Source organism: Anomalospiza imberbis, chromosome 7, assembly GCF_031753505.1.
Source record: "Anomalospiza imberbis isolate Cuckoo-Finch-1a 21T00152 chromosome 7, ASM3175350v1, whole genome shotgun sequence".
Lineage (NCBI taxonomy): Eukaryota > Metazoa > Chordata > Aves > Passeriformes > Viduidae > Anomalospiza > Anomalospiza imberbis.
Window position 1 is genome coordinate 25,002,726 of NC_089687.1, and position 1,008,657 is coordinate 26,011,382.

The following is a 1,008,657-nucleotide window of genomic DNA, read 5'->3' on the forward strand; positions in this document are numbered from 1 at the left end:
CTATGGTGATGGCTTACAACGTAACAGATCCAGTCTTTGACCCTTTCTTGAAAGTGAAATAAAGTTTACATTCAAGGTATTAGTCTGAGTTAGCATGGCATTTGGATTAATTCAGCACAGATGGAAAAAGTAAATAGGCAACAGATCGTTTTGTACTGGAGGAAATTTCACCTCCTGATTCAGCACACGAGAGAGGAATGGTGCTGGTCTATAAATGAACAGCCTCTGCATGGCTGGAGTTAAAGATTTTGCAGCCACACTGTACTACAACTCTCAACTTTTGTCATCCTTCCCAGACACCTGAGACTGAAGTCACTGAGCATTCCTAGAATTCCATGGTGTTCCTGGGAGATGCATATGCTTCCAAATGCATCCTGTATCATGGTCAGTCCATACTGGGCATCCACTCATGAGCTCTGTTGCAGTGCCAGCAGCCCCAGATTTGATAAGCTGGGCTCTAACAGGTGGTAGGAGACAGATATAGTCCTTCCCCTCTCTGCCTTTACAGAAGCAGGGAGTAGCAGTTCCTCAACAGCAAGCCTCATGGGCAGGGTGGTACCATCCAAGCTGAAAGTAACCACCACATTCAGACTGTGGTCTGCCTGGTGGTCTCTGCATTTATACCCTTACGTGGCTCAATGATTCCTTTCTTTGCTAGATCTGTTCTATTGTGAAGCTTTTTCTCTTAGCACTTACAGTTTGTTTGGAAACATTGAAACCCCAAGTATAAATGTGGAGCAGCATCTGTATCACATGTAATGAAAATTCTTTATGGGATAGGAAAATTCTTTATGGGATATATTTTCTTTACAGCAAATTGAAATTTATGCTTCTTCTCAAGACAAGGGGCAATATCCAAATGAGTGAGATGAGAACATGTCAGAATCATGAAGACCTCTGTTTGGAAGATCCCATACAGATAAAAAGTCCATATCTTCCATCAATTTATGTAACAGCAGTTAGGCAGAGAGAGGAACAGTCTGCAGCCTTTCAATATGAATGTTTCTGAATCTGATAAGTAAGACTCTACTACTGATTGCAGTGCTATATTTAAATTAGTTTTTATTCCTCCCCCAATTAAGGGCAACCTAAAAGAGGAGCTGCTTCACAGTGGACAGTGACTTCCATCAATGCTAAAAAGTTCTGAGTGTTGTATCAGCTCATACTAAGTCCAAGATTCAACACAGGAGGCAGCTTATATGGGGAAGAGATTTATGAGTACATTAGTTCTCTACATAAATCCGTCTCCCTCCTGTAAAATAGCTGTGAGATCCACAGACTCAGGATAACTGTAAGGCACAGAGGGTGGAAGATTTATTATTTCTTTGAAAACTTTAGCAATGATACTATTCATCTGCCAAATGACAGATCTCTTGGTGGCAAGGATTTAATGTTCAACCAGACCGTTATTTGAAGTAGCCTGAAAAGTTTGCAGTCTGCTATGCAAATAAGAGAAGGAGAGAAAAGTTTGCTCAGTAGCAGCTGTAACCCATGAAAAGCAGAACAAATTCCACTCTGGCAAGGGGCTGCCCCTCTAAGTCCAGCTACTACAGTCCGCACAGCAGAGTAGGGACCTCTGTTTTCCCCTCCAGAAGTCTTCTGTTTTACTCATGCTGGTACAAAGGAGGAGAAGAAGGCATTAACTGAGAAGCAAGTGAGGTCAAAGGTAGGCGTTTTCAATCAGTTGAATGATCAAACTGTGCTGCAAGCTAAATTCAGGCTGGTGTAATAGATCCCTCAATCTACCTCATTTTTCCTGTTGCTGCTCAGGCAACCAATGCCTAAGGCCTCTGTTGCTGAGGAACAGACAATGCAGGATTGCTTATACCTCTGCTGTACTAATTATTTTTCCCCAGCTGCTGCAGAAGACATCTGCCCTGTGATGATAGTCCAGGTTGTTGCATCATCAGACAAGGTATCAGGAAAAGGCAGCTCTCTTCCCATCTCTAAACATCTCAGAGAGATTTAGAGATGTTTGGCCAGGAGAAGAGCTCCTATGGTGAGTGTTACAATGTTGGCTTATGGATTTTCCACCATTGCTTGGAGGAGGAGGAAAAGCTTGTCCTTGCTTCAGAGGAACAAGCCAGCCACGGTGCAGGCAAAGACTTCTTCAAGGCTGGCTTCACTAACATTTTAAGCCAAATGTGGGTGATGGTGCCTGGGGACTGTATTAAAAATGCTTTTTTTTCTTCTAATCTATCAGAAGACTTTGCCAAGGAATCTTCAAGTGTAGCAGAAATGCCTGTTATTCTTGGGCTTTCCTGGTGTCCTTAGCTCCTATAAATTACAGGAAGGGTGACCAACACAGAATGTGTATTATCTTCTAAAGGAGGCTTTTTATTATTACAGTGCCAAGCAAGGAGAGAGCATGAAAAGAGCAAAGCAGGCAGTGACTATTATTTGAGTTGTTGTGCTCTTCAAGGCTTGAAAAGGGTTGCTCTGAGCTGTTGACAAATAACCATTGCTTTTGGTGTGGCTGGGTGGCTACTCCCCAGTACAGGGTTGCTGGGCTGAATCCAGCCCTAAGGCTTTGAGAACAGGGCTGCTGTAAAGAGTGACACAGCTTTTTTCTACATGGGAATATCAAGACAGGAGAAGCGTTAAAAAAAAAAAAAAAAAACAGGTCAGAGTATTTCTATTTAAAATACTTGTCAAGACATAAAAAGGCGCAGCTTGGTTTTTCTGGTTTGCATTTCAACATTTGTGAGGACAGGATTTGAGAGCTGAACTGGCAGCCTCAAGTCCAGGTCACTCTTGATGGGGTGAGGCTGCCCAAGGCCACCCTGTGATACCACCTGCAGGCCAGCCATTTGCAGGCTCCTGTGCCTGGAGCTCCTGCTTCCTGGGGAGTAACAGGCCACACAGGAAAATGTTTGCAATAGGTAAAAAAATGCTCTCACAGTCTTGGCTTTGTTGGGGCTAAATATCTGCAAGGCTGTTCTGGAATAAAATAAAGCACAGTATCAGATCAAATTAACTAATAGCAAAATCCTATTAACTGTGCATTTTCTCACATACAAAGGCTAGTCATGGGGTCTTCTGTAACAGTGGTCTCATTCTGCAGAGCAGATCTTATTTACATTCTTGGGGCCAGACACTCAGTTGATGTAAGTAACTATATCTGCAAGCTGTAACCACTCTGAATTACGCCAGCTACAATGTTGACCCGCTGTTAATTGCACACATTACAATTCTCTGGAATTTCTCTTGCCACACACTGCAGTAAAAAAGCATTTTCTGGTGGTGAAAGGTCAGTAAACATATCTGAGATGAAACAATTTCTTTGTGATTATGGTTATGCTTTAAGAATGACTTTGTTCTTCCACAATCATACATGATCTGTCTAGAAGTTTTGAGCAAAAATGCTTGTGTACAAGGACTACAAATAAAACAACAAATAATTTCCACTTATAAACACAATTGCTATTCCTGAGTTTAAACCTATCTGCATATTATTCATCCTCCTAGGATTTGCTGATGACTGCTTGCCTGTTTCCTTTACTTATGGGTTGTAAGGCCATCCCCAGGGTGATGCCTGTTAATTTCTAATTTAGCCTGGTTTAACTAGCCCTGATATTCAGCAACCCTTAGACAGACAGAACTAGATTTCTGAGCTTGCTTTTCCTCAAGTCAGCTGCAATCAGGCTGAAGGTGAAGAATCTGTAATCACTGAAGTGTGATATCAATCTAAAGGTCTGTGCCTGTGTCCTCCCTGGAGCTGGATGGTTTGGCATGGAAGACAAGTCCCTGGTGGCAGGAGGGGCTAGCTGCCACTCCAGCTTGTATGGAAGAGCTCATCTCCCTAGCCTGAACTGCTCCGGTTTTTCATAAAGTAATTGTTCCAACCTCATCTGCTGTTCTAGGGAGAAATGCTGAACCAGCAGTCTACAGAGCATAGACTTGTGTCTCCCCACAAGGGGCAGGAGCAGGACAAGCACCCTTGGCCTGCCTGGCCTGGCTGATTTGTCCTGCAGCCAGACAGTGTGGGTCACCCTCCAGACTGTTTTCTGTGAAGAGCTACACAGCAGCCTGTGGCAGTGGCAGGCAGTCCAGGGGGAGACTGGCAGTACACTTGAGCTGTTCTGAGCCGTTAGGATACTCTGTGCCTTTGGTGTCTCCTTTTTGCCTGCCAGGAAGGTCCCTTCCATTTATGTCCTGTTGTCCCAGAGACACGTGGGAGAGGCTCAGACACAGACCCTGTGTATGATAGACACCATCCCATCTAAACCTTCATCTGCCCAGCCAAGTAAACATTATGAAGCTATTAATATCCTGTGTTCCTTCCACCCTTTATGCCCACCCTGTTAAAGCACCAGTGCCTTTTTACACAGCTCAGAGCCTGCTCCAGACGTATGGAAGCCATGCATGAAAGTACCCGTCAGGCAGAGTGCTGTGCAATGATCTCAGGCTTTTGAGCAGGGGCTATCATTTTACTTGACATGAGGCTGTTTCCCTTACTCTGACCTTACCAGTGAGCACATTCAGTAATCACCAAAAATCTCCTGCATCACTTCCAAGTGGGTGGCAGCAGAAGCGTAAGGTACGTGCGCGTGTACACACACACACACACACACACACACACACTCATATACACAAACACGCACACATTCACTAGTCTTCATATAGAAAAGAGAGCTAAAATCAGCAGTAGACTTTACTGCTTAATATTTTCGCCCTGGATTTCTAACTTAATGGTATATAATGAACAGTGACTTTGTAAGAGAGAAGGAAAATAATTAGATCCCTTCAGTTTTTGCATCTAAATTGATGCAGACAGTATAAACAACTGTTAGTCTAAGAGCTCCATAGGCATCTTCAATTTCAGAGACACTTTATATTCTTCAAATGACAGAATCTAGTCTAGATTTTCATCAGAAGTATTAGCATTGATATCTTACTAACCCTCAATCTAGTTGCATAACAGAATAAATTTAATATTCTCTTTCCCTGTATTGAATTTTAGCCCTTCCATCATGCTGCAAGGAGGTTTGATTTATTTGTCCATAATTAAAGTACACATTGATTATACAATGTCTGACATAGCTACAGACTTTGTGCACTGCAAGTGGGTTTTGAATCTAGTGAATGTGACACAGCTGAGACTGCATATGGTTTGGTGTTACATGGGAGGAATTTATGGGAGTTACTTGGAAGCAGAAATCAGATTAAAGGAAAGAATTATCATTTTTTACTCTTCCAAAAATGAACACAAATAAGGTTGTACACAGATTTTCCGCATTAGTCAAGGAAAAGGATTATGAACACTTCCTCTAAGTGATGGCATTATTAAATGCTCATTTGACATGTGAGAAGCTTTATTCTGTGATTTAAAAAACAATGACATAGTTATTAGGCCAAACAGACCTGAAATACTTGACATGTTAGAGTACATGTGAATTTAGATCATTCATTGACAGATGAATAGCTCTGAATTCCTTTTTTGAATAAAATTTCAAAAAATACCAAAGAACGTAATCAATTTAATACCAGGAATAACCCATCAATAAAGCAGACATAGTGTTCATCCAGGCACTGTAAACATTTTGAATATGGAAATGTATTTCAGCTTCAAACTTCCATGAATTCCTTACATAAGATAGGGAGAAAACGGCAGTAAAATGTCAGCTATCTTGATGGTCTTTTTATTAGGCAATGAAATAACTTGAATCTGGTTTTCATTGGATCTGGATTTACCTGTGTCACAAGAAATTATGGAAAGCCTTTGCTCTGAGTTATTAAAAAATGTAGAGGCTGAATTTAGTCCTTTCCCTGTCCAATACTTGTTGAGCCTTTGTTAGCCAGCATTGTTCACATCTGCTTACAGGGAGCACACCGAGGAGCATGTGATCCAGCTGTTGCTATGGTATCTGGAGGGATTTTAAGAAAATAGCAGAAGAAAATGTGTCAAGAAAAGAACCACACCAACTGACACCTGAGTTAAAGGGACATTGCCAAAAATTATGAGCTGAACATACTTAACCTTTATCTGTTATGTTTTTTTTTTCTTTTTTTTTTTTTTTTTTCCTGAAGAAGTTGAGTATTTAGTACTCCAGTGAGAATTAAAAGCACCTGGAGTCTCTGTGGGCTCAGAATATCAATACCAATAATAGTCATATGATTTATTTTTAAATGTCTCATTAATTCAGCAGAACATCTGCTTTGAATTGAGCTCTTAAAACATTGAGTAAGCACAGCTTATCAGCAGTGCAAGAGCACAGATACCAGTTTCTTACAGAAATCAATGTGTAGATGAGGATACAATAGCCAGCACCTTGAACCAACCTTTCCCTGCCTCCTGCTCATTCCTCACAGACTACAGGCAATATAAAGACATCATAATATTGTTCCCCAGATACTTTCCAAAGCAATATCTCTTGCACTGATATCCTGCTGCTGCATTACACTTACAGCCCATCAGAAAAACTGACATACAGAATGAGGTAGTGGTTTTCCATCTTCTTCTTCAGACAGAGGTTTTCCAAGAGCTGTCCAATAAGCAGTGAAATTCCAAGGGGTGTTTGGCTGAGTTGAATACTCAACCTTTTGTGAGACAGCCAACAATTTGGAGCCTACAAAGCCTAAGAGTGTGGGCTTTCCCCTCATTTCTGCTGGTACTTCCCTGAAGTGGGTTGGTCAGAAATACTGGGATTACTGTTCTGGCTTTCTTGTGTGACTGTGGCCAACCAGGCTCAGCCTGTGATAATCAGTTTTGTGAAAACAAGGTACTACAGATGGAGTATCCTTTGCTTCAGGCCCTTGAAGACATCCATGGATAAGAGAATACCTATTTGAGATGACATTAGATTTGGTCATAAAGTGGTTGTGAAGCAGCTGTCCTTGCTCCTGGGGAAGTTTACTCTTTCTGACATCCCATCCTTGAAGACTCAAGAACTATTTAATTAAGTTAATGCCTGGGCATTAACTTACTGTCACCCAACATGCTCCAAGGTGGAGGGACTCTGAGGCAAAAGCCCAAGAGAGATCAGAGCAATGAGCACTGAGGAAACTCAGTCTGCCATGGTGCTCTACCCACCTACTTGAGGAGCCTCTAAACCTCCTCACTGAGTGTCTGTCTTTTCACTCTGAAATGATGTGGCTGTGGGTGGCCATAGTTATCTCCAGAAGAGCCTCTGCGTGATGCCCTGACCAGTTCTTGTGAGCCACTATACAGAGGGGTGCCAGCACCCTCCCATCTGGGAAGAGCCAAAGTTGGGGGTTCCATCTAGTTGTGCATGAAGGTTCAAGTGAGGCTGATTTTTTCCCTGATGCTTCCTCCATTTCTAGCATTAGCCTAATGATGATAACCTCTGAGAACCATCACCATGGCTTCTGTGTAGCTGCAGAACTACTACTACTGTGCGTTCCTTGCAAAGACAGCGGACCAGATATGGTGCTAATGATAGAACAATGCACACTGTCTTGAATGAAAATTATCAAATAATTTGCTTTCCTGACTTGAACACAGATAGTTTGCTCTGCCAAATCTAGGAGAGGGCTTAAAATCTAATTTCTGCTCCCTAGTTCCTTTTGATTATAGACTTCATGAATTAATCAGGAGAATACTTGGTCTAGTGGGTGGAGATATGAGAGGTTGTTTATGTTCAGCAGGAACACAAAATGCTTTGTAGAACTAATCTATAAAACAAAGACTTGGAAGAATTGTATGCAGTTTAATACCTCACTTATAAAACCTGATGATAAAATATGCATAATCCAATATTATATGGCTTTTTTCCCCTGACAGGATATGAATAATTGAAGATTTTTTTTCAACCACAAACCTCTTGTCATAACCCAGTCAAATGTTATCATCTTAGAATGTTTTACCCTGCGAACTAAAGTCGGAGACATTGCACTCTGCATGAGTGATCCTGCTATGCATACATGACAGAGCATCAGGGCTGGGATAAGAAGTGACTCTCAGGTGCTTCCAAGATATTCCCTATAATGGGCTTTGAAAGTGCCTATGCTAATTCCACAGCAAAGGAAGGCTGTAACTTTTCTTAACACAGAAAGAGGTAGTTCATGGAAACATTCCTCAGTTCAGGAGTACCAACAAGCTGCCTTATCAATATGCTGATAAAGAAGCAACAGCAACGAAGTTTGGGAACTTCTGCTATGGGGTTGTTCAGTGCAGTGTTGAGCAGAGGGAGCAGCAGGCAGGACGCTGCAGTCTGGGACACTGCCGCCTACATCATGTCTGCCCCTCGCTCTTTCCCAAACCACTCAACCTCTCTCCCACTGAGCCTGGCACTAAACACTTGTTTGCAAGCTTCTTCCTGTGGATTCCAAATCAGTAATACTGATGCCTGTAATTTTCCTTGTTTTGATTAATTTTTGTCATTTAGGGCAAAATCACGGCCTTTCTTCAGACAAGGAGAACTTTGAGAGGGACACCACTGGATGTGTGAATTTGTGCCTGATATCCACGTATCTTTCTTTTTTATAAGGAAGCTACTCAGTCCCACTGTCTACTGGCATCACAAATTACTATTTCCAGTCCATTTTTTCCCTTTTTCTATGTATTTTTGCATCTTTGTCTTGGCGTTCTTAACTTTCAACCAACAGAAGTGCTTTTCAATAAAAAAGCTATTTAAGCCAAAAGAATATTCCCTACCTTCTACTTCTGTACATCCTATGGACTTATCTTCCCACATCCTCTGCACCTTTGATTTGCCTTTCTGTGCTTCTATAGTGCTCAGCCTGTGTACTGGTGTGATCTCACCTCTGCTACAGTTAGTCATTTCCTCCTGCCTCTTCAAATCCCATTTCCCTTCATTCCCTAGCTGCCAGCTCTCTATTTCCCTGCATATGCAGTAGACTCCTATTGCTATTTCCACATAAACAGTGGGAGTTCTCAAATACATATATATTGATTCAATCAGCTCTTGAGTAGCTGCTCAGCTGCAGAGATCTCAGTACTTCTATATTCCAGTGGGCATGTGGAATAGAAACCCATTGACATGGGAGTATTTGAAGGTGCAGTCTTGCATGAGTGAACTAGTTACAGGTGACATCATGCATGACCTGTATATCCCCAAATATATTCATGTCTATATTAAATTCCAACTCATTTGGAGACCAAGCATATTACTCTCAAGAAACAATTTGCTTGGAAAATATAATTTGTATTCTTGGTGGTTTAGTGAATAGTGCTCAGTTATCTTATTTCCTTTGTTACATTTTTATTAAGATGCGCAGTGTCTTAAATATGATGTAGGCTCCCAGGATTTAAAGATTAACACCACCACCGTTTCTCTGGAGATTTCAGAATATAAAAGGGCAAATTGCTGGTGTACAGAAGGCAAACTCCTGTTGTGGCAATGTGTTCACAGCTGTTATGAAGGGAGGCAAAGCCTTGCAAAGTGAGGTCAATAAACCAGACAGTAAATCAAGTTTACTTACAAGTCATGACCAGTGGGACTACATTAAAATGTTATCTGTAAAATGTATGTCAGCCATAGATGAAATAACTTTTGGCTCTGGAAGGCAGGTGGGAGCAGATCAATTCAATCTGTTGAGAATCAAGGAAGAAACACTGAATATTGATACTTTGGGAACTGTCTATGAACTAAGTGACAGTGAGAATGTGAGGTACAACAAAGTGTAGTGACAACATATAGAAGGTTGTGTTTAAAATTCAAATGCAACAAACAGAAATGAAGTTTTGCAAATAGAAGTTCCTCTGGAGAATCCCAATCTCTTTTGCTTCCCCCATGTTTTACACTTTGTGGAGCTCATTTTGTATTTAGTTTGCCAAATGTTGCTCAATGAAAAAGCAATATTTTTTTTGTCAATACAGAGGGCAGGTAATACTAAGAGATCCTGAGTATGATGGCAGGGAAGTTAACTCTATTGGATCTTTGCATGAATTTTACATATGGTTTTCAGAATTAGCTCTACTGGACATGTACTTTTGTTAAGAACTTAAATTTCTACTAGTACAATTTACAGCAATTTTTAAATAGACAAATTGTAAAGTTAGTAAGTTCAATTATTTTCTTTATAAATACTCTAAACAGGCCTGAAATCTGGTAACTGACTGCAGTGATTTACTTGAAAAGTAAGTGGGCAGCTGGCCGGTGTATAAGAAGCAAATGTGCCTTCCCAGTAATTGCCAACCTCCCTGGAAAGCTGTAACTGTTGCTATTTCACAGGGAAATACTCTGGATACAAAGAAGAAAGTGTTAAATGACTTTGTTCCAAGCACACCTGGTGGTGGCTTTATTATGACCTAACTATACTTTTTGTGAGACTGTTTTTAAGGAGCAGTAATAACATTTATTGGACGAATATAATTGGAAAAATCAGGCAAGTTTTCTTGAAGTCTAGAATAAAAGGTGCTGCCCTCAACTCTAAACACAGGTTGAGAACAATTGCTGTGATTTTAATTTCTAAGTCCCTGAAAGATTCTTTCTTTGAAGTTCCCTTAAGATTCACAGCTCCCAAAGAGAGAACTAATTTAAGCTTCAAATTTGGGTGTCTGCCTGATTTTTCTGCATGCAACAGTTTTACTTCCTGGCAGCTGTTTTAATCTGCAGGCATTAATAGTACACATGATATGCTGTTTTATAAAGAACACTTATTGTACAGTGCTTAAGGTATAAACTCAACCGACAAAGCAGTGCTGTGGTTTCAACCCCAAAGAACTCAGGCACCTTTAAAACTTACAGCCTATGGCTATGAGTAAGCTGTTTGCTGGGCCTGAGTTCAGGCTTGTTCCCCACACTGCATGCTGTGGGAAACTACAGGCATCCACAGAAACAAGACCAAACTGGAAGAAGCACAAATTAGCAAAGGAGGGATGTGCCAGTGAGCTCTCTAACCTGTTTCTTCCCCAGAGGGGGCTTGAAATGCACTACCATGGAGAGTTCACTACTCTGTAAGTACTGAAATTTCAAAGGTGTGCTGCCCTTGGTTACTGGAAACTCCTTCCAAAGCAAAGAAGTCATCCATCCTAAAAGCATTAACACTGGCAGATCCATGTTCTTTGATTAAATAGTGACAGCCCAAAATATTTCTCTGAGTGGCACCAGTTCTATCCTGTCCTTCAAGGGAATAGCAAAATACCATTATTAGAATTACACATTTAGTCCTCAGGCTGCACTAAGTCCTTAGAAAAGGCACTCAAATTTCATATCCCTTGAAGTAGTGGATGATAAAAAGAGAAACATGAAGGAAAGGGAAAAGAGCTCTACCAAATGAGAAAAGACATATTAGACCGCTTCTCCTGAGAATGCTCTCTGCCAGGTTGGTATAAGTGCTGGTGTTCAAACACAGATTTGCTCATTTAGAGTTCGGGGTGTAAGAGAGCACTTAGCTAACAGATGTTTCTGAATGTAAAAGGACGCTATTGTCTGTAGGACTTGCATGCTTCGATGGTATGTAGCCATTAAAATCAAATTATAGAATCAGAGAGAACCAAACCTCATGTAGTAGCATCTGTTGGATCCAGAAGTGAGGCAAGAGCCATTTATAACCACCCTGCTTGTCCTAAGTGCTATATCATATTACACCAAGATTCTCTGTAGATGCTTCAAGCACAAGGAAACAATGAAAACAAAAGAGAAATGCATTCAGAAACGTCTGCTCTTTTAGAGTCAGTATTATATACACAGGCTCACTTGTCTTCCTTGTCTCTGTGGAGTCAAAGACGAAAGCAAATTCAGCCAGAAGGTGGCCTAATTAGATTGCTTTTATATTTAAGGTGGCACCACCTGGAGTCATTAAAACTCAAAATTATAGTGGTTCTCTCATGACAGAGCACTACAGTGCTCGGTAAATAGGAGGAGACAGAGAGACAGACATGAGTGGCTTTAGAAATCAAGAGAGAAGAAAACAGGAGAGCATGGGAGAGTTCTGGGGCTCCATTGTAGTGGGTTTTTTGAAACACCATTAAGTATTAAGAATTAGAGGGTGGTTTAGACAACAGAAAACATCTGCATGAACAGTGTTTCTGATTTATGTACTCATGAAGTTTTAGGCTCTAAATGTGCCATAATAGAGGGGGAAAAGAAGGCAAAGACTTATCAGGTAGGTAGTATTTTTAATACAAACAACACTGCTATTATGGATATCTTATCAAAATACCTGGGCCACATGTAATTTCTGGCTCCTCATTTTTCTGAGAAAGTTCCAGTATGATATATGAGCAGGTCAGCAACAGTCTTTGCCCATTATTGCTGCTCTTCAGAGGCATGAGAGTGCTAGGACATTACACAGACAGTCCCTTAGCAGGGACTGGGGATACAGCATAGCCAACTTGAAGCACTTTTTTGTGGTTTAATTTATAAAGACCCTGGCATTTAACATCATGTGAAAATCAGGCCTTATGCAGTGGATGCATCTCCAGGTGCACCCACAAGTCAAGCCACTATTCAAATACATCCCTGTTAAGAGCTTTATTCACAAAGAGCTCATGCCACCTGCAACTGTCAAAAATCTGACATCTGGCAGGTGTGCAGGTTAGCTTGCATATATGAACCAGACATAAACTACAAAACTGAGGCAGATACAGAACGGCATCAGGAAGAAAAAGGAAGGTACAAATGTAGGAATGTGTCTGAGAATGGAGTGGAAAAAATCCTAGCCAAATTAGTTTAAGTGGTATTTTATTATTAGAATCCCAACAGAGCAATAGACCACAGAACTGAAATTCCATACACAGGATATTATTTGCATATCTGAATTTCCAAATAATGGAAGTATGGGATCTTTTTTGAGATTCACAAGAAATGTGTGACCCTGCCACACCTTCCATGATGTGGCAAATCCATCATCTCAGGCAGGAACAGACCTCTGTTTTTTTGCAGTGTGGGAGCATTTGAGTTGGATGCCTATGAAAAAATATTATATAATGCTTGGGAAGCACTTTCAACAGGAAGTTAACTTTCTTTCACAGAACAGTAATGGTCATAGAGATGACACTGAAGGCCAGATTCTGCAGCCTGTCTGTATCAGGCCACAATGGAGAGAAAAGAACAGGCACAGAAGTGGGTTTTGAGAAAGAATTAGGCATTTTTAACATGACCAAGCTTTCCATACAGTAAATGATGTGGTCATTTTGAAAATTACTTTCAAAGGGAATTGTGTGAATTAGCCCTTTGGGTTTTTATTCCATTTCTCTTTGTGTCTTCACTGCTAAGCATTATATAGTTTGAAATAAATAATAGTCAGTTCCACTGTGTTTGCCAAAGGTATTACAAAGCATAAAGGGGTTGTCATGGAGACAGAAATTCAAAAGTGAAGCAATTGAATCACTAAAATATTTAAGCAACACTTACTCTGCAGTACAAACATGAAGCAGAATATTTGTGACAAGAAGCTAGTTTGGAATTTCTCATGTTGGAATTGAAAAATGAAATAAACCTAAACCCATCTTGAAAAATAAAACCAAGTGGCTGCTAGATATGTTTAAATGAGAAAAAAATGTATACAGCCACTTACATGTCTATACAGGGACAAGTAACTCATCACAGAAAAAGAAATAAGCATAGCTACATCTCTGACTTTCACTTGCTTCCTGGCTGAAGTCCTGCAATGTGTCTCTTCTGATGAGGAAAACAAGTTTCTCTAGTGGTTCAAATAATCAAGAAGAATTAACTGTATTTTCATTTTGCCTGCCATTTCTTTTCCAGTGGCTGTTTAACCTGCTGAGTTTATGCAGTGAGTTGGTGATGTACAAAAGCATAGGCACCCTCTGAGAGGACACTAAAAAGGTAGCTCAGACTTACAGAAATCCAGTTCTTCCCTAGTGTTGCTTTAAGACCAAACCTTCCCAGACCTCAAATAATGCAAGGGGCAGCTGCCTGTTCAACAGATTGCCTTTTTCATCACACTTAATTAAGCTAGTTTTGACCTGGTAATTACATCTACAAACCAAGAGGATGTGTTTAATGGGACCAGAATTGGATAGCCAAACTCAAAGTGTATACACCAAACCATCTGTGTCTAGCATTGCTGAGAGGTATTAGGAAATTAATTTTTCCCAGGTTCTAGTCTTTCCCATTACTCTGAGCCCTTTCCGTTCCTTTCTGACAGGTTTCTTTGTCTCTTCACTTGGTATCACCTAGTCATTTCTTCTCCTCACTTTGCACTAAGCAACAAGGAGTCAAAGGAAAAGAGCAAAATATTGGCTGAAAAGAAGAAAGAAGAAAGAGAAATCTGAACAGATGTCTCAAGCAAAACTCCCATGGCCTTTCACTGGGATATCTGCCCAAGTAAGGGAGCATGGGGAGGGCAGGAAACAGCCTAGAGAGATCTTTAAAATATTGCAGAGCTAGTAGTTAATTCAGATCAAGTGTTCCTAAGGACAGTTTGTGGTAATGAGAAGAATGCACTGAAGGTGTAGGAGGGGCACATAGTTTTTGCAATATCACTGCTTTCCCAGGCTCTTTCAAGTCTGTCACTTTGAAAGCTGTATGTTTTAATCCTCAGGAGAAAACTGAGTGGAAAATGAAAACATTTGTTGTGAGAAAATTTATGGCAGGCCAAATGCCATAAATATATCCATTTAGTCTTTTAATAATTTTCCCACTGATCAATTCAACTTCCTAAAGTTACTGATAAAGGAGCCCTGTGTTCCCTGACAACACTGAATGGTTTGAGTGCTGCAGCTCTGACAGCTTATATCCACAGCAGGCATAAAGCAACTCCCTCAACATCTCCTCTTCCTAATTGACAGAGAAAAGGAGAAATGGGCAGAAAGTGAAGGTTCTTCATCTGATAACCAGCCTACCTACACATAAACAAATTATAGCTCGTGATACTTGGCACTTAGTGCATGGGAATATGGGACCTTGAATTTGACACATCCTGACACCCTCACAGTAAATGTGCCCTCTCTCAGTCCTGGCTTCCTTCTTGCTCTGACTCCTGCTTCCTCTCCCTTTTGCAGCAAGCTCCAAATTCCTCTCCTTGTTTTCATGGCTGTCAGTGTTTCAAATCTTGCTCCTCTGTTTTTATTTTCTTATTTCTGATGAGGCTTTCTTCAGGTCTTTCAAAGATCAAGTATTTTTTAGCACCAGCACTTACACCTACTGGTAGCAACTTGCTCTTCCTTTCTTCTTTACATGCCAAATTTGATGCCACACTGTTTTTTATGCTTATTCTGCTTGACAATCTCTCTCTGACAAAGCATTTACAACAATGATGCTCCCCCAAAATACACTGAGTGTCTCAGTAGTCATTCTGTTATATGCAGAAGGATCCTACAAATTTGAAAATAAGTGGTTATCTCACACCGCTCAGTGAGGTGACCTCTGTATATGTGCAGATTAAATGCAAGTATCCCCTTCCTGAGCAGTGCACAATGGGGCTTTCAGGAGAGCAAGTGAGCAACTATATAGTGACTTCACCAGTGCAGCACTGCTGTGTGTCCTCTGGGCTACTCAATTAGTCCAGAGCAATCAGGGATGGAGCCTTTGTGCAGGGCCACACTTGGCCCAGCCAGCACAAAGATTACACTAATTAAACAGTTGTACCAATAACAAGCTGCTGATTAGTTTATCAGGCCTAGACAACATATCCAGCTCCCACCAAGCACTCTCCTCTCCTCTCCTCTCCTCTCCTCTCCTCTCCTCTCCTCTCCTCTCCTCTCCTCTCCTCTCCTCTCCTCTCCTCTCCTCTCCTCTCCTCTCCTCTCCTCTCCTCTCCTCTCCTCTCCTCTCCTCTCCTCTCCTCTCCTCTCCTCTCCTCTCCTCTCCTCTCCTCTCCTCTCCTCTCCTCTCCTCTCCTCTCCTCTCCTCTCCTCTCCTCTCCTCTCCTCTCCTCTCCTCTCCTCTCCTCTCCTCTCCTCTCCTCCACACACAAACACTGTAGAGCATTATAGCACCTCATCTCTGCATGTTCAGAAACTCTCAAGAGATGATTAAAAAGCCCCAAGTCCACAGAAATTTCTGGGAATCCCTTTTTTTTTAAATTAAACTAAAGACCAATCATTTCCCTGAAATGCCCAGCTTGTTCCAAATGTGTTTAAATCAAATACAGATATGTTCTATTCTTTCTGCAGAGCTATTTGCTGTTTGCTCAGAGACAGGGAAAAGAGAGTTGCAATATAAGTGAATGTACATCTCCATGTAAAACAAACCCCACACCCAAGTTGGTGATCAGCTGAGTACCCCAGAGGATGAGGAGGTATCTTAACTATGCTGCAACTTGTTGGAAGAGAATGAAGGGAAGTGGAAAAGGCATGGAGGTGCAGAAAAAGGAGAACAGATTTTTCATTTTAAGGATGACATTCACAAATACCATACCTTTGGGTAAGGTTACATTCAAGAGACAGATCAAGGAATAATTAATCTGAGATGAGGTTCTATTTCCATTTCTATTTCTATTTCTATTTCTATTTCTATTTCTATTTCTATTTCTATTTCTATTTCTATTTCTATTTCTATTTCTATTTCTATTTGCTTCTGAAGAACCTGAAACACTTTCAGAGGAACATGAATTAAGTCTCACAGTAGCAGCATGTATGGAGCAATGATTATTCCCCATTTAGTAGATGGGAATAAAAATGGATATAAAAATGCAAACGGGCCATGTAAGTAGTTGAAAGGCATACAGGAAACCTTGGAACAGAAATGGAATACAGACCTCTTGACTCCTACACTTGTGTTTAACCACCAAGTCATTCTTTCCTTAAATATTCAAGAAGTTGAAATCTACATAGCAACAAGTCAAAGATCTGAGCAATGCTTGCCTTAGGTTTTGTTAGTATATATGTAAAATAGTATATGCATAGACAGGAAGAGATAATTATCTCAGGTATCACATAGTAAGTACACATAAATGGCAAATTTGCTTTTTTCCTTGGTATGCTGAAGGAGCAGTACTCTCTAAGTTCATTCTTGTTCCCAGCTGGGAAAGGACTTCAGGAAATGGAGTTGGGAGCAGATAGTTAGTGCATGTTTGTTGACCTGGACTTTTCTAAGGACAATCAATCAGATATTTACAAATAAATACACATAAGTGTTTTGCTTTGATAAAGACTATGCTACAAGGAGGAGGAAGGATCAAAGATGAACTTGTTTATCTCTATTAAAAGCTTCTACAGGGTTTTAAAAATATATTACATTACAAAAAAAAAAAAAAAAAGAAATAACGAATAAGCCTGTAAAGATTGCTGCCTATTATCATGTTTGAATGGAGGTATGGCAGCAAAGGTCATCTACTTCTGAATTATAGGTGGATTATTAACAATTTTATTAACAGTATTAAACAGGAAAGACTACTCTCAAAAAAGATTTCTAGAATGAAGATTTGTTTGTGTTTTCACTAGTTAATGTTTAAAATCTCTCTTCTGGGTTCAATTCACTGACGTCAAGTATCATACAAAGAAGGCAATTTTAACAAGTCTAACCTTTTATGACTAAGGAAGACATCCAGTTATGTTTTCCAGTGTTTGATCACTATGCAGGTCTGTGTGACACTGGCTATTTAACTTTGGTCTGAAACAAGCCCTTCACAGAGGGTGGTATGTGCTCTTTACTGAGATGTCTTTGAATTCCAAGGCAGCTGTATATCCAGTACTGTTAACTTGGTTTGAAGGCATCAGTCTCAAAAGCAAGGAGAGGTAGAAAACATTTACCTTCCCTAAGTGGTTAGTCTAGAGTGAGCCCATGTAACCATAAATAAAGATGAAGAGGAGAAGGAGAGACCACTTGCTTTTCTTTTCAGTTTTGTTTTGCTTCCTAGCTCTGGCATTAAAGGTCTATTAGCCTGAACGCATGTGTGTTCTGTGTCCTGATTTTTAGCCTCACTATTTTTCAGTGCTGTTTTGAAAACACATAACAGATTCATTTCAATTGCTCAGCTCACTTAGTGAGCAGCCTATTGCACTCAGTAATTGAAACACCAAATTAAATAAGACACCAATGCTTCAAAAGCAATGTTCCAGCTCAGAGATATGCAGAAAAAAGCTAATTTCTTCATACAGATATAAAGACACACCTGCTTTTTTGCTTTGTTCCAAAGGAAAGGAGACCTTAGGCCAGGCTGGCATGGGAGTTCCAGACCAAGCATAACATCTGGATGCTGGCCTTCCTCCCCACACTGAAGCAGCTCCTGACTTTGTCTATACAACAAGATAGGGATGAACAAACATCAAGGGAAGAGAACTGGCACCAGATCAAGCTACCAGAACAGCCACATCCATTACATATCTCCCCAGAGCAGAATTGCCACCCTCCATTAAGCTGTGGTCCTTATTTGTTATTATCACTGAGTTTATATTGCTTCATTGGGGTTTTCAGTTGTACAGGAATGGAGTTTCTGGGGATTTGCTGCAGGACAGTTTAGATTCATGCTGACTGACTGCTGAGGATAATTTATATTAAAGAGAAAATGCACACTCAGAGAAATTTGGTTAGTGGCAAAAAAAATTGTTTAGCACTGGCTTCTGAAAATTTGACATTGCAGGCTAGAAAATAGTGCCTTTTTTCTGCTAAAAATCATTCATACATTCAAGCTTGATGCTCATCACAGCAGGTGAAGCAGGTGAACCTCTAAGCTAGGATCCCTTGCAGTATAATGGCAACATGAATTACTGGATTTACTAATGAGATGTTCCAGGAAATTGATAGCAGTAATTTTCCCAGAGAAGTAATCTGCCCAGATAAAACAAACATGAAGTTGAACCTTTATATAAAACTCATTGCAAACCTGAAACAAGCTTTGTCATATGTTTTTTGTTTTTAATTAGGAAAAGAACAGTACAGGGCAGATTTTCTAAACAGCTGTATTTGTCTCTGTCTCATAGATAAAATTCAGCGTCTTCAAAATGCACTGCAATGAAACAAACCTGAAGTGACAGTAAGGAAGAGACTAAAGGCATACTAAGAATGGTCTGTGTTCACAGCATTAGAGGGAATGTTTTTTTATGTTGTGGTGCTGTGACTCAAACCACTAAGGTGTTAAGAAACCAAAGGGACTCTTTTGATTCATGGGTCTGCACTTGCAGAGACAAGAGAATAATTATATTGTAGCAGAACACATCAGTATAATAATCTCAGAGGTAACATCGAGTAGTGAGAAAAGGTCAAGCTGTATCTGATTCAAAACTGGTAGAAAATAGTACCTTGAAGATCTCCGCTGTACTCTGACAAGCATTCATTCCTCTGGTAAAGTTACTGCTGTTGTTTGGTGCAGCACCAAAAAGACATGAAGAACAGAGATAATTGCCTGGGGGATTTTAGTTTTTCACCTTAGTAGCACAATCCCATTCTTTTAAAAGACATTTGATTAATTAACTTTGTAGATAAAAGCCAGCAAACAGTATTTTATTTTTACCTTGGAGATTAGACAATCATTTCTATCTCATTGGTCACCCAGAAAAATCTTCCTCAACTTTCTCATTGGGCAACATTTTTTCCATGTAGCTTCCAGAAGCTGTAGAATTGCTATGATACATCTGCTACCTACGATTATCTTGACATGTCTTATTACCTGTATTGCAATCATGCCTAGTTGACCTGAACAGATTGTGTTTGTCTGGGCCGGCCAGTTCTTGACACAGAAACATCCTTACCCAAAGGGTTATGAGAAATGGACAAAAAGAAGTGAAGAAGACCACTGAGACTCTCAGATCCAGCTCCTCAGACTGTTCCTTACCATGAAATGACACAGCAGTGTTTTCTACTGTTACCATGGCATTTTGCAAACAACTCCAGCACACTGGCTAGAAATTAAATGGGCAAACCTCAAGGATTTTGGCAGCTTGAATAAACATCTGCAAAGATCTGGCTGGACTTGGGGACAGGCTGTCCTCTGCAAAAGAAACCACAGAAACTGGCAGAGATGCACCCATTTTCTAAGGGCCTCTACAAAGTCTAGAGGAAAGGGTATGAGGCAAAAAAGATAAACATCCACAAAAGGAGTGAGGCAGGGCAGTGGCTGGAAAAAAAGTGTCCTATGGTGTGCAATCCTGTACAGTAATGAAAGGCAGAAGGGAATAAGAAAACAAAGAGGTGAATGAAGGAGACTGGAGAGAGAAGTGCTCCCTATGCATGAAGAAGGACAGTATGCATATTATACTGCAGATGAGAATTGCACTGCCTTGTGTGTCATGTGATCACAATCACAGGCATATTCCCAGAGAACCTCTCAAAGTTTCCAGGCCCATGGTTTTAGAGAAGGGCAGGTCCTCCTGAGAGATAGTACCAGCTGCAAGAGAAGCAGAGCTATTTGCAGAGCTGTTTACAGAGCTGTAAACTGAAGATTCTAATTCTGTTGAGTGGGCAAAATTTAGGAATTAATTTAGGAAACAACTGGGGGCAGAAAGAAGCAGAGTGAACCCTGCTAGGTCACTAGGTCACTAAATCATAAATAGCTGGAGTTGTCTGCCTCTTTATTCTTTTCTCAAAGCTTCCTATCACAAGTTATGTGAGAGTTTAAGACTGTCTCTTGGGTTGGGATGGGTATTTTCTGTTCTGAATAAACACTACTTATAGTAAGACTTCTATTGCTTCAAGTAGTGCCTCCCTTTCCAGGAAAAAAGTTCAGTACATAAGGAACTTCCTGTGATGACACAGGGACAGTGAGGCCACTGGCCAGCCTCTTCTCCAGGGTGACTTGGCTGAATGTGACAGTGTCAGATGCCTTGCATCTGTGTGCTCCCATTCTTGTGCTATTATGTACGCATCCCAGTCTCAGCTGAGGCTGTAAGCAGGAACAACAGAAAAATACCACAACAACAGCTGTTTTGTTGGATTTTATGGAACGGAAGCCCAGGAGCACTGGAAATCTTCAAATAAATCTTTTTCCCATAAAAGAAACTTCTAAATGCATGAGCCATGAGTACTTGTGAACAAGCAATGTTTAGCTAGTGAGCTTGCCCTTTTGATGTCTACAACTTGCCATTAGATCTATAATCAATATGTAATAACTTGCCACCATCTACCTGACTGCATATTTTAGCAGGGTTTCTTCCCTGGAAAGATTGTTCTTGAATTAAAAATTCCAAAACTGAGAGCAGTTCCTACTAAAAATGTAATGAGTTCAAGAAGCTAGTGAACAATGGCTATCACTACACGTGATACGTATTGTTTTAATTTTAAGAGTCAATCAAGGAGCCTATTTTTACATGAAGTATTTCAAAGAAAAACAGGTCATTTGTTCCATGTGTGGCAGGATGCTGTGTGCAAATACTCTCCCTACGTTTGTGATCTTGCAGTAAAATGAACAGACTTAACCTACAAAAGATCATAAAGCTTTACAAATGCTATACCTGCTCACTGTGGTGTGTTACACACTTTTCAATGTGTACAGAAAAAAGGGGCATGAGGGGACTGTGATCCAAAACAGGATTTGTCCAACATCTAAACCACTCTAAAGGGGTGACTAACCCATTAAAAGACTACAGCACTAGAGATGGAAACCTGTGGTGGGGTACTCTTGCCCTTTAGAGAGCTTTTCCTAATGCTGAAATCTGGTTTGCTGCAGTGCAATCCCATCAGTTCTTGCCTTGCCTATGACAGACATGGAGGACACTTGATTTCCTTCCTCTTTGCAGCAGCCTTTTGTGCATTCAATGACTGCTGTTCTCTCCTCAGACCCCTCTTCCGTGAGTGAACACACACTCCTCAATCCTTTCCAGACTTCTGACTGATCTTACTGTACTACTCTCATCTCCTTCCAGCTGGGCACAGCTTTCTGTCTGCACATTGCCCCAGCCACCATTTGCTGCTCTAGCTAAAGGCATGGCTGATTCAGATCCTCACAGAGCATTTTTTCCCACCACAGAGCTGTTACCTCACCTGTTGTTCCTCACTGTGTACTTGTGCTGCAGACTGCTCCTGCATGGCTGGTGGATGTTGCACTTTACCGGTTTGGTGTAAGACCTGTTCTACAGTTTGTTCAGTTTTTACCATTTGAATCCTACCCCCCAATATGCTTGCAGTTCCCTCCCACCCAGTGCTATGTGTACAGATTTGAAAAGCAGATTCTGTTCATCATCTAAGCTATTAATGAAAGTAATGAACAGTGCCAGGCCAGACCAGATTCCTGAGGAACTAAGAACCAAGGAGCTCAGTTTATCCCTCAATTTTGACAGCAAATTGCCAGTAACTACTGAGCCTTGTTTCCAATCAGTTTGATACTTTCATCTGACCACGTTCCTCTTTCTTGCTTACAAAAAGCTCTGCCTATGAAAATAAAGATATACGGCATTTATTGCTTCTCCCTGTCAGCATGGTAAGGATTACCTCATCCAATGATGAAATCAGATGTTTTGATGCAGTTTATTCTTCAGAGAGCCACGATTTTTCCTTTCAGTACTTATGAATAATGGCTTGACTAATTTTTCCAGTATTTTTTCAGGAACTGAAATAAGCTGAGGTCTCTCTAATGCTCTGACTTTAAAAAGAGAGAAAAACAAGTATTATGATTTCCCTCTTTCCTTCTTGATACCTCAGCCTTCTTGAGAGAACCATAAATGGTTTTGAAATTACATAAGGTAATTCTCAAAGTATTCTGAGCTATAATTCATCAAGACCAGTTCATTTGAATATAGTTGGGTTCTTTATGCCCTTTCCAACCACTTCTCTCCTTATTCTAGGTGCAGACCATACTGCTTTGCTGTGGTGTCTGTTGTGCTGGTTATCTTCCTACAGCTGGGTCCTGAAGCCCCTGAGTCAAAAACAGCACATGGTTTTCTGAGTAACATTTCTCCTTTCTGTTCAGTAATGAGCCATTTCCCTGGGATTTGTTTCACTGAATATTTCTTTTGTGTACCTGTAGAAGTGTTTCTTCTTAGTCTTTACATAATTTACTCATGTTACTTCATTTGGTGCTCTTGCAGTTATCTTTCAATCCCATATGCTAGTGCCACACTTATATACTCATGTCCAGCAATCCTCTAGTTTCTTAATACCTGTCTTTTCTTCCTTAGCAGACTTTCCCTTACATCTGTCCAGAGCAGGAGCTTCCCAACCAAATCTCTGAACATTGAGCAGGAGCTTCCCAACCAAATCTCTGAACATTTTAAAATATGCATTCTGGAGGTCTACACGATTTATTTTGTTGTCTTCCTTCTCTTTCAATTTCCAAAAGAAGGTCATGGAAGCTGGAAGTACTTACCTCCTCCAAAAATAAGATGTTGATTGTGTTTTTATTATTCTAATCACAAGGACAACATTTTAACTGAACAGCAAGAAGAGCTCTTGGCCTGCTGTTCCTCCAGCATGTAGAGATATTTTCTGCCAGACAGCACTAAAGTGTGGATGCCTCTCATGCATTATCTATGCATGGTATCTATGCAAGGTGAAGAGAGTGCTTCGTAAAAGTTTTAAAAAAATGGCAGCATCTCCAGCTGCAAAAGTGTCTTGTGCTACTAGTCCCCATCACAGAAAACAGCCTCATATCATCAGAGTTTTCACAAGTGCTACAGAGACAGCTGACTGTGTCACTCAGACACATTTGGTCTTGCTGAGAGACATACAAGTGTCTCCATGGATTTTTAGCTATAGCCATTAAAGTGCATTTGCCCAAGTATATAAATCATCAGTGTCAACTTCCCACAAGGTAGCACTGTATCTTCCTGAAATTGTATTTCATTTAAATACATCTGCTACCTGATAGCAACAATGGTGCTACACCTGATGGCTTTGAAAATTTAGATGACAAACTAGACAAGACTTGTGCATTTGCTCTGTGGTGAGAGGGCACATTTAGAAGGCATTAGACCTTATAGTTTCAAGAGCTGAACTCTGCATATTTTTCAAGTTCTGATCTGTTTGGATTAGAAACTGATCTCAAGCCTTTCAGCTGGTGCCTATATCTATGACATGTAAGATATGTCTGAAGTCATCAAAATTCATCCCATATATGTCTTACTCGAACAATGAAATGCTGATGGAACAACCAAAACCGAATAACAAATCAACAAGCTAATCTACATCCTTCCAGCATACTTCCTAAAGCGTGATGTAACCACACAATAATACCACAGCCTACATGTCTCACACAAAACCTGAGTACTTGCAAACATTAAGGAGGGCAGACTTAAAGTAAAAATTTGCATCTTTACATTAACTGAAGAACAGCTACATCTCATCTTGCTTTCACGTCCTGTCCTATAACTGAACTAAAATCAGGACTAGCTAGCTATTACAAAGTGGGGGAGAGGGTGGGAAAGCATAAAAGCTTTAGAACATTTCTGACTATGATGGAATATTCCAGAAAACAGATTATAAATATGTGGGAAGACAGTCTTCTCACAGGGTCTGCAGTCTAGGCTTACCAGTTTAACAGAATTCAATAGGCCAAATAATGAGTGGGTATGAAATCTTGACCCAATTAAATCCATGGCAAAAATCCCATTGATTTTTCTGGGACCAGGATTTCAGTCTGGTCACATTGTGTCCAAATGCTGACTTTTTAAAAAGCAGCAAATATCATACAGTGTTTTAGACATTTATACATTCATATCCAAACAAATTGAAATGTTTTTGGGTAAGGAAATATACATAGGTGACTTTGCTGTCCGGTTAAAATGGGCTGCTGTTCCAGTATACACACCGTAGATGAAAGCATGGACAAAGAAACACACTGCAGTGCAGGCAGATGGTGGCCAAGGAGGGTCCTCTTCAGAGCTATGGTTTTTGTTATGAAAGCCTATAACTCCCTAGATCCATGTGAGTTATATTATTCTCCGCAAGATGCAATGAACTCAAATGCTATTCAGGAACAGAAGAGGGCTCCCTGTTGAGCAGATTAAAAGAAGCCAATGCTGCTTGCAAGAGCTGAGTGGGGTTCTGGAACTCCAACACACTGGCACCCAGGCCCCATTTAGATGGCTCTCTCCCAGCTGCTCCAAGATCCTTAGTCCAAGGATCCTTAGTCCAAGATCACTGCCCTTCCTCAACAGACAGGACCATAACAAACAGGCATTCCTAGTGAGGGGGCAACCTGGGTCATGACTGTGCATTTGCTCCTTCTGCTTTGAAATCTACACTGTGGTCTCAAAAGAATGCTTCCCCACCTCAGCTGACTACAGCTGAGCAGTGCACTCCATCTGCCCGCAGGCTGCCTGTGCATGCCTGACGTGTATGTCGTGTGCTCTTTGCACTTCCTGCCACTGTTTACAGCCAGGCTGCAGACAGAATTGAAGAGCTCCTGTGCTGGCTCCAGCTCCCCACACCTTTGTAGGCTTCTGCCTGTCCAGAACTGATGTTGGCTCTAGTGCTGTGATATTAGCTTAAACTCCAGGCATTACTTTAGGCTAATGAAAACTAGCATAACCTACTCCCAGGGATGAAAGGAAGAGTCAAGAGCCAAGAAATATTGAAGTGATGATGTCAGTTCAACCTCTTTACAAAACAGTTAAGTGGAAAGACTGAAAAGGAAGGCTGCTCTTTTACTCCAGTAAAGGTCAAATAAAGAGCTAAACACTCCTTCTCCTTCCCATTATTACAGTAGTACTAGAGACCGGGCTTTTTCAAATAGTTTCCCTGCTACAATCAAAGATATTTACTTTCTTTATACAGGTATGTCCTCACACAGTTAATCCCCTCCAGGCATTCAGAAAAAGAGAAATCTATTTCTACTAGCTGTATTAGTTCCCAGACCCAGAGCTGGATGAATTGTTTATGGTAATAAGTGATTCATTTAATTTAGTACATTTTTCCTACTTGTGACTTGACCATCACATTATCCTGACTCCTGTGTTTGTAGGACTAATAATAAATATTCACCAAACAGATTATATAAATACATTTCAAATAATGAGTTGTTTGTAGACCACTGTCTCTGAAAATACCCAAATTACTTTTTAAGACCCCAAGGGTATGTGGCTGTTTGCATAATTCACATGCCATCATTTCTGACAGAGGATGTGAAACTTTTAAAATAGGAGAATAATGATAGAAGCATATCAGTTCCTGAACAGATAATAATTATTAATACTAATCTGTATTACAAATTGTTTACAAAATGTTTAGGACTCTCAAATACATTGTTAAACTAACAGTTTAAATAAACATGACCTCTGGAAACCAAGAGTGAGATGGGATTATGAGAAGAGTTATGAATTACTTTCTTCTATTTCCAAAAGCTCTCCTACTTCTAATTTGTCTATTATCCTACAGTGATGCTTTGCAAAAACCTCCAAGGATACTACATATAATACAAAACCCACATGCAACCAGTCATGGAAATTTAAGTAAGGCAAAATGTTATATAGAATAATTTGTCTTGTAAAAAGCATTTTCAAAATTACTTCCAATTATGAAAGGAGGACTGAATTAATTATTGTCTTTTTATGAACCACATGGACACTTTGGAGACTTGTGAGAATATTTCTTTTAAAAAAAGCATGTGCAAATAGAATGAAGAATTAGGGTTAATAGAGTCATCAACAATAATCTGCTGAAGCCATAGAAAAATGACAGCAGAAAACTTCAGGTTTCTGAGACATAAAACTAAAAGCTCAGAAATTTAATAATGAACTCTAATTTTATCATAAAACCTTAGTAGAGCTGGCTGCAAAAGTGTACTTCAGTTCTTATAAACTCTCAGACTGTCCTGAAATCAGCAAACCCAGAGATTTTACATTGCTTTTAATAACTTCCAAAGCTTAGTGAGATATTAGAATTTGATTGTATTTTAATATAATCTGAAAGATTATCCAACAGCTGCAATAAGCAATATGTAGCAGGACCTCTTCAGGGTCAAGTTTTTTCTATGGGAAGAGATGAGATTTTTCTGGTTTTATTAGAGAGGAGTACATATGCATACAGGGCAGTAGCAACGTGAAGTGGAAGCTTTCCAATCCTCCCAGCTGCCTATGGGCTCAGATTTCCCAGGATGTTCCGGCACATGGTGCTTGGTTGTTAGGAAGTTTGGGAAGATCTCTGCTGTGAGGCTTAGCTTGTAAGAGCAAGTTGTGCTGTCTGCTGGGAGCCCCTGGTAGGTGGCCATGCCAAGGATAGCAAGTGGCACTTTGCATTAGAGCGCTGTGTGTGCGCCTGCTGCACCTGTTCTGAGGGATGTGCCACTGGCATGTCTGGGTGATCAATACTTCTTGGGCTCCAGAGACATTAGGGGAGACACCTAAACATTCAGGTGGCTCCCTCCAGGACCCTATGGCTTGCACCAGTAGACAGACTGGACACCTTTGAAAGGATGGATATTTTCTCTGCTTCTTGCGACTTCTAATAAACCACCATATGATCTTTTCTCCTCCTCTTTAAACCAGCAAGTATTCCTACCCTCTGAACCCAGCAAGGCCTTTGTAAACAGCAAAGTGATTGTTTTCAATTTCCTGTTTAAAGGAATAGTTTAAGGGAATGCTGGCATGCTGAAAAAATGCAGACTTTATTTTCTAAGAAAAAAATCCATTATAAAATTAATAAGCGCTTATCAGAATTCACATGCATCTCCAAATGAGTAAGCAGATGCTTCCTACTGTGATTTGAAAATGACTTCTCTCAGCTTTCAGCACTTTTCAGTTAAGAATCAGGAATATTGGTCCTTAGTTCCTATGTGAAAATATTTAAAACTCTTTCTAATGTGTTTATGATGTTTTCCTATGCAGCCCTGCACAAACATTTCCAGTGTGCTATGACTCAGTACTTTTTTGAAGCAGCAGAAATACAATGAAAAGTCTGTTTCTCATAGTATTTTGGCAGAAAACAGCTCTGTGGGTTGGTGTTGAAAACACCACAGTCTAAGAATAGGGCATTTCTCAGGCAGAAGGTTGTTGAATTTGGACATCAGCTAGGTTTGCCTAGGCGTAAAGAAGCCACTGTCTTCAGGGAAAGGAGTAATTTGGAAATGCTTATCCAACAAGTTAGTGTGCTAGTGTCTACTGAAATAATTATTTCCTGTCAGGAATATTCAGAATGAAATAATCTCAAAGAATATATTCCATTGGATGAATGAGGTTGCTGGGCAGCCCTTTGACACTTCCTCAAAGGGGCTCTCATTGTGTGGAGTGCTCTATTCCAGTTTCAATTGTTCATAAACATGAGTAATGCTTCCTTCCAAGTTTGTGTAAATGGGAAGAACTGTAAAAGTGCAGTATTTCACCATGCATGCACTGTGCTGATAGCACTATCATTGTGAAATGCAGGGCAAGACAAAAAATAACACAACAATGAGGATGTGAAAGAGTGAAAGCTTTTAAAATGAGCTTGAACATGACAGTCTTAAAACCTAATATACTAAGCTGAGCCTGGGCTGTGCTGGTTCTGATGAACCCAGAGGAGGGGAAAGTGTTTTCTCTAGCTAAGGCTTTACCCATAAATACAGGCTATACAGATTGTTTTCTACAAATAAAGGCAATTCCTTGGAAGCCTCAGCTATAGCATTCCCTTACTATGGGTAACATTTGCCAAGTGACTCAAGTGTCTACACCACCAGTTTGATTTCATTCCTACTTTGCCCCAGGGCTCCAGATTCTCTGATTATCCATACCATTCATGTGCTGCTTTTGGCAGCAAAAGTTTTGGTCAATTATTTCCCTCCAAAAGGAAATGCTGGCACAGATGGCAGAGAAGCCAAGTCTAGTCAGATCATATTGGATGTGTAATTCCTCGGCTTGGGCTCCTGTTCCATGGGACTGCCATTCAGCACAGACCCAGAAAGCCTTCTTCCCTCAGCAGCCCTCTACAAATCTTCAGACAGGAACTCCCATGACACTCCACCTTGCCCTTAGATATGAAAACACAGTCCTAGCAGACAGAAATCTTTCTACTGGTATTTAGAGATCTATGTGACTTCTCTAGAGAAGATATACACAGTCAGGTCTGGAAGCTGTCTTTTTGCACAAAGATGAATTTTGAATTTGCCTGCTCAAGATTTCTAAGTCTTAAGTTCTTTGGAAGATGCTTCCTCTTATTTAAAATTGCTTGTAATATATCTGCAGTGCTTATTATCTCTTTTGTCTTCAGCAGGACAAAGGAGAAGGAAGTAAATTATCTCCCTTTGAAAGAATGAGACATGCCAAACTCCTTCCTATACTGGATAACATGGCTTTGTTGCCATATCTTCCATGGTAATATGTAGGGTTCTCCACCTTCTCTACCCAAGAGGAAAAAGCACCAAGGAGTGCCGTCACAAAAAATCCTTCCTCTAGCCCTAATCTCTAAATGTTTTTATCACATAAGATTTAGCATACATATGTACTCACCTGTGGGCCTTATTTCAGGTGTTCCTACCTAAACACTGGCGTCTAATGAAGCAGCAGCCATATGTCAGATTACAGGCAGGTGACAGAAGGAGTTAATCATGCAGCTTTGAGCCATTCTTCCCCTATGCATTAATCTACCTCCTTTAAGACTTGTTCTAACAGTTCAGATCAGGAATACCTACAGCCAGAAGAAATGGTTACAATTTTGAAACTTGGATGAGATTTTTAACTTGATAAGAGCCAAGAATGTACATGTGTGAGCTCCTGCCCCTTTCCCAACAGACACTAATGAAGAGCTTCATCTACTAGCATTAAAAATATTCAGTCTGTCAAGGAAATGTTTCTTTTCTCAAATAGGGAAGGCTTCTCTTAAGCTCTCTTTCACGCTTATATGTGTTTGATGGCAATGCTTAGTCCTATGATAGTGACACACTAGGACTGGTATATTGAGGGCTGGAAACAAAAATTTCACATCTTTCCAAAAGGGAAAGTTCCTTTTCCACCATGGCACATCATATTTAGTTCTGGCCCTGGAAGGTTCTTATGTACTAGACATCAGTTACAACATTCTAAGTTACAGAAAAACAAAATTCCCTCTGAAGGAGTATATTGATATTTCCTTCTAAGGGTAATGCTTGCACTTGTGATATGAAGGTACCTGGACTCACAGAAGGAAGGATAGAAAAACTCTTGGAACACAGTGAAAATTCATCAGTGTGCATGGGAAATGACAACATGGAATGAAGGCCATCAGAAAAGAGGTCAGACCTTGCAAGTTTTGCAGCTTACCAGGGCTACTTGTAGAGGTTCCTAGCTTTGCCATGAACCTAAGGCACGTCCTTGGGTATGTCTCTTTACCTTGCTGTGATTCCATTCTCCATTTGTAAAGTGAAGATAACAACATGTCACTTTATGAAGAGCTTCAGGTGACAAATGCAACATAGCTCCTTGGGCTAATTTACTGGACATAGTAGAAAGTGAATAACATACATAATTTTTTGTCTTCCTAGTTAAGAATAACATGTCAGTTTGTTACACTCTTTCTGTCACCGTACTTCTGCACCTCTACAGCAGCTAGTTAAAGCACACTTACTTATAAGCAAGATGAGAAAGAATCAACCTTCTGTTGGTACCAAGGGTGCATAGCACTGTTCAAATCAAATCATTACTTGGAGCAGCAATGGAAGAATCAAGACGCTTTAAGAATTGCAGTTGTAAGAAAGAAAGCATTTACTTTAGAAGCTAACAGCATATAAGCATGCAGAACAAGCAAAAGAACACCTACCCAGACTACTCACTCAAGGTGTCTGTCATGACTCCTTATGGTAGGGAAGCAAGAGGAAGATTGGTTCAGACAACTGTTAAATTTAATCTTGCTATGTAGTTGCGGGACAGAATAGGAATATAAAAGTTAATTGTCTGTAGTAGTTAAAATGGAATTTTAGAGACCTACTGTCTCCCATCAGACTGGACTCCTCAGAAATAAGTGAATGATAGCATATTGCTGCAATCATTCTTCTAGTGTGCATATACATTTTTATTTGCTTGAGAACAAGAGTATGTGCTGGGAACAATTATGGCACTATGCAACTTCCAGTGACTGAAGGAAGGCTTCATTTATTTTAAAATTACCTTCTAAACTATCCACTTGTTTAATCATAACAGATCTGGAATGTCTTTCTTTAACAGCTGAACTCTTGGCTGAGGATATGTGGGTCATTACCTCCTCATTCTTTAATGTAAAGGCAAACTGGCAGCCTGTTTGGGATTTCTTGGTACTCTTAAAGATATCCAGAAATATCCTTCAGAAACCTATTAGAAGGATATTTTCATTCAGAAATCATACTGGGTCCTGTTAGATTTCTCTGAAACTCAGGTCATAGCTCATGTCAGTGCCTGGTTTTTTAAGAGTAGGCATGAAAAGCTATGCTCAAATACCTAGACTGTTGTTTTATTTACATACAGTGATGAGTAAAAAGCCCAAACCCATACTCTAAATTTTTGTGTAGCCTGGAAAACTATTTACAAACCTTTAATTTATTTCTCTTGGACTGCAATTTCAGCCATTTTGTGATGAGATGGAAGCATTTTTCCCCCAAACATGGCCAAATGGCATTTTTAGCTCTTTCAGTGCTCTCACAGCTCTAGTTCTACTGAAATTACAATGTTAGTCTGGATTTCCATTGCTGTGACAGCAAGCAGATCCTGTCTGCCAGTGTACAGACAGACCTAACAGACTGAAATATGAATGGAAAATGGGGTAAGAAGTCAATACTGCCTGAATTAATGTTACTGCAGAACACCCTTGGGTAATGCTCAGGATATAGAAGCAGAGATACTTTGAGAGGTGGGAGAATAATGAAAATTTAAAAGTGAGGGCATACCGACAGAGATTTTCGCACATTCTTTTTTCCTAGATAAACTTTTATGTGGTTTGTCCTAAGTACAAGATGGTTTGCTGAAAGCTAAAATATCTTCTTCCCCTGTCCTCAGGATAATTTTGGCAAAAGAAAAAGATCACACATGAAGTGGCAAAGCCAAGTATCTAAGTGATTGGAAACGAACTGTTTAAATTAGAGGAAAATATGCAATTTTGAGAAGGAAAGGAGCCATACCCTCGGCAACACAAGGCTTTTAAAATCCTAGAAAACCAAGAAGTGCAGATGAGCCAAAAGCTATTAGGGGGAAGAAAAGCACCCTTCCTTGCTCCAGAGATAAAATAAGAAATTATTAGGCAAAACTAAAATCACAACTAAATAGAAGAATCTCTGAAAAGGGCAATACTGGTACCCCTATTCATCAACACAGAGAAATGATCCATCACAGCTTGGTCTCTAGAGCCACAGTGGATAATTGCCCAGTGGCTCCCCTTTCCTCTCCTCCATTCCACCAGTCAGTCCCTGTTTGCAATCAGTGCCCTGGTCTGTCCTCACAATGGGACAGGCACATGAAGAGCAATAAGGGATGGAAGGGAATGAATGGGACCTCACCTAGAGAGCGCACACTGTTCCCTCAGGTTTTTGTTAATGGTGTTCTTAGAGCAGGATCTCTTCCTGCACAGCTGTTTCCATATTCTGGTTTCCACCTGAATGGTGCCCCTTTGCCAATGTATGCCAGGGAAATTAATGGCAGTATCTCTCTCTCTACAATATATTCTACTAATTCTGTGATGAGGGTAATATGCACTCCTTGTGCATTTCCAGTCCATATCCCAAATACAAAAAGGATCTGACAGCCAAGATGCAGACTGTGTAAGTTGAGTTACCAGAGCCAGAAGATGTTACCAGAGCCAACAGTGGGTTTTCATCTCTGTAACAGCAATTCAGCAAAAAGGTACTGAATTTTGTAACTTTTTTGAGGGATTATCACTACAAATTAAGATGAGACTATTGCATTGGTAACTGTAGGTACACTTATATGACTCAAAAAAATGTGTCAGGACATTTATCTAGATACCACAAAAGTGGGCTAAGAAAGAGAGAATCTTATCTTTTTTCTCTTTAGTGCTTTTCAGTTATTTTGAGGAAATTCCAAAACTTTGAGTATTGAAGGCAACTGACACTGATTATGAAACAAAAGAATATTGTTTAAATTTCTAGACTGCAGATAAATATACCAGCTAAAGCTGTTCATAAATTGCATTTGTAATTTCTGATAAAACACGGTCTAAAGGCAACAGATACTAAGGGATATGAAAAATAGTACATGGTCCTTCACCCCTTTCTATAACTGCCCAATTTTCTTGAAAGTCTTCCTGCTAAATGCTTTCTTTTTCTCTCAAATAAATCAAAGATAGGGACAGGCATTGATACAGTTAAATATTTCTACTTTGGTGGACCAAAATAAACAGTTAATAACCAGAGCTCCTCACAGTTATAAATGCCATCACCTGGCTATCACAACCTGCTCTTGCAAGGGAGGAGGTGACATTGAGCTTGCAAAGCAAAGGAAGAGAGACCATTTACCTGATGAGCTGAAGAAAAAACTTCACATAAGGTGGCCTCCATGAAAGCACTGACTAAGCAATGTGCTTGCTGCATGCTGCCTTTATTCTAGATGTTAATTGGATTACAGTTGCACTCATCATAAATTGGGATATTTTTCAAAATGTGAAGGTATTGCAAATCACTATTTCCTGCTCTATTGGCTCTGCATTCAAGGCAACAAGCAGATGCAGAGAAATGACTATGAACAAACAACTGCCCAAATATGCCAGTGTTCCCAGGGGCTGGGAAAACAGGCAGAAGCAACATGGCAGGCCAAGAGAGGAAGAGTTCTGCTCCTAGGAGTGAGGAAAGGTGAAGGTTCCTGAGCACACAACTTCCTGAGGGGACAGGTCTGGCCACCAGGAACTTAGAAACTGGTGTTTGCATCTCCCATCATGATGGAACCTGTATACATGTGTATGTACTCTTGGTAAAAAAAGAGCACTGCATCCCTGGGGAAGCCCATTCCTCCCTGACAGGAGCAGCCTTGCAGAGCCCCAAACATAACCACTCTTTGCAATACAGGGCTGACAGTCCCTATCTTGAAATGAAGGCTTCCAGCACCTTTCAAGCATTACTGAGCTTTGCAGAGGCAACTTCCTAAGACTAAAATCATCAAACAATTTAACTTCCTGTTCAAGCATTGCCGTTACAGTAGTTTTACTTGGCAGTGTATCACGTGCTGCAGAGGAAAGAGGAGAGAAATTGTGTAAGCACCAGAGGGTGCAGCCTGGCCACACAGGGAAGGAAGGCTGGTGCTGTGGGGCCCTTGGAGTCACAGCAGTACCTGCAGGGGGTGGAGACAAGGCAGTGGGCCCACCATTAACACCATGCTCCTGGGGATCCTCGTGGTGCTCTTCTTCATCCCCACTGCTGATGTAACAGGTAACAAAAACCCCCCACATTTCAATCCTTCCCCCCTATTTTTTAATCACTTTGAAGTTCTAGGAAAGGGGAGAGGCAGCATGCTGCAAATGGATCAACTTGATATAACCAAGTGGCCAATTTTTCTCCTGCCACAAGTATCCCTCCAAGATGAGACCCAACAGCTTTCTTTTAATTTGCCTTCTGTCTAGATCCATATGGAAATTGCATGCATAGATAGAGGGGTGCTTGTTTCACCTACCCCTGGGCTTTACAAGTTCTGCTCACAAGCTCCTTTTCTTGGGGGCAGCAGATCTGAGCAGACCTGGTGCCAGCACCTGTCTTGGGGCAACTGTCCACATCCCCACATCTACTTGGTAAAGCTTTAGGTTCCCCCATGGCCTGGCTTGGTGTCATGGGCTCCGGAGCTGAGTGCAACAACATCCTCACAGGATTAGCAAATAAATGCTCAAAAGCAGAGTTGCTTACTGAGCTCAAAGATTGAAGGATGGGACTTACCAAGTTTCTGATTTTTGCATTGTTTAGTGGTTTACTGATACTTACTAGACATCTGGTTTCTTTCTGAAGATCTTCAGGAAAAAAAATCTTTTTCTGATTTTGAAATCCTGAGTCTTAGTGAATCTTCCTGACTTCAGATGTTGTGGCTGAGGGTATTTATCTTGGTGTTGGCTTGCTGATGCAGTGTTCCTATCTTCAGACCTAACACATCTTTCCAATGGGTACATTAAAATGCAAAGCAAGTTGAGGGGTGCTGGCTTTTGCTAGGATAATCTTGGGACAGACAATTTTTCAGACTGCTGGCTGTGAACTGCTGTTATTGTGTCTTCTCCAAATATCAGCATTTTGTATTTTCCAGGGAAGTTACAGATAGGAATAAAAATCTGCTTTCCAGTACAAAGATGAGAGATGCGATTGAACCTATTTTTTTCTTATTTCTACATTATTTTTCTGTAGTTCTTTTCCTCAGTGAAGGAATTGTAGCTTGCATGACATCTTGATATACATTTTTTTAAGAAATCATAGGTTTTTTTCTTCTTTGTCCTTTCCCATGTTTATAATTATGTGTTTGCAATATCATAATTACTTCCACAGCAGGCCCCTGGATTGTCAAAGAAGACACTAATTCTAGGAGGGGATAAGTATCAGTAGTAGGTTAACAGTTCTGAACACATATCCATGAGGTGTGAACAGCTTTTAAGCAGTGCTTTTGAATTGCAACAAAATAAATTACAGTGTGTGGTTCTCAGACACAGGCGTTATGCCCTGGCTTTATAGACACATATACACCCACTTTGCATGAAGACCTTGTATTTCTCCAACAGACTCACCAAGATTGTTCAACTTCTTAAAGATAAGCACATGATGTCATTTGCTTCTCAGGGCTCTCATCCTTTCCCCATCTATTTTCTTCACTCTTCATTTTCAAGATGATTGCTCCTTAGTACATGGAAAACATTAAGGCAGGTCAAAACCCTGCAGGACTTCCTCAAGCCATGAAGTGCACTATAAGCCTCAGGAATTTTGGTTTAGGAAAATCCACAGAATTCATCCTGTTGTTAGACTATACCAGTGGCTGCTGCAGGTTGAGTTTAAATCACATAAAGGGACTTGAAGTACTAGTTCAGTAATTTCCCCTTTGCAGAAACACTAACGTTTACAAAGTTTCTCCTCCTCCCTTTTGTTGCCTAAATAATTACCTTGCTGTGGACTGTCAGAGAGGCAGCTAGATCAAGTGTCTGGTATTTTGTGAAATAAGTAATATAAGGAGGTTCCCACTCCAGTGTACAGCAACTGACCTCATCTTTTTTCTATCCACATAACCTTCTGGCTTATGGTCTCTGGGGGTTAAAATCAACATCTAACCTACCAAGATTACCAGAATGCAAAAGATGGATGAGGCAAGGTTAGCCAAGAGTAGGATGACATCAACTAATTCTTGTTTAAAAAAAAACAAATCACAAACTGCCAAGAAAAACCTCACATTGGGTTTGACTAAAGCAAGAGTGTCACCTGGGTTTTCTGGAGCACTCCTGCAGTACTCGCAGCAAAGCAGGAAAGTTGAGCAGAAAGCAGGTCTGTAAGAGCCAGAAGGAGAGGATCCCCCCAACTGCCCATCAGACACACAGCTGGCTGGCCTCAAACCAAACTAAAAGAGAAGGACCCTTGTACCTGGGAAAGAACAAGTAAACATAATTGAACAACAAACTAGCAGCAGCAAAAACAAAATAGCTTTGTTTATAACATACCTGTGTGCCTTTCTGCCTGTGGCTTAAAAAAAATTCCTTTCAGTTTTTTCAGTTAGGTTTTTCCCTATCCCCCCAGGAAGTTAGGTGGGCCATTTCTTTCCTGTGCTTACAGAAATGTCAACTTATTTTAGATACCTTGCTCTGGAAAATAGCTTCTTGAAGTCAGCTGGCATAAAAAAGGAAGAAGAGTACTAAATATTTTAGCAGAATATTTTTTTCCAATAGCTGATGATGATTCATGAAGAGTTCTGGTGAAAAAAAAAAAACAACACCTCAAAATAGTTATTTTCCATACTTTGTCAACTCTATTTCACTTTCTTGGCAAATAGAAAAAATAAAAACCTTCAATGAAGTTTTGCTTGCATTGGGTTCGATGATCAGAGAGTCAGTATTTTACAGATATTAATAGATGGATGGCATTTTGTTTCATGATCCAAAACCCCCTCATATGTATTTACAAGAAATGTCCAACACTAGAAATAATCCATAAAAAGCTTAACAAGTATTCAGAGATCTTACACACCATTGCATATAAATCCTAAGATCCTGAGAAGGCTTGCAGCCTGTGCACACTGAGTGAAATGATTTTACATTTTAAAAGTAACTGCTTTTTGAAACTGTAAACAATGATTTTTCATAACTGATATTTTCCTGGCTGGGTAAGGCCAAGATATAGAAATTTATTACTACACAGCATAACTGAACACAGCTCTGAAGTGGCAATCATAACCCTACTTAACGGAATGGAAACACCTACTAAATGTTTCAGAGTTTCACCATTTAACAAACCCAAAGTGACACTTATTGGGAAAAAACTGTCTCTGTGAAGGCAAAAGCAGCCTCAGCCCATGTTTGCTCAGAATGGGCTAGATCCTACTAAGAATGTACTCAAATCCTATTCAGATCACCTGGGAAGTGAGGGATGTTAGGCCTTACTCTGTCATCCCCATGAAACTAACACACATTTTAGTATGACTGACTTTCTTCAATTCAAAAAACCTCCAAGTCCAGAGGAAGAGGATGACAGCAGGGCTTGTCCAACATGCCAGTGGGGTAAGTTTGCCTTGCAGCCCAACCAATTCATGTGGTGCTAATGAGTTCTTCCTATAAATGAAAACAAAAATATCTCCTTTAATTTAGATTTGAACTAACAGAGCCACTTTGTGAAAGTGGATTTGGGTGCATAGCTTCAATTGTGTAGGAGCTGTCTTCATTTAATGACCCACAAATGAGCTTTTCCCATTGCTCAGCCATTCTCCATCCCAGCATCAGCAGCACAGAGCTGGGTTATCAAGCCTAGCCTACAAGACAAGGCAAACAGATTGGATTATAAATAGAAGAGGTGAAAATAAGTTGAAGTAACTTATCATTTTAGGTGGGTGTATCAAAAGAGACTGGTTGCCAATTAGCACTGTGTCATGGCAGGGACATAAATAGTCCAGAGCTGTAGTTAAACAGTGGAGTTCAAGGAATGAAGCACAGTTCTAAACAGCAGGAATACAGGTTAGCTGATGACAGCAAAAGAGACAGGGGTAAGTCATTGGGGTCTGCAAAAGAGTCTAAATAACATCTGAAGGCATGATGAGGGATGAGATTTTCAGTATTCTCTGACTTTCCTCTGGCTGCAGAGAAAATATGATCAGGCTGAGCAATAAATATCCATTAGTTTTCTGTAAGTACTTGCAATGAAAACACACAAGCACTTTTTGAGGTGTTATGCCTCTGTCTGTTCTGGGACCCTATTTTGGTTGTCAACTCTAAGACAGAAAAGGTCTCCCCTGAAGGTGTATTCAGTCCCTGTGACAATCAGGGTTGTAGTAGTGCACAAATACTGCAAAGCAGTAGAATAACTCTGTCTCAAGTGAGATACGCAGAATTCTGCTGTACTAGAGGTGGAAAAATTTTACTGCAGACTTGCAAATTGCCATGTAGGCCAAAGATCAGTTTTCTGGCCAACAAAATTATGATCAAATACCTTGTCTAAAGCAGTGGAATCCAAACCTCACCCCTTACTAGAATGCCTTATAAGCCTATGTGAGAGCTTTTGTTGGAAAATGCTGATTCAAGGAAACTGAATTGTTTTGCTGAAATGTCTTCATTTTGATGAAAAGTCACCACAGGCACCACCTTGAGTAAAGACTTGCCTTCTCTGTTCTTACTTAGCCACTCTGTCTTAGGATTCAAAGATCCTTTTCTGTTTCTGCTGGAAAGCCTGGAAATGTTATCCTTCATCCAAAGTTTTACAGTGTTTTTGTTGCCTGGAACATGGAATTTCAGAGCTGTTATGAGCTCTCCTCCACCCCCTCACTAACAATGTTGAGCAGAGGGACACAAGGGGGATAGGCTACAATCCTGCTTTGCTAAAGATAGGCAGTAGAGCATTCCCTGTCTCACATATCCTTGTCTCATTTGAAGCAAGGGCAGGTAAATGAGACTTTCAATGAGAGAATTAACAACTTCAGCAGTTTCACAAGTTCTGCTGGTAACTGGAGAACCTGCTAGCCAAAGGTTGTTTTTATTGCTCGCACCCTACCACTAGTCCTTGCCATCTCATGCATCCTTTGTGTTTACTTTATTCCTGAGACCACATTCATCCCAAAGGAGTATCCTGCTCAAGAGGCTGGGATACTTCATCTTTTTGTGCAGGCATGAATACAGTAAGCATAATTTAGTCCTAAATAATGTTAAAAACAGTTTTAAGCACTAATTTTTGTGGGCATTCTGGTTCTAGCCTCCTTCCGCTTCATTTCTCTTACTAGCCTTTTTGAAGTCTCGCTACACGGATTAAGTAGAAAGAATCTGTGTTTGCACCACATTTTGAGGACAAGAGGTACACTTGTCATTCTAACAGCCACAGTGATTCTCAGGGATCTGCAAAAAACTATTCAGACCTCAAATAAGCTGAGCTTACATACAGACTTAAGCAGTCATATAAAAGCTTTGGCAAGTCTCTAGCTTAAGAGCCACAACTCCCTTCCTCTTACTTAGGAGTCATCATTTGAAAAGAAGGGCCTCAGTTGTACAGGATGACTTTTCTTGAAAGAAGTTGTCTTTCTGCATACTCCTCGCTATGTTTCATTGTTTGGCAGATGATAGCACAGAGGTCTACTTGTCAGAAAACATTTCCTGTTTATGTATCGGTCAGGTCAATTAAAATTCAATTATACATTCATGTGACATGCTTTTTTCAGGCTCTTCAAGTGCTAAGTGCCAATGCAGTGTCAGATTAGTCAGCTCCTGAGTCCTTTGAGAGATTAAGAATCTACTACAGCTGCTGGCTAGAGAAATTACTTATTTTACATTAAGATGATAGCAGTTCATGCTTTTATTGTTCATTGCCCAAGGTCCAAACCCTTGAAATGGTTCAGCAAATCCACCTGCAAACTCCACACCTTCAGGAGTCCTTGAATTAAAAGAAAATATATAAATAATATTATCTTATCTGACTGCAGTGTCAATTCATAGTATTTTCACTCCATAATTTTCCCTGGGAAACTGCTGGCTAAATAAAGAATAGACTTAGATGGCCTTAGGCATACACACATGAACACAAACGCAGACCAGGCTTCTGAGCTCTGATGTTAAATCTTAATCATGGGCCACTGCCTCTGCTAGTGTTCTGACTCTGAAGAAAAACACTCTTGATCTCATTGTGTCCCTTAGAGACTGTGTAATTATTTTCATACAGGTGGATTGCTGCAACAATAGCTCCCGTGAGAAACTGCTTCTGCAGTTGGGTGGTTTTGTACTCCCTCGTAGGGAGTGTCCCTCATAGGGGAGAGGAGATATGGAGAAGAGTTGCATGGGAGGATGTGGGGTTCTGAAGTCTCATACTATATTTTATAAACAAGTGCTCTTCTCACTTTCTCCCCTCCCTTCCAGAAAACAAGATTTTAGTGGCTCAGCATCCTTTGCTCATTGTAGCTAACCAAACTGCAACTCTAGTTTGCAACTATACATACAATGGGACAGGGAAGGAATTTCGAGCTTCGCTACACAAAGGAACGGACAGTTCAGTTGAAGTTTGCTTCATTTCATGGAACACAACCAAAATTAGCAGCAATTCAAATAAAGGATTCAACTGCCAGGGGGATCATGATAAAGACAAAGTCATCTTCAATCTTTGGAACATGAATGCCAACCAAACTGACATCTACTTCTGCAAAATTGAGGTCATGTATCCACCCCCATACGTCTACAATGAGAAGAGCAACGGGACTGTCATTCATGTGAAAGGTAAGCTGAGAAACCTCTGTAGGCCAATATCCTCCCCATAAACACTCCCTACATAATGGCTGGAGGCAGTTTGTTTCCTTAAAAAGAAAAGTTCGATTGTCTGGTAAAACTACATTCTTGCCCTGGACTTCCTGAAGAAGAGATCTTAAAATGATGATTAATAAAAATGACACATTGGAACAAGGAATAAATAAGCAAAGATTGATGTTTTTAATTTCATTTACCTAAAGTTTTCTTTGCTCTTTCCTTAAAGAGACACTCACCCAAATACAAGAGCCTCAGTCTGCAATTCCTTTGTGGATTCTGGCAACAGTGACTGGAATTCTTGCACTCTACAGTATGCTAATAACTGCAGTTTTTATTAACTATTGGGTAAGAAACGTGTATTTTCCTTTGCTTTGTATGCTCTAGTAGTTCATTTCTCAGGCCTATACTTGCCATGTTTACCACTAACTCACTGATAGTCTGTACCCTTCAGTACAGGATGACAGTGTTTCTTCATCCCAGCTATGTATGCACACCCATGGTGTACCCCAAAAGAGCTGAATCACCAGATGCTCTCTAGGTGGGCAGCCAGGCCTCTGCAGTAGGGTCCTACAGCAGATAGCAATGCCACAGTGTTGGCAGTGCCCTGCACACCAGCAATAGTGGTACACTTCTGACAGCTGAACCTGTCACGGAAATCTAGAACAGCAAGCATTTCTGGCAAAAGCCTATGAGACTATACTGACAGGAGCTCACCTACAATAAAACAATCTATAGAGAGTCCTCAGCCCAGGACCATCTGCACTGGTGTCTTGTGCCTATCCAGCAATTCCCTTGAGCAACCACTATTTCTGGCAGCTTGACTACAAGGGAATAGGAGCACCTGGATCTCAGTAGTCCCTTGTCTGTACATCAACAGTAAGAAAGATGAGACAGCCTTATGGTTCATAATTTTTGCTTTCTAATCTCTCTGGAGAGTTGATTGGCCCAAGTCACATCCAATTCTCCTCCTGGCATGATACTGGGGCAGCGGAAGGATATTTTCCTTGACAAGTCTTAGGACTGTGATCTCCAGAGCCAATTTACACTACTTACTCCATGTGACTCCATTACTTCTGAACATAGGGAACTCAGTTCCTTGCACTCTGACTTTCCTATTTTTGTTGTTAAATAGCAATTTTTAACCCAACAGTTACGAGGTAGCCTATATAAAGGGTCCGGAGTCCCTTCCAGGTTAAATGTTGCATGTATACAGAAAGCCACTGTCACTGCTAGCTGAAGCTTAAGATCTGCTAAGTGTTTCACAAAAGGACACTCTCTCAATCTGTGGCTATTTCTAATGGAAAACAATCAAAGGGGGCACTGCCGCAGGAAAACGAAAAGGCCAGTTAAGTGGTTCTTCTTTGTGCCCTGTTGTAGAGGCTGACTGAGGAGAGTTGAGAGGATTACTCGAGCTCCTGCTGGTGTTACAGTGCTGCGCTGCTGTGGCTGTGCCGCAGATGAGATGCTATAGCTTCAAATCCATCATTTACAATCTGAACCATTTTCTCTGTGCTATATTCATTTGCTACCTAATGGCTTCACACTTTGCCACTAACATGTCTGCCCCCAGCAAGGGTGACAAGGCTGTGTTGCCATGTGTGCTGTTTGCTGCATCATTTTTTACCTGCTATTGTTACTCCTGGTAGTATTCTTCAGAAAATATGTATTCTAACTGTGTATATATTTAGAGTGTTGTTGACTGTAAATACAGCTGCCTAGAAGACATTGTGAATTGTAAAAAAAGGTCCTAATTGTGGTACTTGACAGACATGGCAAGCCTGATCAGTTCCTGTGAGCAGCTAAAGATTTGTCTATTTTCATACAGTTCTGCCTTCCCTGAAGGAAAACTGCTTTCCATTGCAAAAGTAGCAGTTTTTCATCCTGTAACAGCCCAACAATCACTCATGCTAGCAAAATGTCTTTCTCCCTTGCAAAACTACCTCCTAGGTGAATTAGAAATCCTGTATTATGGAGATGAACACAGAGATAAAGCTTTGTATCTAATGCTTTACATGCATTGACTGCATTACATGGCTTAAGCAGTATGTAACTTACATTCAACCCTTTGCATATATATAACATTAATATCAAAAAGCTTAAAATATTTCATAGTAACTGCCCCACTCTGCACATACAACATAATTCAGCCATCAGATTTTCTAATGCAAACCTCCTCCAATTCCACAGCATCATATGCATGTATACTGCAGCATATGCAACTATTTCTGTACATGCAAAGGAAATTTCAGTATAAAGGAGATTACATAAGAGGATATGATCAGTATTAAGAAAAAAGCATGGAAGCACTTTACTTACCCCTGATCAATAAAGCCTTAAGCTATGTAAAAAACACCAAACGTTTGCACAGCCTGCAGCAGTCAGAGGCTGAAATGCTGCTGTAGCCACATATTTCCTCTGTGATTTTAGGCAAATTATTTCACCTGTCTTCTGCTACTCTTATTTCTAAAAGAGACGATCCTTCACTTGTCTCACAGGGGCATTATAAGCAGGAATCCAACAGTGGAAATAAGATTTTTGAGGCCCAGATTAGGAGACATAAAAGATTAACATCAGCTCTGTTTCTTTAATTCCTTGAAGGAAGGTTCAGAACAACATATGCATTGTGTCTCACTGTTGTAAATAGTAGGAAAGCCATCGTCTGGGCTGATTTTTCATGCTCTTATTCTGAGTTAAGCTAATTTCTCTTTACCTCCTAATAAATGAGGATATCCTTCACAGCTCAGACTCTGTTGCTTCTGCTGAATCATTCCACAGATGAGAGAGTCAAGAGGATGGTGAGAGGCATCAGTTTGTATCTTTGGTGTGTAGCATTCCTTTACCTGAAGAACTAACACTGTTAATCTCTCACAAGATAAGTTGGAGACTTACTTTCAGGTTGGGCAAATTCCATAGATTATTTGATGAGAACATGTGTTCTAATTCTTTTGTCAATATATTTAAACCTGAAGCTGCCTTACAAATATGCCTGCTTCCCTGAACAGAGACCTATAGGGCCAAAACTGTCAGCAGTTAAAATGAGAGTTTTCACAGTTGTCTTCGTCCTTCTCCCACAGCAGAAATCCAGAAAGCATATGTACCATCAGAGTGACTACATGAACATGACTCCCCGGCACCCACCATACCAGAAGAACAAGGGTTACCCATCCTATGCACCAACACGAGACTACACCGCCTATCGGTCCTGGCAGCCCTGATCCCACCAGGAGCCTCGTGTGCTTCCAGGCAGACACTTGCTCGGGGGCATGGAAGGACATCCTCTCTTTTTCTCATCGTGTTTGTTGTCACTGATTACAGACACCTACACCATAGCAAGTATTAACTAAACTTTGATCTACTAAAAGAAAATCCAGACCAACAAACCAATATAAAAAGGGGGGGTGGAAGGGGGGAAGTAAAAAAAGAATTTTTCTCCATGATGGCTGAAAATGAGGCCCAGCTTGTGTTGAGGGTTGTCAGTGGATAAGACGGAAAGATGGCATCAGACCTCAGAGCTGGTTTCTTTCTAACACTTGTGGTTTTGCTCAGCTGCTGGAAGAAGCAGAACTTCTGATCTTTTCCAATAACTACTACCTTAGATTTAACCCTTAATTTTCTTCCCTGTACATGTAAGCCTCCAATTGTTGATGTTAAACCTGTCAAAGTGTAAAAAATAATCTTTTTTTCTCTGTAAGACACAGTTTGAAGTTCAAAACACATGCTTAAAAGAAAGAGGAAAAGGTCAGTTAGAAGGCATCCAAGCTATTACACTATGGAGCAAATGATCTGCCAGGACAAATCAAGCTAATAGAAAACTAGTAAACCTTCAACATGTAAGTCCTTAGGCTGGACACTTTGTAAATATTCATAAGGCCATCTGCAGTCATGACCCAGCAACTCCACAGACAGAAAAAGCAAACAACCTGAAGACAAAATCAAGACAAGTGGGAGAAGAAGAAAGATGTTTTCATCATGAACAGCCCCATTTCTTTTTTGTTTGCCTTCTGCATCAAGGGAATGCAAAGTCATATATGAAGCATTAGAAGCAGAGAGCTCAGATTTTGAGAAGATTTTTATTTTTGAATTTGAGAATTCAGAATGTATTCTCCTGAGTCCTCCTGAAAATTCATGCATGTCTTCTGGAACCTAGGTTGTATCAGAGCTCTTTCAAAAATCTGGGTCGACTTATGAGCAACTAAAGACCACTCAAATTTTTTTCCTGTAAGTGTCTGGTTTTTGGGGTGTGAGAGGATTCTTCATTCTCAGCATTGTAAATTGGATATGCAAGTTCTCAGGCATCTGCAGGATCTGTTTTGGACACTATGAGGAACTTTGTGTTATCTGGTATCAGAACCCAGGACATCCCTCTGGCTGCCCTGGCTGTCTCGAGACCCTGGCAGGGGGCTTGGAGACATTGGCATGAAGTCAAAAATACCTGTGGCTTCAATTTTAGCCTGTGGGAAAAACTGACAACTTTGTTTGAGGGTTTGAATAGTGTGGTAGTTAAATTAACACAGGGTGAAAAAGTAGAATTTTGGGGCTTTTTAGAATGGGGTTCAAGGGGACAAGATGGAGGGATTTGGGCATGTCTTGACCTTCTTCTCCTTCTTCTTGTCCTCCATGTCTTGCTGTGATGGTGACACTTTTCTATTGGTTTAAGGTAGAGACACGCTGTCTAACATAAATGATAGATATTGGCATGTTATTGTAAACATAGTACATGTAGTTTTTAGTATAAAATATAAACACCGCCCTGGAGGGCAGACAGAACACCATGGACGACTCGCTAGACAGAGCTCAGCAGGTCAGAGAAAGAATGTTATAGATAAGAGAAAATAAACAACCTTGAGAAGCCGACCCTACACATTCAGGCTTCTTCTTTGGATGCACAGGCTGGGAAACAAGGACTTTTACACTCTCGGGGTCACCTCGACACCCAGACCCCAAGAATCTGAAAGTTACTTTTCTCTCTAAAAATACTCTTCAGGGCTGTTCCATGCCAGAGTAGGACAAAGCCTTTAGCAAAACATGATCCATTCTTTCAATCTAGTATATTTACAATAACAGGACATCCTAAATTGTAAATGGGGTTGCCTTGGCATAAAATCCCTGTTCATACTGAGGAGACAATGTTTATTTTATAAAGACTACTGAATAAACAATTAAAAGAAAAAAAACCCAACATATTCCCACCTTGAAATAAAATTTGGATTGTACAACATTTAATTTCCTTCAAACTGGGATAAGAATATTCTTTCTCTCTTTGAGGAGGCAGGACAAAAATAAAGATGTGGAAGCATAACAACAATCTGCTTTGATGTCTTAAGCCAAGAAAACAACTTTGGCACTTCCAAATTGGAAGTTTCATTTGAGTTTGTTGACTGGGCCCCAAACCTTCAACTCTGAGTCTTTTATTACCATGAACCATGTTCCTGGAGGGTGCTGTGCCACCTCTGAGCAGCAGTGAGTTGCCCCCTGCCCCAGCCAGGGACAGCAGAGCCCTGATGGCAGTGGTAAACAAGGCTCAAGAGGCAGTGCTGGCCTTGAGCATGAGAATCCAGTCATGGACCCGACAGGTCCTGAGAGCCTTGGACTGCTTCAGTTCAGCAAACTCAAAAGCTTATAACTGAACTGAAGAACTTCAAAACAAAGCCGTACTTATTTCTTCTCCTTTCCCCTCACCACATGCACAAACACTCCAAGGCTAACATTTTTCCACATACAATTTTTACTCTCTTTTCCTGAAAAAGCCTTCACTGCATCTTTGTACTGCAGCTGAGGTAGCTCTGTGCACAGAGCAGAGGGGAGGGAGCCAGGCAGGACACATGGGCATTGTGGCATGGTCCCAGCATGGCCCTCCTTGCTGGCACTGACAGTGGGATGCTAATGCCTTGCCGCCTCCCTCCTTACTTGGAGGGGAGATATGAATGATCCTGCGCTGGGTCACCCAGCCACTCCCAGCAGAGAGCAGCAGGCTGAGCACAGCTCTCTGTCAGGGTATGGCACGGTCTCACCAATTTCCAGGCTGTCACTGTGTGTGACACAATGACATGTATGATCACATGTGCTGTGGAAAACCACAACTTATAGTGCAAGCATAAGGTGAGATGGCAAATGTGTATCAAACCCATGAAACAGAATAGATGTTCTCTGTGAAAACTGCATATATACATATTTAGGTATAGGTGCATCTATTTCATTGCATCTATATTCCCTAGAGTTTTATTATACTTTTTGCAATCTCTTTTTAAAATTATTAAATAGATACAGTAAATTAAATCTTGAATGAATGTTTTAGGCCTGAGGCTAGTCAGAGGAAAGTATTGCTTTCTAAAGCAAATATTGGTATAATTTGCTTTCCTTCCCCTAGCACTTTTGTACTTTCCATATTTAAAACATACTGGTAGCTCCCAGAACATGATACTGGAAAGTAAGACCTGGAAATATGCAACAAGTATTAATTCGTTCAACTGACCAAAAAGGAAGGGGGATACAGGGAAATATCCTAAAATGAAAAAAAATGAGGACAATCAGGACATGAGAAGTCCCAGCACTGAATTAAAATGGACATTGCTGTTATATTAAAGCTCTATAGGGACATGAATTGCAGACTGTTGGAGATGGGATACCAGTAAATTCATTTTATCTACCACTGTAATGGACTAAAATAAAGTGTTTGCAGAGAAGCAAGCCAGTTATGCCTGGAGTCTGCATATGTGGATCAGCATATTCGACAAGCAGCTATCCTAATTTATTCCATCTGGTTTTAGGCAATGTATAACATGCCAGGACAGTCCTGTCCCTCCCTGGCCCTGCCTTTGGGGTCTATATGATGTTTATGGGATGATGTAAAAAGAAACCTCCCTCTGCTGCAGCCCTGAACTTGGAAACTGTCCCTCATGGAGGGCAGAGGTAAATCAGTAGGGTTTTCTGCCTTACACACAGGTTTTAACTCAAATGCAAATATAATCCTGCCAAAGACTGATTTAATTTTTCATCCTCCTTTCCCCCACTTTTGGGTCTCAGTGTCAAATGAACATCTGATCTGCAGTCATCACATCTGAACAGCAATCAACATATGTTGCAAGGGGTCAAGCAAGGGTTGGGCAGCTCCAGCCCCCTGCATGCTGATTCCTGTTCTGCACGTCTCCAGCACAGCACAACACACAGCACAACACACATCACAGCCTGGCTCTTCTTTGCTTCCAGGAACCAAAGCCCTAGAAGATGAATGCCGAAGAGGTAGCTTGTGTTATCTCTGCAATCTTGAACCTTCCCCATTGGGGTGGTCAGGATTACTAAAGCCAAAAGTCTTGGATGTTCCTTCTAGTCTGAATATTCCAAATTCCAATATCATCCTCCTGCATAACATTTTTTCCAAAATGCCTCTTATTTCTTCTGTAGCTATAAATGTGAACCCTGCATCTCTGCCAAACAATATCATATCTCCCTTCTTTGTGCATCATCTTTTCCCTTTCGTTGCTATTCCAGACTCAGCAGTTTAGGAATCCATCCTACTTGTTGATCTCTAACAGCATTGTGCAGCCTTCCACATGTACTCCTTCCTGACTGGTTACTTGCTTCACAAAGACTGTCTTGCATGCCACATTCCTCCTCAGCTTGGGGTAGGGAGTTGCCACAGGAGATTGAAGCCATGTGGTGATTGGATAGGTACATTTTACTCTTTGAAGGATTTGGGGGTCTTTCATCCCTTTGATTTTTCCCATCATCTTCAGATTTTCAGTTGTGCCAAACAGCCACGTGGGGAATCCCACACACCACATGCTTCCCATGGTGCATTTAATTTCTGTACATTTCATTTCCTGTGCATAGCAGGCTCTTGGCTATTGCCAAGTTCATTAAGCCTGCAGACATGCTCTGACAGCAGAAGCAACTTTGGCTCCTGGTGGTATGTTTGACTAATAAAAACATGGTACAAAAAGCTTGAGTTTTAAGAGCACACAGGCGAAGGCTTCAGTGCTAAAGATCAACTCTTTCCACTTTCAGCAAGGCTTTGCTGTGTGACTGGAAAATGCGTTATGCAAGATGAATCACACGCCAAGACATAATTTGTTAGTCACTCATACTAACCAGAAAACAGGTTAGGGTGATGAGAACAGGATCAGCTTTGTTAAGGTCCAGTAAAGACTGGGAAAAGCTGAAAACAGCACTAAGCAGTAATTTGTAGCCAAAATCAGTGTCTTTAAGTGGCTGTGAGAGGGAAACAAGCTGCAAATGGGCTGTTCTTCCCAATTAGGTGCTTTTGTTAGAGCATCACGTTACAATATGCTACTATCCCAGCCTCAAGGGCATGAAGATAGTACGATGTGGGCAATTTGGCTGACAAAGTATTAGGAGGCTGCCAATTTCATATTAACCCATTTGCGAAGAAACAAAAACTTGAATGATCTCAAATTCATGGTGGGTTTTTTGTTTGTTGGTTTGTTTGGTTTTTTTTTTCCTTACCAGATCTTCAGAATCAAGGCACTGGTTCTTACTTCCTGCCGCTCCTGCTGTTGTTGTTTTATTAAAAACTAAATATAACTTTAGGTCACATAAACTTACCAAGAGCTCTTCAGTTTCATTCATCTGACCATTGAAATTATGAGGAATTTTCAAATGCCACAGTTTTCATAGCCATTGTATCATTATGTGGCTACACCATTCCTTTTCCTCATTGTTTTCTTATTCCTTTAAGGGAACTATTCTGGATTGGTTGAAATGTTCTCATGAGCTGGAACAAATCTAGTTTTTCAGACAGGAAAGATTACTACCTAACCAGCAAAATCACAGATGCAAGCAAGCAATTAGTAACAGTTCTGTGGAAATTAACGTAGTAGTTTCAATCTGGTAGGAGGACCAAGTAGACAAAATCTTTATAATATCCTTTTCCTCTAAAATAAAGAAGCTTAAGAAATTATATACTAAAGTACCTTAAAAGACAAGAGATCAGGTTGCGAAATTAAGAAATCAAAGGCAGGAAATGCCAGAAGCAAGCCTCCCTTCTGCCCCCTCGTGTGACCGGAGTGGCTGTTTAAGTACGCTGCATTTCCCCCTGCTAAGCCGAGCCCGCGCTGAGCGGGGCCGGCCCCGCTCCCTCGCAGCGCTGCAGGAAAGCTCCGGGCAGGGCCAGAGCAGGCGCTCAGCGGGCGACAGGTTCCGAGAGCAGCTCCAGCCCTTCATGGAGGGCTGCAGCAGGGCACAGCTAGCAACCAGGCTATCTTAGATAATAGCTAAATTAGTGCCCGACAGCCTTCTCGGTCTCCCATTAAATTACATCACTTTGTCATTGAGTCAGAATGAACTAATTTTCCTGCTATGCTCGCTGCCTGTGACAGCCCTTGGGCTACTTTAATCTTCAAACACCAGTGGTCAAGATGAGAGCCGATTTATTTTTTTTTCCTTATGAAAATGATTAAGTAGATTGCTCACATTTCTTCCTGGGCTTCTTAATCTTCCCCAGACAAATCAAAACTGGCTGCAGAAAGGAAATTTTTTCTCCGTTTGCGTAGCTCATCAGCTCCTGATACTTAATGACGGAGGCTGAGGACCAGGGTGGAATGATGCCTTTGGGAGCATTATCCCCTCCTTGTATCTCTTTCTCTTATTAGCTGATTGTTGAAGTAATGCCAATGTTTTATCTTAACAACAAAGAAAGTATAAGGCTATGAAGATACAGAATTGGACAGCAGGGGAATAACCTCTCTCCCTCCTGTAGACACACACCGTTGACACTACTTTCAAGTCCAGTCCTGTAAGGGAGAAGTTCACCAGTAAGGATGGAAGAAGCAAAAGGGGTTAAAGGAGAAATCACTCTGAAATTTTAGTGACATTCTGGAAAAGTCCCTCAGGGAATGGAAGTGAACAAACCAGCTGCAGGATGTACTACACAGCTCAGATTTTTGCCTCTCCCTAACCATACACCAGAAATAACTCCCAAAAACTCCCTAGTCCTTCTTGCCTCAAGAAGTACTTTTTACTGTTTGGCTGCTCTGCATCACTGAGACATAAGCTGCATTGGTGGTGAAAGCCAGGTTAGGTCCTGTGTGTGGACTCGGGCACACAGTCGACTCCCAAGGAACTCTTGAGATGAAAGCACAAATTATGTTCAAAGGGCAATGGATGAGCAAACTGTCTGAAAAGGTAGGATGGATGAGTGGCTGTCTGGAGGAAAAGTGAAGTCAAGCAACTCCAGAGCTTTCCTCCAGCAACTAGAGAATTGCATTAGTTTGAACTGCAGCTGTAGTGGATTTCTTCCAGTAAAAGCATCTCTTGGAAGGATGAAGTGATTATTTCAGGACATTTAAATCAAAATAACCATATATATGAAAAAAAATTTTCATATACCCTTATTTTTGCCTTTTCTCTTTTCTGTACTATATGATTGCTTACTTACAAATCCTACATTTTACCTGTAGTATGAGGGTTTTAAAATCAGTGTTCCTTTGTTGTCCCTTTTTAAAATTAAAAAAAAAAAAAAAAATTAAGGCATTCATGTTGTAGTTATGCAATCTGTTTTCAAACCATTGAGGCAGAGGCAAAATGAGGACCAGGGTATAGGCAGAGTATATATGGACTGCAGCTCAGTCCAGTCACAGCATAGCAGTACCCACATGCTGTAAAAAGACTGCAGGTACAAAGTGGAGTTCAAAGAGTCCACAGGTTACATGAGCAACCTGGTGAAGAAATGTCAGTTAGAAATGAGCAGCAGAAACCAGCTCTATTTTCCTACTGCTGTGGCTTTGCTTGGCGACGATGACATACAAAGATTAAGCCTAACTGCACGAGCTCCAGTTGTTTATCTCCTTTTTTATCATCGCCAGTAAGTGAAGGAGATGTGTGGGTGTCACCTGCAAAAAGAAGAGGTTGCATTTCTGAGAGAAAAATATAAGCAAATCCAAAAAGGCAAATAGTCTTGCTTAATTCATGCATATCCAGTTTCCTTCCTGTCACAAATCTGCAGCACTGAATTTAGTCTCCTGGATTTCCTTAGCTTTATTATGCTGAGAGAGAGTGCAAGAGAGAGGGAGACAGAGAGACTCGAGCAATATTAAGCGCCCAGAATGACTTCAGTCACTGAGGTAATTTGTAAATCACTAAGATAGCCTGGCTCCAAGGGCATGAAGTTTGATTTTCCCTCCCCCCTCCTCCAATCTGCTGAACTATGGAGATTTGCAACAAGAAAAGCTATCTGCTGTGCAATCAGTTTACAGAATAACATTTTGTTTGGCCTGCTACTGATGGATGCTAGCAGGAACTGGAAGCCCTGGGTTCATGATACAAGTGTTAGTATCCATGTAGAAATTGTGGTTTTTCTGTCCTTGCATGTTTATGCCTATGACAGAATGAACCTCTGCACACAGTTAAACACTGCTTGCTGCATACATTGCACAGAAATCACTAGTTTAAAAAGAGATTTAAAGCAAAGGCATCTCCTACATTGGATATGGAGAGACACTATACATATGGACATGTAAACAACTGTACAAACACAGATGCAATCTTTGGTTTTTCCTCTCCATTATTATGTATATATGTAACTATAAAATAAAAAACCCCAAACCAGTAAGCATATGTCTTGGATTGCATATCAAACACAGTATGCTCACTGCATCTAAGGTATCTCTAGGTTAATAATGTTTGACTTGGCTGTGCGCTGACTTGTCTGGGTCAACCAACCAGGCACTGAGATACAGGGAGTATCAGAAAAATTATAAATTCAGATTATCTGTATTTAGAAGTAAAACTTTCTTACACCTCCAAATTTGCTGAAATTTGCTCTAGCCCTGGACTTGAGATATATTCATAAGACTTTTATCACTAAGCCCCGTGACAACACTAATAACCATCCCTTTTGACTGCAGATCAGAGAATGGGTTCCCTGTTGTTCTGCTACAGCTATTCTAATAATCCAAAATGCATGTTGCACTCTTCTTGTGCTCCAGCTACAGCCCAGGAAAACCAAGGTCTTGACTAACCCATCTTGCCCCAAGTGCAAAATATGGCATTCACCTTCCCCACTAAACAGACCTCTTTATAAAAATTAAACTCACTTGTTCTCGATAGCTGCCATAATGAATGCTTGGTCAATAAAAATTAACTCCTTATTCTTGCGAACCACAAGTTCTTGTGTCTGTTTACTGAGGGAAGGAATCCAGTTGATGTATCATTAGTTGTGTGAGGAAGTTGCACATGTGTGCACCTTGGTGTGGGAGTGTCTTCTTCCCTCATGTAAGTGCTGGGTTGCAGTCTGGGTCAACCAACTAATGTTTTGCACTCTTGACTACAGAAGAGCAGAATAAAAATATCAGAACCAAAAATCTGTGAAATTTGAGGGACTGATCAATTCAGTGCTGCCTCTGTTGAATGACATGAGCACTAGCAGCTGAGTAGCACTCTCAGATCCCTTAGGATTGAGTTCACACTGTAATCTCTCCAAGTTTAGCATCTCATATGCATATAGATTGCAAAAACACAGTAAAATTCCAAAGGATCCAAGACAGTGGGAAAATACAGAGAAACAAAGGGTTTTACTTGCTAAAGGCAAAATGATTTTGTGCTGGCAACAGGAAACCAAGAGACAGTGCAAAGGATGTTGTGGCTGTTGGAAGGGCCACAACTGTAGTTACTGTGCATACCTGGGTGACTCATCATCACTGTGATGCTGGCTTGCACTCTAATGTCCCTCCTCTCCCAGCTGAAGCTAGCTGGCTCATCCTGCCTGGCCTCTCTGTGTTTCATCTCTGCTAGGGTATCATCTGGAAACCACTTGGGCTGGCACTACGATAGACTAGATGCTGGAGTTGTGGCATATATAGAATATACAAGTGACACACACAGGAGTGGTGTGCCAGTCCTTGCTTGAAGAGATGAGAAATGGAAAAAGGAAGTGAAGGGGGAAGCAGAGGTATGGTGCTTATGCACACGGATGAAGCTCAGCAGTTGTGAGGACAGAAAGCACAACTGTGACATTCTTCACACTGCTTGTAAACTCTACCCACTGCACCCACCACGGGTACAAGTGCATCTTGTGGGAGACTCCCTGCTCCACAGGAACTAGAGGGGATAATCACTTCATCACTTGTAAAGCTTTGGGATTGGGATTTTTTTGTGATGAGTTTTCCTATGATCATACAGTTGACCATTTCTCACAGGCTTTCCATAAGTCAAATTGTCCCCTAGTGCTATGGACAGAGGATGACAACCTTTGGCTATCACACAAAAGGGTTGGGAAACACGTTTCCATGAAAAAAGGAATGTCTGCTGCTGTAAAAGGGAGTAAAGTAGAAAAGCAGCATGGCTGTACACTGTGATAATAGAGTATGGCAAATTGAAGGCAGCAGAAAGTCAAAGATCTGTGTCAGAATTTGTCTGTGCCACCTGGCTGGACCCTTGTGAAGGTCATCTGTCCCACTGCTTTTCAGGAAAGATTGGGAATACACCACATCACACATCAAGAAGGCAAGTGAAGGTGATGAGTCTGACTTGGGTGCAAGACCTTCAGACTGACTCGCATTTTTTATTCCTCAAGAAGATTGCCAGGGTATTGAGAAGCACCCTTGGCATACATTCCCTCTTCAAACTGTGGAACTTGCTTTGCATGCGAAGGATAAATTAGTCTGCAATTTATTCTTGCACAGAATGCAAGCAAATCCATGTACAGCAAGAATAATGACTGATGCCTACTCCTTCATCTATTCCTGCAGATGCCCTGTACCTCTGGGTAGCTGCTGTCCCTACAATTCAATGACTTGCTGGCCAAGATCACCTGTACTGCGAGGTTATCAGAAAGCCTCAGCAGAAGCAGTGTAATGTAGACACACAGAAGCAGATAGGTGAGCTTTGCTGTCAGCATTGCCTCTGAGCTTCCATTGGCATTTTCTATGTATCTTCCTTCTTGTGACTGCAAGCTCTTTGTACAGTGCCTGGGACTCCAAGTCTTGGTCAAGGTCCTCATATTGTAGTACAAATGACAGTGATAACTTCAGAAGATGTTTTATCAGCTCCTCATTCCCTTCTTCCGTAAATGTCAGCACTAAGAGCAACGGAGGGGAAAGTATAAAACCCAACCTGCAAAGTTGTAGGGGCTGGGACAGAAACACATAAATGTTCTCATTTTCTTCCTTCCACACATTTAACTTCCTTTCTGACATATCTCTTATTTAACCACTTGGAACACATCTGGCCATCAGAGCTGTGGTTTTTCCAATGCTTATTTTTCACTTTATTACTTATTTATATGGCTGCATGTAAACATCAAAAGGAAGCCAAGAAAACAATATCAACAGAGATCTCTCTCACTGCACAACCCAGAAACCACAGGTGATCCCCTCACACTGAATTCAAGCACAGCATTGTCTGAAATAGTTCCACTGAAAGAGAGCTTTGCTGATGCTCAACTCGCAACAAATTTGCAACATCACAGTACTGAGGGAAAAACAAGGAGGAATAACAGAGTTTAGATCAAGCACAGGTACGCAACGCAGAAGACAAATTAGTGTTTTTAAAAGGGCAGAAGGAAGCTTTAGACCCACCTCACACCCCTTCTGCTCCACACCCCCACTCCCACCATTAGAACATACTGAAAATGCTTTATCCCATTGGAAACATCTGTACATGGTTGAGAGGGGGTTAACATTTACACATACAATCAGTTTTATGGGAATATAATGTTTCTTTTAGAGTTATGCCAGAATGGTTTTCTATTTCCTCAGCATTGTTCAGTATAAGGTCTCCTTGCACAAACTGTCCATGCTGCTCAGTGACTGCTACCTGCCCTGCTCTCTGGTTGGCAAAGTGTGTCCCTTTCTAATGGAAAAAAAAAAACATGCCTAAAGAAATTTGATTTCTGAATGCATCAGTCACTCCTCTTGCAAACTAGATCATAGGAACTCTCTTGCCTCATCCTGGGGGACCCAGAACTCATGAGGCATTTTGCAACAGAACAGAAACACACAGACCTGTGCTCCATCTGGCAACGGTGTCTGGTTTCCAACAAACCTAGCTGCTCCAGTGGAAGATATTAAGCCTTTATGATGGCCTAGCTTGCCCTAAAAGCAATGCGTTTCTATCATTAGCTATCAATCATCTCAGGGCCTTTAACAGGAGCTTTAAGAAATAATATGTATGATTTTCATTTTATGCAATTGCAATCATGATCACAAATACACGTTTATATTACAGTAATAATCAAATATCTATTTTTTCCATGCTGTACAAACTGAAAAGTGATATTCCATGTCCTGAAGAGTTTAGAGGGTAAAGACAAAACAGATGAGAGCTGATTTACTGGGAAATAGAATACAAGAAAATGTAAGGAATTGTAATGTGATTGGCATGTGTAGCTGTTTGCTTTTAAATTGGGTGTATAACCAGTGAAAAAGAAATGAAAAGAGAGGAATATATATTGTTATTGCCTTTTGGGGATTGCTGGCCTTGTTTTCAGTCAAACACCAGTTTAATGCTTGAGAAGAGGAACACAATCTACATCTCTCTGCTACACAACAGTGAACAGACAGCAGTGACTGTTGACTGTTTGGGATTTGCACTAGTGCAAGAGCATGAAATTTGGAACTGGAAATATCTTTTTTTTTTTTTTTTTTTCATAAAACCACATATAAACTGCCTGCTGCAGTCAGCAATCTGCGGAGGAGTGTCTCCAATTTCTGTCTAATTGACTGAATGGTCTTTTTCTTCCTCTGAGCCTTCATTAACTTCCTCTCTGCTCCCAGCTATCATTTCTGGAGAGTTTTAGTAGGATGCTGTTAGACACATGTGAGGGAGAGATTTCTTTTTGCTGATGAGCTGATCCCATTTTCCTTTCCTGACAAACTATTGTGCTTTCTCCTGCCAATATGTGACTGGCAGAACTAGGCTCTGTATTTTATGCCTCACCCACATCTTGACTGCAGCATTGTATTCACTTCATTCATTAACTGCAACAGTTCTCTTTACTGCGAGCTATAAAAACTGAGTAATAAGCCTAATGGTATTATGTAGTGTGGACTCCAGCTCATGTTGTTACTCATTCTCTCAAAGCAAGGACTGCTCAAGAGAAGTATGGTAGCCTAATTAACCTTCTTCTGCACTGAGGAAGCCTTGGCAATTGGGTCATTTTAATTTAGATTTCAACACCAATGACTTTGATTTCAAAAGAACACTCCCTTGGATCAAAACAAATTTGTCATCTCCAGCCCATTGGCCTCCAGGTTCCAGCTGCACTCACAAACATTAATTGACAGAATAGGGAAATTGCTTGCAGTGATGCTGAATGAAACCACAAGTACTGTGTGCCCTCTTTGCAATGTCAGCATGTGCTGGTATTTCTTTAACAAATGTGGAATCTTACTGCTGACATGGAGGTAGAGATGTCTCTACATTATAGCAGGAATCCCATCCCCAGGGGAAATGGTATGGCAACATCTAAGTTGTTTTGAAGAACTAATACAAAAATACACAGAGGCTGTGTAACGGTCCTTTTGCCCTCAAAGCAGAGGTGTCTGCTACTGAAACAGAGCCCTGTTGATGTGGCTTGGCGAGTCCTGTGCACAGAGAGGACAACCATGGGAGGAAGCATTCCTTCAAAACCTCAGAAGAAATTTAGCCATCCACTAAGCAACAGCCCATATCATGAGAAGGTGAAGTCTTGCTATGAAGAGTGAGACAAAGAATAGTGGCACATCAGAACAACCTTCTGTTGTTACAAGAAAAAAAGGACAAACAGAAGCTCTTCAAGAGATCTGGTACTCTGAAGGAGCAAACCTACAAATCGATATGAGATCTCTATTCTCCAGAGTCAAATACTTGAAAGCAGCTTAAATAAATCAGGAACTCCTGAGCCACCAGATGTACAGAGACCATTGTAGGCACTACAAGGCTGAACTGTACATGCCACCTAAATAATCCATTAAGTTTTTAGGACATAGGTTCTTTTAAAAGCCTTTGACTTCTCTATACACTTGGAAGGAGTCAAAATGTCACGTCATCTTATCTTTTCCTAGATGAATAAAGCAAATAATTTTGCAAAAGCCTTTCAGATGCTCTTACTGGAAAAGTATTTCAGGAGACAGCTTGAAGCTTGAGTCTTTCATGTAAAGGAAGAGGCTGACCATCAACTTTTTATGACTTTCAGACAAGGAGAGTGGAGAGAAAGTGGAAATGACTCCATTATCTCAAAAACAAAATGGCAACCCTCACATATGTAAAATCTGTTTCCTTTTCTATTGAGATGTTTTAGGTTTTGAAGGGTTAAGTCACCAGAATGGAGCAACTCCAACGCTGCAGAAAAAAACCTCTGTGAGACCTTTTTAGTGGTGTATATGTCTCTGTAGAGTGATGTGTCTGCAAACCATACAGAATTATCTGATTAGAAAGTGAGAAAAAACAAAGGCAACCTGCAGTGAGAAAATGAGACTGTGCAGAATCCATCTGCCAGCAAAGCAATTAAAAAGATGGACTTCTTAGAACAGCATTGTCATTTGTATATGACACTCAGTGGGCTCTGATTCCCACAGATAGCATTCATGCATTGCAGCACCTGAAGACCATGTGATGATCACGATGTAGCTCACTACATTTTCAGTAGCTAGCACTAGTTTCATCCCTAACTAAGCTATTTAACAGGTGTGAGACCGAACAGTCTCTTCACACAGAGAGTGGTGCAGAAAGACTTGCTTGTTTGTTTTTTATTTCCTCGAAATATATTTCTCAGAAGGTTTGTGGATATGTATCTCCCTCCTCTGGTGCACAATAAAGTAACAACCTAGTGGAAGATTCGGAAAATTTGATGTGGGAAAAAAAGAAAATAGGGAAAGGGTCCTTGCTGAAGGAGCACTTCAAAAAATTCATGGGAGATAATGTATTTCTTTTGTTTCTCAATTTCATTATACTAATTTCATCACTTAATATAAATGTAATAGCTGTCCTCTACACCTGGGCACTTTGTATGCATTAATAGTTTGCCTTAGAAATAATTCAGCCCAGATTTGATGCCAAATCTCCATGAATGTCAAAGAAAGTGGACACTACCCCCTGGCAAACCAGTAACAATGGAGTAGGAGAAGGCTGAGGTACTCAAAAACTTTTTTTGTCTCAGTGTCCACTGGAAAAGTTCTCTTCCCACATCTCTTGAGTGGGTGCACAGCATGGCAGGCAGACTGGGGGAGCAAAGTGCCTCCCACTGTAAGAGAAGATCGCATTTGTGACCATTTAGGGCACCTGATGAGATGCATCCCAGAGTCCCCAGGGAAATGGCTGATGTAGTTGCCAAGCCATTCTCTGGAATATTTGAAAAGACATGGCAGTCAAGTGATGTCCCAGGTGACTGCAAAAAGGGAAATACTGCACCCATTTTTAAGAAGTGTAGAAAGGAGGACCACGGGAACTACTGATCTGTCAAACTCACCTCAGTGCATGGGAAGATCATGGAACAGATCATCCCAGACAACCTAGTGTCCTTCTATGATGGAGTGACTACATCAGGGGACAAGGGAAGAGCTACAGATGTCATCTAGCTGAACTTCTGAAAGGCCTTTGACATAGTCCCCCAGCACCATTCTCTCTAAATTGGAGAGAGATGGATTTGATGAGTGAACTTACCAATGGATGAGGAATTGGTTGGTCAATTGTATCCAGAGGATAGAGATGAATGGCTCAATATTCAGATGGACATTATGACAAATGATGTCCCTGGGTCTGTGCTGGGGCCTGTACTGTGGCATATCTTTGTCGATTACAATGGACAGTGGAATTGGGTGCACCCTTGGCAAATTTGCAGACACCACCAAGTTGAGTGGTCCTGTAGGCACACCTGATGGATGGGATGTCATCCAGAGGGACCTGGACAAGCTTGAGAAGTGGGCCCATAAGAATCTCATAAGGCTTAATAAGACCAAGTGCAAGGTGCTGTACTGGGTCAGGGCAACCCCTGGTTATAATCCAGGTTGGGGCATAAACAGACTGAGAGCAGCCCTGCTGAGAAGGACTTGGGGGTGCTGCTGGATGAGAGGCTGGACGTGAGCCAGCACCATGTGCTCCCAGCCCAGAAAGCCAGTCATGTCCTGGGCTGCATCCAAAGCATGAAGCCACCAGAATGAGGGAGGGGATTCTGCCCCTCTACTTTGCTCTTATGGGGCCCCACCTAGTGTACTGTGTCCTTGACACAGGAAGGGCATAGACCTGGTGGAGAACATCCAAAGGAGGACCACAAAAACAATCAGAAGGATGAACACCTCTCCTATGAGGACAGGCTGAGAGCACTGGAGTTGTTCAGCCTGGAGAAGCGCAGGCTCTGGGGCCACCTTATTGCAGCCTTGCAATACTTAAAGGGGCCCTACAAGAAAGATAGGGACAGATATTTTAGCAGGATCTGATGTAATAGGACAAGAGGCAATGGTTTCGAACTAAATGAAGGGAGATTTAGACTAGATATAAGGAATAAATTTTTAACAACGAGGGTGGTAAAACAGGCTGTCCAGAGAGAGGGGAGATGTCCCAGATCTGGAAACATCCAAGGTCAGGTTGGAAAGGGCTCTGGGCAACCTGTTCTAGTTGAAGATTTCCCTGCTCATTGCATAAGGGTTGGCCTAGAGATCTTTAAAGGTCCCTTTCAACCCAAATCTATGATTCTGTGATCTTCTCTGAACTCAATTTTTTTCATTTCTATCAGGTTGATCCTGTTTCTTGTCAGGATGATACAGAGACACATTTTCTCATTTTCCTGGTTGTTTTGTTCAATCACAAAAATGGCATTACTGAAAGTTGCCAGACCACATGTTAAAATGACCTGTATTTCACTCATTTTAGTAACTTATGTAGATCTATACTTGGCACTACAGTGAGTCCATTCATGGTCTGTGAGAGAGCCTAAGGAAACCAGGTTCATTTCAGCTAACATCTGGCATCAGTAAACAGATGATTGCTCTCAGATGATTTGAGGGGGCTCTGGAGAATTACCTGAAATACAGACATTTGCACTGGCTAGCAGCCTGCCTTAGGCAGTTCCCAGAAAAACACCTCCCCATCTCTTGCATTCCACTCTACTTTCTGTTTGGTTCATCTTCAGTTTGAGCTGGGTACTCTGTCAGAAATCCTAAGAGAATAATATCATTGCCCTAGTCCAGAACATCAGCTGGAAAGGGAAAGTGATCTGGGCAGGGAGTAGCAAGCTCTCACTGCTGACATCCATCTGCAGCAGAGCAGGTGTTCCCTCACAGCTCGGAAGAAAACTGCTTGCTGCTGCTTCTCCAAGCAAGACTCCTCAAGCGGGTGCAGAGAATTCAGATTAGAAAAGAAATCCTTCATCTGCAGACTTATTTATTCTTTGACACAGTTAAAATAATTTAGAAGAAAAACTCTGTGGGTTTGAGTGCTTGCTAAGAGAAAAGGAATTAAAAGGCTTTACAGTATGCAGAGCTTGATAGAAGCAGACAGCTGCCAAAGATCTACTTAGCTCAAGTGGCCTCACAAAATGTGTCTGTACTATGACTGCTCAGTTAACCATGTCAGTGGTACAGCAACTCTTACATGGTCATTTGGGGATGGGAGTACACTGCTCATCCAAGCCCAGCCACCCTCTAAGAACTACAACACCCAAATGGGCTGAGGTGTTGCCTGAACTAGCTATGTGTCACAGTGGGAAAGGCACAAGCAACAGTTCTTTGCTGTTTCAGTTTTTACTTGGCTGCATAGAATTTCAGCTTTTCCCCTTGAACACATGGGCAGCCTTTGAGCTAGAAGGAGATAAAAAAAAAACCCCCAGAAGGGAATAAATGAATCAGGAATTAAAAGGAGCATCTAATACTAAAAGAGGAAATGAGAAAATACAGAATATGATCCTGAAATGTAATGCACACCTATGCCTTTACTACCTTCAGAATAAAATGGCAACAATTATAGTATTAAATAGTTCACTGTGTGCCCAACACTTGGAAACTCAATTGCTTTACTAAGTGTAAGTGATACAAGTGTGCAAGGCAGAGTGATTTTAAATGACTGAAATGATACTGAAAAATTCTGTATACCATTTCTCTGCCTTTAAACTTGTAGCATTCGTACAGCTCATTGCCGCAGTTCCTGGGGGCGATGGGGGGCGGGGCAAGAAAAAAAAAAAAGAAAAAAAAATTAATATTTATTCTTGCACAGGAGCTTTTGAGTAATGGACATTAAATAAAAAAAAATGTGCATTAAGTACGCTCCTATTTGCTGTAGGTCTGCTTGTAGGTGCGCTGATGGCATAGCAGTGGACTTCAGCAGCATCCACAATTTACAGAAAGCTTCATTCACACTGTCATCTCCTGTTCCCGCGCTGCGGTGGCAGTCAGCGACAAGATGCTGAGGAAGGCGCTGCCCCAGAGCTCGCACACGCCGAGCACTCCCCCTCTGGCGGCACCCAGGAGCACTCCGCCTCGTGCCGGCGTGTGCCGGGCGCAGCGCGGGTGCCGCGGCGCCGCTCGGGGCGGGAGGGAGCCGCGGGCGGGGCCGGGCGGGGCCGCGCGGGGCCGGGCTCTGCCTCCCCGCGCCGCCGGCGCCGAACGCCGGCACCGGCCGCCTGCGCCCCGCCGCGGCCGCCGCCCGCCGCTGCGGCTGCTCCTCTCGCCCCGGCCCGGCAGCCCCGAGCCCCTGCAGGTCCCTCCTGCTCTGGCCATGCCGGAGCCTCTGCAAAAAGCCATCAGCTGCTGTTTGGCACCAAGAGTCGGCAGATCGCCGGGACGCACCGTCCCCTCTGAGCAGCCGAGGGCTCATTCTGGCTCTCTTCACATTCGCATTGATTTACAGCCCTTTTGCCACAAGCACTTGGGGACAGGAGGGCAGCTAGGAAAGGGGCAGTCCCTCCTACCTCAAGGAGCAGTGTTTCTCCACCTGCTGATACATGTGGATCAAAATTCTCCTGCCTTTACAGGCCCACTGGGAACTAGATAGCAGCACTCCACAGATTCTGGGATGTGCCTTGCCTCAGCTTTGGTCCGTGCATCCAACTGCTCTGTTGCAAGCAGAAGAAGGCTAAGTTAGGTAGCTGGAAGAAAAGCTGTGTGTCCCTTTAGGAAAACCACCTACTCTGATGGGCTGCTGCACACAAGGGGCTGCAGTCCTCTGTTCAACGTGGACACTTTGTGAGCTGAGCTGAGGAAAACTGCATGTGGGAAAAGAAGCTGGGAGGTGCCTCTTCAGCTGAGATCCCATTCAGCCTTTCCCCAGGGTCCAGAGGAATTTGATGTATTTCCAAAAGTAACAAATGTTCTTGAAAGCCATGACATCAGTGCTGAGTACCAGAGGTCTCCCAGGACTGTCTTGGACAGTTCCCACATAAGAAGATGTGCGGAGGAGAGACAGAGGTCAGGGGTCTGTTTGTTCATTCTCTATATGGAGGCCAAATGAGGTAACTGGGGGCTTCAGAGGGTTCACCACAGTTCTCACAACTCTGTTCATTCCATAGTGCTCACTTGTTTCAGTTGATAGAAAAAGCCCGATAATACAAACCCCAGGAATAAGCTTTACTCGATCTAGTCAACTATTCCAGGTTTACACTTCTGCTTCCCAGTTTAAGACTCTGTGAGACAAAGTATGACTCCATCCTAGGGCAGCAGGAAATATTCCCTACATTTCCCACGAGCTCCCAAGCTACTGATAAACTTTGGGTTTTCACCTCACATCCTTATACAGTAATACTCCTTCAGCCTCGTAAATTATGAAGACACCAGCACTGAGCAATGACGAAATGTTCCCTGGCAGGAGAATTGGGCTCTGCACAAAACTGGTCAAGGCATAAAGCAACTATTGTTTTCCTGTGTGGTGCTCCCACCAGAACACCTGCCATGCTACACTCTCCATACCTCACGTGATGCCTGGGGAATGGTGCCGTGACTGCGCAGTGAGAAATGAACTTGACATATTGGATTTGTTCAAGATTTGGGCTGGACCCCCATGACACTGATAGCACCTTTTCCCTATCTCATGCAGCACCTGACATGATATGCCTTGTGGGCTTTGTCTGGGGCCATGCAAATCTCTGTGACTGGACCCTGATGCAAATGGTCTGTGACCTGCAGAAGGGCACTGAGCTTTCAGCTCTGGTCTGCTCAGCACAACTGTGAAGCAACACTGAGTAAAAAAAAGCAGGGAACATGTTCCCTTCTGAAGGACACCTGAAAGGGGCATCCAGCCACACGACCACTCTGCACTAAAGCAGAAACCACTGGTGCTGAGGAGGATATGAAAGGAAAGACTTGTCTGGCTCACACGCATTTCATAGTTACCCTTGATACTTCATCATTCCTGCCAAGGGCATGGTATTTCTGGTTCTGAGAATGTAGCATGTCAAGTGACATTTGACTGTGGTAGACCTATTTTACAGTGACGCTTTGTACAAACCCACAGCTCTCAAACTGAAAAGGGGGAGGCTTGCGGGAAATGAATTCTTCAGGAAGGTATGGCAGAGGCTTTTCTAAGAATATACTGCATGATAAACATAACACTCTTGCCAAAGGGGAAAGGCCAAAGATATATATTGCCCCATTCATCTATCAAGGAAGCCTGATAAGGACATTATTGCACACTCAGCTCATTTTTTTTTTTACTTCTAAGTTTTTTTTTTTCATTACACATTTACACCAGAGTTTCTACCTAATTGGCTATGCCTAAATATTTTGGAGAGATGCTAAATTTAGAGAAATTAGGCTTAGATTCATTCCACATCTCTTTTTATATTCCCTTTTCTTTGGGGCTATCAAATTATAGTGGTCAGCAGCTGTTGTTTCTTGTTGCACCCCCACTTACAAGGACTAGATAAAAGATTACAAACCTGGTCCTAGCGTGAGTATGACAACACTATAAATGTGAAGGATAAACATCATAGAATCATAGAATATCCTGAGCTGGAAGGGACCCACAAGGATCATCAAAGTCCAGCTCCTGGCCCTCTACCGGACAACCCCACACATCCATGTGCCTGAGAGAGTTGTCCAAATGCTTCTTGAAGGTGTGGGTGTATTTTAGGGGAAAAACTAACAATGCTTTTAAGATTTGAGGCCCACTCTTTAACATAAAAGGTATGTTCTTCCTAGAAGGGGAGAACCTTGTGAGTTCGTTATAAAGCCTCAGGGTTCCAACCCCCAGAGTTACAGGAACATCGGCTCAGAAAGCTTGCAAGAAAAGTTCCCTTTGTACCCTTTCCTTGGGGCTAAATCTTGCTCTGTGTCTGTTAGTAAATCAAATGGGCCTCCTGTGAAAACCTCCCAGCCTCCAAAGCTGGGCGGCTGCATCCAAACTGCTTATTTGGCTGGGGCTGGTACTGGAACATCCTCACTGCACAAGTGTGGGGCCCTTTGGTGAGGGCACTTGCTGGCTGCCCTGGGATAAGGGCTGGCTGTCCCCCTGCCAGAACTGTCAGCTGGTAACTAACACTTGATCTTTGAGTTTAAATACCTTACAACACTCAGGCATGGCTGCTGGAGAATGGTGTTGGGACAGACAGGATATTCCTGGAGCCCAGATCCATTCATTCCAGAAACAAGTATCTTGTGGCAAACTCCCAAAGCAGCATCTGCTGTTTGCAGAGACAAGTAGAAGAGTTCCTCACATCTCCATCATTCCTATGGCTATGGCTGATCCAACAGGATTAAACTTATAAACACAGACAACTAGAATGAAATTCTGGGCACCCAGAATTCATTTTCCCTGACCTCCCTCTTGAGGTTCCCAACATGCCCAGATTTCCTTTACCCTTTGGAGAGAGAGAGAGCTCAGCCCTGCTTTAACCCCATCACATTCATTTGATATGTCTGTCTGTCTCTGTAGCAAACTGTGTGTTTCTGGAAGACATTCCCCTGTTCAAATTAAATACTTCTGATATTTTTCACAGCCCCTCCTTCAGCTCTTTCTATCAGAGAAAAATTACCATTTTGCTAGAAAACTTTACTACAGAAGTCATTGCTTAGAGGACCTTTGAAGTCAAAGCTGACTAGACCTCAAGTGCCATACCAGGAAATAGTGCAGAAATAAATTTCAATTTCAAAGATTCATTCCGTCCATGTATTCCCTGAGGTGACACTGCTCACAAGTGTGAACCATATCACACTTGTGTGTCAAGCCATGTCATAGACTACATGTTTAGGATTTAATTATCTTCACTGTGTATTAGATGTACTATATACAGTGTGTTGGAGAGTCAAGACTCAGAGAGATTCAAATACAAACAAAATGTATGTGGTTTAGGAGAAAGCCTTGAGGAATTCCCCAGTCCTGTCCTGACTGTCAGGAGTGTTTTGTGCTAGGCAGTATTTTACAACATGTTTTCATGATCTGCTTTACCTGACCTCAGTCAGCATTGTCAAGGAAAAGGCAGCACGATCCTTTTCCTTGGATCAGGGGAATGATCCAAGGGGAGCAGGGAATGATCCTGCCCATTTTGATAGAAGTTGCTCTTCCATGGGGTCAGGCTGTCAGTGAAAGCATACCCACATGACAGGGAGCCTTCCTCCTCTGTGTGATGAGACAATTCATGCACTGTGCATGAATTGTCTTCTCACTTGGATCACAATAATTTATACAGTAAAATCCCTTGAGTTGAATCAATCAAAAGGTGGTGTTTTGGGCTTGCCTGAGGGAATTAATGAGGTGGGAGGGTGATAGCTACTTTAGCTTAAGAGATGAGAGTTAAGATCTGGCAGTAGCACATATCCAATGGCAGGCCAAGCCCTCCCTTTGCAGGGAAGGCTTAGTGCCGCTTTGTGTAAGGTTGCCGTCACAAGAAGAATCTTTTAGCAGCTCAAAAGCAGCACCACAGTGCCTACACTGAATGTGTGCCCACAATGTAACAGCAGAGGTGGCCCTGTTGGTTGGTAAACAGCATTGCTCCCTGAGGAGAATTTCCTCTTGAAGGTTGACAATTGCAAATAGAAATTAGAGCTGCCTGCAGTTTCAAGAGTACAAGGCCAAACTTTCTGTCATATCTTCACCAGAAATCAAGTCACATGAAACATGATTTGCCACTAAGACACGTTGATTGTCTGGGCTTCACAATGTCCCTGAAATGAGCACAAGCAACTCAGAGGATAACATGCCATCGGCTAAAGTCTGCTGCTGCCTGATCTTCAAGGACTGGAGGTCTTGGTGGCATTGGAATGGAAGAATCAATCTGCCCTTGATAACAAAATACCTTATCATCTATCTTCCCTTTCCTGCTAAACGAATGATGGTTGCTGTAGGCACACACTCCTGTAGAAAACTTCCACCCATCAAGGGGAAAAAATATCCAGCAATGACATGGACAATTATGGTAGACATTTAAACAGCTAGGAGTGTACAGGCTAGATGTGGCCTTTATGATATTTGCTAATAAACTGGACAACTGAGGAGAAGCCTTAAAGAAACTGTGGGCACTTATTTGAGTGAATCCAAGCAACAGCAAATGCAGGTTAACTAAAAATGCAGTTAATCCCTCAAAGTGCAGAGCAAATGGATTACTATGTAGATGGCTGCTGTCATTTTTGTGCAAAGGGAAGGACTTGTGCTCAGCTGGGGCACCTGGGATACCCCCCCAAGGCCCCAGGGTCCTATGCATGAGTGAGAAGTACAAGAAAGAGAACATTTCTTGTGCAAATTGCAAGCAGCAATACTAAAGGAAGAAGCAGCTGTATTCCTCTTCAAGGTCAGCTGAAAAGCTTGGCAGCATGAGGGTGAATGAGGCGAGGGTCCTTGAGAGAGGCTGCTGGGGAGGAACTGACTGTGATTCACTTCAGGAGGGTGTTGATTGACAGTAAAGAGGAAGCTGGCAGCCCTTGCTTCCCACCATGCTCACTGGTGGCAGCGTTTGCAGTTGCAGGGCGCAGAGAAGAGGGAAATTAAGAGATAGGTGGGGGTGCAAAAGGAAGGGGAAATCAAAGCTTCTTCGTTTCCCTCCTCTGCCTCTGGTCCCTCAGTTTGACCTTGGGAGTCTCAATTCTGGCGTGTTTCTTGGTGTTTGTTTTCCCTAGGGGTTCACCTGCAGGGACAGACCTCTGTGAAGAGAATCCCTCCACCTTTTGCCAAAAAGAATTCCTGCCCTGCTAGAGATCCTGAGCAACATCAGCTGGCCGGCCAGACCTGCTATCCCTGCTCTCCCTGCCATCCCTGTTTTGGTGCTACCTGGGGGTGCCATGGGTAGCCAAGGGACAGGTGGCTGCTCCTCGTCCTTTCTGCTGACACCATCCGAATAGTAACAGGTTCTACAAGGAACTGTGTGAACCAAAGTTCCAATGTAACCATTTCTGTCCTCTCAGTTACATTTGCCTCACAGGATGGCAGCATTTGATATCTCAAAAGATAAAGAACAATTTTTGTAAGCAAAAGAAAACTAGAGAAGATTGATGGTGGTATGAGGGAGGATGGAAATGAGCTCAAAACCATAGAAAAGGCAAAAGTCTAAATCAGATGAGTGAGGAGGGTTATAGGTGTGCAAGTGGAGAGTCATTGAGTCATATTTCAAGCTTGTACCATAAAATTACCTATAACTATTTCCCAGAAGGTGATTAGTTTGCATAATTCAGAAGTTTTATGAAGGATGTTCATTGGAACTCCATGAATAATTATTTTTTGTGTTTTACTGGCAAATTTGGAAAGTCAAGAAGGCTCATTTTAGTCAGAACGAAAGGAAAAAAATTGATTTTTTTGTGAATAGAGAAGTAAAACAAGTAATAATTTGGAGGCTTCAAAACAGACATTTAATCCTAAAACAATTATGACCTGATTTGGATGATGACTATTTAAATATTGTTGAATATTTAAAAATAGAGGAGTTTTGGAAGAAAAGTAATGCTTTTAAAGAAAAATAAAATAATTTATTTTGAAAAATAATTTGACAATTATTTAATTTGAAATTCTGATTTTTTTTCCTTGTTATTAAAGATTATGATTGTACTGGCCAAGCTCCTGAAGTGTATTACTATCTCCTTTTGTAGATATCTAACTAGAGATATACCTAACTTTTGGCTGCAGAAGTTGATTTCAAAAACAAAAGCCCCCATTCCAAGGCTTGACAGTATATCAGGCAAATCCAAATTTCTCAAGACTCCAGAGCCTGCAGCTCCATGTGTCCCCAGCTCCTCAGTGGCCCAGGGACTTTAACAAAACACTAACCAATCACTGCCAAGTCACAGACAGAAATTATCGCTGCATCCTCTCCAGAGCCTGCATTTGCCAGCTCAGTGCATTATGACTTAGTACACAATCTACCATTAAATAGCTTGAAAATGAAACGACTCTGTTTCAGGATGCAGTATTAAAAGAGCAGCAAGAAAAGTGCTCTTACAGAGCATTTGTAGTTAAACCCCTTCAAGCAGGAATGGGCAATACTGTAGTTCAGTAGCTGAAGGAATGGTAATGAAGGGAGACTTGAGTCATGCTTAACCCCTCTAGCCCTTGGTACAGAGATGCCATGTATTTTCACTGAATCTTGACTCCTGGCAATAACCCAACACAGGCTGATACACGAAGCATGAAGTATTGCAGGAACAGCAATTACAAGGCTGTGGCAGCAAAATTTGTTGCTGTGCTTAGATTAATGAGAACCAGGCAGTCTGCTTTTTTCTACTTTTTCTAAATGGCATCAGTTAGTTGCTGACATTTGAAGATCACAAAAAGTGGGTTAATACAATGGCCATTTAAATGAGCAAACATAGAAAAAACCTTAGGAAGTGAAACTTTCTCAAGAAGGCTTTGCTTAGCTAGAGTTGCTCTTGCTGAAAAAGGTTCCCTTCACCTTTTCTTCATTTCACCCATTATTGGTTCTAGACAGAAAAAAAGAAAAAATATATTTTGCTGGTATGTAAGATACTGATGGGTCTTTTTTTGCAAAAGAGCTCATGATTTAAAAATTAATTATATTGTGGGGGACTTTAAAAAGTTTTATGAAAATGGGTACATTCATTTTCTAAAAAAAATTCCCTTTTCCTTCAACATTTCTTCAAAATTGTAAAATTCAAGGCATTTTTCCTATTTTGCTTAGAGTTTGATTTTTATTGGTCCCCATCCAACACAATTGTTTTCTTTGTATGTACCGGATATAATCACGGTGATATCGAAAAGAAGATTTCCCCATGTGGTGTGTTACCCACAAGCTCATCCTCTTTTACTGATTTTACAGCCTTTTTTCATAATTTCTTTCCCCTCTAGGAATATATTTGTAAACTTCCTTGATTCTCCCCTTTATCCCTAGTACACAGGCCAATAAAACTGATCACTATCATACCCTGTGGCCAAAACACAAAGAATTCTTTTAGAGGATGGATTTCAATTTTAAAATGTAGGATTTCCTAACTGGGTTTTCAGGTATGATAGTGGGAGAAACCAGCTAGAGCTGTGATGAAGCACTTAAGTTGAATGCTTACTGCAGTCAGAGGCCTTAGAGCAGGCATTAATCAGTGCTCAACGTAAACAACCAGGAGAGCAAGCTGGCAACACTCACCCGTTCAAGTTAATATCCTTAAGAGTTGCTACGATGTGACTGTCTAAGAATATGAGAAAGACAAAGCTTGCAGGGAGCGCTAAAACCTGTCAGCAAAGAGGGAGAGTAAGAAGGAGCTTCTTAGCAGAGAGGTAGAGGCTTGTCAGCTATTTCAAACTTCACTTTGGCTGATGAAAGACTTCAGCCTCCCCTTGCACATCTGGCCTTTCTGATATTTCAGGGGTTTGTTTTTGTACTTAGCCCTGGGAAAGGGCAATTGCTAAGTCCTAGAAATATGGTTTCAAATATTTCATAAACTAAGGAAGACAAAGGGAGTTGAGTTACCAATAATCCAAGAGTAAGGCTTTGTACATGAGATCAGATATTGTGGGGAAGAGTGGGTTGAACAACAAATCCTGCAGCTGATACATTTTAGAAGGTATAGGACCTACTTTTAGTTTGCTGATGCCAGCCATAAAGCCACTGCTTGGCTTTAGTATCCACATTTGCAGAGATGTCTGCCTTATGGAGTGACAATTTTTTTGCAAGTGCTACACTTCAAAATCAGAAAGGTTCTTGCAAAGTCGGGAATTTGTTCTAAAATCCTCTGCTAGAAAATCTGTATCTTTGCTTTCCAGAGCCCCCAGCCTATGATTTAATAACCATTCTAATGGCAACTCATAATCCTTGCATACATCACTGTAAACTTTCAGTAACATGTGGTGGCATGGACCAGAGGCAAACAGACTGAACATTAAAGTTCCTTAAATCAGGGCATCAGTCCTACAGATCTTAGACATAATTCCCAGGATTACATTCTCATACAAGCCCTGGATAAACAAATTGTGATAAAGCCACTATTCATTCTATGATTTTTTAAAAATAAAACTGCAAGGAAAGAGGCAAGGAGAAGGTGTCTGAAACAGAAAAGCGAAGCAAGGTTTTACAGCAAGGAGGGATTCTGAAATGGTCCCCATTCTTCAGTGCTGAGTTTCTGTATTGCCTAGCTCTGTCATGCAAAATTTAAAGAGTATTATTGACAGAGATGCAGTTGGTGCATTATCTAGTCTTCTCTAAAATGTTTTTTCACTTGTAAGAGATTTCTGGGCAGGTTTTGTCTCGGAATATATTTCACTCAACCCAACAGTGACATCCGAAAACACAAAAAAGCTATATGTACCCTTCACAGATCCAGCCACTCATATTTCTGCCAGAACATCCTTTCTCCCCTTGGTATTCTCATTTCCCCACCTCTGTCTCATCACAAGCTTTCTGAGATTTCCACATAGAAGCTGTTCCCCTAAAATGTCCAAAGCTTGTGGCTTGTCTTCCCAAACTCAGTGTGCCCTTGGGAAAAGATGCATAATGTGCTTTACTTCTGAGATCTAGTCCCTGGAAAGGCAAATTAGACAAAATGTGGACATGGCTGAATGTGACCAAATACCTTTAGAAACCTTAGCTTATGATTCTTGGTCACCTCAACTGCTGAAACAATCTCTTCTGGCCTTGACAAATGTTGGCTCACAGCTGTGTATTCCAAATGTTAGTGTGAATCTGTCAGTTTGAACACCTTGTCATTCTCTTTTTGCCTATCCAGTGACTTCTGCTTTCTGCTACATTACCAACTTCTCCCTTAATTTAATTTAATTCAATTTACTTTCATATTCTAGCCCATCCCATTCTATCAGCTCACATGCACTCTCCTGAAATGGCCTCCAGACTTTGGCAAAGTTGACTTTCATGACTCATTTGTCATTAATTCAAAATAGTACTTTAGAATCTGCTCCATGCCCTTCCTTGGATGAACTTACAAAAATGCCTTTCTTTGCCAGGTCTCCTATCTTTCAAACATTTGGATTCTCAATAAGTCTACTGAGCTGGAGCACTATATCCTTTATGTAAATTTCATTGAGTCCTCTGCTTTATAAACATTTTTATGTTTTTCAGGAGTCCTGCTTTGATCTTATTAGTTTGAAATACCATAATTTTGTTTTGTTTTGGTTTTTTTTTGGGTTTTTTTTTTTTTAACATCAGGGACTTAATTAGCCCTGTATAAACTGGAAGTAGGCCCTTAATTATGCTCCTCATCTGTACCCTTTTAAAATATTTCTTACCCATCTCATTTTTGATTAGAATGTAATTTCTCACATGTTTTCAACAAAACTTTATGATTTATTTTTGTGTCCCTCATTAAATTCAAACAAATTCAAACTGCTGCAATGTCAGAGCCAGAGACTCAGAAATATGTCTACCTCCTGCTGGTTTTCCTTTCTGCAATGCTTTAAGAAATAAAGGAAAGTGGAAGTAAAACATTACTTCAGTATTTCTCCAGTCATGGGGTACACTTAACAGCTTCATTTTAGACTTGGCAGGTTCCTTTGGTTCTTCTCTGCTTATTCATGAACAGACTAGCTTTCAAGCAGTGAAGATACCTGCTTTATTCTGTGCTCAATCCCAAGTGATTGGTCTAGAAAACAATATAAATATGTGGAGCTTTGCTTTGGAAAACTCCTTGCAGTAAAGGAAAGTTGTTAAATATCTGCCAAGACACTTATGATCTCTGTTAAAATTTGTCCTAAAATCTTTCCCTTGCTACAACTCCCTGCAGGAAGCTGGAGAAGAATAACGAATTTGGTGTGTGAAGACCTTTTACCGGTGTTGTTTTTCAGCCCTGTGTCTCTATTTCCTCTTACTTCTGTCTGTATCTCTTTCCATACATCTCAGATCTTACATTTTGACCATAAGCTGCACAGGGATGGGGTGGGGGAAACACATTCACACAGGTCTGGTTGCTACTAGGACATAGATGGCTTAAGACAAATAACATGCAGCAAACCCCGCCAGGTAAGGGCTAGAATTCAGGCACTCAAGGCTAATTGAGAACTGGCAGCTTTAAAAAGTTGGGAATAAATTTGACCTCTGTGTTAGATGATTATAGATGCTGTGCATATCAGGAAAACTTGGATATAAGCTTGACTTTATTGTAGGGAAAACAAAGCCCAGCTTCCAGAAAAGAAATACCAATGATTTCACAAACAAAAAGGACCCTCACATGTTCACCCCCATCTCAAATCTTTTTGGACAATCTACTCATCAGCAGAAATTCACAAGAACACCAACCCCATGTGCCCTAAGAAGTAATGGAAAGAGAATTCCTCAGCTAATGCTGTCCTCACTTCTTCTGTGGCTGGATTGAAGGCACAGGCTTAGGACTAGAGAGCAGCATTTACAAAACCAGGTTAGAAGCTGAGAAAAAGGCAACAATTCTGAGACACTTAAAAATCAGTAGTTTTGTGATGTGAATTGTGATTCCTTCAGGAACTTAGTCTGATCCACCAAACTTGGTTATAATTAGTCCTTTACTTAAACTAACCAGGTTTTAGTACTTTAATGGTAATAAAACAGTATTTTTCCAGTCACTCTGTTATTTCCTTTTCTCTTTACCTCTTGTTTTGTACAAAAATTTTTTTTCTTCAGCCATACCACTTAGAGGTCTGGATTTTTTTTCAAATGACAGAGCACTTCAAAACCCCAATAGGTTTGTGGCAAACTAGCATGGTAAAAACGTGAACTGTTTAACATAGTAAGACATGATCTCACATTTTGAGTTTCGCAAAATATCCTGAAACCAGATACTTATGCAAATTATAAGAATTTCTTCTCCCCATTACATCTCAAGCAATTTACCAAGCAAGTTCCTGTCACAGAAAAAAAACATTGGCAGCATGACACAGGCTTACAAGTATGAAAATAATTTTGTGAATAAAAACATTTTGCAATGGGAATTCTGACAGGGTATCAGCAGGAAGGTTTGCCCTAACAAGTATTCAGTGAAGAAAAGCAAATCACTAGAATGCAAGTGACTAACCCAAAATGAGAAAGAAACTTATACAAGAAACATAGTTATTTAACTTCCTAGCAATCTGTGTAATCACAGTAGTGTAGTCCAGTGTAAAACTGCATGTCCCTCCCTCAGCTAAGTTCAAAGAGGTCGTGAAGCCCAAGCCACTCCTAAGATGAAACCTTTGTTTAAGGCTCTGAAGCTTTGCACTGCAAGGCCTCCAGTCCTCTCCCCTGCTCTGACATTTTGCTGTGATTGCATATGTAAAGTTAAGGTTTCCTGTAACATGGGAATTAATAACACCCCTAAGAACAAAGAGAACTACAGTATAAATGTGTGCATTTAAGGAAAGAAGAATATCATATTAATCTTTTGGAGCACAAAGCACAAGATTTTAGAAACAGGAATAACCTCAATCTAAAGATCTGAATCTCAAAGTCAAAATTAGGGCTCTTCTTTCAGCCATTCCCTTGCCCGGCCACTTGACCATGTGTAAGGTTCCATTTATGGGAAAGGGTGAAAGATGAAGAGTTCCCAAGATAAAAGACTCAGGGCAAGAAGATTCCGGACTACAGAGGCATGAAGGTGCAGTAACTAGGTAAGATAGGTCCAGTGGCTATAGCCCAGAAAGCATGGCCTGTATTTTTTATATGATATATTCAAGGAACGTGGGGCAAGCAGAAGTTCAGAGACTCTTGACCAGCTGAAGAGTAGTTAGATAAGGGATACGGAGGAGATTTCCACAGTGATTCTTGTGGATTTTATTTTAGTGCGGAACTCATTCTGTTATCAATACCTTGTTCCATGCTGTAACTGAGCTGGGAAGAATGGGAACAGTGAAAGTGAGATCTTATTTGGAACAAGATCTTTTCTGCTGTCTCCATACACTAACTCAAGAGCCAAAGTCTGATTAGGAAGGGTAGAAGGCAAGGTAATCATCTATTGGAAAGGATAACTGAAGGCAGCCTGGGCTCACTTGGGCAGTGAAGACAGAGATGACTTCAAGAGACTCCACAGGGAGACAAGTTGTGCTTTACTTAGAAGAGTAGTTATCATAACACAAGGCTCTTAGGGAGGAACAAGGGTAAAAAAGAAAAAGTTGTGGATCTGAAAATGCACCCTGAGAACAAAACAGCCAGGAAAAAAAGATGAGTCCCACTAGAAACAAAGCTTGCTAGAGCAGTCTCAAACAGGAGAGAGAGGAGTGCCAGAGTGCTGCCTGTCACTCTAGCAGGGCAAAATCCCATGGATATGTGTGGTGTGAGCACTGAGTTTTACATGGCAATCCTTTGCCAGTGTTTAGTGGCTAATTACACCATCAGTTTACAGTCTCAATCAATTATCAGGAGATGACACCACAGTTGATGAAGCTCAAATGCATCATTTGTTTAACTGCATGCAAAACCCAAGCTCAAAAGATACAAAGGGCAGATAATTTAGTTACTACATTAGATATGAAAATGTCAGGCATATCCCGGTAATTTCTTGCCATAAATCTCACTGATATTCTGTTACATGATGTTGCAATAGCATTTATTTTACATTTAATATTAAAATTGATTTAAGCTTGTCTAACCAGTAATACAGTATGTGCCTGTCTCATTATTAGGATGCAGTTTTTCATTTTCCCATAGCAGTATTTTTATTTACCATCAGTTCTGTTTTGAATGCTGGTTAAGATTAAAATGACTGTGAATCTGTCATTACAAACAAATATTGCATAACCTAGGTATGGAAGCAGTAAGCTTATTTATACCATTATGTGTTTACGTGATTTCAAGACTAAGTATTTATCCTGGATCTTTGGATTGGGCTGGCTAGTGTTCAAGAACTAATGCTGTTAATTTTCCTAGGTCACAATGCAAAATCAGGTCTTCGCAATCTACTAGATCTACATATATAAATAATGAAGCACCTTCTAAAAGAACTTCTCAAAGTGTGGGTAAAAAACAAAAATGCCGACCTTCAGGATAGCTGAAGTGAACTCTCATTTTATGGAATTCTTTAGGCAATGATTCATGGATGTGACAGCTTATCATATAAAAAAGCAAAACAATTTTCAGAGCTTACATGACTTTTAAAAGGTCCATGAGCAAAAACCGTTTCACTGAGATTTGAAATGACGTAGGTGCTCTAAGCAGAGATAGCAATAATCAAAGCTCTTGCAGTGTTTTTCATCTGTTGATGTCAAGGTAGTTAGGCAGTAAAGTCCGTAGGTAGCAAAGTTCTGTATAGATGTGGAAGTCATTAGCTATAAACCTAGATAATTTTTTCTTGGAAATAGGAAAGCTTAAAGAAGCTGGGTTACGATTCAAGTCACATTGCTGATACAAAAAGATGAAGTAATTGCAAGTGTAATCAGTATTTTAAAGGGGTAGCAATTTTTAAACATCAAAAGCACTAATATTAAAGCAAGCAAAGAAATTGGAGGTGGAGGCAAGTCCTCCATAAAAAAGCTTGCTTGCAGGGATTCACGGTGCCACATTAGGCAGAAGTGCAGTTCTCTGCACGTTGCCCTGGTAGGAAATACCTGATGATTGCTAAAATATAAAGTGCTATGATTCTGCAAGCTGGCACCCCTAAAGGGCCTGAACTGCTCTAATGATGATTACCTTTCCTCCCACAATTCTTAAAGCAGAATGGATGGCAGTTTCAGATTGAATATATATTTTCCATCTGCTGAATAGTTGTTTTTGTTCATGCTGTTTGAGGTTAACTGTGCACGTACTAATCAAACCCACTGCTTCCTTTCTCGTAAAACCAAAACAAAGCTTCATACTACTTTCAGGTACAGCATCTGGGATCAAAGCTATATATACACACTGTCTCTGTGTGGGTTCAAACATTTCGAAGATTCAGTATCCTGAAAGGTGTCACCTCTTTTCCAGTCCTGAGAGTTCCAGTTTGTCCTTAAGCCTGAAGGCATTAGCACCTTCAGCCTCTGTCCCAGCACAGGAATGCTCTCAATATTGGTCACCATGGGCTTTCTCTGCACATCCACTGCCATTGCTGAAGGTGGGTAGATGAAGGAAGCAAGGTATCTGGGATTGTTGACTTGTTTTCAGTTTCATGTTCTTGCAGGAGACAGACTTGGTACAACAGGGAGAGGAAGATGGCATAGGACTAATGGGAGCGAGTTCTTAGTGCACTGCAAGGTGTGTGGAAAACCAGACACAGACTTTAGAGCAGTACTACCTGCAGGGACACTGGGGAACATTCAGAATAGTTCAAGAAGGAAGAAAAGATCTTGAAAAACCAGGCCCTGCAAGTGAAGTTGTGACAGCTGAAAACAAGGGTAAAGAGGTTTGAATGTATGGAAAAATTCTACTCTTCATCTGGAATTCCTGCATTGCAGAACTGAGAAGACAAACCCTGCCCCAAAATGGACAGATATAAAATGAGATTGAAAAAATAATGCTGAGTCTTCACAGCTTACTAAAGCAAAAGACAGTGCCATCCCATAATGTGCCATGATTATAGAAGTTGCAAAAAGCTGTCAGTGAGGTTGTACATGGTACAGTAATTTTCCCTTAAGATTTTTTTTACAGTCTGTTCATCAGGCTTTGTTGTATGCTGCTATATTAGCTTGGGATATATATTGTTGCTATACTGTGGCTTGGGAGTAGCTAGTTAAAAATAAGAAGAAAAAAGATCAGAAACAAAAGTATGCAAACAGATTTTCTATTCAGTTTTACTCTTACTTAAATAGTTCTGTTCTATGTTCCATACAGGATGTCAACTTTTTTGTTCCTAAATGTAAATATATTTATTTCTACTAGGCAGAAATTGTGGTTTAAAAGCCTGATTTTAAATTTCAAATTTCAACCTTACCATCTATAGTCTATTTTTTAGTTTCTTATGTATACTAAGAAGTTTGTGTTGAGGGAAACTGAAGCATGTGGGTCATTAATTGCTCGACTAAGTGGGTCAAATAACCTACTATTTAAGCAACAAGTAATTGCTGATATTTATAATATAATTTTTAGTAAACAAAGCATTTCTTGAGCTTTTTAAAGAATAGGAATGCACTGCTAATGTGAATTGTGGTCTTGGAGTCCTTTCTTTGAAAACAGCATTTCTAGGAATCACCCATGGATAACAAGAGGTGGCAGAACTCCCTTCCTGCTGTACAGGTTTGAAGTAAATGACTCCAGATCCTTTACTGACAGTTCACTTACCATCACACTCTTTACTTCCTTACAGTAATGGAAGTGACTCAGCCAGCAATTGTGCTGGCCAACAGGCAAGGAGTTGCCAGCTTGGTGTGTAAATACAAGAACATCGGGAATGCAAAGGAAATTCGAGTGACTTTGCTTAAACAGACTGGTGACCAGATCACAGAAATCTGTGCTTCATCATACACCACGGAGTTAAAAACATTCTTTGTGAAAAAGGTCATTCAGTGCCATGTTACGCCTGGCCAAAACAATGTGACCCTCACGCTGGCGGGCCTGCAAGCAAATGACACCGGGCTTTACATTTGCAAGATGGAGCGGATGTACCCCCCACCCTATTTTATGAACAAGGGAAATGGCACACATCTCTATGTCATTGGTAAGGCAAGCAGGTTTACAGTACTGTGATATTTCCAAATTAAGGGAGTTGCTATTAATTACATCTCAAATGTCTTCAGAGTTCTGTTTGTAAGAAGTGAGGTTGAATACTGGTTTCAGCACTGAAAATCTTGATTAGCTTTTATTTCTTTCAGATCCCCCTGCACACACCCAAAGCAAGCATAGTCATAGCCATGGAATGATAGCTTAAGCAACACCATGCAGTGTACGCGTATGTCTAAGCAATTAGATACAGAAGTGCAAAAGTGTCAGAGTAAGGTGTGAGCTCTTCTAGAGATAAGGTCTCTTTTCATTGGAGGTTGAGTAGGCTGTGACTCAGAGCTCAATCCTGGTGGTATCTTAGGATAGCACATGCTGGAGAAAAGCAGTGTAGAGACTGACTCACTGACTCTAGGGCCTTCCTTATGAGGCCTTATGTCCTTATGTCTTTGTGTGACATGACATGTGTGATATCATATGTTTTAGATCCCGAACCTTGTCCAGACTCTGCCATATATCTCTGGGTATTAGGAGCTACTGCCTCAGGATTTTTTCTTTACAGTATCATCATCTCAGCCATTCTTGTGGGCAAAGCGGTAAGTCCCATCAACTCAGCCCCCTTCTGCTAATAATATCCCTTTGTGTGATGAGAACAAGGAGAAAGAAATGAGAACAGGGAAGAACACTGTAAACAAAGCCAGTGGTATGCTCCATTTTACAAGTGCAATGTTATTACAATAATGCAAAATAAGAGAACTTGCTGGAGCTGCCACTTATATTTATTTATGGCTCATTTGTGTTGCCAGCATACTAGAAAGCAGTCAGCTTCCATCAACTGGACTGAGCCTTGGTTTAGGGCTGGATGCTTAAAACCAGGCAAAGTCCTGGATGCTTCTGGGATTGAAGGCAACAGTCTTCATGTGTACTCTCATTTCACAAATTATTCACACAAAATCCCAGAATTTAATTTTTTCCTTTTCTCATCATTCACCTCTGTAAAGCAAATTTAAACAGCCTTCTCCTTGGGTAGGGGAAGGGTAACTTTAAGTATTTTTAATTTCACAGCTAGAAATTTCTGCACAAAAATATGCAAAATGTAAGCCTGGGTTGCCTTTTTCCACAGGGGTCTGCAGCACTCATAGTCTGTTAGAAATGAACCTGAGCTTGAAACCAAACAATTTCTCTCTCCCATATTTTTCAATCAGTCTTTGTCCCTAGAAGTTAAATGAAGCTGTTAGATATGAACACTCCTAGCTTTGAACCAACACTGAATTCTGAAGCGGAAGCACCTTCAAAAAACTAAATTAATGGCTGGACTCTTTTTTTTTGTCTTTGTATAAATTGCCCCTGTATATCCTGATCCTCCCTCAAATGCTCTTAACAGATCTTCTATAAAGAGGCAGAGAAAGGTGTCTTGAATACATTTTACTCATTAAAGGAAGAACATCCATCGGTTTCTCTAAAATGTGCTGGTGAATGATTATGCCATGATTGCTTGTTTATTTTACTTTCTTCCCATATGTTACAGATAAAGAGAAGACAATGTCTCACTACTGGAGTCTATGTGAAAATGCCTTCTGAAAAGCTAGAGAAAAAAGTGATTCCATTCCACATCACTGTTAATTGTAACAAGGAAAGAGAGAAACCATTTCCTAGCTGGGATGGAGAGTCTAATAATTCATTTCAGTTAAAGAAATAAATTAACAGTCTTTTTACAAAAGGTGTACAGGAAGGTGAGAGAATATTCTTTGTAACTTCTACAGTTTGGAGGAGAATAAATAGTGTATGTATTCATATTTGAAGATTAACCCTTTCACATAAAAATGGCTACATTAGGCCATTGACATTTTTGAGATGTATTGTACCAATATGCAATATAGATGTGTGTAGCATTAAGAGCTATTGCTGTTGCAGTTGAGCATCTTACTGTCAAATTTCATCATGCCTACTGATCAACTGAAATCCAAACACTATTATGACAGAGACTTGTGTGTCATCACAAGGCTGATCCACAAGTCTGGAGGGCAGAGGTAGGACAGCACACTAATGTACAAAGGAATGTTGACTTTTTCCCCTGCATTGATATTTATTGGTTCCATTTCTGGCATTAGTGCTCTGCACTTCCACAGAGGCCTCCCCATAGGCTGGCACTGATGACACTGCTGCTCTTGAAGTCTGATCTTAGCTCCCTTGAGTGGCATTGTGTCCCAGAAGTGCTGTGATGGAGCTGACTGATGGTCTCTCACCAGTGCTAACAGTTTGGTTAGAGAAAAGGCACCAGCAGGAGCCCTCAGGCTGTGCTGGGAGAATGCTCCAGCTCTGCTGGGGCCTTGTGTTTTACAAATGCTAAATTAGCATCTATCCAAAAGGCAGAACTATGTTGCTGTGTTTAACAAATTCTATTTTCCATGAAAATACTGACGGTGTATTATCTTGTTTATTAGTTATGTACCATTCAATAAAAACCTTGAAGCTTTGCCCAAATTCGAGTTCATTTCTTATTCACCGCTCTCAGAATAGTGAGAAACAGGAAGTGGCTACATGTTAGAAAGCAGTGAAGACAACATGAACCTTTCCTCTCTGACCCTCTGTTTTGCCCTTCAGAGACAGCCTGTGTGCTCATGCCAACACTTCCGTTCTCAGCTCTCTTCCTCAGCCAGCCACCATTACAGTCTGTCAGTTCTTCTATTTATCTAGTTACTGCTGCTGTGATGTGCTTCAGAGACACTACCAATCAAGTTTTCACTTCCAGCAGACTTACTCACTAGCTGTAATGCCTTTGACAGCACCTTCTGTACATGTTTAAACAAAAAACTTGTCCTAGTTTCAAATCCTGTTTTCTTTGCACCACTCTGACACTCTCAACTCACTAAATGCCAGTCAACACATAAAGCTGCTGGAGCTTTAAACAATTTCAGAATTCTCAGCTACTATCTATTAATTTGACTCTTTGCTATCAAAATTTCACATTGCAACCCAAAACACTGGGAGCGTGTGCCTCTGTTTCACAACTGTGAATCCATCTTCTTGGCTGCACAAACCCCTCTGTGTAGCCAAACCCCAGAGACCTTTATTCCATGTTCTTGCAGTGGCAGCAGCTCCCAGAAAAACCAAATCTCATAGCTCTATCAGTCTGCTTTCCCTCTCTTTCTCATTCATCTGGCACCATCTCCAACTATGCAAAGACACATTCACATTCTCAATTTGCCAGTGTTTGCAGGTGCTAACTGCTTTCTTAGTGTTGACATACAAGTTCTGCATTAAGTAAAAGTAGACATATCCTTTTTTGGAAGGTATTTTAGTATTCTGACATTAGCCTGGTATTTTCCAGTAATTTTTCACTACCCAGTGTTCTGGGATAAAAAATGGTAAAAGATCACATATCTCTTGGTCACTTCAAAATGACTAAACTTCTGCCCTTTCAGGTTCTGCCTGATCAGGCAAGTGTGTTCTATGACACCATGATGAAAAATAGGTTTGACACACACATCCACTTGTAAAAGCTGTAGAAAGCCTGAATAATTATCCAGGGCAATTTTTTCCACTGCAGTAAGTAGTGAATCGTGTGCCTGACTCCTAATCAGGAATCAGTTGTTTCTTTTTTTTTTTTTTTTTTTTTCCTTTCCTTGGCAATTCCTCTATACTTACTTTTCTTAAGCAATCTAAAAGCAGTTCAAGTACATTATTTTCTAAGCTTATCTCTCCTGGGTGAAGAGATGCTTTGGATATGTATCCACAACCTCATAACATCTGGCCACAGCTGGCTGTGAATCTGTGTCACCACAGAACCTGTGCATATTCTAATTCACCTCCATTTCTGACCCCTAAGTTGACCATAACTAGGTCTTCTGCATCCACCTGGACAATTTCCTTTTGGTACGCGTGTGTTTCCTTGAGACATTCAGTGTGTAACAATCAGGAAAGAATTCTGCCATAAGTAACTAACAGGTTACTAAAATAGCTGAATAGTGAAGATTATGGGAGAGCAGAACAGAAACAATAATCTCACGTATGGTACTATGGTACTAGCAATATCTTATGTTTGTCTTCTGCACTTAAATAATTATTGATGTTTATTAATTATCTTATTAATCTCTAACATTATGATGTATATTAATTATCTTATAAGAAATTACTTTGCCCAAATTCTCTGTCTGTTCTGATCTTCTCTTCATCCTTAGTGGTTACTTTTTCCAACGTTGTCTTGTTTCTGCAGTGCTTAATTTTCTTTGGCTTTCCTTACCAGTGTGACAGCCTTTTCTGAGCTGAATGTTATATAATGCTTTATCACTTTTTGTTCTAAGCCAGGTTCCCCTTTTGAATTTTCTGGCAGGGTAGTAGGTGCACTCAAATCAGCAGATGTGGCAGTGAAGACCAAAGTGAGATTTCAAGTCAGATTTTATTGACAATGATATTCTCATCATTCACATCTGGTACTACAGAGATGAGTGGAGCCTAAGTACCTGCAGAGATGATATTTATACCTACCTCCCTGTGGTTCATATAGCAGCTTGCTCTGATGAGGGCAGAGCCCAGACCTCAGGGAATTTCCATTGTCCTGTGATGCCCCCCAGAACCTTGAGGTCTGTGCTTTTCCCTGATAGCAGGGAGATGCATCTTTCACTATCAGCACCCCAAAAAATTTTATATATACGAGTCAAATATAGTGTTCTGTGAGATCACAGTAGTACCAAAATAAAAGGTGAAAATGCTAGATCAGTGTACATTCCCGAAAGTGTGATAAAGAGGAAACCATGCCTCTTTCTGGGAAAAATGTGGAAAGCAAAGATGAAAGGATTTGGTCTCAGAACTCTGCTCATTAGAATGGGGAGTTTTAAAACACAACTGAGCTTCTTACCTGGGCAGCCAAATTATGAGACCATACTACTTGGTGAGGTTCAGGTAGAGCTTCTTTTGATGTGCTCTTCACCTCTTTGGGAGATCTGTCAGCCTGTTTGTGAAACAGAGAGTGTGAGTTTCTGGCTGGATGGGTGGGAATTCACAGGTATACTTGTGTGCATCAAAGACAATGGCATATGCATACACCACTCCCAGCCCCCAATATTCTACTTTCATTTTCATCCACTTCTTTATCTTTAAAACTATTTTTCCTTGTAATTTTCAATTATCTGAGTCCTATCTAATAGAGAAAAACCTATGACAAAGGTTTCCCACACAGCTGTGAGTAGGCAGTGAGTAATCTATCATTTTAGGTTTAGAGATTCCCCACTCTTTGAAGGAATATGTGAATCTGAACTCACTGCTCTGTCAGGCCTTGACATCTGTAGGAAAAGTTCATTAATGCAGTTTTCCAAAGATACTTAATAAATTTAAAAAAAAGTCATCAAAGACTCCTAGGCTATGCAAGAGCAGACATTTTTGACCTATTGCTATCCTTCCTAACGTCCTGACTTTTGCTCAAGACTCCCTGGGGTCTAATTTCTTGTTTTCCAATAACCAGTGCTGGCATTGGCCAGGTAACTCCTAACAGATCTGATACAATTCCTGGCTTCAGTACTGACTTTGAGCTTTACAGGTCCAAAGAGTGTGAGTATGTGTGTGAGAAGCTGAGGTGAGGTTTGGAGGCAAAGTACCTTGGAAGGTAAGATACAACAGGCTTCTTCCTTCCACTAGATAAAAGCTATTGCTGGGGAGTGAGTTCTGAAAAATCAACCAGAAAATGCATGATTTTGCGTGTGACAGAAACAGTCTGAACCATGACTAAAGAGCTCTGCCTCTAGGAGAGGTATAATTAGGAATCAGATGATGTATCCAAGAGTTGTAATATGAAATCCAAAGAAGGCTGGTGTATAGCAGATGGATTTATGCATTGCTAAAACCAATTTATTTTTGACATTTGCAAATTGCATTCTTGCTTGAACATGTAAAAGTTATTCTGAGGTCGCTTCTATTACAGCTAAGCAGTGGGACCCCTGCACATAACAGATCTTAGAAATTGTGGGAAGGGGGATGTGTAAAAATTGTGCCTGAAGGCAAGGAAGAGTTTAGGTAAGGGACAAAACTTCACTGGGAATCATTAGTAATTGCAGACGAGGTAATATGGCAGATGTTTCCATGAACTAAGAGATTGTTACCTACTCAAAATTTCACTATTCCTTCCTTTTTCAACTTTTCAAACATAATTCTATTTCTATTTCTATTTCTATAGCAAGCTGTCTTAATCACAGTCACATTTTTATACTTTACTGAACATTTTTTAGTGATTATGAAGTTCCAGTTGAATGAAAAGTTCTCAGTTTCTTCATTGATGGCTTTTCCTCTTCATTCTTTTCTGACTGCTGTTTTTAAAGAGTAGTACATGAAAATGTTCAGTTTGGTCTGCTTCAATCAGCAAGAAGCAAGACCTTGCTTTCAGAGAAAATCCTCTAACAGCACAGGTGATACAACTGGGAAAACTTGAAACACTGGGCAACATCTGGTTGGACTATGCTGTGTTGTGGGTGGGATTTACTGACATTTATGCTCTGGCCTGCGATGCAACAGCTTGTGTGAAAAGCTGGAACAAGCAGCAGAGTGCTTTATTCTTCCCAGACAGACCAGTGCCTGGAATGTAGGTTTTCTATAGGAAATGAATTTTAAAATTTGGGCCAAGATTGCCCCTGACATGAAAAATATAGGATTGCTGGTTTTATATAAATAAAAATATATACACTGAGCAAATACTCCATGTTTTCTTTTCAAACTAGAAGCTCAGTAGCTAGACCCCAAAGACTCTTTCAGTTGAGTAAACACAGGCAATAAATGAATCCTGTTCTATATTAAATGGGTTATTGTTAACTTATTACACCTTAGTCTTGTTTGTAGAGTTTGTCCTTGGGAATTTGTAACTTCCTTGAACTAGTGATGAAAGGGGCCAGCAGAAGCACTGCTTACTTTTGTGCAAACTAGGAAGTCTTCTCTCTGCAAACTGGAAAGCGTGAGGGGATTGATAGGTACTAACTTCCACGGTACTTAGTGCTGGGTACTTGCAACATCATCAGCTGTAAGAAATATTTCAATATCCTTCCTCCCTGTGAAAATTCACATTAAAAGTTGGTCTCTGTTGGCCTTCAGCTGAACTCCAGATACCTCTTTCCATGTGCTGTTGTGTGGGGAAAGCTGAGGTGTTTGAAGTTCTGTAGAAGTTTTGATAAGCCTTCTTTTCATCTTGCATGCTTTCAGAGCTGGCCTTTGCACCTGCTAGACAGAGCTGCTAGTTCTTGCTATTGTCATCTTTCTACTTCATTTGAAGGCAAACAAATAGGTGATTAAAACTAGACCTTCTCCTGCGCTACAAAGGGTCTTAGGTGGTACTATGGTCCAATTTATTTGCATCATACAGATGAAAAATGTAGATGCGATGAGCTGGATAAAAATTGTAAAATTACTTGGTGGTGGGGAAACAAGTACCAAAAATAATCCACATTTGAAACTGTCACAAAATGTGGTATGTTAAGCAGTACTTAATCAAGATCCGGAAGCAAAACAGTTCATTTCTCTGTAAGCTATCAAATCCTTCTGGTAAGTGACACTTCAGAAACATTCGACATCTTCATAACTGGCTGACTTAATGTTTTACATGCAGGAAAGATGGCTAGAACAGCACTAATCAGCAGAATAAGCTGGTTTCATAGTTGAGCTTTGGTGAGGTGTTAGATTGTGTGGGTAGCGTTTATAAAAGCTTTTTCATTTTTAATTCTGTAGCAAAGATGACTGTCTGTTTCACAAATTAATAATATTTTCCTTTCTTTCATAATGCCAAACTAATTCATTATATCATATTGTATTATATGACTATTTGGTCTTCTTTTTATAGTACTCCCTCACTAAGATGAAACATCTCTTAAGCTCTTTCCCCTCTTCATCTCCCTGCAATAACATAGAATCATTATTATTATTTTACCAATAGGTTCCAAACTCATGTTATTCCTTCTCTCTTATGTAAACCACAGAGACATATCTGGTGTAAAAAAAATCCTCACATTAATGTCATCATTTATACTGCAATTTTCAGAAAAACACCTGTTATTTTTTATCATGTTTTTACTTCATATTTTATAACTAAAAAAGACCAGGCTTCCACACACTTCAATTAAATATGGCAATTGCTTTACTGTCACTGGTCACAAGGAAGGTGTGGTTCTTTCATGGGAGTTGACAGAGAAGCTTCACTGGTGCTTCAGATGCCTCAGTCAGAAATACACCTTAAGCAGTTGCTTTATGTTTCCTGGAAGGAGAGCATTCCCTATGCTAAGTGTGTTCATCTGCTTTCTTGGTTTATTTTCCAGTGCCGGATGCCCCAGAGGACCTGATCCCTGAACTAGAAGGGGATGCAGGCTGTGTTTTACCCAGAGGGTGGATGACTTGCAGGAGAGGGAACAACCTGCACAGCACCCATGGAAGTCAGGCGGCAAAAGGAAGAGGCTGCAGGAAGTGAGAGAGAGTCAGCCTGCAACATGAATGGCACCTCCACTGAGGTGGCACCTTTTTAAAGAGAAATACATGAAAATGTTCAGTTTGGTCTTCTTCATTCAGCAAAAAGCAAGACCTTGTTTTCAGAGAAAATGGAATTTCTCACATAATTATATGATTCCTTTTGAATCATTGGCACCTTTTGAAATGGCTCTCCCTCAAAAAGTTGATTTAGATTCAATAACATAGATGCTCTTGGTTTACTTTTCAACATGCAGAACATGAAACACTCAGCACCTAATCTGCTCTAGAGACATAAAGTACTTGAATCTAATAACCTCTTCCACTCACAGTAAATATGTCAATATTTATTTTGGCAAAATTTTCTGTATAGAATGATTGTGTAAAAAAATAAATTTGTTGGTATTTTTACATCAAATACTTGGACTTCTTTGAAAGAGTGTTTAATTTTATATTTAACTATATCAAACTTATAACAAAAGAACTCTTATTGCCAAACATAAAATTATTTTTTCTCAACTTCCTAGTTTGTCAAAATTTCAGATTTTCAGTTTAGGTAGTGAATTTAAAACTAAATTTAAATCTAGTCTTTGCAGAAGAACAGAAATTATGGATGAAATTACAGATGTGAGTGTTAAACCTGTAAAAAAAAAAAGATATTGAAGCTTTAATATAAAAAAATTCAGATTAGTCAAAATGTAGCAAATACTCTTGTGTTGCTCCTTCCATATTACAATTAAACCAGAAGTGTTCTGTGTTATTTGTGACATATGAGTGGCTAATGAAGGTCCAGTTACTTTTCAATAACTAGTCAGCCTTTTTTTGTCTGATTATGCTATAGGCAATTACCATTGGATGATTCCAAGTTCAAGTCACTTTTTTGAAAAATAGAACTTTAGATGCTGGCAGTTAGACCTATCTGGGTCTTTCTAACTTCGTTTTAACTTAATCCTTTCTTTACTTGATTTAATTCCCATGGAGGCCAGTAAATAGATTAAAAGCATTGGCACATGCAGCCAACTATCAGATTCACACTAAAATCTTGTTCATGTGGCTTTAAGCTCATGAATAAGTCACAAAATCTGACTTGTCATGTAATAGTAGCAATATGGTAACGTTTAGTGAAATATTTAGGTGCAGCAGAAAGCTGTCCCTGCACCAGAACTGGAAGAACAAAAGCTGGAAATAGCCTGTTGCACATGAAGCAGGTAGTGTGGGAAAGTAGATTTAGGATTGAAATCTATTAAACATATACAATAAAATATAGTAATCTAAAGATATGCTTATGAATTATACATAACTCTATATTGAGTATACCTGGAGGCTTCCTTTGCTACCTAAACCCACACTGTATTACAAAGAAAAACTCTTCACAAAACCTGTCACTTTTTCAGCAATACATTGTCTTGACACTATTGTGAAGTAAAACCTAAAAATTATCAGAAAATCAGTTTCTGTCTAGAAAATATTTCCATGTTTTGCTAAAGTGCTACTTTCAGCTTTTTCAGCATGAAACTGATGCACTGATGATATGTGATAGCTAGAGATCCCTTGGCACTTTTGTAATAAAATGTTTAAAATTAATACCCCAGCAAAATTTCAAATTAAGAGATTTTACAAGCTCTGCAGAGTCCTCTTTAGTTCCTGCCCTGATTTCTTTTTAGGTATGTATGAGTACAAGGCTGACACTTTCTAGTGAGGGGTGAGTTGATGCAATTAGTCACCTTCACTTAACTAGAATTGTCCAGATAGCTCATACAGAGAATGTTCATCTATTGAAAAAGCCTCTGTGCACGTGTACACGTGTGTGAATGCAGCAATTAAACCATGCATGCCAAAACTTTCCTTGGGTCAAAGTAACACTTCGTGTTCAGCACCAGAGACAGGAGGGAGAAGAGCCACTCACCCAAAGGCTGTGGTACTGCTGGGAAGTTAGACACACACTTTGGTGTCTGATCTGACACCAAAGGCAGGAGCATGCCTGGAGCACTGACTATCCTCACTCTCTGCCCTTTCATTGGAAAACTTTGAAGGTTGGCAGACCTTATTGATGTTTACTAATAATAATTTGTAAAAGATGGTAATTTTGTACTGATACAGATTAGGAAATTCTTATCTTGAAGGTTTGCAAGTTTAATAGCAAATGTACTAATATTTTTGTTTGTTGCATTAAAGTCCTTTGAGATTTCTAAAGAGGATATGCCATTACCAACAGTGTCCTGTTACAGCATGGATCAGCAGCAGACTTAGTAACAAGTATCTTGCAACAGAACTAGGAATCACTGCTTTCAACAATTTTCAGACACTTGAACATCCTTTACCCAGCAGATTTTTATGACAGAAGGAACAGGTTGTTTAAGGATCAAAACCAACAAGCACCATTCTTTTGCATGCAAGAAAGATCTCTGATCTGAAAACCTTATCAATGATTTAGGTGCTGTCACCTACCAAGGATTAGTATTTTGAATGTATTTCTGGCTAGAGTTTTATCTCTGCTGGTAATAGTGCGTTTAGCTTTTCTTTTCCTTTCCCAAGTCACACACATACTGCAGTCATGCATCTTATTTGCACTGTTTGCAAGCAGTTAATCATGAAGTGTCATAGTTCATCTTTTTGAAACTGCCGAACTGCGCAGCAGCCTGTGCCCTTGGCTGCCAAGCCTGCTGCAATCACTGGTAACTCACTGGGAATACCAAAAGACTCTCAGTTCTACTGATGCCTAACAGAAGAGCACAGCAGCAGGAACTCTTTATTTCATATGTGGTAAGAATATTATTTGCAACAATCAGGAAGACTACAATGTAAATGAATACAAATAAAAGAGGACCTGTTCTACGGTGTCTGTAGGCATCATTCAAGACCAGACAGAGCAGGCAGGAAGAAAAAAGGCGGGAATGATGCTAAAAGACACCATAGCAGCTGTCCACTTCCCAGCAGTGCCCAAGAACAGATGGCAGGGAAGTGTATACAATCAATGATAGCATGCTATGAAACCTTCCTAAAATACTGTTCCAGCCCTCCACCAGCAGCTTAGGAACTTCAAAGGGTGGTGAATTTGTCCTCAACAGACTCAAGGGATTTCTCTTCCATGAATTTACTCTGTCACTTTTTGAAGCCCTGTGGACTTTTATGTTCACATAAACAAGGATGATCAGCTGTTCTGTATTATTGAAGAAATGGAAGAACTTAAAGCAACACAAACAGCCTTGAAAAACAGCGGGAAAACCTAGATAGACCAAAGGGGATCTCTAGGGTAGTTTTCAAAGTCTGGAAAAAATGAAATGTTCCTTTTCATAGTGGAAAGCCAGTTATGTTTCCATATCAACTAGAACAATTTGTACATGTCTACTATAAAGCTAATAATAAAATCACCACTTTCTTCTCTGTAACCACTAGCACTAATAACCTACTTATGAGAACCTAACTAGAAGGAAAGATGCAAATGGCCAAATACAATTTTCCCCCTTCAACTATTTTTCTTCTTCAAGCAAAAGAAGCACCAAAACAGCAGTCAGTCGTTCAAGGACTACAGAGCCTTTACTGATGTCACTAGAAAACACAGTGTAACCACAGAACCACAGCAACCCAATGAGAAGTAGAGTGGTGTGACTGGCTTACCATTTTTTTTTGGTTTTTTTTTTTTTTTTTTTTTTTGTGTTACAGCTTTTTTCTTACCTAGCAGGGAAGGGAATCTCCAATGGCTTGTGGAGGTACATGCCTAAATCAATATAACATGAATCCATGGCCTTGTAACAACAGAATCCTATATTTGTTGATTGCCTATGCAGCAAGACACCCAGCATAAAAAGTTATACATTTGTACCTTCATCATCACACCAACAAAACACCAACAAAACAGTGCTTACAGATTTCTGTGTCACAAAAAGCTCCATTCCTTGTCTGGCAGCAAAGCAGGGCAGCTTCCAGCCAGAAGGTGACTCCTGAGGAATTCTGAAGTTAGATTTGTGAACAGTACTACCATTAGCCCTAGATGCTAATGTAACAATAATGTTTAGCAGCAGTACCAATACAGTGAGAACAGAGAATCACCAACTTTCATCTTTTCTGACAGTCATCTAAATTCATGCAAGTATAAATGTAAAGGCTGTAGCAGATGAGAATAAAAAAAAAAAAATCAGAGGTCAAGTGTCTTACCTCAGATAAGTATCCATCGATGGGTGCCTAGTGAGGAATGTAACATGAGGAAAGACATATGGTAATGCTATCCTGAAAGACTCTCATAATCTACAAAAATTTTCAGGTTGTGCAATTGTCTGATTCTGATGAGGAGACAGAAAATCCAGGATTCTGTAATATCTATAGAAACAGTATGGACACTATTTCCCCAGCTTCGCTCTGCCGCAGCAGGCTCCAGCAGGCTGCTTGACTTCTACTCTGGACATGGGTGTGCTTTGCTGTGGTTCAGTCAGGATCACATGAGGCTACAGACCCAAATGAAACATTACTTGGGTGATGACAAAGAAAGCCCCCTAAGCAAACATTCACTTTTAATGACCAGCAAACAAAGAGTGGAGATCAAAGAGACCTAATGTGAAAAGCGCGTTCTTTTCAGTCAGTTGTGGGCAAGCAGGGAACTGCACATTCCTATACAATATTATACATCTGCCCAGACCAACTTAATAGTAGCTGGGAATAGCTTAGGCTGAGCAAAGCTTGCTGAGGTTTTATTCTGAGCACAAGGGTGTATTAGCTACTGGGGAGCTTGCCTGAATGTAACTAGATACTTCCTGAGTTCAGGCCGATACTGTGACCCCGTTAAAGCTGGTTTGGATAGTCCACCCTAAACAGTATTGAGAGTGCACTAGAGACACAGGACACCTAATCAAGACATGAGCCTGGCAACAGCAGAGCTCATTCCTTTTGCTCCAGTGCTGTGTCTCCCTGAAGCAGAGACAAAGGCCAAATCGCCAGAATATCCTATGGTGATCTCCAATGTGATCACTGGTTAAAGTCATGCTTTAGAGTAGTCATTTCAATTACATGTTTTCTAGAGAATATAGATATCTGATTTCTATTTTTTGCTCGTTGTCACTCTAGTTATTACTGCAAATTCCTTTTTGTGTGGTGACAGCATCAAAGCTAGCTGAAAGAAGTGTGCCTAGACCCCTCCCTTACAGTGAGGTCCTGAAGGCTTTAAAGCTCTGGTTCACTGGGTTAAAAGAACTCTGGGACAAATAGCAAACATGTCAGAAAGATTTATCCTCTCTCTTGCAGGAGAGAATTTTGTCCCAGGTTTAAAGTTAGTTAACTCAGTTATTCTGAGTGGCAGCAAACTCTGGCGAGTTCTGTAGGGCCTAGGGAGAGCTCCTCCTTCATTCTTCACTATAGCACCTCTGAGACTGCATCTGCCACACACTTGTAGTGATGCCCTGAGAAGTGACTTCTGTTCAAACTCCATTACCTCTTGGTCTTTCCTGGCCTGCTTGGAAGGATTGTTTTTACAGCTTGTTCTTATCAAATTAGCAAGAATAATGTTCAAATACCTACAAATGTTCAAATACCTACAAAAAAGACCAAACCCCCTTCTCAGCTATGACACTTCCAGAACCTCCTGAGCCCTGAGAAACCTGTTCTGTCCCTCCAAGCGCAGGCATTGGCGACCCTGACGTTGCACTGCTCTCTGATGTGTGGTTTCAGAATTTCTTTCTGATTTAAAAAGCCCTGAACCCCTTTAAACATAAAGCCACTGCACGTGCAAAGGCTGGTGTGGGATTCTAGGAAACCACAGAGAGCAAGTTGTACCTTCGTGAGGGCCGATGAGGGGCCGTGCAGGGTGACTCCAAAGGGCTGCACTGCAAGCCAGGAGTTCGGCTGCGCCGAGACCGGGCTGAGGGCGAGCCCCCCGGGTGGCACTGGCGGCACGGGACGGTCCCATCCCCACGGCCTGGCCCATCCCCACGGCCCGGCCCCACGCACACGGCGGTGCCGGGCGGCGCCGCCCCGGGCCCCGCTCGCCGCCTCAGCCGGCCGGCCCGCAGCGCCCCCGCGCGGCCGCAGAGCCGCCGAGCCGGCCGCGGCCCGGGGACACGGGCTCGCCGCGATCCGGCGGCTCCGCTGCAGGGCCGGGCTGGGCGGACACCCGGGGCTGCGGCGCTTTCGGCCGCGGGTCAGCAGTGCTGCTTCCCCCGTGTCACAGTGTCCAGGTGAGCTCAGCCTGAAAGGCAGCTCTCGGAAGCTTCTCCTGCAGAAGGGGAAAAAAATCCTTCACCGCCCCCTTGCGGCAGGAGCCCGGGACCGACACTGCAGGGGACCCAGCTTTGGTTGTCTTTGCTCTGGCACCCATCAGAGGAGTGCGGCTGGATGGAGCGAAGGATCTCACCTTTGCAGGTGGGAGTACTGCCTTCGGTAGCCTTGGCCTGCATGTACAAAGAACTTTGTTCCCAAGGCTGTAACCTGTGAGATTCTGAATGACAGACACAAAATAGAGGAGACTTAGTTACATATTTGTGATCTCATTTTTTTACTCCCCAAATCCATCAGGGCCTGAATTGTCTAAGTCTAGCTCCAGTTAGCCACTAACAGCAATAGTGAAATCTGGCTTGGAGACACTTGAGAGACAGGGTTTCCAAAAGCAGTTTAAGTCAGCTGGGAAAAGCATGTGTGTTTCTCCAGCCACTTTAGTGTTTCTGGAAGTCCAAGACAGCGTTGCGCTGCTTCACCTGTCCTTGCAATTTTCAGCATAAATTTTCATTTATCTGTTATCTGCAAGAATGCATCACGACTTTGGTGACTGTTTCTGTTGCAGAAAGTTTCTCTTTGTTACACTGTCAAGGCAGTGGTAGCACGAGTTTACCTTTAAAAAGTAATCACAACATTGCTGAGATAAAAACCACACCACAAACCCCAAGCATCACTACAGAATGTGGGTCTTTCCATCCTAACTCCTCAAAGGCAGCTGACCAGATAACAACATAATAGAGGTGCCTACCCTACTGCAAGCTTTGAAAGACTTCGGGTGTGAAAATTTTACAAAATGTATATAATTTGTCACTGTCACACCTAGAATAACTTCCACAGTCACCCAGCACATCCATATATCTGTCATGCACTGCTCCCTCTAGTGCCAGGCACTGATAGTCTTGGTCTTCTGTTTTGCACTTTGCTTGGGTTTTACATATTTGCCATCTGTTCTGAAAGACCTCCTTTCCAAACCTAGATATAAGGGGTCCTGTAAAAAAGTCCCACTCAGCTGCATGTTGGCCACAGGGAACTGTTCAGAAGACATACTCCTCCTTCTGGAACACTGCCCATGAACATAGACCATCTACAACCCTTGTATTTTCCTAAAGCCCTCCTGCACACTCTGGCATATGCCAGTGAAAAGTACCTGCTGCTCACAGTCCTCTTACTAGTACACCTCGAAGGGCAGGAGCATGGTCATTACCTTTGTTGTTGTTGAAGACAGTAAAACCCAGCCACCCTGTGAGTCTGCAGTCCACATCACCAGAACATGCACAGGAGCCTCATTGGGCCCTTTCTATCTACACCCCACATCCTGAAGAGGTGTTCAGACCCTCTTTTAGGTAACTGTGTTGCAGGAGGCACAGGGCTGGATGCGCAGAGCCCTAGCAGTTCCTAAAATCAGATGGAGACATTCTTTTCCTAGGTGGCTCTCAGTTGAGAGTCGGCCAGTCCAAAACATTAGTCCCAGGATCTGAAGAGGCATTTAGAATCAGAACAGTTTGGCTTGGAAGGGACCTTCAAACACCCTCTAGTCCAGCAATAAGCAGTGATGTCTTCAACTAGGTCAGGTTTTTTCCAGGGAGGGGGCATCTACTGCCTCTCTAGGCAACCTGTTTAGAATTGACTGAATTTGCCTCTTAGCACCTGTCAACTGAATTTATAGGTCAATGCCCTTGCATTAGAGCTGGGCTAAACTCCTTAATATACTTTTTTCCCCCTTCTTTTAGGAAACTCGATGACAAATATTCTCAAGCATCATCCAAAGGAAAAAAAAGCCAAACCCCAAAAATAAGTGATAAATGGGGTAACTGAGCTTGTATCAAGGAGCAAAACCACACACAGTCCCACCCCAAAGGGGACTGTCTCATTAGATCTGCTCTGCAGGGAGGTGTTTGACTGGCTACTGAGCTAGCTGAGCTGAGCCCCAGTTGCCTCTACTGACACACTGATGGAGAAAATATTACAGCATGCCCACAGGCCTGGGGGAGTGAGCAGACCAATATATCAGCAAAGGAGGCATCAGAACAAATGAGGGAGCACATGAGCTGCGTTTCAGCTGAAATCTCTACATCCTGAATGACTGCAGCTTGTTTACACACCTAAAGTGGAGTGGTGCAGATGGGAAGGGGAACTTAAAGCTGTCACAGAACTTTAAAAATAGCACAGTGGAAGTCATTGTTCCCCTTCTCAATTAGGAGGACAGGAAATGAAAAACCATGAGTGTAGAGGCTTTCTGCTTCAGCCCTGAGGGAATGACCCAGAGTCATGAGAATATAGGCCAGATATTGAAGCAAAGAATGAGAAACAGCAGGAGACAATGGAATATAATTTGTGTGGATAGACTGTAGCAGTCTCTACAGAAAGAATTGCAAAACATTCTGCGGAGAGAATATTGCTGTGGGCAACTGCTCATGCATGAGCAGAAGTGGAGAAATGGAATAAAGTTGGTGAAATAGAATAAAATTCTTCACTGCACCTTGGTTTCACAGTGGACCATGCAATATCATTTTGCCAACATGGACATTGTTTTGAGTGATAACAGTAATTATGTGATTAAACAGAGCAAAGAAAAATATACATCATACACACAGGGAAATTCTTTGCTGTGTCCTTGGGGAAACTGCAGAAGTGTTGGTTTCCAAGTTACTTTGAGTTAGAGGGGAGAAGCACTGAAGACTGTGTAGTAGAGAACACTGGTTTATGGACCTAGGGATGAACAAGCCCATTTCTCTTTGGAACTCAGTGTATCACTGAATGCATTTTTAAAGGCATGAAAATTCACGTAAGGATTTTCCAGTTTGCAAACAGACAGAAGCAAGATGATGGGAAGCAAAGGGGATTATCACTATAAGGTAGCATTAGGAGTAGGACATGAAGAAAGAATAGGGCATGAGGTGAAGGAAAAGCTACATTCCAGACAGGAGTTACTTCACATGGTGAAGGGAAACTACTGCTTGAAGAGTAGGGTATTCAGGGTTATGGGGGAGAGGCAGGTTGGAGGAGGAAAGCAGTCAGCTCTGAGAGGCATAGGTAGATGGGAGAGTGAAAATCAAGACACAGAGAAGAGAAATGAGTGAGGATGGAAAAAGGAAACACGTGTTTGTGAGCAAAAATAGTTACACTTGTAGGAAGCCTGTGGAAACAGACTGCTTGTTCCAGGTGTTTAACCATAACCGACTGTGGTATTTAGAAGAAACACTTCAAAATTGCAGTAACAATGTCTTTGTGAAATAGATAAGTGCTGACAGGGGAGCGAGACAAAGATGGAAAGATTGAAAGGCAGAGGAGGAGTCTCTGTTGGTGTGGGACTAGAAGGGGAGCATCCCTCACACTGAGTGCAGAGCTTGACTTTGAGTCTCTTCGCTTGTGAATATACGTTGTGAGTGCCCCTGGCTCTGCCGGCTCATCAGCAAATACACTTGGAATCACTGTTTAGATCAAGCTTCAGAGTGCTGCCAAATATACTGCAAAGTATTCTCTGGGCTCGAGCCTTTTGAAATAAAGGGGTCAGTGTGTTCTAGACATCCCAAGTGCCAAGAAGCAGAAAAGGAGAAGTTGTAATTGTAGACTTGAAGCTATAAATATAGTAAAGAGAGAGGACGTGACATATACAAACTGGACAGTGAGACTTTCTTCAATTGTTGTAGTGAGATGAATAGCAGCCAAGCTATATTCCTAGCTATTCTTCCCCCAAAAGTGAAATAGATGTGTCTTAATCATCTCTGCCTTGGTGTAACTGATATGGTCATAGGGAGGGGAGGAGTAAGTTGCTCCAAAATAAATATATTGGTTAAAAAAAAATCCTCTCTAACAAAATTACTTTCCTAACAAAATGCTTAAATTTTAAAGAAAGGCAAAAAAATTTGGAACCCTAACAATACTAATTATTTTTAAAGCTTGTTTTCATAAAAAAGTTGTCGCCCTGATTTCTTAGGATTTTCTAAAGCCTTCTGAATTTACATTCTTGTAGAGAACTTTCTCACGCAACTTTCTGTAAACAACATATTGTTTTACATTCTTCCATAGAGGCGGAGAAATTTGATGTACTGGTAGTTTGTCCAGTGTCGTCGGAGAGGTGGCACGTTCACCTTCCAATCCACTGGCACCTTTTGAGAACTATAAATGATTGGAGTCAGAGGAAATAAATTAGTCTCTTCATCGTGACCAAAGCTGTGGTGCGTCGTTTTTCCTTGTGTCCTCTGGTAACAAAAAGTAGCCAAAACTTTGCACATGGAGTACATTCCCCTACACCTTTATTGGCCTTCCCAGTCAGTGATAGGCTTTGAAGGACTCAATCTCTGCTGCGTGTTGTCACCATGCTCTCCCAAGGACATGCATAGGGGTACTTGACACATGATTCTCTTCCACCCTTAATTCTCTGCAGCAGCAGCTCTTTTTACTATAGGCCTTTCTGGAGGCCACTCTTAAGTTTATTTTGGGGGCAGTAAATGTCATGTCCCAGGAGAGGGTTGGTCTGTTCTTTCAGCACTTCTCATTAGCTTTTATAGGGGATGAAAAAGATGATCCTACCTGGAACCTCAGTACATCCCAACATAGTTTATAACTTCATAGGCGAATCTCAGGAGTCAGATGTATGTTTTGTAGGTGTATCATTGTTTGAACCTCCATATCCTTTTGGGCTTTAGAGCTAAAAGCACACTGCAGAAACTTTCTCTACTTGGAGTTACTTAATTTTGGCCCCAGAGACTTGAGCTGAAAATTTAGATCAACATCTGATTTGAGTCAGTTTTACTTCTGACTGTAATTTTCAAAAAGGCATAGATTTGCAGGGCTTTGGAAAGATTTGAAGAAAGTAAAACTCTGCCAATGTCCATGTGAATGGATCTTTAGTGGTAATAACGAAAGACATGAAATCACTTTTTGAAGAAGAGTAAACCAAAATATGAGGATTTACTTACATAGTATAAAGTAGCAGTGAATCTGTAACACAGTCCCGTTATTTTCCAATTATTTGACCATTACAAGAACTCAACCTCAGCAGTGTCTGTCAGGCACCACTAGCAGTCCTTTGTGGTTTTTATCCTCGTGCAATCAAAAATGCAAAGTTCATTCATCTAATATATTAAACATGATTTAGAAGCTGGTTTTCTTGCATATTTTCTGCACTAAAATTGGTATTATAGACATAGATAAGCAGTCAGGATTAAATGATTATAGAACATGTTACAAAGGGTCCTAAAACATTCCTAGGATCAAGATGGATAACAGGCCAGGATAGTGTGCTGCACAAAGGCAAGGAAGAGGGAATGAGAGAACCTTTTGACCTAAGGCCCTAGGGCACTGAGTCAGATCTCCTCTCACAGAGCCACATGAAGTTTCTCATGAAGCTTCAGGCAAAACAAGCCTGATCTCCAGAATCGAAGTCACGCTGCAGTGAAGCTTTCAGAAGTCACAGGGCCAAAGGGATCTTTCTGCAATTTGGCCATGTTCTTCCCATGATTTTCAGGACCAGGACACACGAGAGACTCCTACCCCACTAACTAGCGGTTTCCACATAGAGCAGGACCATTAGTTATGTAAAACCAGTTGAAACTGGTGGGGAGAAAACAGGTTGCCAGTTACAAATATGTATGTACTGTAAGTTAATACTAGTTGCTGACCATGGGCCATCTGCAGAAGTCTACTGTAGATGACTGCAGTCTCTATTGTGATAGACTTTACCAGAAACCAGTCTTTGCAAAGTGAACGTCAAAAGTAATGTCAGAAAGTCGTTCATCCTCCTGTCTGTGACAGCAAACCATTAGGTAGGAAAAAAAATAAAGCATTAAACCAAGTATGTGCAACAGGTAATGCTGACATAGCTATAATGTAGTCAGGGAACAAATGTTAAATTAAAAACTCATTCTGAATATCTTGCAGTTTTCCCCAGAGCCCACAAACCACTTCCTTTTCTACCCATGTGCTCTTCCCATCTTCACAGTAGACAGAAGGCTGATGCCTCTGGGTGAGGCAGGCATGAAGGCAGTTGCTGTAACTTTCTGTGTCCTCTGCTTTCAGTTTGAAGCGCTGTACGGTGAGTAACATTCTGGATTATTCTCTTTGCAGTAGATGTCTCTCTATAGAATATAACTTAGCCAATGATGGGAGACAGTAGATGAGGCATGATGGCAAGGGGTTGGAGGAATAAAGGTAATGGAGGGTATTGGCTGCAAAAAGACTGCTTTCAACTTCAATATCACTAGAGTTGGTGGGAAGATAATTCCTGCCAGCACTGGATGTTTGCTCTGAAATGAAAAAGTACAAGTTTTCATTGTTTATGTTCTTTAGCTCTTCTGCTCAGTGTTACCCTTTAGCTGTTGAGATTGTAGTGCTCCAGCCAGCTTCCCTTGATGGATATAAGATCTCATAGCAGCATGACAGTGAATAATAAAGAGAAACCAAGTTATCAATATTAAACCTGCTCTCTTTTCAGCAGGGAATTTTTATACAATGAAAAATGTATATGGCATGGAAGAGTAGATGAGATCCTTTTGGTGCAGGCTTGAAACACAGATTTAAAAGGAACCATGGAATTCCTATGCTGTGTTTGAGAACGTGCACAGTGACAGCACCAATCTCAGTCCAGCCTTTAACATGGATGTAGCATTTAACAAGATTCAGTGTTTTATCCCAGCTGTGCAAAGTAAAATATCACAGCTTTACCTGTAACCTCTCTGAAACACACATATTAATGGGTCAGCATGGAAATACAGATAATAACAGATTGGGAAGAGTCTTTTTTTTCCATTCATATTCTGTCCAAGGATTGGTATGATACATCATATTTAGTATGCACAATTACTAAACACCATCTAAATACACTCCTTTGATGGTTATGCCAAGGACTACTAAATATTTGTTTCTGAAATTCTAGTGAAAAGAGATAGAATTTAAGTACTCCTGAGGTTTCAGGAAGAACTTCAGCTATCCTATAAATAAAAACAAATTTTCAGCTCTTTAGGTAATGCAAATACATTTTGGAAGGCTAACTAATATATGGATAGCATGCCGAGTTTTCAGATAGAATGAAAAGATGGGGGAAATCACAAGAAAGAGTAATTGTATTGGTATCTCTAAAGGAAGTTCTCCTTGGAAAGTTGTTCCTAAATCTACTAACAAAAAATCCTTTCAGTTTGGTTACTTCTCACTTAGTCAATTTAGCATGAATACCTGACCAGCATGTTTTTACACGTGACTGAAGCTATCTAGAAAGCCCTTCCTCTTGGGAAGAAATAAACTGCAATTTTAAGGGTGCAAATAATTGTTCTGTCTGATACCAGCATTTCTCCCTTCCTTCAAATATGGAGGATAGGATTTAGGCAGGGGACTGGACAAAGGAGATGACAAGAGAAAGAGACTGCATGTAAGAAAAAATGGTATCTCTCATGTTTTTTGTCTTACAGTGTTCTCAGCATAACTTGTAACCTCTGGATGTAAATAGGTCACAGGAGGTGATATAGATGTGTGCATATGTGCATTATGATTTTATAAACCAATTGTGATAAAGAAATTGTTCATAAGAGCAGGGAGCCTCCCTGTTGCCCACAGAGAAACACAGGCAATGGGATTTTTGAGTACAGACCTGGAGGTAGGATTCCATAGCACTTGAGGCCCTTGTTATGAAACACTGCACATGAGCTTTGGCACACCAACACTTACAAAGCTTTATCACTCCTCACCTACGTATCTCCTGTTGTCAATACAGCAGGAAACCATGGTAATTTTTTAGAAGGGCTTCTGAAATATTATCAACTGGCTGTCAACATACCATATCCCTGGTATGTTTTATATGAATTTCAGTATTTCTCAACTTAAGTTATACCATAGAAATAATTCAGATTAAAGATAGCTTCCTGGGATAAACTGGGCCATTACTGCTTTGCTCACAAGCACTCCTTCCTCACTTAATCCTGGATCTTGAAAGATAGAAATGTGTTAGTTTTAGGTATATGACTAATAATGCTAAATTGACAGTGTCATCTTTCAGAGTGCCTTGGAAGTTCAAAACTATAGCAACTTAAAAACTATGTGCAGTTTCATTATGCATTTAGTATGAACAAAACAAATATGTTTGTTTTAAAGGCAGGGTCTGCGATTTCCTTGCTCATCTTCAGAGGCAAACACACACAAGTGAAATTATGCTTGTTATTTTTATCAGCTAGTTAGTTTTCTGAGATCTGGGGCAGATCATACAAACAGCAAGAAAACAAAATAACATTATTCCATTCTCCTGGCCTAAACCTCAAGCTTGAAAAGTGATTGAAAGTGGTTTTTAAGCTTCTGTTAGGACCAAAATGTGTAATGGATTGGTGGTGTTTTGAAATAGTGCTGGGTCTGCCAAAGAATAACTAGAAAGCTCAAAATTGCAATCCTATTAAAATGAAAACAACATACCTTCCATTGGCCTCAGTATCCAAGCACACTACCATAGAAATTCCCAAACTTCTGCCAAAAGGTTTTCCTGCTGCACTAAAGATGAAATTGAGGTGGAAATGTACATGACTGTAAATACACTTATACACAAATGTACATGCACGCAAGCTCTCCTTCAGAGCTTAACATAACAAGATGTAACTTTCATACACATGTTAATATCTTTGACTTATATCTAAACCACAATATTTGTTTTGGCACTCTGCTTCACATCAGGTGAACCAGGAACAACTTCTTGCAACTCCACATTGTGACACTGCTAGGAAACAAACTTTTCTCAAACCTTCTCTTCCTCTTTTCTCAAACCTCTATATGCAATCAAATAATCTTTTTATATGAAAAATAAGAAAAAGGAATCTTACAGCCAAAACTAAGCATTTTTACTGCTGAACCAGTAAAATTCTTCTGTTCAATTTCAACAATAGCATAATGTAGACTTCTATTCACGTATTTTTGAGGTAGAATTAGGGAGAATTAGTCAGGGAATCTCTCAATATTACTGGATGTTTAAACCCCAGGTTCCTATCTAACATCCTACTAAATGTACATTCATTCTGACTGGAGTTTGGCAAGAAACATCCCAAATCTGTCCAGCCATTAACAACAGAGTGCCACAGGTCCATATGATTACCTAGGAATGAATGGGTACAAATGGGGACAGAAGATCAGCAGTCAGGCACAGGGAGGGGAAACGAGCAATTTCTTAGTATTCAGCAAGTGCATTCAAATTAGGAACTGATGCAGAGTAGCTAGTGAGTTGGAAATTTATATCAGCTCTCACCCATTGTGGTCATCCATGTGTACAATTTTGTGTTTTAATCTCAGGCACTGTTAATCTAATTCAAAAATGTGCTGCCTTTATCCTATGCTAAGCACACTGTTCTCTATGGCCACTTGTTTCAGAGGAATACTAATTGTATCACATTTACCAAAATGCTCATTCAGAGAATTACTTTACTGAATGTTCCTTGAAAACAGTCATTTTAGGCTTCTGGGTTGGAGAGAATACAAAACAATCTTTCAGCTTGCCACAAGGTCACATGAACTAAATGCTTAATGACCTCTCTCTGCCCTTTTTCATTAAAAACAAGGATTAAAACCATGATCTCTGACAAACATTTTAACCCATTTAGTATGAAAGGGCAATTTCATTAGCTAACAGTGAAATTGAACTCTTCTCAGAGAAAAACAGAGAAAACAGATCTGAAGTTGTTACTTTAGTGTTCAGAGTAGGGTTGTCCCAGGCTCCTCTGGGACATTGCATCACTTGGCTCTGTAGCTACCCTGACAGAGTCAGCATCTGCCTTTACTCTCAGATGACCAATGACAAAAGTAGAGGTTTCAGCTTCAGGTAGGTGCTTCTCAGAAGTATCAGATAAGTTTAGCATTCATCATGCTCCCGAACTTCTACTGTACATTTGTTTTTTTCTTCCCTTCCCTAAATAATTTGTTGGGTGTTTGGCCTAATTTTAAAGGTATGTGTTACTGAACTACAGGATGTCAAACTACAGAGCATTTGAAATGACCTTTATCTCAAATGCTGTTCTCATAGCAACTGTTTTCTTTCTTCATGCAACATATAAGTCATCAAGAATTATTTCTTTATTTGACCTTTGCTTTCATCTTTTCAGAGTATATAAAATTATAAGAGCTTGCACTTTCTGTCTGTGCCTTCAGTGGTTTTAGAGCTCTATCTCACTGTAGCTTGGCAAGCTGTGTGTTTTCTCTGTGTCTTATCTTCACACCAGTGGTACAAGATGCTAAATACCTTGTCTGTTATCATATACTTAAATAATAGTCCTGAGAGAAGTACAGATATTAGAACTGTCACAGAATTAGATAAGGGTGCTGACTGTGCGCCGTAAACCAGGAAGAATTTGATGACTAGGGAAATGGTAAATCAGTCAAGAAGGGATAACTGTTTTTACTGCTCTCTAACTGAGCATCGCAAAGTGTCTTCCAGAAGTCCATTAGCTCCTGTGTCACACTAAAGGTATCTTAAACGAGTATCATCCATTTCAATGCCCTTGCCAGTGGCAGTAAGTGAGGAGCAAGAATTCAAAAAGGAAAAAAGCATGAACACTAAAAGACTGAAAGAGCTGAGATCATACAAAGGTACTCAAAAGAGAATGATCCTATGCTCTTGTGCATTTACAGGCTAAATGTCAAAGATAACAGGTGCCTTGGAAAAAAGACTATTTATACTATGCAATCAGTGCAATACCTGGCACAGCTGGGGGTCTGCTCTGTGTGGATCTATCTAGACTACCGTGCAACTGTAACAAGAATAGGATAGTGCATCAAAGTCTTTAAGTATTTGCCCTGTATTTCCTTAGTGTCATAAAATCCTGATGTAGATATATTTCATTCTAAGCAGCATCTGAAGAACTTACTCAGGCTACCAGAAAACAGGAACAGCAGATAGAAGTTTTTTCTGTTTATCTGTCTGAACATTTAATTTTAGGGCACTGCAAAAAGGAAAATTCCAAATGAAACACTATCAGACTCTGCTATGTTGCCAGTACTGACATACAAATTGTTCTGGAGTGTTGCCATGGTGTGTGGTGATGGAGGCAGTGGCTTAAAAAACAAAACCAGAACAATTATTAAAAATGTGTCTGTGTTCTGTAATGAAGATCACCTATGAACAATAAGAGAAAAAGTTGCTATTGGAAAAGGAACAAAACCATATGCATTGCTTGAATGTTTTCTTGATGTATGTTTAGGAACATGATCCAGATAATGATAAGATGTTTTGGTGCTGTGTCAAGCAGTGAGGGAAGCAGAACAAATATTGATGGAAATGAGTACTTTGGTCTGGGAAAAGTGTGATGCTGGATTATTGCAAAATCAGGACTCATGAGAAATCAAAAATATGGTTTTTTATTTCCGACAGATTTCCTCAGTATCTTGGTGAAAGAGTTTTACTTTCATGTCAGTTCTGTTTCTGAAGAACATGTATTACTTTGTAAAAGTGTTTTAAGAATTTGTGAATGTTATATGTATAATCAATATAAATTCTTGTCCTGAGAATTTTCTTTCTACTTTGATTTTTATATTTCATTCTTTTATCATATGATTTTAGAGTGTAGCACAGAAAGTATCAGACAGGATAGTGATACAAATTATAAAATAGCTTCAGCATCTTAACATTGCATGGTTAACCTCCTGTTCCTGCATTGCTGTTCTTGAATTTTAAACAGAAAACAACTTTGTGTTTTTCAGGAGTTGACAGCTGCTCATCATGTGCATGCAAAAATATAGGTAAGATGCATTTGCCTAATTTGGCTTACAGTTTTAAATGCCTTTCTACATCAGAAAATACTGCCCTTAAATAAAAAAAAGGTCATTTTTTACTGCAAATTTAACATAGTTTTATCTGAGGGAGTTTCCTGTGCTATTGGTTGCTGACTTTACAAAGTCAAGCTGTGAGGTAGCAGGATGTCTTCGGTGAGTTCACTTTCTTTCCTTTTCCAAGAAGTTTGTAAAAATAGAGTTACTCAGCATCTGAGAGCTTTTCATAGAGATTTTGGGAGGGTCAAATGTGATTTCTGGACTGCATGTGGGTGCACGCACACAGTAACAATCGTCCTCTATGCCTTTTATTATCTGAGCAATAATGGTACTAAAGCCATCTAAGTAATTGGGTTGATTGAATTAGGTTATGCCATGTCTAAAATCACTATTCCACATAGACAAGTCAGGTCCTGTGGTTAAGGCAGTCACATAGGAGCTTGGGATTCACATCCCATTTTAAAGTTCCAGCTACATCATCAAATTAGCAGGGTTGCTGGGCCCAGAGAGTGGTGGTGAATAGAGCTACATCCAGCTGGTGGCTGCTTACAAGTGGGGTTCCCCAGGGCTCAGTTTTGGGGCTAGTTCTGTTGAATGTCTTTATCAATCGCCTCTATGAGGGGTGCACCTTCAATAACTTTGCAGACAACACCAAGTTAGGTGGAAGTGTTAGATGGGAGTAAAGGAAGGCTCTGGACAGGCTGGACCAATGGGTCGCGATCAATTGTATGAAGTTCAACAAGGCCAAGTGCCAAGTCCTGCACTTGGGTCACAGCAACCCAGGCAGCCCTACAAGCTGGGGGAAGAGTGTCTGGAAAACTGCCTGGTAAAGGTCCTGAGGGTGCTAGTCAGCAGCCAGTTGAACATGTGCCCGCTGTGAGCACAGTGTGTGCCCAGGTAGCCAAGAAAGCCAGTGGCATCCTGGCATGTATCAAATACTTTGTGGCCAGGAAGATCAGGGCAATGACTGTCAACCTGTACTCAGCACTGGTGAGGCCACATCTCGAATCCTGTGTCCAGTTTTGGGTCCCTCACTACAAGAAAGACATTGAGGTGTTGGAGTGGGTCCAGAGGAGGCAACAGAGCTGGTGAAAGGAGTGGCTGAGGGAGCTGGGGGTGTTTAACCTTAAAAAAAGGAGGCTCAGGGGAGAACTTGCCATTTTCTACACCTACCTGAAAGGAGGTTGCAGCAAGGTAGGGTTCAGTCTCTTCTCCTAAGTAAATGTGACAAGAGGAAATGGCCTCAAGTTGCACAAGGAGAGATTTAGACTGGATATTAGGAAAAATTTCTTCACTGAAAGAGCAGTGTAGCATTGAAACAGGCTGCCTGGAGAAGTGGTAAAGTCATCACCCCTGGGGGAATTTAAAAGACACTTTGGTATGGCACTTAGGGACATGGTTTCATGGTGGACTTGGCAATGCTGGGCTAATGCTTGGACTTCATGATCTTAAGGGTCTTTTCCAATCTAAATAATTCTATACTTGCATGTTCAATAAGGTACAGATTACAAACCATAAAACAGAGATCATTATTATCATTATCATCTTTGTCCCACATGTTTTATCTATGAATAGGACAATCTGACACTGAGGCAGGGATTATATGTCTACACAGCGTTTGGTCCAGGGGGCTGTTAAACAATAGCTAGTAATTGATACTGTAAGTAATATTAGTAACTTCACCATTTGGTAGCTTTAGTAGTGAGTAATATTATCAAGGTCACTGATCTAATGCTAACAGTAATCTCTCCAGCCTTAGAGCAGATAACAGGCCAGGTGTCATTTATTTTATCAGTAATGTCTGCCACAATCAGAATAATGCAGTGGTATCTCATTGTGAGGGCTGCTTTTCACAGCCAGGCCATTCTGAATACCTACATGCCTTAAATGAAAATCACATGGTTCATTCGTTTTATTTAAATTAGTTTCTTAGCACTTTAAGGATTCTTTTCACTGCTATATGTGTGACTATACTTATTGTTTTCATGTCTTCAGATCAGGCCCATGTCTCTGATGGCCAGGTGATGGTGGAATTTGAAAATGGAAACTTCCATTTCACATTCCCCAACCCCAAAAATGTGAGTGAATTCAGCATGACCCTCTTCAAAGGGCGTGAAAAGAAGGAAATCTGTGCACTCCATCTGAGCAAAGAAAGAGTTATCTCCAAGAGTAATGTCACCTACTGTCAGACACAGAATTCAAGTAGCAGCACCACTTTCATTCTTAAAAATCTGGAACGAAAACATATTGACGTTTATACATACTACCTGGAGATATTCTTACCCCCTCCTTACATAGAGTGCTATCTGAAAGAAACCTATTTGTACGTCCAAGGTAAGTTTAGTTCTCTTCTCTCCTCACTTCAGTTTGCTGATAAGTAGCCACTGGGTATAGCTATGCTGCAGTGAAGAATGTGACTACAGTTCACACAGCTAATGCCCAGGCAGCTTAAAACTACTTAGCAGGGGGGGCTGGTAACAGTGGAGCTTTGTTGGCATACTGCTCAGCACATCCTCTCTATATTTCTTCATCTTCTTGAGCAGGTTTTGCAGGCCATGCTGAGCTTTGTGTAGTGGTGGTAGCACCCAAGTTAGTTTGACTACAGCTTCTAGAGTACTGCAGTCTCTCCTTTGCCTCCTTGCAACAGCAATTTCTCTTGTCCATTTTAAAGCTACTGAGTATAAATGTTAAGATTAGGTCTAGCCAGTGGGAAAAAATCCATTCTGAGAGCTATCTTCAAAAGCCCAGGACTAAAGAAAATCGATTGTAAAATATCCATTCTAGTAGCAGTATATGGAACTCTCGGATGACCTTGAGGTGTGAAGAAGATGGTGTTCACCTCTGTGAAGCAGACCTTCAGCTTTAGGGCCTTCTTAGAGCAGAAGAGATCCACAGCTGTTGAGAATTTTTGGCTGTTTACTGAGAAGGGCTTGGACTAACTCCAGAAAGACTAACTGCCCAGGTTTTAGTTTTGACCTGGCTTTCGTTCAGTGGCTCTTTAGTACACTAAACTGAAAGAGTTAAGGTGGTTTTGCTCACATCAGTTCTTGGTTCTGCATACAGTTCAGTTGCAGCATGGTACTGTTTGTTGTCCTTCCCTTGCTTTCTTTTCCTCTCTGCCAACACCAGGAATAAACAAAGATAGATGATGAAATGCCACAGTAATTACGTGCTTTAGTCAAGTTGTCTCTCAATCCTCTCTGTATTTAAAAAGCTTCTCAGAATTAAGCTGTGACATTTGGTTTTGTCTGCAGTGTCCATTTCCATTTGTATGGATAGCCAGATGCTCTGAGCTTTTTCTAAATGTTCACACCCTATATTTTCTCTGGGCAAGGGCAATCTTGAGTACCTCTGGGTGCCTCCCTATCCAAACACCACTGACAAAGTCTACCTTCTTTTGACCAGGCTGCCCTTAAAATCACCTGTGGTACTTACTGCATATAAGCTTAAACCTTGTTCAGATCTGAAACACTATGTTGGAGGTTGGGATTTTTCTGTTTTTTTCTTTTCTTTCTCAGCATGCTCTCAAGCCTGGCTTTGTTTCTTTTCAGTCTACACTTTCAGAACTGTGTACCAACAGTTTCCCCTTTCTTTCTGAAAAAATGCCATCTTCTGCTTCCTACTGAATACACTTTTCCAAGGTGGCAATTCACCTCAGCAAAATCCTTCTTCGGAGCTCACTTTTGCTAACCTATTAATATGAAGAGGGAAAAGAATTTAAGTCATCTGTAGAAGGCAAAAATGAAAATTAGCAGTAATGACTTTTTTTTTCCTCCCATTTTCAGATAAGGAGGACTGCTTTTCACTTGGACTCATGTTATGGATTACTATCGGTGTGATCATTTTTGCCATTTCCTGTGTCTGCTGTGTCGTGGCCTGTTGCTTAAGGAACAAGGTAAGCAAACATATGAGATAATGCAGAACCCTTCTCCCAAAGGTCATGGATGGGGAACTTGATTTAATGAGATTTAGAGAGTGGGACAGGCACATACTCAGCAGTGCTGTGTTTTTTGACAAAAAGACTGAGTTGTTAACTTACCACTGGATTTCAAGTCATTGATGACAGTAGCTCAGATTTAATTTTTCTATGACAGAATTGTTTATTGATTTAAGGGCTTGGAACCAAAGGAAAGAGGAGAAATGGTGCACAAGTCAGCAAAATTACTTTGGTAAACAGTACACCTGACTGTTTTCTTTAAGAAGGTGAAACAATCATCAGTGGAGCAATTCCAGCACTGTTCTGCTGCAAAGCCACTTAGATTTGACTCAAGAAAGAAGAAAAACCAAGGACATTAGCTATTCTTTTGGGCAATGTGTGTTTTTAGTTTTCAGTCTGTTTTATTCCAAGTTTTCTATGTGAGTCTGACATGTCCATTCTGACCTAAATGTTCCCACTGAAAACAGTAACTGTCCTACTTAATGAACAAAGGTGGGAGTGGCAAAGGTAAGTGACCACAAATTAAATTCATGGCATTTTCTCTCTGTTGGCAGAATCAGAAGTGTGAATCCAACTCCCATGAGTACAACAGTGAATACATGCCCATGGCAGCAGTGAATGCAGCTAAAAAACCAAGAATCTGAGGTTGTGTTTAGCCCAGCTGTACCTCTGCTTGTGTCTGTTGCAAGGCTTTCTCTGGGCGGGGGGAAGAACTACTTGCTGTGTCTGCCATTGATTCTTGGTGGGTGGCTGGGTGACAGGGTGGGATTCTTACAATAGCTTGTTAATGGAGTTCATGCTGCCACCTTGCAGGAAGACAAAACTAAAAGCAAAATCTCTAGAAACCTTTTGAATCATAATGGTGGACTGGATCCTAGAAATGCCACTGCTTCACGTCTGTGCAAAGCAATGATCTTACGCATGAGGAAGAGATGTGAAACTGTTCTGTTCAGATTCTTGAGATGATGCATGGTACTGAAAATCGCTGTAGGGAAGTGATTTTCTAGATTTATGAGTGTTACTGGCTAAGGACAAATATTCTGCAGAGAATGAGGAGCTTCCTAACTGCTTAAGCCCTACAGAAGCTACTACACAAGCAGTTTTCGATATAGAGCAGAAGCAGAATTTGGACTTATTCAGACATATGAGTGCTGCACATAACTGATTCTCTATTTCTATTCTAGGTATAAGTTGCCTGTGGCATGGAAATTTTGGAAGCAGTTTTTCAGCTACTTGAACTTGGACAATGGGAAATCAGCATTTCCCCACCTTTCCCAGCCTCCCTGAGCTCTCATGATGGCCCTGTGCTCAATCATGTGACACCCACTGTAGTACTGTTCTGAGCTGTGTTTTGCTCTAGCCTTGTTTGTGAACTGGCAGCCTGCCTGATCCACTGACTCACGGACATGAAATGATAACAAGTTAAAGATGTCAGCTTTTAGTTGAAGAAAATGTAAGATTCCTGTAGTGCTGCTACAGAAATAACTTTTATTTTCTAGTCTCCTTTATTATAAAAAAAAAAAGACTACCTCCAAAGACAACCCTTGTGGTACAGCCATACTGCCATGTATTGCACCTGCCCTTTTCTTAGGGTTAGTTTAGAAGGGGAACAAAACCTGAGACAGTACAGCAGAGACTTCTCTGTGACACTCTGCCTCAGTTATGCGCATTTGCATTTTTTATATTTGTGCTGTCAGTACATCTTTGTCATTCACACCTTGGGGCTCCCCTTATTTAACTAAATCCAGAATGCTTTTACTAACAGAGGAATATATTACAAGATGGATATATTGCAAGGCTGCAATTGCTCCTTGGGTCAGTTCAAACCTACAAGATCTGCCTCTAAATTAGGAGGCACAATCTCTCCTCTTCATGTCTTGCAGCACAAACACAACACAGTCCCTATGGCCAGTATATTCATGGACTCTGCATTGCAATTATCTTCTTCTTGTCATTTGGCATGAAATCTCTACAACTTCCCCAGAGGGTTCAGGGGTTACTTGACATGCCTCAAATGGCTCAGAGCCTTCAGTATGAATGAAATGATCAATCCTTCATGCTCCATGTGAAATTCATCAAAACTCTGACCATAAATGCCTAGCTGTGAATCCAGCCTGCATACCTTGCTGGACACCTTTGGGCTGCTGGAACCAGAGCAGTACATTGATTCTAAACATCTCTGTGATACATTAGAAAACCCCAAATATTGGTCAGAGGATACTTTTGAGAGAGATACACAGCCTGCTTGTCTGGCATACAGAAGGTTGGTTTCAAATTTGATAGGGCAAATGGGGATAAGGAGGAAATAAGCTGGTACATCAAGAACAGGGTTTTCCTCAACAAATACCTGGATACACAGAAGTATTGCAGAGAGAAGGTGCAAACTGCTAACTGTGACATTGAAAATGAGTAAAGCATCAAATGAAGTAAGGACTGCTAATTACACAGCCCTGCTTAGGGGGATGTGCAACTAGCTCCTAGGCAGAGATGGAGAGGGGAACCCTGGTGTATTGGGTCACATTTTATTTTCTCTCAGCATTCTTTGACAAATTACTTGACATCCCCAGCAACCTAAGCTCACCTCTGTGCATCCATAACTACATTGATTTCATGATTAAAAAAAACCCCAAAAACTGATGACATTACTGTGTTTGAAAATTATTGGTGAAAATAGCTATCCTACTACCTATGAGAAGAACTGGATGCAAGATCCTATGTAAGAGTGGAGAGTCTTATCCTCTGGAACCTTTCACCAGTCTGAGAAGGAAATTCAAGAAACAGAGTTTCTGAAAGAAGGAAAAACTTGAGGTTTGCCTTGGGATGCAGCTGGATAAGCAACAAATGATGGAAGTTTGAACAAAGAAGTTCAAAATACATACATCCTGCACTGGAGAGATAAATTATTTATATTCATTATAACAAAGCTTGTGGAAGTCTCAGGTTCCATTACTCCTTTCTTTTTGGAAAAATATATTTTTATTCTTAATAAAACATTTTTTAAAATTATGTCACATGTGTCCAGAAGAACCTTAATGCATGCATGCATGTCATGTGAAAGTATTAATCTCATTAAAATCCACAGCACAATAGGGAGAGAGTGCAGGGCAATTTATCCCTGTATAGTATTTTAGTGGATAACAGGAAAAGGACTTAGGAAAAAAAATATTTTAAAACTGAAAACCAAAAATTTGGACCTGTTTCTAGGCAGTGAGGTAATGATGCTGTTTGCATGTGTTTATTTCCTAATATTTTAATGAGAAAGCATTTTTTAATATTTTCTCATATCTTCTTTCTTTCCTTTAATCCCTTATGCAGTATGCTTATAATGTCCCAGATTATTTTGGGACACTTAAAATTTTCTTTCTGCCATTTTCTAATACCTCCAAGTCAAAAGGAGCTGGAAGAAGATAAAAGATGACAGGCTGAGAATAAAAAGAAAAAAAACTATGTAAAAATAACATGAACCAAGTCTATAGACTGTGTGACAAGAAAGGATTAAAATAAAAGAAAATAAAAAATAACAGTCAGTAAGACTAAACAAAAAGCCTGATATTATAACAGGTCATCATTTCAAAAAGTAAAATCTCACTTTGGAAACTCCCAGCTTTGGGAAAAGACTATTTCTGGAGGAAGGATAAATGATAAATAGATCATAATTTGAATACCTGTATATCTTGAGATGGTTTGAAATGCAAACCTTGATATGTATTTTGCAAGTTTATCTTCCCAAGCTGAATTATTAATCCAAGTATGAATGCTCTTGGAGTTTAATGATTAACTTTAAGACTGCAGTTTCATATCTAATATATGGGATAGGGAATGAAATGACACTAAGAGGACCATTTTCCCTTAGTACAGGTATTTCATTCACTTCAAAGTTCAAATAGTTCCAAATTCTATCATATTTCTTACAGGCTTTAAGAAGTTTATTTAAGGCTGGAGAAAAGAGGCTCCCAAACTTGAGTAAAACAAACAAATGAATCAAAATGAGGATTGGTACTGAAGATATCACACAACATTATTCATAAAGTGTTTTATAATGTGGGAAGTTCCCTATACATTTGAATCTATAAGTTGCCATGCAGAAAAATACAGCAAAAAACCCAAATAAAACAACAGGTATTTGAAAATATTAAGTTAAAAATAAATCCATGTGGTCAGTAGGGACTTCTGCCCATACAAGATTTACTGGGGAGCTGGATCTAAGTCTCTGCCTTTGTTTGACTTTAGCTGAAATGAGACATTCCATATAGCCAAGTCCCTTAAGTTGTCCAGTCCATCATGGTTATAGCAGTTTACCCACTGAGATAAAAATCTCCTATTTCCTTGAGAGATGAAAGTTTGTATTTATGATCTGTGATTAGGAGTTCAATTCAGGGAGTGGGGTTGCTTGGAGAAGAGGGAGGAATAGAAAGGATTAAACAGCGTTTCTGGCAAAATGAAGTGGACAGGTATGAACTGGAGATATGAATAAGAGGTCAGGGGGTGAACTTCATCTAAATGAGTATGCCTGAACTGTTTAATTCCTCTTGGGAGTAATAAGATCTTGTATGGCTTGAGATCAATTTTTAAAAAGAGATAAATCAGCTCTGATTATCAACAAGAAAGATTTAGCTGCTGCACACATCAAGCATAATAATTTTTAAAAACTGCAAACATTAACAACTTTGAAATATCAAACGTCCTCCACTTATTAAATCCTGCAACACTCCTCCCAGTTTTTAGTACACTGTTGGCAAATCCATCACCAATGAAATTTCATCCCTGTCTCAATGCACTGCAGCAGCAAGTTTCACTGCAGCTTGTATGTTGTATTACATGTCTCAAAATTGAGGCCAGGTTTTAACATCTGGATCATGCAAAGACTTGCAAGGGGGAATTCCCTTTCCACCTGATGAGAAGGAAGACTAGTTTGCTGCCCTAGGGTTCTTCTGGAAAAATCTCTGAAACACTGAGAAACATGGAAATTACATTAGCTCCAGCTGATGAGAGCAGGAGGGAGCATACAGCCTTCCAAGGGTGGCAGTTTGAACATAATCTATGAAGTATGAGAGCACTGCATTGGCTTTTCAGGCCCCTGAGGTCAAACACTAGAGGAAGAAGCTCAAAACTGGGATTCTGTCCTTTAGTTCTGCCACAAAGTGTAAGGTACTAGTTTTTTGTCTATTCAGTCAAATAATTCTCCCTTAAAAAACCCAACCCAAAACAACAAACCAAACCCACCTCTGTCCCTGCCCACCCCCACAAAAAAAAAAAAAAAAAAAAAAAAAAAAAAAAAAAAAAAAAAGATTTGTTCATTAAGGCTCTTTTGGACCGAGTGAAACAATGGATACTGTATTAAGCATTTGGCTGAGTGCCAGCAGAACTGCTTGTGTTGATGCTCCTTTCGACGGGGCTGGCACACAGCTGGGCAGGACCAGGACCATGAGACAAAGGGACAACAGGATCTCTCTAATCAGATCTCTCTAATCAGAGCTTAGTGCTACTGCTCTCATGAAATGGAGCTAGACCTCAGTAGCTCTTGCTACCTACATCCTCAAAAGCCAGACCAATGCTTGCATTTCTGTCCCTTCTCCTGGCTGTGTCTCTGCTGTTCAGTCACAACCACAGCTCCATGGAAATCTACCTCATTCCCCACCCTGGCTCTTTTTAATGCCAGTGCTTCAGAGCCCAAGCAGGAATTCCCCTCCTGCAGCAGGGTAGTGCTCCAGGACATCGGCTGGCAGCAGCAGGACTTTACAGTGGCTCACTTGTGTAGAAAAGGGGAACTCAGGGCAAGGGCCTGGCAGAAGGACCTGCTTGGTTATACTGTGGTCATGACAGAGAAATTAAAGACATTGTCACGGCTGTGTGGGAGGGATGATGTTAGAGGGATGTGTGGGTTTCAAGAGTGTAGGAAAGAAAATCTAAACTAAAGGATTTACTATCTGGTGAGCTGCAATATGTCATGACCATGACACAACACCGTTTGCAAAAGAAGATGGCAAATATTGCCTGTGGGGACAGGTAGCTTACAGAAAAATACCTAACATCCACTCTGTTGATTGACAAAACCTTAGCCAGACAGCAGACCTTCTGTAGGCTACAATAAGCAATCTTTAAGGCATACTTTCAGAGCAAAAAGTACTTTGCTTCTAAAAAAAGCCATGTTTTTTACTCATGGGTACTCATGTACAGCTCAAGCTGTAGGTTTTTTTTGATTAAAACATGCAGCCAGTGAATAAGGATCTCTTTCAAGCACAATATATTTATTCAGCAAAACAGTCCCTGGCCTGGGGCTTCATCTGTATGAGGGTCTGATGTACTCACTGTCCTCCCAAACACTGTTCCTAAGGTTTTCCATCTGTGAAGGAGCTGCTCAGCCCTTGACAGTGCTGTGCTGTCAGCCAGACAGGCACCCTCAGTGGTCCTCAGCAGTCGGGCCTGGCCAAGGAGCCACATCAAGGCAGTGCAAAAGATGCTGCTGAGCAACTTCTCTGCATTTCCTTCTTTCTTTTTCACACTGTCAAGGCAAAGCGGTATGAAACATTTCCTACTGCACCATCACCAGCTTCAAAAGATAAAGGAAGCTTCATCTGCATCAGGAATCCAACCCAGATGAATCAGACCCTGTTTTTTCTTCCCACTAACTCTGTTGGTAATCTTTCTGTTTCAAGATCAAAGAAAAAAGTATGCTCTTTACTGGAAAATATAGACATACTAAAGAAAACAGCCACCCATGTTGAATAGTGGCTCATGATTCATAATTTCCACTGAAAATTTGAGTAAGAGAAATATCCTTTTCAGTCAAGATGAAGAAAACATGTATTTTATTTAATGAGAAAAAAGGTCTCTGTATGTTTTAAGGAAAATCCTGCCACTAGGCACAATTGTGAAAAAAAAGTCTCCAAGTGACCCTAATGCCTTCAGCACACAGATCCCAGCTCTCCTTCTGTAATTAGAATTAGCCAAAGCATCTTGCAGAGACTTGAACAGTGTTCTGGTAATGGTGACCCATTTCCCTTTCCGTGACAAAAAGTGTTCAGTTAGTAGACACCAATAAAAACAAGAGCTGTGAAGAAAAACAGGCAGAGAGACATTGCTACAGTTATGTAGTAGAGTAAAACACATGCAGTGGATTTTTTAAATGCAGACTTTCAGTCAGAACACCTTGATGGCTCATCAAAGCATCCCATCATGAAGTGGTGGCCATCCCACCATGGCCATGGAATCCTTTCATAGCAATTTTTAAGGTACATTTTCTCTGTTTTCTGTGGTGATGGCAAATGCAGATAAAGAATCTGAGTCTAGGAGCAAGGGCAACAAAGGTAATTTTCAGACATTTAAGTACAACTGAGCAATTCACAAAGGACCTGCTTGTGTCTGTGGCACCACCAGTTGCTCAGAGATGTTGTCCTAAGAATCCAGTAGCAGAAAAGTGCTATTCTTTTGTCTACATATGGTAGGTCCCTGAAGCATACTCCAGCAGCTTAATTCACAAATGTTGTCACAGGATAAACGGCTTTAATGTCAGAAAGGGATTTTTAAAAACTGGATAGGACATATACCTAGAACATGGCTCATTCTCCAGTAAGATATTAGTGTCCTGTGTGATCTGAAACACTCAAGCTTCTCCAGCCTGATATACAGCTGCTTGGCTTGGGCAGAGGATGCCACAGCTGCCTGAAGTACTGTGGTGTCTCATCCCAAGGGCTTGGGGACAGCACTTCACTGCAGTGACTTCACTGCAGTGGCTCACAGACTTGGAGAAGGGATGGAGCATGTTCTGCAGTCTAATGGTTGCACCCTCACAGTACCATCCCAAGGACTGCTAATGAACTTTGTGTGAAGAATTCAGGGTTAAAGTACCAAAATCAGATTTTTGATAAGAACTACGGCTTTGCCTTTCCCAGGTGACTGCCAGAGGTGAGCTACAGAGGATTCTCTCTCCCTCACCTCACTGAGCCTTCAGCCTGTTTCAGGTCATTTAAATCACCCCTCATGGAGGGGTTATTTGATAACCAAGTGAATGCTCAGCAAAATGCTCTGCATTGGGTGAGCCACATGCTACTGACACAATCATAAATCACCAAATAGGCATTTCGCATCTGGATGCTGGCTACACTCTGTGCCTGCAGAGAGACGGTGGCCCACATCTGCCAAGGGCAAAGGAACACCTATGAAAGTTTAGAACTTTGGGAGGGTTTTATGCAATCATCTTATACATCATTGTCTGGTATCTTGCGCATCACCAGTGTTTCCTGTTTCTCATGTGTCAGAGGCTAATACTGCTGTAAGGAAACTACCAAGCATGTTTAGAGCTAGCCCAGTTACTGCCCCTCATAAAGGCAAATTTCAGGCTGGCAGTAAACTTTCAGTGAGTGAGGGAAGCACAAAAGAGACTCCAGAATTAGTGGGGTATAGTAAGGCTTCGGGCATGCATATGAGGAAGAAGGGGGGGTCTTGTTCTCCTCCCCTTCTCTCCCTTCTGCTACCTCACTCCTCTGGGTTACAGAATTCCCACCTGGGACCTTGTGATACCAGTGCTTAATGTTCTCTCCTGCAGGCACCTCTGCTCATAGTGCTGCAGTTCTGAAGGGAAGGAAAACAAGAAAGGGCTTTGCACGTAACTCTGCTCATACAGGAAGCAGGGTGGAAGAGATGACCCCTGCTCTACAAGCCAGATGAGGACTATCCTTTGCCTGAACTTCAGGAAAGGTTTGCTCGATGCCTGGAAACTGAACTGGGTCCCTTGAAACGAGGAAGGGAAAATTCTAGGAGGCTAAGTGGATGAGGAGGAGTCAAACTTGTTCTTGTTGATAACTCGTATTCAAAGTGGCTTTGCAAAGCCACTTTATTTTAGTGCAAACAGTACAGGCAAACTTTAATAAAACCCCAAACTATGCAAAAGTTAAATGATCTGGAATTCTTAACCAAGATTGAGATTTAGGTCAAATTTGTTGAAAATAAAACTAAACTGTGAATACTTTTTGCCACATCTGGCTACTTTTGATTTGTCATCAAAATAATGCAAATTTCACATTTGCATTTGCATTTCAGGATGTGCTTGTATTGTAGTAAAAAATTGATAAAGCTCTGTGGTTTTTATCAGATATGTTTAAACATTTAAGCCAAATTCAATCCCTTTATTTGCAGAGGTAATGTAAGTAAGATGTACTCAAATAAAATGAAGAGTCAAACTGGTTTTCTCTGGTTTCTGTGTGGCAACTGCTGACAACTGTTCAGGCCAGTTCCAGCACTATTGCAGTAAAGCTCCCACTGAAGTCTCCCTCCCCCCCATTAGAGGTCCCTGGGAATTTCTCTTCCAGGCAGCTCTCTGGGGTCCTGTATAAGGGTTGGATAATCAGGACTGGCTTTCTTCAAATTTTTTCTGAGCCTTCAAGCTTTTTCAGGACCATAAATTTTCACAGATTTCTCTGACTACCAGCAAGAGACTTCAGCACAGTAAATATCCTGGCTGAAAATGGCAGAAAACAGTCTCTTGACGCCAGCCCCTTTCTCAACACAGGCTTACATAGTTGCCTGTTCTACATCAAAAGGGTTGAGAACCAATGCAAAGAGCATGAAAAGCAGCTGGTCTGTGATTTTGCATAGTGGATCTGGACTTACAGCACAATTCCACTGACACCTGCACCTGTTGGTAATTTCAGGAGAGTCCACTGAACATATACAGGGCGATGTTTAGGGTATTCATGCAGCCCTGCAAAACATCACAGATAATGATGTTTGCAAAAACTGCAGAAGAAGATAACAGCAATGTGAGTTCACAGGTGGAAAATCAAGCCCTTGTTTGGAAGTTCAGCTGGTGAGACCAGCCAAAAAAGCATTTCTTAGTGTGCCTTTGCTCTGTGGGGCTACCAGCAACACGAAATAAGTGAAATATTTTCATAATGAAACTACACATGTACAACCCTAAAGGCACAGAGTAAGCAGATCTGTTAGCGTAGATCTTCAGCAACACTTATCTTTGGTAAAGCAACAGTCAGAATCTTTGATCAAGATTGGGTGTATTTTGAGACTACTGAGTTCAATATTACCAAGATAAAAATAACAGTATTTAAGTGAATGATTAACGACACAAATTCCAGGAACCAAACCCCCTACAAACTAAATCTCTTTTTACAAGTTGTATGTTATCTAAGCACACAGAAATGTTGAAGATCAAATAATTCAATCTATCAAATATGCATAAGTGTTACTAAGGAGCATAGAATTAATGCACACTTCCTTATAAGCCCATCACACTGCCAAACAAATATTCTCTTTCTTTTTCTAAAGAAAAATCAAGGGAGCTAAATTATATTTCTCGCAAATCATTTTGATCTCTCTACTGTTTTTTTACTGATCTTCCCCTCCTGTTGCTTCAGATTTGCCTCCTGCCTTTAATTTGGAGTTTCCTCAGTTGAGTAGTGTTATGCCATGCATGTATACTTGCTATACACACGAGTATAGCAAGATCCTGATCTCTCCTTTCAGGCCTTCTGGTACATATAATGCAAATAGAGTAAAATCACAAAAGTCTTCCCCCTCTATACACATCTTCTGAACTTCACCTGCTCCAAGCTAGCCCAGCTATAAATAAATGGGTAATGCTCACTTGGCTTGGGGGCAACAGCCGTGGAAATGTCACCTCAGCCGCTGCCTCTGTGTTTTCTGCGAAGCCACAGCAAGTGTGAGTTTATAGGACACCAACATCCAGCTTTGATCTTGACCTCTGCCTTTTCACTACAAAGAGCTGTGTGTTAAAACCTGTTTACCACAAAGCACAAACTGTGATGGGTGTATCTGGGCAACTGGAGTCCACTTAATTCAGATGCAGACAGTGTGGGTACTGTGCAGAACTTAGAAGTCACTTCTATATCACATCAGCTAAGAGTATGTGAGTTTCCCTTGGGAACTCAGAAGATCCCAAATAAGCCACAGCAAATTCCACTTTCCAGTTCACAGCTCAGTACTTTCCCCTCAGATACTGGCAACTCAGAGTACCACTGCTGCTGGGAAAGAATTCCTTAGCAAGAATTCAGGCTGCATGATTAAGGACTTTAGTGACCCCTATAGATGTCTGAAACTGGAGCAAACAGAAGACAAAGCATGGATCAAGCTCTGAATCTGGCTACTGCAGCAGAGCTGGGAGGGGAACAGGGTCTGCCTAGAAATTCTGTGCTCCATGGGCTTGACACTCCTTTCCTCTTCCAACTCATGGATATCCCTAATCGCAGTTCCAAACCTAGCTGAAAACTGAACAAGGTAACTTTATTGCCTGACTCCTGAGATATGAGTGATCATTGTAGCAGGGGTAGCACGGCTGTCATGGTAAGGTCCCCATCATAAGAAATTATGACAGACCCTTCCCCCTGCAATGACAGGTGGGTTCAGAGCACCCTAATATATTCTGGGACCCAAGATATATTTGGGTGTCCCATAATTATATTCAGGCTTGTATGTGATGGGTTTTCCTATTCTGGCTATTTCCTTACATCCTGCAGCCTGGGTTTTTCACCTGTGGGTCCCCTCCATGGACACAGACAATGAAAGCAAGGAGTCTTTCAAGGCAGAGGTGCCCTCCTGGAAGAAGGACAGGGGAGAAGTCCCCACTCAGGATCAAATATCCTTGTGGTAACAACCTGAGCAGTACAAAGTGGGGGCAAGGCATTACAGACTCTATGCTGTGTAATATTCTCACATAAAAAGAGAACGTGCCCAGTGAACTTAGGGTAACACAGTCAATAATCTATGTTTTGCAACCATGTCTATGTCTCTTATGTCAACTGGAGATCTCATGGCTCATAATTATAAATATTAGGAATAAGGGTAATCTGTTAAAAGTCCATGCACAGTAAAATCACACGATTTCTAAACCCTGTGCAGATCAATATTGAGATGGTTTTCTCCCAAAGAGATAAGGATCCTGTTTGGTTGGTTTTTAATGAGTGGCACTCTCATGTGCTCCCAGAGTGTTTTCATCAGTGGATCTCTAGATCAGATGTTACTCAGATGTGAAAGATTTCCTCAGTGAGAAATGCTGGTGGATAACACTAGATATGTAGCCATGGCCATGATTGCTGCTATACCCTTGTCTTTGCCTGAGTGAGAAGGATGCAGCCAGCCCAGAGTGGCCTTTGAGATGTCTTAGATGTAGACATTATTGGTGTTCTACAAACTGTTTAGACATATATGTGATTTTGGTTTCTGAAAACTGGGTTGACTGATGGCTGAAAACCTCAGTATAAATGTCACTCGTGTGTACTAGAGTTACAGTTGATAAGGAAAAAATTATAATCAGTATTTTATATTATATATAAACAATTAATCTTGGTATATTATGTAATATTTTGCATATATATACATACATATGCATACATTATGAATTATTATCATCAGTCTGTTCTGAATTACATATAAAAAATTATTTCTGGTTTATCCTTCAAGTGAAAGACCTGAAAAAGTCAGAAAAATTAATTATTTAAAATCCTGGGTCTATGAGACAGCAGGAAGATACTTTTTTTTTTTTTTTTTAATAATTCCGTCATGGGAAGAACATTACAAATTTGAGGATGATTGATGTCTGCCAACTTTTGGTAAAAGGTTAACAGGAACAAAGTTGGTGAGCTGTATTCTCATAGTTCCCCATTTTAACAGTTCCTGGGGTTATTTCAGTTTCATGAGGGTAAAGACAATGTAGACTTGAGCAGTCTACCCTGGGGAGGGTGATCTGGTTTGCATAAAGCTTCTGGACCTTTGGTTCATTGATCAAATTCTTTGCTATGAAAAAAGGCAACCCCTCCCTCCCTCCCTCCCCCTCCACAGGATGTGGGATTTGAAGGCTCCAAAGCCTATTGCCACAGGGCTTTTTGCGACTGTAAAAAAACTTCATTACCTTGGTCCTTTACAGAGGGAGGAATACTATGGCATTGCCAGCATGATGTTTGGGAAGAAGCAGAATTTCTAGAATGGTGTCAGAACAGGGTTAAAACTTGTGATCAGCACAACAGGGCTCTTAATTGCTACCTAGGAGATGTTTGTATTTTGAGGAGAGCCCGATTCCTCAACAGGAAGAGATCACATCAGTCATGAAGGAAACCTTACAAAGGAGAAGAAAAATTTCAGGATAAACAGGATCCAGAGCCTTACCATTACATAGCCTTGGTATGTCCCTGCATGGCTTGGTGTAGATTTACATTTTGAAAGACCTGAAACATGGCACTATAGCTTCCCCCAGGCAGCTATCACAGGTGGGCAAACAAATTCAACCCCAGAAATATAGTGGCTGTCATACATCTCAAAGAGAACACTGAGAATTCCCGTGCACTGAAGGACAGAGTTAAAGAAGGACCTCTGGTTTAGGAAGGTGATGCAGTTTCTTTCAGGGAATTTGTGGCCTTTGAATTTAACAGATTTTCCCTCACACATTTTGTCACCTGCTCCTCTGAAACAGAGTGATAGCTCCTAATGACACTGACATGGGATTTTCTTCTTACCAGAACAAGGCATATATTATTATATTATTAACTGGCTCCAGTTCTGTGCCCCTCAGTTTAGGAAGGATGTTGAGATGCTTGAATGCATGCAGAGGAGGGCAACAAGGCTAGTGAAGGGTCTGGAACACAAGCGCCATGAAGAGTGGCTGAGGGAGCTGGGGGTGTTTAGCCTGGAGAAGAGGAGGGGGGGACCTTATCACTCTCTGAGGTTGTAGCCAGGTGAGGGTTGGTCTTTCCTCCCAGGTGACCAGTGACAGAATGAGAGGACATAGTGTCAAGCTGTGCAAGGGGAAGTTTAGGTTAGATAAACAAAAATTCTTCACAGAAAGAGTGGTTTGACATTGGAATGGATTGCCGAGGGAGTGGTTGAATCACCATTCCTGGAGGCGTTTAAAAAGAGACTTGATGAGGCACTCAGTGTTTAGCTGGTAAAGTAATGATGGGTCACAGGTTGGACTCGATGATCTCAAAGATCTTTTCTAACCTAATTTATTCTGTGATTCTGTGATTCCTATGTTTCTCTGCATGTCCAAAGCACACTGCCCAGACCATTGACAGGGAGCCAGTGGCTTCTTTAAAGAAAGCTCAACTACTGTGGCCTCTGGCTTCTAGGGATATTCTTTTTTGATGAAACAATCAGTGCATGTGCTTTTACACAATTCTAGCTCAGAATTTGACTTCAAAACCACAGTGAATGAGAACCATGTTTAACATCAGTCTCTACTACCAATGGGAAGTTTCTCATCTTTTTTCTCACCAACTTCTTCCTCATAGATGGTGGGTCCCAGGTCTTCCAGGTCTTGACCTCACTTCTAAAGGGTTTAAGAGGACATGTATGTATAATGGGAAGTAAATTTTTCTTTTTTTTTTTAGCTTTTTTTTTTTTTTAATGTATCAGAACCAAACACTTCCCTGAGAGGATGGAATCCACCTTATTCAAAGTGTCCTACCATCACACAAGGCTTAGCAATCTCAGAAAGGGCACAAGGCTTAGCTCTTTCTCAGAAAGGGTACAATTTTGTGAGACAGGATGTTGGATACGTGCCCCACACATATCACCCTCATCAAGGTGAATCAGGAACCCACTGACAGACATGTTGCACAATAGTTCTGGTATATGGAAGGGTTTTCACAACTTTCACCACATGAGTAAGTATTCTTATTCAAAATCCAAAGGCTTTCTGATAACCTAGGGTTTAGCTTGACCATTACTTTACCAAGAAGTAATGTTACAATGGCCTTATTTGCCCTAATGAGGCCAGCATAACTCAAAGGAACTTAATGCAAATTAAGTAAACAGTAAACAGTACTTAATGGAAATTAAGTAAACAGTAAACCAGTACTTGTTCTTTCCATGAAGGGGTAAGCAGCACAACCCAGGTATAGAAAGTCTCACACATGCCACATGCACTACAATGTCCATGTATATGCACCACAGGGATGTTTTGTGAATCTCTGTGGTGAAGAGGAATTTATGAGCAGCCCCTCAGCAAAATTACTTTAAATAAGTATTAGTTTACCATCCCTGGAAAAAAAAATTAAGCACTGTTATACATCTTTTTTCTAACCATCTGTTCACTGCTCAACAGTACCTCAGGCAACTTAGCCTACTTGTCCTACCTTTGCTCATGTGGAATAATTCCTGAAGGGATGAATAACAGCAGAGCAGCATAAGTTATGCCCATTTATTGCCTCCCTCAGGAGATCTAAAAAGCAGTTCCTTCAGAGGTGTTGTTCCAGCTGTAGGGATAGTTTATTTCCACTAAATCCTCTTCCCAAGAATGTGAAAATTTCAAGAATGTAACTGATGGGATTGTAAAACCTGAGCTCACAATTTATGGGCAAACTCCAGCACAGGCTTTGCTGCACAGAGTATAGTAAAAGCTCATATTGCTTATATTGTCTTCTGAAAGCATCTCTGTCCAAATCTCTGAGACTTCCATCCAACTGCTAAGTTAGCATCCCACCTCAGCTAATTCTCTTGCTAATTGCTTGCAAGCTTGACTCCCTATCTACTATTGCAACAACACAACATCATTAAGGCAAAATTAACCTGTCTCAAAATGGTCTACCCCAGCTTAGATTCTCTCTTCTCTATTTCCTTTACTCCTTTTACAGCTGTAGCAGTTTCATCTATGAAAACCCTGTCCATGTTTCTAGTTGGCTTTTTTAATTCTTGAAAGCAAAAAGAGACAACAGTCTCCCCTGGTAATCTTTTACTTGGCACCTTGTTCTCAAGCATTCTAATAATTCCATCTGCTTTGAAAATGTCACTGGCCTACATCTGTTAATAATCTTTTTCAAGGTTCTTTTTATTCCAGCACATTCATATAGACTGCTTTGGTAAAGGAAGGCCCTTCCCTTCTTATTGGCTTTCCCTTTACCCCTTCCTTTTCTTTTCATTTCCTTTGGAAAGGACTTTTTAAAGGATATTTAAGACCTGGTAGCTCTAAGGCAGTGGCAGAAAATAGGACCCACAACAGTGACAGATGTCTAGTCCTGCTGATGAGTGTTACTGGCAATGATTACAGGCTGGTTTCAGGACTCCTACCTGAAGGAGTTCACCTGGGTGCTTAAGAGCAGTCTGGACCTAGAACATGCTCCTACTCAATCTGTCACAGATTTAGTTCGGCTTTATCCGTGTCTCTCCACTGCTATTTTCATTGGCAATTAGTTTCTGCTCCCACATGTGCACTTGGAGTTTAGGTCACTGAGGGAAATCAATGCTGTTTAGGACACAATAACTTCAGCTCCAATATGACCAAAGGAAGAGTGAAGCGAGTTGCTGGCCAGGCTCCCACACCAGCCAGCACCCAGCTCTCAGCAGCACCATAGCCTGACCTCACTGGAGTCTGGCCCACAGCAAACCACACACAGCTGCAGGTGTGCTCTTGCCTAGGGAGCAGGACTGTGCCTTCCCTTCAATATGACACACCAGGGAGGAAGATGATGTAAGACACAGCTCATCCCATTCCCCCAGGTTCTAGGAAGCTGTTTTGCTTATTGGCAGCAGATAGCTCCTGCCTCAAAAGGAGTGAAAGGTTTAAGGACAGGATCTAGATCTTGCTTTCAACCCAGAAAGCTGAAACAGGGGAAAAGCTGCTTGTAGTGGGTGTGCTGCCTTGGATTCATATGGATTTATTTATTTATTTAAGTCTTTATATGAAGCGAGACCTGGGGACGTCTTGGTCTAAACTCTCTTCTCAGGAAGGCTCATAATTTGATTTTATCAGGTGACAGTTTCAATCTAGTTTTAGAGTGGGGGAGGGGGAATGTACTCAGATCACTGCAAACCAAATTTGAAACAGGCTTTACTGGAACACATATTGGCAGTTTCAGATCAGGTAACTCAAGAATCACAGTAACTGAGTCACTATTTCGGTGACATCAATGCTACCTGCAGTAGTAAACTGCTGAAACTTAGCAAAATAGTTGTATGATGGAGATGTTTCTGTTTTAACACATCCTGTCCCTATCATGGTCAGCTAGTAGATGTTGGCTTTTAGCTGCAGCCAATGGTCACATTTTTTAATGGAGAGAAGCAAAAAATAGTGCAGTGACCATTGCCAGGGGCTGGGTGGCCTTTCTGTACTGGGAACAGACAAACTGACAGCAGGCAAGTGCCTCTGACTGTGACTTTGCTGCCTCTGCCAGCTGTGCCCCAGAAAGACTTCCAGCTTTTGAACCAAAGAGTTTGAGCCAGTCACTTTTGTGTTGCCCACAGCCATAAAGCACAAGTGTGCCAGCCACCAGCCCTCTTCCCATGCAAGGAGAAGAACACATTGAAAATTAACATGGAGGCTGGGAGTCTGGGTCCAAGCCACCCCTCATGGAATTACTAGAAATTTTCTCAAGTGGAAGCATAAGGATAATAAATTTACTACTCTAATTAAAACAGAAGTAACCCACATCTTTGGGAGGATACTGATGGTGTCAGAGCTGTAAGAAGACATGGTCCAGTTCCTTATATAATTCCTTTACCTCACTTTGATCCCAACACTTAAGTTTAGGATGCGGCACTTAGAACAAACTCTCAGTGTGATGTAGTAAGATGTTTAAAAACCCCTCACATTCTATTTCCTTTCTGCTGGGTTCAGATTTTAAGATGAAATCACCCTGAAAAAGATGTTTGTGCAACAGGAAAATGCGGTATCAAGATTATCAGAACAAGGTAGGCAGCAATTATTTCATGAGACTTGATTGCAAAAAATGACAAGGAAACCACAGGACATCGATGCAATGAACGAGGCCGTGAGGCATGTATTATGTGCCACAGACATGAGGGTTTGTATAGATTTGAATGAGATTCAATTTAGATCAAAAGGACCTTCAGGGCTCTTTTTCTTCTTTAAGATAGAGGCATGTCTTTTGGCATTACACAGCTTGTGGCTATTGAGGCAGATCTGAAGGTAACAGGATGTGGAGCATGCACTTCTGATTTACTAGTACAAATGGCTTACACAGGCATGGAAAGTAAACTGCTTTAAGCTCTTTAAGATCAAAGATAAGACTTATTAGCAGGACTGTCTGGGGAGTTTTTTCTTATTACTTTCTTGCCATGTTAATTTGGTATAAAGGTACTGCCCTGACAGATCTATTTGCACAATACAATATCCACATTTTGTAACATATTCCCTGCACTAACCTCCTTGCCATGATACCCATACCTCCTCTCATTCTGCTGTTACATTTTGTTTCCTTCTATTACTTTTGGGTCATAGAATCAAAGAATGGTTTGAGTTGGAAGGGACCTTGTAGATCATTTAGTTCCAACAACACTGCCATGGGCAGGGACACCTCCCACTAGACCAGGATGCTCAGAGCCCTATCCAGCTTGGCCTTGAACACATCCAAGGATGGTCATCCACAGCTTCTCTGGGCAACCTGTGCCAGTGCCTCACTGCCCCCACAATAAAACATTTCTTCCACATATCTAACTTAATTTCCTGTCTTTCAGTTTGCACCCATTATTCCTTGTCCTGTCACTACAGTTTCTGATGAAGAGTCTCTCTCTGGCTTCCTTGCAGGCCTCCTTCACATACTGGAAGGTTCCTATGATGTCTTCACACAACCTTCTCTTCTCCAAGCTGAACAGCCCCAACTTTCTCAGCCTGTCAGTACTGACTGTTGATTCCTGTTTTCTTACAGCATCTTATTCTACCTGCAGGTAGGAAAAAACAACATTACAAGCCACTTCTGAAACACCGCAGAAATAGGTAATTTTGGTTTCTGTGACCTCATGGCAGAATGGTACTTTGGCAGCAATCTGAATTGCTCCTACATAACAGCAATCTGCAAGAACTACAATACATAGCCATGAAGTACTGTGACAAGGAACTCACAAAATATTTTACAGTGTTTTTTCTGTTTATTTTTCACTATTCCAGAATTCAGTTCAGTATAACTGAGCCCCGAAGAAATTTGTGCTGAAATTCAATGGCCTCTAGGACATTCTAGTAGAGATAATTTATTCTGTAGAGATGATTTTAGCAAGGAGGCAGTACTGTCTCTCCCTCAGAAAGCATTATCCTTCATTTTTTTGTCAAATTACCAATTTCAGACTCATCACAATTTAGAAATTGCAGACGTATCTTCTTAAATATCACTATCAAAGCATCCAGAACAAGACTTGATACATAACTTAGAACATGAACAAACCAGCTCTCTCAGCCTGATGTAGTTGATGGCTCCTTCATGCACTATTTGTTAAGTATTTCGTGTTCAGCTCTATGCCCAGCTCCATAGATTGAAGCCAGGCACACGGAGCAGACCTTCCACATCCTATTGCTTCCAAACAAAGATCTACAAAGTTATGTCCACTCCTGAAAACCATCTGCTACCAAGGGGACTTTGAGACAGAGCAATTGCTCCTTGAGGAGCCCATTCCCTAAAAGCAAGTGCTACAAAAAAGAAGGGAAATCAAGCTCTTATCCTAGCACTCGCCCATTAGCTGTGTATCCCAGTCCCTAATTCCAGCTACCTAGAACCTGCTTTCATCCCAACAGCTCTCAGCAATCCTTCAAGTCTCACTCCAGAAAGAGAGAAATCTCCTACTATTTTCTAACTTTTCATCTCAGCTTCTCTCAAGCACCTTCTGGAAAGTACTGAAATAAAGATGCTTTCCTCAAAGCTTTATCATTTTCTGCTACTCATGAGGTCCTTGCATGAAGAATCTTTGCCTGGCTAACACCAATGAGAAATGCCACAAATGGGCACAAATCATCTGGGCACAGAGCCATTAATAAATAGAGCACAGGCTCTATTTTACTGTTTGAGAAGAAATTATTCAACTTGAATTTTTCAAACTTGAATTATTTCAAAAGAGAACATTTTATTATTTTCTGTTCATAAGTAAAGATCTTGACAAAACCAGCCAACTGATTATAGTCTTTCACAGAAACAACACAGGGAAAATTACTTTAAACAAAGAACTCAGGAATACACTAATACGTAATAACCGATTTCTCTCCATATCTCCTTCTGACTTTCTCAGACAGAAAAGCTATTTTACATACCAGATTCTGCTAGCCTTCAAACTGAGATCATGCTGGCCAAATTAATAGCACCATTCTTACTTGTACCAACTATGCGGCAATTCAGCGTATGTGAGTTCTCTAGTAAAACGCCCATATGATCTGAATTTTTATGTTCATGCAAGCCCAGATTCTGTATGATGTTCTCTCACTGTGCAGAAAAATCTTTTACACCTCATCTTTTCACATCAAGTTTTGAGATGATTAGTATTTGGGAGCAAGAGAAAAAGCAGATATGCCTAGTCCTCATTAAGTTGTTCCTTTTCATACAGTAAATGTTAATAGGGATTTTCAGTGCTGGGAGAAAACTGCAGGTCAGACATTAAACTATTGGAAATACTTAGTTAGAAAAAGAGGCGTACATCACTGCCACATCTATGGCTTTCCAGTGCGTAACAATTTTTACAAGAAGAAGCTCTCTTTCCCAGAAACATTTCATAATCCTAAAACACATCAATGCAAAACTGTTCCAGTTTTGATATTGAAATGTAGTCACCTTTCAGTTAGCAGGACTTTCAAGATTAAAATATCTGTTTCAGGTGCATGATTCCAAAATTTACTCATATATGTTCATCCCCCTCATAAATATGGCTGAACAGTAAAGATGCTGTAGGTAGTACTTCTAGGGTGTTTTCTTCAGTGAAATTTGGAAGATTCAACATTGAAAAAAAAAAAAAAAGAATAGGTTTATAATCTACTCAGGCATGTTGTTGAATTCAGGTTACTTGCTTTCAGAAAAACATACATTTTAATTGCTAAATTCTTTATAGTCTTAACTCTAAATGAAAGGTGTCTTTGCAAATGCACTTTGTTACATATTTAAGGAAAGTGAGGAGCACACAGACCCTGAGAAGGAGATGGCATCACTTTGCACAAATGTGGTCTCTCTTTGCTTTTATTATTAAAAGTGTGTCAGAAATAGAGACACTAAGTTGTTATTAGTCTAAAGCAAATTTTTCTTGGTCTTTTGCAGGTTCATGTATGAATGTTCCTCATATATTCTTCATTCTGAGTCTCCATTATGTTTTGTGTCTCTTGTTTAGACCTAAGTGACTTGAAAGGTTTACCACATTAACTGAATTAATTTGATTTCTTTAAATGGATGGAATGTAGAATTTCTCTAGCCTGTTTCTGCATGGTAGACAAAAAGCTGTGTTTGATTAACATAGACATCCAAAAATATAACTGCAGACGTATTTCACAATATCAATAAATAGAGAAATCCCACAGCTTCTTTTGAAAGTTTATTTTACTGGTTGATCACTTTCAGAGTTAAACTCCTGAACCTCTATTTGTGTGGGTGAATCCTTCTGGTCAATCTCATTTCTGAATGGCTGCACATGTACCCCTGCTACATGGCTCTTTTGTTGTCACACTGTTTGGAATTTAGGACCACACCTTGAACTTGCTCAAATCCGCTGTGAGTACTGATCCATTGCTTGTATTGTATTAGCAAATAGAGACATTGCTAAGATTTCACTAACAGGTGCATGGTATGAGTCTGTTTCTGTGACAAACAGGGAAAATGCAAGATGTGAGAAAAGTTCTTCCTTTTTACAGATGAAGAAATAGGAATTTACAAGGGAATAAATGAAGATCAGCATTTGGCTCTGAAATTTGCCTGAGAGGAACAGGAAGTTTGTGGGAACTGAACCCAGAAAGCAAATTCATGTCTAAAAAGCCCTGGAAAAGAGCCAAACAATTTATATTTATAACAGATTAGAGCTCCTGTCCTAATTCTGTTTTCTGATACCCAACTGCTTACTGCCTCATATCCTGCAAACTCAGTCTGCGCCTTGAAGCACTCCTACATACATGGCACCAGACTGACACCACTTGTGTTGTTTCAGTCTAAGCCAATTACAAATTGGGAAGCTTTTAGTCAGCAGCTAATGTGATAGTTTCACTGTCTTGAATGGATATGAACAATATAAGTTGTGCCTTGTTACATACATTTTCTTTCTTTGCCAGTAAAAGCATTTCTGTGGCTGGAGTACTGTGTGGCATGTTGATTCTGAGTGAGTGTTTGGTGACAAGCTGAATCAAACTCACTTCCTCTGGGGTGCTGTACAGAATTTTATTGTTTGGTTCAAATTTTCACCAAGTCCTTTACTGAGTTCCTTCAATTGTTTTTTTCATGTTTCATCCTGTAACATCTCAACTAACACAGTACAGCTGCTACTACTGTCTGCTTTGGCTCTTGGCTTGTCCATCTATTTATCCAAACCTGAAATTATAGAATATTCTCTTACTTGGCCCAAGATGGACCACAGACAGACCTAAGTAAAGGTTTGTAAAGCAGCCTTAATAGTCTTCATTTTGGCATAGCATATTTAACTTTTAATAGGTACTGTTGTTTCTATCTTATGTTAGTTTTGCTGTGGTATGCAGAGGGTACTTCCACAAATCTCATGATTTAAAAGAGGTCTTTTGCTTGCTATGTGGTAGATTTGTATATATCACTCTTGTCAACTATAATGAAAATTACACATGTAAAAACCCTGGTGGCAGATTGTGATAAGGCAGATTTGACACACATCACTCTGCAGATAAGGATGCTACAAGACATTGACATTTGTAGTGAAATGCTTTGAAGAAGGACAGTATATAATTGATAATGAGATGCAGATGGCTGGAACAAACTGGATGCCAAAAGGTGACCAGCCTTGGAAGAAAGTTTGTGGCAGAACCCATCCCATAGAAAAGAGCAGAGATAGAAAGGGTAGGCCTGATTTACTCCTCTATCCTTACTGCAGGATAAGTGCTACTGAAAGTAAAAAAGAAGGACTAGGGAGAAAACAATCCCTTCAATATCAGAAGGGATTGTTGGAAGATTTGACAGCAGCACGATAGTTTGCCTGTTTCCTTCTTGCCATCTCCTTCCATTTCACAATGGGAGTCTTTGAGTGCCTGGTGAAGGTTCCCATCTTAAACACTATGTCTTTAATGCGGGGTTAAGAAAAAAGTAGCAAGCGGTTACTGAAATGTCATACATCACTTTCCATGCCACCCGCATGAAGAATTCTCTCTATCTTTCTGTTAAAGAAATGGCATCCCCTATTTACTTGAAGGGCAGACATTACTTTCCCCTAGCTTCTACTTCAAATAGTGTCAGATATAACTCAAAGCTGATTTAGAATTACAATGCTGATTTCCTTGCCACTACTCTAGTGATTGGTCATACAGTATAGCTATTGCTTATGAATAATCACAAGTAACCTTGAGATCTAGCTAAGCCTGTAGTAGGTTTGAGGACTCTGCTTGAAAATACAGCCCACTCAGTTAACTGAGCTTGAAATGTGGACCCTGAGACCTGCCTAAAGAAGTATACTTCTCACCTGTAAATGAACTAAGCCAGGGGTTTGAAAATTTCAAGAAACCTTGAAGTTAGAAAAAAGCTTCCAGTGAAATCTTATAATCATCAAGCCTGGGAGAAGGCTTTAGATGTAAGCTTATGACTAGTTTTCTACTTAATATTGATTTAATAAGCTTCTCTCTATTCTATTAATGTCTTTAAATGCTGGATTCTGCTGTTTTGCAAACTTCTTTGCTTAAAGAAAGTAGAATCTCATAACCTGTTATCTCAGAGAAATGCAACTGTTTCTTTTCCACATATTACCACAGATAATCTCTTATATCAAGAATTGATGAGCATTCATGGGCATTTTCTTCAAAGAGCTAAAACCAGAACTATTAAATGCAGAAGGAAACCAAAGACATTTCAGATAATTTGCTAAGAGATGACTGACTGCAGGAAAAAAGAATCGGAAATACACCAAGCTGAAATGTGGAGAGAACCACACTTTGTTACATTTTAGGGACTCTGTTCTTCACAATCAGAAGGGATCTTGAAAAGCCAGAACACCAAGATGTAGGTTTAAGACATCATGAACAAAGATTACACAGTTAAAACAAAGTGATATACAGTCTCCTTCCAGAGGTAGCCCATGTGAGCTGATGAATGCAAGGCTTCTCAGTGCCACACAATGGGATCCAAAGGCATTCGTGCCAGAGGACTCTGAGCCTCTTTTGCAAAGCTGCAGCCACAGATGAGCTGAGCTGGGCCCACGCTAATGGCCAGGCCCAAGGACCCAGGTGAGTCCTCGCTCAGGCAGCCGCCCCCGCTGTGGTGGGGCCTGGCACTCTGCAGGGGACAGCACTGCCTGTGGTGGCACCGGAGCCAGCGTCCCTTGGCTGTGCTCCACTGTGCTCCACACACCTCAGCTGGGAGGCCAGCAGACCTGACACGGGCAATCTGTTCAAATCTCATTTGGCCAACGCTCCTCTGGTGCCCATCACTAAATCCTCGAAATAAGTATTTTTGCGTAGCCGAGCGAACTCTCAGTTTCCACCTCTCGCCAAAAGAATCCATTCTAATCTGCTTTAAACGTTGTCCCGCTGCTATGTGACAGTTTTATTCCGCACCTCGTCTCCGTTTTCCCCCACAAGAGGGCACTAACACTGCATCCTTTGAGGAGTTTTACTTCCCAACGAAACGTGCCTCAAAGGGAACCGGCGGAGAGAAGCCAGAGGGACCCAGCATAAGATTTCAGATCTAGAGCAACTCCCTTCCCCCCGGGGCTCCACAATTTCAATTCCAAGGTTTTGATTCAGATACATCTCTGGTAACAGCAGCATGAAGCCTCTAATAGAAGACAGTTGCATAAAGCCACTAATAGGAGATGGTAGTTCACAAGCATATATTTGATTTTATTTCTGTTCTGTCTCTTGGCCTCCGCATCAAGCAGTGAGACTATAAAAAAATATGGGCGTCTCTGGAATTAGAAATCTTCATGGGCTTTATAAGAAAGCAGTCGGAGAGCTGAGAAATACCAGACACCAAACATCTCTTGAAATAAAACATACATGAGACAGCCAAGAGACAAATCCTATTCAGGGAAATCAGAGTGAAGTATAAACACAACTAAAATTGCCATAGGATAGGGAGAATCTAGTGAATAGAGAACAAGCTAAAAAAAGCCCTTGTGCTGCACATAACCTGACACAGTGACAGCTATGGATGAGACAAGATAAATATACAGAAAAAATTAAGAAAGAAAAGCACTTACTTGCTGTGGTCTATGGGTTTATGCTTGCATATACAAAAATAATTATAAAGAAAGGAAAATTTAAGCTAAGTAGCAGACAAGGTTTCTGTACTTGGCAGAGGGTCCACATGCTCTCATGCAGGCAGTGAATGACCACATTTGAGCCACTAATTTGGTTCCCTTATTCTGGAATTTATAAATGCTGGGCTAGCCTTCAGGGACAGGACATAGCTACTGAGATGGTGTTACTTGGCTTCTGCTAGAGCTTTAGTTTACTTAATCTACTGACAAACATATTTTTACACTACTCTCTGATCAGGGAATTTTAAGAAACCCCTTTATGTTCTTTCCTCCTCTCTCCTCCTCCACTGGTTACACACAGCACTTCCCCAGGTAAAGGCAGAACAGTTTTCGCCAAGTCCTGTAACTTGAGAAACAGGTGCTTGATGAAACCAAAATAAGATTGAATTAAAATAGATAAAATAAATTGCTTCTTTAGAAAATACATATAGGATTTCTTGTATTTGCTGCTACAGGAGAATTTTGATGCTCAGGGAATACAAGGGCTATGGACTGCAAACAAAGGCCAAGCTTCCACTGACTCCTTAAATAACTGCTTTTACTGTTCTCCTGGAGAGAGAACATGGAATGACAGACCCCTGGTCTGGCTCAGGAGTGTACTTCTATATCCCCATGTTACCCCCTTCCACTCTTCTGATTTAGTCAGAGCTTTAACAACCACAACTTTTACTGTTATGATCACTCATCAGCTATCTAGAGGGTGAATAGAAAGAGGGTACCTTGAAAAGCTGATTTGAAAAAGGATTAGAGTATGTACAAGTCTCTCAAAACCACCACCCTGCAGGGGTCCTGAGGTTCTACACACAGAAAACCTGCTGGGAAATGCTGCCTGAACTGTTGTTGGAACCATTTGCTGTCAGAAGATGCAAGTCCTGAAAGCTGTATACCCTTCACCAAACTGCATCAGTTTGGCTTAAGTTTATTTTGGCAAACAAACAAAGGGGGAAGGGCGGGTGCTCTTGGTATTGTCCAAACATCCAATTCCAATGTTTTTGAAATGAAGCCTTTTAGTTTTCCTTGTTTTGACAGTATATAAAATAAAAGAAAGAAAATAAAAAATTAATGTGTAGTGGTCCATGGATTCTGAATCACTTTAACACTTATGGAACATGAAATTTCACTACCCAGTGAAGGAATTAATTTATCCAATTTTAACAGTCATAGCAGCAGTAAAAACAGAAGGCAATGTTTCATATTCTATCATATAGGAGAAGCCATCATGTCCTTACTGTTTTCATCATATAAAGGTTTCACTCGAAAAATTCACAAAGAAAGGTTTCATGGCTAATGGTGTAAGGAATACAGAGAAAATATACACAAGTCCTTCCATGGGAAGGCCTCAAAAGAAACTTTCCTGGACTTTCCAAGGCTCTAATTTTCCTAATAGCCATAAAGGAATCCCTTTCAGGACCATATATTTATTGCATGGAGACCAAATCCTATGATTGCTCTTCATAGGACTAGGCAAAGGAATTAGTTCTGTTAGAAAGAATCACATTATTTAGAAAACCGGTTCTGCAAGAGGACTTCAGCACTGGCTCAGTAAATTCTGTTTCTGGATTAACTTTTTGTATGGCCTTATGCAGGTCATGCAATTAGGTCGGGCGGGCCACACCAGTGGGCTTGCACCCAGCCACGCACATCGCCCATTCCACCAAACAACCCCATTTTCTCTTTCAGGCTTAACACCTACTTACCTGTGAGAAGGCTTATTTCCCTGCCTTAGGAGGAGGAGGGGGAATAACATCGTAGAGACAAAATCCACTAACAATTCTGTAGTATTCAAATACTGCTGTAGTGTAGGCGGTAGGAACAGAGCTAAATCGTTATCATACTCTACTTAACACCTACTCATGGACATACTGATTCACATTGTGAGCGTAGGAGAATACACTGCATTGTACTTACCCTTCATTACAAGTATGAGACTGGTGTTTGAATACAGCTCACCCTTCTGTGGCTTTTCTTGTACCTCTTCTCTATTGAGGTGCATTTCTTGTAAGGACCCTTTTGTAGCCTTTGTTCCGAAGCAACTTTGAATAAAAACTACTGGAAGTTATAGTAGTTGCTATAACAGTTGTACTATTTTCCACGTGTTTTACAATTCAGTCCTGGGTTTCACGTTAAACAGTTCCACTCCCTGTTTTTAAGGCTAAGCAGACAACTTTGTTCAAATGACTACCAACAACCCAAGCTGTCTAAAAAGATGTAAACAGAAAAGGCTTTTGTCCCAGGCTCATGCTATGGGATGTCAATGAACAGATAGCCAGTTACACTCAATATTTTGCAATTTACATAAATTACAGGAGTTTTGTTGATTTGTTGGACTTTTTCTATTTTTCCACAGTAAATTTTTCCTCTGCAGTGATTATTTGTGGTTCATAATGGGAGACTAAAATATGCAAAGTGGGGAAACAGAAGTCTGGAACAGTAATATTAAAACACTTACAATGTTCCATGCATTAGCACAGTAAATGCTGTAGAATTTAAATTGTCTGTGGACTCAGCACAGACAAGGTGCCAGAAATCTGCAAGTTCTAATCTCATCTTGGCAGCTCTAGAAATAGGCATAAGAGAATTAACTCATCATACTTTATTGCTTGAAAGCATCTATAAACTAAAATTGTATTTCAGATATTCTTCCATAATTGATTCAGTTTTACTGCAGTTATTTTCTTAATGGCCTTTCCAGGCAATAACTCTTAATACATAAGCCTGTCCAAAACATGGAAACTTGTTTCCTAATTCTTTGCTGGAAGTATCAGGACAGGGTACATGCTCCCAGTGAAAAAAACACCTTATCATTTTAGCATAAATTTTTGTTTGCCCCAGGATTTGTTAACTGTACCCACACAAGTGTTTCTTAAGCTCTTTTTGATGTCAGAATTCATTACAAGATCTCCTGCCTCGGAGACAGTTTCTATCCTTTCCCCTTCTTTCATTTTTCTTTTTTAGAAAAGTGAGATAATACTTGAGAAAGATGCCAGATCAAAAAGCCCTCAAGTCCTCATTGCCACACTCCAAATCCCATGTCAAGAAACACTCATCTCTCCTCCCAGGCATGACTCTTAACCCTTTGTCTAATAAAATAATTGAAACCTGCTCCCAGGCTCTCCTGTGCTCCTCCATCTCCCTTGAAATTCTCAAATAGGATGCCCAGTTGTTGCCCTTTGAACCCACAATAAGTCTATGAAAGTCAAAGCAATTAGTTTAATACATCTCAAGAGCACAGAAGTTCCTCTCATGTCTGGGTCTGAGCCTGCAAGGAACTGCACATCCTCAGCTGCCGTTGACTGAAAATGTCTAAACACTTTGAGAAGACCAAGACTAGCTGAAATTAAAGCTCTGGATGGAAGAAGACTGTTAATATTAAATGAATGATAAAGCAATTTTGCATTAGTAAAGATAAGAAAGGAAATGCAAAAAATGTAGATGATGGTGTAGAATAATAAAAAAAGATGAAATTAATAGCAAGGAATGTTATAGATGGGGACTGAAATAATGGGCCTGATAATAAAGACAGAGATGGAGTAATGCTAATTCCCAAGATATCAAACTTGGCAATAAACCTGTTAGTAAAATTCAGCCTCATCAAAGCAGAAGTGAAATTGTAATGGCTAACTTTAGGTAGAATTACATACTGCTATCTCATGGGAGGGACAATATAGGTATGTGTGACCACTGGTAGCATTTTGCTGAGAGAGAAGAAGAGGGGAAAGAAGAGTCTAAATCAAAACAGCCAAGGTCCTTCTCTTTCCCTCCAAGATACTAACGGTTGCATGGAGAGACAGAATTTGCAAATGTAGGTCCCAGTTTCATGGAAGGGGAATGCCTGCCAGGACCCCTTGTGCCCTATAAGCCTGAAAAGGTCTCTCTCCTCTCCCAGGAAACCTGTTAGCTACACCAGATCTCTGCCTCTCAAAATCTGAACTGCTGCCTCCTTATGTTCTTACGTCTCTGGGACCCAGAGAGAGCTGCTGAGATCTCTGAAGATTTCTCTGTTACTCCTACCATCAGAGGAAGAATGCCCTGCTTGAAGAGAGTATTCATCTTCAGAAATTAGGAAATAAACATCACAAGTTCAGGGTTTTCCCAAAATAACAACATATAAGAGGAAGGGACACAGACATTCAGAGAAGAGGGTTCTGAAGGCAATTTTTAAAAAAATGTGAACACATTTTTCAAAATGTGAACACTGTAGTGTCTTTCAAACTTCTTGTATTTTATCAAACTTTTATTGTACTTTCTCTTGTATGTTTCCTTGAGGAAGCAAAATAAGATGATACTGAAATTTTAAATAGAAATACTAAATTTTTTACATGCTCTGCCATCTTCCCAAGAAAAGAGGCTGCAATAGTAGCCTGTTTTACCAAAGAGATTATGGTTTGACTTTCAGAGACCATTTTTCAAACTCTTCACTTTCTGTTCAAATCACTGTTCAGAGAAATAGATTTTCCTCCACCGACAGACGTTCTTTTCATATCTACTGCTGGCTTTTTAATTACAGTGGCTGTAGCATTAGGTCAGGCTTCAGGTATTTGAGTTATAAGAGTTGACTGTAGCCTCTTAAAAACCTGTTGCATAAATTTGGATTCAGCAATATATTATATGCTGGATTCATTCTTCACATTAATGGAAATACAGCTTTTAATGTAGTTGGAATACAGTGATGGAAGTTTTGATTCAGCAGCAGATTATGTGCTGAATTAATTCATAATATTAATGGAAGTTTTAAGTGCTGTTGGAAGATGTCACGGGAAGATTTTTTATTTTTTGTTCCACACTGCTTTCAAAAATACATTTGAAGGCCTTTTAGATTTTGCAGCACATCCAGATGACACAGCAAAGGTTAACAAACCAAAGGCCTTATATTCAGGTACCCTGAAATGTAAGACTTCCATGGATCTAGCGAAACTCTTCTGAGCCCTGAGCAACTGTGAGGCCACATTTGGCAGAAAGGATTTCATGGGCCTGACAGCACATCTAGGTTGGCCAGTAAACGGAAGCTTCGTTTTTTCCACATTGGGCCTTCTTGGAGGGAGGAAAGATGCAGGGGCAAGTACAGAATCTACATAGCACTGAGAATGACAGAAAACACTGAAAGTGTGGTCTTGAAACTCCTATCAATAACCTATGAAAAGTGTCCTTTACTCTCCATAAGTTACTTTGCACCAGGTCTAAAACTACTATAGTCTTTTGGAAGAGGCCTCCAATGTGGAATGTTTTAGCCCTGAAGGCAGCATCCACCTAGTTAACAACATGGTAAAAAAGCCTATAACCCCACTATAGGACAAGTAAGATTTCCCCCAAATGTCCCATATTCCCAGACTCTCATTCCTTCCTGCAAAAGCACCTGAAGACTTGCAGCTGCTCAGCATCTTCCTCTGTAGCACTGCACATTCATGGCTGCTCAGAAACCCATCAGACACTCATTGAATCAGAGGGGAGAGGGATTTTCTCTCTCATACACATCATGATAGCCATTGTAGAGAGGATATTAAAATTAGGAGACACCTGCATGTGGTTTCAGAACAATCTGGCTGAGCTTGTAAGATAGGAAGAAGGCAATATGGATGTCTGCTGGGGTTCAGATATCCCCAGAGTATGAATGTATAGAAGGTAGTTATGGAGTATATTGATCCTCTTGCTGATGCTGGAATAAAGCCCAGACCCATGCAGACTGAGAACAGGATCTCGATTTTTGTGCCAGCAGAGCCACCAGGAAGGCTGACTTGGAAATTTGGAACAACTGATGGAAATGTGGACATCTTGTTAAGACAAGTACACCATTTGGATAGACTTTTTCAATGTAAAGCACACAATAGCTTCTAAGTATTGTAAAATCCTGCACACTACTATCTCAGCCTGGAGGTGAAGTTCAAATTGCATTAGAGTGTAAATCAACACACAAGAGATGACTTGGGTCTCAGTGGACACCATAGCTCTTGAGGAGCAGCATCCTGGATGAACTTAGCCTATTGCAACTGTCCCAAATTCTTCAGAGATATGGGCATTTATAACAACACATTTGTAAGAGGCTTTAAGTCACTGCTAAGAATACTGCTAAACTTGATTGTGTCACACTGTGCATTTTTGCTGACATCTCATTTCCTCTCTCGTTTTGTGGTGAAGGTACAGACAGGGTTTATTATCAAGTCATCCTTCCTGTGGTAACAGATGGAAGTAACAAAACCAAAAAAGCACACAAAAAGATTATTAACATCTATGGCAAGCTTCTCGATACTCTGGCCATTAATTTTGAGTACTGCAAGATGTAATGTATTAACACATCCAAGAGCACCCAATCTCCAAAGAAGGAAAAATAAATAATATGAAGAATGGACATATGTTCATAGAATATTGATCCAGAAAGAGACATAAAGTATTTGCCAATGGATACAACACTAAAATACTATTAGGATTAATAAAGTTTTTTCTTCAAAAGAATTACATAAAATTCACTAGTTTTATGGTGAAGCACTTGATTTTACCCCTGTTAGTTTTCAGGTGCAGAACCAAAAGATTGTTGCTGAACAATGGGCTATTACCTGAGCAGTTGCCTCCTGCAGCTGTAAGCTCAAAGCCTGCTTTCAGATAAAGAAAGAATTTGGTGATCCTAGCTCTGCTTCTTTTTTTATGTAACTCATAAAACACACTGACAAACTGGCTGTCCTATTGCAAAAAACCCACAAGATTGGATTAACAGGACTCAGGGTTGAGGTACAGTGGTTGAACTACAAGATGAATCTTGTACAGAACATGCATTGTGTCTAGTTTAAACCAGAGCAATTAGCTGTTCACTTTCATGACTATTAAATGCACTCATAATTAAAATTTAAAAGTCTGAAGTCTATACTATTTTTCCCAAGCTGCTATTATGAGTAATAAGATTTAAGTTCAAGTTTAACTTGTCTTTTAATAGAGGGTAAAGAGCCCTTATAAATCAGTCAAATAGAAATTGCCATTGAAGAGCTATTACTGAAGAATTGCTGTCGAAGTAAAACTAATTAATAATTGTCACTGCAAAGAGTTAACTACAGAAAACTTTCCTGCTTAACTACCAGCAGTATCAAACGACCAGGACTTACATAATCAAAAGAAAAAGTAGGAGAGAACACACTGCTTCTTTTGACATTAGCTTTTATCTTCTGGTCTGGCAAGATTCTGAAGACTTTTTCACAAAATCTGACCAAACAGAACCAAAGCCTGGTCTGGCTCCCCAGCTAGCTCTGGCAATGTGGTGTTGCATCACATTCTCAAACTGTTTTCCCTTAACTAAAATTTTGGATCACAAAATTACAAAAAAGAGACAAGCTTTAAGGAAACAGAAGTTAGTAAGTTTCACTGAAGTGACCCAGAGATGGCTTTGCCACCTAGGGCCCAGAAGTGGTATCCAGCTCCTGAGATCACACAAAGTGGCCTCAGGTCTCCTCCATGGTCCCTGGTGATATACATCCATTCCAATAGAAACTTGTGACCTCACACCTGCTGTGGTGTGGTTTTTGCTTTGAGTTTGTGTTTGCCCACTATTCTCCTCCCTAATCTCCTCACCCCCTGAGTTACCAATCTCCCCAAGCCTTTCCCTAACTTCCTCCCTCCCAAGTTGTCAATCCTCCCTATCCCTACCCCTTTTTCCAGAGTGTTCCTTGTATATCTTGTAGTATTTGATACCCCATTTGTTACTTTGCATTATCCCCCTCCCCTGGCTCTCCCTGATAGGTTTATAGAATGCTAGTCCTGCCCTAGATTCCTCCCCTGCCATGCCCTTATTGGTTGGTTGCCTATAGCACTCCCCCTACAAAAACCTCTACAAACCCCCCTAAGCCTTGTCTTGGAGTCTGGGAATAAATCCATCCAGTTCTACCCCAAGACCCGTGTCATCGTTATCTGTTCCTGCGCCGGACCAAGCGATAACGGAATGGCAGAGCTCATGGGGGGAAGGTCGCGCCCCTGCTGTTGCTGCCCAGCACGATACGACAGCGCACTGCGACACATATCATGTATTACTATGGCAAAAGAAATCTTGGAAGACTTAAAGTACAAAACTTGATGGCTGGTGTAATGTTGGTATTTTCTTCTTGGCTTTGGGACATTTTCTTAACAATAATTGCAGATTCTTATTAGTGGAGAACTTACTGGATGAGTTTTATGGGCTAATCCTTCAGAAAGCATTAGATTCATCTTCCCAGGGTCTGTCCCAATGCTGAAAACATGCAACAACCTTTCTGAAGAAAGCGCTGATTGCTTATTCAGAAGTCCTCATCAGAGATTATCAGAAAAGTTTGTAATGTGAAAATTAAGGCCATTAGTAAGCTAGTATAGTTTTAAAGCTGGTCCTGCTTTGGGAAGGAATTGAACCAGGTATCTCCAAAGGTCCCTTCCAATGAAGATTGTTCTCTGTTTCATGCCTTGCATTCCACTGCACATGCAGAATTACATGACAGTAAATGTATATAACTGGATCAGGCCATAATCAACCCTTTAAAAAAAAAAAAAAAAAAAGAAGAAATCCTACTTTGATTGTATTATTTTTATAGTAACTTCCCTGTGATAGATTTTCTGAAAGGATATTGTTATCAGTTGTAACAGCAAACCATGTATCCCAAATATTCTCCTGACTTGAACAAATGATAAAGTTCAGATTTCAGTTGAGCTCAACGCAGCACATCTCCATGAGATATTGTTTGTCTGTCCTGCTGTCCTTTTGGATGGTAAGTATTCCTATTTTCCATGCCCAATAGCAGGAAAGTACAAGATTTCAGGGTGGTAGTGGTCCCTCCTCCTTTGGCACCTAGGTGAGGAGTCAGTACACACTGCCATTTCTCCAGGCATTTCTCCAGGCAGGTGTTGGCAAATGGAAGGGAATTAAAAGAGCAGGAACAAATGTGATTAAGAAATCACAAAGTGACTGATTTATGGTGAGAGATTAAAAGACCTCAGGTTAAAAAGTTAGTTCAAAAGTTGACTATGGAAATGGCTATTTAACTATATTTGGTATGGCTTTCCCTTCACTTTAAGAAGGCATAAAGCTTTAAAGAGAAAAGTGTAAATCTACAAATGAATAGAGAAATAGTCCAAAATGGTCCAACAGCTTCTGATGGGAACTGACAAAAAAACAAAGACTGAGGTTTTTCAGATGTACAAACCAAGATATTGCCATTTCTTTCAACTTCTTTAAAACAGCTGACGATCCCTGCATGCCTGACTTTCATCTTTACTGTCATCTGAGCAGACCATGTTTTCTTATATTATCTCCACTGATAACCTGACTGAGAGCAGTTAGGTTAAGGAATGGCAGAGTAATTCAGTCTTTGTACCTAGCCACTCTTTTGACATCCTTGCTGAGTTACTTCTGGTAACAATTGCACTGTGATCACATTTTTCATGAAAATGGCTAGCTGTCCCCTAGAAACTAGAATAAGATGGTCTGGATGATTTTCAGGAGAAATACTTGAAAAGGGACACCTGAGAAACTGCAAGTAGCCTCAGCATAGCAGTGATGGAAGTCCCATCATTTGTATCAGACAAACTGAACTGGAAAAGGCATTGGTGGATTATTAATGGAAAAAAATATGGCCAGAGCTCCTGGAGGGGGCAGGTAAGCTGGACTATGTTTGGTTGGGGAGTTGATTTTTTTTTGGGGAGGTGAGGGGCGTGGGGGATAATATAAACCTCGTCCTAACCCATCCTTAATATCATATATCCACACCTCAGGCTGCAGTGCCAGTGCTCACCAACACAGCTTGTGGCCTGAGGGTTTGCTGCGGTTTGGACTTGCTGCTCCCTTGCCTTCAGTCTGGTTTCCTGAATCTTTTTCCAGTTCCAAATTAATTTTGGGAAATGGCTTCAGCTGGAGATCTAAGAAATGGGACATACTCAGCCTTCCTATACATAATCCCTACATTTCATATCTCACTAGCAGAAATCTCTTCAGGAGGTGGCTAACCAAGCTAAACTCCAGATCTTCTATGTCATTCTTTGTTCAAGCAGTCCAGCTAACTGGGACAGCAAATCATGCTTTGGCTTTGCAGATCTTAGCTGACCACTGGGGAGGAGATGAGCCACCTGCTGAACTTCCATGTCTCGCAGATGAATTGATATAGAAGCAACGATTATCTAATTGTTGTATGTACTGGATGAACATTCCTCAGTTCTCCCAAGAAAAAGGAATATTTTACATTGCAGTTCATAATAAAGACACTCAAAACGCTCTACTGTTAGCAGTTACTATGGTAACTGCTGGCAACTTATTTAAAAATAGGGAAAGACTCATTTTTTCACTGCTTACCTGATTTAGTTTGGTTTTCTTCTCTTGAAATCTGATATTACATGTAAAACAGCTACCAAATACTATTGTCATGGCCAGCTCAAAGACCCAGTGATCTATGAGGCCAGATCTTGACTGCTGATCTTGAACTTAGGCTGTAGTGACTTCAACAGAACTACTTGGAAAAGTAACCCAGCAGGACAAAATTTTAAAATCTCTGCCTTTTGTATCCCTATTCAATTAGCTGTATGGAGAAAACAACACAGCTAGCTCTTTGTCAGATAAAGGTCTGCATTCATTTTCAGATACAAGCTCACCAACTTAAATTTGAAATTGGGAGTGAGGGTTTGTTATTACCCAGATTAGTTATCAGATTTTCAGTAGTAAAACAACTTCATTCATTGTTGGGGTGATAGTTACCATTATGTTTAAGGTTGCAACTACCTGTATAAAACACAAAAAAGCTGGAAACCTCTGACCTTTCCATCTCTCCTCATCTGTACTTTTCTTTATATAAAAGCAAAGCTGTTTAATGCTGGAAGCATGAATGCCATTGCTTATTCTGGAAAAAAGCCCCAACAGCTTGTGCCTTTTTAATCTGTCAAAAGAAAACACCAAACTTAAGTTCTAATCCAAATTCTGCAGCTGGATCCAACTGCAAGTAACAGAGGAAAACGTAGAAGCAGAACTAACTTTAATGACAAAGCAGCCTGTATGCGTGTGAAACTATTTTACTGGTTTCACATGTTGGGAAGAAATATAATGATCATTCTGTGCTACACGAGTCTTTTACGCTATAAGCTTCACCAAGACTATAAAATACATTTCTACTGAAAAATACAGCCTTTTGTAGCACGATAACATTTGGGAAACATTAGCAGCATGAATGAAGTATTAGATACAGCCTGTGACATCAAGAACTAGGAAAGCCAAACAGTTCAAATCAAGACAAAGAAAATACCAAGAGACAATGTAAATTAATAGTTAAAAAGAACAAACTGACAAGCAACTTAAAGTGATATTATAAGGGAAAGGAAAACTGGTCCAACTTCATGGAAGTGAAGTGGTTGTTCTTGGAAATCAGCTAGGATACATGGCATGGAAACATAAAATGATAAGAATTATTTGGCATTTGGATCCTAATTATAAATAACCTCCCATTACTACTTTAATAAATCAGGCTGTTTTAGGAAGTGCTGACTTTGTACCTTTTGGCTTTATCAGCAGTACTTCAATAATGTTTAGGAAATAAACTTCACAAGAAAATCTCAGGTGTTCAATTAGTTTTAAATGTTTTAGGGTAGGAACTGAGATAATTAAATTAAAAGGATAATAGTAGCTTAATGCTTTGTGGCTCACATGAGATTTATATATTCCAATATAACCTCAAGCTGTACATATGGCATTAGAGAGGAAAAAAAATGAAGGAAAAAGAAAAAAGAAAAGGTTCCTTATTAGAGGAACAAGAGTGTAGTATGGAATCTCACTACAGTGGGCATTTTCTGGCTTCTCAGGTTTTGTTTTTCTTCTGTACCTGTGCTTAGTTTGGATGAAGTGACCAGGAAATACAGCACATTTAAATGCCATCTTTCCTGCTACTCAACCCTCTGAAAACATGAGCAATGCTAACTGAACAGAACAGCATTGGAACACACTAAGATTTTGCAAGATTCATTTCCTCCCTATGTTAATTATGCTCAGAGGGAATACAGTGCAAACCACAAGCCTGGAAAAGCTTGCAAAAATACGTCTCCGTCTCTCAAACTGCAACTGCTAAAACCAAGGGGTTTAACTTCTGCTCTGCCAACACTGGGATCTGGGGACAGGGATCTGGAGATAGCAGGGGAGCAAGGGAGAGAGTGGGCTCGTGCTAGATGGTTTGGAGCTTTGCAGCTTCAATTTAGCAGCCAAGGGTGGCTTTTTTCCCATCTCAATCTCCGCCAACAATTCAGTCATGCATTCTTTTTTGTGAAGAAGGGCCGCTACTCTGAGTGCTCCTACGATACCCCAAAAGTGTGCGTTTCAGATTTCTGGGGAAGTCTGGAAGGAACTAGTTAAACTGCACTCAAACAGTGAAATATTTTTAAGTTTTAATTTCATATAAACGTGCTTATTAAAAGATCATAGTTTTCAGAGAAGAAAACCAAAGGGAAGATTATGTCCATGAAGACCTCATGTCAGGAGAGCAAACTTTACAAATCCCTGGTGTGCTCTATGGTGAGCTGGCTTCCTTTTCCCTCTGAGGAGTGAACATGATACTAGACCAGCTGGGTGTCTCCTGGAGACTTTTGACTGCCTGTGCCACAAGTTACAAGCTTTGAGAACATACAAGGAAGCTGGCCCGATTATTTGCGGCTGCTCATCTCTTCCTCTTTCTGAGGGCAAGACTGTCTCCAAACAGATTACTGCAAGTAGCTCTGAGACACTGGAGGTAGAACATCCCTAGATCTGCAATGTTTAAACTGTTGACCCTTGGATGGAAAAGAAGAAAGGGGAAAAGGGGCCAAAAGAGAAGAATGAATTCTTGAATGAAGAAACTCCTCATAAAGCCAGCTGACAGTCCTAGAAAAAGCCATTCAAATCCCTGCTAGCAGAAAGTTCATAATATTCAATATACAAAAACCTCTGACTTGCACTCCCTCTCTCCTAGAGCTTTATGACAGCCAGGGGGAACCCTGCTGATCCATTTGAATCAAGAGAAATTGGATCTCATGCCAAATTGCTGGCACAGGTGTAGACCAAGTGTGCAGAAGAGAAGATGATCTCATCTTTGCACGTAATGTCACAGCCTTCCCTTTGACAACTCAATATCTCTAAAGCCAGAGACAATTAAAAGAAGATTGTACACATAGGTATTGTGCAATATTTTTTTGCTCTTCTTCATGGCAAATCTGACTCCTGTGTGCTCATTAGATTCTGTGAGAGAAACCCTGCCCTGAGTTCCTTCAAGGTCATGAATATAGCACATGCAAACTACAAGGATGTGGCAGGGATTCATTCATGGCAAGGGAAAATGCCCCATGGACATGGCAAGAGGGCAACTCAGGAAATTTATTTGCCACAAAAGTCCTGGGCAACTCAGTTCCTTTCCCAAGTTACAGTTCCTTCATTTTTGAAATTCTCCTACCACTGCTTGCTCTTTCCCTTGAGGCTGTTTGGTCTTTAAGGCAATGTTTGCCATGTAGTGTGCATTTGCATAATGGCTGGCAAAGCAATACTATTCAGAGCTGCTCTACCAGCAGTGAACACATTAACTCCCTGATTCACTTTGCCTCTTCTATTTGGCTATTCAGTGGCACAGATGCAATGTACTCATTTAATTTCATGTGGATGTGTATTCATGTTGACTCACTCAGAAATGTCTTTATCTGGTCATAATGGCAGCTTGTTTTGCAGGTGAATGAATACACTTCAGAGCTGCATAATTTCCTTTTTTCACTGGACCAGTGCTATTCAAAGAGGGTTATACTTTAAATCTGAGAACAGCTATATGAACCCTTTTAGCAGCCTTTTCACTTATCCATCGAGAGTACTTAAAGGAAAATATTTTTTTCTGACTGCTTCAAGTGAAGGTGTCATCAAGTCTTCCAGGAATGGCAGGAAAAGGCTTTTAGAAAGACGTAGAACAGCGGAAGAGAGCCCAAAGGAAAGAATCAAGAATAATCAGATGTCTAAAAACATGTGATTTTCAGGGAAAGGTGACATAAATTTGGATTGCTTATTCTAAAAGTGACTTGGAGAGGATGTGATAACAGTCTTCCAATACATAAAACTCTGTTTCACAATGAAAGGGTTAACTGTTTTCTCAAGGTGGATATAATAAGAAGTAATAAACTTATGAAAATTGCTGCATGGCAGACCTAGGTAAGATACTGGGAAGAGCTCTCTCTACGGGCATAAAGCACTGGAATAGATAGAGTAGGGATATTTTACAGTCTCCATTACAGGGGGTCAAGATGGCACAAGTATAGTACTTCTTTCCTTTCTTTGGGCTAAGGGACACAATATATGACCTCCCTTCCAACACTGTGATTCTTTGTGCTCCCAAATCCATCTTCGTGTATAATGCAGAAACTCTGAATTAGAGATTATACAAAAAACAGTAAAAAGGAAATCTTGCACTGAATGAAATCATCACTACTTGAAGTACAGGAAGTACTTTTGAAAGGCTTTCTTTTATTGCTTATTATTAATTTCATTTTAGGTATTCATTTTCTTGGTTGTTACACAACAGTGGTGAATACTGGATCCAGAAAGAGGAAGTGTAATGGAAATCCTTGGATATTGTTATTTTATATTAGATGAGCTGAGCTCTAAACCTGCAGCAATCTTGGCAAAACCAGGTGATTTTACACAAATAGAGCCCAAATGGACCCCGTGGACTTCTGCCATTTGAGCAGCTGCCCACACCTGCCTGGAAGTCCAGGAGCACCAGCTAATCCTTCCGCCTAGCAACGGCCTTGAAAAACAATCTTGAGCTTTCAGAAATTGGCATTGATTTTTCCTTAAGATCATAGGTTATTCACAATGACTTCTGCAGCCCCATGCTGGATGCAAAATGCTTTTTTGCTGTATTATTTTACCTTTTTTCTCTTAAATAAACTGCTGCTAAACATTGTCAATACTTAACTTACAACAGCAGGAATAATAGCGTAGTCAAGTTCAATTCACACAGGATAACACTGAACTGATAAAATGCAAAACTATGTATTATCTGATGCATAAATAATGCTGGTAAAGCTATTCAGGTTTTTTTTTAATGTTCAGCAGAGTAAAAAAAATCAATAAAATTTTGTAAAGGTTTGATAATTTCAAAACTTTATAATTTCAGAACAACATTTTTTTGAGAAAAAAGCCTGCTGGATATTTGACAGAGTACAAATAACACTGGCCCACAGGAGCCACATGTCACACTGACTTCATAATCTTTCCATGTGCCTCTGTGCCCAGGGGCATGGCTGCCTTGCTGAGAGTATCCCTAGCTGCTCCACACAACTGCTGAGGTCACCAGGCTGTAAGTAGTAGAACAAAAGTATGTCCTCTATCATGAGACAAAATCAAAGAGCTGGGAGCTTGAGCAACAGGAAAATCTGAAGTTCTGCAGACTCACCCAGTGGCTCCATCCAGCAGCCCAGGCTGAGGAACTCCCAGGAAACCCACCTGCAGAGCCTTGGCCAGCAGTGAGTCACAGCTCTCTGGTGTGAGGGAGCAAAGAGCCACATCCAAGGAGCTCGACGGCCATCAGCTGGGGGCTGCTCAGCTCTCACATGACTCCCAGCTGTAAATCACAAACAGGAATAGAAACTCAGTGTAGCTGAATGTAAAAACTTTTTTCCTAGTTGCCTGACCAAAATATAAATTCAATAAATAAGCAGGAGGAAATTTGAAGAGAAGGGCCAAATTCAGCCCTAGCTTAAGCAGTTGTAATTCTATTCCCTTTAGGGGCAGGGGTGTCACCTTCTATGCTAAGATTTGGCCAAAGGTAGATAATGACCAAAGCAAAATAATTACATTCTAATGCAAGGAAATAAAATACATGTAGCATTTATCTGTCTTCAACCCCAAATTTTAAAACTTATTTTTATCTCCTGAGAAGAGATCCATAAATATATAAGAAAGATACTCAAGAAGCCAACATTAGAAAAGACTTCAGGATACCAGGAAGGAAGTCTGTATGCCTCCTAAATTATTACATGCAATTTTCTACATTTATCAAAAAGCTTCTATCATGAGAGCCAAATACTTGAGACAAACATGGAGAAAATTAAGCTTCTAGCAGCAGTGCACGGTATGTTATTAATTAACAGGACTTAGTGAGGCTTGAGGAACAACTGCAGCTTGCAAAGTAAAGCTAATGATGGTACAAGGCCCATAAAAGGAATGCACAGCAGAGCCATGTATATGCTGTCCCCAGACTTCTGAATTCTCACATTGTTCTGGTTTTGAAAGGTGTCATATGGTGGCACAGCAGGCTAATGATATAGCATGTTCTGAGGAATTAGTTTAAGCGCTTTTTTTCCTCAATTCTGTGAAAAATAGTAGAAATAGTGAATTTTTGGAACTTAATGGGATCATACTGTTCTTTCTTCACATTGTCAACTTCACTTAATTTCCTCCTTCCTATTAATGTGTCTAATGCATATGTCAGGCGGAAGCCTGACACACTAGTGGCAAACAGACTGTTGTACGAAGGCGGCAAAGTGTTAAAACAATTGAGCAAGTGAGTACTAAAGTTTGCTGCTCTGGCCATATGGTACAGTGTTTAATTTCCCGTTGTGAAAGAACGTGGCTGTCACAGAAAAAGATGAGGAATAAATTTACTTGGGGCAACTTATTATAATGAAGAATGACTTCTCAGAGGAAGCAAACAGAGGAATTTAGAGTCTGATGAGAAGCATATGGGAAGCATTAAGATATAAGCAAGGGTAGCAAGGCTGCGTGCTTTAAAAATGAAAGATATTTAATTGATGTTTGTTGCTGGTGTCGACATATGGAAGTGAGAAATAGGTTTTGATTTGGAAGACAGGAAGAAGGTTAATAGCAGTAAAGGTGGTTGTGGAGTGATTGATACTTTGAATAACTAAGGCAGAAAGGGAGTTAACACTTCATGCAAGTCAGGCAACACACTCAGGAGAACAATGTAATCCAGAAAATAAAGGACATTAAATGACTGGGCATATCACTTGCTTGCAAGGAGAACTGACAGGCCAAACCAGCAGTGATCAAATAATAGCCCAAGGGAGACTGAGATGGGCAAGAGCATCTAGGCTGGCTGTGAAAGGGCACAGTGGAAGAGATCAGCTGTTTCTCAGGATCAGTCTGGTGCAGAACCCCTGTACAACAAATGATGGTAGGAGATTGGGTGGGAAGGAAACAGTAGGAGTGATGTATGAGGTGTACACATCAGTGTTACTGCTGTCTGTGTGTGTGAATTATCCCAACATCTATGGAAGACAAATCAAGGTGAGTGAATGAGATTACACAGCTCCTTCCTTGCAGCAGCTCTTGCTTTATGTGAGCACGATGATGGCAGATAGGCCTTGATAACAGAGGCCTCACAGAATGAAGCCCTATGCAAGCTTCTGCATGTGCAAGAGTTTACCTGTTTGCTCTGGCATGTGTCCCCCACCAATACACCTCCACTGCCTGGGGTATGCAGAACTGCAGAGGAGCTGAAAGCATATTTTTCTCCTCCCATAGATTTCTATTAAAACCAGCTTCCCAGAGGTGAAAGGTAAGCTCATGAGCTGCCATATGATTTAGCATTTAATACCAGCTTATTCTGCCTGTTTCTGTTACTTTCTCTTAGTCGTAACACTAGCACACAGAATTCATTCTTGTTAAGTGCTGACATTGCATCTAGATAATAAACAATATATAAATATGAATGCATAGCAAACCAACTGCACCAACTCTGCACCAACAAAAGTACCAACTCTAGGTACTTTTCATTTTTCAAGGAGAGCAGTGGGCTAACCTGATCCTTATGCTATGCAAGGTTAAAGAACTTATTTTATAATTAAAAACAATTGACATGAAGTTACAAGAAAATGCAACAAGAAGTTTTACTTTTCAAGGCAATGATCAGCTTTTTACTAATTTGGCTTCAACAATTCATTTACTATTATACAATATAGAAAGATATGGGTTTAAGTGTAGAAATTGGACAGCTTTAAAATTGTAAGAGAACTTATGACAGCTTCTTAAAGGGAATGAGGCAGTTGGCCCTCTGTGCAGAAGATATTTCTGGTAAGAGGTTTCTTAGGGTCAGCCCTCAACAGCTGCTATTGAAATCAATCTCATTCTGTGTCTTCTGTGTTTTGATGACCTTGGCATGAAGAGCCAGTGTATGCAGAAGTGATTAACAGATGCACAAAGTCAGAAGGCATTATCAGTAAAAAAAAAAGACTATCACTATCTTAAGTGGGAAGAACTCAAAAATCAGAAATGAAATAAGGTTATGCAATATGAAGTCATGCACTTAAGGACCAGTAACTGAACCGCTACTGCAAGCTTTGGCTCATTAGCTGGAAATTACTAAGAAGGAGAAAAGCCTGGGTATATTGTATATGATCACTACTGTATATGATCACCACCAGCAATACAATATGGCTCCTAATATGTAATATGGCAAAAAAGTAAGAAGTTCTGGGTGAAAGGTTTCCAGAGAAAATAAGGAAGCATTGATGTCAGCAGACAAGTAGTGAGACTTCATTTGGAATATTGGCCAAACTTATTCAAGGCAGAGTTTCAGACTGGAACAGGACTGGAGAAGATTATGGAGCAGATTGCTGTGTACTGACACATTGTTACAGGACTATCCTCACGAGAATAACTGTTTACATTGAAGAATAAGGTCAGCACAAGAAAAGATAGGTCTAAATCAATAAGGAATACGCTTCAAACAAAAATCAACTTTCCAGAATAAGAGGATTCCTGACTAATGTGGATTCCCTTCAAGCGGGGTCTGACTTGATTATGAATTTGTGTATAGGGTGATTAGCAAATGGTTAATTACAGTCTTTATTTCATATTCATACACTTTGGACATGAAATAATGGTGGGCATGTTGAAATGAAAAAGATATTGGCTGTGGCACTGTATTCATAGGGGCACTGAGATCTGCTTCATAATAACTTGGCATTCCTGAGACCACAAACTAAATATCTGGTGCTTGCTCCCAGCCTCCAAGCAGTGAGGAGCTCTGGCCAGTGCAGGCAGTACTGTGGTGAGTCTCTGTTTGCCTGGTGTCACAAGAAGAAGAAGATAGAAACTAATGAATCTGGAGTGGACCAGACTGACAACAGCATCAGGGAGGCAGGGAGAGTTCCAGAATAAAGGAATGAGAAAGATGATGAAGAATTACCTGAATTCACTAAGTTCTAGCCCCATAGAGCTGAGCAAAAGAAAATCTCACTCTGCCTTTTGAACTAGAGGAGAGCAGCAGAGCTGTCCATTGGGTCAACCCTCTAGTGCCTCGAGGACACTAGAAATCAGAGGAGTACACAAGTGGATATGCTACAGTCAGCCCCTTCCCCTAAATTTTTTAGGCAGAGCCAGGAGAGGGTAAGGTGAATACAAGGTTTAGTTAAGATGGACTGAATTCATTGAGTTACAATTCACTGTTTCAACTGCACTGGTGTCATAGAGTTGAGCTTTAAAGGCTTGCTCTCCTGACAAAATCCTTACTCCTTCAAAGAAAAGATTTCTGTGGATACAAGGGCAATTCAAAACCCCCTCCTCTCAACCATCAAGTCATCTCAGCCTGGAATTTAATTAAATATTTAATGAGGACAGCAGACAAAGATGAAATATTATGTTTAATTTTCTAGTCATACTTTTACTTATTAGACCTTTAAAAGACCAATTTAGTTTAAAAAGATAATATTCCTTTAATTTTCTCATAAAGGCCACAGAACTTAATTAATGAGAAAAAAATCCAATTTAAAAGAGCTGGAGACAGGTAGTTACAGAGGAAATATAAAAAAATTGCACAAAACATGTTGTCTCATGAATGTCCTGAGGTACAAGGAAACTCACTCTGAACCATGTCTGCCTGTTGGCCAGATGGGGCTAAGTCAGACAACTCCAGTAAGATGTCTGCATCATCAATGGGTATTTATTTTCCATTATTCACAAAGAAAATGCTGTGAGAAAGGAGAATGCTTTTCTTGCAGCAAGCACCATAGAACTTGAATATCCAAGAAGAACAGGGAGATGATGTAACAAGAGGTGAAAAAAGGGGCTAAATCATCCATTGTTAAGAATTGGCACAACTCTGGCAAGTAAAGCCAAACTAAACTCAGTGGAGCAATGAACTATTATGATAGTTAAGGATCTGGCTGAAAATCTTACAAAGGGGTGAAGGAAAGGGAGAGTGATGTGCTGCACAGTCAGAGGGCAACCAACATCGCTTGTAAAAAAGAATCAGGGAATAAAGTGAGAGGAGGTTAGGGAGAAAATAAACCAGCCCTGCTCCTTGAGCACTCACTCATGTCAGTGCAGCTATGTCCATCCATGCTAGCCAAGGACTCAGTCTAGGGAAAGGGCATTCATCTGGGGCAGCCAAGGTTTTGACAGATAGTCTTCTGCTCCCAGAAATGTAGCTAGAAAAGTGGGCATGTTTTTAACATAAATAAAGCATAGCTTTATTTCATATCCCTGAATAAAGCATAGCTGAAGTTCACAGAAGGTTTGCAAAACCAAACTGGTTATGCAAACCCAAAAAGTTCACAAATTCACAAGCAAAAGGAACTGCAGTTTGTTTCTACTGAGGGACCTAAGAAGATCTAGTTTAGTGTTCCTGTGTGTGAAGCAGAAGGTTCTCACTCCACCTGCTCTGAGAAGGCCCCAGCCAAGCATGTGATGCTGCTACCAGAACAACTCCTCTACCTGGAGATCAGGACACAAAAATAATAAAGGGATCAAGGAATCTGTTGTACAAGGAGAGGCTGAGAGAGCTGGGATTATTTAGCCTGAAGAAGGGAAAGCTCAGAGGGATCTTCTAAGTCTTTATAAATATCTGACAGTGGAAGTAAAGAAGACAGAAACAGGGATTTCTCAGTGGTGCCCAGTGGCTGAATAAAAAACAATGGGCACAAATTAATATAGGACATTCAATTTAAACAAAGAAATAACTTTTTCACTAGGAGTGCAATGGGGCAGTCCTGAGTAGTCTGTTTGGGAAGAGGGGGTGGACTACATGATCTCCAGAGATGCCTGCCAACCTCAGCCACTCTGCAATGCTGTGAAATACCAGTCATTGAAATCCTGCTTAGCTACTGCTAGGTTTGGAGTAGTCTACAAAGTCTTAGAGTAGCACAGAGTTCCAGTGAAATTAATTAGCAAGCACTCCTTTGAATAGATCACAGGTCATTTTTCCACCTCTTAAGTGTCCTTTTTTACCCTGTCACCACAGGCCTCCTGATAATTATTTAACAAGTACACTTGAGGATGAAGTGATTATAGACTGGGAGCTGCAATCATACTCTGAACAAATCAAATTTTCACCTATGTATGTGCTGTAGACCTGTGACCTGGTTGCAGTGCTGTCATATGCACTGAGTAAGAACAAAACCTCAGTCAGTAGCTCTTCAACTAGCCAGGCAGGCTGTTTTTTACAAAACAACAAACACACCTGCTTTAATGTCTACTCCAGGGATGTAATTATATGAATAAAAGGAGGCCATGTGTACAGGTGCATAGTTGTATACTTATTGTTCAAGCAGGAAAGCCAGAAAAGCACATTATGTATACATGAGTGGCTGCCTTGTAGGTTAATAGCACTTGGAGTCTGCAGTCTGGAGTGTCTAGATAAATATGCACAATTACTTTGTAAAACTGAAAGGGATTCCCTTTATCCACGCTGAAATTTGCCTTCAAGAATGTTGAGGCTAGAGATAACTGGTTTAATACCTGTGAGGATGAATAGTAATATGCCATAAATTCTACTCTTTATAGAATCATTCTTTCAGACTTGAAAAAGCCAAGAGTCACTTGAAAAAAATCTGATATATTTTCTAGCACAAAGAGCCAGATTTTATCCTTTGAATTTTGCAGTTTGCTGAGTGGCGAATGGTCAAGAATTCCTTGCACTTTACAGAAGGCATCAAGCATAGGTTTACTTTTTATTCAACTTCTACAACTACTGAAACTCAGTAATTTCTCATTTTTTCCCCAGACTTATTTCTTGCCTTACTGTTAGAGCTACTCTGCACTTATTCTCCACCAGTCAGATCCAATACAAGATTCAAAAGAAGGAGACTCAGATCATCTCCTGTCTAGAGAACAGTAAATACATAATTCAGTGCCAACACAGCACAGGCATCTCTGGAGTCTGGAGGCATTCAAACTCATGGGGAACAGGGCTGAATGAAAAAGACTTTTGGAACATAAACCCTTCAACATGAAGGATATATGGAAAGTGACAGCTGTACTTTTAAAAGAGGGGTGCCTACCAACACCCCAGAAAGGGTAAAGAGAAGCATGATGCCCAGCATCTTGTCCAGACTTGCATAAGGAGACAGTGGAATTATATGGTTAACAGCAGAAGACTGTGGGCCAGCTTGGAAGAGTGCATTTGGGGGAAGCCTTAAGAAAAAGGAATGTAACCTCACTGCTCTGCAAAATCATGGGAAACGTTAGTATTGCAGTATCAATTATAAGTCACAGGAAATTATTATGGCATTGGTTAAGTACATGTGAGGTCACAGTTGAGATGCTGTATGCCTTTCTGGGCACCTTATAAAAGAAGGATATTATGGAAAAGTACCAGAGGGCAACAGATATGACTCAGACACAGAAGTATTTAGAAAGGTTAGGTAAACTGAATCTGCATTCTTTAAAAAAAAAAAAAAAAAAAAAGGAGATTATAGGATTTATTAAAGAACTGCAGGCAACTTCTGAGAGAAGAAGAAAAAGCTGCTGTATCCTATTTGAGCTAGGGTGCATGAATGTCATCAACAAAGAACAGAAAAACTAAAAGAACTGATGAGGCACTTTTATGAATAAATTAGCTGGGAGAGAAATGTAGAGCTGCTACACAAAAAGTTGAAACAATATGAGGGCAAAGGAATTATTTAGAGATGGGAGAAAGTACAGTCTGACAGGATAAGATAACCTTGGGCAGTTCTTTTTATATAAGGAATAAAATATTAATCCAGCTGTGTTTCTGTAAGTGTTATACTGGAGGTAAAGCACGCTTGCCTGCATAATGCATGACTGTAGGAGTCCATGACATGAGTAGTATTAAATGTTACACGATAATCAGTTGACCAAAAGATGTATTTCTCTTTGGATCATGAAAATGGAATTATAGCATCAGCACAAAAAATGTGAGAGGGCTGGGAAGTGCCAAAGATTTCCTGTTTTCTCAGTTTTCTATAAATTAGGTAGTCTCACAGGATTGGAAGGGATAACAGTTCTCCACAATCTATGAATATTATGGCCTGCAGGAGGAAATCCCCTGGATACCAGAGCATGTCAGGAGGTCTGAAACATTGTTTTTTCGGGACTGCCCATTCTCATGCTGTGCTTCCAGGAACACCCCTGTGGTAGCAAATTTTTTTTCAGGAGTCACGTTTCTCTCATCTTCCTGTGGGTGAAGGCAGTATGGAATGAGTCCTCACAGGATGTGTTGGAAGGAAAATTCTTCCCTGCTTGATGCTTTCTCTTATTCTTTTGTTTCCTTTCCTAACCTCATCTCACTAGTACCATATGTGAAAGGCTGTGTGGGGTTACAGCCACGGATAATGTCCAAACTGAGGTTCCTCCAGCAAGATACTCTCCACACCCCCATGTGTGAAGGGCCAGCTGTGAGGTGGAGTTGAAGAAGGTTCAGTGCTGCTGTAGGGTGGGGATGGTACCTGAGTCAGGCACCTTTACGTCTGTTCAGAGTCATTCGTTCTCAATTACATCTCTAGAGGAAGGGCAGGAAAAGAGGTGGCCTCTGCCATGAGATGCAGGGAGCTCTCTGTTGGCCCCTGGAGAAATCAGTGCTGCCTGAGGGAAGTGCAGGGCCAGCAGGGACTGCTTCATTTTGAGCCTGGCCACCAGCTGAGCAGGGACCAGTATCGTGCCTCACCCTGCCTGGCAGGCAAAGAAGCTTTCTCACTGTGTCTCTCAAGTCACCACAGGTCTCTCATGGCTCTCAGCAAATCTTGAGAAGAATTGTCCGCTCTCTCTGAGACCCCTTCTTCTGATAGCAGTTGTAAGAGAGGTTCCCTTGTTTATCTAAGGTGCAGGAAGAGACACTACAGACAGGCTACAGACAGGCTTTTGTAATGCAAGACCTACACAGTGAAGGACTCTAGTAAATTCATGAGATAACAATGATTTTATGGCACTGGAAGCAAAGGGAGCAGAAATAGGCTCTCGAACAGCAGAGCTGGAGTGGGTGATAATCAATCTGGGAACTGCTGAACTTCTCCTATTGCTCCCTTATGTCTTCTATACCTGGACACGTGCAAATACTCTGTGTTTTCCCAACCTCTAATAATGATGGTATGAATACCCCGTACCTAGGAAAGGCCAAAGATGGTGAAAACATTACAAAAAGGGCAAAGTAAGGAGGAATAGTTATTTACACCATTGTGGATGAAGAGCCTCAGGGGAGCAATCTCAGTGGCTCAGTTTCTCACACTGAAACAAGCAGGAGCCAACAAGCGGCAGGAGCTGCTGAGCTGCTTGGGCAGCGTTCATTATTTATGCAGATCTTGGAAATTGTTACCTCTTTAGGAAAAACATAACTAAATAAAATGGCTGGAAGGCAAACAGATTTCAGTTTAAACAACATTAATTTAAAATACGAATAACAGTCTTGGTAGATTAATCAATCCAAATGTTGAGATTGTTTGGGGAATTTTTTTCTCCTCTGCAGCTGTATCTTGCTAAGTAACATTTCTATTTCAAGACTGTTAATGCTGTAGCAGCTGCAGCACTCTCTGGGAATTTTTAAAAATCATATTGAAATTAAAGACTGAGACATAAAAACAAATCCTTCACAGCTATCCTAGCCGATGGTATTATAACAGTAACAGGCATTTTTAATACACTGTATTCTTGGCACATGTTAATTTTAGTCAGTGCAAGTCATAACACTGCATGTATCTTAATGTATTTTTCTCTCTGCCACCTGAAGATAATTATCAAATATTAAGAAATTAAGCTTCATGGCCTCCCTTCAAGAATGTGCGTTATTTCTTCCCTCCCCTGTTTTATTTTTGTTTTTTTTTTAATAAAGACATGGAATAACTTGCTCACCCAGTTGTGAGCTACGGCTGTTTTTGTCTATTTTTAAAAAAAGTCTGCATTTCTAAAAAGTGTGGACCTAATTGCATAGAAACAAAAGATGTGATTGCAAGCACAAATTAAGTATTTGCATGTAGAAGAGGAAATAGCCAACTGTGTTGAGTAACTTGATTGTAGGAGCGAAGAGTATGACTCTGAGTTTATGATATTTCTCTCATATACAAAAAAATGAAATTCAGATGTTGTGACCTTCACATGTCATAGAATTAGAGAATCATCACAGAAAGGCTTGGGCTAAAGACACCTTAAAGATCATCTGGTGCCAACTCCCGAGCCATGGGCAGGAATGCCACCCACTAAATCAGGTTGCTCAAGGTCCCACCCAACCTGGCTTTAAACCTGCCAGGGATGGGCCAGCCACAGCTTCTTCGAGCAACTAGTTCCAGTGCCTTACTACACTCTGGGTAAAGAATTTCTTCATAACATCTAATCTAAATCTCTCCTTTCTTGGTTTAAAACTTTTCCCCCTTGTCCTATCACTATGTGCCCATGTAAAAATTCTTATGTACCCATGAAGCATGAGTAGGGCTAGGAATAGAGCACATGTCAAGCCCAGTGTCTTTTTTATCAGGGAAATAAACCATCTTTTTATAGAAGTCCTATTCAACCACAGAGCTGTAGGAGTGGTTGCTGCCAGCAGTTGTTTGAGATGAAGAGCTATGAATCCAAACTTTCATATCATATAAATGCTGTTCAGAGTATAGCCATGAAAGAATGAGCAAACCCTTCTCCACTGCAAAAGCATTGCCTCCAGACCACCTATTTTCTAGGGTATCAAAAGCCTCAACAGGCTCCAAATAATTTCTAAAACCCAAAGCTCTTCCCTCCTTAATGTCCATTTAGGGTTGAATTTGTAAACCTGCCTTCTACCTCAGTACATGCAAACCAAGCACAGATCTCTCGCCTTACTAATAAAGCTCAGACACTTTAAAATGCAGGCTTATTGCCTGCACAATAGATGACCCAAAAGTACAATAGACCACAGGAGGAGTTCAAGAGAAGTCAGAATTACTCCATCAACCTAGAAAAATTGGTCCTGTCAGGTAAAAAAGGTGCTGTGACCCCAGGAATGTCTCTATAGACTACAAAAAAGAAGGAAAATAGCAACTAGTCCATTACCCCTCTCTTCAGGAATATTGCCTTTGAGCTGGGAAAAAATGTCATTTCTCTCTCTAAATCTCACAAAGAGCACAATCAGTGGAGCAATGCACCTGGATCAAGTACCTGCAGGGGTTTCACAGTGCTCTTCCATCATCCATGGGAGGTGCTGTTTAGTCTGTGTGAGCTAGATCCTGCTGGTCCAGTCCTTCCTATATAGAGAACATCAGACCTTAACCAGGGCAAATGGTTGTGGGATTCATGGCAAACAGCAGAGTAACCCCAATGCAAGGCCTGCCCTTATCTTACTGTATGGTACCAGAATGTATACCTGGCATGACCAGGATGGATGCCTTTCCCCCTCGGTCTGTTGAGGGGAACAGAGAAGAAGAGGTTACAGAAAGGCTCATTGCTCACTACAAGAAGGCAGAAGTTGAAAGTGAGTGAATTTGGGGAAGACAAGAAGAAGATGCCTCATGTCCTCACACAGAAGTGAAGGGGAAGCGGGATTTAGGTGAATAAAAGATGCCAGTATCTCCCTTCTCATCAGGTAGAATCTGATGTATTCATCCGAGGCTCAGGGGAGAGACGCAGACAACCATCTCGAGGCCTTGTGCCTTTCTGTCAGGATTTGGGCAGGTGTTTATAGTCTTGTGCAAAGCAGACAAGCTGTTCTTTGGCCTGAATCTGGAAAGGGCTGAGTCACTTCCAGGGTTTGCTACCCCTCATCATGAGGGGATTGTCATAGACAGTTTCAAAAGTCTTTTTCATTTTTTTATTGTCTTTATGTTTCTTTTTTTCTTCCTTTGACAGAACAAATTTCAGTTATTTCCCAATGAATCATTTCCAGCTTTTTGTCTTCTAAGGCTAATGACAAAGGAGAGAGTGTGCTGACAAAAACCAGCCCTATCAAAGCACGATAAAGTTCTTGCTGTCTGCCTTTATCACAGATCTAAGCAGTGTCAAGAACCCAAGATTTAAACAAGCGGTAAACCTAAAAATAGATGGAACAAATGCACTTGTTGTTTTGACTTTTAAGAATTATTACAGATGAAGTCTGCTTTGTATTTAATATATGCAGTGGAAAGGGAGGGGGGCTTCAAGGAGACTTGGATGCATTCAGCTGTTGCCTTGCAAGTGTAACACAGCTAAGACATGAACCCTGGGCCTGTGAAGGCACATTTATCTGCAACTTGTTTCCGACCCAGAAGGGTCCCTGTTCCTGTGGCTGGATCCAAGTACAGGCTCAATTCCTGCATCTGCACAGTTTCACAGATTTCAGTGCCTGGGCAGACACTGCTGCAGGATTCAAACCTTTGTGGATGTCTAAGTCCAGTCAAAAGCATCCTCTGAGCACTGTCTTCTGTCTTTGGAGTAAGGGCTCATTCCCATGTCTGGGCATGCTCAGCGGGACAAGGAATGAGCCTGGTCTCCAAGCCACATCACACAAGTGGTGAAATCTCCCAGAGTGAGAGAAAGAACCACCAGACTGATTGGACTGGGACCTACTGATCCTCTGGTGAAGAGCTCAGGCTTGGAGGTCACAACCTACACTCTATCATCCTGTCTGTTCTGCACTAAAAGCAAGACTGCTTTCAGGAGTACCTGTGCCAAGGGCATTCAGCAGGTCATTCAAAACTGGTTTCAGCTTTCTGGTTCACACTCTTTATACCATCCAGTCCTTCAATTTCCTATCACTTTCTGTACTCTATACCTTTGGATACTATTCCTGTACTTGAGTATCCATCTCATGCATTCATTCTCAGCCAATCCCTTTCAGACACTGAGTTGGAAGCACCAATATACAGCAAAAATGAGGCCTGAAGCACTCACCAATTACTGGAGCATATGTACTATCTATAAGCTTGTAGAAGCAGGTTTGTGGGGAAGCAGACACACTCTAGTCCTCAACAGACACTGGAGAAATGACCTAAACAAACACAAGGTGCTTCCTGACTCTGACATTTCTCAAGCCGGGATGTCAACACCACTGATGGCATTGTATTGCAGCTTCTGCTTCACACTATGCCCAGTTGCACTGGGCAGTTCATTGCCATCATAATTGGTGGACGCCAAAAGTAGAGATGGTTTGAGAAATGACTGGACATTTTCATGGCAGATATACCTACGATGGTTTTTAAACACAATGATTTATATGCTTACAAGGTCCTTAATCCAGTAACTTTTGAAAAGTTATATAGCAAAGAAGGAACACTCTCAACTTTCCTGTTTTCCAAAATACTGGACAGTGTCAGGAACGTAACAAGAGGGATCTTTGATCTAACCCAGTAAGGCCATTTCAGTTCTAAAGGACTGAAAACTCCTGCTGTTTCCTTATTCACTCTTGACCCCAGTGCATATCCTTAAGTGCTCCCTGGTCTCTGCTGCCCAGATAATGACCTCATTTTTTGCTTGTTACTGAAGGGCTTCTCTTTCTTTGATTAATCATTCCCTGTATTAATATCAAACAGCTTTTGGCTTTCTCAAATGGATTACTGTTTCTGTCAAATTATTCCCTCCCATTCCTCTCAGATAAAGAAAATGGATAAATTATGACCACCAGTCCAATGAGAATGAAATAGACTCATTTTAAATACAGCTTTGGAAAAAAAAATAAAAAAGAAAAAAAGAAGAAGCCCTGTGAGTCAGTTAGTTTGATATGAACTTGAAATGACTTGTGAAATAGATCAAGAGTCTTAAAGGCTGAGACCTGTATTTTGAGTTTCTACAAAGTTAGCTGTGAAAATTATGAACATTTTTTCTGTTGTTCACTTAGAACAGCTTCAAAAATGGAGCCAAATTTTCTTGGAAAATAAGGAAGAATGTGCTAGAGATTTTTAACCTTTTTTTATTTTCAAGGTGGAGGGAAGATAACTCTTTTTTAAAAGCAATTAAAATTGTATTTTACAAAGAACTTGCCAGTGCAGGATAGCTAAAACACGAGCTCTTTGTAATGATGAAGTTCTTTTTACTCTAAAGGTCTCAAATCAGTTTAACCACCCAGAATCACTTATATGCAAAATAGCCAGATGTTGTTATCATGCATCACTATCAGATGAACTCTGGACAAATCAGTCCTTCAGTCATCTTGACCACTTGAATGGGTCAGGCAGCAGTGTTATTGGCCCTGCCCAGGTAAGAGCTGCTCATAAATAGTCCAAGGCAGTGACAGAATGGGGCAGGAGTCCCAGTTCCTCCTCTATCACTCTAACACTTCACTTTCTCCAGTAAAGCTGCAGACATTTTTTTACTACCATGGCATCTCACATGAGCTCAGGCAATGGAGTTGCTGAAGAGGTGGGTTTTTTCCCTCTGACAAGTTGTCTAGGAAGTTTAATAAACAGAATTTGAAAAGTTTTTAATATTCTTCCCTACAGCTGTGTGAATGGCACTGAGCAAGCTGTTGTCTGCTGGATTTGCAAGAATATGAGCTAATTTCTGAGCTTCTAAAATAACATCTGATTTCTTTCCCTGATCAAGAGACAACTGTCTGCAGTAAATTTCAACTGAATTCCTTGGCAGTTTTCAGCAAAAAAAAACCCAAAAAATCAGTCCCAACAAACTTGGAGGTGGGAGAGAATGGGGCTTTGGCTTTCAAAGAACAATGCCTCAACAAACCAAGTTTCCTATGGATCCAGAATTTATGTTGAGGACTGCCTAGCTAGAAAGCAGCTCAGCAGAAAAGGAACCTGGGGCTCCTGGTGGATGCCAGGCTGACCATTAGCCAGCAGTGCCCTTGCAGCAAAGACGGTTAACAGTAGCCAGAGCTGCATTAAGCAAAGTACTGCCAGCAGATCATGCAAGGTCATCCATCCCCTCTCGTGAGCATTGATGAGGCCACACCTGGAGTTGTGTGGCCAGTTCTGGGCTTCCCAGTCCAGGAGAGACATGGACATAGTGGAAGAGTCCAGCCAATGGCCACAAAGTTGATTAAAGAACTGGAGAATCAATACTGTGAGGAAAGGCTGAGAGAGCAGGGACTATACAACCTGGAGAAGAGAAGGGTGATCTTACCAATATTTTTAAGTACCTAAAGGAAAGGTGTTCAAAGAGGTTGGAGCCAGGCTCTTTCCAGTGGCACCCAGTGACAGGTCACAAACTGAAACACCGGAGGTTCCCTCGGAACATAAGACAATTTTTTACTGTGAGGGTGACTGAACACTGGCATAAGTTGCCTAGGGAGTTTATGGAGTCTCCATCCTTTGACGTACTCAGAAGCTGTCTGGACACATCCTGGTGGGCACCTGTCTCTAAATGGCCCTGTTTGAGAGGGGGTTTGGACCAGATGATCTCCAGAGGTCCCTTTCAACCTTAATCACTCAGTGATTCTCTGATTTTCTGAAAGCACCAGCTGTCAGCAGTGGCAACTGAAAGTTAGGGGTTGGGGCTGCTTTCAGTCACCCCAGGTGGCAGGTCAGGAGCAGCCTGTGAGTTTTAGGCACAGCCTTTCCTTTCTAGTTTTCTAGTTCTTCAATCAAGAACTTGCAGTGCCAGATTTGGAGATTAAAGGGGTTTTTCCATGTTATATAAGGATATGCTGACTCACACAAGGATGAGATAAAGTATCTACAAAATCAATTCCAGTAGGTCAGAAAAAAATTTTCATTATTGTCCTTCTTCAATGTACATTCTATAAATCTATGACTGTCCTGTGTAGAGGAATGTTTAAGAGACATGTCTCTGGTTTGGGCATGGAACAGAAATTCAGCAGTCCCAAGAGATCCCAACCCTATTTCTACTGGTAAACGTCCATGCAACCCAGTTCTGGACTCTGCTTTCAGGGAGATATTGCTTACCCATCCCCCTGTATGAGCATTATCTGCTGAGCCTGTCGAGGCTTGAACTTGATCTCTGGAAAATTGATGGGACATTTGCCATTGGTTTTGACAGAACTACAAACAGATCCAAGTTTATTCCTATTCTGTGTCTTTCTAGCTAATAGCTGTACTGTTTTCTGAGCCCTAACCACAGATCAAAAGATACAGGAATGTTTGTATGTGCCCAGAGTAATTTCCACAGCATAAAAAGCTTTGCCCACTAGATCTTTTAAGTAACAAAGGGTTAGATGTGACCTCCTGTAATTTAAATAACTCAGGAAACCTCTTTGATATGGTTCAGGGTCTGTAGACCTTTCACTGAGAAATCTCATACTTTTTTTTTTTTTTTACAGAGGTTCCACAACAGAAAATAATTACAGGGAAGACGTTATGGTGCCTCAGATTTGGTCTGAACAATCAAGTTGCTGTGTTTGAAAAGCAAAAGTTCACCAAAGTAGCAACAATAGAGATTGTATCTGTCTCAAGTTTTCACAAGAGTTTATTTTGATTTCTGGGATTGCTTTCTTACAACTTTGTACAGAATTAACAACTCACTGATTGAGTTTTAAGCTTTGTCCCCAGACAAACACAGCCATAGGCAGCTCCCAGGGCTTCTGCATTGTCTAGGAGTCAGTGGAAGTTGGCACAGAACAGGCAACAGAATTTTGGCATCTGGCCAATGCACAACTGTGAAAGGCTCAAACCACTGTACAAACAAAAAGGACTCAGTCCCATCCAAGAGCACCTTCAAAAGTGCATTATCATGCAAATATACCAACATGGCTTGTATGAAAAGCGAACAAACAGCACAGATAAACCCAGCTGTGAAATATGGCTGCAGCCTTGCTGAATGTCTCTCTTTCCCCCTCCAAAAGTGTAAGCTCAGATGTGGTAACATTAGGGCCAACACAAAGAGTAAAGAAGCAAGCAGAGGTAATGCTTTGTTTTACAGCATGACTAAAAATCCCATTAGGAATAGAGATTTTTGAGCAAAGCCTGTCCAATGTGTCGAAAGGCCCAGAGATCAAGTGCTCACACACTTCTGAATTCTTGTGTGCACTTCCAAGTGATGTGCACCACCAGAAGCTCCCTGAGAGTGAATTACCTGCATCCTAAGAGTTTCACCCAAACATAAGGACATGTGGTAGCCAAGGCACTATTTAGCAGAACTGCCCTCACCCACACCACACTCATTTTACATGATCAGGAGCTCACCAGGGGAGGTTTGCTTGTGTATGTCTCAGGGTGGAGAACAGGGAATAGGATACAGCAGTGAGATATTCTGAAATCTCACCTGTAATTTTTTCCTCTTCCTCCTCTAAAAGACTGCCAAGGAATGAAGCACAATCAGATCTGTGGAAACTGAGTATCTAATTCTCTTATCCTATAATAAATTACCTGAATGGCTTTTTGCAAGCAATCACAAAAATGTAAAGCCACACCCTTTTATTTGCTGCATAGATTGAAGTATGTTCTACAAGTAGACCACAGCAGTTACCATCATCTAATATAACTGAGGCAGAGATAGGCTCAGACTTCTCTAAGTAGGGGAACAGTTTCTCAGAATTAAATGTGAGCTCTGAGCTCTTATTTTAATGCAATTATAATTAGTCTAATTTTCAAATATGTAAGGCTTTTTCCAATGGCTTTGGTGAAAAAGCTTATGGTGTTCAAGAGTCTGGAAGTTTAGGCTCTTCAGGTGTTTCCTACTCTGTGACTTCCAGAGGATTTAGCCACCTAAGTCTTTTAGAGGAACCCAGATTGGGATCTTAATTTCAGGTATCAGTTTGACAATGTATTTCACAGGCAATATAGAGAGAACACTTGGCTAGCAGCTCATTTTTCTTCCAAATACTTTTCAAAATTAAAGATCAACAAAACTACAAATTTGTTTTGAATCGGCGCTTCTTGCTGCAGTCTACAAGACACATGACTAAAACTTGTAACTCACATGAAGGCCTGGCAGAGTAAATGTGGATGTGCACCCCCTGTACGTGTGTGTGCTGACTGCAAAATGGTACAGGCCAGTGCGTGGTGAGACCCTGTGGTTGTCTGCTGTCACCTGGCTTACAGGCTTACTTTGAGAGAGTAAAGCACTGACCTGCACTGCATGCAAGTACCAGAAACCCTTCAGTGTCACCCTATCACATCTACATTAGGCCACAGGAGGGGCAGAGGCTCTGGAAAGCCTGTGTAGTCCTGTGCATGGGGGACTAAAAAGATTCCCCAGAGACCTCAGTTCTTTTCTTAGAAATGTTATTCATGTGCTACATGACCTTTGGAGCACCCCTGTGCTCCCCTGCACTTCTACTTCCTCTCCCAGGGCCTGCTTTCTCTCACTGCAAATTCTTTAGAGCAGAAAGTTTCTCATTTTTTCATCCTCCAGTCTCATGCAGGGGTGATGAAATACAAAACATAATAACAACTGAGAAAAACAAAAGCTTACAAATTATTTTGTAGTTCATGGATGTTATAATTTTGTCCATGACAACAAGATGGAGCATTATATTCTTGCAGTTGTCTCTTTAAGCTATGCCAGGAAAATGCAAGTGGGGTCTTTGGTTGAATTGCTGTATATACATTATTAAGAAAAAAATTCAAACCCTCAAACAAATCTCACATTGCAGACCCACACCCCTTGCAAAGTTGGTCTGTCTTCCATGTTTTAACCTCCCACTGGGCCAAAAAAGGCGCGTCTGCTTGCCAAAGAAAACCTGGAGTTTTTGAAGAACTGACACATGGAAAACAAACCCGAGAGTTTTGATGGCAAGCTTTCCACCTCTCACGGAGAAGCCCACGAAGTGTCGCGGAGCAGCACTGCGGGCTGGCTGCGTGCTGCGCGGCTGCCTGCACCAAGCGGCCCGCATGTCCCCGCTGCCGGAGCGCTGTGGCTGTCCCTGCGGGGGGTGGCGCTCCGGCCGCTGGCCCTCGGCCGCTGCAGCGGGAACGAGCCGAGCCCGGCTCGCCCCGACTCCTCCAGGTGTCACCACTGCACCGCCGCTCCCGCCCAGCCATTGCAGCGCGCCGTGCCGAAGGGCGGGCGTCTGCTTCCCTCTCAGCTACATTTGTTTTTCTAATTTCTTTTTACTTCAAGGTTTACCAGCTGCTTTATTACCAGGCTGAGCTTTCCTTGCAGTCTCTCCCTCTCTCCTCCTCCTTCCACTTTTTTTTTGTTCCTCGAGACAATCAGTGTCTCTGGTCCCAGCTGCCACTGCTGATTTTTCATTACAGTTTAATTTAAAACTGGGATTGGAATGGAAATGTCTTTTTGCCATTTGGGGTTTGCGAGGCCTGTGGTTTTATTGCCAAAGGCAAAAATGTTAGCTACTACTGTTTTTCCAGAGTACAAGTGTAAGGGGTTTGCCAAAGGGGAGCAAAAGGGTCGTGAGGCTTGTGGGGAATGGCGAGGGGGAGGAATTAATCCACTTCACAGAGACAAAATAACCCAATTCTTTGTTTTGCATTTATGCTGGTACACGTGCTGATGTGTTAGAGGGAGGTGAGGTTGTAACATGTCTCTGGGCATGGATGAAGCAGATGTAAAAACAGACTAAAGCGCTGCTTGCTTCCTCGGGTCGGGGGGAAACCAAAACAGACTAACTACTTTTCATTTACAGCTCCCTGGATCTCTTGCTTTATATAGCAAGCTGAGTGTTATATAGCACCCTGCTCAGTAATAGCACTTCAAGGGAAAACAAAACTGTAGCAACGATGTGTGAGATGAAAAGGAGACCTGCTAGTCACTTTCTTCAGTTCTCTTTTCCTTGTCTACACCAGAGAGCAGGGCACTACAGACATTGCTACAAACTCTTCCAGGGGGTCAACAGCAAGTTCTCCTAAATCAGTGTTCCCCCACATGTCCCCAGCTGGCAGAGCCTCTGCTGCTCCTTCTGGTTTGCTTTACTCCATCTCCTCCATTCATCAGTAAGGAAATGATCAGAGAGAGAAGAAAGAAGAAGCAGTGTTTTCAGTTCAAAATTAACTTAAGCTGGATGGAAAATTTAATTCTTTCTCTTTAGAGATAAATGGAGGAGGATGTTGTGGACCATTACAATCTCCAATTCAAATATTCAGCATCAAGACAGGAAGCTACTGTTTCCAGCATGGCAGATTTCAGATGGGAGTGCCTAATCTCTGATCTGTTACACTAAAAACAATTATTGTCTCTCCTCCTAGAGAGAGCCTTATCTTTTCCCAGCTATATAATTTCAGATGTCAGACAGAATATCTACATTATCTGGATGGATCATGCTGACTCTTCACATGTCCTAAATTGCAACCTTCTCCCTTGCTGGCCTTAGGCTGGTGTCACTGGTATTTCACTGTCAGTCCACCACCATGGGGGGCATGTGCCACTCTGCAGAGAGCTGTGTAGATCCTCTCTTCTCCAGCATGTTTCATCTCTGTCTCCACCACCAAAAAGGTTCTCAGTTACACGGGAGCACTGACAATACATTCAGTGGGACAGCACAACTTGAGGCCACATGCAGTTCAGGCTGCTTTCCCCCCTGCTCTCCAGACCACTAATGAAACTATAGAATCCTATGAAATACTGATTCTTCTCCCACAGCCAGGCAAAGACAGCTATTTCCATACCTTCCTGCACTGCTCAGTGCTTGTCTAGATCTACTTTATCCTTGCACTTAACTGTAATATATATACATTTCTAAAAAGGAAGTTTTGTGCTAGAAAAGAAGATGTTGTATCTGTCAACTTGCTGAGCTGATACACCATGATGTTAGGTGGGCTGAGGCACACGTGGGCAGAGCTGAGTGCAGTTAGTAGGGGAGGTTGAAAACACTGAACTTAACAATAGAAGGAATCAATTAGGACTCTCAAAAAAGGAAGACGTCTGATCAGAAACAGCAGGGAAATATCTTAAGAAGATCAGACACAAAAGATCCACAAAGATGAACCAAGATGCCAGAGATGTTTAAAGATCTACTTTTAAAGATTTTTCAGTCAGGTTCAGAAAGAAAGAGTAGTTTCCAGAATCACTGCAAATGAAGAGGTGACAGGATGTGGCAGAACCACAAATATGGTAAAGGCTGAATAGAGAAATGCTAAAGACTGTCATCTTGCACTTACAGTGTGTAGGTTTTTCTGTCCACTGGCTCTGATCATCCAAGAAACCTTCTTTTTGTATAGTGATCTTCCTGTATCCTAGTCAGCCCGTAAATTTAATTTTTAACATCTGTTTTCCTTGCAGCCTCTGGTGTTTCCAAGTTAGACCTATGTGCCAAGGGATAGTGACAGGCTAACAATGGGGGTTATTTAGTCTTGGTGATGCTCTGTTCACTTACAGACAGCCTTGGACAAAGACCTGGCTAATGTCCATAGATAAGCTCAAACAAACCAATCCTGAAACAAACAAACAAAAACCCAATAAAACCCCAATTTCCCATAGCTTTTCTTTTCCCTCTGTACAAACAGAGTCTATTGAGGTCATTGAATAATTAAGAAATAGATCCGTTACAAGAAACTTGGATTAATTGCAATGGCTGGCCCAAGGTAAGCTGGCCAAGTGTTTTATTAGTGAAAGGAAACAAACTCTCTTCTCTGCCTGTTCTGAAAGGAATAGAAATGCCCGGACAGGTTCCATGTTCCTGAGGAGCAGCCATGTTTATGAGTAAGGGAAAGCATCTCAGGCACAATAGAAGAAATCATCTATTTCTACAAAGTGTGTTTGATGGATTACTAAAGTCTGCCTCAAACTGGGGAACCCAAAAAAGCACTAGGAGAAGCATTCCCAAGGCTCAGCTGGAGACACTAGCTCAGGGTTCAAGCTCACATTACTCTGTGGGGACTCATTGTCCCACCACTGCTGGCAGTACCAGGAACTCCTGCCTAGGCTCTCCAGTTGGCGGCTGCATCTGGTTTCTCATGCAGTATTTGCATTTTGCGGTATTTGTATTTTGCAGTGTTGTGGGATGCATCCTGTGAGACTGCACCCATCATGTCTGGCTTTGGGCCTGCTCCCTGCCTGGGTGTGCTCCTCAGTGTCATCCTCTTCCCAGAGAGCTACAGCACTGATTGCAGTATGCCGCTTCAGTGACCTGGTCCTCTGCCTGTGGCAGAGAAACCTGATCCACCTATAGTCAACCTCTCTCCTATAGTCCCAGGGCAGTTCAAAAGGCATGAACAGGCTGCTAATTCTGTAAGATTCAGCATTCCTTGGCCTCAGCTTCTGAGCTATCTTTCCCATGCCCACTGAAGTCACCACATGGCTTTGCTAGGAGGCGTGACAAAGATGTTCTTTGGTGCATCCCTTACAAGACAGCAAGATATGGGAAACCTATACCCATATCTTCCTCCTACATCACCCACTGACACAACTTCATGCCGGCCTCCCTGGCTGTTCTTGTGATTTTTTATTGAGGACTGTCTAGCAGGATTCTCCAATCTGCCTGTCATCATGGCATTTTTTACCTACAGAACTTCTCTTTCTCTCTTTCCATTTATCTCCACTCTGACAACTGTAGGCTGCTCTTAATTGTTCAGATCTTTATTACCTGTTTCTGTGAAAGTAACACAGGAACAGATAAATCTCCAAGGTCAGCTTAGACTGTAATATAGGGTGACTCAACAAAATAATATCTCTCACATAAACACCTGCAGTTTGCCCTCACACTTTGCTGCATTCTTCATCTCTGACAATTTTTCTTTAGCAGGAACACTTCACACTTTATTAGAACTTTCCACCTGAAGATCCCACAGAAGGCTACAGACAGAAATAAATTAAGCCACCCAGAATCTCAGAGTCAAGAGAAACTGAGAATGTGATAATGTGGCAAGTCATCTATTGATTATGTTTAAACTTCTAACCTCTATAGAGGCTAAAGGTCCCCCCAAAAATGTTAAAGAAAGTTTTGCAAGTGGTCTCAAAGAAACAGCAACTCTCTCTCCTGCTCTTAGGGGTGATTTCTAGCTTCTACACTGATGAGCTTCCCTGCAGGAATGTGAGGGACGTTTGAAGAGCCCTCCTAATTGTATATGAGGTTGTGCTAAAAACATGGAAATGACCAAAAGACAATCTTCTGAATGCTAGCATGGCAACTGCACGGGTACCAAGAGAAAAAGATTTTGATTCAGCCTGTAGTATTTTTGTTGCCAGTTTGCCTTGGGAGATATTCTTTGTCAGGACTTCTAGCTCAAAATTCCCCAAATGCTACTTCTGCCAGCCTAAGCCCTCAAAATCACATAGTTAAAATCCCCCAGCACATCTGCACTCCAGGCAATCATTGGAAGAAACATGTTGCTCTTTAGTTTTCAGACCTAACCTAGTGATCCTCCTCTTATGCAATGGTAAACAGAATTCCAGTAGTTTGACCTTTCTCACTGAATTCATGTTAGCACATGAAAACAGTATTACTTATCCCTGCAGCTCCAAGCACACTTAAAATGTATGGGGAAAAAAACAAATCAAACCCAGCCTCCTCAGGTTTAGTACACCCTAAGACAATATATTTCCATCCCAGTAAGGACTAAACACAGTGAGTGCTACAGCAACACTGGAACATCTGTTGAAGGCATCACCAAGTTCATCAAATTATGTGAGTTGTATGTGCACTGTACAAGAAGAAAGGCATGTGATCTAACTGCAACATATGAATACAAAAATATTTAGGATGACTAAAGCACTACATTTCCACAAGGTGTAGAGTAAGGTAAAAGGTAAATATTTTCTGAACTGTTTCAGATCTTGTCTTTTTGAAAAGCTGATTAAAGCTTTAAGTGTCTTCCTGTTCAGGAATACTAGAGGCTGTCATCTGGTTTTTTTTTTTTTTTTCTTTGAGTGAGAATCCTATCCAGGTTTGTTAGCCTGTATTTATAGACTCAACTATGGAAAAAAAGTACAGCTTTAATGTTAGCTGTCCTGTTTAACAAGGAAATTGATTTTTGTTCTTATTTGCTGCTATAGAATTTTTTTCAGAAATCTCATGGAAAATCTTATAAAGCCCAGGTTAGCTGCCACATATGGGACCCATTAACTCCTCATTTCTGCTGGTACTTAGCAAATTTTTTTCTGGTGACTACACTTGAACTTTTTGTGGTTTTGTTTTGCTTTGCACTGCAGAGCACTCTATTGACTTGATTTGGTTTTGGAAAGCACTAATGGTAGAATACAGCCCTGGTATATCTGAGAGGATCAGTTAGTTATGTTAAATTGTGCGGAGCCACATTCAGATTCTTTAACAGAGAGAAGAGCCCGATCTTCTTTCTTTTTCTGGGATTTCAGTGTTAGCCATCGTTGCGCAGAAACGTTGCCCTGTGCCAAGCGAAGGCACATCTAAGGATTGTGCATTTGGACATGAACTCCATCCTATCCCCCAGTGATGGTGAAAAGCGAATCTCCCATTTCTCATGTGGTCTCTGAAGTGTGTGTGTGAAGATGTGTGTGTGTGCACATGTACCTGTGTGTACAGGGAGCTTCGCTTAGGGAGGTGGCATCCTGTTGCACACCTCTTCTGGTGCCTTTGGCATATGTCTGTTGGAAAGGGCTGCTCATCCTCACCAGATGAGTATCTCATTCTCATCCTGATGGAGAATGGGAAGATAGTACCACAACCACACATACTTTCTCCCATCTGAAACCCAGAAGTTCTAGGGATCTAAACAGTTCCTCTGTGTTGTGGAAGAGAGCAAGGAAAAAGCCCTCTTTAACGGACAATAATATTTCCAGGTTTCAGCCATTTATTTTCAAAAGCCAGAAGGCAAACCCTGTCAAGGTCATGTGTAGAAATAAGTTTTCTAAATCATAAAGCAATGAAATGGATCATCAACAGACAGCTGCCTGTGGAACCTGTGGAACACTCTTCAGCCCCGGCATGCTTGTCATGCCCCTGGCATCCCCTGACATGTTCTGAAACAAAGGAAAGATGTTGCTCCAGCACAGCCCAGCTTTGTGACAGCAGGGCTGCTTCGAAGGGGACCGAGCTACATCATCAGGGAAAAGTGGCCAAAATGGTACAGCATTTGGCAACACCAAATTTATCCTAGCTGGTGTGATTAACACTTCTTTTTCTTAACTTCCCTTTTCCTCAAAAGTGTAAATTATCAGAGGCTGAAGGGATTTTTTGGTCTTTGCTTTTTGTTTGGATGATAAGCAGGCTTGGTGGATGTGAATGTGCTTAACAAAGATAGACACCTTGTATTCATGTTTATGACTCTGAAATGCTAAGCTCAGACCATTAGGAAAAGGGTTTGTGTATTTAACCTTTCTCTGGGGAATGGACTACAGGAAAGGCAAAACCTGCCAGATATTGAAGGTTCTTCCTTATAAACTCAGGGCTATTTTTAGTTTTCTAATGTAAAAAGTCAGTGAAATGAAGAGTGAAGTGATCCATTTCCAGCAGAAAAAATGTCTGAATCTTCATTAATAATTCTTTATAGATGGCTGTGTGCCTTTATCTGACAGACTGACAAACCATGCTAAACAACAGTTACTGCACAAATGGAAAAGATATAATCTCACTACCCAGTCTCATGGTGCCTCCATTGTCATATTACATTATGACTGGAGTCTCCACCTTCCCAGAGAGACATGGCAGAAGGGTTATTTTGTTAGGACTTGCACAAACGGGCTCATGATGGATGAAGTTTAGTGCTTTGACATGGAAATGTATTTGGAAACCAGAGCTGACACATGATAAGAAGAAGGGGAGGGAAGGGAAAAAACAAGAACTCAAATGTATAATCTTACCCTCAATCTGCCTGTCAGTGATAATTAGAAAAAACCTATATCAAAAGCTGAACTACAAACTGCCCAGAGGATGGGATTTCATAGCTCCCAATTAAATGTCCTAACTGGCTTTTACCAAGCCAGGTTAGTGGATGTAAGTGACATGAGTTCCATTCCTGGCTTTGATTTCCTTGTAAAATAGGTGACTTCTCCTTGCAGTGGTTATGAGGCAGTGAAAAGGAAGACTTCCCTTTTGCCACACCCCCACACCCAAGGACAGAATAAGTTCAGTCATTTTACTGTCCTCTGTGGTGCTGAAACCAAACTAAAACATCTCCAACCTTTGGACTTGCTCAGAACAGTCCCATCTAAGGTACCGAACACATCTCAGTTGCTGGTGGAAATGATGTGACTTCATATGCAGCACGAAGTCTGTGACAGTGACACTGCAAGGGAAAGAACAGCTTATAAAGGTGCTAGCCTGGGCTGATTTTACGATGACAAACACACTCTAAGCTACTGAACTGTTTGCTTTCCTCCCTCTTCCTGATGTTATCACTATTTCCTAAACCCTGCCTGTCAGGCATGCTTTGTTAATAACCCTCCAATTCTCTCCAGAGCAAAGGTTGCCCAACAGCTTTCTGATCTTCCTGCTGCCTGTCAGGAGAGGAAATCACAGCTTTCAGGAGAACCTGACAGAGGGAACTGGATAGCACACTGGGGTCAGGGGTAAGAATGCATGAAGAAGTGAGAAAACACAGGACCTCCAGCTGGCTGCACAGGAAAAGCTGTGCCTTTGCTTTCCCTTTGCTTTCCCTTGTTTACTGTGTTGGGATGTTTCAGGAAGAAACTCAGCAGGCTTTACATCTGAAACAGCCAGCCAAGCACAAATCACTGCCCACAAAGCAGCATGAGGGAGAAGAATGACAACTAAAAATCTTGGCTTAAGTTTTTGATGACTTAGATCTTTCTTAAGCAAAGGATTCTGAAAGTGTAGTGGACAATGCTACCAGAATTTCACACAGCTGTTACATTCTGGCTCATCTTGACTGCTGTCTGTGAGAAGTCCCAGTCAAACCAGAAATACCAAAGTGTCATCAGAATGTATCTACCAACTCCTGCAGCAAAGGAAAGACTTTTGCAAAGACTTTTCCTAAGACCTGGAATAAGAATGGCTGAAGCAAGGTTTGGAGAGGAAAGTGCTGTAAGAGATGTTCTTATGTGAAAAGCATGTTTAAAAGTGGGACCCCTGGTTGTTCATCCTGGTCGTTCATCCTGGTCTATTTAGGTCACATCTACAAAGCTGGGACAGGCAAAACATCTGCATATTCTCCCCCACCTTTCCTGGGTGTCTCCAGTCTCCATGTTTTTCCAACCCTGAGCCTAAGCAAATGGCTCCTGACCCTACGAGCTCTGCAGCAGCCATGGGCAACTGCCTTCTTCACAGGGTAAATTTTCCATGCACTGGTCAAGAAAACCAGATAGTATTGAGCTTGAAGGAGTGAGGAATGGTTGTGTTTGAAATTATCTGAGTTCAGATTTACTAAAAATTGACAAAACAAATCACTGGAGACAATTTATAATTTTCCCTCATGAAGAATTTGATAAAGGTGACAAGGTAAAGACATAGCTGTAAGAGATGTTTGTTGTGAAAGGCTATAAAATTTCTGCTGGAAAAAAGAAGATTATTATTCCACAAAAAAACCTGAATCCCACAGGGAAAAAAAAAAAAAAAAGAAAAAATAGGGAAAGCAAGCCAAACAATTTTCCAAACAACTGGTAACAGACAAACCCTCCAAACAATTTTATTGAAACACAATTTTTTGTCATGATGATTATATAAAACCATCACCATCTGTACAATAAAGCTGTGCCTTAAAAGACTCTTTTTCATGAGATTCCAGAACAGATAAAGCAGTGTCAGAAACTGCAGCAGGAATGAGAGAAACGGTTTCATCACCATCATTCAGTGGACCAGTGGCAGAAAGGAAAATGGTACCAGTTAGTCCCAAATCTTCACTGGGCCTTGGCAGAGAGATTGATCAGAGATAGCAAAAATGTAATTGGCAGATGTTGATCAGCTGGCATAAAATTTGATATTACTTAGTTGCAGGGTAACAGGGGAAAATCTTTTGTGGTACAAAAAGAAATTGAAGTGGATAAGAAGAGAAAAAAAGAAAAAAAAAAAAAAGAGTCAGCCTTGCCATGTACTTAAGGTCCAGACAGAATCATCTCAGAGACTCCAAAAGCACCGAGTGATTTTGATCTTCCTGTTAATTGTTTCATATTTGTTTTTCAGATAGTGCAAAAAAGCCAAGTCAGTTCCTAGGGGAGTAGCAGGCAGCTGTTCATAGGCTGGTCTCTGGAATATCAGTGTTGAACATGAGCGTCCAGGAAAAAGAAAAATACGCAGAAACAGGGAGAAGTCTAAGAGAAGCAAGCTACAAAGCAATCAGCCATGGCACAATGAAAGACACACTGAACATGTTTTCCCAAGAGTAGTTACAACCTTTGCCCTAACTGCTGCACTTCCCTGTGCAAGGGTGGCTCCTCTTCATATGAGGCACTTGCATTTTCTACACCCCAAGCTGAGGCTGGGTATGTACATGAGCAAGTATCCGCAGGTCCTGATGAAAAAAATGAAACCCAAAAATATTGTTGGAAAATTAAATAGAAATATCCAGAACTGATCAAGGTGGTAAGATAAGCCAAAATGCAATTGAGAGACAGACATAAACAATTAAATACGTGTGGCTCCCTTCAAAAGGAAATGAAAGCCATGAGGAAAAAAATAAGTTTTAGTAAAGGGGGCGGGAACTGCTACCCTTCCAATTTCAAAGTGCTCTTTATAATTGCCATTGTTTTGGAGAAACACTTTTCTAGAAAATTGTTGGCTTGGATTTGAAAATGTCATTAGACTTAACTGAAGATGCAAAGAAAATACAAAGGATTAAGCAGATGGGGTAGGTAATAAAATGCCTAGCCTCCCCTGTTAATTAAACAAGCCTACCAGATGGTAATGGTGCAGAATCAGGGTCCTGAAGGGGGAGCTCAGCTGCAGGCCCTGCTACACCCTCTCCTTAAGCCCCTGATTACAGATACAGGAGGGAGGTACCAGGGAAAAGGTTACTCTGTACACTTCAGTTTTCATTTCTTCTTTTTGTCTCTCAGAGTTGAGACCATAGGGCTGAATAGTTTTGACAAGTCACAGTTTTTGTGAGCAGAAGGATGAGAGATCTCAGAATTTAGACAAAGGCAGAACAGTTTATGACAGACACTGTTTTCTACTGGGAAAAAAAAAACAACATCAAAACAATCCCTTTTTATTATGGACACAGCTTTGTGTTTTCCATGGAGATAGACATTTAAAAAGATGAATGTGAAAAATTCTGTGCCGCAATGAGTAACACATTGTGGAGCCTTTTCTGGACTTAGTCCAGAGTCCTAATTTCAGACTAGCTCCTGACTCACACTGCAAGAGTTACTGGTGGACAGTTAATCCTTTACTTCAGATAAAACCAACCACTGCCAACATTCTTACATGTATTAAGTTTAAAAATCAGACATTGTGTCTTTGCATGATTTGTAGTATGCAATGGATTTTGGTAGATTTAGTTTACTTTCTAAATTAGTAAGAAATTCATATATTTTCTTTGCCCCATGTTATTCATCAGGCAGTTTTCTACAAAGCCCATTCCACCTTATAAATCTGTGGCAAGCTCAGTAATCAGCTGACAATTCACCACTTCCATGGTATCATTGATCATTGCAATCACACAGTATTGTCTTTTAATCTTTGACAAAGTGACTGCCATAGTCCAAAGCATTTTCATGTGCCCACTGTATGCTGTAGAAATGAGATTTAACCAAACCATCCTAAGACTGGGTCCTCCCTGTCTATAGGTCAGTGGTAGGAACATTCAGAGGAGCAGCAAATACCAGAGTGAAAAGGCTCTTTTCCTTCTGTGACAGCCTCTCAAATTTTACTCTTGTAATTTTGCACTAAGATCCAGAAACAGGGGCTCTTACATGCATATAAATGCATATAATCTCTGATCCAAAGCAGTGACAATTTAAGAAAACTGTACCTCTGTTCTATAAAAGCAAGCTAAGGCCCACAGAAGTGTCATGACTTGCTGACACAGGAACTGAACTCATATTTCTAGGCTTTCCACCTCCCCAACCACCAGATCTCTATTAACTCCACAGCAGTATCTCTATTCAGTGGTATTTAAGGGCCGCTCAATAGCTTTTTAAAATGCAGAACCAATTTCTACTCATCTACTGCCACTATGTATGACAATTTTTTTCCTTCCAGAAAGCCTCAGTAATAGAAACTAAGTTAGGAAAGGCGCACTAAGAGGGACTTGACTATCCAAATCAAGGCAAGACAGCTAATTAGTGTAACAAGATAGAGGAGGAAAGCCTCAAGAAAGAGGGTAATTATAAAATCAGTGGTTGGCAGAATGCAGTCATGTAAGAGTCAAGGCCTAGATTGGCTATTTCTGTAGAACAGTTTCAAGTCTACCGCCAAAAATAACATTTTCCACTAAAAAAATCTGACTTTGCAGCATGGAGCACAGCCTCTGTTCAGGCCAGGAAACCATGCAGAGAGAGACCCCTCAGAAAAGAAAAGACAGCTGCATTCCCAAAAGAGAAGGTGGAAACCAAATTGCTCTTCCTGATAACCTTGCAAGGAAGAGACTGTACTTTTGAAAGCTGAGATCTTTGCATGGGACTCTGAGGGTGAGAGCAAATCAGCCCTCAAGTAAATTGCCAGTTAGGGAGAAGGATGCTTGTTGTTACAAAGAGAAGTGAACACAAACTCCTTTGCTAAACTAGGCTCACACTAAGTAGTTTCTCACAAACACCACAGTTTTTGCAGGATAAAAAAAAACACCCTCTGAATGACCCTGAGGACATGCTGAGGACCATATTTTTCACAATACTCTGCTTGGAGAGGCCAAGCTATCTCTCATATGAAGGACATGCCAATTTAGATCCCTGCTTCCTCCTAGGCATAAAGGAGCTCTCACAGTCTCACATATTCTCCAGGACAGATGAAGGACTGAGGGAACTGCTGATGGGTGGGAAACAACACTGCCACACAAACATGCTCTGTTGGTTCAGAGCAAAAGATCCTTCTGTGTCTGAGAGATATGGCACACTCAATAAAAAGGCATGTGCCAGGATCCAAGGACAGCACCAAATCCCTTCCCAAACTTCACTCTCACTATCCACTCCTTTTCTCTTCCTCCTTTTGTGTGTTTCAGTGAGCCTCACAGGTTAACTCCAGCTGCATCCACTCACCAGACACTAATCCCTCAGCTGTCTGCTTCCAGCCTTGCAGACCTGACAGGAAAATGGAGTTTTGGACTTGGTTCAGATGCTGCAGTGATAAGGGCCATGGAAATACCTTTAGTTAAAATAAACAGCATTGCACCAGCCTTTTCCATTTTAGGACATTGAAGTCACCACATCCAAAGCTTTAGCCTCTTTCTTCTTTCCCTGTCCCCCTATAAGAAACATGGGGTCACAGCCCAGCTAGGTTAATGCCTAGGATGAGGAAGCTCCCTGACTGTCTGGAGCATCCTGACATGTGTTTTAAAGGTTTTTTGAAAATCAGAAAATGCCATATTTATAAGCATTCTGGAAAGAAATTCTGTGAGTGTGCTGCAGCTGAAGAGCAGATTGCAGTAAGGTCAGATGCACATTCAGACTGTCCCCTAGAGCACTCAGAGCTGGGGTGCTCACCTTGGAAACCCAGTCAACAGCCAGCAGCTGCCCTTGGGACTGCTCCTCCATAAGAAAACACATCCATTTCTGCAGCAACCACTGGCAGATCTTACTGTGTATATGTGCCACACAAACCAGCTGACAGCTCATGTTCTTCCCCCAGGTGGTGACTGATACCTAAGGACAGGTGAAAGAAAAGAAAAACGTCTCTAATTTCAACACCCTCTATTCTTATTCTCTACTTCATCTCAGAAAATAAGGAAGAAGTGCAGCAGTAGGGTTTTTTTGTGATACTCTCATCACTGGGAAAGAGAAAATAATTTGTCATTCCTTGGTCTGATGGAAAATGTGTTTAGGGAACAAGTCCCTGCTGACAGTGTTTTTTATTCCACACAAGCTGTCAAGAAGCTTAGTTGAGGCCATTCAGCAATCACATAGATCAAATGAGATCAGCACAGCTCAAAGCCCAGAAGTTCCTGCAGGAACTTATAGGATGCCCTTCTGCCTGCCCCTACAAGTAGGGACTTAAGATATACTTAGTTACATTTAATCACAAATATGTGTATAAATCCATGAACAGAATAATGAAAACTGATAAATATGTAGTTGCATCTGTGTGACCCAGTATTGACTCAGCAAAATGAGCACCTCCAAGGCTAATATTAATAAATGAATCCCTGAAAAGAGCAAGACCTGCCGCAGTGCAGAGTTGCATTACTTTGGCACTAGTAATATGATCAGGGCAGGCAGCCCCTATTAGGGAGTTCTGAAATATTTTTTTAATCTCCTTTCAGCTTCGTCTAAGACTTAACTATTTCTCCTCTGCTGGGAAGAGAGTCTACCTGCTGCTGTTTTGTTCCTGTGTGCAGGTAAATCAGAAGGGTAGGAACTGTCAGCAGTGTGGGATACCTGCATTCTTCTCCCTGGACAAGGCATTGACCAAATAATTTGGTCTTTTCTTGGAATGTGGACTTGCTCTTGCTTTTTCCCAAAAGGGATCATATCAATCCTCAGGCCAAAGAGAGCTTTGTCAGTGCCTTCAGCAAAAGCAGCAGAATGAGGGTCCAAATGACTGTCTTATATGCCAAACCTGCAAGCGCTGAAGTGAACAAATAGCCAGAAAAAAAAAAGTTCCAAGGGTGGAAACTCCAAGGGTGTGGGAAAGTTCCAAGGGCAGAAACCACTTCTGGTTGCAAAACTGACACCAGTTTTATCCTTGGGAGCATAAACATATTTGGAGAATCTGGATGGCTCAGAGGCTTAGCAAAATCTGAAGAATAGTAAGAAAAAGCAAGTTAGATGCTGATAATGGTTCTTTAAAACTTGTGTTGACTTAAATGCTCATTGCAAATTGTATTCTCAAAACATCACAAAGCTTCATGGCACTGCATCTCTGTTTTCTGTAGTTCTCTTATCAGCATATGTGGTTCAAGCTGTGTTTCTTTAAATTCTCTCTTCACATTTATGGAGATGTCTGATTTTGGGCAAATCATCCTACTGTCCTGCCTGTTTATCCTTTTCATCATGTCCTGCAAATTGCTGTTACATAGTTTATATGGGGTAGATGTAAGAAGCTTGAAGCACAAGGGTTCACCTTTCCAAAGCAGTATGAACCTTCTCTGCAAAGATTTTCAAAGTATTCAGACACATGTGTTTTACAGCTCCCCTCTGAGACTTATTGACATTTGGGTTTGGGCCGCTGATTCTAATCAGCCTTGTCATGTCTCAATAAGTATAAAAATAACAGAATGAAAGCCAGTAATATGAATATATGAATATATTGGTCTTTTAAAAGTGAATATTGAGTGACTTGGAACTTCAACATAATCCAAAAATCTCTGCTTCAAACACTTCTCAAATCATGCCTTTTAGATACTGGTGAAAGTCACTACATTCAGATGCAACTGCTGAGCTGCAAATGTTTTACTTGACACAGTGTCAGGAGAGGGACATTTGCAAATCACTGCTGCAAACTAGAATTTCTGATAGCTCCAAAGTAGGCCAGTGTTAGAATGCTTATTTTACTCTCTTATTTAAGTGTGACAAATCTTTTTGGGAGCTGTTGGTCCTCTACACCTTGCTTGCTGCTGTCCTCAGCACTTACCTTCCTGACAATTCCTTTGCAAAAAAAAGTCCATCGTTAAAATTCTATCTGCTTTTATCCTGGAGGTTAATAACTATTTTCTCTGCAAGGAAGGAAATTTCTTGGTGTTTTTTTTTTTTTTTTTTTTTTTTTTTTTTTGGCTGTACTCCTAAATGGGATGAAGAAAGGAGTTTTCATACATTAGATATTTGAAGGGCTTTTTGAAGATTTCACTTCACAGAACAAGTAATTTTACTTTCTGACAGATGGGTTTTATGTTGTCTGAGGAAGAAAGGGCAGAAAGGCAGCAGCAAAGGGTACCATGCTTGGAGAGATATCTAGTTGTGTTGATGAAGCATGTATAGCAAAGGGGAAAAATGCTGTCTATGAGGGTCTGGCAGATCAACATTGTGGGAAATAAGCCAAAAAGGAAAAATAAGGGATATGTGTCTGGCTGCAAAATGGAGCTAAGGAAATTTGTTTTCCTAGCATTGCTACATTGGCGTTTACCCATTAAAAGGGTATACATCAAAAGAATGTATTAGGAGTTATGACTCTAAAAAATAAAGGATTGAAATTTCAGCTCTTTGGGTTTCAGTTTTTGCACACTCAAACCCTCCAGTTCAAGAAAAAAGGAAAAAACAGAAGAAGAATAGATTGCAAGTTTGGGTTGATGGTGGGTAAAAAGTTGGCAAGTAATTAGTGGGAAAAGCAAGGACAAATAATGGTTGTGCATGTGCAGTACAGTCTATTTGTCTGTCAGTGTGGGAGACAGACATCCTCCACCACAGAACTAGGATGGCTAATGACAGCCTAAAGTGCTGCAGAGCAGTCTCTGCCTACACAGGAGAGACAGCCAAATGTGGATCTGGATTGGAAAGTAAACCCACCAAAAGTCAGGATTTTTGCCTGTTCTTTCCAAAAGGAATGTGTAAGCTATGAAATGCCTTTCTTTGCTTAGGACTCCAGAGAGATCCTAAATTCAGCAGAGCTTTGAGTTGTCACAGTATCACCAATAATAAAAACTCATGCTGAAAGTAAGGAAAACCTGCTTGCTGAATTTGTTTGGTACCTCAGTAGCTTTTTCATTAAATACAAAGTATTAATTCTTCCCTGTCCAGTCAAGCTGTGCAAGAGATGACATGCAAGCAAACATTAGTAGAGAAGCAGCAATGAATTTCCAGAACAACACTGGCACACCTGCTATTCCTGAGCTGATGTCTAATGCTCCTGCTGTTATTCCCCAAAATATCTTTTTGAAGAGGCAGTCTTTTGTAGGAACATGGTGGTCCGTCCCACCTTGGGTGCAGTTATCAGTAAGTTAGGCAGTAGCACATGGGGAAAAAAGACTTCAGAAATCTAAAAGCTATCAAAGTATTATTGTTTCAAGACGAAAATAGCCATGTTAGGATATACCTAGACTCCTTTCCTTTTGATAGCTCAGCTGTAATCAGAGAAGCAGACCCTCTATCCAAGTCCCTGATATTCAGGAGAATGATCATCCAAGGTGACAAGAAGGTAAATCTTGACCAAGTGAGGTATCGGAAGGTAAAAGGTTACAACCATTAAGATGTTCTTATCTGCACTTTCATCCTTAACCAAAGGAAACATGGTCAGACCTACTTTCCATCAGCACCTCAACCAATGTTGTGAATCTCTTCTGAAGTTTGAAAGCTTTTTTCTACAGTGAACTGACCCTTGACTAACAGCTGAAAGCTGGGTTAGAAAAATATCCAGCCTTCAAATTCCAATTGGAAAGTGAATGTGAGCTTTTTTACCTTGCATTTCACAGTCAAAGCACACAGCATTCAAAGATTGAGCCAGAGAGATGGGAGGTATGTGAAGGATGAAGAGAGATGAGCTTCTCCCTTTATAAAAATGAAGTAATTAGCTTAGTAAGTGCAGAAGGAGGAGAGATGGGAAAGGGAGATCCTTTTGTTAGGCATTTATAATACAATCCTCTGTACTGGCCAGATGTGCTTGCAAGATGTTACCAGATTGCACACTCTGATGAATGGAAGGACTAGGGCTACTCCAAATTACTTCCAAAGGCACCCATCTGGGGAATCCTCATTTCAAAAAGCAGGAGATGTTCCACCTGTGTGCAGTGCATTTTATTTTTAGGGACTGCCAGTCATAGGAGACACTAACAGTTTCCCTGTAGCAAAGAAATGTTATTCCTCTGGTTTTAAATAATGTATGGAACCTTTGGTTACAACGGGCAATTTTCCAGGCCTTTAGGGCTGTTACAATTGGAACTTTGATGGGGAAGGGACAATGGCTGAGGAACTGGCAAACATTGAAACAACCCAAAAGCCCTATAGATATAGAAGTTCCCATGAAGCAGTCCCTTGCATGTTAGATAATCTTCAGTTAAATGCATCTTCTGTAAGAAGAACTCTTCAGTGTATTTAGGTGACTGTTTGGAATAACAATTGCCTATGTTCTTTCTGTCCAGAAGCATAAACAAACACCAATTTACATTTCCCCTATTACCTTTAGCAAAAACCTTTTCTAAGATGAAGTCTCTCAGCCCCTGATTGTGGCTTGAATTTCAGTATTAAAAGACAGAGCTAGACTGTGGAAAGGGGAAGAGTTATGAGTAACGATTGTATAAGGTTCTTCCCTTTGAACCTTGCCTCACACACTGTTCACCAGTCACATAGCCTTGCCTCTGAGCCTCTCTGTCAGAAAATAATGGGGAGAAGTTGGAAGCCCAGCTCAGTTCATTGTAAGCACTGTGTAAACCGCCAGGGTAATTGAAATAATGCATATTGCAAGAGTTGTTTGAATAAAAGAATATCCAAAGAGAAGAGAAAAGAGCAGAGCCAGCATAAGTTGTTCTGAAAGCAGGGCTGAGTGTGTTGTTGGGAAACCTTGAGGCCTGAAAGAAGAAACCCACCCTACAGGGAAGTTTAGAAGCTTCTCAGGAAATTTTCTTATAGGGAGCCACATCACCCAGAGGAAGAGAGCAGAAGAGTTTGTGAGGCAAACCCAGGGCCCTGCTGGAAGGTACAGGTAACTTCTCAGAGGCACCAGATAATAATTACACTTGGTTCCAGTTTTGCTGCAAGCAAAATTAATTGTTCACAAATAGGACAAGAAAAGGGGCTTTACTGATTCATAGAATGTGTAGAGCATAAAATTGTGTTAAAGAAATGATGAAGAGAGATGGGAAGAAAGGATCCTCACTGTACCTTTTCCTTAGCTTCCACAGCTCCCTTGCTCTGCCTTTCTGTACATGTCTCCACATAGAGAAGGGTGTTATCTGTTTTACTTATCAGGCCCCTCAAGATACTTATCTTATGTGCCCTCATGCTCTCCTTCTCACAATTCCTTGCCACACAGAACATTGTAATATTACTATTTTCATTCCCACTTTTATCTTACATCTTAAACCTCTGCTGTTTTCAACTCCTTCTCTTCCTCTGCATCATTATGCTCAAGGAAATTCCCACTTGCGTTTGAGGGATGATGTCAAATCAAGTTAAAGCTATTTCAACAAAAGGACCATTTGCCAAAGAAGAGGTTTTTCAGGTGGCTCCAAACTGTGAGTTTGTATGGAACACTTTGACAACCTAGTTTCATCTGTACAAAAAATGGAAAAGAAGAGGAAAGTTTGTTTGAAACAAAACAGCATTTCAAAAATAATGCCCCCCATTATTATTTTTATTTTGTCTGAAATTGTTTGCTATTTTTAATAAGTACATGATACATACCCAAAATTACTCTACTTAGAAAGTGTCAGAATGTCTTGTCAATTTGCATTTCAAATATTGTATTTTAAGCAATATTTCAGCTGTTTTGGAATGAGACTTTTCATCTGCCTGTACTTCAAGGCTCCTTCACTTTCTCCTGTTCAGTTGCACTGAATATTACCCCCATCCTGCCCATGGTCCAAGTGATGTCTGTGATTGGGATCTTCCTCCCAGTATCCATCCCAGCCTAAACAGAGGCTTTATACATGACTTTCATTGTAGCATCTCTAAATGTTTCCTCTTTAGTCAAGGTTTCATGCAGGCTCATGATTTCTCCTTTTCATCACTGAAACATCCTTTACCTCCATCTGTACAAATGGCATCTTGTCCCATCGATAGCCACTCAGAATAGTGACAGGATCTGGGGACAGCATGCACTGTGAGGGTCTCTGATGCTTTTCCAAATAACTACCAGAAACAGAGCTTTGAAGAAATCACTGTGAAATGAGTACCAGACTGATTAAAAATCACTGACAAAGAATGCATTCTGTTAGTGGATCTCTCTCCAGCTGGAGGAATACTTTAAGCAGGACCCAGTACTGATCTTTCCAGACACATCTTTTATTTCATTAGTGACCTCGGTGAGATAACTGAGCATACAATCAAAAAATTTCTGTGAGATTGATATGACTTGTCCTTGTTTTAATTTTCCAGGTGTTTCAAAAAATCTTTGAAACACTTGAATACAGATCTGAAATACTTTAATATCTTCTTTTTTGTTCATTTGAGAATGCCTTATTCCTGATAACCTTAAGAAAAACTATTTTATTAATATGTTTATGGCTGAAAAATGGAATTTGGGAATAATGAAAGAGCCCTCCACATCTCTCTCTTACTCAGCTTATTTCTCCATCATATTCCTTCCTTCTCCCAGATATATCTGCACTGAGTTATATTTCATTTCCCAGCAATATGAAAATGTACACACTTCCCCTTAAAAATGCTGCTCCAGATCTTGTCATGGAAACCCGTGGCAATAACTGAAGGGCAGGATATCATACAAGCAAAGCATTGTCTCTAAAAGATCTGGCATGCAAAGCTATAAAGTTAAAATCTGCCTGGCTCCCTGTACTTTCTATTAAGATCCCTGTGTTTTAGCAGTAGTGAAAGACATAGGTTTTCCACAGAGCCTTTCAAAAACAGTTACTGCTTTGCAGTTCTGTTAAGTTTACATATTAAAGAAGCTTTAAACATTTTAATTTCCTTTTTAAAGCACAAAGATCTTTTTGTTTGTTTGTTTCCTCCCCTTTCTGATTGTACAGGTCAACTTAACTTAATCCAAAATATATTGCATGTCTCCAGGTCACTAGCTGGCAAATGACACAAGCTCCATAAAAAAATCTCATGAATTCTTTCTAGAGAAAGTAATTCATTCAGAAAGACTTGGAAAGTTAGAATAGAGATTTAAATTTTAAAGTACATCCAGTGTGCAGGGGAACTGCTGGTTGGCAGCCCCCAAGGCTGCAGTTGGCCATGCACACACTGGCACACTGAAAAGTAGCAGCGCAGGGATCCTGACAGCCCTGCCCGTGCCCATCATCCTGCAGAGCACAGAAGGGATTCCGTGTTAGAGACTCATACAGGGCTCTGGTGTCCATCTACTGAGGCACCTAGCAGGCTATTTTGTGCTGCTACTTGGTGGGCTACTCTGGCTCCAAGCAGGCACTTGAGGCTTTTCTAGATTGCAAGGAAGTAGTCAGTATCTACTAGTAGTCAGTATCTCCTGAGGAAGAGCTCCCTGGGAGCAAGCTAGCTATGGGCTGGGTTTGGGAGACAGGTATTCAGCAACAGACTAAGCCTACCCTAAACTTTCAAGTTGGCCTTCTCAGACCAATAATTACTTGGTTGCAAAAAAAGGTGAAAACTTGTCAATCCATTCTCAATTATCAGTTTCTTGAGCACCTCAGCTCCCCTCAGGCATCCTTTTCTCTGATATTTCTGCCCTCAGCAACTTGAATTTGCCTTCTAGGCACTCTTCATTGTTATAGTGATGGCTAGTGGGCACCCTTTCTTATTAAGTCACGAGCTTTCTTTGCCTCCACTCCCCTCCAAGCCCAGGCTTTGGAGAGCTTACTACAGAATCTCTTTCCCCAGCTTAAGCTTTCCCTCTGTCTTGATTCCACTCTCCCACCCTCCCACCACTGAATGTCAAAGCTGTTAATAATGCATTGTCAGGTGCCCTCTGAGTTTCTGGGAAGTTGAACACATTTTTAGTGCCTTATCTAGATATTTTATGTGTTAAACTACAATCTCTTTGCAAAACATTGCTTCACCAAATACTTCAGATTGCAGCTGAGTCTCTGGTGGCATTTTTAATGGTGAACTCCCTGAAGATTACTATTTATGTCACGTGCTGCTCAAAGCTATATTCTGCTGCACGCTGCCTGTTTTCCATAGCAAGTGACAAGCTATGCTGTTAACAGTGAGCATGTAATCACACACTGTACATTACAGCTTCAGTTGCAATGATTTCTTAAAGATTTTTAAATTATCTAACTGGTGAATATGTGGGCATATGGTCTGCCTTGTAATCCTGTTTGTTCTCAGTACATCACTGCTAAATTATATCTGCAGAACTAAGGATACCATTGTAATTATAGCCTCCATAAGGCTGTAAGTGTCCAACAAAGAGTATTCATTCAGGTCACAACAGTATTTTAATGCCATTATGGCTACAGGGGACTGCCTGGTAGTACTGTTCTGACTTGCTGTTTGTTAATTGGTAGTCACAGATGTGGGCATTGAAAAGGAGTGGCTGGAAGTTGGGTGAAAGACAAGCTGACATAATTAGTGGGAGTTGGTGAGGAGATGGACACAGACTTGCAGGCAAAAGAAACTCCCTGCTTGCCAGCTAAAAAAAAGCTTCTGTCTCTGGCTGCAGGAGTTGCTTTCTGAGTCTCACTTCCATCTGCTTCGAAGATGGCTCTCCAAAGGTGGCAGACCAAATCCCATGCTCAGACAAAACACATCTCCTCTGTTGCACAAAGGGGAAGCTAAGAATAGAGGGGAAAAGCAATTTCTAAATCCAATCTCAACCAAAAACAAACAGTTGAGCCAGAAGAGTCCTTGGTGTTGAGACATCCCTGAGGAGAGTTCATGAAAGCAATTTCCATTTCCTTGATTACCAGAGGAGTGCTTTCAGTGGCACCAGATGACATGTGCTCCCTGGAAGACCTCACAGTGAGGCTCCACCTCCATTCCCCCTTATTTGGGTGCCATATCTGGTCATTGCTATGCACCCAAACCAAGGCCAACTGCTTCATGTGGATGAAGTCAAGACATGGGGGCAGATTATGGTCTACACTCGTGATAAAAATATTGCAGTGGGAAGAGTAAAAGAGATACTCCTGGACATTCACACCCCTTGCTTTGTCTAGGGAGGCCAAGCATGCCATAGCACAGAGCTTTGCAGAGCACAGAGCAACCCTAAGAGTGCTGTTCTCTTACACTTCAGACATTCTTTCTTCTCCCCTGAAAATCTGGCCTACCAAACATGGGGCAATAGCTTCTGTCTATATCCAGCTATTCCTCTCTCAATCTGTGAAGAGACTTTCCCAAAGCTGACAAGGTGGTTAATTCAAAGTAATTCATATGCATGTTTAGTTAGAAAACAACCTTCTTTCTGGAGCAGTGAGTGCTCCTACAATACTTCTCAAATTAAGCCAACCTAATGGGATTCCTTCTGTTTGGCAGACACTGATTCTTAGGGAATTCTTCTCTACTTTTCCCCTTGCTCCACTTCTCTCAGTAAATAACTTCCTTGAGAGACTCTTTCAAAGCAGACCAATTCATAAAGAACTGGATCCAAATGCCCAGCCCTGATGCAAGTTTTTAATTTCAATTAATAAGAATTGTGAGTCATTATACATATTAGGTTACATGTTATGGACTCATGAGGATTTATTTATAATCACAGGAAGTGGAGCATGAAGACCTCTGAGGATGACACTGTTTATCTCCTCTTTCTAGAGCAGGAAAATACCCATTGCATACCTCAAAGACAGGAGCCTCCAGCTTTACTCTGTCTTCCACAACCCTTACAATGCAAAATATTATCCTAATCATGGCTTAAATCTCATGCCCATTGTTTTTCTTAATTTCTATTTATGGGCAAGGAAAACAGATTATTCCCTTTTATTTGAAGCAAGCGTTTTGAGCTTGTAGAGTTCTCATATCTCCCCTAAGTACCTTCTGGTAGACCGAACAACTTTAAATCCTTCAGTCTGTCTCTGCCAGCCTTTTCTGAATTTCTGTTGGTTGCTATTAGTCACCTCTGCTCCCCAACAAGGCAATCCATACTTTGAATTACAGAACCCCAAACTGGATACTTACTTCAAGTACTGAATAAGCAAGAATAAGAAAGAAAGTGTTACCCCTAATTTATTGACATTTAAAATATAATTAATTAATTAATAGATGTGTGTGTATATATATGTGTGTGTATGTGTGTGTGTGTGTGTGTGTGTATATATGGTAGCAGTTCTTTTTTTTTATAATGCTGCCATATTTTTGACTCCTGGCTCTGCAAAGATTCTGTCTATTTCTTTGTTCCCCATCTGAATTTTTTGCTACAGATTATTCCTGATAAGATACAGACATTTGTACCTTGTTCTTACAGAAATTCATTCTACTGTTTTTCAGATCACATTTCCAAACTGGAAATATCTTTTTGAATTCTCTTCCTGCTAAGCAATGTGCCCATAGACCTCTATGCCTGGTGCCACCTGCAAATTTAACTAGGAGACACAACAACTGCGTCGTCTACTGAAGAGATACAAGACTCCTTCTCTCCAGCACCTATTCACACACCACAGCCCCACCATAGTAGGTGCTGTGCAAGCATAGCACTAAAAGATGATTCTACTCCAGCAGAGCTTGCCAGCCTTGTTTAACACTTTTAAATCTCAAGCTAGACTTCACCCCATCTGCAGCACTCTGACCCTCGACCCTGAAACCACAAGTAATCCTTTGACATAGTACTGGATCCAGCTGAGATGGAGTTCATTTTCCTATAGCAGCCCCCACAGTGCTGTGCTTTGCATTGGTAGCTAGAAAGGCGTTGATAACACACCAGTGTTTTGGCTGCTGCTGTATCTACAAGTACTCCTTTGCTGTGAACCCCCAAAGCACCCGTGAGCCTACAGATATCTGACAAAACATGGCAGAGTTCTAGTTGGTGGTAACTGCCCAAAAAATGTGCTGCCAATATTAATTAGAACTTTAGCATCTCAGATCTGTAAGCGGCCTTCCTCCTTCCCAAGTCAACAAAATTTGGTCACTGCAACTGCCAATCTACACAGAAATACCTTTAACTACACACAGTCCAAGGACATAACTTCTCTAGTCACTGGAAGTGAATATTTCTCTAGATTTCAGTACAGCAAGGTCTTGAGCTTTATCTATGCCTCTGGCATCCAGGCACATTAATCATTTCCTTATAGAAAATAACAGACATGATTTATGCGTTTGGTAAAATTTTATCAATTTACATCAATCAAATCAATTAGCTAAATTAATTCCTGATAATTTATTTACATTGCCTAGAAATATGTCTTCTATGGATAGCTCCATTAACTGCAATGTTATATTTCAGAGAAACTCCAAAGTATAGTTGTTCAGATGTAGATCATGCTTAGACTGCAATCTCAAATCACATCAGCTTTGACCAATATTGAAATGCTGGAAACTGTTATCTCACAGGTGATTCCCCGTATTTCAGTCGGCTCAGGAGGTGGGTGCTCCCGTTGAAAAGTCACTCTTACAGCACACCAGGACTGACTCAATCAGGGACAAGTAAAAGTACAAGCACAGTCAAGTCTGGCAAACCAAAGTTAACCCTTTATATTCTACTGGAGCCTCAAAGTTTGGCTCCCCACTAGTATTTCTGTGAAGAAATTAATCTACTTTTTGTTGACTAACAACTTAATAACTTAGGTAAATACAAGTTAGTATGCTACTTTTTCTTCTGCAAGAAGGCCTATGGAATTTCACTTTCCACTGAAGAAAAAAGATGTTATGTCAGTGTGTTGGTCTTGACTTTATAACTCTTCTGTCGTCTTCTTCCCCTCCCTCCTTCTCCCTCACGTTCTTATTTCCTCAAGTGCTTCGTGGAGGCTTTTATAAATAACTGGACATACTCATTCTAACAAGCACTTTGGCCAGTCAGATTCATTTCTGTGTAACCCCTTGCAGTGCTATTCAATAATGCGAATAATTACCATAGCAACTGCAGCATGTGGTACATATGGTGCCTCTGAGAAACAAAGCATTTTCTTTCTTTCTTTCTTTCATTCTTTTCTTATCCTTAGAAAAGGAGCCACATACATTAGTTTTTAACACAAAATGATGTCTTGCAGTGTTTATTAGAGGGGAAAATGGGTTTACAAATGAAGAGCCATTTCTTCGTCTGCTTAGAAGCTCAGATAATCAGTTCTTCATATATCGCCATCCTTTAATCTCTCATTTCCTCACATTATGAATGCTCATCTTTTTGCAAAATGCAGACAACAGATCCTTAGACAACAAAGTACCCTGATTACATTTTCCTGTGCTTATACTGGCTGGAGCACTCCAACAGACAGACAACACAAAGTGAAAGGTGTTGACTTATGGAAGGGCTGGATTAAATTTGAAGAGTAGCAGCCCTTCAGTCCTGCATTCCATATCCCTTGGAGGCTTCCTCCCCTGTGACAGGAGCAGCTGAGCTATAGAAATGAAGCTGAACCTGAAATGCTGCAGTGTACTTCTCATGTCCTGAACACACCACTAATATCTCGTTATTAACACTGAGCTGTAAAACTGAGCATTGCAGGCGTTGTTTCACATGCAGTTCCACAGACAGCAGCACCACTCAGGAGTGGGGCCAAGGACCAATTGGAACCAGTAACTGCATCAGTCTTATGAGTCAAGGTCTTAAAATGTTTCACCAAGATGAAGGTGTGGTAGCTTTTGAGCCTGACTGTTGTCTTTAAAGGTATTAGTTTGTTGGCCATACAGCTAGAATCATACACGCATGGCATGGACAGTGGGCATAGAAGAATACTGCATTCTAGGAGATCAGATTCTGAAGCCCAAAGATTCAAAAGTCAAATTAGAATGCAGCACCATCTTCCACAAAAAAAGCTCTGAAGTAACATATTTTTTTAGCCTCTAGGAGGAAATGAAGATAAGGAAGCAAGCAAGCTGAAAAGGGACAATACTTTCATTGACTTGGCCTGCAAGTTATGTATCTCTAGCACGACTTTTCTCAGTCTTCAAGTATTGTGATCATGTTGAATTCAGAGGGGCTGAGCAAATACCATCTTTGCTAGCAACCGCAAACCAGCTCGTACCCTTCATACCATCATCCTGCAGCAGGACATTGCTCCCAAAACCATCCCTTAGTCTTACAAACCTGGCACAGCAGGCTTGTAAGGCTAACTGCCTAAAGCTAGCAGTTGCCACTGGACTCCTAAGGGACAAAGAAAAAGCTCAGAGCCTCAGAGCTTCCATACCTGCCTTTGTTTCCAATTAAACTTTTCCCTTAGTCTCTCTTTGTAGTCATCCTTCCCAAAGGACCCATATCAGAAAAAGATTTCCTGAATTTGCAGACACCTTCTAGGCTCAAGCTTAGAAGATTGAAAATATTTGACATGCATGCCTCCCTGTCTCTGCCCCACCTTCCCCTGCTGACACATCCCTGCCTGAGCACAACCTGGCTCTGCAGGGGGATGAAAGGTGCAGGGAGGGGTGGGAATGCTGAAAACAAAACCCTTTTCCTGGGTGCCCTTCCTACCTGAGAGAATGACATATGAAGGATCCCTCTTTCTTAGGTGACATTCTCCTGGAACAGTCCCAGATGATCGGATTCTTGTTTAAGATTCTTTTTGACAACAGTAGCTATAGATATTTGTAAATCTGGCATGAAAGGTTAGTTACACCTAGCTGTACACATTTGTGCATATATGTTGCACGTAGAAATGGCCACCTGAGGTATGTAAATGTGGACCTCTTTTTGTCTGTTTGAAGCTTAGTTTTAGGGATCATCAGCAGTGCACATTTGCTCTGCAGTCTTCAGCCACCAAACTCAGCTGAAGAAAGCACAGCCCTAGAAGTTTTTATCACCAAATGCAATTTGGAAATAAACACTTTTTTTTCAAAATTGAAATATTTGTTACCATGTTGTCCTTGTTGGAATAAGGCTGCAAACATGATAAACACGAGCTTATAGTTTAACTAATAATGCCTTCAATAAATACAAAACAACCCCTTAGTCTTTGTGTGAATATATTAGTTCACAAAATATAATATAATCTTGGACTAGGATAACATGACTTATCTGAATACAACTTCTTCTTACAATCAGCCTCTTCACATTTGGATGAATCTATTTTGAGCTGCTCTGACACCACCCAGCAGCAATTTTTTAGACAAAAAGCCACTAGAGTGCGCCTCCTCCTCAGCAATGGGATGAGCAGTGTAAACATGTTTGTGTGAGAGGCTAGTTTGCTGAGAAGTGGAGAATTCAGTGACTTCAGGAATTATTATGCACCATTCACCGCCTTGTAATTGAACTCTTGGTAACAAAAGCATAATGTATAGTCTGGTTTACTGGGTTGATTTACAACACTTTAAGTGAAAAGACTTCCTTCTTTTCATGCTGACATCAGCATTTTTGTCATGCTGACAAAAGCCCTAAGAGGTTGTGGCAGCTAGGGAGCAGAGAAGCAGCCCAGGAACCACAACACAGTACCTTGCACTCTCATTTGCCATAAAAAAAGCCACCAGCAACACCTCATAAAAGGAGGCTGATGGGGAAATGGGGCCGCTACGCTTTGCTGCAGCTGTGTGGTTTGCCACCTTCTCAAGAGAGGCTGATGTCTCTGATCAGGCAGTGGGAGCTTGCCTTGTCTTGTGCAAAACACTGTCCTTAGAGACCACCTTCTTTTTGAAAGCTGAAATTTCATTCTGTTGTTTGCACATGGGAGGGAGGAGATAAATCATATCCCAATTAGGCTGTTCATTTTATGGGAATGTATTAGAGCACCATGCTCCTACCAGGTAAATCCATGAATTCCCTTTGCTCCACCTCTTACATGTTATGCATGTAAGACAATTAGATAAGATAACCTCTGTGTGCTGTTACCTAGACTTAATAACACCAACTGGCACTTTTCACTTCTCACCCTAACCTGAGAGGCTAGACAGAACCTACCATTAGATGCATCTTTATACACCGCAACTTTTACTCTGGACTCCTTAATCCAAACCTCTGTAGGTACCTGATAAGTTTGGTTATGCTGGTTTAAAAACAAACAAACAACAACAACAACAACAAAACCCCAACAACAACCAGAACACACACACACAAAAAAAAATCCACAGAAAAACTCTCTTTCACAGACAGGAAAACAGCATACCATACTTTCAGCCTTGATCTGACACACTCCATTTCTGTCCACAGGTGAAAAGAGAGGCACATATGAGGTGCTAAGGGAACATAAAAGCTCTCATGTATGAAATTCCTCTACTGACTTCTATGAATCTTGTAGTTCAGAGTTGGTCAGAAAAAAATACAACAGGGACACCAATACTGGTGTTTTTCCAGAGTATTTCATAGCTAAGCAGGAGGCATCACCCTGTGATTTCTTTAGACAGGCACACACCTACAAAAACCAGCATGTTGACGCACAGAGAAGTGGCTGGGGCACAAGAGCCTGTTCTGGTCCTTTTGGGCTGACTGTAAGACTTAGCAACAAAATCTCCTTTATTTCCAGTTGAGAGAGCAGGGGAGAGCAAAGGGTGGATACAACAATTCATGCTCAAGGAGACAGCAGAGACAGACAAAATGTCATTGCATCTGACCTAAGACAGCCTTGCAGTTCTGGAGGAAGACAGCAGCAAGAGAGACTTACCAGTTTCTGAGACGTGGCATATGAGAACAACAGTCATGAGAGAGCTCTGCTTTTCTCTGTGATAGCCATGGAGCCTCCATATGCCAGGTGCCCGCCCACTCCTTTGCAATGAAGGAGGGATGGATGGATGCCATGACAATCCTGGGAAAACTCTATACAATTGCCTCACATTGCAAACTGAGGCAATGGCAATATGTTCAGAAGTCCAGATGCCAGCCTCTACATTAAACCTGGAGACTCCCTTGGCCTGTTCAGGTGCTAGCACATGTCTATTTTTACCTCAGAATTGCCACTCCTGCTCACAGACACAAGGAAAAATTCTTTAGGTGCCTTACAGCCACCACTTTGTTCTCAAGCAGGTTTCTCGATCAAGAGGATGACCTACTGTGTGGGCTTGTCTTCAACAGAGTGTGACTTGAAGGAAATATAAATATTCTGGTCAGCCAAGAAGCCAAGTAGTGAACTTACATCTTTGCGAGCAATGCATCCCACACCTACAAGAATTCAGAGGTGCAAACATCAACAGACCCTCAAACCTCTGGAGGGCAGTTCTTGCCTGAATTTTATCTCTCATGTAGTCCAGAACAGGTCTAAAAGTACCACAAGGCAAATACCAGTAAAATCAATGCACTAGCACAGCTCTACAACTGCATCACTTCATTCCTCTTCAAGATTTACTGTGATAAGCACATTGCACAGGATAGATTATCTCAACTGCATAACAGTGAGAGAGACCGATGGGAGATAGCATGGAAAGGAGCCACCTGCTCAGTGGTTTAGGTCTGACACTGCTCCCAGGTGGGTTATATGAAAGCTGTCTCTGGAATAAAGAATTTCCAGTTTGTAGGCTTGGTATTAGAAGAGCCCTCTAAGAACGAACTCCCGTGTTTCTGTCCTTTATTATACAAAATGAACAGGCTTGACAAAAAAGAAAGAAGCAAGTAGTGAAGATAATGGTATCCTCCAGTGAAGAGCTTTTTAATAGCAGTCATGTGTAAACAGTAGTAATGTAAACAGTGATGTCACCCGTGTAATGCTGACCACAGGAGACCATGTTACCTGCTACACAAGCCTGGGCTGTGTGCATGCAGAGGTTTGTGAGAAAACCTCAAGGCTCTCAAGATAGCCTGTAGTGGAGGGAGTTTGCAACAACAATATTATAGCTGAAATAACCCCTACAAGTAGATGTGTTAAGAGAACGTGTGCAGAAGTCTTCCAGTCCATTGGCTTACTTCAGGCAGTGAAGTGAATGTCTAGATGCATCTAAAAAATGATAAATGAGCTTCTTCGCTTTTATTTTATCAGTTACATTGATGATTCAGCATCAGTGAACCAGACAATGAGAAAAGGGGAGCACTTGGTTAGGCTCAGGAACTTGCCCTGCGTTGAGTCCCTGGACCTGACACTGTATTGTCACTACTTCAGCCTGTAGGCAAATCTGTAGGAACATATGTTACAACAAATGCCTGGATTTCAAGTAAGTTGTTTACCTTAACATGAATTACCAGGGCCATTACAAGACAGCTGGGATGTCTGGTTCATGTTTTGGTCAGCTCATTGGGCCCTACCCAGAGCGCCTTCCCAGCAGGCAGAACAGCCACATCCCATGGAGCCCTGTAGCTGGAAGCTCAGCTGCATACAGAGCCTCTTTGCTGGAGAGAAGTGCAAATCTGGTGTAAGCAGGTGCAAATTTCACTGAAACCAACACTGTGCTCTTGATACTCAGCATCTCTGGCAACCTCAGTTATGGTCTATTGAAGCTGTTATTCCCACGGTTTTTGTGAGATTGGCTGTCAGTCTACATCAACCATGGGAAAGATTCCAGCTCAAATACCTGCCTGATAGCTAGAGACAAAACTGGGACTGTGACAGCTCAGTTTAAAAGATTACAAACACTGGTTAGCTGCTAAGATGGTTACCATGAGCAAATAAATATAGCTTATTGCAATAAACTCTCCAGTTTATCCAGGTGACTTTCAAAACTTTAATAAATTCTCAGGTGCATTTGTTTTCACATTGATATGAGAAACAAAACCAAATCTTCTAAAACTCTCTTGGGGTCTACTTAAGAGATGTCATGAAAGTTACACACTCCCTGAGCACTGAAGGTAAAGTATGCCCTGCTTAAATAGACCAGAAAATACATTCTGAAATTCTTCTGAGTTGCAATTATGAGGAAAACTCCACAAAATAAAACCCTTTTATCACTCCCAGTGTACACAAAGTCTAATGAATTCCATGCTGAAAAATGCAGTTAAAGGCAGAGGTGGCTTGAGAATATCTTTGCTCTCCCTTAAAATATCACCATTAAAATATCAGTATGCACAGTTCTAATGCTTTCAATTAAAAAAGAAAAAGTAAAACAGAAACACCAGGGTGCACAGGAAGTCCCAGAAGTATCCTACACTGTTCTTACAAGCACATATTTGGCAGCTACAGCTATGCTTTTAGTATGTGTTAGCATTATGAAACTCTTACATCCCAGCTAAAATCCAAATCATAACTGGTTGTCCACTGTGATTGTATTTCCCAGGCTTGATCAGGTGATTTACAGAACTAACATAGACTGCGCCTAGAAAAGTTCTGTACTGCAACATTTGCATGTTATTAGATACATGATTATTTGTATAGCTCTAAGTTATGCAATTCAACTTTGCAATGTGCTTCACAGTGTGAAGGCAGAATTCATTCTAATATTTCCAACTGACACAATCTGAAACCTTAGAATTTATTCATAAACTCACTGGAAAACAATTTCAAATAATGAATCAATGTAAGAATTTCACAACTGTTTGTGAATAGGAAAAAAGGAGAACTGTTAAAAGAATTCTTTATTAAGAATTATTCCTTTCTGACTCCATAGCAGGCTTCTAAAAGCTTAGCAAGAAAAGCTGTAGAAGTGTTTGTTAATGTTACTGGGGCTCCAGGTTTATTTTTGATGAAGAGACCTGTTCAGGTTCTGGATAGGGCAGTTATGGTATGGATCTCCTCACAACCACCAGCACTACAAACTGAGCCTGGGATCAGAGAGTCATGCTGGATTCCTTTGGTTCTGTTTAGCATGCAAGCAAGCAAGAAAAGCTCTACAGTCCCAGTGATAACTTCAGTAAAGCACAGGGAGCTGCACTGCCTTCAGTTTATGAAGTAGATTTGCACGGGTGCTAAAATGACAATGAACTAGCAAGAATATTTTTCTTGTCACACAGTGAAAGGAATTGGAGGCAATCCTCTTCCCTGGATATTCCAATGCTGCAGTGGGACTCTCAAGCAATGCAAGACATTTTTGCCAGAAAAGTCAGCAAATGCAAACAATGACCAGATCATTAGAGCAAGACTTCAGTTTTGCCCAATCACGTTTCAGAGTCAGATGAATATAAAGTTTCAAATGACACCGAAAACTTTTAATGCTTTTTGTGGGTTTAGGACTTCTAAATTGTACATTTTTATTAACATTACTTTAAAGGGCAGTCTTGTCAATTCAGAAGAGTTCACACAGAAATAATTTAAACTCTGCTAGAATAAATATTTCAAGCTCTCCCTTTTCATTACATTCTAAGAATATCCTCATGTAAGTGACAATTGTAATGTCCCTGTAAGATGAAATTTTTACCATTTGAATCCATAACTGTGTTTGCAATGTTTTAAAGACAGTGTACAATTGATTTATGGTGTACAATTGATTTGTGCACTCTGTTTTTCCACCACCTGAAAAAATGGGCTGAATGGAGATGTTCCTTGTTACAGATTTTAAATTTAGTTTTTTCACCTGTGTTACATATTGACTCTTGTTAGAAAACTAGTGTAGCTGTATGGTGTAAATTGTGAAATAAATAAGTAAATAGGTAGGAGAAGACCCTGACCTGAACATAAAAGACAGAGGCATAAGGAGGAGTGCAGGATTCTCTGGCTTAGCAGTGATAGATATTATATACCTCTCCCTACAGATGGCTTTGGAAGACCTGCTCCAGGCACAATGGATGGTCACACCTTCATTTTTGATGTTTGCATATCTCAAATATTAAAAAATACATTAGATTAGCTTTGTTTCAGCCAGAGAAATACAAGAAGGGGACCCAGAGAGGAGACTTCAGGCTTCCCATAATCCCATGAGAGGGAGTGGTTGTGAACTTCCTCTCATCAGCCTCAGTTCAGCAGTCTGACTGAACTTAATTTCCTGCTTGATGTTGGTATTTCGTGTTTCAGATGTATTTTTGCCATCTTTTCTTTCCCAAACACTGAACTTAGAGAATGACATAAAGTTTCCCGATCAAATTTTTAGGGAATCTGAATAACTTCACATCTGTTTATTGTACATGCCAGGGCTGATAAACAACCACGGGAAGGGAAGGGAAGGGAAGGGAAGGGAAGGGAAGGGAAGGGAAGGGAAGGGAAGGGAAGGGAAGGGAAGGGAAGGGAAGGGAAGGGAAGGGAAGGGAAGGGAAGGGAAGGGAAGGGAAGGGAAGGGAAGGGAAGGGAAGGGAAGGGAAGGGAAGGGAAGGGAAGGGAAAGGAAGTTCTTTCTTTACAGAGGAAGGCAGTGTGCCCCAGGAGCTCTGAACTTGCCCCAGCTCACCTGCACTTTTACTCACAGAAAAGGACCCTGTGCCTTGACAATTCAAACTACACCATGCACCCACAGAGCAAAAGGTATTGCCAGCAAGTGCAAAGAGGTGAGGCATCAGAGATGCTGATTGGAGACACCCTCATTGGCACCAAAGGGTGAGGGAGAGGCAGGAATGCTTAGGACAAATCAGAGCTAGCCAAACAGCTCAGCTGCAATGTGCCTTCAGAGAAAATGTGATCCTACAGCACAATCAGAACTACACCTCAGCCCTTTCTAAGCCTCAGTTTGCCTTTTGTTGACTACTTTCTTAATTTTATTTTGTTGGCAGTAGTAGTTCTCATTTAGATAAAATGTATAATACATTGACACAAAACCACGGTAAAACAATTTGGTCTTGGTGTTTTGTTTGCAGAATGCATGACTTTACTGTCAGCAGCTTTACAATAACACTGGAGAAACACTGATGGCTCCAGCTAGCATCAAATTACATACAAGGACAAAGTGTGACTAGTGTTTGACACCATGAAAACCAAGATGTTTCTTGTAGCCCTTACCTAACTCATGCCAGATTTGAAGCAAAGCAAAAAAATTCTGAGCTTAAGCTTGCTCTTTCTGTTCCTGATTCCTGAGGAATTTTATCAGCTGATTTTTTTCCCCTAATGAATAAACAAAACAATTTGAAAACTACAGTCTCCTCCTCAGGCTATATGCTGCATTATAACTACTTCAGACTATTTATAGAACTAGGCAGTACCTTAGTTCCATACTCCAGGGATGTATTCTGTACCTGCTTAGCAGGTACTTGTGCTATTGTCCCTGAAATGTGCTACTCTTGAGTGTAGGTATCAGCAGTTCTTCCTCACCTCCCCAGAGTTGCATTCTGAGGCATCCTAGGGTTCTTTCTGGCCCCAAGACACAGGACAACCATGTAAGCATCACCTACTAGCCAGGTAGCGGAAAAGAGAATGACGCCCTCACAACTTCCACAGTCTCCTGTGGCTTTCTCTGTGCTGAGTGGGGACTCACAAATAAGATAATTTCCACAACCACATCCTAATGTCACCACAGCCAGATCCTGACTAAGGTCCAACTGTGGGTAAACAATACAGTCAGGAGGACTGTGTCAGCATATCAACAACAAGATACTATTTTCAAGGCACAGAATCATTTAGAATCATTCATCTTCCTGCAAAACTGGAATGGCAAAAACATCTTTTTTTTTCCCCTAAGTCTTTTGGACACTGATTCAGAATACATTTAGACAAATATAGGAAGTTAAACACAGAATCTCCCTGAGCACTTAGAAGGTGCTCAGGCATGTTAATGCCTTCATGAAGAAAAGGCTTAGACCTCAAGGATAAGAACCATCTCTTGCTCTGAATATAAAAAATACCTGTCAGAGTAACACTACCTAAATGACAAACAGGGGATGGAAAAATTTGGGTCCTAGCTTGTATGAATAACCTATTTTCAGTTGTTATCTGGAACTTTTCAGGATCACTTTGAAGATGGAAAAAAAAAAAAAGTCACTTAGCCAGATGAATTCTACCCAGTTCAACAGCTAAATCTGGGCTGACTCTTGATTTTGGTGAATTAATCTTCTCTTTATACCACTTGAACAGAGAAATTTTGTCCTGGGATAATGTCTAAAATTGTATACTTTTCTAATTTAAAAGAAGAAAAATTATTTGGGAGGGCAGAGAGTTTAAAGTAAACAACAAAAAAAAGGAAGAAGAGAAAAATAGACTATTTGGGGTAAGAGAAAGTGGGAAAAGGATGAAAGAACATGGAGAGTTTTGAAAGGACTTCCAATTGGATTAAAATGATGATAAATGGAGGTGCAGCACAGGGGTCAGGCTCCTCTCGATAACAGGATCTGAGTGCTCTCAAACAGTTGGTGTCTGTCAGTAATATGGGAGCCCCCTCGGTCTCTTGTGACTAGAGTTTTTCATCGTGTGTTTCTGACAGGATAAAGCAGAGCAGCTAAACAGGATAATTCCCACATTCTGCTGGGTGAGTCATTTCCCTCATGCTTTTGAAAGCCTTACAGGCAAAGGGGAGCTGTGCTGACAAAGCAGAGGAAGTGCACTTTTTCGGATTTCAGAGGGCACCTGGTTCAAACGTGTCGCCGTGACAGAGAACACCTGCAGCAGAGTTTAGCAGCAGTCTGGCAAGCACAGCCAACCACCTCAGCTGGGGTTATGCACAATACAAGGGCTAGAGGGCTTTATTCTTTATTTTTATGTTGTTTATTTAAACCTTCTGGGTAGTAGGATGAAATCTGCAGTCAGTGTACTTTTCTCTCTCATTAGATGGCGAGAGGCAATGACTGAATTAATGAAGCTGGCCAATGCAGAAACAATCTCTACAGCAAAGAGCCCCATGTGTGAAAGAGTATATGTATAGCTTATTGCTATTTGGCAAGGCTGAGCTCAACTGGAGCATCACAGCATTAACAGTGTTCCTGAATGCCAGTTTAGCATTATGGAGGTAAAAGAACTGCCACTGAGAGCAATCTGAGTGGCTGGTGAGGTTATGGAACCTGGTGATTAGCAGACTAATTACCCTCTATGGCTCACAACTTATTAATTGACTATTAAAATAGTCATTTTCAAGAACAGACTCAGATGTGTCAGAAGAAAAAAGGCTGGGGTAGTTAGTCTGTAGCCACTTTGGGCCAAGCTGAATTCAGCTACTCCAGCAGCCAGGAATGATACCTCTGAATTGTTGAGTGTTTTAGACCCTGCCCAGGACCCAGAGCTCTCCAAAATTTCTGGTGAAAACCACCTTTGGCCTGTGACTTCTCACAGCCTCCTCTTTCTTCCCTGTTCTGGTCATCCTTCTCACCAGGATGTGCATCCCATTCCCCTGCCCCAGTGCCATAACATCAGGCATTCCAGGCAGAAAATTACAGCCATGTTCTCAGTGTCAAACATCCATCTGGCCACTGGGCTAATGAACTGACTGCAGTTGCAGCTGAGCACTGAACAGATCAGAGCTCAAATGTGCCCAGTCCACACTGAACCCACTAGTGCCTTCATGCAAAGCTGTCCTTTAAGCTTAATCATATGCCAAACGAGGGAGAAAACAGAAGGCAAAATAAGGTTTCACTTAAACCATGGCTCATCTGCACTCACTCTGCCTCCCCAGAGTTGTAGCACCAGGATGGGAGGTCTTCTGAGTGGGCTCCAGGGCAGACATGCTGAGTGAAAGCACCTGCCAGTGGCACACACCACCAAAACACACCAGCAGACCCCAGCTGCTGGCAGACAGCAGATGGCAGGAGGCCTATCCCCCACACGTTTTAACAATTTTAACTCAGCCCATGACTCGTGCTTCCAGCTCTGTGCACAGTGGCCAGCCTAGCAGTCCAGGTGATCTCTTCATCACCATTTGTTCCTAATGCTCATTCCTTTGTCTAGTCTTTATCCCTGCCTCTTCCATTGCTTTGGTAAATTTGTGTAAAAAAGGCAGGCTTGCTAAAACACTGTCCTCTTCTGACTCCAGCTTTAAAATCTCTCCTGCTGAAATGCCTGCAGAACATTTGGTAACAGCCAGACCATACACAAGAGGACACTTTTATCTTTCAAGCTGATGAAGAATGTTTCACTGTTTAAGCTGCCTCTCTGCCTGGTCAGTGGCTTCTGCTTAGTCTCACGTATTCGTATGTGCAGCTAATCAGATCTTCAGTGAAAGGACTGTCTTTATTACTTGTGTCCAGCACTTAGCACGACACTGTCCTGAACACATGCTGAGGCTGCAGTACAGAGTAGTAGGATAATTCACATATTTTCAGATCAGATGGGCTTAATGAAAACCCCAGTGTATTTCAAGAATTGGCTGAAGATGTCTCTGAGCACTGAGATCCCCTAAAGGAAAGGTGAGGCTTCAGAAAACTCCAAAAGGGCAAGAAGAAAGCCTGTATCTTCATGGAAAAAAAAAAAAACAAAAAACAAAACAAAAAAAAAAAAACCTTGAGAAGCAATAATAGAGCTAAAATTCAATTCCTAGAAAAATGTTGGAAAAAATAGATAAATTACTTGTATAACTTGAAGGAAACAAAAAGATTAATAATAGCCAACATGGCTTTGTCACAAAGACACCATGTCAAACCAGTGTAACTTCTTTCTATAACAGGGGAATAGCTGTAGGAGAAAAAGAGAAAATGTCATGTATCTTGACTTCAGCAAGGTTTTTGACACTGACAAGTTTCTTTGAAAAAGCAGATGAGGAAATGTGGGCCAGACAAAAGTACTCCAAGGGTCAGGCAGTGCAGACTTGGTTGGAAAATCATTCACTGTCAAAGCAAAAAGATGGGCCTAGTGAGGTTCCACAGTGATGATTTAATGTTCTCACTGGGCCTAGATGATAGATTAGTAAACCTACCAAAGCTACAAATGAGATAGAGATCAACCAGCAACAATCTACTGTATTTGTACAGAACAAGGCTGGGCAGCAGTTCTGTAAAAAAGATCACAACCTGAACATGAGCTGACAGCATCATAGCATTCCTTATGGGAAAAAAAAAAAAAAAGAAAAGGAAAAAAAGGCAGATATCTTCTTGTACAAACAACAGCATAATATGTGTATGTTATGAAATTATGTTTTCAACCTATTATTAAGGTCTCCACTGGAGCAATAACTAGGCAAAAGACACCCAGACTGAGCTGGGAGACAAAAGGAGATTGACAAAAGAAGACAGCATAAGGACTGCATAAACTATTGTTGCTTGGTGTGGTGATGATAACAAGAAGGGGAACTGTGCTGAGTCCTGAAGTGCAGAAAGAGCAGCTTCAGAGGAAGCAATGAGTTTGCTTTTCCACCAGTGGTGGACAGGATGAGTTGTAATAGACTGGAATTACCACAAACATCAAGTTAATCATTAAAAATTCTAACAGCAGTGTACCATAAAACTATATTTTCTAGGGAGGCTATCAAATCACCAAAGGTTTCTAAAAATGTTAGACAAAATAGCTTCAAAGAACAACATAGGTTTAGGTGCAAATGCTTTAGGACAGGGAGCAGGACTACACCTTCATATTGAAAAAAATAGTGTCATTTTGGATCAACTTCACCCCAAAGTTCAAAAGCACAAATGCTCTAGTACTACTGCTTCCTAAACTGTGATGTAATCAGGAAGGATTTTATTTCTGCATGGTATACTTTTCATAGGTATTCTTCTGTCTGCAAAACACAAAATGAAGGCCAACATTACTATACTAAAGAATTTACACTCCATTTGCCCAAGAACAAATCCTTGTATTTACATAGTGTTGCATCAGACATCAAGCTCAGAGTTGTTTCTGTGTTAGAATAACAAAAGCACAGTCCAGTTACCCTTTTGATACTGCATTTTAACCCTTTTTTTCCTCCTAAAAGAGGGGCATGCATCCATCTGTGCAGCAAATTTAACTCCTTTTCCATAGTCCTGCTAACACAAAATCTTATTACATTGCTCTGGTGTAGCAGCAGTTCTAAGGTGCTGTTGAAAGGAACAGGACAGACTCTCAACCTGTGATGTATGAGTGTAGCTCTAAGTGTGGCTAACACATCAGTACACTTTTTTCATGGCTAGAGTAAAATCATTGCAAGATGTGATCTTAGATCTTAAAACTAGGACTAAGCTCAGTTAACACTTGACTAGGAGACTTTAAAAGAAAAACTAAGGACTGGGGGAAGTGTTCAACAAAGCTTTTAACCAGCTCCTCAGCATGGTGCTTGGGGTCACTCTAGAACAAAATGGGTCGTGTTTCATGCAGAAGAGTCTTGTGGTTACAAATCTGCAGAGAGAAAAGGAGGAGACGAGAGGAGACGAGAGGAGAGGAGAGGAGAGGAGAGGAGAGGAGAGGAGAGGAGAGGAGAGGAGAGGAGAGGAGAGGAGAGGAGAGGAGAGGAGAGGAGAGGAGAGGACTTGGAAAAGGAAAAAGGGGAAAGCCAAAAGGAAAAGGGAACGAAAGGCACGGGAAAAAAGAAAAGCAGATGCTACAAAATGAAAGATATTTCAAAAAGAAAAGACTGGCTATGAAACACACAGAAGTAAAAGCCCATGTTTGTAATTTCAAAAATTAAAATGCAATGTTCCAACATTTAAATTTTGTTTCTTGCATAATTTCTGTTCTCTTGAAAAAATGATAGTTAACATATTAGCATTTTGTCCTAAGAAATAATAAAAAATCTCCTGACATGCTGAAGTTTCCCACAGGACAGAAACTCCAAATGCGGCTCCAAATTTAATTTTTTTTCACCTTTTCTGCCAATTACATAGTTTTGTCATCCCACAGATAAGAGGGTCTGTGGAAACACCTTAGTCTGGGAAAGCTGTCAAGAGGTTCCCAGCTGCCCACTTTGTCATTCTCCCAGGGATTCCTGCTCTGACAGCAGGTACTCCTGTTCTGCTTGGGAACTATATCTTGGCAGTCACTTGGGTTTTACTTAACAGTTTGAGCTATAATTTACAACAATTTTTAAGATGCTTCACGAATAGGCAAACCAGAGGTGCAGGCAGGAATGCCTGAGAAAAGGCAAGGGTAAACCTGGTGCAGGCAATGAGATCACCTTGTGCTGGGTGAAGATGACAATAACAACATAATTAAGTCTGCAAAAACTAGGTATTTTCAGGAGCCAGACCAAGCTGACTGTGTGTTCATCAAGTGTAAGACTTGTTGCACCTCCTCTTGATAAACCTGAGTGCTGACAAACCTTACAGCAAGAGTGCAATGTGCATCATTACAACACAAACAGGAGCCAAAATAGCATTTGCTGTGGGTATGTGGCCATCAGCACTGGAAGACTTCCCAGAAACACAGTGTTTCTAGCAGTCCCTTCATGGATGAGAGGGAGGCTGTCCATCACACAGGGATCAGCATTTTATTATTGCTGTACTGATTAGTTGGGATTCAGCCCAAGGAAGAGATGCCTTGGAGTGGTGTTCTCTAATTGATTTAACCAGCGCAGCACAAAGCCTGGTGAGTACTCTTTTTTTGTTCATAGGGAGGCAGAATCTTGCAGGAAGTTCAAGATGAACCAATAGTCTGTCATCTTGGGATAGACATTTGAGCCAGCAGCACAAGAAAAGGAAACACACCTTCCTCTGGTGACACATTTATAATACTCCCATATTCAAAAAATTGCTGTGGTGCTAGGTCAGCACAAGAGTGTGGAGAAAAGGCACAGTAGTCCAAAAGGGAAGCTGAGAGAAGGACAAGGATTGAAGACAGACTGAACACTCCAGCTAAGAGGAAAGGGGTTTGCTTCAAAAGTGACCTGACCATGGATGAAGGTGAGACCATCAGCCTCAGCACGAGCATCAACATTCCATCTGCTCATCCCAGCTTCTCAGCTAAAGACTCAGCTGGGGGTGGGGAAAAAGACATCTTAGAAGGGAAACACCTTGTTCATAAGAGGCAAAGCAGAAGAAAATCAAGCAAAATCCATTTTGGATTATTTCATTTCCTCAGCAGAAGAGGAGAGCTGACAGACTTCTCTTGAAAAAAGATGGAAAGGTAAGCTAAGGAAAGCCATGCTGGGCTACCAGCATTTCAAAGCCTAATACTGGATCTGAGAGAAGGACTCATCTCCTTCAAAGGGGATCTCAAGTTTTCCAAGAATTAAGTTACATCACATCCCATTTTCACTTTGACAGAAGTTTTATATCAAATCAGAATAATTCATCTAAGCCTTGCAGATAATTTCTTCATCAACATGCTTTATTAAAAAAGCAATTTCAAAAAATCCTGACCTTTTATAGGTCACTTCTCTTTTCCTAACCAATCGGATCTCATTGTTCCTTGAGGTCCTAATCAATTATCAGCCCATTTATTTCACATGATATGAAGATTGTGCCCAATTAATTCAGAGATGCATTAAAGTGAAAGCTTTTACAATTGAAATGAATGTTTTTTACTTTCTGTCATGTTCTGTTCTGGGAAATTAAGTTTAAATAAATGTTAATTGTCAATAATGTATTGCAGAAAGGTCAGGGTGGTCAGACATTAATACAAGGGGTGTTTTACTTCTTTATTATTAGAATGTGTTTTCTTATTTTTTCAGGTAAAAGAGGAGATGTGTACAGCTACACACCTGTGGTACACTTGAAGCTTCATTGAAGTGAATTGTGATTTGATACCTTCGCAGCCATGGCCATTTTCTGTCTCTATTCTTCTGTCTTAATTAATGAAAACTTAAATAGGCTTTCAATTTTATCATACATCAGGTAGACTGAACTCTGTACTAGTTAAACAGCTCATTAGAAAGATTGGTCTAAGTAGAGACGAGATCTCTGATTCTACAGCAGAAGTCTTCATCCATTTGAAAATGCAGTAATTTCTCAGAGAGGTAAGACAGGCAGACAGACAGTGTTTTTAAAATGGCAAATAATGTGCCAACTGTATGTTTATTCCTGATCATAAATTTCTCTCCTTCAGTTTAGTTTAATGGAATAAGTTTTGCCTCCTGCAAGGTTTTCTGGGTATCTTCTCTATATAGATAGAGTATGTGGAAATCCTTGTCCCCTCTATCTTTGTAAGAGCCTTAGATGAGGGGACACCACATAAATCCTAGCAGGCTTATCAGTAATGGTCTTCTGCAGGCACAAGAAACTTATCTTCCCTGCAGCTCTGGCAGACTGGGAAAAATTCCCTTGGTTTTATAGAGGTGATCCTTAGAGAGGAGCTAAGGCTAGGATCTGCAGAGGGACCCTGGCATCCCTGGCAGCACTCTGCAGACCCAGCACCACTCTGCTGAACAGCCAGGTGGCTGTCTAATGAAAAACAACACACAACACAATGTGGTCTTGTTAGTGTTTAGTAAAGGACCCTTTGCATTTTAGGGAAGACCTGGAAATCCCTATGAATATGGAATACCTCCAGTACTCACGTGTCTGCAAATCTTGGGCTACACACACCCAGTTTTGTGTCAGTCAGATGAAAAAATCAGCATCTCTTTAGTATAATTCCAAGGCCTCAGCGTCATGGAAACCCTCTCTGTGGGCTACCCTGGGACTTGAGAAAGCAGGGTTGTGCCAACACACCATTTCCATTTTCTTGTTCTGCTGGAGAGGGTTATGACAGAAATGAGCAGTGAGCAGCTTCCCCAAGCACTGTATGGTTCCTTATCTTACTGTACAGGAGCACCTCTCCCAGAACAGGCATTGAGCTTTACCACACAATACAGGCTAGTCTCACACCACTCATTACACATTGACTAAATGTGTCTGGAGAGCTGGGATTGGCAGTTGCTTTGGGATTAGGCAGAAATAATTTAGAAGTGCTTTACGAAGCAGAACTGTACTTACTTCTGCTGCTGTATTCCCTGCTAGAACAAGTAAGCCAAGGTACAGTTACAAGTGTGTGAAAGGAAGGGAAAAGCTGGTGGCAGGTGGAAAACGTGCCTTCCACCTCGAATGCCAACAGTTAGAAAATTGATTGTTTTAAACCTGGGAATTTGCACATGTAAAATGGGTTTGCTGATGCAGGAAAAAGCATCTTGTTCTTCCTCTGATGGCTCAGCTGGGAATTGCTGCAGAAAACATGCCATGTGGAGGAAGAGGGCCTAAAACTAAGCTCCCCAGTGTTAACCATTTGTCTTTTACAATGTGGCTGCAATTATGGTGTTTTCATTGTTTCAACAATCTGTACAGAATGAGCCACTGTCCCCTCTGGTTTTAAAAAGCCCCTAGTCAACAATGACACTGCTTTAAAAAATCTGGGTAGGAGGCTAGGAAACACAGATTTGAATTTCATGGGAAAACTTCTGTTGTTCTCCTCAGTTTCCTGCACTTTAGTGACACCACTTGCAACAAAAAATTCATCTTTCAAATGGGATACAAGTTTCTGTGTATAAAGTGGAAGCAGCTAAAAAGCAAGAAGGTTCTTCAGTTTACAACCAGTTTGCCATGCAGCTGCCATTTTTCAAGGAAGATGTGAAGAATGCTCAGGCCTTCCTCTTGTTTTTTACTTTCAGCATTCTTCTTTTTTTCTGTAGCTTTTTAGTGTTTGTGGAAAGAGAAATACACCAACCAAACAACTGTGGAAACACCACTCAAATGCAATTAATTAGTTTTCTGCTGGAGTTTACAGAGACCCTGAAACATCAACTCTGAGATGCATGATCTGCTCTTGTCATTTCTGTGGTACCCAGCAATTCCATTGGCTCCTCCACAGTCCTTGGCATGTAAGAATGGTTAAGGAGTATAGTACTATGAAGATCTGAATTATGGTTAGGTCCTTAACCACGAGGCAGCACAGGAGATCTATGGTTGGGTTTCGTGAAGAAGAGCTAACTCTTAAAAGTTAAAATAAAAAAAAGTTAAAAATATTGCTCCAAGATGCTAAGCATCCTCAATTCCCACTGAGCTCCAACTAATTAGGTAATGGAGCTTATTTTCAATCTTTATCCCATACTCTTCTTAAAGCTTTAAGCCAAAATACATCATCACTCATTCTGAGCTGCTTCCTATCCTATGAAGCTGAACCAGCACTTACTACTAAACCTGTCTCTGGTTTCAAATTCATTGCTTGATATCACACCCCAGGAATGGGGCCAGCAGGTTTTTAGGGATTTATTTGCAAGTCCAGGTTAGTACTAATTCATTTGCCACAACCATCTGTATTTCTTTAAAAGGGGTACTTATAACTTTAACTACCTTCATTTAATTTTATTTCTTAAGCATCAAACAAAATAACTGGAATTTTGTGGAAATATGGATTCAATCAGTGATCATTGGCGCTTTTTTTTTTTTTTTGCCTCAGTTATGAAAGGAGATGAGGTGTTTAAATTACTAGATTTCACATGTGGAAGGAATAAGTCTGAAGGAAATAGCATAGGATTTCTACCAAGCTTGAATTACAAATTATCCAAGGACCCAGGAGAGGAGCAGAGGACAAAACAAGATTTGAGGAGATTCTTTGTCAAGTTAGTGTCTCAATCAGCCTTGAAAGGCACCTTGAGGACCCAATTTCTTCCTTATGTTCCATTCCTTCACTGGTGTAGAAGCTTAAGGGCTCCAGTTGGTACCTTTTTCAATAGCTGTTTATATGATGTGCTGAAGTATTTATCTTGCAATAATGCATGTTAATGTCAATTTTGCAAGAAAAATGAAGTAATAGATGCACTGCTTGCCTCAAAGAATTTACTTGTTAGTGTGAATCTTGTAGGTACATACTACTCACATATTACCAACCTACAGGCTCAAAGGGATTCTTTAAAAAACCCTTGTAAGGTTTAATATGTAGTATATTTAAACTGTTCAGATATCAGCTAAGAGGAAATTCACATCTTCCTCTAAGCCCTTTCAAATAAAGCAAGAATGGTTATCTCCATCCATTCTCTTACCATGCCAAGTTTCTTTTCCTAAACAGACAGTTCTCTCAGGCAGGGCAATAGAGTAAATGATATGAGTATTCAGATTAATAATCCAGGAACTATAATCAGCCATGTGCCAATGGGTGCTGTTCCTGCTCTGAATACCCACAAATGTAGAGGGAGATCTCTGCTTAGAGGTCATCTTTAATATGGCATCAAAATAGGGGAAGACAGCTTCCCTCTCTGGTGCAATGCATTTCCCATGTCAGTTGGTGCCAAAAGCATTCTGCAGAGAAATAGCAGTAAAAGGAAAACCAGCAGCCAAGCTCTTATATCATGTTTTAATTTTTAAATTTCTTTTTTAATAATTGACCTGTCAAGATAATTACTGCAGATCATGAGACAGTGTCTCTAGCTCATTTAGGAAAAACGAAACCATTTGGAGGAGGATATACATTTTCAAAGGGATCTCTGCCTGGAATGGAATGTAATTTCACTGTCATTGTAGTGTAGGGAAGAGGGGCAGGAGGGGCACATGAGGGTGGGGTGGCCACTGTTGTCTTCTGCAATTCTAGTTTTTGTCAGGCTTTTAAGAGTTAAAAATCCATTGTCAGATGAGCTTGCTCTGTAAAGGCTCCAATTGAAATTAATGAGATAGATTTTGCTTGGAGATGACTGCAGTGCAACAGACTTTCTCAGTGACAGGCTAAGAATAATGCTACATCTTGCATTATTCAGTGTACAGTTTGCATAGTCTGTAACTATAAAGCCTTGTCCACTTTGTTTGACTTTTATGCTTACATCCAATGGGGCTTGTTTACACTCTGCTTCCCCTTCAAACTTTTCTCCTCCAAATACTCTCCAGGGACTATGAGCTGGAGCATCTCTGCAGGCTGTTACACTGCACCATGCTGCAAAATCAACCCATTAATATGACAGCACATCTGATCCCAGCACTACTGTCCACCACCCCCTAGCTCTCCTCTGGGAACAGCTGCTTTTAAATGACAGACACCAGTGTCTTATGCTTTGATATTCAAAAGCTTACTGGACCGTGCTCTGTGCACTGGGAAGAGAAATATAAGCTGAATCTGCCTGAGAAGAATTCTGCTGCACAGTTTAGCTTCCTCAGTTATTTTAATGCAGCACTGACCAGATAATAAAATCCTTAATATTGAATATGAACTTCGGAAGTCACAAATGTCATCAGTTTGAAGTGGAAGCACACATCATCCATTCTAGTATGAAAGAAGCCTAAATCATGGCTCCTTTGAAATCAATATGAAAGCACTTCTTAGACTGAGCAGGCCAGAAAATGGTTGTAATTATCATAAAACATAAAATTTCACTTCCCGAAAGGAGCAGACGTGTTCTTTTTGCGTGTGGAGGTGTGGGGGATGGGCAATGGGACATGACACACACAAGCAGATGTCTCAGTTGCTCACCAGACACTTTCCACTTTTAAGCACACTTCTAGGTGTAACAATTGATAAGGGAACTGTGAGAAGTGGCACTAAGTACCACTGCTTAAAAGATCTGCTTGAGTCTGCATATAGCCTGAAATGCCAGCTTTGAATTGCTCCTGTCCAATCCGGTTTGGATTCCAAACAGAATTCTTTCAGTGGCGGTATTACTAACTGCTCCCTTGCTCAATAGCCTTTGGAAAGAAGAGGAAGTACCGGGGTGAAATGTAGTGCTAGGAGAGGGTGTCCAGTAATGGAGCAGAGAGACAGACTAGCACTTTCATTATGCTCAGTTTAGCTTTTAAGTACTTGGACAATACATTCCTGAGTCCTAGGTAGACCCACAGCTTAGATCTATTGTTCTGTATTTTTTAGTTGACCCTGAATTTAATAAGAGACAAATCATCCTGTTTGATTTTTGATAGGTAAGCTGCATGACAGACTTACTCTCACAGGATGCTGAAGACACCACTGTCTGAGAGACTACAGATGACCACTCCTGAATAATCTAAGGCTACATGGCTACGCAAGAGCAAGTAGTAGAGGAATAGAATGTTCCAAAAATGCAGCAGGCCACAGTTAAAAATAAAGGAGAAATATTTTGAAATAATTCTTAACCTTGACTTAATAACCCCAAGGACAAGAAAGCCCTCATGGGCATTGCTATAAGGCAAATCAGATGAAGAAGGGAGAGTTTCAGCTATTTGAAGCTCTATTATTTGCACTTTTATTTTAACATATCTACCCAAACCCCATTTACCATCCTGTGTAATGCCGTTTTCTGGTGCCTGGCTGGTTGTGGTGTTTTAATGCTGCTAGTTCATTGGGACATCTTCATGTCTGTAACAGAACCTAAATTTCACAATAGAAAGGAAAGGGAATTGGTCTGCTCTGAGTTACAATTACAAATTCAGCTTCAGAGCACTTTGAAAGCTGCCACGAGGCATTCCCAGCAGGAATTAGTGTCCAGCTGCGACCAAGCAACAGTGTCTGCCTGACTTCAGAAGCCATAAAAATATAGAAGCAACACTTAACACTGGAAGAAAATGCCTTTTTTCCCCTCCCTATATTGCCTCTGCTGCTTAAATCGCCAAATAGCATTATTCAAAAAGGGCTCCTTAAGAAGCTTCCATTCTGGTTTTTAGGAAGTACTAAATGAGAGATCAAGGCCAAATATGACCAGAAATCAACTTTGGTGAAAAATGCTGATGTTGAAACCAAGAACTTCACATCTGAAAAAGTGTTCACTGCTCAGGCAGAAGGGAAAAGAAGGGCAAGAAATATATATGTATGTTTCTGTATGACCTCAGCACTGTGTTCAGTTTACCATTCACAATTCACAATGCTTGTGCTGGAATTAAATAGAACAGAGTATGAATAAAAACCCAGTACTGCCTTGTATTCCTCCTGATTTTGGCTTGTTTCCTTCACCCAAAAGCTCAAAGGCTTTCCTGGCCAGTGTTTCTGGAAAGAGGTTGGCTGGTATGCAAGTTTCTAGCTGCTACTTTACTTAGAGTAGACCTATAGGAATTCATACTGTCCCAGCAAGGGGCTGTGGCTACCTAGGTCAGCAAAAGCCCTGCTGTACCAGGATTGAAATCAAAAGCAGAGCTTCCCAGCATCCATATGCTTTACCAAGGCAAGTCCCACCTGCTGCAAGTGTCTGAGTTATTCTACACTACCTAACCAGAGCTAGTCTCTGTCTAGGGCTCCATATTCCTTTCTTGATTAGACTGTTCCCTGACCCACTAAAAAATACATGAGGTTACATGCCAGGGTCAGCTCACTATGATCTCCACTACCTACCTGTGCTTTGGCACCTCAGCATCTCTCTTGGAACGTAACTGAGCACATCCCACTGCCTCAGCCACAGACCTGCACCGTGAGTCCTCTCATGTGAGACAGCATATGAGGGAACAGATGATTAAAGAGACCTGAAATGCTTTGCACATGGAGATTTATGCAAGATATTCAGTGCCTTTAATGGCAGATATTAACCCTCCATGAGGTCACAGGAAAGAACCAGAGTCAGAACAAAACAGATGTGTCCTTGCTTGAAGTCCCCCTGAAGTCTGGAATAAAGTCAAGAATGGGACTTCTGATCAGGTTTTCATGGTAAGACTTTCCTCTGGATATACTAAAGAGAACATATTCCTACCCCCAGAAACCTCAGAGCAGCTGCCTCCAAGTACCTAAGTGCAATAGCTTGCAAGAAAAACAAAAAACTCATTGACTCGATGCCTGGCTTTCCAAATCTGCCACTACTTTAAAAATCAACCATCACACAGGAAAACAGAGACATGCTGTCAATTCCATTATTCACAACTGCAGATAAACCTGTTGACACAGTATTTTTCCCAAGTGATATTGTGACCTAGGGCAACATAAGTGCCTCAGTCTCTCCTTTTCACCTGGATGCATCTTTCTTGGCACATCTGCTACTACACTGTACTGCTTCGTAAGAAATTAGAATTTGAAGAGCAGGGATGTATCAGTCTTCTGATTCTAAGAAACATATGAGTCAGACAATTCCTATTTAGTATGCAGGAGAGAAGCATAAATGCCATTTATGGTTAAACATACATGCTATCTTTTTTGAGGAGAGGAAAGGGGATGTCCCCATTATAATCTATGATTTATTTCTCCTAGCTCTGCCTGACTGTATTTACAGTAAGTTTCTTCTTTCAGAAGCAGGTAGGTTCATCTGTGCTTTCACAGTGGTCACAGGAGGATTTTCCTTCCCTCCTGGAAAGTATCCAGTCCTTTTTCTCTCTAAGGACAGGGCAATCCCCTCCTGCCTCAAGAAGAACAGAGAGCTGGAAGCCTGCCATGGAAGACTGTCGCATCAGTTTAATTTTAATGGTAACAATAAAGAGGGCCAGTGCCCAATTCTAGAGACAGTGACATGCATACTAAAACTGCTGATTTTTCAGCCCCTGCTCCTTGAACAAAATGATAGAGAACTGTAGTGCTAGAACTGCCTGTAGCATACTGCAGCCAGAGTTGCCAAGGAACCAAATGCAGCAGGAACTCACCTCATTGCTTGGAAAGACTCAGAATTACAGCTTCTGCTTCAAACAGGAAACAGAGTGTATGAGCCCTGACACTGTACCGTAGACATGCAGTCTGTGGGAGAATACAGCACCTCCTTTTATGCCTTCCTGTCCTACTCCAAGCTTTCTTATTTGACCTGCACAGGTGTGTGAAGGGTAAGTCCCAAACAAAAAGGTCCTCTTGAGATGGCAGCTGAGGAAGCCGTGGTTTTACCTTTCCCACCTGTGCTTCCCCACCATGCTCTCTGTGCAGCACTACTGTCTTCTCCAGCTCAGGCAAATCAACTGAGCTGCTGCATAGGCATGTCCTGCGTGGCCACAGTCTTCAGGTGAGCTGACACAGCTTAAATGTCAGGTTTCACTAACCCCCTTCATTTTGATTGAAATATAATAGGCAGCACTCATAAAAGCAGCTTCACCAGTAGATTACATAAGAAAATATCTTCCACAAAGAGCTAACGACAAGTGTGACAACATGAGTGCAGATAGAAAAAGATGTACCACAGATGTGAAAGCCCAGTTTCAGACAGTCTCAAAGCTCATTAAATCACTGAGTCTAGTGGCTAAGAACTTCTAAAGATCTAAAACAAATCAAAGGGAAAGACTGGGCACATGTCACACTTTTACCTTTCAGAGTGAAGGCCTAAAATATATATTTACCTCTTGTGTTAGGCAGAAGATGCCCGTTTCAGTAACACAGCATTTTCTCTGTGGTTTTCCTACCCCCAAAACTCTTCCAAATCTGTTTTAATGCTACTGAAGGACTTGTGCATTGTTTATCTTCCCCAGAATCCTTGTTTGCAGCCTGCAGGTATAAGCAGGCCTGCTGAGAACAAGAAAAAATTTACAGTGTGTTTTATGAAACAATATCATGTATGTAGCACTGCAGAGGTATGTGCTCCAGAAATCTGGACAATGTGAATACCACATCCTTAAACGTACTCACAGGATTGAGACAGTGATGTAGGTACATAAAGTTGTGTTCCCAGAGTAGTAACATTTGATATTATTGGCATACTAAGGAGCAGAGCACATTTAAATGCTATTTAGTTGCTCCTCCTCTCAACATTACAGATCTTTAAAAAATACCTTATCAGGCTTGAAAGAGCTTGGTCTATTGCTTCATATAAGATTATATCTTTACTACACATTAGAATACCACTGTATATTACACATGGTATATTATAATAAGAAATTAGCTTTATGTAGATCACACTTGTGAAATAAGTTCCAATGGCCAGCAAAGTTTTGGCTGAAAAGTGTTACTAGCTAAATGTAGTCAAGAATGATATCTCCAAACAGAATAACTGTGGCAAGAGCCTATTGTGTAATTGTGCTATGAGGCCCTCAGGCATTAAACTTAGCTGAAACTTCATAAGGGGGAAAAAAAAGAGTAAAAATAAGGGAGAGGCTTCATTAAATTCCTGTGTTTTATTATGAAAATTCAAACTAGCACTACTTCAAGTTCTTTGTAGCTGAGACTGTCCATAGTCTTCTAAAGATACATATGCCTTCAAAACCAGGAAAAGGCAGTCTGGTCTATAATTAAACCTGGTTTACCAGAACACTGAAGTAATTCCAAAATATTAGCTTATTCGGGTGGGATGCTGAGTTGCTAGAAAGGCTCCTTATTTCCCATGTTCCTTTACTTGTAACTTTCCAGAATATCCAGATTTCTTCCTACAGTCAAAGACCTTGTAAGACTTAAGAATGTGTTTAGGTTGGAGTAACTCTCCTTACATGATCTTAAATGAGAAAGTCAAACTACTCTATCCCTGCACTCCAGTCAGCCAACACTAACACTATGTTCAAATAAGCTAGCTTGAAATGGGAAGAAGGGATTTGAACCACACACACACTTTTGTTCTGTTACATGAGGACATTGGCAAGTTTAACAAGACAGCTGGGTTCTAAATCAGTTCTTATTACTCTAGAAAAAAAACCTTAACCCTCTCCCCCACCCAAAAAGGCAGAAAACCCCACCCCAAGCCCCTAAGTATGTTTGAGACATCCTCAGAGGAAAACATCTGGTCATTTCTTTAAAAAAAAAAAAAAAAAAAAGGAAAGGAAAGGAGCATTAATGATTAATGAGAAATAGGGCAGAAAAACAATTATATTTTTGTAACTCCACTCTATAAATTAATGGTATGCTTCAGTGGCTTCAGTGTGAACTTTATTTTTGGTCACACATCCTGGGCAGAAACTGCAGTGACAGGGAAAATCAAAGTCACAAGTGTTATCTCTGTTCTGTGTTTACCAACACACTTTCAACTGCTTTCACACATTTTGCTCCTCCGTGTCATTTTGACTCTTTAGCCAGATCCTTTGTTATGTGAAAGGCCTTTTCTTGACTGGTACTGTCTACTTCTGGGAATTCTCTTCTTACAATGAAATGCTAGCTAGTAAGTTGTTGGTATCCCTAAGGCCACTGAACTCCAAGCGATTGTAGGATTTTTTAATGACTTATATGGTCCTTCTCAAACAAACTCCCATAGGAATCTTTCATGTTAATTAGAGTCACCCATCCTATTGGAATAACTGCTTCACAACCTGTGAAGCTGCTGCTCTAAATCTCTGTGCTTTTGTCATACCCAAAATAGTTCACGTATGTTTGGTGTCAATTCACCTGCTATTACTGCTTCATTTACTGATTTCTCAAAAATCCCCCTCAGCAGCATGTATGCAGTGTCTATTTATTGAGAAAAAGCTGTTTGCACAAGCTGTTAGTCCGCCTCTAATCAGACTGTGGGAGATTTCTATCCATACAGACTACCACAAGTATTTCACTAAAATTTTACCTCATCAGTTTATCCAGAGTCATTTTTTTTTCTTTAAAGTTACAGGACTCTCCTCACACCTCTGTGACCTAAGCTGTCCTTTGGGTATACTTCATAGCCAGAAATTACAGTATCTTACTAATTTTTATCATTGCATCATATTTTAAGCTGTCTGTTAAATAATGTCTATGCTATCAAGGTCCTCTTCTCATAGTAAGCAGGAGTGTCTAGGGCTGTCAATCTTTCTGCCATTCATAAGTACTAACATCCACTAAAAATAAATTAGAACAAAAGTGATGTGACAATGAAAAGCTGTAATGTGAAGATACTGAAGAAAAAGGCTTTTGTCAAGTTTGACTCACATGGAATGTGTCATATAACACGACCGAAACTGTTTGACAAGAACAAATTATCACAAGATTCCCTATCAAAATAAGCCAATTCCATCAAAATATACAAATAAATCCCAGCTATGAGATCAGCAGCCTGTATTACAGGAAATTCTGTTTACTAGGTTACACTATTGAATTAAAAAAACAGCAAATGTTCTTATCAATAATCAATCAAGGGCTCCTACGTTTTTCATAATGGAGGCATTTTTAAAATCTTCAACCAAAATTAACTTCAAAACTAAATGGCGGAATTCCATAGGGTTACTATAGTATTGAATAAAACAGAGATGTAAAAGATGAAAAAAACCTTACACCAACAAAATGCAGATTAACTGCAGAAACAGACAAAAGGCCATAGCAGCAGATCAAAGAGACAGCAGCTTGGCAAAGTATGATGGAGCATTACCATAATGAATTTTGTGAATAAGCAGTGTCCTTTAAAATAATTCTTTTGATCTCTTAAGAAGGCATTAACTATGATCAAGAAAGGGTTTACTTAGCAAAAAAATTAAAACTGAAATTAAAAGAGGAATAGGCTTATAGAGGATTTAACTTTAGCCCATTTCCAGCACCTCCATCATGACGTTTCATCGATTTGTAACAGGCTTACCCTGATTATCTGGTCTGGCCTTCTGAATTCCAGCCAAAAGAACTTCCTGCAGCAATTCCTGACTTGTACACTCCAAGAGCAATTTCCTCTTGTTTCCTTTCAGGATTAAGAATGAAAGTGAGAGACCAGTCAGACATTTAAATTTAACTAGATTCCAGATCAGTTTCCTGGACTAGAAGGAGATGCAGCTCATCAAATGCTTGAGTTGAGATCAAGTTCAAGGCTTGCCTGTAACAAATACAAAATTGAACCCTACCAACCCAAGGACAGATAGATGGGGTGCTCTTAGGCTGCTAAGGTGGGATAGTAAAGCCTGACAGAATATACCTGAGAATCTGGGTTGGCTGTTTCCACTGTTGCTGACTGCACAGTATCTTGGGCAACAAACATTGCTGCCCATTCAGCCAAATCTGCCATCCCATGTCTCTCCATCCCACAGTAAAGAGATACCCACACACATCCACACTTTTCTCTCAGGAAAAACAGCAGCCATCAGTAGTCAGAGCTGTAGCTTTGCAGGGGTCTGCAAACAAGCAAAAGCATGGGACTACAGTTGCCATGGGCAACTGGCTGCCTGTGTCTCTTCCTGGTCTGGGCTGTGCTGGGCTTTCAGTGAGCACACAGAGCTACAGTAGTTCCACAGGAAGAGTCTAAAAGATTGGAGGGAACATGCCTTGCTCTGTTTGGGTTTTGATCCAAACTAGACTAGCAAGTCTACAGGAATCACAGAGCAGACTGTTGCCCACCTAGGCATCCAGCTGCCTGCTGGATCCGACAGGCCAGGCCAGGCCGTGCACCAGCACATCAAAAGGAGCTGTAACTGTCATTACAGCTGACATAATGAAGGTATGGTGCTAATCATTGTTTGGAGCAGGAGCCTGCTCTTCTGAGAAAATTTCCTGGATGCTGTTAAAGGGGCCCTGGTTGTTTTCAAATGAGCAAGTGAAATCTAAGGCACTCAGATCTGCTAACAATTATCTTCAGAGTCTCTCTTGCTGCTGCCTTTCTCAACTCTGTCCATCACACAGCTGCCTCAGAGCAGGAGCTGCATGGCAGGTTGAGCACTCTGTGGGGTGGGAAGCCATTACATCTTATTAACTTTGAGTGACTAAGCCTTTTGTGCAGGAGCTGAATATAATTAAGACACAATTTCATTGCTAAGCAGTTAGAATGAGGAGCTAGGCTTGGTCTTTTGTCTTCACCCTACCTGACCAATGAATTTGTGATAAATAGCAATGCTGAAGCTAAGAAAAATCTAAGATTATTTCTTGACAAAACAATAATGACACCAGCCAAAAATAGAAGGCAAAAGAACAATGACTACATATTATTTAAGCCACATAGACATCTGATGCAAAAGCCAGGTATCTCATTTCAGAAAATGCAGAGTTACTCAAAATGTGGGTACAATTATTTACCCAAGCTCCTTTCCATACTTAATATGGCTGTTGACTTTGGAAGATTCAATTTTCCAGTCTTGACTTAAGCTACAGAAACTACCAGAGCCATCTTAAATTATTTAAAAGAGGCTTCAACAAGCTGGATATCCCTTCTACCCTTGTGGGAATTCCTGCAAGGAATTGATCAGGCTGAAATATGCCAAAAAACAATGTTTGGCATAAGTGAGTAGCTGTGGCTGCTGCTGCTACAGTAATTTAAGAAAGGCAGCAGCTGGGAAAAACTGTTTCTCATGGTAACCCTTTCCATGTGTGTCCTCCACCCAGATGTAAAGTCAAAGACCCTCCTCTCAAAGGAGCAGCTTTGAAGTTCTTAAGTGATATTTAACTCTAGCAACATAAACACTTTATCGTTGGTATAAAGCAATCAGTAAAATAAAGATACCACACTCCAAAAACTCCAGGACTTCGGAGAGAATAGTTAATGCAGAGGAAGGAGACAAAACCTTGCTTTGCTCAGGAATCCTAAGAATTGTACTACATTTTAACAGCACTGTTTGAAGTCAGAGAATGCAAAGCCATTCAGAAAGATTTTTATCTCCTCAGCTCAAACAACAGTGGTAATAGAGACTCCACCATCTGAGTGCGCCTATGACCTGATTTTTGGCTGCTTCTCTGAGATACTTTTGAATTCATATGCTTTTAATTTTTGAAAGAAAAAGTGTTTGGGAAAGGAAGTGAGCATGAAAAATATATCTGCAATCTGGGAGCTACAGTTAACAGAAAGGAATCGTCTGTTTCTTATTTTTGTATATAAACACTCAAAGTGATGCTGAAGGACTCTAGATTCTCCAAGTTTTTCAGAGTATAATGAAAAAAGCAGCCCCCATAATCAGCTTGTCACATACAGATTGATGCCATTCACCCATGGAAGAGAAGCTAAGGGGTCTCAGCATACTCTCCCCACTCCCAACAAGCCGTTCCAAGAACCTTGTGGTACTGACACAAGGAGTTCCACAGACTCTTCATCTAGCCGTTATGTTTACATAAATGAAAAACATTTTGATCACACAGTTGAATGACAGAGTTGCATCTATTTAACACTGTAAGAATTATTTTACGATAAAGCAGGGCCAAGTATCTAATGCCTTTTTATTTCTTGAATGAAAACTGGAAGAGAAAGGGGAACATATTCATTTGAACAAAATAGCTTATTTTCAGTGGTAATCTCACTTCCATCCAAATTCTCTCCTATTATTCTGCAAACATCCACACTAACTGCTTTATAGCTGTAAAAAAAAAAAAAAATTCAAAATGCTCAACAATGGCTTATAACTCTATGTGCAAATGGATATATCATATTTACATGACTACTTGTGGAGGAACTGTTCAGGAAACAAGCTGAAAAAGGCCTGAGAGCTCTGGGGGAATGCTATAAAACTTGGGCCATCAAGCACACAGATAGAGTAAGACAGTCTGCTCTCAAAGTAGAGCAGCAAACAATTAATGAGAAATGTATTGGATGACAACTCTTATCAGCCACTTCTGAAATAATTGCAAGTATGTTTACAGAACTCAGAGTGTATTCAATGACAATCTACAAAGTGAGTATGAAGCTCAATTCATTAAATAGGTTAATTATTTCAAATAGTTCAACTACTTCCTGTAAACCACAATCTGAAGAATGCAGCTCTGCCTGAGAAGGGCTTCTCTTTGGCATGGCTTGTCACCATGGCCTTCCCTGTGCCTTCTGGTTTATGTAGCCTGCGATGGCTCCAATACCTCTGTCCATGCAGTTGCTAAAAGCAACAAACGCAAGCTTCTACCCATTTTTGTCAACACTGTGAACATAGAGGGTTTGTGTGGATAAGCTTTACTCCTGAGTGACCCCCCAAAAAAGATTGCTGTTTGGACCTCCCCTGAGGCTGCCACACACCACCCAGCAGTTACCTGGCGTCTTCCTGCTGTGCCATCAACAGCCTCCTCAGTGGGGCATCATTTCCTCAGCAAGGCAGGATTCATCTCCTTGGCAGGCACTGACAGCCATTTCTTCAAAGGATATTGCCATCCATCTCCTCAGAGGGTCACTGTCATCCATTTATTTGGGAAGGCAGCACCTGTCACCTTCCAGGCACCTGAGGCCATCTCCTCAGCAGGGCACTGTCAGCCATTTACTTACTGAGGCAGTGCTCATCCCCTCAGCAGGCACTGGCACCCCTCTCCTCAGAATAGCACTGGCTGCCATCTCCTCGGCAAAATGCAGGCACTCATCTCTTTAGGTGGAGCCCACTCCCTGTCTGTGTGGTGCCAGGCACTTCCCAACAGCCCCTCTGGGGATCAGCGGGGTGCTGGCCCTGCCGCTGACCCTGAGGTACTTGGCTGCCCGCTGCCAGGTGAACTGTGTGCCTGTGGTGGCGGGCAGAGCAGCCTGGGAGAAAGGCTGCTGGGATCAGGCAGCAGGGCAGTGCAGCTGGGACATCAAAAGGTGGGGACTCACAGTGTTTCCTCAAGTTTCTGCTGCCCACAGAGGCTGCAGGATGGCGGCAGGGACCCCAGTGTGTTGTCAAGTCTCTGCTGCCCACAGAGGCTGCAGGATGGCGGCAGGGACCCCAGTGTGTTGTCAAGTCTCTGCTGCCCACAGAGGCTGCAGGATGGCGGCAGGGCCACGCATGAGGGCAAGTCACAGTGGCCATTCCCCACCTGAGGGGAGCAGAGCCCTGGTTTGGAAAGCCCCAAGAAGCAGATGAGGCAGAAAGGTGTACAGATGGGCAGAGAGCAGGGCACCCAGAACCTTCTGTGTGCAAGCTGTGTCTGTGAGGGCAGATCTTGCGGTCTCAGTCTGGGCTACAGTGACACTGCTGAGGTTCCGAAAGGGAGTGAATGCTCTGACCGATTTGAGTCTATTCCCATCCCTGCTCTCTACATGACAACAATGACACACAGCAGGTGAAATCCTAGAAGCCGTGGTGACTGAGCTGTGCCAGAGTGTGAGAGACTTTTACTCTAAAGTATTTGGCACAAAGTGATGACGCCATGCTGAAGCCCTGCAGCAGCGTGAGGGCCCTGGACTTGTCTTTTGCACCCTCATGCTGTGAGCAGCCAGGTGAAATGAGACAGGTGCTGCTGCTTCCTTGCACATTTGATGGCTGGGATGCATCTTTCTGAGGAATTGCCAGAGGAATGGCAAAGGATAAAGCTGAAGGTGTCCAAAAGCCTGCAAGCCAGGTAAGTCTGCTCTTGTCTTGCTTCCTCCTCAGACATTGGCCTTGTACTAGATCCCAAGTACTAGAGAAATGGCAGACTTTGTGGGTTGTCTTAGATGCAGTAGTGGAAAAGAATTTTGAAAGAGTCCTTTGAATGCACAGACCTGAGAAAAATTTAGTTTAACAGGTGCCAAATCACAGAGACCGTGCCATTGCTTCTGCCAGTGAATGACTCTTTGGAGAAGCAGGCCCTGTGTCCCTTGTTATCTCACTAAGTTCTCAGGTACACACAGAGCAAGAGCAAACTTGAAAATTTACAGATTTTGCCAGTTCACACTCATGCCCAGGTATCTCCATGGACTGAATTTGTTAGAAAACCTTAAAACGAATGTATTTCTAAATACCTATAGATTTGTGTAAAAGCATTGGAATTAAAACTATCTGTGCTTACTAGACAAACCTGTCTAGCTAAATCAATCAATATACACCCCTACTTACTAGAAAACTCTACTGACCATATTTGTAACTTGAATTATCAGAACGAGAAGAGCATTAAAGGAATGGAAATCATGGTAAGGGAGCAAACTGGAAGCATTTCTATTCATGTTACTTAGTTTTTGAGTACTTTTTCTTACCTTTATGTTGTTGCAACATAATTTGTATCCATCTATTTTTAAAAATCTATTCTATTCCAAGCATCTTAAAACAGCTGGCTAAAAGGTAGGGCACTGTAAACATCCAGAAAGCTGCTCATTGCCAGTGCTTTTCTTCTGCACTACTGTCTTTTTTTAATTCAAGCCACAATGTTTCACCTCTTTATAGTCCATGGCATTTTCTCATTGTTTTGCACTAGCACAGGGTGTTGCAAACTGAAATGCGGTATTTTTAGGATAATTTAAATGGAAAATATAACTAAACCCACACATTAAAATCTCCTGTGCATCTTCAGATTTGAATTGCCTGACCCTGTTTGTCTTTCACATTCCTTTATTTCCCAGATCCAATCCAGGTCCCCAAATAACTTGACAGTCTGCCCTGAAATATCCAGCAAGACTTACATATAAGGTGGATATTTTTGGCATTTATTAGTTAACAGGAAACAATTTACTGCTAAATTGTTTCTGGTGATATGTATTAGATTGCCGCTATGTGGTATTTGCTGTGGGTTCATATGCCATATAATCTGTGTGCTTTACAACCTATAAAAGATTAATCGTAAAGGCAAGCTGTATCTTCATCACAATCAAGGTAAAAAAAACCTGCTTTTATGGTTGCCTGTTTTTTATTACCTACAGATTTTATAGTAACTATTAGATCTAAAATATAAAATTTATGTGTGTTCAAAAACTTTAAATGCAGCCAGGAAAAACTTTGCAGTCAGAACACCCACAGTAAATGTAAGAGGGAACATTATGAAGTAGGTATCAGTGTATCGGCAACATTACTCAACAGAAGATGAACTGAGAGTATTTCTCATGACTGACTTTTTCACACTAGAAAAATAGTGTTGGGTACTAGAAAATAAGTGTTGGGTTTGCATTCCAGGTTCACTTGCTTAATTCATTATGCAGATATTACCACTATAGTAGACTGTTTCTCAGCAAAAAACTCTACCTTGCCCAAAAACCTTTTGGATGCATTTAACCCACTGCTTTGCCAACAGGATTTAATAATTAGTAGACTTCTTCAGAAAGGAACTGCATCCAGGGATGCTGTAGGGGAAAAAAGGTAGTAAAGGAAGGCCTCCTACACATTTATTATATGTAAATATATTTAAATTGTTGTCTTATGATGTTTGCAATGTTAGACATATCAATCCTCCTTTTTTTGGTTGAGAGAAGATGGATAAGAGGTGAGTCTCAGAAATACTGTGCAGAGGACAGCTCAGCCAAATAAACAGTTGATTTATCAAGGAGCTCTTTCTGTTGTGTTATTAAGCTAATGACATCAGACAAAATGCACAATGATGTGGCTTTATGTTGCTTCTTATGATGTAGTAGAATTGTCTGAAAAAATGTTTGCTTTCTTTAAGGCTTATCCCTACCTCCAAGCACAGCTTTTTCATATGTGAAAATGACAGCTACTTTTATCCCAGGAAAATTATACATTTACCGGTTACCAAAATCATCACAGTATAAAACCCACAAGACCAGAAGTGGAATGGTCAGAAGGGATGAGGTTTCTCCTTAGCTTGTTTAAAACTCATTGCAATTTGTTTTTCCTCATAAAAACACTGAGTTGTAGTGCTACAGAGTCAGTACAGATGCAATGTTAAACATCTTGCAAGACTTTCTACAAAACTACAGTAGACAAGAGGTGCCAGTCCTGATAATCCTAATGTAAAAAGCAGGTTGAAATTAGCTAATTCTTAAAAATCTATACAGTCTTTCAGGCTTTCATTGTATAAAAGGGCAAAGCAGATTTTAACAATCATGCATATGTCCCTTGTAAACTTATATTAAATGTCCCTTCACTGGTTTTAAGATGTTAGTCATGCCTGTTTTAATGTCACCATACCACATTTTTTCCCCTATACAAAACCAAGAAAAACAAGGTAAGACCAGAATCTTCCAAACAGCTACAAAATTCTGGAAACTCGCAACCAGTCTTCCTTAAAAAAAGAAAGAACAGTATATAGAGAGAGGAAATATCTTTGAAGGTAAATACAGAAATCTCTTTAATGATGCCTCCAATGCCCCTCCTTTCTTTGTCAACCAAGTATTTCTGTATTCAGTTGATTCCACTTCCCCATGATGAGTTGGATGTTCCTATCCCTTGGTTATCACTGAGATATTTGATTCTGGGCAAGCTGACAGAAATACACCATGGCAGCAGCATCTTCAAATTATGAATGGTGCAGGATTTCTGTATAAACATCAATTTTTCCAGATTGCTACTGCCTGAAAGCTTCAGAAGCTATGCTTACAACTTGTGCCTACTCTAATAAATCTTGTGAATGTTTATGAGCAAAAATGTAGCTTGCAACAGTGCTGATTATAACAGCTCTGCTAGGGCGGCCAGAACCACGGCCTGACAACCTGAGTAATGCTGAAGTGTTGGCATCTGTTCACCTTAATGCTAATGCCTTCTTACATCCTTAGGCCAGCCCAGAGTGTTCACTCCTAGTGCTTCAAAAGCCTTCTGAGCATTGGAGAGAACTGTGCCACTGTTGGAAAATAGGTGCTAAGTAGCCTGCATTAAGACTGTCAAACTGGCAATCCAGCTCCATCTGGATTCCGAATGATTTTCCATCATCATGAAACAGTATAAGGTTCATTTGCCATCTGGCTCCTGAATCAACTGCTGTCATGCAAACAGCACCCAGCTGGTCCAGGGTCAGAATTAATTTGTTATTTGGGGTATATCCATTTTTAGGTGCCCAGCTTGAGTAATTCTCCTTGGTGACTGGTTATCAAAGGGGGTTGCAAGCAGTTGTTCTGGAATACTGGGAAACTTTGGCAAACCCTGCAGTGGTACTCACTGAGGTCAGTGTTTCAGCAGCAGAGAAGACCTGGGGCAGACATTGTAACAATAGCTGGGGTGTTTGCATGTACTGAGTTCATTGGCCTATGTGGAACTCAGGCACTTCTGTCTTTTTTCTTACTGCTTTTGGTTGGCACCTTTAGGAACAAGAAATACTAAAGTGGAAAAAAAAGAAAAAAAAAAAAAAGAGAGAACCATCTTTAATTGCATTACATTTGGGACCCAACTGTTGAAGTTCTGAAAAGTAATCACGGCTTCTAAAAACTTCTGCGTATTTGCTTTATTCCTTTGGACGTAGTCAGTCCTTTCACAGTCTCAGTTGTTTATCCTTTTCCCTGAGCTTTTCTCTGAACACAGCTGGTTCAAAGGTGTAATGAAGGGAACTCATTCAATGAAAGATTCTCTTTGCCCCAAGGAAACTGAGGTGGAGGAGTACTTTGCCATGAGCACTCCACAAGCACGCACAAGGGGTAAAAGAGCCATTGGTTATGGAGCTCTCCAGCTACTGGAACACTTCATTTATCATTTTTCATCTTTATTTCTTTTAAAGCCCTTTGTAATAATGCTACAGCCTGAAGTGGAAGAACTCAGCTGTAAAGCTTCACTGCAAGGCAGCAAATTGCACTGTAGCATAATATCAACCTGATCTAAGATTCATGGAATGAATTATACATATTATATTGCCTTAAAAATGAAACCTGGTGAAGTATTACTGTAATTTGAAAATCTAAGTAGATTTGTACAGTGAGATTTAAAATTTAAACCTGTTTAAATATTAAGCTGATTGGGAAAAAATATTTTTGAGAAATGGTATTCAATAGTAAAAGACTCTCCATTCAGAAGAAAGACAGCCCCAAACTAATTTTGTCATAAGAAAAAAAAAAATAAGAAACATATTCACTAGGCAACTTCCATCTAGGAAAGCACATAAAATCACAGTCACTTAAACATTTTAATTCCCAATAATGTAAATTCATGCTGAATTAGGAATTCAAGGGAATGCAAGGTATCATCCCTCCAGGATAACAGATTTGGGCAATATGAATTGTGCTAACTTTATTTTATTGATTTATTTTGATCAAGTGAAAAAAAAAAAAAAAAAACAATTACTGTTGGTAGGTGATGTAGGACTTTTTCTATGTATTTCTAACAGCAGAAACCATAGTGGCAACCGAATCCCAGGGTCTTGATTGCTGCTGTCTGTTCTCAGGTGGTGTTTTAGCCCTCATCCTCCAGCAACCTTTACCTCTTGTTGCAGAAGAGACACCTCTGTGAGAGCAAAGTGTCAGTTTCTATCCTTGATCTGCTGCTCAGTTGACCAGACCAAGGACCACACTGATCTTTCATCCTATTAACATTATCCTGCTGGAGTTTCATTTTACCTCTTCCTCTGTAAGTGTTGCAGGATTTTATAGGTACCATTTTCCTGCTGAATAATGATTGACCATGATCCTGTTTACATAGCAGCATTGTTTGGCTCTGATAAGGATGGTGGTAGAATGTTTTACTTAGCAGAAAGGAGAGACTTGCCCAAACACTGTCTCACAAATGTGCTAACATTAGTGAGGTCATCTTGCAACTGATCTGAAATCAGGCATTGGTTTTAATCTCAGCATTACTTGGTATGCTTCATACACCATGTGTTCTCTAAACAAATGTGCACTAAAGCAGGCTGGTGAAGTTAACCAGACAGATGGCTGAAATCCCACGTGTGAGATGGATTGGTAAATGAATAGGTAAGGACATGGATGGGTGTTTCAAAAGGCAGAGTAGGGTAGTTGATTACAAGGCTAGATAGAAAATGGAAGGTTTTATAAAAAGAAATATGGGATAATATAAACACAGCCCTTAATCCAGTTGACTGTAAATCCCTTTTTCTTAATTGGTTTAGAAACTGTGGGCTGTAATGTGAGACAGAGGGCTCTCAGCTGCTTTTCTTCTCTGCTGCCTGGAATCACATTAAGTGGGAAACAATAGCAGAGCTGACATCTTGTCTGTAGGGGCACTTGGAGCTAATCTGCTATTGAGACTAATACAATTATATGGGATTATAGGATAGCCACTGATATACAGATTAGGGAACTCCCAAAGGGAGCTGCATCTTGGGGTATTACAAAGGAAGAAAATATACAAGGGCCCCGACTGTCCAGAAGTCAAGGGGAGAAGCCACAAAGACACATTCAGATTTATTTTTTGCAGATTTGTGTGCGTACATGAGGTTCTCAACCCAGGAGTAGGCAAATAATGCTAAAGACTTTAATATATATTGTTTACTCCATACACAATGCTCAAGTGCTCTCCTAAGCAATCTGAAGTCAAATACAAAAATTCTTATTTTAATTGCTGTCTTGCAAGGAAACCATTCTAATGCAGCAACTTGAAATGAAGGCACAATATAGATCTAGATTTCATATAGCAGCTAGCTGTCCTTGCTCTCTCCCTTCTTGTGCATGCACAACATGTAAAGACATGAGCCCATAAACAGAGTGATGTAAAGTCTCTTGGGTGTCTTCTGAATGCCCATAAATACCACAGTTGTGTGAGCCTGGTTCTTACATCCTCTCACAGCTTTACTCTGTGCTTTCGGAAGAATGAGCACAGAGCAGGGCTATCACAGCTCACCATGAATGTGTGTGCTGTAGGCATTGAGCTGACACTTCTGCTACCAGCTTCTGGGTACCTTAAGCTTTTAATGAGCTACACTTAACAACACCATAAGGTATGTAAATAAGAATGTCTTAAATTTAAAGCTTCTTAACCAACTCACCACAAGTCACATAAAAACCTGCATTAGTGTAGCTATCCCAAGTCTCTAGTTACCAGGCCATGTTTCACATATAACTCCTTCAACTCATGTATTTCATACAAATTATTTTCCCCTGGCCAGTTGGCAACAAAATGTAAGCATGCTGTTCCCATCACTCCTATTCCCAACTCCAGGACAAACAGCTGCAATGCTGTTTAACAGCACTTGCTCATTTGACAATAGCAAGTAAAGAACTTCAACATAGCTTCCCACTTCCTGTTCTGAGTTTGGTCCAGGCATCTAATAACAGATTCCCGAGTTCTAGCATAAGAAATAAAACAAAGACATGAAAATGAAGTATGATGATCTCACAGCAATGAATCATGGCAAAACTAGGAATAAAATGTGATTGACAGTAAAGCTCAGTACTTTCTGGACAATACGGTTGTAACTCAGACCTGACCATTAGCAGCTCTGGTGAAGGAGAGGATTGGTTTTCTCATTCACAACTTTGAAACATTTTTCCACACATCCAGGATTAAAATTATAAGATAAAAATTGTAAGAGAACTAATGCTGCTGCTTTTCCTTTTTTAAATTTAGGCAAATGCATTTTTTTATAATACTAGAGAGTATCTCCCTAAAAAACACATTCTGTCTATCTTGACCTGGAGGACTTTTGGCCTTCAATGAGAGTTATGCGTGGGCCTAAGTATCCTTGGGAACTCATCCTTCATTTTCTTTTAGCCAAAGCATAAAACAAAGTAGCCTTCAGGTCCTGGATTTGCATCAGGCATTATCCAAGTGCTGAGACACTTTTAAGATTAAAGAAGCTGGGTGGTTGTTTGGCCTCCAGCTTCATGCATCTCCTTCTTTTTGAGCAGAAGATGAGACTTGATCTTTCTTGGTGGTGCCTGAAGGTAGGTTTCAGGAATTGTCTTTCAATTGTCTGGTGTTATCCTTTATCACTCAAAAGCCAGTTCCTCTGTCTGAACCAAACTGCACACACTGAACACTGTTATATATGGATCTGGAGTCTGAAGCACTGCTTGAGCCTGAAGCTCTGCCTGAGGGACTCACCTGGATTACTTCCCTAAAGAGATCATGCTACTTGCCAGGTCTAGCTGTCATCTGAGAAACATCCAGCTACTGCAAACCACAGAAAGAATAGTCAGGAGCCGATTCTGAGAAGCAGTTCATTGATGGAGGAGTATATAAGACAAATTTCTTTAAGGAAACTTAATTCTAATCATGGTCTCTGTGTGAATAAATCAAAGGCTCTACTTTCTACAGATCTTCTTCTATGTTGACAGCAGGTTTGCAACAAGATGAAAAGTTGGACTTTTTGTAGAGATTCCATTATTTATTAGTTGCTTACCTCACTGTTGACTTGACTCAAGGACAAGAAGGACAATAGCTTTCTCTTGCCAGACTGCTGTGCTTGGACTGCTCTATCCTCTATTTTCTTTTCTTCATCCTCCCCCTACCCCAGTCTTCTCCCTACCCTTTAAGAGGGCATTTCCCTGTAGTCTGCATTTTCGTAAAAATTTCCAGTCACTAAAATTAAGAAGTTCCTGCTAAGGCTAATATAGTATCATGAACATACTCAGTGCAGATGAAATTTCAGCTCAAATACAGATCAGGCTGCCTGCACATTCAGGAAAAAAAAAATTATGTCAAATCCTTGCCTAGTTTGTAGGACTCAGTGCAAAACAATACCTCAATACCTCTCCCTATAGATCTAAGCTTGAAAATACAGTATATTCGTCTTTTTTTCCCCTTTTTTAGCAACCAGGGAGCTGTAATTTATTTTTATGTGTGGGAAAACTCAGGTTCAGAAAGCACTCTCCCTAGGACATAGTCTACAGAATAAGCTTGGATGACCTAAGAGTCTGTACCCCAAAATCAGATAAAACAAATCATCTTCAATTACTCTTTACTTGTGTTTGGTGTACAAAATTTTAAAAACTGGACTGAGTGGGTAAAAACAGAGGTTATGAGTCTGCCAAACCCCCTGGGCATTTAATCTAACTTAAAGTGAAGACCTTTGTGGTGGAACTGTCTGACAGCAAGACCAGACTCTGCTTGCAGATTCCTGTGTGTGTGAGAGAGAGATGGATACAGCTTCCCATCTGGCTGGGCACTGGGGGCAGAGAGAGAGATGCAGGTGCAGCAGGGAATGTAAAAGGCAGTTAATGTGCAGCATGAACAAGAGTGCTACACAATGCACTTTAAAGTGGGACAAGTGACAGTGATAGGCAAGGAACATCTTGTTAAGGTCTGAAGTGGGAGAGACACTAGAGCTTACTGAGGTATTTTTGTGAGGGGAAGGACAGCTTGGAAGGAGGGAATGGGGGGAGAGCGAGCCAAAGCAGCTCTAGGAAATGAAGTAGGGGAAAACAGACTACCATGCAGAGAGCTGGTGGTGCAGACTCTCAAAGGAGGGCCATCTAGAAATGGGACCCTCTCTTACACATGTGTGATATGTCTGGATAGCTGTCACAGACCTGTTTACTTATAGCCTACAACATGTACTGGTGCAGTGCTTCAACAATTCCAAGCAAAGCTGGGAGAGCTTTGCTCCTGAAGCCTGCAGTGTTTGACCAGTGTTAGACCTTGTGCCTCTCTCTCAGGGCTGCCACAAGGAGCCATGCTGTAACCTGTGGGTCACCATCAATAAAACAGAACCCACAGCAGAACTTGTGCAAGGATGCATAGCTTTGATTTCACACATTCCCACAGGACCTGAAGTAGCAATAAGGGCTGCAGCCAGCAATGGCCTTGAAAATATGAGTAGGTGAGGTAGGTTTATCCTTAGTTAGCAATGCTGTACTTTAGAAATGGTGTGCAGGGAGCTTGAACACAGCAACCTTTACAGCACATTCATATATCACCCGCAATACGTACATTCACATGTTCACAGATTTGCCTAGGCAGACCTGTGGGATCCACCATAAAGCTGAACATAGTTACACGAACAGGAGAACGTGTGGGGTTCAGAAAATGAATGAGCTGGAAGTAGTACAGGGCAGATTAGATTCCCTAAGCAAGGGATCACCAATACTATACAGCACAGTGGGGAGGGAAGTTGAGGCAATTGCCTAAGTGATCTACTGTACAACTTCTAATTGTAATGCAAGCAACACAGAATTACTTGTAATAACATGAAAAGAATCAATAACCCCATTTTTCACATATATAACCTGAGTTTCTCAGGTGTTTAATTGCAATAGCCACCTGTCAGCAAAAATATTTGTTGCACTTTTGCTTTACATATTTATGGAGGATTGAAAGAGTATGATGAATTATTGTTCAGTCATTACTGAAGATACAGCTGCAATTCAAGAGTGGGCAAAATACTATTCTGCTGCCAGATTTATATACCTAGCTTTAATCTGTATATGAGAGGAGCTGGATGTTTATGGTTTTCTAACCAAGGGACTATAAACTTTGAGAATAGACAAAGGCAGAAAAATAATGTAATTCAAATGAGTATGGAGGGTCAATCAGAATTAAGAAAAGAGAAAGGAGAGGAGAAAAACTGATTTAATTTAAGCAGCATTAGGGGACTAGATATTAAAAATGTTATTTCCCTGGTGCTTGACTAAAAACTGCCTTGTAGACATGCAAGGCTGTTTCTCATAATCACAAAAGGTATTAACGTGTGCATGGAATGACAATGAAAATTCACTAAGGCCAAGGTTTATAAGAAGAAAATTGTAATTTTAGGGTGTTTGTACCATGGGTTGTTTGCCTTAGGACTCACAAAGTCTGTCTTTGACTGACCCTTCAAATGTGTCTGAAAAGTGAGAAGTTGAATGTTAAAAAACCAGAAACCCCAAATATCATAAACCTTGTCCTGTAATAATAGAGGAAAACACATTATTTTCTCTATATAGCTCTCACAGACTCCTGTGGGATCTTCAAGGTTGAAAATATACTAAGATATACTTTTGATCCCAAAAAGTTTCACAAAACAATGTATCTGTCAATAAGCATCAACACATAAATGCATTCTGAAATTCAGCAACCACAAAGGTGCTCAGCACCACAGCACAATAGCTGAGGATATGAAGTAAAGGACAGGAGGTATTGTAAGCAAATAAAACTGTGGGGATGAAATTTGGGTGGCAGAAAGTAATATTCCAAATTGCAGCCTGATTCGATCAGTTTCTTAGAGTTCACTGGATTTTTAATGACCAAAATTATTTCCAGAGTGATCAGGCCTTGGCTATTCTACCTAGCTTCCAGCTATTGTTCCAGAAGACTCTGGGTATAGACACTTACAACCTTCACAGCAACAGCTGAAGTTCAGAGAGAACGTTCAAGAGTGTCTGAGAAAGTACTAGATGCCTGTGTTCAGGCCTCTGAAGCATATTTGTTCACCTAACACTGTGAAGAGACAAATAAGAGCTGTCACAGGGCAGTCTGGCTCTTCAGCGAAAAAGAGCAGCGGACAGAACAGCTGACCACAGTTTATTCACAGCCATGAGCGATGGAGTAGTTCTAGCACATAACTCTTCAAGCAATCCAATGTGGAGATGTACCAGTGATGAGTTCCTGTTTACTCTGGATATTTTACTTCCTTCACGTAACTTGAGGGAAATGGAGAAGAATTTTTTCTACCACTATCTGCCCAAGAGCTGGGGCAATGAACATGTGGGGGAGTGCACAATCAATGCTGCCTGAAGACCACTTTGTGTTTTAGTGAGATATGGGAATCAATGTGTTAAAAAGAAAGCATGCTCATATTTTACACTTGCATGCTTTTAAACAACATTAACAAGATTAATTCAGATCCTTTAGAATATAGAATGAAAGAGTATTTAAAAACTTCTAAGACTACACACTGTGAGCCCAGTCTGTAACTGCTTTGTTAAAATATAAAACTTTTCAAGCTAACAAAATGGATTCATGGATAGCAAGGTCTGGAGGGATGAACTATTATGCTCATCCACTCTGACCTCCTGCACATGACACAGTCCAGAGCATTTCACCCAGCAATACCACCATCAAGCCCAGTAATTTATAGCTGAACTGTGCCATTTCTTTCAGAAGGAAGGACATCCAATCTTGATTTAAAGACTCTAGGCGATTAATTTACCACATCCCTTTACCATCTGTTCCAGTGGTAAATTATCTTCAGTTAAATGCGTGTCCTATTTGCAGTCTGATCTTTGTCAGCTTTAGACTTTTATCTGCCTCTCTGTGTGGACATGATGGCTCATAATACTTTGATATTTCCCATACATTAGGACTGAAAGGTGATGCCTAGACTGAAAATTTCAGGTTTGGAATTTTTTTATTTCTCTCGTTGAAATCTTAACACAAAGACTTTCAAGGCATTGGCACAACACACTATAATATTTCATTTTGGAGCAATTTCAATGACTCAGAGTTAATGGCATATAGTATTCCAGATTTTGAAGAGTAAAAATATTATGTGCACTTCATCTGTTTGTTTAAAGTGGTTTTTCCTAATGAAGGCTGTACTGTGCTGAAATGTGGAAGCCTGAGTTTGATCTAGTGGCAGGAATAAGGAGTGCTGAGAGTTTTAATTCTTCTATCCTGCTCCCAGTTCTGCTGCTGCAATTTGATTTGTGAGCCAGGCAAAAATCACCTCACTTGATGGTACTTAGAGGGCTGTTACAAAGTGCACAGAGATTTGCTGATTGAACCACACAAAAAAACACTGCCTGCCCCTTTTGAAAGCTTAGTAACCTCAATTAAAGTGATTTCAAAGTCCAATCCCTACCCCATACTCTTGAATTTTAAGTGTATGATACCATTATAAAGCACATTTTATGTACCAATATATAAATACATTTTTGTGACCAACCAGACACACCCCTTTGGACCAGCCATGTACAGATGTAAAACATAGTTTTGGTGCTAGCATTTTTTTATTATTTAACTTCAGTTATAATTGCCATGTTCCCTTTATAACCTTGTTCTGTACCACATGTACTTGAATGATCCTGGTGTCTATTAAACCCACAAATCCATTAATTCTCTGGTATTGGACTTTGACTGTTTTTCCATCAAATGCTTTCCTCTATCTGAATAGCCACAAGTTCCTCAAGGATGACCATTTAAAATCTACTCTTTTATTAAAAAATACTTTGCCTCTATAAAGTGCAGCTTTAAGGCCTCAGCCTGTGTTTTTGGCAATACAGAGTTCAAACTTTTTCTCTATAGGCAACTAAATAAGGTTCTTTCAGGCTACTAATTTCTTAGAAGGTATTATCATCTGAGTTTACAGAGTTCCCCAAATACCTGACGTTTTCAACACAAATATTTTTCTTCCCCATGCCACTAAACTCTTCAAGTTTATAAACAGCCGGCAACACTCTCAGTAAAGAAATCCACTAATCTTAGTTCCACAATTGCACTTGGTTTCTTTTTTCCTTCCTAGGGTGCCTTGTCACATCTACAGAGTTGTCTGGCATCCCCCTAGCCAGGCCACTCACAACTGGCACACAAGCTCCATGCAGACGCTTCCCCAGCTGCCCTCTCCTGTCTGTGGAGATGGAGCGCCATGTAGGGGTATTCCATATATAACTGGAATTTAGCAATTACAACCTACTTTGCAACTCCTCTTCTGGTGCCTGAGGGACAGCACATGCTTTTGTGTGGTGGCAGACCTCCGATTCTGCACCGATGCACTGGTGCAGATTTGCTTAATGCAATTCAAATTCCTATTGCTGGACACTGCCCAATAACGGCTATGCACAGACAAGGTCATGATGATAGAACCAGCCATGCACTGATAATAAAGATTCTGTTCTTTTCTCCAGAAGGATCTTCAGGATACACAAGGAAGGAACAGTGCCAGAGAGTGCAGTGCTATCTGTCTAGTTCATGAAGCAATTATACTGGCAGGGTACCACAGATGGCCAGAAAACCAGAACTCTGGGAGTTATTTCCTTCCTAATCCTCCTCTCTTTCAACAGTTGTGGAATGCTCCTAGATATCTTCAATTGGGAGCTTTAATAAAGAGAATCCTTTTTAAAGCCTAATTGAAACCAAAGTCCAATTGGGTAGCTTTAGAGATGTTCCCAAGATGACAGGAAGAGTCTTTTGATGGAAAAGGAGCTTCAAACAACCAAAGAATTATTACAGTAGTGTAAATGTAAATTGAGAAAATTCAAGGAAGTCCACCAAATTCCTCTTGATTTCATTATCCTCTTCTTTGAACTGGTGTGATTTCCTTGACCTCAGCTTTGCTCAAACCAGCTGGCATATTCTGGATAATAGCTGTATTAGCTAATCAAGATAAACTCCTGTACACACTGGTCACATGGAGCTACACAGATTAATTTACAGGGAGGCAGTTTTGCTAAGTCATGAAATAAGTAAGAGTTGCAACTGTTGAAAATTTTTTATCCCTTCTACCTCTGTTTTATTCTTGAAAGATTATGTATTCCCAGAACACATCAGACATTGTGATCCTCAGCAATATTTGTGCTTACATTGTTTAGACAATAATAAAAGGTGAAAAATGCTGTTTACCTCTCTACGTAAACACCACATGAAAAAACACTTCCCTTGAAAGATCTATTTATTCAGCTGACGTTGACGACAACTACTAGCTCAGACACACCTGAGAGTACTAGAAACCTATGACTAGGGAAGTACACTGTGCATCTAACAAGGAGAGATGCCACAAAGCAGGATTATCTGCAGCAGGAGCTAATGGAAAATGAAGCCCTTCTGGAGCAGAGTGGTCAGCAAGTATTCAGTTACCTGGCTGCCTGCAGCAGCAGATCTGGCCCAGGACACAGAGCAGTGGTACTCTTTTCAGAAATAGCTTAAAATGCTGCTATATTTCTGTTTTACATTGAATTGTGCAAGGCACTCAGAAGTCAGGCCAAGGTATCTGGCCATTATGCTGCACTGGGAACAAAATTTCCTTTGGTATTAAATTTATACCTTTTTATTTCATCAACAGATGACTTGCATTTAGGCCATGGGACAGAAAGAAATTAATTATCTCTTACCTGTTATCTTCTCTATTACTTTGCACTTTTCAAATGAAATAATCCTTGTTCTTTTTAACTTAATCTGGCATAGACTCTTCCATTCCTTCATGTTGTGTCTTTAATAATTTTACTGGGGTCTTGTCTGCCTTGGTCTCTGCAGTAGACATTTAGAAATTAAGCCACCAGAAGTGAATGCAGTAGTTCAGTTGGACCTATAATACCTATCAACATAATCCTGTTTAAATATGTTCTACATTATTCTTCCCTCTTTCATACAACTTGAAATTTTTACTGGGTTTTTATTTTTTCCCAGCTCTGCATGTAGAGATGATATCTTCATTGACACCTTTATTTTTCCCCATAGAGGCTGTAGCAGAGTAAAACATAATCCCTGCATGTGCATGCATGCATTCTTGTGTGTAGTTTAAGTAGTTCTTTGCAAAGTGCATTGTTTTGCACTTCTCAGTGTTAAATCCTCTGGCCTTATACCAGCAAATTACCCTGAAACTTACAGGAGGCCTCTGGTCACGTTCTCAAACTTCTGCTTTTCTTCCCTTCTACCCCATCTCTGCTCTGAAAAAAACTTGATACCAGGGATTTCTGTAACAGAGGATTCCCATTCCCATTCCCTCCCTCAGTCTCAGCTCCCAGCCAGGAAGTGCCAGCAAGAAGTCAAGAAAAATGTGGCTCAACTGGAAGTCTTCCAGAGTTGAATGATGAGAATAAGTGGAGAGACAAAATACATGGGCATAAGTGAAAAACAAGGAATCGCTGATGTTAGGAAAATCAACTGAAAGGACTCATGGAAACAGATAAAATAGTTATAAAAGGAGGGGGGAAAAAGACTAGGTAGGTGTGTCAAGCAGTAATGGTTCATCTTGAAGCAAAGGGAAATTAAGTAAGGTAGTATAATTTTCTAACTTTAGGAATGGGGGAGTAGTGAAATGGATTGAATGCAGAGGCCTAAGAGTCTCTACCATTCCTCAAAACAGGCAAGGCAGGCAGGGTAAGTTAGGCAGAGCAGACCCTGTTGTGGTTATGAAGACGCAAGAACTCTTTCCCACCATTTCCTGTGGTTCTGTGCAAGGCATCTCCTAGGCATGTGCTGAGCAGCTTTTCACCCTGTTCACAGCTGAGGCTGTGCAGCTTCCAGCCTTTACACAGGGTCTTGCAGTTGCTGATGATAAATCAGTACCAACACAGAACTAATCATGGAAGAAATAAAAATGGCTCCTTTGTGTCCTACCAAATTAGTGGGAAGAGAGCTGTGTCTCACTGTGGTAGGCTGTGGCTCCACAAGAGCAATAATTGTCCGAGGAAAGGTTGTTTCTGACTCTTGTCCACCTGCTTGGTGATACTAATTGATCTCTTCCTGCCTCTGTCCTCTGCCAAGTCCTGTTTGCATTGCAGGGTGAAGACAATCTTGCTCTGTGTGTCCCCAGCATTAATTCTAACACAGTTTCCATGTTAAATCAGTCTGATAAGCATTACCATAACATAACTAATAGGCAGGAATAGAACATTAACAGGAATTAATAGGCATTAACATCAAGAATTATTCCTGACTGCATACTTCTGTAAAAAAAAAAAAAAAAAAAAACAACAAACAAAAACCACCAGTGGAATGTTGCCTCTGCACCAGAGCAGCATCTTTAAATGTAGAAGAATCTTTACATATCTTCTGCACTGTGAAGTGGCTCATGCTTTAGAATCAATGTATGCATACATTTAAACCTATAATTTATATTAAAGATATATATTTATATGCATAGAAATATTTTAATATATATGAATATAGAATATATATCTTCTGAAAGGAAAAAATAAACTTAGTGAAGTGACTGGTAATCACTATCATTAAGATTAATAATTTTGCTTGGATGCCAGAGACCTGCACTGAAACTTAAGCCCTGGAAGCAGATAAATGCAGACAACCCTGCTTTTAACCATTGTTCAAGACCGGTTCTACCAGGACCTGAGTAATATAAGGCAGATAGTTTTGTTAGGGACACCAGGAAAGCTCTTCCAAGACTGCAGCTAAGCCTGCATTGAGACATATCAGCCACTACCATGAAACATGCAGAGCAGGATAGGATTAAACTTTGTTTCAGTGCTCATGAATTAAAGTTTAAAAATGCTTTAGAAGGAAATTGTTGCCCAGTCCCGAGGCTTCTCTAATTCCTTGTCTTCAGCCATCTACCCACTGTCTCCACCTTGAAGGGGCATATCACATCCTCACCAAAAAGCGCAGATCCTACTGCTGTTGTGGGAACTGCTAAGTTTGTCCAAGTGCCCTGTATTTGTCCTACTGTGTGTCAGCTATTCAGGAGGAACAACCTGTGTGCAAGATCGTATTGTTCCATAATTGTAGTGCCTTGAGGTCACACACTCTGCTCTGACAGCAGAGTAGATACCTCAGCTCAGCCAAAGGGGAACAAGACATACCCTAAGAACAGTCATGGTGAAGCAGCTAACCTGAGGTAATCTCATGCAAGGAAAGCACTGAGTGCAAAGAACCTGTTGTTTGATTCTGCAGATACAAAGCAAACCATGACAGAGCTAAAGGAAGAAAAGGCATTGTTAATTAAAAACATTCATAACCAAATATATATTTGAACCCTAAAGCCTCCTGAGTTCCATTAGTTATCTGAGCTGTTGGAGGCATGTATACCTTGACTACAGACTCTCATGAAGAAATTTACCCACTGCTCCTCACAGAATGGTGGAATAAGGGCTCTGATGGACAAAAGATAATGTGCTACTTATTATGCAGAGTTTCCCTTCTAATAATTGCTCTTTTAGTGAAGAATCCTATCTCAAATGCCCCTGATTCAAAGATTCTTCAAGTACTAGCTGCAAGATACCCTGATAATCAAAGCCAAACCACTTCATAGAAGTGTATTTCAGGAGTCAGGGAATTGTAACATGTGCATACTGTTTCTTACAAAACTATAAACTGGGCATAAAAATGGGAGTACAACACACTTGGTCGTCTTCTAAAAAACAGTCAAAACCCCAAGATATCACACAGGGGATAACCCATTAATGACATGGAAACAATTCCTTCAGTGCTGGATTCAATTAACAATGAACAGAGACAGTTCCTGCTGTGCAAAGCCTATCCAAAGGTATGGAGGTATCAGGCCCTTCTTGACAGACAAATCAGATTCCTTGAGTATTGCTCTTAGCCCATACACTCTCTTTTGCCATGCTATTCATTAGGAAGGCTGCCTGACAATTACTCACAGTAGTGTGCTGACATGGCTTTCAGTATATGATATTCTTGAGAGTGCAATTAATCATTTGAAATGTTTGCCTGTGGAATGTAGGTCATTCAGCTTTTTCAGTGCTTAAACTTTCATGGATTGGTCCGGAGATGCCAAAGAATTGGCTGCTGTTTACACATGTACTGACAAAAATCCCTTGAAAAGAAGTGAGCCTGTGAGTTAAGAATTGCCTTGCCAGACATAAGGCTCCCAAGAAGACAGACCGTCTCACATAATGATAAAACATCACAATGCAAATATCATATTGCATTGTCAGGACAACATGCAACAAGTGTTTTGTGATTCTCTCAAAATCTATTTGATGTGATCCATCCCTACTCTCATTCCTCCCGTCTGTGCATAAAAAATGTGGTTTGTTTCTTCTCTCTTGCTGGATGCTTGAAAAAATAAGAGATGAAGGCTTGAAAAACATGCTGCATACCAGATACATTAGCTGCCCTCAAGAGCCACAAATAACCCTATTATTCTTCCAGAATATTTATATTACAGTGATGCTTAGAGGCTCCAGCTAACTGCAGGGCTGTATGAAATCAGGCTGTGTGCCATGGTACAAATGCATGTTAACACACAGCCCATTTTCCAATGAGCTTGGGATCCTCACTGCAGCCTCTTGTATATACAACAGAATTAAAGATTTTTTTTTCCCCCCCCTCAAGTGCACCTGTGAGACAGGAAAGTTCTATGTACCTGCCATGCTCTCACTGCAGCCAAATCCCTGGACAGCTCTAATAAGAAATTAGTGCTACAAAACTCAAGGTGCAATCTTATCATAAGAAAAGCTGACTTATCTACAACAACCCTAAGTTGATTTTACATGCTCACACACAGATTTTATAGTCATATTCCTTCTCTTTCTCTAAATAGGTATATTTATATAGACATGTATTATTTCAAAGAAGCAGGCAGTTTGGATAATCAGCTCCAGGTCATATAGGAAGCAGATGTTTGCTTACAATATATACTAAAATTGTTATGTGTTTCAAGCCAAGGTGTTAGTAAGAAACCAGGGAGTTTTCCAGTGCAGGAAGGATTACGTACATAAATGGATATAACTTGTACCAGCAAATCCATCTCCTAAAGTCAGCAGTTTGAGGAATCTCTTCAGGTGACAGAGATTCAGGAATGCTAATTGCTGTGTAATTGAAGAGTTACAATAAAGGCAACTTCCTTCAGGTAATACACCATCCTTTTATGAGGAAAAACGTGTCAACTGAACAGCAGCTTACATTGCATTCCTCACAGGGTATCCTGACAGGAGTAACAACCTCCCCACACACTGCCAGGGCTAAAGGTCTCAGGATTAGAGTGGACAAGGTCAATGTTAATTAATGCTTTAACTAATCACAGGTTAAGTACTTCCAGCCACAGGCAGCCTACAACACTGGTTTAATCTGCCCTATATATGGTCGGGAGCTGATATGATTGATGTCATTTTAAGTGTGTGTGTATATAATTTTTTTGCATATAATAGTGAATCAAGTATTAAACTTTCAATAAGTCAGGCATCCTTTCAGGACTGATCTCCAGTGCTGGATACCTTAATTTAAGTTGTTTACACAGAAAAGCACCAAAGTACCCCCCCTTCCCAATGCTGACTGTAGTTTGGGTCCTGCTAAGTGCCTGGACAAGCACAGCACTACAACAGCCTGGCACCCAAAAGTAGTTGCTGCTGTTTTGCTGATGGGTACACAGCAAGCTGCATCCATAACTCACAGCCTTTCTCTTTCTGGACAGTATGTGGGCCAATGGTACAGTCACAGAGTTAGTAAGTTCTAGGATGAGACCAATAAAGTAAAACCAAAACCCCAAAACAAAGAGATAAAAAGGATGTGAACAACAAGTGAAGCCCTTTCACCTCCAAGTCATAAACATCTCTTTTGATCTCTGTGTCTCCTATTTCTGATCTGACAAGTATTACAAATGCCTAGCCCACACTCTGCTTCCCTTCAGTGATTAATGTGCTACGGTCTTTCTGAAAGCTTAAAGAGCTCTCCCTTCGGGCCACCACATTTGATAAAGAAATGAAGCCTGGCGATTAATAATTCCCCAGGCTGAGTTTTTGTTTAATAACTGTTCTGGCAGTGATAGATCTGAAGGGCGAGGGTGTGGATGTGCGTGCATGTGGAGGGAGTAATTTGATTGTGGCCAGGAGATTTGGCAGGCTGGCATTACAAAGCAGCTCCTTAGCAGTTGCTGGAAAACCAGCATGACAAATCACTCCGTTCTCTGCTTCCCTAGCCTACCCCTCTCAACAGAGCTATCTCATTAGTCTCAAGGCAGCCAATCCTAGCCTATGATTTGGGAAATATTTCCTTCTTGACATTCAAGAGAACAATTCCTTACCCAGGGAAAATTACATTTAAAAATAAATGGAAAAGCATCAATCAGCTAGGAAAATATATTCAGCTTTTTGGATCTCTGGAGAGAAAGGCTTTTTTTTTATTTTACTACATTTAAATAGGACTGAAGGCCATGGCTTGATTTAAAAAAAAAACAGAGATAACTAAAAAGATAGCAAGATAGCACTGTAACATTTGCATATTAATAGTTATGTTTTCTTTATATAAAGACTGTATTTTTCCATTAAAACTACATCTTAGATATTTACATTAGTAGAGATGCACTGGAAGATACATGTTGGTAGAGACAGATAAGCTAGATAGTACATCAAATTACAAGGTGATTGGAATGTGGTTTTTTAGACCAGCAAGCCAACTGTATTTCTAGGTGAACTTTTTAAGAATTGTCAAGCCTCCTTTCAGGACTTAAAGATGAAATGAAAATAGCTTTCCTTTAAAAATAGTTCTCTCTGCTGAACAGTATCTTGTTCATTCTTGCTTCCCTAGACCAAAAAAGTATACAAGTCAGCTGAGCCACTAAGGAGTAATTTCCTCATGCAGAGTTGCTCCAAACTTGGCCCACAGAGGACAGTCTTCTTTACAAAAATCTCAACCTATGCTCTGAGCAAAAAAGAAAACCACATAAAGCACAGCTTTTCTGGAGCATCCAGAAATCAGGGAGGGATCCTACCCCTTCCTGCACATGTAACACCCAGGAGTTGATACCTTACAGCTCTGGGCATCTGTCCTCTCCCAGCCTGAGCTACTACTAGTCAGGCCTCTCCACATCTATGCATCACCTTTCCCACTTACTTCCTGACTACCTCCCTGACAAACAGGTAAAGTGACCACAGCACATTTCACACAGATGAGCTGGATCAACTTAAGCATTTTAAATGAGTCTTTACTACATCAGCTGATGGATGACAGATGACTTGGAAGAATCACAGAAAAGAATCTCAGCAGCCAAGGATGCTCTCTCAGCATCATACAGCAGCAGAATCAGGAATATAATACAGGTTTTCTGGCTCCTAGTTCAGCCTCCCTGTGGATAAAGCTCTCTGCCTTTTCAACTCTGACAGAAAAATACATTCAGCAAACCCTTTTAATGAGATTCCCCACAAATGTATCTAAGGAGATATTTTCATATTATGAGAGTGATTATGAATTTTATCCAGGGGGTAAATAACCTAGAAAATTAGATGTGTCATTCCTAGGCCATGAAAGAAGAATTGATTACATCACCTTTTCCTAATGGGATATTATAACTGACCATGTATTATTTCTGCAGACCTGCAAGCTCTACCATGTCCCATAATTCACTGCAAAATGTTGGAATTCAGGGCTTGCTCATATCATTACATGAAGATAAAGTGCTAGTGCTGCTCTGAATTACATTTCTATTCATTTTACTCATTTTTAAGTATTTGCTTCCCATACATAAATTGTTACTATTATATAAAGATTCACTAAGGCACCTTGCTGACAATTTTTCCTCTTTACTCTGAATTAATAACAAAATGCAAATCAGTAGCAGTGGGGTTTTTTTTCTTTCCACTTAATACAATGCTTGGATAACAGAGCATTTAAAGATTTATGATACATATTAATAGCATTTAAGCACCCTTCAGAGTAAATACCCCTTTGTTTTTCATCCTCTCCTGCTATACATACCTTTTCCTATATTATGTCATCTCTCTGCACAACACACACTTGAAAACAAGGCCACCTCATCACATTCTTTCTCCTCTGCCCCTTCCTTTTCAGTTGGCAGCAAAAGCTATCTCACTACTTAAAGAAAAATGACCACTCATCCCATCTGCCACCTCCTGCACTGCAGAGAAAAATCTCAATATATCTGCTCACCTAGATAAATCCAGGAAGTATTGTCAAGACTGAATATCAGACCACAGTCACAAAGGCTGCTGGTCTATTAAATTCTTTAGCTGATAAAATACTGGTGTGATAGCTTTAATCCATGCCATAATAAGCCACAGTCAGTTGTTAGAAAAGTCAGACAAACAGCAATTTCTAGGACTGTGCCAGATGTTTACCTAATTAAAGCAATGTATTGTACATATGTATTTTCTGCTGGTGACAGCACTCAATTACTAGTTTCTATTCAATGGTGAAGTGACAAAATTTTTTTAAGAAATTGAAACCAAACATTTCAATTTTTAAAAAAATTCTCTATATTATTCCTCTAGATTTTATGTGAAATTTATAGAATGTTTTTTCCCCCTACAGCACTTTTAACTTTGTGATAGGAGGGTGATTTTGTGGACATGATGAGCTGTGTGAATATGAACCATCTTCTGCACCACCATATTTCAACTTCTCCCAGGAAAAGACCAGCCCCACAGTACTGTTAACCACTCTTGCTTTCCCCAAAAAAATATTCCTTCCTCCCCTACTTTTCTTGGGCTCAGGCATTTTTGTGGTATCTTTAGGAATTATCACCTCTTCCTAGCTCTGTTACCCGTTTTTTATACAGATGACATCTTGATAGACATTTGAACACTATTGCCAAATTCAGCATCTTTGTAGATGTATTTGTTTTGGATTTATCACCATTCCAAGTGATTGTGAAACTCTGATAATTTCTAAACTGTCCTGGGTGGGGGAGAGGAGACCAGAAATAATTACCTTCCTTTCTTGTTTAAGGGGCATTAAAACCAGACACTAGCCCATCACTTGCCCAGTGCACAACACCCAAGAGGCACCAGCTACTTGTTTAGTCCACAGTACTCAAGAAGGAATTTGAGGAAGTTGTCATGCAGTTCTCCAAGAGCAGCCCATTTTAAAATATTCCTTATTTCTGACAGGACCTGAGCATCTGTTTCAGTAATTCAGAAAGGAATATTGCAACAGAGACCAGGAAGAACATGGGTGGTTCTATGCCAAGTAACAGCTGCAGTACTGGAGCACATGAGCAGCTCTGAGTGCCAGAAGCCAGCACTGGGTGGCAGGCTAGGACAGCACTTAGGAGTGACTCCCAGCCCTGGTGCACCACTTCTCAGCTTCTCCCAAAGTCTCCCCTTGTCACCTACAAAAGGCTACAAAAGCTTTCGTTGGGTGGTAGAACAGGATAAGCCCATGCACCCAGCACTGGGGACTGCCTTGTTCTACTGGCTGTACCCAAGGAGCCAGGCAGAGCTCTCCCTGTCCGTGCAGCCAAAGGAGGCTGCAGATGCTGGCTCATCCTTTTGTCTCTTTAAACTTGAAGTAAAAATGCCTTCGAGAGGGAAAAGTGAGACTGGAATTTGTCCAGGCAGCTAATTTTGCAGGTGTAATTTTAGAATGCAGCAGTCTGGTAGTCGAAAACATTAACAAGTATATCTTGCACTGTACACCAGTATAAAAACAACTTGGGAGTCAGCAGCCTTCTTCCCCATGGAAGCAACCACCAAAACCTCACTCCATCACCACTGGTAAGGGCAGGACTAACTTGCAAAGGTGATCCACTTGACAAAGACCAGCCCTCCTCCATTCCTAGGAAAAGAAACTCATCTGTTGGGCATATGCACAAATGCCTGTCAAAGTCAGCCCATGGGGACAGAGATGTTTCAATTCTCCACAATAAAGCTACTGATGGTTCTGTGCATCTTTGCAATCTTCTTTCTGTGTTTCGGTTCTCTGTTTCAGCCCAATCACTTTGTCTCCTTCTGGGCCTACTGTGATTCACACCAAATGTCTGCAGACCATTCAAAACACCCGAGCCCTGTCTGAATGCATAAAATGCTAATCTCATTAGATTTCTCATTTTCAGTGTAATATTGTCACAGTGCTATGCACCACTGCCACAGATTAGCAAGCTTGCCAGAATGGAGACCTGCTAATGAGTTAATCCAAATAACACTCAAATCCCAAATCAGATTTAAAACCATCTAGACAGGGGACCCACCAAGGATGGGTGAGGGGAAAGAGGGAAGAGCGTGAGCCTAGTTTTGACAGAAGTAGCTGTCAATTATGTGAGAGAAGAGTATAAGGGAGAAGCAAGCATGCATTTTTTTTTCCCTTGGGTGGATAGGCTCAGTCAAACTCCAGGTTACTATGCACAGTCCAAATGCAAAACCTGAGAAATAATCTGCAAAAACACATGTATCTGTATGGATAGTCAGCTTCTAACTTGAGAGACACTTAGCTATAAAACCAGGAGCTAGTAAAGCATCTATTGCCATCATTTAATCTATAGTACTTGGAAGGTCTAAGCATCTCATAGCTCTGAGTTTGATTCATTCCATGCAGGAACCTGGAGATGAGGGGAAGGAATGGTTTTCATGTATTAGTTTCTTATTTTACAAATGACCAAATATGCTGAAGAGATGCACAGAGGCTCAAAGGAAAGGCACCGAGGGAAACACACATCTTCCACTGTTTGCATTTGAAATAGGTTCCTACAACATAGCTGCAGTCTGAAGGGTAGAGCTGGCAGGGTTCTTTTCTTTTCCACCATTATTTTAAATGAAATTTCTCCTTTAGTGGGAAAATACTGAATTACTGAAGCTGAAAAATTTCATGAGTACATACTGCTTCATTAGGCCTCCAGGAAGACATAGTTCCACCTTAGGCTTGGGAAAATGTGGCCAGAGCCCAAGGAAGCACCTCAGAATAGCCTGGTCAGTATAATAAAGACTCAGAACAGAGGAAAACAAGAACACAAGAGGGATAGGGACACCTCCAACCAGGGTCCAAATTTTGAAAGGCCTCAGCTTTACTTAATGGAGAGCAAAACCTTTTTTACAGTATTGGCCTCTATCTCTGGACAAAAATATCCTTTCCCATTCAACAATTTACCAAAGAGTGCCTAAAAACCAGTATAACTTTCTATTGCATCTATTTCCTCCTCGTGGATCCAATTGTGTATGTTTTACCAGAAATGTGATTTTTTTTTGCCAACAGTAAAGAATAAGTCTTGCATCCTTTAATGAAAATCTAAGAACTTAGCACCTTGACTACATAGTTGCAGAGAAGGGAAGAGAAATGCATTTTATGCTGACATCATCAACAAACTTGTCTGCAAAGTTTTACTTTCATTTGACTATTGCTGTAGATAGGATAGAGCTAGGAAGAAGAAAGTTTGACTCTCAGATGTGGAATTCAGCTAAGCAAAACTGCTCAGAGAATTATATTATGATTGGCAAATGCAGCCCTTTTTATGTAAACCTCTCTGTAGAAACTATTATAAAACAAGTGTTATGTTAAGAAATACTTCTTCCCAGAAGTCATACTTCTCAGCACATCCCTTACTGCTGTACTTCAACTACTGTGGCAACTATCAGAGAATGCAAACCCACTGAGCCGAGTCAGAATCTGAAGAAGTCAGCTGGAATCTCAACACCTTGATGCAGGCCTTAAACTGCATTGTGTGCAGACAGAATAGCTTTTTAATATCTCTTTCCAGCTCTCACTAAGAAAACAAATAAATAGAATGCAGTGCACTCAAAGAAAGAGAATCTGTTTGCTTTATTGTGTCCATTAAACTGTCCTGATGATAAAGCATGCCAATATGCTGCCATTTTTAAGCATGGAAGTAATTTTCCATCTTTTAAGATATTGCCTCTTTTTGTTCACTGATAAATAGATTCCAATGTAAAGGGAATGAAATAGCCAGCAGTGCCAAACTTTCCAAATGTAGCTAAGCTACCAGGAACATGCTTTGTGTGCACAGACCCTACCCCTTCCAGAGACAACTGCCCACGACAATCTTCCTGCTCCATGCTAACAAGGTACTAATAACAATAGTAATCACAGTTTGCCTGCTCAGCTCACCCCAGGAATATGGCAGCAAACTGATGATCATTTCTCATTGTGAATTATGACACAGGCACATCACCTCACCCTTGGAATAAAACAGCACCTGCCAATCCCGTTAAAACAGCAAGGGGAAAAATGAAAGCCCTGCTGTAGCCAATCTGATTCCCTGCTGACTCTAATTACCCAGACGGGAATTTTACAATTGCTTCCTCCACCAACTCCCTCTCTGCAGTCTGCAGACTTTGGCTAGTTCTTTCTTTTGTATCCCTACTGGCACTGAGTAGATTGGGTTCCTAATGAGTCTTGACACTAATGGTACAGGGAGACAGCGCAATTACATATCCCTCTCCCATTCAGAGCAAACCTGGCAGGAAATGACCTGAGACCTCACACCCTTCTACCCCAAAGAATCCAGTTATAATGCCTCAGGAGCAGGGCCAGCTGGTGCACACTCCCCCCCTCAGCACCCCTCACTGCACTTCCCCTCTCCATTGTGCAGGTGGCTGGAAACAGTTCTTTATGGCCTAATCCATGACCAGTGGGTTGAAGCTAATACAGAAGCCTTAGCACATTTGGAACTGAAGCTCACCAAGAAAGGAGAAAAAAAAAAAAAAACAAAACAAAGCATTATTTCACACATGTGCTGGACAGCTCTAACACACAGTTGTTGTCTATTAGGTGTTTAACAATGTGTGTAACTCAGACTGCTTTAAAGTGGGGAGGGGAAAGACATGTGCTTCTGCGATTTCCATGTTGATTGTAGTCCAGGTGTAAAAGAGACTGGAGCTACCTATTGAACTGTGAGCTAATTACAAGAAGAAACAGCTGTTGTCTGTTAATGAGGATGCAGACCCATAAGAAGCACGTTAGCTGGTGAGGAATAAACTTGTCTTCCACTCCTTGAACAAGCAACAGCCTACAAAAGATGTCTTATATCTATGACTCATGTTGCCACATCATCTGAACAACACACAAATTATATATTTGCCTCTCAGGAAAGCCTTGTAAGAGAGGAAAGCACTAGTCCAAATATACAAGTAGGAATATGAAGCAGAGGACCAAGGACATATACAGAGTCTAATCAAAGCATAAAATAGGCCCAAATCAGCTTATTTGAACTCCAGTGTTTTAAGTACTAATCTATTGTTTGCCTCATGCTAGTAACTCTGAAGTACTTTGTGTATCACTGAATTTCTTTCACTGCTTTACTACCATGTGATCGCATAGTCTCCTATTAAAGTCACTGCTACTTCTGTTTCCCCTCAGGGCCCTGTAAGTCTTCTGCCTCAGCTATTTATTGTGACATACAGGATGTTTCTCTTAACCTTCAAAGAGTTCATCTGACTTTCAAGGTCCTTCCTGCTCCTCTTCATCCTCAGGTACACTATGAAATCCCACAGTTCTCAGCTGCTCACCAGCTTCCATCCTATTACCCTCCACACACACACCCTGACAGATTCTCTCTACTTTGTCTCCTGGACAGCATTATCTGTGGTGGCTCTAAAGCTGCCATCAGCATGAGCTCTCGAATTTCAATGCTTATGGATTATTATGGTTTCACACCAAGGGAAAACTTAAGAGAATTTATCTCCACGGTAACTCTGCTGGCAACAGTTACAGCACAGATCGTTTCAAGGATTATTTAAACCCGTTGCACCCTCTTTTCCTCCAAAATTTAGTCTAAAACATATATAATTTTAAGAAAACAATGGCTAATTTTAATCCTACTAATTGCTCTTTTCCTTTTTGGCATAAGTGCTCTGAACCACATAATATCCTGTAAAGTTTTGAGGAATAAGAAATTGTGCAGAGAAAGCATCATAGTTATACAGGTGCTGCTATTCTATAACCCACTACACAAAGAATTCTGTACTTGTAGTGCATGAAAAAGGAGCAGTAATTTCAAGTAGCTCAGGGAACTCCTAATGGAGTTCTTGCTTTTTATTTTCCTCTCCAGTTTTAAAGTATTATTTACTGTAGTATTCAATTAAGAACAAGGGTTTACTATACATATAGTACACATACATATATACCACAGCAGTGAGAGGTACTATACATATACAGTCTCCGAAATACAAGCTTTTAAGCACCTTCTTAGCAACACTTGTTGATAAACCTGTGACAGAGGAGAATGCTATGTGGTTTATAAGGAGGGACTTGCACACTAAATAAAGTCTGCAGGAACTGTATTGCTTGAGGTCTTCCCATTTCTCCTCGACTTTACCTTCCGGGAGTTAGCACACCTGTTAGCAGAGAACAAGGCAAATAAAAGTATAAAGACACCACCCTTGGACTGGGACTACAAAGGAACTGTCCTATGGCAGCTTTTCTCTCTGCCACTACGTGGCAGCAAAAGTCGCTTATGATTCACTAAATCAGTATCTTCATAGGCATTCCAGCTGTGACCTTGCCATCATTCATTCTGGGGACCCTCTCTCATTCAGCATCTGCCAGCTGTCAGCTTGGGACTCCAGGGAAAATTACAGAAGATTTCTGGAAAATTACAAGGGGCAGCAGAAGGGAGCATTTGATTTGTTTCTATTTTCTCTGTGTAAGGCATTTCAGGTGCCTGCAGTGTGCCAGCTTCCTGACTTTCTTTTGCCTGGGTAGCTCCATTCTTCCGTAATCTTCCACTTTAACTGCTTTTGTTTTTCTCATGTCACTCACTGGCACATAGTTCCTCTTCCCATGATGTCATTTGCCTTCTCAAATCCATTCCACAAGAATGGAAGAGCAACAAAGCATACTCTCCCTTCTGATGCAGGCACTGGGTATTATTTAGATATATCAATGAGTACTGATCATTATCTTCCTTGACAAGTTTTCCTTTCTCAAGCGGCAGTGCCTTTACAAAGGCACCTTCCAGACCCAGCAAAGCTGTAAATGGGTGTACACCGGGAAAACCCATGATTAACTGTGGTTATCCACAAGCAGGTAAGAGCATTTTAAACATGCCTGTCTTTGTCTATACTAGATGCTAAGTGGTGTTTGAAGTATACTCACTTTAGATGCTATGAGCAATTCTGTTTTCATGTTCCCACCTGCTTCCCCTATTGGCTGAGAACACAACAAACATATTCACGGTTCCCATGGATTTAATATTCAGGATTCACATTCTTTCATCGATTGAGGTACCATTGAATTCAAGCTGGCAGTGTTCCACACTATAAGACAGAAATGCTGACCACTGCATCCTGATTTCTCATCTCATTTTGGCCTACATTTTTAACTGATGAGTTTTGTTGCATTTTCCACTTCCTTCCTAGAATCCAGCTGCTAGCATGGTCATGGTTAATGTGGCTACAGGGTAGCCACACTGGGACAGTTTCATGGGTATGTGTTGGAGTTGAGAATACTATATGCTCTATTACTGTTCTTTGCAGAAAGCTATCTGCAAACATGTTCAAAACTACTTTCTATTATGAACTTAAGGAAGAGTGTTGGATTTACATGAAGACCAAACACTCCTTTAGGCAGGAGCTCCTGGTTTGTACTGTTACCTAGGCAATGGCTGTAGAAAATGTCTGAGCACACATAAGTAAGGACCCTCGGCTGGAATTGGGTGCAGCTGATTACAACTGCTATTTCCAGGAGACTTAAGGGAAACACAGACACACACCCCAGACTCACAGAAAGAAACAGCTCTGAGCACTCATGCAATTACAGCTGCAGAAAAGGAACCTCTATGGAGCATCAGGCTGCTCATTAACTTCCACTGCCAAGGTTAACACCTATATTTTAGTTCCTTAACGGATGCCCTGTGAAACTCCTTTTGATAATCTGCTTCTCTCCTCCTGTTGTAGGACCCAAATCAAGATCAGTTTTCAGTCTTCTTTTAAAAGCCATGGTCAATTTTAAGTGAAATGACATTGCACAAATTGTTTTAATTAAACGAACCCTATTTTCTTCTTGACTAGAATCATATTCCAGGTAGCAACAACACTGACAAGAAAAATCAACAGGTGGCCTTTTTGCCAATTACCTGAGCACATCTGCTTTATTCAGTAGATTTTCAGTAGGAGTTGGTTATGTTCAGCGAGACTTTTATAGTCTGATTTATTAATGACCCTTTTAACCCAATAGCTAGAAATTCAATTGAATCCTTTCAAAAAGATGTTAAGAAAAACCATACTCTTTGACAAGCGAATGCCAAACAAGAAGTGCAGCCAGAGTCTCATTCATTAAAAAATCATGTAATTCAGCTCCAGCACATCCACTGGCTTGCTGGAAACCATGATTTTAGTACTGATGTTTCCCCAAGTCCCACATTGCTATATATTTTGAATATTTTGTCCCAATATGGTCTGATTATTGCTTAGTGTGAAATCACTGCCAACTAGTTTCATGCAGGCTGGACTTCATTTCAGAAATAGGTGGAGGATGAATACTACAAAAGGCCTTCTACTGCAAAATCCTTCAGTTCAAACTATGGCAAGCCACAAGCAGGCTTGGTACCCAGGCTAATCTTAATGTAACTTTTATCTCCAAGAAACCTCTCTTCAGCATAAATACAAAGCTCTGCTTCCATAGCTGAGAGCCAGCAGGAACTATGCATTCCTGTGGGCTGTGAAAGAAAATTCCCCAGGCCTAGGCCCCCAAACTCACTGAATGCACTAATTATGAGCATGAAATCCCTCTCACAATCCCCAGATTCTTGATACTCCATTTTACAGCACTCACACCACCCCAGAGTACTTGTGTGCATTACTGCAGGGCCAGCTTCACAGAAAATGTAGCTGTAAGTTGCCTTCCCTCTATATGGAAGAAAAATAAATTCTTTTCTCAGTGTTCAAAGCACTGACACAAGTTGTGGAGACTCTGGATTCAGCTCCAGTCCTTGTCTGAGAAGCATTAGGTTCTTAGCTCTCTGGAACAGATTTAACCATTGGGCTAATTCCAGGAAAATACTTTTGCTTATACTACAGGACTGCCATGAGCAGTGAGGCATGCGATCAAAGGAACAGGGAAGTTCCTTGAGACATAGCACACATGAGTCCTCATTCTTTCACCAAAGGCTTCCTATTAAGAAGTTGCTGGAAAAAAAATACAGCTGACAGACTCAAAAAGCCTGACTGGGCAGATGTCTCATCTGACAGTGCTGAATGTGGTACCTCAATTCTAGAAAGGTATACAAATTTAAATACATCTATCTCCAGCTTGCTGGCTTTTGTGAGTTACTCTCTGGGATGCTTATTTCTGAGTGAACACTGCTGAAAGAATATAGGTACCTCTGTGAGGTTTGTGATATTACAAGCTGTTAATTCTTACATTTTTGTGTCCTACATGTTGACACAATTTAGTGCTCTTACATATTTCAAGGAGCAATCTTTGAACCCACATGCTGATGGCTTGTACCTCACATGCTCAAGTTTGGAAGGCTGCTCCTGAGGAAGACATGCTACCAGCCAAACTACCAGTGCTTGACATAACTCTGCTCTCAGCCAGAAAAAAAATTCAAGCTTATAAACACAACCTAAAGCTGAGTAAGCTGAGAGGCTACAATGCATGCTCCATCACAAGCCTCTAGATTATGAGCAGAGATGAGTACAGTTACCTCTTCTCTGCCTTGCCGATATGAGTAGGCCAAAACAGCTCTGCAGGATTGCAAGCAGAAAAGAGACCTTTGCTGTGACAAGATCAGCTCTATGACCATGAGTAGTAAGAGAAATAGGAGCAACCGCCTGACACAAATTTAGTGGGACAGCCAGTGGTTATCAAGGGCTTGCAAAAAGTGATTTTTCAGCTCAGCAGCTGAACCAGAAAAAAAAGCACGTAAATATTTTATTTGGATTGAACCAAAGCTTTTGTTTTTAAATCCATCATCATTCTTTTGGGTTGTATTAGTGCCCTATCAGAGCCAAAATAGGATATTTTCTTTTCAAGGATTTGTGAGAAAAGCAAAAGAAATGGAAGATTAGATTCAGCAAGGTAATAGAAGAGACTGTCACCAGTGTAAGAGTCCCTCAGAAATTGTTGGCAAACCTACCTCAGATTTGGGCAGTCATTCCTCAAAAATTAATTAATAAGGGGGTGAAGATTAAAGCCCAGCTTCATGTTGAGTGTTTTGTACATTAGGTTAGAAAGCTGTGATCTCTCTGAACCCACAAACATACACATTCCCTTGGAGAGACTGCAAAGATATCCCACTTCTACATAACCCATTGTCTGTTAGCCAAGGCCCATTTCTATGGGAGGGGGCACTGAAGAAAGGGGGGAAATCCTCAGGCTGAAAATCAATTTGTGTGTAATCTGTCATGTACCAAAGGTTTCCACCATGTACCACTCTCTCAGCCTGTTCAGTTGCACAGTAAATTACACTGTCTTTTGCCAGTAATAAGGTAGCTATAGCAAATCCTGCCCTAGAGCAAGAGATGGCTGTCTCAGCATCCCTTCCAGCCCTCTTTTTCAGCAATCTTGTGATCCTGACTGCTGAAGAAGCGCTGGGTGAAACAAACCCACTATTTACTACTTGCTTATGCAGCCTAATAAGTTACCTAAGGGTGAAGGAAACAGGATAATGACTAGCAGGGTAAATTACATAAATGGGTTTTCCCTGGACACTCTAAATATTCTGATTCTCTTACCATTAGACAGCAAATTATCTGGGGCCATAATAGAAACAAACAACGTAACTACTGGATAAAGAGAAATGGCTAAAGGATTATAAAGTTCCTTTTTTCAAGGAAGTTGAATTTTAAATGTTAACTGGACTGTGACATAGTGTATTAAAAACTCCCTGGCTTTTTTTGTGTATCGAAATACTCTGCAAAGTGCCAATTTTCCATGTTTACCCCAGGCTTATTTCTCCAATAGCAGTTCTCTCCCAGGCATTCACTATCAGTATGGATGCTCGTTGCTGTGACTCTGATCCTTTTTCCTTCCACAATGACAGTCTGTGGCATAGCTTTTTCTCCCGTTAGACTTCCTGAGGAAAGCCAACACTAATGCCAGGTTTGGAGACAATACTGTCCTTCCATGGACAGTAATATGAGGTTGCAAAGCAAACTTTGCTTTCAAACAGCCACAACAAAATAACAAACCCACCCCTTAATTTTCTACACTCTATTTTCCTAATTAGGTGGGTGGGGGAACAAATGTCCACATGTAGAAAGTAGGTGGGCATAGACTGGATAAATCCCATGCTCCCAATTCTTGGCATGGAACAGCACAGCCATTATCCCTTCTAAATGTCAGGGAACTAGCTCCAACTCTATGAGGTGCCAGACACCTGCTCCCACTACTCCCAGCTTTGCCTTCTGCTGTTGCATCTCTCACTCACAGGCCTTGGTGTAATTCCACTCTGCACAAATTGAGCCATAAGTGCCAGGAAAGTGGGATTCTGAAAGCATTTCATAGAAAGGCACAGACCAGGGCAGCCACAGACCCACAAGGAGGGACACAGCTGCCACTTCCATGAAGAGGAGCCGCTCAGCACCGAAACTGTACATTAATAAAAAGCCAGGAGAGGGTTAAAGCAAGATGCTTTCTTGCAGGCAGATGACGTGAAATGGATTTGGGGATTTTTTTCACAACAAAAAGAAGTGGAAGAGCCACAAAAGGCTATTGAAAGAAGACAGTGAGCTTTCCTGTCTGACTCAGGTTGACACAGAAGCAATGGCAACACCACACAGCTGGCACATTGAAAATGCAGTTCTTCCAGCACAGACTGGGCTGCAGGGCAAATCCTGTGCAGTGAAGTGCTTGGATAGAAGGGAATCCGACTTAGTGTAAGGAGGCAGCAAGGTGGGCAGAGCCTGCCTCAGGAGGTCATAATTTCCTGCCTATGATCAAGGCTCCCTACATACTCCAATCTAACTGTTTAAGGTAGAAAGAGCCAGCAGATCCATGAGCAACCATGATGTATAGTAGAAGACAGAGCCACAAAGAGTTGGGCAGAGGGTAAAGAAGAAGAGGTGAGAATGCTTCTCAGTTTATTTCTCTGGCTTTGCCCAGGGACTGTTGATCTTAGGCAAGTGACACCTAATGGACCATTCAGCAGCAGCCATAACACTCTTCCCCATCCTCATTGTGTAGCAAAGCAGCCCAATGACCAAAACAGGAGGCTGCTGCAGATCATTGCAGCACTCCAACATGGTCCAGCAAATTTATCTCCATTCTTTGCAGAAAGGAAGCATTTAATGCCCCAGAAGGCTATCAGCCCAGAGCCTTGTTGGAGAGACACAGAGCTCTGCCACAGGGACAGTGTGGCTCTCCACTCCCTGATCTGCATAGAACGTGCCATGGTGCTCACACTGCTCCTGTCAACTGAGCTGGTTCAGTCTGGAACCAGTCAGAGAGTACACATGCAAATGTGCTACTCTTCTGGCACATCTGGGGGAAGGCAGTGCCAAAAGGCCCAGGCAATAGCTTTTTCACTGGAGACTTGGAAGCAGTAAGGGACATATCCTGCCACACCAGAAGCACAGCAAACATGGGTGGGAAGAAAAGGAACATGCCAGAGCCCAAGATAGTAATTCTTATAGAAAATTGCCAGCATCCCCAGCTGGGTCAGACCACTATTTACAGTATATATTTCAGCAACTGAAGGTGTATATCTAGAATCCTTGGCAAATAAGAACATGCACCATTCCTGATGTACACCTGCCTGTTACACAAATTTACTGATATGTGCAGAGTTATTTTTCTTCTGACTACTATGCAGCATATCACAGCCCTTGTAGTAGAATAACTTCACCACTCTGATTAGCTTGCACCTCTTTGGGCAAACCTGCAGGCTGCTGGCCATAGCACAGTAAATCACACAAGCCATTTAGCACCAAGCTACAGAGACAAGCAAGAAAAAGAGCCAGTACCTTGCTTTCATGTTTCACAGCATAGGTCACAGTTGAGATGGCTACAATACACAGAGCATCATCATACAACTTCAGAAAGCTTCCACCCATAGAGAGTACTACACTAGCACTTCAGAAGGCAGCATGCATCTGCTCCTCTTTGTTCCTTAGCCCAACCTTTTATCCCCTCATGTTCCTGCATTGCACATGTGTGCCCTCTGTTCCCTGTGGTGATTGGTCAGTGCACCTGGGCACTCCATGGCTCACTGCTTTCAGTGCTGCTCACCTGCTTTTCACAGCTGTAGCCCATTAGGGATGAGGCTCAGCTGCAGCCCCATTCCCAATTACCACAAACTGTGTACCTACATTCTAGCTCTTCACTGGCTTCACCATTTCCATGAAAATAGCAGAGCTGTTCAATTTTCATGACAGTAGCAATACTGTCACCATGACATTCAGGTACTTCAAATAACCTGTTTAAAAAGCCTAATGTGCTACTGAAACATATTTTAATGCATAGCTGCAGGAACTGTGGCACCACCTGAAGAAAAGACATGCCTGTACTTGAATCATGTATCACTCAAGAAAAATGGGACACTTTTGAATGTCATGACCCTTTCTGCCTCACCATGCTGTTCTGGAGGCTGTCCACTAAAGACACCAAACAACACACCAAGCAAAGTACAAATCTTCTTGTGTCTACTGGGTGCTTTCTCTGGCAAAGATAAGCGCTGCTCTCCCAATACAAACCATTTGTCAGCTTAATGCTTCCATGAATGTCAGACCAATTCTGCCCATGAGTGGACCTCAGAAAAGATATCAGTTACACCAGGTTAATTCAGAAGAGTAGTATATTGATTGGCATAGAAACAGAATAATATTTCCAGACTACGTTCCACCTCATTTCCAATCTCATGATTCCCCCATATGTCAGCTTGAGTTGCAATGTTTCACCTATTGAATTTTCTGTGAAATTAGTGAGAATCAATTTGAAAGCTCTTATGTAGGAATTCTCTCTGAAAATCATTAGCATTAATCAAGCCATAAATTGCATGATAATAATTTTAATTGGTATTACATAGCACCTAGCAATTCTCAACTAAGTTATAGAAGTTTGAGCAGTCTTCATATAAGGCAAAGATATTGTCCTTCAGGAGACAAGAGGCTAACAGATGGAAAGACAGGATAAAAAACTGAGAAATTATGTAGATTTCAGTCACATTCTGAGTCTTATTAAAGAACAAGTCACTTTATAGTCAAAGGTTTCTATTACTGTAGGGTTGGAGTTTTTTAAGGAAAGTCATTATTGGGAAATCACATATTTTTCTTACAGAATTTCTTACTCATATAGTGCTTCAAAATCTATTGCTAAGGACAAGTATGCTTCCGAAGTAAATTTTGATCTCAGATAACCAATCTGAAATAAGTCTGTTTGCATGCTCACTAACCTGATGTCAGTTGGTTAAATGAACTCAGAATCTGCCAGCCAAACACACAGTGCACTTAAAATCTTTTTACTTCTCTGATGCAAGTTTCATTGTTGGGAGCTATATAGGTTTCCACTTCTGGAGTATTAACTTATTTTCAGCCAGAAAAATCCACAGGATCTGTTGGTCTTGGAATCAGAAAGTGCCAGCTGTCTATTTTACCCAGTATGAATAAATGCAGATTTACTCTTTCAAAAAGACTTATAACAAATTGTGGTTTTCTTTTAAGTCTCTACAGGCAATCTCCAGACTTATTTTCATTTTACACTACCTGTAGACTAAAATCTGAAGACTGTGTATGAAGATCACTAAAGATCATTCTCTAGAGAGAGAAAGGGAGAAAGTCAGAGTCTAGTAGGAGCTATTGAAAAAGTTAAAAAGTTATCAGGTAAAGTTTGCATTATGTGCTGTTTTGGAGAAGTGCCCAATTTCAGCTTTTATAGGAAGCATTAGCATGGTCAATTGTGCTATAAACTGATATCAGAGATAACACATGGTCCTTCTTGGTTTGTTGCACAACATCTAACATGAGAAAGGAAAGAAGAGGGAAGTGAAGGCATGGAGAAAGAAGAAAAAGAGTCAATAAATATTAAGGAAAGGAAAAGGAATTACTTCCTTCAATTTCAGGACAGAAGTAAGATGGACATGAGAACATGCAAGTTCCGTTAATGTTGTTTATTTATCTTCTCACCTCTGCAAACCAGACCATGAAATTCAGCAGGTTGGTAGTTCTGTTTCCTTCTTACTCCTAGTGCAAGCACAAAAGCACCCGCTCTTGCTATTACAAGTGAAAAATAAAATATATGACAGGAGGGAGGTGCAAAAGAAGTATAATCTGGGTGGCTTTTTCCACACTTAAATGCAACCCAATGCTAAAAAATGTCAGCTTGCACTCATTGTCCCTGACAGAGAGGCCCAACAAAGAAACCACAAACCCTGACCTTATTCATCATGCCAGGTTAAGAACAAAAGAACATTTTTACTTAATTACTCTTGTTTGAAAGTGACCTTAAATTTAAATACAAAGCCAGAACAGCTCTGATCATTTTCTCCCCAAAATAATATAAAAGTTTCCCATGCAAGATTTTGGCACAAAGGACTCACCCAGTGCAGCTGGCACAAATACCCCAAAATACTGTGACTGGGATAAAAATCTCAAGAATATCTCAGACCACTGCAGAATTTAACGACAGATCCTTCAGGTCCCACACATGAAACACAGGATCTTCTTCTAAATCCTAATCATCACTCTTCCCACCTGTCTTTAGTGGCTGATGGAGCAGTACTCTGGTTTCCTTCCTCATCGTGGGACCCTTCAGGTCTCTTTGTTCTCCAGACTGCTGTATCCATCCTGTGCAGCTGTAATGGAGAAAAGGCAATTGATCGGCTGCATGCAAGAACATGCCCCACAGCTGCCGGTGACCCACAGCTGGTGACAATATGACCTGGGGGTAGGTACAGCGTGTCAGATCCTCCTTCACATTACAACAGTCACAAAACTGTTGTTTCACACTGAAAGAAGTCTGAGAACATACATTGGGCTGGCTTGAACCGCAAGAGTAGCTGAAAACACAGGTTCACATTTAAACCAGCTCAAATACCATGACATAACTATAAAGGTGCACCATGCAAATGTCATTGTATGAACAGTACTAGGAGAGACTCAGATTAACCTTATTATTTCACAAATCTCTCCTCTAAACCTTAAAAACACTCTACCAGTGTTTAGAAATTTTTTTTCACCTGTTTACTTTAATTTCACTGTTGCAAAGGCATTGTCTCTCTTCATTAGCAGGGTTTTCACAGAAAAAGTTTTGCTCTGTTGTATGTATTTTAATAATTAACTCAACCAGCATGTACCCACTCATTTCCTTTTCAACTAGCAGTGCAACCATGCAAGTGCAACTCAGTGGATGAAGCAGCTATGAAAAATTGTTTAACTGTGACTTTAAGTGGCCTAGTTATGGCAGAAATCCTCTGTTATTAATCAATTATAATTTGTCTGTACAGTTGACTTTGTACTCTTTATGAAGCATTTCATTGAAGAAAAGCTGGTGGATAGCTTAAGAATGTAAAAATTACATTCAGATTTCTAGAGCATCAAAAAAGCAAACAGGAGAAAATATCTTGAAAATATTCCTATGCAGCTTCCAGATGTTGCAACATGTATTTTTGGAAATATGGTATGGCATTTTCTTGTGTTATTTGAGAAAGTGTGTAATCATCCAGTTGTTTGGCTTATCATACAAGAAGTTGCCAGCAAATAACTGTTATCTCTCAACTGTGAGATTTCTGTCCCTGGCTGACATTGCTGATTAAAGAGTTCCTGTGGTGAGCGAGTATGGAAAGGCAGCGTTTTAGCTGGTGGTATATTATTCCCCATTCATATAACTTTCAAAAAAGGCTGGTGTTGATACAAAGGACAAACAGCATCATAGCTGGAAAGGTAGAAGGAAGCATGAATTTGTAGGAAAATGTTACAATTCAACACCAATGCAAGACTATTGGTGAGATGTTACATTGAGGCTGGCAGGCAGCATTTAGTTTGATAAGTAAGATATTCTTACTTATGCAGCTGCCTGCCAGAAGCTGTAGAAATCATCCTGATTAGAAAATGGCAGTTCCAGAAGCTCTTCTGTCCCAAATAATGTTTCACTTGTGAATCCTGGCAATTCCTGAAAGTGCTGGTCAGAGAGATATATATGTAGCAGAGCATGTCTCCTACCTACTCAACAGCACTCTGAGGGGAGCCAAGATGTTCAGGAACACAGGACACCTGGATTTCTGCAAGGAGGTGCTGAACGGTTAGATGAAAATCTCACTGGGGGCAAAAACTCCTTTGGAACTACTGTCTGTGCAGCACCCTGTGCTGTTGTCTTGACAGTAAATGGTTTAACAGAAAGAGACAACTCTAAATTCAACAACAAACACAGTTGGGGTTCATAATCTGAACAGCCATGTCTGACCTTTTCCTTAGCTGTCAGGGAAGAATACTTTTTTTTTATACAGGCAAATCCCAGAAATAATTGGTAGAAATTGAACAGGAGAGGCAGAGCGCACAAAGTGAAAGGGTTAGCAGGTTCTTTTCTAAAAAAGATGTTGCTTCCTCCATAACCAATACCAAAGCAGCTTTGGGCACAATGCATCCCAATGAGAAAGCATGTGGCCTAATTTGGCACTTCTTCCACCAGCAGGAGCCTCTTCTGCAGGCTATTCACAATCCAACTGAGGCTGGCATCCTTGCCTGCTTGAAGCTCACATGCTGTGCCACATTATGAGTGGGAACAGGACCATCCTAACAGATTAGCACGAAAGCAGGCTTGCCAGAATACCAGTATGTGGATAATACTTAAGTGTTAAAGGGGAGATCTCTGTCCAAAAATGATGAAATGACAGTCTGTCTTCAGCTTGCCCAGTTACAGTTAGGAAGTCTGTCACAGGGTATCACAGCTGAGCTTGGCACACTCCAAAGCCATTTCTGCAGCCCATGTCAAAGAAGAACCTCTGTTTCAGGAATCAAGTTCTCAAGAGGACATGAGAAATCCCCAGAAAGAAAGTCTCAGTAGACTCTGTAAGAGTCTCGGTAGACTGGTTGTTTTTCTTGCTGGAGTGTCTGGTTTGGAAGGGAAGCCAAATTACAAAATTTCTTCTGATTTTTCAGTGTAATTTGTGTGTCTGTGAGCTTCATAGTAAATTTTGTAGTGAGAAACATAGGTTAGGGTCAGACAATGATGAAGTCTATGCAGATACAAGAAGCCTCTCCCCACTTCTTTAGTGCCTTGTGAGATGAAAGCAGTTTTCTGTATTGGACCTGAGTCCATTAGCCCCCATTTGCTCCTTGAAGAAGTACTCTGGCAAAGTTAGCTGGCATGCTGGCTGTGTCTCAGCAAGCAATTCAGGCTAGCTACCTTCAAAATTTGCAGAATATGAACTGAATTTTTGCAAGATATTTGTTGCACATAACCAGGAGCTATGGTGTATAAGGCAGGCAAAAGTCATGCTTGCAAGATTAGCACAGCTTACTTGGCATCCTGCATTACCTTTCAAAACCAGTGGTCTTCCCATCTGTAGCTGGAAGAGTGACCCACCATTTAGGCTGGGCAGGTGATTTACACAAAAAGTATACTTCAGCACCCTTCACAAGATATTAATGTCACATGTGAATACTCTTTTCAGAAAGTCTTTGTAATAAAATAGAGAAAAAAACACCTGTATTTGCACAAACCATGGATTAAGTGTTTGACATTTTCAAAGATGTGGGCTGAAACACAGAAATATTTTTAATCCCACATAAGATCTCAAGGAAGTAGTAATTGGGCCTCAGAGAAAATGTAAATCAAAACTGCCAAAACTGTGTCAGTAGATTTCATTACAGTTTACTTATTTAAGCTGAGAAAGAAAACAAGGGTTTTTTTTTTTTGTTCAAGTTTGTACTCCCGCATCTCCTTTTAGATCTGTCTGTTTACATTTTACAGTGTTTTAGGAGTGACACAAAGGTGACAAGTTGCTGAATTCTAAATGTCCTTCAGTAGCTGGAACATTGCATTCCCATGTCTCTTGATGAGTCACATTACTTATTTGTCACATATGTTGTTTACATAAGGGAATGTATTCAATGAAGAAATTAATCCAGGTGTCAAGCCATGAACAGATGAATGGAAGTGACCAAAAGCAGGTTGGAGCAGATAGTGAGGAAGGGAGAAAGGACTGATCTATCTGTGCAGTATCCAAATCCTCCTGATATCAAACACAAAGGTTTTAGAGAGTGAAAACAGCACATAGCAATGCAGAAACCACTCTGTGTCTGCTGCTGAGCAGAAACCTGGCTTGTTGGGACTGTGGTCCTCTCTTGATGTTAGACCTCTCTCAACTGTGTTTTTGCCCTTGGCCTGGGGGCAGAGGAGGAGCAGCAGCTAGCATTTGGGTTGGCTGCTTAGCAGAGATGTGAAAAGCCTATGGATCCTTCATCAGGACTCACTGGGAATCCATTTTGGAAGGAATGAGAAAACTGAATGCATTGCCAGCACTATGCTGAGCTCTTGTTCTTTGGAATCCAAACTTCAGCCAGACTGTGAAATTAGAGGATTTGGAATTGAAACAAGGAAAAACACAAGTACAAAATATGGTTTCTACTCTATCATCTCGTTTCACCATTGTCTTCAAAGGGCATGTGGACACCAGGCAGGCCATTGCCAGACTTATTATTCTAAAACAACATGCTTTCATCAGCATTTTTTTGAATGGAAAAGTAGTATTCTGCTATGATAGCCAAAAATTAGCCCTGGTTATCTCAAATAGTACACCCAAACCCCTAATGCTTCAGAGCTAAGACACAAGGATGTTGCCATTATAAAGGATTAACACAGTAGCTGCTTCTTCCATCCCAGGTTGTTCTTAGTGATTGCCCCAGCCACTGAGATCCAGATCCTGGTCATGGTTTCAGAAACTTAAGCACCATAGGACAGTATAAACTGTCCCTATAGATAAGTAATCTAAGTAATAAGTAATCTGCCCTGGAAATAGATTCTGTGCCTTTTGCTAGAAGGGAATGGTGTTTTCCTCTCTAAGGAGGTGACTTCTGGCTGTGCAGGCTTGTTGAACTCCATCAAGTACAGCTGTTATGCACAGGGTAGAGATGCATCTTGTGACAGCCATGTGAGTGAAAGAGGGTTTGGTTCTGTTTGGGTTTTTTTTTTTCTTTAAATAAGGGAAATCTAATATTTCATTATTTGAGCCATGCTGCTTTCAAATCTGTCTTCTGAGAAACTAGATCACTGAGGCCTAGAGACAAGGGAATTACAGTTCTAGACTAATAAATTTTGGTCTGACCTAGAGCAGCTATGAATCACAAATAACCTCTCTTAATTCACTCATGTGAAGCTAACCACTGTGGTGTTTCAGACACTGAATGTTGTCCATGACCTCTTTCCCTGGAAGGACAGTTGGACAGAAAATTTGTGTGTAGTGAAGCATTCCTCCTAACCCAAATCCTTTTCATTAATTCAAAATACAATAAAAAAAGATAGGAGAAGATGACCAGTCTTAATACATTCTATTTTCTCCCCAAACCTTTCAACTTGAGAGCAAAATTTATCCTCATCTTTCTTTTGCTGGTATAGTCTCAGAAGGTCTCTTGGAAAATTGATGAAATAAAAGTGTAACTTGGGATCTCCAGCTGAACTTGAGCATGTTCATTTAAAGGCCTCTGACTTCCAATAAAATAATGACTTAGTGTCATCCAAAAGAATTCTCTTGTCCCTCGATTCCCATCAAGCAGGTTAGAATCTGCTGCTACCTGGCAAGGATTAACTGGTTTACAGCATTATCCAGTTAACCCTGACAGCAACTCCACTGAAGCCAGAAGGATGAGCCAGGCAGTAGAAACTGGATGGACAGTTTGAAGGAATTTACAACAAAGCCTGGATTTATGCAGAAGCATTGGCACATAACATGCGATTATGTTCAAGAGATTTTGAAAATCTGGTCCTAAAAGTTAAAATCAGATTTGAACAACAGGTAGAACTCATATTTGGCATGGTTTGTCCCCATTCTTGCAGGACGGACAAAACTAGAGTTCAGTTCCTAAAGCTTCCAAAGGCAATTCCTGTCTCTAAACCCACTGACCTCCTACATTCAGAAGCAGCTCAGACCGTTCCTCATTGCTAACATACACTCCTTTGTAAAGCACACAAACCACTCTGTTGCTTGCACTGTCATTAGAGCACACTTCAGATTCAAAATCAAAACTTTATCTCCAGCATTCTCACATATACCATGACTGCTTGCCCACTAGGGGACTCCTGATATTCTTGTCTACCTTCATGAAGGATTAGTTGTCACATCAAACCCTCCAGCCACCTGGAACATGGAAATTCCATTTACATAAATTCAGGGCCCAGGTTGTTTCTCTGCTCTCACTGGCTGTCATAGCAGCCTAATTCATGGGTGGTCATGTCAGCCCTTCACCCTCATACAGTGCCTTCAAGTTACAAGCAGCAAACACAATGCTGAAGAAAAGAAAACACATTCTTCAGTCTGGCACTGAACAACAGGCATATGAAACCTAAGGAATTTTTTTATAATTAGAGGGGTTTTAAAGAGACAGTAAGCTACACTGAAAATAACTTACACACAAATTAATTGTTAGTTCTTCCTCTCTAATACAGATTTTCATGGAAGTCACCTTTATCAGTAGTCAGCCTCTGGAAAACCATTGGTACATAAGGGATCTTACTAGTTGTCTTCTGCTACAGAATGGATTATTTAAACATTTCAACCTTGGATTAAACACCTTGGGAAGCTTCAAATGTTGCCTTTCCAAACCAAACAGCATCCAAATCAATTGTTGGCATAAACAACAGTCAAGCTGCCTTCTCTTCTTGCCAGAAGAATTAGGTCCAATGGGACTTAGCAATCATAATTTTTTCCACCATAGCTTCCATCTCAAAACTTCCCACCAAGCAGCCACCCATTTTTTGTGGGTTACAGCTATGGTATGATTTCCAAAAGACTCAATCTCAAGCCTAGGAAGGCAAGGGCATGGGTCCAGCTCCACTGTGGGACATGGCAGATGATCCTCAGAAATCGGAAGGAATTTGTTTTATACAAACCTGAGATGAATTTGATACTTTTTCAATTTCAATACAACTGGCAGAACTCTAATATTACAGCTGCCTTCTCCTCATTTAGTGCATAGCTCAAAAACTAATATTACCCATCTATTAGCATTTCACAGTGAGTTATTTGTTTAGTAGCAAAGAAAAGTGATTAAAATATACAAATGGTGAAAATCACCTTCGCATCCTCTGCACTGCTGTATAATTCATGCTGAAGAACAAATTAGATTACAGCACAGGGACTGTCTCCGGGATGAGTTACATTTGTCCCATTTCCCATTCCTGTTATAATCTTTGTCAAGAGAGTAGAATGATATGTCCCATTTGCTGCCCCCTTCACAATATTTGTCAGACTACTGCAATAATATAGTTGCTGGATACCCAGATACACATCATGAATTATTTGTTGATATAAGGAAAGTGTTCTTGCATTCTCTTTGAGTAATCTGTCCTTCCCTTTAAATCCAGAAGCAGGTACTGAGCAACATTATTTCTTTTTACTGCTTTTAGGATGAGATTTGCTATGCTCATCCTTTTTTTTGGAAGTGGTAAAAGAGGAGGGGGTATGCAGCAGAATGGCAGACACAGTGTATCACTTTGCTAATTGCAAGGAGGGATCCAGGTGCTGGCAGAGATCAAACCTACTAATATAATATCACCAGCCCTAAAGGGCAAATAATTGCAACAGATAAATCATTGTTCAATAAACAGACCATTAGAACAGCCTCTACCCCTGAGCAAACAGCTTTGAGAAAACTTATCTTCTTATGCAAGCATTTGTGCAGGATTAATAGTCATCAACTAACAGCATTTTTTAAACTAATGTCAAAAATGGATATGGTCCATTTGATCTGATATGGCTGCTGCTGAATAAATGCAAATAGGAAAAGAAAATGGAAAAAATGAACTTATGACAAGTGGACAGTGCTTCAAAATTAATGGGAAAAGGAAGGAACAAGCATTATGCTGTTTAGCTTGCACTACTAGGAATGCCTCATATTGCAGGATGCTTGAAAGGAGGCTTAAGTGAAAACCCTAAACAAACAATCTTGTTATTTTAGGGGTTCAGTTTAAAGACTTACCTGCCATTCGTTGGTTGGAAACTGTGTGAGAACAGGCTCACTTCTGTCATCATCAATGCATCTTGAGTCTGACTGGACTGGAAATTACATGGTTTTGAACACTGGGCCATAGTTGGGAAGTGCAGCTCCAGGTTGACTCCTGAAGGAACTCCTCCCCTCCGGGGTGATATTCATTCAGGAGTCAAGGCACCATGCAGCAGGAATTAGAGCTGCTCTAACCCTCTCCCACCCCTGGAGCCCAGGATGACTAAATGCAAACTTTGAAAACAAGGGAGTTGAGGCTAAGGGCAAGTTGAATGTGATCAGAATCTGGACATACAGACATAAGGGGGATCCCAGTCCTACAACCCCAGAGCTGCTCAGACAGCTTAGCAGCAGATGACTATAAGCAGGTACCCATCATGAGCATTCACGGCTGTCTCTGCTTGTCTGCCAGCAGTAATCGGCATTTACAGGGTGAGCTGCAGCTGTTTAGGGGACATGGTTTTGTTTCACTCTGGGTACAGTAGAAGAAGTTGTGTTCTGGCAGTGCTGCTGCTGGTGCCAACCATGCTGGAGAGGATCCAAAGGAGTGTACCAGAGAAGGGAAGAAAAGAAGGCCAGCTGAATCAGACTGACAGCATAAGAAAAGCTGAGCTTTAAGCATTTTGCCTGCGGCATGAAGACACCGCAGGAACTAGACAGTTTTTGATGTATGCTATGTCACAGGGACATAAGAAAACCTTTGTGTTCCAACTTGAAGGTCCTTCCAGTGCAGTTCACTGCCAGACTTAGATTTGGCATGGCTGGGAGAAGGGACTCCAGGAAAATGCTGGAACTATCATGGATACAGAACATGTAGCAAAGCAATCACACAGAAGGAGAATAAGAACATGCTGCCTCCTCAACAGCAGGGAAGAATGAAGTGGCCAGCCTAGCATGCCACTTAGGGAGGAGGGGTAAATGCACCAGCAGAAAGCCTGGTCAAAAGCAGCAGCAAGCTTGCTGAGAAAAGGCAATCTCTCTATGACCCCCAATTTAACAATTCTGCTTATGAAGAGGGTGAAGGAAGGGAATTTAACACTGATAAATCCTGATTAGGAAACACTTTTGTTCCTCCCAAGTGAAGACCCAAGGGGTTCACTGTACTACATATTTCTGCAGCAAGCAATTGATAACACATGACAGCTAGCAATTAACAATAGAGACTTGCCCCTCCACAGAGAGGGACAGAGACGGCCAACAGCAGGGTGGCCAGGGCAGCCACAGACACAGAATGGGTTGCGGACCTCATTTGACCCACACACTCAGCAACTCAAGGGCTTCCTCTTTGCTATAAATGATGCAGAAACCATTTTAGCTCTGTCCTAAACTGAATGTCATGAGACAGCTGTGCACTAACGGCATCTTCTCAACTCACTCTTCTTCAAGAGCTTTGAAAGCTTAAGAATCCCAAATGATAAAGAAATCAAAAGAGGGAGACTATCATTCATGCCACTCACAAAAAATTTAACTTTTCTCACCACACAAACAGAAGCAGCAATATGGCAGTCACATTTGTATTTTGAAAGAAAACAGTAGCAATAGTGCTGTTATTTTTTTAGAGATTATAAATTCTTCAAAGATACTTTTTATTGCTGTTTTAAATATGTATTTCCAAATGTGAAATATAGGCATGAACATTGTGTACCAGTTTAAGAAGAAAACAACAAAATAGATACAACTGTGACAGTGACCAGATGCCTAAAGAGAATAGCAACAGAGAAAGCATAAGGATACTAATTCATCCCCCTAATACCACCCTTCCAGCACCCACCTTTTTTTCAGCTCAAGAGATGTCCTCCCTATTCCAATATTTTCCACCCTAAATCATAATTTTTCAGTTATTTTGTTCATGTGAGAGCAAGATTATACTTAGCTGTCAATAATTTTCAGCAATGATCCACAAGGATTTTTTATTTTAGACTAAGAAGGGATACTTCATACTGATTAAATCTGTCATGAGCCAAATACCAAAAACCAAAAAATAACCAAAAAACCACAAGTTAGGCTTACCAGAGGTGAAACACTATCTTAGTTTTTGCACACATCAGTCAGACAACAAAGTAGGAGAAGAAAATCAATGAGCATAGTTTCCCCAATGAGAGCCAGTTTTGCATTTGCTGCTCTTTACAAAAGGTATGTAGGTTAATGTCACTTTCATACACTTTGAAAGCAAGTCAAATTATTCAGATCTTTATTCGTGATTAAATACCTTATTAATGTATTTCCCCTTGTTAGCTACAGCAGTTGTGTTTAGGCAAAACCAGAAGAAGGTATGAATTCCCAGGAACCATCCTGGGGTTTCACAATGTACTGCACAAAGAAAGCAGGCAGTTGCATAATTATTCCAGCATGACATGTTCATGCATAAAATTAGGCCTTCTCTCCAAGCACTCTCTGTCAATAAGCCCTGCAAATCTATAGGAGAGTTGTTCATAACACATTCAATTTTACCTATCAGTATGATGTCCAATTATTTGGGAAAGGGTGAAAGACTTTATGCCACATCTAAACATGACAGATATAACCTTTAAGTACTGGCAAATGCCAAGATGTTGCTGGCAGTAGGCATTCTGAACATGTTTGTGTTTTTCTTCGGACATGATTTCCCTCTTTTTTTAGATAAATGCAAATTGTTAAATATTTTAAAACCCTGAATTATCACAAGAAGCAAGTTTGGAAAGCAGAAGGAAGTTTTAAGCTACCTAACATTTCCTAATGCATTTAAGATAATATGGGTTTTGTTCCTTCCATAGGTACTAAAGTAGCCCTTCCCCAGTCCTTTTGTTCAGCACACAAGTATAAAGCTTTAAGTTCAACACTGGGTGCAGTCACTGAGCCCTGAACAAAACTTAAAAAAACCCAAAGAAACAAACCCCAAAAACCTAAAATAATTTTGTTGTATTATTAAATAATAATAAAGTAAAACACATCAGAAACCTCTGTTCCATCTCCAAAGGGTAAAGCTGATCTGTACCTCACAAATCTTTTGAAAGAGGCCAGCATGTCTTCCTTCTTAACACCTCCCAGCAGGGAGCACAACAGCAGGTCTAGTTTATCTTAATTATCTGTCTTTATCTCCATAGGTGAAAAGATTACTGCCAGTGTGTTGCTGGCTAGAACAGAAGAAGCCAAAGAGCATAAACCATTTCCCTTTTTCCACAACTTCTCCCACAGCTCAGGTAACTGCAATAGGAAAAACTGATGGAGGGAGTGGAGACCAGGAGAATGATATTTCTGTTGTTTTGGGTTATGCATTGCAGGTGAAAGTGGATGGTCAGTGTCACGGTGTGTGTAGAAGAAAGAAAAAAGATTCTCTTTGTAAAGGAGGATGTGTTTTATCCTTCCTTACCACATAGAAAAACAACAAAGAGAAAGCTGACTGCAGCCCCTGAGCCAAAAAAAGAGAGCTAGGGAGTATAAGGGATATATACAGTACTGAATGCCCTTAGGACAAAACATGGCTTTCAAAATGTTCATTTTATAGCGTGGTGTGTATGGTAGTTCTTTTTGCATTATGGAAGTTACCTTTTTGACAGTTACTGGCTCTATGCAACACCATACTTCTGCTTCTCTTCCAGCTGGCTTAAGGAGCAGGGGTTTATGTTCCAGGGAAGATGTTGTGGCATTTGATTTGAAGCCTATGGCTTATTGGAAATTGCAGTTTTGCTGCTTTGTGGCAATTTTGGTTCCTAATTTTTTAGTATCACAGTTGACTCCGTAACTAATGTGCCCTGTTTTTTGGTTCTTTGCCAGAATTAGGAGAGCCCAATTCCGTTTTACAGCAGAACATAATAAACTGCCTTAGGAGTCTGATATGCTGGTCAGAGAAGTTAATGGGGAGTAGAACAAGATTCCCATGTGCTTCCTAGCACCTAATTACTGAATCACAAATAAAATTGTGACATAAATCTGAGTTACCATTTTCTTATGTGCTTTGCTCATCTGAGGTGGTTTTTCCAAGACTGCCTTTCTCTTAACTCTTCATGGCCCTGAGGAACAATCTTTTTTTGCTTCATTTGCATCTTGATTGGAAGTCATAATTTGGCAGTAATTTCCAGAAATGTTAATGGAAATATTTAGCATATAAGACTCAACAGAGATACCTTGGAGAGGTAAAACAGGCAATTAGAAGTCTTCCAGTTCATCCCAAAAATTTACCTCTCACTGACCTTATATCTGCTTCACATACTAAATAAACATAAACACAAAATCACTGCTTTACTGGCCCAATCTGGATTATTATTACTCTTCCTATGTGTAATATTTTGTATGAGAAATTAAAACACAGTTCAGTCACCTTTTGCTGCCTATTTCATGTGATGGGTACTTACTGATGGTGAATTTTTTCTTGACATTAGGAGCTGGATTATGATGCACATCTCAGCCCATCAGATGAACCTTGAGGATTGTGACAATCTGCAGATCTCTGTTTTACAATGGGCTGTGGATAGAACTTCTTGCTTTTGCACTAGCTCTTACATAAAGGCACAGTCAGCAGACTGGGTCATTGCTAAAAAGAAAGCTCTGGCCCTAAGGTTCCCCAGTTTAAAGGGAAAATGAAAGTTGACCATAAAGTGAAATCAATGTTGATGAGTAACCTCTCCTTTATCAGCTGAGGGTGCAGCAAAGGGTGGATTTACAGGAGTGAAGTCAGCAGGAAATCCTTTCAAGCAGCTTTGAAAAATTTAGCCAAGAATTTTTTTCTAACAAACTTTTGGCAGCATGTGCACACCCTTCTGGTTTATAGTGAAGGATTTAAAAAGAAGATACCAGTAATAATAATATATTAATTTCAAAAGCTGGCAAGTTTCCTTCCTCCAAATCAGGAAGGACCCTTGAGCCAGCTGGACAGTCTGAATACTGGTTATCCATGCTCTCTTCCAAGACAGAAGTAATTAGATAACTTATTTCAAGCCTAAATCTTTGTCTCTTTGAAATATGATCTATATCTTCTGGCTGTCTATAAAACAAATCTGAGAAAGACCTCAGTTCTGACTGGGACCTTCAGGACAATACAGCTGATAAATTCAAGCGATGATCATGATGACTGCTTTAATAAGCTGTAAAACTTTAACTGTTGGCATGTAGCCAACAAGTGAAATTGTTGCCTGTTTCACTGTTCTGGGAATTCCACAAAAGTCTGACAAATCTCAATTTTATTCTGAGACCTATGTTTGAGGTTCCAGCCATATAGGCCTCCAGGACTAGTGGCCCAGTGTTTGGGCATGTTTATGCCAGAAAACATGGGGAAATTTCATAGCAGAGATAGTATGAGAGTTTGTGATTAGGAAAATATCCATATCCAAAATATGTACCCACCTGCAGTTTTCCAGAGATGGCCCAAATTACTGACATGCTGAGCTTTTTCTCCTGTGAAAAATGTAAAGTGAAGGTGGAAGAGTGATTCAAGCATGGCATTTTTCTTCTGTCAGTGAGCTTTGGCTATGTGGTGGTCTGTGCTTGGTGAACACTATTAAAGGAAAGACTCCATTTTGTATCATGCTTGTGCAAATCTTCATTCTGCAAGACGACAAAACATGCATCACTTGTGTACATGTTTCATGCTTAAGAGTGTTAAACAGCAGTTTGTGTTGTGCCAGATTTTTGTTGCTGTCTTTTGTTTTTGTAGATATTACAACAATGTTACTATAATCTTCACTATACTCAGAGCTGGAGAAATCCACCTAGGCGCAATCATCAAGAAGCATTTTCTTAATCTACCCCTGTGTGAATAGAAGGTATGGTAAAACCCCATAAAAACAGGGGGGAAAGCCATCCATATTGTGCAGTTTCTGCTTTCCTTTCCTATCCAAGGCCTATTTTCTTTTGTAAACAGCTCAATGACACTTCCAAACAGCTGTATGTTTTCCTTTTCTCTAGCTGGATTTTTCTAAGCAATCAGAATTCTGCTGCAGCACTAAACTTAAAAAAAATAAGAATAAATAAAATGAGCATTTCAACTACAAGCAGTCTTTGCTCTTTCACTGCAGTATGGCTCCTATCCAAAGGCAATTATGTAAAACAACAGCACCTCGGCACCATTACCACAGCCATCTAAAGAGAAGAATTGCACCTATTCAGAGCTGAAAACATTTGCAAGAAATTTAATTATTTTCTTACTTTCTCGCCTCAAGCATGCTTTTTACCTTACTTCACTCTAAAACGCCTTGGGTGTTATTCAGCCAGAACATATGGAGCACTATATAAATCCAAGTTGTTGCTAATTTTACTTAAAAGTCAGGTTTTATTTTCTGTTTTTACTTCTGCCTGTTTACACTCCTTGAAACATCTTTTGCATTGCCCCAGATGTCACTTCCACAGTGCTTCATCTTTTGTACATGTTATTCTTGCTTCTTCAGTACTTGTGATTTTTTGCTTCATACAGTGTTAGAGATAAATGCAATGTCAAAAATTAATTGTCAAAGAAAATAGCAAAATTATTTAAGTTCATGCCTTTAAATTCAGTATCAATTAATGGTCAAAACCTTTTAATCAATTTATGAAACTTAAGTCATGTGTAGATCATGACTTCCAAAGGAAGAAATGACTCTGAGACAGCTCTATATAATAGAGAGATTTCTCTCTATTTTACAGCTTTCTGTCTTAAATTTTACCTACTGTGGAAATAATTTGTTGCTTTTTGTTCTCCTATTAGGCTTTCAATGATCTCAGTCAAGAATTCCAAGAATATTGATAAGACCTCCTGGCAAAGCATGTTCCTTGTTCTGCAGTGGACTATAAGACAGAATAATCAAAGCATGATTTACTCTCAGATATGGCACTAGTGGGCTCTCTAGAATATATAACAGAGTTATATTCTGGAGGCACAGTGACTTGTTAAATATTGGCCAAAGTTGTGGTGGTCTTCTGGAATGTTTTCATTCAACAACTAGGGTGCCCAGCAGGCTCTACTCATTTCCAAAGAGAGTTCTTCAGAATGAAGTAATTTTAATTTAGAGTTTAATGTTTCACACATAAACAACACAATTCTTTGCATAACTATTGATGCTGCTTCATGTGTGCACTCATACATCCTAAATGAAAAATGGTTAAAATGAAAGGGCTGAGTGATTTCTTCACTCTCAAGCAAAGTCATAGTGTTTTGTGTCCTCCCATCTCTTGGTTTGTAGTATGAAAATTCTATGTACGGGGGTAAAAGGAAATAATAATTTTCTGGTTTATGAGTTCCCTTTCAGTTTATACACTCTAGGTGAGGACTTCACCTGCCTCCAAATTCTATCAGGTAGCTGGCACCCCAGAAACCACAAACACTGGTTGTTCCTAGTCAAAGCTATTACCTTACTGGTTTTGAGACCATGGATACAAATCATTCCTGTTAATTAATTTTTCACTCCTGTATGTACATTTCTTCACTAACATGAACTGAGAACTGTGAATGAAAGCAGTCATTTAGATAAAATCTCTTTGACTTAGGCATGTGATCCATCAAGCCCTAAGAGCCGCTGAAGGGTAGGGGAAATGGGGAGACAAGAACAGGAAGAAGAGAGTGGAGGGCACACGGGACTAGGATTAGGGCAACTATAAGCAGAGGAATAGATCTTGGCCCCACAGCACAGATTTTTCTTGGAAAGCAAATGATTAATGCAGTTTAGTGCTGACCTGAATTTTTCTTGACATCATGGAAAATAATAAATTAGTAGACAAATACAAATTTTGAAAGAAGGAAATACATACTACATTCCAAAGCATGTGTGTTTCATAAATTGAGCTTGCAGTGGTACTTAGGAAGACATTAAAAAAATCTGGAATTTTAGGTCTTATCCTCTTTGGAAGTTTCCACTCATTTAACCACCACCTATACTGACCTTGTATCTCCATAACTTGTCTTGATACTTGGGCATAGTGGAAAAGAATGGCAAGATCATCACTGTGCTCAAAAGCACTGGAATCATAAATAGTCTCTCTGGAATCATTCAGCAGGGATATCAATAGAGGTGTGTTGATGCCTGCTTACAGTAAAGTCCAAATTTTTCACCTCAGGATTATAGTGAAGACCCATGAAAAAGAGCAGAGCAACAGCCCCTGCCCTTCAGTAGCAACATCCTAGGAGGTTCAGAAGCAGTTCATTGTCAGTAAATGTATTAGGTTTGCATGGCAAGGTTTTGGTACCCGGGAACTACAGGGTAGCTTCCCTGGGAAGCTGCCAGAAGCCTCCACTATGTCCAACAGTGTCAATGCCAGACGGCTCCAAGGTGGACCCGACGCTGGCCAAACTACAGTGGTAATGCCATCAGGTTAACGTATTTAAGGAAGGGAAAGAAAGACTAGAGATGCATTTACAGTCAGATACAGGAGTGAGAACCTGTGAGAGAACCAGGAGGAAGTGTTCCAGGCACTGGAGCTGAGATTCCCCTGCAGCCCTTGTCAAAGACTGTGGTGGGGCAGCTCTCCCCCTGCAGCCCATAGAGATCTGCAGAAAAGCAAATAATCACCTGCAGCCCATGGAGGACTCCACGCCAAAGCAGGTGGGTGCTCAAAGGAGGCTGTGACCCTCTGGGAAGCCCACATTGAAGCGGGTTGGCTGGTAGGACCTGTGGCCCTGTGGAGAGAGGATCCCGTGCAGAAGCAGTCTGTTCCTGAAGGACTGCACCCTGTAGCCTCTGGGACTGAACAACTCTCCACTTCTCAGGCAGAGAAAGCAGAGAATTTGTGAGTAAAATTGAGCCTAGGAAGAAGGAAGCAGTGGTAGGAAAGATGTTTTAAGATTTTTTTTTTATTTTCTCATTATCCTACTCTAATGTGATCACTAATAAATTTAATTAATTTCCACAAATAGATGATTTTTTGTCCATGAGAGTAACTGGTGAATAATCTCTCCTTGCCCTTATCTTCCTGTCCTATACCTGTCTTTTCATTATATTTTCTCTGCTCTGTCCAAATGAGGAGGTGAATGACAAAGCAGCTTTGGTGGGCACCTGGCATCCAGGCAGGGAAGACCCATCACAGTAAAAAATAAAAATGGGGTTCTGTGTGATCCTGTTTCACATGGAACTTCTGAAATTTCATTAAGGTCCTACGTCAATATATTATTATTCTCAGCAGTGTGTGTTGCTGCAAGTAATACGTTGTTTTCTTGCTGACCTCAATTGAAGGTGTGGTGTGTGCAATGCTGTTGAGGAACCAGAGAACTCCATCAAGGAAAAGAGCAGTTCCTCAGCTTAAAAAACCCTAAGAGGCCTTAAGAAAGGGTTGTTGGTTCTGCACAAACAGAGCAGCATTAAATTATAATCTCAGCTTTTTAGCAGGCTCACTCAAGCAAATACCAGCTGGAGAGTAGAGAGGAATTTGCTTTCCAAACTGCTAGGAGAGGCATTTATTTCACTAAATTAAACAAATATCAGCCTGTTTATGGCAGTAAAAGTCAGCTGGACATCATGAGCCATGATTTTTATTGTGGGCTGTTCAAGATCTGGCATCCCTGGGGGACCTGAAGGGAGCACAACAAAGCTACAGAGAAATGCAAATGTGTGGGCTGTGGGTAAGCAGGATCAAGACATCATAACATGGAAGTGCAAGACAGGTTTCTACCATGCAGCAAAACTGATGCTAATAGTGCTACACTGTTCACTCATGGTCTCCTGAGAGACTCATCTGCCTGCAAAGAAATGCAGCATGAACTATGCTTCTACCTAGAAGCAAACCATGTCTATTCATCCTTTACAGCAGATTGTTGAAATGAGTGGGGACACCAGGAGAGAATAGTCCCTGGACCTTGGAGAACTAAGAAGAGGGAGAAAGGAGGCAGATGCATTTAAAGGAGAATGACTTTTTTCCATCCTCCCCGCAACTTGCTTTTCAAAGACCCAGAAATGGCTGCTCACAGTCTCTCTAGAAGTGGGCAGATATTATTCCTAAAACAGAATCATAGAATGGTTTATCACCTATTTCCAAACCCCCTGCCATAGGCAGGGACATCTTTCACTAGACCAGAGCTCCTTCCAATCTGGTCATGAGCACTTCCAGGGATGAGGCATCCACAACTTCTCTGGGTAACCTGATCCAATTTACCCCCCTCAGAGTAAATATTTTTTTACTAATATCTAATCTAAACCTACTCTCTTGTAGTTTGAATCCATTTCCCCTTGTTCTGTCACTGCAAACTCTTATAAAAAGTCCTCCTCCAGCTTGGTCTTCCATCAGCCACAGTGGCATGTAAATTCCCAGAAAAATAACTTTTCTTCCTTACACTATAAAGGCTTTGTCCTGGTTATTGAAGGCTGCCCAATGCCTGACCAAAGGAACAGAAACTGTCCTCATAGGGAAGAGGAACCAGGCCCAGTTCATTCCCTGTGTGTAGGAGTACAAAGAGCATTATCACCCTAAGAGCACACACACCTTGCACTCTGTCACCCTGCAATGCCATGAATATGACCAACCCCTACCACTCATCTGGCTTTTTGCTTACTTTCCAGATGCTGGCTGCAGATGGTCTGGAATCTCTCTGCTATGCAACTTCACACAGCCCCATAATGCAAGAAAAGGGAACCCCATCACACTGAATAATGGGGCTGAAATAGTTGGATTTCCAACTATTTCCATCAAATAGCTATTTTAATATGGCCTGAGTTTGGGCATTTGTTGCCATTCATACACTGAATATTCTGTCAACCTGTAGAGAGCCTGTGACTCTCTTCTCTGTCAGCAATCTAGGAGGCAATGGGGCATTCTATTCCAAAGATTGAGTGGGAAGGCTCCCTTTGATTTGTCATCTTCAACTGATTTCAGAGCGGTTAGATTTTCACTCTCTCCCCAGATCTTTTGCCCTGTATTTTTACATTCGCTGCTTTGCGGTACTAGCACTTTTTGGAATTTAAGGTATTCTTTTATTCTTTTTCTTAAGTATATGTGTCCTTTATGATAGACAGCCTTGAAAATACAAATCAGAACACACATACCACCAGGAACAAGATAAACTTTCTGATGAAAAGATTGTTGCTCTAGGCTTCTATTCTTCAGTGAATTAAGACCTTAAAGAAACCTTACCTGAGCTCTGCAGAAAATCTCTAGTGAAGCCAGCATTTTAGTACTGCTCTTGAATCTCAGCATGGTGTTTTTTTCCTGAAGACTGTCATTTTGCTGGTGACATTAATGCCTGTGTTGTTGCGAGAGAGAAACAGGAGTGAATTGGCCAATGCTAATGCCAGTACATACACATGCAGACTTCCTCCATAAAATAAAAGAAATTGAATTTACCAAACAATAATTTGGGAAAATCTGATTTCTTATTTGTTCCAGTGCTGAGAGGCATTTCCTTTTTCTCAATCTTCTTCTCAGCAGGAGTCCCACACTGATGAAGTATCATCAAATTGTCAGCTCCTACTGAGAGAGATACCCGCACTGCTCACTGACTGGAGAGATGGAAACAGGGACGGGTGTTTCTAAAAACTGTGGGGTTTCTAAATTAAAGGAATACAGTATTTTTCCCCTTGTGGTACATATTTCCAAAATAGAAGAACTCCTGAAGTAAGGCCATGAAAGAGAGACTGAAGAAGACAAGACTAATTAGTGTGGCAAGGAGTTAGGTAACAAAAGTTTAAGAAAGTCAGCCCCAGTGATGGAAAGGACTTTGTTTCAGGTCAGCTGAAGTCTTGATAATTCTGTGGCAGAGTAAGGCAAGTCTGTTGTTTGGGTTCATCTCACAATGGCTGTTGAATCAGGGGAGTTGGTGAGATTCTGAAAACAGGTTAGTTATATTTAAGAATAATGAGGGTATCTGTGCTTACATTGGTTGGGATAAAAATGCAGGACTGGCAGAATCACTTATTATTAAAACTGAGCAGCCCTCTTCATGGTGAAGCCACATTTCATTAGCTTTTTTAAGCATTTTAGAAAGAGCAATTGAATTTCTCAAAGAAATTGCTCATCAGTGATCTCCTCAGCTAAATGGGGATAATGCCAAGCCCTGCTTTTACACAAATGAAAACAAATGTGTTAATTTATGTGAGGTCCACAGCTGCTAAAGTCAGGAATGTGACAAGAATGTCCATGATAAGATGAGTAATCCTAACTTCAGCATGAAGTGAATAGTGTTCAGTAAATAACCTGGGACCACACAAACGGAAGGGGAAAGGAAAATACTGAGCAACTTCTTGCACAGTGGATTTAGTCTGTCCCTTGCATTGTGAGACACAGGCCCTCTGGGGAGAAATAATATATGCTTATGCAATTAGATAATGCATGCACACAGGAGGGTTAATTAAGGTTGCACTGTTCTGACATCTCATATCTGTGTGTTTTTAAATTTGCAGTCTTAGCTGCCTGGTGTTTTTCAAGGGATTTTTTTTAACTTTTCTGTTTGTCTGTCAGAACAAAGAAAGTACTTGCGTTCTAATGCCCACCAAACTTTCATTTCACCCCTCTTGCCTAACTGCATTAAAGTGCCCTCTGCCCAACAACACAGGATCCATCTTAGAGCTTAGGTCACGATCAACTCCCTACAGCATCAGCTTATAGGAAAATTAACAACAAAAATTTAGTATTTTCTGTTTCATTTTGCCACTCTCATGACAAAAAACAATAAAGCTGAGCAGCCACAGAAAAACACAAAATCAAGTTCTGTCCTTTATGGGGAAATAGCTTCAAAACAGGAGTGGCTGTGAGATGGCTATTGACTGGAAAGGGTTTGGTTAGTATAGACATGGACATAGATGAAAGATCCCATCTACATTGGATAGATACATGCTAACTGAACAAAAATGACTGATTCCTTCTATGCTCAAAATAATTCAATTGTCTCTCATGTAAGGACCAAATGTTTCCTTTGAATCCCTAGGGTGAGGGAGCTTTTCACAGGCTATGAAATCATCAGTCTGGCAGCTCCACAGATTGGCTGCTTGCTGCTTCTGCTGAGCTAAGGAGCAATTTTTGTAGCCAGAGACTTTGTACTCCTCCTCTCCCTATTAGGCAGGAAAAGCATTTAAACAGTGCATCTGCTGGGCCCTGCCCTGTTGTTTGGTTTTATCCCATTCATGCTCTTTGGAACACACCTGACCCCTTTATCATGAAGCTGAATAGTCACACTATGTTTAAGCCTCCCAAGACAGCTTTCAGTAGTAAATTTAGACCAGACATTTTTGTGTCTCTCTACAGTAATTTTTCCCTCATTATTCTTCTCATTTCATGTGCAAACCTTCTGAAAAGTCTTGCAGAAGTTAAGAGGGATGAAACCCATAAGAGTCTATAGAAATATAACAGTGCTCTATTCTGGAGTGGAAATAGAGACCTGTCTTCTGCAAGCTTTTTGAGCCTTCCTACCAAATTATATTATTTGACAAAGATGTTAATTATATTCTATTCTATAGGTTGTTCAAAATGTAAGGAATGGTTATCATTTTCCCTTAGATTCTACAGGGCTTTACCGCAGAAATCGACATCACAGACTAGAGAATGCAGTCACCACATGAAGTACGCCGATGTCTCTTTTGTTAGGTGTCTTTTATTTTCTGTATGAATTATTTATTACTCATTAATACTGGGAGAAGTGAATTGTGCTCCTGATCATGGCCAAGAGAATGACAGGGACAACGTGGCAACAATTACAGGAGTGTTCAAGTTCTCTGAATACCTGCAAAAATAGTTTAGTTGGTTGTAGGGGAAAAAAAGGCTGTTGAATGTCTGGTTTTGTAGGAAGCACAAGTACCCCAGTGATGAGTGCTATACAAATACCATATTACAGGATGGACACCTCATTTTGTACAAGGAAGTAATACACAAAGAGCACAGTAGTCTTTGACATTTTGAAATCTACTGTTAGATTTCCAAGAATTTGGTAGGATTAAATAATCATGACATCTCTATGTAAGGAGCTGAGCACAGAGTAGCACAGCTGCCCATCTACTCTTCAGTAAATATACTGTGAAATGAGGAGATCTCAAGGCACCAGATTCTTGCTTCAGAGCTCCAGGGTGTGCTCTCCCTGCAGAATATTTGAGCATCATCCCTTAGGTAGGACCTTGCCATTTGCTTTGCTTTTAATATTCTCAGAGAGTTTTAATCTGTCTTGGGTACTGCTAAAATACTTAGACCTAACAGATTCTAATGCATTAGGGATACAATACACTCAACACACCCATCATAATTAAATCTTGACCTTTTCTGGCAGGTAACCCCAGCAGGCTAACATCAATGGATTTAGTAGTGGACTCCTTCCTTCTAAGATAACAGTGTCTTCACTTCCCTTCTCTAAGTGGTTTAATGTTGTTTTGGGCCTATATTTGTATGGTTGTTAGTATAATTAGTTGCTAAGTCATTCGTACAAATGTAGGAGTAAAAGAACGGAGCAGAAGGCAGGTGCACTTGGAGAGCTGTCACTGAAGAGAGGATGTGGCTGATCATCTGAGTGATATGAAAGGGTTATGAGGAGTTATTTTCAACAGACAAGGAGCAAATGTCTGTGCAGTCTGAATAACTCTTGTTTCAGATTAAAGGAAGCAGAGACAGAGGGTGAGGGGGAGTTTGAACCAAGTAGGTGGAGCTATGAAACAATTATGGTTGGTTTTCTGTGGGGCTTATATAGGTATCTCCTCGTTTTACCAATGTCATGGATAGATCTAGATTGCAATGCATCAACAGATACCAGAAGAGTTACTGGTGCTACTGGCAACAATAGTGGCTGGAAAATGAAGAGATAGCTGTGTGTATAAGTGCATGTGCGTGCACAGATGATTTGCTCTGTGACAGTGACTACAATGGACTTTACTCAGAAGGAGTGCTCCCTGAAGAGTGGCTTCAGGATCACTTTAAGCTTTAATGGAACACTACGAATAAAAACCAAAAACCACAGGCATATATTTGCATATTTGGCATATATCATTAAAGGCAGGAACAGCTAGGTTCAGCAGCAGAAATGGGGAGAGGGGAAGTGAAGATTTTGTCAGAGGTGCTTAAACCTCCTAAGAATCACAGACAGAAAAAACTGTGCTATTTTCCCTTATAGTCCTGTGCTCTTGTCTGTACAGGCACTGTCTGATCTTGAAATACTTTTAAAATGTCTCATGTGCAGGTTCAGTTAAGAAATGGCTGATGTGGCCTCAACGGGAGACTGGCTCCTGCTGTATACAATACAGAGTAGGCTTGCCACTGAGGGCAGAGAAAATTAATTTCTCAACTCAACAATAACATGTGCTTCTGACTTCTTTAGCTAAAAGCAAGACCAAGCTGGACTCACATACTTCCTTCCAGGGTTTATTTAGTGATCCAGCATAATTTAGCTCTGCAAGCAGTAGTCACACCATTTTCTTTTTCTCTACATAAATAAAACATTCCTATTGACATACTTGAAATATGAAGTCAGGCTGTACTAGGATCTTGGTACATACTTAAATTTAATCATGTAAGGAACCATTTTCCTTAGCAGGGTTGGGATAAAGAAAAATCTGTCTCCCTTTTGCCTTCACCTGTGAACTAAGTTTCTTGTGTTTCTAATTCCAGCTGGAAGTACAGAAAAGACAAAGCACAGAAAATGTCACATAAAAGCCATTTTGCCATAATTCAGGTCTTTTTCTGACCAGTGGCACTCAAAAATATTTCTCTTTCTTCAAACTACAAACCATAGTGACAATTTTTTCCCCCACTTAAAACCTAATAGCAGAACTTTCCTAAAAGTCAAGAGGTCACTGTTAAAAATCCAGATGTTTAAGAGTAATGCACTCTGAAGATTCTTCTTTTTAGCTTTATAATTTTGCAGTTCTGTTGTATGACAGGTTTTCAGGCTTTCCTTTACCCCATCAAAAGGAACAAAAAGCATTTTTATAAGAGAAAGCTGAGATTCCCACAGGCCTACAGTTTGGAATTTAAAGAAAACAATCACCAAATATGGCAAGAAACTGTGAGCTGGAGATGTTGAAACACTATTATTATTATCATCTGCTCTCATCTTGTCTTTCCCAACAGGCTTCACACCAAACAGAGAACAGAGAAAATGCTCCCACCTAAGACAAGATGAATAAGCTGGTTACATTTTAAGAAGTGCCAGGCACCCGCAGCTCTGCTATCAGTGGGAAATGCAGGTGCTCTAAGAATAAAATCCGGTTGTCAGCTTTTTTCTGCTGTTGACTTGCCTTCCTGTTCACTTTTCAGGCAGAACACAGTCCCACTGCTTTTCCATGTAATAATAACGGAGACTCATGGCTGTTGTCTGCCAGCTTCATCTATGGGCTTAGACAGAGTCATCCAGACTCTTGGGAAAGACACAAACTGAGTGCTCTGTGTTTGCTGTCTGAAAGAGGGGTCTGACTTAAACACCTTTTTACTTTGCCCAGTTTATTTCCCACACAAACCAAACTATGGGAGGATATGAATGGCTATGTCTTCCTCCAGGACAAAGCCAGGATGAGCCTGACTAAAGAATTACTTTCAATTTTCTGTGATGACTTTATTGAAAACAGCAGTATATGAGGTTTGGGCTCAGTGGTGGAGTGCCAAACTACAGTTAGTAGCCTGAGCAGGTGTCTGAAGTGTACCACTCAAAAAGCTTTTTTGTCACTCAGAGCAGGACTGTGCCATGGTCTCTCTTCTCTGGATGTGGCAGAGCCAATGGCACTAGTTCTCTTACTGACTGGTCTAAAAGCTTTCTTTTACTGACAAATGCTGACTATGGATGCCTGCTAGTGTGGGAATGGAAAGAAAAGTGACTTTGAATCATCTGATAGAAGGCGATGGTACCAACCTCCACAAATGTACCTCTGGTGGAGTACAAAGAGAGGCTTGAAGAAAGCTAAAATGTAAAGAGCATAGATTAAACAATAGGAATCCCAGTGTTCAGTGACACCTGTGTGCATATTTCCATGCAAGGTAGGGGGATGGAGAGACTATACCTCATCCTCTGCCAGACCTGCCCTGCTTATATGTCCTCTGCATCCCACAACTTAAAAATACCTGTGAACTATCAACAGCTTAAAAGAAACATGTATTTCTCTCCCTGATCGTCTTGCATTGACTGCAATTAAGAGGAGGAAGAAGGTAAGGCTTATATGAGTGCATATGCCCCCCAGTCCAGATGAGCTCTTGCTATTTGATTTTTTTCCCTGTCACTTCACTCTGCTTGTTAAAGGTGCCAATTGTATAATTTCGCGCTATGATGTGAGAACACCATTCACACCCATGGTAATGATGTTCCATTCCATTGGTCTGCACAGCTTTTAATTTCTACTTAATACAGTTTCAAGGTTTTATGTCCAACATTCTAAATGCCACTGCATGTTGATGAAAAGAAATTACATTGATGAAACAGTTAGGCAGTGATTAATATGAACCATAACTCAGAGTGATGTAGCAGCCCCAGCTTTCTATCCTACACAAAATGATGTCCAATTACTTGCTATTGATCAGATATTGCATTGCACCAAATGGGATGCCAGCATCAATTCATTTCATCATATTGAATTTCAGCCAGTATCATGGGTATTTGGCACATGTTTTGCTGAAACATGTCTGCCATCACACAGCTGATGAACAGGTTGACAGGTTTTGTTTGTGAAAAGGATGGGGAGGGGATGGTGAAAAGGAAGAGAAAATAAATGTGCTAATCCTGCTTGTGAATTTGTCCTCATACCTGGCACTGATGGGACAAAATGTCTCCATGCATGAGCACATTTGTTTCACACAAGTAGCTGCATGTCCCTTTCAGACATGTCAACATTCTGTACTGCTCACTGCTTATTTTTTATTGATAATCAAGTGAATAATTAAAGCCCAAAAGCTATGTAAAACCCACATATATCATCTTCAATATGCAAGTAATGCACCTCTGCTCAGGCATGGCTCCTATTATGAATGATGGCCTAGAAATCCATGATTCATACCAGTGTGTATCGCTTCCTCACTCTGGATTTGTTTGTAGGAGATGTGGGTGCCAGCCAAACTCGGGGAAATGGAATGGAGGTACACAGAGTGGTTTTAAGATGTCTCTTCAGCCCACTTTCCCATGAAATTATCATCTTGATTTTGTGTTTCTTCTTTGCTGTTGATATACTATTTTCCCAGCCAACATGACGTTATTTCTGAGCTCCCCTTCTCTTTATTTTCATATTTTGTTCATATTGTTCCTGCCATTAATGGTTCCCTTGTAACATTCGTTCCACTCTCCTTTGAAAGAAAACCCTCCCATGGAAGCGTTATCGCTATTAACCTCTCTGGCGAAGATCACGAGTCTTGTGCCCACCACATGGAGTACTGCTAGGCCAAATGTAACAACATCTGCCACGCATTCAACAACTTCCTTTTGGATTCCTCACACTCTATTTTCACTTCCAGCACTAAGCAGGAGTGAGATGTCTCTCAGATGCCAGAGGGCTGGGAATGTGCCATCCTTCCACTGCAAACTGGGTGAGTTTTGGAGACAGACAAATTAAGCCAAGCACTAGAATTAAAGTGGAAATGAGCTGTCCGCAGCTTATTTCTGTTGACCCTTAAGGCACCTTCTGCCATTGAACTACTTTCCAGATCCTTGAAAAATACAAAATTATCAATTATGGAGCTGTAGCTCTGCAAATATTTACATATCTGCTCAATTTAATATGCTTGAATGGCTTTAGGGCTGCATGAGGGTGTAAAATTAAGCCTACATGGAAGTTTTTATAGGCTCCAGATTTCTACCTTACAGAGCAGATGGTATCTCTGTAAGCATTGTGGAACATTATATTTAGAAATAATTCCATTTTTTATTCAAATTATTTGTCTACTGGGAACAAACAGCATAGTTAGTATGCTGCAGATGTTGAGAAATGTCCCGCTTTTCCAAAAAGCTTGTGACTTCCGTCAAGAGTGACTACAGATGTCACCAGAGGACACCAGGAAAAACGACGCACCACAGCTTTGGTCACTATGAAGAGACTAATTTATTTCCTCTGACTCCAATCATTTATAGTTCTCAAAAGGTGCCAGTGGATTGGAAGGTGAACGTGCCACCTCTCCAACGACACTGGACAAACTACCAGTCTGTCAAATTTCTCCGCCTCTGTGGAAGAATGCAAAACAATAGATTGTTTACAGAAAGTTGCATGAGAAAGTTCTCTACAAGAATGTAAATTCAGAAGGCTTTTGAAAATCCTAAGAAATCAGGGCGACATATAGATACTTGAGCAGAGCAGCCTACCTCAGCTTCTTTCTAGAGAATCTGGCTGGGATTACCAGATAGTGTCATTTCTCCTCAAGATACTTCGCTCAATTCTACAGTAAACTTCTCTAGTGCCTGTAGCAAATCTAGAATGTATCCTAATACACAGGCATTCCTTATGCTTTAAGTGTCTTAGGACAGATCAGTTGAATCATGTTACTCAAACCTGAGATCAAATATAAAGAGGAAAAATGGCTGAGATCACAAAAAAACGGGTTAAATAAAGGAAAGAAAATTTTAATTTCTTTTTATTCCATAATCACTTACTTTTTTCTTAATTCTAGTGTACAGTAATAGTTTATTGCTAAGATAGGATAATAATCACAGCTGTCCACTCAGTATTGAACTTCTAAAAGCCAAAGTATTTTCCATCCGTACCCTCTTTTAGAATATTTTTTCCAAATGCAATTTCAAGTCTATGAACAAATTATATCTCAGCATGTGTCTGGAGGGAGAAATATTCTTCTGCAATAATTCAGTGCATAAAAGATTCAAGGAAAAATTCCCCAGCAGTACCTATTTTGCTGTGGCCAGTATTCACCAGCTGATCCTTGCACTTGGATTGCATCACCACAACCTGGTGAGGAGAAGGCTTCAGGGAGATCTCATTGCTGCTGTCCAGGACTTAAGGGGGACCTAAAAAATGATGGAGTGATTTTTAACATGGGCGGATAATGATAGGACAAAGAGGAACAGTTCTAAACTAGAAGAGGAGATGTGTAGATTAGGTATCAGGAAGAAATTCTTTACAGTGAGGGTGGTGAGGCACTGGAATGGATTATCCCAAGAGGTTTGGGATGCCTATTCCTGGCAGTGTTCAAGGCCAGTCTGGATTGGGCCCTGAGCAACCTTATCTAGTGAGTAGCACCCCTGTCCATGCCTGTGGGGTTGGAACTAGAAGATCTTTACGATCCCTTCCAAAACAAGCCATTCTATGATTCTGTGATTCTGAGACTGATCTCTTTGCATTGGACTATGAAGAACCTAAACATCTCAAAATGTTTTCTACCACTTTCTCTTTTTAGGAGTTTGTGATGTGATATGGTCAAAAAGAAGAGGCAAGTCTGATTTTATTTTTTTGCAGTAGTTCTATGGGGCTTATTAGTGCTTTTCAGTTTTTGTTTTATATTAGAACTAATTAATTTTATCAGATTTTCAAAAATTAAATGCAAAACCTCTAAAAGTTTATAGTGCTGATGAAAATCCTCCTGCAAATCTCTGAAACAAACTTCAAACAAATTTATGTCTAGCATTCTTAACATCGTCCTTCTTTTCCTCCTCTAGGTTCAGTTTCATGTGTGGTTGTTTAAACAGGGAAACATACAAGACACACTGGAAACTACCTAGCATTGTAAGCTCAGTGTTGGAGCGTTCAGCTTCATCCTTGCTTGCTTTAAGCGATGTCCACATCTCTCCTGAGAAGCCATTCTAGCTGATTATCTAATGCCCTGCAGTTTATGGCCAGGGCTGATCATAGAGCTTCCACCTACTTAAGAGGGAGGATTGGAGCTCAAGGAAAACATAACATTGCCAACAAAGATCCTGAAAAGGAGCAGATGAGGTCCCTCTCCCAGAAATGTGTATTTAAAGCCAGAAATTAACATTTAAAATCATAATTCTGGCATCCTGTTAGAGAATCACAGCATTGCAGGAGAGCTGAGGCATGTCTGGAGATCCCCCAGTCCCACCTCCTGCTGAAAGCTGTGTCAGCTGGAGCAGCCTGCTCCAGGACATACCCAATCAGGTTTTTGAATGTCTCTAAGGATGAAGACTCCACAGCCTCTCTTCATAGTCTGTGCCAACTCTCAGTATATTTACTTAAGTTTAAATAAAATTTCTCGTATTTAGTTTTGTGCCCACTTGTCTCCTGTTCTGCCACTGGGCACAGCTGGGAAGAGTCCACTCCACATCCTCTGGAGTTTATACACACTGATAAGATACCCCTGAGCTAAATAATCTGACATCTCTCAGCCACTCCTCATATGGTAGATGGCCTGAATTAATCTCTTTGTCCCTTTGCTGGGCTCACTCCATTATGCCTGTGTACCCCTCTGTGCTGGGGAGCCTAGAAGTAGGCACAGCTATGGAGAGGGGAAGGGTCACCTCCCTTGCTCTGATAGAGATCCTCTCCTTATGTTAATTACCCTCTCACTAAAATTCAAAAAAATTCAAAATTCAAACTGAATCCATTTGATTCTTATTTTAAAGCTTGTTTTCATAAATATGAAGAATAAATGGGGGAAAAAACAAGTAAGAAAGGAAAAAAACCCAAATACAAAAGCCCAGAGAAGAAAGAGAAAAGACAATATGAGACAAGCCCTTGGAGCCCAAGGCCAGGGCTCTAAGAAGAAATGTCACATTGACACAATACTTGTAATGAATTAAAGAGCTGTGACTTCAGACATTGCCATCCAGCCACTCTGGCTTTGACTTCACCCTTTCTTCTATGGAAAAGCACCAGGCACTTGAGGCACAGCTGGCATCAGCTATACTGGTTTCTGGCTTCTCTCTGCACTCCAAACTGCCCTTAGCCTCCAGGAAGTCCAAAGTAATTTATTTGGTTCCTCAAATATTTGTGCCTGTGGTACTTGCTCTAGGCTGGCCAGAGAGAATTTGCGATGAGTTTAGCCTTAAGCTGTATTTGAAAACCTGTAAGTTTTCAAATACAATTTCACTAAGTGTGTGTATCATGGGAAAATTGAAGGGAGGATGGATGCTCCAATCACTTAACACAAGGAACTAGGCAAATAAGGAAGTGATGTTGGATGAGCAGAGCGGGAGACAACCAAGGAAAGAAAATTATTTAGCTAGCATATGATCCATTGCAGCAAGAAACTTCACAATTTCAAGAGGCTTTCCAATATTTATAAAAATGCAATAATAGGCTTAAGCAAGGAAAGGCATGAGGCTGGGTGTCATGTGATATCTGTGATAAGAGAAATGTGTAATTCAACTGGAGTGGAGGTGAAGGCTCTTCCTTCACATACAGTGCTATTACATTCTTTTCCACTTGGATACCCTCTCCAAGCACACTAATCCATGGATCTGCAGAAGGATAATCTACTGACATCCAATTTTCTGGGATTTTTTTTCCTGAATGGGACAATTTATTGACTGAGAGGTGTGGATGTTAACTCTTTCCTACATAAGTGGACCTCAAGAATTAAAGATGGGTTTTTTTATGAGCAGTGAGCAAGCCTGTGTTTCTACCTATCTTACTGATGACATTACCAAGTAGCCCAAGCTAGGGAGGACATTAAAGACATTAGAAGGTAGATCATTACTGCAATTAGCATAAAGGTAAAGGAACAAGTGTTGGCTCTCAAAATTAATAAAATGAAGCAAAGAGAGAGGAGTAGGCTAAAACATTTTGACTGTGATTGTTGTTCAGATCTATTCCCTGGAGATCAAATATAGAATTGTGGGCAAAGCCCAATTCTGACATAGATATTCCTTGGTCTTACAGGATGAATGCATTCCTTTTTCCAACCACTAATGCCTTGAAGCTAGGATTAAAAAGGCCATTGTGCTTTGCTAGTGCTCACTACTCCTGGTGCTGACAAAACCACATTGTTCTCCCCGGGAGGAGGAGGAGGAGGAAGGGTGGGAATTGGGGTGTGACCTGCACGGCCTCACAGGGAGCTTTGAGGGTTTTTTGCATTCAGTCACTCCTTTGCAAGACACAATGAAAATTTTGTAGCTGCTATTGTAGGGGAGAGGGTTTGGATGGTAGCTGGTGTATTTGTACTACGCTCTGCATCCTTACAAGAGGTACTGGAAAACAATTTTATCATTTTAAAATGGTTTTATGTGTTTAGTAGAGAGATTTGTGCGATGGTATTGCCTGTACAAACATGGGCTTGGGTCAGTGACTTGGTTCTTTCATTCCCTCACTGGTGTTGGAGATCTTTCTTCTCAAGTAATCCCATAGTGCACATACTACTGTTCTGCTTCCAGGAAAGTACATGCAGATGGCACTCAAAAAAGCAGCCCAAGAAATATACCTGCCTCTGGTCAGGCCTGATGAAGGTCTCTCAATCTGGAAGTCTGTTGAGTGCTGTGCATTGCAACAGTGCATTATCTCCCTCAGAAATCTCAGGCTTTCTGTTGAAGCTGAGTGTATCTGGACAAGGTTTCTCCCACAGTGTAGTGCAGGAGGTGTCTCTGCAGGGTATTACTCCACATGTTTAAAGGGACAAGTCAAAGGAAAGCACAGTAATGGGATAAGGGAAGATTGGTAGAGGCTTTTGTTACAAGGACAGAGAGACCTATTGTGGCACTGTCTGGTCTGCTGAACTCCAGGCTCTGGACATCCTCAGCCACACTGATCCACAGTTTGATCCACCTCTAGGCATGATGGATGACCATCCACCCAGCATGACCACCCCCTTGAGGGAAAGGGAGCACCTATGGAGAGGATTTCTCTTTTGACCTCTAGCATTGATGGATTAATTCTGTGTAGAGGGACAGTCTCCAAGAAGAAAATTACTCATAAAAATCTCCTGTTGCGAGTTTCTCTCCAAAGGAAAATACATTTTTTATAACTCACTCTTCCCTTACAAACACATGCACACCTCCTGTTTTGTCAATGTCTGGCTGACTGTTTCCCTTGTGGGTTGACCCCAGTCAACAGATAAAAGGGAATGTCAGATGGGAATTAATGAATCCCACTTCTTTCCACTGAAGCCAGGCAGAATAATTGCCATAATGATTTGCAAACCGGTCATTATTTTCATTTGTAGAACAAGAACATTGACTTTCATTGCCAAAGGACCTATGTTGGGCTTGTACTTTTCCTTTCCATTTCAGAGTGTCCCAAATCCCAGTATGGACAGCTATAAGAGGACAAACTGCACCTCAGCTGCCTACACACCCACCTCCTGGCAACACACCCTCCTCCTGGCTTCCTGTGCAAAGATTAGGCCAGATCTTCCCTCTTCCTGGTTAGTTCATAGTCTTTCTCCCATCTCTCAGCAAATCTATCCCCCCCCCCTAAATATAGCAAGGACAAACCCATGTTTTTTCTCTTGCTCTTGGATCGTGACTTTGTGATGGATCACTCTTTAGCCCTGGAGATTGTCCCCATTTCAGTTCATACATCTTCCTGCTTCAGGTCCCTCCCTAGTCCAGAGGGTCATCTCATTCCTAAAGGTCTTCTGCTTGGGAGGCAAATCAATTTGTGCAGAGCACAGGTAAATCATGAAGCATGCAAGCATTTGGAGTTAACAGGTGTCAAAAGAAGGAGCAAATGGGGAAAGGGGCAAGTCATGTTTGTGTAATCTTTTCCCTTTCAGTGAAGAGTGACCCCAACCCTCTACTGCATGCCTGCTTTCTCCTTTCTAGTGTGTGAAAGGGCAGGCTGAGATTTCTATGCTAAGTCCATGCCAGGAGGATGCTTTGCTAATTCTTTCTGGGGGAGTGGCTTGCAATTCCTGCCTGTCTGGAGCTCCTAGTTCTGCTTATTTTAAATTAAATGCCTCATCTCCCAGCATGCTTACATGGTGGCTTTTTGTCCCACAGAGTTCATTGCTCATTCACCACCTTCAGCCCTGCGCTGGAGACATGCATACATTGCTTTTCCCAATATAAAATTCCAGCTAGAGAAATTACTGTCAGATCAGGCAGATGGACACAAGAAAGCATTTGCTGCTCTTCCTTTCCTCCTCTGTGTGCAACCCTGCCTGGCTCAGGAGGGCAGAAGTAGCCACTGCTGAAAAGAATGAGACAGATTTTCTTCATTATTCTATCAGGGCAGAAGACAGCAAAGCATTTGACATGAGAGAGTGTCCCTTGAGGTGGCTGAGGCCTGGCTGGTTTGTCACAGTTGTGCTTTCCATGAGGACAGGAGCAGAGCAGAATTAAGGTTGGTGGCTGTTGTAGCAATCAATGAAGTAAAAGGCTTAGCCTGCTGTTTCCTTTCTCATCACTTCCATACTCATTTGTTAAGGTAGATGGCAACATGTCAATTTTCCTCTAGTCACTATGGGGTTTCTTTTATTTCAAGCATGGCCATGTCCAGCAGCATCTGGAGAGGCACAATGGCAGAAGTTGCAATCTTTGCATAATGGAGTTTTCAGGAAAAAGAGCTGGGGTCAGGAACCTGACCTAATATGTCTGTTGCAAAAAAATCAGTATTGAAAGTCAAAGGAGCTATGCAAGATTTGTAGTGCTTATCTGAGATCAAAATATGGACACTCGTTATAAATGAAAAAGAAAAAAAAAAAAAAAAAAAAAAAAAAAAAAAAAAAAAAAAAGAGCTCTTTCTGCTAAACCAGACAGCTGGTCAAAATTGCACAAACACGTTGCAATCAAAACACATCTCCATAGCTGTGATTTTTTTGCCTGTGGCCATGCATGGATGTCACCTGTAAGGGGCAGTGTGTATGTGCGCATTGCGCGGCTGGGATCAGCTGGGCAGGGAGAACTGACTGCCAGCATCATTCCACAGGGGCAAGTTGTTTTTCTGGCTGAGAAACAAGGCATAATATATAAAATTGCTCTAAGGATAAGAATAACAAACATGCAGCATAAATAATGTAAAGCAAGAAGAAAGTCCGGCATTGTTTAGAATATTTTATGAGGAATTTATTGTTGTTAATTGAAGGGGAGAGATTGATCACTGAGGAATCTAGCTCATTATTTAACAAAACCTGGATAAATAATGTGTCATTTCTCTGTTCTGCTTAGCATTCTCCTTCTGAAACCTTTCTGTTTATGGAAAAAAGACATTTCAAACCAGATACAAAGTGATGCCCCAGGACCCCCCTTCCATTCCCACATAAATACATTATAAAATAAAGACAGGCAGGATATAATGCGCTCTCCTTCCTTTTCTTTTCCTGCTCCCCGACATTTTGAAATTCCTGTAGAACCTCAGCATGTAAACACAGGAGGCAGAAATAGCGGAAGGGAGGAATGCGCTGTGCTGTGCCCCATATCCCTGGTCTCAGGGCCTGCCCTGGTTGCATGCAGCAGGGAATTGGAATGCTGATCCTTCCAAGTAGCAGCTGCAACAGCACTGTCAGCTCCTTCAGCAAGGAGCCGTGCCAGCTATCGATCTGGCACTGGGAGTCACCTCGGTGCCTGGGCACCCAGGGCCTGATTCTCACCAGCAGGACACTTTTGATAACAAGGTTGCCTACGTGAGGTGGTTGAAAAGGTTTTTGCTGTTAATTTGTTAGGGAAAGAAGTAGAGGAAGGTGAAAAGCCAGCACATTATGCTAATTTTTTTCCTTTTTTTCTGCTTTCATTTTGGATGTAGTCTTCACCCTTTGATTAGATACCTGTAATGAGTTGGCTCTAAACAGAAATACTACCAGAATTAAAATAAGACAAGACTAACTTGGACATGCTGATTATATCCAGCCCATTGCAGCCACTCTCTGATGCCCATTAAATACTCATTTGTCAATTATCAGCACCAGACTAGTGAAATTAAAGGGCACTGGGTAGATATTAGAGTCTAACCTTGCTTTTTCCATGCTGAAGGTGAGAAGGTTGGTCAGCTGAGAACTGCTGGATCCAGTCTCAACAGCCATAGAAACAAGTGAGAGGGTTCCATGACCAAGCAAACCATTTCCAAGCTACTCAAAGAACACTGTGGTGGCATTGGGAAGGACCAAACTGGATGGATATAGAAGAAGCAGGGCTCTCTAGAGGCACAGTGATATGCTTAGTCTCCCATCCCCACAGCTGCAGAGATATGAGCCCTAGACTGGAGTCATGCAGGACTGCACATTTCCTTGAGTGAGAATTACATGGCCTGATTTCACAGCAGCAAGGTAATTTTCAAATAAATCTTGATTTTTCTAGCCATGTTTAAAAAAATCCCCAAAGCTCAAATTATCTCCATTTGGTATTTTACTCCTAATTAAACATTTTGATTTTCAGTTATCAGCATGACATTTTTATTTTTGAATCTCCATTTTATTTTGATTTTGTTTACACAGTGTACAGATCAGCAAAAGTGCTTGAATACAAATTTTTATTCAATCCAAAGCAAACTTTCTTTCAGTCTTCAGTGTAGCAATGTTTTTGTAGTGGATGTCAGCCTAAAAGTATTTTTCACCCCATCTTTTTACCCTGAAATTGCTAATACATCAATGTTTAACTATAGTTTCATTGGACCCTTCCTTTCTGCACCTCCCAGGCACTGAAGGACAGCTAACCCTTTGCAAGGTTCGGGTCTTATAAGATCATCAAGACAGACCTTCTTTCTGGATATCTCCTGGTACTAGGGGCTCCCAGCACTACCCAGGGCACCACATAACAAAGAGAATTGTGATTTCTTTTTAATTTGCATCAAATCATTCTACCTGAGATTTGTCAGTGCTCTGCAATACAGTTCATTAACTACTGCTTGTGTAAACATTTGAGAGATGACTGTCCATTTGCATGGATAATAATATGTGAAGCTTAGTTATGGGAAAATTTTTGTGGTTTTAGCTTTCTTGGTTTTTTGTTCTGCCTTTCTTGAATTTCTATAAGGTTTTAATGAAAATCAGGCCTAATTAAGTCTGGGGGTTTTGTTTCTGTCTGTGTCTTTATTATTGCAAAGAATACTCAAGGGCTGTAAGGGAGAACAGACGATTAAGAAGAAATCAAAGTATTTGGGTACTTTTTCTAACTTCTCATCAGTCTCATTCTGCAAAATATTCCCACAAACCCAAGGGAAATCTCTGAGTCTGAGCAGTGGCACATGAGTGTTATTGCAGCCATGCTAACCTGCAACAGAAAGAATTACTTTGACTGACCTTCTTTGGATGTGAAATAGTTTCTGAAACAGCCAGAGAAGAAGCTGTCCCTCAGAAGCCACAAAATGTCACTGCTGGATCACTTTAAGGTTTATGTTTAGGATGAGGTGGGGAGCTGGTCTCTGAGTGGAAAGGCAACTCATTTTCCTACATTGTCTTGACTTTCCCTACCTGCATAGGTGTTCCTGGCAGGATGAGTCCCTGGTAGTGGGGTGACTTCTCCTTGGGTGGGCTGTTTTGTCCCTGCTGAATGGGCCTTCATGCACCTCAGCATCCTCCAATGGCTTGTTAGTTTTCATGCCTATCCCTCTCCACTACCTGTAAAGAGAGACTCTAAAACCAGCAGCCCTAAAAGTCAGGCACACCATTAATCTATCACAGATTTTTTCAGTATAGATGCTTTATTAGGCAGGTAAGGTTGTTTTCAAACTCACTGTTAGCTGCTGAAATACAGCCCCAGATGTCTTGTGGTAGAACTGCTACACTGACATTTTATTGTGTTTTTAGAAGCAGATTTAGTCAAATGGTTACAAATAATTTGAACTTTGGAAAGCAAAATCCTTTTTTTTTTTTTTTTTTTCCCTGTGGGCTCAGTGCTGGAGAAAACAGGTGATTCATGATGCAACATTATGTACTTCATTTGAGTGCTGCAAAGATTAGATTAAGCTTCTTGTGTACAGTGCTTGTGACTCAGCCAAAACACTGCCATGGAAAATCTGGTCCCTTCTGCTGCAGCACTGAGCACACATCTCCTCACTTTGGGAGCCCTAATGGTGCCAAGGGTCAGGCCAGGCATCAGTGCTCAGCTGTGGGTCAGCACTCCTGGCTTTGTATTTGCATGTCTTCATGAGTCCCTCAGGTCCATTTATCTTAGGTCTAGCAGGATGGCCCTTCTGTGTCCTAATGCATTTGCAGACAGTGACACAAAACTGTGATATTCCCTTCCTCCACCTCGTCTAACTGCTGAAATTGAGAGGATTGTAACAGATTTCCAGCAGAGAACAGGAATCAAGAGCGAAGGACTGAACCTTCACATGTATTCATGACCATGCACACTTTTATGGACCCAATAGTACTGTCAAGCATTTCATGGGGCTTTCTATCAAGGACACTATATAACAATAAATTGTATTGTACTGCACTTTCAGTGAATATATGAGGTAATTGGTGTGCAGTTCCCTAGACTAATACTGGAAGACAGGCACCTGTAGACAGAGAAAATGAAGTTTAAAAATCTCTTTGCTGACTGCATTCCCTCAGCTGGGAGAGCAAAGCAGAGCCAGTAACAGCCGTAGGTCAGTTGTTCTTGACCCTCTTCAAGCCTGGGTCACATCCCTCCACTGCAGCCCCATCTTACTAGGATGGAGCTGAGGACTGGTTTAATTTAGCAGTGGAGGGAGGGGTGTATGCTTACACCCCACCCCTTTCAAAGCCCCAGAAGAGGCTTGCCCCCTTTCCCCAGTGCTAAGCTGAGATATAAACCCCAGGACATGAGTGTTCAGCACACAGAAGGCCAGAAGATAGAGAAGTCCCTGCCACCCTGAGTCACTGTCCAGTCTGCTATGAAGGACTGGCTGCTTGCAGGTGGGATGTCCCCCTGACTGCTCTTAAGGGTTTTGTAACACGTTGTGTCATGGCCAGTCAGGGAGCACTTGGGGAAATGAAAGAGCCAAGCCTGCAGCTCTCTTCTGGGCAGTTTTCCCCAGCCACCATGGGTAATACAGGAGATGTGGGCTGCAGGCAGAGAGCGACTCCATATTTTCTCTGTGGTTGCATTCAAACAAGATATTCAGCATAGAAGCCATAAATGATATCTTTCCCCATTCGAGGTCTGATCTGTTAATCTGTTGTCCAGCTGCAGTCAGCTGGATCACTCAGGTTAGCTCCTCTGGGTGTGGTGTAAGTCCTCCTTGAAACCAGCACTTAGCACAGTGCATGGCTGTGAATCCTCCTACTTCTGAAGTGCTGGATATGAGCTAGAGCCAGCAGGAACGATGTATATTTTCTTTCTTGTACTCTCTTACTCTGAGAGCCATCAAAGAGTCATTTCATTGAGATGTTGAGACCCAAATGTCTGGAATATGATTAGGCTGAGTCATCTTTTCATATAGGTTTCTTTATCATTATTATTTCTAACATTTACCCACTTAACTGTGAGCAATTATATTTATGGGGAGCATGTCCATCCATACATAAATATTGCTGGTAATATGCCCAGGGACAACCACTTGCTAGACAGCAGGACTTTAAAAATGTAGGCAGCTCATTAAAGCCCACCCATAGTGATTTATCCCCTGACCTAATTTTCATAGGAGGAGGTCATACTGGCAGTTCTGCCATGTTCACAGTGGCCAAAGAGCAGCTTACAGTGTTAGAAGCACTGTGCACCGTGCTAATACTGCACTCAAGGCAATCCATCACCCATTGCTGCCAGGGCTATTTATGCATTCAGGTCACCTACCTGTGTGTGGGAATGTGAACTTGCACATCACTGGAGACCCTGGAGCTTTATTTCCACCACTCTTTGTATGCAGGCCCATTGGAGAGTGTCATCCTCTGACCAAGTGACAGAGCAGGTGCAAAGAAAAGAAAAGTTACTTGAGAAAGGAGACAAGACCTGTGACTCAGAGGTTTGTCCCTCATAATAGAACAATGAAAAAGGCAGCAGTGAGATTTTAAAAGTAACATCCTGAGAAAAAATGAAACGGTTCTGTGGACATTCCCCATCAGATGTAGCACTTCATGGCAGAGCAAGAAGAGACAGTGCACTGTAAACTCTCCAAAGACAAGACCAGTGTTTGTCGTCTGTGTGTAGCAAAATAGGAAGCCAGTCTATGTATGACCTGTCTTCCTGGCTGCTACTCAAAAGCAAGGGCTCCTAAAAGGTTAGGAAAATCATAAACAGAATGTTTATGTTTATGTATAAAGAAGTATGTTTGTCAGTCTGCCTCTATAAGAAAGTCGTATACTTACCCACTAGCTATATAGCAACTGTGTTGTGATAAGAAAAAAACAGATACAATATCTGGCATCAAACTTTTTCTTTTAAGATGTCTGTAGTATTGCAATCTAAACCTCTTTCTATATCCTATTGACTATTTAGTCTTCCATGTTATTGTTTAACCATATCTGAAGACAAATGTTTTATATTAATTCTGATTTCCTTTAAATTGTCTTATTTCATGCTATTGAGAAAATTAATGCACTGAATCAAGGGTAAATCTTTTCTGTTGGGTAGCTCATCTTGCTCATTATTCATTTCTGAAGGAGTGAAAATCCTTTATGTAACTTCATGCTTCTCTTGCTTACAGTACTCCCTGTAAATACAAGGAGTTGTTTTTACGACATTTGCAATTGGGTTGGGAGCTGGCTGGAAATTGCCAGTGAAGCAAAGGAAGAGATAGATTAGTTTAACTCAAATCCAGAAGGAATTTGAAGTCCATTTTGCAGGAAGTTTGCTCTAGGATTGCTTTGGGCTTGGGGAAGCCAGCACATACGCTCCCAGTGTATGTCCAGGAGCTGCACTGTGTCTGCCTTGAACTTTGTGAACCTTTTCCCAACAGAATATAACTGCTGGGCAAAATGTTCTGAGCAGAGCTGCAATATGCAATTAGGACTGTCTGGTTCCCTGGGAATCTGGAAGCTGAACTATAGCAAAATTGAATCTTTTTTGAACTTGATATTTTGGGAAAGAATAATCTCAACACCTGCAGATTGCAAAACACTGCAAAATATTCACACAGATTAGCATTAGGTATTACAATATCTAATATAGTATGTCCTATTTTTATAGCATATATATATATATATATATATATATGCACATATATTATTTTTATATAGCATACCTTTTGAGGTCCCAGTGTAAGTCACATGCCCAATGTATCCTCTGTCTTCTCCCAGTGCCCATGTCCAAGAGGCAGACCAAGCACTGCCTCAGGCATTGTGGTTGCAGAATGGATGTGGCCCTGCAGAGGGAATGCATTATAGGCAAAGAGGCCAGAACCTTGCCTAGTCCTCATCCCATGTGCCAACTAATGCACAGCACATGCTGGCACAGGGAGGAAGGGATTTTCTGCCATTATACAATTTGAAGGGTGCTCAGAAGCTGTGGGTTGTCTGTGAATGCTGCAGTCACACACATCTATGCATGTCACTTCTGAAGATAATGGCTTCTTCTGATGTGGAGGCTCTTGGTCTGGTGGCTGATAAAATGTCCCCTCCTGAGAGGGGAGTAAGTGACAGAGGGAATTAAGCTCCATCGCTTCTCCTAGAGTTAGAAAAACTTTTGAAGAGCTAATTTCTTATCTATTTGTTTTAGCAAGACAGGGCTGCATTTTCATCCTTGTAGACTGATCTTACTCATTCAACACTGTTCATTCAACAGGAAAGTAAATGTCTCTTTGAGCTATACTTCTCTCCCCCACTTACTTGGCAGGAGACACCTGTAAAAGAAGAAGATAAATAATGTGTCAAACATGGTCTGCAGAGGATTCAGCTGAGCAGTTTCTGGCTTCCCCTGCATGTCCTCCAGCTGTTGTGCCCCTAGTAACTTCAATTGCTGTACACAGGTTTGGTCTGGCTGCAGTTTCATTCAGTTGGATCTATACTTCCAAATATTTTTTCTGCTATAACAATCTGGCTGGGCCAGGACTTCAAACCTCTTCCTGCATGGACTGGGAAAAATATATAGTAACTATTTCTGCACTCTGCTATGAACAAACATTTAATAGCTGTAAGTTGAAGATTTCATTCAGAGCACTGGGTCAGCAAACTGCTTCTGTGGGAACCAGAATCCCGTGTGTCAAGCTCATATGTACGTCATCTCATACTTCCATGGCTTGGCTTGCCCAGCAAGGAAGACCATTTTTTCTACCAGTGTTTATGAAACATCTATGTGATGACTGCCAAAACTCCACCATGAATTTTCCCTGAAAATTCCTTTACGAAAGAAAATTACACTCAAACAGAGCTGAAAGGTGACTGCTTTCAATAGAAATTTTCTGTTATTTGTCAAAAAGAAGTCCCAACTGTCTTAATAGTAAAATTGTGATGCCCCACACCAAACCTGCTGTTCTCTAGCTTGCCTTGGGCTGAGATTGTGCTTTTAACAGCAGCAGAGTCACATCCCCACAGCAGGATCAGCATGGAAAGTGGTGGCAGACACCATGAGACTTGGAATATAACCATGGTGCCAAAGGGGCAGAGTGGAAGGGAGTGGGAGATTTTTATATCTCAAATATCCAAGTGGTGTTTTAGAATGCAAATACTCAGGGGTTGATTTTTTTTGCCAAAAACCTGAAACTTCTCTGAAAAAAGATAAAGGGGAAAGTTCTTAAAAGCTTCTACAGGACAAAGATTAATTTCAGTCATCTCTAATTACTATATTAAATGATTAATATGTTCTGTTAACCTAATTACTGTTTAGAAAATTGATTGCACATTACTTTGCTATATGCACCTCAATCTAAAATATTAAAAATCATCTGCATTTTCTAAACTCATAGGGATTTTCTAGAATTAGGCACTCTGGGTGTGTGGGTGTGGAAAATACAAGACTTTAACTGGACCTCTGAGAAAGTTTAGTGATCTGGGATTTTCCAAAACTCTTTACTCATTGGTGTTAACCAGTAATATCTGGTGACTCCTTCCCTGTCATTTAACACAAGAAAATTCCTCTCCATAAATCCGGTGACTAAAGATTTCAGGTCAGTTTTTAAGAATGACACAAGAGATGTTTTTCCATGAACTCGACAACAATAAATAATGCTTGGTGTGTAAATTTGTAGGTCTCCAGTTACCATCTTCCCCTCAGCTATTCAGTGAATTTCATCAGTGAAAATATTCTACTGTTGGTATAAGAAGGTAACACCGTCTGTATTCACTGAAGACTATACATGCAGGGAAAGCAAAATAAAATATCAGAACTGACATTAGCAAGGAGTAGAGAGGTAGCCAGAAATTTAGAAATGTCCATTTCAATGAGGGAGCTAAGCAGGACAGTTACAGCAAATTGTGTCATGAGTGGCAATCAAACATGTAAAGGGAAGACAAGGCAGCTTTTTTGTTTTGTTGTTTGTGGGTTTTTTTCAATTTAAAATAAAATTTGTTTCTCTTTAGCTGACAGCTGTGAGGGAGAAAGATTTTTTTTTAAATTCATGTTATTAAATTAAAAGCTTATTTTTTAGAGAAGCATTTAATATTAAAGCACATGCACTTGGAGAATTTTTAATTTCTTAAGAACAAAACACAGTCCTTTTCACAAGTGGATTATAGATTGATTCCAAGATATCAAAATGTCAAATAGATTGATTCATAGCTGTTAGTATGCTTGTGCTTACAAACCACATACTGCATGTGCATTTGCTGTTAGTATGATTTATAATAATATGCTGATAATATTAACTGTATGCAAAAGCTTTGCAAACAGGGACCTGACCGAAAGAGTTTAGAGAATAGTCAGGGACTGATTAAAGAATGGATGCAGCACACCAGGATGTGCTGTGACTGACAGGGCAGATTTCCACGTGCTTCCCTCAAATGGTAATTTCTGAGATTTCTTTTTTAAGGGGATTCTTCAATCTTATTATTTGCTTGCACGGCTCTGGAGGCAGGCTCATTGCTTTTGGGAAATTAGTGCTTCAGAGTTGTGATTTAGAGAGCTGGAGATGTAAGAGCAGGGAAAGAAGCAAGGTTGAAAGCTTGGAGGCAAAATGCAAAAGAAGTTACAACTGAGGTGGAAGAACATGGCACTGCTGGTAAACTTTGCAGATTAAATAAACTTCTCTGGCATGATAAGTGATGTTAATAAGCACAGAGCATTCCTGAGGCAAGATCTGGACTGCTTGGTAAGCTGGATTTTTTTAGAAAGCTGGTGTATACACACAGCCTCTGGGAAGGTCACACACACACAAACCAAGAATGCAAGTTATATTTTCAGTTTCAGACTGGGAACTAAAAAGCAGAATTTCTGGAAAAATTATAGGGGCTGTTTTGGATGAGCAAATGAATGTGAATTCCCAGTGTGAGGCTGGTGTTACAGGGGCTGATGCAATCCTTGTGCAAGTAGATAAAAGGATTTAGTAAGGGTAGGGAGTGCTAGTGCTCATGCTCAGATACCCAGAAAATACATGGAAAACTGGAAAAGCACTACAAAAACAACTGAAATAAATTATATCTATCAATAAGAGACTTAAACTATTTTCTGACTTATCCACTGGAAGGTTAATTTGACTAAGATGTTCAAGCATGAATATAATGAGAGCATTTCTGATGCTGATCTTCCTTGTGGGAAAGAAACTGCAGCAGAAAGGAAGGCATACAAAGTACCAGAAAAAATAGTTTGCCTTATACTAGTTGCTCTACAGGAGCTGTTTGTCCTCTCTGTGCAAGTGTGTGTTTACACCTCTTACCCTGGGAGACAGGCTCCCCTTACATATAACCTCACCATTATTGTAGTTTGCTGTAGGTAAGAACATGAATAGGTGTGATTACCTCAGGGAAGCTGACCCACAGTAATTTTTTCCCTTGAGGTGAACTGTTCAGATGTTAAAGTCCATAGGGAGGTCCAAGGGCTGTCAGTTGAGGCTAGCCACAGTTGGATTAAAGATATGATGCATTTCTTTTTAACAGGAAGGGTTAAATATTTAGGTCAGGCTATCTAGGGATGTAGAGTGTTCTCCATTAGTTGCAGTCTTTTAATCAAGACTAGGTGCCTCTGTAAAAGACACACTAATTGTTCAAACTGAAGTTAAAGGTTCAACATGGAAATTCCTGGATGAAATTCTGTGACCTGTTAGGCTAAAAGCTCATAATGAACGTTGCCTAGACTTTCACTCTATTAATCTGGGAAAAAAATGAGCAGACCATTGACCGATAACCAGGTCCTCTGCAGTTCAGACTGAGGATAGCAAGAACGGGGCTATTAAATTTGCTGGAAAAAGTAAAAGGAATTTGCAAAATGGGCAGAAAGCTGGACTTGGCTGCAGTAACTCAGGGCTCAATGGAAGAACTTGTGGAACAATGTGGGACATTCCAAGAGAACAGGGAGGAATTACTGGTGCAAATGGGAGAGACTGTGCAATGGAGTGACAGGCAGCTCTTAAAAGAGGAAAATTAGTCCACACTGGAGGAAATGTCACTGCTGATTTAAGGGCTTAGGGTGAGAAATTAGTTCTGAGAGAGAAGGGAAGAGAGAATAATTTGGGCAGAAAGGTGAGACAGCCTTAGGGGAGAGTGTGTGGAGATAGAGAGTCTGGACACTGTGGAAGAGAAGTGAGACAGACAGTAGAGAAGGGTTTGAAGGATACTTGCTTTGGATAATACAGAACTCAGCAGAGCATGAGCCTTCATTCATATAGTATGTGCTTGACTTTAATCACAGGTTTACTTGATGGCATTACGTCCATGCTACTGAGGAAAAAAACAGGCCTCTCACATGATATAAAAGCAGTGCATTCCATTTTAACTGCTCCATGACCAAAAATAAATTGTACAGTCATCTTATTCCAGACTACCAGATGGATGGCTGAATAGTTGGAACTCAGCAAGTTAGGTAATTTTGCACTGAATATAAATGAGAGTTATAAGATAAATGACATTTAGTGACATTAATGAACTGATAAAATTAAACCTGATATTTTAATCAGAATTTGTTTATGCAAAGCTCTGAATAAAAAAGAAATGGAGTTTAACCTAGTTACTTTTAAAATTCCAGTTACCATAACAACTTCTTGTGATATCAATTAAAGGTGGTCTTTCCTTTACATTATTTTTAGAATCTGAGTTACCATAACAACAGAACGCTGCTTCATTTGCAAAGAGTTAAAACACGTTGTTGTTTTTTGAGAAGCAATCAAAATACAAGAGGAATGCCAGGAATTAATACCCCAGAATAGTTGCACAAACACCATTTTTCAAACACCTCACTTGTGGCACGAGAGCCTGATGGATCTTCTCCAGTGTGACAAGCTCAAGATGTTCCTTGGTTGCTCAGATCAGGAAGAGATTATTTATCAATTGGAGAAGAGTGGGGCTGTCAGGCACCAGAGGTATTATGAACTGTCAGATCTGCAAGGAAAAATGATGCAATAGCAAATAAATTCACCTGGCCATCAAGTGTTTCCAGAGGGCAGGCAGGAGAGCACCTCTCAGTGAGGCAGTGACCCCCTGCCTTCTCCCCAGAGATCCTTGGTGGGAAGAGAAAAATGCTGATAGATCATTTCAAGGACTGTGCCGGGCCCCCTCAGAGATCATCCTTCTATTCTACCTCTGGTCAGTCTTCTCCTGGGAGAGGTTTTCCCTTATGCAACACCTGTTGACAGAGAGCAGCCTTGGTATGAACTGCCTACAGAGAGAACTGGATGCAGTTCTTGTCTCTGCCCAATCCCACAAGAACCTCCATGAGACAAAAGCATGGGTAGGATTAAAAATCAGAGGTGTCACAGTAACCAAGTTATAGAAAGGGCACCACAAACATGCACACACATATTTGTGTGTGTTTACCATCAAATTAGCTAAGTGCTTACACTTATATCTCAAGCCTTATTTTAACATAACTACTGCTCTAACTTACCTCCAAAGGGAAGGCAACTAACAACTACATCCCTCTACAGGGTCTGTACAGATGGAGTTCTTCTTACTGAGCTGGATCTTAGAGATCCCAATTACTTGTGTGTAGAGAAAGGGGAGGCCTTTAAACACTTCAAGGTCCTCGAACCTACAGAGAACCTTTTGAAGCAAAACAGCAGCCCATGAAGCAAAGGAGTAAGGTGCTTTTCACAGCCAGGATCCCACGTGTCATGCAGATGTAGGCTAGAAAAGACGAGTAAGGTGGGCATCATCTTCTGTGCTTGCTGCCCTTCTGGGCATTGCTATTCATGAGGGGACACTGCAAAACAAATGCAGTCCCTGTTATTCAGCTGTGGTTTCCAGTGGATCTAGAGAGATACTCTAGACTATTACCAAAATGGAGAAGAAAGTGGGATGATGGAAAGCAGAAGCTACTTTCCCCCTGCTTGCACACTTCCCACGCACACTTGCACATTGACTGAAGATGAAAAGCAGACTTATACTGGATTTCTCCTGATGCCTTTTGGCAACAGGGCAAAAAAACCAGCTATAGCCATCTTGCATTGTTCTGCAGTGACATTTTTTCCAGGCAAAGAATGCAGATGGGGTTCTGAAAGTAGGAGAGGCAACCCTGCATTCCTGGTTTGATTATGGTCTCCTGACTTAATGAGTTTTTAAGAGGAAGAGGAGGAGGAGTGGGCACACAGGGGAATTTGCATGTGTTCTTGTGTCTGAGGCTTATTTAATTAAAAGACAATAAAAACGTCAGCTGCTGCAAGTTGCAGTCTGGATCCCCTTCCGCTCTGCTTATCTCCCTTCCTTCTTTCTTCTTTCAAAGCAAATAGATAAGTCATGGGGAGGACGGGGGTGTCAAAGGACAAGACTGTTGCAAAATGCCAGCTTGTGCTGATTTATGTTAGGCTAACATAAATTGTGAGAGGGCTCAAGACAGAATCTCTGTTCTCTCAACAGCAGCTCCAAAGTCACGGTGTATTTGTCTCTTACAGTATTCCACAAGATACGAGTTTGGGGCAGCTTCCTTCCCAGGTTGGATGGCTTGAAAACACAGTCTCTTCTAGTTGCAACCACTTTGGGGCAAACCCCAGCTGCTTCTCATGGGTGCTCTGACACAGTCCCCCTCCTTGGATCTGCCAGTGGGTGTCTTCTGTGAATGCTCCTTGCCCATTTAGGCTGAAGTGGTCTGGCTGCCTTGGTGAAGGCTTTGTGTCATGGTTTGACACTGGCATGATGCCAGCGCCTCCATGAAAATATACTTTTTAAAATAATTGCTGTGAGATGTGATCAGGAACAGAGCAGAGCAGGCCCAAACTTAGTAACTAAGGAAAGAACTTTATTAAACTACTACTACTATAAAAACTACAAACACTAAATCCTGGATGAAGACTTTCTAAAACACCCCTCCTCCTCCCACCTAATTCCTAAACAAACTCAACAGTGAGACACCACCCAGGATCCTGATCAAGTTGCCACCCTTCAGATATTCGAATACTCAGTCTTTCAAGGGAGACAGGAGTCTCTCCTGTGCCACAGACCCCCCCCAGGAAACACAATTGCCACCCTTGTGTTTCCATGTCACACATGGCAATCGCCCGAAGAAAATTTGCCATGGTGACACTCTCCTTTCCATGTCACAGTGCTCTCACCACCGTGCATGGACAGACTGCTCATAGGGCTCCTTTAAGGATGCTTTGCCGTGGACCAAAAGAGACAACAGTTCAGTTTCTCATTTTGGGACTACAGTCCCCCCCATTTTCCCCTGGGGCTGAGGGTCCAAGAACAGAGGTCTTCTGCTCCTCTTCTTCTTCCTTGAAGATAGAGGGCTTCTCCACACCTTCTCTCTACTCCTCTGCTGGTAATCACTGAAACAGGTCTCCTGGCACACCAACGCACCACCCTAAGTGCAGCTTCTGTTAGGAGAATTTGGTTCAGTCTATGGCTAACAAGAGAAGTCCAGCCACAAGCCACTCCATCATCTCCTTCCAACTCGAGAATTTCTTCTTCCATCATTTTGGATCCCAGACTGTCTCTCTTCTACTTCAAATCAAGGAGGAGCAATATTTTACAAAGTCTTCATTTCTCAGGAAAGGGTTAAAAGCTCAGACTCCCTGGACGGCTGATATCTCTGCCCAGCAGCCGGTTCCCAAGGCCAAGGCTGGGCGCCTTCCCCCACCCCTCCTTCTCCTCCGCGCCGGCAAAGTTACAGGTACCGTCCGGACTCTCTAGCTCTTCCCTCTGGGGGGGGGGAATGACAAAGACATCTCCGCTTCTCTCCACCCTTCCGTCCACAGGAGCTGGCTCGGTTCCAGTCCTTCTACCCCTCGGCTCACCTCGACCAGGCCTCATGGCTCCCCCTCCCCCACCCAGCCCCATGGCTGGGCAGGGGAGGTCTGCACAGCACCCTGACCGGAACCAAAGAGAGCGAGCTCTTGGGAGTTCTTGCTTTTAACCCCCTGTGTTCTCAGAGGCGTATCCCTATCTTCAGTGGTCACTTCAGGTGCCAATATCCAAACTTGACCACTGATTGGTTTGACCCAACTTCCTGAAAAAAAAATCACTTCCATGTCAAACCACGACACTTTGACATGGGTTACACTGGGAACAGCTAATTTTCCTGATGCAGACAAAGGTGTGCTCACACAGAAAGCTTATCTGGCCAAGCTTTGTATGCTTCTTACCAGCAGCAAAGAGAGAGCCATGAAGATCTGGGGTTGAGGTGGAGCCAGGTTGTTGCAGAGGGATAGGTAGCATCAACTTGCCCAGCAAGGTTGCCTCTAATCTCCTGCAGAAATATGATTTTATAGAAAGGCAGAGGAAAGCTTCATACCCACCTCCCATCCCTTGAGATCATCTTGTGTTAGACTCCTACCCATCTGGGCCACACTGAACTTGTGTCTACATGCAATTTTATTACTTGAAGAGAAATTGAAGAAAAATATCATCTCAGGTACTGTTTACCAGCTGGTTATCCTTCCCTCAGCAAGTCTGGGTTCTGAGTGGTTGGTGCTAAAGGGCAGAAGATGCTGTGAGAAAGGCTAAGGGCACGGTGTAAATGCCAGAAGTGGCTAGTTCATGTCCTGCAGACATGACTCATGCAGCACACTTGGATCCCCAAAGAGATGCCTATAATCCAGAACCCTTTTGTCTGAATAAACTGTTCCTATTTGAACAGCAGCCATCTGCCTGGGACTAGTCAAGGTTTGCATATGCTGAAGCTTGGAATTATGTGTCATGGTTCAGAACTAACTGGGTGGGGAACCCACCAGAAAGCAGGGCTACCCCCTTATGGACTGAGCATCCAGACCCTGCTGAGTCCTCCCCCAGCCTCTGTGCCGAGTCAGATGCTCAGAGATCTTGGCTTCCTGAAGCTGAAGTCAGTGTCAAATGACTGGTAAATGTGGCCAAATGTCTGTGGTATGCCAAACACAAAAATAATTCTGCTCTACAGAGAAAAGCTGAAGTACTTTTCATGGCAGTGAGAGCAATAGTGCTCCTAATGTTACTTTGTATGAATTTGGTCCATATAGGGTTTTGCAATGTGCTAGTCTTCATGGCTCCTGAGTACCTTTCCTTTGGCAGCCTCTCATCATCTCCAAGGAAAGCTGGCTGTTTGGAGAGAGGATTGTTTTACTACTGCAAAAAGGAAAAGCATAAAATGACGGAAATAAATGTATTGACAAGTGAGATGAATAAATGTTCCTCTTGCCTGCACTATCCAGAGGTGTTTGACATACCAAATTATGACCTAACTGTAGGAGTAATAGTTGCAGCTGTTGCTTTTGTAAAATGATCTGTAATGCCACATGCTAATAAGTAAGACAACACGTCTAAGTCATTTTATACTGTGCCAGAAGACTAATCCCATGCCATGCATGCACAGTGCCAAAAGTGGTCATATCAAAGCAGCAGGATCAGTCCTGGAATAATCACATCCTTAGGAAAGAATCCTCTGTGTAATACAATGAAATCCCACTTAAAGGTGGGATCTTTAAGTGAATCTATTAGATTGTGAATCTATTAGAGCAGCATCCCCAGAGTACTGCTACTGTAGCTTGTTTCTAGCACAAAGTGGAACGCTCACATAATCCACGCTCACACACATAAAAATGAAGACAGGAGCAGAATATTTACTCAGGTGAAAATAGGCCTCTTTTGGGAATTCTTATGGAGAGAGAGACAGAAAAGTTGCAGTTGCCATGTGGAGGATATCAAAACCTAAAACCCGTTGTAGACAACCAACCTGTCAGACTGGTTCCACACACCTAATCCATACAAAACTCCACTTGTCTTCTGGAAGAAACTTCTTTGAGCTAAAATGGGGGATCATCCCCCTAATCTAAAGAAGTTTAAGCCCTTGTTGCATTTTACAATTCATACATTCATCCTGAATAGGAACAGGATGCCACAGAGTCCTGAAGCAGCTTTGTAAATCTCATCATTTAGACCTACAAAATCTGGATTATTTTTTCTCCTACTAGCTCTAAATACCACCTTTGAAAAAAATGCTTTTGACAACTTGCTTCTAAGTATCAACACACATGTATAAGTCTAAAAAATGCATAAAAACTGCCTAGTTATTGGATGATGAAACCAGCTTCAGTAATTCAGCTGTGCAACACAGGCAGATGTGATTTCACTAATACCTGGGGCTTAATAATTGCAGTATGTTCAAGCATACTTAAGCTTCAAAATCACAGTAGGTTTTTGTATATCCATGCAGAATGTCATCCAAGTGTATCTATGCCTTTCTTTTATTTCACAGAATGGTATTTATTATATCCATTTGCTGTCACAAAGCATGTGGAGGAAGTTAAAAAAATAAATAATTGAACATATTGGTCAGACATCCTCAGGAGCTGCTGAGCTTTCCATTTTCAAGAAAAGCTGGGGAATTAGAATAGACTGAAGCCAGACTATTCATGGGACTCCTCTGCTTTCCTCAGCAGGGGGAAAACTTGGTCTTGAATAGTTTCCTAGGCACAAAAAAGCATGCATCCACACCAATACTTGGAAACTCACCCTCCTGCTGCCAGTCTATTGCCTCCCAGTTGGTGCTTTGCAGTTCAGCCTTGGGGCAGTAGCAGTTGAAGAGGGTACTGCCATCAAAGGAATGCTGTACTCTTCTCCTATTCCTTTTTCAGTTTCAGACTTCCCAATAAATTATGTGCTGTTGTGGGGGATACACAGTTAGGAGCTTTCAAAGTATCCTGAGATCAGCACTTCACTGATGGCCCTATCTTTTGCTTCCCTTCCCTCTGATGCCATAATGTCCACCCATATATGTCTTATGTTGATCACCATATAAACAATGCAGATCTGGAGAGGTCTTTGAGGCAGAAACCTTAGTAGGTCTAGATATTTTTATGCCTTGAGAAGTGCAACCTCTGGTCTGTCTGCATGGATTTCATGACAAATTCATCCCAACTCAGTGAGCAGTTAAAGGACAAACACAATTTCTCTTTTTTTCCCCCCAGTATATTTACTGATCTCAAGAAGCTGCCATTCTGTCCAAGGGGGGTATATAGAGTATGAAAGCAGGTGAGGCACGTTTCCAAGGAAAACAGCATGCAAAGCAAAAAGCTCTCACAGAGCTTTAGCATGTGCTGTTTCCAGACAGGTTTTGGTAGCATTATAAATTAGCAGGTGATTTGGGATAAAAGATTTAGAAAAGGTCCCCTGTGTAGGCAGAAATGATATATTTATCCAGTGAGTTGCACAAATTCTCTTTTGCCCGAGTAGCTCCTGAATCATCTATACAGCTGTGTATACAGTATGGTGGAGATTTCAGGCCTCTTGGTAGTCCTACTGGAGAGGTGACACTACTGTTTCATAAATTCCCCTAAACAGATGGCCTCTGCAGACCAGAAGTCCTACAAATACATTGGAGGGATGTAACTCAGTTTTGCATGCAGTAAATAAGAATGTATTCGGGATGGAACATTTTGAGGCTTAGTCACTGAAAACAGATTGAACTTATTTATTGGAGGAGACTTTTGTTTGGGGGCCAGGACAATGGCTGAGAAAAAATCAGATAATTTTCAAAAGTGAACAAATCTACCCATATGGATTTTCTTTCTTCTTATCCCTCTTTCCCTCATTACTCATTTTTTTCTGTCACTTTGTTGTCTTGATTTACTATAGCTTTTCCCAAAGCAAATTTTCTCAGAGAATGTCAGCTAATTAATTATTGTTTCAACATAATTTTTATCCCAGACCTTTGACCTCCTGGCAGCTCTGCAAAGCATTCTGAGGCATTTCATATTTGCTTAATATTTCTTTTAAACAATAAATTGAGAAAATCAGCTCTTTGCAGTCACAGCAATAGCAGTGCTGGAAAGAGAGGAGAATCCAGCTACAGGCCTCCTCAAGGTCTCAGGACTATATTTTAGTGTCTGAGATGAAGTGTTGGCTTTCTGTCCTTGACCCAGTTTGATGAGAGAGGAGACGCATCTCAAAAGACTCCAATGACCTGGATAAGGCACTGTATGCTAGGGAGTAGGAGGCATTAAGTCAGGACATTGATGTCTGAATGCAGCCCTGAAGGCAAAGTCCCAGGCTATTTGTGAAGCCAAATGTACTGCCTTGGATGCATTTTACACAGATTAAGGGTTTGGTACCCCTCCAGCTCTCCTCTAGCTACTTGTCCCATACCCATCCTCAAACCACCAAGGAGGTATCTGGCCTTGTTCTTTCAGCCTGTCCCAGATCGGTCTGATCATTTCTTCAGAGAGAGTTTTTAGACAGAGAAATTAATTCGACTAGATTAATCCATTTGACTTGATCTGATTTCAGAAGTTCCTCACCAGTTTGCTGAGCCTGCAACTGTCAACCTTCTCTTATTGCCATCAGTCCTGGGCTCCTGTGCCATCAAAGTGGATCCAGAACTGCTCTGGTAAGCTGTAGATATCTTTTGCCTTTATTTCTTTGCTGGAAACTGTGGGAAGGGGGGAAAGCATAAGAAGACAAAGAAAGGTTTCACAAGTTGTGGTCACAGTGGTCAGGCGGTATGCAGAGAATAGTCCCTCAGTCAAAATACAGGGCCCTGAGCCAAGCTTTCTGGATCCTTTTTGTCAATTCTCCTACACATTTCCTGGAGGATTTTGAAGGAATCATTTAAGCTAAATTGGGCATTTGCATCCAAAAGTGCAACTAAAGTGGCTTGATTTTCAGAGACACTGAAAGCTTACAGCTTCTGTTCAAAAAAAGAAAGGCTGTGAGTTTTTTACAGGGCAAGAAGTGCCTGCCCTTAGAGTCCTGGCTTCCTCGAGTGATGTTCTTTCTTTGCCTTTGCTTTCCACATCTGTAGACTAAGGAGAGCAATAGCTAAATTGAAGGGCTCAGAGAGAGTTAATTCAGTAATGTTTGTGAAGATTTCTGAGATCTCAGATGGAAGGCACTATATAAATGCAAAGTATCATTTTATGAAGATCAGTTAGTAGCACTTCATAATTTCAAATGGCATCAATTATACACAATGTACATTGATATATACACTGTCTTTTCATAAAGTGCTGCTGCATTTGATTCAAACTTACTTGCAGTCTGATAACTATACAGATATTAATAATGCCACAAAGAAGATATTTTTGCATAGTCTTTAATTTTTAAAATTTTTTTCCTAGTGTTGTTTTATGTATACTGAATGTCAGATTTACCAGTCTGTGCACTGGCATGTGCTGGTGCTTGTGTTGTGCTGGTGACACAAAGCAGCCATAAACTCTTGTATCTTCATGTCACAAAAGTAGGGGTGTAAAAGCTAAAATGTGTTTGCTAGTGAAGCTGATTGTGGACAGGTTTAGTCTCTGCATGGTAATAGGTGAGCTCTTCTAATGTCCTTTTAAATAGACTAACTCTTCCTCAAAGAAGTAACTAGAGCTTTCTGTAAAAAGCTCAATGGATACTTCAAATTAAGACAATGCATATAATCTCCTGTCCATTTTTGGAATAAAATAGCATCATTTACCCAGGTTCAATAAAAGTCTCTAGGGATGCCCTTCCTTCCCCCAGCACAAAAAATAAACACTGTTCCTGTAACTTTGCCAGTACTTTCTTTTTCAGACTATACATATGGCTTCACTAAAAAAGCTCTCGAATCATAAAGATAAACTCAGACATAGTGTGCAATTTTGCGTGTCCAACATTCATTTCTCTGACAAAACACTGGAAGGCAAACCAGGAGTTTTCTTTTATCCCCTCACCTCTGTCTCTTTGTGTTGCATCTGTATTCCCCCATTGTATTCTCAGCCTTTGTAATTGTTTTAGAAGACTTGTAATATTTTGTTCTCTTTCTTTCTGTCCCATAGTTGGCACACCGCAGAGAAAAAGCCCAGAGGCATCATAGTTGTTGAACAGCTTGAGAGCTTGAGCAAGTGTGTCCCAGTGGCTTCTGAATGGACACAGGTGGGCCTCATTGATCTGCATTTAACCATATAGAAACACCTGGTGTGGTCCCTTCTGTGCTCACAGCCTTAATACATGCAAACAGAGGTGAGCCAACCCTGCACATCACCTGCCAGAATTTTTCTGTTGTCAGGAACCACCAGACCCGACCCCTGATCTTAAAAAGCAGAGACATGATCAGAATGGGGTCCAATTAAGGGGATAAATCCCAGTACTCCTTGAAGCTCTGGACAAGTTGCCAGCCCAGCAGTAACTGCTGGCCAGCTTCTTCCTAGACCAGAGCTTCAGGTGACCCAGCACATCGTGGCCTCCCCGCTGGTGGGAGCTGCCCCAGAGCTCCCTGGAAGCAACATTTAGCTGCAGAGGCCCAGTGCAGCCCCTCTGCCAGCTGGGTGCTGACAGTGCTGTGCGCCAGGGCCCTGGGCAGCAGCTGTGCTGGGGGAGGGACCTGAGGTGCCTGCAGAGGGTTCCAGCATCCTGGGAAGACACACACAGGTTTTACAACTAGACACCATTCCCTTGCTAGTGCAGAAGACAGTGAGAAAATTATGTTCCTATGTCTCTGCTGGAAGTCTTTAACTCTGTGTTCTTAAAGACACCGACAGCAAACACAGAGGGCACTGGCACCCTGCTGACTTGAATTTGCAGTTCACTTTAGTTCAGTTTCAAAAAAGACTTTCATTTGAGTACATAACATATCAACTTCCCCAGTACCTCACATGCAACTTAAGAAAAATGTTCACAGCTCTCTAACCTCTCACAGTGATTCAAACAGTCCTAGGCTTCAGAAAATATCTAGGAATACTCAAAGAAATTATATTTTCAAATGAATGTATATTCATCAGGTTCTCTCTGCATCTGAAAGCTGCACTGTTTGTGAGTCTGATCTATTTTGAGGACAGCTGCATCATTTAAGTTATTGATGGAAGTATCTGTAAGATAAAGGTTTCAGTTTTCCCATTTTTTTCTCGGGCATATTTCACTCCCTCACTTTGAGTCCATGCCAGCGCAGTGGGTTTAAATATTTGATGGCAAGAAAATTGTTTTATTTAGCTTATAGTTGAGCATAAGACTTTTCTAGCAACAGAACCACAAAAATTGTTCTTAGCACAAGGTCTAGAGGAGAAGGGTTTTATGTGCAATCGCACAACATGATAAAAGGTTCAGATTGTGGAAGTGAAGGCTGGCTATTGACACAGTGGCAGGGAAGTGAAGTTCAAGGCATAAACCAAGAACAAATTGCAGTGTGGCAGATACAGGCTGCGCATGAGAAATGAGTGGGCTGTGTGTTGAAATGAACACCTGAAAACCTGCTGAATTTGTGATCTCACATCTAGGACTAAACCTGCCATGTTTCTAGGAATGACACAGGGTGCTTACAGCTCTTCAAAGCAGGACACCCTCACTTGCTTCAGACTGAAACTCTGGGAGTACCCTTGGCCCTCAGGTGCCTAGGGAAAATGGTGTGGTTTTTCAAAAGTCGGAATGGCCTCAGCACTATTTGCAGCATCTTTGGATTCCCCGCCATGGAAAAAAGAATACCCAGCTGAGGTGTGAAATCATTTCACTGTTCATGTGCACAGATATCTTTTTACATGTGGTTTTCTATTTTATTTTATTTTATTTTATTTTATTTTATTTTATTTTATTTTATTTTATTTTAGATGTATTGAATTTTTAAGCTGTATAATCCAACATCTTCTCAACAGAAGTGTTTCAGAATGAGGAGGGAACAGAGTGCAAAGTTCATTTTTCAGGCCTTCCCCTCTGCTGACCTAAGATATAACTCAGGGATAGATAACAAATGTATTACCTTAGTTTAAATTTTAATGGGTGCACCTTCACATGGAAATATTTGCCAAGCTGAACACTTGCTTCCCTAAGAGAGACCCAATGTATAGAACTGGGATATTATAACATGCAAAATAATTGAATAAAAATGTCTGTTACTGCGTTTGCTTACTACACACTTTGATGAACCACTCCTATTATTTTCCTTGCAATCATTTAATGAAGCTATTTTGTGCAGAGATTTAGCAGGATGTGTTTCAAAACAGAGATCTTTTGATTGGACAGAGCTCAAAAACAGAGGCCTTTCACACTGAGTTAAGGCAATATATCCCAATGGGAAGCACAAGAGTAAGAATTCATTATTTTTTTCTCTACCTGGCACTGGCTGTAAAAGGATGCAGCCGTGCAGGTCAGCTGCAAACAGCTGCGGTAGTGCAAGATCTAAGTATGTTCCAACTGCTTGTTACTGCCCTTTATCTGGAGGTGAGTAAGCAGGGAGCAGAGGACTGGAGCCTGGGCAGAAGGATGTCATCTCCCATTTCACTTCCATATTTAAGCTGTTAACAATCAGTGTGTTCAGTGATTCTAAATTCTGCCCCTGCAGCAGTAATTCTGGCAGCATAGTTATAATAATTCATGAGTGAGTATGCAAAATGAAGAAAAACACAACAGACTTGAGGTTAAGAAAACCCCGCTTTATATCTCCAAATTGAACGTGGAACTCAGAATGGGGTGTGGGCAAGCTGGGTTGCCAGGATCAGTGGTGTAGCCTTGTACTTCAAGGTTTGGTACCTCAATAGATGTGTGCAGTACTTTTAGCAGGCATGGAATTGACCTCAGCAGAAATTTTCACCTCTATTCAGGTGAAAGCTTGACCTCGCAGGCTTAACTACTAAGTGAACAAGAATCAGAGGGAAAAATTCCCATATTTGTCTAAAGGAACTATAAGACTTAGAAGTGTAATTAATCATGGCAACACCCAGATCAGAATTAGAATGTACACAGCCTATTTTTCAGGCTTTTAATACTCTTCTTCTTTAATTGAACTTAGTGTGGTATCAGCTCATATGAATAAAGCTTGAGATGTATTTGGATTTATCCTAGTTTGAATGATGCCATATGATCTTCCTGGGACTCAGTGAGGACGGTGGGATTCTCATAGGTATTTTGAGCTGAATTTTAATGGGAAAGGTTACATGGATTGTCACAGAAATGGAAATTGCCATGGCTACCAATAATGTTAATCCAATGCCATGACTGACTAATCCTGACCACATTGTGCTCAATAAAGAACTAAGCAAAGATTTCTGCAGGTTGGTTGGTTTTCCAGCAATACCAGCAGCTATCTAACCCAATACAGCTTGAGGAATTTGCATGGATAATGGGCATGGATTGAACAGCATCCCAGAAAGCTACTTTTATAAATAATGCCTTTTGAAGATCACTAACAGAGTGCAATGTAGGGCTAGCTCATCTGAGCTCTGGGATGAAATGAAGATCTTATGCTTCCCTCTTTCACAGCACAGGGACAAGATCAACATACCAATTACTGCAAGAGATATTGCATCAACTCTCAAGTTAATGAAATCAAACAAGTCCCTGGAGCCAGCTGATTTTGCTGCTTCATTAGTGGACCTTTTGCTCAGACTGTTCTCCCATAGCTCCATAAGAGCCTGAACTCAGGAGCTTGCAGCCAAGGAGCCATTTTGGCACAGGAATTTTGGAGTAGGTGCAGGTCAGGTCTGAAATGCAAGCACCTGAAAGGTGCAGATACTCTGCCAGGTAACCTGGCCAGGCTAGATCCTGTAATGTACTCAGCTTGTGCAAGAGCAGAGAAGAAAATGATGAGCAGGGTAGAGAATTCAGCAAGAAGCAATGAAACCACTGCACTGGGCCAGCCAAGCAGCTTGTCTTTAGCAGCAGGAGCAAGGCCAAAGCTGGGTCTGCATGGCTCAGAAGTTCATTTGCATTCTGCCAATACACTTCAAAGCTGTTGTGTCTTCAGGGAGAAAGTCCCTACAACTGTATTCCCTTGGACTCCAGGTTGTGAAAGAATGCCAAAACAAGCCCAACATGCTCCCAGAGTCCCTCAAGGATCTCAGGAAGGCCCTTGCAAAAACATTTGACTGGTTGCCTTAGCCCTTCACGTAGGGATTAATTTCAGAAGGACCTTGAGACTTCTTTCGTTTCAGCTCCTCGAGTTATGCCTACTGCTGAGTGTTGGCTCTGTGCAGAAATGGCGTCTGCTCTCCCTGCAGTCTCTGAATTCATGCAATTTTCATTCCCACCTTCCTCTTTAAAACAAAGTACTACTATAAAAAGACTGCAAATCATAGAGTAGAATCATAGAATCATTGCAGGAAAGTTGTAGTGTATTTGGGGGCTCCCCAAATTCTGGCAAGATTTGAAGAGAAAATGAAATCCATAGGTTTTCCTCCCAAACCTTGTTCATAGTGTAGCTTTTCACCTGCTCTTTTCCTCCTTAACCCGAAAGCTAATACCCTTGGGCAGAAAGAGTGCCCAAGTGTCTCTGTCAGACACACTTTAACTCATCTAAGGTGTGGGGATCCCAAATGCTGATGGCTGACTCCTTATCAACTTACCCTCTGAGCTACTGAAATAACACTCAAGAGATAAGTGCTGAGCACCTGTCCAGGTATGGAGTAGACACAGGCTGCCTCTCAGTTCAACACGTTTCTCAATGGCACTTTCATTCCTCTATATCCTTGTTTTCCTAGCCTGATGAGAGCCATATCTGTGTTCAATTCTTGTCAGAAAAGATGAGCTACACTGCTGATTATTTGCTGCTGGGAAAGTCATTCTAGTGAACTGTAAGAGAAATCATCTGCCCAGGAGTGCTGTTGACTGCAGAAACACACAGATCTAAAACAAAGACATACACAAAGAACTTGACCAAACCTGCTGGTTTGGGATTATAGATGATTTCAAAGGGGTGCAGGGGTGAAGATTGCAGTACCCATGGACAAATTGGAAGTGGGTGCCTAATTGCATTATCTTTAATAAAATTCTCAGCCAGCATCTGGAATTACATACTTCCTTGTAATTATGTTACCAATATTCTTCTCTTTTGATGCATAAAATACTTGAACATAACTGTCAAGACTATTCCTCTTACCTACTTCCTGTGCAGCTCACTGGAATTCAATCCAGCCCCGGGCCAGGCTGTATGAAAGATGGAGTAGACTGTTAAAGAAGACCTCTCTGTTCATGCATCTGGATTTCAGTCAGTCTAATATGTAAGCCTGTTTGATGGAAATGTGATGTTCAGTCATGCCTGTGAAATGCCACTTGTGGAGGAATAATTGGCTCATTGAAAGGGGACTTGGATGACACTTTCATCAGGTGGCAGAAGGGTTTGCCCAAAGGTATTGAATACTCCTCTCAGCTCAGAACAGGAGATGTATCCTCTGTTCTGAGCAGGAGATGCAAGAGCTCCTTTAAAGCCAGGGAGGGAAAACAGGAGATATGAAATGGGAGAGCTCCTTTAAAGCCAGGGAGGGAAAACAGGAGATATGAAATGGGATAGTAAGAAAATAGTAAACCCATGAGGCCAGAACAGATGGAGATCCATCGAGAAATATGGACAGTTTGTGGTGGCTGAGACAGCCAGCCACAGCCTGCAGGTAATACCTAGCCTTCCCAACATCACTGTGAAGCCCTAATAGGAAGTTTAGGAAGTCCCACTTGAAAGCTGATGTCCTCTCTTTTTGCAATGCTTCTCTGCAGGCATTGGAGTTCATGTGGACTTGGTTTTGATATCTGTTTGAATTTTTGGTATGCCATTCCTGAGACTATGGCTAAAACTTGGTTTCCAAAGTGAGAGCTAGATTTTTCTGTGTTCATCCCCTCTGAAAATCAGGTCCAACTTGTGTGAGCAGGTGGTTCCTTTTATTTGTCGCAAAACTAAAAAGAAGTTTTGATGGAAAACAAGTTTTATATCTTTTCTTTTATACAGACAACATGCAGAACTGCCCTTGGGGCTTTGAATATATTTACATCCTTTCACAATTAACCCTAATGGGACATATGTGGGTTTTTTTTTTTTTTCTTCTCTGAGCAGATACACTCAAAGCTGCAAAACATCCAGTGTTTAAATAGATCTCATTATATCAGCTACACCAAATCTCTCTTCTTTATATACAGAGGATTAGACTTCTTTTCACTGTCATGCAACATTAAAATAGGAAGACATACACAGGGCTGACATGGGTTTGACAAAAAATTAATGATTTGTACATCACTTTAATGCTTTAAATCTGCAATTCATATATGCTAATTAGGTCATAATGGGGCTGTTTGAGAGCCGAACTGTCATCATGCTGCTCTGGCGGCTTCTGGGAGCAGAGATACAGCCCTGCCTTCCCTTGGTTGGCTCCTGGAGTCTGTGCTGTAACCTGGCAGATCTATGACACCATTTTTTTCTTACACTATTGTTTCCTGGATGTGGTGCTTTAATCTATCAGAGTTATGATGGCATATCTCAAATAGCGAGCTCCTGGATCCTGCAATACATCCTGGTGGGAATGGCATCCAGGCACTATATCTCAGTGATTGATTCCCTGATTTTAAACTGTCACAATCTATCTCACAGGGCAGCTGTCACCTTCCCAGATGCATGAAGTTGTATTTATGTAGTGTGCTGTGAAAAAAAAAAATATATGATGATTTTGTTTACAGATAAGTAAGGCTGTAAAACTTCGAAAAACAAAAGGGGATTCAAAAACATATCTATATTTTATTTTTCATCTAAAAAGCCTGACATATCTCTCTATTGCAGGAGAACAAAACTGCTCCCTTGTTCAGTTAGATCTCTTTAGTTTTGCACCAGTGGTGCAAATACAAAAGCTGTCACAATAGAGGGAGAGAAAGCCAGAAAGTACATTTACAAATGGGACAACAGGAAGCAGCAGAACTTGCAAATGATAATGTTGCAGAGCATCATGCTGTGTGATAACATGATCCGTTGTCTTTGCTGACAGCTGCTCTTTACAGGTTCTACCAAAGCCGCTTTACAATTGGAACAAGGGTACCTTATATAGAGATTCCACAAAGCATGCAGTAAAAGAGGAGAAAGTTATGCCTTGTGAGAGTTTCTTCAGGGAGAGTGTTATAAGTGCCATGGGGCTGATTCAGGCTACCTGATCTTTCAGTCAGCTCCAGATCATAAAGGAGTATTTTCAGCAGGCATAACATATTCTTTGTCCCAGAAAACTGGAAGAATGAATGCCAAAAGATTAGGTTCTGCAAGGAATGATTTATTTTAAAAATTTGGTAAGCACAGGTCTACATGGCAACTGGATTCTTCTACCTGTCGGATCCCACTATTTGACTTCTTTGACACATTGTCTTCAGTCTCATTCTCTTTCTTGTTTTGTCTCTGTGTATACACACACACATACACACACACACATACACATACAGACCTCCATTCACTCATTTATAGTCAGAACTAAACTGGTGGTGAGTGTGCACATTCTACAGCCAGTGAAACCCATTCCAGTAGGATATCAACCAGTCAGGTCTTTCCTTGGCCTGTGCACCTCCGTTGTATCTTGTAAATATGGGGTGTTTTCATCACATTAGCAATAATAACACTGTTATTCATCCATTTGTTAAGAGTGATTTTCAAGACATAAAAGTCCATTTCCTTGCACTTCACATGGTCACTTATAGAAGCAGCAACTTTCTTATAGGATGTCTGTTTCATTGTCAAAAAGCACACATTCAAAGCATATCTCCAAGGCAAAGCAGCCCTATTCATAATCTCATTTTTCATGTACAGTCAACCATCTAAATCAAAATATAGAAGGCCTGCTAGGTGGAATATCTTTGCTGCTCTCTGGACAGAATGCCAGGTCATATCAGAAGTGCTGATGTGATAAATATTAAAGTAGTGGCCCATTTTGACCACTCTGCAATACTTTCATGCAAAGAGCTAATGTAGACAGTATGGACTACAGAACAGCTGTAGGTTTTGTACTGTACTCAGAGTCCCAACAGAGATTAAAGATCTCCTGTGGCTGGTGCTGCATACTCATCCCTCTCCCAAAGCTTACAGTCGAACAGACAAGACAGATGAAAGACGGAAAGTAGAAGAAGCACACAGAAGTGAAGTGATTTGCCTGAGGTCACACAGTGGGTCAGTGACAGAGCCAAGAATAAGAAGCCTTGCTACTTCTTGCCAGCATGATGTCCATTGCCTAAAGCTATGTACAGAATTTCTCTGAGGCTGAAATGCTCAGTCTTCTTGAAGGGCTGCTGCCAGTAGCAGAGTGCAGCTGTGCCATGGAACAACAGCTTGTACTTCCTGCAAGGGAGCACCGAGCATGGCTGTGGCAGGGCTCGAGCACAGGGCACTGTAGTGAGAGTTTGTGTGGCCACCCTGGCACTGGATCTTCACTGATCTGGCAGCCCTGAGGGGTGGGCACACCCTTATGAAGGACAGAGGCTGTGTGCACAAGAAATGTCCTTCAAGTCATCACTACTAGACAGTATTTGCCAACAATGAAAAGTGATGAGCTTTCTCCTTCCCCCTTGTCTAGGCTAGCTATGTTTTACTGATTGGCAGAATGTCTTGTGTTGTTCTTATTCATTGCATCTTATTCATGATGCAAGGGGTATCTTCCCTTTGCACAGGGAGTTCAGAGACCACATGAGAACTTGAAATATGTTTGTGTAAGGCCATCTTTTAAGAGTTTATAGTAAAGATGCCCTGCCACTCCTAATCCAGGTCTGTCTTCCATGTTGGAGTAAAATAAATAAAGACAAATACCTCTGTAGTCTCACGAGTATAATTCAGCACAGCATTAGGCAGGACAGGGGCAACCTTGCTAATGACTTCTCCAGCTTTTGCTGACTTTTCTGAATGAAGTCTTCCCCTGACAGGACAAGCAGCTGGAGCCATGTCAAAGGAAGCAACAGGGAATTCAAATAGAAAGCATTTGTCATAAGCACAGTTCAGATTTCCTTTGACTAGTATGCTGAGGTTTCCTGCATATTGTAATTAATTTAAGCCCTGGACCTTTCGTCCTTGCTCAGTTGCATGCTATGTGGTGCAGCAGACCAGTGCAGGAATATGTAATGACTGCATGGAAAGTGCAAGGTGCAAAATGAGAGCAGGTAACAACACTAAGGTCTGACACTGAGTTTGGCAATAGTCTTAATCTGGGAAAACAGGCTAAGTGCATGCAATCTTTACTGTGTGTTTTGTTTGCTTTAGTAGAAATTGACTCCTGATTCCCTGGATACAGCAATTTTGTCAGCAAGAACATTAAAGCCAGATTGATTTTTCCAGTAGTCCTTGTGCCACTCGTCATTTCACATGTAAACATACTGAGAAATAAAATTCTCACCTTTCCAGTAAAACATGGCAGTTCTTTCTAGAGGGACTTGCGGCATTTGATGACATTCACCATATAGGACAGGAAATATTACTAAAGAGGTAGGGTGTGAAAATATTGGCCCAGTTTCAGTCTACTTGTCCTGAGCATCATCACTTATATCCTCAGAATCATCAGTATCATACTCCTTGTGGCAAAAGCTGAGCTCAGCTTTTCCCCACATGACCCTGGAGCTTGGTATCCAACTGAAGACACCTTGGGTCTTAGTCCCAGGGATGTCAAATCCCCACATCCACAGCAGCTGTCCCACTGCAAACACCAACCACTGCATGTCAAGTGGCTGTCCAGCACGTGAGACGCCCATGTTGAGTAGCACTTTGTCTAAGCTCCTGAACATTCTGTGTGCCCAATTCCAGCTATTTTAGAAATGGTTTCCCTTGCTTGAAGAAGCCAAAGGACCTTCAAAATAAGTCTGACACTGCTTTCGGCATCAATTTAGTTGCCTCTCATTTTTGCACCTCTGTCAAGCAGCCTCCTCCATATGCATGTTGTCTGTCATCTTACTCTGAAAATGTAACTATAAAGCATAATTAGTATTAATGATGTGAGAGACTGAGTTTCTTATTTGTATTAATTGCCGCTTAATGCTTTAAACGTCTCTAGCACTTAGAAGTATTTTAAATTAGAAGTATTCCTTTCTGTAGTATCTTCTCGGAGGGGGGCTCTTACTGACTGGCACTGACTAACCCAGAGTGTGCCATGAGGTTGTTTATATGTTCAGGTCTGTTACCACTAAACAAGGAAAACACTAATGGAGCTTGCTTAAGGGGAAAGAATTATTTCACAGCTAGTGCTGCACTGAGCTGCGTGTTTGGATTTTAAATAAAAAATATTGCTGTGGAGCTGGAGGGGCCTTGTGTGAGCTCCCATTGCTAGTCCTACAGATGGAGGAGAAACTCAGCTTTTGTAGTATCTTTGTGGGTATGGAAGTCAGTGCCCTTTTCTCTGTAAAAGGAACTTCTGTAAAGCAATCTCTCAGGCTACTGAATAGCAACACTTGGCCTGCTTTAACAGCTGGAGGATGAGACAGCTTTCCTATATGAAGTATTGATTTAGGCATTTATGTTTGTCATGTGCGTCCATGTATCACCTTCAAAACCAGGGCCCCCCAGATTCTCTGCCCAGTCCTGTGAATAGCAATGACTGCTAAGAAGTCCAGACAGTAACTTCTTTGGGAGACAGAAACAGTCTGAGAGATCAGGAAAAGTGTCCTTGCTCTCTAAAATCTGGTCCATACTTATGAGTTAGATATGTAGAACAAGGATTCTGGCTGGGCAAGTATATGGGTGTGTTGATGCACCTGTTACACAGGAACACCTCCCTAAGGAGAAATGAGAATATGCTGCCCATAAAAGGTACCTCTGAATTATATGAATTTATGCATAGAAGAGGTTTTATTGATGTAACTATTTCACAAAGAGGAACTAATGTGAAAGCTCTTGGACTGGCTGGGCCAGCACCTGGAAGCAGCAGTCCCATATTCTGTGTGGGGATCTGATGGCATTGCTTTGCTACTGCTGCTTTGCTGTTTAATTCAGCTTCTGCATTCTGCTACCAGTGTGCAAGTCATGAGTGGAAGAAGTAAATGCTGTGACTTATGGCAGTCAGATGGGCTGGTTTAAGAGATTCTTATGTTCCAGTTCTGTCTTAATAAACCACAGCAGTTCACAATAGGATTGGCTGAAGGGAATATGTGCTGTCAGACCATCAGACTGTGACACTGCTGGACCAAGAAATTAAATGGTAAAGCAGAGGCTGGTGGTGTCTTCCACATGTTCCAGAGTTCTTGTCAGAGCCCTGCATCCTGACTGGAAAAGGGACTTCAACAGAAGTCAGGAAAAGAAGTTTAAAGATTCCATCCCTTGAGCACTGGCTCCTAGAGTGAGACTATATTTGCTGAATGTACCCCAGGAGGATGGTGGCAGCCTGCAGGAAGGGGAAATCTCTCACTTTCTGCCCTCAGCTGGGGTAGGAACCTTTCAGGGGTGTGGAGGCAGCTGCAGGCAGCCATTATCCTCATAATTTTATGTTATGCACATGAAAGGAGCTGTGTCTTGCAAGGACAGACGTTCCCTAGGTTTCTCTGTGTGTCTCTCTGCAGGTGAGTGCTTCCCTGCCAAGGGAGAGGACAATGGCACATTTTCCAACCTCCTTAACTTTTTACTTCACAGAATGTTTTAAAATGGTACATTTTTGTCATCTCAGCTCCATAGCATGCATGGTACATAACTACAGGAGAAGCATACTGTATGCAGACATTTTATGACAGAGCTAAGATCCCATAGTTCCTTATGTTGGGTTGTATCTGGCCTTTCTCATAGCCTTGGGACAGTGGCTGTCCCCTGCCTCCTTCATGAGGATCAACACTAAGCCCTGCACCAGAAATGGTGCAGTCCTGCTCCTCTGTGTGGCCAGAGTGCTTCAGCCTCCCTGGGAGGGCTCTTGCCTGCAGGTAGCAGTCTGTGGCCTTGGGGATGTGCAGCACAGCCTTCCACAGAGCCAGGCACGTTCCTGCACTCATGTTGAGTTGGTTGAAATGATGCACTGGTTGATAGGGTCTCAACAGCCTATCTGAATTAAAGTGTCCTTTAGCATGCAAAGAATTATGAAGGATTTGGGTTTTTTGGGATCCTTAGTCACATGTCTGTCCTATCACTTCACAGCTGGGGTGAAACACGTTTGTGATGAAAATGGGCATACAAAGGGACGCTTCAGTAGTGTGTCTTGAGCTATTATGTTGACTGTCATCTGAGCTCTGTTCTCCTCAGAACAACTGAGGAATGAGGTAATTTTCAGTGACAACTCAGGAATGAAATAATTTCCAGTGCACCTTTAAAAGATCCTGGGCATCATACAAACAGTCTGATATGAATTGTTTCAACTAGCAGCTACTACAATACTAGAGAGTCACTCCTTAGTGCCCCAGTCCAGGCTTTGGTTGTTCAGTGTTGCCATCAGCACTGTAAAGAAAGTAGGAAATTGCACACCTAGCTCTGGAAAATAAAGAAAGAAGTTGGACAACAATTTCAGGCCATTTAAAGACAGATTTGTGACCTATTTTTTATCTTTTTTTTTCAAACAATGGCTGGTAGATCGCGTTTGTGTTTCTTTTTTGTTACATCTAACTAGGAGCTAGTTTTTTTCATAGAACATATGTTTGTTCAGAAGTGTTTTATAGAAACAGCAAGAAAGGATTTTCATAGGCTCATTTTTTTAGTCCTTCCTTTTGCATGATAAATAGAATTCAAATTCTGGAATTCTCAAAATACAGACATGCCTATGCAATGTTGACTTCATCAGTATTCTGCATTTTCATTGGTAAGCCCAGTGCAGCCTGCCCACAAGTTTAGTGTGGCTATTGCAGAGGAAGAGGAGAGGAAATGCCAGCCAGTCCAAACACAGAATATTGAAAAGGTCAACATAATAGAGCAAGCTGCTATGATTCATAGAGACTTTAAGAGTCTAATATTTCATCTCATGACAAAGATTGTAATGAGAACTGAAAATGGCACAACATTAATTCATCTCTGTGACAAACACTATAATGAGAATGGAAGTGTACAAGCTTCAAATATTCGTGTTACTGATCTGTGGTCCTTGTTCTGTAACAGGACACAAACCTCAAATGCTCACTTAGAAATAGAAATCTAAAATCAACAAGTTCTTCAGCTATTCTGAACAGCCTGTTACATGTTCTGATGCTAATGCAAGCAGAGAGCAGCACAAGCCTGCCAAAGTCAACCAAATTTGCTGTATTCTGCCCAAGCACACATGGCCCACTAGCACAGCCTGGCTGCCATGGCATGACCCTGCTGAACTGTTTCCATGTCCATGTGTTTGCACAGTTGTGTAGCAAACAACCTGTTTGCACAGCCTTATGTTCACAATGGTAGAAACTCCCTGTAGATTCCATGAGTTGGTCTGGGGGCAAAGATGATATGCTGGCTAGTAACAAGAAGTCCCTTATTTTCTGCCTCTGACTAGTCCTTATATAAGTGGGGTGGGAAGGAACATGTGTGTAGAAAGTGCTTTCACTTACTACATTTTTAGTCGACATTTTCCATGTTATCTTCAGGGTCACAGCAATATAAGCAAAGCATGCGTTGCAAGTCTAATTTTATATTCTGTTGGTTTGCTTTTAAAAAAGAGAAAGAAAGAAAAAGAAACAGAGAGAAAAAGAAAATGGCATATGGACTCTGGCATCAGTTCTTGGAAATGCTGAGATTCATTAAATAAATAGACATGTACCGCGAGCACTGTGTTACAAGAGACTGCAATATCACACTTTGCTTTCTGAGCACTGGGCACAGCCTCTGGCTTCAGGTCCCCAGTCTGCTGTAAAATGGTGAGACTTTTGTCTTTGTAGAATGTCACTATACGACCCTTCCACCCTACCCTGAGGTTTCCAGGCAACCCATCACATTCCAGGTACATCAGTCTATAGCTAAGATCTTGATCCACTCCCCTGAAGAGGCTTAATAATTATGTGCCAAGCATCCTGGAAAGCTTTGTGTGTCTGATAAAAAGCAAAGCGAAGAACTAGCATTTCTCAGAGATCTAGCCCAAAACACAGCTTGGCTAGTGGAATCCAGCCCTGAGCAGCACACCAAATGCTGCTAGAGGAGGGTCAGTTTTCTGTCTGAGAGCAGGAATCCACTATTTCATGGATCACATTAACCTAAGGGATGACATTCTTAAGAGATTCTTGTTGATCACCCTTTCCATTCCTTTCCCCCCCATGCTTGCAATTGCAGAATTTCTTTCAGGCAATGGATGCAATTTACTTGCTTAAGTAACATTAGGAAAGCATTTAACGTATATTTAGGAGAGTCACAGTGCAATTTAGCAGCTGGAAACAAGGAGCAAATGCACACCATGTGACATACCAGCTCGCAATGGGCCATCCACAAGTGCTCCGTGGAGCCTGGTTTAAGGATCAGTGTCTTCTTCTGTGTTTGAAAGAAATCCATATTAATAAAATACTCTGTCTCTCTCAAACACACATACACAGGCACAGCGAGCTGTGTGTTTCACATTGCAGACGACACAGCCAGAAGATGTGTTAGCCACTAATGAAACGCAGCTCTGGGAAGGAAGGCAGCTGCTGAAAAGCACAAAGTCATGCTACACAGCAAGCTGGAGTGGGAAGTGAAGAGAAATATTGTATCAGGTTGTAACTACATGAGGAATTTAGATAAGCAGAAGGAATTTAGAAAAGCAGAATATGATCACCCACACTGAAATTTAATAAGCCCTCCAGAGCTTCCACCCCCTTACCAAAGGTGTCACAGGACTGCCAGCAAAGGCGAGTGGTAACTATTCTTATGCTTAGCAATGTACAAACATGCGAGATGATATAATTTATATCCTAAATACTTAACAGTTTAAAGTCCCCAATTAGAGTGCCAGGAAGGAAAGTGTAGAGACAACTGAGGAAAGGTGGGATGGGAGTAGGGAAGAGTATGTGTGGTTAACTGATAGTTTGGCCTTAGTGAGTGTATCTGTGAAGTTTAGGGTGCAAATGTGTGTCCTTTTCCAGGGTCAGGGCTTTCTTGAAAACAAGCTTGAAAAAAATGAGCTACAATAGGGAGGAAAAGGATGGTCAAAGGATGGTGGAGAGCAAGCTATTGTAAATGTCCAAATACTTATAGCTGTAAACCTGACCCTAACCTGAAATTGGTTTAAGGATCTCTTTGACTTCATTGAAGGCCAAGTTTCACCACTGGTACCTTAATGAGAAATTTTTAAATTCTGTGGCATTTTAAAGTGATTATTTTGCAGTTGGTTTCCAAGCATCTCTTTTCATGCTAGAATGTCACATTAATTCATTCTTAATTGATCCATACACTTCCAATTTTCCGAATCCAAACAAGTGTAAAACTTGAGTAGTCAAGATAGTATCTTACAGTAACTTAGTATCTTACCAAAGATAAAGTTTCTGTAGGATACTTTATGTAAAGAGAAATATATAGTTTCTGTAGTTTAAATTCTCTTGCAGATGTCAAAGGTGGCAGCTTTATATATATATATACATATATATATATATAAATACAAGCAGGTGTCTTGAAAGAAACGTGTGTTCCCTGAAGTTTACTATTTCCAAAGAAAGTTGTATTAACTGTGGTGATTTAAACTGCATTTGATCTCAGAAGATGTAAGGATGACTAGACACCATGGTTACTTGATTTCTGCAAGATGGAGCTGCTTGCCAAAATACAGTTGGAAAAACTAATATCTAGTAAAACTCTTGCTAGAGGCTGTGGTTTTCTTTTGTCCCCCCTGAACAATATGAAATATGTCCATACTGACTAAAAATATTCATACTGCATGGCATACATAAAAATTCTAATTTATATTCTCATTCAAAATTAAGTTTTGTGGAAAATGCCTATCAATCTTACTTATAGAAAAGAAAGATTTTTTCCTATAGCTTTATAATCGTAACAATATGCAAATATGCTTTGCTTCTCATTCTAGGGAAATAGGGCTTAAAATGTAGAGGGTGTTTTGAATTTTCAGAGTCTGAAAGGATAAGCTTATGGCTTATTTTGTGTCAGTAATGAACAGAAAAAATTGCTTCTCATACTTCCATTTGGCACTTATTTTGTATTTTCTGCAATTAAAGTGGGGCTATAGTCAAATCAACTCTAAAAATGACACATTTATCCTCTCGCAGTGACTCCTGTATCAAATTCCCTGTGATTATATATCAAGAGATGATTTCTCTAGCTGTCAGCACTGCAAATTCATCCTGGGATCTCAAACCGCTAGCTGCATTCTTTATGCTTATTACAACATCATTCGTAACAAAGACGGAGGAACGTGGATGTGATTGAGTCTGTGAGATGCAAAGTCCAATCCAGCTCATTCCCCCATGGCACAGCTGGGGGCACAGCAACACAGGGAAACGCTCTGACACGGCTGTGAGCCAACATGCCCACCCAGGCTATTTTCTTTTGTAGGTGTGTTCATATAGCTCCCTCACACTGACTTTCTAACCCAGAATAAACTGTTTGGGTTGGACAGCACTGAAGCTATATGAACATCCGTTTGCATGCTGCATAACCTGCAATGACTCGGGTGCAGTCCCAGCCTGCAAAATACAGATCTTCATTGAAACACAGGCTCTAGTTTCATTTCAGCTCTCTCTTGTCTTTAAGAATGAAGAGATCCCAGTTTCTGTTTAACAAGATCTCATATCACTAAGTATCTGCCAAGCTTTTAATTTTTTCTTTTTTTTTTTTTTTTTTTCATTTAGATCAAGCTCCCCTTGCTCAGCTTTGTACAGATAAACAAAGCTGCAGTTAAAGGTGCTGGAGGCACAGTTATGGATCAGGAATGGTATAGAAGCCCAGAAATGTTTGCAAATGCAAATAAAGGTGCCTTCCCTTTGCTAGCAAGATTTATGGTAGCAGAGGTGTACCTTTCTTGTTCTTAGTTAATCTTCCTCTTCCAGTATCACCAGCACCACAGGGACTCCGGCATACCTGTCTCTGGGGGGCAAGATGGTTATTCCCCAAGCAATTTGTCCCACCCAGAGGTGACTCTCTATGTGACAGGTTTAGTAGTGTGAAGTGCTCCCCAGGCTGCCACTGCTGCCTGCAGCTTCTTACCTTGAATCATTTGCAAAAAGATTTGTTGTCAGCTGGCAAACACTAAGGTGGAATTGCTGAAGACACAGTGTCTGTTCCACTCTCCCAAATCCACTACAAGGGAAGGGAGCCCCTTGTGCCAAGGACTGGGGGGTCACTGACATCCTTACAGTCTCCTTTGCTTAAAAGGCCATGGCTTAGGGAACTCTGCCCACAGAGTCCAGGCATGCAGGATGAAGGGCACCTGCACGGCTTCTCCCAGCTTCCAGTCCATAGCAAAGGGAACTCAAACTGGCATGTTAAGAGACCAGCAACTGTGTTGTGTCAAGCATATTTATCACCAGGTCCAGGTGTGGGAGTCATTTAATTTTACAGGTTATGTAGCAATTAATGTGCTGCCACCTCACCAGCCTGATGAGACATCTTCATGCTAATTATGCTCATTCATTAAGTGCATACTGCCATGAACATCTTTTTTTTTGTACTAGAGCATGGGTAGCACAAACTTAGATGGCAAGGGAAATACAAAAATTATTATTGTTGCAGTAGTGCTGGCACAGGAGAGAGATGTTAACTTGCATACAGGCTCAATAATAAATGAAATGTTTGACAAAGAAAAATGAATTGGCAGTGTTCCTCCATCTTTCTAAGAAACTGACAGTGTATCCTGCAGCCATGGGGTCCACATGCTGACAGTTACAAAGAGGTTTTGTGAGCTCACTTATACAGACTATGTCAGCCTGCCATTAAGTTTGGAGTTCCTTTTCTAGGCAGTTTGTAAAATCTAATCAATGAGGCATTTTTCAAAAAAAATCTATGAAAATTTTGAGCCTGTAATTGTGCCTTCCTAAAATAATAACAGGGAATCTGGCAAGAGAAGGCGAAAGATAGACAATGTGCCTTTCTTCCTGGCTTCTGCTGTAATGTGTCCTGCATGCAGGAGCTTTTCCCTTTATGCAATAATCTCATGCAAAATCTTCAGTGATATAGCACTACTTCAAGGAATTGGAAACTTCAGATCCACTTTCCTTTCTCTCTTCCCACAATATTTATGGTGTTAATATAAAGTTAATATCATGGTTTTCTCCTTGCTTTTCCCCTACATAGTTTTAACTATTTATTTACATATTTTCCTTTTATCTCAAATCATATGGCAGGCTCTACACATCTGAAGATGGGCTAGTTCCAGCCTCCCCATGCTTGAACTGCCTCTTGAACTTTCTCTGATTACATCATTATATATAATGATACATTATTAGTGCCATCAAGGCATGCAGTGTTGGTCACAGTGCTTACACTCTAAATCTGACAGAAGCAAAAAAGAGGGCAATAGTTTAAACAAAGGGGGAACTGGAGATGACATTGAGGAGGAAATTGATTGCAGAAAGCTTTATGAAATGAGCACTTAGATGAAAGAGGGCTCTGAAGGAAAGAAAAGAGCTTGTTGGACTAGACGTTGGGGCTGTTCCAAAATGAGGCCCCTACTCAAGACAGAGTTTCTGTTCAGAGTAGTGCTTAAGCATGAAGTCAGACATCTGATGGGCTGGGGCACATAGACCTTAGGGAGACGTATATAAAGACACAATGAGAAGGAAGAATCTACAGGAATGTAAGAGCAGAAGAGCAAGAGGCCTCGTAGTTTGTGCTCAGCAGGGTCAAAGTCAGCAAAGTAATAAAATGTGTGTGTGGGAGATTAGGGTTTTCATGCCAGAGGCTCAGGAGAAACTGGCTATCAGACTGAGAAGGCTTGCAGGGAGACGTGCTGCCTTTCACTAAATACACCACTACTGGTGGGGAGGGGGCAGATGAACTTTCAAGCGCATGAAATTTTCTTCAAGGCTCTGGTAACATTGTTTGGAGACCTGGACAAAAAGAAAAACAAATCCACACCTTTTCCACTCTCACACATTTTGAACTCTTTACTTCCTTAAATTAATTGCTTACTGTTTGTACCACTGTTGTAAAGTATGGACTTGAACATGAGGATTTTGCACTCTGGAGGAATGTCAAAATTATGTTTAGAAAGAGAAGGGTGATAGCAGCAGACATGTCTTCATCCACAAACATCACAAGGGGCTTAAAGGATCTTGCAAACCCAAACCTCTCATTTGATTTTTCTTATTTCTGTGTAAGTGAATTGGAGGTTTCCAGCTATCCTTATTGTGTTGTATGGCTACACAAACAGGACAAATAAAGCTATGGGGAAAAACACAAGGCTGACTATTAGAAGGAAGAGAACAGTGTGAGTAGGAATAAAGGAACAGAGAACAGAGATCACCTGATGGGCATACAGCTAATTTAAGATGGAGGAGACAATCTGCTCTTGGTGCCTTTACCATACGCTTATAGTTCAATAATATACAGTATATATAGTCTGAATATACAACATCTGCTGTACTAGTATCAACTGTTATATTTTTATCTCTCTGACAACTACCGTATAGTATGAGGTTTATTTGAATTTTTAAAAGATGGATTATATAGAAGTATAATGTAGGCCATGGATGGGGCACAGGACTCTCTTGGTGGTAAAGGCTTCTATATCCTTGACATGAAATAGGTGGTGCATGTTTCAAGGGGCTTGTAGAATAACTAAGAAAAATACCTCTGAGTACAGTCTTTCTTCCCCAAGAAAAAAAAAAAAAACAGCCTTAAAACTTCCAACAACCTTTCATTTAACTCAGATATATTGCACCTATGTGTGGTGTGTGTGGTTTCCATGGTATATGTGTTCTCTACTTGCTCATGATGGAGTTATTTGATGGAGCATCTTTACACTCAATATGACAAATTATTTATGTGCATATTCCTCTGAATAAATGCAAGTAAGGAAGAGTCTCATCACATAAAAATCAGCCACTCTAGTGGAGCTGGCTTTGGCACACAGTTGAGTAATGGCACCTTCTCTGTAGTTGCTGAACTGCAGGCATGGCCCTGCCCATGCTGAAGGATCCTGGCTCAGCCAAGCTGTGCAAAGCAATGCAACTTAGGGCACTCCTTTCTGTTCAAACCACCATCGTGCACACTGACAGCCAGTAGGCAGTAACCTATAACACTATGGTTTAACATCTTCATCCTTTTTATTTAAAAGCAAGCCTGTAATAAAGTTTTACTGAAAAATAAAAGTTGTGTCAGTAACAGTGGGAGGTAGAACTGAATTTAACAAGAGAAACAGTAGGCTAGTGAATAAACTGTTAGTGGAGGTGTGCGTTACTGTGTCTTTGCCTACACTATTTGAATCATTTGCTTTCTTAAAATAAGAGCTGTTTATTTCAGACTGCATCTTACAGCTACCTTAGCTGTCAGAAGTCAAACATAAAAATATTCTTTTTTCCAGAGAGAGACATTCATCAAGCACTAAATATTACTCACTCCATTGATTATACTGTGATTATATTTTCTCTTTAAATAGCTGTTAGAATTGGCTATAAAAGACTCATTTGTTTCTGCTATAGATAGTCTCTTTCTTTAAATGCTTCATTGTTTTGAATTAGTCATTGCAGTTTGCACAGCTGAAATGCCAAATGTGATGCCTTTCTGGGAGATATTTGGAAGTTATCTCACTCAGTCGTTCTCCACTTTATTTAATGGCCTTCCAAAGAAACCTCCAAATCTTGTACAAAGACTTTAGGAGTTATTACTGTCACCCTCTTGTAAGAGATGCAACTTAATTTCCTGCAGCACCAGAAATTCTCAAATAATTTTCAGAGAGAAACAAAAAGACTTCAGCTCAAGTGAAGTAATTTTTATCAGATAAATAGGGTGTTTGGAGACCTGAGTCTCAGTCATAGCTCATCCCTGCCTTGCTTTCTTCCAGCATTTCATGCACTGTCAGCTGAAGATAGTGAAACCCCACATAAAGTGCTTTAAAATTTGAAGGTGGCAGTAAAAACTCCCTTAAATCAAGCCTATTCCTCCAGGTTTGAGTGCTCTCTCTAGATAGAAACTGCCAGGCAAAGAACTCCTCATAAATATTGTGAAATCTATGAACATTATCAACACACAGACAACCCGTCATGTGGTTAATTAATTAGACTGAATTCTAATTAATTAAGGGGTATCCTTAGTGATCCTGTCCAGAGCCAGCTCAGCAGCACTTGCATGGCCTGAGGCCTGAGACTGCTGCTTGCCTTGACACACCACTGTGACATCATTTAAGGGAGCCATCAAAACAGTGGGAACAGTCCTGAGTGTGCTGTATGGGATTTTACCACCACCTGGGTATCCCTACAGAGCAGCGTGCTGGCTGAGTGTAGGTCTGGCAACCCAGCACAGAGCCTAGGGACTGCTTTGTTCATTGTCCACATCTGTTCTCTCCTGACCCTTCTCTCTTGCCTTCACTACTCCTCTGACAGTACAAAGCCCCCCCACCAGCCAGCTAAAGTTTTACGGATTCTTTTGAGGATGCTCTCAATATGTTCCCCTGCAGAGCAGCAGGGAACTTTCCAGCTGCAAGCAGCCTTAGAAACCTTTGCTGTACACCAGCCTTGACATCACTACACTTATCTGCGACACAGAGGCTTTTGATGGAACTGGAGCTTGTCTTGCAAATGGCCAGTCTGTGTGGGACAGGCCTTAAGTCTTTTCTTTAGATCCATCTCAAAGACATTTTTTAGGCTTGTTGCTGTGTGAGAAGGCAACCCTAGCAAGTCTGTCTTTGGAAATAGAAGTTTCTTAGGCCTGGAAGGGAGGTAGAAATGTTCAGCACTTCACAATGTCTAAGCACTTATCTACCATACATGTGTGAATGGACAACAGCCTTGTAGTCACATCAAAAATACAGCAAGTTACAGATTGAGCTGTAACTCCTGAGCTCATTTTAAGCAATTTTAATAGCTCTGAAATTGATCTGGGACATTTTATTAAAAGACGAACATCAACTGTCATAGATGTGCTGTGTCACAGCTGTAAGAGAAACAAAACTGAGCTTAAAGTAAAATTTTCAAAAGTACAAGTAAAACACTAAATGAGATAATCTGAGGCTCTGAAGTTATACTGAGATTCACTTATCCATTATCTTCAAATTAGGAACCACCTGTTCTTCATAACTGTCTGTTTGTATGAATGTGGAACTCTGAGTTTAATTAAGTATCGTGTGTGGGTGGAAAAGGCTTTCCAACAGCAGTGAGATTATTAATGGACATCTATATTGAAGTTCTTTGCATTTTTGAAATGCTAATTACAATGTCAATTTAGTTTTAAATTATTGCTTTACTGTGGGATTGAAGTTGTCATTTATTATTAGGCAGAGTTTTTGTCAGATTTCAGGAAATCTTTGGTTTGTCAGTATAAGCACTCTGTAGTCTCTTATTTTTTCCTTATTTGCACTATTTGCTCATAGTTCCATGTGCTGTAAAACATACTTCAGCATTCATCTTTCGTTTCATTATTTTTATAGGTTTTGGGGTTTCTTTTTTGGTTTTGCCCTGCAACACTCTGAAGTTTCAAGAAAATGAAAGCCAAGCTTTTTTAAAAAAGGACTGCAGCTGAAGGTGAACTTGTCTCAAGAAAACAGCCCTCACTGACTTCCTCATACTTTAACATTTTAAATCCTAGTTTATTACATGTAGGTGGTGATGTTTGCAACATAAACCTAAATATGAGGGATGTCAGACCATGCTCTGCAGTAGTGAACCCACAATAATTCATTTATAGTTTGTCAGTGCCCATAAGGAAAACAAGTCTCAGCTGTTGGACAGCCTGCAGCACAGCCAGCCCTTCCTTTGGACATAGCTCAAACTACAGGAAAGACAGTTTGAGCCCATGCTCTGAACCAAGTAATGCATGATTTGTGCTCTCCCTATTTTCTCACCTAAGAAGTTTGAATTTGGCCCTGGCACAGGTTGAGGTGTGAGCCTGAGAGGTGCAGGCAGTGTAGGTTAGTCAGTGAAGGTTCTCACAGACAGAAAAGGCTCTTTTGCATCAGGCATTTTGTGCCCACACGGTGTTTGCAAGCAGAGGGAAGGGAAAGGCAATGAACTAACACACCCAGGGACATGTTACTTGACCTGTTTCTGCAGTGACAGAAAGCAGTTGGCTGAACACCCACTTTAGTCTGGGATTTTCTGTGCTGCGTGTTCTTAGATGAAAGAGTGCTCTCTGGAGCGGGCTGCAGCCAGCCTGCCACTGGGCACAGGGTCACTGGGAGGCTAGTAGGAAATAGAAACCTCTGATTCCACACAGACTACATTAAAGATCTATCTGCTTTGCCATTGATGGATAACCTGAAGTTTACAGATGGGAACAACAGGAAAAGATACAATATCTGGTCACATCTGAAGGACCTGCAGAGCATAGTAACTCAATTGTATGCAATAAGGCTTTGCTGGCATGGCCACTGATAGAATTCAATTAAAAACTACCAGCATAACAAGCCATACAGGGGCTGCCAGAGTGCAAGGAAGCTATAAAGCATCTGACTGGCACTAGGAGAGGACTGATTTGACAATTTTGATATTTTCTGTCCCTGCTTCTTTTAATAGTGAATGGTGACAAAGTGCTGATCTGCCCAATGGCATTTTTTCTTTACCTTTTTCTTAAGTAAGAACTACCTCATAGAGATTTCTGAGGCCTACATCCATAATCTGTCTGCCTTAAGGCTCTCTTGAAAGAAAATAAGCACTATGTAGCTCTTGTTATGAAAGTTGCACAGTTCGTGTATTGCTCAGGGAGGGTACCCACAGCAGGAATTTTTTGATTGTGTGGGAGAACTCATTAGGTATGTGTTGAAGTCTCCTTGGCCTTATAGTGTGTGGCTGTCGACAGTTTCTTTTCAGAGCATTGAAAATAAAACAGAGCTGTGAATTAGAGTAAATTCCTACTTTCTCTAGTGGTCTCTGAAGCAAAATTCTCACGGATATTGAGGAAAGCAGCCCTTCTCTGAAATACTGGAACAGTGTACCCACAAAGGATTTGCCATGCCCTGAGCATTGCCCTCAGTTTGCCTCACCCACCCACCCACTCTGTTTCTCCATGTGTGGGGGGTTTCCTCTAAAGATGCGTGTCACAGTGAAGAGCTTCTTTCCCCTGCCCACGGGTCCACACAGAGGGGGCTGGCCTTGAGAGTGAGCAGCTGCCACAGACTACAGGGGAAAAAGGAATCTACCCTAACCCTGGATCTGCCCATATCCATTACTGGGACTGGAGGGTTTTTTTTTTTTAAATATGACCGGAAAGAAGTGATCAATAAATATCTTTAAATTTTTAGAAAAACAATAAATTGCAATTAAAAGGTAAAGAGCTTAGACAAAACGGCTTCCTAACCTAAATAACCTACCCTGGAGTACTGCATCAAGTTCTGGGGCCTCCAACAAGAGGACAGGGACCTGTTGGAGCAGGTCAAGAGGAGGGCCACAGGGATGATAAGAGAGCAGAAGCACCATTTCTATCAAGACATGCTGAAAGAGTTGGGGTTGATTAGCTCAGAGAAGAGAAGGCTCTGGGGAGAACTTATAGCAAATTCTAGAGACTGAAGGGTGTCACAGAGGGACTTTTTGCCAGGGCATGTAGTGATAGGACAAGGGCTTTAAACTGAAAGAGATTTAGATTAGCTATAAGGAGGAAATTTTTCACTGTATGGATAGAGAGGCACTGGCACAGGTTGTCCAGAGAAGCTGTGGATGCCCCACCCCTAGAGGTGTTCAAGGCCAGCTTGGCTGGGGCTCTGAGCATCCAGGTCTAGTGAAAGGTGTCCGTGTCCTTGGCAGGGGGGTAGAACTGCATGATCTTCAAGATCCCTTCCAGCCCAAGCCATTTGGGGATTCTTTGATGACATTCTATGGCCATTTCAATACAGGGGAGATGCTTTCTCCAGATCAGTTCTCAATGTGACCCTTTGCCTCTTGGGGACAGTAATACTTAGCAATACCACAGTGATATTGTGTCACTGCTGAACTTCCTTATGCATTTCTGAGATGAAAGCTTGTTTAATAATAAAAATGAGATTAATCTTTATTTTATTCCATAGTCCAGCTAAGGGCATATTTTGTGAAATGAGGAAAAATAATATAAGAATTTCATTTTAACTAGTTTTTCCGTAAAATATCTTTTGTCTGTTTTTTATATATACAGTAAGGTTTCCTTCCTATGTAGTCATTCCTTCTTGTGTTATTAAAACTGAGAGAAAATGCCTTTAGATGAAAAAAATCTTACTAGTGTGCTAGGTCTTTCTATCAGGAATAGGTCCTGATTTATACGTTACTATTTGGGAATGTTATTAAATCAAATTATCTTTGTAGAATGAGAAGATACATGTAAATTACAGAAAAATAACTGTGATTTAACAAAACAAAGCCATTTTGTTTTATCTACACCCTTTTTAAAGAAGAAATAGCAGTAATGTTATTAAATTATCCCAAACCCATAGATTAGTATAAACTATCACCTGATGGCAACATTTTGGAGAGAATTATAGAAGAATTATTTGTTGTTATTCTACAATGAGTTCATCTAGCTTCATGCATATTCAACTCATTTCAATACAATGCCATAGTTTATTTAGGAATAACTTTACAGACTTATTTTGCAGTCTTAAGTTTAATATCTTCCCACAGATAAAACAAAACGAATCAGTTATTCTCCATTTTGCCTGTGTTAAATATTTTAGGGTAGGTAGGTCGAGTGGATAGCAAGAAGTTTGGATCACATTTTCCAGTGCTTTCACATTTAAAGTTTTTATTTTATTATCTCGTGGGGTGGAGTCAAATGTGTTTCCAATTTTGCAGTGAATTGTTACAATCTCAAATGTCTTTTGTAAGCTTCTTGGCATCAATAAGTGTAAGTGGTTGTGGTTTTGAACCCGGCTCATAAGGACAGCTACAACACAATCATTCCTCCCTCTCTGCACATCACCCCCCAGGCTCTGACTGGGGAATATTCCAAGTTAGCCAAAAGATGTGCTTGGGAAAAACTCATTGTTTTTAATAAATGTACCAAGGAACATGCAATTGCAGTGTTTATTCCTGTAGGCTAATATTTACTGTTATATACTTAGTTAGATAGTTGCATTCACATATTTTAGTCCTCTAATCTGATACTATTTGCCAAAGAAGTTACAGCATTCTCAGCAACTCTGTAGCCATGACAAAGAATCAGGATGCTGATTTAGACAGTTAAATTTGCACCTGCAAATTTATTGGAACACTGTAACTGTAGAAAATGATGAGTTTAGAAAATGTCTTCATGATTAGGGCCACATGAATAATTGATTTTTTAAAAAATTATGGCATCCAATTTTCGTAATTGGTTTAGATCAGACATATTGTTCTGCTTAACAAAATTATTTCTTTTCCCTTCCCCAAAATTTTGATTAGTTCAATTAAAAAAAAAAAAAACTATCTGTAAAAAGAGAAGAGAAAGACTGAGATTCAGATAACTGCTTGAGGATGCAAAGATGTTGTTATTCTCCTCTTGTTCAGTAGCTCAGTGCCTAAGAACCCTTCCTTAAAGTCAAGAGACTGGTTGAAATCCTTCTCAGAACTACTAAATTTTGAGCAGGAACCTCTTTTAGGTGGGTTTTCTAACTAGGCTATAAGTACTTGGAACTTGAACTCAGTCCCTTCTCATGGGATTGCAGCTGTACTTTATACTTGGGACTGCTGAAGTATTTCATGTGGAGGATGATTCCACAGGCTCTTGGTTAGAGCACATGCCTGAGGCTTGCCCCAGAGAGTATTTTTTTCTGCTGAATAAAATAAAAATATCACTGGAAAAAAGACTATGCCAAAAAAAATTATCATCTCCGGTGACAGTTCCTTCCTTGGGATGTGGAACTTGTGGTGTCTTTCCTGGCAATGAACGGAATACATTCTGCATTCTGCATCATTTGCATCCCTTTGTAAAAGGAAGACCAAAACTGCATCTTTTCCTCATTCTGATTTTCCTCTCTCTTCCTCTTCTCTCATCAGGTATTTTTAGTGGCACTTTTTATGCTGACTTGGTGAAGCTACACTTTCAGCTAGTTACAACTCATTAGCAGAGTTGTAAAGACCCTCTGTTCTGATACTGTGCTGCTCCTTTTCCAACTTGACTAACAGATCACCCTTCTTGCCAAAACACACCCTGCAGCCAATTGTCACACTAGTGCATATCTGGTAGCTATCTTAATGCAACCTTGGAAAGATGAGCAATGGGTGTAGCAATATTTTGGCATGAATATTAGCTGTTTAGATTTTCACATGTACTGTTTTAGGGAATGTGTTAAGTTTCCTAGCCACACCTTGAAACAGTTAAGAAATGGCATAAGGCCAGGTAAGAAGTGTAACTGAAATATCACATGAAGGGAAAGAATTTGGAGCATGGCAGTATCACTGTGTAACAAGTCCACCATATGAAGGTGAAAAATAGTCAGAAAGAATATAAGAGGAAGATCCATTTCAAAGAGTAAACTGAATGTAAAATATCCAGATTCATCTTCACATTTATAGTAAGGCAACAGCACACAGCTATCCCTCCTCTAGTTCTTATAGTTGACACCTCAGTCTGGCACAGTCATCTAAAACTGTTGGAAAAGTGACAAAGCTGGGAACTCCGTGGCTGTGAGGAGTAAGCTGCCATGGAAGGAGGGTGCTGTGCAGCCCCTTCATCTGACAAATCACATGAGACAGGCTGAAGCCTTCAAAGTTTCATGCTTGCTCTAACAGGGATTTTTAAAAGTAAAAAAGCGCTGGTTACGTCAGATGTATGTTTTAAGTGGCAAAGAAGGAACCAAGAGAATCCCTAGATGAATTTGCACCTTGTTGACAAGGTTCGTGTGACGTGCACAGCTACTTCAAATGCAGGAGGCAATCATTACTTCTTTGGGAATAAAATTCTTTGATGTGGCCCTGATCTGAGAAAGCTGTTAAGCCCGTCTTTAAATATGTGCATAACAATCTAAGACAAAGAGGCTTTTCAAATAAATCTGGGTCATCTGTGGAGATACATCTAACAGAAATTATTAAACACAGTCTAGAAAGCAGTGTTTGCAAAAATAGCAAGCCAAGCTGCACTCCCAGGGGCCTCAGGCTTCAAAATGGCCGAGTTGCTTAGTGCTGGATGAGCCTGCTCACAGGCACACATCTATACACTTAAACCTGCTCAGTAATTCTGCATTGGTCTTTTGGGAGGGTACGGGAAGGGAGGAAAGTGGTTTTTTCTTGAAATGTTAGTTTTACCAAAGGCTTAATCTGTGTGAACATTAAGGCAGAGGAAAGTAAGGCATGGCTCGCTGTGAGAAATGCACCAGCATAGGAGGGACAAATCCAAGGCTCCTGGGCTGAATTTGGACAATGTGAGCAGCTCAGCTTCTGCCCTGGAGCCAGCCCGATGTTCCTTCTTCTCTAGACACAGTTGAACAGCAGGCAATAGGGCATAAGAACCACTCCAGCTGCTCATGGGCTGCCCCCACACTGCCTTGAAAGCCACTAGGTTTTTCCATGTGGCTCCAGCTGCATTCCAATGCATGTACATGTAGAATCACTGTCACAGGCTGGGGAGGACACCCCTTAACCTTTACTCGCCAGGGCAGAGGGTGGAAGTGCTGTAATTGGCCACAAGGTCAGTTACAGCCCTGAAAGAAAGCCAGGGCATAGCCATGCCAAGTAAAATAACCATGGCTGGAGACAGCCTTTCTGCAGGGCTGGATATTCTGTGCAAGGTCCCTTTCCTTGTGAGGGAACCAAAGCCAGGCATTCTGGGCTCAGCCCACAAGCGATTCGTTGCAGTTATGCATTTTCTCCTTGAATAAGCAGGACAAAAGGGATGTGATATGCTGAATCATTTAGGGAAAAAATCACCCTGTCAAGTGGATTATCATCAGCTAAGCAAGGCCCTGGAGGCCAAAACCTCAGTCTCTAAATTATATATGCTTTTACTGTATCGTTGAGGCAAAGCCTGCACAGTGGTTTCAGGGACATTAGACACAAAAGAAAAGTTATACCACAGCTGATACTTGTCCAGTGATTCCACCTTAATCTTGGGACTAGCAGGTGTCCTAGACATGCCAAGTCCCTAGCAGGGAGGGAGGGATTTGTAATTGTTGGCAGAGATGCCAGCAGGGTCAGTCAGTTGCTAAAACATTAAAGCATATAAAAACAGGGAAGTGTGATCCTCCTAGAAGAATGCACACTCTGCACATGAGAGGAAACAGATGCATTCTCAGGAGGTGGGTGTCACTCTTGCTTGTGCTACTCACTTCTCTGACATTTTCTCTGTCTAGTGTCTACCTTTTTCTCATGATTTCACTTTCAAAGCTACCTGTGCGCATTAGCAGATGGTTCACTTTCTGTCTATATTTTCTTTCGAGGAGGTGCTCAGAGTCAAAGTTTAAGTGAAAACACCCGCGAATTTGGCTTAACACCTGACATTGTCTGGATTACTTCAGGTTTGAATGTGACACATGCAAAATTGCACAAATAATTTTCTCATTGGAAATTGTTCCCTGCAATTGCATTTCAATCACAGGGATTATATCTCAAGCCAGCTATTCTCCAGTGAATTATGTTATTCTAACCCAAAACTTCAGATATTAAATTAACAGTTTATTACCCAGGTGTTAGAGGAGTGGGAATATGAGATTCTGGTGCGTATCTCTGAAAAAGACCTGCACCTTTTCCCTTCTCACTAGGTGCAGCTGCTCTTCTAGGATCTTCTGAGCTGACTGTACTGATCGTCCTGGGCTTTTTCTGCAATGAGTCCCTTTTCATTCTCCCACTGAAATGCTGGTTTTGTGACTGTTTCTGTGGCAATCAATGTCTGCAATGGTAACCCCCATTCACTGTGCAGTAACACAGCCTCTGAATAGAGCATTTTTTACATGTGTTTCAGAGAAAATTCATCTCATCTGAGGAAACATGGAAAATAACCTGTGAAGCACAGGGAATGGAACAGGGCCTTGATCCTGCATTTCCTTCATTGTACTGAGGTCACATAGATGCACTAGGAAGCACAAAGCCCTGTCAGCCTTGATCACCATTTTCCTGGATAGTGGGAAAAGCTACACCCAAGCATTTCCACATATTTTTGTTTGTGAGCATGGGCAACTGGCACAACTATTTCAGACAGTCTTGCATCTTATACCCAAGACAGTCAAAAAGGATGATGGTTCCTGCACTCTGCCCCTTAGGACAAGCCTGTAAGCACATAGGCTTGTGATGCTGTAATAGAGGGAGGCCAGTGTAGGGCTGAGTGTGCATGCACAAGGTTTTGATGTGCAGGAGCTTCACACCTTTTGTAACTGCCATCAGGACTTTCACAGCAGCTCTGCTCTGCTCCAGGACTCTGATAATAAGCTGCCCCCTTACTCTGAGCAGCAGTATGATTGAGTCCCCATTTAAAAATGGTATTGATTTTTATAGGAGTTTTGATAGAGTATGGCCATTGAAGGAGTGCCAGATTTGGCTGTTAATCTTCAGGATTGCTTCTTTCTGCTTGGTTGAGCATATGCCTCATGTTTGCTGTCTGCGGTGTGAAGGATTTAGGAACTGTCAATATTTATGTTGACATATGAAGCACTAAACACGGTAGGAGCAAGACGCACATTTGGGTCACTCCTGCTGAGGCCTGGCATTTTTACTGGGGTAATTTAACAAGTTCCCACCTTCTGTCCCCCTGTTGTCCAGGAACAGAAGCTGGGAAATATTTTGGTTGCCTGTTCCTCTGTTGCTGGTGCTGCCACTCCATGCTCAGAGAGAAGCTGAGCTGCAGGGTGGCTGCAGGTAATAATGACACCATTTCATCTCCTGCCTTTGCTCTGTGGGGTGATCTCTGGCACTCCAGCCATCCTCAGCTGGGCACTGTTCTTAGAGGTGCTCTGCAGACTGCTGCCTGCCTGAGCCCAAATCCGGTCAGCAGCAGGGTGGGGTCTGAATTTCAGAGGCATTGAGGACCCATTGATGCCATCACTTTTGGAGTGCTTCCTGCTCATGAAAGGTCATCTCTGTGTATTGAGGGTTCTTTGGAAACTGCTTCATGTGTCTGTCTTTGTAAATTTATCATGGGTGCCCTATTTTACTAAGAATAAAGGCATCTGCTAGATGTCTGTAAAGACTGCAAGTGTTGTGGCTGAACTAACAGGTACATCAAGCATATATGGGAAATAAGACTTGTAGAGGGAGTGATTCCTTTTTATTTATTAAGTCATGCCTGGCATTTTTACCACAACCTTAGCTGACAAAGCATTTTCTATCACATTGCCTCAAGACAGCATAGATGAATGTGTGGAATATGCTAAGCTTTGAAAAAGTGTAAAGATAAAATCAGAAAAGTAATTCAACATGTCCCTGAAGTTCATAAACACAAGTGATGACATTCTAATCTTTGGGGAAATGCAGGACAAGCACCATCAGCCTTTCAAAGCGGTGTGTGTCACAGTGAAGAGGGTGCAGAACCAAGGCTGAATTTGGAAAAGTGTCACTGTGCTTGCATGGTGATCTCCAAAAAGCAGAAAATCCATCAGTGCACCAAATAAAATTCTGCTTTTGGCTAAGCTGTGGATGTCAGCTGGGTGTGGGATGCATTTCTAACTCTTCCTCGGAAGTTTCAGTGTGACCCTGGGGCATGTGCATGCTGTTCCCACACTGTAGAAATGGCACACGAGTAATCTTTTTCACTACTTCCTTTGTGAGCTCTGCCAGAGCCTGGAAGCATGGCCCACAGACAGGAGCAGAGAGACATGCTGCATTTGTATAAATGCTAATGGTGCTGGGCTCAGGTTGAGGTGCTCTACTTTCATTTGTGTGCAAACACGCAGGAAAACAAGACGTGCAAATGCAGTTCATCTGCAAGTGGCAACGGGGCCACGGCGGGGTCGCAGCCGTCGCACAGTGGCTCTGGCTGCTGCAGTGTGCCAGAGGTCATGGACTGAGACCCCACACACAGCACGGAGGCAGTAATGCAGCGCTTCCTGAGGCACTCTGCTTCCCTTCCCTTTGAACCGCGGCGTGCCATGGAGGGGAAACGGATTTGCAATAATTACCTTCAAAGTCAAAGGGCCTCAAAAGCCAAAGCTGCTGATTTTTGTAACAGCAGAGCAGTTTCTGATGTCCTTGCTGCAGCTGTAGAGAACTTGGCTTGGGCAAAGCCTGGGGAAGATTGGTCCCAGAGCCTGTGCTGCTTCCAGCCGAGGCAGGAGAGCAAAGCAAGGCCAGGGGAGCAGAGGTGGAAGGGTCTGGGAATGTCCTGTGTAGATGCAGCGCTTCCGGGAACAGGGTTGGTGGAAAGTGGGTGACAAGTTTTACTTCATTTCTGACAAACTGAACTTTATTTACAGGGACTCTCACTGACTTTTGCTCTAGGACCAAAGCTGAAGAAGGACAAGAAGGCTTGGCACAGGTTGATTCCAAGCAGAGGAGGAGGCAGATGCAAATGCTCTGCTGCTGGTGGTGTTCTGTTATGCTGTTCCACAGCAAAGCCCTTAGCTGTCATCTAGGCATGCATAAATAGATTGGTTTATTTATACATCACCACTGACTATAGTAACTCATGATTTTATCTGACTTGCTTGAAATGATGATTCTTTTTAAACAAATGCAGAAGTTAAACAAACACACAAACAGTCAAGAAAAAACAAACAAAAAAGCAAGCCAGAAAGCCCCCAGCCAAGCAAAAGAATGCTACAACTCTAAGACTTAGCAAGATGATCCCAATTGGAAAATGTCCTAAAATTCAAATTAAAAAAAAAATTTAAAAAAGTTCTTTTGGATTCTGAATCTTTACACTGACAACATATGATTTAAGAAGTCTCTGGCCCCAGTAAATGCAGGTCTTGCTGACTTGTTTTTTTAAGAAAAAATGAAATGTTTATGTGTAAGTTGCCTCCATCTGCTGGGCTCTAAGGATGGTATAAAGTATCACAAGATTCAGTTTTGCCCATTCACACTTTTAGCTTAAGTTGAGCTTATCAGCCAACAGGGGAGAAGTTTGCATTAGCTGTGAGGTTAAGACCATAAAACTGTCTAAGTCAAGGAAAGAAAGTAACCTGACAATATCTCAAGTATGCCCATTGGATCAGGAACATTACACACCATCTATCGCAAAAGAATACTTTCTTTTTAAACCTATCCCTGTGGCTTCAGAAGCTTTTGCCTCTGCCAGAAATGCAAGAAGTAATGACAGAAGACATAGTTCTAAATGCTATAATGGATCCAAAGGGAGCACAGATGGGGCAGATGATTACAGGACTGAACTCTCTGCTATGGAAATGGACATATCTGAATAGAAATTTCCCTTCAAGGCTTAACAATGAGATTACAGCTCTTGAGACTGCATAGTCCTGACCAGTACTACTTTTCTGGCACATTTTTCTGTAGTATCTTCAATAAAAATACTGAATTGGTTGTAGCACCTTTCTTTTGGAGACACTCTGAAAGACCCATGTATGTCAGGACAACTTTGTGGTTGAGCCCTTTTTCCCAAGGATCCCTTGAGAACAGAGCGTCCTATGTGGAAAAGTGCTAAGAAGTCTGTTAAGGCTTCCAGCCATTAATCTGGAAATTCTTTATAAAAAGAGAGTAACCTGATTTAAAATCTTCAAGTAAATGTTTTTAAATTATTCAAAATATCCTATTTAAAATCCATCTGAGTAAATTCAAAATTTCAACAAAAGAATTCAAAGGACCATAAATGATCTGATTTGAGTTATAGATTACCTCAAAAATCTTAATGACTAAAAAAAATAATTCCCTATTAAACTGTCAAATAAATTAGAAAAATGTAAACCATCTCCATGGTATGTTTCACTTGTGGTAGCAGACATTAAAAACCTGAAAAAATATCACAGAGAAGTTATTGTTCACGTTTTGGAGCATTCAAAATATAAAATGTTGCTTTTTTGTTCTTTTTATGTTTGCTTCTAAATCTCTAATCACTATATTCTGATGGTTTGTGTGCTTAATCACTGCTCATTAACACCATTTTTCTACCCAGTGCTGCTAAAAATATTTGTTTGCAGTTGCCCTTGTACTCTGTGCCATTTCCCCTGCACAGCATCCTATGCAGGGAGACAGAACATTAATACCCTGTTCAGGTAATTCAGAGAACAGTGACACACTGGCATAATTAAATAATGTCATCAGACTCTGAAGTGAACTCCCTACAGTGAGGCACCGCATGAGAAATCTCCTAATACAACACCTACGGCTTTCCTACGCAAAACTGACTTTACTGTAATGTATTCCATTAGGAGAGCTGAAGTTTAATGGAGAAATCATTATTTCATTTTATTGGCATTTCATGGGTAACGTGGTATGATGTTTCTGCCCACTGGATCCTGTCATACTTTCATCCGGTTCAAATAAAGAGCTGTCTCTCCTCTCTTTGCCACAGAGATGCTGGATCACTATGGTCCTGCCTGTTCAGTGTAATGACTTTAGATGGTCTCTGACAACAATGTAGCTTTTGTACTGCTGAAGTCCTTCCAAGCTCTCCTCTAAAGCCTCTACACTTTTCAACAACCACTTTGAAGTGTGGGCATCCAAAGCATGACACACTGCTCAAGTAACGGTGTCCCCAAATACTAAATTGTCTAATGCGAAAAACTAAATCCGTCTCCGATATGTCTGTCCCACAGCTGCAGCCCCAAGCTTTTCTCCCATCACACCATTCTCACCACAGCCATCAGGCAATGTGAGATCCCAATCCTGAGGAAAACAGCTGGGAGAGAGACTCTTCAGTGTTGCTGCTGCTCCAACATCAGGTAACGGGCAATACGTACTACATGGGTTCTGACAGCAGGGCAAGGCTCCAGCTCAGATATTCATTGCCTGTGTCATATGCTCGAGATGGCTTTTCTCACAGCAAAGCTGGACACATTTGTGGCGCTGCTGTCTCAGATAATCAATGGAAAAGCAGAGAAAGCTGGGACAAAGGACCATTGCACCAGGGTGCCATAAATGGCTTGGCTTAGCAGCTTCCTCAGGCTGTCATTCCTTGACAAGGTTTTTTGCTATTTTCCAGGACTCCTTCCCTTCCTATTCCTGCTGTGTTACACACGAGCTTGTGGGTTCCTACCTCTTATCCCCCTTGCAGTCAGGTTCGCTTTTTTTTTCCCATTCCTCACACTGACTCCTTGCTTCCCTGTCTCCTGTACTGTTTTATTTATCTATTCAATGCTGTTCTCATGATTATGGTATTTGAGCACCAAGCAACTCGAATAAACTGTCTGTTTCATTGGCTCAAAGTGTTCCCATTTATGTCGGTTGCCTGGTAACAGCTGTTGTAACTGAAGTTGCAAAATTTTTAGAGAAAAAAGAATCCAGTGCTCCCAAACAGCCTGAACTTGAATAAAACTGCAAACAACAGAGCTGGAATTTTCCACGCTTTGGGGCTTTCCAAAGCTGATCTCTCGCTGTCAGCTTGAAAAAGTTCAAACAAAATCAAGTTCAGCCTCCTTAAAGTCCTGTGGGGGAGAATGCAGAAAGCCTCAGTCGTGTCTCTGCGCCTTAACTCCTGTCCTTGCTGCACTCACAGGAATGCAAATCACTACCTGAGCCCTGCAGCTGGCTGGAGGCTGCCGGAGAAGCTCGCTCTTGGCTGGAGGGTGTTCCTGACTCTCGAAATGGCAACAGAGGGTCTGCCTCTGTTTGTCTCTGCCAGTGGTTTCCACCCTGCAGGACTGAGTTTTGAAGCTAAAAGATGTTTCTAATTACAAGCCTTGCGAGGCAGGCTGGGAGCTGGGAGGCTGCGGGAATTGAGCTGAGCTGAGGAGGCAGCAGAGGCTGCATCAGCTGTGCACTGGCGCGTTCCCCACCTTCGACCCGGGCTGAAACCTCTGTGCCTGCGCGCTGCGGATCTGGACGGTGCCGGCAGCACTGCCTCAGAGCTGGCCCGCCTGGGTCCCAGAGCCCGTCTCATGCTCTGTGCCTTCATGGATTGGGAAAACAAGCTGAGGAGCAGAGTGATGAGGTGGTTTTGATGCTGAAGAAGCAGCTTTGATTCAAAGCCGGGCTGCAGAGGCACTGAGAAGCAGCGGTGCATTGCAGAGTGCATTGAGGCAGCTCTTGGCACATGGCACCCAAGTGCTCGGATGCCTTCCCTTGGAGCTACTGCAAAACAGGTCAAACCATCACCCCAAATTACTCTGGGGTTCTACAGCACCTTGTAAAAACCCTAATCCTTCTGCTGAGCGGGGAGCACACAGACCTTGCAGGAGCAGACTTTCATGTGACCATAAAATTAACTTTGGGGCCAAAATTGTAACTGCTGTAGGAAACACTGGAAACGGTTGAGGTGGAGATTGGACTGAAAAGCTAATTGCTAACGTTATAATGAAAAATCCATGACACAGAAAACAGGAAGAAGGAGCAAAAAACTTCATGGGCCAGTTAGAGTGAAAAATAAGAATTTCCACACTTTGTTGCAATCTTTGTTGCATTAATTGAAAAGAATCTAAAGCTACCAATAATGTTATTTCATAGTATTATTAATGATTATTCAGTGTTCAAAGTTATTTAATGATGAATCCAAATACAAACAAAATTTGTATGACCATAATCTATTTTTTAAAACATGAATGAGTTGTTGAAACAGCAAGGAAAAGAAATCAACATATGTTTGTCTGTTTGTTTGCTTTTTTCCTAATGTAATTAGTGGGTGTATTTCATTCCCAAAGCCTAATAGAGGGCAAAAAGAGCATTTTTCCATCCTTTTAATATGAGTTCTGGAGGGGTCAGAAGCTGTTCTTAATTCCACCATGAAAACTTTCCCTCTGTGTTTGTCAATATGTGCACAGAGGATGGTGTGTGCAGGGTTTAACTGCAGAGTTTGTCAGGGTAATATTCTCATCACAGGGGAAATCACAGAGATTTTCAAGCCTCAAGTAAACCCCAAATTTCAAGCCTCAGATAAACCCAACCTCCAGTTTGGGGAAGTGGTAGATATGCATTTGTGCTTCCCAAACCTTTGAGGTTCCTGAAAATCAGGCCTCTTCCATGTGAGATTAAAGAAAAGAAATGAAGGAGCATGATATTAATGGGTAACACTAAACGATATTTGCTTAAATTGCCATGTCCTTAATTACTGCTTAAATATAATTAATCTAAACAATGTATAAGATTTTAATTTTGATCCTTATTGATCTCTGCAATGTGTTTAAACATGTTGGGGAAAAAGAACTATAGCTGAAAAATATTATTTATCATTAAACAGTGTGTCTTACTTTAAAAATCAATGTTATGGCCTCCAGCATTAGCTTTGCAGTGAATAGTAGCACAGGAGTAGTTTTTCTGTTTTGTGGACAGATCCAGCACTTGGTATATACTTGATATTGTCTATACAGGTACAATATTCATTTATTTTCTGAAAAAAAAAAACTTTGGCTTTACATGTAGCTAACAAGAACATTACTTGCACTTTAATTCCAAATTTCAGATTCCTCTTTTTAATCCTATTAAATGACAGCAAAGGTAAAATCTTGTTTGTCCCAAATGTAACATTTAATAAAACAAACAGTAGATTTGCTTTGTGGAGGAATGTTGTTCTGGTTTCTTTTCCTTTTCTGTACCTCTCTTGACAGGGGTCTGGGTTTGGTCAGATGCCTCCTCTGTTATGGACAGCACCCAAGCTGGCTGTCTCAAGCCTTGCAGAAGCTGACTTGGGGCAGCTTTGTCCCCAGCAGACATGGGGTGAGTCAGCAGTGTGGGAATGTCTGCAAATAAGTTTTGGAACAGTCCATGACAAACATGATTTCCATTTGAAGCCAGTGAATTCAATAGGAAATTATTTTCTTCCCTAGCACGGGAAAGATGTGTTTGTTACTGGGAGATGGGAGAAAACTGTCAGCACAAGTCTTTATGTCTTTATTTATGTCTTTATTTATCTTTTGTCCATCCCCATGCTTACCTGCTTTTTTGAAGCCACCCACACTAGCTAATCAGGAAATACACAGTACTGCTGTGCAGCCACCTGTGAAGGGTTCATTTCTTCTGTCCAGCTCAAAATAACATTCTTCTTGGCATTGCCAGGAGTCTGGGTTGCAGGATATCTTCCATAAAGTATGGGAATGGCTGTTCAGGGATGAGGCTGATTGGAATGGCCTCTTCAGTCTAGTCTGTACCAGCTGCCAGCTCACCCTGAAAGGCCTGGGACGGCAGAGGTGGAGTTAGGGTGGATATAACCAAGGAGAGGCTGCATGTGGACTTTTGAGGAGAGGAGAGAGGTCGTCTTGCCTGCTGCCTCTGTGCTCACAGACTGCAGTCAGGACCAGGCTCCCAGCAGGCATCAGTGGCAGGAGAAGGTGCAGCAGTAAGTGGGAGGCAGAGGAAAACTAGGGGCACAGCTCCAGGCACACTGAGAGGAGCTGGAAGATCTCCTGTTTTCCACACAGACAAGTTTAGGTGACCTGAGTTTCTTGCTATAGCTGGTAGAAAGCTGAGAAATCCCTTAGGAAGAAGAGTGTGATAAAATGATGGAGGACTTTACACAAAGGCTGGCAAGCTGTAACCAGAAGGCATACATTAAAGAGAGAGAAGTTGAATTCTCATCTATTTCACCTGTGAATCTCAACTGAAGTCAATGTGGGAAGGCCTAAATGGCAGGGATATTTGAAAACCACTTGCAGTTTAATTATTGTCAAAAAGCTCTAAGAAGACGTTTCAGTGGCTGAGGAGTTACGCAGTCTGAATATATATCACCACAGAAAAATCCCTTTAGATGCAGATGAAATTACAAGATGTTGCTAGCCGGACTACAGAATAAAATCCTGTTCAAAGACTGACGTAATGTATTTTTCCACTGCAGGGCAGGAGTGAAACTTCGAGTTATTGTGTAAAGAGAGAAAGAAACTTTGGTCCTCAGGGCTGCAGTAGGAAAGATAATTTAAAAAAAGATCATTAGAGAAAAATCCCTCCTGAAGACTTTGATCTCTATTGATGCAAGGTGCTATTTGTTCTCCTACTGAAGACAGATCTGAAAGGCTCTACAATTACTAATAAATCACTTGCAATATTGAGCAATTACCAACAATGCAATCATAAAATAGTGCAATAACTAAATCATTATACGCTTGTTAGGAGAATATGTTATTTGGCTTCTTGGAAAGAAAGGGGAAGGAGGTGAGAATAAAAAAGGATATTGGATACTACACAAATAGCAACAAAATACACTTTGCAGCCAGAATGCTGAGTAGTTGTAAATACGCAAGTCTGAATCCTAACCCTAGAGAAAATAAGAGTAAGTTTAACTATTGATAGGATTTTTTTTTTTAATAGGAAGATTCATCTGTCATCCCAAATACTGAGTATGATGACTGGACAAGCTTTCTTCTGTCTGCTGGCCATGTTCTATCCAAACCCAGTCCTGAGAGTACCAACTGTCTCAGTAGTATTTGCTTTATTGCTCGTCCTACTGTTAATAGGCTGCTACCTCCACTGGGGTCCCAGGAGCTGAGGAGAGCACTGCACTGCGGTCCCAAAGGCATGTCCATGCTGGCTCCCAAGGCCCAGCTGGAGCCACAGGAAGCAGATTCATACATTCCAGGGGCAGCTCAAACCCCTGCTGATGTATGGAGGCCACTCTTTCCAAACCTGGTAATGGAGGGATTGGGAGTGCTTGGGTTGTAGATGTGCTGCACTGGGGTAAAAACCCCAGAGGGATGGGGGGGAAATGGTGAATGGGAAGCTCAGGTTTCATCAGCAGAAACTAATTATGGTGGGAGAGAGAGAGAACATTGTTGGTGTTTATATTTTTCCCTTAATGAATCTGTAATTATTACAAAAACAGCTGGAGAAAACATCTGCATAAATGAATTGCTTCTTGGAAGGAAAGATGTGTATCAGTTACCACAATTCAGGCTGATATGGCGTGTGCTTGGCTCATTGGTGTTCAGCTGTTGCCTTAGGTGTGAAAGCTGGAATACAATGGAAAAGAATGAAGATTTTGAAATGCTTTTGGGAAATACTGTGAAGTGCTGTAGAAGCAGAAAGCACACAATGTACTGTACACACTAAAGAAAAATACCTGTTGTTGAAGAGATCAAGAAATCATAGCTGAAGGATTTTGGATATGTTCAAGGATTAGGGACCATCTGGAAAAAGGATCATGCGAGGGACTGTCTCTGGCAAAACATTAAAGAAAAGCCAGGCTGCTGTGCATGCCTGACCCAGATAGTTTTGTATGCACAGTCTACAAAAGTAGAGCACAATTTATGGAGCAGGCTGGAGACTGATACTCCTGTAAAGCACAATGTCATTCTTGGAATATCCAGCAATCCTTTTCAAAAGTGATGGCAAAGTACAAGAGGAAGGCAAAGAGAAGTAGGCTGTGAGTAGTAGGAGAGCCCAGACTCCAGTAGCCAAGGGCTATGCTCACTTCCTCCTCCTGAACAAAGGGAAGAAGGGAGGGCTCTGCTCTAATCCTCCTTCTGGCATGCATTTTAAATAAATCCTTTGTGGTCAGGGGATGGGAACAGACACTTACACACCCTCCTCCTTCCGCAGCTGAAGGTAATGCAGCTGGCAATAGGCACAGCATCTCTTTTCACTGAGTCCTCTCTCCTCCCTGCCGTGCTGCTAGAGCAATTGATTTGTGATCCCAGAGACCAAAATTTCCTCTTTTTGAGATCCCCCAAGGCTGATCTGGCCTGGGAGCCCACAGGTGTTCCATGTTTAGAGCAAATCTTCCAGCTTTGGGGAATGAATGGGTAAAAACTTCTAGCATCTGTAGCTCATATGACTAGACAGTATAAAATAGCCTGAAAGGAAGAAAGGGAAAAGGCAAGAGAAAGTAAACAGAAAGCTGAGAATTGATGAGAATCTTTTTTAAAGCCTGCACCTTTAGCTATTATGTAAATGGCTTTCTCATGGATTTTGCGCTGAAATAGACATTTAAAAATCACATATATTAATTAAAATTGTAGATACTGGCCACATTATGACCCATAGAGATGTTACCATTAGCAGTCACAAACAATGGCTGCAAACAAGAAGAAAGCAAAGCAAAAAACAACTAATGAAACCCAAAGGAAAATAAATTAGTATTAAAAGCTAGAAGTAAACAGAATCTAGAAATTACATACTATTAAATAGAAGCCAGTGGTGGCCCCTGAAAGCTCACTTTTTTCTCTTGGATAATCAAAGGCCATATTGTGCCTTTAGGCACATCTTTGAGTAAGGAGAGATGAATAAATTGCATTGCTACAGGAGTAGCCTTAGGGTGGGAAGAACAGAGAGCCGGTGTAACACCCCCTTGCTCAGATCAGTAAGCAAACGCAGCTTCGCTGTGCAGCAGTTCCAAGCCACCCTGGGAAGTGAGCAGCACTCTCCTAAGGAAGGGTGGCAGAGTTGGTGTCAGGAGAAAAAATCATCACTATAAAGCTATCACAGGACATGAGAGCATCCCATGGACACGGGCTCGAAAACACATGTTAAACACAAGATGTTTGGTATCAGAACTAATTTGACAGACCCCAGGATCTTAAGTTAAATCTCCTTGATCAGTGCTGTAGTAAAGGGCTGAACCTTCGTTTTCTTCTCTAGCTCAAGAGAAGAATTCCTCCTGTGCAACTGTTAAAGATTTTTGTCCACAAATTCCTGTCAGGAAAAAGTTAAGCCTAAGTGATTTTCAGGGCAGCCTATGTGCTCCTGCATAATCTCAATTTACCATATACCCTGTTTGTATATTTTGCTGCCTGGAGATAAGCAAGATTGTCATGGAGAGGTGGCTCAGACCAAATCCCAGGTGATAGTACACAGCTGATATTATCACAGAGTTGATAAACCTCTACTTTGAGTTTAGGTGACTGTGGAGAATTAGAGATAGTCCAGAGCTGGGCATGCTTTCTACCATCTCACTGCCCAATAACATTCCCTATCACAAAACATGTCTTTCACATTGTGCTATGTCTTTCCATGCTGTTGCAGAGCAGGAGAGGACTTTGGTCCTTCTTGGATGTCCTGGAGAAACATCTTCTTGATCCAGGACAAGATACATCACAGAGCAAGAATGAAACTCTGATGAAGTGATAAATGGGACCTTAGTGTTTGTGGTCATGAACCACAAAATCACCCTTCATGCCAAAAGAGGTGGAGATTGGAGTGAAGCAGAATTTATTTGTCAAAATGAAAACAGTGAGTAAGATTTTTTTGACGTATGTGAACACAAATAAAAAAGAAATCTAGGATTATATCCACCTATGCTTTTAAATTAGCTTCAAAAGGCTTTTCTTTCTTTCTCTCTGTGTCCTAGAGATTGTATCACTAAGCTGTTTACATAACTTTGTGGCTGAGGACCATTTTGAAGAAGTCTTTAAACATGTAACTTTTATACATAAATCTCCCCTAGGGCTTTAATAAGATTTTCCTTCCCCTCTGGATTTCTCTGAACATACCTTTGATTTTTTAGGGACTAATTTCTACACCTTCCAAACTTTTAAGAATGTTAATATCCTTTGGACCTATTTAGACAGAGCCATCTCCTGCCCACACTGTAAACAGAGCTTGTTATCAACATCTCTTATGCTTAATTAACTGTAAACAAATCATTATCCGATGAGCAAAACATTCCTTTCCACACTGCGGGGTGGGGTTGGGCCCACAGTGTTCAGCTCTTCTGCACTCAGCCTCTTCTCTTGCAGGCGTGCACCCACTGCCAGGTATCCGTGCTGCCCGTGGGAGCTGAAGGATGCCCAGGTTCCCCCAGCAGGGGTTGGTGCAGCCCGGCTGGCTGCCCAGCTCAGGGCAGGGCTGGGCCAGCTCTCCCGTAGCGTCCTGGAGCGCCAGCAGGGAGCAGGGATCCCTTCTCATCTGAATTCTGCCTAGACTAATTGAAAGTGGATTCCTCCCATCTGGTTCCAGACGATTATTTTGATATTACAGGGGGTATAATACTGGATATTCAAACATGCTCTTCTTTCATATCCTTATAGAGCACAGATATTAAAATAAAAATGTTTTTCTTGAGCTAAATCAATATAGTTATATGAGCAGAAAGAAAATCCAAGGTGAACTAGGGGTGGCATCATGAATGGAAACTAAGAATCATCTTGCTTTGCAAGTCTCACAATTTCTTTATTTATTATTTCAACTATAAATTAGGTTCAAATTTGAACTTTAGCAAGAACCTGATTTTATATAGATTGTAAACAGATCTTTTATATTGTATTTTTAAAAATTCTACCACATTTTCCAAGAATATTTGTTAGTTTGCTTTCCCTTTATTCACCAACATTGTACCACTGAGACTTGGCAGTGAAAGTGGTTTTATTGATTTTCATTATTCAAGCTGGGAGAAATGCAAAATATAAACAGCAGAAATTATGACCCTTTTTGCCTTTAGTAATTGAAGGGTTTACTGGTAACAACATTCAGTAAGGAGCAAACAAATACACTTTACTGTGTTACCAGAAAAAAAGTTTGAAAAATCACAAACCAGATCTCCAGGGATTATGAGATTGATTTAAATGATAAAGTTTTTTTATTTTCTTTTCATCTGGTTCAACTTTATCTCCAAATCCATTCCAGTCTCTGAAACTGGAAAAAAACCATACCTGCAGTAATAATATCTTAAGGCTCTTTAAGGGCTTTTTCAAGTTCCTGAACTCAGATTGAATGTATTCCTCTCACGTGGTTTATTAATGGCAGAAAATGGGCTGAGCCAATAGCACTCTAGGAGCATCTTCCTTGGCAACCCTGGCTCTGATGTCAAATAGTTAATTGTCTAATGGGTGATGGTGTAGGAAGGAGACACTGCTCAGAGCCAAAAACTAAAGGTCGACACTTGTGTTGTCTTATTAGCAGCAAAACTAGGAAAAACTCCTTTGTGTTTTTAAGCAGGTTGCTTAACCAGTCCATGTATGTCTGCTGGCACAGTGATTGCAAATCTTCATTGACAATTGCTAATTGTTTTGAAATCTTCAGCTAAATTTTGTAATCTTTAGCTCACAGATATAAAAGCAAAGTGCTGATTATCCTTATTGGAATTTCCAGTTATAGCAGAGAAAGTGTAAGAGCCATTCAGCTTTGAAAAATATGATTTCAGAAGTTTTAAACTCTACTCCTCTGGCTTGGCACTGTGCTAATGCCACTGTGGGAAGGAATGGTCAGTAGGGAGGGCAGGGGTGTTAGGGGGGGCTGTATTGCTGGCACAGCATCTGCCCATCAGGAAACTGCCAGCAGTACCAATGTGACCCAGGTCAGGCATGGAGCTGTGACCACACTGCTGTCCTGTGAAACATCACGGGTCAGACAAGAGCCCTGTGCTTTCACGTGGAGGGCTGACCCAGCGTAAGGGATGAGGATGTTGTAAAGTGAGCTTACACCTGGTCAGCACCTTGTGTGGTGTCTCTAGAGTTTCCCATTCAGTGCTCAGGAGCTCAGGAACTGAGTGTACAGATCTGACAGCCCACAGCCTGTGTGGAGAGGAGCCAGAGGGGACAGTAGACCAGTCAGCTGTAGGACAAACTTACATGGAAAGTGCAAGAAATTAGCTGAGGCAGTCATTTGGGCAAAGAACTTACTGTGGTTGATCAAAGTGTCCACTCCCCTTCTGCTCCCAGCTGTTAGACCCTGCCCTTGCCCTCTAGCCTGCTCTGGGATGCGTCAGAACCTTCCCTGCATGGCCTTTGCTTACCAACAAAGCAGAAAATTATGTTTTCCCTTTTCCTGTGTTAGTTTTCTACCAGACTGATGCACTGAAGTGGCTCGTGGAGATATCCAAGAAGCATCAGGTGGGAAAGGATGATGGAAAGGGAGGAAGGCAAGAGTAGTAATCCTCAGTGACAATGAGCTGTTAAATCTGCTCATCCCCTCTCTCTCATGAAACTGATACCTGAATGTTATGAATATTATCTCATGGATATGTATTTGTGTCTGAAGCTCATAACCAGGCTGCCTGCAAACAACTGTAACCTGATATAAATCAAAATAAAAAGGCTGCTGTCATGCTGTGCCATGTTCTCCCTTGGGCCAGCATAGGCTTTAAACCCCATTACAGAACTGAGTTCTGATTTATCTTGATTTTCTGGTTTCTGAAGAACTGATTTGGCTGAAAGCTAATCTGGCAAAAAAAATTAATTTCCACAGCATCTCAATGCACAGACCTACAACTGTGCATGCTGGCACATGAAAGGGAATGGATGGGAACAAACAGCTGGGGCCAGGAGGGAGCAGAAGTCCTCCTCTGGGGGGCAAAGCTAGTTTATGCCGCTTACAGCATTAGCTGGATGATGCTCTACTTCAAATGAAATATTGTTTAGATTTCTGTCACAGAACCAAGCAGGCAGGTCCTCTTAAATGCACAAAAGTATAGTAAAAACAAGACCTCAGTATCAGTCAGTTTTAAAACTTGCTGTATTTTACTCTGAGTAAGTTTAAATTGGACATAAAGATATTGATGATTTGATTCTTAGAAGTTTTTTGTGCCCAACAAGAAGTGGGTTTGGAACTTTGGGATTTGGAAGCCTTCAGCTCACAGAGGTCCATGAGGTACTTTTTTCCAGGAAAGTATTTTTTGGTCATAATTCCTGATGATCTCATTCAGAAGCAAAGGGTAAGTAATAAGTTAAAATTACGGATAAATAATTTTATCATTAATTACTGATTTTTACTGATAAATAAAAATTACTCTCTTCTCTCTTTCACCGTATTGCAACTCATGCTGTAGTTTCTTAAGAAGTGTTTTCTTTGAATTCTAGTTCAACACTCCTGGTCCTCCCATATATGGCTTCTTAGCTGTACAAATATGACAGTTTTTCTTGTCACTCTGTTACCTGCATTGGAGGAACTTGCTTTTGGAAAAGTGTTCCCCATCCCTGAGGAAAAAAAAAAAATCATTATCAACTCTCTGATATAAGAAAGGGTTTATTTTCAGAAAGTTGTGCAGACTGAAGTCTCAGGGATAGTTACAGGTAAAACCTTGATATGTAGGTGTTAATTGTTACCAGATGGCTTCAAAGACTTTCCGACTGTTTCAGCATAAACAAATGTGTAATTCACCCAGAACACAATGATGTCTTATTAGCAATACCATGCATAACATTCAAACAAACACGGGCAGACAGTAAACATACTGCTGATCCCTGTGTAACCTTTTCTCACTCCCCCTTGTTGATGTGTGATAATTAAATACAATCTCAGTTTCTCTAAGATACTAAGCACACCCATTTAAAGACAACCTTTTATTTCCTTTCTTTCTGGAACAGCTATAGGTGCTTATAGTCTAATCATAGACACTTTGAAACTTGCTGCTTATGCTTCAGGTATAGTGTTGGGGGGAAAAGTGTTTTAATTTTTTTCAGACATATCAGTTGGTGTAACATGACACACTTTCTCTGTCAACAAGCTCTACCCAACTCCAGTTACAGAGCATATCACCTGCACTTTTCAGAATTTGAGGAAAAAGAAAATCATACCACAGTTTTTCCTCAGTGTGTCAGACTTGCTTATAAACAGAGAGGGAGAAAGGAAGAGAGAACTAGAGAGAGAGACAGAAACCTTTACATTCACAGTCAATTATTAACCTAACTAACCAAAACCATACAAGCACAGAGACCCAGGCTGCCCACCAGCACATCAGCAGCTGAGCTAGAGGAGTGGCCTGAACTCCTCCTGCTGCCTGCTCCTCTGATTCAGATATGAGGCTGCTGTGTGGGACTGCTCCCCCTTATCATTTTCAGGAGCAAAGAAATAAGTGAGGAGCTGTTGCTCCCTGCCCCAGGTACTCCTGTTTCTCCCTCCTTACAAACTCAGCTTACAGAACTGGCTAGGAGTTATAGCAAGGCTTCCCTTTTTCTCCTCCTTGATTATTTTTCATGTGAAACACTTTTGTAGCCTAACTCACTTGGTGGTCCTTCCAGCAGTTGGCAGGAATGCCCATTTAGCATGATGAATGCTTACAGTGGTGCTGACCCACAAGAAACCATTGAAACCTGTGCTACTGGGAGCCAGCAGTGAGCTGGCTTGGGGCTGAGTTGGCAGGAACACAGTGGTGTGTCTGAAATGGCCACATGGGCTGACTCTAGGGAGCCAGGTGTCCCCAGCACCATCCTAGCTGCTCTGGAGGTGTTTCTGGCCTAAAAGCTGTGCAACCTTATCCACGGTGTTTTTTGAAGAAACAGAAAATTCCTGTTTCTTTGTATTGCTTCTTTGCTCCTGAAGAGAAAAAGAAAGTGATTTTTCTATGGCTTAAAGCATATGGGCTGCACATTTGTTCACTTGCACATGCAAACACACGTACACACACAGGGAAGGTTCTATATATGGCTTAATAGATTGTTTCCCTGTGATTTGCTCTGAAATGCTTTTGGCTGGTGGCAGACACTTCTGGGTTTGAAGAGGCAAGGAGGAATTGTTTACCACCTGCATCAGTCCCACGCACCACTACTGCTTGTTCCTAAGGAAACAGGATGAACTTTCCACTTGCTGGAGTTTATGTGGCTCTGTCTTCATCTCATCCCAAAACCTCTCTATTCACTTCAACTTTCAGTTTATGCTGTTCTGGCCCACTTCCACTGCAACATCTCTGCTACTGTCATTTGGTTACATCACACAGCACAGGGCTTGGACTGTCTATTTGAATGCTAATGTGAACTGGTGGGGCAGTTTTACTGCAGTAATAGTCCCCTTGTGCTGTGTGATGACATCCTGTGGTTTAGAGGTATTTTTATGCTGCCTTTGCTTTGCAGTGATTTTCAGTAATACAGATCTCTGTGGGTAGATTGATCTGTTAAGATTGTGAGGGCATCGACGATGTTGTATGTGGTCTAGTAGCAGGTAGGGATGCAGGGAGCACTATTTGGTTACCATGTAGCACAGAAAAGTGTACTTCGCAGAATAGCAGGTGTTTGGGGAGCGCTGCAGAGCCTCACATCCCATTATGCAGGTTGTGTGGCTTTGCTGTACCACATCTTGAAGAGTATGGGCTGTCATTGTATCGGGGTGATGGGTTTCTCTGCGTGCTGTGTATGCTGAAGAGCAGATGTGGTGCTTGGGAGTGCCTGAAGGTCTCTGTGTGGTGTGGCCAGGTGCGCGCGAGGTCTCGTGTCAGTCTCTGAAGGTCGGGGTGGCAGCTGTGTGCAGGTGTTTCACAGCTTCGTGGGACAAGGTCTGTGCTGCGGCCTCGGTTGCTGCACCACTGAGCAGGCTGGGCACAATTTCTCTCTTAGGTGTATTTTGTGTGCCACAGGGCCTGCTCGGAGCGCGAGGGATGCTCTTGTGCCTACCCCGGTCCAGCCCAGCGCCGTGCTGGCGGGAGGGCTGCTCGGCCAGCCGGGCACACAACTCTCCGTGCCCCGCAGAGCCCCGCGCTCCAGCCTCAGCACTTCACGCCGGTGGCTGCTGGCACGGACCGCGCTGGGTGCTGCGGAGTGGGTGCACCCTGGACGCCCGCTCCGCTCCGCACAGCGCGGCGCGCAAGGGACACCATCCTCCGGCCGCACGGCAAGGACGCCGCTGCCCAGGGCGCTGACCCGCGGCCCCTTTAAGCCCGGCCCGGCGCTCCGTGCCCCGGGCGAGCGCCGCCGCCGCCGCCCGCGGCCGCCCCGCCCGGCCCGGCCCGGCCCGGCCCGGCCCGCGCCTCCCGGAGCGCCGCGCGGGGCGGGGCGGGCACGGCGGAAGGAGAGGCCGCGGCCGGGCCTCGCTGCCGGCGCTGCCCGCGCTCCGAGGCGCAGCCCCGCGGGAGCACCTGCCGCCCGCCCCCGTGGGGCCGCCGAGCCGCACCTGCCGGCGCGGCCGGGCCGGGCCGGGCGCCGTTCGTGGGCGGGCAGGCGGGCATGGCGGCGCGCTGAGATGAAAGTGACCGTGTGCTTCGGGCGGACCGGCATCGTGGTGCCCTGCAAGGACGGGCAGCTCCGCGTGCGGGACCTGACCCAGCAGGCGCTGCAGCGCTACCGCAAGGCCCAGGAGAAGGTGAGGGGGGCCGGGCCGTGCGCGGAGCCGGCCCGGGGTGAGGGGCGGCGGGGGGAAGGCCCGGGGCCGGCGCGGGGGCGGCCGGGCTGGAGGGGCGCGGAGGGGCGGGGGGCTGCCGGGCCCTGCGGCCGCGGGGGCACGGTCCCCTGCCCGAGTGCCCCTGCCCGAGTGCCCCTGCCCGAGTGCCCCTGCCCGAGTGCCCCTGCCCGAGTGCCCCTGCCCGGTACTTTGTGTGAGCAGCTGATGCCGGCGGGCGGGGAGCGTGTCCCGCTCAGCTGCCCGGCCAGCACGGCTGTTACTGCTGTGCGTGTTGACTAACAAACTTGAAACAGGCAAGAGCATAACAATAAGTCAGTTTCATTCAAGCTTGTGTTTTCTGGCATCAGCTGCTCAGTGAGGTGCTATCTGCATGGGAAGGTGATTTCCTTTACATGAAAGGAGCTCTAAGTTTTTCTTTGGTTGTACCTAATTGAGCATAAAAATATTTTTTCTTTTTTTCCTCCAAGAGGCAGGTGCTGAAGGCTAATGGGGTACTGCTCAGTATTGATTAAAGGCCTAGTGTTGCAAATACTGCTTTGTGAAAGAGATTCCAGTTACAAGCCCTGAATTAAGGGCCTGCAGTATTGTGTTCATTTTCCTAAAACATCTGCTTAAAAAGTACAGCCAACATCTTAAGGGTTCTGTTTTGTCACATGTGCTAGTTTCTTATGGGCCCAGTCAACTGTTTGATGTCCTGAATGCAAAACTGGAAGTAAATTCTTGTCCTTGCAGATTTAGTTTGAGAAAAACTTGCTACTGATACATTAAATACATCATGAACAGCTGAGACTGATCTAGTAGCAATTGCTATGGTCTCCATGTTGGTCCTTCTGAGCAAATGTCATGCTTTAACCTGCCTCAAGACACAGAGAGCTTGGCAAATATTTTGTGTTAAAAGTAGTTTTTCTGGATGATTCTGTCTGTGCGAATAGCTACAAAATATTTGTAGAATTCTTGGTGCTGTTAGAGTGAACCGTCAGTGAGATCTTTTGCACTGAAGTATGATTGAGAGTACTAAAATATGCCTGCAAGAGATGGGCTTTATCAGAAACAGAATTACTTCCAGCTGTGTTGAATTTAGAAATTTACAATTTGATTTCAGCTTTTGATTTGTGCTTGTGATGACATTGAAATTAGTCTCATGATGATGGCTTAAAGGTGGCCTGCAAAGCCTTTGTATAAGTATTTCAAATCCCTTTCTTCCTCTACTCTTTATTTACTTTTTTTTTTATTCCTTTAGAAAGAAGTAGAAGGATGTCTGCCTTTTTAGGTGAAGTTCTGACTGTTCTAGAAGGCTCAATAAGCAATTATAGGATAGAAATTCCAACAGTGTGAGAAAGCTTCAGATAAATGCCAGACACTTAAGGTGTACTACAGTTCTCATGAATTTGTAACCGATTTGCTATTAAAGTAGTAGCTAAAGAATTTTTTTAATGCCTAGTAATCATCTCCTATGTTCTCCTATGCCCTTCAGGTGTGAGGTCAAAATCATCAGCCTTCTTTATAGGACAACCAGAGGCCAGAGTCCATGTTTCTGACCTTGTGTTTCTTCCTTTGCAAATCAGCTTTGAGTGGTTTTTTTAGGGCTTATTTCCTTATAGAAATGTGGAGTTCCTTATTCTGCATCATAAGAGGACAAATGGGTACAGGCCAGTTTGTTCCAGAATTGCTGATCACTTTGAGTAATGGAGCTTCAGAGCTAGAGTTTATACAAGGATGTGTAAAGAGGCAGAGCGGGGGAGCAGCCTAAGGACTTGAAAAACAGAATAGGTTTTCATTCAAGTAACTAAGAAAAGTTTTATACCTTGTGCATCCTGTCTCCCTCCCCCCTGCTCACTGGAAATGTAAACAGTTCTGTTGTAGTGCTTTGATTAGCTGGCTTCCAGTCTACAAAGTTTGCACTGCAACTGGCCAAAAAGATAAATTTCTTCTTATCTTGACATGCATCATTCAGCATTAGATTACTTTCCTGGGGGAAAATTTGGGGTTGGTAAAATAGATCATACAGATGTCTCAAACAATTAGTTTTATTACCTTTTGGAGTACTTTTTATCTGATGTAACATGGTGGATTGGGTGTTTTGCCACTTTCCTTCTTTTTGCTCTTTCTAAAATTAACTTTCATAAAAAAAAAGTAAAATCTTGCTGGGAATGGGATTATCTCAAGATAATCAGCTAAAATGTGCTTTGAGGTGTGCACATAAACAGGTTTGTGCTAAAGATAACCGAATATTTGTTTTTCTTTAAAAAATATTTAGAATGTTTGGAATACTTTGTGACAGAATGCTGCTCTTTCTGTTGGCATGTTAAGTGTTCTTTTTGTAAGTTTTTTTCGAGAGTTAAAATGTTTTAAAATAGCTAAGTGGAAAATGTTATTGTTAAAGTGCCTGAAGTATTTGGAGAGGGAGGGAGAATTGATAGAAGGAATATCTCTCATAGTTGTAGAAGTGAAAATGCAAAAGATAGCTAGGATATAAACTTCAGGAACATTTTATTAATTATGGTACTGTCGAATAGCACAACAGTGTTTGAGAGGGTCTGCATTTTGAGAGTTATCCTGGAAGTCTAGTTTTGCTCTTATACTGCAGTCGCTTGTCTGGCAAAGGGGAAGGTACAAAATTGGAATAATTAAAGTATATTGTAAAATATTTGAGTACACATATGCAAATAAATTTTTTTGAATTGGTTTAAACTACTTTGCAGTTCTTTTTACTTGTAATGAGAGGAAAGTTGATGCAGTAAATTATTAAGTCTCTGTGTTCTGTGAGACAGCTGAGAACTTGGTGGGCAGTTGCTTATTGTAGCCTTGTGTGTTTCCTTAGCAAATTTGATTTGGTTTTTTGATGGAACTGTGTTGGCAAGGTTTGGTCATGAAGGCTCAATTGCCTCAGTTAATGAAGTTGCTTTGTTAACTGAACCAAAACACTGGACCAATTTCAGTTGAGAAATCACAGTAAGTAATTATTTCTTGATGCTACTGAGTTTAGTGGCTTTTAGAGGTACTGTAGTAGTTCCTGAATGGGCAGATGCCGTCTGATTCACTGGACGATACAATAAGTGCCTGGAATTAAGAACTTTGTTTTACAGTATCAACTAAGAGATTTCTGTGATCTAGGATTTTGTGATGTGAATAGTCATAGATGTTTAAGAAATTGTTTCTCGATCAGCTGCTTTGTGAGAATTGTAAATACTTTTTCAGGGAAGTCGCTGTCATCTCAGAAAAGTGACTTGAGCAGAATGAAGTTTGTTGGAACTCTTGTGACCCAAGATCTGCTCTTGTTGCTGTTTAGTAATGTACATTAAGGCTTCCTCCTGACAGGTAGATACAGTAGGATTAATGATTCCTTATCATCAGCCCAGCCCCTAACTTGATATTTTGGTGCCTTGGGGAGCAGTTGTGTGTCATCTGTTGCATTTAGGATTCTTTGCTTGAGTGAGAACAGATGTACTGCAAAAGAGTTGCTGTGCCTGATCCTGTGTTTGCTTCTCTGTAGCTGTAAGACATAGCCTTGGGTACAGGTCCTTGTTGATTGTTTTCCAGTCGATTGTCAGTGACTTTTTTTTCCCCTCGCCCAAGTATATGAATGTTAGGAAAAAGAGGAGTTCTGGGTCAGCATGGGAGGGTTTCATGGGCTCTTGTGATGTTGTCTGGATTTGCGTGGTCCTGTTGAAAGCAATACCTTAAAATGCACATGGGGCTAAATGCACTCAAGGTAGGTGCTCTGTTGTGCTCACAGCTCTCCCCTTGGAAATGCTGTTCTTCCACATTTGAGGCAACAGTTGAATCAACAGCTTTGCAGTGGAGTCCTTGGCTCAGCCGGAGATCCTTGCTTGCCGTCTCAGAGGCCTTGAGTGTTGTTGGTACAGAAAGTGCTGTCTGCCCAGGGAAATGAGGCTAGCAAAGTGAAATCCACTGTGACTTTTCTTTAAGCTGCAGTGAAACTTTTCTGAGGAAAATGTGTAAAACCTCTTGCTGCTCCAGATGTTCTTTATCTCTCTGGAGGAGCCAGATACAGGGAAGTGGTGATTATCATCTGTGTGCTCATTTACTAGTGTTTGCATATACAGCACTTTACCTGCATGGCTTGATTAAACTGGCTACTTTGGCTGTCTGCAGTCTTGTTCTTGGAAACCAGCTGAATGAGTGGGACATGGAAGTCATGTAGTAAAATTAGTAACCTCTGCAATTTGTGGTTTAAAATGTATCACTTTAGGCACAGTTAAATTCTTGAGTGTTTCACTCTCAACAGCCTCTGTGAGCCTCCTTTGGGAATGGGGATAGAGACAGTCAAATATTAGTTGCCTTGTCTTCCTGGAACTTGATCTCCACTTGTAACAGGAGTGTGTCTTTCCATTCATGAGAACAAACAGAGGGCATCCAGTTAATCCTAGAACGGTGATGAGAATTTTGATTTGCAGTCAGACTGAGCAGGAAGCAGTAAGATAGTGGGTTAATTCAAGAATGGTGTGGTTTTGATTAGAATGAGAAAAAAATAGATTATTTGGGTTGTTGTATTGATGATCTTTCCCAAATTAGATACATTTAGAAAACTAATGCTGCAGGTTGATTGTTTATATAATTTTGTGAGTTCTACTAATAAAATACTTTCTCAGTTTCTTTCTGTTCCTGCTTGCTGACCACATGACAATTAGTGTTCTGGAATTAGGTATTGCTGTTGTAAATCAGCCAGCAAACAGAAGGAGAACTAAATATTCTTGTAGTTTCTCTAAATATATTTGGGATAGGGAGAATGACAATTTTTTTTTTTTTTACTCTAATGATTACAAAAGATGTTTGCAAAACCAGAAGACTTTTTCAGAAGGTATATATGAAAAGTTTTAAAGGAAGTCCTTTTTTATGACTTTTTTTTTCTATTTTGGAGCAAATTTTAAGTACTTAGTCCTTTCTAAAGGCAGAGTAATAGAGTTGTATTTGTGTGGCACTTGTGTACTTCTGTCTGGGACTTGGTCTCTAGGTTTGGTATTTTTCCCTATCCTGATTTGTCTTAGTTTATTTTATTTTTTTGCTCTAATAGGGATGGGGTGAATCCATAATCTTTGTTTTACCAAAACAATTCTAAGCTCTATCTTCATGTACTTTTTTTTTTGCTAGAAATTATTTTAACTCTTAATTCCCTTATTTTTTTAGTATGCTTAATCAGTTACAGTATGTTAATGAGCTTGTACATTGTTTTAGCAACTGATATATTTCAATGAACAGCTTGATTATCATTTCTGCATTCAGCCTTTGGAGCTGTCACTATGATTCTGTACTAAAAAATGAGAATATAAGTTGATATGCTGCTTTCTCATTACTGTTGTATGAGTTTGAGTAACTGACTGATATATAGGAATACGGGCTATATGAGTAGAGGAAGTAAAGAAAATGGAGGCGACAAATGAATTCAGAAACTCCTTATTGACTTAAAAATGCTGGTGATGGTATTTCATTGGGATTGGGACCATCTTTGAGGTGGCAGAACTTTGGGTCCCTTAAAGAATTTTCTGGATCTCTTTTATAGGGACCCAGAAAATTGAGAATTAAAAAGTGTCTGACTTTTAATCACTTTTGTGTAGAACGTCTGCTGCTGTGTTGTATCATAGCCACTAGTGTTGAGGTAATGACATTTTTGGTAGATTTTCAGGCTTCTTTTCTCACAGGTGTTTATAATCTCTATGGAAGAACTGCCATTGAATTTAGATTTGTCGTAGAAAATGTTTTCTAGTCCATTATGTACTTACGTAACATGGAAAAAAGAAAGTTTGATCCCCTTTTTCCTTATAAGAAGTTCACTATTGCCAGTAATGGTCTTTTGGCTGAATACTGAGTTACCTGATGTTGATGTGTTTCAGAGGAACTCACTGAAGGTTAGAGCTGGATAAAACTGGTGGAAATTCAATAGGCAAAATGAGAGTAACCTGTCCTGGAAATACTGCAGGTCAGACTTCAGTGTATGTGGTAATACTGAGTGTCCATTTTTTTTCTCCTAGATCATATTTATCAAGTTCTGAATACAATTCAGCTGTTATTAAGTGAGATACAGCAAAGATTTGTGTAGTAACTGAATTTTAAATCAGTCATAGGAGGAAACCACTAAAGAGCAATACAGAGTTCTAAGTAGTGACTGCATTCTGTTGCTCTTTGCCAAGTTGAAGATGGTCTCTGAGTAGACTTGTAGGAATTTGTGAAGAAGGAATTCAAACCTCAAATGGTATTTCTGGCATGGGATGGAAGTGGGAGGTGCTTTTGCTTGCTGCATAAAATATAGTTTTAATGGTTTTATTTGCTTAAGTATCTGAAAATGGAGGGTTGTGATCTACTGATATTTTCTGAAAAACATAATGTTTTTAGTTTAACAAATACAGTCATTTGGGCATAATGTTTTATTTTGTGTGACTTTACTTTCCTCCTTACTCATTCAGTATGATAGGTCAGTTGAATTGCAACATACTGCGCTGTCTGGCATCCTGCTACTGAAGCAGCAGATTTCCTCCCCCGTTGAGCAAAACATTCTTTAGGCTTTCCTAATGATTCGAGCTTTCCTAGGCATGAAGACCTATTGCTTCATTATTATAAACTCCCTCTAACCCCCTATAAACATGCCTCTGTTTCATCCTTAATGAATGTGATAACACTAAAGGTCCTGAGCAATTAGTATCGTTGAAAACAGATTCTGCTTTGTATTTTTTTATTCCATTATTGAATCTTATGCATAAGGATAAACCCATTTTATGTCAGGGAGGTGACTGAACAGAAATGACAGGTTCATGTGAATGGCTTATTGATAGAAATTGTCTTGTAAATTCCACTGAAGTAGACAGTGCCCTGAATACCTTGTTAAACTGAGAAAACTGCTTCATATGAGAAATTCAGAAAATCACCATGTTACAGGAACTTTTCAGAAAAAAAACTTCTGTGGTATTTGTGTAATATTGTAATTAATAAAAGCTTTTTTTGTTCCCCTCAGGTTATATGTTGCTGTGGTAGTTCTGTAAGCCTTCTCATTAGTACTTTATTACTTCCATAGGATTACTTCAATAACTTATTTGTAGAGGAAACTTAGTGGTATAACAAATAACTGTTTGCACTGGATAGGACTTTTTTGGACTGTTTTCCTCACTTTAAAGAGAAAGTAAGTAAGACTTGATTTTGTAAATGTTTGGGATTTTTTTCTGTATATGCCTAATCATTGTGCTAGAGACATCTCCATTAAGGGAACTGTTGTAATGTTTTAATGTAATCAGAATGTCTCTTCTTTCCAGTGTAAGCCTGTAATTGTTATGTCACCACTAAATACAACCATTTAGAACTGATGACTTGGCTTTCTTGTGGCAGGTGCCACAGCACTGCTTAGGTGCTTGTCTCGCTCTTGGAAATGCTCCCGAGGTGGGAGGTTCAGACAAGTTGCTCGTTGCATTCACGAGAATGCAACATTTGTTGCCACAGAGAGACTTCTTACCTCAGTATTTTTCTTTATTGGCTGTTGTGTGTATGAAAAAGAAAACTACAGAATGCCTGAGTGAACATGCTTCTTATAGCCTGTAATAAGGATAGTGTTGGAATGAAGGGTAGGTAGGGAGGAAGATGGATGATTTTACTCTACAGAGATTGATAGTTGGAATCACAGAATGCAGTCTGATGGGTAAAAGCTAACAGCTGGCACTGGACTCACTCTTTTTCCTGGCTAGGAATTTGAGCTCAAAGATGGGGCTCCATTGAGCCAAATGTTTTGCAGTACACCTTGTCTGGTAGAATAGAATGTTTTTCAGATTACCAATAAAATACTGTCAATTGGTGAATCATAATACACAACCTCCCTGTCATTTTCCTTTACAAATATGCAGTAATTCCTCAACCAGTAGAAAAAAATGGAATGCTTAAAGGAGAATTACATGCTATCCCAAGAACAGAGAACTGCATTCCTTGAAAATTATATGGCTTTATTTTTTTACTTTGACTAATCAGTTTCTCTACTCGTATCTCTTTCCTAAAACCTTAAAAGACCTTCACGTTTTTGTAGAAGATACTATCTCATTCTCATCAATCCATCAACAGCTGAGTTGGTTTTTATTGGCAAACCTAAACGTCTAAATTATAGATTCTCTGAGAGACAAAAAAATCCTTTATATAATCATCTCCTGTTTCTTTTAAGTGACAATGTACAATTCAAGTAAGAGTAGTTCCAGCTCAAAAGAAGTTATAATTCAGCAGGTGTCTGTTTGGACCTTTGAAGGAGAGACGAGTCATAAGTCCTGGTGGGTTAATCCTGTGTATATGGTGTGTTTGCTATATACATATCCTGTGAATATGGTGTATCTATTCTGTATCCAAAACCTGGAGCACCCATTTGTAGACTATTTTACAATTAAGAGTTATTTCTTATAATTTGGACATGGCTTTATGCCTTCTCAGTACCTGTGAGAGGTACTGGTAAGATAGTTAAGTGTTTTGACATTTCCCTGAAAGCTGCCATGACAAGATTCTATCTATCCAGTAAGTACATGGGAGATCTGCCTGATCTTCAGGTGATGGTCTGCTGCAGAAGGGGCTGGTTTGTACCTGCTCTGTAGCTTGTCCTCTTGGCTGTGTGCCAGGGGAACAGGCAGACTTCAGCGTGTCTCTATAAATTTTGATGGTGTTCATAGTAAAGTAGCTCCCTTTTTATGTTTCTCCTCCAACTACAAGTTTAGAGGCCATGTAGTCTTTCCTAGCCTTTGGTTATATTTTTTTGTTAGACTTGCAATACTGGATGTCTTTAATGGGGGTAAGACCAGAATTTCATGGTGAAGATTTGGGGATAATTCCATGATTTTTCCATGTTTTAAAGAGTTTTACTACTGCTGAATGTAGGCACCATTCACTTCAGTTCCTGTAGGTCAGGCATTTTTTTGTTAAATGCAGTTCATTGTGGTGCAGTTTGCCTAAAATGATGATAATTTTCTTTTAAAATCCTCTGTGATACTCATTTGGTGGGTAATATTTTGAGTGCTAGAAACATTTCCACTAATTTCTCTGCTTGGCACTTCGTATTTCTGACCACAAGCCAGAAGTGTAACCAGACTACAAATTTAAAGCTCTAAAGACTTTCCTTTTATTGGTAGTGTTGGCTGCAGGCTGCTTGGGATACAGACTCTTTGTAAGTGATGAGTGTCATGAACAAAGAAGATAGAATGTGACCTAGAACTCTGCTTAACTAACGTCTTCCTGCAGAGCTTGTCAGAATTCCATGTGCCATCTCACCCTGCTACTCCTGCCTGCCAGTCAGTTGCAGAACATCATTCCTATGCATTCCTGGTAGAGCAGCTATTAAAATTCTCTCTTCCAGCTGCAACTTCTTCTATAAGGCTTTCTTAACTATTTCAGTAAGGATTTTGATGGAGAAATTTCATCTCAGAATTTTTTTGATCAGTCCTAGATAGTAAACACCACAAGGTCAGGGCATAAATACAATGGTGCATAAGTAGGGTAAGCAATAAAGAAAGCTACTTGTGACAGTGTGTCTGTAGCTCTTCTAGAAACATAAGTAATTCAGGAGTTCTGCAAGTCTGAGGCAATGTTGCTGTTTTGCAGTAGTTCAAGTCTAGGATGGCTCATTGTTCCCTTTCTCTTTCACAGGCAGTAAGGGCCTTGCAGCTGTGCAATGAAAAGTGTACCTCACTCTCTGCTGGGCAAAACCAAGTGACTTCCTCTAGCTTGTGTCATACTTCATCATCAGTAAATTGGATGAGGGTGCTGCATCTCACCTGTACGTTTTTTTTTAAACTGAAACAAGTTTCTGCTTTTGAAATAAATAGTCCCAAAGTCTTCCATTCCCTGCTTATTTCTCTAAAGAAGTTTGATTTTTGTTATCTTGGTTTTTATTTGAACTGTGGGTTAGTCTACATGAAAGCCTGTATGGAAACCAGAAGTCATACAGGATTTTTTTTGGTGAGTAAAGACTCCAGAGGGCTTGCTTTTAGAAAAAAAAAAAAAAAAAAAGTGCAGTATTTGTTGAGCTTGCAGGAAAAAAAAAAGAGGCAAGTACCGTATACATCAATCAAATGTTTATATATTGTGAACTCTGTGAAATGCTGTTTGCCTCCAAATCACATTCCTTCTACTGAGACCGAGTTAAAAAGTTATTTGCTGTAACAATGATTTTTGTTAAGGTATAATGATTTTTTTTTGAAAAAATAATTTGCTGCAGTAGGGGGTTGTCAGCAATTTATTAGTTTATTTTTACAAGGTAGTTTATTTACTACTGAGTAGGAGTTGATTTATGGAAATATCTGGTCTATTCTAGTGTGTAAAAATGTATCATACTTTGCTTTGACTCTGGTTTTAATTGTATTTTCTTTAGGTTACTCACTTTACTGTTATTTCTATAGAAATTGAGTATTTTTCTCAAGGTTGTCCCCCCCGGCCCTCCCCATTCTATAGAATGGGTTGCAACAGTGTACTATTATATGAAATTTGCTTAATTTGCATACTTTTCAAAAATCTGTTTCTCACAGTTGCCTTATGTAGCAGATATGTATTTTTTTAAGTAATACTGGAAATTTTAGTGTTGTCTTCTGTTACTGGCGCCTCTCAACCTGTTCTGTGTCTGCTCAAAGAATAGAACATTGGAGAGGCAATTGCTCTCTTCAGTTGAATTTTCCCATGTTTTTTGTCGGGTGGAAGGACTTGCTGAAATTTTTCAAGGACTGATGAGAGTTAACATGCTCAGCTCCTACAGAATTAGGCTCATTTGAAAAACCAAGCTGCTGCCAATTCACAGTTAATTTTCCCCTGCTGGCTGTAATAAATGTATCCTGAACAAATGTTTCAGGAGTTCCTGGCATTATAAGCTACAAAAAGAAAACTCCCTGAAGAGCTGGAAACCTGAAATAGTTGTTTTGGGTGACAGAAAGGAGAAGGTTCATTGACATTTCAATACTGTGCATAAAGACCAGCATTTGCATAGTAGTACTCATGATGCTGGCATTGTTTATATTGTAATAGGAAAAGGAAGATGCTTTTTTTTTTCCGGGGGTGGGGGGGGAAAGTACATGTGTGTGAAAAAAAAAATTAGCGTTAGAGTTTGTCAATGATAAATTGTGACTCTTCTGTGTGAGGCGAGAAAATTTGCATGTAAAAATCCAGGGAAGACTCCTGTATTAATGTTTCAGGAGCAGTTATTTGGATAGCTCTCATTCAGCTGCTGACTGATGGGAGGTACAAAATTTACATGGAAGCCAGTTCACTGACTTCATGAAGAACAAAATTAAGAATTAACTTTTGCTCTAAAAACTCATCATATCTCATAAATGCTTAGAAGAACACTCATGACATGTGCATTTTAAATATATTACTTCTAAGGGTGTCTTCTTCCTTGTGGTTACTGTTGTGTTGAATCCACTTAATTTTTCGAACTCTCAACAGAACAGAATTGCTCTAAATACTTCTCCTTTTCACATACTTCCACTTGGAGTAAGATGGACCAGAGTAGGCCAGTGTTGGCCCCTTAATCCCTAAGTCTGGGAAATGTTGGTTTAGGTAGTTTTCTGTTTAATTGGAATATTGTTCCTTGTAGGGGAGTAATTGCTGCAAGTGAGACTGTGAAAGGAGTAGGTGGTTTGTGTTTATACATTCAGGGTACTTTTCTTATTAGGCCCTTCATGTATTATTAAAAATGTAATGCTAAAGCTGGACTGCACCTTCCTCTGGTCACCCTGGATCTCTGGTAGCTGTTCTTGCAGTGTGATTTTTTTTTTTGTTTATTTTGCTGCAGCAATATTCACTGCCATTTAACTCTGAATTGTGTCTGAATACATACTTTAGTTGGTTTTATTTATGTATTAGGAATTTTGCAGTTATATCATATTCTTTCTTGTCTGGTGTAACAAAATATATATTAATTGTTCTTGTCATTTTATTAAATAAGCCAAATTCAAAGACACTAGGAAAACACTAGGTAGATTTTTTGGTAACTTCCTATGCTCCAAATATAAAGTACATCTGGCATTGTTTGTCCTGGTGTGACAAAACTGTCTTTGAATGCAGTGAAAGTGGAGGGGTCTGGCTTATTGTTCATAGTGCAGTTTGTTAATGGCTGGAGATAGGAAATGAGCATCTCACTAAATGGAAGTCTTGGTCAACCTCTGACTCTTGCCTTAAGGCTTTGAGAATAGACAATATGAAAAAAAAAACATCTTCTTTCCAGATGGCTGAATGCTTGATGTGTCTTTATGTTTAGCTGTCATTCAAATGTGAATGCTGTGGTGATTATAAGTGTCTTCCATTTTTCTGGTTTGAAATGATCCCTTTTATGCATTGTGTGTTTAGAGATTAACTGTTTACTTATCAATATGGATTTTAGAGTAAAAAAAACCCAGCTTTATTGTGTAGCAAAATCCAGGATGCTGATGTTCATAAGCAGACTTTATAGTGAGGTCTTAATTCCACATACTGTGGTGCAGACCAAAGTAGTTTTGAAATAGATTGTAGTGGACTATTAACATTCTGCAAAATGTTGTTGCTTCAGTTTTGAAACATCTTGTGTGTGATAAGTTTCATGCTAATGGTTTTTGTTACTGAAAAAATACAATTCTGCAATCTGGGAAGAAAAAGTTTGATGAAAGAGGCTTTGTGGGATGGAGTTTCTTTTAACTGGGAATAAAAATGTTAGATTTAACTTTTGAATGGTGAGTTTGAATCATGTATTTTCATGATGCTTGAGTTCATAGTGAAAAAGACAAGCTACAGTTTAATGATCAAACTGTTAAATAGTGTTTTAAGCTGAAGCACACTTAATGGATTTTCAGGCTGTTTTTCTTGGGAGTTTTCTGTGTATTTTTGTTTTTGAGCCTGAAGTCATAGTTTTTGTAAGAGATATCTTTAATAACGCAGCTTGTTGCAGGTTCTGTAGGAGTCCAAATCACTTACTTTGTGAGCATTAGACCAGTAAATTCTGATTTTATTTTTTTTCTTTATTAAGTGACATTGGCAATGTTCTTAGTTAGTAACCATTTAAAGAAGAGAACAAACTACTTCATTGCATGTGCTGGATTCCTTTTCAGGCATTGCATATGGTGATAAAATTTAGTGGAAGTAGATCGAATTACTTTGCTGAAAAGCTTTCATCATCTTTTGGCTGAACTTGTCAGCGACTGTCTCCCTACCTGGTTTTGTGTGTGGGAGTTGGGAACCAGATCCAATCATCCCTTACTGAGAAGGGAGCTGTTACTCTGCAAGTCCTGTTGACAGTGCATTGTGCTAAAACATTCCTGTAACACGCTTAGGGTTGAGCATTCTTGTGAATAATGGCTATGTTATGTCCACTTAACTGTAGGCATTTTCAGTAGATCTTTGTTTAATTTTATTCCTTATTTCTGTTGGTGCTTGAGCATGGCGTAATTATGTGGAGCTAATGTATGTGGGTACAGTTCTGGAGCCCAGAGAATGAATGAGGTAGCTGACTGAAAAGTAAATTGGACTCATTTGTGTCAGCGATGGATGGCATCAAGCTGCAAATGAAAATGAAGGTTGTAATGGCATCTCAGGACTGATGCAAAATATATGCAAATACAGCATTTAAACAAGTTTGCTTATCAGCTGTTTTCATTTTTACTTTATTGTAGGATTGTACTGGCTGGATTAAAGTTGTGTAAGGGTTTTTTTTTTTTTTTTACATGTGGCCCCCTTGCAAGCTGTGGGTTGGAGAAATTTGCTACCAAACAGTAACTGGAACATATGCCTCAGGTGCCATTTTTCACATTTGGGCTAAGTGTTGTACTTGACTTACTTAGTCCTACCCACCTGTCTGTTAGTAGTTTTGCAGTGACTTTGATGCTGCCTTCTTTTTTCCTCTGAAACCTGTGAAGGTGTTTCTTCCCAACTCTTTTGTGATTCTGTTTTCCTGGAGACACTTGGAATAGCAGAAGAAAGCAGCTCTTTGGGATAAAGGCAGGGCGAACCCTTATGCATGCTAGTAGTATTAAATTTCAATGGAAAAGTGGGTAATCTTACTTTCTTCACTGTTTATCTGACCAAAATCCACTTCATGCATTGAGCTTAGGCATATGGTGTCAAGTTTTGATGATGTAATTATTCTGGCATGTTCTGTATTTCAGCTAGGTGAAGGTGGAAGTTGTTCTCAGGAGCCTTGATTGGGTTTCATCCAGTTCCATCACTTGGCTTTGGCAATATGTTTAAAGGTAGAGGTTGTTTCAGCTGTTCACCAGGTATATTTGCTGTATCTTGGAAGTCAAATACTAAAACTTACCCACATTGTACTGTGATGATATAAATTTTATTAATATAGCACAAAATATGTCAGATTATATAATAATCCCCACAGTGTAATATTAAGCTGCTAAATATTTGTATAACTTTTTAAACTTCCTATTATTTTCTTTCAAGCAATAGTCAGAACCACTGAAGCTGGCTAGGCTTTATGGAATTAGGCAGTGCTTGATTGTTGTGCCTTCAGAATATTATTGACCCAATTGTTTTTTTCTCCTGAGAAGTAAAGAGAGGAGAGAATCTGGTTAATTTAGTGTTTAACATGAGAACAAAATAGATTACAGCATCATCTAGTACAGACCTGCAGACCTGTATGGTTACACCCTTTGTTTCCCTCCCTGCACAGCCAATTTTGAGTCTATTACTTTCCACCACCACCCTTTTAAATTTTTTTCTTTTTTTTTTCCTTTTTTGTTTTCATATGTAATGAACTTACTTCTGCCTCACAGGGAGTCTTCTTACATCTTCTAATGCTTTGATAATTTAAAACTACCCTGGCTGTCTCAGCATCTTTATGGCACTGGGCCTATGATTGTCCCTTATGGCTTGGTTTTGGAACACAGTCAGTGAATGTACTGTGAAAGGTCAGGTATTTTCTCTGAGTGAAGAAAGAGATCCCAGGTCGCTAGTTAAGTCCTCTTAAAGGAGAGCTATGGCCTGTGCCTGCTAGGAGCCGTTCAGAGACCATGGGGAGAATTGATTAAGTTGATACGGGCAGTGGCACCAGTGGGAATTGGTGGCATTTCTGAAATGCACCAGCTTTGGATGTGTGAGAAGGGAGTGGTAGTCTGACTGGTCCTACTGACACTGCAAATCTGGCAGTCTTTGGCAAAATTCCTCCCCAGTCTCTGGCTGGTGATTGACTCATGCAGGAAATAGGCTGGTACTGCAGCAGAAAAGTCTTGCTGTTCTCTGTGGAATTCCAAAAAATACCCAATGGCTTTCTCTGAGGATTTAAGGATATGCTTCTATAGTTTACTGTGATTCTTTTCTCACTTGAGCTTTGTCTAAAGCTCCATTTATGTTAAAGTTTGACAGGATTCCAGCATGTTTGGTCTGCATTGTCTTACAGGCATTTGTATTCAGTTTTGTTTAGAGTCTGGGGTTACTCAATCACATCTTTGAAGCTCTCAGCTGCTTCTGATAAGCAGTCCTGTGTCAGCTGCAAATGCATTAATCACTTTATCAAAGAAAGGCCCAACAGTTGTAAGTAAAACAACCTTAGACGGTTTCTGGATGCAGGGCTGAAGTGCTGGCTGCCCTTGGAGATGTGAATCATTTATCATTTTTTGTTGAAGATCTGGTATCCTTCAGTGCTGATTTTGTTACATGCTTGAGTTGTGTTAATTTGCAGTCAGCCTCGTTTTTATCTGTAGCTATAGTGAATGATTTGAATTTAAGGGATTGTCAGTTTTTGTTGGCAAAATAACAGTATTGTTCACTCACTTAACCTGGACTTTACTTCTGAAATGCACTACTCTTATACACATGCCTTTCTTACTTTAAGTTTTTTCCTCTCTCATTTCTATGTGAAAAAATAACAGTTTGAAGAAGTAGCTTTATAGTTCTGTCTGCCCACTTAATGTTGGATTTTAAGGAATGGTGGCTGTGGTCTTTAGCCCTCCCAGTGTTACCTTTAGGTAATTAAACAAAAAACCAGACTCAGTGCTAATTAATTACTTGCCAGGTGCCTGGAGCTGAGAAGCAGTTTGCTTATTAGCATAACAATACTACTCTGAATATTGTAGATAATATTTGGCATGGAGGACTTGTGATATGAAAGGTAAACCTTAAAATCTTGTAGGTTTATGTAGAGATGTTTTGTTCTGGAACTTTTGTGTTAATTTGCACAAGGTTGAGTCTTTTGTGTTTCTGCATTGTTGAAGCAGTCTACTCTAATGGACTTGAAAAGCTAAAGGATATTCTTAGTTTATAACTGAAGATCAGTTTGCACTTATATTCTTACATTTGTGTAGGTATACTGGATTCAGTGCCTGGCATACAGTGTGCTCCACTTTTAACTGAGGCTGTGAAGGGGAGGTTTTGGCTGGCTCTTACAAATGCAGTGTGTAGACCTCTGTCTAGATGTGTATCTCCAGCTTTCTTAGTAAAACTGAAACAGGCATACATGGTCTTCTTAAATGCTGGAGTGTAATGTAAAGGTGGGCTATGTGATCCTCTACCGACGTATTCTCTGCATCATGCTTTATTTAGGTAATATTCAGACAGTTATATTCAGAGAGTGGTTTTTCATTCACATTCGGATTCAATATAAAATCAGAATGCTCTTATTTTTGAAGGGCTCTAGTGCTGCAAGTCAAGTAAAAGTTGGAGTGTTAGTTGAAATAATCTGGGTCATTTTGGATTTATATATCTTTGCTCTGACAAACAGAGAATTCCATAATAGGGAGATTAACAGCAGTTTTTTCTGTTTTCCTCCTCAGACTGAATATGGGAGATAGGTATTTTTTCCCTCTGCATATTCAACTGTCAGGATAAAACAACTCTCTCTTCTTTCTCCTTTCTGATTACAGTGAAGTACCTTCCCTGCCTTGTGGAAAATGGAGACTTTGTTATTAGAACGTGGTCCTAGTAATTTCTCAAAACATAAAGATGGCTAAAAGACAAGAAATCTAGTCCCTCTTTGCCAAAACTATCTCTGAGAGCCAGAAGAGACTCACCATCCTGCCTTCTGCTGTGACCTACAGTATGCAAGTGTCAAGTAACTCAAGTGGAGGAGTCCTTTTCACTGTGCTCCCCTTGTTTTATAGCCTATATGAAGAACTCCCACTGTGTTCATGTTCTGTGGTTTGTCAGCTAGGATCTCAGGCCAGGATCTTTATCTTCAGATGTGACCTGGGACATTTTTAACAGCTGCAACTGTCTATATAACCTGTGTGTCGGGTTCCTCGTAGCTCCCATTTTCACCTTGAGAGCTCTCTGATGTCTAAGCCCATCTTGGCTGTAATGAGGTGGCTCTTAAGACCAGTATCTGTTTGAGTTTCTGTCTTCTCAAGGAAAACAGAATGTGTTAACTGTACATGAAAATTAATCAGAAGGAAAAAAGTGCAAGAAGGATGAGTTTCTCACCTCCAAAAGGAAGTTTGGTGGTATGAAGAGAACAGGTGAAGACAAAGAAGTGATCATCAGTCCTTGCTGTTGTGTATTGACTACTAGTCATGGTAATACTTGGTCCTGTTAATTTCTCAGAGCATAATAATTCGAAGATGGCTAAAGAATAAGACCATTTAGCATGTCAAAGATAAAGCTGGTGGTCAGCTGTACTTGTGCTGTGTTAGGCCTCATTCCAAAGACTAAAAGGAAGCTCTGCTTTTTGGTTGTTTACTGTGCCTGGCAATAGAAAGAGAAGATTTTTCTGCTTTTTTTTCGAGATTGGTAATGGATTGTTTTTGTCACAAATCTGTGGCAGTCCACAGGCTTCACGTATGAATTATTTGGTTGTCTGTTTTGTGCTCTTGCCATCCTTAAGGGGGCCAGCAAGACTGTGTGACCAGACTGTGCAAAACCTGCAAGTGCACTGAGATAAACCCAATGTTTCTGATAAAGGTGAATGTTTCTCTGCTGACCCAATCTGATTAGTTCCCCTTTTGATATCAGGTTTTTAGTGCCTTCAAAAACAGAAACTTTGAATATTTATAGTGATCTTATGTAAATTACTGTTTTTTCAGAACTCTTTTTCTACTTTCCACCGTTTGGCTATATCACATCTAATCATGATTTGAAAAAAGAAGTGCTTGAGGGAAGAATACGTTTTCCAGAACTAGTACTAATAGATAAAATGAATAAATCTGAACAAAAATTTAGTAACATGTGAAATTAAATGAGATTTATTTTTTTAAATAGCTTGTTTACAGGGAATAGTTCCTTCTACTATAGTTTGAAAAGAGATCCTTCTAAACAGAGGGAGAAATTGTGTTGTTCTGAAGAAAATAATCTTTAATTCACCTCATACTTGAATATTTAATTTATTCCTTTTAGGGGGAGTAAAATTTCTGAGTTATCTTACTGTGTGATGAAAACTTCCTAACCTGTCTAAAAAAATCAAAATATGTGCTTTGGTCAGAAGCAAAGCATCATGGGTATAACAGCTTAGGCTGGTGTTACTTCTTGTGATCATGTTTTGGCATGAGGTTTGAAAGCTTGTTAGACCTGCTATATTTATTGTGAAAAGCCAAGAGCTTTGTCTTCCATGTACTCACAAGTTTGATTGCTTGCAATGAACTTCTTTCTGTTCCCCATCACCCCGCCAGTTAAGGTAGAATTCCTCTCCAAAGATCCTTTCTTGTGTGGCTTTTTTTTTATAGTACTTTATTTCATCTGGAGGACAGATTAGGAAGCATCCCTTACCGTCACCCTTCTAAGACTATTTCTGCTGTATGGCCTTCTGTGTTTTCTGTAGCTTTATTTCTGGATGCTTAAAAGCAGTTTCTCTCAGAGCAGACTGCCTTGTCCTTTGCCCTTGCCTCAGCTTTAATTTCTGTTCTTGAGCTCACTCAGTATAGATCTTTCTTTAATATTAATAACTTGAGAGAATACGTGTCACTCCAGCTGGTAGAAGGCTATAAAGACGTTTTATCTTCTCTCTAGCATCTTGCAGCATTTTCACTTTTAATGCAAGCAGAGTCAGTTTTGGTGAAGGAGAACAATAGCACTATGGAATACATGAGGAATTTTTTTTACTATCTCACTGTGTTGTAGCATGTTTCTCTTCCTTGTATTATCTTAAAGATTTCTGGTGCTTTTGAATTTCTAACTGGAAAGGGTTAAAAATGTGTTGGTTAATATTATGTTATAAAGACAATGTAATTAATTAGAGGTAAGAATTTATTTTTTCAACAGTGAGACCTAGAAATATGAGCTTGTAACATCCTCTGCAATGTGTAATGTAAACTAAACTCTGGAAGCTTCCTGAGCAGTGAGACCTAAATACTGCTTTATGTCTATTTTTTGAAGATTGTGAAAAGAAGACCCAATTTGTACTCGGTTACAAGTGTGTGTGTGTAAATATATATATGTGTGTGTGAAGTATACTCATGTACTTCATACAGGGAGGTTTATTCAGATCAGTTCTGTGCCAGGAATTGCTGCATTCAGTAATGTCTGGAACAGACTTTATCTCTTGTGCAGATAGCTGTTCATCTTTGATTTTTACAGAAGCTTCTTGTGGCTCCTTTTATTCCATAAAAAATGTTATGTCTGTAACCTACAATATTGTATGCAATGATACAATTTGTGCATGTGAGGAGAGTAGAACTCGTAGTTTTTTGCCTGCTGTAAGGACAGGCTTGATGCTTGTTGGGGCATTTGGTTTTTTCCTTGAGGGGTTTCTCTTAGGCTGTACGAGGACATCAGTGCCTGCGTGTTGTGTTGTTGCTGAGCTCTAACTGTTCGTCTCCAGACTGTGATAGCAGGTAGTGTGCAACATTTGCTTTGTGATCAGCTCTTGATTTTGGAAACTCAGTATTCATATTGCTGTAAAAACAGAGCCCCACCTCTACTACAGCTGAAGATGATGCCCCTGTTGGTGGCAGTTGAGATGAAGTTTGAATAAAGTACCACTTCAGGCTTGTTTGGAGGTGGTTTTGGTAAGCAAACCAAAAATGCTTAAGGCTGTTCTAATTCAGTGATAAACTTTGAGGATTTAGAGATGAAGTTTGAAGCCATGACCAATCTCTGGTGTATGTTCCTCTCCAAGTTGCTTTTTGTGCTCTGTCCCCCAAACTGTGGTGTGAGAGTAACTACTAAGTGTTATTTGGCTGTGTGTAATGATACATTGTGGAGCCTTAAAATGCTTACAGAAATCATTAAATACTACTTAATATATTGAGGCAATGCATCACATTGCAATTTATAATCTAAAAATAATTAAGTGGTAGAATACCTCTTTTACTGACCTTAACCTAAAATATCCCTTCATCAGAAAGTGTTTTATGATTATAGATTTTTAGTTTTACACTAAGTGACAGAAAGCAATATGGCCAGAGGCCACTCCTTCCCCCAAATTTGACTTAGCATTTACTCTGTTGTTGTGTATGTGAAGCAGGCATATTTGATTTCCATTTTCATACTGTATTTCATTGAAGTCTGTTTGCTCTAGTGAAGCATTGATGGGGAGGTACTTCAGAAATATCAGCATGAGGAGTAAGTTTAAGTCAGTCCTATTTCTGATTTTTTTTTTTAGTGCATCCCATTATTACTATATTAAATTAAAAATGCCAGGATAGGGTTTGCTATTAATTTTATGCATTCTGCACAGTGGAACAAAATACAACATCAAACAATAATTAATTGTAAAATCATTAAGTGGTGTTTATTTTTTGATGGTCAGCTGAAATGTATTTAAAGTTGTTAGGATTCTCTTGCTCATTAACAGTCAGAAATACCCACTGTGGACTTTAACATTTATTATGTTGCTTAGCTTTCAGAAAAGGAGACTGGTACTTTTCTGTCTGAGTTGGGAACAAAAAGAATCAAGAATGCACTCCAACTTTCTGATACATTAAAAATGTGAACCTATTGATTTATTTAAAAACCTAACAAAAAATGGGAGTGCTTTAATTATAAATGGATTGGTTTTTCATTTGAGTAAGTGTGTGTTGACTGAAAATAAATGTGTAGAAGAATTCTTGAACCTGTTTTAGACTATTTGAACAGTGATGGTGTTTTAGACTATTTGAACAGGTGGCAACAGCTAAGTCAGGGTTCTGTGACAAAATGAATGTCAAGCCCATTTTTTAAAATTTATGTCACTTCTCTGCCTACATTACACTTCTGCATTCGTGTGACCTGGCTTTAATTTAACATTTGGTAAATATTTGCATAGTAATTCCTAAAGTGTTCTCCCACACATAAAGGAAATGATGATAAACAGCTTTTAAGTGGCTTGATGTTAAACACAAACATGACTTGCAGCCCTAAGGTAAAATGCACATTAGAGTAACTGTTCAATATTCATTTACCAAGTGCTGTTATGAATTATACCAGGTAACTCAGTCATACATTTTCTTTACGTAGATTTTTACAGGTTTGTACCTCAGCTGAATTTCTGCCTAAGGGTTATGTACTGTGCTGTGAGAGAGCTTCTTCCCACTTGTGATGCTAGGATTTTTTGGAACCTTAATTTGTGTCTTCTTCAAGATGAACTTTCTAACAGCATTTAGGAGCACAGATAGATTCAGGTAACCATACCTGAATGCTGCCCAGAGCTTCCAGGCTCTATTAGTGTTTTATTTTTACAAAAGGTTTTTTTGTTTTTCAAAACTTAAGTATTTCTTTTTAAGCATGTCAACTTTTAATGATGGTGATTAAGAATATATGGTGAAGAATCTTCCTAGACACTGTCATTCATTAGAATAAGACTTTAATCTCAAGCTAGAGAAACTTAAAGAAACAACAATCCATCAGCGAAAAAAAAAACCCAAACTTGTCCTAGTATTTTAGAATATAGTTGTTAGACCTTTTTTACTTTATAATTCTTAGCTTCTCAGCAAGTGCCTTCTCAGTAAGTATGCCCTTAACCAATCTCTTTCTTGATCAAAAATGGGGTGTCATCCAGCATTTGCTGCTTTCAGCAGGCGAGAAGTGTTATTTTGTTGAAACTGTCTGGTGCTGACCCTTTGCACAGCCTGTCATCTCTGTTACTGGGTTCTGACTTTCAGAACATTCAGAAGACACTGTAGAATCAGCAATCTGTTTTGCAAGACTTCCAGTCATATGCTTTATGAACTATAAAGTTACTCTGTTACTTTAGAAAGGCAATGTCCTGTCTAGGAGTTTTAAAACACACGGAAACCTGAAGTGTTCTTGATGCTCCTTTTGATTGTTCTATCATAGTAAAGCATAAGAACCTTAAAATAGGACAGTCCTTTTCCTGAGCAAGTTTCATTTTCTCTGATAATGATTCTACCTTGGATGTACCATGGTTATGTTTCGGACATGTTCAACTCCTTTTGAGCAACTCCTTTCTTCAACTCCTAATGTGCAAAATGTGAGTTTGTATGAAAAATGTGAGTTTGTGCATATGCATGTGGATACAGTGCTGTTTGGAATGTCAGATAGTCAACTTTTACATCTGCTGGTAGCTAATGGCTTGTTTTAAGTGGTGAGTTTTCTAAAATATTAATGTTTTATTTAGTGAAGCTGTCTGGACTCCTGGTGTGAGTAAAGAAACATGGAAGAAACAGATATATAGATTTTAGTTGGCTGTGGTTTTTTTTTTATTTTTTTTTTATGGACGCTTTGTATCCAATGCATGGCAGTGTTTGGAGTTCATTGAAAGAAAAGAAAATGTTCTCTGACTTTGAAATCTTTTTGAATGGCTGAGTGGGTTTGCTGGTCAGATGAACCATTGTTACTTTTGTGACTGTGCAGAGGATAATCTGGGCTATCTAGCAGTAGCTACTATTTGCTTCAACAAACAAGTTTATAAAAAGCTCCCTGTTCCCAGCATGGGTTTTTAACTTTCAGGGATCAAGTTCATATAAGCTAATAGAAACCATTCACATTTTTATTTCTGAGCCAGCAAGTGTTCAGTCTTGCTCTAGTCTGTGCTGGTTATTGTAACTGGGGAGTCCTTGAGATCAGAAGGTTGTAGTGTGTACACACTGTGCGTACCTGAGGCACAGTATGTGTCTAAACCATTAAGAAGTATTTTTCTTTAAAACAAACTGTGAATCCTGCTCTACTTCTTATACTTCAGTGTGATTTGTCTTTGTTTTCTTTTAAAGAATCTTACATTGGCTACACTTATTCCAAAAGATTGGTGAGGAATGGCATTGTCTGTTCTTTGAGATTATTTTAGAGATGTTCTCTTGATATTGCCATTAGCAAAAATAATTAAATTACTGTATTTGCTGTGGCCCAAAGTAAAAGAGGGTTAGGAATTCATTAAATTTAATGTAGTTTAGGGTGGCTGTGTGTCTTGAGCTTGTGTCCTGCCAATTTGCACCACTCTATTGGGATAATAGGGTTTTACAATTGTTTTTTCTTTGTTTCTGTTTCAATGACACATCTGTGTTGGTACAGCTACCGAATGACAAATAGAAGTGAACACTGAAAGCAAAATATTCTAATCGGCTGTTTATTTTTGACTTCAGCTTTATTCTTAACACTTCAGTGGCATAATACAGCAGGTTTTAATGTATCTTCAGCCAAATAGGTTAGCCACAGAAGTTTGTCCTGTTAAGAGGAGTGTTTTTCAATTATGTTGTTTTAATGCTGCTAACTATGAAAAGCTTTGTGGTTGCATAAGTTAAAAGGTTCAAGAGGAATATCTGTAGCTACTGATGTGTTCTGGTTTCAGAGTATCATATTTTGTAAGTTTATTGGTAGGGTCAAACTACACTCTTTTTTCAAGGTAACTGCATTAGGTAAATTGTATAATCTAACCTGCTTATTTATTGCATAAAGGTATGTTTCTTTTCTGCCTTTTCATCTTAGAATTTTATGGTTATGGTAAAAATACCTAAGCCCTGGTCTTAAAGATAGAAATTTGAGCTGCAATAGTTGTCCACTCTTCGGCACTTTGCAGAGAAAAAAGTATATTAATGGGTGGATTCATTGCAAAATTAAATAACTGTAGTAAGAAGTAAATTACAGATTAAATGGACATATTCCAAATAGACATACTTTTAGATGCTTAACTGTGTGGTTGTTATGCAGCAGTACTGTATCTCTTTACACTTAACCCTTAGTTGCGGGTCATCAGTGGTCATCTTTTTTTGTCCATTTCTGAAATGTTTCTCAAAGCTATGTGTGTGCATGCCCCTTTCCTGGCCCTCAATTTTAGCATATTCTGGCCGCTCTCCATAATTTTTGATGGAGGACTCAAATATGCTTTATAATCCTAACCAGGCATGTTTTCTTTCTTCACTGTGCTGTAGCAGATGCAATGTTCATCAGTGCTGATACCACAGAGTACTCACACACGTCACTGTGACTCACTGGGCTGCCACGTGCTCATTAAACCACAAGAACTGGTCCTAGCAGGATAAGTCTTAAGTGATGCAGTTCAGACATAAATACCACTCTGAAATTGTGTACACGGGTAGCTGGTATAGTTAGGGGGCAGTGCCTACAGACTGTGTATCTGCTCTCTCATTTTATATTTCCGGTCAGGGAGAACTTGCTGTTGAGCAGTACACTCTGAACCTTTTGGCTTCAGGGCCAGTGGAGTGATGGCTGAACTCCTGGTTATTGAAGTGAAGGAGTTAATAAGGTATGAAAAATGCATTAGTTTTGGAGAATTAATATGATCCTGTTAATACGGTACACAGTGTTGCATTGGAATTTGAGAGTATTTATTTGTGAAAGCAAACTGGAATTTACTTATTCATTTGGGGTTTTTTGCCACAATAGGATTATCTGCCTCCTCAGAAAGAAATTATGGATGTGTTTTATATATCTAAAAATATATGATAACCTCTCCACAACCTGTCAGGAGGGGTGCGTGTCCATCCACATATATATTTATTTATTTGTTTGTGCTGATAATAACCAAAATATTCTTTCTATAAAGTATTATAAAACAAAAATAATTTTTCTATTGTTTTAAATTTACTGTTCAAATTAGGTAAAGATTGATAAGGAAATAAAAATGTATGTTTTAAAGATTTTTTTTGTGTAGTGTTCTGTAGGTATTTCAGAACCTTTGTTTTTCATCTGTAGTTTTCATTTGCTCTCAGTTTCAATTTTGAGTAGTAGCTCCAATCTTCTACCTCGTGACTATAGAGGGAGGTAGGTGGAAAATAAGTGGGACACAAAACTGCTGTCTGACAGCATTGAAATCATGCAAGGGTAGGTTAAGAAGTCTTGTATCTGTCTTACAGGATCCAGCTTCCTGGGTAAATATTCACCACCTGGAGTATACAGATGGAGGAATCCTGGACCCAGATGATGTGCTGGCAGATGTTGTGGAAGACAAAGATAAGGTAGAGCTTGTATGAAAATGTGATGTGTGCTTTCAAATAACAAATGCTGCTTTCTCATTTCTTGGATATATGGCAGGTGAAATGGATGTTAAATATTCTTAAACACATCTGCCCATAACTACTGTAACTCTCCCCTTCTGGAGCAGAATGGGGAAGTGGGAAGCGTGACCAAAGCAGTTCCGAAGCAGTGAGAAGAGAAGCCTAGCAGTTCACTTAGGGCTTAACCTTTTCAAGCAGTTCTGTGTTTCTTTTTATTTCTATATTCAAATACCATGGTGAAAAATGTGGGTTTTACAAGACTTTTTTTCTTTTTTATGCCGCTTAAAAATAAATGCCACTTAAAATATCTTCTATAATCTCTTCCTTTGCATGGAATTAAGTTTTTGAGAATCATTCTAATGTCATGGTTGAGTGTGACAAAATAGACAAATCCTGTGATGACAAGAACAGCTACTTCAGCTGTTAAATTTTGGGAGGAGTTCCTATGATTTGGTACTGAAAGTCTGAGCAGGCTGCTTATTCATTTTAAAAGCTGTGAGTCTCTAAATTTCAATTAAAATAAGACAGATATCTTGTCTGGATAGTAATAACTGCAAAGAAACCTATTTGAATTTTATTTTTAATTGTCAGAAAAATTTAGTTTTGGGAAACTTATTGGTGACTTATTCAGCATAGAGAAGAAGGGGTATTATTTATAAAACTTTGTTGATTTTATCTCTCTTTTTTTCTTCATGAAATCAGAGGAAAAAATATTTAATGGCTTTAAACCAAAGATCCAAATATGGTATATGCCTGTGCTTTTAGACAAATTGCTTTGTCTGTTTAAAGTGCCATATGCTTGATGACTTCAAAAATAATTTAGTATATTGCAAACAGAATTGCTAGTTTTGTATGCTGTGTTGATTCTTGAATGACTTAATACAAAGCAGAACATTTTGCTTATGATTAATGGTATGCTGCTTCTTTGTATTTTAGAAAATTGTTTAGATGTACTTCAGTGTCATTTTAGGGTGGTTTGTGTGGGAAGTTTTAAAAACAGTGGGACTCTGTTATGTATTCTTTTTATCATATTCATGTTTCTTGCTTGTCCATATTTACTGTAAGTATGCTTAAGATACCTTAAGACTTTTTTTCCCCAGGAGTGTTTGGAGACAAAAGGACTGATTTCTGAAATTGAACAGCTGTGTATAAAGAATAAGACCATAAGCATAAGATGTCATAAAATGAGATATTACATCAAAGAGAAATGTTTTGCTGGTCTCATTAGTTAATGAAAATTAGTACATTTACCCAGGATTTTCTCTATTTAAGTAGTGATAGAGGAGCTTGTGTAGAAACATGAGCATCAATGTGCAGAATATTTGATATGCCATGTAGTTTTTAACTTGTGACCAGAGCCTTTGCTATGCCTTGTCGGTGGCTGTCACTGGTTGAGTAAGTGTAACTGAATAAGCTTCTAGGTCACAGCTGTGGGTCTAAGCTTCCTCAGTTTTGACAGTGCTAAGTGAGGCTCTGACGCTGCCTTAAGGAAAACTCACTGGGAAACTTCAGTCTTACTCTTTGAAGTGGTGTGGTGTGGTTTAGGAATACAGCAAACTCCTCAATTTCTCTTCCTCTGATATCTCAATTACATGGGATGTATCACTAGCATCTTATTTTCTTCAGAGTGGCTTGGTGAAACAGGGATAAGAGACTTGCTGAACAGGGCAGCTGTGGTGAAAAATCAGATTTTTTTATTAAAGTAAGGGAGAATGTTGTAAGGGATCTGCTGGCCTGAGAGGTTGAACAATTCTTTCATTTGAGAGTGGAATTGTGCCACAGCATGTGTAAGGAGATGTCCGTACTACCTTCTTACAAAGTTTGATATGATCTGATATCAAAGAACCAGCCTTATAAAAGGCTTACATATAGTTTTGATAGCTTTACTGTGGCCTGTTGGTCTTTCAGTTTTCACCAGTGTTATTTCATACTGAGAATCTCTGCTAGGGGATCTTTAAGCTTTGCAAAAAAAGGGGAGGGGATACTCAGATTGACCTGCTATTTTATTTGGCTTTTAAAGTCCCTGAGTAGATGAAGGAATTTTTGGTCCATTTATCTGTGCTCTGCTTGTCTTTGTGATTATCTGTATATGTAGTAAGTGAATAGGCCACAGGTTTGTTGCTTCCTTGTCCTTGTCATTCTTTGCTGTGCATCCAAGCCAGTGACATAGTTTCACATTAAATCAGTCACTCTCTATAAAAATAAGCTTGCACTTAACCTCAGTGCCTTTAACCAAAGGTGTGTTTGGCGCTGCTGACCATCAAGCTCTTCTTCAGTGGCAGAGGAAATGCTGCTGCTTTTTGAGGAGATAATCTGCTCTAGATCATACTTTGATAGTAGTAAATTAGCACAGTTTCTTCAAAGGAAAATGTCGTTGCTAATCTATTGAATTCTTTCACTGTGGCAACAAAACAGGGAGAGTGCTATCAGATATAATTTATTTGGAATTTCAAAAGCTTTTGACAGTCCTTAACAATAGACTGTTAAGGAGGCGCAACTACTCATGAGGTAAGCAGCAAGTGCTGTGGTAGGTAGTGAACAAATGAGAGGGAACTAAAAAATTGGAGTAAATGGTGAAGTTCCAGCCCTGAAGCAATGGCATTGGAATGTGTAATGCCCATCAGTGGGAGTGGCAGTAGTGTTGAGCTCTGCTTACATGAACTTCCTGACTTCCTCTTGAACTCCAGATTAATCAAAGTTCAGTTGTGCAGCTATCAACTGCACAGTTATGCTGGACAGAGTGGCATTTGTTAATTGCCTATAAAACAGATCTAAATTAGTATTACATGTGCTTGGTAACGTGTCATGTGAAAATGCTTTGGAAATTCTGCTGGCTGAGAGTCCCTCCTGCTGCTGTTGCCTCAGCAATAATCTGTGACCTAAATTGGATGCCCAAAGCTAGTTGACATAGTTTTTTAGAATAGCTTTAAAATAGCTTGTTTGCAGTGAGTTATCCAGCAATTGGTTCATGTCCTGATAGTCTGAATGATGAATTAATTAAAATCCCCACATTTTGTCAATTGAACCAGAACATGCTATTTAAATTGTCTGATTTTAATGCAGAAGTTATAAATGGAGTCCTCTTTGTATACTGTTCTTAACAGATCTCCCACTTGAAATGAACTCTTGAGCAAGAAAATGTTCTGAGAAAAATTCTTTGCTGTGTAAGAGATGGAGTACAAAATGTTTCCTTTCATTGCACTGTGCACATGGAGCCCTGTGCTTGGCACGTCTTAAATGCATAAACTTAATGCAACCATCTAGACTTCCTGCTGATTTTTATATGGAATCATGTTTTCATATACTTGCAAACACCTGGGGAGGCTAAGAGGATGTAATGAAAGCCTGTGTTAAAACTTGCTTTGCTTATAGGACAACAAGCTTCTTAGATCAAAACAGTTCTGCTTTCTGAATAAATGTAGAGGTCTACAGGGAAAATACACTTTCTATCAAACTTTATATGTATATATGTGTTCATATTTTGACAGGATTAAATACAAGCAAAACATGTTTACAGGTGTCCTTTTTCAACAGAGCTCTTCTGAAGTAGGTGGTGGTCTGCTGTCAGGGTGCTGGGTTTTTCCTTGAATTGTTTTGATTTGTTTTGTAGGGTTTTTTCATCTGTTTGTTTGCTTTTGTCTTTTCCTTGTTGCTTGGTACTTTTTGGTTTTTATGAATATCTTGGGTGTTGTTTTGTAAGATTGTGTTTGCAAGGTTTTTTTTGTAAGGTGTTTGCAGTATTGCAGTAGCTACAGCTGAGCCAACAAAGATGCTGAACATTTTTGTAAAGATACATTTTCTGATCAGTGCTGATGGCAAAAGATTAGGCATGTCATCCTAGAGATGATGTGGCTTTGAGCTCTCCTGAGATTTGTTTATTGGCAGCTCTCCTGCTAACGGTGGGGGGGCGTTTTGTGGTGTGGGGTGGTTCTTTTAGGAGTGGAAGGAATTAAGAAAGTAAGTCATTGTCACTGTGCTGACACTGAAATAGCAGGATACCAATATGATCTTAGAAGTTAGTTTTATCTTGGGTATCTTCTTTAAATATAGATGAGTAGGGGTTTTTAACAGCAGTGGAAGCTTTTGAAGGACACAAAGCAACGTTAATGAAATGCTGAAATAGTGGCACTGTATCAAGATTTGTAGTGACTGCAACTGTCATTTAAGTGTTTCTAATGATGATATCAAGTAAATGGTATGAATTAAGTGTAGCTCAGATACCTATTTTAGCTAAGCATTTAATGAAATATTAAATAGGAAAATCAATGAATTCTTTCTTCTCAGCTCACTACAGCAAAAATGCAATATTGAGAAAACATGTTTTCTAATGCTAGGGAAATCAGCTGCTGGCTGTTCAAAATGGCTGTTGGGGCCATGCATGCTCCTGACAAGAAGGTCAAGATCTGGCTGAAGCTTTTGTCACAGATGCTAAGTAACTCTTTGAAGCCCTACTTCAGACAGAAGCCTTTGCAGGTAGCTTTTGTTTTGGTGATGATTTTGCAAGTGTGTGGCTGGTTTGGAGAAGATTTTTCAACAAAGCAATAAAAATGAAGCAGATGTGAACTTCAAGACTGATGAAATTATACAAAAGAAATGTTTTTCCAGGTAGAAAAACATGGTGACAGGCATGTTTTCTGCCAGTGGATTTGGAGCTTTTCTATTGTTTGCAGGCAGGTTTAGTCACTGGGAGTGATGGCTGTCTGGGTTTAGCACTATAGAACAGTTCTTTTTTGACCTGGGTTTGACTCTGTAGACCTTCATTTTATCTGTGAAAAGTGTCATTTTGACTGTGAAAGTGATGGCATACTCTAATGTGCAATGTGTATTTAAGTTATCATGAGCTAATTCCACCTTTGATCAGTTTCTATTCAGTCATCAAATTCCTCATGAAACAGAAGTAAATCAGAGCCACATTAGCCCTAAGGTAAATATAGAAGCTCTGACTGAAGACTGTAAGGTGATAAGGAAAATTTCTACATCAAGATGAAAAATGGTAACATTAAGTGAGAATGTGAAGGGGGCTAGTAGATAGAAATGTCTCAGTGGTTTAAATAAAGGGCTGGGGTATTCTGAGGCAGTTTCTCCTCACATGGAGTTACAGCATTGCTGCTTTAAAAACTTCCCCTGGATGTCAGTGACGAAGGCCTCATTGCTATTTTAAGTTACCTCCCAGTGTGTCAGCAGAACCTGTAAATGTCATGCTTTACAGCTTTTTTGTTGTATGGCTTGCTTCTCAAATATATGATCCATGCAAATAATGCATACTTAAGTTAGAGAAATGCTGCTCAAACTCTAGACTTCTCTGTAATTGAACTTTCTAGGGTTTTGTAGCTTTCTGATGACTGGGGTCTAGAATAGAGGGGTTTTCATTCTTCAGTTTGTTGTACAATAGTATATTGTACTTTTTTGGGAAAAACAGGAAGAGATGTCATTACAGCTGAGAATTTTTACCTATTGAAGCTTATGATGCATTGGTTTTTTTATGTAGACTTCTCTACAAATTATTGCGTATTGAGCAAATTTCCCTTGGAGAAGTTTAAAAAGCCCTTTTTTATAAGAATGTGGGAGAGGTGTCTGGTAGCACAGAAAGCAGTTTGATGTTAGTTTCATGTAATATGGAGGTAACATTGGAAGTCTGCAATGGACAGGATAGTTCCAAATGGTGTGTTATAACTTGGATGCTTTGTGTCTTTGATAAAACCTGTATCAAAGAGAAAGAATCCAAGAAGAAAAAATTACAGCTTTTCTTCCTCGTAAGGTGGTTAATACTGCTGTGGACTAGGGCTTTGACACAATGTTTTATGACATTTAGTTGGTTAATACTATGGCCCATTATGCTCTAATGCACGTGCTTTTGCTGACTGTTGAGCTGGCTGCAGCAAATACATGCTTCAGATTTCTGACACTTAGTGCTTCTGGCAGTGTCTTGGCTATGCTTGTGTAAATTTGAATGCCTTTTTGGCAAAATGGGTGTTCAGAGGCAGCCAATTTTGATATTTAGTTCCTTGCTGTTAATGAGGCAAACCAAGGGATTAGTAGATCTAAAAGCCTGATGTGATCAAGATGACGAAAATGAAGTTGCAGAAATTTAGCAAAACTCGTATGTAAGGCCTGCTGTTCTTTGATTTGGTTTTAGTGCATTTTTGGTTTTTGATTTTTTCCCCCTTATTATAATTTTAAAGTTGTGGTTAGTATCTCTGCCAGAATATGTGTAGTTGTTTGTGACTCTTCCTCACTGCCTCTGGTTTTGTGTTTCTATTTTGTGATTTCAGTAATGAAATACTACAGATGCCCAGAAATCTTAAAATTTTATTAGCAAAAGGAAAACTAATTATGCATTCTTCTTTCAAATCCTAAATTGTAAAAATTAAAATAGATTCAACTTGTATTCTGCATAGCATGTTTACAACCTCCAAAAGCATAATACAATATGAACATCTTTGTTCAAAATTTAGAGTACTCTATTTCTTTATTGTGTAAATTCTTTGTAATAAATTTCAGCTGTTATTTCCAGTAATCAGAGTTATTAGGATATGAAATTGTTATTGCTGACAGTATTTGTTTATTTAAATATTCATATCTAGTTCTGAGTGATGAAGTTACAAAGACAAAACAGAATTGTGGATAAAAGCTCCATGCCATTTCTGTTCTGTCAAGGGAATCCCAATAGAGACTCTTCAGGTGTCTGATGGTTAGCAAAAGATCATACGTCCACAAGGAAGGGAAGTATTCGAAAGGGCATATTTTAAATAATACCTTTATCCTTGTTAGCACCTTGAGGAATGGAAATGTGGGACACAAGAAAATCCAAGAACAATACAGGGTATCAATACTTTTGGGCTGCATCGAAGGAAGCATTGCCAGCAAGCTGGAGGAGGTGTTTCTTCCTCTCTACTCTACTCTCACAAGACTCCATCTGGAATACTGAGTTCAGGTCAGGATTCCTCAACAAAAGAAAGATATGGACCTGTTGGAGAGGGTCCAGAGGAGGGCCAGGAAGTAGATTTGAGGGAAGGAGCACCTGTTCTGTGAACACAGGGTGAGACAGTTGGGATTGTTCAGCCTGGAGAAGAGAAGGCTCCAAGGAGACCTCATTACAGCCTTCCTGTGCCTAAAAGATGATAAAAAATGAGAGAGTTTTTACGTGGGCAGAGAGTGACAGGACAAGTGGGAAGGTTTCTAAAGTAAAAGAGGAGACAGATGAGCTATCAGGAGCAAATTCTTCAGTGTGAGGGTGGTGAGGCACTGGCACAGGTGGCCCAGGAAAGCTGTGGATGCCCCATCCCTGGAAGTGTTCAAGGCTAGGCTGGATGGGGCTCTGAGCACATCCTGGTCTGGTGGACAGAGTCCCTGCCTGTGGCAGGGGGATGGAACTGGGGTTCCCTTCCAACCAAAACCATTCTATGATTTTTCATTGATTGTAATAATGACTTGTCATCTTGACAAGGCTTTTTTGACTTGTTCAAAAGGACAGCACTGATGCTTGCTAAGAATTTCCACTGAGTTTGTCTAGAGTTTACCAACAGTTCAAAATAAAACCAAAAATGGCATTGGGGTTGGGGTCATTCTTTTAGAGAAACTGTAGACCTTGATTTGCTCGCCCTTCAATGAACTAAGATGGGAGTTTTGTTTTTGCTATTGACAAAATAATATGTAAACCAGTCAAGTTGCAGCCTATTTTTAAAAACATGTTTTCACACTTTTCAGGAGGAAAAAGTTTCATGCAATTTTGAGCCAGTGCTTGTTTAGGAAACAGATGTCTGATTTCACTCTTGTGTAGTAGGATACGCTGTGAACCACCATATACATATATATAAAAAAGGATATTTTGGTAGGAATTGGTCTGTTTATTTCTGACATAGGGTCTGAACTGTAAATACCAGGGGGAGGGGTCATCAAATCACCGTCGTTAGTACTTACTAAGCAACACTTCATTTCAGTAATGCACTGTCTTTTAGAATACAGATTATGAAGCTTTGCATTTTTATGAAATTTGTTTTAATTTATTGCTGCAGAGGTGCCATGCATTATTCAAGATTATAAAATGATTTGGATTTCAGGAGCATTTGGATTTGCTGATGAGGATTTCAAGCTGTGTAATTATGAAACTGTATGCACATGGGTTGGAAGTTCAGAACTCATTAGCGTAATCATTAAAATAACCATTTTTTAAGTGTGGTATTACATTCTGGGGTGTGCAATTACACTATCATGTGCTTCTGGTTACTGGAGACATTTTGTTATAAACTTCAGGTCTAGCAGTATGCTTCAAGATAAGTTTGTAGCTTTAAGAACAGACACCTGGTCAGATATTGTTTAAGTTGTTAAAGAAAATTCAATTGTATATACTTAGAGCTGTAACATGGTGTCTGTATGCATAAATTTGCCTCCTGATTATCCTAGAAGGACTTATAAGCTTTTATAAATTTAGTGCTGTATAATGTATTTTTTCTTAAAATTGATATCTTGTAACATCTTGCAATGGTTACTTGTTTCAGCTCTACCTACTTTAACAGTAGTGTGTGCATGAAGGTTCTTGCCAGATGGACTCCTCAGTTTTGTTTTTTTCCAGTGGAATGTTTGTGTTTGAACATTCTGAACTGCAAACTCTTTCTCTGAACATCTGTAACTACCAGTTTTTTTTCCAATTGTAATAAGTATTCCATTACTTGTTTCAGATTAAAAAAAATAGTAACTATGACAGTACATCTGTGGCACTAATAAAATTCCTGATAGTTTTGGAATAAGATTTTCTATTTAAATGCTAAATGGGAGGTTTTTGGAGTTAAAATTCTCTTAATGTAATTCTGAAACTTGTGCTTTTCTAGTTTGGTGTTTTTTGATCCCTCTATCTGATCTGTATTTTGGCTTTTCAGAATATGAAAAACACAGAGCAACGCAGAAGGTTTGAGACATAGATCTCTTAGTTTTTGGGGAGTATTAGGCTGTACAGCTGTGACACTTTCTCTTGACCTGAAAATGTGTTTTGTCATCTGGGCACTAAGTACTGTAGCTAATTGGTGATCTGACAAGCGAAGCTATCTGGTTTCTGTTCCTTGCACAAAAAAAGGGGTGGAGGGAGTGAGGGAGTTCATTCTAAGTGCATCTGGCCACAATGAACTGAATGAACATTCAAATGTACTGATGAAAAGAAGCTTAATATCTCTTTATGTAAGCATAACCTGGTGAGAGAGTTACCTCTTCTCAGTGATTTTCATTGATGTAACAAATATTTGGAATTAATGTATACAGAATCACAGAATAATGAGGTTGGAAGAGACCTCTAAGATCATCAAGTCCAAACTATGCCCTAACACCTCAACTAGACTATAGCACCAAGTGCCATGTCTAGTCTTTTTTTAAACACATCCAGAGATGGTGATTCTACCACCTCCCTGGGAAGACAATTCCAGTACTTTATTATTCTTTTGGTGAAAAAATTTTTCCTAATATCCAACCTATACCTTCCCTGACGTAGCTTCAGACTGTGTCCCCTTGTTCTGTCAGTTACTGCCTGGTGAAAGAGACCAACCCCTACCTGTCTACAACCTCCCTTCAGGAAGATGTAAAGGGCAATAAGGTCACCTCTAAGCCTCCTCTTCTCCAGGCTAAACAACCCCAGTTCCTTCAAATGTTGTTCATGATGAGAAAGAAGAAAGGTTTTACAATGATGGTGGTAAAACACTAGAACAGGGTGTTCAGAGAGATGGCAGATGTCCCCTCCTTGGAAACATTGAAGCTTAAGTGTCTTTAAGCACACACATGTTAATGCTTACCAAGGGAATAATATGCATTGTAAAATGCTGTATCCTTGTGGTGGTAAGATAATTTGGTGGATTGTCTTGCTATATAAAGTAAGCTGAGCTGTTAAATACTTCCACGTAGTGGTTTAATTATGATATGTTTTGGAAGCTGAGAGAATTGGGGTTGTTCAGCCTGGAGAAAAGGTGGCTTTGGGGAGATTCATTGCAAATGTTCAGTAGTTTAAAGGGGGCTTGTAAGAAAGGTGGGGACAAACTTTTTAGCAAGGCCTGTTACAATAGGATAAGAGGTGATGGTTTTAAACTGAAAGAAGGCCACTTTAGATGAGAAAGAAGTTTTTACAATGATGGTGGTAAAACACTAGAACAGGGTGTTCAGAGAGATGGCAGATGTCCCCTCTTTGGAAATACTGAAGGTCAAGTTGAATGGGTTTCTGGACAAACTGATGTAGCTGAAGATATCCCTGTGGCAGCAGGGTTGACCTAGATCACCTTTAAAGGTCCTTTGCAACCAAAACTATTGATGATACTACTGTAGCATGTGTTCTGTTTAGATTGAATGAGGGAATGGGTTTTTGTTCCCTTTTACAGTTGGGGCTCCAAAGATTCTTTCAGTACAAGGCATTAAATACCTACTGTGATATACTTTGTTTCCCAGTGGTGAAGGAGAAGTTTTGTATTGCTATTTCATTCCTTTTCAGAAGTGACTGTGTTCTGGCCCGATTAATTGATGTTGATCTGGGTACAGTTTTGGGAAAATGCTTCAGTATAGTAAGCTTTCCTTATTTTAGATCAGTACACAACTCCTGTATTGAGTTCTGTTCTTCTAAGTCCTGTGACTCTTCCCTCCAGAAAGTTAAAGCTTGTTTAAAGTTTTGAAACACTGGTAGAAATCTCACTTATATTTCAGCAGTTGCAAACAATTTGGGATTTATGTTTTAGCACTCTCCATTTGTAATGGGGGTGGTGTAATAGGGAGGTGGCTAATACCACTGCTATTGTGAAAGCAAATACCTCCTATAAGTATTAAAACAAAACCAGCTCAATTCTTGTATGCAGGTTTGAGTCATCAACCCTTATTTTATTTAGGGCATAATGGCCATGTTTGAGGAAAATACATTGTAATTTGCCTTTGAAAATGCACACAGAGAACCCTGCACACATGTGCCAACTTCTTGATGTATGCAATATGGAGTTTAACAGAAAGCCTACCCTAGTTTAACTTCAAAAGGCAGAGAAGGGCACTGGCTCCATACTTCAGCTCAGGAGGCAGCTTTGTGGCTGAAGCATAGCAGACATCTATTGAAAGTGCCAAGTAAGTGTGAGTTAGTTCCTTCCTTGCAGGGTGGAGAGGCTGATGTGTGTGAAAGGCTGTAGGGATATAGACATATAGACCTTTGATATACCCGTTGTACAGTAAATATCTTCTGAGAAGGTGTAGAAATAAGAGAATATGCCTTTATCTTTTTGAGAGTTGAGAAATATCTTCTGCAAAGCACCAGAACACTGACTGTGTTCATAAACTGCTTACAAGTTTTATGGAGGATGTTTAACTTGGAAGGAGGCTCTGGGGAGACCTTTTTTCTCTCTACACCTTTGTAAAAGGAGGTTGTAGTAAGCAGGGTCAGTGTCTTCTCCCACGTAACAAGCGCTAAGACAAGCAGAAATGGCCTCAAGTTGCACCACAGAAAATTGAGATTGGATATTAGAAAAAAAGTTCTTCACCAAAAGGGTGGTTGTGCATTAGAGCAGGCTGCCCAGGGAAGAGGTTGGGTCACCAACCCTGAAGGTATTTAAAAGGTATGTAGATGTGGCACTTACAGATGTGGTTTAGTGGTGGACTTGGCAGTGCTGAGTTAATGCTTGGATTCTGTTATCTTGAAGGTCTTTTCCAACCTAAATGATTTTATAATTCTGTTCAGTATTAATGCTTTCTTGTTCTCTTATTCTGTGACAATGGAGTTAATAGTAAAGTCAAGTTAGATTAATTTGAAAGCTCAAGTCTTGAGGGATTTTGGTTTTTCTCTCTTTCTTCAAAGACAGATGGAACGGTAGTTCAAGAACTTCAGTAAAAAAAAAAATATTCACAATTGTACTTAAGGGTCAGGATATAATGCTGCCACTACATAGTTAAAGTTCAGCTAATTAGCCTAAAATGTTATACAAAAAAAAATCCTTAAATAAAAATGTGCAGTCAGGAAAATATTCTAAGAAGAGATATCAAGGAGTAAGTAGTCTAGTTGAAAAAAGAGATGTAATGTTAAAATACTCGAAACTTTCTAGAATGAGAATATATTTTCTGTGCTGGCACCTTCTACAAGCCCTTTTACTGATTTTGTTCAATAATGATTTCACATGTAGCAGTTCTTTAGGGATTTCAAGCCTTTTTTCCTTCATAATCAGATGAAGCTATTAAGAGCTGTTCTCTCATTGTTGTAGTGCTGGTCCTTCCTTTCAGTCCAGTCCTTCCTTTTTCACTCCAGACACTTTTGAGACATTTATGGCATCCTTGTTTTTGAAGATTACTTCCCTGTTAAGAAAGATGCCAGGTAATCCAGAAGTCACAGGCTCGAGAAGCAGAAATAAGAAAAACATTTTGAAAACATGCTAATGTTTTTGGGCAGCGTGCGTTCTGAAGTTTATAAAGGCTATTCTAAATTCAGGTTTGTGTAGGAAAACTATCCACAAAGGATGCCAGATGATTCCTTAAGTTCACTTTTGCTGTTCAGTAGTGGATGATGCTTTTCCCTTTACATACATCTTTGATTGTTTAGTGTGTTTTCTGTTGGAATTAACTCATGCTTAAACTCTTATTTTCTAGTGGTATACCTGTCCATTTATATAACTGAAAGTGGCTATTTGAAAGAAGGAAAGTCAACAATACTTTCTTCATGTCTGAAGTGTTTCCAGCTTTCAGGATTTTACCGCATTATCTGAAAAGAAGAGGTTTTACAAATCACTCAGATTTGAGAATCAACATGTGGTGCCTGAATCTTAAAGAATCATATCTGGAATTTATCTGTTGTTTGGAACCATTTTGGACAAGTGTGAAAGAAGCGGTGTAAAGAGCATAGAAGATGTTAAAAATGTTTTTTAAAGTAGGCTTACCATTGCCTTTGCTGAGGACAGGGACTGTTGTGGAGAAGGAAGCAATGTATCTCCAGAACAGCTGGTACAGTAAGTGGTGGACTGAGTTCACACAGGAGGACAGACCTTTCTGGCTGTCAAAAGTCTGGGTTCCTGGACGAAGACCAGGCTGAGAACTGTGAGTGCAACTGTGTCAGTGCTTTCTGCTGTTACTTTACCACCTGAGGTAACAGCAGAAAGCAGTGACACAGTTTCTCCTGTGGCCAGAAAGCAGCTGCAGAAATGCAGACTTCTGAGAGACTGTCATGTACTGTTCCCTCTTTCGGGACAGAATGCTGGAACTGCAGGAAAAAATTTAGGGCATCTAAGCTACCTTTAGCTTGTTCTTCCTGGCTTCCTGTACCAGAAAAACCCTTAGGATAAAAACATTTGATAAAACACTGCCTGATAATTGTAGCTGACTAAAATATAGCCTTTACTTCTCATATATTTAAAATATATTTATGTCAGCAAAATGACATAGAATGTCAATTGCAAACAATATATAGCAAAGAGTAGTTCTAAAAATGAAGTTGATTTATTTTTACCTTGGTTGAAGGCTTTATTTGTGGATGCTTTTTCTGTTGCTTTTTGTTGAAAATTGAGCTGAAGACTAGCAATAGTCAACATGCATGAACAGCTGGCCAAATACAGATTTGCATTATATGGTTTCCTAGAACAGCATTCAAATAGGACATGTCCTTATACCATTATTTTGCAGAGTTCCATTTCTTCATGTGGTTTGTAATTTCTTACTAATTAAAACGAAATAGTTTTCAGTTCATAGGGGTTTTTTTGGTTATTCTCTCCCTGACAAAGCCATTTCATGTCTTCTTTGCTATTTCAAACAAAATAAGAGCTAACTTTTCAATGAACTCAAGTTCTACTATTATATAATTATTTAGCAGGCTATAGTAATTATAGTAATTAGGTTTTTTTTTTTTAAGTACACATTTTCCAATGCATTTTTAACTTTAAGGTGTAATTCTCAAGATGATAATAAAATGCACCACAGTATCATGCAATCAAGTTAATGTAATCATGTTGCTAATAATTTTCTTGGAAAAACTTCTATTAGAGAAGATGAAGACTTGCTCTTCTTTTGCTGAAGAAATGTCTTCATATGCTGTTGATTGAGGTCCTAAGCTTAAGCTGCTAGGTTAAGCTTGACCCAGTGGCACTTTCAAGTTATGATTGCTTGCCTTCCTGGGACTACACAAAGATTACTGACTGATAAGAAATCAAAGAACTGAATTTCAGACTACTGAGATTTTCCTCATCTTAATGTTTTACGTGTTTAAAATCTGAGGAATATTTCATATGGTGCTAATGCATTTTATATTAACACTTCTGAAAGTTTTTCTTAGAATACATGTTTCTTACATCGTTTTATGTTCAGCCTTTAAGGAAGGTTTTTCCAAAACTTTCCTTTATATCTAATACTGCCTTGCAGCAGTCAAAGCCTCAAGGAAAAAATGTGTATGATCAAGAAGTTCCTGTGGGTCAGTGTAGAATAATGATACTGAGATGGACCAACAATGCAGCAACAGGAATGAGGTGTCTTAAGATACTTTGCTGTCCCTTTGTGATATTGGAGCTAAACTGCTGAAGGTAGGTTGGAAACGTATTATGTCAGGAGCTTTGATCACCATGTGTGGTGTATTTAGTTTTCAAGTTACCGGATCTTGTATGAAGCTAAAACTACCCACTGGCTTTATTTGTAATCCTTGTATAGCACTGTAGTTCTTATTTCTGTGCCTCTTCCCTGCAAACTGGTTATAGTAACTGTTAAACAAAGGAGTGAAGAATTTCAATTTCTCCTTTTGGATAACAGCTTCTATTTTGTTATTCTGAATAGTAGCAGCATTTGCTTAATAGCTATTTAAGTAACACCTTCACTGCTAGAATACTACTGAGTCTTATGTATCAACACAACCTGGAAAAGTAAATTCATTTGGAGAGAGTAGTAGTTAATCCAAGAAATAAAATAAGAAGTGCGCTTCAGCAAGATTGGGTTTTTTTTTTTGCCTCTCTATAAGATTTTTTTTTTTGTGAAGATGAAAGCCTACAAAGATACAATATTTTTGTTTAGAATTCCTTCCTTAAAAACCTCCCCTGCTCCATCCAGCCTCCTACAAAGCTAGCCTTTGATATAGCAAAGGACTTGTAGCTATATATGGTCCCTTTACATATTGCATAAGTAATTCACATTCCCATTTCCCTATAACCATTTTAGAATGCTGTCCTGGCCTTCTCATGCAAAAGGGAAGATGGCAGCAGTTGTATACAGCTGTGCTTCTGTAGCCTGTTAAGTTTCCTTTGTCTCTGGAAAAGGGGCTTTTGCTTCGGTACCTGAAAGCTCCTCTTCCAGAAGAGGCACTCAGAGACAGTGAATGTTTCTAAGGCTTAGTTTTGCCTTAGCTGTGGTTTGGTGGCAGCCTTGAGCCAACCTAAGTGTGCATTTGCTTTTGAAGATAGGGTTTTGTCTGTCCCCACCCAGTCCTGCTGCTCTTGCCCTCTGAGCTGTACAGGAGCAGTTCCGCATTTAAACTAATTTGACACAAGCATAAAACCTAATGGTTTTTACCCACAATAGTTTTCCAAATTAATTCCTTCTGTGGGCTCTGCTTTTGCCAGAAGTGTTGAGAGGCAGTGGTTCTGGGTAGGGGAAGGTGTTGGCTGATAGCATTATGAAGTGGCCATGCTGCTGTGGTACATCGGGAGTTGATGTACCACTCTTTGCTTGCAACCACTAAGGAAGAACTCCAGTTCCAAATTGTGTTGCTAAGCAGTAATGCACTAGAATTGGATAATAAATGTCCTTGAGAAAATAGGACCATCTTTCATGCCTTTGACTGTGCTGCTTTGTTGAGATGGGCTTTCTTTGCTGTAGTAGCTCACAGGTTTCAGAAATTTTGTTGCCATTTCAGAGTCCAATTTTTGCCACTGTCCTCTGATCAAGGAAATTCCATTTGTTTCTTGGAGGGCAGGGAATATATGAATGATTTATATAATAACTTAGACTTAGAAATTGTGATTGAACATGTAGTAAGAACTGTCCTATACCACTTCATTTACCTTCCTGCTCTGTCTGTTGCTCTTGTATCCAGTTTGCTTGGAAGTTCTGTCTGTTTCCCTGGAAGAAGGTACCTGCTGGTGTAGATTCTTATCCTGCCCTGCAGGTATGGCTCTTGAAGAGGTTTTAGAATTAGGTTTTAGGACAGGTGTGTGGGCGTTTAAAAAAAAACAAAACTGTATACTGCTTCATCCAAATGTAGTTTGGCAACCAAGTATTTAATGAAGTCAAAAATATTGCAGAAGTCTTGTTTTTCACCTTCTTGGACCAAAAAAAAAGATGTGGAGAAGTATTATGCTGCAGCAGAAAGGGCTTTGTAGCTATGCTGATTAGCTGTGGTACTTCAAAGTTTAGAAAACTTGATGATTGGCCTTCGTATAGGGGAGGAAAACCTGATAATTGCAGCAGTTGGAACTTCAGCTTTGCGTCATTAAAACTAATGAGGATATGGATAACTCTACTGTTTGGAGGTCTGAAAAGCAGTACAAGACCTGGAAATAGAGACTGTGGGTAGACTTAAAAGCCTGTTCTTGTGCTGTGATACTTAATTGATCAACAACTATTTCAAAAATCCAAATTTGGACATTCCTGTCAGCAGGCACTGGGAAAGTTATGTTGAAAGGTTCAGGATGCTCTGGATCATTTTAAACGTTGGCCATCAGGTGTTGTGGGCTGCCTGCTTTTCTGCTTTAATTAACCGTATTTTGGTAGTAGAACTAAGCTTGAACGTTCATGTGCACCAATATTATAGAAGACCTACCTGGCTGGTAACCTCAGAGTAGAAAAGGAAAGTTGAGGGTGACTATGTGCAGTTTGCTAGTAGGCAAAGCATGGCACACCATTTAGACCTACATGTACACCTGTATCCCTGTATTAATACAGACAAAAACATGGTGTAACTGTTGGAAATTCAGGTGAGAAGTGATTTCTTCTGGCTTATTTATTTCTTCAAAAGTAAAATTTTGAAATGGTCCCAATTGCTTAAAGCACAAGAGTAAATACTTCCAATGATTCCTTTTGCTGTTGGCTCTCTACTTAGTAACACTAGCCACTCTGTGGAGGATAGCTGGAAATATAGACATAGTTTAAGTATCCTCAAGTAATATAGGATAGAATTGAGGAAGAATAACAAACAGCGTTTGAAGTATTTTTATCTTGAGTTAACATTTGATTGCATTATAAACAGTGTGTGTTATTGGGACTTCCAGTACTTGGCTTTTTCCCCAGTATATTCCTTACTCTTAGGAAAAAAAAACCAAACTCAGACTTCTACATTATAAACACTATCTTAATTGCCTGTTTAATTTTTCTGCAGTAGAGTTTCAAGTAGTAGAAAATAGCTTCATCCAGTTAAAGGAAGACACATTACTGACTGAATCTGTTGCAGAGAAAATGGAACTATCTGTTAAAACTGAGGAACTCCTTATTTCTAGTACATTGTTCTGTAAGTGTAGACATTTGTAAAGACATTATAATTCCTAGACTGCTTATGTCCCAAGAAAAACAAAGCATCTTTTAGTCCTCTATGATCTTTATGTGCTGTTGCTTGCTGCCTCTGATTGTTGGAACTGGATGTTACCCTTCCCATTTGACCTAACATTTTACTGTATTTTCTCTGGGAAATTAGGAACAAGATGCAGTACTTGGCCTTGTGTAGAGAGAGTAGTGAATAGAATACTGTTACTATTTAGGGATGAGAGCAGATCCTTTCTTTGTCTGTTAATTCTTGTGTTAGGCAGAGGCACCTAAGATTTTTGTCATCAGGGATAAGGCAGGATTTGAAGACTGATTGACATAAGTACCAACAGAATCAGGTCTAGGAAAGCCACAGTATAATGAAACAGGATGCTATTAGCTGCCAGTCTATTTCAAGAATTTACCAAAAAGATGTTTGAGGTAACAGATGAAAAAATCATGTATTGAAGGTGAAGGAGAGAGTAAGCCATCTCCTGACCCTCTTAAATAAGCAGACAAAAAGCCACCAAAAACCCCTCAAAAAAAGAATCCCCATAAAAACCAACCGGCCAAGAAAAAAGAAATCTGACAGCCTTTCTGGTTGTTTGTTTGTCTATACCTAGAAACCAGCATGTGGACTGATAGCATACAGTTAGCTTCCTCAATGTCCTGTCTCCCCAGAGTCCTTTCTCCAAAAAGTGAGAGAAAAAGCCAAGCCAACAGCAGAGAGCCTCGAGCAAGAGCTCCAAACCACTACTGCATTATGGAAATAGTAGCAGCAGCACTTGTTTAGCTGGACTAGGGAACAGTGGTTTGCAGATTGTGTGATTTCAGTGTTTTCCATCTCTGCATAATAATCTTACAACCCTGAGAGCTTGTTTTGCAGTTTCTGCCTGCCTGTCTACCTCCAGTATTCTGTTCAGGGTGCAATGACTAGCAATTCCTGATTTATGGTTTGGAAAGGGGTATGTTAATCTGGGCAAAGGACTGGATACAGTCACTTGTTAAAATGGGTTCTTTTACTTTCCTGTTTGGATGTGAGCTTCTTCAATGTTGATTCCTTTTTGATAAGAAAGCATTGTCTAAATATTCTGAGAAAACATGTGTTAATGTCATCATCTCTGAACTTTTGGAGAAGCTAAATGGGCTAAACTCAGATCACTCACTTCACTCTAACCTGCAGCCATTTTCCATTACTTTCTTCATTCTGTCTGATTGCATTTACATACAGGCTTACATCTACACATTTTAGTGTGACATTCAGAACTGCATGTGTTAAACTTGTATTTATCCTACTGATTGTATAAATGATACTCATGGCATCAGATACCTGCATTCAGCTCTTGTATACAGCTAAAGGCTAAAAGATTAGATGATCTTTATGGCATAAACTAGTAGCTGTAGAAGCTGTAATCTTATTGACTGATCTGTTACAATTGCTAAATCCCTTTAAATCATGTTTTTCAGAGAACTTCCAAATGTGTGAAGCATTTCCTTATTCCTGTTAACTTTTTCCCATTAATTTCCCTGTTTCCAGCTGCTGTCTTGCCAGGAAAAATAGATACAGGACAGTTGGTTGGATGAGCATATTGCAGGCAAGATCATTTCTTTAATGAAGTCTAACACAAAGTCTGAGAGGCTTTGTCAGAGTGGCAAACAACTGCTTATCCAAGCCGAGATTGCTTTATTTTGGCAATCTCCTCTAAAACTTGGCAAAGTACTGGAGCACATAAGGAACTTCTTAAAAATATGTGTGTGTGTGTATATATATATATATATTTATTATTTTCTCTTCACAAACAACAGATTTATTAAACCTTGTCACCTGTACTTTATAGAAGACCGTAGGTGTAGAGTGGAACGAATTGCACGAGCCAGAGTGTTTTTGAGAATGTTTGAAATAAAAAAATTTGAGAGCATTTGTAATAATAAAATTTACTGTGGGTGGAAAAGATCAGCCACAAATACAGTGTGCAGGGCTGTGGGTCTTCCATGCCACGGAACTGTGCTTGGGTTAGGATGAGGCCCAGCCCAGCCCTGGGACATTGCCTCTCTTTGCATTGCCACCTTGTCTGCAGAAGAATTCTGTCCTTCCCTCGCTGCCTCCCCGGGCAGGGTGTGAGCAGCACAAGGTACTGTGGATGGGTCTCCAGCCGGCTGGGCAGCATGCAGTGGGACCTGGCCTTGGTAATGGTGTGGTACTGAGTGATGAGCACTGCTAAATCATGTGGCAAGGTTCTGTCATCTTGTACATCTAAGGGCAGAGAGCAGATTTCGCTGGAGCATGTTGCTCCATAATTTTAAGTCTTTGACCTACATCAACTCTGCTGCTGATTATGTGGTCAAGTCCCCTTGTGAAAAGTGTGTGGTGAGTCTGGCATAGCTTGTGCTGTTGCTTTGTATGTTTATGGATGTCTTGGGCTGTTGTTCCTTTTTTCTCTAGCAGATTGCTGCTCCCACGTTCTCTTCCCATGCTTTTGTAACCTGGTATGTGGCATTTGAATGCTAGTGGAACTCTTGCTTCTTTCATTCATTAGCTAACAGTGTTAGTGATTATGTAGTACTTCTGGCAGAGGCATGGTTCATCATATTTTAAAATGGTTTTGTACACGTAATATATTAAAAAAGAAAATTTTGTGAAAGAAGGCTTGAAAAGTCAGTAAAGCAGTAGACTATTAATCATTATGTTGAATGCACTGACATTTTAAGCAATTAAACACTTTCAGGAGAAGGAAGAGGAACTGTCAGATTGGAATCATGTAGCATTTCTTAAAATTTCTAGTAGCTAGTATTTTATTAGCTGACTAGTACTGAGAAATCTGTAACAAATTTTATAGTGGATCTAAGAGACGGGTGTTTTAACTTGTACAAGAATTGCCTTTTCTGTTAATTAGATATTGATGTATTCTTCCCAGTTGTTAGTTGCAAAGGGCTCTTTAAACACTTTCTATTTAGTTCAGTTGTTTGTTACTGCATGCATTGGCTTTCAGCAGTGCAAAATGTAAATATACTTATCAGCTCAGCTGTCTGATCACATACTTTCTGTAATTTAGATAATGTTGTCTTTTTTTTTTTTTTACTAGATTTTATAGCAAGGCAGTATCTCTTCATGTATCTATCTAGATAAACTTCAGTGTTTGGAGAAGGATGTTCTGTCTGCAGTGACTTGCAGTGTTATTACATATTGTTTTGAGTTTGTGCTGTGTATTTCAGTTGAAAGCCTCTGCTCCGGCTAAAGCTTGTACTGAATAAGCTGAACTAAGGGAGATTTTTGGATGACACATGAATAGATTATTTGTTGGTGAAAAATTTTGAAAATTTTCAGAAACATTTGGAAGAAAAATCTAAGGTGAATTGAAATATTTTGTTTCCTAGATTTGATACCATTTGAACGTGGAATCAGTTGGCCCTTGTGTGTGATGGCTTTGGTTAATGGCTGTGGATTTTTCTGGACAGTTACTGTGTTGTGCATTGTGTCTCAGCACATGCTCCTTTCCCCATAGATTTTAAATACACTGTTTTTGAAATTTGAAAGAAGTGGTGCATAGCAGGACTTGCAAAGTGTTTAAGGACTGTATTGTAAACTTGAGGGACTTTGTGCTAGTAAAGGCCCTTGGAGGTGCTTTTGGTGGTGAAGGAACAAAAGATGAAGACAGATTTGAACAAAATATGCATTTCTATTGTCTTAATGATACATGACTGAAAAGCAGCCTTCCGAATGCTCTAGCTCCTGATTCCCAGTAATTTAAGCCTAGTTATTTAAGTGTTTATAACAGCTGTTAAGGTTCTTTCTCTTTTCTACAGTGTTGAGGCAACTTCAAAGGATTGTGTACACTTACATGTCCAAGAATATATGGCATATATATTTTAATTGTGGGAAAGTGAGTAATTAAATTGGCAAGACTTGTGGATTTCTCCAGGTATAAATTAATTTCAGCATTCGCAGGTTTGGTTCATATGTGTGGATACATAGCCTTCAAGTCTCTGGCTCAACAATCCTTATATAGAAGTATTGTATTTTTCCTTTGAGCTTGGATGTGGTCTTCTTTGTCTTTTCCTCTTTTTCTTATTCCTTTCCTGGAAAAAAACATTGCTGTTGAATGATCCTAAAGCTGTCAATTTTTGAATCTTATTGTCCTTGGCTTTCTGAATGTTCAGTGCCATGTTAGGTACTTTGGACTTTGGTTGGAGCAAAATTAAGTGACTAAAAAAAGTGCTATTTGAACACTTTTATAAATGCACAGTCTTGGTCTGTTTTGTAAAAGTCTGAATGTTTCTGTGCATCCTTCAGTCCCTCTGTTGTATTCCTGCCCCAGGGTGCTTGTGGGCTCTGGAACTGGTTACCGAGAAGGATGGGGCAAGCTGAACTAGGGCTTTACTTGCTTAATCTCAAGCGTGGTGTTTGTGTTTTGTTTCTTGGGAGAAGGGAAAGGTACAGAAGAAGATAATTCAACTGTAATACTCCTTGCAGTTTTACAGTGTCCTCATGATAAGAACAAAAGTGAAAAATTTGGGGTATGTTTTGTGATTTTCTTTAAAAATCTGATGAAAAACTAAGTAAGTGTTTAATAGCTAAATTTTCATTTGTTATCCACTTGATGTCAATGACAGGAGCAATTCAGTACAGAGCTTTTGCTTTTTCAAACAGTGTTTTGCAGCCTACTTGAAAGTGTTTTTCCTACATGTGGGAAATAGTGAAGTAATTAAACACATTTGGGTCTATGCATAAATTTTCTAAAATTAACTGTCTCTTTCACACTAATATTTCTTGTCTTTAATTGGGTTGAAATGTGTGAAAGGGAAAAAGGTTTGATAGGGAACTATTTTTTAGGGAGTAGTTTAACTACAGAGCACATAAAGAAGTTGTTAGATGTGCTTGGGCCAGGGAGGCAGGAACTTTCTGTTAAAAGGGAAAATATTTATGTGTTGGTTTCTTCTGCATTGTTTTTGAGTAAATCATCTGCTAGTTCCATGCTGTTATACCTCTCACGCCAGTGAAGTAATTCAGCTGTGCTGCAGTTAGGAACAAAATATTCTCTCACCTGAAGAATTAAAAATCCTTAATCATCAAGTTGTGGTTACGACTTACCATATCATTACAAATACACTTAATTAGTTTTCCTATTTCCCTTTTTGATTCCCTAGCAGTTTGGCAGCCTATTCACTAACAGCAGTGCTGACTAACCTCTTCAAGCTTCAAATGTGTCTCATTAGTAAACTAATGCATGACCCACATGCACATAAACTGAGAAATTATTCTGAAAGGTGCCTAACAGAAGGATGCAGGATTTCAGGCAGAAATGGAAATGTGAGGGAAACAGAGGTCACGTTTAGGTGTGTATCCTGCTGTAGCACGGGTGATGTAAAATAGTGGAATAAACAGTTGAAATACTTTGATTGTAGCTGTGACTCTCTTTTTGAGCTTAATTACAGCTGAGTTCTTATCCCCTCTGTTCTCCAAACTGTTTCCTGTTAGGAAATTCTTTTCCAGTACTGAATGGGAAGCTAACTTATTTCAGGTGTACGTATATGTATTTTAACCCTGAAGCAAATGGTTTTGCACTAGGAAACTTTTACTTTCAGCTCCATCATCTTTGTTTTCAAAGTGTTTGCTGTTATAATAAACTCATTTTTAAGTTAACTGGAATTTATGAAGCATATCTTGGGATCAGCGTTCAGTCTTTCACCTGCTATAACAAATTTGAGACACATGGTTTTGAGTTTTGTATTCAACTTTTCACTTCTGAGTAAGTGATTAATCTTTCTCCTTGTCATGTTTTATGTCACAGTAGCACTGTCATTTTCTCCCTCTGACAGCCTGACACTGTTTAAACATCAGTCTAATTTTGCACATAAGCCAGTTTTAGAGAAGGAAAAAAAATCACGTGAGGCATGTCACAACTTATTTTCAGAAGCAGCAGGCTTGCAGAAGGCACAACTTGCTCTGTTCTGTGTTGATTTCTGCTGACAGCAGGCTGTGGTGTTAAGCACTTATAATAAAAATCACTATTTCAGACAACAGAAGTATGGAGAATATATGTCTTACTGTGCAATGAAAAGGCAAAGCTTGCTGGAGGGAGGGAGAAGGTGATGAAGCCCATATATGACTGATTTGTACTGGTATCTCTATCTTTTTAGGGAAAACGTCTGCTTTATGCCATGTGTTTTAAGAACTACAGTTTTCTTAATATGCAGTATGTCCTGGTACAAGCGTTGCTCCCTAGCCTTCAGCATTTGAATCTTCACCTTGAGAATGATGCTTAAATATGCTGATTTTACCCTTCTGCAAGTTTTGCAAGTTCACAGTAAGTCAGATGGGGGTCAAGTCAAAAATAGAAGTAAGTGATGAGTTAGGAATGGCTTCTGTCTCCCTCCTGTGTATGAAATCTTGTGTGCTGTCCCTTACTCTGTCATCTGAGGCACATTTGTGTGACATTTTCTTCTGGTTTTGTCCTCCAAGAATCAGCATTTTATGACAATATGGGAAAAGCCTGCTGTTTTGTTTCTTTATAAACGAGTTGTGTGAGAATCTAGAAGCAACACCTGTAAAGGGTCGAAAGCATAGCTTTTATTGAACCTTAACAACAGTTTCCCTATGTAACTGTGTATAATATCAGTATTCTAGAGGCACGTGGACATGCCTAGAAGAATAACTAACCAGTATGTATGGTTGTAATGCTGTTCTGATGAGAGAACAGCTAAAGAAATACCATTGTATCTAGATATTTCTAGCAAAACAAGAGAAGACAGAAAAAGCTGAAAGCCTCTCAGAAAACTTTTGTCAAGGTAACATGTTAAATATAATTATTCTGTATATTTCATAGCTGCTCGCTTACCTTTAATGCAAAATCCCCTGCATTTATTAGATTATAGTGACATTGTTTAGGTTATGTGGGTCTTCTGGAACAGAGTTGATAGTCCGTGAAATGTTTTGATAGGTTTTAACTAAAGTCTGGTCTGTTCCATTTCTCTTCAAGTATCCTGAACCACCCCTGTGCCTTGGTTTTGAGAATGAACAATTCAGGAAATGCCTGTCTATAAAAACATCTTCAGCTTTTATTTATTTGTCAAACTCCTTACTTTGGCCATGGGTTTGAAATTCTAATTTTTCATTTTTATTTGCTCCCCAACTTTTGAACACTTAGAGTTGCAAAGGAAAGCTACAATCTCGGAAATCTTTGTAGAGTTTATTATAGTCAGAAACAGAGTTTTCAGTTGTATTTTCTGTGCAATCTCTGTTTGAGCACAGACAAGACAGACAAAGAAGTCGTGTTAATAAAAGAAGGAAAAGAATTAATTCCTCATGCATCCAGTTTTTCAAATGCTTTTACAGGTGTAGAAAACCTGATGTAGGTTGGAGGGTATTTGCAAAAAAAAACCCCAAAAACTACGGTGTCAAATCTGGCTACATGGAGTTCTCTACCATGTAGAGAACATGTATCTAAATAATAAAATGCTTGCTGAATCCAGGAATTGTCTTTTCCACAGGAAGGATGATATTTTGTATGCTTTCTGTAAGCAAGTTTTCTTTCTTTAATGTCAGAATACATGACTGAAAGGTACCTACCATTTAAAGGTTTTACTCTGGAAATTATATAGCAGGAAGTTTCTTTTCATGTTTAGTCAGAGTTTGGTAATGGTAAAAATGTCTATTAACTGACATTATCTTTAAGGACAGGAATGAGAAGAGAGTTGGGAGAGAAAATCTTGTGCAAAGTGGAAAAGACTTCATTTTTCATAGGAAAAGCTTTTTTGTGGTGTCTTATTGCCAGCTGTTGTGTACATTTGTCTCCGGGTCATTGCATTTTTTTTTCAGTTTTGAGGCAGTAGACTGTTGTATGTGTGTTATTTTGTCTTGGAAGTAGTTAAAGGTGGAAGCTCAATAACTTTGAAATAAAGTTTATGCTTTTTTTCCTTAAATAAATTTTGCTCTCTGTCTGTGCTGAAGAAGGCATGGTCAAATTTAGCTTCTGCCAGGGGTAGGAATTTGAAGAAACTGGTGGCTTTCTTCTGAGTCTGACATAGTATTATTTTTTGCTTTCTTGTATGACACAATGAGCACTTTGTTTTTGGAGCTGCTGTTGTATGTTGCCAAGCCTGGAAAATGGAGTAGTTTCTTGAAGGATCATCTAATCTGAGTCAACACTTAAAGAAGTGTAAAAGCAATTGCTTGTGTAGATTCAGTTCTTTCTTCTTCCTTCTGGATTTCCCTTCCTGCTATGTATATACTTTTCTTTTATCTGCAGATCAGAGGAAGAAAGTGTTGCCACTGAAGAGAGGGATATGTCAGACTCCTTTGAATCAGAAATAAGCCTTTTCTTCTTCCTCCTCGTAGACTCTCTAATATTAGTTGATCTCTCTTCTTGCCTCTCCTCTGGGTTATCACAAGCTGTTGGCAGGATCCAGTCTGTTACTCTGTCCGCTCAATACTTGTAACATAGCCCAAACTGAAAGTGTCATCAGGGGGAACTTAGGGCCCTTAATTGAAGTGTGTTACTAAAGCTGATTTGTATTATGCTGAACTTGGGTTATTTGCCTGAGAGATTTCTTAAAATCATCAAGGAAAAAGAGGGAGCTAATGAAGGTCTTTGATGTCTTCTTTACAGAAGTTAACTGATGTTTGGGTTGCCCATAATTAATTTCATCCTTCAAATTAATTTTCATGAGCTTTCCTAATTACTAGTGTTGCAGTAGTTCATAACTCTGGTCTTTCTGCTGGGTGTTGGTCTTAGCTGTAGATTGGGGAAATTTTGGTTGTGAGGGAGGGCAGCACATTGCCATTTGGTGGAAGAGTCAGCTGTTGGGAGCAGTGTTGCTTTCTGGGTCTTGTCCAGTGTTACCACTCTCTCTCCTAGCGACTACACTGAGACATTTGTGCTTTTCTCCTTGTGTCTACTCACAAAGATGCTACATAGCTTATCACAGCCTGCAGGCATTTGTGTGTCTAAAGAACACTGGCTTGAAAAAAAAAAATAAAAGGGTTTTTGTTTATACAGTCTTCACTGATTCTGTTTATAGATGAATTGGTTTAAAACACTTAGCAGAATGATGGATGACAAGAGCATTGGACTCACCTTTAAAACTGTTATTATTATATTATGAGTTGGCAATTGATTCCTGTGATGGCAAAAAAAGTAATGGCAAAAGACCCTGCAAATTCAAAATTCAATATCTGCCCCTTTTGCAAGAAAACCCAGAGATTTCAAATCTCATGAAACTATAAATTGTTATTTAAATGAACTTAGATGCAGGTGGTTATAAATCTGACTATTGAAACCTAGGATCGTATTTTAAATAACAATATGAAGTGAGTTTCAAAAGCTCTTCTATTACATTATTCTTATGCTAGCCCTGTTCCTTGTCTTGAATCAGCATCATAGGGTGAAAGTTTGGTGTAATTTTGCTGTCCCTGAGATTTTTTTCATGGTCTTTGGTCCTACCTGTCTGAAATTGCTGGACTGTGAATTGGACTTTTCTTTTAGTACACTCCATATGTGTGCTTTCTCTGTTTCGCTTGGGTTACTTACAGTTAATTAATTTTATCATAAATGAAAGCCCAATAGGAGCTTGTTTTGGACCAAGTAGACTAAGTCAGCACTTGTGTAATCAATACTTTAACATAGTTTTGTTACTGTATTTCCTTTTTCATTTAAATAGTTCCCTGAGACAAGCAGTTGTTTACTTTTGTGTTTTGCGTAGGATTTCTTTATCTTTGAAAAATCTTTTGAAAAACCTGCAAATGTTCCATGTTGTATTTATATTAAAAAATATTAATATAATGGAGAGGACTTTTACATAACCCAGAACTGTGGGTTCACTTGTGCTGAAATCACATTGGGTTTTCTCTACAACTAGAGAACAAAGTGAAAATTGTGTGTTGTGCCAAGTGAAACTATTGCCTATTGAATGAAATTGCTAGTTATTCCATAGGAAATTTTCCTTTGTGGCTAAGGCTTTGAAGTACAGTGTTAGCAGAGGAAGAATAGGAAAAGGGGAGATTTTTTTTCCCATTGTAATGCAGTAAATATCTTACCCTAGCGATGGCCCAAACAGCCATGTTGCACCTAATTTCATCTTCTCTACAGCTTCTGCTGCTGGGCTGCTTCAAAATGACAGCAGTGATGTTCCCCTTTATATTTTTCCATTTTTCATAGACTTCCATTTCTGTTGAAAATAAAAGCACTGAAAGGTTATATTGACTCCTAGAAGAAATAGTGAGAGGTAGAAAGAACTCTTGACAGTTGTCCTGAGGCAGCAGAAAAACTAATAATGAAAGAAGCAGTTGAGTGTCTGTAAAATGTCTGGTCTAAAATGAATACATCCCTCTGCCCTTCTTGGAGATATGCTGGTTAATGGGATTCCAGCAGACTGGTGAGTGTTGTGGATGATAACTGGTACCTAAGAATAGTAGATATTGCTGCAGTGGGAACAATTTAATTTTAATGTTAGCCATAAGCATCATTTGCATATGCAATAAATAATGAAGTCAGAAGCAAAAAGACACATTATGTCAAGTGATTTGCATATTTTCCTTTCCTATAGAATGTTCTGTCACAGTGGCTCAGAGCTTGGCAAGGTGCTTCAAGACATCAGGTCTTTTCTCAGAAAAACTTCAAATGGTATCTAGGCAGATGGAGTTGGACAGTGGTTTAGATATAACTGCAGCAGGACAGAGATTGTATTATTGGAATTTAGAATTGTTTCCCTATTTGTGAAAGTCTTCTGGATTTGTTCTTCTCTCCAAACTAGTAAACTAGAAATAATTTATTAGATTCTATTTCAATATCCAATAGTTGTTTTAGACAATAGTAAAGGAGAAGGCAGGCTCATCTTCAAAACAAGCACATTAATATTAGAGACACAGCTATACAGAGCTGTCTAAGAGTAGTGTCTTCTCAATATAATCGGGCAGTAAGAAAACGTGGACTTGATGTGCAATTCCACAGCCTCTATAGCATGCATTTAATAATTTATCTATATTTTTGTAACTGCTAGTCTGTAGAGACAAAAAGTAAAGACTACTGAGGCAGGTAAATTTCTGAGAGTAGATTGAGATTTTTTTTTAAGCTTCATGATGCATGAGGCTATATTGTGATGATAAAGCACAAGCAGACACTCAACAACATTCTTGGATTATTACACGCAGAATTTTAGTAGGAGCTAGATGAACCTCTGTTCAAATTTGAGGATAGGTGGTTTGCAGATAGCTGTCTGCAGCTCCAGCCTTGGATGACAGACTAATGATGCATATAATTTAGAAAGACTGGAGTTTACTGAAGTATTTATACTTCCACAGACTGTCTTGTTCCATGTGTACATGGAAACTGCAAGATTATTCTGAGAATCTGGCCAAGCTTCAGATGTGTGTTAGCTGAAACTTTTTGCTTCTACAGGAGAGTGGGACAGGGAATGGCTACCCTAGTACCCCTGAAATCAAAATGCAATAGAAGATGATGTCAAATCTTTATGAACATTCCTTGGCACTAGGTTGTCTGTATTTGGGTTTATTTAATGCTTATTGTATGTCTCTTAGATCCTTGGTCCTCCAGCTTTTTCCAGCAGTGTAATGAACGTGATTATTTCTTTAGCTCACTCTACTATGAGAAGCAGTGATACTGACTTTCCCCTTCTTGAACCATGCTAATTAAAGCAAAAATGCATCACAGTAAACAGGAACATTTTTGTATTAAAGAATCTGCTTTACAGTTTTTTAGCACTGTATTTTTTTGCACTTTACTGAAGATGTGAACTGCAATACTTTTGTGAGGATATTTATTTTGAAATAAAATAATGATCTGTGCAATAGATAAAAAATGAAGTTATGTAAACCAGATTAGTGTCAAGTAACTAACTAGAATTAGGTAGAATTTGTAGATACCCCCAAGGTATAGCAGACTTTCGTCTGCATGCGTGTGAAAATCCAGCCTCAGTTATGTGTCACTGCTATAACACCTGTTAAAATAGATACAGTATTTTATTGATTTATTTCTGTAATTTCAAATTATCTCATTTTTTCCCTACTCCCTTGTTTTGGTTCTGTTGGATTGGCTACACTTCAGGAGCTCTGGTGTGTCTTTGCCCGTTGTGCTAGGTGGTGTTGCACATGCTCTTTTTGACTTAGCCTGTGCTGCTGCTAGGAAACCAGCCCATTGTGAGAGTTGTTCTCTTGCCACTCCTAAGTGTGGCTTACTGGTTAGTTACAGTTTGTTACAGAACCATTTAATATTGCTGCTTCATTTATAAAGAAGCTGTTTCAGTGGTGCTGAGTTCTGGTTTTTCAGCACTTGCTCCACAGCTCTGGATTTGTGCTGTTACCTTAGTGCTGTTTGTGTGAGCAATGCCATTGATTGTGCAGAACTGTTCATATGGACTACTTTGCCGCAGTGTAATTTCATTTGAAAACTCTAATAATAATATTTTGCCTTCAGCAGGTTTACATGAAAACTGTATCTACTTTGTGTTCCTTGTCCCCCCTCACATATTCCTCTGTCTTTTGAGTGGAATATGTCAACATTTTGCCATTATTACCCTCCCTCACTAGTTGGATAAGCAATTTCTTTTTGCATTATAACAATGGTAAAGTAGATGTAATAATATATTTATGCTTGTGTTCTGGAAAAAAAGGTATAAATGTTTTGTATTTTATAAACATTGGAGAAAAAAACTTCAGCCTCTCAGGGATTTGGGATCACAAGCCTTGTTTTTCTGAAATTGCATGAGGTGTGGATCTGTATTTTTCTTTGCTCTGTAAATGCCAGTAGTGCTTTGCTGTTTTCTGCAGGCTTTTTATTTTTATTTTGAGGGTTAAGTAACTTTTTCTATTTTTCTTTATCCTTCACTGTAACCACAGTAACCATTTTAACTGTGTTTGATTTAGTTCCAGTAGACAACCAAAAAATTAATATTTAGAGTAATTCATAGGCAAGGCAAACTTACCTCCTTATCCCAGAGGGTTTAAGAAATTAATTAACTATTGTTGACTTCAGGTTTGGTGTATTATTGACAGGTTAAAAGTTGTTTTGATGTGTTTTCAGCTTTTTAACTAGCTATGTTATCTTTCAGCTTAAGAAGTACACAAAAACCCCCAAAAGAGCGCTTATCGAAACTAAATGAACTGCCAAACCAAACAAAGACCAGAAAACTTCCAGTAAGAAAAAGAACCCAACAAAACCCAACTAACCTGCCCCCCAGTTGATCTGCCCCACAACAAGGAGCTCAAGGGCTCATTTGACTTTGACTTGGTTGCATTGTTGATGTGAGAAGCCAGAGAGGTCATAATATGCAGCAAAAACATAGGAGTGACTTCAATCCAGTTAGCATTTGTTTTAAATCTGCAAATTCTGAATATTGGCTATCAGGCTCGTAGTTGAGCTCTTGCATTTATTTTTGTTGTTTCCAGCTCTATAATTTGGTTTCCAGATCAAAAGCAAGCTGCAACTCCTCTTAGTTATAATACATATAATGTTATATATAGTGATTAGATATAATATATGTGATAGATATGGGCATATCTATGTGACATGTTAATATATTATAGATAATATATCTTTGTATATTAAAAATACATATATCTATATCCAGGTATGTAATACAAAATGTGTTATATTGGATATGTATATCACAGATATATGAACACAGTATCATCAGAATTATATCAAATACAATAATACAGAACAAGACATATAACACATTATGTATCTTGGTGTATAGGTATCTGTGTATAAGTATCCAAATAGACATACACACAGCAAAATATGTATTATATATATTGATATAGAAAGATATATTGGTAATGCAGTAATGTATCAATCATCAGCTTGAGCCACATGCAGGCTGAATTCTGGCATGTGTGAGGGTAAGGCCCTCTAAGTGAGATGAAAGTTCTTAGCTCATGGAGAAACAAAGGTCTTAATTTCCCATAGTGGCATTTGTTAACACATAAGCAACTGCCAAAATGCCACAAATGCATTTGCAAGTTAGGGAGTTTTGGAGATGAAAGGGGTCTCTTACTCACATGAAGCAAGGCAAATATACAGGAATTGGTCACAAACATTCAAGGGAGTGTTATCTTTTGCACTACATAGCTTTAAAATGGTATTTTGTTAGATTTATAGCCTGACTGCATTTTTTTAAAAATTTTTAAACATCTACCTACTTAAATGTTTTCTACAATACTCTTCCATTTTCTTCCCAAGCCAATAGGAACATATAATACTTGGGAGTGATTAATGGAGATTAATGTGATGTATTATTCTATGTGGTTCAGCAAAATCATGAAAAACATAAGAGAAAAACAGAAAATCACAATGCCAACATGAGCGCATCAATTTAGAGAGGTACAAGTGCATTGTTTTTTTTTTTTTAATGTGTTAACTCTTTTGACAAGTATTGTCCCATACTTTGATCTGCTGATGGACTGCAGCTTTTAGCTACTCTAGCGGTTTGTTCCCAAGTGTTCTGCACGATACACACACTTATTTTGTTTGTCATCTCTTCTGGAAAGTTCTAGGGAGGCTAATGCAAGATCACACTCACCATGGAGGCATTGGCGAGGAAAGATGGGAAAATAAGGAGGTGTCTCACAGGTGGGAGCTGTGCTGTGCTGGCTGCTGATGTGGGCTGTGGCAAACTGGGCTGCTCATGGACATGGGACTTTTGCTCTTGCCAGAATGCAAAGATGCAACCTAAAGTCACAGTTTTATCTGAAAATACAAAGTTGTTTTGTTTGCTACTTCACTAGGTAATGAATATATTGGGACTCTCCGCTTTACCAGGAACTTGCTCTTTGCCTAATTAATCATTAAAGGTTGTTAGCATACTGTGGTGGAGCTTATTATTAGAGCCTGCATGTATTTCAGAGAGCTATGACCCCATCACGAGTAACTATAGAAACCTCACCAAGTGTAGTTATTAGCTTAAATTATGGAGTTCATATTTTTAACGAATATTGGCCAGAGTCAGTGGCTAATAATTTTGGTGTCTAAAATGATGAAGATTGTAAAATTCTGGTTATTTAATTTTGAGTAACAATGTGATAAAAGGACTATCAGTTCACACAAGTTCAGGAATTATAGAATTACTTGCATGAGTTACTAGACAATGCTAAAAAAGCCCTTAGATACCTTGCATATTTTCCAAAGCTTTTGTGTAGAAACATTATGCCCATGCTCTTTCTGCCAGATTCACAACTGAAGGGTAAAATTTACTGAAACAGCAAATAAAATGTCTTTAGTGTTTCTGTTTTGCTTTCAGTACATTTCTAATATATTATTTCTTAATGTTAGACTTGATTTACACTGGTAATTGAGGTACAGAAAGAAATTCTGTGTCAGTTTGCAAAGCAGTGGTAGGAGCAAGTGCTGCTGAAATGGAAAGGGAAAAGAAGAAATGTCAAATGTGAACATTGTTGTACAATGTTAGGGCCTATAGGATAGCAGGTTTGAAAACAGGAATTCTGTATTTGTACAGCTAGTGAGATGGAGTTGTTACCGGCCTGTGTTTTGGAAAAATAAAGGTGCTTTTTTTTGTGGCAAGGGAACCCAGCTCAGTCATTCATGGTTCAAATTGCTTTATAATTTGTCTGAAATGTAGAAGCAAACCTGATTTGAAGGGTAGGAGTATTCAAAGATGATATTGCTGTTTCATGATACTTATAGCACAGGCCTGTGTGGGGAGGTAGGTTACTGGAACAGAGTGGTGACAGTCATGATGGTTTCTGTATTGCTAGAGCTGGGAAATGCAGGGGAGAGTGTACCACAACATCCTAACAGGAAATGAAGATGCTGCTCAAGCATGTTAGGATGGATTTTGTCCTAGTTGAGAGAAAGAGAAACTAACTTGTTTCAGCAGTGGTGTTGTTCTTAAGGAAATAAATCCCAAACCATTGTGCTTTGGACCAGATAAATGATTTAGACAAGACTATCCTCTTTGTGAGTAATTGGGATACAGGGAGGGAGGCAGTGGGCAGAAATAAAACTTGTTTTGATGGCAGGATCAAAATGTTGAAACTAGCCAGTGGGAAGAAATGTCTGTGTTAACTTGGCATAAATGTTGTCCCACTTGTGAATCATTGAGCTGTTTGAGTAATTAATGCTGTCATTGTTTTGTTTTTCTGCTCTTCCCTCTGTGTATCTCATACTATATTGCAGGTTGTTCAGTCTGCAGGTGTTTTCCTGGCAGGATGCCACTGGCTTACTGAGACAGGGCTGGCTGCTGACAAAGCTGTCCCTTTAGCTGATGTCTCCAGGGTACCTTCACATAAATACTTTGTATGAAATGATTGCCTTCCTGAACTGATGCTGAGGGAGACAAACTTAATTCTTACGGATATATTAATCTCATAGTGATGTTTTAATAACTGGAACATCTATAAATGTGAGATGGGATGTGAAGTTGGGCGAAGTTTGCAGGTAGTATTTTTCACCACTGCCAGCATTTTAAGGGAAATCTGCCTATCAGAACTGTAGATCTCAAAAGCTGTGTTTTTGTTACAACATAACTTGGAATAGTGTAGGTGTTTAAAAGGGATGAATATAGACATAGAGTGCGGCAGAATGTGAAGAAGGCTGGTAGAGCAGTTCCCTAAACCCTACTCTGCTGCACTCAGTTCTTAGCTTTGTTTTTGGTTCAACAGCCCTTAAGGGTTTCTTGGGTAACACTAAATACTCTGGAATCCTGAGTGCCAAAGGAAAGCTTTTTGCTACCTCCAGGGTTTGTGTGTGTATGTTCTCCCTGCTTTCCTTGGGAAGGCCCAGCCTCTGGATGCCCCGTGGTGGAGACTCTGTGGGACAGGGGAGAGGGAGGCGGAGAAGTTTGTGTCAGATGCCTGCCCTCTCCTGCACTCTGCACAGCTCACCCACTGCTCAGTGAGTTTACAGGCTGCCCAAAATGGAATGCAGGAGCCAGGAGAGTCCACCTGGGAGCCTTGTATCCTACTAACCTGTCAAACCCTTGGGAAGGATAGTGATATACAGTAATTGCAAATCTTTAGTGACGTGCATGTGTGTTTTGTTTCGTGTGCACCTCTAACTTGTTAAATTAGGAGACTGATTTCTTATGTACCTTTTAACTGTTGAATCTGCCCTCCTTATGTCCACATTGTCCAAACAACAAGTCTTTGTTTTGCTGTTTTTTATGCCTTTCAGCCCTTCTGGAGTTGAAGGTTGCGGAAATTAATTAGCACTTGCATGTGTATGTTAAATATTGTATAGCATTTAGGCATTGGATCGTCTGTACAAAGATTTACGTTATAACCCTCTGTAAAACTTTACTTAAAAAGAACCCCAAAAACCAAACCCAAAACAAAACAAGAGCAATTTATCTTTTCTTTGTTAAGCATGTTCTCTGCTCTCAATTCAGCCTTTGGATCACCAGGCTAACTGACAAAATAGTGACGTTCTTACTTCTAAAAGCTTGAATCCAGTACATATTTGACATAGAACATTAATGATAGATGTATTTTTCTGTAAACATAGTTTCTCAGTAATAGAAAGGACATCGAAGATTTTGGCACTCATTCTCTGTGAGTTTCTTGGAGAACCACACTGAATAAGAACCAGGCCTTGTGCAGGGGCCTGTGCTGCAGTGGGGAAATGAGTGGTGCAGAAACTAGGACTGGCTTTCTTTAATTGAAGTGGGCTCATTGGTGTTCATACAGTTGGTTTTTTGTTTTTGTTTTTGTTTTTTTTTTTTTCCCCCACTGGTGTCAAAATATAATAACCACGTCTTAAGCATTTTTAAAGTAAAAATGTAGTTAGTGAGGTGTGTTAGATCTTCTTTGTTGAAGACTCTAATATAAATATCAAACCTCATCTGTTTTTTATATACCACTTTTTTCTAAAGAACTATTGAGGGCGTAGTTACTGTGTGAATGTAATCAATGGTCTCCAAAATAATTTCACCAGTGACTTTGTTAATCCTATTCAGAATGCAGTGATGAAGGGAGAAAAAGAAAAAAAATTCACTAAAGAATAATTAGCAGAATGAAATTGAGTTAGTAGGTGTGACATCCAATTATTTTCTTCCCTGGAGATAAATATCAAGTCAAGGTTGGATATTACAGTTGGAGGGTAGCACCTCTGCTGCTTCTGAATCAGGCAGAGTGAGAAGTAGCCGTGTCATGTCTCTGACTGCTGTGGTTAATGCATAGTTTGGTTCAGGAAGGGGCTAGCCACCTCTGATTGCTGCTTTAATGAGGACTTCCCTTTGTAAAAATCCTTGTTTTAGGAATTGCTACATGGAGTATTTGATTTTTATATTCTTCGTGCTCTATGAATGGAAGCCATATGCAGAGGTTTTTGAAAGACTTGTGTGTTCCAACACAGCATCTTTGAGGGCTAAGACTAAAGCACAGGATTGCTTCCACACACCAAAGGATTACTGCTAGGCTTTCCTTCTTAGAAGGCAGTCTTATATAGTTGCACTTCTATGGCTGTGTGATTGCTGGATTCCCTGATCCATTGAATAAGTGACATGGAGGGGAAAAGCTGGCTGTGACAGATTGATATCAGATTAGCTGTACATGTGAATTGACCTTATCCCCCGAATTGCAACCAAATAGTCTTCTGCAATGTGTTAGGCTGTTAAAGACATGGCTTCATTTGTGAAAGAAAAGAGTTTTTCTCTTCCCTTCATTAAAATAATAAGAAAAAACTTTGCATTTAATAGCTGGTGTTCTTCACTTGAATCTTGTTTGGAAATATTGTATCACTTTCTCAAGTTGACAATATGCCTATATTGTATCTATTCAGTATTTTAATTTTACTGCTACCTTGGGATATATTTCTTATGTTCAGTTTTTGCCATGGTAGTGTCCAGTTTTTTTTTCCCCTCAAGAAAGTACAGACATTATTTTTTCCTTTCCTGTTTGTTACTTAGAGTTGTTAAATTCATTCTTGGACTTCTGACAAAATAAGCTCATGGTTTATTAAGAAAAGCTTAACTGTTTAAATAGCTGTCAAAAACAATGTCATAAGTATCTGTCCATATAAATTACAGTTTATGGAAAACTGTGTTGTGTTGGAGGAAAGTTTTATTACTAAACAGATATAGAACTAGGTTAGAAACTGTAAGTAGATGGTATAATTATCTGTTGGAAATAAATGAAAAACACTGTTAATTGGGTTTTCTATCATGTGAAAATGGCTTGTGTCTCACCAGCTAGTTATTCTTTCACTCCTTATTTTTACATTTATGTTGAATTTACTGTTTTCCCCATAGACTATTTTTCTTTGAACTTTTACAGTTCATAACTTATATAGTCAGCACTTTCTTGGGTGAGAGAGGTGGTTCATTGATGTGTTTGTGTAGGTCTGAGAATTACATGATACTTACAAGATGCAGAAATATTTACATTGGTTTCTTAAGGCAGTTTTGGTATTCATTCTAATAGAGTATTCCACTATTCAGACTCTGGCTTAAATTGTGTTACATTAAATGCAGATGTGTCATGTAGGCAAGTGTTTTTTGGAATGAGATAGATGATCGTAGTATGATGGAATTGTTTAGGCTGGAAAAGGTCCATCATTGTTGGGCCCAACCATTAACCCAGCACTGTCAAGTTCACCACTGAACCGTGTCCCTAAATGTCACATCTACGTATCTTTCTGAAATACATTCAGGGATGGTAACCTCACAGTTTCCCTGAACAGCATGTGCTGATGCTTTATAACACTTTTGGGGTTTTCCAATGCTAATTTACAATCTAAACCTCCCCTGGCACAGCTTGATGCCATTCCCTTTTGTGCTGTTGATTCTCACTTGAGAGATGAGACCACCTCTCACCTGGATACAGCTTCCTTTCAGACAGTTGTAGCAGGATAAGGCCCCCCCTGAGGCTCCTTTTCTCCAGGCTAAACACCCTCACCTCCTCCTCAAAGAACTTGTGCTCCAGACCTTTCACCGGCTTCATTGCCCATCTCTGGACATGCTCCAGCACCTCAGTGGAACTTAGTTCAGTTGACAGGAGACGTTCAGAGCTGAACAATAGAGATTTGGTACCAGGCAGTAAAACTGTAGAGGGAAGAGGCACTGAGATGAGGGTGCGAAAGCTGGCATTGTTGATTTGAAGGAGGAAAGCTGCTAGATGAATGGGAAAAACTACCCTCCTCACACGAGCAGTCTTGACAATGTAGATGCTTTAATGAAATTTAAGGGATGAATTTCATATTTGATTAGTTTGTGTGCAAATCTCAGTTCTTATAGCTTTTCTTGGCTGTATATTTGGGTCACTAGTTTCACTAGTAGCTGTTTTGAACAACTGGTGGTTGTTTATTTCTTGGAAACAAACACAAGATTAAAGAAGTCTTGAATGAAGCAATGTTCCATGCTTACTGTTACCCAGGAGTTACTGTATCTAGAACTAATGTAAGCAATCTGATGTTAACAATGTCTTAGAATATTTTTTCAGGCTTCTCTGTGTAGCCAGAATAAATACATAGAATGTGGGAAGTCCAATAAGTATTCACTGTTGTGCGGGAAATGAGGTTACTAAACAGTGGGTTTGTGCAAATGACTGTTACAAAACTCTCTTCTATAGTGTTTATATTTTTATATGTAGAGCTTACATATAAAATCATATAGATCAGAACTGACTTTTTTTTCTTGTTGAGTGGGGATAAGAGACAGCTCTGACTAAGAATAATGCCTCTATTCAATGTTGTGAGTAATTATATGCCTTTGAATTTTTTCATAACAGAATGCTTGGCAAAGAGTTGTGTGCAGGTACATCTAGGGATAGTGGAACTCCATCTGGTCAAAATGGGTGTGTATATTAGCTGGAGAACATAATGAACTTGTTCAAAATATACTTAGCTGTACATGACTTCGATTTGGCAGATTACAAGTGACTCATAAACTTTGTATGGCTTACCAGATCAGATTCAGGACATTGTTTAGATATTTTTTTTTTTTTTTTTTTTTTTTTTACCTGAGAATGACCATATTTTCTTTTTTTGCAATTTGTTTCAGCAGACTTTTTGGTCATGTGCTTTTCAAGTGCTCCAGTACATCATTTCAAAGTTGATTATTAGCTGTATTTTGAAAAAGACAACAGTAAACTTTTTTAAGGCCTTTTTGTTTAAAATGCATAACATAACTCTGGCCTGTGCAAAAGACGTCCTTTATAATATCATTACTCAATGTTTTTCAAAACCTGATAATAGAAGGAAGTCCATTTTGGAGTATATCTTGAATACAGAAAAGCTTTAGTTATTCTTTTACTACCATTGTAGCTTCCTTGATTTCTCCTCTGCCCCTAATGGGAAATGGAACAAGTGGCTTTCCACCTTCGTGCTGTCTCTTGTGTTGTCAGTCTGTCCATGTATAGCCACTCACATAGCAAAGCAGGGTCTCTTAGAGCTAGTCCAAGTTCTTATCTTTGTAAGAGAATGCTCAGTTCATACCTGCCAATCTATTTATACCTGTAAGAGTAATTTTTAGCTCTCATTTTTATGCTAAACAGTTCAAGAATTTATGGTAGAGGTACTACTCTATTTTAAGCCCTCTGAGTTTGTGAAAACAAATTAAAAATGATGGCTCTTGTCTTCCAGTGAGAATGTTGAATTTCATTGTGTTTGCCCAGATACCATCCCAAGTAGATTTTAACTTTAGCTGGCCACTACATAAACTATTGGTAAGGACTGACCCGAGTGAGGATTTTTGGCATGGTCCCATAAATACCTGGAGCCTTATGAAAAAGGTTGCTATTTTTACAAAGAAGAAGATGGTGATTTGCTGGTTTGGGGAAGGTAAAATTTCACTGACACTTCCTATCAGTTTCTTACCATTCTATGTAGTTTATAGTCAAGATGGAGTGGGGGTGAGGAGGGGGGCAGTGGAGGGTAGAAGAAAGGGGAAAGGAGCAAAACATTGCTTTAAGACCACAAATCAGCCAAAAGGCCATGACACATACTTATTTCAGGCTTTCTTTGAAGAATTAAATAGACCTTTAGTTGTGAAGGATGGACATATTTTTGTACATCTTCATACTTTCCCACTAAAGTAAGCATTAACCAGCAGTTGTAGGAAAGACTGTAATTCATTAATAATAAAGCTTTTCTGTCCAGTTGTGTTTTTCCCCAAGACAAAATGAGTTCAGGATCATACTTGCTATTTAAGAAATTTATAATCTGACACTGAATCTCGCAGGCCTTTTGGGACTCTGTCTACAAAGGGGACATGATTTTTTCCAATGAAAGCAAAGTTAAATACTGTGGCACATTAGAACACATGAATCCCTAGGCAAGGAAGTTTTCTAGCTATGAAGTCATCATTCCCCAAAAGGTACTTGCCCCTTCTTTTTATTTGATTCTGACATCGTTGCTGAGAATATTATTTCTTTTAAAAGGTAACAAGATTTGTCATGGTGACCAAACAAGCCTGTAATCAGCATAAGACCAGGTTTATTCTAATAACTGAGTCTCCTTATTAGAATCAGCATTAAGTGGTACATTTTCTTTGTAGCCAATTTCACATATATCTTCAACTCATAGGAAAAGCAGCAGTACAGGAACTAAAGAATACCTGGAAACAAGCTCTGATTATCTGTTCTTACAAATGTAAATAGAACTTTCTGCTAAGACTTCATAGCTTTTCCTTTCTCTCTGTTTTCTCTAGGCAATTGATTTAGAAGAATTCAGTGAGTTTGTTGCCTTGTGGATTGAAAATCTATACTCTCTCCCCATTAATCCCTTTTATTTCACATGATACAAAGTACTTATATTTATTTTTTGCTCTTATTATTAATGTTTATAGACTATAAATGTAATACATGATACATATAAGCTCAAAACTTTCATTTTACCAATAAATTATTGGCCCATGGTATGTTCAGTATCATACTTGGTGTAGATAATGCTTTGCCCAATTTCTCAAAAGCTTCACAGAATAGGAAAATACTATTGGGTTAGGAAATGAAAGGCCATTACACCAGTTTGTCTCTTTTTTTTTTTTTAACATTTTCTTCCCACTGGTAGTTAATCATTTGGTTAGTCCTAATCATATACAGATGTTATCTTTAAAACGTTGTTGTAAGGGATGGGGAGTAAACATAACAGATAGCATGCTTTGATGGAAGGGCAAAAGTATGATGTACAAATACATTGTAATTTATTGTTTGACTCTTCACTGGTTTTTAATATTCTGAGTTTTTGTGCAGTATGCATGAGTTCTCACAAGTGAGCCACTTTAGGCTGTCAATTTGACAAATGATACATATTAGTTTTTAAAGCTTATTTGTAGCTTCATACTGTCTTTGAATATGTTCTTTTTCTGCAGTGTGTCTAAAGTACTCCTTGAACATCACTTGAAATGTTTGAATATTCACAAACATTTTTGTTTAGTTAATTTAACTGTCATGTTCTCACATCTTAAAAATCGAATGTGACCGAGCACTATAGGCTTTGTTTTCACCCCTAAGGATTAGGTTTAATACATCCTTACAGCGTTTTGAAGGAGTCTGTCCAAATTTGTACTTCCAGTACACTATTCTTTGGCTTCTCATGATGGTGGTTGTTGAAACACAAATGTCTGTTATGATAGATCATAAAGGTATCTGCTTTACTAGATAAAAGTATCCTGCTCTTCTATGGGGGTATAGTTTATAAAATCAGTTTAAAAGAAACAAGTGTCCGTCTTTGAACTGTGTTCTTTTGTGTGTTAGCAGTCACTGTGCTCTCCTTGTTCAATGGGAACAGGTTGTGGGTTCTGCAATAAAACTATCTGTAATGGAGGTGCTGATTTCCTCATACCTGCTGTTCTTGCCCAGTGGCTTCTGTGGTTCTGGGATCACAGTAGGAAAGGAAATCCATTGAGATTCTGTCACTCTCAAAGTTTAGCATGAGGAGATGTTGTAGAAATTCAAATACAGTAAATACCATAAACTGCTTCTTTTACATGGTTTATGGAATGTTCATGACAGTAGAATTTTTTGTTTTGTTTTCTTTCTGGTGCCTTTGGATCCTGTTCTGGGATTTTTTTGGTTGTAGCATTATGGAGAGAATATTCAGTTTGGTTCCTTCCTTATTAATGTTTATTATTGCCTTTGCAGTTCTTCTCTACAATTGCATTACATTTGCCTTTTCCTGGTACTGTCAGTGAATATTTGTTTATAGACGTGTATATATGGCAGCCTGTAAGAAGATGGTGTGTAGTTTTTTCCTCGTTGTTGAGGGCTCTGCAGAGTTTCTTGCTGATACTCCTCAGCATGTGTAGTGTTTCCTGTAAAGCCAGTCATCCCTTGCTGTGCCTGTGTGCTTCCTCAGCAGGACTAATTTGTGTTCTGCTGGATCAGAGCATACAGGGAATTCACAGGTTCTTGTGAACCCCTGGCTCTGGAGACTTTGAGGAGTTTGCAAATGCAGCTATCAAAAGGACACTGTTTATCTAAAAAAAATCTGTGGAGAAAGAAAGAAAGAAAAGGAGAAAAAGAGCAGGTGCCAAACTCTTTAAATGTTTAAGGCTTTTTTGTGTCTTATTTCCAGTTGCTGCACGCTGGTTTCTTAAGCTTGAGATTCTGGTAGGTTGATGTCTCATGGGATGTCTGAGTTAGCAAGAGTGTGATGGAGTTTACATCAGCAGCTCCTGTCAAAAGAGTAGGTTTCAAGTGCTCCTAATTTTGTCACTGCTGATTGTTGTTCGTTGTTTTGTTTTTGTTTTTGTTTTTTTGTATTAGTGTTTAATCATCACATATTTTTATCAAAATATGAAAGCCAATAAAGTAATACTAACAGTCTTTACATTTCCCAGTTCAGGATGCTGGTCTTGATTTTCATGTGTGTCTCTTACCTGTGACAAAAATGTCTTGAAGCAGTATTATTGAGAGTGTTCTCAAACTGGAAGACAAGATAGCGTGTTATCTACTCAGAGCAGCCGCACAATGTCTTGACTTCACAGTCTGAGCTCTTTTTTTGTCAGAGGACAATATGGACCCAGAATTGGTAGATTTTGGCACCGCTTACTATTGCAGTGCAGGACTTGTTTTGTAAAGCCCGTTACAGATGTTCTTAAAGAGTTAAAGTAACATGTCCTGCATTTCATTCTGTAGCATTAAAGTATTCTGATATTTGAATATATATTTTATGCTCTGTTATGCCATATCAAATGATATTGCCTTGAGGACGAAGGTGGAAAACCTGAGCAAGGAAAAACATTTTTTTTTTTGTTAGGTAGGAGAGCTTTGCACTGCATTGGAAAGCAGTTCTGGCATAGCTTCCTTGTGTGTGTCTGTGTTTGAAGTGTGGAGAGAATAGCAAAGAAATAGGTTTTCAGAACACAAGTGAGCTTGCTTGTGTTACAAGCTGTTTCCATTTCTTTTTCTACTGATAAGTAACATGATGCCTTACCAGTGATACTTCCCCTACTCCCCTATTCTCTCTAGATCAGAGTTAACACTTGCATTGAATTAAATGCTTCAGTGAAGAGCATGAGTTTAGGACACAGTGAGTGATAAAAATTGACACCTGAAGATGAGCAGGGCTGCACAGGAGGCAATTGCTTTGGAGTGCTGGCGGGTAAGTCCTTTAATGTTACATAAGTGAGTAAATAAAATTAAATAGTGGACATTCTGGTGAGATCCCTCCTAGGCCTTTCATGTTTCTTGCCTGCGATAGTTTCTTGTTTTTCACCTCTATGTTATATAGATAAATCAGTTTCCAAGTAAATGGGTTAAGACTTGTTACATATGTGCCAAGCTTGGTAAGGAGAAAGTAAATGTATCTGCTTCATTTTCAAAAGAAAGGTCAAAAAGCATTTTCTGTTAAATTTATCCTGAGTTTGAGAATGTGCCTTGAACATCTTACTGAAGCAATTACATGATTTTTTGGATTAACTCAATGCTTATGCTACAGAACAGACAATTATAATAAGTAGTCCACAACTGAACTTTAAAATGCTATTTGGTAATATTTAGTAAACCTTGAATGTTTGTTATCAGCTTCAGAACTTATTCTTAAAACTTCCTCAAATTCTGAACTTTTGCCTTTTTCCAGCAGACATGTTTGCACAATGTAAAGCATGAGATAAACCACGCTTGTTTCAATGAGAGAACACTTGAGCCTGAAATTCCTGTCACTCCTGAATTCATGGTCTGGTAATGAGCTCTTGCACATTAGATTACACTCTAATGCTTCTGCTTGGAAGGTTGGTACTCAACAGTAGATATTGTCAATAAGGATCATTTTACAATCTGTTGGCGTTTGAAGTTTTACTTGGGAAAATTTCAGTAAGTTTAATAGTCCTGCTGTAGCTGCAGGATGCCACCAGTAGTAGCAGTAGCCTCAGCATGCGCGTGCGATGCGTATGTGCCAGGCAGGGTGTTATGGTTGGTGTTGGTGCCATAGCTGCTCCCGTGAATCTCCCATGATGATTGTGTGAATAGTTGGAGGAGGAGTAGGGGTGATATTACTCTTTGTGATTGTTTTTTGAGGATTTCAGGGTTGGAGTGTTTGTTTTTTTTCTTTGTTTTATGAGTCTAGTGCCTTCATACAAATCCTTTTCTGAAGATACAGCTTGAATTTGAGGCCAGGCTTCCTTAGGTGAGCTCTTAACTTTCTAGCAGGAATCAGGGAACGTGTTTGGGCATGTCTCCTGCGTGCTGGAATAGACTTGCTTGGAGTTACCTGCCTGACTCCACCTGGTTTCGGACTGACTGTCCCCATCTGCCTTTCTAAGGCTCCCAGACCAGCTAAAGTAAAAGGGCCAGACTTTTTTATTTTTAAATTTTTTAAAAATTTTATTTAATTTTAATTTAATTTTATCAGCTGTAGTCCATGCAGAGAGTTAGAAAACTCTGTACAGAGAATAATATTTCCACTTAAATACTTTTGATCTTAGTGTAGCAGCATTAATAATAAAATGCAGTAATATTCTGAAGTTAGTTGTTAGGAATAATGCATAAAGCACGGCGAAGCATATAGGTAAGTGAAGTAATATAGTTTAAGATGCTGCATTTCCAGAAGTCATGTTAATTTCATAGGAAATTTAATATGTGAATAACTCACTGTGAAGAAAAAAAAAACTTAGAAATTATTACTTCAGAAGGTTCTATGGTAATTTGTGGAGGCTGCAGAAAGATTCCATGCTATGATCATAATTCAGAAATGTAAATAATAGACCATTTATTTTTCTCATTGCCTATTAAGTGTAGTCTCTGGCGTTACAAAACAGGAGTCAGAACCTCTGGGTGGCTACTTAATTTTGAAATATGTTGATAGAATTTACAGAGAAGGAAGAGGCCTGAAAGCTTGTGTGCCTTTGCTTTATGTGTTGTGGAATTAAACGTAGATCTAGTTGTTTCTTCTTTTTTTCTTTGAAAACGAACCAAAGTGATATTCTTTTAAATGGAATTGAATTCTAATGCTTAAGAGAGTTCAGTTTATTGACGTATTCTGTAGAAGTTATTTTAAATTGTAGGATGGATGGCTGATTAAGAAAAAAAAATACAGCTAACAAAATCAAGGTCTCAAAATCAGATGACAAATGCAGTGCTAGGGTCTGTACTTTTGAATTTACTAATGATTTGATTAATTTGAAAGAGAATAATTGTTCCCCAAATGAATAAATCCTTGCTGTGAAAAAAAGACTTTTTTTGTTTTGCATATGTGAAGATAACAAAACCTCATAATACTGTGATTCATCCAGGTAGCTTAGCAGTGCTGTGTACAAATGTACACTTGTTTTGATGCTGCTCTTAGTTCTAGTCTCTCCCAAAAGGAGAACAAACAAAACCCCCAGGATAAGCCTGTGGTGTTCTTGCGTGAAGAGCAACCTACCAGAGTAATGGAAATGTAAAAAAAAAAAAAAAAAAAAAAAAAAAGATAAGATGCATTAGAAGCTTGAGAGGAAGAGAACTCAAGACACGTTCCAGTAGTAGATGTTCTTGTTTAACGCGTGGGAAGGTGAGAGCAGTTTGTCATCTGCATGCAGCAGGATGTGATGTGGAGGGATTAAGCCAGAGGTCTCATAACCTCCTCACTGTTTCTGTGCTCTTGTCCCTGGCTAATTTTTGGACTGTATATGACAGAATATTGAGGATCTCCAGCAGTGGTGAAGCTCAAAGCTACTTTTTACTGATAGAAGCATTCATCGGCATCACTTTTAGGGTAATAGAGTGAAATTCCTTTTTTAGCTGAGACAAAAATTTAAAAAATGTAATAATTTATGTAAATCTAAGAGGAACAATGTTTCATATTGTAAATGCAAAGTTTTAAAAATTTATAAAAGTAATTAAAGATTAATGAAGGTTCTTAAAACACTTTTATAAGAATAATTCCTATAGTAATTCTCTAATAAGAACTGTTGCATATCTGGATCCTGAGAAGAATTTATTCTAATATTATTACTTCAATATTAGAAGCAATAATATTAGAATATTGTATTTAACTGTATACTTGGTTAAAGAGAAGCAGTATTCTCATGGGGGATTTTGCTTTCAAGGTTTGTGGCTCAGAACAGTGCTCTGTGTGTGGATACTGCTATTCCTTCAGTGTGAGTGCAGGCAGGAGGATGGCTCAGGGACAGCTCAGGGGACACCACAGGGTCCCCTGGGACAGAGTGGAGTACGTCCTAGTGCCTTGGCTCCAGAGCTGTTCATTCAGCTCACGCTGACGGCCTGAGCTGCTCAGTTGCTGTGGAGGCAAGTTTTTGAGCATCATTACAATTTTCTAATCGACCTGTAATTATGCTTTTAGCCTGATCTCATCACCCTGCTGTTTGTAAAATCTCCTGTTTGTAATTCAGATTCACTCAGGGCAAAACTGGGGAAGCACATTCCAGAGCTAACTGAATTATAAGAAGGAACTTTAAAAAGTACAATCTTATTTAAATCAATAAAATGTAATGCTGTGGTGTTAGACAAGACATGTTCAACACCTTTCAAATAACTTGCTACATTTCATTTTCCAACACCAAACTCCACTTTGCAAGTCAGAAAGACAAGTTATTGGTAGGATGAAGATCACTTTGGTGATCTTGGGTCATGAAGAGAGGGATTCCACAGAGGATTTGTTGCAAAGGGAACACTGTTACTTGTACCATTAAGCCAGAAAAGAGAGAAATTATGAAATTATTTGGGTAATTTTTAATGATGTTGCCTTGAAAAGTTGGAATAGAACCTGCAATTATAAAATGCGGCATTAAGCTTAGTTTTGAAACAGTTTTTGATTTGGGTTGACTTTTAATAGAAAGATTTATGTTTGAAATGAATTGAAAATTTCAGTTCAGTTGCTCCCATGTAAGCATTCCTGGTGCACATTCTGCCTCCCATTACATTTGACATACTTTTTGGCAGGCTGACAGGAACACAGCTTACTAGACAATGAAGCTGGACTAGATTTCTTACTTTTTCTAACCAGTGATAAATGGAATGATAATGAAAATACTAAGCTGTCAGCAGTGAAGGAAACCATAGCTCTCAGCATTGCATCTCTGTGGAAGCGCTGGACCTCTGTGCATTCTGTCAAACTGGCTACTTTAAACTCAAGGCAGGGTTTCTCCTTTCACATTAGTGCTGCTTTTAGTTGACATCACTGTCCCTACAGTTTATATAGTATTTGTATTCAATTGTGCAAAGCTTCACTAAAACTGGGTCACTAGTTTTTATGAATGTAGTTCTTAAAGAGTAAAAGCAAAAGAATTTTATTGCAGAATGTACTGCACCATGTCTGTGAGAGAGCAACTAAAGTGCCATAAAAAGTCCCTTTAAATATGAAACCATTTGAACCTGGCAAATCTTTGTAGAACTCTGACCCACACATATTGTTTTAAATAATGAAATCTTGGGAATTAATTTGTCATCAGAAGATGATATGAGCAGAAGAGAAAGGTGAAGCTAGAGCAGAACCTCTTTTCAGGAATAAGGAATTAATGAACAAAAATTGACTTAACTCTAAGTAGAGAATTTCTGGGGATCATTAAATTTCCCAGAAGGCGAAGTCAATTTGCCTTTGGCTTCTGCCTTAATGTAGCTGTGGCAAGTAGTAGTTTTGCAGACAGATTGTCCTCTAGAGGATCCTGATTCTTAATTGTATAAAAGTTCTAATTGTTCCATTTTTAAGTACTAACTTAAATAAGTTGTGCATATAACTTAATTGTGGTATGGACATCCTGGATGAATCTAAATAAAGCAAATAAATCTCACAAATGCTGCTTAAAAAGACAGAATTAAGGACATGCTAAGAAAGCAAGAGATTAACTTGCTAAAATATAGTTGTTTCTAAAAATCATACTGTAACTGCAATGTTTGCAAGTTTTCTTACTGTACTGTGCTTTTCCTCCTGAGATGGCATCAACAGTTCCTTAACAAGACTTCAGTGAACATGACACAAAATTTAACGATGCTCTTCAGTATTGAAAATCATGTCCGAGTAAGGTGTTCAGATCATCATCTGGATGTTGATAGCTAGTCAGGGCCTCTGGTACCACAAGCCCAGGTATAAAAGGCTGTAAAGTAACGTGAAAGCTGAGACCAAGGGAGATGTCATGATTTCAAGCCTGTATTCCCCTCACCACTTCTGGTCTTGTGTGAGTCTCTGTGGAAAGCTGGTTTTGGGGAGTGGCCTGTCTCTTACACGTGCCTCAAAATTTGTGTTATGGTGTAGAAGCTTTCAAAGACTCAAAGCAGAGTTGTCTGAAGTTTTTCTGACACCTGCTTATGATGATAGTAATCTTAATGAAAGAAAAAGAGCACTAGTAATTTTTGTTATTAACTGTAGAATATACATTTAGCTTAAAAGGATATTGGAGATGCTTTCTTGCAGTGTGTCCTCTGTAACTGCTTCCCAATAGAACAGGCTCACTAAGAATTCCATCAGTTTGGTTAAAACTGTTTAATCAACAGCTTAAATATGGAAGGTACCTTTAAAAAAAGTGTTGAGTGAGGAGTAATTGACAGCTACTTGGACATGCCTTAAATTGAACAGAATTTCCAAAATTACCACAAATAGAAATATTGATGAAATAATTACCACTGAAAGAAATGGCCTCCATGCTGTTTCCTTTCTTCCAGAAAGAAAACAATAACTTTGGGTAAAATATATTTTATAGTTTGGCTTGTGTTTTGGAGATGTTGATACTTCTTGACACAGTGTTAATATTACAAAATATACAGGGCCTGATGATTCTTTGGGTTTTGATTGGATTATAACTCTGCCAGACATTATCTACAAACTGAATTCTTTTGGGCAATCGTAATAAGTTTCAAACATGCATTAGTTAACACTGCATTTACTAGGCAAGAAGAAGGAGCAAAACTTAATTGGAGTATTTAGACTACTGCTTCGGCATGAAAAAATTCCCCTTTTACCGTATTTACTGATTTCTAGTTGGAAAAGATAGATTTCCAAATAGTAAACCTGGGTAAACTTGGTATACCTTTAGTATAGCTAGAGCAGATTTGTAATATGTATGGTTTATATGAATAGCCCTTGTACAAAAATGTTTTTGAAGTGGGTTTCAGTGGATTAAGTGAACACTGCTTAGGAAGTCTACACAACTAAGTAATTAAGGCCAGTGGTCTGTAGCAGTGAGTTCATTCTATTGGGACCACAATTCTAATGACACCATGGCTTCTCAAAGAATCCTGGCCAAGTGTTTAGCATGTGCCAACATTTTATTCCCAGGGAAAAAAAAAAAAGGAAAATGCTAATACGGACTGTATTGCTTTAATGACTAAGTCTAGCTGGCTTTTTATTACAAGTGCCATATCACAGGCCCCGACTCTTTAATATGATGGACCAAACCAATTAGGCAGGGAAAGTCACAAATGCAGTGTTTACTTTAAAAAACAAACACCACCACCTTCAGCATCTCCCCTGCCCCAAACTAGCAGCCACCAACCTCTCTCTTCCCCAGGATACTTCTTGAGCTATGCATGTGACTGAAAGCTGACTCCCATCCCTGGATGCAGGGAGCTGCTCAGCTGCAGTTCACATTCATCACTTAGTAGAAGTAAATGTTGCTTTATTTGTGGACACCCAATTTCCCTCCTTTGCAGTGCTCCAACAACCATTGTTTTGTTTTAAATAGTTACAGATATCCCCTCTGGATGGCAGAACAAGGCAAAACATTTACTAGTTGTGGATACACAAAATTGAACGTCTTAAAATAGCGATGTGTTGCTCACTAAGGTGTCTCCAAAGTCCAGCTGAGGTGAAAGGCTCTGTTAAGCTCTACTCAATTGTTTTATTTACAGGCTTTTGAGATTATTCTCTTGGTTGCTCCTGACTTTGCTAATAACCGTGCAGAAATAAATTATTTTGGAGCTGTTTTTCAGTAACTCTGTGAGATTTGGGCAGTGATCTGAGCAATTGAAAAGAAAGGCATTTAACAAGGAAGCAGGTACCTCAGTTTTCAGGTTCATTTAGAGTTGCATATCTATGGCAACTTTTTTGATTAAAATTCCAAATGTCATGGTTGTGATAGAGGAGAAGCATTAAAGAAATAAATGCAAAAAGTACTGCTTAAAGAGGGTGACCCCGATTTTACTTCTTTCAAACTAGGGCAATGCGTTAGTGCATTAACTCTGTGTAGACACTTATCAGGGATCCATTACAACAGATCACCACTTTTTTTTCAAAGGACTTCAGCTCTTGAGTATTTGGCATTTAGACAGATGAAACTGTTATTTCTCACAAATGAATCAGATGCTTGACAGTCAGTTAAAACTTAATTTATGTGCAGGATATAGAGAGTGAATATGGCAAGATTCCAGATTTTTCTGTTAACTTATTCTGTGACTCCCGATGAGCATCTCAGCCCTGTAAAGAGATGGGCTGCTGATGCAGACATAAGATAAACTCATCATTTTATGGGAGCTTCAATAAACTACCCTAGAGCATAATCCACAGCAAAGCAAAAAACATCACTTGCTTTAAGGAATTTTCTGGTAGCTCTAGGGAGAGTATTAATCGAACTTCTCAAGCTTAACCTTGTTTTAAGCCTGTAATGCGACCATTTGTTCTTAAAAGTCAGGAATTTTAAGAAGATTAATATGAAGACTAGCAGAGCTCAACCTGAATCAGGTTTTAGGGTGTTGTCAGTGTCTAGTTAATTCTTAGGTAAAAGTCACTTGTTTTGGTAAAATGTACATTAAAACTCAGCAGTAGTTTTAGTCAAGTATTTGTCCTTAACTTGGGTAAAAAAACCCTCGACAAAGTAAAGCTGTCTAAATTATTTTAAGATCTTTATTAAAGGTTTTTAGCAAACATGCCTTCTGTTCATTGTGGTGGTTTAGAGTGTTTTACTTTTTTGAAAATCAGAAATAACAAGTCTGCTTGATCTGGGCTATGTTTGAACAGTGTTCCCACCTCTGCAGGGTTTTTAGTTAGTTTTTAGAGTGGCAAGATGGTCTCAGGGTGAAGAGGACTGTGCAATGCAAGGACTAGCAGACAGCATTGGGAGAAGGGAAAAGTGCAGCAGGATGCTGTGGGCTTTTGGGCAAAAACTCACTGGATGTGTTGAAGAAAAGGATATATTTTACTGAGGCAATTAACTTCTGCTCTTGCAGTGGACAGGACTTGCAAAGAGTCATAAGAATAGAAACTGAAATTAAGAGAACTGTAGTAGGGAAAAATAATTTACTTTAAATCTTGAATATAAATGCAGTTTACAAATGAAAAGTGCTGATGCATTATTGAGTGATGTTGTTGCATAAATTTCATCTTTTTTTACCCCCATTTCTGATGCTGGAGAAAAGTAAGATGAACCACCAGGGTGCTTTTTGAGAGGTATGCAGTTAGCAGTTGTGAATCTCTTCTGCACAGGGAAGTTCTGCCAGGGCTTGCTCGCTGCAGCATTGTGTTGGTTGTTATAATGTAAACCCAGACAGAGTGAGAAGGCTTTAGCAAATAAAGGATTGCTTTCAGTAGCGACTCTATCCCTCAAAGAACTTTCCTTGGTGTTTAAGAAAACAATGTAATCGTGTGTGTGTCTTTTCTTGTTTACCCTATGTGTCTTCTGTTGGGTCCCATTAAGTTTTGCTGTAGAGCAGGTCCCCACTGGTATTTGTTATTACTTCAGTTGATTGTTTTGTTTTTCTCTGCTAACAGATAAGGAAAAAAACTGAAACCCAGCTACCTAAGGATATCAGATATGACATGGAGTAAACATTAACAATTTAGTCAAAGTATTTTCTTGTAACACTTCTAATGCTGAGCAGGGACATGCAGTTCAGAAAGCACATGTTCATTATTTTTCCTAGTACCTTCAGATCTGGATGGTGGGTGACAGGCAGTAGCTTAGCTAACACATGTGGAATCCTGCAAGTAAAGAAGGGTGAAAGGCTACTCTATAAGTTTCTTTCTAGAGTTCATGGGGGAAAAAAAACCCCAAAACAGATGATAAAGTATGGAAGGACTTGTTGCACACTGCATGGTGAGAGCATATGAGCATCTTGAGGTAGCTTCAGTTCTTTCCTTTTGATCTTCTATATTTAGTTTCTGAAAGTGGTATTTGTGTTTGCAATATTGATGACTGTGGAAAATTACATCTAATCTGAGTGTTTTATTTTGTGAAGATTTTTACAGGTGAATGTGTGAAACTGGACTATAAAGATGTTGTGGAAGAGTTTGCTGTCATTGCCTCACAAGTAAATGGTCAGCAATGAGAATTTTTTGAATAGTAGATTTCAGTTTCCTTCCTGTTCTGGCTTTGTTCCAAAGGGAGCTAAGTGTAGTGTGAGGTCAGGTTTCCCTGCTTCCTTGTCTTGTGACTGAGAACAGCACCATCAGCAGTATCAAATTCTAGAAGCCAGCAGTTTTGGGTATAAAAGCAGATTATGTTTTCAGTAGGTCTTTAGTACCTTTTTTTTTATTTTCTACCTGAGAATTACTAATTTTAAGTGTATTCTTCTAAACATTTGATGTGTCATTCTAGCAGAGTGGTCAGATGTTGTCACTTTAATCTGTGGTCAAAACTTTTCCACAATTGGGGTAGTACTTGGTATTGTACCATATAAGGCTGTTGCTCTGGTAGTGATGAAATATGCTGTACATGTAAGCTAGTCTATGTGAAATTCAAAATACTGCTGGAGATTTTCCTTTTTTTTTAGAAGTACTGACCTTCCTAAATAAAATTGACAGCATTTTAATGTCTCATGCTATTTCATGATTGTTCAGCAAAATACTGCACATGGACGAAGGGGAAAATATTGGGATGGAGATGGAGTGATGGAGATATAGAGATGGAGAATCCTAAAGAAACTGTAGTTGTAAGATGATATACAAACTCTTTTTTGCAATCTTAAAGAATCTCAAGAAATATCTTGGAAGATATTTAAAAAGAGTAATCTTTCTAATAGTTATATTTCTTACTTCTTGTTAAGATTTAATAGCCGTTATGAAACAGGAAACCTCATAAAGATTTGCTCAAAAATGCAGAGGCTGCTCTTCTTTAATTGAATTTTTACGTATCAATAAATGAAGAGAATTTATTTTGTTTCATTGCTGAGGCTGTTGTGTATTTTGATGTGTAGTTGCCAATACCCAGTTACCTGCCATGTGTCTTACTGAAAAATTTGCAGAGTTCTATTCCTTTTTTTATCTGAGCTAACCTTAATTAGTATTTTATCCAGATCTTGAATTTGAGTTCTGGATTTGTAATGGATATGGTTTTCCCTGTGGCAGGAAAATTTGATGCAAGTACACACTCTGATGACTTGTTGAAGAATCTAATGTGAGAACTCAAATAGTTGAATTTATGATGTTAATTAAATAGACATCAGCATAAATTGAGAAAAACCATTGACAGAGTGTATTTTATAAATACTCTTATTTACATGTTCAAGTATTGCATGTTTTCACTCCAGAGAGTCAAAATGATAGTACTTTAGATTAGGCACAAAGTTTATGAAATCATTCAGCTATAAAAGTTAATCTTTTTTCACAGAAGAAAGGGAATTATGACTTGTTTTCCTTGCTAATGTTTTGTCCCAATGCAAATGAGTATCTAGCCTGTTGTTTAACAATACTGGGGCGTTCTCCATCGAAATTGGCTGTCCTCCCCTGCGGGTGACCCCCTTGTGGCACCAACAGGAATCTCTTCCTGCTGTTGCGTGCTGCAGCTGCTTTGAGAGGTGTCTGGTGAGTTGTAGGACAGAGCCTGCGGCTGGCTACAGGTGGTTGCTGCACCTCGTTGTTTCCAAGTGGCTGGGATTTCTGGGGAACAACTGAAGTGATAGCCTGTAGCTGTAATGAATGTGAAACAGTAGCAGTGAGAGGTATTTTAGGTCAAAAAGTTGCCACTCCACAGCCATTTTGTTTCATCTGTTGACAGTGGGCTTGTTCCACTAAATGAACTACATATCTGAGAAGAAAATGGTCACAATGAAGAATAGAGACACATGCATAAAAGTGGTTAAAGCATTTACCTTTAAGAATGGTCACTACTGTACCCATGAATAACGAGTATATAACAGACAGTGCTATCCCACATCACTGTGTGTGTGGTGACTGATATTCCATGGGCTTTTTGTTGCATTTTCCTAGGTGTCCCAGTGATTTCCGCCATACAGAGCTAGATGGAGCTATAAGATCTTCTGTCACTAGGTACAGTGCTAGGGACTCTTCCAAGTTCTCAAGTTTCTATGTTAGCTTTTAGGCTGCTGTTGTCTGTTGAGGAGTTACAAAGAGTGAGCACATGTAACCCATAAATGCTCGGTAAGGGAAGAGGCACTGTTTAACCAAGGCCTGGTATGTAATTGAACTGTGGCTGTAACCAACTGTTACCTTACTTGAAAGGCACAAATTTCACTTGAAACTTGGGCCATCCTCTGGGCCATCAAGATGCTATTAAAAGTGTCAGCTGAGGTATCATGAAGACACTCTGCTTAGGTGTCAGTGATGCTGGAAAGGATCGCAAATGTGATGAACCTGGTGAATCTGCTGAAGGTCCTGTAATCATAGAAGAGTTGGCGTAGCTTACAGGATTGAGTTCTGCACAAATACATGGATGTGATAGCTAGTAGCCAATTTTTAATAGTGCCTGAGTATTTTAACTTATGTTTTCTCCATTATTTTCTCCTCTTGTCATAACTGTGCTGTTGCTTTGTTCTGCCAATGCATGGTAGATAGGAAAAGAGCATGAAGTGCTAAATTTTTGTTTATTGTTCAAGTAAGAATCCTGTGTATCGGTAAGATGGTTCAATAAAGGTCACCCTTGAAGTAGTTAATTGTAATAAATTAGTGTGTTGGATACTCTAGCGGGATTGCTCAGCTGTTAACGTATCCAGATAATCATGATCGTTAGCACCACAATTTTTAAGTTTTCAAACACCACTGTAATCAATTATGTAGTTTATTAACTGCTTAAACTCTTAAAAATATTCCCATTTTATTTATTTTAATTTTTCCTTCTATCTGGTTGTCATTTTGACTTTGCTGGGGACAGGCATGGGGACTACACAGGAATAGAAAAATACTTTCTGCATTCCAAATTTATGAGGTTTGAATATTGCAAAAGATGCTATCTTGACAGGCCCAAGGGTTGCATTTCTATCTGTAGGAAACAGGCAGCACTCCAGGGAATGGTTGTGCAGTTATATCTTTTCCAGGTGATGCTCATCACCTCTGAAGTGACCACTTTGAATGAGGTGGCTCAGTCTCCAGTCTGCAGTAGGTCTGCTGGCAGAGAACCATCAGCATTGGCATCTTTGTATATGCTCATCTGGAATATGAAATTGTCAGTTTCTTTCTGGAAGATAGGAATTACTTGTCTGGATTACCTGTTCTTGCTCCTGTATTTCTTAAAATTTGCATGGTGTTTACAAGAATACAGTTTCTAATGATATTTTTTTCCTGACACTGCTGCACTGTGGCAACATATTGCTCTTATTTTACGGGCATGAAATGCTGTTGAGGAAGTGAGGCTTGGGGTTGCATAGGACACTGTGTCACAGGACACTGAACAAAAGCCAGCACTCTGGGTTCTTTTTTATATCCTGATCCTAATCAAGCAATTCTTTCTCCCTAGTTTTGGACTAAGGTATTTGTAATAATTTTGTAAGTAGTGCTCAGTTTATGTCATAATGTACATAGTATTCATTACATGTTTTCGTTCTTTAGTGGAACCACAGTTCTTTTCATCTGTAGATATTTCATATTCCACTTTGAGGTTAGGCTGTTAGATTTTGAAAAGTATTTACAGTAATGAATGGACTATAAAATGATTCAACTTATGAAGAAATTTGACAAACTTCTGCAGCACTGTATTAAACATTAAAATATTCTAGGTTACACGTAATTGCTGTACATGGGTTGATTACTGTATGCAGATATTACAACACTGAGCATCTTTAGTGTATGTTTCTTTTGCTTCATTTGGAACAGAGCTCTGCTGCAGTTTTTTATATAGGAGAAATTTCAGCTAGTCCCCTAGTTTTCTGTTGTGTGAGTAAAAGCCATTCAAGAAGCTCTGCTGTAAATTTCAACATGGTAGTATCAACATGTAACAAGTGTAATTTGAATAACTTGATCCAAAGAACAAATAAATAAAACTTGAATTTTCTTTCACAGATGAGAATTTTAGTTGGCGTGTTGTAGCTCTGCTGGCTGATCAAGTATGTGGATAAGAACAAGGGCAGCAGGGTATTTTGTCAATATATTTATCTTGAATTGTAGAGAGAGACTGAGACATCTGAAATGGATGGACACCATCTATTGTTATTTAAAGTTTGTGTCTGCTTCAAAATGTACTTAGTGTTATCTTATGGGAGGCAGTGTTTGCATCCATGGGAGAGTGAGTATTTTTCTATTTGCCTGTGTTAGAAGCCTAGTAAATTATGTACTCTGAAAGGATTGCTGGAAGAGTTTGTTACTTCAGGCAGAGATCTTAACCTTAGCATTTAAAATCTACATACAGTAGATTATGTGGATTCCCTCATAGGCTTAAAACAAAGATAGTGAAAGCTTTTTTTTTTTTAATATTATGAGGTATATAACTTTGTGCATGCACTCATGTCTTTAACTTCCACGTGCTCAGGAAAGTGCATCTTCCTTACTAAGATTGGCCAAGCCCTTTGAACATGACTCACTCAATTTAACTGCCAGAGTCCCTATTTAAACACCTTCTCTTGAGTTGTGAGCCAAGTACAGCACAAAGCCACCTCTGGGGTGGTAGCAACTGTGTGTGAGTTAAGGAAGGCCCAGCTGCTGCTCTGTTTTCTACCAGCAGAATCTGGTCAGGGGTGTGGTTTGGCCACAAAATAAAAAAAGGGAGGCAATGAAACTGCATTTCCTTATTTCTTTAGCAATATATTTAATGGCACTTGCCAGAACTAATGTTCCTCCTTGTCTCAGTTATTTTATCCGTTTGTGCATATTCTGTCTGTGTATCCTGAAGCTTGGTTCTTTGCAAGCTCTCTTCATACTGGAGGAAAATTTATGATACAATGTCAGATAGCTTTCCAAAATACTTAGAGGAGCACAGCTGGTCATTACATTGTCTGAAAAAGTTGAAAGATTGAGATGCTGGTAGAGACTTGTGGATAGGGTGGTGTGTTAAGTGGGCAGTGGGTCTTTTAATGTCTATTGATGAAGGAAATTCATTGTATCATTTTAACAAGATACTTAAGCTTGTTTTTCTTTAAATACAGAGGCTAGAAAAGAAGGAAATTGGAATTTGTTCATCGGCTATTTGTTTCCATTGTGGAAAAGAAATAATAGAGAACAGATAAAAATGGATAATCAGCAAAGTGATTTACTGCTGCATGAGTACTCCTAGATTAATGTAGTGATAATGTGCTGTCTGGAGCTGGGAAGATGCTCAGAAGAAGAGTTAATGATTCTTTATTAATAGTTAGCTTTTATTTTGTGTACTCCTACTGTCAAGCTGCATTGTTACTGTGATTATTTGTGCTGTTTATTTCTTTTTGAGATGAAGAAATCTGCTAATGTCTTTCTAATGCATGTGTGAATGTACATGTACATCTGTGTCCTGCAAATGCTCTGTCTTAACTTCCATCCTTAGAAAATGTATTGTCACCTACGCTCAAAGTTTTCTGTTTTCAGCAATTAATCCCTCCCTTGGCTATGAGATTAATGTGCCCTCAAATGATATTATGAAAAGAAGAAAGCAGTGTCTTCATTTGCTTTGTAAATTTGCTGGTTGGTGGGATGTACCCTCATGACTGGAAGTATTTCTTCAGATTGCAAAAGTAACAAAGTTCCTTTAAGTCAAAGCTGAAACTTTCATCTCCTAAAATGTGTCCCACAGCTGCAGTTTGGAGATAAGATCAATTATGATGAGATATGCACTAATGTGTTTTGGGAACTGGCAACTCTTTGAGTAAAAGATTCTGTTCTGTCTCTTATGGTAGATTCCAGTTAGAGGGAGGAACTGGGTGTGAATTTAAAAAAGCTTCCAATATTTGGTGAAATATCCTAAAAGGGAAATAAAAACTATTCAATAACACATAAGTTTTAGAATTTCAAACATTGTCCCTTGTGATTATTAGGTTCTAATTTCTGGTATATGACTATTAGTGTTAGATCCCATTTTTAGTGACTGTGCATATTGTTCAAATGCATACCAAAAATACTTTGTGATTTCATAGCTTGCTTAAATACATTTTTTCTAAGGACGTTCAAGAGAGGTGAGTGAACAGAGATCTGTGGGAATGGATCAACCAAGTTGCTTTAGGTAAGGAACAGGTTTCTCCCTGCGGGATGCGTCTCGCACTGCAGAAGGAAGGATTACTGGCTTGTCACAAGGCTAGAAAGACCATCTGGTAGGTATCCAGGTATGCCAGTTAGTTGTAATTGATGAAATCCTGATAGGATTACAATGTGCTTTTGATGATCTATGGGTCTGTGTTGAAGATTTACTACTAATTTGTATAAGATGGAAGACGAGAAACCTGCCTAGAGGCTTCTGTGCATCGTGGGGCTCAGGAGCCTGAGCTCTGGAGCGTGGCTGTCACGGGCTTCTTGGTTGCCAGTACCAGACGAGTTGGAGAGGGATCTCTGCCAGCCGTATACAAGGGCCAGGCACAGTGCGTGTTTAATTGGACACATACTGATGTGAGCTGGGATTTCAGTTTGCAGAGGGAGTGACAAGTCTGTCTGCTTGCAACAGTCAGTTAAACTGCACAGTGTTTTCTTTGCCTTAATAGGAAAGGATGTGGTGATTGTGTAACTATTTGGATGCATTTCACTTCTTATGTGGAGTAGAAAATCCCATCTGGAAAGAAATTCTTCTCTCTGTAGAAAGGAAGGGTGTGGGCTATTACCTCCCTTTAGCAAACTGCTTCCCTTTCTCTTCTATATCATTTCCAGCTGAGAAATTTTCTGATTGCCCTTGTTCTGCTTTATTACAGGACATTCAAAATGGTGTATAAATGAAGAGTGCTGTTCTTACTGTGAGGGAGAGACTTCGGGGAGATTTTTTAAATGTTTAATGTAGTTGTAGGACATCAGTGGACTTGGAACTTCTTTGCTTGTCTTCTTTGACTAGTAGCCTGAGTGTTACATGGAGTATTTTTGGAAGACAGCAAAATGCATGTTTTACAACCAATGAGGTAAAACTCATCATTATTTTTCAGAAACTTACAGCTGTTGTGTAGCTGCACAGCAATTACTTTCCCATGGGCAAGTTGTCTTTTAAAATAAATAAATAAATTTCCATAACTCTATAGGAAATAAGATAACTGATGTAATAATTACTTAGAAGCAGAGCCAGCATCCTGCAATTACTTTAAAGCACATGTGCTGCAATGGTCTCTCTATATTGATATGCTTCTTATGACATCCTTCTTCTGACACGTTCAATTAATGTTTTATTATCATCTTCCTATTTAAAAAATACCCAGTGACTGAGCTAGAAGCAAAGTAGTCTGTTCGCTTACTTAACAAGAATGGTTAAGTGGTTTTTTTCAACCCTACTTGTAAGTATCTCTGCTGCATGAGTTGACCTCATATCACTGCAAGTTATTGATTATACTTATGCCTGTGGTTGGCTGAGAACAAACAGGTTACAGCATTTCCTTCAGTGTGGAAAGCTCATGATGAGATGAATGTGGTATTGATTAGAATTTTCAGATTTGTTGAGTATCATCATCTTCATTCTCTATGCAGCACATGTGGCAGCTACCAATCCAGATTGGAGGGTATTTCTGGTCTTCCCTTTGAACTTGTTTTGTTTAAACAAGTTTTATCTGCTTTAAAGATGCCATTTTCTTCACTTTTAAGTTGTTATATTAATTTTAGTCCCTTTGAAAGAGCTATATGTCAGAAAGGAAAAAGATGATGAAGCTGTAAAACTATGATGAAACAGTTTTCACCAGATTTAGAACTCTTGTTCTATAAAAGTTACCTTCTTTCCCAAAACACCTCTGCAGAGGGGATCATGAGCAGTCAGTGCTCTCTGTTGGGATCCTGGAAAACCGCCGTCAGCCTCTTGGTAAGTCCGCAGTGGCCTGAGGCAAGGCCCAGGTGAGGAACCGCAGCCAGATGTTTGTGTGCGTCAGCCGGTTCATGGCCACGGCCAGGAGCGAGTCCATGCGCCGGGCACATGGGCCTGTGTGAGCGTGCTCAGAAGGGGACCTGGCTGGAAGCTGCCATGCACAGCATGTTTAGCAAAGGTGTTCATATGTCTGTATAGAAGGTGCTCACCTCAGCTTGCTGCTGAAAACTTTTTTCAGCTTGTTCAACGAGTGGAGTTTACAGTGAGAGCACTATGACAGTTCTGGTTCCATGTTGTAGTTGTGGTAATTAATATTTAGCACGGTATCTAGTAATTTTCAGCTTCAATGCACTTTACAAACATTAATTAATTGTCAACTGCACCCCTGTGCAGTAGGTAAATGCTTTCTTCACTGCTGTTTTTTAGAGCAGCTGGAAGCCCTGAGACTTGCAGGCTCACTGGGTCCCACTTGGTGATCTGCACCTTAATATTTTGTAAAGGTCTTTGTTAAATTAGGGTAAGTTGTTATTAATTCTGGGTAAAAACAAAACTGTAGTTAGATTATTACTGCATTAATTTCTGCAATACTGTGTGTTCTAGATGCCACATTATATTAGAAGGCAAGAGATTAAAATGAAATTATTTCAGTTTTATTTTGCTTATTCTTTGGATGCTTTGGCATCCTCAGCTTACACTGTGGTGGTGGGAGAATTATTTGGAATAAATATGAGACTTCTCTATGGCAGTCTTGCCCTTGTCTTCTAAGAGTGCACTTACTTTGCTGTAGCTCCAGTCTTCATTAGTAACACTGGGTGAGTATGTTGAGAACTGGCTTTGGAAATGTGTTGCCCTCTGCTGTGTCCTGCAGAACGTGGAGATGTTCAGAGTGGGTGATCCGTACAGATGAAGGAACGTGTGCAGTGGACTGGGTTTGTAAGTGTTCTCCCCCCCACCCGCAGTTTATGCAGTTTAACGGGAATAAAGCCATTCATGTGTAAGTGTTGCTTCTGTGTCTGGCACGCAGGCCACTGTGGCTGTGTTTATAGCTGTTACCTTTAGTTTCCATTATGCTGGTCTCAAGTAGAACATTTGACTGAAAACTTTCAGCTGCTACTGCAAAACTTTACCCTGGTAACTATTTTTACTTAGAGCTGCTGACAATTCAGGAAAGCAATTTGAAAAACATTTTGCTTACCGGAACAATTCTGCTGACGTATTTTTTTTCCTATCCTTTTATTACTAGCAAAATTTGCATGAAAACAGGTCCCTGTGTATTAAGAGTTCACAATCCTCAGCTTGACAGTGTAATTAGAGTGGTGTTCAACTTGCACAATGGAGCTAGAAGGAATTTTCTTGGTTTTCCTGTGAACCTGAAACCTCAGGCCCTGTTTAATCATCTTAAGCCAAATTTGTGTTAATCCATGTTTTAGTGTGTAATTGAGGCAAGATTCAAAATGAAGTGTTGTGGACAGAGGAAGGCTTTGTACACGGCAAAGCAAAGCAGAAGACTCATGAGAAAGCGCTCCCTCTGTCTCCCCCTAGCTTGCCAGGCTGTGCCCCATTCTAGTCCTAATGACTGAACCTAATAATCTCCACGGCCCTAATTATGGTACTGTGGTAGGCTGAGATATTACGTGAGGAATAAGCAGCAGGAGTAGATCAGCTCTTGACCAGCAAATGTCTCATTATGCTGGAGTGATCTGTATTAAAAATAAAGGGGAGGGAAGAGTCAGAAACACTGCTGAAATAGAATTCAGAGTAGCAGAATTTTCATGGATTTATATTAATTTCTTACTAATTCTTTGTGTAAAGCATGTGGCTTAGCAGCCCAGAATTTTTATGGTTCCTTCTTCCTCTATAGGCTTTTTTGTAGCATGTTTGTCCATGTTTGGCTCTGGTGCTCACAGCAGACCTGTGTCCCTTCTCATTTTAAGAAACGTGTATTAGATGGGGTGCAGTTGGCTTTCATTAGCTCTTTACTGAAAAAAATTATGATTTCCGACATACATATTGTCTTCATCTGAATGGTTTCCCTGTATTACTGCTCTTGAGGTCTGGGAGTATTCTGGAGTGTTTTTTACTCCTCTGGCCAAAATGAATAGTGTCTGGCCAGTTTGTTGACTGCTCCAGCAAATTTGGAAGCATTTATGTAAAAAGGTTAAGAACACACTCTAGGGTTTTTTTTTTTGATTCAGTAGATATGTTTTTAAGAAATCAAGGTTAGCTTTTATAATATCTGAATAATGTTCTGGATTTTCATTGTCACATTGTATTTAGCTTAAGCAGTAGAAGAACCAAACTGATCTTTTCAGGTTTTATGGTTGCTTAGAGGGTTTTTTTTTTTTTGAAGATTATTCAGATGGAATAAGTCAAGTACTTTGAAATTAGTAATAATACTTCTGTAATAGCACTAATATATGCTTACAAAAAAAACCCCCATATTTTATTTTTTTGAATGATGTCAAGTACTCAGTACAGTAAACATGTTAGATATTTATAGCTCTTGCCTATAGATAGTATAGTAGGACTTTTTTAGTCCATGTTCTAGAATATCTTTCCTTTCTCCTTTTGCTACATTTTCATTTAAAGAGGCCACTTTAACATACACAGAACACAAGTCATTCCACGTAGAGTTCCTTCTCTGCATTCCCTGGAATTTGAATTAAATGCTGGCCGGCAGCCCCTTCTCTTTTCTGTGTGTTCATCGTAGTCCTGTCCTGAATGGCCGTCTTATGCAGTGGAGTTGGCTGTCAGGTGGTGGGTGTGCTGATCATCAGCTCAGAGAGGGCTGAAACATGAGCCAGCAGTACAGAGCAACTTGTCCGGGCATCTTGGTCAACAATTCTCTCTGCTTGAAGAGACCAGTCTGCCTGCATGGTAGCTCTGGTGGTAGCTCCATAAGAAAAACTCCCATCTATCTTTATGGAAGATAGGAAAGTTATGAAAGTTTTTTGACTTATGCATGGAATAACCTATTTCCATGTCATTATGGGCTGGTAGGCTATTAGTCTTCTGTGACTTGGACTGTTAGACTGTTCCAAGAGTGGTTAGAATTCACCCCATTCTCGTCAGGGAAACAGGATGTCAGAGTCCAGAAAACATTGTATAAAAATAAATGTTGATTTTATTACAAAGAACTCTTTTTGTTTGAAAGAAAAAAGCAAACACAAAAAAAACTTTGAAAGGAACATTTTCTTAAAAAATATTATTAATCAGTATTTCCAGACACAGAAGAAAGCAATAAAGCTAGATCAGAGAGCATTCAAAAACAATTATGTATTTACATCCCTGTTATCTTTATCAGTCCATTTTGAACCATAGAAAGAAATTTTTGTAGGCTAGTTTTTAATTCTATATGTTAAGATGGAGTATGGCTTCAGTAGACTTAGAAATGAACTGGAATGCTTTTAACAGCTCTGTAATATATAAAGTATATTTCACTGATACATACAATTTATATCCTGGTTTGCTAGCTGTAAAAGAGATTAATAATGCTCTAGAAATAATGTTGGTTGCTTCTAGAGATGAAAGGGAACTCAAAAGATAATGACTTCTGTAAATTAAATTTCTTTGTTCAAGGATACTACAGTAGACAGTGATTAACTGTGAAAGAGTCTTGCTGTAATAAAAATATGCAAAGCTATAATGTTTATAAAGACATTTTTTATTGCAAGGTTATCTCTGTATGTCTTTGAGAAAGTTCTTTAAGGATTGACCAGGCAAATGTCTGTTAATCAGTGTCCTGCTGTTACCCTAAGGCACTCTTGGGGTGTTCTCAAATAGTGTGTTCTAATTGTCTCTCAGAACTGCAGCGAGACCAGCAGTCTCATTTCTCCTTCAAGGCTGTTTTTGTCGTACTATGCTGAATTATATTCTGATTGGGTGGCCCCTAACAAAACTGTGCAGTGGATGTATGTAGTGCTTGTGATTTGCTGGCAGCTCTGTGACAGTTGTTTCCTATGGTAGTGGTGCTCATGAGCATTAAAAAAAAAAAAAAAAAAAACCAAGAAGAAAAAAGCAGTATTAAAGACCTATATATTAGCTTCATCTCCCTGCAGCTCCATTTGTTTGATTAGTATTATGATGGTGTGACAGGGCAATATATCAGATGTAATCGACCTGATTAGTGTGGAGATGATATAAACACAGATTGTATTGATGTTTAGTAATATGGGCACCCAGGGTAAACATAGATGTTGCATAGGCTGTGGGAAAGGTCTCTATAATGAAAACAGCAGATACAGCAGATTTTTGAGCTAAGTTATTTTTCTGCCAAATTTCAGAGCAAGTTATGGATAGTTTGACTTTGCAGTGTTGAAGAGGGTGGTCAGATGGGTTGGCATATATTGTTTTAATTGTTTTTTGAAATACACATTTTTCCCCAAGGCAGATCTGAATCTTGGTTTCATAGTCGGCCTTATGTTGAGTCAATTCCAATAGAGTGGTAAAGATTGCAGTATAATTAGACATGAAAACAAACATTTCTTTCAATTTTTTTTTTTTATAAAAAGGCTACCTACATGTATTGTCAAAATCTTGATCTCTGGATTATTTGACTTGATGGTCAAATTATCACTTTTCTGTAACTTAACTTGGGAAGAGATGTAATTGCAATAAAAAGTGTTTTTGTTGGATTTTTCCAGTGAATGGCTGATAGGAAATTACCATGAATGAGTGATACAGAATGCTGTATGTATCGAAGTTCCATAAGGAAGAAAGAAAGTACTTAAATCAAATTTCCCCCACTTCAGAAACAATTGATTTGCTGTATCTGTTTTAGTGCAGGCCCCTTGATTGCCTAAGGTGTGTCATGAGGAGAGCTCCAAGGCTCAGCCCTTGTAAGAGGTGGGGTGTTGGTGCTGAGCTGTGATGTCTGCCCTGCCAGGGAGGTTACTGGAGAGGAGCTGTGCCCCCTGGGCAGGGGGGTGAGCTGCTGCTGCTGCACCGCCAGGGCTTCCCGGGCAATGCGGAGGAAGGAAGCCCCAGTGCCTCTTTGGCAGCCTTTTGAAGCAGTCACTTAGTTTGGAAATGCTGCTGAAAGACAAACTCGCGCCTTTAAAGCAAAGCCCAAAGCACTTACTTGCATTCTTGGGTCAAGTCCTGAGCTTCTGGCTGTGCCTCCATCCACTGCTTTGCCTGCTCCCACCTGCACGGGCAGTGCTGGTGCCAATGATGTGCCCTTGGTGTTTGGTGTGCTGGAAGATGTGCTCCCAAAGCTGGGCCTTCACAGGAGCCACCAAGGATAATTTCTGATGTGGCTCATTGTCTACTGCATGGGGTCCATTCTGTGTTGCTCTTGGTGCCACCAGCAAACAAATAACCGAAGCAACAGATGAGGACTAAAACTTTGTTCTTAAAAGACTACAGTGAAGAGGAGGGGTGGGAGGAAGAAGCAGCAAGTTACAAGTACTGCAGAACTAGCCCTAAATATGGAAGTGGTTTTCTAAATTGATTGTTACATGGAAGATGGGGAAGAAAGAGATGGTTAAGTCCAACACTCATTTCAGACCTTTGTGAATGCAACCTAATTTCAAATTAAATAAGCTTTCTTTTTAATGACTGGTCTTTCTGTATTCAAGGTCAGCTTCTTAATTGTGAATTTCCCCCTTTTTATAGGCAAAGGCATGTTGCGTGGTGAAGCAAAAAGTAATGGCTGTTGCAGACAGTTATTTTCAGACTAAATTTGCCTGTTTAATTTGATCAGTTAAACAGAAAAGCATTCTTTCCTGTCTGATTTGTATGGTTGAGTTATACAGAAAACCAAAGTACTGTTGGGAATTTTCCATTTTTAATATGAAACGGTTTGGATCGGATTGCAACCTAATTTGTGCCAGCAGTCTGGTATCAAATTCAATTTGTGAAGAAGAGCAGTTGATTTACCCACCTGCCTTAGTATCATGGAATGTATTTCATAAAATATGGAAAAATATGCACTACCTTGCACCTGTTTACACATCCAGTAGTAACTGCTGATTGTAGGTGTTGCTGGGTATTAATAACATGACAGTATTGAATTTTCAATTTAATAGCAAATGTATGAAAGGATGTGTATATATGCAAAGAAGTTCATCATCTGTAGGAACAGAAAGTATTTTATTTCTAAAATATAGACCCTGGTAGAAGAGTCTGTTCCTTCAACAACTGTTTCCTTTCTTCCGTCTCTGCAGAAGGAAAAATTCATTTCAAGATGGTCTGATTAGTCATGTGCCCTTATGGAGTTCTTGATATTGATGAGACTCAATGCTGTATTCCTCAGATACCAAAAGCAGTTCTTACATGCTGCTTGAGAACTAGGAACCTTTGAGGTGTTTTTCCAGTGTCTTGAAATCACTTCAGTTACATTTATGACAGTTTCCTTTTTAAAATATTGTTTATAACACCTCCAAAGAAAGATTTGAACTGTAGTTTGAAAATCTAGATTCTACTTCTGTGGGGTTTTTTTTGGTAGGCTGGAATGCAGGCTCAGATTCTAAAATTGTTGTTTGCTTGTATGTAGATTCTCTAATCTCTGAACTCTTCAGTGGTAGCTACTGCAGTGGTGTCCTTGTCTTCTTTGGAAGTCAGATCAGCTCAGATGACAGGAGCATCACCTGTTGAAGTTTAAAAATCTGTTTAAAGCTGTAGTCAGTGGGGTTCTTTTCAAATTGGTCTCTAGTGACCACCTTCAAAGGCAGTGTAACGGTCTTGGGTTCTGTGATATCAAAAGCTTTGAGGAGAGTGAGATGCATTTGTAATTTGCATCCCAGTTCAGTATTTACTAGGACATTAAATGGTAGTTAAGCACTTTATGTCCCAATTCATTTATGGTGCTTTGACCTTTCCACCATTGTCTTTTCCCCAGGTTCTACCCTTGAAGAAACTTGTTAAAACCCACATATGGATTGTTCATGAAGGCAATTACACTGTGTGTGTGTATTTTAAAAATATTTTTAAAAATTATTTTGAAATGAAAGAATCAATGTCATAACATTGCAATTTGCCAAACACTTTAAATGAAGGGATGGTTACAATGCAGCAAGTAAAACTGAAACTGGAAAGGACCATTAGAAATATAAATGTTCAATTCTGTGTAGAAGAAATAATTGTGTTTAGTGGTAAATAAAGCTGGATTTTCAATTCAGCAATATCATGAACATTTCTTAAAGGGGTTCTGTACCTTTCTGCAGTGGAAGTGTCTCTTTGCTTTCCTGTAATAATTTTTCAACATCACGGCCTTGTTTCAGTGTTATAAATCAGAAGAGTAGCCTTGTAGTGACCGATGCAGAAAGCCCTGCTCAGCACGGGACTTGTCTCCAGACCAAGGGGATTTGGTTGGAGTGCTTGAAGCTGAGCATGTGTTTAGATGCCCTGGCAGTGATAAGTAACACTTGAGTCTGAGTCCAGGTTTTTTCACAGATCTCAGCACGCTGTTGTAAAACTGGGCGTGTGGTGTCTGAGTGCCTTTCCAATTTAGTCATCCTCCTAGCATTTGGCTGAGTGTTAAGACTGCATCCATCCTTCTTGCATACTTTTTTTCCTGACTAAATGCTAGACTTGTGGTGCTGGAAGTGTGTAATTGTTCAGTGCTTACTTCTTCCTCCTTTCTTTAATTTGAGGATTTGTTTTGACAGCTAAAATTCTGGTGGTTTTCTGGTTGTCTGCTGCAGTAGAACCTATGAACAGATGCCAAAGCAGAATGTTTGTGTCCTCTTTTAAATAGTGAAAATTCAATTTCTCCATTAACTCACAGTTTCCCCACCCAGATAATTTTTTTTTTATGGTTTTGTACCATCCCATGTCACAAGTTTTGATCTGGTGGTTTAATGACTTAAAGCTTAAAGCTTATTAAATATATTTTCATTTGCTGGAACAATTTTTTAATTATTTAAAATTAGATGCTTGATCTAATGCATATTCTGTGTCTGTCTGAGATTTTTCTTCAGTTGGTACAATTAATCTTTGTTTCAGAGCAGATTTTTATTCTGTGCAAAGAACTATTAAAGTACTCTGTACTTGAAATAATAAGTGTACCTTGCTTGCCATAGATTTGTCACAGATTTTGTTGTCAGGGTAGCTTCTAAACCACAATTTTCTTTGTGTGTTTGCTTTCAAATAATTATGCTTGACCCCAGGTACTAAAATAAAAATATAAGTGTGGGTTAACTTTTCTGTGGATCAGCTGCTGAGTGTGCAAACCAGGTTCTCATGCTGCCATCTCCCTTCTCACCAAAACTTACAGTGGTGTGCAAATTTATGATGTGAAACCAAGTTGGGATGTTGTAATTCCAGGAGTGAATGCTGGAGAGATGCCATATTAGGTGGGAGCTACTGTGGAGATTAGGCTTTATTGAACTACTTAGATTTTGAAGACTGAATTTACAGGAGCTGTAGGTTAAGAATGTGCTGGACTGTGGTAATTCTTTCTGGGCTGTCTTGAAGGGCCGGTTGTGGCTGTGGCTCCGGCACACCGGGCCGTGCTGGCAGGTGGCTCCACCAGATCGGGACTCACGGGCTGTGCGAGGGCTGAATCCCACAAGCTGGCTTTTCATTGTTTCATTTGGCTTGGCTTGCTAGGGTGTTTTGTTGGCTTTTTTTGTTTGGTTGGTTTTTTGGTTTGGTTTTCTTTAGTCAGAGCTCTTAATGCTTCTTGTATTTAGTATGTAAACTTGTTATTGTGAAAAGCTCTGGGATTTATATCTTAAGTTGCACTTGTTTATTTTTTTAAGTTCCACTGAAAATCAAAATGAACTATCCGGATTTCAGTTTCTGTTTAGAAAAGTGATGATTTTTAGGATCCTGTGACCTTTCTATTTTAAATAGAGTTCTCACAGTCCACTAAGCAAATAACATTCACCTTGTTATTGCAGGTTCAGTATTTGTTTCTATAGAAACAGCTGTTGACAGGGTTTTTTAAAACTCTTCCTAATTTCTCAGATTTCCAGTGAGTTCTAGAAAACAACTTCCAGAAACCCTTGAAATCAGTAATCTATGACAAAACAGAAATGTGTAGCTCTACCTAAGCAATAGAGATTGGGCAGATGTTGACAGGTTGAGTACTTAACTTGCTGAAAATATATAGGTAATACTTCCTTAGATGGTGAAATGATTAATCTGCATTACAATATGTTGAACTTGTTTTTCAACAATTTCTGATTGACAGAAGTTAGTACCAGTATGAGGTTTGATTTAGACAATTTAAATATTTCAGGTGCGTTGTGTGATTCCTCAGCTGTGTTCTTAGTCTTTGAAACTTTATCTAAACCTGAAAATAACTAATGCTTTGGCCCATTTTTTTCTGATACATTATAATAAAGCTTTTTAGATAGCGCTTATACTTCAAAGGTTTTTACAGGATTGTTTTTATTTTTTTAGATAACCGTTATGTCTGCTAGGTCAATATATGTTCTGATATAGACTTTTAGCTCATTTGCAGTCAATGTTGTAAGTGTTGAAAACCAACTTATCCAAAGTTTGCAGGTGCCCAGGTACTCTCAGGAGTGATTGATCTGCAGTTCCATTCCCAAGCCAGTGGTTGTTGGTGAATTTTTCTTGTTGGTATTTAAGTTTTATGATAGTTATATTTATATTAAGGATAACTTTTGACAGATTTGTCCATTTAAAGGATTTTTAATATCTGAATGTGTTTGGAAAATATTCCTGTATTCCAGATTTGTGAAGTGGAATTATTCTTAAGTTATTTTCTTTGCATTATATGTTGGATGATTATCATTATGAAGGTGTTTGTATCTGCTCAGTTGCTCCAAGTAGGTAAAAAGATGGTTAAAAATTTTACTTTTTATAAGACAAAGTGAGCTTATTTTATGAAAAACTAATCAAAATTTAATTATGTTTTTGGAGTATTCAAATCTACTTAAAAACAATTTGTTTGACTTTTGCTGTCTTTATCTGATGCTGCTTATTTTACTCTTCTGTGGAACACTTATTTTCAGTTGTTAACTGCTTCTCAGGAAATGGGACTTTTCCCTTCACTCCTAAGAAAACTCGGGGAAAGCTCTGTCCAGTGGTAGAGGGAGATTGGAAGGCATAAACAGAGCTAATTAACAGCAAAGTTGTGCTGCTTTTTGGATGCAAGCTGACAGAAGCAGAGAAATGAAAAGGTACTGCTGATGCTCTGCTCACAGTTGTGCTCTGTTGTAGGTTTTTGGCATGCTCACTGTAATGGAGACTGGTGCAACATTGCTTTCTGCTTGAAGTATAGATGTAACTTGAAAAGTGAAGATAGAGAGCCTTAACTTAGAATTCTTTTTTTTTTTTTATCAGCTAGTGTTTCACCTTTAAAGCTAAATATTTGGTTTGGCTGCCATTTTATCAGTCACTTTGTATACATGTGATTTCAATGAAAAATACTTTTATCACAGTAATTTCTTAGCTAATATTGTATCAGATATAATGAAATGTTTGCAAACCAGACAAGATAAACAATTTCCTTGTCATTACTTCTGTATTAGTGCATTTCTAAAAGGAACTGTCACATTGCCTTTCTTCAGTAAAATAAATTCTAAGTTCTTTGCTAAAATAAAATTTTTAAGACATTTAAATTGAGGGCAAAGTGATTAATCTGTGTGGGTCACCCTTAGTACCATAATGCTAAATATTGGATCAATTGGGGAATATGGGGAAAATTGCATGTTTAAATATTGTGGGCTCTGCAGAAAAACATGGTGCCCTGTTCATACTCCACTGAGCCCACCTTACATCCTAAACTAGAGTACCAGGAGTTTATTAGCCTACAGAGTTGCCCAAAGCTGGGATCATCTGTTTGGTTTAATCTTCCATGTATTCACTAGGGATTATGCTGAGTTACAGTTTCAGATACACCTGTAGTCACCTTGTTTTCTTTCCTATTCCTCATCAGTGGCATCTATTTATTATCATTGTGGCTTTAAGTGCTGAGGAAACATGAGGGAAGACAGAGGGTGCAGTCAGTGATGGACAAGGATGGGTAAGAAGTGGTTCTGAGGGTGAACATAGAAAAATTTATTTTGAGTTAAGGTTAAAGCTGTTTGGGGCCCTAGTGATGCCATTAGTCCTCTCTGCCCTCACTGGCCTTCAGATTGCAGCTGCAGCTCAAGCGCACGGGAGCTTGGCTGAACATTTGTGCCATAGGGATGCTCTTCATGCTCTCTGACAGCACCAGTGAGCAGCTCCAACCTGCAGCTTTACTTTGCTTCTTGGTGAGCAGCAAAGGTCTCGGACCCTCTGCAGAAAGTCACCTGCCAAGTGCTTTTACTTTTCCTCCTGTGGGCTGGCAGGTGCGAGATTGGCTGTGTATGACAATGGACTGTGCTGTGCTGCATCGTACTGGGAATTAATACAGCTCTTTTTGCTAGAGTCGTTTTGACTGCACTCTGAGAAGCTGCAATCCCCAGCCATCTTTGATGCAGACAGTTCCCCAAATGCCCCTGTGTTTGGGGGTCAGGATAAATTCCCCAAATGTAGCTGAATAGGCCAAATACTGCAGGCCATGGGGTCTAGCCTGTGCCTGCTGGACTAACATAGAAATTCGTGGGTTTTACCATTTTCAGATTTAAATATTTAAAAACACTTAAATGTTTGCTTGAGTTATTGAACTTGTAGATTAGAAATGAAAACAAGTTACTTAGACTGCAATTCAGTACTTCTTTGAAATGAACTTTAATATCCATGGCTCTCTTGGAATTCGTAGACCAAATGTTTGTTCCAGTAATGCTGTATTGTCTATAATCTGCTTCTTCTCTCAGCCCTGTGGCTTAAAATTGCTCTCTTGCAATAGTGCAGATGAAAAAAAAATAGAAAAATGTTTCCAAAATCTGTCTTGATTGAGCAGCAAATGCTCAAACAAGATATTATAGCTGGTGATGTTTTGTTTCGTGACCAACTGCGAATTCTCAGATCTGGTCTATACTTTCTTGCGGTTGCAGCTATAGATGTCTTGAGAAGTTATTTTTTTAACATACTTGTTTAGTAAGGTATTTTGTTTTCTTTACTGCTGTGCCTTAAAAGCAACAACAATCCAAAAACTCTGCTCCAGAGTTTTTAATTTAATCACATGCTAGATTTTTATGGCATGGTTCTGAGCAGTAATATAACATTTTCATAGTGGAGCAAGTAGTGTCAAAATAAAAAGGTATTTATGCTGAAAAGTATACTTCTAACATACTTTAAGGGCAGTTACATGGTGTAGGAATTGAGCCAGGCATCAAGTATTTCCTCTAACTTCTGTGTCACACAGAGGCATCAGGGGTTTTTTTTCCCCCTTTCTCCCTACTCTGGTTATGCCCTGAGTTGATGTCGGTCATGTAGATGTCTATATATGCACATTTTTCACCACTTAAGGCTTGAAATTGGCTGAAATTTTGAAATTGGATGTTAAAATTTTAGATGTAGCCGTCATTTAATAATTGTGTTTTTTTTCCTCTGGTTGTGTTGCAAGTAATACATACACTGCAGCCTTTTAAATTGTCTCTCTCAAAGCTTTGTAAAAATCAGATAATTAAAAATTCATTTGAGGTTGTGGTTGTGAATTTGACTGATGAAAGGTTGAGCGGTCAGTTAATAAATGTTCTTGGGTAGCCTGACCTATGGCTTCCTCAGGGTCACTTTGTGCCCTCTTCTGGGCCTTGAGTGTTGGGATCATAAAGTACATGAAGATTGTCTTCCTCAAAAGACTGAGTAAAATTTGGCAATGGAAAAGCAAAGCAGGCCACAAATTGGTAGAGAACTTGACGTACTGCCTGATCTAAACCCCTACTCTTTGTACTCTTGTATTTAAAAAAATAATTTCCATATGATAACGTAGTAATTATTCCACTCCAGGAATACTACAGGATTGATTTGGTTTTGTCATGGAGATGCAGTACACTGGGGAAATAAATGGTTATTTCAATAACAATTAATTTTCACTGGGCCTCTAAATGTGAACAGGTAGGAGATCAATTGTGCCTCTAGTCCTGCTTAACTGTTTTTGTCTTAGGCATTTAAGCCATGGCCATCTTTTTTTTCTTAATCTTCTTATATAACCAGGATAAAGCCTGAATTTGGAGGGCTGGTCCTTCAAACATAAGGGTTGCATACTTAAGTTTAGATGGGGGGAAAAAAAAAATCAGAATCTTGCAGAAATTCACAAGTAAACCCCAGCTGGCCCTGCAACACTTGTAATCTGTGGATTTGCAACAGAAGGTGTCAAACAGTATGTATATGTGCATTGAATTGTATATATATTGAATTGGATACAAAGTACTTTGTAGACCAAAATGAAAATACTTTCATTAAAATAATGCATATAAAAAAAATCATCATCGTGGCAAAAGTAAAAAGTCAAAACCTTGAGGGCCAATAGTTTTATGAAAATAGCTTTTTAAATTGATTCTCCTAAGTGAACTAGAAGGTATCTGTTCTCTAGTATCTCACAGATTTCAAAATAGCCCTGTACCAGTACTAATTGTTTTTAACTGTGGAGGTGAGGACACAAGCAGTAACACTAGCATTAGTCACAAGGCTGACAGAACAGTCGTGTGCCACAGACCTGGCTCTCTGTGGCCGTCTGTTGACTTAGAGGTGACACTTTTCTTCCTCATTCTTTTCTTCTACCACTCCACACATGTACTGATAAAAATACAAGTGATGTAGATTGAACTGCACTTGGTAGGGTGTTTTTGAACTAAGCCATCAGTCCTAGTCTTAAATAAGAATGGGCTAAAGTTCCAGCTCTGCCCCAGAACATGTGCTGCCACAGACTTCTGGTGTGCTTGTCAGCAAAGGCTTTGTCTGCCCTGCTCTGTCACTCCCCTGTAAGGTGGACATGTAATTAACAGTGGGAGAATGCTGGTAGTGACTAGCATGGCTTTTGATGCCAGCCTTTGCAGTGGGCATCAAAACTGATTTCTGGGGCTCAATGGCTGCCTGATTTTCTGGCATCCTTCTAGGCTGCTGCAGAGTAAATGTCTAGCAAGTGTAGGGGCAGCTCTTTTCTCTGGGTTTTGGAGCAATCTCTCCAGTATTCAGAGCTGCATATGAACAGACTGTACCCTAAACACTTAGTGGTCCAGATATGTGGCTCAGTATAGGTAAGATTTGAATAACCTGCAGCGATCAAAGTGTGAAATGCTGGGAGGTTAAAATCCAGCCTCTGCACTGGTGGTGACTATTGTCCTTGCTGCTGCTTTCATGGTGGTGATCCGTCATGTTCTGCTAAGATATTGATAGGAGTTTTTTTTCATTATGAGGAAATCTGTCATTTTCTGGTCTGAACTCACCTATTTGGCAGTCGCCAGACACTGAAAGACTCCTCCTGGTTGTGACAGTCATCTCAGTAGAAAAAATTACTGTACCCATATTGCTATGGAGGTATTAACTGCTGGGTCTATCTGGGGATCCCAGGAGAAGATCCTGGAAAGCGCTGCAGAGACAGAGCTGCAGGATGTTGCAGAGCTTGTTTTACCTGGAAAGGATTTCCAAGGCAGAGTGGTGTTAATGGCCACACCACGCAGCTGTTAGGAGGACATTGTCTCCTTCCAGTGCCTGTTTTTGTCCCAAGGACCAGTCCTTTGAGTTTACTTCCACTTTTGCCCCTCCTGGTATCCTTTTGATAGACTATTAGTCATTGCATCTCTTGCATGTGAAAAACTCATTTTGTTTTATGTGGCTACGGAGTGTTTGATCTCAAGCCTTCCTGTTGTTTTAGCACAGTGTGTCTCTAGTTAAAACAGTAATCCCTGCTGTAATGTATCCTTGCATTAGTCACTGTGATCAAAGGCTTGATCCGGTGTGATTTAATGTAAGAAATTATTCTGTTAGCCTAAATGCAAAAATCTGTTTTTCTTTCCCCCCGCCTCTTTTGTTTTTCCCCTCCCTCCATCCCACTGTGCATTGTATAGGCTTTTTATTTATTCTGCCAGATTGACAAGATTATAAATGAGAGCTGCATGTTGAAGCCTCTAATTTTTCATAAGTAAATGAATTAATTTATCATAGCTGTTGTGTTTTATTGCTGTCTCGATGCCAGACTGGCCAGCTTCTTTATTCCCCCTTTTACCTTCTAAATACTGAATCCATGTCATTGTGTTTGACAGCTTTCTGGTTCCCCTGTCTGATGCAATTTGGTGCTAATCACATTTTCTTTGCTTAGTGTCAGTGGTACAGGCCATGCATAATATTCCTGTATGTCCACTTATTTACTTGAAACACAGCTGAAATGTCTTGGGCATTAATCTGATGAAGCTACTACATTAGAATGCAAAAATGATGCTTGAGTAGTAAGATAATGTGGTGTGGCAGATGTGCAGTAGATAACATTGAGGCTAAAGCAGTGATCTTTATCAAGCTCTGATGCATTTTATTTGTTAATTTTGCATACCTTTTCCTAAAAAAAAAAATTATCATCAGTTTTGCTTCATTAGAATGGGGTCACTTATGATTTAATTCCTTCTTTGTGATCAAACGGTGAGAAACTGCTTCTATTCTTCCCTCTACTCCCCATTTTTTAAATACAAGGGTGTTTCTTGTTTTGGTTTGGGTGTTTTTTTGGGTTTTTTGGGTTTGTTTTTGTTTGGTTTTTTTTTTTTTTTTTGGTTCAAGTCATGGGACACACTTCATATATGCTGACTTTTAGTGGGAGTGTTCAAGTCTTTCAGTTACTCCTTTGGAATGTTTCAACTTCCTGTTAAAACTGTTCATACATCTCTGCAGATGCTCCTATTAAGTGAGCCCTGAATGTTTAAAATTTCAGTAAGATCCAGTAGTCTGTTATTGAAAACTAGAGCATGCTGTAGGTGTTCCTCTCCTAACTCCTACAAAGGTAGGTTTGCAATGTATTTGCCTGTATTGTATTGAAATTATACTTCATAGTACGTTTTTTTCCACGTACCTGTAATGATTTTTTTTAGTATGTTTTAAAATCCTTCTTTGCCAACAAAGAAAAGTTCATGTTTCTGGAAGACCTTGAAACTGTAGGTCCCTATAGTGCATATCAGGAATTTGGGTTTGTTACTATTTACCTACTGAATTACGCATGCTCTTTGGTTTCTGCATGTTTTTGTCTACTCCAAAATCCTATGTATTCCTCTGCTGCTGTATAGAAACAGTGATGATGGCTCGTGAAAGACCCAACTGCTTTAGAGGCTGTTCATTCAAATCTATTCTCCCTTTGAAGGACAGCATTTAAATATGAGATTTAGGGAAGGATGTAGTCTTGATTTGTCATAAAATGAATGAATTTTGGGAAATGTATAGTTTATGAAAAAATTCAGACTAATGTGTGCTTGTCAGCCTCATAGACAAGGCTTTTTTTTTTCTAGCAGTACTGCCTACAGATGTCTACAGATGAGCCTTGCAGCTCAGTCTTTATTTTAGATTACATATGGATGTTAGGAGTAAGAGTTTCTGTGAAGTGAATCAGCAGTTCTAAAATTTCTATCTCTTGGTATGGGAATTCTGTTCCCACACAAAGAAATCCAAAGCTGGAAAACAAGCTTTATGGAGAGCACATGAAATCTGCTTAACAATATTTGGATGTCTCTGCAGACAGACTTTATGTGCTCCCAATAAAGCATCTTGGCAAGTAATTAAAGTGCAAGTCATTACCTGGTGGGGGTTTCTATCAAAATTATTGCATACAACAGGCAGTTTTGTCTGTTCTTTGAGAGCTCTGGATTCTTGAAAACTGCAGCTTCACCTGAAACCCTGAATAAAGAATTCGAATTTCAAATGCCTTTCATTCAACATGGCTCATGATGTTGAAATTCTTTCCTTGTAAAAAGAGCAGGTTAAAATTCCTTTCTGCTTTTTGCAGTCAGAGTGCTGACACTGACTTGCAGGGCTGTTGTGGTCTGGTAGATAACACAGGGAGTGGGACCTTCAGTTCTGAGATGTTTCATTGGTTTTGTGGCCAGTTGTGGGTAAATGATTTGATGTAGCTCATCAGTTATTCTGTATGGAAAAGTAATATCAAGACTTTGTGAAGTACTTGAGCTATTAACAGAAAATGTTAGTAAGGAAAAAAGATAATCTCCTTTCACTTGCAAGGGACTTGAAAGAAGTAGGCTGAACCCATGCTTGTCAAGGATGTTGTGTATGATCTTTGATAAATCAGTTTCTTGGTGCATTTATGTCTGTTGCTGGAGTAGGAAGGATAATTCTGCTGTACTTCACAAGTCTTCATCAAGCATACATATACCACACACATGTATGTGTATGTATACAGACAGTGCATTTCTTTATTTGGTTATTTTTGTGACCTTCCATTGTGAGTGCTTAGAGTGTGCTGTTAGTAGTAAATTATCTTGGTGAAACCAGTGCAGTGTTCTGGACATTAGGTGCTTCAGTTGAAATTAAGGAATTGGAATGTAGCTGTTGCGATTTTTTTGTTCATGCAAATGGAAAATGTTTAATAACATAAACACGTCATCCACCGAGAATATGTGGAAGTTCTTCATATTGTCTTACACTTTTGGTAGGGCATTAATTCAACATTTTGTTTTTTTTTTTTTAATAATTGAATGCAATACAAAATAATTTCTGTTTATTAGCAGAGCTGCTGGCTTTTTGTTCATGTTTATTTTTAGAATGCTTCAACAGTATTCATATCTGCTTTAAATTTTGAAAAATGTTAGTTTACAATGGTCAAAGGCATCTAAATGTATATCATGACAGTGGAGCTAGAACTGAATATGGGATTTGTGGTACCTTAAAATCAGTTCACTCCATTTAGGTAAAATTATAGGGCAGTTAATTGTGCTGTATTATATATTAGGGCATGGATGTGAATTTTTAAATTTATTTCACTTATATTTTGTTGTTGATTTGGAAAATACTGAAAGAGTTCCAAAGTAAGATTGAAGTGAGTGTATTCAACCCTTAGCCTCTGTGCTGAGACTCCCTGTGGTGATGATTAATTGGTATGTGAACATCTGTGAGGGAATAGTGGAAGTGCTAGACTTTTCAGAGGGGCTATAGCTGGTTGGTAGGTTTCATGTTCATGTGATGTGGAAGAATATATCCACAATAGCCACTTACTGTCAGTGACTCAGAGGATTTAACTTGTGATTTTTTATAATGCCTGAGGAAATATTACTTGAGTGACTTACTCAACTAATGAATGTTGGTGAAGCCCTGTCTGGTTGGATGTGCAGTACATCTTAGTGCATTTCTACTAGTGTTTTGGGGAGATTTGTAGAGTAATCAAGTTGGTCAACACATGTTGAAGATGAGGAAGAGTAATGGTAGAGTCCTGCAGGTGTGAGTGGGGATATTACTAAAATAGAGATGTGCTGTCACTTTACATGATTTCTATTTACATAGTAGTGATCTGAGAATCTTGGACTCGTGGATTTCCAAAGAGAGAATGCGAGTTGTGATGATGATGTATCACCCGGGATCCCCTTTCATTTGCTGGTGTTTGGGCATGAAGTGGCTTGGGTGGACCAGTGCTGTTTGTATGCCTGTGGCTGAAGTGTAGCCATTTGCTGGGATCTCTCTCCTATATGAAGTGTCAGGCTGCTCTGGCTGTTCTCACTAACAGCCATGTGCCATCATATGCAGTAGAGAGAAGCATGTAAAGGGAAGAGTGCACCAGGTCTGGTGGCTGACAGTGTTCCAAGTGCCTGCTTGAGCTGGGCTATTCCATCTGCTGGCAGGCTTCTGGCTGGCAGCTGCCACCTTGGTGCAGTTGAAACTGAAACTTGCTGCTTATATGATAAAAACCTTTTTTTCTTCTTCCCCCCAGACTTGCCATATTGTGTCTTTAAAAGAGCTTAAAGGGAACCATCTAGAGACTTCTAAAAATGAGTGATAGTTTTTCAAAGCTTGCTAAAAAAAACAGTATGCAGGAAACCCTGTTAAGGTTGTTTTTCAGTAACATATACTTACATACCTGGTGTGAAACGAAAGTTGAAGCAGTGCTTGTGTGGTGCTCTTGGATATGGAAACTTTCAGAAAGGATTAGGTGCATAATCACATCAGCAGTTGTTGCCTCTTTTGTTGGCTTTTAATGCAGCTGCTAATGGATTCAGTTTTTTTGTTGGTTTTTTCTTTTAACAAAACATCAGTTAATGTGAGAATTAATATCTGATAATGGGGAGCAAGAAATCTTTGAATGTTAATGGTATTATGTATGCTCTCTCTACCCTTTTATATTTGCATTCTAATAGGATTGGAATCTTTTAATGGCATAAAAAGTCTGTAAAGAGATGGAGTGTGGGTAAACCCTCAGTGATGCACTTTTGGATGAGAAATTTGGGTTGCTGTTCTATTTCACTGTCAGTGTAACAGCTGTGTTGATTGCAGAAGGGAAAAAAGCTTTAGTAGTTAGTGGGTTATGTCCTGAGATCCTGTTTCCTAACCATAGAGTGAACTGCCTGAAGTCTTAAGTGATTGAAAAGTAAACAAAAATGTATTTAAAGTAATAGGATTTCAATTAAATATATTGCTGCATTTATTTAAAAGAACCATTGATTTTCAGTGATTGATCGCCACTAAAATGTTGATGTGCAATCAAATGTCTTTACATTGAATTTAACACTTTTTTTTTAAAGAGGAAAATGCATTATATGCATATTTATGCAATGGTACTTAGCATACATTTATTTAGTCTTAATTTTTACATTTAGCTTAGGAAATGCTGAGTGACAGTTCTTATTTAGTAGACTGTTAATTCCTTCTTCATGGCTTCTGTCAGGCTAGTTTCAGTAATTGAAATTCAATTAAAGCTGTGGAGAACTAAAATGAATTTTAGTTTAAAAAAATGGGAAGCATTCTGTATTTGTATTGGGAAGAGTTTTGAATTTGAAGCTCATGTGTTGAACAGAAGCAGTTTGCAGGTGATGCATGATAGACTATGCAGCTGATAGAGGAGATGAGACCAGGAGGAATTTCTCAGGCTCTTGGAGTAAATGGAGCTCAGCTCTTGCATTCAGTTGTTTTTCAGAGGCTGTAAAAAAGTAAGACTAGTAAGTTTCCCTGCTTTGCAGTGATCAGATGATTTTTCAAATGGAATGTGCTTTTTCTTGAGTTGAATTACCTAGATAAACTGAAATTAGAATGTACTCTTTGCCAAGAATTGTCATCTACTGCTCTCGGGAGCTCATAATTTTCTCTCTTCAGAAAGCTCTAGTTCCATGAGGCTTCTTCTGTGCTTTCCCTTCTTATGAGTTTCCTTCAAATGTTGCACAGGACCATGCTTCTTGTGGGCAGTTTTTTGGAGGGTAGGAATTGACTGTGGAATCCTCCTATTTTTTTAGTCTAATTTGTATTACAGATGATGCAGCAGCCTACTTGTCTCATGCTGCCAAGTTGTGGTTGAAGTGTAGATCAGAAATTATGAGTATACAGTTAGAATTGTGATGGAATGGGGTGGCATGTCCAAAGACTGATGCCTCAGATGAGTCAAGAGAAGCTGTAGAGTTTCCTGATAGAGTCTGAAAACATAGAATGAGAGAGGAGGCAAAATGAAGCATCGTCGTAACTACTGTGATGACTTTGGTCTGGAGCTCAGGGTACAAGATGGAGCTGCCCTCCTTGCCTCTTCCCTGTAGTAAAGCTCTGAAGGCCAAGTGGCCAAATACTAAGGGGGTCATTAGTAGGCTACTGATAAAGGGAAGGATCCAGCAGACTTGGAAGCACAACTCTGCAACTTCATTTTGATCCAAACTGTATGCTATTCCTGTGTAACCTAAGCAGCATGTATAGGAAAATGCAAAGAGCATTAAAAAAAAAAAAGTCTTAACAAAAATATGGTCAGAACTTCTGCTTAGAGTATGTATCCTTTGTCACATTTTTGATGTCTTTGTTTCACTTGTGTTAGCCAAACTTTACTTAAAATTAATTCCAAGTTAAAATGTAGGCAAAAAAATGTCTTTTATCTGTGCAACTGAACAATGTTCAGTTCTGTTTTGATATATCCCATGTCATAGATATTCAACAGATTTTACTTTGTCATGTAATGTCTTTGAAGAGTAGATGAATTTCTGTTGTTTTCTGTTTCTCAGCTTTTCTGAAATTTCTGAATCTCCATGCAAAGAATACATGGGGGATGCACTCCTCCTGAGCATTGACCTGGAGGAGGCTGTCAGAAATGCCATTCTGGTGTGATGTCAGAGTTAGACCATGGAGCTCCCACTGAGAACAGCAAAATTGAGCCTGGCCTTTGGGCACCAGGCTGCAGCATCAGCCTGATTTTAACTTCCAGATTAAAGTACAACCTGGGAGAGAAAGGAGTGCATTTTTTTTTTGTCTTAAACATCTCTCTCCAATTTGTGTTGAAGTGAATAGTGGACATCCTGGGGTTTGCCAGCCGTGACTCCCATTCATTACTAATGGAGTGTATCATATTTTGGTTTGGGCTTTTTTTTTTTTTTTTTTTTTTGTATGTTTCTACATATGGTTTTGGGTTGGTTTCTTTTTTACAGGCACATGGATCTTTAAATCAGAAGTAAAGGTACTGTGTGAAGACCAGTGTCAAGTTCTGCAGTGTGTGTGGGTGAATTACTAATAAAAAGCTATTTAACTTATATTGGATAGAAACCCCTGAGACTTGATTTCAGCTAGCTGTGAAAAAACACTTTTAGTCTCCTGGACAGAAGATAATTTGACTAGAGGATAAGGATTCAAGGCAGAGTTAATAAATTTGTTAACTTGTCTGTAACTTTTCTATGTGGATTTTTTCCCCCCTTGGGTTTTCCAAAGCCTCAGAAGCCTCAAAAAGCAGTGTGCCATTATGAAAGTGAGGATTACCTGCAGCGGACTGAATGCTCAGTGTGGCATCGCCGCAGCAGAACAGAAAGCCATTGGCATGCAAGAACTGAGTCAGAGAAGCAGCAATGTCGTTCTCATAATACAGTATTGGTTTTGTTTCCCACACTAGAAGAAAAATGTTAAAAACATCTTCCATGAAAGTTGACAAAGAATGGAATCAATATTGTTAGCTTTTTCTAACAACTTAAACATTCATGTATTTCAGACCTTTTGAATAATAACAAAGTGATGTGGCAGTGAGGAAGGCAAATGTGTTTCTCCTGTGAATCCTTTCAAGTAAGAACAGTAAATGAAATATGAAAAGTAAAGTAACAATTCATGTTTACAGTAAAGTAAACATGAATTCTTTGTTACAAGGTCTGGTGAGACCTCAGCATGGATAGTTCAGGAAATAGACATGATCACTTTTCTGGAGGTGCCTAAAATACTGAGCTGGTTGTTTGACTTAAGTTTTGTTGATTCTTTGTTATGTTCAAGATTTTGGAAGATGTAGGACAACTGAAAAGTTTCAGGAGAATTTTCTATTAGCTGAAAGTATTTTACGCTTTTTCCGTTGTGTTGTTTGTTAAATAGTTTGGCTTGCTTTTGAAAGAGGAGCCTGGTATATCATTCACTTTGAGGGTTTTTATATAAAAGTGCTTTGCTTTATGAATATAATTTAATCATTTGTAATTAGAAGTGGAAAATGGATGAACAAGCTTCTCTCTGAGAAATCACATTTGAAATTTCTGATTAATGATCTGAATGGTCTGAAATCATTTATTCCCAAGACATATCACTGTTTTGCAGAATATTCAAACTACTGTAATCAAAATTAAACTATGCCCTGAGCATGAAGATTATTTTTTCCCAAAAAATAAAGCTTTGGATCACATTAAACCGGTAATTCGGAGTGATAGGACACTGTTAATTGAATTCTACATCTTGGCTAAATGTATTCTGCACTGTTTTTTATTATCTACTAAAAGTTTTTAGTTTAATTAGGGTAGCTAAGAAACAATGCTCAGTATATTGCAGTGTATTCAGTACAACAAAAAAGTTCCCTTTTCTTTCAAGGTCTTTCTTGCAGAAATTAGTCTCCTTGAGAAATGTTAAGATAATTTTAATAATTGCTCAGAGGTTAGACTTGCAGTCCACATTTTTATAGTTAAATGTTACAAAAAACTTTTCATCAAGTGAGTGTTCAACAGTGTACTTAATAGGGTATTGAAATTCAGCCTTAGAAATCAGGTTTGTGTCAGAATCCATCTAATGAGCAATTACAATATCACTTACAGAAAATATGCTTTGGTTTTAACTTTTGGATCCTATTCTTTGTGGAAGGACAAGGACATTACTACTATTGTAATTTTTTGAGTGTTATTTTTTCCTGTTTTAATAGGATGTCTTCATGTCTGAATAACAAGGATCATTCCATGGGTAGTAGAAGATTATTTATGTGATGCTTGTAAACACATTTATGTCCAAGGTGTGCATAACACACATGTGTACATACATAGCTGCTACTAACTTTGTAGATACCATTTTGCTCATTTGAATTCAAATTTTAATGCTCAGAAAAACTTAAAAATATGTTTAGTTTTACACTGTGGATCTTGGACATGATGTCGACATTTAATTTGTTTACTAAGAAATTAAGTAACTTATCTATGCAATTATGCTGTGGGCAGCTAATGTTAGGGTAAAAAAATGACTGAAATTTATAATATGTAGATCATTCTTCTAAGGAGTGTAATGAGCAAGGCAGCAGTAGGATGTCTGTTACGAACTGATTGCTGCAATGAGTAATTCTTATTGAAGCATTTTTTGTTATTGCCAGGGATGTGACTATCTCTAGAAATGTTACTTTTAGTTTCATTGTTTTCACAGTAATGGTGCATCACATTGTCAAGTCAAAATAATTTTTTTCTAGCCCTTCTGTTCTGGTAATTAATTTGGGAATATGTGTGTTTGGAACCATTGTGCTGCTTCTTAACTTCCTAAATATTTCACAATTTTGCTTGTTACTGATCTTCTGAGACAGCACAACTTTGTAGGTTTCTTCTCCAGTTGCTGTAGTCTTCATAAACTGGTATGTCTTTAAAAAAGAAAAAGAAAACGCAATTCTTGTGTGAGTGACAATGATTGACTTTGTAGTCTTCTATTAATGAGCGTGGTGAAACAGTTCATGTGAGCTAGCCAACTACTAAATACATTCTGAGGAATTTGGTGATACTTCCATTCCATTTATTTTGAATGTCTCTCCCCTCTCCTCATGTTCCTCTGTCTCAAATTTTATGCAGAAGAGCATCATGATGTTTAGGAGCTTTATTTAGAGACATGATTGCTAGAGGTGAAGGTCAGCTGACTTCTACTACTGAAGCATACAGGGTAATGCTGCTTCTGCAAATGAGGTCACTATGTGTAAGGCAAAAAGTATTTATTTTCTAGTTTTTTCAAAGGGCTGTGCTTACTTTATTATAATGCACTAGAAAGTGTCTAGGAATACTGTGTATTGACAGAATTAATAACAAACTAGGAGAGACTGATAGCATTAGTTTATCATTAGGGACAGACCTTTCCTCATCAAGGTGACAACCAGTTTTGTAAGCTTACTTTTGCCTTTCTAGAGCCTGACATATAAACTGTCAAAGACAGGGCAAATAATGCAGTCTCACTAAGCAAGGCATCAGTAGGAATAGGACTCTTGGCAGTTGTAAATACTGAAATGTTTTTCTGCGCAGACAGAAACACAGTGTGAGAACTGCATGACGTGTGGCAACATCCCAAGATTTATCAAGCCTGTCTGTACTAATGGAAGTTGTTGTGTGTGCTATGCTGTACAGATGGTTTTACACTTTCTGATGGGTTTTACAATTCAAGCATTTTTGTACTGCTTTTCTTTTCTACTTCCCAAGTTCCATTGCCCCATCCTGTAATGTCCTCTAAAAAGATCAAAGCTGTTTAAACCAAACAGCTAATTCACATGCTGTCATTGAGTCATTGGGGCTAAAGCAAAAATGTGTTTTTGCACATGATGCATATTTTCAAGTCAGTGAGAGAGGAAATAAGAAAGTGATTTGGTAGAATTTGTTCTAAGTTTGTCTCAGGTTTGCATCTAAGAAAGCTAAATACACACTCAGAGGACAGTAGCCAAGGGAAGCAATTCCATCTGTTTGGCACTTGTGAGACCACAGCTGGACTGTTGTATTTAGTTTTGGTCTCCTTTGGTGCAAGAAAGATGCTGACATATTTGAAACCAGCTCAGCACAGGATCACCAGCAAGATCAGGGATTGAACATGAGACTTGGGAGAAAGGGTAAGTGAACTTCATAGGATGAGAGAGAGTGTAGAGGAGATGACATCCTACCTTCTTGAAAGTCCACAGCGAGAAAAGAAGAGGTAATGGACATTAAATGGCCATGAGGAAGATTCTGTTAAGATATGGGAGACTTTTTTTTTTGCACTACAAGGGTGGTCAAGCACTGAAACAGATGCCCAGAGACTTGTGAAATATTCATCCTTGCAGATGCACAAAAATTGGTTTTTAACATTGTAAATAATTGCCTAGAGTATGGAGAGCCATTCAAATTCCTAAAAATTTCAGTTATGCCCTCTGGTCTTAGTTGAAGTGGTATAATGCCTCTTCACCACAGTTTACTTTGGTTTAAATTTCTGAAGATTTTTCACATGCCTAGATAATCCAAAGGTTATTTGAAGCTGGCTCAGGACTTGAAAAGCATGTGGAAAGGTGTGAGAAGAGGCTGATGTTGGAGAAGTCTTCTGAAGGCCAGGCAAGGTGCCTACTAAAAGTAGGAGTGGTAATGCCTGTGCCACAGTAGGAGCTGGGAGCAGTTTGAGTTTTCCACTCCCTGCCTCAGTTGACTGTGTGTAGCTTGGAGTATCCAGAGTTGCTGTGGGTTCTCTCTCAACAAAGATGCTTCTGTCAGGTGGAGTTTGTGTTGCTGTGTAACTGACCAGTTAATTTAGCATTGAAGTAATATTCTAAGGTAAAATTTGTATTATAAAGTTGCTGTAATTCATATTATGAGAGTGAACATTAATTGCTGCTTACTCACAATATAGTAACTAAGATATCACTTTCATTTTTAAGTATAGACTTATTTCATGGCACAGTAAATTTTTCCTTTTCAATGACTGATTCCAATAAGTGCATTTGACAAGTATGGTTCTAGTAAATAAAGCAGTCCTTGGTATTAATTATCTAAATTTTTGTAGTGCCATTTGAAATGGACTCTCCAAAATTAGCTCATCTTCTGTAAAGTCCATATAGGTGAAAGTACTCAGTTTCAAGTTAAGCAGAAAAGAAATAATCAGTCTTGCATTCCACAGTCCTTTTTCAATTTGTTTTTTTCACTTGGATAGAGGAAGAATAAAAGCAAAGGGCATTTGTTGTCTAGCAAAATTCTGAAGCTATTTCACATGAAAGCATAATGAGTGTGACAGGCTACAAATAGCATTGAACATGAATCTTTTACAGAAGAAAGGAGAAATGTCCTTTGGTATATTTACTTCAATCAACCCTAATAAGGCTTGTTTTATGTGTTTTATGCATCCGCCATCATAATTATAAATCCTTGACATTTTAGCACTAGCATTTATATCTGCCAGGGAAGCTACCCGAAGTCAACCCTCAAGGAATGTCTGTATTGTACTATGGATCTCCATAACAGCTCTCAAGTAGTTACTAAGTGGCTTAAAAAATTACATCTCAGTCATGCTTGAAGGGCTCATCAAACTTTGCCACAAATATCAACGTTAAGTACCCAATCAGCTGCATTGTTTGAAGTACAGTCACGTGTGTCCATGAAAGAATAGGTTGGACAGGAAGAAGAATTATAGAAGGGCTTATCAATCAGGCAATGGGTTTTTTTTAAACGACCTTTCAAAAACTCCTTTCCCTTCTTCCTGAAGTGGCTGGGTCTTGAGTTGGGCCTGGCAGCTGCGAGGCATGCTGCTTCTGTTCCTATTAATATTTTTATATTCTTGGAAACTTTTCACAGCAGAGGCTGAAATGTTTATTTTTATATTCTTGGAAATTTAGCAGAGGCTACTTTTCAGAGCAGAGCAGTGTTTGTATGTGTGTAGTAGGATTCTGTGCCTGGCTGCTTTTGGACAGTACCAAAAAATCTGAATAACATGGATAGGAAAAGTGTCAGGTGGTTTTTGGGAAGACAATTTGGTGTACATTGTTTTGTCATGTAGATAAACAAGATGAGCTAATCACTGTAGCTTTCATGTAATATATCTGTAAATTGTTTTCATATGTAGGTGTGAAGGAATGCTTGCCATATGGTGTGTATATTGGTATTTTTCCCTGACAGCCTTTATTTTAAGTTTAAGGAATTCCAAGGCATACTATTATGCAAGAATACAATTTCAAGTACTCATCAGTATATACTAGAAGAATACCTTGAAAGAATATTGAAGAAAGGTTGTAGAGCTCCAGGAAAGTTTTAAATTGAAAAATTAAATAATGCTTTCATCCATTCTGAGGGACCCTAATTACCTTAGTTCTATGTTGCACTGTTACCAGGCTTTCATCTTTTAACCATTTGAACAGGATTCTTTCAAAAGTAATATATAAAATCTGATTTTACATTAATTGGTTTGTGGAGTGAAGCAACTTTCACAGTGTCTTTGTGAATACTTTTCTTTTTTTTTGGTTCAACATATGGTACACTTTGCTCTCAGTCTTCTTGCCTCGATGTAAAGTCTTCTTGTTCCCTCGTGGGCATAAGTTAAAAGTATAGCTCATTGAAGTTCTGATTTTTAAAATTATTTTTAAGTATTATTTTTAACATTGCTGTGTTCTGGTATCAGTGTGTCACATACAGAGACACTGTATCTTTGTATCTCTTCATTATGTATGCGTGGGTATAAATGCAAGATTAGTCCTACAGATCCCGAACTGAGGGGCCAGAGGACAAGGTAACGTGGTCCTATGGCAAACATCAGTTTCTGCTGTAGCTTAAGCCATCATTTCTCCTTATGCCATGAAGCTAAATTAAATAGTCACTGAGCTTTTCATTCACTCCTCCTGACAGCTCTTTCTTAAAATTCAGGGGCTTTCTCTGAAAAGTCTTTTGCTAATGAACCCGTAAAAGGGAACATTTTTAGCCACATTATTATATGAGCAACTGAGAACCATTCTCACAGGAGCACTGGCCATCAGAAGCAAAGACATGGTTTAAAAAAGTATTTTTTTCCTATATGGGTATTTGAAATCATGGACAGAGAGCACCTGAACAGGAAACAAGTATGTCTGGAATAAATCCACAATTTTACTGCCTCTGGTTGTCCCTAAGTGAGAGAAGAGTCTAGATAAAGTGAATGTGGAAAAAAGAAATTAGGAGGAAAAATTTCCCTCCAACTTGAATGAAAATTTTAATAGAAGCTGAGCATTTAATTGCTTTTTGTGTTTTTGAGTATGTAATTTCAGCTGTTGAAAATTATATCTTTTCAATTATGTACCAATGCTAGCCTATGACTGAGAACTTCTTTTAGAGATTTTATCCTGACAGTAATTGAAAGCTGATTAATTTAATTGCAAACAAGCTTGTATTTTGCCATTTCTTCCTTAGTACTTCATGTAAACGCCTGGTGTTTGGGGTCAGAAGGGAAGCAGTGGTGTCTATTGTCTAATTCAGTACAGAAAAGCTAGTAAAATATACAGGTTTTAACCTTATTAACAATAATGTAGTTGTCAAAAGTGTAGTTGAAGAGAAATAATTATGAAAACTTTTATTTAAAATGATGTATAGGGCAGAGTAAAGTCAGCTGTTTCTGACTTAACAAGTGCCTTAAATCGCTGCTGTTTGTTCAAAGGTGAGGATGTTTTTCTTTAGAGTTCTGAAACTCCATGAAGTTATGTTTAATTAAGTTTAATTAGGGAGGACTGAAACAAAAGTGTTGCAGTATTAGTTTGGGAGGACTTTTGCTGCCTCTTGTGTGTGTGGTGTCCCTCCCCATGCCCAGGGAGGCAGGGCTGCAGTGTGTGCCCTTCGCTGAATCTTAATCCAATGAGTGTGTTGGGGAATGGAGTCATGCAATTTGTACATAATCTTGTTTGACTTTTCTGCAAGCTTTGCAATTGAAATATCAGTCAAGTATTGGAAGAGCTGTGCCATAGGGCAGCATACAACATTAGAATTTGGCTGTATCACAGTGCCTTGTAATGAGATACCACAAAAATGCTAATAAAATGGAAGCATTGGTTATTGCTGCATTGTGTTGTGACTATGGCAGTATTGGTAGAGAGAATTTAGTAACCAGAAAATGATGGATAAGTACTACATTTTGGTAATTTATTGATTTTCTATGGAACTGGTAGGATATTAATAGATATTGCAATAACAACAATAATGGTTGTGGAACCATTTCACCTATACAGAAATACGTATATATCTTTCACAATAAATATTCATGTTCCTTAAATAACCTTTAAAAAAGAGATGCCTGACTACAGCAAGTGTACAAATTGCTCAATTTACAAATGTCTAGAGTAATATTTTGATGTGTTAAGAAAACCTCAATCAGCTGACCTTCTGAATTCTCAATATTTGAAATATTGAACTAGTAAGGAATAAACTAGTGTTGCCAGCAGTGGTGTTGTTTTATTGATATGTTTGTGGGGATTTCTTAATGCATCCTAAAATTCTTTTCAATCAGAAGATTTTGGCAGTCTGTTCCAATTAAAGAATTTTCCATACTGGAAATGAGAAGTCAGTTATGAGAATTATTTTTGAGTTGTTAATTTACATAGCCTTAATTGTATTAATTCCCTTTGAAAGGCTGAAGCAGATATTTATAATACTTTGATTAACAGTGTATTTGTATTAGAATTGCTACTGATAAGATGCTGCTGCAACTATGTTTTTGAGGAATTGTCTCCCAAATAAACATTTTAGAAAACAAAGTTTATTTCACTGTGGAGGAAAGGCATCACATCTTTGCCACCTCCATAGGCAGTACTGTAGCATCTCCTTTCCACACTCTGTAAAAAATGGGAGTTTAGATTGTGTTACTTAATTACTGGTGTGTTCCATACTGTAAAGAAATAGGTTTTCATTGTTTATTTGGTGGTTTTTTTGTTTTTTTTTTTTTTTAATCTGTCAAAATAGTGCCTGGGAGTAAACTAAGGAACTGTGGGTTTCTCTCAGAAGTCACTCACAGAATGTCAGCAGTAAGAGGCTTCCTGTTTTCAGGCAGGTGTTGGGCCTATGTGGTCACGCTCAGGTGGACGCCTCTTCAGCTCTTTGTCAGGCTGTATTGCAGATGTTGGCTTGCACCTGTGCCCTGTCTGCTCATGCTCAGTGTGGAAGTAGAGTGCTGGTGTGGGTACAACTGGGAGGGGGATGTAGTGCTGTCATCTCTTCTCATACCTCTGCTGCAGGAGTTGGGAGGAGAGGAGTCAGCATGTCTCCATGTGCTGAACCTTCTTGTCTGGTGACCGAGAGTGGCAGGTACATCAAGGGGCAGAGCTGACAGAAGCACTGAATCACGTGTTTGTGATCCTTCTGTATAAGGCAGAGATCTGGGAGCTGTACCCACACTTGGGCACTGTGATTTCTGCCCCTCAACCTACCTGCACCTGGCTCATTCCTGAGCTGGTGTCGAGGAAGGTGTTTGACTTGTAACCTCAGCTCTTGGGCAGTGTCACACAGTGCTAGGGCAGGAGCTTTAGGGACCCTTGGTGACATGAGGATATCAATGAGGATGTCACTGCAATCGAAACTTTAACCTGGGTTCTCCACAGGTGGGGTGGGCACCACTGATGCCCTTGGCCTTGGGCAGGGCCTTTGAATGCAGGAGTCCCTCTGCCCTCAGGGCAGCGCCCACCCACCAGAGTCCCTGCACTGAGGAGCCCTTCACAAGGAGCCTGAGGACATGGTCACCCACCCTGGAGAAGTGACAGGTGACCAGTGGTGAGGAGCGGGAGCAGCCTTGCTGGGAGTGCAGGGAAATGGCCGTGCTGTGGCCATGATGCAGTTTGCCTCTTGGGGCTGGCAGGTAGGTAGGGGTGTCTGTCATATCTCATGGTGTCAGGAGTCTGTGACCTGACTTGCCTGTTAAAATAATTTTATATTATTATTTCTGCAAAAGATTCATTTGCACTTTTGAGGACTGAAGAAAGGTGTGGTGCTTAGAAACCACAATATGCAATAGTATGTGGCTGCTGCCCTGGTCTCTGCCTGTGACCAGTGGAAAATACTTGCAGAAAGCACATAGAAGTAGAGTTATTATAGCATCAGTTTGTCCTGATTTGCCCTTCTGGTTTATACTACTATATGTTTGGGAGGTTTCTAAGACTGAGGTAGTGCTTGTACCTACCTATTTAACTGTTCTTCCTGGTGTTTTCCATGACATTGTCTAATTTTTTAAACCAATTGTTGCTTTTCACCTCTGCAATATCCTGGGGCAGTAAGCTTAGAATATTCCAAAGTAATATAGCATTTAATATGATTTCTATGGTGTGAAACCAAGGGGAAACTCAGCTTGGTCTGGTTGAGGAGTTCAGTTGTTCCCATCAAATCACAACCGAGTTTCATTTAGTCCATTCTACATTGTGGATGCTCAAATGAACTTTTTATCCTGCTATTACCTAAAGTGCTTTCAGTGCCACAGTCCTACACAATCTCCAATTTCCTCTTCATCAGTAACAGCCTCTTTTACAGAAATCAAATTTCCACAGCAAAAGTGAGACTGAGAAAGCAAACCTTTTGGTGTACAATGTTGGTGGAACTTACTGAATCAGAATGAGCTGCCAAAATAGCAGGAACATGAATAGTCATTTTAGAAACAAATGAAAGATACAATAAGATGGGGGTTTTGATTTGTTTCTTCTTGGTACTAGAGAAAATTTCTGTGATCTGTTCATATCTGGATCTCAGTCAGCCTTTTTGGCTATATGTAATTTTGGGACATAACTAATGCAGTGTGAACACTTGGGTACTTTACATGTTATGCAGGAATAAACTACAAAGAGTTGTCCTTGTGATGGGAGTGAATCTTCTATATGGTTTGGACAAGTAAAAAACAAATTGTGTGTTGTAAAAACATATTTGTATGGCCATGGAAAGGAAACAGGCTCCACATGGAAAACTAGAGCAAGTTTTCTACCTAATTATTTAAGGGGTTTTGTGTGTCTCTGAAATGTGCCTTGGTAAATATGAGCTGACACATTTCTAGCAACCAAATTATAAATGAGTGGAAGACCTGAAAATGTCAGTTTCTTCCTTTTAGAAGCACTTCAGGATTTTTCTTTCCTTTTCCTTCATACATTCGTTTCTTCCCTTGGGCAAATGAGTTTGTTTAAACGTTTGTTTCAGTATATTGTTTTTCATAGGATATAATTGTTGACCCTTCCTGGAAGTGTCAGAGGAGATTTGATGTACTAATATTTTCATAAGAGAGAGCATATGTATACCTTAAAATAACAGAGAGAGATATAAAAAGTAGCAAATCAATCCTTTAAACTTGTTTCTGTGTATATCTTGATGTTGCCTAACCAGTTGTGTGTGTTGTGGTATTTTTTTATGATTAGCCTGGAAAACAATAGATAATCTCAAGGAGTGCAGAAAAAGTAAAATAAATGAGCACCACAGGCAAAGTGTTTGCCATTTAAATGTCACAAGAACTATTTCATGTCAGGTGGTGGGGTAGGGAAAACACTTGAACTGTTACTCCTATCTCCTCTGCTTTTGAAGAGGACTCTGGAGTGCCAAGCATCCCTGAGTTGAAAACATCATATCTTCTATTTTGTTTTAATAATATTTTGGTTTGTTTACCCAGAGCTGTTACATGCTTAACTGTTTTCCTGGAACTTTAATACGATTTACACCTAGCTACATGTGTGTGAGCCTCTTCTTGATGAGGCTGCATAACCACAGTCTGATCACTTTATATTAGTAGAGACCAAAAGGATAATCTTTGTTAAAGAGCAGATTAACAAAGGCAAAAAATAAATTTTCTGGTGTTTTGTATCATTTTTGTGGCCACATTGGTGTGACCTTGGACAGCAGACTTTGGAGCCTTCCCATGTGCCTGGAGTGGTGTAAGGGCCAGTGACTGACAGCTCTCAGAAATGTGTACCTGGTCCAGACTTGCAGGGCAGGATGGGAGGAAGGGACAGATCTGTGGTGGGTAGAGAAGTGCTGGGGAGGTGGGTGTATGTGCTGTGCTGGACCATGAAACTTTCATCCTTGCAGAGACATGGGTTGGACAGCTAGGGAGGCCTCATGCTCTCTCATTGTGTTGGATGGGTCTTGTCCTTGGAATGTAGTTGTTATGTTTTTACAAATAAAATGTGCATCTGCTCGCTCAGTGCAGCTTCTGTGGTTGTGTTACCTTTGTGCAGCATGTCAGTCAGTAGCACTAAAATTTTTTAGACTTAATAACACTCTCTACCCCAAAGAATTAAATGCTGTTCTGTGTTTTCAAACGTGCTCATCTCTAAGTGTTTTGAAATAATGTAAAATGCTCACCAATGGTAGCATGCTAACTCTGAGAATGTGTGTCAGTGCAGGGCAGTGCTGAAGTTTATACTTAAGTTACGTTGAAGTCAGTGTATCTAAACACAAATGTCTGTGCTTTCTGGAATCTGTGTTTTTGTTGTTAGCTGTTCTGAAATAAGATCATTAATTTTGTACTTTAAAGTAAGTATAAGCTTTTGGTTTTTTTTTTTAAGAGTGAAGTTTGGAAACACTTTACACAAACTACATTATCTTTTGTTTTGATAGCTTATTGCCATTTATGATGAACAAGAAACTCCCCATAAGATTGACAGCACCAATGGGAATGTGACAGACAGAAATAGCCCAGACTCCTTTGAGACAGAGGTAGCAACTCAGCTGGCTGCCTTTCAGCCCATTGGTGAGATTGAAGTGACTCCTTCTGCCCTAAAACTGGGTATGTATATCTTGTATGTTTTTTTCTTTCATTTTTCTTTTTCTCTGTATGTTTGTAATCTGATTTTATATATTACAAGATATTTTTTTTTAGCATCCCATTGTTTGCCTTGCAGTTCAATGAGGGGCATTGAGGGGAAGCCATATGGGGAGGGTCTGAGGTCTGTTGGTCTCTTCAGCCTGGAAAAGGGGAGACTGAGGGGAGACCTCATTGTGGTCTAAAGCTTTCTTATGAGGGGACATGGGGGGCCAGGCACTGATCTCCCTGGTGATCAGTGACAGGACCCAAGGAAATGACATGAAGCTGAGTCAGGAGAGGTTTAAGTCAGATATTAGGAAAGGGTTCTTCACCCAGAGGGTGGTTGGGAACCTGAACACATTCCTCAGCACCAAGCCTGACTGAGTTCAAGAAGCATTTGGACACCTCTCCTTGGCACTGTTGGGGATGTCTTGTGCTGGGCCAGGAGTTGCTGACAATCCATCATAGTATTCTGAAAGAGCACAAGATGAAGCCTTTGCTAAGGATTTTCAAATATCACCGTCATTGAAAAAAAAAAACCAAAAAAACCCCAAACAAACAAACAAACAAAACCCACAAAAAAACCCCTGAGTTTTTTTGAGGAACCTGGGTTCAATGAGTGTAAAACTGCTATGTGCAAGTACTTTTACCAGTTGTCTGAGCTAGTGCCCTGTTTTGGGTGTGGGAGGTGGGAAGAGGGATATGCTGGTTCCAAACAGTTTGGCTGTTTGCCTTTAAAGAAGTTGCACAACTGGGCCCATTTGCCTTTCTGACTTTCAAGTGAGCAGACTGTGATTAGGAAAGGCTTAATTCCCTCTTACATCAGAGGGTACTGCATGAACTGCTGCAACTCTGGTGCCCTGTGTTGTTCAAGTATGCCTGGATAGCCAGGAGTTCTGACTGGTTTCCAATTATAAAAAAGTGGAGTCTTGTATATTGTACACAAAGCAGTTTGAAAAACTTTCTTGGATTGAGAGTAGGCTGGGCTGTCACATAAGGACTGGATACAGGAGCTTTCAAAACTAGACTGATGGTAAATGCTGTGACTGTCTGCCTGTAAAGCAAATGAATGATGCTCAGGAGAGGCTGCTCTGCATCCCACCAGTGCCCGTTGCCCAGCTCACCCATGTTCCTGAGTGCTGCTGGCAGTCTCCGAATGCTGTGCAATAAAACCTGAGTGTAACCAGCTGGGGAAAGGGCAGAAGTACTTTCTCTAGTTGTGCTACTCTCATGGAGTAGTCTGATTACAACTTGAGAAATGGAATGCTCACTTGCCTATTTTAATTGCATTTTTAAAGGAAAAGGCTAATTAAAAAAAGCAGTGAGCTAAAATAAAATTTCAACTAAAGTTCACTGGATGAAGTTGTGTAACTTAACTTCTAACAGAAGCCTGGGCTCATTTTTATGCCTGCTGTAGAAAATTCTAAAGTTCAAGCTGCATGAGAAGTTTTAGAGAAAAATTTGTGTTAATGGATCGTATCTGTTTTTTCCATATTCTAAAATAGAAAAATCTTTTTCCATATTTAATGACACACAGGAAAATCTCATAAATGAAAATCTTGAGACAAGACTTATTATTGACATAACTTGTAGGTATTTGTCCATGTTTTTTGGTAAGCATGAGATATGGAATAACTTGTAGCTCAAGGTTCGGTGGTTAAAAGTTTTGCCATTTCGGTTTTTGCATATTTTAAAATTGTGCTGTTACCACATTTTAGCATGTTTCAGAAAGTAGAGATTGTTCTCGAAATACCTCTGAGCGCTACTTTAAAAAAAAAGTGTTTAGTCTCGCCTACTGTTGTTATATAAGTTGAGGGTTGGAGAGAGGAGTACTTCAGCTTCACACAATTTCATGTACAGCAGTTAAGTGCTCAAGCTCTTGAGCTCATCAGTAAGCTACCACATTGTTAATTTGCTAGTGTTTATGAAATCCCACTGGAGAGCATAAAGGAGATGAAATATAATGTGGAAAGAGCAGTCAGGGTTCTATTTTTTTTTTATCAGTGCAATACTAACATATATTTGAAGTTAAAATGGTACTTGCTTCTTAAAAGAAGAGATCATTGTCTCCTCAGTTCTGTTTCAGATTGGTTTATTTAGCAGGGTAAGTGAAAGATTTTCTACCTGTTAGTCCTGTAACTTAGTTTGTGCTCTGCAATGTAATTGTTTTCTCTTCTGGATTTTACATCATGGTTTACAATTTCTTTGGACTTAAATTTTGCCTTTATCTTTTGTGTACAAGTGCCTAGTCCTTAAATTATGTGACTATTTCCATTAGAGGCAAATTGAAAAGTAAATGAAGAAATAGAAGGACAATTTGGTTGCATCAATATCATTGATGCATGAACCACAGTAGTCTGGCTTCCTGTCTAATTATTGAATTGACTCTCGCTAGCAGAAATAAATAATAATAATTTATAAAGCCGTTCTTATTTTGGAAGCAAGCATGTGATTGAATATGTAGGTAGGAAAAAAGTGTTGCTTTCCATGGTAGAGCTGTGCTTCAAGAACCATCAGGTACTCACCTTTCCGAGAATTTTTCCAGAATGCTTTTAGGAGGGAATTGCATCGTTATATGAATTGTCAAATTGTGGAATAATTTTGCCTGTTAATTTCTGTTGAATGTTTTATATTTTACAAAATCAGATCCATGGTTTTATGTAGAAACAATGTCTGGCTGATGATCTGCTTGTGTAATACTTAGTGCTTGTGCTTAATAATCACGTGCAACTAAATGCTGCTCTTGTCAGATGTGAGAGAATTGCCACTGGATAGGACACATGAGATACTGCCTTAAAATATTTCTGTCTTTTATAAACTGTATATGTGGCATAGTTAGGTTAACTGTATATTATACCAAATCTTAAAGCCCTTCCTGTTAGGATAGAGATGGCAATAATTTTACTTTTTGGTATTTTTATTGTATGGTTACTTCTTTGAGGGTGTTTTTCTGTTTGTTATTCTAAAATAATGATCAGCTTCACTGTCTGAAATCATAAATTTTCCATTATGTAGTTGGTTACCCTTTATTTTTCCCTTTATCATCTGTAACTCTGAAAGTAAGCCAAAATAAAAAAAATCTTATTTTTGACTCAAAAGCTAAAATAGCCTCATAGTTTACATTGCTTTCATATATTGCCAAAATTTTAGAGCAAAAAAGTAAGTTTAATTTACTTTATACCAAATTACTTTCTTAGTATGTATTTCATAAAACAGTTCAGGAAATTATTCAGGTGTTTTTCTTTTCCCCGAAATAAACACTTCTCTACTTTTAAAGCTAGCTCTGTTCTGAAACCAGTGCAACTGTGGATTCTTATATTTAATTTAAGAAAAATGTAGGAAGTTCATGGACATGGTATCTTCTGTGTCCATAACACAAGGTGAGGTGCAAACAGATTTAAGTGCCTCCCTCCCTGCCACACATCACTGGATTAGCAGGTGCTGTTGCTGACAGTGTCTTTTAATAGTGAAAAAGCAAAAATCCCAATTTGACAGAATCTGTGCTCAGGTAAAGAAAACATTTCATACTACAATACAAATGGTATAAAGCACCTGCTAATATATATGACAAAATTTAGAGAAACACACAACTGTTTAATGTATTCAGGCAGCTGTTTGAAACAGGGAAGAAATTGATCTACTGATTTTATTATTTCTGCAGATATGAGAGCATTGAGACAGTTGCTAGGATGGCAGCAGAGCTTGTCTTGTATTACTGTTTCTTGTAAGCAGAATTTCCCAGAGTACAATAATGATGTGGCCATGACAACAGTTTTCAAAGAATGATACAGGCAACTAAATGCTGCAATAGCTGATGTACATTTGAAAAATGTATTGGAGATAAGCTTCAACATCTCTAACCCCCAATACCATTGCAAATTCTTCACTGCCTTTTTTTTGGTACCATGTTTCCTAATTATAAAACTGTGTGTAGACAAAACCCTGCAATGAACAGTGAAATCACAGTGTGTTGAATACTTTGTAAACTGCATGACTTCAGCCCATGGTGAGTGTAAGGTGACACACATCCCAGGGAAAGAGATTATGGCTCTCATAAAATGACTTGTAATTTTCTGTGCACCTGTAAGCGTGCCAGTAGCGCTCCTGTTTCCCTTTTGGACCTCACAGTTTACTGTTGTTTTCTAGTGGTTTTCCCCACATGGTGGGTCGTGGAACAGGAAGGGGGGAGTTATTTTCATTATGTCAATTTGTTTTTTCCTTTTCAGTCCATATGGGCAGGAAGGAGAGAGCACTAATTTATTTATGGAGGATCCGTTTTATGGAAAAGTCAATCTCAGCTGGAAATGCCCTCATGACTGGCTCAGTGTTGTGTTTGCTTCACTTGGTAAATGATGGTCGAGTACACACAAAATTAATTGTTGCTTTTGTCTTACTCATCTCCTTGGTGTTAAGTAGTTAGGATTTTGTCTGGAAGAAGACACGCAGCATTGAAAGATGCCTGTTGATTTTGAATACTAAGGTATGGAAAAAGTAAGGTCTAATGTAGGCGTCTCCATGGGTTGTTTGTATTTTTTTTTGTCTGTTGCTTTTTTTATTCGTTTTCCCTTTATTTGGGAATTGGTTTGAAGAATCTGAAGCTGTTTTCTGAGTACAGTCTGGAAGCAGAGACAATTAAATTACTTTGTTGGCTATTACAATAAAATTATGCTCTTTATCAATTGATACCTTTACTAGTGTAAACTAGTTTAAAGTTGAGATTACATAAAGAAATAATTCCTTGTAACAGTTATTGATAGCAGGTTAAAAAATACTCTTGTAAACTACAGGAGTTAGCTCCTCCCTTTACAAGCTTTCAATGGTGAATAGAGCAGTGTCTTGATTATGCCATTGGAAGGTCTAACTTCGGTATTTCAAATTTTGCATGACTTTGTTTTATAGCAAATCCCTGAGATTTTCTCCTTTTGTATGTACATGTCTGCACATCTAAGCAGTGTTCTAGGCAAGTGGAAGACTTGAGTGAAAATAATGGTTGGAATGACTGATTACAGTCTCTCTCCTAAAATAAGCTTACGAGTGGTAATGGTAGTTGGAGTTAAAGCTGCGTGCAGGCACTTGTGCTTTTGAGCAGTCAGTTCTTTCGGTTCTGGACATTTTATGTAGCTTCTTCTCAGTGAACATTTTTTCCCCCTGAAAACAGAGATTTCTGGGAATGTTTCAACCCTCAGAAGGGCTAGTTAGTACAGGATTATAAGAGTAGTAGCCTAGAAGGTTTTCCTTGTCCATTTTTGATGCATTTGGTGGTGTTCTGGCCATGTCTTTTTGACATTTGGGAAAGGTTACTTGGCACTCTTATGGAATTGCCTTCAAGGTGCTTCAGACAGAGAATATACTCAATGAGCTTAGTGTATTCTTGTGTTTTTGGGGTTTTTCTAGTTTAAATTGTGTTTCATGGGATTGTTTAAGACACTTACTTTGATTTGCCCTATGTGTTTGGGTTGCTAAGTCAGTGAGCAGAGGTGCTTTCATTGGCAGTGTCTTAGTTTGAAGTCCAAGGAATTTGAAGGGAAGGTTTCTTCCATGAGTTTTTGGAAGTTTCTGCCCTGATAGGCCTGACAAGGATTAAATTGTTACCTCCAGGGAACGGATGTTGACAATTTCTGTGTAACATCAGAGCTTGGAAGGAATTTCTTTTCTTTCTCATCCTCTTTGAAGTGGAAGCATTGTAAGTAGGCTTAGGGGCATTTTAAACAACATTTATTTGATTAGTCCTCTTTCAAGTTGGAGTTGAGATACTACAGATATGCAGACCGTGTTTTTAAATACAGAGGAAACCACATTATTATGTATTTTTAAAATTTGTGAAGACTTACAATGTGAAACTATTAATCTGATAAACCAAATGTTGCTAATGCCTTATGTATAGCATACAAGAGTAAGCAGGAAAGACACTTTTTCTTGCATGAAAGCCATCCTTTTCTTCTTAATCTTGCAACGTCAGTTTATTGGCTGAACATTCTGATGTTTGTCAGTACATGGAGTGTACTGTATTCAAGTCAGAATTCTCTCCTGTAACATTCTGGAAAAACTAACATTTTGAAATTGGTACATTTCAAAAGAAATGCATTATGGAAGAACATGCTGTTTTCTGTGATTTGAGAATACTGCTGATTTCCTTAAGGAAATATGGCTGTATTCTCTTTCACTGCACTGGATGGCTCCTCTCCTAGTAATGATATAAAATATTGTTCTCTGCTGTTCGCCACAGGCGTTGTGAGGATGACACTGTACTTGATAGATTTTTCTCCTCTGTGGCATCCAGTGTAATCTGCTTTAAAAGAATTGTGATGATCAATTCAAGTCTACTTGCATTTCTAAAACAAATGGTTTCTGTTCTCAGGCAAGCTAAAGGTTTGAAGATAACTTTTCATTTCAGTCAGAGGGAAAGTCTGGTATATTTTGACCTCATGACTTAAGCTTGGTCTTATTTAGTTGTCCTTGATTAATGAAAATGAGTTTTTCTGTATCTCTGTATTACAGCAGAATAATGCATTAATGGTTTCTGTAAAGATGTATATAAAACTTCCATGTGTTTTTCTGTCTTGGAGTTGCCTGTTTACAAAACAGGCCAGTCTTTCCTTCCTTTCACTGTACCCAAGAATTTAGTGCTAGGGTAGGTAATAAATTTATGTGCATAGTTTGTTACTAAAGTATCTCTTCTCTTTTTAATAGCCCTTCTGTCTCTGATTTCCCAAAAGATTGTTCCTCATCCATTATTCTGCCTGTCTCTATTCCCTTTGGACGTGGTTTAATATGCCGTACTTTGGAGTAAGAGGGGCATTTCCATGAAAATATGTTAACTAGAGAGAAAAATATTTTCCCATCACATGTTAGACACTTTTCTGCAGTAGCTCTCTAGCTGGGATTTTGATTTCCAGCCTTTTATTACCTTGGGGAAGGTTTTGGGAAAGGTAATGAATGGGACTTAAAATAAAATATAATGGAATAAATTCCATTATAAAAGTCAACGGTGCTTTTTGACACACATTGTTTGATATTAGTGCTTTTACTCAGATTTTGTCTGTTTTATGGATTTTGTGATGTTGATGGTTTTGTTGGTATTTTTGTAATATGATGCATAGCTGGTTTCAGAGGTAGTGTCTTTAAAAAAAGACCAACCCACTTAGCTAAGTATTTGCAGCTGAAGGTTTTGAAAAGCTGTAGTATATCATACTTCAAAACTGTAGCGCAGTCTCTGTCAGTACCCCTTAGTGTTGAGTAAGACAGAGGAGAGTGTGTCTGCTTATAATTCTGTACAGTACTTGAGGTATATTAGCTCTGAGGCAATATGGCAAAATGTGTATTTCAGGTAGAAAATGAGCCTGCTATGCTTGCCTGATGGATAGCTTGAAATTGTTCAAGTTAAAACAATTGGGACTTCAGCTAAAGGTCTGAAGGTATTAGATCAATAATAAGTTATTATTCAATTTCCTCACCATGTAAAAACTTGACTATCAAACACAACTATTGTTCAACAAGTTGCAAAGCAAAAGAACCCTACACTGATTTCCTTTTGAAGCCTTCAGCTAAAGTATAAAATTTGATTTAACACACCAAAAATTGATCAGTTATAATAGCATTAGACAAATTCACAGGACATGGCTCATTAGTATCTTGAAATATGGTTGTCTAGATGCCACACAGATTTGAAAATATTTAAAAGGGTTTTTTTTGAAACCTGGTAGGATAGAACACTCTCAGGCTTTGTCCCTGAGTCTTTGCTACTACTGTTAGATTCAGGATACTGGGTGTGGTAGACCCAATATAGTTCCTCTTATGTTCTTATTCCTTGCAACCTCACAGAAAGTTTCAGGTTCAGGAGGTTTCACTCTTTTATTTTAGAAAATTGTCAGGAACAAGATTGAAATGTAAGACTAAAACGAATTTACTGTGACCAGAATAGAAAATAACAACATCTGCAAGAGTAAGACATCTCTTTTTATGGAAACGGTAAAACAGAAAAGGTTCTTAATTTAAATTACATATGTGAAACACTGGTCATATTTAATTATTAAAGAAATGTGTACTAATGCTGTAATTTGTGATCATCCTTTAAAATACAGTTAAAATACTCAAAAAAATTGCTTTGCAACTCTACTACTTGCAATAAAATGCTGCTAAAGTGATATTCAAGCTGTACAGTTTAGCTGCCAAAGTTTTAAAGAAAATTAAATCATTGAACCATGAAAAAGTGACTGCATAAGCACCTGTAACTGATGTTAGCTGAAGTGCTAAACCAGCTTTTGGCAGCAAGGCCTCTTTTGCAGGTGCACAGAATATTTTCTTTGTGTCAGTTTATTCAACTAGTACAGTTCATTAAGTATTTCATTTGAAGTTGAGATATGGGCTGGGAATTGAAATAGAAGAAATACTTATTTTCACCTTTCAATCTGTGAATAAAAATAAGGTGCGAGAGTCTAAGATCTATTAGTTTTAAAGTCTTATAGTATATATTACTCTAAAATGATTTATTTAAATTCAGTAACTACAGGTAATATTCTGCTTAAAATCCCAGTGTTTTAGTAAGATGAATACTTCTTGTTGTGTTCAGCAAGTTGAATGACTAAGACAACTTATGTTTTATGAATATCTGGAGTTCAGTTTCTTTTGACATCTGAATGCCATTGGAAGGATATTAAGCTTAAAAAAATAATCAGCCAAAGCAAAAACCCTACCAAAACCTCCAAACGTCAACCCCCTAAACAAACAATAAAACCAAAGCAAAAGGCCCCTGTGTATATGTGTGTAGGGAAATTCTAATGAAGCACAACATTTTTTCTCCTCAAAATAATAATTGAAAAACATAAGATGTTTGAAGTGGCTGTAATTTTTAATCTTGTGTTTAAAGATGGAAATTGTAGGATGTACATCAGTCAGTGGATGGAAAATACTGAGATTCATGAAGATGCTTCATTTGTACAAGAATAAGAGAAAGCCTGGCCCATACTGGAAGATGCTGCTTCTTTTTTGTAATGGCCAATGTGTTTTCACAAAACTCCTAACCAGTCTGCCCAGCAAGGGAAAGAGTTGCACATTTTGCTTGAGTTTGAGTTGGAGAGGGGGAAAAAAAAATCCCAACTGCCTGTTGTGAGCTAATTGATCCTTGCTCCAGTAATCTGCTGTAGCTCCCTGCCTTTACCCAGTCTCTTCCATGTGGTACCTGTAGCTAGGATCCTTTAGAGCAGTCATGTTGTTCCCTGGACTCCAGTAAGTCTGGGTGCTCCCTGTCTGTCTGATAAGGAGCTGAAAATAGAAGTACTGTGTTGATAGAGGTGAGAAGATCCTGAAATTATGCTGTATCTGGCTTGTGTTATGACCATAAGTTCAAGAAAAGAATACCTGATTAAGATCCAAATTCAAGTCCTGTCCTTCTGGAAGCTCTTTTGAGAAAAAAATATTTAAATGGGAAGAAAGTACCAGCATTATTTATACAGTCTCTGTAGATGAATATGTCCTGGTGCCTTGAGAAGTGATTTACTTCTTATCATATGGAAGTGAATTTTGATCCTGAAAACAGGATTTTTATGATTGAAATAATGTGTGTAGGTGATTCTTACATGTCCATCTTTGAAATTGCAAAAGCTGTAAATGTAAACATTTCATAGTTGTTTCATTAAGCCCTGTTAACTCCAAAGAAATTCCGTTCTGGTTATAAAAACTGTGAGAGAACAATTCTTGTGCTTCATAGCTGAAACCTGATTTAATACATTATAGTACATGCAACCAGAAAAAACAATTAAAAAAATAACTGGCACTGAAAAATATCACCCCAAAACAATATCTGTTTGAAGCCATTCCTGAGTTTTACTGTAGGCCATTGCTTTTGTTTTTCTTTGCAAGAAAAATTGCACCTCATTTAGAATGATAGAGAAGCACTTTGTGCTGGGTTGATGTGTAAAAGACAGTGCTTGCTGGAACTGGTGTTTCACCTGTTTGTAGATGTAAGTCAATTGTCTTAACCATTATGCCATCCTGGTTCATTAATCTTCTATCCCTGGGAATTTAAGAAGTGCACTGTGCACTTGGGGAAGCACAGCTGTAGATTTGAAATTGTATTGATAGGTGCTATTATAAGCAATTTGAGTTAGCTTTAAACATAGAAGTCACATCAGCATAGCACTGTATATTGAAAAAATAGAAAAAGCTGTGCAGTACCATCACAAGGTAGAACATACAAGCCCATGTCAGCTACATTTGAAGTACATGGCAGAACATTCCATGATGCCTCAGGTGGTGGTAATATATCTATAATTTACACACACTGATTGCTTGGTGCTTTCAAAAAGTGCTGATTGGAAGAACTGTCTGTATGCCTGTTAATGTGAAAATTGTCTGATAAAAAGGAGAAAAAGAGGCACATATCTGAATCTCTTTTGTATTTAAATATAAATTTAAAGCTTACTTCTAACTTTGTTTCCCCGGCTTGACCTGTTTCATGACAAGATGAGTTTAAAAGCAATTTTGGCTTCTTGATATAAATGGTTGTTGTTTGTTTTGTCTGTTCAGAGCTCTTCTAGCCAGGAATTGTCCCTGCTGAAGTACAATTTTACACGTGTGTGTGTGTGTGTGTGTGTGTATGTGTGTGTGTGTGTATGCATATAGTATTTAGGTGTGTTGTTTCAACTAGCTTGAAACATTGTGATTTGCTCAGAAGGAACTCTGAAAAAATATTTGGAGGCATCTGCAGGTAAGAAAATAATTTGTCTGTACAAGCAGGGGTAATTTGGAAGCAGACAGCAGAGTAATTGTCATTGGTATGGCCTTCAGTAGCTGATAGTTTGATACACACTTGATGGACAGCTCTTTTCCCATCATAGTCAGCATTTTTTAATTCAGGAACAGAATTCTAAATTATTACTTTAACTGCCTAGGTGATTTATTGTAAATCCCTTTCTACCCACTTACAGTATGCTGTCCAAGTGTATCTTTGGTTGGGCTCTAGAATAATCCTTCCCTGTCACCTAGAAAAACAAACCAACAACCATGTTAATTGTCACTGATGCTGTAGCACAATACACCTGTGCTTGTTTCCTGTGTTCCTTGGTTTGTCAGCTTACCTAAAAGTCTTCTGAGAGTGTTTGCATCCAATGCATTGCTAAAATCAATTTTTAGTACATGATTTGACTGCATTATAGATAGCTCAGCCTGCCAAAAATTCTCATGGACGATAAAGTCTGGTTGTCTTCAGCATTTTTCAGCAACCCACAGCCTAAACCTCAAAGAATAAATGGATTTCAGGCTGGAGGTGGACTGTGCTTTCCTGAGCAAAGAGACATTAGAGCAAATGAGTGAAATTAAGGAAGGATAGGAATAATATTTTTTCGTGATATCGGTCATCTTGAGTGGTACTCAACTGTCCACATGTAGGCCTGAAATCTGATGCTAGAACTCAGAGCCTGGAAACCGTGTGGAGCTTAGGGGGATCTCAGCAGGGGCAGCTGGAGCTCCAAAGTTCCCCAGACCATGTTTGTGTACGGAAATCCAGATCTTGCATTGTTTACCTGCAGTTGCACAGGATTCTTGAACACGTCACTTCTGGTTTGCCAGGGCCCTCCTAACCTCAGGTGCTGATTTTTGAACTGCCAGAGGGCTTCGGTGAGGCAGAGCACACTCCTGGTCATGTGTTAATATCTGTGTACAGCATTTTTGGTGAAATTTAAACAACTAGCAAAACAAACTAAGGCAATCGGGTTACATCTGGTATAGAGATGTTTCTTTTGCCATTGTGTTGATGAAAATTTTGACTTTCTAATTGTACACAAATGGCAGAAATCTGTCTTCTGTTTTTTTTTTCCTTCCCTAATGCAACCAGTTTAAATCTAAGTGTGGTTTCTACCATATGCTTGTTTCAACCATATTTACAGTTAAAAAAATATTTCCAAAACATAAGAGTTCAAGGAAAATACACTGTTAACCATGAGTCTATGTAGATACTAATTTTTGAGGGTCATGCTAGGAAAAAGAAAAGATTGATCCACATTGGTTGAAAATAAGTGATAGACTTTAGGCAAGGATAACTGCAGGACTTTTTCCTCATTAGCTTTGTCTAAGAGTATGTGTTGTGAAGAAGGCTGACACATGTGCTTAGAAGGTGCTGTACCATAACAAAAGGTACTCTGCAAATTTTTTAAGAATGGGAGGTTAAAGGCTGTCATTACGAGAAAAATTTTTGAACATGTGTTTCAGTTTTTGTTGTCTGTGAACTCCTGATGCAGTGCTGCAAGATGAGGATAACTATTTTTTTAGAACAGATTTCCTAAGTTTAAAATACAAAGTGCTACTCTGGCACAAAACAGTGGTGTTTATTAAAAAACGTGTTTCTGTGATAAACTTGGTATGCAGGAAGGAGCTTCTTTCTCTCTCATCATTCAGGGAAAGATGGATTTTGTGTTTGAACTTACATTGGTTGTTATAAATGTTCAGCACAAATGTAAGAGCGTGAGTAGAATAATGTGGAAACACAGCCTGACTAAGGGCAAGCTGTAAGGAAAAGGCAGCGTTCTGTTTCCTGACAGAAGAAAATGGATGACAGAATCTCTTAAGAAAATGTGTGTAATTTTCTACAGCGTGTCTGTAATAAGCATTATTGCTGATGGTTTTTCAGTACGCTTTGTTCATGGCTGAGGAAGATGGGGATGAACGAATTCAAGGTATGTATGGATAGTGGATGTGGTCCAGTTCCCGAATCAGATTGAATCTGAGCAATAGATGTGGGGAGGTTTCTCTTTGGGAATGCAAGGGAGTGTGCTTGCTTTCAAGAGACCTGAGTGTGCAGTGCAGAGGAGGTGGGGGAAGGCTGGAAAAAGAAAGGAGCCTGTGGGAGAGGCACAGGCTGGAATGCAGCAAGTGGCATGGGATGTGTTCTTATGGCAGGGAACAGCCCGAGCCTCAGAGGAGGTGAGGGGAGATGGAGCAGAGTGCATTAGCTCCGGGAGCTGCTGAGAATTGCTGTCTCATGAAAGGGAATAAGGGACTCTCCTGAAAAGGAGGGGCAGTACAGCTTCTTCTCATCTCTTTCATCCAGCCATCCTCTTTGCTGTGGATTTTGTCTCTTAACAAGCACATTTTGATGCAGTTTATCTTTGTCTAATAAAAGGTTTGTTTTGTGTTTTTGTGGTGTGCACATATAAAACAATAAGGGCCAGAGGGACTGTTTTGTATAATTTTGGCTAAAGACTACAGCTGACTTGTTTCACAGAGATGTTATGACATGTGATATTTGTGTACAAGAAATTATGTTACATGTCTGTAAATACATTTAAAAATGAAGAAAATAGTCTCTGCTTTTCTCTTCAAGTAAAAAATGATCTGTAGGACCCTAAAATTTACAACATTCTGGGAGAAGAGAGAAAACATTGTATATAGCCAAAAAGTCCAGTTGTTTTTCTGCAAGTAGGGAAGCATTCCAGATGAGCACCATAAATTTCATTATTTCATGGCAATAAGCAAAAGTATGCAGGAATAAAAGAAAGAAAATAGCTGCTAGGCCATCTTCCCAAACTGGAGAATGGTATTCTCTATAATCCTGCTGCTCCTGCAGACTTTAGTTTCAAAGTTTAGACAGTTATAAATTTTGTTTCAGTTTCTTTGGAAAACACTGACAAAAAGCAAGGGAAAGGAGATCTTCTGAACTGAGGATGGGGAACGTGGTAAGAAGAAGGATCTTGAAGTAGTCAATACAGAGAGCAGACAGAAGTGCTGAAGTGGTCTGGTACAGGAGACCTTTCACCTGCCATGTAGCTGCTGGAAGGTCGTGGAACAAGCAGGGGTCTCCCAGCAGTCACAGGGTTGGTAGTCTTCATCTTTCTCTCAGCCAGAGGAATGAGGAAGAAATGAGGACTTAGTTGTAGAAGACAGCTCAGGAAAAAAGGAGAAATCTAATTTCAGAGTGTTGGCTTTGGGAGGAGGATGAGCTTGATAACAATGATCTTTTTGTGTGGGGTCACTCATCCCACTCCCTTCCCATCTTTGACCTCTTAAGTTGACTGTGGGGAATTTTTTGTACCTTCTTTGACTTACTGTGGATTTCTCACCTTGGAAAAACGATAACAGAAATGAGGAAGGGGGCTGGGAGGATGGCTTTGAAGAGTGTAAGGAACAGTATGCTCATTGAGTTGTGCAAGTTTTACAAATAAAAGTACCAGTACAAAGGGTTTTAAATAGTTTCTCTGTATTGTTCATGTTCATGTCAAAAGGAGTTGGAGACCAAGTTGTGTTGAATCACACAAAAATGTTTCAGCATCTATTTTCAAACTGTTGTATTGAGGACAGATAAAAAATGGGATACAGGCCACCAAAAACTTTAGTCATACACAGAAAAAATTATTTTAAGGTATAAGTATTTATCTTAAAGAGAGGAAGTAACTTGTATTTAGCTTTTATACACCTTCTTATCAAATATGCCTAGAAGGGAAACAAATTTCTCCTCAGCTTTATGTGAAGAACAAGCATATTTGGGTGGACAGATTTGATTCATTTTGACCTGTTGACCCTTCTGGAAAATCAAACAAAATTTGGTGATCAATCCCTTTCTACCCAGCCTCCTTGTAAATACATGCATAGCTCTTGGTACTAAGATGATAATCACTTGGCAGAAAAAAACAATATTCACCTTCAGATATTTAAGTATTCCCTTAATACCAGGACACAAATTTAAGTCTTACTTCTGCTTTTCTTACTGGCTTCCTGCAGAAGTGAGCATACAAGGGATTACCTGCATATAAAAACTTGCTCACCATGAGGAAGGGTTAAGAGCATTAGGTTCTCTGGTTGCCCCTCATCAACATGAGGTATTTATTCCAGCTATATTGACAAAGTTGTGCTGAAAGTGAATGTGGTAGAGTCACTCAACTTTGTTAACATCTAACAAGAAAACTGTTGCATGTTCGAACTTCTTTTCTAGATCTAATAACTATGGCTGCCATCAACCCCAGCCACTGTAATTAGTATTATAACTGACAGCTATAATCTCAGTTTCACTCCCTTGATGGTACATGTGGTCACTTATACATGCAACCAGTCATTTGTTTTTTTGAGGAGGTGCCTTTTTCTCCTGTTTGTCAGCAGTTTTTATCTAATTTAGGTAGCTCATAGGTGGAGGTCTGTTACATCAGTGCATAAAAATGTTATCATTTATTTAGCTAAGTAAACCTGAAATGGTACAACCCTATCAAATCTAGTAATTTAAGACGTGGATATTACCACAGATAAGCTTATATTTAAGTGCCGCACACTTGTCTTATTTAACCACATGAAGCTTTGCCCTAAAGTTATCCCTTTAGCATCCCTGAACCTTTGAATTCTATTTTGTCTCACAGGCACACCACTTCTGGTACGGAGGAGCAGTGATCCAGCTTTGGGCGCACCTGCTGACTTCCCAAGTGCTTCTCATTCCAGTGATCATGGTCTCAAGCATGTTGTGGCAGTAGGTGTCATGTAACCCACGTTTTTAAGACCAAAACCTTTCTTACCTGTTGGTATATACTAGTTTTATAAGCTATATATGTATTTGGATCTATAACAAAATGCATTATACACATTTGCTGTAGAGAATTTCCTCTGGAAAAATAGTTTTTTAGATGATACAGTCAATTAACAGTGGTTCTATTTTTTTAATAAGAGATTTACATAAAGCTCAGTGGTGTCATAAGGCATTGGAATATGAGCTGAACTTTCAGCAGTTATTTATTTTTTCAGTATCATGTTGTCCAGTTTACCATTGCTTCTTTGGTCTTGCACTCTTTTTCACTTCTCTTGTTTTCTAATGGTATTTCTGTCATCATTGGTACCCTGCTACTATCCTGCATGGTCTCTTCTTTATCCCACTTTTCTGTTTTACCTGACTCTTCCCTTTTGAGGACAAATTTGTTTTCAGCATAGTTATTACTAAGTTCTATTGCAAAGCCACAATTAGCGAAGATGCAGTAACTCTTAATCATATGTTTTTGCAGACTGTCTTTAATCTTAAAGTGATGCTGTCTTAGTCACACTTGGGCCACATGTTCTACTTTGCAGTTTTAAGACCTGAAGCTTTGTGTGTGGGGAAAGTGTTCTTACATTACTTATAAACCAGTGAAATACTTTAGAATCTCTGAATGTCAGCTGGGACATATAAGTGTCTCAAGCAGAATAAAGCTGGTTTTTAGTGTTTGCCTAGAAAGCTCTGTTGGATCTAGTTCTGCTCTTTAGACCACATGAATGCCGCCTTAAATGATGCTGCTGTTTTCATTTGCTTGTAATATTTATGCATTTCCCCCTTTAGATTCTCCATGCAATGTTGCAGTTCACTCCCTGTTCCCAGCTGTGCAAAACACTCTATTGCTGCTTTATTTCAAAACAAAACAACACTCAGAATCTTTGTTTGGATCTTTGGTGCAGGAGGGATGTTACAGACTAGATGACAACAAGTTTAGAGCAAGGTTCCACAAATAGCTGTGTTGGCACATTAGGGAGTAGGGGGAGAGAGCTGGGGTTCTGGGGTTCAGCGACACATGCTGGAGGTGGGGACCTTTCAGCTGGAGGTGTATTTAAGACCAAACTTCCAGCTGAGTTCATGTGAATAAAGGAAGTAAATACAGTCAGTTGACTTGCATGCAAATGATGTTCTATGAGTCTCACTCTAACACTGCAATTCTGAAGGCCAACACAGGATTTTAGTTGACTGTCCATTGTTTCTCTTTGCATGGTCAAATGCATGTGCATCTAAATATTTTGTGTGCACCTTACTTTACAATGGCTTGTGTTATTTGCTAAGTGGTGCAATTTTAAAAGTCTCAGTGATTCTCCAAGTACATTATGATGTTACAGGGGCTGAACTTTGTCAAAGTTCTGCATCATTTGTCAGGCCTGTTTGAGCTGAGAGGTTCTTCTCGGTGTTTGTTGCAAGCATTTACATATTAATGAAATACTGACTTAGTCTGATAAATGAAAGTACAAAGAAGAATTCTTGGTTAGCAGTTGCGATCTTATACTCTTGGCAAAACTGAGAAACATACAAAATGAGTATGTCAGTCTGTAGTTCTCACCCCTGGTATTTTATAACCATGAAAATGGCAAAAAAGGGTGAAAATATAAGTGAAATCCATTTCATTCCAGAGTGCATTTTGAATGCTTTATAGACCATCAAGAAGGAAAAAATAGCATTTTGTTGAGTTGGGTTTTTTAATGTAATGTTAGTGGTGACAAGTGCATTTTGTGCCATTACATGAGGATTGCAGTAATACTTGGAGGTTAAAACATCTCCATGCTTCACTGACTTGCATCAGTACAAGAGTCCTCTAAGCCTAAAGGAATTCCTTGTGCTAAAATACAGAACATCCGTCTGTCAGCTGTAGGGGTGACAGTCAAATCTGCACTAGTAACAGGAGTGGAGAAGGACTTTAATAGATCATGTAAAGTGGAGGATGGGGAGGCCCAGAAAATTGAAAGTTGTGGTTTAGTGGTGTTCTGTTTTTTTTTTTGTGAAAGCAAAAATCTATTATGGCAAAATATATTACCCTAACTCTTATTTTTGCAACAGTACCATTTCTAAAACTCTTATTGTCAATCATACTGAAATATGCTTTGGCATAATGTTCTGGGAAACACAGAAAGCTTAAATAACATAGGTTAAATTAGGTACAGATTGTTTTAAAACATGCAGAAAAATCAATATCTGAAAAATGAAGAAACATGGCAGAAACAATGCTGCATTTTGGAAATAGCTATAGTCTTTCAAGTATTAAAGCACTGTTTAGAAAAAATTCATTTGTTCAATACATTGCTGCTGAAAATTTAAAACTAATACTGAATTTCCTTTGCCACAAACCAGAGTTTTTTTCACGTTGAGCTGCTTCCTTTAGTCACATGCAAGTTAGAAAACCCAGAACTGTTGCTAGATGAAACATGTGCATATAAGTGAAAATGTAAGTCTCTGTACTTATGCCACAATTATCTTAGCAATTATTTTGTAATTGAAACTGACATCCATAATTAGTTGAGCTGTTTTGGCACTTCTGGCATTTTGGTGTTTGCTACATGTGGAACTGGTAGTGGGGTTCTGTGTAGCAATACCCCTAGGCTGCCTTATACTGATATACCAGTGCTTCAGCAGATTTTTGAGAGGTGACTGCTATGGGATTCTCTGAAGACAACGCTGATTTACCTCCTGGAAAGTGCACTTCAGTTGAGTAATGCATGAAATAGGGCAGCAAACATGCAGTGATACAAGAAAAGAATTTTGCTATCCCATTCAGGTGAACTGGTTGAACCTGTTGAACCATTTGAGCTGTTCACAGTATTTATGGCAGAGCATGTGTCCTGTTTTTCAGATGTTGTCCCATTTATTCAAAGGAAATACTGATTTTTTTTTAATGATATGTAACAAAACCTTTTCTGAGTGACCAGGTAGTTTGAGGAGAATTTGAGCTATTCTTTCCTATTTTCTCTGACACATCTTAGCTGTAGTTTTAGCCCCAATTAACAAAATACTTCTAGATCAATCAAAAACCAATAGTGAAGTCCAGCATCTGTTCCCTCAGACTGGAAGTCATTTAACAGATGGTACAAAATTTGAGTTTCTTTTTTCATCCAAACCTCTCTTTCCTTATTGTGATAGCTGCCACTGGAAAATTTAGAGACAGTAATCAGGGAAAATTAGGGGTAACACACATCAGAATTTGTTCTTTGTTTGTATTGAAGAAAAAAGTATTTGTTAATGAATTTTTTACTTTATTAAAAAATTCTCTTTAGCTTTTCTGCCTAGTTAGGATCACAGAGCCCTGGCCAGGCTTTCAAGAATGAAAACTTCCTTCTCTAGATATCCAGAGAGGACTTCAGGGATACAGAATTAGTTTAATGTACTTATGCAAACCTGGGAGCTGGGTAGAGAAGTGATTGAAAGCAGCCTTGTGGAGAAGGACTCAAGGGGTGATAACTGATGAAAAGCTCAGTGTGAGCCAGCAATGTGCTCTTGCAGCCCAGAAAGTCACCTGGACCCTGGGCTGCAAAAAAAGCATGACCAGCAGGTTGAGGGAGAGGATTCCACTTCTCTACTCCATTCTGTTGAGACCCCACTTGGAATACTGCATCCATCTCTGGGATCCCCAGTACAGGAAAGATGTAGACCTTGGAGTGAGTCCAGAGGAGGGGCATGGTAAGGAGCCTGGAGCACCTCCTCTATGAAGACAGGCTGAGAAAGTTGGGGCTGTTCAGCTTGGAGAAGAGAAGGTTGTGTGGAGACATCATAGGAACCTTCCATTATCTGGAGGGGACCTGCAAGGAAGCCAGAGAGAGACTCTTCATCAGAAACTGTAGTGACAGGACAAGGAATAATGGGTGCAAACTGCGAGGGGGCATTTATGTTAGATATGAGGAAGAAATTCTTTATGGTGAGGGTGGTGAGGCACTGGCACAGGTTGCCCAGAGAAGCTGTGGATGCTCATCCCTGGATGTGTTCAAAGGCAGTCTGGATGGGGCTCTGAGCATCCTGGTCTGGTGAAAGGTGTCCCTGCCTGTATCAGGTGTGTTGGGATTAGGTGATCTTTATGGCCCCATCCTATCCAAGCGATTCTGTGATTCTACTTCTCTGAAAAGTTCTGTGCCCATAGCTTTGCTCTGGCTAAGGCCAAGGGTTAGTCCAGCTGCTTTCTGGCCACAAATGGCCTGGCTGCACAAGGTGGGTTTAGCCATGGGCATGTAGTCCTTAGCTAGGGATCTCTGGAGTGAAGCTGTGCAGCGGGATTGAGATGGTTGAAACCTTCCAGAAGAAACAAACGTTCCTGGGGCATTTAACACTTGCTCAAAACTTGTCCCCAGTTTGCTGAGCGGAGCTGCAGTTTCAAATTTTCTTCACCAACTCAGAAGTTCCTGACTGGATCCCTCTGCCCTACGTGGTAGGGATGAGATGCAGCAAGGCAGAAAGTTTGAATTGTGTGGCTCTGTTGATTTGGTGTTAGGGAACAGAATACATTTTGCTGTTTCTTCTCAGTCCAGTTTGTTCAGGTAGTAATTGCTAATGTATAGTTATAACATCTGAACTTTTTTTTCTAGAGCTGTTACTTCAGCTTGTCTCTGTTTTTGCCTAGGGACAGACTTCTGCTATCATAAGACTTGATTTGTCATGCGTTTTAGACAGAGGATTGTGATCCTATTTGAATTGATAAGAATTTTACATTAATTCTGGTGGGACTAAGGTTTCACCCCCTCTTGTTAACGTGCTGATTATTATACTGTGCTATTTTCTGCGTGACTTTCTTTTATAGTTACATGTTTCCTGGACAAATACTTAGGTTATCTTGGAGTTAATCAATAGGACTGGCGGGTTAAATTGTATTTATCCATATTTAAAGATACAATGAGATGCTGGATCAATTGAAGAGCTGCTCCAGTGGCTCAATACAGTTTCAATTTTTGCCTAGATATGACTTGAAATTGACTGTATTTTATGCATTGTGGACGTGTAATTTGCAATTTTGAATAAGGTTGATATATAATTAGAATATTTTTATGTTTCAGGCTCTTGCTAAAAAGGGTCAAAACCTCCTCTGGTTCTTGTGGCTATTAATTGTGCTTGTGGTGTATTAGCCTTCCTGATTAGGAGTCTGTGAATTAGCATAATGTCCACATGTGTAAGTATGCAGCTTCATGATTTGTTCCTTTTCTATATGATATTATATACATATGTAAGCATAAAGCTATGCTACAAATTTGGCTACGAATAGTACTTACAAAATGTGTGAGTATTTTAGTAAAAAAAACCACCCAGAAATATTAGAGAAGTTATGCTATTTAAAAGTAGGGCAGGGCAGAAAAGGTCTTTTTTGACACAGTGGTGGAATAATTCCATAGAGTTATAATTTGATTCAGCAGATTTCTGCTAAGACTTGAGCTAAGAGACTGCACTGCCATGAGGGTTGTATTCTGTGTCTGATTTTAGAAGATAGAACTTTTGTCCAGTATGTTTACTGGACTAGGTCAGATAGTTTTATTTTCTGGTTATTTGGTATGTGTTAGAATTCCAGTATGAAATTCTCCCATAGTCATGTGATAGAATCATACAACACTTTGGGTTGGAAGGGATCCTTAAAGGTCATCTGGTTTCATCCCTCCTACTGTAAGCATGAACGTTTTCCACTAGATCAGGTTGCTCAGAGCCCCATCCAACCTGACCTTGAGTGTTTCCAGGGACAGGGCACCCCCCACCTCTCCAGCAGCCTGTTTGTGTTTTGTCACCTACTTTGTAGAAACATCTTTCTTTTATCTAGTCTAACTATACCCTTTTTCAGTTTAAAACCATTACCCCTTGTCAACAAAAAGGTCTGTCCCCATCTTTCTGATAGGTCCTCTTTAAGTGTTGCAGGAAGTGGACTCTGAGAAGGAGACTAGATATTGGGAGAAACAGTATTTTTTCAGGAACTAGCAGTGCTGGTGCTCTTGTAATGCTTTAAATGCAGTCTTGTTGATGTATAATAATCAGACATTAAAGCAGATTTGGAATTAGATCTTAGATATTGCCATGTGTGTTGGAGGGTAAAGTCAAGACTGTCTCCTTGATGTGGTGTGGTCTTAGGCTGTCATTCAGAACAGCAAAGTTTTTTTTTTAATTCTGGAAGGCATATTTTTCTTCTGGTAAAAATTTTCCTATTAATAATTTAACTCTTGCTCTTGAAATATTGCAGTTTGGAACTGAACAGAAGATCTGGGGACATTTAAAAGGATTTTCTGTCATTCAGCTGGGGAGTTCCAAACAGTTGGAATTTTTTAAAAGGGAATTCTGATGTTGGTGAATCCATTTATAAAGCAACTACTGTGTGTCTGTTTATGCTGTGAAACATATCTAGAACACTTATAATCAGCACAGGAGCTTGTCAGTATATTGCTTTTGAAGTCTGATTAGATGATCATAGGGACATCTGCACTGAGTTAGTTTTGAAGTTGGTGTGAGCACTGCAGGAACCAGAGCTGTGTGGCACTCTTACACCATGAAAACTGCTGCTCTTAAAGAACATATTATAAACCCAACTATGCAATGATCTGACGGCTGTTGAAATAACAAAAGCCATTCCTTCTCAATTCTCTCTACTGACTTCCAGCCCACCACTGCTGTTTTTTCCCTCCTTGTAGTGTGTGCTGTGGTATACTGTATCAAAAAGAAATATTTTATATTGTAAAGGAAAAACTAAAAAAAGTAAATTAAGTGTTTGTCATAATACTAAATTGTTCATCTGAAAAAGGACAGAAGTGCCCTGTGGTAATTTCCTCTTTTGAGGGTGCAGAGCAGCATATATGTGTGTGTGTGTGGAGAAGTGCTCTTTTTGTTCCTTGCACAGCCTGTATGTCAGAAAAAATGTATTGTTTTACCTGTATTGTTTAAAATGAGCAGTGGGTGTAATTTACGTATTTTTATTTCAGCAGGATAAGTACATTTTTTTTGTGATTTACTGTAATAAGAGGTAATAATGAATGTTCTGTGGTGTTAACATAGTATATAAATTATCAGTAAAAATGGTGTAATTGGTTGAAGTTGTTATTCGTTGTTAACAGGTTGTTTCCAATGTTTCCAATGAGGAGTTCTGGCATTTTACTGACTATTCATTAAAGAAAGTATCTCTAATGAAAATCATCAAAGCTCTTCATTGTTCTTATATTAGAAGGAGAGTGGGTTTTGTTTCCTCTTTAAAAGGAATTTTGGGCGTTGGCTGTAATTTTGAAGATACCTTATTGCTTATTACACCTCCCTCCCTTGTCCTCTGCCTTGTGCAGTCAGGTCAGTAAGATTGTAGGTGATCCAAGATGGCTGAGAGACTGAAACTCTGTTTTCCTATGTCTCCTGTCTTACAGGGAATGTGGAAAAATTAAAGGGTAGAAATAAGAACAGTTAACAAAAAAAGGGAAAAAAGGTCATGCTGTCAATGCTGTTGACACATATTCATCTCTATAGCTACATCTTTGGGGTCGTACAAAACACTGTCATTCCATCTGGAACAGCTTTTAGCAGGCAGCGTATGCAACAGGCTCATGGTACTGAAATTGGAATGAAACATTAGCAAGTTACTACCATGTCTGACAGTCAAAAGTGGAAGATGACAGTCAACATGGCTCATGCATATAATTTACTGTCAAGCTCTAGAAACATGTAGCTAAAATAAAATAGGTTCTCAGTCAGTGTTCTACTGAAATGCCTACTACTAAGTAACTTTTCCCATAAATGTAGTAATCTAATGGACAACTAGGAATGATGGTAGAGATCTTTGATACTTATCTAGACACAAATGTTGCTGTAACATTAGGAAAAAAAAAAGATTTTGGATTTTTTAATATGTCACCTTCCAGTGCATTGGAATGCAGGTGTATGAAGTTCTGCTCTTGTTTGGTTAATATTTATGTTCCTCCAAAAGTCAGATTTGTGGCTTTGTTTCTCTTAGAGGATTGACAGTTATTCACACTCTAAGGAGATAGGATTTCTTTTTTGTGGTTTTATTTTGTTAGGTGAGGCCTCTTCACCACTAAATTACCCAACTCGTTGGAGACACTTTAATCTGGAGATTTGTTCTTCTGTGTAGCTAGTGTCTCAGCTAATCTGGATTTACAGGTTTTTGAGCTGTGATAATAATAATATAGGTGTCTCTGAAACTTGCACATTGCATTGGAATTTTTTTATGGCACCAGGTCCTGATTTTAGTCCATGCCCGTAAAACAATTTGACACTGGCAACTGAAACGAAGGGCGGAATATCTTAGTGCTTCTGTATACTGTATACCTTTTGCTGTTGCAGATGTTCTGACATGTTTGAGTCAGGAATAATAAACTAAGATCAGTGTGAATATAGACTAAAATAGTAAGGGTGAGTCAGTGAGCTTCAGGATTTTGAACAAACATCCCACTTTCAGTTTTTGTCAGTAATTGCAATGATTGCTTCTGGCCTCTAATGTGACCTTTTGTTGTAACATCAGCAGTATAATTTCTCTGAAATAACTTTAAATAAATAAAATTAAGACAAACAATGTACAAAAAATGAATATCCAAATTTTCAGCTAAAAGGAAGTGATTAGACTGTAGAATAAGTGCATTGATGCAAGAGCAAATTGTTGCCACTATTTCTCTGTACTATGAGGGGCAATAATTAGCAGTTTGTGAGGCAGCCTGCTATTCAAAGATGGACATACCTGTAGTCTCACTTGGAATGGTTGTTCTTATGACATTTTTCAGATCCCAAGAACCATATTTGCCAGTTCAGAGTGTTACACATTCCAAGCAGTATCATAAGAGGGGGAGGGGGAAATGCTCCCCAGAGAGACCTTATAGGAACCGTTGTTCCTGTAAGATTATTTGGGTTTTTTTTTTTTCTGAAGAAATTGAGTAGTGGCTTGTTCTTTCTAATTGTCTGCTTTAAAGTACTAGTAACAATAAGTTTTGCCTTTAATTCATCTTGATTTAATATAGGTTTCAATATGGATTCTCAAGCTCCTCTCTAAGATGCAAGTTAAAAGCTTCCTTTTTGTGTCAGTCCCAAGGGAGGCTATAATACCCTCTCCTCTGTATTTGAGTATTTGAACTGTACCATGTAATGTGACTGCACTGAAGCATCTCATGATATCTTTGAGAGCATATACAGTATCTTAGAGTTAGAATTATTACTCTGTGTGGTATTTGTGCTGTTGTCTATGTAGCAGCTGTCTTAGGACATGAACTTGGACCTGAAATGAAAGAGCTGCTGTTTCTCATAGCATGCTTGCTCCATTGACCTAATTGGGTGCATCCGAGATGATTACATGTTTTAACGCCTGTGGAGATAAATTGGCCGTCTCCTTTTTCTTTCCTCTGTCTTTTGGAATAACCAAGTACAATCAAGTTCATGGTACGTCTGTCAGTTTTACAGAAACAAAAGCAACCCCTTTCTTTTCACCTGGCCTCAGGTCAGTCAAAGAATGTGGTGAAGGTTTCTCAGATGTGGCGTTCACTTCCAGCCCCACCCTTCCCTTTCTTTTATGATCTGCATACATTTTTCTGTCCTTCAAGCAGCAGGTTGAGAATCAAACAGGAATACATTGTTTTGGGGTAAAGTAAGTTCTGCAAGCAGCATTACTGAGCAAGGGCTAGTTAGTCTTTGTTGTCTCATTTCTTGATGCTTTCCATAAAAGCCCAAATGAATTCTCTTTCAGAACAGGCAGAAGAAACATATTCCAAGGGGAATTTTATAAAACATTTCTATGAGAAATTTTAAGTATGATAAAAGGAGGGGAGGCCAGGGAACAAAACCAGATTTAAATGGATTTTAAGTCACACGAAAAAAAATCTCTTTATCAGCAGGTAGAATGATATCCCCTTCAATTTGATTTTAAAAGACTTAGCCAAAATATGGATAATAAATAAATACATCAGTCAAGGCTGTGAAAGATTGCAGTTCTTGCAGACAAATGTATTTGTTGCTCAAACATTTTACTGGTATTCTTTTCAGCCAAGGAGTATAGTCTTTACTGTATATTTGTTCTAAAAGAACATAGGAACATTTTCCTCAGATCTGTGTAGCATCACCATAGGTATCACATATTGCTATGTGCTTCTGCAAAGCTGTGGGGTTTTTTTAATTAATGATATTAGTGAAAATTCTGTGTCACAAAGACCAGCTATGAGATCAGCATGGCTTATGTATAATTGTATCCACATTTTCTTCATGAGAAATATGAGTCACCTTGGATGTTTTAGGATTTTTACCTGAGGGAGTGAATTCAGTAATGTATATCTGAAGGAGGAATATTCTACAAAAGGTACCTGGAAAATGTTGGTGACTGAGGTGGTCTGCTGTATAGTGGTGAGAATACCTAGAATCAAAATGTTTTGCTCCTTGTGGAAAAAATGCAGGATTCTTTATTGTGAGTCCTTATGTTCCCACCAAGGAGGTTCAGGGGAGCAGAGACAGAATGGGCTAGAGAAGTTTTTACCCAGTATTTTTATTATTTACTAATTGTACTGTAAATTTCTAAATAGCAGAATTAACTTGGGGTAAAAGTCAGTTCCACTTCAGTCTTCAGGCCATTCTGTCTCTTACTGGCTGTTGTTAAGCTTGGGAAAATGTTCCATCCTGTCATCCAGAAGAGAAGGGAAGTTGGATTGCTATTCGCAGGCAAGTCCATCCACTGATAACAGGATGGTATGAGAGGGGTGCTGTCTTATGGTCAAATTGATAGTCTAGGTAGTACATGAAAGAGAATTTTTGGGGTATGTTTTCTCTGTGAAGCACTTCAGAACAGAAGTAATACTGTTAGATTAGGGGTTACCATGTTAATGATAACAAAGTTATCCTTGAGTTTACAAAACATAGAACCTGATGATTGCTTAATACCTGGCTGTGGTTTGCTGCCTTTTTACCTTTCATTGTCTACTTTGTGTGTAGTTGCCATATTCAAAAGGCTGTTTTGAGAGGCATGTTGATAACTTTTTTGTGTTAACATCATCAGTTACACAAACCCCGATGTTTACAGGTAGAGTTAGATCATTAGAACCAGATGCATGCACTCATAAATAATTTTTTTTTTTTTTATTTTGTTGGCAGTATACCAAAAGATTATAAGACTTTTGGGAAATTAATCTGCTGCCAATTACATGTATTTTTAATTCTACACAAGTGTCTAAAACATGGAATTATTGATGTTAGTTTCTGTTAAAATTATTTTATAGTAATCAGGCTGCTATTGTCTGATATGTTAGTTCCCTGTTAAGGTCAGGAGCAACATGCAGATTCTAGGCTTATAGTGATTTAATTTTTTTCTTGAAATCATTCAATATTTAGAATTTATTTATTACGTATCATTCTATATTCATATGAACGTGATATTGACTACCACATAAATACTTCTTTATTGTTTGTTTAATAAGCAAGATTAATTCAGGTCTAGCTTTCTCTTCCATTGCTGCTAGTATTTTGTTCTGTAACAACCAAACATGCACATTCAGGGCTGGTTGTCAGCTCTCTTCAGTCTGGACAGCAAAAACTAATTGGGAAAATGCTCTTTGGTGTAATATATGCAGTTGATAACAGGTTTATTTTATTTTTAAAGTAGTTTAAATATTTAGGCTTTTGATAAACAGGTACTAAGTTAAAAGGTACACATTAAAGTTGGAAAGCAAGTTCATAGCTTTCACCAGCTTTCTAAGGGAAAAAAAAAAAGTAATTTTCAAGCACAAGACAGAAAAATGTCTTTACCTGTTGGGAGAGCCTACTGGAAGGTCCTTTTAGCATGAAGGCATGTCTTTGGGAAAGCAATATTAAGTAATGCTACCCACTAATTCTGTACATCCATATGTAGCATATATATTCATGTGATGCCCTTTTACCAAGAATGTATTTTAAGAGACCAGAATTTGCGCCTCAGGTATGTTGTTGTGAAAAGAATAGGAACTAGATCAATATATTGCAGTTCACAGGTAATGAAAGAATGTCTGTGCAAAGGAATCTGACAATACAGCTCACTAGGCAGTAAAACTTATTTTCTAGCAACACTGAAATTTGAGAAGGACCTGGCTACCTGGGTGCACCTGCCATGGATTTTGACTGGTACTGTTGGGATCAGCCCCTTGACCCTCTGTAGCCTCCCTCTTAAGTAGGACCATACTTACTGAGGTGCTTGCCTGCCATGACTTTGGGCTTTTTGAGCTGGGGATGGAGCTGGCAGGTTTGGTGTCCTCCTGTGTGCTGGGCTGTTTCCCCTGCTCTGCTGGTGCAGAGGCCCAGGGTTAGGGCAGACAGGCTGGCTCAGCCTATTCTGTTACCTTGTTATCTGTGCAGCTGCTGCCCAGGCTTGGCTCCCACCTTCCGGGCCTGTGCCCTGGCTGGGTAGCTGCCCCTGGGCTGGTGGGATCGCCCTGTGGGGCTCCTGCCACCAGGGTGGTTACCTGCTTTCCTGCCCAGCCACTGACAGGTCACAGGTGGGGGATGTCTCTTGCAGACTCAGCTTTATTCTGGGCTGTATTTTTTTTTAATTTGGTCTTTAAGTAGCTCCAAGTCAAATAAGAAATGTTAGCCGACAGAATTGTGGGGATTCATATTGATAATTTTCCCTTGCTTTTGGAGTCAGACTTGGCTGTACACTGCAACAGGGGAATAGGAGACTCCTATTGAGGAAGACAAATTGTTTCAGGAGTGTTCAGCCTCCAGTCTAATATATTTTGCCTACTGCAGATAGCACTTCTGGGTTCATTATAGCTTACTCTCACAAGTCGTCATTTCTGTCTCAGGGCTGTTGTGCTTTCCAATGTAAAGCAGATTGATGCTGGCACATTTTTTCTATTTTAATTTTACAAAGTTGTCACACTGAAACTGTGCCTCATATTGGAAGTGCTTTGAAGTGAAGCGATAAACAAAGAGCTAAAATAAAATTAAAAAGGAGTATGAACAACATTTCATCTTGGTTCATCTTTTTTAAGAATAAGCTGAATGGGTGTAGTACCCTTGTGCCACTGTAGTAAGTCTGCAAACATTAGCAGATCAATCTAAATTGAGTTAGTGTGTATGCAGTAAGCAGAAACAGGTGAAAATTAGGTTATTTGTGCCCAACTCTTTCTATTTGCTATAAACAGTGAGATATAAACTATTTTTTAGACATGATTAGGTTTTGTTTATTTTTGGAGGGGGACAGAGGCAGAACATGTGCTGCACCTACCATAGTTATTAAACCAAGAAACTATATAAAAGTCACGAGCTCAGTTGTGACATTTGCAGGTAAAGGTAGAAAGCACTCCTGTAAATAAATCAGAAGTGAATCCAGGATTAAAACCAGCAGTAGTCCTTGGTGCATTTCAGTTTTATCTCTGAAAAATAAAATCTGGAAATTTTCTGTCCCTTCACTAAAAAAACCCACTCAAAATAGTAATTGTCTTTTTCAGTGTCAGAAATGCCAACCAGTTTATAGTCTGAAGTATGGCTTATAACTTCACTTTTTTTGGTTTGTTGACTCCCAAAAACTTTCCAGTGAAGACATATCTTATGCTAGATCTTCACAGTTTCTTTTTATGATGTTCTAAAAGTAGTCAAGGAATTTAGAGGTCTGTTGACCACAAATTGAAGTCATTGTCTACTGCAATAAAATAAAAATGCCAGTAGCAAATACACTTCTACCGTTATAATTCTTGGGTGTGCAGTTACTATTAATCTTTGATTTAAAGGGGAATGACAAGTGTTTGTCCCTAGACCAGCTTTTAAATCATGTAATGTCTAACAGCTTTTGCATCCCTATGGAAGCCTCTTATCCACATCAATGCACCTCTCCTTACTGGTGAGAAGCAGGAATTGCACAAACAAGCATTATTTCTTCAAAGGGGCAGGATGAGGTCCTTTCCCAACACCACAGTCTTACATGTGCAGGAGTGGCTTGTATTCCCCTTTCCCAGCAGAAAGGTAGTTGACATTTTGTTTTTCCTGTGCCATTCATCACTAGTGCAGGATACAGGGAGACACAACTGTGAGCTTCCACTTTGAAACTACTTGCTTCTAGAACCCAGCATTTATTTTCCAAGCTGTACCTTATCTGTGTCCTGAATTGTGTTGTAAGTCTCTAAAAATCAATCCACTTGCAGAACTGGAAATCCAGTCTTGTCTTTTCCACTAGTTTGAACAGGTTCATGAGCAGTAGTCTTCACACACTCTTATCTAAAAACTTTTATGGCTGTTCAGCCTGGATGCCTAAGAATCAAAGGATCCTCTTAGTAGACACTGCTAGTGTTTTCTTTGACATAGGTTTCCTATCACTCATATTTACCAGACAAGAAAATAAAAGCTAAGTCACAAAATATTTACAATTTCAAGAATCATTCCCCAGCACTGTTTGCTGATGCCCCCTGAAATGCTTGTTGTCTTTCCTGTTGCCATACAGAAGGGGTTTGTTGCGAGAGCATTGTGCCCTTAGGTTTTCTGGCATTCAGCATCCTTGTGCCTATTTTGCCTTCAAGAGAATTGTGAGGATGAATAGAATTTATTTACTCTGAAGTGTTCAGGTTCTTTCTGTCAGACCAAACTTCAAGGTCTACTGCTGTTTCTTTGTCATCTCTCACTTCAAAGGTATCTGCCCTTTGTCTTTTAAGCTGAGCTGTTGTTGTTAGGGCCCCTTTGGGTTGCCTGAGGCTATCAGATGTCCAAATAGCTGTAACAACAGAAATAATATTTTCTTTCGTATGCTAAACCGTTCCTGTTTGATTGTTACCAGTGTGTAAGACAGTTCAGGCTTAAGAAAAAAAAATAAACAAAAATAAACTGTTCAAACTTTATTTCAGTTTGCACTCAGCTCCCTCAATTCTTTCATTTGTGTTTTCCAGACTTGATGGTACTTGCAGCTGTTGGTATTGGATACAACCAATACCACATTGCACAAAGGGGATACTTGCACAAAGGAAACAAAAATTTTTAGTCCAGATCAAGTGTAATTATACCTGAAAGTGTTCTGGTTGGGTTCCTGTTTTAAGTTCCGGTGAACATTCACTGACTGAACTTGTCTCTATTGGAATTTGTAACCATTTAAACTGGGAAGGGTTATTTGCTGGGAGACCACAGAGCAAATAGAAAGCCTTATCTCTGTCCTCTTAGAACCTGGACTCCTTCTGTGCTCACGACACTGTGCTGTAGTCAGTTCACGCTTGAGGAAACTGTTCAGACTAGTTTCTGAGCTGGAGTTCAGCTCCACAGGCTCTTGTATTTGTGATCTCCAGGCTTGATCATTTCATTACCATTGTACAGGAGTGAGTGTAAATTACAGAAGCTCTGAGTAGCTTAAAATGCAGCAGTACATCAGTTTTGCAACACAGATCAGTATTACCCTGTTATTTCAGTGTTTTGTTTCATGTATCCAGTAGTTTCTATTAAAATATTAAACCTAATTCACAGTGGTTTTTTTCTGGCTGAAATTTAAAGCCCTGCATGAGATTATGCACAGACACTTGAAAAATGCCATTCCCTCCATGATCTTCTTTTCTACTGGGGGCAACTTTTGTCTAAGATGTATTGCTCTTGCCTGCAGGATGTATCAGCTTCTGTACTATTAAGCTCATTTTCAGAAGAAAGCAGTGAATGCCTCCTTCAGTTGCTTTTGAATTTGGTAAAGTTCATCTCTGAATGAGAGGCTTTTCTTTAGGAAGTCTACCTTGTTCTTTCCTTCACAAAGTAACTCATTGAAGCTATTCCTTTCTACCTTTTCTTTCTAGAAGAAAAGGTAATGTCTTTACCTGTGAGTACCCAGAATGCATTACAGTTAATAGCATACAGGAGCCATTAAATATGCAGATCAGTAGTGCTCAAGGTAAGAAAGATGCAAGCAAACTCTTGTAGCTTACAGTGCTTTGGGTTATTATAATGCAATTATAAAATCTTCAGGAAAAAAGCTTTGCTTTTCTATGTGATAGCAGAAGAAACTCAACTGTACAAAATACTTTAAAATTTGTTTTTCTAAACAATAAATTTTGATGAATTTGGCATAGGTAGTAGGAGTGAGACAAATAAAAAAATCTATAAACCACAACGCACACCCTTACCCCCAGCATGCTGCCAGTCTCCCTGCATTTCTGATTGTGAGGTATTTTTAATTACCATCTGACCTGGGTAAGTAACGTTGAATTTCTTCATAAATAATAGTACCTGAAAGATTTCACTGGTATATAAAACTGTACTGTGCTTTGTATCTAAGCATATTGTACTGAAGTTTTAAAGTTTAAATAATTCACATGTATAAAAACTTTGTTAACTTTTCAGGCCACTCAGATTTTCTGTCAACACATTTCTTAAAATTAAGGGAACTGTAAGTTAAGGAAATACTCATGTTTAAATCAATCTGGCTTTTCTTAGCTGAGAAGCTTCATAAAGAACTGAAATGTACTGAATCTTGTCACTTGTGCATCTGTCACCTTCCTCACTTTGTCTTAACTGACCTTGGCCCTCTCAGGTAGCCAGACTTGATTTATTCTGCTATTTGGTGCCATACGTTCAGTTTCCAAGTTCTGAGGAACTGGGAACAAGGGAACTTTTTTGTCTCAGTGTAGTTTCTCTGTGTATCCGAAACCAGCTTGAGGATCTTGTGTGGAGAGGTTAGAAAATGGTAGAGCTTCACAAAGGCATGCAAGGAGACAGGTTATAGTTATTTCCTTCTCCTTTGTGGCAAACACTTATGTACATCTCTGTGACGTTCTGGTTCTAGGAAATCATTGCTACAATTGAGAATGTTTATTTTAAAATAGGAAAAAACAAAAATTGGGAATTTTACTCAAAGGCCTTCTTATTGCCAGCACTTCTGTTGGTATACCTTCCCTGTATTTTTCTCAAAAGCAAGGAAACAGACATTGAATTGAAACAGTATGTTTGTTCAGGAACACATGCAAGAAATAGGAGAGTTGGCATCTCCTGCTGCTCTCTGTCTTTTGGAGAGTTACGAATTTGTCCACGTCACCTGTTGTGCTCACCTAAGCAACAGCAATGTCTTCTCTGACCTTTGTTCTTGCAACTAGAGATGCTGCTATTAGTCAACAACTATAGTACAATTAGGTCCACCTGTAACCTTAAAAAAGCTGGTTCTGTTGATAATAACTCTGTAGTGTGAAACTGATGTTACCCATGGGATTTTGTTTGCTTATTCTATTCAAATAATTAAAAAAAAACCTGTGGTTGTGAGAGTCCCCATCATAATCTGATTAGTAGATACAACTATGCTCATTAAAATGTCCTGAGTTTAATTAATCTGTAGGGTTTTATAATTGCTGTTCTATTTTATTCCCAGCAAATATGCTGATATATCTTTGCTTAAGATACTTACTTCACCCAGCTTCCTTTCAGTTTTGTGATTAATCCTGTCTTTTTACATTGCAATTTTTAGTGCTGTCAAGTTATTTACTGACCAGTGCTGTTATTTCAATATGTAGTTAATAATTAACATGGAACCAGATCATTTTATGAAAGGATTTTTTTAATGATGACTTTTAAAAACCGTGGGAGAGGCTGAAAATACCACTATGCTTCATAAGGATTTATTTGAAATAACAATATGCTCTCAGGTGATCTGTCTCTAGTCTAAATTGCCTGCTAGGTTTAAGATAAGCCAGTGATAGTAATGTCTTGGCTCACAGGAGTCAACTCAGGTTTATTAATAATTTTCACTCATAAATTCAGGATAACACTGTGCCTGTACTTTCAGATTCTAAAACAAAGTTTTGTATACAGTTCAGCAGAATTAAAATGCTACAGAGTTGCCTTAATTTCCATTGAGAATTGGGATTGAGATCAAGGGGTTTATGTAGGACAGCATTTTTTCTCCCATTTGGATGCAAGCAACTCACTTCTTTGAAGAGATTCAGACAACATTTTAACCCTTATTTACTTGTTTGGTGCTCTGTAGGCTAAGATGTCCTCTTACAAAAATCTTCAGAATAGATGATGGCTTGTTTTTTCTCTGACAAATTATTTTTTAAAATTTGGTTTAAAGTGTGGCAACAGAGAAATTAGGAGTATGTCTAGTCTAGGGCTTGCGGGTCAAATAGAGGCCTGGCAAGACAAATTTGTGTTCTATTTTCCTTAGGCCATTCTTTATTTTCCTTGCTACAGTGTTGGGGAGTTTTTGTTGAGAATGAAGATGGGCAATTTGGTTTGTAGAATGCCCAGAGCCCAGGAGAGAATTTTTAAAGATAATCCCTTCTTGTACTGAGATATACTAGGAGATCTCCATATTATCTTTGTGACCAGATAAGATTTTTGGAAGAACTTCATCTGCAGCTTTATCATTCACATATGTACACACAGAGAGAGAGAGAGCGGTGTATTTTTATATATGTATGTATAATTATTGAAAGTTTCTTTTGAGACTTTAACATCTCTAAGTGTGAGAATTTTTAAAATCAGAGGGTTTTGGGAAAGTTACAAAAGGTAGGCTTCAGAGATAGTACAATATAAATTCTAGTAGGTTAAATATAAAGATGTCTGCAGGACAATATACTATTAGTCACTGATTCAGTAAGTTCCTTAGACTGGAGGAAACTGGTATGTTTTAAATTAACTCAATATGTGAAACTTTTGCAAAGTAAATAAAATTGCAGCTCACAGAGTTAAGGAGGAATACTTAACTCCCTGCAGGAATGAAAGTGCCTTTGATCTAAACAGGCAATGTAATTCTTAGTACCTTGTATTCAAGGGCTGCCATCCAAGCTAAGGAAGCTCTATGCTAATCACAGACTGTGGTTCCCTGGGACAATGTGGAAGCATCTTGGGAGAATACTGGATGAGTGATCTCTGAGAGCATTCAGGTTCTTGTCATGCTGTAGATTGACCCTGTCATGGGACCCAGGTATTGGACTTAGGTGAAGATTTCTGATTTCCTGGAGTATAATAGAGAACATGTTTTTCTACTTTAACTTTTTAGCAAAGTATTTCCCCTGTAACATTTTTCATTCCTTTTTAGTGTTTTTCCATTCAGGCAGAGTGCAGCAGAAGCTATATTTCAATATCTCTTCTTTGCACTGTATTGTCAAGATATTAATTGTCCCATCTCTTGATATCCACGTGAATTGCTGGTGAGTCTGTATACCACCATCAGACAGAAGAAGGGTCTGTGACTATTGCATTAGTACCTAAAGAGCACTAATTATATATTGAGAGATGTGTCTGAGAGCTTGGTGTTCATGTTCTTTAATGGCTGTTGTAAGCTTAGTGTTAAGCCATTGACAAGGACACACAATAAGGGATGTACACCTCAGACATCTGGAGAAAAAGTTTTAACTTACCCTTGTATGCTTCTGTTTATTTCATAGAGTGGACTCTGCTAGTTTTTTCATGTTTTTATGCTTAATATGGCTTGGTTCATGTTTCTGAGACACCTGGGGTTTTGACTGATTAAACTGCCACTGTATTGTGCAGACGTGCCTGTGCATTCTGGAGTACAGGAAATGCTGTAGCTGTTCTACAAAGATTTAGTCAAAGCTAAAAAAAGTTATCAAACCGTGCCATCTGTCTTGTGGCTCTCCCATCTATGCAATCTTCAGGCTCCAGGATTACTTGCACGCAGAATCACATACTGATTGTTGTCTCTCTAGCTTTGCAGTAAGGGTGCTCTAAATATTCATGATGTTATGTATATATCATTATTAGAAATCCTGGGCTTTAAGCACACTGTCATCCATTGTTCAGTAAACACAATTACATTGCCCTATCGTTCATCTCTAATGAATCCATGCTAATTGATTAATCAGTGCTGTTGCTCCACTGATAATCCCATATGAGGAATAGAGGTAACATAACTAGCAATTACTAACATGCATTGCACACTGAGGAAAACTAAACATAATACCCTGTAATAATAATACATAATGCACAGGGCAAATGCAGATCAGCAGGAGCAGAGCAGTGCCCCAGCCAGGGCACCGTTCTGCAGCACAGCTCTGTCTTTTGGGAGAAGAGGTGGCCAAGTGGACTGGATTGTAGTGGTTTTTGGGTGTGTGACCCAGGGATTACTGGTACAGGGATTATGTCAAGCTATCCCCAGTGAGTGGGGTGTTACAAAAAGGCATGTCTGAGAAGATGGGGCAGTCTTTTTCATAGTTTCCTCTCATGCTGGTTACTGAGATGACTGCCTTCTTGGCTTAAATATAGCTATGGCTGCAGCTGTTGAAGTAAGAGAAAAAGCATTCTTATACCTTTGAAGCATCTTACTGATGTCACTGTTCCAAAGCAATGTGTTAGGGAAGATGAAATAGGAAAACCTTATAAATATGATTGCCTGGCAAAAGATTTGGAAAATACAGACATTGAGATGAGAACTAGATTTGAAATAACAAACCTTGACTACTGAATAACTAGAAAACAATAGTATAGCCAGGCTGAAAGCAATCCTCCCTTCTGATTAAACAATGCCCTTTACCTGCAGATAGGTCCAAGGGTCAAATGGAATGCTCTGTCTCACCCCCAATGTATGGTTCATCCCACACCTGTGACCCTCCCCTGAAGTATCAGGTATCTGTGACCCCATTGGCCCAAGTCCTGTTCCAGTCCACCTTGAAGCCCCCTGATAAGGTGTGCCCGAGGGACCGGACGCTCTCTTGGACCTTCCCCTGGGACCCTCACCTGGAACCCTCTCTTCCTCTCCCTCTCTCCCTGGGCCTGCCACGAGTTGCGCCTGGCAACTCCAAGCAGGGCCTTTCCCCCCTTTTAATAAACCACATTTTCTAAGACCTGACTTCAGAGATCTCTCATCCATCCAAACCCTCCTGGAGACCCGCGCTCGTTACAGCAATGAGTACGAATTTCTGATCCAAGTCAAAGCTTAACATTGGCTCTGGCAGGCTGTGAGCAGTGCTTGGTAGGCTGATGGGAACCATGTGGTTGTCCTTGCTGTTACAGAGTCAGTGGGTCTGTGGATTCCTGCTGACCAACCTAGCGTGTTTAAGGCATTTCACTATATATGCCATCAATAAAGAGAATTAACAGCAAAGTATCAAATGCAACCTTTAGTGAAGACCCCATTTAACTTTGAAAATTGATTTGATTTTTAAATTTTGGAAACCCCCACTGTCATTGGTGGTGGTGAAGACACGTGTAATTTAATTTTGATGAAAAAACAGGTGAAGTCATTAAAGACTTTATTGCAAGGAATAGAGATGCAGGGTTAAAGTATCACTTGTACATTGAGCTCTTAGGTAATACACATTTTTTAGAAGCCTTTCAGATAATATTGAGGGCATATTGTTGTAACGAAAGCAGAGAGTTTTGATTCAGTAGTGCAATTACATTTGTTATATTTTCTTTATTGTGCATTAGGTTTGTGGGACTTTTTTAAGTGTTCAGAATTAGTATCTTTATGTGCTGGGAATAAAATTCAAATTTTATTTGTGGGAGAAATAGGGATGTGGCATCATACATAATACTTTCTTCAAAATAAGATTTAGATGTCCTCTAAGTACTACTTTTATAAATCAGTTATCCTGATGCATAGTGGGTTAAGATATTTTTTTCTTTACTTTAAAAAAGGAATACAAGCAACTTCTGTCTAAACGAAGAAGAAATTAGTCAAAATGCAGCTTTGTAGTTTGCAATTCTCTTATAAAATGTTTTGCCAATTAAAGACCTTGGGGGGTTTCAAGCAGTGAGTCAAGCCAGGAAAGGTCATGCTGGTGTTCTCTTGCTCTGAGAAAATTTGGTAGATTTCCTTGTAGAAACATTAATTTCCTTCCTGTTTTTTGCAATATCAATTGCCCACTGTTGGTTTCCAACCAAAATAAGGGACTAGTGTGCATTTGTGGAGCTAATGATAGTGCACTTTTAAATTATGCTTGTTGCCATGGGAATAATTGCTTACAAATAATTTATATAGTAATTCAGATGTCCAAAGTTTGTGCACCTTTTTTAAATATATATTTTTGTCTCCAAATGGATGATACAGAAAAAAAATCACAAATTTTAACTTGGAAACACCTGCTTCTTTGCTGCCTGCCTTGCACTGTTGATACCACTGCTAAATATTCTTTATAAATAAAAGGCCACTCCTGTATTTCTGGATAGTAGTTTTAGGAACAGTCCATAAAATATGAAAGTAGAATTAAAACACCACAAGGTAAATAAAGTAAAAATATTAATGTCCTAGCAGATAGTAGGTCAGCCAAAATATTTCAAGCGTTCTAAGCATGGCTTAGTTCAAATTAATAATCTTGCTGAGATGCAAATACTACAGACTCAGGCACAAAGTCCTCCTGACATTGCTCTCTAGTGTTTCTGTAGGCTTGCAGTGCAGGCAGAGACCTCATAGGCAATTAAAACCAGTGTGATAAATAGGGAGAGAGCTAATAAACATATCCTCTTTTTTAAAGGTGCCAGTGATTATACGGCTGGCCAGTTAATTGCATCCTTTAGATAATTATTCCAATATTGACAGCTCCTAAAAGTTGTGAACATATACCATATTACTGATGTTTCCAGTAGTTTTTTGGTTGATGTTGGTGTGTAAGGGTTGTTTGGTTTGGAGGTTTTTTTCACCCTTACTGGAACATTTCTGTTTATTTTAAGAATAGTTGTTGGCCAGTAGAGGTGCCAAATCCTAATATTTATCAATATATCATCAATGCTTTTAAAAGCAGTTTTCTGGTGTTTTGGAAAAGGTGTTGCTCACACCTCAGCCTAGAAATTGTTGGGTCTAAATCCAGAGTTTTATGTATACAAAAGCTACTTCTGAAGATTTTTAACTGAGGTATTTTTTACATTTTTCTTCTTCTCTCAGCCCTTCACAAATTGAGGTACTTAGGCACTCCAACTGCACCTCTTCCTTTCCTTCGCCCAGGCAAAACACCTGCCGAGGAAGATGTGAACTCTCCAGTACTGTTATAACTAGCAAAAATGTTTCCTCAGTGATACAGAAGTTTTTGATATGAGGATTCTTGGCATTCTCTTGCCAAAATTATATGTAACAATTTTGATCCCCAGGCCTAAAATAATCCTTGGTGCTCTTAATAATAAAGAACTTACTGTTTGTGTAGGACTTTAAGAAACAGCTTTTTCCAAGCAGAAAATGCTCCACAACTAGATTTTTGAATGATTAGGATGAAACAAATTGGGAGTATGTATAGCAGGAAGGATCAGGGAGAGCATTTTGAAGGTTGACGTTGGCAAAGGGTGTTTTACATGCAGAAGTTGAACGTGTCCAGAAGAGCTCAGTGGGAGTGCAGAGGAGGGAACCTGGCTGGTGTAGCTTGTGTCCCTGAAGAACTGAAGCTGCCCTGATTTTGGTTCCTGCTGACTCTGGTGCTTCCTGGGAGCTGTGTTTGATACTAATAATATCTTCCCAATGTAGAAGGTGAGGACTCCAAGGTGTCTGCTGGCTTGGGGCCAGTAGTAATTAGGAGGGTAGACGAGGTTGTCTCCCACACTTAACCCAGGAGCTGGATACCCTTCTCTGGTGTCATGGGCTCAGGGCTACTGAGAATTTGCCCTCATGTTATTCAGACTGAAATTGTTGACCACTGAGCTTAAGCATAAGCAGTAATTTTGAAAATGTGTGTCTGTGTATGCGTGATATTCCTGTCCCACCGTTCCTAAAGATACTGAGCACTTCCCTTGCACTGCACATGTGGTAGAGTTGCTCTGAATCTGCTTCAGTGCCAGCTCAGCCAGAGTACTTGGACATGCTGGGGATGGGGATTTCAGGCAGCTCAGTGTTTGCTCTGAACAGAGTGTGTGTAATCCACCAGTTTGGGTGGATAATTTTTTACTCCAGACTGATTCTCAGGAGAGTGTCCATTGATACCCTTGGTTTAAAATAACCTTTTAAATGCCAAGATCACAACTCATTGTAATATTCAAGAAATCCGTTGGTAGTTGAGGGGAAAAATATTGCTGTTGTTGTTCCTGAAACTGTCATGTAATTGCTAAAAGCCGTACTATATTATGGCTTTTCTTTGTGCTCTGCTAATTAAACATGAATCCATTTGGATGTTATTAAAAATATCTGAAGACATACAGTTCTTCTTATGTTGAAAAATATCTTTTACCAGTCCAGTTGAATACGTTTCAATTGACAAGATTGAAAGAGGCTGTGTGATTTTTATTTTCATAATAGTTGGCTGCCTAAAAATCATCTTTAGCAAGTGATTAATTGCATTTGTAGATACGGCACAATTGCATCAATTATCCATTTCAAATTAATTTCATTCCGAATAGTTGAGAGGATGATGTAGTTTAATCAGTAAGTGAAATAGAAGTATTGTAAGCTGTTTAGAAATACTTCCCACGTTCTATGGCACAGTGATTTCAATCAAGCAGACCACTGGAAAAATAAGAAATACACAGCAACAAACATTAATACTTTTCTTTCCATTTAGCAGCATTTTGCTAGCCTCCTTTGCGTTGGTTTCCATCCTTGATGTATTGATTTTAGCAGTACAGTGTGAATTATATTTTATTATGCTTATTTAGAAGAAAAAAATGGAAGTTATGTTAAATTTAAAAATTAATCTTGAATTTTTTGAGGCATTGTTATGCATGCCTTTGCACTACTAAACCATTCTTGCATATATTTTAGGAAGCGGTTTTGGGTGTTATGTAAAGCTGTGGGGACTGGAAGATTGGAAGTTAGTCTGTTATTATCTTGGTAATGAAAGATTAGGCAGGCAAATGAAATACAGATGTTGACACCAACTTCATACCTAATCCTTGAATGACTGTGAACACCCAGAAACACAAGTGATGCCTGACACAATTGCTCTCCGCCCACTGACTGATGTTTAGCCTGATCACTGAGTAGTGAGTGGCCTTTCCCAGCCAGCTCCCCCCAGTTTATGTCCTGGCCACCATGTTCTAGGCTGTGGAGTATCCCTTCAGCTGTCCCAGCTGTGCTCCCTTCTGGCTTCTGGTGCACCCTCTCTCTGGCAGAGCATGGGAAACTGAGAAGTCCTTGACTTAGGGCTAGCACTACTCAGTAACAACCAAAATATCAACCAAATACTTTATTGACATTATTCTCTTACTAAATTCCAAACATAGTACTGTGCCAGGTACTAGGAAGAAAATTAATTCTGTCCCAGTCCAAACTAAGATTCCGCAGTTATGAAAGTTTTTTTCCTGCACAGAGGTGTTACTGCTACAGTTATAGTACAGGTCTCTGCTTACTGGAAGCTTGTTATGTATTTCCCTTGCCAGATTGTTCCCTGGTCTAGGGATAATCTGACGCTGTAAAGACAAGACAAATGTTTTCTCTATGAAGGGTTTTAGTGCCACATCTTCGATTAGGCCCATTGTGAATTCGAGGCTAAATGGAGGAAGAGAGATACTGCTTTTCAGTCTGGAATATTTTGAAAGCTTGTAGTATGCTGCATTCTTCTTTTTGCAAACTGAGGCTGACAAGTATCATAATGAAGGGCAGTGGTTATTGTGGTTGACCGAAGTTTCTCAGCCATTTCAGGAACACACAACTTACATTTTGTCCCAACAGAGAGAATCCTTTTGAGCCGAAGTAGTCATGTACAGTTGGCCAGAACTTGAAAACAGCATAGAATGTTACTGCTGGACATTACGACAAGATATGTCTAACTTTGGTTCAGATAGGGTTATCATATTTTAACCTGTGCTTAGTTATATTATTACGGAACAACAAGGGCCCTTTATGTGTGTGTTCCATGAGTTATGTGGTCTTCTATATGCAATGTCAGGTACTGCATTTGTTGTTCTAGGTAAAGGTAAACAACTTTATAACACACGCTAATTGGTTTGGGAATATTTATGAAAGTGTTGATTTTTAAAGCTAAATATAGTGCTATGGCTTTTTAAACTCATTCTGGCTGTCAGAAATGCTCACATGATCCTGAAAGTGTTGCTAAAAATGTTCAATTTTTAAATGCAGTAATTAAAATTGTCTGTTGTGAGAGCAGTAGATGAGACATTTCCTGCATTTGTAAAATAAGCATCCCTTTCACCCCCAGGTTTCCTTGCATCTCACTGTTTATGTTGGTGGGATCTGAACTCTTACTGAACCTTCTTGGAAGAAGGTTTGCTGTTGGCCAAGTAGGGAGAGGGAGCTCTGCATCCTGCCACCCTGCTCCATGACCTTCTGCTCTTTGATTTGGATACTTTTGTTTTAAAGAGCTGAGGCCCTCAGGGAATACAGTACTGGAAACTGGAACTTCAGACATATATTTTCACTTTTAACTTTGTCATTAGAAGAAAGTCTCAGATAAGGTACTTTCTCTTGGGTATACCAGACTGTTGAGTCCTAATTTGAGTAGATGTGTGTATTTCTTCTATTAATAGATCTTATTTATTTCCTTCAAGTTTATTGTTAGTGTTTGATGCCCATTTTATACTTTAAGAGTATCCTGCACTCAGTATTTTCTCTAGTTCTTTATTTAGAGTCCTCTTTCTCTAACTTTACATATTTTGAGATTTTTCTCATGTTGGTTGTTGTATAATAGGCTTTTTTCAAAGAAGGTAGGATGTTTTTTGCAACACAGCTTTTTTAAAAATTATGTATTGGCAACTTTATGCTACCCAAAATCTTACTTGTCTTAAGAATGAATTGTGTTCTGACAGACTTGAGGATTTAGTGCCCTTCTATAACCACTGGTGGCCTGTGAGTATTTCTGAAGTTTTCTTGCTCAGCTAGGTGGTATAGTCTGCTCTTGCATGAATGTGCAAACTTCAGCTGCAGAAGAACTTCAACAAAAGATTTGTTTTTAGTTAAAATGGAATTCAAAACTACACTCTAGCCAGAGTTTAGGTAACAAATGGATGTAGTACAGTTTTTTTTGGAGATACCAAAATCCATATTTTTTGGGTTGCAGTGATAATGAGGAAACAGAGCAGTGGGACTGGTGGGCAGCCTGAATATCAGGGCAGCCACTGCTGTGTTGGGTGCTCAGGGCCGCATCCTTTGTAATACAAATGATTGGTTTGACCATTTCCAGTCAATTCTCTCTCTCTCTGTGTCTCTTTTTCTAGCAAAAAATGGATACTTTCATGTCTCTGTTCAAAAGTCCCACTGTTGTTTGTCCCCTCCAATATTTTGTGGGTTTTATGAAATAAGCCTTTTCAAAAATTAAAGAAAAAGACTGTAGACTTGGTCATACTCCCTAAGCTCAATAAGACCATAACTGACTGCATCATGTCTATTTCTGGGGCTAACATATGCCCATGCTGACTGTTGAATTGAGAAGAGTAGATGTTCACAAAGTAGAAAATGTCACTACTGGTACGTACTCTGTCACTCCTGCTGCCTCATGTGCATGTTTACCTAACTTGAGAGCTGTCACATAATGAATACAAGACTCTTCCTCGCATTTGGGTTGCAGTTGTTTGCAGAGGGCTATTTAATAGAATCACTCTCTTCTACTTACCCCTAATTTGAAGAACATGCTTTTAGTAGCACTAAGAAGAATTGCTCAATTCAAATTATCCCTATGTAAATAAATTTTAAATCTTCCACTGTTCTAAGATGCATATGCTTCCTTGGCTTTTGTTTTTAGTACACCATTTTGCATTTTATTCCCATGTCCTAAGTGAATACTGCAATTCTGTCACTGTAAATCTGTTACAGTGTCAGCTGAATTTGAGTCAAGGTTTGTTAGTCAGTTTCCTTAATTCTGCTACTATTGAGAAACTGACAATCAGTCTTTAAAAATTGAACAAGAGATTGAGCATTTTTGTGTGTATTGGATCATTGTCTTTTGACAGTGTCTTTAATTGTGCAGTGTTGGTTTGTTATTATTCTGCTTGTTTGTCAGGAGATGATCTGCCTAAATTTACTGTGCTTCTAATGTAATGCTCAAGTATGAAAGGAATTTGTCCATTTATAGTGATTGTTACGTGACTGGAGCTCTAATGTCATTCTCAGAGAGCTCACTTGTAATGTCAGTGTTATGATTCATGTTTCCTTGATCACTTAAGCCTTCAAATATATCTGACTTTGTGTTTATTGACTTAAGCATGTGATAATCTGTGATATGTGGGAGCTCTATACCCCTGCAAATCTAAACAGGCAGTGGTGTGCAGGATGGGGCCTCTGACAATGAACTTTTTCTGAAATCCTTCAGCACACTTCTCTCCAGTCAGGAGAGGATAACTTTTCTTTAGAAGCTTTTACCCTTAAATTTAAACAAGCAAAACCCCCACACCACAATAAACAAACACACCAACCTAAAAAACCCCATAAACAAAAAAAAAAAAAAAAAAAAAAAAAAAAAAAAAAAAAAAAAAAGCAAGCTGTGTTATGGACTCCAAACTTAATCCTGTAATTCCTCACAGAAGTTTTATCTTGTGGAAAGATTAAAATGTTATGACTGTCAGGTACCTTACAAAGTTACCCCATTATTTTCTGGCACTGAAAGGATCATGCCTTGAAACATATAAGACATGTTTATAAATCTGTTTTTAAAGACCTCTTCCAAAGGTCTGATACCTCTAGTATCTGTAACAATTCTCTTATGAAGCTTCAAGATACTTTCTACTGGTCTGGCCTTTAGCAGAAAAGAAAGCTGTTTGTTGCCATCTTTCTGTAAGGACCTCTTGCTTATCTTGGAGTGTAACTGTGTTCTTAGCAATGTTGCGCTGTGCCACACAGCAAATTGAAGTGTGAGATTATAATTGTTGATTAAAATTCTTTCTGGTCAAAAAAATCTGTGAATCAGTCAACAGAAACAAGATACAAGATGTGTTCTGAACCTCTGTATTTATCATTGCTGGGAAATCTGTTTCCCATGAAGTGGGAGACAGGGGACGAGCATGGATGTAATCTCACCACAGCAAAACCAGCACTAACCAAAAGCCCAGAAACAGAAAAGTAGCATAGCTTATGTCACTTGTGTAGGCTGCAAGGGATGCTTCAGATGGCAAAACAGTACTGAGGCATGAGTAGCATGTTCTCTGTCATGTACTGTGTTGCAGCCAGTGTCTGGGAGAAAAGGGTCTAGCTAATCACAACCCTGAATCTACTCATGGCGTGACTATATTTAACTTTCCATAAAGAAGAGCCTTTGTAGCACCAGTGTTTTCAGTGGCAGGCTAACAGAGGTTAGCTTTGTTGGGAGCATTATTGTTAAAGGGTTTGTCTGCTTCCAACATCTGCTGCTACCAAGACATTTTTAAAAGCTTTTGTCAAGATGGAGTTTTAACATAGGAAGGCTGTGTGTCTGATTTCTGTTGGTAATGCACTGCTTGAGCTCAAACTCTTGATTTATGAGATTAGTATGGAATATACTTCATATAACAAGAATTGTTGCTTGACATGTGGTTCCACTGTGAAAACTGATTGGAAGAGATGGCACATGTTCAATACACAGCTTTTAAAAGTGGTTCTTTATTAGTGACAGAAGTTCACTTTGAGTGAACTATATTGGTCTTGCAGTTGAAGCCAAGTCCATTGGCTTCTACTCTAATTAATGCACAAAGAGCATCACTACCAGTATTATGGGTTCAAAAGCGCCATGTGAACCAAAGAGGGTCCAGCTTGGTTTATATCTCAAGGGTTTGCTTGCAAAGCTGCTCATGATTTTGAAGTGAAAGGCAACCCCCACTTGCCCCCAACTCTCTTGATACTTACAAACTAAAAATAAGTTCTACAACTCTTTAAGGGACTGGAAACACCAAACCTTTAGAACCTCATCTTTTGAGAGAAGCTGAAACTTCTAATAACCAGTGTAGAACTTTTATTGAAAATTAAATTACCTATCTAGTTGGCTTTGTTCTTTGAAATTAATTTATAGCATTGCTACCTTTTGCTGTGAGACAACTTAATATGGCAAGTGTATACACTGGAAAACTGTACCACTGCAACAACAACAAAAAAATTATTAACTTTATCCTTTATCTAGTTAAGATCAGGCTCTGAATTGAATTCTCTTAGTGTGTTGACAGCTGAAGATTTATGTCTTCCAGCTCTATTCCTGTTGCAGAGTTGACAGAAGTGACCTCTCCAAAAAAGGTCTTTGTTACAGATTTTGCTCTGTTTACATTATTGCCATAGGGGTTGGGATGAAGTACAGTATGTTAAAGCTAATACATCACCTACTGACAGTGGTCTTATCTCATTGGTAACTATTTCCCTCTCCCAGTATGAAAAAAATGCAAACAATGAGTGCAAGGATCACAAAAAGAAAGTTTTAAATAGTTTTCAAGAGCTTTAGCATTGGTGTCTGGACTCTGCATGCACTGTATTTTTGTGTCTGATTGTCCAAATGGCTGCGTAATTTCTTTTTCTGGGAAGCTACTCTGAAAACATGTGTTTGCCAGATAAACACTGCCAAGGGATAGAGCACAAAAAAAAAGCTGTTTGGTTTACTCAACGTCTGTGTCATCTCTTGGGAGAGAGAAGGCGGCTCAGAGTGGGAGAGAATGGCATTCAGGTTAGATAGGCAGAGAAGAAAGTAAAGCAGTACAACTTTACAACATTAAGTAGCACAACACGAGGTTTCTCCAGTGGAAGGATGGTGGGACTGGCACAAGGAGCAGGACTTCAGATACCTTCCTGTTTCTCCACATGCTGTGTCACAGATGATCCATCCAGAATGGGTCTTTTAATCCTCACTGTCAGTGAGACGATGTTATTTTATGACTGACTTTCTCTTCCAAAAACAGACTTAGAAACACAAATACAGCATTGTTCTATATGCATAATTATGTACACAGTTTCAATATGCACTTTGAAATCTCTCAACAGGGTGCTTCCCAGGCATCCTTTCAGGATGGAGAGATGAACCTCACTGGACCCACAGAACTGCTATTGGTTCAGAGGGCTCGGCTTCCTAGCAGGTAGGAACATCTTCTGTTTGGTGCTGGCTCAAGTGTGATTTGTCAATTTATGCAATACAAGACTGACTTCTCATTCCAGCTGCACCTCTCGTTCTGCACTGTGCTTCTCATCACCATGATCTCTTCCTCCTCCCACCTTCCCCACCCTAAAATTGCATTTGATACCAGAGCACGTGTTTGAGCACGACAATATCTTACCCTCATTGATGAATATGAATGATTTTTTGTGCTGTTTATAGTATAAAGGTAAGGGAGAAATCTGGGTTTTGGTTTCTATTCAGTCCTGCAAATGTTTCATGTCTTAAGATAGAGGATTCCCCTAAATCATATACTGTCTCTCAATAAATAACTATTTAACTGAACCATATAATCCTAAAATTATCTCCTTTTTGAGTGTCACCTCCAGTATTGAGTGGTAAGGTTATTACTCTGCTATATTCTGTAGTAGATTTTGTATCTGTGTTTATATACAGTGTAAACCATTGCTAATATTTGCAATATTTCCTTGTGCATTCCTTCACTAGAGAAGCCAGGTGGAATAAATCTTTTTCTTCTCTTCAGTTATAACAAACTAGAATGGCCTCTGCTGTTGTATCTGAATGTGGTCATGCTTCCATTGACATTTTGGGAAATAACTTTATTTTAACCAGACTAAATTTTGAACAAGTCTTAGATAAATACATAATCTTCATTGGAAACCAGTGGAGTAAAACTTGAGACCTGCATTGCTGAAACAAGAGGAGAGGAAATTAGGTGTTCTCAAGAGGTTTACTAATGAGCAACAATGTTTATTGCTCCTGAAATCAAAGGGAAAATTCTAAATGGCTGAAATGAAATTGAAAAAACAATGATTTTGTAGATAGCATTTGTTACACCAAATTATCAAGCCAGGGTGCCATAGTTTCAGAGAGTAAGTTGGTCAGATCCTCAGTGGTGGTGTTGGAGTGTTTTTGTGCTGCTGTTTTTTATGTCTCATCATAAGCTTAAATTTCAGTTTTGACTGATAATTCAGGTTGTGCTGAAGTCACCTTTCTGAGTAGGTAGAGGAATTCAGTACTTTGTCCAGTATCTTGTGTTTGTTGCAGAACTCTTGAGTTATATATAGCACATAGTATAATTAAGTTAAGAAGTGTTATATGGCAAACTTCCACATGACAGCTAAAATATGAAAAATTAATCTGTTTTGATTTTAATGATGGCAGATAGTCATTTGCTATAATTCTGCAACTTATAGTTGTTTGTCAAAACAGTATAAGATAAAACTCATGAAATAGTATCTGCATGCCTTAATCTTAGAGCATTTATTCTTGCAAACATCTGAGAAAAAAAAGAAGTCTTAACATTCCCATTTTACCTACATGGGGTCTGTGAAAGAGGCATGAATATGTACCCCATGCCTGTGGGGAATTTTGCAAGAGCAGGGACTCAACATTGCTGGTGGTCTGGACCATGCCAGGATTTGTGGAGAAGGATCACCTTTTCTTTCACAGCATATCAAAAATTTGTCTGTTCCTTTTAAGGGAATTAATTTATCAGTTTTTCTTGTTCTTTGAGTCATAATTTCAGTAGTTTTATGGGCATTTTTATCATCTTGGTACAGTTGTGTTTTTCAACTCAATCTCTCTGGGTTTTTGCCTCCTCTGAAAGCCTCCTTGTCACCCAGTTCCTATGCCATTTTGTAATTCCTTCTCCTGCCTGCCAATACTGATGCATATTTTTAGAATGGTCTCATAATGAAAAGGAACTGGAGTGCTTTTCCAGCTTTCCCTGCACCTGCTGGGCCTCTAAGTTACATGTCTGCTGATTAGTGTTCATCATGCAGGTATAGAACTTAGTTCAGTCACTAATGCATATTTTCTGTTCATGGAATGTTGCTAAAGATTTCTACAGCTTGTTTCACCTGAGGTAATTACTATGCATCACCAAATATATGCACTCATTTGTCTCTTGATCCGTTAATTTGTAATGGGGATTAATCAAGCTCTGTGCACACTCTGTTCATATTTACTGTTTTCCTTTTGCCTTTACTAGGGTGTTTTAGGCTACCTAAGTCCTCTTAGGAATTTTCTGAGAGCATATTATTGTTTATAGAGTTAAAAAATTCGTCGCTTGCATTTGGGATTCTTCAGAAGAAGGTTATGGTATTTGTTTGCTTCATAATTCAGTGGCTTTTGGAAACAACAATGACAAAACACCTTGTAATACTTTTCAGAGGTATTCCGTTTTCTGAAGTGGCCAGGTGTTCTCTGTCACAAACTAGACAAGAATAAGCTTAGGTTTCTGTAGATCTCTTATAGTTTTTGCTGAATTCTGCAAACTGTCTTGACATAGGAACATGGAAGGAAAAGTGATGAAGAATATAGATTGGGACCCACTTGACTGATGCTAGAATATCAATCAAGTAAGTGTTGAACAGATAGGGAGCAGAGGGAACGCTGGCCAGAACAGGGTATTCCCAAGAATCTTTTTGCATTGGTAATAGTTTTTTTCTTTTTTTGAGATGAATTGTCTTAATCTTGATTGAGATTGCATTGTCTGAAAAATATTGGCCAAAACCAACCAAGCAAATAGAAATCAAAACAAAATGGAGAGAAAGTAGCAGTTTTTCATAGGCACAGTAGAGTAATTCTACCAAAATATGCCTTGTTTGTGGTTCCTGTGTCCTGAGGAGATCGTGAAAAACGGTTTTACCTGCAAGAATTGATATCGGTACTATGAGGAATTTTTCATCAAAATTGTGAAATATATTGGAGTATTTGTAAAATATTCCACTTTCTTTAAACAGTAAACATGAGAGAAGTTCTGAATGTAGTAGTTTGTAAAGCAAAGTTAGTTCCTAGCTTCTCGTAGTTCGTAGCAAAGTTAGTTCCTGTGAAATTCACAGGAATTTTGAAGAATTGAAATTTTATAGCAATTATTTGATTTTTGTTTAGCTTTTTTCCTGTAAGTCAAGTTTTTTAAACTGTTTTTCCAAAAGTGTTTTCATTAGGAGTAGAAGGTTTATAAAGGGAAATAATGAGTCACTAGAGACCATCTGTCTCAATTATCTTTATTTGATTGAATGTAAGGAAGGTTTTATTAATAAAATAATAAAACTACTTTTTCCACAAGCAGTAAAACAAGCATCTTAATATGTAATTGGTCTCCTTTCTGAAAGAAAGTGTTACTCAAAATTCTGATTTGTTCAGGTATTTTTCTTGTTGAATTTTAAAGTTGTTAGGGCCATGAGGGACCACCAGGTCATTAACCCTTCATTTAAATAAGCCACATCAAGAGATGTTTATAAAGGTAATATTTCAGCCTAATTGTGAGCTACTCAATGTTGTGGACAAAAGGTTATGGAAGAAAGAAAACTACTACTGGCTCTGTTGCTTTCCCTGCTTTCCTTCCTGTCACTGGGGTTTGGTAAGCTTTAAGGCCTATAATGCTTGAGCAAAACAGCAGCTCGTCACCTGAGAAAATGATCTGAGCCTTCTCATCAGAGCACCAACCTGTCTGAGGTCAGAGTCCCTTTCCTACTGCAGCCAATAATGGGTTTTTCAGAGGGAAGCAGAGAAAGAGTACTATGATTAATATTTCATGATAGAGAAACCTAGTCAGTTGAACTTTAAGATCCAGACTTGGATTGTTTTATATTCCTCACTCAAGCAGGAAAGCTGTTTGATTTAAAGAAAGTCAGTTCACTGGTTTAAGTAGGAGAAATCAGTTGCACATGGAATGAGTGTCAGTATGGAGGGGTTTTGGCTCCTCTACTTAGAAGTTAATGGGAAGTCCCTTTGCCTGGATTCTCTTAAAACATTTCACTGCAGAAGTACTGGGAAACTTTTCAGGACTGTGTCCCTTGGGAGTCTGAAAATCTTAATTTGGCGTTTTGAGAGTTGAACTTTACTACAGGAGAGACTTAAAACATTGGGTCACTGGAATGGTTTTTAATGGAATAAATAATGACAATCCTCTTGTAAATTCTGAAGGTGGCTTTTTTTTGTTGTTTATTTGCAAGTAAAGATGATGTTCAGGGTAAAGGAAGCCAAGCTAATGCCATCAGTGTATAAAATGTTGTATTTCTCTGTGCCTTTTTTCAAGTTCTATACTGAGTTTGAAAGATTTTCATAGTAAGAACAGGGTCTTGATACTCTATAGATGGTCAGGTAGATACTTGTCACAACTTTTAGCACTGAATTCCTTAGCACACTGTACATGGGAACACTGGTTTTGAAAAGCTTGCTTTTCTCAGTAAAAATGACTGTGTTAAGGAACAGTAAACACGAATCTGCTTGGAAGTGGATGTTTAGCTTAATAGCAGTGGATTAGTTGGAACGCAAAGGGTAATTTATGCATAGATAATTCATTATGTGTTTTCATTATGTTCGCTTTTGCTGTCTTCCCACTTCTTTTTAGCAGGGGTCAGGGTCAGTTCCTTGGTTTAAGCACTGTAGATACATAATTAAAGTGTAGCTGAAGCATTTTTTCCTTCTCTGTGTTTTCCTATTTTTAACCTACTGTGTCTTTCATTAGTCTAACAAAAGAGAATTGGAACCATTTGATTTAAAGAAAAAAAGACAAAGCCCCAGTGCTTGCAGGCTGATTTCTCTCTAAAACTTCAGAGTTAATCTTGTGAGAACTAACTAATTTTAGTGTGGAAAAAAAAGAGTCTGGAGTAACTAGATTAATGCATTTTAGTTAGGGGAAGCAAAATGTATTGCTTGATTTGTTTCATCTTCAAACCTCAAACTGGAAGATTGTGACATTATTTCATAGTAAATATTTGAACTTTGTGGATAGTTTGTTTAGTGTTGTGTATAACGGAGCACCTGCTCTGTTCCTGTCTCTTATAAAAGAGTGACCAGTTTCCTTAACTGTACCTGGAAAACTTACCCTTGCCTGCACACCGAGTTGCTTTTTCTCCTCCTTGTAGGGTACTTTCTAGCCCTATTTAGATATTGTTCCAATTTTCATCGCTTGGGTTTGTTCGCACTACATAACATCTTGAGTTCCAGCTCCTTTCAGCACCTAGTTGAAAACAGAGAAGGAAATATGTGGAAAAGGGGTAGGAGTTGGATGTGAAGGTTTAGTTTAGCTGACTGCTCTGGAAGCCTTTTCTTGGTGAATGGGGACAAATACTTTATTATGATCAGTAACTGCATTGGTTTAGTATGTGAAAAAAGTACATGGCAGAGTCATCAGCCTGTTCATTTGGATAAATCTGTGCATGCTTCCTCTTTAAAATGCCCTATGGGAATTTGACATGCCCTGTAGACCTTTGCTCTCTACCAAACGTCAACACCTACACCAACACCTCTACCAACACCTTTTGTTGATGAATGCTCTCTCTTCTGGAATGGCAGCATTGGAGGAAGAGGCATGGAAGTGGAGGTGCAAGTGAAGAACAAGCAAGGAGATACAGCTTAATAACTGCATCTGTGAGCTCCCTACATCTGACTGACATTTAATTTGCCTTTTACTTGGCTGTGGTCAACAAAAACACCACATAGCATGTTCAGAATATCAGCTGTGCTTTTCTTTTTGCAAGGGAAACACTGACATTCTGCACTTAAAGATTTTTTTCAGATATGGCATCTTACTAATCTGTACGTTTTCTTAAAAACACTTGAGAAAGTGTTGAATATTACTAGAATTGCAAAGGAAAATGCCACTGGAATGGTAAACACTTTGTGTTTACTCAAGCAGTAGGTTCTTGTGACATACACATGATGACAAGTTTTGCCCAGTAACCCATGCATTAAGCAGCTTTTCTGAGGTACTGTCTTCACTGTGTTGTAAAACAATTAATCTGATTTAGGCTGTGCCTACTGCATTCTCCAAGAGCAATCCTACCAAGCATTTGTAGCTGGGGAAGGTCAAAGCACCTCAGTGATCTCGGTCTTGCTGCAACAACACATAACATTCATTTCTGGAGAGGGTTCCTTTTTAAGCATCTGTGTGCTCAGTGTTGGGATGGGTTCTTCAGTGTTCTTGGGTAGTTTGCAGAGAAGCTTTCAACTAGTAGATCTTTTCCCTTTGTGTAACTCACAAACTGCTAGTTCTTGATACAGGTTTCAGGAGAGGGAGCCATAGTATTCCACAGCCAGGACACTGCAAATCTGAGGATCAGATCGATTCACAACTAGATATGACCACTAAATGTGCAGCGCTCCATTTAAATTTTGCTTTCCATGTTGCCAACGCTGTGCATGCTCACCACTTATGTGTACACCTCTATCTCTTTGCTGAACAGTACTTATCAGCATTTTTAATAATACGCTTGGCAAGCCTTGTTGACAAATGTGATAGATGGTCATGAATCTGTCAGAAATCAATAATATCAAACAAAGAAGAATTTAAATAGTAAATGATGACAGCCTCGTCAGGTTAAAAATCAATAGTATGGCATCTTGGATCAGGTCATGCTGGACAGGTGTTCTCCCCTGAGTGAGACCTGAGGTCGCTTCAGTGCAGCAAGGGGAAGGGAGGTGCCAGCATGTATTGGAAGAAGCCTGAGTGCTGTGATTCTGGGTGGGGTGAACCTTGCACTTCAGAGAAATTTCACTGACATAAAGGCTTTTTTAAAGTTCAGTCTTTTTGGCTGCTGTAAGAATGTATCTCTATGTATTCCATAGAGACTGGGTTCCAAGTTCAGTTAGGACAGGATTTCCTTAGGTAGGAGTTTTGTCTGCTCCTGAAGAACAAGCAGGAGATACTCAGCCTACTGAGGCACCCTCTGTGCATCGCTCACCCATGCTCCCAGCCTGTCATCCCCAGCTAGGAATTTTACTCCAGGTCTTTTATACTGATTTGATGGGCCAGACTTGTCTTTCCTTTTACTGCAAAAGGCATTTAAGATATGTAGGGGAGATTTCAAAGGGCAGTAGGTCACGAGTAGGTTACTAACTTCTGGAATTAATTTTTTTTTTCCTATTTAGGTGTTTGTTTGTTTTTAAAATGTGTTGAATATTGCAAAAAATCTATAAATTACATTCTCTGTTGTCACAGCTATCAACCTGTAAGACAGTAATTCTGCTTTCTCCTACTTCTTTAATTTTTTTAACCTAGCTCTGTCAAACTGAAGTCCTAGCACCTGTGTGTCCGATGTATCTTTGGAATTTGGTAATTATTATTCTTAGAGCTCATCCTATTTAGAATCTCATTCAGGATTGGCCTGTTCCTGAATGCTTTCTCCAGTACAGTATAAACTGTAAGCCAGCATGAAATAGTACAGTGCTGACTTCAGCTTGTGGACAGATTAAGCCTGCCTGAAGAGGGACAGAACAAGTGAATGATACCAAATGTGTCTGAATCTCTAATCTTTGAGGTTCTTAAACAAATAAAAAACCCCAAATTAAATCCCAGATGTTCTGATTTTAAAAATTTTAACTGTCATGCTTTCATAGGTATAATATAAAAATAACGTCCTCAGAGGTCCATGAAAGTTGGTGTGAAAGGCTATTTTCTTCTCGGATGTAACTAAGAGTCCCATGTGTTTCAGAAGGAGAAGTCTATTTAGAGTAATGGATTTTTGATTAAAATCATAATTCCAAAATTCTTAATACATTTATATAGAGTATGTTCTTATTCTGAACATTTAGTGCTCTAGAACTTCCATAAGTTTTAGGATGTACCAAAAATTTTTAAGTAATATATAAGTGCATGTGGGCTATTTGTTTTCACAAAGAAGCCTATTTTTCTTAGTGTATAGATTTTGTGTTCAGTTTAAAAATAAGTTTGTATGTTTTCTTTGGCTTTCAGCCTACTTTTAACTGTGTGTTGATTTAATATGACAGCTCACCTGTCTGTCATGATAGCCCTCAAAACAATTTCTGCTCTTTCTTACAGTTGCTTAGGAAGACAACTCCTCCCTCGAGCACATAGGGTTATTTGGGGACAGCTGTAACTTAAATTTTCCCTGTAGAAATTAAAGCCCATTCACTACTTCTGAGTATTTTCTGAATCTAAAGGGCTTGGCTGCTTAATTTACTTAAGCACTTTGAATTTGTAGAAGTTCAAAAGACAATAAAAGTAGCCCTTTAATTATATTTCTTTGTGTCTTAAGAGAATTGGAGGAAGTAGAAGATGGAACTGAAAGAGGAGTTAATTTCCTATGCATGCATTGTTGAGGTTTTTGGTAACCACACTGATTAGCTTTTCTAACCTGGTTCACCAGAAAAAAATGTATTTAAAAAATCTTACAGGAGGATTTTGTCAGGATTTCCCCATCTGATTAATGAAGCAGGTGAATACAGGAAAGAAAATTCCAGGAAAGAAATGGTGTCTGTTTTATAAATACAGTAAGATGTAAATCTGTTACATTGGGATCAGTGGTGGCTTGTTGTTCAGGGTCTTTCCATTTAATATCTAGAGAACATAAATTCATTACAGTGCCAGCATTTTTGGAAGAACTCTTTACAAAAAAAAAAAAAAAAAAAGTTCCCCAAAACTCACTCTGTCCCCTAATTAAAAAAAAATAAAGCGTATAAACTTATTTTCCAGTCTTATTCTATATTTAGCCAATCAAGCTATGAATTATTGTATTTAGGGCAAATTGCTTCTCATTAATCATTGTGCAGCTGGGTAAAGGTTCATAACAACAAAAAAATATTCCTGTGTTATTAGGAAGCAATGCCAGATTTTGTCTAAAGTCATTTGCAGTAATTGTGCTCCTTGTGAGAGGGCTTAGCTGTGCCATGTGGGTTCAGGTTGTGGCTAATGTGGTGTAACTGTGCTGCCACTTCAAGGGCAGTCACAGATTCTTGATGAGTTTCTGTGCATTTTTACTGATTCTTGCATCAAATCAAATGATCTTAAGACCATGGGTCAGCAAAATTAGTCAGCTGGTGCCCGAGGAAGTTGTAGTATTAGGAAAAATCATCTGAGGTGGGGAGGGCAGCGTGGTAGTAAAGAGTCAGCTTGGTAATCTTATCTAGCAAGCGTGTGCTCTCTAGATGTGGTGCACAGGGAACAACCAGAAGTCTCTTTCTCTCTAGCAGTCTGCACTTGATCAGTTAGACTGAGTCTTTAACACAGGGCAGTATCTGAAGTGGCCATTTGGTTCAGTTTCACATGTTCTGTGCACACTGTAGGATTGGCAGGCACACACAGCTGACAATGGGGAGGGAATGTTTTGGAGGATGGACACTATTATGGAATGAAGGAACGAGGTCTGCTGAAATACAGACATTGCTAATTTTTTAGAGATTCTAGCCAGTTCAAGTACCTTCCTTTTTGAGTCATGGTCACCCAGAATAGAGTTAAGGTCATTGTAAGGCTGACAGTGTAAAATAGTCAATAGGAAGTGAAACAACACATGCCATGAAACAGCGTTAAGTCTGTCAGAGATAATACAGAGGTTTTTAATAACAGTGTTTGAGGAAGGAAACTTCTTGATAAAATGAGCTGAGTTGCACTACTGATCACAAGTTGTTTTGTTCTTTGTTTGTCAGAGAGGTTGTATGCAACTGAGGGAAGAAATCAGTATATTTAATATGATTTGACTTGCAAGTCTCAATGTCCTTTCTGTGTGATCTTGGTGTTTATAATGTGGCCACATGGGAAAATTGAAGCAACTCGCATGGAGCTTAAATTAAGAACATGTAAAATAAGCTTCCCCTCTGCTTTTTTTTTGATGATTAAGTCTCTCCTCACTTAAAAGCTTATTCTTTAATAGTCTAATTATTTACTTGAAGGTTAACTTAGGAAAATGTCTAGTGTTTGATTTCTTTCCCTTTTAAAAAACACAAGTGCTAATCTAAAACAATTCAAGAATTTCATAGCTGTTTTGCTTTTCATTTTCATATATTAGTGAGCTCTGAGTCAAATATTTTTTCTACCCTTTCTGCTGTCTGATCAATCAGGAATTTGTTTTTAATACAGAGAATTCTCTGAATAAGCTTACAAGATTTGTTTCCATGTGATCTTTTTTAGTGAAATGACAAAAACAGTGGAGATTTCTGGGGAAGGTGGACCCTTGGGAATACATGTAGTGCCCTTTTTTTCATCCTTGAGTGGAAGGTAAGATATTTTCTGCATTGCTCAAGAAGTATACTAATGAAAGTATTTCAGCTCTGCTTATCTTAAAATGCTTACTATTTACCTAAAAGAAAACAAAGATTGGTCTATGACACTCTCCCATTACCAAAATATTTACTAGTCCAAGTTCTGTATAGGGCAACCATAGAATCATTTAGGTTGGAAAAGACCTCAAAGATACTTGAGTCCAACCTTTGACTGATCTCCATCTTGTCAACTAGACCATGGCACAAAGTGCCATGTCCAGTTGCTTTGAGTCAGTACTAACATCTTTGTTCATATATGCCCTTTTAATTGTCTCTGGTTTTATTCTCTGAATGGTAAACTGGACTCAATTGTTTTGTATGGTGTTGGGCTGGTTTTCTTGTGCTGTTGTGGGCTTGTTTGTTTTTGTTTGTTGTTTTGTTTCCTATCTCTGCAGTCTCTTCCTTAGTGACATACCAGACAAGAAAAGTCAAAGAAATGGCTTGCCTCCTCATACCGCATATTTTTCAAGCCATCTTTCAGATTTGATTGCATAGCAAAAGATGCTCTATACCATGAACCTTTCTTTGTCACAATGCAATTACTTTAATTATAAATGATTTAACAAAGTCCATCGAGATCACAAAAGCCTATTATAGCAGCATGCTCATATTGATGTGCTGTAGTTAAGACTGCGTCAGCATTTTCATTATAGCTGTTTTCCAAGCTATGTAACTAGGTTGTGTTAAAAAAAAAAATCTAGGCTGAAATTTGACATACAGAGGCTTAGCCAGAGAGTTAATTTGACACTGGCAGCCGTGAATAAGAGATGGGAAATTGCCAGAGCTATAAATGACACTGCTTTATAGTAAAATGGCTGCCTGTTACACAAAGCCAATTATTGCAAAAGTAAAAATTGTCTAATTCTTAAATGTCTTTACTTGTCATCTTTCATGTAGGACAGAGAATGTGAAGGATTGAATTACCTTGTAAAGGTCTGTTTTCTTGGCAAGATCTGAATTTGTAAGTGGATCCAAATTAATTCAGATTGTTTTATTTACCAAAAAGGAAAATAGATGTCCATCTACTGCCTGCAAAAATGGCATCACTGTCTCAAGAAGGAAGTTGGTCTTCAATGGCAGCTCTCAGAGATCCAAGTTGTGTCCTTGGCTTTGTGGGCTGCCTGTTTGTCTTGAGAAAGCCACTTGTGTTTGTCGCCTATTCTGAAATGCAGACCGGAGCTCTTTGATATAGGCATGCCATAAAGGCTGTAGTGCGTACACTGTATTTCAAGATCTTTCAGTAAAACAATTTTGATGAAATTGAAAGCTATTAAAATCAGCAATTGTTGTGGTTGAAATGCAGTTTTGTACTCAAGTATCACTGTGTTGAGAGCAGCAAACAATTGTTCCTTGGTCTACACTGTATTCATGTTAATTTGTCCTTGCTTACAAATGCTTTTGGGGATCTGCTGAAGTAGAGGGGGTCTTTGACAGAGGAGCTACTGGTTGTTTAGGTAGTTGTCTTTACATTTAAGACAGTTCTTGGCAGAACTGTACTGATACCTTAAACTGACTTGTTTAAATCAGTCACTGGACTGACTTAAATGGCTTGACCTTCTTTTTTCATCTAGCCTGAGACTAGAGTATAAATTATAACTCATCATAACATGAGAAAGTACAGAAGAGCGTCTTTTATTTCTTTTGCTGACATGATCAAATTTATGAGGACATGCTGGCCATGACTAGCTGGCTCTAGTATTTCAATTGTAAAGTTATCTTCTAATAAGGTAATGCTGGCTTCAGCGTGGTGCTGCTACCGGCCAAGGTTTTTCTACAGATCATTAAAACATCATAGTAATTTACAAAGTCTTATTTTATACAGGAACTACAAAAGTAATAGAAATAATTTCCCCCTTTTCTTTGTACTTAAATATCATTAAAACCAGGAAATTAAAATTTAATAGTGTATTAAAATGCTAAAATTTAGGCTGTGGAAGAAAGTTATGGAGGCATGAATTCAAATTGCCTCAGTCTATGTAACTCAAGGCACATGGGCAGTACAGCACACACAAGTTTCAGACAAGTGGGCAATCCTACTGCATATATGAATGCAGTATCCAAGCACAGAGGATTAGTGAGCAACCAACTTAATTTATAATTTCATTTATTTCTGTACTTTACTGGTTTGCATTTTAGTATAGTTATATTTAGTTAGTTCTTAGGGTTAAGGTTTTTGATTGCCACTAGTTGGATGTCATCAAAAGGGCTGTGGCCCCTCACCACCACTACCTGTTTTAATCATTTGGGAAGGATAACACTCATTACAAGAGAATCTTTATGCTATTAAATCACTTTTTTCTGTTAGATACTTCAAAGAACTAATATTCAGTAGGAACCATTTTTTCACTTAGTAATTGATAGGACAGAAGTACAAATATTTTAATGTTCTTAGGCAGTAAATCTAAAATCAGATGCTCAGTGAATATAGTGTCACCTGAATTAGTTAATGGTGTACTGTGAATATGTTGAATGGACTTAGATATGAGGGGCAGTCATGAATCTGAGACAAAAATTCAGGACTTCTGTCTTGTGATTGGGGTGCTGGCACGTTGAAAATTGCACATTAATATTTTATGGAGTATAACCAATAGAAAATGGTCTCTAAAGGTCATCCTTGATGATCATCTTTGATCCTGAAGCAGTATGGAAATTTAGTGGACAAAGATTGATTATGGAAGTTCTTCACAAACTCGCAGTTGTCAGGATTTTTTGGATGCTGTAGTGGTATCATTGGATGTAGCTATGTTGAATTATAGTTTGCAATACAGCAGTGTTCCGTGTAGGTCAGGATTAGCCTAGCACTCCCAGCAGAGTTATCAGCACTGGAATTTTGCACTACCCACACTGGCTCACTTGTTGCATTATTCTGTGTTTCACCTCCATTTTCACTTGCCCTTATCTTGTTAACAGACAGCTTGGGTGTTGATGTTCTGCTGCTGTCCTGCCCCATGAATGAGCAGGATTGCTGTCTTGCTGTCTTGTATCAAAGCAAGGGGCTTTGGCAACTGAAAATTTCTTAGACGTTTTCAGAAGTAGAAAAGTCAGTTGTTTTTTTTTGTTTGTTTGTTTGTTTGTGTTTTTTTCATTCTAGCTCCTGCTTATTTTATTATAGTCAATGTAGAAAATTGCTTTTAATCAGTTTGTGCTTTTCTTTGGAGCAGTGGCAGAAAAATATTACATAAGCTACACTGCCATTTTTAACTGGAGAGGGACCTAGGTGTTTTCCTCTGTTTCTCCAAGTATGACCTACAGGACTTAATGCTCCCCAAATTCTAGCAAGTAATAAAGCATTAGTGTGCAGCAATTTTTCGTGGTATTTTTTGGAATCTCCCTCTTTTTTGTTAATAAGTCAGCTGAAACCTTTCTCTAGGTTAAGCACAGATAGAGCCTAAATAGAGAGGCCATCTATTCTGTCATTTCATACACAGTACAGAGATTGATATCTATTTTTAGTTCCTCTAAATTTGTATCAGCACAATAAGGACAGTTTTCACCTATGCTTTGCCTTTTAGGATGTTGGGACTCTTCATCCGTGGTATTGAGGAAAACAGCAGATCTAGGCGTGATGGTCTTTTCCATGAAAATGAATGCATTGTGAAGATAAACCATGTGGACCTTACAGATAAAACCTTTGCACAGTAAGTGCTGGTTTACTAATACTTTTTACTAGCCAAGATTTTATACAGCGCTGCGTTTAAGTGATTTATAAAGGGGTTAATACTTATTTCAGGAAAAATGCTTATAAAATTGAAATGTGACAGAAAATTTGTAATTTTCTTTCTGAAACCTCCAAATAAGGTGAAATTTGAGTAGTTTTAGTGAACTTACTGTGCTTACTTAATAGCATTAAGTTTTGTAATTGCTCTCTTCCCTTTCTAGTTCTTCTGTTACTTTTACCATATTCTTTGTATTTTTTTTTCATAAGACCTTCAGAATGAGTCAACATCACAGCATGGTGTTTAATGTTCTTTTGCAAATTAAATAAGATTTTTTTATTGTGCTGCAGCTTTTTGAGCATTATTTAAAAAAAAATACTTCTACTGTCAAACTATGATTACTTGAGGTAAATGGAAAGTCTCAGTTATGGCTTTTATTAAAAGTCTGTTGACATTTATTATCTATCTCAAATATTTTTTAACTTAACAGGTTGTTTTGATCATCTCTGCAGTAATGTGGCATTGTTGCACAAAAGAATAGCCTCTCAAATTTCACAGATATTTGCTGTACTAATTAAATAGTAGTTTGTTTTTATTGTTAATCCATATGTTTAGACAACTGAACGATTGTTTATAATATAACAAAAACCTATTGAGATGTCAAGGGAGTGGAGGCTTAACTTCCTAAACAGTAAGCCAAGTGTTCAAGGCTTCTAGACTAAAATCCAGTACATTAATTTCACAGTTAGGAATAAATATTTGCAAAAAGTTTTTTCAGGAAACCAGTTCTGTAGCATAGGTATTCTTGTTTCTAAGACTGTGCTTTTCTCCCTCCTGATAGTTTTTCAGTTACAGCTTTCTGCGTATTTGGTGGTAAAAGCACTCTGTGTTATAGTATGTGCCATTCTTTTCCATCCATGCGAAGTATTAAATAAGATACCAATTTTAGCAGAACATAATTGTCAGTATCTTACTAAAACATTTATTTCCCCATTGTGCAGTTTTATAATGAAATTTTGCAAATAATGTTTTGTTTGAATCAAAACCTCTCTTTTCAAAATAATACGTGATCCTTTCTTTACAATGAGTTGTCTCCTCTATGTTTTCTTCTGGATGTAACTAGATCTCCAAAGGCTTTCAGCCCATGAGGTGTTTGTGGAGTGGAGGACTCTGCATGTTTTTCTGTAAGGTTACTAGATTTTGGGGCAGTTTTAAATACTTAGGAAATTTTCTAGTTCTCTGTCAGGCTTTCCTTCAAAAATGCAACATGCAGGATATTTTCTAAAAGCTTGTATAATGTTTTGGGAGTTGAAAGGACTGTTTACCATAAGAGTTAGCTTAGATCAGTCTCTAAGCTCTCTCTCTGTTATTGGAAGAGAAAAGTGACTTAAAGGCGACTCAGAGCGGAGCCTAATTTTGTTGGGCTAAGTTTCCTTATGTTACAAACGCACGTAGTGTGGTTGCAGTGGAAATTGAGGAAAAAATACACATATTGAGGGCTCAATGTCTGTTTGGGGACTGGGGAGAACATTTTAGATGATCTCTAGCCTATTCCCAAGTCTTGCATTGTTCTGCTGAATTATTTTCCAAAATACCTTTCTACATCATCCCTCTTCCATGGCTGTGGAGATTGACAAAAGAAAGACTCTTTCCAGGTTGACACTAATCTCCGTGAACACACCTTTTAAGTTTTCATCTTGCATGACATAACTGTACTAACCTGACAGAAGTCCAAGTTACAGAAATCCACTAATTGTAAAAGACAACAAAGTATTGTTCCAATGACTGTTGACCCAGAAATAACAATCAGATTCTTCTTGGAGAGGAAAATCTGTTGGTTAATTTCAAACTGACATTACTTCATAACCCTTGTAAAAGCTGTTTTAACACTTAGACTGTTACATGCTGTCTCTTTCTAATTTCAGCAGAGACTTTCTACAATTGCTTCTTCTGCAGCTGTAACAGCAGCAGCCTACTTTCTGTATTCCCATGTTTATAATAGCTATATATTGGGACTGTTGGTCTACTTTTTCATTTGCTGCTAATCTATTCAATTACATTCTGTTGTGCTGCAGAGTTTCCAGCACCTCTTTTAACTGACTCCCTTATTTCTTTAAAGTATGCACTTGGGGTCTCAAGAAATATAAATTTCTCCATTCATTATTTTTTCCCTTTGAAGTGCAGCCAGTTATTTTGCCCCTGAAGACTGCATTTGGACTTTCCCATAGGATGTCTTGAGTGATTTCCACTAATTTTTGTTTGAAGGAGATCTTATATTTTCTCTTGCATATATTTTAAATATTAATCTTTTGAAACTGAGTTATTAAATTGCCTTGTAACTTATGACCAAGTGGCTACTTACAAGGATGAAGATGGGGTGTGAAAGAAACAGAGATAACATTTTATGTCCTTTACGCTGGAAGCGTGCCATGGTTTCTGCTATCAGGGTAAGGCCTGTCCTTGGGAACTTTGACAGGCTATAGGTGAACAGATAACCTATAACCACTGCAGAGACACTGGGGCACAGTCTGTTACAGCTGTGAAACAGAGCCCTTGAGGGTGATACTAAAAGAATGCCTCCCTACAACATTCTCCCTGCTACCTTCCTTTTCCAAGTTTGAGGTTTCTCTCTGGCAGCATCGCCTGTCAGTGAATGTTGCTTTTCTGACTCTTGATGCTCGTACACTCAGTGTGGCAAGGATGGTTCTTTCCCACAGCAGTATCCACTGGGACTAACTCGTGACTTCAGTGTCTTCATGCTGCAGAAAACCCTCTTGAAACAACTTCTCCTTTCCACCACCTACAGTTGCAAGGTGGACGTACTTGTGCAGCTCTGTTCATCTGGGAAAGCAGTAGGTGTGTTTTCAAGACATTTATATTTGCAGTGGCTTCCTTCCGGTGTCAGTGTAAAAAAAAATATTTCAGAAGTACTTTCAGCATTGATTCCTGTTACATAATTGAGTTTAAATCCAAAGACTTGAGCAAAACACTGACTTACACTGACAAACACACCACAGAAGGGTAGGAGATAAGTACAATGTTCTTAGAAGGACTCCTTGATTTATTTAAAATTTAATGTAGCCATTACTTCCCCTCTTGCCTCAATTCATGTAAGCAGAAGTTTTTAGTTTTTCATTCTCAAAATGCTCTTCAGCTACTTCTTCTGTTTGTACTCAAGTGGTCTTCTGCAGTATGGAAGGAGATCAGTCCACTTCAACAGAAGGTAGGAGAGTAAAGCATAGAAAGAGGGAAGTCTCCTTTGTTCCTTTAGAATCCAAGGTTTGTAACATGGCTTGATTGACCAAATCTACAGGTTATTCAAAATCTGGGGAAGGCTTTATGAACAGTTCTTTTGGCCAACTTGTCTTAATTGCCTTACAGTTCACAGGAATCTGGGCATGGTATCATTACCGTGGTATCAGTTCACAGAATTATAGAATGGTTTGGGTTGGAAGGGACTTTAAAGATCATCTCATTCCAACCCCACAGGCATGGACAGGGATGTCACCACTAGATCAGGTTGATCACGGCCCCATCCAGCCTGGCCTTGAACATTGCCAAGGATGAGGCATCCACAGCTTTTCTGGGCAACTTGTTCAAGAACCTCACTACCCTCTGAGTAAAGAATTTCTTCTTAATGTCTGGCCTAAATCTTTCTCTTTTAGTTTAAAACCATTTTCCATTGCCCTCTCAGTATCAAGGGGAATATTCCATTAAATGCTCTAATACAGTTTCTGGTGTTGTATTTGAGCACATCTGCAAAAACACTGATTATGTGAAGACTGCATATCCACTTCGCAAAAGGTTACTGCTTGAAATATATGAGTAATATTGACCTATTTATTTTTCCATTTATGTAGAAACACAAATAATTGCACCATTTTGATCACCAGGGTTTTTTTTCTAGTGTCAATGTATCTCATACCCTCATCCTAATTTATTGCTGTGAAATCAGCCAGAAATTGCATTAGGGATTATAAAGGAATCTGAGGAGCAATTAGACTGGATTTGGAAAAAATTGAGAGTTGAGCTTGCTTGGAGTAGATGTATTCACCAGAACAATTGGTGATGAGTGCTCAGTGTACTTCTATGTGAACAAGAAAATATGTAACAGACAAGCACTTGAAAAAAGCAGCAAGCTGTAACTTCAGCAGTCTTTTGCCATCAGAAATTCCCTTTCTGATGCTCTGCATGAAGAAATGTGTTCATTGGTGTATTCTGGCTGATAGTTTTCATAGCAGCTTAGGAATTCCAACAGATATGCTGCTCCTACTTGAAATGTAAGGAAATACTGTAGTTTTGAAATCTTATTTCATGTGTACTTTTCGAAAAAAGGGACACTGTATATGTGAACATAAGGCAAACTTTCATCTTATTCTCTGTAAACAACTTCAAATTTTGCCCACATTTTCTAGTTTGTCATATGAATTTTCATACCTTTCTTTTAAAGGGCTCAGGACATCTTCCGTCAGGCAATGAAATTTCAAAGTGTCATCTTGGAAGTCCTTCCTCCATATAACCGAGAACAGTATGAGAAGTCAGCTATTGCTCCTCTTTGTATTCTGAATAACGAAGAAGGAGTTACAAAAACAAAAATCCCACCTCCTCTTCATCCAAAACCTGCTGTGAAACCAATTAATATTTCTGGAGCAATCTTGGAGTCAGGTGTACAGGGAGCTCTGCAACAAGCTAAGAGCCCCAACCTCCCACGTCTGGGTAGAAAGCCTTCTTCTCCCTCACTGTCTCCACTTATGGGCTTTGGTAACAGGAGAAATGCAAAGAAAATAAAGATAGACCTGAAAAAAGGTAAGTCTTTGGAGATGGTATGATTAATTTGGTATCATATTCTCGGTAGTGGTACTTTAACTTTTAATTTTACAAGTGACATTGAAAATACAAGCAAGCTATTTATCATTTAAAAGTTCCAAAACTTTCAAAAGGTACTGGTATGTAAACAGTAAGGTTTTCTATATGGGCTTTCTTTACATTTTGGATGTATTTTATCCAGATTTACTGATTAGGTCATCTTTGTTACTGGCTGTGGAAGCAAATCCGTTAGCAACAAGTGATTTTAAGAGATAGTTCAGTCTTTGCACAAGTATAGAATAAAAGTTTGAACTCTTTGCTGCTGACCTTTATTATTGTATTTAACCTGCTAATTGACCTCAACAGTGTTACAACATTCTTTTAAAGATACGTTTAAAAATCTGCTCTTCTCTGTTTCATGTTTTCCAAGAGCTTGACCACAGTTTTACTTGTCTTTTCATTTTTTATTTTCTGCAAACCTTTTTTTTTTTTTCTATTATATTTATTCAGCTGTCAGGAGGCCAAATTTGTGTGTATATCTTTAATTGCTGCACCATGCAGCTGTCTGTCTTTGAATGGGATAACATGTTTAGAAACGTGTTAAAAATGTGCTTAAGCAATTTCTAATTAGCATTTGTATTTTCTATTTGATTTTTGTCTCTGATTTGGCTAAGAGTAAAATTTGATCGTAGAAGTGGCCCTTTTGAAAACTATCTGTAACTTTATTCTCATAACATATTTTGAATGTAAGCAAGCTCTCATTTCTTATTTTTTGTTGTTTCTTTACTTAAATCACTCATTTTTACTTCTGACCTCTTCAGCTTTGTCTTAATAAAACCTACTTAAGAATTTCCTCGTTCTAGATCTAATGCTTTTGATTTTGAAACATTTATATTTTTAGAAGTTATAGCAATGTGATGCTGACATGATGAAATCTTTGAAAACTATCACATAGTTAGAAATACCACTCAATATAAAAAGATTTTTATGGACTCTTCTATTCCCAGTGATTTTAGTGGCTTATAAGCAATACCTACTAATATTTATTTTACTCCCTAATTACTTGTTATAGCATATCTGTTAACACTTGAGGTTGTTTATTTCTAAGCAGCTTCACTACTGGAAGCTTAGAAATACCACTTTGTCCTTTCTGAACAGCACATCACCAAGCTTTGCATTCAAATCATGTGATACTTTTCCCATTTACCAAATTTCAGTAAAACCTGCTAAATTATATTTATGCACATAAATAAACAACTCCAATTACTCTGAATCCAACAATTGACATTAAATTGAAGACTAATATTTTAATGACCTAAAGAAAAGGTAAATGCTTTAAAAAGAGAGTTCTTTCTTGTTTTTTATTATTATGTGCTTACCCAAGTGTTTCCCTTTGTAGCTGTTGTAAGAGGGTTTGTGTATGTGTTTGGACATCAGTAGACTTCTTCTCTAGACCATGTAGAAGATTGGCTTGTGTTTACAGCTTTTTGTTTGCTTTCTCTTTAAGAGTTAACATGAATGAATCTCCGGGATACCTTTCTGACATTGTTTGCTTACTTTTAATGATCATCATTTACATGTTGAAATTTATGTTGTGATTCTTTGTCTGACATTTTAGGTCCAGAAGGACTTGGTTTCACAGTGGTTACCAGAGACTCTTCAGTACATGGTCCTGGTCCAATCTTTGTGAAGAATATTTTACCAAAAGGTGCAGCAGTAAAAGATGGTCGTTTGCAGTCAGGAGACAGAATCCTGGAGGTTAGAATAAATATCCGTTGTATTTGCATTGCTTAAAATTGATCTCTAGCTTTGTCATAAATCTTCCATTTCCTCATACATATTATTGATGTATGGAACTACAATTCTTGTCCTTGGTTTAAAAAAAAGTCACTCTGAGTTTCTATGTCACTTGTTTGTCAACAAGTGCTTTACACCATGAGGTGGAAAAATGGTTCTTTCACAAGGGTCCATGGGGTGTTTGAACAAGGGGAACCTGATAAGATCTTGATTTTAAAAGCAGATAAATGTATTGCTTGAGGACCAAAACATGTCTTCCCTCTTCAGCCACATCCAAAAATCTCCAGTTAATATCAAGCTGGTAAAGTGCTCATTTTAAGGCAATTTTGCTCAAATCGGTCTGTTGAAAATTTTCAGATATCTTGTGACTTACAATCTTATTATCTAATGGGTTATTTCTACTTACTAACCTCAAAAAGCTCTTAAGGTAAACAGTTTTAATACTAAGGTCTTGTTTCTGCACTTTTCATCTTCAAAGTGCTTTACAAACTAATTAAGCTTCACAAACCCCCTGCAAGGCGGGTAAGTACTACAGAGCTGCTTTAACAGATGGTGAAAATGAGGAGGAGAAAGGTTAAGTAATTTGTGCAGGGCCAGAGGGGGAGGCAGTATGGGAGCTGTTTCTGATTCTTCTTTGCTCTCAGTCACTGAATGACACCTGTGTTAGGTGAGGGAAACCTAATAAACCTGCTAAAAGGCAGTCAGAGATAAGAAGTCCTCTGTTCTTTTGTGGCTGGTAGGTGAATGGACGGGACATCACTGGCAGGACCCAGGAAGAGCTTGTAGCTATGCTGAGAAGCACAAAGCAAGGCGAGACTGTCTGTCTGATTGTGGCTCGTCAGGAGGAGGCCTTTCTACCTCGAGAGCTGGTAAACTCGTTATTCTTTCCCAAAGAGTGATTTTGAAACAATTCCATGGTTAAATACTAGCCCAGGAAATAGAAATTATGTCAGCTGAGAAATGCCAATAAAAAGTAGTCACATAAGGCTTATTTCCAAGAAGTATTTATATTTACATTTGATTTTGAATATGTTTGATTTTTATCTACTATAGATGCAATTCCACACAATCTGGTTTTTCATCCCCAAAAATGACAGCATAAGCATAACTCACAGGGGAATACTGTAAATTAATTTTGCAAGTGTGAGGTCAAGCATAACTAAAATGGGTTATTCTCTTTCATAAAAGCAACAAGCTTTAAACCAGAAATTTAAAGTGCATGTAATGAGCCTGCAGCTTATCACTGACAAACTAGTGAGGGTGGCTGCCCCCAGGAGATGTCTCATAAGCCAGGTGTCCAACTGCAGGAGTGGTGAGGAATAGAATTCTGCTGCACTTCTCACAGATTTTGGAAGCAAGCTTTTCCTTGGCTGCTAGCCTTTGACTTAATAGGCTTTTGCTTGTCTTTTTTTCATCTCAAGTGCCTAATTTTCACTTTTGTTTTTTATTAACACTGGCATGAAACTGTGTTCTCTTTTCTCTCACATAGAGAACTGCATCAGAGTAAAAGTGCTATCTGATACATGCTCGTTTCCCCTCAGAGAAGGTCATTTCTTTGGTTGCCTCTTCCTTATCTTGATTGATGGCTATACTTGACCTTTCATTAAGTCCTAGGATAAGGAAAGGACAGCATTTCCTGCTTTTGTCTCATTTTATCTCCTTCAAAGAACACAAACCGCCCTCATGCTTTCCTTAAGATGCTGCCTTCTTGCTTTTCCTTTAGACTGTTGTCAGGATCTTCTACAGAAATACTCCATTATGCTTCCTCACAGGACATTGCTGACAGTTTTCCTCTTGTTTCCCTGTTACTAGTTGGACCTTGTTGAGGTCAGAGTTGCCCATGACAGGATAGGGAGCTGGAGGGGATTCAGGTTCTCTCATGTGAGTCTTTTCTCTTGTGCCGCTGGTGCCCACTTTTTCTCATGAGCAGTTGTGAAGTGTCCTAGCATAACTATTTTTGTATCCATTTTTCTCTTACTGTGTAATCTTTAAGGAGCATAATGGCAGTTTTCAGCCTTGTAATTGGGCATTTGTTGTCAGTGATTGCCAAAGCACCAAAGTTGGTCATTGCATTGCTCTGCTGAGTAAGCCCTGAGCTGTAGAGTCAGTATCTGTGTGGATCAGAGGGAAATTTGAGTCTTAAAGTACTAAATTATCTATTCTATGTAGAATTTCTTTTCATTCACCAGCTCTTCTAAATAAGAACTTACCTTTTGAAAATGCTAACCATTAACAGTATTTTCTGGGTTTTTTAAGTTATAAAGAACATCACTTAAAAAAATATACTTTAAAAAGTATGAATTCTTCTCTTTTCTCTCCTGTTCCCCCAACATTATACATTATTATGCATCGTCATAGTGCAAATTCTTCTGGAAATCACTGTAGAGTGTGTGTGTATAAAAGATTGGAAAAAACTAAAAGCTGTTTATAATTTCTACCTGCCACAATTGTGTGATAATAAGTTCTAGTCTCTACAGCAAGGATTAATTACCTTTCAAAAGGTGATTTACTTGTGACTGGCATGATTGAAATCCAGGAAGTAGCCACATTTATCCTGCTGGCTTGACCTTCTCTTAGATTGCTTTCTCTGTGATAGAATGATGCACGAGTGATGCCCCTCACTGTAACAGTGATGATGTGGGAGTTCTAATACTGCTCTGTGTTCCTCGTTACCTCAATCAAGTAGAACATAATAAAAATGAGAATTACTGATATACATTACATAAATTTATGGAACCAGCCCATCTAAATTAAAAAGCCCTTCAGCAACATCTGGTAGCTTACAGCAAAAGTGTGAGCTACCATCCCACTAAGCTACCAGATGTTGATGCTAAAACAATGCTTGTTAGAATTCATGAGGTGTCTGAGAGTAGTCTCAACAAAGATTTAAAAAAAAAAATTGATTTACGTTTTTTGTTTGGTTTCAGCTTTAGCCATGATATTACATTGGACTAATCCTCTGCTACCTCAAAAGTTACAGTACTGTTTTATCAAAGAGGAGAAAAATGCCAGCACTTTAAATGTTTGTTTTTGGAAAGAAAAACAGTGGATAATCCAATGTTTTTCAAGGACAGCTGTAACTGAGTGCCCTGATGGTGTAACATGCATGCAGAATTTACCTGAATACTTGGGGATTTTGTTAATGTCTGGCAATAATATGGTAATTGCTTTATATCAGACTTGTTCTTGCTTCGAGCAGGTCTCCAGGGACTGTAATCTGAGATGTTTTCTTTAGTTTCCCTGTTACCTGTTGAAAGAAAAAGGAGAAGGGCCACCTAGTAAATGTACCCACTCCCCAGAGTTTCCTGTGGCAAAGATACGTCTGGAAGCTGGACCCACTAGAAACGCATGCACAAAACCACTTTTGAGCATGTTGCTCCACTAGAACTGGGTTTTTATGTGGATTTGCTGGAAAGAATTTGATAACTGCATGAGCACAAAGCAAATAATGTAATAAAGTCACACTGGGTGGCATTTTGTTGCGTGGGTCTGTAATGATATAATTTGACTTTACCTTGTAATACAAAGCTGCGGCTTGGGGAGAGCTTGGTCTCACGGATATTTTCTCTTCAGTATGGTAGATGGGAGCAGAGTTTGGGTGTTTTGTTACTGTGATCTGGGCTTATGAATTGCTAGCAAGTAGAAAAATATATTCAGAGTAGCAAGCCTTTGTCACAGCAGCCGAGATATGATACAGATGAGGATGAATCAGTGTTGCAAAAAAGTATTATTAAATTTTGGGCAATTGGGGCTTTGGTTACACTGGTTCTTGAAACATCTGAGAATTACACAGTTAGTGTTTGTGCATAACAAGGGAAAAGACTTGAAAACCCAAATTTGTAGGGTTGTTACTCCTTTAAAAAAAGAAAGGGAGGCTCTTATGAGATTATTTTTATATAAATTTTGAAACAGATTAGTGAAGTAGAATTTGGACCAACCACAGGCTGTCCTCCTTATTATCCAGTTAGCCAAATGTTCCCAGTAATTCATGCCAGCTGTTGACAATGTAGCAGCAAAGTAAGGAGCTGATTCCAAAACTCCGGGGAAGATCTTGATTCGCTTAATTACCACAGTCTATGGAGTGGCTGGTGATTAGTGTGTTCTTTCAGGTGCATTCAGGCTTTAAACTGTGTAGCACTCTTTTCTAGAGAATGGTGAATATTACAGAAAGAAACTGGTTCAACTGAATAGGTTTAGATTTTCCAGCTCCTATCAAAGTGAATGGAATGCACATCAAACTGTGGCTATCGTTCTATTGTGTTTTGGAAATAGTGTGTTTTAATCATGTGTGTCTGTTGCATCATGTTTTGTCTCTAGGGAAAATGTATGATCTGAAAGTACCATTTCTTTTAATAATGATGCAAAAATTATTTACTTCCCCTTCTCTTTCTTTATCCCCGCATTAGTAAAAAAGGGAATACTGCTTGAATGAGAGCAGCTCATGGTGCAGCTCATGGTGCAATCCATTCTGTGCTATGATCCTTTCCAATCTTTATTCTCTATGATACACACCAGCAGAGAAATGTGACTGTTTTGCAATTTCCAGAAATAGTATAGCACCAAAAATATTTGGTGCTTTTTTCTTTAAGTTAGAGCATATACATTGTAATTTTTGCAAACCCTTTATTTTTTGTTTTAAAAATCTCTTTGACTTACAGTTGCAACTGTAATTGCTATTTCTGTGGTTTCTTGGCATATTAACTGATGCCTGAAGAGTGGGGGATGAAAGGGAGCAAACCATAATTTTTATAACAATAGCTAAATGAACAACAATGTACTAAACTTGGTATTGGTCTTGAAGTCTTTTTTTACATGTGTATTATACAGGATGGAAGGAAGCAGGATGAGTGGCAAGTTCAATTAAGCATTTTTTTTCTACTTACCATATGATTAACTTTTATGTTTTAGTCTTCCCCCAGTTAATTTCTTCCACTGCCTTGAACTTATATGCCTGAAGGAAAACCAGTTGGCCTATGTGTTTTAATATTCAAAGCTTAATTTCTATTACTTCCTTTTAATTGTTGCTTGCCTTTTTATGTGCAGGAAATAATAGGTGAAATTACAGCCTAGACTTAACCATTTTTGCACCTGTTTTTGTAGTTCAAAACCATGATCCTAGTGCTCAGTTATTCAGAAATGGACAAATAATTTCAGTCAGAATGTGATTCCAGCAAGTACTATTTCTCTATTGTGTTAACTCTGCTCTAAGGGATATGAATTGGATAGGAAAAAAAAAAAAGAAATATATATTGAATTTTATTAGCATACACAAGAAGGTGTTCTGTGTAATGAAGACAAGGATATTGTGAATGCACATGCCACCATTCTTCATTTATAAACTATGTAGGTTTTTTAATATCCTGGGGGTTTTAAAGAAAAGTTTCATTTTGGACCTATTCTCTTCATCTGGAATAAGTTGAGAAGCAAGTGTAGGTTGTATCTACACAAACATATATTTTTAAGGACAAAACATTGTGTACTGCAGCCTCTCAAAGGTTTTCAGCTTCTTTATGTATTTCAGAAGATGCTTACTATTTCATTATGTCTTAGAGTACTGGAAACTGTTCTTTGAGGTTTGTTGATTAGTTGTGCTCTTTACAAAAGTCAGTAAGAGATCAGTTTTAAGAAGGAATGTGACAATTTTTCCTATCACATTGAAAAGTATCTCTTTATCCAGGGTTTGTGTGTGACTCCCTAATTTACCAAAGGGGAATAAATTGCATGGTAATCTGTGTACCTTTAAAAAGTGGTTGTTTTTTGAGCTCTCACATGCAGTGAAGTGCCCATAAAGGTACCAGCACAGCAAATGTGATTTTTCTATGTGATAGCAGTTGTGAGCCTTATTGAGGCCACAGAGACCTTATTGCATCTGGTCTACTATTGCTTTCTCTGTCAGGCCCATCAGAGTGTTATGATCCAGCAATGATTTGCCTTTCAGAGCCCACTGTTCCTATATTCCTGCAAATATAAAGAACCTTAAAAGGATGGTCTGAAAGACCTGGTCATAACCTTCATTGCCTGCAAAAACCTCTGATGGTATTCTGCCTGCTGGTAAAGAATAAGTTAGAGAGGATACAAGTAAGGAGAGAAAATGTTACTTGTACTATGAGGTAATACATTCATAAGATGTGTTATGGGTTTACTGCCCAAAATTCCTAGATTTAGGAACCCTACCTGAGAACACTGGGAAATGAAAACTGCTTACTTGAGTAAGTCTTAGCTCTGAGGTTGCCTGAGATTATTTGGAAGCCCACTTTAATGTATGAAATCATAAGTATATATACATCAGAATAGAGGCATATAAAATCTGGTCTTAACAGAAATTGAGTCTTCCTATATTTTAGATGCATTTGCTCAGATCTACAGCATTTGCATTTAATAAAACCAGAGTACTTGGGCAATTTTTAAATCCTGCTAACAAATGTAGTGCCTTGCCATTTACAAGGGTCACCAGTTCTATTACATATACCATATGAAAATTTCTAAAATCTTTCTGTCTTAGAATGCATAAAGAATTTAGAAAAAAGTTTTCCTAGGCTGTTTAATGTAAAACATATGCATGTGGTTTTTGAAGTAGACATAAAAGAATTATACCCTGCTTATTGCTTTGTTTACCATACCTTCAAAACAGTAAGCACTAAAATGAGTAGAGTTGGATTTGTAGACCACCATGTTGTGACCTGTGCCTGGAATGAATTCTGAAATGATACAGTAGCAACACCCTTAAATTCACGCTGAACATACCACACAGCCTTCCATCTTCATGTGTGATAAGATTTTAGGCTCTAGTTGCCAAGGTGTATTAACTGCGTAAGGCTCCAGCTCAGTAGGTTGTGTAAGCACAAGGCTTACCCCATCCGTGGGCTGAAAATGGGTGTTTTCACAGTGAGGCTGACCTTGACTAGGACTGAACTAGTTACTTTTTCTCCCTCTGTCTCCTACAGTTATGTAGCTTAAAAGGTTAAGTGAGACTGTATTTTTAGTGTTGAGGAACAGTTACAATTTACAAATACAAAACTTCTGCAAGGGCCAACCATTTCCTTGGTGGGTTCTTGAATAGGTGAGTCAAGCAAACTGGGGAATCTCCATTTCTGAAATGCACTGTAACTGCCTTAGATGAAGAGCTGAGTCTAGTTTTGTCAGGTTTTGAAGCTATAATTCCAGAGAGTCTACATAATTCAAACCAGACACATTCTATCTAACATGACACAAATTTGTCGTGTACTGTGTTAATGTTAAAATTATCCAAGCATGCTATCATATATCTCCACGGATTTGCTACTGCCTTTCTTGCCTTAGCAGGGTGTGCCATTAGTGTCCATTTAGTTTTTATTGTAGTATGGAGTACAGGTAATTTTAAAGAAGCCAATATAAATGTCAGAAATGCTAAAGATGAATACATGCAGCAATGATTTCAGTTATTTACTAGATTATGACAGGATTACAACAGTGTATTACCTTTGAGTATTACTTTTAAGAGTGTTACAAAATGTCTATTGCAAAATACAGTGCAGATTTTGTAGTGACTGAATGACTGACCTGTCAGCAAAGTATTTCTTAATTGTGGCTAAGTGCTTGGAAAGAACATGGAGCATGATGCAAATAGGGAGTATCTTCTTTCAAGCTTTTCTGACAATAATAGCCACAATTTAAATATTTTTATCAAAAAGTCATTGCAAAAGCATGCAAATGTCTTATTTCCTTTATAAACCTTTGAAAATAACCCTCCTGGGTCTTTTGCCTTTTGCTGTCAGCTCTGAATGGCACCCCAGGGAGTTGACATCTCTTATCAGAAATGAGCAGCCAGGCAAGGGGCAGTCAGCATATTGAGAGGCCGTATTAGTGTGCTGGTCAAGGGCACCAGACAGGTACTGAAAGGTCTCTTGTTGTGTCAAACAAATGCTATTTCCTTCCTGCCTGAGAGCTAATTTTTTTTGTAAACTTCTCTCTTGGCAAAAAACACAATAAGGATATATAAGGCAGCCTTTCCAGTGAGAGATTAGCATTAGGTTATTATAAATCCACAGATTAAAAAATGCTGTGGTCAATGAGAACAGATATTGTAAGATTAAATAAAAGGACTAATTGAAAGTGGTGTGCCATGGTAGACAGAGGATTGACACAATATTGTGTAGATGTAACCATGGACTAAGTAGAAAGTGGAAGAATAAAACGCACAGTACTTTTCTCAAAGGTTATAGTTCTGATTGTACTGCTCTGGTGACTTAGCAGTTGTGTATAGTGGGAGTGGGAGAAGGCTAAAAGTATATTCTCTGTGGTCTTTGAAATACTGAGAATTTATTGGTGAGACCAGTAAAATTTTAGATTATTTTAAATAATCCTTTATTATAATCTTTTAATTAAAAAATCAGGTATCTGAGGTAGAGATGTGCTTCTAAAAATTAAAATCATTGGCAGAAGATTATTTAAGTGTATCCTGAGACTCTTAGATACAGGTTTTCAGCCTGCATTGCTGAATATTATTTAGTACTGTGTTATTAGGGCTCTCTGCTTTCATATCTAGCAAACTCTGTTCTCACCTTCATGTAAACTCTACTCTGAATTTGTCTGTCTGGTTTCTGGTCATTCAGTAAATGTCAGAATTGATTTTACTGAAGTTGCATGCAGGTATATTGGTAGATTAAAACATTCCTGTCCTGATTTCCCTTGAGGGATAGTACCTGTTTGGTTGTTTGCTCTGATATGTTTAACCACCAAATCTGGTCAGCAAGTGGAAAGATTCTTCTTAGACAACTTCTGTCTGTTGCCTTCTGGTTCAGGAATGAGAGAGGAGATCTTTGTCTTCCCCAAGCAATTGAGAGAGGTGAGGAGCTGCCTAGTGTGCTGGATGGTGCAACCAGGAGGGAGCTTTGAGCAGAAGCTGTGGCTGGCAGACCACTATAAATATTAGAGAACAAACATCACTAGGCTGCAGAAATGTGCTTATCAGGAGGGGACTGTTCAGAGCTTGATGCAGCTGTAGAAGCCGCTGAAAGCTGACGACTATGATTTAGCAAAGCTGAAGGAAGGACCTGCCCAGCAAGGACAAAACAAACAGTGGAGACTGACTCTTGAAGTGTTGAGTTGTTTTCCAGTTTCGTGTTGGAGTTTTTTGGTTGTGGGTGTTTGTTTTGTTTTTAACTTCAAACTGTGTCTCTGCTGAGTAAATTTTATTAATACTTTTGAGTGTTCCTGTCTCGATGTACCTTTCTTAAAGGAAAGAAATGAGCAAGAAATTGGGCAAAGGGAACAAGAGACCTGCATGGATGAATAGAGAACTCCTGTCATTACTCAAGCGTAAGCAGGAAATGCGCAGGAGATGGAAACAGGGACAGATCAATTGGAATGATTATTGAGGGATTGTCAGAGTAAGTAAAAACAAGATAAGGAAGGCCACAGCCCATCTGGAATTAAATCTGGCCAAGGATGTCAAGGACAACAAGAAGGGCTCCTTCAAATACATCCAAAACAAAAGGAAAACCAAGGATAATGTAGGGGCATGACTAAACATAACAGGGAGCCTGGTAACAGAGGATGCAGAGAAGGCAGGTTTGCCAAACACCATTTTTGCATCAGTCTTCATTGACAAGGCCAGCCCTTGGGATTCTCTGACCTGGGAGACAAGGGTAAAGGAACATGGGAAAGAATTTCCCTTGGTCAAGAAGGATTGGGTTAGAGAGCACCTAGGCAAACGTGACATCCAAAAGCCCATAGGCCCTGATGCAGTGCATCCACAAGTGCTGAGAGAGCTGTGGAAGCCATTCACAATCATCTTTGAGAGGTCGTGGCAGCCAGGAGTGGTGCCCAAGGACTGGAAGAAAATAAATATCACCCCAGTCTTCAGAAAGGGCAAGAAGGAGGATTCAGGGAACTCTGTTTACTTGGTTGACACGAAGGTAATCAGGAGTAGCCAGCATGGATTCACTAATGGTAAATCATGCATGACTAACCTGATTGCCTTTTACAATGAAACAAGTATCTGGATGGATGGGGGACATTGTCTACCTCGACTCCAGCAAGGCTGTCAGCACTGTCTCTCACCACATCCTCACAGGCCAACTCAGGAAGTGTGGACTGGGTGAGGGGACACTGAGGTGTGTTGAGAACTGGCTGAACAGTGGCACAGGGTCTCGTTGGATGCCTTGGAGTCCCCCAAGGTAAATACTGGGCCCATTATTCATCAGTGCCTTGGATGAAGGGGCAGATGCCTCCTCAGCAGGTTCGCTGCGAGGAGAGGCTGATCCCCCCGAGTTCTGTGCAGCCCTTCAGAAGGACCCTGACAGGGTGGAGAGATGGGCAGGGAGGAGCCTTCTGAAATTCACCAAAGGTGAGTGCAGGGTGCCACATCTGGGGAGGAACAGCCCCACACACCAGCACAGGATGGGGATTGCGTGCTGGAGCAGCTCTGTGGGAAAGGACCTGAGGGTCCTGCTGAACAATAAGCTGTTCCTGAGCCATCAGTGAGCCCCTGTGGCCAAGAAGGCCAATGGGATCCTGGGTGCATTAGGAAGAGCACTGCCGGCAGGTGGAGGGAGGAGATCCTGCCCCCCTGCTCAGCCCTGGTGAGGCACATCTGGAGTGCTGTGTCTGGTTCTGGGCTCCTCAGCACAAGAGAGACACGGAGCTCCTGGAGCCAGTCCAGAAGATGGCAACAAAGATGATCAAGGAACTGGAGCATTTCTATTATGAGGAAAGGCTGAGGGAGCTCAAGGTTGTGGAGTCTCCCTCACTGGAGATATTCAAGAACCACCTGGATACAGTCCTGTGCTGTGTGCTCCAGGATGACACTACTTGAGCAGGGGGATTGGGCCTGATAGCCCACTTCTCCCTTCCAGCCTTACCTAATCTGGGACTTTGTGAAAGTCCCAGAGTCTGTAGGCCAGGCCATCTCAAAGCTCTAACCATCCTGAGGGATCACCACTTAGCTATCTGGACTTCGATTTATGTGAAGATTTCTTGTTTATCCTGCTACAATTGAGTTACTTTCCTATGTCTGCTGTAGGAAATAGCTTCAGTGGTATACTGTCATTTAATTTCTGAACTGCTCTGGGGTATGATACATTTGTTATGGAAAATACATTATGTGGTTGTTGACTGGATAATTTATAACATAAAGATGTAAGTTTTTTCCAGTCTAGAAACATATTTGTATTGCAGCTTATTTCATTCATTTTGTGTTTGAGTGAGTTCAGATTCTAGGATGATCTTGAGATAAGAAGTGTTTCTAATAGAATTCAAGGTTTAATGCTTTGGAGAAGGTTTCCTTTACCAGACCATAATTCAGCTGATGGTGGTTGCTATATTGTAAAGTATTAATGTCTTGGGGTAATGTTTTAGCAAAGTCAGGGAAATAGAAGCAGTAGGAATCCAGCTCTGTGAGTCACTGTCAGCATTTAATATTCATACCTGCATATTCTAGGAACACAGGCCATCATTCATTAAATTAGCTGCCCAAATAAAGCAGTTAATTGATGAGCTGTTAACTTAAAAATGGCTGGAGTTCTTTTTGTCATCAGTGAAAAAGTATTGCTTGGGAAGAGCATTATGATCAGGACAATTATTTGAAAACATTTAGAAAGTATAGGATGAAATCAAGCTTCTAGGTTTTGTTCATCCCTTTTTTCTCCTCTGGTTTTCCTCCTTTCTGCTGCTCCTCACGTCCTCTGAGAAATAAGATTTTCAATCCTGTATTTGCACCAAATAGTCTTGATGTTGTAGACTTACTACCAGGCATTTGCTATCAGATGCTGTACAGTGAGTAGCTGAGGAAAATTTTAAGGAAGTAAAGACAGAGTTTACTTCCTTTACAGTGAATTAATCACTGACTTGTAGATATGCGTCTCCTTTCCTCTTACCCATCCCTGTGAAATCTTTGAATTGACTTTCAGCCTCTGTCATGGGTAACAAATTTTTGATAGTGCTATTAGACAAAGCTCAACATTATTTTAAAATCAGCTTTTTCTCGATCTTTGGATAAAGCTGAATATAAATAATGAAAAGGAGAAATGTTTGGGATGATTGGACTATGTTGAACAAGAAACTTGTGAAGGACTTTAAAAAATCTTACAGAGTTCTCCAGTAATAGGTAAAAGCAGCTTACATTAAATTTACTGATGCTTTGATATGATTAAGTAATCTATTTCATAGCAAATTGTAGCAAGGAAAAGGGTAGACAAATGTTACAGATTCCAATTTAAGTACTAAAGAAAACATAGGAAATGAAATACTGGCAAAAGTTTGCTCTACTTCTCTGGAGTCCTGCTGAATATATCTGGGCATGCATAGAGTGATATGGTAGGTTACTTAACAGGCATTAGTGCACAGCCTAATTATGTTAAAGGAAGCTGGGAAATGGAGAACACTAAACAACTCTGGGTGACTAAATTCAGCTTTATTTGAAGTCTTAGTTTGTACTGAGGTAGTGCTGTAAAGCACTTTGTGACTGCTCTGGCTAAGCCAGGCAGGAGCACTGGAAGCTTTATGTCCTGTGCTAACAGCCCCCTCACTGCCTTTCTTGGGATATGGGCAAAGACACGACCACAGTATTGGCATAGACAAGGGGCAAGTCTAGTGCAGATGTGACAGATTAAAGTGGAAGGAGAGCAGAAACATGCAGGAACTGCTTGTCTAGGGGAACAGGAAAGTAATAACAAGTCCTGTCCTAAGGGCAGGAGTCATCACATGTCTGAAACCCTGAGAAGAATTGCTCCTGTCCAATTCTTGACAGGATGTGCCAGTTGAGTAGAGTTCTGATCTAAGAGTTTGGAATCAATTGACAAGAATATGTGCAAGTTGAAAAAAACCCAAAAGATTTGGCAGAAAATCTTTTATCTAAAACCTTGAGAAAGTTAAATGCAAAATGGTTATGTTAGAAGGCCAGCAGTGATTTTTTTTACTTACACTGGTTCTTCTGAAGTCAGAGGAGGAGTGTTTACAAGTTAACATTCTGTATTGCTCACAGTTGTTACAAATCTATAGGTTTTGGGGGGATTATATTCAGGTTGTCCATATCCAAAGCTAAGAAATAAAAGTGGCAGATGTGTGTAGCTGAGAACTCTGTACTTCTGGTGAACAAGAACAGAGGCACAAATGTGTAACTTTGGTACTGGAGATGGATGCTGGTATCAAGACAATTGTCAGTGTTGATGCTATGTCATTTTTATATTTGGTGGTTAGGCAAACTATATTGACTTTAATGTTATGTGGTTACATTCCAGGAAAAATTTAAACTTGGTGCATATTGGGATTGAGTTTGATAGTCAGTTTTCTGGCCTAGAGAGGATGTGATTCCTCTCTACCCAGTGGTTGCTCCTCATCAGTGAAAGAACATCTGAAATAAATGCAAGTATACTTAGGTGTTACTGTTTCTTCAGAATGTTAATTTCTGCCCTTAGTTCTGGGGTCATACTTTAGTTGGTCAGACAGCGTGATAGCTGAATGCACAGGTGTGCTCCCAACTGCTGAGCAAACATCTGTACTTCTGGCACCTTTGCTGACAATTGCGTTGATGCTGTCTGTACTGCAGCTTAGGTCCTGGAAGTGATCCGTCATTGGGGAAGAGGAGGAGTGGCCCAGCTACTGCACTCCTTGCATGTGGCCTCTACTTGATAATTTAATGTAAGAATTTGACAGCCTTGGAAGCAGCAGTCAGTCATCTTTCGACTTGTAATTGTCTGTGTGCTTCCTTTTCATAGTTTTTTTCCTATTAATTTTTAATACTACTTTTTCAAAGAATAGAAAATGTCCCAATGATAAGAAACAAAAGCTTATTAATTATCTTAGAGTTACATGGAGAAGGAAAAATGGAATGAAATTGAATCTGTTGCATAACATTCTGCGCTAACGCTTTCCATGAACACTTAACACTTCATTCCATAATAGGTCTCCTTGTCCTTGTTTTATTTTTGAGGTGCCAAGATAAATATTTCAGGCAAAACTTTGATTTTATTTAATTTTATGATTCTAACCTGCTTTTAAAAAGACAACCACACTCCTTTTCCCTCTGCCCAGCAACAGACAGCCCTACAAAACTACAGATACAGTGTACAGTAAAAGAAAGTTCTTTCTGATCTTCCCTAGCTGTGCATGCTTGACTTGACAGTCTTGTAAACAGCTCTCTAATCTAGAGAAAATCTTAGGATTAACCTATACCAGAAAGAAAAAGGAGCAATCAAACCTCTATGGAATCAAAGCATGTACTAAGGGGGTTAGTGCAGAATAAGTTACTGTGCTTTCAATTTTCACCTTTGCTTTTGTTACACCAGCTTTGCTCTGCAGACAGGTTTAAGGGAAGGATAATTTTTTAAGGATGAAACTCAATTTTCAAAGGGGAATGGGATTTAACAGTATAACTGTCATTATAGTTTGTGAGCTGCATGTAAAGATGTTGAGAGTTTTATGGCTTACATTTTTAATGCAGCTGTGTATAAACATCTTTTCTACATTCTGCTGCAACATTAGTTTTATATCATGTGGAACTAAGCTATTTTACCTTCTATTTAAACATATTCCCAGGTATCATTAAAAATAACATTTTAAGCCAGATCTTGTGACAAAATGCCAGCTAAATGCACTGTTGATTATAAAGCTGTGTCTTCAAGCTATTTTCTGGAAAAGAAAATATTTCTTATTGTACGATTCTGTGGACACCACTCATGCTGACTTATCACCCCTATTTTCATGCTTGTTTTCTCCAACAGAAAGGAGAGCCAAACTGCAGTATTTTTTCTCCAGAAACCACAGAGCAGCTGACCTTTGAGATTCCTCTGAATGATTCTGGCTCTGCTGGACTTGGTGTGAGCTTGAAAGGCAACAAATCTCGGGAGACAGGAGCTGATCTTGGGATTTTCATCAAATCAGTTATTCATGGAGGTGCTGCTTTTAAGGTATGGAAGAGGCATGTCAGGAGATGAATGTGTTAGAATGCTGTCATTTCTATGCTGAGGGCTGAATCTCACTTGAGAAGCATTCTAGGTACAAATACCTTTGTCACTCATTCCTTTGGGTGAACTACAAATCTAACATTTTGTCTTGTGGTTTCTGGGGTTGTGTGTGAAGCAACAAAGTCTGCCAAAGTGAAAATGAATTGTTGCAAACCTTAGGGAACATTTGGATACTGCAGGAAATGGGGAAAGGGAAGAAGGATAAGGATAGGTATGAGTAGAGGATGCCTTCCAGGTTCCCCACAGCCTACAGGAGCAGTTTGGCTCAGTGACAGGGAAGTTGATACCTACAACTGTGTAAATAAAAAACTCTCATAATTTTCTTCTTTTTTATTAATAATATTTTATATTTATTTTTATATTTTACTGTATTAAAAATGTGTCTTGGCAGAGCTTGATATCAGTTGTGCAGGAGTTATCAGTTGTTCCTGAAGTGGATTGAATTGGTAATATTAAATTGGTAAATGACAGTATTATGAGTTGTTCTGTTCCTTCTAAGCACTGTACAAAGACTGTTGTATATTTTATTATTAAAAAGTATTTGAGTTATTGTCTAATCTTTAGGGAATCTGTTGACTGCACTTTTTTGCCCCAAATAAAGCTTGGAAAAAGTAACTTCTCTGAATTGGAAACAAATTACTTAATCTTTCAGAGCTAGTATGTTTAACACCTGTAGAACCATAATGTAATTTTTGGTTTTTATCTCAGCAAGTCTTTGCAGTTCTCTCTTCTGTGAAAATGCCTTTTAATTCAGCATTATGCAAATTGCTCTACTGACATCAGCCTGCTGAGTAAGACAATTCACAGCATTAAAACTTCAACGATCATCTATTTACAGCAGCTAGTAAATAGCAATAATCAAGGTTTTAGGTTTCATAAGAATGTTTAATAGTTCCTTGCTTCTGTTATTTACCTTTCCTAGTCTCACAGTTATTTCAAAGCCTGGATCTTCATCTGATTGGATTACACCAGAACTGAGTTCGCACACATTTGGCCAAATTAGAGCTAGATAAATTCAATTCATGTGCATGTCTTCTGCAGACTACAACTTATATTAGTGTGGAAATGTGGCTGCCCTCTTTGTTTTCCCAGCTCCGGGCCCATGCCAGTTGCGGCAGCAGTGCATTGCTGTGGATAAACTCCTTGTTTTGAATAGTCAAGCTGTGGAGCCACAATTCATGTTAGTGGGCTGACTGCCTGACGTGTCACATCACAGACTCATAAGACAACCTTTTCTCTGTATGTTTGCTGCTGTCTATTCCCCCACAGCTACTCACTCCAGAGCAGTTAACTTTGGTTTGAGATGTCTGCAGACTACTAAAGCAGGACTTCTGTGCTCACCCTTGAGTGAACAGGCACAAATAGTCACCATGACTGGGAGATTATTTTGTCTTGTTATGGCCTGTAGTCCTGTGACCTGTTCTCCATTCTACCTCATTGTAACCCTTCCAGCAGTTAGACCTGTGTTGTGGTAATGGGTCTGAATGTAGGCTCCAGAGCAAATGAGACAGTAGCTGAGGCTCTGGCTTTAACCAGAACTGTTCAGAGACTCTGTCCTCTGTGCAGGCGCTCACAGAATGCAGTCATTTTGGCAATGTTTTAAGACTCAGAGTCTACTGTTGTGTAATGCATGGAGAACAGCTGGCTTTCTTCTGTCTAATGACCTTTACATAGAACACAACCTAATCAGTGGGTATTAACAATTAATAAAAATTCTTGTATCAAGTTAAAAAGCGTGCACATATTTGTGCATAAATATTTAAAGATGTCGTCCTATTGTCCTTATTTTAAATCTCTTCTTGGAGCAAGTTTTGAAATAAAAAGCCTTTCTTTCCAGCTGGTTGTTGTCCAGAGCATTTGCCCATGCTATTCATTGGTATTCTCTGAAATGGATTATTATGGATTAAGACATGTGCATTTGCTTTTCAGTGTACAGTGCTTTCTTGGGAAACTGTCACAGGCGGAAATCTTAATCTCGCTGACATGAGAATTCTTTCACTATTTATCACTTCTGCATTTAGAATTTAAATTTTTTTCGATATTGGTGTATCATGCTAATAGAAGTATGAACTTTATCCCCTTGTCTATATAGTCACTGCTTATCTTCAGATGAAATTTAATACATAGAATGTCAACACATTTGTTTCACTGATAAAGTAATTGCTCAATACTTCTAATGCAGCATAAAGGTTTTGAGACATTAAATTTCTTTTACCCATGTGTTTCTTAGAATGAAGAGTAGACTGTGAGATGCAGACCATCTTTTTTGGTTACCATTACTTGTTATTGGCTTTATCCACGGTCTGAAGAGAGGCTAATATTTTTAATTTTTTTGATATATTAACACATTAATCTAGCTCTAATGTGTTAGTGGCATTGCAAAGTGTAGTAGGGGACATTTTAAAAATCATAATGGAAAACATAACTATTTAATTCTATCTTTTATGATTTTTCTTTTTTCCTAGCTAAAGATTTTAGAAAATGTCAATGCATGTAGCATCATACGTGCTACAATAAGACTCAGTCCTCTTTAGTGTTCTGCCTACAAAATCAAACAAAATAAAAATGCCTTAAAAGTTCCAGGTTTGTATTCTAACACTGTAATGTATCCCGCAGGAATAAAACCAGTTGCTTTTGCTGATTGAACCATTATGTCCCTTCTTAACCTTCTTTTGTAATTTTGAAGTATCTATTTTTTAACATCCCTAACATAAAGAGGTTACTTGATATTTTTACTTATGCAGAGCCTTTCATGTGAAGAAAACGAACGTTTGACTGAGTTTAAATGCATTGTCGTTCCCCCTAACTTTGGGGATTTCAGCCTTGTTCACCTTGAGACATCTTGGCTTTGCACTTACAATGCATTCCTGAGGATCAGGTACTTGCAATCCACTGCAGCTGAAATGAAACAGAGCCATTACAAGAAATAATGTAGTATTTTCTATGTGTGCATTTGTTCAAATGCAAATGGTGTAGCTCGAACGTCCTTGGTCCTTCTGAGTGCTGCAATAAACATTGCTCGTTGTGTGCAGTGGATGGGGAAATTGGATAATTCCAATAATTGCCATTAGGGCATTTCTGACAGAAATGTCATCGGTGTGATAAGGGAAATAACTTATTGTGCCTTGATTAAAAAGATAAGTCCCTGAAGATCATGGCATTATATCTTCCTGCTCTCCTGTAAATAGTGGGAGTCTTGTGAATGACTGTGAAGAATATGGCAGCCATGTGGTGGTAGATTCTGCCCCTTGCTGTGAGTCATCATAAAAAAACCAGCATTTTTTTAATAAGTGAGCGAAGAATAACATCAACTTCTATTAGAATAGCTCACTCGCAGTTCCAGAGATGGCATTTGAAAACTGTTCTGCTGAAATGCCAAATGTTGTTTTCCTGCTCAAAAGCCACAAAGAAACCTACCTCTCAGAGATGAAAGAAGAAACGTGTTAAAACAACATTTAGCTTGTTTTGAGCCAAGCAGATTTTCAAGCAGTTCAGGCTTCCAAACCAGGCCATAACACAAGGGATGTGAAAATCTGTGTTTGGAAAGTGTTTAGACATGGGGATTTTTTTTCCTGGTCTCTAAAAAGGCAAAAGGTTTTTCTGTGAAGTAACTTCTGCCTGTTGTTTGGTTGATCAACATTTATGAATGATGCAAATTTTTTTCTTCTATCACAAGTGAAGTGTCAAATTGAAGTTGAATTTTTCATTTAAATGCTGCACGTAACAGAGGGGCAAGAAGGGAGGATGCCTCAAAAGAAACCTTTTAAGAAGTAATGTAATTAAAAAACAAATAAATATAAAGTCTCAAAAAAAAATACTACAAGGAAAATTAAAAACTGGGCCAATACAGAGCCTTGTGAGGCTCAGTGATTTGTTTAAAAATGCATGCTGTGTTCAGGACAGTCGCATACGTAACTGATGTAGTCGTGACAAGATGCATTTGGCATTGTATTTTTATAGACTTTAGAGAGAAACTTTACCAGATATTTAATACATGGTGGTTTTTTTTTCCAGAAAGGAAAAACAGTAATCCAAGAAACTGTAGGACCATAGGGGGAGGACATGAGGACCTGTAAAATTTTCAAAGTTTTACAGAAATTTACAAAAAATAAGATATTTCCTCCTTAAATTCCTATTGCTCTGAATAGTTCCATTCATTTCAGCAAATTTTGATTGGACACAGAGGAATTACAACATGTGCAAATAATAAAATTTCTGGTTCAGCAATTTTAACTCTTGTCTCCCTAAACTTAAGCTTTTGGCATCATTCGGATGTAGAGAAAGGGTGGGGTTAACTTACTGACTTTGACTGTATGTACATCTGAGTTGGCATAAAGTATTCCACAGAGAGGTGGGAGAGGTTTCACTATCTCTTCCAAATGGCCTCTCTGTTTTTTATCCTCCATTCCCACTCCCTCTCAAAAAAAGTTTTATTTCTCTTCATTTTCCTTTTCTGAGTGACTCATCTCCTAATTATTTCTTTCCATCTTCTTGTCCATCCCAGTTTATTTTGGATTTTGTTATATACTGTTTTTTTTTTTAGCTTTGTGGTTATCTGTACTCCGCTGTATTAATGATGATATTCAGTTCCAACAAAAACAACACTTAATAAACCTGGGTGTGTCACAGCTACTGTAACTCACTAAAAAATTACTTAGACTTGGCAGCAATAGCAGAATAGAGAATTGAACATCTTAGTTACAGAAAAAAAAAAAGAAATCAGATACTATATATATTTTGTATTGCTCAGATCCACAAAATATGTAAACAGTTCGGATGGGTGCCTTATGAAGAGTTTGTGCTGAACCTGTGAATCAGACTCAACCAAGCACTGTATTTCTGTGCAAGATCTTCCCTGCTATTGTTTCTTCACCACCTTATATCAGATGCCTTTGGTTTCATACTCCTTCTCTTCCTTGTTTGAGGTCTGATGCCAGCCTGCTAATTGTGAACTTGACAAGCTTTGAAAGAAATTCCTCTGTCTCAATTCAATAGGCCTTATTTTCTGGTTAAAGTGAGAAATGTCCATGGCATGCTGTTTTATGAAAAGAAATAAATCACAGATCATAATGACAACAGCAATAGGACCCCTAAATCACAAAATAGTAGTGTCCACAATTTTATTACACCCACAAATGTCACTTTGGCAAATGAAGCTGAATTACTTTTTCAAAGTATAGGTTACTTGATATGGCTTAATCCTAATTTTGTTATTGGCAGCAGTTTTGGATGTTGTAAAATAGGGATAGCATTAATTAGTAAGGATGCTTAAGTTTTAGTGACCATTCTGTACTGAGGATGCTGGCCCTTGTGATGGCATGAGAATTGTGACAAGATACACGCCAATAAGATTGTAGGACAAATTTTTTTGAGCTATTTCTTACCAGATCTTAATAGCGGATAATAACGCATGAAAAATACATTGTAGTACTCCTTTGTGGTTGCAGTGTGGATACTAATAGTTATAGTGTGGGCCCTTTAAACTAACAAAAAGCTTCTATTCTCTTTTTTTGAGGACAGTGTGGGTGGGTTCTTTTTTTTTTTTGTGATTTGTATTATTTTGGTTTTGCGTGTTTGGTTTGGGTTCTTTCTTAATTATTTAGTTGTTTTAACTGATACAAATAAACTGCAAATGCAAGAAAAACAGCAGTCTGTGCATGAATGTCTATGTTTGTATTTGCAGTATGAACTCTTTACAAAAATGTAGTGAATAGAGGGAGACAATTGCCAATTACTGGAAACAAAGTTATTTCTGGCACTGTCCAGTCTTCTATTTGTTGAGTTACAGGAGCAATGTCTGATTGTCTGCATCGTGCTTTCCCATATGCAGCACCTCTGCTTAATAGTTCTTGGGTTTTTTTTAATTGTCTTTGTTTTTGGCTTGCAGGACGGTCGTTTGCGAGTAAACGATCAGCTGGTTGCGGTGAATGGGGAGTCGCTCCTGGGCAAGTCCAACCATGAGGCCATGGAAACCCTCAGGCGCTCCATGTCCATGGAGGGCAACATTCGGGGCAGGATCCAGCTGGTCGTGCTCCGCAGGCTGGAGGTGCACACAGAGGTGAGGCAGTAAATGCGTTTATTAGATTAGTGTTGTTCCCGTCCCAGTGGTTTTGCACATAAGAGATGATGACTGAAGTCTTAGTCACAGAGAGCTTCTCCTGGCAGAATTAATTCTCCCCTGGAGAGAGGACTCACAAATTGTTTCTGGTTGATATCTCCTGGTCTTGCTGTTCTTGTTGAGATTAGACTAAAAGTTGCTTCTTATTTTGATTCAACAAGTATTAGAACAAAAGAAAATATGATTCCAAAAAAAGTTAATTTAGGATTAATATAATGATACAGTTTGGACTATCTGCTACCTCCAAGGCAATTACTGGGATACAGGCAGTTTAAATTATTCTGACTTCATTTGTTGTTATAATCAGAGACTTGAATATCTTAGTGTGACTAGGATTTTGCTTTACTCTTGCTTTTCCTTTTTCATATAGTACTTAATTTTTTAAGTGTGTTTTTCTCGACTTGTATTGCTTTTTTTTTTTTTTCCTCTTGACCTTCAAGGTATTAAATATTTTACTTTTCCTGGTCAGATGAAGATTTCTTCAGGATGGATTTCTGAGTTGATTAAGATAAAATCTATTTAAGGAAGGTAATAAAATAAGGAAAGAAAGACATTTTTAACTATTATGTTTTCTAGACATCATATAAATTGATGTTTGCCAGTCACTTCTTATTTTGAAAAAGATTGGTTTCATGATCTCCCTTTTTCCCTCTTTCATTCATGCATGCACACACATATGCACACTCTTTTCTCATCTTTACATAGATAATATACATGTATACTGTCTGCCTTTTCTACACACCCCAGTTTTAATTTTAACCCTTGAGCAAATATTTTTAAAAGTTTTAAATACCTGTAGAGTTCTTTAAAATTAAAGTATGTACAAATGGATTTGGGGTGTAAAAGGTTGGAATAAATCTCATTATAGAATTCCAAGATATTTCAAGATTCTTATTTAATGAGCATTACTGGAACATTTTAAAAACAATCATGTTTCTGGCTGTAGTTGCATAAAATTCCAGAGGGAGGAAGAGGATGCAGGTGTCTTGTAATTTAATTGACTCTTAAATATTTTTCTGATAACTTTCTATGTAATTCACCACCATCATTTATTGATTGAGAAATGGATTTAGATATATATAACTTCCCAAATATTATGCTATTACTTTGTTGGGAGGACACTGGAAAAGCCTCATGATGTCAGTTGTGCCAGGAAAATATGAAAAGTATCCATTAGCAATTCTGGAAGATGCTAGAGGAAAACACATTTTTGTTTTCCTTTTATATGTGACAGCATCCTGCTGTAAGGAAGAATTATGAAGTATAAGTTATATTTATTGTGCACTTTTGGGATACAAGAAAGATCGCTCACCTTGAAAGAAAGTTCAGTCCTGTGAGTTCTCTTTTTTTAACTAAAGCTACTTCTTTTTAAAAAGCTTCCAATCAAACATCAGATTGACCTAGTAAAAGTATGAGGCTGCTTTTTATAGTTAAGTGAATAGTTTTGAATATTATCCAGATGTATGAAGGAGGTAAATAGTCTTGACTCATGCCCTATGAAGAATGCATAATGAGGTCTTGATTGAATCAAATTCATTTTAGACAGGAATTAATTTTTATAGGGTAGTCTTTGCGTTCAATTGTAATTCCATTTGAGTCTGGAGACCACAGCAGAAATGGGTTGGTGCCCATCCTTCCCTTTCCCCAAAACAGCTACCCGAGCACTGCATATCAGCTTGGCAGAAGGAGAATATGTTTAGAAATGCATTATTGTTTTTATTGGGCAGGACACTAATGGAGGTCTTCCATGACAGCTATGTTTTATAAGCTGAATACTCAAATTAGGTTGGTTACTGATCAGTTGTTGGGATATTGATTGTGTCATTTATCAAAGAGCTGGAAAAGCAGAATTGTTGTTGCTGTTAATTCAAGGCTCCTTATCCCACTGTGTCTCCAATGGATAGTTTGAAAAAGCAGTAAAAGTGGACTTTACAACCCAAGGAAGCTGATGTAAACTAACAACTCCAGTTCAAGAGGAAACACAACAGACAGTGCCTGTGTGGTGTGTGTGTGTGTGTGTTTCTGTATGGAGGTTGAAAATACCCTTTTCAAATGGCTGATTCTGCACTGAGGAAAAGAGAATGTTACACCTGCTACCTGTCCACTAAGCTTTGAAGCCATATGGTCAGTATGAGTATCCCAGCACTGTTTTTTGTTCTGAGGTGCAATTTTTCCATTTTATTATGCTTATTTGCATTGTATTTATTCTATCAATATTTTATTACTATTTTTTTTAAGTTGCATTATTTTATTTTTATTATTAAGCTTAAAAAGCAGGTTGCAAGGAGATGTAACATGCTGTCCTTCCTTATGTCTTGGTTTGCAGGCAATCACTTGCCAATACATCAAAACTCTTGCATCATTTAAAAATAAATTAAATGGGTTAGATATGTGCATTTCTTCTGTAGATGTGACTATGGAATTTTAAAATATGTATATTTAGTATAACATTTGCTGACATAATGAGCATGCAGTTTAAAAATAGAAGCCAGTTGGATCCCGCTTCAAAAAAACAGATATAAAATCACAGAACATATAAAGGTTGCTTTGAAAACTAGCCATAATATTTCCCCGTGTGGGTTTTTGGTTTTCCCTGAATAATGACTATGGAAATGTCTTTCTGGGTCTGTCCCAGTTTTAGAAACTGTGATTTTTTTTTTTTTTTCCCCAACTTTTTTCCTTTGAGCAACTGCTCAGGAGAATAAATTAGGCACCATGGCATGTATGGGGGTGGGGGGAAGGAAATGTCTCAAAAGAAAAGCTGACTAGAGGTGTGACAGGAGTTTGTTTAGCTGCTAGCCAGAAGACCTGCGTTTGGGAGTTTGGTGTAACTCCTTACTTGCAAAACTGTTCTAGTGTGTGATCATCAGAACATATGTACTCAGTCTCGGGGAGAAGGGAACCAGCTGGCTGGCAGAAAAATACCATTGGCATTGCCCATGTTCTTGTGTTGACAATGTCACAAGCTGCCCTCCCAGATGGAGAATTTGAATGAAGCCAGTTGTGGGTCAAAAAAAAAAAAAAACACTTCATTTTTGTGCATCATTCTTAATGGTTGTTATTGCTTGGATGTTGTTATTTCATGGTGAGCAAAACCAGACTGCAATTTTGAAGAGCTCTCTCAAGTTTCTCATTTGAGAGGAGGCAATATGCAGTGAACACATTATATCACACTGTCCATGCACTGTCTGCAGTGATGGATGCTCTTCTGCATTGTTGAATATGTAAATTTTGTGTTGCAATGTGTGGTTTTGTTTTTCTCTTAGGAACGCTCAGACCAGGGAGTCTTTCAAAAATCACCCTTTGACGGGAGTCATAACTTCGCAGCTGCTTCCCGACGCAATGATACCATTCTCCAGCAATTTGTAACATGCAGTGCTCAGGAAGGAATAAAAGGTAGTCTCTACCTATCCATTTCTGTGCTGAGACAGAGAGTGCTTTGTGGTTTTGTTTCCTGAAATCCACAGCCACCAAAATCAGTTAATTAGAGTAAGTGCACACTATGTTACTTTGAGGCTTGAAGATCCAGCAAGGGTGGGAGAGCTGACTCAGAAGTTGTGAATGAGATTCCTGGCACAAATTCCAGTTTAAGTAACAGTTTCTAGCTCGCTGCCCCAACACGTAAGGCTGGATAAAAAACAAATGATGAGTGCAAAATATATGTTGTCAAAATGTTTATTTTCTATATATCTTTAATGAGTGCAATGATTTTTACATTTAATGTTTAGAATATGTCCTAGGTTATTATAGGCTTAATTAATTTATACTAAAACGTGATGTTCGAAATGTGCACTTGCTTATTTTAGACTTTGAGGTAAAATGTGTTCAAAGGTTAGAAACGTTCCCTTATTTTACCAATTGGAGTTATATTAATGAACTAATTAAAAAGAATTAGGTAATTGTGTAAATTGTGCAAAGAAAACCTACATGTGGGAGCATATGGAAGCATACAAGTAAGAGCATTTAAGATGACTTCTTTTCCTGTCTTTTTTCATTTCTGATGGTATTCTGTACTATCTGTCCAATTTGCTCCTGACTCAGCAAGGTACTAGTTACTTGAAAAGTCTAAGTGTTTGTGATGGTCTTGACCCCTATCCTTTTAAGTGTTCTCTCATTCTTCAAGTCAAGCACGTAGCTAAATACTTTTCAGTAGGAAAAAAAGATTTTCTTTGATGTAGTTGAATTATGCATGATCTTTCCCACTTTCCTAGACAACTGTGGAATCAGGGTAGCCTGCAAAAAGTAGTTTCATAGGCTGCTGTGATGACTGTGTAGGATACTTTTAATCAAAACCAAAGAGCCCTTATCTGTAAAATTTAAGAGAAACTGCCATAGAATTTAGGGGTAACTTATTTGTGTTGACTTCAATATTTTCACAGTGTGACTCCAGGCAAAGAATTAGGTCTGAAGCATTGTAAATATTCAAAGATCAGATCCTTTTGCTTAGATCTACCATATGTTTCTCTTGTTTGGAATTTATGCTCATTCTGTAGCTTCAGGAGAAAAGGGTCCAATCCTTAGAGCTAACCTGCTCTGTAGAGTTGGACATTACCAAAGAAATATCAGAAAGCAGCAAATACCTTTAAATGCTTCCTTAAAAACCATAAAAACAAATGCTCTGTTGCCATAGATGCAGATGAATGGCAACTGTTAACCTGTCACTTGAATTCAAAACAAAGTATGGGGAAGAATTGTACTTTCAGATAAGAATTCTTCAAGTGCAATCCAAAAATCAGGATGGTTGGTTTTCAGCTCAGTCATAAAATTATTTTAAATAGGCTTCTTTTTAGTTAAAGAATTATGGTAAGAAGGCATCATAGCAAAAGAGGTGATGGCCTTGGAAGAGAACGTGTCAGATGTGAAAAGGAAGCTTTGGAGTGCTGCTGGCACAGGAAGGGTTTGGCATGGCTGTGTCTTCACAACCATGTCTTAGAAAGTGATTGGAATTGGAGTCAGTGGACAAGAGATGGTGAAGATGTTGTTACCACTTGCTCAGGATATCATTGTATTCTGACTTCTGTTGAAGATTTGGCATTTGATGAGTAAAATTTTCGTGATCTTAATGGAAAACTGCATAAGCACTTGCAGCAGGAGGGCTGTGGGATGGCTCTGATAAGAAATTTTTTTGGTGAAAGACAATTTGGGCTTACTCTAGTCTCACACATTGCAGAAATATTTCTCTTATTTTGAAATCATAGTATTAATTATTATTGAGCTAATGCTCATTCTGCTTTCCATATGAGCCTGTTGCCTATTTCCTTCTATATTTTTTTTGCATTGTTTCTTAAAAAGTTTTGTCCTCAGTGTTTCAAGGCATCTGTAAGGGTGAAACTCTTTGGCTGTGCACAACCCTCCTTTATCTCAGCTATGAACTTCAGGTTGTGTGTCTGTTTAAGGACACGAGCCACTGACCTAGTGAGCGTCTTGTGTCAGGCAGGAACAGATCCTTATACGTGCTCACAGTGTGCTATCCACATCTTGAATGTACCAATGTGCAGTTGGTACATTTTTGCAAAGAATAATAAAAGACAGAAAATTTGCTTAACATAATATGGGATCTGATGTAAGAATTTAATGTAGGAGCTGTATTATGTTTCATAAAATGTCACTTTCTTAATTAATGTTTTCTAATAAGTTATTTCCAGTACCATTCACTGCTCCTACCAATAAAATTCCTATAAAAGCTCAGCAAAAATACACTGAAGCTTGGCCTACTAATATTGCTGTCTGTTTTAAGAGTCTTTTTTATTATACATGAGCAAGAAAAACTAATGTCTGAGGAAAAGTGCTTATAGCCAAAACATTAAATTTTGTCTTGCCTGTGGATATTTAAATAAAGGGGAAGGGAATAGTGATCCAATATTGAAATGCCAGTGTTTGTTCTATTTTTGCATGAATAACACTTGCTGCCTTCAGGTCTTCACTTCTTTTGCGGCCAAGCTGTTTCACGGTGTTTTTTAGAACAATCTTTTTGAGAATTGAATACTTCAGTGCCAGCAGCTTTACATTTCTGGTGTTGAAAGATTACTGGAATGTGTTTCATTAGAGGTTCTGATATATTTCTTATAACCCTATATTATAAATAGTTATAGGGAAAATGCTGTCATCTCTCTGTTAAGTAGTAAAATAATCAAACTTTCTTTACTACCAGAGACTGCTGAATCCTCATGGTTGTACAAGCACCTCTGTTTTCATACATATGTGGCAACATCAGGATAGAAAATTAAGAAGTGAAATTTTTAATTATTTATATTTTCCTTGTAAATGCTGCACATGTCTTATAGACAGACTCAATTTTTACTCTGCCTGAGTTATTCTTTTTTACTCTTAGTCTATTTAATATCTGAAAATTTAATACATTTTGTTCAGTGCTTAGATTTATCTGGATCTGTTAGGGTCATTTCCTGAGGTCTTGAACATGGAGCCAGTGACTGCCCCTTAGGTTAAATTCTCTCATTCTCTGGCTGCTGCTCCCATTTTACTGGGAGCTGTAATCCCTTGTGATCATTTCCGATTCACTGAGGAAGTCTGACGTTTTTCTGTGTATATCCTTTTGTTACTGTAAAAAAAATACCAGTGGTAACCCATGATCAAACAGCCTTGGTGAAATGATGTACCAATTACTGTGAATCAAGTTAGTATAACTGCATGATATGCACAGTCTCCTGCCATAGCTATAGGAGTCTGTTCAAAAAGGCTAGCCACAGTGCAAGTGTGGTGGTGTGGTTCTATTATTTTTTTTTTAGTTTGTTGTTTTTTTGTGGATTTGGGGTTTTTTTTTAGATTTTTTCATTTTTATGTTTGTGGGGTTTTTTTCTATTTTTTGGGTGGAACGGGGGTGTTAAATTTTTTCCATCAGGCATCTCTTTCCTACTTTTCATAATCAGTGGTTTAGGGACTTCCTAAGTCAAAGGTTCTGTCTAGACCATTGGGCCATAGATACATCTCTAACTTTTGGTACATTTCTTAGTCTTTTTAAAAATATTTTTTTCCCAAAGTATCTTCATGGCAGTGAGTTCCGTGAAAAACACAATTTTGTGTTTCTCCTAGGTGTGCTACTTGTTAGTTAAACTAGTTGCCTTCTTGTTACTGTGCCTGAAATGGTGAGAGCTTGCTTTTCACCTTAAGCATGGCTTCTACAGTTTCATAGACTCCTCTTGTATCCCCTTTTATTGCTTCTTTCTCTAAACTAAAGAATCCTAATCTGTGGTCCTTGTAGGAGTGTTTATGCCTGTGTCCAGCTATCCTTACTACCTTTTCAATATGCTTCTGAATTATACTACATCATTTTTCAGGTAGGAAGAATGAAACCTTAGACACTGTTTAAAATGAGGCACACCATTAACTACTGAGTTCTAGTTGGAGTGTTTGGACTTTTTTGCACTTGTAAATGACTGCCTCCCTTTGACATCACTAAGCATATATTGAAAGAACAATCCAGTGCACATCTAGTGTGCTGTTGCAGACTGTAAGAGCCTTTGTGTGAGTTTCAGGAGTGCATCACTTTACAGTCTCTGACAGGGAATCTCACCTGCATTTCTTACTAATGTCCTGCAGCCTTTTTGCAGAACTTCGTAGTCTCCTTCCTTTTGGTAGTTACATTTGGTATCACATTGAGCAATTGAGTTCCTCTTTTGTTCTAAGTTCTTTTTCCTGTGAGAACTTGCCTTTTACTTCTCATTTGTTTCCTATTCTTAAATTCAAACCTGAAAGAATGGGCATCACAGTGCAGGAAGCCGGTGTGTGTATGTAAGGTAGTCTACCTGTATTTTACATCAGACTGGCAATCATTTTTTAAGGCCTCATTAAAACTTTCTTCCTAATCTGTTTATCCTCACTTTCTTTTGATAATGCTCACGCTTTTCTTGCGATACAGGGTTTGAGCTATTTTTTCTTATTCTTATCTTTAGAAGACTATCCAGCCATTAGGAATTTTATAGGATTCTTGACCTAATAGGTTTGTGGAGGTTGTTTTTTGTTTGGTTTTTTTGGGGAGTTTTTTGTTGGAATTTTTCCCCAATATTTTTTGTTTGCTATGTGAGTGCTCTTATCAAATAAATATAATCTATTGCTTTCTCCTTTGATCCCTCCTTGCCAACCCTTTTTCTCTCAGGTTAGGTTAATGCTTTCAGACAGGATTGTACAGAAAGACTGCCAATGTTCCATGAAACAGAATAGGTCACATTAAGGTGTGACATGTTATTATTTTTAGATTGCTTACCTGCCATTGAAACTCAAGGAAGTGCCCATGTTTCCTATTAGGTTTGGGAGAGGTGAAGATATAGTCTACATTGAAAAATGCAGGGACTTTTTCTAAGATGATACCTTTGGGTTGAGAAGTGGATTTCCAGGACAGTAATGAACTGGCCTACAGTGAGCACAGCAGTCTTACTAAGTATTGCATGTATTTAAGTGTTGTTGCTTAGCAAACCACTGAATGGTTTGAGTAGTTTATATTTATCTTTGTAAAAAGTAATTTTCTAGTGTTAGCTGGATGCTGTTTGTAAAAGTAAAGAAGGAGTTGCAGTAATGGTAGGAAAGTGAAGACTGTAATTAAGAAATGCCCCTTTGTTCTCTTGCTATAGAATAATAGAATTTTTTCTTCTTCTGATCTCTTTGCTGAGAATGTGGTTCTCTTCTGTACATGAAAGGTGGTAAATGCTCCCCATCAAAGGGACTGAAATGATGAACCGATAATAATTTTGAAAGCAGCTATGGAGAAGTTAAAAATGGAGTAAAGCACTCCACTAAAATGGAGTTAAGCAATTTGTGCCTTACACTCAACTTCACTATAAGTACAAAGTTTCCCTATATTTACCTTTAATTATATATATGCAAATCCGAAAATCAGCTCTTCAGGAAAATCCCAAGGGGTGTATTTTCTGCTTGGTGTGATTTTAATTCTAGTTTAGTTAGTTTAGGGATTTGAATAATTTGTGATTTACTTCAGCATTGCTTGAGGCCTTCCAGTCATCAGTCAGTGAACTGGTGTAATGTAGCTGTTTCTGCAGGTTATTTAACCCCTTTTAAATTTTGTTTCAGAATTTCTAGTTTCTGATCATGGCAATGGTGAAAACGAAACGCCTCCACCTCTCCCACCACATCCTAGTGAGGATCTACTGAATGAGGATTATAATCACAGGTTGGACTTTAGCTCTTCTTAATAGTTGAGCACTAATTGCTCAGTAGTGGTTGTGATAATAGTTCTAATGTATTATAAAACCTCTTTTTTTTAAATTTGTATCACTTTCTTTAGTCACCTGGAAGGTCTTTTAACATAAGCTGTGAATGTTATTTTAGCATTTAGTGTGTTGTTCATTTCAGTTGTACATAAGCTGCAGCATGCCTGCTATCCATGATAGATGATACCTGTCTTGTGTTCACTGAAACAAAAAAAAATCCCAAAGCATAATCCCAATTAAAAAAAAGTTAATTTAGAGCTGTACTGTGGGTGCAATGTGTAACTGCTGTGTGAAGTCTCATAAAGGTTTAAAAGCCAAACACAGTTTGTAAGAAACTGAATCTCCTTACATCACATGAAGATATTCTTGAGATTACAAAATTAATTTTCATAAGTCTGAACTCTGAAATGTGTAGGAGAAAAATTAATGAACACTTTACCAGTTGTAAAGGTGTTGGATAGATTTTTCAGATACTTCTGCAAAGCCTGCCATGCTTGATAGCAGCTATAAGCACCAATTTCCCTAGTAAATACAGAAGTTTGGAGGTGCAGAAAAAGCATAAACATGTGGAAGTTCACAATGGCTCATACTCTCTCTATCTCAAGTAGCACAGGATTCAAATCAAAGGCATAATTTCAGCCTCTCCTGATGATGAGGAATGCAACCAATCCTGATGATGGTGCTGAAATGCACCATTGAACATTGTTTCCTCATTTGCTGCGTGTTCAGTTTTGATGGTCATGCATCTACCGCAATGCTATTAAGAAAGTATGCATTTCAGCTAAAAATGTAGCCATGTCCTTGTGTGCTGGGGTGTGAGTAAAAACTACCCTTAAGTGATTGGTTGCATCAAAGAGTAGATATATTTTGTTATGGATACCTTGAATGCTTTATACAAGACTTTCATATCTATTTTCATTTTGCTAACATAATTACACTAGAATAATTTTGTTATTTCTGGTCTCCCAGGCAGATATGTATGACATGATAAACAAGTCTACAAAGATCAGTGCAATTCAGCATTACATTCTCTACTGCAGTTGTTAGTTAGAATGTGTTCCTAATTTTTCCAGCAAACGAAGAGAAAAACATTCTCGTAAATGCTAATGATGTATTAAAATAATAATGAATTTACAGGTCCTTTGTCTCACCCTGACTTTTACAATGTTGTTTTGTTTTTCCATTTGGAACTAAAGTTCTCTTGAAATTGAATTGCTGTGTCAAGTCATACTGATTTCACTGAAATTGCATTTCAACAAAATGCATGGGAAAATACTTAGGAAAGTATTTTGACACTGTAAAGCTAATTTAAAGTAAATTTGGAACTAAATATTTTTGGTTTTTTTGCTTAAGACTACTTAAAAGAACAATAATTTCTGTTTCTAGTCAAAAAAGAGACACGTAAGATTTCAGATTGCATTGAGGTGTTACATTTTGAACTGAAAGTTACTTGGAGTTTCACTCAGGTGCAATTTTGAAATGTTTAGAAAGTTGCCTTAAAGTAAAAGAATGAGAAAAAAAAAGACCAAAACAAAATAAAAATCAAAGCAAGCAAACACAATGCCCTGGAATTCTTCAGTCATAGCATGCTCCGTAAGACCTCCAGCCTCTGCATAAGTGGTGCAAGGCTATAAAATAATTTTATATTAGCAGATGAAGTAGAATTGATCCAGGTACATTGCCAGTATTTCTCCAACTTTCTGTAGCATGTTATTTGGAAATGCAGTGGTTAGATAGAACTAGCAAAATCAAAAGAAAGTTATTGCTGATCATTTACATTTGTATTTCCGTCTGTGATGAGAAACCAAGTGACTGAAAGTGTTAAGTCTCAGAAAAGGAAGTTGAAGATCAATATCTGATTTGAAAAAAAGCGTGCTGTAAGCAAGTGGAGAAAGAAACATATATTTGTGCATTCTTTAATTAGTTCACTTGTGGTTTGAACTGGTACCTTAATATTTTACATAACTTTTTTTTTCTCCCTACAGCCCTATCATAAATTCCGCAGTGCATTTAACAGATCAGCACATCAACTTCAGATCTTTGACACCAGCCAAGCAGTCTGAATCAATTAATCTGAAAGCCTCAAAAAGCATGGATCTGGGTAAGAAGGGCTAGGGTGACACATAGGTCAGCTTTTTAGCCTTAGCCCATCTGCACCATCTCTGTTTCTTGCTTTTGTTTCTTTAACATTAACATCAGGGAGTAAGTTCTGCAGAGGAGCTACAGTGATGGGAACAATGGTCAGCCTCCTCTAGCAGCTATTTGCAAATACCCTTTTTATTGGAGCTGAAGTAAGTTTGTTGGTTTTTTGTTTGGTTTTGTTTGGTTGAGGTTTTTTTGTTTGGTTGGTTTTTTTTTGTAAAGGCCTATTGTATTGAAATCCTAGCTGAGGAAAAGGGGAAATGATGGAAAATGAGCTGAAAGAATGCTGTACAAGTTTTGTATGTCTGAAATACAAAGCAAAACCAGCAATCACAAAAATAATTTCTTTTATAGAATATAAATGATTGTAAAACTACACAGGACAAAGGGTAACATTCCTAGCACAAGTTGTTTATTTCTTCATTGACAATGACAAGCACAGGAAAAATGTTGCAGATCTTTATAAATGCTTGAAGAGTGTAAAGTTATGGTTTTCTGCCCATCAGTGCTGTGCAGGAAATCTTACAGGGGGGTGAAGTAGAAAGTAAAAGGCTCTTTCAATACCAGGAAAACATTTACAGGTGGAAGATTGAGGGGTTATTGCTGCTGAAAAACCAAGCCATATTTTAATGAGGGTTCAAGAAAGCTTGTTAAGTCTCAAAGAAGACCAAATAAGGTTTTCTTTTTCCTTTTTATTCTTCTTGGCCACGCTCACTCTTTTTCTGTTGGTTGGTTTTGGTTCTTTTCCAATTCCAGTGTTGATGGGGAAACTTTGAGGACTACCATTGGGATATCTTTAATAATAGATTTGTGTGCATTGTTGGATCAGATTTGCTACACCTTTAATATGAAGTAATTCATTTTATATACAGTTTCAAGGTAGCTTTTTCTTACCTTGCAGGTTTTTTTCCCATGAAATGTTCCAGACTGGTCTTAGGTTTTGTATTGTTGATTTTTATTGTCATCTTAATAGGGTATTTTGATGTAACATTAAATGTGTGTACTCCTCTAAAGTCGTGTAAGTGAAGCCAGACAGTTACTAATGCATGAAATGCCTAAGAATGGATATGAATTAATTGAAGAAAGGTCTTAAGGCAGAATTATAACACTACTGCATGACCAGGCAAAATATGTCATTTGCTCTTCTCTTCCAGTGTTTTGATGAAAAGTAATGGATTAGGTATTTTTAAAGAGTGAAAATGATTGGGTTTAGAGACTTGAGTCAAAACATATATTGTATGTAGTCTACATGAAAAATGAATGTTCAACTTTACTGAGCCTTCTTTTAGAAAGGTTTGCTTCCAGCTCCCACAGAAGTCCCAGGAAAGAACGCTCACGAGCACCAGTGTAAAATTAGGTAATGGGAGCATGTGTGAGAGCATATTCAGAACTGCTGGGTAACTCATACTTCAATTTCTACACACAGTCTGCTCCTGACACACAGGAGCAATCCTTTGAGAATACACATGAGTCATTAAATCATGGTGGCTAAAAACTAAAGTAAAATTGGATGCAAAAATAAAACAAAAATTGGACACAAATTTATCTTTTAGAGCATTCAAAAATTATTGCCTGTAGAAGGTAGTTGTTGGAAAGTCCCCTTGTGTTATAAAATTTAAAAATATAAAGGGTAATAACCAGTCTGATTGAATATGTGAAGGTAAATCTACTTGAGACACTCATATAAGGAATTGGAGGGACTATGAAAGATCTGCACCATATTGTTTTCTAAATAACAGATGAAGTAGAATTCCTTGCACGTAGCTTGGCACTTAATGAAACTGAAGATGAAAGCTGGGACCTTTTACAGTCATTCTCTAGCAAGCAGTGAAGTACCATGTTTGGCCTTCTGCCTTTTGAAAGACTTTAAGCAGAAGCTGCTGTCTGAAAGAGAAAATGGAACAGAAGCATGAAAATCTCAAGTGAAGTAACTGCAACATAAAGTGCTTCAAATACAGATAAAATCCCAATAGTTTGGTAGGAAAAAATGTGCTTCCAAATCAAGCTTTCATATAATACACGTTCCAGGATGGATTTTTGGGAAAGCAAAGTTATTTCTTAGGGGTTTTTTTTGCTTGCTTCTTACTTAACTGCGATCATGACCAGTAGTGACTTCTCACCCCAGCATGCAGCTGTGTACCCATTACTGATTTCAGTGTGCTGCTGAAAAAAAAGGAAATAGGGAAGTCATCTTCCAGCAAATTTGGTAACAAAGGGGAGATGGCCTTTCTCTGAAAAGTTCTAGGTCCTGTTTTTCCAGTAGTCATGGGACACTGTCCACTTACTACATTTCTTTTGTTCTCAAGTTCTGCCAGTCGTCTCAAAAATAAATGTGACTGGATGAATAGAAAAAAAACACAGAACTGGAGTCCAGGAGGAGAGCTCTGAGACTTTAGAACATGTGATTTAGTTTCTTTCTTTTTAAACCAAGTTGTCTCTGAATCATGTGTCTCCACAGATCAGTGAAATCACTCAGAGATTGGGTCTAGAGACCAAGAATGACAATCACAAATTCAGCAGACAGCAGAATTGATCTAATACAGGGTACAAATGTGAAATCTGTACTGCTACTCACTTAGGAAACATTCTACTTCACCTTAAAATGTATGTGATGCACCCATTGCCTAATTACAAAGTAACAAAGGCCAGGATTCCTTAATGATATCGCCATCCAAAGGATCATCAAAGGTTGGTAACATTTGAAACAGAAGAAAATCCAGATATTACTATGGATTGTGAATCTTATGTGCAAATAATAAATTAATTAAATTAGGGAGCTAGTGAAATTGTATAGTAAGGGTCTTCCTGGCTTTGATGAGTCCTAATGTATATACAAGAGGCAAATCTGTAAAGATTAGTCTATAATTACACAGGTTCACAATGGAAACTCATTTAACATTTATGTTTCTCTTTTCCGTTATATACATATTGAGGCCCAGAAACCTTTGAGTGCTTAATCTGCTTTCCAGTCATAACTATTTACAAAATAATAATTGCTATAAATTAATATCCTCAGTGAATAGTATGAGATAATAAGGATGGATGATGAAAAAGTGTTCAGTACTGCTGACACTGTGCATCAATTTGCTGTTGTCACTCTCCAGAGCAAAGCCTGCAGTGAAAGGAGCTTGGCACAGCCAGCTGTAGGTTACTTGCCAGTGGGGCAGCTGGAGTTTAATTTATTGACACTTGGTGCATGTCAGGAGTATTGGCTGGTCAGCTGGACAGGAGCAGAGGGTATGAACCACTGCCACCTGCTTGTTTAGGCTGCCATGCCATGAGTCTTGTGGACTGACACAAGTCTTAACTGCCAAATTCACAGATAGCATGGACCCAAAAGTAGCATTGTCTGAAACTGGTGTATTTCAAAAACTCAATTTCTTTCTAGATGAATTAGTTTTTGCTTGAACCTACTTAAAAAAAAAAAATAATAATTGGCGTATGTTATTGAGTTTCTGTTGTAGAAATTTAAAAAAATAGAAAAAAGCATGTGTAGTAGTAATGCTTTTTTTTTTTTTGGTTTTGCAGAGATGAGCAGAACTTGCCTTATCTGTACAGATGTCCTTGTGCAGAGTGTATGGGGGCAGGGTGACTAGTTCTCTGTTTTAGCATCTATCATTTCCACAGTGATCAAATGCTTCTCAAAATTTACAGCTTCATTCAGAGTAATAGGCTACAGATTAGTTCCATGTCAGCCATAAGTCATAATGTTCTTCCCTGCTGCTGTGTTGAGATAATGACAGCACTTTCTGGATCACTGGCAGAGTTCATATCCTGTGTCTTATGGTAGATTTTTCTTTGCCTTGCCTACTTTTATTTTGAACTGGTGGTGATAAAAAGAGCACAGCCCCCCTGTTTTCTTCTGCTGATCCTGGCACTTGACACATCTTCTCAGTTGCATTTTTTTTTCTTCAGCCATAGTCATTCATATATTAGCAAAGTAAAGATCCTGCTTATAACTGTGACTTCAAGAATTTATGTTGAGCCAAACAAAGTCTGATTTGGTACTGACCATAGTTTCACTGCATGCGAAGCTTGGACTTGTGCTTAGAGCACAGTGTTAAAAATAAGCAAAACAAAATCAAAAATGGCGGAAATAAATGCTGTGTTTTCTCTTCACACTGAACTGGAACACTTTCTTTGGAACTCAACAGCAGATTGAAAATTAAAAAATCAATGGCTTCTAAATAAGTCATTGGAAGCATGATTTTTCCTTGCTTTTAACAACCTTCTAGACACGCACATTTTCCCTTGCATTACCACAGTTCTCTAAAGAATTTCTATATAATATTTTGTCAGAGCCCATTTTTAATAGTTTGTTCTTTTAACTATATTAAAAAGGTAATTTTTGTAATGTTAATGTGAAATTGTTTTTTAATGTTGCATTAGAAAGTGTAAATCAGTGTGCTTTATGAAAACGAAAGGAAAGAAGGTGTCTTATTATCTGTCTCCAACACCCTTACTTTCCATAAATCTGTATGCACAGGAGTGATTTAAGCTGTGCAAAAATGTACTGTAAAAACTGCAGCCATGGGAATTGTATGCAAACACATGAAAGTGTGGCTTGTTTTAACCTGAAGCAACATGAAATTGAATCATATGAATATATAGCGTTTTTCTTGGGTATCAATTCAGGCAGGGTACTGTGTAGATTTATATTTGAGGATGTCGGTATAATAACCCATGACCGCTATCCCAAGGTGCTGCTTAATTCCCTCTTCTTTTCCCCATCAAAGGCAAAAACCTCATAAATTCTAACTGATTAAGCTCTGTAGCCTGAAGAAATGGATATGTCCTTTACTTGATTTTAAATATGAGTGAAATATTGTTTGCTGAAACATCATTAGGCATACTTGGAGTCCCTTAACCTTGGGGCATATTTAGTAAAATATCAGGCAGCTTACTTATTTAGGAATAATTAGCAAGTAAACATGCAAGGTATAAGGTATGGAGTATTCTGCAAGGAAGCCAGTATTTAACTAAATGCTAACTTCGTTGTTAGTGAAGGGATGCGTTGAATCACAGTTCATACTTTTAAAATGCCTCAAAATAAAGGGAAACCAATGTCCCATATCCAGAAGGATGTGGAAAATGCAATCAAGATGCTATTAGCTGCTTCATGGTTTGCTCTGAAGCAGATTATTGTTACTCTGAGTGTAATTTCTGTAAACTGAAATAAATATCTCAAAACATAGGCAAATGAGGACCAGACAGAGCTAATGAAAATCGCTCTTTCAAGCAATGTTTGGATTTAGATACAATTAAAAGAATACATTTGGGAGGTCCTTAGTGAGAGTTATGGTATTAGTGGGACAAAAAGTAGTTTGGTATTTTAAAGTCATTGTTTTGTTAACCATGTTGTATGTATGGAATACATTTATTTGTTTGCTTTGACTTGAAGCCAATTTCAGAACTGCATTTAGGAGCTAGTTAGGTTTGTTAGATCATTAATGAGGAAATGGAGAAGACGGATCAGAATTCTAAGAGTCTTTTCAATGTTACTGGCTTATAACAGTAATTTTAAAATTATCTTTGGAAGAGAAAGATTTTTCAAGAACAAAAATGTTATGGGTTCAGGAAAAACTGTATTGCTTATGGCTGCGATTATCTTTGGTATCAAGGGCCAAAAGGGATTTTAACATTATTCTAACTTAAGTCATGAGTAGCTTTCTAGTATTGTCAGATTAGATGTATATTTTCTGAGGCTCTCTGCACAATCAATTTTTACAAATGAATACAATGCCATTTTCGTAGTTTAAATGACTGTCAAATTTCTGTTTGTGAGATCTGTAAGTCAGGAATGAAAGAAAAACGTTTCTTAAATGATAGGGATACTGTGAAGTGAAATGAGACTGAAATTAGGTTTTTTCTGTATGAAAAGAGAGGCTTTTTTAACAAGGCTAATTTTTTACTCAGTTTTACACCAAATCAGTGCAGTTAAGGGGACAGTGAGTTGTGGTATAAAGGCAGAAGTGGGCAAAAGAGAATATCAACTGTTTGGACTGGTTTGTAGAAATCTTCTAGGACTTAAGGAAGTTCATTGTGGAGCAGACTGAGAGCATTGTAGGAGTTGTGATGTTAACACAGCTGAGGGCATGGTAACACACATGCTTGAGGTGGTATTTTTTTAGGCTGCTTTAGTGTAAGTTTAAGTGGATCTGTTAATGCAGTTAGATTATTATGGTGTTAGCGGGAGAAAATAGCAAGTTAATCTATAGCTACTATAAGAAAGAAATTAAAGTTGATAATGAAGTAACTTTTATGACCACTCGTATAAATATGTTGTCTAAACTTTGTCTTAAATCTGTTCCCTAGCAGTGTTTTCAATCAGTGAATGACAGATTACATTAGGAACTTGCAGTTGAAACCTAGGAATTTGGAAGTGTTAATGATATGTGGAAGATGTGCAGCGGAGGAGTTTTAGCCTAGTGTGGTGTCTCTGCAACAAAGGTGAGACAGGATTAGAAAAGACAACAAAAGTGTAGAAGCAGCCATGATGGCCTCAATTAACAGTGTAACCTTCAAGAACGAGCAGTTATGGCACTACAAGAAAGTGAAGAAATTTGTATCATGCTGGCTGAGAAATTGTAAAACAATGTTTTTTTCTGCCAGGATTAAAACTTCCATTTAAAGCTAAATGTGCCCAGTGGATAGCCCCAACTGTACTTCTGGTTCTTCAACAAGCAGTAGTAATAGCAAATGCAAGCTTAAGCATTTTCATTTTCATGTGCTGACATACAAGATATATCCCTTGGGGAATCTTCTCTGAATACAATTGAATTGAAGTATTAAATCAGTTCTAACAAAATTGTTCTGAGAAACCTAATTAGAGAAAACCTTGTACAGAAGAGAAAAAGAATCCAGAATCATGGTTTGGATGTGATTTATTCTTGTCTTTAAATGTGCTGAACAGGGCATCCCAAATGTTGTGTTAAATGCCATTTTGGAAGAGGTTTACCTTTCTTTTTAATTCCTACTTCATAAGTAAATTTTTTTTTTGGCCCTTGTGCAAGCTTTTTGATAATCTCTGTACTTTTTAACACTGAAGTGAGCAGAAATCTATTAAGGACTCCTAAACCTTCAAGAATGAGTAGCTGGTGGATATCTGGGTCACCCCAGAACAAATGCTCGTATGTGGAAGAAAGGTGAGGAGAGGGAATTACTGAACAAAGATATTTAAAGCCAGTGCAAGTTTACCCTTCCTGATACACGTATTTTGTTGCTACTGTAGATTTTAACCTGTGCTCTTTGTATGTAGCACTTCAGGGCAAACCTAGAACAGGAAGCAGCATTTTCTAAGTGGTGGTTGTGAGACAGCAATTGACACCATTTCTCCAAGTGATTTATGCTGCTCCTAGAAGGGGAAACGCTTCACCCAGAATATAAAACCAGCAGGAGAATTATGTCCCTGGCACTATCACTGACTGAAACTAATTGATGATGCACTGTCTTCATTATGATGAAAGGGCTGAGTAAGGATAGAGTTCACCAGGAAAAAACAGTGACCCATTTGAAGCTTTGCTTTCTTATCATATGTTTATACTACAGAAACTGATGGATTCTGAGAAATGTGGAAGCATAATTTATATATATATAGTTTGGGAATACAGCCCTTGTGAATTGATTAGTGTACAATAAGAAATTTATATTTGGCTTCCTATTAACTAACAAAGGTATTTGTTAAGAAACTTGTTTTCTAGGAAATTCTTTTGTGTTTCAGTGTCTTATATTGTTATTCCTCATTAATTGTAATTTTAATCCTTGTTTGCTTCTTTTCTGAGTGCAGAACTGCAGCTGGTCTTCAAAGGTATGTGTCAGTTTGTCCAGCAGAAACACACGTGGCTTTCACATGTTTAGAAGATTTTTTAGTAGCTCTTAGTCAATGTGCAAAACTAATCCTTCACAAAAGAGTCACTGAAGATGAATAGCAGAGCCTTGTATCTTGTGGATGATAGTAACTCTTTGGTTTGGGGAAAAATTATACAATGGTTCAGCAATTGAACTGGGCAGAAGGAGGGAAATTGGTTATGATAATTTGCAGCAGCACTGATTTGTGCTTCTCTAAACCACAGTTTCGACCTAGATTGTTGGCCTGTGTGTAAGCCTGGATTGCTTTGACACAAGCTTTGAGAAGTACAGAAGGTTGTTGTGTACTAAACCATTGGAAGTCATGCAATTCAAATGAAATGGCTACCTTGAGCAGGGCACAGAAATGGCAGTCAAAACATTTATGTGGAAGGACACAAAGGCATGTTGGGTGCTTTTACTGTTGCCAAACAATAATACTTATTTTCTTGGAGCAAACAGCACTCCAGAGTATTACCATAGGAAATGCTAAAAAACTCATGGCGTAAAGAGATGGGGTTTCTTACTCTCTGTATTAGTTGTTGGCATAGGTAAAAAAAAAAAAAAAAGTATCAATTATTTGCTATCAACTGGGCAGATTTCTTTGGTTTAGTAATATTCCATCTTTCATAATCTGTGGTCTTGCTAGGTCCCCAAATGTCCATGTTTTTATTAAGTAGCTGCATAACTGTTTTCTGTGGTGGAAATGTGATTCCTAAATAATAGATGTAACATAAAAAAAGCTGGCGTGATTTCCATGGACAAACGTTAATAACTTCATGAACTAACAAGTCGTTGGGGTTCCAGAGACATTTCAAAATGTGAAGTATTTAATTTGCAAGAAAAGGAGAAGTATCTTCTTGTTTGTGAATCTGTTTGCTCTCTTGAATGAATGCTTCTCAGATTTTTATTTGAATTTTTTCTTTGGCGTCCCAAATTAGGTGTTTTCAATTTTTTTTGCCATGTTATGCATTTAATAATTCTAGCTCAACAATATAGAGTAATTCTAGTGTCTTCATAAAAATATTGACTTGTGCATTCCCAAGTGTGATCTTCTTGAGCTGAAATATTTCAGTTATTTGCAAAGTAATTACTTTCTGATGCTGTAATATAAAAATAATTAGAATTCTTTTTACTTGAGCTTTAAGAGTAGATGGTATTCTTTCCTTGTTTAAAGTCTTTCAGGTAATTTTCTACAAAGACAGGCCAAAACTAGTAGAATCTTAGGAAAGAAATTTCCTTACTTCCTGCCTTTTTTCAAAGGCCAAGAACTAGAGAAAGACTATTTTTGTCATAACTGAATGTTTGTATCAATTTTGAACAACATGCAAAGTGTTTTCAAATGGTATTTTGTGGAACAGCATGTCCCATGTACTTCCTAAATGGAACCTTTAGCTACAAAGTTTTCAACCTTGGCATACAAAGTATTTACCTTCTGTTAGCCTATTTGTGGTTTTGGATTTGTTTGTTTGTTTTTTTTCTTTTGTATTCTCTTTGTTTCCAGGGGAAACAAGGGAAGCAATGGGATTCTTATCTTTTCTGGGCTACTTCTGTTCAGTATAATGAAAGATGGCCAGCCTAAAAGGCCCTGCCTAAGCATAATAACCCATGAAATGAAAACTACCCTGTTGAGGTGCACACGTATTTTGCTCAAACTTTGATATAGAACTTTAATATTTGCATTTCCCTGGTTTTGTGCATGTGTGTGCTTAAACTCATAATGCTAACCTTGTATTTTGGTAAGATTATTTTTCATTTTTTAATCATTTTATTCTTCCGTTTTTCCCTCCAGTATTAAAATCTAATTTTTGTGTGTGAAGCTGGTGTGTAAAGTATGATTAAGTTAAATGGATTTATCCCTTTTAATAATGTAAAACTTAGTTTCAGGCAAACCAAGTCATCAGCATAGCTTTAAAAAATACTGTGAGCCTTGGGTTTTGTCTTTTTTTTAAAGTTCCTATGTACTGTAACATTACCTGCTTTAAGTAATTACCATATATTATACTGGTTGCCACTAGTGACTGCTATAATTAAGGCTGTGAATCAGTTTCCATTATAATCCCTTGTTTTCACACAATCATAACTTGTCAAAACACTAACCTTTAGGACCAAAGTTTTCCACAGTTGTTTTGCTTAGAGAGAAATTTAGGGAGAGGGAGCAGGAAAAGGAGTTTGAATTATCCTTATAGTAAATCCTTGTCCAGTCATTTTGCATTATAGAATCAAACTGCATAGCAAGGAGTTCGATATTTATCATTTCCAGGGACTAAAAAAAGTTGAAAGATCAAGGAGTGCAGAACATCCTTGAGCTTTCGTTGCACTTCTAATTTTGACTAGTCTCATTGCCATTTTGTTTAGCAGAATCTTTACATAATGCTGCAAGAATTAGTCTTCCTTTATTAGCACCTGCATCCCATAAAAACCATACACTATGTCAATATGCTGATAATCAGGTGGCAATTAGGTCACAGAAGTAGAGAGGAGATACAGTGGTCATTTGTGGATTCATGACTCCAGTCGTGAATCCCAGTCCTGAATTTGATGTTGATTTTTGAGGGGAAAAGCTTCCCTAAATGTGAAGTGGGGAGGCAATATAAGAAAATATTTACTGTGATTATTTTCCCAGTAGTAACTCCTAAATGTTAGTAACTACTGTAGTGCTTTCTCCTATGTAGAAAACAGCAGGTTCTGGTATTATGGCAGATAACCCTCTATGTAAACTTTTTATAGTGACTGTTGTACAGAGCTTGTGTAAGTCTGCATTTATGGAATTTTTGGTATGACTTGACAATTTATTTTATCATATAAAGAGATTATGTTTTAAGGTGAGTTATAAGGGAGTGCTTGGGCAGGCAGAGTTGAAGGATAAGCTTTCAACCCTAACATTCATTTCCTGTTCTTGTTTTATCATCCCTAACATTACATTTACTGCTGTTTCTTTGCAAAGAATTCATTTTAAGAAATAGTGATTGGTTCTTCCACTCAGCCCTCCAGGAGAGTATTTTAATTAGTTTCTTGAGATATATGACAATAAACTGAAGTTACTGAACAGAACTTCCAATTCCTGTTACATTCAGAATGTGCTCCTCCACTACTGTCTGCAAACTGTTGCTACGACAAGCATCTTTCTTTATAAGATGTTGTGAAATACTACAAAGTTACAAGTTATAGACAAAATAAAATATATGAAAAATGCATAAGCCTTTAAAAAGATCAGGGTTTGGGAGACCTTATTATCTGCAGAGATCCCATGAGTCAGTGAGATGTATTGCAGATGGGAAGGTTTCCACATCTGGATTCTTTTTACAATTGAGGTCTTTGATCTGAAAATGTTACAACTCTCCTATGCCCTGTGATTTGTCTGGCAAGATGAGTTATTTACAAGTGCAATTGCTCTTCTGACAACTCAGTTTTGAGTGTGTAAGTTCTGAGGTCCTGATCTGTAATCCACAAGGACTGCTGGTAGTTCTTTTATTGGTTTCAGAGGGCTTTGATTCAGCTATTTGGACTTTGAAGCACCCCATGTGGATTAGGTAAATAAAGGCTTTATTTTCAGATTATTATAATTTAAAGATTCAGGATACTGTGTCTGAAATAATTTGACAGTGTTTCAAAGGCTTGTAAATTTAAATAAGTTTCTGATCTTTGTGTCTTTTCTTTTATTTCTCCAGTGGCAGATGAAAGCAAAGTTGGTTTGTTGGCCGGACACAAATCAGGTAAGCTGTCCTCCTATTTTGGAGAAAAAGTCAGCAACTTGAAAGTAGTATGGGCAGAAAATGAAATCAGCTTCCAGAAGCTGTGGTGACAAAGACACTTGCAAATTGAGGCATTACTTTGTAAGCACTGACTCCAAGTTGAGCAATGATGAATTAGAGGTTGCTCTTAGCCAGGCAGCGTATGTAGGCAAGCCACTCTCAGGAAGAGCTGTAACTTAATTTTTCAGTACAGGTGTTGTAAATTGAAGAAAATGCATTTTCAAATAAGTAGAAGTGCACTCTTATGGAGTGTAGAGACTTAAACAATACACACTTTGAGAAATACAAGTATTTCTTTGCTTTTTCTTCTTGCTCAGAGTTACACTTCCATTACCAGGAATACTGAAGAAAAAGCTAAAAAAATTTACAGAGTAAAAAGAAAAGGTGTTACAGCTTTTCCTTTTGTTGTGCTTGTGCAGGAGAAATAATTTGTTTTTTATTTTCAGGCGATAATAATAAAAAACATTAATCCATAGTGCTGCAATTCCTCTACCTGCTTAGTAAATAAGTTCTACCAACCGTACCATGGCATTGTACAACTTGCAGCTGTTGTATTAAAAAAACTTCCAAGGCAATGTCATGTAAGATTGTAATTTTTCATGAGCTGTGGGTAAGCTGACATGAGAAAACTTAAACTTCCTAGAAAACTTCAGTTATTTAGCAGTGTCTTCTGATGTTAGAAAATCCTGAAGTTTGACTGCCCCTTCGTAGCACATTGTACATTGCCCTTTCACACTCCATGGATAGGTCTAAGCAGCTGAATTCATGCAGAAGAAGGTCAGCTATGAGATTCCTGATTGTTTATGGTATTCTTTTTCTGTTTAGCTGGGTGACCTTCTTTAGTTCTCTGGCGTGGATTTTCCTTATCTGAAGACATTTTCCTGAACTTAGTAGACAAATTCTTTTTAAATTTTTTGGCATCTTTCCTAAGCTTGTGAAGTTCTTGGATTCTCTTTCTGAATCAGAGAATAGTTCATATGTCTTGTAATATCATCACTCCTGGGAAGAAAAAAATTCTTTCAACTTTCTCTTTTGGGAATGTGAAAGCTTCAAAGAAATGATCTTGTCAACTTGAAGAAGCTGAGGGTGTTGCCCTTGGGCTTTTCCCTGTTCAGAAAAATTACTACAAACATTGCAACATCATGCCGTTTACCAAAGATCAATGGAATTCACTGCTATCAAAGAATATTGAGGGGTAAGATTGTAACTCTTTGGTAGTCAATTGTTTTAGATACATTAAGCTTTATAATATAATTTTTAGTAGCATTTGATCTTTCTTCTGCACACTTCTGCAGATTCTTGGAAACTGACTTTAAAAATTTTCTGTTTGAAGTCAACTACAAATTTTCTATGAAATGTGGACCTACGTTTATTGAACTTTGACTTGTTTGCTTTACTTACTCCTCACAGGTCTCTTACATATACCTAAGATCTTTTTTCATAAACTAAAATCAACAGCCAACGGATCAGCCAAGGAATAGATACAAAGAATCCTCAAGTTGTTTTTTTTTTTCCCCTGTAAGAATAAAATAATTTATCTAACTTCTGAGACAGTTGGTGTATAAATTATTTTTATTGGTCCTATCGTCTTTAAATACTGTTCAAATACCACTGAAAAACATTTCTCCAGCTCTCTATGTTCCATTTCCTAACACTTCATAAAGAGACATCAAGCTGCAATTTTGGTTTCCACATTTTTCCATTCAAATATTTAATTTAGAGGTCTGTTCAGGAACATGGTGTTCTTCTTCTCTGGTCTCTTTTTACTCTGTACTTTCTGGAATTATATGTCATATGTGCATTTGTCTGGCATTCAGTCCCACCGCAGAACTTCTGTTTTCACTTCATTCATTGTGCTGCCTTCCTGTAGGTACCTTAAGAATGTTAAAGAGAGATTTTGCAGCTTCTTGTGCTGCAAGCAAACCACAGCTGTTTTCTCATTACAGAATGAAGAGTTTCCATCCTATTCTAGACTTCAGGAAACTAAATGTATTTCTCTACAGAATTAATTATCACCTACTAACAATCAATGTAATTATCCTATCTCTCCTGCAACATGACTTGCTCTGTAAAATACACAGCTGAGTAATTCTCTCTAGGGAAATATCCTTTCTATTTCTTCTGGGGCAGTGGCTCTTCAAGCATTTAGTCTCAGCTTTTGGAACAGCTACTTTACCCCTCACATACTGTATGTTACTGAGGAGGAACAGCAAGAGTTAGAGGTGTGCATTGATTTCAAAAAGTGTTACCACAATTCTCGGTAAGACTGAGGCACTAGAAGGATCTGGAGCTCTAGCCCCATCTGTTGTTTTGTATATTGCACCCACAAGCAGTAATTCCTTTCCCCCCCACCCTACTTAAAGAGTAGATTTGGTTTTTAGAAGTATGTCTGGACATATCCTGAGCTTGTAAGCATGTTCTGTGGAAAGGTGGCTGGAGCTTTGTTCCAGATACATATGTGACCCTTAGAGAAATCTACCTGTGAGTGCTGGTTCTCATACCTGGCCTGTATTTCATCCTGCTGGATGGAAGACCCCCTGCCATGCTTACAGATGTTCTTAGTATTGAAAATACTAAGAATACTATTGAAAATGTTTTCCACAATGCCATCAGCAAACACACTGGAGTGCTGTACTGATGCAGCCTCCTGGTCCTTTTCTGGAAAAAAAAAAAAAACAACCAGATTTCAGAGTGCATGAGTGTGTGCGTCTGTGTGTGTGTAAGGCAACTTCTCTGAATCCTCTAAGAATTTGTCCTCTGTAACCTTCCTGCCTTCCTGTGTGCTTGGCAATGGTATGCCAACACCAATGATGAGAATGAGAAGCAGACAAGTGGCGCCTCTGTTATAAAGCAGAGAAGATCCTTGAAAATTCACAAAGATGAAAAATCAGCAGCTTCAGCTTAGTTTTTCATAAACTCCTAGCTTTTTGTAAAAGCAGTTCTAGGACAGTTAAGAGAATATCCTTTATAAAGAAGGCAAGACCTGCATATCAAATATAACCTGATTTATATCAAATAATGAAATTAAGTACTGATTTTTTTGCAGCTATTTTAATTTTTTTTCTAAAATTCTTTTTTGTTTTCTGATTTACTGCTTAGAACACTTTTTAGTATGTATTGACTGTCTGCTGAGGTCTCTGCTGACACAGCGCTTTCAGATGATGCAGTGCTGGAGAAAAGCTGATGAGTCTTTCTTTATGAGCTCTGACATATTAATTAGCAAAATGGTCAAAAAAGCTTTCCTATTTTTATTTTAATGTCACTAGACCATGCTTTTGGCTGGGATTGTGTTTCACGACAGTCTTGAGTAAGATCCTATTTTCTTGCTGGCTGCTATGTGAGGAACATGTGACTGGGCTATGGCTTAGTACCAGCAAGACTGAGTGATCGGGGGTAGTTCTGTTACCAGGCTGAATATGAATTAATGCTGTGTGGTTAAACCACAACATATGGCAAGAGACAGGGTTAGGACTTGAGTAGGAAAAGGCCCATTGGGATAGTTGAAAGGATGCTTCTGGTCAAGCTCTGCCCCTTACTGTTAATTTTGCTGCCAGTGCAGTTCCCACATGGCTGTTCAGCCTGTAGATAAGGTGGGTGTTCTGGGAAAGAAGGCCTGGAGAGGCAGCTATGCAGCTAAATCCTGCAAGGGCCGCCTGTCCTGGGGCCTGAGTGTCGTCACAGCTGTACTGCCTGATGTGTGGGTGACTGAGTTGTGGTTAAACTGCACTTCAGATGGAAAGTGGAGATAATTTGGAATAATTTAGGTTAAAGGTCTTGGTGTCTTTCTGCATCCTTTAATGCCAAGATGTATTCTGCATTAAGGACATTTTACTGAGGTTTTGTTAAAGCTAAGTGTGAGCTATCGGAACACCAGGAAAATCCTGTGGTTTATGGATAGTTTTGTAGCACAAGAGGCTTCCTTTTAACCAGGGAATCTGGTGGGGGATAATAGTGGATTTAGGAAAGACTACAGAAAGCTTAGTACATGCTGCTAGGCTTGTTTGAGGCTGGTGCTATTATATTAAGTTTCATTTGTAGGTAACACAATTATGTTGAAGAAGTGGATAGGGAAGTGCTGTTCTCCTCTCCTTATGCCAGACTTTATAATTTTATTAAATAAGCCTTCTTGCTGTTGTAGATGTCATTAAAGCTCAGCTTTTCAAGGGGAGCATTGGGTTTAGTACTGAGTTCATAAGGATTTATATAGTAACTTGGTCCACAGGAGAAAAGACTCATGTAAATGACTGAGCTGCCTGACATATGCAGTGAAGTGCCTGTCCAAACAAGGGCCTTGATGCTAACTGAAAGCATGTATCATATGGAACCTGACCCTTCCATTTGCATTTCTGAGAGGAGAAAATGTTGATCTAAGTTAATTTTATTTCTCTTTAAGAATAAGAATGTAATACTTGTCTGCTTCAATTATTCTTGCAAGTGTGAAGAGGACTCGTCTCCTTCACAGTCTGCAGTATACCTCAGCAATACCAGTGTAGCCTGACCTGTGTGTCTTGGCTTGGATACTGGATATAAGCAAACTGTGGTGTCACTGGAAGCTGTGCAATGTGATTTTTCCCTTCATTCAGCCCATGTGATGCTTGGTGCCATTTCAGTGTGACTGGCACAAAAACAAACACAAGTAGCTCTCTATGATGCTTCAGTTCACTCTATTACCAACAACTCATGCCTCTAAGCTTTGAATCATTAAGCTGTGGGTTATGTTTGATGTTTTATTGTGGGGAATATTTTTTGCAAGATTTTTCACTCTTTCCCTGTTACGTTCAGTTGGACATCTCTCATGAATGATTATATTCTTGTGGTAGTGTTGTTGTTTGTGCATTATCATTGTCATCATCATCAACTTTGATTATGATTCTCCAAGCCAAGTGTTGCTTTGAACTTACAGTTCCAAATAAATTCTCATCTGAGAATATGTATCAGTTCATGCAGCAGCTGAGAAGCAAAAAATCAAGTTCCTTTTTTCCTGCAGGTCACTTGTGGAGTGAATGTTTTCTCCTTTATTTATGTCTGGCAAAGTACAAAGTCAAGGGTATTACACTGAATGTATTATATTGTTGGGGTTTAAAACAATTCCCAGTCCAAAAGTTAAAACGCTCAGCTTTCGTTGAATCCCTTGCTGCTGTGGTTTTTTCTTTTCTTCAAGCACAACTTGTTTAGTGAACCTAGGAGGATACATTAACTTACTTAATGCAAATATGGCTTTGCTACCCTTTCAAAATGGACTTAATTTTTTAACATGTATAATAGTGTTATATGTTGTTGTAGCTATTGTCATTGGTTAGAGCTGGGAGGGAATGGAGAGCCTTGATTAATGTTGCCAGTTGCACAAAAATTGTATATATTTGTGCGTGAGAAGTTTACTTTGAGACTGACTCAGGAAAAGAAAGGCTGGACATTTAACAATTCTGTGATTCAAACCATTATTCTAAATGAACAGAACTTACTGTATTGTTGAATTTTAGTGAAAAGCAGTCTGTAAGTCAAAATCTCTTCTGAATGTCAGGCTGGGGATCCTTACAGTCCCCCATGCCTGCCTGGTCTATGTGGCTGATAAACAGCTCTCAGATAACATAGTTAGATGGTTCTCCTTTGTGGAAGGAAACAAGCACTCATTTTTACTCTTGCAAAGAATAATTTTATGCTCCCAGTAACTCACCAGCTGTAACTATTTCTTTGACAGGTTTTTTCCTTTTTTTTTTTCTTTTTTTTTAAAGACATTATTAGCTGTGTGATGATGATTTGCTGTGCCCCCTTTTTTGTTAGGTCTTGAGAAAGTCATCTGTAGATAAAAATGCCTCACTTGAGGATGATGTTTGATGTTATGATGTTGATCTAAAAGCTTGCTGCTGCTGAATAAAGCAGTCTTGGGCACCATGCCTCCTATCTGCAGCTGCCCAGGTTCCATTATTCCATTCTTTATTCCATTCCCACAGCTTAGCTGGTGAGATGGCTAAGAAAACTAAACCAGCCAAAAATTAAAACAAGAAGGACAAAAATGAATAGTGCTGAGATTTATCTCCTTGAACTACCCATTTGAGAGACAAGCTTACATGCCAGTAGAAGGGAAGTTCAGCAAGTGGATGGATGTGAGAACTGTGAGGCAGCTGTCCACTAAATCACTGTATCTACCATGTCAAACGATATCCTTATTAAATTCAAATGACAGACTTGCACTGATTTTTTTTTTAATTTTTTTTAACACTGTTTTACTTGCCATGAATAAAACCATTTTTTCAGTGGCAGGACCAGGGAATAAAAAGTGGCAGTAAACTGAACAAGAGCATCCCTGCTGTCTCATCCGTAGAATGTAAGAATCTTTTCTAAATTCACTTGTTCACTTTGATTTTATGAATGCTTTGTGTTCAGTGACTCTTAGTGTGCTTTGTATTAAGATATGACAGAGCAGTGCCCGTTGATCTTTCTTTGAATTACAGTTATTAAAGTGAATAGATCTGATCTGTTGAGAACAATAACAAGCTTGCAGGAGAAACCTGTTTTCCCTCCATGTTCTTGTGTGGGATTTAGGATCTAGAGCAAAATTGAATTTAGATGAACAGCAGTGCAGATGCAAATTCAAGGGTCTCTAATTGAGTTTTTACAAAATAGCATGTTGACTGAATATTTTCCTGTTATCCCACAATAGCCTTGTATTTATAAAGGCCAAGCCATGTGTTTCTGCCCCCCTTCTCTCTATACCAGCATTATTATTCCTATAATTCCATGATGAGCTGTTGTGGGAAGTTAACCTAGCAGAAAAATAATTCTACAAAAAAGAATGGTATTCTTCTGGTTTAGTGAAGGGAGCAAGAAAAAAGAAGTTCAAGAGAAGAGAAGAATTATTTTGTAACTGACATTTTTTGATCCTGGGATCAGCCTAAGCTGAAGAAGTTGACTGGGGTGGAGGGGGCAGGCAGACACATCTGAGGGAGAAAGTGCGGATGAAAGAAGATTTGCGGATCTTCAGAGATATCTTTGTGCTGAAGGAAAGAAAGTGGGGGAGCAAGTTTGAGTCTCTTTTATTGTCCTGAGGACTAAACTGAAAGTGAGTTTTTGAGAGGTTTGCTTAATGGCCAGTGAAAGTTGTTATTGTGTATTTTTGACTGTGTGATGTTACTTGCTCTTAATGTACTATGACTGTCTCTTAGTTTTGTTTGGGCTGCTGTGCTCTGGGTCTGGTCCTGTCCTAAGGAGTGAGAGAAGATTGTGCAGTCCTTGAAAGCAGCTGGGTCTGACAAGCAGGGAGAAGCTTTCGTAAGGGCCAGATGGAGTGAACAGACAGCTCGGACAGAAAGAACAGTTTTCCTTAAGAACCACAGGGACTAGGTTCCCTACCCTAGGTGGGGTTTCTTTCAGTCCAGCTGATCACAGAAAGCTGCTGAACCAGAGAACAAATGATACTGTAAAAGCCTAAGTTAAGCAGAAGCATTTATTTCACTCTGTCTCACCCAGAAAATGATAATTTTCTGTACTATGAAAGGGTAGTAAACCAACCCCTGGCTTCAACAGCAAAGCCCTTTTCATGTTCTCACTTTAGGAGCAAAAGTGCATGTACATCTACCGAGAAAGTGTTACACAACTTGGACTTCTCTGTGAAGGAAGCTTATGCCCTGAAAGGGGACCAAAGTAAGATATTTCTGTTTGACAGGCATGAAATAAAACTTAAACGTTCCTGCAGGTAGGAACTTTAGAGAGTACTCCTGTGAATGCATAGCTAGGGAACTGCCTGCTAAAGCTGTGACATGAGTTTGTTAGAGCAAGATGCCAAAGAGGGATTCTGTGTATGAGGAATGCCTTATTTTTAAATGTGGGTAAACTTCAAGTGTATAACAGAAAGGACAGCCTTTTCCCAGAGGAGCAGGCCTGATCTGGCAGATATCCAAACTACAGTGTTCTAAAATAAACAATAGTGGTGAAAGATTTGCTTCTTTTTGATCACATCTCAGTAATATGGGAATTATGTACTACTCAGTATGAATCATTGGCATCCAGGGGTTGCAAACCTACAGCCTTTTTTCCTTGGGGAATATTCTTTCCTCTAGGAGCAGAGAAAAGGATAGGAACATTATTTAGTGTGACTTCGGAAATTTCAAGCTCAGCAGTTCGCCAATGTTACAACTCTATTTTGATACAGAAGTCGGAAAAGTGATTAGGAAGAAAGATTGGACACCCAGGTATTTTTTCCAGCCATGCATTAATATTAATTCTACATTTTTACTTTTGTTTTCTCCTCTTTAATTTCCTGAAGTGATTCTGGGCATATTGTTGCATTAACTGAGGCTTGGAGGTGGGTTCTGATGTTCACATTCCATAGTTGTCACTTCTCCCCTAGGTCAGTATTGCTGAATATTGCTCTGTGCAGAATTCAGTAGAGCAGGTCGAGAGAACATTAATACCCCCAGAATGTGTAAGCAGTATAAAATGAAATAAAGTGTACACTTTTAATAGTTGTGATGAATCCATCCACTGAACATAAGGCCTGCTGGTGTTTGAAGTAAGTGGTCATGTGTCTGTGGTAAATCCATTGTGTGCCAGCCTGCAGTGGGCTGGAGAAGTAATGTGCCTGCAGAGCTCTGTCTGTTGTGCACTGAAATTCCCTCTCTAGGAAAGAGCGTGGTGCTGGCAGGAGTTACCAGCTGTGGGCTGTTTGGGGCATGCATTCTCTTCCTGAGACCTGGCAGCATTTTCCACTGTGACTGTCTGTGCTGAGCCTGCCACATTTCTTGTCTTTGCTGAAAGTTTCTGCTCCGAGTTGGAGCTTCCTGCTGCCTTGTGTTCCAGGTTGTTTCTGACTCATACGAGCGTAGGAGACCTTGTAAATATGGTGGATGTGTCTAGAGGAGGAGTGTAGAAATAAAACTATCTCTGAAAGAAAAAGCAGTGTAACTGTGTTAGTGGAGAATTTCACCCAGGGTCATAGATACTGCAGTTCTCCAGATGTGGTCATTAGGACAGGAGGACATCTTGCTATCTCAGGATCCTGGAATATCACATGCAGAAAGAATTGTTACTAAATTTTAAGTACTGGAGATGGCAAAAAACCAAGAAAACTGGCATTAGGTCTGAGCAAAGGTTAAGCAACAGTATATTTGAAATTTGAAGAATGTAAATAAATCAGTGCTTTTTATTAAAACTGTGAAGATTCAAAGGAAGGCACAGCAGCCAGCAAAGCAAGTTTAATGTTTAAAATCCTAGGGGCCTCTTGATGTATGTTGATCTTGAAAGTAGAGAGCTTCTCTGGTGATGGTGCCTGAACAGATGGCTCATGAAAGTGCCTACATGACTGATAGTAAGCTGGTTTCCATCATAGAACTCCTTCCATGGCCCTAAGAAGAAAGCTGAGAACAAGTAAATCCATCATGTCTCCTGCCTTTTTAGGGCTCTGTAAGGCTCTTCAGTCATTGGTCCTCTAGCTGTTGACAGCCAGACTGCATCCATTTCAGAAAGCAAAACAAATTCCCTCAGTCTGTGTCCTCTGTAATTGAGGAGAAAGTGATGATGTGATTCTAACACTCCTGCATAATATTTACCACCCTCTGCAGTTAGAACTGGAGTCACAGCCTTCCTTTCAGTCTTTTCTCTGACTCTTAGTTTCATGTTCCTTTAAGCAATACCTGTGCTTTTTTCAAGGTTTGTGGTGAATGATCTGCAGATATTCAGGAAAGACCTTCAGAGTATTAGGCGTTGAAAGCTGGCTGTGATCAGTGTTGGCAGCTACTGTGATTCTTTCAGTTGCTTGTTGCGACCGAAGAGACCAGCAGCCACTGCTGAATGCCTCATTTTATTAATCCTTTCCCTCCAGGAGCTGTTTTTTTGCTGGGCATGATATTCAGTGCTGGCAGTGGGTATCCTGAAGTCACTGGTGCCAAGGAGTTAATGAATTTGGAAAACTTCCCAGATAATACATCTGGCCCTCTAACTTATATTTTGGAGCATGAAGTATGAGATGTAGAAAGAAGAGCACTGAACTAAATGAGCTCCTGGCTGGAGAGGAAGGGTACACATTTCCTTTTTAAATTAGTTTACTGAAAGTTAAAAATTATGTGGTCCCAAAGAAGATTGAACTGTTGTAGGTTTGTTTGGGATTTTGGTATTGTGGTTAGTTTGCTTGTTTACGTTTTTTAAAAATTTTGTTATACTGTGTATTTGCCAGTTGCATTATCTTCTGAGGCTTGAGTATAGATAGGGGAAGCATGTTTAATTCTCCACTTTGAATGATTCTTTGCCTTCATTTTTTTATTTTGAAATCCCATCATGTTGCCATGTCAATAAAAAGGATTTTGAAGCTAATTGATATTTCTAGTCAAGCTCACTTCTGGAATAGTATCTTGTACAATGTTTGCTTCCTATAGCATTTGGAATAAGCCTTTATTATATAAAGTGGGTTGCTGCTGCTATTTATTAATACACATTTTTGTGTAATAAAAGATGTGCAGTGCAATATGGTTCAGAAATTAACTTTGAAGAAAAGAATTACATTGCTATTTGTATATCTCATAAAACAGAATTATTTTTAGTGGGTCTTTCAATACAGCAATGCTACTTAGCACTTACCTACAGAGCACTCCAAAAGGACCAATATCATCCCTAATTAAGTGTCTGATAAGCCTAAGAGCAGAGCAGGAGAGTTTTTCTGTACATAGCAGTGACAAACCAAATGGAAAGCATATTGTAGAAGAGTAGCAGGCACTTCCTTGAGATACCATTGACTATCAGCAGGTAGTTTCCCTTTGCCTCAGGCAATGGCACCATGCTGCCATTTCAAAACCTATCTCCTCTTGTGCTTACCCGTTTTTTCTGCCTGGTGTCTTAATAGATGAAATTTTTCATATGCCTTTATTTAGTCTTGCATGGGTGATGTAGTTTCTCATGGTTCTCATTTGGCCTACAGGTAATAAGCATAATAATTGGTATCTTAACTCTGTGAATGCACAGAAGATCTCTGTTGACATGAGATCAAACATATTTATGTTTGCTTGGGATTTTTTAAAGAAATTAAAATGCCTGTTCCTCCCCTCCATACCTCCCTCCCCCAGGTAGTGTGACATCTATACTGAGGCTGATCTATATCTGAATCCTGCCCTTTTTGATTATTCACCTTCAGTTGTGAAAATTCTTTCCTTAATCCTTTCCCCATCTTCGAGTTGGTTCTCTTATCTAAAAGCAGCTTTTGTGGATTGAATATCTGTCTGTGAGGAGAGCACATCTGTGACCTGCAAGGTTCACCTGCAGGTTCTGAAGGACAGGGGGAGCATGCAGGGCATAATCCCAGGAACTGCAGCTGCAGAGCATTTTTTAGTAGACCTTCTCCTTTTCTAGAGTTGCTCAGTTCACTGAAGGGGATAGGAAGGAACCATTCATCCAGTGTGACCAGTGGGCTCTGAGCAAAGTAAAGAATTCCATGGAGAGAGTCAGACTCTAGTTCTGCAGTTTGTCTAGTTTCAAAATGCTGGTTTCCTTAGAGCCATAATAGCAGCAAGACCCTGACTCTGCTCCACTAGCAGCTTAAATAGGGATTGTGGCCCTCCAGTGCTAGGGTCAGGACCTGGCAAACAGAAGAACAGAACAGAACTAGCACTTGCTGCTAGAGGTCTGCATCCATTACTGAAGGGTGATTGCACATACAAAGATGGCAAATAAAAACCTCTATTACCTTGCTATGGCAGTTTTCAAGTGTTTCAAGTGTGGAAGGACCAGACCAGAGAATCTGGCGTTGATTTGTTTGGGTCTTTTATGTAATTACAATTTTTGTTACTACCTGCAGTTGGCATAAATTCCTGTGTTCAAAAAAGGAGTTGTGTTTTTGGTTGCCGGTTGTAATGCTGCTGTTGACAAACAGAGATGTTATAAAAGAGAAATTCAATATAGTGTAGTTAATCAGATGGCTCTTTTTTTATTGCTTTATAATCTTCTCAGATGCCTAATTCTGAAAGCAAAATGACAAAATTGTTTGATCGAAGCTTCTGGAGTTTAATTCCTTTTTTAAAAATAGCACAGTAGTGTAATTTTAAAGGTACCAAAAAAATGAGCATTACATGAAGGACTAAATTTTGCCAGCAGTTGCATGGAATAACTCACTGCTTATGGCTAATATGTCCATCACAAAATGGCTGTGAAGAATAATTCTCAGTCTGAGTTTAGACTGAAAGAGCAAACACATTAAAGAAAAAACATACAGGAGAAAACAATTTATTGCAGTCATTCTTTTTCTGCCATTCTATAGGAAATATGGATAATTCATTAAGTCTCAGAAAAATCCCTTTGCTCTCCTTTACTCAGGTTTGGTTTTCTATTCTCTTTCTGTGTACAGAGTATGGGTGTAGTGTGCAGTAGTCGCTATGTTATCACCTAAGTGTCATGCGTGACACATCCCATTACAGGTTCAATGAAACTGAGCTGTTTGAAGTAAAACTTTCCATTCAAGTGTCAATTGAAGCGTGGGTTTTATTTGCTTTTTCTTTGACAGAGATTGTTCTTTTACTGTCTCCTAAAATAACTCTGATATTTGTTTTTGTTTAGGAGAGGAAAAGGCAAGAATATATAGCTAGAGGCCCTGAAGATAGGAAGCTACTAGGGGAGGTGGAGGGGAGCTAGAAAAGGGTGCTGGGCATGGGGCAAAAAGGGATTTGGGCATGTCAGTAGGTGAGAAGATACAGTGTGGGAAAGGGTGACATAACTGAGAGAGAGGGGGAGACCAGTTTGTGTTGATCTAGGACAGTGGGGAAGAAAAAGGTGGCAACCAGCTGTACAGTACAGAAAACTGCTTCTTTTTTTAAAGTACAAACAAAACCAGCCAAACAACAAAACCCCACAAAAACAAAGCAACTAAAAAAAGTGACAACCAAAAATCCCCCCACCAGCACCCCACATGTAGAAAAATGTATACAAAAACTCTGTTAATAAGAAGAATATAAGTTTGAAGGCTTGGGAACCTAAATCTTCATCTTCCTATTTCAGTCCCTTGTCACTGAGACACAGGTTGTGCATGTTTGTCTTAAAATGACATCATTAGTGTTCATTGAAAAACCCTTGCTACTAAGGCTTTGATAAAGAGGCATGAAGGCTGTTCACTGCTGATGTCAGATATCAAAGTCTGTGCAGAGGGGGGAGGGGAGTTGCTCTACATGTGGTAGAAAATACTAGACCTTTCCTGAAAGAGAGAAACTAGAGTTTTGTAAATAAAATTGTCATGATATATTTGGGACATAAAATGCAAGTCTATTAGAACGTGCAGACAGAGAGAGAGAGAAATTGGACACCTCTGCTATAGCATTTTTCAAGCCTAAGCCTTTATTTTGCAAGTTTAATAGTCTCTTTTAAGGTCGTTTCTTGTATATGATTTTAATACATAGTCTGTTGCTTTAACTACTTTCATTAAAATTTTATGAACCTTTTCAGAAAATCAGATGGGAAAATGCAAATAAATTATGCATTTTATTTAGTATGTAGTAGATACAGTATTACTGTATGTGTAAACAAATAAAAATGTTTATTAATATAACAAACACTATGCTGAAAGATCCTGCTGTAGTCTATAAACCACATGGGCTATAAAGAATCACTTTAAGTAGCTAGTGCTGGACCAAACCTCTGGATTTGGAACAATACAGACTGATAGTATAAAAAGATTAATTATCTTGGCTATTATAAATAAAGGTCATGAATTATGAGGCACAAGATTGAATCTGAAAACCTTAAAACATTAATTTTCTTAGAGCAAGTACTTAATATTTTATAAAATCCCACAGACTCTCTGCTTGCTTAGTTTTGCTTTTTCTACCCTTCTTCCCCTCCTGGCAGAGCTCACCAGTAATCTTTTAAAATTCTGACCTGAGCACTCACCAGTCAGCACAGTGCTATGTGTCAGTGATTAGTTTACCTGTCTTTTTACTGCTCCTTCACCCTATGAGATGCCAAAGCAACAGAAAAAGTATATGTAGTAGTGAGTGTTATCATTGTTGAGAGATGCGGGCATATACTTGATTTCCTCAAGCCAAGTAATGTGTTCATTTAACCTCTGTTTGATGAGAACCCCAGCATCATAGGAGAAAACTTCCTAGCACCACTTGTGCAGATCAACACAACCTTGTTTTTGTGGTGGTTTGGGGGGTATTTTAGGCAAGTTTTGGGGAAATTCTGACATTCTTCTGTGTGTGTTGTACTTCATGTCAAGTCTAGATAGAGGAATTTTTTCACCTACAGTAAAAAACGGTAAAATGATCAAAATGTAGAGTCAACTCTACATTTTGCTCTTGTTTATTTGAGCAGTTTCTCACCTTTCAGGTAGCCCTGCTTATTTCAGTGTTCTTCAGACCTCAGTGACAATATCTCTCTGCAACAATAATTCCTTTCAGACCTTATATAACTGGACATTAAAAGCTCCACCTCTTTCTTTCTATCTTTGATCTTGTTACAGCAAATGCTTTATGATTGAAATTGAAAGAAGGAAAATTAGACATTTTAAGGAAGTTTTTATAGCTAAAGAAATAGAAACAATAATTCTTCAAGTTTAATGATGAGTGATGTTTACAGCGCATGAAGAGTTTTCACTTGCACTGTAATTTGCATTAGCAGAACAGAGTGCCTGTTTTAGTAGTGATTTTTAGAAAAGGGAAGCCAGGAATAACTCCTGTAGTAAATAGCAACTATTAACAATCAGAAGGCCAACAATACTAGAATGACTAATACTGAAATATACTTTTGCAATTAGAGCTTTCATGTGTTTGTAACCTTTAGTAAGGAATTGTTCTTAAACTTCAAACAGAATTTCTTAGTACCTTCATATCAATCAATTGCCCTGTAGTTTTCAGTTAAGAAATTTAATTGCTTAATCAGACTAAGAACCTAGTGATTAAAATTTAACAGTCATGTGGTATCAGGCAATATCAATATTAGTTTTTACTCAGGGTGGCTGGTTTAGATCAAACTGAATGAAATAGAAATCATGTTTGCAATATGTTTTAGCATGCAGGAATGTTATCTAAGTCTTCTCTAGAGTTAAGAGTACAGACACTGAAGAGTGACATAGCAATAACATTTTATTAAAGACTGTATTAAAGCTGCCACAAAACACCAACTCCAAATCAGAGAGCTTTGGTGCTAGAACAGCTTTGAGGATTGTTGGATTTTTAATTATCTGTGTTGAAAAAAATTAACCCATTCTGTGAAGAGCATCTATGCAAGAAGGGACCATTCTTTCAGAACTGACTTGAAATACAGAAATAACAAAAACATTTTAAGATAACATAGTGAAATTCTGTGCAGAGATTTATAGTCTTGCCACTCAAAAGTGACCGGGTATTACAGGAATATGGGTAGTCTTGATCAGAAATTATCAGAGATACTAAATATCAATTCTCTTTCGAGTTGGTATAACACCAAGTGCAGTAGGATTTTGGCCCTTGGTTCAGTGTGTTTTCATAATGCAGGCAATGAGGAATTGATAGAAACAGGAAGGAGCAGCATCATTTGTGGTGGTGGTGAGGATGTTATTGTTCTGGACACCTTTCATCTGTAAGACATCCCAGGAAGTTAACAGTAATACTGGATCAGACAAAAAGTCGGCATGGCCTCTGTCCTCTTTCTAATAGTATCAAATGCTAATGCCCAATGAGAAATACAGAGATATGACAAGTTTGTCTTAATTTCCTCCAAGAGCTCTCCTTGCCTTCAGATATTCAAGGACTTAAAGACGGAGGGCAAGAATAGCATCTTTTTAGCTGATAATCTTCAACAGATCTTGTTTCTCCTGAGCGTTCTTACTTCCCTTTTAGCATATGTAAACTCTTAGTATCCACAACAACAGAAAAAATTATTCACATAAATGTTTATCAGGGTTGTTGTTCGAAGGGAAATGATGACTGATTACCCATTTCTTTCTTTCACTATTTCAGCAAGATCTGAACCCAAGTAGTAGCTTTCAGCTCCCTCCTGGGGGACTGCTTTTTCACAGGGGGGGCAATTAAGCATATGGTATAACAGCCATTACATTTTTTATTCTAATAACATTAGCCTCAGTGTTTCAAAATCTGATTTTAACTTTTTGCTCTGAAGTAAACTCCATGGTATGTTTCACTTTTCAGTGTGAGGGTTGATATACTGTGAAGCTGTAGAAGCAGCTCTGAAGAAGAGGCTGTAAAACTGCTCTGATTAACCATGTGCTAATATGCGTGAAGTTTTAAGAATTGTGTTAATACTTTAGTGATTGATTGTCGTAAGTGTATACTGAGCCACAGTATGGCTTGTTCTGCATTATCTTTTTGAGGATATGGAATATGAGATGCATTATTCAGATTAACCAGTTTTCCCTCTGAATGTGGAGAAAATACTTGTCCACAGTCAAAAGAATAAAGAAGGTGAATATATTTGATGAAGAATAGGATACAGGGCAGAATACAGATGCAAGTGTTCACTCTTGATGCACAAGAAAAAATTAGCATAATCATATGGATGTTCATTAATCTATGGGCCCAGATGGGATCCATCCCAGGGTGATGAGGGAGCTGGCAGATGAGCTGGCAAAGCCACTCTCCATCATTTACCAACAGTCCTGGTTCACTGGTGAGGTTCCAGATGTCTGGAAGCTGGCCAATGTAAGACCCATTCACAAAAAGGGTGGGAAGGAGGATCCTGGTAACTGTAGGGCAGTTAGCCTGACCTCAGTACCTGGTAAGGTGATGGAACAGTTTATATTGATTGTCATCATACAGCACTTACAGGATGGCCAGGCTATCAGACCCAGACAGTACAGGCTTATGAGGGGTAGGTTGTGTTTGACCAACCTGATGTCCTTTTATGACCAGGTGACCCACCTGGTGGATGTAGGAAAGGCTGTGGATGTTGTTTATTTGGACTTCAGCAAGGCCTTCAGCAAGGCTGTCTGGCACAGCACACTCCTGGAAAAGCTGGCAGCCCACAGCTTTGCTGGGTTAGGAACTGGCTGGATGGCCGGGCCCAGAGAGTGGTCGTGAATGGTGCTGCATCCCTCTGGAGCCAGTCACCAGTGGTGTCCCTCAGAGGTCTGTGCTGGGGCCAGGTCTGTTCAATATTTTTATTGACGACATGGATGAGGGGATTGAGTCTTTCATTCGTAAATTTGCAGATGACACTAAGCTGGGAGTGTGTGTCTGTCTGTTGGAAGGTAGGAGGGGTCTGCAGACAGACCTGGAACAGTTGGATGGATGGGCAAAATCTAATAGGATGAAGTTTAGTAGGTCCAAGTGCCAAGTCCTGCATTTTAGCCACAATAATCCCCTGCAACATTATAGGCTGGGGACGGTGTGGCTGGACAGCGCCCAGGCAGAAAGGGACCTGGGGATACTGGCTGACAGCCGACTGAGCATGAGCCAGCAGTGTGCCCTGGTGGCCAAGAAGGCCAAGGGCATCCTGGCCTGTATCAGGAATGGTGTGGCCAGCAGGAGCAGGGAGATCATCCTTCCCCTGTACTCGGCACTGGTGAGGCCACACCTTGAGTGCTGTGTCCAGTTCTGGGCCCCTCAGTTTAGGAAAGATGTTGAGATGCTTGAGCGTGTCCAGAGGAGCAACGAGGCTGGTGAGGGGCTTGGAACACAAGCCCTGTGGGGAATAACTGAGGGAGCTGGGGGTGTTTAGCCTGGAGAAAAGGAGACTCAGAGGTGACCTTATCACTCTCTACAGCTCCCTGAAAGGGTGTTGAAGTCAGGTGGGGGTTGGTCTCTTTCTCCAGGCAGCAACTGACAGAACCAGAGGACATAGTGACACAGTCTTAAGCTGTGCAAAGGGAAATATAGGTTGGATATTGGGAAGAAGTTTTTCACAGAAAGAGTGATAAAGTACCGGAATGGCCTGCCCGGGGAGGTGGTGGAGTCACCATCCCAAGATGTGTTTAAAAAAAGACTGGATATGGCTCGATGCTATGGTTTAGTTGAGGTGTTAGGGCTGGGTTGGACTTATGGTCTTGAAGTCGCTTCCAACCCAGTGATTCTGTGTGTGGTAGATGATAATAGCTTTTTACGTAAGGGAATCACTGAACATGAGAGCTCTTTTCTTACTCACTTGGTCAACTTGAAAAAGCTAACTGCAGCATTAGCCACTGTAAAAAAGGCAAAACAGGATGTTCTGATAATGCTAGAGAAATCTGGCAGAGCTGCTTAATATCTGTGACGTTGTTCAAAATGTTTGTTCTTAATGTTTATGAGACTGACATTTATTGTAGTTGGAGCAAAAGCTTATGATCTCAAGAATATAACTGATATTTGTTATTTAGCTTTAAAAAGCTACTGGACTAATAACACAAGCAGTGGTTTCTAGTTTTTAGATGGTCACAGAATGAGCAGAGAAGTGATGTGTTTGCAAAGAATGAAGTTTTATAGCTTTATGTTGTATGACTATGCAGCCGAATATATTTCCCTTCATTTGTAAGTAAACTGTGTCTGTAGACAATATCTGTGTTTTAGGGGCAAAGAGATATCAATGTGCTATCCTTCAAGTATTAAAAAAAGAAAATATAAAATTCAAGATGAGATTACTGTAGAAAGGAAGATATTATTGCAAATTATTCAGGGTATTAAATGGCAGTATGTCATCTGCAATATCATATTAGAATTTGAAAACCTTTTACTGGCTAAATCTCAACTTAGGCTAACAGGAAAAGGTTAATAAAAATACCAGTTCTTTCTATTTATTTGTGCCGTATACCTGACAGCATTTTCTTGAACACACATTTATGTCCTGGTTGGGTTTGATCAACAGTAACTCCTGCTTGGCACATTAATGTCATTACTTTGACTCCATGAAGGTGCTCTGCCTAGAGGTCAGGCCCTGCTAGAGTAAACTGTCAGGCTTAAGGAAAACCAAAGCTGTGATTAAGGATTTGCAGATTCCTATTTCAGAAGTTAGCATTATCTAGCATATTTCGATGGATTCCATCAATCTTGACCAAAAACCCAGTAAAACGCCAGCAAAGGAAGAAACCATTACTTAATGTAAGAAAAAGAAAAAATCAAAGCACATTGGTTGGAAAGCATGGGGTTTTTTAAATATGTTAATATTACTTAATTTTTTAATGCTGTAGACCTAGAAAAAGAACACAGTAAAAATTTTCTGTAATGTGGGTGTCTTCCAAATTATTTTAACTTTTTTTTTTTTTTTTGACTGGACTGTACTTACCAGATGGACACACAAGATATAATACTGCAACAAACTATTCTTGGGAACTACAGTTGGCAGAGATGCTCTTGCCTCAGAATGCATGCACGATGATGTGTTTAAAGGATGAAGTAATGTTTCAAAATTGCTGGTAATCTATGATGATGCATCTTTCTGCTCTTCATACTTCTAAAGCTATTAAGTTCTTTCCAGACATTTGATTCCTTGAACTAAGTGAAAACAGCGCTTTCAAAGAGTGAACAGGTTCCTCTTGAAAGGCGCATGAACCCATTTGTTTCTTCTTACTCTTTTAGCAAAACCAGGGTGTAGCTGAGGATGGCTTTCTGGATTGTTAAAATAACAAAAAGCTTTTTTTAATCTACAGTTTATTGTTTTGAATCCACTACAGGCTGAACTTACTAACATCTGACACTCATGATGTAACTTGTGTAAAATGAGTTATTGTTGCAGGCCTCTCTGTGGGCAGGGATGTAATGCCAAAATGTGGCACTTGCAGAGTACAGTGATCAAAAGACAGATACAGGCTGGTGTAAGATGGCAGACAGTGGAAAAGTGTTCATTTACTCCAGCTGAGGATTTGGTCCCCAGGCTTGAACCAGACTGAAAATTAACCTACCTGTTCTACTTCTGGAGTCCCTTGAGCATACTTAGGCCTCAGTCTTGGATTAAGGCTCTTGAAAATTGCAGTTGCTGTCAACTGTTCCACATGAAGATTAGAGTTTGGTGTTAATTTAGGATATTTCACTGTACTGATGCATTTTGCTGTCTATTTCAAAAACCTGCCTGTTTCTGTAGAAAAATTGCATTTGTAATACTAGATTTTGATATTTCGTCAAAAGATCCAATCAGCACTTAGCTGAAGTAGATGAATTTGAGCACTGAGTTTTGCATTTGATCCATGGCACTGTAGCAGTTTCCTGACAGAGTTAATTAACCATCTAATTATCCAAGGACTGGATTACTTGTAGCTAGACTCTGGTTTGTTCTTCAAGATTGTATGGGATTACTGAGCAGAATGATGTGCTTTCTGGTAATATTGAGTCCCAGCTTAGAGGAAACTTTTAGTTTTCTAAGATATGCTATCTCAGGTTTGTCAGTATTAAAATGTCATTTGTGCTTAACCAAGCTGTCCTGATTGCAGTGTCACTGTGGATGCTGCTTACCATCCTAAAGACATTTGGAATTTTTGATCATAATTTAGGATAGGAAGTTGAGTAATTTCTCCATAAATGTCTGCATTGGTTGATAAGGGACATCACCAAGAAGAGTTGGAATGACCCTTTCTTCTGTTTTGACACCACATTTCTGCAGTCTGGTGCCATGTTATGTGTGTGCATGTACTACTCTCCATTTATTGGGCTAGTGAAAAGGAACAGAGGAATGTCATTTGTACACAGGTGAGACAAATGGGTAAGAAAAGTTTGTATTGATTTGCTGTTTAAATCATATTCTCAGTTGTTCCATGCAGCAATTCTATTAGTAAAAACTAAAATTAGCTGTCTGGGGAGATTCCCTTTTGCCTGGGGGATATTAAAGGCTAGGTGTACATTTGTTAAACATCTAAGATTGTAAAAAGTTTTCAAAAAACACACATTTATGAAATTATCTTTATTTATGATATCTTCTATCCTTGTCAGTGTTCTTTTTTAAATACCTTTCCATTAAAATGACACATGCTGATGTACCTAGGAAGGGAGCTGCAAACCTCTTACAGATGCTAAAAAACATATGAAGTGTAATGCAGTAAATTGTACAGACTAGGCCTTATATTTAACCAGTATGGCTAAGGTAGTATTTTGTTGGGTTTGGGTTTTTTTAAGCAAGGCTGGGAGTGTAATAGTATAATCCAGTTGTGACTCATGTCTGTTAAAAACTAAGACAGCCAGATGTTACTGGGTGTGAGTCTGTGTCTGCATATTACAGAGCAGTTTAGCAAAATCCTTTACTGGAGCTCTTTAGAGGAAAACTGCCTTGACATTAGGTCCACGGACTGGACTTGTTATTCCTAAGGATTCAGTTTTGTGGAAGAAAGCCTTGAAAATACAAGTTTACCCAGATCCAGCTAATGTTAGAAGAACATGGAATGTAGATGTGAAAAGGGAGCTTTCCTTCCTTAAAGTTGCAGTGAAGGATCTGGTTCACAGTGTACTTGCACACAAAGCTTGAAGGGTTTCCTTTCAGTCCATTTTGAGTTATTGGTGAATAGAGGGGGGGAAAATTATTACCCAGATGGAAGAAATTTTCCCACTTTAGTTATTCTGATGTGGGAAGAGGAAACTGTATTCTTTGAGGCTTTTTGTCTTCCTAAAAACAATCTTCATCTCCGTAATGAGTGCAAGTGAAGAAGTTTCAGTACAGAGGATAGTTTGAGGGGAAAAAAAGAGAAAAAAGTTGAAGCATATAAAATGAAGCTTGGTTAAAGTCCCAGTATCACTTACAACTATGGATTCAGCTTTGAGTAAACTGTAATAAAATACTGCTATCAACTTCATAAGCATTCAAATGATCTTAAAAATCTCAGCAGGAAACCTTTGCTGAAGACTTTTCCTGAAAACCTTCATAATCTTTTCAGATTCTGCAGGGATTTTGAGTCTCAGCCACGTCAGATGTCAGATAACTCTTTCTCTTAATTAATAGTAGGTTTGACAAAATTCTGCATATTCCCATTTAAGAGTTGGATTTTTGAAATGAACTTTTCAAAACCGTTTCAAGACAAATATTATTAAACTCATAAACAAACCAATTTCAAAATTACACAGGACTTTGTGAATGGCCTTTGTGTTTGTGTTTTAATAGTGATAGATTGATTACAGGTGTATGTCTACCTTCTTTATAGGTTATCTGCTGGCAACTTCAAGCAAGACATGCATTAATTTCTTAAACTGAGAAGTAGCCTATGCACTTTCCTTTGAAATACAAATAGATCAACAGAATAAAATAGATTTCAGAAATTCTCCTAGAATTCAATCTATAAATCAAACCAAATATAGATGAGGAGTGAAAGGTGCAATTCACTACTTCATTTGGTCTGCTTTATTTTAAAGTGCTGTAAGGAACAAATTGTTTTGCATTCCTATGCTAATAGGACACACTAATCACTGGGAAAGGTGATTCTGGTTTTGTTCAGGGTTTATGAATTAAGGGTTATTACTGGAAATGGCTCGTTTACTCAGTACGGGCCTGAGACAGAAAGTCTGAGTTCTCTGAAGCTTTTGTAAATACATGTTGCAGAATCTTCCCAGACTGAGATGTTTGGCTGTTTGTAGCTGGCTAATCCAGAAGTGGTTCCCTGATAAGGTTAATGCCCAGTTAATTGCTCCTAGCCTTGACACACAGTTTAATTGCTATTTGGCTAACATATGCTTGTTGCTTGCTCTGTGTAAAATTCTAGTGGATGTAGTGATGCAAACTACAGGCTGGTGGAGGGCAAACAAAATAAATACAGTATTTTATGTTCTTTTAATTCAGGGCCAAGTGGATTTGGATGAAGTGTTTATTTAGTTTGCTGGCTGCTTCAGATGCTGTGGCATATTGATTCCTTTTATTACTAGCAGCCATTTAACCTGACCTCTCTCAGATCCAGTATTTTAAAAGCCATAAATTTTAACTTTACTTATAAGCAAGGACTGAAATGCTGTGAAAGCCTTTTTATTAGCAGCGCTTTGCCTTACTCTATGTTCATGTGTCACCCATGGCAACAATATTTAGAGCATCTTAAATTAGAGCAGCTGTTGGGCAGCTCGGTGGCGGTGGGGTTAGCAATGAAAAGAGCTCATAAATATCTCAGGCATGTAGGATTCACTGATCAAAGTGTGGGCAGGTACAAAAGCAATGCCATGATTAGCAAAAGGTATTCTTTCCTGGTCATTTTGTTAAAAGTCTTTCTTTTCTTAGTCTTAATGTTCAAAGATAAGGGAGATTTTTTTTTTCTTAATTGCAAGGTAAATTGCTGAAATTGAAATGTATTTTCCTTTGCTGCCTTGGCTTTTTTTTTTTTACAATAATCATCTTCCTTGTTTCATTAGCCTAAATTAATCACCAAACAACACTTAAAGCAATCTTTAACATGTGGCTTATGTGTGTATTTATAAAAATGTGCCCAGGCCAAAAATTGATGCATAAAAATTACATACCACTCTTTGAATTATAAATAATTGTTTCAAATTTCTTTCTGCATTCACATGTAAAGAACTCAAGCTTTAAATTAATGATGTAAACACAAAGCTTACTATGAACTTCTTGCATCCTTCTAATTTGTTACTTCTGATTTAAATCAGTAATTTTTAAAAATATTTCAGGCTTGATGACTAAGATTGAGTAATAATTCAGCAGTTGATTTCAAAGTAGGCTTAAGACTTAACAAAATAGATCATAACCATGATTTTAATGTAAGTTTTGGCTTGCTTTCTCCTGTTCTAATACTGAAGAAGTTTCCCCATCTGTCCCACAGATCAAAGGTAACACTCTAGATGTTAGCCTCATACCATCAGAAGTGACTTTGTTTAAATATTAGTGCAGGGACTCTTTACTTCATGTTAAACTTTGGCCTGGGAACAAAAATGTTGGTTTAGTTTGAGAAGCATAATTTATATCAATTAGTCTCAGAAAGTGTCGCATTTCCCAATCTTTTAAAGCTGGATTTAAATGTTTGACCTTTTCAGAGGGCAGGTGTGGAAGTAGACATAAAGCAATCACAGGGCACTGGAATTTTTTTTGCTACTACTCAGTTCCAGACTGATCAATTTACAAGGTGCCTGAAACCACTGGGGAATCCTGTTTTCTAAAAACTGGACTTTTTCCTGTCTGCATTGCTTCTCCTATTGCAGTTTTCCTCTAGCAGGTTGTAACACCTATATCTCAAGTCAGTTTATACATAAATATACTTGAGGACAAAGCTCCTGCTTTGTACAAGAGAAGTAGCTTGATTTATATTGGGACCTGTTTGGAGGGCAAGTGCTTCAGTTTGTACTACCTAGAGGGAAGGCACTAATCTGCTGGAGAAAGAGGAATTCAGCTGTCTAGGAAAATTGCCCCGGATGCAGAGCTATACTGTGAACTGGAAGGTTATGTGAGAGGGTAGACTTCTGTCACCAGATGAAGAAAAATAATTATTTCAGCAGATAAGATCACAAGAGTTTCTATGTAAAGGCAGGCTTGGCTGCATTTTGTCTGAAATTTAGCACTAACCTGAGAAGTGCACATGCCCCTTCACTGAGGCTTTTGCTTGAACCTCTACCTTTGCTTCTAATTCTTAGCTTTGATATTGTTACACTGGGAAACTTGTTAGCATTTTTTAGATGTTTAATGCCATACATTTTCGTTTTGAAACATTTAATTGCAGTGTTGTTCGTTAGTGATAAGACTGTAGAAAACAGCAACACCAACATATGTTTCTAAGATGACAATAGTGCATTTTCACTTTTTGCCTAATGGCTGCCTTATTGCAAGCATTTCCTTTTCAGCTAGCTAAGGCTCAATGTACCTTCTGGGCCCCAAATTGTGATCTGTCATTATTCATAGTTGAAATTGCAGTTTGTGCAAATGCAGGCTAAATTGCAATCATTATATGTAGTAAAATAGATTGAAATATCTGTAAATCTGAAGACTGTAGCTGTCTCTTACAATCAGAGAACATGTTAAATTCTCCTATGCTTTGATGTCTCTTTATTAGATTTTGTTTTTCTGGCAGCTTGCGGGGTTGTTCTATGTTCAGTATTTCTGCTTATTATTTGGAATGCTTAGATTGAGGTATTAAATGAGCAAAACTATATATCTTGTCTTTAATATGTAAGTGCAGGATAGTGATTCTTCTCTTGCTTTTCATCAAGCCCTTAATCTTTTCTGTGTCACCTGTATAAATTAGTGTTGAAGAAAAAGCTACCATGTGATCTAAGACTTTTCTACAGAAATGTTATATTAAAGCTCTTCATTTGAAAATCACAAGCTAAAAGATGTAATGACTTCAGATTCCTCCTTCCTAAATCATTCTTTGCATTGAATTGGTGGATGATTGAAGGAGTATCTGAATATAAAAATATAGGTGAGAGGAAAAAATCCTTTGTAGATGTGCATACTGTGAATCCTGCCAGAAATAAATTGAACTACATTAAACAAATGGTTAAGAAAGAATGGTACATGAAGTAATTTAAGTCACCATATGATGCTGCAGTCTCGTAGAGTGAGGAGTTGGTGTGTTAGGTTGGGGTAGGCCTGAGTTCAGCGAGCCCAAGCTAAATGTCACAAATGTTACTGGAGATATGTGTCCAAAGCAGAGCAGGCACTGAGCTGCACCTGCTTCCTTCGAAGCTGTTGGCATATCTCACTCCGAGTGGCGCTTCCCATTGCTACCACTGAAGAAGCCACCATCAGTGCTTCATGCTCAAAGAGTTGTTTGCCTGCTGAAAGTAGTCCCTTGTTCTCTCCAGCATCCTGGTATCCACAGGGTAGAACACTCATTGTTTTCATAACTGTTTTCTCTTCCCTAGGACCACATGAACCTCCACTATGTGCAATGAAATAGGAACCAGCACTCTGTGTGTTTAGGGCACTGGTAAAAACAGAATCAAATTATTTGTAATTTTTTACAACTTTCTGTTTATTGTATTTTCTCAGTCTCAGTGATGCTTTCCCTTCTTTTTCCTTTATAACTTTTTTTACCTCACTATGTCTTTCAAAATGTAAATAGTAAGTTAGTCTAGCTCACATAAATATGTTCTTCTAAATATTCTCCTTTAGGCATATTCCTGCATGTTTGGTTTTCAAGAAGAAACATTATCTAGAAAATAAAGCTAATGATAAATATATAAAGTGTTTACTCTTTAGGGTGTCTTGGGAGTTGTATTTCATATAGAGTGACAGTGATTCATGGCTTCTCTTCATTTTGATTCCCTCCGTACGTGCCTTTGGGGTGGCTAGCATTGCCCACAATGCTGTGTCATTTGTTTCCCTTTGATTTTCATGACTGACATCTTGCTTCTGGCATATTTCCTTCAGCTGGGCTATAAAAAAAAAGAAAGGAATGTGCAGATGTGGGAAAAAGATAATCTTGGCAAGACCTGACTAATAATAATAATAGTAATAAAAGAACAGAAAGCAGGTTTACTTTTACTGCTACATTAAGAGTTAAAAAATCTGTGTTTGCCATGTTGGCATTGAGCAGAAAGTTAAAGCATGTGTAACACCATCTTTCAGTTAAAGGATGATCAGTTGCAGATAACATCTAAGAACAGCAATTTGATTTCAGCCAGTTCTAGGCAGGTAGTGATGTCAGTTGTTGTTTTCTCTTATAAATTCAGGAGACATGTATGAAGTAATTCGCTATTTATAAAAACAATAAAGTGGATGCTTCAGTTGGCTTTTTATCACTGTGCTACAAGAAGCAGTAAAAGGAGAGCTCAAGAATTTAAAATCCCTAAAAAGAAACATTTTAACACTATGAACAATTGAATTTTTTATTGCCAAACTATGTTTCTGTATTAAAAACTCAGGTAAGGCTAGATATGGACACACACCATGTATCCCCAGATATACTTGTTAATAACTTGTAAAAGATAAGGGAGGGGTTTTGTTGTTTATTTGTTGGTTTGGGTTTTTTACCCATGAGATAAATAATCACATTTTCAGGCTTACAGCAGTTCTAAAGGTCTGCAGAAATTAAAAAAGGTACTGGCGAGGGCAGGGGAAGGAAATTTCCCTATTTGGGATGCAGTCCTTGTCCATTATGGAGTTTTGTGCATTTTTCTGGAAAGCATCCAGTTAGAGATGCTGGCTCAGAAAGCAAGGGGTCAGGTCTCCCTGCTTAGGGAAGCTTTTTAGCTCCTGTATCTTTACCTGTGCTCTAATGTGTGATTACTGCAGTTCTATAATGAAAGGGGGAAAAAAAGGAATACAATCTGAACTGTAAAAAAGACACTGTTGTTAGTGAAATTTCATACCAAAGCATTCCAGTCTTAGAATGGGTCAACTGAATGCTCAATACCAATCTGTGAGTAAGGGTTCTCAGTAAGTTTTTGAACAAATGAGGACACCTCAGTGTGCTCTCGTGTCTAAGGACTGAGTCCGGGTGTGCGTGGGGAGGCTGAGCACACGGCTTGATGTCTGTTACTTGTGTCATGTGAGTGCCTCACTCCAAACTTCAGGTGTTGATTGGATTTTCTTAGGAATGGCCTTCATACGTTGCAGTCTTCCAGTCTGAGGGACTGGCTCAGCTTTATATAAACCAGACTGTAACCAACATTTAACTTGAGACCTTTTTCTTCAGGTAATGGAGCTTAGAGCAGTGAATTGAGTGTAGCACAGCTTGCACTTCTGTACTTTTCTGGCCAGCCAGGCAGCTGTAGCAGCAGTCTGGAGTCAACACTGGCTGCCGGACCTCCCGAAGCCATGGGCCCACATGGCCCCGCTGGAGGCAGGGATGTGCCCAGCCCTTCCTTGCAGACTCTGCATCACCTTGAAGCCATTCCCAGTGGCTGCTCCTCTCGGGAGGCTCGGAGCAGTGTCCTGGGGACCCGCTGCCTGCAGGGCTCCCAGACCACAGCCCCAGGCAACCCTCGGCTTGCAGCCCAGCCTGGCTGCCTGCTGGGTTGCCCGGGGCCAGCAGCCCTGCCAGTGTGTTGCTGTGTCCTGCCAAACAGCCCACCAAGGCTGGCTGGTGACTGAAACTGGACAGCTTCCTCTCGGCTGATCAGTGCCTTTCACTTGGCCTTTTTCCCCACCGTTATTTTTCCCTTGGTTTTTCTCCTTCTCAGCCTGTGATAGGCGCCACAGTGCCTCCTACTGATGCACAAGATTTTAGTGATTTTTAGCACCTTGATGTTCTATGCAGGTCATTCCTCTAACTCTGCTTTAGCACTTGCTAATTTGTCAATAATGGTAGTCATCAGAATGGCAATTAGTGAACAGAAGAAGATTGCACTGTGTGGTGGAGCAGCCAGGGTTCCCTTAAACCTGTTTGTCTCCACACACACCCGCAATCCCCCATTTGTTTTCAGCTACATATGGGTCTGCAGGTAAAGGAAGTGTAAATTGCTTTATGTAGGCACTACTGACAGGTCTCTATTTGGTGCCAATTCTCAGCTTTTTTACTTCTAAGAATTCACTGAACATGCTGTTCAGAATTACTTACACTCTAGGATTGCTAGAATCACAGTAAATCATACTAACATATCTGTCTTTTCTGTGACCCTTGAATCCCTCCAGGCATGACAGTATGGACATGGAGGTGAAGGGCTTCTCTTATGTTCTCCTGTTGCTTTTGTTAGTACTACTTAAAAGTTGAAAGCAAAAGCACTCAAGTTCTCAAAGACAGAAGACATATTGCAAGGCACAGTCTCTTACTCAGTGTTTCTAAGACACATTTACTGTTCTGCTGTATAAAAACTAAGTAGATGCTACAAAGGCTTTTAAATTAAGCTGTGAATTTCTTCATTGATTGGAGTGCATCTATTCATTCAGTTTTGTTCTTTACCTATTCCACTATCATTTTATGAATACTAATTAACATAAATGATGCCACAAAATAAAGCCTGTCTAAGGTTCTATAGTCAGGCGTCTAGAGAGAGAGAAGGTTTGGGACACTCAGTATTTCCCTTATTTTTCTCTGGAGTGCTTTTTAAGCCTGTAATCAGGGAATGAGGCAGCAACAGCAACATCATTTATGTTAACCTGTGCTTTGCTTGTTCCTTGAAAAAGCTGCTTTGCATGTTGGTATCATAGCACTAGTTTCAGCTTGAAGAAAAAGGTTGGGTAAAACTTAGAGAGAACTAATAATGTATAACTTAGAGAGAACTAATAATGTATCTTCTCTCAGGAGAAATGTGTTTGAAAATATCAACCATTCATACAACCTATCTCCTTCTAAAAAGCAAAACACTTGTTGTGTAGCAGTGTTTGTTTTTGTGAGTCTAAAGATAATGCTCTCCTTGAGACTGTTAACATTGTCCAGTTAGACATCACAGGCAAAGGTTTAGGAAGCAGCCCCATTCTCATCACTGGTGTGGGATTTACAGTGGCACAGAACGAGCCAGCTATCACCCATCACTTTGTCAGGTCTGTAAATTATGTGCCATTCCCTCCAAGTCTGAATGGGGATATCTGCTGAACTAGGTTTAACTTGATGTTATTTTTAGAACAAATTACATCGATTGCATACTATTTCAAAGGCCCCAAGTAATAAAGTACACAATTAAATGTATCTGACTAGTTTAATTTCTCTGTGTGGTTTTTGGTATAAAAACTTAACCATTCGTTTTCCAGACTCTTCTGGCAAAGATTTTGGTCCTACTCTGGGATTAAAGAAGTCCAGTTCTCTTGAGAGTCTTCAGACTGCTGTGGCTGAAGTAAGGAAGAATGAACTCCCTTTTCACAGACCCAGGCCTCACGTGGTGCGGGGTCGGGGATGCAATGAGAGCTTCCGAGCTGCCATTGACAAGTCTTACGATGGACCTGAGGATGGAGAAGAGGGTATGTTGCTGCTGGCAGTGACTGAAGGAGCCACCTTCACTTAGCACTGCTGAGGGCCAGCTCCATAGAGCACCATGAGCCAGTGATTTAGTCCAGTTGAAGCTGATCACATTTTAAAAGCTGTTCACATCTTCCACTGAATAGAGTTGTCTTTGCAGTACCCCATCCAACCTTGACTGGGTTTAGTGTAAAGTCTTTCACTGATCTCCTTTGGGGCAGGGGTGGGTTGGAGGATTTAGAACTCAATCCTTAAATAATTATGTTTTTCAACTTCAAGAAGCAGCTGCTTTCTTCAGATTACATTAAAAATTATCTCTCTTGTTTTACAGTTCCCACTTTTCCAGCCAGGAAATTTGTTTCATGTTGTAGATAAGGCAGTGTATTGATAGCACCCTGCTGCTCATTCTGTCACTTTGGGTTTTATAGACCCCAGTCTGGAAATACATCTCCTTTAGTATGGGGCGTAAAACAGTGTTTGGATCCTGAGCCCCCCAGCAGAAAGAACATGGCTCTTTTCCAGCCAGGCAGTACATTTTATCCATTTTTTTTTTCAGCCACAAAAATAGAAAGATTCCAGGGAGTGAATTAAGTCATTTTGTTACTTAGGTTGGTTTTGCCAGTCACCAGAATCTCTTGTTGAAGTAAGCTCTCTGTTTGAAACGCAGCACGTGGTTAACAAGCTAGATTTCAAAGAGAACAAGTGCTTTACTCTATCAGGACTTTTATATCAGGAACAATAATTAGAAAACAATTCATTGAAATAATTCTGTGTTTAATTTACAATACAAATCTGTTTGAATCCACTAGATCTGCTTAGCCCGCTTTTTAAATTATTCCATTAAATTAGTAAGTGTTGTGAGTCATTTGAGCTCTTTGTAGACACTCTTGCTGTATTTCACATGTTTGCATTTCAGTGGCCCGTAGCCATCCTCACTGCTTCTTTTTCATTCTGTGCAGATGGTGGCTCTGATAAGAGCTCTCACTGTGGTCAAGAAGCTCAAAATGTGGAATCTGCCCCTCCAGGGAACCCTGAAATAGAAGATGCAGAAATCAAAGCAAAAAAAGACAAAAAAAGTAGGGAGAAAGAGAAGAAAAAGGGCAAATCTAAAATCAAAGAGAAGAAAAAGAAGGAAGAAAATGAAGATCCAGAAAAGAAAAAGAAGAAAGGTTTTGGTGTCATGCTGAGGTATGGATTTTTGCAAAGCAAAACAGCCACCCATTCTCGTTATAAGATAGGAAACAACCGATGCTCTCATAAAGTAGTGGAAAAATTATTTCACTTGGACTCAAATAATGTTTATGTTATTGAAAAAGAAAGCAGTTTATACTTTTACACCAAACTTGTAACTGCGGCAGAAGACATTTGGCAGACAAAATGTCTTTTTGTGCCTTTGAAATGCTTTCCCATATGTCAGAAAAGATTCAAGGTTTTAGGCTTAAAGCAAGCACATATCAGTGGGGAAGGATTTGTGGGGCGTATTTCTGAGTAATACAAATCCTGCTCCCACACTCAGACTTTTGCCTTCTCTTCCCTTGCTTTTCTGCTCCCTTCACAAGCTGCAGGGAGAGCAGAATTCCTTGTGCTACTGCAAAAGGTCTACTAACATTTGCAGTTGCTGAAAGCCACTATCTATGATAAAATCTTTTCTTCGTGGCTTCAGGCATTGCCTGTTGTGAACAAAAGTTCACTGTCCTTCCTGCCCATCATGCACGTTTTAGGATTTCTGCTGTGGCTGTTTGTTTTGTGGCTCTGTAAACTCTTGAGTCATCAGAGTTCTTCAGGTTGTTTCCTTGCTCTTGCTGGAACCTTTCGTGCTGCAGGCACTGGTTGCTCACACCCTTCCCTCTGGTACCTGTTGACTCTGTAGAGTATTTAAGTGTTTCAGTTGAAGTAGCTCTTTACATTCGATACAGAGTATGTGATGAAATTTTTTCGTAACATGGAGGAGATTAAACTGAAGGACCATGTGGTTACTTATGACACTGAACACTTAACATTGGCTTTAGGACACTGTTGGTGTTTCTTGTCATGCTAGACATGTAGACAGTACTCATATATATAAAAACCACAATCATTGCTTAGGCAAGGATACATTTAAATTGTAATCTAAGAAATGCAGCTGCAAGATCATTCACTGATCATGGTCTTCATTAGGACATAAAATGTATGAACTTGCCTTACAACTTTGTCACTATGTTCTGTACAGTAAAATTACTTGTGTTTTATTAACATGTACGGTTTTAGCTGACTTTCTTCCATATATCAGCAATTGTCCTATCAACTTTTGAACACTGTGGAGACACTGTCAAAAATATACAGTCATGCCTGTGTGCCAGATGTGCATGATTTCAACAGTTGTTAGGGTTCATAAGATGTACCTGGCTATACCAGTCTGTTTTCAAATGGGCTCTCCAGGAACAGAGGAGGTATGTACACACACTTGTGCATTGCGTGTGCATTTGTGTTCATACTGTTTAAAGAAATAGGACTTAACATGGAAGGGTAGTCAAAAACTGAATAATTAGGAGGGTGACTTCAAAAACTCTCTTGTGTGTCTTAAGCTTTATATCTCTTTTCATTCTTCTTCTTAGCTCTTTGGCATGAGTAGGAAAGAGAAGGGGAGTGGTGCAGAGGTCTGACAAAAGGATAAGTACTGTTTAATGTATCAAAGATACATAGCAGATTCCGAGTTTGAATTGTAAAGTCTTACAGGGGTATTATATCTGAGCCAGAAAGAACATGGGATGACATTAGAATCCAAAACAAGCTATTGTCGTTGACAGAAACTCTGATAATGGTCAGTATGCAAAGCTGGGAACAACAAGTTACCATTTGTTGTGATTCCCTCTTTCAGAATATATTCCACATTTTGGTAGTACACAAAAGGTTTATACAACTGCTCTTTCCGTGACCTTGTCTTTGGTTTAGATTGATAGTCTTCCCAGCTGACAGTGTTAATAATATTTATCTGTATGACATCACAGAATGGGATTTTCTGTCCCACACCACTGAAAATCTCTACAAAACAACAAAGATGGAAGCATCATGTTGTAATAAAGAGAGAAGGAGAAGTAGGTAAGAAGTAACAGTTCACCTGGGAAGTTTTTAGAGGTTCTGTATCCCTGTTGGTATTTCTTTCCAGAATTTATAAAACTTGAAAAGAAATTCCTTCCTGAAAAGGTGAGAGTATTAGGGAATACTAGCCATGATAGAAGTGAAAAAAGGCTGCAGACCTGTAAAGTAGAGCTTGAACAAGAGCAACCAGTGTGCGTTCACGAAATAATTGGGGACCATATGTCCTGGGCAAGATGAGCAAATCCAGGCTGGTATTTTTTCAGACAGAAACTGACACATATGACTTGAAAAACAAAACCAATTGATCTGAATGTTTTTAAAAGAAATAATAGGGAACTAATAGTGGAATTTAGCGTAGATCAAACACCAACTAAATATTAGATTCAGGAGATATTTTTTCAAACTAGAGTCTTGTACTGATGTGAAGGGTGAATGTTAGGAGGGATGGGGAGGAGGTTTGAATGATATGTATTTTAGCAATACGGATGGAAAGAAGCATCCAGATTTTTTTATGACGTTGTGGGAATGAAACTGGCATGTTTTTTTGGTAGAACATCTGTGGAAGGAAAGAGAGAAGTTTAAGATGACAAAAGTTGTGAGCTTCTGCAGCAGGCAAGGTGGCTACTAATTCTTGGTATCTTGAGAGAAAGAAGTAGGGAGATGTATTTAGATACTGAGATGAGCCCAGTTTTGGACATGATGACTTTAAATTGGAAAGGGGACCTGCCACATAGGGGCCTTAGAAATGTAAACACTGTAGTGGAGCAGAAAGCTTGGTGGAGAAGGAAATCTGTAGTGTACATTTTATAGGTACGGTGGTGGTTGTGCTGTGATCCCCCATGTGTGAGACCACCAAAAGGAGGAACAGAACCCTTGTTAGACTGACAGGAGAGATAAAGCCAAGGGAAAAAAGTTATGAGAGCAAGTTGCAGGGGTGAGAAGAGGAAATATATTCCTGGGACCAGGCAATGTCATGAATTTTTTCAGCTAGCCTGATGATTACAGCCATGTGATGAATCCTACCGGGAGCTGGAACCCCCACTCTGGTATGTTCATGCTGTTTGTAGTTCCTGGGCAGCTTTGTTCAGAGCTATTTCAGTTGTGCCTGCATGGTTCTGCTGTGCTGTGGGATGCATCCAAACAGAAAAACAGACTTGCTGAACCCATGTCAAAATTGGCTTGAGATAAGTAGGAACTGAGCATCTGTGGTGAAAGCTCCAGGACCAGAAGGACAATGAAAAAGAGAGATCTTGCCAGAAATCTCAGTGCTAATTAAGACATATGCATTTTCTGGTGAATGACATGGGGTCAAGTATAAAGGACAAAAGAAAGTAGAATTTGAGGCTAAAAGAGCTGCTGGAAATGTCCTATTTGTCTACAGTGGGATTTTTGTGCTATGCTTGCTGGGTCACACATACAGCTGTAAGAAGTTTTACCTTGATAGTGGCCATGTAAATTGGCTGGCTTCTGCTTTATAATCAATAACAAAGCATTTCAAGATATTAAAACCAAATCCAAGTATTCAGCTGTAGTACAAGAATTGTTGAGCTTTAGTCTTTTGCATCTAAGATTTTTGAACATATTGGAATTGCTACTGCATTGGTTTTTTGCCTTTTTTTTTTTTTTAATTTAACAACAGAAAATAGCAAAGCTGTTAGCAGTTGCTAACAGATTTCACTTAGTGCCTCATCTGTTGCTCAGCTGCTATTTACTTGTAGTTCCTGGTCTTTTTTTACACATACAAAAAGAAGAATGATTGCTTTCCTGCTAAGCTTTTGCTTGATTGAAGCTTTATTTAGGTGACTGTGATTCAGGGAGACCATCAAGAAATCATGCTTTTATTTTTGTAATCATTGTTGTTTGTTTTTTTTTTAAGACCTGTTTTTTCACTCAATATTAACTGAAACTCTTGTCTGCGGCACAATAATGGCTGTAGCATTTGGGCAACGTAGGTTAATGTACTGGAGGTTTGAAATGCAGATGACACTGGTTAAAGTCTCTATAATCCTAAGTATTATTTCACTGTGGTGCTGACTGCACAGTGCTTTGTTTCCTTGGCTGGTTCTGATGCATATATTGCCTGCCTTAGTTCTGAAGGTGTATATGTACTGTCCAAAGAACAACAGAAGTTGACTCTTAACTGCTTTTGTGTAACATTGGCCAAGGAGCATTTTACATATTTTACTTTTTGATGTTTTCTGGCACATCATGCTGTCATTGTTCACTAATAACCCACCACTAGACAACAGATTGAACAGTAAATTCATACTGTGTATCAAGAAAAAAAGTACATTAAATACTTTCAATAGTGGAAATATGTCTAAATCTATACCTTAGTCTCAGGGAAAGGCTAGTGTCTAGCATCTACACAAAATCCTTTTCAGAACAGAAATACTGAGTTCTGTGCAGATACATAAGAGCAGCAAGATTGCACAATGCCACATTTGATTCTTGGTTCATTCCTTTTCTCGCATTGAGCTGACTGATTCTTTCCGGGCACCGTGAGTCTTAGAAGACTGCTGGACATCAAATGAGCTTCTTTTGAAGGTGTTCTGTATTTTCAGGAGAAACACTGTAGTGAAGCAGCATATCAGTGGCTTTGAAAAAAAGGTAGTGTGTAGTGTCCTCACTTAGAACTGTCAAAAGCTCTGTGAGGAGGGCTCTGTAGGCTGTTTGGAAGAGTTAATTAACCCATTGGTGCAGGGTGCTAGAAATCCCTGATGTTGAACACTAATGCAAAATGTATTGTCACTTAGAACCAAGGATGCAAAGCTGATCCAACCAAGAGGTTAATAAAATAAATTTTAAAAATATTCCTCAGTTTGCTAGGTGATGAACTCCAGATTTTAAATTTGTGGTCTATAGTTATTGAATTGTCATGCTTTGAAAAACTATCAAAATACTGTCTTCTAACAAAAGTAGGCTTTGTGTTTCTAAATTAAGTTGGCAGAAGACTGAACCTTTAAATCACCAGGGAAATGTGACCTCTGCCATGCAGTGCAGTTCTGTATCCTAATCCCATAGGAGCTGTTACAGTGCTGGAGTATAATAAACATAAGTCTATGGCTCTCTCTACCTTTTCCAGATAGTGATTGTAAAAATTCTGGGCAGCCCTTTCAGTTTTATGGATATGAAGGTAAGATAGCTAATGGACTGCAGCCACACCAATGGCAGTTTAATAGGTATCTCCCCCAGGCAGAGACCAGGAGGCTGAAGTCATAATTTTTTGTGTGGCATAAAAATCTAAGAGCAAGTATGTAATTGGTGACTCAGAATAAAGAGTTATGCTGAACTGGAGTGCAGTGGGAGAGCACTCTCTCATTCAATCTTCACTTCTAGGCTGGACTCAGGAAGAAAAAACAACCAACCTTCTTCATATAAAGCAGTGCTTGTCAACTCGAGTGTTTCACTATAAAATATTTTAAAAATTAGTATAGGTGAGAAAATGTCTATCCCCCAGCAGTACTGCACTTCAAGCATGACTTGCATATTTGTGCACATATACGTATAACTGCAAGCCCAGGAAGCAGGAATATATATGTGTGTATTAGTTAGATTTGCTTTTTGCTCTTCAGAAAGAGTGTAATTTCCCACATAATAGTTCATCTTAAATTATTTACCTTCCATTTCACAATACGAGCCATGAATATTTTATTTTTTGTCCCTTTAATTTGCCAATTTTCCTTTGAGCTAAGTGCCTTAGTGATTTTAATTTTTCATTCTTGTTGGAAGACAGAAATGACCCTTTTTTCATTACTACTATTATAGGCCTTGTGCTCAGAATGATACTTTTTACAACCAGCACTGTTGAGCCTGTAATGGTATTGCAGAGTAGATAGCATAATATACACATATTGACTTCCATTAAGTATGGCACTATGATAACTTATGGAGAGATTTTTTTTTTCTACTCTGTTGCCCTTAGAAGTTGAGTGTTGTAGAAGAAAAGGTAGCATTAGATGAAGAAGGAGCAAATAATAAAGATGTCACTTGTTGGAGAGAGATGGTGTATATAACTTTTTAATGTATTTATATGTGTATGATGCTGGAAATCAATATAGACATTGACAGATTAAAAAAACCCCAGAACTAGTTTAAATTATGTTTTAATTAGGCTAAACTTACTTTAGATTTTTTTGTTCTCAGTTGCAGAATTATCTGAGATGGATGATGTGTATTTGAAAGACAGCATCAGTTAATGAGGCAGATGAGTTATTTAGAGGCCTTGATTTCCTTTTGCACAATAAAATTTTAATTTGGGTAAATTGGTAAATAAAACTCCACTTTCCTTTAAAGAGCATAAGAACACAAGAGAGAGGATATATCTAGTCAATTTAATCTATCTCAAATTTGTCAAGTATTTTAAACTAAAAAAACCAAACAAACGTTTCATTTTATATGTACAACTTTTTCTTTTCCTCCACCATATTAATTCCTCCTTGGCTGCATTCATAGTCAGACTAAAGCAGAGAAAATAAGGGGGTTTTGTACTAAAGATGTTCATGCAGACTGCCTACTAAAGGCTGATTTGTTTAATTAAGCATCTGTTCTCCCCTTAATATGCATGCATAAATCTCATTAACGTTAGATGTATGCAAGTGCAGTGAAGAATAGACCCCTCACTCTCATTACTGAACTTGGATAACAAGATTTATATTTACTTAACAGATCAGAGCAGAAAGTTCCCTCTGACTATTTAAAAGGACTCGAAATTGCAAACTGTTTGCAAGGAGCATGCTTTTTGTGAAAAACTTGCATGTTCACTTCAAGTTGAAATATCATTATTCAAGTCATTACTAAGCAAAAAAAAAAAAAAAAGGCAGCATGCTTTGTCTGTGAGGATTAACTTTAAATTCTGCTTTAATGGATACTCGCCTATTTAATATTGGCCTCTGTGCATGCCACAACTGCTAAAAGTAAACTCCAGGTATTTTCTGGAGGTAGCATATTTCTTCTAAGTATCTGTCTCTAATCTCCCAAGAAATGTGTTCTGCAAGAAGAGTCCTAGAAAGCAAAGTGTATTCTTGGGGAATACTGAACACTGCAGCACTGTGTTCATCCATCATGCACTAGAGTTGGTTGTTCCTTGCTTTAAAATCCTCCTAAAATCTAGCTGAGGATAAAGCTTGAATTCCATGATTTCTAAATTAATTGTGGGACATTGGGTATTTCTGTAGGTAGTACAGATGGATTATGGTTAAAGGTCCTAGAGGGTTTAAAGTCATACCCACAAAAATTTGAATTAAGGCTTCCTGTGCTTCATTTTAACCAAAAAAATACAAAGTTTTGCTCAGGAATACAGTGCAGAGTATAAGTTCTACCTTAATAGCAAAAGAAACAACAGGGTTTTGCTGATTTTTCTGAATCAGTAGTCCTTGTAACGCGACTGTGGTAAATGGAGGGGTTAGGAGGAGAGACAACAATTAACAGAGAAATTATACAGAAGGAGACTCCTGACAGATTCCTTAACTACAGAGTGCTGCTGGGTGCTGGTTTAATAGGTATTGCTGTTAACAGCCATCTGTAGAGAAAATTGAATATACTCATCTCACTGAATTATGATTTATGCCATACGACGCAGTCAAACCAAAGTAATATTTATATTATAGTGCAGAGTCATTGATTAAATGCACATGGCATCTCAAATCCAGTTGACATTTTAAGTCGAAATGATTGCAGACATGTGGTCATTTATTTAACTATTACTTTAAAAAATGTGTCTCTACTTGTTATTAATAGAAGAAAGTCAGACCTGACCAATATTTCAATAGGCTGACCTTTTGTTTTGCTGACATATAAAAGGAACAAAGCTCCTTTTGGGGTAGTCACAATTTCAGAGCATATGAAGTACGCTAGCTTTAGAAAAAACCTGACCCCTTGAACTGCTCTGTCTCTTTCTTCCCTTTTTTATATTCACATGGGATTTTTGAAAGAAAATGAAGAAGAGATGGTTTAGGAGATAGGAGAAGTTTTAGGTTTGGGGTTAGATAGGAAAAGGTTTAAGATATACTGTGAGAGAGGCTTTGTTTCAAATGCCTCCTCTGCTACTGATTTCTTGAGAATCACCGGTTAACTCCGCTGCTCTGAGCCCTAGTTTTTACGCAAAAAATATCCTCTGTTCTTGTAAAAAATGAAAATAACATTTTCCTACTTTATATTATCATTCTTCAGCTAAACCTGTTAAAAATTAAATACATTTAAAAACCAGTCTGGTTACTCTTGTAACACTGTAGCAAATAGTTTTACTCCTATAACACTATAGACAAATAGTTTTATTCTTAAGAAAATGAAAAAGTGGTAACCTTTCATATGACTTTCTCAAACTAATTTTCCTACCCATTCTTGCTACTGCATGTGATGGCGAGCTGGGGTTTCCTTCTCTCTGTACTACCTCCTAGCTACAGATGCTCTCACCTTCAGAAATGCTTTTTGGAATATAATGCCTCAGAATTTGGAATATAATGCCTCTATCTTTTTATTAAAAGATAGAAATGGCTTTCTATCTTTTACCCTAATTTTATGTTGTCTTGCTAGAAAAAAAAAAATGTTGTTTCAAATTTGCCATGGGCAAACTAGTTTTTCCTCTGCAGATTAGTCCTCTTGTTGGCCTTACTCTGTCATCATGAAGACTGGCACCATCTTCCCCCTTTCACAAAAGTCCTATATGGGATGTCATCTTTTCATGAACCTTAAATCCACTCAGTGGGGCAGTGTCTAAAATTTGCTGACTTACTACACAGCACACTGAAGACATGACCACACAGAAATCTCTTCCCTTTCTGCTTGGACTCGTGTTGCTTCCCGATTATGAGTTTCTCTTGAGGCTCACACTGCTGGGTCCTGGTTCTGAGTGCTGCCACCTACCCGTGCCAGCTCCAGCTCTGTTCCTTTTCCACTCTGGTCTGTGTCACCTGGCCAGTGTGGTCACCTGCGGTGAGCAGCCAGAAGCACTCACAGCCAGCCTGTCCCAGCGGCACTTTGCCTTCCACTGTAACATTTGCAGTGAGTCTGGGCACAGAGTGTCTTACACAGCTTTCAACTTCAGTGCTGCAAACTATCCATGTGCATAAGCACAGCTAAATGAATGATGAAGAAAGCCTTTACAGCCTTTCTTCCCAGCTCCTGCTTTCCAGCTCTGTCCAGCAGCAGTGAGAAAAGCTCTTTACAGCTTCCTGCTCTGCACCACATTCGGCTGTGTCCCATTCACCTCCACCTCTCCTCATTTGTTTGGATGAGAATTCAGAGATGAAGGATTGATCCCTACTCAGCAGTTCCAGTTCATTCAGCTGTTAACGTAGCAGATAACTGGTGTTCCTATCAGCACCAACCCTTCATCCTGGACAATGTTTGTTTGTCACCAGGTTTCTGCCTTTGTTACTTTCTCGTCCTCTCTCTACCCTGCTCTGCAGCCTGGGTTCTCTCTTGTCCTGGTTGTCACCCAGTTATGCAGAGCCTTGAGTCATAAGCCCAACAGAATTCCTTAGTTTGGGCTCTGCCTTCAGTGTGAGTTGCTTCTACTCCGCACTTTGTCATGAGCAGCAACTGCTCTGATTTCTCAGTGGTCACAATGCTGTGGCCATTTACCATACAAGTTAATTATGCTATCAAGTGCTCCCCTCACAAAAATATTTACATTCAAAGAATCTTCCCGACTTGCTTCCTTTATTCCGTGAAAATTACATCTCCAAGACCTCCTCTTGGCCCCGGTACATGTGAGAGAATTTGATCTTGCTCTCAAGAGGTCTTGGTATAATTCTTAGGAGTGAAAATGAAGAGGTCTTCTCCTTTTTCCCTTTCTGTTCTTGCAACTTCCCACTTTTGCTCTATTTTGTTGTTGTTGTGGAGAAGAAACGGTAAAGAATGAATAGAAAAGTAACCAGGGTAAAAATAAAATGTTAGCCAAATGCTGACATAAAAAAACCTGTCCTCTTCTGTGTGTTAAAAATTCTGTCTGTGTATGTATTTAGTACAAGATACACGAGCCACTAAGTATCAACTCTTCAGCATTTAACTCCAGTATTGGGTTTGAAGTAATGAACTGTGTGCCTGTGCCATTCATTGTCCCTTATTTGAAAGCAGTGAATACCTGGCCCCACATTAACCCCAGGTTATCATCAGATTGGTTGGTAGTAATGTGTAAATAGAATTGTGAAGCTATCTTCTAGTGACAGAAGGCCACTATTGTTGTTTGCTATTTTCCTTCTAGCCAAAGAAACCTAGTGAGTAATGAGTCAGGCGCTGTTCATTCTACTTCTGTCATCTTTGTGTTTAGCTTTTTATACTCTAATGTGGAAATCTGTATTACAGTAGCTCAGTATAACGGACATCCTAATGTTCTGGTTTTAATTAAAATTAGATTGAGGAAATAAACAATTCAAAGTTAGCTTTCCTTTTTTATGTCCACCCCCACCCCCTGGAAATACATTTTCTATATCCTCTTCTGTGCTTGGAAGTGTTTGTTTTCACTCACATGTTCTTGGATTGCTCAGCCTCCTGAACAGACAGCTTCCCTGACAGACAGCAAGGAAGGATGCTCAAGGAAGCTAATTTTTATTCATTTAGTCTTCTTAGCAATGCATGTTTTTAAATTATTGATTTTTTTTTCTCTGTTTGGTTTGATACAGGCTGCAGTGTAAATTTCAAGTTTTTAAATAAATCTTTGTCAAAATGAAGACTTCACAACACCAAACTGCACTGCTTCTGAGAAAAAAATTCCACAATACAGCTGCAGATTAATTTTAGTGACTATATGTGTGTATAGATACACCAGAGAGTTAGTTACTCAAAAATAAATTAGCAAATATTTCTTTCCTTTAAAACAGCAGATTATCATGATTGTAAGTGCTGCAATAGGTTAACGTACCTCTTCATCTCTGAAGACCTCTGCCTCATCTCTTTGGTAATTAATTCTTACTTAGGCTATTTTAGCTTGGTTGTCATTTGTAGCTTCCCAAACCATCAGTCATCTGCAGCAGTGGAGGGTGCTGTAGGCAGGCTCAGGCAGAGCTCTAGGAGCTCTGGGCTGAAATGGCTTGGGAAGATAGGAAGAGAAATTCCTAGGTATAGATTTGCTTTGAATCCTCTCTGCCTGTAGCAGTGGTCTACACTGCTCTCTCCCTACACGACAGATGTTTGCTAATTTCAGTAACTGCACAGTGCAGGTTGTATTTACCTACGTGTGATATGAATGCTGACACTGGTCTGTAAGGCCGCTCTGAGAACCTCTAAATCCTGTGGTGCTGCTCCTCCAAACTGCACAGTTTCTTGACTTGCCTGTGAAGTCTGTTGCACCCAGTGAGTAGGGAAAACTGATTTGGCAGTGCGAGCTTGCCAATTCTGAGCGGATAACTGGCTTTAGTCCCCAGTGCTGAAACAAAGCAAATTTTGGGTTATTGCATCTCCTGCATGGAAAATACTATTAAAAATCTGTGTCTTAGAGATGCTTGAGTATTTTACAAAGACTTAGATATTTCTGGCATGCTTGGAGGGGAGGAAGGAAGCCACACTCATACAAAATGTATGTTCTAGTGGTCTAATTGGAAACACAGCAAATTTTAGACAGTCTAAAATATGCTAACAAACTTATTCCAATAAAAGTATATTTATTTAGTTCATCCTTAACATTTATTCTGGTTTGAATACCAGCTTACTCTGTCTTGTGGGTATATTCAGATTGGCGAGAATGAGTTTAATCTTTTTTTTTTGTTTTAAGCTAGAGTTTAAAGAAATTGAAAGATGATGTTCCTGTCATAGTGGGAAGAAGGATCACTCCTGGCCCTAGATCTCCTGTGGAAAACTTACATTATACTGTAAACTGCTGTCCATGCACTTGTATGGAATTGAAAGTGGAGCACAGACAAAATGAGCTTTCACTAGAGAAGATTAAAAATAAGGGAAAAAAAATAAAAGTAACTGATTCCTCTAGAGTAGGGGGCCAAAAAGTGAGGATTCAGGTTCAGAATAAGTGAGTAGTTAAGATTTACCTGAGTGTTAAGGCCTTAATCCAGCAGAATAAAGCAACAGACTACAGGTGTATTATGTGCTTCTGCTTCTTTTTTCTAGATCTTTATTAAAACAATACATTCACAGCATAGTAAAAGACTACAGTGGAGGGCTAAAGTTAAAATACATAGGTAACTCTTTGGGAAGTGTATCTGTTGTCTGTAAAGATTGTGTGTGTGAGTATAATTCACTCATCACATGTAGAAACTCAAAATTTTCTACCTTTGCTATTTTAACCTGTTAGCTTATTCTTTTATTTTTATGGAACTCATGTGTTATGACACAAATCTTTGAAACTATTGTATATTAGTTTCCAGACTATCAAGTAAAAGGCTATGTCTCTTTTTTGACAAACTATTTCTGTCTCTATTATAAAGAACAGCAAAAGATTAGAAGAAGAGGTGATGGATTTATGTGTTTGCATACTATAAATACTCTAGGGGAGGGGAGCAAGGAGATGCTTAGGGACTACACAGGCTAAAAGGAGCTTCTTTCCAGTAGAATATTGTTGTCACATCACTACATCTGCCTCATCTTCTCAAGGTCACATAGGCACTCAAAGACATTGAACCAGCCCACGCCTGGAAAAAAGCATGTTTGACAGAGTATTGTTATTAATGGCTTCATGGGACACCAAGATCATTTGTTGATCTTGGCTGTCAGTTTATTGTCTTTCTCAGTCTTTGTTTATTTTGTGTACGTCAGCCATTCACTGTGTACCTTGGGACACAAATTGCCTATAACAGATCAAATTTGCTGGTCAAAGGTTAAGTCACTCTCCTGAGGCTGTTTGCCAGAGATAGCACTGGAGTCTGCTGGCTTTGGTACCATAGTTACTGCAGTAATATTGTAATGACTTTGCACAATCATTAAAGCTCAATAGAAAGTTCCAGCATACCAGGTAGAAAACAGCAAATTCCTTGGTCAACTTGGGCTCTCCTTACTCATGCAGATTTTTTTGTGAAGAATCTTATGTGTTGTATTTAGAAAATGCAGGTCAGACTGAAACCAGGAGAATGCTTTCTGTGAACAGAAGTCCCTTTATACAGGGGCTAACATTTTATGTTGTCCAACAATGTTTAGACCAGCTCCATCCTTAAGTGTCCACATAAGTAAATGGAAAATTATGTTGAACATCTAGGTTTCTGTTTAATATCCACCATGCAGAGAAGCTACAGACCTAAACCAAATCTACAATATAAAGGTTGATATGGAAATCTGTAATATAAATCAGAGGAAATTTCATATTTAGCATTGATCAGAGAAGGAGAAAAAATATTAGATTAAATTAGTTGCATAAAATGTTGCACTAATTTATAGGCAAAAGGGAAAAGATTGTAAATTAAGCACCGAAGTATGAGGTTTTCACTCTGTTTATAAATATTGACTGAAAATGAGATTTAAAAAGCAATTAAAAATTAAGAATTGTGGTTGGTAGCTTTCTCAAGGACCCACTTTCAAAGGCTGACCAAACAGAAGAGTGAGACCAAAATAAAACATCAGGGAGGAATTAAAAAAAGCCAGGCTGGAAAGCAACTTAAATTGATACAGTGTCTGTATACAGATAATTGAAGCCATGAGATTTAATTAAAATTACCAAGTGGATGTTGCTATCAAGAATGAGGCAGTGAGACTTAAACAGAATTTCTCTGAATGCGTATGGGGAATTTTAGAAGCAAGATAAGAAAAAGAACAATTTTACTGTTGGCTACAGAGAAAGGTATTTACTGAAAAACAGCTCAAGCTGTGGGCATTTTCCAAGACCCCTGGGTACCAAATTTCAAGGATAACCAAATGCTCTATAAAAGCATGTTGTGATCAATTGTATTGAATGGCACAGAGGAGTTGCATTGAATCAACACAGATGACAATCCATTTGGCAGAGCAAAGAAAGATCGTTACAGACCTTTAATACAGCAGTTTCAGTTTCGTATCTGTCCATTTTGGAACTTGGATTTGTAATAATTGTATTGGTCTCTTGAAAAAACAAAACTTTAATAAAGTCAATATACAGTAGCAGTTCTCAAACACAGAACAAAGACAATAAAGTACAACAGCACTCAGGTTTTATAACCTCTTACTTTAGCAGAGATACCACTTGCGCATTTAAATGACAACACAAAAAGTCCAGGTGGTCAGACTGCATTTTGCATGGCCAGCTGTGAGATTTAGGGGAAAAATATTTACTGTTTCATGGCAAAAGCAGAAGGAATAGGAATCAGCAGCAGAAGTAATCAGACCTGATTGCAGAAAGTGCAACAGAAATACTAAGTGAAGCAGAGCAGAGTGATCAGAAGGAAAGGTTGGGGAATCTAAATAAGCAACAGTCATTTCAAAATAGTGGAGGACATCCTGGAACCTGTCAGTCTTCCTGAAATAAATAACAACAGATGTTCCAAAGTGATACGGATTGGTCTTAAGCCACAGAAATACAAACATGTAGTGGCTCTGTGGCAAAATTCTCCAGTCAAAGCTTGCTGAACTTTGTGGAAGTGTTGTACTGGACGAGACCCACAGAGTGTTCCTGGGTACGAACAGGAGTAAGGTTGAAATGAGATGGCATAAAGTTGTGATTAATGCTTTTTTTCCTTTGGCTTATAAGGATGTAGGAGAATTAACTCTAGTCCCAGTTCTGTGTGGACTTTGGAATGATGAATATTTTTTCAGCCTTGCTGGGGAAATCCTAGCTTGAGACTGTGAGAACTTGTAAGGTCCATTTCTTCCCTGAATAGGGAACCTAAAACCAGGATATTGAAGTTCTCTGTTCCTTTCAATAACTCAGTATCAGAATTCTTTTCCTTCAGAAATATATTTTAACTGATAGTCCTCAAAACTGCAGTCTAAACTTAGAGACATTTCTGCTACTCATTTATTCTCACTGATATACAGAGATGTCTGAGACCAAAATCATCTTGTACCTGCATCTTTACAATCCCATTGTTTCTACTTGTGTTTCTCAAGAATAATTACAGATGGAATTTAGCCTTTGTAATTCATAAAAAAATAACAAAATGCAGGTTTTTGAATATTATCTTTGCTGGGGTTTAGGTTTCAAATGAGAAAAAAAAATGGGAGAAACTAGGTTTATTTACTTAATATATGGGAGAATTCCCAGAAGCAGCAGATCTATTTGTGCTGTGTAGCACTCAGTACTAGGTAGGAGAGGAAACAGGCTTTTTGTTCCTGGGAATTTTTAGATCTTCCTATAATATTTTGCCTGTGTTCAGACAGTTTCCAAACTCAAATATTCCTATTGGGTTAATTCTGAAAAAGGGTTAAGTCAGTTAAAAATATGCTTTTTTGTTCTCACTTCTCATTTTAGACCCTTTTAATAAGGACTGAGATGGATATTAACATGAAGAGCCACTTTGTTTAAAATCCCTTACTGTGAAAATACGTACTGTGAAAATACAAGAAAACTTGACAATTTTAAAAATCCATTTGTGACATTACTGAAGAACAAAGAGAAATTGCTTTCCAAACAAACACCCAGTAACCTCCACAGTCTGCTTGCTTAGTAAAGTATACCATCCTAGGAAAGACAAACAGTATTTTATCATAATTCAGGAAAAGGCCCATAGAGTGATTATTGTACCAAGTTTTAACATCATAAAAAGTGTGCATGATGGGACTGAAAAATGTAACTTCTTTTGTATGGTCATTGCTGCTAATAATTTTAAAAATCTGGCCTGTGGCACTTCTTAGAACATGGAACAGAGCTAAAAAGAACTTTTATGTAAAATCAACTCCTGATTCCAAAAATGTCTGTAGTAGTAATAATAAGCTTTTGATAAGGCACTGACTCATGGCTGTGAGGAACAGATGGTGATTGCCAGTCAACACCCAGCTGCAGCCCATGAGGGTCTGGTAGGATTTACTCTGGCATTCAGAGTACTCTGAGGAAAGTAAGAAACCTGCTCAAAGTAAAACCAAACATCATGGGCTAATAGACATAGTCAATGGAAAGTCACTCAGCAGATTCAGCTGAAAGGTTATAAGATGAAAATCAGTATTAAAGAATGATGGCAACTCTCCAGGCATGGAGAGGGAATGCTAAATGCAAAAATCGAGGCATATCATTGCAGTCTTTTATGCCTCTTTATTTTGTTAAAAGTGAGGCTGACACTGTGTGTCTTCTCTAAAGAGAAGAAGAACACTGATTTAAGGGCTTCCTCAGTACCACTCTTCTCTCTGGATCCCCTGAGCCCCACCCTGAGTTCACAGTGACATCAGTGCCCTGTTCTGCTGGGTAAGGGACAGTGAGAGAAGTGCATCCACTCTCCAGTAGCCTTTCCTGGTCACTGCAAAGAAAACTACCATGTGATGTGAATGGATGAATAAAGGAAATACAGTTAGGGATAAAACAATCCCTTTTCATTCCCTTCCTTTGAACCCCATAGCAGTAGTTCTCCAGGTTTCCCCTGCCTGTGCCAGCCAAGGATATATTTTCTTCAAAGACTGCCCCACAGAAGTCCCAGTGCAGGATTTTCCAATGTCATAACTGGCTGCAGTTTGTGTCCATATACAGATGCCCTTTGCAGCTTGTTTCCAAAATGAAAGTTGGCATTATGCTTCTTATTGTTCAGCTGTACATAAAGTGAAACAGACTTTTAAAAATCATTTACAGAAGATTTGCTGTGACTATTGACATTTTCTGACAACCTAATTTTTCTTCTAGACCTTCCACTCTCCTCCCTCCTCTCGCCACCTCCCAATTCCTACCATGCAAACAGCAGAAATGTATTTGGGAAAATGAAAAAGTTATGAATCAAACTTCGGAGGTATTTTTAATTGACCCTGGGTAGGCATTTAGATGGAGCTGATAGAAAGGTTGCAGATGTTCTATATTAAAAAGTCTCTTTATATTAGATGATGCTGTGTCCTGCATCAAATGATTGAGTAGTCTCCTGTGGAAACATGCATTTACCCATAGTACATTCTGAGCAGTTTCAGTTATGTACATATTTCATCTGTCACTGAATTAACCTGAAAAGCCTATAGGTAACCAGATCCCTGGGATGGAAGGGCTCGCTTGATGCTTGTTTGATATGGAACTTTTTTTTGATGCTAAAACTTAACAGGTTTGTTCTAAAATGAAGCCACTGATATTTCTCTTGGAACCATAGGCTGCGTAGCTTAAAAGCCCAGCATGTCATGTAGAGACTTTGTTCCAGTTACATATTTCATCGTTGTCCCCACGTAATATAGACTGGTTTGGGACAGGGTTTTTGTTTTTTTGTGGTGGAGTGGTTGTTGTTGGGGGGGAGGCGGGGGAGATTTGGTTATTTTTATTTTTGCTGGAGGTTTGGGGGGTTTTTGGTTTTGTGGGTTGTTTTTTTTTTAATCCTAACCAAGAATGGTATTAACCAAAAGTAGCTATGTGCATATGCAGTTACACTGAAAATGGGTAATGCTATCAGAGGAAAATAGCAAGACATTATAGAGACTACAATTTAAAAATACTGATATTTTCAGTATTTAGCATGAAACAGTATAAACTGGGCTTGAGTTTCAGGCTAGAGAAATGTAAACTTTAAATCTAATTCAATTTGAAGCCTTTGTTACAAGCTGCCTCTTACAATATAGCTGGGAATCCATAATATTGTATAGTTTCACTTGCATTATATGAAAACATAATCATTTGCCTTTAAAAAAAAAACACTTCATTTTTAATGTTGTAATCTTTTAATAATGAGTGGCTGAACCATCTCTGTAATTCATTACCCTTTCAGCTGTTAGATGAATGGGATATGTTATGGTTTGTCATTATTCTCCATGGTGGCAAGGAGAACAGACTGGGGATTTAAATCGCCTTCCTCTGCATGGGCTATAGACATGCTGATGACTTGCTGTGAGATTACATTTAGTTCCAGGATCTCTGGTGCTTCAGAGTGTAATGCATTCGTTTGCTATGATGAACAAAAGCTTCTGATGGTTTATGTAGGCATACTAGGAGTGAAATGAAAGAGAAAGAGCAAAGAATGCAGCTAAAATATTGCGTTCTTTTACAAATGACTAATTGAGTACAGAGGAAAAAGTAATAAATGTATGCGAGAAGGGAAACAAATATAGTAGTTGAAATATTATATGGACATCTATACATGTGTGTGTAGATATAGAATGTGAAATACAGTATAATCTTAACATTGTTATGTACATACTTAGGACTACACTGGCTCATTACCCATTGCATCAAGGATGCTCAAGTGTTTATTATGCTATTTACCAAATTACAGCTATTTCCTGAACAGCCGGCCTCCGCTGAATATGCTTGTATTCTGTCCATCTTTAATAATGAAGCCTGCACTTTGGGGCAGAAACATAGTCTGGCAATGATCAGCAGGAAATAAGAGAGAAATTGGTAATCTCTTTAGCTTTACTGTTTTATGTTGTTTATTTGCCTTTCCAAGTATTTGTTCAGGGAACTTGGGCAGCAGAGGTCAGGCAACTGAATTTCTTAGTGGATATTAGGAACTGGGCTGAAGAGCAAACAGATATGTAGTAAGTTTTTTATTGTGGGTTTTTTTCATTTGCATCTAAGATTTAGCTAGTCCACTCTGGATGGAATGTTGTAATAATTTTAGTGAAAAATATCTGTATGTCAATTTATAAATGCCAGTTATTTATTTCAATTTCTGCATAGGTACATAAAATGGATTATAGATTAATAAGCACTGCTGGGAGCTAGAGGAATTCAGAGGATATTTGGCAACATTTGAATATTACCATTTATAGTGGTGGGACTTTTACTTTTTTCAAATACATGAGTCAGTTACACACACTGTTCCTCATGCTTTGCAGCATTGCTCCAAAGTTTAACTTGGTAATGCCATGCTTAATCATAAATCTGATTTTATTTCATTTTAACATTCAGAAAAATATCCTCAATGAGATTTAAGGAAACTGTTTGGAATATAAATGTTGGCATATAATCCCTTCAGTTATTGAAAAAATAGTCCAATCAATCTCTAGGTTGGCTTTTTAGCTCAAAATGCCTTAATGTGACAGGAATGCATGATAATCTATGAAAGGAATGTCTTAATTTATCACAAAGCCCATTACTTTGAGTTATATTTTGTGCTCTGGGTATCTGTACTTAATTCTTCACAGATAACATAGAATGAAGTATTGCCTGTGATGTGTTTTAGAAAATTGAGTTTATTGTTTTCTTTTCCAAAGAAAATAATAGTTTCTCTTACTGTGGAGGTAAGTGCAGTGCCATATAAGTTTTTGAAATATGCTTGTAACTCTACAAAACCAATGTTCTCGAGGTCTTAACAGCCAACTATGGAAGCTGGGCACTTGTTTGTGGGATGAACATAGCTGGATCCTCTGCAGCTTTTGCATTTTCCCCCCACACACCACTAAGTTCAGTACTCATACTCATTCCTCATGTACTAGAGAAGGCTAGTCTGGATTAAATGCTTGAGTTTGAGTTAAAAGTACACTGAAGACAGACATGTGTTCAACATTATTCTGTGTGTTTGGACTTCTAAGAACCTCCAATTCTGTTTAGAATTCCGTATGACGAAGAGTTAAATTCTGTTTTAAGGTATTTGAATCTACCCAAGACTTGCTGCCAATTTTTGTTGCTAACAGAGATGTTCTCCAGCCCCTAACTTTGTGCATCTGTATTTGATAAGGGTGGCAAATGTCTTCGATTAGAGTGATTTTTTTTTGTGGAGTGGCCATTCAGAGGCAACTTTCATCTGTACTCTGATATGTGTCATAAAGAAAGGTTTTTCACATTAGTGAAGTGCTTAATTACATTGGAGCAGCTTAGTTGCTTTGGGTTTTAGACTTATTTGGACTGTGAAAGTGAAATGTAGCAAATGTTACCATCTGCTGTTGTCATCCTGCTCCCCTCGCCTTCTCTCTTGGTGCCCCAACAGAGTCTCTTCCTCTGTTTCATCCTTATTGTCTGATTCAAAATCTTGTCAGGGTACTTAAGGCGTGTGGTAGCTTCAAGGCATGAAGCAGGAGATCAGCTTTTCCCAAACAAGATTCCACATTTGTTCTGTGAATTAGGGGTTTTTACAAAGGTTAGCCAGAACTATAACAGCACCTTTTTCTTCTCCTTGAAAAGTAAACTTGACACATCTGTCACATCTGAGGACTGGAAATTTCTGGCTTCATAGAGGAAAATGTGTCACTGTGGTGTATGTTGTCTGACCTAACTGTCCTAGAGATTTTTGTTCCATTTATCTCCTACACGCTTTATATAATGAAGGAAGTCTCCCTAGGCATGATCAACCACAGAGAGTGAGTAAAACAGAATGGTTTCAATCAAGGTTTCTGCTAACCCAAGTTAGTTGTTACTCTTCAGTCAAAGGTGCTAGCTTTCACCGTGGCAACCAGTAATAATTATTTTCTTTACAGGCATTGTAGGTTTTCACTAGCCACTGGTCACAACCTTGTGCTTAAATTTGTAAGATGCTTTTTCTAGTTTAGTCCTAATGTTTGATCCCTTTCAGAAAAATAAATTCCTTGTGACCTGAATTTCTAGAGTTCTGTGATGATCTCCAATGTGAATATCTTGATAGGAAATGCTACAGATTTCTTTGTATCAGCCAGACTGTATTCCCAGCATGTGTGTGACACAATTCCAGCAAACTTGGGTTACTGTTTTTCCTGTAGAAATCTGTCCATAGCATGAAGGAACTACCAAAATAATTGAAGAGAAAGTCTTAAAACTCATATGCTGTCCAGTTTATTCTTACTGAATTATGTTCAAGACCCCTAATTTCCAGGCACAATACTGTTTTCTAGGGAGCCTGGAGTACTCGGAGGCGGTCACTTGTAGAGTTAAGGACCCTGGAAGCCCTGGTTTCTCCCAGCAGGGTGCAGCTGCCACAGGGTAGCAGCAATGCTGCTAGTGGGCAAGTGGGGGGAGACAGGCGGGTTGGGTTTCCTCCCACCTCCTTGGGCAGCACCCCAGCAGACTGCTCAGGGGCTGCTCTGGATGGCTCCTTCCAAGGGTCTGGGATGCCGGGGAGCAGAAGTGCTGGTCTGCCCTGGAGCTGCAGGCTGTAAGGTCAGACTTCGTTACAGTTTTCACTACAAGGTGTTAAATCTCTTAAAAATCTTTGGCAGATTTTTTTTTTCTTCCAGTTCTGCAGGGGTCTGTGGGGGGCTTCATAGAACCTGCCAAAGCAAACAGCAACTCCACCCTAAAAATTGAACATTTAAAGTATGTGCAAAAAAGAAAGGTGTAGCAAAGCTTTCTTTGGCACTGCATAATGGCATGGACTATCTTTTCCTGCTAAACATTCAGTGCAGGCATTTTTGATTTTTAGTGTCCTGCATTTCTGTGAACAAGGTTCATGTGGTCAACACATGATCCAGAAGGTGATTTACCTTGCGGTTTTAATTGGATTGTTACTACTGACAGAGTTAAGCAACACGTCTCATCTGAGCAGGTACAAATAGATCCTTCTTCTGCAGAGTTTTTTCTTCCTGTGCCTGCTTCCGGTAGTGGTTTTCTGACAATTATCAGGATGGTCCAGGAGCAAAATAACTGGGGTGAAGAGAACTTTTGTTTTCTCTCGGGCCTTCTCTTTTTCATGCTGTATCTACTTTCCTCAGACTGGAATATCATTATAGAGGCTTGATGCCCATGCACATTTAGCTGTATTTTCTTAGCTAAGCATAAAATTAAAGACCCATTTTACTTTACCTGTGTGGGGAGAGCAAGTGAGGGGGTATGCTCTATGTGCTACATGAATGTTAGTTACTCTTTGGTAAAGAAGTGACAATAATCACACTGCTTGTAAAGAGGATTCACGTTAAGGCAGGTCTGCAGCATTGATCTGGTCAAAGACTCTACTTTGCAAACAAAACATGTATCTGTCATAGCATTCCAAGCTACTTTTGTGTATGCATGTGGCAGTGAATGTGTAATAGGTCTTCCTTTTTATTTGAATTCTCTTATTTTCCTTTTCTCCTCCTGTTCCTATCTTGTCGCCACTTGGGTTAAATTTGCACTATGGAAAAGCTTACATGCTAGAGGCAAAAGCTACTGAGACAAAAGAGGATAAATAAGCAAAGGTAAAAATGTGCATTTTTAAACATAGAGCAGCACGGCCTAAAATGTGAGAGTTGCAAATGTAATTATGAAAATGTCAACAAATATGCGGATGTTTTATAATGGCTCTTACTGAATGAACTTGTTTCCCCGCTGACTTTTTAGAGATGAGCTGTAAATTCTTTCCTTTTTTCTCCTTCTTGGGCTGCTCCATCCCACACATGCAGGTGTCACAGTATTACTTTGAAACTCGCTGTAGAAATGACCCTGGTTCATCTCCCTGGGACTGTGTAAAGCCCACATAAACAGAATAGGGATGTGTTAGAAGCATTCATAATCATTCTGAGAGGCCTAGGACTCATTCTGGAAATTAAGAATATGAAAAAGGTATGGAAAGCTTAATTGACGGCCTTAAAAAAAACCAGCAACAAGTAACCTGATAAATGGCACAGACTGTTAATTAGATGTCTAAATTTACCAGTTGTGTCAGGAAGATTAGGACACTGGGAACAATATGTCCCTAAGCTGCTCACTAAACAACTGCTGTACTACTTATTTATATTTATCTGATGAAAAAGTATGTGCTGAAAGGATCACAGGCAGAAATCTCTCCTCTCTCACCAGCCTGAAGCTCCCAGGCCTCTCTGCTCACAAGGCCTCTGTGTCCTGATATTCCCTTGTCTAACTGATCACTGTAATACGTGGCCACAGGAAATATTAAGCTGTTAAAGAATTTTCATAGTATTTATACAGGAGAGAACCATGGGGGATTCTGAGGCCTAATGTTTGGGGAAGACTACTTATAAATTCTTGTTTGTTTCATCAGGAATTGGGCTGGGCCCCCAGTGATGAGAGAAAGAGGGAAGTTAGACTCCCACTTAGATTTCTGTGATTTCAGTAGGTACATATTTAAGTAAGTATGTACTGCAAAATGTAGTGTGTTTACATATGGGTATGATTATGTGCACAGTTAAATAAATGTATAGCTAAGTGGGCACACATTTACATCATGTCTGCACAAGGACCCCGTTGCCCTGGTCATGGAGATGCTTCCTACTGCACCTCCAGCCAGCAGGCAGCTCCCAGCCGTGAGGAACACCATGGCTCACTTCCCATAGCTCCTAACCTTGGCATTCGTGAGGATCGGGAGAAATCATCATTTCAGTCATCACTAATTGTCTCTTAATTAGAAGTAACTCCTTAAATTTCTAAGCCAGTCTACCATCCTTCCCTGTGTACCTGATACTAGACAGGACTGACTACCTAAGAGATAATAATGATGTTTTGAAAGATAGATGTTTTGCTTCTTTCTGACACTTGGGAGTGACAACTTTCTAGATATATTCTCCCCAGAGCCTGCTTTAGGCTAGTTGATTTGTTTTTAATTCAGGGGGAAGTTGAGAAAGAACACATTTGCAGCTGGCTGTGTGTGCAGAGCTGGGTGTGGAAGGTGCCTGTGTGTGCCCTGCTGCTGCTTGGAGCCGATGGTGCCAGTCACTGGCCACAGCCTGCCGTGAGCTTGGCTGCAGCCCTGCTCTCTGTCCGCTGCTGTGCCAGCCCTGATTTCTGCGGTGCTGAGCCATCGTTGGAGCTGTGCAGAATGGCTTGAGAGATGTCGGGCAGTTGGTGGTTTGAATCCTTTGAAGGGAAGGTCAAGTACTTAATGCAAGCTTCAATAAGAGGATAATAATAATAATTAGAACTCATAAGAGTTACTGGTTACAGATCCAAGATGTAAAGTGGCAGATACTGGGATTATAGGAATGGGAAAGATTTGGATGGGTTTCTTTTGCAATTCTAGCAGTGAGAAAGTACAGTGATATCTGAGGTAGCTGGGAGGAATGAGTTCATAGGACAGCCTTGGGAGAGAGGTCCCTGGCAGTGGCTGGTGCTGATCCCCTCTATCCAACTGCAGCTGATTCTCTGCAGCTCTTGAGCAATCTACACCGTCAATGAGTTGCTAACAGGAAAAAATACCAGCTAGGCTAGATTAAGGAATATAATCAAGTCTGCCTGCTCTGCACGCATTATCAAACAGAGCATTATGGTGTTCTAGATTTGTATAGGTACATTTCTGGCATTGAATAAAAGTGGAGAGATGACATTTCTGCTATGAACACATTCTGCCTAGGAGAAGGGTGTTGAAAAAGAAAATTGGATAGCAGCCTTGCAACATCTTTTTTCAATGTGTTGTTGTACAAGATATGGTCTTGAATGAGTGAGAATTTTTTTGAGAGTTCAGATGAGAAGTTCTAAGGAGCTCTTGAAGTAAAAGTAGATCAGATCAAAAATGTTCTGAATAAATTTACTATATTCACTTTTTTTTTTTCAAATTTAGTGTGCCTGATTTTCTCATTGAACAAAACAAGTTCTGCTCTACAGTTAAATGTCAGATCAAAACAATTCTGTGTATTCTGATTTCAGTTCCACTTGTTCCAGTACTGACTGGCTTCTGTCAACACTGAGGTGAGGTGAGAGGTGTGGATGATGGTGGATCAGAATGCAGACAGCGTAGCTGAACATTGGTTAATCTCAGAGTAGCTAATATATATTGTTACCTCAACCTTAGCATTACCTCAAGGCCTCCAGCCTTTGCCCAGAAGAAAAACTGTGGGAAAGACTCTTTGCATCCTGCTACTTCCTTGGCAGCCCTTTGCTGCAGCATTCCGACTGGAGTTCTAGCTTTGTTGCTGCCTGGAGCCTAAGGAATATCCTATTCTCCTGGTGATCAGGAGCTTGCTGACTGACCTTGTGCACAACAGGACTGTTTTCTTTTTTTGCATTTAATTTGTTTTAGATGAGGGTAACAGTTAGGAAAGGCAGAGGTGTGAGGATCCAGCCAGATAAAGACGTTTCATCTGTCAGTTCTTGAGTTTTGAGCTTTTTGCTGTTTTGCTGATGAGGCTTCTTCCCAAATACAAAAAGAATCTGTTGCCACAGGGTCCTATGCATTTCAGTTCAGAAGCACTCATCTGTCCTTAAGCAGTTCTGTAAGACTCTGCAGGAAAAAAAAATCATTCCAGCTTTGGTGCAAAACCACATGGAACAGTATGAGAATAAAATTGACAGGTTCTGCAGCTTTGGGGAGGCCACGCTTTGGGTCCTTGGAAATCATGCTATGTAAGCAAAATTAAGAAGGGTTGGGAGGGGCATGTTTCACGTCACTGGCAAAAACCAACTGAAAACATCAGTTTTTCTAGCTTTGCAGGCTTTAGTGATCTTTAGAAAGTCATGGAAATTGATACATTAGCCTAATTTACATGGATTAAACTGTGTTTTGTTAACAGACTGGAAAGATCACACAGTTTTTGCATTTAATTTGTTCTAGATGAGGGTAACAGGTAGAAGCAGTAGAAAAGTCAGAGCTGTGAGGATCCAGCTCCATAAAGAAGTTTCAAATGTCAGTTCATGAGTTTTGTTCTGAGCTGCTGTTCTGTGAAATGGTAAACTCTGCATCTACTGGGGAATTAAAAAGATGGACTGAAATGAAATAGACCTTTCTCTTTTGGCCTTGCTTCAGGAAAATGAACATTCCTTAGGATAGGCTGTGATTGGAATCACAATGACATGGAGAGCGTGTCTTGAGCTTGTCTCCTAGGCCATGCTCGAATTCAGGGAGCAGCTACTAGAAAAAAAAGGAATGCCCAGGTGGGGGGTTGTTCGTGTCTCTGTTCATATTTGGCTTTGACTAGTTGTAAGTCAAACTGGAATGTGGTGTCAACTAAATACATTTTTAGAAAATGCTGGTAACAAACATAAAATCAACTCACTCATGGTAAAGATATTTAGTGCACAGCTTTTTGCTTTTCAGACTCTCCATTTCACCTTCTGGATATGTCTTGAGCAAGATAAGAACCTTTGGGTACCTTCATTTCTTTACTTTTCCTTTTTCATTTGTTTCAAACACCGCTAGCCACATTAGGTAAGATGAAATTCTCACTCTCCTCTGTATAACAAGAAAGTACCCTATTTGGAACCAGTTTTCAACCAATCTGTTAAATACTAGTGATTTTTGTTAAAGATTTCCAATAGAAGCACTAGGGCATTAGCTGGATTTTACTACTCTGCTTATTTAGAGAATATGCCAGCTAATTGCTAGAGGAAGTATGTCTAAGAGTACAAAAGATGTAGTTGTTAATTCCAGCTATTGTGAGTGGACTTGAGGGAAATGGTTTTTTTCCACATGTACAGCTATTTTTTTTCCAGTTATTGAAATTCAGGATTTTGGATTTGACCACGAGTTCTGCTTTACATTCCTGTATCCTGTTGCCTTTTTTTTTTTTTTTTTTCCCTCCCAGGAATCGCTGGACTGTATTTCTAGTGATACTTGTCTTTTCAGCTGCAGCTGCAAAAGAGACAGTGGTACAAGTGAGACAGGAGGTGGCAGGAAGATGTATGACTGCGGGGAGAGGGGTAAAAGGATTTCCTTTTCTCCACATGGGAAGAAAAACTGAAGCCAGATAACTGGGCTTTTTAGTTATAAGACCACAAGAAAATAGCATCATCGTGGCACTCTAAATCGATAATGCAACTTCGTCTGAAATTCTTTACATCTTTAATGCAGTTCTCTAGATACACAACAATAAGACTACAAAGACAACTCAATTATCATGACAAAAAATGTTTTAAATGTTGTAACTAATAAATCAAAATAAATAGTGGTATAGACAGATCAGATGATGAGTGGTATACATAGTTGATAAATTAGTCTCTCTTTTCACTGTTTCCTATGTAGGAGACCAAGCATACAGCAAAGAAATGGAAATGCAGATGCTTGTTTCACAGTCAGGTTTCTAGTTTGTTTTACAGATTAAATACTTTCAGCTAAATGTAATTCATCAATTGTGATCACTCGTGTGGTGCAATTTGTGTTCATATGGTTGTGGGGGTTTTTAATGCAGTTAATTTTTGGGCCCGTTGCCAAAACATGTTTTTCAAGAAGTGCAGAGTGGCTTCTCCTCCCCTGTGTTTGTGAAGGTAGTTTTTAAACAACAATTTATCAAGTTAAGAAATAGAAACAGTACATGTGATCAGTTGCAGTTCATGATGAATAAGCAGAATGTTCATGGTACTGAATACTGATTGTGTTCAGTAATTCATGGGTAACTTGTAAGCCAGAATTTTTCCCTACAAACTGTTTCATGGACAAAGGCTAATGTCTGATACATTCAGGAGAAACTGTGATTGTATCAAGCACAGTTTGGAAACAGAAGAAACTTAAGTTCATTGGCTGACTACACAGCCTGGAGTAGTTTTTGTATCAACACCATTTAGTTTTTATTCATGCAGTGATACTGGCAGCTCCTGTGGCAGAAATTTTAGAGAGAGAGAGAGATAGAGATAGACTTCATCTGTATTGTTCAGCCTTCTATGCCACTATGGGCTTTGAATTAAACTTTCTTTTTAATCACCCTCATAATCTTTTTTAGAGTAACTTCTTGGAGCTAAGATGGTAACATGCAGAATTTTTAAGGTATCTGTTCTCATTTTGGACTCTTGGTAAAATTAGCACCAGTAGTTTGGTATTGGAGATAGTTGAATGAGTGAATATAACCTTAGGACATGGAGCTGTGAAGGTAGTGAGGAAAGAAGTGAAAGCCTTTGTTGGTGAACAAAGCATTCCTGTATCTGAACAAGAAAGCAGAGATTTTTCCCTACACTGTCACACAAAAATTACCTGTCTGGCAATATAGACAGCAATAACAACCATTTTTAAATAGTGTATGAACATTTGTGTTTGGGAGTCAATGTGTGAAAGGCAAGAAATATGCAAGAAGAAAAAAGTTTTGGGAATCTGGGCTGTTGATGGTGTTCATGCAATTTCAAGGTACATGGTTTTAATAGCCAGCAAAGTAGGGTACTTCATTGTTTTGAACACTATTCTAGCAATTTTCTCTGTCTTTGTCCAGAGAAATGTATTTCTTTATCTGATTGCACCAGAACTACTTCTAAGGTTCAAGAAACAGGAGTGATTGCCAGGTTTTCATTGAAACCTTCCAAAGAAATTTTCTGGCTCACAGTTCATGACCAATGCTATTGCAAACAGATATGACAGAGCTGTGTAATTCATATAATTGACTATTGTGTAATTCATATAATTGACTAAAACTTTTATTCACTTAGTTCCGATATTTATTTTTTATTTATAAAGTGGTACCAAGGAAAGGATTTTAGTACGTTCAGTTTAGCTCATCAGCCTGATGAGACAGTCTGTTGTTTAATGACTGGATGAAACCATCCCAATCCTGAACCATTGTCCTTCAGTTGCCAGAGCCACATTTTGTGAGTATGTTTGAGTCCTTTGTTTTTTTCCGTTATTGATTAGTCACTCTTTCTTGGCATGAAAATAGCAGTGGAATCATGGAGGGTAAGCAGTCTGGCTGCCTGGTTTTTATACATGCCATGTAGGATTGCTCTTACTGAAAATAACCAGTAACCAAAAGTCACAATGTATGAGAGCTGAAGATATTTTCTTAAAGCTTAAACTCAGCCATAACTAATCAATTTGATTCCTAATAACTATTTTCAAAATCCACCAAAAGCTGGTGGCAGAAGAGCTTGGCAAATGCAGGCTGAAGTTCACCTTCCCTGAACATTCCCATTTCCTAGGTCCTGCTCCTGACATTTTGCTTTGTGTCAGGTTTGCTGTACCGAGGAGAATAGGGAAGAGCTTCCTCTTGAGAGTTGTGGTGGAGGTTTTTGCTTAATTAACTGGCAGAGGGTATGTCTGAGAGTGACTCCTTCAGTCCCCGAGTGGTGTTAATTTCCTGAAAAATACAGGGGAACATATTCCCGTCAGTATGTCCACACAACTCTTAGTGATGCTAATGAGAGCTGGGTGGTTGTGTCAGAGGGGAAATTGCTATCTGTGTGCCAGGACTGCATCCCCAGTCACTGAACAGTAGAATTGCATTGTCTCACTGTTTCTTTGTTATGGATCATGTCTTTTAGCAGCTTCGTTGGGTTTTTCTTCTATTGCTGTATCTATTCAAAGCCAAGTTTTCCTAAGAAAACCACAGAATAATCTAGTATCAGTTTTGTCAGTATGCCACATTAAGAGCTGTATTTCTGGGAAAATAGCAGAGGGGAGTTTTGGCAGGTCAGACAGGTTCTTCTAGACTTGCTCAAAAAAATAAAAGGTGAATTTGTTTCAAGCAGATAGTTGTTTGCTTGAAAGCTTCCTTTAGTACAATATGAAAGTGATTCAGCCCCCTAATCCATCACTGGAAGTCTCTGCTACCATCCAAGACACTTAAAGGAATCACATTTACAGTTCTAATTGATAGCCACTGTTTTGACAGGCAAACAGATTTCTCCTCCCAGTGGCTTCATGCAGTTGGCCTCCAGCAGACCTTACCATTAGCACAATTCTACTGAAAAGAATATACAAGCTAATAATAAATCTGTGGGGAAGGATATTAACCACAAGCTACTATGTCTAATTAGTAATGTATAATAGCCAAGGCCAGGGAGGGAAGGTATTATTTATCAGAAGAACTGATTTTGACAGTTTAAAAATGCAAAAACATCTATTATTTGTTATGCCAAAACACATCTTTCAAAATACAGTATATACATAACTCCTCTCTTACTTCGGCATTGTTTTGAATGTTACTGCTTTGTAAAAATGCCAGCTATAGTAAAGGCACAGAGGAGGAATTTGTGTTGCTTTATCTTTAGAAGTCCATTATGAAACCTAAAAGCAAGTAGGGTTTTTTTTTGCCTTTGCAACCTCCCTTGCCTGTTCAAGAACCATCTCTCTCCTTCTTATATCTCCCTTCAAAAGCATCTCTTTACTGTGAATTCTCTTCGTTCAGAATTTATCAAGTACTCTGAGCCTGAGCTCAAGTAAGGCTAATGCATCCTGCTGAGAAAGAGTGGTAGAGATCTCTCTGGAGAAATCTCTCAGCCACTGGAGGGATCTCTGGATGTCCTCACTGCACGTTGCTGCTCAGTGTCTCGGAAGCAAGAGTGCTGGTGCCCAAGACACATTCCCTTTGTGCAGTCTCCAGCAGAAATCCCCAGAAAGAGGTGTTTCTGTAGCAGTGCAGCAGTAGAGCATATGAAAGGAGTGTGGAGCAAGGAGGACGAGAGTGAGTGTGTTGGGGCGAAGAAGGAAATCAGTGAGGAGAGAACTTAAAGGAGATGGGGGGAAATAGTTGAGGGGAAAAAGCAACATAGCAAATGGGCTAGAAAGTAAGGAAGGTGGATATGCAGTGGTAATGGAATCATTGCTCTGAGCTGATCAGTAGAGAAGAGAACAGGACCTTTTAAACTGAGCACATAATTTTTACCCTTTGTGACTCTATTTCTTCATATTGGAATGGATATGATGATACGTGCTCAACATTAACTACTCATTAAAGTCACTACATTCCACAGAAGGGAGCCTTCATGAAGACTGGCATGTTGTCTTGATTGAAACAGGGAGGGGAATTCTCTGTATTCCTGCTATTTCCCAAGGATGTTTTTCCGTGGAGATCTTTTTGGAACCTGCAATGTGCAGGTTTGCTTCATGAAAGTCAGATAAGCCCCAGCAAATCCCCACTGTGACATGTAAGGAGGGGAAGGCACATGAGAAGGTGAACCCTGCAGTGATGAGATGATTAGCAAGTCTGACACCTCAAAATATTATGTCTCTGAGTGCAAATGTAGCAGGTTTTCAGTTTTGTTTTGCAAATGTTGTGTATTTAATTTGCCTTATGCGTTTTGCATCTGCATTTCTGATAATGTCACAGTTCTATGTTGTTTTTCCATAGCCAAGAGAGCTGAGCAAAAAGTTTTGTAGTGCAACTGGAGATTCTCATGAAGTGCATGAGTAGTTAAAATGCTAAGAAAAGCAGTGACTACCGTGAGAGTTATGACATGAGAAAACTGAAATGTCCTTCTCTGACAAACATGCATGATACATACACATATACATGTAATTGATACTTTAGTGAAGTCTGGGGTCATATGGCTGGTAAGTGAAAGAGACACCCAACATAGGAGAAAACCTGAAACAAAAGAAAAAAATGCAGCAGCCTGTTTTTGTCAAGTTTGGCACCCAAAGAGCTACCCTTTAGCTCCCTTCAGTTGGTCTTTTCCCTGTCCCAACTTTAAGTGGTTCTCATCTACCTGCAGAGGGCTGCAGGTGTTGCTGGGATAGGGGTGTGCTGGCTCTCACTTAACTGCAGGATTTTGAAAACCACAAAGTCAGCAAGTGGTTCTGGAGGGGCTGCTGGCAGCATCAGCAGACTGCACAGCCACTCTGTGTCTTCTACTTTGCCTTACTGACTGCACCTTAGGTAATAGGTTCAGTCAGAAATTGCATTTATATTTTGCTGCATGGAAAAGAATAACAAATATCCAGAAAAACTGATAGCAACCCTAACTGCATGTTTCTTTTCCCTTTGCCCTTCCCTTCATAGTCCTGAGACTATGAAATGGAAATTAGGAAAGCAAAGTCAAGGGCTGGTTCTTTCCTTTTGTTTTGAATGTGGAGTTACCACGCCCAAGATATGGATGGGATTATCATGTTCCCCTGGGGTTGGCAGGTTGCCATTTACAGACCCCTTCCAGGGAAGGGACAGCAATGTCTCACCGCAGGGCTTGGAACAGAATTAGTATTTGCTTCAGAAGAAATTACATGCTTGTAAAGAGAAACCAGGAGGGGAAAATAACTGCTGCTCTATGGAAGCTGGGACAAATAAGAATATACGGGAATAATTTCTTACTTTGGTAGAGGGTAATTCCACAGTCTGGTGGACAAACGGGCAGTGCTTGTTGCATTGGACAGACCATAAATTGATTTTTTTCCTCCTTCTGATCAAGCTTTAAATCACAGCTGTCCTTGTTTACTGATTTTTCTTTTGTGATATATGTAATGTAGGATGCAGAATTTTTGTCCTCGTGACCAAAAAGACTAGCAGTGTGGTCACTGGATGATTAAAACTTAATTTAATGGAAACAGGTGCATAACTGCCATTGAACATTACATTTTTCCTGGTCAGGTAAGAGAAGTACTGACCCCTTTTCATAAATGCTACCTCCAGGACTCAGACTACCTCAACAGGTTTTCTAAAAATAAGCTCCTTGAAGTATAAAGAATGACTCTTCAAAGCTGCCTTCTGTTGTCTAGGTTTACATAATAGTTGATGAGAGTTATTCTATTCCATTGGTTCAGCAGATGGACTTTGTGGGTTTACACTTCAGCTTGAGTGGTCCAAGTCTTAAGGTGCCATCTCACTCCCTTGGGTTTTGTCTTTGGTCATTTTTTATCCTGCAGAAGTAAGATTTTGCAAATGGTACAGATGAACAAGAGTGCTCTACTGGTAAGAATTTACTAGTACCTAATTATCAGAATGAGTTACAGTAACTCACCTCTATCTTTTTAAGAGCAGGTTCTACATTTAAAAAATAAGGTTATGGGGGGCTCAAAGACTTTGGGAAGATGGGTGAAAAGATTTTGGGGGCACTATTTAAATTGCCTCCATTCTGCAATTTCTAGGCAAAAGATCAGCCTCCTGCATGTCACATGGGAAACAGCATCCAGTCTTTTTTCTGGTACTGAAACACAGATGATATTCTAGGCAGTGACACCAGAAATGAAGATTTTCCTTTATTGCTGTCCACATGGTTGATACTCTCAGAGTAAACTTTAAACTTCACTGTGTAATTTAGGGCTTCTGTTTGACATTTCATTTCTGTGTGTGACCCTCTCCACTGAAGATTATAGATTATTTACCTGTGAGGTGTTACAGCAGGAAGCTTCTTAGAGTCAGTGCTGGGAATTCTTTCAGTAGTCTTAAGTCTGTAAACAATGTGATGATCCATGCATTAATACAAATGTGATTAAGTATCTTTTCTCAGCTTTGTTTGCTTTGTTCTACTGATGCCTACACGTTACATAATGAGTAGCATGTACAGGGTCTGCATTAAAGGCAATTTCGCATTGTAGCAGAATTCATGGCAAATTTATTTTCCTTTTAGGAAAACTTCAGTGGGGAAAAAAATTGCACTGTTGATTTATTTTGAATGAACTCGCAGAAGTCTTACTAAGTGTGCCATGTGGATAGCTCCTTGAAATGCTGAGGGTTAATACTCTCTGCTCTTAATTTCAAATTCCAGATAAATATGGTTTCAGCTTTGATCTTATCTGGACTAATTCTTTGTCACTGTACTAATTAATTCAGCATGCTGCAGAAAAGATGCTAATTTGGGCATCAAAGAAATAAACGGGTGGGGGGAGGTTGTGTTTAATCAGAGTTCTTAAAAGATAAGTTTTACTCCCATTAGACTGGTACTGGAAGTTGTCATTTTAGTCTAGCTCCAGCAGTCCGATACAGTAAATAAAAAATAAATTTAAAAATACAAAAATGCCACTTGTTTGCTTAATTTTGATTTAACAGGAGCATAATAAGGTGGATCTTTTTTCTATTTGCAATTTCTGCATAACTTCTCTCTTCCTGCTGATCATAATAATTTTAACTCTGATCACAGCATTAGCATAATGTGGATATCTCCCAAAATAATCTGAAGATAGCTAAATATGAGGATACTCACATTCATGAAGTTCAGCTGCCTTTGTGAAACACAAATAATAATTGTAGAATAGCACACTTGGACAATTTGTTCCATGTCTCCACTGATGGAATAAATCAGAGTTTAGGTCATTTTTTCCCTTTTCAGGCGAGCTGGCTTTGGTTGCCTAAGCTGCCCTATTGTTTGCCATGGAAAGCTGCTGGTTTTGCTGCCCTGGGAGTGAGCCCTAGTAGTGGGAGAATAGGGAGGCAGCAGACCAGCTGCAAAATTCTTTCCTGCGAGCAAACCTCACCAAATCAAACTAAAAGTTGTTTTTTTCTTCTTTATTTCCCAGTTCTCTTTCTAATTTACCCAACAGTATTGGTGTTGTACAGAGCACTGTCCCAGAATTGGAGGCATTCCCACCCAGGAGCAGGGAGCAGCAGGGGCTGAAATAACCCTCTCCTGTGTTCATCGTCTTATTGGCACCTTCCTTTTACCCTGCCAAAGCAGGGAGATTGGGTCCAAACCTGCTCCTGGGCAAGGCTTTGTCATGAGGAGGTTTTGCTGTAATGCGTGTTGTACACTTGGAGGGGCATCTCCATGTTGCTGGGGCTAAATCCTCCACAGAGGGAATGGGATCCACTCTCTGGAAGCAAGGGGCTGGCAGAGGACCAGGAAAGGAGATGCTCAACCCCTCCTGTCCACAGCCCCCCAGAACCGTGCTGCCCTTTTTCCATGTTTTACCAAAACAGTTCTTTTCTTTTTGTAGTTTTTTTAGCTGTTGCAAAGCTCTTGATCCCAATGGTGTAATACTCAATGGCACGCTTCTGCCCAGTAAGTAAACATTTAGTAACAAACCTTTTAGGTATTTAGAGAGCCACTAAAAATGTGAAAGATGTATTTCATTAATGCTGCTATTAACATAAATGTAAAATGAGCCTGGCCTGTAATCACCATCAAGTCTGATTCACTAAGGATCTTTACAGCAATGTTTAATACTCTGTAAAAGTGTATGTATGAAAGCAATTAATCAAAGCACAGCACTGCTTCTAGAGTATTTCTTCCACCGTAAAAGCTGAGTGATAAAATAACACACCACAGTAGTTGCAGTTAATAAGCTTTTTATAGTCCCTGTGTGGACCTGAAAATCATACCTTATTAGTATCTTTATCTTTCTTTCTCACTTATTCATTCTTACTCACATTTAAATTTAATTCTAAGAGTTATTTCTAGCCTTTCATAAGGGACCTGCTTTAATAATCTCAGCATTTTTCCCCATTTTGCTGTGAAATGACTTAGAGTCAGAGCTTTTGTTATATGTACTTTACAAATCACTCTGGTTTCTTACAGATCAGTTCTGGAGATGTCAAGATTTTCTGACAGTGTTAGGCCTTGTGTCTTGCTTGATTGTGTCATGGGCTCTCTTGAATTCTTTTCCCACAGATGTTTGTACTTTCATTATGTACCTTGTTAGCTGTGGTGGAACCTTCTCATCTTGGGCAACTGAATTAGCTAAGAAATCCAAATTGCTGCATTTAGTCAGCAAGCAGCTTCAGGGTTCCACCCACCAGATGTTTCTGCTGCTTAGAAGTCTGGGACTATAGACCTGCCTGCTTTTTAATCCTTGAAGCAAATATCAACACATTTGAGATCTGGAAGCCCACGGCTCCACATGGAAATGAAGTGTTGCCATGACCACAGCTTTAGGTCTTGCATGCAAGACATTTATCCCAAGTAACAGAGCAGGTCTGTAGTAGGTTTGTTTTCATTTTTATCCCATAGAATCCTTGGAAAGAAGCATACATATGCTTTAATGCTATAGCAAATAAAATGGCAATAAATACTGCAAGACAACATATATTTTGTATTCAGAGACTTTATTTCCTTAATGTTTCTGAGGGGAACAATTTCAGTTGTTTGCAGGGCACCCTTTGAAATTAATAGAAATAGGATAATGCCTCACTCTTGCACAGCATATTTTCAACAGCTGCATATGGGCTTTTCCCAAAAGCACAAAGCACTCAAAGATTTGTTCACATAAAGAAGAACCCTTTATGTTTTTATTTACAGGAAAACTGTGCTCCGAGTAGTTGGAATATTAACTTTCCCAACTGAAAAGTATTCTAAGGTAAACAGGGCTGTAACATCTATAACAGTGCTTCCTTCCCAGGCATTTACAGTGAATAATCAAAGAACTGGGGTACTCACTCAACCTGGGAAGGCATGGATTTATTTCCTTACTGTCATTGCAATGACCAGTGGCTTCATTTGACATAAATTGATTATAGATAGCTATAGAATGAGAAGATACAGCTGATCCATTTGTTTTCAGGTCTTCTAGTTCTATTTCTCCATTTGTTATATAAGGTTTTCACAGTAATGAATCTGTCAGATATTAAGTTGAGGCAAATTTGACTGTGCACAGTATAGCAAAACAGACATTTTAAAAATTTGTGTACCATACAATTTTTCATTAATGTTTTTATTCTGCTGACAATAGTATTAATATGGAAGGCAGATTTTACCACAGTCCAATTATTCATTGCCTGGAGAATTGGCATTTTCAAATCCTAAAGCCATTCATAGAATTTTAATATGGATATGATTAATTCCATGGTATAATTTGACAATAGATTTTATCCTGTTCTTTTTGAAATCAGTGGAGGCCCTCATACTGTTATCAATGATAATATGACCAAACCTAATTTGATCATGCAGCAGGTACTCTTACTAGCCTTTTTTTTTTGTTGTTGTTCCAATAAGCAGTAGAGACTATTAAGCCTCACAAACCCATGCAAAATTACAATGGCTGGAAGTTCATTTTATCATCAGAGGCCTATGGCAATTAGAACACATCAATGAGCAGACCATAACTTTTAGGACAGGGTGTATAAATTCAGGCAGTGATGATACTGGGTTCTTTGTGCTTTAATGTGTATATTGCTTTTCTTAACAGTGTTAAATTTTGTGCTGCTTTTATTTTCTAATATTTGTGCAAGATTTTTGTTAAGGTGGAAAACATAATAATGAGAGAATGGAATGGAAAACATTAATAATAAGAAAAATGATGTTTATGATATAGCAATGTGCAGAACAGGCCAAAAAAAATAAAAAAAACCTACGTCTGAATATTTCCCTAGCCTTGAGCTATATGCTGCATACTTAGTATAACAAGTCAAAATTGTAAGCCTGTACAAATCCTATCTGAAGCAAAAAATTACAAAGAAATAGTCATAGAATCATATAATGGTTTGGGTGGAAGGGACCTTAAAGATCACCAGTTTTGCCCTGCCATAGGCAGGGACACTTTGCACTGTCCCAGGTTACTCAAAGCCCCATCCAACCTGGCCTTGAACACCTGCAGCAACTCCAGTTTCCCTGGGCAACCTGTTCCAGTTCCTCAGCATACTCAGTGAGCAATTTCTTCCTAATATCTAATCTAAACCTACCCCTTTTCACTTTGAAGCCATTTCCCCGTTGTGCTATCACTCCTTGCCCGTGGCAAAAGTCCCTGTCCATCTCTTTTGTAGCCCCCTTTAGGTACTGGAAGGTTCAATAAGGTCTCCCTAGAACCTTCTCTTCTCCAGGCTGAACAACCCCAGCTCTCTCAGCCTTTCTTGATAGGAGAGGTGTTTCAGCCCTCTGACCATCTTTGTTGCTTCCTCTGGACTGACTCCAACAGCTCCACATCCTTTTGTATGTTGGAGGCCCCCAGAGCTGGATGCAGCACTCAGGATGGGGTCCCACGAGAGTGGAGTGTAAGGGCAAAATCACCTCCCTCAACCTGCTGGCCACACTGCCTTCAGTGCAGCACAACAACAAAAGTTGTTTTCATCAAGACCAACTCATTATTCCCAGTTTATAATAACACTGAAACTTGCCAAATTTATGGCAAGAGCAGCTCTACCAGCAAACGGCACTGTTTTTATAAGGCTTGTCATGTTGGCAGTTATTGCAATCAAAATTGTCATTTTATTTTATTTAAAATGTATTTCTCCAGTAAGCAAGAAATAATATCTAGACTTGAAAGGGACGCGTGTTAAAGACTTTTTTTTTTTACATTTCTCTTGAGTATGCAACATATCCAACTTCAACTCCCTGCAGCAATACAAAATGCCCAAGAATAATGTTTTCAAAATCAATACGTGCTATAGTCGAATATGAAACTCCACAAACCTATAATTGAAACTGTGAGAGAAAAGCAGGCAGCTTGAATATAAACAAAGTACCAGAGCTGGATTATGACCAAGATGCAAGTGGTGATATGGCCTCCTGAGAAACCTGCCATGAGACCTTCCCAGCATGGGCAAGTGTCAGAAAGCAGGCGTGTTTCAGGAGCAGCCTGCTGGTGCTCATATCCAGGTGATTTCTTGTTTGGCTGCCTGGCATCTCTGTAGAGAGTAATATATGCAGAGTTTCATTTGGCTTTTCTTTTTTACCTGGGTAATTTCATACCTGTGCACCCAGCTTATTTTGTTTCTCCTCACTCTATGTACAACCTCTGTCTCTCTCATGTTTCCTGACTGCTGCCTTCACTGCCACCACCACCTTCTGATGAGGTGAGTGACTCCATTCCCTTGGAACTGCTGGAACTCAAAAAGAAGCAGTGAAATCAGTGTGCTGCTCTACACTCAGAAAAAGGAAAAGCGTAGAAAGTATATTCTGTATTTCTGGAAGCACTGAAATGAGTAGGGACCATGAAAAAAGAACTGAAGATTGTTTGTAGACAAGGTGTGTGTATATTTTAAGCAAAGGATCCCTCAAAGAATGCAAGACATCATCTATCTCTATGGTGATGCATAGGAAAAAAGAAAAAAACATGGAGTCTCTCTGCTCCCCAGCACATTCTATGACAGAGGCACTATAAAGCATCTCATGTTACTAACTGTAGTATTTGCCCTTTTTATTAGTACCACATGCTATGTGTCTGTCTCTCACATCCATCATTCCCTTTCCAACCAAATTCTTATTGTCTGGAAAACTTGCTGCAGAGTTCCTAGGAACTTCATTTGACTACAAGCTAAGAATTATTAATTAAATTCACAAAAAATTTGGATCATTATCTTATGAGCCCAACTGTTTGCAAAATTTCTGCTTTTTCTGTGGAGAAACATAAAGTCAATGATTTACAGCTTAAGTATAGTCACAGTAGTTCAGCTGTTCCACTTGAGGCAGTTTGGGCTGACATGAAAAATAAGAAGGGTGTAAGAAAGATCACGGGGCCAATGCTGCAGACTTTCACAGAAGAGTTTGCAGTTTTGAGTCAGAGTAATTAGTTTGCAATGTACTATATTTAATCAAGAAGTAATTACTTTTCTTTACATTGTTGTCGTGCATACAAGGACACATTAATTTGCAGGGGAAGACACAGGTTGATCATTTACTTGTGGAACTGAGAATTTTAAATTCCTGCAGAGGAGGGAAGGTTTTTTAACTTTTTGTTTGGTCCATAATTCATGAGTGTATTTGACCCCAGTATTCTATCTAACTCCACAAGAAATTAAATGTAACTCCCCGGTTCAGCCACCTTTTATAGGCTGGGTAAAGGAGACTTGTTATGCATATTTGTACAGTGTATAAAACAACAGTGCAAGCCCCAAACCCACTGGGGCCTCTGGAGGACTTTCACAGCATAAATATTACATGATAGTATATTACTAGGCAGAAAGAAAACCCCAGAAGTTTATAAAAGAGCTCTTATGAACTTTCTAGGTTTGTACTCTTGGAGCAAAGCAAGATTTTATTCTTTCTGATTGCATCCTCATTTAAAGACAAAGGACAGTAAAGAACAAATCCTAAAATTACAACATCATGGATGAGAGACAGTAGTTACTGGTAAGAGCAAAACAGTGGCCCAGTCTGGGGGCTGACACCACAGCCACTGCAGCTGACTTTCAGAGAGCTGTTGTGTGGCAAGAGGAGCCTTCAGCCACTTTAAAATGTGCCATTTTAATATTTCAGCTTTGCAATGCCCTGCACTTCAGCTTTGATGGGGCTTTTCAACTAAGTTTCAAGCAATAACTTTCAAAAGTACAGGGTCCAAATCAATTTGTAACCAGTCCTTCCTCTTGCATATGGCCCAGGTAATACTGATAACATATCTTGCAATGTGGGAAATTTATGAGTCACTAAGATATAAACTTAGTGTTTTGATTGCCTAAAATTTCTGTGGTTTATGATAGATAAGTACTGTTTTTTCTTCTGTAATTATTTCCACATGACTCCTTTGATATCTTAACAGATTTGGAAAGAAGAAAGAAGATAAAAGTGGGAAGGCAGATCAGAAGGGGACTCCAAAGCAAGGCGTGCTTAAAGAGGAGGAGCTGGAGAAAATGAAAGATGAGCGTGAAAGGTGAGTAAATGGCAGCAGCATCTTTGTTCATCAAGTGAAAAACTTCAGAGCAAGGGGTTTCCTGAAGGAGCAGCCAGCCAGCCTGTCCCATTGTCCAGACAATGCCCACTGCAGTCAGGTCCAGCAAAGCCAGAGCATTAGGCTAGTCCTGGCCGAGTCAGAGCTGCTGTGTGACAGGAGCTTGTTCTCCTGCAATTTCCATGAACTTCACTGTCACATTCAAATCCCAACTTCTGCTTTAACTGATGAAGATCAGTTCCTTCAAAACCTATTTCACCTCTGCCCATTCCCAAGGCCAGCTGACTTAGTAGTAACTTTCTCCTCTGCTTCTCTACAGCAAGAACCTCCTCCCTCCTCTCCTCCTCTCAAAAGTTTTTGCCATTGTTTTACAGCACTTCAGATCTCTTTGGCTTCAGCTGGCTGTGCCATCACATAGTAGTTTTTGTACTTTTCTAGACAGTGTTTGCTGGTAAGCCACATGTTGCAGAAATATGTATGCAACAAATGTTGAATATGCGGAGGAAACCTGAAAGAAAGCAGGTTTAGATGGTTAAAATCAGTCTGCAGAGGCAGGAGTCTACCAGCAGTGGGTTGGGCAAGAGGGGCAAGGCAAGAAGCTGGCTGAGTGCCTGCCTGGAATTGCTGTATTTCTGAAGTAAGACCTGGGAGTGTGTCCTGTTCATAAAATACACTTTTCTGTGCCCAGTCTTAGTGAATTCCTTATCTTTACAGATTATGAGATTTTACAGTTTTCTGCTTTTCTCCATGTCTATTCTTCAGAAACCAGAAACCTTTTGTCAGTGTCAACAATGTTCAGAAAACTCCACTTTCCCTTTCCCCAACTCATCCAGAAGTACTTTGTGTCCTGAAAAAGGTCTTTGTTTCCCTCTGATGGCTTCTATCAGAAAAGTTAAAGAGACCATAGTTGCTGACTCTCAAGAAGTGTCTGCAGATGCTGTAAAACTTTACAAGTTGTAGTAATACATTTTGTCAGGGCAAGCAGAAAACTTTTCAGAAGTCTCTTCCCTTCACTGGAGCATCCTGCTCCTGGGAGAAGGAATGGAAGCAGATGTGGATCCTTTTGTGCAGTGTTTCCACACGGGTCAACCTCTGTGGTACTGGTTAGTGCCCAGGGAGAAGACACCCTGCTTTCATTTGAGTCATGCAGTGCATGGTCAGCCCTATAAATGGTAGCTAATGGGTTTGATTGGGGAAAAAAGTCAATCCAAACCCTTGAAGTCTGCTGCTAATTTTTACTATTTTAAAAGCTAGCAAGGTATCTAGTTACGACAGCACTGCTAGTGGATATGCTTAGCCAGTGCTTAAGTATTTAGTTCATCTAAGTTAAGTAGTGTCAGGAGAAACTTTGTACCATTTGTTTTAAAATTTCTGTGCCGTGTCCTTGATTTTGCCAGATTGATGAGTGCCTTTATATTAAACTGCTGACTCCCAATTTGGATACTGGCAATTTGAGAGGTATGTGTCCTTCATTTTAAAGAAGCCAGTGTCTTTTATTAGGATCCTGGCAAGCTAAGAAGCATGTATCCCATCTGTTAAAGGGCCAGTGTCATTTACTAAAATGTTGGCAGGCTGGAAGGAATGAACCCTTCTGTCTAGAGGTCTAGCGTTCCAATTGGACACGAGATAATTGTTCTTAATATTTCTTTAGCGTTGTGTGCTTTTTTTTAATTACAGTTACTGATTGACAGTAACTTGGTACGGCTGCATTAGAAACTGGCAGCTCAATGTCTTCATCATCCTGGTTTCTCTAGTAATGATTTCAGTTTTGACCTGGAAGAGTTTGTGACTGAAATGGAGAACAGCAGGTGTGTTGAGAAGTGGATGAACCAAGGTGATATTTTTAACTCACTTATTTGATTCTTCTTCTGTAAGGCACAAGAATAGGAATATCACACTTTTGTATCAGGTAGTATATCTTAGATCTCTGGGGGATTCAAATTAATTTTTTTTTTTTAAATCACATAAAAATAGTGATGAAATTTTCCCTATGTTATCCTCAAAGGAATGCAACACATGCTGTAAAAACAAGCAATTTGCTTCAACTTTCTAAATGAAGTAAGAGTATGGCTGTGTGTTTGTCCACATAAGACAACCTACAGGCTTACTATTGAACCCTTCTTGAGCTGGTCATAAGATAGAAGAGGCTCTTTTTGTTAGAGAAAAATTATATGAAGAAGCTGCTTTTCCTATATGTGTAAAAACTGTTTGGGAAATTGATTAAAATCACTAAGGAAACATTACCTGACTTGAATGTAGATCAGTCCTTTTGCTTAGTTGTTGACTGTTCACCTAATGATGATGCTCAGTAAGACAGTAAAGACAAGGTTTATAGCTCTGTCCCAAGATTTAGTAATTCTGTAATGTAATTCAAGTCCAAGATTTTAATGCACATATTGGCAAAGAAAACCTTGTGGCACATTCACACCATAGATCATCTGCTCCTATGACTTCACTAGCTGCAATCCTGCATACTTGGCCTCGTATTTATAAAACTGAAGCTTAGTAGAACACATTCATATTTTCAGACCTGTTCTTGTTGAGTGAAATGAGCGTATGTTAAAACTACAGGGGATATAATAGTAGAAAATACTAGAGAAATACAGCAAGTTTTGTCCCCTGATACCTGTGATCAAATCCTGTATTTAACAGCTTGAACAGGCTAAAATTGCTTTTCTAACATTTAGCCTTTCTAGAATAACTAAAATGCATATCTAATTTTACTTTTCCAAGATTAGCTGTATAACTAATTCTTGTTCAGATCCTCAGTTCAATTATTACAATCCTAAAGTCTGATTTTTTGCTTAAACAGTTTTCTTAAATGCTGACTGCCTACCTGATTAAAAGATACTATGATTTTTCATCTGACTGTTTGTTTTCTTTTTTCCAAAGGCCATGTTGTCCATTTTGGACACTAGTGGAAGAGGTTAGAGTAGTTGATTTTTTGGGCTGGGTGTGACAGGATTAATGATCAAGTGCTTTTCAGCATCTTAGCAGCTGTGGAACTCGCCTGGTTTTGGGTGTTGGTTTTGCATGCAATATATGCTTGGCATCTCTCCAAAAAGCAGAATACTGTTCCAAGATCTCAGCTGAGAAATATTTTTTGGTAGGAAGTGTAATTTCAGTTTACAGGACTAGGCTGTCTCTCATCGTTTTGCAGAGTTTTTTGATTGGTATTGGATAGGCACAACAATATTTCACAAAATCCCAGGGATAGGCTTTCTGTAAAGACTGCAGCCTTCTTACAGAAATTTTGACAAGCTTTAAACATGCAAAAATGTCCGATGCGTTCAGTGCACAGTTATGGGCTGTGCAGTACAAGCTCAGTGACTCTGGTTCTGATGGGAAACATCAGCTCTTAGGTAGGTGTGCTGCATGAGTGTAAGCCCATCATGCCTGGAACAGGTTGGATTTCCTGCTTGCACAGAGAAGGAATTGAACAGTGCATGTGCAACAAGTCTGGCACATCCAGAATGTGTTAGAACTAGTGGGCGTATGCAGACAGAGTATTCAGTGCTCGCTCTATAATGCAGATGATTCCCAAAAGGACAGGATTTGCTTGCACTTTGGTCCTCAGCATAAATTTCCCTGGCAACTCTTTTTATGGGCTGCCAAATTTCAGATTTGAACCTCAGAAAATGAAAATAAATTTACTATTTTGCTAGCCTAGTAATTTCTATTTCCATTCCACATTGTCCCAGTCTCAGTTTGCAGTACTGTGCTGCAGTAGCTGCAGTTCTCTGAAGCATCTCCACATCCTGCACTGAAATGCTGATTTTTTTATTTTTTTTTTAACTGCTTGTATTCCCTAGCAATCCCCACCAAGATCAAGGTCTCATTGTGTTCATTGCTGTTAGGGAAGCTTGGGCCTGACCTCAAGCAGTTGCAGTTGAGGTGGAAGACAGAAAATCTGACAGGAAAAAAAAAGTGTCCTCTGGGTAGGAATGTGACATGCAGGCAGTGCAACTGCTTGTCCAGGTTCCTAAAAAGTCCCTGTCAAGCTAAGAATTGATTCCAGACCTCAGCCCCAGGCTTCCTTTATTTTCAAAGCCAATACTTTATTATACGACCACTACTTCTGCAAGCTTCAAGTAGTGAACAGGAACTTTGGATGTTAGGCATTCCTTCTTTAGTAATAGCCTTATCTGTGTCCAATTGAATATGAATTCAGTGCCTCCTTTAAATTATTTTCTTCTTCTCCCCTTACCTCCTTCAGTTTTCATTATGCCAAGGTGATGCAATGTCAGTGAATTTTGAGTGGGAGAAGACAGGAGCCTCAGTTCAGGAGTATTGACTTAACTGGGGGTACAGTTCTTTGAGGTGGTGGTTTGTCCTTCCTGACACAAGTCACATGCTTCATTGGACTGAGGCCTTATTTTAAATAAACTCATTGTTTTGTTCATGCTTCAAAGAGTTTGGCTGTAATCAGGCATGTGCTCTAAAGGTCGAGAATCTGCCCATAAAAGGAAGAAACAAATGCTATATCTGAGGGTTATTTTGATCAAGCTGACTCAAATCTGTATTTTTAGTATGTTCAGTGTAAATTACTCAGAATTTATCATTTTAACGATAGGATGTTTGCTACATTATTAAATACGGGAAGAGGCCTTGTCTTTTCATTCCCTCAGAAAAAGATTTCATCCCTTCCTCCATTTCTTTCCCACTCATTTAGGGTTCTTTTAATTTTCTAACATTTGAAAGTCATTGTAAAATGAACTAGATAAATACATTAGATGCATGAGCTTTACACAGCATAATTTGTTTGCCTTTTAAATGCAAATAAAGTGACTATCAATTGAAAGAAAAATATTTTTTCCTGTTTCTTTAGTATTATTTTACTGCAATTTTCCTACTGAGACCTAAATCTCTCTTCCAACAGAATTGAATGCTTACTTGATATTAGAGTAAAATTTACAAAATGAAGCGCCCTGTCAAAAATGAGAAGGTTTTTTTAAGTAGCATGAGAGTTAGTTAATGAGGAGGCACTCCATGTGAAAAATAATCCTCTGCACATTTTTGTGGGAGTAGTTTTGTTAAAACAGTCTTGGTTTTGTAGTCCTCATCGGAGTTAATTGAGGAAAATTTTTAATAGTATTGAGGTTTGAGTAGAGTGTTAGAGAAGCAGAAGGAATATCTGGCCTCTGCTTTCTCAATGTATGAACTGAATGCTTAAGTTATACTGTATCTCAAATTGGGGTAAAACTAAATGGTTTCAGTTTTTATATTAAAGACTGACTTTTCTTTACTTTTTAGAAACCTGCCAGCAACTGAAGAGTGTTTCTCTTTCCTTTTCAGCCCTGATGCTTGTTGCCTGTTGCCATTGTTAAAAAATCAATACCTATGTTTTTGATACTTGGCAAACAGAGGTTTAATTTTGCAGCTGCAAGATCCCTGCATGAAGGGATGCAACTTACAGAAATAAAAACATTTAGAGTCCACTTAGAGAGGAGAGAGTACTTGGGAGTGAAACTTCATTCCCTTTCTGTCAGCATTTGGTTTATTATATTTAATTACAAACTGTTTGTATGTTACTGGAAACCAAAATGAAAATGAGACTAGATGGCTATATGGCAGTATGGTAGAAAAGCCAAATTGCTTTGAATCAAAAGTTGAAATTCAGACTGTTCAAAAATCAAAGTATGATTTTTTTAAATGCATAGTGCATCTTAGCGCACGTTCATACATGTGCACGTTGTTGGCGACCCCATGTAGCTTTTGTTCCTGTGCATTCCACCTGCCAAGTCTAAAAGCATTATTATAGCTGTTTAAAGTTCATATTGATCTCTGATGAAATGTTCATAATTGCTATTCTCACCATTAAGCTTTGTGCTAAACCAAATGTTTTTGGGACACCTGAGCTTGTGCATCAGTATTTATTAAGGGTTAATCCAACATGGTAAATCTATTCATTGAGTATTCCTGACTTTACAGCACAGCTAGGTCCTGTGGTTTAGACAAAATAAAGTGTTGGATGTGATCCCAGTTTTAATACTCCCAATTTATTATAACCATTGAACCCTGATCAGATCACGGATTGGATTGGATCCCAGTTTTTTAAATGTCCCAATTTATTGCTGGCTTGCAACCCTGATAAGAATACATATTTGATTAAGGCTTCAGTTTTCAAAAATTCCAGTTAATTACTTTTAGATTCTTATTAGATCATAGCCATATAGTATGGTATGTTGAAGTTATGAAAAAATTACTGGATGCTGTTGCACAGGTCAAGGTCATAGTTTCATTTTGTGCTGACAGTATGAAGTTATCAGATTTCTGTTTATTACTGTGGCAGCACTTGCACTGGACAGGAGGACAGATTAATCCCAACCCATTGATTCTGAATGATTCTCATTTTAGATCTGCTGCTGCTCTGCATACCAGAACATGTAATGAAAGCCTACCATGGAACACTGGGAGATTGAGTTATGAGATGGAGATTGAGATTGAGTTTGAGTTTGGTTATGAGTAGCTGAGGTAGATGGATCTCACCTACCTTCCACAGGTTTTGTTGTAACATTTAGAGCCAGATAGCAATTTCTGAGCTGTTTCATGTGGCTTTTTTTACTGCTGGAGGACGTTTTTAAGCATTAGGTCTACAGTTGGTCCTAGATTGTCCCAGGTTAAGAACATTAAGAACTGATAACAGAGTGGCACATGGAATTGGCCTTTGTCTTTTGCTATCACAGCGCGATTCCAGGCATTGCACACTGATAGAAATAGAACTTCTAGATGTCATAGCTGTGCTCTCAAAATGTAAGCATGAAATTCTCATCCAAGCCATTTAGCATCCTTGTTTTGCTCATCGTTGAGGCACTGGTGTGATCTGGAGACACGTTTTCACAAGGTGTGCCACCTGTCCACCTAAGAGGTCAGAGCAGCTCAGGGACAATGGCTTAAATGGGCCAATGCATGGTTCACTTCTGTATATATCAGAGTTTTATTACTTCATGGTTGTTTTGGTTCTTTAAACCTGAAATGCTGCTAGAAACTTACAGGCCAAACTAATGAAGTGAAACTGGCCCAGGTACAAGCCAGCCATGCAAAAAGAGTGCTTTCTAGGAGATGGATGATCCTGGCCTAGGGATTTCTTTGATGCAGTACTGAATGTAGGTCAGCTCTTGCCCACTTCGGAATCAATAAAAGCATAAGAATTACTTGGAAGCAGCATTTCATTCCTTGTCCTTCCATTTGTGATTTATGACAATCTATCATAAATCATTGACATGCACTTTGAAGCAGTGCCACAGCACAGAATTCCTTTTCTCAGACTCCCTTAGCTACTACAGCATAAAAATGAGAATGCAACTCGTGGGGATAGACAGGCAGGAAATCTGTTTGCATGTGTAAATCTCCATAGTGATCTTAAACCAAAATACCTGAAAGTCTTAAAGCTTTGACTGCTCAGGCAAAGCTTAGTTTTGCTTTCAAATCAAGGAATGTTAATTAGAAGCAACCTGTGAATCCCAGACTAACAGATGGAGACTGTGTTCCTGTACTGAGAAATTCTGTTCAATAGGTTCTAGGTTCAGTGTCATGTGTAGAATAAAGAAATGTGCATTGAATATCATATCACATTAAGCTAGGTTTGTTCCTTCCACTACTAGGATTTCATTCAAATGAAGGCATAATGTTTATGCAGTTGCAGAGATGGTTGTTTGAACTCATGAGGTGTCACTAGGAGGTGGAGCTGCAAGTACCTATTCGGGAGATGTTCCAATACGCCCTTCCTGACAGAGGTGGCCCCGGGGACTCAGTAGGTGCCAGTTTTCCTGGGTCTATCCCGAGTTGTGTTACTGCATGTAATTGTGATTGTTGGGTTTTCATGAGGTGTCAGATCAATGTTGTGTGCCTTCCCATGGTGATTACAATGTCTCTGGTATTTTTCTTAAGACAGTGTTACCAGTCCTCAGTGGTTTTGATTGATACCTGCTACAGCAATTGCTGGAGCTGAGTAAGTCACTGGCAGCAATTCAGTTCATAGGTGGATGTCTCCGTCTCCCCATAGCTTTTCTGCAGGTGTACTGTGGTTACTTTATACTTATTCTCTGTTTATCTGATGATCTTCTCTGAAACAGTTTGATGTGTCAGGTGGAGTGGTTGGAGGGATGACTATGTGGCTTTGACTGCAATTGGTATTGTGTGCATTCCTGACATTAAGATCCCAATGTCTAAAGTCTACGCAAAATTAAGTCTTCTTTTCCAAGAGTATTGTTATTTTAATTCTCTTTTCATGACTGTTTGTTCCAGAATGAGTTAATCCTCACAAAAGGGACTCAGGTATGATATGCACAGCACCTTACATATCTTTTTAACACCAAAGTGCAAATGACAGCAACCTGAGAGTTCCTTTAAATCAGCACTGGAAGCTGGGCCTTGCAACTGCAGCTAAGGGGTGCAAAGTCTCTGCAGACTCAAGGCCATTTTGCAGGAGGGAGCTCTTAAAGGTGTCAGAACATCTCAGGTGAAAGATGTCAAAGTAATTTTGACAAATCTGGAATGTTTCCACTCCCTAATCCCCATTGTCACAAAACAAGGAACATCCCATTGACAGGAGACTGAGAAACCTGATCTGTGCAGTCAGCCTTGTTTTCAGCAAGAGATTGAGCAGGATAACCTTCATGAGGGTTCCTTACACTCTATATTTTACTGATATTGTCACTTCAGGATGATAACTCCAGGGTAGCTGTGAGTAAAGAAAATTATATAATGCTGTAAACTATGGACTGTAAAATACTCAGCTTTTCTGCTAGTTGGCTTTCTGTAATCTGCTGCATTTCATACCCAGTGTACAACTAAAGTGGACAGGCAGAAAAAACTTTCTCTGATTTAACAGCACGGGTAAAAATCACATTCTTGTTGAAGTTCATAGGACAGAAGAAAACACACTGACCTCATTAGAGCCAGGATTTTCTTTAGAGGGCAGGATCCTGTGTAAGCTGGTAATCACTCCTTGTCACCTCTGAAATAAATGGAAGAACATTAAGACCTCAGTCTTGTCTATCCAAAGCTCCCATTCCTCATTTTGTGGTATGAAAGGGCTATGTTTCATCTTCAGTTTCTCCTAATCTTACATTTTAAAGTCAGCATAGCTCTATCTCCTTAGGTTTTTCTGTCCTCCCTTTCTTTACTCACAACCCTCCAAAGGCAGCTTCTTTGGTCAGTTCAGTATTTTACAGACATGTGGTAGTTTTCTGGAACAGGCAACATTTTATGGATTGGTGGGTTTTTATCATTGGGGCATTTAATGGTGCTACAAGAGCTGTATCTTGTTACCCTGAGTTAGTCTCTAACTCCCTTGAATTTGTGGCTTGCCTTTCTTTATTTCTGAAACTGTTTCTATTCTTGTTTGCAATTACAGATACTAATTATGGGGGAGATGTTCAAATCCAGCACAATAGAATGAGCTGGAATGAAGAAAGACTTGCATAGCTTATAGGAGAGATGTTTCTGACAAATATGGCTCCAGTAGAATACCCTGAAAGATAATACTAAATTAGATATTGTTTGATTATTCGTGAGTGTGTATCAGATGTCTTCAATTTTCTAGCAAGAGGTGGGATTTTAAAAATTTATTTTATTTTTAAGCTATGGGACTTGCCTGCCTCTAGAGTTTTGTTAGGTGATGTTGTTTGAAAAAATAAAAATTAGTGTTCTCCTGATAAAAGAGGCAGGTTTGAATAGGATTGTTAATGTCATTGTAGACCATGTCTGTCTGTAAAATTATTATGAAATTTAAAAAAATTACAAGCACTGTACTGAAATTATCTCCTCTGATACTCAACTGAAATATACCCGTTCCCATCAGTGATTATGGCTTATGAATATCTAAAGGAAGGATGTATTCATTTCACTGTTATGTAAATGAATGAAAAAACAGTATTTTAGTTACCAAAATATATTTTGCTAGCAGCTAAAAAGGAATTAAAACATTAAACCCAGTGGAAATCTAAGTGACCTCCTGCAGAAATAGGCTGCTTGCCTCTAGACAACCCGTTACTCAATATATGTATGAATTAAGTAAATGAGACACAAAAGCAGATAGTAAATCAGATGTAAATTGAGTAATCATTAGAGTATGTAGATCTCAGGGAGAGTCACGAGTGGAGAAAAAAGCAATGAAGTAATTTTTATTCTGCTGTTCTCAAGGAACAACTGAGTAGAATGTTTGGCATTTCAATCATCTCAGACTTTAAGGACTAGGCCCTCTTAAATTTAGGTATACTTTAAAGTGGTGGTGTCCACACTTGATTCACTACTTCTATTCTGCTCCTCTTATTGCAAATGGAATAGAAATTATCCTAAAGACCTATGGCCCGGTTTCCGTTACATGTTTTGTTTCTGCTTTTTATTCGTTCTTTTCCCCCAGGACCACGTTTCATTGACTTTGCCAGTGTCTTGCTCATTCATGTACCTGCTCACGCTTCCACAAAGCCTGTTACTTTTACACCACCATATAAGAAATTTTCTTGAATTCATCTGAAGTGGAAACAAAGTCCCTTTGTTTATAAATTATTTTGCTTAGCAAATACTTTTTGGGTCCTGGGTTTGACTACTTAGATATGCACCTTGAGGTTCAAAACATGTCATTCTTAGTGCTCTGCTCCGTACTATGTATGTGGTCAGTGCATGGTAAATCTAAAAAAAAATTTAAAAAGTTACATCACTTTTACTCCTTCACTGGAAAGTCAGAAGAAACAGGATTTTCTCAGAGCTCATGGGGAGTGCAAGTTAAGGAGGAGTTCAAACACCTCCGAAAATGTGGTGCTTTTTGTTGCGGGCTTGTTTTGATTGGTTATCCCTACATTCAGCTGTTGTGATGTGAAATGCAGTCTTGCAGGTCTCTGAGTAAGAGAACCCATGGTCTCTCCTGAGCCAAGCTTGCCACGTGCAGGTTTTTCACTCTGCTCAGACCTAGTAGCTGTCAGTGCCACTGAGTAGCTTCTTGTGTCTCCTGTTGGGCAGCAGGCACCCTGTCTCCAGCCTGGGAGACGTGAGTCAGGAGGACATGAGTGTCCGAGTCTCGAGCTGATGCAGAGTGACCCTCATTAGCCTGTGCCTCAGTGTGCAAAGCTCATTTTGAGCTGGGGCTGCTGCTGGGCAGGTCGGGCGGCAGCTGGTGTCTGGCTGTTTATTTCCCATTGAAGGCCGTCTTTGGGCTCCACAGCTTTTAATGACCTTCTTTGGACTACTGAATTGGTAACATTAAGTCCTGTATTTTCATTTTCACAGAGTCTTAGAAGCTTCAGCATTTTCTTGTTGCCCACTCACAGCCCACCCACCCAGCTTCCAGCTGCTGGGCCAAGAGATGAGAAGTATCTCTTACAGCTTTTCCTAGCCCTCACATTGCATTTCCAAAAGCCTTTCTGGGTCTTCTCCAAAAGTCACTTCTGCTCAGCTCTTCTGGAGTTTTCTTGAGGTAGTTCACATCCCTTACTGCAGCTGCTTCACTCTGTGTATTCTGAAGTCTTTTAATGCAGCTTTTGCCTGTCAGTGTCTCTGTCACCGATGTCAGGCTAAAGCGTTTTACATTGTGTTTGTCACAGGCGGTGAATACATATGTGGTCATTGACAGTAGCTCAGCAGAAACACAATAACTTGTTAAGCCACAGTAACTCAATCGTGTGTCTGAGCTGCAGCTGGAAGGAGCTGTTTGGGCTGTTAACCCTTTCCTGGCTGCTGCGCTCTAGGTGTGTGTATCTTTTCATGTGTTACTAGATGAGAACTGACCGTGTACGATTGGTGCACATATGTCAGATGGGAAGAGTATTTGAAGCATAAATGAGCTTGATTTATAGTTTTGGGGGTGTCTACAGAACAGTACATGAGGCATACAGAAGTGTTTTCAGAAGACTGTGTCCCGCTTCTAGAAGTACAGTATGTATATGGATTTTGTCTTCATTTGACTTCTAAAAATGCAACATATTTTCAGAAAGTTGTCTGAAGTTCTGTTAAGGTTATATATGTTTTTATCAAACTGTATATTTTCTGAAATTATTTCACAGAATCACAGAATAAACTAGGTTGGAAAAGCCCTTTGAGATCGAGTCCAACCTATTTGTTGTAAGGAAAGTCTAGAGTAGGATACATGTTTGGATGCTATTGAGAAAAAGATGGGTCACAAGAAAAGAAAAAGAAAGGGCATTTCCTGATATGGCACTTCTGTTGCCTGTCCTGGCTGCTTGTGGGCCAAGGCTCTGTTTTCACAGAAACACAGCTAAGGGGAGTTGGTGCTGTTGTGTAGTGGTTTAAGTGAAGAGCACAGTGTTCAGGTGGTCAAAGAGAACAAGCAGAATTAATATGAGATACTCAAAAGGAAATATGTTAATTTCCCTTTATTCTGTATGAATTTTTCTTTTCCCTTTCCCTCACCAGGAAGTTTGTAGAAACTTCAGTGCCTCACTAAATTGTTGAGATGGTGATCTGTACCTCTCCTCAGCTTTTGTTTCACTGCCAGCATCATAGTGCTGACGGGCATTTTATCTTTCTTCACAAATTTACACCAGTTGTTTAACCAGACCCATCCAGTGCTGCAAGTTGGGGGCTGTCTTGTAGTAACTGTTCAATGAGCTGTTCACAGTTACAGTTGTGTTAATTTAAAAGTATTTTGGTTTTTTAGGTTGGTTGGTTGGTTTTAGGGGAGGGAGTTGGGATGGGGAATAAAGATTTTGCTGTTTCAGATAGGGAGAATTTCAAAGGCAGGTGTAGAAATGGTGAATGACTAGAGTGGGTTACAGAGAAGTGGTCTGCTTAGCAGAGCTGGCAGAGCATTAAAGAAGTTATGGAAGGAACGGCACTGTTTTTTGGGTTTTTTTTGACTCAGTAAAGAATTCCTGGGCACCTACTGGTATGTGCTGTGGATAAGATTGCTTCAAAACTGTGTGAAAAAATTATGCCGAAATACAGTGTAGAAATTTAAAACTTCACAAAAATGCAAGAAATTTCAAAGGTGAAAAACATGTGAGAAGGCATAAAAGGGCAGGTAAATAGAAAGAAAGAAAAAACAGCCATCTGATAGTTTGCTTCCCTATATTTGAACATTTGGATTGAAATGAAAAAGAGATCACTGAGCAAATTTTATAGATTTGTGTGGAAGAGTGAAAAAAAAACCAAGAAATATTAATGAAATTGTAATAGATGCATTGAAAGGATGAAACATTGATCATAAAGAATTTCACATAGCCAGGTATTGACTGGTCCATATAATATAGAATGGAAATAATTTTTTTTGCGAAGATTTGACTTATAATACTGGCAGCAATTGAAGATTGTGCTCAGAAGGAGAAGCTGAAGAAGCTAGGCTTATTCACAGGAACAAAAGAAAATTGTGGTGACCTAATTCCAGCTTTTGTTGTGCAGAATATACCAGTATTGATAGCAGGACAAATTACTCTTTCTATCAGACATGAAAGCAAGATTAGCGTGATGCTGCTGGCTGCACTACTCTTGCTTTCAAAGCAGTCTCAAATACCTAGGGGACCAGTGATGTACTGGTCCAAAGAACATGAAGGCTCGTCATTTTCTGAGAAATTGCTGTGACTCATCTCGGGTCTGTGCCATGCCTTCTGCACTGACATGTGATACAACCATTCCTTGAAATGTAGCTTCTGCCTGTTTACTGTGTGTGTCTGTATCCATGTGTGCCATAGGACTTGTATCTCATTCTGTATATTCCTGCACTGAATTCTGTGATTAGGGATTTTTGGTCACTAATTGACGGTGAAGCACTCTACAGTTTCCCAGGTTAAACAAACTGAGTGACCTCAGCTGCACTCCTAAGTCTCACCCTCGAGGCCTTTCATCATCTTGGTTTCCCTCCTCTGGACATAAAACAACGCTTTGATGTCCTTTTCATGTTGAGGCGCCCAAAGCTCAACCAAAGCACATGCTACCCAAGGTGGGGCACACAGGATTGAGTACCAGAGAGGAGAAAGTTCATCTGCTTCACTGAGGGAAGGCAGAATGAATAGGGGGCACCCATTCCCTTGACAATTGTATCATCTGAGAAGGCTCATCCTGCTGTAAAGTATGATTATATTTTAAGTGTTGAAAACCAGCATCACCTAGCACAGTTAATGGAAAGTATTAGTGGTACACATTGATATACTCAAGTATATGTGTAGAAAGGCTTGTTGTTCTCATTAGAATTATTTGTGAACCTTTTTATCTACAAATTATTTCCAAAGTATTAGCATTTGTTTTGATGATACAAATCTAGTGAAACAAAATAAGTAGTGTGAATCCCATTCTGCACCCAGTAGTTCTTGTCTGTCAGATGGAAGCTCCCAGTGTGCTCATTGTTTTTCTAGGGAGCCTTTTTCTCCATGCCTTTTAAAGACTTTTTCCAGAAGACCTTTGTTTTCCAATATGCAGGGTTCTGAGACCATTAAGCCGTACTTGGATATCAAAGTCTGCCAGACGCTTTTCACTTTTATCCTGTGGTGCAAATTACACTGTTCTTTCTACACTGCTGTTGTGCTTATAGTTACAGTCAAAAGCAAATGTTGACTTCTGTCGGGCATTGCATCTCTGTATCTTTCTTCTGTTCCTTGTTTCTTCTTCCATGCTCCTCTATTTTCTGTAAATCCTATTTATTGCATACCATGGTCAGCATTCTGCCAGATCCGTCTCACTGCACTTAATTACACTCTGTTGAAGAGTAGCTGAGCAGTTAACAGAAGAGCTCACAGTCCTGCTGTACATTTTTTCTCCAGCAGGAATGTTGAATCATTGAATATCATCTTAGCTTGAAATTTACCTGAATATGTTTTACTATTCCAAAGAGATTACACAATGGCCCTGATTAGCAGCAGCATTTTGTAATACCACTTAAGGCTTTATCACAGAGGAATACTGCCAGTAGCAGTCTTTAATTCACTTATATGTACCCATTCATTTCTGTCAAATTTCTATTAATTCTTTGCTGTTTTACTTTCCCTATCCCCTATATAATAAGGTGTGAATTTCACATTTATTTAGCCAAAATAAAAATTTTTAAATATTAAATCTTCAGCAGATTAATTGTGGTCCTTTGATTTGAGACAAATGTGCCATCTCTCCATTTACGTTCACATTTAATGCACTTTTCACAAGTTAATGTATTTAGGAGAATCTTGGTGGGTCAAGTAACCAGGGGTCAGTAACAATTTTACTGGCTAATTTTGATAAAAAGTTTCAGGACTGGGTTGGGTATATGCAACTGCAATGTGGAAGGTAAGTGTAGAATTAAACGGAATGTGTTCATGCATCCGCACTTGTGAAAAGCCACACTATATTCAGCATTAATTTTTTTTCATCAGAGTGGTGACCAAGCTCGGTTACAAAGGTGATTGCCAGAGATAGAGCAAGATAGCTGCATGCACCACTGTGTTTTACCTGGCAGTTTCACAGTGTACTGAAAGCTCTAGATGGTTGTGTTCAGGGTTGGTGTTTCAAGTTTGTGTGATGGTTACTGTTGAAGTAGATCCCATTGTGTATTTGTTCTTTGCTTTTTGTTGTTAGGATTGGTGCAAAGCATCAGGAATTGCGGCAAAAGCAACTGAGAGGCCTGAGTGATTATTCTGCTGGTCCTGGAGGACCTGACATTGATGATGATGAGGTGGATCCAAACTATGCCAGAGTAAACCACTTCCGAGAGGCTTATCCCCCAGGAAGCATCTACAGACCCTCATCACCAGCAGTAGGAGAAACCTTTGTTTATCTGCGGGATTCTTCCTCAGCACCATTGGAGAGGGAGCACTTGGAAGGACTGTATGCAAAAATAAACAAGCAGCACTACCCACAGACTTCTGGTGACAGGTAATATTGCCACCTGGCATTACAAAAAATGATAGCTTGGTTGGGAGGGAGCCTGGGCCTAGGCAGGGGGTCAGACATTGGACTGTTCTGGTGGCCGAAACCCCTGAATTTACTGACTAGAAAGCCATGAATTTCCTCTTACCAAAAGCAAGATTTGCTGTAGCACTAACCCCAGAGCATCTGAGCAAGACAGCAGTCAAACAGAAATCATTAAAGAAAAGTCTATATTTCACAAACAGAATGAATGAACTGACTGCAGTCCAATTCCTGCACTGCTGAAAGAGTGTTTTTCCCTCTTTCAATTGGGAAAAGTTCTTATCCTGTAGCAAAAATAATCTCAGCTTTCAGATCCCTTTCAATCCTGTAGATCATCAAGTGTCTATTAGTAACAGGTTTTGTGTGATAGCATGATATATTGTATATGTTTATGGTTTAGATTTTCCCAGCTGTGTGATATTACACACTTTCAATTAGTTTGGGGAGAGGACTGAGAATCATGGCATTTTTATGCAGACTGTGAAGTGTGGCTTCACAAGACTGATTGCCTTTCACAGCCTTTCCAATAACTAAGTGGGAAAGAAAGAACAATTTTTAATCCTTACTGTCAAGCTTCCAGCATTAAAGAAAGCTGGTCAAGTTTTTTCCTGGGTTAAAGGGGAAACAAAAATTAGTTTCAGTTGATGAAGTAACCACCATTATGACGATTTTAAAAATGGTTGCTTCTGGAATTTGGGGCTAAAAGAACATGAGACTTCATTTGTGGCATTAGTATATCAATGTTGGCTTTTTCAAACCAAAGTACGAGTGTGTGGGCAAGTCTGTGTGAAAGGAAGAGCTGGCAGAGGACAGACATGGGGGACTTTGGGAGCTGTGCATGCTTTGAGTTCATGTTACAATCCGTAGTGTCTCCCCATAGCCTCAATCTGTGCCATGTAATACTACACTCGTTAATTTTGGAGAAATATGTCAGCATAGATATAGGAGTGTTTCCAGTTTGTGGCATCATAGTACTTTAAAAACGTATACTGAGTCATTGTTATAAATACTTATAAATATAATAAAACACTTCTGACATAAATCTAAGTTCATAGCAGGGAATGGGCCAAGTATCTCTCTCTTTCTCACCTAAATACAGTATGGTAAAATTCTTTCCAATCATAATGACATGGCTTTTTTTTCTTTCATATCATTAACTCCTCCCCTACTACATAAAAAAGAGGTAGTGATCCCAGCTTTTTACCAGCTAGTGGATTTCACTTTACTAGAAAAGTCTTTAGGTAATTGTAACTGAAGTCAAACAAAAGTTGCATGCAGTAAAGGGATCAGAAAATGAGTTTGTGCTAACTCAATAAACCAACATCTGAGAATTCCCAGTGGAAGGTGTCTAAATTCAGGTGTGTGCATCCTCCAAATATGAACACACACATGTGTAACTCAGCTAGACTAAGTCATTGTTATAAAAGTTGCTTTGTAATTTCAGTTTTAACAGGATTTTATAGCTTTACCTTTTAAATATATCATCAGTTTTGAAAGGAGGCCTATAGATTGTCTTTCCATGCAGAAAAAAGAAATGTTCAAGTCTTTCATTCTGCCTTCTAGTGGGTTGATTGTATTGTGGTTTTGACTACACTGAATGAACTCTTGACTTGCTATGGGGACAAGATTGAAGTCTCAACCAAGTTTCGATTTGGTATTGGGATCCTGGATTTCAGTGTGGATTTAGCTGTAATTGCACGATAACACGATAACTCAGTTGGAAAAACTAAAACCAAAACATTGAGTGGGCAGGAAAAGTTACCTCATAGAAGGTAACTTTGAAGGCCCATGATCAGAAGTCACACTGGGAGGCTGTTCCATCTGTACTGAAAGACCAACAGTCCACAACTTTGCTTTGTTGCATTTCTCAGGCTTGTAACCAGATTAGGAAAAAAAATAGGAAATGTGAGATTCTTATTAGGCTGCCTTTGTTCTTTTTTTAAATCTTTCTTTTCTTTGTCTGAGAGACAAAATGGTGTTGTTATTCACCAGCAGAAATGTGCCAAACATGAATAATTCTATGTGAATTTATGCAGTGGGTCGTGAGGTCTCAGCCAACAGTTGTTGAATAAAGTGTCAACTTCAGGCAAGGAAATCTTTCTGTGCTAGAGGGAAAGTATTGAAAGGAGAAAGAGACATAGAAAGAAAAATCCCTGGATAATGCGTTAATTAAGAAAACAATCTGCTTCCAAGGGTCAAGTATGAAAACTACCTTGTCTGCCTCAAAATGATGGGAAAGGGTTACAATGGATACTTATAAGCCAAGCCACAGTTATTCTGTGTTTGTGGGGCTGAACATTTATCAACGGATTGGTCACGTAAACTCTTATGCTTTGCTCTTGCTAGCACATGCATGCTTTCTCTCCAAGTTTTGCTATTAATTTTACTTCAGATGGATGTTTTTTTCTCCCACATGTGACTCTCAAGTTGTAGTGTAGTGCATGGAGACTTGATCGGTGACTAAAGTAAATGGGGTTAAGAATAGAAGGAGGATTTGAACAGAGAGAGAATAGATTACTTCAGTTCGTTCTGAGAACTCCAGTTATGTATCATTATGATTCAGAATTAAAACTCATCGTTTGAAACAAGAAGTTGATTTTTATTTTATGTTATTTTTGCAGAATAATGTATTAGCATAATTAATTTCTTTTAAAAATGGGAGGCCATTTGTAAAGTATGAAACTTAGTGGACAGAAAAGAGCTGTTCACATTTTGCATGCGCTTTCCCTTTTCTCATCACCAGAATCCTTCGCATATTCCTGGTTCGTTCTTCACCATAGATTCACAGTTTAAGCTGAGAATGTCCCTCATCATGCAGGAAAGCAACAGGCTGCACATGTATGGGCTCTGTTGCTGTAATGATGAAGTATGTTTGCTGCCTCCAACATTGCTCCTCAGAGCACACACAGATCTGCTTCACATCACTGTTTGTGCACTAACGTCCCATTTACCTCCACTTGCATCTGGCATCTCAGGGGCTTTTTGCTTTGGGTTTTTGGGGGCTTTGCTTTGTGTCTTATTTACAACTGTTGTGTAATGTTCTCCTGCACTGCTTCACAATTGTTGATTTTCATTCCAACGATGACTATATTCAGTGAAATAGAAGTAATTTTTTGTGTATATTTTGCTGAAAGCTTTGGAATTCTTAACTAAGAGAGGTGCTATATAAATGTAAATTGTCCTTATTAATGGATATATTAAAAGCATTGGCATGATCAGTGTATTCTGCGAATGTTAAGTTAGAGTGGAAAAAAATTAGCTGGCAAAATCTCACATTTCTTTGTAAATCAAGCATTTTTCTGTTTATTTCTAATTAGCCACAATTTTCTGTAATGCAAATGGCATCCCTAAGGACGGTGCACCCTGCACAGCCACCACGTGCAGCTGGGGAACTTATAGGGTCTTTGCCTGAGACGCTGTGCGTTTCCGAGCCTGCGGCAGAGGCTGAGTGATCTGTGGCCCATATGTTCCTGAAATGGGTGGTAAGTCACATCTCCGAGTTTAGTCATCAAGGCTGTGCCATGACAGTGCTAAGTTGCACCGTGGCAGAGCCTAGGTGTCAGACCAAAGCCAAAAGAGCAGATGCACAACAGTATTATCACTTAAATGTCAGGCATGTCACACGGTGAAACCCTTTCTCACATTTCGAATAAACAATTTCGTCTTCTTCCTTCTCGTGAAGATGGTGCTGTCAAGTATATCCAAACACCCCAAGTACATCTCTGGAAAGGTTCTAGAGACTTTGCTCAACTTATTTTCTCAGCCCAGAACTATGAAACATTAAAGTCTGATGCCAAACTCATTGCCAAGTATAATTCTTCACTTATTTATGTGGCTTATCTTGGGGAATTTCAAAGTGCTGGTCTGACAAAAATGAATACAGTTTTCCTTTGTTTAGCAAGAATAGATACAGAGCTGTATCTTGTTACAGTTAAAAAAAAAAACAATAAAAACCAGCACTCTTTTATTATACAGAAGTAAAGTCCAAAACCCCAAAGTCAGATCCAGCTTTTTTTTTTTTTAATTTTGGAGATGCTGTTTGGGGACCCAGTGTGGAAAATCTTAATTTCTATAATGTTAATTAATTAATTGAAAAATAGATCTTCCTTGTTTCAGGGTGAATGTTCCCTTATGGCAACTTACAGTTTTCAGAATTCTCAGTCTAGCAACATGCAAAGTTGAAAATGGGAAAATGAAACCCATACCTCTGTGTCACTCACAGCTCACTCTCAGAGCTGGCCTGAGGCAAGAGGGAGAGAGATGCTGAGCAGTCTGGCTCTCCCTCTAAAGGATCAAAGGAAGAAATTGCTGTACATGTCCTGAGGAACCAAGTGCCAAATGTAAGCAATGTGTAAGCTTGAGAGGAGGGTCTAAAAGGGTCCAGAGTTTTGAAATCTAGATAAAAGAGCATTTATCACTAAAAGACTAAACGCTTGTCTTTTGGGCAGGTATGGGCCACTCCCATCCTGCTCAATCCAAAGCCATAGGAATCCTGAGCTGCATAGAAAAGGATTTGGTGAGAAAGGATGAGCTGAGGTTGCCCGGGTGTGGCACTTGGCTATGTGTGTTCATGGGCCAGAAGCTGAAGTTTTCTTGTTCTCAGTTCAGAGCACTGTGGGCATTGCTCATCATGCGTCCATTTACAACACCTTTCCCCAGTGACTAGCATAAAAACAATCCACTGCTCTAGGAATAGATGGTCCTTTACTCAGGGAAGATTATTCTTTGAGATGGATATCATGAAGGCAAGGTGGAAATTGAATGAGGCTATGTAATATCTATGTGCCCTTTGCCACTCTACCTTGCATTGCTGTGGAAAGAGAAATATGGTCATGCATTGGAATATTTTGATTTACAAAGTGTGACAAGTACAAGCAAGGTATGTAGTCTCTCTTACTATAGAGCCTTTTCTGCTTGGTATCCTAAAATCATCTGTGCTTTTCCTTTGTCCTGTACTACGCTACATCCCGAGACTCTCCTCTGATTCCTCTGGAATTTATTCTTTCTGAAACATACCACAGGGCCTTCTGAACCTTTGGCTGCCATCTGGTCACTGCTTCCCATAATGTTAAAACTGAAAACTTAGTGTTGGGCAACTTACTGTCTGTCCTGGCTGATAAATTTCTGACAGCAGTTAAATTCAGAGTGGCATTGGCAGTACAGCGGAGGTTCTGTGGTTTCTGGGGGCTCTCAGTAGAGCTGTCCTGCTCATGGGAGCAGGGTAGTCCAGAAAGCCCTTTGGCCACCAGTTCCAGTGGTAGGCTGTGCTACTGGAATTAGACTTGTATTGTGTATTTTGCTCCTGATATTATTGGCAGTTTTCTTCCTTGGAAAGGGTGCATGGATGCTGCATACTCACTGTGCCAATTAGGGGAAATGTTGGGTAACTGGACTGCCTGAGGAGATGTGTTTAAACAAGCCTTGGGTTTATTTCCCGCCTATATGGGGAAAAAAATTAAAATCTCTGGGTAGCATTCAAGCAAAATTACTTAATGTTTAGAGTTCGCTCTGCTTTTTCCCAGGAACTCCTCATCCAAGTTTTCCAACTTTGGCACCCAAGCCCTATCATTCACTTCTCATGAAAACCCAGATTTCATGGAACTCAGGTGACCCTGAGCACTTTGGAGCGTGTCTAAGGAGAAGGAAGTTGTCAAACTGCTGCTGCTGCCATGTAATGTGTGCATGCTTGTTTGAGGCCATGCATTCTTCAGCAGAAATAAATTCTGTCAGGAATAGTCACAAATCTGCCTGCGTGCATCCTGCCTGCTAGGGCTTGCATTTGGATCACCTCACTTATTGACAGATGTGTAAAATTTTATATACTGCACTCCCACAACTCCCTTGTGAGTGTCCTGCTGCAGATGCTGGGGAGCCTGAGTTTTGGCAGCTGTGTTAAGCATTCAGGTTTGGGTTGGGGTTTTTCCCTCCAGCCCTGTCTTTTCTTATGTGATATATTATTCTATGGAATTATTTTCCGTTAATTCTGCATATTTACTGGTAATGTCCCATTCTTTCAGCCATTTGGATGCAAATGCAAAAGATAGGTCCCTGAAGAGAAAGCCAGGTCTGTTACTCGGAAGATGAGACCATAGCAGAGGATATAGTCAAATGCAGATGGTGTTGTCAGCCTCTTAAATGTACAAATAAAGACAAAGTGAGATCGTCCATGCAGCTGGAATGAAATCATATGGCCTTGCATGTGTTCCTGCCATAGTGTATTTCCTAGTGTGAGCAAGAGATGCTAAATTCTGTTTTATGCAGGATGTAATTTGACCAAAACCTCATACTTGCCTCTTTAACCAGCAGCAGAATGATGTGTATATTAACTTTTCTCTGTGCAATTTTTTTTAACAAAACACCATTTGATTTTAAATGCTAATATGTGTGTGTGGTTAATTAAGAAGCCAGAATTGACTTTAAGGTTCACTATAAGGCTCCAAGAAAGAGAGAAGAAGATCATTGCACTTCTGCTTATAGATAGCTATTTCTGAACCAGCTGATAATGTGCAAAATTAAGATTTTGTAAGTGGCATTTTAAATTAATGGTTAATGACTGAAGATTAATTAAACTGAGTTGTTTAATAGAGAAGCTGTTGAAATCGTGTTTATAGGCCAGCCACTTCCACACTGAAAGTGCAAACCCTAATAGCATTTGGTATTTCCATTTAGTAGACAAGCAATGTATCTAGACATTTTCTTTGAAGAGAGAGGTCTACCTTTCTGGATGGATGGATGGATGGATGTAGCATTGTATACTATGTTTTCTTCTTCCAAGTTAACTGTTGTCTTGTAGCAGTACATAGAGAGAAATGCATTTCCTCTGAGAATTTGGTAATCTTAAATAAAATTGTTAAGTCTTACTTTAATTAAAGAGTAGGGGACATGATTAAGTCTGATGTGGTTCTGTTTTCCCTTTCTTTTTTCTACTCTCCAGTATTCTGTTGTATTTCATACATGTCAGTGTTTTCAAAATACCCAGCTTTTCATTGCTTCAGGTTGTCTTCTGTCAGAATGAGTCTCTTTGGCCCCATCATTAGCCTTGCAGAGTTGCTCTGGCTAAGGGAAAAAAAAAAAAAAAGGAAGTATGTTTCAGTCAGGTTTATTCTGTACTGCAGTTCTGGTTAAATGATGAATGTGAGCCTAGTCCCATTTCCCTGACTGAAAAGAAACAAGCAGAAGGTCATTATGCTTCTCACAGTTGTGAGGCTTGTCCTTCTAGCAAGTCCTTTGCCAAGAAACTGTTTTTCTTTTGTTTTCCCTTTCTCTCAGCCCAGTTCCCAATCTTTTTATTAACTATCTCATATTTTCTCCCCCAGCTTCTTGACATACTCATTTTGCCATACGATCTCCTAGCTTCTGGATATGCAAGTAGTTCAGAGAAAAGCCCTGGTGACTTGGCCTTGTGCAAGCTTTGCTGTGTAGCCCTCTGTAAGATGAACCCAGGTTGCTGACCTCAGGCACCTCACACTCTATCCAAAACCATGACTTTCACAAAAATCCTCTCCTACATTTTTTCCCTAGCTCCTATTAGTTAAATGGGAAAAAGGAGGATTCTTTCTTTCATTTTAGAGATAATCTTGGTTTAGTAAAACTGAAGGTGAGGATGTGGGTTTTGCTATGCTAGACTTTTAAGTCTGTGAATGCATGTGTTTGTTTTGGAGGTGGAAGAGTTTTACCATGAGGAGCCAGTTCATGTGTATTAGCACCTGTATGTTCACACTCCAGGTGATGGGCATGAGCTCACGGCAAGCTCTTTCTTGACTTTCCACTTCGTTGAGATAAATTAGTGATCAAACTATTCTTAAAAGTAACCAAAGTTCAGTGGAACACAAAGAATCATTTCCCCCAAGTCTGAAAGTATGAACAAAGGATTACATTTGGAGGAGGAAGAAAAAAGGGTTATCACTGGACTGCTTCAAAATGCTGAGTAGCTCCAGTTAAGAGAGTAGTGATACCATTCAGTGAGGGTGGAGAAATCACTCTTATATGTGATAGGGAATTTTTTTCAGTGTCTTCACTTCTGCTTGAGGTTATATAAGGTCAGTAAGACCTGTGCTGATAGGTTCTCCTGAGTTACAGTTAAAGCAATTCCCAGCCTTCCTCCTAATTATGCAGTAAGAAGCATAACAGAGCCCTGAGAGTCTTCAAGAAGCATCTCACAATTTCTCATACATTCTCAAAATAAATTTCCTAGATCCCCAGGAAAGCTGCTTACACCGGTGAGAAGGCTGCAGCACAGGGAGCCATGGGATGCTCCTCAGACCCACCAGCACTGTCAGGTTCTGCTGCCACCAGGAACAATGCAGGAGCTCTGGCAGGGTTTTCTGGCATGGCTGCTCATGTCCAGGCAGTGCTCAGCACTGTGTGGTACTCATACAGCTTAACTGTGTAGTGAAAGCCTCACAGTAGAAATCATTGCCATCTCTGTGTATCTGTAAGATGTAGGAAATTCTTACTGAACACTGATTTTTCTGCAGTCACAGTTCAGCTGGAGTTTACACCAGCAGATCTCTAAGATTTTACTGCTAATTGTAGCATAATAAGATATAAAAGGTCTAAGGGGGGCACAGATCTGGCTTCAGAATGAATCAGTGGGAATCTTCTCATGGAAGTTTCAAGCATCTAATTGCAGGATAAAACGACTGCTCCTAAAATTTATCCATGACCTTGTTCCCTGTTTGCGTCAAGATGCCAGGGGCAAATAGTTACCCAAGCACTTAGTTGGCAGCATTGTTGACAGAATGTATAGGCAAAAGCATGAACCAGATTTTTTGATTTGCAGAAAACTGTAAAAACTGATGTTGGTAGAAAAGCTGAAAATCACTCAATATTGTGCTAGCAGAAATATTGGGAAGAATGATGAGATGTGATGGAAATGGCTTAATAGGCAACAGGATGCTGAATAAAAAGACAATAATTGTGATTATTGTCTGACAGCTGTGCAGAGTGTACAGTCGATGACAAACTCTAAAACGTGCTGTTTTTCAATCCATGATCACAAATCCACTGGCACAGACAGTAATCCAAGGGGTCACAGTAAGCCAAGAAATAGTTTATTGTTTCATCAGCTCGAGTCTTCTGATGTAGTTAAGTTGGTATATACTCTGAACCCCTGTGACTGCCCTTGCATTCCCACAAGGGGACCTGGCACCATCTGGAGTCCACCTGTACTGTGGCTAAGGAGCTGTTTCTCTGGCAGGTCATGCAGCAGCAGGGCATTTGTTGACATTGATCAAGGTATCAGTATTGATCTTGGGATGGTCTAAGAGAATTGTGACTGCTTTGTGGAGAGTCATGTTAGACTCTCATAGAAAATGAAAGAAACAACTTGTCTTCAACTACATCGTGGTCTGCACCTGAGAGGTCTTTCATTAGGACAGAGAGACATGAGAAAACCATGTTGTTTCAGATAGCCACACTGGTTATCTCTTTTTATCACTAACTTGTCTTTGATGTCTGGAGGCCATTTTTAGCAAGCAGTGAAGGGTTATTGCATGAAAGATTTTATACTCTTCAGTTGCCTGCAAAACAGGTAGCTGCCATCATTTCTCCTTTCCACTAAACTGAAGTGGCAAAACACAAAGAAGCAGCCCACAATAAAAAAAAGGTGCAAGAGGACTAAGTGTGAGATACCTCTAGAAAGTGCTAAAATTGCAGTAAATATAATGTGCTTGTAGAGCAATAAATGTTCTCTTAATTTCTTTTTCTCCTTTTTTCTCTCCAGTTTCCTGCCTGTGTACCAGCAGTTCAGTGTGACAGTTTTGCAGTGTCACAGTCCTCTGCTGAACATGCAGTCTGAGAGGTTGTTAGCCCCATCCCTCCAGTGACTTCGTAGCAGTAAGAAGGAACAAGAAAGTGACAACTAATGTTTCAAAATTTCAAACATCATTCAGTCTTTGACCCATATTTATGGTTTAATGCCTCCAATCACTTATTTTTAATCTTAAATAAAAATTTTCAGCATAATAGTATCTTAGGGGCATTTCTTCTCAAACCAGTATTAGCTGGAACATGTCCTTCAGCCATGGAGTTTATCTATTATAAACACTTCTGCCCTTAGGCTTAGATGCCTGCTTAGTCCTGCATATGGTTATTACCTTGTAAATGGGACTAAACTGTAAATTATAATTATGGTATTTACATAAATGCATATAAAACAATTATTTTGAGACTGGCATGTAAGTTTAAGCGTGGAACATGTTTGTAATGCAAGTGTTGTACATGGCCTGGCAATTGAAAAGTAAGCAGCAAGGCATCTTCAGAGGAATGCAAGCACAATAAAACATGATGAGTCTTGTGGAGATACAGGGAGGGGGCAGCTATTTTCTATGCCTGAGTCACCATGGTGCTCAATAACTGTCTGAAAGGATTGCTTTAACTGAGCACTTATGTGCTGGAAGTGTGTTGCAGACCAGGGGACCTGGACTGCTTCTGCTCTGCTCTAGGGTCATGTCAGAGGAGGCCTCTTCTGGCTGCAGTCCCTGCTTTGTATGTCGGCAGAAACTTCCATAATGTGGCAAAAGGGTGTGAGGCTGTGGAGGGGGGTTGGGGAACAGCATCAGAGCAATAAACCTGTTCCTAGTTGTTATTGGTTGGTAGTACACAAATAACAAGTGGTCTGTAATCTTTCACCTGAATGAGGTGTTGTTTTCTTCCATTAACATCTTCTGCCATTCCCGATTCAAAAAAAAAAAAAAAAAAAGAAACCTAAAAACAAACCAAGTGGCAATTATGCTGTGCCTCTGTATACAATGGCAATGTTTAAGCAGCAGCTGCTTCAGAAAGGGAGAGTAAAGGGGACTGGGGGGAAGGGATTGATCTTTTCCTCCTTTTCTCTGTAAATACCACTGTCTGCATTGGTGGTGATGCTTTGACCTCCTTACTACAGAGCTTGAAAAGTCTTGTGCTCTTAGTGACATATTCTGGCCCCAAAAGTGAATAAGTAGAAGTCTCATTCTCTTTCTTTGAATGCTACGACAAATATCAATCTAAACGTGATAGGGCTTGAGAATCCCTCCCAAAATTTAGAGTCATTAGTCTGACTACTGGTGTTTTTAACATCTTTGTGGCTTCTGAAAGAAGTGTTCTTTCATACCTTTTTGCCTTTAATCTGCACTCTGCCCACTATCTCATTACTATTAGCTGTGGCAAATATACCAGATGTCTGAGAAGCTTCATTGTTCTGTTGTTTTTCTTTTCCAGACTCTAGTGCATAGATAGATGTTAATTTCTCTTTTGTGTTAAAACTCGCCTCCAAGGAATAAGATTACCAGTGTTCAGTCTTTGGCCACTAGATACTGAGGTCTCATATCTCTGAATGCTTTGTCTCAGTTAGTGTTTCTACTAGCTCAGTGCATTTAAAGTGACTGGTCTCTTCTTCTTTAATGCCCATGGAACCTTAAATTAATATCCCTTGACTTTAGATAAACAGTTTTAACATGTTTTCAGAACGTTTTCTTTATTCCCAGGGTTGAGCAATGATACACAAAGACACCTGCTCTTCCAAGTGGGTGGAAATTGAAAATCATGCCAAGAAAAATGCTGCTTTTCAGAAAAGATCAAAATATGCATTGTTTAAAGTGTGGCACAAACAAAATAGATTATGTAAGAATTGTGGGCCCTTGTTTGGGATGAGATCACTCCCTTTTGGGTCCATACCTTTTCTACTAACAGTACTTTATGCTTACATCTAAAAAGCCATGCATGAACCACTGCTTTCCCCACTAACTTTGAAATAGGTATTTAGAAAGGTACAGGCACTGTATCAGCACAGTCCCCAACATGGCCACTGGTGTGCTTGAGTAACGCAGCAGTAGGTCCAAACCTTTAAGAAAACATGTTTCTTTAAAATGGGTCAGAGAACAACTGATTGATTTACAGGTAACAAATGTGAACACCCTGGATTTGACATTTTTTTAAGTACAAATTATGTCATTTGTATGGTTACATAAGCCAGAAATTGTAAATTTATGTTGCACAATCTGAAAAGCAAATTATAGCATGTGGATTTGTGTCTACTGTTCAGAGAGAAAACTGATATGCAAGTCCTGTTTCCATCAGAGTAAATGGCAAAATCTCCACTGATTGAGATGGGAAATCAGAATTGATTCCCCTACCTGGTTCTCCCTGGAAGAATGAAGTGATATTTTCTTTTCTGTTTTATACTTATTAGTTTCACAGCCAGGTTACTGTAATTTGAGCATTTCTGCCATACGTCTGCATGACTGTTTTTGTTAACCGCTTTTATTACCTTTTGGCCTGTTCTTTACATCATGCTATTGACAAATGATTTTTACGGTTTTTTTACCCCAAAGTTTAGAGCACAGAATACGGAAAAGCCTGAAACATTAATTGGACTAGACTGCAGCATTTAAAGTAACCTATTCTATCGTCCATTTACCTCCCACATGAAATGAAAACTCTATTTTGATCTGAACTGTCACAGATAATTTCTGCACATAAAACACATCCAGAGACAGCTTTCAAATGGAGTTGTCACTTCTTATTTAGCAGGCTGGGGACCCTCTATTGTTGTCAAACCCTCTTTGCAAAAGCATCACTAACACACTGATTTGCACAGTTGTATGTAAGAGGAGGAATGGTTGTACAGCTTCCATGAAACAAAAAATTGTATGTAGCTGCTGAAATACTCTGCAGCTGAACTTACCTACTGTTTAAGAGAAAATTCCTTTTTTTTCTTTATGATTACTATTTTTGAGCAGATTTTCATACTGTGTGCTGGTGTGGGGAGGGGTTGTTTTTAGTGTGAATAGTGACAATTACCATTTAAAAGCTAGTAGCCAACATTCTGTTATTTTCCCCGACCTGTCCTGGACCAGAAGTTTGGCTTTAATCTCTTAACAAATTTCAAGAATTCTTAAGCAAGCGCACTGGGAATATCTCTGAGTTATGAGTACAGAACTGCTGCCTCAGAGTGTATTCCAGCCAAGATGCTTAGGCAAGGCTGTAGGGCACTTGTTTCCAGACTGCTATTCTGATGGTGGCCAATGTGGCCATCTGGTGAAGCCGGCTGGAAGACCCAGCTATGGCATCACAGAAAAGAAGATGGCTTAAAACTTGAGAACTACTATTCTTCAGACTTTATTTTCATAACATTCCATTTGCCTTCAAACGTGATATATTTTCATAAAATAAACTTGCCTCCTGGCCTCACTTGTTCTCTCAAAAATTTATGCTCTTGGAATAGGCAGTTAAATAGTAGTAGTGTGTGATATTTATTCCATTTTCCTCACAAAGTTGGAAAATTGACCAGGATTAGGGTGTGAAGAATTTGGTTAGTGTGATGAGATGTCCTTTATTGCTGTCTCCACAACTACTTATGCCGGATTAAACAGCAAAACACAAGCTGGCAGAATGCTCTTCTGACCTAATTCTGCACCACAACACAGATAGGAGACTATCTGCTGATCTAAATGATAAGCATGACTTTGTCAAATCCAGATGGATGTGAAAGGAACGAAACACAGATGAGGCCCAAGAGCTGGAGTCCTGCATTTTCTGCAGCTGCCTGAATCCTTTAGATAACTTCACTCTGCAGCTGGGGTTGGGAGGCAGGACTGGAGGGAGGGAAGCTGCCTGCTGCGGTGTGGAATCTACAGAAAAACAAAACTGAAAGCTAGCGCCTTAAACATTACTGGCCAAAGCAAATTGCCTGTTTTAATGACCATATCTTCTGTAATGAAGCAAGAGATACAGAATGGAAATCACATTCCGATTTCTAAGCTGTATGTCAGAAGATTTGAGACTTCTTTGTTCGATGTGTCTCAAACTCCCTCTTGGAGAGTGATGTGATGGGGAGGGTGTTTCTGTGTTCCCAGTTTTGCCTGTAAATGTACTATATTCATGAATCAAATTTAGTGGCTATCCCATGGGGAGCAGTGAATTAGATGAGGAGGAAAAAGGGTAGTTTGGTGCATTAGTGGAGGATATACTTGAATGCAGAAAAATGAGGGAAGGAAAAATCTTATGGTCAATGTGCTTAAGTTAGAGATAGGGCACATTCATGGAGTTTTAACTTTGGTCATTGCAGAAAAAATGCAGCAGATGGAAGCACTCTTTCTTTCTCCTACATGTCATTGGGCTAGCTTGCTTTCCTCTCTCTTGGTGGGACAAGTGTACAGACCTGGACTAGATTCAGCATAACCAGCTATCTGCTGCTCCAGGATGGAGGCTGTGATCCCCATTTATGATGGTTGGCAAGCTTATAAAGTTGAGGACTAGGGAGGTGAAAGGATGTTTATCCTACACCAGAAATAGTAATTTTGCAGGCTGCATTCTCACAGGCGTTCTGTGCATACTCTTTACAGTTTACCTGACACCAAAGAAGCTTGGTCCTATTGTCCAGTAGTTCTATCAGGTTGTTAGTTCTTCTTAATAAAGAAGCGTGTATTCTGTCCACAGTGACTTTGTCACAATGCTTTGTCCACAACATTGAGGCTCACAGACTCTGGATTTGTCTTCTCAGTCTGTATGGGCATGTTACGTTTGCCCCCTTCCTAAAACACTAACTATCATTGTCAGGTATCCTGTGGACCAGTGTTGTTTCCATATTATCTTGTGCTCCCCCACCTGCTTTTACTGATTCCGTTGCTCTGCTGTGCATGGGTACAGGACTGTCTATGGATTATACATCTGTTCAGAGCCTATTGCAAGGAGAGTTTCAGAGGCAGCCTCTGTGGGTTCTTCCCCTGCAGTCCAAACCAGCTGATGAGTGGCCTGCTCCAGTCCCAGGGTGTTGTGTTTTGGTTAATATTGGTGTGTCCAGAAAGCACAGTACCATCCAAAGCACCCCAAAACTTCAAAGCTTGCTTTTCTGCAGCTCTGCTTTAAAAATATGAAGCAAACATGTCCAGCAGCAGTGCCATTTACTGACTCCTGAGAATATCCTAAGTAGTGGTCACACCCTCATTTCAAAGGCAATATATGGAGCCATTATCTGAGCAAATACAGTGCCTGTCACTGAAAATCCATTGATGATGATGAATTCTAGTTACTGATGACTGCAGCCAGATCCACAATGGCAAGTAGGGGGTAAAGCATTAGCCCTTAAGCTTTGAGAGTTGTTCTCTGTAAGCAGGTCAGGGTTTCACAAGAGCTCAAGGGAAAAAAAAAATATATATAAAAAAATTTTAAAACCTCTAGAGTCTCAGGGAAGACGTGAGGAAATAAGGAGACAGGGAAAGAAGAAGGAATAATAAAAATAAACAAAACATCCTTTGGGGGGAGGGGAAAAGCAGATTAAAAGATTTTACAAGAGAAAAAAATAAGGATTTGGACAGTGACCGGATGGATGTTCTCTTACAGAATGGTAGAAATATTTATCTGTGTAGAAGAGTAAACTTGGGTTGGAAAAATTTCAAGAGTTTCAGGGAAAGTTGAATTTCTTCTTTATCTTCAAGGAGATACATGCAGGGAAACTGTGGAAATAATATACTGCTAGAAATATCCTAGATCTGTGGTGGGATGAGTGCATTTGTGTTTTAAAATGCTACCATGTCAGTATTGGTTTAGTGTCCTGAATGTCATTGTTAAATGGGGCTAACTTGTATGAATCTGAAAGAGTTCAAGATTTTCTTGTTTCTAAGTAACTTAGGCTTGTGTGATGTGACACTACTGTGTACCACCTTTCAGTAGATGTGCAATTCCAGAGGCAGGCCATCTGTAGATCAAGGCTTGATAAAGTTACCCTTCCCTGACACAAAAACCTTTTTTTTTTTTTTTTTTTTTGGAAAAAGAGGCAATTTCATGTCCTCTCATTTCCACAAATTGGTGAAAGAATATATTTTATGTATTTACAGTGGAAACTTAGCGCTAGAAGCAGAGCACATTCTGATTTGCAAAATGCAGATGGGTGATACTTCCCCTCCGTGCTTCCCGCTGGATAACAGCAGGTCAGTGATTGTCCCTGGCTTGTGCCCTGGCCGTGCGAGGTGAGCAGAGCCGAGCCCCTGCACGGCCGGCACCCCCTGCACGGCCGGCACCCCCTGCACGGCCAGCAGCCCCTGCAGCCCCTGCAGCCCTTGCACGGCCAGCGGCCCCTGCACGGCCAGCAGCCCCTGCAGCCCCTGCACGGCCGGCAGCCCCTGCACGGCCAGCGGCCCCTGCACGGCCAGCAGCCCCTGCAGCCCCTGCACGGCCGGCAGCCCCTGCACGGCCAGCAGCCCCTGCACGGCCAGCAGCCCCTGCACGGCCAGCAGCCCCTGCAGCCCCTGCAGCCCTTGCACGGCCGGCAGCCCCTGCACGGCCAGCAGCCCCTGCAGCCCCTGCACGGCCAGCAGCCCCTGCACGGCCAGCAGCCCCGGCAGCCCCTGCACGGCCAGCAGCCCCTGCACGGCCAGCAGCCCCTGCACGGCCAGCAGCCCCGCAGCAGCGGGAGCTGAGCCGGGCCCTGCCCTGCAGCGCCTCCGCCCGCTGGCCCTGCCTGTGCTGCTGACAGGAGCCTTGCCAAACATCCTCTCAACAGGGAGTTTCAACAGTGATCTGAAGCCACGGTATTCAAGTGTCCTGAGCACGGATGATGGGTTCTTTTGTTTATTTGTCTTGTTCATGTTACAAAATAGAGGTGGTGGAAGATGGTATTTGTTTTCTTAGTGTTGACTCAGAGTACCTTTGCCATTAACCACAGCCCCTGCCCAGCCTTTTCTGCAGTGCTCACTTGTCAGCTTTGACCATGTTCCCCAGAGTGAGATTTCTCCTCATTTTATAATGAGGAACAGGACATTCAGGTTTTTCCATGTGTTGCCACCAAAACCAATATTACAGCCAGACTCAGCAGCAGTGATGGCAGCACACAATAATAACCATCCCACATGCGATTTAGATTAACTGCTCTTCTGTTTAGTTCATATAATGCCTCAACAGCATGATCTGATTTGCTGTTTTCACATAATCCATCATTAATTCTTTGAGTTACAAAATGACATTTTTTAGTAGCAGATGGAGGAAAATGGGCTCCCCTACATTCAGAAGGCAACTTCACTTTCTCCAACTTCAGTTATGTCGCTTTATTTATCTGGCTTTTATTTTAAATGTGGTTTCATTTTACAAGTATGAGGATTTGGGGGAGCAGTAATGCTTCTATTAGAAGTGTTGTCTTTAGGGCTGCCTTTCAGCATAGGTGGAATTGAGTAGTAATCACCGACCACAGGCCTCCAGCTCTGAGGGCAAGGGAAGAGAGGAGTGGGTGTTTCGGCAGCATGCACAGATTGCCTCCTCCTCTATCTGAGGCAAATGCTGTTATGGCTGCCAGAGGAAGCTTTGGGCTTGTAGAGGACAGCTGTGGCACCCACATGGCTCCCGTCAGTGGTGGCAGCAACAGGAACAGGAGCCATAATCCAGTGGTCTCTTACCTCTGGCAATGCAGGAGAGCAAGTAGGAGCAGCTCTTTGGGGAGTCAGAATTGTTTCCAGAGCTTTGAAAAAGAGGAGAAAGGCAGTAGAGGCAGAGAGTTGCATGGAGATGGGGCAGGCTGTCTCCTCTCCTTCCCACCCTTTCTAGGCATGACAGGTGCAGAAGCTCTGCACCCACTCTTTCCCAATCTATCAGTCCTTGGCTAATTGTCTTCCCCTGCCTAAAATCGTTTGGTCCTTGCCTGCTCTCCCTTTTCTTCTCATAGCCTGTTGGAATCTTCCCTGCCTCCCTATGAACATTACTCTGCCGTTGCTGAATTGCATTTTGCCAGTCCACGAATGAGAACAAATTAAACTACTTTATCTCGATCATTTGTGCAGCAAAATGCAATTTACTTGTGTTGCTGCAGGTCCTTGAGCCAACTTTGTTCTGGACACTTTTATCACTTAGCAATCTAATCTGCTAAATATCTCAGATCCTCTTGCATTGAAAGAAAATGTGGGTTTAAGACAAACTTTTTTAAAATCCAGCTGTGTATTTATGCATGCACAAACCCGCAGTGATATACATGTCCTCATATATGTATGTATATGTATGTACCTCTATAATAAATAAAAAATACATATCACACTTTGAAAGTCCACACCTAACTTGCTAATGTCAGCTACAGTTGATGGACAGCCAAGTCAGACTCTTTTTATAGTCCATTTCTAAAATGAAACCATAAATTTTAAACCCAAGCTTCATCATTGCAGAGAAAAAAGCTTTTCCAGCCTATTGATGAAATATAACATTTGATAGGATTTATGAGGCCCAGATTCAGGAGGATAATTTGCAGAGCACTTAAAGCTCCTTTTTCCTGCCCTTTGCCTTCCCTCCTCTCAAATACACATACCAAAAAAAGCCATTAGTAATGAAAAATTATTAAGGAAGATTTTTCTTGATTCCATACAAATGTCAATTTGTGAGAGAGAAAGAGGAAGAAAACAGTTGCAGGAGCTCTTACAGTAAAGGGGTCGAAATAGAGCCAGGCTGATTATATTAGAGGAATACTGGCTTTTACTGATAAATACACAGTGTGATTATTTGCTGTAATACAGTGATTTGTAATGTGTCTGTGTGTGTGTGTGTGTGTGTGTGTGTATGATTTTTAATAGTACCGGATGGAATTTATTTTTTTATCACATTGAGATATTCACAAACCAGCCACATAAAGTTAAAAATAAAACCAATACCCAGCTTCTTGGTATCTTGATAAAGTTTCCTTCTGGCTTGTATTACGAGAGTGATAATTTCAGAGGAAAAACATCTTCTGTAACTTGTGATCACAGTATCTGTCAAATGGTAGGAAATGAAGAAAACTGCCAGACAGTGTCAGATTTATTAACAGCTCTAAGAAAACCAAAATTAATGCATTTTCTCTTCTTTGATGGGTTGAAATGTCCATGTGCTGTACTTATCTTAATGGACATGTGAAGGAAGTAGCACTCATCATTTAAGTCTCTCATTAAGCTGACTACAGCTTAATCTGGAGCACATGCAGGAGTACTGTGTGTGTACCAGGCTGTCCCCTCAAAGGTGTTGTGGTTGTTGTTAAGGAGTGCTCATCCCGCAGATGCCAGGAGCAGCCTGCTGGACCAGGGAGAATGCAGTCCTATGGGGCAGGGAGGGGGACAGCCATGGAAACAGGCTGTGCCACTTGTGCCTGGGGAGCTGCTGGCCTGACTTCCATTGGAAAACTGTATTTTCACGTGTTGATAGCCAATCTTCATCCATTTGGGTTAACACTGCCTATGTAGGAGGTGTGCTGAAGCTGAATTTTTATGGAATCAGATAACAGCTGAGTTTTTTGGGGGGCAGGGGATGTAGCTGGAAGGAGAAGATGACAAGGGGTTGTTTGCTGCAAAAAGTAAAAAGCAGCAGATATTCTTCCAACATGAATCTATAGTCTTTCCATATGCTGGAATGGAGTCTTTTCATTTTGGAAGGGAACACAGCCTAGTCTTATACCAGACTGTGGCTTTTGCCACCCCTTGAACGGTGACAATTTGACTAAGTTATAAGATTTAGAGTACTTCCTACACACATGATAGAAACTTGGCTGCTAACTTCACCAAAAGTACTTGTCCTGAGCTGCCAGAGCCGATACATGTTTTTCCAGTAGCAGGTTCTGGCTGCAGGGACCAGATAGACTCCTGTTGCAGGAATGAAAGATGAGGTAAACAGGATGTTCAGTGATGATCAGTGTTCCCAGGCCCTAACACCACCTTCCAGGGAGGAGAAGGGTGAGCTGCTTTCAGTGCCCTAAAAAATACCATGGGAGGTTAGGACAAGTATCGGAACAGAGAAGAGGCTGGAGCATCTAGAGGATGGGGAGAATAAAGGAGAGTGCTGGGCCAGGCCATAGTTGTGGACAATTTGTGGATGCTTCAAAGTAGAGAGAAGTGTACCAGTACTGCAGGTTTGATGCTGTTAGTGTGTCAGACATGAGCACCTCATCTGAACCAGGGCGAAGGGACGAGTTGGATGTCCCATGCCACCTGCAGCCCCATCCTCACTGGCCGCTGCTTTGGGAAGTGCTTCTGGGAGATGGGTCTCAAGGAGTGCTGGAAGGAGACACGCTGACCTCGGTGCATCAGGGGAGGTGTTTCTGTGCTACAACTGTTTGTGGGACAGAGATTTGCTTGTATGGGAAGCCAGTAATGGGTGGAGGAAATTGGCATCCATGGCTGAAAGATAAGGAAGGGAAAGACTTCCGAGCATCAGGATGAGAACAGAGAATTGAGGCAGCAAGACAAAAACAGATGGGAAAGGATTGGTAAGGTGTGTCTCTAAACATGGCAGTTGAAAGCATATGAGAATCATTCTGTAGAGGCAGAGGTGAGCCTGAACCAGAATATTTGCTCCAGCATTTCTGGGACTCCCAGCCAAACACAGAGAGATAGTTTTGATCTTCCTTTCCCCGGCAAGTTATGCCAAAAAATGGTTCTGTAGAGTTTGAAGATTCCATTATTTAATTTTTTACGTTTGAATTTAACATTTTTCAAAGCAATTACTAAAAAGGAGTAGGACTTACCTTCAGTCTTAAACACTTCTTTTCTCCAAGTGGAAAAGCAAGAGTAATTTCCTATCAGAAGTGCAGTAGAGTTGCAGCTGTAAGAAGGAGCTAGAAAAACAATGTACATATGTAAGTCCAGGAGCTTCCATTGCCTGCAAAATGCAAAGCAATGAAGTTGCACTGCTAACTTGAGGCGTCCAAGTTCAGAAACATTTCTCCAAAATGCAGTTTGGCTTATAAAGAGTTCAGTTCTATTTATGCAGAGCTTGTGATGGAAGTGGGTTGAAGGAATGTGTGCTCCCCAGTCTGTGAATGCAAACTAAACAACCATGGTCCCAGGACCCAGCTGCACTGAGGGAAGTGCCTAAGGGGGGAGACTACTGGAAGGGTAGATAGGGTGGCCTTGGAGGCAGCAGAACTTTGCAAAAATCCATCTTTCACTTCTTCATCTGTTAGGGTTTTTGTTGAGCAATAACCACAAGCTAGGTTTGTCATATATAATTCCAGAGAAGTCAGTGGTAACCGATGTTTTGATTTTTGAGTGTGTTCCTGTGAAACTGCTCAAATCTCATTTGTAGTTTGGAAATATTGCCCTATCAGAGGACCAAAATGAATTTACCTTCAGGCTTGTCCCCATGGTAAGATTATCATAAAATTTTTAGCCCTGTGCACTATTATGGTGTAGAAAATATAACTGTTTCTTTTGCACATCTGTTAAATGTTTCATGCACCATTTTAGTGTATATTCTGAATAAGTGAACTTCAGATCATGGCACTGGAGTTAGGATGTTCTGAAGAGTGTGTATGGATTATACCCCTCTGCAAGAAGCCTTATGTGTTACAAGAGTTATTCGAGCATGCTCAGCAGTGCTTCCGCTTTGCTGTGCCTTGCACTCACAGCTAGCAAAATGAGCTAGAAAAGATTTCACTTGTTGTCTTTGCTTTTCCTTAGCTTGTAGTTGGAGTGTTAAATGCTTTCTGTATAAGGCTTACATGCTTCACCTTGCATGTGCCAGTGGCTTAATAAGAGCATCTGCTGTCTTTCTGTAGCAAATCTGATGATTTTTCTATGCACGTATATTTAGTTGTGCATATAAATAGAATCCAGGCACTGTTAGATGCATATGAAAATGAACGTCAGATTGAAATGGTAACATATGAGGTTTTCTGCAGTTCCATTTATGAAGTATCAAGTTAAAAACAAAGCTGTGAAGTAGCCAAAAAACTTTTTATTTCTGCAGCCAAAGGCATATGCTTGTACAGCCTAACATAATTAGGTCCCCGATATGTTCTAGGAATGGTCAGTATTTCATGTGTTGTATCATTGTCTGTGAGCTGTTTTTTCATTATGGTTGGGCTTTCACACAGCAGAAAGTAGGAAAGCACTGCTCCAGATGTCTGGCTCCTTTCACCAACTTTGTTGCTGTCTACAGCAAAATTTGAGTTTTAACTCTACAGAGCAAATTCCCTTTGAATCTTTGGATACCCTTAAACAGTATAGTACTGGAGTGTGTGTAAATATCTACAAAGTACAGTGATTGGAGTGGCTGGTTTAAGAGGAGCTATAAAATGGTTCCAGCTGGTGTGCATTCTTGAGGTAAGCTCAAAATGCACTCCAAATTGTCAGCATGCTACTCAGAAAAAACACAAGAAACAAATCATCTTTAGTGTGCTTTGCTTCCCTTCATGCGCATAAGGATAGTGTAAATGGAAGCTGGTCAATTTTCAACAGTTTGTGTAAAATTGTCCCTAGGTTTTACTTCTGTACTTCAGCCTTTGTGAATAAATGCATCACACGGGGTTGTGAGTATACCTGTGTGTATTTCTGTGCTCATAATGCCATCTATATTTCAATAAGTATTGTGTATCTGTCCATTAATATTTATATGGAATGGAGAGCTTTGGTTCTTGCAATTTTTAATAAACATTGATGGTGTTACTAGTTTATACAGAGCATTCAATATGCTCCATCAAAATGGCAGCTCTAATTAGGTTCCTTGAATTAGCTAATGGATTTTGAGAAAGATAGCTTACAAAGCTCTTACAGCTGTCCAAGATATTCCTGCCATGGCAGAAAGACAAAAGGCTACTGGAAGCTACAGATTTGAAAGCGTTAGAAATGCGGCTGACAGTTAAAAAAGATAAATTACATTTGTATTTTTTTTTCCTGTAAAAGTCCTAACACTGGATTGATGTTACCCTCGTAGTGATCAGTTATTAAAAATACCCAAAAAAAGTCAGCTTTATAGTAAGGATGTATTTTGGCTCTGAGAGCTGTGCTCTTCCCCAATGCTTTGCACATAATGTGAATTCTTTTTAATTTTTAAAATGTAAGCTATATCTGTCACAGAATTACAGACACAGAGAACTTCTTTTTTAGTTGAGGTTGAGTTGTCTACCTCCTCTCTAGCTAAGCCAGGTATTAAAAAAGCAAACCACATAGAGGATTAGTTGCTGCCACTCTGCCAGTGGCATAGATTTGCACGTATGTAACGAAGAGCAGATGATATAGTCTCTCGTGTGAAACTTGGAGAAGTAATTTCTGAGAGAAAATAGATGGTTACTCTGGGCTTTGAAATTTTCAACAAAATATGTTTTAGAACATGGGCAGTGGCATCTACTGGGAAAGAATTCTTAGATCTTCAATTCTTCTCTCCGAAGGGAGTGCAGAAATGAAGACTGCACTGAATAGTCACCTTCTCTCCATGTTGGTTTTGCTTTGTGTGTGGTAAAGAGAATTCCTGAGGGACTCATGAATGGCTAATTCATTGGAAATTTGTAAAGTAGTTATTATTTCAGCTTTAATGATAAGTTTAATAAACAGTAGTGCAAAAAGCCATAGCCTGTAAGTGAAAAAAACCTAGCTGCCAGTTCCAGGCAGGTGTGATAGTCTTTAAGAAATAGAGTTACATTTCTACACTGGAGTTTAGCATTCAGCATTTGCTTTGTTGGATTGTTAAAGCTGCTGTAAATGGAGTTTGGAGGGCTGAAAATCTGCTCTGTGTTGATGTGACCTATCTATTGTAAATATGCCAGCTGCTTTACATCAGTAAAGTAAAATACCCCCTCCCAAGCTGTGTTGTAATACAAAGTGCCAAAAAAGGCAATTTAAGTACTTTGCTGCGTAAATCCAGATGAAATTACCTTGGAGATAAGGCCTTCAATTATGCCTCACACGTGACTTCTGCATGATGGATAAAAGGCATAATTGATATCATCTTTAGTGAAGAAACCAGAAACTGTTGCATTGTCTAGAGGCTACTGAAAATACCAGGAAAATATGTTTTTCATTATTGTCATTGTGTATTGTTTATAGAGAGTTTGGTTGTTGTCAGCAGCCGAGTCCCTAATCTCCCTGCTTTCCTAGCCCTTCAGAGACAAGTGCACATCTCAAATCAACAAGACAGCGGTAAACTGGTCCCATGCCAGAAAGAGATTGCCATTAACCAGCCTGAACTGGAAAGGTATCTTTTTTTTATTATTAGTTAAGATCTGGTGATTGCCTTCTTTGATGAGGCACAATACATTGAGCAGCGAAAAGGGAAAAAATGACCTTTCTTTGAAATAAAGATGACAATCTGGCTACAAACAAGAAAATGCCTGCCTTTTTCCTTTCTACTTGACTGCAAATAATGTGTTTCTGTTAGAGTAGCATATACCATATCTGCTTACAGTGAAGTTAAACCTCAGTGTGCCAATTTTGTTTCCATAAAACAACAAATTAGGCTATACCTCCCATTATTCCTGGCCAGCTGTAGTCAACTGTAAGTTATAAAGGAGAGTAATGGAGATGAGAAGTGGCTGGTTTGAAAAGATGATGCTCATTTGAATGTCTAGGCCGTCTGCCATGACAAACAGGAAAAGGTGTTGTATGTCATGTGAAGGAAGGGAAACATAAAAGGTTGCCTTGTGTCAAGCCACTGAGAGATATTTTATAAACAGTTTGGAAAAACTGAAAGTGATACAAATCTGTTGGTCTCAATCTTCAAATGGGTCTTTTGAGTCTTCTGTAAACATATTGTGAGTTATTTGGGGAAAGAAAAGGTTAATGACATTGCTAATTCATATCATGCAAGGTTTTCTTTCCTTCTTTCTTCCTAATGAGTCTGTAGGAACCTGAGAATATCATCTTCTCTCTTTCCACTAAGCTCCTAATGTCAAGAGGTCAGTAGTGATGTTACAGGGTCAATAGGACTCAATTTACGTCCAGACAAATGGTAGTCATGTGCTGCCCTAGGAGTCTTTGACCTTTTGGACAGCAGTGGTTGTACTGCTTTTATGTTCGCCTAAAGAATTGAAAGGTGACAGTGTATGTTTCACTGAAGCACAGTTATGAGTTTTTAAAGTATGGTAAAACAGATTAGGATTCTAGGACTTTAATATACGGGTTCAACTAAGTGTAAATGGCTTCTTCAGTGTAATTTGTTTTTCTGTAGTTTGTTTATGATTCTTTATATGTATTTATGTACTTAGAGAGAAACACATCCATCAAATGCTGTCTCACAGTCAGTCCATCTATGCAGACCTTCTCAGACAGTCCTAAATAGAACAGGGCTCAAAGTCTACCTACCAGTCACTTTGCACAAGAGTCCAAATCAAGTGTCCTCGTAAAGCCCCTCTGCATTGAGAACGACATTAGCTGTGCATGCATCAAATATGTTCCTGCCCACAGCAAGAAAGCAGGTGTTGTGGAGACCAATAAAGCCATATGCACGGTTCCAGTTCCTAGAAAGATGTCATTCCTAATTTGGGTCTTCAGTGTGAGGTGTATGTAGCCAAAACCCAGGCTGGCTTTGGCTGAACATCAGAGGTGGTTCCTGAACATGCAAGGCAACATCGATGATGTCAGCAAGGCATTTCTGACAAGTCTTTCCTTGCAACACCATTTCCTTACTCAAGTACAAATGAAAAGAGCAAATGTTCATTTCTCTCTAAAATCTCTTTCTCTTGGTGGTCACAAAGATGAAGACTGAATTACAGTAGAATTATGTTCTTACCACTGATTTTCTTTTTATCACTTTCCACTATTTCCAGGTTGCAAAAATATCTTCATACAGGGTAGAAATGCAAGGGCTGGAACTGAAAGAGAAACTTACTCAAATATTTATTTGTTATAACTTCAAAATGGAAGTTTTATCTTAAGTGAAAGATACTCTTACATGCTCTGTTGGACGCCGTTATACTGTGTATCTCTGTAGACCACTGTGTCCCTTTCAGTATGTAAAATTAGTTTTGTTTTTTAGCCGATCATGAATGGAAGATTGTCCATTCTCTAGAGTCTGTGAATCACGTTTTGTCTTGGATTTGTTTGTTAATGGAAAATTCTCTAAAAGAATATTTTTCCTTTTTCTTTTTCTTCTTTTTTGTTTGTTTGTTTTGATTTATTTTAACTTGGAAGCACCAGTTGTTTTCTTAGGGGACTGACAGTCAGCTGGGTGAAATCAGTGTTTGAAAGAAGTGGCTGGCAAAAAAGCCCTGTGCAATATTAATGTGTTTAAGGAAACCACTGGAAACAAAATGTTTATTGCCTCTTTAAATGTATGTTTATATATAGCTTTAAGTGGTTCATCTTACTTCATGCGCAACACTTGTTTTTAATTTTGTGTTATCAAGAAAGCTGCAGTAAGAAGTCACTAATTTAAAAAATGGCATTTGAACTTGAATGATGGAAACACAGATTAACAATTCAGAGGAAGAACACAGAGGATATTTTATTGTGTAAAACCTGAGCCATACGTATTAAATACTGATTATGATGTTTTGATTCTTTGAAAAAAAACCCTAGTCTGTCATATTGAATATATAATATTATTGCTATGGTGCTTGTTCATCTCTCTCTTCTGAGGTGATGGGGCAAAATTTCACTGTGATATTTTACATAATGTCAGAGAGCTCGAAGCTCAGTCTCTGCTACATTATGGTTCCCCTTTTGTCTTTGGCTGTGTGTTCCAGCTGTATTGGTTGCGAGGCTGTTTGGAAGCTGTCCCTTTGCATTCACAGTGGGCAAGGTGGGCCCTGCGTGGTGCTTCCGAGAGGAGCGGGCACAGGGAGGGGAGGGTGGGTTCTAACCATTGGTTGTGCAGTTGTGGTACAGCCCCAGCAGCTGGACTAGAATGTTCGTGTTGTTCAAATGATAGCACAGACTTGCTTTTCTCCTTCTCCCAAGCCAGAAGTCCTTATTCTCCCAATAAGGATTGTATTTAAGAAAACTACAGAATGACTACAGGAGTGTACTTTTGTCTCTTTTGAGTGTTCACGTAAGTTTGTTGGGTTTTTTTTCTATTAAAAAAAAACCAAAAAAAAAAAAAAAAAAAAAAAAAAACCAAAAAAAAAAAACCCTTGCAGTGTGTGCAGTTTATTGGAGGAACTGTTTAACTTCTCTTAAGTTTGTTTATGGCTTGGGATTTTGGACATGTTTGTTACTATTGTTTGAAATCAGCACCTGAGTCTTCACAACACTTTCTGAAGTTTCTCAGAGATAAATTCCTACACATTGACATTATTTTAGAACTTCCCAGTGTCAGCTGCTTGTGAATTAGTCTCCTTACATGTAGCACAATTTCAGGAAATCATTCTGAAAACAACTGGAAAATGCTGAGTGAACAGTTCTCTCACAGTCTTGTGACACAGGGAAGTCAGTGAGTACATTAAATTTTGGATCCTGGGAACATGTGATGGTGGGGGTAGTGGTAAAAGTGTGGTTGCATGGTTCTCTGAAGAACGTGTAGCGTGGTTCCAGAGTCATGTCAGGGAAGCAAGTGTGCACAAAACTGCACATATGATAAGGACTGTAAAATTTATATCTCCTCAAGGAGAGAGCACTGCACTAAATGTAAAGCTACTGTAAAATAAATCTCTCTGCTGTACTTACCAGGCTTGCTGAAGAGCTTCAGTAAATGTCCTTAATATAAGCTGACTTTGATTGGAGTATTGTTTCTAAATTTCTTCTGTAAGCTCAGGTTCCTTTACAGTATAAATAGTCATGCATCTGAAACATTTGAACTGGTATTCATCTGCTGTTTCCCTGTCTGAGAACCACTATCTGATCAAACCAATATTTTTTAATTATGTATTTATAGGCAGATGGGAGAATAGTTTACAGTCAATGTATGATCTTCTCTGCAAATCTTGGAATATTGTGTTGGGGTTTTTTTTAATATTGCCTTATCAGTTTCATTTTTTTATTACTGATGACTTCATTCTGTTTGAATTCAGTGCTTCAGTTTCTTTGGGGTAAACTAATAGATTATGTATGCGATATTTGCAGAGTGCTGATTGAATTCATCTGGTGAGTTTGAATGTGGTTCATATATTCACATAATTGTCAGGAGCCAAGTTGAAATTCAGAGCTGTTTCATGAGCATTGCACAGGGCATCATATTTATCTCACTTTACTCAAGAGTGGGTAAAACTTTCATGGTAAGCTAGAATGCAGCTCTTTCAAAAGCCAATGTCTTTTACATTTGTGCCTGTAAACCAGTGGAGAAAAAACAATTGTTGAGCTTTAACTGTATCCTGAAAATATGAAGTGGATGTACTGACCAGTGCTCTTCCTACCTGTTCCCTTCACTTTGGTAACAAATTATGAGCCTGTTGGCCATTTTTGACCAGACTTGACTGGTGACTTGACATTCAGGAGATACTAGAACACAAAGTTTCACTAAGAGCAAATAAGCAGCCTGCTAGAGAGGCCCAGATGAATGCTCTTGCTGGGGAGAAACACTGCAGTGTGAACTGTTATCAGACACGAGAGAACCCACAGGAGAGAAGCACAGGAAGTCAGACTTCACGGAGCTGCTTGTTTCCACAGAGATTATGCTTGTGTTTTCACACTAATCCAGATGGATAACTTTCCATGTGCTGCTATCTTTCATTTAAATGTTCCTACTCATTCTCATGGTTAGGGTTTGTAGTTTAATACTGCGTGGCAGAGGTTTGCCAAAGCAAAATCTGTCAGGCCCTGTCTTGTAATATGTGTAATCAGCTTGAACTCTGCAGCACCACTTCCATTCGCTGGCTCAAAGGGTTTGAGCAGAAAGAAGTTCACCTGCAGGAGACCTACAGTCAGTGGGGCACAGGCTCCTGGTTGCCTTAAAATGTATCAATCTTGGATTTAATTTAAAAAGGTGGGGGGGAAAACCCAATGCGTGTGGTATTTTCAGATTGTCTCTTCAGCCAAAGTACCTGGTGATAGAAAGTGGATTAGACCACTGGTGATGGGCGCTGTACAGTTTGCAGAGAGCTGCAGGAAGCAGATTGTTTGGAATCAAGCTAGACCTATTGCCTGTATTTCAGTATTTCCCTCTTAGCTAGTGCTGCTTTGGGCAATGTTGTTGGCAAAGCAACAGGGACAATACTTTGGGCCTTATCTGTATGTTAGCAGCCCTCATTAAACACTGTATCTGTATTCACAAGTAATGTCAGGGGATTTCACAGGTATTGTAGTGCTCATGAGCTATGGACCAAGCTTCACTGTTCTAAATGATAGTCTCCATTAGCTAGACCTCAGTTTCAGTGTTTTGCAAACTGGAAATGGTTCTCGACTATTTGACAAGAATTAATGCAAGGAACAGAGGCATTTATCTATGGAAGGAATAAAGGTGAAGAGGGAATATACTTTTTTTCCCCCTCAGTAGTCCTCAGAGTTTGTGCAAGCTTTCTGCACTGTCTTGGCAGATCATGAGAAAAATCTCATGTGCTCTGGAAGATTTCAGTAAGTCAGGCAGAGAAGCTTGAAACCTCTGGGACTTTATACAGAGTGGATGGATAACTTAGGCTTCGGGAAAGGAAGTAATTTGATTTTTCATGGAAACATACTGATGCTGCAAGTAACCATTTCCAATCCTAACTGTATATTCAGGCATTTGCCGCCTACGTGGCATTTCTCTTAACTGGTAGTTAATTTCCAACCAGTCCAGATTGCTGATACATACTAGAAACTAAGTATTATTGAACTGATGGGTTTATGTCCAATATTTTGTATGTGCTGTCCAAATTCTATTTGCTGTGCAAATCCTGTAAAGGGCTTCCCTGGATTCTGGCATACTCATAGTGCAGCACGATGTAGCAAGATGCTTCACTGAGTCTGTGCTCATGTGAGCAAATCTCTCTCTCTCTGTAATCCACTGATGGTGAGGCAGATTTAAGGTTGTGGATTAAGAGAATATACAGTGATGTGCTGCAATAACAATGGTTTGAGTTTAGGAGAAGCCTCAAATTAGTTGTGTAATTAATAATTCCTGTGAATGCCAGTAAATGCTACTTAGCCGTACACTCAGTACTCACCCAATGCTGAGGACAGCAGGGCTGGAAATATCTGCAGGAAACATTTAATTTATTAATTGTAAATATGAACAAAGTTTTTTGAATTCTTAGCCATTTTCAGGATTTTATTTAATAGTTCCTGATTATAGCTTGAGCTTCCACAGTTGTACAAGACCAGCTGTAAGGTTTCAGAAAGCTCACTGGGGTCAAAATCCACAGAAAGGCATGTGTTTAACTTGATAAACTAAGCAACTCCACTGGATTTACCAGAGCAGTTTGCAGAGTGTGCAGTTCTGCATACAAGTGAGTCTTTGTGGATTACTAAATGAATTACTGTTTAATTACCACTTTAAAACTATAGTGTCGAGATTTAATAGTGTGCTTTCCCATCTCTCTTGCCTACCCTGGATTTTCATGGTTGATGTTTGAGTTCTTTGTATAATTGGGAAGGAGTTTGGGGTTTTTTTTATCAGACAAAACTTTTCTGTGCTTCTCTGTGAATAATAATTTATTCTTTACCTAGAAGACACATAATTTTAGGGAAATTCCACATTTAGCATGGGAGCAAAAGAAAACATTTTTTCAGCTTATCATCATCATCATTATTATTAAAATATGATAGTCATTTATAGCTGCTCACAGGAATGTTAAAAGTTTTTTTGTGTTCCCCCATCTGTCTGCATCCATCTGTTGTCTCTTGTCTTGTACTGGAATTGCTAAGTTCTTTGGACAGGGACAGCCTTTTTTAAAAACAAGACTCAAGTTCACATTTAGCAGCTTTGTCAATATAAGAAAGCAAAAATTAGGCTGATATGGGCCACTGGGAACTATGCAAATCAGGAAAATCAAGCACAGTCCCTTTGTCTCAGTCTGGCAATTCTTTGTGTGTACCTGGTGTCAGATATGTGTGTTGACAGGAGTTTTATTTCACATTTTTTTCCCCTCAGTGGCTGCACAGGTGGTGGGAACGCTGATCGCATCCAGAGGCTGCGGAAGGAGTACCACCAGGCCAGGCGAGAGGGCTTGCCTTTCTACGAGGACGACGAGGGAAGGACGCAGCTGCCTGACTACGACCAGCGCTGGGTAGGTCCACAGTGGCATCCAACGTTCTTTGGCAACACTCAGAGGTAGCAGAAGGTGCTGATTCGTTTGTGTTTTCCAGAAATCCTGTATTAGTTCAACGGGAATTTAGAGAGTTCGTAGAAATGGAGAAATCCCTAATGCCAGCCCACCAAAGAAAATGTTAATACTGAGAACTTGGCTGAAATTAACACGTCCATTCACTGTGTTTGATTTAGGCCCAGGTTTCTTTCCTCCATTAAGCCTGAGACAGAGGCACTGCCAAACTTTGTCATGTGTGGTAGCTTCAAGGCTTTTCAGGTGGATTTATGGTACTCTGCTTGTTCATCTGGTGATTCTCTGGGCTAACAAGAGCATTAGAAGAGCAGCCTCTCACCACGCTTAGCTGCAAAGTGAGAGGGAGGAAATAGAGGCATGTCTGTCCTACCCTTCCTTCTGCACATGGGACAGGAGCAATCTGGCCGTGTTACGGCCTTTGTAACTTATATTAAGTGAAAAATGTAATAATTTGCTCCCCTGCATCGAAATTCTTAAAATATTCTATGAACACTATAGAACTGTTACAGGCATGGTGTATTCCCTGCTTTACATCTAGGCCTCACACTACACAGAGACATTTATCTACCCCACTACTGAAGAGTAACCTATAACCTGTAGAAGAGCCAGAGATTAAATCAACAGTGCCAGATTTTTGAATGTGTTAAATAAATGCAACAGCCATAGTCTATGGGTACTCAAGAGCTCTGCCTGAGCAAGTTTTGAACTTGGACTCTGTCTTTTTAGAGGTAATTATAATCAACCAGCATTCAAAAATGTAGCTTTGATAAAACGCAATTTATGCTAAATAAAAAAATTTAGTTTTAAAAAATCCAGAATTATGTAAAAATCTTAAGAATCTATATATTTCTGAAGTTTGAACTAACATTGGTTTTAATGTCTCCAGACCATTGGTATGAATGCTGAACTGAAATCTGCAATGACAGCTATAGTATAAAAAATCCTATGCAAGAGTAGACTTTATTGAAATCACAGAGAGATGCAGAGTTAAAAGGGGTGTTTTTACATAAATTATCATATATATTTGTTCATTAACTCCAAAACTGTTCTTGTTTATATTATTCTGTTTCAATTACCTAAAGTGTCATCTTCAGCAAAATAATTCTTTCCTTAAAGCAGTTAACTTTAATCCACGGCCTTAAATTTTGTGACCCAAATTTGTGAGTCAATGTACCTGCCATTCTTCTTCTGAATTGCTTTTGTAAACTAAAATAAGAATATGCATCAAATGTGTCTTCCTGTTGAAATTCTGTGTCGTGATAAGTGTCCTGACAGCCTCAGACTGGGTCAGTACTACCTCTTGAGCAGCCTGAGAATTTCTACTTCTTATCTGAAACTGATAAAACTTTATTAATGCTCACATGAGGTTGAGATTTACGATTCAGCCTAGTTTCACAAGATTCACTAAGGTTTCTTCTAGGTAATCCTCTATAAGCCTTTCCTGTTAGGTATAATGACCAGAGATTACTGATTTGCTTTTCTCGGGAGGCCTGTTGTCCTTAATCAAAGCACCTGAAAGGGTGCTTAAAATACCTTAATCATTAAATGATTCATAATAGTGGCACTAGGATTGTTGCTTTTTGTCCTTCCAGTGCAGAATATTTTGTTTTGTTGTGAGGAATGGCAATCTGCTCAAAAATCAGAGTTTACCTTGAGGCCTTTAGTACTCTGAAATTTGTTGCTGCAGCAGTTCTTCTTGTTGAAGTAGTTTATAAACTTCAAAGATTTCTGGTCTCTTCATTACAACAATATCATCCATTGATCCATCCAGCCGTGCTTTCATAGGAGCTGTCTTTTAGTCTGGAAAATACTGCAGCCACAGCTTGCTGTCTTTGGACTCATGGCTGAAAATTCTGCTTCTGCATGTAGTTTTGCCCTTAAACTAACTATGTTGCAATTTACAGAGACAGAAAAGAAGGAACAAAAATAGAATAAAAATATTAAAAAGAAAAAAAAGTCTCAAAGCATCTTGCCAGGAGAGTCCTCAAGGTAGTTTTGAAGCAATGCCATCATTCCCCCCTCGGGCAGCTGACCCTCAGCAGTACTGTGGTAACACAGATTGAACAACAGCTGATTTTTTCCACCTTTACCTATCAGGGAAGAGATATGCTGATGACTAATTGCATAATTTCAAATAAATAAAAACTTATTCCAATCTTCAGGATGTCAAGTCTTTTTTTTAAAGAGACAACAGACAGCTGAGGAGGAGGAAAACCTTCTGGTAGAAGTTTTCTTTCTTCCCACAGGAGGTTATAGCACCAGGGAAGCAGCTGGAAAAGAGATGCTGGGTCTCTGTATTTTTAAGACTTGATTAGTCCTTTCCTTACTTTTCTCAGTCAACTGTTTTACCTAAGCCAACTTTCCTATAAGATGTCTCTCTAATGTGCAGCAGCTGCTGTAATCACTTCCCACCATCTCATGAAACATGCAGATAAGTTGGGAAAAGCAGAGGATAATTTGAGAAGATGCTATCCCATCGCAAATCAGCAGCCTCAAAAATGGACCATGGGTCTTGTCCTCCAAAATAGTATCTGAGAACTCATGAGGCAAATTTCTATCTGATAAAGCTGACATTGACAAGTGGCCTTTAGCTGACACTGTAATGGGACAGAATTTCTAATAGAAGGGGTATTTCTAACAATCTATTTTTTTTTAGTAGGATAAATCAAGTTAAAGTGCAGAGCCGGCTGAAAAGCTAGTATTGTAAGGGAAAATGATCTCATGACAGGCAATTGGGATCCATAAATGTTTTAAAAATAAGGTCAAAAATTCATTTTAAATAGGCTTGCTATTCTCTCATCATCCACTCCTCCCCCCTGCATCCATTTTCCAATTCTCCTCTGTTCTTCTCATCTGTTGCTGGATGAATTTTTTGCTCTCTTGCGCCTTCATTCTGCTTTCTCTTCCCAAGTCTATTCCTTTTCTTTTTGTAAGAAACTGAATAATTCAGTTTAGAGAGTCTCCATAAACAGACAAATGTATATAGCTCTCTCTCTGCTAGAGAGCCAGACCCTTTAAAATTCTTTTCCAATTTCATTGTGCTTTGGTTTATTGTCAAGTTTTTAATCCTTTGGACTTTCTCCACCCCCCCATCCCCCCACCCCCCCGCCATTACTCACCTCTTCTTTTCAGGATTATAACTAGGATAAATGATAAACCAAATTCTGTATGGTGGATCACAAGGCTTAAAGTAAACCTCAGCTAGTTAGCCAAAGGACAGGCTGACAATAAGTATAAATATTGTCTAGGAAAATGAATGCCTTTTGTTGTCAGTGTAAAATGAGATTACTCTAAAATTTTCTGACAGCTAGGGAATATTGGGATGTATCAGCTCTAAAAAGGGTTTAGGCATGTGCACACATGCTCGTGTCTTAGTGGGACATCAGATATTCAAAGCACTCATGAAAATACCCAATAAAAACCTAATCCAGGTCTCCCGACTGAGGCAGATGTTTGTGTACTATTGTCACAGCTGCAGTATCAGTCAGACACTGAAAGAGCTGTGTAAGAATAAGCTGCAAGAACTTAGTCTCTCTAGGAGCTGGAAGGGTTTTTCACAGGCAGTCTTTTTCAGAGCTTTAGAGTCACAGCCTAATAGCAGATCATGAGAAATAGCTAAGGAGCTGTCAAGAGAAAGCCATGTAGTTAGCATCTGCACTTGTATTTAAGGGCATTTAAATAATGAGGAATTAATAATCTATTTGAGGATTTACTTGGATTGTCTTACAGACTTTGTACAAATCCAGTTACTTAAAACATCAAGTCTTTCCTTCAGGATCGCAGTAAATCATTGAAACTTTATCTTTTTAATGTACATTCAAGGACTGCATGTAACACCAGCCACATTGCAAATATTTCTTCACCTGTTAGTGACCACAGTGGATTCACCATAGAGAACCTTGGGTTAACTGTTTCTAAAAGCCATTTTCTTATTTGCAGATAGGAATTGCAAGCTTGTAAATAACCTAAAGATACAAGAAAACCTGTCTTTGGATACTGTCTGTGGCTGTGAACATTTCAATTGAAACAAACCTGTCATGTACTGAGTTTTGTCAGTTCCCAATTGAGAGTAGGAAAAAAGAATCATGCCTGTGTGTGTTAAAGGCCACGTACTTTATTGTGTGTCTGGCAGGATTCCAAGCCTAAAAATCAACGAGAACAAAGAAAGGAGCATTAATAACTGCATTATTTTTCCATAATGTGTCAAGGGTTCTGTGCTTCCTTCAGGATGAATAAGGAGCTGTTTGTACTTTTCATGATCAATTAATTCCATGTTCAGGATGTTGCATTTCAAATAGGTTAGGTTCCTAAATCACACAAACGTTTGTGTTGGACTATGGTTAGAAACCAGAATTCCAACTTCTAGAATAGTAACATTCCTGTCTTCTAGCGCAATGGGAGAAGCTGACAATTTTATGTGAAACCATATAGCAGAAGCTGATGCAAATTCCAGACTTTCCGAGTCCACATTAAATCAAAAGAAAACATTAAATAAAAAGAAAATAAAAAGAGAAAAATACAATAGCATATTTAAAGTGTAGCTGCTTTGAAAAATACATATTTGAAGTATTTGTTGTTAGAATGCTAATTAAGAGAGTACTCAAAACATTTTATTAGCATGTACGATTAACTTACTGATCAAGAACTTTTTATGGTTCCAGATTATCTCTGCTTAATGAAGCTTTCAGATTGGGATGTATTGTACAGGGCTGTTCTAACTAAGCAGAGTGATTTTGAAATTTACAGGCCAGCTTTTGGGGGTAGTTTTGGGGGGAAATTATTTGGGAGAAATCCCCACCAAACCTCATGTGAAAAATAAACTATTCCAAATGGCACATGCAAGGAGAGCCAAATTCAATTCCATTAATACTAGTAATAAAGAGTGACTTCTATAACTTTTTTTGGAATCATTCCTACTTATACAAAGGTTAGATTTGGCACAGATTATCTGAACCAGAGGAGAGTCTGAAATGCTCATGTCTTCATGCATACACTTTGTACATGTTCTCATTTACCAGGGGAAACAGTTCTGGTGCCATATGTCATCTTATCAAAGCTCATTGGTACTGTTGATACCCTGCAATATTATGTGAATTCCAGAAATTCATCTTGCCATCTATTCCAAAAGGTGCCTCAGCATACAGCTGGGTTTTGTTGTTTTTCAGTGCAGGGGGGTTATTCTGAGGAAGACAAACACTAAGCATTTCTCGTATTTCGTACAAGTTGCTGGAAGAAATCAGACAAAAACATGCCAGGCTGTGGCTGTCCTTGCAGGTTCACAGTACTGAGAGATTCCAAATGGAGGATTTGAGTGGGACATTGCAGAGATCATGACAGCTGCCATGGATCAACTTGATATGATATGAAGGGCCCTAGAGGTTTTTCCATTGTATACATTTTGCCTAATTTGCCAGTATGTTAAGGGAGGCAAGAAACAAATCTCTAACTGATAATTATATTGATGAGGGGAGTCTGTGAGGAGGTAATCCATGCAGTTTAGTATGCTGAACAGTTATGTGTTTGAGCATATAGCCCACAGCTCTGCAGCTTTTATCTGTTGGCTTTTTATTATGTGGGGCAGGGAAAATGGGCACAAATAGGCTTTCTGGAGCTAGCTATAATCTGGCTTGACTGCAGTCCTTAATAGTAGCTGAGTCAGTTTGCTTTGAGTTTGGCAAGCTCCTGCCAGTATAGGCTTCCACAAGTTTCTGTCTCCTTGTTGGTCACTCTGTAGACAGGGGACTGTGTGGCCACTTTCCCTGAGCATGTGTGCACACTCTGCCAAATCTCAGGCCAGCGTCACATGAGGAAGCTGGAAGAGGACTGAGATTTTAACACCGAGCCTTCTCACGTGGGGCTGCCAAAGCCAGTACTTTGCACCCTGAGCTTTCCCTCCCGTACTTAGCCTCAGTGATACTGCTCTGTGACAGCTTGGTCCTGACCCCCAGCAGCTCTGTGCCCCATACACCAATAGAATCAGATACAGCTGCTCCTGGGTCGGACTACAGGGGAGGGGGAAAGTAGACTTCCTTTTAAACTGACCTCCTCTTCCTCAGGCCATTAGTAAGAGGCCTGCTTCAACTTCTGGAAGGGGGCCCCAGTTACAACACTCATTTTTTAATCAAAAGACAAATCTGTTATGCCACTGAAATTCATGTCTGAAGCTAAGCATGCACTTGGGTATTTATTGGATCAGGCCTCAAACCTGATCCCCTTCAGGCACAAGCTTTGGCCTTTACTACCAGGTATCCGGTGCATTTGTCAAATAGATGCTGACATGGTTGACTTCTTTTTCAATTCTTACAACTTAATTTCCCTGGGTCATGTTCATGTTCACTGTTGCTGATTAAAAAGAAATCTCCTCCCTAAAATGTACCTATGATCCAAAGAGTTGCCTGGCTACTGTTGTCCCAGACAGCACCCCCTTTCCTGAAGATGCTGGTCACTGTCCAGCTCTGCCTGCTAGGGTTAATATCCTGCTAAACCAGAGAGTGCTTTGGAGAAAGGACTGCAAAATTTGTTCATTTAACTTCAGGGAAAGCAGAAGTGAGGCAAACAGCAATGATTGCCCAGTGTGTGCAGAACTTGAGGGTCAAGGGTTGAGCTTGAAAGAAGCTGGGTCAAGTAATACAACTATGTCATTGAGGCTGTTAGAGAGCCCAGATCTTGCATTTGTTATAGATAAGTATGGGACAGAAGCCAACTGAAATAATGGACTTTTCATTACTTTTGATTTCTGGATTGAGTTCTTCTGTTGTATAACTGTGCAGCACTTCTCATTCCTGCAGTGCAAGATCTGAGGTGGAGGCCTTGTGTCTTCTTGAGTTTTGCTGAAGTTCCTCTAAGTTCTGCTAATGCTGCAAAATGCATTAGCAGAACTGCTTGTTAAATTCCATCCTAGGTGCAGCCTTCAGCGGTCAGGGTGTCAGTGCTCTGGCTACATTGTTGTCTTGCTGTTAAAATAACACTAAAAAGTTCAAGATTTTTTCGCAGCCAAGGTGTGAAAAGTAATTAGAATGTATCACTGATGTTGGGTTTAAGCAATTATCTGTGAATATATAAAGGCCCTCTTTTTCTCAACAAACAGGCGACATTGCTATAATTATTTTAAATGAAAAAGAAAGTCAGTGATTCAGACATGGAGAGATTAGGTGGATAACTTTATTAGTTCCCAGTCTAAGGTCTGTAGTGCAGATGCTAATCTAATATCAAGACTGCATTAAAAAGTACAAAATATGGAAAAAGAGAACTGCATTTACCCCATAAGGCTGGTGCTGAACATGACTTTGACTGTTCTGCTCAAGGCCAGCTCTCTTCAATGTTCAGCTCTAAGTCTGACTCTTAAAAACACTGGGAAAGGGAGCACTAGTGTCTTCCTTCTTGCTCCGTACAGAATCTGACTGGAACACATTCCTCCTATCAAATGTGCTGAGTTTTGAGAAGTTCTGCAAAAGTTAGTAATCAATTTAATCTTTGGTTTTATTTGGTTTTTTGAAACTTAGTTTTTAAAACTTCTTTAGTGTTCTTGCTTGTTTTTTTAAAACTTCTTTAGTGTTCTTGCTTGGTTTAGTAAATTGAATTTGTAAGCAGGAATTTCCCAATGCAGAATGGCACCATGCAGCCTAATCTGAAGGGTTGATTTTGATTTTATTTTCTTGGAGTGTTTTTGAGACACAAATAAAGGGATTTTTTTATATTAAACAAGTGTTTTTGACACTAAACACTAAGAAAGCAAGCACAACACATACTCCTGCCTGTGTTTTTGCTGCTTTTGCTTCATCAGATGGCCTGACTGTTGTGTTAAATGTCATGTTGCCCAATATTAAGTAGTGTCATTCCAGCTGAACAGTGTGTCGTAAGTCCTGTATGATAGGAGCTATTGAGTCGTCTGTAATCCAGGTGATATTGGAATGTCTGCCTTGCAAGCAGAAATACGAGTTCTGACCCTGCTGCCTCCAAGGGTGTTCTGCTGCTCAGGACAGATAATATTTGAATAACCCAGAGTAGCATAGATTTCATATAGTATATCAAATCTAGCATGTAAGTTGTGAATGCATACAACTGAGCAGCAGAACTGGTATCTCCTCTACAGTGCAGTCTGGTCACCAGTTATAAGGTCTTTCTAGATTAGTCCATTCATCCACTTTCCTGCTAGGCTGGAATAATGATTGTCAACATTATGATTGCAAATAATGCCCTTCTGTGTTAGGAATGCCAGTGCTGCACGTGACAACAAACAATGGCAGTATCTCTGTAGGAACCCAGACCCTAGGGAAGCCTGGATCAGATTATGCTTTCCACCATCAGCTATCCCAAGAAAAGTCAGAGTAGCAGATACCTAGAGTGAAAGTTTGAAGTTACTGTGTGACTCAAAATGAAGGGAGGCACTTGGATTCAAGAGTTTCTTGTAATGCAGTAAGCATGGTTATATTAAATTATATTCTATAGGTCATAATTTGATGATAACTTCTTCAAGATAAGATAAAAATTTATAATTTTAAATACTTGCCTGTGCCTTCCATCCCTGGTCTGCCATCATCAAAACAAAGTCATTCTGACAATCTAAATTCACCCTTTCCTGTGCAATGATTATAGGGGAAATTAGCAAAATGCTATCTAGTGATACCCACCAGTGGATCAGTATGAACATTTACATTTGCGTTTGAAGCTAATTTTTAATGTATTTCTCTTAATTTTCTAGGAAGATACTTGTCAAGTTAGCAATTAAACTGTAATTTGGTCACTGAGGTGTTTACACAGATTAATAGATCTCTCTCTTAAGCGTATGCTCCTGGGTTTGAAATAACAGCCATACTGTGTGGTAGCATGACCCCACTTGAGTTTCACACACACATGCACAAAATCAAATTCCATCACATTTTAATGCAAATTTTACCTTTGCAAATGATGGCCTGAAAAGAATGAGTTTCCATGGTAACCTTAGGGAACACATAACCTGTTTATCATAACTTCTCCATGAAGCAAGACAGGGGGTGGGGAACATGCTTTGATGTCAGCTATATTTTTCTGCAGACAGCATTCTGCTCTAGCACATACAGAGAATTTACCAAAATACTTGCGTACTGTCCTAAATAAACTTTTTTTCTGTACTTAGAGACAAAAGCCGTTGTATGGAATAACACAGGAGGTAACTGCAATAGGCAATATTCAACTCCATTAACTGATCTTTGAGCTCCTGTCTATTGTTTGACAACTAGGTCAACGTTTTGAAAGACCAATCAGAAATTAATAGTTAACAGATCTCTTCCATCACTTTATCTTTTCTTGCTTTCCCTCCATGCTTTAAACTTAGCCCTCAGGTATCCCTGCTGCCTTTCAAAGCCACTTTTTTATTTTTTCTTGTTCTTTCACTTCACTGCTGAAAGTACTTTTTTGAAAAATGCCTTGAAATATCTCTGAATTCCTACATTTTGGAGCTACCACAGAAAAAAAAATATTGATTATACTTCACATTCAGTGCCGACTTTCAGAGTTGAGGTGGTGGCTCCTGGAGCTGCCATTAGCGAGAGTGAGTTTGATGGCTGTGAGCATCTGTAAGGTTGTATTTTTCCTGCAGATGCACAGTAACTCCTGGCTGAAGGAAAGTATGTCTGCAACATTTTTTTAAGGTCATTAGGAGTAAGGAACAGATGTTAAGGTTTTTCAGAATGCTGCTTTGAAGTGCCACTTAGGAGTCAACTGACAAGACTGACCCTATGGGCAGTGATTTTTGGGATTGGAACACAGAGGAACCATTGCCCACAGTTACCCATCTGGTATCCATCTGGTACCAGCAAACAACAGACAGTACCAAATCACAGAAAAACTGTACCAACTGCTAAATTGGTATCAGCAAGCAAAGAAGGTCACCACCCAACAGCAGTTGCAAGCAGGAGAAACAATGTCTGTAACATTTACAGGCTGGTTTCTGAAGATGCGGAGGAACCTGATGCCATAGCATATGGAAAGCAATTCCTGTCTCTAAGCCCATTTATGCTGATGTTGTTTGCTCAGTATTAATCCAGGTTTGGGGAGGAGTTTTGGGTTTTGTTTTTTTTTTGGGGGGGGGGGGTTGTGGTGTTTACTTTTTTGGTTTGGCTTTTTTTAGGGTTTTCTTTTTTGTTAACCATATTGAATTTGCAGTGTTGAGAGCTTTTGTCACAATGCCATTGAGAGAGCGCCTCTCTTTATTGGCATCTATGTTTAACAGGATTAAGGTGGATTTAATACCCTGTGCTAGAAACTAACCATTCAAATTCTAGAAGTACTGTTCCATAGTGGTGTCAAATCACAATGGAAGGAGTTGAAGTTAACTTTTAACTCCGTGACGATTTACTCTGCAGCTTTTCTTTGATGTGAAGTATTCTTGGGGAGAGCTGTGACAGGGGGTTGTTTTCCAGTTTTACTGCCATCTTCCTCTTTTTCCCTCTGGTCATTTTCCCCTTTCTTCCTCCTTTTCTTTTCTTGAAGCAGTGTGCTGGTTTGTACAGTAGCTAAGTGCATAGAATGCAATAATACAACAGTGAGAGATTTAGTGCCTCTAGGTGCTACCCCTTCTACTCTTGAGGACCTCCAGCAAGGCATGATTTTATAGACAATGAAAGGCTTGCTCTCCCCTGTGAAGCCGCCTGCCTGCAGGAAGCTTTTCACTGTCTATTTCCACTACTTGCTCTGCAATTTAGTTCCATGCCCTGCTATTTCCCCCTTCCCTCCTTTTTTCTTCCCTGACATACACATGCATATACCCCCTGTGTACACATTCATCACCAAAACCAGATGTAGGTAGACACAGCAAAATAGCATTATCTCAATGTGTGCATTAAAACACTCAAAAATACACCAAACATTTTCATTTTGCCACCCTCATCTTAAATGGAACTATTGATCTGTCCTCCGTTTGCTTTCCAGGTACTGACACTGTCATTTCATTTTCCCTAAAAAGAACACAAGCTCATAGCTGAGCTGCAAAGCATGGCCATTACACCCTGGCATTGGTGCCAAGAACTCTGCTGACTTAGCTAGAGAAAGATGCTGAAAGCCTGACTTTGAGAGAAAATTCAATTCAATTCACTTCATACAACGTCTCTCATGAAGTATTTCAAAATGCCTTATATCAGGAGATAACATAATGAGAAAATGCTTTAGAGAACTGAGTATTCAGATAGCAAGACAAAATGATACACAACAATGAACTGGAGTAAAAGAAAAGACGACTGTCATTTAAAAGCAGTAATCATCTGGATAAGTAGTCTTGTAAACTAATTACAGTGAGAAGAGAAGCAAAGAATGCAAGACTGGGAGGAGCAAGAAGCAGCTTAGTTTCAAACAGGCTAAAGCAGAGGACTGGTTTCATGGAGGGAGAGGAATTACACACAGTGTTGTAGAACTACTAAAGGAGACCTGCTTTAGAAATGTATCCACACATATGGATTAGTATGCAGGATATTGCATCACAAGTGTATCTCTGTGACAGGTTAAGTTATTCTCTTTAGTGGCTGGGAAGAGATTAATTACTTTGGCCTGGTTCAGGGGAAGAGCAATTGAAGTGCCTCCTTGTAGTAGGGAAGAATCAATGCTGATGGGTGCTGTGGGTTTTTTTGGTTTTTTGTTTTGCTGCTTTTAAGATTTTTCTCTCAACTCAAGGGAAACTTCTGTTTGCCTCTAATTTGAGAGTAGGTTTGCAAGTGAGGGTGTTGCAAATCTGGTGCTCATTAAAGACAATTAAGAGATAGAATTAACCAAAACATATTATACAAATAATGAAAAAGGAAGCCACCCACAGAGACGGGCACAGGCCAGGAAATTATCTCATTTTGCTTGGTCAAAGGAAACCATAGTTCTCCAGCACCAGGGACTGGGGGATCACAGAGCGAGGGTTCAGAAAGCAGAGTATGTTCTTTGTGGGACTGTGTAAAAACACTTTGCAGTTCTGGCTGCACCTCCATCTTTGCTGTTTTCTCTCTCTTTAGTGTTGGAAGATACAGCAAATGCTGAGAGCTTGTTTTCTACAAAACTAAGGCAATTGCCATGTTTTTAAACTGTTATGGGAACAGCCTGTTTCCCTTTTAAAGTTCCCATCTGTGTTTGTATTTCCCTCAGTCTATTGCCTTTATAGATAATTTTCTGCTCCCTCTAAATTTAAACCATTAGTTTCACCTCCTTGAACAAGAGGTAGGGCATTACTGAGGAGGAAAAGTAAATCCTGAGATAATCAGCCCTGCTTAATTCCACCATGGAACACTGCTGTTTTCAGTGTTCCTGGTGATCATTGCATGGGGAGAAGGGACAAGTGACTCTGAGTATGTACATTTGTGTGTGAGCATGTGTATGTATATGTATCTCTCTGTAGAGAGAGACAGGCAGAAGGGGAGCATTTAATTGCCTTGCAATCGGACCAACCAAGTAGTGTTCTGATTGCATACAGCTGATTTTCTAAGTGAAAATCTTCAAACCTATTCAACAGCAAAACCAAGATCATCAGTGAATCTGGAGTGTGTGTCTGTGTTTCTTATAGGGAAGAGGAAGGTTGGTTTGATTACTATCTCTTTTTTCCTTTGGACAAGGGTGTTTTTCTCATCCAAGGGAAATGCATTCTAGCAGCATGAACATAACTATTAATCAACACTTAAGTGATAATCAGTGAATGAAAAATGATGACCAGAAACTGAAAATGTACTTGCATAGCTACTTTGGTGCTTTTTCTTTGAGATCATGCCCTTGCATTTTAACATGAACAATTCTTATGAAATTAGTGCTGATATATTCCAAAAGGCAGTGATTTAAAAAGCCAACACTTACTTTTCACTTGAAAAAAAAATACTAACAGGGAATGATATATTAAGATCTGCATAAGTAATGTTATAAAGCTACCTTAGTAGTCTCTGAGATAGAGTCTCAGTTGATATGAACCAGTAATATCTTACAGATTTACTTGAGAGCTGAAGATGCCAAAATCATCATCACTAGAATGCTGTATTCAAATGTGTGAAGACATGTTCAGGATACAGAGAGATAAATGTTTTTCCTGTGTATTTTTTCTCAAAAAGGAGATAGAGGCACTGAGAGATGCAGGTGTATGTTAGCTTTGGGAATGCCTCCAAGAGGAATCAGATGCTATTGAAATTAAAACAAAACCCCCCTCAGTATTTAGCATGCTTTCCTGAATCATGGCCAGGGTATGTGGTGGCACCCAGCAGAAACCAAGGCTGTGTGACTCTCCTAGTGAGCAACACCTTGCTTTTGTTCTTCCAAGACATTTTTTGACCAACTCAGTCTCAGTTCTAATAGCATCAAGTGTTCCTTGGAATAATCTCAAAACCAGATTAGTATAAAATGCTTAAAGTAAGTGTGTGCTTAACAAAAAGAAAGCACAACATTCCCTGGGACTGAGCCCAGAAAGCGGAACTTTAGGAGATTGCGAGGTCATGACTTGGTGATTGGGCCATGAACAGGCATCTGTAGCCATCCGTTGATTCACCTTTCCAAATTATTTAACCTGTATTTTCTGTTGACACAAACATAAAAAAGTTCATTTGCCACACTACCAAAACAAACTTGAAGACATTGGACCATGATTTGAGAACCTCTGACAATTGTAGTCCCGAGATATCTGTAAAATGGAGCAGAAACAGAAAAACAAGGTGTCTCAGGATCTGCTGGGAAGATACTGCTTCCTTCCTTACTCCTGGGAATAGGTTTGTTTGTAACAAACAAATTTGTAACAGGGAAGTTGAAAGTGCTCTTTCTCTTCAGTGGTGGAGGTGGTTTTAAGAGTTCCTGTGGAACATCATCTTGGCTTGCCATTGCAGCCAAGAAGAAAAGCACAACTAAGAATATGAAAAAGAAGTATTAAAGGTGCTGTCTTATATCCAAACAATGGTAAAGCAGTACCAATGGGCTCATAGAACATTAGACTCCTCTTTGAGGACTACTTCTGCCATTAAAATCAATGCAACTTAATTAAAGCAAATTATAGATAGATACATCTATAAATAAGATATTAAAGTGCGCCGCTGAATATGATAATTGCTGCATATTTAGCAATCAGCGTGTGTGTTCTGCTTTTGCCAGGAGGGATTTCTTTCAGAGGAATCAATGGAGCTTTATTAAAAACCATCTAAATTAGAGGGAGAAATGATGAGTGTTATAATAACGCAAAATCACTGTTTCAACTTTCATTGCAAAACTAGGAAAGCAAAATATATCCCTCTTTGTGTATGTATGGAAAACATCAGAAAAAATCTTTTGAATTGTAGACAGTGGTAGAATTTTTAATCTTTACCTTTTGATGCAAAACATTTAAAAAACTGGATGGAAGATACCTTGCTTTCTGTAGAAATGCTGGAGCTCTCCGAGGGTTGGGTAATGAGGATGTCACAGCAGTAAGGAATTAAGAAGACCCGATCGATCAACTTCCTCCATTTCACGTGGACCATCCAGTTCACGGCCTTACATCACCTGCTTCTGTTTCAGCAGCTAAAGAAAGTGTTAGCAAGTCAAACTGTGCTCTTAAATTTCATTTCCAGTTCCCAGAACCAGGCAGAGTTGAAATGCAAAAAATAAGTGGGTTAATTTTGATGCTTCACCTGTGTATGAAACATTGAGACTAGGGTGGGGAATAAATCCACTTTTACCTCTCCATTTTTCTTCAGTTTTCACTTAATTGAAAACAAAAACCAACTGTGTCTCAGCAGAGGGGAGACCTGAAGGTTAAAGGGCAAATTCCGTTATACCACAGCTCTTTTTGGCATGCTGAATCTCAACCCATGTGATTAGAAACGCTCACAGACAAAAGAAGAGCTTTGAGAACAGAGGTCAAGCCAGCATCTGAATCAAGTCCTTTAGCAGATGATCACAAGACTATTGAAAAAGGCACTAAGCAATGCAGCAGTTCTATGTGTCATGTTTATACACAGACTTTCAGGCAAAAAGCAGAACTGGGTGGCATTTTCAAAGCACTTGGATTGATGGCAGAGCAGAAGCTTCACCCTGCAGCCTTCCTGGGCTGTCTCCTGTCTTATAGTGTATGTCAGTTGTATAAAATACAGTGGTTGTATCCTGCCATTCTTATGGGTAGAAAACCACCGTGCACAAGCCCAAGTGACTTTTCTGAGCATACACAGTGAATAAGTGAAAAAGTTAGGAGTCCCAGGACTCCTATCTTCATAAGCTTTTCCTGATCTCCCATAATTTTAAATCAGTCAGGTGTAGCTCAAGTGGAGTCAGCAGTGTTTTGCCCTGGATTCACAAACATGTAGCTAAAATCCCGTCAGCCTTGAGGAAGTTATATTATTGCTACTTACCTAGTGGGCAGCACACTGTCCAAATTTTCTTTCTGATCTTAATGGTAATTGAAATGTTTGGAGGATGCTTATTGTTCAGAAGTCAGGAAAAAAAGGGCTAAAAAGTAAAAGGACAGCAATGCTTGGCATATGAGTGAAGAAATAGTAATCCTGAATTTAACATCCACTGTATATGATTCTTTTTTAACAGTGGGAAACCTTTTGACTCTGAGCAGAAGAGTAGCTGATTAAGAAGTTTTGAAAGAATTTTTTTTTACCAACTGACCTCTGCAGTGATGATGAAGTTTTCTGTAAGCAAGTCTAAATTCCTGCAGGAGAGGGAACAGCAACTGCAACTTTATGAGACAGCCAACCTGAAAATGTCTCTGCATCATTTATTTTCCTTATAAGCAGTATCCATGGTCTTGGATTTTCACTGTGCTGGCTTCACTCAGGATGGACCTTGAGCAGGGAGTCAGGTGGCAATCTGTGAGAAGTAGAGCCCCAGGCAAAAACACACTGTCTTGCTGAATTCTGCTGGTAGGGGCAAGGAGTTGTTGCTGAGTTCTATTTGCAGTGTGGTAGCTCTCACCTTGAGCTGTGTGTGGAGGCACAAGAAGAAGTCAATTCTGGTTTCATGTAGCTTAAACTTCAAAAAAGATTGCTATAGTTGTTATTTTTTGTACCACAGCATCTGTCCAACCCTTAACACCTTGACCCATAAGGAAGGAGCAAGGGAGGCTTTCCTGCTAGCAGCTAGAATTGTAGCCTTTAGCAAATGCTCCAAGAGGAAGGCAGTATAAGGCAGGTGAGGGTGAATGAAATGCAGGATCTCCCAGGGAAAAAACACAGTCTCATGCACTTTTCTGTACAGTTTTCAAGATAGTCAGGAGCTTCAGGACTAAATAAATCGTTTCTCTTCCCTTAAAGAATTGTTATTCTGCAACAGCAGAATTCTCCTGTAGGCAAACTCCAGACTTACTCAAGACACCTGCTCACAGGTATACTCTATAGCTTAAAATTTATTTGCAGGTGTTTGAACACTCTAAGATATTTGTGTCTGGCTTGATCTATGCTGTCCCTCAGTTCTACACTTCTACCAGCGTGGTTCTTCTGCTGGGAACTGGCAGGGGTTTAGTTAAGGATGCAGAGGTGTCACAGGATGTTTTCTGGAGATACCTTTCTATCACAGAAATCTTGTTAGCTAGTGAAAATTATTGTTTCTAAAAAGAGAGACTTAAACAACAGAAACATTAACTAGCCATGTGTAAAAAACACCTCTCTGGCACACAGAAAATCCTGACCATGAAGGCATTGAGTTATATGGAGACAGTGTCTTGCCAGTTTTTCTGCTATCTTGTCTCTGAGTGTGGCCACTGCTGTGACTGGGATTCCCAAAGGGACAATTAGGAGAACAGCCTGCTGGTACAGAGGTTCTGCTCTCCCATTCAGCTCTCAGGTCTTGCCTTTCTTCCACCTGCCAAAGGCTTTACTGTCTCCTGTTACCTGGATGTTAGTTGGTTTGATTCATATTAGTATCTGGTTTATTAGCTTTACATTCCACAAAGGCCTTGGCCATGCCAGTACTTTGCAACACTTACAGTTCATGAATTGTTTGCTGTTGTTTTTTGATAAAGATAGTGTTTTCTTTCCTCGATTTAAATGCGCTGCTCTTTTAATTGCACTGATAGGATGATGGCTGTTTCTGTGTTTATCTCTGCCCATTATTTTTGCATATTCATGTTTTGCTTGTTAGTTGAGGCCGCTCTTAAGAGATGAACTGTTCATAATGATGCCACTTATTTTAGTTGATGTTGTTAATATAAACCCTAAAAATACAGGAGCACATTTTGGATCATTTTTTCTGTTGTGCATTACCATACATTTGTGAAATGTGTATTTCACCTGCTGTTGTGTTCTCTATTGATTAAAGTATTGGTCTCCTAAGCTCTTCCAGCTGCATCTGTAGGGACTCAACTGAGCATTGCACCTTCTGTCAGCTCCCTTGCTGGTCACCTCGTGGTCACCACCCATTTGGCTTTGACAGGACTTCCAGGTTTTAATCCTGTTTTATTAAGATTATTACTGTTTCTTCACCTAAATATGTTGTGATAATTAACTGTGTTAAAACTTCCACACCTAGTCTGAGGGCCAGCTGCATATGTCCTGTTTTAGGAAAGGAGGAGAACTTGAAATATTTTGATCTTACTAATTAGTACATTTCACACCGATTTTTAGTTTAGTTTGTTGTAGAAGGCAGCAAAGGAACCCTTTGCTTTGACTCTTTCTGAAACATAAATAACTTCTACTAAGGAGGTGTTTCTATTTTCACAATTTCTCTTTTCATCAGGGTAGTTTTTTATTCCAGGCACCATTTTGGCACTCCAGGCTGAGTGATGATACACTTTTACTGTCGCATGGACAGATGGAGAAGGAAAATCAGAAGGAATGGCTGAGCCTTTAATTAGCTGTGCAGAGCCAGAGCATGCTTTTCCAGTGCATTGGGGGTTTTATATAGGGTGTGGAGACTCAGCCGCTCGATGGATCCAAATTAGCAAAATTGTGTATCTGCCACCAGGGTGTTTCTATGGTAACTGTCTCTCAAATCATATATACAAACAGACCTGGCAGGGGCTATTGCCTTCTATTTGGTCTGCAGGAAATCATCAAAAAAGGAGTGTTTTCAGGCTGAAAAAAGGCCTTGTGATGTAAATATTTTTTTACTTTTGGTGGTTAGTATAAGTTTTGGGATTACTGCTTGATGCTGGCACAATTCTGAGTGTTTGTGTTTTTTCATGTTGCCTGGCTGCTGTTACTCCCTTTAGGTGTGAGTGTGCAGGAAACTCACACCACTACCAGACTCATGCACGTAATTAATAACCTATCTACAGCTGCACAGGTAGACAATATAAAACTACATGTTTTTATGGTGAGAGACCAGATTATACATTTGTTTATTTTCCCCTCGTTCATCTTCATAAAATGGGAGAAATCGGGAGGGTCTTCTCTTGCTAGTGTACTTGGGAACTTAAGGGAAATTATGAACCTGATGAAATTAGTAGTGTAAAAACAGCCAAAGTGACTGTGACTCTTCACCTAAGTGACTCTATAAAGTCTCTCTGCATGTTACTTTTTCTGGTGGAAAAAATGAATGAATGATCCCTTTAGCCTACTGCCCTCTTTTTGAAATGTAGGGCAATTATTGTTATTTTTTGTTCATCCAAAGTCAGGTGCTGCTAAAGCATGGGTCATTTCAAATCAGAGGTTTTTTTTTCCTTGTGGCAAACAGTTCTGTGAGGATGCCTTTCTGTTTTGAATGAGATAAAGGAAGCTTGCAAGAGGCCTGTATAAATAATTTTTTTCATTTACAAGTATCGTGGATGTTTGATGAGTGCCAAGGTACATAACAAAATTTGTCTGGAATAATTTCTAAGCCTGCCTAATAGCTCCAAATGATACTGCCTCTCTTTGCATAGGACTTGGTTTATGTAATGTACACAGAAATGCTTTGTAAAGGTGGATAACACTTAATACACCTGAACGCACAACTTTTCTCATTTCAGTGGTTTATACATCTGTTCAGTGAAAGTGTTGTTTTGTGCATAAATTACAGGACTGACAGAAATGTACTTTAACCTGTAGAATGCAAAAAACATGTTAATTTTTGTTTTCTCTTTTTTCTAATCGGGCATTTGCCAAAAGCTTGATGTGATTTATTACCTTCTTTTTAATGAATTGTTAAAAATGTTTGAAAAGGCATTAAATCTTCCTTTCTGCTATTAATCTGTGAAAGGGGAAGGGGATTTTAAATGGCCTCTTAGTATATTGCTTTAGAAAACTGCTGATTCTAGCAGCACCGGAATAGGAATACATACTAATGCAGGAAACACTGAAGGCAGTCAGAGCCTCCTCCATTTATGGAAGAAAAGACTAATAGCTCCATTTTAACAAGGCTCTTAACACTTTGGGCCATCAGCAGGCATTGAGTGAAACTGGGAGAGCTCCTGTGCGCTAAAAGCATTGAAGTTCACCGTTTGGTACCGGTTGGAGCCTTCCTGATAGAATTGTGCTCCCCAGCCAATGCCGGTTGCCATCTTGAACACAAACCAAGTAGTGCTGGCGTTTTGACTGAGTGCACTAACACTGCACTTTTGAAATGGCACCAGAGCATCATAAATGCACTTAACTCCCAGCTGGATACTTAGCTTTGCAGTGGCATTAGGGAAAGTTTCTGGATTCGTGTTAAGAATGAAAGAAAACCTGTTTGTATCGTATTTTATACTTAAACAAACAAGCTAGTGGAGGGGAAAAAAGCAGACTTGGTACTAAGATGTTAGCTTTGATTCAGGTAGTTATGCCACTGTAATCAGAAGGGGTGTACTTAGTTAGATGATGTCCTCTTGTTACTGAATTCCAGGAGAAAGGCCAGAGAGAGAATATCCCAGCTAGTAGGCAGATGAGGGAAAGGTGCTGAAGATTGTACCTGCTCTAAACACTTCTTTGATACAGAAGCCTTTCTTGTTAGCAGTGATAAGATTATGTATGGGATTTGAAGCTTCTTTGAGCCCCTGCCTTTCTTTTGTTGATTTTGGCATGTTGCAGCATCATGTGTTCTCTGCTTATCGTTTTGAGATGCATTGTTAGTAGCTGGGCTGCATAATTGATCTTCATCTCTAATTACTCTTCTCTCCACAGGTGCCTGGAAAAGGTCCAGATGGAAGCTCCTACAATCTTCACTTTGAGGGGGTGGAAAGGCAGTATGCGTCCTTACCCAGGTACAGCACCAAGCCTCCTTCCAATGGGGAGGGAAGGCAGCTCACAGCTGATGTCTGGCTCTAACATGAGAGATTATTCTGCACTTTTGTCTTGTCACCTTTTGCTGCTGATTTACTGCCATTTTATACCTGTACTATTAATTTGGACTTTTGAATTTTTAAAAAACAGGTCTCTCGTTGAACACATCATCAAGAGTCATGATCCACAGGTAGAGAGCATGACATTGAGGGAGCTGGCTCCGCAAGAGTTATAACAGGTCGTAGCAGGGCATAAATGACTGAGTTTGTAATGATATAATCCCAGCTGGCATTGACAGAACGTTGCTGTGGAAAGCTTCCACTACAGCAGCCACAGCTACCAAAGTCCCACTGTTGCTACAAGGGCTGTCTGACTGCAGTCTATTCCATGAGAACATCTCTGTGCTTTTACTGAGTGCTCTGGGAATGTGAGTGAATTCTCTGAGGGCTTTTTTTAATTTTTAATCCTTATCAACTGAATGAAGAGTAATTCTAGTCTGAAATCAGTGGGGCATAACAAAAAGGAAGCATTTCAGAGATTTCAGCCCCATTTCTATGGGAGTTCTAATAGCAGAGTGTAACACAAATCAAGCCAGAAAGGGGAGTGAGAGGATGCTAGAAGAGATAGTGGGAAGCAGGGAGAGGAAAACAAAAACAGAAAAATATTCCCCCTTTAGAATTAGAGGGCTTGGCAAGTCCTAAGAGGCATGGTCCAGTCCACTTCTTGGATCTACAGGCAGGCTGATTTGTAAAAGCAAAGCAAAAATAGGCATCTATAAACAATAACTTTTTTTTTGTTGTTGCGATGTAGTGCTGGCATTTAGGAAATTAGTGAATTGTTTCTTTTTGCTGCTTCTTGTTCTACTCAGCTATTTACATTCAAAGGTGAACACTGAAAGATTGATTGATAAATATGTAATGCTGTGTACAATTCCAGATGAAAATACAAAGAATATTTTACTTTTGCTAACCAGAATATAAAGACTGTCTCACAAGGCGCTGTTGGATGTCTGTAAGCATTTTTAATGTATGTGATTTCTAAACCAAAGGATGTGTCTGCAGTTTACTTCCTGCCTTCAAATTATATTTGTCAGCCATTTTTTCTTGGAGATTCATCCTGTGCAGTAACTGGCTTTTCTGACAGAGGCCTGCTTTCCAACAGTGTGCCTTGCATGTATTTCCTGGGTGACTGTGGATATTTAACCTTCTGGGTAAATAGCCATCTTTACAGTCCTCTAACACTCATGTTTCCCTGTCATATTTCTAGCAGTGATTTTTGCATGTTATTTAGGTGTATTTTAATTTTGCACACTCCTTTTTTGTTAATTTTGAACTTCCATTTTGTTGAGTACTTCCTTGTGGATTACAAGAAAGTAAATTCATAATTGGTGCCCACTGTAACTCTCTACAGCAATTTTTATATTTGTATATCATGTCTTCTTTTATTCATTTTCCCTTTAAGAAAATTAACCATATTTTTTCAAGTGTTGTAAACTGAAAATTTCCAAGTGAAGTAACTTCCATAAGCCAGAATTGTTTTGATTTCCCCAGTATTCCTTTCAAGGGAGAATGACCAGAAGTGAGCACTACAGTGCAGATGTAGACATGCCCTTGCTTTGTGTAGTAAGCGTTCCCTGTATCCCTTCTGTCCTGTTCCTTTCTAAACTGCTGCATCCTCAGCATGTTCCCTAGGTGTATATACTGCTCATCTCTACAACCTGTGTTTTTGTGGGGTTTGGTTGGTTGGTTTTTTTGGTGGTTTTTTTTTTTTTTTTTTTAATAGATTTATCTGAATAAGATCATAAATTTTACAGTGTTGTTCCCCAAACCTCCATTTAACTTGCTGGAGACACAACTCTCCCACTCTTAGAACAAGTTAGAGTATTTAACTGGTGAGAACTCTTCATTTAGAAGAAGTCATCCAAATATTCCCTAAGCTTTTGAAGATCACTGTGAAAGCGTCCTGTCTCTCTGTGCCTAAGGAGATTATGCTGGAGAGTGAGAAGACCTGCACTTCAGCGGGGCTGTTTGTGCTTCCCAACCCAAACACTTCCACTGCTGCACACAAGCCAAGCTGAGTCTCCAGAGGATTTCCACCCTGGCAGGAGCAGAGCTTTGGGATATCATACATCCTTGGGTGTGCCTACAATTCAGGAATCAGCTGCTGCTTTTTATACTTCAGTTTTGTAAGTTTTGCAGTTTCATGTTACTGCAGTAATTAAGCCCTGGCAGTCACAAATGACTAGATTGTACAGTGAAGTCTAAATCCAGATGAAGGGAATGCAGTCTCATTGCCAGCCACTAATGGAAATGAGTGATTTCTTTTGTTCTCATGGCTGACTGCCCAGGAGTATAGAGGAATGCAGGTAAAAACCACCCATTTGCCAACCAATTCTCAGCAGTGGAGGATCCATGAAAACTACTGAAATGGGCAGCATTATTAAAAAAAAATTAACAGAAAGAAACAGGAATTAAGAAAGAAATGAAGAGGTAGTATTTCCTCAAAAGAGTAGCTTTCTTCTCTTGAGCATTTTAGTATTAGTTCACAGTTTCCTGCCCTTGGGTTTATTCCCCTTCTTTTGTGCTGTCCTCACTGTGGTGAGGCCACTGAGCCACATTGGTACGGATGCCATATGGAGCAGTCTGCATACTTAGCCATTTAAGCCCAGTTTAATAAGAGATACTTACAGAGGCTTCAGAAGAGGGTTGTAGATGCTGGGAAACAAATTCCTGTTGCAATATTACGTTGAGTCCAGGAGGATATGACCTTTGCTTGCCGCTCTGGTGTGGCACACACAAGGAAGGAAAGGAAAGCACTTGGACTGCAGCCAGTTTCACAGGATGAGGAGGGGATCTGTGCTGTGTCAAGAGTAGCTGGCACCTACACAGTGAAGCTATTCTGCTCACCTGAAAGCCACCAGGACTCATGCCAGTGTGTGAGGGCATGGACAAATTAAGTAAGAGAGCTTTGGTCTTCCTCCCCCCTGGACAAGAAGGAGGAATGTTCACCTAGCAAAATCTTTATCAGTGTTTGATGCCCCTAAGACACTGTCCCATTCCTTTGCAAAGGTGTGCATCCTGCATGAAGTCAGATCTGAACATACCTGCTGCTGGCTTGAAAAATTCTAAGCTTTGAAGCATCATTGTGGCTTTGCCTTTTTTTTTCTGTTTTTCTCTGAAGCTGTTAATTTAAGTCTAGATATTATGGGCCAAATTCATGTGCTACAAGTCTGTATTAACAGTATTTGAGGAATTCAGCTGTCAAGTGTGCTTGCCTTTTCAGTAGGTGCAGCAGCAAATTACTGTCTCAGTCTCACTGAAGTCAGTGATGTCCTTTTTTCCTTTGAGTGGAAGATCTGCTCCTGTGTAAGGTTACATGTTTAATTAAAAGGGGAAACAGGAGGCAGTAGCCTTTGGAAAAAGGCTTTCTGTCTGACTGGTCTAAGGAGTGGTGAGCTGAGCTACATAGTTAAGTTTCTGTGTAAAATAATGCCAGCCTGTAGGCTTACTTTGGAAATGTCTACAGAAGCAAACATCTGAATTAAATGATAAGTGGCTGTGGCAGTAGAGTGGCAGGTCTTCATCTCTCACTGCATTGTGCTGTTCTGTCTGCAGAAAAGCAGCAAAGTGGGAGAGACAGAAATAGGAGGCTTTGCAAGAGAGATACAGTTCTTTGCACTTAATACTTATGTGTTGCCCTGAGGCTACTGCTAAGTAGTGCTGAGTAGTAGTGTTAAGCAATGTTAAATCCTCCTGTTTAGGAGGAGAATCGCATGATTCTTACTTCTTCTTTTGGGAAGAAGAGCAGGGCAAGGTTGTGGGAGCCAGAAAAACATTTGTATCTTTTAAACTATTTTTAATGCATACTTTCTTGGTGTAATTCAGAATATTTTCCTGATGGAGCTATGGAGCAGATATGAAGCTGAAGCTGCTCTGTTTGTTCATAGTTCTATTTTTGAGCTTGCTTTTATGGAAGTCTGTCTTAATGTAAATCACAGTCTTGCTAATGGCAGCCTTGTTTGGAAGCCTCGTGTTCAAGGACACGTTCTTTTCTGTGGTGGTGGAAAAGCTGGCTGTGGCCAAAAGCAGACTGACAGACACTGGGACGGCACGCTGCTTGACAGGATGAGTGTGGATTAGAAAGCTCAGCCATCTTTCCAATAAGAAGCGCTGATTCCAATGGAAAAGTAGTACTTCAGACTTTCTCTGGAATTCTCGTATTATTGAAGAACACATTTATGTCAAGAAAAGAGGGGGAGCCAGAAAGGCTGTGAGAGCATTAGAAAGTAACTGCTAGCATGGAAAAATGAGTTCAGGCTTTGTAGGTGGGTTCAGCTGTATTGCTGTGGCTGGGACAAGACTGCTGAGCAAACTGGTAATTTGCTCACGAGTCTGTTTTAAATGTAACATGCATCCTGAAACTGAGAATCTTGGAAATGGATTAAGAAACCATCCTTGCCATACAGAAGCAGTGGGAAGTTTGCCCATGCTGGAAGCTTCTATTCAGGTTGACCATGCAACTTACATCATGTGAGAAATGGATTTGTAAATGATTCTCAAAATCTGACTGAAAGCTCTCTGAGAGCTTGAGACTCTGACTCTCTGAGAGTCTTGTACATTTGTATGCAAACTCTGAGATAAGCTGTGCTGATTTAGAAAGGCCATGGAATAGAGATTACATTGATGAGAGAGGGATTGAACTAGAAACAAGTTTCAAATTATGGCCTTGCAGAAAGACCAGATATTTTGGAGAATTAGAACTGTTAAAGATGCATTGTAGCAAGACCACGTGGGGTAAAATAATAGGTGATTGGTGTTAGAAGTATTAGCAGCATTGTGTGGCAAAAGTTAATAGGCCAAAAACCATTTATAAGGTATGGTAACCAGGAAATAGTTTGGCTTCTGATAGAATGGCGTTGAGTTTTGCATCTCTTATGTCTCACCCTTCTACTACAAGACTGATAATGGAATAAAATCTTTTAAAGCGCCTCTCAGTTGCCTCACCTCTGTAGAGCTGGGATTTTTCAACACACTTCTTAAAGCAGTTGCTGAAAGCAGCACACTCTCCATTTCTAGGTATGATGCCAGGACACTTTTGATCACCTTGCCTGAGCCCTCCAAGACTTCCTACACTTCTGCATCAAAGTAAATTTCAATTTTGATTCATCCCATTACTTTTGTAAATGTATTTACAGAAGCATCTAACCTGGAATTAGAATGTCACGTTGAGGAGAATTCATTACATTCTTTGGAGGTTAATAATTTTACTGCTTAAGAGATTATGCCTTTCTTTTTTCCCTAAGTCTGACATTACGCAATTTCAGTTTCTAGATACTATGGTAAATATTTTTTCTGCTAGATTTTAAGAGCCAAGCCTGCAAAATTCCTTCCTTTGAGTATTTCTGTGCAGAGATCATTTATGCTATGTTTTCACCTCCCTTTCAATAAAATAAATAGATTGAGCACCTAGGTATCACACTGTAGAGCAGGAAAACAGCATTGACTCAAGGGGCCAGAATACCCATGCAGTCAATTTAGGAGGTAGCCTCTAGAGGTGAGTCAAAAATATTTTGAGCCCTTCAAATCAAAAGTATTGGTAATATCTGTGTCGTGAACAGATAAGGTTCCTCTAACAGAAGAAATGGATTACTTAGCATGTTTCATTAGCTGCTTCTTGCACTTGAGTGTTCTTGCCTTTACTGAATTTATTTCAAAATGCAAGATTTCTGTAATTTAATTGAATCCTGAAAACATCATCAGAAAGTGACTTGACACAAATCACGAGAAAAAGTTAATTGTCTATTAAATAAGACTCATCATTCACCATTGTCTAGCAGAATCTGAAATTAATATACTGACATTACTTAAATATGTATATAGTGTATTCTCTTGGTTAACAAAAAAGAAATCACAGTTTTAGTGCAGACTATAATTAGCTGTAAATCAACTTGTCAGAGCATTCCCAGCCTCTGGGAATTGACTAGCCAAGGACCACATATGAAAAAGCAAGGTTTAAAATGAATTTTTTCAATTAAAATTCCCTACATGCTAGTTTAAATCACAAGTTTCTTAGGGTTTTTTTTTACTTGGAACCACTTTGATTTATTCTGTTCCATCACTTGTTGGGAAAAAATCTGTCCTCTTTCTTATCTTGTATACTTCATTTACGTTCCTCCTTGGCCTACAGCAGTTTGTTGCAGAGCATTGACCCGGCAGTGCAGTCATGCATGTGGCCATCAGCTGAGGCACGTCCTGCTTGGTGTTGCTGTTGACAAGTGCCGTGTGGTGGCACAGCGCTTCTCAGTGACAGTTGTTGCTCTGTCCCATCACACGGCTGCTGTTCTGCCAAGTTGTCTTCCAGACACCTTCTTGGTGCTTGGACACTCCTTGGAAACAGCTTGCCTCTGTTCTTCACTGTTCTCTCATCAGTTGACTTCATTGCATGGCTCTACTGAAACTGCGATTTCCTCTGTGTTTTATTGGCCCAACATGGTGCTCCATGGCAGGCAGAGAGTGACAGTGCTGATGCAGACTGCAGGGAATAAATACCATTGCTGCCTTGCAGCAGTGTTTAACTTGGAGCATTGTTCACCGGGCTAAAAAGAGCATCTGCACATACTCTCTTAGGAGGGGAGGCCAGGGGTACCAAAACTTTAATGGCAGTAAAATAATTTATCAACCCTGTCCAGAATCACCCACATCTTGGTCTGTCAGTGAAACCATGTTATTGGACATACATTACACAGCTACAAGGTGAGACTGTTAACTTCGGGTGTGTAATATAATACCCAATATTTTTAGTCATGCCCAGGATTTTCCCTCCAAAGGGGTGGAAACCAGTGAAGAGCAGGTAGATTGGAAAATACTGTGTAGTTCCAGGTGGCTGAATAAAGTCTGTATCTTCCTCATTTTTTATACTGATTAAAATAAGAGGAGATGGTCAAGAGGAATATTTGAGAACCAATTGTAAATGGTCCTTTTTAATTTTTGACATAAATAATATTTTTTAATATTCCCTTGGCATAACTTCAAAACTAAGAGGACTTGATAATTTGGTGTCTTAAACAGGATTGGAAATAAGTAGGGTACAAAAATGAATGGCCTAACTAACTTCATCACCCTAGTTATGTGAAATATAAATAATATTCAAACAGTATATTCTCCAGTATACTTGATTATTAACTTTCTCCTCTGTTTTAATCATCTAAAGTGATATCAGTAATTCAGGGATATTTTTTAATATGATTTTTATCTTGACAGCTGTGCTTTTATTGAAAATGCAGCAAAATCTTGTCTGTCTGTATCTTCCAATATGGTGGTCTCATAATAAATGAAATATATATATGGTTTTAGTTGGATTTTAAGTGCTGGCAGGTGAATATAGAATCAGTTTTAATGGAAATACTGGTCAAGGACCTCCAAGAAACATTGCAATAAACCAGCCAAGATGAAATACAGCCAAAAAAAAAAAAAAAGATCATTCTTATATGTTAGAGCCCAAGCTTGGGAACCAAGCTTATGTGCTCATTAAAAGATTAGCTTAAATCCAATTTCAAACAGTTTTAGTATTTAGCAAACTAACTTTTCTTAACTCTGGAAGATACTAAAACTGATAGCTATAAAAACTACCCAGGCTCTAGGAGGTGTCAGGGAAATCATTGCACTTCAAGGCCAGAGCCCAAATCTATAGCAGGACAGCAGATTTGTGACACATACATGCAGCAGAGAGCTGGAAGTGCTCTGTTGCAACTTCTGTTCCACCTCAGTTTCAATCCCTCTGCTCAGGAGTGCCATGGCACCTAATATCACCTCAGTGCCATATGTGAAGTGTGAAGACTTTATTTCATATATGATGTCAAAATACATTTGTCCAAAAATGTGCAGAGTTCATAAATAACCTGTATATGCGCCTTCTACAGGGAGAATCTCAGGCATTAAAAGCAGAGCAGGTAGGAAAAATGTCAGTGTACTACAGACCTTTCAAAAAATAGTCTTGTGTCTTTAAAGACTTGACTGAAAGGAGGAAAGAAATTTGTAAACAGGATCACAATTTCAGAAATCTCTGTGGTGAATAGAAAAGGAAGGAGATTTAGTTGTAAAACATACCTCCAGCTTTCTAATAAAATAGAAATATCACTTGAAATGAACATGATGCCTCCATCCAAGCCAAATTAAGTCTAAATAATGAAAAAGTATACTTTAGAAAGTCAGAAAGGTCAAGGTTCGTGACATCAAATCATGGATTGCAGCTGGCAGGCCACCTCTATAATTTCCATGGGAATAACTAAAGAAAATTGACTAAAGAAAATGTCTGTAATAACTGGGACATAGCTTGAAAAAAAAACACTAAAAGCCAGATGTCTCAGAAGAATACTTAAGAAGTGTAGAAGGAGGCAGACAGGGATGGGGTTTGTCAATTTTCCTAATAAGTCAGTCAACTCCTCATAGCAAAAAGCCAGTTAATGCAATATGGAATAGTTTAAAAGTCAATTAATATTTTGAAACTAAGCAGCCAGCCTTTTTGCAAGGAGATACTATGCCGACTAAATAAAAATACTTTCAAGTGTCACATTTACGGAAAACATGGATGTGGTATGAATTTTAGTGTATAATCAGGCATAAGGACCTCCCACTCAAACTAAGGGCACCAAATTCAGCTTAAAAATATGAGAGATGGAGGAAAATATTGCATTTGAACAAAAGGGCGTGAATTAATATTATAAAATTTAATGAAGTCTTGGAGACATTGCCTCAGAAAAGAAAGCTGTATTAACTATGCCTCCAGTGAGTAAAAGAACAAAACAAATGTTAGGGAACAAAATATTAATGAAAGAAAAAAGTGTCAGTACAAAATGGTTAGGCTGAGATGAAGGATCTGTGGAAAAAAGATAAGTGAATGCAAATTAGAAAGAAGATTAAATTAAAAACCAAAAGCATATATCCCATAGAATGCATCGAGTGATGTGCTGAGTGAAACCTGGGGAATAAATGTGTGATCCAAAATGCAAATACATCCATTGCATTGTTAAGATGGATATTGAAATGGCTCAGGAGACCAGCAGACTGGGAAGCTCGGCTGGCTGCTTTGTAGGTACGGATATTTGGAATAAAAATGTTGCTGCTTATGCTGCGTTGTAATTCAGAACTCATCAAAAAGTGTGGGCTCTAGGCTGCAAAGGTGAGAAAGAGCATTGCAAAATGAGACAACTCTGCTGCTGCAGTTCTTGGCTTCAGCTTTCCCTTGATAAACATATCTGGAGGTGCAGCTGAAAGATGGCTGTCAGCAAACATGCTTTAAAAACACCTAACAAAGGAAAAATGTAGGAAGCCAACAGTATCAGGTGTAAATATGTATTATTTTTGAGGATGTTGGACTAGGAATTTTTGAGCAAGCTTCCTGCAGCTCTCATTTTTGTGTGTGAACCTCCTGTACATTGTGTCATGGCTCAACTGTGTTCCTGTGAGCAAATGGCAGCTTTGCAGTGGCATCCTTGGCTCAGAGGCAGACCGCAGTTAGTTCTCCATGCTAGTTCTTAATTCCTTTGTCTCCATCCAGTCTTTGCTTTGCAAAGCAGACTCGGACAAAAGAAGAAGAAAATAAAAAAGAACAACCAGGAAAAAGCCCACACCAAAATCACAGCCCTACATGATGTTGTGTTGTCACAATGGCAAGTTTCAAGCTTCTAATAGCAAGCCATTTAAAGAGATTCAGTTACAGGTATTCTTATGTACGTGTTTAGGAAAGAGGAAAGATTATGATGACGAAGTAGGAAAGTGAATTGTATTGGACAGTCTTAATTGCATGCTGCAGGGTAATGACAAGCTGTGAAATCCTAAGACCTCAAATCTAGTTCTGTGCTCTTTTACAAACATGTAGGGGACAGAGTCGTGAGCACTCCGTGTGCCACCCACTGAGAAATGAGAAGCAGGGTGGGGGAGATGTGAGGAGTGCAGAAACACAAGGGCAGCGCACTAAGCAGACCTGCCGCTGTTTGTTATCCTTGCTGAAACCCTGCCTTGTGAGGAAAGAGCTTTTATATAAACTGGTGATTAAAGGAAAGAGGTATCTAATTTGGGATTAAGAGAGTTGCTGAAGAATTTAATAGTAAAAACAGTTGCTAGAGCAGCTGTTTCAACACAGCTCAGACAATTGGCAGCCAAACTGCTTCCATTTCATGAGTAGGTGACATGTTTAATTTCTCTGCACAGAAGTCTTAAACATATCAGGAGAAAAGGCTTCAATTTTAGAAGGTTTTGTCCAAATGTCTTTGCTCATATTCACCAAAGGCTTTTTTGTTGCTCTTCAAGTATGATGCTTTAGAAAGTCATGCTTTGGATGTGTTGATCCAGCTTGAGAACAGCCAGAAATTTACTACTAGAAGCTAGTATGAGCCTGGTCCAGAACCACTGCAATCTGTGGACGTGTTCCTAATGATTGCAGTCAGTTTATACTGAAATGCACCACTGTTGGAGCATATTCTTTGATTTCTTTGCTGTCTGGGTCAATCTGGTAGTAATTTGACAAACTCTGATTAGGTTACTTGTTGTTTTCCCCCAGAATTCTGCCCACCGGTCTTAGCAGTTTCTCTCTAGATTTTGGATATCCTAGTAAAATAATTATATTTTTCCTGCTCTATATGTTCTTCTTCAGCCCATCCAATCTTATCACAGATATAAGTGAAATAAAAGTAGTCCTTAAAAATGAATGTGATTCAAGGTTGTTGAAGAATTTCAAACATTCAGATCACTAGTGGTTATGGACCAGTAACTTTGTTAAGAGCAAGCATAGAGCTAAAACTCCTATTCTACCCTGTTAGAGAAGATCAATTCCTACTTTCTTAAGAATCTTTACCCTCATTTCCAGGCTTGGAAAAGATTGCATTGTTCTAGCATGTAATAGTTATGTAAATTAGCACTGATTTTGTCATTTACCACCTGTGCAAAATTTTCTACTGGAACAGTTCTTTCAAATATGGCATAAACAAAGTATAAGATGCATAGTGATACTGTTCATTTGTGGATGCTTACTTGGAAAAATCTGCATGAGCTATTGAGCATCTTTACCACAGGTAAGGATGTCATGGATATGCCAGAAACACAGCAGCAAAGCTTTGTAGTCATGTGGTTGGTCTTAAATAGCACATAGGCCACTAGTCAGACTTTCAGCAAGCTTTGTTTTGAAAATCTATTAAATACCATAATACATATACTAAAAACCACATCTTTAGGGTAATGGTAATGTCTTTGCTGTACTCAAAGTCTTTGTCTGCCAAATATAACTTAGGCTGGATATTGAGATATTGACACAACTTCTGCTGGCTTCTGCCTGGTATTGCTGTGGCCTCCACCGCTTCTGTCCTCTGTTCCGTGTGAGCAGATGGGATCCTGCAGCTGTTTGAATAAATATTAGTTTTAAAGAATTATGCTGCTCTGATTAACCATTCAATGAGGGGGGAAATGGCAGGGGAGAGAGCACCTAAGGAATCTCTCTACTACAAGCCTCTTGCCCAAAAGCATTCAATTCAATGTTTGAGCGGCGATGAGGTGAGGAGTTATATAAACGGGAAGCCGTTCCTCAAATCACTATCCTTTCTCTGCATAGAGTGTAATTGATAGCTTATGTGCTTGCAACAGCTGAAAAAATAGAGCAGAACATGCAAACACGACTACTGTATAACATATGTGGGAAGCAAGTGGAGGAGAGTGTTAACTTTAATAGAAAGTGAATTATCTGCCATTTTTGTTCCACCCCAGATGTAATTCAGCAAGGAGATTGGATCTGTGCACTAGATAATCTGAGACAGTGCCTTGGAAATTGGCAGATAGAGTTCCATCCAGAGGGCAGGAAATGTGTGAACAAAACCCAGCCCAGGTTATCAAGCAAAACCCCAAGCCAACAGGGGTCCTTGGATATTGAGTAGCTGGCACTTTACTTCATTTAAAGAAGAAAAATAGGCTTGTTTTACAGGTGAAAGGAGATGCTTTGAGAGCAGTCTGTTGTAGATCATGGCAAAATCTGGCAAGAAAAACCAATCTCAGGATGATTTCACAGTGAAAATTCATGTGACTGGATTTTTTCTTGGATCTAGGGGCTAGTTAGTGTGCTGCTATATATATGCCCATGTGTCACCAGGTTTTGGACCCTCATTTAGCGTTTTTGCTATGAGTTTTGGTTCAATCTGAGATCCTATGCTTTAAAGAAAAGGCATGTTTGTTTACTGAGAACTGAATTGTCTTCAGTATAGAAAGAATGTATTTTTAGAATCATGGTATGGCCACAGTTTCTCCCCTTGTTTTGCTTTTTTTAAGGAGATAATAGTGATACGCTCTTGAACTGAGCTCAACCAGCCAACACAATAGCAGGACAAAGCATGTAGGAAAAAGGATGCTGACAGTCCTTCCTCCAAAGATGCTCAAACAGCAAACACACTTTACAACTGTACATTCAGCGATTAAAGATTTCCAGAATCAGTTAAAAGCTTTGAGGATCCCAGTAGCTGTGCTCAGAAAACCCATGTGACTTCACTGTGTGTAGACTTCTGGTAGTCTTCTAATTAGCTTTGTAGGGGTCTCTGAAGGCATCTGGGTTTCTCACTGACTCGGGAATTAGGCTGAATTTAGGCTGCCTGAACATACCAGTGCTGGGTTTGAGCATTTTTGAGTGTTTCTGTATGGATTTCTTTGCCCCTCTGGAATGGCAGGCAGGAGCAGCGTGGTGGGATGGGCTGTGCTGCGGTACTGACTGCACCACGCCTTGTGGCAGAAAGCACAGAGTAGATCAGTTCAAAACAAAAGGGAATTAAAAAAAAAAAAAAAGGCAAATTCAATTAGTCCTTTGAAATTGAGTTGGGGTTTACAACTTGAATTTTTAGACCCAGATCCATCAGAGCACTTAAGCACCTGCTTTACCTTGAGTATAATTTTCTTTTCAATAGCAGTTATTTGCCTCACTATCAGAGAACTCCAGGAAACCTGGGCTTAAATGGACATTGTAAAGGATGAAGGAAGGATGGCAGACAGGCAGTGGTACTTGGAGAAATTTCTCTTTTTCACTCCCTACACCTTATGTGCTTTAAATAATGCCTCCTTAATGCAATCCTTTGTGTTACGTACCCTGTAAATAATGTCAGGAAAGGTTATTTAATGATAATTTGACTTTTTCTTTGAAAAGAGATGTTACTAATCTTAACCTGAAATCTCTTTAGTATTATTGAGGGGAATAACAACCTTAATGTCATTTTGGTTTGATTTCTTTGTATGAGGGGGTGGCAACTCTCCCTTCTCTCTCATCACCAAACATCTGAAACAAGCTCTGTTATTGCTGCAGTGGTACTTGGTCTTATAGAGATTTCATCAGAAACATTTCATTTTTAATGGACAATGAAAATGTTCAGCTGTCCATTATTACACTTCTTTGTACACAGTCTAAAAATATAAATGGAAATTATAATTACATCTGTAATTCTGGGTCCCAGCTGAAATCGCTTTAATCCCAACGTGAGGGGAAAAAAATCAATACAGAACCCTTAACTCTGGTCTTTTCCTCCTTAAATATTTAATTTTCAGTTGTACTAGTTTATACCAGAAGTTTTATAAGTTTTTCAAGGGACTTGAGTACACAGAGACGATTTTGCATCCTCAAAATGGTATTGCTACTTTGTGCTTTTCTGTTTTAGAAACTGTAATGACATTCTTGAGTAATGGGTTATATTGTAGCTGCTTGATATACTATGATGTTTCTCTCTTTTACTTTTTGATCATTAAAAAGAGGGACATTTGAAATGTTGCAAAGTTTTTTAAAAGAAAATCCTATTTTACTGGCAGTAGAATTACACATCTTTTTCTTTTTAAAGAGGAACCCACGTCAGCATTAAAAATTTAACATTGAGATTTGGAAAAGACATCTTTCTCAACTCACCACAAGCTCTCTCTACTCTATTGTGCTTTTTTCCTATGGGCTTCAAATAGTAGGTCTGTCAAGGTTAAATATTATCATGTTTGAGGGTTTTTGGTATCAACATCTGCAAGTACAGAAATGTCAAGTGTTTTGTGTTTCTGAAACCTTCATCTTTCTGCAAACCCAAGCTTAGACCAACAGTTGCTTTTGTTTTAGTTAGCATCTGAGGAGGGAGAGGTTCTTTTATGCTGGAAGACCTTTGCAAACTATTAATTGTCCACGAATTGCAGTTTCCTCTGAAACATCTGGTTCTGGTAAAAGTCCCAGACATGATGCTGCAGATTAGGGCACGCTCCGCTACATTGCCCCAGTTGCCACACTGTTAATAATCATGGATCTAACATCTACAGAGCAGAGGTGTGTTCTTCATCTTGGCAGAATGTCTCTGAACTGCATATATGTACCATTTTCTAGATTATGGACACTCAAAAAGTAAAACATACATTAGCAGCATTCTGGTCGGGCTTTTCTCTGAATACCTGAAACACACAACTGAAAAGGAATGTTTCCACTTGAAGTAAAGCATTTCAACAACCTACATTTAATGCCCAAGGTACAATTTATTTGCTGTCTAAGGCTGTCAAGCCTTAACTTCCTGATTTCATTCCAGGATACAGATGTTTCATTCTCTCCCTGCCCTCTCCTCCCCTTTCAGATACCATTCTATACAAAAGCCTAATCCAAAGACCATTGAAATGCTTCCATTGACATCCAGAGGCTTTGGCTGGGGCTGGATGAGTCTGGGGCACAAAGTTCTTCATTGCATCAAAGTTATTCCCTTTTCTCAGTCTGGTATCTAGGCAAAGCACAGATGTTTTTCCATCTTTACTTCCCCCTGCAAAGTATCTTGATGGGTTTTTATGAACTTGCCACTTCAAGTCTATCACACTACACAATCGGAAAGTACTTGGAGAGATATTATAGTAGTGACCTTTATTGTTCATTAGTGAATCAGCAGCCTAGCTTACTGTGGCTTTAAATGAGCTATATAAATTGGTTGTTATTTTCAATGATGATTCCCTTGATTTGAACATACTAGAGCAAAGATAATTGATTGATTCATTATGTAAAAGATTGTTTTAAGTTAGAGGATGGTTATATTTAATTTTTTTTCTCAGCCATACTGAGACATGCTGTCTAGAATCTTGGCCAGGTTCTTACCAGGTTCATATCCGGAAGCACTATTGCTTCTCTGTTTCTCACTGAAGGCACATAGCAGCCTTCCTGGGTGGGTGGGGATGTCTCTTTGATTGTGGTGCTGTTCCTTGTAATGTCAGCTCAAGCTGCTGCCAGCATCACGTCCTGCATGTAAGACTTTGCTGCACATCTTTGATACATGATGTATGTGTCCTTTCAAAATAAATTGAAGTCTATAACAGGTAGTGCTGTCCAAAGCCTCTGTCTGTCTAAATGCTGGCTTGCCCATACCATATATTCCAAGTGCTATGCTGTCATCTCTCTCAGGTATCACTAATTCCTAGCTATTGGCATTGCTTTTCCAAGGATGCAGTGTTTTGGTGTGTCTTTAGAGCATTTTTTTTCTTTCTTCAGCTGAGTGCTCCTCTTTCAGCTTCAGGATCCTGATGTCTTCTGTTCTAGATACATGACTAAGCTGATAGAACTGTTACAGCAGCCTGCACTTGCTCTCTCTAAAAGGTTGTTTTGCTCTAAGGTCTTTGCTGTTGCAAATTTTATCTTGTCGTCTGCCGTGCAGCACTGTGTGCAGATGGCACAGAAGTTTGTTTAGAAGCTACAAATCTCATTTATTGGAAGTGTTAAGGGGTTGCATGTAGATCAGGGTGGTTGCCCCAGTTCCCAAAGAGCAAAGGATGGGGGATGCATGTAGATCAGGGACATTGGTGGTTGCCCCAGTTCCCAAAGAGCAAAGGATGCTGCATGCCCAGGGACCATGCAAGTAAATCCTGCTGTGATTGCATGGTGCTGCCCCAGGCCAGGAATGCATGAAAGAAAACCACAGAGATCTGATGATGTCTCATGTCATTTGGGACACCTGGCTGGCACTTCCAGGGCTGGTGCTGCTGGCAAAGAAAGCAAAGAAGAGAACAGTTGCCAGGCCAGGAGGGGATAGTGGTAAAAAATGTGATGGGCTCCAGGAATCCAAGCCTAGGCCTTGCTGTAGGAGACAGAGAGGACAGTGGAGGCTGTGGCATCTTGTGCTGTTGTCCTGTCCACCCATCTTGTGGTCTAACATGATGACCTCCAACTTCCAGATTTGTTTAAGGAAATAATGTCCAGCAAATTAAGTAGGGAAGAACTGAGTTGAGGTATGTATGAAAGTCAGCAGTTACGTTGTTTTCATCTGGGAATGGAACATATTTGTGTATACCTATAGGCATTAAATCTAATACCATATACATGAGTAAAAACTCCACCTGTGCCCATGAAGCAGTTGGGAGTCGTATTGTGTGTTTCCTCCATGCTCAGTGGTTCAGGTCTCAAAGCAACCTCAGAGTAATGTATTTGGTAGTGGTGCCATGTGTGCGTGTCTCTTTCAAGCACAGCTGTTCTACAGGACATCTTGAGGGGGTGTTTGCAGATTCTCATCTATGCCTCACTTCTCCAGAATCTGCTTCTGCTCCCAGGATCTGGCGTTGCCAAACCCTTCTCATCTGAGCAAGTCAACAGCCTGTCCCAGGCTGCTGCCTAGGAGAATGGCAGGGCTTTGTAAATAAAGGAAACAATCGAATGATAAGTTCACACTTCAGCAGGCTGCTTAACAACCTGATAACAGTTAATTACATACAGTATTTTTAAATGCAGCAACAGGGAGATAACTCGTGCAGAGGTGGAGCACAGGCCCTTGGGCTTCACGACCAAAGGTTAACCTCTTACTACACATGCACATAAAGAGACTGGTGGCTGCAGCTCCGAATGTCACCAGTTCTGAACTTTTACTGGCCAGCAGTGACTCAGGGCCATGCACGTGAAGTGTCCTCAGCCGCAGGTAGCCTCAGTCCCAAAACTGAGGCTAGACAGTCCCAGTCTTGCTCTGAGAGCAACCTGTGAGCTGACAGGCAGAAAACGTCGGGTGGTAAGCCCAGGGCTGTCTCCAGCAGAGGCAACAGGTAGAGCGTGTCCAGTCGGGAGTCGCCGCGCTCCTGGCGTTGGTGTAACTGAAGGAGCTCTGCAGGAAGGAGCCAGCATAAACACAGCTGGAATGGGCGCTCACAGCCGGCTGCGAGTCACAGCAGCTGCGCTCAGCGCTACCGCTCCCTGGGCACCGGGTGGGACATTTCCGTCTGTCCCAGACCGGTGGGATTGAGGGTTTGACCCTTGTTATTTAAAGCACAATTTGGGACATCTGCTGTCAGAGCACCCGCAAAGTTCGTAGCTTAATGCAAGTCTAATTAACTGATTTGCCGATCCAAATCTGGAGATTTACACACTTCTGTAGAGGCAGCTGTAAAGTTATAACTTCAGCTGTTTATCATGCCCTGAGCCTTTAAATCTCAATTATGAAAGGTGGTGTTTAATGGCTAGCTGGAAAATGGGTGGTTACCAGAGTGTTAATGGAGTGCGGCAAGCCAGGAAATGTATAATCTAATGCCTGTATAGAAATGAAAGGTTCTAACAAAAGAAAATATTGGGGGGGAAGGATGTACTTACAGGCTGTGCTGTTTAGGAGAAAATCAGTACATGAGCAGTAGGGAAACAATGGGGACTGAAATACTGCCTGAAGAAAGAAATGAGAGCTGCTTGTTTTTAAAGTCCCTCTCACCCCCCCAAAACAGCCATCCTTCTTCTCTGGGTCTTGAGCTTTGCCTTTGTTACAAAGGGGGGAAAAAAAGAATGATATGTTGCAGTGAGTTTAACAGAATGTCTGGACCAGAAAGAAACAAAATGAAGGAAAAAAATAACCAGCTACATATTCCTTTTTTACTGAAGCATGGTTTTACTACCCAGTTTATTCCATTGGAGGCAGAATTGACAGCCATGCTTCATCATGGCAGTGGGAGAAAGTGCTGCAAGGAATGCCTTAATTTAAATGAGAAATGCTCTAAGAGGGGAAAAAAAAAAACCTAAAAGCTTGGTAATAACATTAATAACCACTTCTTACAGGTTTTTACTAGCCCACTAAAGATCAGACAGCATGTTAAGGTCCCAGTGGCTGAATAGTAAAGACCTGGGCCCAGGTTATTATTACTTAGGAAGATCCTTTTAATGATTTCTGTTATTAGTTGAAAATCATTTGAATAACACAGCTGAATGGTCACCGTGCTTTAAATTCATTTCGAATGAGAAATGAGAACAGGGTAGAATTTGGGTTTATGCATTTCTGAAAGCACTTCACAAAACCGGCGTGGATAGCAGTAGTGCTGGGAATGGGCAGGCAAAGGGCAAAGGTTTCCTTGCTGGGGAGGAGCTCTTCTGGATTGTGATCAATTCCTTCTGAAAAGCAATTTTAACTATGGCAACAGAGTTTCTTTTACATCAAATTAATAGCTCCTAAACCACCACATACTCCTTAATTTCTACTCTGATAGCCTTCAAAAAAGCAGAGAACTCCAGGAGGGGTTAGGATGAGGCAGAGGGATCCAGGTGGTATTTCTGGCTTTTGTGCTGCTGCTGCACTGAAGCCTGCATTGGGGTCTTGCCTCTGCATCTCACTCCCTTCTCCTAGATTGCCTACTCTTGAGGGAAGCAGCTGGCTGTTCTCAGGGCAGGGGCAGCGGGGTCCCCCTGTCTGTTGGGAGTTGCTACACGGTAAGACAGGGCAAGTATTACCATAGCACAGTTTTCACTTCAGCATCTTGCTCTAGTAGTGGTAGTACTTTTTTGTATTAGTTTGAATTTGCATTTAAATGCAAAATTCAACTGAAAAGCCTAAACAGTTGCTTGTCTTGCTGGCTTAAGAGACGTATGCCCTTTAAAAAGTTTTCTCCCCTCCAACATAACTTGGTCAGCATCTTCTCAGAAATGTGACTCAGAAGACCAAAGGCCAAGAACTCTTTTGGTCTATAGGAAGAGCTTTTGGTCTATAGGAAGAGCTTTTGGTCCCCATTGATCCGCAAAACAAAAGACCAAAGGGACCTTGAAATCTCAGCCAGGTCTCTCCCCAACAGAGCATGGGGGTTCGTGAGCAACAAGCATGACTGCTTAGCATTGAGAGTAGGTTACCAGTGCCCAGAGGTTAATGACTCACACAGCATTATGTTGTGTTGAATAATGAGGAACATCTGAAATGACACATGTTGTAATGACTCGCTACTTAAAGTAGCAATCTACTTAAGATCCCTTTAAGCTTGAGATCTCAGAATAGCAATGTCTTGTTCAATAGGTGCTACTTTATTTTATGCCTTCTGGTAGAAGAGATGTATCATGCCTGAGAGCATATGAACAAAACAAGTGAGGAATTGAGTAGGAAGGATTATTGCACTAGTTGTTTTGAATGCTTTTTAGGCATTTATAGAGCACCAGCTAGCACATTTCAGGTTTTGTTTTTGTTGATTCCAGGGTTTTAATCCTGGTTGTCACAGTTCCTACATTTGTAGGTTAGATTTAGGGAAGGAGAGAAAGAGGAGCTTTGCCTGCAGGATGAGATTATCAGAAACTGGTCTGAGATTTGCTGTGGAAAATAAAATAATGCTGGAGCAAATCAGCAACACTGTCTTATGGTTTCATTGCTGATGGGAGGGAGTTTAATTAAATGGCACTCTAAATTCTGATGTTAACCAATCTGTGACATAGTTTGCTCCATTAGGGATTGAGAACAATCTGTTTTCTTGCAGACAAAATAAGTTGTTAATGCTGTCATAAGAAGTCTTACCTAATCTTACAATAAAGTTTTAAACCTGTCAGACACTGCTTGCCTGTCTTACAGTTGTTTCTGCAGTCTGCTCCCCTGCATGGAAAGCTGGTATGTGACTAAATTGTACACTTGGTCTTAGATGTAAAAGCAAATGTGACACCTAAATGTCTCCAATTGCTGAAAATGGCCCAGGCAGCAGCTGGGGCCCAACACCTCTGTGATGTGGCCCTCTGCAAACAATAAAGGACTTAGTTCTCCAGCTGCTTTAAGACTGGATTTCAACTAGAGAAATATATGCACATCCCTGCACTTAGCTGCTGGGATTGTGGTGCTTTAACTGTTTGTTTCTAAATATTTTAAGCTGTAATACTGGAGAGAAAGAGAAACTGTGCATGTAAACTCTTACATTCAGGCCATTTAGCACCACTTTAGACTTTGCAAAAGTGTATGCAAGAGAAGAGAATCAAGCCTGCCTGCATTGCATCTGGCATGTATTGCTTGAATTTCAAACAAACTTATATGGACTCGTCCTTCTCCAAACCAAATAGGAATTCTTTTAAAAGGGAAGAGAGATTCTTCCACTCTTACACCCACCACTCACACACACACACACACACACACACATACACATGCCCCCACCTTGAAATGCAGGTCATTAAATGATCATTATTTTTATGGGTCTGCAAAGCCTGTAGAAGTCAAAGCTGTATAATATACATTGCAGAGTGTTCTGCTAATCCAGTCCGACCGCAGTCGTGCCTGGCCCAGGGAAGAGGGTCTGGTAACTGGAAACCTGACACTGAAGGAATTCCAAACACAGTCCTCAAACTAAAAACAGCTCTCTCTGCATGGCATGTGCTACATGAGAGCCAGGAATTGTATTCGTTTATGTTATCTGATTTTTCAGCCTTGTATTGTTGATAAAAGAACAGGAGAAGGAAGCACCTCCACCAGCTCAGTCCATAAATAAAGTGTGTATGGTGTGTTTGAGGTTAGTATGACATTGCTAGACATCTGCCTACTTCTGTGGGGTACAAGCCTCTCTCACAGACAACAGCCACTGAGCACTTCATTGTGCTGAAGATTCTTCCCAGCATTAAGATACCAAATTTGATTCCCAGTGAATTTTAAATGCAAACCCTTTATTTGGCTATGGGCAGTATTGATCTGAAAGGGCAAAGAATATTTATTATAGGATTATCTCACCTATTAAGATACAGAGACTCACCTTAATGCATCTCAGTGATTTCTTTGAAATCTGCAGTGATTTGAAATTTCATTAATTTATTTGTGCTATATGCATGTTGAATATTAAGCAACAGGAGTTCTTAGAGCTGCTGACTACAAACAGCATTGCAGTATCTTTAATACTTTATCTAGAGAGATAGGCACTCCATGATCTTTTCAGTTAATTGTTTTTAGTGTTTGTTGAGAAGAGCTTTATAAAGACACAGTGTAATGTATTTGATACTTCAAGATTGTTTGTCTGCATAATTTAATTCTTACATCAGCTTCTCTTTTCTTCTTTAAAAGTAGATCCTCCTGGCTGAGAAAAAACATCACACAATCACACCGCATACAGTGGAGTACTTCACTGAGAATTTGGACACAGATAGTCTTGTTGCTTTCTCCTGTTCTTTAATCACAGCCTGGCTGTCTGATGCCATCACACAGAGTCTCTGTATGTCTTGCTTAGACATGAAAGAGACTGCAGCCAAATGTGGGCTTTCCATTTGCTACTTAGTCTGTGGCTGTCTTTGAAGTTTATTTCAAGAAGTACTCTCTAGCAAAGTAAGAAGGCAGGTTTTCATGTGAGATTATATCCCTTGCAAAATATTCCCTCAGCAGCAAGGAGGAGATAGTGGTGTAAGAAGAGAGCATTCCCTTCCTTGCTTTTTACCAGGTACTAAGAGGATGACCTCTGTGACTTTCCCTATAGAACAGAGGGAAGGAAAAACCCTTTGTCACAATGAAATCCAAACCCCACATGTGATGGGGCACAGCACGAGCAGTTAGACCTTCATTTTGCTTTCCTTTTCTTTCAGATAGCCCAAGCATATGTCTCCAAGGATGTTAAAGGTGACCTGCAAATGGAGGTTATCAATGAAATGCAGTAAACCTGAAATGTAATTATGTTGTTTTTTTTATTAGTTTTTTGAAGCATCAGGTATTTTTGCCGGTCTACTCTGTAAGATATTCCACAGTTGAAGAATTACTAAAATGGAGGGTAAAAAAAAAAAAAAAAAAAAAAAGGAACTGCAGAAAGCTAGAAGTGTTTACTTAGGGCTTTTGAAACCTTCAGATACCTGTGACTAAATAATATTTTGGGTAAAAGAAGTCTTTCCTAAGTGTTCCTAGTCCTGAGGTTCAGTTTTAAATAAATGCAGAAGCTCTTAAAAATCTGCAGTGAAGCCAGAAAATACTATTTTTTGTGCTTGGAAGATAAATAAAGCAGAGATAGAAAAACAAACCTGCTTTAGGCTTTACTTGTCATAGAGAAAATGACAACACGTTAATTGAATCTTAGTTACAAATTACCTGCTTCTCTTGGACAAGGCTACTTTGTGCTCTTAACGCTCAAAATGGATCACAGTTGTTAACTGGTGAATCATTTTAAAAGATAAACTGGTAGAGCTGCAAACCAGCATATGAGGTGAAACATGTTCACATCCGCCTGTGTATGATCTGTATTTTCTCTGCAGGGAGGGGAAGGAAGATGAGACTTTGCTTCCTCAAAATAAAGCAGACATTTTAGGGGCACCTTGCTCATGACATTTTTGACGAGTGCTTTCACTCTGCCCCACCGGTTTCTGGTGCTTCTGTCTCCCTTCCTTCAGTTGCTTCCTGCAGCAGCAGCCTCTGCTTTTAGCTAGACCCATATCCATAATGCACTTTCCAGTGGGACCCGGCAGAGCTGAACTATCAGCAAAACCAGGTTTTGAGCTCTGAGATCAGTTCCTTCCCAGGATGTTGTGTCAGCTTCCCTGCCTTCTGCCTGCCATTAATTGCACTGTATCCCCAAGTCAAACAACTGGCCAAAAATCTGGAAAACAGCTGACAGAGCAGCTCCTACTCAGCATGTCCTCTCAGAGGGCATGGTCCTGGCCTGGTCTTTTTGAGTGGCTGGACCTGCTTGACCCAATTTGTGGATTTTTGATCACTCCCCTGGGTCACTGATTTTCCACTTGAGATTATTGGTTTGACCCCCACACCATGGGTCACTGAGGAGGTGTGATATGGCCCTGTGAACTCTGAACTCATCAGAAGCCAAGAAAAACAGTGCAAGAGAGGAGAAGAATTTCATTAGGACCTCCTCAGAGGTGGCAGTGTCTGCTGAGGGAAAAGGTAGGAGTTGTTTTCCTTCTTGAAGAAACAAGCACAGCATCTACAAGGGACTGCCAAGTAGAAAGTGTTTGGTTTGTTTTGTTTTGGTAATTTCTTTAAGGATAAACAACAGCATATACTTTTACACTGTGGGCTATCAAGTGAGAAGGGTGTTGGTTCAGAGGAGCCATCTTCTTCCTGCTGGGAGCTGCCCTCAGCATCCCAGACTTACTGCTAATGGTGACAGCATTGCAGGCAGAGCTTGGTATTTGCAGTTGTTTCTTTTACCTTAAAAAGATTAACTTTCTGATGGTTAATTTGTCACACTTGAGGAGGGAAGGCAGTTTTTTCCTGATTTTTCAGACTGATCAGATAGAGGTTCATGGAGACTCCATAGGCTGGTCAGTTGCACTATGAGCAGCTCCCTGAGAATGAACTTCACCAGGCATTGGTGGTAGGTGGAGAAGAATGAATCCTCGGGAAATAATTTGGCTTGAACATGCTATGCTGGTCATTATTGTCATTGTAGCTTGTGTATCTGCTAGTGTAACACCCACTGGGATCGCTTGGGGAAGTGAGCTGGACAGTGTGGAGCAGCCGTGAGGATATCTTTTGTGAAATCTCCCTCACAGTCATGCTGCCTGGAGTCAGCCTTTAGGACAGTTACCAGTGTTTCCCAAGGTTTGACTCAGGCAAAAGTTCTGGTAATCGTTTGCTAGATCACTGCTTGTATTATCCCTAAGGCTGCTAAAATAACTCACATACATTCTGTCTTCCTGGGGCTTTCCTAAAAGGTTCGTGTGAAGTGGATTCCTGTCAGGTCTCTGTGTACAACCTGGCCTCCCAGCTGCTAAGTCATGACTCTGGGCAAGACACTCAAGGATTACACCGCCTATGGGTGTTTTGCCCTCAGAGAAAGGAAACTGGTGCTGACAGTGAACAACCTGGGGTTTTATCTTTTAAAGAAACATTTTGCTCTTCCCACACATTGTTGTAGAGTTTGTCTACACAGCCACATATGGTGTTAGCTGTAAATGTTGCCATGGTGGATTTAGTTCTCTAGGAGAGGTAACAGCAATGGAGATCTGATGACATTAGCTCAGGCAGCTTGGGAACGCTTTGATTGCCCAGGCCCATCTTCACTGCACAGTCCTGGGCCAGAGCAGCCTGAGTACACATCCCTCTGCAGAGTCACAGCTTCAGTGGCAGCAGTGTAACACTCATTCTAAAACGGGAGTGGCTGAGTTTTCCTGGAAACAGCTCTTTTGGCTGGATGGGAAAGCACACCCCTCTTTTTTCCTGCACCTTGCAGACCTCTGGTGTCAGTTGAGGTATAAGTTGTGTACTGAAGGCTCAGTATGTCATGCTGGTGGCCCAGTCCTATTCTCAGCCATCATTTTTGTGCCAATTCATCTTGAATTTTTTTTTTTTTTAGAGTAATTCAATTTGCAGTTAGAGCTCTGTCCAAAAGCTACCACTGGCTTATCAGCGAATTCTGGATCAGGTTCCAAGCTCAGTCCTTTTTTAATGTGATCCACAAGAATTTCATTGATTATAGATGCCGATGAGAACATCTTATAAAATCAACGTACAGGATTTTGAGCATGATCCCTAAAAGGTGATGGACGTAGGTTTGACATTTGTTCCTCTTGGTGTTCTGCTTGACACAAAGCAGTTCCTACCATAGCAGAACCTTTTATGATTGGAAGTATGTTTTTGTGCACAGAGGCATTAAAGCTGAGTGTGATGGGACTGACTAGTGAACAAGCCTTCATGCATGTGGAAAAAAAAAGTGGAGCAGCTCTTTGGCCTGCTCTGGAAATTAGGCTTTGTTGCAAGGCGTAGGTGTGTGAGCAGTGACAGTAATTGTCTCAGTACATACGGTTAAGAGTGGTTTGGTATCTCAGAGAGTGGCTTCAGGCCCTTCAGCACTTTGTCTGGACTGTCTCACCAGGAGGTAGGGAGGGAAGCTGGGAGTGCCTGTCTTTTATAATGTTCTGTTTTTAAAGCAGAAAGTCTCTGGGGAGCATAGGGTCCTAAAAGTCCAAGGCCTGGAATGCTTCCTTTTGCTCTTTCCATTTTAAACAGGAAACATTTGCACTAAGTTATTCCAGGAGGAGAATTGTAGGTTCATTTCAAGGCAGATAATGTTTGTTCATTGCCTATGTCCGTGATTTACCCCATGGGCTTAAACGAGTGCAGCAGAAAACCACATGTTTTGTTTTACTACATGTTAAACAAGTTCCAGCGGAGTCTGGGAGCCCAGGTTAAGAAAGAAGGCGCATGCTTGTTAAATCTCTGTGTGAACAAGAGAGTCATTGACAAATTTTGAGCACCTGATCTGCTGTACCAGAATATTTACTTTTTTCATAATTATTCAAAGAATATTTAAACAGTTAATGAGTTCAGTTCCAAAGACACAGAGCAGGTGTAATTGATCTATATAATTGATCATCTTCCAGCCCCTGTTTTGGGTCAAAACTCTGTCTTCTTCCCTAAGCTCTCATTTGGAGAGAAGCTTCCTGTGCAGTCAGTGAGAGGTTTTGTCCAAAGTGCAAAGACATTTGCAGTCAGACTGGCGAAAACTCCTAATTAAATTGAACTTTTGGGGATGCTCTGGTGACATGTCTGTGAGAACAATTATTTTTGCCATTTCAAAAGTATCACAAGTTAAGTTGTAATAGGAAAAAATATCAATGCTTCATTAGTGAAAATCATGAAATTAAGATGCAGAAGGGTACAGAGAGGACTCCATGGCTCATCCTCGGGGATGACACATTCGCATGTAGCTTTTCACGTGAACTAGGGCTTGTGAGATCCATACTGATGCAAACAAGTTACAGGGCTGTTGTAATATCAGGCCTTTTAGATCACAGATTTTGTGAAACCTCATTGGCAACTTGCCCATTAAACACAGGTATTGTAGCCTGACATCCCCAGTGTTTCTTCCCCACTTTTTCCAGCTATGGTGTTTGGAAAGTTTTACAGGCTGACATATTAGGAGAGAATAGTGAGAAATGGCCTGGAAAGCATGAATATTTGTGCATGTAAAGCTTATGGGATTTGTAGACTTGCAGACCTAACTCATCTGTTTATCCTCAGGCTAGATAAGATTCAGTCAAATATGCATTGTTTAAAGGAGCTTTGTTTCCATTATGGCAAATGGATCACAGGAGGCTGACTTTGGAAGCTGAAGGGCTCCAGTGCTCTCCCATTGTAAAAGGGCTGTGATGTGTACTGGACCCTTCCTCAAGTGTCCTGGATGTTACAGACTTTTGTAGCGTGCAGGTGGGAAGCTTGTTATCCTTCAGAAGTTCTTTTCATTCATCAGGACTTGTCATGCTTGAGGTGGCATTTCCTCTCCCAGAGTAAACATAGGTTGTATGTACAATAATGTATCACTGGGCTAGTAGACTGCCTTTTTATGTGCTTTATTGTGTTTTTTCCTCCTCAGGCGTGGACCTGCAGAGCCACTAGAATATTTAACAGGGCCGCGAGTAACATACAAAGAGAGAGATCTTCCCTACTACCACGGAGGACAGCCTGTTATCCACCCATCCAAGGGGAACTACATCCGTGCGCCGGACACAAGAGTGGCAGAACTGAGGTACCCTCAGTATTACCCAGCCCAGCCCATCACAAACCAGCATAAAGGACCCCTCCGGCAGGACGTGCCGCCTTCCCCCCCTCAGTCCCACCGAGCACCAGCTTACAATGAAATGGTCCGACACCGTGGGACCAGTCCAGACCAGTACCAGTACAGGCAACAGGATCCCAGGCAGAAGAACCCCATGACTGCAGCTGTATAGCCGTGCACTGGGCTTGCGGCACAGCCCGGGAGGAGCCCGGTCGGACATCATCCTTGTAGAGTTGTTCCTAAGCGTAGCTGCCTGTAAGAATGGCACACGAGACCTGGAGTCGTTCTTACTGAGCTGGGCTCAGCGTAGGTGCTTTCTAACAGGTGAACTAAAGCCACGTGAGGTACGATGTGTTTTGAGTATGTGAGGTACCAGACAGTTGAGTGTTTTTTAATTCCTTTTAAAAATAGAAAATGGCTGCTGGAAATGAAACACAACACTTAATACACCTCAGGGCTATTTACTGAATCCAGTTACACCTTTACAGTACATAGCTGTCTCTGTAAGGGCAGCAGAGTCACCAGAGTTTACTTCAGAGTGCTTTTAGAGCCTTTTAAGTGAGAACACAGCGTGCAGTGTGGACTTCTTGCAGAGCTGGGCATCTTGTGTATCTAGCGTGTGATCATGACAAGGGACTGCCACAGAGAGAGTGGCCACATTCCAGGCACGTCCTGACCAACAGCTCTGCTTTAAGGATGCTGCAGTTTCAGATTTGTGATCTGGCCTCTCTCTTTTTGGTGGTGGCAGCATTTATCTTGTAGCCTTCATTTTTTGCAGTCTGTGTATCAAGAGTCTTCTCTTCTTGCACCTGCTGCAGTTGGAGTAGGCTAAAAAGCCTTATCCCCTATGCTTGGGCAGGCTCTCAGAGAACAGGCAGCCACCTGAGAACCATGTCTGTAGCGGGGGAGTGTGTGCTTGTGAGTCTTGGTTAGTTATACAGTGTGCAGACTTTAAATGTAAACCCTGGAGACCAGATCCTCAGCTGCTGTCAGGAAGTGTCGCTTGAGGGGTTTCAGTGGAGCTGGCCTATAAGGAAGTGGCCAGGGAGGTGACCATGGGCATGGACTCCATAATTCGTATTAAGTTACTGTGTCAGGAGCTGCCTTGGCTCCATCAAGGCACTCCATTCCTGGCCCACTCCAGGCAGTGTTGGAGCCAAGTGCCTGCCAGCAGCGTGTCTGCCCTGGCCAGCCCAACGCCACCAGAAGGCACCTGTTCATGGGGGCCACCTTCAGTGCACGAGGGAAGCTCAGCCTTGGGCAGCGCCAGGCCCTGCCGTGCCAAGTGCCAAACTACTCGAGTTCCTGCAACCAGAGGCTGTGAGGTCAGTGGGGAAAGGCATTTTTCACAGCAAGGGGTGAGGGAAAAGACAAGGACAGTAACAGGAAGGGCTGCAAGACCCTGGGGTTCAGGAGGAAGATGTGAGAATAGCTGTTTGTAGAAAGTTATTTGCAGCAGTGCATAGGAAGAGAGAAGGTGTGGGTGGGGACGGGCTATCGGCAGCACAGCAGACCTGTGGTGGGGGGACAGGGTGGTGGGGTACATGCTTAGTCCTTTGCCCCAAACAGCCTGAGTTTGCTCTGCAGCCAGAAATGTGTGTCCCCAGCCACAGGGACCTGCGTGACCTGACCCAAGAGGGCTCTGAGTGCTTAGAGATCTGTCTCAAGGATTTTGTCAGGAGAAAACCATGCAGTATTGTGACCTAGAAAATGTTATTTCCAAGTGTCCTTAATTCCTCGACTTCTGCCTTTTGGAAGTGTCACTAAACCACTAGGCCTCCTCTCTTTATCAGGAAAAGACTGACCTGGCCAAGGATTAAGCATAATGATTTCTTTGATGTCATTTTGACACCTTTGGTATGCAACATATTAAATCACATAGGTCACTTCCCAGGTATTAAATACCATCAGGAAGGTTTGTTCTGCTAGGAGTGTGTCCTGCTAGCAGGTAATGGCCCTGATGAGAAGCAGCATTTAATCCCAGCCTACTTTCTTCTCTGCTGATGGTGTTGGTTAGAGCCTGGTGTAATCCTCAGGCACAGAGAGCACTTGCAGCTGTCTGAGTGGCTGGCAGCTCTAGTGCTTGCATTTCTGCCAGCCTCCACCCACCAGTAGGCTGGGAAGCAGGGGAGAGGAGACAGCTTTCCATGGCAGGGGAGCACCTCCATGATTCAGATAGAGGGCTGGACTCCCTCGGGCAGGGGCAGGCACAGCTCTAAATCCAGTCAGGAGGAAGCATTGGTGGGAGGGAGACAGGGAGAAGAATGCAACTGATTATGAAGCAAGGGTGTTTGGTTCTTATTCCATTTCTTTCTGCCCTCTTCCCTAGTAATGTAGGAGGGAAAAACCTCTGGAGGGAGTGTTGGGTGTAAAGTTGGATGTCTCTCAATACCACCATAAATAAGGCGCATTCCCTAAGGAAACTGTGCCTGTCGTGTACGTGCTCTGCAAAGCCTTGTACTTCTCTCAGAAAGCTTTAGATGCTGTAGGATACTCAGCCAGGACTTGGCAGCCACAGGATAGCCGCTGGTGTTATAAAGGCCTGTTGAAAGTGAAGCAAAAACAAATTAAAATACTTTCCTTTCCCTCCTTGAAATATAACCCCTGATACATTTGATCCAGCTGTAAAGAAACTAATGTTTGCGACAGTGGCTTTATCAAGCCAGGCCACAATTAAGAACAGCTCTGAATATAAGCTACTGCCTTTGTAAATCACTCTCAACTAACCCTTCAAATGGCATCACAGCACAGTAAACAGAACTTATTTACAGTATTTCATGAGCCAGGGCCAAATAATAAAATCTGGATGGAAACAGCTCCTAGATTATTTATAGCCTTTGAGGGACTAGCCCAATGTCTCCTCGTAACCTGAATCTTTCCTTAAGAGCTCCCCTTGACTTCACCAGCTCCACTCAGTTGAGGCAGACAAATCAAACAAACACCTTCTGAGCTGTTAATCTTACCTTACCCAACAGGTTATTAAATGATGCTTCTGCTCAGTAAGCAGAAATCAGTAGAGAGCTTCTTCCAATCAAAAAAAAAAAAAAAAGCAAAAAAGCTCTAAGTATAATATATGGATGCATCCTACAGGTAAGGAGCTAAGGAGGAAGAACAGTGTGACCTAGCTGGGGGAACAAGACCAAAAAGTATTACAGAGCATCTCATAAATCTCTGGTGCCATTGTTCTGGGAGAAAATTGCCATTTCCTGATTTAATATCTGGTATAGGTACACTATTTTCAAAAGTATAATGTGTAACTACAGTATATATAGTCAGCTTTTCTGCAGTATAAAATGTATGATTTTAGCACCATATTGTGGAAAAATATGTACCGTGCAGAATTCACGAGGTGCTACAACTGACGGTTGAAAATACACACTTGCAAAATCCAAAAGAGCCGTTAAGTAACAAGTTGTTCTTTTCCCATATGTCCATATGTTTGGGAAAATTATGAGTCTGAAATGCTCTTGACACGTAATTGCCTCGCACTCCCTCATCCAAAACGTGCCAGTCCAGCAGTAGAGTTACTGACGTAGTGGGTGTGAAGGGAGAGTTGGGTTTGCCACAGGAGCAGCCCTAAGTGTGTGTGTGAACGGGCATCGAGAGCGAGGGAGAGAGGCCCGCACTCACGTGAAGCTGAAGCTTTGATTTCCTGAACTGGTGGCGTGCAGCCTGCATTTCTGGCTCTGGCACAGGGCCAACCAGGCCCAGCAGTTGAAAGATTAAGAGATAGAAAAAGAGCCTGTGGATTTTCTGAGTGACCACCCACTAGTGAGCCATGATCTTGGCCTGTGAGCCAACATTACCACTGTGATATATTATGATGCAGAAGTCTCTAGGCACCCCTCAAGTGCGTAAAGAAATATCAACTGCCCTTTGTGGCAGAAACGAAGCATAGAGAAGAAAAAAAAAAAGGCTCTTGCCTTGAAAAAGTGCATACAGTCCTGAATTGCAATTCACTCCAGCTTCCTGATCTAGAAATAGCTTCACAGGCTGCCTAATTTTTTTACAGATGAATTGTGCTACCTCTTCCCCCCAGCCATCACAGATTTGTTTATCAGAGTTAGTGCTGTGAGTGAATCCTAGCGACTGCTCTGCCAGGGCCACATCCTGACACCGCTCTGAGCAGGGGCTGCTTTGCACTTTCAAAAGGCCCCACACCTGTACTCCCTGTTACAGTTGTCCTGCAGGGTCCTTAAGCCTTACATGCAAAATCAGAAGTGCTGTTCACGATCTCTGCATAGGAAAGAAGGCTTTGTAAGACACTATTCTGTTACTGTGAGGGAGAGAGAGGTACTTGTGATCCTGATGATATCTGTGTGTTTAAGTGAAACTGATTTAAAAATCATATGTGATTGTTTTGGGGGAGAAATTCAACACATAATTTGACAGGTTTTTTCTAGTACCACATCAAAGATTTTGATCTTTTGTTACATATGGCTATATAAATTTTACCTGGTTTATTTTGCATTAAAATAAAGGCTTTAAGACTATATATGATTATGTACTTGTATGTAGAGTCTTTCCCTTCTTTGTGTCTACAAACTCATCCTCAGCCATGGATGTGATTTGGTATTAGAGGATGATACATGATCAAGCTGGATCAGAATTGGTAAGATGACTTATTTTTACAAAAATCAAAAACACAGCACCCATGTGCTACTTTGTAGAAAAAAAAAAGCATCCCAGGGTTTAACTTGATTCTATCTCAAATCTGCATTGTCTTCGGCTCTATTGCCCAAATCCTGATTCCATACCCCAGGACTGAAAGGAGAAGTGAGAAGTCCCTTGCCAGCTCAGAGAATTTCAGCTTAGGTAGCATGTTCATTGCTGAAGTTCCCCAGGCAGTTTCATCTCAACATGGAGCTCTTTTCTTGCTGCTGGTACCAGCTGAGGTGTTCTGCAGCCTGTAGCAGCTGCCACGTCCAACCAGCTGAGAGGGCTGGAGACCCTTGCCGGAGATTTAGGATGCCTTGAAAGTTCTGCACAAGCTTTTCACATGAGGTATGTTGGTCATTTAACTGAAGCTGGTAACTTATTTTCACACATTATGCACAAGCATAGATTTTGTAGGATCAGGCTGTGGGTTACAGTGAGATTCGGGCAAAAGTGTTATGTTAGGTGGAGTAATTTTCAAAATAGATAATTCAGTGAAAAGGCATTAGTACTGGGAGAAGGAATAATGAAGCCTAAGGTGGAAATTATGGGTTACTATGAAGAAAAAGGAAAGAATAAAAGAACAAAATAGACAGCAAGGTGCAGGTTTACTACACAAGGTGTAACAGAAATGGCAGGAATGGGTCAATAAAAATACATGTGTACTGCGTTCCAAAGCATTTTGAATGCAGGTCTTGGTGTTTACGGCCAAGACAGCTTATGGACAACTGTCAGTCAGTTTTAGCATGTATTAAATTATAAACCACGTAGATGCCAATTTTTGAACCAGTCAGGTCATAACCTGCACTCACAGCTATAAACTGTGTAAGTAAAAATGATACCTCTGTTTCTCCTGCTGGAGCTGTACAAAGAGTAGCAAAAGAGAAAGTAGGAATGTATTAAGATCTGGAAACTCGGTGACCACAATTTGAGATCGTAGTCCTTCTGCCTGGGCGGTCTCCTGTGGTTTCCCCGTACTCACTTCCCCGGGTCCAGGGCTCAAGTTAAAATCTATTTTTCAGTCACTACTCTGTCTGCATAAGGAAGTATGTGGAGCCATTTGACTGTTAATTAATTTTAATGAACGAGACTGTGCCCTCCTGAGACCTGTATCCTGCTGTAAGCAGAGTGGGATGCAGTGCCTTTCCGCACAGAGGGTCTCGGAGCTGCGTTACCCAGCCGCAGTGCAGTGACCTGCTGCAGTGTGCTCTACCCAGGGCAGAGCATCACAGCCTCTCAGGCATGAGGAATGTGGCAGCTGTGCTGCTTGGGAGGCTCTCAGGAAGCAAAATGCCATTATCAAGATTGAAGTGGAGCTGAGAAGCTCCTGCAGCCTCCCAGAAGGCATTCAGGGCTTCTAGTAAGTCCCAGAGGATTCTGGCTCAAAGGCTCTGGAGGTCTCCTGAGGAGGGTACTCAGACTCCCTTCACTTGGTGTGATCATCCCTACAGGGAAGGTATGGAGGTGCTGAGGCATGCCTTGGGAAAGGATGGAAACAAGACAGAAGGGATCCTAATTCCCAAGTGTGGGATCTGCTCCAGGGGGGACATCTTGGCTGATGGTTTTCCCAGTGAGCTGGACAGGAATGATCTGACATAGGCAACCAGAGAGATAGGATTGCTCTGGGAATGGGTAAGGAGAGGTGAGGGGGTAGAGAGTGGGAAATGATAAGGGAAGTCAACTGGAGCACAGGAAAGGGGATGAGAAATTAAAGTAGGTTGGAAAAGGAAGCAGGGGATGTCAGACCTGAACAGGAAATAGGTGGGAAGGAGAGGGGATTGTCCCCAATGTGTGAAGGTGGGAGGAAGGTGGAACTTTGTGATAATGCTCCCCAATTTACATTTTGCATCCCAGACTTGTGACATCCCTCCACTGTGTCCAGAGTCAAGACCAGTGACAAAGCAGCACAAAGCTACTTGTGCCTGAGCAAGAGAGCAGAAAGGCAAGTAGGAATTGGGAGGAAACCCATCAACCAGTATGGGGAGAGAGACACCCATCACACATCTCTGCTCCCTCCCTAGATCACAAGCTGACACCCAGATCTCACAGCCTGTTCCACACACACTTCCCTTCACCTCCCTGGGTACCACCAACATCACAGTCTCCTTTCCTAACTGCCTCTTTCATCCAGCGGTTCCCCCTGGTCACTGATGTCCCCAAAACCATGTTGACCTTCAATACAACGTTTGCCATCACTGCTCAGAAGCATCACATGCCATCTGTGAGTGTAGCTAACTAACACCAATCATTTTGCTGGCACCTGAAAGAGTCAAAGTATGTGGCCCCCAGGACCACCCCACGTGGGACTGTGCCTTCATTACAGACAGGGACAAATCATTTCTGAATCAGTGCTTTGTGGGTATAGATTGTAAGAAAGACAAAGATTTCATCTGCTTTTTTGCTTGTCTAGAATAAACCTTTGACATGTGCAAAAGCTATTTTATTGCTGGCCTGGTACAAAAATCTTGAACTAGTTTCAAGGGCCAAAAAGGTGATTATAGTCTTTAAAGCAGAATTAATTCTCAAACTGTTCCCAAAATATGCCTGACAAACTAACCCAAGCCAGACGAGTTGGCTGTGCTCATGGTAAAAGGAAACCTCTGTGCAGAGGAAACAGCCCTGCTTTGCTTTTCCAGAAGAATATCTGCATCTGAAAGAAATAATTTATTGGGAAATATATACAGTACAGTAAAATAGCAAAATGAGACATTCAATGAGGCTTCTATATAAAACTGTGCCCTTTGCCTCTAGTGGATAATGAATACAAATGATATAAAGAAGCAATGAACATTCAATGTTTTATATTTAAAATACATTTGTGTAGAAAACAATGTGGCATAGAAAAAGAACTAAAGGGTTCTCCAAGATAATGCCAGAAGCTGCGAGTGTCAGCAGCTTTGTCATATAAGTTTCAAGGTGTAGGTTTTTAATTTTCTCTTACGAATCACAGAAGCAGTCGTGAAAACTGTCATTAAAATTCATGGCAAGGAAAGTAAACTTAGATTAAAACCCCGTTCTTCTCTGAATTCTTGGTACTGACTAGGAAGAAGTGTGTGCTTCTCAGCCAAAACCTTACCTACACAATCTGATTTAGTCTCTAGGCTCTGTTAAACTGGAGTTTTCATACATCACATCCTTCAATCCAGGGTACAAAACTTAAAAATTGCAACCTAGATTTTCAAGCTGTGATGTTAAGAGATTTCATTTGCCATATTTTTTCTGGGAATTAAAAGAAAAGGAAAAATAGAGCAAATATGAAGAGATTGTTTTATAAGTAAATAAAAATAAATAAACCTCCCCTCCCTTCCTCCTAGGTATAGATATGCATATCTATATATGTATATATACACACACTTAGGTATTGCTGCTATTGATCTAAAAGCAAGTTTACTTTAACAGCTTATTTCTAGCCTCTCCCTGAAGGAGTCAGTATTTACAGCAGTGAATGCATGAGAGGAAGGCAGTATAAATGGTGAGCACCTGGTTCATGAGTGGTTGGATGTGCAGAGCCACTGAGCCCTGCAAGCAAAACGAGGAGGCAGCTCTCAGAGCAGCATTTGCTCATGCTGCTTGTCGTTCCAGTGCCTGCATCCCTGTAAGTGACAATTTGCAGAGGTGGGCTGAGTTTGCAGGGCAGCCCCTGGCCCAGGTGTGGAAAGGATTGGCAAGGCTGCTGCAGTGGGTGAGGAATCCTGGATGGGCACCAGCAGCAGCAGCACTCACAGCCCAGCCGGGATGGCCAGGGCGGGTAGCACCTCCAGGGACACTGAAACAGAGGATGAGTTGGAGCAGTCATGGGCTGCTCTTAAGACTGATGCTGCCTGACAGTCTGTTGGTTAATTTGGCAAGCAAAGGAAATCAAAGGCACTCTAAGTATGCTCAGTCTCCACTTTGTATTCACATTTGGCCAAATTAATCACAACTAATTCAGTTAGTGGAGTGTTAGGTTCAAGAAGGGTATTTCTTATCTCTTCACAGAGGCACATGCACACATCCTCCTCACCATGGAGAATGTCTTTCCTTCCCTTCTTCTTTGTTCCTCTCTCCCCTCTGTTAAAAATAAGCCCTCCAGGCCAGTCATTTTTCATTATATATAACAAGAGGACAGTAAGGCCTCAGTCCAATGTGCATTTAATGCACTCCTGCCCCATCCCTCCCTCCTAGCGTTTGGTCCCTCCCCATCCCCATGTCCTTTCTCCTTCCCCAGTTGTAGGGATTTTCATTGCTGTGAAAGGACAATGGAAACTGAGCTGCTATTGAAAAAAAGACTGATTTGTTTTTTCTTTGCTGGGCTGTTTTTGACATGGATCATTTCCCAACTCAGTTCCTCAGATTGCTTTGATGGCACAACAGAGTGGATGGAGCAGTGAGGGGAACTAGGCTGGGGGTCAGGATGGGTTGAGAGTGGTTAGACAGCTGTTGCTACAAAACAGAAAAGGGAAAGATAAAAGAAAATAAAAAAGAAAAAAAAGAAAGAAAATAAGAAAAGGAAAAAAAGAAAAGAAAAAAGGAAAATAAAGATAAAAGAAAAGAAGATAATAGAAAATAGAAAAAAAGAATAGAAAAGAAGAAAAGAAAAAAGAAAAGAAAAGAAAAGAAAAGAAAAGAAAAGAAAAGAAAAGAAAAGAAAAGAAAAGAAAAGAAAAGAAAGAGAAAAGGAGAAAAAAAAAGAAAAATGCTAAATCACAGCCAAAGCACAGTGTATTAGGGGCTTGGATTTAAAAAGTCAAGCACCGTCTTCTGCAGCAGTTACATTCCTCTGCACATTTATTTCTGGCCAAATTTCCTGAGAGCAGAGGCAGCATTCACCCAAGTTTGATTTCTTTAGGCTCTCTCCTGTGGATTTTCTTCTGTGTTTAGCATTAGGAAAAGATGGGAAGTCTTGAGGCTTCACATAGGTTGTGGATTTTCCCCTTCCTGCGATTACTTGCACATGGAGGCAGCAGGGAGCCCTGGGACCCCTTGCAGGTCAGAGGTAACATGCACATGACTCACCTCGATGGTCTGGGATAGGGATGCCCCAGAAGCAGTGCAGTCATGGGCTCAGTTATGGAGGGCACGCTGAGGTTTCCATGTACTTGGGCTTCCTCAGCTCAGGACAGCTGCTCCCAAGGATTCCTGTGAGAAGGGGACTGGGGTCAACAAGGGTGCAACCAGCAGGTCCCAAAGTGTGGTCAGGTGTGCTCACTGTCACAGCCCCAACTCTGTCACAGTGGATTTTCTGTAGGACTTTTTTGTCCTGCTGGCAGGGGCCTGCTCAGGGATGCCAGCAAATTATTCAAGTCACCCTATAACATGGTTTGTATCAGTCATGGGTTTGGCAAGCAGCAGTGACATTCAGCTAATGGTCCCTGAGCCTCAGAGATGAGAGAGGAGCTTGTCTGCCAGCTGAGTTTCAGGTCCTCCCTGGCCCTGCAAATTCTGGGAGAACAACAGGAACCCTTGGCCCACACGGGTAGTTGTTTGGGGCAGTGTTTCAAGGAGTGTAGCTTTTGTTTTGGCTGTTTGGTTACATGTCTCCTCTTGGATGTTTATGCTGAACAAAAAGCACTTGTTCTCTCACCGACTTCAATGAGCTTGCGTCCAGCTGGATTTGTGCTTTAGGTGTAGAGTGCCAACAATACCCCCATCAGCAGCCCCATTCGGAGAGAGCCTGGGGACAGCACTGGCCTGGGCACACCCTGCTGTCAGTGTGCTCTCAGGAGCAGGAATGAAAACACAATTTGCAAACACCCTCACTGGAGTGGGTCTGGGTACCAAGCCCAGAGGGCAGCTCTTGGGGCTCTCTGCACTGGGGAATGCTTTGATGCATTGTGTGCCCAGGATGTTCAAGTTTATCCTCCAGCTGCCAAGTAACCTGCTTGTCTGCTTTAATTTGCTAAGCTTTTTTATTTATAAGAGATCCTTTATTTATTTAAAAACTGCACATTTCCAATTAGTTCACTCTGCTCCTTTCTTGCCCTTCTCCCCTATAGCAGGAGCCTCAGCTCAGAAGCCAGAACACCAGTAAGGGGGCAAATATAAAACAGGCCCATCAGCTGCCAAGCACAGACAGGCACACTGAGTGGGTGCCTGTACAGGGCAGGCAGGCAGCAGACACAGGGGGTCAGCGGCAGGCAGACAAACATGCAGGCTCCAGCCACGGTCTGTGTGCAGGGGAGGGCAGTGGGGCTGCCAGGGGCTGCGTGCTGGGGTCCCAGGCCCTGTGGAGCTGTCCTGGCACTTTGTGTCGGCACTGGAAGATCATTAAGCAGGGCATGGGCTCAGTTTACTTTTACCCCTGCTGTCAGCCTTCATAAGCCAAGATGTTCTAAGTTGTCCTAATCCTCAAATTAATAAATTCTGCTCTGTAAGAGTGTAAACACAGGAAGAGAACTCGATTGAAAAAAAAACACCCAAAAATTCAGGTTAGGCCTGTGCTGCAGTAAGGACATTTGTTTTCCTGACAGGATATGGGATCAGAGTTGAAAAATATGCATTATGAAACGTGTGTTGGGGGCAAGGGGGTCGGTAGACAAATCAAGGCCGTTGTTGGCTGAGCAGGAGCGGCTGAGAGAGGAGGCAGTTTAGCAGCGGGTCCCAGCCGTGTCCCCGAAGCCGCGGCTGCAGGTGGGCGAGGAGGCCGCGCAGGGCCGGCTGCGGTGGGGCTGGGCCCGGCTGCGCCCCCGCAGGGTCACCCACAGCCAGGGGCGAGGGCAGATGTTGGGCAATGGCCCCAGGCACAGCTGCTGCCCCGCAGGCTCGGTGCCAGCCGGCACCACGGGCAGCCCCACGCAGCGGCCCTGATGGCCATGATGGCCATGAGCAAACAGTTCCTGGCCACTTCTCTCACACTCGGGGACACAGTGGGATGGACTGGCATGTTATGCTCCATGGCCACTGTGGGCTGGTAAGAAGAGCCTCCAGCCTCCTCAGCCAGCTTTCTCACAGGCAGGGGAAGCTCCATAGTTGTGAACGTCCTCTCCCCTTACTCATGCATCCCAGTGATATGGTATCTGCTCCAAATGCAAACCTCCTCTTGGGATGTAGCTGATTTTCCCCCTGACAGAGGGTGGTCATGGAGAGAGTAACCCTGGTGTGGGTACATTTTTACTTTTGTCTGCGGGGGTCCCCTCAGAGGTCCCTGCTCTCAGAGACACAGCACACACAGGACTGGCTGAGCAAGTGGCTGGCTGGCCCCATGCAGCCCCCAGGCCACACCAGGAGAGAGGTGGGATCCAGGCAGCAGGCCTGCAGACAAAGCCAGGAAGCTGTTGCTGGTCAGGCATTTCAGGGGAGGGCATGATTTCCACAACAATAAACACATCTGATTATTTGACTAGAGGGAAGACAAGGTCCCCAGGAGGAGGTCCTCATACACAAAAGACAAATAACTTGTGCTCCCGCTGGTAGTGACAGGGCAGGAAGATGAGGGCAATGTCCTATTGAGGCTTTGATCAGCCAGGGTCAAGCATGCAGACTAATATGGCTGAAGAGGTTCAGGCTGTGGTCCCACTGCAGGACCATGCCCGGCCCTCTCCCAGCCCTCCACTTGTCTTTTCTGCAGTCTTTCACCCCTGTCTAGGAAGCAAGTGGGAGCCTCCCAAGACAGATTCTGCCTCCTGACGTCTCCTGGCTTCAGCAAGGCCATGTCCACTCTGAGCTTCTCAGTGCTGGACATCACAGCACATCCCTCTACTTCTGCCGCTTACTCATCTGCATGTCTGGGATAAACCAGTGAAAGAGGCTTCTTGGTCTCATGTCATGCCTTTCTCCACGGTGCAAGCAGAGAGATGCTGAGATGCAGCAGTTGGAAGACAGGAGAGTGTTAGAAGGGCAGAGAAGGTAATTTTTCAGTTCCATTTCTCCTGGACTTGGACTTGAATAGTCTGACCACAGTCATGGGCACTTGGGGATTTTCCTGTCTCCTAGAAGGTTGAGCTGTCCCCTTTCACCCTGCCAGGAGAGACCTTGGGGACTCTGCATTGCAAGGGATGGTTCTCAGTGGTGCCAGCAATTGTGATTAACTGATTGTCCTGGATGGAGGCTGGATAAAGTGTTCAGTGTAGATGTTTTACAGCTGTTCTGTGCCTTCATAAGACGGATGGCCCCAAAGCCTCGGTGCCCCTATAGCTTGACCCACATGAGTCCCTCCTGCAGAAGAGCCCCAGAGCAGGAAGGCACCATGTATGTATAGAAAAGGGCTTGAAGATCTGAGCTGTACTTTTACTCTCCCTTGGACATTATGTGTAAAAGTAACTTGTATTTGGCCTACATAACTGTAGTGCTTGGAAGTGAGAGCAAGAAAGAGATGATTTTTCACTTGGAGGCTGGAGTTCTCCAAGATTTTTGCAAACACAACACAACCCTTTCAGGTGGGAGAGACCCTTGCTGATCTCCTCTGTAGGGGAGAGCACTGGCTGAACACAAAAAATCACTGGTATTCCAAAAAGCAAGGTAAGCAAAGAAAAAAAAAAGAAACTGTTGTTTCAAATACAGGTTTCTACACAGAGTTGTATTGCATAGATGCAGTATATAGATCAATGTGTGGGCAAGCTCTGAGATTCTTGTCCTAGGTTATGTCTAAGAATTTATTTAATATTAAAAAAAATCTGCTCCTCCCTTCAATGTATATATGCTCTGTGAGAATTTCTGTGCAGACATAGATGGAATAGCCTGGAGCACTGGAAGTCTGTGCTGTGCATGCTTCATAGCCTCTCTCAGTCCCCGTGCACTTTTCAAGCTGTCTGAGTGGCCAAGGCCACAAGGAAATGCTTGCCGGTCTGTTTGTCATCTCACACCCTCAGTAAATCATCCCAGTATCATCTGGCTCAGAGCTCTTAGAAATCTGGACAACCTTGACAGAAAGTGTGGGTAATGGGCTGGGAAATCCAGCAGAAGAGTTTTGGGGAACATGAGACCACAAGATATGAGTCTTCCCTGATCTGCTGCAAGACCTTAGGTCTCTGCCCAAGAGTGCAGCTAGAAGGCAGCCCCTTAAATGGATGCCACATCAGAGATATTAACTTACCAGTGGCCTGGGTGCAATTACCCATGAAACTTCAACCTGGGATATGAGTATCACTAAGAGACAAACAATCCCATCTGCAGCCTGCCCCTTCGAGATGTCTTCTCTGTTTATAGAAAAGAAGGGGGTGGTGAGCGTCTGTTAAAATGTGTAACTTCCTGGCATCATCTTTGAGGAGTCATATCTTTCAGTGGGACTTGTCAATCAAAACTGCCTAATGGCACAGCGGTCAGTGCTCCTTACAGTGGCTGTGGCAAAGGAACAGGGATGCTAAAAATAACTTTTCTATCCCAAAATATTTTGACTTATTTGAGGGTGTATATGTAAAGGCAACACTAATATTTCATGTGGCTGGTGCCCTGCAACTAGCGCACCCCTGGGGAAGCAGCGATCTCTGGAAACCTGCAAGGAGAATAGTGGAGGGAAACCATGACCTCAGGGAGCAAAGAAAATTTTGCAAAGCAAAAAGAGATGCTTGTGTAACCTCCCATAACTACCAGCTCTGAGGTGATTGCCAGAAGAATCACTAGGTTCAGCTTAAGTTAATGAAAAAAACAGGGAAGAAAGTTGTCCTTTCCAACCTGCACCTACATTCTCATTTACCTTGGGCAAAAATAAAACACGCCTAGATATGAATTCTGCACCCGAAGTAGTGTTTTACACCAACTTGCAGAGGGTAAATGACTTCTTGTGGTATATAGCAGTGGGAATTCAGGCATGTAATGTAATAACAAGAAAGGATTTTTAGATTTGTCTCAGAAACCCTGCTAGCTCAGACATTATAAAAAAGAATGCCAAACTTTTATATCTCCGTGAACACAAGACAAGAGTAAAACTTTCTTAAAAAGAGTGAAATACGTCTCCAGTTTGAGAAGAGCTGTCTGTTTTGAGAAATTGCTGCAGAAAACATGGGCAAACAGCACCTCACATCTGAACAGCGCATTACTGTTCCTCAGTTCTTTACTTGTGTAATTAAATGCCGCATTAAATGCTTAACCAACTACTTTGCTTAGTAAAAGTTTCCTTAGTTATTTGCATGGGATGTGACAGCACCAAATCTGAGCCTCGATCAGGACTTCCAAGCAAAATCACAAAGCAGTCAGCAAGGAAAAGTCTTCTAGTGCTGCCTCTTGGGGTGAAACAGCAACACAGCAGACCAGGATGGGACATGAAAAATACAGAATGCACTTAGAGCTGACAGCCATAGTGTAATGTGACCCCAGTCACATTGGTATTTGATTAGCAAACACGACTGGGAAACAGCCCTGCTCTTAGGAGAAAGAAATCTTTCATATCCCCTACAATCAAGTCCTCAGCTTTGTTTTATCGGTGAGATGGCGTCTGAATGCTTCAGCAGAACGGGCTGTTCTACGAAGGCACATTGCCCCCCATGTGTCCCTGTGCACCGGACTTTCTCCAGCAGGGCCGGATGAAGGAGAAGCAGCCTGCAGCAATCCCAAGGAGGTCTGTGCCAGACTCTGGTGGCTTGGGAGCCTCCCAAGTGCCCACTGTGTGCAGGGTAGAGACCATCACACTGCAGAGAGGGAGAGCTTGTGAATTTGTTTGCTGGGCTTTTTAGTTCGGTTATCGGGAGGTGACTGGCAGGTGAGGAGGACACAACATTTGTGTGCTGCTGTAGGGTCACCAGCCCAAGCCACCAGTGCTGAACTCCCTCTCTCTCTGTGGGGTCTAACAGATGGACAACCAACAAGTCTTCTTCTCCTCCACCTCCTCCTCCCAAGGCTGCAGATGACGGGTTCATCCTGCACACGAGCACGGACACTTGCTAGCCTCTCCAGGGAGGAACTCAGTATAGCCAACCATCATGAAAGAATCTTTTTAGGGGGCAAAATTAGAGGCTCTAGCTTTCCTCTTCCTCCTCTTCCCCCCCTGCTGGTGCACCACACATCTGTGATATTTTATTTCAATCAGCTTTGTTTTGCTCCTGAAATCTGCCTCATTCCCTCTGTCCAGACATTTCATTCCCCTTGGAGACAAGTAAATAAGTAAATAACTGTAGTCAAAACCCTGTGTGAGTACAAAGCCTGGAGTGCTAGGAAGCAACTAGTGTATCTGATTTTCTGAAAGTCCAGGTGCAATCTCGGCAGCACGGCTACTGTCTGCCTTTCAAGCAGATGTCTTCATCTAAAGCCCCCGCCACCACCCCACTCCCTTTGTGCATCCTCACAGGGAGGACGGGAGTGGGAGACAATATAAATTAATATCCATTGGAATGACAGCAGCTGGTGCCTTGCATAGCTGCAAACACGTGTCTCAGAAGTACAGTGATTAGTCGTAAAACTGTAGAGCTGAATGTTTATGCTTGATCAATTACAGGAAAACAATAGATGATGTTTTTGTCCAAGTGGGAGTAGTGAGGGGAGGGAGGCTTCAGCCATGAGATGATTAGATAATTTTTTTTTTTTTTTGGTGTAATGATAGCTCCAGAGAATATGGGGTCTAGTTACCAAAGAGACTGGCAAACGGCAGCTTCTGAGAAACCCACTGGTTGCAGGCAGCACTTAGCAGTCTAAACCTCAAACAGATCTTCTTTTTCCAAACTTCTTAACATTTATGAGGGATGGATTCAGATGGATTCAAAGCAAGGAGCATGTGAGAATGAATTAGGCAAAGCTTTATAGTGCACAAGCATGTATGCATTATGTGTAGAGATATGGAAGGAGTTACTTTTGTCTGTTTCTATACTTAGAACCGCTCCTACTGCCCCAGTTAAGCAGAAATGCTCCTGTCAGAGCAGTGTCATGTTAGTGGCTGCAGTGTGGCACAGGAGTGTGCCTTCGGCTCCAGTTCCAATTCCTTAGCAGCACTAATTGCAAACACAGTCTGTGTCACTCCCCACATCTGCAAAAAAAAAAAAAAGAGAGTTACATTTTTGCAATAATTCTAATGGAAATGCTAATGGGATGAACAGCAATATGAGGCCAGTGGGTGACCCAGCAATTTCATCTGTGCTGGCAACAGATGACCATCTAAACCATGTTCGGGTAATTCTTCCTCTCATTAGCAGCACAATAACTCATATACACACATCCATAGGCATTTGCTATAATTTTTTAACATGGCTGGAAATAGAAGTAAGCACATGCAGTATGCAAGCGTTACAGCATGTGTTGGCTGTAAATCTGTCTGGAAGTGGCCTGATTCTGTTCCTGGTTAAAGCAGTGGGAATTTTGCCATTGACTTCAATAGAAGCAGGATGGGATTTTTTTGGACTTATTTTAATGTGGGGCTTTGTTTCTTTGGAACAAAGTTTTCAGATTCACAGCTACATTTCACCACTTTGCTTGAACTCTCGTCAATTCACCTTTCATGTGTTTAACAGATGGGGCTCCTTTGCTGCTCACCTTCTGTTTGGCATCAGAACTGTAACCAGTCTCCACTGGGTGACAGCCACCTGTGGCTGTGCTGTGGGACTGAGCCGAGAGAAGGAGAGATCTCACATGGATATTTCTGGGCACCTTTGATTCAAACATGTAAGAGCACTTGGAAGAGAAAGCCACAGCTTTCATGTTTTCAGCAGGTGAAAGGTCAAAATATTTCTTAGAGCACCTAAGATGAAGGTGAGTGGTGGTGAGGAGCATGGGGACCTCTGCTCTGCCTGCAATGTGTCTAGTATTTCTGTGTTGTGTCATGTAAAATGGGGGTAATGGCAATCGCTATGGCTTTCCCAAACTACCTGTAGCCCTTAGGGATAGCACTGTGTTGCAAGTGCTAGGATTACCTATATATATTTAGCTAAGAGTGTAAGGAAGAGGCTTATATTTGGTATATGACCATGCGTTTCTCTGCTGCTGCCACGGCAACTTTTGAAGGATTGGGCAATTTCATCAGAAATACAATTCTCCTGAAAGATTTCTAAAAACAGCTGGAGCGACAGAGGGACCATGTTAGTGCCACCATGTCAGGAAAAGCCTGAGCTCCTTTATTATACTTCCATGAATTCAGCAACATCCTAAGCACCTCTAGGAAAACAGCATTCATTTGTCCCATTGCTCACACAACTAAACGCTTCATTAGTATTCATTTTTGGTGGCCACAGTAGGAGGAGTCTAGCTCATCAAAGACTACAGTTTCAAACTGCTCTTTTCTAGTATTGTCCCTGCTCTCACTTGACTTCCTTGCTGAGCACTTTCAGCTCCCCCTTCCCAGCTGTGCCTCTGCCCTGCTCCCTACAAAGAGCCATGGGCTCCTCTGCCAACTGTCTTCTCACTTTCCAGGGAGACACCTCTTCTCCTTCACACTTTCCTAGTAGTGTGATATCTAGGCCCCCTCTCTCATTAATCACCCACAACATCCTCTCTCAACTGCTGATGCTGTTGATATCTTGTCCTTTCTCCCCACCATTCTGAAATTCCCATCACAACAAAAAACTCAGGAATGAGACAAAAAATATGCATTCTTTCAATAGGAACCCTAAAAACAGAAAGCTTTTGCAAAACTTCCCAGTCAGAACCACAGAGACTATAGTAAGACAGAAAAACCTAAGAAACAGCAGCTGTAAAATATATTTAAAAGCCTTTATTCTTTCCTATCACAATGTGGCAAAAAAGACTAAATACAGCTTTCCATTTGTTTAACTAAAAGCTGCCATTCCTCAGTCTCTTTGATGATAATGATACCCACAGTTAAAATCAAACTGCAGCACACACATAGAAAACTTTGAGCTCTGTACCAACTTTGCACAATGTATTATTAATAGCAAGGTTTGTGAACCCAAATGCTCTCAGGTGCTGAGAGCAAGGGGAAACCTGACTGTGCTGGGCTCATGCTTGATGCTGATAAATGCAGCACACTGAGGAGGCAAAAGAAAAACCTGCACCTGAGGATAGTCTGTATTACAGTAACCACTGGATCCACTGTGCTGTGCATGGGGAGAGACCAGTCAGGAGTGCAACATCAAGCAAAGAAGTCAGACAAGGGGTGAGAGGGAAAAGGTGTCAGCTGTCCCATTTTGCTGACATGGAAACGAAATGAACTATGGTAAAGGTATGGTACTAGCCACAGGGTTAGACTGGGGTAGCTCTTGGGTCATTTGTCTGGCTCAGAATGACCAAAAGACCCTACTGATTCTCCAAATCTGAAGCTGCATGGCGACAAAACCACCCCTCATTTCAGGGTGCCTGGTAACAGTTATTCTAGTGCACCTTTTTACTTCAGCAGATCCTTGCTGCTAGGTCCTAGGTTTGAACTTCGGAGAAGCACACCCTGAATGTGCAGAGGAGCCATGTGCTCCTAATGTCCTGTGAAGGCAGCTGAGCCCAAGAGTGTTTTCACCACCCTGCTGTAGAAGCTGGCCAGAAAATTATCTGCTTCCTGACTGTTGTTCTGCACTCCCAATTCCCTGGAGGACCACCTGGTGCAGTTATTTGAGGCATGGGCTTCATGGCTGCCCTATTGACTGTGAAGCAGCCTTAGCACCATTGATTTCCAGAAGAAGTTGCACTAAAAAATCAATATGATCTGTGTGAAGGATCCTGAGGAGAGAGGGATGACCCCTCTTGGGAAAAAAGATCTACCCTGCAATGATAAGGAAGCAGCCCCATCCCCAGAAGGAAAGGGGGATGAATATGATTCCAAACATTCATGGAAAGGGAAGTGAAGCAGAGTAGGGCTCCTCCAAGATTATGGATTTCTTGTCTAGGAAGTGGCATAAATGTGAGCTCTGACTTGAGATGTGCACTTATGTCAAAGGGAGGATTATGAAGACGATCTTCAGCTTGATACATTCAGAAGAGCTGTCTCCAGCAAGACCATAGTGCCACCAAGAACTTTGGAGGAAAGGAAGCATGTCCATAAGTTCTGTGTCAGACATGCTTTGGAATGTTCTCAAAACACAGGAGTGCTTGGCCATAGTGAAAACATAGCTCAGCATGGCTTACAGCTGTCAGCTGGGATCCTCTAGATCTGTTCTGATCTGTCTTTTATTAGCAGATTATGCATGGCTTTTTCGGTTATGAGATTGCTTTTTGAGGTCACTAACATATGCTAGGTGAAGTCAAGTGAAAAGCAATGGCTCCCTTGACATCCTCACCTAAGTGTTCTGTGTTAAAAACCATCTCCAAACAACAATTCAGCAGCATCAGAAGTTCCTACTTCTGATATTGCACAGGCATAGTCAAATGGCAATCTCTCCCTCAACAGTTTACAGCTCAACTAAATGCTAAAGTAATCCACAGGCTTGTCATCCATGTTGTATCTGGCTCTTGGTTTTTGTCTGCTTTGTCTCTTCAGATTGTAAACTGTTTGAGGCAAGAACTGTCTCTGAGTCTGTGTTTGGACAGAAGAGGGGTCCTGGTCCTTGCACAGCCAGGTACTATAATAAATACAAGGCACAATAATTTATTTTAAAATGAACATCAAAGAAAATAAAAGATTAAAAGGGAAAGAAAAACCTTTCACAGCTCAAGGCTTTCCCCCATGACACTGCTCCAGAAGAATGTGCTATCTGCTGGAGGGAGCTAACTGCTAACCCCAGTTGCTGGGAGGGCTGTGTGACTACCACCACGGAAGTCACGCCGGAATGTGCCTGGGATGGGGAGGGAGGAGGGGAGGGAGGGAGGGGGAAGAAGGGTGAGGTCAAAAGCTAAACCATGATAAGAAAAAGAGACATCCCTTTAAAATGCACACATGCATTTTCTTGCCAGAATCTATCAAGCCAACAGCCAAAGCATGGTAATGGCATTTTGTTTATATGAAAAGAGAAATAGCTTCTGTGCTAAGAATTTTTTTTTTTTTGCCAAGTTTCAGGCAAAGGAGAAGGGGGTCTAAGTGACTTGCTAGTTTAAGAATTTGTGTATTTTTAAGGAGGTGTTTTAGTGAGACTGGTGGGATGGCCCTTTCTAACACTGAGCACACAATCCTGTAAGTGCTTACTGCAGACTGTAACACACCATGGAAGCCAGCCTGGCACAGGACACGGCAGCACTTACAGTAAAAGACATCATGCTGGCTTTGCAGGGCTCAGCCACTTGGGTCACATCCAGCCATCAGTGAAGTTGATGGATTAACTCGCACCAGCTTCAGCAGACTTTAAATGAGGCCCTTGGTTTGTGACTCTAACTGGGTAGAGGTTCACAAATGTGCCCCTCTAATGCTGTCTATGGAAAATTTGCTATTGACCCTAACTGGAGTGTGGTCCAAGTGGAGCTTGTCCAGAATGAAGCTGCCCATGTGCTGCTCTGTGGGTAGCAACCACAGTCAGTGGGCCATTTTGGGTGCTTTGAGCAGGTGAACATATAGAGCCACCTCACGCCAGAAGCTTTTTGATTTTTCAAGAATCTTAACTGCACCCAACAGTTACAGTGGCTTAAGATACTCAAGCCCCAGTCAAAGCTCACAGTAGCAAAGCCCACAGAATTTCCAGGGTCTGTTGGAGGAACAGACGGCCTTTACAGCTCCATGGTCTCCTCTTTGTAGCTGAGGACAAGTTGTGGGAAATCATCACCCTCTTTACAAGCCGGGGGACCAGTGGGTGTGGGGAGAAGGAGCCAAAGTAGACAGGAACCAAGCGGGTTATGTGTGGAGATGGGGTCAGGAGTGATGGTTTCCTGCAGGCTTGGGGTTTTGCTGCAGTGGCTTCTGATGCCCTTAGCAAAGTAATATGCCTGCTGCTACACGACAGCAATTCAGGATCTGTCCTTCCAGCCTGGGTCACTGTGTGCCCCACTCCCCTCCTCCATTTTCTCCTCCAGGTCCATTCACTGTGCCAAACAACAGCATGCAATCATCTTGTGGGGGTTATTTCTGCCTAATATACCCACCCAGTGGGATTTCGGTGAACGTTAAAGTGGTAGATGGAGCCTTTAATGAAGTTAACCTGCTGATACCAGGAGAGCATTTGGTTGAAGTATACCTGAAAGCCCAGGATTACACAGCAGCTGCTTCAAAAGAACCCACTGCCTCCTTTCATACCACTGCTGTATTGAGAAATAATACAGCACCTTTATATTCTGCCTAATTTAGTCAGCTTGCTGAGGTCTGAAAGCTTTCTTTATTAACTCTGAAGATGCAGGGTTTTTCCTCCCCCGTGTCAGTACCACTGCCTCCCCGCACAGTCTGCTACATGGAGCAAGCCCTCAGCAGCCCCTCTGCACCCCTCTGCACCCCTCCCGTGGCTCAGCACCTCCTGAGCCGCCAGGAATCGCCCTCCTTCTCTCCGCTAATCCCATGAAAGATTTTAACTCCACTGGTTTTCTTCCTCCCTGTTTCCTGCCGTTTATGCATTTTCCCCCCATCCCCTTGTTCTGTATCTTTGTTTCTTTCACCACCCCCCTTCTCCACTCTTCTTTTATTACCTCTGCTTTTTTCCCTCCTTCTTTTCATTTCTCCTTTCCAAGCTGCCTCGGCACTCCCCTCTTTTCCCCTGCGGCAGTCAGTGGTGCTCCCGTACTCTCCCCAGAGCCAGTCGCTAGCACCTGGCACCGCAGCAGGGCAGCGCTGGCCCAGGACCCGCGAGGCTGCCTGAGCTTCAGGCCACACCACAGCCGGGCAGTGGGAGAACTGCACGCCAGCAGTGCTCCCCCTGTATCAAACATCTGTGTGCAGGAGAGGCAGGGGGAGAAAGCAGCTCCATGCTGCCAGGAAGATAGGCTGGCAGCTGGAAAAATGGGGGGGACATGTTAGAAGGAGGTGAGCAATAACAGGGCGAGTGGGCAATAACAGGGCAGGAGTGGGGTGGGAGGACAATAATGGGATGAGCAAGCACTTGCCAGCTACAGCACCCAAGAGCTGAGGGGGCAGCCTCTGGGCTTGCTCTGCAGCCGCTGCTTAGCAGATTAGCAGATGTGGTACTCCCCATGAAAAATTAACAGGCCAGCTTACTAATTAAGCCACCTCTAGACTGAAAGTTTATGGACTTGAATGCAATGTGCTGAACTGCTTTGTCCAAGTTGTGGTAGTGGCCTGCTTTTTTAAGTATGGACAAATTCCCCAGCAAACAGTCTGGTTGAAGGCTACGGCTAATGGGATGCTAAGGTAATTATCAGCTATTTGTGGCTATAAAATGAGATCTCATAATCATGCACCTGATAGATTAATAAAAACATTTTATATTATGCACTTAGAGCTTTTTAGCTGAGGATCTCAAAGCACTGTCTGGAGGAGGAGAAGTGCAACAAGAAGCCTGCATTTCTGTGAGGAACTGGGAGACATCCCACCCCGTCTGCCCCCATGCCCTGCGCTCCTGCTCCTTGGATACCCTGCCAAAAATGTTTGAGTCCCTGCTCTCCTGCTGACTGACAATACTTATGGTTTTATCTAGGCTGGGTATCATTTTTCCCCTCTCTCATTCCTAACCCTGTTTCAGTCCTGCCGTATTGTTTTCTCTGGAAGGCTGTCAAGATCTGCTTTGGAAATAGTATGTTTTGACATAAAACTGGGGGAGACACCCTGTTTGTCCAACTACTCTGGAGCCCAGAGAAGGTTACAGGAATACATGATGCCTTGGTTTGAATTTTATTTTCTTTTAAAGCAGGATTGAGAAAGGCTCTAAGGAAAATCTTGGGGATTTCCTGCTATACAGACACCTCCTGATGGTCAGTTCATGGGGAGAGAAGGACTCATTTAGAAAGAGGAAGCTGTGATTGAAAATAAATGAGGCTGCATGATCAATGTTTAAAAGGAGCTGCAATTAGAGGGAGGAGAAGAGCAGAGCTGCAGAGTGCCAGGGAAAACCCTAGGTACACAGGCCCTCGGGTCAGCAGCAGGGAACTAGGCAGTGTCTGAGGAGGCTTTCTGCTGGAAGGGAGGAGTGATGGGGGAAATTTCACTGCATCACAGCTCTGACTAATGCTTCAGCTGCAAAATTCCTTCAACCAAATTTAATGCAGATGGTACGTTAAATATTACAGTACCATGAAATTGCATATTGTCTCATTTTCAGTGAGGTTTTGTGGATGTTTCTGACATACAGACATGGAAAAAAGCTGCAGTTCCCGATGGGTTTGGTGAGTGCTTACTTGTGGGTTTTAAAAACCCGCAGGAGGACTGAGCAGAGCCCTGAGCCCTTTGGCAGAAGCAGGACTTCCCAGCATGGAGAGTTGATGAGGTCCAGCCTGCCTTGGGGCACGGAGCAAGGTCCACCGCAGCAGCAGCAGCTGCCCCTGGAAACAGGCAGAGGTAAGCTCATGGTACATAGCATCACCTTGTGCTCAGTGCGTTCAAACCTGAGAGAGGGTCGGAGTATTAAATGCTCCCAAAATAAGTATTTTTTACATTCTTCTACCTGAGCTGGAGTAATAGGTATCACCAGCTCTATTACCATCCTGTCCTGAACACTTGCAGTGGTAGAAACTAAGTAGCCTGGTTCTTTAGTTGTGCCTTTCCTTTACTGACAGTGGCATGCTGGGGAGAGGAGACTTGAGATCCGACACTAAACACAGGGCTGGATTTGTGGAGAGCAATTGAAAAGCAGCTGAGAGAAGCCTCTGTGGAGCAGCAGGTAACTTCATTTCCCAACACCATTTTCTTTCCTAGGGTTATCTTTTCTTCATCCAGTAACAGATCAGAGCTGTTATCAGTTCAAGGTTTTGTTTGCCCTCTTCTATTGACCTTAACCGGGGAAAACTGAACATAATGGAAGAAAAATTGCCCCTGTGCCATATGGTACGTGAGATGGGGCTGTCTCTGATTAGGGCTTGGTAACCTCTTCCTTTTCCATGCATGTCTTAAGAAAGGAATGATTCATGCTGTGGGTTTATATTACACTCTGATATCTGTGTTATGTTTTGCAAGGGCTATTTTTACACGCAAAAAATCACACTTTGCTAGCTTGATAGTAGTCTAACTATAAGCGAGTAGTAAATAACAGTTGCATAATTCCACATCAAAATATAATAAATAAGACAGTAGACTCTATTGCCACTGGCTTTGCATTGACTTCATCAGGTTTTGGAGCTCATTTGAGCCACAGAAGATGTAAAATCAGGTATCAAAACACATAGAAGGAAGAAGGATGCTACAGCCCTCAGGGTAATGGCTGAAATATCAGATCTATCTGTCAGGCCAAATCTGTTGCTGTCAATGAACTTCCACTGGCCTCAGAGGAACTCTAAGCGTTTGTGTTGTGTGAATGTGCTTAAGCAGGTTGGCATCGTGATTTCATTGACGTGAGCTGGTAATGTTACTTGTAACTGATAGACAGCAGAGTACAAAATAATTAGTCTCATCACCCTAAATGAATACCAGTGAAGTGTTCTTACTTTCCCTCTCACCCACACAATGATGTATCTCACTTCTGCCACATGCCAGTATCTTTTCACTAATTACCAACTTAAAAAAACTGAGATAACATAGCTTTAATAGTTTTGTCTACTGTTTATTTGGAAGTTGGAATCTAAAATCTAGGGACTTATCAACAACATAAAGGAATTGTTTTTAAACAGCTTTTTGGTGCAGGGTTTAAGGCTCATTTCACTTGCTTTGAAATTTCACATCTCAAAGAGGATGGAGGTGTGAGCCCCAGTTTGCCAGATACCAGCTTTTAAGCCTGTTGTGGTCTGTGAATATAAGCAACAGGTTAACGCACGATCCCAGAAGTTCCAGTTCAGTCAGAGACTCCCCACCCTCACAAGGCAAAGGCGAACAAACTTTAGGAGCACTGCTAGGATGACTATGTGAACACCGCTCTCGGTTTGTGTTTTTAAAGAGCATCTCGAAGAAAACGGGTTTGGAGCGTAGAAGTCAACTGTGGCGCAGTCCCAGAGGGGGTTTGCATTTGTCCCTTGTAGCAGCCTTTGCACCGCACCGTGGGTGCCAGGAGCTAGGCAGCGCGTTCTTCTCGCTGCCGCTCTCCGCTCTCGCAGGCGGCTCTGGTCGAGGCTCGGCGCTTCTGGGTCTCGGCCGGCAGCGGCGGAAGCCCACGAGCAGGGACAATCCTTGTCCTGATGCTCCCCCATCCGACAATTTCTGGGTGTCTCCCTTCGCACAGCCGACTCTTTTGCCGTTATTTCCATCGGGTTTGGTTCCTGCCCGCGCTGCGGGCCGTCAGCGCCCGAGCTGGGGCCGGCCGGCACCCGCGGCACGGCAGCGCGGCTGGGGCGCGCCCGGTTCCGCGGGGCCAGTCCGCGCCCCGCGCTGCCCCGACCCCCGCGCTGCGGGGCGGCCGCGCTGCCCGCGGGCGGGGCGGGCGGGGCGGGGCGCGGGGGCGGCGCGGTGCGCGGGCGCGGGGCGGTGCGCGGGCGGGCGGGGGGGCGCGGGGGGCGGCGCCGGCACTCGGCGCTGACAGCCACATGCCGCCCTGCCTGAAAAGGCTGCGAGGCGCCGGCGGGGAGGGAGAGGAGGCGCAGACGGCGCCCCAGCCCGCACCACCGCCGCCGCGCCCCAGGGGATGCGGAGGCGCCGGCCCCGCGGGTCGCCCTAGGGGAGAGGCGCTCCGCCGGCACCGCCCGCCCCGCAGCCCCGCTGCGGGGAACGCCGCCGCCCCTCGCTGAGCCCCGCCGGAGCTGGTCACGAGTGGGGCGCCCACACGGGGCGCGGCGCGCCCGAGGTAGAGAGGCGAAGCCCGGCCCCGCAGCCTCGGGTCTGGCGTTGGGGGTTTCGGGTTTTTTTATAATTTGTTCCGGAGGATGGATACATTTCTTCTCGCCTGGGGATTTCTAGGGCTGTGCTTGCCCGGCTCTGGAGGCACGGCGGAGACAGGTAAGGCACCCTCAGGAATCTGGGATGCCCCCGTCCGCCCAACTTTCGGGCTCCCGGGCGCGGTCCTGGTCTCACGCATAGATGCTTTACGTGGGAATAAATTTAGGGAACGCATGAGCGATCGGCCGCGCCACGCAGCTTTCGCAGCACGGGTTTTGGAGGGGCTCATGCGTGTGCCGGGCGGGGATGGCGCACCCCCGGCAAGGAGCGCAGCGGTTGCCGCCGCGCGGCTCCCAACGCCCGGCGTGGAGGGGCGAGGGGATGGAGCCGCACTGGAAAGTTGCGTGCTGTTTTTCTGGGGAGCTGCGGGGAATGGAGGGGAAGCGGTAGGGACATGTCGAACACCCGCATCTGAATGTCCGCGGCCCCGCGCCGGTTGCAACCTCGGGAAACTTTAGGTGAGAAATTAAAATCGTCTGGCGGGAGCAGGCAGCCGGGGCCGTGCAGAGCTGGGAGCGGGCGAAGCTTAGCGGCGGCACCCTCGGGAAAGGCTGCCCGCGGTACGTGCGGGACCTGTACGCACTTTGCAAACGCTGGGCTGTCCCGGGACAAGGCGGGTTCATGGCACGTATTGGGACGCGAGTGTGTTTTTCTGTTCCTCGCTGACGAGCTAGGTCGGACAGTCAGGAGGTGCAGGGATGAAACCCGTCTTCGCGTTGCTTCGGCATGGGGACAGGAGTGGGGCAGGCTGACGCTGGGCCCTGTGCTCCCCGGCCACTGGGTTTGAATCTCGCTAGTGGGGGCAATAGGGTCCCTATCTGGAATAGTCTCTGGAGGAAAAGGATTTGCCGTCCAGTGCTCTCTCGGGGCTTCTTCTGTGCCCAGGAGCTGCCTGGCAGGACGGTAGTGCCAAGCCAGCAGCTGCTGAGCTGTGGATTTGCCTTCCCGTTAGTCGGGGCCTCGGGACATGGCTCAGGGCCCTGAGCTGCGGTCTGACCCGAGCAGCGTTAGATGATGGCAGAGTACATTCTGCCTTCTGCCCCGGAGCTGTGTGGCCACCCAACTTCTCCTTGAAAAGGGGAAGTGAGGGAGTCTCTGCTGCCTGAGAAAATCCCTCTCTTTTGCAGTGCGATGCACAGACATTGCCGATAAACATTCGGCTACCGGTTGGCATCACCTCCTTCCTTACAGTTAAAAAGGAAAGAAAAAAAAATCCGATCTTTTGTTCAAGCAGGAAAACGAATAGGCACTTGATGGGATGAAGAGAAAGGGCAGTGTCCTGGTAGCCCCTTGCTAAGTGCAACAGTGTTTTCAGATGATCCCTGTTGCAGAAGCAGTGTCTGATCTCCGGAGTAGGTTTTGTGCTGTGGCAGATCGGGCTGTAACCTGAGGCTGGCTCCTGAGGGTGCACTGGCCAGTCTGGTTGTGATCCGGTGGCCGCTGAGCCCGAGTGTGTGCCTGTGCCCGAGTGTGTGTCTGTGTCCATGTGTTCACCTCCTTCTATCCTGGAGCGAGTTCGGCATCAGGACTGTTAACTAGGAAGAGGTTTGAGGAAACCGTGTCCCTCGGGCCATTCAGGCGCTGTAAGCAGTGTTTATTTGAATGCGGGGCTTTCCCGGCTAAGCAGAGCATCACATGGTGTTGGAACCAGCAAGGAAGTTGTCTCTCTGTGGCCGACACCAGCGGTGGTTTGGCGAGATAATGATGCGTGGCTGCAAATCCGGTCAAATTACTTTATTGCCAGCACGGCGAGCAAAGGTACGGGGTAATGGGATGCAAACCTCGATCAGGCTACACTCAGCTTCAGTAAATTAGCCAGCCTAGTAAGGGAAACATGCCAGGGGTAGATGGATTTATGTTTCAGTCTGGTGTATCTGAAAGCCTTCCCCCATTATGGAAGTCCCTCTTTAGGTTCCCTAAGGGAGCTTAGTAGAGAGGGGAGACGCTTTTAATAGACAATAATATGATAATCCTCACGGAAAAAAAACCTCATGCAATATTTCTACAGTAAGAGATAAACAGTGCAGCTGCCAATTTGTATGTAGCCAAGCAAACCCTGAGATAACCATGGAGGAGAGTGGGTGGGAGACCCGTGAAGATAAATCTGAAGGTTCGATGGCTGTGTGTTTTTCATTTTCCCGTAAAAAGCAATAAAGTAAGAAAGTAACAGATTTGAGTGACCCAAGTACTGAGCCGTTCAGATGATGTTTATGCAGCTCTGAGCAAAGCCTACTCTGAAGCCTTCCAAATAGTTTACTTAAAAGCTATTATTTTTAGTAGTGACTTAGGAGATGTAGCAAGGTGGGGAGTGGGACCAAAACAAATTGCTGCCAAGCAAGCGCACGGCCACACATACAAACATGCACACACACACCCACACAAGTACTGAGTGTAGTGCCTTATGCCTGTGTGCTGTTAACTCAGCTCTTACTGGAAACAAAAGCTTTTTTAGACTAGGAATCAGATAGTTGTCAGAGCATCACTGAAAACCATTGATACAAGCTCGGTGGGGGGCTCTGACCCAGGTTAGGATGCTGCATTTTGTTTTCTTGGTTTTACGGCTACAGAAAATCATGGTATGTGGTGTCTGGAGTGACAGGCATGCATATTGGTCCCAGAAGGCTCTATGGAGGCGCTTCCCATCTCCCTGCCTTGCTCCTTCTGCCACCCCTTCCACCCCTCCCCCGCCCCCCCCAAATCCTCCTTCCCAATATCTTCTCTGTGTTTGGCACCTTGTGTGTGTGTGGCTTTAGAAGGTTAAAAAGAGAAAGCACCCCACTTTGTTGGGCTGGAGAAGGCAGCACTTCCCGTCCCGGCAGGCGGGTGGATTGGTTTCCTAACAGAAACCTCCAGTGCACCGGGACATGATGGCCTTGTACTGCAGATAGCTTGAGAGGAGAAAGCATCCTTCATGGGGTTTAGGAAGCTGTCAGGTTCAGATAAGGCTGGGATCCTATCCTGTGGGACCCACAGTTGTATTAATAAGGAAAAATTAATTTTTAAGCACTGGGATTGCTGCCAAATTATATGACCTCTGACAGACCAGCTGTGCTAGGAAAATAAATTGTCTACATCTGAGACCCATGATCCTATCTGAAATCAAAATAGAAAAAAGTTGTCATCTAGCCACGGTGGTGGGGGCAGATTGCAGCAACCTGAGAGCAAACTGGAAGCTGTTAAACTTCTTCTCCATTGTGTAGTGAAGTCACCACCACCGTGCCCCCATGGAGCCTTGGGAATACAGTTGTCTAATCCGGGAAGTGCAGAGAGCTGATGTGCCTGCACACACCCAAACTGGGGCTGATGGTGTCAGCACGGGGGTGGGGGCAGAAGTGGGGTGTGAACGTTTCCAGCTCCATCCTCACTCTGTAACAGCCCTTTGACACATTTCTAATTATAATACACACACACAGACAAAGAGGTAGCTGGGCTATTTTCGAAATCCCTGTCTACACCCTGGTGGAAACCGCAATACTAGCAACAACATAAATCAGGGCTGTTGCTAACAGTGTTGCACACGGCTTAGCGCTACAGTAGCATGGGTTTAATCACACTCAGAATCAAAGGGTCAGCCTGCTCCCTGCCTGAGCCAAAGCGCAATCTCGGAAGGCCAGACCCTGAGCCGGGCTTGATGCCTGTGCTGTGAAAAGACACAAACACAGACACGGAGGAGAGGTTTGTCAGCACGAGGTCAGCAGGCACGGGGCCAAACACTCGAAATCACAACTTGGATCTGTAACCCTTTCTATGTGCAAGCGGTGCCCATGAATCAGGGATGACAGCTAGAGTAATGCTGGGATGCTGGGCTCCAGCTACAGCCTTGGTGAGGTGACCTCTTCCCAAGCAGTTTGGGAAAAGGGGTACAAGCAACAGGTTGGCATGTAAAATAGCCTGAAGTATAACTTGCAGGGGTGGATAGCTGTAAGGATTTTCTGTCTGGCTGCATCTTCCCCTGTCATCATACTTGATGAGTCAAAGAAAATGGGCTCCAGAGATAAAATACTGGGCTCCAGGTCTTTGAAACCTGCCCTCATTTCTCCCTGTGCATTTGAGACAAAGGCAAGACATCTGCCCAGCTGTTCTGGTGGGTCACCCCTCGCTGTGAAATGCTGTCTTTGTAGGGCTTGAATGCTTGCCCTTTTCTATGTCCCTTCTAGGAAGATGGTGAAGCCAAAAGGATGCTGTCCTTTTATTCTGCTTACATTTTATTGAAAGTCTTCTTTGAACCCCCTTTTTTTAAAGGGATGCATGCAGAAAGAGGAAGGAGGAAAACCCCTTCTGCATGTAGACACACGCACACACACATAATCTCCCTGATTCCTCCTATCTCAGGCACACGGATCTCTACCTTTCCTCTTATACACAGAGCCACACCAGCCTTGCTGCTGCCACACACACACACTTCTGCATCCATCCCTTCTCTGCGCCATCCCTCGCAAACCCAGAGCCCCTTGACAACTTCCACCCTCATGCACACCCCAAGCTCGCTGCAGCTTTCCTCCCTTTCTGTTTGACTGCTGAATATGTGCTCAGCAGGTAACAATGTGTTTAAGACACTCACCAGAATGTGCAATAACTTTGACAGCGTGGTCAAATCCAGCTGCTGCTGAGCCTCACCACCAGCACCAAAGACTGAAGCCACCACCGCTCAGCAGCGTGCATGGGGGGACCCATGGCAGGGCTCTCTGAGTGGCTCAGGAGGGGCTGCTTCCCCTTCCCTCCTCTCCCGTCCATGGGGCTCTTTGCAGCCAAGGTACTGCATTATGCTCTGAGGCTCCAGCAGGGCCCCTGGGAGGGAGGGCCAAGCCAGGGATGTTGTGAGATTGAGAGGCTCTGCCAGCTGCTGTGGGAAAGAGTCAGGGGTAAACTGCCACTGCCTGATGGGGAAAAAAGGATTCAGTTTCAGAATGGACCCTGACAGATGAGTTCAAAAGGTGTGAGGAAGCTGGGAGGGTGTGGGGGGAGATGAGAGATGAGATAAGCTTTTTTTTTCTTGTTGGAATTTTTGTAATAATAATACTAATTAGTATTTCAGAGGCATTGAACACCTTTCATCAAGCCTGAAGCTCTTTAGAGAGGAATCCTAGGGGAATCCTTTTTCCATATGTACAACTAGAAATGTCTCTTGTCTCCATGGCCCTTGAATGAGTTTGTTATTGACAGTATTAATGGGGATGGCTCAGCAAATTTTCACCATCATATTTTTTCCTCATGTAGCCTATAGGTAGGGTGGCAGGCTGCCATGCAGGAAGGTTCAAGCTTCTGTTTCCCTGCTTGCAGTACGGGAGAGTTTTACTCAGAAACTGCCTGATGTGCAGCTTGAGGGTCTCCTGAAGCTGCCACCTATTCCTGGGAGATGGCAGTGTATTTCCATGAGATTTCAAGCCCCTGGGAGCCTAACAGAGAGGCAGGCATGATTTCTCCAAGTTCAAAATGCAGTTATCTGCCTCCCTTGCATGTGTGCACACACACTCGCATGCTCTCTGGGATGATTACTGGAGCAGCCAGGAGTTGCAATTCCAGACCCACAGATTACATTCGCAGGCAAGCTGGGAGAATTGTGTGTACACGTATCTATAGAAAGACTATCACTATTAAGTTGGTTACCCTATTGGAATTGCATTTGCCTCTGATATAAGATGACAAATAATAAAGTTAGTGAAGGTGGATAAACACAATATAAAATCTCATCAAAGATATAAGACAGAGGTTGGACAGGATAGACATTTAAAGGTCAAAGTTGTCACTGGCTTAAGTGCTATACAGCGATGTCAGCCCCTGGAAGGTGGCTATCCAGAGCCCCAGGAGTAGAAATCAGCTGAACTCCAGTGATTTCAAAGCAAATTACTTGGATTTGCATGCAGGATTTGGCCCTCTCATTTTTCATAGTGAAGCTTGAGTAGGTCTCTATTTCAAGGTTTCTACTTAATTCTTTTGTGGATTAACATGGGGGAAAAAAATGTTCAGTTATCAGAAGTCTCCAAATCTTCTCTCTCTTCCTTCCTCCAACATTCCTTCTTATTTAAAAATAATTTGAAATTATATCTTTTTTTGCAAAGGCTCAGAGCTAAAATCTTGCATTTGCTGAGCTTTTTAGTGTTCCCTTTTCACTGCTGTCCAGTGCTATAAAATGAATATATTGCATCCCTTCCCAGTTGCCTTAGGAAGCAATCAAATGGCTGCATTCCTCAACTGATGGATTGGCGCGTTCCTTTCTTGCTTAAGCCCAGACAGTGTTTTATGAGCTTGTCTCATGACAGGCTTGAGACACTTTGAATTGAACAAAATCCTAGTTCAAATCACAAAAGCAGTCTAAATTCTACTTCACTGTGTCTCTACTTTAAAGTGAATTTTTACTTAAACTGGTAAAATTCCTCAATTAAATGTTCAGGAGACTCTCCCTGATTGTGTGAAATCTCAAGATGTGGATGTGGGTAGTGCTCCGGAATGAAATGTGCATGTAAGAGCCTTGTGTTGTTTGGGTGTGTTTGTCCATTAATTTGCTCAGGAAGCCTTTGAAGCTTTATCTTGCAATCCAAAGCAAACACACTTCTGCTAAAATGATCTATGCTACTGGGGATAAAACATCTAATCTTATTAGCTTCCTCTGCACTATGTCTCTCTCCTTGGCCAATGGTTAAACTGTATGATTTAAGTCTGAGAGTTCATATTTTGTGTCCGTGCCTCCTGTGAAAGTTGTGCTCTGTGGTTTGGGGTGAGATCCCCTGCCACGTTAGCTGTGCCCAGCCAGGCTCAGAGCTCGGGAAATGAGGCAGGATGAGCGTTAATGGTAATGAATACTTGGCAGAAGAGATCTGTTTGTCTCCCCCATACCAAGGTTTGGCAAAGTGCTTGGACACGCATGGACCTTGAAAAACTCTAATCTTTGAAGAGCTGTGTGACAAACAGAACTGAAACATGGGTTTCCTGCACAAGGGCTCGAGCCAAGTTCAGCAGCTCTGAGAGAAGTGGGTCATGTGTGCCAGCACCTGTATTTTGCTGTGTCGTCAGAGGGTTGACAGGTCAAACCTCCTCTGCCCAGTGCTGAATCCCGGGACAGTGCTGAATCAGTGCTGACTCCTGGGACATGGAAATCTTCTGCAGTGGTTGAACGAGAGTGTGGAGTTGGGCTGGAGGGCCACATGCCAGAAGAGAAATGGCAAGGCTAGGCAGTGCATCTGCCTGCTGTGGAATGCCCACATCTCTCTCCCTTGTTCCTTTGCTGTCCTCAAAGGCTGCTCTTTTCAAGCAGCACAGACCGTGATGCTGCTGCTGCATGTAAGGCATCCAGAACACCCTAATTTTTGTGTGCAGCCCTGAAAGATATCCCAAAAGTAAACTGAGCTCAGTAGATCAAAACACGTGGTAGTTTTGTGCTGGACACTACAAGCTCTGAGAGGCTGTAGTATGTATGTTTGTTGTGAAATGGGCCTCTCTGGTGATGATTATTTTTGTTACAGGCAGAGTTGGCTTTAGTTTCTGTGTGGAAGGTCCAACAATAACAGTTAGCCCTGCTCTCCTGGGGTGAGGGAAATCCAGAGGGGTTTAATCGGCAGGAAATTCAAGTAGGAGAATGCCCTGCTCCCAGCCTAAGGTTTCAGCATGTGCCTGATGAGCTGCAAAGCTGAAAAACCCCCAAGTATAGGTGAAGGTTCCTGGGGCCTGGCTGTTATTTCTGGGTCCTCTGAGCGATGATTGCTTGTTGTGGCCTGGGGGAGGCAGGAGGAGACTTCATCAGGCTGGGTGTCTCCAGCAGGCCAGGGCACACACGAAGAGGTGTCTGCCTTGTAAAGGGTGAGGAGCTCAGCTGCTGATACCCATCTCCATAGGAGACTTTGGAGTTGTGCACTGTACAATGCAGCATTTGCAGGATTTTGCACCTCATGACTGTCTCCAGGTCTTCTTTTCCCATCCCTGTGGCTTGGTTGCCATCCTCTGGTATAGTTCCCCTGTTGGGGTGGTCCTGCATGGAGATTGCAGGGATAATTTGTGTTATGGTGAACTTTAATGAAAAGAGAAGTCTGCAGATTTCCCAACCTGACCATAGACTACTTCAACACTGCCAAGGAGTATTGACCTCTCTAGCCTCCCTTGAGGAGCCCTGCTGCTCTCCTGTGGCCTTGTTGTTGGCAGAGCACTCCACTGATCCCTCTAGCATGTGGACTGGCAGGGGCCCCAGCAGTTTGCTTTCAATGCCTGCATTTTGCTTACTGAGCAACGGGATGTCCCATGCACCTGGCAGACTTGGCTTGTACTTCAGAATTTAATTTTAATTTTATTAAGTGAATTCAGGGCTGGCAAAAGCTGCTGAAGCCCATTAGCTATGGAACACGTCTTGCTTCCAACGCATACTGACTGAGCAGTAGCCATACCACGAACCTTTTTTTTTTTTTTTCCTTTGCATGGATGCAATGCATCAGTTTATAAGAATTCATTTACACAGAAGTTTGAGCCCCTACTGTATACAAAGCAGGCCATATTTTATACAGAAGGACAGTGGTTGGCATAACTGCTGAGTCAAACCCTACGCCCAGCAGTGGGCATGGTGACAGATTTTTTTGTTCTCATTGCAGGTGTTCACCTGCTAGATACCTGTGAGTCAAAATAAAAAAAGTCCAACAGAACAATTACATAGGTATTGAAGTAATTTTGCCTCTTCAGATAACTCTAAGAAGTCTTGAGTTCCTGGTATGCTATTGCCCACCATGTGGGCAAGACAGTGCTGTACTGCCTTGAAGTAGCCCCCTTCATTTTTGTGGACTTCATGGGTAGGAATGAATGAGAGGATAAAATGTTTATCTGAGAGACACAGATAAGCTTTCCTGCAGGTGGGAGACTTTCACTGCTCCAGGAAGATGGTGACATTTTCCTGGTGATATCTGAACACCTGAGGGATGTGGCTGGTGCTCATGTTTACTTGGTAGGTTCACCTGATTGTGCTGTTTTGCTGGAGAGGTCTCAGCTGCAGGGAGCTGGGCTCCAGCCCCTCTCACTCAGGCTGTCCTCACTGGCACCAACAGACTAATTTGGGTACCAAGCTGACTTGAAATTAGGATCAAGACTAGGATTTTCTTTAGCTCAGTCCCACTGAACTGCAATGGCCTTGCAGGGCAAAGGAGAAGTTTCAAGGTCAGGGTAGAACTGTGTTTCTGCTCCTGAGTTCATTTGTTGGGGAAGAGCTGACATCCCTGTTCACATGACAGTTCCCCTCCAACTGGTTGAGTTGCAAGGGCTCACAGGGTGTTCACGGTATCCGGCATGAGTAAGGGGCTAGCAGCTTCTGAGTGGTGGGTGATGTTGGTGGTATCAGCCTAGCGGGTAGCATGTGTGTGAAAGCTGGAGAGACGGGGAGGGAATCATGAGGTGTGGAAGGATTGACTGTATTTTCATTGTTTCTAGACTTTGCCCTTTCCAAGAAAAATAATCTGCAGCTTGAATATTTTTCTTTGCTGGAGGGGGTGGACATGTGTGCAAACGAGGTGTGAATTTTTATGAGAAGGTGTGAAAGTGCGTACATGAGTGAAGTGTGAATTACACGTCTATTTGTACATTGATGTCAACAAGTCCATGAATTTCTTCTTTCCACGTGAATGTCTTTTTCTCTCCCTCCCTCCAAACCCACATAAACACATGTGTGGGCAAATATGCCTTCCTGAGAGAAGATATTTGTGCAAGAATGTAGGTTTGTAAATGTTTGTGTGTTGAGCAATCTCTCCTGTGGAACAAAACCAGATGTTTTTTGGTGTTCTCAGCTCTTCATGGCAGTGCTGCATTTTTTCCCCTCGTATTTTTCAGGATACTTACAGGATTATTTTAAGAAAAAGGGAAGGCTGCAGATCTGCCTTTGGGTGTGTGCGAAGAAAGTTATTTTGAAGAATGAATGTGTTAGAGGGCATGAAAAACATGGGGGAAACTGAGAGTTTTTCCACAGCAAAGGAAGCCTCGCTGGCCCATGAAGGGCACTCCTGTTGCCCTTGTTTTTGCACAGGACACGTGCATTTTGTGCAGGCAGCAGGTTGTTTATTCCAAGTGCTTTTTTTCCAGGAAGCATTACTGCTGAGGGCTCCTGCCTGACTCCTGCTGCTCGTCTTGGCTCTGGCAAGAGGGCAGTTTGAACACAGGCTGGGATGTCCCTACCGAGAGCTGGTGGACTTGTGACAGCCTGGCAGGGGACACCCCTAGGACCTGGCAAACCCTATGGCAGAGGAACAGAGCCAGACCCACAGCAAGGGGTTGAGGCCACACAATCTGCACTGCTTTGCTTCTCCTGGGTGGTCCTGGGGCTTTACAGTGGAGGAAGAGGAACATCCCTCAGGTCCAAGGCAGTGGAGAACACCATGAAACACACCCTTTGCTCAGGGAGCTGCTGGGATGTGTGGTTACCTTCCTATATCAAGGGTGATGCTTCTCTGTGCCTTGGCTCCCTTGGGGGTGTGGGTTGTGCTGCAGCCTCCATCTCAGGGCGTGCAAATGTGGGCCTTGGGAAAACCCACTTGCATCCTCCTGCATGTCCCGGGTCTGATGGTGGGAACATCCCATTAAGGTTTTCATCCCACATTGTACCCTACTGCTTATTGTCAGGGAGAACTTTCCACAATGTGGGACCAGGGTAACCCCGTCTGCCTGCCAGCCTGCCCTATGGAGGGACTTAGGGTTTTGTTGGGTTTTGTCCATTTTGGTGGGTTTTGTGTGTTTTGCTGGGTATGAAGAGGCAATACTGTCTTCTGGGGGGGGCAGCTGTTGCAGCCTCTGGGCCTGGATGCTGATACAAGGGGGGTGGCAGGGGAGTAGGGAAAGCAGGACACACAATGGGGGCCCCATGGAGAAAGGGACTTTGGGATTTGTAGTGCATTATCAAGCGACCCCATGATGCAGATTTTCCTCCCAGCAAGTAATGTAATAATAAATTTGATTTGCAGCATTCATGAGATTAAATGTTTTTTTGATTATAAAATCACCCTCTAGGGCCTGTTCTAGCCCAAAGCTGAGAGAGCTTCCTCTGCTTACCACGCAGCCATTGCCAGCCATTTGTGGGCTAGTCCCACAAAACCACTGCTGCTGATTATCTGTGTCTGCAGCTCCAGTGGATGGGTTAGCTTGCAAGTCGGCTGAGACGTGTTTGCTGGGGCAGGCGGGTTGGGGAGGGAGAGCACAGCAAATGGAGAGGGGTCTTCATGGAGTTGCAGGCTGGGGCCAGGAAGGACAGGAACTGTCCTCCGCTCTGCTACACAGTGTGGGGGGGTCTGGGCTCACCAGCATCCCTGACATGCCTCAGTTTCCTTCTCTGGAAACAACACAGCTTTCTGCCCTCCTGCAGCTGGATTGAATTTGTAGTGTCTAAATTCTGGTGTCTCCTGAGGCAGCTGTGGGAGACTGACACAGAGCAGCTTGCAAAGGAGGCAAAAGAAGGGATAAAATGAGGCAGCTACAGATGATCTGATATCAATCTGTCTCTTACTTTATGGCTCTGTAATTGCCTTGGCAAGAGCATTCATTTCTCTTTTCTGGTCTGTGTGAAATGTGGTATGTAAGTGTGGCAGGAGATGGAGGGGAAGGAGTATATTTGTTCTGCAGAATAATTCTCCTTGCCCAGAGATTAATATCAATATTAGAGTACCAAAGGGATGTCAATGGCCTGGAGAATGGTCTTTATCAGACCACTCCTATCAGTGGCCCAGGGAGACCTGCTGTGCACACCTGCTGCCCAGAATGTCTTTCAACGCCTTGTTCCCTTCTGTGTCTCTGCAGCTCAGCCATGCGGGGGTCGCCTGAACTCCAAGGACGCTGGGTACATCACCTCTCCAGGGTACCCCAATGACTATCCCTCCCACCAGAACTGTGAATGGGTCATCTACACCCCTGAATCCAACCAGAAGATCATCCTCAACTTCAACCCTCACTTCGAAATCGAAAAACATGACTGCAAGTAAGAGCCTTCCTCCTGCTCTCTAGTACATAGTTACCTCCTCTTCCTGCTTTTGCCCAGTGGTATGGGTCTTTACTTCCTTCCACTTGAAATCAAGCAACACCCTGAGTCCCCACAGTGCTGCATCTCCTTACCTTTCCAGAGCAAGGGCTGCCTGTGAGGTTGTAAGAGGCTGCTTTGGACATGTAGGATGAGCCTACTCTGCAATGAACCTGTAGTTCTTAACTTGGACTGATACCACCTGAAAGCAAGATCCAGCCAGTTAAATGGTTAAAAGGTCACTGTTTTTTCTGTGTGGAAGTAGCCTCACTCTTCTTTTAAACCATGCTGGGAGAGCAGAGCAATTTCCTGGTGTGTAACTAGGCAGAGGTATGGCAGAGTGCCCTGTGGCTGGAGACACAGATTTGGGCCATGTGAAGCTGGAGGCATGGTGGTCTGAGCTGTTTGGGCTGGATCTGACTTCCCATAGTGCTTTTTCTGCTATGTTTGGTAAACTGGGGAGATGGGGTTTTTTTGCCTTTTATTCCCTTCTTCTAAGAAAGGACCCAGAAACTAGATGTCTGGGAAAAACAATTAACAACTAGTAAAGAATAATTAAAGGCATCAAAGGGCGCCATAAAAGGCTGAGTTAATAACATGGTCTCAGCGAAACCTGAGGGTTTCATCTGGAATCCACGCAGCTACAGGGATGCCTGAGTGTGAAGGAGCTTGGGGTCTCCTAAAACAGGCCTGACATAACAGTCCTGCTTGATAGACTGGTCCTGTTGATTAAAAGGGGGTTGCATATGGAGAGGGAAATTCTGTTTGTAAAAAAGGACAAAGGAACAGGGGAAGCATTTATGGGGCTGCAGAATCAGTCCTGCGGAGAACAAAGAATTCAGCATGGGTTTGATGATGTACTGAAGGTTATGAAGTGCAGAGCTGGATCCTCAGCTATCATAAATCAGCATAGCTCCTCTAACTCTAATGAAGGTGTGCTGATTGATGTCATTGGGGATCTTGTCACCCCCTACAGATAAAGTCTGGGCTAATAAGGCTTTGAACACCATGAACTCTCCCTGAAGTCACGGTGTGTGCAAGGTGTGTAGCGCTTTGCAGGATCAGGCCTGTGTATAAAGAAGGGAGAAGGTACAGAAAAGCTTAAAGTGGGCATGAATGAACATACCAAGGCCTTGCAGTGGATGTGAGAATGATAGTTGCTATCAGATTTTATTGCTGCTTGCATAAAATGCTGAACGGCACAGCCTCCTCATAGCTAATGCAGTTGCCCCAAATTCACAGTAATAAAGCTGTATAGGCCCACATTTGCAGTCTGAAGAGTATGCCGTATGTACTGGCCAGGACAGTGTTGTGTGCAGGGCAGGGATCAAACTGGGCAGGAAGGACCCCATCTTCTGCCTCTTCAAAGTCTCAGGCAAGCAAAAACGGGTTGGTCAGAGAGCTGGAAATCCCCATGGGCACCACGCTTTTCCTCCACCTGTAGGAAGGTGCCAGTTTTAGCTCTGAGCATCTTGTGCAACTTTTGCCATTTTTGCTGCCAGTGAGACAGTATTGTCTGGTCCCAAGCTGCAGGTGGTGTGTTCAGCAGGACTGCTTGAACTCTGGGGGTGTTGGTTATCCCTTTGCTGCTTTTTGCTTTACTGTGGCAATCTTCTGAGTGGCTGCTGTGTGGTCTCACCCTTTCCCTTTTTGCATATATGTGCACAAGGGAGCTTTTCTTAAAGAGACATACGATTTATCCACTTGCACTTGAGCTTCTGCTGGCCACAGCTGTGAGCTGAGAGCCAAGCTAACTTAGGATGCCTGCTCTCTCAAGCCAGCACTGAATAGGAGTGGGTTTGAAAGAGCTTCATGGACAGTGCTTGATAGGAAGCATAACAGAACAACGAAAACAGCGCATGATAAACATGGCCTAAAAGAAATGGATAGGAGTGAGATTATTTTAAGTGACTGACCAGGAGGAGGCAAATATGCACATTGTGTAAAACTTGGGCATTAATACATTAAATTACATTACATTACATTAATAAAAGGTCACCATTTAGTGATAAATCTCATCTGAGTGTCAGGGGTTTTTTATGAAGAAGCAAAGACCTCATTGCAGCTGCAGGTGTGAACCTTAACAAGAGCAGGAGATCAGCATCAAAGACAAAGTCTCAGGGCAGAGCCCTCCTTTTGACATCTCATTATTAATATAGAGCACATTTACATCAAAGGGACAGGCAGATGGACTCCATGGACACACTCGCTCTCTGGGCAGACAAGGTCCCCTGCTCTGGTGTTGCTACCTGACAGCTATTGGAGCAACAACGGGGCTAGTCTGTGCTTCCAGCTGCCAGAGGTAAACACCATAACCCCTTCCTCTGTTGCTTCTTCTTTCAACATTTCATTTTACCTTATTAGGCTAAAGTTTCTCCCTCATAAAGCATAACATTTACATTCCTAAAACCCATTTGAAAGCCTACAAAAATGTCTCCAAATGTCTTTTTAGTTTTACTGTGTCCCTTCTGGCCTTCCTTGTATCTGCTTTGCATTTCCCTTTGGGACAGGAGGCATTTCCTCCTGTGTTTTGTACTGTGCCTGACACCCTGGGGACCTCTGAGGAAAGGTCAGTGATTTCCCCTCGGCCAGCAGCTGGCTGGAAGGGGCCTGTGAATGTGGTGCTGCCTAGATGCCAGAGCGAGAGCTGGCTGCAGAGAGCAGCTTTGGCAGCCTGGAGGGTGGAAGCATCAGCCAGGGATAGATGCCCAAGGTGGCAGACAGAGGTGGCTGCTCAGTGCTGCTTGTTGCTGTTGTTTTCTGGAGGCACATCTGGGGTTTTATTTTTCAGCTGTGTCCAGCTGCATTAAGTAACTGCACTCTATCACCACCATCATGAAAGGAGTAATTTGGTGTAATTGAAGCCCCAGAACATCTGAGTGCTGTATCTGTGCTCTGAGGAAGTCTCTTGCTTTGGGAGCACACTAGGTTAAGAAAATTGGTGTCCTCCTGCTGTTGTGGCTGTTGTGCACCAGCAGAGATTCCCGTGGCAGGGAGGGTGGGCATGCTGTGACAGGGAGTACAGGCCTGGGCCATTGTTTGTGCTGTCCTGCAGCTGTGGGGCCACAGCAGTAATGACAGAGCCAAAAGGGAAGTTTGATGCTCTGATAAAGGTCTGCCGAGCTATTCAGAAATGATCATCCTAGTGCCTGGCTGTTTGTTCCCTTCTGTGCTGCGAGTGCAGCTGTAGCTCAGGTACTGCACCCCACATTGGTATCTGTTCAACGAACAGGGAAGTGGCATCCAGAGGAAAAGAGCAGGCTGCTGCTGTGGTGAAATGTTTCCACTTCTGTGTAGTATGGGGGTTGCTGGGCAGTCTTGTGCATGCTGGGGTTTTTTTGGGATCCCAGGAGTTAAACATTTGCAATAGGTGGGCAACAGGGACAGCTATATCCCAGCTTTTGCAGTCAAGTAGCTAAGCTGTCCACTCCCTCTTAATTGCCATTTTGCTGTACTGTCTGCTCTGCTTGCTTGGAAAATCCAAGTTCAAAACCTCAGCTATGCATGAGTCACTGTGTTTATGACCAACCACCTTTTCTGTTTGTGCCACCCTCCTGCTGCTGGTCTTCTCCTTGAACCACTAAAAGCTCCCTCCTGCGTTTGGCTGCTGACTCTGCCACCCCCAGCCACACTCAGCTGACCCTACCAGAGAGTGAGGCTGGGCCATGCACACGCAGCAGAGGCACACTCCCTCCAGTCTGCAGTGATGTGCTCGTGCTTCCTCTGCCAGCAGAAGACCTTCCAGCTGAGTCATAACATCTGCTCCAGAGGAACAGTGTTTTTAAAAAAGTCAGACCATGGCCAGTGGATTTTTCTGTAGCCATTTCCAACACATGCTGCAACTGGGTTGCCGTCGGTGGGATCCCTGCCTGGGAAGGAGTTAGGGGACCGCTGCCGTGGCTCGCAGCCCCCTCTGGTGGCACATGCCAAACGCTGGCGAAAATTTCTGGAGACGGGGCCGGGGACTCCCAAAATAGGCTGGAGGTAGCAAACTGGAAATTGAGCTGCAGTCAGACTCTTCCTATTGACTTTGAGTCCCACTGTCGAGCCCAGAAGGTTTCAAGAAACAGGAACTGGGTCCACTATCACGAGGAAATTTATGCAGCGGTCACTGTGACCTCATAAGTGCCCTAATGGTGCCAAGAGAGTTGAATCATCCTGATGTGTGCTGGATACAGGGCAGGCATGGCAGGAGGAGACACGTCTGCTCCCAGCTTGAAGGCCAGCGTGAACCAAGATTTGACCAGGCAGACAGCAGGCTCCTAGCGCCCATCTCACAGAGCACTGCTGGCCAAGGGACACTGGCAGCAGCGTGCCACAGCACAAAGGGTGAGTCATGCAGTTTGGACAGCCAGTGAAGGCCTCTTATGGCAGCATGGCCATCTCCTGAGCGTCCAAAAAGCTGGGCACTGGAACCAACCAGCTCTGCATTCTTCCTAGAGAGCCACAGAGACACTGGCTCAAATTCCTTTGAGCTGAGGTGGCAGGCAGAGCTGCATCCAGACCCAGTACCCACAGCCAGGCAGGCAGCTGGGGGCTGCAGCATTCAGCCTGCCTCTCTTGCCATCTCCTTCAAACAAGAGCATAATATTGCCACAAGCCTATCCTTCCATCGGTGAAGGTTAAGAGTAGACAAGGCAGCAATCATGGACAGCTAATTAGTAAATGCTTTGAAAAGTATACATAAGTAGCTTATTAGCAAACATTTTAGAAACAATTGCAGTTCATCCCGTGATTGGCAAAATGCTTAGAAAAGAGAAATACATTTGGAGCACTAGAGAATGCCAGGGGTTGGAGGGGTTCTTTGCTAGGATGCAAGGGGAAGTGACTGCATCTCCTGAAGTAGTGGGGGAGTAGATCTTTAACTTTGCAGTGAGGGGAAGTCAAAGATTAGATGTAAAGGAAGGCATTTGCTTGCTCATACATTTGTGGCATGGGTAGCCAGAAGCAACATTTCTAATGTACAGGAAATTATTCAGTCTGGGTAACATGACACTGCAGCTCAACTTGTCTTCAAATGAGCTTCTACTGTTTAACTCCATCCAGCATCCGCTGTATGGTTCATAATTCCCATCAAGCCTGGGTCATTTTCCAAAATGGAACATCAGTGAATGGGTTAGCTGTGAGGGCGAGACCAGCCACATGAGTTAACAGCTCAAGGCTGTTCACATCCCTCTTCTCTGCTTCCCATCTCTGCTTGCTCTGTGGCTGTGCTTCTCTACGCCCCAGAGCCTTTTCCTGGAGGGACAGGCCCAGTCCAGGCTCTGCAGAAGATGGTGGCCCCAAATACTCTCTCATGGGGTCTCCTATGACCTGCCAGCTCACTAACATCCGGTACATAGGAGTCAAATCTCGTTTTGCACCTTGCTTCCTGTTGGCATGATGACAAATTGAGGGCCAGCTGGTGACACTGGGAACAATAGGATTAGAGACAGAGACGTCTCCCCCTCCTTCCTGCTGTTGAGGAGGAACTGGTAGTTGTAGTGGCGTACTTGCTTCTTAGTCAGCCTCTCTGTCCAGCGAGGGAAGGAATAGGACCTCACAGCATCTTGAGAGGGAGAAAGCACAGAGCTGGCTGTGGTGACTCCTGATGAAGTGGGTTCAGAATTCAGCTAAAAGTGTCAGAAACATGTGCCTTTTTTTGAGCAAGCACTATAAGCTACACTCCAGCCCTAAATATTTTGCATCTTTGCAGACCCTGCTCAGCGCAGAGGCCATGGGATAGGAGTAGAGCAATCCCACTGGAATGCCTGATATCCACAGTGTTGAGGTGCTCCTGCTTTCTCAGCAGAGCCTGAGGCCCTTGACTATCTTTGCAACAGTGCTCCAGCCCACGATGTGATACCAGGTGACACCCTTCACAGAGGCTCATCCCAAACAGGTCTCAGGAGCCTAAATAAATGTCTGTGGGACTGTGAGTCTTGGTCACTTTTTTTTTTGTGTTGTACAGAGGGCTTAGCAATGCTGTTGTACATCATGGTTTTGTTGTCTGGATGCAGGAGTTTGAAGGTTTAGTGAATGCAAGGGGAGTACTAGACTGATATTAAAATGTTATCCGTTTTTTGTTAAGGACTAGATGCAAAGCCCAGTAAAAGAAATGTGAAATTTTACTTTGATTTACATAGGAGCTAGTTTAGCCTTTTAATGAGCAACTGTTTGACTTCGCTACTTGCAGCCTTTTTAATGGATATAATCCCTATTGTCAGGCTGTAACAGGGGACTGGCAGACTCCCCAGCAAATACCAGTTCTGGGAGTTGTAAGATTTGGGTTCTTCCCCTTCCCTGCTTTTTATTGTTCCTGCCTTGGTGAATCACTTAAAATTCCCTGTGTTATAAAGAAAATAAGATCTCGGCGTCTGCAGGCATAAAACCCAGTCTAGATAGCAACAGTGCAAAGCACGTTCCCTTCCAAAGGCTGCTGAGCAGTAGCATCACACAGGAGTAGGTCAGAGTGCAGCAGAAGACGACCAGTTTATTCTCAGTCTTTTCTGGCTGGGTGTGAATTCTGCAATTAAATATGAATGCAAAATAAAAAGAACAGACTGTTAAGAGCAGACTGAAAAACAGAAGAAATTTGTGGTTGCTTTTGGCCAGAACTCAGCATAGAACATATTTGAAGGAACTGGGGGAGGTTAGGTTTTAGTCTGAGGCAAGTTCTCCGTTTCCTTTAAATCAAGCGGCTGCACACCACCATTGAATGGCATCATAATAATATGTTGCAAACCACAGTCTGGTGATCCTGGAATTCCTTATAAGTTAATAGCAGTCATGGTCCACTAATCACAGCTAGGATGTTTTAAGCAACTGTCTTTGATATATTAGTTCAAACACACCATAGAAAGCCTTCCTTATGCTGGCTTAGTAGTAGATCATTAGAAAGAGTGAATAACCTAGGGTTTTTCTGTTGGTTTCTTGCCCCACCCCGCTGCTAATCCCAAGAAATTCTTGAGATCTACATGCAGCCTTAGTGAGCAACCACAGTACAGTAGTATGGTGTGGTTTTAAAGTAACACTGGGTCAGACATGGAGATATAATTGTTTAGTGAATTCCTAGAAGCAGAGGCTGAAGTAGCGGGGTCCGACAGCAGAAATCCTCTGCCGAAGACTTCATTCTGTTACAAATGGCACAGAAACTAGCAGGGTGGCTGCTCGTGTTATGTGACTGCCCCCACCTTCTTGCAGCAGTACAGAAGACTCCGTGTGAGGAATCTTTTGAGGTGGAGTTCTGCATTCCTCAGACAGGCAGTACTCATCCACTGGTGATGGGAGAGCCTCTGTTCTCAGCCCCGTGCCTGCTGAGACCATGCTGCATGCAGGGTGTTTGCATGGGAAGTGCTCCACGTGTTAGAAACCTCCAGGGAAACTTCAGAGCTGGGGTTGTTGATGGATGTCCAACAGGGAGAAGTGCCCCCCCCCGCTCCTCCACCAGCAGCACGAGAGTTTGAGGCATGTGCTCAGCTTCCTTCCCCTTCTGCGAGTTGTTGGTATGAGGCTTCATTTACATTGTTATTTTGCAGTGAGAAGGAAGGTGTAATGACTCTCTCTTTGGTAATATCAATGTTTGGCTGTTAATCATGGGTGGGAACATGGTCTGGGATCTCCATCAGCAGAGGTGACTGACTCACCATTGACCTATGTTCACCGCATCTTGTTGAAGTTTTTTGACCCATTTGATTTCTTAGGTTTTCTTTTGTGAAAGTCCTCTGATTTTTGTGCCATTACGGAGAAAAACATCTCTCTGTCTTTAAATATGGCAGATGGGGATTTCTTCAGATGTCCAACAACTCAATTGAAGGAGACCTCAGGAGACCTCTCCCCTTCCCTGTCCCCCTTCTCAGCCTGTCTTTTCATCTGCAATCTGGAGATGCAAGGGCTATAGTAATAGAGTGTCAGAGGAAGTAATTGATTCATCACATGCCAAGAGAGGAGTCTGTTGCCTTCAGTGTCAATGGAGCTGAACCACAGCCTGGAAGGGTGAGGGAGGCTTGTAAACACTCCATGGCTGAGCTGGCAGGACAAAGCAGACACACTGCCACGGCTGAACGGGAGGGTGACACAAGGGTTGCTTGAAAGAAAATCTTTCTGAACAAAGCAGTGTCAGGGACCTTATTTGTGGAAGAAACAGGGACAGTCCCATCCCCCTGCTCCCAGAGCACATTAAGGAGAAAAGGTACCTACAAGCCTCATGCAGCATCCCATTCCCTTGCCTTGGTCTCCCTCTTCTATCTTGATGTGGCTGCCTCTCTGACCTGCTGTCCTAGGCTGGGCTGAGCTCACCTCAAGGGTACCAACTATCCCCTGCCAGCAGCTAATTCCTCCCACACCTCCAGACAGTCACTGCTGTCAAAGAGAACCATGCAGGAGGTCACTGCTGCTGCCAATGCACAGCAAGGTGTGGCATGTGCGTGGCACAGCACTTGCCCTCACTCAGGCATTGACTGTGCTCAGGCTTGGCACCGTTTGGTTCAGATGGCTATTGAGCTGCAATGCCCATATTGTGAGGAGAGAAGGGGGTAGGAGACGCTGTGCTATGCAGTAAGCAAGGAGGGATCGGGCAGGTTTGGTGCACTGTTTGCCCCAGAAACAGCTCTTAGTACAAGCTGGCACAGCCAAAGTGTGGGAATGCCCAAATAGTGGAGGCTGCAGGCCAGTCTTGGCAGCAAAGCTTTACTCACTTGTGCATCAGCTAAGGCAGGATCTAGGCTGTGAACAGGCTGTGTCTGAGAAAATGCAGGGTCAGAAAGTCATGCTATGGTGGGCCAGTCCCAGGGTGACCATCCATCATTAATGAGGGATGTAGACAGCCAGGAGGGTGAGGGTGGGCTGGTCAGGGCTCTGTTCTTATTACCTCCTTTGTGCAATTGGTGCTTAACGAGGTGTTTATTTCAGTTTTGTGCTGAAAAAAAGCCAGTGCAAATGAGTGATAGTGGAAAGCCCAGCTACCAAGCTCTGATCCCCATCTGATCCCAGTTTTTACTCTTTCTTTTTGCTTTTCACTGCATATTGTGTCTAAGACTGTGACTGATACTGCACCAGCAAATTGTGATGGGACACCACTCGCTCCTCTGGGAATAGAGTGGGCACAGCAGGCCATGTGAGTGCTCCCTAATCCTGAACAGAACCCTAGAACTTGGACAGCCTGACCTAAGCTCATCTCGATCTATTGCCTGGGCTGTCGGGCACTAGATCCCATCAGAAAAGGGAGATCTGTCCCCCCCACTGCAAAGAGATCAAAGTGAACATTTGCCCTTGCCTTCTGCCTGCTCTGCTGCTTTTCAGCAGTAAATATCCCTTTTGTTTGGTTGTTATCTTTTATTATATTTATTTTTTTCTTTCTGTTAGTGATCAAGTGCCTGTGAGTGGTGACAGTAAAATGACAAAGAAACCAAAGTCTAATTTTTTCCACAGATGGATTGTAGCAGAAGGAGAAAAGTGCAAATGCATTTTCTCAAGTGTCCTGCGTTTTGGGGTATGAAAGGGTTGTGAGCTGCTTCAGTTCCCATACAGCAGCAACAGAAGGCAGAGTGCCATGGAAAGGGGGCTTATTCTGAGCATGCTTTATATATTTTATTCCTGATTTCACCATGATTCTCCCCTCACCAATGAACACCAAAGACATCTTGCAACAAAAGACCCCTGTAGCTAAAAATAGGAGAGCGAGGAATTTATAGAGATGGTTTTGGAGACAGAAATAAAATTAAACAGCCCTGTGTAACTCCTGAACAACAGCCTGCAGAAAACCCCCGAAGTGCACATTAGCACATCTCTTTTCTTACATAAGGGTCGGTTTTGCAGACATGCCCCAGATGAGAGCACTTCTCCACTCCAACGCGCCTTTCCGCAGCGATCTGGCAACGCGGCTTGAGGGAGGCAGCCTGGGGATGAGCGGCAAAGCGCAGGGGAGCCTTTGCTCTCCTGTCTCAAGGGAGGGCAGCAGCATGCTAGCAGCTGAAATTCCCTCCTGAATCAGAACTTGCCTCAGGAGCACTTTGAAGTTAGGTTTTATTCCTCCCTCTGCACGAAGTATTTTGGCTACCTCTCCCCTAGCCCCCGCATAAGTTTCAGTAACTCATGAAAGCCTCTTCCTATCAACAGTGCTTATAAGGGGGTGAAAACAACAACCCAGAGAGTAAAAAATAGAGGCTCTTTATAGTTTCCAATTTTTGTCTTCAAGGCTTTTTGAAGTTGTTTTCCAATCTAATAGGATTATTTTCTCTCCTTCTCTGTTTTTCTTTTTCTCCCCCTTTTTCCTTTTCTTTTTTTTTTCTTTCCCTTTAACTGTATAACTGCATTTTTTTCATTTCTCAGAAATTCTGGTCAGATTTTTTGAGGAGATAAGGAAATAATCCAAAGCACAATAGAATGATTACAAACCCCCACAATACTGTGATTACCCAAGACATAATTGGATTCAACAAATTGAAAACAAACTTCTGAGAAATCCTAAGCAGTTTTGCCTGTGCCATTGCCCCCGACTCCCCCCACACCATCCTAGCTCTCTCCCTGCTGCCATTGGATTTTTGTCATTTTAGTCACTGAAATCCAGTGAAATCTCTTCAGATTCAGAGCAATTATAACCCATTTCTCTCTGCTGTTGCTAGAGTCAGTTATTTTCATAAGGGCAAACAAGGGCAAGCTCTGTGAGCATCTTTTGCCTCAGCATAGGCAAAAATGGCCCCAAAAGGTTCAGACTGAGATCAGATTCATCTCTGCATTGTTCAGACACCCAAAGCCCAGATCTAGTCAGTAAGAGTGATTTAAAGTACTTCTGTTGACAGTGCAGAAGAACAATTAATCCCATCCCAAGCTGGGTGTGAGAAAGCTGCTTCCACTGAGCATAGAGGACATTTAGTTGGCTAAACCTAGATGTGGTAGAGGCTTTTTAGTTCTGTGCACAAAGCCATATCAGAGCCTGTGTCTATGAGGACTGATTCTCTTCTCACACCAGGATAAATTAGGAGTGATTACCCTTAAAATTATGATTTACACATGTGTAAAACCAGTTCAAGTCAAAGGAGAATCCAATTCATCTGCTGTATTTATAATTAATTACTCTTATTAAGGGCTGGCAGCTAAGATCAAACTTCATTGCTCTTGTTTTATCAGACAACAGTGGTGCTTGCCTCTGCTATCATGGCTGTAAAAGAAAAATTATTTAAAAGTCCTCAGTAGCTTCTAGAATGATTTAACCTTTGAAGGGCAGAAAAGTTTTTTTTTGTCTTTCGCAATGTAACCACCCATGAAACAAGGATTTGGTTGGAAGGTGGCGTACAAAAGAGCATGAAGATGGGTTGTGACACAGAGAAATCTACTAAGCCAGCTAGTATGTAATGGACATTAATTCTAGCCACCTCTTGATTGTACAACAAGCACAGAGATGCTGGTTCACCATTTCTTAACTATCTCCATACTGCTGCTGCTATTTAATTTCTAAGAAACTGTCTGTTTTAGAGGATGTTCAAAAAACCTTGTGCTTTTTACAACAATTTCTGAGAAATAAACCTCCCACCACCTTTTCAAAGGGGGAACAATTGCATTTACTAGCTGCCATTGTGGCTAAGCGCAGGCCTTCCCCAGCTACCTGCAGAATTTTAACACCTGCTGAATTTCACTAGAATTGCAGTTTCTCTTCCTCTCCTCAGCAGATGCATTCAAGACACAGTGACATGGTTCAAGCAGATCAGAGGTCTTGAAGGCTCAAGTCAACCCTGGGCATTCCCAAATTTAGGGTTGTTGGCATGCAGTCTGTACCTGTTTGTCTCACTGTCTATCTAGGCCAGATTTCTCCAATATAATATAATCTCTCCAGTCAAGACTGGCTTCTATTCTTGGCTGTGCTGCAAACTTCCTGTGTGACCTTCGGGCAGACACTGCTCCTCTCTGCCTTCCTACCTCCCAGGGTCTCATGAGAATCCCATCATTACTGTTTGCCAGCTGCACTCTTGAGCCCCATGGAAACGCCTATAAATAATAGCTCCAAATTAAACATTGGGGAAGTTCAGGTTAGAGCCTTGCCTCTCTCTCCAGTCCTGGCAAGCACTGGAAATGGAGCTTTGCTGAGTGCAAGTCCTCACCTACTTCAAATCATAGCTCTAGAGAGAGACAGAGGAAGCTGCCAGCTAGGTCAGAGCTTGGCCAGTCCTCCTTAGGCTTTGAAGCAAGGCTTGCACAAGTTTATGTATTCAGAGGACTCGTGATATGGTTGTGAACATATGAATAATTTGTTATTCATGTTTCTCCCTGTCCTAAGCTAATGTCCCTGTAATGTCCTTGAAACATGTTTCGGGGGCGAAGGATTCAGCATCTCTTAGGACCCTGGGGTGAAGGTCAATGGGGTTGTTGATTATGTGTTCAGCAGTATGGGTCACTAAACTGTTTGTGTTGAGTGTCCCTCTGGAGAGGAGCACCCAGAGGAATGTCACAGGCTTTCTGGTGCTGCTCCCCAGATAGGTTGTACCATTTCTGGAGCTCAGCAGTGTCTGGGTGGGCAGCTGGGAGGCCTGTCCTGGCCCTAGGGGATCATGGAGCACAGCTCAGTGGTCAGGGAGCAGATTGCCTATTTTGCAGCAGAAAAGGACTGAAAAGCTGGAGGTCTTCTCATAATCGCTACAGCTGGGGCTTGTTTGCCTTTGTTGCACCTCATTTGGGAAGCCAGCAGCAAAGTGACTTGGGAAAAAGAGAAAGGAAGGCCTGGGAAGCAGAGGTTGAGTGGAGGAAAAAGCAAGCAACAAGCATGAATAATACAGGCTGTAGAAGTGCTTTATAATTATTTATGAAAGTTCTCTTAACATCAGTAAAGCACTTTCTACTAAAAAATATGTAATAAAAATGCAGCAATATTTGTAGGCACTGTACATTTTTCGTTTAATTCTGTTAAACAGCTTCAAGAAGACCATCTAAGCCTTGTATTTCCCTTCTTTCTCAGCCTCCATTGTCTGGGCAGTTAAAAGCACTTCAGCATTGCCTCCCAGCCTCAAAACTCCCTGGTGAAAAGCAGTTTGAGGTGGTTTCAAATCAATTCACTGGCATTCTCACTCAAGTGGCAGTTCAGAATATCTTGCCATTGTGCCATTGGAGGAGCAGCCAACTGTGGTCACCTTCCCTGCAAAAGAAGAGATGGTTAATCAATTCGTTATACTTGTGGGTTACAGAGGTTGCACCCTGCCCTCACGTGTTTATGCTTGGCTCACTGGAGCAATGCCTAGGTGTGGAGAAGTGGCCATGAAATGTACTTGGAGATGGCAGCTTTCCCAGTGGAGGTAATGCCAGAGAGGTCAGCCCACAAGAATGCTGGTGCATGTTGACTGAAACAACAGATTTGGTTATATGAGTGAAATGCAAATTGCTGGGCACTGTATGAGACAGTTTGAACACCATTGCAGCATAAAGGTGTCCCACCCAGCTGTGCCCTAGGCTATAGTTATCTGAAAATTAAATGGTTAGAGTAGAAAGCATGATTGGGTTTTCTTCCAATTTTTCTTCTTGTTTTTCACAAGGGAAGAAGAAAGTCTAGAAACCATACTTAAGCTTAACACGAGCAAAGATTTGGCCAAACTGGATTGTAACTTGTCCAGTGACGCAGAATGAGGAGAATGGGGTTTATCAGTTTGTTTGATGGAGGGCCAAGGCATGGACATGGCTAAAGCGCAGGGTTCCAAAAGAAACTGTGGTGGGGATTAGCTGGCATTCTTGCTGAAGTTTGGAAGTTTAACAGTTTTGATTGGCTGTCTTTGGTGTTTCATTTTGAAAGCCTAAAGCTTAATTGCTGTGATGGAGAGGAAGTAGGGGCTCCTGCTCATCTGGGCTGGTGCTATCTCCCAAGTGTAATACTTCCCCAATTCACACTCTGTTTATATGACCCAAATAAAAGGTTTTGCCTCATGCAGAGCAGAGGACTTGGGCCAAGGCTTTTTGACTAGGGAAGAAAACTCTTACACATTTCTATTAATTTTATATTTGGCAAAAAAATTATTTCCTGACCTTCTCTTAAAGGCTTTTTTCAGTTGTTTTTAACATTTGATATATTTAGGATTAGCTCCAGTGTGAGAAAGCGAAGTTAGATGCTTGAATGAAGCCAAATAGGGCTTAATTTAAGAAGGCAAATATTTCCTGATGATTTACTTACTAGATTCATTCTTTTAATTTTCCATTTGCAAATTGCCCATGAGCAGATTGCAATATTTCCTAATTGTATGTATTATTGGAAGTCTGTCACCCATTCAATAAGCAAAAATTTTTTGGTCCAGAACTTGCTTCTGAAACTCCAGGGCCCCTGCAGAACTGGGTGGCTTAAGGAGCCATGTGGACAGCACTAGGATATTTGTTGTGCTGGCCACAGCAGAAGCTGTGATCATTGCAGTCAAGCAGCTGAAGCCATGTACTGTGTTGGCAAGGTACAACCCCATGAGGGCACAAACAGATGTGATTCCCTGTGATGCAGCTAACCTCTGCCTGTGCATGCAAATGGCAGCTTTTACAGTCCACTCCATTAACTGTGTTTTGCCAACATTCATGTTTTAGCCAAATTAATTTTTTGCCACATATTCACGATTTCACTAGTAGCCGCTAGTTCTGCAGCACAGATGTGCACTTCAGTTGTGGAAGGGCTGCAAGCACGCTGAAAGCAAGTAGTTATTTAGAGAACAAAATGTCCCTGCTGTTTGCTCAGTACTACTTTAAACAAATAGACAAACAAGGAGGAAAAAATTCTATTTAGAAGAAGCCCTAACACTGCCTTCTATGTTCCTCCTCCCTGGAGAGATGGTAGGATGAAGCTACACATGATGGACATTAGTGGGGTCACGCAGGGTGCTCCTGACTTGGTGTCAGGGTAATAAGGGGTCACAAGGTGATAGGGGCTAGGCCAAGCTGAGGAGAGAGCAGGGGGAGCAGATCTTCATTTGCATTGCTGTGTGTCCACACACCAGCTAAGCCAAATGCTCTTCCTCTTCAAGTGCCACTTCTCAAGACCGCTTGGATTTCACCTTGGCCAAGCCAATTGACTCTGTAATGAAGTTAAAGGCTGGGCAATTGCAGCTAGTTGAGTGCTCAGTCCAGCGTAGACAGGATTTTATCTGCAGGCATTTTGCTTCTGGCTCTCAGCCTGATTTAATCCCAGAAAGGAGTGAAACCAAAGCTGTCTGGGCCATCTTTCTTTGTGGAGGAGCACACTAAGTCCCTGTAAGTTTGTTTTGAGGCTGTTGCTCACTGATATGTGCTTTGCAGAACGGGAATGAGTCACATGAGGATCATTCTGTATCCAGCAAGCTACTTCTCCTTTCAGCTCTCCATTCTCAAACAGAAGATCTTGTGACAAAGAAGAAAGGCAGATTCCTGGCAGCCTGGAGTTGCTTTTTTCCTTCCTGGCCCCTTAAGAAGAGCTGTAGTATGTTGTTCAAACAGGTTGATACAAAGCAAATAAACAGTCCTAGAGAGATGGTCAGTTTCTGTAAATAGCAGCCTGCTGGCCACAGAGGAGAGGGGCGGGAGAACGTGGGTGTTAGAAAGCGGCTGAAGAACAAGATGTACATGTAAAAGCTGTTGTTTCTTCACAGTACACAGAGCCTGATACTAACCCCCTTGCCTACTCATGGCTTAGAAAATATGATGGGATCTGTGGCAGTTTCACCTTCCAGCGAAGGTTTGCAACAAGCTTTTCACTAGGAGGCAATTCTAACCTTACGCATTCCTCCCCCGGACCAGTCACATACCCAGGCCAGTGGGCAGGTGGAACATCTTCAAGTAGGGTTTAGCAAAGGCAGGTTGCAGTTACAGGGTGTACAGGATCAGCAATAATGAGTGTGGGTACCCAGCTCTTACACAAAACTTCTCATCCACAAAAAATCTTCATTAGCACTTAATAGAAGAGGATTGATATTAATGTCCAAGTGCTAAGTGAGTGTACTTGCCATGCTTGCTAAAGGAGCAGTGTGGTATCAGTGCACAAAAGAGCTACCTGCTCACACAGATTGAACACTGACAGTCTCACTTGGCACGTACTAGGCCAAATCCCACATGGATACTGGAATAAAGTGAGCTCTGCCAAACAGCACAATGGCACTTTAGAAGAGAGCTCAGGGGAGGAGAGCAGCCCCAGGGAAGTTGTGTCTGAGCTTCTCCCATGCCAAAGGAGTTTTGTGGAAATGGAGGTAAAGCATGTCCTAAATTTTGCATGTTGGCTGTGAAGGTGAAACAGACGTATGTGCAACAAATTAATGATGTGAATGATAGCAGAGGAAAGGACCTAAACGTAGTCAGACAAAAGAGATAAAGTGTTCTGGGGTCTGTGGTGTGGTGTGCTGTGAATAAGAGAGTTCCAGGTACCTGTGTTCTGTGAAATATGCAGATACCAAGAGTGATTTTTGTTTGTGCCTGGCATCCTAAAGCATCTCCCTGACAGATGGTTTCCCTGCCATTTCACCTGCCTCCGCAGGTACGACTACATCGAGATCCGCGATGGGGACAGTGAAGCGGCAGACCTGCTGGGCAAGCACTGTGGGAACATTGCACCTCCTACCATCATCTCTTCTGGCCCCTCTCTCTATATCAAGTTCACCTCAGACTACGCACGGCAAGGTGCCGGCTTCTCTCTGCGCTATGAGATCTACAAGACAGGTGAGTGTCTGAGTCAGTGCCTGTCTCCCAGACCGTTTGACACAATTATCTTTGTCTGGAGATGCCTTTGACCACCTCTTCAATGTGATTTCTAGCATGTTTTCCAGAGGTAAAGGACTTTTTTTTTTTAAGTGAAGCAAGTCTGTGCATCACATTTCCAAGAAGGTAAAGATGTTAGTGGCACATGACAGTGCATTTTTGGATCACAGTGTGGCAATTAAAGCAGGGTTCCTCCTTAAATGCTCTCTTGTATTCGAGGACTAGAAACATATATCTTTACTCCCTGGCATGTGTGGAGCTTGTTAGGGCTAAAAGGGGATTGTCCCTCTGTTAGAAGTGCATGGAGCTCCCCCTCCTGTGGAGTCGTGATTCAGGGTTAATCAATGATGCTGTGTTTTCTCTCCACGGATGTGGGGTTTGTAGCTGGGGAGCACTAGTCTTCAAGTGATTGCTGTCAGCAATGCTGTCAAAGTCTGAGGCAGCACCCTTCCAGGCTGATATAAGAAGAACTGTCCATAATTCTATTTATTACTTAACTACTACTGAGGAAAGAAAAATCTGCTCAAAGCCCTTTTAATAGTGTTTCTGTCTAAATATTTGCCAGAATTTTGTGCCTGGGAATTAAGGCTTGAAAAAATAGCCTCTGCTCTGTGTGCATGTGAGAGAGGTGTGCCTGCATGCTGAGGGATCAAGAGAGTGTTTTGTGTGAGCACATGGGCACCTGCTCTGTGCCCGCATTCCTTTGGTGATGTGTTGGAAGATAACACACATGGCTTTCAGTCATTGCATCCAGCACCAAAAAAAAAATGTCTGTGCCATGGGAAGAACCAAAAAGGAGCACAATAGGGTTGCTTATCCAGCGTCTCTAAAGAAAAGATGGGGAGCACAGGCAGCAGTGCCCAGGGGCCCTGGGCCAGCTGTGCAGCAGGCAGAGGTACACAGACAGGCCACAACCTGGCTGTAGGTAGATGTGAATGTGGAGACTTTGCTGCAAGAGAATGAGACTCCCTAAATTCATTGTGAATCAGTGAGGACAGGACATGTGTGAAGGTTCAGATGGATGAGGAAAGTGCTGTTGCTGGTGGTTGCCTGGACTGCATAACTGGCCATTGAGCAGCTGAGCAGCCAGCTCACCACCACTGTTAGTTTATGGTTAGGATGCAGATTAGTCCTGAAAGTTTAGTGATTCAGCCAGATATTGGGGTTTCCTAAGGCCAGTTGCCATCAGTAAGGATGGCAAAGAATGCAGGTGGGAAGACCCACCTCAGCCCCCCTTGCCTCTCCCTCCCTGCTCACAACTCCTGTGAGCCCAGCAGGCTGTGCTGGGTTGTGCCTGACCTCACACTGCATCCATGCCCTGACTCAGGGCACGAGGCAATGTGGGGTGGTCCAGCTGGCTGAGGTGGCCTGGCCATGCTGTGGGAAGGGATGGCAGACAGGAACCCTGTCGGTCTGGTTGGGAGCCAGTAAGGGACCAAATCTATGAGGAAAGGAGAAGTTGTTACTGGGAGAGAGGGAGAGGAATCAAGAGCTGATCTGGAGGAGAGCTTGGATGTAGCCTACATTGGATGTGTAGGCTGTAGTTGAGTTTGTATCCCTCGATGAAAGTCCCTGAAGTACTGCCTTCAGGTCTGAAGTGGTGCTGGGGCTCCTTTTGTCTCTGCCACCCCTGCAGGCAGCCATCCTTTCCAGACAGAGCCACACTTTCTTACAGCCACAGCTCACAAAATCAAGCCCGGCAAGGCAGCTTCTGGCACAGGAGTGTGGATGAGCCCGTGACCCAGGAGCACTCCCAGCCCACATCTGCCTGGCCCCAGTCCCCGTCAGGGCTCCAGAGAGGGTGGTGGTGGCCAGTGCTGGCTGCAGGGCTACTGCAGGACAAGCAAACCCTGCCTTTTGTTGGCAGGCAGGCATGGGCCAAGTTTCCATCTGAGCTGTCAGGGTAGCCAGCAAGGGTGTCACCAGCTTTAAAGGTCATTAGATCGTTATTGTCCACATCAGTAAAAGCAACAGTGGCTGCAGATTCCTTTTGTCTTAAAGGTGACCTAAAAAGCCAACTCTTTTCAATGGAGCATTTATTTCCCCACCTTGTGCTAAATTTCCCTTATCACAGTGTGAGAGAGAAGCAATCTGCATACAAACAACCACATACCATTCTTTGAATCCCCTGATGGGTATCAGTCAGCAGTCTGTGGGCTGACAGGAGGCCTGCCCTGGCTGGTCCAGCTTCCCTGCTGCTCCCTTTGTGAGTCAGTTTCGAAGCGCCGGCCTGAGCTCTCCAGCGCTGGGCATCAAAGTCTCCTCTCAGGCTGGCCTGTGCTGCCGAAGTCAGCATGACTCCCGTGGATTATCTGCAGCTTCCTTGTAAAAAGCTGATGATTGTGTTTGCTGCTATTAGCCAAAATGTAGACAAAGATGCCAAATGCGATAAGAAGCCCACGTGAGGAAACTGTTGTCTAATGTGGTGACAATAGTTACGTCTTGCCTGTCTCTAGAGGACAGTCCCTGACTCTGGGTTTAGCCTTTGGGTTCCTCCCTAGCTCGGAGCTTGTGTTATTTTCACTATTTATCTGTTCATCTTTCAGGTTGTTTGGAGCAAAGTACACCCTGTTCATGGCTTTATGCTGTGATTTGTGCTTGGCCTTTTTTTTTTTTTGCCTCTGCATTTTACCCCACAGGTTCACACCAGAAAAGCTGGCTGCTTCATTAGACAGTCAATTAAGAGCCTCTCCTGAGTAGCTCTCCAGCCAGGCACTGCATAATGCAGTGCAAGATCCTGCTATTACTGCAGGCTGCTGGCCTGACTCTGTAGGTTAATGCTGAATTGAATAACAAGTCTGCCATTAGTCCTGGGAAGGCTGGTGCTGCCTGGAAGAGCCGGAGCAAGAGGGTTTGTAGAGGAGAAAGAGAGTGTCCCAGTAAAAGTGAAGCAGAAACCTTTGTGAATGCTAGTGCCAGGTTGCAGCAGTGGCCAGCAGCCTCTCTAACACCCCCTTTCTCCTCTGATAGCTCCAGGCTGCAGATTTCTGTTGCCTATTGTCCTGGCAAGGGTTTCAAAGTCACCGTGGTATGAATATGACACAAATTGCCCTTTCCCCAAGCACCCCGAGGCACCTTGGTTGTATGAGAAGGGGCACCAAGCTGGCCCGGCTGCAGCAGAGGCCAGTGCTGAGGTCAGCAATAAATAAGAGGCAACATTGTCTGTCCTCCCCACCACGCAAAGGTCTTCCTTAAGGATAGAAATAACTTGCATTTCTGGTGTGGATGGCTCATTCTGTGAAAAAGAGGGCTCTGTTCCTGCTCTCAGCAGAGACCCCCCTGCCATGGCCTCTGTTATCCCCACTCTTAATGTGGCCACGTTGTGGAGACGTGTGCTGAAGCTGGCCCCTGTCCCTTGTGTGGGTCTTGGGAGGGAGGTGGAGGCTGCAGGCTAACTGTGCACTTCCTAAGGGTTTACAGCAAACAGTGGAGACATTGGCACCCTCCCACAGGTCCTTTCACTGTGTAAATATTTGTGCTTACGGATTTTCTCAAGAGGAAACTGAGGCACAGATATCTGTGCTGGAAGACTGGAGTTTGCAGGTGACTGCCCCATGGGAACAGCCTTTCCAAAGGGCTGCTCATCCCATTACTCCTCTCTGGCCCATCCCAGGCGGCTCCTTCCCCAAATGGGGCTCCTCCACCAGACCTGGGGTCGCTGTGGCACCTTGCCTGCATGGCTGCAGGTAGCAGCTGTGTCATGAGTACTGTGGATGGCAGCTCCCTGCGTTCCAGCCGGCCTCTCTGCAGGCTCTGCAGCAGCACACAGGTCTGCCAGGTCAGTTTGGGGGATGGGTTAAAGTGGAAAGTGCCAGCTGGGGAAGACGGGACAGCTTGGTGTGGCCTCCCTGTCCACCACCACTGGTGTGAGGGACATAGCATGGTGCTGGCCTGCCAAATCACAGCAATGGTTTTGGCTAGGATCCAAAAGTCTAGCCCTGGTTTTGAGGTAATTGTCAGGATGATCAGGAGTGGTGTACAGATTATGTCTGCAAAGCTGTCTAAGGGATTTTGAACCATGTTGTCCACTACAGTACCTCATAGACCTTGTCTCTCCATATGTGGAAAGCTTTGAAAATCACCTTCCCACTTCTTGCAGTAATTCCCACAGCTCTTGAGCTGCAGGACATTTCCAGAAGTGCATACACAACCCTACTAAACTCAGAATGAGGTTTTCACAGTGCCAAGTTGTTGGCATTAAGCTTCATTGTTGCTAAGGCTCTGGGTTTTTCCTGCTACTACAGGCTCTGAGGACTGCTCCAGAAACTTCACTGCCTCCAACGGCACTATTGAGTCTCCAGGTTTCCCTGACAAGTATCCACACAACCTGGACTGCATCTTCACCATCATAGCCAAGCCAAAGACAGAAATCCTCCTCCACTTTCTGCTTTTTGACCTCGAGCATGACCCACTGCAGTCAGGGGAAGGAGACTGCAAGTATGACTGGCTAGACATCTGGGATGGCATCCCTCAGGGTAAGCCACAGGGTGCTGCACTGCTTTCCTTGGCCCTTCCTGGTATCTCACAAAGCTCCAAAACTGTGCAGTCTGTGTCTGAACACCAAGGGTGCCTAACCTCAAAGGTGGCTGCAGCCTGCAACCTGCCATCAGGGCGCTCCATAGCCAGCTTGGGGACAGTGTGCCTGCAGAAGGCAGCATTCATTAAACCACAAGCTACTGCTCTGTTGTAACCACTGATCTGAAAAGCCCCATGGGACACTCCAAACACCAGCCTTTCTCCCTCAGGGAATGGAAGTGGGTTCATGCAATGATGGGAGGACCTCCCTACCTTATAGCAAAACCGAGAAACAGAGCATTCTGGAGCATTTCCCAGCAATTGCAGAGCAATGCCTTCTGCAGTGGGTATTTCTGCACTGCATGGCACCAGGCCAATGTATATAAAAAACAGCTCATCCCCGAAGCCTATCTTTTTAATCCTGATCAGCAATGAGCTGGTGGCCCAGGAGGCCAGTGGAAAAGCAGGCATTACCTTCACTGCTCTTTCTTTTACAGTCGGCCCCTTGATAGGCAGGTACTGCGGCATTAATATGCCATCGGACATCCGCTCGACCACTGGCGTCCTCTCTCTCACCTTTCATACGGACCTGGCAGTGGCTAAGGATGGTTTCTCTGCTCAGTACTACTTGATCCACCAGGAAGTCCCAGAAAGTAAGTTGGAAATGTGTGTGTATGACTTAGTTGCATCCCTTGTGTTTCCCATCTTTCATTTGGCATATGCAAGAGTGAAGCAGGCAGAAGTGTGTCCAGGGACTGGTTCTCCACCAGCAATGCAGACAGCAGTTTCATTCAGGTCTGTTCTCTATTTTGATAGAAGTAAGATATCAGTAAGAATTTCACTTTCTGACCTTTTGTTGACTTTTCATTTGCTTGTGAAGTCTTCTCAATACCTTTTGGGTTTGAATCCTTCATGTATGTACTCAGCCCAAAGGATTTAGGGGAAGACTTCAGCCCAGCATGTGCCACAGATTCATTAAAGCATGGGGGAAAATATGCGCTCTCTCTCTCTCTCTCTAGATTTCCAGAAATTCACAGTCCCAAACCACAAATTGGAATTTCTTGGCTGTCTAATTAAAGATTGCTTAAAGCTCTAAGAATTTCAAGCCAATTTTTTTTATAACCCTTAATAAGGGAGGTAAATTGATATGGAGTGAGGAAATAAGTTGTGTGTTTTGAGAATGAAGAGCAGAAGAGCATTTTGATTCTTTTTGATAACACTTGCAGGCAAGTAAAGGTTCCATTTGTTTTCCCATGGTATTTTTGCCTCAGAGCTACTGTTCTTGACCTCTGTTCGCAGTGAATCTCTGATACAACAGAAGAAGCCTTCAGGACACCTCTCAGTCCCAGAGAAAGAGAGGGAGTCCCTGACCTGCCACTGAAAGCCTGTGACAGAGAGCAGGGTAGAGTAGGGGTTGTGCAGCACCAGGGCGGCAGGGTTACAACCTCTTACTCTGTGACTGAGTAAGGGATGTTCTGCTGAGGCTGTGAGAGTTACAGACAAGCATGAGCTCTTCACCATTACCTATTGTCACACTCAGTTGATCTGTTCTTTAATCCCTTTTCTGTTCTGGATATGCAAATAAGATGTTAAACACAAAGCTTGAGAAATCAAGCACAAGAACCTTTCTTAAAGTGCCAGGTCTGTTTTTATTTATGGTGGTGTAAACTGAAACTTTAATAATAGCACTGACATCCTAACTTGGCCCATCATTTCCACCCAAGGTTGACTTGACCACATTAAAAACAAAGGCAGTTTGGTGGAGCCCCGTTGGTTTACAACAGCAGCACACTTGGACCCATGCAGTATTTTCTATCACTGTTTTCTTTGCTATTGTTTTTACGGGACAGCTGCTATAAAATAGATGACATGTGCCATAAAACTGAGCTAATTGTGACTTCTAAAGCCTTAGAAGTGAGTAGATTCAAAGAAAAGCATAGCAGTGTCTTCCATAATTTTGTCTGGTTAATCCCTATGGGCCTGATACCACATACAGTGTATGCAGATAGACACAGACACATACACACATGCATCCCTGCTCTCACATGCTCACAAAACCTTTAGAGCTGCCCGTTCCAATCCTTAATGTTCCTGCTGGCAACAGTAAGCACCCTCCGTATTCCTTGCCTTGTCAGTGCTTAGATTTCACCTACAGCCTTCAAAATGGGAGCTTTGTGGCAAGGGTACTTAGAATATCTTGGTGGAGGTGAAGGGAGGGAAGGGACAGAATTGTGTCAAAACTGAGCAAAGGTGAAGAAGATAGAGAAAGGGACAAAGATCCAGGCTGTATTAGTGTTCAGAGGGCCATGCAAACACAAAGCTGCCCTATCTATAATTTTTCAGTGCCATCTGTGAACACACACAACATGCAAGATGGTGCAGATCTGTTCATCTTTCCAGACAGGCAGCTTTGCTCAGGGTTATTTGGAGAGATTAGTTCAGGGCTGCCTTTCACTTGGGCGTGAAGTACTGAGACTGTAAACCAATCTCTGTGTGTGTGTGTGTGTGTGTCTGCTCTAGACTTTCAGTGCAATATGCCTCTGGGGATGGAGTCTGGCAGGATCTCCAACATGCAGATCAGTGCCTCCTCCACCTACTCAGATGGGCGATGGACACCTCAGCAGAGCCGGCTCAACAGTGATGACAACGGCTGGACCCCCAATGTAGACAGCAACAAAGAGTACCTCCAGGTACCTTTCCAGCCCCCTCTCCTCTTCCCCCACCAAGTGGAGTGTCACGCTGTTAAACTGACCCTTGCCCATAAGGGTTGTTGAATTTTTTATTGCCTCTGTGGCTCATGGGGAGCAAGCAGCAGGGGAGCTGCAGTGCCTCGGTGAAATGCGGCAGGCTCCTTCTCCCATTAGCTTGCCCTCACAAGGACTGATTCCATCCGCTGTCTCTCTCCCCCCCCCTCCTTTCTGCCCAAACCTTGATGGACTTTCTATCAGACTGACAGAGGCTGAGAGACCTCTGCCACTTACAAGGGCCACTGACTCTGCCACTGGCCTGAGGACAAAAGTCTCCAGGGGGTGCATAGAAAAACAACTAAAATAATATTTATCTCATCAGTGATGCAGGGAGTGTGAGCGGGCTGATGTCAGGCGGGGGGCTGACAGAGCAAAGGCTTTCCCTGAGAGCTGGTTAGAGCCACAGTGTGTCCACACACAGCTTCTGGCTGTGTCACATCGCCGGGAGACACTGCTTGCTAAAGGGCACTATAAGCAGGAGGTGGTGAATGTCATTGCCTCTAGCAGACGTCTCATTCTTCATTCATGGCAGGGCTACTAAGGGCTCTGCTGACCTTTCTCAACCCGTGTTGTAAAACACAGAAAAAAAACCAGCAAGGCAAAACCAAGAGCTGCAGGACTTACTAATTGGATATTATGCTTTTATTTTACATGAAAAAAGTCAGTCTCTGTCCTGCTTTAATGGACGTGCGCTTCTGTGCAGATCCTATTGCTTGGTCTGAGGCAGGAAGAAGACTTTGTGATGGTCCCATATAAACAGACATCAAGGTCCTTAGCTACTCTTGTCCCAGGATCCTATCCTGCTGAAGTCAGCCATGGAAAGGGTTGTGACTGTTAAACTGTTCACCCATAGATAAAGTGAGACAGGCTGAATTTGAACCTTTACATTTTTCAGAGACAGAGAGAGGAACTAATTAGCCACACTAGATTCTCAAGTGGTCACCTCTCTCTTTCTTATCCCTTTTTGCCCTGGCAAGGTGGACCTCCACTTCCTGACTGTGCTCACAGCCATTGCCACACAGGGTGCCATCTCGAGAGAAACCCAGAAGGGCTACTATGTCCGTACCTACAAGCTGGAGATTAGCACCAATGGAGAGGACTGGATGATGTACCGGCACGGGAAAAACCACAAGGTAATGTCCCTTTTGTCTCTTCTGCCTGCACCTTAGTGAGTCTTGCAGCCAACTAGAGGGAAGAGAACGGAGAGATTTTGCAGGCCCAGAGGGTTTAATCCATGAGGGACCCTTTTGCTGATGATGTCTAAAAGACTGATGATACTCTGAGCAGAAATAGTCCTTTCTCCTCTGCACAGCAATGAGGAAACACTATTCCTTGGAAAACCTGGCTGCTGCTGCATCTTTCGTGGTGGTGAGAGTATGTTCTTTGACTGCAAATGAAGGAGAAAATGTTTTCACAGCCTGTGTTTTGCTGTATAAGATTCATTGAACTTTTGTGGTCGCAGACCCGTCTGCATGCTGGGTTAACAATCACAAAACCACATGAAAATGTAGTTCAGGAGTTACTGAGGCCTGGAAATGAAAGGGCACAAATCCTAAGAGGCAATTGCACCATCCCAGAGAACAAAATGAGCAATAAATAATGAGAAACAATTCAGGCTGACAGAGCTGTGAGGTCTGCGCTAAGCAGGCATAATCAGCAAGGGTGCATTGAGCCCTGAGAGCTGTGCATGCTCTTGCTGTGTTGCTGGGACACCCACAGAGGTGGGAGCAAGGAGGAGGGAGGGTAAATATGGGTGTTCATCTGTTTCACACCGTGTGGATGCTGGTGTGTGGCCAGGAAGGATAAACTTGGAGTGGTCTGCATGGGAAATGTATGGGGAGGCAGGTTAAGGTAGCCATGGTGCTGGGCTGGTTTTTCTGTCTATTGCTCTGGTCATGTGGTTGTTCCCTGGTTAAGGGTGCCTCAAGAAAGTGCTTCCCTGCTCTTCTGTGGCACCCACCAGCACTGCTGCTGTGTTCAGGTCCTCCCAGCTGATGTGCCATAGTGTGTCTGTGTGAACTCTGGCTGGGGTCCCACACACCTCCCCCCACACACATGTCCCAGTAATTTTTGATTGCTCAGCACTTCTATTAAATTAGCTGTCCCTCTTCTTTGCTGGCACGGGCACTGCTGGCGTGAAATGCAGTAGCCTGCCTTGTCCAGGATTCATCCAGACATTTCCTTCCCCTCCAGGCTGTGTGATTTCCCCTTCCCCACAAGTGTGTCTTAGGTTCAAATTCCCTCTGCTTCCCAGAATGAGTCCTCTCTGTGCAGAGGTACCCATCAGGGTCCCATACCTGCAATATTTGGAGTACTTAAGCTCCTCATGTGCCAGTGAGGGAGTGTTAGTCCTATTTTAGAAGTAGGGAAATGGAGGCACAGGGCAGCCCAGCACCACATAGGGGAGTCCTCAGCTGGGCTCCCCCAGATCTCGGGTGGGCTGGCTCCAGGACAGTAACTCATGGCAGAGCTCATGTATAGTCCAAGCACAGTGCCCATGCAGTGGTGTGGAGCCTCTGTGCTCTCCCAGGACCCACTGGTCACAGCAGACCTTTCTGTGAACCGGGGCCGTCTTCTGCTCACCCCAGGTGAGTTTGGGGTCTCATTGGGACCTTTTCTGTAAGCTGACTCAGGCAGGATATACTCATCATGCTGGACAGAAAGATGAGCTATATACACAGCTCAGTGTTCCAAATAACTACTGGCAATAAATTTACCTTTTTAAGTCTTAACTGAAGCAGGAATCTGGCCTGGAGGGTGGTTTTAGTTGCAGAAGTGAATAAATATCCCATCCTTGCAGTGCTGGGCGTTGGACACTGCATCCTCAGCCAGGGTGGAGCAGGACAGCACGATGGGTTTCAGTGCTGCTAAGCCAATTTACATTGCTAAAAGACCCTAAATAAAGCCTGGCTGGTGTAAATCCAAAACAATCCTACAACCACCTGAATTGCCACCATTTCAGGACTTGGCCCTTGATTTCTGTCAGCTTTTTCCTACTCTGTTTTCTCTTTTAATTAAAAAAGTGGGAAAAAATCAATCCTCTGGTTTTTTACTCCTTTATTCAAGTATTAATTCATTCCCACATTCTGGCCTTAATTTAGCAGACACCTCCCAAGGCTGGAGGATAAGTAATTGCTTTCTGGTGGCTTGGATACCCCTTGCATGCGGGTGACTGCTTTCCTGCCCCACCAAACAACTGGCTGCCAGCTGCTGAGCTACAGTGGGGCCAGGGCAAGGCCACTTGCTCACAGACCTGGTGCCGGGTGGCGCTGGTCCCACATTCCGTGCCCGCGTTAATCCCGCTGTTCCTGTGCTAAGCAAGCTCCCAGATGTCTGTGCTCGCGGGGCAGATCCCTCCCTGCATCAGTGCGGAGCTCGGCGCAGCCCGGGCTGCAGTGCTGGCACAAACCATGCCAAAGAGATTCGTCAAGTCTGCCGCAGCTTGATTTGGTGCCATGAGGAGCAGGGAGGGAGGGGAAGGTGTGGACAGACAGGGACTCTTTATATACATGCAGATCGATACGTATATATATATAGACACACATATATGCACATATGTATATCTGCACATACACATGTATATATGCACATGCACACATAGGCATATGGGGTATACCAAACACTGCTTGGAATTTCTGCCAGCTCTGTGGGCCAAAACCAATGCTCTGCCACGTGTAGGTGGGTCAGCTAACATTCACATCTTCATCGGGGAGCTAATGCAAGAGAAAACCAGCAAGTGCAGGAGGTGTGGGGAGGGGATGATGCTCCCTGCAGAGGATGAGAAGCTCTTACTGCCTCTTTTGCCCCCTGCTTCCCCTCCCTCCGGTGTTTCAGATGACAGTGGGGCCAGGGTGTTTCCCTGCCAAATGTGATGGCTCACCTTTGAGTCCCCAGCTGCTGGCACTCAGCAGCAAGGGAAACGGGAAAGGCAGGATGGAGCAGCGGAAAATGTGATTAATACGTGCTCACAGCAGACAGGGCTGGCTGGACTGTTTCCGTGCTGTGCTGTTTCTGGGATGGGGAGGCAGTGGGAGGGTAGCCGGCAGGAGTGGAACTCCACACTCTCTCCCTCCTCTTCCTACCCCATTCCTGCCAGGTTTTTCTCCTTCCTGGCAGCCCACTCCCCACAAAGCCTGGCCCAGACATCCCCCTGTCCAGGGGGTGGTGCTCTGTCTTTCCCTCAGGCATGGGGCCAGGGTGGGAGGCTAACCCAGCAACCTGGCCAGAGGTGCTGCACTGTCTTCTTGTGTGTCCCTGAGAAGGGAGACAGGTAGAAGAATGGCCACCACCACGTGCCATCCTCACCAGCATGTCCCTACCAGGGGACAGGGCCAAACCAACCCTGCTGCAGAAAAGCTGGTGTGGCTCTTGCCCTCCCTGTTATGTCCACCTCCTGTGACCTGCGGCCAGGCAGATGGCCTCTGAGGTTTGAGGTTATCTTCCAGGCATCAGCCTGGTGTTTGTGCCGAGAGCTTATCTAATGGTTTGCAAATGTCTTTAGAAAACAACAACTCTTCTTAAACCCAAGGAAGGAAAAGAGCACCTGGCAGGATTTGACCTTTTGTTTTTGGCCATTTTCTTCACCTGGCAGGATTTGACCTTTTATTTTCCTTTGGACAGGCTCAACTATGAAGATTTTATCAGAAAACCAAGTTCTCATCCATTCTGATCTGCTTCCTTCTTTGTAGCATCTCAGGTTCCAGCTCCCATGTGGTGTGAGCCGCTCCATCTTAGTAACTGTGGAGATGAGCTCGCAGGAATCATCTAGTGTGGCAAGGGACTGGGGATGGGATGGATTTCAGGATTTGGAGTAGGTTTGGGCTATAATGAGTGCTGCTTTCTGCCTCCATTGCTCTGTGTTTTCAGAAACATTTGTTTTCAGACTCTATAGAAGTCAATGGATGAGACATGGCAGCAAGATTCAGCTGATGTGCATTTTTCATTTCTTATTCATTTAGATGGTTTTGTGCTTGTTATTAGTTAACTTTCCTGAGTGGTATTTCAGGTGGTAGCTGCACAAAGACTGAATTGCTGCAAGGAGCAGTATCTCAGCTGTACATTGGAGTTGGGAACATCAGAGGTTTTTGGTGCGGGCAGTGAATATTGAGGATGACTCTCTGGAGACCCTTGTACCTTCCCTTAGGAGTGTTCCTCTGTCTCTGCAGTTCTTAATCAGGTCTCCTGTATTTATTCACCTGAGGAAGGAGAGAAAAGCCTTCAGTCCTGTGGCTTTTTTATCTGGAAAACTCAGGAAAAGCTGGCACAATGAGCCAGAGGGCCACAAGTGTTTCTGCACAGAGACATCATGGTGCAGAGGATTTGTCCAGAAACATCCAGGTCCCAGCCTGCTTCCGCTGCTTTTGCAGGCAGGACAAAGACATCAGGCTTTGCCAAAGGCAGACTTGTGCATTCACCCTTGGTGCAGTACCTGGGGAGAATTACAGCCCTGGCTTTCCTAGCAAGGCTGCAGCTTTGTATTTCTGGGCCCGATATCTCTTTTGCAGGCTAAAATAGTACCACTCCTCGTGTCCCTGATGACTCCCAAATCTGAGTGGAGCCTCTCAAAGACACGGAGCTGGCAAACCCAGCCCAGCACACTGTGCCTTGCCCAGACACAGTGCTCTGTTAAGTGTTGCCAAGTATCATTTTTCTTTTAACTCCTTGTTCCTGGATTTAATAAATCCAGAACTATCCACCCTCCACTTGAGCCAGAATCCTCCCACCATCAAACATGCCCCATTTTATGCCTTCCCTATCTGACAAGGGAAATAATCTCCCCTACTTTTCTCCTTCATGCTTCTCTGTCTAAATCCTGAAGCCCTAATCCTGTTAGCATGCTCTGTTCCAGGGCTCTGTCTCCACAGGAGTAACATAATCCTGCAGTAAATCTAGTGGGTCCAAAGAGACACATACATAGGGATGAAGGCAGGGCTGTTGTCGTCCTTGGCCTTCTCCTCTTCCTCCCACAGTCACTTTCTTCAGCACCCAAAGAAATTACATAGTGGCCAAGCAGCATAATGAATAAAGCAGGAGAGAGGTTACCTCTTACCCCCTCCCTGATTCGCTGCCTCTTCAACTTCATGGCACTTTTTTGTCTCCCTGTCCTTCATCTCCTTCACTCCAAACTGCCAATGGCACAATTCCCATATCCACTGGAACTAATGTAGCTTCAGCAATTCCCCCCATCACCCTATGATGGTTTCAACATGTCAAAAATGCAACTTGTAAATGCTGGTGTGGAGCTTGCATGTGTATGCACATGGAAAACTTTTGCAGTCCTTCTCTAGCCTAGACATCATGTCCCCTACTTTAACAGCCTTTCTCATACCACTTGCTTTCTGCGGCAAATTAATTAAGCAGGTCAGCTCTCATTGATTATCAATTTAATTTCACATGCAGACCTGCTGTCTGGACTAAAAGTCTGGAAGTAAACATACAGTGTATGAGGAGAAGATAGGCAGCTCTTTGATGATGGGCAGCAGTGAAAGCGAGTTCCCTTGACTGTTTCTTGGAAGGTGCTTTTAATTTGTTAATGGTTTTCCCATTCGTCTTCTGGCTCCATCACCCTTCAGTGTATGTTCATGTGCATACGCATGTATGCTCTCCGCTGAGTGTATATCTATTTATCTATCTATCTCCCTAGATCACAGCCAGGTATTTTTTTTTCTGCTGGTGTAAATTACTGTGACTTCTTATACTTCGATGGTGATATGTTGATTTACACCATTCGAAGACTTGGCTCAAAATATGTGCTGAGTGGGATGGGAAGCAGATAGGACGGGAGGAATAGCAATGTTCTATTTTGGTAGAGAGGGAAGAATCTTTGCTTTCTTGGCACTCCCAATTTCACACATTTTCTTGCTAGTTCTTCCTATGCTTTGAGTGCTAAATTGAGGCAGGATCTAGACCCTGTTGAAGTCAATGGACCTCTCTCCCCACAGTGTGCTGGGGCTCTGGGGTCAGCATTTTCAGGACAGGGAAGCCAGACGGTCAGGGTCAGACTCTGGTCAGCAGCATCAGGACCTGCCGGCTCACAATGCATTTCCACTTGGGAAGGAGGCTGAAAGAGCAGGCATGTGGGAATACCTCAGGTCTCTAACAGCACCAAGCACATGCCCCCTTAATGTGGCCCCTTTCTGTTATGCTGAAGAGGGCGCGAAGCGATGACTTGCCGTGATCAGTTGGGGCTGTTTGGAAGCGAGGTTCAATGGAACAGATCCTACCAGTGCAGCTGATAGCAGAGCTGGAAGTCAGGTGCCAATTCTGCCCTCACAGGCTGGCAGTCTGGAGTGTCACGGCCCAGATTCAGAGTTCATGGCTTGTTGAATGTGATCTAGCCTAAGTTGCTAATTTCTTAATCTAAAGCAGAATTGAAATTGCTCTTCTTGGAAGCAGGTAGTTGGGACCAAGGTTGTCTAAGAGATATTTTCAGCGGTGCTTATAATAGTGATAAAGTTTTTGGGCTCAGTCCTGCTTCTGCTTTCTATCAAGCTTGACTGTGCAGAAGTCAGCAACAAATTATGCTGGTGTAAATTTGGATTCTGGCCCCTGATGCTTGTATGTGCGAAGTGAGCTAAAAAAGAACAAAACTTGAAATATGTTAAATCAAAAAGAGCAGCAAACCTCATCAGTGACTGTTGAACATGCTGGTCCATATGCAACCTTTGGCTCATGGAGTCTTCACAGTGCTGATGGTGGGAAGCAAATAGAGGTTGCTAGGAGAAGACTGGACTTGCTGCCCTTGGACATCTGCTAGGGCCCCCATTAGGAGCCATCCTCTGGGACAGAGGGACCTTTGGTCTGACCTGACATGCTGCTCCTTGTGCTAAAATAGTTGCACTGGCTCAGATAAACATTTCCTGTCCTCCGGTGTTAGGTTCAGAGGTAAGGTGTTGTGTGTCAGCTTCTGTGTTGGCATAAAGCTGAAGGCTCTGCTGTGGTGTGGAAATATATCCTTTTAAATTGTTTGTGTGTGTGTCTGGGCCCGCAGGTTTACAAGACACACACAGACGTGCACACACACACATAAGCCTGGAGAGTGTTTCACAGTAACCACTCTTCTTATAGCCCTCCTGCTGGAAAAAAGGGGTATTTGGTGTCTGCTGAGTAAGGAAAAAGATGGGAAGTGAGGTCAGACAGGATAAAATAGGATATTAAAAACACATAAACCATGCTGTGTTGCTAAACGGTAGCAGCATGATATATATTCTCTAGATTAGCATTTCTGCTCAAGTTCACATCAACCCCTCATCCCAATTACCAGCCAGATTTGCAACTGATTCCCTCTGTGGGGTGGCTGCTCCCTGCCCTGAAGGAGTGGATAGCAATGTGCAGGGGCAGCCCAGAGCTAGCTGGGGTGCTGTGAACAGCCTCTGCACACCCTGCCGTGCTGGATCCTGGGAGAAGAGAAGTAACATGTGCCATCTGCAAGCCTAGAGCCACAGGAGGCTCACAAAATGCCTCCTAGCTGCTATTCAAGGCAAGGGGCCAGGATACCGCCTCACCCCTTCTTCTGTCCTCAGTTGCTTGACTCTTGCCTCCCACAGGAGACTGGTGCCAGAGATTACACTCTCCTGCTTTCCTGAGATAAACTTACTGGGAACTCTTGTGCTCAGTACACATACACATGGTGGGAGCTCGCAGAAGAACCCAGCCAGCATCTCAGTGTGGATGTGGTTCCTAGCTGAGATGGGAGGATAGTCTAACCCTGTCCTGAAGTGCTTGGAGCGAAAGCAGGCAATGCCTGCAGCCTTGGTCAGTGATCTCTAGTGCTTTATGCTGGGGCAGAGAAAGGGTTGAAAATTATCCTCCCCTTGGGTATTTCCTCTTTCCTTCCCTTTTCTTTCCCACTACGGCTATGCAGTCTAAAATAGAAACAGATGTATCCAGTCCTTGTCCGGCCTATTAAAAAGATGGGCAGAAGAGGTGGATCTAACATCCATCTGGTAGTTATTGATTATGGCCATCTGGTAAGGCAGCGGCCTTTTCATACCATGTGGGATCATAAACTCCCAAAAAGCTGTCTCCATGTGGCAGGCTGCGTGTGCATGGGAGAGGCAAAGGCAAGGGGCTGGCTGAGGCAGCAGCTTGTCACCCCAGGCAGAGGTGCATCCTTCCTGCTGACATCACTGCTTGCACGTGATGTTTCCAGGTGGAGCTCAGTGTAAGGATGCAGATGCATCAGGATGTCAGCCTGTTTGGGGGCATCTTGTCATTTGTGCTGTAGCAGATCTAGGTCTGGGGGCAAGCTTGAGGCAGCTGAAACCTGATAGTCTGATGTGCCTCAAAGTGCTGTGAGAGGCAGTCAGGCAGAAGGCTCCTGGCCCTCCTGCCTGGTAGGTGAGTCCATCCACCATGCTGTCCTGTGACATGTGAGCAGCTACATGTCCCTTCTGGCCTCTGGTGCTTGTCCTGGTTGGAGGCTGGCCCTGACCAGAAAGCCTTTCCTTGGTTTTCCCTGCTGAGATTATTTTGACTGCTTATCTGGTGAGGATGTAACGGTGTGTGCAAATGTACATTTGTGCCTCCCTTCCCTTGCAGACATTTCAGGCCAATGAGGATGCCACAGAGGTTGTTCTCAACAAGATCCACAGCCCAGTGCTCACACGCTTCGTGCGCATCCGTCCCCAGACCTGGCACAACGGCATCGCCCTGAGGCTGGAGCTGTATGGCTGCCGCATCACTGGTGAGGGTCCTCTCCTCGCCTTGGCTTCAGTGCTCCTCTCTGTCCCTCCAGCAGCCTGTCCTGGGGTGCTGTCCCTTGCCGCTTCATGGCTGCTTGCGGTGGGAATGGTGACACTGTGACCAGCACGGAGACATCCATCGCAAGGGATGCGCTTGGAGGGACAGGACTTCAGCTCCTGGAGGGAGGGGGAAATGCCCAATGCTGGTGTTGGTTTAGTGTCCAGAGCTTAATGCCGTGAGGAGAGCCGTGAGCACTTCCCTTCAATTACCCTGACTGTTCATGGCCTTTCCTTCCCTGCAGATTCACCCTGCTCCAACTTGCTGGGAATGCTTTCTGGCCTCATTCCTGACTCACAGATCTCTGCCTCTTCCATCAGAGGCTATGACTGGTCTCCCAGCATGGCCCGCCTGGTGAGCAGCCGCTCGGGCTGGTTTCCCCGTGTGCCCCAAGCCCAGCCTGGGGAGGAGTGGCTGCAGGTGGACCTTGGCGTCCCGAAGAACATCAGAGGCGTCATTATTCAGGGGGCTCGTGGAGGGGACAGTGTGACCACCACTGAGTCCCGTTCCTTTGTGAAGAAGTTTAAGGTGGCCTACAGCATGAATGGAAAGGACTGGGACTTCATCCAGGACCCCAAAACAATGCAAGCCAAGGTAGGCACTGCTGGAGCAGCTGCGAAACAGGACATTTTTCTGACTAGCTTTAGTCTGCCTGATGGGGTCTTGGGAAGCTGGCTGAGCACTCCCACAGAGACTTTGGGAGCTTGGGGTTGTCACCTTGAAATCCCAGGTTGTGTCCCTTGGTGCTGCTCCAAATCTGTACTAGAGGCCATAAGTTCCACCTTTCCCCAGGGATGGCAATTTCTTTTCATTTTCTATTGTGGACCAGGCATGGGGATGTGGACATCACCTGCTGCTTCTCCCAGCTCCTGCAGGCCAGAGTCCAAAAGATGGTGTGTTTTATTATGTTTTGTGTAAAACAATGATGTTTTACACAAACTAATTACATATTTTAAGGGGAAAGGCGTGGCTGTTGTGATGTGCACCTCTGAAAGAGGAATATGAATCACAACTTCTCTTTAGGAAATTTTCTGTATCTGAAGTCCCTTTGCAACACTGGTGTGACCCTGAAATTCCCCATATTTTTTCTTTATCATTGGAGTTCCCCATAATCTTTCTGCTTAGTGCTATGGGAGTGGCAAAGGGCTTGAGGAATAAATTCTCTGCTACTGCCTGTTCTGTTTTTATGCATACTCCTCTGCCTAAAATTTGGGTAAGTTTTAAATTTTCCTGATCCTTCAAATGAGGGCTGATGCTATCTATAGCCCTCTGTTTATTCCCCGCAGGCTTTAGCTTGTTCATGTAAGCTGAAAAACAGCAGTACTTGGACTGTGAGGAAAACCAACCATTTACACCATCCTAGAACATGCAGTAAATTCTTTATTTACCAAAGAACAAATCTGATCTCATTTTTACATTAATTTAGTAGATATTCCCTAGACTTCCCCTGCATGGCTTGGATCAGAATCTAATCCCTGGATTCTGAGCAGAGGCCAGGAGAGATTGTGCAAGTTTCTTAGAAACAGCGTGGCTGGTCCTCTTGAAACAGAGAAGGAACAGCCCAGTTTCTGCTCAGCTGGGTGGGCTCAATGGCCTGGAGTCAGGCAGCTAAGCTACTTCAGACTGTGGCTACATTCTGCCAGACCCAAAATATCAGGTCTGGTTGAGAGCACGTGAAATGCTCACAGTGCACACATCTCTTGCCTTTTCTCTCTCTCTCTTTCTCTCTGTAGCTTTTTGAAGGCAACATCCACTACGACATCCCTGAAGTCCGGAGGTTTGACCCTGTTCCTGCCCAGTACGTCCGAGTGCACCCAGAGCGGTGGTCCCCAGCAGGAATAGGAATGCGCCTGGAGGTGCTGGGCTGTGACTGGACAGGTAGGAGCCCCTGCGCCTCTGCCCACCGGCTGCTCTGGGGCCAGGCACTAAACCTGCAAGGTGCAAACAAACTTCAGGTTGTTTCCTGCTGTCCTACCCCAGCCATGCTGTGGCAGGGAGACTGCTGCCATGAAGACAGCACCTGTATGGTGGCTTGGCCCCACCTTTTTATTTCCACTTTGAAAAGAACTGGCTTTGATGCAGGATGTAGCAGCAATACTTGGACTCCAAGCTTTCACACAGAGTCCCATGCAGAATTCATCCTCAACTCCCTTCACAATCCTTTCAGATCTTTTACCTGGACATTGTTCAGTCTTTCACAGTCTGTTATGTTACAGGACATTTGGGCTTTTTAGTCCAAATAATAAGACAAAAAGTAGGAGGAGAAGCAGAGTTGCAGTGACCAATACTTCATATCCCGAGCTGCCACAACAAGGCTTTGCTGTAAAAACAACAGTCCCTCTCTCACTGAACCCAATGTGGAAACCTTTCTGCAGACAAGGTTGGGAAATGAACTCTATGACATCTCTACAAACATCCCTGAGACCCAGGAAACTTGTTTACTTTTACTCACCTGTTTTTTACACGTGCTATGCCTTTCAGCCACCATTTTTAATACAGAGATGAAAACTGACTTCACACACTTACTGGGATCAGTAGAGGCTGTACCTCTGACCTTCTGAGGTTCAGTGGTGATTGATTTCTCCACAGTTTCATCCCCAAAAGCAAAAAATGCACCCAAAGGGTCATTGGGTCTGATGTTAACTTTGCAGTGCCAGCGGCTAGTTATCCTCTTTTTTAATCTTTTATTTTTTAATAATCTGCTTGCATATGAATCTGGAATCCAGATGTCAGTGATAAAGAGGTATGATTTCCATTTTATAAACACATCTATAGAAGGCATTTTCTTGTAAGAATTCCTATTCTAGGAAGCTTGAAAGACACTGAGCTCTTTTTACCCTCTTGTGCAGTCTTTACTAGCATTTCCTCCTGTAATGTGCTGCAAGATGCATTGCAAACATTTAGCAGCAAATCACACAACACAAGTACACACTATTAATAATGACAAATTTTCACCTTTGAAGTCAATGGTAAATATCCCCTGGACTGGCAATCCATTGTAAATTATCTAAACTTTAAATCACATTAGATCTTAATTTAAATTTTCCGACATCTTGGGATGTTGTGGAAGAAGCAGGTGCAAGGAGCAGGAGCTGAGGGCTTTGTGCAGAAGTGGTCAGGCAGCTTCCACATTGCTGCTTCCTGCAGCTCCCAGGAGTCTCCAGCTGCCAGATCTCTGCAGACCACTGCTGGATGGTGCATCACAGCACTGCATCACTGCCATAAAGGGAGGCAGTCACGCAGGACCTCCAGCCATGTGCATGCCAGCCCTTCCACTGCACTCCTCCAGCTTAGAGAATGAGGGGTTTGTCGTCCTTAGCTTCTTGTGCTATTTTTGGCCCAAATTTTCTTTTACATGTGTGTCCATGCTCATTTTCAATATCAGTAGCAATAGCACATGTTTTTTCCAGGCAAGGTTCTTTATGGTTGTTTCCCAGTCTGGGTAATAATTTGCACATTGTAATGTTTAAAACTCAACTGCCAGGTCATAAATATCCGTAGCTTTATTAATCTACAGGCATTCAGCTTTGTAATCAGAGCAGGGCTTGTAATCTGGTGGATTCACCATGTAATAAAAAGCATTTATATCCCTGATGCAACCTGGGGAGCAGAGATAGCCCATGGCATTATCTGCATGCATAATCCAGGCTGGCTACATGCAGCAGGCCTTGACAATCCCCAGAAAGGGCCCTCCTTTGCCGGGAGGACCCAGGCGTGTTACAAAAGTGGCTGCAAAAACCCAGGCAATTGCACTTGCTTGGGAACAAGATTAAGAAATGGATTAAAACAAGATGATTAAAAATATTTTCAAGAGATGGTCTAAGCCCATGTTCATCCTGCCCAGGTGTTTCTATTTCTAATCAACAGCAAGCATCTTAATTACTGAGTTAAACAGGTAACAGCCGCTACTGGACTCACAGACTAAATGGCTACTAACTCAAAAATTGGGAAGCAGGCAGTCAGCAATTGGCTTCTTTCAAAGACCTGCCAAAATTTTTCCTCTGAAGAGTGGAGAATGATGAATGTTCACTAGCAGCTGGGTTTCTGTCCTTTGAAGTTCCAAACATCTGGTTTCAATTGCTCAGTGACTTTGCATTTTGATTAGCAGTTACCACCAGTTGAACAGACACTTGCAGGGCCAGGGAGGAGTGAGAAAGCAAGCAAGCAAGACCTCTCTTTTTCACTTTCCATTTCACACATGACGCTGTCCTGCCTGTTATTTTCATTATCTCTTGTAACCATCGTGTTGCAGCTCTACCATGGTAACTGATTTTTCAATATACATTTCTGCGGCTTGTCCAGGGCAGTGCAACACTGTTGATTTACATCCGCTCTGCATCTGTGTCCCATATGGGACTTGCTTTCAAGGTCTTTCCACATTGTCACACTTCAGCTATAAATCTTGATATACAGGAACAACAACCTAAAATTGTACCAGCTCTAAATAAGTTCCAGCTTTTGATATGTTGCTTTCACCTGCTGCTTTTTTTTTCTCTTTTTTTATGACATTTTTCTGTGCCTGGCTGCTTGCAATTTGTTTCTTGGTTGCGTTTGGAGTTTTATGGGGTTGTAACAAATTTGAACTTACAAATTAAAAGAATTTGAGGCTATTTTTCTAATTTATTGTGAACAAAAGACAGCCATTGGGAAAAAAAAAAAGTAAAAAAAACCCTGAGAGTTTATGTACAACATGTTTAATAACAGGAAAATAAAAGGGCATAAAGGAGCCTATGGAAAATATTCAATGTATTTAGCCATTTCCTCCTGCTTCTGGCTTTATTAAATGATATCCTGAAGGATGCCGACAAAGAAACGCAATCACACATAACTGAGTAAAGCTGTCTCTTTCTAAAAGTGGAAAGAATCAAGTCTGCTGTACTCCACTTAATGCACCCATAAAAGGAGAGTTTGCTGGAACCTAATGTCATTTACTATTGATCTTAATATCCTTCCCTTTCTTGCTTAAATTTCCCCTGACACCTGCTTGGAGGTTGTTACACATGGGCCATGTTAGAGAAAGGGAAATTGGACAGAGACCCTTTGAAAGTGTAGTCAGGAGCCTGGAGTGTGAAACCAGATGCTTTCTGCAGTGAGCCAGAGCTCACTAGGGGATCCTCTGGGTCCGTTTGCGGTTACATCATTTGTGGGTTTGAGTGACTTGTTTCATAAATTGGCACAATTGGTGGGAATGTTGTGTGTGTTTTTTCAACGTGTCATATGCCTTTATGAAAGAAAAAGATGTTCTGCCTGTGATCTCACTTATCCAGTAATGACAGCTGAGTGGATTTCCAACACCCGTGTAGATTACAGATTAAAAAATTAAGAGAAAAAGTAGTGTGTATGTCTAGAGAAGAGGCTTGTTCAGTGGGAATTCCAAATCCATAGAACTCCCATATGGAAAGACAGTTCACTTGAAGTTCAAACCATGCTGACATTTGTAGCATGTGGAAATCTCATGGCATACTTGTTCTATCTCTTCCTGCCATTATAAGAACATGAAGAAAAAGATTTTTGCCTTGTTTCTACTACCTGAGCTTTTTTTCTGTCTGTTGCAAACAGCTTCTCTACTCCATTTTTTTCAGATGTCAGGCCCACTGCAGAGACACTGGTGCCCACTTTAAAGAGTGAAGAGACCACCACTCCCTACCCAACTGATGCAGAAGCAACCGACTGTGGTGACAGCTGTGGAGAAGAGGAGGGTATGTATCAGAGCAGTACATCTTTATCTCAATAACTGATGGGTTAAGAGCTAGGAAAATACTCTTATCTTCCCATTAGTGCCAATACATGGGGCTGATTCCTGGAAAGCTTAGAGTAATATTATTAGTGATAGGCCAGGATTAAAAAAAAAACAACAAAACCAACCCATAAACAAGTCTGCCAAAATCTGATAAATTCTATCAAGGAAGGATGGAAGAGCAAGAGATAGCAACTAATTCGGTCCCTAGGGTACAAGAGATGAAGAGCTGGTCTCCCAGCTTCCTTACATGACCTGAAGAAACTCATTTAGTGCCCTGTTTGGAACCATCTCCATTCCAGACCACCTCTTGGCTGGAAATCATAAACTCAGAAGGTGATTCAGACTGCCTGGTATGTAGGGCTCCTTTTGCAGAAGTCACAACTGTGGAGGTAAATCACAACATGTATTGAAGACTAATGTCCTGAACACTTATCTGCTTAAGGATCATCTTCCCTAATATCAGCAGCTTAAAATTTAGGAGGGCAGTCTGGGCTCCTCGTGCGGGCAGTAGAGAGAGTGGAATACTAACTCCACTCAGGATTTCATCTACTCTGTCTTAGATGGCTGTCAGATGTGCATGAAATGGTTTGGTAACTGTAGCACTTGACTACTTCTTCTGAGATGGAAGAAGCTGAATGTTAGTTTAGACTCCATGCTGTGCTTGTTAAGGGCCAGTGCTGGGGGAGGGCTGATCTTCTCTGCCTCAAATCCCTACCTGTAAAAGCAGACATCATATTCTTCTGCTTCTTGCAAGGGAGATGTGAGCATCTAAAAGTTGTGAAATGTCCAGATGAAGAGGAGAGAGCTTGACAGAGCTGTGCAAGTTTAGTTGCACAGTGCAATGTTCAGGAAATGCATTCCCCTGGGTGCAACAGCAGAGCCTGGGCCTCAGCACTGGAGCATGTACACGAGGACTTCAGCAAGAATCTCACAAGGAAAAACTATCCTCTGAGATAGCTCCTAGGACTTCTGTCACTTCAGCTCTCAGTCCCAGATTTAAAAAATTAATGGGTTTTAAAATAAATAAATTTATAAAAGAAAATTAATTGGCTTTTTCATACCTCTCATGGGGATTCTGCTGTACTTTAGTTCTAGAAATGTAAGTTGCAGAAGTAGCTCAAAGGGTCTGATTCTCATTGCTTTGCCTTAGTGGTAAGCCTGTGTAACCCTGCAACCATTGAGACACTTGGGAAAGTGCTGAGAGGAAATTTAGGCCAGTAACAGTCTCTGCAAGAACACAATTCCTGGGTGCAATCCAGGGCAAGAGAGCAAGCAGAGTATGCCGTGGAGCGTGGAACCAGCCTCCCTGTCAGCTTCCCTCAGATTTAGCAACAATTTTCATTCTCATACTCCATAAAACAATGAGTGTGTTTCTCTGGACAATCAGATTTATGACAGCCAAACAGAAACAATGTTGTTCTCCAGGGTATGAGATTAGATTGAAATAAAAGGATCCATGATCTACATTGTTTTATTTTGGAGTGGGAGCATGTAAAAAAAGCCTGCTGCCCCTTGCAGTGAAGTTCTCCTGATGCCTATCGCTTGAGTCACTCACCTCCTTCTGGCTATCACTCACTTTGTGGGCACTGTGATTTAAAACTTCCTCTTTGCTCAGGAAAATCATGGCCTATAATTAGGCTCAGACATGCATGTCCACTGAGTTCTTGGTATGGATTCAGCCCATTTCTGCAGCCTCCATGCCATGTGACTGATTCCCTCAACCTAAGGAGCCAGCAGCTGCCTCACTGCCACATGCAGCCCCTGGCATGTGCCCGCCTGCCCACAGCCTGCAGAAGAGCTCTCCAGAGCTTTCAAAGCTGTTGTCACAGGGGAATTAACTCTGCTCCTGTTTCAAGATGGAAAGTTAAAGAACTCGCCCAACAACCACGTGGTGAGTCCATAGCAGATCTAGAAATAGAGGCTGGCTTCTTTAACTCAGAATCCAAAAGCTTGAGCTCACGGTGGCCCCACATTTTCCCTGGTAAAATTTCCACGAGAAGGTAGGAAGCAGTGAGTGACAGCTCTCCAGGATGACAGACAGCTCCCGTCTGGTGCAAGTGGCTTGGTCTGTCACTCAGGAGCTGGGTTTCTGGAGCACTTGAGATTCTCCTTTAGGAGCTAGGCAGGAACTTCTGAGCATGGGGCACTCAGGAAGGACTCTTCCCTGACATTTAAAAAGGCATTTAATATTGACCACTCTAGGGGAGGAAGAGAAGGTGCTGATTAGAGTCTGGAAGCATTTGGTTCTTGCTTTTATATTTGCTTAGTTTGGTGGATTAGCCACAGGATGTGGTGTGAACATTTTGATGATGCAGAACTTAAGGCTGATCCTTGGAGATGAGGAAATGTGAGATAGGTTAAAAGCATCAATGTGAGTGAGATTTCATGCTTTCTTCAGTTTTGATGGCTTGCCAGCTATTTTAGTTTTGGGTTGTTTTTTAATAGCAGCCCTTCTTGGGTAGGTCATTTTTTAATCTGAATTTATTTTGCTTCTATTTCTTTTTGTAAGATTTCCAACTCCCTGTGAACTTCAACTGCAACTTTGATCTTCCTGAAGACCTTTGTGGTTGGTCACATGACTTGGCAACTGGCTATACGTGGTCTTTTCAGCCCACAGGCACCTGGACTGGCAACTCTGAACTGAGCCCTGACACCGTGCCTGGTAAGAAGCTAATACCAAAGTAGGGATGAGAGAGCTGATGGGGCTTTCTCCATGTGAACAGCATGAATGATTATTGCACAGCTATCATGAGTTGTGAGGGCTGTGCAGAGCTGAACGTCTTTTATGGAAACTTTCAGATGCTTTACTGTATGGTTCATGACTTATTTATAGGACTGTGACCACTGGCACTGAATTATACTAACTGTCCTCTTGAGATAGCCTTGAATCAGACACTGGGCTTTGAATCCCATGGGACTGTGAAGGCTAGCCCAGGCTTTGTTCCACATCCCGATCCAAATGTCCTCTGTAGGATCCAGTGCTTTTCCCCCAGAATGCATTTCTTCCTTTCCCATATGCTACTCAGATTGCCTATAGTCCTCAGCTACTCTGCACTCTGGGCTTGCAGAGGCTGGGTTTCAGTCTCCTCCAAGTGAAGGATGAGCTAAGCCCTAAGAATGCTGGAAATGCCAGCTTCTTGCTGTTGACTTTTGCTCTTTTTCTCTTCGTGCTTTGGAAGCAGAAGATTTGCATGACTGTGACAGAGCCTAATTTATGGAGGACCTCACTGAGATGTGCTGGCATGGGTTGCAAGGGAGCCTGCCTCTGGCAATGCAGTTGATAGATCAAGTTCTTCAGCTTCACATCTTGGAACTCACGCCAGGACTAGTGTGCTTTCCTTATCCCTCATTGACTTCGTGGCATGGTTGGCACGAAGAACATTTGCCAATTTCCTTATAACAGTAGGCTGTGTCACCGTAGCACCGCTTCACTCTCAGTCATTGCTTGTGAAAGTCAAGGCTCCTGCAGGCAAGCTGGCTGATCTTACCTGTCCTGGGCTCTGCCCTGATGCCTGGTGATTCCAGTGTCTGTGTGTCCCGTGCCCAGGGAGCTGTGCATGATGTGGGCCCCTCCTCACCCTCCCCAGGGTAAGGTTGAGTCTCAGAATGCAAACATTCAGGAGAACCTGTTAGCCACCTGGCAGAGACGCTGGCCAGATTGGCAGTGCCGCCAGCCAGTTGGAAAGCCGTGCAGCCAACACCTGGTAGGCAGTGCTAAAGAGGAAAATATGTATGCCAGAAACATATGGGAAGAGGAGAATCTGCTACATCTCCACACACAAATCACCCCCACACAAATGCACACATCATTTCTCTCTTCAGCTCCTGAGGTGCTTAGCTTTTTTTCTAAGAGACACGGTAATGCTGTAAGTGCAGCCCATATGGACATCTGAAAAATTCTTTGGCGTGACACAGGGATACAGTGTCTGCTATGGAGAAAAATATTTTCATATTTCAAGTGTTTATCTCTTCAGCATTTGAGTGCTTCAGAAGATTAATATCGGGAGCTCAGAGGAGCCTCAGGCAACAGGAGAGAACACTTACAGCCAGCCCCAGACTTAATAACCCTCCCCATCTCATTCACTGTAATAATGTTTAATTAATATCAGTCTCCTGCAAGTAGGATAAAAATTACTTATTTTTATAACTCAGACTCAATTTTTCATTTCATTTCCTCTCCCCTGAGTCTCTCTACAATTAGTTGGCCATAGTTTCTTAGAAGATCCTGTTGTAGCCCAGGAGAGGCTGGAGCTGCCTCAGATAGCAGCATGCAGTCCTGATTTTTACCCTTCTTCTGCTCTTTCTCCTTTTTCTCAGTTATGAATTGCACTGTTTCACTGTTGGGGCTGGGGAATGTCGTCCTACTGAGTTCAGCAGTGGTCTGTTTTTGTGCCAGCATGGAGAGCTCTCCCTTAGGGTGCTGTGCAGAGTCAGGCACTGAAGCACTGAGGGGGTGCAGGCAGGAACTCCAGCACTGCCCTGCAAGTCATGGGCTGTGTGGGCAGGGGAGGAGGAGGAGGTGGTGGCTCCAGGGGGCTGGAGTGACTTAGCCATAGCGGTGGGGGAAGCCAGCAGCAAACACCAGCACAGGCTGAGGGATTAGCATTGGCACTGCCGCGGATCTGCCTCCTGGCTGGCTCAGGCGAGGGTGTGCCATCCTGGCATCTGTGGGCATCCGCTGCCTTGCCCTCACAGCACAGGGCTGCAGACGAGCTGGAGTTCAAAGGCATCACTGCTATGCCTCACTTTGGTCCTGCTCTTAGAAATTAAGAAGACATGACACAAAAAGAAGCAACTATTTGCTTTTTTCCTCCCCAAGGAGCTTTTAATGGCAACTGGAGAGACATGAAAAAGAGGCAATGCCAGCTCCTTGGTGTGGACAGAATCAAAGCATTGTTTGGTTCACACTCCTCCATTCTTCCCCTGCCCTTCCCTCGTGCTCCCTCCAGCACTTTGTTTCTAGTTAGAAAATTCACACTCAGACTCCAGGGAGCAAGGAATGAAAAGCTGTTGTTCAGGGTGGTCTTTGTTTGTAAATTCCCCACCCTGGGGTGAGCAGTTGGGTGAAGGAGAGCAGCTGTGCTTGGTTAGAGGCAGGGCAAAAGTTAAGGAGAACTCAAAGCTTCTGGAGCGAAATTTACTCTGATTTAAAGGTGCTGGCCCAGGCTAGAGGCCATGGCTGCTCCACAGTAGCAAGAAAGTGTGCTGTGCCTTTAAGAGCTATGTGGAATGTCTTTCTACTTCTTTTAAAAATGGCAAAACAAAAATTAAAATTAAAAAGGAAAAATAATAATGAAAGGAGGAGCCCTGGCTCGGTCTGCATAAGAGAGAGAGGAAAGGAAATGACCATGGTGAAATATCCTCTGTGAGTCACTTGATTAGAAAAGTCTGCTGAGAGACAGGCCTGAATTCCTCAGATATCTCCCAATTTCATTTTCTGCGCTGCATGCAATTCCTCCTTGTCTTTGGCACGGAGAACTTCTCAAGACTGACAAGACACCCACTGCTCTCATTCCACTATTTTTATTTCCAAGATACTCTTTCAGGCAGCTCTGCATTTCTTTTTTTAGCCCTGTGTTCCTTGGGCTCTTCACACCATGGATTAACTCCACGTCCTCTCCTGCAGGCTCCCGTTACATGTCTGGGGACCTCATTGGTGAAAACGGACCCAAAGTGCCCAGCTCAGCAGAAGCCCAGCATGGTTCCAACTGCTACCTGCCCTTTGCAAGCCTAAAAAATACCATTGGCTCCCTTTTCCATGCCCCCATAAGAGATTGTCAGGATTTTTCCCTCTATGGACTTTCAGATGCTTCCCATCTGTAGAAAGATTCCCCTTAGCTGCACCTAGCAAGCTTCACGGAGCAACAAGTTCAAGTTTCAATGAGATTTCATTCCCCCTCCTGCTGCACGCAATGGCAGCATGCCATTGGTGTCAAGATAAAGGTCTTAAGACCTGAAAATAAGTCTGGGTTAATAACTTAGGCACCTCAACTTTTCACTATCTTTGAATTTCACTGGGGTCTTGATCCTGAAGGGTCTAAAGATCCTGGGTTGTATTCTTAGCTGGTTAATGTGATTGTATTGCTCTCAGTGATGCTACATTAATAAGCCAGTACTGAAGAGCCGGAATCGCCATGTTTTGCCCATTTTTTCCCCTTCCCTTTTCTTGCAGTGTTTAAGTAAATACCTTGTGGTTCTAGAAGAGAACTGTGGGATCTGCAGCTTTACCATGTATTGCTTCTTCGGGTGAAACAGTGTCAGGATCAGAGCCCTGGCAGCATTGTGAACCCTGTGTTGTTCAGATGTTGGCAGCTGTACGTGTGCACAGAAAAGGAAGCACTTTTAACCTTGCAGCTCTCCTGACCACACAGCTCTTGGGCTGGGCTGCAAAAACCCACTGAGAGCTTCTCTTGTGGGCCACAGCCTTGCTGGCTTTGAGGGTCAGGAATGTTGCTCATTTAGGTTGTGGGCACTGCAGGGAAAGGTTTATTTGTTTCAAAGTGTTTTCAGCAGAGGAGTGTTTATAGTGCTCTGAAGTTTCGTAAGAGCTTATTTTTTAAGAGAAACAAATGTTAAGCTGTTTTTGAGCTGATGGGGACCCCTTACCAGTCCTGTGTTTTTCCCATTGGGACCTTTAAAAGGGAAAGTTTCATATTTTTCCTGCAATCCATGAGAACTGCTGCCTTGATTCTACTATGTCCAAACCAGCAGAAGGGTTTTCATGGTGTTAACAGGGCAGGGCTGAACTGAAGTGGCTCTGCTCTTACTCTCATGAGAGTCTCAGGGCTTGTGCCTTGGGGACACATTTTGACCTCAAGGGTCAATCCTGTGTCCTTTGAAGTAGAAAGGAGTTTTACATGTGGGGTGGTATGAAAGTCAAGCATTTCTGTGCAATGAGTGAGCAGCTGCACACTGTGGGAAGGAGACCATACATCCATCTCTGTCTCTCTTCGCTCCCCTCATGTGTGGTGCAGATTGCCTCTCAGCAAAGCTGTACGTGTCTCTCCTGACTCTCATTTGCACAGTGAGGACAGCAAATGCTAGGAAGTCCTTCGTGCCCTGGCTGCCCACAGCATGGCAGAGCTGGGACACCCCAGCACCCCGATCACAAGAGGTTTGTTGAGCGTCAGCTGCTGTGCGTGAGTTCCCTGGCTGCAGGCTAGGGCCAGGCTCTGGCTGTCCATGTGCCCATACTGTCTTTCATGAGAGAAGGAGGTATGGCCACGGTCTGTTCCAGCAAAGCTCCTGCTTGCTTGGGCTGGGCTGGAGGCAGAGGAGAAGAAAACATTTCTCTGGGGCTCACTGCTTGCCTCAGTCACTTTTTGGACCCAAACACCAGTGACATTCCCACTTAAAAAAGCAGGCTAGAATTCTCTCTACAAAGCAAGACACCGTCTCTCAAACCTTAGCGTGTGCACCACCCCATGGCTTCGCAGCAGTGAGTCCCAGAGCAGGGCTGGGGAGAACGAGTGCGTGCAGCCTGTGCAGTGCAGCACCAGCCTGCTCGTGTCTGCAGTTGTGCAGGCACAGGCGCTGGGCTGGTGGGGCTGTGCACACCTTTCATGTAGGGGCAGCCAGGGTGCCCGCCAGGCTGCCAAAGGAAAATTTTGGTGGCCGGCAGCTCAAAGTGTCGGGCTCTAATTGGCATTTGATTTGTCAGGGACACCATGCCCTCCCTGCACTCCCTGGAGGATGTAGTAGGACTCACAGTTGCACCGTGCTGTTGAGGGTGTGAGGCTTAATTGAGAGGATGTAATGGCGGGTCCATTAGAAAGGCTCCGGAGAGCAGGCTGAGAGCCTGGTTCTGGGTAAGTGTGGGATTTTATGCCTTTTGATGGGCTGATTTAGAGACTGAAATGGCAAGGACTTGGCAGGCTAATTAACACATAATCAAAATTGAGGGGATTTTCCAGTAGATGCAGTGATCTAGTTAATATAAATATTAGTTTTATGGAGGATTGACTTCCCATCCTAAATGAAAGTCTGTCATTGAGGAAAGGCCTGTCATGAAATTATAGTGGCAGCCTTTTGAGGTGAATTTGCATGATTTGCCAAAAAATTTTAAAATGTGATAACTATCTAATTTCAATCTGCATATTCATGCAGCTGCCATTCCCTTGCTACCAGACCACCCTGAGTCATGAGAGCATCTGAGCTGATCTGCTCCCCAGGAATGGCAAGAGCTGATGCAGCTTCCTCCTCACTAGCCCCAGAAGAACAGCAGGATCATGCCTCACTGCGATGTCCCCTTGGCCATGACACAGTGTGGTTAGGGTGGCATTTGGGGCTGTGCAAGTAGCAGACAGTGCCCACAGCAGTGTGGTCACCTCTGGGATTTGTCAGACAAGAGGTGGCTGCGACTGGGCTGCAATGCTGCCAGCTAAAGCACACTGTGCAACAAAGGAGAGTGCAGTGACCTTTGGAGGGACGTAAGTGAAGACAATTCACGTGGTTCCTCCACAGGAGCAGCAGCTCTAACTCAACAATATCCAGTGAGGGGAAAATGCAGAGGGAATCTGAAATCTCAATAATTGCTTGTGTACATGCTGCCCAACATGTTTTGCTGGAACACCTCCAGATGTGCTGCTGAGATCCGTGAGGGAAGGTGCTTTCCTCGAGAGACGGTGTGAGATGTGCAGGACCCAAGCACAAGGCTGGCTGACCTTGCAGAGGGGGCGGCTGCTGTGGCTTGTGCTTGCAGTCTGACCCAAATTGTGAGGCTTCATCCCCCATTGCCCCTAATGTCCTTTCAGATGGCTTCCTAGCAGGAGGGGGCAGGTGTGCCAAGAGAAAACCACGTTGCCCAGATGGTTGATTTGCAGAGCCCAGCTGGTGATTTATCCAGGACTCACTGCCATGCACACACGAGGGGCTCTGCCATCATCTGGCTGGGGTGGTTCCATGTTCACATTACTGGCTCCCTTACATCCAGATGATCCCATAAATCATCCATGAGATTTATTCCATACCATCAGTTGCAAAACAGACGTAAAATGCCTGAGTGGGCTTTCCTGCTTTTTTTGAGCTGGTGCTTTGAACTAGCAGTGCCAGTTCTGTGAAGGATGTAGCTATCATGTTAGGAACAGAGACTGCAAAGCAAAGTTCGGGGAAAGAGATTAAAATGCATTTCTGATCCTGGAAGAATTGATCAGCTCATCATTGCAAAGCTCCCTTCAAGTGTTTTAACAGTGGAAATCAGCCTTTCAGATGCTTTCTGTGCCAAAGGCTTCCATTTACTGTATCAAACAGAGTGACTACTGGAACCACCAGGCTTCCACATGCTGTTCCAACAATTAACTCCACAGTGCCCTTATTCAGTCAGTCTCAGCAAATTTGTAGGGCTTTTCCAAAGGTCCAACTAGCCATTAGAGTGATCCAGCCATTTCATCTTCAAATGACATAGAAAGTCATGCCTGCACTCGGCTTTCCACCCCAGAAACTGGTTCTGGTACCAGGAGCAAGAGTACACTGTGCCCAAACCCACTGCTATTTGCAGAGGAGCAGCTGGAGTCACCACCCAAGGACTGAGCCTCCTTGCAGCCCTTGGGACTGACAGTAGGTCCTGGAGAGCTCTGTGGGCCCCAGCACAGGAGATGGAGGGTTCCCAAGTCTCTGAAAGATCCTGTGTTGCTGAAGGGAGCATTAGTTTTGGCTGCACTTTAGGAGTTTCTTTGATTTCACTGTTTGATAGGAATGGGAACAAACAGAAGGTCAGTGTAAATCCTGGCAGGAAGGATGTAACTCAGAGGACACAGGCTCTTCTGCTGAAGTGGCAAGGCAGCCGCACTAGGTACCACTGGCTTCTGGGGTGTGGATAATGGGAGGTGTCCAGCTGCAAAATTAGAATAGTCAGTCCCCTCTAGTCAGCTGTGGGCTATGGGTAGATCCAAGGATGCCTCAAAGCTCTGCACTTAGTCAGGCTGCTTAGAAACTGACACCAAAGGTTGGTCCAGAACTTTGAGGATCTGGATTTGATCATTCTTGAACCTGGCTAGTGCTTTTATTTAAGATTTGCCTGTGAGACCATTTCAGCTGTGAGATAAGTGTATGACTGCAGTCTGATTTGCTCCCTTGTTTGTTGCTGCTGTTCTTTTCTTGTTGGTGCTTTTTTATTTGAAGAGGCTTGTAGTGAATTATAAAAAGAGGATTTTAATTCAGGAGACCTTGATGACTTATTATGCCTTATCACTCCTTAGGCATGGAGTACAGCTTGTTCTTTTTTTCAATTCCTCCACTTGTTTATCTCCCACATCTCCTCCTCCACTACTACCACTCTGAGGTAAATCACAAGAACACTCCTCCATTAGAAAACGGCATGGTACTTTTTCAAGTGATTCACTCAAGCAGGAGTGGGCAAACACACTTTCATCCTTTTTTTCTGCTACTGTTTGTTGGCATAAAGTGCCAAGTGTCCCAGGGACATTTCATAGGTGCTGGAAATTTTTGCTAAAGTGTTGCTGTTTCTTTATATGGCCAGTCGGGAACAGATTTGTCCTTCACATAGCAAAATCAGTGAAAGTTCATAGGAGTGGATATGCTTTTGAAGTACTTTGATCACACATGCTAGGAGAAGAATGATGGCAAATATTCCTGTTATCTTGTCCTAAATTTATTTTAGAAGGCTGTGTAGCTCACAGTGGTTGGTTTCTGCTCTCTGGCACTGACAATCTTGCAGCAGGGCAGCACTGTTGATAGATCTCCCTTGGCCTGTGATGTCACCTGACTGCTGAGCAGCAGTGATGTCAGCTGCTGTTTTCTGTTGGGACCTGTCTTTCAATGGATTCCAAGTTCAGGTCTCTCTGGTTTAAGATTTGGAGGTGTTTTGAGTGCACGGTGCAAACATTCTGAGTACAGATAGATGCTGCTCCTGCTACTGCTGTGGGCACTGAAGCCACAGAGGGAGCAGGGCAGGCAGGGCCAAGCTGCTGCTCAGAGCTTGGCCCATCAGGCACAGCAGGCTAAGATGTGGGGGAAGGAACTAACAAACCCTTCAGTGTAGTTCTGAGGCAGAGATAATCCTCTTGTGCCTGGGCTGGTGCATGCTGGCATGAAGCACCAGTAGTACTTGCCTACTGTGTAGCAAGAGCAAGTGTGCACATCCCTCTGTTAAGCAAAATGCAAAATCTAGCAGTATTTGTAGCTGGCCTGTCTGGGTCACCTTGCTCTGCAGCTGGAGCGACCCAAGGGACTCTGTCCTGACATTGGTCATGATGGAGGGACAGGTAAAGATCATTTCAGCTACACACTTGTCTTTCAGTCTCTGCTAAGGGACTTCAGACATCCAAGCCGCAAATGGGAAGCTCCTTGAGGAGGCTTTTCATCAGAGAGCACTGGAAACCACTGATTCCAGATAAAGTCAGGTGTGCCTGGGGATTTGTATCCATGCGCTTTTGCTGCTATTGGTATTCAGATCAAATATCTCCAGTTCCAGCCTCAACCTTGAACTTCTCCTGGGATATAAAGTGTATCAAATCTCTCCTCCCTTAGGACTGACAAAAATGTGGCACAATTTAAATGTAATGTTAGAGCAAGTGAATCCTCTGCTGTATGTATTTCAGCTACCACCAAGTTTGCAACCACCCAGTTGTCACCTATGCATGCTTCATGAATTGGGTCCATATCTTTCCTCTGTGCTGTGCTTTAGAGGCTGTTTTGCTGCATTACAGAAAAAACTGAGAGCCAGAGTTTTATTTTGTTGTGTACATCCTCAAAACAAGATGAGTTTTCAGCACTGGCATTTAGAAAAACCCACCTCAGGCTTGTTCACTGAGGAAGCTCCCAGTAGAATAAACACACATACCCCCTGCCAATGCAATTATCGTGGCATCACTTCTTCTGACAATAACTTGCTCCAGCTTTTTAACTTCTTCTAATTATGTCAGTCTTCTTCTTAACTACTTTCTGCTGTTGGTCTCCTACCCAGGGAGAGGGTGGTGGCTGGTGAGGGAAGTGTGCGACTCAATGCCCTGCCTGGGCTGCACAGGCTACAGCAGTGGCACAGCTGGATGAGCACACAAAGGGTGCTGGTGTGAGACCCCACTTTTGCAGGCATGGGGCTGCACTGCCATGCAGCACTGCCAGAGCCACTTGGCAGTGGCTGAGACACTTGTTGCCAGTGGCTGCAGAAAATAATAGAATGGTATTTTTCTCTCTGAACAGATGTCAAGAACTACCTGCAACTGCAAAGCAGTGGAAGGCGGGAAGGCCAGCGAGCCCGGCTCATCAGCCCCACCATCTATTTGCCCCAGAGTGCTGTGTGCATGGTTTTCCAGTACCAGGCATGGGGCAGCAATGGGGTGATGCTGCGGGTCTGGCGGGAAGCCAGCCAGGAGCACAAGGCACTGTGGGTCATCACGGAGGACCAAGGGGAGGAGTGGAGGGAAGGCCGCATCATTCTGCCAAGCTACGACATGGAGTACCGGGTAAGATGCTTGCAGAAGGTGTGCTGGACCAGGTAGACTTCTCCAGCATCTTGATTTCAGTGTTTCAGAGCTCAGACCCATTCATCATTGGGAAATGTGGCTGTTTTCATTGTGTTTCTCAAGTTACCATAGTAACTAAGCTACACTGTTTGTTATTCTGAGAGTGCCTGTCTTCTGCACAGACTAGGGCCTTTGTTCATCCTGTTGCCTTTCATATTCCTCAGATCTCCCATTTTGCAAATATTCTCCGTTTCTATTTTTTTCTTCTTTTTTTTTCCCTTTCATTTTGTTTTGTGCATTTCTTTCCCCTCCAACTGAGGGTCATCAGATAGTCTGACCAGAGGCAGATGTGCAGCTCCAGGGAGCAAACCCAGCAGCCAGGAGAAGGGGGAAGCTGGGAGGGAGCACAGCCAGCTCTTAAGGGTGGGCAGCAGCCATTCTCCAGCCTCAGCTGCAAGTGTTGACATAGGAGAAGGAAGAGGAAATGCAGGCTCGTTTGTGAATCCTCTTCTCTGATACTTTAGCCTAGATCAGAGGGCTGGGTGCAGAGCTGTGGGATCATGGCCCTGTCCCACTCTCAGAGATCAATGGAAGAGAAGGGATGAACTGGAGGGAGGAAGGGAGCCGTGCTGCTTTGCCACAGCCACCTGAGCCCCTCTGGCACAGCTGTACCAACACCCCATGGAGAGGCTGCTGCTTCCAGGAGTGTCTTTGGCATGGTTGTCCCTTCCGGGCAGCGTGCCATTTGCCAGGGAGACAGCGCTACTGTTGTCACTTGTTAATGAGCATCAGCACAGCATCCAGCACCCTCCAAGGCAGAAGGAAATATGGACTTCCAGGCTTGAGGCAGCACTTTAGTGACCACCCTGGTGGGGAGCCTTGCTCCAGCCAGCTCCCAGCCTTGACCCTGACCCAGGGATCTGCTGCTGTCAGGCCACTGACCCTTCCAAACTGCTGCCTCCCACACGGGTTGACGGCCTGAGCTTGGGACCCACAGCCCAGACATTCCATTGCCTGTGCAGTCAGATGCTCAGCACTTCAGGGAGGTGTCCTTGCAAGCAGGCATGGATCCCAGGCACCTTAGGTGAAAGGGGGCACCTAATATGGGGAGAGGAGGTTTGTGAAGTACATAGCCCTCGGAAATTATTTGGACCCTTAGAATCCTAGTATCACAAGGGTTGGAAAAGGCCACCAGGATCATCAAGTCCAATCATTAACCCAGCATCATCATGTGCAGCACTAAACCATATCCACAAGTGCCACATCCACATGCCTTTTGAACATTTCTTGGGATGGTGATTCCAGCACTTCACTTGGCAGCCTATTCCAATGCCTTCAAATTAGGCAGGGGGATATAGAACAAAAGCTTTGCACTGGAGCTGCCTGACTATGGGTTTGTTTGTATGGGTTTGGCTTTTAAATAAAATACCAGAAAACACAACATGCCTATAGATGAGAATGATGGGCACTGGCTGACTACTTTGTGTGCTAAACGTGAATATACCAGCATGATGAATAATGGCGTCATTATGTAAATATTGCAAGTGTCTCCACTCAGCAGTTCTTAGAGCTAACGACTCTACTTATTTTTGTAAATATATTTTGCCTGTGATTAAGTAGGAATAAGCTGACCCTTCTCCTCTGACATTTCAATACTCCTTATGTAATGCTGATGGGAACAGCACTTTACAGTTAATGTAGCTGTGCATTTTGTGTCCTTCCCTCCCTTTTTGTGATCATAGCTCAGCCAATACCATGGGCCAAAGCTGCTGCTGCAGTAACTCAGAGTTATGCCACTTGCACCATCTGTGCAAGGGCTAGCAGGGGGTTCACTGAGTCTTTATTCCTTATGAGAGGCATTTAACTGAAAAAATTGCAAGCCAAGAGCTGCCAGGCCAGGCAAAGATCTCTCTGAACCTGTCCATGCACAGCAGCTTCCCCTAGGAAAGGGCTGGCAGAGGCAGGGCAAGGAAGCAGGACTAGTGTCAGGTGATCCACAGGTCTGTAGGGAATGCTCAGAGCAATTTCCCACCCTTTCCTCTGGGAGCAGCAGCCACTCTCCGTAGGTGGTTCTAAGCTGGGAAGCGCCCAACTTAGCATTGACATTTCTGTCCTGATTTCCCACAGATCGTGTTTGAGGGATTTATCCGCAGTGGCCACTCGGGAGAGCTGGCCCTGGATGACATCCGGCTAGGCACCGACATCCCGCTGGAGAACTGCATGGGTACGTGCTGCATCCCGCCGTGGGGGCAGGGAGGGAGGGGGCAGCTCAGGCTGGAGAACCTTGGCTTGCAAGCTGTCAGTGGGCCACACCTCCCCTGGCTGAGTTACCAGGAGTTTCTGGACCTCAGCTGGGACTTTGATTGCCCATGAAAGAAATGAGGGCGACTCAGCCTCTGGGGGACAGGGGCTCTGCCTGCGTTGGTGTAAGGAGAAGAAGCACATGTCTCTGCCACGCAAAGCTGAAAGAGCAGCTGAGGGTTACTGAGGACTATTCTATGTGATAAGGACATACACCAAATTTAAAAGGAAAGTGCTGAACAAAAGAAGCCAGCTGTCCGTCAGTATTACACACTTAGAGGGACCAATGGGTTCAAAAGGAGTCTTCTCTAATAAGAAAAGAAAAAAAAAAAACAAAACAGCACTGAGGTTTTACAGTGATGTTAACAGAATAACAAAAGAAATTTTTGCCCTAGAATTCACCATTTCCCAAACCAGGTCAAAAACCTGGTAAAAACAGAAAGGACTTGGGGGAAAAAAAAGGAGCAAAAAAAGTATGTTTCAGCAGTTTGCAGGTGGAGCGACTGCCCTGCACTTTTCCTCTAGCTGGCATATCCAGGCAATCACACTGATGGCTCTGGCTGCCATCTTGCTTGGGTGTGCATTTAGAGGTATCCCAGTTGAGCATGGGACCAGCAGTATTTAATTAGTGGGATCTCTGCTGAGAGTTGCCCAGAGCAGCGAGGTCCTGCTCTTCTGCATGACCTGGGAGAAGCATGTTTCACTAGGAAGTGTCTGGCCCATCCTGAAGCTAATGGAAAAAGCCGAGACGAGCCTCTCTCCCTTTTGGGCTTTGGAAGGCCCCATTCAGTGAAGCTGCTCTCCTCACCCCCACTAAGGGAGGATCCCAGTGCCTCCTAACCCAAGCAGAATAAACACTCTCTCCAAAGGGGTGTTTCTCAGGGGAGGAAGCGCCAGACAAAGCATGCTTGGGAAGAGCTGCTTACATTGCTTGCCCCCCTATGCAGGCAGGTGAGGGTGAAGATGGTGCAGAAACCAGCACTGATAATAAAACACAGGACTAGGACTGCCCCAGAGAGGCTCTTAAGCACCATCAGTCCCCGTTTCTTTGATGCTTTGAACTCTGCTGGTCTCCCATTTGTAAAAGGAGCTAATACTTCAGATGTCAAATTCCTGGTATTTAAGGCTTGACAGTGGTGTTTTAATCTCTTGCCTTCTATAGCATTAAAGAGAAGCAAGACCCATGATTAACACTAATAGTATTTCCTATCTAACTTCTTTGGAGCTCAGCAATTCACCTAGCTCCAGTCTTATTGTATCTTGGGCCTCATGAACCTAAAGCTTAGTATTTCAAAAACAAAAGCATTCATAAATTACGAAGTTTCAAGCATTTTCAGCCCAAAAAAACACACCTAACTGCTACACAAAATTATTTTACCCAGTCTAGGAAGTTGAATGCGGATCTTAAAACCCATAAGGATTGTTTGTTTCAGATCATTTCCAGCAAAGGGTTCCCACTGCAAACTTTAACATAACTTAGAGGTCATTTCCAGTTTCACCAAAATAATAATGAAATGGTAGCGATACCATGCTGCTCTCTTTCTTTCAAAGCCATGAGAATAGGTGACTCCAGCACAGGCTACTGTTTTTTCAAATGTAATTCTTGGAAGTAATCTGATTCCTTTTTAGCATGAAAGAATGCTAATAAGTCACAATAATTTTTTTCCTTTGACAAATGTGTCATTCGCATTTTGAACCCGAGTGATGATTTCATAGCACTCAGTAGAGCCAGAGTCTGCTTTTGTGACTCACAAGCATAATGCAGAAGTAATCTAAAAATAATCAGAAGTCTATTACTTCTGCAAGAAAGTAATCAGTAGTAAGTACCGATTATTGCGTTTCAGATCCAGTAATTTGTAATAGATTACATCTTCAAAGTGTCTTGAAAGAAGGAAAACCATCACTTGCCTCTATTTCTTGTCACTGTGCGATAGAGAAGAGCAGGGCATCACTGCCCAGAATTAACACAGTTCCCATGTGAGAAACAGTGCCAGAGTTGAGCCAGAAACCAAAACCACTTTTGGAAATTTAGGGGGTTTCAGGGTTTCATCACTGAGCCAGGTGAGGTTTTGTCATTGGATGATTCAGGCCAGCCAGGCGGAATCCAAATGACCCTCAACCTCAGACATATTTTTCTCTGAAATGTGTTTGAGTCGAAGCTTTTTGTGTCTGTTTGGTCCCCAGCTGGGGCCAGGTTTCTCATGGTCCTGGCTGAGGCTGGCTGGCTCCTGGTGGTGTTCCCAGCCAGTGGCTCCTGTGGGACACAGCCACATGCCTGCTTCACTTGGCCATTGCAAATCAACAGTGACATGAACTGGGGGCTTGGTGTGTAATACTCCCCTCTCTAATACGAGCTTTTGTTTTTCCTCTGCAGAACCCATCACAGCTTTCCCAGGTGAGAACTCCTACTTTCCAGGTAAAACTGCACTTCTCTCGGTGGTTTTGTTCTGCTGGCATGGGCTTTTACATCGAAGGAAAGCAATGTGTGTGCTTGTACAAACAGCAAATGTTCTGAGCACTGAAATGGCAAGTGTGTACTAAACCTCCCCCACCACAGCAGCAGGAGATGGCATCCTCTGACTTCTGCTAGGTGACAGGGAACAGGCAAACAGGCAAGTCCCCATCTTGGGACTGAATAGCATTAGGAAACCTGCTGTCATGAGAAGCACTTAGCTCCTGAAGAGCAGCTAAGCCTAAAATGGGACGGCTGAAGAGTAAAAGTAGTTTTCAACTGACTTAAATGGAAAAAAAAAGAGTAGCCAGTTAAAAGTGAAATCTGGTGGCAGTAATTCACGTTTTCTGAGGGAAGGTGGTTCTCTAGTTCACAGATGCTCGGGCAGAGGTGCTCAGTGATGGCAGAGGAGGGTGGGGCCAGTCTGCTTGGAAGGGGAAAGGAGTTGGGAGGTACAAGTGAAAGAGCAAACTGCCATGAGAAGCTCTGAAGGTGACAGTGAATAAAAGGAAAACAAGGTGAAAATGGTACATTTAACAGCTTAATACAAGCCTGAGAATAGAAACCAACACTTCTCTGATCAAACTTGCAGGGTAGGAGAAAAGGTGAGGAACTCCAAGGAACTGCCTCTCTCTTTTCAGGGGGGGTTGCTGTTTGTCTTGCTCTGTGGTGGGAAAAACTATCTACTTTTGAAGACATCAGTTTAGTCTGAGGGGTTTATGTGTTTTTTAAATTTGGATTTTGTTTTCCTGCCTGCCTCTTCAGGAATGTGTCTGGGGGTTGTGTTGTGATGAAGAGCAAACTTGGAGCTCTCCTTCATTTTGAGAGTTGTTTTGTCAATTCAATCAACATGCCCTTTGCTCTCACTGGGACATAATGTCTGTACTGTGCTGGTGAACTGTAAGATATGGCTGGACTCTACCCTCTAGGGGTGCGTGCAGCTGCATTTCCATGTGGGCAGAGCTGTCTCTCCTGGGTGCGTGCATTGGGAGCAGTGGCAGCGATGGCAAAGGAGGCGCCGATACTGAAGTCACATGCACAACTCTGTCCCCGGGGATTCAGGCTGTGGAGTGTTACCAATGTGAGGGACAAGTGCAGGGTCTAACACCGTGTTTTACAGTCACACCCATACTGTAGCAATCAGGAATTCAGTTCTGCTTGTTCACAGGCTTATTTATCTGATATTCAGGCTTGTGGTGTTACTGAAAAGCTGCTGCGATATTCTCAGGTGACAGTTAAAGCCTCACGACCATTCATTTTGCAAACAGCATTCTTGTCTTTTGGGACTTGTTACAGTTTGAACCTCTCTCTGGGTCCTCACATTCTATTCTGCAGTCTATCCTAAAGTCCTGTGAATTCATATTGTTTGTCTTCCCCTTTGCCCCTGCCCTGCTGCCTGAGGGCCTCCACTTCCCCATCGTATTCCCCAGGGCACACTGGCTTTGGAGAAACAGTGAGATCCCTGAGCACCACAGGCAGATGCTGCTACAGGCACACCTCCCCTTCCCACTGGAACTTGCCAGCTTTTTCCAACAGCTCCTGCCCATTCCTGGCTCCCTCAAGGACATCCTAGCATTGGTCATAAAAGGGGAGCAATTGCAATTGCAGCAAAAAGTTGAAATGGTCTCCCTGGATGACAGGCAGGAATAGATGGCACAGAGGGATGGAGTGACCTGGGAAAAAGCAAAGTGCAGAGGGAAAAGATGAAGAAGTGAAGATGAAGACTGGAGGCAATTACATGATAATTAAAATGAGGGAGAGATAGGCATGCCCAACAGAAGGAGAGGGTAAAATGAGGGAAAGAAGTCCCTGGCTGGAGAAAGAAATGGAGCTGGAGAGAAAAAAACTACACATTAAGTCCTGAGATGTGCTATAGCCCCCATTCCTGCAATTATATGATGAGCTGAAAAAGTCAGATGCCATTAAAAATAATAGCAAATTCTTCCTCTCCTGGCTTGGGAGCAAAGCTGAAAATATGCACCTTACAGGCTCTAGGATCACAAAGCAAATAATAAGAAGAGAATTGGTGCAGGTGAAATACGTTTAACCTAGTGGGTCGGGACCTTACAGGACCAGGAAAGTGTACTTCAACAGTACTGCATTTGAGCATTAATGCATTCCACCCTTAAAGAAAGGGTACAACAAGTGTCTGGAAGCAAGGAATTAGATAAATACCAGGCTAGAAATAACAGATATATTCCAAATAATGCATGGAGAAAAACCATGGGGAGAATTTGCCTTTGGGACTGGTGGATTCTCTCCCTGCGAGTATCCTGAAATCAAGATAGAGATATCTCCCTGGAGCAATGACAGGTAGCAGTTATGGGGTTGAGACTGACACTGGTTTTGTGGCATTCAGATTAGATGAGTGTAATACTTGCTTTCATCTGTGTCATCTATGAAAAGTCCAGCTGTGTTGCTTGTCCACAGCGTTAATGTCAGTGATTTCAGGAAGGAATATGAGCTGTGACATGGCAGTGGCAGAGCAAGGCAGGCAGCCCTCCAGGCAGCTTTCTGGAAAATATTTTCTCCTTTTTTTTTTCCCTAGATGACTATTGCTTTTCCTTTTTTGGTTTTGATTCTCAGTGCAAAACTCCAAAACTAGTCCCTGTAGAGTCTTCCCTATTGAAAAGAGAATGGGGCAGTACCTGGCCAGGTTGGAGGTGTGAGCACCAGCAGCACAACCACATAAAATATCGACCCTATAGGGATTAAATCAGGTTTCCACTGACTGGTGTTCCAAGCTGTGCCATAAACACAGCAGCCACAAACTTGACAGCAACAGCAGGAGGCAGTTCTTTATTAAGACGAGAGCACTAGTGAATAAATGAGGAAGGGCAAGTGTGTGTGTGGCAGAAGGCAAAGGGGAGTGGAAAAATTATTAAGTTAAGAAGATGAATTTTTTTTTCCATCTCCCTGAGCAGTGAACTTTTCCACTGATATAACAGAAAACTTCCAGAGAGCAGCAGAGCCAGTAAAAACAGAGTTGATAACATCAGCTCTGTGTGCTGAGTGGATGGGCAGCTATATTTAGTGTCTGGCAATGTAAGGAAGAACAATCATTAATGTTGGGAATTGGCTTCATTAGGGCTTAGAGACAACTGAGTGTGATTCCTTAATGACTTCAGTTGCTAAATGAACTTTCCAGACTTCTGCTATCTCCTCAGCAGGACCATGAGGTGCGGAAATGGGGGTTGAGGAAGGGCTCTGCACCACCCCTCATGCTTGAAGCCCTGGCTGGGACATCTGGAGTGGGTCAGGGCCAAGTAGGGGCTGTCCTGAAGCTGCAGCAAGCTTGAGTTCCCCAAGGGATCTTTCCCACAAGCAGAATCATCTGCAGTACATCATACTGCTTCCCTCCATCCCCAGGCAGGTAGAGGGCAGAGATGCACAGGGAAGGGGCAAGGGCTGCAGGCTGGGCACTATGGCATGTGCTCCTCACCCACCCTTTGTACGCTCAGCCTTCCACTGGGCAATGTACAGCCATCAGAAGGAAGCCTTCCTCCCACTCTCTTGACACTCAGGAGCTGTTGTTACCCCTGACACCTGCCCCCGTCCCCATCCCAGCTTCTACCATGGGACCTGGTGCATATCAGTGGTGTGAGAGGCTGCTTGTTTGTAAATCTCTCACTGAAACAAGGTGCTATGTAAGCAGAGACTGTCACCAAGTGTAAACACAAGCAGCAAGCAGCCCCACGATATCCCTGGGGTCAGCCCTGCACCCCCATGCTGTCATGCACAGGAGAGGTGTTGCTGATCCAGTGGGGATGGTGGTGGGTCACATTCGGGTCTGGGCCAGCTCAGCCAGCTGGATCTGTGGAGGGAGAGAGTGGGGGGTTATCAGTGAGGCTCAAAGCAGCATTGAACATGCTCAGCCTCACAGGGAGCTGGCAGCAGCCCCCATGGGATGTCCCACACTTCCACCCCCATGCAGACAGGTGAGGGGCAGCAGCTGCTCAGGGAGACACAGGGATGTGCTGCTTTCATTCCCCCAAACCAGCATGCCCAGTGGAGTTAGGGAAAGAGGTCAGAGGGCTGCCTGCTCCCTACCTTTGCCATCCTCAACACACAGCCCAGCCTGTACGCCCCTTCTGCAGGCACTGTTGGAGGGCAGGAGGGACAGGGCCACCCCCACTCCTGATGGCGAGGGGCAGCTGGGGTGAGACAGGTTGAGAACAGCATATCTGGCAGTTAGGCTTCTCCTGAGACACCCGAGTTTCTTGCCTACAATGACAAATATGTGGGTGGATCCCAGCCTCCTGCTCTATAAAAGCAGGGTTTGTCTTGCTCGTGTGGTTTTTTTTTTTCTAGCTTTTGAGGTTTTTTTCTTTTTTGTTATTGTTGTAGCTATTCATCTGGGTGCACTGTTCATTCTTGGTTTTAGCCCCTGTGCCCAGTTCTGGGGAATGGGGAGAGGAGAAAAGCCTTGTGAATGGCAGAGGAACCATCATTTTGCCTCATCTCCTGTGCCACTAGCAGCAAAGCCATCACCATCCCAAATTTCCAGCCAGTGACTCTGCTGTTAGGCAGTGTTTGTAGTGGAGGGCAGAGGCTGTGCTGCAAGATGCCCTTGCTGCTGGCAAAGCTGAATGCATCCTGCACTGTTTTGTATTTTCCCCTTGGCATCCTCCAAGCCTGCTCAGGAAACCAAGCTGGTGTTTAGTTGGCACAGAGCTCAACAATGTGCTGACACCAAACTCAGGAGCCCCCAAAGTTCTGCTAGCCAGTACCGAGTCAGGGGGCTGCCCCCCACTAGCAGGAGGAGAGGGTGAGCACAGGAGGGGGGTCAATGTGTCCAGCAGTAGAGCAAACCCTCCTGAGAATTTCTGTGGGAACTCCAGCCACCTTGAAGTAACCAGTAAATGAACATGGTGCAAAAATACATCCCTCCCCGGTTATTTGCAGCTCCCCCCACAAGTGCTGCTGGGGAGGTGGGAGCAGCGTGTGCAGGAGCAGTAGCGCAGAGCGGTCCCGCCGTGGGCGTGCACAGAGCGCGGCGCTGCCGCTGTGCGCAGGCTGTGCGGGCCCGCCTGAGCAACAGATGTGTGCAGGGCTGTCCCCGTGTGACCTGGCCAGGGACAGCAGCCCGGCAGCTGTGCCCTGCAACACGCCACAGCTGCAGGAGTAGGGAGGGCTGACCATTGCTGGGCTGAGTCTGGGCACTGCCTGCCCGTGAGTTCAAGGGAGCCAGGTGCTTTTCCAGCCCTCCTGAGGTGTGTTGCTTTATCAGCATGAATTCATAGTCCTGGCTTGCTGAAGCTGCAGAGAGCATGAGTTCCTTGTCTGAATATTGGGTTGAATTTTGCAGCTCATGCCCTGTAAGTAATTATAACCATCCCTTCTCGCTTCAAGAAATACTAAGGAAATCTGTGTAGGTCTGTGAATGGGGCACCTAGTGAGACTAGACCTGTGAGCAGAGCACTTTCAGACAGAGAACTTCTTCTATGTCTTTTCAGTAAAAATTACAAATACTTCTCCCTTTAATCTCTTTCCCAGTCTCCTGTGGTAACTTCCTCGGCCATCAGAGATCATGCTTTTCTTCCAATTACGAACGTGATGTGTTTTGTCTCTGCTTGACAACATCTGCCATGTGGAGACAAAACCAGGTGGCTGATCTGGAGATGGCCAAAATAAAGAAGGGAAAAAAACATTCACTGATGCCAGAAATAACAGTAATAATAGTGCATATGGAATTTGTATTGCGTTCCAGGCAGGCTGATTAATTAAAAGGGAAGAGAAAGGTCCTTGAATATGTGGGCTCAGCAAATGCCAGGCTGTGCCCTCCCCTAGGAGCACGCCCTGTATCTGGAGGCGGCTGTGGGACCTCGTGTTGCTCCGTGCTGTACTCTTGAAAGCATGTGTGTTTCTTTTTGTGCGTCTGCATGCCTCCCACCCAGCAACCCTGTTCTGTGTCTCCTCCCCAGGGGCAACCCTCCTGCCAGGGACCGAGCCCACAGTGGACACGGTGTCAGTGCAGCCCATCCCAGCCTACTGGTATTACGTTATTGCCGCCGGAGGTGCTGTTGTGGTGCTGGTCTCCGTCGCGCTGGCCCTTGTGCTCCACTACCACCGGTTCCGCTATGCGGCCAAGAAGAGTGATCACTCCATCACCTACAAAACCTCCCACTATGCCAACGGGGCCCCTGTGGCCGTGGAGCCCACCCTAACCATAAAACTAGAGCAAGACCCCAGCTTGCGCTGCTGAGAGCCGAACAGGAACAAGAAAGCAAGCAAAACACAAAACAGACAGACAGAAACTAAGACTTCAAATATGTTGCCTCAGTTTTGCACTTTTTCCTTACCTAGCATACGTGTGAACTCTTAGATATCTCCATCCCTTCTCTGTCCCCCAGCCCTCCCCGAATCTTTTACAAACTCTAAACTAATGCTGCATCTTGGATCGCCAGAAGAGACACACCGCCCCTTCACTTCAAAAGTGAACGCTCCCTTTCTATTACTTTTCAAGGATACTTGGGTTGTCAGGTGGGGGTTTATTTTGTTTTGTTGTGTTTGTTTGGGGAGGTTTTTTTTGTTGTTGTTGTTGGTCAGCTTCTCTAGGTTTGGGGTTTTTTTTCTCCTCCCGGTAGGCAATCTGCAAGGGAACCCGATGGTGAGCCTGGAAGCTTGTGTGTGAGGCTTGTGCACATGTGTGCTAAACCTGCGTGTGAGTGTGCATGGGACTGTGTGTGTCTGACTGACTGAATGTATATTTAGAAACAGCCCCTTTTTAATTTGCTTCTTGTTGCTTCTACTTGCACAGGGAATGCTTTTATTTTTGTTTTTGTTGTTGTTAATTTTCCCTCCTTCCCACATCCTCTCTGGAAGGTCTGGGACATGTTTATGGTGAATGCCCTGATTTGTTTACTTGGGGAAGAGAGCAATGCTTTTTTGTTGCCTTATCTAGCTTTGGCTGGATTTCTTGTTTGATAGTGTTAATATCTTGGGTGCAAATTGAGAAAAAGCCAGGCTGGACAGTGGGAATGTCCACCTCAGATGGCTAGAAGAATCCAGAGAGGTCCATAGACATTCAAAAAGTAAGATCTCTCCATTTTGTTCTTTCTGCAGCCAACATGATAACACAGCCATTGTTTGGAAGAGGGAGGGGAAGCCCTCCTCTTCCCCCACCTACAAGTGAATCTATTTAAAGTTGCCTTATATCAGAGAAACTCATAATGAATGTTTTGTTTGTATCTGTTAAAGCCAGCCTTAGGGTAACACTAGACTTCAGCAGGTCTTAGTGGATGCTAAATACTGTAGTTTCTTGAGAATTGAAGGTTTATTTATTTAATAAGTATCCTCACTCTGGGTGCTGATGATTTTGCTTTTACACGGGGAAGGGGGAGAGGGCTCCTCCTTGTCTTTCTGCTAGAAATGTTCAAGGGACAATTGTAGTTCCCCCTTCTGGGTTTGGTTTTTTTCCTTCTGCCCAATCCATAGCTGCTGAATCATAAAAATTGCCCGTTGACTTTCTAGAATGTCAGTTTTGAGTTTGCTAATGTTCTGCTTCTTAGAGCGCCAGTAACATCTAGCAAGCCAAGCCCCGCCTGGGGGGCCCAGCTATTGCTGCTGCTTTAACTGGGGAGGCAAGGAGGAGCCTCCAAGCGCCTCTGACTGTTGAATGGCCCAGCGTATTGTAGTGGAAATGCCTTATATAAATTACTGAATGATGACATGCAAAAGTGGTTTGAATTTTTAACCCTAATCTGTTTGCAGGCAAAAAAAGTACCTCCAGTGAGCAAGGTTCTCCATCTTGTTTGTGTCCATCTGTGATGAGTGATCAGATTCCCTCCCCCCTTCTAAACTTGCTAGTGCCCATCCCTGCTTTGTCCATTAATATTGCATAAAATTAATCAAGATGAGCAGCTCTGTTAACTTCCCTGTAGTCTTGAGCTGCCTTTTGGTCTGGGAAAAAAGTAAAAATACAAACTGTGCTGAAGTGGTATTGGCCCCTGTTGCAGCATAGCCCTATCCCCAGGGGATGTCTGTCGATGGGGGTGTCACTCTATCCCCCTCCTTGCCTTAATTCATGCAGCCAGTTTCAGTTCCCCATGCTAGTTTCACAGCAGATTTCAGTGGGATCCTCTCAGCTGCAGCAGCAAGTATTTGAAACAAGCAAGGAGTGCAGAAAAGCCCAGGGTGATGTGCCATGGTGAGCACATTAGGCGTGCTGGGTGCTCGTGGCACCGCTGCACCTGGGCCTGGCTCCCACAAGGTTTTTGAGAGCAGAAGGGACACCTGTCCCACGGGGCCAGAATGGACCTGGGGAGTTCCTGCCACCTGGAAGGCAGTGCCATTGAAAGGTCCCTAGAGAGGGGCTTCCAGGGCCAGAGTGCTTTCACCATGAGCCTCCTCATCACACAGCACTGGTGTTGCAGTGCATCTGGTTTGGGATGTGGATTCCTATCCCCCTCAGTCAGCTGCAAATTAAAACAGATGTGAAATACTGGCATGGGCTCACTTTCAGGTCAGCCCAAGCCATGTCAACAGATGATATTGTCCTGTTTCCAAAGTCAGTTCAGTCTCCCTAGTTCAGACAATTTCACTATGATCAGGTTCACCCCCACAGACTTAGCAAGTGTGCATTGGTGTGTCAGAGAGGAGAATGTGGCACCCTGTCTTTTAAACCAAAATCACCAAAGACAAAACAGAAGGTCACTTCGAGATTTTTACTCCCAGTTCTCCCCTGCTCCTTGAGCCCTGACATCCCCAGCATTGCCCAGTTGCCTGTGTGTGAAAAATATCTTGTGGAAATTTGAAATTCTTTGAAGATGTATTGTGTGGAATGTAATAAAATGATGATATTTTTATACAAATATCTGGGGTTTTTCTTTCTTCTTTCTTTGCTAATGAGTATGCTGGCTGTTGAAGCAAAGCAGAGTTCCAAAACTCTTCAGAGCATCAGGGCTATTCCTTTTAGCCAAGTGAAGCTGCAGTTCCTGCCGCGTGCAGACCCAGCTCCCAGCAGCACAGCTGCTGTGGGCTGCCTGCCTCGCTGCACTCAGGATCGGGCCATTAATAGCAGCTTTTAGATCCATTACATTTGTACCAGTCCTTGTGGGAGTTTTGGGAGGCTGGACTGACTCTTGGGATTGTTTGGGGATTTCACCAGCGTTGCCTAAGTGCTAAATTGCTCAGTGTGATTACACAGAATTTCTCCAGCTGGGGCCCCTGGAGACAGGACATCCGACTTTCCAGGGCCCCTGGGGCTGGCCTGGCTGCCAGCTCAGCTGAGCCGCACGCTCTGTCCCTGAGCTCAGCAAAAAACGGGCAAGCCATTAGCAAAATTGTTAATGAAAACTGCAATGCTTTCCTCTTCTGTACAATCCCTGGGTTTGCTTATCAGACTGTGCAGGGGACCTATATGCGAGTGTTTGGACACGTGTATGTCCCCTGCTTTCCCTCCACTTGAGTCCTCCCAACTTGTTACAGGGACCTCTGCTGCAGCAGTTCTGCTTCCCATCTTCCCTAAGTGCACCTTTCACCCCTTCAGCAGAGTCAGCAGCATCACATTTCATGTGAAATATATTTTGCTGCCAGTTCGAGAGGTTTTTCCTTCCCTCTTTATTTTCTTTCTCTCATATTCTTTACCCTGGCATAAAGCTCAGCTTTCAATGAAACGTCCTGACTTTACTAGGAATTCAGGCCATCAACAAAAAAATAATTCAAATGTGATCCCTCACACTGGCTATTCAAACACAAGCAAAGCTGAGGACCCATGCTGCTTTTTTGGGAGAGGGCTTTTTTTTTTCTGTAATTGTACAGCAAAGCAAATTACACTTGTAATTTGCATTTTGTACACTTCAGCGACTGTTCAAGCAAAATTCAAAACAAATATGCACATGTGAGAAACAGGGAGGGAGAGACTGAATGATGGCTTCCCAACAAGGAAGAAAAAAATTCTGTTAAGTAAACAGACGAAAAGGGAGAAATCGTTCAGGATTAATTATTCCGTACTTGCGCCGCAGACAGATTGGCCGGAGAGTTGGGTGCTGCTCAGGCTGCAGCACATCCTAGGGAAGAAAGCAGCTAAAATTAGCATGCTTTGTTTAAGGAAATAAATACAGCTTAGTGTGATTCTGATGCAAACTCTTCTGCCAGTAACTTCAGGCATCTAAGTGTCTACTTAAAAAAAAAAAAGAGGACAACATTTCGGGGGAGCAGTGGGGGCTCTATTTTTCAGGGAACAGCACTGTGTCCTGTGTGTCACACGGAGGCTTTGGGCGTGGCTCCCTAGTGGTATGTGCTGTGATGGTGTCAATCTTTTTATCTTATCTCTGCAGTTGGTGTTGTGCTGAAGGAGCAGCAGGGAGTCCATGGGCACTCTCTGTGAGCTCTGGGGCAAAGGCAGTGCCTGACGGTGAAGTGAGAGAGGGAGCACTGACCTGGCAAAGCAAAGGGCGCCGGGGGAAAGGCGGTGCTGTGCCTTGGCAATGGCAGCGTGCCTGAGACGCTGATCGAGCAGGAGCAGGCTGCAGAGCTCATGCACCAGCCGAGGGACCGGCTGCACAGTTGGGTCAGCCTCCTGCCAGGGCAGGCACCTGCAGGATGGCACTTGGCAAAGGGACCCCAGAGCTGCTTGTCCCCGGGCTGTGGATGCGAGGTTGGCTTTTCCTGGCCTGGTGGAAATGCCGCTGCTGTCGTATGCAAGGGAACAAGGTAGAAACCAGGCTGTGCGTGGGGCTATGTTTGGATTTTTGTCCTTCTAGAAACCCTGTGAAAACCTACTGACATTACCAGGGCCAGCCCCCACTTAGCCCACGTCAGGGCAGCAGAGTGAGGCGTGCAGATAGCAGGCGAGGCCCCGAGGCGAGCTTGGACAGCCGCTTGGCTTTCCGCCACAGCTCCTCCATCAGTGGCTTTGGCGGCTCTTAGCAGAGACTGCAGGCGTGACTGCCAGTTTGAGGAATCGTGTCGTTAGCCACTGCACTGTGAAAACAAACAGCAACAACGGGGAGGGTGATAAACATACCAGGATGCCACAGAGCTGCCAGCTTCTCCCCCAGCTCCGAGCCCTTGCGTGGTGGCAGCAGGGGCCAGTGCTGCCCTTGTGCCGAGGTGCTGCTCGGTCTGGGGTAGGTGAGCTCAGCACGGAGCACAGGACCTGCGTGTCAGGACCTGGGCTGTCCAGAGCTGAGAGAGAGGGAGGGGGAGAGGATTACTCTGTAATGCCACAGTCACACCGCACGCACACGTGCCACCACCACTGTTCCCTTGGCCTGGTGCCGCTGCTGAGGAGAGGTGCAAAAGCAGGGCTGGAGAAGGGGTCAGGCTGCAACGGGGGGTGTGTGCTGCAGGGAGGGCTTGGCAGGGTACTCATTTTGGGTAGCCACCTTGGCCATCTGCCATGCCTGCAGCAGGGCCACGTGCCACATATTGGAGGGCAGCACCAGGGCTGGAAATAGCTGCCTGCTCGTGGCCACCTCCACAGCAAACGCCCAGCCTGGCTCCATGTTTCCAAGTGCTTTTCGTGGGGGGTCTTCACATGCCCAGCCATACTTTCCCACCTTATCTTTATATGGGAAGCCCAAGGATTGCAAGAGATCATCCATGCCCCCCAGTTTTGCAATGGTTCTGTGGTGGTCTGAGGTGTGCACACTTGGCTACCAGCAGGGCAGCCCCAAGGCAATCTGAGAATAAGGTCCAGAGGTTCCTGCACTGCAGAGGAAGGCCGGGCCAGGGAGTGGCAGTTGTTTGCTTTCTTTAATGCTCAACTGTAGCCAAAGCACTGTTTTAATTTGAAATTTGGCAGGGATTTATCCCTTCTGTAAACTTAAGTAGTCCTGTGTTGCTGGAGGAGTGGGAAAGAGAGAAGTGAGGTGGATTTTCAGCTGGAAATAGAGCAATGGGGGATTCAGAGGGAGTGTTTCTGCTTGGAGCCTGTGCTGCTGCTTTGAGAAGTGCCTCTCCATTTGCCGAGGGTGGGAGGTGTCACCCCCAGCCCCCGGGGCTCCCAGCCAGAGGAGCAGCACTGCGCCGCCGCCAAGCAGAGCGGTGTCAAGGCGAGGCCACGGCGGCTGCTCTGCTGTGTCAAAACAAAATGATGTGTGTTGGAGTCACACTATTGCTGTGGAGAGAAAAGGACTGGGAATGAGCAAAGAGAGAAAAGCAAGGATGAGAGCAGAGCTAGGGCACCGTCTCATTATGCCAAGATTGGGAAATGTCAATTTCTGACCCCGTTTTCCTAGCTTTGGCTGCATTTAATGTTTCAGACCCTCATGGGCACTTGTTTGGCAGCAGAGCAGCGTTGTACCTCCTACACTTCCTTCACTGGGTAGGATAGCACTGGCCAAGAGGGATGTTGTAGCAGCCGGAGAGAGGGGTGAGCATGTAGCCGGCTGCCCTCGAGTCCTTTCCACAGTGGGGAAACAACCATGTGCTGCTTATTTCCCCAAAACCAGCAATTTGTTTTTCTTCCTCCTACACACTCTGCTTTTTTTTTGTCCCAGCAGGCACAGCCACTGATATTACTGGGAATGAAAGACTGTAGGGAGCAGAGCTTACAAAGTACCCATCACCTGGTGCATCACTTTCAGCTCCAGAGGTTGCGGACCCCTGCAGAAAGTGGGGAGCAGGAGCACAGGGATAGTGGGAGTGCATCCTGGGTGCTCTCCAGGCCAGGCTGTCCTGTGCCAGTGGCTCTAGGAGGACAATAATACCTGGAAATTACTGCAAGTTTGATACATTGTTTGGGAAAGGCCCCTCCTACTGAGAGCTCATTTTGTTGAGCCAGAAAGACTCCAAGAGGCACCACAGATAATCTGCAAATGCCTGTGTGTAGACAGAGATGCCAGATGTTAGAGCTCTGCCCCAGGATGATTGAGCTCCCTTCAGCGACCTGGCAGGAGGCAGCACCTGGTGCCTGGACATAAACCAGACAAAGTCAGGCTAGAAGAAACAGCAATTTTTTCTTGACAGTTGTCATTTGCCTTGGAAGAATGTGTCCAGGTTCCAGCAATCAGGGCTGGGCGTTCTCTCCGAAGTAATAGCTCTTGGCTTGGTGTGGAGGTCTCTGCCAGCGGTGGTGGTGCTGCTGGTAAGCCCATGCAGGAAGGCTGGCATCGAGCACCTGTGGTGGTGGGAAGCACGTGCCAGGCCATAAGACATGCTGAGCTCAGCTTTGGAGAGGTGAGCTGCCTTGGGCAGATTTGGAGAGCTTTCCTGCAAGAGGCATGTGTATGTCTGTGGTGGGACACCAGAGAACCTTGTCTGCTCTCCTGCCCCTCTCGTCGGCCCTGGCACAATCCCTCTCACCCCTGCTACTGTTTTAAAACAGATGTACACTGAAACTCTTTAATCTCTGGAAATACTAATTCTCTCCTGCTCTCCCTCCATGTGAGCTCATACAAATATGGTACTTAAATCAGCCCTTGTCTGATTAGAATTTTATCTTTCTTTTTTCAGGTCCCATAAATTAGCCTTTTAGCTGGCAGTGCTCTCAGATCCAACAGATAACAGCCTTTCTTGGCATCTGGCTGTTTCCAACATCATTGCTAATACCATCTTTTGGCCAGGACTGGCTAGGTGCTCACAGCTATCATTTGGCACACGGGCTTTAAAAATGGCCTTTCACTCAGGAGAAATCATTCCTCATATTTAATTACAATTTCCCCCTAACTTTCTTGATTACCTTTCTCCATAATGTTTTTTTTCCTTTTAAAATGCAAGGTAAGTTGTGCCTGAAATCTACCCTTTAAAGAAGCAGCTTTCCACAATACACAGCAATATTTGTTTCTCCCATTCTGCCCACCAGCTTGCAGGGCTTTTCTGGGGACCGCTTTCTAAGGGAATTGCCTTCTGTGGCCTGCTCCACTTGTCACTATATTGCTGGGACTTGTCCCAAAGGAGCCTAACTGATGACAAACAGCAGGCTAGATTCTATGACAGGCTAGATTCTAAATCATCTCCACTAGGAACTGAACTGAGACCACCAGCTTCAATTCCCACAGACACCCACACAGCCTGAGCTGATTCAGTTAATGACTCGAGAAGCCCCAGTATGGAAAAAGAAACATAAAATTATATTTTTCTAAAGCTTACGGAGGGTGTAGAGCCCTGCATGGTAACATACAATCAAATAGCAATGAAATGGCATGTGGGGAGCAGAAGAATGAGGGCCTGAGGAGGAAGGAAAATGGGCAAGTAGGAAGATATCATTTAAGCAGGACTCAAGAGTTGTATTAGCATGGGGAATTGAGAAAATCACTAGAAGAGTAAACAGATTCTAGGCTGGGCTTTTTGTATAAATGTTCTCTCCTTTCAAGTTTTCCCAGTACTCCTTCCTTTCAGGCTGGAAGAACTGGTGTTCTTTTGAAAGTGTTGATTAACCAATACTTTTTTATTTCTGGCTTTTCCCTCAAGGCTACCCTGGGAAATTACAAAAGGATCAAATTGCTAGCTTGTTCTCACACAAAATTTAGAGCAGCTACAATATGGAATGTCAAATGACTTCCAAGAGCCTTTCTCCACACATGGACTCCTTGGGCAGACTAATTTTGACCTCTGCTCATCTTTGAGCAACACACAGTTTCTGTAGGGTTGTATGGGTGACATGGATGATGGCAAGTCTCACTGCTTGTCTTCAATGGGTGACTAGCAGTTCAGACGTTTCCACATGTGAACTACTTTGCAAGTTATTTTTCCACATGTTTGGATCTAAATGTTTGCAAGAGGCCCTCAGGCAGTTCTCCCAGCCCTAAGATGTTGCCATCTGGGCCTGTCAGTTCAAGAGCTGTTGAGAAATCATGTGAACTCACTGCCAAAGTGAGGATTTACAGAAGGCAGTGTGCACCTGTGTTTCTTCGACAAGGTACCAGCAGCCTTGAGTCAGCTTAACTGACTCACTCGATGCAGAACTCATTGGCAGGAGGGGCAGGTGTTGGGTTGTGAGCCTTCCTGTTGCCAGGTTCACTTGCAAATTCAAAGAAATCCCTTAATTCTTTGGGTGCAGATACAATTCTACCTGAGGAGTGAGAAGGTGTCATTAATACCAGCAGAGGATCGCTGCTGTCAGAAGTCGGGTGGTGTTGGGGCAGCATGGCTTTCAGCAGAGACCCCACTCTGGAAGTGAACTGTATTTGACAATTCAGGAGGCCTTTTCAAGTCCTAAATATCCATGCAAATATGCAGAAATATTATTTTATAAGGTTTTGAATAATTTCTTTGCATGTAGCTTTTTAGGTACAAGTTACAATCTTTAGTTTTGGTTGTTTGTAAGTAACCTCTTTAAACTCTTGCCATTTTGGCACAAGACATAAAGTAATCTTGGTTCCAACCACAACTACTTCCAAGGTGTGACTTCTATCGCTTTCTAGTCCCTGATTTTTTGCATTCCTGATCATTTTGAGACACCTTCTCAGTTGAGAGCCCCAAGTTACAGTCAGCTTTGAAAACTCTTCACAGATTGAAAGGAAAAGACATTTTCTTTTGGAAAAGTGGAAAAGAGCCATGCTAACTCTATGCAGAGAAAATGATAGGAAGACTGCACAGGAAAATAACTTACTTCTGCTCAGATTATAATGTGTGCATTTGGTTCCTAGTCCTTGGTCTATGCTGAACAGAAAGAAATGTCACCAGTAAAAGGAATTTGGATCAGGGAAATATTAACATAAGGGCTTAGATATGGACACCCATTTGCCTCTCTCTCCATTTCAACCAGCTTTTGTATTAAAATATATAATGAAGATACATAAATTCCTCAAATTACTGTGAATTTATCTGAAACCCAAAGAGGAACTGAGTCATTGAAGCTCTATATCCAGTCAGACATATGGGAAAAGATGAAAAGTAGACTGTGTGCTAAATGGATCCAGCATTAGTGGCAAGTAATGACAGGCACTAAGATCCTGCTCAAAGGTGTAAGGGTGATACCCATGAGCATGTTAATAGTGAATTATGGCCATTATGGAGGCACCAGCGACAATATTTTAGTGCTATTCAAGGTATCTGATTTCTTCGTTTTTCGCTCACTCTCTTCTTGAAAGCTGGTGATTTGGTGGTTATGAAATGTGATGCAGTATGAAGATCCGCTTCTCTCAAGTGTGCAAGAGTCTTCATTGACTTTGGCCAAGGGAAGAAGATAATGAGCTCCTCCTCATTCCACAAGGAAGAGCTTTGTAGTAGTTTAACAATTACTTTCTTCTGTCTGGTCTCACAGTCCAGTGACCAGTGACAATGATGCTGCCAGAAGGCCTAATTTAACAAGCAGTTCTTCCCATTTTGTTGTTCTAGTGAACTTCCCGAGAATGGAGGATGACTTCCCAAGCTCTGAGCAAGACTTTGAAGACAACGACGATCCAGGTTGGTATGCAAATGGACAAGGACATGGACATAGTCCATATGCACATGGACAATTCAGCTGTGGCAGCTTGTATTTTAGTATCAGATGCTCAGATTACTCACAAACCTCAGCTTTAGTTGTGTTAGGAGTTCGAACACACTGGAGAACATACATTGAAGTGATGGCTTAGCATTCAAAGGCATTGGTTTCCTTTTCCTGTTTTCCAACAGCCAGCAACCTTGCAAAGTCAATGTATTGTATTTATGTTAGGACAAGTGAAACTGATCTTTTAAGCATTAATTGCTGCTTGCACGGCATTTTGACTTGTAAATGAAGAAAATTAAGTCTGGGACCTGCAACAGATTGATTCCATAGTTTTGAGCCTAGTGGCACTGGAAGGGCCAGAGTTTCGGTGGGTGTAAAATGCTTGCATGCTGTGTCAATAGTCTGATGTCGAAAAGTGAATCAGGGTGCCTAACTTTATTAGTAGTTTGGTGCTTCACATGATTTCTAGACCTGGGTTAGTGAATCCTGCTGAGATATTCCCATATATATATATATATACTTTAACTCTTGTAAAGCCATCACAACTCCAAGTAAGAAATGTATGAAGGTGACGGGGGAATATAGAGTGATCCCTGGATAATAAGTGCCCGTTCCACTGCAGATTACTTTGGATCGGATAGGAACGACACACTGTTCTCTACTAACTCTCCAGGAACTCCGAAGCTGGACAAAGAGAAAAGCTGGCTGTACACCCTGGATCCCATCCTGGTGACCATTATAGCAATGAGCTCCCTCGGTGTCCTCCTTGGGGCCATCTGCGCCGGTCTGCTCCTCTACTGCACGTGCTCATACGCCGGGCTGTCCTCACGGAGCTCCACCACGCTGGAGAACTACAACTTCGAACTGTACGATGGCATCAAGCACAAGGTGAAGATGAACCACCAGAAGTGCTGCTCAGAGGCCTGATGGGTGCCTGGGGATCACCCTTGGCATTGTGCCCGGTGAGGTGGGCTGGCAGGGGGGTACTTTTTTTGCTGTTTTCTATGGGAACTGAATGCCATAACAGGTAATGAGGGGAGCAGAAGTGAGGGGAGGAAGTGCTCCTGCCACCAAGTCTTGCTGCCGGGTCACACTCCACCAGGACCAAGTGGCTTTCCTGCAAACCAGACTGTGCCGGGCGAGGGGGGACTGAACCCCTTATTTGTTGGTTGATCTTAATTTTCTGCCAATGTGAGTGGCTGGGATATCGCAAGGGAGCCTGGTTTACCTTTTGGATGTGAGAAACTAAATGTTGATTGTTATTTCCCACCTCCTTTCTCTGGCAAGTTGCTGAGAAGGCTGAGGGATTTCTTTAGAAATAACATATACACACACGGAGCCCCTGTCCATTTTAGACTCCGTCCAGATATCATTGTAGGGATTTGTGCACTTCACACTAAGAACAGGAAGCTGCAGTTTGCAGTCCTGAAAATGGAAGCATGTTGTTACCTTCAACTTTTCTTCTCCTGGTAGCAGGGGAAAGGTGGGATACTGGCTTTACTGTCAACAGTAACAACAGCGCTTTCTGAAATCATTAAGAAAGAAAATAGAAGGGAAACCCTATGTGTAGAAGCACCTCTTTGCGAAAAGCTGAAGAGCCTTAAAGTGATTTGTGAATAAGAGCCATTTATTAAATCCATATCTTTGATTGCAACAGTGGAGGCCTTCATCAGGAAGGCTTTTATTTGAATCTCCTACCCCTCTTGAGCCTGCCATTTTTCTTTTTGCTATAATGAGAAAATTGCAGCAAACGAAAGATAGAGCCTGTTGGGTTGCTGGCGCTTAGGCAATGGCTTTGGGAAGGGGGCTTCACTTGAGGTTTGGCTTGAGGTGCAGTGCTGAGGCCTCTCCAAAGTGCCAGGAAGGAAAAATGAACAGGGAAGGAGGCTGGAGCCATGCCCACAGCCCTGGGGACCCTGGCCATGGTGCCTGCTGGCACCTCGTCACCTTCCTGGTGCTCCCTTTGTCCCTGGAGCTGGGGGGTGTGAGCTGGAGCCATCAGCACTGCTGGACCAAACAGCTGCCACCACATCCCCTTTGGAGGAAAGCTGTGCTGCTCCTGATCAGTAGCAAAAACCCCAAGTTCTATCGATGAGCTTTTTTTCTTTTTTTTACTTTGAACAAGTGCCTTAGAAGTATTTTTCCTCCAGCTGATGATCAGTGCTGTAGCAAATAGCAAGTGAGGCCTTCATCCTTCCCCACAAAATGCTCTTCTTCACCACTCTGCTGGTTAGAGCCCAGCAGAAATCTGGTCCTTCTACTTTCAGATGGTCTGGCTACATTGTGTGGCAGCTGGTACCTCTCCACTTACCACTGTGCTGTGGGAGATGAGTGTTATGAAAACAACTGAATGGAGAAAAAGAGTTGAAATGCTGAACCCCAAACCAATGCCTTCATTTCCATCATTTCTGTACAGATGGATCACCTCTATCAGCTTGCACATACATAAATAAGAAACCCTTCTGTCACACTGGGTTTGCTTTTCCAGGGGCTCTTTGGAAAAGACCCCTTTTCCAGGGCATCTGGACCTGACATGTCCTGATTTTTACATTTTACCTGGCAAGTAGTTTGGGTTGTGGATGGCATTGTTTTCCTCACCAACTGCTATTGACAAAGATATGATGTGTTGTGAAGCTCAGTTTGCCCAGCCCCACAAACACATCGTGCAGGAATCCAGGTGTTTGGGGACACAAGCAACATCTGGAGAGGATATGAGCATGGACACATGAGCAGTGCCACAGCTGCTTCTTGGTACTGTGGGAATAGGAACATTTGTCTACTGTTTCATGAAGAGCTCCCTCAGACAATAAGATTTTAGGGAAAAAACCCTCCTCTGCTGTGAGAAAGGTGCACATGTACTGGGGGGCAGATACGGCAGCTGCGTCATCAGCACATCCGCGGTTCGTATACACACGCAGAGATGCGCGCACACAAAGGCCTTCATTTCTCTAATTCACACTGTGCACCCGACAAAAACAGCAGTAAATGTGTCTCTGATTCTCCTTTCGAATCACCTTATTTCTTCTGGCATTTTTCACAGACAAATTCCACAGGGGTGTTATTTTACTGTACAAAAGAAACAGAGGCAGTGAGAGGAAATGTACCAGACCATTTCAAAGCTGGATTGCTGCTGCTCAATGATTTCATTCCCTTCAAATCACCAGAGAGGGGAAGGATGAATGGAAAAGGACCATACAGTAGAAAAGCCAACTTAGGCAAACAATAGATGAAAATATATAATTTAAAAGGTGATGTTATGGTGTCTAGTAGGCGTACAGAGAGAAGAGTTCATATATAGATATATTCAGAAATAGTGTGTTTGCACACGCACGTGAATTCTCTGTATGTATCGTGTATGTGACTTATTCCGTGGGACTGACTCGTATTAATGTATCTCTTGATCTGGGGCAGGGGAGTACTGCTGACCTTGGCACTAACGTGGCACGGGCCCAGCGAAGCGCCCAGCCCATGTGTCCCGCTCGCCCCTGGCAGCTGGGGCAGGGCCCACATGTGAGCTCGCCAGGCGAGGAAGGCCGATCATGCTGCACAGCCAATACCTCACTTACCTCTGCCGGGTGCTTTACTGTTCTACGGAAAACTGTGTTTGATTGTAACTTCAACAGGGAGGGGGTGAAAGGTCATCAGTGCATTCAATTCATTGCATCCTCCTCTGCAAATAGATTCGGCTTGCTGATTGCAATTCCCTCTGTGAAATTCAGAAAAGAAAAGAAAATCGGCATTAATGCCTTTGCTTAAATGGGCTGTTGCCTCCACACGCTTCCCACGGCAGGACATGTTGCTAATGGGCGGGCTATAGTTCTGGGTGACTTCATTTTGTGGGAAGGTGCCGGAGGTGAGCATGGGAATTAAACCATTAAGAAATTATATGCAGAAATGGAAATTCTCCAAGGTTTGCAGTTCAAGGTATTTGACCATTTACTGGCTGAGCCAGGACTTACGGACTTAAAGAGCTTTTACTGTGATTCTTCGGTGTAACAAACAAACAAAACAAAACAAAAAATAAAACTGTGTTTATATGATTTGTATAAAAACCTTTTAAAATTACTATTTAATAAACATTATGGTAGAGATTATGTTTCAGTGGCTTTTTTATTAATGAAAGAGCAGCAACAAGGAAACCAAACTGAAGAGGGCTGTGGGTAGCAGAAGCTCCAGCAAAATGAGGTGCAACTGGAGGCACACAGGGCCATGCCCACTGCTCTCCTTTGCTGTGCACTGCCTCTCCCTTTGGATTACCCCAGGCTGCGTGGCACACCAAGGTGACATGGGGTTTTAACACAGATCTAGTGCACACACACAGCGCCTCCTGTCAGAGCTGGGGATGGCTGGAAGCTGCTCTGGCCCAAAAGCAGCATCTGAGAGCAAACCCCAAAGTGGATGCAGGTCCTTTCCTGTCACTCTGTGCCATAGCCCAATGCTGCCAGTGATCCCAGAGAGGATCACTCTCACCAGTGCAGTTTCAGGCTAAAAATAATTTCGAAAAATGATTTAGAACTAAAGTGCACTGGTGGGGGGCAGCCTGTCACAGTTTGTCCACCTCACAGGGGTACAGGTGCTGGTATCCCAGGGTGTTCCTGTCCTGTTTCTATGAACCTGCAGAAACGGGCAGTGACTGGGATGGGGTGGTGTTCTGCAGTTCAGCTTCAGCCCTGTTCTTCGTCACAAAGACAGTGGGGACTCCTGGCAAACCCCAATGCCAAGCCTGGCTCTACATACTTGTTTTCTCCACCCTCCCTCTTCTCTGTCACACCACCCTGGTGGCAGCCCAGGCCCAGGAGAGACTCAAGTCTCAGAGGGGTCCTGGTACCCTGTAGCAGGCAGCCAGGAGCCACTGCAGGGCTGCAGAAAGGAGAAGATATGGGGCTGAACCTACAGCTTGGAAACTCTTGTTTATTTATGGGCACCCTGACTAATGAGAGCCAATCTGTCAAGCTCTGAGCACCTTGAGTGCAAATGAAATTTTGCTGCCGTCTCCAGCACGGTGACCCCCTCCCAAAGCATTTGTGTGTTAAAGAGGGTCTTTAAGCGATGAAGGGTGGCTGGCAGCTTAGATGAAGATGACAGTGTAGCTGCAACCTTGACAGCTCTCCTCTCACCTAGGAATAAAGAACTGATGTGCAGATTGATACCTGGGGGAGAGGCTGTCAGAGAGCAGGACGGAGACGGCAGATAAGCGACTCAATCAGTGTCAGACCTGTCCTGCCGTAACACCGCCTGTAAATCACTGCAGTTTAAGGGGGCCTCCGCTAACGCAGGGAGCAGGGAGCAGGTAATAGAAACACAGCGGGCAAAGCAGATGTGTGCTCTGGCTGAGGTTAAAAGCCTGTGAGCTGGGCTGAAACTGCTGCCTGGGCACCAAGGAGAGGCAGGTACCCATTTCAGGAAATGTAAATCTTCAGGCGTTTTTTTTTCCACACAAACTGGGATTACACATGGATGGGGCTGATGTGGAGCCAGCAGGATGGGGTGGGACCTGGAGTGCCCTGGTGCATTTGCCATGCACACAAGGGTACCCACTGCAAGCAGAGGCCAGACTGTGGGGAGCCATGGGGGGTGTTTCACATGGCACAAGACTAATCAGGGGCTGAGCAGGCTAATAAAATCGATTTCATCATTCTTGGGCTGCTCCAAGATGGGGATCCAGCCACTCCTACACATCCTCTAGAGCTGATTGCAATCATGTGTGCACCCTTGCTGTTTCTCTTGCCCCTTCTTCTTTCAACTATTCCTTTTCTTTTGGATTTAATGGGAAATCTTTTCAAATAATGACTTGCTCTCTGGACAGCTGGGGGCTTGGCAGTAAGGGGAGCCGTGGGACTGAGCTAATGAGTGGATTCGTAATTAATTAATTGCAGGCAGGTGCAAGTAGAGCCTCCCGTTGCCTCACTCTCTTCTGTCTCTCTCTGAAGAACGCCTCTGTCTCCTGGAGCCTGGCACTATCACCAGCTATCCAACGGGATTGAGCAAAACCTGGTGCCAGCTTTGCTGTGGACAATGACTTTGGCAGGCTGACTCAGGGAGGCTGGTGCTCCACCTCCTCCCTGAAGGGACCACAGGGAGGTCCCTGGATGCATATCCATTGCATCCATAATTACAGGCCCCCTGAACCCTGATGACAAACACCCAAAAAGGCGTATTCTCTCCATTGGGAAGCTCCCAATGGCCCCTTCCCATGAAAGCTGTCTCTATTCAATAGCTGCACTGAAAGTGTTCACATCTTCCCCCCTTACACCCCAAATGGACCAACCCACCTGGCCACAAGAGGTGTTGGTGAACCCCCTGGTGCTGACTCCTGGTGAACTGAGCACTGGAGACCTGACTGCAGCTAGTGCCAACCACTGCTGTGTCCCTGCTGTGTCCTTTCAGCCTTACTGTGGCAGCTCAGTAGAACCCTGTGGTGTAAATACAGAGGGTCACACTGAGTTTTGGTCTGTATACATCTGTAGCAAAATTTGCATTGAATTCAATAGGTCCGTGTTCACACTGATCAGGTAGGACTAGGCTTTCCTGTCAGCTGCTGTTCATACAGTGACTCGTTTGAGGCAACAAACTCACCGTGTCTAAAGCAGTTTAATGGGAAAATAACTAATCCTGAATGTGTTGAGAGGGAATGACTCTCAGCTCCTGTGTCATAACTCAGTTGCACTACTAATATCTGAAATGGAAAGCACTGAATTAAACACTCAGCAGCTCTACCCCCGCCTTGGCCCGAGTGCCAAAAATCAACGGAAGAAATACAGCTCTGCTTCCCTGTGCTGCAGCAGTGGGTGGAGGGCTGTAGGGTGAGCCAGCCCATGCTGGTGGCTCAGGACTGTTTGCTGCAATAGATTTTGCTAACATTTCCTTGGTTAAATGTTTACAAACCTAGAGGAAATAGCTGTCCCAGATGCTGCTGATAATTTCCTATCAGGTCCCTCCTGGCGCAGCGCAGGGCTGATTTGTCACCCTTTGCATCAGCTGCCAATCTCATGCTTAATAACAGACTTGACTTCTCTACAAAGACTGTCAAAATTTCTAGCACAGTTTTTGCCCTCCTGGTCTCTCGGGTTTATACAGAGTAACTCTGCCCTGGCTCCCAGCCCAGCTCTCTTTGCAGCCCTGGAAGCACACTCCCGAGCAGTGGCTTCTGCAGAGGCACAGGACACCTCGGTGATGGGCTGTGTTAAGCAACACAGCCGTTGCCAAATGCATTTCAACCTCATATTTTAAGAAGACATTCAATGTGCTTACCAAGGCTGGGGAGCCTTTTACACCACAGCAATAATCCAGCACTCGGCCATGAAATCCTCAGCACAGTGTCACATCCATCCCTTTCAGCAGAGAAGTTTTATTAACTTAGGGTGTGAAAAGTTTTGGAGAGCAAAAGTCTCTCTTCCCTCGGAGAGAAATAAGGATGATTTAAGCAGTCTGGGTGTATTTGAGATGGAGAGTGAGTCCCCCAGCTGACACATCAGAGGGAAAAACTGTAAGCCGAGGCTGCATTTATTAAAGAAGGAAGCTGAGGCTGTGCAAAGCCAACCTTTCTAAGCACTCCACGAGAGCATTTTAATAAAAAGCACAACAAGCCCACAACAAATCATGTCTTGAAAGAAAAAAAAAAAAAGTCAATTCCTGTCAAGGTTTGAAGAATCGTTTGAGCTTAAGGAAAAGCGAATTCCTGCTACGCTCCCCTTCCCTGCCCTCGTCTCCCGTGCGTGGAGCAAAGCCACGGCAAACGGCGCCTGTGACACACCGCAAATCACGGCCGAGAGCGGGGGGGCCGCCCCGGCCCTCCGCGGGAAGGCCCGCAGAAGGATTGAAGCTTAGAGAAAATGGAATTTATAGTCAGAGCATTAAAATATTAAAGGGCCTTAAAGAACAGCCATGAATCTGATTTCGGAGGGGGGTGGGACACAAGTCTGTCATCAGGCAGAGACAAACGGCACCTGGACTTGACAACTCGCATAAATCTGGTGGAAGAGAAGAAATAAAGCCCAATCAGATTCCACCCCCCCCAAAAAAAAAAAAGGTGATGAAAAGATTTTAGGGCATGAAGTGTGAAAAGGAGAGGGAAAGCTAAAGAAGATAAGGAGTTGAAAGCAGAAGAGTGATTATAAAAATAGCAACAGAAGTACTGATGGAGGTAGAGGAAAGAAATTATTTTAAATGGCCAGAAGTTCCTTGGTGGCATAGGTATTTTTGACAATCTTGACCAATACTGCATGATTTTCTTGCACAGCAAGGATTTCTTGGGATGCCTTACACGGCTCAGGTCTGCATGGACAGGAGGAAGAGGAGCAGCCCCCACCATGCAGAACACCAGCTCTGAGCGCCCCCGGCAAAGAGGGGTGGGCACAGGCAGCCCCATATGGCCCCAGTGTCTTTGAGAGCAAAACCCGTCCATTCCCAGAAGCAGAGCAGCACTCACCAGGCTAATCCCCACATCCTGATCCCCACAAGCAGCAAACCCCATTCCTGAACTGGAGAATTTTTTCCCCTGGGTTGTGTCTCCAGGCTGAACTCAGAGCTTCCTCAAGAGCCATGGCCATTGCACGGGGCCAGGCTGTGGATGGTCTATTGTGCAAGAAGTCAGTGGGATGAGCCTGCCCAGCCCCACACCCTTCAGCACTGGGGACTCCTCCAGTGGGGTCTCCTCCAGAGGCAGCCATGCCCCACTGAGAGTGGGAGAGCCGGGAATCAGCCCCTCAGCGCCTCAGGGGCTGCTGCCACACTGTGTGAGGAGAGAACACAAATCCAGCCAGGAGCTACAGCCAGGACCCGCTGTAAGTTGGGAAACAGTGTGCAGTGAGGACTGGATTTATGAAATGCTGTCTGTAAGCCAGCCCTCCCTCCGAAACACTAAACAAAAAACAACATTCAGATACATTTCGGAGGAAAACACAAAGCATCTGGTTCCCTTCGCTGGTGTACATAGCAAGAGAAAAGTTGGCAGAACATTTGCTTACCATAAAAGAGAGAGCTATGCAAAAAAAAAGCCATATTAGAGTAGCGTTGCCCGAAACAGAGTTAAATGTCTGCCTTGTTTTGAATGTGCTCATGGTGGAAATGTGAGCAAAGGTCAGTCCAAATTAATGAGAACTTAAAATGAATTGGCTGTGCTGGGACTGGCACGCTGCCACTACATCTCGCCCGGCAATTCTTATTTATCCATTTATTTATTTTGTTGGATGAGAAGACATTCTGCAAGCACATAGAAAACCAGGCCTGGCGCTCCTGATGGGCGAGACACGCCCTTTCAACCAGGGAGATGTGGCTTGTGGCACCCATCCCTGTGCTCACCACATCCCTCCCTTGCACCCACACAGGGGTGATGGGACCCTGGTCCAGAGCCTTCTGGGAGTGCTTTCCCAGGTGGTGGTGGTGCCCCTGCCTAAACACCCTGTGCCAAAAGCACATCTGAGGCCTCCCAGCCTGGCCAGGGATGAGGATAGGCAGGGAAGCTGTGCCACTTCCTGCCACAGGCTGTCCTGGTACCACTGCAAGAAAATCCCAGGGCCAGGAAGGTGCCACTTCCCTGCCAACACGTGGCAGGTCAGTTGTGTCCAGGAGGGTGACAAATGTGCCGCCTCGGTTTTATGAAGCAAAGGGAGTTTTCCATGGCTCTTTCTGACACACAGGCAGTGATTAACTGCTGAAGCAGCTAAAAATGTCTGTTTGTTTTGGTTTAGAGGAAAGAAGGAGGAAGAAAAAGCGAGTTCCAGTTCTGGCTTTCCTCTGGGAAAGGGAAAGCCATCTCAGTAACTCTTGCTTTTCTGAACTTCAAATACACAAGTACACAGTGCCATTCAAGCAGTTTCTTCCAGCTGCAGCAGCAGCACACTCCAAAGGGCTGAGACAAACATGGAGCTGAAGTGGCAAAGGCAACAGCACAGTTAACCCTTCCCCAGGCATCCCCATGGAGCTGTGTGCCTTGGGGATTCAGGGAAGGGGATGGTGCAAAGCACATTAGCCCATTTCCCTGGGATGAGGAGCCCTACCCTTGTCCCCACCAGCTCTGTGAAGGCCAGGTGTAGACACAGGTATCAGTAAGGAGCATCCTAATCTGGGCCTGGTAGCATTATGGAGAGAGTCACAGAGTCCCACTTGGAATTGTTTTTCAAAAATAGTCTTCTTTTTTTTTTTTTTTTCCAAAGGAAGAAGTTAGACTATGAGCTTAAAAACAAAGCCTCAACTTAAGTGGAAGAGATGGGTAAGAGGCCCCTTTAAGGCAGTTTCACATCTCAGCCACAGCCCATCCGTGCTGTTGGCATTGCCCCAGCCGGGGCCACAGGCAGGCACAGGGCTCTGGGCACACACTGGATTAATTACCCCAGTGGCCATCATCAAACAGCCAGGGCTCTGCTGACAGTGCCATGTCCAAAGCTCATTAAAACAGAGCAGTGCCACACTTGGGAACAAGCAGTGTACTGCTCTGGGATAAAACCATTCCAATAGCGATCTGCGGTCCCTGCCATACAACGATGCCAGACCACAGCACATGAGCAGGGGGCTGTAATGGGACCTGCAGCTGAGCAGCCCTAAATCAGGATCTATTTCAAGGGCTGAGGAGGACAGTGAAGCTGGGTGGAACGGTGGAGGATTTGGTGGGTGATTTGGGAGGATGGGAAGGGCTGATGTATCTTGTATTTCTGGATATCTAGTGTCACAAACAGGACATTGCTCAATGACTTAAAAAATTAACACCTCTGCCTGAGGTTATCAGCCTCAGGATGATGACAAGGTTGTGAACACAGCAATGTTGCTGGAATTGAAGAGATTTAGCATTTTGACTCAGGAATAAGGTTTGATGCTTTCCTCAGATACTGGAGATGAAGGAAAGATAATGCTGATAAAGTGCAGGGCGCCACACACAGCCACAGTGACTCATCACAGCTGCCCAGGTGACTTTGCAGGCTGGGGAAATATTAGCACAAGTTTTAACAAGTGTTCCTCCTGATGCCAAGGGATGCCCTGATGAATTTGGGTGGCAGTAATAGGGTGCCGGGCTTCTTTGACCAGGCAAGGGCACAGAGTTCTCCTCTGGGCATACAAGGATAATCTGTTCTGGTTTGAAAGCAAAACCAGTGAGAGACTCTAAGTCAGAAATACAATTTATTGGGAAAAGGGGGAAAAAAAACTAAAATACATTCAATAATACCAAAGGAAGAACACTGACAAAGTCAGAATACAACCTGACACCCCTTTGGCTAGTATGTTGGTAGCAGTCCAAATTGGAGTGGGTGCGGTCTTCTTGGAGTGGCGGATTTGGTTTCTGTTGCAGCAGTGGTCCTGTAGAAAAGGTGTATTCGTCCAGTGGAAACCCCGGCTGTGTCCTCTTGGAAACCTGTGGGAAGGCTGCCTGCCTGTCCAAAAATTCCAGAATATACCTAGGTGGGAATGCTTAGCTCCTCTCCCCTGGGCGGAGCATCTCACAACGGGCTGATGTCATTCTGAGTCATGCTGTGGGTCCTTGATCACCTGTTAAACAGAAGTGGCTCCTGGAGGGAGTTATCTCGGAGTCCTTCGGCAAGACATTGATGGGCCCATTAACAGGAGATAAGGAAAACTGCCCAGAAGACAACTGCTACACAGATGGCAGTAGAAAACCTCTTGCTTCTCAATCTCGGACAATTCACATCCTAAAAACCTCTGGTTAGGAGACCCAATGTGCATTGTAACACTGTCCCTGACAGAAACAAATAGTTCTTCTTCAAACAAGCTGCTAATTATAAACTAATTATAAAGCACCTCCAGCTGACATCCCCATTTGGCCCAGGCAGGATACACTTTAGCTTGGCCTTCAAACATGGACAGCGCTGCCAGTCCTTCGCCCGTACCCAGCTTGGCATCCTGCACCTCTTCCCCAAGCACAGGGAACTACAGGATTTGGTCCACTGCGGACAAGGGCAGGGAGACCTGCTCCTCCTGGCTGTCCCCCTGCCCCACAGTCCCCACGTGAAGGGGCTTCACAGACACAGCCCAGGACACCCACCTGCATCCACACAAAGAAGTCACAACCTGCAGGTGAGTATCCTCACATAGAGAAGGAGGCTTCCAGCAGCTGCTGCATCATTCATGGTGAATGGTGGTGAGGCTGGAGCTCACATCTGCTGGACAGACTGCCTAATATCCGAGTCAGAAATGTTAGCTAGGGTCTTAAGAGTAAATTTTTGTTTGCACTTTCAGAGGAAGAAGATAGAACCAGCAACCGTATCTTAAAAAAAAAAAAAAAAAAAAAAAAAAAAGGAAAGGAAAGGATAAATACAATCCATTAGCAAATTAAATAAAATCGAGGCTGAGATTGTGTTTTGGTGACGCTGGTTTTTGCAAGAGCCCCGCGCTCCAGCCTCAGAGGTCACTGGCGAGGCAGGATGCTGCCTTTATACTGCTGCTTTGGTCCTCTGCTTTACAGTGGAGATTAATTAAAAAAAAAAAAAAAAAAAAGGATAATGTAAAAAAAAAAGCTCACTCCTCTCTCTCCTCCACCACCCTCCCCAAGCAGTGATGGGGGATAATGAACTGCTAGGACTGTCATCCAAAGAGTGCTTAATGACAGTATTCACTCTGTGTGTGTAGCATTGGCTGTTCTCAGAGCTCTCATTATGAATAGTTTTCAAGCTGTTTTGACTATTTTCTGTTACAAAGAGGAACTCACTGCTGGCTGCCTATTTTCATCACTGAAGCTGGCCAATGTAATCCACACGGAGCTGTGACACCATGGCCAACGACCAACGCTCCCATTCTCTTGCCTCCAATTTATGGCAGTGGAGAAGGTCCAGGCTCTCCTTCCCTGTCTCTTGCCTTCTCTTCACTGCTTCTTTTTTAGGCTCACACTCTGGTTTTGCAGGTGATGCTTCTCTAAACTCTCTGGCTACCGTGTCCCGAGTCACATCCCCTTGTGATACTGGACCCATGGGTGTTGATGGCATTGCAGAGCCTGCACCTCCGAATGTCCACTTTTGGGGGCTGTGAGTCCTCACTGCAGGCTTGGCAAGGGGAAGGGGACCCAGCCTGAGCTTCATCTGTGCCGCAGAGACACCATGAAGATGCGCTAAAGCAATCTGTTCTCCCATCTTTTCACAGACCCTTTGCCGTGAGACACAATATTTCAGAGGGGCAGCTGAAATCCTGCTGGTGTTAATTTTGTTTTGGTCTGCTCGCTGTTAACTTTGGGCTCGCTGCGCTTTTTGTGGCTCCTTTTCTTTAAAGAAAGCTTTTTTCTCTTAAAACAGGGCGAGAAGCAGCTTGGCACCACAGACACTTTAAAGATGTTTGAACATTTGCAAGAGGAAGCAAACACATTTTTTAAATATTATGAAAAGCACCTTGAACAACAACTTCTCAGCAAGATCCTCTCTTGGGCTCCATCCTTTGCTGCAGGAGCCCACCACTCAGCCTGGGAGCAGCTGAGGCCCAGTGCATCCCTCCACACTGCTGTGCTGCATCTCAGAATCCTGTTCTGGGCAGACCATCCCCAGGGCCAGGACAGGGACTCAGGGCACAGAGCAGGAGATAAGCTCTTCTGAATCCCAGTATTACTACACATTATGAGGGACACCCCACAGCAGCTCCTCTCTGCATCCATACTCATCTGCCAGCCCTGAGGAGTGGCTCATAAATGTAAAGAATTAATTGGCACCATACTCCAGCATTGCCTAGTGAGCAGTGGCTCCTGAGCCACTCCTGGGCCTCTCTGAGGTTTTCAGGTATTGTTTCACATACTTACATAAAATTGGGATATGACTTGTCTTTGTGTTTCCCCAAACGAGGCTTTCATATCAATGCATTGATTTCCTGGTCAACATAAAACTTGAGGGGTGGTTTTATTTTTAATGAATTGTGAGGAAAATTAGGGGTAGAAAAGCACAAAAAAATTACATGTCTATTAATGTCCAAAAATAATCTGTTTTTTTTTAATAAAAAGCCTTTTTCTGGCTAAAAGCCTTTCCTTTCTAGTATTCTAACTCTGCTCATACACATCAGTCTTCACTTGTCTTCTTGTCCCTTCTGACACAGTGCCACATTCCTCGTGTTTCTCCACTGATTTTTCTTGGTAGAGCCGTGTCTCTGCCAGCTGCCTGGACACAAGCACACAAATCACAGCCTCCAGGCATAGGAGCATGGTGGCCAGCAGAGACCATTAGATAATCTCACCTGACCTTCCCTGATGCCGGGCCAGGTCTGGCATTCAGTTACTCCATACCAAGACCACTAACTCCTGCTTGGCTCAAGTGTGTTGGGCAAGTGTACGTGTCCTATCTGCATCCAAATATATCAAAGACAAGGGAATGCACAGCTCTCCTGGGTAGTTTAATCTTTATTAACATTCACTTTTCAAAAGGTCTGTTTGATTCACAATTTGAATTTGTCTGGCTTCAGCTTCCAGGCACAGGCTCGTGCAATGCCTTTCTCCTCTAGATTAAACAGCCTTTTAATACCTGCCTTTCTCTCCCCATGAAGGTACCTCACACAGCACAATTAAGTCACCTCTTAATCTTCTTTTTAATAAGCTAAACAAGCTGAGCTCCTCCAGTTTCACACTGTAAGACATTCCCCCAGCCCTTCCCAAGGATCAAATCTTTAATTCCGCCTGATCTCATGCTGGGGGGGATGTGTGGTAAAGCAGCCCTGTGCAGCTGATGAAATTAAGAAGCTTGCAGGAGATGGCAGCTTCTCTCTGCTGCCTGCTCCCCCCGCCAGACTGTATTTTCAGGGAGACTGCCTAGGGGTGTCCAGTGACTTTTCATACCCCTCCGGGGATGCCTCCCACCAAGCTCCCCAGCTAAACAATGGGAAGGCAGTACCACATCTGGTCCCACATGTACGTAGTAGATGCCAGACAATCAACAAAATCTAAAACTGTTTCCTAGTGTGAGGAATTTGGGATGTTCCTAGAGCCACCACCACACTGCCACACCAAGCCATCCCCATCAGCATTAGCCATCCCTTAAATTCACAACTCCCCATGGTTTTAAGTGGCTTCCTCAAGTTTTAAGCCTTTCCTCATTCAACATTTACCTGGAGGAGCAATAAAACAGCATCAGCAAAAAATGGAAGCCAAGGCACATGCAATGCTGCACACACATTATTGGCAAGAGTCATAACTTTTGATCCATTTTTTAATATGTTTCCTTCTGAACTGGAGCCCAAGTGCCCTAGCCAGTGTGTGCAGGGACGGGGATATTTTGGATGATGCAGCTTTACAGCCAGCCAGCCCACAAGATGGATTTTAGCCACGGGCTTTAGCAATACGATTTCACACAGCGTTATAACATTTTAGCTGGGAGAGTGGGCAGGGCCCCTCATGCTCTCCACCGGGTATTTGTCCTGCCTGTGAATCAATTACAATTGCTACGATGTGCATTAGGACTGCTGCTTGGCACCTATTTCAGCCCTGATATACGTTGCTCTGCTCTGCAACAAACAACTCCTATAAACCTCCAGGAGGTCGTGTCTGTCAGCAAGGTTTTTATTAGGTGAGTCGTGCCCATTCTCACAACAGTAGGGCTACCTGGCAGAAAATTGTAAGCTGTTTGGAGGGGGTAAGCCCTAAATGAGTTTCCTGGTCTCACTTTGGGAACACACTCAGATATTAAAGGGACCAGAGAGTATCATTACTGCCAGGTGATAAAAAAACCACTATTTGGGAAGACTGATGGCCTTTGTAAAAGCTCCCAACAGAAGCTTCCTTCTGCACAGTGGATAATAACAGCCGTCTTGGGCTGAAATCCCAAAGCAGCTGCATTTTCCAAGGCTACAAAAGTGACTTCAGGATTCCTGGCGCCACATTGCTCAAGCATCACTTTTTGGCAGTCAGAAAGCCCAAGAGCAGTTAATATTCTTCAATGATCACAGCTTAAAGATGTCATCTGCTCTCTCCCCACTTGCAGCTCTGCTTTCGGGATTGCTTCCCTGTCTCAGTAAGGGTGAGGTGTCAGCAGGAGCAGAGGCTACCTGGGACAGGAAAAGCAGCAAACACATCTTGCCTCTGGCAATGGGAAGTGGAAGGTTTAAGTCTAACTCTCTGCCACTAAAATAGCTGCCAGCTTGCATTATGACATCATGAGGACATCATTGCATCACACTACAGACATCACCTTGTATGACAGCTTGTGCTCTGGGAGCAGGCTGCACCATCTGGTACCATCTCCAGCCCATTTGCACTATTTTCAGTCCCCTGCCTGGCAATCACAGCTCCCTGACCACCGGTCCTGGGGAAGGTACAGGCTGGGACATCTCACTTTCCTTCCACTCTCTTGGCCACAGCCACATTGAGCAAGGTGTCCCAGCTGAGAAATAGCCACCCTGTATAGGAGGTACTGGAATCTTTTCAGGGTTTTGCCAGTCCTTGGACCAGGGCTCCTCAGCAATACAGAGCTGCTGATCAGATCCCCATTGATCTACCGACCAGCTTAACATGCCGATAATTTCTGTGGCCATTTCCTGCACCCCTTTCCCTTCCCATGTACCTGGGCCCACAAGTGACCCTGTGAGAGCCCAGAGGGAAGGTGAAGCAGCATTGGGATGGGGTGGGGCCATGGTGTGCCATCACCCCACCCATGGGGCTGCCCACTGTGGTGGACCCAGCAGCCTGGAGAAGGGTCTAAGCAACAGGGATGCCTCTCACCAGTGTCCCTGCCTCAGAGCAGAGACCAAAATGGGGGCAACATTCACCAGAGCACAAATAAAAAAGCCACAACACATTTCCACTCTGGCCCATTTGTGCCTCCCTTATCAGCGCAGGGGTGTCAGGTGGGAGGGTAGGGGTGCTGGCCAACCCCTTGCTGGGCTGGGGGCTGTGCACAGCAGCCACAGGCAGGCTCCTGAACCAGAGCTGCCCCACACGGCGGACTAGCTTCAGTTTGCTTTCACAACAAGATGCCCCATTGCCGGTGTCACTTGCTTTCATTCCTGACACCTATTCATCCAGCTCAAGTGTGGGTTTTCTTGGCTGTTTTCTCTAGATCAAGATTTTCTGAAGACTGCTGGCTCCCTTTGTAACCTTTCAAGAGTCCTCTCTGTATGAAGTTCTCTTCACATCATCTCCAACACATGCAGGCAATAAAGTCACAGCAGATTTACGAGTTTGAGAATCTCATTATATCTATCTACCCATCAGGAAAAGGAGCTATCTTTAAAATAGGCAGGGGATGGATTTTGCTGTTACCTATTGTTTAAAAATATGAAGAAACCCTCTTTAATCCTTCCCAGCCACCATTGTGTAAAAACATCCTCTGAATTAACCAAGCATAATGCCAGCCTATGCCAACACCAGGACACAGTGCCACAGCTTTTTGAAAATGTGAGACCAGCCAGCTCCACATCTGTGCATCTCAGCCAGCTCCAACTTCAGGCCCAGCCACAATGCTGCTGTGGATGACAATCATTCCAGGCAAACTGTGCTCCTGGAGCCCTGTTAGAGACAAGTTAGAACAGCTTGTGAAGGACAATGGCAGCTCACTGTCCTGCCTATGTAGGTAAACATGCTCAACAAAATTTAGAGTGGGACAGGGAGCTCCTCACATGGTGCCCATGCCCTTAAGGGTCCCCAAAAGCATGACACCATGCCCATAAAGCTATGTTTTATGGTTTTGCTATGGAGTCCAAATAGGACTACCATCCTACCTCCATCCATCCCATCACAGACCCCACAGCATAGCCATCCACCCTGGCAACAGCTTGCCATGAAGGACAAAGGCTGCAAGCAAACCAGGCAGAAGAAAGAGAACCAGGGGGACTAACAGTTTTCAGAAGAAGTCAGGGGTCAGGAAAGAGGTGACAATCTCCTGTCCCATCCCACCCAGCAATGAAACCACTGCCCTAATGAGCCCCCACAGCAAGCACTCACTCCCAGGCTCCGTGGGAGCAGTGCAGCCAGCTCCTTGTCTGTTCCCATGCTTTCCACTGCTGCTTTCCCAGCAGCCAGGCCAGCTCTCCTCCAGGGAGTTCCCATCTGCCTGTGCCTGTGGGGATGGGGGTTTGCACCAGGAAGGGCTGACACTGGAGACATGCAGAGGCAGAAGCTTCTGGGTAGTGCTGGAGAGGGTTAAACAAGCACATTAGCAAGATCCAGCCTGACTGATCATGGTAATGGGTCATGTGTTTGCCATGTTCTTCAACCACATCAGTCAGGGATTTGTAATGGCTGAAGTCCCCACTTGGGAAATACATTTTCCAGGCACGGTTCCAGTCAAAAGGCAGCTCTGCAGCCCTATTGTGAGCATGATTTTGCAGCTTACTTGCAAACGGTCAGAGACCTGTTTAGCATTTCTCCCAGCCCAGCTCATTCCTAAATTGCTCAGCAGCCCCTGTTGTGCTCAGTCTTGGAGATGGAGAAGCCCTTGGGCGCATCCCTAAGTCCCTGCTGAGTTACTTTGTTCAGGGCAGGTTGAGAGGGGGACACCAGGATGTGACAGACATCTGACACAAAATTGAAGCTTCTACAAGGTCAGCAGGGCTTTGGTCACCATCTTACAGCTGCATTTTCAGCTTGAAAATGCTGGTGTCTAGGGCCTTCAAACACTCCCTGCTCTGTTTCACAGATCTGGAGCCTCTTTCTCTGCAAACAAAACAAATCAGTTTTGATCTTTCCCATCAGCCTCTTTTGCAAACATACATCCCGTGCGACATCTCTGCTCATACATCAAAACACTTGGAGAAACAAAGCAGAAACCTGTCAACTAAAAATTAATTAGGATAGAACCCTGATTCTGAACAAATAAGTAAAAACCCCACCTCCCTCCAGCTCTTTAAGCAAAAGTCTCCATGCAAGGATTAACTGCCAGTGAGCAGTAACAGCCATTTAGCTTGAAAGGTGACTAGTCTGTAGCTGAAATGTCAGAGTTTACTTTGCAAACACTTTTTTTTTTTTTTTTTTTTACAAAAGAAGAGGGAAAAAGCCCACCTATCACAGCATACATCACAGTTGAGACAGACACATTACACAGAGTATCACCATACAATTTCAGAAGGCTTTAAGCATTTGCCCATACAGAGTAACAGCATACCACATGAGAAGGCTTCAAACATCTGCCTATACAGACTAACATCATATCACTTCAGAAGGCTGCAAGCATCTGGCCTTCTTGTTCTTTAGCCCAACCTTTTATCCCCTCATGTTTTATCCCCTCATGCACCTGTGTGCCCTCTGTTCCCTGTGGTGATTGGTCAGTGCACCTGGGCACTCCATGGCTCACTGCTTTCAGTGCTGCTCACCTGCTTTTCACAGCTGTAGCCCATTAGGGATGAGGCTCAGCCGCAGCCCCACTCCCAATTACCACAAAACGTGCACCTACACCCACCCTTGGCCATTGCAAATCCTCACTGTTGTATGAAGCAAAACACCATGTCTCATCTGAAAATATTCATTCGTGATGATATTTTGTCTCATGCTGCTCTAATTTCTGAGGCGTGGTGAGGCACAGCCTGTGTTCAAAGAATCACTGTATGTGTAGGACTAAATCCAGGCCCTGGTGGAATGGGACTCCCCATCTGCAGTGCCCCTGGCCTTGACTGGCTGGACTCTGCTGGGGATGCAGCTGTGCTTTAGCACTGCCCGGACGCTGCAGTTCAGAGCACCCACCTCGCTCTTGGGCTGAGCGAGCGTGCAGCAGATGAGGGGCTGCCCATTCACAGGAACTTTCACCCCTGCAAACCTCTTGACAACAACAGCAGCTGAGGCCAGCAGCACTTCCACGAGCCGTGCCGGAGGAGGAAGGCTTTGGAGCGGAGTAGCTGTGGGGCACTGGCTGAATGGCAGCTGGCAGCAGAGGTGCTGGAGCGCTGCAAGAGCAAGTGCTCTGCACAAACCCAAGTGCACCACAGCCCAGCTGCTGCCAGGCCACCATGTCAGCAAATGGCCCAATGTCAGAATGTGGGACTCCACAATGTCCCCGTGGTCCCAGTGATGGGACAGCAGCAGTGACATCGATGGAGCATCTCACTGGTTCTGAGCTGGAAGGAGACAGAGAGCTGCAGCCCCACTGCCTATGGCAGTGACCACTACCAGCATACCACCTTCTGCCTCTTTCCTCAGCACAGCATAAAATGCAGCTGATAGAGGAGTTTTGGTGCAATCTGCAGACAGATTTCAATGCAAGAGTCAGCAAAAATGTCTTCTACTTGAAAAAAAAAAAAGCCAATCAGGAACAGAGACAAAGTCTGATTTAGAAGAGAGGGGGAAAAACCAATCTACAAAGAAAAGAGACAACAGTTTTGGCCAACACACCATGGCATCCATTAAATAAAACAACCTGTCATTTGCATTCACTTGGCAAGTGACTAGACCTGAACTTGGCTGCACACTTGATCCACCATTACTTTCCAGGGAGGAGGTTGAAATATTCTTATTCCTATTCATTAGGCCAAAGTAATTCTCTTAATGCCACCAAACCAGCCATGGACAAGATGCTGCACATAATGTCATTGGCAGTGTTGCTAAATGAAATCCCTCTGCAAGCAGTCAGGGGAATCAATATTCACAGTAATTTGTCCTTCCAAATTTTCCTCCCACGCCATCTTATTTGTGGTGTCAGCCTCTGCCAGCTCCATCTACCTCAGCCATGTGTGGGCCATGGAGGGTCCTGGGGCTGGATGGGTGCTCCATTTAGGTGCTCTGCCACTGCTACTTTCCTCCATTTGGGAACTGCCTCCCAGACTCATGGGCAGCACCTCTGTATGGCCCAACATGTTGTTATGGGGCAGGCAGGCTTTGTTGTAGGACTGATCAAAGCCAAAAGAGAGATATGAGGTGCTCTCCCCTGCTCTTTCCAGTATGAAGGGCTGATTTTATAACATATATCAGAATAGAATCATGGCTTTTTCCAGTAATTGGAAATACAGCAAAGCCTTCATTAAATTATTAGCTAGAAATTCAGCTTCTGTTAGACGATGCTGCCACACCACGGCAAACATATCAGGCCATCAGTGAGTGCAGGGCCCAGGGACAACCCAGCCCTCACACATTAGCTGGAGTAAATCTTTATTGCTTCCTGAGCCCTTGCTTTGGAACACATTAAACATCAATATCGCAGCACTCAATGTCGCCAATGTTATATCAAATCATTAGCAGAAGGCTAATCATTACAAAAAGAAGAGGTCTCAGATGACAAAACACTAATTTCCTATGTGAAAGCACTACCATTACCACAGCAGCACAAAGGGCTCGGTGGGCACTGCTCGCTACCTGAATGTGCAACCATGACTGGTAGGTGTAGGTAGAAGGGCCTCTGTCTGTCCACAGTCAGAAGAAGGGACATGCCCAAGGGACAGACAAGTTCTATCCAAATCCCCATGTTCCCCAGCCAGCGTGGGAGCCAGCTGAGTGGCAGAAACCTCCCCCAGGATTAGGCCTGAAGTGGGACTCCAGTTGCAGCCACCGTCACCCCACAGTGCAGCCAGCCAGGAGTCCTGCAAACCCAGGGAGGTCTGCACAGCAGGAGGGCCCCTTCAGAGTTCTGTCCTGTCATAAAAAAAATATATATTACCACGTTCAAACCCTTGTGTTTCTTTTCTGCTGGCATAATAACTTTGAAATGTATTATTGCTGAGACACTTGCCTCTCTCTCTCTGCCAACAGCTCCCTGGAGAAAAACACTAGCAGAAGAAAAAAACTTTTTACAGCTTCTTCATAAAAGAAGTCAGCAATCCACTGGACCTAATCAACTTTTCCTAGAGATGATGGGAACAGTGCTTCAGCTGCAGTACACAAGTAGAACCTCATTGGTATGTCACAGAGAAGGTTCCAAATGTGCACTCTATCTTAGCTTGTCTCTGCCATGGAAGCAAAAATTTGTATTGCTGCCTCCTCTGTCAGCTGTGCTAGGGAAGGGTGGAGGACCAATACCACAGTCTAGGAAGAACTACTAGGAACAGAGAAGCATTTAAGTAAAACCACTCACTAACACTGTAGATCTCCTTACCAGGTCAGCCTGCCAATGCATCAGCACAGCTGGATGGTGTGTGTGAAGAGAACCCACAGCTGATTTAGGATAACAGCCTAAATCAGGTGGTTTTAGGCTGCTCTTTTCACTCAGCCACAAAACACTGATGCCAGAAATCTCAGCAAGAGCCACATTAGTGGCTGGTCTTTCCACCACCAGCAGTTGTGTCATCTGCAGAAGACTTCAATTTCAGAAAGCACCTGATGGCCTCTGAGCTAATTTTCCCTGCTCCCAGAGATATAGGCAGCCACAGATGTGGTTAGAACTTTGATTATTTTTTAAAAATCATTTGAGAAATCATCTTGCCAGAGAACAGTTGGAAATTATAGTCCTAAGGAGCTCAGAGGCAGCTCAGCTGGCAGACTTCAAAACAGGGCCATTGTATTAAGCATTTAAACTGGAAAAATTAATGGTTTGGCAGTGAGAGACTAGATCAAAAACTGACGCTGTCCTGGGGTTTTGCACGTAGGCAAGGACCAAGGGCATGAGGTGGGGCTGAGCTGGCCCAACATGCTGCTCAGCTCTTCAGAATGAGGGCTGAGCCAGGTAGGGTGTCCCTGCCATGGGCAGCTAAGACCTCAGTCAGCAGCACCCCATGTCACTTTGCCTTGCTGCATCCTGGTTCCCTTCACCTGTCACCAGGGACACCAGCACATTCTCACCTGGCAGCACGTTGGGGAGTGGGAGAGCATCCTGCCCAGCAGGTCAGGGATCTCAATCCATGCTGCAAAATCTGGAGCCCCATGCCGTTGTTCCTGGGGTGTGCGCTGGCTGCAGCAGCAGCAGTGGGCAGCTACACGCACCTGAGAAATCAAGTGTGTGAGGCAGTGGTGTGGGGCAGACCACAGGGGACTACTTTTTCCTTTCCTTCAATTCCTAGTGGAGAAATAGAAAGGCAAGTGTAATCAATTTGGCATGTATCTATTTACTATGAGCACATACAAAAGACTCATAACAGATCTCCTCCCCCACCTTTGGCAGCCAGCCTACAGGCTGGCAAGCAAAAGATGTTATCTTAAAGATTCACTGCAATACCCTGAGTCATGCTGGAAGTTTGAATCCACCAGGAAGCCTGCTGCAGTCAAGGTCCTAGTGCAGGGACGCTGCCTTCCTTTGTATTGCTCACAGCGATGTTCAGCGGGTCGAATGCTCTGCAGCACCGAGGGGGCTCAAGGAGAGCAACACTTCACCCACCTGTTCCAAAGAGTGGGACACAGGAGCGTCCAGCCCTGGCCCTGGACACTCCTCAAGATTACAACAGCACCGCTCCACCGAAATTCTGTCTCAGCCACCAGAGCTTCAATTGGAACTCCAGCTAAACCTCACCTTCCTTTGCACGGCCCCTGGGGGCAAGTGAGGTTGCTGAGGTGGCTGCCTTGGGGAGCCAGGCTGTGGGAGACGCTGTAAGCTGGGTTATGTGACAGGGGAGCAAAGGCAGTGGAGCTAAACTGATTTACATCAGCCGAGGAACCACCGCACGGTTGGGCAACAGAGCATAACCATTCAAGGGAGGAATAGCAAATTCAAAGCCCAGCATTAACACAACGCGCAGCTGAGCAACTCAAGGACTCCGAGGAGAAGAAATTCAAACCATGCAGCTGTCTTAAATCAGGTGGATTTGGAAGCCAAGAGCTTTTTAATGTCCTCATCAGGCAAATTTGGACTCATGGAGCAGAAACATGAACTTTTCTGGGGGAAGAGGACTCCTTATCCCAAACTATAACATTTTCTGTTAAAGCAGGTATTTGTTTCCAGTATTTCAGCGACAGTCACTTTTCAGAGTAGCCAGAGCTCAGCAGAAATAAAGTCATATGGCCTCTGCAGATGATGGGATACTGCATAACTCAGTAGTCCTCAGTAAACAGCAGAGCCTGGACCACAAAACATGTTTTAACCAGACTGTGCAGCAACAAGTTTTCAGCTGTCTGTGGACAGAAAACCAGCACAGCAAAATGCTGCATCACTGAAATCCATTTGAGGGAAAGGGGGCTCACAGGGGGCTTTGCAGTCTGCAATGGCACAGAGGCCCCAGAACCACATTTTGGGGAGAGGCGGACACAAAATGTGTCACGTTATGGTCATCTGCGAACAACTAGATGGAATTAGCACATTTGTGGCAGTGTTAGCTATTGCAGAGAGATGTATAGATCTGAAGGCTAAAGGATGAGATAAAATCATTTCATGTGAGCTCCTGCAAGACATAGGCCACAGAAACACAGGCCCATAATTTCTGTCTGACCCCAGGCTTGTCTCTTAGAGAGATCTTCAGTCTGGATTTGAAAATACTGAAGGATGGAAACTCTTCCATCCTTCCAAATACATTAGTAGGGAATCCTAAGCATTAATAAGGGAGACACCCCATTTTCACCTGTCTTCATCTTAAAGGCACTGTATATTGTTATGCTTTTGTCCTCCAAATTAAACGGCACTCTGCTCCCAGAAGGCTTATTTCTAAATAAGTATTTAGAGATGATGATCCAGTCACCTCTTAACCTTTCCTTTGTCATGCTAAATTAGTTTAAACGTCCTTCATGGCTCCCTTCAGAGAGTTTTCCAACCTCTGAACCTTCTTCTCTCCCAAGGCAACCCCTGGCAACCGCTCTGGCCCCACTGCCCCACCAAAGGAGCTGCTTAATTGAGCAGGAAGCCAAAGCTGATTAAGCAAATCACTCTGGAAGGTAAGGAAATAAGCGGATGGACACACCCTTGGTGTCCGAGGCTTCCACAAAACTTCCTTGTAATGGAAGGATATGCTGATAACTTCCTTGTTATGTTCCTGGATGTGCTGATTCCCGACCATCATCCCTCCGTGAGTGCCCTGCCAATGGCACCCTGCCTGGTGCCCCTGCTGCTGCCATCACCCCAGCCACATGGCCCTGGCTTTCCAAGGGCACCGGGAGATGCTGTGCACAGCCAAATCTGTTAAGCAATTAATTAACAGTGATAATTAACCTCTTCGATTACTTTTATGCCTTCCCAACTAAACTCTGGGGTGCTTTTGTTTACTTGCTGTGTGGCAACTGCTTGATGGATTTATATGAAGTAAATTAATAAATAGGAAGTACCCATGGAAAGAACTAATTGGAAGGACTTAGTGTCACTGATTAAATTATCCATTCAAAAAGCAAGCGTTTCAGCAAGGCTTTTTTCTTCTCTCCTACATCTGCACATCAGGAGCTCAGTGCCTGCCAGGCCCCCTCTCCCTGCGCCGACGCATCGCTCCTGAAAGCCCATCACTGCCACAGCGCTTCAAAGGCACGTGGCGGGGGCTGACAGCGAGGATGACATTTGTCACGCTGACCTTCACCGCCGCATCGTTCCCCCTGCTGTCCCAACACCCGTCTTCTGCCCTCGCCCCGTGGCTGCCTGCCCCGAGCCCCGCACTGCCATTTCCAGGTCCCAGCGCAGGGCCTGTCCGGCTTCAGCAGGAGAGCGCAGGGCGCAGCCTGGGGGCGGGCGGGGCCCCTCCCGTTCTGCGGCTGCCACCGCCGGGGCCCTTCAGGCTCTGCGGCCGGCACGGCGGGCACAGCGCGGGGCCCGCTCGGTGCGTGAGCCCCGAGCTCCATCTAGCGGGGCCGGCAGGGGCCGGGCCGGGCCCGTCTGTAGAGCCCCGTGCTGCCGGGGACGCCGCTGCCTCCGGGGGCTGCCGGCCTTCGCCCAGAGCCCCGCCGCCGCTCGGCTGCGCGCAGGGCCCGTGTCCGTGCAGAGGAGACCAGAGCCAGCAGCTGGCTCGGGGGGTTAATCTCTGAGGTGAGCCCGTAATGACAGGCGAAAAGAGCCCGTGCTGCCGAAAGGAGCGGGGAGCTCGGCTGGGGAGAGTGGTTTGCGGTGGCAAGGGGCTGTCCCCGCACGGGCGGCCCCAGAAGGAATGGCTTCTACAAATATCACCCCGAGCACACACGCGTGGCAACACGGCATCCCGTGGGCCTTCCCGGGCAGAGCAGGCACCGGGGCTGGTGTTGCAAGGTATGATAACATCAACCCACATGGCTGCTGTACCTGCGGCAGAGCAAGCACATCCCAGGGTCAGAGTTTAGCCAAGGAATTCAGTGGGGTGAGGAATGTTTGCATCTTTTCATGCTTTCTAAACCCCAGTGCTTTAGTGACATAAAGCCAGCACTGATACCAATTGCAGGCTTTCTAAATCGCTCTTTCTATCCAAGATTCCTCACTAAAACACACATAGAAAAGTTCACAGGTTGTTTTTATGAGTAAGTTACTTATAATCTTCTGGCTGTTCATGTGTAGTTCCCTGGACCTTTTAGATTTTATTTTCTCTGTAAACTTGGAGAAAGGATAGGGACAGATTAAAGGCCTAGGTGACATTTTCAGACACTGCTCTGCTCCAGAAGTCACAAGGTCTGAGCTTTTGCACCCCATTCTCCATGGAGAATTAACACGTCACTCCCACCAAAGAGAGAAGGTTAGACAGTCACTTCTAGCATAACTTTTTGCCCAAAGGATGCAGTATTGTGGAGTCCTGAGAGCACACTTGGCATGGGGTGAGAGGAGCTGCTGCCCAAACCTAGTGTCCAAGTGGTGTTCAAAGTTCATACTCCAGATGAGAGGGAGGTGGATCAGCCCTCCTTCTGGCTGGGTCTCCTTCCCCCACCATTTTCCAGTGCTTAAAGAAAACAAGGATGCAGCACACAACATCGTGAGATTTACCCTAAAAAAATTAAAGAAAGCAACAGAAGTTAACTTACCGTCTTTATTTAAGTCAATAGGGCAAGAGCTCAGTTTTTTCTCTGCAGCATTGAGAGCGGCCACCTTTCCCTTTGTTAAGGAAGAGCAGAGTTTGTCACTGAGGCTTTAGGGAAAGTTCAGCTCCTAGAAGGACTGGTAACAGAGGGGCCCTGCTTCCTACAGGATGGAGAAGAGCTGCAACCACTCTCTGTGTTTCTCCAGTTTTGTGTTGACGTTTTTATTTTGTGTTGCTCCTTATCAGCTCAGGGCCAGCCTGGCCCACAGGCAGCTGATGACATTTCCAGTCATCGGCATTTTTCCAGTTGAGCTGAGATTAAGCCAGTGTCTTCTGTAAGGACTTGGACATTAAAGGACTGAAAGAGCGCTAACAGCCTCATCAGCGACCCAGGCTTTCCGTGGTCTCACAGTGCCCCTGCCATTGTGCCTGCTGTGTTTCAGAGCTGGTGCCACCTGCACCTGGAAAGGTTCAGGGAGGGCCGATGGCCAAGCCAGCAGGGTGCTGTGCTGTGCTGGCACACGGACCTCAGGCACTGCCGACACCATGGCTGGCTGCTTCCACCTGGCAAATCAAATGAGTCCAGACATCACCCACCTCTTCTGCCAGAAAAAACAGAATAAATTGCAATTCAGGGTCAGTGAAAGCTTTGCCAGCAATACTCCTGCCTGTGCCCTGGCTGCTCACCTGTTGCAACAGGGGTGGCTCTGACTCTCTCTAAGGAATAGCATTGGACACCTGATTCCCAAATTGCATTTGGTGCTCCAGGGCAGAAGTCCATACAGAGGACACCAAATGGACTTAGTCAGCTATTCTGCACCTGAAAACATCACCAATTTAAAGTCTTTTTGTTCTCGCTTTCCCTGGAGGTATCAAGAACTTGACTCAAAAGAACATAGTCTACAGCCTGGTGAGACACCAAGCCTTGGGCATATAAAAGTGTATGGAGAAACACATTTCTCCATGTATTGAAGCTTGATTTTATGTGGTCTGGCCATTGCCTTATGGAGGAAAGGGCAAGACAGGTAAAAAATTACTGTCTGTTTTTTGGATATGCACACACACCCCCCCAACACACCTGTCCCAGTTCATTCTGAGAAATCCCCTGTGAAGGCCCCACATTGACACTCTAGCAGGGGAAGCTGTGGCTCGCTCAAATAATGTGCTCACAGATTCACAGCTAACAAACTAGGTACTGGCATTTAGGAAGGCAGAAAAAATGGCATGTGTGTCTTGGCAGGTGTCTGTAATAACAAATAACAGTAATCATAATAACAAAAATTACAATGATCATAAGAAACAGTAATAAAGAACCCTGCATGCTGCCAGCTGGACCGAATTGCCTGTGCAGAGCAGTCCATGAGCACTCCTCACTCAGAAAACAGAGATGCCACATTATCAAACAATTCCTCATCTGGAGAGAGCCAATGAGTGTGGGCTGCTTCCTCTGGTCTCTTTACCCCCAACAAAATCTTCCACCAGCAGTGAAAAAACCACTTACATTGTAGGCATTCACCAGAAATCAAAGCCCTAGCAAGTTATTATTGCCCTGACACTCTTCCCAAGAGGTTAATACTGAGTTCTTTATCCCTTCTGTATTCCTGCTTTTCCTGACAACCTTGATTTTTTTGCATTTGCAGGCAGTTCTGCTCTATTTGACACAGCTCACCTGCCTGTCTAATGACTTCACATCGTCCGTCTGTCCTGCGGAGCAACTGCCCCCATGGCAGCTCTGCCTGTCTCACCTGCAAGCTCAACCCAGTGTTTCCTCAGCAGTTCAGCTTTGGAAACACATTTCCTTCTTACCCAGTGCAAGGGACAAGCTGAAGCTGTGAATGCCAGCCTTGCACAGCACTGCCCACAGCTGGACTGTGAGGAGGTGGCAGCCTCAGCCCTTTCTGAGAGGTGAGGAGATGAGGGGAGGCGAAAGAGGGCAGCTGGCATCCCCTGGCCAGGCACAGGGTTGATCTGCTCAGGAGCCAGCCAGCCTCCGATGCAGGAGGAACTGCAGGCAGCTGCTCCTGCAATTGGATGTTAGAATTAAAATTAGGATTTGCTATGTGTTGTACTCCATGTGTCCTTGGGGTTTCTGGCAGAGAGCCCAAGAGATAGGTGAGTACTATGAGCCTTGCCACCCACAAAGCAACCTGGCATCTGAGGCACCTACAATATATTTTGTTTCCTAAGAACAAGGTTTCTTTTCCCCAGGAAGGCCCCCTGGGCCTCACCCCAGCAGCCCTATGGGCAATATCCTGGGGCTGCCATGTGCAAGGCTTCAACAATCGGCTGCCTTGGCCGGCCAGGCACCCCTGTCCCAGCCCCTTGCTGAAGCTCCTGTTGTCACTGCCTGTCTCTGAGGGGCACAAGGTCCAGGGAGCAAACTCCACCCATATTCCCCCAGCGTGACATCCCACTGGGTGGACTGTGAGGGTATTGGAGTTGCCCGAGTTCCTGCCAGCCTGGGAGCATTGTAGGAGAGCTCTGCCGGCTGACCCAAGCCTCAGGACATGACAGAAAGCCATGTGTGCTGACAGAGAGCACAGCAATGGCCCTCCTGTGTGCTGTTGGGATCAGGGTGTGGAGCTGTTACGTTTTCTGTATACAGTGAGATCAAAATATGAGCTTTCAAAATGACTTGAGATTAGCTGGAGGGAAACAACAGAGAGGGAGTACAAAGCACATCCCTGCTTGATTTAACTGCTTGCACACCATGCACACGCTGCCCTTCTGCAAAGCCCAGGCAATGTAGCCCTGGTGGGCTCTGGAAAACTGCACCCTTGGCTGAGGGCACATGGGTCCTCTTCATAAGTGAGCAAGGCTGTTCTGGGCTCAGCAAGGACCAGGCAGGTCCCCTGGGCCTGAATCTCCCCTTCTGGCTCTGGTACAGGCTCTCAGCTGGGCTAGGGTACCTTGGAGCGAGGTTTAAGGTGATCTTGAGTCCTCAGCTATAATCAGCTGTGCTGAAGAGAACCATAGAGAGCTGTTCCCAAAGCCACTGGAGGACAGGGGGAGAGCAGGGGCTGCTGTTTTGGCAGGGATCACCAACATCGCATGCACGCCGCTGGACATGCTGAGAAGCTGTCCCCACCACGCTGTGCACAGCCACACCAGCCTGCCTGCCTGCCAGCCCAGCAGGTCTGCAGAGCACATTCCAGCTGTGTACATGCTTAAGATATGCAGATACATGAGGCACAGGCCTCAGACACCAAAATACCTCATTGTACTTGCAAATGAAGCATCTCAGTATTTAAGTGCACAGAATTTGCAGGTGCCATTAATTTTCCCCACAGTTTGGTGTCTGGTGTTAACTGGAGGCAAGAGAGTTGTCAACAGGAGAGCCCACCTGCAGTTTTGAGGCTGCCTTAAAATCGGTGATAAACAGCTACAAAACCCAGAATCAAACTCAGGCAAGCTGATGAATCCTGCAGAAGAGCCATCCCAGCAGGACAGGGCAGCTGTTGTCACCTGTGGAGCCAGGCAGGCACAGTTGCTGTGTCCCTAAAAGGACCAGGAGACCCACTTACCTGACAGCCAGTTAGTGCTGAAGCGGCTGCCAGCCAGTCTGTTCTCTTTCCTGAAGAAGAGCTGAGGTGATAAATACCCAACAGGAGCTTTTTCATCACAAAAGAGGAAAAAAATAATCAGCAAGTGATACACTCTTCTAGTAAAGTTTCTTTCCCATCAGACTGTCACAGGTAACTGCCAAGAAATGTTCAGACTGGAAGATGAGACAAGGAAAAGCTTAGAGAGGTTCATTACACCTGAAAATGAGATACATGTTCAGAGCAGTGGTTAGGAAAGGAGTAGCATCAACATCGTCTGCAAGTTTCCAGCAAATTAATGCATCTTACCCAGTGTCACCAGCACAGGGCTGGTTAAGGAAGTGGAAACTTTACCGTAAAACATGCAATTCTTGGTGGGATGTGGTGAAAAGAAAGAACCAGGAGCCTCTTACTTCCCAAGGGAGGCTGGGGGGACTCATGTGCTGCATTCACCTAGAGTCAATGGAAACTGAAAACAGGGAGGATCACTCAGCTTGCAAGGGGGATTTCTGCAGCAGACGGATGAATGGCTGCATCAGGACAGCCCCTAGGAGTGTGGGATGGATGGCAGTCATGATTTTTATGCAGGTGAAGTGAAGTTTTTCCAGTTTTGGAAAAAAATGGGTTTAGTGAGGTCTAGGATTCAAAAGACAGGGTTTTCATTAAGTATAAATAGTCCCTTGTGTTGGTATAGTATTTTCTTCTTACGAACTAGTCTGGATTTCAATCTTTGCTGCCTCCTCCATCACATGGCATGGCAACACCTCAAAGTCACATGCTTCCTCTTCAAAATATTCCCAAGAGGTAGGAAGGTGCAATTAGCAGCCTACAGCATCAAAAAGCATGTGCAGGAGCACAGGACATTTCTGATTTAGCCATGGGATGACCAAGTGTCTCAGCATGGGGCCACTCGCCCCTTGGACCTGAGCCTCATAAGACACCACGAAGCACTGGGGAAAAGTTTCTGAGCAAACCAGCATGGCAAGGGCTGCTAACGGGGAGGAGGCTCAGGGAGGCTCAGGGAGCATGAAGGGTGGGAAAGGGGAAGGCCATCTTCCTACATGCACAATAATAGTGCAGAGGAGGAAGGAGAACAGTGTTCAGACACTGAAGTTGGCCATGAGTGAAAGCCCTTCTAACAGCTCTCTGCAAGATAATCTGTGGGTTTTCCTGTGGATAGGTGAAGTGACTCTCAGATTAGAAAGTGCTGAGCAGTGCTCCTGGTAGTTTATCTTTGCTAATGCTTCCTTTAATATCCTACGCCAGACAATGCAAGTGATGACTCTTTTTATAAAACTTGGCCATAGAAGTTACATTAGCACAGGACAGGTAGTACAAGCTCACCTGTGGAGATCGCCTTGAGCCTGCAAAGCCATGTGTTACCTTTCAGAGAGGGGCCTGTAAACCAGGTGTACTTTAAAACCTCACAATCAGTGTTGTAAATTGTGTGCTGACACCCAGCCTCCAGTGGCAGACATAAGAAAAGTCCCAAATCAAAGGTCCTCCCTAGGAAGGACATGACAGATGATAGAGAAGTCTCAGAGAAAGAAAGGTGTTTGCAGAGATGCAGGAGCTTCTCCCAGCAAGTCTGGAGCTGTCAAAATCCAGGTTGTCAGGATAATTGAAGAAAAACAATTTCTTAAAGAGTAATGAGACAAAATGAAGGAAATGTATTTCCTCAGCTCTGGCAATGGGATATACTGTTTCACATAGTGGAAGAGCCTAGTGAGACATTTTGACATACATACTCAGGCATTGAAGAGCTGCAGCCTCTTTAGGAAATTAAGTAATGAGAGTGAATAGGAATAAAGTGCCTCTTTGGAGCAGATGAAAAGACTCCAGATGTGTACACGGCTGTGACTTCTTCATATTGTTTAGGACATTCAGTCCTGAAAACAAGAGAGACAATCCTGATTAAATATGTAAGTCTTCACCTGAAAGCTATAAAGACAGAATCAAATCTAATGTTAAAGCACAAATACAGAAAGGAAATGCAAGAGGAAATGAAAAGTGAAAAATAATTTCTCCTTGAAAAAAGTAATAAAGATATTCCACTTCCCCATGCTCTCCCTTTTCTCACATCACTTGGGGAGCATTGATTCTGCTCACATGTGAGCTTTTGCATACACTGTGTCACACACTGCAGGATGTAATTTCTTGGCTTGAAAAGAACAATTGGAACTGAGAGCCTTGTCATGCTTGTCAGCATCCCCAGCTCTACAGGTCACACACACACTGTCACTGTCATTGCCACCAGGTGCTCCCTGACAGCTCTGTCGTGGCCAGTCTGGAATAAACCCAGCATGGGACAGGAACTACCTTGGGTTGATTATTAAAACTCAGGCTACACTTATATTTATAAAAACCTCTTACAATGCTCCTTACAGAGTTTGGGCAATGAAATGAAATCAGGAATGCAAAACTAAAGATGATGGACCAAGCAGGTCTAGTCCCCCTCTGGGGCAAACTGCAACATCTTTGCCCAGCCCATGGCCATCCACCAGGGTTCTCATTACTTGCTTCTTCCAGGGCCCAGCACCATGTGCAGCACCACCCACACACTTCCTGGGACCACGCTTCTGAGGCCACTTCAAACAGCCCTGTCAGGCTGGCACACGTCTGGTCTGGAGGACACAGCTCCGTTTGGGTGTAGTTCAGGGCATGGAAGGACTAAGCAGGAGAGAGCCCCTGACAGCAAGGCTCATTCAGCCTGAATCTCAGACAAGAATATCCTACAGTCCTGCCTTAGCTGTACTGAGTCTGTGCTTACAGCACTCTGCACTCTTCCACCCTTGCACGTTCATTGTGGGCACAAGCAGGCTGCTCCCATCTAGAGAGCAACTCAGCAGGCACTGATCCCCGGGGCCTGCCCTGCAGCTGGGGCAAACACACCTCTGCAGATAACACTGCTAGCATCAGATTACATCCTTTGAGACACCAGGGCTCTGCTCCATCACACACTGTTGGGGTGACTGCAGAGGAGAGCGCCACTGCCTTCACTCTGCACCTCCACCCTGAAGAACAGCACTTCTCTCCTGCACAGATCATGACAGTAGGATTATTAGAAGGATGCCATGCACTCAGATAGGCCATTAGCAAGGAACAATCCCTAGGTAAATAATTAGCAAATGACCTGTTTGAAAACAAATGGAGAAAACGAAATTCTTGATTGTTAACTGTCTGGCATCTTTCACATTAAAATTACAGCCAATGAGCAATTTCACACTGTGGACCTTGCACAGTAATATTTTCCTTTGCCAAGCCATTTTCCCAGAGTAAACAAAAACCTCTGAGAATGCTTATCTTAGTATAAAACCTTGCAAGAAAAATAAACAGAATTATGTCCAAAATGAAAAATAAAATGGCATGGTGTTAGTTTTACAGCAGTGGGAAAGCTATTAAACTTAATACTCCAAGTGCAAGAGGTTGAAGCTGTTTGCTGTCATTAGTGTATACCTTCTATTGAACACCATCTTCCACTGCAAATCAAGTCCCCAACAACTGGTGGAAAAACAAGAGGCAGAAGGAAAGCAAGGCTGAATTGTGAAGTATATGGATGATTTTTCTTATGGCATTAGAGATGAAAAAAGTAAAAGGCGTTTCTTTTATAGTTCTGATGTATTTTAAGAATTTTGCACCACAGGCTACATTTCAATTACAGGATCAGAGTGTAACAACAGATGGGACATGACACTTAAAACCCACCAGTTTTCCAGACAGGAAGTCTCACACCAGGATGGCCACCCATATAGGACAGAGTAAGTAATGTGGGCTGGGGGCCTGATGAGGCAGCAAGAGAATTAAAAATAACTGTCTGTCACAGCTGCATGGACTGCAAACTGGAGCTTTGGACAAGAGAGAACTGTGAGCAAGAGTTGGATCCACTGGGATAAGTTGGGATCTAAGGCAGTACCATCTGCAGTTTGTCCACCAGAGACAGTCACTGGGCAGCACAAAGACAGAACAAAGACAAGGAGGCAGATGTGGAGCAGAGAGTACACAAGGTGATGGTGAGGCCAGCTGTGCTGCCAGGTGTCACAAGGATGCTGAGGTGCATGGGACAATGGGCAGCCTCTGGAATGGACTTCCAAAGTGCATGCAGACACCAGAATGGAAAGATAGCTGAAAGAGAGGCTATTTGTGCCACTCACTGATTCTGAACAGATTGAGTTACATTGAGTCACTTGCTCTTTTCTGCTTATGTCCTCCATCATATTCTGTACAGTTTAGATTATATTTAGAGTCATTAGAAGATCTATGCATTGTCTCATTCATACTCAGTTTAGACCAGCCTGATGGGGATTTTGTCATTGGTTAAGAGCACCAGTGATAAAATCCAGCAAGAAGCAGAAAGAGACAGAAAGCTTGTGGATAAATATCCTGTGTTACTGGGGGGAAATAAAGGAAAAAAGTGCCTGCAACTATTTAATTAATTGAGACTTAAGATGCCACCCAGCAGCCCTGTTCTCTGTCACCTGGCAAAGGCAGATGGCATCAGTGCTGCCTGTGGGCAGTGTGCCCAAAGCCAGGGACATACTCAAAGATACACAGCACAGCCTCTGTGAAACACTTTGGTCCCCATAGCACAGGGCTGTGTGAAAGCAGCCAACATCACAGCAAACCAGGATGAGCAGGACTGGTAGCCTTCAAAGCATTTTTAATGGGAAATGGTGTCTGATAAAGATATCATCTTTCTGGCATGTCATCACAGAAAATTTGCTACAGGCAGCCAGCTTACCAGAACAAGCAAAATATCACAGAAGCTTTACTGAATTTTTCTAAGATTGTTTGTCAACATCCTCATCCCCATCACCTTTGAAAGGGCCAGCTGAGACCTTGCCTGATTCTAATTTCATAATTAGGGATATTAGGAATAGCTCTGCCAAGCAAGGTCTCATACCTAGGCAGAGCTGGTAGAGATAAAAGAGATGAGTGAAGAGGATGAGGTTTGACAGAGAACAATTCTGAGTTCTAGGAATCTAATTTTGCTTACCAGAATCTCTTCAGCAACAATTTTAGTTGCAGTCTGAGGGGAAAGGAGATGGCAAGGACAAGACAGAAACATTGTATAGAATGAGCAAAACACTGGGAAAAAAAAAAAAAAGGAGGAGAAAAAAACTACCTAAAATCTATATTAAACAGTAGGACCCAAGGGAGAACAGAAAAAAAATGAGATTATTAACAGAGGAAACTGGCTGGCTCCACTGAGCAAACGTTGGTAAACAGAAAAATTTAATTCTGCAGGATTAAACAAGGCATTAAACTGGTTGGGGAAAAAAAAAAGAAAAAAAACTCCAACCAAACCCAACAAAAACCCAATAATCACATGCTCTCAGAAATAAGTCAAGTGGTTTTACTGACTTAAACACTCAACTGGACTAAAAAAGCTCTTTACTAAAGCAACCATAGCAAATGTATGCAAATTGCTGAGAGCACACATTACAGAAGAATGCACATTGAAGGAGGTATCCTCTGCTGATGCTAATACTTGTCTCTCGATTCAGGCAGCAAGTTTAAATGTCTGCAGCCACAGGCAACAGGAACATGCAGAGAAGTGTAAGAATTCCCTTTTTTTTAGTGCATCACAACAGAGAAGAACCCCATGTGTCTTGGATTTCACCCATCCATATCCTTCTGGGCACTTAAAGAATCACCCCTTAAGCTTCTCCAGCCATCCAGCTGGGAACTTCCTAATGTGGTGATGGCAAGGAACATTTTCCCCTAGCAAATGGAAAATAAAATCCAACAGAGGTTATCTTTAAGACCTGCCCAAAACTGGTTGAAAAAAATTTTAATGCCCCTGGAACTCAGGCAGCTCTCCTAACCCTGAAAGGGATTGGCACCACCACGTAGAGATACAGGGAAGCTGTAACCATATACCACATGTCCCATGTGGAAATGGCAACAGTCACTTTGGGAAATTCTGTGAACAATTCCAGGGTCTAGTTCTGCACAAATTCCACTGGCACAAATGTGGACCAGCTCTGCCAATGTGGCAGTATTATAACCGAGACTCACAGCTTGAAATCAAACCTTGGCAGAGTACTGGCTCAGATCTGACATAGATCAGCCTCTCTGTTCTTGCTGATGCCTTGGCACAAGGTGGCTGAGGAAGAGTTGTTGCTACCCCTTCAGCTGGAATTTGGACCCAATGCATTCCTTCCTGAGTGCTGCCACTCTCAGCACATGCAAAGTCTTGGTGCAAGAAAACTGCAGCTTGAGGAGAAAGGTTTCAACACACTTAAAACCCTAGAAAAAACAGGACATTTTTAATCTGTGAAGTTCTTTTTAGCATGAGCTAGATGCTGTTATGTTGTAGAGGGTGCCCTATCAGATGCCAGCTGTTCTCCTGACACAAGCCTTTGCCCTCCCTGGGTCACAGCACAGGCTCATGGCACTGGTCTGCAGCTGGGAAGACCCTTCCCTTCCCTTCCCTTCCCTTCCCTTCCCTTCCCTTCCCTTCCCTTCCCTTCCCTTCCCTTCCCTTCCCTTCCCTTCCCTTCCCTTCCCTTCCCTTCCCGGTCACCAGAGCACTTTCTCTTCTGCTGCAAAGGGCCATCACTACATCCAGCACAGTTGCAATGGGGAAGCTGGAAATGTTTGAAGTCCACGACACCCTCCCAGGAAACACGGCTTGCTGAACACACGGAGCTGTGAAAAGCACTGCTGAATGTGCCAGCATTTAGGGCTGTATCAGCTGCCCAGACAGCATCAGTTTCCTGGCAGGCATCACAGTAGGACCCCACAAATCAGACTTGCAGGACTGCCCTGGGGCTGGCTGAGTACAAGAGGATTTTCCCACCAGAGTTGCACAGTATGAAAGTAAACACTTTCAACCGGCAGGAAACTGGAACTGGTGCACAAGCTGAGCAGAAACAGAGCCAGATTGAGTTTACATTGTAGGACTCTCCTCCACACCATGGAGATGTTTGCCATCACAAATGAGATGTGAGTGGTGAACAAGACCTGAGTCTCTTGGTCCTAATGACATCTGTCAAGGGAGGTATGTAGACACAGAACTTCTGTGCCACTGTTCCCCTACAGAAGCACAAGAATTCACCTGAATATCAAAGATACTTTGCCTTCAGGGAAATTTCTAGCACAATACTTCAATTTTTCCTTAGATTCAATGGTACCAAGACTCTTCACTGGCACCTTCCACAATTTATAAATTAGCAATAACAATAAAACAAGGCAGCCATTCCTGGGCTGAACCTCATGCCAGCAAATATGATATTCACCTCTTAGCCCCTTAAAACAAGCATCCTGTATCTCTAGTTCAGACCTGAAAGCTGCAAGGTACCAGCCCTGTGCTTGGGGTATAGGGTCCAGGGGATACTGTGGAAGATGGCCCCCATTCCTTCCTGCAGATGGGACAATTGCCTGTGACTATGGTGGGAGAGAGGTTGTCTCCACCTCTGCAGGAAGCCATCTCCCAAAGTTAATGAAGGTTTCTCCTTCCAATTGCTTCACTGAATACCAGAGCAACACTTGCTCTTGTAACAAAATGTCACTTGCTTTTCAAGTACAAACTAAATGAGCTTTCCTGAGAAAATAATTGCCAGCTATTAAAAAGCTACTGTTGGAGCTTGAGAGGACTATTAAAATACAAAGAGAAATGTACTACATTCTTCCTGAATTGATACTTCAAACACAACCTATTTTTGTTTTGAAATGTGGCACTAGAACAATGACCAGTTGCTTTTGTAAAATTTCAGACTGAGAGCCATGCAATCATTTTCTAAGAGCAGCATTTCTATGTTGTTCATGAAAATAGTGGGGAAAAAAAAAGCCACAGATCAGTCAGTCTCTGCCTTAGTCAGCAGAGGAGCCTCAATCCATCTCTCATCAAGTTCACACTGGGGAGTGTCCTGCTCAAGACCAGAGCAGACACATCTGCTTCTGCCAGGGAGTCATCCCCAGGGAAGAGCCCCCATTTTTCTAACTTCTGCCTTCTTAGTCCTCATTACAGACTCAAATCTTACACCAAACGACAACTTACTGTTGCTGTTTTCTTAAAAGCAGATATTAAACAAGTATTTTCTCCATAAGAGTCAATTCCTCCTCTTGCCATTTTGAGTGCAGGATCAGCTTTGTAATATCCACATGCACAGCCAGAATTGCATCAGTAACAGAGCAGAACTACCTCAGGTCTCTTACCTCTAGCATGTCAAATTGCCTCAGGCCCATAACCTTGAGAATTCCCAAGAAAGGACAAGGTTGGGGTAGATTTTCTCAAGCCATATTGTGCTGAACTTACACTGCTGCACTCTCCTTTTGTTGATTTTAAGCATCTGTTCTTTTCTGTCATCACTCTGTCTTGATAAAGGTCTGGATGCGACACTTCCAGTGTACTCCCATCTCCCAGGAACATGAGGTATTAGAGCACAGTTTCATCTTTGCCACGAAAACTTTGCAGCACATGTTGGCATGAAAGACTACACCATTCACTGGCACTACTTACCCCTCAGCCTGAATTACAACCAGGTACTGTGAAATACTGCCCTAATTACGCTGTCTAGAATAGCTGGGCCACTGTTCATTAAAAGAGAAGTCAAATTACTGAATGTCTCTCTCATCAATCTCTGTTGGTTGTTATTCCGATGACCAGGTCAGCATTGAGACTGCTAATGAAAAACAGAACCTGGGAGACGGCCTCACCAAGGACACAGCTGCTCCCCCACAAGTCACAACCTCAAACACACTGGAGATGGAGACAAGCAAAGCAAATGCCACTGGAAGCACAAACCCTCATGTCAGAAAGCAGAGGTAAAAGACTTCACAAAACAAATGGTGAGAGGGAGATGCAGCAGCCATCTACTTACTGTGAAGTGTCCAAGGGGTAGTTCTGTCTAAAGAGAGGACATCCTTCAAGCTACTGTGAAAAAGCCACTCTGGGAGCTCAACTCTGTCACTGGAAGGGCAGTGCCAGCCAAGGCAGCCCTGCTGGCACCAGCTGCAGCAGGGTGGCACAAACAGCAGCTGTGTCCAAACAAGGTGGTGGTGATTCCAGTGTCTGACCAACGCAGGTCATATTCATGCCTTGGCCTGGCAAGCCTGCCTGAGAGCTGACCAGAGCCCCACAGCAACATCATTTCTCATCCACATGCTAATCACCAAATAATGCCAAACTCCAACTTAACCAGTTTTGTTGATAAAGCAAGTATATATTTTTTAAATCTCAGAAAACATAACAACACACAAGAGAAAATTCTGTTCTATACCCCTTAAATTATACTTCCTCAAACTGGAAAACAGGATGAAGAGGATCTGGTCTCCAGACCAGGGATCCAGAGCTAGAAAGCACTATAATTAGAAACAGGACTGAGATTAAAGACCCCAGGTTGTTAGCAAAACTAATTAACTAATGTCATTGAGATCAACAGAGAATAAGCAAGAGCCAACTCAGACTCTATAGCAATCTAAGCAAAGGACAGTTTAATAACTGTACTTACGATATGCTTTAAAAGAAAATCACTTTATGGAGTAGATTTCATCCTGGGCAATATCCATACATCTTGGACTTGGCAAAATGGCTTGGAGAAGAGGGTTTCATCATAGTAAACACAGCTACTTCACAGCAAGATTTATTAATACATCCAAAAGAAAGAAAGAAAATCATTTTGTCACACTATATACAGATAATACATACAGTGTTTTATACACATATTACATCAGTTTTTACACAAGAAAAATATACATAAAAATGTAAACTTTTGTATACAAAAACCCTTAAACAAATTAAACAAGGACCAGATAACAAAAGGAGACCAATCTATTATCATTTAATTGATTTTTTTAAATGGTAATACAGTACATTCATTGAGAAGTATGAGGAACATGTGAGCCAACCTTTCCTATTTAAAGGGAAAGTACAAACACGAGCTTTCCTCCCCGCCCCTGGAATGCTGTCCGTGCACTTCCAGCACTAGAAGCAGTGGTGCGAGTTGCCATTGCTGCCAGGGACCCTGAAGGAAGGAACCCTTCTTCTGGGGCACCTCCATGCACCACACTCTCCCCAAGCGACACATCCACAGAAGCAAGCTGGGCTGGGCTGTTTGTGCGTATTAGCCAGGCTTCCAGCTAATACCATGAGACGGGACGTGGCAGTGCCCGTTTGTATGTTCCCTTTAAGCAGTCATTAAGTGGATTAGCGTTGCTGGAGGAAGTTGCTTATTTTTCCCAATGTATGGTATGCTGAACACATGTGTCAGATATGAGAGGGAAGAAGGAAGGGGTGTAAGAGACTGCTAATCCTTGCTACCATGCAGTTACTTCAAAATCAGGTACATTTGCAAGCTACAATTCACTGGTTCAAAATACACTGCCTCACCTTTGCTTTCCCACTGCAACTTGTTTACATTTTAAACTCTAGTGACCGAACAACTGTATGAGGCTCTTTGTTACAAGGCTGTTTCTGATATCAAAGCATGATCAAGCTACCTTTAAAATGACACCAAACACAAACTTCTCGGAGACAGCCTTAAAAAGAGAGAGCATTCCCTCTAAGCACTTCAGATTGTCCATTTGCCACCTTCTTTTATAGTCTAGGATAAACATATTTACCCTGAACTGCAAAAAGGATATTGGTTGAGCTTCTGACATCTGTCTTGCTCCACTTGCAGATAAATATTTTTGGGAAGTGGAGGGAGAAAACCCAAAAAACAAACCCAAAATTTAAAACCTCAGGCATAAAATAAGAAGGGAATCATTTAACGTGTTGGTGAAAAAACAGTTGCAGAAACTTGAACTTGTTGGAAACAAACAGACGATAGATTCCAATGAAGGCTTCTCACATTAAATAAGTTAGACGGGTTACAGACATCTTCAATAAAAACATCCATCCTCCACAAAGTATATTAAAATGAAACACAATAGTGATGCACTGGTATTTCTCCTAAAAAGGACAGAAGGACATGAAATCTCCTTAGTGATATCAGTACTATTGAATGTAGAAGGTGAACAATGATTTACAAAAGTAATGAGGGGAAAAGAAAATCATGAATCATTTATTATAATTGGACAAAAGGGGGATGGGGCAGAATGCAATTACTGTATGCCTCAGAAACACCTGAAGGAAATACTTAGAAACTTGTGTTTCCATTTCTTCACCTAAATGAGGGTGGGAATAAGGGCTTGTCTGCTTGCTTTTGTTTTTTATTTCTTTTTTTTTCCTTTTTAAAATAACAACCCTTCTAGTAAAAATTCAAAAGACAATTACAAATGGCTTTAGATAATTAAAAGTCTCCTTTTAAAATGAAACTTTGATAACACGTTTCTCCATTTCTTCTGTATAATGCAGCTTCAGTGAAAGTAAGCAATAAGGGACAGCAATTTGCAAAAAAAAAAAAAAAAACTGTGGAAAAAAATTGCCAACCAAGTTTCGTAACATATACACATGTATATGCAGGACATCTACACTCTATATACATATTTAATATAGGTATGCATGAGTATATATCAGGAGATAACCAACAGGTACATTCTCCACATACATAAACTGAAATAGCGTAATAGGCGTGTGCATATCAATCTACATTATCCACACGCAGTACACAGACATACCCATACACACGCCCCAGCATATGTATCATAGAAGTCATGTATGACTGCATGAAAGCTCAGATGGAACAGTACACCAGTTACCTTTTTCTAACAGAAATGCAAGGAAGACAAAATTCCATGGCTGAATTGTGGCCAAGAAAAATTGTGTCATAGCCATATCGAAAACACTGAATCCAGTATGGCTTGATGACAGGACTGGAGCAGCATTCTCCTCTGAAACTGAAGCCTAAGCTACACAGCACTTCAATGTGACTGAGCAGGTTGCTGACAGCTGCTTTCTGCTAAAAGGATATAGAAGCTCCATTTAGCCAGAAAACAGAAAATAAAACACTTAAGTCTATAATTTACTTGCATAAGCAGTATTACCCAATACACAATTAGATGCAAAGTGCTAGCATGTTAATGGTCAAGTCTGCACTCCATTTTAAAATCTGTTTTATGGTAAAGTGTAACAAACTGTGTTTCTTTTGATATGTTTGATGACAACCCCATTGCTCAGAACAGAGCACAGGGCTGCCTTCTGCTTACTGCCTGTATTATGGGAAACACAAAACAAACTTCTTTTTTCTCTCTAGAGTTGAAAATTGGAAGGTAGTATTTGGTGGGTGCAGTTTTCTCATTTTGACCATTTAAATATAATGCTGGGTTAACCTTTTAATATGCTAGGAAGCTCTGCATCAGATTCCATGAAAAGTTTGTATTCATCTGCAAATCACTCGCAGTCCTACTGAATCACAATTGAAGCTGGGGAAGTTTGCATAAGTTCAAGCAGATGTTCAGGGCCCAATTCAGCTACCACTCCAGTCACCAAGAGAATTTCCCTCATGCATAAGCAGAGCTGGATTGGGCCACTAAAGCTGATTGCTGCTAGCAAGAGAAACTGCAGAGATGCAGGGACAAGGAGGAACTGGAATGGAGACAATGGAGCAGAGAAGCAGAAGAAGTTGGCATTTTTCAAGAGGCCTCAACGAGACTAAATCTAAAACAAAAGCAGAGACATAGCAAGGAAACTCCACTGCGAGGGCAGAGGTAACACAAACCAATGGTGGCCAAGCTCAGATCAGTCTCTGAGCCATCCAGACGCCTCAGAAGAATTTAAAACAACTTGTCTGGCACAAGTGCTTACCTGTTACACATCTGTTACGTGGCTAGTCCCTCTCTTTAGCTCACACACTCACTCATGTTACAGCTAATGTACAGGTGTGTGATACAAGGTATATTCCACTTATCAATCTGTATATATGTATATGTAGATTTAGATTGATTGCATTCATACATATTTATTGTAACTCACGAGGGCAAGTCCACATTCAGCAAAATGCTACCATTATCTCATATACAGATATATCTCTCTCTGTATACAAAAATGGGTCTATTCTCCTCCATAAAGGCAAAAGATTTATGCTCCTAATTCCCATTACCAACAAATAAGCAGAAGAAAAGGCCTCTAACTTCCACCTCCCTACCCTTTTGCCTATATGCATATGTGCCAGAAACAAATTGTGGGGAGAAGGATGCCTGGGGGAGCATCAACATTATTATATGGAGGGTAATAAAAAAAATTGCAAAAAATTTCAAATTTCTGTTCAATACTAGAAGCTCTGTTTTTCTAAAATGGTTTTTAAAGTCACCAGGATCATCATAAAAGTGATACTGTATGAATAAATAACAATTAGGTTACTTTCTCCAGCCTAAATAGAACAATATGAAGAGTAAGCCAATCTGAAGAACGTTTCTGACTTCTCACAATTTCAAGTAAGAGCTCCCATAAAGAAATCTTTCTTCTCCAATTATAAAAAAAAGGTAAGTGGTCACAATCAAATTCAGAATTTCACAGCCGAAATGAAACTCCCTTGACTGAATGCATATTTTGTTCGGCAATCCCACAACAGCAATTTTGGGGCGAAATTGATACACACGAATATCCTCAGAAGAGAAAAAAAAATCTGCTTTGAAGACAAGATCCTTTTATGGAATGGAGACCACTGCACAAACAGTACCCCTTACAATCGAATTGGAAAGCATAAGAACGCTGATTGACTGCATTTTCCAAGTCAGACCATAGGAGATTCAGGTATTAATTTGCAAAGATACAGCAATTCTCACGCCTCTCCATCCCACTGAATGCAAACCTTCCCATTCAGTTTGTCCTTCCAACACTCCTCCCCCATTTGTTTTATTTAAAGGCTGTCTTTGGGAGCTTGGTATTTTCATGGCATTTTAAACAGGGCTCAAAGCAACTCATTTGAAAAACAGTAAAATTGACATGATATCAGAGTTAGCCTTATAACAGAAGATTATATAGTAGAGAGTTTCAGTTATTTATATAACAGTGAGGACATAACAACCCCCTACTAAATAATCACATTTCTACAATACATTCCATCACCTCTTGACTACTCTTCTCTTTACAAAACTATGACCTACATACAATATACACATTCGTATCACACATACATCCCCCCCAATGCATATTTTTTGTGTGTATATATAATACATACATGCACACAAGCAGTCTAATTCTATTTATAAGTCACAGTGGGAATTCCTTTGTGAGGAAAGGAGGGGAAAATTCCTGAATAAGACACTGTAGATTCCTAAAGTTCCAACTTTTCAAATTCCAACTCACAGAGCTAACTGGAAATAAAAACATTAAAAAAAAGAAAAGGTCTTACAAACTTGGTTCACAACTCCCAGCTACAGTAGTTGGATTTTTAAATTTGATCTATTTACCCTGTAACTAAATTTCTAATCATAGGTACAAACCACGGATAAATTATTGCAGAATGTAACACTCAAAATTTAAAAAGAGTTATAGGAACAGTAATATAAGGGTTAAAAAGAGTTCTATACTTGTTGATACAGGATACCATTTTATTTTATTTATATATATATATATATCTATATATAGATATAGATATCTGCAAGGTAGCAAAGAATAGCTGTACACCTTGACACGGCAAAGATCCAGTGTAAAAAGGTGCTTCACTAGTTTGTTTTTCCAAAAAAGCTTGTATATAATTTTATAGCTATTAAAAACACATATGCAACATAATTCATTACACTCAATACAGCTTTAGTATAAAACTTATAATTTATGAGGTGATGTTAATAGCATAAATTAATATACCATTTCTCTTAAAATCTACAATAAGTATTCTGAAAGCTCATTGGGGAAGGGTTTCTTTAAATAAAAAGTTTAAAGCTGAGCGTGATGAAAAAGATTCTGTATGTTGAACTTGAGATGAGAGCCCCGAGAAGAGAAAGAGTCCGTAAGCCCGACACTGTTGACTATAAAACTGAACAAAGATTTCTCCTTCTTGCGCTCTCACTTAGGTGACGCTCTACTTAAATTATTATTTACTTTTAAAACTATTAACTTTTTTCTTTTTTTCTCTTTTTTCTTTTTTTTTTCCTTTTTTTTTTTCTTTTTTTTTTTTTTTTTTTTTTTTTGTTAACTGCCCTTATTTCCACAAGGAATCCCTGAGACATACCCAAAACTGTACAGTGAAGATCATCACTGTTCAGAGAAACTGGTTCAACCCCTTCTGGTAGGATGTAGCTATTTTGCATGAGAATCAAAATGTCCATCACTTCAGAATGAATCTATTTGCACCAGAACCAACTACACTGTTTAAGATGCAGGTTAGAGAGTCATTTCAGGGTAAATCAGTCCACTCCAAGGTAGAAGCCAATGCCATCGCAGTTAGCTACATCAGAGCAATCTGCACCAAAGTTAAAGTTTTCCAGAGGATATCTGGGAACGTTACCTATCCAGAGTTCATCTCCGTGGGCACCAGCTGACAACGACAGAAAGCAGGTTAAACATTAGCACTGCTGGACCAAGTTCAACATGTCTATGTGGTCGACACGTGGGTAACTCTGGACATCTCACTCTGTGTGTGTTTAGGGGAATAGCAAGAGGAAGAGGAGGAAGAATGCCTTGTTCTACAGCAAGTATGGCTTTATGGTCAAAAGCCCAAGTTTCATCCTATTCACTTTCAGACAGAATTTTATGACCTAGAGTAGACTGAAAAGGTGCCAACACTTATTTCAAGAACATAGATAAAGAAAGCCTTTTCTAACTATTGCTGTTAACTTACAGCCATGCTCACTTTGTCCTTTCATGCTTCCACTACATTACCTCATTCCACAGTAGCTACAGCAGGAGCAGAGTAAAACTGGGGAAAGCAAAGAACTCAATAACCATAAGAAGTACCAGACAGCAAAGGGAAAATAGTCACTACTGTTTGGGGCTTTTTTTAAAAAAGAGGCTGAAGATACAAGTGAGAAAATTGTTTTAAGATGCATCTTTTCTAACTCCTTCTCGTCCCCCAAACTTTTTTTTTTCCCAACACCAGTGCTTTTGTCTAGTTTTAAAAACAAGACTGAAACTTTAACTGATCAGAACTAAGGTCTCTTATGACCAGACCTCTCCTGAAGTCCAAGATGAAGTTCAGTGAACACAAATACAGATTTTTGTCACCAACCCTCCTTACTTTTATTTGGGCTTGAACATATTAAGAAAAAGTAATTTAAATTTTAATTTGTGACTTTCTACTGATACACATCTCAAATGAAGAGGAACTTCTCAGAAGGTAAAGTCTTGCTAAAAATGCCTCTGTATTCACTGCTAGCATGTGCACTCCCATGATCAATGTTGTACCCTTAGCATCAACTTCATGATATATTAGCATGCTGTGAAACATCTCCCTACTCACTGATCTGAAAAATACTTTGATCTATTGCACTGCCATTCCAGCATCCAAATATATGTTATGAATTGCAGAAATCTCTCCTCCTTTTCATTTTACAGTCAGATTCGCTCAGAACCACAGAAGACTTACCAGCTGGCATAACTTACATTGGAAAAGTGTCTAAGAATGGGAAAATACAAGCAAGAATGATGAAGAGTGTGGAGTGGAAGGAAATAAAGGAGGTACAAGAAGTAGCCCACAAATCCCCATCATTAAATGTTACCCAGAAGATCAGAAAGACCTTGTGATCAGAAGGTGAGAAAGACCTAAAGATCTGGCCAGCACACTAGCCCCGAACTATTCCTTCAGTTACTATTTCTGCCACCATTGGACCTTGCAAAAGGTCTGCACAGGAGACTCCCTCACATGTAGAAATACAAAAGGAAAATACCCCAGTTCTGCCAGGGAAGATGCCTGGACAGTCACACAAATGTCTCACTGCCGAAGGTCACTGCAGGTAACTTTTCTATTGTTTGTCAGCTGAAAGCACCTCCTACCACTGTCCTGCAAGTCTTGAAAGGTTAACTGCAGGTAGTTGCTCTTCTAAAAATTTCTCCCTCTGCCCAAAGGCTCATACTGTTGGAGAATTCATGAGTGGATTTAGCTCACTGCAGCACAAAGACAGGGAGAAATACCCTTGGAGGCCTGACAATGCCTACAGGGATATGCAGCAGCAAGGAGGCTGCAGGAGCTCAGGGAGCAGCTGGAGCTCAGAAGCAGCATAGGTAGCCACCAGGGCCAGCTTCTCAGGGAAGAAAACTGCCCACTGTCTATTGTATACCTTTGCAGGACTCTCTTGGCAAGCAGATTCAATCCCAGAATGTATTTAGATCTGGTCACAGCAAGATGAAGCTTCAAACTGAATTTCACTACTGGTTTGCAGGTTCAGTCCTAGGTCTTTTGCCTTGGCCATACCCTCACAACAGAATATCCTAATTTTTCAATATTCATCTTCCTTTTATTAAAAAACAGTAAATAAAAGGCCACTTCCCTTGGCTTGTCTTTGCTATTAGGTACAATTCCTCTTTGACAATTTCTTTTCCCTGATTTTTGCCTAGCAGGCAATAAGCTTCTCAGGGCTTTCAGTGCTTTCCAAACAAGAACTGCAAATCCCCATTTTCAGTTGGAAATCTAGCTGTTGCCATTTTCCCCACAGTGCCTGAGGCAGACCTGCAACCGTGCTACCTCTCAGCATTATCAATTTAATGCCTTTGTGCTCAGCAATACATAGAAGCATGCTACTAATGAGAAGGGATGTAAGCAAGAACCTGGAGGAACTGGAAGGCAGGAGGAGATGAAGTTCTTGTAATCATAATTATGAAGCCAAAGAACAAATCAACTTTGAGGCATCTAAGTGCATATGGTTCCCCTCAAAGCTGGTGTAAGGTCTTCCTAGGTGAAAGGAAACATCAAAGCATGTCTTAAAGAATGCCTTATACAACAGGAGAGCAGGAAGCTACTCCTGATAAGCCTCTGTACACTGTCAAAATTCATCTTGTGTTAAGTACTTTGTACAGAGACTGACTGAGGTGCTATCATTGCCAAAATTATGTAAATCATATTATATTCTAATTTTTTTCATTCTTTAAACCTCCAATCTTATGTGAAGAAATTAACTTTTAGGTTCAACTAGCCTTATTCCATTTGTCAACACATAAAGGGCACAACATCTGAAATTGCTGCACTGGCTCTTTGGTGAAGGGGTGACAAGAATGCTGATTGCTATAAGAGCTGATACTCAAAAACATTTGTGAGGGAGCATGGAAGCTACTCAGGAACCACATAAATAACAGCCTCGAGGACCACCTTAACCAGAGCAGCAGGATTTCCCAGAGGAAGAGGTGTGAAAGATCTCTGACTACACATACCTCTCAATTAGATCTCCCGCATCCAACAGTAAGACACCGATGCACTGAAGTCAACAGATTGTGTGGGTGTAGAAACCCACCTGGAATGATCCACCTTGTAAAGCTAAGATCAAGACCCTTAACTGCTTGGCAACTATGTAACCATGAAATTGGTGGGAGTGAAAAAATGAGAAGTGAACCAGGAAAAGGCAAGAGTGGTGGCCCATTTCAGAACATTGCGGCAGACAGGACAGGGAGATTCCTATTTCAATTGTATACAAACTGAAGTTTATTTTTGAAAGTGCAGCTTTATTGCAAACTTAGTTTGCTTATGGAAAAATGTAATGCAGTCAGTTTTCAGGGAAGAGTTGTCACCAATATACAAAAATTGAAATCTAAGTCGGGGAAGAGACTTGGTGTCCCAAACTACTTTAAAGAAATGCAGGTACATAAAGGCCATTGATTTCAAATGGTAATCATGGACCTGCATAGCTCTGACAGCTTTTGAAATTCCCTGTCTAAATCAATGCACAGATCAGGAGCTGGGCTCTGTTCTGAGTTAGACCAGTACAAACTCACTGTGACCTTAGACTGGAAAGCTCCTCTGTAATTTATACCAACACAACCAAGCAGAACTCGGCTCTCAGTTCCTATCCTCTCTTCCCCCCAGCATTTGCCAAGAAAGAGAAATAAGACGTAGGGCAATTATTCTCTGCACTAGCTGCAGCTTCATTAGAAGTCTGATGGGCACAAGAACCATTTCAAGACCAAAGTCCTGAAACCAATACATAGAAATCAACACCCTCTAAAATTACATGAATACACAAGCAGATTAAGCAATTAACCATTTGGTATACCAGTTCTCCACTTTTTTTCAGTCAGACATCCCAGCACATTGAAGAAGGTATATGAACACAACAAAAATCATTTGCAAATCAAACACTTGTCTCCTCAACAAAATATGGGTAACAGAATATAAAAATAAATAAAAGCCTTGTCAGATCTGCCTCATTCACAATATCACTGGGCATTCCTCAATCAGCAGGACAATCACAAGCAGGATTTCATAGGCTTCAATGAAACTTTTTATGTGATTTAAAAACATTTAAGTGTTACAAACATATTTAAATCACCACTTAAAATATTCGGCTTATATTATTAAGAACTATTTTACCAAGTATGAAATAATGACTTCATAACAACAGAAGCATGAAAATAATTTTTGTTTTTTCCACCCACATACACCTGCAATTTCAGAAAAAGACATATGCATCATACATACTCTTTAATATTTAAAGAGGACAGATCATTCAAGAAAAGAGGGATAATATGATTGCTACAATAGTAAGAAGACACAAGACCTATCCCATTTAAACTCTGTTCCTTAGGAAGATGGAAGGAGAGGTTTGGGTCCGATATTTTGGTGTGTGCCTGACTGCTAACGGAATGAATTTCTATAGCAACTAAACTTCATTCAGTAATCCTTTGCTCAGAAAGTTTATTAGGCCTTCCTATTACATGTGCTTGGTTCTCTTAATTTCCTGAAATAGACTAGAATTCACACAGGTAGAATAAAATCCATAATCTACAGTACAAGACTGAAATGTAGAATTTTCTATTTTCTCTCATCTGCATCTCTGAAACAAACCAAGAAGAGCAGAGACTTGTATTAAACAGGAGCTACTTTTACAGTCAACGTCAGAGTACAGTAGAAAGTTTGAGCCTTAGAGAGTCATAAGCAAATTCCTTCTTGATAAGGAGATGCTAGTAAACACCTCAGAATTTCTGCTGCTATTACCTCTTGGTTTAAAGAACAACATTAAAGAATAGTAATTATTTTAAGAAATCTAAATCCTAGCTGATTCCTTTCTTTAGGAATTGCAATTACTACCAAAGAGTGAATACTGTCATTAGCAGGTGATCAGCACAAACAAAACCATCCTGCAGACAGAAGGAATTGTTACCTATTTTGCATTAGTGATTTCTCTTTTGGTTAGCCATGACTGCTGATAGGTACCTGCTAGTTCCTTACATACATTCAGTTTCCCAAATAGAGCATCAAACCCTACAAGTGTTGGAAAAACTATATGGCTCTCAGGGGATTAAAAACTGTCCAAGAAAGTCTCACTAGTTAGACATATTGTGAGAAATGCATCCATTTGAAACTTACAGTGGGTCTGACCTAGACTTGTGTGGATGGGCAGAAAACCAACCTAATTCTTCCTGTTTCAGCTGGGAAATTCCTGTCAGCCTGTCAGGCAAAGAGTTCTGGACAAAGACACATTTGAAAAGGCAAATCATCAATGCTACAAGGCCACAGTAATTCAGCAAGGAAGCAAATTTCTCACAGGAATCTTCTCTAATCCATATCAAATTTATGGGCAACCAGTCAACTGATCTCTTTGCTACTCAATGAATTACAAATCGTGATAATAAAAAAAACCCAAAAATCAGCATGCAGTAAGAACAGTGACCAGTTCTGGAAGGGGACAACTACTTCTTCACCAAAAGAAGAAAAGGAATCGCTGCTCCCTGCACCCCAAACACACACACACAGAGGAGGTCAAGAGACTGTTTCAAGAAACTGCCAAACTCATCCTTGAATCGTGATCTTGATTTAGGACTTCAGTGCACCACTCTCAAATCAATGTGTGCAGCCAAGTTTTCCGTGCCAAATGCTACCTTTGGAAAAAAAGTAAATTAAAAAAAAAAAAAAATCAAGAGACTTCTGCCCACTGAAAAACCTTCTATCAGATGCTAATGGGATGGCAAGCACTGATCCGAACCCTAGGGAACAGTAACATGCATCAGTGATCTGAGGTATCTTCCCATTTCTAGGTCTTACTGCTAAGATCATTTACATCCAGTAACTGTGCTGTAACCTTAAGGAATTATTGGGGAACAGTGAACCTGCCTGCAATAAATGAGCACCGGTGCCTAACAAGCACATGTGAATGCTACAGCAAGGTTCACAGAGGGCTAACCCTGGTCAGTACTGAAGCAGGAGTTTTCTTCTCAACCCCCTCTTAAAAAAAAGGGAAGAGACGACAGACGAAATAAAGAGAAAGGAAAAAAGGAAAGATAGAAAACACAGGTCCCCCATCTACCTGCAGGGAGCCAGGCAGACAAGCTCAGTTGGAGGTGGTGAAGGGCGCAGATGCGTTATTGGTACTGGTAGCGGTGGCACCGGTCACTGCGAAGCCCGTGGGAGGAGCTATGGAGCTGTGGCTGGGCTGCAGGTCCTTGGGAATGCCACTGTGGGAGCTCAGCTGGTGCCCAAAGGCTGCGCTGAACTGAGGGAGCTGTTGTTTAGGGGAGGTGGAGCCCATGAGTTCAGCGGAGGCAGGACCCATGCCACTGAAACTGGTCTGCGGTAACCCCGGAAGCACACTGGAGCTGTTGGGGGTCACAGTGGCGAAGGCAGGCTGTGTGGTCTCTGAGTGCGAGGTGGTAGGTGGTGTGGACAGGGAGGTGGACAGGAGGTGTCCATCTGCACCAAGAAGGTTGCTAAACGGAGAGGGGTCCCCAAGATTGACAGGAAGATTTCCCCAGTGAGTTCTGGGGTTGACCACCCCGCTAAGTGGCACATCCAGCTGCGTTGGGAGCAAGTGCTGTGCCATCATGGGCATCTCTGCTGAGAAGGTAGCTGCCAAGTTATCACCAGAAAAGGATGTGGTGTGAGGGGATGTGATATGGTCACTGTAGGGAGACGGCACATGCTCACTATCATAATGGCTTCCATGGGGTGAGGAGTGTGAATGGTCACTGCTGTATTGCTGTCGTGAGGTGATCAGGTCATCTGCCTTGCTCAGCAGCTGGGCAGGGTGGGGCCTCTGGGAGGCATGGCTGCCATCATGAAGTCCATGAAACTGTCCCGGGAAGGCTCTCTCCCCAAGGCCGCTCTGGCTTATCAGAGTGGCAGAAGTAAGGCCAACGTTGGCTGGGGCTGAGAACTGCCCCTGGATCTGCCCTGCCAGGGGCGTAGGTGGGTTGGACAAGGTAGCAGAACGGAGCAAGTTCTCATCCAGCTCCAGACCGGAGAAATTATCATGTACTATACGCCCATTCAACAGCTCCCCCAGATCCGTGTTAACCTCTCGACTCAAGGACTGCATTCCTGGAGCTCCAGCACCTGTAGAGAACACCCCTATCGCTCTATCTGACAGCTCCTGAACTGGCACACCATCTGTCTGTGTAAGTACTCCAATGGTACTCAGGCACTCAAGAGAAGTTACAGCCTGTAGGGCCCGTTCCAGTTCTTCAGCCTCTTCTGTGGTTGGAAGAAGATCTCCATTTTTACCTGCAGAAACAGGGACACCACCAGTTAGTGCACTGCCCTCAGGTGGGCCTGGCCTTAGGCTCAGGATGAAGATATACAGGCAGTTCAGTACAGAGTTGCATTGTATGATAACTTTCCAGCATGGCTTGCAGCACACAGAAAATATCATTCATCAGTGCTCACTAGCCAAGCAAGGTAAGAAAACCATGAAATTACATCTCCCTGTTCAATGGAAATCCCCCTCTTCCCCTTCTCTTCCACATACTACAATAGGAGATGCCTCTTAAACTTCCTAGATTTAAAAGTAAAAATGCTTAAGTAAGATCTTCAGTGCTGCAATAACACATGGTCCACAATCCCTCTTTCTACTTACCACATTACAGCCTGGACCTAAAATTTACACAGACAGTATAATTCAGGTTAATTTCAATTCAAACACAGTCTAATGTCATGTTCTATCAGAAAATGACCAAAGAAATCACGTACCAACTCCAGGCTGTTCTAATTTCTTTGTTATATGTTATAGGTACTGAGCTTTGGAGTGCAGAAATTCAAGCACATTTCTGATCAAAAGCTAGTTTTAAAAATGTATTTAAAGATTTTATTTTCACTCTCTTCTCTTTTTATCAAAGGCCAACATAGACTGTGATTCCAGCCCCACTCGATGGCAGAAAGATGACATTACTGAGAACACTCTTGATTAAACTGTAACACTGACAGGCAGTAAAAATGTAAAATGAATTATTAAAATACTAAACCAATTATGATTTTCAGAGCAGCAATTATATGAGCAAGCAGAGAACTGTGCACACAGACTTCGTAAAGTTTGCTTTACTTCAGAGCTCACAAACAATAGAGCAAATGCACACTTCCTTCTCTAGAATTTATTACCTCTGTAGGAAAGCAAGCAACTCCTCAAAATGCAGTTTAGAACACTCACTTCTTCAGTTCACTGACTGTGTTCATGCTAGCATAAAATAAAATGGTACCTTCAAAGAAATCAAAATCTTGCAAGTCATCGGGCAGGCGCGGCAGGACATCAGAGAAGTCCTCCTGATTCAATTCCAAGTCATGTGGAATGTCTGTGATTTCATTGGCGATATCATCAGGCAGCTCATCGGCACTGAGCTCTGGTGTGGAGGGGCTCCTGAACAGAAAGGAACATTAGTCCCTGGTGTTCAACTCTGCTTGCTCCAAAGGACAACTATCAGTGCATATCCATCTACAAAGGATGCTTCCCCACACATTTTTTCCTCCATTATCTAGGAAAAAAATGCTTTTAGGTAGTTTCTTTAGGAAACTTACACTTAGCTTACTCATTAACTACGTAAGAGGCAACATCAGGAGCAAGCTATTTTACCCATCAAACCCAATCATTGCTCAATTCCAAAATTACCCACTCTAAAGGTTTTTTTCAAGTCTCATGGAGATGCAATTTTTAGCCCTGCTCCAGATGCTGCTTGGCAGCTTTGTACAGAGCTCATTGGCAATGCTCAGGCCAGCAGTGGGAAACTGGGCAGAACAGCACTGACCGTATGTGGGGTATCTCTACTGGCAGTGAGACACTGGCAGGCATGGTGAGGTTCCCTTGGGGCACTGCAGGAGGAATGGGTTTCTGGGGCCGGCGTGGGCCTCGCCTTCTCTTCTTCTTGTGTTTTTTGGTAAGTGCAGGTGGCTTCGTTTTTTTCCTGGGTTTCCTCTGCTGCTGGTGCTGAACTTTACGGGAGCTGTCCCCTCTCAAGAAATTATCCTTTGGGAGCAAAGCAATACAAAGGGAGCATATTAAGAACAAGTATTATTCTCCTGGCTTTTTTCACCCTGGTCATTCCATAGACATGTGGAATGTAATGTAAGAGGGACTGTTAGCTTACACCCAGACACAATTTCAAAAATTGAGCTGTTTCCTTCTTCATTGACCTCAATAGCAAAAACGACATGGAACAAATTATGAGATATTGTAAACAGGAGATTATGAAATGTCACTTTAAAAATTATCATAGCAAACTCTAACTAAATAGTGCAAAACCATAACCTTTAGAAGCACTCCTCTAAGTATTAAAGACAAAACGCTGTTGTGAGGTGGTGTTAGTGTGGATAATGTGCAGCAGCTGAAGCCACAATCCTAAAGTACCTGCTGACATAACAGAAGGACAGCACTGAGGAAACAAAATTATTACTGCTGGACTAGGATAAGGATGTGGGTAAACAATTATGGCCTCATTGCTTCTGAACAGCAACCACTGACACATTAAAAAATAAATCAAACCATCATCAGTCTTCAGTTGCCATCATACTGGGTATGGCAGAGGATTATATTTGTTATAGAGGTAAACCTTGAGGGACATACTGAAGATTGCCTAGAAGAGAGGCGAGCCCCATACAGATCTGTGTAGCACAAACCCTCACATTTTAAACCGAAAAAAATCTATAATTCACAGTTATTGGAGAGGCTGGATAAAAACAGTAACAAAAAACTTTCAATAACCCAACAAAACAAAAAAAAAAAGCAGTTTTACGCCAAATTGAAGGTAGGACAAAAAACCTTGAAGGAGGGGCAGGACAGAAGTGGGTTTGTGAATTATCCTAAAGGTTTTGTTCTGGAAGATTGGTGTCATAAAAAGGAAAGCAGAGGACATCAACTTCATTTCTCCATTCTCTCAGCTTGAGGTAGGCCACTGCTCTTTCTCTGGGATCTATGGATCCCTGAAGGAGGTTGAAGATAAATTCTAATAGTTACTAAAAGGTAAATAAAGTAGCAAATCCATTATTTGCATCATTGTAATTGCTATCTACATTACCTTTAGAAAGTACTTTGGGCCCTGTGTACTGAGACTGTTTAAGATGCAGTGTTCTTAATATCACACTCCTATTACACTCAGATCCAAGGACCAGGAGTGACCCCAAATAAAATGACCACAGGACCTCTCACAATGATCTTCTATTTCTCAATTCAAGACAGCAATCAAATTTTCTCCAGTGAAGAATATTCCCATGTAGACTTCATTATATCCTCAAAACGACATAAAATATTTTCACTACATACTTTATACTAATTGGGAATGTTTGTCAAGTTTTACCCTTTGAAGAAAAATAATAGCAAACAAACTCTTAAGTTCATAAACTTGCTAGTTATCAAGGAAGACTTCATAGGAAGACTGGGGTTAAAACTCCTGATCATTCCAATAGACAAATAAATACAATAATGGCTTTGTACTTACCATTTTTTTGGCATGTTCTTCGCACAGAGGTGTCTGATGTGTAATGTCAAAAACTGGCACAGAGCACTGCTGACCATCTGCAAACTTGGCTGTGCAACTCGAGAAGAGCTGCTGAGAACGGTTCAATAAGATATCTGTGCATTTCTGCATCAGGAATAACACAAGACAGTGGTGGAGGAACGCCCTTTGATTTATCAATCTGATAAAGATCAGAGACTTCAACTCTATCTGTCCATAGATACTATTTTTAATGAGTGCCTTAAATTTGCCATTCAAGTTCAAAGCTAGGTAAGGCTCAAACCCAACTTTTAAAGTGAAAAAACTGCATTCATGCAGAATCTCTAATGATTTTATCATATACTGAGATAGTTTTATAAAAGCAGCCATTTCACTAATGAGTTCTTAGCAAAAAGAAGCCTTTTCCTGGAGCCTTAATCAATAGATCAATAGTAGCAGTTGGAACAGTATAGTCAACAGGACTATATCCTTACAGACTAATGACAATCCATACTGAAACATTAAAGAAAGAGTATTTCTTAATTCAATCTTTTAAGGTACATTCTTGGCATTTATCTTTAGAGCACAGAGAAAGAAGTTTCAAGATCCTTCCTGCTCCTCTGAAAAAAAGATGTGCAAGCAGACAGAAAGGTCAAGTAAATCCAAACGTAAGCTTGCTGAGATTTCCTTCAGAAAAATCCTTAGCACGAGTAAAAATGTTTCCAGACTTACAGCAAATCAAACAGATATTTCATTGTGTCTTTTTTCAAACAACATTAGAAGCACTCCTTCCATCTTGAACAGTTCTCAGACCTCAACATCACTAGGTATGTTTATAAAATGTTAAAAAAAAAAAAGGACAAAGAAATTAAAAACATGTAGAACAATCCAGATAGCAGACTTGGATGGATGGGTCAGAACGAAGAACCTGTTCATTTTAGAGAAGAAAATGCAGAGAGAAAAAATGGGCATACATGCAAAATCACTAGTCTTGACTACCCTGCTCTATACACAGCAACAAGAGAGACCACTTAAAATTAAAAAATATCCAAACAAAAAAATCCCATCAGAACCATGAGGCAAATCCCAAATACAGCTGTATGCCATGGTGCTCTCTCATAGAGGTTTTGAACTGCTCTGCAGACTGCTTTTAAGCAGCCTGCAAAAAATCAAACAAAAAAAACAAGGTATCTGCAAAACAAAAAGATTGGAAAGGTGCTGCAGTCTGACAGTAGTTAAGTACATCAGCAGTAGTCCCTTTTAATACCAAAACCAAAAGTTCCAACAAAAGGAGTCATCCCAACAAAAGCACCAACAATTCTTCAGCTAAAAACAAAATAAACAAAATCTGCAGAATTTTGAAGTATTACAGGTCATAAGTCTGCCTTTTTATAGTCTTCAGAATCAAAACTCAAATCTGTTTTGCTCTCTTCTTTCTGAGATCTTCAGCCATTGACTTTCAACATTCTTTCCAGGCTTTGCTTGAACTTCCAAGCACAGGGAAACCTTCCTAATCTGGACTAAGAGGTTCTCTGACTCCTTCTATTCCGCTTCTTTAAAAAATGTAAAGTATGATTTCCATCTTTCTAGTCAGTGTAGGCCATCTTTTTATACTATGTATAAAAACCTTTTTCCATGAAAGTGGCACAGGAAGGTGGTCTATTGGAACATACCAAGAGCTGTATGAAAGCCAGGTGGCTGAAAGTCACATGGCTTGTGCCAAGTCATTATGAAGGATGATCATTTTGTAAATGTTTCTTGCACATACTAAATACAGCTCACAAAGTAAAATGATTCTCCTATTACAGATACCAGTAGCAGACTATTTATCCTCAGTGTCTGCAGACCTAAATCACACAGCCAAATTAAAAGCAAAGGAGTTGATGACATACTAACAAATAGGTACTTCTTTGTGAAAACTTAGTTACCACGCAAGAATCGAACAAACAAACAAAAAAACTCCTAAAACAGAACAGCTTCCATGCCTGAATGCAACTCCCAAACAGAGTTAAGAGGATACGCTGAAAACAGTGCCTGGTGAATGGAAGGGCCTTGTTAGTGCACTGCTCTCCCTTCGAAGTCCCACTGCAGGTTGTTGGTTCTGCATCTCTCTGCCTTGCTTGGCTTGTGCTGAAAAGAAAGCATAAAAGAGTTTACAGACAAACCCCCACTCTTGTGGTTACTTAACACAATTATTATACTGAATGTAGCACAGTAGGATGAAAAATTGTAACACACGTGTGTGTGTCATGATCCAGATGGGTGCACACTACTACCAAGCTCTACACAGGGACACAGAATAGATGTCAATGACAGGTGAAGGTGTGACTGTAGTAACAGGATTATTTCTTATTTCACAGGGCCTTAATTGTAATGAGAGGTGCTATGTGCTACTACCATGTAAATATTACAACACCTTGCAACAGAAAGGGCAGCAGTAGGTGAGCGTCAACACAGGAGACCCTCAAAATGAGGTCAGTCTTTAGGATTCAATGTACTGGGTATGCCTAGATGGGAGTCAAGTGCACTTCCAAGCCTGTTCATAAATCAAAACATGCCGAGCATCCCCAGAGCTTACATGCAAGCATGTGCTCAGACAAACTTAGACTGAGCTCTGGAGTGGCAGAGCCTGAGCGTGCTCAACATGGATAAAAGCTCTCCTTCATCAACGTGCTACAGCCCAATCCACCAGCAGGTGCCCGGAGCTGGGCGCTTCCCAGCACAGCCTCTGTGCTTTGAGCCTGAGCTGCAAGCAGGCGACCAGACAGCAGTGTGGACGAGCACTGAAGCGTTACACAGCTCGCCTGGGTTAGCCTGCTCTCCAGGCAGGTGTCACCTTCATCGAGATAAAGCTGGCGATTCCAGGGCTGACTTGCACCTCTGTACACGTTGTTTTCTAGGTTGACAAAAAGCTGTCTGTAGCCTGACTGTTTTCCTTCAGCCATATCTGTCATCAACTGCACTTTGACTGAGCAAAGTTTTAATTAGCAGTATTACTCCTATGAAAAATTTTGTATCTGAAAAGACTCTGTGGTTACTTAAATTGACCAGAGCAGTGATGACAGGTATACCTGGCTTTTCTGGTCAACCCAAAACAATGTAAACTTTTTTTTGCTTAATAAAAGGGAAAAATAATAGGGGAAAAAAAGCCAGCAAGAGCTTGTCAGTTCAGGTGAACTTTTGCTGTAGTGTTTAAGTTTGGAGAAATGTATACACAACTTTGTAAAACAGTAATGGACTTCTACATTACACCTCAGAGCAGTTCTTCAGAATCAGTCCACCTCCCCAGCAATGAACCCTTCAACTGTCATGAACCACATCCCACTGTCCAGGAACAAAAGCATCCTATTAAACAACAATATACGCTCAGTACCTAGCTCCAATCTGCATCTCATACTTCCACTACACCCCACAGTCACACATCCTTTAAAGCAAAACCCCAACAGCAAAAGGATGCTTCTGATACCCCAAATGTAAGACCAGGGTTCAGACTTCATCTGTTCCTGCACAAGTATGAATCAACCAACTCTCCATATGCTGAGAGCTGGAGGGATGTTGACATTATGCAGAAAGAAATCCCACAGAAGATAACCTTCAAAGTTGTTAGAAGTTATGTATTTTGTTGCCAAGTTTTATTTAATGTTAGATTGAGTTAAATCTAACAAAAAGCATGAGCTTAAACTTGGTTTGCTGGGAAGATAATTAAGAGGAGGTATAGACTTTTCAAATAAAGGTGTCTGAAAAACAAAATCTGAATTGAAGCAGCGAACTACAGACCAGACTGCACACCTTCTATTGGCACAGTAAAGGACCAGATATCTGGGCCCAGAAACTGCTGAACAAACCATCCACATTTTACAACATAAAGCTGGAGAAGGCCTGTCTTCATGGAAAACTCTCTATGTCACGTTTATTTTACTCCACTGACTGGCATTTATGTGTCATGTTTTTTCTGCCTCGTGCGTGACCACCGATTTCAGAGCTCATCATTTCAGCTGCTGGATGCTCAGCCCATGTCCACCCTGGCCCAGCCCCAGGCTCCTGCAGTCAGAGGGCAGGTCTAACCTGGTACAAGCACACGCAGCTCTCCGGAGTTCCTGCAGGAGCTGCCCCGCGCGCTCGGGCTCTCTGCTGGCCGCCTGCAGCAAGGCTTTCCGGAGCGTGTGCCGGCATTTCTTCTGGCGGGATTCTGCCCGCTCCAGGCGGCAGAGGTGCTTGTATTTCTGCTGAAAGTAAGTGCAAAGTCTGGTCACCCTGGAACTCCTGTCATCTGCATTGTCATCATCCGACCTGAAAAAGGGAAAATAAAAACAAATATGCTTTAAGATACTATTTTTTCCCTCACAAGCTAATTTGTCATTCTAATAGAATTATTAAGTTGGCATCCATCTTCTAGCCACACAAATATCCAAATGCTGCAATCAGGCAGTGTTACTTGAGAAATAGCAAGAGCAGGATCCCTTTTAAATTCTAAAGGTATTTGCCCTTCTTATTATGTCATTATTATAGATTACATCAATTTATCATCAAGTCTGACATATTTAAATGTCTAGAGCCTGCTGTTCAAAAAGAAATCTATACTGTTAACCTTTATTTACTGTAAATGTCTCAGCAAATGAGACCAATGCTTAAATCAAAGTGCAATTAATGGAGAAGACAAGGGTGGGGAATTGTGTAGAGGAAATTTATTGAGGAACAATCATGCTGGAGAAGATGGTCAAATTCTAACAAGTACCTAAACTACTGACTTCTTCCAATTCCTTTTACTTTGCCAGGCAGTATATTCCTTTTTAAACCAAAATACACACTAACACAGTTAACAGCTGATACTGATTTCCCCTTGCTGCAGAGTTGCAGTTCAGTTACAGTACAACAGTAGAGAAGAAACTCAGATTTAACTCAAAGATACTGAGGGAAAGATCAGACCAGGGCTCAGCAATGACCGGATGAAGGACTAATCCAACTCTCTGTTGGCGTAAGAAAGCCCTTCTCCATTTATCTTGGCTCTTGAATGTCCAGGCACATATTAACAAGATCATCAAACTGCCACCGTGCCTGCCCTGAAGCCCCCTGGCTTCGCCTGCCCGGCCGAGGCACGGTCAGCTGCCGGGGACACTCCTCTGTTTCTCGAGGAGATTCGGGGAGCGGCTAAGACAGAGCGCTGCGCTGTCTGCCTTGTATGGAGGAGAGGCGGCGTCCGAGGAGGTAATGAGGGAGCAACTCAGAGCTGGGAAAAGTCTCAGGTTTAATCCGTGCTCCAAGGAGCTCCGAAGGCCAGGGTATCTGACAGCCGAAGGTGCCTTCGAGGCTTTCGCAACATCTTAAGTACCGGGGCGGTAACCAGGGGGAAGGGACGCCCACCACCCAATGGGGGGATTTGGGGGAGTGGAAGGCGGAGGGACAGACAGACACACAGACCAATGGGGGAAGTTCAAGGGAGGGACCCCTGGCCCTCATCCACTCACTCGACGCCCAAGGTGGAAGATTCTGGTAGAGTGGGATGGGGAGCCGAGTGATGGACAGGGTACCAGGGAGGGGACAGGGGAATGACTGAGCATTTTCAGGGAGACTGGCATTGAGGGAAAGGCGGGAAATGTCGGGGTGGAACCACTGGGAGAAAATGGGGGGTGAAGGGGCAAACCATTACAGAACTGTTACAGAGATATAAAAACACAATACAATATCAAACCATGTCAACACTTTCAGTTAAATGAAGTAAAAGTCATGAAACAGAAAATCAACACTGGAACTTGTTAAAACAAGCTCCATGAAGTTACCCAGAAGTTCTCAACAACAAGCACTAGTTTGCAGAATTAGTATTTTGTTCATCGAACAACAAAATACATGTGCTGAGTCTAAGCAGACTCTGTTGAGTTTTTCCTCTATTTTTTTTTCCTATAGAACAGAGAAACTTTTTGCCAACTTTCCTATCTGTAAGACACAAAAAAAAAAAAAAAAGGGCAGGGGAGAGAAGAGAAATCCAAACAAAGGAAGCAAATCAAAAGCTGGCATTGTTCAGAGCCCGTGGGACTGAATGAGCTGACATCCAAACCTGTGCACAGCAAAGGAGGCCACCACTGAGATGCAAGAGATGTGAAATACCAGCCATGATATTTACTAAATAAAGTAAGATCCACAAATGCAGACAGCAGATCTGTCCCTGAAAGGCAGTATGGTGAAGACCTACTTTCTGTTCTGGAAACTCACTCTATTTACACAGAGGCCAAATGGAAGAGACTGCAGCCATCTCCACTAAGGCTTTCCATGAAAACTCAGCAGCAGCAAACACTGCCTTTGACACAAATGCATGTTTTTGTGAAGTTTCACATAAAGTCAACCATACTATGTATTTTGTCTGTTAAAACAGATTACTGCTTATTTTCTAGAAGCATAAATTACAAGTAATTAACATCTGCAATTACATGCTTAGCATCAAATACAACCTTGTTAAAAATATTTAACATATGCAATGTTTAGAATATTTTTATATTGAAAATTAAAAGAAAATACACCTTTAAGATCTCTTAGGAAACAATGCTTACTGGGGAAAACTACCTGTTTAGAAAAAATTGACTGTGGGCTATTTAATACAGATTTTCCTTTTCCAATGTATTACTAAAAGAGGAAAACATGGATAGCATATATATTTATTGGTAGGTTTAATATATTAGATATTTTATTACTGCTCTGGGCCAAGACTGTTAAACAAAGTTACTGATTTAATTTTAAATATGGTTAAAAATTAACTTTAAGAATATCAGGAGTATTCCTTAGGGGAAAGAAGTTTCTTTTGTGTGGAAAGAGTGTTTTTTAATGTACATTTCTCTATATTTGAGACTTTTTACTTCTCTCACATTGAAAGAGACAGAAAAAATTACGTTGTATGCTAAAATATTTTTGATCTACAGTTTATGAGATCTTTTTTAAAAATAGATGAAGACATGTATTAAAGGTATAGAAAAAAACCATGCCTTCAGTGGGCAAGGGCTTATTTTGAGCCAAAATTTCTAAAAGCCAGTTTCTAAAAGCATGTTCAGAAGTTTGTTCCCAGGTCAGTAAGATTAGCCAAAACATTTATATGTTAAAAAAAATCTAAAAATATCAAAATAAAACCTTTTTTCTTCAGTAGGCATGAAAACGAAAGATACTTTTATTGTTGTTCTTTCATAAACAAGTTTGCCAAATTCTATGTAGTTTATTCTCCTAAGCTGCATATAGAACTTCTGAAGTTCAACTTAACATGTGGCATTTCATTTTTACAAAGATTTCTGAAAGTGCACACAAGCCATTTGATAATCCAAAATGCTTTCTCGCAGCTCTTCCCTTTTAGACTGATGTGGAAACATCAGGGGGATTATTGCTGAGTGTTCCTGAAGAAAACAAAGACAGCACAGTGCAGCAGAAAGGAAGAGCAAAAGGGTGAGCAGCCAGGCACCACCAGGGAATGAGGAGAACGTGCTCTCTATTCCGAGACAACCCAACAACTATACTTCAAATCCCTCCTTACAGAGCATTTTGAAGAATCTTCCCTTCTTTCTTTTAGTTATTCTATTTATTGGGAGCTATTAAATCAAACTTTTGACAATACAGTGTTGATATTTAATCCTTTGAGGGAGTTGGTATGAGGAGGGACTCACACTCCTTTTTCAAACTTGCTACTTGAAACATTTGCTTTAGCTATATTTCAGAGTAGGAAGCAAAAAAATACTTTGTTATAAAGTCATTTGTTTTTCAGCACTTTCTACGACACCAGACTCAGTAATCAAACAATCTAGGGGAAGCTTCAGTAACCTGCAGCAGGGAACAGCCCCTGCTTTCTCTCCAAATTGCTGCTCCCACATGGGATTCTTCCCACCCCAGGAACCTTCTCTGCCAGCACCCAGCCTGCACTGTGCCCACTGCCAACTCCTGCGCTATTGGAACTCAAACATTTGTGCCTGCCTCGAAGCACTGTGCCCTGAACTCCTGGGACCATAGGAACACATTTTTTCAAAATTAAAGCACAGAATAATAAAAGCAAACATTTGGCCTGCGTTTCCACAGATGATTGCAACAATATGAATTTTATAGATTAAAAGGCCAGAAGGCAAGTGAACCAAAAAATGTGTTATTGTTGTCGTGGTTTAACCTCATCCAGCAACTAAGTACCACAGTGCTGTATGCCCCCTCTTCCTGCATGCTCACTCTCCCTGCTCCCACCAGTGGGATGGGGAGGGGAATCAGAAAAAAAACACCTTGTGGGTTGAGCTAGGAATAGCTTACTAATGGAAACAAAGTAAAATATACTACTACTATTTATTGTAATAAAAAAATAAAAAAGAAATAAACCCCAAGAAAAACAAGTGATGCCCCGTACAGTTGCTCACCACCCACTGACTGATATTCAAGCCTACCTCAAGCAGCGATCGGCTCCCCCCAGTTCATGTGCTGGCCAAGATGTTCTAGGCTGTGGAGTATCCCCTTGGCCAGCTGGGATGAGCTGTCCCAGCTGGGCTCCCTCATGGCTTCTGGTGCACCCCTTCTCTGGCAGAGCACAGGGAACTGAAGTGTCCTTGACTTAGGGCTAGCACTACTTAGCAAGAGCCAAACCATTAGAGCGTGATCAACGCTGCTCTCCTGCTGAGCCCAAAACACAGCACTGTGCCAGCTGCTCAGAAGAAAATAAGCACTATCCCAGCCAAAATCAGGACACTGTTAAGTCATTAATTCTAAACAAATCTGATGAATTTCTGGTAGTTTAAGAGCAGCTAGAGCATCACACAAGAAGTTCAACAGAGGTTTCCCCCACAATCACACAACCAGAAATGCTGAGAACCAGCTGTCCAGTAAAGCAGAAATTAACTGTTTACTTTCTTTCTTTCAACAGTCTATTCTGAGAAACATTCCTCTCACTGTCTTCCATGCAGTCCAAAGGAAAAAGACAGAATGCAGGCAGCTCAGATACAAATAAAAAGAGAAAAAAGAGCTTTAATTTTACTATGAAAACCAGCAAGTAATTCCCCTAAATTTAGGTGTGTGATTTCAAAACCAAAGGGTTTTGCAAAATAATTTCCATTGGTTTTCTGGTAAAGTAAGTCCCCAGAATTCAGAGCTGTAAAAAGTCACTGGCTGACTTTAGCAGTCACCAGTCTGTACTACCAGATTAGCAAAACAGAGTCATTTTGACAAATCAAATCTCCCCAGAAACAGCCTGAACTAATTCATCTTCAGCAGCAGGCAGACCACACTGCAGAAGTGTCAAAGTGAAACATTTCAGGTATTAAAAACCACTACAGAAATTTGCAGAATGGGAACTAAAGCTTTAGAAGGCTGACATCCAGTGAATGCTTATCTAGGATCAAAATTAGTATGGTTGTTGAAGAGCTAACACTGAGCAGGCTGATGGAAGTACAAAAGCAGCCAGTTGCATTCAAAAATTTATCCAACATGGATAGTTAAGACAGCATTTAACTGAGGTGCACAGAATGCTAGAATGGAAAAGAAAATGTCAAGACAAGGTATTATTTTTGCTCATATGTGAAAGGAGTAGGAAGAATCCAAAGGAAGTTAAGACAAAACTCACAGAGATGACCTTTATAAGTTGACAAAAAAAATAGGGATCTGTGGAAGAATCAAAACAAATGTGAAAAAGAGAAGAGTGTAAGGCAAGTTATTGAATAGATGTATCTGCTATGAAAAATTATGTATGATTTAGAAGTCTGAAAGTCTGTTCATGATCTCCCAAAACATTTTATTTAAAAGTTGCCTTTTAAGTTAGAAGTAATGTTTGTGAAAGCTCATTCTAGAACTACTGATGTCCTAAAAAATGTCATTCATAATAAAAAAAGTCCTCTTTATTTTAAAAAAGTGAAGTCTACACTCTGCTTAATGGCTTTGATTCACTGAAGGCTCTTAATATTTAGCATCCTGTTGTGTGTCCTGATGACAGAGATACAGCTTCATGGTTCACCTTAAGGACAACCTTCAGAGATGGCAGGAAATTCTAGTAAGCTTCAGAATTTTCAGAATGTAACAACAAAATAAGGTTTCATTAACACCATTATTCTAAGTGTGATAGTTAAAAACTAAAAAAATAGGGAAAAGTTGTAGTATCAAAAAGTCCAGTTGCACATTGAATGAGAGTCATGTTACAGAAACTATAATCAAATTCTAGTGAGACCCCAATTTCTTTGTTAATAACATACAAGAGTATTGTTACAATACTACACCTGGGATGCTTCGTTTTAACTGTGCACCTTCAAATTTACATTAGTAGACCTATATTATCATATCCTGCTGTAAGTTTAGATTTGTGACTTAGCAATATATAGAGAACATCATAAGCCTTTCTGCACCAGCAGCTAATTCCTGCTCTGCTTATTCTTTTGATCCCATGCTTCCTTCCAATGCTCACAAGTACTGACAGAGGTTTATTCAACACTTAATTATGAAAAGGAATACCATGGCCTTTAAAAAAGCATATTAAAACAATAGCCTGCATAATTATTACAAGAATTAATGAGTAAAATGTAGCAGGTTTACTGACAAAGTTATTAACAAACAGTAGGAAAGACAAGAAACCAATAGCAACCCCATTTGATTCTAATTCAGGACCTCCAATCATCAAAGCACACAAGTTCATGAATAAATCCTACTAAACTCAATTAAATTCAGGCAAACAAGCTTAAATCCTTTCCTGATGCATCCTTCTGATAGCAGACTGCACAAAGGTCTCTAAGTTAGCTGGAAACTGGGACAGAAGGCAACAAGCTGTTCCATAGCTCTTACAAACAAAAGAGTTCAAACATTCCTTTGTTTCAGCAAAACACTTGAACAAGTGCTTAGGTTCCACTGACTCCACTTGAAGAGAATCTCACATTTACAGGATTTATTCCATCAAGGCCAGCATGAATACTAAAGAATCATACTCACTCAGGTCTCTCATAGCCGAGGCTTTCTCGGATAGACCACGCAACCTGGTAAGGGGAGGTTTGCTCTGAGTCCTCCAACTCTTCTCCACTGTCTTCAGACCAATCCAGCCCTAAGGGAATTGAAAACATGGAAACTGGATGAAAAGAGCATCCACCTTATATAAGTCTCCGAGCAACCTTTGGCGCAAAAGATGAATGTATAGCTGCAAGCATAATCACATTTGATTAAATTATGCAGTATTCTCAATTATACAGGAAAAGCTACAGTAACAGCTCCATTACAGTGTGCAAATAGCATGCACTGATTTTTATCATAACTGAGTTTTCCTTTTAAAATCCTTATTGACTTCTTTATCCATAAACAGTGCAAGAAAAATCACCAACTATCTTACCTGCAGAGAAATACTAGTCTTCATAACTAAGTACAAGGTAAGAGAGAAGTCCTTGTTATGAAGAAAATACTACTTGGTAAATTTTAATACTATACGATCTAAATAGGCCAGTTTCATTTCTGTTTATATTCTGACCCCTTCTCTGTGCCAAAACACAGAAGAATATGAAAACTGTAAGACACAGCAGCAGGGACAGAGATAGATACACAGCCACCCAGGATGTTCCTCTGCTCAGTCTCTGTAATTGCCTGCCAAATGCAGATATTAGTGTGAAGAAAGAGCTAAAGGGAGAGATACAAACACTCCAGCACTTTTCCCAAGCAGCATGTTTTCACTTAATGACGATGCAGTATGATCAACTTACAGTGTGCTCCAGCAGCCTCAGTTAGTCAACCTACAAACGGCTGTTTGGCCAGGAAGCAGCCAGTAAGTTCCCAGGTGGAAGATTTTATCTGGAACTTCATCTTTTGCTGTTTTTCCTACTATCTCTCCCACATCCAGTGAAATTCTTGCCACTTTCTTGCAGCAGGTGGGATAAAATCCCATTGCTGCATTTACAAGATAGCATTCTTTGCTTTTTCATTTTCTTGTGTGCTCCTTGAAAATTGATAGACTTAAGAAGCATTTCATTTTTGCTAAAACTAAACAAAACAACTATATCTGAGATGATTCTGAAGTCAGATGCCTTGAATCTGGGAAATGCATCAGTACTTGGTCAAGCACTTTCAGAGTTAGAGACACACACACATAAGCTTGGGATACAATCATCAGGTAACCTTCCTTATCTAGAACCAGCACTTTAACATGAACCACAGATATCAGAAACCCAAACTTTCAGGAACTTCAGCATCCTAAAAAAAAAATTTTTAAGACATATATTTGAACTTAATTCAGATACCTTAAGACATGTGATAAAATGTCAGAATTATACTTTCAACTTAAATGTTTCTTTTTCCTGTTGTCTCTTCCATAAAGGAATGAAAAAAGCAACTTAATAATTCCATAAAGATGTCCACAATTGACAACCACATAACAAATTGTTTAAACCCAAAGTTTAAAAACAAAATCAGAAATTGAGTTGTTTTGCTTCTCCTAGGCACTGCAGAAACGAAGGAATAAAATCTAATCCAAATGCAGTTGTACTAACACTGAAGACTGCAGTTATATTAATATCCAATTACATGGCTCTGATGTTGGTACACATAAAACTGGCTTAATCTTTTGAAAGATTCTGTGCAGTCATCTCTAGTGCTGCTCAAATATAGAAAAGAAATCCTGAAATTCTCTGATCTGGCATACCTAGTCTTTAATATTAAGGTTTATAATGAATAAATAACAAATACATTTTCCATTCTCGCATAATTTATATGTAAATTCCTTTACTTTGCCAAATATAAACTGTTCTAAATGCATCCACATAGTTATGCACCTCCCTAACTGTACATGTATAGGTCTAACTGTACATGTATAGGTCTAACTGTTTTTTATTTTTACTATGCCTCTTTTTAAGGAGCATGTATTCTCTTCACCAGTTGAGAATGTAGAACATTAAGCACAGAAAGGGATCTTTGTCTTTCAGATTTAGAAATTTAGGAATCCGTCTTTCAAAACACAGGTCACTTTCTAAACTATTGAGGTCTGTGACACTCAGAAATGCCTCTAGAGTTGCCATTCCTCTAAAGAGCTGCACTATATACAGGACCATCAAAGCTGTTTTCTGAAGAACAATTTCCTTTGGAGACATGCTACGGGATGCTAATTATCTCCTGAACAAATAGTCAAACTATCCCATGAGTGCCAAAGGGCAGATCTTAACAGCAAATTAAGAAAAAGTTAATTGAAATAGCAAAAATTACAGATGTTTGCAATTAAGTAAGACATTATATTGGGAACGTCCAGGTTTATCTGAAGTCTTTTTTTGTTTTAAACATCATAAATGGTGTTCCTACTTATATCACACACATTTCCTTTTCCCTGCCAGTATTTTACCTGTTAGAAGTGTACAATCTAAAACTAAGTAGAAAAGTAATTTGGGAGAGTGAGGAAGATAAAAAGGACAGATAGATGTGCCTAGGTCTATATTCATAAACAGACAAAACAGCCAAAATGTCAGTTGCCTTTTCAAAGCTTACAGAGCTCTACAATCATAGCACCAATTTGGTTATATTTGCTTATATTTCACAAGCAGCTATTGATCATTTTATGTAAGGGGAAGACTATTTCTGTATGGTATGCAGACAAGACTTCACCCTTCCTACTATCTTCTGTAACAATGCTGCTCTCCTGATGGTCTTTTCCTTCTGTTCTTCCATATTCTATAGATAAATAGGGCCCAGTCAAGAAAAATTCTCATGTGTTCCAATTAAGTCAACTGGAATTTTGAATATGCAGAGATTGATGGGCCAAACTGCCAAACTTTTACTTATATTCATTATGGCACGTGCACTTATCACACACCTAATGTTTCAATCTAACTTTGTTCACTCATAGGTACCGCTAGTGTCACATTTACTACACGAGTTGCAAACCTCCTACATGAGGTCTCTATAATACAAACTATGTTTTCTACACTTCAGTATGGTTTCTCAAATGGTTAACAGAACATTAAGAAGAATAAACAACCAAAATGCCATAAACCATTTGTGATGGGTCCAGGCATTCCCTTCATACACAACAGGGCTAAAGAAAATGCCAAGAGATGACCTAACTCAGGGTTACTTTGTAAGTACCACACAGGAATTCAGGATAGGGCCAGGAAGACATTACCCTTCAGTCTTTGGTTTCAGGTTAAAAAATACAGCTGCAGTGCATCTATTACCTACTCACCTAAGTGAGGAAACAGATCAGTGTCCAGCTGCTGTTTTCGAGTGCACAGTTTCACCAGTCTCTGGAGCCGGCTCATGCAGGACGAGTGCGGAGAGAAGGCTGTGGCTTTCATGAGGACCCGGTCAGTCCTTGGTGGGTCCGTGACAGGAGCCCTGGCGGGTGGCAGGAGAGGCAGAGGTCTCTTGTTAGACAACTGCCGCGCTTGTGCTATAGTGTGTGTGGTGGGTGCCACTCCCTGCATTGGTAGGCTGGTGTTCAGAGGTTGAGGTGACTTGCAGACTATGCCCTGCGGTAGCCCTGTCGGCTTTAACGAAGCTGATGAAGGTGGCAGATGGGAATGCTGCTGCTGCAGAGGCTGCTGCTGCAAAGGTGCAGGAATGGGGCTAAAGTGCTCTTGGCGAACTTTTAAAATTTCTGTCTCTCTCTGGCGCTGCCGGTTGTGAGCCAACTTGCTCTGCAACTTTTTCTTCACCGTTGCCCCTTTCTTTAGGTCATCATCCTCCTCATTGAAAGCAAAGGGGTCTTCTAATTCTGCCTCCAGGTAGTGGAGAGGAAGCCTTGCCCCTGGAGGGGAGAGGGACATCCCATCCAGTCCATTGGGCATCTTCAAGGCCAAGGTGGGCACTGTCAGACCGAAGGCCATAGCATCCATCTGATGCCTGACCTTTACCTCCTCTATGGGATCATTCTTTTTCTTCCTCTCCTTTTTCGGTATAAAGCCAAGTACCTGCAGGTGGCTGTTGCAGTACCTTTGAAAAGTAAGAGCACTCAGTTATTAACTAAACTTCTGTAAGTAAAATCTGAAGACAAGACATCACTTAGAAACTCAAAGATACATTTCAAGCAAATATAAACTGAAGCAGAAGAGGTTTTATAAGAATTGTACACAACTGCTTCTAATATAACACATAACTGTGGTGCTCTCAAACCAGCAGGAAAAAACTTACACAAGTGACTATTTCTAATCTTAGGATATAAGATTCTTCATTATTCATAGGAAAATCACATACAGTCATTCAAAATCTTAATTCTCTAATAGGGTAAACAGTCAAAATCCAAAGTGAACAAATGGACAGTCTGATACATAAAGCAGCAAGACCGCAAGCCATTAACTGATCAGTTCAAAAGCTCCTAAGAAAAAGTACATTGAAGACTACTTCCTTTCATTTGCCCATTGTTTCAGTGGAAGTAGTTAACATTTTCATCAATGCACACATTATTATTACTATGAATTCCACTGTAGTAGGGAGCAGTTTCTTATAAGGACAATCTCAGTACATATCTATCTGCTGTGAAAGATCACTATTTCCACTTACTGAACAAGTAGCATAAATACTTAAATTCTGTTTTAGTAGTTTAACATGATGAATTTTAAAGCCAGAGGATTAGCTGAATATTCTTCAATAAAAATCTATCTTAAAACAAACTCTGCTGCTAGAAAGCATTTACACAATGCCAGAAATATGTATATATATACTCCAAAAGCACGGATTTTAAGTTCTTCTAATATGAAAAACTTTCAAAGTTATGCTATTAAAAAAAAGAAAGTGAAAAGGTCTTTGATACTCTGTCATGAAAGTAAAAATAATTACAATTTATGCCACAGATGATATACTAAAAAGTAAGCAATTAACTTTTATTTGATTGGAATCAGTATGTAACAGAAATTTAGCAACCATGATGTGATCCTTTTCCTATACGCCACAGGCGGGCACTCCTGTCTCTGTAGAACCCACCAACAATCAAGATTTGCCCTTGCATAATCCCATCTATAACTTATAGCTTATAAATGACCAAAGATACAGGGAAAGAGTGATGTCTGCATCAAGGTAATTATGGACAAGAAAATGAATAGAATACCATGAAGGTATTCTTTTAAATTGGATCGGTATGAATCTGAGAACAGTAAGTTTTGTTGAAAAAATAAGTTAAAATTGTATTATTTCTGATCTTCATGGAGCAAAAAAATGGCAGAAAAGCCCAAAACAACCCCCCAAAAAGGTTCAGCACTTCAGTTTAGTTGCTTCCAACTTGTCGACCCATTTCTAAAGAGACAATGTGTGAACAGCTCTAAAGGATCCTTAAAAGAGAAAAAAAGAGAAAGCAAATTCATGTATGTTCTTTAATGGTCTCCATATATGTAGCTTCTTGCAAGACCCACACTCCTAAGGTTTCACAAATCAGAAAAGGCTGAAAAGCACTGCTACTTATTATTTCCTAAATAATTTCTTCATTACATTATGTTGTAAGTAATAAATAAACCTAGATGAGGCAAGCTAAAAGCCAACAACTTGTGCAGTCCTTATTAGAACACACTGGAATACTACTGTAAATTCATACTGAGAGATGCACTTCTAAAAATAAAATTATATAATGAGGGCTCAATAAAGCTTCCCTTAAAGTCAACAAGCACTGTTTCCATATTTAAAATTAAGCCCTTTAAAAATATGTTGTTTGAACAGTTACTACAGCACTTTCAGTATTTCAGAAGAAAAAAAAAAAAAACAACAAACAGACTAAACAAAGAGGGAATTTTTTCCCCTCTTATATGCCAATAAAAAGAGTGTTCTGCTCAACACAAATGCTTCCCTTATATTGTTCAGAACTTAAATTATTGTCATCCTGTGCTTGTGCTGATGTGAGGAGGTAGAACTGCATAGTCTGTTTTCATTGTAAAAACAGAAAAGAAATAGAAAAGGTGAATAAGTCTGTGGAAAGTTAATAAGCTTGCTAAAATTCTCTGAGTTTTAGGCTATTAAGGGTTTGTCTTGCTCTTTTAACTCTAACAGAACCATTTTTATATAGCAGAGAATAAAGCTTTGGCTCTTACAGCTGTCCATACAGCATCACTGAGAACCAACTGGCTCCACTGGACACAAACCCATGGATGCCAGGCTACAATATTCAGATTCCAGTACACACTGACTTGGCTCTGTGTTTCAGGCTTTGTCAACTCCCCGTCTTCCAGTATAATCAAGGCTGTTACACCTTGGACTAACAGGAGCAAGAAGAAACCAGGAAGGGCAGTACAGTCTTCTCTGGGTAAAGAAGATTGCACACAAGCAGTTTTGGCTAGGCATAGTTTTCATTAGCACTACTTCAGCCTTGACTGTGTCAGGCTATTGCTAGCCCTGCACACAGCCAGGGGGGTATGCACCCATATTTCCCCATCCTGCACATTCCAGGATGGCTTTTTAGTTGGCCCTGGCCTAAAGTGGCTCTGACTTCACATGGTGCTGCAGAGTCTACATTAGTAGTTCAAGCTCCACGGAAGTCAGATTACTGGGAACACAGGAAACAAACCTGCAAATAGCACAGTGCTTTTCACACAGCTCTGAGCACAAAACCCATTAGGGTCAAGCTGGCCCTACAAAAGCCAGTTCTGACAAGCCTGTCTTAGAAGCTCAGTTTTTCACTTCTATAACCTGTCTGTGAGCTCAGCTGACAGTATCACAATAAGTATCTAATACAGGTGTTTTCCCTTTCCTCATTCAGCACCAAAGGCACTTCTTTTGTGCAGGTAATGTCAAATTAAGTCCACAAATATGGTGGGTTGATATCCATTAAAATTAAAATCCTAAGATGAAGCACACAGAATGTGATGGGCTCTGAAGACTTCAGCCGGATGGTTTCCTGCATCCACTGGGAAAGCAAGAATTCAGATAGTGAGGTTTTCTATCTACAAATGCATTCTGCTTCTTAGTACACCCCAGTTTGGTATCAACTTCCATCACTTACTTAAGAGAAGACACAAACAAACTGGGGAGCAGCTTGTATATTAACAAAGAATTTAAAGATTCTCTTAAGTGAGGAGAATTAGAGACAAAATAGTGTTTAACTCAACTAAATTGTAGTAAACCTATATTTAGAAATCAAGTTGCATTTCATTATCTTTGTGTGTATCTGGTTAAGGAAGAAGTAGGAGATGTATTCAGAGAAAACAGAGATATAAAACCCATGTGCGTATCACCCCAATTATATATATTCTTTTAAAAAAAAGTGAATAGAAAAATCAGACTTCAAATAAGGCAATGAAGTCATGCACTATTAATAGATTTAATCTGTAGAATGTTAATGGTTAATAAGAACTTTAAAAATATGGCATCATATTATTTTTGTGCCTGGTAGCATCTCATTTGTCTGGGGTCAAGTGATAATTCTTAATTAGCTGTGGACAGACTATGAAGCTTTTGGCATATAATACATGCATCTTCTTGAAATACTTTTTAACAATCTCTGAAAGTATAAAAGAAGATAGCTGTCAGAGCATCATACAGACTGTTTCTGATCCTGTACAGTTCTGTGTCTAAACTGTGACAAAATGACCATCTGACAGTAATTCTGTACACAGAAAATGAAAAGCTATGAGTGAAGAACTCAGACACTGCAAACATCTTTATATTGAACGGAGTGTGAAAAAAGTCTTCTAAGAAACAGATACAGGTTTGCCTGCCAAAAAAAAAGTTTAGAACAGCCACAGTCTTATCACTAGCATTCATTAACTGTTATTGTTAAAATTAAACTCTGCCCTGAGAAACAGTCTTTTAAAATATTCTTTCAACTATCACATCCTCTCATTTGAAATTAAAAGTTTATTTTCTCTTTCAGACACCTGCTGTCCTCTTCAAGTACTGTAATGTGACACTCGACATGCAATTGAATTATTCTAATATAACATACACCAGATGTCATGACCACACTTCACTTTAACTTGAGAAAAATCAAAAAGAACAAAGTGTGAACTCAATTCAAGGTGTAAAGAAAAATCACAAATTCCATGGGAACATATGAGACGTAAAAAAGTGTCATTAAGTACTAGTACTTCTATTGTTTTTCAGTATGACCCCTGGTAAACAGGAACTCTCTCAAACAGCTCTTGCAAATGAAATTGCAGCATACCATTTGTGCTAACTATTTCTATGATCATTTCTGTGAGCTTATTTCCAAAGAGCCTCAATTGTACAGCAGCAAAGAAACACTCACTGTCAAATTACAGCTTCAAGTTATTCATCTTGTGTCATCTGAGCATTTGCCCTACAGCTTTTGACAAACATTCATGGTTTTTTTTCTCACTTCATCAGTCTCCTCAGCTGAAATGGCAGGTGAAGTGCAAGTTAATTTAGAGCACAGTCCAACTGTTGTTTCAGACAAGAGAGGGAGCTGTGGGCTGAGAAGGAAGTTATATGTAGGGCACAGTGGGAACACCACTAATAATGCAAAAGGTTAGTGAATGGCAGCTAATAATGTGAAAGGTCAGTGAATAGTGGCTTGATTTTTTTGGCATATTTTATTCATATTTTAGATTTTAAAAAGCATTTCTATGAGAACAAGCCTCAGATAGTTAACACACACATTAATTAAATACTGCCTTACTGGCAAAACCTGCAATGACAGCTCTGAAAAATGAAGTCATATAGAGATGGCAGACAAGATTAGACAAATTCTGCTATTTTGGCCTGAACAGCACCAATGAGACTGGTGTTCAGGAAGTCTTAAAGAGCAAGGAAGAATGCCCTTGTGGTTACAGTATGGGCTGCAAGTCAGGAAATCTGCTTTTAATTCACAGCTCTCAACAAGCTCAAGGATATATTTTGCAAGGAATTTAATACCTGGGCACTCTGGGCATCTTCATTTGGGCAGGGAGGAGGAGAGAAATAAGGGAAGCAAAGAAGAAAAGGAGTATGTGGCACTTTCCCAGCTGGCTCATCGGTTATCAAGCAATATTTATTTTATTCCAGTAAAACAACACTACAGAGATCAGTACCAAATCACCAACACTAAATCGTAATTCTGGATTTGTCCCTATGTGCCACTGCCCCCCGTGTCCAGAATATAAGCATTTTCAACTCCATGTCCTGAAAAAGCAGATGGAAGTGTGCTTTTGGCACTGCTGGCTAAACAAGCAGGCCTTTCTAAGAGCATGTACTGTGAGTGACAAAGCAAATGAGTTGGAAGAGCTGATATTGTGCAGCAGGTTTGATCCACAGTTTATAGTGAATTTGTGAAAAGCAGTGAACTCTCCCATAAACTTCCTTGGGATTAAGTTACTGCCCTCTTGCTGAGTATGGGACTCCCACAGAAAAAAAAAAAAAGTTCACTGGTCTTAAAATTCTTAAAGGAACATCCTGGAATACAATTCACTCAGAGCAGTTCCTCCCTCATCCTGAAACCAGGCAGCAACTTAAATAAAACGTCCCAGCCACCTCCCACTTTGCAGAGAGGAATCCACAACTCACCTACGGTCCTCAGACTTGGGGATGGGGTTGGTGCAGCGTTGGCTGTTGTACTTGGCCACATATTCACATTGCTTGAAGGGGGCAGTCTTGTCCTCCAGAACGTGTCTGATACAGAAGGCGTAGCCGTTAAGTCGCCTCTGCTTGCACAGTTTGGGGCTATAAGAGCATAAGGGCTTATTGTCAACCTCAGAGAAGTGTATGTGTTTGCCTTCATACATCACGTGACTCTATTCCTTGTGAACATCAGCTGAAAGAACCAAAATATTGAGACAAATCACATAAGGGAAGAAAAACTGCATTCAGTTCTAGGTGGTGCGTTTCATTTTGGCCAGAAAGAAGGATCCAAAACAATACCTGATTTTAAATCTTCTGTACCATGTCAGTGTTAAGAGACAGCCCCAAGGACACCACTATCTTGGAATGATGATGAACCAAGATGAAGCAGATTGTCTAAGGAAAATATCAAAAGGGCCACTGTCAGTCAGAATAAAATAGATATTACTACAGTAAGTAAACAGGCACAGGTAGTCACCAAGCCTGTGGTTCAGCTAGCATCCAATAAAACAACACCACAATCGTTTTCAATCAGTAGTCACAGATCTTTGGAAAACATTAAAGAAATTACTGGGGGAAAGAAAATTCTACTGCCACCATACTTAAATCACTTTAACAGAATATCACTCATCTACCAGAAGGTGATTAGAAGCTACAAGTTGAAAAAGGTTAAGTGTCAGATTAGATAATTTGCTTTCATAAATCATGCTGAAAGGTGATTAACTCATTTGATTGCAGAGGGTTTACTTCAAGGTATCTTTGTTTACAAAACCACCACGGACTGTCTTTGTGCTGCAAAATTATTTTGCCAATCAGTGCAACAAAGCTTTTTATTTAAGAAAAGCTTTCTTTACTGCAGCTGAGGACCAGTCTTTTAGATTTTGTAGCTGCTTACAATTTCTGCAAGCATCCATATGCAGTCCTTTCTGAGATCAGCACAGTTCTTCAAAGTTTATCCTACCTCACTGTACTTATTTAAGGGAAATGCAGGCATTAATACCAGTCAGTACTCCCATGAATGCCAGAAGGGCTGAAATGTCAATTCAGCAAGAGTCTTGATTCCTACAGTGGTTCCTACAGTTCCTAAATCAGGTTCCTACAGTGCAAATCCATGCAGCCATAAGGTACTTTTTCAGTTCTCAACATTACAGAGATCTTTGGCAATCATCTTTTAAAAAAAAAACCAAACAAAACCCCCAAACCATCCCAAAGGAGTTTCAAAAAAAGTAACAGTACATACATTCTGCAGCTACTATGATACACTAAGCTTAACCTGCAACAGGTAGCTTTTATTCAGAAAGGTCACCCTGAAGCACTGGAATGAACTCTTGAACACTGTGTATGCATTCAGTACTCAGTTCAGTTTCATATGTGTTATACACCAAGGAAAGGAATATTCATAGAGGTAATATTCAGGAAATATGTAATAAATTAGAGGCATGTGACAAAAGTACAGATTACCACCTCAATGAAATTATTTGTTCCCAAGGCCCAAAATGGCAAGAGCAGAATCGCAAGGAGGAAACCTACACAGACTTTGCAGGAAGGATGTACTTTCCTCTTGTAAAGGTACAAGCCTCCACTTTCTGCTGTTAAAAAAGTACCATGAGAAAATGACAAAGCACTATGGCACTGGGGGATCTAGAAAAACAGTTCTAAGTCACTAGGGCAAAACAAAACACCCTATCCCACAGAGTAAACAACATAAATCTGGCCTTCATTAGCATATATCTAGCTGTAGATGCAGAAAGACAGAAGAGTACTAAAAGATTTAAAAACACACTTAAAATTCTTGGAACAGCTTGCTACATGCACACATACAGCATACAGAGCACATGAATGGAGACAGGTGCTACAGAATGTAACTACTGCAAGCCACCTGAACAATCATTTGACAATAATGGTAACTTTGTATTTCCTCTTGACACATATTTTCCCTTTCCATGCACACAGGGAAGCAGCCACTCCAGAGGCAGGGGTCTCTCGCTTTGCTTACACCAGAGAGCCACAACATACACACAGACACCTAGTCCAGTTTCAATATATATATATATATATAAAAGTATATACATATACTTGAAAATAACCAATCACTGGAGCATGACTTTCCACAACATGCCAGTCTTAACAACAAGAAAGCTCACAGTTGACTGTGCCCTTCAAAAAGACAGAATGGGAAAAGGGAACAATCTCTTTAGCATGTTAAGGACCAAATATTCCTTTCAGTCACCTTAGCTTGGGCAGATACTGACATACCCTCCAGTATTATTCAGCAGAAACATGAAGGAAAAACATAAATCCCATGGGAACACGACCCATACAGGAGTTTGTTGTCAGTGTCCGTTTCCCATAATTTCGAGACGGACTCTTCTATTCCTTATGTGCCTGAGTTAAGCTTCTGTAAAGAAACTGCTCCACAGCTCCCAGCCACTATAATCCTAGTTTTATTCTTGTGGCCACAGTCTTAATTTTGGATTTAACTCATAATTAAGTCTTATTTTTGCATTTAACTTGGCTGTGTCAAGGCAGGCATAGTATTTCACTTCTCACTTGTTTGAGAGATACAGGGCACAAGGACAACGCCATATGAAACATTCACACAAAAATACCAACAATAATCCCCAGAGAAACCAACGAGCATGAACGTGAGTTCTTGGGTCTATATATACACTAGGAGAAGCTCATGCAAATATAACCATGTTAAAAATCCTGACAGTAATCAATTACTGCAACTACAGTGCAAGGAACAAGAAAGCCAATAAACATGGTAGCCAACCAATGTTATATTAAAATAAAAAACAACACAGTAATTTTTTCAAACTTGCAATTATATCTTTATTGGTAGATTCTTAAACAGACTCCCCAAAAGACATGTCACTGTGTGGATACATTGCCAGGATCAGAGACTGAAGCTGGACTTAATCTAAAAAGAGCATTTTTTTTCAATTCCATGGCATACCATATAAGAGAGTGTGTGTGTGTATAAATATATATATAAAAATAACGAAGACACTTAAATCTCTTCATTCTGATTTCATCCGATGCAGTGTTTTATTTTTAACAATTTACAGGAGTTCTTACCAGAACTTTTTGCTGCTACGTAAAAAGTAGCACAAGCATGGAATAGGCACATGTCGCTTAACTGAAGAGAACTGAAACTACACTTAGCTAAATAGTGGGTGGGGGAGAAATTATTTTTGTCCCACAGGATTCAGTAAGAGATGACGGAAACATGGACTTCCCCTGGAAAAAGCAAATGCTTAAGCAGCTGTACTTCACTATAAAAATATCAGAATACAAAACTTTCTGGAAGCTGTTTTTGTTTTGCATTTATACTCTACATTGAAGATGTGGGAAGGTTCAACAGAAAAAAAATTCATGCCTGCATGTGCTCAAACTAACTTTAGCCACAACCTGTGAATGAGAAACCCGAAGCTGCTTCTTGAGGAACCTAGATTTTCCTCAAACAACTGATTCTAAATAAAAGATTTTGAGCTAGTAAGAAACAACAGGGCAAAGAACAGAAGGGAATCTAAAAATGTGTGCCCTTGCCAAATGATGTAATACATGACTGAGGTGTAAAAAATCATGGTAAGGGAATAGGGTAAATATAGAGCAGCCATACTAGATCACAAAATATTGCAGCTAGGGGTACCTGATGAAGTTAGCAAGAGATTGACTCAAAACATATCGAATAAGTAGTTCTTCATTTTTACTACTCACAGGCAGTGAACTGCTAGAGTTTGCAGTCACATGAGACTATGGAAGCAAGACAGCACCATCAGGTTCAAAAAGGCAATAGAGAAGTCATGGACAACGGGGACATAAGTGATGCACTCACTAGCATGACCAATTTAACAAATATGGGTGGTAGAGAAGTAAGAGAAGAAAGCACAAAGAAGTGTCTGGGCTTTTAAAACACTAAGTAGCATCACTTATTCCTACTGGCTGAGACAGAACATTCGGTTGGATCCAAGCTAATCTGACCCAGCAGGGTATTTTTCACATTCTTATGAGGTTATCGCTAATATTTGTAACTTCATAACACATTCACTTCTCCCCTTGTCCCATTTTTTATTCTTGAGTAGCTGACTGGAAGAAAATCTCCTCCCTCTGGCTAAAGTTCTATCTGGACATGTGAAGAAGAGTAACAAACTTAGCACCCCATCAAGGCTTTATAGCAAGGACAGAGCAAAGTCACACTCTGAGACATCAGCGCTTCAGAGCAGAGCTATTTGTCCTGCAGAGTGTAGCCACTGGTAGTCCATAAGACAACTGAAGGTGGTTTGCACAGTGACTGCAAAAAGAGAAATGAAAGATTTCAATACACACAGGAACACACCTGTCCAACTGCCAATACCTACTATCACCCTCTGGAAGAAGCCAGCTTTCAACTTGCTTTTAGTGCTGGCTTTTCAGTACAGGCATAATCAGCTCCCTTACAGTGCACATCAGCTCCAAAGACAACACAGTTGTAGCTCTGCACTCCACATACCCTATTCCAAAAGAGTTAAACAATCCTTCAGAGAGGCTGGAAAACAGTGCAGCAGCAAACTTTGGAGGACGATCTTCACTATAACCATACCCAAGTAGCAGCATTATGCCATACAGAAATCTGGTACCTGACATCGTGAGTAGTCTACAGGGAAGGTAATGGCTTACTCACTAATAGAAAGCCCAAAGCACTAGAGCCTCAAAACTCAGATCAGTAATTTTGTGCAAATGCTGTGCTGAAAATATTAGAGTATTTTAAATCATGTGGGTTGATACATTCTTAAGCATATGCTCAGAACTTGACATTCAATGTACGTAAGACCCTTTTAGGCAATGGAATCCCCAAATGCACTGTAAATTGCAAGGCAATTATATGCTGGTGGTTAAAAGATGTATAATTAAGAGGACTGAGCTCAGAGCTTCACACACTGCATCCAAACAAAATCCACTACTACAGAAGTCTTTAGTCTTTACTGTGTTGTTTGCATTTGCTAATACTAGCCTAAATTTCATGTTAAATTACTTGGTGCATTCATGACATCTCACAGACAAGGTACAATCATCTCCGTAGGTTCCCAAAACCATCAGCTTGGGGCCAGAAGTACAACATGGATCTACAAGAATCTCAGCTTCTCCACAAGCACAAATAACATAAATAGTAGTTTTGTCATTTCCTCTTGACCAAAAAAGAACAAGTACCTGTCACTGTCAGATCCATTTCCTGAAACTGAGCAAACACACGGAGTGCACGATGTTTGGAAACATGGAATTTCACCCACTCCAAGATGAGAAGCCATAAAGTTCATTACAAGCGCATGCTACAAAATAGCTTTAAGTGCAAAAAGATATGCATTAAAGCTATTTTATAGCAAAACTTTTCAATCAATGTTAGTAAAAAGTATACTTCTAAGTATGAATTTAAAACATTAATTTTTCTCTATTTTATAGCAACTAATACCTCTCTTTGAAATGTTTTATCCAGAGAAGCTATACCACATCTAATTGTGATCAACATCAACACCACAAAGTTGTAACTTCTGTCCCTCTGCTGTGATCTAACCGTAAGTTTGGCTTAGTTCTAGTCTTTTAACAGCTCAATTCTCTACTACACTCAGCTACCAAATCAAGAATGCTGTAATTGTGAAAACAAGAGTCTTTTTGTCAGTAAAAGCACTCAAACTGAGACCGAGAACACTGGGAAGCAACCAAACTCAGCTACAAGAGTTCCTGTACAGAACACTTTTATTAACTAGAGTACAGTCCTTACTCAGGAAGGCCTCTGAAGTGCAGGTACGGCAACACACATGCAAGTACCCTGACAGATCAAGGCACTCAACATGCTAAGATCTTACAAGATATTTTTAGTTACCACCTGGAATCGCATTTTGGACTACTTTTTTCATATGTTAAGATCTACCTAAGAAGAAATAAGCAATATTGTCCTCATTCTGCCTTTTCAAAAAGCTTATTACTTTAGTTCTGGCAAAAGGCAGTTTACATTGCATAAGGATGTCCAATATCTTAACAGAAAAGCAGCAGAATGTTTTAGGCAACACTGGTAAAACAGATTATGCTTTAGAATATAATACAATAAATACAGAATTAAACTTAAGCATTATTCCTAATAATAGGAACAGCTAGAGAACTTACAGACTTCCAACTGGTTACAATCAAGAGCAGAAAACATAACTATGAGTAGGAAAAAAAAGAAATTTTTGCTTACAAACTGAATAGGTTCTTTTTGTTTTCCTATACCAAATGAACTTTTAATACCAAATGAAATTTTAATTTCAGCTGATTCACTCATCTGTACCTCATAGTATCTTAGAGAAAACCTGATAAAGCCCAAACGCTAAAAAACAACAAGCATTTAAGACTACGAATTTTAGAAACTTCAGAGGAATTCTAAAGAAAAAAAAACTTACGTAGGAAAATTTGTAACTACTGCCAAGAGTACATTCCTACAGATTTCAAAAAAGTAATTTCCTAAACATGGCTATTCCTGACCTAAGGTTCAAGATGGGCCCTGTATCTCGAAAGTCTTTTGAACAAGGATTTCTGTATTTGAGCAGAAGGTCTCCAGGCCCAGGTCCTGCTATCACATCCTCACAGGGAGGTTGTCACGCACGGTTATTTCAATGTAGTTATAAACAGGCCTGGGTTTTGCCAGGATGAGGAGGGCTGCAAAGAGGTGGCCTTCAGATACAGCAACAAATGGACCCTTTATGACATTACAACATGGCAGAAATGTACTTTAAAAACATTGTCTCAAAATACCAAAAGCAATATCCTGAGATAAAGTAGAAATTAAACATACCACAACACACCTTGCATCTGTACTTGGGGAAAAAAAAGTAAGTCGAAGTATTTTATTTATTTAAATAACACTTAGCCCACCTTTCCAGATGAGGTTAAACAAAATACCTTTGTCTTATTTTTAGTCCCAATACTACAAAGACAAATAAACTTATTTTCTCACAATACAGTATCATTTTTGCTTCAGTGGGAATACTCAATAAAAACCAATAGAGCTCCTCACAGAGGAGCCTTTCAGCAGGTATAAGCTATTGGAGTTTCAGTGTGGTCTTAAAATAAATTTGTACCTCCTGATGATTTACCATACCATGAGAACATGGTATACGCAGTTCTGTAGGACCAGGTCCTACACACAAATTCAATCCCTCATCACAAAAATACCGAACATCAAAATAACCTCCAGTACGTAAATTTTGCATTGCTTTCTGTAAATAATTTAGCTTTACAATTAATAAAACTTGTGTGATCTTTGTATATATTACGAACAGTTCATGCGAAAGGCTGAATGCCACCAGTTGGTAAGAGACAGCTTCGTACAAAACACGAGCGCTCCACTTCGGCCATCAGCAGTGGTACCTGGGCATGGCCTGAGCACGAAACACTGCCACTACAGGTGAGCCCATAGGGGAGGGCACCTGTCTACAGGGGAACCGTGCATTGCCCTCATTTTGTCAATTTTATTTTTAAGTCTCCCAGCCCTCAAGAACTGAAAGGCCATAAAATAAACCTGCATTGCACATTGTTGAGGATCAAAGTTAGAACTATTTTATGTATTTTAATCAGATGGTATAATATAAGGCTTTAAGGTGAGTGTCACTGTCACTTCCAAAATTCATTTGAGGTTACGTGTACAAAGCCATTATAATTTTGACCTAAAAGACACATTAAGGAATATTTGACCAAAACGTGCCACTTCCTGCATTAGAAACCGGAGCTACTTCACCTGTGCGGGGTGAAGTGCGATGGTGGGTCTTCCAGTGCACTCACTTCACAACTACCAGACGTTCTTTTCCCTGAAAAAAAGGATCCTTTCATTTCAGTCCTGGGGGGCAGCAGCACCTCACACAGCCGCCGCAGCCCAGCGGGACCCCAGCCCACAGGGACAGTTTGGGTGCCGACAGGGACGTGAGAAGGGACCCGACACAGCCCTTGCCGTGCAGAGGCTACTGAGGCGATCCCCTCCCCTGGCTGAGGTGCCAGTGGGCTGTGGCTCCTGTCCCGCTAGCGAGTCCGGGCACAGTGGCGTGGCCGAGGGACCCCAGCCCGGCCCCGGCAGGGCTCAGGCAGCCGCCGGCCCCGGCATGTGCCCGGCACCGAAGGTGCTGCCAGGGCAGCCCCTCGCCCCTGCCCCTCTTTCCCTGCTCCGGGGGCCGGCCCGGCGCCCCACGTGCCGGCAGCTTAGGGGGCGGGGGGGACACGCCGAGGGCTTCCCCTCACCCCCAAATCCACCCCCCACTACCTCCCAAAAGTTGTACGGCGAATCCACCCGCCGCCGGCCCGGCCGAAGGGGGTCACCGACGAGGGGAAAAGGGGGGACGGGACGGGACGGGGGGGAGAACCTGCGGCCGCATTCCGAGGTGCCCCCGCCCCGCCGGCACCGTCCCCACGGCTGCGGGCGGGGGGTGGGCGGCGGCGGCGGTGGGGGGGCAAAGCACCCCAAAAACGCTGCGAAACTTTCCAGGCCGCGGCCGGCGCAGCCCCGCGGGACCGGCACCGCCTCCGCCGCGGCGGCCCCGCACCGGGCTGGGGGAGGGGGTGCCCCCCACCCCGCCACCGCTCATTAAAAGTCATTTCGGCAAATTAATGCCGCCCCCATCCCCCCGTCCCGCGGCCCCTTCTCCCCGCGCGGGGGGCGGGGGGGCTTGGGGGAGAAGAGAGGCCCCAGCCGCGGCGCCCCCACCGCTTCCCCCCAGCCGCCCGGCCCCGGCGGCGGCGGGGCTCGGCCCGCTCTGGGCCCGGGGCCCGGCGCGGGGGGCCCGGCGGGGCGGGGAACGGAGCGGCCGGGCCGGGCCGCGCCGCGCCGAGGCCTAGCGCCCCCCCGCCCCCGTTCTCGCTCGCCGCCCTTCACCTCCCGGGCAAAGGCGCCGCGCCCCGACCCTCCCGCTGTGCCCCGGCGGCGGTCTCACCCCCCTCCGGCGCTCCTCCCGGCGCCCGAAAGCTTCAAAAACCCCCCTGGCTCCCCGCACCCCCTACTGCGGCCTACACCGCTCCGACCGATCCCCGGCCTCACGTAGCCCGCCTCCCCGCCCGCCCTGCACCCTCCGCACCGCCTGCCGCGCTACGCGAGCCCGGGGATGCAGGCCGGGCCTGGCTTACCTTTCCAGCTGCTTTTTTTTCCCTCCTCTCTCTCCTCTCCCCCCTTTCCCTCTGTTGGGCTGACAGATCAGAGTTTCCTCCCCAGCAGAGGGACTGGGAATGTGCTCGGGCTCTGTGCTGAGGAGCTGCTGCCCCCCTGTCTCTGAGAAGATCCTGCTTTTTGTGGGGAGGAAGCTTTGGGGGCTCTTTTATTATTTTAAAACTACAAAGTGCTCAGAGGGTAGGTGATTATTAAGGGGAATCCCTGAATATATTCTCCAGCAAAGAAGGCAGGGCTGCTGGGGCTGCTCAAGAAGAGAGCCAGCAGCCTCCTATAGCACCACTACAGGCACTGAGAGGACATAACATCAGAGAGCGGCTCCTCTGCCCTCCAAAACAACAACTTTCCTACCATCTTGGACGTAGTAGTGAGGGAGAGAGGGAGGGGGAAAAAAGTACAGAAGGTTTTTATAAAGTGTCAATTTGGAGGAGGGAGACAAATGGCCAAAACAAAATATTTTATCATTTGTGTGATTTTTTTTTTTAATAAAAATAAAATACAATGGCTTGTGGCTGAAGAAGTATTTTTTTTTAATAATCTGTAAAGATCAACTCTCTGGAAAAAAATTAAAGGAGGTACGGTAAAAATATATTTTTAGTAACTTCGTTGTTCTTAAAGCTATGTAATTTTTTTTCTGTATTTTAAAGTTGATAACTTTTTTGTCATTTTGTGATGGTTCTAAAAATTAGTATGTAATTGTGAAAGTTTGTTTAACTTTTTTTTTGTATTCGTAGTCTTAGTAAACAGGTGAGATTGTTGTCGGATAGTTTGGTGTAACTGTACCATAACGTCTTTCTCTCTCTCAAGGCATTGTAAATAAAACTGGATATACAGGCAGGAAAAAAACCATATTTTTTAAATTTTTACTTTTTTATTTCTTTCTAGAGTAGGCTATGTAGAGAAACAATGGAGGATTTAATGTGAGTGAGAGGAACCTATGATAGATATCTCAGACATTGTGCTGTCATAAATTCAGCATTGTCTGCCCTTCAAGGATGGGATGTGAAAAAACAGGACTCATAGCAAGAAATTTGGGGGCAACAGTTGAGTTTTGTTCTTAATGTTTTCAAAGCACTTTGCAGACTTCTAAAAATCTGGTTTGGTTCTTTTTAAGTTACTGTTTTGATTTAGGGGCTTTGTTCTTGATATTTTTGAATATTATTCCTAACTTATAGTCGAGAAATGCTATAAATTTATATGACAGTGTTTTGCAATATAAATTAATAGTACTTTTCTTTGTTGCAGATTCTTTTAGTAGATTGTAAAAAATATATTAAATGCTGTCAAAAAAGTGTCAGATGCTGTGGTGTATCTATAGGTGAGGACACTGATCACTATATTCAGCAGATCTGTGATAATGTTTCTTGAAGTAGTATTATGCATAGCCCTATTCAGAGATGAACTGCAAAGATGCTTTTTTATTTGTCCCGAAGGAAGAGGAAATAGTTAGGAAACTAATGAGCTATACATTGTTTTTTCCATTATAAAAATTATTCAGGTGATTGAACTGCAGTCAGACTAAGGTCATATGGATGAAGTACTGAATTACTTAGTATGTTATCAACCTCTTCCTCTCCCCTGCCAAATCTGAAATATGTTGGTCTAGTTCAGTTCTTGTAATCTTAAAAAAACAAAAAAATTAAATCCCTTATTTTAGGTACATCCGCATTTCAAAACATACTTTGAGTTTGCCGAGCCTCCATGGTGAGTGTAGTTTGTGTGTTCATAGTGGGTTTTTCATTTAGATAAATAGGTTTCAATTAAAGTGTAATTAAAAGTCAGCTGGCCTTTGTGTCAAACTGTTTTTGTTTAGCAGAGTTTTTTAGATTATGCTTAATCTACCTAGCTCATTTTTTATAATCCAGTGTTGCGTTCAATGGAATTACTGCATGGGAGGTGTTTTTCTGTTATTAGGGGTTTTTTCCTGTTTTTCAGTTATTAATCTGTTAAATGCATAGTTCTCCTGATGTTAGGAAACAACAAAAAAATAAAAAACCAAATATGTTGCTCCTATATTTCAAAAGAGTTTGTATTTTGTATAGAAGTAATGCAATAATTAGGGTCCTTCATAATTTTACTAGTCATTAGTGTATGCTTCGGAGCATGGAAGTATGATTATTCTCTTTTTAAGCTGTTTTCAGCAAAAACTACTTTTATATCCTATACCTAAAATTCATTACAGGAATGAGAGATTACAAACTTTGGTCAGGTATAGGATGATTGAAAAACTGCAATCCCTTTGAAATATTGTAAATAAATTATCTTAATTAATTTAGGAATTCAACAAATGCAGCATAAACTAGTATTTCCTTTTCTTTTATTCTGAATAGATAGATGAAGGGCCAAATTCTCAAACCCCAGTTTGGCAAATGCTTGCAGGCCTTACTAGCACTTACTAATTCAGAAGTGCTTGAAGGATCACTGTAGTTCCTTGCATAAAACTCTTACTAGTCGGTAGAATTTTGCTTGAGTACCAAATTCAAGTTTCTGTACAAAGTGATTTCTTGTATCAACCATTGTGTTAAACAAGAGAATTGCTACTTTCAGCTTAATTCAGTAGTTCAGTATAATTTGACTACAGTTCAAGTTTTCTTCATTGGGCTATTAAAATGTTTTTTGTATTTCAGGAAGAGAGGCACACCATGAACAACTAATCTATGCTGTATCTCTCTGTGGTACTCTTAATATCTGTACAACTCAGTATCTTGGAACTGTATTTTTTAAAATGGGATGCAGGTGATTCAACATTTTAGAGAAATGGCTATGAATGCACTTGAGAAGCTGAGCACAGAGACAATATTAAACCTTTTCTTGGGCTTACGTGTTTGACTTTGCAGATACTGACTTTAATCAGTATTAATTACTTGCCTGCCTAAATTTAAACATGCATCACGGTAGCATTACACATTTTGGTGACATCCTAAGATCTATTTGATGTGTTTTAATTGTGAAACCCGAAGCTTAATGCCAAGCAAAATGAGAAACGTTTTGAATCTGGAAGTTTGGAATAGGAAAACTTGAAATGGGATACTTATAGTATATTGTACAAAAAAAGAAAAAAAAATATTTTTAAGGAGGAGAAAGTAAAGAGGAAAAAATTGCCAGATCTTGATTGTGTGGACTGTGGTGTAATTATTCAACAGAGAAATTAAAAATTTGTACTTCATGGATAGATAAATTTAATTAACAAAACTTTATTTACCTGAGAGTAACTTGCTTTTCACTAACTAAGAGATGCAAATATTATTTTAATTGTTTTGCTGAAAATAAAATGTTACATGGTAATAACCTAAAGGAGCAGTCTGCTAGCTTTAGTAATGCAGAATGAAATTATTTTTAATATATTTGCTTATCTTTATGGACAAGACTCTTAGGTTGGAACATAGATTATTTTGATGGGTAGAGCAGTGCTCTGAAATTATACTGGAAAACAAATTGGACTCTGAAACTTCTGTGTAAACCCAAAACACAAAAGGTCCCCCTGTACAACATTCAGAATTTTATTCTGGAACTTCCATTTCTTCAGAATGGGTCTGTCTGCCTTGATTTAAATCGGCCTCATTCCTGGACCAACTGCTCCATCCAGTAAACTTATTGTACACTTGAGCACAGAGTGGTCAGAGAACATTAATGTTCTGTAGATCACAGGTTTTGGCTAATGAGGCATTCTGTGCTGATGTGTCTCACTTGTGTTAGCAGTGAGACAGAGGGCAGCGATGCAGTGAATAAGCTCTGTGAGTCTAATAAAGCAATGAAATAGGTGCTCTAGGTTGTACACCAGTTACTGGAGGAGGCTGCATCAAGAAATGAACCTTGACTCTCTCCCAAGGTCATATGCACCCCGAGTGCAGACTTCAAGAATTTCTGGAGCATGACTTAGACTCTGTGCCTGTGATGAAGACTCTCAGGTTCTCCACAAATAGTGTTACAATGTCGGCATCTTGGTATTATTTCTTGAAAGACACATACTGAGGAAACAGTACCAATGTCTTCAAATGCATGCTAAAGGGATTAGCAATTTATTTAAAATGCAGGTAAATGTTGTTAAGAGGAAGAACAACTCTAAGTGATAGCTGTTAATTCAAGATTTCCCTATCTGAAGAGCCACATTTATATAGAAGATCTTGTCTTTAGGCATTTAAAGACTGAAAAGGATGAAAAATTAAATAAACCCCAAAGTTATGATATTCTTCTAAGCAATGTCTTGAACAACTGTGATGTGGTATTAGTTTGTGTAATAGTGACAATTTCTGGGGTAAAGCTAACCATTAAATTTCAGCATATTAGTATTTTTGAAAAATGCTTATTCTTATTTTTCAACACTTCTTTAACATGAAAATTTCTTAGCAGTGGTTGTCTCTTGTGTATCTGGGTTTCAGTTACTCTTCTGCAGTTGTATGTATTTGATAACCAGCATGCTTTTTGCCACTTTTCCAAACCACAGAGTCCTTATGTTAAAAACACTGTCCATGATCTGAGGATTTTTCTCTGGGAAATATACCCAAGTTATGGCATAAATTGAGCTGCTTAATTCTGCTGCTAAACTCCTTCAAACCTGTGCTTTAGTGCACTCCTGTGTGGCAGATAGCACAGCTGAAACTATAGGACAAGCCCTACATACAACAGAGTAACTTTGCTTTACTTTGTTTAAAGCCCCAAATGCTAGCAAAGCAACACGATGTACACATGACTAGCCTTGTTTTCCTGAGTGTTAGGGGCTTCATTAAAGCTTCTTTCAGCAATGGGAATTTTGCTGTGGGTTTCAGGAGTATAGCTGCAGAAGTATTTAACCAATTGGGAACAGATGTATGCTAGCTATTACGTGATAATATAATTAATTGATAGTGAACTGTACTGAAAATAGTAATTAACTAAGACTTCACTAATCTGTTCTTCATTATCAATGTGTATTTTAATCTGCATTAAATAAATGGTATTGTCTTCCTTAAGCTCAGCAAAGACAAAACAGTAAGACTGTTAATTGTGGGAAGGTTGGCCAGAGTACATTGGGCATCTGTGGAGACTTTTAAATAGAGGACAAATTAATTGAATAAGCTGTCCCAGCAGAATGCTCTAATACCATCCCATTTTACTGGGAAGTCCTCTGTTAATTCAAAGTATACTACTGTATTTTTACTATCTGCTTCTGTCTATTGATATTTCATTAACTGTAATTGTAGTGGTTAAGAAGCCCCACACTTTATCACCAGTCCTCTCTGCTATTAGTCCAGTTACTCACTTACATTCAGGTTGCAGAAGGTCTTGGTCACCACTGCAGGATGGAAAGATGAGAATTCCCACTCTGGACCAAATCAATGGTCTCTTAAGCCTTCCAACAAAGGTGTGGAATGTCCCGTGATGGATAATTGAGAAATAAAGGGCATGCACGACAGGATTTTTCTAAAATAGTTGGAGCTGAGCTAACATCAAAGCATAAGGCTTAATTAATGTCTAGGGTCATGGGATTCCAGTGGATTTTGAAAGTTTTTTGTTACACACAAAGTTTTTTGCTCTTAGTATGTTTCTTTTTGATACATGGTTCTCATCTCTGATCCATTTCAAATATAAACACAGGTGTCCAGATGATGACAAGAAGAAATAAAACTATTTATTTGAAATTATATTGTTAATTATATTCAAAATTCAATATTGGCTGAGTGAGGAGATGTCTCTACTACCTCTTATGCCTCTAAATCTCAGTAGGCTTCTCAGTGTTAGGCACTGTGAATAGATGTGTATGTGTAGCTGGCGGAAAACATAAGTATTAAGAGTGTTTAGCATAGCAGGCTTTGCTGATTATGGAATCACTCATTTTGTTTGAATTACAAGGCTTTATATATGTTAATTATGTCTCTCTGTGCCATCATTTCATCAACTAATATGTGTTACTGTAAAGTGTCTTTTGGATAAAACCTTACACAACAGAAAGGACCATGACTTGTGTAAGCCCACACACACAGTGAAGGATTTGGTGTTCATTACTGAACTAAGTTTTCCTTGTGACTCTCTGTAAACTTCAGTATTTTGTTCTCAAAGGTACTTGTGCCCATTTGGCATTTTATGAAAAATAATAATAATCTGTTAACATCTGTTAATAAATTGAAAATTGTGTGTTGTGTTTGGCTTTGGGTTTTTTTTTTTTTTTTTTTTTTTTTGTTGTTTTTAAATAGGAATTTTAAAACTTCTCAGTTAATTCTGAGAGAACTTATACACTTTGACATTTTGTGGGGTTCTTGTACTCCTTATAAAAAGCTTACTGTGGTTGTCAGGAAAGTCCTTAGCTTTTAGCCACTCTTCAGAATTCCCCATTTACTTATTACTTTTTTTTCCATTTTGGTAGTCACCATGAAATCCTCTTCTATTTGCTTCTCTTGCTTTGTCTGTCAGTGCCTTGAGAGAGTCATCTTCCAACCCTTCAGCACTAAAGGTGATTTCATCTTACTGCATATTTGAAGGACAACACAACAAATTATTAGGAGATTGTCTTGTTTGGGAGAGGATGTTTTGGCTTAGCCATTGTTCGGAGTATTTTATGAGGAGCAGGGTTGTGGGGACAGAGATGAAGTTATATTACCTTTCCCCTTTGGATTAAGGTTGATGCCAGTCTGCCATGCTGCTTTTCCTTTAGAGCTATGACACTGAACTATTTTTCTGTTGGTTTCAACATTAAAATATGGCACATCCCCCAATCAAGCACATAGCAGACTGTCTTGCAAGAATCTTATCAGCCTCAGAAGACGCACTGATCCAAAATCTTGTACTTCTTGGGGAAATGCTACACACACCTTCTTTTATGCCTTGAGCTATGCTTCAAAATACATTTTAAAGAAGTCAGTTCCTGCTATTTTTATGATTGGCCTAATTTTCCTGGACATTTCAGAGTCTTACTGAGGACATGCCTGTTTGACTTGAATTCTGTTATGTTTCTTTTTATTGAAGCAGCTCACTACACTGCTCAGGGTTTTAAGCACTCTCCCTTTGGAACTACAGGGATGCACCCATGGGATGCTGGAGCTTTCAGGGACTGTCGAACAGGGTTTGGGTTTTGTTTGATGGTTTTTTTTGTTTGGTTGGTTTTTGTTGTTTTTGTTTGGTTTGAAGTTACAGCTTTAGACTTAGATGCTTAAATGTGTCTGCAGTTATAGTTTCTCTTTAATCTGAATGCACCTGGCCTGAACTTGCTTGCAAGTGTAACTGCATAGTATGGTCTTACCTTGAATTAACACACCCTTTGCCTTCTCTACTCCCCACATCCACCTGCTGAAGACAAGATTACAAAAAGGCAAGGTTTAATCTAAGTCATGTTTGGGGTTAATAGTTTGCACACAAGAGCCTTGTTTAGACCGGGCTGTGCTCAGAGAGGAGGATACTTAATGACCAACCCATCTATCTCTCCCCAGACACATTCCTGTTCCTTGGCAGGCTGTACAGGCAGGAGTGCACAGCAGGTGAGATGAAGGTTAATGCACCTGAAGGTAACTGGCGATGCACCCACTGAGAAGTTCTGCCAGTTGGCCACCAGGTGGAACCAGGGCTGCACTCGGGGAATTGCAGGAATTGCAGCTCCTCCGGGGCTGCGCTCAGCTCCAAAACAAAGCGCAACAAAGCTCCTGCCCACCCCAGCAGAGTCGGGATAAAGGCACTTGCCAGCCTTGCATGAGGAGTGAGCTGCATCAGCACACTGACGGCTCAGGCAGTGTTATCACCTGGCTGGTCAGCCCATACCGTAACCACAGGAACAATACTCAGAGCGTGTTTATCTCCCACCATCCCAGCTCTTCAACACCACTTTCTCATAATTCTCTAACCTGAGGTTGCAGCTTCGGGACCAACAAGTAGTAGCACTGACTGTAAACTTTGTCTCTTAAATAAACAGAGGTAAGTTGTGTAAATAGCCTTCTTTCTGTAATTTTTGTTCAATTATTTCGCCCAGCCTATGTCACTTCCCTGCCTTTGCAGACCTCTGTTATGCTTCTGTCACTAGCTGGGTAAAAGTCCTCATGTGCACCAACTGTCCAGCCACCACAGCAAACAGAATAGATAAGGGGTGGGCTACAATCTAAACTCAGTGGCTAAGAATACTAATTTAGATCTCTTTTTCCTATCTAGTTTCCAACAGTCAAATTTATAAAGAGCCTTGTTGCTATTACCAAGTTTGGCTGAAAAATTCTGTACTTGACTAGATAGGTGGGAAAGAGAGTAGAAACAGGACAGAGAGCACCACATGTACTTCTTCGCCTTCGTGCCTTTCTTGATAAAGGCTGGACAGTTTTTGAACAGAAACAAGAATCTACTATACATACTAACTGAAGGACATAGAGCTGTCAAAAAACCAAAAAGCATGCCAGAGTTCCCAAAGTAATGCTACAACATTTAAGGGGAAAAAAAATCTAAAGCTTTTGAACCTTTATAAATTCTGAAGTGATAACTGACTTGTTGCGCAGCTGAAGTTACCCCTCTGTGTTTGTACAACATGGGAGTGGGGGCGGGGGTTGAAGAAAAGGTTTTCATCTTAGGAGCCTGAGAACCAAATGTTTTTCTGAATACAGGATTCAGCTACACTTTTTCTTCCTATTTTTGGCATATGTCACACACAGTTTTGTTTTGCTATGTGTCAATAAACCCTGCTCCTGCTAAAGTAGTAACATTCCACAAGGACAGGAGGAAGGTTTCATGCTGTACTTGGTCCTGTGAACCGCCACATTAAAACCAGACTGCAGTCTCCCTTGCTGCCTCGCTAACATGCATAGCAGGATCTCAATAAAATGAACAGTTACCCTTTTCTGTACCACCATGAGAACTGACCCTGTCCCTGTTGGTAACTGGAGATGGCAGGCTGAGTAAAACCATGTCCAACATTGAACACTTAACTCGTGTGAGGACACTGTGATATACCAGGATAACCCGGAAGAGTCTTCTTCCTGGGCAAAAGGAAAACAATGTTTTAAAATGTTACGTGTTTGTTACTGAAAAATTTTAAGCATGGAAGAAAAAAGGCATTCTGTAAAACTTAGACTTCTACAGCAGCACCCCCATGCACTCAGTTTTATTCTACATTGAAAAGGGTAGCTTTTCCTCATGCAAAATTAACACCTTTTTTTTTTTTAAATAATACAGTTGGAAATAATGGCTTTATGATACTGTTCCCATATTCACAATTCCTGGAAAAAGTACACTGAACTTCTGCAGCTAGTTGAAAAGGAAGTTATCCTTCTTCCAAATTTACATTAACCAGCATAATACAGAGAAGAGAGTCACTGTTCTGAAGTTATTCTAAAGCATAAAAAACCCCCAACCACCCAACTAAAAAATACCACACACAACCCCTTCCCCCACTTTGCTATATAAAGATCAATGCACAGAGAAACTATTCTGAGAATTTTTTTCTGTATTTTAACTGGTATAAACGCCTTTAGTCTTTCTGCTAATTTTTAAAGCACTTCAGTACGAGGAAGCTGTGTGAAAGCTGTTTTTTTTTTTTCCCACAGTATCAAAATGATTTGTATTTCCTCCAAGAGTAGTCTCAACTGACACAAAATGAAGAAACATACAAGTATCCAGAGCAGAGATAGCTCTGAACATTGGCACAACCTAGGTATGAGGGACAACTTGCTTTAAAAGCACATTACAAAAATAGCATACACATTGTGACCAGGGTTTAATATTAACATACCTGGATACTCTGGAAGGAAGTGACAATCTAGTATTTTTGCCATGTAAACCCCTTTCTAGAAAATTCAGATTTACTGAGTCTGAGTTGCTTACTGAATTATTTTCATGGAAGAAGCATGAGCTACATGAATTACACAGGTAATGGGGTGGCTTGGTATTTATAATTTATTTGTATACAATCATCATGTACCCTGCCTCTGGGTACAGTAAGTTGAGTGCTGCATGTTCCCTCAGACACAACAACAGTCCTATAGTATGATGGGGCTATTTGAAGCGATGAAAATGTGAATGAAGGAAGAAAAAAAAATACAACAGGCTGTCAAATAGATTTTGAATAAATGTATCAGTCACAGCAGTTAACTGCAACAAAAACCTAGAAGAAGGTGGTGGAAGTCTGATTAGTCTCTAGCAGATGGATGGCTCTTCTACAGCATGGGCACCTTCAACAACAGCTTTCACACACTTGGCCATTGTCTGGGATGCTCTACTGATGGAATCTGTAAAACAAAAAAAAATCCAAACATGTCAGTGCACAGACACAATACAAAATAAATTTAATATAAGACTGGATACAAAGAGGATAAATAAAATCACTTAGTTGAAAATACAGTCTGTGCTTTATGTAAATTCCAAATAATTTTACTGAAAAATTTTGTTTCATCTAAAGACTCAAATCCTATGAATCTTAGTGGAAAGCTTTAAACCAATCATAAGAACCTTACTGTAAAGCTAAGTAAAATGTTCTGATTTCAGGATGTAAAGACCACCCTATACATACCTGTCATATAGAAGTCTTTTATTGTGAGCTGAGGTGGAACAAGAGGATCAGCAAGAAGCTGTTGCTTTGCTAACTGTGGTAAGAAAGGAAAAGAATATCACCTGTATGATAGGAGCTTGTTACCAAAGCATTTGTTCAGTAAACTCTGCATTCAGTGTAGGTCAAAAAATGCTTCTCGTATTACATATGAAGATTTTTCAAAAAGGCATTATGCTATATAACAGCACTAAATCCTGCCAAGATGCTTCAATTTTGCTTACCTTTGCCAATTCATTTGCCTGGATGAAGTAGTTTGCTTCTTCCACGTCATCGTATCGAACCAGATTGGGTGATACTTCTTCTAAACGCTTCCGTATTTGATCGAGGTTCTCATAAGGCAAGGTCAAACCAGCCAACTGAGAGATTCACAGAAAGAAATACCATCAAGTCTAGGGATTTAACTCAGAGTGGTTTAGATTACCAACCCATTAACATCTCTGAAGTAAAATGAGGAAAAGTCTACACTCCTGAAAACACAGGCAGTTAGAATGCACAAATTGAAGCAAAGTCAGTGTTCGGACCAGTTGCACCTCTGATAGCCAACACTTCCCCATGTTAAAAACCAGGCTGTCCTGTTTGCTATACAAAGGATAAAACCAAAAGGAAGTACTTGTCCCCTTCCATACTTGCATTTTCCTTAGCTTACCAATGAGATAAAAGTTGATGCAATTATCAATGCATCTTGTTCCCTCTGAGTAGTGAGCACATATGTGACCTCATCTAACGATACCAGATCCTGGTATCAGAGTCTATGCTGTTTTCTTTCTAAAAAGCAATAAACTGCATGGTCCCACCAGCTTCCTCTAAAGCACTTCACAAAGACCTGCAAAATTTGCAAAGCTTCATCCATTATGCATTCCAACAGCATTCAGCAACTGCAACATTAGAACTATCTTCAAAAGGGAAACAATATGATTTAACTCACAGAATTAACCTTGGATTCAATACAGAACACTGCTTTTTAAAACTATGTGTTTTCCTGACAATCTACTTTTTTTTTACATTGGAAAATGTTTACAAAAAAGGACTTAACCTCTCAGTATACTTTTATTAGAAGCAACTTATAACAGCAACAGTACCTCAGAAACAGCTCTAATAATTTTCCAGTCTTCCCTTGCCATCCCAGGAGGTGTTACTGCTACTCTTGTCTGCTGGGCCCGACCTTCAGTATTCACATATGTGGCTGCTTTCTCTGTATATGCTGCTCCTGGGAGAATAATATCAGCCATGGGAGCTCCCACATCCCCATGATGCCCTGAATACATGGAAAGAGGAAACAGTACACAACCATGAGACAGAAGTAAGTCAAAATAAATAGAAATGCTTTACTAAGACAGAATTTCTGTGTTCCCATAAAAAAAAGATTTTCTAAGTTTTGCTTAGCCAGTAATCTGAAGCCCATGAGGCTGGCTGCTGTGAGGTCTTATTTGGCTAATACTCTGGGGAGAATGAATGGACTACAAGCAGGAGTAAATGGTACTTCAGTCTCTATAGTCACTCAGATTTGGGAAGTTCTTGGAACAAGGATTCTTAGATTAACATAAGATCATGTTTTAGTATGATAGAACAGCTGGAAACTAATGCTGTTTTGTCTGCCAGGTCTGAAGCTATGTTTCAGAAGCCCTATACTGGTTTAAATTACATTATTACTCATCAACAGTTTCCCATCTTTACCTAAGAAATAGGTAACCAGTATCTCAGTTATGTTTTAGAAGTTCCCTTTCCTGGTAGAAAACAAAGACTAAAATTCCTCAACGGGTTTTATGGCACTGTTTACACTTTTTCTCCAACTGTTAAGATAGCAACATTCTTAATTTACATCTACTAATTACCTTGATAGATGATAAAACAGTACTCTGGCAAGTCTTGACGTGTTATACAACCAGAATCTGCTCCCAAGAGATACAATACTTTGGGAGCATTTTTCCTAATTTCCTCCACTCCTGGTTTGAAACCCAGGTCCAAAGCAGCAACTTGGCTTGCAACCCTGTAGAAACAAATACATCATGACTTTCTCCCATCAGAACAGACCTAACTTCTTTTTCTGACTAAATATTTTGAAGGGATGTAAGAGGTTCCTAATAGTAACAAGACAAATATGAAGCTCAAAGGCAGCTGAAATTTTTGACAGAGTATCAAGTTAGTTTTGCATTTTGACAGCCTGACACCATTTAAAGTTTTCACAGGGAATCTCACCTATTTAAGATGGGATAGCAAAAATAAAGGCAGATATTGAAAGTCAGAACCTAGTGGCAGGCAGCTCACTGGTGAAGCTTGATGCTCCAGATGACATCTCAGCTATGAATGGAACTCATCAGCCTTTAATTCAGGGCACTGATGTGGAAGATGAAAGACCGCAGCCATCAACTACTCAAAATCATCAAAGACTTAAGGCCACTATTTCATCTCCATTTATTCACACATAAAAATACTTTTAAAAGAATGAAATAATAATTCCATTTTCTGGCAGTCTTCCTTTTCCAAAGCAACAGTTTTGCATAATCCTCCATAATCAGGTACCAGTCTTATTTAAAATCAAAGATTCTCTCTAGAGTACAGATCTTCCAATGTAACTCATTTTGTCTGACACAGTCAGACATAGAGTTTCAATAAGTTAGGTTGCTTTTAACACTTAAGGTTGAACGGATGGTGCACCATAAGTGTGGAAGTCAATATGAAAGACTGCCAAACCATACTTGTATCATGAGTGCTCTTTAACTCATCATTACTTCGGTACTAAATATTTCAGTTTCAGCAGCAAAATGTTATATTCGGGTTTCCTTCAGAGGCCCAAGCCCTGCTCTAACTATACTATTTTTACATCAGTGAGGCTGCTTTTGGCAGAAGAAATTTTTTGAGTCTCCAGAAATGAGAGCCATTACATTTGGTGAAATAATTTTTCCTTTACAGAAATGGTCAACTTGACAGTCAGATTTTTAGAAAGGGAGTGGTGAAGGACTGTTCAAAGAGAAGCTTGCCGATTAAAAGGAGTAATATCCTGACAAACTGAATAGCTAAGATTAAAAGCGCTCAAATTGAAATCTTTGAAGCATTTCTATTAACTATTCAGTTGAGAAGCTGCACAGTAAAAGGAATATTAAAAAAACCCAAAGAAACCGTATTATTTAAATACTCTTGCCATTTTGTTTTTCTTCCTCTAGATAAAATGCAGTCATTTAGCAAGTGACACTGGTCTGCTGTGCATCCTACTGTGGTAGATGTTATTAAGCCCTCTTATATTCTATGTCTAAATCAAAACCTTAAATTCTACATTTGAATATCATGAATTAATAAAAACTCATGAAGAGCCAGGTCAAGGAACCCATTTTTATTAAGAAGTTTTTGCTAGCTTGTATTTCTGGTTTTTATATTCCCTACAGGTTTTAACCCAATAAGCTGCTTATGTGTACACAAAACAATCTGTACACATATGTTGTGGTAACCTGTGTAGCCCAATGTGCAAGCAAGCTGCTCCCAAAAAAGTTTTTAAGCGAACCTGTGCAGGATGTTCATGACTTTCCAATCAGCACCAGCACCGCTCCTGACCCTGGCATTCTGTGCAATGGTGGAAACAGCAGCATGGATGGCAGCTCCGTCACCGCGCTGCAGGGCTGCACTGCCCACCACCACCATTGGCTTTTTGGCATTGTCAAGGACCTGTGCAAGCCAACAATCAGAAATTCATTCCACAGCAACAAAGACAATTCTTGGGACAGATAATGTAATAAATCGCCACATTTCTCCATAAGTCTTCTAAGCAAACCTACAGTTCCAAAATAGGAATTACTTAATTTAGAGATAAAGCCAAGAAAAACTGCTGTAAGCAGGAAACTACCTTGTCAGTACACAACTGTATGCTCAATAACCACACAGTTACGTGGAAACAGCAGCATCTGGAACAGCCTGTTTTATGTCAAGAAATATCCCAGGAGTTTCCTGCACTGCAAAGTTTTACACACCTGAATATATTACACAGTTTATACATACTTGGTGCACACTAATCATTACTTCATCTCTGCATTTGATTAAAAGCAACCCCATCTATAAGATGGTACTTTTCTTCAAATCTGTCTCTGGGGAATTCAGATTATTACTCAATACCTGTGGAATTTAACAGTCACACTCTTAATTTCTGTGTACCTTGGAGAAGGCATGTTTGCCAGAAGCAATGTCCTGAAGTATCTGTGGGGACTCTCCCAGATGTTCATATCTGTATGTCAAATCCACAGGAGAGCCAACAAGGGCCACTTGCAAGTCATTGTGAAGCCAGCTGAAAATACAACAAATGTTTTTTAAAAATTAAAGAAATACAGAGTTTTACCCAACCAAAGCCACTAATTATAATTTCAGCAGTAACTTACAATAGCATTGCAAAGGAATTTAAATGGCATTCATTGTTTTGGTAAGATGCAGTTTAGCTTTATTCTGGCTGTTAAACAAGCCTCTAGCTTTTTTAGAAGGATTATTTCTCTAGATATATTCCAGAAACAGTACAGCAACACACCTTATGTGACAAGTGCATAACTCAATTCCCTCCTCTCCCCAAGCTTCTGCCAATTCAGTTTTAGAAATCCACTTATTTCTTAGGTAAACACAAATTTAGCTGGTTAGAAATTTTTCTTTTTTGCAGCTTCTCATGGCACAGACTTATAAAAATACATGAAAATACACATTCAAAAGTCTCACTGCATTTTCTCCTTTCAAAATTTCAATGCCATTACTGTTTAAAATCATGTATTTTCAAAGATCCCAGCATTAGGAAGGACAGGGCTTTTATAGACCTCATTTGCCTCATACTGACATATCTTATTAAAATTGAATTAGCTGTGTTCAAAAGCTTGGGAAAGCCACCCTACTTGGCGGCAAAGAAAATGTTAAACTGGAATGACAGCTTCTAAATTCAGCACATCTGATTTGTTACAGTACAAAAAGCAATAAACTGATGCTGAAAATAAATCTTTAAGGAATATGCTTTAACAGACTTCTATAGAACAGAAAATCTGAGGTGTCTGTGTAATGTAACAAAGAAATAAATGTCTGAGTAGATGAACTTAATGTAAAATGTCAAAGTGAGAATGAACCAGCTCTACACTACAGGGTACTACCCTTTTTCCACACATAAATCACCATTCCCTTTACTAAAAGGTGAACTAAATCCAATGATCCCATCTGAATGAATGCTCTCAAGTTACTGCCTGCAGCTCCAACCGAGCACTGTATCAAATCCAGATGGATTAATGTGCTTATTCACCACCAAGGAATACGAACCTCTTTCGAATTCTAGCATTAAAAAGCGGTGCCTCAAAGCGTGGATTGGTGCCAACCAGAAGGAGGACATCTGCCTCCTCCACCCCAGCAATCTTGGTATTCAGCAGGTAGTTAGAGCGTAAATCTGTGCTATAACAGAAAGATGGAAGAAAGAGGATAAGAATTCAGTCGAGGGAAGGAATGAAGCTATGGGAAAGATTAAAAATGCTCAAAATACTTTTTCATCTCAGGAAAAGAAAGACAAAGAAGAGACTTCTCAATCCAAATTATTCATTATAATTGTACTAAAGTTTTCACACCACAAACAGAAATAGACTACTTATCCAGCTCACAACAGAGTGTAACTGGCTTTCAGTGACTGACTGTTAAACTGCAGCAACTTTACACTCAGTACAACATGGGGTAAGTGTGCAACCCTTGCTGGAGTAGAGACTACGAATCAACTCACAATCCATAAATACTCTCTATATGTGAGGACAGTAAATTTAAATAAATGCTGATGCTAATGCATCAGCAATTGTTATTCCTGCTAATTTTAGAATATTGTCATGAGATGCTCTGCAGACTGGAAAGTTTATTAACATACTAATTATAGACAGACATTGCCTGTCCTCTTACCCAGCTCCAGCAGTAGGAAAGATCTCTTCAGTGCAGAGTGTATCACAATTCACTCTATTCAGTAGGTCTTTCAGAGCTATTAGTGCTTCTGCATCCACCAGCCCTCCTACAACTGCTGCTATGTCCTTACCTTCCACTGACTGGAGCTGGAGAGAAAGGAGGCATTAACATAAACAAAAGAAACCACTGAAATAAATTCTCATTTAGCCCAGGTAAATATTTGTTGTGTTAGGGTGTGCCAAAGCCAGCAGTGGTACCGCTGGCCTGGAGTAGCACAAACCAATCACTGATGTCTGATTCCTGCCAGGCAGCAGCTCCAGCTCCCTCAGAACTCATGATAAGCAAGGAAGAGCTCTCTGTATTCCATGCAGGTCTCTCCCACTTGAGTTATCACTCAGATATAGCTAATTTTCATTTGGTGTGGTGAGAGAGGAAGGTTGGTGAATGCTTTTATTTTAACGAAGCCACAGAGCAGACAGAATGCAAACTTCCGTAACACAAGCTCTGGTAGTAAACTTAAAGGTACTGTCTGAGAAGAAATAACTTTTGTGACAAACCCTGCTACTGTACCATGGGCAAAAACATCCTTGAGGAAAGTTCGATTACAGTTACTCAATTCTACTTCACCCACATAAAATTTTTAATCAAAATCCAGAGCAGTCATGCAGCACTTCATTTGAGCTGCAGAATCAATCACCACACAGAGAAAGCACTGAGGAAAGCACAATTCAGATATAAGTAATACAGACTTAATGTCTTTGATGGCAAAAGTGGTGATAGCACAGTTTAAATAAATTTAAAGATGACTTCAGATAGGTCAGAGTATTTGGGAAAATTGCTTCCTCCTAAACTTCTGAAGAAACAGTTTACTTTCCTATTTAAATAAAAGTAATTTCTCTCCCAATGCTCCAAATGAAATCATGGTAAGAAAAAGTTCTTTATAAGGTCCAATCCATGAAACAGGAAATATTAGTTAAGAAATTTAAGTGGAAACACAATGGATTAGAAGTCAAATGTTCCCCTCTAAACCTAATGAAAAAACCCTTTTTAATATAAGTAATTTGATATTGATATTTGTAATACATCCACTTTTAGAAATTAATTTTAGACTACTTATATTGAAAATTGTTCTTACCACACCAGCAACACGAGGTAATACATCCTCCCATGAGGCATAAACAAATACTCCTTTCTCATTTTTGATCATTGGCTGAGTAAGCCTCTGACGCTTCAGACCATCATAAGCAAACCTTAGTGAACACCAAAAATATCATTAAAGAGCAAAGACAAAGATAATTGTGTATAATTCTGTGAGTGGGTTTTCTAATTGCAGGCTTTTAGAAAAGAGAAAACAAAGAAATATTTCCCCTCAAAGTTTAACTTTTAACTTCCTTCTCAAAAACTCAGAAAACAATCAGTAATAGAAATAAGTTACCATGAAAAAATGTTACAAAAATCAGAACATTAGAAAACTCAGCAACTTCAATTATAGAATTACAAAACACATTTTACAATTATTCTTCTTCACTGTACCTTTACAATACTAACAGCTGAATACCGAAGTCGGTGCTACTGCGCACATCTCTGCTTCTCCAAAATGTGCCTTTAATGCATGCATAAACACATGTGGGTACAAGCACATCCACACACCTGGTTTTGTCAGATATCCATTCCTCATTGATATCTTCATGCAGCCTTGGCAAAATTCTCATCACTTCTCCAGTTCTCGTGCTCACTACAATGTTGCTTCCAACTGCATCAAGAACATCAATTGACTCTACCTTCCTGGTTAGAAGAACAAATAAACCACTTGCAGTCATTCATATATAAGCAGCTAGTGTCTTATTTTTGGCCTGAATAGAGACAATTTTCTTCCTAGTAACTGGTATAGAGATGTATTTTGGATTTAGGTGAGAATAGTGTGATAACACAGGGATATTCTAGATGTTGCTAAGCAACATTTACATCACATCAAGGACTTTTCAGCTTCTCACCCAGTCCCACCAGCAAGGAAGCTAGGGGATACAAGAAGCTGGGGACACAGAGGCAGGACAGCTGACGCCAAGGGGCCAAAGGGATGTTCTGCCCCACACAGCAGCAAGCTCAGCATGTGAATGAGGGGAAAGCTGGCTGGGGGCTGCTGCTCAGGGACTGGCTGGGCCACTGTACTCTGCATCACTTGCTTTGTACATTCTAATTCTTTTAACATTATTGTAATTTTCTTCTTCTATCCTATTAAACTGTCTTTATTTCAGCCCACAAATTTTACATTTTTCCCCCCCAATTTCCTCTCCTATGCCACATGGGGGCCTGAAATGAGCAACCAACTATGCGGTATTTAGCTGCTTGCTGAGTTAAATCACAACAGTCTTTTAAAGCATCCAGTGTGGGGCACAAAGAGTTGAGGTAGCAACAGATCTGACCAGAGCGCGTGAAAACAAATTTGCTATAAGCTCTCATTGTATTAGTTTAACAGGTGCTGGTCTCAGAGTTGCTGCACACGTTCTCAGAGCAGTGTTCTATAACACCTTGCTGTCTGGATGTGTTCCTTGTTTGCTGTTTATCATCTCTTGAAGGTGGGTTAAGGATGCAATTCAGTCACAGTGTGCCACTGGTTTATGACAGGACGAAATTGCTGGTGGACAGACTGATGCGGGGCTTGCACGCAGCACCGCTGCCGGCTCCGTGCTTCGGGCGCCGTCCAGCGGACACGGTGGAAATTACACCCTCCACCTTCCCGGAGAGCCCATCTGTGAGGAGACACTTCCCTCCGCCTTCCTCTGCTCCTCCAGACTACTTACAACAGCTCCTGGGGATTCTGAGGATCACTGGGATGGTCAAACTAGCATGTTCGAGGCAGCTTGGATAAAGTCTTGAGCAACCCGCTCTAGTGAAAGGCGTCCCTGCCCATGGCAGGGGTGGTTGTGACTAGATGATCTTCAAGGTCCATTCCAATCCTTAACATTGTGTGATTCTGTCTCCTGAATGTGTTTCAGGTCTTGTTTAGGGTTAAACAACTACTTAAGAAAATCACACAGAGACCCGCCCTGAGGCTGAACAGCTTAGTTTCACAAGGTATTTTAAATAATATCCTCAACAATTAGTGAGTTAATGAATTTGTATTTTCCTTTATACGCATATTTTACTAAGCAACCAGCACAACCTACAAGTCCAAAACATTTTAGGGTAAAAATAAGGGAAGAACAGTCTACAAACTATAACATTCTTCCTTTTCTTAAATAAGTTGTAAGTAACAAAATTCGTGTTATTTTCAGTCTATGGAAAAGTCTACAACAAAAACGCAGAAAATGAAAACCAGAGAAAACCCTTGGTATCACAGAGGGACATATTATAAGATAAAGTGTACAACAAACGGAGAAAGCTGTGTCTTCAGTAGGAGTTAAGACACTTACCTTGTCTCCCATGGGCGTGCAGTAAAGGCATATGGCTTGGAGGTAAGAGCACCAACGGGGCAGATGTCAATAATATTTCCTGATAACTCAGACATAAACATTTTCTCAACGTAAGTACCAACTTGCATATCATTTCCTCTTCCGGTTGTTCCCAAGTCATCTACCCCTGCAACCTCACTAGCAAACCTGGTAGGTGCACAAAGAAGGAGAAACATCTGGCATGCACAAATGCAACACAGAACATTTTTTCAGCCCTCATCTCATTTTCTTAAGATAAAACATTATTTCATACACCTGAAAGAAGAAAACAATAGTTTAGGTGCATTAGTCAGTGCCACCACCTACAGGACCATCTGCAAAATTTCATTCAGAAAGGGCTACAAAACCTAGGGAGAGGTATATCAAAAAACACAGTAGTTCAATACTCACTGTATTACACTGAGTCTAAGATTAGTCCCAAATAACAAGCTCTTTCTAGAACTAGTTGGGTACATTGTATTCTTTTTCCATCTGGCTGAAGTTGGCCAGTACAGCATCTCAGGGCTACAGAACAGCATAAATATAGCTACCAGAGGCTATCAAAATTAAATAAATCTTATAACTGTGGCTGAGGAAGTCACATATCCATTCTGGCACCAACACCATGGGACCAGTTCTGCCCTGCAGAACTCCCGATTTCACTTTCATGCATTGGCCATCTTTCTCTATTTCCTGTCTGGTAGCTCCAGGAAACCAGCTATCAGTCATTAACAGAAATAAATTTTTTAAGTACAATCAGAAAATAACTTTTATAAAAACTGACTACCCCTCATGGGGTTTCTTTCACTAGTAACAAACTGACACAAATATGCCTGCGTAGTACTCTCCTCAGTGAAAGTAAATGACTTTACCTGATGCATCGAGTGCACTGTATACACCGAGTCATGATGGTTTTGACTAAGGGGCCAATGTTCTTGTCCTCCACAGCACGTTTGCTCTCTCTAAATCTGCTTCTATCACTGCCAAACATCATTGACTGGTCCTACAATGGACAATAGAACACACACATATCCAGGCCGCTGGAAAGCACAATTTCACCTAAGACAACAGCATTATACGTAAGTCTGCATAACTTAATTGGATTTTGTACCTGTAGATCACATTCTCCACCCTGATCACAGATAGGACAGTCCAATGGGTGATTTGCCAGCAGAAATTCCATTACACCCTCCCTGTTAGGTTCAGAGAATTAAATTAACATCACTTAGCAGACAGTACACCTAATCAGCCAAAGGAGGCTAAAAGAAAGGTACCTTGCTTTCCTGGACTTCTCAGAGTTTGTCAGTATATTCCAGCCCTTCATAACTGGCATGGCACAAGCAGCAACTGGCTGCAATCACAATAAAAAGCAAGCATGAAACAAATATTTTTCTTCTCAGCATGGGCACGAACCCACACCTCCTCCCCCCCAGTTCTAACATAGATATCTGTTATAAATAAATAGAAATAAAGAGGTCTGCAAAGCAACAAAAAAAGAGTCTAACTGATAAAATCACTAGAAGCCATATTTATTAATAATCTGCTATGTAAAAAGGTTAGATTAGTTATGATTTATTCACAGTTTAAAATTCTACAATTTCCAGTCTTAATTTGAGCAGTTACAGCATTAAGAATGTCAGCTGTAATAGATACAAGGCAAATCAAACAGCTTCAGCAGACATCTAGAAAACCTCTAGAACTGAAATTCAGAGTATGAATCATTTACAAGACACTTATTTGCACAAACCCTGTATAAAGTCTTGGAATAAAATTCTTCTCAAGATTACTGCAAGAGTAACAAAAACTCCTGCTCTGTAAACAAACCCCATTTACTTTTCAATCACATCATGACTTCCACCTTTAGTAATAACCCAACATATCCAGAGACACAAAGCTCAAAGTATGGAATTGAAGTTGGGGTGAGCTAAAAAAATTTATGAGTGAGTATAAATGTGTAATACAAGACTGAACTCTAAAAGAATGTGCAGAGATTTCTTAGTACTTCTGAAGACAGTGTTCACTCCTGAAATCAACTATTTCACAACAGCTATCATTGCATTAAAATAGAAACCACTAACCAACTGCAATCTTTACTTACAATGAACCTGCAGGTACTAATCCTACAGCTAAAGTCATACAGTATCTGAAGTTTATTATCTGTGTAGTATCAGCTGACAATGTGTGGCTGAAGCTTGAACTACAAAGCATAAAATGCATCTAACAGCAAAACATGCAGCTATCAAATGCTCATGTCCAAGAGAATGAAAACAATTACTTGTAAGATTTAAACTAGGCTCAAGCACAGCAAAAAATTCCTATTGAATTCTATATTGCATATTCTATATTGCAATTCCTATGAAACACAAACAATACCTTTGGAGCTTTCTCTATTTCCACAAGACACATCCGACAGTTTCCAGCAACAGAGAGACGATCATGGTAACAAAAACGAGGTATCTGAACTCCAGCCTTTTCACAGGCCTATCAAAAAATAAGAAACAGAGGAAAATTAAATCTTAGTAAGACTTTTCAGTTTCACCTCAGAAAACACTATGCAGCTTTTCAAAGAGTAAGACAGTCAGTGCTGAAGAACAGAGTGCACTTGACCTTTCATCTTAAGAAGTGACCATAAATAAAAAATTGTGACAAAGCAAAAAAAAAAAGTCAGGATATCAATTACAAATATAGTTTTTCTAACCATTGTAAGTGATTGAGGAAATGAAAACCGACCTCTCTTTCATTCTTTCCTCCAATAATACAGAGAATTCTCTGCAACAGGGCACTAGCAATACAAATAACTTTTTAAGAGCACACTCTTTACAGAAAAGTGCATCAAAATAAAAATTGAAAAACATAAAAAGAGCATTACGAGCATAACAATTTCTGATAATCCAACAACACAGATCTTCTGTATAAAGGTACTCCAGCAGAGTCAATCTTCAACTTCAGCAGACGCCAAACTCAAAGACAACATGACAGAAATGGAGACAGGAGGACAGAGCCAACAAATTTCCAGAGACCAGATGAAGACAGCCTTTCCTGCATAAAACCCCCACAGCTAATGGGATCTATGCTACAGCATTATAGCTATGCCTGCCAGAAGAAATACCACCGAATTTAATAAATAAACTCTAACAAGATCTAGTTTTTCTGACAATTTCTACCAAGAAGAACCATGTTATCTAAACTGAAAAGCTAATTTAAAAAAGTAACATTTAGGAAAAATTTGCACTAAGTTTGTGCTGGGGACATTCTAATGTCTAAATAAATTAGTAACATGTATCCAAAAAACAAGGGCTGTATCTAGAAATAAACTGTGTATTTTAATGTTCCAACCCATTATACCGCATCTTCATTTAATGACTTCTTAAAAAATATCTTTACTTGAAATTTTAGCCTGAAAAGTAACAATGCTCTGTACAGGCTGGGAGATCCAGGCTCCCTTTCTTCCCACACCAAGAATAATAAAAGCCGCTAAGGATGAGCACTCTGAATCCTAACAACTAATAACTCAAAGGAGACAATCCCTCATTTACCCAAGACACACTGTAATAAGATACAAAATGTACAGATTCTGAAAGACTACAAGGTCACGTAGTGTTCAGAGACAGAAGTTCAACCAGAATTTATTGAAGTCTGTTACTGCATTGAATAAAGTTTTGCAGCTGGGATTGATGCTGCATGCATCTTCTTTTAAGCATCCATGGCATATTTTTCTCTTTCAAACACTGAATTCCCCAAGGATTTCTATCACATGAAATTGCATCACAGTCAGTTAAAACATCCCTAAAAAATTGCAAGATGTAAAGGCAGGTGGCTTTTTGCTGTATGGAACAGAACATGCTGCCAAGAAGTGAGATAGGAAGTCTCAGAAAATTGAGAATGCCATTCCCCACACCTGCAGGACTGTGGTTCCAGGGTTCACCAATACGGGATGGCCATCCACAAACACCTCTATTTGGTTGCTGGCTGCTGTTGCAGTTGTACGCCCTGAAGGACATGGAAAAAGAAAACAAAAACAATTTTCACTTACTGCTAGATGGAAACCATCAGACTCCCTTACTCCTGATTTTCCTTATAGAGTGCTGATAGAATCCCAATTCTACCAACAGTGCAACACAGAATCCCTTAGGCTGCAAAGCGCGTATGCATATGTGCCCTCTGATAAATGAACTGCACGTACATTTATCACCAAAGACCCAGATATAAACCACAGACAGACACTTACCACATACTCTGGAGGACTGGGTGACCCCAGCTAAGGTCCTGGGGACAGCAAGCAGTCGAAGCATGGTGCTTTGGTAAGAGAGAAAACAGCACTGTTGTTATCAGTTCGAATGTCTGCTGGCAAGTTTTAAACAGGTAGAGTAAGAACTCCTACACCAGCTGCAAAGGAGCACGTACGCACACCTATACGTACAGTTACGGGACAGTGAGTTACCTCCTTCAAACGCAAGATACGATTCTCTACCAATCTACACATCACACATAGGATCGCCACTGAGCGGCCCTCCGCCTGCAGCGGAGCGCCGGCCCCGGCCCCGGCCCCCACGGACGGGACAGGGGAGTGCGGCGGCGGCGGGCCCAGTGTCGCCGTCCCCGGGGCCGAGGGCACAGCGGGCGACAGCGCTACCCGGCGCGGGGGTCACCTTGGAGGCGCCGCCGCCCGCCGGGCAGCCCCCAGCCCGCCGCCCGGCCCGTCAAGGACACCGGGAGCGGCGGCGGCGGAGGCGCCCGGAGCCGCGGCACCCGCGCGCACCGAGCCGCCCGCAGCGGCGCCGCCGTTACCTGGCGCGGGACGGGCGGCGGCGCCGCGGGACGGCTGCGCTCCGCCTCGGCCTCTGCGGCGGCGGCCTCGGGCCTCTCCGCCGCTGACCTCAGCCTCCTTCGGCTGTCTCCGGAGCCTTCTTCGGCAATCTCCGCGCGGGGCAGTCCGCGCTCGGCAATCTCCGGAGCGAACCACTTCGGGTATTTCCGGCGAGCTCCAGGGAACGACGGCTGCGCGATTTCCGCCGCCAGCCCGCAGCCTTTTCGGCCACCGTCACACGCTCCGCCCTTCCCTCGGCAGTTTCCGTCCCTTTCCGCCGCTTCCTTCGCTCAACTCCGGCAACTTCCGCTTTGCCGGCAGGGCGGGGAGTGGCCACAGTAGAATGCTACAAAGTCTGTGTAACGCCGCAAACCTTCCTCGGGCTTATAGTCAGCCTCACTTTTATTACTTCGATGCTTTCCCGCACCTCTGGTGTCCCGTCCGCTGCACGCCCTGCGCTGCCGCAGTCAGCCCCTGAGGAGCTAGCTGGCGGCTCGCTCTCGCGGAGGAACACAGCGGCGTGCAGCGCGCGGAGGGATACCGGCACTATATAAGCGCGGCGCAGGCGCGGCCAGGCCCTTTCCCGCGGCAGTGGCGGTCGGGGCGAGCGCAGCGAGTGGGCCGCGCGCCGCCGCCATGGGCTTCGGGGACCTGAAGTCCGCCGCGGGCCTCCGCGTCCTCAATGACTTCCTGGCCGACAAGAGCTACATCGAGGGGTGAGAGGCGGCGAGGGGAGGGTGCCGGGGTGCGGGGAACGTGAGTCGGGCCCGGCGGAGACAAGCGGTGGGGACGCGGGAGGGCCCTGAGTCACCCCGGCAGCTGCACGGGCGGCTCTGCTCCACGTGTTCCTGCGTGTCTCGAACAAGGGAGATAACTGGGTTTGTTCTCCGCAGGTACGTTCCTTCGCAGGCTGACATAGCCGTCTTCGAAGCGATCGCCGCCCCGCCGCCTGCAGACTTGTTCCATGCTCTCCGGTGGTACAATCATATTAAGTCGTATGAAAAGCAAAAGGCAAGGTATAGTAAAACTCCGAGGCTGTGATATCTCCCCGAACTAGCCTACAAATCGTTGCGTTTGTGTCTTCCAGTTTGAGCAAAACTGATTTCCAGTGGCACCACGTGGCATTTTGTGCTAGAAACAGGGCAGACCTCTTCTGTCAGTACGGAGGATAAAATTATTGATTTGCGGTACCGAAGGACATGGAAAGAAAAAGAGATACAAAAGGAAATAGTATCTCTTTTAGTGGTTTTATGTGTTCACGAAAGGTGCTGTATTGGCGTCCGTGGAGACTGCAGGCCTCTCTGAAGCGGTACAGCATAGGTAGGGTCAGTATTGCTACCTCTTCCAAAAATGGGTGGCTCAGTCTCTAGTCCGTTTCTGAAGCTTTTGTAATGCTAAAGGGGACGGAGATTATGAAGTGTTTTCACAAAGTATCTGGAAACTGCTTAGGGTTCCTGAAATCAAAAGCGAGGTTTATGGCTTCAGTAACAGCTGTTCACATTAGCAATACAACTGTGATCTTATTCTACGGTAACAGGACCATATGAGCAGCAAGAGAAGGTAAATTCCAGAAGTTCTAGTCTCTTGTCCCTTTGAGAGTGAGGGTCTAGGGTAAAGTGTTCACTGAAACATAGGAAAAGAGCAGTTACCATGCAGTAATGTGTTTTCAGTGACTTAGTTGGTTTTGAACAAGTGAAAGTAGTTCTAGGGAAGCATGAACAAGAAGTTGGTAATTCCTCCTAGACAGAATGTAGTACAGGTAGAGGATTCCAATACGAAAGCTGTTCATGTACTTAGTTGGGCAGGATCATACCAGCTTTGAGCTACAGCTAATCCCATATTCACAGATTACTCAGCTGACATGTCAGGAGCATTGGGGGCTGGCTTTCACAAGGTTCTGATTTCAAATAGCAAAATTGGATTTTTACTCTTTTAGCACAAGTTTTTCATTATAAATACATTTGTAGGTGCATTGATAAACTGGTAGTGATTGTATTGACGTTTGAGGAGGTTCCTAATACCTGCATTTTTCTTTCAGTTTGCCAGGAGTAAAGAAGGCTTTGGGAAAATACGGTCCTGCTGATGTTGAGGACACAACAGGTGCGGCCACAGATAGCAAAGATGATGATGACATTGACCTTTTTGGATCTGATGATGAGGAGGTACTTGTGACCTTTTTGTATTATTCCTATTGCTTTTTAGAAATTAGGTATGCAGATTTTCACCTTGACCTAGTTGAAGTTACTTATGTTTCTGACCTTGATAACAGATCCTGCTTGCAATTCTCAAGTGTTGATATCTTTGCAGAATAGGGAAGCTTGGAAGGTTAAAACTTAAAAGTTAGAAAATAACGTGCTGGAATGGGGTGAACTGTCCAACTTTTGACTGGTTACATGATGAGTAAAACAAAAAATCACCATCTTTCGGCTGACAGTTGTGATGATTTGTTTTTATCTGAGTAGATACCAGTCAGTTTGGTAGTGCTTTGGAGATGTGGAGGTTTGGTGCTTTTTCCTGTAACTGCAAATTTGTCTTTCAGGAAAGTGAGGAAGCAAAGAAACTGAGGGAAGAACGTCTGGCCCAGTATGAATCAAAGAAGTCCAAAAGTATGTGTGCTGAGAACTTTCTAATCTTTTACGTTTGAGTTAATTTAGGATCTAGGATGGCTAGAAAGACTAATTAACTGTAGTAATAGATCAGCTTTACTGGAATGAGACAGGAAAAATTAGCTTCATTTGAATTGGCAGTGAGCTTAGCCTTCCCATAGCAAATGGGAATGTTAACATGCTTTTTGTTCTGGTTCATACGCTCCTGCTTGTTCTTCCCGGAGACTGGGCTTTCTGCAGAAATAGCGATAACGCAAGGATTTTCTTCAAAAGTTTAGAGAAACTGCTGCAGTACATAAGTTACTCCACAGCTACTGGTCTGGAACTGTTCAGAACTGTAGCAGTTGCAGTATTCCCTCTGTGGAAAATAAACTGTTACACAGCATTAGGCTCCTTCTTGAATGTTCTGAGAAGGACTTCCTATGTAACAAACACTGTCATCTGTTCAAATCTGTGTATACATAATGTATCTTCATATTCAAAGTTGGGATGTACACAGCTGCAGTACTTCAGAAATGTACCTTGGTACCAGAGGCCTGTCACAGCAATGTGAGCAGGTTCTCGCTCATGAAATTGGAAAAGTTGCTCTCGTAAAACCAGTTTGCAAGTATATCCATGAGTTTTTGGAAGATGCCTACCTTTTCACGGTGATTTTCTTCCCCTAGAACCAGCTGTTGTTGCCAAGTCATCAATCTTGCTTGATGTGAAACCTTGGGACGATGAGACAGACATGGCCAAACTAGAGGAGTGTGTTCGAAGCATTCAAGCAGATGGCTTGGTCTGGGGATCTTGTAAGTATGGGGAAATTTCAGAGCAGGGAGAGGGAGAGTGCAGGCCTGTGGGATAGTATATGAGTAGTGGGACTTGTGGTCACTGTTTGCTGATCTATGAAACGTAGGTAGCTGTAACGGGGGAGCTGTAATACTGCAGTACTTCAGTGTCTTTGCATGGTCAGAAAAGGTTTATTAGCTCAGTGGCCTGGTTAAGATTCAGATACAGGTTTTAAAAGCTATAGGACTTAAGGTCCGCTCTCCTGCATCTCCCTGTACAATTCCTGATGCAGCAAACACCTTTACTCACCCACATCACTTGGTTTGTGGAAGGGGTGGAGGTCCACAGAAAGAAACTTTTTCAGTCAGTTGTCATGAATGCTGGGTTCTTGATTAGATGGACCATAATGTGGACCAAAGGCTGTTTTTATATATTCCTGTAAATTGCTTTGGTCAGTTCACTCTTAGTTCTTAAGAGATTCCACCAATAAAGGAGTACTAAATACTTTTTTTTGTTTTGCAGCCAAGCTAGTACCTGTTGGCTATGGTATCAAAAAGCTTCAGATCCAGTGTGTTGTTGAAGATGATAAAGTTGGAACAGATATGCTGGAAGAGAGAATAACAGCTTTTGAAGATTATGTACAATCAATGGATGTAGCTGCTTTCAATAAGATTTAAGTCTTGATATACCTAGAATAAATGTTGTTGCAAAAAATGTGCAGTGTCTCCGCTTGTTTCAGAATCTTAGAGTAATCCAGCTCACAAATGCAAGGTTTTCTGAAAGGGTGAACAGAAGCTCAAACTGAATTTCATAGTTGCTCATGACACCTCACTGTAGTACTCAGGAGCATGAGCAGACCATTACTTCAGAGTTAACGCTACCATGGCTTTAAAATACTGAAATGCTTTCCTCCATCTGTGGAGGGAATTGCGGCTTTAGAAATGTCTGGGATTCGTCTCGAGGGAGGGATGGTTCTAAGGGAAAGCAGCAGGGCTCAGTCAAAGTGCGTGTTTTAGTGGGTAAACAGTATAAATTCCTTTTGTTTAGTAAGGGTGGTGACTAACCAAATGCACCATGGCCTTTGTTGATGGAGATGAAACTAAGTTCCAAGTGACTTGCGGTGCTGTAGAGATAAGGCTTGAGACTACCCTGCTACCTTCTCACCTGTTCTGCGACTTGGACATTTTTTGGTTTTTCTTCCTCTGAGGCTTGGAAACATTAGCAATGGAATGAGACGAGTTTTGTGTCAATGAACGCAGCCAAGGTTGCGGAGGGGCCGCTGCCATGCGGGGCGCGGGCGGTGCCTCCGGGGGGCGCTGCGAGCCCAGCGGTGCCGCGGGTGCGGCGCCTGCCCAAGGAGCGGGGCAGGAGCCGGGAGCTGCCCGCGGGCTGCAGCCGCTGCAGGGTCGGTCTGACCTGCACGGTAAACGTGACACGTGCTCGAGACGTACACAAGAAAAAAATAGCTGAAAATGCAAACACAACAAAAGATAAAAAGTAGTGAAAGTAACAGCCGTTTGAGCTGTCCACTCAGCTCCAGATTGGTTTCTCGATGGATTTTGACATTTCTTTTAGTGATTGAAGAACCAGCAGGAATAAATCCCAAAAACTGTCTATAGGATTGATACAAATGTAGAAGCTGTCAAAGTTGTGAAGCTTCTAAATAAATTCATAATTCTGTGCCTTGCATTGGACTGACAGGATTTATTGCGACCATGAAATGGAATCCTTCTATGTGCCACATCGGTCACTCTGAGATGAAGATGCCCGGTGTCGGAGTCTGTCAGCTGCATCTTAAGTAACTCCTTTTGTTGTCTTTTTCACAAAGCATCTGTGTGGTTATCTGGCACAGCAGGTCCCCTTTCTCCTTGTTTAAAGGTCTGCCAACTTCAGATTATGTAAGAGCTTTGTTTATAATTTGTCTCAGAAAAAAAATCTGCCTCCTAGAGGCTTAAAGTATAGTTAAAGATCTGAAAGTGAGTATTGTTACAGGCTCACTTGCCACCTTCCATAAACCTAATTCCTTAACAATACCTTTTCTGTGGGAATTCTCTAGCTGTTGCTTCTGCTAAGTCATGTAGCTTAGTTTTACCAATTCTGTTATGGTGCTGTTAAAAGTAAGAAATTGGCAAGCATCATATCAGACAAACGAATTATTAAAAATTCTGCCTCAAAAATAAAGATTTGATTATCTTGACCATCACTTTTTCTGACCTTCCATTCAATATGCTGCTTACCTCGATACTCTTTTCTTGGCTTTCAAGTTAAAGCCCTAAGTGGATAAAATGGTTTGATTTATAGATGGAAACTTTGTTAAAATGCAGCACTGAGTCATCCATGTGACCTGCCAGACTGGATTTGTGTGTGTTACGTTTATACTAAGCATGCTCAGACAAACTCTTTGGTTCTTGAGCTTTCTTGTGTGTTTCTTGTTGGGTTTTGGCAGGTTTTTGGTTTGGTTTTTTTTTTTTTTTTCCCTGATATTAAAAAGAAAGTTGCACAGAAACAAAAGAAACAAAAAAATCCTAGAGAGCACAGTGTTCCCAGTGAAAAAATAGGTGGGTATGTGGGCAAGAGTATTCTGCTCAATCCACATATTGGTGGTTTTAGGTGGTGTTTGGGTATGTGCTGGTATATTACTGTGTCATTGTGCCTGTGAAAAATCAGCACCCTGGAATAAAAGAGGCAAGTGTCCCAGGTGCCCCCCATAACAGAGGGATCAGTAGAAAATTCCGTAACTTCAATATGTTCTATACGGGAATGTATAAAAACTGGGAAAACAGTTTTAACAAAAACTAATCCAGATAAAAACCTTCAGAAACACAAACTGTCCTGGAAGAAGATAAAGGAGACTAGAACCTATCCATTATGAAATGTGTCAATAGCAATTTCTATATAGTATCTCTTTGTATGATGACACAGATTCCTTTCCTTTTTCTGGCCCTTTTTTTCCATGGTGCTGAGTTGAATGAGTGTTCCTCAGTCCAAGCAGCATAGAATTGTTGGTATTGTTTTGGAGACTCTTTGGAAACAGAAACTTAGAGCATTATCTGTTTTGTTTAGCTATCTTGCATTACTCTTGAAGAAATGATTTAGATAATTCTGTAACTGATCTTGGTGTGAACAGTAGCCGTTACATTGCACAATTGTTAATCCACTTAATGCCCTAGATCAAGGCTGATTCTGGCTTTGTTCATTTCTATCCTCTGTCTTCCTCCTGTCCGCTTCAGGCCAGACTTTCTGATCCTTTATCCAAGATAATGCAACATATATGCTCCCCCATCTGAAAATCAGTCTCTGTGCTGTACATAGGAACATGTGTGTGCACACAGCTGAAGAAAGCTGACATGAACCTTAAATCCCATCGTAGAAAAGCCAGGGCTTGATTTCACCTTCCAAAATCATTGGGAAGGAGCTGTTATAAGAAAAGCCAGTCAGTCACCACACATTGCTGCTAAGAAAAGCAAATGAGCATGCTCTTTGGAAACAAGAAAATTTTATTACTTCACTTGGACTACAGCCAGGAGAGTACATCATTCTTAGAAAGATGTCAGGGAACATGTGAAGAAAAACTGCAAAATGTTTGATTTAGGCACATACAGCAGCATGGTGCCAAAATATTATGATGAGCAACTATGTACCAGGCAGCAAATGACTCAAAGGATGAATGCTGCTTACCAGCTTTTCAACCCAAAGGGAAATACTCCAAAATTCCACTGATCCTGCCTGACTCTTAGACTCTGAAACCAGAGCCCAAAGAAATAGTTACAGACCACAGTCAGGCTGTTTCTATTTGTGCAGCTACCAATACTGGATGTGCTCATATATATTTTATACAAAAGCAAATCTATTTACACATAAGGACTTAATAATAGCATTAATGCTACTAATGTGTTGGCAGGCCATATAAACTAGGTAAATTATCTGAAAGGCAGTTTTATTCTATGTGCCTAGGCCAATAACTAGGAAATAACAGTTCAAATTTTCCCAAAGCTCTATGCTTTTACTTTCAGTAGAGTTTTGTCCCTCATTCAACTTTTTAATTAAGTGGTACTACATCAGAAATTGGTTCACTCCACATAGCATATATATATTTGCATTGATGTATGTGTGATTCTGCAGCAAGCAACAAGATGGAACAGAATACAGCATAACTGGGACTACTTCATCTTTCTTATGGGAGTGGACTCTATTTCCTGGATGAACTGTCTTGCCTCTTACTTGGAAAAGAAGTCCAAATTTGGCTACAGACTTGCAACAGAATACTGATGAATTCACTCCACCCATTTTTTTAAGCTTGACATTAAGGCAAACAAAATGTTATCTTATTTCTTTACCTTTGCTTGAAAGAGTAATAAAGAGCAATCATTCGTTGTAAACCTCTGTTTAAACAGAAAAAGAAGTGTGGCACAGAAGTTGTAAGAAATATTTTCACTAATTCTTTGTACATTTTGAATGATCATAATACCTATATGAAACATATGCTCAGAATTTTGCACATAGGTGGTGCTAAAAATACAGTAAGTGACCCCAAAACACAGGGTCTCCTGTCTTAGTTTTGAGTGTAAGATAAAGAGCAGGCAGAGAAGACAGGTTTTATTTCCCTATTTTCTTTTTTGACAATAGAAGGCAGCAATTCAGTATTCTCCATCTCGGGACTCTTCTCCAGCTGCAGAGTGGCACCACTAATAGTTTCGTTTAGGTGGGATTTAGCCAGGGGATTCCTCCTTGGGGCAGTAGTAGGCAATCAGGAGACTCAGGATGCAATGATGTATGGCCACAGCCTCTTGGATGAGAATGCCTCAATTAAGAGTGGTATCAGCAATGGCAAGGAGAAATATTTTTATTACGTGTCCTTTTGATATCAATGAGGTATGGAACCACAGCAAACCAACAGGATTACAACAACATTCCTCATTAAAAGCGCAGTTAGAGTAATTCCACCTATGCTGATAGCTTTCAGTTCAGGCTGTATGTGCATTGCAAGGGCACACATCCAAATCATGCGTCCCTTAAAAACCTTTCAATTAAAGCAGCAAGTGCAATTAAGCCAGCTGTTTACAGAAAACTGTATATGCAAAGATGTACATCTGACTGGCAGATGTGAAGTCAAGAACACCTGCAAATCTCCTGTCAGCTCCTTTGGAGAGAGCTGGTGACACGAGAGTCACTGGGCAGTTTCACAGTAGTGCACAGGCGCGCTGTCTGAGCTCCACAGCTGCTCGCTGACCGTTCCCGAGCGGCTCACCTCCCACAGGGCCAGCTTCAGCACCTCAGACACCGTGCTCTTGACCTGGGCTTGGAACTTTTTGCTAATCAGAACGTAGAGGATTGGGTTGAGGCAACTGTTGATGAAACCAAGGCCAGTGGAGAGGGGCATGCCATCCTGTAGTAAGTCATGCAAGTTTTCATGATGGTGAGCAGACAGCTCCACAATGCTGAATATATGATATGGTGTCCAGCAGACAAAAAAAGCTACAACTACAGCAGTGATGGTCCAGAAAAGCCTGCTAGAAGTCAATACAGTTCTCCTCTTCACTTTGACAATCAGCAGTGAGTAGCAAATAACCATGGTCACTAAAGGAAAGAGGTAACCAAATGCAAGCCTCACCCAAATGAGAATGTGATGTGTCAGCAAAAAAAGTTCTCTGTCATGTACATGGAAGTTGTTGAAGCAAATGGTGACATTGTTGAGGCCTGTAGCTGTGTCTCTAAAGTATAAGGCAGGGCCACCAATAATTGCAGCTGACATCCAAATGACCCCACTCAGAAGGAGGGTGTTCTTTACAGTCCTGTATTTGTAGGAAAAGACTGGGTGGACAAGGCGGATGTAGCGGTCAAGGCTGATGAATGTCAGGAAGAAAACACTGGCAAACATATTAAGTAGTGCAATGAATGAGTTCATTTTGCAGAGCCACTTCCCAAAAGGCCAGTGGAAGCCCATTGCCACATATGTAATATAGAGGGGCAGGAAGAGAACAAAAATGAAATCTGCAATGGCCAGATTCAGGAACCAGAGTGTGGAAACAGATTTATCCCATTTGAAGCCCATAAACCAGATGACAATAGCATTACCTGGCACTCCCAGCAGAAATGCCACACTGCAAAAGAAAAGGGAAATAATATGGGCAATGCTGAGGGAGGACTGGGGTGACTCATCTTCCTCAGACAGATAGTAGAAATAAGAGTAGTTGTCAAAATCTTCATATGTCATGTTGCAGAGTGGCTTTCTGGGGAGGAAAAGAAATGAAATGGTCAAAGGAGAAAAGTTTTATTGCACTGTAAATAGTAAACAGTAATTCTTTCAAGTTTTTGGTCATAAATCAAAAACATTGCCTTAGTTTGGCAAATCTGTCACCTTTTATCTGTCAGTTGCTAGCACAAAACTCCTGAAGAAATTTGGCCACAGGCATTTCAAGAAATGTTCAAATCAGAACAGAACTTGAAATCTTCAATAACTGTTTTCCTTACATTAATTTCTTAACAGACATCACTGAGCACAGTATCACTGATAAACTTCTAGGAGACCAGACGCAAAGTTTTATTGAATTATGAATGTGCTAATCTTTTCTGGTCAGGTTTCAAACTTTACTGCTCTGTTCCTATGTGAAGTTTTATGGATTATATCTGTCTAAAATCAGAGGAGCATTAGACATCTATGTAAGAAAAAAAATCACTTAAAATGCCAGGAAGACATCTTTTATAAATTTCATCCACCACCCTACCTCAAATTATAGTTAACAAAATGACAGACAGTGATTTCTCCAGCAACTAAAAGTTCATTAGTTTATTAATGTCTTTCATGTACATCTTTGTATCAAGAAATGATGATTTTCAGGCCCATTTAACATCTTGGATTTCCTTAATGCAGCAAAGAATGTAGAGAAGGAAATATATAGAACATATTCCAGGGATAATATACACTATGATGTTCTTCTACTAGAGAGCTGAGAAACAGGTAATAGATGAAAGAAAGTAAAGCTTCCCATGAACAAGAAACACACTGTAAGAGCTATAAATGAAAATATTTGTGTCCTTTTTTTTTTAAGACAGAATTATCGAATTTTCTCAGTTTTCTTCTCTTACAAAAGCTTTTGGAACTTCAAGTACAACATGATTTTTTCACATAGAAATTCTTTCTGTGGGTGGGAGGAAAGATGAGGGGGAGGGGAAAGTGGAATATAAACCAAAACCGACAGGAAGAAAAGAAATTAATGGGAAAACAGACAGGAAATAGAGTTTGAACAACAGAAAGAAAAGCAGTCAGAAGTTATTTCACAGTATTATTTCAGTGTTTACTTTGCAGTATAGACAAAGCTACTGCACATCACAGGTGGCCACAGTCAGACAAAAGTCTCTGCAATGATCAAAACAATTATTCTGTGAAACTGTGTCATCATTTAAAGCTGAATAGTTTGGCTGGACTCGGCTGCACTGAAGACGTGTGCCTGAGAGCAGTCTATTAGCTGTACTATGATTTATCTTACTGCTAAATTTCTGAGCGCTATCTCCATTCCCAAACCAAAATTCAGCCCGTGCTTTTGGAACTCAGCCCTGCATTCCTGTAATGCCTTTACTTACAGCATGCTAAGGACAACAGGAGAGGGGTCTCCAGAGCACACTGCTTGCACAACCACATCTGCAAACTCATATTCCTGTACTTACCTTTCCTCCAAAAAATAGTTCACCCAATCTGAAAGGATTACTCACATCAGCGAAGCTACGCATGTGCACACGCATTAGCAGGATTAGACTTCTCATTTGTAGATGGATAGACAGGGAAGGGAAAAAAAGGGTGTGTAATTTTATATCTCATGATTAAAAAAATATGTAGTAAAAGTCAGCACAGCCTGTTCTGTCAAGAGGCTATGATAGCATTTGTGATTTACATCAGGCTGAAAGAATGTTATTTGGTTTGCTGTCCTGATAAATGATACTTATTGGGCTGCATTTATTTAATTACATGCCCCTTGGGGGTGGATTCTGCATTAAATACCACCACCACCCATCTGAGTAATTTTTTCAAACAGCTTAACAGCTGCTGAGAGAAGACTATAAACATGGAGCAATACCATTAACATCTGGAACATTATATTTGGACAGTTTCAGAGGACAGTCAGGTTAACAACTGGATTTTTAAGTGGGTTTGCCTATACAAAAAACTGTACTTTCAAATCAAATTTATGCAACTAAACAAAAAAAATTTCCAACTATAATGATAATGATAAACATTTGCCTACTGTCCTGCCCAACGTTAATTTTATATTTAGCATTTTAAATATATGTAATATGATATCGCAACATGATGTATCGCAACATATCCAAATAAATGCCAAATATTTCCCAAGCCTTCTGTAGTTTAAAACTCCAGTGAAAGAGCACACCTTTAGAATGTAATTATTTTTCCAGGCTTATATTTTCCTCCTCTCTAACTCTAGTCTTCAATGCAGGGAGTCTTCTTTAGCAGTGGGAGTAAAAAAGCAGAAGGAGCATTGTTTACCACTGCTCCCAGTGCACAGATGCTGAAATTAGACTCTATGGCTAGGCTCAGCAAAGACTGCCAATTACATTTGCAAAGCCCAGAAATTTTACTTCTGACATTGACATATATGAAGCACTTCTATAGCAGGACTCATGGTGTTAAGCCCTGTCCTGAAAAAGATAAGCAGTAGGCGATGGTCAGTGGAGTTATACTGGATTACATCAATGAAGACACAGATTTTTTTTCATTAACCCTAATTCAGCAGGGATGTTTCTCTGTGGCCCTGAAATACATTATCTCTTAATACATTACTCTTAAATTAATAAATTTCCAGAGTCAAAACTGTCTTGCATTTCAAGTCTAGGTCTTGTGAAGAAATTTAATTGTATTCCTTATTCTATCACCAGTTTCCTGTATGATCTTTGACAAATGGCTCACTTTCCAATCTGGAAAAATTCTCATGAATGTGTTTGCATACTGAGGCTCAGTAGAGAAAACAATACTTTCAGACAGCAGCTTCTGCTTGGCTTTAAGGCAACTGCTAGAAAGGGTAAGGGAGGTTTGGTGCAGTTCCCTGGCTCAGTGTCTGCCTGTCTGGGGAGCCAGTGCATGGAAAACAATTTTCAATAAACAGGAAAGTGTGGTTAGAGGCCTGCTAAAAAGCCTTGGGAGCAGCCACAGGTTACAGAACAGTGTTCTGTTGCATATAGATTAATATAACCAAGTTTAGATTTCATCCTATCCTTTTTTTAAAAATTTGATTTTAAATAGTAAACACCCTGTATAAAGTGTATGCTCAGCAATTGTTTGACAAGTCCATTCCTGTTTGCTGAGCCACAAGCAGTTCTGAAAACTGAGCCTCCTTGATTCACTTGGTTAATTATGAAAACAGTTGACCAGGAGGTTTCATTTCCTGTCCTCTTCTGTAAAACAAAATTAATTTCTAAATTACTTTATAGGAATATAACAGGACAGTTTTTGGCACTTTCAGATCTTGGTACAGAAAGCAAAATTACCAAGAAATACAGATAATCAGGAAATATTTCTAAAATACAAAGCCACAGAACTGCTGGGAAGAGAGTTCACCACGTGTTGCATGAACAGTCTTTCTCTGTATTTCAGGGAATTACAGACTTGGATCTCAGTTGACATATTCACAGCCTTCTACTAAAAGTACCTAGAATTCGTGTCCTCTGCCACTATTACAGCTAAGCCATAATGACAACTTGGACAAATGATAGGATCTGCCTAAAATAGAAGAGCTCTTGTCACACTAAGAATGGCCTGAGAGTTATGACATGGGACAGCACTTTGGAACCTATTCATGGCTATGCCACATGCATCCTGTTTGGCATGGGGAAGTCGTTTGACCTCTCCACACCTCAGCCCTGAGGTCAGTGCAATGGCTTTGGAATTAAATTACATTGGGCTTTCAGTCTAAAATAGAAGAAAACAAACAAAAAAGTTGCAATATCCGTCCACTTCACTTGAAGCAAAGTCCTCCTGGGGGTTCAAAATTCCCTGGGCACCACACAAGTTAGGACCTAACAGAATTACACTGGCAGTCTTTACCACAACTGGGGCTCAGCCCACACAGCCTTCCTCTCTCACATTTGGTCCTCATTACTTTTGAATTTTACAGAAAGGTCAAAGGGAAGAGTTTATTCATTGTCTATGTTAGTTAAAAGTTAACACAAATATTTGAGTGGTAGTCCCCAAATCTATTTTTTCAGTGTGACAAACACTGTTAGAGCCTTTGGTCAGCTAAATTGGTTTCAGAGGTCACAGTAATGGGTCCTGACTTACTAGGAAAACTATGGTTTGGAGGGTTGGCTGTCTCAACAGTTCAGTTCATAGAGGGAAGATATTACACAAACCCTCCTATCAATGTCTTTTTGAAAACTGTGAGCACATCACATTCCATGTGTGTTATCAGTGGCTAAAGGAAACCATATTTGATTGCATCACTTCAACTTCTGTCATTTGCAAGAGTCAAAATCTGGAGAACAACTAGTTTCACAAAAGGTCACTTAGAGCCTGCTTGTCATATTGTGGCAGCAAGTTTATCCAGGTATTGAATTCAGTTGAAAGCCCTCATAATTTTTTCTTGGAACTTTTGAGGTGACAAGTTTTTAATTTATCAAGCTTCAAAAACATAAACATGAAATACACCTGGTAGTTTATCTGTAAAGTTCAAAACTCAGAAGGCTGAGCAAATTCATTAGAGGTACACATGTATTTCTGGCAAGCATTCTACAAAGACATAGGATAGATTTGAAAAGAAATGGAAAAGAAAAAGCAAGAATATAGTTTTTAATATTTCTTTGGAATGTAAGGAGTTGCTGTAGCCACTGCAAATCACGGAACCACAAAGTTTGTACATCAGAATACAAGGAATACTGATGGAATTACAGACTGTCATAGAATCACATTTCTCCCTCAAAAGGACAAAGCCAAGATAACCACTTGCCTTTATGCAGAAACATTCCTATAGCAGGAGGTGCCTGATACACTCACACTACAAAAATAAATCATAGCTATGCTACAGATTCAGCCTAAAGCTGGCCCTGTAGACATAGCTACTAGGTAAGGAGCATTTTAAGCTGGTACGCACAAAAGCAGAATCAAAGCTTGTGTCTATGTTTTCTCTTTCACACACACATACACAAACAATTGTCTTTTGACTATGTTTTTAATGGTGGTTAGATATATGGTAACCTAATTACTTCATATGTCATCCTGAATTCAATAGCTACAACGGGTCACGACAGATATGACATGTGACTGGAAATGTTTCTGAGCCACAATATAGATGTATTTGTTCTAGCAGATAAGAAAGGAATGCAAACAACCATTCTCCATTATGTCTCTCAGCAAAGCAGTGTTAGAAATGTATTTGCAATGTACTAACTAGACATGCCCTAGAACTTAGGCCAAAACTAACTTTCTTCAAGCAAGGCCAAGCATGACCCTGTTAGTCATAACACACCACCTCATCTGTGGTATTGCAGTCCTTTACCCAGATAATAGCCTGATAACCCTTCACACAAAGCGAGCGCTACAGGATTAACAAACTCACATAGCACAGACTCCGTTAATATTGGTAAATCTACAATTTCAGACCAGTAGTTTTGCCAACACAGAAATGTTAAACAAAAAATAGAAAATCCAACTTTATATCTAAATAAGGCTGCTGTAGGAGGAAAAGTATCACAGTAGTTCTGGCCTAAATATAAAATATCTTCCAGACAATGGCTGCAACTGAGCAGTGTACCATTTCCACAATCAGAGACCTGATAAATGTCTGCAACCAGCAACTACATATCATCGAGACTGATTTATTTTCAAACTGATCCCAAGCACCAAGTCTTCCGTTCCCAAAAATGACAAAGAAACACAGATGTCCCCATGATATGCACTGGCAAAGGGGAGGGCACTTGATAACTACATAGTTAGCACTTGTTTCCCTTCTGTTAATACAGGTAAAAGTAAGAATACAGGTTTTAATATTTCTTTGGAATGTAAAGAGTTGCTGTAGCCACTGCAAACCATGGAACCACAAAATTCATACATCAGAGTCAGGAAAATGACTGGTCATATCTGTGAAACACTTAAAAGCAGCACCATTTCTAGAGAAAAAAAATCTAATATTCTTAAAAAAACATAGACATTTAGCTAAACAGTGACACTTGAGATTTAAAAATCGCCTGATGTATTGTATGTGTCAGCACTGCCAAAGTATTTACATAACCAGTCATAAAGCTTCAGTATCCATAACCCTCACTGAAGTGAGGTTCAAGTGAGAAGTATCATCAGTCTGGTTTACTGGAGAATGCTGAGAATGACCCACAGGAAGTCTCTGATCAAACCAAGTGCTAAATCTAGAGTCCCTGCCTAGTGGCTCAACCACAGTCCTATCCGCCTTTCTCAAACTTAGCACTGTCCCTTCTCTCATGGTGAGGTGAAGAAACCACAGCTTCACCTCTGGGAGACCTTTCCCTTCCTGAAGGGAGGCTCCCCTGTGCCATCATGCTCATTGTGGTGGAGGAAGACAGCACTTACCTGGGCAGCCCTTACTCCTCCTGGTGTGTTTTCCCTGCACAGAAAAGCAGCCTGGATTTGCACCCTTTGCTTGCCATCCCCACTGCTGTGTCTCAGCAGTCCCAGGACACACCTCAGAGCCGCCAGGCACGGCTCGCAGACGGCAGAGCCCAGCAGGTACACCATGAATCCTACTGGCTGGGAGGAAACACACTGATCAAGTGCTGTTCCACGGGAGCTTCACGTGTTTTCTATTCCTCCTCACATGCCAGCAGGATTTTCTTTGGCTAAAAGCCACCATAATAACTACATACCTAGAGCAACAGAGTTATCTGATTAAAAAAATGTAAGCACTTCAGCTTCACGGTGACTGGACTGATGGAATAATGAATGCTTGCATTTCTAATTAATTATGGCTTTTTAAAATTTTCATGCAAAAATTACTTGGAATTTTTACTTTGCAACTGTTTCACGTATTTGTGATGAAATAATATTTTGACGAGCATACATGTGATCATTACATGATCATGCAGCTCTGAGCATGTTTTTTAAATGGTTGTACTGTTTCAAAAACCACATGGTTTAACCACAACTCCCTCCAACCAAAAAATAGTAAAGTGAGAGTAGAGGATACAGAGTAAATGCACAGATTTTTTTCTGCAGTTGACTCCCAGACTAATTAAGGCCAATTAAACATATGTTAGACAACAGCCATTCAAAAGGCATTGCAGGGTAACAACAGGTCATTGCAGAAAAAATCCAAAGTAACACTCTCTCCATCAAGATACAAAATATCTATTGAATAACAGATAAAAAATAGATTACAATCTGTTATATTTACAGTCCTTTTAAAAAGAAGAGTTAAGAAATAACCCCAGAGATCCACAACTCATTCCTCTAATATGCCTTCTTATATCCTATTCAGTTTCACAGATTAATTTCCTAGTCACTTATTACAGTATGCTTGGTTGTGTACTGCCCTCTAAATCGATCTCTGTTTTCCTAGGTTTATTCTACCTCATATTTATATAACTCAGCAGTTTCTTCTAGCATAAACGTAATATTGCTATGCTTATATTACTCTTGACACATACTCTTGCATGGGTATATCAGAACATCCAATTCCAAAATACTGCTAGTACATATCTTATCAGCTGGAATGTTTTGGATAACATACTTTATTATGTCCTCAGAGTTAATATACTAGGATCACTGTGTACAGTAGATTAAGGGTGTCTACTCCTGTATGAGTGTTATTCTAATTTTCCTACTCATACAAAGCCAACTATTTTTTACTATAAGATCAAGTCTATAATTAATACTGGCTTTATTCCTGCAAAACTGAAAAATTCATATTGTTAAACACAGTATCAGGAGGACAGGATATTTATCTATTTCCCTAACACAGTATTGGGAACACTCCCCAGCACTGATAGGAATATATGGCACCTACAATTAAGGTGTTAAATTAGGAGCTTGGAAATACTGGTTTTACAGGCTTCCCATATTACCTTTACAAATCACTTCTCACTTGACTCTGCCAGATATGGTACAACATTATTCAGGTTTCTTAAATGGGCAATGGTTCTCAACATCTCCAAAATACCTCATAATAATGATGTGGGTGTGAAGCTTATTAAAAGGGCATCACTAGAAACAAGAGATGGGAGTGTAGAGAGTGGCAATACATGACTGTGCAAGACTTACTACACATCACTTTCTCTCTCTCCTCTAGAAGGCCTCAAAAGGGAATAAAACTTCTGTGTCAGGCTCACACTTGCTCAAAGAAGCAACTATTCTATGTTGGGAAAGTACCCAAAGGCCCTAGTCCTTGAGATCAAAGCCTCACAGGATCTAGGCACTATAGCACGTAATCAAAGACAGTTTCTGCTTTGTTTATAATTAAACAGAATAAACACATACAAGAGTAGGGAAAGGAAGATGCATATCTTGCCCAAAGCCAAACAGTAAATTTGAAGGTAAAGCTGGGAACAGAATAACTTGCCAAATTAATAAAGAAGCAACTATCTTCAGTGGATAGAGGGAAAAGATGCTGGTTCTTCATACTAGTGCCTTTTGATTATTGAAATACATCCCTCAGGAAGTATTAAAAAGGGACAAGAAAGCCTGGGTAGAGGAAGAGAAGTAGGACCAACAAGCCAGCAGAAAGCAGCTATGGGCTAATATGTGGATTTTTGCTCCTGCTTTAAGGCCCTCAACCCCTGGAACATACTGAAGATACAAAGAGTACAGAAGTAGCTGAGCTCCCCTGGAAGTACTATATGCTACCTTTAAGGACACACAACATTTCTTGTGTCTCAGGAGCCCCAAGCACACTGTAAAAGTAAAAGCAATTGTGAGAGTTCATCTCCACATAATGGCATCTCCCCTCTAGAAGCAATGTCTCTTGGACACTGCCTATCCCAGTCATAGCAATCCCTTTCTTCTGATAAAAGGCCACAAGGAACTGCTCCTCACAGTCAGCTCTCTTGTGCAAAGCCAGCCACAACAGAGCCCAGCACTGTGGTGAAACTGCTAGCTTGAGACTGAATGAACACAAATGAAACCATTATCAGAAATAATGAGTGCAAATTAGCCAGACAACCAGCCACCACAGTAAGAGAGACAGCTGAACTGCTGGCACATTCCATAAGACACAATAAATAAATAAGCAAATAATAAGACCATTCAATACACTACAATCCCCTGGAATCCTAGCTGCTGCTTAGTGCTTGGAATAGCAGATTTATTAATACAAAATTAATATCGAATAACAGATCACAAACTTCACGTCTGTTAAAAAACACAAGGAGAAGAAAATTATTTAAGGCAACTGGCTTTATTAGGAAACAGATAATAAGTTTTCCTCTTGAATCAATCTATCAGAAATAAAAATTGAAGTATTTCAGAAGTTGCTCATTTGGTTGTCAGCAGAAAAAGAAATTCTTAAAATGAAAAGAAAGAATGTATAATGTACAGGACATAGAAATTGCATTATTTTAATCAACACTTTTCCTCTGCCCTCACCCATGCAGTAAAAATCTGTAATCAGATCCTGCCTAGGAATCATTAGACAGAGCTTCCCTGACTTTTCCACAAAGGCAATTAGAGAATCCAAACCATACATTCATTCTCCAGAGTCAAAAAACTTCCACTGTGCCACAATCAAAGAGATTTTCAGTTCAACAGAAGTGGACTCACTTGTGGCACATAAAAAATTCCTAGGATTGAAGTAAAGTTGATAGGACCTCTATCCTGTCTGCCTGGCACGAGTTGCTGATAATGCTTTAAATTTGGCCAGAAGTTGCAGTGACATCAAACAAAATTAAATTGGGTTATCAAAATATTTGCATTTCCCAGCTTTGAGGCAGAACAATAACATTATGACATTGAAAGTAAGCTATCCTATCATAATTAAGTTAATCCTGAATCAGTTTCTACAAATCTGCTCTAACAAACTACTTCACCTTGACATACCCTTAATTCACTCTATTCTCCTTAGCTATGAATTAATAAGCATTTTATATTATTCAGTGATACTATTTTATTCAGCTAGAAATGAAATATGTTTTAATTCACAAACAATATTCAATGTATCCATATTTTCTAAGTCCACAAAAACAGGTCTGGGATATTGTTTGGCTTGCAAGATCACATCTAGAAAGGTGACAGGTGACAATGACACTGCTATCACTAAGTGTGAATAGCAGGTGGAACCTATTCCTGTCTCATTGTGCGGTAGCATACAGGGCTTCAGATCTTATTGTCACTTCCAACACACTTACTGAAAGCTAGATCCATATCCTACTTTATTCCACAATGCTTAGGGAAAACACACACACTTTCCAGCTGAGATCACAGAAACCTTATTTAATTCTGCAGAACTGCAATTCTTCAGAAGTATTCTGTTAATCTGCTATTTAAGTTGCAATTACTTCCAGTTTCTGTTCTAGAATCTGTTCAGATCAGAACTGATGTATTTTTAACTAATTATACTGGAAATTGCTATAGCTATAGAAGACACACTATCCCTGGGCAAATAAAAAAATTAAATCCAACACACTAGGGGACACAGAGAGGAGAGAGAGATTTAAGTCAGGGTCACTTACCATTCGCTGACAGGGTAAATCTCCTTGAAGTGTGTATTAACATATTCAAAAGTAATTAAACATTCATGCACATTTTCATACCTTTTCTTGATGCTGGGATGGTTCAAAGTAATCTTTGAAGTAAATGAGTAGCACGTTCTTGCTTCCAAGAAGCTCTTTCAGCCAGTATATGCTATACCACCTTACAACATCTGCCTGCAAGTGTTGTTGCAGCTGTAGAACTCACTATTTAGAAGGGAAGGGAGAGAAAGATCGTAAATACAAGAGAGTTTGACCTACCTTGCTTAGTTCTTTGAAACAAAAGGCACTGTAAATCAGGGATCTGAGCTCTGTAGCAGAAGGAAGAATGGAATGATCTGCAGAGTTCAGAGTCACTTCAGTGTGATTCCAGCTGCTTCACTTGGCCACTGCCTTCCTTCTAATAAAGCTGCAGAATGATATAACGCTGTGTTTGTTTTCAGCTGAGGAAGTTGTTTCCAACTTCCCTTGGTTTTCTAGACCCATTTTTGAAATATTGCCATGCTGTATAATCCCAGTATTTGACCAAAAATAAATGTTAGACATTTGAATGAATCATTTTGGTCAGTGTCCAAGCAAGCAACAGATGTGGTGGCTGGTGAATGGAAAGAGACCTTACAGTCGTGGGCTGCTTTTTGTTCTGCAGAGAAGAGGTTGAACAGTATTTCTTTGTAAGCACTCTGGTTTAGAGAAAATAATGTTGAATGAGCTGAAAGATGTTTAAAAAGTCACACTGAAAGCATCATTTTGTAACTGTACAGTGTGATACATTCATTTGGTATTTAGGATTAGTAGATTAATCTCCTGTTGTGTGTAAGAGAGATCTTCAAAACACTAATTAGTGACTGTCTCTGTCAGAGAGTGTTACACTGGCCAGGAATTTGAACTGGATTTTAGGTGACTGGGCCTGACTCCCAGTTCTGTAAAGAGCCTGATGAGGTTTTGTGGCCAGACCTCACGATCTCCATGTCGCACAATTTCTCAGTCAGTAAAATGGAAATATTATTCCCCTAGTATCTACCTACCACAGCTTACCTAACTCTGATGGTACCACACTAATCATACCATTTTAAATCAGCTAAGCATCTGCCAGTCTACCCTGCCAGTGGAAACAATAATTTAATAGTGGTACTCCACTGTCACTAATGCAAAACGTAACATGTTCAACGCCGATTGAATCTAATCAAGGCCAAATTTTCCAGATAGCAAATCTATTGATTCCAGTGAAAAATTAGAAAGAAAAATCTCCAACAAACCAACCAAGCATTAAAAAAAAAAAAAACAAAAAACAAAACAACAACAAAACCACGGAAGAGTGAAAGAGTGAGTGAAGCGCTTAGTGAGATCAGCTAAACTGGGATTTCAGCACATGGTTAACAAGGCTATCAGCTCTTAAGCAACTCTCTTTAGGTTCACAGACCACAGATTCTCTTAACAGGAACCAAAAACTCCTTCTAGCAAAACTAGTCTTCTCTTTCTTCTATGACAGCTCTTCTTGTTCTGCCAATATAACTTTAAACACTGAAAGTTATACATGTATACTAAAGTTTTGAATGTACATTGTACATGAGTGGGACAGCCTCTAATTCCATGAAAGGAGGATGGGGATTATGCACAGAGCCCCTGGACCATAAGGAAAGGACAGGGGAGTAGGATTTCTGGGAATATATGGGGACAAACAGAGGGGGTTGCCTGAGGAAAGCATCTCACTTGTTTATTTCTTGTATTTTAAAGTTTTCCTGTTTTCTCGAGGTAACTGATTGGTGAATCTTCACTAATAAAAGCTCTTGTAACAGTAATTATCTTATTTTGTAAATTCTGGGATAGGGTAAATACAGGCACCGTTTAATAGCAGATCTGCTGAGGGTTTTTTTGCCTGTAATGGCACATGAGTCTGTGTCTCTCTAGGTATTTTGCCAAATCTGATTATTGTAAGGCAGTTAATTCAAAGGTTTGCTCAGTATTATTTCAGCAGGACAAAAGAGGAATTTAAGAGGTAGATAACCCCCAGACATGATTAGCAAGAAAAGATAAAACCCCCAGCAAACAGTCACAATTTGCCAAATGCTCTTCCCGGTGAAGGGAGCATTCTGGAGAGTTCAAAAGATTCTTGCAGTTCGGGGTAGTGAGAAATTGTCCCTAAGGCATTGCTCCCTTCAACATAAATTAAAAACAGGTTTGTGACTATTGCAACATACACTGGTGTTGATACCTCAGCTTTTCCATCCTTCAGAATCAAGGGAGGATTAAACCCAACGGAGCAATTTTCCTCACCCTTCCTTACCACTGCACCAAATATGAAATACCAAATGCTAAGGGCCCAAAAGTCACTTTGCAGAGGAAGTTAGAATGAATGGATGAATGAATTCCTAATTTCATAGAAAATCAGATTTTTTTTTCAAGAACAGCAGATTACTGCATTTAGAATATTTTTTTTACCTCTCTGTCCTACCTACATTTTCTCCTTTTCCATTGAAAAGGAATTTTGATTGATAAGCAATTACCCAACTTGCACAGTATAACCAGCATAGTAACATATGGGAGGAAAAAAAAAAAAAAGAAAACAGATTTTTACCAACAAAATGGTATTCAATCAGAAAGGGCTTAGTTCTGTTTGTTTTCTTTTTAGATCTAACTACAGCATTTTAGTAATATATAGTTTTGATTAACCACAGTAGAAATCTTAAACCCCTAAAGAATATAAGCTTAGGCTCTAAATCTTTCATTGTTTTAGTTCTTTCTATTCTCAGACACAGTGAAACTGGAATGGTGAGTTACAAATTACATGGCTTTTTAATATACACTTTTTTGCAACCCATTAACCACTGACATCATTTGAGTGTGATTTTTGCAGATAATTTTGTGAAAGTTATAAGCTTGGAAGAAAATTAGTGAATAAAAAAAATACCTTGTTTACTTTCTTGTCTTCTCCTTTTTCTATCTGGAAGTTGTGTTTGTATTTTACTGTGCTATTTGTGCTTTTTCAACTGGATAAGTTATCAAAGCCAATTTGCCAGAGAGCTCTGAAGAGGGACGCACATTCATCAGCATACAGTGCACCTGGATCTTGCAAATCAGGAAATACTACTTTATACCTGATGGAAAAAGAACAAAGGAGAGGATTTATATACAGATAATAGACATTGGGTTGTCCAGCAGTGAATAAACTGGGTCTACTGAAAAGCAAGTTAATTTTAAAATCACTTCTGATTCTTTGTGGGCTTTTTAATCCTATAAAACAAAACAAAAGTACAGGATGTATGGAAAAAATATACAGGGGACAAACTTCCAGAAATGCTTTACTGGTATTAACCAGTAAAGCACAAATTACATAACAATTTTTTTAAAAAGTAACTTTTAATTTATTTGGATTGTCAACAATTGCCTGATAGTTCTGACAATTATACCCACTGCTGGGACCACTGGATCTTACCAAGTTGCCTATTAGTATGTGCTGATAATCTCAGCACTAATCAACATCCCATCAATGTTCCTTAATTCAGTTAAATTGTACAAACCAAGAATTTGCAAATTAGTTCAAACAAAAGATATTTAGTTTTTCTCAGGGTTAATTTAAGCTGAACAACACAAGAAAGCAACTACTTACTGCTGTTTACAGTTTGGTCTTTTTTTTTTTTTTTTTAGAAAAGTAATTCTTCACTGTTCCTTTGTCTTCACTGTTTGACTACTTCATCGACTAAAATCCACTCTGGAAAGACCACCTGACAATCAGGAAAAGGGTAATTTCCTCCCTTCCTGTGAAACTAATGGCTATTCATGCCTATCCTTTAGGTAAAGCTGTAATGTTTACTTGTGGCTTAACTACCCACTATATACCAGAGTCAGCAACTCTGACAAAATTCTCCAGCGACACATTTGAACAAACCACCCGATGAAGGAAGGTTTGGCTCATTTAGGCAGGTCCACACCTCTTTCTATGTTTGGCTCATTTAGGCAGGTCCACACCTCTTTCTATGCTGACATTAACGATCTGAAAGATTTTCATGTATAACACATTGAAGAAATTCAAGAATTCTGCAGAAGGCAAAATCTTTCCTCATTACTTTAGTCAGGTCAAAACACACAAGCATATATGGCTTGGCTATACATCTATATTTGAATGTATGTACATACCAGGTCAAGCTGCAGGACTTCATGTAACTCCTTCATGTAACTCCTGCAAACACAGTCAGCAGGGTGTTAATTCTATGAAATAATGAATATTAGAGAATAATTTATTATAGTATATATTTATGTAATGTATGTATTATATGTTCTTATATAATATATGTAAAGTATTATTATATAATCTATTTTTATATGATAGCCAGGAAAAAATACCATTAGAAATACCCTTTTTCCTCCATAGATTTTGCTTTTATATGTGCATTTTTTCTCATTTTCCACAAGTAGCTAGGAATTATTTTCTACATAACTTTCAGACCACAGATATTCAAGTTCTATATTCATATGACAATAATATAAGACATAATACTTGCCACTCAGGTAACACTTGAAATCCATGGAATTTTCAGAGTGTGTCTTGACAACCAAAACTCTAATATATGTCATTGAGTGCTAAAGATTATATTAATTGAATAGCTAACCAGCCAACTCAACAACAGTATTTTTCCATTTTAGCCAAAGTGCTGTCTCCTCCCATGGAAAGGAATGTCAGTGTTTGGAAAAATTATTTCAGAGAGATCTACAGAGATTAGAGACACAAAAATAAAGCTATGCAAACGATAGTTGTTTCACTACGTATTTCACAAAATATTTTCATATCTTCAGTACTGGTGTATGGATTAACCAACTTGCTCTTTTTCACCTCACATAAATTGTCTGGAACTATAGAGTAACCTCTGTAGACAGGTCTGAGGAGTGAAGCCAGAATTTGCTGCACCTTGGATTGAGTCAGATGTCTCAAAATCTGCCCAAAGCCTAGCCAGTTCAAAGAAACCCAAAGCACAGGGATGAACTTTAACCACACCTCTTCAGGATTGAGGTTGCTCCACCTACTCAGGATGCAAGTCCCAGCATAATTGCTTACGCCTATGCTTACAACAAACAGAGATCTGATTTTCCATTTAAAGTGCAAAGACTCAGTTTCCACCTTTTATATAATATGTCTTTGCATTAAATCCCCAAATCCACAGTTCAAACAGGATTACATTATGATGTTACAACGGGCAAAACTCCTGACCCAAGAGGTGCTTCTGTTTCACGTTCTGCACTCAGCTATCAACAATTCATAGCCAAGTTGCTGAAGATTATTATGGTGAATAACAATGCATAAAGCAAGCAGATTTGCATGAAGGAAATCGTCACCAGTTCCTGTCCCTCACTATTCTACAGCTAGACTATTGCTCTTGGCTACTGTGATCACTGAGACACAGCTGATCTTAAACACAAACCAAATGGAGAGGGGAAACTGAAAAGGATTCAATTTCCCTGAAAAAGACAAAGAGCAAAGATACAAAATTTGGACAGTTCCCTGAAAACATATGCTAATAGTCAGGGTGCCTATTCAGGACTCACATGTGATCAAGCAAGGTTGTTGCTTTGCACCATTAATGCTCAAAATCTAAACTAAGAGAACACCTGTGCACATGTGGAATTTTAGAGCCTGCTGGTTACTCTTTACAATTCTTGATCAGCCATTGACATTCCTTAAGAATTATGAACATGTTAAGGTTTTAAATTGGACAGTAGTTCCTTGCAATGAGGAATGGTTCCTGACCACCAAGTGCAAAGCTGATGCAAATGAAAATTAAATCAAACTCAATCACCTATAGATGTTCTGAGGATGTTCTGAGATGCTCCTGGTTTGGTGTTTTCAATACATGTTAATTTGTATTTTTAAAGTTGCTTTTATAGTCAGCTACATTTGTAAGACTATTTTTCTGTTTAGTGGATGCAAACATGTTTTGTGGAACACATGACCTTGACTCCACAAGGACTTAAGTTATTTATCCATAGAAATGAATGTGATATAGGGAGAACCAATGCAAGTTTCTGTCTACTGCTCTGCATTTGTCCTCTCTGATAACAGTTTTGCTTCTAAATCCTACCCAGTTCTTAGCCTCTAATGAGTTGGGAGCTGATAAATCCCTATAAACCTGCTACTTGTCATAGAGGCAAAGCAAATTATTAGATGCTCTGAAAAACACTTTGCTAGTTAAGGGCTCAGTGTATAAGTCAACCTTCACTCTTTCTTGGCCTTTAATAAAAGCAAAATTAACACCATGTCTAATAAGTCAGCAGTGGGCTCAGGGGATGTGGCATAGGACATCAGTCTAAGCAAAGAGACAGCTAAATCCCCCAATATTTATTTGACCATTCTAGTTCTGATTCTCAAGCTCTATCAAGACACATAAAGGTTAATTTTAAATCCTTCTTACTTTGCAATCTATTTTTAAAGAAGACTATATGACCCAAATCCAGCACTTAGCATGAACTTCAATATGGAATTTACATGAACTGGTAGTCCATATCCTTTACATAAAATGCTAAATCCATGAGATTGGATGTAGCATTTTATATAAAGGATATTTAAGTTTTTTCAAGACAAATAGGCTCCCTTCTTTTAAGAGAAGAGAAGAGAAGCGAAGCTTGTGGAGAAGGGAACAATCAGTTCTCCATTTCAGGTTGAAAGACTAGGCAAAGGGAAATTACACTAATTGTATGTACCTTGGGTGCAAACCAGAAATTGAACTCCGATTACTTCAGTATTAGAAACACAGACAATCTAACAACATAGAATAGATCAGAAAAAGAGAGAGGTTAAACTCTGATCAAAAGTAATAGTAGGTGAAATGCTGAAGAAACACAAATCAAATGAAAGGCTTTTTGTTTAAAAGTTATTTTTCTCCCTTTTAAAATTTTTCTATGAAAACCTCTGTGTTTTCAAACTATAAGAGAGACATTTTTCAAAGGCTAATATTTTTACATACCAGCATTCCTAGCCTAAAATTAAGTTTTGTCCTTGGGAAAAAACCCCAGGACTTCTCTTGTTTAATTTTCTGCTTGCTTCCTGAATAGGATAAAGAAAACTTTCTTTAAATTATTCCCATGGTAAAACAAAGTAGAGAGTCCGCTTTTTCTCAGACGTAAGAGAATATCTTGTGTGGTTTATTGAGGGAACATTAAAAAAGTTTTACATGATTTGGAACAGCCAGAGCAGAGAAAAATAGCACTTACTTAACTTCCTTGGGAATACATTTTGACCCCACCTTAAACTGCAGAACATCCAGTAACTCAACATAATAGTATATATTTGGAACTTCTCAACTCCTAAAAATGGCACTACAGAAAAGGAAGCTGCGGAAGCATTTTACATTATGGATTATCTTACATTCATATGCATCTATTTAAAATCAGAAAAGTTCCATTAAAATGGATGTATATAAACATTTAATTCAAACCATTACAAGGGGTAAAAGCTGGTTCAAAACTTCTGGGAGTTTGAAAATTATTGATAAACAGAATTAATAAACAAGCAGCTTTGAGAAAATGATCTCTTTGTATCAGAAAGACATTATTGCCTGCTGGAGTAATGGGAATTAATACTTACTTACCCAAAAATGCCTTGAGTTCCTACTATGACAAAATGTGAGGTAGGCTATAAGGGAGTATTAGTCATCTACTATACTTATTTAAATATTTCAAGACACTCACATTAGCATCTGATTAAAAAAGCCACATTCGTTTGTTACCTTATCTGTTAACAAAATGGATGGTTCAAAACAGGCTAAAGCAAACATTGTGCTCTGCAGACAAGATGAATTCAGTTCTGAGTATAAGTGTATTTCCACCATGTTATCCGACTGTGGTTAGCACAAGAACCTCTGGTGTTTCTGTTGCCTTCATAGCTGAAGGCTCTCAGGCTGCAGAGTCCCCTTGAGCATGGAGGAAATGGAGTCATTTCACGACTTTCCATTGTATCTTCCAGCACATACATGTGAGAAATTATCATATATTTCCAAGTAATTCGGTAATCAACAGTAACACTTGAAAATCTTGCAATTCTCAAGGGTCAATCTGACTATATCAATCAGACAATTTTAAAATTGGTGCTATATTTGGAAGTAAATATGAAACAATGGAAAAACAGAATAGAGAAATTCTAAGGAACAGCTGTTTTTGAAGTTATAAAAAAACTCCATGCACAACATGAAGGTCAAAGAATATCCTGCAATTCATGAGCAGGCATGTACAGGCAACTCCAAGCCTAATTACTGACCTAGACCCTTCCTTTATGTCACTACCCTAAAAAATCAGGCAGAGTTATTTTGGAGAGGTTAACTGATTGATCATTAACTCAAAACAGAAATTACTGTAACAGGAAACTATTCAGCATTTTATGATGAAAATGTGTTCTCTGAAAGCAGAATGCTTTTTAGCATACAAACTTCTCAACTGCTGATTTATTTTCTTTGCATTTTCTTTTAGAACATAACACCCTAAAAACAAGTTAATTTAAGCTGATGGAAAGGTTCAAAACAGTTGCAGCAAAACTAAGGTATGGATTTGAAATCTAATGTAAGATGATTAGAAGCCCACCATACAGAAGCTTTCTGAAAGCACTGGATTTGGATACATTTTGTAGCCATACTGTTTAAAGCAATCCTTTCAGAGTTGTCTCCTCAGCTGTTCCTTCTGGACAACTTGCCAGCAAATGAACAGCAACAGCAGTCCTAGCAGCAGTAATAAAACCCTCTGGGATCAGTGCATCCCAGAATTTTTCTCAGCACTATTATAATAAAAATCTCTATATCCTGTACATGTACACAGAAATAAAATACAGAGACCAACTTTAGTGGAAAAAAATGCGTAGAACCCACAAACTGACAAGGCAAGCCTGTGAAGGCGGTAGCATGGCCAAATAACAGCAAAAATAGGCTAGGATTTTCTTCTAATAAGATACTGGAAAAAGAGTCAAACTGTTTTGCATTTCAAGTAATCTTTTAAAAATGTAAGGCCTGATTACAAGAAATTAAAATAATATTTTTAGGAGATAATGCTCAGTCCATGCATTTCAAAAATGATTTTTAAAAGTTGTCTTTTAAAGCTTCTAAATGATATCTCAAACTTTTTTCTTGGTCACTATCCAAACATGATTCAGTTATAATACAATTGCCAGTGTGGTTGATTACACAATTAAGCAACTAAAAAAAAAAATTTAAGTTTCAAACTTTAAATTTTAAGAAGGTTGTTGTGGCAAGAAAATGAGAAGCAATACCAATAACCTTTATAGTATCTTTTAAGTTTTGGGGTTAAGCTAATATCCTGCATATTGAGGATGTTTTTATTATTAGCTCAGGTAAAAGTCTTATGCTAAAATAAAAAAAAAACTTTGAATACAAAACAAAAAGCAAAGTTCAGTTTTAGATAATGACAAAGCAAGCAGAATGTAAGCAGAATAAATCTGCCACTTTCAAAAAAAGAGAAAAAATTGGTCTTGGTTTTCATTTAATTTCAGTGGTCTATAAAAGTTATTATTATTTTTTAAAAACATTATTATTATTGTTATTATTATGCTTTAAAAACATTATTTTTTTTAAAACATATGGTTTTCATTCAAAAAATTAGAATACTTATAATAGAGAAGAATCAAGGTGTAATCGTAATCTGTCAACCCCAGCAAACTGCTTGAGTAAAGCAGAGCAAAGAAAACAAGAAGCTCTGTTTTATGAAGAGATTTTCCTTTTGCAATCATGAGGAATTATTTTCTTTTACTTTGGAAAACCTTATTAAATATCACAGAATTCATAATAAAGTGGGAAATTAGAATACCTTAGAGGACCAGATAATTGTTCCATAAGTCTCATACCTGTTATCGGCCAGTGACCAACATCAGATTTTTCAGAGAAAGACTACAATTACTTCTTAGGAATTAAAGGTTTTAATATAGTGCCAGGCACTATGGAACAGCCACTCTAGTGTAAAGCTGGAAAGATATTTCTTCCCCAGGGTTACTCAGAATGTGAAGTTCTCTAAAATCTACACAGGTAGTCACATGCCTCGATATAATCCAGGCTAAAACCAGCAACCCGTCTTTGGGAACATTTGGCAAAAGTAACCTCTGCATGGCTCAAGCCCCAGACCTTCAGCGGTCAGACAGCCAACACTTACCTCAGATCCTTTGGAGAACTTCACCAAAACAACGATTTAAGGATAAATTAGGCTTATAACATCAGAATGCATAAAGTACATATGCAACAAACTAAAAACATAGCCAAGAATTTCCTCCCAGCTAGCTTTGCCGAGCTTGATTTTCTTTCATCACATTCTCTCTTTTCCAATCTGAACCCAGCTGTCGGAAGCTATTTGACACTCTTTAAGAAAAAGTCTGTCTTTGTTAATTTGTCTTAATGATTTCATAGATACAACTTTTGATTTACATTTGGATAACAGAAGTGAAAACCACAACAA

The 1,008,657-nt window shown here is 40.9% G+C and overlaps 9 protein-coding genes, 7 long non-coding RNA genes and 2 other non-coding genes across 43 annotated transcripts; 14 read left to right on the forward strand and 4 right to left on the reverse strand.

Moving 5' to 3' along the window:
- Positions 1–33,812: 33,812 nt before the first annotated feature.
- On the forward strand, positions 33,813–44,747 carry CD28 (CD28 molecule). 2 transcript variants are annotated; one of them, XM_068196066.1, is made up of 4 exons: positions 33,813–33,996; positions 40,125–40,478; positions 40,732–40,850; positions 43,583–44,747. In XM_068196066.1, the coding sequence occupies exons 1-4, from the start codon at positions 33,942–33,944 to the stop codon at positions 43,718–43,720; spliced, it is 666 nt and encodes a 221-aa protein (XP_068052167.1). In that variant the 5' UTR covers positions 33,813–33,941; the 3' UTR covers positions 43,721–44,747. The 2 variants fall into 2 exon arrangements, with proteins under 2 accessions (XP_068052167.1, XP_068052166.1); XM_068196065.1 differs by having other exon boundaries at positions 33,817–33,996; positions 43,580–44,746.
- Positions 44,748–76,541: 31,794 nt separating this feature from the next.
- Positions 76,542–80,796, forward strand: CTLA4 (cytotoxic T-lymphocyte associated protein 4). Its single transcript, XM_068196107.1, has 4 exons — positions 76,542–76,774; positions 77,963–78,313; positions 78,799–78,908; positions 79,841–80,796. Exons 1-4 carry the CDS (start codon positions 76,717–76,719, stop codon positions 80,009–80,011), a joined length of 690 nt encoding a protein of 229 aa, XP_068052208.1. The 5' UTR covers positions 76,542–76,716; the 3' UTR covers positions 80,012–80,796.
- Positions 80,797–98,840: 18,044 nt separating this feature from the next.
- ICOS (inducible T cell costimulator) lies at positions 98,841–109,950 on the forward strand. The gene is made up of 6 exons (XM_068196067.1): positions 98,841–98,983; positions 104,608–104,646; positions 106,672–107,010; positions 108,462–108,571; positions 109,168–109,258; positions 109,798–109,950. Exons 1-5 carry the CDS (start codon positions 98,905–98,907, stop codon positions 109,255–109,257), a joined length of 657 nt encoding a protein of 218 aa, XP_068052168.1. The 5' UTR covers positions 98,841–98,904; the 3' UTR covers position 109,258; positions 109,798–109,950.
- A 63,624-nt stretch (positions 109,951–173,574) lies between these two features.
- LOC137477623 (uncharacterized) lies at positions 173,575–177,050 on the forward strand. The gene is made up of 3 exons (XR_011001101.1): positions 173,575–173,710; positions 175,044–175,154; positions 176,725–177,050. It is a non-coding gene; the product is annotated as an uncharacterized lncRNA (long non-coding RNA).
- A 47,528-nt stretch (positions 177,051–224,578) lies between these two features.
- Positions 224,579–758,453, forward strand: PARD3B (par-3 family cell polarity regulator beta). Of its 6 annotated transcripts, none has more exons than XM_068196079.1 (25): positions 224,579–224,676; positions 388,891–388,992; positions 482,304–482,472; positions 497,826–497,932; positions 528,633–528,724; positions 538,640–538,726; positions 542,283–542,408; positions 546,877–547,232; positions 548,851–548,990; positions 549,770–549,898; positions 563,729–563,914; positions 569,859–570,029; positions 573,356–573,485; positions 579,132–579,231; positions 581,257–581,372; positions 589,200–589,220; positions 592,930–592,974; positions 622,429–622,635; positions 623,593–623,821; positions 663,484–663,594; positions 679,111–679,407; positions 710,083–710,218; positions 730,249–730,328; positions 756,852–758,211; positions 758,284–758,453. In XM_068196079.1, the coding sequence occupies exons 1-24, from the start codon at positions 224,632–224,634 to the stop codon at positions 757,204–757,206; spliced, it is 3,537 nt and encodes a 1,178-aa protein (XP_068052180.1). In that variant the 5' UTR covers positions 224,579–224,631; the 3' UTR covers positions 757,207–758,211; positions 758,284–758,453. The 6 variants fall into 6 exon arrangements, with proteins under 6 accessions (XP_068052180.1, XP_068052176.1, XP_068052178.1 ...); XM_068196075.1 differs by lacking the exon at positions 224,579–224,676 and adding an exon at positions 363,443–363,739; XM_068196076.1 differs by lacking the exons at positions 224,579–224,676; positions 589,200–589,220 and adding an exon at positions 363,444–363,739.
- LOC137477243 (uncharacterized) lies at positions 436,800–438,709 on the forward strand. The gene is made up of 2 exons (XR_011000893.1): positions 436,800–436,874; positions 438,295–438,709. It is a non-coding gene; the product is annotated as an uncharacterized lncRNA (long non-coding RNA).
- An 11,240-nt stretch (positions 758,454–769,693) lies between the features above and the next one.
- On the forward strand, positions 769,694–778,125 carry LOC137477251 (uncharacterized). Its single transcript, XR_011000901.1, has 3 exons — positions 769,694–770,126; positions 774,041–774,245; positions 776,950–778,125. It is a non-coding gene; the product is annotated as an uncharacterized lncRNA (long non-coding RNA).
- A 31-nt stretch (positions 778,126–778,156) lies between these two features.
- On the forward strand, positions 778,157–781,533 carry LOC137477252 (uncharacterized). 2 transcript variants are annotated; one of them, XR_011000902.1, is made up of 3 exons: positions 778,157–780,395; positions 780,599–780,834; positions 781,053–781,533. It is a non-coding gene; the product is annotated as an uncharacterized lncRNA (long non-coding RNA). The 2 variants fall into 2 exon arrangements; XR_011000903.1 differs by having other exon boundaries at positions 780,698–780,834.
- Positions 781,534–782,927: 1,394 nt separating this feature from the next.
- NRP2 (neuropilin 2) lies at positions 782,928–872,245 on the forward strand. 7 transcript variants are annotated; one of them, XM_068196109.1, is made up of 17 exons: positions 782,928–783,354; positions 795,043–795,220; positions 811,692–811,873; positions 816,157–816,387; positions 816,925–817,080; positions 818,948–819,117; positions 820,152–820,307; positions 828,715–828,859; positions 829,160–829,509; positions 830,649–830,793; positions 834,498–834,614; positions 837,165–837,317; positions 846,815–847,077; positions 849,205–849,301; positions 851,753–851,794; positions 868,058–868,126; positions 868,774–872,245. In XM_068196109.1, the coding sequence occupies exons 1-17, from the start codon at positions 783,282–783,284 to the stop codon at positions 869,076–869,078; spliced, it is 2,832 nt and encodes a 943-aa protein (XP_068052210.1). In that variant the 5' UTR covers positions 782,928–783,281; the 3' UTR covers positions 869,079–872,245. The 7 variants fall into 7 exon arrangements, with proteins under 7 accessions (XP_068052210.1, XP_068052213.1, XP_068052211.1 ...); XM_068196112.1 differs by having other exon boundaries at positions 782,929–783,354; positions 868,825–872,245; XM_068196110.1 differs by having other exon boundaries at positions 782,929–783,354; positions 851,753–851,773.
- A 22,088-nt stretch (positions 872,246–894,333) lies between these two features.
- Positions 894,334–914,162, forward strand: LOC137477259 (uncharacterized). Of its 2 annotated transcripts, none has more exons than XR_011000906.1 (3): positions 894,334–895,819; positions 896,435–896,699; positions 906,948–914,162. It is a non-coding gene; the product is annotated as an uncharacterized lncRNA (long non-coding RNA). The 2 variants fall into 2 exon arrangements; XR_011000907.1 differs by lacking the exon at positions 906,948–914,162 and adding an exon at positions 898,085–898,199.
- Positions 898,318–953,951, reverse strand: INO80D (INO80 complex subunit D). 10 transcript variants are annotated; one of them, XR_011000904.1, is made up of 14 exons: positions 953,544–953,951; positions 952,171–952,240; positions 944,718–944,813; positions 944,364–944,610; positions 938,128–938,876; positions 934,911–935,019; positions 928,065–928,289; positions 926,020–926,129; positions 924,003–924,136; positions 922,317–922,534; positions 921,774–921,931; positions 919,613–920,805; positions 909,983–913,701; positions 907,908–909,233 (listed from the first exon to the last, which is right to left on the reverse strand). XR_011000904.1 is itself a non-coding variant. In XM_068196126.1 (13 exons), exons 4-12 carry the CDS (start codon positions 944,579–944,581, stop codon positions 919,637–919,639), a joined length of 3,090 nt encoding a protein of 1,029 aa, XP_068052227.1. In that variant the 5' UTR covers positions 944,582–944,610; positions 944,718–944,813; positions 952,171–952,240; positions 953,544–953,951; the 3' UTR covers positions 898,318–898,405; positions 919,613–919,636. The 10 variants fall into 10 exon arrangements, 9 of the variants coding, with proteins under 9 accessions (XP_068052227.1, XP_068052225.1, XP_068052223.1 ...); XM_068196126.1 differs by lacking the exons at positions 907,908–909,233; positions 909,983–913,701 and adding an exon at positions 898,318–898,405; XM_068196124.1 differs by lacking the exons at positions 907,908–909,233; positions 909,983–913,701 and adding an exon at positions 907,750–907,906.
- Positions 953,952–954,848: 897 nt separating this feature from the next.
- LOC137477258 (uncharacterized) lies at positions 954,849–961,475 on the forward strand. Its single transcript, XR_011000905.1, has 2 exons — positions 954,849–960,010; positions 960,984–961,475. It is a non-coding gene; the product is annotated as an uncharacterized lncRNA (long non-coding RNA).
- A 1,922-nt stretch (positions 961,476–963,397) lies between these two features.
- Positions 963,398–978,188, reverse strand: NDUFS1 (NADH:ubiquinone oxidoreductase core subunit S1). Its single transcript, XM_068196127.1, has 19 exons — positions 978,178–978,188; positions 977,618–977,685; positions 977,288–977,379; positions 975,763–975,870; positions 974,664–974,740; positions 974,501–974,582; positions 974,262–974,392; positions 973,372–973,557; positions 971,609–971,743; positions 971,094–971,208; positions 969,959–970,104; positions 969,341–969,469; positions 968,213–968,342; positions 967,569–967,729; positions 965,905–966,059; positions 965,152–965,327; positions 964,294–964,428; positions 964,034–964,106; positions 963,398–963,752 (listed from the first exon to the last, which is right to left on the reverse strand). Exons 2-19 carry the CDS (start codon positions 977,679–977,681, stop codon positions 963,661–963,663), a joined length of 2,187 nt encoding a protein of 728 aa, XP_068052228.1. The 5' UTR covers positions 977,682–977,685; positions 978,178–978,188; the 3' UTR covers positions 963,398–963,660.
- Positions 978,189–978,558: 370 nt separating this feature from the next.
- On the forward strand, positions 978,559–982,325 carry EEF1B2 (eukaryotic translation elongation factor 1 beta 2). The gene is made up of 6 exons (XM_068196131.1): positions 978,559–978,912; positions 979,090–979,212; positions 980,235–980,358; positions 980,736–980,802; positions 981,468–981,593; positions 982,096–982,325. The coding sequence occupies exons 1-6, from the start codon at positions 978,833–978,835 to the stop codon at positions 982,248–982,250; spliced, it is 675 nt and encodes a 224-aa protein (XP_068052232.1). The 5' UTR covers positions 978,559–978,832; the 3' UTR covers positions 982,251–982,325.
- LOC137477675 (small nucleolar RNA SNORD51) lies at positions 980,582–980,665 on the forward strand. Its single transcript, XR_011001136.1, has one exon. It is a non-coding gene; the product is annotated as a small nucleolar RNA SNORD51 (small nucleolar RNA).
- On the forward strand, positions 981,106–981,239 carry LOC137477678 (small nucleolar RNA SNORA41). Its single transcript, XR_011001139.1, has one exon. It is a non-coding gene; the product is annotated as a small nucleolar RNA SNORA41 (small nucleolar RNA).
- Positions 982,326–985,052: 2,727 nt separating the features above from the next.
- Positions 985,053–998,708, reverse strand: CMKLR2 (chemerin chemokine-like receptor 2). 3 transcript variants are annotated; one of them, XM_068196130.1, is made up of 3 exons: positions 998,485–998,708; positions 998,287–998,400; positions 985,053–987,803 (listed from the first exon to the last, which is right to left on the reverse strand). In XM_068196130.1, the coding sequence occupies exon 3, from the start codon at positions 987,785–987,787 to the stop codon at positions 986,741–986,743; it is 1,047 nt and encodes a 348-aa protein (XP_068052231.1). In that variant the 5' UTR covers positions 987,788–987,803; positions 998,287–998,400; positions 998,485–998,708; the 3' UTR covers positions 985,053–986,740. The 3 variants fall into 3 exon arrangements, with proteins under 3 accessions (XP_068052231.1, XP_068052229.1, XP_068052230.1); XM_068196128.1 differs by lacking the exon at positions 998,287–998,400 and having other exon boundaries at positions 998,485–998,700; XM_068196129.1 differs by lacking the exons at positions 998,287–998,400; positions 998,485–998,708 and adding an exon at positions 989,239–989,486.
- A 2,457-nt stretch (positions 998,709–1,001,165) lies between these two features.
- On the reverse strand, positions 1,001,166–1,003,594 carry LOC137477260 (uncharacterized). Its single transcript, XR_011000908.1, has 2 exons — positions 1,003,057–1,003,594; positions 1,001,166–1,001,310 (listed from the first exon to the last, which is right to left on the reverse strand). It is a non-coding gene; the product is annotated as an uncharacterized lncRNA (long non-coding RNA).
- Positions 1,003,595–1,008,657: the final 5,063 nt, after the last annotated feature.

What these genes read in the sequence shown, in the direction of transcription:
- CD28 (XM_068196065.1), top strand. Translation starts at nt 33,942, where the DNA reads ATGCTCCTGGGGATCCTCGTGGTGCTCTTCTTCATCCCCACTGCTGAT. An exon ending in GACTGTCATTCATGTGAAAG is followed by an intron (nt 40,479 to 40,731) that starts GTAAGCTGAGAA and finishes CTTTCCTTAAAG; the next exon opens with AGACACTCACCCAAATACAA. An exon ending in CAGTTTTTATTAACTATTGG is followed by an intron (nt 40,851 to 43,579) that starts GTAAGAAACGTG and finishes CTTCTCCCACAG; the next exon opens with CAGAAATCCAGAAAGCATAT.
- CTLA4 (XM_068196107.1), top strand. Translation starts at nt 76,717, where the DNA reads ATGCTCTCAATATTGGTCACCATGGGCTTTCTCTGCACATCCACTGCC. An exon ending in ATCCACTGCCATTGCTGAAG is followed by an intron (nt 76,775 to 77,962) that starts GTGGGTAGATGA and finishes ACTTCCTTACAG; the next exon opens with TAATGGAAGTGACTCAGCCA. An exon ending in CACACATCTCTATGTCATTG is followed by an intron (nt 78,314 to 78,798) that starts GTAAGGCAAGCA and finishes CATATGTTTTAG; the next exon opens with ATCCCGAACCTTGTCCAGAC.
- ICOS (XM_068196067.1), top strand. Translation starts at nt 98,905, where the DNA reads ATGCCTCTGGGTGAGGCAGGCATGAAGGCAGTTGCTGTAACTTTCTGT. An exon ending in AACCTATTTGTACGTCCAAG is followed by an intron (nt 107,011 to 108,461) that starts GTAAGTTTAGTT and finishes TCCCATTTTCAG; the next exon opens with ATAAGGAGGACTGCTTTTCA. An exon ending in CCTGTTGCTTAAGGAACAAG is followed by an intron (nt 108,572 to 109,167) that starts GTAAGCAAACAT and finishes CTCTGTTGGCAG; the next exon opens with AATCAGAAGTGTGAATCCAA.
- PARD3B (XM_068196075.1), top strand. Translation starts at nt 363,620, where the DNA reads ATGAAAGTGACCGTGTGCTTCGGGCGGACCGGCATCGTGGTGCCCTGC. An exon ending in TCCTTCTGCCCTAAAACTGG is followed by an intron (nt 482,473 to 497,825) that starts GTATGTATATCT and finishes TTTGTCTCACAG; the next exon opens with GCACACCACTTCTGGTACGG. An exon ending in AGGGCTCGGCTTCCTAGCAG is followed by an intron (nt 528,725 to 538,639) that starts GTAGGAACATCT and finishes GATCTTTTTTAG; the next exon opens with TGAAATGACAAAAACAGTGG.
- NRP2 (XM_068196109.1), top strand. Translation starts at nt 783,282, where the DNA reads ATGGATACATTTCTTCTCGCCTGGGGATTTCTAGGGCTGTGCTTGCCC. An exon ending in CTGGGATGGCATCCCTCAGG is followed by an intron (nt 816,388 to 816,924) that starts GTAAGCCACAGG and finishes TTTCTTTTACAG; the next exon opens with TCGGCCCCTTGATAGGCAGG. An exon ending in GAGCCCTGACACCGTGCCTG is followed by an intron (nt 837,318 to 846,814) that starts GTAAGAAGCTAA and finishes CTCTCTGAACAG; the next exon opens with ATGTCAAGAACTACCTGCAA.
- INO80D (XM_068196126.1), bottom strand. Translation starts at nt 944,581, where the DNA reads ATGTATGAAGGCAAACACATACACTTCTCTGAGGTTGACAATAAGCCC. An exon ending in TGATCTGTTTCCTCACTTAG is followed by an intron (nt 935,020 to 938,127) that starts GTGAGTAGGTAA and finishes CAATTCCCTTAG; the next exon opens with GGCTGGATTGGTCTGAAGAC. An exon ending in CACCAGGCACTGTTTTCAGC is followed by an intron (nt 924,137 to 926,019) that starts GTATCCTCTTAA and finishes AGAAATGCACAG; the next exon opens with ATATCTTATTGAACCGTTCT.
- NDUFS1 (XM_068196127.1), bottom strand. Translation starts at nt 977,681, where the DNA reads ATGCTTCGACTGCTTGCTGTCCCCAGGACCTTAGCTGGGGTCACCCAG. An exon ending in CTGGAACCACAGTCCTGCAG is followed by an intron (nt 975,871 to 977,287) that starts GTGTGGGGAATG and finishes ATTTTTTGATAG; the next exon opens with GCCTGTGAAAAGGCTGGAGT. An exon ending in AAAAGACTTCTATATGACAG is followed by an intron (nt 963,753 to 964,033) that starts GTATGTATAGGG and finishes TTTGTTTTACAG; the next exon opens with ATTCCATCAGTAGAGCATCC.
- EEF1B2 (XM_068196131.1), top strand. Translation starts at nt 978,833, where the DNA reads ATGGGCTTCGGGGACCTGAAGTCCGCCGCGGGCCTCCGCGTCCTCAAT. An exon ending in TTGGATCTGATGATGAGGAG is followed by an intron (nt 980,359 to 980,735) that starts GTACTTGTGACC and finishes TTTGTCTTTCAG; the next exon opens with GAAAGTGAGGAAGCAAAGAA. An exon ending in TGAATCAAAGAAGTCCAAAA is followed by an intron (nt 980,803 to 981,467) that starts GTATGTGTGCTG and finishes TTCTTCCCCTAG; the next exon opens with AACCAGCTGTTGTTGCCAAG.
- CMKLR2 (XM_068196130.1), bottom strand. Translation starts at nt 987,787, where the DNA reads ATGACATATGAAGATTTTGACAACTACTCTTATTTCTACTATCTGTCT.